The following is a 1,153,433-nucleotide window of genomic DNA, read 5'->3' as shown; positions in this document are numbered from 1 at the left end:
GCCCAAGGAACGAGATCGATCGTGGAAGCCATGGTTCCTAGAACCTGGAGGTAATCCCACGCCGTGGGAAGCAGGAGAGTGATGAAAGTGTTCAACTGATTGATCAAATTAAGTGTTCGTGAGTCCGAAAGAAAAACTTTCCCGACTCGAGTGTTGAAAAGGGCGCCCAGGAATTCTAGTTGTTGAGAGGGTCGAAGAGTGCTTTTGGAGAAATTGACTATCCAGCCGAGAGACGGGAGAAGGGCTAAAACCCTGTCTACTGCAAGGGAGCAGAGAGCGGCGGACTTGGCCCTTATCAACCAGTCGTCCAGGTAAGGATGGACCAGAATTCCTTCCCGGCGAAGAGCTGCTGCGACGACCACCATGATCTTGGTAAAGATGCGGGGAGCAGTGGCGAGACCGAACGGGAGAGCCCGAAACTGGAAGTGCTGACCTAGAATCTGAAAACAAAGGAATTTCTGATGATCTTGACGAATGGGAATGTGGAAGGAAGCCTCCTTCAGGTCCAGAGAAGCGAGGAATTCCCCGGGACGAACCGCCGCTATCACCGCCCGCAGGGTTTCCAATCTTGAAACGGGGAACCCTGAGGGCCTGATTTACCCTTTTGAGATCCAGAATGGGACGGAACGAATCGTCCTTTTTGGGAACAATGAAGTAAATTGAATATTGGCCGGTGCCCCTTTCGTGAACTGGAACCGGAACGATTGCCCCCAATTCCTGAAGATTGAGCAAGGTGTGGCAAACTACAGGCCGCTTGGAACGGCCACAAGGGGAAACGATGTAGAGATCAGACAGGTGTCTGGCAAAATCTAATGCGTAGCCGTGCTCTATCACGTCTAGGACACACAGGTCGGAAGTGCTCTTGGCCCACTCCTCGAGAAACATGGAAAGACGCCCACCTAAGTTTCGTGCGGAGGAATGGACCGGCCGCATTTCATTGTGGGGTAGACTTAGAAGACGTGGACAGCTGATGGCCATCTCGGAAACCACGGCGTCCACGAAAGGAATGGGACCAAGACTGGGACCTGGATACTCCTCCCCTGGGAAAAGAACCACGGGCTCTGCTGACATAACGGCGATTGCCCCTGAAGTGAGAACGAGACGGGACAAAAGACCTTGACTGTGTGGGACGGTCCTCTGGCAGCTTATGGACTTTGTTTTCACCCAAGGACTTAATAAGCTGCTCCAGGTCCTCACCAAAAAGCAGCCTGCCCTTAAAAGGAAGATTGCCCAACCGAGCCTTAGAGGAAGCATCAGCAGACCAATTGCACAACCAGAGAAGACGTCTGGCAGAAACCGCTAACACCATAGCTTTAGCTTGGACCCGAAGCAAATCATACAGAGCATCTGCCCCATAAGCAATAGCACCCTCCAAACGTTCAGCTTGCTCAGCCTGTGCAGACGGGAGGTCCTGGGTGCTGAGTAACTGCTGCATCCACCTAAGGCTTGCCCGCTGCATTAGACTGCTGCAAATTGTTGCTCGGACACCAAGAGCCAAAACTTAAAAAATGCGCTTTAAATAAAATTCAAGCTTATGGTCTTGAATGTCCTGTAAAGCAGTCGAACCCACCACTGGGATGGTAGTGCGCTTTGTCACAGCTGTGACAGACGAATCCACCTTGAGAATTTTTAAAATGTCCAAGCAGTCCTCAGGGAGAGTGTATAGCTTATCCATAGCTCTTCCAACACAAAGTCCAGACTCAGGAGACTCCCATTCCCTGAGGAGGAGCAAGCGGTGTATGGGATGAAAAGGAAAGGAACGCGGTAAGGCCCTAAGTCCCGCCAGGACCGGGTCCGCGTTTGGAGTCATAGCTGTAGCGACAGAATCCTCTGGGGGAGGGTCAATTCCCAGTTCTTGAAGAACGAAGGGAATAAAAGGCTCCAATTCTTCCCGCCTAAATAAACGCAGAACACGCGGATCATTACCCTCTAGGGGAGGGGGAGTAGAATCCTCATCATCCCCAAAATCGCGAGGGTCCACCAGAGGGGGGGGGGGGTGGTGGGTCCGCGGCGGGAGGGGGGCCCCTGGGACCACGCGAACCCAAACGGGGCCCTGAGGGTCCAAAACCTCCTCAGAGGAAGGCCTAGGTGGAATTGGAGGGGAGGGAACAATAGGAGGGGGGTCCATATCCCTTTGCAGACTGGCCAGATATGAATCAAACGTTAAAAGTACAAAATCCGACGAAAAACGGGCCCGGGCCAAATTTTTTGCAGGGGGGGGGGTTGAAAAGGCGATGGGGGGGGGGGTCAGAGCCAGCACCCCGAGAGCGAACCGGGCTCAAATCGGGCGCAAAAAGCTAAAAATTCGAGTCCCCTGCATCCGGAGAAGCAGGGAGAGAAAAATCCAAGATGGCCGCCGCAGCTGCGTGATCCTGCGACGAAAAAGGCTTGGCAGCACGGCGGGGAGTCCTTCCCCTAGGCTTAATTGCTGGCAATTCAAGAGAGGGACCTTCACCCCCCGAAAGGCACCGAGAACAAACCCCTTCACGAGAGAGCCGGGAGGCCGACTCTCCACAAGCAGTGCAGCACAATGGCCGCGGCATGAGAGCAGGAGCCGCAATGTAATTAAGCAAAACAGCTGAGCTGGGAGCCCCAGAGGAGTTAGGCGGGAGATTGAACCCCGCTCTCTCCTCAAATAATAAAACTGCTGCCTTAAAGTTAAATTTAGTAAATATTCTCTATTAGTTCTTTTTTTTTTTTTTTTAAAGAACTGTATGAAAAACAAAGCTCTGTGGAAAAAGTGACAAAAAAAAGGTTTAGTTCCTCACAGAGACAGGGGAATGAAATTCATCCCTGAAAGGCACATCCGAGGAATAGACCACTCGGGGCACGGCAGCAGTGGGGAGAGGGACTGGCACCACCAGTATCACCCACACAGGTCACCGGGAAGAGAAACTAGGCTGATAATAATCAAGGGGCAAAGCCCCCTTAGGAACCCCAAGAGCGAGGAAGACAGAAGTGTCTGCCCTAAACACAGTCAGTGAGAAAAATTCTCAAATTTTTTTTATTTTTTTTTTATTAATATGAAGTAGACAAAAAAGGTACTTGCGAGAGCTTGCCCCAAAGAAAAGAGGAGACAGAGAGGGCAAGTTAAACAGGGAACCGAGAGAGTGAGATGTTCCAGCTGCTGGAGACAGTTGAATACTGAGGGTTCCGGGGTAGGTTCTGTCCTTATATGGGCTAGCCTCAGAATTCTGAACTGTCTCCACCTGCTGGAACGGGGGCTTAACCCATGGTCTGGACTGATCCGGGTACGTAGAGGGAACCCCAGTTCTTCTGCCTGGGGAATCAGCGGTCGCAGCACTTCCCCACCCTCGGATCGTCTCCCTCAGCTATAGGTATTTCCTCCTCAGGCGTGCTATCTGCCACTGCATTCACCAGATCCTTGTCTGTATTTATCCCTGGATCATCCTAAAGATCGTCTGCACTGTCAGCATCATCCAAGGCATCATCATAGTCACCTACGGGACGTCCCAGCCCCAGAAGACGGAGGACTGAACTTGGTTGTCCATAGGCCTTAAGCCTCTTGACTGAACCCTGATGCTTCTGGGATGCAAGTCGCTTACAGCCTGCTTCCTTCTGTGACAAAAATGCTTTATGGAGAAGGAGAAAAAATTCCACCATGAATTGCTCTGCAGCTCGGTATTCCCTATCCAGATTCAATTCCTCCTCAGGCTCCCCCTGCCCTCCCCACTGGGCTCTGCTCCACTGGAGAAGGGGAGTCCCCTGGCTCCTTTGCAGCAAACTGCCTTCTGCCAGATGCAGACAAAATGGACAGCACTTCTTCTGACCCCCACCCAGGGCCTCCTTCGCAGGACCGGAGGATCGGGTGCAGCAAGCATCTCGAGAGACTCCTGCGGAGTTCCCCTCACCTCCAGAGGCGCAGTCAAGGCATAAGGAGGCTGCATTTAGCTGTGATTGCTTTCCACCTTAGCCCCAACATAATTTTTCATGGTCAGCAGGAGGTGCCATGCTGCTGCAGTCAATGGCAATGCCTGTCTCCCGTGCAGCAAAAATTGGCTCTTGCTGCGGTCAGCATCAACTCAGCCCACCACAAGCCCAGGCAAGCTCCTGCTGGCGCCTAATCTTCAATGGTCCCGCCAGTTCCAGAACAAATGGCCTGCCCTCCTGCTTACCCGTGTGTCTAGTCTCCCTGCTCACAAGCAGCCCTGCCGCCCAGTTTCTGAGTATCCCAAAACAACAAACAAGGCAAGAAAACAAAAAGAATACTTCCCTGCCTCTGGAAGAAGTAGGCTGCTGGCTGAGAAGGTCACACAAGGAGTGAGGGAACCAGGACCCCTGACTTTCCCTCCCTCTGGAGACAAGGGCCGAGTCAAAACAGGGATATCCAATCCCCTGCTCGCCCTGCTCTACCTGAGGGATGGCCCATGAAGGAACCTAATACCTCGGGGAGCAATATTATCCTTAAATCTTTTCTTCTCCTTTATTTTCTTCTTCATTTTTTTAAAATCTGAAACTTGAGACTGCGGGTTTAGCAACTCTACCATCTGCTGGAGACAGAGAAATACTGAGGGACTGCAGTTGGCACTCTTGGTTAAGTAGCAGTGCCTGAAAATTTTTTAAGCTATGCCTCCATCTACTGGAAGGGATTCAAAACCCACTTGGTCTGGGCTGATCTGGGGTATGAACAAAAACTTTGCTTAGCATCCATTAGGAAGACTAGACTGTCAGGAGAGGAGAATAATTCAAGTCAGTCAATAGACTGCCCTTTACCTTTACCAAGGTAAAATAGTGGTTGAGTTTTCACTTCTTTGTTATGCTAAAACTACTCAAGCAGTAGCTGGCTATACCAACAAATTTTCAGCCTTCAGCAACGATAAGGAAAAGAGAAGAGGGGAAAGAATCCATTACTTTTTCCTTCGGAATTACATCAGCATAATAGCATTTCTTTTCCACAAAAGAATATCAACTGCTAAGTTTTAACTTCACCTCTCCATGGGGGCCAATGTAATAAGGGGTGCTAATATTAGCACAGGTTTTTACTCCTGTTTAGTGTGCATTTTTTCTGGTTTAAGTTAACTCTGGTATGAAACAGGTGTTTTAATTCTTAAAAAAAAAAAAAAAGCTAAAACAGGAGTAAAAACCAGTGGTAAGATTAGCACAGGTTCAAGCAAATCCCATAGAAAAGAAAGCATTAGCTATTCCTCAGCAATGCAGGGAGGTGCATTAAAGGGCAGACAGATTAAAGTAATTTTCTTAACACTGAAAATTTAACTCCTGGTTAAAAAGAAGTAAAACTTAACTCACATTTCTGATTGCCATATTATACTATTGCTGAACCCCGTGTGATAGTGTCTAGCTGCTTCTTCCACACTGGGCACAACAATAGAATAACTCTGGCCACCAAAAATGTAAGTTTACACCACTCTCAAACCCAGGATTTTAATTTCCGGGCTCTCAGGGAGGATACCTACAGTTAAACAGTATATTGGCACTTTGCATCCAACTTATTATTAGGAAGGGAATGGCAAATAAAATGGTGGATGTCATAATGCCTCTGTATTGTTCCATGGTAAGACCGCATCTTGAATACTGTGTGCAATTCTGGTCAACGCATATCAAAAAAGATATAGTTACACTAGAGAAAGTGCAGAGAAGGACGACCAAAATGATAAGGGGCATGGAACAGCTGCCCTATTAGGAAAGGCTAAAGAAGTTAGGGCTGTTCAGTCTGGAGAGGAGATGACTGAGAGGGGATATGATAGAGGTCTACAAAATCATGAAATAACTCAAACAAGTTAATTTAAATAGGTTATTTACTCTCCCAGATAATAAAAGGACCAGGGGGCACTCCATGAAGTTAGCAAAATTGCTTACCTGTAATAGGTGTTATCCCAGGACAGCAGGATGTAGTCCTCACATATGGGTGACATCATCGATGGAGCCCTGACACGGAAAACATCTGTTAAAGTTTCTAGAAACTTTTGACTGGCACACTGAGCATGCCCAACATGCCATGATATTCTCAGCCACAGGGGTCTCCCTTCAGTCTCATTTGTAGCAATAAAAAATGCGAGCGAAAAAATAAAATAATAAAATGTATCGGACCCAACTCTGCGGGGTGGTGGGTGGGTTTCGTGAGGACTACATCCTTTTGTCCTGGGATAACACCTATTAGAGGTAAGCAATTTTGCTTTATCCCAGGACAAGCAGGATGATAGTCCTCACATATGGGTGATTAGCAAGCTACAGGCTGAGTCATCTTTGTTGTTGACGAACAGCGCACAACTTGTGCAAAAGGCACAACAACTGGTGCGATGTTGGAAAAAATGAGGCAGCCTGAAATCACAGCAGGTTGGATGTGGAAGGAGTTGGGTATTAAACTGGGAATAAGTTCTTGAAGGCAGATTGGCCGTAGGCTGAATCTTGTCGCCCTTCATTGTCCAAACAGTAATGTGCTGCAAAGGTGTGAAGAGTACTCCAAGTTGCAGCTTTACAGATATCAGCAATAGGCTCTGAACAAGAGGAATGCCTGCTTTTTCATAGCAGAATTCTATACAGTCTGCTAACCAGTTGGAGAGAGCTTGTTTTCCCACTGCAACTCCTGGTTTATTTTTGTCAAAAGAAACGAAGAGTTGGGTGGATTTTCTATGAACTGCGGTGCGGTTCAGGTAAAAAGCCAGCACACGTTTACAATCTAAGGTGTGCAAAACTCTCTCGCCCTGGTAAGAGTGTGGCCTTAGAAAGAAAGTAGGCAAGACTATGGATTGATTGAGGTAAAAATACGTTACCACTTTTGGTAGGAATTTGGGGTGAGTGCGAAGGACTACTCGGTCAGTGTCTTGAATTTTTTCTCCGAAGAGACTGTCTCCAGTACATGGGAGATCTGCCAGTCTCTCTTGGACTTCTAACCTGAGGTCTTAGGCCTTGAGAGCCAAGCCCACCTCCGTGCACTGATTCCAGCTGCTGACAGACGGGTGGATGTTTCAAAGGAGCCGTAGGCCGCCCGTACTTCGTGTTTGCCGGATTCGAGGCCTTTGGCAATCAGAGTGTTTAGTGCCAGCTGCTGTTGTTGAAGGAGGTTATCAGCAATATATTGAACTTGTTTCCACAAGTTTCTTTGATATTGCCACAATCCTGGACACCAGCATGGATCCCTGAAAAACCTTTCTTCCTAAGCCATCTAACAACTTCTGTTCTTTTCCTGGTGGGGCAGAAGAGTGTGGTTTTTGCTTCCTGGCTTTTTTCTGAGCCGATTCAACGACCACTGAGTGGTGTGGCAATTGTGGCTTCTGGAAACCTGGGGTATGTTGTACCAGGTATGTTGCATCTGTTCTTCTGTTTACAGCAGGTTCAGAGCAAGGATGTTCCCATAAACGATGCTGAAGTTCCAGAAGCACTTCATGAATGAGTATCGCCATCACCTCCTTTGGTGCATCTACAAATTGCAACACTTCAAGAGTTTTGTGTCTTGTATCCTCTTCAGTAAGCAATTCAAAGGGAATTGTACCTGCCATTTCCTTTATGAAGTTTGCAAAGGACAGGTCCTCAGGAGGGGACGTCCTCCTCTCTTCTGGTGGAGAAGGTTCTGATTCTAAATCTTCGGTATCAGTGTCTACATCCTCCCAAGGACTATAGTGAGGCTGAAAATGTGATCCAGAGGGATCCAAGTTGTCTTTTGGAAGAGGATGTTTTGTTTTAGAAGCAGACTTCGATGGTTGAGTTGGAATCTGATTTGGCATCAAGGAGGCAGAAAAGGCATCAATGGGGAATCGAAAGGCATCGATGGCATCAATGGTAATCGATGGCTGGCATCGCCCGATGGACTGGGTCGTGACGGCATTGATGGATCCGGGAGTGGCATTGAAGGTAATGACGGTGCACGTGAGTGTTGAAGACCAGATGGCCCCAGGAAGGAGTCAGAGTCCTTTTCCATCGTCTTCCGATGAGCCTGGAATTGGAACTGAAGGAATCATCGATGGTGTCGATGGCTGTATCGGGGTCTGTATCGGGGGAGGCATCGGTGTCGGTGCTGGAAAACCACTGATTAAGGTGTCGATTCTATTTAGCAGAGGTTGAAAGATCAACGTTTCTGGCGTCGGTGCTGGTGATTGTACTGGTGCTGGCATCAAAGGAGGCTGGAATTTTTGAAAAGCTTCGACGATCGCCTGTTGAACCATGGAAGTCACTTCTTCCCTGGAGACTGGGACAGGGTCCACTGTCATAGGAGAAGGTAAGACTGGCGCTACTGACACTTCCACGACTGAGCGTGGTGGCACAGTCTCTAACACCGATCCCGGTGGAGAGCACCTCGGTATCTCGGGTACAGAGGGGCATGGTGACTCTAGTACCCGGACACACTTCGGCATTGGCTCGATGTCCTTCAGTGCCAATGCAGATGCCGTTTCTTCTGATGGAACGGAGACAGAATGGTGTCGATGGCCTCTCTTTTCACGATGTTCCCTAGTGGATATCGATGAAGACGCTATTGAAGATCCGGATGGGGCCAGTGACGGACGGCCATCAGCCTTTTTCTTTCCTCATTGTTTTTCAACAGAGGGTGATTATTTCCTTTGGTGTCACCTGGGCACAGGTAGTACATGCACGGACATCGTGGCCTGATCCCAAGCATAAAACGCAAACGTTATGCAGGTTGGTTATCGACATTGTTCGGGTACAATTTGGACATTTTTTGAATCCAGAGGCCATGGTGAAAAAACAGGCCAGGTAACGGTCAATAGCCTGCAGTACCGAATAAAAGGTGACCGGAATGTCCCTGGGCATCGAAGGGAGTAACCGGCATCAGGATCGGTAGAGGACTATCGCAGAGATCCTGTTCTTCCTCCCCTGATGGCTGCAGAACACGATCCGGAGAATTCAAAATGGCTGCCGTTCCCGCTGAAAGTGGCGAAGGGGCCGGCCCACGCTGCCCGAGTCGCACTGAAGCGCGGGAAGAAAAGCTGTCTGGCAGCCCGGAGGTGCCCTACCCACAAGGGAGGCACCTAGAACAAATGCTCTCTCTGGAAAGTCTTGACCCTGGCTCGCCACAGGCCGAGTAGTGGGACGGCCGCGGCATGCTCGTAGGCGGCCGGGGGAGGGAGGGGGGGCGAGCCGCGGGGGGGCTGACCGAGGGGAGAATTGCCGCGGGGAGCGGGAAAGCACATCTCCGCTACCCCTGAGTGCCTGCGGATAGGCAGCAGAGGAATCTCACCTCTCTGCTGCAGCGGCCCCGGGGCAAAATGGTGAGAGGCTGGCACCACCAGCTTCCACCACCCCCAAACACAGCTCCTAAGCTGAAAAGGGAAAGATTTCACAAACAAATTCAAGAGGTCCACTTACCCCAAAGAAGAGGAGGGGGTGGGGGGGAGTAGGAGGGGAGAAGTTACTGGAGCAGCCCTGCCTGCAAGCCACACAAACTTTCCAACCTCCCTTTACTTTTTTTTTAAATAAACTAACTTGATCCAACCTTAACAGAAAACACTTAGAGAGAGAAACAATTGAAGAAACTAGTCTTCATGCAGGGGAAGCTCCAGGTTCCCCTACTCCTATCTGCTGGAGTCAGAGAGATACTGAGCTCTTACAGAGGGTGCACTGGTTAATATGTCAGCACCCTCTGAAGCCTTGTCTGACTCCATCTGCTGGACGGGGGACATAACCCACCTTCTGGACTGATCCTGGTACGTACAGGGAACTTGGGTTGTTAACAGCGCACAGCCCGTTGGATGCGGCATGAGCAGGAGGGGGAGAGAAACCATGCTGACTGCCAGAAAATGGAGCCGATTCAGCAGTGCCTGGCTAAAAGCGAGCGGCAGATAGGAAAAACCCCTGCTGCGCTCCTTCCCCCCTGCAAGTGCGGCTGCAATGAAAGGCGCGGGTAAGCTGTGCCTCCAATGGTCTCTTTGTCCTTCTTTTTTTTTTTCCAAAGGAATGAGCAGAGGAATGAGAACCTCTCCGCTGAAGGACCTGAAGCAAGCGCGAAAAGAGGGAATGATTGGACCACCAGTATCGCCCCTTTAAGCCAGGCAAGTGGTCACCGGGAAAGAAGGGTCCCAGGCTGAGTACTCAAGGGGAATATCCCCCCTAGGTCCCTGCAAGAGCTGTGAGACAGTGCTGTCTCACTTAGAAAAGGAGTTTGATTTCCTTTAAATTTTCTTTTTTTTTTTTGACATACAGAAATTAATCAATACTTGCTTGATCCTGGAAAACAACCAGAAGGAGAAAGAAAAAAATTACCACAAAGTGGAAAAAACAGAGTTAGGGAACCTCAGGTTCAACTGCCTGCCTCTGCTGGGAGGCAGAGAAATACTGAAGGGACGCAGGGTGAGTACTGTCCTGATATAGGATACCTTTTCAGTTTTTCTCTGTCTCCCTCTGCTGGACAGGAGGCTCAACCCACGGTCTGGACTGATCCGGGTACGTACAGGGAATGTGAGTTAAATTTTACTCCACTTCATGCCAAGGAATTAACTTGAAAATCCACTGAAATGCATTAAACCAGGATTAGGCGGTAGGTACTTGAAATTGGAAGAAGTGCGACCAAAATGGACTTTCATACAACACTGTGCCTAAATCAGGATGCCCAGTGCCAATCTCACATGCAAGGCCATTTTGCCAAGTGACATTAGAGTAAACTCTCTAGAACAAGCAACTATAGCTATTTAAGATGCACTGCACCAAAGTGCATACTGTTCAGGTGTATGTGCCTTCCCTGAGAGATCACCCTTTCATTTCATTTTGCATGCCTTGCCCAAATGGTCTTGGATGTGAGATTGTGCCTAAGTTGGGATGCCCAGTGCCAATCTTGCATGCAAGGTCATTTTAGTCACATTCTTTCCAACTTTAAGCACTTACCTCCTTATTCTTGTTTTAAAGCACTTTTCTGTATTAGTGCGGATTTTTCAGTTTAACTCACATTTTAATGTGGGTTTTTTTTTCATTCAGTGCACTTTTATAACTCCTGTTTGATTTTTATCCCATTAGCTTAATGCATCCTGCAGGGACTCTGTTTTTAACTCCAATTTTAGTATGGGTTTTATTACAGCAGCCCCCCATGTGAAGGACATTTACAGCTCAGTTGTTACATTGGGAGCTGTCTTAAACTTTAGCTGAAATTACACAAATTTAGAGAGCCAAATTGAATATAACAAACATACAAAATTTATTTAAATCAACCCAAATATAAACCTGTATAGACAATAAAAACTAAGCTAGCACACTCACACATTCATACCCACATATTAAAAAATATGTTTTTTGAGATATCACATACAAATATAATCTCTTGCTACAAATACATTACACCTATATACTTTCTTCACAAACAATCAATAATGCATATCTCATATGTTGCCATGATTTTTTTAAAGCTGAGATGTATAATTCCTAATGTCCGACAAAAGTAGATCAATGATCTCTTCGTTTCACTCCTCACACGAGGGGCTTCCTCAGGGACCGATATAATTCACATATTTTACATATGCTACCGCACTTAGATTATAAATCATCCATATGTTTCACTCCAATGACTTCGTATAAATGCCATCCATCGCAATACTTTCAATACATTGAGGCCATCAATTCAAACACTTCCTTTATCGCGGTGTGTCCTTTGATGTTCCCATTAAATGTTACACAACGGTACTAACTTCAATACCTTTCTAAGTACCTTATAAGACCCACCGACCTGTGCTCTCAAGAAAACATATTGTTCAGACCGGAGGTGACGTACCACGTCGTCACCCATCAGCGGGTGACGACGTGGTACGTCACCTCCGGTCTGAACAATATGTTTTCTTGAGAGCACAGGTCGGTGGGTCTTATAAGGTACTTAGAAAGGTATTGAAGTTAGTACCGTTGTGTAACATTTAATGGGAACATCAAAGGACACACCGCGATAAAGGAAGTGTTTGAATTGATGGCCTCAATGTATTGAAAGTATTGCGATGGATGGCATTTATACGAAGTCATTGGAGTGAAACATATGGATGATTTATAATCTAAGTGCGGTAGCATATGTAAAATATGTGAATTATATCGGTCCCTGAGGAAGCCCCTCGTGTGAGGAGTGAAACGAAGAGATCGTTGATCTACTTTTGTCGGACATTAGGAATTATACATCTCAGCTTTAAAAAAATCATGGCAACATATGAGATATGCATTATTGATTGTTTGTGAAGAAAGTATATAGGTGTAATGTATTTGTAGCAAGAGATTATATTTGTATGTGATATCTCAAAAAACATATTTTTTAATATGTGGGTATGAATGTGTGAGTGTGCTAGCTTAGTTTTTATTGTCTATACAGGTTTATATTTGGGTTGATTTAAATAAATTTTGTATGTTTGTTATATTCAATTTGGCTCTCTAAATTTGTGTAATTTTATGACAAGATTATAGAGAGTTGTATTTAACGCCCTTTGTGTAATTATATTAAACTTTAGCTGATGCAGCCTGTGAGTTCTTCCTTATCAGCACTCTAAATAAATTAGCACAGCATGATACAGGCCTTCAATCCTGGTCCCCAAGCTGGAACAAGTCAGTATTGCTGCTGTTGTAAACAAATAAGCCTCCTGGATTCTTATCAGTCAGTAGATAACACTACCACTACTATAGGATTAAGCAAACAGCTGTTCAGGGCTCTATAAAAAAAATATTTTATAATCTCCCTTATATGGGCTTTGCTTACAATATATGGGGGCTCTCCATAGACAGCAGGATGAATTAGCCATGACATTTATTTTTATTTATTTTATTTAAGTTTTTTTTATATACCAACATTCAAGACGATAGTCCCATCATGCTGGTTCACAAGAAACAGGGGTGCGATTATAATAAACTTTACAATTTGAACAATAGTGCAGAAAAGCAGTTACATGTAACAAGGAAATCAATAACTTGGAGTAAGAAGGGAAATGTAGATCAGATAATTATATAAATATAACAACATTGTAAGAGGAGGCTATTAATGCTAATACTAGCGAAGTGTGTTGATTGATGGAAGTTAAATAATGTTGGAGTTAGGAAAGGCCTGTGTGAACAGCCACGTCTTGAGTCTTTTCTTGAAGATTGAGATGCTGGGTTCCATTCTAAGATCTGGGGGAATGGAGTTCCATATAGTTGGACCGGCTGTGGAGAAGGCCCGATCTCTAAGCGTGATGTGTCTGGTAGTTTTAGCTGGAGGTACTTGAAGTGTTCCTTTGTAAGCTTCTCTTGTCGGTCTTGTTGAGTTGTGTAATTGTAGTGGGATATGGAGATCAATTGGGGCTAATTGATGGATGTTTTTGAAAATGGTGAGAATGGCCTTGTAGATTATTCTGAAGTGGATGGGCAGCCAGTGGAGGCCCATCAGGATAGGGGTTATGTGTTCTCTACTCCTGGTGTTAGTGAGTATACGGGCGGAGGCATTTTGGACCATTTGCAGTGGTTTGGTGTGTGATGAAGGGAGACCAAGCAAGATGGTGTTACAATAGTCCAGCTTTGCGAAAATGATTGATTGTAGAATCGTTCTAAAGTCATGTGTGTGGAAGAGAGGTCTTATTCTTTTCAGCACTTGGAGCTTATAAAAGCAGTCTCTGGTGGTTTTGTTGATGTTAGCTTTCAGGTTTAGGTGATTGTCAATTAGGACTCCTAGGTCTCTCACTTGTGTAGTATTTGGTGAGGCTGGATGAGTGGGTGTGAGGGAGCTGTTTTCTGGCGTGATGAGTAGAAGTTCTGTTTTTGATGAATTTAGTATCAGGTTGAGGCTTGTGAGAAGCTGTTTGATATTTTGGAGGCAGGTTTCCCAGTGAGACAATGTTTTCGCGAGCGACTCCTTGATGAGGATCAGGACCTGGATATCGTCAGCGTAGAGGAAGTGTTTGAGATTGAGGTCCGTGAGAAGTTTACATAAGGGTAACAGATAAATGTTAAACAAGGTAGGAGACAAGGATGAGCCCTGAGGGACTCCTACTGAGGCGGGGTGAAGTGAGGATTCTTTATTATGAATCTTAACCTTATATCCTCTGTTGCTGAGGAAGGTTCTGAACCATGATAGGGCAGTTCCTGAAATACCTATGGCTGTTAGTTGGTTGATGAGAAGGGAGTGATTGACCGTATCAAATGCAGATGAAAGGTCGAGTAGGATCAAAAGGAAGGCTTGTCCTTTGTCTAAGCCTAGGATGATGTGATCAGTCAAGGAGATGAGGAGGGCTTCCGTGCTTAAGGTTTTACGGAATCCGTATTGTGATGGGAATAGTAGGTTATTGTCTTCAATGTAGTTTGAGAGTCGTGAGTTTACCATTTTTTCCATAATCTTGGCTATGAAGGGAAGGTTAGCTATCGGTCTAAAGTTGTTAGGATCGTTGGGGTCAAGATTTGGTTTTTTGAGAAGGGGTTTGAGTGAGGCTAGTTTGAGGTTGTCAGGGTAGAATCCTTGTGTGAGGGAGCAATTTATGATGTCTGCCAGGGTTTTGGAGATAGAATCTGGAATTGATAGTAGTAGTTTCGCTGGGATGTGATCTGAAGGGTGAGAGGAAGGTTTCATTTTCTTTAGAATTCCTTGGATCTCAATGGATGAGGTTGTGTCAAGTTCTTCTAATCGAGTGTTGTTGATTGAGGGTTGAGGAGTGGTTAGTGGAGCAGTGGGGTTAGAGGGGAGCTGAGATAGAAGACTGTTGATTTTGTTGCTGAAGAATAGAGCTAATTCTTCCGCTTTCGATTGAGCTTGGTCATGTGCAATCTCTGACTGGTTTAATTGTGTAAGGTTGGATACATAGCTGAAAAGGGCTTTGGCATCGAATACAAGGTCGTGTATCTTCGAGGCGTAGTAGTCCCTCTTGGATCTTAAGGTGCTTGCTTTGTATTGATGCAGAGATGATTTGTAGATTGAAAGGGTGTTGTTTCCTGGGTTTTTGTGCCATTTAGCCTCATTTTGTCTTAGTTGGAGTTTGAGCTTTCTTAGTTCTGAGGAGAACCAGGGCTGTCTTTTGGAGGAGTTCTGGTGTGGTTTTTTTGTAATTGGAGGGCATAGCTTGTTAGCTATAGTTTCAGTAATTGTATTCCATGATTGAAGTGCAGAGTTCGGATCTGTAAGGTCCAATTGGAGGAGTTGTGGTGATAGTTGATTATGGAGGTCTTCTGGGGAGCAGGTTTTCCTGTATGTGAAGGAGGGCGAGGGAATGCAGGCTGGGCTCGTATCTTTTATAGAGAATGAAGTTGTTATGAGGTAGTGATCTGACCACGGGACCTTTGTGCAATTTGGGAGAGATACGGGCTTGATTGCTGTGTTAACGAAAATAAGGTCTAATGTGTGGCCGGCTTTGTGGGTCGGTTTGTTAATTAATTGAGTGATGCCTAGCGCGGAGAAGGCTGTGAGTAGAGTTTCACAGTTGGGTGATGGGGTAGGGTTATCAACGTGCATGTTGAAATCGCCTAGAATGATAGCTGGCGAGTCTAAGTTGATGAGGGAAGTGGCTAATTCGACCAGGGGTGATGCATCTGATTCCAGGAGTCCTGGGGGAGCATATACGAGGAGGATTTGGAGCTTGTCTGAGGTGAAAAAGCCGAATTCAAGTTTTGAATTGGAATTGGATTGATGTAGAGAGAATCTGAGTTCCTTTTTGGTTGCTAAAAGAATACCTCCTCCCTTTTTTTTATGACGAGGAAGTGAGAAGAAGTCGTAAGCCTCTGTAGGTAATTGATTGATTATTGCTGTGTCTGATGGTTTTAACCACGTTTCAGTGATTGCACATATCTCCGGTTTCACGTCGATGAGGTAGTCGTTTAGGATTATAGATTTTTTCGTTAGAGATTGAGCATTGAAAAGGCTTACAGAAAAAAGGGTGAGGCCTAGAAGTTGCGTGGTAGGAGTGATCATAATTGAAGAGAGGGATTTGAGGTTGTGTTGTTGAGCATGTCGGAAAGAAATTCTTTTAGATGGTGTATTATGTTGGAGAATTGGAATTGTGAAAAATGGGGCCATTTGTAGGAACTATGTTGCGCGATTAGAAGGATTATGATAAAGTGCTGTGTGAATGCTGGAGTCTTGTAGGTGCAGGATTGATGAATGCTAGAAGCTTGCAGGAGAGGTTGTCTGAGTGCTTGAGACTTGCAGGTGGGTCATGAAGAATGTAAGAAGCTTGCAGTTGTTGCTGGGTGACTGCTGGAATCTTGCATGTAAGAAACTTGCAGTTGTTGCTGGGTGACTGCTGGAATCTTGCAGGTGAGGTTGGAATGAGTGCTTGAAGCTTGCAGATGAGGCTGGATGAATGCTGGAGGCTTGTAGATGAGGCTTGCAGATGAGGCTGGATGAATGCTGGAGGCTTGTAGGAGAGGCTGGATGAATGCTGGAGGCTTGTAGGTGAGGCTGGATGAATGCTGAAGGCTTGTAGGTGAGGCTGGATGAATGCTGGAGGCTTGTAGGAGAGGCTGGATGAATGCTGGATGGTTACTTGCTGGGTGGACGCAGGATGGTTGCTTGATGGATGAGAGCTGGAAGGCCGTGAGCTGGAAGGCTGTGAGCTGGAAGGCCGTGAGCTGGATGGATGCTGGAAGAGTTCTAGTGCGGTATTGGTGTGATGTAGCTCGGGGAGGCGAGGGTCGAAACGAAGGGGCGAGACAAAGGGGCAGGCCCCTTTGTTGCACTCCTTCGTGCGCGCGACGCCCAGCGTGCGACGCCAAGTAGAATGGTGGTTTAAATATCCCGCCGGTCGCGCCTCTGACGTCACCGCCGCGACGTTTTTCATGGGCGGTTCGGGGCGAAGGCTCGCGACTCGGCTCGGGGCCTGCTGGAGGCGAGGGCTCGTGGTCCGGGTCGAGGCCGAGTAGGAGCGACGAATCGCGGCTCCGATCGCGGCCGGCTGGAGGCGGGGAATCGCGGCCTTTCAGGTAGGTGAAAGCTGGAGAGACAGGCCGGCGATCGGCGAGGGAGCCCGATCGGGGCGAGCGGAACAGGAGGCCTTACCCCGACGGGCTTCAGCGCCGATCGCGCAGGCCTAGTTCACCGCTGGAGCCCCGTGGAGGTAAAAGGAGGATGTTGAAGATAGCAGCGGTTTAAATATCCCGCCGGTCGCGCCTCTGACGTCACCGCCGCGACGTTTTTCGTGGGCGGTTCGGGGCGAAGGCTTGCGGCTCGGCTCGGGGCCTGCTGGAGGCGAGGGCTCGTGGTCCGGGTCGAGGCCGAGTAGGAGCGACGAATCGCGGCTCCGATCGCAGCCGGCTGGAGGCGGGGAATCGTGGCCTTTCAGGTAGGTGAAAGCTGGAGAGACAGGCCATGAGCTGTGATGACATGTGATTGACATCACCTGATGACATGTGATTGACATCACCTGATGGACCCATCTACCTTATCGAGCTTTTGTGGGAGTTCATGCATGTGTGCTGCTTTATGAGCCCCTCAGTTGATTGTAAAACTTAGCTTTAACTAGGTTGTTGATTCTCCAGAGGCAGGCGGGTATTAAGCGTTGCTAATTTTTCCTGCAGTCTTCAGGCAGGGCTGAATATCCATGACATGTAGGGACTCCCAAGCTGAGAGCTGCAGTGGAGCATTTACTAAAAAAGTAACCCAGACCCCAACCACAGTGGAGAGCAGACTACTGGGTGAACAGCCTGTGCAAAACTGCTTGCTCAAAGTTACTGCCACTTCTTGATAGCTTGTCCAAACAGTAATGGGATGTGAAGGTGTGAAATGATCAAATTGCAGGTTTGCAGATGTCAATGGACTTAGCTCTTATCTGAGCCATTGAGGTAGCCACAGGCTCCTACTATATCTATGTGTGTGTGTGTCACATCACTTATATTCCACAAATATAAATTTATGATCTCAGCAGATTACAATTTAAACAGTGCAATTGCTTACCTGTAACATATGTTCTCCTAGGACAGCAGGATGTTAGTCCTCATATGTGGGTGACATCATCCGATGGAGCCTGGCACGGAAAACTTTTGTCAAAGTTTCTAGAAACTTTGACCAGCACACTGAGCATGCCCAGCAGGTTGCTATCCGCGTGTCCACGCGAGGTCCCCCTTCAGTCTTGTAACATAGATAAAAAATACGAGTGAAAAAATAAAACAACAAACCTGAAGAAGAACCCAACTCCATGGGGAGGCAGGCAGGCTTCCTGAGGACTAACATCCTGCTGTCCTAGGAGAACATCTGTTACAGGTAAGCAACTGCGCTTTCTCCTAGGACAAGCAGGATAGTAGTCCTCACATGTGGGTGAGTACCAAGCTCCAGACTGTCCCTGCGAACAGGAGAGACCAACAGCGACCGAGCAAGGTGCAAATGGGCACAACAACTGCGGTGCTGAGGGCCAGTAGGGGACTGACTGGTTTCCACAAGAGGCACGAACAGGAAGAGTTGGGTTCAGGTCTGGAACAGGTTGTGCAGAAGGGATTGACCAAAGGCACTATCCTGACACCCATCCTATTCCAGGCAGTAATGAGCCACAAACGTGTGAAGAGAACTCCAGGTTGCGGCCCAGTAAATTTCGACAACAGGGACTGCACGCAAACGAGCCACCGATGTTGCCATAGCCCGCACTGCAACTCCAAGTCTATGTTTGTCAAAGGAGACAAAGATTTGGGTGGACCTCCTGTGGCCTGCGATGCACTCTAATTAAAAGGCGAGAGCACACTTGCAGTCCAAGGTATGCAGAGCCTGCTCTCCTGAATGAGAGTTTGGTCTTGGGAAAAATGTGGGCAACACGATGGACTGATTCAGGTGAAAGTCAGTCACTACCTTAGGCAGGAACTTAGGAGGCACCACCCTGTCGTGGTGCCTCCTAAGGCACCACGACAGGGTGCCTTAGGAGCACCACCCTGTTGTGGAAGAACCCCTCGTGTAAGGCGGATAGGTCACTAGGGCCTGCAGCTCACTGACACTGCGAGCAGAAGTAACCGCTACGAGGAAGATGACCTTCCAGGTGAGGTATTTGAACTCGCAGGAGCGCAGGGGCTCAAATGGCAGCCGCATGAGTCAAGCCAGCAATATGTTGAGGTCCCAGGCCACAACAGGAGGACATAGTGGAGGCTTCAGTTAAAGTAAGCCTCTCATGAAGCGCCCTAAGGGCTGCACCGAGACTGGAGTGTCGCCCACTCTGCAGTGGTAGGCGCTGATGGCACTCAGATGCACCCGGATTGAGGTAGTCTGAAGATCAAACTCTGAAAGGTGCCAGAGGTAGTTCAAAAGCCTAGCAGTGGGGCAAGAGAAAGGGTCAAGACCCTCCTCCATGCACCAGGAAGAGAACCTCCTTCCACTTTCACGTGGAAGGCTTACGTGAAGCTACCAGGACTTGCGAGACATTATCAGAAAGGCCGAGGGACTGTAGTATTAGCCTTTCAACATCTAAGCCGTTAGGGACAGCAACCGGAAGTTCATGATGAGGTCAGGCGAATGAGCTCCTGGATAGAGAGTTCGCGGAGAATGGGAAACAAGACCTGACACGGCCAATGTGGGGCTATGAGGATCATGGAACCTCAGTCCTGCTGTAGCTTCACGAGAATCTTGCCTATTAGCGGAATTGGAGGGTACGCATACAGGAGACCCGTAGTCCAGGAGTGGGCGAAGGCATCCACGGCTGGTCCCTTTCGTTCCCTGTACAGGGGGCAGAATCTGTCCACCTTGTGGTTCTGCATAGCGGCATTCCAGTTGTACATGAACCAGTACAACAGGAACCAGTACAACACGACCACAGACTGGTTGGGGAGGGGCTGTCTCTTAAACCCCATGGTCTGCTGCACCAAATAGGTGGTGTCAGTCTTTCTGCTGACAGGGGAGACAGAAATAGGGTGCTCCCAACATCTGGAGGAGGAGGTCCTTGAAGATGCCATGGATAGAAACCACCATGATCTCCTTAGGAGCGTCGACGAATTGGAGTACTTCCAGCATCCTATGTTGCGCATTCTCCTCCTTGAGCAACTGAAAGGGAATGGCTTCAGCCATGGCCCTGACAAACCCCGCAAAGGACAGATCATCGGGAAGCGACCGGTGCTGTTCCTACAGTGGGGAGGGCTCCGATTAGTTGGAGGACAACTCCGTGAAATTATCTCCCCAAGGGTCGTAAGGCCCTTCCTCCTCACTAGGGCCAGCAGGTGAGGCCCATGAGGGGCATCAGCCCTGGGCTCTGAAGGCCTTGAGGGCACTGCAGGAATCGGTGGTTGCCCTGGCATCGAGGAGACCGGAGGCTGCTGGAGGCCTGGCAGGGGCTTGGGGAACCGTGGTCTGGGAAACACGGTACCAGCTGTATCTTCCTCCTCAGAGGACCTGAGGATTGGGATCACTTAACCTGGTGTGCCTCCTGCATCCCTTCAGTATATAGATTAACCAAGCAAAATAATAAATAACCATACTAGCACTGAATCAAGCAACAACAGAACTGCAGTAATAAATGTATAACATTGAAACAAACAACCTGTAATGTTCTTTCTTAGTATGCTGCAATAAAATAAACTGGATATCCCACGCACGGATTTTTGAAATACCAAACCCCAATGCCACCCACTCCTAATCCTAGGGCGGGTGTCTGGACTGATCCGTGGTACTTCAGGAACGAAAATTATCAGGTAAGAACCAATTTTCTTTTTCCTGTTCGTACCCAGATCAGTCCAGACCGTGGGATGTACCAAAGTTCCCTAAACCGGGTGGGACCTTGCGAGTCCCGCGCGCAGTACGCCACTGCCAAAATTGCAGCTTTCTGGAGTCTGAATGTCCAAACAGTAGTGGTGAGCAAAAGTGTGGAGCGTCTTCCAAGTTGCAGCTCTACAAATTTCTTGGGGCGACACAAACTGGCATTCGGCACAAGAAGTCGCTTGAGAGCGAACAGAATGGGCTTTCAGGCCCTTCGGAACGGGTCGACCTTTACAAATGTACGTGGACAAAATTGCTTCTCTCAACCAGCGTGCAATTGTTGCCTTAGAAGCTTTCTGACCTCTCCTGGGACCACTCCAAAAAGGACCTCCAACCCTTAAATACCCTTACTTTAATCAAATATCAGCCTCTAACTGATCAAACACTAGATCAGTCAGTTAGCATAGTACCAGATCCCAGCCCTGGTTTCAACTGAGCTAAAAGTCCATCAATGAAGGAGAAAAATGCTGGGTAAAAATAAAAGGCAACTTACAAGAAAAATAAAAGTAGTATCTTCCCAACTTTGGGGACAGGAGAGGGTGCAGCAATTTTCAAAGCAATCTAGCCATGTTAAAATATATTAATGCCCAGATTGTTCTATTTCAAAACTGCCTTCCTCAGCCTGGCTAAAAGTATGCATGGTCTTCCAGGTATATTTTAGTCAGTTTGAGAGGAGGCCTTTCCAGAGGTATGTTTCGGTTGAGGGCAGAAAATAGATTGCGAACATGACATTTTCAAATATGCAACCCCTGTGTTACCCTCCTCAGCAACCTGCACAAAACAGCAGATGCAAAGTAGATGGGTGCTTTTAACCTTTATACTTAATGCTAATTTTCAAAGAGATATATTGAGGGTAGTTTCTATTTGAAAATCAGCATAAAGTACTTCAACTAAATGCAACTGCATAACTTGCAACTATTTGAAAACTTTCCCCAAAATGGTCTGAATTAATGGGTGCAAACATACAGTAGAACATTTTGGATATTGTTTTTTGCCGCACTACAGCATTTCACATACCATGTGATCCTGGGTGGAAAATGAATACTTTAGTGCAAAGAATTTCATTTTTGCCACATAGATGGCATTGTAAAATGTGATGAGATCGCCCCTTTCCTCTTTTCTTTGCTCGCTGGAGCTCTCTGGCGGCATCCTCTGCGATGAACAGCAGGTGTTACTATCAGACGCTGTTGAAGTAACAGGGAGGTGTATTTAAAACATTAATCTCTTTCATAATCTGAATGAAAATACTGCATATTTCTCTCAGAATTCCAACTCATACTGACAGCTCCAAGGGTCAATAGGTAATAACCTGGACTGCCAAACAGAGGCTTCTGCTTCTCAGACTGGCAAGAAGCAGGATGGCATGGGTGGAGGTGGCTTTTGGGGTCTATAATCACCGCAAAATTAGCCCTCCCCTTCCCCCTACATAGCCACTACTCCCAGTGCAAAGGTCAAACTTAGTATTAGGGTTGGCAACCAATCTTATCACTTCATATCCTGGTGAACCTCATGACTGATGTTGTTGGTGCCAGTCCTAGACTCTGTAAAAATGGTAGCAGTAAGCAGTGAGTGGGGACTGTGCCAAATCAAGTCAAAGGCTTCACCCTCTTCTGCTACTCTTTTCTTCTCCTGCAAGTGCACACTGACTTGGTCTCTGTTCTCAACTTTTGTCTCCTTCATTGTCACCTGCCCATGACTAGCCCCAGCAGCATTAGCAATAAAGTCCTTGGGTGAAGGGATGCAGCTGGGATCTTGGGGGATGGGATGCAGCTCTAGTCCGATGAGCCCAGTCAGCCCCTCTTCTCCACTGGGAAAAGACTAGTGCCACCCCGGCCAGGAACAACCGCTGTAGGGAAAGGGAAATGAGCAGCCAAGGAGCAGAACAGGAAATGGCTGTATGCAGTTCCTTATCGAATCGTCTGCTGCAAGTGCTCACTGAAGAATTTAGCCTAGCTATCTGAGTAAAGAAAAAAATATTAGAGATTATACATGAACCCATAAAGTAAATGTGAATACATACCAGAGTCTTCCATCTCCACATTCAAGTTTATATTTGCATCATTTGTGATGACTGCTTCGGCAACAGTTTTCAACAAAACACTTCTGTAAACCTGGAGTGACAGTGATCTTTTCAATCAGATCTGGCAGTAACTATGCAAATAAAAATAGTTTCTAGGCATTGTGGATAATGTTCCATAGTACTATATCGATGGCCCAAGACTCACAGCCCTGAGTCATTAACGATGTAGACAACATTCCATTCAGAAACGGAATGAATATATATTAGATTTGATCATAACTAATCAATGTAAAATATGGTTTCAGCTACAAAGAAATGAAATGTTACAGAAAAAGTGCGATGTTGGGTCAAACTAAAGGTCAATCAAGCCCATAATCCTGTCTCCAACAGTGGCCATTCTGAATCACCTCAAAGGACCCAGCAGATCCTAAAAGGGAAATATTCTGTGACTGTGTCAATCCCTAGTACTATTAATCACTAGAGATGAAAAACTGTATATCCATTTCCCTGTGTCAATTCCCTGAGTCATCCTGCTTTAGAGGTAAAAGTTTGTGTATATTAATGCCAATCCCCATTATCCTCTAGTCCAAAAAAAGCTGGCTATTGAGGGGTGGGTGAAAAAGGTAAAAGGTATTTAACCTCATCAACATACATCTTTCATGCCCAAGTAAATAAGTGCTTGCACTTACGTGACTGTTGGCCTGGGGCTGACTCCTGTAACATTTCATGATGTCTTGGAAAGTTCTTTCTTCTTTAGTCACCTGGAAAAATCAACAAGTGCTGAATGAGAAAAGTAAAAGAATGAGGCCATAATCGCTGGAATTCTCTTCCTTTTGAATTGAGGCAGGCAGATGGTATGAAGTCATTCAAGAGCCTTTTAAAAACATGGCTGTTCAGGTAGGCATTGTATTAGTTTCTCCATAAGTTAATATGGTTTCTGTTTCTCATTATGTTTTTGTTCGTAGTTTTGTTTTATTAATTGCTTTTAGGTTTTGTATATGTATTTGGTTTTACTCATGTTTTTATATTTTTAGCTGTATGTATTTGATTTTATGTTACTACTATTATGTATGTTATTGGGTTTCCTTACGGATCCTTTTGTACCCCGCCTAGGATATAGGCGATATATAAATTTTAAATAAAGGTAAAGATAAAGATAAATCACTTTAAGGGCTTTCCAAACCTGTCCTGGGAAATCCACAGCCAGTCAGGTTTTCAGGATATCCACAATGAATATACATGAGATAAATTTGCAAATAATGGAGACCCAATATATGCAAATTTATCTCATGCAAATTCATTGTGGTTATCCTGAAAACCCGACTGGATGTGGAGTTTTCAGGACAGGTTTGGGAAGCCTTAGTTTAACTAGATTAGAATAATTTAGGGCAATGTTTTTTCAAGATAAGGCCCAAGGACCAAGGTTGTTGCTTTTTGAATGCTTGGAATCAATGTTGTTCTGATACGGCAGATTTGTCTCTTGGTGTAAACTGTATTCTTGGCAAGCTGTGATAGCTTTTATTGGATCTATATCAGTATTATATGTGAGCTATTGAGACAATATAGGACAAGTCTTTAGATGTGAATGTCTCTGATGTGATATCTGAAGAAAGGACCTATATAGTTTTAAAAGCTTTTGTACAATATTTTTAGGTACAAGTATTTTTTTTTTTATTTTACAGATATTAATAGGCAGCCTGGCTTGTTTCCCTAATACGTGTATTGGTGTTTTAGGGCCTGATGTAATATTTGCAGTGTTGCCTTTTCAAAAATAGGGTTGTTACTGTTTGAGTACTGGCAGTAAGTGCTGTTTTGGTATGGAAGGTTTACTATGTTGTAATTGTTTATTCATGGCTTTCTGTGGGCCAAGCCCACACCCAATACATGTTACAACAGGCTTAATATCACATGGGCTCCAAATGTAATATGTCTTGGGAGGACAGGAGGCAAGTATGAGAAGTGAGAGGGGACTGAGGGAGCAAGACTGAATCCCATACTATAAATATAATTGCATGCTGCTCCCCTTCCAAATGGCAGACGACATTTAATGTGGACAAGTGCAAAGTGGGGCATGTAGGAAGAGCAACCCAAATTATAGCTACACAATGCAAGGCTCCACACTGAGGGGTAGATTTTATAATTTTGCGCAAGCGCGAACAAAAGTACGCTGGATTTTATAAGATACGCGCGTAGCCGTATCTTATAAAAGTGAACAATAAAAACTTGCCACTGGGCTTTACATAGAACAAGAAACATCTAAGCAAACTTTAAGTAACAAAGTATGAAAAATTAATTCAATAACATTTTAAACAAATTAATTGCAAAGATTTCTACCTAAAAAAGGAGAGGGAAAGGAAGAGACTGGATTTGCTAGAACATATTGGTAAGCTGGAGATAAGTCATAAAAGAAGTCAGCTCGCGGATTGGGTCACAGCTGAAAAGACTGAGGTCGGAATTAAAAAATCTAGATGTGGGGGAAATTGTTTTCTAATTGGATAGACTCAAACAGGAATTTTTTGAAGAGGGTAATAATGCAAGTAGGATATTTGCAAGGAATCAGATATTGAAAATTAAACATAGAATTGAGGGTATGGTGATTGATAATGAGAGTATAAGAGCTCAGTTTTATCAGGAACTATACTCCAAATGAAAGGATATAAAACAGGAGAATACAGATGAGAACCTAGAAGAAGTAGAATTACCAAGATTAGACTTAATAAAAAAATCGGAATTTGAGGTTGCTCAGGTGATTAAAGATCGGAAGATGGGTTAATCTCTGGGAACAGGCAGGTTTTCGGTGGGATTTTATAGGCAGCTGAGCTCAGTCATTGTGGGGCCTTTAGCAGCAGCATTTAATGATTTGCTGCTAGTCGGCTATATAGCGGAGGACGTCAATAGAGCTCAGATTACAGTGTTGGCAAAACCAGGGAGGGATGCAAATTTATGTGGGTCTTATCGGCCCATCTCACTTATCAATCTAGATTTTAAAATACTGGCAAAAATCTTCTGAGAGGGTTGCGGGTCATAGCCACCAGTCCAGGTCGTATTTCATGCTGGGGATAAGATGAACCTGGCAGGACAGTGGTTGGGAAAACTGTGTCCACTGAGTCTTGAGGCCCCACTGCAGGGGTGCAGGGAACATAGATGGCCGCCGCCATGTGACCGAGCAAGGTTAAGAGCTGTTGGGCCAACATGTGAACAAAGTTCCTCATCTGAAGAGCTAGGATGCACAGTACAAGGGCTGACAGGAATTCCTGTCCCTGAGCTGTACTTAAATGGGCGCCAATGAACTGGAGGCTGTGTTTTGGTTGAAGGCTGGATTTCTCGCAGTTGATTATTAACCCCAGGCCTTCCAGGCATTGAATCGTCATTAGTAGGTTGTTTCGCAAGGTGCTGGGTTGGGATGTCACCAGCAACCAGTCGTCAAGGTATGGAAACAATTGTATTCCCTGGTTCCTGAGGTGGGCCACTGCTACCGCTAGACATTTAGTGAAGACTCTCGGGGCAGACGAGACCAAAAGTGAGAACTGTGTATTGGTAGTGGTGACTGTTGGCCTGAAAGCACAGGTATCGCCATGAGGAAGGGTGCATAGGGATATGCAAGTAACCATCCTTGAGGTCCAGCAAGCATATCCAATCGTTGGGTTGAAGAAAGGACTTAAGAACATAAGAACATGCCATACTGGGTCAGACCAAGGGTCCATCAAGCCCAGCATCCTGTTTCCAACAGTGGCCAATCCAGGCCATAAGAACCTGGCAAGTACCCAAAAACTAAGTCTATTCCATGTTACCGTTGCTAGTAATAGCAGTGGCTATTTTCTAAGTCAACTTAATTAATAGCAGGTAATCCCTCAGCCGTCTCTTCTCCAAGTTGAAAAGTCCTAACCCCTTTAGTCTTTCCTCATAGGGGAGCTGTTCCATTCCCCTTATCATTTTGGTAGCCCTTCTCTGTACCTTCTCCATCGCAATTATATCTTTTTGAGATGCGGCGACCAGAATTGTACACAGTATTCAAGGTGCGGTCTCACCATGGAGCGATACAGAGGCATTATGACATTTTCCGTTTTACTCACCATTCCCTTTCTAATAATTCCCAACATTCTGTTTGCTTTTTTGACTGCCGCAGCATACTGAACCAACGATTTCAATGTGTTATCCACTATGATGCCTAGATCTCTTTCTTGGGTTGTAGCACCTAATATGGAACCTAACATTGTGTAACTATAGCATGGGTTATTTTTCCCTATATGCATCACCTCGCACTTATCCACATTAAATTTCATCTGCCATTTTGATGCCCAATTTTCCAGTCTCACAAGGTCTTTCTGCAATTTATCACAATCTACTTGTGATTTAACTACTCTGAACAATTTTGTATCATCTGCAAATTTGTTTATCTCACTCGTCGTATTTCTTTCCAGATCATTTATAAATATATTGAAAAGTAAGGGTCCCAATACAGATCCCTGAGACACTCCACTGCCCACTCCCTTCCACTGAGAAAACTGTCCATTTAATCCTACTCTCTGTTTCCTGTCTTTTAGCCAGTTTGCAATCCACGAAAGGACATCGCCACCTATCCCATGACTTTTTACTTTTCCTAGAAGCTTCTCATGAGGAACTTTGTCAAACGCCTTCTGAAAATCCAAGTATACTACATCTACCGGTTCACCTTTATCCACATGTTTATTAACTCCTTCAAAAACGTGAAGCAGATTTGTGAGGCAAGACTTGCCTTGGATAAAGCCATGCTGACTTTGTTCCATTAAACCATGTCTTTCTATATGTTCTGTGATTTTGATGTTTAGAACACTTTCCACTATTTTTCCTGGCACTGAAGTCAGGCTAACCGGTCTGTAGTTTCCCGGATCGCCCCTGGAGCCCTTTTTAAATATTGGGGTTACATTTGCTATCCTCCAGTCTTCAGGTACAATGGATGATTTTAATGATAGGTTACAAATTTGAACTAATAGGTCTGAAATTTCATTTTTTAGTTCCTTCAGAACTCTGGGATGTATACCATCTGGTCCAGGTGATTTACTACTCTTCAGTTTGTCAATCAGGTCTACCACATCTTCTAGGTTCACCGTGATTTGATTCAGTCCATCTGAATCATTACCCATGAAAACCTTCTCCAGTACGGGGACCTCCCCAACATCCTCTTCAGTAAACACCGAAGCAAAGAAATCATTTAATCTTTCTGCGATGGCCTTATCTTCTCTAAGTGCCCCGTTAACCCCTCGATCATCTAATGGTCCAACTGACTCCCTCACAGGCTTTCTGCTTCGGATATATTTAAAAACATTTTTACTGTGAGTTTTTCCCTCTACGGCCAACTTTTTTTCAAATTCTCTCTTAGCCTGTCTTACATTTAACTTGCCAACGTTTATGCATTATCCTATTTTCTTCTGTTGGATCCTTCTTCCAATTTTTGAATGAAGATCTTTTGGCTAGAATAGCCTCTTTCACCTCCCCCCTTAACTATGCCGGCAATCGTTTTGCCTTCTTTCCACCTTTCTTAATGTGTGGAATACATCTGGACTGCGCTTCCAGAATGGTATTTTTCAACAATGACCACGCCTCTTGCACACTTTTACTTTTGTAGCTGCTCCTTTCAGTTTTTTTCTAACAATTTTTCTCATTTTATCAAAGTTTCCCTTTTGAAAGTTTAGCACAAGAGCCGTGGATTTGCATACTGTTCCTCTTCCAGTCATTAATTCAAATTTGATCATATTATGATCATTATTGCCAAGCAGCCCCACTACCGTTACCTCTCTCACCAAATCCTGTGCTCCACTGAGAATTAGATCACCCAGTCAATATCGGAGTAATTGAAGTCTCCCATTATTACTGCACTACCAATTTGGTTAGCTTCCCTAATTTCTCTTAGCATTTCACTGTCCATCTCACCATCTTGACCAGGTGGATGGTAGTATACTCCTATCACTATAGTCTTCCCCGACACACAAGGGATTTCTACCCATAAAGATTCAATTTTGCATTTAGTCTCATGCAGGATGTTTATCCTGTTGGACTCTATGCCATCCCTGACATAAAGCGCCACACCGCCTCCCGGGTGCTCCTCTCTGTCATTGCGATATAATTTGTACCCCGGTATAGCACTGTCCCATTGGTTGTCCTCCTTCCACCATGTCTCTGAGATGCCAATTAAGTCTATGTCATCATTCACTGTTATACATTCTAATTCTCCCATCTTACTTCTTAGACTTCTGGCATTAGCATACAAACATTTCAAAGTTTGTTTTTTGTTTGTATTTTCATTCTGCTTTTTAATTGATAGGGATAAGTTAGAATTTTTTAGCTCAGGTGAGTTTTTAGTTACAGCCACTTGGACTACTTTTGTTATTATTGGAACCTCACTATCAGGATGCCCTAATTCTAATGCATCATTAGTATCCTTTGAAGATACCTCTCTCCAAACCATATGCTGCTGAGCGACTGTCGGCTTTCTCCTTTGAGAGACGTCATCTTGAATTTCTCCTTGACGAGAAACCTGTTGAGGGCTCTGAGGTCCAGGATGGGGCACAGTCCTCCCGACTTCTTGGGAATGAGGAAATATTGGGAATAGAATCCCTGACCCAGCCTCAATTTGGGAATCCACTGGATAGAGTGTTATTGGAGCAGCGTAGAAACCTCCTCCCACAAGCAGCTCAGATTCCCCAAGGTGGATTGATGCTGACTCACTCAGTGGGGTAGAGTGGGCAGTCTTGAAGTGTAGGGCGTAACTCTCCTTGACTAAGAAGAGGACCCAACGGTCGGAGGTGATGGCTTCCCAAGAGGTAGGTAGGGAGGAGAAATAGCCTAGTGGTTAGAGCAGTGGACTATGAACCAGGAGACCAGGGTTCAAGACCTGCTGTGGCTCCTTGTGACCTTGGGCAAGTCACTTTACCCTCCATTGTCTCAGGTACAAAAACTTAGATTGTAAGCCCTCTGGGGATAGAGAAATACCTACAGTACCTGAATGTAAACTGGTGTGATATCGCAATTGAGATCGAATGTCTGTATATAAAAAAAAAAAATAAAAAAAAAAATTAAGGTGTAGAAGTGGGAGATCTTCCCCCTGTGTGTACCGGTAGAAGTAGCCCATGTGTTTCTAAAAACCTTGTTGGGGCTTTATGTTGCTGGTAGGCAGCAGGCATTGATGACTCTGGCTCTGTTGACGAACTCAGGGTTGCTGTTGTTTTGGCTGTTGTGGTCTCGCTGGGGGATAGGCTGGCGAACGGTCTGCAGAATAAGGCTGAAAGGGGCATAGCTGAAAATAGGCTTTCCTGTAAGGTGGATAGTACTTTTTTGATGCCAACTGGTCTGTCGGGGGTGCTAGAGGCAGCACTACATTGTAAAGCCCTGTTGGCTATTTATTGTTCTATGGAAACCGATGTGATGTTTTCTTAACGAGTGTCGGTATACAAAACTTTCAAAATAAACAAACAAATAAATAAATACAATGTTCTGCTCCTTTAGCTGCGCCATCATCTCACGGAGCTTGTCCCCAAACAGGTTATCTGGGAGACAAGGGAGGTCCGCCAACTTCTCATGGACATCCTCACGAATGTCGCCAGCTCTGAGCCACGCCATCCTGCGAGCAGTGATGCCTCCGGCCGTAGTACGAGCTGATGTCTCAAAGACCTCATAGATCATACGCAGGAGATGTCACAGACCTTCCTCCAGGTCATGGAACTGTTGTGGTATGGTGTCTGGTTGTGAGGTGCTGGTGACGAAGGGCTTGAGGGACTGCAGACACTCATATAGGAATTGGGTAATGTAAAATCGATGCTGTTGGATTTTAGCATTCAGCATCCCCGCCTGGAATGCCCATCTGCCAAAGTCATCAAGGTATTAGGAGTCATGCCCTGGAGGGTTATTGGAATGGAGCCATGATTTTTTGGCTCTCTTCATAGCCGACTCCACTACCACTGATACATAGGGCAATTGTACTGTGCTGTAAAAAGGAGATTGCCTCATCCAATATTTGATGTCCATCTTCCTGGAGGTCGTCAACCCCGAGAAAGGAGACTCCCACGTCTTTGTCATAATCGCATCCAAAACAGCATGCGACAGCAAAGCTGATGGCTCGGCTAGTGTCTCAAAAACCTTCAAGATTCTTAAGACTTCTGCAGGGGATCAGATACCTTCCGTGTCTCTATGTTTAACTTGGCCCCCACCTTCTCCACAATCTTGGAGTGTGATAGATCTTCTGGGGGGGGAGGTCGGTTCTGGCTGTCCTTCTAGGGGGTCGGACGGGTACCCCGTTGAAGAACCTGGAGACGAAGGCGGAGAGGGAGCAGTGGAGGTTTAAGGTGAAGCAAGCCTTTCAAAAAGCGTGTGACAAGGGGTTGTACTGAAATGGGTACATCCCCCACACCTTTATAGAAGACGGCTACCTCACTGACATGTAACCTGATAGATGAAGTTTTGAGGCCTGACTCTGACAGGTGCCCGAGATAGTCCAGAAACTTTGGTGTGGGAGAAGTGAATGGATTGATGGACATGGAAGTACACCATCCCGTAAACCTGTTCCATTATCTCTTCATTTACAAGATCCAAAATATTATATCACATTGAGCAGTGATCCCACCTTCTCATTGAGAGAAGAGATTAGAACCATTGTGGAGTCCTCTAAGTGTCTTACAGTTAAAGAAAAAAAGTTCTTGGTAGTAGAACATCCTCGTATCCCTGCTATTTACACAGTTCCCAAAATACACAAAGATTTAGCTAACCCACCAATACGTCCCATAGTGTCTTTAAATGGGTCAGTACTGGAAGCACCAGCCATATTTGTTGACCGTTTATTACAACCATATGTGAGGGAAATGAAATCATACATCAAAGATACATCTCACTTTTTACAAAAATTACAACAAAATAACAATTTATCATCATCAATTCAGATCAGGCTAGTTACTATGGACGTTTCAGCTCTGTACACAAACATTCCCCAACCCGAGGCATTGCGTGTCATACGACAATGCTTGCGACACAGAGTAGATCACTTAAGAATAACTTCCGACTGTATTCTACAATTCACAGAAACAGTATTGTATAACAATTACTTTATAGACGGGGAAACCATTTATCAACAAGTTCATGGGATTCCCATGGGGTCCCCTCTAGCCCCGACAACCGCTAATCTATACATGGCATGTTTCGAAGAAAGGTGGATTTACAACTCCGTTTGTCAACAACATATTATAAGCTGGTATCGTTACATAGACGATATATTCATCTTATGGCAAGGAACAGTGGCAGAGTTAAACCAGTTCGAAAAGTGGATTAATTCCATTGATGCAAATCTAAAATTTACTATGCAACATTCAGATTCTCATATAGCTTTTTTGGATGTAATGGTTTTTAAAAAAAATAATCAATTTTCAACCACGGTATTCCGCAAACCAACTGACTGTAATAACTTATTGAGGTTTCACAGCCATCATCCATACACATTTAAATGTGGTTTACCGGTCAGCCAATTTTTTAGGGCAAGAAGAATCTGCTCAAACGTGAGTGAATTTGAACTCCAAGCCAAAATTTTGACTGACAGATTCACACAACGTGGTTACCCAAAACAAGCCATAAAAAAAGCTTACAAACGGGCAAGGTATTCGGATAGAGAATCCTTATTAACCTATAGACCCAAAAAAGAGCATCCCGATATAGTATGCGTCTTAAAACATACCACAGCCACATCTGTTATTTCAAAAGCGATACACCAACATTGGCATCTGGTACAGTTGCATGAAATATTTCAAAATCATCCCTTAATTGTTACCTCTCGGGGAAGTAACCTACGAGACAAGTTAGTTCATGCACATTTAACCAATAGAACATTTACAGAACAACCGGGACACTACAGATGTGGCCAGTGTATTCATTGCAACAATACTATAGAGGGACGAGTCTGGGAGCATCCTATGACTCATTATAAAGTACATAGAAGATGGTCTACTAGTTGTGTATCCTCCCATGTTGTTTATGCCATCGTTTGCCCGTGCTCTTTAGTGTACATCGGCAGAACTACTCGCTGTATAAGACAGGCTAAATGAGCATAAGTCTCGTATAAATACAGAAACTGTTAAAGCCCCGATGGTAGCCCATTGTCTACAACTCAATCATACATTTGGGGAATTAAGATGGACTATAATAGACCAAATTCAGCAGTCACCCAGAGGGGGAGACCGAGTTTCTTTGTTAAATCGCTGCGAGGTGTTTTGGATATTCACATTAAAAACCCAGGCTCCACAGGGACTCAATGAAGAACTGGACTGGAGCACACTGATTTAACTCTTACATCAACACGTTCTTGATACGTCTGGAAATTGATAGGCTGGTCTTTGAATATAAGGAAAAGGAGTTTAAATCCCTTCAAGCCCGCCATAGCATTGAGCGTTTTCGGAGAGCGTTGAAACACTACGATGGAATAACAGCGAAGCGTTTCAGCTCGCGGCAGCTTCTAAAAGTACAATTGCAGTGAAGGAAGGAGTTCCCTACGGTAACCTGTCACCGTCCGGATAAACATCACATAGCCTTGGAAAGGCATGAAAAACTTGGAGATTCGTGAACAACAGCTTTAAGATAAGTAATTCCGACCATTTAACAACATTTATTGACTTCCCCTGAAGAAAGACCCATCTGGGTCAGAAACAAGGCCTTGTCGGGTGGATTTTAAACTTTAAATAGAAGTCTGTGTTATCATCAATAAGTGGCACTCTAACTCATCACTGCTATTAACAGTTTACACAAAAGGTTTTTAATGCACTTTGAAAATCACATAAAAATTAAGAAAAAGGGTTGGAGGTGGAACGTTCATGATTAAAACCGATATATAGCATTGCAAGTAAGTAATGCATTGAAGTTCTATGAAACATTCCAATTTCTTCCTAAAATTTTTTCTCAAATATATGATTGTTAAGAATATAGTTTTATTAATAGAGGAAGTATTACCCTCATATATTTGAAAGATATTCCCGCAAGACATAATACAGGACACTTTCAATGTGAGTTGGAATTTAACAGTTTGATACAAGAAAGTGTCTTTCATAAAGTTCATTTTGGGTGCATAGTTCATTTTGGTTTGTCGCTATTACTGCCAGACATTTTGTGAAAACTCTGGGAGCAGAGGCAAGTCCGAATGGCAGTACTCTGTATTGGAAATGTTGCTGGTCCACTGTGAAGCGCAGGTACTTGCGATGAGGAGGGAATATTGGGATGTGAGTGTAAGCATCTTGAAGATCCAGAGAACAAAGCCAATCTCCTGTTTGAAGAAGGGGAAGCATGGTGCCTAGAGAGACCATCCTGAACTTTTCTTTTTTTAGAAATTTGTTGAGATTTCTGAGATCTAGGATTGGACGAAGGCCTCCGGTTTTCTTTGGAATGAGGAAATAACGGGAATAGAATCCTCTGCCCTGCTGAGGCCGGGGCACTAACTCTACAGCCCTGGCTTTCAGAAGAGTGGATAATTCTGTTTGTAGTTGAAGTATATGATTTTTGCTGAGATGAGAGTAACTTGGTGGAAAATCTTGAGGAATTGATGTGAAATTGAGGCGGTATCCTTGATCTATTATTGAGAGGACCCATTGATCTGATGTTATTGACATCCAATTGTTGTAAAAGGTGGACAGTCTTCCTCCCACTGGTAGTGTTGGCCGAGGATTGGAGTAAAGGCCTTGCTCTCTGGATATGATCTCAAAATCCAGTGGCAGGTCCGGTTTGCGGAGCTGGTTGGGGCCTAGTTGTTCTCTGTTGCCTCTGTTGTGGTCTTTGTTGGGTCCTGGGAGGCCTCGGTCTGGATGTAGGAGGATAATATCTCCTTTGCCTGTAGAATGGGCGCCTAGTCTCCCTTCGTGGGGGCTTGCGGCCAGTATGTGTTGAAGGGTCATGTGGAAGGGAGGATAATTGTCGCAGAGTTTCCGTGTATTCACGTAATTGTGAAACTGCGTCTTGTACCTTGGTGCCAAATAAATTATCCCCAAGGCAAGGAAGGTCGACGAGCTTATCCTGCACCTCTGACCTTAGATCAGAGGCTTTGAGCCAGGCCCATCTTCTGGCACTGATGCCCGATGCAGCAACTCTTGAAGCCGTCTCATAGGCGGCTCGGACCTCATGTTTTCCTGTGTCTAACCCCTTGTTCATGATGGTTTGTGCCGCCTCTTGATATTGTGTAGGCAGGGATGGCACAAACTCTTCCATATGTTTCCAGAGGTTTCTCTGGTACTGGGTCATGTATAGGTGGTTTGCTGAAATTCTGGAGGTCAGCATTGCTCCTTGAAAGATTTTGCGACCCATTTGATCCAGGAATCTGTTGTCTTTACCTAGAGGGATTGATGAATGGGTCCTTGTTCTTCTGGACCTCTTCTATGCAGATTCCACAACCACCGAGTGGTGGGGAAGTTGCGTTTTTTGATATCCTGGTGCGGATTGCACAAGATAAGTAGAATCTACTCTTTTGTTCACTGCAGGAACCGTGCAGGGATGTTCCCAGATGCATTGTTGTAGTTGCAAGAGCACCTCATGAATGGGAATTGTGAGATTGTGTTTGGGGGGGGATTTACAAACTGGAGTATTTCTAGAGTTTGCTGTCTGTCATCCTTTTCCGCCTGTAGTTTGAAAGGGATGGAATCTGCCATTTCCTGAACAAAATTTGGAAAAGAAAAATCCTCTGGAGGTGATTGTTTTCTGGCCTGAGGTGGTGAGGGATCAGACATAAATTCCTCTGATGAGGCATCTGAGGTAGTGTCAGACCAAGTGTCATAGCCGGAAAGTTGCTGCTGAGTAGGTGTAGTCCTATGAAGCGGAGGTACACCAGAGGGTCCCGGTAGAGGGTCATCAGGTAAAATATCCTCTACGTCCTCCTCTACAGGATTAGATGGCAAGGAAGCTAGTAGTTCCTGGTATCTTTTAGTCAGGACACCGTGAAGTGCTGCTTCTGTACTCGGAGCTTCAGAAACTGCAGATGGATGTTTTGTCATCAAGTGTTTTAATTTGGTCGATGACTTTTGTCTCGATGTCAATGCCTTGTGAGGAGGAGGTAATGTAGGTGCCATTGTGTAAACAGACATCGGCTGTGAAGAAGATGGAATGGTCAATGTCGATGTAGAAAGAAAAGAAAACATCGAGATTGGAGTCGTAACCGAAGGTATCGGTGGTATCGAAGATCTTGGTATCGACGGAACTTGTGACATCGAGAGAGGTATCGATACCGATGGTTCCGATGACATCGTCGTCTGAGGAGGCTCCGCCATCGAGGTGTTCACCGGTATCGGGAGCATCGTTGGCATTGGTGCGGCCGCCGGCATCGGCGTGACCGCCGGCATCGGCGATGACGCCGGAACTTGTGCCTGCAAGGCTTCCATCACAATCTGTTTTATTAGGACGGTGGCAACTGGGATGTCGATGTAGACGTCGATATCGACGGTGCAGGCGAGGGAACTGAGGACACAGAGGTTAGCGGAGCCTCTCTTGATTTGTGGCGCTTTACAGTTGGTTCTCCTGGGGGGGGGGGGGAGGGGGAGCGACGGAGACACCGAGGATCGATGACGTCGGCATTTATGTTTAGGCCTCGATTCAGACACTGACCTGGTCGATGATGTCGACGGGACTGGTGATGAAGCATCTCCGGATCTCTCGAGGCGCCGTTTTTTAAGAAGGAGTTTCTTTGTGACTCCTTCTGGAGATGATTTTGTCGAAGTAGACGTGAAGGAACTAATTGGAGCTGGAAAAGTTGTGTCATTTTTTCCTGCCTGAGTTTTCTCCCTTTCGGGGTCATCTCTTGGCATTGTGGGCATGATGAAATTTCATGCTTTTCTCCTAAACAGATTCAAGATGTGGATCTGTTATTGACATGGTCCGGTTACAGACCGGGCATTTTTTGAAGCCCGAAGCCATGTCTCTATCGACAGCCGTCGATGAAAAATCTTGAGAAGAGAATGTGAAGTCAAAACGGAATTGTTTTTGTCACCGTCCGGTGACAAATGAGAAGTGAGACCCCAAATGGGGAAAATATGAGAAAAATCAGTGACTTTTTCAGTCAAAATAGTGAGTAAACTCACAGGGCTCCTGTCACCGCGATGCTGAGGGCAGCGTGGAAAAACGAAGACTAGAGTGAGACCCCTGTGGCAGAGAATATCATGGCATGCTGGGCATGCTCAGTAGCCTCAGGCTGCCAGTCAAAAGTTTCTAGAAACTTTGACAGAAGTTTTTCCCGCAATAGGGCTCAGTCAGTGACGTCACCCATATGTGAGGACTAGCATCCTGCTTGTCCTGGGATAAAAATAATTCTAAAGAAGGGAGTAGAGCCTTTATTTGTTACCCTATCCAGCACCAATTTGTTTTGACTAATTTCATCTTACAAAGCACTAACAAACTATTCCTCAGATATCTTAATAGATTCATACAAGGTTTAAGGATCTTCAAAATGAATTGAAGGAGCTCTCCTTTTGGAAGAATGGATGGAGTAAGTTATGGTATGGTAATTTGTAAGAGAAGAAAATACACTAAGGATATGAGTTATTTAATTAAACAGATGCCAGAAAAAAAAAGAGAAATACATTATATACATATATTCAATGCTAAAGTATTTAATTGAAAAATGTCATATCCTAATGATAACAGATATATCTCAGTTTTGCCTTTACCCAATGATATTCCAATTCAAAATTCAGAAATACAGGACTCCATGCCATGGTTTACTGATGGGTATAGCAGTAATTTGCAACATAATTTAACCATATATGCTGATTTAGATTATGTTTTCTCTCTTATACATTATCATCTTAGGAAACAGAACAAAGGGGTTTTATATCTGTAGATGGAGAGCAGCTCTAACACCACAACTTGTGGTAGTGCCTCCTAGAGGCATAACAATAGAGATAAGAAAGTAACTTCATGACCACTATTTGTTGAATTAAAGCATATCAGAATGTTTAATTTCAATGAAGATGTAATTTCACTTTAACCATTACCTTAATATTGTTGTATGCCAGATTTTATATTTTTCCAGGTTGACAACATAAAGCCTTCTCTGCCATGTGAGATGTAAAGCTTGAAGATAACATTTTTTCCCAGTTTGATTTCTTTTTATTATTAACTAGATCAATTTTAATTTTGACTTTTGTTTTATACATCTAATAATGAGTTAAGAGACTATGCTCCGATGTCAGAAATACACCATACTGGGAGAACTGTATAAGCCATGTGTCATTGATTTCAGAAATCATCCCATCCTTTGCCACAGAAGTCATCTTGCACCCTTCATTATATGGACTGAAGTGCTCACACTTTATACCTGATCTTTTCTTTATGTTTTTCTTGTTGGATGGCCTTACCTAGATGCTGGTTGCCTTTGTTTTATGAGGCAATGTACCTTTATATGACATGTAATAACTGAGTATCATAACAAAATTATTTTTATGATATACCTAGTCCATATCTAGTAATGTACCTATTTGCAGATGCCACTATTTAGATTTTCAAGTAAATGATACAGTCTGAATTAATGCAGAGACTGATAAAAACTGCATTAATTCAGACTGTATCATTAACTTGAAAATCTAAATAGTGGCATCTGCAATTTTACAGTGTGATATATCTTGGTGTGAATCAAATGTTCCCTTGAGTTTTTGATTCTTTGCCCACCTGTCCTTTTCTCTGGATCTTCCCTTCCCTCTTGTGAACTTTATTGTCTCAGCAGTGATTCAAAGTTCAAGAGGTATATAACTACCGAATGCCTTCTGTTTCAGCATTCTCTTGCTTGACCTACTGCTGCCTCTGCACAAGTATTTTCCCTTATTTCTTCTTCTGCAGCCTGCGTTTATGGTACTCACATTACTGGTCTTCCATATTCTATTCCCCCTGCTTCTAACCTTAAACCAATATACTAAATTTGGTTATTCCCCTTCTACTATGAGTTCCCTGTATACCTTTTTTGGGCATTCCTTCCTGTAACACTATCTATTAGGTTATTGGTTTATAACCTCTCATGGATGTTTTCTGGTAGTGTGGCACTTCTGTTTACCTATATTCCCACTTCTGCCTATGACCAGAACATGTCTTATGCTTTTCAATACCTTTGTAACCTATCCCACATTATGTATGCACAAGACAGTGTGAATCCTTCTACTGACTCTTAGTTTGCCTCTTTATTTTCCTGGCTTCCTTCACTCTCCTGGTTACATACATTGCTTACATCCCTGTTTGCTATTTTTGGGGTAGATTTTCAGACCGCGCGAATATGCGTACTTTTGCTGGCGCATCAGGCGCAAGCAAAAGTACGCGGGATTTTAGTAGATACGCGCGGAGCCGCGCGTATCCGCTAAAATCCGGGATCGGCGCGCGCAAGGCTATGGATTCTGTATAGCCGGCATGCGCCGAGCCGCGCAGCCTACCTCCGTTCCCTCCGAGGCCGCTCCGAAATCGGAGTGGCCTCGGAGGGAACTTTCTTTTGCCCTCCCCTCACCTTCCCCTCCCTTCCCCTACCTAACCCACCCGCCCGGCCCTGTCTAAACCCCATCCTTACCTTTGTTGGGGGATTTACGCCTCCCAGAGGGAGGCGTAAATCCCTGCGCGCCAGCGGCCCGCTAGTGTGCCGGGACGCGATCTGGGGGCGGGTCCGGAGGGCGCAGCCACGCCCCCGGACCCGCCCCCGAAACGCTCCTGACGCCCCCAAAACGGCTCTACGCTCGGTCCCGCCCCCGACACGCCCCCGACACGCCCCCAACACGCCCCCCTCCGAAAACCCCGGGACTTATGCGAGTCCCGGGGCTCTGCGCGCGCCGGTAGGCCTATGTAAAATAGGCTCACCGGCGCGCAGGGCCCTGCTCGCCTAAATCCGCCCGGATTTGGGTGGATTTAGGCGAGCAGGGCTCTTAAAATCCGCCCCTTAGTGATTATTATCCTTGGTTGTTATTATCAATGCTTTCTTTCTCTTTTATCATATATTCACACTTCTTCCTCTTCTGTTTTATACCTTTTAACTCCTGTCTCTGTCTCTCATCATTGTTGCTACATTATGTTTCATTGTGAACCGAGGTGATGTTCGAAACGTGCCACGGTATATAAACTCACTTAAATAAATAAGACTGTACTCCTTGCAGAGACTCACCCAGTATAAATGATATTTTATGAGAAAAATAATGCTTTCCATACTGGTTTCTCTTTGTTTTTCCTATCTTTATACTTGTTACAACATCAGTATGTGATTACTTGACTCTGAAAGATAACATATGTGTTCTCTTTTTTATAATGCTGCCATCCTTACAGCTCAACTATAGAGCTAATGGACATCTAGTGAAATTTAGTCACAATGCTATTATTTGTTAACTAGAGAATACGTGTCTATTAGTCTCATTTACTTTAGCAGGGATCTAGAGGGATCACAATACACACCAAAGGTTAGTTGTTAGCCTACACATTTTAGCCCATTTGCCACAATCAATCCTTATGGTTCTGTCCTCCCCTCTGGTACTTGGGTGTGCCACTCTTGCCATTTGTAAGTGGCACAAGAGGGAAATGAAATGTGTGCCTGAGCTTGAGACCAACATGGAGACAGCAACTGACCCAGAATCCTCTGCTATCTTAGCCTTTCTGGCTATGTGAACTTTAAATGCCCTACTGAGCTTGACCTGGAGGAATTCCAAGGACACCTGGACAGCAGTTGAAGCTGGTGACAATTTGTGATGCCTAGTTATAGGGTCACAAAAGCAGAAGGTAACGGTCAGAACCTCAGGCTAGAATGTCATTACAGGGTCATCTGTAACAGAGGCTTCTGTAAACACTGCACACAGCCTAAGATATAACGATTGCTCTGAACAGCAAGATTTTAACAGAACAAAGGATTATCCAAAGAGTGATGGTAAATGGATCCCAACTTGGAGAACTGGTCAGAGTAGTTAAGGGATACTCTATCATGCTGTTGACAATACAACCTATGTAAATGAGTATCTAGGTGGTCATGCAATTTCATAATTTCTGACCTAGTACTGTATTGTATTTTACCTATAAAAGAAGGATCAGTTTTTGTATATGACGAGATGCTGGTGGTCAGTTTGTCAGAGAAACGGCATCTAGCATCTCCCAAGAATACTTATATTGCTCAATAAAAAATTATACTTTCTACAAAATCTAAGTGATCTTGTATCCCTGGGTAAGCGTCATAAAGTGTGGTTTGGTGCTTAACACTCAGAAGTTGCCATGGCCCGGACAAACCCCGCAAAGGTCAAGTCCTCAGGCAGGAACCAGCGCTGCTCCTCCGAAGGAGGGAAGATCCCCCAAGTCATCAGACAAGGACTCGGAGGTATCATCCTCCCATGGGTCATATGGGGCATCTTCCTCACTAAGATCATCCAGAGATACAAGTGGAGGGCCCCTACCAAAGCCCCTCGGCTTGGGCACCGGCATCAGGGAACTCCTGGGACTCCGGGTTCGATGGAGGACGGCACCTCCTCTCTGGAGGGGGTCACGTCATGGGGCATCACAGCAGGCACTGGTGCTGTTCCGAGCCCAGTGCCATGCAAACATGGCAAACGGTGGTGATGCTTCTGGAACTTTCCTTGGTACTCGGCCTGGGCTTCTCCAGTGCCAAGAAGGATGGAAACTATCCCGATGTCCTAGAGCATGAAAACACCGATGACGACCAATCCCCAGCCCATTTCTCCAGAGGGGGCCTCGGCGAGGGAGTGCACAGCGGAGGCTCAGTGTCTATCGTCTCCCTGCGGCCTATTGGAGTCAATACCCCTGATGACGGAATTGAAGGTTCAGATTTTTTGGAACCGAAGAGCTTCTCCATTTTGTCTAAATGGGCGTGACAGCCTTTGTGGATCATCTGGTCACAAAAACGACACCCCCTAATGTCATGCGATGGCCCCAGGCAGAGGATACATACCTCATGTGGACTCGAGAGAGATACGGTCCAACAACACTGGGGGCATCGACAAAATCCGGACGACGCCATTACAAAAAAACCCAGCGAGCGGTTGGTGCCCAGCAGCCACTGAGAGTGAGACACCACCAGGAATCGACCGCACAGAAGGGAGAAAAACTTACCGTGATGCCCTACTAACTAAGCTGGTAGGAAGAAGAGGGACCCCGGCGCAGGAATAGTTGAAACCGACTGGGAAATTATTTGAAAATACAAAGAGAACAGAGTTCCACAACTGCGAGACGATAACTCCGCAGAAAAGAAGAGACTGAAAAAGGACCCCGCGTGACACGTGGATAGTGGCATGTTGGGTATGCTCAGTGTGCATACGTTTTCCGTGCTGGGGTTCCATCTGATGATGTCAGCCATGTGTGAGGACTACCATTCCTGATGTCTTAAGAGAATGCCTGAAAGCCTTTGGAGATATCACAGAGTCTAGATATGTGGTTACTCTCTTTGGTGCCTTCTGATGCTTAGATTGCCAATATTTCTTCTGCAATGAACCTAACTATTGATCTTTATCTGTTATCATGTTCTATGTTTCTGTAAATGGAGAGGCTGGGAAAGCCAGCCTAGAAACTTAATCAACAAGACTTTTGAGCACTGCAAGGGGAGATACAAAGTCACTAAGTCAAGATCATCATCTAGGCCTTGGCTTGGGAAGACATAGAGAGAAGGCTCAATGACAAAGTTTCACAATCAATGATTAGCATGGTGTATTGCAATGTTTCCTAACCCTTTCTTGGCGGCATATCTAGCCAGTTGGATTTTCAGGATTACTACAATGAAACAAGCATGAAATAGATTTGCATATACTAGATCTTCAATGTATGCAAATTATGCATATTCATTATGGGTATCTTGAAAACCAGAACAAATGCCTCCAGGAGAGGGCTGGGAAATCCTGGTGTATTGTGATCATGTTTCATTGTGGTCAGTTTCCCATGGAAGCCCTGTAGAACTTCCAAAAGAGTTGCTAACATAAGTTTTGTGATATTGATTATGAAAAGCATCTAGGAAGGGAATGGTTAATAAAATGGAACATGTCATAATACCTCTATATCGCTCCATGATGAGACCGCACCTTGAATACTGTGTACAATTCTGGTCGCCGCATCTCAAAAAAGATATAGTTGCGATGGAAAAGCTACAGAGAAGGGCAACCAAAATGATAAAGGGGATGGAATAGCTCCCCTATGAGGAAAAGCTGAAGAGGTTAGGGCTGTTCAGCTTGGAGAAGAGACAGCTGAGGGGGGTTATGATAGAGGTCTTTAAGATCATGAGAGGTCTTGAACGAGTAGATGTGACTCGGTTATTTACACTTTCGAATAAAGGACTAGGGGGCATTCCATGAAGTTAGCAAGTAGCACACTTAAGACTAATCGGAGAAAATTCTTTTTCACTCAACGCACAATAAAGCTCTGGAATTTGTTGCCAGAGGATGTGGTTAGTGCAGTTAGTGTAGCTGGGTTCAAAAAGGGTTTGGATAAGTTCTTGGAGGAGAAGTTCATTAACGGCTATTAAAGGAAAATTATGTTCTTACCTGATAATTTTCGTTCCTGTAGTACCAAGGATCAGTCCAGACTGCTGGGTTATGCCTCCCGTCCAGCAGATGGAATCAGAGAGAAACTGAAAAGGCACCACTCATATACCCTGGTGCGCCCCCTGCGATCCTTCAGTATAATCCATAACAAAGCAGTATGAATTTAGGAACAATGGCAAACTCTGTGACTAGATCAAGATAAATATGAACATGTGGAAAACGAGGAAACCAGGCAAAAGCCATGAAACATAACCATATGAAAAATAGAACAAGTGCTCGGAAAAAACAATGGAATCTGAAAATGAAACACGACAGACGCGGGACTCTGCACTGACATGGGCGGGCGTCTGGACTGATCCTTGGTACTACAGGAACGAAAATTATCAGGTAAGAACATAATTTTCCTTTCCCTGTACGTACCAGGATCAGTCCAGACTGCTGGGAAGTACCCAAGTTGCCCTAAACGGGGTGGGATCCTGACAGTCCCGCACGAAGCACACCACTGCCAAACGAGTCTACCGGCTGAGCGCGGACGTCCAATCGGTAATGTCTAGCAAAAGTGTGCAACGACTTCCAAGTAGCCGCCCGGCAAATTTCCTGAGAGGAAATAAAACCACTCTCTGCCCAAGACGCCGCTTGGGAACGCAGAGAATGAGCCTTAAGACCGTCCGGAACGGTGCGACCTTGAGAAATGTAAGTAGAAACAATCGCCTCCTTCAACCAGCGGGCTATAGTAGCCTTGGAAGCTTTATTCCCTTTCTTTGGACCACTCCACAAGACAAAAAGATGATCAGACAACCGAAAAGGGTTGGTGATGTCCAGGTACCGTAAGAGTGTCCTTCGAACATCCAACCTGTGAAGCTCCGGGTGCCGAGACACATCAGCACCGTCCACCGCAAAGGCCGGTAGGTCCACAGTCTGGTTGACGTGAAAGGCGGAAACTACCTTAGGCAAAAAGGAAGGAACGGTACGCAGAGAAACCCCCGAATCAGAAATACGGAGAAAAGGTTCTCTACAAGACAACGCCTGAAGCTCAGAGATTCTGCGAGCAGAACAAATAGCGACGAGAAAAACTGTTTTGAGAGTGAGATCTTTGAGAGTAGCCCTTCGTAGCGGTTCAAACGGAGAAGTGCATAGACCCCGGAGAACCAAATTTAAACTCCAAGAAGGACAGATAGGGCGGACCGGAGGTCGCAAATGTTTAACTCCTTTTAAAAATCGTGCAACGTCCGGGTGCATGGCAATGGAAAGTCCGTCAAGTTTACCGCGGTAACAGCCTAAGGCTGCCACCTGCACACGAAGAGAATTATAGGACAAACCTTTCTTTAGACCCTCCTGCAAAAAAGCCAGAATATGAGAGACCGTAGCCTGCTGCGACGACACTTTCAAACCCTGGCACCAAGAGTCAAAAACTTTCCATACCCTGACATAAGCAACCGAGGTAGAGGGCTTCCGAGCCTGTAGAAGAGTAGTAATGACCGACTCAGAATATCCCCTCTTTCTCAATTGCCGCCTCTCATAAGCCAAGCCGCTAGACAAAAGCAATCGGCCTGGTCGAAAAATACTGGACCCTGCCGTAGGAGCCGAGGCAGATGACCGAGACGCAAGGGGCCGTCCACCGCTAGGTTGATGAGGTCGGCGAACCATGGCCTCCTTGGCCACTCCGGAGCTACTAGAACGACGGGTCCTGTGTGGGATTCGATCCGACGCAATATTTTTCCCACCAATGGCCACGGTGGAAACACGTACAGAAGAACTTGCGCGGGCCAGGGAAGAACTAGCGCGTCCACGCCTTCCGACCCGTGTTCCCTTCTGCGACTGAAGAAGCGAGCTGCCTTGGCATTCGAACGAGTCGCCATGAGGTCCAACCGGGGGGTCCCCCACCGGTGACTGATGAGTCTGAGTGCCTCGGGAGATAGTTCCCACTCTCCCAGATCTAGTCGCTGCCGGCTGAGATAGTCTGCTTGAATGTTGTCGACCCCGGCGATGTGCGACGCTGCAATCTGAGACAGGTGCTTCTCTGCCCAATCCATCAATTGGCTGGCTTCGGTTGCTACCGGAAGACTCCTTGTACCGCCTTGCCGATTTATATACGCCACCGTGGTTGCATTGTCGGACAAAACCCGAACTGCTCTGTTCCGAATCAAAGGCAGGAAGTGCTGTAACGCTAGGCGAACCGCCCTGGTTTCCAAACGATTGATAGACCACTTGGCCTGAGAAAGCGTCCAACGTCCCTGAGCGGACTGAGACTGACAGACTGCTCCCCACCCCGTCAGACTGGCATCGGTCGTGACAATAATCCATTGGGGTGGTTCCAAATCGATGCCTTGGAGCAAGTGGACCGGATCCAACCACCATTGTAGACTGGTCCTTGCTGGGTGAAGGAGTGGCAAAGGTATCTGAAACTCCTCTGATTTGGGATCCCAACGCGACAGAAGCGCCCTCTGTAGCGGCCGCATATGCGCAAAAGACCACGGAACCAAATCCAGGGTGGACGCCATATAACCAAGAACCTGTAAATAATCCCATACCACTGGCAAGGGAAGGGCTAGGAGACGACGAACGTGCGCCATCAGATGCTCCATCCTTGCATGTGGCAGGAAAACTTTTCCCACTCTTGTATCGAACGAGGCGCCCAGAAATTCCAAATTCTGGGAGGGAATCAGTTGGCTCTTGGGATAATTGACTACCCAACCCAAGGAGTGTAGTCGGTGGAGTACTGTCTGAATTGCGGCTTCGCAGAGACGACGCGATTTCGCCCGAATGAGCCAGTCGTCCAAATACGGGTGGACCAATACTCCGTCCCTCCGGAGGCTCGCTGCCACCACCACCATTACCTTGGTGAATACTCTCGGAGCGGTCGCCAGTCCGAACGGAAGGGCACAGAACTGGAAATGAGATCCCAGGACCATAAAGCGGAGAAATCGTTGATGGAACTCTTGTATTCCTATGTGCAAGTAAGCCTCTGTGAGATCTAAGGAAGCCAAACACTCTCCCTTTGTGGACCGCAGCGATGACTGAGCGCAGGGTCTCCATCCGAAACCGCGGAATGCGCAATGCCTTGTTGACCCGCTTGAGATCCAGAATAGGCCGGAATGTGCCCTCCTTTTTGGGAACGATGAAATAGATGGAATAACGGCCTGTGCATTGTTCGGCGGGCGGTACTGGCACTATTGCTCCCAGCGACTGCAACCGCTGCAGGGTTTGAGCAATCCGCTGTTGTTTTACCAGAGAACCGCTGGGAGAGATAAGGAACAAATCGCGCAGGGGCCGTGCAAAATCTAAGGCGTATCCGTGAGTTATAATGTCGAGGACCCATTGGTCGGTGGTAATTGCAGCCCATTCCTCCCGAAAGTAAGAGAGTCGTCCTCCGACCTCCGGGACGGAGGAATGGACCTGCGTCCCTTCATTGAGCCGCCTTAGAGGTGGCGAAGGTATGAGACGCCCCTGCGCGGGCCGGCCTTCTACGACGAAAGGAAGGAGTCCATGCTTGGGAACGCGTAGACGGCTGTCTTGCAGCGTAAGAGGAACCCCTCCCCGATCGAAAACGGCGCTGCCCGCGAAATCACCCGCGAAAAGTACCCGAAGGACAAAAATCTCGGCTTGTCCTCTGGCAACTTGAACACCTTATTCTCCCCCAAAGATCGAATAAGGTCTTCTAACTCGGTGCCAAATAATAGTTTGCCCCGAAAAGGAAAGGAACCGAGTTGGGCCTTGGAGGAAGAGTCTGCTGCCCAGTGACGCAGCCAGAGTAACCGCCGTGCCGACACTGCTGAAGACATAGACCGTGCCTGAAGTGCGGAGAAGATCATAGAAGGCATCTGCGGCGTAGGCCACCGCGGATTCTATGCGATTTGCTTGCTCAGCTTCCCCCGGAGGCAGATCCTGAGATGTCAACATCTGTTGTACCCAGCGAAGGGTAGCCCTTTGTACCATACAACTGCAAACGGCCGCCCGTACTCCCAATGCTGAAACCTCAAAGATTCGCTTAAGCAACATCTCCAATTTCCGATCTTGAAGATCCTTAAGGGCCGTACCCCCAGTTACGGGGATGGTGGTATGTTTAGCCATGGCAGTGACCGCCGAATCCACCTTTGGCACCCTAAGGAGCTCCAAAGAATCAGCAGGGAGTGGGTAAAGCTTATCCATAGCGCGGCTGACTCTCAGAGTTGCCTCCGGATTATCTCATTCCTTGGATACAAGCTGAAACAATTTATTGTGAAAAGGAAAAGCATGTGAGGGTGTGCGAAGCCCGTCTAACTCAAAATCCCCTGGCTGGGAATTTGTTTCAATCTGGGGTACCGGAATTCTTAGTTCTTGAAGAACATGAATGATCAAGGGATCTAATTCTTCTTTATGAAATAACTGAAGTATGAGAGGATCGTCCCCCTCAACTGGGTCAGCTGGGTCCGTACCCCCCACCTCCGTACCAGAATCCGGAACGGGCAGGTCCAGTGAAATAGGGTCCGGAGCTACATGCCGTAAAGGTTTAGGAGGAGGAGGAGGAGGAGGGCCTGGATTTGGGTCCCCTCCCAAGGTAGTAGAGATTTTGCCACGTTTATCTGGGGCAGGAGCACCCTGTTCCCATTCAGCTTCGGCCTCCATATAGGCCTTGTGGAGCAAAAGAACAAACTGTGAGGTAAATGGATGAGGTCTCTTTAAAGAACCTCCCTTGGCTCCCATAGGTGGCAAATCTAGAAGCCCCGATAAACCGCGGGGTCGGTGGGGGCTAAGGTCCGGTGGGGACAGCGGCGGGAGGTCCTCTCCCTCCTCAGACGAAACGGCATCGCTGTTAGGCTCTCCTAAAATGGCCGCCGAATTTTCCAAAATGGCCGCCGCCCCTGGTACCGGCAGCGAGGACCGCCGCGTTTTGCCCGACGCTGACCGTGTCCCAAGTTGCGGTGAGGGAGCGCTCCCGGCCGCGGCTGACCCCCGCGAGGAACCCTCACCCCCGGGAAGGCACCGGGAGCAAAGGCCCTCGCGAGAGAGCCGGCGACCCGGCTCCCCACATGCAGCACAAACTGTTCCTCTGGGCATTTTTTTTTTTTTTTTTAAAAGAAGAAAACGGCGCAAAAACGGCGCGAAAAGGGGCTGGGTGACAAGCCACCCCTTCCGGAGACCACAGTGAGTAAGGAAGGCAGAGGGAAATTAAAATTAAAAATTACCTCGTTTTTTGTTTTTTTTTTAAACGTGTATAGCGCTGCTACCGGCAGCTATGTAAATACCTCACAAGACAAATTTACAGTGGAGCCTGCAGAGGGTGTAGTATCCCCGTCTGACTAACTTCTCCGAGGAATGAAACTTCTCAGGAGGCGGAGAGGGAGAGTGACCGGCCCACCGATTAATTCTCCCCTCCTCTCACTGGGCAGGGCAGAGAGAAAAAAACTCCGGGAAAAGGCTGTAGGGCAGAGCCCTGCCTTGCCTGCTATTGCTCCTATTAACAGTCAGAAAATTACATTGATCTAGTCACAGGATTCCTCAGAAAATCTTAAGTCAAACCTGATAGGGACAACCCCTCCCCAATTTACAGGAGATCAGGACCGCAGGTTATGCTCTCTCATCTGCTGGAGTCAGAGATATACTGAAGGATCGCAGGGGGCGCACCAGGGTATATGAGTGGTGCCTTTTCAGTTTCTCTCTGACTCCATCTGCTGGACGGGAGGCATAACCCAGCAGTCTGGACTGATCCTGGTACGTACAGGGAATCAAGTTTACTTAGAGAACAGCCACTGCTATTAATTGCATCAGTAGCATGGGATCTTCTTAGTGTTTGGGTAATTGCCAGGTTCTTGTGGCCTGGTTTGGCCTCTGTTGGAAACAGGATGCTGGGCTTGATGAACCCTTGGTCTGACCCAGCATGGCAATTTCTTATGTTCTTATCTAAGTAGGAGTAATCTGGATTACTTTATTTCAACTTCTAATCCATATATAAAAGGGCCTTTTTAAGACAGGACTAATGGTCCAATTGTTTGCTCTGCCAACAAAAGACCTGGAAAGTATTCTAGGCTCAGGCCTGTGCTCCTTAGGCTGGATAATGTTAGGAATGCTGCTGAAGCTACACTCACAGACCCTGGTGTAAGGTTAAGCCAAACGTAATGATCCAAAATGCCAATAGTATGTCACAATAAGAGTAGAGACACTCGAAGTATTAATGACCTGTCATAATAGGCTTCATCTTTATGCGTGAATACGCTGGATGAGCGGCCTTATATTTAATCATCGGTCAAAGTCCAATTTTTTTGGTATATTTTTTCTTATGCAATGTGCAAAGCATGCAATTTTTATGAATCCAACTACTTAACTTAAGAACTTCGCTCAAGCCAAGGACAGTGAACATGCCCGACATGGAACCATGTTTCGAACGCCCGTCGTTCTTTCTCAAGGGCTCAGTTCAGCGACTGCGAGAACAATTCAATAGTGTCTCAAAAACATTTATATAAAATAATAGAATTCAAAGACAGTAATCAATTATGGTGGGCATCATATCAGTGTATTGAAAACGGCTTGGCACTTACTGTATTTGTAGTCCGTCTTGATTTAAGATTTAAGCAGTACACAGGAAATATATGCGGAAACGCCACTACTTAAATCTTAAATCAAGACGGACTACAAATACACTGATATGATGCCCACCATAATTGATTACTGTCTTTGAATTCTATTATTTTATATAAATGTTTTTGAGACACTATTGAATTGTTCTCGCTGAGCCCTTGAGAAAGAACGACGGGCGTTCGAAACATGGTTCCATGTCGGGCATGTTCACTGTCCTTGGCTTGAGCGAAGTTCTTAAGTTAAGTAGTTGGATTCATAAAAATTGCATGCTTTGCACATTGCATAAGAAAAAATATACCAAAAAAATTGGACTTTGACCGATGATTAAATATAAGGCCGCTCATCCAGGGTATTCACGCATAAAGATGAAGCCTATTATGACAGGTCATTAATACTTCGAGCGTCTCTACTCTTATTGTGACATACTATTGGCATTTTGGATCATTACGTTTGTTTTTCTGCCATAGTCTCTGTATTTACTGTAATCGGGATTCACGTGAGTTGTTGTTGATGTAAGGTTAAGCCAACCATGGTGACACCTAGTAAGAAGTGAACCAACAATATAGATCATTTCTCATATGCTGAGGACAGTATTTAAAACAAATAAGCAGTAAAGTGTTCCATTTCTTTAATAATGAATGACTGATCAAGAAGCATTGTTAAAACAGTTAATGACCAGTTGAAGGAGTTTCAGGCCTTAGCCCATCCAATCATTTCTAAATTGAAAATGTTCAGATTCCATATACATACAATAACAAACTCTTAATGAGGAGACTAGTTTCATTATATAAATTTTTCTAGCAAGCACTTAGCTAAACCAGAAGAGGTACCTTGGCCATAATGTAAAATGCACACAGGAGAAGTTGATCCAGGTGTCGGTCTTTCATTAGGTCTGTGCAATGAATTAATGTGTATTCAAAACATGTCCAGATCTTTCTTCGCAGCTCATTGGACACATCCAGCTTCAAACATAAATCTCGCAGACGCACACTTGCTAAATGATACACCTGTAGGGCAAAACAGAACATATCATTCTTTTCTTAGTTTAATATACAATAGCAAGACTGCTGAGTTGTCACTCTGCCTCTATGTTATCCATACAATATTAGTCCAATCCTTAGTTCACAATTCCCACCCAAACTGGATTATTATTATTAATCATTTATATAGTGCTGCAAGGCGTACACACTGCTATACATACACATTATAGACAGTACTTGCTCAATGGAGCTTGCAATTTAGTCAAGATACACAGACAAGACAAATACAAGGTTTTGGGCTACCTAGAAATAATAAAGTCAAAAGGCCTTAAAATGATGAGTTTTTAGGCTGGAGCTGAATCTGGTAACAATAAGAACATGATATATGCTCAGGAAGGATATTCCAGGCATTTGGTGCAGCAAGATAGAAAACACAAGAGTCAAGATTTGGTAATGGAAAAGGGAACAGATAAAAATTGCTTTCTTGAATGAAGTTTGGGAAGAGGGGTACATGGGGAAAAAGAGGACAGGTAATGAAGAGCTGCAGAGTGAATGGATTTGTATGTGAACATAGCGATCTGAGAAGGTGTCTTTTTTTTTTTTCCTTCAAACTGGAGCCACATTACTGGCTCTTGTCTATATCAAGGGCTAGGTTGGGGGATAAAGGGGTGGGGTCCTACTCAGAGCTCTCACTCACCTATGCTCTCTTTCCCTCTCATATGCTCACACATGATGTCTCCCCCATAATGGGCCTCTTCCTCTCTTCTTTACTCTTTTGAAAAATACAAAGACTAGGGGATACTCCATGGTTAGTAAGTAGAACATTCAAACCATTCTGAGAAAATCCTTTTTCATTCAAAAACAATTAAGCTCTGGAATTCATTACTGGAGTATGTGGTTAAAGCAGTAAGTATAGCTGTGTTCAAAAACAGTTTTGACAAGTTCCTGGAGAAGTCCATAAACTATTATTAACTAAATAGACTTAGGGAATAGCCACTACTTATCATTGTGTGATAGCAGCATGGGATCTATTTAGTGTTTGGGATCTTGCCAGTCTAGATTGGCCATTGTTGGAAACAGGATATTGGGCTTGATGGACTTTTGGTATGACCCAGTATGGCAATTCTTATGTCCTTATGTTAGGTTCTCTGCCTATGTATCCTTCTTTAAATGTCTTTGAACACCTTTGGCTATTTTCTTCTTAGCATTTTATTTTGAGTACCTCCTTATGTATCTGTACAAGGATTTTATTTGAAATTTTGTAATAAATCAATAAATATAAAGTAAAACAAATAAAATAAAAGGTTTGATAAAATCTAAGTAGACCAATTCAAATGACCTTCCCCCCGCCACCTTAATTTCATTTTCTGGTCACCTAATCATAAAAATCAATTAAATTCATTTGACATGACGTTCCTTTGGTAAAACCATGTAGCCATGGAGTCTCTACAACTTGCTGAACTATAGATAGTTCACTATCCTTTTCTTCAGAAGTCTTCATTAATTTTCCCATCACCGAGTAAGGCTAACTGGCCAATAGTTTTCCAACCTCATCTATGCTACCACTTTTGTGATATGGGACCACAACTATTCTTCTCTAATCTTGTGGCACCACTCTCTTGTCCAAGGATCTAATGAACAGATCCTTCAACAAACCCACCAGCACCTCTCTGATCTTCTTTAGTATCCTGGGATGTATGTCATCTGGTTTGATGGACATGTTCAGTTTCGCCAGTTCCACCCAAGCACTCTTTTCCATAAATGGGGTGATGTCTACCCCACACCCATCCGTAATCTTGCCAACAAGTTTCTGTTGCCTCTAGATCTTCTTTAATAAATACCTAGCTGAAGTATTAGACTGAATATTTCAGCTTCTTCACCTCTCTCCCCCATTGCTGCTTATTGTCTAGTGTAGTGGTTCTCAACCTTTTTTCTATCAGGACACACCTAAGAGATGATGCTCACATGCGTGACACACTGAACACATGAATATCATGGGACTAAATATGAGCATATGCTCTACATCTACAGGAGTCCCCTGCTTCCTAACAATAGGGCCAATGCAATTAAAATGCACAGAAAGAGGGTGCTCAATATTCAGCGCCCACTTTCGTAATGCGCCCTCAGGCACCTCTCCTAGGGGCACCATGCTATATTCTAATTAGGGGTTGCTTGTACCCTACTGTTCCATACATCCACCACTGTGTCTGTGTCATGCTTAAGTCTAACTCACTTCAACTTCATATCATGACTCTGTTTTCAAATCTTTCTACCAAAAATCTTTTCTGTTGCACATTACCTATATCTCAGATATCTGAATGTCTATTTCCCTCTATTCCATCCTCCTGAATATACATTTTCAGAAAAGACACAATTTTATTAATTGCTCTTCAAGCAATTTTGTCTAAGGAAAAAGACTTCAATTATTTGTGGCTTACCAGCACATGAAAAGGAAAATTGGTTCTTACCTGATAATTTTCGTTCCTGTAGTACCACGGATCAGTCCAGACTCCTGGGTTTTGCCTAGCCTCCAGCAGATGGAAACAGAGAAATTTTGATGGACTCTGTCATAAATACCAGGATGCCACCTACAGTCCGTCAGTATTGCTCAGTCACAAAGCAGAATGGTATGAAACCAAACTAACTATATATAGTAACCTAACAACTTAAACTGGTTCACGAACCCCCAAGTGGGAATAGAACCCGTGAGACACGGTAAACAAAGATCTGCTGATTAAAACGAAGAAAAGCTGAATGAGCGGACTCTCGATTACCTGCGAATGCCAAATGGGCGGGACTCTGGACTGATCCGTGGTATTACAGGAACGAAAATTATCAGGTAAGAACCAATTTTCCTTTCCCTGTACGTAACCGGATCAGTCCAGACTCCTGGGATGTACCAGAGCTCTCTTACCTGGGCTGGCATCCAGAGAGGCCCGCTCTCAGCATACCTGCTCCAAATCCCCTCGCACCTGGGTCCTGGACATCCAGGTGGTAGTGCCTGGCAAATGTATGTAACGATTTCCAGGTGGCCGCTTTGCAAATCTCCTGTGGCGAAATATGCTGACATTCCGCCCACTATGTAGCCTGAGCACGAGTAGAATGTGCCCGAAGCCCTTGAGGCAAAGACTTGCCCTTCAGCAAGTAAGAAGAATTGATAGCCTCCTTCAACCATCGGGCTATAGTGGTCTTTGATGCTAAATCACCTTGTTTAGGACCACTCCAGTGCACAAAGAGATGATCCGATACCCGAAAACCATTGGTAACCTCAAGATAACGCAGCAGTGCCCTACAAACATCCAATTTCCTTAAGTCCCGAGAGAGAGGATCGGAACGGTCAAGTCCGAAAAGGAAGGAAGCTCCACCGATTGATTCAAATGAAAGGAGGAGACTACCTTTGGCAGGAAGGAAGGAACCGTCCTCAAGGATAAGCAAATGTTGCTTACCTGTAACAGGTGTTCTCACAGGATAGCAGGATGTTAGTCCTCACATATGGGTGACATCACAGGATGGAGCCCAATCACGGAAAACTTCTGTCAAAGTTTCCAGAACTTTGACTGGCCCCTACTGGGCATGCCCAGCATGGCACTAATCCTGCAGCCAGCAGGGGTCCCCCTTCAGTCTTCTTTTTTCCGCGCAGCAGTAGCCTCACGGTAAAGGAGCTCTGAAGAGATTCCTGACAGGAATTTTCCTCACGGAATTACTAAAAGTTAAGTTGCCCCACAGGGGTCCCTCTTCTACCTTTTATAACTCCGCGGTACTCCAGTAAGTTTTGACCCGTTTCCTGTCGATTACCATCGAGTTTGGCCTTCGCGGCCTACTGGCCGTCGACTTTACTGCAGCTACATTTTTTTCCATGGCGTTGGGGTTTCGTCGGTGCCCGGACTGTACCCACACCGTGTCTATCACAGACCGCCATAAAGTCTGTGTAATGTGTTTAGGACGCGAGCACGATGTCTTGACCTGCACCAAATGTGCCCTAATGACACCGAAGGGTCGCAAGGCCAGAATGGAGAAGATTGAACTTCTCTTCCGTGCTCAAACCCAGAGTCCGTCCATTGCATCGACATCGTCGGAACCGGCACCATCGACTTCGCGCCAGCATCGACCACCGACCGGTGACCGACCGGCATCAACGACTACTCGGCCATCGACACCCTCTACTCCCCCTCAGGATCGAGGTGATCGCAGAGAAAAACATCGCCATCGACACCGTAAGACTCGGACCATCGAGGGAGCGAAATCATCGACCTCGCCATCATCTGAGCCGCTGTCAAAAAAACCCCGTCCAGGAAAGGCACAGACCATTCCTGCGACCGGGTCTCCGAGGCAACCCTCACCCGATCGGGAGCCGCAGCTATGCCTCTGCCTCCTTCTTCTGTTCCGGAGCCGGGGCTGCTTGCTCCAGGTCTCCAAGAAGAACTGGACCGGATGGTCCAGGAGGACATTGACAAGGCGATGCAACATCTTCAGGTTCCTCCAACACCGACACTGGCACCGACTGTGGAACCGATCATTGACCCGATTCTGGCAGCGCTGGCACAGCTGCTATCCAGGATGGAAGCCCTCATGGCCGCTTTTCCATCGATGGATCCCGGGTCTCCGATGCCCTCCCCACTGACAGCATCATCGGGAGGAGAAACACCGTTCCGCATTCCTCCATCCGGAGATATGCCTCAGCCATTGATGCCTATACGTCTCTCGCCACCGATCCAACCATTGGTGCCGATACGTCCATCGGCACCCCCGAGCCATCCATCGATGCCTGTACCGATGCCTTCGATGCCATCGTCGGTGCCTCCGATAATTCCTCCAATTCCTTCGGAGCCCAGACCTGGACCTTCAGGTATCCAACCACCCTGTCCCCCTCTACTTCCTAGAGGAAAGGGTGTTGACCCTTATGATACCTGGGGTGATGATATCTTATCAGACACCAATGACTTACCTTCACCCACTGACAGTAGAAAGCGTTCTCCTCCAGAGGACCTCTCATTTATAAATTTTGTGAAGGAAATGGCTGAATTGGTTCCTTTTCAATTGCAGACAGAACAGGATGATAGGCACCAGATGATGGAGTTGCTCCAATTCCTGGATGCCCCCAAGGTAATAACCTCTATTCCCGTTCATCAGGTTCTTCTTGATCTTCTCAAGAAGAACTGGGAAAATCCAGGAACAATTGCTCCAGTACACAGAAAAGCTGACACTACTTATTTAGTACAGTCAGCCCCAGGTTTTCAAAAGTCACAGCTTGATCTCCACTCGGTCATGGTAGAGTCTGCACAAAAGAGGGCAAAAAGGTCAAAACCTCACTCATCTACCCCTCCTGATAAGGAACAAAAATTCATGGACAACTTTGGACGCCGAGTATTCCAAGGGGCCATGCTCATTTCCCGAATTGCTGCCTATCAGCTTTATATGAGCCAATATAACAGGGCCATATTTAAGAAGATGCAGGACTTCTCAGTCTCCCTGCCTCAGTAATTCCAAGACCAACTACAAACCCTTGTAAGCAAAGGTTTTGAGGCAGGCAAGCATGAGATCAGAACATCTTATGACATTTTCAACACCTCTACCAGAGTGTCTGCAGCTGCCATTTCAGCGAGATGGTGGGCCTGGCTCAAGTCTTCTGACCTTCGCCCAGAAGTGCAAGACCGGTTGTCCAACCTGCCCTGTGTAGGAGATAATCTGTTCGGCAAACAGATCCAACGGACGGTGGCTGAACTCAAAGACCATCATGAGACCCTAAAACAGCTGTCTTCAATGCCTTCCGACTTCTCTTCAAAGCAGCCCTTTAGAAAGGACTCCAAGAAGTCATTCTACCGTCTAAGAAAGTCCTACCCACCACCAGCCAGATCCTGTGCTACGAGACCTTATCAGAAACCTCAGTCTCGCCAAACCCGAAAACAAAAACCACAAACAGCTCCCCAGCTGGGGCTTGCTTCCGGTTTTTGACTTCCACTTGGAGAGCAGCAGCCAGATTCCTCTGTCGCACATACCAGTGGGAGGTAGACTGTGCCACTTTCACAACGTGGCATTCAGTCACAACCGACCAGTGGGTATTGGCAATCATTGTTCAGGGTTACCATCTGAACTTTCTCGTCCTACCACCGGACTCCGTGGAGAACGTCCAACCACTCCGTTCTTCTGGATCAAGAGGTCTCCCTCCTTCTCCAGTCAAGAGCAATAGAACCCGTTCCATACTCTCAGCAAGGCCTAGGGTTCTATTCCCGGTACTTCCTAATCCCCAAAAAATCGGGAGGAGTCCATCCTATTCTAGATCTACGGGCCCTTAACAAGTACCTCCAGCGAGAAAAGTTCAAGATGGTCACCTTGGGCTCGCTTCTACCTCTTCTACAAAGAGGAGACTGGCTCTGCTCTCTGGACCTTCAGGACGCATACACCCACATTGCAATAAGTCCACCTCATCGCAAATACCTGAGATTCCTGGTAGGCCTCAAGCACTATCAATACCGAGTGCTTCCATTCGGCCTAGTGTCTGCTCCACAAGTCTTTACAAAATGCCTCGTAGTCGTCACAGCATTCCTCAGGACACAAGGTGTTCACGTCTACCCCTATCTGGACGACTGGTTAATCAGGGCTCCCACTCAGCAAGCTGCTCTGTCGTCCCTCAATCTAACCTTACACCCTCTAATTTCGTTAGGGTTTCTCGTCAATTACGACAAATCCTACTTAGTCCCATCTCAAACCTTATCGTTCATTGGGGCAGACTTGGACACCTTACAGGCAAAGGCTTTCCTGCCTCGACAACAAGCACTGACTCTCGTGTCTCTTGCTCACCAACTGCAGTCTCAGCACGCTGCAACTGCACACCAATTTCTCGTCCTCCTGGGACATATGGCGTCCTCAGTCCATGTCATACCAATGGCCCACTTGGCCATGAGGCTCATGCACTGGACTATGAGGTCTCAATGGACTCAAGCTATTCAGCCTCTGTCGACCATTGTCCACATCACCAACTCACTCCATCTGTCCCTCACCTGGTGGAAACATCAGAACAATCTCCTCCAGGGATTGCCCTTCCAGGTGCCGCATCCTCAAATCATTCTCACCACTGACGCTTCCAACCTCGGGTGGGGAGCCCATGTAGCTGATCTGCAAACACAAGGCTCTTGGTCTCCAGAGGAAGCCAAACACCAGATAAATTTCCTGGAACTTCGAGCAATAAGATATGCTCTCAGGGTATTTCAGGATCGCCTTTCCAATCAGGTCATCCTAATTCAGACGGACAACCAGGTGGCCATGTGGTACATCAACAAACAGGGAGGCACAGGCTCCTTCCTTCTGTGTCAGGAAGCTGCGCAGATTTGGGTGGAAGCCCTCTCCCATTCGATGTACCTCAGGGCCATCTACTTGCCGGGAGTGGACAATGTGCTGGCAGACCAGCTGAGTTGCATCTTTCAACCACACGAGTGGTCTCTCAACCCCTCAGTAGCGAACTCCATCTTCCAACAATGGGGTTATCCTCAGATAGACCTCTTTGCGTCCCCTCAGAACCACAAAGTGGACAACTACTGCTCCCTCATTCACAGCAAACACTCTCAGCCCAGAGACGCATTCTCCCTCTCATGGGCAACCAGTCTGCTTTATGCATTCCCTCACTTCCTCTTCTCTCAAAGACTCTTGTGAAGTTGCGTCAGGACAAGGGAACCATGATCCTGATAGCACCTCACTGGCCTCGCCAAGTGTGGTTTCCAATACTTCAGGATCTCTCCATCCGCAGGCACATTCCTTTGGGAAAGGACCCGCTCCTGATCACTCAAAATGACGGGAGCCTACGCCATCCCAATCTTCAAGCCTTGTCTCTGATGGCATGGATGTTGAAAGGTTAATACTTCAACCACTTAACCTTTCAGATCCAGTTTCCTGTGTCTTGATTGCTTCGCGAAAGCCTTCCATGAGAAAATCTTACTCTTACAAATGGCATTTGTCAGAATCAGGTCTAAAGACCTCTTCCATCAGAATGCATATCAGTGTGGTAGCCGCCTTCCATAAGGGTATCAGGGATGTTCCCATATCAGTACAATCCCTTGTAACACGCTTTTTAAAAGGCTTGCTCCATATCAAGCCTCCATTACGTCCTCCGGCCCCTTCTTGGGACCTTAATCTAGTTCTGGGTTGGCTCATGAAACCACCATTCGAGCCTCTTCACTCTTGTGAACTCCGATATCTCACATGGAAAGTGATTTTCCTTTTGGCAATCACTTCAGCGCGCAGAGTTAATGAATTGCAGGCCCTAGTTACCTATCCGCTTTACACTAAACCTCTGCAGGACAAGGCGGTACTCTGCTCTCACCCTAAATTCTTACCTAAGGTAGTCTCGGATTTTCATCTAAACCAATCCATCATACTACCTACCTTTTTTCCCAGGCCCCATGCCAACCCAGGAGAACAGGCTCTGCATACCCTTGACTGTAAACGGGCTCTAGCTTTTTACCTAGACTGTACAGCGGCCCACAGGGAAAGCACTCAATTGTTCGTCTCTTTCCACCCTAACAAGTTGGGAAAGCCTGTGGGTAAGCAGACTCTCTCCTCCTGGTTGGCGGACTGCATATCTTTTTGCTATCAGCAAGCGGGTATTCCATTTCAAGACCGTGTTAAAGCACACTCTGTGAGGGCCATGGCAACTTCAGTAGCACACCTATGATCGGTGCCGCTTCCTGACATTTGCAGGGCTGCAAACTGGAGTTCTCTCCACACCTTTGCAGCCCACTATTGCTTGGACAAAGCCGGAAGACAGGATTCCATCTTCAGCCAGTCTGTCCTTCGTAACCTGTTTACAACATGACGTACCAACACCCTTCCGCCTGCCCGGTGGGGTTCAGGATGCCCTCTACCAAATTCCACCCCAGTTGCTGTGCCTGTTGCACGCCTTTGGGTACATTTGGTGCAGGTTTGGACATCCTCAGCTCAGTACTCACCCATATGTGAGGACTACCATCCTGCTTGTCCTGTGAGAAAGCAAATGTTGCTTACCTGTAACAGGTGTTCTCACAGGACAGCAGGATGTTAGTCCTCACGAAACCCGCCCACCGCCCCACGGTGTTGGGTTCGTAATGTTTTGTTGTTTTATTTTTCGGCATTGCCTGTAGCTTTCAAATAAGACTGAAGGGGGACCCCCTGCTGGCTGCAGGATTAGTGCTATGCTGGGCATGCCTAGTAGGGGCCAGTCAAAGTTATGGAAACTTTGACAGAAGTTTTCCGTGATTGGGCTCCATCCTGTGATGTCACCCATATGTGAGGACTAACATCCTGCTGTCCTGTGAGAATCCCCGAATCTGAAATCCTCAGGAATGGTTCTCTGCACGACAAAGCCTGAAGCTCAGAAACCCGTCGAGCAGAGGAGATTGCTACCAAAAACACCACTTTCAACGTGAGATCTTTCAACGTTGCTCTTTTCAAAGGTGTAAACGGTGCAGCACACAAGGCCGAAAGTACTAAATTTAAATTCCAGGATGGACAAGGATGCACCGGTGGCCGTAAATGCTTTGCTCCACGAAGGAAATGAGAAACATCAAGGTGCGTTGCTAATGGAACTCTCTGAACGGGACCACGTAAACACCCAAGCGCTGCGATCTGCACCTGCAAGGAACTACACGATAATCCCTTTGCTAAGCCGGCTTGAAGAAGACATAAAATCTCCAGCACGGATGCTCGAGTAGGCAGAATCCCCCTGTCTATGCACCAAGACTCAAACACCTTCCATACGCGAACATAAGACAAGGATGTGGAAGCCTTACGCGATCTCAAGCGCGTAGATAATACCGCATCTGAATATTCTTTGCTCTTCAGCCGCTGCCTCTCAAAAGCCATGCTGCTAGACAAAAGCAATCAACCTGGTCGAAACATACAGGTCCTTGATGAAGCAGGTTGGGAGATCAGGGAACCGCAGAGGACCCTGCACTGCGAGATTGACTAGATCCACAAACCATGGACGTCGCGGCCACTCGGGAGTTACTAGGATTACTTCGGACGGATGAAGCTCTATTCTCCTGAGCACCTTTCCGATTTGAGGCCAAGGTGGGAAAACATACAGCAACACATTCGTCGGCCAGGGAAGTGCTAGAGCGTCTGCTCCTTCTGCCCCCATTTCTCTGCGGCAGCCGGGCGGGATGCTGAGTCCATCTGCATATACTAAGGAAAAGGAGATTATCAGGTAAGTAATCTCAACATTTCCTAGCGTGTAGCAGATGGACTCAAAACAAGTGGGATGTACAAAAGCTACTCCCGGACTGGGTGGGAGGCTGCCCGAGGTCCGTTCAGGATTGCCCTCGTGAATGCTGTGTCTTCCCTGGCCTGGCCATCCAGACGGTAGAATCTGGAGAAGGTATGGAGGGAGGACCACGTCGCCGCTTTACATATCTCTGCAGGCGACAGCATCCTAGTTTCTGCCCAAGAAGCCGCTTGCGCTCTGGTAGAGTGAGCCTTGACCCGTAGAGGTGGTGTTTTTCCCGCGTCTACGTAGGCCGCCTTGATAACTTCTTTGATCCAGCGGGAGATAGTTGCCCGTGAGCCTGCTTCCCCTTGTTTCTTCCTGCTGTGAAGGATGAACAGGTGGTCCGTCTTTCGTACTGCTTCTGACATTTCCAGGTATCTGGACAGTAGCCTGCCAATGTCGAGATGGCGTAGTATTCGACCTTCTTCCGACTTCTTCAAACCGTCCGTGGTAGGCAAGGATATGGTTTGGTTGAGGTGGAAGTGTGAGACTACTTTGGGTCAGAAGGAAGGAACCGTGCGAAGATGGATAGCCTCTGGAGTGATTCGGAGAAACGGATAACGGCAGGACAGTGCTTGTAGCTCTGAGATGCGGCGTGCTGAGCATACAGCCAACAGGAACACCATCTTCAAGGTTAACAAACAGAGGGACAGGCCTCGAAGTGGTCTGAAGGCGGGACCCGCTGGAAATTCCAACACTAGGTTGAGGTTCCACAGGGGTACTGGCCACTTCAGTGGCGGGCGAATGTGTTTGACTCCTTTCAGGAAACGTGAAACGTCTGGGTGTGTGGCGATACTGTTGCCATCACTCCGGGAACCGTAGCAGGATAGTGCTGCCACTTGAACCTTGATGGAATTGAGGGACAGACCCTTCTGAAGTCCATCTTGCAGGAAATCCAAAATGATAGGGATCTTAGCGGCATGTGGATTGGTGCCGTGAGTTTAGCACCAGGCTTCGAATACTCTCCAGATTCTTATATATGTTAGTGATGCGGAGAACTTGCGTGCTCGGAGGAGTGTATCTATTACCGGCCCCGAGTATCCTCGTTTCTTCAGTCTAGCCCTCTCAAGGGCCAGACCATAAGAGAGAATTGAGCTGGATCCTCATGGAGGACGGGACCTTGCCGCAGCAGGTCCCTGTGTGGAGGCAGGGATAAGGGATTCCCTGCCAGTAGTCTTCTCATGTCTGCGTACCAGGGTCTTCTTGGCCAGTCCGGGGCCAAGAACTAGGCCTCTGTGCCGCTGAATCTTGCGTATGATGGCGCCCAGTAGGGGCCATGGTGGAAAGGCATATAGCAGGATCCCCTGGGGCCATGGCTGTACTAGGGCATCCATCCCCTGGGATAGAGGATCCCACCTGCGGCTGAATTATCTGGGCACCTGAGCGTTGGACCTGTCCGTTAGTAGGTCCATGCCCGAAGTCCCCCACCGATCCACAATCATCTGGAAAGCTGTGGGCGACAGCTGCCATTCCCCCGGACTTAGGCTTTTCTCTGCTGAGGAAGTCTGCCGTGGTGTTGTCCTTCCCGGTGATGTGGACGGCGGAGATGTCCTGGAGATTTGCTTCCGCCCAAGCCATCAGGGGGGCTATTTCTAGGGATACCTGGTGGCTTCTGGTTCCGCCCTGTCGGTTGATGTATGCCACTGTGGTGGCGTTGTCCGACATCACTCTGACCGCTTTGTTTCGAAGTCTGTGGGCAAATCGCAGGCTCGCTAGCCTGACTGCCCGTGCCTCTAGCCGGCTGATGTTCCACTCCGACTCTTCTCTGTTCCACCGCCCTTGGGCGGTGAGTTCTTCGCAATGTGCTCCCCAGCCGTTCAGGCTGGCATCTGTCGTGAGCAGGGTCCAGGTTGGGGAGGACATTCTGGACCCCCGGCTCATGTGGCCGGGCTGCAACCACCGCCGTAGCTGATTCCACACCCTGGCTGGTAGAGGTAGGTGTACTGTGTAGTTCTGTGATTGTGGGCTCCATCGAGATAGGAGGGCGCGTTGTAATGGTCTCATATGAGCCCGCGCCCATGGCAAGGACCCACTGGTCCAAGGTAATCTCGACCCACCTGCGGTAGAAGAGGGTTAGCCTGCCCCCTATGGCTGCTACCCCTGGATGAGTCGGCTGATTGTCATTGTGGGGTACGGCCGGGACCCGAACCCGAGCCAGTTCCCCTCTTGTTGTGCTTAGTCCGAAAGGACTGGTTCCTGGCCTGCGAATGAGGTGCTTGGTAGCGAGTCCTGTAAGGGTTGAAGCGCTGAGAGGTTCTACCTCTGGATGGTCTCGGAAAAGGGCGCTGCCTCCTCATTGGCCTGTCTTCTGGTAGACGAGGTAATGGAGAGGCGCCCCATTTATTGGCCAGTTTCTCGAGGTTGCTGCCGAACAGGAGGGATCCCTCAAAGGGCATTCTCGTGAGACGTGTCTTGGAAGAGGAGTCGGCCGACCAGTTACGTAGCCAGAGCTGTCTCCTGGCTGCCACTGAGGATAACACTCCCTTGGCCGCCGTACGGACTAGGTCGGAGGCTGCGTCAGTGAGGAACGAGAGAGCTGATTCCATCTCTTCTCCTGGGGTGTTGTTCCTAGCCTGTGATAAACAGGAACGCGTCACCACGGTGCAGCAGGTCGCAATTCGTAGGGACATGGCTGCCACCTCAAAGGCTTGCTTCAGAATGGCGTCCATGCGCCATTCTTGAGGGCCGTCCCCCCTTCCACCGGAATGGTGGTGCGCTTCACAATTGCGCTAACTATGGCGTCTACCTGAGGGCACGCCAGCATTTCCTTAGTTGCTGGGGCTAAGGGGTACATGCCAGCCAAGGCCCGACCCCCTTTGAATGAGGCCTCCGGCGCATTCCATTCCAGATCGATTAGCTGCTGTGCTGCTTGTAGGAGGGGAAAATGGTGAGACGTTTGGCATAGGCCCTCTAACAGGGGGTTCATTCTAGGTTCCCCTGGGGTGTCATGGCCAGGTACAGCCAGTTCCGACAGGCATTGAGAGATCAGGCCTGAGAGATCCTCTTTCAGAAAGAAGCGCCTCATGGTCCGATATGGTTCAATCCCCGAGGGAAGTTCTCCCTCCTCGGGGGGCTCGTCGTCTTCCTCCGGGCAATCTGAATCCCCATAAGTAGGGCTTCCGGGTGGTGAGTGGCCGTGTCTAGGCCGTGAGGATCCAGGGGCCGGGTCATCCGGTACGTATGGACCCGGTCGGGGAGCCGACTGCATTGTGACAAAGGCATGAATCCCCTTGAATAATTCCACCCAGGAGAGCGAAGCAGGATCTGGCCTCAGGGGCACCAGGCCTCTCGGGTTCTCTGGTTGCTCACCGCTGCCTGCTAGGTCCGGAGTGTTCCCTGAGGAACCGGCAAGTATGCTGGGCTGCGACCGGCCCTGGCCCGGGACTCCCAGGGCCTCTTCACATTGGGCACATAGGGAGTCTGCATCCTCGCTCTGTGTGGCTCTGAGGTTGCATGCAGAGCAGAGGCTTATGCCTGATTCTGGACGTGCCGGCTCTGCTGACGCATGGGCTCTCTTACGCTCCATCTCGCCTGTTAACTCAGCTAGAGTCTGCGCTTTGCAATATGCGCGAAAGGTGTGCGCCTGCCAACCTGCGCTCAGCACCGTGCGCCTATCAACGTGTGCCTATCAGCGGGCGCCTATGGGCGGGCACCTATCAGCGGGCGCCTATAGACGTGCGCCTAGCAGCGGGCGCTTAGCAACGGGCACCTATCAACGTGCGCGTAGCAACGCGCACATAGCAACGGGCGCCGATCAACGTGCGCCTATCGACGTGCGCGCAGCAATGGGCGCCTATCAATGTGCGCTGAGCACGTAACCACAGGCGCCTCTTGCGCCGTGACGATCCAGGCAGAAGGCGACGGCGAGCAGGCAGGCAAGATGGCGACCCCCTCGACGGGTTGCCACATAGGCAGACTCTGCTACTCCTCGGTTCTTCGGAGACCAACAAGTAAAGATGTACGCCTTACCTTGTCTTCGGCGCTTCCCGGCTGCAACCCGGGCGGTCTCCGGCTGCGGGGGGAGAGGGTGATTACCGTCACCGCCGCGCTCGAGGAGGTGCACCCGCTGCCTCTAGGCCACGCCCGAACTCGTCTCGCTCGGGGACCAAGTCCACGCCGGGACAGAGGCTGCCTCTAGGCCGTGCCCAAACTCATCTCGCTAGGGGGCCAAGCCACGCCCGAGCCCTTCTCACTCAGGGGCTAGGTCCCTGCCGCGATCTGGCCACCGGACCGAAGCACTTACCTCCGAGGGACCACGGAAATCACCTCGGGACACTCAACTGGGGGAGGGACCGAATAGTATCACCGCAGGAGTGCGGGGCTCGTCTTCAGGTAGGTGCCTTCTATGAATTTAGTCGTTAGAATTTGGAAAAATGCTCAGCGAGCGTGAGGTAGCTCCAAACTGCTTTGGAGATGGAAATTACTGAATTGCTGCACTTCCTGCGGGGGTATATGTACACGTGCTGACGTCAGATCCGTCTCCAACTGCTAGCACGAGCACACTATACCCACTTGTTTTGAGTCCATCTGCTACACGCTAGGAAAGACCTGGTTCATGAGTTCAAGATTAATCTCTTTTTCTAACTTTGGGTAACCTTGAGCAAACCATAGTCTCCCTGGGCCTTTGAAACCCAGTTGAAAACTGGGTGGCTAGAACCAGGTTAAATGATTCTAGCCACACATGGGCTAGAATCATTCCCAGGATAGAATCGTATGCCACCCTCTAGGTCAAGCTCCTCTCCTTGAAATAAATTATATTCATGCTCTTACTAATCAAGAAATTTCGATCTCAATATTAACAAAACAGATCTTAATATTTTAATTAAAAAATATTCCTATGCGATTTTTTTTCCACTACTTATGAGTTTTGAAAAGATAAAAAGCTTTAATATATATATATATCTATCCACAAACATATAGACATTATTGAACTCAAGTTATTAGCAATTTTGAACTTCGGTCTAATAAGAAAAATTTGACATTTAAAAAGCTTTTTTGGGAGTTTCATAATTTTTATAGAAAGCAATACAATCTTTCTTTGTTTTGCCTCAGTTGCCTGACCTCTTTGTGTTGTCACTGACAAATAAGGACCTCTTTCTTTAGGGCAGTAATCAGGTTTCCAGAGCAGCTGATTACAAATGAACTTCTAGAGCAGATGAACACAAATTAATCTAAAACCCTCTACTAAACTTGGAAAGTGTTTGGTATGTAAGTACGCACCTTTCTGAAGAACAGTGCAAGGGATCCTGTTTTCTTGGGCTTGCTCCCCAGTGCTGGATATGGTTCTTGTGCTTTGTTAACATGATATTGTTTTGGAGAACTGATTAAGGCTTGAGCAGTCAATGGTATCTGTATACCTGTCTCACTTTTCAATGAGTGAGAGAAGTTCATTGAAATGGGTATAAACGTGATCCTAGTAGTATCGTTAGCAATACCTGCAAAGAAATTCAAACAAAATGTCTGCTTCTGGGTGAGAAGTAATGTTTATAAATTAACTAAAGCATTTATAATGTAATATTTATAGTTAAAATTTTATGCAAACATCTGTAAATAAGTTCCTGTGTGAACTCTGGGATGATGTTTTTATAGAACATTAGCAAATGAACTATCACAATTTTATCCAATAAACAAAACAGGAATTTTGACTTACTTGTCAATTAGTTTCATATAGCTCCCAAACCTGTTTGCACCTTGAATAGTGCAGACCTGCTCAAGCACATAGATCAACTTATCACACAGAAGTCATACAAGAGTTCCTGTGTGCCAATTGGAGGTGGTAATCTATTTAATCTATTTTGTCAACAGTACTCTCTGAGACTACTTCTGAATTGCCTTGCTGGTAATATGCATTCCCTGGAATATTCCATACTTTAACTAAATAAAGATCTATGTTTTAGCCGCCGGTGTTTATTTTGATAGTCCAGAACACTATGTTTCATTATAGTTTGTTTTTTTTTAATAGCACTTCAAAGCAAATTACATTCAGGTATTGTAGGAACACCAGGAATCCTAGTGACTGCAATATTTGAACTGCAATTGCTGTCTCTCTTCTGGAGGTGTCGCAAAATTTGCTCGATATTATCCAATAATCTAGATATGGAAAGAACATTAAATTGTTCTTTCTAAATGTACAACTACCACTGCCAAAATCTTGGTAAATGCTCTTGGAGTTGCAGCTGGTCTGAATGGAAGGACTTTGTATCGATAACGATGTTCCTTCAGAGTGAATGTGAGGTATTTTCCTGTGAAATCTGTGGATTAGTATATGCATGAAAGCATCTTCCAAATTCAGCATATCTAGAATAGTGTCTAATGAGTTCATTTTGAATCTCTTTCTTTTTAGGAAAATATTTAGATTCTTGAGATCCAGAATCAGTTGCAATTCTATTGATTTCTTTGGAATTAGGAAGTAATTGCAGTAGAATCTCTTTCCTCTCTGAGAAGAGGGAAGAGATTCTATTGCATAAGCAATAACAGATGCTGCTAGCAATCCCAGCTGAGTTGGCCACTCTTCAATACAAAGAGATGCTGCCGCCACCGCCCTTGCACTTCTCCATGTTTCTTAATCGCATGCACGACATAGTTTAAAGGGCCTGTGGTGGGAAAAGCTCCGCAGCGCCCCTGGATGACATCGGACGTGCTGGCCTATAAAAGGCCCTTGCTAGCCCTGCCTCTCCCTACTGTCTTAAGTAATGTGAGTAACTTCAGCGATTTTGCTCTCTGTTCCTGTCCTTCATCTCCAGTTCCAGTGTTCTTCATTCTTGTTCTTCAGTTCCAGCATTTTTCGTTCTGGTTATTCAGTTCCAGTGTTTGTTGTCCTTGTTCTTCAGTCCTCATGGTCAGCTCTTCAGCGTTCCACGGCTTCTCGTCTGTCTGCCTATTTTGCTCTTTGCCTTCCTGCCCTGCCTATCCGTCTTGCCTTCCCTTTGGACAGATACTCGGTACTGACCTCAGCTTGCCGCTTATCACTGACCTGTTTCCGGATTTGCCTGTGCCATATCTGTTCTGCCCTAGACTGCTCTCCTTCTCATCAGCGAGGCCCCCACCTAATACCTGATGGCCCTGGCACCCAAAGGCTCAACCCGAGGGGAATGTGGGCTGGTATAGGCGAAGATCCAGTTGGACCTCTGCCTCATCCAGATATGTCAGACGACAGTGGAGACCTGCAGGGCTCCACTCCGCAGGTTGCGTCAACTCCACCTTGGTCCAAGGATCCACAAATCCAACAATGTGGTAGCAAATGGTCAACTAGAAAACACACTACAGGCTGGACTCTGGCAAAATAATCTTTTATTTGTACAAGTCTGCAGCAAAACAAACTCTTCTTAATTCCTTGCAGCTTCACATTAACAAAAAGTAACAGTGCCACTTACAGTTCAGTGGGGTTCTCTCTCTGTGGAGTCTTCCTTCTTTCTCCAGCTGGCCTCCCCTTCTGGGCCTGCCTTCTTCACCCAGGGTAAAAGGGAACTCCCCTGGACCTGAACTCCTTACGGTCTTTAAAGAGGATTGCGCCAGATGCCTGTGGCCAGTCCTTTAAGTTGTTTTGAGGGAGTCTCTTATACTCTCCCTCTCATCTTGGCCGTTTCAGGTCGAGCATCCATTTGTGTCAGGGCTAAATCCCAGCTCCTCTTCAAGGACATACCCCTCTGGGTGGACTGCCAGTTTATCTGCGAGCTAGTCCCATAGGGTTAAAAACTGGGGACAATCTTGTCACAAAATTATTGGGTACAGGAGTTCGGGGAAGACTCCTGCTTCTATCATGGCTAGACCTGCTACGGTTGCTAACAGAACCTGTTTGGACATTTTTGTTTGTCCCCATGTATACAGGCAAGTCTTTCTCATGAACGAGAGTCTTGCCACACCATGAATCCATCAACGCTTGGATGGGAACTCCATTCAGTTCAAAGGAAAATTAGTTCTTACCTGTTAATTTTCGTTCCTGTAGTACCATGGATCAGTCCAGACCGTGGGTTGAGCCTCCTTTCCAGCAGGTGGAGACAGACCAAATCTAAAAGAGTATCCTATATGAGGACAGAGCCTATTCTGCAGCCCTTCAGTATAACTATTGTCAAAGCAGAAAACAACAAAACAAGAACAGGATCAAGCAAGTAACCAAAAAACTCAATTGAGCAACTCCATAACAATGTAAAAACATGGTAAAACTAAGCGCTCTTGCATATACTTGGTGCTTGAACAACCAAGGCTTCCGGTGTAATCGCTCAGTGTTCTGTAGAAAATGAAGTATCGAGTTCTTCGAATCTGCAATAATAAGCTTCGAGTGGACAGTTAGAAAAAGACAAACAGGGAAGGGCGTCTGGACTGATCCATGGTACTACAGGAACGAAAATTAACAGGTAAGAACTAATTTTCCTTTCCCTGTAAGTACCTGGATCAGTCCAGACCGTGGGATGTACCAAAGCTTTCCTATCCTGGGTGGGACAGAGACAGTCCCGCTCGAAGCACTTGCCGCCAAAGGAACCAAAAACCGGTGCTTGCACATCCAGACGGTAGTGGCGAGCAAAAGTATGCAGAGACGTCCAAGTGGCCACCCTGCAAACTTCTTGCAGAGAAACCGATTGACTCTCCGCCCAGGAAGCAGCTTGAGAACGTAGCGAATGAGCCTTTAGGCCCTCCGGGACCGCCTGACCTTGGCAAAGATAGGCTGAGGAGATCGCCTCCTTCAACCACCGTGCAATACTGGTCTTAGAAGCCGGTTTACCCCGATTGGGACCACTCCAGAGGACAAAAAGATGGTCCGAGACCCGAAAGTCATCGGTGACCTGAAGATACCGGAGTAGAACTCGTTTAACATCCAGTTTACGAAGATCGCTCCCAGCGGTACCCGCAATCTCCTCTGGGGAGAACACTGGAAGCTCTACCGACTGGTTGACATGGAAGGTAGAGACAAACTTCGGCAAGAAGGAAGGCACTGTCTTGAGGGAAACACCTGAATCGCAGAAGCGCAAAAAAGGTTCCCGACAAGACAATGCTTGGATCTCGGAAACCCGCCGAGCGGAGGAGATAGAAACAAGGAAAACTGTCTTGAGCGTGAGGTCCTTTACCGTAGCCCGACGGAGAGGTTCGAACGGGGCAGCACAGAGGGCCCGGAGACCAGATTAAGACTCCACGACGGGCAAGTAATGCGAGCGGGCGGACGCAGGTGTTTGACTCCCTTCAGGAACCGAACCACGTCCGGGTGACCTGCTAGGGGATGACCCTCGACCCGTCCCAGGAGAGAGCCGAGAGCAGAAACTTGCATGTGCAGGGAACTGAAGGAAAGGCCCTTGGAGAGACCCTTCTGAAGAAAAGAAAGAACCAACGAGACTGGGGCGGAGCGCACTGAGTCACCAGACTTCTCACAATCTCAAAGACCCTCCAAACGCGCATGTACGCTAGAGAAATCAACTGCTTCCGGGCTCGTTGTAAAGTGGAGATGACCTCCTCCTTATAGCCCTTACGCCTCAGGCATCGCCGTTCAAAAGCCAGGCCGCTAGACAAAAGCGATCGGCCAGGTTGAATAATACGGGCCCCTGCCGAAGTAGACGAGGAAGATGGCCTAACCGGAGGAGTCCGTCCGTCGCCAGGTTCACGAGATCCGCGAACCATGGACTGCGGGGCCATTCAGGTGCTACCAGAAGCACTGGCCCTCGGTGGAGTTCTATTCTCCTGAGAACCTCTCCCACCAGGGGCCACGGGGGGAACACGCACAGAAAGAACGTCCGTGGGCCAAGGGAGAGCCAGAGCATCCATGTCCTCCAAGCCGTGCTCCTTCCAGCGGCTGAAAAACCGACTGCATTGGCACTGCGCAAGATCGCCATGAGGTCCAGGTGAGGGGGACCCCACCTGTCGACAATCAGATCCATGGCTTCTTCCGAGAGTTCCCACTTTCCCGGATTGAGCGATTGACAACTGAGAAAATCAGCCTGAACATTTTCCTTGCCTGCAATGTGGGAGGCCGCCAGGCACTCCAGATGTCATTCCGACCAGACGAAGAGATGGCTGGCTTATAGGGCCACCAGGCGGCTGCCCCCCTGACAGTTGATGTAAGCACGGTGGTGGAGTTGTCGGAAAGAACCCTCACCGCTTTGCTGCGTATCAGGGGCAGAAACTCCTGCAGAGCCAGACGCACCGCCCGGGCCTCCAAGCGATTGATGTGCCAGCAAGTCTGAACCGGCGATCAGATCCCCTGAGAGGACTGGGACTGGCAGACCGCTCCACAGCCCGAGAGACTGGCATCCGTGGTTACTATCGTCCACTGTGGAGATTGAAGATGAGGAAGCAAAAGCCACCACTGCAAGGCGGCGACGGTAGAGTCCAAAAGAGGAAGGACTATGTAAAACTGTTCCGACACCGCTGCCAACGGGATAGCAAAGCTTTCTGTAACGGTCGCATATGAGCAAAAGCCCAGGGAACTAGGTCGATGGTGGAAGCCATGGACCCTAAGACCTGCAAGTAGTCCCAGGCCGTTGGAAGGGCCAGCGAGAGCAGATTCCGAACCTGGTCGATCAACTTGAGGGCCCATGCACGAGGTAAAAATACTTTGCCTACTGTGTCGAAGTGGGCTCCCAGGAACTCTAACACCTGGGAGGGCTGAAGCTTGCTCTTGGAAAAATTCACTATCCAACCGAGAGCTAATACCCTATCCACCGCCTGTCTGCAAAGAGCCTCCGACTTGGCCCGTACAACACAGTTGTCCAGATAGGGGTGGACTAGGATTCCTTCCCGGCGGAGGGCTGCTGCCACCACCACCATGACCTTGGTGAAGGTGCGTGGTGCGGTCACGAGTACAAAAGGCAGGGCCCGAAACTGGAAATCCCGGTGGAGGATGTGGAAGCGAAGATACTTCTGGTAATCGTGGTGAATTGGGATATGGAACTACGCCTCTGTCAAATCTAGCAAGGCAAGGAACTCTCCGGGGCGAACCGCCGCGATGACCGCTCGCAAGGTTTCCATGCAAAAATCTGGGATCTTGAGGGCCCGGTTGACCCTCTTGAGGTCTAAGATCGGCCAAAAAGCCCCGTCCTTCTTGGGAACCTCGAAGTAAATAGAATACTGGCCTGCGCCGAGCTCCGCTTTCGGAACCGGGACCACCACGCCCAGATTCAGTAGTGTGACGAGGGTTTGCTCTACTGCTTCCCGCTTGAGACAACCGCATGGGGAGAATACAAAGAGATCCGCTAGGTAGCGAACAAGTTCGAAAGCCTAACTGTCTAGGACAACGTCGAGGACCCACTGGTCCGACGCAATTTTGACCCATTCCTCGAAGAACAGGAAGAGTCGACCGCCCAGAAAAGGGACCGAGGAATGGGTCGACTGAACTTCATTGTGTGGCAGGCTTTGGGGTGGGGCGCTGGGACTGGCCCTCGCGAAAGGAGCGATGCCCACGAAAGGGCTGAGACCAAGATTGAGACGGAGAAGAATAACCCCTAGAGGAGCCACCTCGTCCGCGGGGTGTATACCTCCTCTGTCCCTGGAAGCGAGGACAGGAGGGCGTAAAGGAACAAGATTGTTTCGGCCAGTCCTCAGGAAGCTTATGAACCTTATTTTCCCCCAAGGTGTCAATAAGCTTCTCAAGGTTCATTCCAAAAAGCAAATTACCTTTGAAAGGCAATGTGCCCAGTCGTGCCTTGGAGGACGGGTCGGTCGACCAATTGCACAGCCAGAGGAGCCGTCTAGCGGATACCGCCGAGGCCATCACCTTCGCCTGGACGCGGAGGAGGTTGCAGAGCGCATCAGCCCCATATGCGATGACTGCTTCCATACATTCAGCCTGCTCCGCCCCTGCAGATGGGAGGTCCTGGGTGCCGAGTAATTGTTGAACCCACCTGAGACCTGCCCGCTGCCTGAGACTGCTGCAGATAGTCACTAGGACTTCAAAAATACGTTTCATATGGGCCTTGAGCTTGCGGTCCTGTCCGTCCTTCAGAGCCGTCGATCCCACGACAGGGAGAGTGGTGTGCCTAGTGACCGCAGAAACTGAGGAGTCTACGGTGGGGATTTTCAACATGTCTAAGCATTCCTCTGGGAGCGGGTAGAGATTATCCATAGCCCGCCCCACCCGGAGTCCCGCTTCGGGAGCCTCCCATTCACGCAAGAGCAGCAACTTGTGCATAGGATGAAAAGGAAAAGCGCTAGCAGGGGCCCTGAGTCCCGCCAGGACTGGGTCCATATTCTTGGGCAAGGAGGCCGTAAGGGAATCTGCAGGGGGCCCCTCCAACCCCAGCTCCTGGAGGACAAAAGGGATGAGGGGTTCCAACTCCTCACGCTGAAACATGCGGAGAACCCTAGGATCGTCCCCCTCCAGGGGTGGAAGTGTGCTTGCTACATCTGAAGTGGGATCGGGAACCGGAATAACTGGGGCTACCAGGGGGGGGGGGGTCAGGGATGGGGGCCACCCCCGGGACCACCCGCACCCCGGAGGTTCCGCGGCAGGACAAATAGGTAGCGGCGCGAGGCGTGGAATTTTCCCGGGGGGGGGGGGGGGCAGCCCTCCTCCTCCTCCTGCAAGCTAGCCAAATAGGATTTATGCAGGAGGAGGACAAATGCTGAGGAAAAACGAGCTTTAGATTTCCCGGGGAGGGGGGGAGGCGAGGGGGGGGGGTTAGGGACTACATCCTGGGGGGGCCTCGGGGCTCAAATCAGGGGGAAAAAAAAAAAAATCGCTAAAATCTGGCTCCCCAGCCCCAGGCAGCTCTGAATCGGGAGCTGTAGAAAAACCCAAAATGGCCGCCTTTCCCAGGCTTTGCCGACCCGGGAACGGCCTGGCCATGCGCTGGGGGATCCGTCCCCGGGCTGAATTTGCCTGCCCTGTCGAGGAGGGGCCTTCCTCACCAGGCAAGCAGGCTGAGCAGAGCCCCTCGCGCGACAAGGGCTGCCCACAGGCTAGGCAGGCTGCTGGCCGCGGCATCCTCAGTGAAGAGGAGCCACAAACTGAAGAAAAAAAAAGTTAAAAATAGAAATGATTGGCAGCCCGCCGGCAGGAGCAGAGGCAGGGGAGTGAAGCCTGCACGCTCCTGTCTATCCAGCTGCCAGTTCGATACCAGGTAAGACAAAAAACAAAGTCTTCTTATAATTTTAGTATTTTATTTATTTATTTAAAACTTTTCTATACCGTCGTTTAGTAGTGCACCATCACAACGGTTTACAAGGTGGCACGCATATATGTATTTGATTGAATTCTTACTAACAAAGTGCCAAAACATTTAACGGTAACAATTTTCATAATCTAAGGTATATAATGTGAGATTTGGGTCTTGTCTTTTATATGATTAATAGGGATCATATAATAATTGAACTTTAAACTGCATGGTTTTTTAAATTATTCTATAATGATGATGGATATACAATTATGTTAATATGGGGTGACTTTAGCTTTATGAAGATGTTAATTCGCTTATTCCTTTAAACTTCTTGTTGTTCCCCATTTATATTATAGAATGCTTTTTTGAAAAGCCATGTTTTTAAACTTTTTTTAAAGCTTTTTAAATCACTTTGTAGTCTTGTTTATTTATTTATTCAAACTCTGACAGAGCACAACAATGGAGCACTATGCTCCCTAGGCAGCCAGATGGGGGGAGACGAAAGACTGGACCACCAGCCTCGGTCCCCACACCTGGAAGCAACCACGGACTCAGGCTATGCGCCGCACAAGGGGCGAAGCCCCCCTGAGTCCGGCAAGAGCCAGGAGACGGGACGTCTCCTGCACAGACTAAAATTAAACTTTTTTTTTTCTAGAAAGAAATCCAATCAAAATCCCTAAGGAAGAAGTACTTGCTTGATCCGAGAAGAAAGGAAGATTAAGAAGGCTGACTAGCCTAAATCAGGAGACCGAAGGGTGAGCTGATCCACCTGCTGGAGACAGACAAATACTGAAGGGCTGCAGGGTAGGCTCCGTCCTCATATAGGATACCCTTTCAGATTTGGTCTGTCTCCATCTGCTGGATAGGAGGCTCAACTCACGGTCTGGACTGATCCGGGTACGTACAGGGAACATGGATTATAAAGTCCTTGATTTCTCAAAGAGGAATGTCCATAAAGTTGAAGCTTTGGAGCTTTAACAAAATGTGATGCCATTCCCGCTCCTAGTCATCATTTTCATTCTCAGGCTCTTGTGCCTCTAGCTCCTTTTCGTGTTGTTCCGCCGTCTTGCGTTCCCACTCCAGGTCTTCAAGCCAGAGACGTTCTTCATCCATATAGTCTTCTGATTTTCAGAAAGAGCATGTTGGTGGAGCAGGTCCCCTTTTTGCATTGCCTGTTTTTCCTAAGGGCTTTTCATTTCCTGTCTGTTGATATGGGCAGCACTCTTCCTCATGACTGTTCCCCACACAAAGAGCTCAGAAGGAAAAGGTTCTTACTGGACATCCTTGAACCCATTCCTGGCTTGTTCCATTCTCTCCAAGGTTCCTTTTTTCTTCAACTTGAGGATCGCCCCTGTATTGGAGATTTGCTTTTTTCCTTGTGTATTTTCCCCTCTAGTGTTGTCTGGGTCACTAGGCTGACGTCTATAACTTTGCTTCCCTCATAGCGATAATTCCTTGCCAAGTGACCTCTCTGACCACAGCTAAAGCATGTGGAAGAGACTGTGGCCTGGGTTCTGGGAACAGAAGAAGAGTTAACCATCTTTGAAGGACGCTGCTGGGACCTCTATTTTCTGGGCTTCAATAGGGAGTTTATACAGGCTGCCTTTCCAGCCTCCTTACACCATTGTGCATTAATTGGGTCTGGTGGAAGTCTTCCGCCCACATTTAAGGCTCTTTTCAATGTGAGCTCTGTGTGTTGTAGACCCAGTTCTACATGGGCTGGTTAAGCCTGTCTAGGAACTGTTCCTGCAGCACACTTTGGACTACTTTGAGTCCAGTCTTTGCCTCCGGCTATAGCCACTTTCAGCTGGCATCCTTCAGGCAGTGAAAAAGATTTTGGGGGCTCTCCACAGGCTGCAGGGAGCCCCGCTGGAACTGCTGCCAATATGTTTCTGAGGTATATCCAGCACTCTTTAGGACAGTGGCCTTGACTTCTATATAGGTAACCCTCCTATCCAGGATGGCTGCTTGAAAAGACCCTTGACTTCTACCCATGAGCAAGTTAGCCAAGTAGATCATCCAGCTGGCTTTGGGCCAAGCTGACAGTTGGGTGGTCCTTTCAAAGTTTTTCAGGAAGACCTCCAGGTCCCTCACTAGCCTTCATTTTAAATAGGATGAAAAGAAATGAAATTGCAGGGGATAACCTGGTCAAGGCAGTCTGCATGGCCTCTGCTAGCTGAGTTAGCACTATGTTTTGCTGCATTAAATGTTCTTGCAGCATCTGCTGTCTATCAATTTGTGTTTGCAAAGCATTCTGCAATTGCTGCTGCCCAGTAGCCAGGATCTGGATCACTTGCTCCATCATCTCTGTTCCCTAAGCCAACTCCAGATTGGGCATCTCTCTGGAGGAGAGGGAAACAAAAAATCCTGCTGGCCTGTCTGGCCCTGACTCACTGCTTGACCTTACTACTCAGGTAGGGCTACCCACCTTGGCCTGTTGTAGCTTCAGTGGGGGAGTAGAGCCGAGAAGTCCTAGGAGAGAGAAAAAAAATCTGTGGGGTTTTTTTTTCTCTTTTGTTGTGAACTTCTGCCTGTGCTTTAAACTTCTGTGCTTTTTCCCCTAGCAACACTTTTCTTCTGTCCCCAAGCCTACTTCCTTAGGTAGGGCACACTCAAAGATGGTAACCTTAATACTGGTGTGCAGGCACATATATGTGTGTTTTCCAGCTCGTATCCAGAGATGTGTCCATTTTATAACATATGCGACTTTATGCTTGCATGTTATAAAATAGCCTGGATGCTCATACATGCGTGCATAATTTTAAATGGGCGCATTTATAAGGGTTGCACGCCGACGTCGTAGCTAGTTTTCTCAGTTCATCCAGTTTAGGGATAGGAGTTCCATAGGCCTGAACCTCACATCCTGAGAACCAGTGTCCCCTGATGACTGGGCCCATGGATCGATCAAGGGAAGGGACACCCCCGTCATGTTGCCCGTAATCCCACTCTCCTCAGACCAAGGAGACTGAACATCACTGGCAAAATCAGAAGGAGGTAAATCTCCCCCAAGCATTTAGGCTGACACAGGCTTAAAGAAAGCTCTGGCTGAATAGCCCTGATGTGGCATGCAGCACAAATGGCTAAGCATCTAGGTTTCTTCGCCTCAGGCACCATGGGTGTGAGCCTGCACACTGGCAAAAGCTCGCGCCTAGAGTACTCATGCTTATCAGCTGTGCTCAAAATGGACGCACAAAAAATGTGCATCCAAGCCCTCGCACCTAGGCCGCTCTTCCAACTAGACACCCAAACTGGGTGCCCAGTACAGACATTAGATGTGCATCCAGAAGGAAGAACGCCCAAACAGGGAACACAGGCGAGAATGGATACACAAACTAACATGCAAGCACAAACCGACGGCCTGTAGTAAAAAGTGCGCAAAACTAAGTCACGGCCTACCATGCGCCAAAAAAGAGGGGAAAGCCTGGGAGTTGGGCATAGCCAAATGGTTACTCAACCTGCCATGCCTGCACTACCTCCTCACCTCATAGCATTCCCCAGACATGTGAACAGGACAGACAAATGCTGAGGAAACAGATCCTTTTTCTCCTGCTTTCTTTCTTCTTTTTGCTTTCTTTTTTTAAAGTAAAAAACTTTTATCTGAGCTCAGCCCTCCTGAGAGCAGGAACGGGTCCAGCTACAGGGGAGAGTGCTAAAGCCTTCACTGCCGAGCCCCTCTCGGCCTGCAACTGTTAATTAGACTTTAGGTCCACGCCACTCAAGGCTACCGGACTGAAGGCGCTTTATTGAGGGAGGAAACCATATGGTATCACCTCAGGAGGCAAGCGGTGCTATATAGACATCTCGTCTTTCCGATGTCGCCTTTCAAGCTTTTCTTCTTTTCTTTTACTCACAGGCAATCCCCTGAAGGGAAATACATGCCCATCATCTGCTGGAGACGAAGAATACTGGAGAGCTAATATCGGAGCGGGACTATATGGCTGTGATGTCAGCTTTTGCTCCATCTCCACCTGCTGGCAGAGGTGCATAACCCACTAGTTGGAACTGACCTGCCCGACTGTTGAGGAAATTTGTATTCTATAGACCTAATAAAGATAACCTGAACCTAGTGAGGCAATTTGAGATTTATCAAAAAATCTTGCTCTGAGTTTTGTCAGTTTCTACTACTCAAGGCCTTAAAAGAGGTGGGAGAGATGGGTGGCTGTCTGGGGTGCTATGCCACACCACCACTGCTGCTGTCATTATAGTGGTGTCAAAACTCATCTCCTACATAGCTACTTCTGTGTAGCTAGAAAGGAGCTAAAAGTGGCTCATTAAAAGTGGGGGACACCACTCCCCTCCTGCCTGGGATGTCACAGAGGACCAACTACATAATACCAGAGAAGATGAATTTAATCCATGCATTTACTTAATTAGCTACAAATCATTAAAAGGCACACTATCATGGTGATCTCTTTTTCTCTATTCCAAGAGACCTGATATGTCAAGAAAGAAAATATTTTTGTCAGGTAATATGAAAATATTTAGCTCTTCTAGAAAACAGTTATCCAACCATTCTATCCAGGAAGGGATTAATACAAATGAACAATTGTTATTTGAGACATACTTCTTTCTATCTGACCAACTTTTGCAAGCAAGAATTAGTAACTCTATTGTCTCTCTTTACACAGTGAACCCAGTGTTCCAAAGTGTGCATTTGCTCTGTGCAGAGAGCATGTGTTTTTAGATGTGCCTTTCACTTTTTTAGCATTTTTAATTGAGAATGTTTTCTCTGATGAAAACCCAGGAAATACCACAGCTATTAAGAAACTGTGTAAGAAAATTATTCCTTACCTGCTAATTTTCATTCCTGTAGTACCACGGATCAGTCCAGACAGTGGGTTATATCCCCCTTCCAGCAGATGGAGTCAGAGCAAAGAACTGAAAGGACAGCACCTTATAGGTTGGAGCGCCCTCTGTGTCCCTTCAGTATATAGAATATCAGAGCCAGAAAGCCCACGGTATGGAGCAACTTACTTATAACCAGAAAACAGAAAATCTGAACTTGAAACCGGAACTGGTAACGCAGAGAACTTGCAAAAAGAACTGACATACAGGCAGAGAGAGAAGTAGTAGAGCTGGGCGCAATCCAGGTACTACAGGAACGAAAATTAGCAGGTAAGGAATAATTTTCTTTTCCCTGTACGTATCCGGATCAGTCCAGACAGTGGGATGTACCAAAGCTTCCCTAAGTAGGGTGGGCCCTGGATAGCCCAGCACGAAGAACTCGCGCCCCAAATGATCCAAACTGTGAAGCGGGAACATGTAGGCGATAGTGGCGCGCAAAGGTTTTTTGTTTTTTTTTTTTTAAGATCTAAGTTTGTACCTGAGGCAATGGAGGGTAAAGTGACTTGCCCAAGGTCACAAGGAGCGACAGCAGGACCCGAACCCTAGTCTCCTGGTTTGTAACCCACTGCTCTAACCACTAGGCTATTTCTCCTCCCCCTAAGGTGTGCAAAGACTTCCAGGTGGCTGCTCTGCAGATTTCCTGCGCAGAAACAGAAGAACTGCCAAGAGGCAGTTTGTGAGCGAAGGGAATGAGCCTTAATACCTTCCGGAGGTGGGCGCTCCGCCCCGATGTAGGCGGAGGCAATTGCATCTTTTAACCACCTGGCAATGATGGTCTTGGAAGCCTGGTAATCTTTATTGGGTCCGCTCCAGAGAACAAAGAGATGGTCTGTAAGTCGAAAAGGATTCGTCACCTCTAAATAGTGCATAAGGACCCTCTTGACGTCAAGACGTTTGAGCTCAGGAGGAGAATCAGCTGGGAAGGATGGGAGCTTTACTGTCTGATTCATATGAAAAGCTGACACCACCTTGGGTAAGAAAGCAGGAACCGTGCGTAAAGAGAACCCTGAAGTCGTGAAATGGAGAAAAGGCTCCCTACAGGACAAGGCCTGTAATTCCGAAATGCGGCGAGCGGAACAGATGGCCACTAAGAACACAGTCTTAAGAGTGAGATCCTTGACGGTGGTGCTGCGAAGAGGCTCAAACGGTAGGCCCCCCATGATCCTAAGAACCAAACTGAGATTCCAAGACGGACACGATGAACGGAGCGGAGGCCGCACATGTTTCACTCCTTGCAAAAATCGAATAATGTCAGGATGTGCCAAGAGGCGAAGGCCATGAGAGTGAGGCACGAAGGCTCCTAGAGCCGCTACCTGGACCTTAAAGGAGTTGTACGCCAGCCCCTTCTCCAACCCTTGCTATAGGAAAGCGAGAATGCTGGAGATGGAGACATGGTGTGGGGAGACCCGGAGGGAGAAACACCACGTTTCAAACACCTTCCAAACCCTCACATAAGCAATAGACGTAGATGGTTTTCGAGCCTGAAGAAGAGTGGAAATAACCACATCCGGATATCCTCGCTGTCTCAACCGGTGCCGTTCAAAACCATGCCGCAAGACAAAAGCGATCTACCCGGTCGAAAAATACTGGTCCTTGATGGAGGAGGTTCGGAAGATGTCCCAGCCGTAGAGGACAATCCACCGCGAGGTTGATCAGGTCTGCAAACCATGGCCTGCGAGTCCACGCCGGAGCTACCAGGATTACTGGACCGTGATGAAGTTCTATCCATCGAAGGACCTTCCCCACCAGAGGCCACGGTGGGAACACGTACAGCAAAAGATTCAGAGGCCATGGAAGGACCAGGGCATCTATGCCTTCTGCGCCGTGCTATCTCCTGCCCAATGCCACCCAGAAATATGCTGAAGAACTTGGAGCCTTACCCCCTCAATCTATCTTATTATCCCCCTAAGCTGATGTAATATAACCAAATGTTGTAAATAAGTTCCTTCTGCTGTTATGGTTTTGTTTCCCATTTTCTCGTTCTTTTTGCCACTTTTCTTTCCTTTCCTCTCTTCTATCTCTCCCGATCCCACTCCCTTTCTCGCCTGCTCCCGACCCCTGCTCCCTGTTCATTGTAATTCCTCCTTCTCTGAGTTAATTGTAAACCGGCGTGATGTGTCCTATGAACATCGGTATATTAAAATCTATTAAATAAATAAATAAAATAAATAAGAAGCGTGCTGCCTTCGCATTCCGTTGAGTGGCCATCAGATCTAGGTGGGGCATTCCCCATCTTAGCACCAGAAGTCACATTGCTTCTTCGAAGAGTTCCCACTCTGCCGGATCTAAACACTGGCGACTGAGGAAATCTGCTTGAACATTGTCTACTCCTGCGATGTGAGAAGCCACTAGCCGGGAGAGGTGAGCTTCTGCCCATATCATCAACTTGTCGACCTCTTGGGAGACTTGGCGACTTCTCGTACCGCCTTGCCGGTTGATGTATGCCACCGTCGGAGCATTGTCGGAGAGAATTCGCACTGCATGCCCCTGGAGTAAGGGAAGAAAATAAATGAGTGCCAGACAGGCCACCCTGGTCTCCAGAAGATCGTTAGGCCAGGTCACCTGGGTGGGTGACCATTGTCCCTGTGTCGACTGTGATCTGCAGACTGCTCCCCAGCCGGAGAGACTGGTGTCCGTGGTGACTATTGTCCACTGAGCGGTTTTCAGGTCCACTCCTTTCAGTAGGTGATCCAAGTTGAGCCACCAGAGCAGGCTGTGTCTGGTTGTATTCGCCAGTGGGAGAGGGGTATGAAACTCCCGCGACACAGGTTTCCAGCGTGAGAGTAACGCCTGTTGGAGTGGCCGCATATGGGCAAAGGCCCACGGCACCAAGTCTATGGTTGACGCCATGGAGCCCAGCAGTTGGAGGTAGTCCCAGGCAGTGGGCGGAGAGAGAATCCTGAAGAGTCACAGTTGTGAAAGGAGAGAAAATGCTCGATCCCGATGGAGGAAGACTTTCCCTGTGTGGTGTTGAAGTGTGCCCCCAGGAAATCTATTGTTTGTGAAGGAGAGAGGTGACTCTTGTGTAGGTTGACAACCCAAACGAGGGAGTGTAGGAGATGTAGAACCCGCTGCACCGCCAGCTGACACAGACTCTGGGACTTTGCCCGGATGATCGAGTCGTCCAGATAAGGATGAACTAGGATTCATTCCTTTCGTACAGCTGCTGCCACCACCACCATTACCTTGGTGAAGGTCCGTGGAGACGTCGCTAGCCCGAACAGAAGAGCCTGGAACTGAAAATGTTGTCCCAGTATCTTGAAGCGAAGGAAGCGCTGATGAGACTGGCGAATAGGAATATGTAGATAAGCTTCCTTTAAGTCTAGGGAAGCTAAAAACTCTCCTTCGTGAACTGCCACTATTATGGAGCGTAAGGTTTCCATCCTGAAATGTGGAATCTTGAGGGCTTTGTTGACCATCTTGAGGTCGAGGATAGGACGGAAGTCTCCTTCTTTCTTGGGAACCACGAAATAGAGCAAATTCTAACGCGTAGCCGTGCTTTATGATATCCAGGACCCATTGGTCTGAGGTGATCTTGACCCACTCCTCGAAGAAGAAGGACAGCCATCCGCCGATCCTGGGGTTGGAGGAGTGGGCCAGCAAGATTTCATTGCGTGGACTTAGCAGCCCCTTGGGAAGGGCTGTCCCTGGACTGTCTGCGACCCTGAAAGGAATGAGATCAGGACTATGACCGGGATGAGGCATTTCTCTGCAGGGCTGGTCTGGACTGACGAAAACGACGCTGGCCCCTGAAGCGGTAATGTGTGGAACCGAAAGTCCTAGAGCCCCGAGGTTGGTCTTCTGGTAATTTGTGAACTTTATTCTCTCCAAGGGACTGGATGAGTTGTTCCAGCTCGTCTCCAAAAAGCAACTTCCCTTTAAAAGGCAAAGAGCCCAGTTAGCTTTGGAAGAAGAATCCGCTGACCAATTGCGGAGCCAAAGTAGGCGACGAGCGGAGACGGCTGAGGCCATAGTTCTGGCCAGGACACGGAGGAGATCATAGAGAGCATCCACCCCATATGCAATAGCCACCTCCAAGCGATCCGCTTGTTGTGCTTCATCTGGAGGAAGCTCTTGAGCCCCAAGTAATTGTTGCATCCAACGAAGTCCTGCACGTTGCATGAGCGAGCTGCAGACCGCCGCATGGACTCCTAAGCTGAGACTTCGAAGATCCTCTTCAAATACACCTCAAGCTTACGATCTTGGGTGTCCTTTAGTGTAGTGCCCCCGGTGACCGGGATGGTTGTCCGTTTTGTGACTGCAGACACCGAAGAATCAACGTTGGGCACCTTGAGGAGATCCAAGGAGTCCTCGGGAAGTGGGTAAAGCTTATCCATTGCCCTGCTGACCCGGAGAGTGCCATCAGGGACATCCCACTCTCTTGACAACAACTGGAGGAGTCTGTGATGGAAAAGAAAAGTTTTCGTGGGGGGCCAAAGGCCCGCCAAAAGAGGATCTCCCTTTCTCCCCGTCTCTCTAGGGCCTGTAGGTTCCTGTGGGGTTTCAATGTCTAGTTCTTCAAGGACTAGCGGAATAAGTGAGTCCAGTTCATCCCGCTGAAAGAGTCTTAAAACTCGCGGGCCATCCCCTTCCAGCAGAGGTATAGGGTCATCCAAGTCTGGGTCCGGGTGTTGGGGAAGGGTCTGGATTAGCAAGCTGGGAGACCCCCCACACCCGAGAAGGACCAGGGAGATCCGGAGGGTGGGAGCCCCCTGTGGTGCCTGCCCCTGGAGGAGCTGAAGGCTGTGAGCCCCCTGCGGTGCCTGTCCCTGAGGGAAGCGGAGGATCAGGACCTTGGGAGATATCTGGGACCTCTCCCATACCTTGAAGGCGGCGCGCAGAAGCGTGTGAAATTGGATGGTCCTCCAAGGTGGACGAACCCTCCCCACCGGGAAGGCAGTCTGAGCAAAGGCCTTCGCGGGAGAGTCGGCCCGAGCGCGGCATGGGAGAGTACAGAGATTGCTCTCTCGAAGTTGAGAGCAGCTGGCTCTAAAAGAGTTGGACAGAGGAATGGCGCCTCTCTGTCCACAACGGCCCGAGGAAAACGGCTTCTCAGGGCGGGCTGCTGAGGGGGGAAGAGGTTGGAGCCACCAATATTCACCCTGGCAAATGCTGCAAAGGAGAAATTACAGGAAAAGAAAAACACTTACCCCCAAGGGCAGACAGGAAAAGAAGAAAAAGTGCCTATCAGATTCTGCCTGCAAGCCCCAAAATGACTGGGAGAAGTGACAAAGTTAGACTTTAAATTTTAAATCTTCTTCCTTTTTTTTTTTTTTTTAAAAGTTGATGCATACCAAGGTAAGAAAAATAAAAGGTAAGAAATGCTGGGGAGCCGTAGGTGTCCCCTGCCATCTGCTGGAGTCAGAGAAAAATACTGAAGGGATACAGAGGGCACTCCAACCTATAAGGGGCCGTCCTTTCAGTTCTTTGCTCTGACTCCATCTGCTGGAAGGGGGGGACATAACCCACTGTCTGGACTGATCCGGGTACGTACAGGGAATCACAGATTAAGGTGCATGGTATGCTAGTCCAGAGACTTTCATTATTTAGAGGAACAAGAGAGAGGTGTCCTCTTTCTCTTCTCTTATTTGCTCTTGTAACGGAACTTTCTGCTGCTTGGATTAGACAGCATTCCAGTTTCTTGGATATCGTTGGGGCTGATGGCAGTGATAACCATATAGTTGTTTGCGGATGATGTGCTTCTCTAGGTTTCAAGTCCAGACTTTACAAGTAGTATCAGATGCTACTGAAGTGTTTGGTAGCATTTTGGGTTATAAGGTAAATGAGTTTAAAACTGAGATTCTTGGCATTCGGGCTAGCTTAGATACACAAAAGAGATTGGTGGAATAACTCTAAATACTTAGGAGTAGTAATTCCGAATAAATTGGAGAAGTTATATGAGCTGAACTATTACCCCTGCTTAGAAAAGTGAAAAATGATTTGAATTTATGGGCGCCCCTTCAAAATCTCCTGGTTTAGCAGGATTGCTTCCATAAAAATGAATGTACTCCCTTGTTTTATATTTTTAATTGACATGTTACTGCAAAGCTGCGATGTGGAGATCTTTCTACATATTCACATCTCACTACCATTTAGACAGGGATAGCTGACATGACAGTAGGTTTGATGAGTCTGTCCTGCTAAATTTGTTTGAGGTACAGAACCCAACTCTTTTCCCTCCTAGGATCCGCTGTATTTTATTCTAGGCTGCCCCTCATAGGTTTAGTATAAAATGGAAAAAAGGCTTGTTGCCAAAAAAATATTTTTGTGCCCCTTGGCACTTGTTGTTTCCCCTTTTTTTCTTTGGGGCAGCCTATAACTAGCCAATCCTCATGTGTGAGGACTGCCATACTGCTTGTTCTCGGAGAAAGCAGACTTGCTTGCTTGTAACATGTGTTCTTCAACAACAGTAGGATGTCAATCCTCACAAAACCCAGTCACCTCAATGTGAAGTTGGTTTATCTGTTTTTTTCCTGTTAAAATACAGGATGCGTGAATGCATGGCAGAATGGCATGCATGGGCATGCTCAATGAGGTACAGTCAAAGTTCTCGAAACTTTGATATCTTTTTCCAGGCAGGGCTCCATTGGATGATGTCACCCATGTGTGAAGACTGCCATCCAGCTTGTTTTTGGAGCAAGCAGCTAACAAGGGGACAACTACAATTCCACAGATCTAGCTGGGTAGATCTGTCTGATAACTATCCTCCCTATATGAAAAGTCATTGTCTTTTATGGTTCCCAAAAATGTTAATAAAATGAATTATAACTACAAACTTCAGCTTAATACTAACACTGCATTGCTTTGCAGGGAGTCACTAGTTTCTGAAGTTTGCTATATTAGTTGCATTACAGCACATAGTAAAGTAGCCCATTTAGAGATCCCTAGACCTTTAGCTAAGATGCATTCACAACACAGCTTCCATTCCCAGATAAAACATTTAGGAATGTTTCATCCAAAGGCTAACATTTATTACTCTAGACATAATATAAGAAATACAATACAGGAGGTGGACTTACTGGTCATAGGAATGGCCACTCGGTGTCCAGTGGTCCCTGTCACTGTGGTAGCTGCCGTGGTCAGAATCATTTGCTGTGGTGACATGGATGCATTTTCATTTGCAACATTTGTGGTTGGTGAAATTTTTAACTTAGTCATTTCAGTCGTATTAATTTTTTCCACATGGAATTCCTTCTGACTATCATCTCTGAAAAGCCTCCTCTTTGCACTTCCTGCTGTAGGAGAATTGTAACGCTCATGGACAGATATCGGGGACAGAGGCTGAAATTCTATGGGACAAAGAGAGAAAAAAATTAGACAGTATAACATTTTAAAATATGTGAGCTTATTTGTATGGCAATGTGAAACATAAGTGTGTCAAACGACAATGCTTAAAAATAACATTTTTTGGGCAGTAAGTGGCCTAACTCGAGATATTTCAAATATCTCACATCATTCCAAGCCCAGAACAGTGAGAATTCAAATAATCTCATTAGTATACAAATACATGCTGAGCTCATCCATACCCTAAACTATGCTAATCAAATAAAATGGCCTGTCAAAAAATCTGCATGCTATGTTATTTGAAACGAAATTAGCTACAACTCAGAAGTTGTAGCTAATTTCCCATAGGTGCATCAGGACATTAACACATGTCCCAATGCACAAGTGGCCTAGCCTTAAAAGCCGCCCCCCCCCCCCAAGTTATACAAATCCCAAGCGTCTAATTAGACACTTTGTCCCATAGTAGTGAAAATGTTTTTAAAAAAATATTAAGAAACGCAGAAATCCCACCCTCTATCCCAAACCTGCCCCTCCACTGAAAACATCTGGTCCCGGAGGCCGGGACCCCTCCCTCCCACCACTTTAGCCCACTCCCCTTCCCCGGAACCTCTGCTTTTATAAAGAAAAATCACCCTAGTGGTCCAATGGACAGCCCCTCCCCTACCTTACACAGAAAAAAAGCTTTCTGGTGGTCTAGTGCCCCCCCCCCCCAACTCATCAAATAAGCACTGATGCTGCAGTGAGAGTCTGGAAGGATAGGGGCAAAGGCTGGGCAGCTCCATGTTGGAAAATGGCTGCTGTATGGATCCAGAGCATACAGGCTTCTCTGGGCCTCCACTGTACTACCAAAGCCTATTTAGCGAGTAAAGGGACGGGTCAGCTAGGGTGGGGTCAGGGGGCCAATAGACCACAGGGGGCTTTTTTTTTTTTAAAAGGGGTTCCAAGAGGTTAAGGGTGGACTAGGTGGAGGAAGGAGTCCCAGCCTCCAGAGACTGGATTTTTTTTTTTGTGAAGGGACAGAGCTTCCACCTTTTTTTTTTGTGAAGGGATGGAGCTTCCACCTTTCTTAAAATATATATATTTTCACTACTAAGGGCCATCCACACGAGCAGTGGGGGGGAGGGGGGTTCTAAGCAGACTCCCGGGTGTGTTTACAACTCAATGAGGTGAGAGGCATTCTTGGGGCTTAGTGGCCCCTTTAAGCAATGGCAGTCCTGGTGCTGCTATTGTGTATTGTGCTGTTAATCAAGTTGACTTAGGAAATAGCCTCTGCTATTACTGACATCAGTAGCATAGTATCTACTTAGTGTTTGGGTACTTGCCAGGTACTTGTACCCTGGTTTGGTCACTGTTGGAAACAGGATGCTGGGTTTAATGGTCCCTTAGTCTGACCCAGTATGGCAATTTGTTATGTTCTTAGGGCTTTCACTGCCACAGATTTTTTTCAACTGCGGGAAAATACCATGGGCCACAATATTTTTCTGCAGGGGAAAAGTACAGCAGGATTCACAAAGCTACAGGGTTGTTTACTACGGCTTTGTGACTCTTCAGGGAAAAATACCACGGCTTAGTAAATGACCCCTTAAGTTTGTACCTGCAAATCTTGTCCCACATATAGCTTCAGTTTTACTAATAAGCAGTTTCTAGAACCGCTGGAATATGTGTCATAACTATCAAGTATGGTAGTTGATTAGGAATCCCAATGAATGGAGTAGATTTATTGTGAGCTTGAGAGAGTTGAGAGCTCCTTGTCTTGACTGGCTTCTGATGAGCCAGTCGTCCAGGTAGGGGAAAATGTGTACACTTTCCTTGTATAACTGGGCCGCTGCTACCGCCAGGCACTTCGTGAACACTCGAGGTGCTGATGCGAGCCTGAACGGTAGTACTCGGTACTGGAAATGTTGATGTCCCACTAGGAATCGCAGATACTTGCGATGAGGAGGGAATATTGGAATGTGAGCGTAAGCGCCTTGAAGATCCAGAGAACAGAGCCAATCTCCTCTTTGAAGTAGAGGTAGCATGGTGCCTAATGATACCATTCTGAATTTCTCTTTCCGTAAACGTTTGTTGAGCTTTCGGAGGTCTAATATGGGAAGTAGGTCTCCTGTTTTCTTTGGAATGAGGAAATATCGGTAGTAGAATCCTCTGCCCTGCTGAGGTCGGGGAACTGGTTCCATGGCCCTGGCTCTCAGAAGGGTGGATAATTCTTTTTGTAAAAGCGTGGAATGATTTTTCACTGTCCAAGACGAGGTGGGTGGAGTATCGCTTGGTAGAGTTAGAAAGTCCAGATGGTAACCCTGAGATATGATTGAGAGTACCCATTGGTCGGTGGTGATGCGTGACCAGGTTTGATGGAAAAAAGTGATTCGGCCACCCACAGGTAGATTTGGAGTGGGATTAGTAGACAGGCTTCTGCTCTCTGGCGAGATTTCAAAATCCTGAGGCCGGGCCTGTTTGTGGTGGAGGCTGAGCTCTAGGTGCTCTTAGTTGATTTAACTTGTGCTCTTTGCACTGGCCTTGATGACCTACCACGGGGTGCTGGGGGATAGTATCTCCGTGGTCTATAATATGGCCTTTTGGAATCTTTCCTGGGAGGTCTACATGTAGAAGGCTGGGATTCTGGTGGAACAGAGGAAAGCTGACATAGAGTTTCCGAGAGCTCTTTCAGTTGTGAAACTGCCTCACGTACCTTGTCTCCAAAGAGATTATCTCCTGTACAAGGAAGGTCTGCGAGCTTTTCTTGTATCTCTGACCTTAGGTCTGAGGCTTTCAGCCAGGTCCATCTGCGAGCACTAATGCCTGTAGCAGCCATCCTGGATGAAGTTTTAAAGCTGTCATAGGCTGCTCTAACTTCATGTTTTCCAGCTTCCAAGCCTTTATAAATGATGCTATTGAAGGAATCCTGGAATTTCTGGGGAAGAGATTCAGATAATTCTTGGAGTTGTTTCCACAGATTATGTTGGTACTGCATCATATAAAGTTGGTAGGACGCAATTCTGGAAACTAGCATTGAGAGCCTTGGAACTTTTTTCGGCCAATGGTATCCAAAAATCTGTGTTCCTTCCCAGGAGGCTTACATGAATGTGGCTTGATCCTCTTAGATTTCTTTTGGGCCGACTCTACTACCACCGATTGGTGGGGTAGCTGGGGCTTCTGAAAGCCTGGAATGTGCTGTACCAAATAGGTGGCATCAGTCCGTTTATTTACAGGTGGTATGGTACAGGGGTGTTCCCATAACCTGTGCTGCAAATCCACAAGGACTTCATGTACTGGTATTGCCAGGACTTCTTTTGGTGGATCCACGAATTGCAAGACTTCCAGTGTTTTCTGTCTAGTATCTTCTTCCGATACTAATTGGAAAGGGATGGTATCAGCCATCTCTTTAATGAAAGTGGAAAAAGAGAGGTCCTCTGGAGGGGACTTTCTCCTTCCCTCTGGAGGTGAGGGATCCAATAGGACATCCTCCAATGAAGTATCGGTATCTGCATCATCCCAAGTGTCTGAGGAAGGTGGATGCGGAGGAGTCGATGGAGGATGGAATAATGGTATCGAGGGTTTCATTGGAGGTCTCGATGGAAATAATGAGAAGGAAGGTTTGGGATGAGAGACTCCTGATGGACCTGGCATGGGTTCAGGCATCGGTAGTTCTTTCGGTACTTCTTCCCCTGTCGGTCTTGGCATCGAAGCATCTAATGGCTGCACCGGAATGGCACTGATAAGAGTATCCAATTTAGCTAGTATTGGTGCCAACAACGACAGATCCGGCATCGGTGCTGGCGAGGGTGTCGGCATCGGTGATGGAGTCAGAGCCGGCAATGGCATCGACACCGGTGAAGGGAATGGTGCTGGCGATGGAACTGGCATAGGTGGAATCGGCACTGGCATCGAAGGCATCTCTGGATTGCATCTCGAACTACCTGGCAGATATAACCGTCCAGTTCCGCCCTTATAGCTGATGAAGTCAGAGCAGCTATAGGGGGGAGGCAGTGAAGGTGAAACCGGCCGTTCCACAAGTCCCTGTGGAGGCACGGTTCCCGGCACTGATATCGGTGGGGATCGCCTAGGAGTCGTAGGCCTCGAGGACATTGATGACTCATCCCTCCGAGGTTTCTTAGGAGTTGGTTCAATGGGCATCGAGGGAACTCCGGGCTCTGAATCCGGATCCAGAGGTCTTCGATGTCAATGCCAGTGCTTTTGTCGATGCTCGACGCCCTGTTTTTCGATGATCGAAGTCGATTTTATAGACGACCGGGAAGGAGTCGATGATGGTCGGTCACCCGCTTCATCCGGACGACGTTGAGTTTCTAGAACTACTTTTTTAACCACTCCAGCCGGAGACGATTGTGTTGAAGTCGAACTCAATGGCATCAGTTGAAGATGAAAAAGATGCTCCATCTTTTCCATACGCACTCGCCTGCCCTTCAGCGTCATTTCAGCGCATTTTGGGCATGTCGACACATAATGTCTCTCACCTAGACATAGCACACATTCGATGTGCAGGTCCGTTATGGACATAGTGCGAGTACAATTTGGGCATTTTTTGAACCCGGTAGCCATTTTGAAGGCTGGACAGCCGTCAACAGCGTTCTGATGGATTTTATCGGTAACGGAATCGACCGGAAAAATCAATGCACTCACCGGAGATGAAAAATAGGGAGACCCCTACGGTGGGATAGCTTTTCCCGAAATTTTTTAAAACTTTTTCTAGTGTGAGTTTACCGCACAGGGCTCCTTACCCATGAGGCTAACAGCAGCGCAGAAAAAAGAAGACTGAAGGGAGACCCCTGTGGATCAGGGAATTATGGCATGCTGAGCATGCTCAGTGGCCTCAGTGTGCCAGTCAAAATTTTCTAGCAACTTTGACAGAAAGTGACGTCACCCATATATGAGGACTAGCATCCTGCTTTTCCTGGGATAAATAAAGATTGCCTATGGCGAAAGAAAGATCTCAATATTAAATCTCTGCCCAGAGAGAAAACACATGACAAAAAAAGAGTCCCACATCTATTTATCGAAATATCAGTTGAAGTTTCCAATAGCCGAGTTAAATCCGGTTCTGGCTCCAAAACTTGTTCCAACGTATCTGATTCTGAAGATTTTGTCATATAGACTTTAGCAAATGTGGGCATAATTTCTTGAGGAATTTCTAATATCTCAGTAAGATATTTTTTAATCAAGTCTGTTGGAGACATTAGATTAGATTGAGGAAAGTTTAAAACACATAGATTTAGGTAATGAATGGAATTTTCAATATTTTCCAATTTTCTCAGATGTGAAAAATCAGACTTGATTAACTGATCTTGAGTTTGCTGTAGAGAGGAAACTAAGTTCTAAAGCAGAAAGTTTGTGTGTATGAGAAGCTGTTTCCAATTCCAAAGCTTGAAATCTGGCAGCAAAAGCAGAAGTTACCTCTACTAAAGAGGAAATAGATCTCTCTAACACCATTAAAGCAGACCAAAGGGAATCCATAGTAATTACCAAAGACTTCGGAAGGGCTGGGCATATTAAATTAAATTCCATACCTCGGTCTTCTTGTCCAAACTTCAAGTCCCCAGAATCTCTACTTTTACCTTTTAAACTTTCGCCGGGGAAGGGACTGGCACATTGGCTCCTAGCATAAAGCTCTTCAAAACCGCCAAGGCCTGAAAGCCGGAACAAGGAGCCGGCATTAACATGGTCACTCTCCTGGCATGAGAAATTTCTTCCGAAGCCACCAATCTAGGACTCGATGGTCCACATGGCAGTGAGGAGAAATCCAAACTTAGTAGCACAGTAGGTAAAGGAGGGGTAAGCGGTGCTCCGGGGCTAAGCGTGGTCTGAATGTCCAGCGACCGGTCCATCCGCTCCTCGTGGACTGCCGCCAAGGACGCTTCTGGAGTCGTAGCACTAGCAACCGGGAACAGGAACCCCTCAATCGTTGGTTGCAATGGATCTGGGCTGGGAGTAGTTAGCCCCGTTTCCCTAATCTTTGCCTTCCTTTTGGTAATGTGGCACTGTGGAAAATTTTTAGTTCCACCATCCTGTGCCTTTCATCTGGCGGCCATCATGGAACTCCTCAGACATCAAGCTCTTAAACTTTGCAGCTGCTTCTTTCAGTTTTTTTCTAATCATTTTCCTCATTTTATCTTAGACACCCTTTTGAAAGTTAAATGTTGTCACAGTAGATTTCTCTAGTGTCCTTCTTCCAGTTATTAAGTCAAATTTGGCCATGATGTGATTGCTATTGCTAAGTGGCTCCAACACTGTTACCTCTCACACCAAATCCTGAGTTCCACTAAGGACTAGGTCTAAAAATCACCACCCTTGTTGGTTCTTGTACCAGCTGCTCCATGAAGCAGTCATTTATTTCATCTAGGAACTTTACAGAGGTAATTGAGTCAATAAAAAGGGTAACTGAAATCACCCATTATTATTATGCTGCTGATTTTGTTAGCTTTCCTAATTTCTTTTAGCATTTCATTGTCAGGTGAACAGTAATATGCCCCCACAGCTATTTTATTCTCCTTTTCACCTGGAATTTATAACCATAAAGATTCAACATTGCATTTTGTTTCCTGCTGAACTTTTTATCCTATTTATCCTTTCATCCAGTTTGACTCAATGGCCTCTTTAATATATAGTGCCACCCCTCGACCAATTTGATCCATCCTATCATTTCGATATAATTTGTATCCTGGTTATCCTCCTTCCACCGAGACTCTAAGATGCCAATTATATCTACCTCTTCATTCACAGTGCTATACACTCGAACTCTCCCATCCTATTTTTTTTTTTTAGACTTCTAGCATTTGCATACAGACATTTCGAAGTATGTTTTTTGTTTGTATTAAGAATCTGCTCATCAGTTGACGGGTAATTTGGAATCTTTCTGCTATGTCTGTTCTTTACTTAAAAGGCACCAAATCCATTTTAGCATTTATTGTAATCTCTCTACTGGGATGCCTTAATTTCCCTATTCTGTTAGAATCCTTCAAAGATACATCATTCCAAACCATGTGATTCTGAGCAACTGTCTGCTTTCCCCCATCATCCAGTTTAAAAGCTACGCTATCTCCTTTTGAAAGGTTAGTGCCAGAAGCCTGGTTCCACTCTGGTTAAGGTGGATCCCATCTTTTTGGAAAAGGCCCCCCTTCCCCAAAATGATGCCCAATTCCTAACAACTAAAACCCTCTTCCCTGCACTATCGTCTCATCCACACATTGAGACTCTGGAGCTCTGCCTGCCTTTGGGGTCCTGCACATGGAATGGGAAGCATTTCTGAGAATGCTTCCTGGAGGTTCTGGATTTCAATTTTCTACTTAAAATCCTAAATTTGGCTTCCAGAACTTTCCCCCTGCACTTTCCTATGTTTGGTACCCACAAGTACCAAGATAGCTGGCTTCCTCCCAGCACTATCTGAAATTCTATCGATATGATGTGTGAGGTCTGCCACCTTCAAAATAGGCAGTACTAAGTTACCGAGCAATCCTCATGTCTACCAGCTACCTAGCTATTTTCATTCCTAATAATCAAATCACCAACTACAGTAGCCGTCCTAACTCTCCCGCCCTGGGCACATGCCCCTGGAGACATATCCTCGGTGTGAGAGTATACTACATCACCTTGAGGGCTGCTCCTAGCTACAGGATTGCTTTTTGCCTCACCAAGGTAATGCTCTTCTTCCAGGTGAACTTCCTCCTCCAAGGCAGCACAGGGGTTGCCAGATTGGAGGTGGGACTGCTATACTATGTCCCTGAAGGTTTCCTCAATATATCTCTGTCTCCCTTAGCTCCTCCAGGTTTGCTACTTTAGCCTCCAGAGATTGGACTCGTTCTCTGAGGGTCAGCAATTCTTTGCACCTAGTGCACACATACAACCTCTCGCCATCTGGGAGATAATCATAGATTTATTTATTTATTTAGCATTTTTCTATACCGACCTTCATGGTTAAATACCATATCAGATCGGTTTACATCGAACAAGGGTAGATAACAGAAGGAACAACTTTTTTATATAATCAAGAAACAAACAAAAACAAAAGTTACATTTAACGAGGACTGTAAAACTTGGAAGCTTAGGCAGCGGAAGAAAAAGGCCCGAAGAGGGTATTAAATAAGATTAAATACAAGAGAGACATAACATTCAGTGCAAAAGACAAGATAGTAATCCAGCAGAAGGAGGGAGGCTATTTGCATCTTAATTTTGTTGATTTATTATTGAGTTAATATTTTTAAGAGGTTTAAGAATGTAAAGCTAATCTAAAATATTTTTAGTATATTCGTTTATTTTATATTTGTCTGTCAATGACATTCAAAACACTAAATTAATCTACTTATAACTACCTAGTTACCTCCTTATTGACTCTTGTTCGGAATTAAATTCCTTCTGTATCAAATCTGTAGTAAATTCATAATAAGGGGTTCTGAGGTGCATGCGCCATTCTGGTCTTCTTCTGCTGCAAGGACTGTGGGGTCTCTGAAAGCTGAGGTTGTGAAGTCTAGATAGCTTGCAGTGGCCTCTGGAGTCCTCTCCCATGGTGCTGGGTAAGGTATGCAGATAAGCCTTCCAGTCTTCTTCTGTTACAAGGAATGTGGGGCTTCTGGAAAATGGGGCTGTGGAGATTGAAGCCTGGATAGCTTGCAGTGACTTCTGGAGTCCTCTCCTGGGATGCTGGGTAAGGTATGCAGACACGCCTTCCAGTCCTCTTCTGCTGCAAGGAGTGTGGGGCCAATGTAAGCCAGGGCTGTGGAGTCTGAAGCCTGAATAACTTATGGTGACCTCTGAAGCCCTCTCCTGGGAGTGCTATATAAGGTATGCAGATGAGCCTTCTAGGCCTCTTCTACCACCAGTATTGTTAATTTTGGTAACCCCCAATAGAACTCAAACTTGGATATCTTCTTATCATGCTTTTATACAGTATATACCACATCAAATTCCATCCACTAAATTCCATGCTCAACCTCTAATTTCTTTCTTGCCATCACCTACCCTCAAACAGAAGCTACCTTTCCTCTCAGCCCCCTTACTGAAACCCTCCTGCTGCCATAAATCTGATTTCCATCTTCAGACTTTCATACTATCCTCTCCCTCTCACACCTGCTGCTGTCACACATCCTGGCCTCTGCTTTTATGACATATCTCTTGTTCATCAATGTGGTAGCTTCCCATAGAACTGCTGCTTATTTAACATCTCAAAGGAGGTAGTAATAATTAGTGGCTATGAAATGCTTTGGGTATCTTGAGGGCACTAGATAATAAATGCAATAACTTAAAATGTAGCTTTCTTTCTCCATGTCAGGAGTTTATAATATGCTTTGGTGTTGCGACTTAGAAAAAACAAGGTTCATTTTTTTGTGTTATGAAAAGGTCTCTATTTATAGTACAAGCTCCAGAAAGAACATGGTGCCAGAATACAAACATTAGTCTCAAACTTTGGCTGGTGAACAAGAATTTTTAACAATCTGATTTCATGACCAACACCAAGGAGCTGATTTTCAAAATGGGGTGAATGCCCGACCTTGCTGTTTCGGTTGTGGCAGAAAATGTTACTAAATCTAGGCAGCGAACAACTAGCCTACTAGATTTAAGCCTGCAATTAGACCACTTAGATTTTACCAGCTAAATTCTGTCTCCATCCCTGGAAGGCCTCCAGGCCCACCCACTTTAAGAGCAGTTAAATCTAACCACCTAATAAAACTCCTTAAGAAGCTAGATCCCACTGGATACTGGCCCCCCAATTGTCCATTTTCAAGGGAGAAGTCTCAAAAAGATGAGCACCAACATCTACAGTCATGCTGTGACATTGAATTACAGTAATAACAGCTTATAAATGCTGAAGTTGGCATCTTTCTGCATTCCTGTTTGACAGAAGTCTGTATGTAAAACATACAACAAATCTGCCACAAACCCATGAAAACATCAAATCTTACCTTGTCTGCAACTTCCCCCCAGATCAGTTCGAACTTCTTTTACACGAGGATGCACTATAGGGGAGATTGGCATCATGGGCAGGTGACCCTGAATATTCCCCTCATTGCCAGTCTCAAAGTTACTAGGAAATATGACCTACAAAACAGAAAACTACAGTTAAACAGCACAGTTCAGTATGGGCCTGCTCCAACTTTATGTAGTTGGAAATAGGAATAATCATGTGACAAATATTGGCAGTGCCACATAAGAAGTAGAGTAATCAAGTAGGACAGGGACATGTTACCAGCAAGAGGATACTGTCTAGATGATAAATCTTGCTCCAGCTATTCAGTTCTCTGCCTTTGCACATACCTGCCACTCTTCCCTGGCACCATACCTCTTTCAGTGTCAAATAGTGTAGGTCTTAAATAAAAACTCTCCTTTCCCTTCATGTGCATAGGAAAATTAGTTCTTACCTACTAATTTTCATTCCTGGAATACCACAGACACCTGGGTTTTGTATCCCTACTAGCAGATGGAGGCAGAGAATAAAAACTTTTCTGACACTGCTACATAACCTAGACTGCCAACTGCAATTCCTCAGTATTGACCTGTACCCAAGCCAAGATGGAACCAATTCCAAAACCTAACTCCCCTTCTCTTTTGAGTCCTTACTTCACCAATGAGGATGAAAACTTTCAAACCTCAAATCAGAATAGTAACTTTCTGTACTATATACACACACACACACACACTTTCTCTAGTATATACATCCATAGAAGAGAGATTGTTTTTTTTAAACAAGGGTGGGGTTCTGGATTGATCTGTGATATTCCAGGAATGAAAATTAGCAGGTAAGAACCAATTTTCCTTTTCTGTTCATATCCCAGATCAGTCCAGATGCCTAGGATGTACCCAAGCTCCCCTAAACTGAGCGGAAACCCAAAAGACCAGCTCGTAGCACACTCTCCCCAAACCGCACATCCAGTTGGTAATATCTACAGAAAGTGTGAAGTGAAGACCATGTTGCTGCTCTGCAGATCTTCTGTGGAGAAACCAGCTGACATTCCATCCCGGATGCTACCTGTGCCCGGATGAATGTGCCTTCAGGCCCTATGGAATTGTCCGTCCTCTACATATATACACAGATATAATTGCTTCTTTCAGCTCGGCGCAATTGTAGCCTTTGACACCTTACTTCCTTTCTTTGCACCACTAAACAGCAAAAAGATGATCTGATCTCCTAAAACTGTTGAAAACTGCAACAAAGCCTGGTGAACATCCAATAAATGAAGTTCCCTCACATGTGATGTTGCCACATCTAAAATGTGGAGAAACAACCTTCGGCAAAAAGAAGGCACCGTACGCAATGATATTTATTTATTTATTTGTTTAAAAACTTTTCTATACCGTTGCTAAGTTAGATACCATCGCAACGGTTTACATGTAGGCACATATTTAATGAGGGGAAAAGCGTACTATAGTACATTCTAACAGGTGCCATTAAAGGTTCGGTTACAATATATCATTAGACATAGACATTTCGCGAAGTAGTTCATGACCAGTTGTACCAAGGTACTTACACGGGTAGTTTTATCACACATAGTATTATAGTTATGTTTGTTGTGGTGTAGAGTTCATAGACTAATCTATTGTAAAGTTCTACTTACTGTGTGTCTGTGCCTTTCTGTTTTTTCCTGAGTAATTTCTCTCTATTCTTTTGTCTCTTTGTAAAATGCTTGTTTAAAAAGCCATGTTTTTAAACTTTTCTTGAATGTCTTTAGATTACTTTGTAGTCTGATCTCTGGAGGCATTGTGTTCCAGATTATGGGTCCTGCTAGTGATAGAGCTCTCTCTCTCACTTGGGTCAGTCTTGCTGTTTTAACTGATATTTGAAGGAAAGGATGCCTACACGACAAGGCCTGAAGTTCAGAGATCCTCCTGGTTGAACAAATTGCACCAAGATGATTGCCTTCAGGGTAAGATCCTTCAGAGATACCTGCTTCAACGGCTCAAATGGAGGTCCACTAAAGACCAAATTAAGATTCCACGAGGGGCACTTCTTGCAGACTGGAGGACGCAAATGCTTCGTACCCCTAGGAAAACAGATTACATCCAGATGCGAAGCCAGAGGTACCCCATGAACCTTACTGTGAAAATATCCTAAGGCTGCCACCTAAATTCAAAGAGAATTGTAACCAGACCCTTCTGTAAAAAGACCAAAATATGTGACACTGCCGCATGCATAGGGCCAAATCCTTCTTCAAGACACTATGTCTCAAACACTCTCCACATATTGACATAGCGAAGGGAAGTGGATGGCCTCCTGAACTGAAGTAAGGTTTCCGAGTATCCTTTCAAATGCAAATGCCTCCTTTCAAATGTCAGGCAGTGAGACAAAGTGATTCACCCAATCCGAGAAGAATGGCCCTTGGCGAAGTAATCCATGCAGATGTCCTAGCCTTAGCGGTCTGTCCACTGCGAGATCTAACAGATCCGCAAACCATAGTTGGCATGGCCACTCTGAAGCCACTAGAATCACCCTTCCCGGGTGTCTCTTGATACATTATAACACCCTGCCTATCATAGGCCACAGGGGAAAGACATAGCAGGAATCCTGCCGGCCACTGAAGAATCGGTTTGCCTTGGCATTCCACCGAAAAGCCAGCAGGTCCAGCCAAGGACAAATCCACCTGGCCCGAATGAGATCCAGGGTCTCCAGGATCCAACTCCTGTTGACTGAGATAGTCCGCCTGCACATTGCTCATCCTGGCCCCATGAGACACCAACAGTACCTTCAGGTGCTGTTCTGCCCAGACAAATAACTCCTGGGCCACCTGAGCCACCATGCGACTCTTTGTCTCGCCCTGACGATTAATATATGCTGTTGTCGCATTGTCCGACAAAATTTGCACCGCATGACCTTGCATCCGTGGAAGAAATAAAAACACCATGCGTACTACTCTATTTTCTTACATAAGAACATAAGAAATGCTATACTGGGTCAGACCAATGGTCCATCAAGTCCAGTATCCTGTTTCCAACAGTGGCCAATCTAAGTCACAAGTACCTGGCAAATACCCAAACATTAGGCATCAGTTTTATTTCCATGTAAACCGGTGTGATATGTATATTATACAGGAACATCGGTATATAAAAACTAAAAATAAATAAATAAATAAAATATTGCTTATTAATTACTGTAAAAGCAGTTTATGGATTTAACCTCTAGGAACTTATCCAACCCTTTTTTAAATCCCAGTAACACTAACTGTTGAAACCACATCCTCTGGCAAAGAATTCCATAGTTTAACTATATGCTGAGTGAAAAAGAATTTTCTTCAATTTGTTGTAAATGAGCTACTTGCAAACTTCATGGAGTGCCCCCTGGTCCTTCTATAATCTGAGAGAGTAAATAACCGATTTACATTAACTTGTTCAAGTCCTTTCATGATTTTGTAGACCTCTATCATAGCCCCACTTCAGTCGTCTCTTCTCCAAACTGAACAGGCAAGTGGTGAATGGGCATCTCTCCTGTCCCTTTTACTTTGTCAACAACTCCACCAGAAGGGTATGTGGGGGTTGGGGTATTTCCCAGCCCCAGCATCATTTCAGTAAGGGGGGAGGGAGGGGTCAGAGTAAGTGTCCCTGAAACATAGATAACATTTGTCATCTTTGATATATTTAGCAGTGATAGATCACAAAAAAACCAAACCAAACCTTAAATAAATATTGATTTTACGGTATATATCACTGGACTGAACAAGAATTACTACAAACATTTTCCTAGCTTGAGTGAGAGGGTTTAAAATTTGGTTCTTCTAAGTTGATGGAAAACTGCATCTCCCCCCCACAACATCCCAATTCTGGAAGCTTTGAAAGGGGGTATAAACCATTTGAAGTGTCATGTCTATCTTAATCTTTTTTGTCAGATTCCAAAATAAAAACAATCATAAAGAAACTAAGAGAAACATAAAGAGCTCTGTTTTTAAAGGTTTTCTCACATTTTGTTCTAATATAAATACTCTTGAAAATGGAAAGGGCTCAAGAGCTACATAAAGCCATTGATAGTAGCCATTCTTAGCGAATGATTGACCATAACTCTTCCTCCTCCAACCACCGACCTTGAGCCATCTGCTCTTGACAAACAGTCCCCCAACCTCTCAGGCTGGCGTCGGTGGTCACCACCACCCATGCTGAAACATCCAGCTCCACTCCTCTTTCTAGACTGGATGGAGAAAGCCACCATGAGAGGCTAGACCTGGAGCTCCGCTGAAGTGGTAATGGAAGCTGAAACTCCTCCGACTGCAGACTCCATTGGGTCAGGAGCGCCAACTGAAGAGGCCACATGTGAGCAAACACTCACGGCACTAAATCCAGAGAAGGTGCTATAGACCCAGGACAGGCAATTTAATTCCATATCCTAGTAGTGGAAGCTGCAACAGCTGGCAGACCTGGGCTTGTAACTTCATCACCTTTGGCATTATAATGATTCTGTATTGCTCTATGGTGCGACCGCAGTGTAAGTATTGTGTGCAATTCTGGTCACCACATCAAAAAAGATATAGCAGAATTAGACAAGGGTGATCAAAATTATAAAAGGATCTGGAACAATTTCCCCATGAGGAAAGGTTAAACGGGTTAGGGCTCTTCAGCTTGGAGAAGAGATGGCTGAGGGAAAATATGATAGAGAAAATATGATCGAGATCTATAAAATATTGAGTAGATGTGGAACAGGTAGATGCTAATCAGTTGTTTACTCTTTCAAAAAGTACAAAGACTGGGGGGGAGGTCATTCAATGAAGTTACTGATACATTTAAGACAAACAGAACATTTTTTTACTCAATGATAACTAAACTCTGCAGTTCATTACTGGAGGATATGATGAAAGCTGTTAGTGTAGCTGGGTTTTAAAATGGTTTGGACAAGCTCTGGGAATAAAAGTCCATAAACCATTTTTAAAGTGGACTTGGGAAAATCCAATACTTAGCACTGGGTTAAGCAGCATGGATTCTAATGATCTTTTGGAATCCTGCCAGGTACTTGGACCTGGATTGGCCACTGCTGAAAATAGGATCCTGGGTTTGATGGACCTTTGGTCTAATCCAGTATGGCAAATCTTATGTTTTCATAATTTAGAGACTTCAACATTAAGTTCAGATAATAAAAGGGACCATCGCTCTCTTAAGAAACCAAAAATGCTCAACTCCTCTTAAAAAGCAAGACACGCCAGGGTGAGAAGTCAATGACCTGCCCATAAGACAGCTCTTATAATAAGCAATAGGTGCCGCATGTGCCTTTAAGGAGTTTAGGGACAATCTCTTTTCTAAAACTTCTTATAGAAAGGCTAAATAGAGCACCTCAAAAATTCTCAACTTATATGACATAGAAGTAGACTTTTCTAGCACTCAAGAGCATTTACCACATCCTGTGAATAAACCCTTCTTGGTCAAATGCACCCTCATAAGGGCCATGCTGTAAGACAGAATGGAGACAGATCTTTATGCACCTCTGGGCCTTGAAAAGAAGATCCCTGGATTGAGGGAGCAGAATGAGAAACCTATCCAAAATTCTCACCAGATCTGCATACCAGGGGTGCTTTGTCCAATTGAGAGCCACCAGAAGCACAAGCCCTTTGCAACATCCCTGCCCACCAAGGAAGAGCCAAGGAAGAAACATGTAAAGAAGCCCTCGATTAGGCCACTATTGAGCCAGGGCATCCAAACTGGATGAACCCTGCTCCCTTCTCTGTCTGAAGAATTTCTTTGTACTGTCTTTCCTGTCAGAGGCCATCAAGACTTTCTCTGGCTCTTCCCATTCACATCTATCTAGGAAAAGGCTTCTTTCAACAGCATCCACTCTTCAGGATCTAACATGTTTTGACAAAGAAAGTATGTCTGAACATTCTCTATTCCTGCTACATGCGCTGCCGATAGCATTCTTACATGCTTCTCCACCTACCTTAGCAACAAAGCTGTTTCTTCTGCCACTGAAGAACTTCTGGTCTCCTCTGGTGGTTCACACATGCCACTACTGTAGCACTGAAAGAATCCTGACTGCTTGACCTCAAAGAAGAGGGACAAACTGCAGCAGTGCTAACCTCAACACTCATTTCCAGCCGACTGATGGACCATCCAGTCTGTCCCCTGAGCCTCCAGACCTTGACAGTGTATGCCGCCCCCAACCCCCATCCGACAAGATTGGCATCAGTCGTCACTGCTACCCAAACAGGAGGTTCAAGGTCCACCCCCACTCTCAAGTTCCTGAAAACCAGCCATCAGTTCAAGCTGTCCTTGCTCTCCTCTGCCAACAAGAGCCTTGTTGAATAAACTTGAAACTGGGGGACCACCTCAGCAGCAAGGCCCTATCTAAGGGCCACATATGTACTCTTGCTCATGGAACCAAAGTAGATAATCCCAAACCTTAGGATTTCAAACAGACAAAAAAAAGAGCATCTGCCTTTGCGACTTCTGAAATCTCTCCTCCATCATCTGTAGCTAACCTACTTGTGTGTCAAAATAAGCAACCAGAAAGTCCAGGGTCTAGGACGGCAACAACTTTCTTTTGGAAAAATCGACCACCCAGCTCAGAACCTATAACTGCTTCATCACTCTGTCCATAACAGCCCTGCTCTAGATAGCTGACTTTGCCTGGATCAACCAATCGTCCAGATAGAGATGAACCATTATCCCTTTTTGATGTAGTGCTCTTACCACCACTATCATTATCTTGGAAAAGGTCCTTAGAGCACTTCAAATGGAAAATGACCTCCTAGAACTGTGAGCAGTAGAAACATCCAATGGTCCTCTCTTATGGAATGTGTAGATATGTCTCCGCACAATCTAAAAACATTAGCAATTTTCCTTGTCTTACCACTATCAACACCAACCAATGACAGACCCTGAACCCCACTGACCTGTCTTCTTAGGTAAATCATAGTAAATCGTTGCTACAGTATACAGAGATAGTGGTTTTACTCCTGCTCTTCCTTCCAGTGCAGATGCTTCTCACATTCTGATACTGGTTCACCAGTGGGTGTTGGACAGCTTCAGTCTTGCATTTCTCACTTTTTTATTCTTTTCCCTTTCTTTTGCAGAAAGGTGCTTCATTGTTGCTCGTCTCTGCAGTATGCAGAGATGGTGTTTGCGCTTCTGCTTCTCTTTTTGGCACAGATGTTTCTCTTACCCAGACATCTATCAGCCATCGCTGGACCCTCCCAAGCTTGTCTCCTCTATTTCCATGAGTATTTACACACAGACATTCCTGTGTACTACTTTAGCTGGTTCCACAGTGGGTGCTGGACAGTAGATCTCTAGGCTTCTGACTTGCATTTTTCTTTTCCCTTCTTTTTGCAGAATGAAGAGTTTCCATACAAAAATGGTGTATGCTACGGCATATGTTGACCCTTTTAAGATAAAGAAAGGGCCTGCAGGAGCCATCCTTCTTCAAACCACAAGAACTAGCCTAGACCCTGTTCTTCTGGTTAATAGGGTCTCTATAAAGTAGCTTTCACCACAAACCTTTCAGAAGAAAGCCATACAAGGGTCACCATAATGGTGATGAAAAATGGGAGTGGTGAATTTTAGGGAATTAGCATTCAGTTCAATATGTAGGACCCACTGGTCTTAAATGGTATGGGCCAACTCCTGGTAGTGCCCAGAAAATTACTGCCTATTGGGACCACAGTGGAGAGGACCCCCTTGCCTTCATTGGATCGAGTAATTAATCCCTGAATGGCTGGAGCTACCATTCCTTGGCTTTTGGGCACCACTAAAAGACTGACTACTTCCTCTAAATTTGTTCATCTGAGACCAAGCTTGCTTCCCTGGATTGACCACATACCTGAAACACAAGGAGCTAATCACCCTTATCTTCAGGGAACCTTGTAGATTAGCCTCTCATGAGAAATTTCCTTACCTGTTAATTTTCTTTCTATTACTTCTCCGTCATGGAGAAAGAGGTCATCTGCCTTGCCTACACATGGACTGAAGAGCAGGGCAGGGACTGTTCTGTGGCAGGACTGGCTCCTAGCTCACCTCCCGCTGAACTTTTTGAGCTGATAAGCAGTGGGGGCCCTGACATGTGGTCGACCTTGATCAACACTGATCAGTGGCCATTTTGGAAACTTCCGCGTTTTCAGACAGGGGATCAATTGAGGTTGCTGAGGCATGATTCCCCTCCAATTTTAGTTCCAGTGTTGATTGCTATGAGTGCTTCGATGGGACAGGGGCCCCAGGGATTTCTCCCCAGAATTTTTTCAGCAGGCTGCCTGTACTTTTTCTTGCCCTGGGGAGGCCTCCTAGGCAGTTGCTACCAAGTCTGCAGCCGACCCTTCACTGGGGCTGTCTGGACCCCCCTTCCAGTCAAAAGAGCATGAGGGGGCCATTGATATACTGGGGCCCTCGTGGGAGGACTTCTAGGATGAAGACGCCGGGAATCTTGACAGTTTGGCACTCCTGGAAGAGGAAGATCTCCCCTTTGGGCTGGAAGATGATTCTGTCATTCACCTTTTTTATAAGGATGAGATAAGATTTCTTATAGAACAGGCGATTGATTTCCTGTCTGCAGTTGGGAGAATCCCAGCCTCAGGAGACTCCAGTATGGAATAGCATCAAGGGGGAAGATTACCATCACTTTCCCACTTCAACCGGAGGTGGAGGAGATGATGTTAATGGAGAGGGAGTCCCCAGAGTCAGGTCTGTGATTTGTCAGGCTTCTGCACTGGCTGTATCCTCTTCCCTGCTAATCTATAGAAATGTTTTCAGGTCCCAGTGGTGGATGCCCTGGTCACAGCTGTACCAGCATTCTGGTGGAGGAGTGGATGGCTTTGAAGGACCCACAGGACAGAAAGATGGAGCTCCCCCCTGAAGAGCCTGTTTGTCTCCTCAGCCACCGTAGTCCAGATATCTATCTGTTTGGGTGGTTTGGGCCCTCCTTAGGTGGATTCCGAAGCTCCTGGAAAGTGAGGAGGTTGCTCGGATAGAGTCCGCTGAGGCCTTTTTGGCAGACATGTCTTACAATTTGCTATGGTTGCAGTGCTGCACAATTGGGCAGCAGACTCTTTGTCCAAGACTCTCTTTGGGAAGTTGCCTTTCAAGGGCATGCTGCTGTTTAGTGAGGATCTAGACCACCTGGTAAACAACTTCAGGGATCCTAAGCCCCAGTGCCTCCTGGAGAATAAAGGACACTCATTCTGGAGTGGAGGAGTAGCCAAGTGGTTATAGCAGTGGGCAATGAACCAGGAGACCAGGGTTCAAGTCCCACTGTTGCTCCTTGTGACCTTGGGCAAGTCACTTTACCCTCCATTGCCTCAGGTATAAACTTAGATTGTAAGCCCTCTGGGGATAGGGAAATACCTACAGTATCTGAATGTAATCCACTTTGAAGTGCTGAAAAAAGTGTGAAAAGCAGAATATAAAAGTCTAAATAAAAATTCTATAGAGCTGGAAAAGGCCGGGGTCAGTTTCGTACTTTTAAGCATTACCAACGGGCAGGCAGTTCTCTGGGGCTTCCTCCTCGACCTTTTCGGTTCCCAGAGGAAATAGACAATCCTTTCATGGAACCAGAAGAGTGAGGGGCAATTCTGGCCTGGCCACAGGAGAAGGTAGGGTATCCTCCCGAGGTTCCATGAGTTTACTCATTCTTGACTCCAGTGGGGAATCGCCTGCAGGAGTTCCACAGGAAGAGGACCCAAATAACTTCCGAATAGTAGATGCTGGAGATCCTTCGGCTTAGTTATGCATGGGACCCGAGTCGACTCATCTGTAATGCCTTTATATCATCAGCCTGTGCTGTTCCAGTCAAGTAACGGGCTGTTTGCGAGACTTTAATGAAATTGAAGCTGCTATGAGCAGTGGTGCAGGATCCTCCTCCTATGCAGGGCCTGGGTCATCGTTCCATCTATTTTGTAGTACTGAAGGAAGATGGCTCTTTTCAGCCGATTCTGGATCTCAAGGTGGGTAAACCATGGTCTGTGTGTCCTGTACTTCTGCATGGAGACTCTTCACTCAGTCCTCACTGCAGGGCACCAAGGGGAGATTTTGTGCTCCCCTGGATCTGTCAGAAGCCTATCTGCACATTCCATTCGGGAGCAGACTCAGAATTTTCTGCGTTTTTGCTTCCTTTGAGAGCATTTCCAGTTCTGGGCTTTGTCATTCAAGCTTGTGACAGCACCATTAAGTTTTTACTAAAGTCATAATTGTGGTAGCACCAACTCTCTGTCGCAAAGGCATTACTATCCATCTGCATTTCATTAATCTGAGCACTGTCTCATCTGGAGGCGGTACGCATAACCTGCTGGGTGATTCAGCTCTTAGAAGGCTTAAGCTGGGTGGTAAACTTTTCAAAAAGTACCCTACAGCTGATTCAATAGACTTCTTTATCCAGCGAAGTAAAGTGGTCTTTGAAGCCACCTCGCCCTTAACATGAACACCCAAAGAGGACAATCAGCCTGTCCGACCTATGGAAATCATTGGTAACTTCCTAGTAGCAAAGGATAACCCTCCATACTCCAAGTACCTGAGCACTTGAAACTCAGACCCACACGCCTCATGGACAAAGGCCTGTAAAGAAATCATCTGATTAATATGGAATGCAGAATTCACCTTTGGAAGAAATGACTGCAGTGGATGAAAACTCACGAAACCCAAGAAGCCTCCGGAATTGCTGCGGGCACATTCAACCAAGGAACATTCAAAATCCTGGGCAGAGGTGCAGGTGCTTGTTCCAGCCGATATTTGCAGGGAAGCCACTTGGTCCACTCTACATACATACGTGAAGCATTATTACCTGGATTAATGGTGTGAAAGAACTCAGCATACAGGGCAGGGGTTCTATGGGCGGCCCTTGCTTCCTCCCACTCAGGAGGTTGATGTTTGGTACTTCTTTTTTATTTTAATTTGTCATTTTATTGATTTGAAAGCCAAACATACAACAATATAGAACATAACACCAATATTGCCACAAAAAAAAACATTTCAACTGTTTATAGGTGTTAAACTGTATGCCCTGTTCCCATTATGTCCCTAGCACCCCTCCTCCCCCCTTCCCCCCCCCCCCCCCCATCCCCTTCCATGAGTACACCGTGAGTGGTAAGGTAAGGTAACTCGATAAGTACCACATCTGCTGCGGGGCTATGTAATGAGGAAAGGATAATTCACAATGTACATAACTGATCCTACAAAGGCGAGGCATCGAAATCCCATCTATCAAAACTAAAGAACCATTGTCTTTTCCCAGTCCATAAATGGTGTCCACGTATTCCGGAAAAGAGTAACTGTCTTGTGTAATGCCGCCGTAATCGCTGCCATCTTGCAAAAGTAATGAACCTTTTGTTGAATGCGTTTAAGAGGCGGCGTAATCGGCTGCTTCCAATATTGTGCAATGACCAATCGTGTTGCAATAAAGACTTGTTGACACAGCAAAGCTTGAGGTTTGGTCAGTTCTTTGTGAGTTAAATGTAATAGCATAAAACCAGCATCCAGGAGGTCGGGCACCTGTAAGATGTGTTCCAACCATTGTGCGACCTCTCTCCATAAGGATGACACTGAAGGACAGTCCCACCACATGTGCAGATATGAACCTTGAGATCCACAGTTTCGCCAACAATTGTCATTGATGTTGGGATACCGTCTATGCAAAGCTTGAGGAGTCAAGTACCACCGTGTAATCATCTTGTAACAATTCTCCTGTTGGGTGGAAGATACAGAGCATTTTTTCGCTGCCAAATACAGCTGAGACCATTCTTCAGCAGTGATAACCCGGGTCAAGTCCCGCTCCCAAGCTTGCGTATGAGGGAAGGGTATAGTGTCAACCCCCATCAACAATAAATACACTTTAGAAACCATCCCTCGTTTCTTATCAATATCATCACAATAATGTTCAAATAGAGTTTTACCCAAGGTAAGAGAGGGCAACACGCTGGGGGTACGAAGAAAGTAAGAAATCTGAAAGCCTGCTAGAAAATCCGTGGCAGGCAGACGGTGTACCCTTTGAAGTTGCGGCCACGTCAGGACCGATCCCCCACCTAGGAAGTGTTCAAATTTAGTGAGACCCTGTTTAACCCAACGCTGCATGGTGGGGCTAATATGCCCAGCGGGGAAATTAAGGAGGTGGGATATATGAGTAGAGTGAAAATACAGGCGCTCCCCTACTACAGTTCTCTTCCACTTGGCCCAAAGTCTCATAGTGGTATCTATAGCAGGTGATAAAGGCCCCACAGGCACCCATGTATGACGGGGCTGCCACATAAGAGCAGACAGCGGCATACTGCCGAGAATACGCTCCACCAGGGACACCCGATGTTTGGGGGAGGACATCCTATGGCTGTCGAGGATGACAAGAAATTGCGCCGCCACATAATAACGTTCCAAATTGGGCATCCCAAGGCCTCCCCGATCCCTTGGCAGGTACAGTAAGCGGCGGGAAATGCGAGGTGGACGCTGCCTCCATATGAAATCAAACAGTATCTTTTGCCAGGAACGCAGAATGGCCGGACTGATATATGTAGACAGGGTAATAAACAAATATAAAAATCTGGGTAATACGTTCATTTTTATTATGGCAATGCGCCCCATCCACGAATACTGTCCCCTATGCCATGTCTGCAGATCTTTTTGCACCTTTCTGATGAGGGGGATATAGTTAAGGCGGTAAAGGTCTGTAATATTCGCCCCCACATGTACCCCTAAATATTTAATAGAGTCCCTTGCAATCTTAAATGGGTAGGACTGACAAAGATCCTGTACAATGCTCTCATCCACGGACACATTAAGAATTTCAGATTTATCGAGATTGATTTTAAAGCCAGATACCGCACTAAAGCGTTGTATTTCAGTGGTAATCTCTGGCAGAGAGGTAGACGGATTGGTAATGGTCATAAGAATATCATCCGCAAATAAAGACATTTTCAAATGGAGGTTCCCCAGCTGCACTCCAGTAATGCCCTCAGCTGCCCTCACCCGAGTAGTAAAAGGTTCCAAAAAAAGGGCAAAAAGCAGGGGCGATAAGGGGCATCCCTGCCTCGTCCCACGTTGTACCGAAAAGGTGTCCCCATAACCCCCATTAATTTTTATGCGAGCCTGTGGGTTATGGTAAAGGGCTTTAATCCAGCGGAGGAATATTGACCCAAAATGCATTTTCTCGAGGGTGGCGAACAAGAAGTCCCAATGCACCAGGTCGAACGCTTTTTCTGCGTCGATAGCGAGCAGCATTAGCGGGATGTTCTGCTGTGAAGCCCACCACATGGCATCCGTGACCTTTCGCACATTATCGGCAGCCATCCTCTGAGGGATAAAACCCACTTGGTCCCTGTGGACCAACCCTGGGAGTACCAAATTAAGACGAGCCGCCAATACCTTTGCTAAAAGTTTTAAATCAATATTAAGAAGAGATATTGGGCAGTAAGAGCTGCACAGAGCTGGGTCCCTACCAGGCTTCTCTAAGACTGTGATACCTGCAACATTGGTGTGGGGTGGCAGAGAGTCCCCGTCCCGCAAGCTATTAAAAAAGTCCACTAGGGGAGATATGACGCAGGCACTACACTTTTTATAGTAAGCGCCAGTGAAGCCATCGAGGCCGGGGGATTTGCCCGCCTTCAGATCCCGTATTGCCTCCCGCACCTCTGTCTCAGTAATCGGGGCGTCCAATGCCTCTTGCTGTTCAGCAGTTAAGCCCGGGAGGGAGAGGTGTTGCAAATAAAGCTCTATGGACTGGGTTGTAATGCTATCATCTTTTGTATAGAGGTTTTCATAGAACTTGGTGAAGCACTTCCTAATCTCAGGAGTTGTAGTGACGAAATGTCCCTCTGTGTGTTTTATCTTAGCAATATTATTTTGTAAGGCGCGTTGCTTCAGTTGACGAGCTAAAACCCGCCCGGCCCTGTTAGACCCCTCATAATACTTCTGCCTCGTTCGATCCAGGGCGTGAGCCACCCAGGCAGCATCTAACAAGTTTAATTCGGTACGTATAGCTCCCAACTGCTGCAGTATAGCTGGGTCTAAAGAAGCCTCATGTCGCCTGGCTAGGCTACTTAAAGCCTGCAATAGCTCAACCCTACGCAGCTCCTGTTTCTTTTTCCTAGCGGAGGCTATTGCTATGAGACGCCCACGTATGACCACTTTAGAGCACTCCCACAATGAGCCTGCTGCAGATACGGAGCCAGCGTTTAGCCGAAAATAATCTTGAAGCCAGTCATTGATGGCATGACACTGCTCCTCCTCTCCCAATAAGTCTTCCCTGAGTCTCCAGAACCGCAGTCCGGTATCCGGAGCAATCGGCATCAGTGTCACCCAGACAGGGGCATGATCCGACCAGACTATGTCACCAATACCCACGTCTAGAACCTGATTCTGGAGGCCCTTGTCTAAGAATATGTAGTCAATGCGAGAGTATGATGCATGTGGGGAAGAATAGAAAGTATACATCCGCGAGAAAGGGTGGAGGGCTCGCCAAATGTCAACTAGTCCCCAATGTTGTAAAAGATGGACAAGTCAGAAGATGCCTTCCAACTGTCGGAGCGCTTATGGTGTGAAGTGTCTAATCTTGGGTTACGCACTAAGTTAAGATCTCCGCCCCATATAACCCGCCCTTCTACAAGAGAAGATAATTTATCATCTAAGGCTCGCAAATATGTTCCTTGGTCACTGTTGGGAGCATAAATATTGACTATAGTGTAAATTTGCTGATCCAGCTTTATCTTGAGTATAATGTATCTCCCTGCCGAGTCGGCGACATGGGTAATATACTCATATGTGACTGCCTGGGAAATGAAAATGCCCACCCCAGCATACTTAGTACCACGAGTACTGGCAGCCAGATACCGATGAGGGTAGCCAGCAATCTGTAGCACCCGTTCGTGCTGCTTGCGGATATGTGTTTCTTGAATCAGGGCTATGGAAACCTGTTGCTGTTGTAAATCTCTTTGTAACAATCGCCTCTTCTTGTGTGTATTGAGACCCTTTACATTAAGGGACCATACCTTTAACGCCATGTGGACCTCCTAAACCCTCTCCCTGCGAGTGCGAAGCCAGGATCCCTCCGCGGGTACCCCCTAAGCATCATATAGAAATGCAGACAAAAATACAGACCCCGTGTACTCAAGGATAAGTCTCCCTCCCATCCCATCCCCCCCAAACACAATGTATCCACACCCAGGATACCACGATAAGTGAGGCGTGCGTACACCATGAAGCATGCGGCCCATCCAGCTAGCGGTCCCGTACTGCTGTGCACATGCTCAGGAAGGTCCATAAAAGAAAGAAATACTGAACTTTACAGTCTGAAAACGGAGGGATAACTTCCCAAGGAATATTTTAAGGCATTTAGTCCATTGTTAATTGCTGAATATACCACCAGAAAAGGTAAAAGCAAAGCTATTGGAAAGGCTGTCCGCCATAAGTCATTTGCCCGTGGCCAGTTGTCGATCAGTCCGCGGTGAGGTAGGTTTTTGTCTGGCTAGGCGCCGGTTGTTGCCCACCCGCTGCCAGCCAGGAGTAGCCGCCATGCGGAATGGGATCTCCCCTGGTTTGCTAGATGGCAGCGCGTTAGAAATGTTTGCTTTAGCGAAAGCCTCTCGGACCTCCGCCAGGTTCCAGATCCGATATGTGATACCCTCCAGGGTAAACATTAAGCCAAAGGGGAAAGTCCAGCGGTATCGCACCGCCCTCTCTTGTAAAATGGTGGTTACAGTTTTTAGCTCAAATCGTTTGCGAAGCGTGGAGGCTGCCAGATCTGTAAAGACACTCACAGTGTGACCTTCCCAGGTCCATGTGCGCTGTTTTCTAGTGACTGCATAGATACAGTCCTTCTCCCGGAAGATTTGCATACAGATTAAAATGTCTCTGGGCCTATCCCCATTCCGAGGCCCCTGTACACGGTGTGCCCGTTCGATACCATAAGTAAGTGAGCACGGCTCGCCCTCCGCAGCAGCTGACGGATCGGATTGCATTATGAAGCGCAGCAGGCGGTCAGCCACGGCCCGACAGTCTACGTACTCCGGTGTGTCCGGCACCCCCCTGATTCGAAGGTTATTTCGGCGGGACCGATTTTCGAGGTCCTCGATCTTTTCTTCGATAGCTAGGCGCTCCGCCTGACTTACAGTTTGAGCCTCCGTCATTTTCTGCATGAGGTCTTCCTGGCGATCCATCCGGGTATCCAGATCATCCACTCGGTTGCCCAGGGCATTCATGTCGTCTTTCATATCCGAGATGAGTTCCTGGAGCTCTTTTTTGTGTTGCTTCATGTCTGCGCGGAGAGCCACGAACCAGTCCCGAAGCTCTTCACGGGAGGGCAGGTTGCTAAAAGTCTGCGGCGCCGCGTGGTCTACCTCCGGCTCCGGGTCGCCATCTGAGGCCTGCTCTTCCTGCGGCCCGCCAGAGTTGCCATCATGTTTGGCATAGGAAAACTGTTTTAAGTTCACTGCTTTGCGTTTCCCCGCCATCTATTCTCGTCGATAGAGCCGGGCACACGATCAGAATCTGAATAGGACAACGGATGCCTGTGATATCAGTGCGAATTCACTTAAGAAAGCCGGGAGCTTTCGCTTAAGCCGCCATGCTCGCTGGTGACGTCATCACGTCTCCTGATGTTTGGTACTTCTACGTGGACTGGCATAGCAGAACAATATGCAAGCAGAAATTTCCTTACCTATTAATTTCCTTTCCATTAGTTCTGCTACGCCAGTCCAAGACACACCTGGAAAGCGAGGCTGTCTCGGTTCTTTGTTTTTGCAGATTGCGCAGTGGAGATTTCCCTGGTTGTCTCCCTTTGTATGTTATTTCATGTGTTTCCTCTTTTTACATGGAAGTTTCTTCTCAGTTTTGATGAAGGAACTGTATTTCTATTTGGAGTTCTTTAACCACATGGGATCTGATCTGAAGCTTTAACAGAAGGATACTGGTTTCTAGCTGCTGAGCACCACCCCTGTGATGTCACAGAGAAAAAAATAGTGTTGTCTGGCTCCATCTGCTGGTAGGAGGAAATAACCCATTTGACATGACCTGGATTGGTGTAACAGAATGATATGGAATAGAACTTTGAATATTCTGCACGTCATCTCTGAACAACCACCTCCATCTGAAAGATAGCTTAGAAAGGCAAGACTAGTAAGCTGTATCTGACACACAGCGATGCAACCTACACCAAAAATAACCAGGGACAGCCCAACAGATTATAATTCTGAGGCTCCGCGGTCAGAATCTATCCCTCTTCACCTTTTACCGCCCAGCTGAGAAGTACTCACCTCATCCGAATGCAGGGCTCCGCTGCCTTTCTCCCCTCATCTCTCTCTTTTTTTTTCCAAACTTTAATAAAGGCTCCACAACAGAGAGAGAGAAGGTAAGAGAGATATAAACAATGAGGGGAAGAACTTGAGCTAGAGAAGAAAGGTACTTCATGAAGACCCTCACTCCAAAGGAAACTCCTGCGCTAGCACACAATCCCCAAGACTCAACCAGACAACACTGGGAACTTAGAAGTCAGCTGTCAGGGCGCACTCAACCTGGAACAATCAGGCAGCCTGCTCCATATCAACTCAATTATGGAAATAGCCACCAAGACTATTGCCTTAGTAGCAGAGTTAGGGCATGCTCCATCAGACGTAGCTGTAGATTGAGACCTAGGAACTGAAATCCTACTGCACCAGTCCAAAACATGCTACCATCTGCTGGAGACAGAAAACACTAGCTTTTGCCTGCACTGCACTGCCCTATGTACAAGTGAAGATGTCATAGAAAGAGGTGGAGCCTCTGTTTCTATCTGCTAGTAGGTGGCGATAACCCATGCGACTGGACTGGTGTAGCAGGATGATAAGGAATGTATATTAACATGTGTTATTTATGAGGGCTCTATTAATGTGCATTAATGTGGATTGTACGTCAATAAACAGACACTAGAGAAAGTAGCATGGCAGACCCTATCCTACATGAAATTTATACGAAGAAACTGCCATTTTTCTATAAAAAATAAACAAAAAATTCAGACACTAAAAACAAGGAAGACTTCTTCCAGGGAAGAATGCAGCTATAACAACTTAAAAAACAAATACTAAAGCTTTAACGAGATGGAAGAGTCAAGTGACCTTTGCCCAAATGTTTTCTTTGATACGTACTTCTTCACAACTAGGGACCCTGTTTTCCGAAGCTTGGAGCACATCCCAGAGTGCAGAGTCATGGCCCCAAGCCCAGCTCTCTAGAATTTGTTCCTCGATACTGTTCAGGTGTTTCACCATGTCCCGAGATAGTCCTTCCTCTGATCGAATTACCACTTCTATTACCTGAAAGAAAGAAAATGTAATTAAACAATCTGACACCATTATAGTCTCATACTTTGTGGACATTCTGGTCGGTCACATAATATACTACTATGAATACACAGTGCGACTAAAGGAAACCTAGCAGGCTTTCCTTATTCAGGTACTGAATCACCATATATATGCCAATGAACACAAGCAAAAACAACACTATAAACCTAGATGAATTAAACCAGACCATTAAATATAGTGCTATACCTGTACTGCAATTTTTCTCTGTGAACGCTTTCTCTGTAAAATTAAAGCAACCATATCAAAAATAGCATAAGTTCATCCCACAGCCCAAAAAATGAAGGGACCACAGTGCCCCAAAAGACCTCCTCCCAAATCAAAGCTCAAAGGGCTAAATGATCCAGATCTCCCCACTCCATCTTTCATTTTGGGCCAGTTAGCACAGAGGATATTAAGGGAATTTGGGTGGCAGTTACACTGTTTAGTGTTAACATCCATGTTAGTATCAAAGCCATTCTACAGAGGGTTTGTTTAGTAAGCCTTTGATAAAATTTGTTGCATAATAGATTAAATGACACTTTAGTATGCACAATAAATGAAATAAAAACGTCACAGGCCCCATAATCAGCAACAAATTGAATTAGCGCAAGTTTGAAATGGATTTAAATTTCATAAGGAAATTCAAGAGTTTGCAGTCAGAATGCCCAAACTTTTCTGATCTAAGCATCAGCTGAATGAATGTAAAATGTATTCTCACATTAGATTTTTTTTAAAACATAACAGAATTATGAATGTACTGAGTTTTGACTAGATATGAAAAATGCACAAATGGACAGTATTGAAGGATGAAACCTTACTACTGCTCACAAATTGCAAATTTGTGCTAGTTCAACACATTTTTGTGTATCTTGTCATTTAGAGAAGGCATATAACCTGAGGAGAAATTACTACTTACCTGATAAATTCCTTTGGAACATAAGAAATTGCCATGCTGGGTCAGACCAAGGGTCCACCAAGCCCAGCATCCTGTTTCCAACAGAGGCCAAACCAGGCCACAAGAACCTGGCAATTACTCAAACACCAAGAAGATCCCATCCTAGTGTATGCGGGCAAATAAGCACACAAAACTAGGCTACAGTCTACGCGCACAAATCTAGGCTACAGTCTTACACACACAAGCTCTCCTGTGCACCCATAGGTGTTCAAACTTAGGCCACGGCCTTACGCATACAAGTAACCCGTGCACAGGCGCACCTTCATCAGGCCATTGCCGTGTGGCGAGAATGTTCACACACACCTATGTGTGTGGGGAAAAACATGCCACTGTGGCCTACCACGCTGATGACTGAACCAAGCCGGAGGAGTGGGGCCTAGCCCAAAGGCTCTCAATCTGCCATGCCTGAGCTGCCTCCACTCTACACTAACTCCACAGAGAAGTGAGAGGGAAAAGGGGTTAAGACGCAGAGGAGCAGACACTGTGGGAAGAAGAACCTAGTAAGGAAAAAAGATGGGACTAAAACTTCCCTATTCTTTTTTTTTTTTTAACCTAAGCTCAGCCCTCCCTGGCAGAGAGCACGATTGGGTCACTGGCCACGAGGGGAGAGGGCACAAAAGCCTTCACCACAGAGCACTCCCTCATCCTCGCTGCCGCTTTTTTGTTTGTTTAATGCTATGCCAAATTAGGCTCCCCGACTTAAATTGCTTAACTGAGAGAGGAACCCACCTGGGTGTCATCACAGGAGCTCAAGAAGAGCATATGAAGCTTCTATCTTCTCCTATTTTTCTTCTCTTTAAAGTCCGTCCGTCCCCCCCCCCTTTTTTTTTTTAAACCACAAGCAATCCTCAGTAGGGAGATGCATGTCTTCCATTTGCTGGAAATGGAGAATACTGGCAGGCTGATGTTGGAGCAGGGCTATATATTAGTGAGTTCAGCAAGCTTTACTCTGTGTCCACCTGCTGGCAGGAGTGCATAACCCAAAGGGTGAGGATTGTCCTGCCTGAGTGCTGAGGAATCCAATCAATATGCTATAGTTACACAATGTTAGGTTCCATATTAGGTGCTACAAACCAAGAAAGAGATCTGGGCGACATTGAAATAGTCTGTTCAGTGTGCTGCGGCAGTCAAAAAAGCAAACAGAATGTTGGGAATTATTAGAAAGGGAATGGTGAATAAAACGGAAAATGTCATAATGCCTCTGTATCTGGTGCCTCAGGGATCTGTATTGGGACCCTTACTTTTCAATATATTTATAAATGATCTGGAATGAAATACAATGAGTGAGATAATCAAATTTGCAGATGATACAAAATTGTTCAGAGTAGTTAAATCACAAGCAGATTGTGATAAATTGCAGGAAGACCTTGTGAGACTGGAAAATTGGGCATCAAATGGTAGATGAAATTTAATGTGGATAAGTGCAAGGTGATGCATATAGGGAAAAATAACCCATGCTATAGTTACACAAGGTTGGGTTCCATATTAGGTGCTACAACCCAAGAAAGAGATCTAGGCGTCATAGTGGATAACACATTGAAATCATTGGCTCAGTGTGCTGCGGCAGTCAAAAAAGCAAACAGAATGTTGGGAATTATTAGAAAGGGAATGGTGAATAAAACGGAAAATGTCAAAATGCCTCTGTATCGCTCCATGGTAAGACCGCACCTTGAATACTGTGTACAATTCTGGTCGCCGCATCTCAAAAAAGATATAATTGCGATGGAGAAGGTACAGAGAAGGGCTACCAAAATGATAATGGGAATGGAACAGCTCCCCTATGAGGAAAGATTCAAGAGGTTAGGACTTTTCAGCTTGGAGAAGAGATGGCTGAGGGGGAATATGATAGAGATGTTTAAAATCATGAGGTCTAGAATGGGTAGATGTGAATCAGTTATTTACTCTTTAGGATGATAGAAAGACTAGGGAGCACTCCATGAAGTTAGCATGTGGCACATTTAAAACTAATCGGAGAAAGTTCTTTTTTACTCAACGCACAATTAAACGCTGGAATTTGTTGCCAGAGGACGTGGTTAGTGCAGTTAGTTTAGCTGTGTTTAAAAAAGGATTGGATAAGTTCTTGGACGAGAGGTCCATTGCCTGCTATTAATTAAGTTGACTTAGAAAATAGCCACTGCTATTACTAGCAACGATAACATGGAATAGACTTAGTTTTTGGGTACTTGCCAGGTTCTTATGGCCTGGATTGGCCACTGTTGGAAACAGGATGCTGGGCTTGATGGACCCTTAGTCTGACCCAGTATGGCATGTTCTTATGTTCCATGAATGCTATGAGAGTTTACAATGAATGAAAACTAAAATGGGGTTTGGAATGCCTGAAGATACTGCAAGCACTGAAACAGATGTTTGATCTAAAAAAGGAACATAACTGTGGCATATGCATGTTTCTAACAAAAAGACTGAAAGACAGACAATTTCCCTTTCTTTCAGCATTTAATCAATTTTCACCTTTGGGCTCTGGATGAAAAACAATTGTGAAACTGCAAAACATTTTTTGTGGTCAGACAGTTTGGAAAGATATTGAAAGGTTGCGGTTTCAGTGCATGAAAGTGAATGGGTATAATTAGCTGTGAATTATCTGTCACATTTGAGGAGATCTTTTCTGAATAGCAGGAATCTGACTGCTCAATGAGCATTAAATAAGAAATCTGCAAATACAGGAATCTTAGGTATAAGTTTCTATTCCTAATAGTATGCAAAGGAAAATTAGTTCTTATCTGTTAATTTTCGTTCCTGTAGTACCACGGATCAGTCCAGACCATGGGTTGAGCCTCCTTTCCAGCAGGTGGAGATAAGGACTAAAACTGAAAGGGTGTCCTATATGAGGACAGAGCCTATCCTGTAACCCTTCAGTATAACCATTGTCAAAGCAGAAAACAACAAAACCAGAATAGGATCAAGCAAGTAACCATAAAGCTCAATTGAACTATGTAAGAATATGGTAAGACTATACGCTCTTGTATATACTTGGTTCTTGAAAAAACCAAGGCTTCCGGTGTAATTGCTCAGTATTCTTGTAAAGAATTAAGTATCAGAATCTGTGAATCTGCAAGAACAAGCTTCGAGAGGTCAGAAAAGAAAGACAGACAGGGAAGGGCGTCTGGACTGATCCGTGATACTACAGCACGAGCGCTTTCCTTTTCTGGCCCATTGTTATGGAATACCTTGCCCACTGAACTGCGCCTTGAGCCATCTCCCAAAACCTTCAAGCAAAAACTCAAGACATGGTTATTTACACATGCCTATACCTGAAATATATATGTCGTTCTTCCCTTTATATGCCCTGCCTTATTTACCCAACACCCCCTTTCTCTACACTATATCTAAGTTCCCCTTTTTATGCCCTTACTGTAAATACCATTCCATACATTTGCTCTTAAATGCACCTGAAGCGCTTTCTTCCCTCTCTTATCACCCCTAATTTATAAATCCAACCCCTCCTAACCTGTCCCTACTCTCATACCTAATTTCCTAATATCCCTTTACTTTCCAGTCCTGTTCAACTCAGCTCAGTTAAACCTAAATGATAGTTCGGTTTTAAAAGATTCTACTTGTTTTATGTTTAAATATATATATTCTTACTTTTGTTATATGTATAATGTTTATTTAACCCTGTTAAATGTATAACGCTCCGGCGTAAGTTCCTGTTCATTGTACACCGATGTGATATCTTTGATGAGCGGCGGTATATAAAAAACTTTAAATAAATAAATAAATAAATAAATAAATAAATACAGGAACAAAAATTAACAGTTAAGAACTAATTTTCCTTTCCCTGTACGTACCCGGATCAGTCCAGACCATGGGATGTACCAAAGCTTCCCTATCCCGGGTGGGACCGAGCAGTCCCGCTCGAAGCAATTGCCGCCCAAAAGAACCAAACACCGGTGCTTGTACATCCAGATGATAGTGCCGAGCAAAAGTATGCAGGAATGACCAGGTGGCGGCCCTGCAAATCTCCTGCGAAGAAATCGATTGACTCTCCACCCAGGAAGTAGCCTGAGAATGTAGTGAGTGAGCCTTTAAAGCCCTCCGGAATAGTCCGACTTTGGCAGAGATAAGCCGAGGAAATGGCTTCTTTCAACTATCGTGCAATAGTGGTCTTAGAAGCTGGCTTGCCTCGATTGGGACACTCCAGAGGACAAAGAGATGGTCGGAAACCCGAAAGTCACTGGTAACCTGAAGATACCTGAGGAGGACGCGTTTGACATCCAGTTTACGAAGGTCGCCTCCAGCGGTACCCACAATTTCCTCCAGAAAAAACGCTGGAAGCTCTACCGACTAGTTGACATGGAAGGTGGACACCACCTTCGGAAGAAAAGAGGGCATTGTCTTGAGAGAGACACCGGAGTCGGAAATTCGCAAAAAGGGTTCCCGACAAGACAACACTTGAAACTCAGAGACCCGCCGGGCAGAGGCGATCGAAACAAGGAAAACTGTCTTGAGCATAAGGTCCTTTACCATTGCTTGACGGAGGGGTTCGAATGGAGCAGAACAGAGGGCTCAGAGGACCAGATTGAGACTCCACAAAGGACAAGTATTGCGAGCGGGTGACCACAAGTGTTTTACTCCCCTCAAAAACCGAACCACGTCCGGGTGAGCCGCTAAAGGATGACCCTTGACCCGCCAGAGAAGAGAGCCGAGAGCGGAGACTTGCACGCGAAGGGAACTGAAGGAGAGGCCCTTCTGCAGAAAAGAGAGGACTAACGAAACCGGGACGGAGCGAACTGAGACCCCTTGCTCCTCACAAACATTCTCAAAGACCTTCCAGACGTGCACGTAGGCTAGAGAAGTAGACTGCTTCCGAGCTCGAAGCAAAGTAGAAATGACCTCTTCCTTGTAGCCCTTGCGTCTCAGACGCCGCCTTTCAAAAGCCAGGCCGCTAGACAAAAGAGATCGGCCTGGTCAAAAAATACGGGCCCCTGCTGAAGTAGACGAGGAAGATGGCCGAGCCGCAGAGATCCATCCGTCGCCAGGTTCACGAGATCCGCGAACCATGGCCTGCGTGGCAATTCGGGTGCTACCAGAACCACGGGCCCCCTGTGAAGTTCTAGTCTTCTGAGAACTTTTCCCACTAGGGGCCACGGAGGAAACACGTACAGAAGAACGTCCGTGGGCCAAGGAAGAGCCAGAGCATCCACTCCCTCCGAGCCGTGGTCCCTCCAGCGGCTGAAGAACCGATCGGCCTTGGCATTACGCATGGTTGCCATTAAGTCCAGGTGGGGCGGACCCCACCTTCCAACGATCAGGTCCATGGCTATTTCCGAGAGTTCCCTCTCTCCAGGGTTGAGCGATTGGCGACTGAGAAAATCGGCCTGAACATTCTCCTCGCCCGCAATGTGGGAGGCCGCCAGGCAATCCAGGTGTCGTTCTGCCCAGGCAAAGAGACGGCTGGCTTCCAGGCAACTACGGGTGCCCCCCTGACGATTGATGTACGACACGGTGGTGGAGTTGTCGGACAGCACTCTTACCGCTTTGCCGTGTATGAGGGGCAAGAACTCCTGCAGAGCCAGACGCACCGCCCTGGCCTCCAACCAATTGATGTGCCAGCGAATCTGAATGGGTAACCATATCCCCTGAGTGGACCGGGACAGGCACACCGCACCCTAGCCTGAGAGACTGGCATCCGTGGTTACTATCGTCCACTGTGGAGACTGAAGGGGCATTCCCTGGAGAAGATGGGGGAGCGAAAGCCACCACTGCAAGTCGGCGATGGTAGAGGCCGAAAGAGGGAGGACTATGTGAAACTGTTTCGACATCGGCAGCCAACTTGATAGCAAAGCTTTCTGTAACGGTCGCATATGAGTAAAAGCCCAGGGGACTAGGTCGATGGTGGAAGCCATGGACCCTAGTACCTGCAAGTAGTCCCAGGTTGTTGGAAGAGGCAGCGAGATCAAATTCCGGATCTGACCGATCAACTTGAGGGCCCGGGCACAAGGCAAGAAGACTTTGCCCAGTCGGGTGTTGAATTGGGTTCCCAGGAACTCTAATACCTGGGAGGGCTGAAGGTTGCTCTTGGAAAAATTCACTATCCACCCGAGAGACGCGAGGAGGGCTAATACCCGATCTTCCGCCTATTTGCAGAGAGCCTCTGACTTGGCCTGCACAAGCCAGTCGTCCAGATAGAAGTGAACTAGAACGCCTTCCCGACAAAGGGCTGCCACCATCACCACCATGATCTTGGTGAAGGTGCGAGGCGCGGTCGCGAGGCCGAACAGTAGGGCCCGAAACTGGAAATCCCGGTTGAAGATGTGGAAACGAAGATGGTAATCGCGGTGGATCGGGATATGGAAGTACGCCTCTGTCAAATCGAGCGAGGCGAGGAACTCTCCGGGGCGAACTACCTCGATGACCGCTCGCAAGGTTTCCATGCAAAAACGTGGGATCTTGAGAGCTCGGTTGACCCGTTTTAGGTCCAGGATCGGCCGGAAAGCCCCGTCCTTCTTGGGAACCATGAAGTAGATGGAATACTGGCCTGCGCCAAGCTCTCTTTCCGGAACCGGGACAACCGCGCCCAGACTCAGTAGTGTGGCGATGGTTTGCTCTACCGCTTCTCGTTTGGAGCGCCCGCAAGGGGAGAATAGAAAGAGATCCGGTAGGTCGCGAACAAGCTCGAAGGCGTACCTGTCTCATACAATGTCGAGGACCCACTGGTCCGACGTGATCTTGAACCCATTCCTCGAAAAAAAGGGAGAGGCGGCTGCCCAGAAAAGGGACCGAGGAATGGGTCAACTGAACTTCATTGAGTGGCAGGCTTAGGGGTGGAGCGCGCGGGATGGCCCTCGCGAAAGGGCCGCGACCAAATCTGAGACCGGGAAGAGTAACCCTTCGAGGGGACACCCCGACCATGTGGGGTATACCGTCTCTGCCCCCAGAAACGAGGATGGGAGGGTGTAAAGGAGCGTGCTTGTCTCTGACGATCCTCCGGGAGCTTATGGACCTTTTGTCCCCTAAAGAATCCATAAGCTTCTCAAGGTCCTCTCCAAACAGCAGCTTACCTTTTAAGGGCAGCGAGCCCAGCTATGCTTTGGAGGATGGGTGAGCCGACCAATTGCGCAGCCAGAGGAGTCGCCTAGCGGACACCACAGAGACCATCGCTTTCGCCTGGACGCGGAGGAGGTCGTAGAGAGCATCCGCCCCGTAGGCGATGATGGCTTCCAAATGTTCGGCCTGCTCCGCCTCTGCCGACGGAAGGTCCTGGGCACCGAGTAACTGTTGGGTCCACCTAAGACTCGCCCGCAACACGAGACTGCTGCAGGCAGTCGTGCGGACCCCCAGGGCCAGGACCTCAAAAATGTGTTTCATATGCGCTTCAAGCTTGCGGTCCTGCCCGTCCTTCAGGACTGTCGATACCTCCACAGGGATAGTAGTGTGCTTGGTGACCGCAGAGACGTAGGAGTCCACTGAGGGATTTCTTAACATTCCCAAATCTTCCTCCGGGAGGGGGTAGAGCTTGTCCATAGCAAGCCCCACCCGGAGTCCCGCTTCAGGAGCCTCCCATTCCCGCAGAAGCAATAGCTTGTGCATGGGATGAAATGGAAAAGCGCTTGTCGGAGCCCTGAGTCCCGCCAGGACCGGGTCCATATTTTTGGGTAAGGAGGCCGTAAGGGTATCCGTGGAGGGTCTCTCCAACCCCAATTCCTGGAGGACAAAGGGGATGAGGGGCTCCAACTCCTCCCTTTGGAACATACGGAGGACCCTGGGATCGTCCCCCTCCAGGGGAGGGAGGGTAGCAGCGGCATCAGAAAGAGGGTCAGGGTTCAGAAGTACCGGGTCCACCAGGGGGGTGGCACACCCGGGACCACCCGCACCCGAAGAGACCCCTGGGGTTCCACAGCTGGGCCACCAGTCAACGGCGTGGAGCGAGGAATTTTTACCGGGGGGGGGGGAGGGGTCAAGGGGGGGGCTTCCCCTGCACCTGCAGGCTAGCTAAATAGGATTTGTGCATGACGACAAAATCCGGAGAAAAACGGGTCCTGGATTTCCCGGGGGGGAGTGTCAGGGACCACGTTCCTGGGAGGCCTCGGGGCTTAAATCGGGGGGTAGATTAAAAAAAATTCGGCTCCCCAGCCCCAGGCAGCTCCGAAACGAGAGCTGCTGAAAAATCCAAGATGGCTGCCGTTCCCGGGCTTTGCTGACCCGAGAACGGCCTGGCCATGTGCTGGGGATGTGATCCCCGGGCTAAATTTGCCTGCCCTGCCGAGGAGGGGCCTTCCCCACCCGGCAGGCAGGCAGAGCAAAGTCCCTCTCGCGAAAATCGCGAAGAGGGCAGCCCAAAGGCAAGGCAGGCTGCCGGCCACAGCATGAGAGGAGCCCTACTGAGAAGAAAAAAAGTCTAAAAATAGAAATGATTGGCAGCCCGCTGGCAGGAGTGTAGCAGGGGAGAAACCTGCTGACTCCTGCCTGTCTGGCTGCCGGTTCAAGTCCCCTGAACACGGAAGAATAAAAATATAAAAAATATTTTGCAAGTGCTGGGAAAATTAAATAAATAACTTTTAAACTTTGGGAGACTGTCTTTTTTTTTTTTTTTTTAAACTGAGCACAGCACTTGGGCTCTAAGCCCCGTCGGCAGCCAGAGGAGGGGGAGATGAGAACTGGATCACCAGCCTCGGTCCCCACACCTGGAAGCACTCACGGACTCAGGCTATGCTCCGCTCAAGGGGCGAAGCCCCCCTGAGTCCGGCAAGAGCCAGGAGATGGCACTGTCTCCTGCACAAGAAAAAAGACTAACTAAGTGATCTACTTTATTTTATTTTGAAAGGAAGAAAGAGTCAATTAAACAAACCAAGAATAAGTACTTGCTTGATCCAAAGAAATAGAAGGATAGCCGGCTAACAAGCTGAAATCAGAAGACCGAAGGGCGAGCTGATGCACCTGCTGGAGACAGACAAATACTGAAGCGTTACAGGATAGGCTCTGTCCTCATATAGGACACCCTTTCAGTTTTAATCTGTCTCCACCTGCTGGAAAGGAGGCTCAACCCACGGTCTGGACTGATCCGGGTACGTACAGGGAACAGTAAACATGCTTTGAGACACACCTGGGAAATTATGTGACTCTACATGGACAGACCTCTATCAACAACTACAGAAACATTACTTGCTGTCTGCAGTATTTCATTTGGATTACTATCAAGATCAAAGTGTTGTAAATATTACCTTGTAGAAATAAAAAGGCCTCAGACTGAGAAATTCAATGATCCAAGGGAAAGTCCGTGGGGAACTGTATGCAAACAGTACAATCTCCAGACAGCATGCCATCAGTGAACGGTGGAAAATATCCTGTTCCAACAAAGCCTGGAACAGACAGATAATAGATACATTGCAGCAATAGTTACAGTCTTTGCTCTGAATAATACATTTTTATTTATTTACCATCACTTCTCCAAAGAAGAATCAAAGGAATCCTACAGCATTTCAGGACAGACATGTAGCCACTTCCAGTGTTAAGATATTTTAATCTAGCCAGCTCAAAGTGTTGGCTGAGCTGAAATCCTACTCAAGACTGTATTGTATTGTACAAGCACTCAGCAATAGAACCTTAAAAGGAAGGCATAACTCATATATTAAAAGCAATACTCAGGGTGATTTGGGGCATCAAGCATCAAGGAACTACAGACTCCTGCAGAGTCTACCAGAGAGCTCTACAAGCCTTCAGAAGCTTCCCAACAGGCTTAGCAAACATTTTGAAGGTAATTGGGCATTATCAGATAAGTTTCAAATGTACACAAAAAATTACTTATCTTGAAGTTTTCTTGTCATCTTAAGAGTATATATCACTATATTGTATTACTATAAATTCCCACATAGTATTTCAACCTAAACTTTTCAAGATGGCTAAACTGAAATGGAGAAATTACTTACCTGATAATTTTGTTTTCCTTAGTGTAGACAGATGGAATCAGGACCAATGGGTATAGTGTGCTCCTGATAACAGTTGGAGACGGAGTCAGATTTCAATCTGACGTCACCACCAGTACATATACCCCTTCAGGAAGCTCTGCTCTTCAGTATTCTCTTCGAAAAGCAATTGTGGATATATGTGTGTCTGGATAATTTGATTAACTTGATTAATTTTGAGTAACTTGATTAATGTGATTAACTTGAACTGGTTGATGTGGCTTATAGCTGGAGACCGCCAGTGCACTCAACCGAGAAACGCCGACCCCTGGTAACTATGGGTGTCTTAATTAGAGGAAAGCGTGGCTTACCCGTGTTTGTCTTGCTCTTGGGGATTGTCACTCGAGGTTCCGTGTTTGGAGGCAGCCGTGAGCGGGATACTGAGTCCATCTGTCTACACTAAGGAAAACGAAATTATCAGGTAAGTAATTTCTCCATTTCCTAGCATGTAGCAGATGGACTCAGGACCAATGGGATGTACAAAAGCTACTCCAGAACTGGGTGGGAGGCTGCCGCTAGGAAGTCTAGTACTAGATTGAGGTTTTATAGGGGTACCGGCCACTTTAGGGGTGGTCGGATCTGCTTGACCCCTCTCAGGAAGCGGGAGATGTCTGGATGAGATGCTAGGCTGATGCCTTCCACTTTGGCTCCGAAGCAGACCAATGCGGCCACTTGAACCTTGATGGAGTTGAGGGACAACCCCTTCTGTAAGCAGTCCTGCAGAAATTCCAGGATCGTGGGAATTTTGACTGTCCGCGGGAGGATGTCGCAGTCTTTGCACCAGGCTTCGGATATTTTCCATATTCATATGTAGGTTAGCGATGTGGAGAATTTGCCTGCTCGGAGCAGGGTGTCAATCACTGCCCTCGAGTATCCGCTCTTCTTCAGGTGTGTCCTCTCAATAGCCAGACCGTAAGAGAGAATTGAGTTGGGTCTTCTTGGAGGATCGGGCCTTGCTGGAGCAGATCCCTGTGTGGAGGTAGAGGGAGAGGGCTCCCCGTCACGAGTCTTCACATGTCTGCATACCACGGCCTTCTTGGCCAGTCCGGGGCCACTAGAAGTACTAGCCCCCTGTGGAGCTCTATCTTGCAGATGATCCCGCCCAGTAGTGGCCACGGTGGGGAGGCATATAGCAGGTCTTCCTGTGGCCAGGTCTGGACGAGGGCATTGATCCCTTGGGATTGTGGTTCTCATCTGCGATTGAAGAAGTTGGGAACTTGGGCGTTGGACCAGGTTGCCAGGAGATCCATGGCTGGTGTTCCCCAGCAGTTTACTATCAACTGGAAGGCTGTGGTCGACAGCATCCATTCTCCTGGGTCTAGACTTTCTCTGCTGAGGTAGTCACAGTGACGCTGTCTTTTCCCATGATGTGGGCGGCTGATATCCCTTGCAGGATTGCTTCCGCCCACGCCATTAGGGGATCTATTTCCAGGGACACCTGTTGGCTTCTGGTTCCTCCCTGGCGGATGATGTAGTCAACTGTCATGGCATTGTCTGACATGACTGACAGATTTGCCTCGGAGTCTGTGACTGAACCGTATGCAGGCTAGTCTGACCGCCCGGGCTTCCAGTCAGTTGATGTTCCATCCCGACTCTTCCTTGTCCCATTACCCCTGGGCCGTCAATTCCTGGCAGTGGGCTCCCCATCCTCGTAGACTCACGTCCGTGGTGAGCAAGGTCCAGGTCTGTGGGGACAGCCTTACTCCCTTGCTCAGATGGTCTTCTTGTAGCCGCCATTGGAGCTGATGCCGCACCTCCTCCGGGAGCTGGAGACGCACGGAGTAGTCCTGGGACATCGGGTTCCACCGTGACAGTAGGGAGCATTGTAGCGGTCGCATGTGAGATCTTGCCCATGGAACCCCTTCCAGGGTTGATGTCATGAGGCCAAAGACTTGGAGGTAGTCCCATACTTTGGGGCGAAGACTTGTTAGCAGGTTTCGCAATTGGTTCGTCAGTTCAGTTTTCTTCTCCTTGTAGGAGGAAGAATGACCTTGTCTTGTCTGTTGTCGAACTGGACTCCCAGGTATTCTAGAGACTGGGAGGGCTGTAGACAGCTCTTGTTTGTGTTGACAACCCACCCTAGGTTCTCCAGTAGAGCCTTGACTCTGGTGGTTGCCTGATGACTTTCCTCTGGAGATTTTGCCCTGATCAGCCAATCGTCCAGATATGGGTGTACGAGGATTCCCTCTTTCCTCGGTGTCGACGCTACTACAACCATAATTTTGGTGAACGTCCGAGGGGCTGTGTCGAGCCCGAAGGGTAGCGCCCGGAACTGGTAGTGGTGGTCCGGGATCATGAAGTGCAAGAAGCTCTGATGCTCGTGATGGACCGGGATGTGCAGGTATGCTTCTGACAGGTCCAGAGATGTAAGGAATTCTCCAAGCTGTATCGCCCTTATGACCGAGCGCAGGGTTTCCATGCATTAGTGTGGTACCCTCAGGTAGCGGTTGACCGACTTCAGGTCCAGTATGGGCTGGAACGTTCCCTCTTTCTTGGGAACGATAAAATAGATGGAATAGTGCCCAGTATTTCCACTGCCACCCTCTTGGAGGGTGCCTGGCAAGGAGATTTCATGAACTTGTCCGGAGGGATGTTGTGGAAGTCCAGACAGTATCCCTCTCGAATGATGGTTAGGACCCACTTGTCCGTTGTTATCTCAACCCATCTTTGGTAGAATAGGGCAAGCCTGCCCCCTATGGCTTCTTCCTGTGGATGGGTTGGCTGATTCTCATTGTGGGGTGCGGCTGGGGCCTGTGCCAGAGCAGGCTCCCCTCTTGTAGTGTTTGTTCCGAAAGGACTGGCCCCTGCCTGCGGGGCGAGGTACTTGCTATGTACTCTTGTAGGGTCTGAAACGCTGTGATCCTCTGCCCTTAGGTAATCGGGGAGAGGGGCGTTGGCTTCTTTTGTTCTTGTCCTCCGGTAGCTGAGGTACTGGGGATTCACCCCATTTGTCGGCTAATTTCTCTAGTTCGCTTCCGAAAGAAGGGCTCCTTTAAAGGGCATTTTTGTGAGTTTCATTTTGGAAGTCGCGTCAGCTGACCAGCTTCGGAGCCAGAGTTGCCTTCTGGTGCCACTACAGATGAGACACCCATGGCTGAGGTGCGCAACAGGTCAGAGGTCGCATCCATGAGGAAAGATACCGCTGGTTCTAGTGCTTCGACAGGCATGGTGGTGTTCCTGGTCATGGATAAGCAGGCGCGTGTTACCACAGCACAGCAGGCAGCAATCTGTAGTGACATAGCTGATACGTCGAATGACTGTTTAAGGATGGATTCCAGACGTCTGTCCTGGGAATTCTTGAGTGCCGCTCCTCCCTCAACTGGAATGGTAATGCGCTTTGTGACTCCGCAGACCATGTTGTCCACTTTGGGGAATGCCAGTAGATCTTTGGCTGAGGGTTCCAGTGGATAGAGGGCTTCTAGGGCCCGTCCGCCTTTGAAACTGGGCTCCGAAGCATCCCATTCCAGGTCGATCAGCTGTTGTACGGCTTGCAGCAGAGGGAAATGGCAGGAGGCCTGATGGAGTCCCTCTAGGAGAGGGTTTGTCTTTAGTTCCCCTGTGGCACTAGTGCCCGGGATGGCGAGCTCCTTCAAGCTGTGCACCACGAGATCTGATAGTTCGTCTTTGGAGAAAAGACGCCTCATGGTTCGGTAATGTTCCGTTCCTGGAGGGATTTCCCCTTCCTCCAGGGATTCTTGATCCTTGTCCGAGATGTCCATGTCCCCTATGGAGAGGCTTTTGGCTGGTAGAGGCACGTCTCTGGGGGGCATAGAGGGCTCTGGAAGGTTAGGGTCCTCTGGGGGAGGCTGTGGTTGTGTCATCGTGGTGCCGGTTGCATGTGGACGAAGGTGTGAAGGCCTTTAAAGAATTCTACCCAGGAAAAGGATCCTGGATCTAAATTGAAAGCCGCTGCTTCCCCAGGATTGAGGGAGGCTCACCCTGGGAGTGGAGAGATCCGGTGTACTATCGGTGGATCCGGATTCCTGTACTGGCTGGGGAGGGCCTTAACCTGGATCTCCCAGAGCCTCCTCGCACTGTCGGCACAGGGCCGTGGTCTCTTCGTGTTGCGCAGCTCTTATGTGGCAGGCTGGGCAGAGGGCTTGTGCTTTGACCTTCTTGGCCAGTGGTGCCATGGTTTGTGCGCATAGGGTAGCAGAAACCCCGTATAATGCGCACGCCGGGAGGCTTAGTTATGCGCTCCAGGTGCGCCGAAGATGTGCGCGTAGACCAGGATGCACGCTCACAAAGATGCGAGTGGCTGTGTGCCCAGCCCCTTGTGTGTGTCGCTGTGCACATGGCACTTATGCCCACGCCGATGTGCGCACAAGTAAGTTGTGCGCACGGCTCAGTTAGGCGGACAGGACAACGATCAAAGGAAAATGGCGTCAGCGACCACGCGAGCAATATGGTGACCACCTCGGAGGGTTTCCATGTGGGAGAACGCTCGTATCGGATCGGGTCTAGCCCGGACGGGGCTGATCAACCTGATAGCACAGACGCCGACAAGTGATCTGTGCGGCTTTCCGAGCTCGGAGACTTTTAGAAAGTTTTCTACCTTACCTTGTCTCGGCGTTTCCCGGGTTTCGTTCTGGGCGGTCTCCGGCTGTGGGGGGAGAGGGAAAAGTACCTTCACCGCCGTGCTCTGTGTTGCACCCGCTGCCTCTCAGTCACTCCCATTGCCGGGGGCTGAGTCCACGCCGGGAACCGGCTGCCAGACTGAGGCCTACCTCTGAAGGATCTCAGAAAACACCTCAGGAATTCTCAACTGGGGGAGGGACCTGTAGGTATCACCGCAGGAGAGCGGGGCTCGTCTGTAGAGGTAAGATTTCTTCTTGTTTGAAGTTTTCTTTGGTTTGAATACTCTAACGCTGTGCAAGCGTGTATAGAGTCCCGAACTGCTATGGAGATGGAGAAATATTGAAGAGCAGAGCTTCCTGCAGGGGTATATGTACTGGTGGTGATGTCAGATTGAAATCTGACTCCGTCTCCAACTGCTATCAGGAGCACACTATACACATTGATCCTGAGTCCATCTGCTACACACTAGGAAATGTCTCTTTAAAGCAGGATATTAATACAATCAACAATGAAGAAGAAACTAATTGAACAGTCTTGTGCAAAGACTGTCACAGGCTCATGAGCTACCTACACATACTATATTATATGTGGAGAAAATAATCTTTAAGAGCTGAAGTAAACTACAGGATACAAATTCAACAAAGCCCAAAATATTCATGGTCAGTATATTTTTTTTCAACTCTACTGCATTTGGTTGTGGTTTCATATCTTTTGTTAAAAATCTGATATGAAGAAAAAAAATCCCCTTCCCTTCCAAGTATAAACCAGCACCAACTAGCATGCCAAGCAATAGAGGTGAAAAATGTTTTTGCATGTACATAAGGAACAGCAATATCTTTCTATTTATTGCATACCAAAAGTCTGGCTGCTGGCTTTTCTAAACATGCGATCATCTAAACATTGTATACTCATGGTCAATCTGGTTGATAAGATCATAGTCTAATCACAGTTTGTTTTGAAATAATTTTTAGATTCAGAGTAACAGAAATACCTATGCAGGGTCATTTATTATAATTTTTTTCATAACCTTTTATTTATTTATAAAATTTATATTCCATGATCTCTCAGCAATGCTGTCTGATGCAGAGTACATAACACAATATTTTACAGAATCATAAAATAAACAATTTCATAAAAACACAGCAACATAAAATCTAAGAAAAAAAAAAATCAGGCATTACATAATTATTCTCTGCAGTACACTTTTTTAAAGAAAGAAAATTAGCGAATATCATCAGCATAGAATTTAAATTTAACTCCCATAGCTCTAATAACCTTTAGAGAAAATTTAGTAGAGCAAATTGGATAAAAATTGAATAAGCCTAATATTTAAACAGATCTTTGTATTTAAACTAATAGAACTCTGAAATCTTCTAATCAAGATCTGTTCATTTTGCCAACCCTAACTCAAATGATATTTGAAGGCACATGTTCATCTTTTAGCTACTTGAAAGAATCCAATTACCAGAAATTCTGGAAGTTAAAAATGTGGTTATTTAAGCAAGCCTTTGAACCCTATAATTTAAGGACGGATGCCCTGTCATGGTTGGAAGCTGTAATGAAATTCTTACTTACTGTTGTGTTCATAAGTTTACATACCCCTGGCAGAATTTGTAAGATGTGTAGCATTTTAAGAAAACATGAGTGATCAGACAAAACATTTTTAAGGTGTTTCAAATTAAACTACTTTATTCATCACAGAATAGTACATTCATTAAACAAACCACAGCAATAAAGGAAATAATAAAATGGTCCTGTTGAAAAATTTACATACCCTTGAACTTTTGGGCTGATAATATTCACTCAGGTTGACATACACAGGTTGAGATGGCAATGAAGGGTAGGTATCCACACCTGTGCATTGTTTGATTGTAATTAATGTCTGTGTATAAATAGTCAATGGGTTTCTTAGCTCTTAAGAAACCCTTGTAATTCCCTTTACAAGGGATTACCCCATACAACTAACTGTGCGACCACTTCAGTTAGCGCAGAATGCAGCTGCTCGCCTACTGTCAAACAAGCAATTACATGGTCACATTTCCCCAATTCTTTTCAACCTACACTGGCTACCTATCAAATGGCGCATTCAATACAAAATTTTGTCGATACTACATAATCTTATCCATAACAACAAAAACTCATGGATTTCCGCAACTTTTCATCTCTACATCCCATCAAGGAATTTTAGATCAAAAAATCAGTTCATTTTACAAATTCCATCTCTAAAAACTACTAGACTAGTCATGACTCGCGAGCGTGCTTTATCCATTGTAGGCCCTATTTTATGGAACTTAATGACACAAACTGTCAGATTTTTAAGCAACAAAAATGAATTCAAGAAAGCATTAAAACACAATCTTCTTAAGCAAGCTTTCCCAAATCTATGTGAGACATAATTCCTCAGGCTTCTTCTACTTTCTTTTTATTCATTTTATTCTAATGTATATTTTTTTAATATGTTTATGTTACCAGTTTTTATTATTTTTAAGGTTATTTCCATGTCATTTATTGTCTTGTTTGTATACTTGTAATTAATTTATGACTGTACCATTGTAACCTGCCCCGAACATTGGAGGGTGCGAGTAATAAATCCTTTTAAATAAATAAATAAATAAATATTTGATTACTGAAGCATAAGGAAAGCAAAAGAACTATCAAAGGATCTGCGAGCAAACGTAGTTCAACTTTAAAAATCAAGCAAAGATATCCAAAGCTTTGAAAATGTGGAAAATTATGGGTTTGTTTAATACCATGCCAGACCATGAAAGATTTCAGACACAACTGCCAGAACATTTGTTGGGATGCGAAGAAAAACCAACAAGCAACTTCTACTGAAATACAGGCTTCTCTAAAACAAAGTGGTGTGGGTGTTCCAGCATGCACAATAAGGAGATACTTGAACAAAAATAGGCTGCATGGTTAAGCTGCCAGAAAAAAGTCATTGCTGCATCAACTCCACAAAACAGCCCGCTTAGAATTCACCAAACAGCACCTAGAGAAACTTCAAAACTTCTGAAACAAAATAATTTGGCATGATGAGACCAAAACTGAAATTTATGGTCACAACCATAAATGTTATATTTGGAGAGGAGTCAACCCCATCCTTATCGTGTAGCATGGAGGTAGATCTCTTCTGTTTTGGGGGTGGGTTAGCCCCAGCGGCACAGGGAATTTGGTCAAAATTGATGGTAGGATGAATACAGCATTTTATCAGAAATTTTTGGAGAAGAATTTGCATTCATCAGCCAGGAAGCTGTGTATGGGGCACACTTGGACCTTCCAACATGACTATGATCCGAAAGACCAAGTCAACTCTTCAGCGGCTGCAGAAAGAAAATTTAAGGTTCTCGAGTAACTATTACTGTCTCCTGACTTCAACATCATTGAGTCACTTTGGGGAGAACTCAAACATACAGCTTATGATAGACAACCAAATAATTTACAGGAACTGGAGGCTTTTTGCCAAGAGTGATGGGCAGTTTTACCATATGAGAAAATAAAGGGCCTCATTCACAATTATCACAAAAGACTTCAAGCTGTCTTGAAGCAAAAGGGGGCAAACATGAAATTAAGAATTGGTGTGGGGTCTGTATCAGAAGACGCTGAAGGATTTGATTATTATACCCTGGAAGAGAGGTTGTGCAGGGGAGACAGATATCTGAAAGGTTTTAATAATGCACAATTGTGAAACCTTTTCTGTTGGAGAGAAATCAGGGGACACAAAATGAAACTTCAGGGCGGACGACTCAGAACCAACGTCAGAAAATATTTCTTCATGGAGAGGGTGGTGGATGCCTGGAATGCCCATCTGGAGGAAGTGGTGAAGATGAAAACAGTGAAAGAATTCAAAGGGACATGGGATAAACATTGTGGATCCCTAAAACTAGGGAATGGAAATGAAGAAAAGAGTGCATGGGGGTAACTTGCTGTTGCTGCGGTTACTACCCTTAAAGCAATAAGCCTACATACTGTTAATGCAACTCCATCAGTGCTCTCTGCTTCAATGGCAGGGGAAAAGGGGAATTGGATTCAGACAGCAACCAATGAGGGCCCAGCCTTTTACGGTCAGGGAAAACAAAAACATGGGAGTAGCTTGCTAATGCGGTGGTTAATACCCTTGACCAAATCTTATATACTGTTAATGCAACTCCATCATTGCTCTCTGCTTTTACAGCAAAGAGTTACAGGGAATTGGATTCAGACAGTAACCAACAAAGGCCCTGTCTTTTACGATTTGGGAAACTGATAAGCATGGGAGTAACCTGCATGGCATGGTGCAGCAGATGCTATTATAAGCTTGCTGGGCAGACTGGATGGACCATTTGATCCTTTTCTGCTGTCGTGTCTATGTTTCTTTGTATGAACTAAGGATAGGTAAACGTTTGAACAGGACCATTTTATTATTTTCTTTATTGCTATGGTTTTGTAACAGAAAATTGGTTCTTACCTGGAATACCACAGATCAGTCCAGACAAGTAGGTTTTGCATCCCTACCAGCAGATGTAGTCAGAGAACAAAACTTTTCTGAAACTGTTACATAAACTAGAGTGTGACCTGTAGTCCCTCGTATTGACCTGAACTCAAGCCAAGATGCAGACAAATTCAATAGCTAACCTAACTCCTTCCTCTTCATGAGTAGAGGGGATCAAGGTAGAGTCCTTCAACAACAGCCCTTATGTTCATAGCAGGGATCAAAATTCCTGAAAATTAAACAATAATGACAAGACTTTTCAGTCTTCTCTATTGTACACATAGCTGAGATATCGGTCTTTCAATAGGGTGGGGGCTCTGGGCTGATCTGTGGTATTCCAGGAACAAAAATTAGCAGGTAAGAACCAATTTTCCTTTCCTGTTCATAACCTGGATCAGTCCAGACAAGTGGAATGTACCCAAGCTCCCCTAAATCGGGCAGGAACCTGAAAGACTAATTCGCAACACACACTCCCCAAACACCTCATCGGCCACCTGAACTTCTATTCAGTAATGTCTGGTGAAAGTGCAAAGTGACGACTAAGTTGCCGCACAGCAGATCTCCTAACACTCCACCCAGAAAGCTGGCCCCTTCAGGAAGCACCCTTCCCTTTCAAATATAATCCAAAATTAGGGCATCTTTCAGCCACCACACAATCGTAACTTTCAAAGCCTTGCACCCCTTCTTTGCTCCAGTGAACAGCATAAAAAGGTGATCAGACCTTCGAAATCTATTGGTAACCTTCCGACACAGAAGTACCTCTCTGGATCCGCCGCATCCAGATGCCAGAATGCAGTAAGTTCAACTGGCCGACTCAGAATGACAAAAAACAACCTTTGGCAAAAATGATGGAACCGTCTGCCATGAAACCCCATTCACTGAAATTTGAAGAAAGGGGTCCCTACACGACAAGGCCTGAAGTCCTGAAATTCACCTGGCCAAACAGATAACCAGTAGAAACACGTTCAGAGAAAGATCCTTCAGAAACGTCCCCCGTAATGGCTCAAAAAAGTGAAACAGCTCAAAAGGTGAACTATAAAGAACTTAAGCACCAAAAGAGGGTTCAAGATGGGTACATCCAACTAAAATGAAGTCGTAAATCCTTAGTGTCTATCAGAAAACCACATCCAGATGAACTGCCAAAGAAACTCCATCCATCTTACCTTGACAAAAACAGCCTAAGACTGCCATCTGAATTTGAAGAGATTTATATGCAAACCCCTTCACAAGCCCTTTCTGCAGAAAGACCCAATTTTGAGGACAGACACCCAGGTTGGGTCAAGCCCTTCTTCAACACACCAGACCTCAAACACCTTCCACACTCTGACATAAGCCAGGGAAGTGAACCGCTGAATGGCCTGAATTAAGGCAGTAATAACTGTTTCTTAATACCCCTTCAATTACAACCATCTCCTATCAAAGGTCAGGCAACAAGACAAAATTGATCCGTCCAATCTGAAAAGATTGGACCCTGCCGGATCAGCCCTTGAAGATGACCTAACTTCAAAGGACTGTGAGACTTACCAAGTCTGCAAACCAGTGTCAACGTGGCTCCTCTGGCACCACTAGTATATAACAGAACTCTCGCCGGCCTCAGAAGAACCAACACTTTGATGCCTTCTGAGCTGCACTATCAACTGCTCGCCTTGGCATTCTTCCTTGTCACCATGAATTCTCACTGAGAAACTCCCCACCTGGCCTGAATTAGCTCCATAGCTTCTGGCAATAATTTCCATTTTCCCAGGTCCAACTGCTGCTGGCTGCGATAGTCCACTTGCACATTGTCTACCCTGGCTACCTGAGACGCTGCCAGTCCACCAAGAATGTTTCTGCTCAAACAAACAACCGCTGAGCCCACTGCTGTCACACTGTCTGACAAAACTCGAACTGCACGAATGATAGACCATAATGCTCGTCTGGATGACCACCAACCCTGAGCAGTCTGTCCTTGTCAGGCTGGCATCGGAGGTCACCACTCCCCTATTCAGGATCCCCAACTCCATTCCTCGCTCTAAACTGGCCCAAGAAATCCAGCACGAAGGACTGGACCTGGCTATCCCTTGAAGCAGTGTCGGGAGCTGAAATTCCTCAGGGGGCAAACTTGGGAGAGACTGTATATGTGCAAATGCCCACGGAACTAAATCCAGAACAGAAGCCATAGCGCCTGGGATTTGCAAACAACCCCACACTTTGGGTGCCAAAGCAGCAATAGATGATAAGACATGAGCCTGAAACTTCGTCACCCTCTCCGCCATGAGGAACACTCTTGCCAACCTGGTATTGAACTTTACCCCAAGATACTCCAGGGACTGGAAGGGAATAAGGCTGCTCTATGATAGGTTCATCGCCCAGCCCAGAGACTGCAACTTCTGCATCACTCGCAGCACAGAATGATGTCTTCTGACTTTGCCTCGAGGAGCTGTACCAAGAAACCTTCTCTTCATAAGGCTACAGCTACCACCATAGCTACCACCACCCATCACCTTGGTGAAGGTCCAAGGAGCAGTCGCCAATCCTAACTGCAGAGCTCCTGGAACTAAAAATGCTCACCTCGGGCCAACTGCAAAAGCTTCTGATGTCCTGAGAAGCCTCTGTCAGTCTGATGCCAGAAACTCCACTTGGCAAACTGCCACTCTTACTGATTTCATGTAATAATGAGGTACCTGGAATGCTGCACTGATCTTCTTCACATCCAGAATGGGCCATAAAGTGTCTTCTTTCTTTGACACTCCGAAATTGATTGAATATCTGCCTTTACCCCATTCCTCCGGAGGCACAGTCACCATTGGCTCCAGATGCTGAAAATTTATTTATTTATTTATGCAGTTGCACAGAAAGTAAGTTTCTATCTCTACGGTTTACATATAAATTCAAAAAATCATCGCATACTTTTGAAAGAAAAAAGTACAATAAAATCCAATATAAGGTCAGCACAAAATTCATAAAACTATTTTTCAATTATTATTAAAACTAAGACAATAAAATAAAAGATGCAGGTGCAGTAAAATCTAATGTAAGATCATCAAAGAATTCAGCTAACTAAAAGAAATGTTCCAATATTATAGCTAAAACAAAATAAGAAGAAGTGAAGATTAAGTCACTCTTGGTAATTATCATGACTCTCAGCTGTCCTCTTGGAAATTAGTCCCGTATGCTTGTTGGAAACACCACGTTTTTAGGTCTTTTTAAAATCTTTTCAGATTATGCTGTAATCTTAGATTTTGTGGCAGACTGTTCCAAAGTTTTGGTCCTGCAATTGAAATAGCCCGAACTCTAACTTCGCTGAGATAGGCAGATCTTACAGTGGGTATTGAAAGGAGACCTTTGTTGGCCGACCTTAGGTCTCGCTGAGGTATATGTAATTTAATGATTGAATTCAACCAGTCCGTCTTTTCGCCGTATACGATCTTATGAACAATGCATAGTATTTTGTGCTTTATTCTATATTCGACTGGTAGCCAATGCAGGTTTTTTAGGACTGGGGTAATATGATCTTTCTTTCTCATGTTGGTTAAGATTCGAGCTGTAACGTTTTGGAGTAACTACAGGGGACGAATGGTTGTTTTTGAGAGACCTAGCATAGTAGAATTACAGTAATCAAGTCCCGTAAATAACATTACCTGAAGAACATATCTAAAATTATCGAATGAAAGTAAAGGTTTCAAACATTTCAACAACCTTAATTTATTAAAGCCTTCTTTTACTCTTTTGGATATATGGGCTTTAAAATTTAGTTCATAATCCATAAAAAGTCCTAAATTCCTAGCTACATCCACTAACTTAAAACATGCTTTGTTATCAAGAGTGATCACTTTCTTCTCTGAATTAACATTTTTTCTATCTAAGATCATAAAAACAGATTTATCTAAATTAAAAATCAATTTCATTTGGCGAGTAGTTGACCAATAAATTTTAAATACATTTCAACTATCTTAAAAGTGGCTTCTATATTGTTTCAATCGGAAATAGAAGCTGAATATCATCTGCAAAGATGAAATAAGTTAAACTAAGACCGGTTAGCAAGTGACACAACGGGAGCAAATATATATTAAAAAGGGTGGCCGATAAGGCTGAACCCTGTGGGACTCCTGTTGATAGATTTATCTTTTCTGAAGTACTATCTTTGATCTTCACAGTGAAAGTTCTATTATCTAAAAATGATTTAAACCATTTTAATGTGATGTTAGTTAGTCCAATATCTTGTAACCTATTAAGAAGAATATTGTAGTCTACCGTATCAAATGCAGCTGAAAGACAAGCAGGAAACTTTGACCTCTGTCGAACCCCCTGAGAACCGTATCTGACAAGGAAAATAGCAGTGTCTCGGTGCTATATAATTTATGAAACCCGTGTTGTGACGAATATAAAACCTCATTAATTTCCAAATACTCACCTGTCTATTGACTACTTTCTCAATTAGTTTGGCCAACAATGGTAAATGTGAAATTGGTCTATAGTTTAAATTGGTAGGATCTAAGTCTGTTTGTTTCAAGATAGGCTTTACTATTGCGTTCTTTAGCATAGTGGGTATATTTCCTTCATTCTGGGATTGGTTCACCGTAGCTACTAAGAAAGGATTGATTATTTCTACACATTGCTTAAGGGCTATTGTATTAATCGCGTCTAATGGGTGATTAGCTAGATTTAATTTCCGTATCAGGCTTTCGATTTCCATCTTCATAGTGTTTTCAAATTTAGACCAGGATGGTATGTCTCTTTCGGGCATATTAATTGTTTGTTTTGGAATGTGATCTAGAGTCTCAATAAGGTTATCTACTTTGCTCTTAAAGAATAATGCCATTTCATTACAACAAAATTCAGGCAGTGCTTCACACCTAGAGGGATCACTAGTAAGTTTGGTAACAATCTCAAATAAAGCTTTGGGATTGTTTGAAAATAGGAAAATTAGTTCTTACCTGTTAATTTTCGTTCCTGTAGTACCACGGATCAGTCCAGACTGTGGGTTGAGCCTCCTTTCCAGCAGGTGGAGACAGACTAAAACTAAAAGGATATCCTATATGAGGATAGAGCCTATCCTGTAACCCTTCAGTATAACCACTGTCAAAGCAGAAAACACTAAAACCAGAGAGGATCAAGCAAGCAACCATAAAGCTCAATGGAGCAACTGTAGAACAATGTAATAAACATGGTATAGCTATATGCGCTTGCATATACTTGGTGTTTAAACGACCAAGGCTTCCGGTGTAATTGCTCAGTATTCTTGCACAAAAATGAAGTATTAGAATCTGCGAATCTGCAAGAAACAAGCTTTGAGAGGACAGAAAGAAAGACAGACAGGGAAGGGCATCTGGACTGATCCGTTGTACTACAGGAACGAAAATTAACAGGCAAGAACTAATTTTCCTTTCCCTGTACGTAGCCGGATCAGTCCAGACTGTGGGATGTACCAAAGCTTCCCTAAACCGGGTGGGACAGAGACAGTCCCGCTCAAAGCACTTGCCGCCCAAAGGAACCAAAAACCGGAGCTTGCACATCCAGACGGTAGTGTCGAGCAAAAGTATGCAAGGACGTCTATGTGGCGGCCCTGCAAATCTCCTGCGGAGAGACCGATTGGCTCTCCGTCCAGGAAGTAGCTTGAGAACGCAGCGAATGAGCCTTTAGGCCCTCGGGAACCGCCCGATCTTGGCAAAGATAGGCCGAGGAGATCGCTTCTTTCAACCACCGCGCGATAGTGGTCTTAGAAGCCTGCTTACCCCAATTAGGCCCACTCCAGAGGACAAAAAGATGGTCCGAGACCCGAAAGTCATTGGTAACCTGGAGATAGCGAAGTAGAACCCGTTTGACATCCAGCTTACGGAGATCGCCCCCAGTCGTACCCACAATCTCCTCTGGGGAAAACGCAGGGAGTTCTACCGACTGATTGACATGGAAGTTGGAAACAACCTTTGGCAAAAAAGAAGGGACCGTCGTGAGGGATACCCCTGAATCGGAGAAACGCAAAAATGGTTCCCGACAGGACAACGCTTGAATCTCTGAGATCCGTCGAGTGGAAGAGATAGCGACCAGAAAAACAGTCTTAAGCGTAAGATCTTTCAGCGTAGTGCGACAGAGAGGTTCGAACGGAGCAGCACAGAGGGCCCGAAGGACCAGGTTTAGACTCCACGATGGGCAAGTGGTACGAGAGGGCGGGCGAAGGTGTTTGACGCCCTTCAAGAACCGGATCACGCCCAGGTGGCCCGCCAAGGGATGACCATCTATCCGACCCAGAAGAGAACCGAGAGCGGAGACTTGCATGTGCAGAGAACTGAAGGAAAGGCCCTTGGAAAGACCCTTCAGAAGGAAAGAAAGAACCAACGAAACTGGGGCGGAGCATGCTGCGACACCCAACTCCGCATAAACGGATTCAAAAACCTTCCAGATATGCATGTAAGCCAGAGAAGTCGACTGCTTTCGGGCGCGCAGTAAGGGGGAGATGACCTCCTCCTTGTAGCCCTTATGCCTCAGGCGTCGCTGTTCAAAAGCCAGGCCGCTAGACAGAAGCGATCGGCCTGGTCAAAAAATACAGGCCCCTGCCGAAGTAGGCAAGGGAGATGACCTAGCCGAAGAGGGCCATCTGTCGCCAGGTTGATGAGATCCGCGAACCACGGCCTTCGTGGCCACTCGGGCACCACCAGAATCACGGGTCCCCAGTGGAGCTCTATTCTTCTGAGAACTTTTCCCACCAGGGGCCACGGAGGAAACACGTACTGAAGAACGTCCTCCGGCTGAAGAACCGATTTGCCTTGGCATTGCACAAGGTCGCCATGAGGTCCAGGTGGGGGGGGCCCCACCTGTCGAGAATCAGAGTCATGGCTGTGTCCGAGAGTTCCCACTCCCCCGGATCGAGCGATTGACGATTGAGGAAATTGGCCTGAACATTCTCCTTTCCCGCGATGTGGGAGGCAGCTAGGCATTGTAGATGCCGTTCCACCCATGCAAAGAGACGATTGGCTTCTAGGGCCACCAGGGGGCTGCTGGTGTCTCCCTGGTGATTGATGTAAGCCACGGTGGTGGAGTTGTCGGACAGTACCCTGACCGCTTTGCCTCTTATCAAGGGAAGAAACTCCTGAAGAGCCAAGCATACCGCCCGAGTCTCTAACCGATTGATGATTAAGGGGATGGAACAGCTCCCCTATGAGGAAAGACTAAAGAGGTTAGGACTTTTCAGCATGGAGAAGAGACGGCTGAGGGGGGATATGATAGAGGTGTTTAAAATCATGAGAGGTCTAGAACAGGTAAATGTGAATCAGTTATTTACTCTTTCAGATAATAGAAGGTCTAGGGGGCACTCCATGAAGTTAGCATGGGGCACATTTAAAACTAATCTGAGAAAGTTCTTTTTCACTCAATGCACAATTAAACTCTGGAGTCTGTTGCCAGGGGATGTGGTTAGTGTAGCTGGGTTTAAAAAAGGTTTGGATAAGTTCTTGGAGGAGAAGTCCATTACCTGCTATTAATTAAGTTGACTTAGAAAATAGCCACTGCTATTACTAGCAGCAGTAACATGGGATAGACTTAGTTTTTGGGAATTTGCCAGGTTATTATGGCCTGGATTGGCCACTGTTGGAAACAGGATGCTGGGCTTGATTGACCCTTGGTCTGACCCAGCATGGCATGTTCTTATAGTCTTCTTATGGTCTTAATCGGCGACCAGATCCCCTGGGTGGATTGGGAGAGACAGACCGCACCCCAGCCCGACAAGCTGGCGCCCGTGGTTACTATCGTCCACTGTGGAGCTTGGAGAGGCATTCCCTGAAGCAGATGAGGAAGCGAAAGCCACCACTGCAAGTCGGCGACTGTAGGTCCAAGGACGGGAGGACTATGTGAAACTGTTCCGACACCGGATGCCAGCGAGATAGCAACGCTTTCTGTAACGGTCGCATATAAGCAAAGGCCCAGGGGACTAGGTCGATGGTGGAAGCCATGGATCCCAGGACCTGCAGATAGTCCCAGGCCGTTGGGAGAGGAAACAAAATCAGAGTTTGAATCTGGTCGATCAGCTTGAGAGCCCGTGCACGAGGCAAGAAGACCTTGCCCAATCGGGTGTCGAAGTGGGCTCCCAGGAACTCTAACTCCTAGGAGGGCTGAAGGTTGCTCTTGGAGAAATTGACTATCCAACCGAGTGACGAGAGGAGGGCTAAGACGCGATCTACCGCTTGACGGCAGAGAGCCACCGACTTGGCCCTGACGAGCCAGTTGTCCAGGTAGGGGTGAACCAGAATTCCTTCCCGGCGAAGAGCAGCCGCCGCCACCACTACCATGACCTTGGTGAAGGTGCGAGGTGCGGTTGCGAGGCCAAAGGGAAGCGCCCGAAACTGGAAATCCTGGTTGAGTACATGGAAACGAATATACTTCTGGTAGTCGCGGTGAATCGGAATATGGAAGTACGCCTCTGCAAGATCGAGTGAAGCGAGGAAATCAGGTGAAAAATCTCTTAACATATCATTGATTATTATTGTTTTCTTTACAATTGCTTGTATGTTTTTAACAGTATGAAAGACAACATTAAACAGTTACTCATCAGATTCAAACTTTTTGTATCTATATTAACTAGATTCGAATTCAGTTCTTTTTTCATTTTTACTGTTCGTTTTAGTGGCGGATAGTTCCTGTCCAAATTATAATCTACCATATGGTTTCTTTGGTTAATTATGACTGGGATCTTTTTGATTGAAAATAGTTGACCTGTCGATAGCGCTGAATTCATTTCTTGATTTCTTAGCCTTGGTGCTGCCAAAGGGGCATGCCCCTTTGTCACGCTCCTTCGGCTCGCGGCGCCTGCGGTTCCCTGCCCCGCTCTTGTAACCCCCTCGACTCCCTTAGATGATGTCACTGGGCGGAGGCAGGCTCACAGGAGGGAAACAGAGTGGCGCGAAGAGGATAGGAACCGGAGCGACAGATGAAAACAGCTAATAATCCAAGAAGCAGAGGCCTCGATGGTCCAGAGGCAAGGCAGCAGCAGGTAAACATAGGAGAGTCACTCTCCGGTTCCCTGCGACGCTCTTGTAATCCCCTCGATGCTCTTAGATGACATCACTGGGCGGAGACAGGCTAATGGGGGGGAAACAGAGTGGCGCGCAGAGGATAGGAACCGAAGCGGCAGATGAAAACAGCTAATAATCCAAGAGGCAGAGGCCTCGATGGTCCGGAGACAAGGCAGCGTCTCTCTTTACTCATAAGCAAAATCTTAGGTGAAAACGCCTCATCATGCCCAGTACCCATTGGTCCAAAGACCTTGGTCCATTCCTCATAACAAAGGGCCAATCTCCCTCCGACCACCCCTTTTTTTTTTTTTTTTTTTTTTGAGTAGAGTGGACCAGCGTCCCTTTATTGTGCAGCCTTACTGCCTCCGGCCTCTTGACCGGAATTATCCCAGGTGGAATTACGCAGACCCCGAAAGGACTGCTGCCGCCGTGATCCTTGCTTCTGAGATGAGAAAGCCCTCCTCTATTGGAGCGATACCCTCTCTTTGGCTTATCTTCAGGCAACTTTAGCCCTTTGGACTCCCCGAAAAGGTTTACTAGTTGCTCCAGATCCTAGCTGCACACTAACCTCCCCTTAAAGAGATCACTGAGCTGGGACTTGGACAAGATTTCTGTTGACGAATTGCGTAACCAAAGAAAACATCTAGCTGATAACGCTAACACCATAATCCCACTGATGTCCAAAACAGATCATAGGGCGCATACGCCACATAAGCCATGGCTGCCTCTAGACATGCCACTTGCCTGGCGGAGGCAGAGGAAACCTGTCCTTTTACCTGCAATCTCTGCACCCACCACAGTCAGTCCCACATGCCCAAGATTGGCACCTCAAATATCCTATTTAGGTGGATCAGCAACTTTCACTCATGAGCAACCTCCAGTGGGGCCGAATGCTCCACCCAGCTGGTTTTCTTTGCAACCATGCAAACCGAAGTATCAGCCTCCAGCAGGGGATAGAGCTTAGCCGCAGCTCTCCCCACCTTCAGTCCCTCTTGTGCAGTATCCCACTCCCAGAGAACCAATTTCTTTATTGGTCTATGGAACGGAAAGACTTTGGTGGGCTCCCGCAGGCCTTCCCTGATGGGATCTCCCCCTTCATGGTTGGACCCCAGCTGAGAAATTTCATCTCCTAACTGTTCCAGCACATGTGGGATCAAAGGCCACAGCTTGCCCTTCCTGAACCACCTTAACCCTGGCTGCCCCTGAAGGACTCCCTCCAGGGCTATCATCTTGACCTCTGAACCCCTGAGAGATTCACGTCATCATTCTGATGACCTTGAGGGTCTAGCAGACAGAAAAAAAGTACTCGACCCTCGCCAAGAATCTCGCCTGCCCACCTAAGCCTGTCACTGGGGCCCCAGAGGAGCCTGAAGCATACTTTAGGTACATACACGTCTCTCTCCAGGCCTTGTAGCCCTTGCTGCGTCTCGCGGCTGCAACCATTATGTGCGCACTTCCCACATTGTGCGCTTATACTTAGATGCATACTCTTCTCCCCACTGGCCTTGCAGTACTTTCTGCGTCCCACAGCTGCCATCATTATGCACGCATCTACCACATCATGCGCTTACATTTAGGCATGTACTCTTCTCCCCACCAGCCTTGCAGCACTTGCCATGTCCCACGGCCACTGCCATTATGAGTACGCTTTGCGCTCGTCGAGCCAGATGCACCTCATGCTTGACGGGAAATTGCCAGTCAACAGGCCATACTGAAACACCCCACCAACCCGGGTGCTCAAGGGCCTTGAACACTCGCTCTCCTGCTTCTCCCTCAGCTATCTCACGACCAGCCGATCAGCATCTGTATCCACACTGCCTTCATTTTTTTTTTTTAGGACGACAGGCCTACAAAAATACCCCCCAGAAAAAAAGAAAAAGAATACTTTCCTGATGGTGATTCAGATGCCGAAGGGCAAGGAGGAGCAGTCCAAAGGCAAGGAGGGAGCCAGAACCGCCAGCTTTCAGTCCCCTCATTGACTTCAGGCTGAGCTAAACCAGGGATACCAACCTCCTTGCTTGCCCTGTTCCACATGAGGGATGACCTACGAAGCTGCCTAACACCTCAGGGAGCCCACACAAGAATCCTGTTCTCTCTCCTTTTCTTTTTTTTTTTTAATCTAATTCTCCAGGCTGCAGGATTTTCACCTCTACCATTTGCTGGAGTCAGAGAAATACTGAGGGACTCCAGGTGGCACTCTAGCTTACATAGCAGTATCAGAAAAGTTTTGTTCTCTGACCCCATCTGCTGGTAGAGATGCAAAACCCACTTGTCTGGACTGATGTGGGGTATGAACAGGAATGACTGTGCTATTCTGTGATGCATTAAATAGTTTAATTTGAAACATATTAAAAATAACAGATGTGTTTTGTCCGATCACTCAAAGTTTTATGCTAGGGTTATGTAAAAGAAAATTAGTTCTTACCTGATCATTTTCATTCCTGTAGTACCACGGATCAGTCCAAACCATGGGTTATGCCTCCCTTCCAGCAGGTGGAGACAGAGATAAACTTCAAAGGCACCTCAGTTAAGCCAGTGTGCCTCCTGCATCCCTTCAGTATATCGAATATCAAAGCAGAATAGGACTAGCAATGAATCAAGCAAGAACAGAACTGTAAACATGAACGCATAAACATGAAAACTGTAGCTTTCTTTCTTAGAATGCTGCAATAATACAAATGAAACTTGCATGTGCAGACTGTATAGATCACCCTGTTACCCATTCCCAGTCTATGGGCGGGCGTTTGGACTGATCCGTGGTACTACAGGAACGAAAATTATCAGGTAAGAACTAATTTTCTTTTCCCTGTAATTACCTGGATCAGTCCAAACCATGGGATGTACCAGAACTTCCCTAAACCGGGTGGGACCTCGTAAGGCCCGTGCGCAATACACCACTGCCAAAGTCTCCAGGAACCTGAACGTCCAAGCGGTAGTGGCGAGCAAAATTATGTAGCATCTTCCAAGTAGCAGCTCTGCAAATCTCTTGAGGCGATACCAACTGGCATTCGGCCCACGAAGCTGCTTGTGAACGAACCGAATGGACCTTCAGGCCTCCCTTTACAAATGTATGCAGACGATATGGCTTCTCTTAGCCATCGAGCAATCATTGTTTTAGACACCTTGTGCCCCTTCTTGGGACCGCTCCATAAGACAAACAAATGATCTGAAAGTCTGAAAGAATTAGTGACCTCCAAGTAACGCAGCAAGGCATGCCGAACATCGAGCCAATGAAGCTCTCATAGAAACATAGGAGTGACGGCAGAAGAAGACCAAACGGCCCATCCAGTCTGCCCAGCAAGCTTTCACACCTATTTGTTTTCATACTTATCTGTTACTCTGACCGCTGAGGTCAGGGCCCTTATTGGTAACTTTTTGGTTCCAATTCCCTTCCACCCCCACCATCGATGCAGCCAGCAGTGCTGGAGCTGCATCTAAGTGAAGAATCTAGCTAATTTGTTTGGGGTAGTAATCGCCGTAATAAGCAAGCTACTCCCGTTTGTTTACCCTGCCTGTGCAATTCAGTCCTTGTTAGTTGTCTGAATATAAATCCTCTTTACTTCATTCCCCCCCTGTTGAAGCAGTGAGCTGCGCTGGATATGTATTCCAAGTGAAGTATCATGCTTAACTGATTCGGGGTAATAGCCACCGTAACAAGCAAGCTACACCCATGCTTATTTGTTTACCCAGACTATGTAATTCATTCCTTGTCGGTTGATGCTGAATATAAATCATCTTTTCTTCATTTTCCCTGCCATTGAAGCAGAGAGCTATGCTGGATGTGCATTGAAAGTGAAGTATCAGGCTTATTTGGTTTGGGGTAGTAACCACCGTAACAAGCAAGCTACTCCCCTGCTTTTTTGTGGATGCAAATCCTTTTTTCCACATTTCCTCTTGCCGTTGAAGCATAGAGCAATGTTGGAGTTGCATTAACTGTGTGTATGTTTATTGAATAAGGATATTAATCTCCAGGTAGTAGCTGTCATTCCCGCAAGCAAGCCACACCCTCGCCTCTTCTCTTCATTCACATCCTCTAGACTTTATGGATCCACAGTGTTTATCCCACGCCCCTTTGAAATCCTTCACAGTTTTGGTCTTCACCACTTCCTCCGGAAGGGCATCCACCACCCTCTCCGTGAAGAAATACTTCCTGACATTGGTTCTGAGTCTTCCTCCCTGGAGTTTTAAATCGTGACCTCTGGTTCTGCTGATTTTTTTTGCAACGGAAAAGGTTTGTCGTTGTCTTTGGATCATTAAAACCTTTCAAGTATCTGAAAGTTTGAATCATATCACCCCTGCTCCTCCTTTCCTCCAGGGTGTACATATTTAGATTCTTCAATCTCTAAATATGTACACCCTGGAGGAATGCTGTACATGCATGCTATACATCATTTGGAGGAATGCTGTACATGCATGCTGTACATCATTTGACAAATCGGGAAAGGCCGGAAGCTCAACCGATTGACTTAAATGGAAAGATGAGACCACCTTGGGTAAAAAGGACGGTACCGTACGCAGAGAAACTTCCGAATCCGAAATCCTCAAAAAAGGTTCCCTACAGGAGAGAGCCTGTAACTCAGAAACTCTGCGAGCTGAACAGATAGCCACCAAAAACACCGTTTTCAAGGTGAGGTCTTTCAACGTTACAGTTTTAAGAGATTCAAATGGCGGACCACAAAAAAAACGAAGAACCAGATTAAGGCTCCAAGAAGGACAAACCGGATGGACCGGGGGCTTCAGATGCTGTACTCCTCTGAGGAAACGCACCACATCTGGATGCGACGCCACCAAGCTACCAACCAAGGAACCGAGGGCCGCCACCTGAACCCGAAGGGAATTGAAGTACAAACCCTTGGGCCAAACCATCTTGCAAAAAAAAAATTTAGCATCTGAGCAATCATAGCATGCCTGGGCAGAATCTCTCTCTCCCGGCACCACGTCTCAAAAACTCTCCATACCCTGATGTAAGATAGGGAAGTAGATGTTTTTCTGGCTTGTAGCAAGTTAGTGATAACCTCCTCTGAATATCCTTTCTTCCTCAATCTCCTCCTTTCAAAAGCCAAGCCGCTAGACAGAAGCAAGCTGCCTGGTCGAAATATATAGGCCCTTGATGGAGTAGACGCGAAAGATGCCCGAGCCACAGCGGTCCTTCCATGGCCAGATTGATAAGATCCGCACACCACAGACGTTGGGGCCACTTGGGAGCCACTAGGATTACCCTTCCTGGGTGACCCTCTATCCTGCGAAGCACCTTGCCCACTAGAGGCCAAGGAGGGAACACATACAAGAGAACTGAGGTTGGCTAGGGAAGTACTAGCGTATTGACCCCTCTGTGCTGTGATCTCTTCTGCGACTGAAGAAGCGAGGAGCCTTGGCATTGTCCCTCGTTGCCATCAGGTCCATGTGGGGAGTCCCCCACCTGTGAGAGATGAGGTCCATTGCCTCGTCCGAGAGCTCCCACTCTCCTGGATCTATGTGCCTCAGACTGAGGAAGTCCGCTTGTATGTTGTCATCCCGGCGATGTGTGAGGCTGCTAGCATCACAAGATTCTGCTCCACCCAAGTCATGAGCAACTCCGCCTTGTCGGCTACTGTTTGACTTCTAGTGCCTCCCTGACGATTGATATAGGCCACTGTCGTCGTATTGTCTGAGAGAATCTGAACCCCTGGTGGCAGAAGAATGGGAGAAATTGTTGCAAAGCCAAGCGAACCACTCTGGTCTCTAGGCGATTGATCGACCATCCGAACTCCTCCGGGGACCAACTGCCTTGCACAGAATGATATTGGCAGACAGCTCTCCAGCTGGAGAGGCTGGCTTCCGTAGTCACCACTGTCCATCTCAGAATCTGCAGATCCATTCCTCGAGACAGGTTGTGCGGGCAAAGCCACCACCCAAGACTGGACTTGGCGTGATCGGTGAGTGGAAGAGGGAACTGAAAATTCTCCAATTTGGGATCCCACCGGGAAAGTAATGCTCGTTTTAACGGTCTCATATCAGCAAAAGCCCAAGGAACCACCTCCAGAGTGGATGCCATCGAACCAAGCACCTGAAGGTAGTCCCACGCCTTGGGCAAGGGAAGATCCAACAAGTGCTGAACTTGGTCCATCAGTTTGTTTCTCCGGTCGGCGGAAGAAAAACTTCCGACTGCGGTGTCGAACCTGGCTCCCAGAAATTCCAGTGACTGAGAGGGAACTAGGTTACTCTTGGCCTGATTGATGACCCAACCAAGGGATTCCAGAAGAGTGGTCACCTTGCGGATCTCCTCCACACAGCCATCCCTGGACTTCTCACTGATAAGCCAATCGTTCAGGTATGGGTGAATAAGCAGGCCTTGCCTCCGGAGAAACACCGCCACCACCACCATGACCTTGGTGAACATCTGAGGCGCGGTTGCAAGCCCGAAGGGTAGCGCGCAGAATTGGTACTGCATTCCCAGGATCATAAATCGAAGAAACTTTTGATGATCTTCGCGTATGGGAATGTGCAAGTATGCCTCCATCAGATCCAGAGAGGCCAGGAATTCCCCCTTGCGAACCGCCGCAATGACGGATCGCAGGGAATCCATACGAAAGTGTGACACCTTGAAAGACTTGTTTACCTTCTAGAGGTCCAAAATTGGCCGAAAGGACCCCTTTTTCTTTGGAAAGTAAATGGAGTACCTCCCTTTCCCCCAGTGCCCTGGGGAGACCAGCTTCACCTCTCCCAGAGCCAGTAGGCGCTCGAAAGTCTGACAAACAATCTGCCGTTTGACTTATGGGCTGCAAGGAGATATTAAGTAGAAGTTTCTTAGAAGCCGAGCAAATTCCAAAGCGTAGTCTCGTTCGATTATGCTTAGCACCCATTGATCGGAAGTAATGTTGGCCCACGACTCGTAAAATCGGGACAGGCGACCCCCTACCCGAGGGATCGAGGGATGGGCCGGCCCCATCTCATTGTGTATTCTTGGAAGTGGGAGAGGAGGCACCACCCTCTCGGAAGGCTTTACGCCCCCGAAAGGACGAAGACCAGGCTTGGTTCCCGGGTACTGCTTGCCGTGGACTGGCTGCTTGCTGCCTGTCATGCCGAAATCTTCGCTGTCCCCAAAAGTGAGAGCGGGATGAAGGAAAACCTCTGGAGGGTTTCAATCTGTCCTCTGGCAATTTGTGAACCTTGTTCTCCCCCAGGGACTTGATCAACTGCTCCAAATCCTCCCCGAACAAAAAGCTCCCTTTAAATGGCATAGCACAAGCTGGGCCTTGGAGGAAACATCAGCTGACCAGTTCCAGAGCCACAAAAGCCTTCTTGCCGACACCGCCAATGACAGAGCATGAGAAGAGCTGCAGATCAGGTCATATAGTGCACCTGCCCCATATGCCACTGCAGCTTCCAAATGCTGCACCTGTTCAGACTCCGCTGGAGGGAGATCATCCCGAGACGTGAGCAACTGCTGTACCCAGCACAGGCTCGCATGCAGCATATAACTGCTACACACCGCCATCCGGATACCCAGGGCCAACACCTCAAAAATGCATTTGAGCAGCACTTCCAGCTTGCGGTCCTGCAGGTCCTTGAGAGCCGTTGAGCCTGCTACCGGGATCGTGGTTCTTCTGACAACCGCCGAAACCGAAGCATCCACCTTAGGAGACTGCAATAGATTCAAAAAATCATCCACTAAGGGATAAAGCTTATCCATGACTCGTCCAACCCGCAGACCAGCATCCAGAGCATCCCACTCCCTGGTCATCAGCTGCTACAACATGGTATGGACCGGAAAAACCCGGGTCTGTGTTCGAAATCCTGCTAGGACTAGGTTCACCGCGTCCTGCAGCGGAGCAAGTGGGGGGGGAACTCCACCCCGAGCTCAGAAAGAACTCCAGGAATGAGAGGCTCTAATTCCTCTCTCTGAAACAGGCAGACCACCTTAGGGTCATCGCAATCCAGGGGATTCTGTTTCCCCTGATCCTCATTCAATACCACCCCCCCCCCCGTGGGGGGGGGTGGAGGGGCCCTGCATCAGCTGCCGCATGTCCCGGCACCATCGGGGCGGCAGAGCCATCTGAAGCCACAGTGCCTTTTAAACTGTCTACCCTTAAAGATGCGGGTCTGTCCGTGCGCTTGGCTATCTTGGGAGCCGGTCCCTGCACAGGTCTCACAGGCAAAGCAGCAGCTTGCGGAGACCTGGAAGCCAAAAATGCTTTGTGCAAAAGGAGGACAACATCTAAAGAAAAAGAATCAGGATCAACATCCTGTCTCCCTTGGATAAATCCTGGTCCTAATCAAACAAATCATCAGGACTGGCAGGGATCGGTGACAAGGCTGGAGGAAACAGTCCCTCCCCCATAGCATCAGCCTGAGCTGCTGCACATGTGCTTAAGATGGCTGCTGTCCCTGCACTGAGAGAAAAGGGATCAGCACTGAAATCGCGCTGAGCAGGGCGTTTGGAAGCCCCTCGAGGCTTGGGCAATGCTGCAGACCCTGAAAAGGAGCTGCCTTACCCACCAGGTAAGCATCGGGAGCAAATCCCAGCTCTAGAAAGCTGCGCGGTGGCTTCACCACATGCTACACAAAAAGATGGCCGCAGCAACTTGATTTTTTTTTTTAAAGCCAAAGCAGCCCAGGGTAAGAGAGGGACTGGGCCACCAGTAATCACTTACCCTGTTTCTTATCTGCCTGGAGCCCTGCGGGGTTACCAACCCCAGCTCCTTTAACCTGCCACCAGAGAGGATGACCCCGCAGGATCTAATAACCCTCTGGGAGGATAGAGAAACTTCTCCAGTAAAAAGAACTGTCTTTTTTTTTTTTTTTTTTTTTTTAAACTTGCTTGATTCAGAACTTATAGCTAGTTTACTTTTAGATAAATTTAAGGGATAGCCTACACCCCAGAAACAGGGCAAGACTGCAGAGTTTGCACGACCTCTATCTGCTGGAGACAGAGAAAAACAGAAGGGATGCAGGAGGCACACCGGATTAACTGAGGGTGCCTTTGAATTTTATCTCTGTCTCCACCTGCTGGAAAGGAGGCATAACCCATGGTTTGGACTGATCCGGGTACGTACAGGGAAACTATAAATTTTACCTGTTCTGTGGGCTAGGAGTGTATATTTCATCTAGTTTGATTTCTCATTGTCCTTATGTCTAATAGCACTTTCAGGATAATTAGTTTTTAGATTATAGAAATAAATTAAATGTTTTATATTATGTTAATTGATATTTTATTAGCAGTGACTTGGCTTCTGGTTGGGCATTTATCCTTCTTAATATAGTTTTGTTAGTTTTAACTTTTATTTTAAGAATTCTATTTTATAGTTTTAAATGTTATATAAGATTATTTTATGCATTAGCATGTGTTTTTATTATGTATTATATTATTTGTCCTGTTGGAAACTGCTCTGAAGACCAGCAAAGTAGTTGTTTATAGATTATAGAGGATACCTTAGTCTAATGAGTATTTCAAGATGCAAGCTTTAGAGACTAGTTTCTGCAAAACTCTGCATCTTAAACATGTTAGCATAATAAAGGAATTCATATCTGTCCTATATTTTCTAAATCTAGATTGTAAGCTCTTTGCATTAGGGATTCTCAACCAATCTATTTCACCTCTTTATGATGTGTCTTGGTTTTTATGTTACTTTTTTTTTAATTTTTAGCCTGCCTCTCTAAATAATGCTCAAGGTATAGTATTCAGATAATACAGGTCCCTGCCCAAACACTTACAGTCTAAGTGGATATATGAAGCAATGGAAGATAAAGTGACTTGCACAAGATCACAAGCTGTGTTGGGGGGGGGGGGGGGGGGGGGGGGGGGGGGGGGGGGGGGGGGGGGGGGGGGGGGGGGGGGGGGGGGGAGTAGGATTTGAATACTAGTTTCCCTGATCCTCAGCCCATTAGTCTAAACTAGGCCATTCTTTTATTCATACTCTCTGGCTATTGTTCTTACTTACAGTCATATCTTTTCCATAAAGTCTTCGTGTCTCTTGTACCATGATAGTGTCCAAAATTTTATAATACAGAATTTCAGCCAGTTTCAATCTGTTAATAGCAAAGTCTGTAGAAACAAAACCATTACTCGATTATCACACGACCTCATTTCTAATTTATTATTTTCATTAAGTTTTTATTGAATTATGCATTTAACACAAACAGAAAAAAATGTTTCCATAATATAAATCTATACATAAAATCAAAAGTATTATTTCAATCTGTATTCATGTCTCTTATTATAGTGTACTAAATAAACAGTGTGAGCTTCCTCTTATTCAATGTCATAATATGCATCAGCAAGCTTGACGGCATACCCTCACAAACACAGGCCACCTGGATCTCTACATCATATGCATTGTGTAACAAATCTTTTTAGTTCATTTTTTCTTTGCACATAAGCAATAACAGATTCCTTCAAAAGTTGCTAATGAAAGAAGAAATATATAATCATTAAAATAATTCTTAATTTATTTAATTTATTTAGAATTATATTCCACTTTTTGCATTTTTTTCAGCGATTCAAAGTGGATTACATTCATGATTACCCAGTTAGCTGTATTTGTAAGACATATTTAAGAGCAAAATATACCCATAGAGATTGGTTATTTCTTCCTCCTCCACAACAAGATAATGACCTTTTTCTCCTGCGACACGGCTGGTTAAAGAGGCAATATTGAGAAATTGGTACACCCTGCTATTGCACAAGACATTCAAAGAGCCTCCACATGTTTCTTATACCAAAGGATCCAGCTTGAGAGATTTTTTTTAGTTCATTCTGACTCAATTCCTGACTCAAGTTCATTCTGTCCACTTCCTGACTCAAGCCAGGAAGTGGACAGACATACAAAATGGCAAGGGATCACATAAACCATGTGGTTCCTGTACAGTATGTCATGTTTCTATGGATATCACTTCTCTATATGTTCCATCGGCAAAGAAAACAATTACTTTATATCATCACACTACATGTTTGACAGCAGGAGTCATTTATGCTATCAGATGTCCATGTGGCAAATTTTAAATCGGGAAGACCAAACACAGCTTAAAAACTCAGATGATCGAACATAGATCAAATCTTGCAAGACGCTGCATCAACGCACCAGTGGTTTCACATTGCATTGAAATGTCACACGATTTTATTTAGCTTCAGTTTTGTGCATTGCAAAGAATTCTTCCCCAATTGAGTGGAGGTGATTTTGATCACAGATTATTAAGATCAGAACAAAGATGGATTTATAAATTAAATACAATGAAACCTTCAGGTCTCAATTCTGATTTGGATCTCAATGTATTCTTATGATTTTGTTCAAGAATCTGTATTAAAATCATTCTCTGCCTGATCCATTTGGCAATGGACGATGTTTCATAAATTTGAGAGGCAAGTGTGATTAGAGATGTTGGGGTGAGTCTTGAGACAATGTCGTTCGTGGTCGAATGGAGTCAAGCATGCATTGTTATGGATCTTGCCACTGATGCATCATGTCTTTGTCAGACTCTAAAGGGATTTTGATTGTTTCAAAACCAATGACATCATTTGGAGCCTGGATTCCGATTGGTTATGCTAACTCACATATTTTTTTATTATTTAGCTCAGCGGTCTATATAAGTATTAAACAAGATGGCTGCTACCACTGTTCCTTTCTCTTTCAGACAGCATGAAAAGACGGTCACGTCCAGAAGTTACAGTAACTGCTTATAATACAAGATAAGTATTATGAGCTCTTATAAGAATTCTTTTAATGATTATATATTTCTTCTTTCATTAGAAACTTTTGAAGGAAACTGTTATTGCTTAGAAATTTACGGTTTTTTAAAAGGAGATGAGAACATTGTAATTTATTGGAGTTGGCAATATGATCATGGTGCTCCTGATGAAGTTCTAATGAGAAACATCGGCCTTTGTTGAGCCAGGATCATTAGCGACACAACTCTAGTATTGAATCCATGATTTTAATGCAAAGAAAAAATGAACTAAAAAGATTTGTTACACAATGCATATGATGTAGAGGTCCGGCTGGCCTGTGTTTGTAAGGGTACGCAGTCAGGCTTGCTGATGTGTATTATGACTTTGAATAAGTGGAAGCTCACAGTATTTACTTAGAACCTTTATTATTGATTATTTATTAGAATTTCCTTGCATTACCATTTTGGTCATTTTGGGTGGAAATTCTTGGCTCTTGCATTGATTTCTTCTTATTATAGTGTGCCATATCTAACTTACACATGGGGATGTCTCATTCACAACTCTGTCTAGTTTGACTAAAGGGAAGCAGGTATCCCAAATTTTATTAAATTTATGAGCATTTCCTTTGGCAGTATAAACTGCTTTCTCCAACTATAAAGAAAAGTTGGTTACCTCTCAAAGGTGTTCTTTGTAGTCATCAGGATAAATCAGCCACACAATTGGGTAACATCATTCAACAGCACTGAGATGAAAAAGTTCTCTCAGAGCCCAGAAAACCTGAAAAGGTTTCATGTCCATAGCTGTTTTTGCATAGCCAGCACCAAGTGAGTACATTCTCATAGGACAATGCAATAAAGTGTGCCCAGTCTAATGCACAGGTTAACTCATGGTTGGATGCGTGTTTTGGACACGTTAGACTAGCACCTGATACAATAAGGGGATTAGCGTGTCCAAAACGATGCCCAAACTCTTGTTTAGCCAATAGTAGAGATGTGTATCTTTTTTTTTTTTTTTTCAGTTCGTGGTTCGGTTCGGGTCCCCCACAGGTAATTTCATTTTTTCCTTGGTTTGGGATTTTTTTTACTGTGGTTCCTGAATCGGTAGTTAGTGCGCAGTTTCATTGAAACTGTCTAATTCGTTTAAAACAAATACACATCTGTAGCTGATAGTGCTCATCATGTGTAAATTCCATGTAGATGAGGCTATTGGCTATGACCCCCTGATGTCCAATGCACACTTGTTCACTAGATGGCGTTAAGTCATTCTGCAAGTCAAGGTCTCATGACAACAGTTGCTCTTTTGTATCGGGCAGCCAAACTTCACAGAGGTAATTGCAAAAGCGAAAGGAAATGAAAAAGACCAGAGCAAGTTTAGGGAAGGGGTCTCCTAAAGTTGAAAAAAAAAAAACATTACATCAATTCAGTTTTATTGGGAGCAGCACGGCAAGCTACACTGGTTCACAAAGCAGATGGCTGAAGGAACAGGAGAGGTGGCTTTTGTGAAGCATAGCTGTCCCCTGCCAAAATAACTGACTGATCCTGAATAGACTGACAGACAGTTCACACACTGCACCAATGCAATTTTGCCCACACAGGCACTTCTCCTGGGCACCCAATGCATTTGAGTGCTTAGGACGCACAATTTTTCCCTAGCATGTCCTTTTTAAAATGTCAGCTCATTTTAACACAGCATCAGGTGCCCAGGAAAGGTGGCTGTGCATGCGTTAGGAAAATTTGTGCTCAATATGACTGCCTGTTTTAACACATGTCTTATTGCATTAGCCCCTCAGTCTTTGTAGCAAGCTAACCTACCTCTCTAAAGGGAAGATGGTGGTATTTTGTGGCTGATTTGTCTTGTTGTCTACAGAGAACAATTGTTACAGGTAAGCAACTTTACTGTCCTGCTTGTCCATGAAGAAAGCAATCAGACACACAAGTGGCGACTCCCAAGCTGAGGGTTGCATGAAAACATTTATGAAATTCTTACATAGAAGTAAATAGCAGGTAACCCGTATTTGAAGAGGTTTGGGGAAAAGTTGAAGGAATTAAATAAGCTTTTGAGAACTGCTTGGCCAAAACTGCTTTCTTGATGTCAAGCATTTTCTAGGAAGTAATGAGCAAGTAAAATTGTGGATAGATCATCAGGTGGCAGCCTTGTAAATATTGTCTATGGAAGCAGAGAGAAGATGGGCTAAAAAAGTTGCTGTAGTTCTGACTTGATGGGCTTTCACCTTAATTTAAAGCTGTTGTCTCAAGTGAGTATAACAATAAGAGATACAATCAGAAATCTATGTGGAAAGAACTGAAAACCCCTGTATGACTAGGTTGAAGGAAATGAACAGTTGTGAAGATTTTTTGTAAGATTTTGTTTTCTGTAAATAGAACAATAAAGCTCTTCCTTGATCCAAGGTAAGAAGATCTATTCAACCTTATTGTCATGTAATCTCGGAAAAATGCTGACAATACAATGGATTGATTTAAGTGAAATTGAGACCCCGGTTTTGGAAGAAATTTAAGATGTTTCCAAAACTACTCTGTTGTATTAAATCTGGGTATTTGGCAAATATGAGACTAGTGCTTGCAATTCATATACTCTTCATGCAGAGCTTACAACTATCAAAAACAAAACCTACCAAGAAAGGAATTTTAGTTCTGCTGTTGCTAGAGGCTAAAGTTCATGAGCTGATCAAGAATTACATTTAGATCCCAAAGAGTATGAGGATCTTTAACTGTAGGTTTAAGATGAGTTAGGCCTTTCATGTATCTAGCAACTGTAGGTTGCTGGGCGATATGAATTTCTCCCGAATACTTGTGGAATGCTCCTATAGCTTTAAGATGAACACTGAGTTTGGTTTTAATCCTGAGTCACACAGGCTTAAGAGGTATTGAAGTAAAAGGGGAAAGGAATATTTAAATAGATTCTGATTGATTTGTGAACACCAGACAGAAATGTTTTTCAATTTAAAGTAACTAGAATAAACCTACTCATTTCATCAGGTAAATGCATAGAAGATACTAGTTGACTTTCAATATCCATGCAGTCAGAGCTAAAGACTGAAAGCAGTGATAAAGAAAATTCCTATTGCACTGAGTGATCAGGGATGGGAATATTTTCAATTTTATGGGCTATTGAACAGTTTGACATAGCCAAAAAGCAACTATAATTGGACATTTTTTCCTTAACTTTTGAATTGTCTTGGTTATTAGTGGAATCTGAAGGAACACACAAAAGCAGCTCTCAATTCCATGGGATTGAATAGGAATCTATCGCTAGGCTGTTCCTTGCTGATGTCCTGAAGCAGTAGATAGGAACTTTGTTGTTCAATGGCATTGGAAAGAGATATACAAAATGCCCCAAAGTTGAAATGTCTTGTGCTACCTTATGGTTCAGTTACCATTTGTCTGGCTGTAGTAGGTGACTCAATATGCCTACAATCTGGTTTTGGCTTCCCCAAGATAGACAGCTATCAGATATTTCTTCTGGAAAATTGCCCATTTCCAAATTTTGCAAAGATTGAAAGAGTCTTGTTTATGAATAGAACATCACTACTTGGTTTGTTTATATCAACACCACTTTCTCCTTTAATCAGACTGATCACTTTTAGGCTACTGAAGATTACCCTCTGCTAGAGGTGATTTACATACAGCAATTTTTCCTGCGGAGAACAAATTCTTTGAGAACTAAAGTTGTTCAGATGCCTTCAACCAGAGATGGGAGTTCCCTATACTTTGGAAATGAAGTTGGAGAAAAAATTGGCCCGTCAACAGATTTGCAGGATCTAGCCATCATTTCAAAGAACTGATAAGCAAGTTGAACATATTTACTTTGTGAGAAACTTCAGGTGCCTTGGAGCTTATCTCATGTTGAGGTGGGCAAAAGGGATAACATGGAATGTTGCTGCCATGTGATCCAACATTTTCATGTAAAAACAGGCATCTGCGCAAACTGAGCTCTCCAACCTTGGTTTGAGGCATCTGTAAATGACCTTTGATTTCAAGGAATTTAGTCTGAAAGAGTTAAAATTATTTTGGTCAGTTCGTGTACGCTGCTGAGGGAGGAATTTTTTTCCCTTGTGTGGTATCTAGGCAGGCTACTGTAAAGTCTATTATACAAGTTTGTTCCAAATTGGATTTTGGGTAATTTATGATAAATTCTAGAGGATGAAGGGTGTTGGAACAAACTACTAGAAAAGCATGGCTGGATATGAGCCTGTTTTCTAAACATAGAAAACCAAATATATTGTTCTTTCTTAGATGAGCAGCAATCACTAAGACATTTTGTGAACACCCTGGATGCCTCAGAGGCCAAAAGGGAGAACACAATATTGGTAATCACTGGCTATGGTCAATCATAGAAATTTCATGTAAGCTTTGTGAATGGGGACATGTGTATAAGTATCCTTGAGATCTAAGGAGATTAACCAGTCATTGGTCTTTAAATGGGGGAGGAGGGTTCTTATACAGTTCATCCTAAATATTTTTCTTTCTTCAGGTGTTTTCAGAGATATCCGAGGTCTAAGATAGGATGGAGACTACCTGTTTTCTTTGGAGTGAGGAAATATTTGGAATAGGAGCCTATGTTCCATTGTAGTATTGGGACTACTTCCTCTGCATTTGCTACGAAAAAAACTGACAGCTCTTGTTGGAAGCACTGGAGCTGATCTGTATTTATGGAGTGATTTTTTGGAGGGTTATTTGGGAGAGGATTTTAAATTGAAAGAGTATCATGGTGTTAAGATGTTTAAAATCTGATAGTCTTTATAGCAGACCAACCTACCTCTTCCTTTTTAAAAATCCTGATGTGTACGAGCCCGCCCCCCCCCTCACATACACATGCTAGCACACCCTCCCCCCCATATATTTGAAGAAATGCTGGTGTCTAGTGGGGCCCAGATTGCACCCCAGGCTCTGGGTCAGTTGTCTCTATCTTGAAAAATGACGGCAACCAGCCTTTGCCCCTAGTAATAAGGGCAAAGGCTGGTTGGCACCATTTTTCAAGATGGCGGCAACTGGCCTAGAGCTTGGGGACGCTCTGGATCCCTTCTGCAAATGAAGAACCATGGTATCTTCGTGTTGCTGGAGATCGCCAGCAAATCTGTATACGGACAACCCCAACACGCCGATGTGATATACTCCAATGAATGTCGGTATATAAAAACAACTAAATAAATAAATGAAAGACTTTGCCAATTCTCACTCTCCTGGGTCCAAGTCTTGCCTGTTGAGGAAGTTGGCCCATACATTGTCCTTCCCAGCAAAGCAGGAGTTGGCTATGTCCTGGAGATGTTGTTCCGCCCACACCATGAGCACATCTACCTCCACAGACATTTGTTGGCTGTGTTCCACCGTTGTGATATTGTCAGACATTATCTTTACTGCTTGAGCTTCTGGCTGCTTGGCATACATCTAACAGACTGATGATCCGCTGTCGCTCCTCAGCACTCCAGCGACCTTGTGCCACCAACTCTTGACAGTGAGCCCCCCCAAACGAGAAGGCTCGCATCTGTCGTGAGCACTAACCAGCCCAGTGTCTCCAAGGAAACCCCCTTCCTGAGATGATCTGCTTGTAACCACGACTGCAACTTGATGCTCACCTCCAAAGGCAAGTGGAGTCTCACCAAGTACTCCTGTGACTGTAGATTCCATCAGGAACAACGTCCAAGGGGCTGCCAACGACCCCAGGACTCGCAGATAAGACCACACCGTTGGGTGAATAGTTCTTTTCAGGGCCTGAGCTTGAGTCATTAATATCTGAATGCAACATTATGGCAGAAACACTCTGCCCTGCTTCGTATCGAATAACATGCCAAGATACTCTAGCGTCTGAGATGGCTATAAACTGCTCTTAGCTAAGTTCACCATCCAGCCTAGTTCCTGAAGCAGGGAGATCATCTTTCGAGAAGCCAAGCGACTCTCTTCTGCCCTTTTTGGCCTGAATCAACCAGACATCCAGATACAGATGAACTAGAATGCCTTCCTTGTGCAGACATGCCGCTACCACCACCATGTCCTTGAAGAAGATCCTGAGTGCAGCAGCCAGCCCGAATAGCAGGGCCTGAAATGGATGATGACATCCCAGAACAGCAAAGCACATGAAACTATGTACCTGGCAAATGGGAATATATAGTTATGCCTCCATCAGGACAAGAGACGTGAGAAATTCCCTTTTGTACTGCCATTATTGAATATACAGTTTCCATTTGGAAATGAGTTACACACAAATGTAGAATGGCTCCCATGAGATCCAGGATGAGCCGAAAAGACCCCTCCTCCTTCTTGGGAACAATGAAATAATGGAATAGCGCCCCATATTTTCTTTTAGTCTAGTAACAGGAATTATGGCCTTCAAATCCGACAGCCTGTTTAACATAGTCCCTGCTGCCACACTCTTCTGTAGATAAGTTATATGGAGAGACCATAAAAGCATCTGGAGGAAATAGGAGAAATTCCAGAGCACAGCCGTCCCTCATCAATACCAAGACGCACAGGTCCGTTGCAATTTTGGACCCACTTCTGATAAAAGTGAGTTTGACACCCGCCTATCTCCTAAACCATTAGGTAAGCCCTCATACCTTCATTGTGAAGACTGAGGTGCTCTAGTCCCAGAACCCACATCTTTAAGAGGCTTTCTAAGCTGAAAGGACTGAGATCTTCTAAAGGGATGAGACCTTTTAGTAGATGCTCCTCTGTAACGACAGAACCAACGGGAATCCTTGGAGCAGCGCTTTGCCCCAAAAGGATACAATGCCGCGTTCTTATACTCTGGCCCGAATAAAAGAAAACCCTTAAAGGATAACCTTGTGAGGCTGGATTTGGAAATAGTGTCTGCCGACCAATTTCGCAGCCACAACTGTCGACTAGCCGCCATCATGGAAGCCACCTCACTAGCGGCTGTCCACACCAAGTCACAGCCAGCATCAGCTAAGAATGCGGCCCCTAGTTCCATCACCGAATCGCCATCAGAACCCCACTCCTTACGTCTCCTGAGAGAGATGCAAACCAGTCCGAGCCACCAGGCAGGAGCAAGAAGCAATCTGCAAATTCATTGCCATGCCCTCAAAGGCCTGCTTAAGGATAGCCTCAATCCTCCTATCCTAAGCTGCGTTTAGAGCTGCCCCTCCTTCCACTAGAATAGTGGCTCGCTTGGAACACCTTCGGGAATCGCAGCTAATCCCTTGCCTTTGGATCCAAGAGTACATTCCCCTTTAAAACTTGCCTCAAGGGCACTCCATTCAAAGTCAATCAAGTCTTGAATTAGATCCAGGAGGGAAAAGGAACATGACGCTTTGCTTAAGGTGACCAATATGGATGGGAGGGTGTGCTTGGTATGGATGGGAGTGACGCTACAAGCCCGTAGAGTCACTCCCATCCATACCAAGCGTCTTCAGGATCTGAATCAACAGACTCAGCAATACATCTTTATGAAAACCCGGAGAAGAGTACAAAGCGGTTATAAAGGAAAATTGGTTCTTACCTGATAATTTTCGTTCCTGTAGTACTACGGATCAGTCCAGACTCCTGGGTTTTGCCTCCCTTCCAGCAGATGGAGTCAGAGAAAAATCTGACTGACTCTGCCCTATATCCTGAGGTGCCACCTGCAGTCCGTCAGTATTAATCAATATCCAAGCAGAACTCCACAAAAACCAAATGAACTAACTAGACCTAAGCATCTTTCCAACTCATGGACTCTATGTCAGATGCTAACATAATGAAACAGTAAACTCAGCCAGCCCTTATCTGCAGATTATGCACAAAACAGTGATCGAGCGGACTCTCAATAACTCTGCTGGATGGGACTCTGGACTGATCCGTGGTACTACAGGAATGAAAATTATCAGGTAAGAACCAATTTTCCTTTCCCTGTACATATCTGGATCAGTCCAGACTCCTGGGATGTACCAGGGCTATCCTAATGTGGGTGGGAACCCAAAAGTCCCGGTTGAAGAACCCCCTCTGCAAAGGATGCTGAGTCCGGAGACTGGACATCCAAATGGTAATGAAGATCCAAGGTATGTATCGACTTCCACGTCGCCACTGTACAAATCTCTTGAGTAGCAACCAGCTGACACTCTGCCTACTACGTTACTTGCGAACGAGTAGACTAAGCTCTCAAGCCGACCGGACGCGTCTGACCAACTAGAAGATAAGTAGAACCAATGGCTTCCTTTAACCAATGATCTATCGTGGCACAGGACGCCTTGTGCCCCCGGTTTGGATCACTCCATAACACAAATGATCCGAGACACGGAAGCTATTGGTGATGTCCAGATAAGGCAACAGAGTGCGATGCACATCTAATTTCTGGAGGTCCTTAGACACAGGATCCGAATGGTCTAAACCAGAAAAAAAGCGAAAAGCTCCACTGATTGAGTCAAATGAAATGAGGAAACCACCTTTGGCAGGAAAGACGGCAACATCCACAAAGAAAACTCCTGAGTCGGTAATCCATAGAGGCCTGAAGCTTCGACACTCTGCTTGTCGAAGGAATAGCCACCGGAAACATTGCCTTCAATGTAAGATCCTTCAAAGTTACGATGCACAGGGCCTTGAGCACCAGGTTCAAACTCCAAGAGGAACAAGGAGAAAAACGCACTACATTTATTTATTTATTTATTTTTAACTTTTATATGCCGACATTCCTGTATAAAATACAAATCGCACAGGTTTACAATAAAACATAACTTCACCTGTAAGCGTTACATAGAACAATCAACAAATTATACTAAAAAGCATACATTACCTTTGTCAGAAATGTAAAACAATTATAAAGAAGAAATTGTTAACAAGGGATAAAAGATAACAAGGGGAATATTTAAAATTTTATATTTGGGTGTGCCGCTACCAAAACACAGAGTAGCTTATTTATTTATTTAACATTTTTATATACCGAAATTCATGTAGCAAATGTTACATATCAATTCAGTTTACATTATAACATTAAACAAGCAAAACAGAGTGCAATTACATCGAACAGGAGGATAAACTTGGATAAAGTAACTGGGGGTTAAAGAACAAGAAGTTACAATAAATAATGTAGTATTCCGATAGGATCTGGCTAAATATACAGTAGATACGTTCCAAGGTGCATAGATTTAGAGTACGATTATTGGTGTGGGTAGAAGGCTTGTTCGAATAGCCAAGTTTTGAGTCTCTTTTTAAAGACGATAGGGCAAGGTTCTTTCCGGAGGTCGAGAGTTCCATTGCGCGGGTCCTGCTGTGGATAGAGTGCATTTATTTAATGAGGATTTGATGGATGGGGCGAGGAGAGTATCTTTATAGGCTGTTCTCACTGGTCTGGAGGGTATATGTGGCTGCAGAGGGGTATTGAGTTCCAGAGGAATGAGCTTATGTATAGATTTATGTATGATTGTTAGTACTTTGTAGGAGATTCTGAACTTGATTGGTAGCCAGTGTAGGTTTTTCAAGATGGGGGTAATATGATTTCTTTTGTTGGATTTCGTTAGAATCCTGGCTGAAGCGTTTTGGACCATTTGATATAGTTTTATTGTGTTGGTTGGGAGGCCAAGTAGGAGGGAGTTACAGTAGTCGATTTTTGAAAAAAATGATTGCTTGGAGGACTGCCCGGTAGTCTTGGAAATGGAGGAGCGGTCTGAGTCGTTTCAGAACTTGTAATTTATAGAATCCGTCCTTAGTGGTATTATTAATGAATCTCTTAAGGTTTAGTTGATTGTCCATGATGACTCCGAGGTTTCTAACTTGAGGTGAGAAGGATAGTTTATTAGTAGTGGGTAAGTTAGACGTATCATGGTTACTGTCTTGTGTGACAAGTAGTATTTCAGTTTTGTTGGAATTAAGGATCAGGTTAAGACTCTTGAGTAGGTTGTTGATGGTTTGGAGGCAGTTGTTCCAGAATTCTAGTGTTTTTTGTAGAGTTTCCGTAACCGGGATGAATATTTGCACGTCGTCTGCGTAGATATTTTATTTATTTTATTTTAAGTTTTTCTATACCGGCATTCGCGATGGGTATCGCATCATGTCGGTTTACAATTAACAAGTGAAAAGGTAACAAGAGGTCATAAATAACAATAAATAACATAAATTAAAAAGGTAGTAGTAATAGTAACAATATACAAGTGAAAGTTAAGGGTTGCAGTTACAATAAAACAAGGTAGTAATATAACTTGGAGCAGAGAAAAGAAGCAGGGGTATTTAACTAGATACATATGATACATATATGCCTATCAATGCATTTGAGGTAATAACGAATTGCCCTAATGCTGTGGAGTTAGTGATTAGTCAAAGACTGATTAAGGTTCAGTTTACGTCAGGAAATGCTTTCATAAAAAGCCATGTTTTGAGTCTTTTCCTGAAAGTGGGGAGGCAGGGTTCCTGTCGCAAATCTGGTGGGATGGAGTTCCACAGTGATGGTCCTGCGGTGGAGAAAGCCCTGTCTCTGGCTGTTATGTGTCGCATGGTTTTGGAATGTGGAATTTGTAAGGATTCTTTGTAGGACTCTCTGATTGGTCTATTGGAAGTTAATTTTTTGAGAGGAATTTGAAGGTTGAGCTGAGAGTGTTGATGTAAGGTTTTGTAAATAATGGTTATGGACTTATAAATAATTCTGTAGTGAATTGGCAGCCAATGTAAGTCTTTGAGAATTGGTGATATGTGATCTCTTCTCCGGGTGTTTGTTAATATTCTTGCAGCCGTATTTTGAGCCATCTGAAGGGGTTTAGTGTGAGAAGAGGGAAGACCTAATAGTAGAGAGTTGCAGTAATCTAGTTTAGCGAATATTATTGATTGAAGAATTGATCTGTAGTCTTGAAAGTGAAACAGTGGTCTTATTCTTTTTAAGACTTGGAGTTTATAGAAACAGTCCTTAGTAGTTTGATTTATGAATGATTTAAGGTTTAGCTTATTATCAAAGATAGCTCCTAGGTTTCTTACTTGTGGGGTTTGTAAATTCGGTGGTGGATTTGTGTCTGTATTACTGTTTTCGGTGGAAATTAGGAGGAGTTCGCTTTTTGAAGAGTTTAGTATTAGATTTAGGTTGGAGAGGAGTCCGTCAATTTTTTGAAGACAAGAATCCCAGAATTCAAGAGTTTTAGTATAGGATTCTTTGATGGGGATGACTATCTGGACGTCATCTGCATATAGATAGTGTTTAAGGTTTAACTTGTTTAGAAGTTGGCAGAGAGGAAGCAGGTAGATATTAAAGAGCGTTGGTGAGAGGGAGGAGCCCTGTGGAACTCCTGAAGAGGAAGCGTAGTGCTGAGATTCTTTGTTGTGTAGTTTAACTTTGTATTTTCTGTTCCCTAAGTACGATTTGAACCACAATAGAGCTGTTCCTGTTATTCCAATATTTGCTAATTGAATTAGTAAGATGGAGTGGTTAACCGTATCAAAGGCAGCTGAGAGGTCCAGGAGGATTAGCAAGTAAGCTTGACCTTTGTCCAGGCCCATGATAAGGTAGTCAGTCAGGGAGATTAGTAGTGATTCTGTACTTAAAGATTTCCTGAAACCATATTGGGTCGGGAACAGAATTTTATGTTCTTCGAGGTAGTCTGATAGTCTGGAGTTAACCAATTTTTCCATTACCTTGGCTATGAACGGGAGATTTGATATAGGACGGAAATTGGTGGGATCATTGGGGTTTAAGTTAGGTTTTTTTAAGAGCGGTTTGATGGATGCAATTTTCAGGTCGTCAGGATAGATTCCTTGTGCTAGTGAACAGTTAATGATGTCTGTCAGAGCGGTAGAGATGGTGTCTGGTATTAGCAGGAGAAGTCTGGATGGGATGTAGTCTGATGGGTGTGATGAGGGTTTCATTTTCTTCAATGCAGAGAGTATCTCTGATGTAGAGAGTAGTTCGAAGGATTGTAGAGAAGTGTCTTTGTTGTGATGGAAGTATAGGTTTGATGGATCTGAAGTATTGGGTCTCAGCTGTGTTATCAGGTTGGAGATTTTGTTGCTAAAGTAGAGGGCCAGTTCCTCAGCTTTTTCTTGTGCTAGCTTTGCCGGGATGTTAGGAGTAATGGTTTGTGTTAAGTTAGATACATAGGCAAATAGGGCTTTGGAATCGAAAATAATGTGGTGGATCTTCTGTGCAAAGAAGTCCCTTTTAGTTTTTAATGTGGCGTTTTTGTATTGGTGTAGAGCGAGTTTGTAAGCGGAGAGGGAGGTCGGTGTTGGTGATTTCCGCCATTTGCTTTCCTTCTGTCGGAGGGAGTGTTTGTGTTTTTGAAGTTCTTCGTTAAACCAAGGTTGTTTTTTGGAAGTGTTCTGTTTGAGTTTTTTTGTTGCCAGTGGACAGAGTTTGTTTGCTGCTGTTTCTGTTATCTTGTTCCAAGAGTGAAGGGCTGAGTTGGCTGAGGTGATGTCTATGAGTGGGAGTTCTGGGACCAGATGATTGTGTAATTCCTCTGATGTGCAGGATTTCCTGTATATAAATTCTGGAAGTGGGACACATTTTTTGCTTGTTTGTTCCAACGAAAAGGCTGAAGATATTAAAGTATGGTCTGACCAGGGGACTGGTTGGCATGTGGGTGGCGTTGAGTGAGATATGTTTGAGTTGACAAATATAAGGTCCAGGGTGTGGCCAGCTCTATGGGTAGGTTTGTTTATAATTTGTTTGAAGCCTAAAGCTGACATGGCGGTTAGGAAAGCTTCGCAATTGGTAGAGCGAATGGGGTCGTCGACGTGTAAGTTAAAATCACACAGAATTATGGTCGGACGATCCAGATTTAAGTGAGTTGCTATTAATTCTAGTATGGGTGAAGCATTGGATTCCAGCAGGCCTGGGGGGGCGTAGATTAGAAGAATTTGCAGATGGTCTGATTTGAATAGTCCTGTTTCGATTTTTGAGGGTGAACTAATTGGGAATTGAGTAATTTTTAGCTCTTTTTTGGCTGCTAGGAGGATACCTCCTCCCCTTTTTTTCTTTCTGGGAATGGAGAAAATATCGTAGCTTTGAATTGGCAGTTGGTTTATTAGTGCTGTGTCCGTTTGTTTAAGCCATGTTTCCGTGATAGCGCAGAGGTCAGGATTGTTGTCCAGGAGAATGTCATTAAGAATTAGTGTTTTCTTGGAGAGAGATTGAGCGTTGAATAGTATCAGCGAGAAAAGAGCTAAGCCTAAAGTTTGGGTAAATGGGGAAATCATGATGGGGATAAGGGATTTGTAAGTGGGTGGGCGTGAGATCAGGGAATGTTTTCCTGTGAGATAGGTCCTGTGATGGAGGATTGGAATTGGGAGGCCCATGGGAATAGTGTTCAGATTGTAGCTGGTGAGGTTTGTTGTTGTTTTTTTTTTTTTTTATATAGCGTAATAAGACTTGCTTTCTGGAGAGGTGTGTGGGGTTTGATGATGGTTTGAGAGTTGTTGGAGTAGTAGAATTGGTTTAATAGTAGAGAGGGATTTGATGAGTGGCTGCAGGCTGAAGAATTGGATGAATGGCTGCTGGATGAGTGGCTGCTGGATGAGTGGCTTCTGGATGAGTGGGTGCTGGATGAAGAATTGGATGAGTGGATGCTGGATGAGTGGCTGCTGGATGAGTGGCTGCTGGATGAAGAATTGGATGGGTGGTTGCTGGATGAGTGGCTGCTGGATGAAGAATTGGGTGAATGGCTGCTGGATGAGTGACTGCTGAATGGGTGGCTGCTGGATGAGTGACTGCTGGATGAGTGGCTGCTGGATGAAGAATTGGATGAGTGGCTGCTGGATGAATGGCTTCTGGATGAGTGGCTGCTGGATGATGAATTGGATGAATGGCTGCTGGATGAGTGGCTGCTGGATGAATGGCTGCTGGATGAGTGGCTGCTGGATGAATGGCTGCTGGATGAAGAATTGGATGAATGGCTGCTGGATGAGTGGTTGCTGGATGAGTGGTTGCTGGATGAAGAATTGGATAGATGGTTGCTAGATGCTGAAAGGAAGCGTGCGTGCTGGAGGCTGCAGTGCAGATTGCTAGATAAGTAAGAACATAAGAACATAAGAAAATGCCATACTGGGTCAGACCAAGGGTCCATCAAGCCCAGCATCCTGTTTCCAACAGTGGCCAATCCAGGCCATAAGAACCTGGCAAGTACCCAAAAACTAAGTCTATTCCATGTAACCATTGCTAATGGCAGTGGCTATTCTCTAAGTGAACCTAATAGCAGGTAATGGACTTCTCCTCCAAGAACTTATCCAATCCTTTTTTAAACACAGCTATACTACCTGCACGAACCACATTCTCTGGCAACAAATTCCAGAGTTTAATTGTGCGTTGAGTAAAAAAGAACTTTCTCCGATTAGTTTTAAATGTGCCCCATGCTAACTTCATGGAGTGTCCCCTAGTCCTTCTACTATCTGAAAGAGTAAATAACCGATTCACATCTACCCGTTCTAGACCTCTCATGATTTTAAACACCTCTATCATATCCCCCCTCAGTCGTCTCTTCTCCAAGCTGAAAAGTCCTAATCTCTTTAGTCTTTCCTCATAGGGGAGTTGTTCCATTCCCCTTATCATTTTGGTAGCCCTTCTCTGTACCTTCTCCATCGCAATTATATCTTTTTTGAGATGCGGCGACCAGAATTGTACACAGTATTCAAGGTGCGGTCTCACCATGGAGCGATACAGAGGCATTATGACATTTTCCGTTTTATTCATCATTCCTTTTCTAATAATTCCCAACATTCTGTTTGCTTTTTTGACTGCCGCAGCACACTGAACCGACGATTTCAATGTGTTATCCACTATGACACCTAGATCTCTTTCTTGTATACCAGAGATTGCTAGGGTTAAGAGTGCAAAGTGCTTGGTATTCTAATAAGTAGGCTGTAGTGTGTCCGTTGCCTTTGGAGGTGTTTTCTTAACTTTATAGTATTCTAAAGGGATCTAGAGGTAGTGGTGTAAATGGTCCCTGATTGGAAGGGAAACGGGTAAACTGTCCTGGCTCTGGGACGCTCCAAGGGGCGCGCTAAGGGGTAGGCCCCTTAGAACGCGCTCCTTCGGACGCGCGACGCCCGACGCGCGACGCCGGAGGTAGTCGCCGCAATTTAAAGTCCTGTTTGCCGCCCTCTGATTGGCCTAGTGCCTCTCTGGGGGCGCGGCTGACTCACCGTGTGCGCGCTGCTCTACGGTCGGAGCGGGTTCCTTTCAGTTGGTTTTGGTTTTGTTTTTCTTTTTTTTTTTTATCTTAGTTGTTGCCTCCTCTGCACGGCTCGCGGTGTAAGCGAGCGGGCTCTAGCCCCGATTGGGCCTGGGGAGCCCCGACAGAGGAGGATGTGCGAGGGGGACGGTACTGGAGTCCGGCGGAGGTAAGAGGGCCGCCGGAGGGAGTCGCCGCAATTTAAAGTCCTGTTTGCCGCCCTCTGATTGGCCTAGTGCCTCTCTGGGGGCGCGGCTGACTCACCGTGTGCGCGCTGCTCTACGGTCGGAGCGGGTTTCTTTCAGTTGGTTTTGGTTTTGTTTTTCTTTTTTTTTTTTATATAGTGGGTTAATTTTAGTTTGGAGAGAAGCTGGCAAAGTGGTAGTAAATAAATGTTGAAGAGGGTGGGGGATAGGGAAGAGCCTTGAGGGACTCCCAAGGATGAGGAAACTGGGTGTGATTCTTCGTTGTTGACTCTGACCTTATAAACTCTGTTATGTAGAAAAGATTTGAACCATCTGAGAGCAGTGCCTTTGATGCCGATGTCTGTTAGCCTATCCAGAAGCATTGTGTGGTTTACCGTGTCAAATGCAGCCGATAGGTCGAGGAGAATAAGTAAGCCAGGTTGTTTTTTTTCTAGATTCAGTAAAATTGTGTCCATCAGGGAGATTAGCAGAGTTTCTGTATTTCAGGTTTTTCGGAAGCCGAACTGAGAAGGGGCTAGTATTTTGTTATCTTCTAAGTATTCTGTGAGTTGCTGGTTGACAATTTTTTCTAGGATTTTTGAAATGAAGGGGAGTTTAGCGATAGGGCGATAGTTAGATGGGTCATCTGGAGACAAATTGGGTTTTTTCAGGAGAGGTTTTAGGATTGTGAGTTTCAACTGGTCAGGTACTGAACCTTGCATTAGTGAGCGGTTAATAATGTCGGCAATAGGTTTGGCGACAGTTTTAGAGCTAGCAATGAGTAAGTTGGCGGGTATCGCATCTGTGGGGTGAGAGGCAGGTTTGACCTTCTTCAGGATTGTTTCAACCTCTAAGGATGACGTCAGTTCGAACGTTTCAAGACTGGTGTTCTGTTGATAATGAGAGTATTGGGTTGGTGGCGGTAGAGGAGCGTTGTTGGCTTTTAGAAGTTTGATCAAATCAATGATTTTTTTCTTGAAATATGTGGCTAACTCTGAGGCTTTGCTGGCTGTCTGGGATAGTCGTGGGAGTGGGTTTAGTGAGAGATGAAATAAGGAAGAATAAAGCTTTAGGGTCGAAGATGAAGTGGTGTATTTTCTGTGAGAAAAAATCCCTCTTTGTTTGGAGGATGGATATCCGGTAGCGGTGCATGAGAGATTTGTAAGCTTCCAGATTCGATGGGGAAGGGTTTTTTCGCCATGTATGTTCGAGTCTTCTGATTTCTTGTTTCAGGGTTTTTAGCTGGGGGGTGTACCAGGGTTTCCTGTTGTTCGCATTAGATCGTAGAGTTTTAGTGGTTAAAGGACATGTTAGGTCTGCTACGTCCTTAGTTATTTTAATCCAGGAGGTTGTGGCTGAATTGGCATCCATGAGGTCTAGCTTGTCTAATGCAGAAGATAGATATGGGCTGAGGGTTTCTGGGTTGCATAGCTTCCTGAATTGGACTGTGGTTTTTTTGTAATGGTCGGAGGATGGGTTGGGTGAACTTGAGAGAAGTAGAAATCAACTTGTGGTCTGACCAGGGAACTGGGGAACAGGTTGTAGATGAGGCAGTGGAAAGGCTTTCATTTATGAAAATTAAGTCTAGTGTATGTCCCGCTTTGTGCGTCGGCTCCTTGATAATTTGTTTGAATCCCATGAATTGAAGTGAAGTGAGAAAGGTTTCACAACTGGAAGATTGAGGGGTTTTGTCCACGTGGAGGTTGAAATCTCCCAATATTACAGCAGGGGTATCTGTGTTGATGTGTTTTGCTAGGAGTTCAATTAAAGGAGAAGGGTCTGATTCTAGGCTTCCTAGAGGGGCATATGTAAGGCCGATTTGAAGGTGTTTAGATTTGAATAGTGCGAATTCGAGAGAGGGTAATGAGGTGGTGGTCTGTAGGGATAGCCCTAGCTCTTTTTTTGTGGCTAATAATAGACCGCCTCCTCTTTTTTTGATTCTGGGGATAGAGAGGATGTCGTAAGTGTGAGTAGGGAGTTGGTTGATTAGAGCCGTGTCTTCAGGTTTCAGCCATGTTTCGGTGATTGCGCAGCAGTCTGGATTTGATTCTGTTAGATAGTCGTATAGGAGACTATACGACTTGTTACCTCAAAAGGAAACAAGGGCTGCTACCTGTACCCGCAACGAACTACAGGACAACTCCTTAGCCAATCCAGCTTGCAAGAAGGGCAAAATATCCGAGATTGAAGCCCGCGTAAGATGTACCTGGTGATCCACACACCAAGACTCATAAACACTCCACACTCTGACATATGCCAGAGACGTGAAGGTCTTACACGAACGGAAAAGGAGTAGCCACTACCTCGTCAGAATACCCCTTGCTCTTTAGACGGCGCCTCCCTAAAGCCAGGCTGCTATACAAAGGCGATCCACCTCTTCCAAACAAACGGGACCTTGACAGAGAAGATATGGCAGTTCCCGAAACCTCAAGGGGCCAGCCACCGCCAGGCTGACCAAGTCTGCAAACCAAGGAAGACGTGGCCATTCTGGAGCCACCAGAATGACCTCTGCAAGGAGTGCCTCTATGTGCCTGAGCACCTTTTCTATGAGAGGCCATGCCGGAAACACGTAGAGAAGAATGTCCTTAGACCAGGGAGCTACTAGAGTATCCACCCCTTCCGCTCCCCATTCTCACCTCCGACTGAAGAAGCGAGGTTCTGAAATGTTGCCATTAGGTCCACCGCTGGGGGTGGACCACTTGGCCCATATCATCCAAAAGACTTCTTCGCCTAACTCCCATTCCCCGGGGTCTAGGCGAGGACGACTGAGAAAAATCGGCCTGAACGTTGAGGCTACAATGCTGACTAGATGTTGCTCCGCCCAAACTATCAGTTGTCGTGCTTTTGTCGCCACCGGTTGACTCCCGGTTCCTCTATGGCGATTGATATACGCTACTGCTGTTGCATTGTCGGATGGAACTCTGACTGACCTCCCTTGTAGGAGAGGCTGAAGCGCTAGCAACGCTAACCGCACAACCCTGGTCTCCAAACGATTGATTGAGCACTGGGCCTCCTCCCTGGACCATTGGCTCTGGACTGATGTCTTCTGATACATCGCTCCCCAGCCAGAGAAACTGGCACCTGTGGTGACCACTGTCCACTCAGGGATTTCCAGCGGCATCCCTGCCGTAAATTGTCCCCAACAGCCACCAATCCAGGCTGGAGCGAGCTGCATCTGAAGGGGAAGGAGCAGGCAATACCGTTCGGAAACCGGATTCCAGCAGGATGCAATGCAAACTGTATTGGTCTCATGTGCGCAAACGCCCAAGGAACCAGCTCCAGAGTGAATGTCATTGAGCCGAGGACCCGCAAATAGTCTCACACCTGTGGAGAGGGATTGGACAACAAATCTTGTACCTGTCCTTGCAGCTTGAGCAGGTGCTGTTCAGGCAGAAACACCCTTCCCTAACGCAATTCGAACAGAGCTCCTAGAAACTCCGACTGGGAAGGCGTAAGGCTGCTCTTTGCAAAGTTGATCACCCAGCCCAAGGACTGCAAGAGAGAGAACTCCGTGCACCGTTGAGCGGCAAAGAGGCTCCGGCATTGCTTGAATCAGCCAGTCGTCCATCTAGGGATGGACTAAAAGACCTCTCTTCCGGAATTGCACCGCCACAACGACCATCACTTTGGTGAATGCCCTGGGAGCTGTTGCCAGCCCGAATGGCAAGGTTCGGGACTGAGAATGGCGGCCTAGGGTGCAGAACCTCAGGAATCTCTGGTGATATGGGCGGATAGCAACGTGGAGAGATGCCTCCGTCAAAGCCAGGGACACCAGAAACATCCCTCTGAGAATCGACGCAATGACCTATCGGAGAGTTTCCATGCGACACCTGGAAACTTGGAGGCAGCGGTTAACTCTCTTGAGGTCTAGAATGGGCCGAAATGTTCCTTCCCTTTCTTTTTTTTTAACCACAAAGGACATGGAGTAACGACCTCTCTGTTACGCCGATCGAGAATCTGGAACGATGGCCACGAGATTGCACAGCCGCTGCAGAGTATCTCGCACTGCGCAACGCTTTTCCTGATAAGAACATGGGGAGACTAGAAACCGATCCCTCAGACTCCGAACAAAATCTAACTTGTAACCTTGATTTATCATCTGAAGGACCCACTGGTCTGACTTCCGCTTGGTCCACTCCCATAAAGGAGAGACAGACTGCCTCCTACAATCGGAACCGGGGAATGGACCGGCCTTACTTCAATGGGCAGATTTGACCCCCCCCCCCCCCAGCTTGGGGATTTCCTGGTCTGCCAAAACGATGCCTCTTAGGTGTTTACTAGTATCGTGGCTCAAAATAAAGTATACAACAATGCACCCAGCTTTATGTAAACGCCGCATCAGCAAGCCTGTCGACGTGTTCAATCTGAAGTACCTGAACCGTCCTGTCTACACATCATTTGCGGCTTGACGGCTGTAGTCTGGGTTGAAAAACAAAATAAATTTCAAAATCTTAAATTGGCTCAAAAGAGCTGGTCTCTTGTATAGAATTTGCACCAAATCAGATGTATCTTCCGACTAGCCCAGCAGCCACCTGCCGGTTATACATAAATTCTCTCTGCGTCTGTCCCAGCTGTATGGTCGAGGGAAACCCAAAAAGTATGCAATTAGCTATTTGAAATATTTAGTAATGCGGCAACTTTAGCCTGCTTGAAGAATTCACTGAAATTCATATGCACCTCGACTGTACCAATTTAGCCAACCCTACAGCGGCTGGTGTTTCGCTGCAGGACTGCAGCTTCATCAGGGGTCAATATCTGCTGATAGTAAACCAATGGTCTCACATAGATATCTTCAGATCGGGACAGTATATATTTATTTTGAGCCACGATGCTAGTAAACACATAAGAGGTGCCTTTTTTGTTTGGTTATAGATTGATTATCACAGGACCTATTGAGTGCTCTTTTTCGTTGATTCTGCCAAAACGACGTCCATGAAAAGACTGAAACCAAGACTGCTGCCACCCGGAAGACTGCCTCGCAGAGGAACCAGACGGCCGAGAAGGATGGAACTTCGGATGGGACCAAAAGCATGAGCGCGAGGGAAAGGAACCACGACCCTTAGGCCGGTCCTCCAGCAGCATATGCACCTTGTTCTCCCCTAAAGACTGTATCATATCCTCCAAGGCCTTAGCAAAGAGTAATTTACCCTTAAAGAGCAGATATCCCTACTAAATGGCACATCCGCCAACCGGTTTCTCAACCAGAGAAGTCTATGAGCCGGCACCACCGACACCGTAGAGCTAGCGGAAGTCCTGAGGAGATCATACAAAGCATCAGTGCTGTAGGCTATGGCCCTCTTTGTCGGAAAGCGCCGGATTACTGTTTAAGGACTGTACCCAATGAAGTCCTATTCGCAGGGCAAAGCGGCTGCACATCGCCGCCTGCACGCCCAGGGCGGATACCTCAAAAAATCCGCTTGACCTGCATCGCCAACATGTGGTCCTGAAGATCTTTAAGAGCTGTGGCTCCTGTCACTGGAATAGTAGTCTTTGTGTGACCGCAGACACCGCAGCATCCACCTTCGGGAGCTTCAAGACCTCCAAGGCTTCTTCCAGCAAAGGGTACAGCTTATCCATAGCTTTGCTAATTTTCAATCCGAACTCATGGGTGTCCCATTCCCAGAACAGGAGGACGGTGACAGACATATGGAAGGGGAAAAATATATGCGGTCCCCTGAGCCCCACCATCACTGGATCCACATTTCCCATTCGGGAGTCCATCTGTGGGGCATCGATCCTCAATTCCGCCAGAATCATCGGGATAAGGGGACTAAGCTTCTCTCTCCTAAAAAGGTAGACTACTTTGGGGTCATCTCCGTCCGCTCCAAGAAGCGTAGGACCGGTATTCTGAGTAGAACCCCCTCCGAAATCTGGATCTGTAGAGAGCTAGTTCCAGGACTCTGTCAGGCTCGGGTGCTGATCCGAGTCCTCCGAAGTAGAAACGAGAGCGCAGCCCGCCCCGGACCTCCAGGGACTTTTAACTCAAGAGCCGGAGCCTAGGTCGAAAGGCCTCGAACGTTTCAATGGGCGGGCATCTGGGTCCTGCACTGAACCAGTCCCCCGGCGCCTCCTCCTCCCCTTCTGTGACTAGTAAACTTTATATAGAAACTGAATAAAATCCCCTGAGAGGAGGAGGAGGGGTCAGAGGCCTCATCAAGACCAGCCCTCTTTCAGCGTCTTTCGGCCGTGATCCGCCCTCCTCGAGGACTGTTTGCTGCGGAGACAAGGAGGGAGGATCCGCCCCTCTCCCTCATCGCTGAGTCGCCGCGGGAAAATTTCCCAAAATGGCGTCCATTCCCGCTGAGGGAATGATGAGACCTGTCGCGACCTGGCTGAGCCACGGACCGGTTGAAGCGCTGGTTTTGCGGCCCCATGTAATGTGCTTTCACCCCCAGGAAGGCATGAGACGCACAGGCCGTCTTGGGACACTTGGGCACGCGCATCCCCGCACTTGCGGCAGGCCGCGCCAGGCGACGTCAGTGAAAACGGCATGGGAAAAAGTAAAAAATGAAGAGCTGGCGCCCCGGCGACAATTCCCCCCTTCAGAGGTACTAAGGCGCCACCGATCCCTGCCTTCGCCGAAACCTGCGAGTGCGACTTCACTGCAAAGATTTTTTTTTTTTTTACACTTATCTGCTCTTCGTTGCCGGTATCACCCCCGCCGGTAGTGGTTGCTGGTTCCTCGACCTCCCCAACTCCAGCAGCCTCAAGAACCAGTGGGTATGGTCCCCTCAGGACCTAAGCACCCCCTGGGAGGCAGCTGAAAACAGTCAGCCTTGTTTAGACTTTTTTTTTTTTTTTAAAGAGGTAGTCTCAAATTGAAAACCCTAACTAAACCTCACAAACACCAACAGACTGTAACCTAACAACACCTACAAACACTGCTGTCTTTTTTTGTAAGTACCACAGACTGCCCAGACTGCAGGATTTTGCACCTCCACCATCTGCTGGAGTCAGAGAAATACTAATGGACTGCAGGTGGCACCTCAGGATATAGGGCAGAGTCAGTCAAATCTTTCTCTGACTCTATCTGCTGGAAGGGAGGGAAAACCCAAGAGTCTAGACTGATCCGGGTACATACAGGGAAATCAGGTGGAATCTCTCCCTCTTCCAGAGGGGAGAAATCCAAGTTCCTATCTCAGTCATCTGATGTATCACTATCCACATCCCTCTGAACATCACCAGGGACAGCCTCCCGAGTACGCGAACCCTTCTTAGTAGGCTGCTTCGCCTCTACCAGGCGCCCCTGCAGAAAAGTCTGCAGACCCTGGAAAAATGGCAACCTGGAAAAGGAGGATGGATCCATACCAGGGCCCACAGACCCAAACTTGACATTCTCTGACTCAGAGATGTCTCTGCCATTGGGAACAAGGAGGGAGAGGACACGCCCACTGTGTCGCCATCCACCCCACTCCCCTCCAGAGTACTAAAGTCCGAGGAGATATAGATAGACCAAAAGATCTTCATTCAAAAATTGGAAGAAGGATCCAACAGAAGAAAATAGGATAATGCATAAACATTGGCAAGTTAAATGTAAGACATTGATAAGACAGGCTAAGAGAGAATTTGAAAAAAAGTTGGCCATAGAGGCAAAAACTCACAGTAAAAACTTTTAAAAATATATCTGAAGCAGAAAGCCTGCGAGGGAGTCAGTTGGACCGTTAGATGATCGAGGGGTTAAAGGGGCACTTAGAGAAGATAAGGCCATCGCGGAAAGATTAAATGATTTCTTTGCTTCGGTGTTTACTGAAGAGGATGTTGGGGAGGTACCCATACTGGAGGTTTTCATGGGTAATGATTCAGATGGACTGAATCAAATCACAGTGAACCTAGAAGATGTGGTAGACCTGATTGACAAACTGAAGAGTAGTAAATCACCTGGAATGGATGGTATACACCCCAGAGTTCTGAAGGAACTAAAAAATGAAATTTCAGACCTATTAGTAAAAATTTGTAACCTATCATTAAAATCATGCATTGTACCTGAAGACTGGAGGATAGCAAATGTAACCCCAATATTTAAAAAAACGCCCCAGGGGCGATCCGGGAAACTACAGACTGGTTAGCCTGACTTCAGTGCCAGGAAAAATAGTGGAAAGTGTTCTAAACATCAAAATCACAGAACATATAGAAAGACATGATTTAATGGAACAAAGTCAGCATGGCTTTACCCAAGGCAAGTCTTGCCTCACAAATCTTCTTCACTTTTTTGAAGGAGTTAATAAACATATGAATAAAGGTGAACCGGTAGATGTAGTATACTTGGATTTTCTGAAGGCGTTTGACAAAGTTCCTCATGAGAGGCTTCTAGGAAAAGTAAAAAGTCATGGGATAGGTGGCGATGTCCTTTCGTGGATTGCAAACTGGCTAAAAGACAGGAAACAGAGAGTAGGATTAAATGGACAATTTTCTCAGTGGAAGGGAGTGGGCAGTAGAGTGCCTCAGGGATCTGTATTGGGACCCTTACTTTTCAATATATTTATAAATGATCTGGAAAGTAATACAACAAGTGAGATAATCAAATTTGCAGATGATACAAAATTGTTCAGAGTAGTTAAATCACAAGCAGATTGTGATAAATTGCAGGAAGAACTTGTGAGACTGGAAAATTGGGCATCAAAATGGCAGATGAAATTTAATGTGGATAAGTGCAAGGTGATGCATATAGGGAAAAATAACCCATGCTATAGTTACACAATGTTAGGCTCCATATTAGGTGCTACAACCCAAGAAAGAGATCAAGGTGTCATAGTGGATAACACATTGAAGTCGTCGGTTCAGTGTGCTGCGGCAGTCAAAAAAGCAAACAGAATGTTGGGAATTATTAGAAAGGGAATGGTGAATAAAACGGAAAATGTCATAATGCCTCTGTATCGCTCCATGGTGAGACCGCACTTTGAATACTGTGTACAATTCTGGTCGCCACATCTCAAAAAAGATATAATTGCGATGGAGAAGGTACAGAGAAGGGCTACCAAAATGATAAGGGGAATAGAACAGCTCCCCTATGAGGAAAGACTAAAGAGGTTAGGATTTTTCAGCTTGGAGAAGAGATGGCTGAGGGGGGGATATGATAGAGGTGTTTAAAATCATGAGAGGTCTAGAACGGGTAGATGTGAATCAGTTATTTACTCTTTCGGATAATAGAAAGTTAGCATGAAGTTAGCATGTGGCACATTTAAAACTAATCGGAGAAAGTTCTTTTTTACTCAACGCACAATTAAACTCTGGAATTTGTTGCCAGAAGATGTGGTTAGTGCAGTTAGTATAGCTGTGTTTAAAAAAGGATTGGATAAGTTCCTGGAGGAGAAGTCCATTACCTGCTATTAATTAAGTTGACTTAGAAAATAGCCACTGCTATTACTAGCAACGGTAACATGGAATAGACTTAGTTTTTGGGTACTTGCCAGGTTCTTATGGCCTGGATTGGCCACTGTTGGTAACAGGATGCTGGGCTTGATGGACCCTTGGTCTGACCCAGTATGGCATGTTCTTATATTCTTATCAGCAAAATCCGTAGTAGCCAATTGCCTTGAGCAGCCAAATAGTGCTAACATAGGTGCAGAGAAAGCAATAGCTGGATTGCCCTTATATGACAAGCCTCACAGATAGCAAGGCGCTTAGACCTTTTTGTTCCTGATGCCATAGTCTTCCTGCACTGGGCTCCAGGCAGCCTCCAGCGCCCACACCAACAATGTCCAGGAGTACACACATAAATACGCGACCAAAAGGAGGCCGCGGCTGTATGCGCGCAAGGACCTCCTGTGAGTAGCTATGTGCCCAAAACTAGGCCATAGACATACACAAGTACTGCTGCACGCAAATATACACACAAACATAGGCTGCAGGCTTCTGCGCAGACGTACCCACTCATTTGCATGCCTACATCAATATACCGCCATGCAGACAGAATGTGTGCACATACCTGCGCATGGGAAAAATTGCCGCCAAGGTCTACCACACAACTGATAAAACCAAGCCTGAAGAGCGGGGCCTAGCTAAAGGCTGCGCAATCTGCCAAGCCTCGGCCCCCTTCATTCTACACTAACTCCCCAGAGAAGTAAGAGGGAAAGGGAGTAAGAGACGCAGAGCCGCAAACACCAAGGGAAGAAGACTCAGTAAGGAGAAAGAGTGGGACTAAAACTTCCCTACTCTTCTATTTTTCCCTTACCTGAGCTCAGCTCTCCCTGGCTGAGAGCACGAACAGGTCATCGGCTATAGGAGAGTGGGCCCGAGCCATGCACTCCATAGTCCTCTAACCGCTTCTTTTTTTTTTTTTTTTTTAAGTCTACGCTTGCCTGGCTCCCAGATTTAAAACACTCAACTAATGGAGGACTAAACAGGTGTCACCTCAGGAGCTCAAGCGGTGTGCCCAAATCTTTTTTCTTTTTACACTACAAGCAATCCCCAGTAGGGAGATGAATGTCCACCATCTGCTGGAGATGGGGAATACTGGCAGGCTGAGGTCAGGGCAAGGCTATATGTCAGTGATGTCAGCAAGTCAGCTTTACTCCATCTCCAAGTGCTGGTAGGCGTGCATAATCCACTTGTGTGAATTGGTCTGCCTGAGTACAGAGGAAGCTATTTTTTAAATTGTTTAAGAGTGTAATGTTGGCTTTTCACTGGTCCTTTTAGCATGAGAGAGGTCATTATGCATTATTTTTACCAGTATTGGCTACTTCAAATGTACAGTCAGAGTAACATTTTTGCAACTTTCAGTATCTAAAAGGATGATACCACTTAAGTCCATTAAGGAAAATAATATGGGGAAGAAATATTTAGGGTCTATAGTGGTGAATAACTTGATCAGGTGGGTGACTGTCTTCCTATGAGAATGACAACATCCCATTGAAAGGGCAATGAGAGGTATACTATTCCAAATGGAGTTTGGAAATGAAAAGGGCAATCTGTTTTTTTAAAATAAAGCCAGGCTCACTGTCATCAGCTAACATACTATATCTGCATGACTAGAAATACAATTTAGATGTATGTGGATCTTTATTCATTTTGTCTTGCCTATGAGGCTTCTGCTATTGACAGGAGCATCCGCTTTATGCTCCATCACCAGAGAAGCTGCATAAGCATATCCTGCCTCACTATGGTATGTGAGAAGGTGAGCTAACATTAAATACAATATATCAAATTACATACATCATAATAAAATAAAAAAGTACAATATAACATATCTTCTTCAGCTTGGAGAAGAGATGGCTGAGGGGAGATATAGTAGAGGTCTATAAAATAATAAGTAGAATGAAACGAGTAAATGTTAATCAGTTGTTTACTCTTTCAAAAAGTACGAAGACCAGGGGACACATAATGAAGTTACTAGGTAATACATTTAAAAGTAATAAGAGAATTTTTTTTTTTACTCACTTGATAATTAAGCTCTGGAATTCATTACTCTCAACTCCAACATTACACTCTGCTTCTAAGGCAGAAGGTAACAGGGAATTGGACTCTAACAGCAACCAACAAGGACCCTGACTTTGACGGCCTGGGAAACTGATAACAATGGGGGACTTGCATGGCTCAACAGAAACTACCATAAACTTGCTGGGCAGACTGAATGGACCGTCGGTCCTTTTCTGCCATCATTTCTATGTTTAAATGTTATGTATATGCGGTGAAAGCTATTGGTGTAGCTGTGTTTAAAAACGGTTTGGACAAGTTCCTGGAGGAAAAGTCCATTAACCATTATTAAGGTACAGTTGCAGAAATCTTCTGCTTACTTTTGGGATAAGCAATTTGGAATCTCTCTCCCCCTTGGGCTCCTGCCAGGTACTTGTGACCTGGCTTGGACACTGCTGGAAACAGGATACTTGGCTTGATGGACCTTTGGTCTGAACCAATATGGCAAGTCTTATGTTCTTAAGGTAACTATAACACAGTAAGATAATTAAGACGACTCCTGGATAGTAAGTGATGTAAAGTTTTCTTTACCTGCTGGTCTATTACACTGAAAAACAGAACCCATAAGTTCTGTTGTGTTGAGAACTGTAATACAATCTTTAAGTTCTGCAATTTGTCTCCCATTCCAAGTCCTTGCTTAAACATGAACATACCAGTCCACCTCTTCTGAATAAGCAGGACAGAGAGATGAGTCCTGTAGAACAGGCTTTATTTTAGATGTATGCCATGCTTACCAATGTGAGATCCATGTTGCTCATCTGTGGACTGTGTGTAGTTTAAGCAGAAAATCTCTCCTATGTTCTTGATTCGCTGTGCAATGCTTTCTGTGGGATCACGCACACAAGATCTGTAATAACGTAAGCTGTCAGCTTATCATCCCCTTAATCATATTAGTTTATTTATTTTTATATACCGACATTCACATCGGTTTACAGGGAACAATTGAAGTTTTTTACATTGTAACAAGGTAATAGTTAAGTGGGAGAACATAGTAAGGGGAAAATAACATAACGCTGAACGATTAACTTTAAGAGTAGGCTCGCATATTAAGATGTACATTTCTGTATAAAAATAACTTAACATTTTGTACTGAATTCGATTTCTGTATAAAATAACTTAACATGAGTATTAGGAACTTTAGGTTTATAAGCATTTCTGTGTAATATTTATTTAGCATAAACATTGGTAGCATCATGTTTATGTACATGGCTTATTGGATGATCTCCATTGGGGAACAGGAAGGTATGGGTGACAGGGAATTGACATCTGGCTGTGCTCAAGGTGTTGTAAAGGCTTTTTGAAAGAGCCATGTTTTTAATTTCTTTTTGAAGGTTTGTGACGTGGGTTCGATTCTTAGGTCTATGGGGAGGTTGTTCCATAGGGGAGGTCCGGCCAGTGAGAATGAACGCTCCCTGATTGAGTTGAGGTGGACTAGTTTTGGAGAAGGGATTGGGAGAAGTCCAGTGTTTGTGGAGCGAAGGTTCCTTTTGGGATTTGGAAGTGTAGTGCGGCATTCATCCAGTTCATTTTGTTATTGTACAATGTTTTGTGAATGAGGAATACGGTTTTCTATTGTATTCTATAAGGGATAATATTTAATATTAATATAGTTAATTTTTAAATAGGAAAAGGGAATGTTTCTAAAGACAGACCTATTTTGACAGTAAAATAAGAATGTGTTGATTAGTGTAAATGGTTCTCTTTCAGAGCCTTATATGGTGGGCTATGGTGTTCCCAGGGCTCCTCACTAACCACCTTTGTTGGTTAACATCTTTCTTCAATCTTTGGGCAGTTTAATTCAGGAACTAGGCTCAACAGGATTTATATACGCTGATGACATGCAATTAATTTTTCTGATGGCTAGGGATTCCACAAATGCTATGGAAATAGGAAAATTGGTTCTTAACTGCTAATTTTCGTACCTGTAGTACCACAGATCAGTCTAGACTCCTGGGTTTTGCCTCCCTTCCAGCAGATGGAGACAGAGAAAGTTTTACTGACACTATCACTTAACCTGGGGTGCTACCTGCAGTCCATCAGTATTGACCTGTACCCAAGCCAAGTTGGAAAAACTATGCCAAAACTCAACGTAACCTAACAAAACTTTTCCCGTTGAATGAGCAGGAGAAGAAAGAATCTAAAAATCTGAACGATCCTTATAATCATATAAGTCAGTTTGTGCAACCATCAACTGAGCCATAAAAGCCAACTGAAATACTTCAGCTTATATATAAAAAAAAACAACAGATCAAGCGGACTCTCCAAACTCGAGCGGGGCTCTGTACTGATCTGTGGTACTACAGGAACGAAAATTAGCAGGTAAGAACCAATTTTTCTTTCCCTGTATGCACCCAGATCAGACCAGACTCCTGGGATGTACCAAAGCTTCCCTAAACCAGGTGGGACTGAGAGAGTCCCGCTTAAAGTATACTTTCGCCAAAGTTCTTAAACTCTGGCACCTGACCATCTAGACAATAATGCCTGGAGAAAGTGAGCAACGACTTCCAAGTAGCCGCCCTACATATCTCTTGTGGCGACACTGACATTCAGCCAGGATGCCGCTTGAGACCACATCGAGTGCACTCTCAGACCCTAAGGCACCGACCAACCCATGCAAACGTATGCCGAAACTATGGCCCCCTTCAGCCACCGTGCTATGGTCGCTTTCGAAGCTTTCTGCACTTTCTTTGTGCCACTGAAAAGAATGAAAAGATGATCAGACACTCTGAAACTATTAATGACCTATAGATAGATTAACAACACTCACTTTACATCAAGACACCTCAATTCCTTGTCCAGGGTCATCAAGCTATCTAAATTTGTAAAGGCTGGTAACTCCACTGACTGAGTCAAGTGAAAAGAGGAAACAAACTTCGGAGGGAAAGAAGGCACCGTACGTAACAAGACTCCCGCATCCGAAAACCTTAGGAAAGGCTCTCTACACGAAAAGACTTGTAACTCTGAAATCCACATAGCCGAACAAATTGCCACCAGAAAAAAACAACTTTTAAAGTTAGATCCTTCAAAGTCGCCCTGTGGTGCCCCACACAATGCTTTAAGAACCAAGCTTAGGCACCATGGAGGACATGCTTTTTGCACCGGGGGATGCAAATGCTTGACCCCTTGTAAAAAAAAATACCACATCCGGATGCGTAGCCAGAGACACCCCATGACTCTTGCCTCTAAGGCACCCCAAGACAGCCACCTGGACTCTCAACGAGTTGAAAGCCAAATCTTTTACCAAACCTTGCTGCAAAAAGGACAAAATATGGACCACCAAATCCCTAAAAGGATCCACACTATGCTCCTTGCATCAAACCTCAAACAGCTTCCAGACCCGAATGTATGCAAGGAAGGTGGATTTCTTTTGTGTTTGCAACAAAGTGGTAACAACATCCTACAGATACCCCTTCTCTCTTAGGCGTTTCCTCTCAAAAGCCAAGCCACGAGAGAGAAGTGAGCAGCCTGATCCAAAAATATATGATCCTGGCGGAGCAGGATGGGAAGATGAGCCAGATGTAGCGGGCCATCCACAGTGAGATTTACTAAGTCTGCAAACCACGGCCGACTAGGCCATTCTGGTGCTACCAGAACTACCTGCCCCGGATGAAGCTCTATCTTTCGCAAGACTTTGCCCACCAGGGGCCATGACGGAATTCTCCTGTATGTCTTTCCTTGTGGCTATGGGAGGACCAAGGCATCAACTCCTTCTGCCCCGTGCTCTCTCCTTCGACTGAAGCATCTCGGAGCTTTGGCATTGCTGCCCGTTGCCATGAGGTCCATATACGGTACTCCCCCCACCTGCAATGAATTAGGAGCATGGCCTCCTCTGACAATTCCCACTCCCCGGGATCCAACTGTTGGCGACTGAGGAAATCCACCTGAACATTGTCCAACCCCACTATGTGGGAAGCTGCCAGCATCTCCAGGTGGCATTCTGCCCAGAGAATCAACTCTTGGGCCTCCAGTGCCACTGCTCAGCTCTTGGTACCACCCTGTCAGGTGATGTAAGCCACTGCTGTTGTACTGTCCGATAACACTCTCACTAGCCTGAACTGCTAGGCGCACTACTCTCGTCTCTAGATGGTTGATGGTCCACGTCATCTCCTCCGGAGACCAGCGTCCTTGCGCCATTTGAGCCTAACTCACAGCCCCCCAACTGGATAGGCTGGCATCGGTTGTGACCACTTTCCAGTTTGGAACCTCCAAGGCCATCCCACAGCTCAAATTGTCCCGACAGACCCATCAATCCAGACTTGACCTGGTGTGTTCCATAAGAGGCAGCGGTAGATGAAATTGCTCTGAGATTGGATTCCACCTGGAGAGCAAGGCCGACTGACAAGGCCACATATGAGCAAATGCCCAAGAAACCAATTCCAAAGTGGCAGCCATAGACCCAAGAACCTGCAGATAATCCCAGACCCTGGGAATCGCATTGTTTAGCGATCTGTCAACGTGCCCCTGTATCTTGACAATCTGCTCCTCGGTGAGTAAAACTCTTCCAATCCTGGTGTTGAAGCATGCACCGAGGAACTCCAGAACTTGAGACGGCACCAGCTGACTCGGGGAAATTCCCAACCCAGCCTAGGGACTGCAAGCACTGCAGCACCATTGTCACTGACCGATGAAAAGATCCTCTGACTTTGTGCGAATCAACCAGTCGTCCAGATACAACTGGACCAGGACACCTTCCTGCCGAAGAGCTGCTGCTACTAATACCATCAATTTTGTATTAGTGGTTGCCAACCCGAATGGCAGAGGGCAAAACTGAAAATGATTTCCGAGGATCATGAACCTGAGAAACCTTTGATGGTCCAGATGAACTGAAATGTGGAGATAGGCCTCAGTCAAATCTAGGGAGGCCAAAAACTCCCCTTTGCGCACTGCAGCAATTACCGAAGTCAACGTTTCCATATGAAAATGAGGAACCTTGAGCTCCAGATTTACCTTTTTTTAAATCCAGAATTGGACGAAAAGCACTGGGATCACAAAATAAATGGAATACTCAACGACATAAGAGACTGTGGATTCAGAAGGTTTTATTGTTTGCCAGGAAATCTATTCTTCATTATTGGGAGGGAAAAGACTCACCAAATTTGACATACTGGAAAAACCAAATCCACCTCTTATGTCTTAATGAGAAGTTGGCAGAACGGATTGATACAGCCCATAAATCTAGGCCTTTTTTGTTAAACAGGGACGTTTATATTCAATCCCTTCCCCATAGAGCTCGTAGTTTAATCCTCAATGATCTTTCTCTGCCCTACGCACACTAATTTCTAAGCTTTTTTGTTTTTATACTTTTCTGTATTAAGGCCTTGGGGGAGGTGGGGGGGGAGTAGTTGGGCTTCTTTTCGAGAGAAGGGGATTGAGAAGATTCTACCAGCTCTGTTTTTGTTGCATATTTCTTATTATTTGGCCATGTTTACAATTGGGGGGGGGGGGGGGTGGTTAAATTGGGTACTCACTGTCTGTGATTCTCAAACATGCCACTGGGAATTCCAGTGCTTTCATTTGTATTTGTATCCATGGCAGTGTTTGTTTTGTGAAAATCAATAAAGATATTTAAACATAAATAAATGTAAATCCTTCCTGACCCCCGTTCCTAGACCAGCACTGGAACTATGGCCCCCAACAGACGATTGACGGTCTCTCAAACCACCCATTTTTTCTGCTCGAAAGTGCAAGGGGACCTCATGAACAAACCTTTAAACAGCCGAGCAGATTCTAAAGCTTAGCCGTGTTCTATAACACTTAGGACCCACTTATCTGACATGATCTTGGTCTACTCCTTAAGAACATAAGATATGCCATACGTAAGAAAGGATGTTAACCGACCTCCGATGCATAGACAGAGGAGCGGGCCCGGCCTCTCTTCATTGGGAGGACTTGGCACCGGGGGCTCCCTGACCAGAACCATTTCTGACCAGTCTCTGGCCTCGAAAGAACTGATTCCAAGACTGCTGCCTGCCCCTTGTCTCTAACTTCCTCCCAAAAGGGCAAGATTGATAGGGACACCAGCTTGACCGGAAATGAGTCCGTGTCGAAGAGAAACCTCTACCAAGCTTCGGCTTGTCCTCTGGCAGCTTGTGCCCTTTAGTGTCTCCCAGAAATTTTACCAGCTGCTCTAAGTCTTCTCCAAAATCAGCTTTCCTTTGAACAGAAGGCATCCCAGCTGAGACTTAGACGAAACATCCGCTGACCAGTTCCTTAAACATAAAAGTCTTCTAGCGGACATTGAACAAGAGGAAATGCGGAAGAGATCATACAAGGCATCCGCCCTATAGGCCACCACGGTCTTTAGCCTCTCGACCTGCTGCACATCCCTCTGGAGATAACAACTTGATGGACTGCAATTACTATACCCAGTGCAGCCTGGCCTAGAGCGAATACCCAAGGTCGATACCTCAAAGATCTTCTTGAGATGCACCTCCAACATCCTATCCTACATATCCTTTACTATGGCTGGATCCGCTACAGGAATTTTTGTCTTCTTATCACGGCAGAAACCGAAGAATCCACCTTCGGTAGCCGCAAGATATCCAACTTGTCTTCAGGCAAAGGATACAACTTCTCCATGGCTCTGTCAACCTTCAAGCCTGTATCTGGAGTTTCCCCATTCTCGAAACACTAACTCCTTCACTGACTTGTGGAAAGGAAAAGTTGTCAGCCCGCTCACGCCCCGCATGACTGGATCCACACCTTCGAGGTCCGAATCTGCTTGGAGCTCCTTGATTCCCAGTTCATTAAGAACATATCGTGTTAGGGGCCACAGCTCTTCCCGGTGAAAGAGGCAAACCACTTTTAGATCATCCCTCTCCACAGAGGGTGCTTGATTTTGTGCCTCCTCCAAGTCTGCACCATCCAAAAGAGGATACACCTCAGACGGATGCACCACCGGGGAATCTTCAGCCTCTGAGTTCTCTGAACTAAATTCGGCCTTCCCCTGGGGCAATTGACGAGCCAGTACTCTCCGGACTCTGGTTGCCCCACCAGATTGAGATGAACACGGCCTCTTGGCCACAGCTGGCTCTGGCAAGACCAGTGGCTTGGAATGGCAATGTCCAGCTGCCCTTTTCATCAAGAATTTGTTTTGCTAATGCACAAAGCTATCTGGGGAAAAATCCCCTGATTTCTTTGGATCCTGCTCCAGGAGGTCTTCCTCCTCTCCTAACAGAGGATCCCGGGGCCCCTGGGGCTCTGAGGGCCTTCAATCAGTGGGCAACAGCATTGGGGGCAGAGCAGCATCCTTGCAAGCCCTGTCAGAGGTGGCAGCAAAAGTAGTCAAAATGGCCGCCGTTCAGCACTGTTGGGCTGCTTGGCTCCCCCTGCACTAACTACGGACAATCGCTGCTCTCCGCGGCCTCCCGTGTGCTCCCCGAGCTGCTTTCCCCTCTTGAGGCGCAGCGGGAGCAAGTGCCAGCAAGGGAGAGGCAAGCACGTGGCCCCACACACCGTGCAATGTCCGCCACGAGGCATGGCAGCAGAACAATCTCGGAAGCCTTTTCTCTCTCTCTCTCTTTTTTTTTTTTTTTTTTTTAACTATTCCCAGAACCGACGCGCCACTATCAGCCAACCTTCCAGGCACCCGAAGACACGTGAAACCCCGCAACGAGCTAAAAGCACCCAACCAGCACAAGCAGCAAAGACAAACTCAAATAGCGAGGCTCGTTCCTCTTTTTTTTTTTTTTAATTTATTCTAATAATGTATACTTGCGGCTGCAGGCTCCGAATGTGCTCCTAAGGGAGGGAGGAGAGGGAACTGATCCAACCAGTTATGTCCCCTCTCCATGGTTGAAGGATCCGATCAGACCCAGGGCTTTCCAACCCCTCCCTCTCGGCAGCTCCTTCACCTGAAAGGATGGTTCCACCAGGACCTATCAACCTTTAGGGAGGGCTAAGGATGAATTAACGCGAACTACTCATTTTCTTCTGTTCTTTTTTTTCTTTTTTAATTCCCTTCAGACTGCAGGTTCTGCACCACCTTCCATCTGCTGGAGACAGAGAAATACAGATGGACTGCAGGTGGCACACCAGGTTAAGTGACACTTCAGTAAAACTTTCTCTGCTCCATCTGCTAGAAGGGAGGCAAAACCCAGGAGTCTGGACTGATCTGGGTTCGTACAGGGAACTAAAAATCTTGTTGGAATTTATTACTAATTGGCTTATTAAAAGTAAATTGATTTTGAATGGAAACAAAATTGAAGTTCTTTGGGTGAATGGGATCTATTACTATTACATCTAGTTTGGTGATAAAGTACATAAGTGTAAAGCTGGACTCTGTTTTCTATGAAGCAAAAATTGACATGTGATTCAAGTGGCCTTTTTAAAATTATGCATGGTCCTTCGCCTGTGTAATTTATTGGATAAAAATTTCTTTTGTAGGTATTCCAATCTGTAATTCTATCCCAGCTGGACTACTGTAATGGCCTACTTGTTGCTCTACATATGAAGCAGACACAGGGACGGTAACTTTCAAATGGGCATGCGGGCCAACATATACGAGTGCGTGTCGGTGCAAGCCCAGAGATGCGGCAATTTTATAACATATGTGCACATACACATGTATGTTATAAAACAGCCTGGGTACATGTACGTGTGCGCCCAGTTTTGCAAGTGGGTGTGCACAGCTGCATAAAACTGGGTATGAGTTACACAAGTGAGGGAATTTTATGACAGGCACGTGTCCATGCCATGAACAGTTTCACCAGTACGTCCACCAGTTTGCCCAGTCTAAAGCTAGGCCTTCCAACCCCCCCCAGTTCTTTAGCCTGACTGTCCCCCAATTACCCTAGACCCCTTAAAACCCTTCAGTGATGCCTGTTTTTTTTAAACTTACATATCCTTCATAGCAAAAGTAAACTTAAGCAGCATTGGACCTGGGTGTATGCCCAGGCACATATGCGTACATCTCTTGCCCACACCCCATAATGTCCATTCCCCACCCACCAAAGAAGGAGATCGGTAAACACCAAGGAGTTTATTAATTTATAAAAAGCCCAACTCAGGCCGAGTTTCGCTCTGTTCTGAGCTGCTTCGGGGACTGTTGAATGATGATAGTGGTGTTTGCCTCTGTACAGCACCTCATGCGGCTACAAGGTCCTTACATTCCAAATATTGTGCTTAAAAACTTGCCTCGAGGCTTAATATCCTGTGAACGAACCGTCTTGTAACTACTGCAAGCCAACCGGATAAATACTGTTTCTTTGGACATTCTCCACCCACACCATGCCTCTTTTTTCTCCAATGCGAGATGTGTGCACATCTCCCCACGTCATAAAATTGGGTGGTCATGCACATGTTCTACATGTGCACACATATCCAAATTTTTGTGCATGTCCGCCTTTTAAAATTCACCTCATAGGCTACAAGTTATTATTTTGCTTATGTCTTTCATTGGTAGCTCAAGATGCATTATATTCAGCTATTACAAGTATTTTCCGTGTCATCAGCAGGCTTACAATCTAAGGGTCTGATTTACTAAGGCTTTTCTCCCATTTTGTGTCTATGGGAAAAATATTTACTAAATCAAGCCCTAAGCTTGTACCTGAGACAATGGAGATTGAATTGTCTCACCCAAAGTGATAAGGAGCAATAGGGGATTTGAACCTTGGCTTCCCCAATTCTCAGCCTGCCGCTCTAACTACTAAGCTATTCCTCTACTCAACGCTCAAGTACTCACCTGATTAGAGGTAAAGGGAAGAGTGGATCAACTTCCTTATTGCTCTATGTACTACAGTGGTTACCAATTAAGCAGAGATCTCAATTTAAGCAAAATTGCTTACCTTGTAATAGGTGTTATCCCAGGACAGCAGGATGTAGTCCTCATATATGGGTGACTTCATTGATAGAGCCCTATTGCGGAAATCTTTCTGTCAAAGTTTCTAGAAACTTTTGACTGGCCCTGTGAGGCCACTGAGCATGCCCAGCATACCATGATATTCTCTGCCACAGGGGTCTCTCTTTAGTCTCGTATGTAGCAATAAGCTTTAGCAAAAAATAAAATAATAAAACGTATCGGACCCAACTCCGCGGGGTGACGGGTGGGTTTCGTGAGGACTACATCCTGTTGTCCTGGGATAACACCTATTACAAGGTAAGCAATTTTGCTTTATCCCAGGACAAGCAGGATGCTAGTCCTCACATATGGGTGATTAGCAAGCTAGAGGCTGAGTCATTTTGTAGTGAAGCAACAGTGAAATTTTGTTGATGAAAATGAGGCAGCCGAAGATCACAGCAGGTTGGATGTAGAAGGAGTTGGGATTAAACTGGAAACAAGTTCTTTAAGATAGATTGTCCATAGGCTGAATCTTGTCCTCCTTCTTTGTCCAAACAGTAATGAGCTGCTTTACGTATGTCAAGGATTGCACTGAACGATAGTGTGCTACTGAGGTTGACATCGCTCTCACTGAATGTGCCTTTACTCGCCCTTGGAGAGGAAGGCCTGCTTTTTCATAGCAGAACTGTATGCAATCTGCTAGCCAATTGGATAGAGTATGTTTACCCACTGCTTTACCCGGTTTGTTTGGATCATAAGATACAAAGAGCTGAGTGGATTTCCTATGGACTGCAGTGCGGTCTAAGTAAAATGCTAGCGCACGCTTACAGTCGAAAAGTATGTAAAGCCCGTTCTCCTTGGTGAGAATGAGGCCTTGGAAAGAATGTGGGTAAAACTATGGATTGGTTCAAGTGGAATTCTGTAACTACCTTGGGAAGGAATTTTGGATGTGTACGCAGAACCACTCGGTCATGTAGGAATTTTGTATAAGGTGAATACGTGACAAGTGCTTGTAACTCACTAACCCTTCTAGCCGATGTAATGGCAATGAGGAAGATAGTCTTCCATGTGAGAAATTTAAGATCACAGGAATTCATGGATTCAAAAGGAGAACCCATGAGTCTTGTTAAGACCAGATTCAGGTCCCATTCTGTGACTGGTGGCCGAATTGGTGGTTTAAGATGAATTAAACCTCTCATAAATCTACTGACAAGGGGATGTATGGATACTGGTGCATCTCCCATCTTGTTATGGTAAGCTGAGATTGCACTTAAATGTACTCTAACAGATGAAGTCTGTAGACCAGAGTCTGAAAGATGGTATAAGTAGTCTAGTAGAGAAGTTGTGGGGCAGGAGAAAGGATCAATACTCTTTTGCCTGCACCACAAAGTAAATCTTTTCCATTTCGAAGAATAGTTCTTTCGTGTCGAAGGTTTACGTGAAGCTATAAGCACTTGAGATACATTGGTTGAAAGACTGAGTGGTTGTAAAATCAAGCTCTCAACATCCATGCTGTCAGGGATAGGGATTGAAGGTTGGGATGGTGCAACCGACCCTGATCCTGAGTTATGAGAGTGGGAGCTACACCCAGGCGAATTGGATCCCTAATCGAGAGGTCTAGAAGTATGGGAAACCATACTTGTCGAGGCCAATATGGGGCTACGAGTATCATAGACCCCCTTGTCCTGTTGTAGCTTCACTAGAGTTTTGGTTATGAGCAGTATCGGAGGATACGCGTATAGAATGCCTGAGTTCCAAGGGCGAGCAAAGGTGTCCTTGGCTGGCTGGTTTTTCTGTTTGTGTAGAGAACAGAATTTGTCCACTTTGTGATTTAGGTGTGATGCAAAGAGGTCTATTGTTGGTTGTCCCCAACGTTGAAATATCCTGGTCGCTACTAAGGACCATTGATGTGGTTGGAACTGGTGACTGAGTCGATCTGCCACTATGTTGTGAATGCCTGCCAGATAAGTGGCCCGTAGAAACATGGAATGTGTCAGGGCCCAGTCCCAAATCTGTGCAGCTTCTTGACAGAGGAGAAACGAGCCTGTACCTCCTTGTTTGTTGATGTACCACATGGCTACTGTGTTGTCCGTTTGAATCAGAACAGTCTTGTGTGAAAGGCAGTCCTTGAACCGCATGCAGCGCATAACGTATAGCTCGAAGTTCCAGGAAATTGATTTGAAATGTTGTTTCGAGTTTTGTCCAAGTACCTTGGGTCTGGAGATTGTCTATGTGAGCTCCCCAGCCCAAGGTGGATGCATCTGTAGTTAACGTTAACTGTGGGACTGGTTGTTGGAAGGGTAGGCCCTTGCGCAAATTGTCCTTGTTCGCCCACCAAAGTAGAGATGAATGTAGTTGGTGGGTTACTTGAATTGGAGAATAGAGTGGTTGAATGGCTTGGATCCATTGTGATCTTAATGTCCATTGGGTTACTCTCATGGCGAGCCTTGCCATAAGAGTGACATGAACTGTGGAGGCCATGTGGCCTAGTAAGGTTAGAAACTGATGAGCTGTTGCTTGTTTCTTTGAGAGTAGCGAGTTTGCCAATAGGGAAAGTGTGCCTGCCCAATCTTCGGGTAGAAAAGCTTTTGAGAGGATGGTGTTCAATTCTGCTCAGATGAATTGAAGCAGATGAGATGGAATGAGATGGGACTTTTGATAATTGATGAGAAAGCCCATGGAGTGAAGTAGAGTAATTGTTCGACTGAGAGAAGCCAGAGCTCCTTGTTGAGATTGACTTCTGATGAGCCTGTCGTCTAGATAGGGGAAGACATGGACACTTTCCTTGTGTAAGTGTGCTGCTATTACTGCCAGACATTTGGTGAATACTCTGGGAGCAGATGCAAGTCTGAATGGTAGCACTCTGTATTGGAAATGTTGATGACCCACCATGAAGCGCAGATACTTGCAATGAGGAGGAAATATTGGAATGTGAGCGTAAACATCTTGAAGATGCAGAAAACAAAGCCAATCTCCTGTTTGAAGAAGTGGAAGCATGGTGCCTAGAGAGACCATCCTGAACTTTTCTTTCTTCAGAAATTTGTTGAGATTTCTGCGGTCTAGGATGGGATGTAGGCCTCCAGTTTTCTTTAGAATGAGGAAATAGCGGGAATAGAATCCTCTGCCCTGCTGAGTCCGGGACACTGGCACTACAGCTCTGGCTCTCAGAAGGGTGGATAATTCTACTTGTAATTGGATTATGTGATTGTCGCTTAGTGAAAGAGGTCTTGGAGGAGAATCTCTTGGAGTAGAGAGAAAATTGAGTTGGTAACCTCGAGATATTATTGCAAGTACCCATTGGTCTATTGTTATTTGTAACCAATGGTTGTAGGAGGATACTCGGCCTCCTACCGGAAGCTCTGGATGAGGATTGAAGAGATGGCTCTGGTCTCTGGGAAAGGTCTCAAAAGCCTGCAGCCGGTACCGTCTGCGGCGGGGGTTGAGGCCTAGCCACCCTAGGTTGTCTGGGCTGAGGTCTTTGCTGCGGCCTAGAAGATCTGCCCCTTGATGCTGGAGGGTAATAAAGCCTCTGCCGACAGAAAGGTCGTTTAGATTATTTTCTTGGAGGCCGACGAGATGATTGGGCAGCAGAATCCTGCAGAATTGATGAAAGTTGTCACAGGGCTTCTGTGTGTTCTTTTAATTGTGCTACCGCATCTTGTATCTTGGAACCAAAAAGGTTGTCACCAAGACATGGTAAGTCAACTAATTTTTCTTGGACCTCAGGCCTGAGGTCTTAAGCTATGCCCAACATCTCGCACTTATCCCAGAGGCCGCTACTCTGGAGGCTGTTTCAAACCCATTATAAGCAGCTCGGACTTCGTGCTTGCCAGCTTCAAGTCCTTTGTGAATGATTGCTTGAGCTGCTTACTGATATTGCTGTGGTAATGATGTTGACAATTCTTGCATCTGTTTCCACAGATTTCTTTGATATTGAGTCATGTATAATTGATAAGATGAAATCCTGGTATTTAACATGACTCCTTGATAAATTTTCCTTCCCAGGGAATCTAAGAATCTATGATCCTTTCCTGGGGGAGTGGAGGAATGTGGCCTTATTTTTTTTTACTTCTTTTGCGCGGATTCCACAACTGATTGGTGTGGAAGCTGTGCTTTTTTGTAGCCAGGAACAGACTGTACCAAATAAGTAGTGTCCATCCTTTTATTGACAGCAGGTACTGAGCATGGGTGCTCCCAGAGTCGATTTTGTGAGTCTAGGAGGACTGCATGGACAGGGATGGCTGATACTTGTTTTGGAGGGTCCACAAATTGGAGGACCTCCAATGTTTGCTGTCTAGCATCTTCTTCAGTTACCAAGGTGAAGGGTATGATGTCCGCCATATCCTGCACAAAATTTGTAAAGGATAAATCCTCCGGTGGAGATTTCTTCCTTTGGTCTGGAGAGGAAGGATCCGACAAATTCTTCAGAGGAAGTATCTGTATGTCCCTCATCCCAAGATTCATACGGATCGTCCTGATGTGGAGATATTGGAGAAGATCTTGGTGGACGTGGAAGTCCTGAAGGACCTGGCTGTGGATCATCGAGGGGTATCCGTTCAGGAATCTCTTCTCGCGGCTTGGGTGGAAGAGCACAGACTACTTCATCAAACCTCTTCATGAGAAGCTGATATAACGCAAGTTCAGGATGTCCTGGAGCCCCAGGTGACATCAGCATCGATGGCATCGGGTCTGGTATCGACGATGGAATCAGTGTTGATATCGATGGTAGTCTCGGCATCGACTTAGGCTGTGGTGCCGGCATCAGTGCAGGCACCAGCATTGACGGGGTTGTCAGCATCAGTACAGGTACCAGCATCGGTTCGGGAACCGGCATCAGTGTAGGCACCAGAACCGGCGCCGGAATCTGTTCCTTTAAGGCCTGGAGCACCGCTTGACGGATGAAATCCGACAATTCCTGCGTAACAGCTGATGCGGGCAGAGCAGCTGTACGCGGTGGCGGTGTCGATGTTCCCTCCACAGAGCCCTGTGGAGGTTCGACAACTGGTGCTTCTCCATGGGATGAAGGCCCAGGCGTCGGTGGTACCGGTGTTTCCTGGATTCTTGGCCGTTTCGCGGTCAATTCCTCCGGGGAGAGAAGCGCCTCTGGTATCGATGGGTGTCGGTGCCGATGACGGTGCTTCGAACGGTGTTCGATCGCTGACTTCGTCGATGCTATTGATGACGTTGGCGATGGATGGTCCCCTGACCCTTCCGGACGGCGTTTTTTCAAAATTATGCATTTAGAGACTCCGGCCGGAGACGATTTAGTCGATGTAGAGGGAGATGGCAGAAGTTGTAGATAGAATAAGTGCTCCATCTTTTCTTGGCGGGCCTTTCTTCCCTTCGCGGTCATTTCTGCAGATTTAGGGCAGGTTGTTACGTCGTGTTTTTCCCCTAAACACAACACACACTCAAGGTGTGGGGCTGTAATGGCCATTGTCCTATTACAGATGGGACATTTTTTTAAAATCCCGTGGCCATTTTAGCGTCGACAGCTGTCGATTGAAATGAGAGGAAAACGTGAGAGAAAAAAAGAAAATTTTACTCAGAGAGTAAAATAGAGACAACGATTACTCACCAGCCAGTGGAAACCTGAGAGATCCCGTGTGGGAGAAAATGAGAAATGTGACTTTTAGTCAGAAAAAATACTGTGAGAAAACTCACAAAGGCTCCTGCTCCGCGATGCCTACAGCAACACAAAAAAACGAAGACTGAAGAGAGAACCCTGTGGCAGAGAATATCATGGCATGCTAGGCATGCTCAGTGGCCTCACAGGGCCAGTCAAAAGTTTCTAGAAACTTTGACAGAAAGTTTTCCGCAATAGGGCTCCATCAATGATGTCACCCGTATGTGAGGACTATCATCCTGCTTGTCCTGGGATAAAGATCTTGATGCTGGTAGTTAGGTTGTTTGCATGAAACTGGGCCTCAGTACCTTAAAGAAAAAGTGCACTGGAATTTTCCCTCTCTACCTCTCCGCTCCTCCCAGTCTTGCTTTCTTGATTTGTACTACTTGTAAGGAGGTAAAAAGATCAAAATTGTGTACCTCAATGTTTTCAGTGCTGACAGTCATTATGGAAAAAACTGCCCTTGGATGTTAAATTGGAAACTAATTATCTGATGTTCTATAAGGTTAAATCATGGTTGTTCCCCTAAGTGGGTTTACTTAGACTTGCTGGTAATCATGCACTGTCAAATTGTCATTTGTCTATATTCAGTTTTCTTTGTTTATATTATATTGTTTAGTGAATTTAATATTTTACATCACCTTGGGTGATCAACTGGTTTGTTTAGGAAGGTGGCTCAGAAATTATTTTAAAAACATTTTCCTTAGCCAATGAATTATAAAATATTGATGATAGTCAACTAATCAAATCACTTAAATAATATGTCCTATATGTATCCTGGCACAGCTGTTGCCAAACAGTGGAATAGCAGTTGAACTGTGTATCATTGTGGGCAAGAAGAATTTTTTTAAAAAGTCTGAACAAATTAGTCCATAATATCTTGGAGGCAGGTATTCTAGACAAGTGTTCTCTCGCATAAATTTGGACTGACCAAGCTGTTTGCCTCACAGTCCATTTACCCATATTTGAGAGGGAGCAAAAAACCAGAAACATGGTGGGGAAGGACAGTGCACAACAGCAGAAAAAGCATGATGTGAGAAAGCACAAGAGAGAACAACAGAAGGAAAGAAGCAGTAACAGTAACAAGGCAGATTTAATAATTTTTCCCTTACTTGAAAATATTTATCAGTTGCTCACTGGGAGCATTTTTCAAACCGGACACCATGCTCTGTAAGCGGCTCACACTTTGTGTTGCTGAAGCAACAGGTGTGATCACTGCTTCCTTTTCTTTCAAGTATCTCCTTCCAGTCAAAGGTGTAGAGGGAGCAAAAGATCTTTTCTGCCAGGAAAGATGGAGATCCGAGTCAGTCATTATTCAAGTTACTTCTAAAAATCTAAAAAAGCAGGTTATTCATGACCACAAACACCACTCTGAGAAACACTAAAAATATGTCATGTTTCTAAAAATAAGCAGTGCAAATTTTCATTCTATGGAGGAGGTTAATAGGGTCACTGTAGGTGTATGGTACAATGAAACAGAAAATTATGGTAATTGAGGATAAGGCGGCCCATCTGCCCAATTAGTTTCCTGTTACAATGCCAGAGACACCAACTGATATCTGGCTCTTTTGTCACGTCTTTGCAACTAAAGATCCCATAGGAGTAGAGATTCAAAGAGCCACTCAGTGACAAACCTAACCAGTTAATTCTGTCTGGCTATTCCAGCTAAAATTGCAGCTGAATATCTGATTACATATAACTATATAAAATGTATGTGGATAGATGTAAGATAGCCTTTGGTGCTGCTGCACTTATGCAAACAAATAAGATGATTACCCTAAATATAGGAAAATTGGTTCTTACCTACTAATTTTTGTTTCTGTAGTACTACAGATCAGTCCAGACTCCTGGGTTTTGCCTCCCTGCCAGTAGATGGAGACAAAAAGTTTCACTGACACTGTACATAACCCAGTGTGCCACCTGCAGTCCCCTTAGTATTTCTCTGTCTCCAGCAAATGATAGATGGTGTAAAACTTGCAGTCTGGAGAGAAAGAAAAAAGATTGAAAGACAAGAAAATTTCTGGATCCTCTCAGGAGGTTGTGAGGTCCTGGAGGTCCGTGGGGTAGACATCTGGTGGTCCAAATCCCTCATCCCACACGAGACAGCGGTGGAACCTGCTGGCAGTTCTGCACTGCAAGTCCAGTAGAGCAGGGAAGTATCCCTTTTATACAGTTTGTCCTGGGCTGGGTTGCTAAAGTTTGGCAAAAGGAGATAGATATAGCCATTGGTCTGGCTCTTTTCTGATCTGCCATATGGCCTGTGCTCCTGGAACCGGAATCTCTGCACCAAAGGAAAGTATTGGCTTCTATGAATCTTTATTTGCTCTTGGAGAGTTAAAAAGAAAAAAAGAAAAAAAAAAAGAGAACAAGGAACTAGTTAGAGGAATCTGTGCAGCAGCAGGGTTTCGGGGGTGGGGGGAGCTACCTTAGCAGCTCTGGAAGCTTAGCAATGGGGATTTTCAGCAGCTTCTCTGCCAGCAGAGGAGACTGGGTGTTGGCTTCATAGTGTTGAGGACTGTTCCCTTGCTTGCTGTTGAGGTGCTGGTGGTGGTGCGGGGAGGAACAGCGTGTGCATGTGGCAAAAGCGGTATGGCATTCGGGGGTCTACGTCGAGCATGGCCGCACCAGTAGAACAAACCTTGAGGGTGACAGGGTCTAGCGCTGAGGCTTTTCTAGTCAGCGCTGAAACGGCAGCCATTTTCGAATCCCTAACAGTGTCGGTAGGAGAGACAGGGGAATTTCCTCCTCAACTATCACCGGTGGTTCCCTGTCCCGCAGAGGTGCAGAGAGGCACTTGTACTGAGGAGGAATCTCTGGTTCTGGTAGAGGTCTTCTGCCGATTTTAATATCTTATGTGTGAAGCTTGTTTAGCAGAACAAGCAGCGGGGGATGCTGGCTCTCGGCCTCAGTCTCCATGGATTCTCGGCCAGTCAAGAGGCCTGCGCTGTTGAGAAGTGTTTGGGTAATTGCCAGGTTCTTGTGGCCTGGTTTGGCCTCTGTTGGAAACAGGATGCTGGGCTTGATGGACCCTTGGTCTGACCCAGCATGGCCATTTCTTATGTTCTTCAGGACTTCAATGATTTTCGGTGCTGGATGTTGAATGGATCCAGGCCTAAATGCGCTGAAGGTGCAAGCAGGCTTTGCGTAGCTGCATGGTAGGCTGCGGCAGCCGTTCTTTTCCTGCTTGTGTAAGTATGTGTGCGCATTCTCGCCCGTGGGGTGGTTGCATGTGTGAGAACCTGTGTGGATAAGGCCTCGGCCTAGATTTGAGCATATATTTGCGCAGGCACTTGAGCGCGCAAGGCCCAACCTAGGCAGGAGCGTGTATTTGCGTGTGTACTTGTACACGTTCGACTGCAACCTACTCTTGAACGCGTATTTGCGCGTATCCTGGAGGGGTGTGCACATACGCCAGGGTGGCATGATTTTTATTTTTATTTTATTTTGTTTTAACTTATTTTAATCCAAGTATGTTATATTTATTTTATGTATGTTTTATTGTAAACCACCCCGAATCTTGGAGGGCGCGGTATATAAGTATTTCAAAATAAAAATAAATAAATAGATAACTGCCATGATATCTCTGCACTGCCAATATATGCTCAGGTACAGTTTGAAATGATTGTCACAAAGCACAAGCAGTCTATGGCTGGCTGGAGGACAGAATACAGTCTGGACTCCAGTTTTCTCTTGCACAACTTTATTCTTCACACACAAACATACTTCCAAGATGTCTTACTTTGCAGTACTTTAGCAAAACAACATCAGTAGATATGTTATAAGGAGTTACCTTCTCCCCAGGGACGCTCTTGCTCTCCTCTGAGCCTTTGCTTTATTGCTGCCCAGAGGAGATAGTCTGCCCTGTGTTAAGGTGGACTGGGCCCAGATTGCGGGGACCGGCCTATTAAGGTGTTCTGAGAGTTACTATAGGGCAGTGGTCCCCAACCCTGTCCTGGAGGCCCACCAGCCAGTCGGGTTTTCAGGATATCCACAATGAAGAAGCTTGAGAAAAAATTTGCACGCACTGCTTCCAGAACATGCAAATTTTCTCTCATGCATATTCAGTGTGGATATCCTGAAAACCCAACTGGCTGGTGGGCCCCCAGGACAGGGTTGGGGACCACTGCTATAGGGCACTCTGCTACATTGATCTCATTGATTTTTCAAATAGTTAGAATGGTCTTTATCTCTGGGACAAAGTGCCTTTGTATGTTTCTAATCGCTAATCATGATCAATTCAAAGGATATTTTTAATGGCTCCTTCGGCTCAGGTATGTATAAGGAGCGACTGCTGTGGTCTGGAATAGTCTACCACTCAATATTAGATTGTAAAATAATTGTCACCTTCCAAACTTAAAACGTAGCTCTTCCTCTGTTAAAAGGCTCAGTGGTTGATTTCCAAGGATTGAGTTTAGTGTAGTGTAGTACTCATTGGAAGATTGATAAAAAAAAAAATAGATGGGCTGTCTATTGTTGATCTGTGATATAGTGTCTCACTTGGAGAGGAATACTATTGCCATGTGGCTCATGGTATAATGATCCCTCAAGCTTGTCTTTATTATTTGCTGATCTGCGTTTTTAACTCTGTTTATATGGGGGGGTGGGTAATATTCAGTAAACCAGCAAGCAGACAAGTTATTCAGCTACACTTAGCCAGATAACTTGTCCTAGACAATCAGTGGGATAAGCATCCCACTAAATATCTCCAAATAAAGTTATCCTGCTAAGCACAGCCAGATCATTTTAAACATAAACATAATGGATTTTCTTTTGAATATTGCCAATTAGGTATAAAGTTCATCAAAATGCTATGTATTTAAAAAAAAAAAAAATTTGCGAGCCTACTCTCTTTAATACAGCCCCCTCCTCCCTTCCACCCTAGCTCTAAAGCAATCTAAGAACATAAGAACATAAGAAAATGCCATACTGGGTCAGACCAAGGGTCCATCAAGCCCAGCATCCTGTTTCCAACAGTGGCCAATCCAGGCCATAAGAACCTGGCAAGTACCCAAAAACTAAGTCTATTCCATGTAACCATTGCTAATGGCAGTGGCTATTCTCTAAGTGAACTTAATAGCAGGTAATGGACTTCTCCTCCAAGAACTTATCCAATCCTTTTTTAAACACAGCTATACTAACTGCACGAACCACATTCTCTGGCAACAAATTCCAGAGTTTAATTGTGCGTTGAGTAAAAAAGAACTTTCTCCGATTAGTTTTAAATGTGCCCCATGCTAACTTCATGGAGTGTCCCCTAGTCTTTCTACTATCCGAAAGAGTAAATAACCGATTCACATCTACCCGTTCTAGACCTCTCATGATTTTAAACACCTCTATCATATCCCCCCTCAGTCGTCTCTTCTCCAAGCTGAAAAGTCCTAACCTCTTTAGTCTTTCCTCATAGGGGAGTTGTTCCATTCCCCTTATCATTTTGGTAGCCCTTCTCTGTACCTTCTCCATCACAATTATATCTTTTTTGAGATGCGGCGAACAGAATTGTACACAGTATTCAAGGTGCGGTCTCACCATGGAGCGATACAGAGGCATTATGACATTTTCCGTTTTATTCATCATTCCTTTTCTAATAATTCCCAACATTCTGTTTGCTTTTTTGACTGCCGCAGCACACTGAACCGACGATTTCAATGTGTTATCCACTATGACACCTAGATCTCTTTCTTGGGTTGTAGCACCTAATATGGAACCCAACATCGTGTAATTATAGCATGGGTTATTTTTCCCTATATGCATCACCTTGCACTTATCCACATTAAATTTCATCTGCCATTTGGATGCCCAATTTTCCAGTCTCACAAGGTCTTCCTGCAATTTATCACAATCTGCTTGTGATTTAACTACTCTGAACAATTTTGTGTCATCTGCAAATTTGATTATCTCACTCATCGTATTTCTTTCCAGATCATTTATAAATATATTGAACAGTAAGGGTCCCAATACAGATCCCTGAGGCACTCCACTGTCCACTCCCTTCCACTGAGAAAATTGCCCATTTAATCCTACTCTCTGTTTCCTGTCTTTTAGCCAGTTTGCAATCCACGAAAGGACATCGCCACCTATCCCATGACTTTTTACTTTTCCTAGAAGCCTCTCATGAGGAACTTTGTCAAACACCTTCTGAAAATCCAAGTATACTATATCTACCGGTTCACCTTTATCCACATGTTTATTAACTCCTTCAAAAAAGTGAAGCAGATTTGTGAGGCAAGACTTGCCCTGGGTAAAGCCATGCTGACTTTGTTCCATTAAACCATGTCTTTCTATATGTTCTGTGATTTTGATGTTTAGAACACTTTCCACTATTTTTCCTGGCACTGAAGTCAGGCTAACCGGTCTGTAGTTTCCCGGATCGCCCCTGGAGCCCTTTTTAAATATTGGGGTTACATTTGCTATCCTCCAGTCTTCAGGTACAATGGATGATTTTAATGATAAGTTACAAATTTTTACTAATAGGTCTGAAATTTCATTTTTTAGTTCCTTCAGAACTCTGGGGTGTATACCATCCGGTCCAGGTGATTTACTACTCTTCAGTTTGTCAATCAGGCCTACCACATCTTCTAGGTTCACCGTGATTTGATTCAGTCCATCTGAATCATTACCCATGAAAACCTTCTCCATTACGGGTACCTCCCCAACATCCTCTTCAGTAAACACCGAAGCAAAGAAATCATTTAATCTTTCCGCGATGGCCTTATCTTCTCTAAGTGCCCCTTTAACCCCTCGATCATCTAACGGTCCAACTGACTCCCTCACAGGCTTTCTGCTTCGGATATATTTAAAAAAGTTTTTACTGTGAGTTTTTGCCTCTACAGCCAACTTCTTTTCAAATTCTCTCTTAGCCTGTCTTATCAATGTCTTACATTTAACTTGCCAATGTTTATGCTCTCCTCCCTATAAACCCCTATCTATTTTTTTTTTAAAATATACAGGTCTGGACCTGTGCCAGTCTTGGCTTCTCCCCCAATTCCTGCTCGGATATAAGCTTTCAAAATTTTAAATCTCCAGGGCTCCTCCCCTCCCCTCCACCCCAACCCTTACCTCCCAGCACCTTAATTTTAGCTTAATCTTCAGCCTGGATTGCGGTAGCGGCCTACTATGATCTGGGCCCGGTGCTTCTGCTGTCATTAAACAGCTACAATTGAAGTGCAGGCTTCCAGTGTAGCACTTCTAGGAATGGATGATAGAAGCATACATCTCTAGTGTAGCTCTTTGAAGGCTGAGCAATGAAGGAATGTGGGAAGCTGGGAAAAAAAGTAAGCAGTACCTAGAATCCAGTGGTCTTTGATAATCTTGTGCCATTCCCCAGGCAGGGCTGGATTCTCCATTCTACCAGGGAGGATGATTGTTGGTTTTGATAGATGGTCAAAAACATGGTCCAAGTTTAGGTTGCACTTGTTGTACTGCTTTTGGTTGATGGAGTTTGCACTGTCGACTTCAGACTATAAGCTGTTGCTGCTGTGGGAGCAGAAGCGGGATCAAGTATCTCTGAAATTGCCGAAGGGGCATCTCTAGAAGTATGCCCTTTTAAAGCATAGTAAGGCCAAGACAGACTGTTGCTCTGAGCCTGTTGAGAGGGACTAGACCACCATGTATTGCTCTTTGATTTGAGCAATCATTTCTGTGAGCTTCTCTCTGAAGAGGTATTCTCCCAGGCAGGAGATATCTGCTAGCTTATTGTGGATATTTTCCCACAAGCTGCTGGCACATAACCAAGCCACCTGACATGCTCCTAACAAGGCCAATAAATGCTTCGTAAATTGATCAAATAAGATGGTGTATGCAGTCTTCTGCATACACCATCTTATTTATTAATATGCAAAGCTGGTTATCACCTGAAGGAAAGAATGGTTTCAATTTCTTCATGCAATCATGTAAGTATTGAACAATACAGAATTCTTGAGCAAAAATCTGTTTATTGAGCTCTGGAACACTTTCTTACCAAAATTGTATCATAACCTGATATCCTTTCCTGGTGAATTATGGGAAGCAATTTTTGTTTTCTTACAGGCCGATACAGTACAGTGTGCTCCGATGGAGCGCACTGTTAGCCTGCTCTTGGATGCGCGTTTCCCTTACCCCTTATTCAGTAAGGGGAGGAAAACACGCATCCAACCCGCGGCACCTAATAGCGCCCTCAACATGCAAATGCACGTTGATGGCCCTATTAGGTATGTGCGCAGGATACAGTAAGTAAAATGTGCAGCCAAGCCGCACATTTTTTTTTTTTGTAATTATCTTTTTATTAAGGCAATAATAACAACCATATGACATACATAAAGAAAACACAGTCTCATAATAATACAGTGTGAACCGTACAATGCGATCAAAACTCTATCATGACAATCTCCAATAAAAATGAGAATAATGTGCCTTCATTCCCCCTTCCTCCCTTAATCCCCACCCTTCCCCCCTCCCCTTTACTATTCCGTTCTTATGTCTGTGTTTCATCCTGAACTTGTAACCATCGCTTGTAAGCCTGCCAAGTGTCATTGAATCTAGATAGTCTGTCTCTTCGGATCGCTGTAATATATTCCATGTGATGTATCCATTTAAGTCTCTGAAGAACCTCTGACCAAGTCGGAGCCCTATCTTCCTTCCAGTGTCTCGCGATTTCTCCGCGTACCGCATGGGCCACTGCTCTTAAGAATTGTTGTTGTGGCGTGGTCACATTTTCCACTGGGGCATGTAGTAGAGCCCCTTGCATTGTCCAAGTCATTTTTATTAGAAGAGAGTCATTTCTCCACTTGACCCCATAACCGTTGAATTACAGGGCACAGCCACCATATATGCTTAAAGTCTCCTTCTAACCCACACTTTTTCCAACATAAAGCATCTTTTTTGACCTTCATTTTACATAATTTAGATGGAGTATAATACCAATGGTACAAAACTTTATAACTTTGCTCCACCATCTGTGCTGAAATGGAACAACGGCTCACCGCATAGAAACAAACATCCCAGTCCCTTTCTGTCCACGAGAGCCCCATATCTTTTTCCCAAGCTGCCATGTGTCCCAATGATTGAGGCAAAATCCCATTCAATAAACTATATAATTTTGATATTGCACCAGATACCGAGTGTGCTGTCTCGCAATAACCTTCCAGTAAGGTTTTCCCTTTGATCAGGTCTGCTCTCACTGCTTTTGATGAGAGAAAGTGCCTAACCTGAAGGTAAGCGTATTGATCTTTGCTACTGAGGCCGTATGTAGTTTTTAACACCTCAAACGGTAAAACCCCCTGTACTTGCCACAATTGCCACAACCCCTTTCCCTCCCACTCCTGGAACACCTTCCTTTCTACCCCTGCGGAAAACGCTTCAGTACCCCATATGGAGGTAGTGTGTAAAAACTTGCGGTCTCCTATAAGAGCTTTTTCAAGCTCGCCATATAGTAAAGGTGGTGACCGTACATGGAGAGAAGCTGTCCATATTCAGCGGTCGCCCACCTTCCTTCCAAAACAACTGCGATATCCGCACTCCCTGGGCCATGGCAGTCTCTATTTGTACCCAGTGTTTAACCGTCACCGAATTGTGACAGTCAATTATCGCTTTTAACTGTGATGCAACATAATATTTAGTAATATTTGGTACCCCCAAACCTCCATCCATTTTATTTTGATAGAGCACAGCCCTCGCCACTCTTGGTGGTCTGCGTTTCCAAATGAACGAAAATATCTTCGATTGCAATCCCTTCAAATATTTAGCTGGAATAAGACATGGTAGTGTTTGGAAAAAATACGCTAACCTTGGTAGCAAGGTCATTTTTATAGCGGCTATTCTACCTAGCCAAGACAGAAATAGTCTGTTCCAAGTATGCAGATCATTTTCCAATTTCTTAAATAAAGGCAGATAGTTCTGGCGAAATATAGCTCCATATTCAACTCCGATTTGAACCCCTAAATATTTCACCGTCTGTTTAGCCCACTGAAAAGGAAATAGGTCCCTTAAATGTGAAATTTGTGTGGTAGATAAGGAAATAGGAAGCGGCTCTTATTTAGTTTGGTTTACTTTAAAGCCAGATACTTTCCCATATCCATCTAATTCCTCTAATAACCTATGCAGTGACTGTTCTGGGTGTGACAGCGTGAATAATACATCATCTGCATATAAAGATGTTTTGTACATCTGCTTTCCAAGCTTAATGCCCTGTATGTCTTCTGTCTGCCGAATTTTCTCCGCCAGTGGCTCTAGACATATGGCGAATAATAGCGGGGATAATGGGCACCCCTGTCTGGTGCCACGTTGTACTGGAAAATTATCCGAATAACCCCCATTGATCTTTATACAGGCAGCAGGGTCTGTATACAATTCCCGTACCCACCCTAAGAATCTTCTTCCCAACCCCATCTTTTCCATTACTTTAAACAGGAAGGGCCAATGTACCCTATCGAATGCTTTTTCAGCATCCACTCCGAATAATACAGATGGAATTGTATTCTGTTTTGCATAATAGATGAGATTGATAACCTTCCTAACATTATCTCCTGCCATCCGTCCCGGCATAAATCCAGCTTGATCATCATGTATTAGGGATGCTATAACGACCTTTAACCTAGTAGCCAAGATTTTAGCCAACAACTTGAGGTCTACGTTTATAAGGGATATCGGCCTATAAGAACTACATTGGGTTGGGTCTTTCCCAGGCTTCGGGAGGATCGTAATACCTGCAACATTCGCTGCAGCGGTCAGGTGTCCCCCCGCTCCTAAGCTGTTAAACACCCGCGTCAGCGGTCCCACTAACACATCTTTAAATTTTTTATAAAAAAGCGGGGTATACCCATCGAGACCGGGGGCTTTCCCGGGCTTCAACTCCGTAATAGCTGCTAGTACTTCCGCAGCAGTGATAGGTTGTCCTATCCCCTCGGTTACTTCGTTGTCTAAACAAGGTAACTGAATTCCCTGGAGATATGTGTGTATGTCTGCTTCCGTGGCCCTATCCTCCTTAGCATAGAGCTCAGCAAAAAAATGATTAAATTGGTCTCGAATCCCTGCCCCATCCACTATCAGGGATCCATCTCGCGATTTAATTTTAGCAATCAGGGATTGAGTTGTTCGAGCTTTTAAACTATGAGCTAATAGCTTCCCAGCTCGATTCCCATGTTCATAGTATTCTTGTTTAGACAGGTCTAATTTATAAGCCAGATCCTTGGCCTCCAGCATGTGAAGTTTATATCGTATGTCTGTTATTTCCTGTAGCAAGATTTTCGTGGGGTTCTGTTTATGCACTCCCTCTTTCATACACAGTTTATCTCTTAACTCCTTGCTATGTTTCTCTTTCTCTTTCTTTGTATAAGAAGCAATCGCTATAAGCCGACCTCGAATGACCGCTTTTAAGCAGTCCCATAAAATACACGGGGAGATTACATTATCATCGTTTAAGATGAGATATTCCTCTATGGCCGTCCGTACCTGATTTTCCACCTCCTTATCCTTTATCAAAGAATCGTTCAGTTTCCAAAACCGACGTCCACTCTCCCCCAGTAAGTGATCAAAAGCCCACCAGATAGGTGCATGATCTGACCACTCTATAGTACCAATACCAACAGCCCTGGTATTATGAGCCAAGGATTTATCTATTAGAAAGTAGTCTATTCTGGTGTAGGTATCATGGGCCTGTGAGTAAAAGGAATAATCCCGGCCTTCAGGATTCCTTTCCCGCCAGATATCCAATAAGTGCCACCTAAAAATAAAGCCCTTCAAGGCTTTTCTATCTGCTTGGGCTTGTTGACCCCTCCCTTTAGAGCAATCTAATAGGGGGTTGCTGACCATGTTGAAATCGCCCCCCCATGATTATTTTTCCACTCATACATTTTAATAGCTGGGCATCAATACGTTGTATAACCTCCCTTTGTAACATGTTCGGATTGTAAATATTTACCAGGTTAAAGAGAATTTTATTGATATAAAGTGAAACTATAAGAAACCTCCCATCAGCATCCAAGTGTACCTCTTCAATTTGAGCCATTAGATCTCTGGAGATTAAAATCCCCACGCCTGAGTACTTTAAATGAGGTGTACTAGCTGCCAGTAAAATATGGGCAAACTGCGGATGATTCAATAACCTTTCATGTTTCTTCCGAAGGTGGGTTTCTTGTATAAAGATTATGGAAGCTTTCATAGAAAGGGCCTCCTGAAACAACAGTTTTCGTTTTAATGGCGTATTTAAGCCCTTTACATTAAGAGACATCACCTTAATAGGCTGCACACCCATAATATCCCCCTCCCAACCTGCCAACTCTCCCAAGAGACAATGCTACCCCATATAAATCTTCCCTCACTGGCCATTCTCCCTGCAGTGTCACAGACCACCTCCCGACATCACAACCTCCCCTCCCCCTCTTATTAATATGACCATATGTTTTCCCCTAGCCCCTCCTTCCTCCCCCCTCCCCCCTCCCCCCGCCCCCTTAACCCTCTAACTTTTGAGGGAGCTTAAATGTGAGGTGGACTACCCATCCCCCTCCCCCCATCCAGTTTCAATCTTACATAGACTTATAACCTTATAACCGGTGCCATTGTAAAACTCCATCACCCATCAACAAGCAATAAACAAATAAACATTTCAACTAACAAACCCAAGTGAGCAAGTGAACCCTTACTCGATGCTTACACAAATCCTCCAGTCCTTTGACTGCTGGAAATAAATCAGTCTCTAGCATTAGAGGCTTCGTCCTCAGTCCTCCCCTCCACGGGCATCGCTGGGGGCAATTTCTGAAGATTTGCGGCGTAACCAGGATCCCGATTTCCCCACTCGTTGCCATCTCGGACACTCAGTTCCTTCCTTGTGCTGCATGGATGTCTCTGGAGCCGGAACAGAGAACCCCGCCTCTGCCATTACCGCTTCAATTTCTGCTGTAGATTTAATGCGATGCGTGATGCCGCTCGCTGTGAATGTAAGACCCCTCGGATACAGCCATTGATATCTAATATTCTCTCGCCTGAGAAGGGTGGTTACTGGCCTCAGCTCTCTCCGCTGCTGAAGAGTTGCAGCAGCTAGATCCTGATATAAGGTGATTGTATTTCCTTCCCAGGTTATAGTACCCATCCGTCGCGCCTGCTGCATAATTTGTTCCTTTAACCAAAAACTATGAATGCAGGCAATAATGTCTCGAGGGACGTTGGTTTTTGGGGCACGAAGCGCTCTGTGGGCCCTATCCAGCACTATATCGCGGTCCTGCGTGGCAGAGACATCCGTCCCACGTTAAGCACTACCGTGCATATTTTGCGAACCACCATGTCCACATCCTCATTCGCATCCAATTCTGGGACGCCTCGAATCCGTATATTTGATCTCCGTGATCTGTTCTCCATATCTTCAAGCTTCTTCTTCAACAAAATCTCTGCATTAGCATTTTTTAAAGTGGTAATGTCCGATTTAAGGCGTGAGGATTCCAAGACTTGCTCCTCCACGATATTTTCAACTTCCTCCACCCGGCGACCATATTCCCCCAGCTCAGAACGGAGGTCTGCCACCGCAGTCTGCACCTCAGTTTTCAACGATTTAATATCATGCTGTATCTCGTGAAACCACAGCCGAAAGTCTTCCTTGGTAAGTTCCCCTGCTGATCGGGACATGCCACCGGCTGTTGTTCCACCACTGTCAGCTTTATTCGACTCTCCTGTCTCCACCATGCTTTCGGCCTCCTGGTCTGCCGTTTCTCGCAAGGCCGCGAACCGCGAGCCCCCCGCTTCATAAGAGAACGCTTTTAAGTCGATTGATTTTTTCTTTGCTGCCATCCCATGGCCTTTGGGGTTCGTAAATCCTTCTTGTTGCTTACAAATTTACCTCGATGGCACCGATTGACAAAGGATTAAAGAAAAGGATGGGGGGAGCTAGCGCCTTAAGCGACCATCTTGTAGGGATGACGTCACTTCCCCCCCCAAGCCGCACATTTTACTTTCAGAAATTAGCGCTGACCCAAAGGTAGGCGCTAATTTTTTCCAGCACCGGGAAAGTGCACAGAAAAGCAGTAAAAACTGCTTTTCTGTGCACCCAACGACTTAATATCATGGCGATATTAAGTCTGAGGTCCCGAAGAGTAAAAAAAAGTTTAAAAAAAAACAAAACAATGTGAATTCGGCCCGCGGCTGTCAGGCCGAAAACCGGACGCTCAATTTTGCCGGCGTCCGGTTTCCGAGCCCGTGGCTGTCAGCGGGCTCGAGAACCGACGCCAGCAAAATTGAGCGTCGGCTGTCAAACCCGCTGACAGCCGCCGCTCCGGGCTAAAAGGAGGCGCTATGGATGCGCTAGTGTCCCTAGCGCCTGCTTTTGCCCGATTCTACCGCACCACCTCATTTGCATACCAGCAAGTGGCTAGATAGAGATATGTCATCTGTATATGAGACCTTATGCTCTCTACCATCCAACCGTACCCTCTTAATAGCTGGATGTTGCCCGACTGCCATCACCAAGGGCTCTATAGCTAAATCAAACAGGAGTGGTGACAGAGGTTACCCCTGTCTCATACCCCTTACAATATCAAAACTAGAGGACAGAGAAACACTGAACAGCAAACATGCTCTGGCCTTTCACACAGGGATCTGATCCAAGCTACACATCGTTCAGGTAGCCATACTTCCTCAAGCATAGCAAACAGATATAACCAAGAAAGCTGATCAAATGCATTTTTCACATCCAAGGACACAACCAACCCTAAGTAACCTTTCCTCTGAGCCATATGCAGAAAATTCAACAGTCGCTGGGTGCTTGAGAAAGAAGATCTACCCTTCACAAAACCAGTTTGTTCTCTGTGTATTAAAGTGGATAAAAAGTGGTCCAAGTGTAATTGCAACATCTTAATAAGGATCTTTATATCTGAGTTCAATAGGGATAAAAAGTCTATACGAACTAAAATCCATTTCATCCCACCCTTTTTAGTAATCAAAGAAACGACTGCATCTGCTATGTCCCCCAAAGGAAAATTAGGACTTACCTGATAATTTTCGTTCCTGTAGTACCAAGGATCAGTCCAGACTGCTGGGTTATGCCTCCCGTCCAGCAGATGGAGTCAGAGAGAAACTGAAAAGGCACCACCTATATCCTGGTGCGCCCCCCTGCAATCCTTCAGTATAATCGATAACAAAGCAGAATGATAGAAGAAATCCTAGGCAAGAACCTGTGACTAGAACAAGTGAAACATGAACTCTTGGAAAAACGAGGAAAAAACCCCGGCTGAAAATGCCGCCGAACGAAACGATAAGAAAGTTGTGTAAGCATTCCATACAGGAATTCTGAAATATAAGAATACAGTGTCGGGACTGTTACTGACACAGGAACGAAAATTATCAGGCAAGTCCTAATTTTCCTTTCCCTGTACGTACCAGGATCAGTCCAGACTGCTGGGAAGTACCCAAGCTGCCCTAAAAGGGGTGGGACCTTGACAGTCCCGCTCGAAGCACACCGCTGCCAAACGAAGGTACCGTCGGATCCTGTACATCCAAACGGTAATGTCTAGCAAAAGTGTGCAAGGATTTCCAAGCCGCCGCCCGGCAAATTTCCTGAGGGGAAACAAAGGCACTCTCCGCCCAAGACGCCACCTGGGAACGCAGAGAATGAGCCTTAAGACCTTCCGGAATGGCACGTCCCCTACAAATGTAAGTTGAAGCAATAGCATCCTTCAGCTAGTGGGCTATAGTTGTCTTAGAAGCTTTGGACCCCTTCTTAGGGCCACTCCATAAAACGAAAAGATGACCAGACAATCGAAAAGGATTGGTGACCTCTAAGTATCTCAATAACGCCCGTCGAACATCCAGCCTCCTAAGGTCCGAAGCCTCACTGTCTTTCGCCGAAAAGGCTGGGAGTTCTACCGTCTGATTCACATGAAAAGACGTAACCACCTTAGGCAAGAAGGAAGGGACAGTTCGAAGCGAAACACCCGAATCCGAAATGCGGAGGAAAGGCTCTCTGCATGACAGCGCTTGGAGCTCTGAAATGCGCCTCGCCGAACAAATAGCCACCAAGAAAACTGTCTTGAGAGTGAGATCTTTGAGTGTAGCCCGCTTCAGCGGCTCAAAAGGAGAAGTACTAAGGCCACGAAGAACTAAATTTAGACTCCAAGCGGGACAGATAGGTCGCACTGGCGGACGCAAATGCTTGACTTCCTTCAAAAATCTGGCTACATCGGGGTGCATGGCTATGGAAACGCCGTCAATTTTGCCGCGGAAACAGCCTAAAGCCGCCACCTGCACTCTAAGGGAATTATAGGATAAGCCCTTCTTTAAGCCCTCCTGCAGGAACTGGAGGACCTGTGACACCGTAGCTAGTCTTGGAGACATGGAGGAACCACGACACCAAGAGTCGAACACCTTCCAAACCCGCACGTAGGTAACCGAAGTAGACGGCTTACGAGCTTGAAGAAGAGTAGTAATGACCGAATCAGAATATCCCTTCTTCCTCAATTGACGCCTCTCAAAAGCCAAGCCGCTAGACAAAAGTGATCGGCCTGGTCGAAAAACACTGGACCCTGCCACAATAGGCAAGGAAGGTGACCGAGACGCAAGGGACCGTTTACCGCTAGATTGATCAGATCAGCAAACCACGGCCTCCTGGCCCCCTCCGGCGCCACAAGAACGACTGGACCCACGTGGGATTCTATCCGACACAACACTTTGCCTATCAGTGGCCACGGAGGGAACATGTACAGGAGAACATGTTCGGGCCATGGAAGAACCAATGCGTCCACGCCTTCCGAGCCGTGCTCTCGTCTGCGGCTGAAGAAATGCGCTGCCTTTACATTTAGGCGCGTCGCCATGAGGGCTACGCGGGGCGTTCCCCATCTTTGAACGATGAGTTTGAGTGCCTCTTGTGACAGTTCCCACTCCCCCGGATCTAACTGCTGCCGGCTGAGATAGTCCGCCTGGATGTTGTCGACGCCGGCAATGTGTGAGGCCGCTAATCGAGACAGATGCGCTTCCGCCCAATCCATTAACTTGCTCGCCTCGGACGCAACCAAGTAACTCCTGGTTCCTCCTTGGTGATTTATATAGGCCACCGTCGTTGCACTGTCTGACAGGACTCGGACTGCTTGCTGTCGGATCAGAGGGAGAAACCACCGCAGCGCCAAGCAGACTGCCCTTGTCTCCAGATGGTTGATGGACCACTTGGACTGCGAAGCCATCCAACGCCCCTGTGCGGACTGAGATTGGCAGACTGCCCCCCCAACCCGACAGGCTGGCGTCCGTTGTGACGATGATCCATTTCGGAGGCTCCAAATCGACTCCCTGGAGCAAATGGATCGGCTGCAACCACCATACAGACTGGCCCTTGCCGGGTCTAGAAGTGCTAACGGCACCTGGAATTCTTCCGATTTGGGGTCCCATCGAGATAATAGCGCTCTCTGTAATGGTCACATATGTGCAAAAGCCCAAGGCACCAACTCTAGGGTGGACGCCATATATCCAAGAACCTGTAAATAATCCCATACCACCGGCAGCGACAGAGCTAGTAGACGACGAACGTGCGCCATCAGTCGCTCCATTCGCGCCTGCGGCAGGGAAACCTTGCCCCACTCCGTATTGAACAAGGCCCCCAAAAACTCTAGGGTCTGGCAGGGTATCAGCTGGCTCTTGGAGTAGTTGACGACCCAACCTAGGGAGCTCAGACGGTAAATGACTGTGCGTACTGCCTCCTCGCAAAGCCTTCTTGATTTTGCCCGAATGAGCCAGTCGTCCAAGTAAGGATGAACGAGCACTCCTTCTCTTCGGAGACTTGCGGCGACGACTACCATTACTTTGGTGAAGACCCTCGGGGCTGTTGCGAGACCAAAGGAGAGAGCACAAAACTGGTAATGGGCTCCCAAGACCATGAACCTTAGGAACCTCTGATGACATTCCTGTATCCCGATGTGCAGGTAAGCCTCCATGAGATCCAAAGAAGCCAAAAATTCGCCTTTGTGGACCGCTGCAATGACGGAATGCAGAGTCTCCATTTGGAAGCGTGGGATTCTTAGATCGAGGATGGGATGGAAGGTTCCTTCCTTCTTTGGGACGATGAAATAGATGGAGTAGCGACCCATGCCTTGCTTGGCCACAGGTACGGGATCTATAGACCCCAGAGCCTGTAACCGCGCTAGCGTTTGCGAAATAGCTTTTTGCTTTTCTCGCGACCCGCAGGGGGAGGCTAGGAAGAAATCGCGCAAGGGTCGTGCAAAATCCAAGGCGTAGCCACGGTTTATAATGTCGAGGACCCACTGGTCTGAGGTTATTCTGGCCCATTCCTCCTGAAAGTGAAATAAACGACCCCCCACTTCCGGATCGGAGGGATGGACCAGCGTCCCCTCATTGTGGCGTCTTATTATTGGTGAAGGCATGGCTCGCCCCCGTGCGCGATTGCCGCCGGCCACGAAAGGAAGAAGACCATCCTTGAGAGCGTGCTGGCGGTTGCCGCGGTGCAAATGAAGAGGAACCTCTCCCGGAGCGATACCGGCGCTGTCCGCGAAAACGACCACGAAAGGATCCCGAGGAACATAAGAACATAAGAAATTGCCATGCTGGGACAGGCCAAGGGTCCATCAAGCCCAGCATCCTGTTTCCAACAGAGGCCAAAAACCAGGCCACAAGAAACTGGCAATTACCCAAACACTAAGAAGAACCCATGCTACTGATGCAATTAATAGCAGTGGCTATTCCCTAAGTATAATTGATTAATAGCCATTAATGGACTTCTCCTCCAAGAACTTATCCAAACCTTTTTTGAACCCAGCTACACTAACTGCACTAACCACCTCCTCTGGCAACAAATTCCAGAGCTTTATTGTGCGTTGAGTGAAAAAGAATTTTCTCCGATTAGTCTTAAATGTGTTACTTGCTAACTTCATGGAATGCCCCCTAGTCCTTCTATTATTCGAAAGTGTAAATAACCGAGTCACATCTACTCGTTCAAGACCTCTCATGATCTTAAAGACCTCTATCATATCCCCCCCTCAGCCGTCTCTTCTCCAAGCTGAACAGCCCTAACCTCTTCAGCCTTTCCTCATAGGGGAGCTGTTCCATCCCCTTTATCATTTTGGTTGCCCGTCTCTGTACCTTCTCCATCGCAACTATATCTTTTTTGAGATGCGGCGACCAGAATTGTACACAGTATTCAAGGTGCGGTCTCACCATGGAGCAATACAGAGGCATTATGACATTTTTCGTTCTATTAACCATTCCCTTCCTAATAATTCCCAACATTCTATTTGCTTTTTTGACTGCTGCAGCACACTGAGCCGACGATTTTAAAGTATTATCCACTATGATGCCTAGATCTTTTTCCTGGGTGGTAGCTCCTAACATGGAACCTAACATCGTGTAACTACAGCAAGGGTTATTTTTCCCTATGTGCAACACCTTGCACTTGTCCACATTAAATTTCATCTGCCATTTGGATGCCCAATCTTCCAGTCTTGCAAGGTCCTCCTGTAATGTATTACAGTCTGCCTGTGATTTAACTACTCTGAATAATTTTGTATCATCCGCAAATTTTATAACCTCACTCGTCGTATTCCTTTCTAGATCATTTATATATATATTGAAAAGCACCGGTCCCAATACAGATCCCTGAGGTACTCCACTGTTTACCCTTTTCCACTGAGAATATTGACCATTTAATCCTACTCTCTGTTTCCTGTCTTTTAACCAGTTTGTAATCCACGAAAGGACATCGCCTCCTATTTCGGCCTGTCTTCCGGCAATTTGAAGACCTTGTTCTCTCCCAAGGACTTAATAAGCTGCTCCAACTCATCCCCAAATAACAACTTACCCCGAAAAGGGAAGGAACCAAGTTGCGCTTTGGAGGATGAGTCCGCCGCCAAATGGCGTAGCCAGAGGAGTCAGCGCGCGGAGACTGCTGACGCCATGGAGCGGGCTGAAGTACGGAGAAGATCATACAGAGCGTCCGCCGCATAGGCCACCGCAGATTCCATTCGGTTCGCCTGCTCTGCTTCCCCTGGAGGCAAATCCTGAGACATTAACATTTGCTGCACCCAGCGGAGGGTAGCCCTTTGTACCATGCAACTACAAACCGCCGCTCGCACCCCTAGGGCTGACACTTCAAAGATTCGCTTCAGCAACACTTCCAATTTTCTATCTTGGGGATCCTTAAGGGCCGTGCCACCTGTAACTGGGATTGTGGTATGTTTAGCGATGGCCGTGACCGCCGAATCCACCTTAGGCACCTTAAGCAATTCCAAAGCCTCAAGAGGAAGCGGGTACAGCTTATCCATAGCTCGTCCAACTCTCAAGGTAGCCTCCGGAGCATCCCATTCCCGGGACACGATCTGGGAAAGTTTGTTATGATAAGGAAACACATGGGACGGCGCGCAGAGCCCCGTCAACTCCAAGTCGCCTGGTAAAGAATTTGAATCAATCTGTGGGACTGGGATCCCCAGTTCTTGAAGAACATGTGAGATCAAGGGGTCCAACTCCTCCTTATGGAACAATCTGAGGACGAGCGGATCATCGCCCTCTACGAGATCCGCGCTCCCCATGTCTGCCCCTGAATCAGGAGTAGGGGGATCTTGAGGGGCAGGCTCCACCGGATTATGCTGCGGGGGCTTAGGAGCTGGGGAAGGAGCAGAATTTCCTAAACCTAGTCCCTCAGGACTTATAGAAATTTTCCCCCGCTTATTGGGAGCCAAAGATCCCTGCTCCCAATCTGCTTCTGCCTCCAGGTAAGCTTTGTGCAGCAAAAGCACAAATTGAGACGAGAAGGGGTGTGGCCTCTTCCGAGTATCCCCCTTAGCATGCCCAGATGAACCGCGGCCCCTGGGAGGACTTAACTCCGGCGGGGAGAGGGGATCATCATCCTCTTCCTCCTCTGACAGCTCCACTTCACGACCGGATCGATTTAAAATGGCCGCCGTGCGATCCAAAATGGCCGCCGCCTCCGCACTCGGGAACGCTCCCTGTATGTCTACCCCCGCGAGGCCACCCGAGGAGATCAGCCGCGAAGGGAGTGACTTCTCGGTCGGGGCTGCTCTCCGCGAAGGCCCCTCATCCCCGGGAATGCACCGGGAACAGAGGCCTTCGCGCGAGAGCCGGAGCCCCGACTCCCCGCACGCGACACGAACGAGTCCCCTAGGCATTGCCCTGAAGAGAAAGGAGCGCGAAACGGGGACGGGTGGCAGGCCACCCCCTCCGGAGACCCAGAGAGTACAGCAGGCAGGGGATTTGTGAAAACACCTCGTTTTTGGGTTTTGTTTTTTTTTCAATTCAACAGCGCTTTCCGCTTTTTTTTTTTTTTTTACAAACTTTGAAAACGCTTGGAGCCTGCAGAAAGGAGAAACTCCTTCTGCCAACTTTCTCCGAGGGATGGGCTTCTCTGGAGGCGGAGGGGGAAAGTGACCGGCCCACCGATGAATACTCCCCCTCCTCTCACTGGGCTGGGCAAAATGTACTCCAGGGAAAGGCTTCAGGGCAGAGCCCTGCCTTGCCTGCTATGGCTCCTCACTTCAGCTTTTCTCGAGTTCTAGTCACAGTTGCCTCCCAGATAACTTAAATCAAACCTGAAATAGTGGATCACTTCACTCCTCTTAATAAACTTTCTGTGGGGTTTTTTTTTTTTTTTCAGTAGATCAGGACCGCAGGTTATGCTCTCTCATCTGCTGGAGTCAGAGATATACTGAAGGATCGCAGGGGGGCGCACCAGGGTAAAGGTGGTGCCTTTTCAGTTTCTTTCTGACTCCATCTGCTGGACGGGAGGCATAACCCAGCAGTCTGGACTGATCCTGGTACGTACAGGGAATGAGGGTTTCTGGACCCCTGCAGCACTAAACAAATCCAAAAGGAATGGTGCCAAATCCAGCAAGAATCTTTTACAGAGATCAACATGAAACCCATATGGACTGGGACATTTCCTTATTGGCAAAGCTTTAACTGCATTTTGGATCTCAGACAACTGTATGGGGCCAACAAGTTTGTCTATCTGTGCATCCTGAAGCTTGGTTAGATTTAAAGAAACCAAAAATTTCCTAACAGCTGTAACAGGAATGATGGCTTGTTGGGAATAGAATTCATATAAGTATATCACAAATGCCTTCTTAATCTCAACAGGCTGTTTTTGATCCTCAAGATTGTGGATATTCCTGCCCTTTTGTTTTTTTAATAGTTCCAGTTAGAAGGGTCTCCGAATTGTTCCCAAGTTCACAGAAGCTGGGTTTAGTGTATTTTACAGGATTTTCAATGGCACCAATCTCCAATATAAGAAAATTATTCCTTACCTACTGATTTTCGCTCCTGTAGTACCATGGATCAGTCCAGACGGTGGGTCATGTCCCCCATCCAGCAGATGGAGTCAGACAAGGCTTCGGAGGGTGCTGACATATAAGCCTGTACACCCTCTACAGATCCTCAGTATAGAGAATATCAAAGCTAGTAGAACAAACGAGAAAGGATGGATCAAGTGTAACAATCATCAAAAGAATCAATGACTAAATTAACTGTCGCAACAACTTGAACTTGCAAGAAGAACTGTAGAACAGCCTCAAAGCAACAGAGGCAAAAAACACATAAATAGCGAAGTTAGAAATTAGATGGAGCAGGAAAGAATCCCCCAGACCCCAAATAAACTTAGGGAGGGGCATCTGGACTGATCCATGGTACTACAGGAACGAAAATTAGCAGGTAAGGAATAATTTTCTACAGGGTATGCCCCCTGGAGCTTCCACCCCGTGCTTATGGTTCTTGTCGATTACCACAGGCAAAGCAGGGCCGAGGCAAGTGATTGTTTGAGGGTAGATCCTCGGGGCAGCTTCAGTTTGAGCAGGGGTATCCTGCGCTGAAAGCGATGTCCACTGGATTGGGAGTAACGGTATTGTCCTCAGGTATGTTGGATGTGGGCCCTCTGCCTCCCCTCAATTTCCTGGGAGAGGGGCAAAATGGGAACCAAAACCCTCTATCCTGCCGGAAGGCGAATAGACGGTGGGTGGTGTTCTTGCAGGGCACTTTACAGATTTTTCTTGTCTTGATCATGGGGGTTCTCCCTGTGTTGTTAAGTCTGGGATACTGTTCCAGATTTCAGCATTAGGGTCAGCAAAACGGTTGCTCCTAAAACCCTTGTTGGGGCTTGGAGCTGGTCAGGCCCTTGGAAGTCCGCTGCTGGCGCGGATTGTGTTATCGGGTGCGATTTTGGGACTGCCATGGCTGCGGTTCTCTAGATGGCCGATATGGTTGCGAGCGAAAAAGAAGGTAAGGCCTGCCCTTGCGGGTTTGCGCCTGCATCCTCCGAGAAGTCGAATAGAATCTCCTTCTGAGCTGTTGTTCTCCTGTGGACGTCAACAACTGTACCACCACATTCTGTTCTATTAATTGACTCAGTCTCTCGCAGCTTATCTCAGAAAAGGTTATCGGGGAGACAGGGCAGGTCAGCAAGCTTCTCATGGACATCTTCCCTGATGCACTCGTCTGTAACCAGGCCAGGCGTCTGGCTGCGATGGCTCACGCGGATGTCCTCGCTGAGGTGTTGAATACTTCATAAACTGTGCGGAGCAAATGATGCAGTCCCTCCTCCATCGAATGCAGTTGGGGCTGGGGATTGCCATCCAGATCAGCGGCCATCACCAAGGGCTTTAACGACTGCGGCACTCATACAAGTACTGAGTGATGTAAAATTGATGCTGCTGGATCTTTGCATTCAGTATCACGGCCTGGAATGTGCTTTTGCCAAAATAATCCAGGTACTTATTATCTTTTCCTGGGGGAGTACTTGCGTGCAGCCGGGGCTTCTTCACTCTCTTCAAGGCAGATTCTACCACGACAGAAGCATGAGGAAGCTGCACCATGTTGTAAAAGGGTGACTCACACACCCTGAATTTCAAGTCTATTTTGTGCGAAGTTGACGCTCCTGAGAAGGGAAACTGCCATGTCCTGGTCATCAATTCATCTAGAACCGCGACAAAGGCAACGCGGTTGGTTCCACCAGCGACTCAAAGATCTTAAGGATTCCTAGAACCTCCGCTCTAGAGTCTGACACCTTCTTGGTTTCAACATTAAGGGTACTTCCCACTTTCTCCATGAACTTAGGAGCGGTCTTCTGGTGGGGAAATGGGCAGAGACTGTTCCTCTGGGGGGTCTGATGTGTACCCCATCGAGGAGTCCAGTGATGAGGCGGGTGACTCATATGGAAATATTTCCTGTGGTTGGTCCAATGGGGGAGTCATACCCAGCCAGTCAACGTCTTCCCTGCTTGGAGATGGTGCTATGTGGGGAGTTTGTGCCTCCTGACCACAGCGTTTTCCAGCAAGGACAAGAAATGCGCCAGTACTTGCAATATCTGTGTCATCGCCTGGGCGGCCAGAGATCCCTGTGCCCCCAGGGAGGGTTCCCTTGGGGCCCCCTCTGGGAGGTACTGCCGCTAATATTATATCTGAATCTGGGCCTCTCGGACATACCAGTTCATGCTGTACGCGTGGGCCCCATTTGTTTCTTATCTCTAGGGGTTCCTGTAGGTGAGATCCCACTTACTTTCGTCTTGAGGTGGATGACAGGTCTGAGAAGACCCTGGACGATTGAGATGACCCCTTCAACCCCTGAGCTGACGCTAACTCCACATCCGATAGCCCCTCCCAGTCTGGAGCAGGGGCTTCATGCAGAGATGGAGCTGGGTTGCAGGTGACGAACCCGTATCCGCCGCATGTGGAACCTGGTGATCTGCTGGCCTCCCTTGCTTTGAAGGATCTGCATGATGTCCCCGACGAGGGCTAGTGATTCGGTGAGTGGATTCATCAAGCGACGCTCTTCGGCACTTTGATTTCTCATCATGGTGGCCATGCTTCAACACATGTGCGTTAGTCTGGAGTCTTGATTCGCGTCGATGTGTCGACCGCAACTTGCCTGGGGTTTTTGGCATCGCTGTTCTTCCAACACTCCATGTGTCGAGGCGGCTAGGGCACACTTCCTTTCAACACCTGAGGGTCCAACTGAACAGGTCCTCTTCTCCTTCTCTCTCAGGGGTTCCCTGCTGGGCCCTTGAGATGGACTGGGTGGATTCCTGGGCAGAATGCGCAGTCCGAGGTTCTGCTGCTGCCTCCTTGATCTTCTGAATCTTCGCTGCTCTCTGCCTGCATGCCCTCGGGGACATGCAGCCACAGTCCCTGCAGTTGGCCTGGTCATGGTCAGGCCCCAGGCAGATGTAGCAGAGCGTGTGTCCATCCATTATTGACATAATCTTGCCGCACTGGCAGGATTTAAATCCAGGTCTGGGCATCTTCACTTCACTTGTTTGAGCCCACGAGGAGTTAATCCTATGGTTTTCAAACAATGCAGCAGTGAGAAAAACACGGAGTTCCGTATGCAGCCTGCAAAGCGGAAGAACAAGACTGAGTGAGGCAGGCTGGGAAGCCACATGCTGATATGCACAGGCAAGCACACAGAGCTCAACTCTGTGTGCTTTTTTGAGCTCCGCCACCTAGAGGACTGGAGGGATGTTCCCCAGATATCATGGCTAATTCAACCTGCTTATCTGTGGAAAAGCCTCACTTTACTCTGTGGTTTTTTTTATTTTAGTAAAGGTATGGAAATCAGAGTATTAGAAAGATCAACATCAGATTTGTGCTAGGTGGACATGTATCCTTATAAGTATACTGTCCATTTAATTACACTTTCACAAAATCAAATGAAACAACTCTCTTAGGCAAGAAAGAACCAGTAGGTACTAATTGTCCAGTAAATCTTGACTACCCCCTTTTGTTGAGAGCCCGCCATTATTTCTGAAACAGGCATTACAAAGATTACTTTCAATATTGCTCTATTATAGGATACATTACTTTATTAAAATGTTGTTGCAGGCTGCATTCCATAGGCATTCTGGCGGTCATGTTGGGCGCAAGCATTTCTGCTATAAACTTCCGCGGAGTTCCAATTTCTTCTTCCGCATCCTCCCCTAAGAAAACTCGCTCATCAAAATCTCCCACTGTTAGGACATATTCCTCATACTCTTTATTCAGTGCTTTACTGCAGAGAGAAAGAAATGGCATTGAGTTGCTGTGTGTGTTAAAATGATTCCAGAATCACCTTTTGTCCTCACCTCACTTCTTCGCCTTTGCTTTCATCAGAGAACAATCATGTGCACAGCCATTCTCTTATTTCCTTTCTATCTGTTTTTTATGGCCTTCTCCTTTGGATGTCACAGATATTGAGAATCTTGCTTACACATATCCACACTTACACACACACACACACGTGCGCTTTACCCTCTGGATGGAACACTCACTTTTTAAGAACATAAAAGCATAGGATAATACTTCAGATCAAGACCAAAGATATCCAATGTACCCAAAAAGGAAACTCGGGATGCAGATTACAATTTTATACATTTGCTGGGGACATTCATTATAAAATCCCTAGTACAATCATTAGCATTAAATGAATAAGTAAAGCAAAACAAAATGATGAGGCAAAATAGTATTAAAGCATCAAATTATTTCCACATAAGCTATAAATGAAGTGTAAAGTGGTATAAAATTGTGCTGAGCAAAGAGGCAAACCTACTCAAGTTATCGTCACTTAAGATGCATAAGAACTGTGCTTCACTTGTTTTCTTCAAGTGGTACCACTTATGTATACTTCCCCAAAATTCACAAATTGCTTGTTAATCCTCCTGAGCGCCCCATAATTTCTGCAAAGGGATCTCTGCTTGAGCCCCTTTCAATATATTGTTGATTGGTTTCTTAGACCATTACTTCCATCCTATGTAAGAGATTCTGCAGACAATTACTTCCAGTCTAATGTTGGACCGTTACAAAATATTTTGTTGGTGACGAGAGAGTTTTTTGTATTAAATGTGCCACAAGACCCAGTGATACAGATTCTGAGCACCCAACCGGCTCCACGACTGGTTCAGACTTCATTTTATACAAATTAACAATGTTTGGGTTAAAAAAAAATTAGGGGCAGATCTTCAAATCTACACCCAATTTTATAACATGCGTGCGCTGCCTCGCCATGTTATAAAATCCAGGGTCGGCATGTGCAAGGGGGTGCACAATTGTGCAACTTGCGCGCGCCAAGCTGCGCAGGCTTCCTCCGTTCCTTCTGAGGTCGCTCTGAAATCGGAGGGAACAAGATATGATGCTCCATTTTAAAGAACATGTTTATCCCCACAAAGTGGTGAAGAACTTACAAAAGAGCACAATGGGTGAATCAGGACCTTATTTTACAACCTACACCATCATGCTTTCAAGAATAGATTATGTGTGTTCTACCAAACTCCCCTTTATTAGATTGGTTCAAGAGAGCATTAAACATCATTGGCATATTCTTAATTTACATCCTTCCTTCGATGAGGTTCCAGTATTTGCTTTGAAATGTAGCCACGATGTAGTAGACTAGATTATCATATCGTATTGCTCTACTGTTGATTGTTCCCAACAGTTGCTTCAACTTAAAGGACCATAATCCTTGTGGATCATGTACAGTTCGTGCACAATCTTTCAATGGTGATATTTTGCTGTTTCCTATAGAGTGTCCATTCTGGTTACTTGACTATATTACTTGCATTTCCACATGGGTTATCTATAATATTTGTTGCCCCTGTGACCTGCAACATATTGGGAAAAGAATTTGTATGCTTAAAACTTGTATGAGTAAACACCAAAGATGTATCCAGCATTTGAAATTATAGGCTTATTTAGTCAAGCATTGAATACACGTGGACATAATTTTGATGTACCCAAGATTTACTACTCTCAAAAACATCTGTGGGAATTTGTGGAGATGACCTGAACACCTTGCTTTTACATAGAGAACAACATTGGATACACTATTTTATGACAAAGTTCCCTTATAACTTAAGTAAAGATACTGACTGGTCTGTGTTTTCAAGGATTTTTTAGTATCTTTTTAAGCATATTTTTGTTTGCTCATCTTTTCCTTAGAATTTTTCCATATTTTTTAAATAATCTGGTTAATTTTATTTTTTACAATTATGGATTTGATTGGCTATTAGTTGGGGCTTATCTAGTGCCGACTGGTTCATGTGACTATTTAAAAACATTTCCCATTTCCTGGTCCCTGCCAACTTATGAAACCAAATATTAGTTCAATATGAGTTGGGTTGTCTTACATTAGTAAGCATTTTAAATCATTTTGTTATTATGTTTTTGAGGGTTGTTTTTTTTAAACTATGCGATTCTTTTTGCTTTTAGAAGAAACTTTATGGCCCCTGAAGCAGGCAAAAATGCTGAAATATTCAGTGTAGGGCATTATTCCATCTTATAAGCGCCTTATTTTCACAGCTGTTTTGAGTGGTTTGGTTTTTTTTGGACTAGGTCATGACCAACTACAGGAGCATTTGGAATGTTTCTGGACTCTAGAATCGTCACCCTCCATAGATTTTGGGATTTTCCCATCACCAGTGTTCAGGTAAGTTTTGCATTGTTTTTGTTCACTGAAAAAAATTTTTGTATTTGAACATTTCCACATATTTCATTTTAAGTGGTATGTGATAGACCTTTGGTGCTGTTTGAGTGAAGCACAATTTTTACACTTCATAAGTGAATGTAACTTGAGCAGACTTTCCTCTTTGCTCAGCACAACCTTATAATACCACTGTACACTTCAATTTGGGGTAGATTTTAAAAAATAGCGCGATCGCGTACTTTTGTTGGCGCATCAGGCGCACACAAAAGTACGCTGGATTTTATAAGATACGCGCGTATCTTATAAAATCCAGGATCGGCGCGCGCAAGGCTGCCGATTTTGGGCAGCCTGCGCGCACCGAGCCGTGCAGCCTCCGAGGCCGCTCCAAAATCGGAGCGGCCTCGGAGGGAACTTTCTTTCACCCTCCCCTCACCTCACCTTCCCTTCCCTAACCCACCCCCCCGGCCCTATCTAAACCCCCCCCCACCTTTATCCATGGATTTACGCCTGCCAGAGGCAGACGTAAATCCGCGCACGCCAAGACCTGACCTGGGGGCTGTTCCGGAGGGCGCGGCCACGCCCCCGGAACGCCCCGGGCCGAAACCAAGCAAGGAATAATTGAGATGGTCTAGATGGAGAATGTGTTCTCTCTTTGTAATAAGCTAAAGCTCTCTTATAGTCTAATGAGTGTAGGGGTTTAACACAGTCATTAAGATGAGGCTTTGGTTTGAAGATGTAGCGTAATTGTTTGATTAAGATGGAACGATGTAACCACTTTTGGAAGGAAAGTGGGATGAGTGCGGAGAATGACATTGCCATGGTAAAACTCCAAATAAGGAGAATAGTGGACCAAGGCATGAGGTTCACTTATTCTCCGTGCTGATGTAATAGCCACAAGGAAAACCGTCTTCCAGGTTAGGTATTTTATGTGGCATGAGTCGAGGGTTTTCTTGACGCGAGTAGTATGTTTTCTAGATCTGAAGAGAGGCCCAAGTCGTTTAATACCTGCCTTTCAACCTCCATGCTGTCAGTTGGAGGGATTGGTGTATTGGATGGAGGAGGGAGCCTCCTTCTTGAGTTAACAGCCGTGGATTGTCCTCCAGGGGAATCGGTGGCCGTATGGAGAGTCGCATGAGACACGCATACTATGGTAGTCTTGGCCATGCTGGAGCTATAAGGATCAAGTCCACTACGTCTTGAATGAAATTCTGAATCGTTCTGGAGATTAGCGGAATGGAGGGATAGGCGTATAGCAAGCCCCTCGTCCATGGAATGAGAAAGGCATCTGGAGCGTAACAAAGTTTGCTTGGGTAAATGAAGCAAAAGGTTCGTGTTTGTCGATTGCTTTGAGTGGCAAAAAGATTGATTGTTGGAAAACCCCATTGTTGAAAAATGTGCTGAGCTAACTTGCGATTCAAGGTCCATTCGTGCGGATGAAAAATTCTGCTGAGGCGATCTGCTGTGACGTTGTTCAATCCCGGTAGGTAAGTGGCATGAAGTGTTACTTTGTTCGCCCAAAAAAGAATGCGAAGGGCTTCCCGACATAGTGTCCATGAACTGGACCCTCCTTCCTTGTTTATGTAAAACATTGCGACTTGGTTTGTCTGTGTATACCATGAGGCTTTTGTGCCGGACTTGATGAGAGAAGGTTTGCAATGCTCTCCAGATTGTGCAAAGTTCTAGGAGGTTGATCTGGTATGTACTCTCTCCTGAGGCAACCAGCAACCTTGAGTTTTTAGGTCCAACAGATGGGCTCCCCAACCCTTTCTGAAGGCATCCGTTGTGAGTGTCAGTTGATGTGGAGGCAATGGGAAGGAAGCTCCCGAGGATAGGTTGGTGGGGGATATCCACCATTGCATATCCTTGCACATTTGTTTAGTGATTTGGATTTTGGTGGAGAGGAGTTGCAGGAACTGTGACCATTGATTCTTTAAGCCCCATTATAGATATCGCATGTGTAATCTCGTAAATGGGACTACATGGGTTGCCACTGCAATGTGACCTAATAGTTGGAGGACTTAATGTGACAGAGCATGGGATTGACTGAGTAATCTCTGAGCTAGGGCAGAGAGAGTTTGAATCCTGTCTTTTGGAAGGTAAGCTCTCTCTTTTTTTGTGTCGATTAGTGCCCCTGTGAACTGAAGTGTCTGGGTTGGTTGCAGATTGGATTTTTCGTAATTTATTAGGAAACCCAGTGTCTGCAGACAATTGATCGTTTGGATCGTGTGTGCACGTAGAGTGGCTGGATCCGAAGCCACTAACAGCCAATCATCCAGGTAGGGAAAGATCTGGATCGATAATTTTCTGAGGTGAGCCACCACCACCGCCAAACATTTTGTGAAAAACCTTGTGGCCGAAGAAAGGCCAAAAGGCAGGACCTTGTATTGGTAGTGCCCATTCAGAGCCTGGAAACACAGGTATCGCCACGAAGAAGGGTGCATGGGTATGTGTGAGTAAGCATCCTTCAGATCTATGGAACACAGCCAGTCGTTGGGTTGTAGAAATGGTAATATGTTTTTGAGAGAGGTCATCTTGAACTTTTCTCTTTGGATGTGTTTGTTGAGGCTCCGTAAATCTAAGATCGGACGAAGGCCTCCGGACTTTTTTGGAATGAGAAAATAATGGGAGTAGAATCCCTGATTTCTTTTTGATAGGGGAAGTTTTTGAATGGATTTTTGGATACATATATTCTTTATTTCTTCTTGGAGTTAGGAAGCGTGGGCTGATGTTCCTCTGAGAGGAAGCACATAGGGAATTTCTGGAGGAGTTATGAAATTTAGACGATAACCTTCTCTGATGACATCTAATACCCAACAATCGGTAGTGATTGCTATCCAGTTGGTATAGAAAAGCTGAAGGCGACCACCTATGAATAGAGGTGGGGGTGGCTCGGGACAGCTCAAAAAGCCGGTGCTTGTTTTTGAGGAACAGTAGTTCCTTGTTTCTGTGGACGCTGTTGACGAGAACGCCCACGAGATTGGTGAGGTTGAGACTGGAATCGTTGCTGATTATATTGTTGAGGACGATAAGGATGTTAAGACCGGTAAGATGTTCTTGGGTTCGACGTCCTTCTAAAGCTAGGATAGAATTTCTTGTAGGAAGTGTGAGGATCTGTTGGTGCTGTGAAGGAAAGCACTGCAGAATTTTGTTCCTTGATAAGTGCTACAGTTTCAGCAAATTTATGGCCAAATAGATTGTCTCCCATGCAGGGAATATCAGCTAATTTATCATGAACATCTTCTCTTATCGAGCTAGCCCTCAACCAAGCTATTCTACGTGTTGCTATAGCTGCGGCAGAACATCGTGAGGTAGACTCAAAGGACTCATAAACAGTTCTGAGTAAGTGTCGAAGTCCTTCCTCCATGTCAGTGAAGGGTTGCGGCAAGGATTTGTCAGAGACTAGACAGAGTGGACGCAAACTTTGAAGAATCTCGAAAAGGTATTGGATTATGTAAAATTGATGATGTTCAATTTTGGTGGTCAACATCGAGGAGTGATACACATTTTGTCCGAAGTCATTCAAAGTTTTATGATCTTTACCAGGTGGCGAATTAGCATGGAGTTTTGACTGCTTTGCTTTGGAGAGGGCAGATTCTACAACGATTGAGTTATGAGGTAACTGCGTGGAGTCGTAAAGAGTGGAGTTCTGCATTCTATATTTCAGATCCGTTTTTCTAGAAGTGGGTCCAGTAGAAAAAGGTTTTTCCCAGATCTTGTGAAGTACTGAATTCAAAACTGTACGAGGGTGTAAAGCTGTGGGTTCTGGTGGCATTTCAAAATTTTTTAGAATTCCTAGACCCTCTAATCTGGGATTTTACCAGTCTCTATATTTAAGAGACCTCCCACCTTCTCAATAAACTTTGCATAAGTTAAGTCTTCCAGTGGGGAATAGGGCTCTGTAAGACCTTCTGGAGGGTCAGAAGGCATGACCATGGATGAACTTGGTGAAGATGTTGACCACTGAGAATTTGGGCTATCTGGACACTCCCGAAGCAGAGATGATGCAGATGGTCGAGCTGGTTGTGAAGGACCCGGTGCATCTGGTGGTGAAGATGGACTTGCGGGTTGAGAGTGTGCGGATTGTAAATCCTGAAAAAATGTATTGAGTGCTTGAGAAATTTGAAGCATAGTTTTTGACGCTAGATGTGGCTGCGGCTGTAATGGAAGTGGCGTTTGAGGAAGTGCTGCCAAAAGAAGGTCTTGAGATGATGCTGACGACTTCTTATGGTTTGGCTTAGGTGGCCTACTATGAAACCCTGACGACCAGCTTAAGATGGAATCACCACTAAGTGAAGGAGCTCTGGAGGATTGAGATCCTGTAGAAAGTTCAATGTCTACTTCAGAGTCTTCAGTTGGTTGGCCTGAGGCGATAGAAAGGATTGGTGCCTGAAGTATGTGTTTTAGTCTTCTGGGTTTTCTTGTGAGGTTGTTCCACCCCTGGAAGCAGTGTATGCTTCGAGGAAGGAGTCGTATGCTCCGGTGTTATAGGCTGCACCAATGCATAGTGGTGCGCCAATGCGCCTTGATGCTGTCGTTTATGGCGCTTCGAAGAGGGAGGCTTGGATGCGTCATGTTCCGATCTCTTTTGACGCTTTGGCTCCTGTTGCATCGATTTTGCTTTTGGTGCAGGGGGGTGGACGGGAACAGGTCCCTGCATCCCGAGAGTCTCATGAGGGGGGGTTTATGAGGTATACCCTCGACCCCTTTTTTCGGCGTTTTAGGTTTTTCAAACCTGGCCGCCGCAGCCTGATGGTCCCCAGGCTCCAGCGACGCAGTTCTTCTTGAGGCCTTCCTTGGTTTCTTCGCCGGTCCCGGAGAAGACTGAGTTGAAGGTGATCTCAGATGCGTTATTCTTTCCGCATGTTGCCTTTGGGCCTGGGGAGACATACAACCACAGTCTCTGCACGAGGCTTGGTCGTGATCCGGGCCCAGGTATATGTAACAATAATTATGTCCCTCTGTTATAGCCATAATCTTGCCACATTGGCAGTATTTAAACCCCAATGGCTTGGGAGCCATCACTGCCAGAAAAAAAAAAAAAATCGCAAAAAATATGTAGATGAGGAGGTAGAGAGAAAAACCCCGCATGCTATCAGCTCGCGGAAAAAAAAAGACTGAGGAGAAAAAATGGAATTGAGCAGGAAGACGACTGCGTAGATGCACAGGGTTAAAAACACTGTCACTACCTGAGAGAAACTCCGCCTACTCCGGTCGTGTCGACGCTCCCAGACAGCATGGCTAATTCAGCCTGCTATCGACGGGAAAGCTTTACTACTATTTTGCCTCATCTTTTTGTATTACTTTACTTCATTTTTGATGGCGAGGTTTTTTAGCTACTGTTTTGATTCCCAGTTTACATTAAATGAAGAAGAACTAATCAAAACTTACTTATTATCTATAAAGCTGGAAAAATCCAAAAGACAGTCTCCTTTTAAAATCTGAAAGCAAAAGTAAAAAAAATAAACACAGCAGCTATAAAGAGCTAATACAATGAATCTGGAATGAGGCTGGACAGCAGATGCATTACCAGTAATGAAACACTACAGTTTGAAACAGTCTTCTATAACCTGCCAACTATATTCATTAGATAACATTCCTCTACAATTAAAATCAGAAGCTAAAATTTTAGGGATAGTGATTGTGAATTAAGGAGTAAATAATCCTACCTGCAGTGAGGCAAATTCCATGAGTAGTTCTGCTTTGCGTCTGCTTTTTGTGTAGATTCTTTTTACTTTTTTATATTTAAAGAAAAAGTACACCTATATTGACCTGATCTAGACTAGGAAATGCCTCCAAAGATACGTGGGTAAATCCTGCATTGTTAACATACATAGGTATTTTTACTCCCGTAGAGGACGGCCAATAATTAACAAGTCCAGTAACACAAGTAAAACAGCATAAGGGCTTTCATTATTGCCCTCTAAATATGTTTCTTCAAATGCATCTGACTCACAATCTTAGACAATATTTAGAGTACAAAGATCTGGTCACTGTGAACTATGCACTAATCTCTACCAGATAAAAAGTATTGTAATTCACTGTAAATTAAATAGACTACAGTTTATAAAAACACAACCGCTTGGATACTTCTGGGGTTGAAAACTAAGGATCATAATAATGTAGCCTTGAAACAGCCTCACTGGCTCCCAGTGATTTTTAGATTGCAGCTCAAGATGCTTTAACAGGCCAATGCAATACCAGGCACTGGCCACAGTGCACGGCTCAACACATGACTAGGACACAAGTCCATAACCCTCCCCCCCCCCGATGCAAAACAGGGGTTAGCGCTTCCAAAACATGTGTTCAATTGAGTGCATAGGTAATAACGCTCATCACCAAAAAAAAAGTGCGCCAATGCACACATTTTAACCTGCAAAAATGTATGCCTGCCCAGAGCAGGTGTTAATTCTAGAGGAGCCCAAAATAATTACAGAAAAGCAGAAAATACTGCTTTTCCGTTCCTTTTTTCGTACTGCGATATTAAGTTGAAGGAACCGAAATAGGAGAATTAAAAATAAAACAAAGTGTGCTTCGGTCAGGTTAGGAAAAGGAATGCTCGATTATTTTCCTAAGCTGACAGACAACTCTCCTAGGCGCCTGCTGCCGAGGAGGCACTAGGGGCACACAATTTATCCTAGCATCTCTTTTTACTGCGGCACCCGATTTAAATATTAAATCAGGCGCCTGGGAGAGATGGATTGGCGCATATTAAGGGATCAGGTGCTCAAACATGAGTGCCCATTTAACACGTGCCAATATTGCATCGGCCTGTTAAGTTTTAAAACTTTATTTTTAGTTGGCCATTGTATCTTAAAGATCCTCTAAGGGTAGCAATATCCTGGTGGTTATATACTGTATATAATCACCTCAAGACTCATCGCTGTGTTAAAGAAGTTAGATTGTTTGAAACTAGGAAAAAGGCCTTTTCATATGTAGGTCTGAACTTCTAGAACAGTATCCTTAAGGCCTGACTTTTTATTAAAAGTACATGCAGGGCCGGTGCAAGGGGATTTGGCGCCCTAGGCGAGCCTTCTCCCTTGCGCCCCCCCCCCCCCCCCCCCGGTCTCGGCCCCGACCCTTACCTCATTCTCGATCACGCCCGCTGACTGGGGTTTTCTGGGTCGCAAGCAGGTTGGGCACTGCTTGTGGCCTGCCAAACTCCACTCCTCTTTGCCACCACTTGCGGCTCCATATGGCTCGCACCCAGTGGCGCACCAAGGGTCTCCGGTGCCCGGGGGCCAATGCATGTGTGCCTCTCCAGCATCCCCCCTTAATCCTTCTTGTACTAATGCTTAAGGTCACAGAAAATCAGTGGTGTCTCCAGACAGAAGAATTGGGGGGGGGGGGGGCGCCAAAATGACATTTCTTCATCTCACCCACCTCTATAGCATGGATCCTGCTTTAAAATTGGTTATTAAAAAAAAGTGTTAATAAAAAAGTCCAAAGTGTCCTCTGCGTTATTTTAAAAAGCTGGCCAGTTTCACACTATAAAATTATGTTGATAGCCTCAGTCAACTGATTCTATGTGGCTATGAGAGTGAAGTCAGGAATATATAGGAAGGAACAGAATGTCAATATAAATCCTGTACCTCCAGTTCTGTAACTCTGTGCATCCACTGAAATTCCCCCAAACAATGGAGCTTGGATGTTTCCCTTACAGCTCATCATACTGAAAGATATTTTCAAATTCTGGTGTCACTTCACAGTAACAGCAGCACAAACAGCTTCCACTGCCAGGCACATTGTGAACTAACACAAAACACCACAAAAAAGACACTCAAAATCTATACTGCAATCCCATCATAACATAACAGTAATAACACCAAGGACTCAAACAACAATAACCCTACCTGTGAATAAGCAAGGGTAAATATTACACTGGGTCCTAGAATACCAATACTCCACCTACTGAGGAAACAAAACAAACCCGATTGCTATAGATCCCTATGCTAGCAGAATCTCTCATCATGGTCACACACACAGAGCAGAGACAGACCCTCACCAAATACAGAATACAAAATAAAGGAGCACAAATTAGAAAAAACTGAAATGGAAACCCCAAGAAGCCAGACTCTGTGTATTAACAATGGAAAAACAGAACCACCATTCTTCATAAAACAAATAAAATCAAGAAACATAAAGCATCAGTTATAATAGTAAAACCATACTAATAAAATAATATTTTAAAACTACTGATAAATAGAATTTCTATTAATTAAAATCATATACATTTTTTACAATTTCCTAAAACCAATAAAATATTTCAAAACAGCACATATATCAAATAACACACAATAATTAAAACTAATAAGGATTTTAAAAAGCCCCTGCTGTCCATACATGGGAGCTCTTGATTGAGGTTATCCTCTCTCTCTCACACATACACTGTCACATACATACATACACATTCATGCTCTTATACCCAACCATAACCTCTCGCTCTCACAGACACAGACACTGACACACTCAGGCTCTAAGGCACTCTCTCCCCCTCCACACACCCCCCCCCCCACAAACTCTTACTCCCCTGGATTTTCTCATACACACTCATGCTCTCACTGGCTCCCTCACATACACACAAACACACACTCCCAGGCAAGCTTCCAATCGTTCTCACACAAACACACACACAGGCAAGCTCCCAGTCATTCTCACACTGACCCCCAGGCGGGCTCCCATTCATTTTCACACCACTCCCTCCCCATCCCCCAGGCATGCACACATTCATTCTCACACCCAGACCCCCAGGCAGGCACCAATTTATTCTCACACACACACACACACATACAGCACAAACAGGCAGGCATCTATTCTCACACATACAAACCCCAGGAAGACACCCATTCATTCTCATACACAGACACACCCTCAGGCAGGCACCCATGCATTCACACACATACACCGCCAGGCAAACTCCCATTCATACACATGCACACACTAAAGGCAGAGACCCCCCTCTCTTTCTTTTGCCAGCAACCTCAGAGCCTCTCTCATTCCTCTGCTGCCACTGTCACTGTTGCTGTATGGCTATTGCGGAGGTGCTGATTGCTACTATTGGCACTGAAGCCCATTCTGCTGCCTCCTCTGTGCAGGCCTCATGGTACATTGTGAGATCCGCATAGAGAAAGTGCTACTCTTGCACATTCCCAAAGATTACATGTTCCAATCAGTAAAAAATAATTTATTTTTTTTTTACATTTGCTGTCTGATCTTAGTTTTCTAATCAGTTGGTCACAGGCTTTTTTTTTTTCCACCTTCCCTTTCTTATTTTTTTGCCAATTCCTTTTATAACATATTTCTTTTCTCTCCATCTGTCTTCTTCCCTCAAACACACAGTCAGGTTCTCATTCTCACATGCTTTCTCTCTCTCACACACACACACATACACAGGCACTCACTCTCACATGCTCTCTCTCATACAATCATGTATACACCGTCTCTCTCTTGCACATGCTGTCTGACTCTGGCACACAGGCTCTCTCTCACTCCCACATGCTGTCTTGCTCAAGCACAGGCTCTCATTGTCACATGCTCTCTCTCATACAATCATTCATACACACAGTCTCTCACTGGCACATGCTGTCTGACTCTGGCACACAGGCTCTCTCTCACTCCCACATGCTGTCTTGCTCAAGCACAGGCTCTCACTGTCACATGCTGTCTCTCTCACACACACACAGAGGCTCTCACATGCTGTCTCTGCAAACATTCAGGTCCTCACTCCCACACACAGTCTCTCAACTCATCTCATACACGCACACATACACACTGTACAAACCCTCAGTCTCTCTCTCACCTCTGGGCCTCCTCTTCACGGCCGCTGCAGGATGGGCTCTGCAGCGGCCCCGGACTTCTCCAGCCGCGCTGCTCCTCTTCTGTACGCGGCTGATGCTCCTCCTCTTTCCTGCCCGCGCGGCTCCGGCAACATTTTTCTTCCGGGGCCGCGCGGGCAGGAAGGAGGAGAAGCTCCTGCACTGGCTGATGCACCTCCTCCTTCCTGCCCGCGCGGCTCCGGCAACATTTTTCTTCCGGGGCCGCGCGGGCAGGAAGGAGCTGGAGCACCAGCATGTTTAGACGCGATTGTTTTCTTCCGGCCGTGGTGACTTGAGCTCCACCACGGCCCCGCCGATCTTCTTGCTGTGTGTATTCGGCACACAGCATAGCAGTAGTTCACCGCTCAGCCGCTATTGGGATGACGTCCACCAGCGGCCATTGGCCATCAGCGGCTCGGCGCCCCCTAATGCTCAGCGCCCTAGGCGATCGCCTAGTTCGCCTAGTGCTTCCGCCGGCCCTGAGTACATGAATTATGTTGTTTCTTTCTTTTGATTTTAGAGCACTTTGGGTATCATCCTGAACTGAAGGCGATCAAACGACACCTCAGAAATAAAGAACATATTTGGCGTAGAAATCCTTCTCCCACGACTCTAACAAGCTACAAATCCACCCTCAATATCTACAGGAACACCATCTTCAAAACAAAGAAAGAATTCTTCACAAAAAAAATTCACCACTTCATCTTCGATTCCAAAGCTCTTTTCTCCTACATCTCTGCCCTCACCAAACCCCTGCCACCATCCATTCCAGATGACCATGATCTCATCAAAGCCACAGAACTGGTCACCTTCTTCGAGAACAAAATTATCAATCTTACCAAACAGTTTACTACACCCAACCCCCCCCATCCCCCATTTGATGACACTATCACCTCAGCAGACCGCAAGGTTAGACTCCTTTGAGACCACCTCTTCTCTCGAAGTGGAAAATATCCTGAAAAAACTCAAACCCTCATCCCATCCTCTAGACTCCATCCCATCCAACCTCCTCATCTCAATACCAAATACTAATGCTAAGCCCATCGCAAAAATCATCAATTGCTCATTAACCCAAGGACTAGTGTCAGATTCTCTAAAACAGGCCATCTTGAAACCTCTCCTAAAAAAAACCAACTTGTCAACTTCAGACCCAGCTAATTTCCACCCCATTGCCAACCTTTCCTTCCTAGCCAAGATCATGGAGAAAATAGTTAATAAACAACTCACAGAATTCCTGGAGGAACACAAGATCCTGGCACCCTCACAATATGGTTTTCGTAAATCTCTAAACACCGAATCACTTCTGATCTCGCTCACCGACTCCATCATCGTGAACATGGACAAAAAACAATCGCACCTACTGATTCTACTTGATCTTTTGGCTGCCTTTGATACGGTCAACCATTCAATTCTGCTAGACCGGCTCGTGGATATTGGCATCTTGGGTTCTGCCCTTGACTGGTTCCGTTCATTCCTCAGCAATAGATCATTCAAGGTAAAAATCAATAATAAACAATCACACCCAATTAGATCCAACTTGGGTGTCCCTCAAGGTTCTGCCCTTTCACCAACCCTCTTCAACATATATCTGCTTCCTCTCTGCCTCCTCCTCACCAAGCTGAAAATCAAGCATTACATATACGCGGATGATATCCAAATTCTCATCCCTATCAAGGATTCTTTACAAAAATCCCTTATTTTTTGGGACAGTTGCTTCCAGGAAATCAGCTCACTCCTCTCTAAGCTTAACCTAGTCATCAACAAAGACAAGACCGAATTCCTAATCATCTCCCAAGATGAAAACCTCTTTACTAGGGAGACAGCCTATCACCCAGATGATCAGCCACAGGTCGATAGCCACTCTCTACCTAACTTCCCTTCAACAATGCCTGCCAACATCAAAAACACCTCTTACATAAGAGATCTAGGCACGCTCCTGGACAACCAGCTGAACCTCAAAAGGTTTGTCAACAATACGACGAAAGAGTGCTTTTTCAAATTACAAGTTCTTAAAAAGCTCAAACCCCTCCTGCACTCCTATGATTTCTGCTTAGTTCTGCAATCAATCATACTCACCAAAGTTGATTATTGTAACTCGCTGTTGCTTGGGCTCCCGGCTGTCACCATTAAGCCACTACAGATGTTACAGAACTCAGCCGCCAGGATTTTAACGAATTCAAAAAAGAGGGATCACATCACACCCATTCTTTACAACCTCCACTGGCTCCCTATCAAATATAGAATTCTCTACAAAGTGCTGACCATCATGCACAAAACCCTACACAACCTTGCCCCAATCGATATCACCTTCCAGGTTCGCCCCAATAACTCCACTAGACCGATTAGAAGAGCATACCAAGGCACTCTCTTCATCCCTCAAGCTAAAACGTCTCTAAGGAATAGGGCCTTTTCTACCGCAGGTCCCACTCAATGGAAAACTCTCCCACCAGACCTCCGACAGGACCCCTGCCCAAATCTCCTTCAAGAAAAAACTAAAAACATGGTTATTCAACCTTCTGTTTCCAGAACCCGCATTTTAGCTAACGCACTCTCTCCATTTTTGCAACACATCCCTGTTCATTTCTCTTCACAAGTATGGTTTGTTATAAGTTCTCTCTCAAATTTTGCTTTTATTTTCTCTAACTCATGTTCCCTTGAAGAGGCCCACAGATACCCTTTGGTCTTATTCTCCTTGTCTTTCCTCTATTCCCAGCCCGCTGCACATCATCTTAATTCCTCCACCCTAAGGGATCCAAGCACAATTAATTGGATCGATCGCTTATTGTTGCCTTTATTACTATGTAATTCAAATTATTTAACTGGTTAGTTAACTTTCTGACTATGTTACCCAGAGTTTTCTTAGACGTTCATGGTTCCATGTATCGCCTACAGGCAAATTTTTGTTCATTGTAAACCGGTTTGATTTGTATCTAATGCAAGAAGATCGGTATATAAAAACTAAAAATAAATAAATAAATATCATTGCTAGGAAGCTATATTTTATCAATTCAGTTATCTATTTACTGTTTGAATGAGTATTATTTTATAGGGATGAAATGTCTTTTTTTGTTTCAATTTAGTATGCACTAAAACAAAACGAAATGAAAAAACCCAATGACACAAATACAAAAACTACGACAAAAAAAAAAAAGAACATTTTTTGGCTGGGCACATCAGCAATCCATTCCTGTATGTCTGACCTGAGCTCTGAAGCCCACAACTATGAAAGTCTATGTGCACCCATACCAGAAACTCTCAATGCAGTCTGAAAAATATCATAGGTTGAATTCACCAAATGCCTTCTGCACGCCTTCCCTTTAATCCACCAGTTGAAGAACAATGCAATGCTTCCCTTGAAGGAAGAAGTTAGACAGATCTTTCACATTTTTTGTAATGTCATGCATATACTGGCCCATGAAGAGCTAATAATAAGCTATGAGGTAACTAAGCTGACATGGGGTATGAGTCCTTTGACTGTAGCATGATGGGGGCAACCCACTAGGTGAACCTGTGTCGATAGCAGGCAGACAAGCTCAAACTGGGACTAGAGCTAGGCTTCACCTTTACCAGTCTCATCCCCGCACGTTGAATCCTTGGGTACTGAGGACAACAGGACTTAGGTAAGAGTCCAGGAAAAGAATGGTCAAGCATTGTCGTAACACAATAGACAGAGCGAAAATGGTGGCAATCAGACAAGAGTCTATATCCATGTAGTGGTCAGGGCACGCGGCAAACAGGCAATTAGGATCCGAGCAGAAGTCAAGGCAGGAGAAGTCAGTCAGAGAAATGAGGAGAGGCAAGGGTCAAAGAGGAGGCAGGAGCAAGACAGGAGCGAGGCAAGGCAGGAGCAGGATTGAAACAGGGCAAGCTGGCACAGCAACATGCACTGCAGGCAAGGCACAGCAGACCTGTTGCTGAGGCGCCAACTTGTAGCTTCAGTGTGGTTTAAGTATTATGGCCAGCTGACATCATCAGAAGGCGCCATGGTGGGATTCATGTTGTGGGGTCTTTAAGAAGCTGCGAAGCATGCGCGCCTATGGTGACTTGCGGAGGTGGAGTCAGCATCAGCATCGACAGCATCCTGGGGTGAGTGTTGGTGCCAACCTGGGGTGAGAGAGGCCTGCTGGAGGATGGTTCACAGTCGGCCAAATGTTACGGTGCCTTCCCCCCCCCCCTTCTTAAGCCCCCTCCGCAAGACCCTGGGCTTAATGGGAAAGAGGTGGTAGAACTCCATTGTGAGATGGGGGGCTTGGACATTAGAGACCGGTTCCCAAGAATTATTCCTCTGTTTCAAATCCTTTCCAGGAAATAAGGTACTGAAGTTTGCCCCTTATGTATTTGGTGTCTAAGATGGCTTGCACTTCGTATTCCGTGTCTTCTTTCGAGTCCACGCTTGTAGGCTTAGGAATATGTCAGGATGGCAAATATAATAGTAATGGCTTCAACGATGATACACAGAACGTGTTGTAGACCCAAAGGGGTAAATTTTATAAATTTACGCACGCGCGAACAAAAGTATGCTGGATTTTATAAGATACATGCGTAGCCGCGCGTATCTTATAAAATCTGGGGTCGGCGCGTGCAAGGGGGTGCACATTTGTGCAACTTGCGCGCGCAGAGCCCTGCGCGCGCTGCCTGTTCCCTCCAAGGCCACTCCGAAATCTGAGCGGCCTCGGAGGGAACTTTCTTTCTACCCCCCCACACCTTCCCTTCCCCTGCCTAACCCACCCCCCCGGCCCTATCTAGACCCCCCCTACTTTTATCAGAAAAGTTACTACTGCCCGGAGGCAGTAGTAACTTACGCGCGCCAGGCCCCGACACAGGCCGCTGTGTCGGGGCACTCGGCCACGCCCCCGGACCGCCCACATGCCCCCGAACACGCCCCCGATCCCAAACCGCGCCCCCTGGCCATGCCCCCACCCGCCCCTTTTTGCAAGCCCCGAGACTTATGCACGTCCCGGGGCTCGGCGCGCGGAGGAGGGGTTTGGGGTAGGTTTTCGGGGGGGTACGCGTGTATCCCTTTGAAAATCTACCCCTTAATATCCCTTAGTGAAATTAGTAGCTGACCGGACCCACCTGGTAGACAACAGGAAAAGGACCAATGAACCACAGAGTGAATTTCATTGAAGCAGTTTTCAGATAGATTCCTGGTATTAAGCCATACTTTCTCTCTGGCTTAAACTGGGGCGCTGGACAGTGCTTTTTCTCGGCCTGCTTCTTGCATCTCTCTGTTGCTTGGAGGAGGAGCAGGTGAGTCTTCTTCCAGAATCTGGAAGAGTCTTTGTGGTATACTGACCATAAGTCAAGGGACGGTTAGGGGAATAGGGAGAGGAACCCGTGGATGCAGACCATAGACTATACTGAAGGAGTAAGACTCCTATATGATGACTGTAGCATAAGTCAAGGCAGAATTCTACCCATGGCAGGAGGGAAGCCCATTCATCTTGCTGGCTGTTTACATAGGATCTGGTTTGTCCACTCTGGCAGTTGTTTTGAGGGTGATATGCTGAAGAGAGATCAAGGGAAACATTAAATTTCCGGCAGAAGTTCCTCCAAAACCTTGCTATGAATTGTACCCCTCCCGGTCGGTGACCACATGCTTGGGTAATCCATGAAGTAGGAAGACGTTCATGAACAACTGGTGTGCGAACTCCGGTGCAGAGGGTAAGCCTGGAAGGGGCACAAATTGAGCCATTTTTGAAAAGTGGTCCTCGACAACCCAAATTACCATGCATTCATTGGAGGGTGGCAAGTTAGTTTTAAAATCCATGGCTAAATGAGACCATGTTTTTTCTGGAACCGGAAGCAGCTGTAAAAGGCCCCACAGTTGAGAGTGCGGTATGTTTATGGCACAGATGGGAAAGGACTCAACACAATGTTTTACATCCTTAGCTACCTGAGGCCACCAGTAGTTGTGGGACAGTAAGTCTAAGCATTAAAAACATATTTATATTCCGCTGCATTCAACAAGCTTAAGGCATGATGACAATCACTCCTTTGTACTTTTTATATTCTTTGTACTTTTTACTATTCTTTTATTTACTGTGTATTTTAATTTTACATGATGTATCACCTTTTTTTAATCTATATTTTAGTTTGCTTTATGATTATGTATTTTGCTTATGTAAACCGCTTAGACCTATCTAAAAATTGTATAGGCGATATCTACAAGATCATAAACGAATGACTGAATGAAAAAATAGTGTCTTCCATCCGAGAGTTATAGATCCAATGGAGAACCTTCTCTCACAGGCATTTAGATACCATGGTCTTTCCTGGGGGTATAGGAACAGCGGTTGCTGTGAGGATCTTAGCCAGGTCGAGAACAAGACGTGGAAGCTCTTGTGTATCTGATATCTCTAAAGAGTACGAGACAGCTTCTGCTCGTAGGTTTTTCTCAGCAGAGTGGTATTTCAGCAGGAAATTAAAACTGTTGAAGAATGACTATCATGCTTGCCTGAAATTCAACCTCTGCGCATGTTGGAGGTTCTTATAATCTCTGTAAAACAGTGATGGAATGGACTGGCTGGCAGCTCTCTATCACCAATAGTGTAATTTCTTTCCGGAGGCATGAACGTCTTAGAAGCAGCATGGAGTGAGGACCCCATTATTGTTGTTTTTCAAAAGAACAGCCCCTACCCCAGTGGATGAGGCATCTATTCCATGATGAAGGGCTTTTGTGTATCTGGATGCTATAGCCAAGAAGCATCAAAGTATGATGCCTTAAGCTGGTCGAAAGATTGAACTGCACTCCCTGGCCAATTCCTAGTATCAGAGCACTTATTGGTGAGGGAGGTGAAGAGTTCTGCTATGGAAGAATAATTGTATATAAATTGCCAGTAGTAGGGGAAGTGATGTCATCCCTACAGCATGGTCGCACAAGGCGATAGCTCCCCTCGCACTTCTCACTATCTTTGCTATATCGGCGCAATCGAGGTTCAATTCCAGCTTTCAAAAATGCCTTGGGATTGTAACAGTTTTTCTGGATGTCGTCCAGGAAGAAATCGATCAATTTAAAAAAGTTTTCATATGAAGCTGGGGGCTCGCGATTCTCAGCCCTACGAGAAATGACGGAGCCGGGTGCAGAAGTTATGGCAGACAACACCATGCATCCGGAAATGGCAGATAAAGAGATAGCTTAGGTCGGTGCTTCTGGGCAGCACTCTGAACCTACAAAGGAAGATTTTCAGATATGGTTCAAGGAGATCCAGAAAGATATAAAATCGATTAAAACGGATATGCAAGAGGCATTGACCGAGTTCCGCTCAGAGTTGGGAGATTATGGCCATCGAGTGGAAGATGTGGAGAACACTGTGGAAGGGCAAGTTTTGGAAGTCTCACAACTTAATAAAAAACTCACAGATTTGCAAACTGCTAGTGAGGAGATACAGCTCAAGATGGAAGATCTGGAAAACAGATCTAGGCGCTCCAATATAAGAGTCAGAGGAGTGCCTGAATCAGAAGTATATGAAGATGTAGGACTGATGGTGCGAAAAATATGCAGGGTCATACTCAATGAAGGATCTGACTCCCCTGACTTAGCAGACAGTGACATCGTTCTGGACCGAGCGCATAGAGCACTTCGCGCCCCTAAAGCCAATGCTCCCTGTATCGCTTGTATCCACAGCTTTCATCTGAAAGACACGATTATGCAGCAGGCCCAAAAAATGGGGACTGTTACTTGGGAAGGGCACAACATCGCAATATATGATTTAGCTGTGGCTACTCTACAAAAACGAAGGGAGCTCCAAACCGTGACCACCTTGCTTAGAAAAGAAAATATCCGGTATCGAAGGTTGTACCCCAGCGGTTTAGCTTTTACAAAGGGAGATGTTACTCATCGACTTAGGAATCTCACGGAAGCGGGCTCAGTAATAGCGGCAGCGGGACTTGTTTTACCAGCCACAGAGTTCACATCTCATAAGACCCCGGGGATGGACCATCCAAGATGGCAGCGCTTGGGGAAGTTTGGCTCTCGACTGCATCAAAACTCCAACGATCCAGGCTCCTCAGTGAAGGAGTAGAGTGAGAGATGATTACAGGCTCAGGGACAGAGTCAGAAATATTACTTACGTAGGGAAGTGCGTTATAATCCAGGATGATTGATGCATCATTATATCAATATGTTTTATCCTTGATTGCGCCCTGTGGATTTAGCTACAGAATATTTTAAATGGTTTTGTTTAGTTTATGTATTACTGATAATAGTGGGGTGTGGGGGAGGACTCGCTTCTATCCCATGAGGGTCACTACCGATGACACGGTGGTGGAGAGTAAGGGGGGAGGGGGAGGTATTGCTGCGGGAGGGGGGTTGGGGGAGGGGGGACGAAGGAGAAAAAATGGATATTGGAGAGAGAGGGGGTTTGTAAGTAGGCAGAGGGATGACAATAGGGTTTCATTGGGGAAGGTTTAAGGGGGGTATATAGCGCAGAGGGGACAGAGTGGTTAATTAACAATGGGGACTATTAAAGTGGATTTGATGAATGTAAAAGGATTAAACACACCATTCTAAGCATCACCTGCTGTTTAAAGAAGTTCTCTCTATGAAGGCTTCTATAATATTCCTCCAAGAAACCCATCTCAGAAAGCTGTATGAGCGTCTGTTAAATGTACCTCAATTTGCACATGTACTCCTGGCTGCCAGCACCCCTATGTTTAAATATACATGAGTGGGGATCTTGATTTCAAGGGATTTAATGGTGCAGGTTGACTCGATACACAGAGATGAAGGGGGAAGATTTATTATAGTCTCACTTTATATTGACAAGATTTTATATATTCTGGTTAATGTAAATAATCCTAATACACTCCAGAGAGAGGTATTACAGCAAATTAATAAGATTTTATTACAACTGAAAAGTGGCAAATTGATCATTGGGGGGGATTTTAATATGGTACATAATCCCAAAACAGATTGTTCAAAGGGGGGGAGACATTATTCCTCTGTGGATCGAAAAGCTCTCCAATCCTTTATCTCCAAATGGCAGGTGATGGATATCTGGAGAGAAAGGAATCCCAAAGGCAGGGATTATTCATTTTACTCCACAGCCCATGATACTTATACCAGAATTGATTACTTTCTCATTGATAAAACACTGGTGAATGTCACCACAGCTGCAGGAATTGGCAATATTACATGGTCAGACCATGCTCCTATATGGTGGGCTTTTTATGGTTCTGGTTTAGATAATGGGCGTAGGTTTTGGAAGATGAATGATTCATTGCTTAAAGATAAAGAGGTGGAACAGCAAATTAGGAATGATATTCAGGATTACTTAAAACTTAATGATACGGAAGATGTATCTCCAGTGATACTTTGGGATTGTTTTAAAAGCTGTAATCTGGGGGAAACTTATTGCGTTGGCTTCTTATAAAAAGAAAGAGAAACTTCGTAAAACCTTCCTTTTGAGGGAAAGACTGGAAAAGGAGGAAAAAGAGCATAAAAACAGACACCAACTCAGCATTTACTGAAGGAATTGGGGGACATAAGATACCAGATACAAATGCTAGAAGCAGCGGAGTTGACCTATAAACTAGATCTGCTAAACAAAATTATTACGAACATGGGAATCAGGCTGGTAAACTCTTGGCCCACACATTGAAAGCTAGGGTCACACAGTCACAGATCACTAAAATAAAAACAAACGATGGGACTGTAATTATGGATGGAGAGGGAATACATGGTCAGTTTAATCAGTTTTTTGCCACATTATGTTCTCGTGAAGAAGGTGCCTCTAAGGAGGATATAATAAGATTTTTGGAGGGGATACAGCTCCCTATTTTGGAACGATCTTTAACAGAGGGGTTAGACCAGCCAATATCCTCTGCGGAGGTCTTAGCAGCTCTCTCTGAGCTTAAGCCAGGGAAGGCTCCCAGACTTGATGGATATACCCCATTCTTTTATTAAAAAAATTCAAGGAAGAATTAGTAGGTCCAATGGTTAACATGTTCAATAGTTTAAGTTCTGGGGGTCATATAATAACCTCAGCAAATGTAGCTGGAATCACAATCTTACTCAAACCTGGGAAAGATCCATTACTATGTAGCTCCTTTTGACCAATATCACTCATTAATATTGACCTGAAGGTATTGGCTAAAATTTTGGCCAACAGATTAAAATTAGTTATATCCCTCTTAATTCATGAAGACCAAGCTGGATTTATGCCGGGCCTTATGGCTAGGGACAATATCCATAAAGTAGTTAATATTGTACACCACGCAAAAATGAATAAGATTCCCTCAGTACTATTCGGGGTAGATGCTGAAAAAGCTTTCGACAGGGTGAACTGGTCCTTTTTGTTTCAAGTAATGCGAAAAGTTGGTCTTGGGGGCCGATTTCTAACCTGGGTCCAGGAATTATATAGGGAGCCAGCAGCCTGCATAAAAGTAAATGGAGGTTATTCTGACAATTTTGAGGTGCAGAGGGGTACACGACAGGGGTGCCCTTTGTCACCCTTGTTATTTGCCCTTTGTTTAGAACCTCTGGCAGTCAAAATTCGGATATTCATGGCATTCAGGTTGGAGATAGGATTTACAAGATAGCCCCTAAATGCAGATTCCCTCCCAGACCTGCGTCTAGAACCATGCCACACTACATTTAAAAAGAAACTTAAGACTTGGTTGTTCAAACAAGCTTTCCCCTTGAGCCAATGAACAGGAAGAAAAGTATTTTCACTCCCACATGCCATGTTATTTATTGATTTATTTATTTTCACTCCCACATGCCATGTTATTTATTGATTTATTTAACTGCATGTTTATTAACGGTCTAATATTATACACTATTTGCTTACTTTGATTAGTTTTTGTTATATGTTAAAACTTGTTCACTTCGTTTGTTCAATGGAAAAACTTGCTTACTTCATTTGTTCAATTGTAAAAACTTTTTTCCTAATTCTGTTCTATGTAAACCGCTAAATGTAGCGATAGTTACTGTTCCTTGTAAACCGGGGTGATATGTATATTATACAGGAACCTCCGGTATATAAATTATATAAATAAATAAATAAATAAATAAATGATGTGTTATTTACGCTAGCTACCCTGGAAGCTTAGTACCCCGGAAGTTTAGTGCCAGAACTTGAGGCATTTGGAAAAGTGTCAGGCTTTAAGATCAATAAAGAAAAATTGGAGCTTTTGCCTCTGTATCTTCCGAGTACTCAGATTTCTCAATTAAAAAGGAATTTCCCGTTTCAATGGGCAAAAAGGACGATAAAATATCTTGGTGTGCAGATAGGTTCCGAATATCAAGAGTTATTTAGTTTAAATTATCTTCCCTTATTCAAACGTCTAGAGCGAGATCTGCAGACTTGGGATAGGATCACGCTTTCCTGGTTAGGCAGGATTGCTGCTATAAAAATGACCTATTTGCCCACAGATTGGCATTTTTTTCCAGACTCTACCATGTCTAGTACCTGTTAAATATTTAAGAGGCTTACAAGCAAAAATCTTCTCCTTTATTTGGAAGAGAAGACTTCCACGGATAGCCCGCTCTGTGCTGTATCAAGGGAAGGCCGATGGTGGTTTGGGGGTTCATAATACTACTAAATTCTATGCTGCATCCCAACTGAAAGCAGTTATAGAATTCCACAATCATAAGGTGATCAAGCAATGGGTTAAACTGGAAGGGGATCTGGTCCACCATTTTCAGATTGGGGATCTCTTTTGAGCAACAGGGAAGGTTCCATCTAATTTAGATCAGGTTTCCCCATGCACAACTACTGTTCTACAGCTCTGGAAGCAATTTATTTATTTATTTATTTATTATTTTTATATACCGACATTCATCTCAATTGAGATATCACACCGGTTTACATTCAGGTACTGTAGGTATTTCTCTATCCCCAGAGGGCTTACAATCTAAGTTTTTTGTACCTGAGGCAATGTAGGGTAAAGTGACTTGCCCAAGGTCACAAGGAGTGACAGCGGGACTTGAACCTTGGTCTCCTGGTTCATAGTCCAGTGCTCTAACCACTAGGCTATTCCTCCTCCCAATGGAGGAAAGTGCTGATAGGAGATCGAAGGTATATGTATTCAACTTCCATAAGGGGTTGTGAGGCTTTCCCGGAGGGGAAAGTATGGAAAGTTTTTAGAGATTGGGAAGCAAAGGGATTATGCACCTTAGGTCAGTTTTGGTATGATCAAAGGATGATACCCTTTGATGACGTACGAGATAAATTCCATGTGAATAGGACAGATCATTATGCTTATGTGCATTTACATCACTTCTTGACTTCAAAAGAGGTTCATGCAGACTTGCAGAAATGGAAGACATTATTTGAGGGATATTGTGCAGCTGCTCATATGGTAAAAGGAACCATTTCCAAAATATATACCCATTCTCAATGGGGTGCTTCTGCAGGGTGGGGGTCATATCAAGGCCTGGAGAAGGACTTGGGAGCTCCCATGATGGATGGAGAATGGGATGTATGTTTCCTGGCGCTTAGTTGTAGCTCTATTGCGACACAATTGGTGGAAAATAGTTATAAGATGATGTTTTGATGGTATCTCACACCCTGTAAGTTAAACAAAACGGGGATTAGAACGGACAATCTATGTTGGAGACATTGTGAGAAAATGGGAGATTTTTACCATATGTGGTGGTCCTGTCCAGTGATTTGATCTTTATGGGTCCAAGTAGAAACCTGGCTTAATGGACTGTTACAGACTCCTATAAACTTAAGTCCAAAGGAGGTTTTGTTGAATGTCCCTATACAAGCAGTCCCCTCTACGCAGCAACAGTTCATCAGGGCTTTAGCACATGCTGTTAGAGGGGAGATTGCAAAACATTGGAAAGAGATTAGATCCCCAACTTTGTCAGGGGTTCTTCAGAGACTGAAATGGATCCATTATATGGAATATCTCACTGCCACACTGCAACACTTTCACAGCACCTGGCAACTTTATCAACAGTGGCTGGACTCTAATATCCAATGAGAGACATTTGCAACAAGAAAGGGAGGGAGGGCGGGGGAGAGGTTGAGGGTGGGGGGGATATTAGGGGTAAATTTTCAACTACAAGTGTATTTGTACTGGTTACCTACTTTTTGTTATTATATTGGCTTAATGATGTTCATGACATTAAGATACAGTTAAGTGTTGAGATATTACTTGTTATTTGTAATTATGCAATAAAAAGATAATTACAAAAAAAATAAACTGCCAGTAGTAAATCTGGTAATCCTAAGAATTTCTGGAGGACCTTGATGCCTTCCAATCTAGGCCAATCTTGTATGGCGCTTAGCTTGTCTGGATTCATCCACAGACCCTGGTAGGAAATAATGCATTCCAAACTAACATTTCTCAAGTTTGGCATATAAATGATTCTCTCTGAGCTGTTACAATACTGTTTTCACATGTTATTGGTATTGGGATAGTGGGGGAGAGAAGTGGATATAAAGGATATAAAGTGGTCTCAGAAGATTTCATTGACCATATGCTGGAAGACTACTGGGACACTGCACAAACCAAAGGGCATTACTAGGTATTCGTGGTGCTAGTCACGAATATTGAATGCATTCTTCCATTCATCCCCTTCATGTATCTGGATGAGGTTGTAAGCACCCCGAAAATCGAGCTTCATGAAGATCTTGGCACCTTGGAATGTATTAAATAACTCCAAGATTAGAGACAGAGGGTAGCGGTTCCTAAAGGTGATGGCACTGAGACCAAGGTAACCTATGAATAGTCGTAGGGACCTCTCCTTCTTCCCCACGAAGAATTCAGCTTCTGCTGGTGAAGAAAAAGGTTGAATGAAGCCGTGTTCCAAGTTCTCCTTAATGTCGGCAGAGATGGATATCTCTGGAATAGAGATAATCGCAACCTCTAAGCAGAGTCTTGATTAGCAGGTCGATAACAGAATTACAGGGTGTGTGAGGCAGTAAGGTCTCAGCTTGTTGCTTACTGAAAACATGAATAGGTATTTATATCCTGCATACTCCACTCTCAGTTGACCGATGAGGATTACAGTAAACACTCATAGATATACTATACACAAACAATAATCATTGCAGACATTATAAAACTTCATATACCCATCTAAAAATGGAGACCTTTTATCTACAAATTTTAAAATCCAGTTCTTTTTTGAAGTCCATATCCAATGCATTCCACATGACAATGCCCACCATAGAATAGGCCCTGTTTTGAGTTTCTTGAAAATATTTTATAATTAGGAACAGCTACAGCATCTTACAAATACAATAGATTGAAAAAAATAATACAATAAAAATAGTCTCAATGACAACCCACCAAGAAAATAAGAACCTAAGAATTTGCCCTACTGGGTCAGACCGAGGGTCTATCAAGCCCAGCATCCTCTTTCCAACCAATCCAGAATACAAATACCTGGCAAGTACCCAAACATTAAATAGATCCCATGCTACTAATGCCGGTAATAAATAGTGGCTATTCCCCATGTCAACTTGATTAATAGCAGTTTAAGGACTTCTCCAACAAGGAACTTGTCCAAACCTTTTTTAAACCCAGCCATGCTAATAAGTATACTCATACACCTACCACAGCATTGTCTTCAGACAACTCCTCTTTTATACTGCCACTCCCCCCCACCCCACCAAAAACCACCATGTACTTAAACTGGCCCACAAACCATGTAAACAGAGACTGTTTCCTTTATCGTACATGTTATCAGACCTTATCAGAAGCCACCTTATTCTATAACTCAAAATAACTATGGGACCTGATATTGAAAGCACGTTCAGTGCTCAATAGCCAGATAAGTCCTACTTATCTGGCTATCTAGTGGGCCGCTCAATATCCACGGCTGCTAGATAGCCAGATAAGTCATACCGGCTTGAAAGGGAGTGGATCTGAGTGGCGCTACTTAGCCGGATAACTTATCTGGCTAAATAGCAATATTTAGCCTTAGCCGGATAAGTTATGTGGGTAGGTTATACCTGCCAATGAGCAGGTTTAACTTAGCCGGAATATAACTTATCCGGCTAAGTAGCAGTCTTTGTACAGATATTCAGTGGCAAAGCCATGCCATTGAATATTCCTTGTAACTTAGTCGGATAAGTAATATCCAACTAAGTTATTTAAACGGCCATCTTTTAACTTTGGGCCCTATGTTTTTATTTCTTTTTCAAGATTGATTTAGACCTGCTTGTCCATGGAAAAATTCCTAGCTATAAGGTAAGAACAATCTGACTGAGAACCTGTATATGTAGGGGGGTTAACACCCTGACACCTGACCCTCCCCCCTCCCCAGTGGGATACAATGCTGTTACAACCATGACTAAAACAAGAGACAAGATGGTTCTTCTCAATGCCATAGTCATATACCACAATGGTGGCAATCTAGGATTATTGTCTTATTCATAGCTATCATGAATGGTTTTGACGAATATTGTTTTATGATGCAAAACATTTTGAATCACATTTTTGGAGGAAAAAAGCCAGTATGTAAATATGAAATACAAATATTGCAAAAGTTTGATGTCTGTAAGCAAAAGAAAAGAGTAAGATTCCAACAACCAATAAAAAAACTTTAAATCATTAAAATAGTGGTGAGTGATATGTACTGACTGAACTTAGATGAAAAAGAGAGCTTATGACAATGAAGCTGTAGTATAATTAAATATCTTAATGTGTAGGCTTAACCCTCATATCAAGTTTTTGATTTTGATCTCTGTACTACAAAATTTAAAAAAAAAAGGCTAAAGTGTCTAATGAACAAAGACCTTGCTAACTACTTATGTAATATTTACAAAAAATTACTGATAAAGGTACCTTTCTATCAAAAAGTTTGGAAATGTAGGGCTTGAAGTAATGTTCCTTTATCCCTTTGGCTTCCACAGTTAGTCCATCATGCAGCTCACATAGTGTGCTAATGATACAGGAAGGCTCTTCTGATGGTCTGCAGTCAGCAGCTGGGTCTGTAGGCAAGGCTGCAAATACAAACAGATGGTGCAGGGGGGAGGGGAGGAAAAGGAAAATTAGTTTCTTACCTGTTAATTTTCGTTCCTGTAATACCACGGATCAGTCCAGACCGTGGGTTGAGCCTCCTTTCCAGCAGGTGGAGACAGACTAAAACTGAAAGGGTGTCCTACATGAGGACAGAGCCTATCCTGTAACCCTTCAGTATAACCATTGTCAATGCAGAAAACAACAAAACAAATGAGCAACTGTAGAACAATGTAAGAAAACATGGTATGACTATACGCTCTTGCATATACTTGGTACTGGAACAACCAAGGCTTCCGGTGTAATTGCTCAGTATTCTTGCAAAGAATGAAGTATGAAAATCTGCGAATCTGCAAGAACAAGCTTCGAGAGGACAGAAGAGAAAAACAAACAGGGAAGGGCGTCTGGACTGATCCGTGATACTACAGGAATGAAAATTAACAGGTAAGAACTAATTTTCCTTTCCCTGTACGTACCCGGATCAGTCCAGACTGTGGGATGTACCAAAGCTTCCCTATCCCAGGTGGGACCGAGACAGTCCCGCTCGAAGCACTTGCCACCCAAAGGAACCAAAAACCGGCGCTTGCACATCCAGACGGTAGTGCTGAGCAAAGGTATGCAAGGACTTCCATGTGGCAGCCCTGCAAATCTCTTGCGGAGAGACCGATTGGCTCTCCGCCCAAGAAGTAGCCTGAGAACGTAGCGAGTGAGCCTTTAAGCACTCCGGAATTGTCCGTCCCTGGCAGAGATAAGCCGAGGAAATGGCTTCCTTCAACCATCGAGCGATAGTGGTCTTAGAAGCCGGCATTGCCCCGATTGGTGATCCACTCCAGAGGACAAAAAGATGGTCCGAGACCCTAAAGTCATTGGTAACACTGCAGATACTGGAGGAGAACGCGTTTTGACATCCGTTTACGAAGGTCTGCCGACAGCCTGGTACCCGCAATTTCGGCCGGAGAAAAAGCTGGAAGCTCTACAGACTGGTTGACCATGGACAGGCGGACACCACTTTCGGAAGAAAAGAGGCACCATTTTGAGAGAGACACTGGAGTCGGAGAAGTGCAAAAAAGAGTTGTCCCCGACAGGACAAAGTTTATATTGTATTGTTATTCAAAAAGTTATACGTGTTATTTATGTTAACTGTTTCTAAGCTGTAACATGTTGTTTTACCTGTAAAACCGGGAGTGAAGGCGCAAGCTATACTTCGGTTATATAAAAAACTTTAATAAAGAAAAACAAATAAATAAATAAATAAACGCTTGAATCTCAGAGACCCTCAAAGTGGAGGCGATCGAAACAAGGAAAATTGTCTTGAGCGTAAGGTCCTTTACCGTAGCCCGACGGAGAGGCTCGAACGGAGCAGAACAGAGGGTCCGGAGGACCATATTGAGACTCCTCGAAGGACAAGTATTGCAAGCGGGCGGACGTAGGTGTTTGACTCCCCTCAAGAACCGAACCACGTCCGGGTGAGCCGCTAAAGGATGACCCTTGACCCGCCGAAAAGAGAGCCCAGAGCGGAAACTTGCACGCGGAGAGAACTGAAGGAGTGGCTCTTGGAGAGATTCTTCTGTAGAAAAGAGAGAACTAACGAGACCGGGGCGGAGCGAGCTGAGACACATGACTCTTCACAAACAGTCTCAAAGACTTTCCAAACGTGCACGTAGGCTAGAGAAGTCAACTGCTTCCGGGCTCGAAGCAAGGTGGAAATGACCTCTTCCTTGTAGCCCTTACGTCTCAGACGCCGCCGTTCAAAAGCCAGGCCGCTAGACAAAAGCGATCGGCCTGGTTGAAAAATACGGGCCCCTGCCACAGTAGACGAGGAAGGTGGCCCAGCCGTAGAGGTCCGTCCGTCGCCAGATTGACAAGATCTGCGAACCATGGCCGGCGAGGCCACTCGGGCACTACCAGAATCACTGGCCCCCTGAGAACCTTTCCCACTAGGGGCCACGGAGGGAACACTTACAGAAGGATGTCCGCAGGCCAAGGAAGAGCCAGCGCATCCACTCCCTCCGAGCGGTGGTCCCTCCAGCGGCTGAAGAAACGATTGGCCTTGGCATTGCGCATGGTCGCCATTAAGTCCAGGTGGGGAGGGCCCTACCTGCCGACGATCAGATCCATGGCTGCTGCCGAGAGTTCCCACTCTCCTGGATCAAGCGATTGGCGACTGAGAAAAATCGGCCGGAACATTCTCCTTGCCCGCAATGTGAGAGGCCGCCAGGCAATCCAGATGTCGTTCTGCCCAGGTGAAGACACGGCTGGCTTCCAGGGCCACAGGGCGACTGCGGGTGTCCCCCTGGTGACTGATGTAAGACACAGTGATGGAGTTGTCGGACAGCACTCTCACCGCTTTGCCACGTATGAGGGGGCGGAACTCCTGCAGAGCCAGATGCACCGCCCGGGCCACCAACCGATTAATGTGCCAGCGAGTCTGAACGGGCGACCAGATCCCCTGGGTGGACTGGGACAGGCAGACCACACCCCAGCCTGAGAGACTGGCGTCCGTGGTTACAATCGTCCACTGTGGAGACTGGAGGGGCATTCCCCGGAGGAGATGGGGGAGCGAAAGTCACCACTGCAAGTCAGCGATGGTAGAGGCTGAGAGGGGGAGGACTATGTGGAACTGTTCCAACACCGGTTGCCAACGGGATAGCAAAGCTTTCTGTAACGGTCACATATGAGCAAAAGCCCAGGGAACCAGATCGATGGTGGAAGCCATAGCCCCAACGACATGCAAGTAGACCCAGGCCGTTGGCAACGGCAACGAGAGCAGATTCCGAATCTGGCCGATCAACTTGAGGGCCCGAGCACGAGGCAAGAAAACCTTGCCCACGCGAGTGTCGAAGCAGGCTCCCAGGAACTCTAACTCCTGGGTGGGCTGAAGGTTGCTCTTGGAAAAATTCACTATCTACCCGAAGGACGCGAGGAGGGCCAACACCCGAGTTACCGCCTGTTTGCAGAGAACCTCCGACTTGGCCCGCACAAGCCATTCGTCCAGATAGGGGTGAACTAGAATGCCTTCCCGACAAAGGGCTGCCACCACCACCACCATGATCTTGGTGAAGGTGCAAGGAGCGATCGCAAGGCCGAAGGGTAGGGCCCGAAACTGGAAATCCCTGTTGAGGAATTGGAAACAAAAATACTTCTGTTAATCACGGTGAATCGTGATATGGAAGTACGCCTCTGTCAAATCGAGCGAAGCGAGGAACTCTCCGGGGCGAACCACCGCGATGACCGCTCGCAAGGTTTCCATGCGAAAACGTGGGACCTTGAGAGATCGGTTGACCCGTCTGAGGTCTAGGATCGGCCGAAAAGCCACGTCCTTTTTGGGCACCACGAAGTAAATGGAATACTGGCCTGTGCTGAGCTCCTTCTCTGGGACCGGGACAACTGCGCCCAGACTGAGGAGCCTGGCGAGAGTTTGCTCTACCGCTTCCCGTTTGGAATGCCCACAAGGGGAGAATAGAAAGAGATCCGGTAGGTCGCGGACAAGTTCGAAGGAGTACCTGTCTCGTACAATGTCAAGGACCCACTGGTCCGACGTGATTTTAACCCATTCCTCGAAGAAAAGGGAGAAGCAGCCGCCCAGAAACGGGACCGAGGAATGGGCCGACTGACCTTCATTGAGTGTCAGGCTTAGGGGTGGAGCATGCGGGCTGGCCCTCGCGAAAGGGCCTACGCCCACGAAAGGGCTGCGACCAAGACTGAGACTGGGAAGAATAACCCCTCGTGGAGCCACCCTGTCCGTGTGGGGAATACCATCTCTGTCCCTGGAAACGAGGACGGGAGGGTGTAAAAGAGCGTGACTGCTTTGGACGATATTCCGGGAGCTTATGGACCTTATTTTCCCCCAAGGAATCCATAAGCTTCTCAAGGTCCTCTCCAAACAGCAACTTACCTTTGAAGGGCAGCGAACCCAGTCGTGCTTTGGAGGACGGGGCAGCTGACCAATTTCGCAGCCAGAGGAGTCGCCTAGCGGACACCGCCGAGGCCATTGCCTTCACCTGGACGCGGAGGAGGTCGTAGAGCACATCGTCCCCATAGGCGATGATGGCTTCCAAACGCTCGGCCTGCTCCGCCTCTGCCGATGGGAGGTCCTGAGTGCCGAATAACTGTTTGGTCCACCTAAGACCTGCGCGCAGCACGAGACTGCTGCAGGCAGTCGCGCGGACCCCAGGGCCAGGACTTAAAAAATGCGTTTCATGTGCGCCTCGAGCTTGCGGTCCTGCCCGTCCTTCAGGGCCATCGATTCCTCCACAGGGATAGTGGTGTGCTTGGTGACCGCGGAGACGTAGGAATCCACAGAGGGATTTTTCAACATATCCAAACATTCCTCCAGGAGGGGGTAGAGCTTGTCCATAGCGCGCTCCACCCGGAGCCCCGCTTCAGGAGCCTCCCATTCCCGCAGGAGCAATAGCTTGTGCATGGGATGAAATGGAAAAGTGCTTGTCTGAGCCCTGAGTCCCGCCAGGACAGGGTCCATATTTTTTGGCAAGGAGACCGTAAGGGTATCCGTGGGGGGCCCCTCCAACCCCAATTCCTGGAGTACAAATGGGATGAGGGGCTCCAACTCCTCCCCCTCTGGAACATCCGGAGAACCCTAGGATTGTCCCCCTCCAGAGGGGGAAGGATAGATGAATCAGAAAAGGGGTCAGGATCCGGAAGTACCGGATCCACCGGGGGGTCGGGGCACACCCGGGACCACCCGCACCCGAATGGACCCCGGAGGCTCCGCAGCTGGGCGGACAGTCAAAGGCGCGGAGCGAGGGATTTTTCCGGGGGGGGAGGGGGGTCAAGGGGGGACTTCCCCCTCCTCCTGCAAGCTAGCCAAATAAGATTTGTGCAGGAGGAGGACAAAATCCGGCGAGAAACGAGCCCTAAAATTCCCGGGGGGGGGGGGGGGGGGAGGAGTGAGGGGGGGTTAGGGACCACGTCCTGGGAGGCGTCGGGGCTCAAATCGGGGAGTAGATCAAAAAAATTTGGCTCCCCTGCCCCAGGCAGCTCCGAAATGGGAGCTGCCGAAAAATCCAAGATGGCCGCCATTCCCAGGCTTTGCCGACCCGGGAACGGCCTGACCATGCGTTGGGGCAGTGATCCCCGGGCTAGATTTGCCTACCCTGCTGAGAAGGGGCCTTCCCACCCGGCAGGCAGGCTGAGCAGAGACCCTCTCGCGAAAAACGCAACGAGGGCAGCCCACAGGCAAGGCAGGCTGCCGGCCGCGGCATCAGTGAAGCTGCTCTGAAAGAAAAAAAAGCTAAAAATAAAGATGATTGGCAGCCTGCCAGCAGGAGTGAAGCAGGGGAGAGACCTGCTGACTCCTGCCTGTCTGGCTGCCGGTTCAAGCCCCCGGAGAACCAAAAATATTCTGAGAGTGCTGTAAAAAAAGTTAAATAAAGAATTTTGAAAACTTTAATACTTTTTTTTTTTCTTGTAAAGACTGAGCACAGCACTGGGTACTCCAAGCCCCCTCGGCAGCCAGAGGAGGGGGAGACGAGAACTGGATCACCAGACTCGGAGCTATGCTCCGCACACATAGACTCAGGCACACACAGACTCCACACACACAGACTCAGGCTATGCTCTGCACAAGGGGCGAAGACCCCCTGAGTCCGGCAAGAGCCAGGAGACGGTGTGTCTCCTGCACAGAAAAAAAGACTAACTATCTTAAATTTAATTTTTTTTTTTTTTTTTAAGAAGAAAGCCAATTTAACTCCTAAAAAGAAGTACTTGCTTGATCCAAGGAAAAGAAGATAGCCGGCTAACTAGCTGAGATCAGGAGACCGAAGTGTGAGCTGATGCACCTGCTGGAGACAGACAAATACTGAAGGGTTACAGGATAGGCTCTGTCCTCATGTAGGACACCCTTTCAGTTTTAGTCTGTCTCCACCTGCTGGAAAGGAGGCTCAACCCACGGTCTGGACTGATCCGAGTACGTACAGGGAAGAGTCAATTACTTTGCACGGAGAACTGAGATTAAAAAATATGGGGGCAGGCTAGAGCGGTGTTTTTCAAATTCAGGATTACCACCTAGTACTAGGCTGCAGTCCTAGCCCCACACCCATTCCCAGAAAAGTGGGACTGCAGGTAGCACGTGTTAGTGTTTCACGGCTGCCTCTGTGCAACTCTCAAAGTTTTAGCTGTACAGTTCCTGTATATCCATGATATTCACACAATAATTGGTGAGAAACGCAGGAGCCCGCAGGGAGCTAGCAAAAGCCTCAGAGATGGCAGAGCGTGACGTATTGGGAAGGAGGAAATGTGTGCAGTGGGGACTAAAGAAGGGAAGGAAAGGGAGAGGATGAGCAGTGAAGAAAAGTGCATGAGTGTGTTTTCATTCCACTGCGTCCAGAGAGGAGAGTTTGAAAACTACTGGGCTAAAGCAGGAACTGTATCAGACTACAAGAATTACCTCTGAATGAAGGGTTTAACAAATCCTTTCTGTTCGGGCACAGGAGTACATTTGCATAAATCAGATCCAAGCAGCAAAGAAGTAAATGATAGGAATTCACCAAATCATCTCCAATCATACGGAAATTACCTTTAAAAGAGTACATATAAAAAATTAACTCATGAAGTTTAAACAGTAAGAGCAAAATAATTTTTTTAAATAATTCAACTCTTAAAAACAGAAAAAAATATATACAGTCTGATGCTCTTTTGGCTTTGAATTTCCTATTTTATTTCAAAGGAAATAAGTAACATTTTTTAATAACCCATTTACTTAGCAACTCCAGACACCATGAGGCCAATTTTCAGCTTCCCTGTAGTGCTTGTAGTCCCAATTTTCAAAGGGAAGCTCCTCATGTAGATACAAAGATTGCAGGGTAAAAAATGTGAAGGGATTTCAAATTGAAATCCTGCTCTTATTTGAGATGCTTCTGCCCTAACTTCACCCTTTTTCCCTGCATTGTAAAGCATTCATATTGTTGGCCTTGTGCATACTTTTCCCTGCAAGGTGAGAAGGGATTTGGAAATTTACAAAGGGAATTTCTCTGGAAGAAAACAGTCATTTACCTGCAGAGAATCCCTTTGAAAATTTCACCTTGTGAATCTCAGTAATTTAGGGTGATGCTGTGCTGATCCTCAGACCCTTCATTGGGCACTACACTAATATATGAAAAGTATAAACTAACACAAAGAGCTGAAGAGCAAATTTAGTTAAGAACATATTTTAAAATATGAGGTTTAGCCATAGTAAAAGGAGCACATCTTTTATTCCGGAGTTCAATTTTCAAACAATTTTACCCTGCTAATTAAGGAGTTAACCAGGTACAATGGAGGGCTGAAAATTGCCTTCCTCGTCTGTGGGTAAAAAGCACCTGCTCTATTTCACAGTGCAGGAACTTTCACCCACCCTGAAAACAGGCCAGTCAACAATGAGAGGGGACTTTGAAATCCCTGCACATGGTTTAAGGTGAGGATTTTGTTTCTTTCTCTGCATCATCAGCAAAATCTGTCCCTTCCTTTCTGAACACAATACCAGAACCCTTATTCATTCTCTCTTCTCCTCCTGCTTAAACAATTGTAACCTGCTTCTGAAAGGTCTCCCAGCGAGCCATCTCTCTTCACTACAATCTATCCTAAATTTAGCTGCTCGACTAATCTTTCACCAAAGTCACTACACCCATATAATCCCTTTTATAAAGTTCCCATCCTTTCCTGCATATGGTTAAAGTTCCTCTTAATCACCGACTGCCTTCATTCTGCAGCCCCTCATTAACTCTCCTCTCTCATCTCTCTCTACATCCATCCTCGTGCACTCCGTTCAGACAACTATGCCCTTCTACTCTACCGCCAATTCTTGACTCCATGCTTCCCACTTGGCTGTGCCATGTGCTTGGAATAGACGTCCAGAGCTGGTATGTTATGCTCCCTCTCTTGCCTTGTTTAAATCCCATCCATCCTTTTTAAGGATGCTATTTTAAGCCTGATTATTTGCCTTCAGCTTCATTAACTAATTTTAACCATTGTCTTACTATATGAAACTCCCCAAGTCTCTTGATCTGTATGTTTGTCATGATTAGACTGTAAGCTCTATTGAGAAGGGACAGTCTCTTATGTGTTGTTTGTACAGTGCTGAACCTATCGACCTATAGAAATGTTATGTAGTAGTAGTAGCCCCTGCTAAGTCCATTGGTATCAACATACTTATGGCTTGGCAAGCCCCTACATTTTCAAAGAGAAACATGGGGCTTGCAGGAAGCCCCATGCAGTGTTTCAAAATTGCCCCTTTAAATACCAAGAAAAGATAATGCTATTGAACATGGAGTTTCTGAAATCACAATGGTCCAAACTCTAAGTTTCATGACTAGGGTGCACTAAAGAATAGGCTGTAGGCTTCCAAGCCCATTCCAAGAAAGAATCAATAACCACAGACTATTATGGCAACCTTCGCTCGTCACAACACTATCTCCTTGATGCTCCTTCCCCAAAGGTCGCTCATTTGCACACAACTTGCGAATGCTCTCTCTCTCTGTAGCAGGACCCAATTTCTGGAATTCTTTACCTCTAGAAATTCGGCAGTGCAAATCTGTTAAAAACACTTAGGTCTCTCCTCAAAACTTTTTTGTTTCAATCAAGCTATTTTTAATTATTTTACTTGACTGTTTTTGTATTCAGTTTTTTATATTATTTGTTTTTAATGAGTGTATTTTAGTTAATATGTTCTTTGTTCTTTTATTGTGTATGTCATTATTGTTCATTGCCTAGACCTTTTTGCGATTAGGCGATTCATAAATTTAAATACATCTAAATCTAAATCTATAGGTAACATATTTAAAACAAATTGGAGAAAGTGAGTTTGCTTAACATAAACAGGGTTTTCCAAAGACAGCAGGATGAATTAGCCATGATATGTGAGTGATGACATCTGATGGCCTCGAACGGACCACTCTCTGAGCTCAGTCAAGCTAAGCTGTACTGAGCATATATGGAAGTTTCTACATAAGCATTGCCTTGTGAACTGCTCACTCCCTGTTTAGAGCTATTATTTAGCTACGTAGTCGACTCTCCAGTGAGGACAACGGGTAATGAGCATAGCTAAGTCATCTTGCTGTCTACAGAGAACCCATTTATTGTAAGCAAACTAGCTTTTTCAAACAACAAGCAGGGCTATATTAGCCATGGCAGTGGTGAGTCCCAAGCTGAGGGTTGAACTGTAGAGTATTTACTCAGTAAGCAACCAGACTCCTCCATGGAGAGTGGACTACTGAAAGGATAGATTATTCAAAACGGTTTATCCAGACAATAGTGGGACATGAAGGCGTGCACAGATGATCAAGTCGTAGCTTTGCAGTTGTCTTCTATAAGGCCAGTTTTTAAGATGAGCCACAGAGACTGCCATGGCCCGCACTTGATGGGCTCTATAATCTGGAGACCAGCCTGGACATAATATGCAATGCAGTCCACAAACCAATTAGAGTATGTTTAGCTACTTTCCCCCCCCATCCTATTGGTATCATAGGAGTCAAAAGGCTGAGAAGCTTATTGATATTGTTGAGTGATCTGCAAATAATAAGCTATAGCTCTTTTATAGCCCAATGCATGAAGAGTTCTCTCACCCCTGAGGACATGCAGCTTTGGAAAAAAATGTCAGTAAGACAATGGCTTGATTGATGTGAAAAGCAGACTTTTGGGAGAAATTTTGAGTAGGCGCATAGTAGCAACCCATTGTAAAAAAAACTGCAGATAAGGAGAGTATGAAACAAGGGCTTGTAACTCGCTGACTTCTTGCTGAAGCAATTGCCATTAGAAATATTTTCCAAGGGAGGAATCTCAGTTAAACAGATTCCAACAGTTCAAATGGATGCTTCATCAATTGCACAAAGACCAGGTTTGGAGATTGGGGTTTTGGTATGCTATAATTTCTTTATGAACTTTGAGACCAAAGGATCAACAAAAATAGTCTTTCCGTCTATGTAGGGGTGGTAAGCCACAATAGCACTAAGTGTACCATCAAAGATGGGCACACACCTGAGGGCGATAAGGAGAACAGGTATCTAAGATGATACTTAGTTGCCAAGCAGAAGGATCTAGAGATGGCAACTGGCATCAGTTGAGAAATCTTTTCCACTTAAAAGCAAATGATCTTCCAGTTGATGGTTTTCTGGCAGAAATCAAAATATCGTTCATCTCTTAGGCTAGTTGCCAAAGAGAGATCAATGAGTGCTCAATCTCATTGCCGTCAGGTTGAGATGAAGTAGGTTTGGATGCTGTAGATGACCCCTCCCCCCCCCCAGGTTAGCAGTGATAGCGAGATTACCAACAGAATTGAAGGATGCACTAAGAGTTGAACTAGGTAAGAGAATCACCCATTTGGTCAGGCTGGCGCAATGAAGACCATCTCCACTCGATCCTGAATTACCTTCTGAATTGTCCTGGCTACTAAAGGTAGTGGAGGAAAAGCATACAGAAGACTGACTTCCCTTCTAAGCAGAAAAGCATCCAGTACTAATTTGAACTCACCTGGAACAGAAACTCTCCACTTTCTGATTTACCTCTAATGCAAACAGGTCCATAGTTGGCCAACCCATATTTGGCTGTTTGTCACTTCCTGGTCCAATGACCACTAGTGGGGTTGAAAATCCAACTGAGGTGGTCTGCCAGCATGTTGGACATACCTGGAAGGTATGTTGCTTGAAAGAAGGCTCTGTGACTGAGAGCCCATGCCCATGTTAGACTTCCTGACAGAGAATCCAGAAACTTGATCCACCATGCTTGTTTACATAAAACATTGTCACAAGATTGCTTGCTTGTTTGAATCAGCTTTCCTTGCAGGTAAGTATACACTCACAGAGCAAAATGAATTGCTCTTAGTTCTAAAAGATTTATCTGATAGTAGCACTCTATCAAAGACCACTTGATTTCAATAGGTGCCTGTGTATGCACCCCAGCCTCATTACTAGCTTATCTGATGTGGGAGGATTCTCAGAGGGAAGCCTATTGGTTGAGGCAGGAAACCCTCACACCATCAAAGAGACTACTTTAAACTTGCTGTTATCTTAATAGGATGTGACAAGGGCTGTTATAGTTGGTCTCATAGTGACCAAAGAGCCCAATGAACAGGTCTTATATGAAGGCGAGAAAATTGTACCATGTGGATAGTAGCTGCCATGTGACTAAGGATGACCAACACTGAGCTAGCTGTGGATTGATTCCAGTGTACAAAGTTTTGAATCAGAGTAGATAGGCAGCTTACCGTGTCCTCTAGAAGAAAAACTCTTTCCTTGACCAAAGCAATCCAGGCCCCTAACAACTGGATCCTCTGAGCTGGAAGTAGGTTTGATTTACTGAAGTTGATGACAAACTTCAGACACTGTAGCAGCTGTATTGTTTGGCTTAGCTGTGCCAAGTCTTCTGTCCTGGAGGAATCTCTCACTAACCAGTCATTCAGGTAGGGAAAAACCAATATGCCTTGACAATGAAAGTGTTCTGCTCCCACTGCCAGACATTTCATTAACACTCTTAGAACTGACAGGCCAAATGTAAAGTCTTGTATTATTAGTGCTGATCATCCATCCTGAATATAAGATATCATCAATGAGATGGTCCCTTATATGGTGGCATAAGGTTCTTGAAGTCCAGAGCACTCATTCAAGTCTCTGGATGACGGGGAGGATAGTGTGGAAGAAGTTCTCTTTAATTTCTCCTTCTTCAGGTGCATGTTCAATTGTCATAAATCCAGGATGAGTAATAAAAGATTTATCAGGATTAAAACCTCTTGCTATGCTCTCAGGCATTGGGGGGGGGGGGGGTTCAGCTCTACTGCCAGAGTATCCACCTTGGAACAAAGTATAGTCAAGTGAGACAGATCCAGACTGAAGAAGCAATGGTGCTGCCCTGAGTAGATGGGAGAAAAACAAACGGTACCCATATTCCACAATCTCGAGGACCAGGTAGTCCCTGGTGATCATCTTCCACTCCTGGAGGAACACAGTTGAATGCTGAATTCTCATTCTCCATATTTCCCAGTGGAAGTGAGGCTTTAGCCTAATCAAAAACTAGGCCCTGTTTCCACTTGAGGCTGCTGGGTTGTCTTCGGTTGGTGTCACTCACGCAGCTGTCTTCTAGATGGAAACTGTTGCTGCAGCTGCACTTGATGGACCCGGTAACATCAATATACTTGGACAATGCTGGAAGTACGCTCATTTTTATATGAAACACAGGTGTCTTTATGCTGAGGGTTCAACAGTGGCATTCAAAGACTGCAGGACCACATGCTGTTCTTTGACTTGTGATACAATCCACTCTGATAGTTGGACAATTTCCTCTAAAGCTACCAATGGAGCCAACTTCTGGGGACTAGTTCCCAGAATAGCCCTCCAGCTACTGCACTGGAGTGATTGTAGCTGGGACTTCCCCTTGAGGGAAGGGACCAGTGATCTGAGACAACAATGGACGTAGGGTCCCCTGCCTGTCATTGGTTATTAACAATATGAAAAAAGCTCCAAGCAACTCCATCATCTGGTTTGCTGGTTGGGTCCCTTGAGGTGGTAGGGTTGGGGAAGATATATCCTCCTCTGAGACCATGATCAGATCATTGCTCTGGTAAACTTTCCCCAAGCTCCATGGAGAGGCCTCTGACTGGATAGTCTGAGCCTGTCTTGATATGGTAATTATAGGCAAGATGGTGCAGATAGGATCAAGGGTTTCCAATCATGCACTTCTAGTCTTTGATCCCCTCCCTGATGCCACCAGAGAATCTTCTGGTGTCAGATCGGGGTAGAAGAGATGAGATGGTGGCATGGGAATTTTCCTGGCAAAAAGACAGTAACTCCCCCAATCCCTTTATATCTCTCCAAGATCTTTGCTTTGGATACTGCAGTGACTGCACTGAAGCTCGGGGCCTATGCATTGAGGGCTCTGCAGGTGCTGAATGTTTTAGTGGCACTGATGGTACCTTATATGCTGATAATGCCAAGTGCATTGGCGAGGCTCTCTGTGACAATGGTGCCATGGTCTCATGCTTGAACAGTGCTGATCCCACCGAAATCTGGTGCTTTGTCAGCACCGACTGCACCAGATCCTCAGCTTTTGGCTGTGTCAACTGTGACAAAGCTGCCAAAGTTGAATACACCAGCCTAACAGAAGACGACTATTTGTCTTTAGCTGGTGCACCAGGATCATGTGCTCTTGGTACTAAGGAATCCCAAGCCCATTTTGCATGCTCTGACAGGGACATATTAGCCAATACCCAGCGTTTTTTGGGGTTGGTTTTTTTTAGAGCCATTGCTTAGCTCACTTCCCACAGAGCTCACTGAAAAGGAGCTTTGATGGCGGCCCTGGAGTACGGCCATCTTATAGGTCCAATTTTTCTGTGACCTGGGGAATATTGGGCCACAATTGTAGTAGTTGGAGGAATCACGGTAGGGTCCCAGGCACCTATAAACAAAGGTCATATCCATAAGTGATGAACATCTTTCGCCCATAGACACAGTCCCTTGACGTTGCTGTTGGAAGGCTTCTTGGGCCCAAGTATTTTCTCCAGGAAACTTCTCTATTTTTTTTTTTTATAAGTATTTCATTATTGATTGTAATCATATGATCCAAGTAACAAACCTTGGTTACAGAAAAATGGATCCATTAGTCAGAATTATATAATAAAAGAAAAAGTAACACAAATATATTAACACAATGGGATCCAATTTAAACCACAATTGGGAGAGATAATCAAAAGAATATTCAAACCACAATTAGCCTGACTATTCATTAAGGGCCTAAGTTGTAATATGGCTATCACTACTAACAATATTGGAAACCTGCTTATTACTCAAGAAATTATCAAGCTGAGCTACATCATAAAATATATATCTATTACCATGATATTTGAGAATACATTTGCAAGGACATTTCAATTGAAATAACCCCCCTAAATCCAAAATTTTTTGTTTCCTAGCCAAAAATGCCTTAAGACGCAATTGAGTGTCTCAAGTAACATCACAAAAGACAGAAACTTTATGTCCAAAGAACATACTTTTCTTTAAAATTGAAAAACAGTTTCATTATAAGTTTATCAGATTCTTTTAAGAATTCCTCCAAAAGAGTAGCTCTATCTGAGATAAAATTGAATTTTCTAGAAATCCAGTTAAATCAAAGGATTCATCCTTCAGAGTTCCATCCGTCACCTTTACAAAAGAAAATAAACAATAAACTTTAACGATAGTAGGAAAAGATTCTTTGGAAAGGCCTAGGAGTTCCTAAAAGAATCTCCCTAACATTTCTATAGGGGAAACAATGGAACATCCAGGAAAATTCAAAAATCGTAAATTACATCTTCTAGCAAAATTTTCTAAGTTTTCCAATTTTCCAAGCAGAATTAAGTTGTCACTCATTATATTATTACACTGCTCTGAAATAGCAGAAATCTTATCCTCTAAACACTCCATTTTATCTGTATGATCTTGTAGTTTAAGAGAATGATCATTAATAGTAACAGACATAGTTCCAACAGAGTTCAGCAGTCTATCCTCGAGGATAACGTAATTTCCAGCTTGGTGACAGCCACCCACAAGGCATCCAGCATTATTAGGGCTGGCGTATCTAGATGACTGGAAGGTGTACAGGAGCCTGGAAGACCTTGAAGGGATGCTCCTCTCGTCATCTTGGACTGCCCCAGTGTCCAGCAAACCCAACTGGATAGGGCTCCTAATCCTTGGTGGGTTAGGTCCATTGGGACTAAGGGAGGTCAACCCTCCAAAGCAACAGAACCATCCAGACCAAGTTCAACACCCTAAGTTAACTGGCTAGAAAATTGAAAAGCTTCCAAAGTGGGCTGAGATGTGAGGGGAGGTTGTAAAGGTACCGAGGGGAAGATCCTTCAGAACCTTTCCTCTTCTTTCCCATTTTAAGAAGGAATCAATGAAACTTATGAGAGTGTAAGGCTACAAAAAATGTGATAAGGGACGTGCCCCTTTGGTGCACCGGTGGCGGCACGCCACTGCGTGCCTCTTTTTATGTCCCAGGGAAATGATATCAAGAGAGAGAACTCCCTCTCCTGGCCGCCCGATGACAAATGGTGAACGAGTTCCTGATGGTAGAGGAGCCTAGCAGGAAATCACTCACGTTCTCTCCAGAAGCGTCTCTATTTTTTTGGTACCACTGAAAAGTGCTATTGTAAGAGGCTGCCAAGGCAGAGAGTCAGAAAAAAAGAGAAAAAATCCTAATCAGAGGAAACATTTTAACAAAATGAAAGAGGTGAATGTCCAGACAGCAGTATGGACAAAAAAATGAATGAGGGGCTCACAAGGCAGTGCTTGCACAGGAACTCACACATAAAGCTCTACTGAGATCAGAGTGGTCCGTTTAGCACCATCGGACGATGTCACCCATGTGCAATGATTAAGTCAGCTCTGCTTGTCAATGAAAAAAGTATTTTTTCACTCCATGCACAATTAAACTGTGAAATTTTTTTCCAGAGGATGTGGTGAAAGCACTCAGACTTAAGAAAGCTACTGCTTATCCCTGGTTATGAGCAAGCAGGATTGGACCTATTCTTTGGGATTCTGCTAGAAACGTATGACCTGAACTGGACAGTACTTGTTTCCGTGTTTTTAAGAGGACTGAAAGGAGTCACTGGGAAGAGGTTGAAATTACTTAAAAGAAATAAAAATCTTTGGGCCATGCAAACAAGATGAAAATATCTAAAAGCTGTACCAGAAAACCTAATTAACAAATCTACCAAGAGTTAGGCCCAAAACGCTATGAAAAACAGTGTGATGAAACACACAAAGCAAGATAAATATATACAGAAGAAGGTCCCAGGCTGACAGGGCCATGCAGAAATCTGTGAGAAAATGCTCCGTATCAGCACTGTCTGATGACACCATCCACTTGTGTTGCTGACATAGCCTACTTGCTAACAGAGAAACAGTTAAAATGCTATCTGGAGGGGGTCTCACTAAGACTGCTGCATTAAAACACTTTGAGGCCGGCTAAATGAATATTTGGGCACTTATTTGGCTAAATTGTAGCTGGTTAATAAGATAGCAGGCTAGAATTTAGCTGGCTAAGTTAGGGGCATTCCAGGGGCATAACTGGGAGGAGCTGAGTTAGTTTGCTGGCTAAGTCTGACTTTCAAAGTTAGCCGGATTAATTAGCTGGCTAAGACTGGTCAGGCCAAAGAGCTGTCCTGAAGTTAGGATGCTATAGTTAGCCAGCTAACCTTAAGATAGCTGGCTATATTCAATAGTGCTGGCTATATTCAATATATTTCACTATTGAACATTCTTCCAAAGTTAGCTAGATACGATTATCCACTTAACTTTTCTAGCGTGTGTGTGTGTGTGCGTGTGATACACTAAAGATGGGAAGTTTGTGAAGTTGTGGGAAGGGTTTTGCCACAAGGATGACATTTTAAAGCAATAAAGGCCTTCTGATATTAATAAGTATTATAAAATTGCAGTCCATGAAGATACATGATGAAGGCAAGAAGGTATTAAGGGACAATGAGGCAAAAAGGAGAAGTTTGAAGCTTTTGTTATGGTACATTTGAAGTAGTGGAGAAATTACTGACCTGATAATTTTGTTTTCCTTAGTGTAGACAGATGGATTCAGGAGCAATGGGTATAGTGTACTCCTGTTAGCAGTTGGAGACGGATCAGATTTCAATCTGACGTCAGCCCCTTGTACATATACCCCTGCAGGAAGTGCAGCTCTTCAGTATTCTCCTCGAAAAGCATTGTGGATATATGTATGACTGACTGATTAACTTAATAATTTGGTTAACTGGAATAACTTCATAACTTGGTTAAACGTTTAAACTTGATTAACTTGAACTGGTTGATTGGCTATAGCTGGAGACAAACCATGTACTCAACCGGAAAGCGTCGACACCCGGCAGGGTGGATGCCCTAGGTAAATGAAAACATGGCTTACCCTTGAATTATTTGAAAAAGCATGCGTAACGGCAGCCAAGGGTGGGATGCTGAGTCCATCTGTCTACACTAAGGAAAACGAAATTATCAGGTAAGTAATTTCTCCATTTCCTAGCATGTAGCAGATGGACTTAGGACCAATGGGATGTATAAAAGCTACTCCCGAACCGGGTGGGAGGCTGCCTGTGACCCACTTAGTATTGCCCTTGCAAATGCCATGTCCTCCCGAGCCTGAACGTCCAGACAGTAGAATCTGGAGAAAGTATGGATGGAAGACCATGTAACCGCCCTGCAGATCTCGGCAGGTGACAGCATTCTAGTTTCTGCCCAGGGTACTGCCTGGGCTCTGGTAGAATGGGCCTTGACCTGTAGAGGTGGTGGCTTGCCAGCTTCAACGTAGGCCGCCTAGATGACTTCCTTGATCCAGCGGGCGATGGTTGCCCGTGAGGCCGCTTCCTCTTGTCTCTTTCCGCTATGAAGGACGAAAAGGTGGTCCGTTCTTCGTAGGGGTTCCGACATTTCCAGGTATCTGGATAGGAGTCTGCCGATGTTGAGGTAACGTAGACTACGGGCTTCTTCCGAATTCTTCAAGCCATCCATCGTTGGTAGCGAGATGGTCTAGTTGAGGTGGAAGTGTGAGACCACTTTTGGGAGGAAGGAGGGAACCGTCCGTAGTTGGATGGTTCCCGAGGCGAGCCTGAGGAACGGCTCACGGCAGGACAGTACTTGTAGTTCCGAGATGTGGTGGGCTGAACACACTGCCAGCAAGAACACAGTCTTTAAGGTTAACAGGCGGAGGGACATGCCTCGAAGGGGTCTGAAGGCGGTTCCCACTAGGAAGTCCAAAATGAGATTGAGATTCCACAGAGGTACCGGCCACTTTAGTGGTGGACGAATGTGTTTGACTCCTTTCAGGAAGCGTGACACGTCCGGGTGAGAAGCTATGCTGTCGCCCTCGCTCTTGGAGCCGTAGCATGACAATGCGGCCACTTGTACCTTGATGGAGTTGAGGGACAGACCATTCTGTAGACCATTCTGTAAGAATTCCAGGATCACGGAAACTTTAAATGAGCATGGCTTGATGTTGTGGTCTTCGCACCAGGCTTCAAATACTCTCCAGATCCTTATGTACGTTAACGATGTGGAGAACTTGTGTGCTCGGAGGAGAGTGTCGATTACCGCCCCCGAGTATCCGCTCTTTCTCAGGCGGGCCCTCTCAATGGCCAGACCGTAAGAGAGAATTGAGCTGGGTCCTCGTGGAGGATCGGACCTTGTTGTAGCAGGTCCCTGTGTGGGGGCAGGGGAAGAGGGTTCCCTGCCAGCAGTCTTTTCATGTCTGCGTACCAGGGTCTTCTTGGCCAATCCAGAGCCACCAGAAGAACTAGTCCCTTGTGTAGTTGTATCTTGTGAATGATCGCGCCCAATAGGGGCCAAGGCGGGAAGGCGTATAGTAGAGTCCCCGGTGGCCAGGTCTGTACCAGGGCATTGATCCCTTGGGACTGCGGTTCCTGCCTGCGGCTGAAGTATCTGGATACTTGGGCGTTGGATCTGTTTGCCAGAAGGTCCATGTCCGGTGTCCCCCACAGATTCACTATCAATTGGAAGGCTGCGGACGACAGCCTCCATTCTCCTTGGTCTAGACTTTCCCTGCTGAGGAAGTCTGCCGTGATGTTGTCTTTCCCGGCGATGTGGATGGCGGAGATCTCCTGGAGGTTTGCTTCTGCCCACGCCATCAGGGGATCTATTTCTAGGGACACCTGTTGGCTCCTGGTTCCCCCCTGCCGGTTGATGTAGGCCACTGTCGTAGCGTTGTCCGACATTACTCTGACCGCTTTGTTTCGGAGTCTGTGAGCGAACCGCAGACAGGCTAGTCTGACTGCCCGCGCTTCTAGGCGGTTGATGTTCCATCCCGCCTCTTTTGCGTTCCACTGCCCTTGGGCAGTTAACTCCTCACAGCGTGCTCTCCATCCTCGTAGACTGGCATCTGTGGTGAGTAGGGTCCAGGTTGGGGAGGATAGTCTTGATCCCCAGCTTGTGTGGCTGGCCTGCAGCCACGAACGTAGTTGGGTCCAAACTCTGCCCGGGAGTAATAGACGTATGGTGTATTTCTGGGACCGTGGGCTCCACCGTGATAGGAGGGAGCGCTGTAGGGGCCTCATGTGGGCTCGCGCCCATGGCACAACTTCCAGGGTGGATGCCATCAGCCCGAGGACTTGCAGGTAATCCCATGTTGTGGGACGAGGATCGTTCAGCAAGGTTTGCAGCTGGTTCCACAATTTTGGTCTCCTTGTGGGGGGTCAGGCTGACCTTGTCCTCTTTGGTGTCAAATCGGACTCCTATGTATTCCAGCGACTGTGAGGGCTGTAGGGAGCTTTTGTTTGTGTTAACCACCCATCCTAGGCTCTCCAGTAGAGTTATGACTCTACTGGTTGCTTGGCGGCTTTCTTCCGGTGACTTTGCCCTGATCAGCCAATCGTCCAAGGTAAGGGTGAATGAGGATTCCTTCCTTCCTCAGTGTTGCCGCGACCACTATTACCTTGGTGAACATCCGGGGTGCTGTGGCTAACCCGAAGGGTAGTGCCCTGAACTGGTAGTGATGGTTCAGGACTTTGAAGCGTAGGTAACGCTGGTGTTCCTGATGAATTGGGATGTGTAGGTAGGCCTCCAAGAGGTCCAAGGATGTGAGAAACTCTCCCAGTTGTATCACCCTTATTACGGATCGTAGGGTTTCCATGCGGAAGCGGGGAATCCTCAGGTGGCGGTTGACCGATTTGAGGTCCAGGATGGGCCTGAATGTTCCCTCTTTCTTGGGGACGATAAAATAAATAGAATAATGCCCAGTACTTATTTCTTGTGGAGGCACTGGGGTTATGGCCTCGAGGGTCAGTAGCCTGGACAGTGTAGCTTCCACTGCCGCCCTCTTGGAGAGGTCATGGCAGGGGGACTCCACGAACTTGTCCAGAGGGATTCGTAGAAAATCCAGGTAGTACCCCTCCCGAATGATGGCTAGGACCCACTTGTCCAAAGTTATCTCGACCCATCTGCGGTAGAATAGGGCTAGTCTTCCCCCTATGGCTTCTTCCCTTGGATGGGTCGGCTGAATCTCATTGTGGAGTGCGGCTGGGGCCTGTATCCGAGCTGGCTCCCCTCTTGCTGTGCTTGGTCCGAAAGGACTGGTTCCTGCCCGTAGGGCGGGAGGCTTGATAGTTGCTCCTGTAAGGATTGGAGCACTGTGAACTTCTGCCCCTGGAGGACCTGGGGAAGGGTCGCTGGTTTCTCTTCGTCTTATCCTCCGGTAGGCGTGGCAATGGGGACTCACCCCATTTGTCGGCCAGTTTCTCTAGTTCGCTGCCGAACAGGAGGGATCCTTTGAAGGGCATCCTCGTGAGGCGCGTTTTGGAAGAAGCGTCGGCCGACCAGCTTCAGAGCCAGAGTTGCCTCCTGGCCGCCACCGCAGAGGACACTCCTCTGGCCGCGATGCGTACTAGGTCGGAGGCAGCGTCCACGAGGAATGATACTGCTGGTTCCATGTCTTCTCCCGGGGTTTTGGTCCTGGTTTGTGATAAGCAGGCATGTGTCACCACGGTGCAGCAGGTTGCAATTTGTAGAGACATAGTGGCTACGTCAAATGACTGTTTGAGGATGGACTCCAGCCGCCGGTCATGTGCATCCTTGAGCGCAGCTCCTCCCTCCACTGGGATGGTAGTGCGCTTGGAGACCGCGCAGACCATGGAAACAACTCTTGGGCATGCAAGAAGATCTTTGGTTGCCGGGTCCAAGGGGTATAGGGTTGCCAAAGCTCGTCCCCCCTTGAATGTGGACTCCGGAGCATTCCATTCCAGGTCAATCAGCTGCTGTGCTGCTTGTAACAGAGGGAAATGGCAAGAAGTCTGTCGGAGACCCTCCAGCAGGGGGTTCGGTTTAGGTTCCCCCGAAGTCCCTGGGCCTGGGATAGCGAGCTCAGTCAGGCATTGATTGACCAGGTCCGGGAGCTCGTACTTTATGAAGAAGCGTCTCATGGTTTGGTGAGGCTCTGTCCCCGGGGGGAGCTCCCCCTCTTCTAAGGGTTCGGCTTCCTCCTCAGAGATGTCCAAGTCCCCATGGGTAGTGGAAGCCTGTGCCTAGGTCTTGAAGGGCCTGGGGCATGAGGGTCCTCCTGTGGAGCATGCGGCTGGTCAGCCTGAGGTTCAGTTTGCATTTGAACAAAGGCATGAATCCTCTTGAAGAACTCCACCTATGAGATTGACGCTGGGTCAAAGCTGAGGGGCGCTGGTTCCTTGGGGGTCCCCATCTGTGGGGAGGTCCCCCTGGCTAGGTCCGGGGTACCCCCTGAGGAGCTAGAACTCAGCCCTGGGTGGGACTGGCCCTGGACTGGGTCTCCCAGGGCCTCTTCGCACTGCATGCACAGGGCGTCAGCCTCCTCGCTTTGTGCGGCTCTGATGTGGCATGCTGGGCAGAGGACTTGAGCCTTTATCCCTGTTTCTGGAGGTGCCATGGCTGTCGGCGCGTAAACTCTTATGCGCTCCGGTGCGCTTAAGATGAGCACGTAGTTGTGCGCGCAGCTGTGCGGTCAGCCGTAGATATGCGCCCAGCTCTGTGCGCGCAACTTATGCATGTAAGTTTATGCGCACAAGAGCTTTGTGCGCCTAGCTCGAATTGTGCGCTCGCGAACGGCGCGGCGAATAGGGCCAAGATGGTGATGGCGAGCACGCGGGCAATATGGCGACCCCCTCAGAGGGTCTCCACGTGGGTAGACCCTCGGAAATAGCCGGGGCCTGGCCCTGCTAGGGCGGATCAACCCAGTGGCACTGGTCCCGGCCGGTGACCTGTGCTCCTCCTCAATCCTCGGAGACTGGATTCAAGCAGAAGATTTCTACCTTAGCTTGTCTTCGGCGCTTCCCGGTTTCGACCCAGGCGGTCTCCGGCTGCAGGGGGAGAGGGCAAATACCTTCACCGCCGCGCTCGAGGGTGCACCTGCTGCCTCTCAGCCGCGCCCGAGGATCAGGGGCTAGGTCCTCGCCACGATTCAGCAGCCAGACCGAGGCTTACCTCCGAGGGACCACGGAAATCACCTCGGGAATCTCAACTGGGGGAGGGACCCGAGGGTATCACCGCAGGAGAGCGGGGCTCGTCTTCAGGTAGGATTCTTCTTTAAATTTGGATTTTCTTCTTTGAATTTGGTTCTAACGCTGTGAGAGCATGCAGATAGTCCCTAACTGCTATGGAGACGGAAAATACTGAAGAGCTGCACTTCCTGCAGGGGTATATGTACTAGGGGCTGACGTCAGATTGAAAGCTGATCCGTCTCCAACTGCTAACAGGAGTACACTGAGTCCATCTGCTACATTTATTTATTTATTTAATGAGTTTTATATACCGTTATTCGGTTGAGCCATCATAACGGTTTACAAAGGTATATATTTATCTTGTAATTGAGCAGCAATGAGAACATTAAACAGATTCTTAACAGTTGGGTAACAGTACAAAATCTTTTAAACCAGTTAAACACTATCAGAGAAATGGAAATCAGGTCCAGGAAAAAATATTATTAGGTTAGAGGGGGAGGGCATGCCGGTACAGGGAGAGGGGGAGAGTTAAGCGGTAAACGATTGAGAGTTCAGTTGAGAGTCGGGATGATTAGATGAATTACAGTCAGTGAGGAATTTGCGGAACTTTAGTGTTTTTAAGTCCTTTTTGAAGGTTTTTAGGTCATGTTGAATTCGTATGAATTTAGGTAGGGTGTTCCACATTTTGGGTGATGCGATTGAGAAGGCTCTGTCTCTTGTGGTAGCAAGATGCGCATCTTTGAGAGGAGGAATGTTTAGGTAACCAGAGTTATTGGAGCGTAGGTTTTTTGAAGGCTTTTGAGGGATTATGTTTAGTGAGTTAAGACCTTGATTATCATTATTTATGATTTTGTGGATTATAGTCATTGATTTGTATGCAATACGTGCGTTGATAGGTAGACAGTGAAGTGCGGTCAGAATTGGTGAGATGTGTTCACTTCTTTTTGTTCCAGTTAGAACTCTGGCAGCTGAGTTTTGTAATATTTGGAGTGGTTTGAGGGCTGCGAGAGGTAATCCAATTAGTAAGGAGTTGCAATAGTCGAAGGTGGAGAAGATAAGAAATGCTAGGAAATACTAATTATGGCAAGAGTATAAGAAATTCCATGAGTTAAGAGCATAAGAAATGCCATACTGGGTCAGAACAAGAGTCCATCAAGCCTAGTATCCTGTTTCCAACAGTGGCCAATCCAAGTCACAAGTACCTGGCAATTACCCAAACATTAAATAAATCTCAAGCTAGTATAGCTTATTAATTAATAGCAGTTTATGGATTTTTCCTCTAGGAACTTATCCAAACCTTTTTTAAACCCAGTTACACTAACTGCTGTAATCATATCCTCTGGCAATGAATTCCAGAGCTTAACTATGTGCTGAGTGAAAAAGAATTTTCATCAATTTGTTTTAAACGAGCTACTTGCTAACTTCACGGAGTGCCCCCTTATCCTTCTATTATCTGAAAGAGTAAATAACCGATTTACATTAACTTTTTCAAGTCCTTTCATGATTTTGTAGATCCCCTTAGTCATCTCTTCTCCAAACTGAGCAATCCTTAGCATTTCCTCATAGGGCAGCCGTTCCATGATCCTTATTTTGGTCACTTTCTCTAGTGCAACTATATCTTTTTTGAGATGCGGCAACCAGAATTGCACACAGTATTCAAGATGCGGTCTCACCATAGAGTGATACAAAGGCATTATGACATCCATTATTTTATTTGCCATTCCCTTCCTAATAATTCAAAAAAGCAAACAATGTTAGGATCGCCATAGCACACTGGGCTGACTATTTCAATGTATTATCCACTATGACACCTAGATCTCTTTCCTGGGTGGTAACTCCTAAGATACAACCCACCACTGTGTTATTTTTCCCTGTATGCATCACCTTGCATTTGTCCACGTTAAATTTCATCTGCCATTTGGAAGCCCAATCTTCCAGTCTTGCAAGGTCCTCCTGCAATTTATCACAATCCGCTTGAGATTTAACTACTCTGCATAATTTTATGTCATCCGCAAATTTGATCACTTCACTTGTCGTACCTCTTTCCAAATCATTTATAAATATATTAAAAAGCACCGGTCCAAATACAGATCCCTAAAGCACTCCGTTTACCTTTTTCCACTGTGAAAACAGACCATTTAATCCTACTCTCTGTTTCCTGTCTTTTAACCAGCTTGCAATCCACAAAAGGATATCGATTCCTATCCCATCACTTTTTAGTTTTCTTAAAAGCCTCTCATGTGAAACTTTGTCAAATGCCTTCTGAAAATCCAAATACACGACATCTACCGGTTCACCTTTGTCCACATGTTTATTCATCCCTTCAAAAAAAAATGTAGGAGAGTTGTGAGGCAAGATTTCCCATGGATAAATCCATGCTGGCTGTGTACCATAAAACCATGTCTATCTAAATGTTTTGTGATTTTATTCTTTATAACATTTTCCACAATTTTTCCCAGCACTGAAGTCAGGCTCATTGGTCTATAGTTTCCCAGATCACCCCTGGATCCCTTTTTAAATATCGGGGTTACATTGGTCATCTTCCAATCTTCAGGTACAACGGATGATTTTAATAATAGGTTACAAATTAATTGAAATAGATCTGAAATTTCATTTTTTTGGTTCTTTCAGAACCCTGGGGTGTAGTCCCATCTGGTCCAGGTGATTTACTACTCTTCAGTTTGTCAATCTGGCCTACCACATCTTCTAGGTTCTCCGTGATTTGGTTCGGTTCATCCGAATCATCACCCTTAGAAACCATCTCCGGAATGGGTATCTCCCCAACATTGTCTTCAGTAAACACCGAAGCAAAGAAATCGCTTAATCTTTCCGCGATGGCCTTATCTTCCCTAAGTGCCCATTTAACCCCTCGATCATCTAACGGTCCAACAGACTTCCCTCGCAGGCTTTCTGCTTCGGATATATTTTTTAAAAAGTTTTTATTGTGAGGTTTTGCTTCTACAGCCAACTTCTTTTCAAATTCTCTGAGCCTGTCTTATCAATGTCTTACATTTAACTTGCCAATGCTTATGCTTTATCCTATTTTCTTCTGATGGATCCTTCTTCCAATTTTTGAATGAAGATCTTTTGGATAAAATAGCCTCTTTCACCTCACTTTTTAGCCATGCTGGCAATCGTTCGACCTTCCTTCCACCTTTCTTAATGTATGGAATACATCTGCACTGTGCTTCTAGGATAGGGGTTTTTTTTTGTTGTTTTTTTTTTTTTTTTAACAAGATCGATGTCTGTTGCACTCTTTTTACCTTTGTAGCTGCACCTTTCAGTTTTTATTTTTAAACTTTTTTTCATTTTATCAAAGTTTCCCTTTTGAAAGCTTAGTGCTAGAGCCTTGGATTTACTTACTATCCTCCTTCCAGTCATTAATTCAAATTTGATCATATTATGTTCATTATTGCCAATCGGCCCCACCACCGTTACCTCTCTCACCAAATCATATGCTCCACTGAGAATTAGATCTAAAATTGCCTCCCCTCTCTCATTGATTCCTGAATCAATTGCCTCCATAAAACTGTCATTTATTCCATTCAGGAAACTTGAGCACTCTCTAGTATTTCCTGATGTTTCACTTACCCAGTCAATATTGGGGTTAATTGAAATCTCCCATTACACTTACACTACCATTTGGTTAGCTTCCCTAATTTCTCTTAGCATTTCACTGTCCATCTCACAATCTTGGCCAGATGGTCAGTAGTATACTCCTATCACTATACTCTTCCGAAACACACAAGTGATTTCTAACCATAAAGATCCAATTGTGCATTTAGTGTCATGCAGGAGCTTTATCAGGTTGAACTCTGTGCCATCACAGATATAAAGTGCCACCCCACTCTGCCATTGCGATATAATTTGTACCCTGGTATAGCACTATCCCATTGGTTATCCTCTTTCCACCATGTCTCTGAGATGCCAATTAAATCTATGTCATCATTCACTGCTATATACTCTAACTCTCCCATCTTACTATTCTTAGACTTCTGGCATTAGCATACAAACATTTCAAAGTGTGTTTTTTGTTTGTATTAACATTCTGCTTTTCAGTTGACAAAGATAAATTGGAATCTTTTGGGTGAGTTTTTAATTATAGGCACTTGGACTACTTTTCTTATTACTAGACCTGTTGGGATGCCCTAATTCTAATGCTTCATTAGTATCCTTCAAAGATACCTCCCTCCAAACCAGGCGCTGCTGAGCGACTGTCAGATGTACCCGTTGAATTAGTTTTGGGGGTTTTTTTGAATTTGTAAATTTGTATTGACAATCGTTATCTATAAATCAACACATATCCACAGCCAACAATACAAAGAAATCTGTCATTATACTCTCTACCAAGCTGGTTACAGTAACTGAATTTAACATTGCCACAGAATCGTATATTGAGGCTTACTCTCAACCCTCCTCCCCCCACCCCCCATTATGAAATGACATTGCAACACATATTAGATCACATAATACAGAGTAGCACATAACATGGCAGTACAGAGTATTATGGGCACATGGGTGAAATACCAGGATTAATCATTCCCTAGCAGTATGTGTGGATAGGGAACACCTATGGGTAAGCATCTAGGCATATCCTAGACAGTCCAGGTTAGGTAGGGATGGACGACAGCCAGTTCTCATAGCAGGACCACATTTTTGAAAATTTGGAAATAGTCTTGTTTATTTATTTTATTTATTTAAAATCTTTTCTATACCATCGTTAAGCTAGTTGCCGTCACAACGGTTCACAATAAGGCACATAATTTCAAACTTAAATGTGTTGAGTTATATTAACTAAACAGGTGCCATCAAATACTGTAACAGTTTCATATTAAATATTACTTAGTGGTTGTGATAAGTCATGTCTACTTTATGTATATCGGCTATAAGATAAATTAACACTTAAGTCTTGTCCTCTGTTGTTGCAATCTAATAGAGGTAAAGTAAAATAAAATACACACACACACACACACCATTCGAGTAAGCTGATGTGTGTGTGTGGGAGTTCTTCGGACTGCATCATACATTTCCCTGGATTCTACTCTTCATTCCCTTTGTGGTATGCTTGCTTAAATAGCCATGTTTTTAAACTTTTTTTGAATGCTTTGATGTCTCTTTGTGTTCTGATTTCTTGTGTTTATAAGCTGTAATTTTCCCTAAAGTGTGCATGTTTAGGATATGCTTCTGAACCTCTTGTATTGTAGGAACCGCAGGGTCTTTCCATAATTGTGCTATGAACATCTAGTCACCATCACTACATATTTAATAAATAATTGTGCCATTTTGACCAGTCAGAAAGGTCTTTGTTCAGCAAAGCTTGAGTAGGGGTAAGAGATACCGTAGCTCCTACAACTATGGTCAGCCAATTCGATACATCCTGCCAAAAAATACTGAATTCAGAACATGACCACCATAGGTGAAAGAAGTGCCCCTTTCTTGACATAGCTTCCAACACAGTCCAGAAGTTCCAGGAAAAATGTGACAGTTGATGGGGAGTCGGTGTACCACCTAAAAAAACAATTTGTATCCATTTTCAATATGGAGAGTTGAAATCAGTCCTTTCTTTAGTTGCTGGAATATCTGTTTCCAATCTTCTGCCGTCCATCCACACTGAAGATCGCGCTCCCAAGCTGTGATGTGGGATGCTTGTACCATAAAGCTACCAGCAAGTAATGCATATAATTTGGATATATGTTTGCACATTTTATCAGCGTGTCTACACATGAGTTCAAAAGGGGATATACCCCCTGCAAGATCCCTTGCCACTTTGTGTTGTATTATAAAATGTCTTATCTGTAAGTATTTGAATATGTCCGACTGGTCTAGGTGGAATCTATCACTGAGGATTTGAAAATATATCATCCCCCCTGGTTCCCAGATATGGGTGAAGTAAATAATACCTTTTGTTATCCAGCTTTTAAAGGTCTGTGGGCTAGCCGCTGGACTAAAAAGAGAGATGGTGAAAGAGATGTGTACTTAAGAAGGTGGTTCTCCGTCCTACAAGCATTTTCTGCCATTTCTCCCAAACCATGACTGTAGCCTGCACAGAGTCAGGAAGGTGCGCTTCTGGTCTCCAGGTGGCTCGTTTTTGCCATAGGAGCGCAATTATAGGAAGAGAGCCTATTAGCGCCTGCTCTAAGAGCACCCATGGCTTTTGTCTTTTAGTTTTATGCCATTACACTGCTGCCTTGAGTTGGGCCGCCCTTTGATAATAATGTAGCCATGGCATCCCCATTCCTCCCTGGGTCTTAGGCAAAAATAGCATCTTTTTTGCAATGCGGGGTCGTTTTCCCTTCCATAAGAATTTAATCAGTCTACTTTGCCATTTGTCCAATATTTTAATAGGAATTACAATTGGCAATGTTAGTAAAAGATATAGGATCCGTGGCATTATGTTCATTTTTATGACTGCCAAACGTCCCAGCTAGGAGATATGATATCGATCCCACTCCTCTATATCTTTGTAAAGTCTGGTCATTAATGGAGGATAATTAAGTTGGTATAAGCCATTCTTAGGACCTATATCTATCCCAAGGTTAAGGGTGAGATTTCATGAGTAGATCCACTAAGTCTTGTGGGACTGAGACATTTAAGAGTTCAGATTTTTCCCAATTTATTTTAAAACCTGAAACGGAGCTAAAAGCAGATATCTCCTCTGAGATCGCTACCAACGATTGAGTGGGATCAGTGATTGTAAATAAAATGTCATCTGCAAATAAGGATAATTTGGAGGAAAAGTTACCAGCCTGGACACCTTTATTTCTGTTATTGTTCCGAATTTGATGGGTGAATGGCTCTAAGAAAATGGCAAAAAGGAGAGGGGATAGTGGACATCCCTGTCTGGTCCCACGGCCCACTGCGAACGGCTGAGAGTATCCCCCATTTATTTTTAAACAAGCAGATGGTGCTTCATAGAGCTTTTGGATCCACCTAATGAATTTCTCCCCAAATTGGTCTGGAAAAGAAAAGGCCAAGGAACATAATCAAAAGCCTTTTCGGCATCCACGGCTAAAAGCAGCATGGGTACGTCCTTAGTCTGAGCCCACCACGTAGAATCAACTGTTTTCGGACATTGTCGGAGACCATTCTTCCGGGTATAAATCCCGATTGGTCTGGGTGTATCAGCTCCGGGAGTAAGGTGTTTAGTCTGTTGGCCAGTATTTTGGCTAGGAGTTTCATGTCTAGATTTATTAATGAGATTGGCCGGTAAGAACCACACACCGTGGGGTCCCGTCCGGGCTTTGCAATGAGAGTCACCCCTGCTAGGTTAGCGGTGCATGAGAGAAACATCTGGCCTTGTAAAGAGTTAGAGATTAACCAATATAGGTGAAAGGATGTCAGCAAACGTTTTATAAAAGGAGGCTGTATATCCATCTAGGCCAGGGGATTTTCCTGATTTCATAGTTTTTATCACCCAGATTACTTCTGTACCTGTGATGTCTCTATCAAGAATTTCTTTGTCTCCTTGTTGGAGCTGTGGTAAGTGAGCATGCATTAAGCAGTTATCTATCTCCTCCTGACTTATGTCAGGGGCAGCTGAATACAGGTCAGAGTAAAAGCGGAGAAACCGTTGTCTGATGTCAGAGTTGGTGGTCAACATTTTACCAGCTTCATCCTTCAACTTTACAATATTATTTTGTGTATGCCTTACTTTCAATTTACAGGCCAGCAACCTGCCAGCCCTATTTCCTCCTTCATAGTATGTTTGTTTGCTAAGTTCAAGTTTGTGAGCTACCTGTGCTGCCTCCAGCTCCCCCTAATGTAATCTAAGCGTGTCCATTTGAGCTAAGATATAGGCGGGCCCGGCGCAGATGCCCAGAGCCCGCCCTTAACGGCAGCACCCCTGGCGGATCGGGACGCAGTCCCGGAAATTAAGGGGCGACAGGGCGCCCACACAGCCCAGGGCAGGGAACCAGCACGCCCCATCCAGCCCCCACTTACCTTGCTGCACACACACGGGGCGCCGCACAGGAGCACGGCCTGGAGGCCGAAGGTGAGACGTCAACAGGAGCGACGGCGGCGCACCCGTGACGTCAGTCCCACTTTAAAGGGACACGACGCCGGACTCGCGGCCTTTTCGATCGCTCACCCGACCAAGAGGAAGAGGTCTCGCTACCCGAGACACGAGCGCGATAGTCCCCGAGGCACACCTCCAAAATCGAGAGACGGTTTACACGAGGCACAGCCCTTTCCAGCGATCCTACAAGTAAGTTTAAAAAAAAAAAAAAAAAATATGCGGCGGCCGGATGGTATTTTCCCAGCGTAGGGGAGGAGTGGGCGAGCAGCGTGGTGAGGCGACCCCGGAGCGGCGCGATCGGGGGCCAGAGCGAGGGGGAGCGTTTCGGCGAGTGCCGGGGGGGTCCCTAGATAGAGCCCTGCACGACGCGAGGGGGAGCAGCGTTGGCGAGGAGAATGGAGCGGCGCGATCGGGGCCAGAGTGAGGGGAGCGTTTCGAGGAGTGCCGGGGGCCCCTTAGATAGCGCCCCTGCCGGATTGCGAGGGGCTGATGGGCCTAGCGACCCGCCCTGGGTCGGTACAGAGGTGGGATGGGGATACCCGCGCACGGAGCAGCGACCGACGAGCGTTTCAGACGAGGGAAGCGCCGGCATCCGAGAGGCCTCGCGAACGTAGAGGCGCGCGGGCGGCGGTGGGGGGGCCCGAAGCCAGTATGCGCCCGATTAAAGAAGAGGAGGAAGGGCCGCGACCTCGCTACCACCTAACAGCGGCGTCCCGAGGCTGCATGGTCATAGCGGCGGCTGCGGAGGCCTATCAGGGAAGGGATAGAGCGCGACAGTGGGGAACTTAAGCTGCCGGGGGCGATGCCGTTGGGGGCGGGCTTCGGGCATCCAAGCAGGGCCCGTCTATTTCTGAATAGGGACAAGGCAAGAGTACGGGAGGGAATGTGCCACTGATATCTGCCGAGGCGTTTTCGCACGCATCAAGCATAGATTTCCTAAATGTTCTTTGGTACAAAAGATGCCCCGAGGCGCAGCAGCTTACGGATTAAGCTGTGGGGGCTGGTGGCCGGGTAAGTAAGGGCTTGTTCCTCGGAACGCCAGGGGCTGTGAGTTCAGAGTTGAGGAGTAGCCTAACGGCTAGAGCAGTTGGCTAGGAGACATGAGATCAGTTTTTGAGTCCCACTGTTGCTCTTTGCCTCAGGTAAAAAGGAATTAGTATTCACAAGGTCCACAGAGCAAATACAAGCGCCCCTGCTAAGGAATATAAAAAAAAAAAAAAAAAAAACAAACAATAGATATATATATATATATATATATATATAATAAATACACAATGCATATTCATATATATGGATACATATATTAAATTAATGCGGGGCGGATGCTTCTCAATACGAGCGGGGAATGGCAGGAGCAATTTCAAGCTATCCTACATTAGCTCACACAAAAACAATATGGAAACAGCGAGGCAGATACGCACACGAAGTCAGAAGTACACAAGTTCGAATCACAAAAAAGGGGGAGGTTCAAAGTTAAAAAAAAAAAAAAAAAAGAAAAAGAGAAACTAGATAGTACGGACGAGGCGGACAAGTATACACAGAGGCTCCATCCCACAAGTGCTTTGCAACATATGCAATAACATCTTTCTTATCTTGTTCACAGGACCACTCCCTTGCCTTGACAGGCAAATAAATAAATAAAAGGATTGCGTGAGGAAGCAGGATCTCCTTTTGTATATGTAACGGTACCATTATTAGCAAAATACATTACTCTTGCTTACAATTTCAGTCATAGCAGGGAGCATATCACACCAAGTGCACACGACATGGAGACCCGCAGGACAGGCGGAAAGAGACAAGCCAAGAGCGCGGGACCAAGGGCAGGCCCGGCAAAGAGGGCCAACACAGAGGCACGTAATCGCCAGAACGCCCGGCACAAGAAGGTACCCGCAACGAAACCAGCAGTCACAGCAACGAAGATTAGAGGAAGAAGCCGGACCACGAGGGCGACCTGCAGGAAAGAAGCACAGAAGCGAAATACAGCAAGCATGAGGGCGACAGAGTCGAACCGGGATCCCATGGAGGCACAAGAAGTGGACTTACCCAGTCTAACACACCCGGAAAACGAGGACGAACCAGTTGCTGAGACAGTACCCACATCGAGTATCGTAGCGGACCAACCAAGGCAAGCAAGAGGTACAGTCCAGGAGGGGCCGAGAGACAATTACCTCCAGCAGCACTCCCATATCACATGGGAACCGCAGGTCCCTTATTATATGACCAGACCATATCCAACCTGGACCGAAAATGAAAGCGAATGGTATCCGCGGCCACCTTGGTTACATCCAGCCCCGTATGCAAACGAAGATCACGAGCGGAGGTGGAGAGAAGGAGCACATCAACGAGGACGTAACCTGTGGCAAGGCGACCAGCCTCCGCAGTGGTATTGGCAGCCGCCACCGCAAGCCAGGGGATATCAAGAAACAGAGAACAACAGACATATCCCGTCAGCGGCACGCAGCCATACACCCAACAGCACTGCAGCAGGCGCTGGCGAACACCAATCCCATGTTAACCTAACCGCCGAGGCCGACGACCGTAGCAAGATCCATAGGCAAGATGAGGTCACACACGCGCACGACACGAGGAGCGAAGAGGGAAGACCAGCTAGCAGTAGCAGCCAGGCAGGAGGAAGCCGGGGAGAAAATCAGGCAGAAGCTGGTGAGTTATTGACAGGCGATCAGCCGCACGACGCGCAGCAAGCGACCCGAGCAAAACGGTCAAAACATAGATCAAAGCGCAGGCGCAGATCTAATTCTAGCACAAGTAGCGATTCCACTTCGTCGTCCTCCGACTCATCCACGGACAGCGAACATAAGGCGAACACTAGTTCGGGCGTACACGAATCCAGGGGCCCTCCAGCATTGACCACGTTGTCCGAATTGTGGGAGGGCGTGCCTAAGAACCTAAGAAAAAAAATTAAAAAACGAAAATACGTGGACATCTTTTCTATCCTACACGGAAGAAGAAAAACAGACGAGAGACGAAAACGGAGAGCGGGATCCACCTCCTTAAGCAAAGAAATAAAAATACCCAAAACCATCGTCAACTGGGTCATCGCCTTCATGCACATGACGAGCGTCGTCGGTCACAATGATCCCACTCAGTATGGCCCCATGCTGAGCTATGCAGTTACTATACTGCGAGCCTACCAGCAACACGATAACTGGGCATGGCTCAACTACGACGAACAATTCCGGGACAAAATGGAGGAAAATCGCTTTATGACATGGGGCACACAAGACGTCAATTTATGGATTAATCAGATGACACGCAAACCATTCGATAATCCAAGCAGATCAAGGATGACAAGGAGGACATCCCCACACCGATTTCAGACAAAGCACCAAGGGCGGAGTCAGGATAGCACTTGCTGGCGGTACAATAAGACAGGTTGCACCTTCCCAGACTGCAAGTACAAGCACATATGCACAGAATGCGCCGCACCTCACCCGCTATCAAAATGCCCGAGGAAGCAGCAAGCGGGGAGTAAGCCTAAAGCCAACACAGCTGCGCATATTTAAAAAAGCACCCTCACCCATAAAACTTGCAGCAATGCAATCATGGTTGGACATATATCCCAATCAACTCAAGGCTCGCAAATTAAAAGAAGGTTTCACCCAGGGCTTCGTCATACCTTTTCAAGGAAATATAGAGGACACGCGAATAGACAACGCTCACTCGGCAGTGCGATACAGGGAGATTGTACAAGACAAGCTGAATAACGAAATGGCACACGGAAGAATTGCTGGACCATTCCGGGTCGCGCCTTTTCTGCAGATGTTCCTATCCCCGTTGGCGGTAATCCCAAAGAAAGAACCGGAGAAGTACCGATTGATTTTGAACCTCTCCTACCCCCCGGGCCATTCCGTCAACGATCACTTGCCAAAGGAAGAATGCACGGTGCAATATGTGTCATTCGATTCAGCGGTAGGGATGGTCCGAGATTGCGGAATTGGAGCCCGGATGGCGAAAGCAGACATCGAATCCGCTTTCCGACTACTCCCTGTGCACCCGGCAAGCTTCCCACTGCTGGGCTTCAAGTTCAACGACCGGTTCTACTTCGATAAATGCATGCCTATGGGCTGCTCCGTGTCTTGCGCTTACTTCGAGTTATTCAGCTCATTTCTACACTGGGTAATGGAGAAGCGCACAGCATCACGTAACATCATCCACTACTTAGACGACTTCCTATTTGTCGGACCCAGGGAATCAAATGCATGCGACAGCCAATTATTGGAATTCAAAAAAATGACTACCGAATTCGGAGTACCACTAGCACACGGCAAGACAGAAGGCCCCACAACGGTGATTTCCTTCCTCGGGATCGAAATCGACTCTAACTTAATGATTGCCAAGCTTCCAGAGGAAAAGGTGGAGAAACTCCGATTAATAATTCAACAAGTACATACAGCAAAGAAGATAACTCTTCGGGTGGCCCAGTCCATACTGGGAACCCTAAACTTCGCATGCAGAATCATCCCGATGGGAAGAGTGTTCATGAGGAGGCTTGCCGCAGCGACCGTAGGAATACAGCGGCCGCATCACTTCCTCCGGTTATCAAGCTCCATAAGGGCAGACTTCAGGATATGGAACTCATTCCTAACCAACTTCAACGGAATATCGGTATTGCAAGGCCCTCCCCTGTCCAATGTCGATTTACACATTCATACGGACGCATCAGGAGGATGGGGTTTCGGCACCATATGCGACAACTCGTGGTGCGCAGAGAAGTGGCCGGAAGATTGGATAGCGAGTGGCCTCACGAAGAACATCACTTTTCTCGAACTCTTTCCAATCTGGGTGACGCTAGTGCTCTGGTGCGAAAGGATCAGAAATAAACACATAATATTCTGGACCGATAACAAAGCAGTCGTCCAGGTATTAAACGCACAATCGGCCAAGTGCCCGGCCGTAGTCACCTTATTAAGGGAAATTGTACTAGAAGCGTTGCAGAATAACATTACATTACGCGCTAAGCATGTGCCAGGTATAAACAACGGCGCAGCGGATTCCCTGTCACGTGATAAGTTGCATTTATTTCACAAGCAGGGTACCGACAGCAGACAAAGTGGGGACAGAGATGCCGACACGCTTATGGAACATTGGTCGCCAAGTACCCAAGAGTTAATTCGCAGATCACTGGCAACATCCACGTGGAACGCGTATCGCCGGGGATACGAAATCATGGCCAAGTTCTTGAAGGTGAATGGATGGCAATCTGGACCCGTCAGCGGAGACTTAATGGTTAACTTCATTGCGGCGTCCAGGGAGGTAGGCATCACGCGAAATGCGGTAGCAAAAAGCATGGCGGGTTTCGCATTCTTCTCCAAAGCGCGCGGGTGGGGCGATCCCACTAAGTCATTTCTCATCAAAAAGTTAATGTCAGGATGGGCCAGGCAAGAGGTCCCAACCAAGGATCACAGGCACCCCATTACACACAACATGTTGAGGACATTATTGAAACGGCTACCGGTCGCCTGCTCCTCTCCGTTCGAGGTAGCGCTGTTCCGCCTAGCCTTCTCACTGGCTTTCTTTGGAGCATTCCGAATCAGCGAGTTGGTAGCTAACAACAAGAAAGACAACGGAGAGAGCGGTATAAGGCGAGATAGCGTGCAATACACTCCAGAAAAAATAATAATCACCATACCAAGATCAAAAACTGACCAGGAAGGGCGAGGAACATCGCTGTCACTTTCCGCAGTACCAAAGTGCACAACCTGCCCATTACGCAATTTTGAAAACTATATGAGGATACGGCCGAAAGGCGGAACGCACCTGATGATACATGAGGATGGTTCCCCACTCACCAGGTTTCCAATTCACCGCGGTATAAGAGCAGCAGTCGAGGAGATGAAATTGGACCCAAAAAAGTTCACCTCTCATTCCTTCAGGATCGGCGCCGCTACAAGCGCGGCGCAAGCAGGGTTACAAACCGAAGCCATCAAAAAAAATAGGCCGGTGGAAATCCAGCGCTGTCAATTATACGTCCGCCTTTGACAAGGTGGGACGGAAACAAGTCGTAATATTGCCTCATTAACATGTATTGTCGATTGTTTCTTGCAGAAGAGCAGCAAGGAACAAATACGGCATGGATTATCGGGCATTCATACGTCCGATGGGCGGCAAAACGAGCTCGCAATCGGCCTTACGGAATACACTTGGGCATGGCATTAAGGAATTGGCGTATCGAATGGATAGGGTCGCCAGGCATGCATTGGGAGCAACTGCTGCCGCTCATACAGCACCGGAAGCGAGTGCGGGCGCCGCCCGACATTATCATCGTACATCTGGGAGGCAACGATTTAAGTACAGTAACTGGTATACAATTGATTCGATGGGTCAAATATGACATAGCAAAAATAATGGAATTATACCCAAGGGCGGTGGGTGGTATGCTGGTCAGACATCATTCCCAGGCCAAAATTCAAGAATTCCAAATTATGGGGCCGCGGGAGAAAAAAAGGTGAACAGGCAAATCGGGCGTGGATACAAAAAGTTGGGGGAAAACAGATAAAGCATACGTGGGCAGATGAGATGTCCCCGGGGTTGTTCCGGACGGATAAGGTACACTTATCCGACATCGGATACGACATATTCAATGTCACCTTACAAGACGCAATAGAGGAGCTAGCAAAGTAAAACGGCCACAGCTTAATATTTTATGGGGGACACGAGGCAAGGGTTCCCTACCTCGTGTTTTGGCGGGTACCCGGGCCGGTTTGGGCAAGAATCGGAAAAGGGTGCTGGTGTTCACCACGTAAGGGCACGTATACGGTGGCGCCAGAAGGCGTAAAATGATGGCCCCCTTGCTAGGAGCACGGCGGGGGGCGGACTGAGACAGGCTGCCTTGCTAGGTTAGGAGGCGCGGCAGCGAGATTTACAAGCCACCGGCCCGGGCTAACCAGGAGAGTTATTTTGTATGTTTAAAATAAAGCTGTGGCCATTTATCTACCAAAGAATGCGTCAGACTGAGTTAATAATGGGAGGACCGCGGGGGTAACGAGAAATTCTGAGGTTGAGCGGTAAATGCCGGGACGAGGGTAGAAGGAGCCAGTGGGCGTTGCAACGTTAATAGGCGGGCCCGGCGCGGATGCCCGGAGCCCGCCCTTAACGGCAGCACCGCTGGGCGGATCGGGACGCAGTCCCGGAAAATTAAGGGGGAGCCAGGGCGCCCACACAGCCCAGGGCAGGGAACCAGCACGCCCCCATCCAGCCCCCACTTACCTTGCTGCACACACACGGGGCGCCGCACAGGAGCACGGCCTGGAGGCCGAAGGTGAGACGTCAACAGGAGCGACGGCGGCGCACCCATGACGTCAGTCCCACTTTAAAGGGACACGACGCCGGACTCGCGGCCCTTTTCGATCGCTCACCCGACCAAGACCCACCCACCCACCCTAGAGTGGTACAGGCAAGGTACAAGCAATAGTCACTCAAAAAAAAAAATGGCATATCAGTCAGAGTACATTGTTAGTTAGAGTGTTGAATTGTTGTTCAATAATAACATGTTTGTCACAGCTTTGGGCGAGGCGGGGTACCCGGGCCGGTGGGCAAGAATCGGAAAAGGGTGCTGGTGTCACCACGTAAGGGCACGTATACGGTGGCGCCAGAAGGCGTAAAATGATGGCCCCCTTGCTAGGAGCACGGCGGGGGGCGGACTGAGACAGGCTGCCTTGCTAGGTTACGGAGGCGGGCAGCGAGATTTACAAGCCACCGGCCCGGGCTAACCAGGAGAGTTATTTTGTATGTTTAAAATAAAGCTGTGGCCATTTATCTACCAAAGAATGCGTCAGACTGAGTTAATAATGGGAGGACCGCGGGGTGTAACGAGAAATTCTGAGGTTGAGCGGTAAATGCCGGGACGAGGGTAGAAGGAGGCCAGTGGGCGTTTGCAACGTTAAGTACTAACCCCCCTAGTGGAGTGAATATATCCCAAATGTTGGAATTGAAGTATAGTGTCCATCTTATCTTTATTACGCTGCTTTTTCAGATACGACCCTTGGGCTTTTAAGTTATCCCGGATAACTGCTTTGAGACAATCCCATAATAGCATTGGAGATACCCCTTCCCTGTCATTTAGTTGTAAGTATTCTTTAAGGTCAGCCTGAAGCTGTGTGCAAAAATCAATATCTTCTAATAAGCTATCATTGAGCTTCCAGAATTATTGACCCTTATCATAGGAGGATATATCTAATTGCAAAGTAATCGGACCATGGTCTGACCAGGTAATTGGGTCAATAGTAGGGTGCTTTATCTGATTAACACAACTCTTGGCTTCAAGGAAGAACTCTATCCTAGAGTAGGACTGGTGAGCTCTAGAATAGAAAGTAAATGTCTAGATTTGGGGTTTGCGCCACACTCTCCAAGCGTCCCTGTCTATAAGAATTTTTTTAAAAAGCACACGCTCCTTCCCTGCGGCTTGCGCATGTCCCTGGGAGTTATCTAAACTTGGATTAACTGTAAGGTTAAGTCTCCTCCGAGGATCAGATGGCGATCTGCACATTGGTCAATAAGCTGGATATTTCTCGAGAAATGTACCCTGGGTGGTGTTTGGTGCATAAATATTTAGAAGAGTGTATTTCTCTCCTCCTATAGCAATGATGAGAAGTAGATATCGACCCTCTGGGTCTGGATAGCAAGCTACCTCCTCAAACATTAAGTCTTTATGTATCAGGATTCCCACTCCCAGATATTTATGAGCCATAGGTCTTGCTGCCCAGAATTGAGCGTGGTATGAATTATGCTTAAGTAACCGTTCATACCTCCTTTTAAGGTGTGTTTCTTGGATAAAAGCTATGGTGGTTTGATGTCTGGACAGCTCAGAATAGAAACAATGACGTTTAAAAGGGGAGTTCAATCCCTTAACATTAAGGGAAAGGAAGTTCAGTGTTGTCATGAGTAAGCATAATAAGAACCCGTGCACTACAAAGTATCATCATTGCTATAGCCATGATATATAGACCTTAGTAGTCATCCCTATCCATCTCTCCCCTGATGTTTGTGGTCCTTTACTTTGCCTTCTAGAAGTTGCTGGCATATTCCAGAAAAGACTTCCTCCCCCATGTTGTGTCTATTTGTGTCTTCTTAACCCCTGAATCCCCCCCATGCTTTCCCTTACCCCCTCACAGCATGAACCCGTCAGGAGACACTGCTGTCTTTTTATAGGAGGAATTATTCATCTCAGCAGGAGCACATCCTACCAAACAGCAATTTAAATTGAAACTGTGTAAGGATATATATCATGTAATCTCCTTATTGAATGAGTTAACCGATAAAGTCTCAATTTAACCAACCTGAAGGTATAATGCAACCTAAAAAACCAGAACCCTGTTTACCAGAAATCAGCAATAAAGTTATCTACAACCTGATAGTATTAAGCTTTCCAGATACTTATCAAAACAGTCCCACATCCTCTTTGGTAGCAGAGAAGATGAGTCTTTGCCAAAGTTCTCAGACATGGTCCCGTCCAGTGTGACTATTATCAGGATTGCGTCGTAACCTTTTGTCTCCTCTAGTCACCCTTTGCCAGCGAGGAGGATCTTCTCTTCAGCTGTTGGGTTTTACTGTCATCTGCACCTCTTCAAAACCGGGGTAACCTGCATCCTTTAGTACTTGAGAGGCTTCTAGTAGTGTTTTGATGCGATGATGTTCTCCCTTCAGGGAGAAGCTCATCCCGAAGGGGAAAAGCCAGCGAAAGTGGATATCGTCTTTGCGAAGTGCATCAGTAACCGTTTTCAACTCCTGCCTTTTCTTTATGGTGACAGGGGAGAGGTCTGCGAATATCTTTATGTCGAACCCCTTGCCATTTCAAGTGCTTGTTTTCTGGCTATCGCTGCAATTTTATCTTTTAGTGCAAACTCATGATAGCAGGCGATATCTTTTAGCTTATTGTATAATCTCGGCCCTAAAACCCGGTGTGCACAATCTATTTTTACTGCCCAGATTTGGTCTGATGTTGGTGGGTCTGGGCCATCTGTTAGCAACATGGCGCTGATCTGAGCCACTACCGCCATATAGTCCTGATATTCAGGCGTCTTGGGTACGCCTCGAAATCGTAAATTGTGCCGACGGGAGTGGTTCTCCAAATCCTTAACCTTTTCGTTGAGTCGCTCAACCTCTGTTTGTAATGAAGCGTGACTTTTCGGATCATTTTGATGTCCTCACTATTAGTTTCAGCTCTCGTTTCAATTTCGTATATGTGTCGGCCATTTTCTGCAATGTCGCCCCTTGAGCTCTTCAATCGAGCTCATAATCTCCTGTGAATTATTGAATATTTCTTTTTTTAAGATCTGCGAACCAGACGTTTATCTCCGATCGTGTCGGGAGATCAGTTGTCTTTGGAGAGTGGGCCCCCCTTCAGTATCGGCCGTGTCATTGTGTCCGTGTCATGCTCCACCTTTTCAGTGTTAGGAGGTTCTACTTCTGTGCCCAGTTTTTGGTATGAAAACTTCCAAAAGTCTATAGATTTCCGTCTTGTTGCCATCAGATGTTTTTACTGTTCATAAATAAAACTCTGGTAGAAAGATTTGATCTCGGATGGTTATGATATTCGGAGATTATTATTGCTGCCATCCGCTGAGGTGATGTCACTTCCTCCATCCCCTTTGAATTAGTTTTAAAAGATGCTCTATCTCCTTTTTTAAAGGTTAGTGCGAGCAGCCTGGTTCCACCCTGGTTAAGGTGGAGCCATTCCTTCGGAAAAGACTCCCCTTCCCCAAAAGGTTTCCCAGTTCCTTACAAAACTGAATCCCTCTTCCTTGCACAATCATGTCATCCACGCACTGAGACTCTGGAGCTCTGCCTGCCTCTGAGGACCTGCTCATGGAACAAGGAACATTTCAGAAAATGCTACCCTGGAGGTTCTGGATTTCAGCTTTCTACCTAAGAGCCTAAATTTGGCTTCCAGAACCTCCCTCCCACATTTTCCTATGTCATTGGTACCCACATGTACCACAACAGCCGGCTCCTCCCCAGCACTGTCGAAAATCCTTTCTAGGTGATGTTTGAGGTTTGCCACCTTCGCACCAGGTAGGCATGTTACCAGGCAATCCTCATGCCCACCAGCCACCTAGCTGTCTATATTCCTAATAACTGAATCACCAACCATGACGGCTGACCTAACCCTTCCCTCCTGGGCAGTAGCCCTGGGAGATACATCCTCGTGTAAGAGGATAATGCACCACCTGGAGAGCAGGTCCTTGCTATAGGATCATTGCCTCCTGCTGCACCAGGTTGATGCTCTCCAATCATGAGACCTTCCTCCTCCAAGGCAGCAGCAGGGCTGCCAGCCTGGAGTTGGGACTTGGCTACTAGGTCCCTGAAGGTCTCATCTATATACCTCTCTGTCTGCCTCGGCTTCTCCATGTCTGCCACTCTAGCTTCTAGAGATCGGACTCATTCTCTGAGAAACAGGAGCTCTTTGCATCGGTTGCACACGCACAATTTCTCACTGGCGGGTAAAAAATCATACATGTGACACTCGATGCAAAAGACTGGGAGGCCCACCCCTTGCTGCTGGACTGCTGCCTTCATCTTAAATTTGTTCAGTTATTAGTTACGTTTTAGGTTGCTATGGGAGTAGGAATGCGTACATTTAGTTTATTCCCTATATATCTGGTAGTGGCCTACAAGGGAACAATTAAACTCTTGATAAGGTATGACGAATTTCTGAATTTAAGTAAAAGACTGATTCTTATTTTCTTTTTTTTTTGTGAAAGTGTCACCTGCCTTTAAATTAAAGGATGAGCTATGGGTTGGGAAATTCAAACACACAAACTTCTGGTTTTTTGCCTGCCTTTCAGACTACCTATTTAGGAGTAGCCTAGTGGAGACCAGGGTTCGAGTCCTGTTGTTGCTCCTTGTGACCTTGGGCAAAGTCACTTTACCCTCTATTGCCTCAGGTACAAACTTAGACTGTAAGCCCTCTGGGATAGGGAAATATCTACAGTACCTGAATGTAATCCACTTTGAAGCGCTGAAAAAAATGTGAAAAGTGGAATACAAATCTAAATATATAAATAAATAAAAACACACAAACTTCTGTTTATTGCCTATGTTTCTATCTATTTAATACAAAAACATACAAACTTCTGTTTTTGGCCTGCCTTTCTGATAGCTATTCAATACAGACACACAAACACACTAAATAAACCACCCCGATAGTTTACTTCTCCCCAATACTTTTAAGTTTAAAATTTCCCCAAGCAGTACTTACCGATTATTTTCAGCTACCAGCAAATTGATCCTCTCCTCTCAGTGCTCCCACTGAGCCACAAAATATTGGAATGTATTGATTTATTTAGGTTAAAATGATAGCCATTCGAACTAATATATTAGGGTCACTATGGTGCTAAATAGTTTTCATTCAATTCATTCTAAAGTAATAGAAAGGACTTTTTACATGGGTAAGCATGTGTTTACCTGCGTAAAAATGCAGTTGTAAACTGTTCCCCTTTCATAAGAGATAAAAGTATGCTCTCTGAACAGGTGCACATACTTTTACCCATGTGATAAAAGGAGCAGGGTTTAGATTAGAGGAAGGGAAAGTACACATGGGGATTTCATTTGTATTAGGATTGTTTAGGAGTGGGTATACCTTTTTATCATAAGGAATTTATGTTTTAGAATCTGACAAAATAAATTGAGGTTTTGTTGTAACTTCCTTTGAGGCTTTATGGTGAGAAGCTGGTAATCAAATGTAAAAATAAATAAAATTTTGAAATTCCCACACATACTTTCACATGTGTACCTTGCACTTAAAGCAGAGTGCAAAGTAAATGCGATACAAATTACCCACATTTATTTATTTTATTTAAAATCTTTTCTATACCGTCGTTAAGCTAGTTGCCGTCCACAACGGCCCCTACTGGCCTGAATTTTTCAAAATGAAACTCTATAGGGAGTTTCCCTATTAAACTTACCTTGCAGGCAAACCCCAGGAGCTTTTTAAAAATTACCCACATAATGGACATATATAATACATGACCACTTTCAAAATCAGTATTACTCGCATACTTAACTTGCAGCGATTCACTGCCAGTTACAAACATCTAGTTTGGTCTTTCAGAGTAAAAACAATTTTAGGGTATTTTTTCAAAAAGGTTTATCTTTAGGGTATATATAATATTTGAAATTACTGTTTACAAAATATCTCATTTTAGTCATGTTTCTACACAACAGTATGCACCAACTACGTACCCTTGGTATAAACAAAAAGGGTCCAGAAGAAATTAAAGAGATCTTTTGCACTGCATGGCATCCGCCTAAAAAATAAAAAATAAAAAAAATTATATATATGTATACACACACACACACACACATATCTACTAGATAAGGGAGCCCTGACCAACGTGCCGCAAATGCGCAGTAGAGAGCAGCTCTACTGCGCATGCGCGGGCGAGCACGTCGGCCAGAGTTTGCCTATTTACAAAAATGGCACTGGGAGGACCCGTAGCGGCGGCGAGGACCAGGACCTGTAGCGGGCGCGGTGGCGCGCGCCATCCGAAAGGGTTGTGAATGAGCTGGGAGAGGAGGGGAGTGACTGAGGGGAGGGGGAGGAGGAAGGAGAGAGTGAGGTGAGAAGGAGTGGGAGGGAGAATAGAAGTGAGAGGGAGAATGAGGGGGTAGGTGGAAGGGAGAATGAGGGGAAGGGGAAAGGGAGAATGAGGGGGAGGTGGAAGAGAGAATGAGAGGGAGGGGAAGGTGGAAGGGAGAATGAGGTGGAGGTGGAGGTGGAAGGGAGAGGAGGGGGATGGAGAATGAGGTGGAAGGGAGAATGAGGGGGAATGGAAATGGACTGAAAAATTTTTTTTTTAATGTAGCCCGTTCTTACGGGCTTAATGGCTAGCATATATATAAATTATGAGTAGGTGAGATCCTCTGGAGGAGATGAATGGTCTGAAGGCTCATCTAGAGGATCAGAGGAAATCCCCATTAAACTGTCCGGGGAATGGTCTCGTGAAGAGTAATCCTGTGGAGAACCATGGTCACTAACTTGTGGAGAGTGTGGACTGTAGGAGAATGATCCCCTGGAGCTAGAGATGGTTGTTTCTCAGGAGAAGAAAAACTGGATGGTGGATCTGCATCTCCACTTGGTCCAGGAATATGTGGAGAGGAGAAATATGCGGATGTACACTTGAAAATAGATCTTTAATGATAGAGGAGATCTGGTCTATGGCCTTTTGAGATCGAATGGCCTGTGCGTCAGATTTTCCATGGTGTCGTTCTCTCTGAGAAAAATGGGAGCGTCTTCCCTGAGGGTGAAGTTTCACAGCTAGAATATTGGTAATGGTTGCGGATTCCAAGATCCCCGTTCTCGGTCAAGAGGTATAGCTTTTGATAAGAGATCCTCCTGAAGAATAGAGTGATGTTGGTGTGAACAGGATGACATTTCAGAATATACAGATTGGGTCTCTGGTGATGATGCTGATTTAGAGCTAATCTGTATAGAAGGAGGTGATACCCAGGGAGGCTGAAAGGATCTCCTGGAAGGGATCAGATGAGAGGATTGGAGATTTGTGTTATTAGACTCTCTCAGGAGTTTGCTTTTTTGAGTTCCATGATGTTTTGTAGAGACTGTAACAGATTTAGAATGACAAGTCTGCGTCGATACACAGAACTTAGATGGTTTTGGCGCAGGAGCTTCATATGTCTGTGCTTTGAAGGTTACGTCAATGCATCGTGCGTCGATGGACATGTCGGTGCGCCGACCGACATGACGGTGCATCATGCGCCAATGGGTGTGTCGATGCGTCGTGTGCATGCGTCGTGCACTAATGAACGCTTTGGTGCATCGTGCATATCGGCTCACTTCCTTTCATCTGCTTCTCTCGGTGATTCCGACACATCATGATCTTTAAAGTAGCGACTGTGCTCCAACGACGCATTCAACGGCTCTTTTTCAGGTCTAGGTTTTTTTAGGTGCTGAGGCAACCTCTACTCCCGGTGGAGTTGGGTGTTTCTTACCCCTCGGTTCTTCCGATGAAGCTCTTCTGGATACCTCACAAGCCTTCGATTTGGGTCCTGGGGAGGAATGTATTGAGTGCCTCGGAGAAGGCACATAACTTCTCGACGAGGAAGCACCTTCTTGGTCCTGGAGGCTAGCGATTTTCACCGCTCTTTATCTCCTTGCCCTAGGAGACATCCAGCAACAGTCCTTATATTTTGCCTGGTCATGGTCTGGACCTAGGCAAATATAACAGTAATTATGGTCGTCAGTGACTGACAATATTTGCCCGCACTAACAGTATTTAAACCCCGTTTTTTTTACATTATAGCACTGAAAAGTGCTGTTTGGGGAATAATTGCGAACTCGATTAAGAAACATTAGAAAGAAAGAAATAGTGAAGAGACACGGAGAGATTGAGAGACATCAGTGCCTGAGCACAGAAAAAAAACTAACTGAAGAGACTGGGCGCGCACTTCGCACAGGAAGCATCACACAGGTGCAGCAGATCAAAACTTTAGCTTAAAGACACAGATGTCCGCCAGGGCGTTGCCATGATGACATCACCCAAACAGCATGGCTAATTCAGCCTGCTTATCGACGGAAAACAGCTGCAACTCTAGACAATAACACATGTTCTTTTGTTTCAGTGGAATAAAAAAGACTGAGGAGGCTCATGCGGCAGCGGCTACATGGAACACCCTCGCAGGCTCAGAAAGACTTCTAAGTTTTCTGTACACTAGAAAGAGTATGTTCCATGTCGGCACCATATGTTGACATCATCTCACTTATATGGCTGGATTTGTCCCACTTGTGCATGGAGAACGATTGCATTACATCTTTTGAGTTTTAAATCTCTGTGCTTACACTATTTTGTAAGACATGACTTGTCTAAGGTGGATATAACTGGAGCCCTGATGTAATAAGATGTGCATACATTTTCATGTGTACAATTTTATTCCTAATTTAACAAGGGGGTGTGCTTACCCATTAGCATGCATCCATGCAAATTCCGTTGTTAATGAAGGTATTATATAATACTCCACAATGCAGGACATTAAAGCCCTGAAGGCTTAAAGCAAGCTTTTAAGACTGAAAATTAAACTCCTAGAATAAAAATTAAATCACATTTCTGGGGCTAGTATTAGTCTATAGTGTTGTGCCCCCATGTAGTCCTGGAGTTCCTGGTGCACAGGTCTTAGATTCAGGTCGCTTGGGTCCACAATGGACCAGCGCAATTAGGAACATCAGGTCTGGGACTATGCTGGCACAAAACCATAGACAAACATGAGCCCCAGAATTGTGAGTTAACTTTTATTCCATCTCTGACCCAAAAGTTAAAAGTTCTAAAAAATAAGCTACGCATTGAGGTACCCGTTTGGCCCCCAAAGCCAAAGGCCTTGGTATTTCCTAGACCCCCAGCAAGAGGGACTCTGCCCTGAGACCCTTGAGTCAAAGATACAGAGTTCTTGTATGTGCAACTGTGTATAGTTATGTAAGTTCTTTTGGGAAGGCACCTACAGTAGAACTGTCACTATTTTACATTACTCGCTGTATATGTAACTGTAACGCTGTTGCCTCAGGCCTCTCCAGATTCATTGCATTTTGGTGCATAAAGCCTATTATTCCTCTTTCTTGTTGCTGTCATGCAGCTCTTGTCCAGCCAACATTTCTGCTCCCAGATGTTTTATGCACTGAGAAAAATCCAAAGAGGCATAAGACAATAGCAATAGACAGTTGTACATATAATATGAGCTGCATAATGGTACCAATTGTACTACTTTAAAGTGCCTTCTCCCAAGAGCTTACATAGCAACAATTGCACATACAACACATGGTGACAATTATGCTAAGTGCCTGCCTGAAAGATAAATACTTTTAACCTTATGCCTGTCTAACCTGCTTTTTCAGTTGTTTTATAATTATAAATTATGGTTTAGGCTCCTAAATTATGTTCTGTACACATCAACTATGATTTATGCTCCTAAATCATGGTTCATATGTGCTATTTAAGTTTTTTGTGCACTTTAAATCCCAATGTATTTGCATACTATTAGCTATCTGTATGTGGCATAAACTTTTTTTTTTCTTTTAGTGAGTGTAAAGAAAATATGCACTGAAATTCATGTCCTAATATTACATTTACCAAGTCAATACTGGGATAATTGAAATCTCTCATTACTACCCTGCTGCCATATTTATTAGTCTAGAAGAGCTTGGATTAAAACCCCTAAGTTTGTGCATCATGGCATGTTTTTTCCTTAAACAAATATAGTAGATCATTTGTTAATTAAAGTCAAAACACTTCACCTCTGTTTCCTGCTTCTTTGCAACTTAGGTGGGTCTTCATATGGATTTTGAAATATATCCAGAAATATTGGTTCAAACTTCTTGAAAATGACAGTAGATACTTCAAAATTCCTCTCCAGGCTTTCTACCCGCTCTCGGAACTCCTGGGATAAGTTGGACATATCCATCCACTTTTTCATTTTATTAAAAAACTGAATTAAACTTTAAAAAAAAAGAAAAGAAAAGAAAATCACATTGAAGTACTGTTCATTACCTGTTATTGAGATAGCGATTTCTGATAACACCACTTTTTTTTTTTTTTTTTTTTTTTAACTTGGGACAGACAATTTATAAATTTGATAAAATAAATAAAATACCTCCCTAAAACTAAAGGAAAATTAGGTCTTACCTTCGATAATTTTCGTTCCTGTAGTACCAAGGATCAGTCCAGACTGCTGGGTTATGCCTCCATTCCAGCAGATGGAGTCAGAGAGAAACTGAAAAGCACCTTCCACATAACCCAGGGTGCTACCTGCGATCCCTCAGTATCACTGAGATCAAAGCAGAATGAAAGAATGGCCCTTACTACCATTTCCATATATAAACTACAACCATTTCCATGTATTAACGATGTGTAAAAACACGCTGTAACAGAACAATGACTAGATCAAGTTAAAAACTGAACTGGAGAACCAGGTATAATTTGTACGAACGTACTGTAGAAAGCTCTGCAAAAAGCCCCTTACTGGCATCAAAAATCTGTGTAGAGAATAAAGAGTTGATTGGACTCTCCGGTATACGGGCAGGCATCTGGACTGATCCTTGGTACTACAGGAATGAAAATTATCGAAGGTAATACCTAATTTTTCTTTCCCTGTACGTACCAGGATCAGTCCAGACTGCTGGGATGTACCCAAGCTGCCCTAAACAGGGTGGGAACTGGAGAGTCCCGCGCAAAGCACACTACTGCCAAATGAATCTACCTTGGGATCCCAAACGTCCAACCGGTAGTGTTTAGCTAACGTGTGCAAGGATTTCCATGTAGCCGCCCGAAAAATCTCCTGTGGTGAGACACACTGGCTTTCCACCCATGTAGCCGCCTGAGATCGAAGAGAATGCTCCTTAAGACCGTCTGGCACAGGGCGACCGTTAAAAATGTATGCAGAGGCAATAGCATCCTTCAACCATTGGGCGATAGTAGTTTTAGAAGCCTTAGCCCCTCTCTTAGGACCGCTCCACAAAACGAAGAGATGGTCGGACAAACGAAACTGATTAGTGACCTCAGGGAGCGCAGACCTCCTCAGATCCCTATCCTCCACCGAGAAGGAAGGCAACTCAACCGATTGGTTGACATGAAAGGCCGACACTACCTTGGGCAGAAAGGAGGGAACTGTGCGAAGCGAAATACCGGAATCAGAAATACGCAAAAAAGGCTCACGACAGGACAAGGCTTGTAACTCGGAAACCCGCCTAGCTGAGCAGATAGCTACAAGGAAAACAGCTTTGAGCGTCAAGTCCTTAACCGTCGCTCGCTTCAAAGGCTCAAAAGGGGGCCCGCAAAGACAATGGAGCACTAGATTCAAACTCCAGGACGGACAGACCGCACGTACCGGCGGTTTCAAGTGTTTAGCCCCTTTCAAAAATCTGACCACATCCGGGTGCGCTGCGATGGAAATACCATTAACCTTACCACGAAAGTTGCCCAAGGCCGAAACCTGAACACTGAGCGAACTATAAGAAAGGCCCTTCTGAAGACCATCCTGTAAGAAGGACAGAATGTGAACAATAGAAGCCCTGCGCGGTGACAAGCTTGCCGCGCCACACCACGAATCAAAAGCTTTCCATACCCGAACGTAGGTAAGAGAAGTAGAAGTCTTGCGGGCACGCAGAAGAGTAGAAATAACTGCCTCCGAGTACCCCTTTTTTCTTAACCGCCGCCTTTCATAAGCCAGGCCGCTAGACAAAAATCGATCGGCCTGCTCTAAAAATACTGGACCCTGTCGAAGCAGGCGGTGCAGATGGCTGAAGCGTAGTGGGCCGTCCACCGCCAGGTTGACCAGATCTGTGAACCATGGTCTTCGAGGCCACTCGGGAGCCACTAGAATTACTGGTCCCGGGTAAGACTCTATGCGTTGCAGTATCTTTCCGACGAGTAGCCAGGGAGGAAACACATAAAGCAGGATGTGTGATGGCCAGGGTAGAACTAGAGCATCCACCTCTTCGGAACCGTGTTCTCTCCGGCGACTGAAGAAACGAGCGGCCTTTGCATTCAGACGAGTCGCCATCTGGTCCAGGCGGGGAACTCCCCAACGTCCCACGTCTCATCGCTTCCTCCGACAGCTCCCATTCCCCGGGATCCAATTGCTGTCGACTGAGGAAGTCCGCTTGAACGTTGTCGACCCCTGCTATGTGAGACGCTGCAATCCTGTGCAGGTGGCGTTCCGCCCAGAGCATCAGCTTGTCGGCCTCGTTGGACACGAGTCGACTTCGGGTGCCTCCTTGTCTGTTTATGTAGGCCACCGTGGTCGCATTGTCGGACAGAATCCGCACAGCTGTGCCGCGTAACATCAGTAAGAAGCGCTGCAGCGCCAGGCGAACTGCCCTGGTCTCCAATCTGTTGATAGACCACCTGGCTTGCAATGGCATCCAAAGACCTTGAGCCGACCTTGACCGGCATACCGCCCCCCAGCCGGAAGAGGCTGGCATCGGTCATAACAACTACCCACTGGGGACTCTAGAGATTCACTCCCTGTAGCAAGTGAACCGGATTGAGCCACCAGTCCAAACTGGATCTGGCAGGCTCGAGTAGCGGCAAAGGAATCTGGTACTCTTCCGACTTGGGATCCCAATGGGATAGCAGCGCTCTCTGTAAGGGCCTCAGATGTGCGAAGGCCCAAGGTACTAATTCCAGGGTGGATGCCATATATCCAAGAACCTGCAAATAATCCCATACCACCGGGGAGGGAAATGATAGTAGCCGCTGCACTTGAAACTGCCATGCGGGAACCTGGCAGTGAAACTTTACCTAACAAGGTATCGATCCGAGCACCCAAAAACTCTATTACCTGGGAGGGGATCAATTGACTCTTGGCATAATTGACCACCCAACCTAAGGAATGAAGACTAGCTACAACCGTACGCACTGCCGCCTTGCAGAGTTCTTCCGACTTCGCCCGGATGAGCCAGTCATCCAAGTAGGGAAGAACTAGTATCCCCTCGTGTCTCAAGCTCACCGCCACCACCACCAGCACCTTGGTGAACACTCGGGGAGCGGTCGCTAGACCGAACAGCAGAGCACAAAACTGGTAGTGTTGGCCCATTATCATGAACCTCAGAAACCGCTGGTGGTGCATGTGGATTCCGATGTGAAGATAAGCTTCCGTCAGATCCAAAGAAGCCAAAAACTCTCCTTTGTGGACCTCCGCAATGACCGATCTCAACGTTTCCATACGAAAACGAGGCACCCGCAAGGACTTGTTGACCTGCTTGAGATCCAGAATTGGCCAGAAGGAACCATCTTTCTTGGGCACCACAAAATATATGGAGTAACGACCGGTCCAACGTTCTGACGGAGGGACCGGCACCGGCACAACTGCTCCCAGCGCCCTCAAATGTGACAGAGTCTGCAGAACCACCTGCTGCATGTGTGGTGGTCCACAAGGGGACACCAGAAAAAGATCCCGGAGGGGATAAGCAAAATCCAAAACGTAACCACGACTTATAATGTCTAGCACCCACTGGTCCGAAGTAATTTTGACCCATTCCTCTAAAAACAGGGACAACCGACCCCCGATTTTGGGAAGGGAGGAATGGGCCGGCGTCTCTTCATTGAGCTGGTTTGCCGCTGGGAGCGAACGTATGGGTCCTGAGCTGTCAACATCTGTTGCACCCAACGCAGCAAGGCCCGCTGCATCATGCTACTGCAGACCGCCGCCCAAACACCTAAGGCAGACACTTCAAAAATGCGCTTGAGTAACACCTCCAGTTTCCTATCCTGGAGGTCCTTAAGAGCAGTGCCGCCAGTCACCGGAATAGTAGTATGCTTGGCAATGGCCCTGACCGCAGAGTCCACCTTAGGGACTTTAAGAAGATCAATCGACTCAAGAGGGAGGGGATATAACTTTTCCATGGCTCTAGTGACCCTCAATGCGGCCTCCGGGGACTCCCATTCCCGGAACACAATCTGGGAAAGTTTCGAGTGAAAAGGAAAAGTCTGCGGCGGAGCGCATAGACCCGCTAAAGCCGAGTCTCCAGTCGATAACTCTGAAGGCTCCTGAGATAGGGGAAGCTCAAGCTCCTGGAGCACGTGCAAAATTAAAGGGTCCAGCTCCTCTCGTCTGAACAGGCAGAGGACTTGGGGGTCATCTCCTTCCACATGTGTGGGGAACGTCCCCCTTGTCACTCAAATCTGGAGCCAAAGGGTCCTGTGAGCCTGGATCCACCAGGTCAATCGGGTCCAACAAGTCATCCTCCGGGGAAGAAGGAGGGAAATGTGTATGCACCTTACCCTGACCCCTGGAAAGCTTAGTGATCTTAATGCTTAATCCTATTGTAACAGTCTTTTCTTAGGGTTGTCCGACTCTAATTTAAAGCCTCTACAAACAGATTCAGAATGTCGCAGCCCGGTTGTTAACAGGCCTGCCAATGAGACATCACATTACACCTATTTTGGCTGAATTGCATTGGCTCCCTGTTAAGTATCGAGTGAAATACAAGGTTCTATCATTAATTCATTCTTTAATCTATAATTCTGACTCTTCATGGTTATGTACCACGTTAAGAATCTATAAGCCAACGAGAAGCCTTAGATCAGCAAATAAGAATTTGCTAGATGTACCGACAGTAAGAGTAGCGAGGCTGAATTTGACTAGAGAAAGAGCCTTCTCGGTGGCAGGCCCTTTATTGTGGAATTCACTTCCCAATACACTAAGACAAACCGTGAATCATGCTGAGTTTAAAAAATTGTTAAAAACACATCTATTTAAAGAAGCATTTGGGGATTTAGACACAGGAAAACACTCAAGTTGAAAGGTTAATCGTTGTCAGCGTATATCTAAAGAAGATCTTGTTGACCTAGGCATAGGTTCTTGTATAGACCTCAAAAATGCCGTTCTTTAACGGTATTTATTTATTTCTATACTTTGTCTTTTTCTTTTCTTACTTTGGTAAAATTTTAACTAAGTTAGTATAGTTAATTTTAAATAATTAGATAAGTTTATTAGAGGTAGGGTTTATAAGAAACAATTGTAATTTCTCTTTTTCTTTTCATTCTTTCTCCTATTATTATTTTTATTTTATTTAATTAATTTGTTATTTTAATTTAATTTACTAATTTACTATCTTATCTTTTTGTTTAAATTTTTTGTAAACCATTTTGGTGAGCGTTCTCGCTTTTAAAAGACGGTATAGAAATGTTTTTAAATAAATAAATAAATAAATAAATAAATAATGGGGCTGGGAGACTGGGTATCCCACTCAGTCTCCGCCTCCAGAAATGCCTTGTGCATTAAAAGTATAAATTTCGATGAAAAAGATTTCTGCCCCTTTAAGGGCCCCCCCGAGGGAGGAGTTGGGTCTCCAGGCAATTTGCGCGGTCTATGCGGCGGGGACAGAGGAGGAGGGAGATCCTCTCCCTCCTCAGAGTCTTCTGCATCCCCCTCCAATGCCGACAAAATGGCCGCCGCTCCCGTGCAAATCATGAGCAGGCCAGGCCTCGATCCCTTGGCTTCGTGTGCGCCGCGCGACTTTTTTCGCCACGTTGTGATCGCCCCCCACGCCGGATCGGGCCGTCGCAAAGGCCCCTCATCCCCGGGGAGGCACCGGGAGCAGAGGCCTTCGCGAGAGAGCTGAAGCCTCGGCTCCCCACAAGACTGACAGGCCGTTCCTCTGGGCATTCTGTAGCAGCAGCTGAGTGGAAAATCCACCCCTTCTGGAGGCCCGGGAGACGGACAGGCACGGCTGAGGTAAGAACAGCGTGGAATTAAATCAAACACCTGACGTTGCTGTTCAGTAACTTTCTTTTTTTTTTTTTTTTTTAAACAGCCTCAAGGAGGAAGGCACTGACAAAGAAATAGGAGACTCAGAGGAATTAGTACCTCTCTGAGGGAGGGGGAGAGTGACTGGCCCACCAGTAAATCCTCCCCCTCTGCCCCCCGGGCTAGGGCAGAGAAAAGCTCCGGGGTTGGGCTATAGGGCAATGCCCTGCCTTGCCTGTCCCAATCTAGCTGCACTAGAGAGAAGTAAGAAAATAGCAAACTACTTCTTTTATTTTATTTTATTTTTTTTTTTTTAATGATCTAGCCAAAAGTTCTAAATCTCCTAACTTTATTATTTTTTTTTTTTTTCAAACCTGGTGGGGCAAGGCCCCAGAAATTTAGAGATCAGGACCGCAGGTTATGCCTCTCAATCTGCTGGAGTCAGAGAATATACTGAGGGATCGCAGGTGGCACCCCGGGTTATGTGGGAGGTGCTTTTCAGTTTCTCTCTGACTCCATCTGCTGGAAGGAAGGCATAACCCAGCAGTCTGGACTGATCCTGGTACGTACAGGGAACAAAGATTTTACGTGCCACTGTGTTCGGTGGAGACGCCGAACACAGGTGGCACGTTTGGCGTCTCCACCTGTGTTCGGTGCATTGCACGCCCGCACCGGTGTTTGGCTTGTCCGGCGTGCCCTGTGCCCGCGCTCAGCGCACCCTGCGCTCACTCGCCTGTTTAAATGAGGTCCCGGATGGGACTCACATTATTGACGAGCCGGCCCTCCGACGCACACATGGACGTGCCGGTCCTCCAGCACCACCACACTGATTTTTTTTTCTTTGGCCTCTGAGATTCTCATTAAGAACCTGCCTTCTGGATGCCTCTAGTGGCAAACACAATAACTCAGTTTGAGTTAATGGAGCTGATGCAGGCGCTGATGCGCCGGGCCTGCCGGCACGGGCATCGATTCTCCGAGCCCGCCAGCGCAGGCATTGAAGTGCCCTGCCTGCTGGCGCAGGAGCCGATGCGCCGGCCCCTCCAACGTTGTCGCCGATGCGCCGGGCCTCCAGTGCGAAGGACTCGGGGGTTGAAGCAGAAGGCAATCCGTCCACGCATGGCAGAGGTGATGATGCCTTGACACTATGTCTCTTCAGCCAGTGAGTCGACCAAAGCTGGAAATCGCATCCCTCCCCCAGTCTCTACTCTGTGCCAGCCCGCGTAAACTGGGGGTAAACAGAGGAGACGAAGCAGAGGCATCAGTCAGCTGGGAGCGGGTGCCCCGAGATGTTAAAAACAATCTCGTGAGGGCAGCGTCAGAGGAAGGTTTCTTTCAGAGTTGGTTTCTTTTATCTTCTTTCCTTGAAGAACTTTTTTTTTTATATAATATAAATGTTTCTAAGGATAGTGAGAAGAAGTAGAGAGCTCCGCGCACTACGTTGAGCGGAAAAAAAAAAATCAGACTGAGTAGCCTGAGGTAATCCTGTCAGGTTATAAGGGGGAGGGAGCACCTAGCTAAAAGACTTTGCTAGTCTTGGAGAACTCCGTCACCTAGTGGCACGGATGACGTACCCATACAGCATGGCTAATTCAGCTGCTTATCTACGTGAAAATATTTTCTCCAATTTGTTTTAAAAGTGCTACCTATTAGCTTCATGGTATGGCCTCTAGTCCTAGTACTATTTGAAAAGGTAAATAACTTGTTTCCCCATCAACCCACTCCACGCACTCATGATTTCATAGATTGCTATACCTCTTCTCAGCCATCTCTTTTCTAGGCCGAAGATCCCTAACCTATTTGGCCTCATTGAAAAGTCAATCCATCCCCTTTTAGCATTTTGGTTGCCTTTCTCTGTACCTTTTCTAGTTCTGCTATATTTTTCTGGCTAAAGGATGACCAGAACTACACATAATTCTCAAGGTGCAGTTGCACCATGGATCTATAGATGCATTATGATACCTTCAGTTTTATTTCCATTCTTTTCCCAATAATACCTAACATTCTATTTCCTTTTTTTACTTCTACCACACAATGAGCCAAGGATTACAGAAGTATTTGTCCACAAGCACTCCAAGATTCTTTTCCTGGGTGGTGATACCAAATACAAAACCTAGCAGCACATACCAATATATTGGATTATTCTTTCCTACATGCAAAACTTTACAATGGTCCATATTAAATTTAATCTGCCATTTAGATGCCTAATTTCCCAGTCTCACAAGGTCCTCTTGTAGTTCCTCACAATTGGCTTGTGATTTATTTTGAATAATTTAGTGTCATTTGTAGATATAATCATCTCATTCATTATTCCCTTTTCCAGATCATTTTTAAAATATATCTAAAAGCACTGATCCCAAGTAATTATCCCTGGGGTACTCCACTGTTTACCTTTCTCCAATGAGGGAAATTATCATTCAGTCCTATAATCTGCTTCCTATCTTTCAGCCAGTTAGCCTTTTGAAAATCCAGATACACAATATCTGCTCAACCGAATCACCTTTGCCCATGTTAATTGACCCCCTTCAAAAAAATCTAAAAGATGCATAAGACATGGTTTAGTTTAGTTTATTGATTTGTTAAAATGTTTTTCTAAATATAAAACAACAGTATTTTTTTTGTGTAATTCTTTTTATTAGCGTGAAGCAGTAGACCAGAAAAAAGGATATGCAATAAACATTGATCTCTCAACACATGGATACAATCCACTGAACCAGCATAATATGCAACAACAGAACATAGAGAGCAAGTAGAGCTTATACCCGTTATCTTCTGGTACCGATCACACAAAACATTTTTTTTTTGTGTTTAACATCCCTACTGGCCCACTTTTACCCTCTGGGCCTGTCCTTACCCAACCCCTATGCCAAACCCTACCCTCCCTCCCCCAAATCAACAGTATTTTCCTTTGTTAAACCCTTGTTTGCTCTGCCCCCATTAATCTGTGTCTATCCAGATGGCCAGTAGTTTTATTCTTCAGAATAGATTCTAGCATTTTGCACAACACCAATGTCAAGCTCATTGGTCTATATAGTTTCCTTGATCACCCCTAGAACCCTTTTTAAAAATAAGGGGATATGTTGGCCGCCTTTCAATTCTCAGGTATTTATTTTATTTAGAATTTTTATATTCCACAGTACCTTTTTACAATCAGGTACTGTAGGTATTTCCCAGTCTCACGAGGTACCATAGCTGATTTGAACGAGAAGTCAGAGAAAGCAAATGTTGCTTACCTGATGTAACAGGTGTTCTCACAGGACAGCAGGATGTTAGTCCTCACAAATGGGTGACATCGAGGATGGAGCCCTGTACGGAAAACTTTTCTGTCAAAGTTTCAACAAGCTTTGACTGACACTGGCACACTGGGTGCACTGAGCATGCCCAGCCTGCAATTATCCCTGTGAGCCACAGGTGTCTCCCTCAGTCTCGTCTTATAGCTAAAAAGCGCAAGCGAAACTAAAATAAAAGTATACAGACCCAACTCCGCGGGGTGGCGGGCGGGTTTCGTGAGGACTAACATCCTGCTGTCCTGTGAGAACACCTGTTACATCAGGTAAGCAACATTTGCTTTCTCACAGGACAAGCAGGATGGTAGTCCTCACAAATGGGTGAGTACCGAGCTGAGGATGCCCGGGAATGCACCAGATACACCGCAGATGCGCAAAGGCGTAACGACTGAGGTGGAAATGGGAACGGAGGGCATCCGCAACACCATAATGGGTTCGTGGAAGGATGTTGGGTAGTGAATTGAAAAAAGTAAGAGTAGGCGGACTGGCCAAACATGGAGCATGCCGGCTAGTCAAATGTAAGCAATAATAGGCTGCGAAGGTATGGAGAGGACTCCAGGCTGCAACCTGATAAAAAAGTACAAGCAGCAGTAACCAAAGGGAAGCTGTTAAGGCTAAGACGGACACAACAGTATGTGGATACCCACAGTGTTGTAGTGAAATGTCTGCTTGTTGGTAGGAAAGGAAATATAGACCACTTAATCAGAAGGATTAGGTCTGTGTGGCCACTGGAAGTAGCAGCTTGACCCTTGCATGAAGGAAAGAGTCAAGTGGAATTCACATGGAATGCAGTGCAATGTAGATAGAATGTAAGCGCAGCATTACTGTCCAGGAATGTGGAAAACCCAGTCTCTCCCTAGGGCGAGAGAGAGAGGTTAGGAAAAATTAATAGAGTATTTCCTGAGGAAAGGAGATACAACATCTACCTGAAAAGGATAGAAAGTTGAATGCGTAGAACTACTCAGTGGCAGAGGAACGGAGTCAGGTGAGTATGGAAAGAGTGCATAACTCACGGACCCTGCTGGCAGGAATGACATTAAGAGGGAAAGAAGTTCCCTTGCCAAACTGTGGAAGAGAGGAATGGAAAGGCTCAAACGTAGAATGTATGAGACTTATAAGGAGAATATATATGTTCATTCCGTGATTAGAGAAATAGAGGCGGCTTGATCAGTGGATAATCCATGGTAAGCCGACTCAGAGAGGATTACCGAAAACGGGAACCCAACTCCCAAAACGATACACCTCCTAAGAGAAAGGTGTATCTATGTGGAGGATGTCTGGAGAACAGAATCCGAGGGAGTAAGAAAAAATGGTGGAAAAGTAAAAGGGGTAATACCTCTTTTTTTTTTTTTTTAGCGTCAGGAGGTAAAGCCTGCCATATTAAACGGCAAGATTTATGTTTAGAAGGTTTTGTGACGCTACCAGAACCTAAGAACATCAGTAAGTCTATGATTTGGGACTGACTGGTGAGGGAATAAAAGGTTACTGATATGATGGATTGAGAAGTATGGGAAGCATACTGATCTCAGTCAGGGAGTGGGGAAAAGAATACTGAACCCCATCCCAGTTCAACATTAGAAGAATGCTGGCTACGAGAGGCAGCAGAAGAGATATATTGAAGAGGCCTTTGATGGAAGAAAAGGCATCTAAGGGAACGCATAGGAAACATGTGTAGGGAGCAGAACCTGTGCATCGTATGGAATGATGCAGACGCAGAGGAAAGTTTAGTTAAACTCAGCGTTAAAAGATTTGCCCTGTACACATGTAATTGAGACCATTCGAGAGGATAGAACCTACGTGGAGAAGGTCAGATAGAGCGTTCATTAAATCTCTTAGATATGTGGCCCAAGGACGCATGAAGTGAACAAGGGCCAAGGGTAGAGCTGCGCAGCTGTCTAGCAGAGCAGCTAAGAGGTTGTGCGTGCTTATGAGTTGGAAAGCACATTGTCCCTATGCTGTCTGTCTGTATGCACAAGAATTGTTGCAAAAGCAGTATTGGAAGGCATAAGGGCATAACTCATGGGTGCAACGTCCAGGAAGTTTATGAGAAACTATGCTGGAGTGCAATAGATGCATAATGGGTTGACAGCTTTCAGGAGAAACTTTATAACCCTAAGGAATTGCGAGCATGAGTCGAAGGAGACTAGGTCCTAGTTCGAACTGGGATAAGAATCAGGGACGAAAGCAATGAAACCACTTAGGTCCATTGAGTATAGAATGTCACTGAATATAACCCATAGCAGTTTTGAATTATGAGAAAAATGCATAGTGGGAAGAAACCCCATAGCCCAACCATGAAAAGTTGAAAGGTTGAGGTTATGGAAAATATGCGCAGGGACATATAACAATGTATCAGAATGTCTGTGCGCATGCTGGACAAGAGGGTCTTAAGACTGTGGTGTCCAGAAGTGTTACAGAAGGGATTTATGGCAGTGACAGTAATCCCAGTTAGTAAATGTATAGTGAGTCCTGAAAAAAGTGAGAGCTCCTTGCATGTACTGAAGGAAAGTGAATGATGTTACACTCCGCAGAGAAAACAGCATTCACCAACAGTGATGCAAGAGACAGTTCACTTACCGAAGCTGGTGCCGGCGGCAGAGCTTGGGGTTGTAATGTTGACTCACCATAAAGCACATAGAAACATTAAAATAATGTACTTACTGCAGTATGGAGTGATGGTAACCAAAGATACCATTGTACCTGTGACGTCTAAAGAAAGTTGGATTTTCTTAGGTCCAGGATGTGCGGAGAGTAACTATTTTCTGTTAAAAGAAAGAATAGTGCAATTAAAACTCCCCAACCCCCCTCACTTCTCCCCTTTGCACTTCGTAGCGCCTGGGGGAGTGTACCGGGACTTTGGTACAAGGTGGGGTGGCCGCTCTGATATCTGACCAGATGGGAGACCAGGAGGTGTCCCAATGGAGGATATCATGTAGGCTCCTGCAGGTGTGTGAGCGGTAAGTGTACCCGCATTTCTGTATGCTGTACAAGGAGCCACTGAGACCTGTGGCCAGGCCTCAAGGTGGACTTGTACATGGGGCAATGGTTGCTGAATCTCATGTTTAGCAGATCAGCCAATGCAGCTGGACCTTGGTTGGGAGGGAACCAAGAGTCAGAGCATTGGTCGGCACAGGGACTTGTTACTGACAAGAGAAGAAGCCCTGCTGCAATCCCAAGAAGATAGAGGGGTTCTCCTGATATTGTGGCTAACATAGCTAACATAGTGATATGTGACACTAATACAGTTCTAAAAGGCACATGACCCAGAACTTTTCGAACCACGGTCTGAATGGGAGAACACAACTCTATGGGAATGCCGCCGAAGCGGGTACTTACCATCTGACGTGGATCGCCGCAAGACGAGCCGGTGAAGATTGTTGACCCCGACGGTCTCCGGAGTCCTCGAGGGTAAGGCCGGGGACGTAAACGTCCATCTCGCTCTGAAACCCGGTATGGTGGCACAGGTACAGAGGAGACAGGCCAGGCGTGAGTGGCGTTTAGACTGCTAAGTGTAACAGATGGCCATAGTCCCACACCACTTGACGGTGGGGCACGCCAGGAACAGAGGAGCCCTAACGGAACTCATGTTCCCTTCCCTCGTCACAGCGGCTCGATGTGTCGTGACGCCAATGCAGAAGCTGTCGGACCTGGATCCGGAAGTTCTGGATCACCAAGGACTGCCAAAACTGTAGGAACAGTGCTGATGGCAGTGGTGATGTCGCTCTGCCCGAGCGTTGTCCAGCCTGGAGAAGGATGGCACCGATGTGCTGGATGGCGTCAGCGGCGGACAATCACGATGTCGGCGATGATGGGTGCCACGGTGCTCGGCCCGGTCTTTCCCCAGCGCCGAGATGGAAGCCCTCGTCGTCCTGGAAGGCGATCGATGACGAACTGTCAGCACGCCTGCTCTGCTCCTGACACAATGGAGTGTCTTAAGCTAATACGGGGCTTAAAAAAGAACCCAAAGCGTGGAGCAATGTGAGGAGGCGAGGGTATTATGTGGCGGTGCTATGTCGGTATTGACGATATTGAAGGCAACCTAAGGGGCTTCGAGGATATCATCAAAATGGGTATGAAAAATCGTCGATGACTGGCCAGGAGAATGATGACAGTGACGGGCACTGACAGCAGTGGCATAGGTATCTTTGAAACGATGTGGAATCGAATAATCGAAAAACATTGCCGTTATTGAAAAAGATACCGGCATCGACTGAGTCGAAGTCGAATCAATAGGGCGTCAAGGACACCGAAGGAAAACGGAGGTGTCGAGGGCATCGATGCATGGAGGCGGGCATTTATGCCGTTTGTGGCATGGCCACGGGCATCATAGATGCCCATGGATGAAACACCTGGGCATCGGTGTCCATCGATGTAAAAGGACCCGGCACCGATGCCATCGACGGACGGCCCATCCGGCACCAATGCCATCGACGGACAAGCCATCCGGCACCGATGTCCATCGATGGGGACCATCCGGCACCGATGTCCACCGATGGGGACCATCCGGCATCGATGCCCACCGACGAATCGATGTGGCACCGATGCCCACCGATGGAAAAAGGGCTGGACATCGGTGGGGAGGATGGGGCATCGATGGCATCCCCAAAAGGGGGGGTGGCATCGATGAAGTGACCCTGGGATCGTTAAAAAGTGTCTCGGGCAGCGGTGGCGGCGACCCGAGTATGCATGGCAGTGACTAACAGCGTGTGCGTCAATGGCATGCATCCGGGTAGGGACGGCACCGAGGAAGCCCAAGGAAAAAAACAGTGCGTAGGAGGAAAAAGCCTGGTAGCACTGAAAAGCAAAAAACATGGATAAAGGCATCAGGGCACCGTGGGGGGAGGGGCGCTGATGACATATAAAAGCCCAGGGCGGTTTAGGAGGGTCCCGGTGTAGCGATAGGGTATCGACTGCGTGAGGGTACCAGGGAATGAAGGACTTGAAGCTACAGAAGTCCTAAAGTTAAGGAAAAAATCCCTACCCCACTAGCATAAGCAAGCAGAGTGTCACAGAGATACTCGCAAGCTGTTTAAAGCTAACTGAAAAAATGGGGGAAGGGAAGGCTTCAGTCAGTTAACAGCCTTAAGATAGTGACAGGAACCGACCGAAAAATAAGAATTAGTACTCACCGAGCGTCGTAAAAACGTACGCGGAGGGAGACCTGTGCAGGGAAAAGTGTTTTTTGAAGTGAAAAGTTAAGTGTTTCCATGAGGTAATTAGTTAAAAAATCCTCACAGAGCTCCAACCGCTATGCTGACTGCAGAGCGGAAAAAAGAAGACTGAGGGAGACACCTGTGGCTCACAGGGATAATTGCAGGCTGGGCATGCTCAGTGCACCCAGTGTGCCAGTGTCAGTCAAAGCTTGTTGAAACTTTGACAGAAAAGTTTTCCGTACAGGGCTCCATCCTCGATGTCACCCATTTGTGAGGACTACCATCCTGCTTGTCCTGTGAGAACAAGTAACAAGTCTACAATATAATTTGAGTTCTTTCAGAATTCTGGGGTGTATACTAACCGGTCCTAGCCATTTGTCACTCTTCAGTTTGCTCTATTTCAACTTACTGGTTCACCGTGATTTGCTTCAGTTCTTCTGAATATCACACTCCAAAGAACGCTTCCGGCATAGGTATCTCCCTGATACCCTCCTCAGTAAAGACCAAACGAAAGAATTGGCTTGGTCTTCAGAGTGCCCTTTTTACCCCTCTATCATCTAGTGGTCCAACTGACACCCAAATTTCTTGCTTCAAATATGTTTGAAAAAGTTATTTGGGGTTTTTGCCTCTCTGGCAAACTTCTTTTCAAATTATTTTGGCCTTCATTCTTCATCTGGATCTACTTTGAGTTTTTCTCAGTTTTATTTTCACAACAAATGCTGGATTGCTGCCTGTAAAGTCTCTGGGCCTCCTTTATCCAGTGGATCCCTCAAACCTGGTCAGGCAAGTAGAAGTATACCCTCACTGCATTACTCTTCCTTGTCACACTTGGAATTTCTATCCATAAAGATTCCAAAGTGTAGTTTGTTTCCTGCAGAATTTTTATCTTGCTTGACTCTATGCCATCCTTATCACCAAGAGTCCCGATGCTATAATTCGAACCCTGGTATCATCGTGACCAATTAATTATCCTCCTTCCTTCAGGTCTCTGAGATGCTTTATGGGGGTAATATTCAGTAAGCCGGTGAATGGACAAGTTACCTAACCAAAGTTAGCCAGATAACTTGTCCCATATATTCAGCTGAACAGTTACACTGATAGTGTTTGCTTCCAGTGCTATTACCAGAGTAACCCTAGAAGTGCCTGGGATCGCTGTGTACTACGATCCTGGGTTTCTAAATGGGGTCACAGCAATGCTCGTAGTTACTGGGAGATTCATATTTAGAAGCATTTAGACAGATAACTTCTATTTGGGCACTTAGCCAGATATCTTATTTTCAAGCTAAAATTCTTATTTTCAAGCTAAAATTTAGTGGGATAACTCAGGGGCGTTTCAGGGAGGAGTTACGTTAGCAAGCTAAGTATCCAGCTAAGTCTGGTTGGGCCAAAGAACTGCCTCAAAGTTAGTTGGCTATATTCAATACTGTGGCTGCACTATTGAACATACTCCACAGTTTGCTATCCAGATAGTAACCTAATTTAGACCTCAATTTTTAATGTATTCCTTGTGGTTCTCTTATTTTACAAAAGAAAAGGATGCTTGCCACTACACGATAACCATGTTTTCAGAAGAAATAAAAAAACAGATTCTACCTTAACTTAGCTGAACGTAGTATCCTGGTCAAAGAAACACAATTTCCTTCCATGATGCCCCTTCCAACAGTTGGGAGGACACTTTTACGGCATGCAACATATAAAGCACATGCCAACCAATGTCCTACTTCTCCCTGTAGGAAAACAAACCAAAGTTATCAGAGGAGAAGGAACATCTGTGGTTAGAACAATACAGCAAGTTTGCTTAACGTAAGATGAATTAACCATAATGTGGTTAATCTCTTAGCTCAGAGATTTTTCTCCACTGAGCAAGAGTGTGAGTTCCTATACAGGCACTGCCTCGGAAACCCCTCAGTCAATTTTAGAGCTAAGTCTAGCTAAGTAGTCAACACTTCAGGGAGGAGGGTTGGTATTTAGAATGGTTAATTAATTCTGCTGTCTACAGAGATTATTTATGGTAAGCAAACGTACTTTCTCCAAAATCGACAAGGACTGAGTTAGCCATACTACTTAGGGAATCCTAAGTTGCAGGTTACAACATAGCATTTACTGAAAAAGCAACCCAGATCCCACCATGGAGAGTAGACTACTGGATGAACAGGTTATGCAAAACTGCTTGTCCAAATTTACCGTAACTTCTTAATATATTGTCCAGACAGTAATGGGACGTGAAGTACGAACTGACAACCAAGGTGCATCTTTTCAGACTGCAAATAAATAAAAATAAAATAAATGTCTTTGATAGGCACAGCTTGCAGATGAGCCACTGATGAAGCCATGAGTCTCACTTGATGAGCCCTGAGTCCATAATCTAGAGGCCAGCAAGTGCATAACAATAAGTGATACATTCTGCTAGACAATTGGACAATGTACGTTTGATTAACTGCTATGGCTAATTGGTTAGGATCGTAAGAAAGGAATAGTTGTGAGGCCCGATTATATGGCCAAGTTATCTTCCAGTAGTAAGCCAAGGCTCTTTTATAATCCACAGAATGAAGGGCTTTCTCACCTTCATGTGTACGTGGCCTTGGAAAGAACATGGGTAACACATGGCTTGATTTATATGAAAAGCTGACACCACTTTTGGTAGGAACTTTGGGTGGATGTGAAGCACTACTCTATTGTGTTAAAACTGCATAGAAAAGTAGTAATGATCCAATACCTGAAGCTCTCTGGCTGACATGATCACAAACAAGGAATAATACTTTCTATGTGAGAAACTTCAAAGAAGCTGATTCCAATGGTTCGAATGGTGGCTTCATAAGCTGTACCAGAATGAAATTAAGATCTCAAGGAACAAGTGGTTTGGCCACCAGAGGTTTAGAAATTCTAAACTGACACTAAACGATAAATGGAAAATTTGCTTACTTTTATCTTGAACAGGCCGCAATGGCACAAAGATGCATCTTCACTGATGAGGTACTGAGTCCTGAGGAGGAAAGGCGGAACAAGTACCGAAGTAGTTCCATGGTTCACATACGAACAGGACCAGGGAGTTTCGTGAACACCAGGATAAGAAATGTTTCCATTTAAAATTACAAGCCCTTCTACTTGAGGGCTTCCTGGTAGATACTAGAATGTCTTCAACTTCCTTGGGTAAGAAAAGTGAAGCAATCAACAAAGGCTCAACATCTAGGCTAACAAGCTGAGAGACAGGGGTTTTTTGATGATGCAGACAACCCTCTTCTAGAGTCAATAATGATGGGTCGGTCCCTAGAAGGTTCGGAGGCCTGATGGACTGTTTGTTGTACTAGATAAAAGAGCCATACTTGTCTGGGTCATGCTGGTGCAGCATATATCAGGTAGGCCCGATCCTTGGGCATTTTTTGCAGCATCTTGGTTATCAGCAGAATTAATGGAAAAATGTACACATGATATGCATTCCAGTTGAGCAGAACAGCATTCTGAGTGAATCTGAATTTGCTTGGAAGAATGGAAAAAAATCTTTCCAATTTTCTATTTTACTCTGATGCGAAGAGGTTGATTGACGGATGTCCCCAAAGGCTGAACAGCCTGTCGGCTATTGACCAACATAGGGACATTTGTGAGGACAAAACACCCTGCTGAAGCAATCTGCCAATGTGTTAGAAACCCCCAGAATGTAGGTCACTTGCAGAATTGCTTGGTGGTTACACACCCATTCCCATATCTTTATTGCTTCCTTTCAGAGAGTCCATGAACCTACGCCTCCTTGCTTGTTAGTATAAAACATGGCTACTTGGTTATCTGTTTCAATAAGCATTCTTTCCTTTGAGGAGATATGAGAAGGCATTCAAAGCATGCGATTGCTCGAAGCTCCAATAAGTTGATTTGGAACTGTCATTCTACTGGTGACCAAGTTACCTGAGTTCGGAAGAGACCAGTGTGTGCTCCCATCCCGTTGATGCATCTGTCACTAATGCTATGGTATCTGATGGGGAAGCAGATAGAGATGGGCACCCTTCCATAAAATGTGCATGTTTAACCACCAGCGGAGCTCTCTTTTCATTTCCTGTGAGACATTCACCAGAGTTGTCAATGCTCGAGTTACCCGGTCCCATAGGGAGCGGAGGCCTTACTGTAGGACTTGCATGTGGAGGTGGATTAGAGCTACCACATAAACCACTGTCGTAGGCCACTCCTCTGGCTGTTGTCTGATCCATGTTACTCCTGGAGGAATTCTGTGCACAAAAATTTAAAACTCTGCAAAATTCTGCATACTTTACATTGGTGAAAATAACATAATATACATCACAGTATTTGAATAATTTATTTAAAATGTAATACAGAAAAGTTAATATTCAAAGATGCAGAGTTTTAAATATTTTTAGCAGAATTCCCCTAGAAGCGCACTGAACGTGTTTCTACCATCTTGCCCTACTCCCCAGGACAGACCCCTTCAACTCTGCATTCTCGGGGCTCCGAATTCTTCTGCTCTCCACTATCTCTCCCCTTCCCCTCCAGGCTCAATCCTTTCCACTCCATCTCTACCACCCAGCCCTCAACATCCAGAGTTTGACCCCTCTCTCATACAGGCTCCATCAGTCACTTTCTCATAAACCCTCCCAGCACACAAAAGTTCCTTCTCTCACACACACAGCCCCCAGAAAACAGGATTCCTCTCTCTCACACACATCCCCCTGAACACAGTATCCCTCGCTTTCACACACAGCCCCCTGTAGACAGGCACCCCCTCTCTCACACACACAGCCCCCTACACACAGGCTCCCTATCTCTCTCTCTTACACATACCCGTTCACACAAGCTCTCTCACACACACACAATGTATCCTCACTCCCTCATACACATGTAATTTCACACACACACACACACTTCCTCTCTTTCTCACATAGGCTCACATGCTCTTTTGCACTCTCATTCTGGGCCTTTTCATCTTTTTCAGCTGAGGCAGGATGGGCTCCACCCGCGGCCCCGCCAGGCCTAAACTTTGGTCACAAGCATGAAGGGCTCTGGTCACAGCCCACCGGACCTCTCTGAATCTTCGGCTGCAAGCGGAATGGGCTCCATTCACAGACCGACAGGCCTCTCAATCTTCTGCCATGAGCAGGATAGGCTCTGCTTGCAGCCTGCCAGGCCTCTCTTCTATTTCTGTGAAAAATATGAAACTTCTGTGGAGGGGAATTCTGTTCAAATTCTGCACTGTGCAGTTACGGAGAATTCCCAGGAGTATTCATATTTACTAAACAATGAGCTAAGGACCTAAGGATGTCAGCTCAATCTGCCAGAAGAAATGCTCTTTCCTGTAGAGCATCTACATGCCCTGATAAATCTGATTTTCTGAGATGTCATCAAGGTTGAATTTTTTGAGACTTACTAGGAACCATAGAGATTGCAGGAGTTGAATTGTCTTCTGCAGAGAGGTCATCACTCCTTCTTGGGAAGTCACTGTAACTAAGCAGTTATCCAGGTATGGGAAAACACAGATGCCCCGACAACTGATATATGCTGCTACTACAGCTATTTTTTTTTTGTTTTTTTTAAAGACCCTCAGTATTTCGAAGAGACCAAAAAAGAGGATCATCTAGTACTGTTGGCTACAGGATCCCACCACAGAGCGTAAGTAGTGCCAGTGGGAGGGATGGACTGGTACGTGGGCTTATGTGTCTAGGGCACACATCTACTTCCTCCACCTGAATGAAGGGCAAAATGGTGTGGAGAGAGTTAATTTTGAATTTCTCCCTGTAATAGATTCTTGCTTAGACTCCGTAAATCCAGGATGGATCTCAATCCACCTGATTTCTTGAGATTAAGGAAATTGTGGGAGTATAATTCTGACCATGTTGGTCAGGCAGAACAGGTTCTATTGCCCTCAGTTTGAGAAGAGACTCCACCTCCATGTAGAATTGTGTTGAGTGAGACAGATCCGGATTGAAGACTGAGCAATAAAAACCTAAGACTCGCCATACTGGGTCAGACCAAAAGTCCATCAAGCCCCAGTATCCTGTTTCCAACAATGACAAAGCTTTATTTAAGCATGTTTTGGCTTATTCATATGTTAAAAGTTGATAAATAAAGATTAAAAAAAAAAAAAAAAGCTTGGAGAAACAAATCCGTTCAGTGCCACCAGATGACCTTACCCACATGTAATGGTTAATTCAGCCTGCTTAATGATGGAAAAAAAAGCACAGTGACTGTGGTGTCATCTGAATATTGTTTTTTGTGCTATAAGTGGTGTTTTTAATAAATATAATTACAGAATCCTAAAGCTTAGAAGTCACTTGACCTATTGATCAAAATTAATGGCTATCAAACCCCTGTGTTTCTGCCCAACTACCCATGAAGGTTGGTAGCAACTATTAGCCACCTAGAAAAGAAAACTTGTAACCAAACTAGTTTTATGATCCTCTTTGTTGTCTGACCACCATGTTAAGGAGTCAGATCTGCATCAGTAAACATGTGATAGTCCAACATGGAGCTGGACTCCGAAAAGGTTCCTCTCTCCTCTCCTCCGAAAAGGTTCCTCTCTCCTCTGAAAAGGTTCCTCTCTCATTTCTGCCCTTTTCTCCTTCATCTCTGCTATCTCTCCCAACCCCCCCCCCCCCTCCCCTTCTCGCCTGCTCCATCCCCCGGCTCCCTGTTCATTGTAATTTTCCTTCCTTGAGTTAATTGTAAACCGGCGTGATGTGTCCTACGAACGTCGGCATATTAAAAAGTTATTAAATAAATAAATAAGGTAGGCCAGCATCAGTTTCAGGACCCAGTCTTGCAGACAAAGAAGTGCTTTCTTCAGGCACAGGGTCCAGTAAATCTGGATCACTAGGGTGAGGTGCCTCCTTTGGGCACAATGTCCAGTTTGTCAGGAGTGCCAGTTAAAGAACCCTCCTCGGGCACCAGATTTGGCACAGAGTATGGAGTCAGATCATGCTTAGTTTAATTGTGTGTTGAGTGAAAAAAGAACTTTCTCCGATTAGTTTTAAATGTGCCAAATGCTAACTTCATGGAGTGCCCCCCTAGTCTTTCTATTATCCAAAAGAGTAAAAAACCCGATTCACATCTACCCATTCCAGACCTCTCATGATTTTAAACACCTCTATCATATCCCCCCCTCAGCCATCTCTTCTCCAAGCTGAAAAGTCCTAACCTCTTTAGTCTTTCCTCATAGGGGAGCTGTTCCATTCCCCTTTTCATTTTGGTAGCCCTTCTCTGTACCTTCTCCATCGCAATTATATCTTTTTTGAGATGCGGCGACCAGAATTGTACACAGTATTCAAGGTGCGGTCTCACCATGGAGCAATACAGAGGCATTATGACATTTTCCGTTTTATTCACCATTCCCTTTCTAATAATTCCCAACATTCTGTTTGCTTTTTTGACTGCCACAGCACATTAAACCGACGATTTCATGAAGTTAGCAAGTAGCACATTTAAGACTAATCGGAGAAAATTCTTTTTCACTCAACGCACAATAAAGCTCTGGAATTTGTTGCCAGAGGATGTGGTTAGTGCAGTTAGTGTAGCTGGGTTCAAAAAAGGTTTGGATAAGTTCTTGGAGGAGAAGTCCATTAACGGCTATTAATCAAGTTTACTTAGGGAATAGCCACTGCTATTAATTGCATCAGTAACATGGGATCTTCTTAGTGTTTGGATAATTGCCAGGTTCTTGTGGCCTGGTTTGGCCTCTGTTGGATACAGGATGCTGGGCTTGATGGACCCTTGGTCTGACCCAGCATGGCAATTTCTTATGTTCTTAATGTGTTATCCACTATGTCGCCTAGATCTCTTTCTTGGGTAGTAGCATCAAATATGGAACCTAACATTGTGTAACCATAGCATGGGTTATTTTTCCCTATATGCATCACCTTGCACTTGTCCACATTAAATTTCATCTGCCTCTGCAGATGGGGGGGGGAGAAAAAGTTGTATCTGTTTGTTGGTTTGTCTAACCTTGGGAGGGCTCAGGAAACACCCTCTTTACTCTGCATTTTTGTAAACCAATAAAAATTGTTTGAACATAAATTTCATCTGCCATTTGATGCCCAATTTTTCCAGCCTCACAAGGTCTTCCTGCAATTTATCACAATCTGCTTGTGATTTAACTACTCTGAACAATTTTGTATCATCTGCAAATTTGATTACCTCACTTATCGTATTTCTTTCCAGACATTTATAAATATATTGAAAAGTAAGGGTCCCAATACAGATCCTTGAGGCACTCCACTGCCCACTCCCTTCCACTGAGAAAACTGTCCATTTAATCCTACTCTCTGTTTCCTGTCTTTTAGCCAGTTTGTAATCCACAAAAGGACATCGCCACCTATCCCATGACTTTTTATTTTTCATAGAAGCCTCTCATGAGGAACTTTGTAAAATGCCTTCTGAAAATCCAAGAACACTACATCTACCGGTTCACCTTTATCCACATGTTTATTATCTCCTTCAAAAAAGTGAAGCAGATTTGTGAGGCAAGACTTGCCTTGGGTAAAGCCATGCTGACTTTGTTTCATTATTTATTTTATTATTTTTTATTTTTATTTAAAAACTCTTCTATACCGTCATTAAGTTTGTTAACCATCACAACGGTTTACATATAGGCACTATAAAAAATATGAGTGGTATAGATTACAAAATATACATGTGCCATCATAGTATGGTAACAATATAGTACATTAAGCTATTTGTTTAAGTGGAGCTTATCTGATTGGTAGGAAATTTTATAAGCGGTTCAGTTTTAACGTTAAGGTGCAATTATATGTTTAAAAAACATCTGTTTGCTCGGTGCGTCCATATTAATCAATTGTTTTTTCTCCATCTCCTTGTCTTTATTGAATGCTTGTTTAAAGAGCCAGGTTTTCAGGTTGGATTTAAAGATTTTCAAATTTTTCTGGAGCCTTAATTCGAGAGGCATGGTGTTCCATAGTACAGGACCAGCCAGTGACAGTGCTCTTTCCCTTACTTGGGTGAGGTGTGCTGATTTGACAGAGGGGACAGTTAGTAGAGCCTTATTCGCAGATCTTAGGTTTCTTTGCGGGACATGTACGCGCAGTGCAGTGTTAAGCCAGTCGGCATTTTCCTCGTGTATTAGCTTGTGGATTATACATAGTGCCTTGTATTGTATTCTTTGTTCAATTAGGAGCCAGTGTAGTTCGGCTAGTGTTCCAGTTATATGGTCCCTTCTTTTTTTGCCAGTCAAAATTCTAGCCGCGGAGTTTTGTAGTATTTGCAGTTGCCTAAGCGTGGATTGTGGTAGTCATAGAATAGTGAGTTGCAGTAGTCTGTGCTTGCGAATATCAGTGCCTGAAGAATTGTGCACAAGTTATTTAGTGTTAACAGGGGTTTCAGCCTTCTCAGAGTCATTAGTTTTACCGTTTCCTTCTTTTATTTTCTGTGAGATGTGCTGCTTCATGCTTAACTCAGGGTCTAATATTACTCCTAGATTCCGTACTTTTATTACTCCTAGATTCTGTACTTTTATTGCTAGTTCCACGTCTAGCATTAAACCATGTCTTTCTATATGTTCATGTCTTTTCTATATGTTCTGTGATTTTGATGTTTAGAACACTATCCACTATTTTTCCTGGCACTGAAGTCAGGCTAACCGGTCTGTAGTTTCCCGGATCGCCCCTGGAACCCTTTTTAAATATGGGGGTTACATTAGCTATCCTCCAGTCTTCAGGTACAATGGATGATTTTAATGATAGGTTTCAAATTTTTACTAATAGGTCTGAAATTTCATTTTTTAGTTCCTTCAGAACTCTGGAGTGTTTACCATCCGGTCCAGGTGATTTACTACTCTTCAGTTTGTCAATCAGGTCTACCACATCTTCTAGGTTCACCGTGATTTGGTTCAGTCCATCTGAATCATTACCCATGAAAACCTTCTCCAGTACAGGTACCTCCCCAACATCCTCTTCAGTAAACACCGAAGAAAAGAAATCATTTAATCTTTCCGCGATGGCCTTATCTTCTCTAAGTGCCTCTTTAACCCCTCGATCATCTAACGGTCCAACTGACTCCCTCACAGGCTTTCTGCTTCGGATATATTTTTTAAAGTTTTTACTGTGGGTTTTTCCCCTCTACGACCAACTTCTTTTCAAATTCTCTCTTAGCCTGTCTTATCAATGTCTTACATTTAACTTGCCAACGTTTATACATTATCCTATTTTCTTCTGTTGGATCCTTCTTCAATTTTTGAATGAAGATCTTTTGGCTAAAATAGCTTCTTTCATCTCCCCTTTAACCATGCCGGTAATCGTTTTGCCTTCTTTCCACCTTTCTTAATGTGTGGAATACATCTGGATTGTGCTTCTAGGATGGTATTTTTTAACAATGACCACGCCTCTTGCACACTTTTTTACTTTTGTAGCTGCTCCTTTCAGTTTTTTTCTAACTTTTTTCTCATTTTATCAAAGTTTCCCTTTTGAAAGTTTAGCACGAGAGCCGCGGATTTGCTTACTGTCCCCCTTCCAGTCATTAAATCAAATTTGATCATATTATGATCACTATTGCCAAGCGGCCCCACCACCGTTACCTCTCTCACCAAATCCTGTTCTCCACTGAGAATTAGATCTAAAATTGCTCCCTCTCTCGTCGGTTCCTGAACCAATTGCTCCATAAAGCTATCATTTATTCCATCCAGGAACTTTATCTCTCTAGCGTGTCCCGATGATACATTTACCAGTCAATATTGGGGTAATTGAAGTCTCCCATTATTACCGCACTACCAATTTGGTTAGCTTCCCTAATTTCTCTTAGCATTTCACTGTCCGTCTCACCATCTTGACCAGGTGGATGGTAGTATACTCCTATCACTATAGTCTTCCCTGACACACAAGGGATTTCTACCCATAAAGATTCAATTGTGCATTTAGTCTCATGCAGGATGTTTATCCTGTTGGACTCTATGCCATCCCCGACATAAAGTGCCACACCGCCTCCCGGGTGCTCCTCTCTGTCATTGCGATATAATTTGTACCCCGGTATAGCACTGTCCCATTAGTTGTCCTCCTTCCACCATGTCTCTGAGATGCCAATTAAGTCTATGTCATCATTCCACTGCTATACATTCTAATTATCCCATCTTACTTCTTAGACTTCTGGCATTAGCATACAAACATTTCAAAGTTTGTTTTTTGTTTATATTTTCATTCTGCTTTTTAATTGATAGGGATAAGTTAGAATTATTTAGCTCAGGTGAGTTTTTAATTACAGGCACTTGGACTACTTTTCTTATTATTGGAACCTCACTGTCGGGATGCCCTAAATTCTAATGCATCATTAGTATTCTTTGAAGATACCTCTCTCCGAACCATGCCTGCTGAGTGACTGTCGGCTTTCCCCTTTGTTCTAGTTTAAAAAGCTGCTCTCTCTCATTTTTAAAGGTTAGCGCCAGCAGTCTGGTTCCACCCTGGCAATTTCTTATGTTCTTATGTAACTCTGCTCTGGTAGTATCACAGTGGGATGAAGATTGCACCTGGAGAAAGGATTGCAATCACTGAGCTACCAGCCCCTACTGAGGAACCAGTTAGGGGTGTTCCAAAATCAGGCGCCCAACCTGAGCTGTCTGTAACAGACCTATATCAGGCTGGAAAGAACCAGGCTTAGTGAAATCAGAAGGCAGCAATTCTCCCTGAGCCTCCAAACAGTGCTGGCACAAGTTATGGGCACTCTGGCTGAGAGCCCAAATATGACAAGCAGTGCAAAGAGAAAGGCACTTAGTTTTCTTAGGCATAGGCAACCATCATGGCCAACAGTACACTAGAGATGGGAACATCGAATGAGAGAAATCAGATTTGCAGATGACACAAAATTGTTCCACCTAATTGCATATTGCAAATAGTAAAAGATATTGTGTATTTTTATTTATTTTGTTTTGAGGAGGAAAATACTTTAGATGCAATATATTAGTGAAACATCACTTATTTTGGCAAGGGGCAAAATCATTAGCCAAAAACCTTATTTTTTTTTTAATTAGTGAAACTGTGTCTTTTACCCTTAATTAAATATCTTTTTATTTTCCATGTCAATTTCTAAATTTAATTTTTAATGTTTAAATTTATAATAAACTGTGGAAGCAAGTGCAATTCAAATTTCAAAACTGACCCCTCAACTCAACTTTGAAGAAAAAGTACTCAGCTTATTCCCAGTTGATCAGCTCTCATTGTAGAGTAAGAAAACCATATGATTTTTCAGCGTTTGAAAGAATCTCCGACCTGGCCAGCATTTCGCCATCAATGGCTGCTTCAGGGAGTGTAACTTATATTCCCAGATGAGTGTTTGTTAACCTTTGAACACTTCAACTATGAAAAGCTTGCTTACTCTACAATGGGGCATTTTAGTGAGATTAGCTTTGGAGGCTGCGTTAGCCAACCAATTCTGCAACCATGTCTTGCTGCCACCACAGAAGCCACTCCTCTGGCCAGAGATAAGGGCCAAATCACAGCCTGCGTCTGCCGAAAAGGCGGCCGCGGGTTCCATAACTGTTCTGGAATTCACCCCCAAATCATCCACCTCCTGAGAGAGAAGCAGGCAAGAACGTGCCACAAGAGTGCAACAGGAAGCAATCTGCAAGGTCATTGCCACTGCATCAAAGGCCTGTTTAAAGATAGATTCAATCTGCTTATCAGGCACATCCTTCAAGGCCGCTCCTCCTTCTACAGGGATAGTCATCCGTTTAGAGACATCGCAGACAAGTGCATCCACTCTGGAAAACGCAAATGCTCTCTCACTGCTGGATCCAGAGGGTATAGGCCTTCCAATGCCTGACTCCCTTTGAAACTTGCCTCCAGGGCGTCCCATTCAAGATCAATCAATTCTTCAATGGCGTCCATAACAGGAAAAAAGCAAGAGGCTTTATGCAAGGAAACCAAAATGGGATTCTTCTTTGGCTCTGATATAGAAATCTTCCCCAGGCACTCCCAGCATTGTCAAGATCTGGGAATTAGGGCCGGAAGTTTCATCTCTATGAAAGAACCATAACATGGTTCGATACGGCTCCAAACCAGGAGGAATCTCCCCATCTTCCAAGGATAAGGATCCTCATCATCATGAGTGCTAGCCGGATCCCCACCATGGGATACCCGTAGTGAACAGAGGGGGGGCCACGGCGGTTTTTAACCATAGGATTGGAAGAGGGAGGGACCACCGGCTGAGGTTCTGATCTGACAGGAGTGGGTAAAGCGGAGGACTGCACCTGAACAAAGGCCTGTAACAACTGAAAAAATTTCACCCAAGAAAAGCAGCCAGGTCCATACCAAACCCCGAAGGTACTGAAGCGGGTCCAACTGAACTGCCATCTACTGAGGAGGAGCCAGTCAAGGGAGTACCAAGATCTGGCGCATTTCCAGCCAAAGACGTAACCAGGCCATCATCAGAATGGGAGGATCCAGGCTTAGCAAAATCCGAGGAAGACAACTTTCCCTGAGCATCTGAACAGCGCTGAACTATGTTTGAAGACGGTCAGGCTGAGAAGCCCTAATATGAACAGGCAACACAAGAGAAAGGCGCTTAGGCTTCTTGTTTAACCGCACCATGAGCAGCAGTTATCTGTGATTTCAAACATCTCACATTTTAAAAAGTTGCGCACACAAAATCAAGGTATCCTGGAATGAAGAACGGCAAGGTGATTGCACTACTAGTGCACCTAGCTGGAGAGTATCACCATGCCCAAAAACGTTGTGTGCACAGAAGTCGCACCTAGCGCAGCGCATACAACACATGCATAGAGCTGACGCACTGTGCACACCGATGTCCTATAGAGGGCAGTAAGTCATGCACAGGAGCACCGCAAAAATGCCGCCATGGCCTACCATGCAGTGCACCAAGAAAAGCCTACTGCAGGGCCTAGCCCACCAGGGCCGCTCAACACGCCAGGCTGCCCAGTTCCTCTAACTCCAACGGAGCACTAACAATAGGCTCGATACTGTAAGGCCGCGGTAGAAACAGTGCAGCAGTGTCAGGCGCACCCTTCCTCCCCGCACGCACAGTTCTCTTGACCTAGCGCCTGATACTCTCTTCTAATTGCATGCAAATACATGCCGCGGCTGTGAAGCGTTAGGGAAGGGTTATGCCCGCGCAACCCATTTTACTGTATAGGCGCTTAATACAGCGCCTATACAGTAACCTGGGTGCGCTGGTACCTGTCATTTCAAATGACAGGCACCAGGAAGTGTAAAAAACAAAATTTTTAAATACCTGTCGGAGGGCCGCGTGGGTCCAGGCGGCCGGCGGGCGGCGGGATCCGGGGGGCAGGTGGTCGCGTGTTAAATCTAGGCCGCGGGCGGGTGGGCGATTGTTCCAGGCGGCGGCGGGTGGACGCGCGTTAGTTTCAGACGGCTGGCGGCGGGAGCCGGGTGGTCGCGTGTTAAATCTAGGCCGGGTCGCACAGACGCGCATTCATCCAGGAGGAGGAGCCGGCGGCGAAAGCCGCCGGCTCCTCCGCCTGGATGAATGAATGCGCGCCTGTGCGACCCCTGCGATTCGGCGCTCAAGGCAGTCACATGCCGTGATGTCGGGCGTCGTGACGTCACGCCTTGAGCGCCGAATCGCAGGGGTCGCACAGGCGCGCGCATTCATTCATCCAGGCGAAGGAGCCGGCAGCTTTCGCCGCCGGCTCCTCCGCCTGGATGAATGCACGTCTGTGCGACCCGGCCTAGATTTAACACGCGACCACCAGCCCCCCGGCTCCCGCCGCCGGCCGCCTGGACCCACGCGGCCCTCCGACAGGTATTTAAAAATTTTTATTTTTTTTTTCTGACAGGTTTTATGTGTCCCACAGCATTACATTTTCTCGATCATCTCTGTATCGCTTTTTTTTTTATTGTGTTTTATTGTTTTTGAGTATCTTAAGCGGTGTCGATGGATTTGTTACTAGACTCACAGTCCTAACACCTACTAGGGGGAGGCGGTAAACTAACACGTTAAGGCCGCGGCAAAACAGCGGGTTACTAAGGAGATAATATCAGCGCCCGTTACAGTATCGGAGGGGAATAGCTAATTCCTTCATTATACAGCTAATTCGTTCATTTACACATCATATACATGCTGCGTGCGGAAAGGGTTATGTGTCTATTTTACGAAGCGCTAAGGACGCGTGAAACTGGAGACTGTAACGCTGGATCGCCTAACTCGTCTGTATTGTGCACTCCCAGCATGTTACAGACGGGGAATCTTTAACCGCACGTTACTGTATCGACCTGAATGTCAGAACGGTGCACCGCACACAGAGACCAAAGGAAGGCCTAAAAAAACCCCGTCTCTGTAAGTACGGTAATTTTCTTTTTTTTGGTTAAAAACTTATCAGAGCTCAGCGCTTACCAGCTGAGTACAGAGACAGTCTCCGGCCGTGGGGGGAGAGGGCACGTGCCATCACCACCGCATTTGGCCCTCCTACACCCGTTACCTTTCAGCCTCACAAGCAGCAAAGTCCATGCCGGGGCCTGGCTACCAGACCAAGTCACAACCTCTGAGGAGCCACAGAAATCACCTCAGGAATTTCTCAACCTGGGGAATGGACCTTTAGGTATCACCCGCAGGAGAGCAGGGCTTTCATTCTCAATTTAAAATTCTCCTTCCAAAATTCACAGCAATCCCCATAGGGAGATATACATCCACCATCTGCTGGAAATGGAAAACACTGGCAGGCTGGAGTCACTGCAGGAGTATATATACTGTGATGACAGCTTGCTCAGTCCTCCATCTGCTGGCAGGGGAGCATAACCCACTGGTCCTGAGTGCATCTGTCTACACGCTAGGAAACACCTTTTCTGCACTAGAAAATGATGAAGCCCCCAGCAACAGAATATGAACGATGTCTGAAAGGGAAGTAGTCACTCAACACATCCAGAAACCCTCCAACGGGATCAAATGTCATAAAGAAAGCTTCTTATGCTGGGAGACTTGATCATCACAAGAATCAATCTGGGAACTCACTCTGATGGGGACACAACAGTTAAATGCCTTCCAAGATCCTCAGCCAATAGAAATACTAACCAGATAATCAAAGCAATGTCAGAATAAAGTAGTGACTGATATCAATGATATCATCCATCTGGGGACCCATAAACTCACTAGACATGGTATTCATAAAGAGCAAAATTTCCAAAATCTAGGGGAAAAAATCTATTGCCTTTTTGGAAGTTTTACCTGTTCATGGAAAAGGAAAGAAAAGACTATGCCATACAAATAATTTGAATTCCTGGCTCAAAAATGATACATTGGGGGCTGGGGCAGTGTATGGTGCAGTAAAAAATTATATGGTAGGGATGGCCTACATTTGTCTATGGCAGGAAAGAGGATACTCACAGGCCGATTCAGTAACGTCCACGGGAGAACGGACGAACGCCCGCTCTCCCGGTGCGCACGATTCAGTATTCAAATTAGGTGGTGCGGTAGAAACGGGCAAAAGGAGGTGCTAGGGACACTAGCGCGTCCATAGCGCCTCCTTTTAGCCCGGAGCGGCAGCTGTCAGCAGGTTTGACAGCCGACACTCAATTTTGCCAGCGTCTGTTCTCGAGCCCGCTGACAGCCACGGGCTCGGACACCAGCAAAATTGAGCGTCCGGTTTTCGGCCCGACAGCCACCGGCCCATTTAAAATTTTTTTTTTCTTTAACTTTTTTTTACTCTTCGGGACCTCCAACTTAATATCGCCATGATATTAAGTCGGAGGGTGCACAGAAAAGCAGTTTTTACTGCTTTTCTGTGCACTTTCCCGGTGCTGGCAGAAACTAGTGCCTACCTTTGGGTAGGCGTTAATTTCTGAAAGTAAAATGTGCGGCTTGGCTGCACATTTTACTTACTGTATCCCGCGGGCATACCTAATAGGGCCATCAACATGCATTTGCATGTTGAAGGCTCTATTAGGTGCCGCGGGTAGGACGCGCGTTTTCCTCCCCTTACTGAATAAGGGGTAAGGGAAAACACGCGTCCAAGGGCAGGTTAACAGTGTGCTCCGTTGGAGCGCAATGTACTGTATCGGCCTGTCAGTGAGAAATTCAGATCATACATTATCAGGTATTTAAACTAGACAATGGGGATAGCAGGAGGTGGCCAGTGAAAGTGGAAGGTCACCCCCAAGAAATGGAAAGAGAGAGTAACAAAATTAATCAGTTCAAAAAGGCAGAAAAAGTAACTAGGAATAGCAGCTGGAAAGCTATGACCACAAACGCTTGTAGTCTGGACAATAAAATCCTAGACCTGCAGGTCCTAATGGTGGAGGTGGACTTTGACATTCTTGCCGTTATAGAAATATGGTTCACAGATTCTCATAATTGGGATACAGCCATCCTGGGCTATAACTTGCTTAAGAAGGATAAAGAGGACAGAAAAGGTGGAGGAATAGCTCTTTATGTCAAAAACAAAATCCAATCAACTAAATTGCAACGGATATAGGGTAGAGAAGAAGTATTAATGACCATGCTAAAAAAAAAATAATAATAATAATATGGTGCTTCCATTTTTCTGGAGTGATCTACAACACTCCTTCTCAAACAGAAGAACTGGACAGAGATCTGATCAAAGACTTCCAAAAGGTGGGAAAGAAGGGAGAAGTTTTGCTTGTTGGAGATTTTAATCTGCTGGATGTGGACTGGCTTATCTCTTCTGCGGAATCTACAAGAAGTAGAGAGATAGTGGATGTCCTTCAAGGGGCTCTGCTCAAACAAATGAAAATGGAACCCATGAGGAAGTGCGCGATACTCGACCTAGTGCTCACTAATGGGGGCCAATAATGTTGCTAATGTCCAGGTAGGTGCCCACCTGAGCACCACTGATCAGATAGTATGGTTTGATATTTCGAACAGGATAGAGAGAATTCACATGAAGACCCAAGTTTTGAATTTCACAGATACGGACTTTGTCTAAATGGGGATGTACCTGGAAGAAAATGGGTGAGGTGGAACAGTGGGCCAAATTAAAGGAGCCATTACAAAGGCAACACATCTCTATGTCATAAAAGTAAACTGATCTGGTTCTCAGAGGAGGTGGCTAACAAAATAAAGGCAAAAAAGAAGAGAGTGTTCACGAAGCATAAAGGATTCAAGAAGAGCGAGAAGAGAAGGAGGACCTCTGACCTGGTTGCGCTAATTTCATCAGCTGCAAGTCCGGGGGTGAGATTCCAGCCCCGACGGAGAGGCAGAGGAGAACGGAGACATTGAGGGTGGGTCTTGGAGGCGGACCCGGAAGCGGCCTACATCAGCGGCGCGCAGCAGAGCTGGTGTGCTGCTGAAGCCGCGCGCGCTTTCATCGGGCTTTGCCAGATTTCGTCTACAGACTTTCTTTTTAAAGGTATTATTACTTCGCTCCCTCTCAACTTCTCACTCATTTGGTTAATATATATAGTTGGTATAGTTCAGAGACCTAAGTAAGAACTGCTGTGATAGGCGTTTTGAAATAAGTGAATATGCAGCTAAGCGTAAAGGGAAAGTGAGGGTGTTTCCCTCCCTTCCACCACCATTACCTTCGCCTCTATACAACAAGTTATTACTAGTTTTATGGTCTCACCTGGACTAAGCAATTTAAGAGCCAAAGATCCTGATGAGCTGGGAAGTAAGAGAGGACAACCCGACCTTACAGAGGAGATGTCTTTAAGTCCCAGTCTTAAGGCTCAGTCTTAGAAGAGGAGATAGAAGAACCTATGGCATCGGCCATACTGAGTGAGGGAATTAAACAACCATCAAGCCGCAAACTTACAGGACTACCTATCCGATCTGCACTGGTAATATTAGACACATTGTGGGAATTGATGGCTGGTATGTTAGTAAATATTAAAGAGCTAGAAGAAAAGGTTGGTTTAATTAATACTAGATATCAGCAAGATTTTTTACAAGAACAAGGGAAAAATAAAAGAGTCATATGATAGAATTAAAGATCTTGAGAAAAAAGATAGGAAGGCTCAGGAATTTAACTGTTAAAGATAGAGAAATGTTATCCAGAAATGTTATCCAGAAGAATAGAGTCATTAGAGAACAATGCCAAGCGTTTCAATTTAAGGATCTTACATTTTCCTAGAATAGCTGGAGAAACTCCACTGATTACTTTAAAAAATTTTCTGAATGAAGCGCTTGGCATTGTATTAAGTGACTCACCAGTAGTAAATAACTGTTATTTTCTCCCTAAATCTAGGAGAATAAGGAATAGATCTGAGGAAATGTTTCAGGGAGATCTTACCAATTTTTTGGAGGACTCCACAGCAAATGTTATCGATTGAGGAACTTTATTGGTCACTTTTTATTCCATAAATGATTTAAACCAGACAATGAAAAATTACTTCAATAAATATCCTATTTGCTATCTGGAAAAACCTATAAAAATATTTCCTGATTTAGCAATCTCTATACAGATGAGGCAAAAGGCCTTTTTAGCCTATTGCCAAGAAGTTGTATCCATGGGCTTTTCATTTAGTTTAAGTTTCCCATTTAAATGTTTGATTAAAAAACAGGAGGAACTATTTATGCTCTTTAACCCTGACCAGTTAAAGATTTTTATTGACAAAGGAAAAATGTCCTTCTTCCCCAGTTGTCTAGTTAATTAAATAGAAAAATAGTACAGGTTCTATGCCATGTTTTTCTAAATGTTATAAGATTTGTGAAGTATGTCTCCCAATTTTCGGTTAACCAAATGAAACTCTCATTTTGATTGATATGATTAATGGATTGAGTGTTATGAGATTTTGTTTTGCTTATTTACTTATATGGATATATATGTGTCTATCTATGGCCATATTTGATGCTGAACACTAATCCATGTTTTTTGTATGCAAACTTTTGGTGTGTTTGTATTTTTGAAAATGATAAACAATTAAAAAAAAAAAAAAAAAAAGATTCAAAAAAGAGGAACACAGGGAAGAATATCTAGTGAAGCTGAAGAAGACTAAGAAATCAGAAAGCGAAAGATCAAGCGGAAGAAAAGATTGCCAAAGTGGTAAAGCGAGGTGACAAAACATTTTTCAAATATATTAGAGAAAGAAGGAAGGCCTGAAATAGTATAGTAAAATTGAAAGTTGATGAGGAGCAATGTGTAGAGAGATTAAGAAATAGCGGAAACATTTAAACAAATACTTCAGTTCATGTTCACTAAAGATGATCCTGGAGAAGGACCATTGCTGGTTGACAAGACCGCAGAAGAGAACGGAGTAGAGAATGGAGTAGACGTAACTCCATTTACAGAAGACAATGTATGGAATGAGCTAAGTAACTGAAAGTGGACAAGGCCATGGAGCCAGATGAGGTACATCCCAGGAAAGTGAGGGAGCTGAAATGTGCTGGTGGGTCTGCTGAAAGATCTGTTCAATAAATCCCTGGAAACGGGAGTGGTGCCACGAGATTCAAGAAGTGTGATTTTGGTCCTCTTTCCAAGGCTGGTAGTAGAAAGAAGGCTGGAAACTATAGGCCGGTTATCCTTACTTTGGTGGTGGGAAAATTAATGGAGATTCTACTGAAGAAAAGGATGGTGAACTATCTACAATGAGGTGGCTTCCTAGATCCGAAGCAGCATGCGCTCACCAGGGAAAGGTCCTGTAGACCAATCATTGATTTTTTTGATTGGATCAAGGAAGAATACTCGATGTGATCTACTAGGATTTCAGCAAAGCTTCTGATATGGTCCTGCATAGGAGGCTTGTGAATAAAATGAGAAGCTTGGCAGTCAGTACCAAAGTGGTGGCATGGATTACAAACTGGTTGACTGAAAGGAAAAGCGTGTAATGGTAAATGGAACCAACTCTGAAAAGAGAACCGTGGTAAGCCAAATGCCACAGGGATCGGTTTTGGGACTAGTTCTATTCAATATCTTTGTGAGTGACATTGCAGAAGGGACAGAAGGTAAAGTTTGTCTATTTGAAGATATGCAAACAGAGTGGACATGCCTGAAGGAGTAGAGAGAATGAAAAGTGATTTAAGAAAGCTTGAAGAGTGATTGAAGATTTGACAGCTGGAATTCAATGCCAAGAAGGCGTTTGACAAAGTCCCTCATGAGAGGCTTCTACGAAAACTACAAGTCATGGGATAGGAGGTGATGTCCTTTCGTGGATTACAAACTAGTTAAAAGACAGGAAACAGAGAGTAGGATTAAATGGTCAATTTTCTCAGTGGAAAAGAGTAAACAGTGGAGTGCCTCAGGGATCTGTACTTGGACCGGTGCTTTTCAATATATATATAAATAATCTGGAAAGGAATACGATGAGTGAGGTTATCAAATTTGCGGATGATACAAAATTATTCAGAGTAGTTAAATCACAAGCAGACTGTGATACATTACAGCAGGACCTTGCAAGACTGGAAGATTGGGCATCCAAATTGCAGATGAAATTTAATGTGGACAAGTGCAAGGTGTTGCATATAGGGAAAAATAACCCTTGCTGTAGTTACACGATGTTAGGTTCCATATTAGGAGCTACCACCCAGGAAAAAGATCTAGGCATCATAGTGGATAATACTTTAAAATTGTCGGCTCAGTGTGCTGTAGCAGTCAAAAAACAAATAGAATGTTGGGAATGGTTAATAGAATGGAAAATGTCATAATGCCTCTGTATCGCTCCATGGTGAGACCGCACCTTGAATATTGTGTACAATTCTGGTCGCCACATCTCAAAAAAGATATAGTTGTGATGGAGAAGGTACAGAGAAGGACAACCAAAATGATAAAGGGGATGGAACAGCTCCCCTATGAGGAAAGGCTGAAGAGGTTAGGGCTGTTCAGCTTGGAGAAGAGACGGATGAGGGGGGATATGATAGAGGTCTTTAAGATCATGAGAGGTCTTGAACGAGTAGATGTGACTCGGTTATTTACACTTTCGAATAATAGAAGGACTAGGGGGCATTCCATGAAGTTATCAAGTAACACATTTAAGACTAATTGGAGAAAATTCTTTTTCACTCAACGCACAATAAAGCTCTGGAATTTGTTGCCAGAGGAGGTGGTTAGTGCAGTTAGTGTAGCTGGGTTCAAAAAAGGTTTGGATAAGTTCTTGGAGGAGAAGTCCATTAATGGCTATTAATCAATTATACTTAGGGAATAGTCACTGCTATTAATTGCACCAGTAGCCTGGGTTCTTCTTAGTGTTTGGGTAATTGCCAGGTTCTTGTGGCCTGGTTTTGGCCTCTGTTGGAAACAGGATGCTGGGCTTGATGGACCCTTGGTCTGACCCAGCATGGCAATTTCTTATGTTCTAAGAAGGGCAGAATCATGTATCTAGGATGTGGTAATCCAAAAGAGCTGTATATGATGGAGTGTGAAATACTGATGGGCATGGACCAAGAGAGAGACCTTGGGGTAAATGTTATGATTATTGATGTTTGGGTGGATCCTTGGACACTGTGGCAGCAGACCACGCCCACGGGGGGCAGTCCCGTGAGGGACCACAGTGTCAGGCTAGACTCTGGACACACAAACACAGATTTGAATCTTTTATTAAACAGTTTTGGAAACCACCAGAGGTGGCAGTAGTGAGTAGTAGATGTTGAGCCTGGCCGGGCAGGTCTCCCACAGAACGCTGGAACAGCAAATCCTCTCCTAGGCTGTGCTGTAGTGGAAAGAGACAGAGTTATGAGTACACGATAAGAAGCATTCAGAGAGTCCCAGGTAGAATTAGGAGAAGCTCCGAGACAGGGAGAGCAGGCCCTCGAGGAGTGAGTACCTGATCCCTTACAGCAAAGAGACTCAGTTGTATTGTACTCACGTAGTAGTAACAGAAATTCCACTAGACGAGAGGTCTGGCACCGGAACAGAGGGCAGGCCCTCGAGGAGCAAGTACCTGGTTCCAGTGAAGCAGTACTGTGGAATAGGTGGTAGTTGTACTCACAGATGGAAACTGTTAGTGAAGTCTTCCAAGTAGAAGGGTTTGAAGATGCAGGCAGCGACTAAGGGAACATGGGCCCTCGCCGAGCGAGCACCAGTTTCCTGATAGCACCTGAAAGAAGCAGAAGAGGCCCCCGAGGAGCGGGTACCCCGTTAGCAAACCCCGAAGGCGTAAGAGTTCCAGATAGCGCTGGAGTGGCAGAGCAGCTTCGGTACGGAGAGCAAATCCCATCCGTAGAGTTACCGTTGCTAACTTGATGAGCTAGCAAATACTGTAGAGGCTTAAATATCCGGGCAGTGTGACGTCATATCAGGGGAACGCCCCTGAGGCTCACGCCAACGTGGAAATAAAGATGAGGGCGGCGTGCGTGCGCCCTAAGGTACCTTGGAGGAGCATGGCGGGAGGCAGCACCAAAGCCGGTCCGGGGATGTCGGAGAGGACAGCAAACAGACGCCGCGGCAGCCAGTAGTCCGAGGTGAGCGGGAGGAGCCGCAAATAGTGAGAAGTAGGCGGGGTGAAGCCGAAGACCGACAGTCGCAACAGTAATAGAATCTGGTGATCTGAAGATGGTGAAGCAATGTGAGAAGGCGATAGCTAAAGCCAGAAGAATTCTGGGCTGCACAGGGAGGAATAATCAGCAGGAAAAAGGAGGTGATAATGCCCTTGTACAGGTCCTTACTGAGGCTTCACCTGGAGAACTGTGTTTAGTTCTGTAGACAGTATCCAGAGAAGGGCGACCAAAAGGGTGTGAGGTCTGTATCATAAGACTTATGAGGAGAGGCTGAAGGATCTAAATATGTATACCCTGGAAGAGAGGTGGTGCAGGGGAGACATGATACGGTTCTTCAGATACCTAAAAGGTTTTAATGATGCACAAACTTTGAACCTTTTCCGTCAGAAAGGAAACAGTAGAACTAGGGGCCACGAAATGAAACTCCGGGGGGGATGACTCAGAACAGTCAGGAAATATTTCTTCACGGAGAATGCTTGGAATGCCCTTCTGGAGGAGATGGTGAAGAAAAAAACAGTCAATGAATTCAAAGGGACATGGGATAAACACTGTGGATCCCTAAAGACTAGAGGACAGAAATGAAGAAAAGAGTGCATGGAGGTAACATGCATGGAGCAGCAGTTACTACCTTTAATAGAAGGCATGGGAATTTTACTTTTTATGCAACTGTAACATTGCTTCCTGCTTTGATAGGGGGGGGGGGGGGGGGGGGGGGGGGGGGGTCAGGAGAACTGGATACAGACAACAACTAACATAGCCCTGTCTTTTATGGTCTGGGGTACTGACATGTAGACATAAGGGAAAAGCTTCTACGGCCAAATCCCAAAGCAAAGAATGTCAAACAGCATTGTCTGAATTATTAGGAAGGCTCCTCACCCAGTTGCTAGCAGTAATTTATGGGTTTGACGGTTTCTTGGTTTTGATTGATTGTAAATATTACTACTCTTATCATAAGGCTTGGGGTAACTGCACAGAGCGGCAGTTACTACCCTTGAGAGAAACATAGGGGTATATCCTGCACAAAGCGGCAGATACTATTCATAAGAAGCTTGCTGGGCAGACTGGATGGGTCATCTAGTTCTTTTCTACCATCATTACTATTTAGGGTGAGGCACTTAGTGTCTGTAGTTCCCTTTTCTCCACAGGAAGGAGAAACTCCCCTACTAGAGAAGCCACTCCAGCCCCCACAAGGACAGAGGGGCATGGCCCGAGGGACCTCACCGGGGAGGCCAAAGCAAATGTACTGGGAGTAGCAGCTACCAGGGGAAGGCCCACCAGGACTGCCCTGAAGCTGGGAAGGGGTCTTTCAGGCAGTAAACTTGGCAACTCGAAATGAACAGCCTTCATTCTACATCTGCCGTGAGAGAGAACACGTGTTACTGGGGACTTCCTCCCTTATAGGGGAAGTGTCGTCATACCAAACAGCATGGAGGTGTATTCACTGTCTACATCAGCTATGAAGGAGGAAATCCTTATTGTGAAGATTGGTCTAGCAGGGGAATAAGGAAGTATATGTTGTGGTTTTAACTCTACTTACCCCACTGGGGATAAGGATTTCAGCTGAGCCTGTGAACTCCCTTCTGGAATAATAGCCAACAGAAACACACAATTTTTTATTTTATTTTTGCAATTGAAGTTTACAAAATAGCCAAAAAATGAATTACTCTCCTAAGAGGAGGGTATGTCTGCTCAGCCACAGGTCCAAGCCTCTCTGCTGGAAAAGGAAGAAAAGAGGGAGTCACAGCTCTACTGGGTTTCAAGTCCCATCTATAACCAGGACCAAACTAGAGGAAGGGTCACCGACCTCTTCATGCTGTCACTACTCCACCAGTCAGCAACCACAAGGCAAAACCTCCTGGGGGCAATTTGTCTCCTAAGTTGCAGGATTCAACATCTCAACCATCTGCTGGAGACAAAATACTGAGCTGCTGCAGACTTCACTATCCTTATAAGGGGTGACATCAGTGAATCAGAATCTTTTCTGTCTCCATCTGCTGGCAGGGGGGCCAAGCGCATACATGCTGGACTGGTCTGATGAGACTACGCACATCCCTATTAGATATGCATATCCAACAAGTTCATAAAGGAACAACGTCTTGTAGTATTTTCATGATCAGTGAGCATGACTTGAGAAATAGGCCAAAGTGGCCTAAAAGTCAGCTCAAAAGAACCATATTTTTAGTAATTTTCTGAAAACTAGCAGATTAAGAACTAGTCTTATGTTAGGTGGCAAAACATTTCAAAGGGCTGGCACTGAACCAGAGAAGGCTCTCTGTCTGGTAGATGTGAAGTATACTTCCTTCATGTAGACACTCATAGGCAGGCTTATGACCAGGAGTGCTACTACGCAGGAAGCAGCACAAGTTAAACATACAGGTAACTTCTTTCAAAGATCTCAACAGTACAGTTAAAAAGCTGAGGAGGACCTGATACCTGAGCATCTGGCCATACATATATACCACCATAGAAAAGCTATTGACATAAAATGGTGAATTTAGAAGCATGAATGTCATATTAATACCAAAATGAAAAACTAAAATAAGCAACTTTTCTTAAATTACCATAATAGTATACTTAAGATACACTTTTAGTCCAATGTTATATTTTGAAACTTAGTCACAAATGTATATTAACCCTAAAAGATACCACCTACAATGTGTCTGTCGAACTTTTATGTTTACTTAACTTCAGTCTCTGCTTAAAAGAATTAGAAAACCTGAAGAGTACCTATCTATATAAATAAAAACACAACTCCTATAATTTTTAACAACCCTTGGAGGGCATCAAAGTTTGTTTTTTCTCTACTTTCCTCTTTAATCCGCAATATCGAGAAATATTTAAATGGACTCCACATCGCTTATATCAGAATCCTACCCTAGTGGGAACTGTAAACTTATCACATAGTAATGATTTGCGGTTTCCCAAGAGGCAATATTACAACCTCACCTGATCCAGTTTATTACAGACATGGCAATCGCAACCCTCCTACAGGTGCATTTTGGGGTTGGTAGTCTTTAGCACAAAGACTACCAGTCCCAAAATGCACTTGACTAGGACTAAGAATAAACAAGGTAGCCGATCCGTCTTCTCCTGGCTGAACGGAAGTAATACTCTAGCAGCAAGCTGCAGCCCGTTCCGTACCTCTAGTGTGTAGGTGTCCCAAATGATCGTGAAGTTGCTGAACGCCTCGGCCGCAGTCTCTTCGTCCATATTCAGCTCCTGACACAGTATCCGCAGCGCCTGGGCCACGGCGCGATCCTCCTGCTCGATTTCCCCGGTCGCCAACTTCGGCATCCCTACTGATCACCGTCAGCTGTACCCACAAAAAAGTGCAACTATCGGTATTTACTTCCCACGACCTCTCAGCGCACCCAGCTCCCACAATGCTACGCGGTTCCAGTGGCGCGAAAATGGACGCGGAGCTAGCTGTTGCAAGGCATACTCACTTGGCACTACAAAAACCGCTGTCTGAAGACGTAGTTCCTCACCACCCCAGAAATTACCTCAGGAAACACATGCTGACAGACATTTTATCTTCACTGATCCATTTCTTCTTCCGTAGTGATGCTTTTGGGGGGGTGTATTTGCAACTTAAATTGAAATAATTAGAGCTTGTTGGCGGAGGGATACAGCATACTCCCAATTTTATGGGCAGTGTAGTTTTCGGTTTGTCAGGCGATAGCCAGTGGAAGTTTTGACAGTTTTACTGTATTTGTTTTTACACGCGTTGTCATTAATACAGAAGGGTTTTTAGTAGTGACGCTTGGGCATGATTACTAAACTCTTACAACTTGACTCGTTAAAATGGTAGCATCATTTGTACATGATATTGTTAGGGTTGCTAACTTTTCCATAGACCAGGGCTGGACACTGGGGGGGGGGGGGGGGGGGGGAAGAGACTGGTACCCCCTCATTTGCATACATTTTAGATCCTGCCAGTGAACTGCATAAACAGTGTATCTATGTAGCTGCAGAACCACTGTGAGCTGAGGGCTGTGCGCCACCTCCTCTCCCTATGCTGTCCAATCACAGCATGGGAAAGGAGGCAGAGATACAGCACAGCTCTCCTCGGATAGAGGAAGAGAAAGGCAGGTCGGAGACTAAAAGGCTGTGGGGAAAAGGAGGATCCACGTGCAAAACCAGACATGTAGTGTCCAGTTGGTACTTCTGACTGGACACTGTAGAGAATGCCTGAAAACCTGGCTCTCCGGTCCAAAACTGGACAGTTGGCAACCCTAACTATTGTAGACATAGGCACAAGGGCATCAAGCCATGGACACCTACAATTCCTACACCCAATCTATTAGCCACAGTATTGTAAGATGGAAGTTACATTTGTATCTTAAAACTAGCCAAAAGTCATAAAAAATTATTTGTCCCCTGGTGATTCAGTATTTACATACAAACTATAAGAACATAAAACCATAGAAAACAAAATCCAAAGATAAACAGTAACATAAAAAGGTAAGATCAAATCATATTATATAAAACAGAAACAAGCTGGTAGTCCGCATCTAGCCAAAAATAATGTCAAATCGAAAAAAGCCCAAAACTAGGCAAATTTTATAAACTGAAAAATAGCCATATGTTGATTCACACCTGGCAATTAATGCTCAGGCCACTAGCCCCTGCTGTGACAAACAGAAATAATAGCTACTCAAAACAACCCATTTTAAGTGCAAAGCAGTAAAGTAATAACAATTGTGGGGAGCTGCACTTGTGCAATGGCAGAGAAGATGGGCAGTATGATAAAATTAAAAAAATAAAAAGGTTAGGAAAAAAAATGAAAGAAGCAATTACAAAGCTTAAGGGTCTATCTACATCAGGCATGGGCATTTTTAAAAAAATATCATCAGGGAAGCCCAGACCAGAAGAATTCCTCTCATTAAAAAAGGTGGAAGGAAGGCTAAACTACTTTCAGCATGTTTTTTTACTTAATGAACTTGTATTTCGCTGATCTACAATTCTCTGCGGATTACACCAGCACATACAAACTAAGGGGGTCATTTATCAAAATGCGCTAAGGCATTAACGCATGCGAAAACAGGCCTGTTCGTGAGTGAGAGATGGAGAGAGAGGAAACTCACCCAAAGATGAGATTTGTGCCATGTTCTCTCCACCTAGCTTGATGTTACCCAGGTAGAGTGTCCATCAAGCTAGGTTGAGAGAACCTTGCACAAATCTCATCTTGGAGTGAGTTTCCTCACTCCGAAGGTCATCAAATCTTCCCAAGAGACCAGTGTTCTGTTCATACGTCTCACGTTGAATGTCAAAGTGGCCCCTAACCCCCTACACTAATACCTAAACCTCACCTCGAGTTACTAGGTGGGCCTCCCATAGGGATACAAATACCTATCTAGAGAGAGGACATTATGGCTAGTGTCTGTCTGTCTGTCTGTCTCTCTCAACATGGTCCCCCAGTGGTTGTATGCAAGAAATACAACAGGTCTCTGGCACAGCAATGAAGAACATTATCAAATTCATGTACAAAAAAAAATCATGAATACATCAACTAAAATCACATCATTAATATCAGAAAGTAAAAGGATCAACATATATTATTAGAGGACAAGAAACTATCCACTAAATGCTACTGAAAACAAATGTGTTTTCAACAGTTTCCTAAAGTGAGGTAAATCAGACTTAGCTCTAATTTCATCAGTCAAATTATTCCACTGGCTAGGGGCTGCTACAGTGAACATTCTATTCCGAGACATGGAATGTTAAACTTATGAGATGGAATATCTAGGAGATTTTGGGAAGCGGAGCGTAGTGCCTGCACAGGATGATACTTCTGGATAGTGGACACAACGCATTGCGGAGCAAGGTTATGAAGGGATTTAAAAACCAGGCACAACAACTTGAACTGAGATGAATGGCCACAGGGAGCCACTGTAGACTGGCCAAAACGGGAGATATGATCACAGATGGGGGTACCAGGAGGAGGAATAGCCTAGTGGTTAGAGCCATGGGCTACGAACCAGGAGACCAGGGTTCGAGTCCTGCTGTCGCTCCTTGTGACCTTGGGCAAGTCATTTTACCCTCCATTGCCTCAGGTACAAACTTAAGAACATAAGAAATTGTCATGCTGGGTCAGACCAAGGGTCCATCAAGCCCAGCATCCTGTTTCCAACAGAGGCCAAAACCAGGCCACAAGAACCTGGCAATTACCCAAACACTAAGAAGAACCCATGCTACTGATGCAATTAATAGCAGTGGCTATTCCCTCTAGTAATTGATTAATAGCCATTAATGGACTTCTCCTCCAAAAACTTATCCAAACCTTTTTGAACCCAGCTACACTACTGCACTAACCACATCCTCTGGCAACAAATTCCAGAGCTTTATTGTGCGTTAAGTGAAAAAGAATTTTTTTCCGATTAGTCTTAAATGTGCTACTTGCTAACTTCATGGAATGCCCCCTAGTCCTTCTATTATTCGAAAGTGTAAATAACCGAGTCACATCTACTCGTTCAAGACCTCTCATGATCTTAAAGACCTCTATCATATCCCCCCCTCAGCCGTCTCTTCTCCAAGCTGAACAGCCCTAACCTCTTCAGCCTTTCCTCATAGGGGAGCTGTTCCATCCCCTTTATCATTTTGGTTGCCCTTCTCTGTACCTTCTCCATCGCAACTATATCTTTTTTGAGATGCGGCGACCAGAATTGTACACAGTATTCAAGGTGCGGTCTCACCATGGAGCGATACAGAGGCATTATGACATTTTCCGTTCTATTAACCATTCCCTTCCTAATAATTCCTACATTCTATTGTTTTTTTGACCGCTGCAGCACACTGAGCCGACGATTTTATAGTATTATCCACTATGATGCCTAGATCTTTTTCCTGAGTGGTAGCTCCTAATATGGAACCTAACATCGTGTAACTACAGCAAGGGTTATTTTTCCCTATATGCAACACCTTGCACTTGTCCACATTAAATTTCATCTGCCATTTGGATGCCCAATCTTCCAGTCTTGCAAGGTCCTCCTGTAATATCACAGTCTGCTTGTGATTTAACTACTCTGAATAATTTTGTATCATCCGCAAATTTGATAACCTCACTCGTCGTATTCCTTTCCAGATCATCTACCTTATAAATGGGCTCTGACCGACGGCCCGCAAATGCGCAGTAGAGAGCAGCTCTACCGCGCATGTGCGGGCCAGCACGTTGGTCAGAGCCGTGCGTGCCCGAAACAAAAAACATGGCGGTGGGGCCGCAGGAGCGGCGGTGGCCGCGAAGAAGGAGCGGGAGGAGGAGCAGAGGCGCCGCGCGCGAGTGACACCCCCCCCCCCCCGAGATCTGCCGGCAGGAGAAGCAGCGCTGCGCACACGCGGAAAGCAGCGGCGCCGCGCGCGAGTGACAAACCCCCCCCCCCCGAGATCTGCCGGCAGGAGAAGCAGCGCCGCGCACGCGCGCGAGTGGACACACACCCCCCCCCCCCCCGAGATCTGCCGGCAGGAGCAGGAGGAGAAGGTGGTGAGAGGGAAGGTGAGAGAGAGAGAGAGAGGGAGGGAGGTGACAGAAGGAGGTGACAGAGGGAGGGAAGGTGAGAGAGAGGGAGGTGAGAGAGGGGGAGGGAGGTGTGAGAGAGAGGGAGGGAGGTGTGAGAGAGAGGGAGGGAGGAGGGAGGGAGTGAGAGGGAGGAGGGAGGGAGGGAGAGGGAGGGGGAGAGAGTGAAGGAGGAGGGAGAATGAGGGGGAGGGAGTGGGAAGGAAAGGGACCGAGCCCGTTGTTACGGGCTTAACGGCTAGTTTATATATATATTGAAAAGCACCGGTCCAAGTACAGATCCCTGAGGCACTCCACTGTTTACCCTTTTCCACTGAGAAAATTGACCACTTAGATTGTAAGCCCTCTGGGGATAGGAAAATACTTACAGTACCTGAATGTAAACTGATGTGATATGTCAAATCGAATGTCGGTATATAAGAATAAATAATAATAAATATGCCACTGAATTTTGGATTAATTGTAATGATTTGATAAAAGAGTAGGGTAAGCCTAGGTACAGAACATTGCAATAGTCTAAAGGTAAAAGAATTAGAGCTTAAGCAACTGCTCAAAAATTATAAGGTCAAAGGAACGGTTTAATATGTTGCTGCAGTGTGAGAGAGAGGAATCAACAGTTATACCTAAGTTCTGAGCCTGTGGGGAGATAGGAATAGTCTAACCCTCAAAAATGAAAGAAGTCAGTTGTCTTGCTCCTGGCCATCAATAGAATCTCAGTTTTCTTGACATTCAAGACTACCTGTCAAAGAGAACCAGTTATAATCTTAGTCTTATAGTCTGATAAGCTTAACAAAGGTTGCAGCAGGAGTAGATGTAATCAGAAAAAGAATTTTACGTCATTAGCATACATACTAAATGATACATCATGCTTTTTGAGGATAGCATAAGGAGGTTACAGAAGCTGAATAGCTGAATAGCACAGTAGACAAAATGAACTTTGTGATACATCCATGGACAGATTATGAGAGTCAGAAACAGCATTGCCTATCCGCACACGAAAAGAGCAAGCAAAAGATATAAGAACCAGAAAGAACAGATGAATGATACCCAGAGATTCCAACGTCCCAAAGATGGAATGATCAATCGTGTTGAAAGCAGCGGAAACATTTAAAAAGCACCAGTAAAAATTTGGTACCAACATTGAATCCTCTCCTAATACTGTCTGTGTTATAGAGGGCCCAGAACCTGAATTGGCATATGTCAAGACAGTTATATTCCTCAATGTATTCTTGCAGCTGGTTCAGATCTATTTTTTCCCTGTACGTACCTGGATCAGTCCAGGACCATGGGTGAGCCTCCTGTCCAGCAGATGAAGACAGACCAAACTGAAAGGGTATCCTATATCAGGAAAGAGCCTACCCTGCAGCCCTTCTGTATTTGTCTGTCTCCAGCAGATGGATCAGCTCACCCTGCGGTTCCCTGATCTCGGCTAGTCAGCCTTGTTTTTCCTGTTGGTTTTTCTTTTCTCTCTAAAGATCAAGCAAGTAGTAATTTATTTCCAGTGTTGTTTAAAATAAATAAATAAATAAATAAAGTTAGTTTAATTTGTTTGTGACGGACTCTGCCTCTCTCTTCTCACAGGAGACGCTTCTGTCTCCTGGGTTTTGCGGGGCTTAGGGGGGCTTGGCCCCTTGTGTATGGCATAACCTAAGCCCTATTTTGCTTCCTCGGTGTGGGGGGTGAAATTGGTGGTCCAGTCCCTCACACCTCCCCCCCTCTTCTCTGGCTGCCTTGGGGGCTCAGAGCTCCTCTTTTTCTTTCCCTGCATTGGGAAGGTCTTCACTTTCCTCTCAGTTTGAAAAATAAATAAATAAATAAAAGCGAAATATCTAAGTAAAATAAATCCACAAGCCGGCAGCCAGGGTCTTTAGTGCAGAGGAGTGTGCAGGGTTCATTCCTCTGCCTCCACTCCTGCCGGCAGCTAATTTGTTTCATCTCAGCTGATTTTGACTGCAGATCGTGGCTCCTCTTCAGTGAGGATGCCGCGTTCACATTCCTGCACTGCTTGTGGTGAGCCCTCGACGTGCCTATCGCGTGTGGGGCTCTGCTCTGCATGTCTGCGGGTGAGGAGGGTCCCTCCTCGGCAGTGCTGTAAATCCAGCCCGGGATCACGTTCCTCACCACATGGCACGGCCGTTCCCAGGTCGGTAAACCGTGGGAACGGCGGCCATCTTGGGTTGTTTCAGCAGTTCCCGATTCGGGGTTGCCAGGCGCTGAGGAACCAAATTTTTCAGAGTTTCCCCCCAATTTGAGCCCCGTGCTGCCCCAGGATGAGGTCCCTGACCCTCCTCCCCCTCTGGCAAGGCTAGGCCCCGTTTTTCCTCGGAATTTGTACTTCTCATGCACAAATCTTACTTGGCCAGCTTGCAGGAGGAGGAGGAGCCTTCCCCAGGTCCCCTGCTGGCGAAACTCCCATGGCCAACTCCGCCGCCCGCTCCTCCGACTCCGGAGCCGCAGGGGCCGGTCCAGGTGGTCCCAGGGGTACTTCCCATTCCTAATCCTCCGACGCCTCTGGTCACTCCGGATCCAGATCCCAGCATGGATTTGGTGGGGGCGCTCCCCGGGACCTCCGCATGTTTCAGAGGGAGGAATTGGAACCCCTCATTCCCTTTGTCCTCCAGGAGCTAGGGATTGAGGGACCCCTTCGGATACTCTGACGGCTTCGCTGCCCAAGATATGGACCTGATCTTGGCGGGACTTAGGGCTGCGGCGTGTGCTTCTCAGCGCACTACCCCAAAGCCAGCTCCACAATGAAGTTCGGTTGACCCATTCCTCGGTCCCCTTTCTGGGTGGTCGTCTCTCCCTGTTTTTCGAGGAGTGGTTCAAAATCACGTCGGACCAGTGGGTTCTCGAGATTGTCTGAGACGGTTACGCTTTAGAATTTGCTCGAGACCTACCGGACCTCTTTGTAGTCTCTCCTTGCGGCCATCTGAAGCGGGAGGTGGTGGACCAAACACTCACCAGGCTCCTGAGTCTGGGTGCCATTGTCTCAGTTCCGGAGGAGGAACTCGGCACCAGCCAGTATTCCATTTACTTCGTGGTACCCAAGAAGGACGGTGCTTCTCGTCTGATCCTGGACCTCAAGAGGGTCAACCGGACCCTAAAGATCCCACATTTTTGCATGGAGACCTTGAGAGCGGTCATTGCGGCGGTTCATCCCGGCGAATTCCTCGCCTCTCTCGATCTGACAGAGGCCTACTTCCACATTCCGATTCGCCACGATCACCAGAAGTATCTTCGCTTCCATATCCTCAACCGGGATTTTAAGTTCCGGGCATTGCCCTTCGGTTTGGCCACCGCGCCGCGCACCTTCACCAAGGTCATGGTGGTGGTGGTGGTGGCTGCCCTCCGCCGAGAAGGAGTCCTGGTCCACCCCTATCTGGACGACTGGCTCGTGCGGGCCAAGTCGGAGATACGCTGCTGGCAGGTGGTAGATCGGGTTCTAGCTCTCCTCGCCTCCCTTGGGTGGATAGTCAATTTTCCCAAAAGCAATCTTCAGCCTTCCCAGGTGTTGGAATTTCTGGGGGCACGCTTCGATACTCAGATCGGCAAGGTGTCCCTACCTCGTGCTCGGGCTCTCAAAATTATCGACCAGGTGTGAAACCTTCTCTCGCTTCCGCTCCCGATGGTGGGACTACCTCCAGGTTCTGGGCTCGATGGCCTCCACCATCTACCTCGTCCCCTGGGCGTTTGCGCATATGCGACCGTTACAGAGAGCTTTGCTATCCCATTGGCAGCCGGTGTCGGAACAGTTTCACACGGTTCTCCCGCTTTCGGCCTCTACCATTGCCGCCTTGCAATGGTGGCTTTCACTTCCCCATCTTCTCCAGGGAATGCCTCTTCAGACTCCACAGTGGATGGTAGTAACCATGGATGCCAGTCTCTCCGGCTGGGGTGCAGTTTGCCAGTCCCAGACCATGCAAGGGAAGTCAGGATTAATCAGTGGACGCCATGAAACCAAAATCAGAATAGGCTTTCCATGGAAAGGCACATAAAGCTGTTTAATCTGGCAATTTATTAAATAATGGTCCAACCATGGAACAGCAGAATAATTGCAATGAAATGATTCCTCAGATAACCAAAGGTGTCGCACAGAAATGAGATCTAACATATGGCCCTGCTTATGAGTTAGCCTATTAACAAGTTGAGACCAGCTCTGCATGTGGCAGACTGAGAAAGGGCATTTACATGAAGACTGAGGTCACCTAAAATTATCATCAGAGGATTTATCTATAAGGAGGTCAACCAGTATAAGGATTTTTTTTTTTAATTTCCATTAATTAAAAGCAGCGAAAGATTTACCGCAGAAGAAGAAGAAGAAACTTGAAAACATAGCTTTGCATTGACAATTAACATTAATATTAGCCTAATGAGTGTTCTAGTAAGGTTTATACCGCAGGGACTGGCAACTGACCATAGCAGCCCCTTCCCAAATAAAGGTGAGGTTAATGAGAATAGGATTACCAACTTTCAACTGTCAAGTTTTCCAAACATTTGGAGATGCCGTTTAATATCTTTGCTGATGGAATTTATGCACATGCAGCTTATTGCCACTCTTCAGATTAGAAAACATGGAATATAATAGCAAATAAGAACCCATCTGTTCAGTTTTACTTTTAGCTACAGTGGCACCAATAAATATTTCAAACAGCAGACACATCAAATACCCAATAATTAAAACTAAGGATAAAAAAAGTCCCTGCTGTCCATATCTAGCAACTCTTGATTTTCGGTCACCCTGAGATCTGTCAAGGATTAGGGGGCTAGGGGGGCACACAAACTTTATCCTCTCTCTCTCACACACTCACAGACACACACACACTCTCATACATAGGGCCAAATTTTAAGATTTATGCCTGATTTTATAACATGCGCGTGCATGTTATAAAATCCGAGGTTGGCGAGCGCAAGGGGGTGCACACTTGTGCACCTTGCGCATGCCGAGCCCTAGGGGAGCCCCGATGGCTTTCCCTTTTCCCTCCAAAGCCGCTCCGGAGCGGCCTTGGAGGGAACTTTCCTTCCGCCTCCCCCCACCTTCTCCTCCCTAACCTGCCCCCCAGCCCTATCTAAACCCCCCCCTTACCTTTGTTAAATAAGTTGCGCCTGCCTCTAGGCAGGCGCAAGTTGCATGCGCCAGCCAAGTGCCGGTGCGCGATCCACGGCACAGCCTCTGTGCTGGAGGCCTCGGTCCTGCCCCCGCCCCGCCTCCTCCCCGCCCCTTTTTTCAAGCCCCGGGACATACGTGTGTCCCGGGGCTTGCACACATCGCCGGGCCTATGCAAAATAGTCTCGGCGCATGCTGGATCGGGTTTTCTGGGTTACGCGCATAACCCTTTTAAAATCCGCCCCATAGGCTCTAAGACCCTCTCCCTCAGCCTCCCACCACATAGGCATACACACAAGCTCTTACTCCCCCAGATTCCTTCACACACACGCTGGCTCTCTCACCTGTACTCACTCTTACTGGTGCTCGCTCTCTCTCACACACACACACAGGCAAGCTTCCATTCATTCTCACACATACAGACCCCCAGGCAGGTACCCAATTCATTCTCACACACATACACAGACCCCAGGCAGGCACCCATTCATTCTAATACACACAGAGACCCCCAGGAAGGCACCCATTCATTCTCACACACCCCAGGTAGGCACACATTCATTCTAATTCACATATAACCCCAGGCAGGCACCCATTCATTCACATATACACATCCAGGCAGGCTCCCATTTATACACATGCACACACTGAAGGCAGGCCCCCTCTGTTTTTTTTGCCAGCAGCCTCGGAGCTTCTCTCACTCCTTTGCTGCCAAGTGGCTACTGGGGAGGAGCCAATCACTGCTATTGGCACTGAAGCCTGTTCTGCTGCCTCCTCTGTGCAGGCCTCATGGTATAAAAAATTTGAGGGGCAAGCACTTCCTCTATGTTGATCTCATGCATCTTGAGATCAGCATAGAGAAAGTGCTACTCTTGCAAGTTTTAATACTGTGTGGCCTGCACAGATGATGGGAAGGGTGCACTTCTCTGCTCAGCCGCTGGTGAGATGAGATCTGCCAGAGGCCGCAAGGCCTTTCTCTCTGTTTTTTGGCCGCCAGTGGAATGGGGTCTACCAGTGGCTGCATGGGCCTCCCTATGTTGGCTATCAGCACTCTCCTAAGGCCCTGTGCCTTGGTGCATTGGCCCTCCCCCCATTCCCCCTCTCGGTACGCTATACTCCCTCCTTTTAATCGAACGCTGTACTGCCTTCCATCTTCCCAATCTCTATTGTCATTTCTTATCGCTCTATCACCATCCCGATGAGCAACCTTCATTGCCACCCTTGTTAGTCCTTATTTCTATACTGATAAACAAAGCATGTTGTTTCAAAAAATGAGCCCATGCTCTCGTTGTTCAAACCCTTTGAGGAGGCCGTGCCCTATGTGCTAATTAATAATATTCCATCTGCATGATTTTTAATACTGATCTCCTTCCCGTGAACATCTCTTCATTAAAAAACAACTGCCACCATAGACTCCTGTATCCGATGTCCTATTTCTGTCATCATGGACCATCCCGACAAACAACCCGCATTTTCACCCTGGTTTTACCTGACTTTCATGCTGGTAGAAAAATCATCTTATTTCAAAAAATAGACCCATTGATCTCGCGGTTCAAACCCTTTGGGGAGTGAAGAGGACATATTAACCAACAGTTTACCATTTGGTCCGTAGGAAAAATAGCAAAGGGTGGTTGATACAGAGAATAGTTCTCCATCAGGTCCATCAATGTAAAAGATAGAAAATCATTGATACAGTAAGAAGATAATCACAGGAGTACATTCAAATATATATAAAAAACGGGGGAAACAAGGATTTGAGGGAAGGGGTAAGGTGGATGCATGCATGGATGCAATCAGAAACGATAGATGGCACAATCAACCAACATGATCATGAGGTACCCTAGGGTGCTCTCTCCCTCAATCTGAAAGGGACAGCAGCGATTGGCTCAAGGTAGATTTAAAACGTGCAGAGTAGAGAGAGACGCCGGAACAGTGGATGAAGGCGCCGCTCACTTATAAGACTTGTGAAAAAGAAACAGTAAGTACTACACGCTTGAATAGTAGTGGGAACTGAGTTTTAATTGAGCATTAAATGTAATTTTATTCTTTAAAGAAAAATGATGTGCTTTCCCAATGGTGTACCCGATTGACGGACACAATAGAAACTTCTCCCGAGGTCCCTGAAGCAGGCAGAGCACTGCAGAAACATGGCCAATGTAGGGCAGGCGGGTCCGTACCCATGAAAGCGGCAGCAATTAATGAGCACCACCAGATAAGTACCTGAAAAGAAGTAGGAACATACAGGGTGGGTCGGACAGATCGCCGGGGAGAAAAATAAAGCACGCTAAATTAAAAAAGTATAAAAGAAAAAACAAAAAAGGATTTGAATAAAGTATTAAAATTGTAAAACACAGAAGCTACTGAATGGGACAGCCCCAAAGTGGTTGCCCTTAAAATAGCGACCGCACATCACCACGCATCAAGGAGTTCCCTTGATGGTTGGCTGTTGAAGATCTCTTGAGTAAAGGAAACAAGGTTGGTTGTTGATTGATTAATTGCATCAGTAGCATGGGATCTTCTTAGTGTTTGGGTAATTTCCAGGTTCTTGTGGCCCGGTTTGGCCTCTGTTGGAAACAGGATGCTGGGCTTGAATGACCCTTGGTCTGACCCAGCATGGCAATTTCTTATGTTCTTATTTAAAGGGACAAAACAGGAAGTTCATCTTCAGCCCTCCCAGATGACGTCTCCAGGGCTTTTCCTGCTCCTGCCCTATAAAAGGGCACTGCTCCATTCCCTTCAGTGCCTTCGGCTGGAGTAACATCCTCCAGAGAGTCCATCTTCGGAGTTCCATCATCTCCAGCTTCCATCCTCGGAGTTCCACTGTTCCAACGTGGTTATCTTCAAGCTCCTGTCCAGAAGACTTCATGTTCAAGTCTTCTCTCTTCGTGATGTCTTTTTCATAATGTCTTCGTCCAACGTCCAGGTCTTCCCTGTCGTCAACCTTCCTTGTGGTATGTTCCAGTCTCAGACTTTCCTTCCACAGGCCTCGGGATCTCTCGTCTATTCTTAGATGTCCCTGACGCTCCGATGTCTCGATGTCCTGACGTCCAGAAGTCCGCCTGTTCTGAGTACCAGATGTCCTGGCACCCCAGCAGAGGCCCATTCCTGCTGTCATCCATCTCTTTAGATGTCCAGATTCCCTGATGTCAAGATGGCTTCTCTGAGGTACTGCCCTTTGCATACCTCTCTCTTCACTATAACTCATTATCCTGGAGAATACGTCATCAGATTTTGGCGTTCCCCAGACTCTCCGATTAGTCTATGCTTGATAGATTGGAATCTCTCCGTTGGACTTCGTCGAGTGCTGCCCGACTCCTCTCGCTCCTAGCGTGGTCTGCGACCAGCCTCCAGGTTGTGTAGGGCGCACAGCAGACAAGGTGGTCCGTGACCAGTCCTTCGGCTGTGTAGGGCGCCTTGAGGGATAGCACTCCCTAACTTCAAGAGCCTCGTCTCTTCTCTACTCCAAGAGCCCAAGAGTGTTCCTCTTCATCGTCTCCAAGAGTCTCATCTTGTCTGTCTTCATACTCGAGTGTCTCTCTCTTCATCCTCTCCAAGAATCTTGTCTCGTCTTTAACAGTACACCTCTTCTTCATCCATGTCCAGGAATCCTCATCTAGTCCAAGTTCCAGGAATCCGCCTTTTTCTATGAACTCTGACTCTTAGCTCTTCGGACTAGGAGTTCCCTGTTCCGGTTCCATTCTTCATGAGTTTGAACTGTGTCCAAGCCTGCACTTGCTTTCCTATCCTCTGGGTATCTTGGGGCTCCTCTCTGAGTTATCTCGTGGACCAGGGGCTCACACTCACACAGGAGCAAGCGATCACGCCTCTACGTCCCTTCCCAGGGCTTTCCCGCATGCATTCACCATGGAATACGTAGCCACAAGGCGTGTCCGCAACAATAATGAAGTTACTAGATAATACATTTAAGACAAATAGGAGAAATATTTATATTTCGTGCATAATTAAACTTGAATTGTGGAAAATTATTTTAGGGAGCTAGTTAATTAGAGGATCGGAAGAGTATTGTAAGCAAAAGTGGGATCAATAGCAGATCAAAGCAATCACCAAAAAATTCTTATTTATTTATTTATAAAATTTATTAGTCACGTTCCAATTTTGTGGTAAAAATTTTCAAAGCGATGTACATGTTTAGGTATCACATAAAATCATAAAACAATAAAACAATGTACATCTATTAAAACAATAAAAATAGTAAGTCCTGTTACCATCCCTCTATAACCATAAAATACCCTCCCAATTTAGACCTCATCTCTAGATCCTTTAACTTAAAGAGCATTCCCAGTTTTAATTCAGAAGCTCTGACATCATCAACCATGTTTTTATTTTACGCCAGAATCTCATCAGGTCCAATTCTTTCCTGATGTCCAATGGAAGACTTCCATAATTTGGGAAAAAGTTATGGAAAAAGTCCGATTTTAAAGTCTTACATGTGGATCAAAATATATGGCATAGCTTAGCATAACTAGTGTAAGATGCTTACTGTGTGATAGATCATAATAGGCTTCATCATGCAGCGGTGCCACTTTATAACTCGGCCTTATTTGTAATCATAGGTCAATTCAAAGTGAACATCTATTTTTTTATATTCTTTTTAACTATATGCTATGTGAAGTTTCAACTTAACTTAAGTATGAATGCTGTTTTTATCCAATCAACTGTGAAGCTTCGCATTCTCAACAAGCCCGACATGGGTCCATGTTTCGAACAGACAGTTCTTTTTCAAGGGTTTAATGACAGCATCTACAAAATGAAATATAGTGATCAAATCGAGATAAAAATTTTTGTCAATGAATTAAAAGTGAGCTATGTCACTTCAGCATGGGTAGCAAAACATTAACAGTGATTTTTTGTGCAGGCACAGATAAACTTATTGTAGATGACTCCTTGAATCGCTTAACATAGCGTTCTCGCGTTCTTTTTCCTGTTCTGGCCGGCCCCTGCCACACCCCAACCCACCTAGACCCCGCCCCCATCCCTTTTTAACAATCCAGCACTTCTGCGCGTGGTCAGACTGTTTTTAAAATGCGCTTGGCCCGGTCATTAGCATATCTCCCAGTTTTTGAGCATGCTGGGCTTTAAAAATTTAGCCGACAATTTTCCCTAACTAGGGGTCAGTGACAGTCTTAAAAATAACTCTAATGTGTTACAGTTACAAGTAGGGATGTGAATCGTTTTTTAACGATTTAAATTATCATCAGATAATCTTTAAATCGTCATTAATCGGTAAGGGACTTGATACAATAGGAATTCCACCGATTTATCGTGAAAAATCGGGTTTTTTTGTTAGTGCGCACTAACGGGAGTTAGTGCACACTAACAGAAAATGATACAATTTGACACTTTTCAGATCAAGTTAAGGTCAGTTAAGTCAGTTAGGAATGAATATGTATTCCTATTGGCTGGCTGCCCTCTTATTTATTGATGTTACCAAGGTTCCCACTGAGGTGATGGTTTAATATATGGGGGATGGGTGGAAACGGTTGGTAGCTTGACAAAAAAAGTAATGTGACCACTGATCAGTCAATGTGACTAGAACTTGTGCCCTATCCCTGATACAGGGAGTGTTGTGATCTTCCTGCACACAGTGCCCTATCCCTGATACCGGGAGTGTTGTGATCTTCCTGCATGTAGTGCCCTATCCCTGATACCAGGGGTGTTGTGATCTTCCTGCACGCAGTGCCCTATCCCTGATACTGGGAGTGTTGTGATCTTCCTGCACACAGTGCCCTATCCCTGATACCGGGAGTGTTGTGATCTTCCTGCACACAGTGCCCTATCCCTGATACTGGGAGTGTTGTGATCTTCCTCTCTGCACTGCCCTGTGCAGGATCTCGAGAGCTGTGATCTACCTTGCAATGCCCTATCCCTGATACCGGGAGTGTTGTGATCCTCCTGCATGTAGTGCCCTATCCCTGATACTGGTGGTATTGTGATCTTCCTGCATGCAGTGCCCTATCCCTGATACCGGGCGTGTTGTGATCTTCCTGCACTCAGTGCCCTATCCCTGATATCATGTATTACATTATATGCTTCATTATCTGCTTCTTCTCTTTTTTGGGTTCTCTTTGTTTCTAAGAACTATGTAAAATAACCCAACTCAGATTGAAATAATTAAATTTGAATGATTAAACTTGTATGTATGTCAGAAATAAGCCAGGGTGGGGAAGGAAGGGGAAGGGATGTAATTTAAGGGTGTAGGGGGAAAAAATAGGTAAAAATTTGTTACTTGTCTACTGGGGAATGATGCACCAGAACACGGCATTATCCCCAAATTCATATTTTGATGTTCAATACATATTTTGTAAAAGACACAACTTTGTTTTGCTTTAGCAGATTTCATACTTTTGATGTTGTTCTGTTATCAATGTGTTCTACTACTTATGCTTACTAATAAACAAGTTTAAACTAAAACTATTAAAGGTTTAAAAAATCTCCTTCTCTCCATACCTGGGATCTTCAGATTTCCACTCACCCTAAAATCGTCGTGGATTGAGGGAGGTAGGGCCACCTAAATTTTATCGTCTCTCTCACACATGTGCACAATAACACTTTCATTCACTCACACACCTCCTCTCACATACACAGGCTCCCTCTCTCCCTCACATACAGACTCTCACTCACTTACACACATGGCCTCCTGTTGTCTTTGGGCCACGGTGGTTTGAGTTTCACCACAGTCTCGCGGGCCTCCGGTTGTCTTTGGGCCATAGTGGGATGAGCTCCACCATGACACAATCTTTTTGCTTGTGTGTGTGTGTGTGTGTGTGGGGGGGGGGGGGGGCGGAAGCTGTGTGCACCTGTGGGTAAAGTTGTGTGTGGGCATTCGTGCATTCACAGAAACACCAGGTCTCTCATTTTCAGCCACTGAGCCGGCAGTAGATTGACTTCCACTGCCTGCCTCTCTCCTTCTTTAGCTGCCGGCAAGTTAGGCTCTGTTGGTGGCCCCGTGGCTACTCCTACTGCCGCCGGCCCACTGCCCGCCAGTGTGTGCTGCCCCGTGGAAAATGCACGATATGCACACCCGGTCATGCCAGGCCTGTCCCTATAGAACAGAGAGAGAATTGGTTAGTTTAGGGAGCAGAGTGGCTGTTCCCTGTCTGCTTCAGGCTAACCCCCTCCTCTCCATTTCTCTGCAAACTGCCTGAAGGGGAGGGGCTGGAGAAGAGCAGCCCTGTTAAGTCTGACCAGAAGTGGTGGAACTGTGTTCCAGGCCATTCCCCCAGAAATTAAGCCGTGTCTGTCATATCTTTTTTTAATAAAACCCAAAGCAAAGAATTCATTTAGACTTCCTGCTATGGCCTTGTTCTCCCGTGGTAGCCCTTTTACCCTTCATTCATTCAATGGTTCAATTGACTCGGTCGCAGGTTTTTTCGACAATTATTCCTGAAAAAGATTTTATTATGAATTTTTGCTTCCATGGCAAGCTTCTTTTCAAATTCGCTCTGACTTATTTATCAATGCTTTCCATGTAACTCACCAGCACTTATGCTGTGTCCTGTTTTCTTCATTTAGATCCAATTTATATTTTTTTTAAATGTTCTTTTGACTAGAATAGACTCCTCACCTCACCCTTTAACTCTGTTAGCAGTTGTTTGGTCTTCCGTCCACCTATTTTAATGAGTGGAAATCATGTTTATGTTATCTGGTCTGGGTTTCCAAGATGGTATTTTTATGATTAGCAATTTTATTGGCATAATTTTAACAATATATAAAAATGGAAAGAGTAATACATTTGCCATCAAGTTTACTCTAATGTTCCCAAATACAAACTGAACCAACAGCACAATAACAACTTCTCAGCAAAAACAGAAGAGGAGAGAGCATTCCACCATTGTCAATGCAAAAGCAAATGAATAGTACTTCCCTTAGAATCATAACGTACCACAATAGCCATGCAAGGTTTCAAAGTTTCTTCTAGTCTTCTGACATCTTGTTAACAAAAGGAGTTCAGATTTGACAGAATCTAGCATAATCTCTGGATGATCTGATATTCCACATAAACAGTCTTCACCATTCTATCTTTCCATGCAGAAAAGAGGGTATCTCCTTTAACCAATTAAAAAGTATACATTTCTTAACTACGGTAATAAACAGGCTTTAGCCAAAAATAACTTATGATAACTTCCAATAAAAATATTCTTATCTAAGCAGATTAACACAGAGAATTCAGGAGTAACTCTTCCAAAATAACTGAATTTGTGGACATTGCTACAAGCAATAAACCAATGTGCCTAGCTCATTGCATTTTAAACAATTGTCAACAGTACTGTATTTCATCTGTTTCACTCTAATAAGGGGAGATGACAAGTCTGTTCAGTATTCAATACTGCATCTCCCGAAGATCCACATTAATAATGGTTGCTCTAGTAAAATCAATAGATGCTGCCAGATCTTTTGCTGTTAAATTTGTTTTATTATCTCTGTTCCACACAACAGCAAGCACTGTCAAAGTAAAATAATCTTGTAGAGAGTTTAACCATTTATAGAATTAGGATACAGAATCCATGTCTCTTTTGAGTCAACTCAGAAAAGAAGTGAATTGGGTAGATATAAAAGGGACAGTGGATTGGCCAAAGATGGAGCTCAGATAATGCCTGAACTGCAAGAACATAAAAAAATCCTTCCTGGTGAATACCTTCTCAGTAATACACCACAAAAAGTGCAGGAAAAGGGTTACATAGCCCACATTTTTTGATGTTCAAATTACTTTATTATTCATAAGTATGGAAACTCCACTGTTTTTAGATAGCAATTTACAGAGCAGGGGTCCCCCGACACGGACCCGTGTTTCGCCAAGGAAGGAGGGACAAGCAATGCTTATACAGCGATTCTAAGATACAAACATAAAATGAAGGACTATGTTAGATAACGGATATACAAACCAACCAACAAAATTCTCAAAACATAAACGCAGAAGTTTCTAACATCTAGAGAGGCTAGTTTTTTGTTGACACCATTCCCAATCACACCAGTTTTTTATGTGCTCCCTAAGATTCATAAGACACTACAGAATCCCCCAGGTCGCCCGATAGTTTCTGGTATCGGGTCCATTTTGGAACCTCTCTCAAAATTTGATGACATTTTTTTTAAAACCTTTTGTCCCCTTGATTAGATCGTATGTTCATGACTCCTCACACTTGATCACCATTTTGAAGGATTTAGAGACTCCACCGGATCCAATTTTTTTGATTACATTAGACATAGTGTCCCTCTACTCTAACATCCCTCAGGGGGAAGCGTTGCAGATTACTGAGACTCTTTTGAGCTCACGTTTGAGTCCTGTACGTATACCCACTTCATTCTTAATGGATCTTACACACTTGGCATTATCAAAAAATTATTTCAGGTTTGATAATTATATTATCAGCAAATTAAGGGCACGGCCATGGGGGCTACCATGGCTCCGAGCTTGGCATGCCTTTATGTTGCTAATTTTGAGGAAACATACATCTATCCCTTGGACTGGTCTAAATTTTTATATGTCTGGCTGAGATTCATTGACGACATACAATTTTACATGTTCTTCGACTGGTTGAATCAGTGCAATACCCATTTAAAATTTAGTTGTAATATTCACCCTTTTCAGATTGCTTTTCTGGATATTCTTATTTCTTATGAAAAGTTCCAATTTTCCACTACTATCTTTAGAAAGAACACTGACAGAAACACCTTACTGAGCTTTGATAGTTGCCATCCTAGAGCCCTAAAAAAGAATATCCCCGTTGGTCAATTTCTGAGGTTACGTCAGCTATGTTCGTCTAAGACTGACTTCATTATCCAAGCTAAGGAGATGATGTCTCGGTTTTTATTGAGAGGGTACCCTAAGGCTGTGGTGAAACAGGCATTTAGACGGACTTTAAATATTAACAGAGATCTCTTGTTTTTGTCACGCAATCAGAGCACGGACATGACTTTAAATTGTATCTTGCCTTTTTCTCCTCTAAGTTGTCCAATTTCTCATATTATCCGTAAACACTGGCATGCTTTATCTTTGCAAAACCTTTTCCAGGGCACTGTCCATTTTAAACATCGGAGAGGAGCAAATTTACATGATTTATTAACACATTCAGATTTCAAACTGGCACACACTGACCAACAGGTTGTCGGTGAACATAAACCATGTGGACAATGCTCTGTATGTCCACTTACAAGTAGTTCATAAATACCAGTACAGGTAAAAAATATGTATCGAGGAGCTTTTCAGACTGCAATTCAGAACGAGTCATTACATTATTCGATGCCCATGTCAGAAATTGTATGTTGGGAAAACTATTTGAAAAATTAAAACCAGAATTACTGAACATCGCTCTAATATTAAACACCTACAAGAAAATGCGCCTGACTGACTGACCATTGGACTCAGTGCTCTCATACTATTTCTGATATATATTTCTTTGTGTTAGAATTAATCAGTTGTCCTAATCGAGAAGGCAATTTCTCTGAATATTTAATTCTCAAAGAGCAGAAGTGGATTTACATTTTAAACACCGTAACACCTCACAGACTCAATAAAGAACTTGAATGGACATATTTTACTTGATCATGATAGGCTCTGGTTGCCTTGATCCGGATTGGCTGTTCTTCTCCTGTAAGCTGATTGGTCCTTACTGTTTTGGCGCCTTTTTTCAGTACTTTAAAAATACACTCGATGTGACTTCTTACGTGCTCCCTGTCAAATATGTTTAAAGGAATATATGGTATGTAAAATGATTTTTTATGTTTTGAGAATTTTGTTGATCAGTTTGTATATCCATTATCTAACATTCAGGCCGATACAGTACTGTTAGCCGGCATTTGGACGCGCGTTTTTGACGCGCTAGCTTTACCCCTTATTCAGTAAGGGGTAATAGCGCATCCAAAATGCGCTTCCAACCCCCCCCGAACCAAATAGCGCCCGCAACATGCAAATGCATGTTGATGGCCCTATTAGGTATTCCCATGCGATTCAGTAAGTAAAATGTGCAGCCAAGCTGCACATTTTGATTTCAGAAATTAGCGCCTACCCAAAGGGAGGCGCTAATTTCTACAGGCACCGGGAAAGTGCACAGAAAAGCAGTAAAAACTGCTTTTCTGTGCACCCTCCAACTTAATATCATGGCGATATTAAGTCGGAGGTCCCGAAAGTTTAAAAAAGTAAAAAAAAAAATTTGAAATAGGCCTGTGGCCTGAAAACCGGATGCTCAATTTTGACGGCGTCCAGTTTCCGAACCTGTGGCTGTCAGCGGGCTCGAGAACCGACGCCGGCAAAATTGAGCTGACAGCCGCCGCTCCTGTCCGAAAAGAGGTGCTAGGGACGCGCTAGTGTCCCTAGCGCCTCTTTTTACCGCCGGACCTAATTTAAATAAAATTATTTACTGTATCGCGCGCACAGGAGAGTGTCTTGTGCGCACGCCGGGAGAATGGGCGCTCGCCCGCTCTCCCGCATTTTTTACTGTATCGGCCCGATAGTCCTTCATTTTATGTTTGTATCTTAGAATCGCTGTATAAGCATTGCTTGTCCCTCCTGCCTCGGCGAAACACGGGTCCGTGTCGGGGGGACCCCTGCTTTGTAAATTGCCATCTAAAAACAGTGGAGTTGCCATAATTATGAATAATAAAATCATTTGAACATCAAAAAATTTGGGCTATGTAACCCTTTTCCTGCACTTTCTGTGGTGTATTACTGAGTGTTGAGTGCAGCCTTTGCTCTGGAGAATTGCTGGGTATACCTTCTCAGTGCCACAATTTTCAAAAGAAGCTATATCAGTGGAGTTTGGTACCAATAAGTCACCAACAGTGGAGATAGTGTTATCTGAACGTTTTAGAACAAGGATACAATGAAGCTTGTAGAAATGTAGAGATTACTTACCTGATAATCTCCTTTTCCTTAGTGTATGCAGATGGACTCAAAACAAGTGGGTATAGTGTGCTCGTGCTAGCAGTTGGAGACGGATCTGAGGTCAGCACGGGTACATATACCCCCACAGGAAGTGTAGCAATTCAGTAATCTTCCTTGCAAAAGCTTTATGGATATATGTGTGACTGACCGAACGTTTAAATGAACAGGATTACCCTGACCAATTGATGGTAGCTGGAGACCTCCAGTGTTCTCAACCGGAAGGCGTCGACACCCGGCAGGGTGGAAGCCCTATATAAGCAAACATGGCTTACCGTGAGTCGGCAAATCCCCATGTATACCGGCAGCCGGGCGGGATGCTGAGTCCATCTGCATACACTAAGGAAAAGGAGATTATCAGGTAAGTAATCTCTACATTTCCTAGCATGTAGCAGATGGACTCAAAACAAGTGGGATGTACAAAAGCTACTCCCGGACTGGGCGGGAGGCTGCCCGAGGTCCGTTTAGGATTGCCCTCGCAAATGCTGTGTCCTCCCTGGCCTGGACGTCCAGACGGTAGAATCTGGAGAAGGTATGGAGGGAGGACCACGTCACCGCTTTACATATCTCTGCAGGCGACTGCATCCTAGTTTCTGCCCAAGAGGCCGATTGCGCTCTGGTAGAATGAGCCTTGACCTGTAGAGGTGGTGGTTTTCCTGCCTCTACGTAGGCCGCCTTGATAACTTCTTTGATCCAGCGGGCGATGGTTGGCCATGAGGCCACTTCTCCTTGCTTCTTCCCGCTGTGAAGGACGAACAGGTAGTCCGTCTTTCGTACTGCTTCTGACATTTCCAAGTATCTTGCCAGTATTCTGCCGATGTCAAGATGACGCAGTATTCAACCTTCTGTGGTTGGCAAGGATATGGTTTGGTTGAGGTGAAATTGTGAGACTACTTTGGGTAAGAAGGAAGGAACCGTGCGAAGATGGATAGCCTCTGGAGTGATTCTGAGAAACGGATCACGGCAGGACAGTGCTTGTAGCTCTGAGATGCGGCGTGCTGAGCATACAGCCAGCAGGAACACCATCTTCAAGGTCAACAAACAGAGAGACAGGCCTCGAAGGGGTCTGAAGGCGGATCCCGCTAGAAATTCCAACACTAGGTTGAGGTTCCACAGGGACACTGGCCACTTCAGTGGCGGACGAATGTGTTTGACTCCTTTCAGGAAACGTGAGACGTCTGGGTGTTTGGCAATGGTGTTGCCGTCACTCCTGGGGCTGTAGCAAGACAGCGCTGCTACCTGAACCTTGATGGAGCTGAGGGACAGACCCTCTGAGAGTCCTGTGTCTTCGTGATGTCCTCACGCTACGTCTTCATCTTTATCATCTCAAGGTCTCCAGATGTCTCATCTTGATGTCTTCCTTATCCGGTTTATCTTCGTCCTGGCAGCGCAAGTCTCCAAAAGGTTCAAGCTTCTTATTTTAACTTTCGTCGTAGAGGCATCCCCTCAAATCTTCAACCTTGCCTGGATCCTTGGAGTCTGCACCCTGCCTCCGCTTCACGAATGAACTCTATTATCTGATCCATTCCGGTGTGGCCCTGCCTGGCTTTTATCAGCCGTGCAGGGTACATTTTGAAACATGCTTCGTTGGAGTCCTCATTTCATCTCCTATCCTCCCTGTGTGGGGAACCACCAGCGTGGTCCGTGACCTGTCTTCATTGGCTGAGTATATGGGCATGTTATGTGCAGTACTGACTCAGCTCTGTCAACTTGTGTGGGGAACCACTAGCGTGGTCCACAACCAGCCTACCTCGGCTGTGTAGGGCGCGCTGCCTGCGTGGTCCGAGACCAGTCCAGCTAGGTTGTGTAGGGCGCGTGATGTCCAGTACCGACCAAGTCCTCTTCAAGCAACTCATGGCCTTCCAGAGTTTCTTCATATATGTGACCAGAGTTCCTCTTCACTCCACATATCCAGATTTCATCTCTTCATGTCGAAGTCTTGTCCTACTTCACGTATTCAAAGTGATGTTCCACTTCACATATCCTGAGTCTTGTCTCACTTAAAGTCTTCGTCTTTAATGTCCTCATCCTCTGACCATCCTGTCGCAGTTGCTGCTCCGTGCGGCAGGTCCAAAAGGGCTTGGAGTAGTCGGAGGACCACTCATGAGACCAATATTGCATTGTTGGGTCTTTTTCTGCTGCGTACAGGTGTGGCTGTGGTTGAGGTCATCTTTCTTCATCTTCAGCCCATGCAGAAGCACCTCTCACCTGCCTCGGTGCTTGCAGGAGCTCCTCTGCGGCTGTATCGGGGCCCAGGGGCACACGAAAACACCAGAGATGGAACCGCTACCCGCGTTTCCACAACACTAAAGCAGCGAGAACAGCAACGGATTTTTAAATTTCAAACTGTTATTTCCCACAGCTTAAATGGGGAAATAGAATGGACAGCATTTCTATAATTTAGCTCGCCTTTTATTAAATGGTTTGCTTCAACAGTAGTCTACACCTTTTTGACATTTTCATGACAGCTGACCTATCAATGACGCAATATGTGAGTATACCTTTAAAAAATGCATATGTTCAGTACCTCATTCAAGTCTGCCTGACAGTGTCTTCAAATCAGCTTCTAGCGCATCAAATTTAATCAGTATATTTATTATTTACACTGTATACTGTGAGTATCTTTTTTGGTGCATATATTACAGAAGTGCTTTTTATGTATATGTCCCGAATGTGTGCTATTAAATCTCAATTAAAATTATTTTATTACAGAGGATTGCTATTCATAAAACCCTGAGATACAAATTCCTTTCTTCCAATTGAAGAATTTACATTGGGAGCCCCTGAGGCAGCGTATACGAAACATGGTATCATGTCGGGCTATGCCAGATGGAGGAAGTATCTTGTTTTTTAATGAATATTTAAAAAGTTTAAAAAAATATATAAAAATTAATAAAATAGAAAGTGTTCATGTTTTGGACCTATGATTAAAGTGCACCCTGAGCGGTGAGAAAACTGAAAGCCACAAATATTGGTTCCAGTATCAATGGGGTAATATGATGGTCCTTCTCACATAAGTTATTTGAAATGTTTTTCTCTGAATATTAATTTTTTGAATGAAATTGCAGATACATCTACTAGAAGCAATTTCTTGGATTTCATCCGCATATTTACAACAATTTCTAGTGTGATACACCAATATGCTTTAAGCAATTTAATATGAGTAAAATTAATGGAGTATACAGCTTGTATTTACAATGAATGGATGCTAACTTGACTGAATTTTTTGAGACCCATTTACAACAAATGAGGATTAAATACTTCAAATTTAAAACTGAACCCTGTAGCTTGGGAACAGGAAGAAGTATTTGCTCTTTTATTTATTTATTTAAGCATTTTTATATACCGAAATATGTTGGGAACATCATTTCGGTTTACAGTTAACTTAATACAGCAAGAAGCTTTATAGAGAACACATATCACAAAGTATCAACAGGAAACAAGTTATAATGAAGTTTAACTGAATATGAGGGAAGTATTTACAGGTATTTACAAGAAATTTACGAATTACAGTGTGGGGGGGGAGGGGAAGATTAAATGATTTCTTTGCATCGGTGTTTACTGAAGAGGATGTTGGGGAGGTACCTGTAATGGAGAAGGTTTTCATGGGTAATGATTCAGATGGACTGAATCAAATCACGGTGAACCTAGAAGATGTGGTAGGCCTGATTGACAAACTGAAGATGGTATACACCCCAGAGTTCTGAAGGAACTAAAAAATGAAATTTCAGACCTATTAGTAAAAATTTGTAACCTATCATTAAAATCATCCATTGTACCTGAAGACTGGAGGATAGCAAATGTAACCCCAATATTTAAAAAGGGCTCCAGGGGCGATCCGGGAAACTTCAGACCGGTTAGCCTGACTTCAGTGCCAGGAAAAATAGTGGAAAGTGTTCTAAACATCAAAATCACAGAACATATAGAAAGACATGGTTTAATGGAACAAAGTCAGCATGGCTTTACCCAAGGCAAGTCTTGCCTCACAAATCTGCTTCACTTTTTTGAAGGAGTTAATAAACATGTGGATAAAGGTGAACCGGTAGATGGATTTTCAGAAGGCGTTTGACAAAGTTCCTCATGAGAGGCTTCTAGGAAAAGTAAAAAGTCATGGGGTAGGTGGCGATGTCCTTTCGTGGATTGCAAACTGGCTAAAAGACAGGAAACAAAGAGTAGGATTAAATGGACAATTTTCTCAGTGGAAGGGAGTGGGCAGTGGAGTGCCTCAGGGATCTGTATTGGGACCCTTACTTTTCAATATATTTATAAATGATCTGGAAAGAAATACGACGAGTGAGATAATCAAATTTGCAGATGATACAAAATTGTTCAGAGTAGTTAAATCACAAGCAGGTTGTGATAAATTGCAGGAAGACCTTGTGAGACTGGAAAATTGGGCATCGAAATGGCAGATGAAATTTAATGTGGATAAGTGCAAGGTGATGCATATAGGGAAAAATAACCCATGCTATAGTTACACAATGTTAGGTTCCATATTAGGTGCTACAACCCAAGAAAGAGATCTAGGCGTCATAGTGATAACACATTGAAATAGTCGGTTTAGTGTGCTGCGGCAGTCAAAAAAGCAAACAGAATGTTGGGAATTATTAGAAAGGGAATGGTGAATAAAACGGAAAATATCATAATGCCTCTGTATCGCTCCATTGTGAGACTGCACCTTGAATACTGTGTACAATTCTGGTCACCACATCTAAAAAAAGATATAATTGCGATGGAGAAGGTACAGAGAAGGGCTAGCAAAATGATAAGGGGAATGGAACAGCTCCCCTATGAGGAAAGACTAAAGAGGTTAGGACTTTTCAGCTTGGAGAAGAGACGACTGAGGGGGGATATGATAGAGATGTTTAAAATTATGAGAGGTCTTGAACGGGTAGATGTGAATCGGTTATTTACTCTTTCGGATAATAGAAAGACTAGGGGGCACTCCATGAAGTTAGCATGTGGCACATTTAAAACTAAACTAATCGGAGAAAGTTCTTTTTTACTCAACATACAATTAAACTCTGGAATTTGTTGCCAGAGGATGTGGTTAGTGCAGTTAGTATAGCTGTGTTTAAAAAAGGATTGGATAAGTTCTTGGAGGAGAAGTCCATTACCTGCTATTAAGTTCACTTAGAGAATAGCCACTGCCATTAGCAATGGTAACATGGAATAGACTTCGTTTTTGGGTACTTGCCAGGTTCTTATGGCCTGGATTGGCCACTGTTGGAAACAGGATGCTGGGCTTGAAGGACCCTTGGTCTGACCCAGTATGGCATTTTCTTATGTTCTTAGGAAGGGGGGAGATGTGCACTGAGGAAGTTTAGGTGTATGTGTGTTTAAAAAGCCAAGTTTTTAGATTCTGTTTAAATCTTTTTGGGCAAGGCTCCTGGCGGAAGTTAGTAGGTATCTTGTTCCAAAGGGTGGGACCAGCTATAGAGAGGGCACGTTCTTTATTAGATGTAAGCTATGTAATTTTAGGAGAAGGAGTATGTAGCGTGGCACAGTGTTGTGATCTGATAGGTCTATTAGGGGTACGGAATCGGAGATGTTCTTTGAACCAGGGCAAGTCTTGGCTGTAGATGGTTTTGTGCATAATAGTTAGGGATTTGTAAATGATCCAGGCGTTGATGGGCAGCCAGTGTAGGTGTTTGAGGACTGTGGTGATGTGATCACCTCGGTGGGCATTGGCGAGGAAACGTGCTGCCAAGTTTTGGAGTATCTGAAGTGGCCGTAGGGCGTATTTAGGGAGGCCAAGGAGCAAAGCATTGCAATAATCAAGCTTGGATAGGATGGTGGCTTGGAGGACTGTCTGAAAATCATTTATGTGAAGCAGTGGTTTCAGTTTTTTTAGGGTGTGGAGCTTAAAAATCCGTCTTTCAGGGTGGAATTGATGAATTTTTTTAGGTTATGGTGGTTATCTAGGATAGCGCCAAGGCTGCGAACGTGATGGGTGAAGGAGACGGTGAGGTGGGGGAGGGGGGGGATTAGGAGTGGGGCTGGTGCAGTTGTGTGTGGGTGAGATGTATAGGAGCTCTGTTTTGGATGTGTTGAGTGCGAGGTAGTTGTCAGTGAGAAGGGAATTGATGGCTGTGAGTGCAGATTTCCATGTTTTCAAGGCCTCAAGAAGAGTATCTATTATAGGTATGAGTACCTGAACATCGTCCGCATATATAAAGTGCGGAAGGCCGAGTCTGGATAGGAGATTACAGAGGTAAAACAGCCATGGTCAGTAAAACAAGAAAAAGGTAAAACAGCCATGATCAGTAAAACAAGAAAAAGGAGATCTGCAATAACTTCTGTTCAAGAAGATCTACAGATGCCACAGAAAGGAAGGACATTAAAGGTTAGTGGACATAATAATTGGAACACTCAGAAAAAATAACTGAGAAAACAGTTGAAGCTTTACAGAGAATTACAAAAATTTCTGACCTAAATGATAATTTATTAGCTTTTGGTATGTATATCCTTCAAGTTCATATCGTACAGTTATTTGAAGCCACCCTACATGATATACAGGGTATTTATGAATTTGCTATTTTACAGCTTGTCAGAAATAAACTGAGTTTCACGAAGCACCATTTACTTAATGAGAGGATGGATTGGATGTATTTTAATCTGACTATAGTACAGACTGCTTTAAATCTCACAGATGCACAAGTTAAACTGATGAGAAGATTGACATGTGCGAATCTGCATAGGATTAGAGAAACCCTTTATCCAGGTATCAGGAGCAAATGGGAGATTGGCATTCTACTTGAACTTTTAATTCCAGATTGTATTTATTATCATAATTGAAAAGTTCATAATATAGGACATTTGCATCAATCTGGCACAGCTTTATGGAAAATAATCATAGAAAATCCTTTTCAATTCATTAGCCAGGACTATGAACCAATAAAATATTTGAATGTGAGGAATTGTGTTTTACAAGAATATCTAATCTGTGACACTGCAGCTGAAATTGCATCGTACGGTAACTGAATGGAGATTACTGACTGCTCCATTACATCAGAATTCGTTAAATTGTTACAATTCTGTTTGCAGGCCTAGCCGCAAACAGCCTCTCACCTCTTTCTCAAGCCAGCCAGCTCCCCAATGCTGCCGCCATGCTCCGATGTGGCCGGAGGCCGCCAATGCCATCTCCTCGTGGCAGGAGCTGCTGCCGTAGCTTCTCTGCCTTGCAACCTGGAGGCCGCTGCTGAGGGTTCCCCACGGCCTTGAGGCCACTCATGTTGCCTCCTGCATGGTGGGCCTTGCTGCCGTGCTCCGCGGTTAGAGCCGCTCCCAGCCTCTCCCATGTGGCTCCGAGGCTGCCAATGTTCTTCTTTCGCAGCCTGGAGGCTGTCCTGAAGCCTTTCTTCTGTGAAGCAGAGAGCCGCTAACGCTTCGGGCCTGCTTCCTCTTCTCAGCATGGCTGCTGCTCTCCAGGGTCCTGCCTCCAACCTCCTTAGGCCTGAGGCCACGCCTCCTCTCTGGATTTAAAGGGCCAGTCCTCCTGGTTCCTCCTCTTGTCACCATCCTGGGTGTTTCTCTTCAGCCCTATAAAAGGGCTCAGCCTTCAATTCCTCTTCGCCTTTGCAAGGAGTTAGTTCTGGAGTTGGACCACTCCTGGATCCTCCGTTCCAGCTCTTCGGTCCAGGAGTCTCAGACAATGTCCTCCTCCGCTTCTTCAAGGTACTCAGTTCTTTGTGGGAATTCCTTTGTCTTCCTCTGTGGTTCCTGATCCTTCATCTCATCTTCGTTCCATGTTTGGTCTCTTGCCGGGTCCTAGTCCTTGTCTTTAGATGTCTTTGTCGTCCGACCCTCCTGATGTCTTCACCTTCAGATCTTCCTGAAGTCCTCATCTTCTGATGTCATGTCCTTCCTGAAGTCCATCATCCTATTCTGCCTCTTGGAGCCTCCTCGATGCCCTTGTTTGGGTGACCTGGGGGTCCGAAGTCCAGATGTCTCAGATGTCTTGTTCTCCAGTTCACTCGGCGCCTCCTGGATGCTCTTCACTGAGTGTCCTGGGGGTTGAAGTCCAGATGTGCCAGACGTCTTCATGTCAAGTTGTTTTCATCCTCAGAATCCTTTTGATGTCCTCATCTTCAATCCTTTTTGCTGCCAAGCATTCAGACCCTTTTGGCTCCTATGTCAAGGAGCCTTCAGACTCTTTGGCTCCCTCGTCAGGGTAGCCTTCCTCTCGGATATCTTGTTTCTGGATTTCACCTCCTAGTGGACCGTCCTCTTCAACTTCGGTTGACCTTCTGATGTGTCTTCCATGCTGGGTCTGAAGCCATTGCTTCTTCAGGTTGGCCTGTGTCAATCACACCTGGTCCCCGAAGCCCAGTTCAGGATGGATGATAAAATGATAAAGAGGATGGAACAGCTCCCCTATGAGGAAAGGCTGAAGAGGTTAGGGCTTTTCAGCTTGGAGAAGAGACGGCTGAGGGGGGATATCATAGAGGTCTTTAAGATCATGAGAGGTCTTGAACGAGTAGATGTGACTCGGTTATTTACACTTTCGAATAATAGAAGGACTAGGGGGCATTCCATGAAGTTAGCAAGTAGCACATTTAAGACTAATCGGAGAAAATTCTTTTTCACTCAACGCACAATAAATCTCTGGAATTTGTTGCCAGAGGATGTGGTTAGTGCAGTTAGTGTAGCTGGGTTCAAAAAAGGTTTGGATAAGTTCTTGGAAGAGAAGTCCATTAACTGCTATTAATCAAGTTTACTTAGGGAATAGCCACTGCTATGAATTGCATCAGTGCATCAGTAGCATGGGATCTTCTAGGTGTTTGGGTAATTGCCAGGTTCTTGTGTCCTGGTTTGGCCTCTGTTGGAAACAGGATGCTGGGCTTGATGGACCCTTGGTCTGACCCAGCATGGCAATTTCTTATGTTCTTATGATGCTACTACGAGTCATGGCCGGATACCTTCATAATGAGTTTTAACTCTTCTGTCTTTCCACTCAGCAAGTGTCTTCATCAGTGACCCTGATGTTCTTCTCTTCAGCCTTGCCTCATCCTTTCAAGTCCTCATCTGATCCTCGTCTTCAAGTATTGTCTGATCATCTTCTGTCTTTAAGTCTCATCTTGTTCCAGTTCCATCGTCTGCCCTTGACCTCTGTCCATCCTGGCGCATTTTCCGTTCCCGTACGGCAGGTCCAAAAGGGCTATCGAGTAGCCAGAGGGCTACCCCACAGACCAGCATTGCATTGTTGGGTCTCTACTGATCCGTCAGGTTCGGCAGAGGTCCAAGTCCCTGGTCTTCTGCCTGTCCACCTGTGCTGGGATGTGTCTCACCTGCCTCGGCGCTACTAAGGAGCTCCTCTCTGTAGTCACGTCATGGTCCAAGGGCACACCACTCTCCCTGAAAGCGGGATCGCTCCCTAGCACTCCTGCAACATAAATCTCCCTTTCTAGAAATATATTCTCTCCAAAATGGGAGCTATGCTGTCCTTGCTGATAAGGCAGATTTTAATTGTAGAATTCCTTCCTTTGTCCCGGTATATGTTACTTTTAATGAGACAACCACCTGCTTTAACTGTACATTTAAGAAAACAATTCCCAACTTATCAACTCAAAAGTATATCATTCATGTTCCAGTGTTACATTTACAATTACCACTCCTCTTAGGTAAATTCACATGATTTAAAAAGACCAAGATTAGACTATATTCTACCTGGGATTCTCTTCAGGACATTTTTTCCCCGACATAAGAACTGAATTTCTGAGGTTGGATCTACACGAAGGAGACTTGCCCGAGTGGTTAAAACAGTTTGGGGATGCTCTTCAAGAAGTGTTTCCACTGACAGTGCAAGGTATATCCTCACTGGCAAAAGGTGTAAGTAATTTATTACTTGTTTTATTGTAAGGTATTGTAGGGATTCTCCTATATTTTAAGCTTATATTTTTACTTGTTGCACTTAATATTCTATGTGTTATTCTTTTGAAGTTTGTCTCATGGCTACCTCATCCAAACTGGCGCCACAAGAAGCTACATTCTGTTGAGAATGGGGTGTTTTAGTGTGCCCATGGGCCTCCGCCCGACCCCAGACGGATCCAGGACTGAACAGAGGGTTGACGGCGTGTTCCACCATGGCTGACGGTCTTACCCTCTACCAGGCCTGCAAGCTCCCAAGGCCAACAACAGGATGATGTTGGAATGTGAATGGTCCTCCGACCATTCCGAGCCCTTTCGGACCTGCCGCTTGGATCGGCATGGAGCAGCAGGCCTGGCCTGAGGTCAAGGGCCGACGGGTCTTGACACGAAGAAATGGCAGACTAGGATTGATGCGATGACATCACAGACGAAGACTTGGGTTGATGCAACGGCATCACAGACGAAGACGTGGGTTGATGCAACGGTATCACAGACGAAGACGTGGGTTGATGCAACGGTATCACAGACATGACGAGGAACTTGAAATCCAACAAGACAAGACATAAGGCAGGAGGACATTGGCACTGTCTCTCAGGGCGCCCTACTCAGTTCACCCTTGGAACTGAGTCGCCGACCACCCTGTCCCACTGCGCGCCCTACACAGCCCGAGGAGGCTGGTCATGGACCATGCTGGGAGTGGGACAAGCACAGGAAAGGATCCAGTCGAAGCAGAACTCCAACGATGGAGCCGATGTCATCCGAAGCTCCACCATCGGCTGGCAGGACATGACGGCTCAGGAGCACAGGACACCAGTCCACCTGCAGGCTAGTCCATACTCGGGCAAGACATCATCCGAGGGACCCCCGGCCTACAGGACCAGAAGGCTCAAGAGCGCTGAAGACGAAGACACAGGAGCAGAACATCAAGGAGCTGGGAACATCAGGAAGCAGAAAATCAAGACGAGACACCAGGACACCTGGATGGGGACCTCAGGCAATGAAGACATGGCATGACATGACGAGAAGAGACGAAGAACTCCATGGAAAAGATGAAGATGACCTGATGGAGCTCTGGCAGGCAGGAGCCTCCAGAGTGAAGTAACTCCGATGCAAGGCGAAGACTGAATGACGGAACAGCCCTTTTATAGGGCTGATACAGGAAGTCCCATTAAAGGTGGGGCCAGCGCACATCCCATGTCTGGCCCTTTAAATGTAGCAGAGAGGCACGCACCGGTGCCTAAGAGAAGCTGCAGGAGAGCTGTGCAGGACCGCGGACAGCAGCCTGCACCGACGACTTCACACGCAGACGCGGCTGGAGCCACCCCCGCTTCAAGAAGCCCTGGGGGCGGCTCCAGCCACCACTAGAGCCCGGGGATGCGGCCTTAGCGCCGTGAAGATGGTATCAGCGTCGGCGGCGGTCCCGGGCCACGAAGAAGGCAGGAAAGTCTGCGGCTCCGGCCGTGGAGGAAAGGAGAGACATGGGCGGCCTCCGGGCTGCAGAAGGGAGGGAGTCCGCGGCTCTGGCCGCACAGGAGACCTGATGGCAGCATGCTGCCGCGTCGGGGACGGAAGAAGCAGCATGGGGTGAGTGCCTGCTCGCAGGGGGACCCGCAGGCAGCGATTCATAACACATTCCAGGGATGCGGTGGGATGATTCAAATCCCAGGTCTATTTTCTATTCTAGTACATGAAGGACAAAGTAAGGAACAATATGTTACTTCTTCTGCTATGATAGCTTTGTATCCAATATCGTGCTAGCAATTAAACAAGTTGCTGATGTGGAGATTAAATAAGAATGTTTCTGAAAATGGTCCAGTATATAGTATAACTTATATTTGCAAGACTGCAGGATGTAATTATGTCTACAAACTTAAATAATGTATATTATCATAGTATGTATGGCTTATTTCTTCGGGAATCCAGTTGCCCAATGATTAATAATTGGCAGAACTTAAACAAACACTATAAACATTACCACGATTATTCTCTGTCTGATAGTGTACATTCTTCAAGAACTAGGATCAGAGATTCCAGAGTCCTTCCAGTGGATAGCATAGCATCCCAAGCCAATTTCATCACAGCAGAAGTGGATCCTGCAGTGGAGGGGGAGACTGTCCTTGATGGATATCAGGGAGATTTGTCTTTTCCAGCTATGACATGCAATAACATTGACAATCTACTTGACGAAATCATCAAAGAGCTCAGTTTCAATTCTTCCCAAAGTCTCATGGATAGGTTCTATTTTAAGTAGTTTTACAAAAAAGAGAATTTGGGGAGAAATCCCACAGAATTCTTTCTCCCAAGTAAGTCTTGTTCCAGCTCCAGGTTTAAGGTCCCCGCTAAGCTGATGTCACATGGGAGGGCGGGGCTTCAGGGACGCCGTCGGGGCTAGGTCCAGCAAGACCTTACCCCCGGAGCACTGAGCAGTTCTTTTCACCTCCTTTTGCAAGTTTCACACAGAAGAATTCTGTGTGAAACTTGGACCTAGCCCCGACGGTGTCCCTGAAGCCCCGCCCTCCCATGTGACATCAGCTTAGCGGGGACCTTAAACCTGGAGCTGGAACAAGACTTACTTGGGAGAAAGAATTCTGTGTGAAACTTGCAAAAGGAGGTGAAAAGATCTGCTCAGTGCTCCGGAGGTAAGGTCTCGCTGGACCTAGCCCCGATGGTATCCCTGAAGCCCCGCCCTCCCGTGTGACGTCACTCCACCTGGACTTTAATACCCGGTAAGACTGCGGCGCATCGCGTCCGCCGGCGCATCGCCTATGCCGCGCGCGCCCAAGGGGCGTGCACGACTTAGTTTCAACTTAGTTTTGGACTTTTATTAGTCTTGTCTTTTTCTCTTTTAAATTGCTCGTTTTCTGTCTTGAATGTCTTTCTCCTCAACCAGTAGACTCTGGGGAAACGTTAGGAAGGAGAGTTGGGTAGGAAACCTTTATTTACTGTTTAGCTATGCCTCATACCAAGCAGAAGGGGCGATTGAGGTCAGAGTCCACTGCCTCTGCCCAAAATTCCCCTTTCCAATCGAAAATACAAGGTTTCTTTACCCCTGTTGCAGCTTCTACACCGGGAGAGCTGTCCGTTGAGGGTTTGGGTAAGGAACAAAACCTATCCCTCCAGGACAATCAAACATCTTTGTCCCCAGGTGCACTGGTTATCCCCTACCCCCTTTTCTTGGAAACCCACAGGGACTGCTCCAGCTTCCTGGGGAAGGTACCAAAGGAATACTGGAGGCAGAGGGAGTCACTGTGGGAATTACAGGAAAATTAATGGAGGAGGGAGGTGATTCGACAGGGGAAACCCAAGTGATTTCCGAAACCTGCCGAGTAGGGATGGTTAGCACTGGTATAACTATACCTAAAATAGATAAACCTAAGGTAATTACATTAGAAACAATTTGGCAAGCAATAACAACAATGGAAAAGTCAATATCTTTATTAGCTACCTCAATGAACAATTCTCAAGAAATGTTAGCTTCGATTGAACCAAGGGTAAATAAAAATGCAGAGTAAATTGTTGAGATTACAAAAAAGATAACTTCTGTTCAGAAGGTACAAACAACAATGATTAAATCAGAGTTAGGATTAAGAAGGAGATTAGAAAATATGGAGAATAAAATGAGATATCTGAATTTGAGAATTCTCAATTTTCCCAATGTTAAATTGATTTCTCTTAAAGAACAATTTAAAAAATATCTAAAGGATGTATTACTAATATCTCCTGATAAACTACCACAAATTTCAACAATCTATTTCATTCCATTGGTAAGAAATGGAAGTGAAGGAAAGAAAGAACATCCTAATATTAATCTTGATTTAGATCTGACAGCATATCTAGAGACCCCTTCAGAAGAACAAATTGAACAGAGAGGTACTTTATTAGATTCTTTCAATTTTCCATCAGAAAGAGATTTGATCTTAAGAACTTTTTTGAAAAATCGAAATAAAATGTTTCTTGGTCAAAAACTACAGACATATCCTGATATTGTAATGGATACACAGATTCGTAGAAAAATTTTTGTTGAAATAAGTCAAGAAGCTAGAAAGATAGGGGCACAGGTTAATATTAGATATTTGTGTAAATGCCTAATGCAACATCAAGGGAAAAGGTTTATCTATTATGAACCTGAACAAATGAGAAATTATATAGAGAGTATAAAGAAGTTGCCAGTACTACCTAACCAACCAGGTGAATAATTGAATAAATTGCTGCTACATCTCTTCTAATATTGTAACTGTTTGACAGAATTGTTCCATATTATATGTCCCAGAACCTTCTGTTTCTTCATAACTGGTTTGTGGAAATTAAGTTTGCTGATATAATGATGTAAACTTTATTTTTTGCATTGTATTCTAGAAAAATTGATAAATAAAGAATGAAAAAAAAAGGGGGGAATTTAAATAATGTTGTCTTCTAATCATTTTGCACTGTACTATGATATCTGTGTCGAGGTAATTAATATTACTTCTGATTCCAGCTCAGAAAAAGAGACTGTAACAATTCAAGAAAGGCCCTTGTATATAAGAAGCACATAGATTTAAGACAGAAAGTGATGGCTACACAGGCCTTGAATAGATCAGAGGTTAATATTTTCATTGAGGGGGTGACATGGTGTCTAGGTCTCCTGTACCTCTAAAAAAAAAAAAATAGAAGTATGAAAGACAATAACCTCTGAACCCCAAACATGACATGTGTTGCCTTTCTATTTTTATTTATTTTTTTCTCTCTTTTCACTCTTCCATTGATACAGCACAGCTAGTAGACTCAGAAGATAGCCAATGCTTTGTTAAGGTATGAGCAGATAACCTTTACCATTAGTGTAATTTAGCCTGGCAAAGCTCCCAGAGCTCAGGTCATAATTGGCACCAGATTCCAAATAAAAAAAAAGAGCTTTTAACTTTTAAAATCTGTTACAGACATATGCTTACTGCAAGCAGTATTTAGACATCTAGTCATTAGGTCTTTAAATGCTAAATTGTTAGGAGATTATGACTTTTTTTTACTTATGCAGTGAAGCTTGAAATATGTAATCAGGCTCTCTTCTGTTAATAAAACAGATACATGCTTCTAATTCTAATTATATATTTAATTAGTTGAATAATGGTAAAAGCAAAACAAAGCACTCAGTTAGCTTGGTTAAGCACATATGATGCAAACTATTATATTCATATATGAGGTCAATGAATTTTTATAATTAAATTCTCCTGGCCATGTAATCTAACATATATACTGAATATTGGAAATCATGTGATTTTTAGTAAGAAAAATACATGAGGCCACATGTCTCTGAGATAATATGACTTGACCTATATTCAAATAAAATCCTTTGACCATGAGTCCATGAATTGTCAACAAGAAAAGGGATATATATACAATGAAGCTCGAGGCTGCTGTACTATCCAAAGTATGGTATGCCTGAGATCCTAGCAACCTTACCTCGTATTTGGTAAGAAACCAACTTTTATTTTTTTAAATATTTCTGTATCTATGACATAACTCGATGAATTAAATACTTTCCTTGTGTAAAATAAAAATCATATTCTTTTTTAAGAATATATCTCTGACTTAGTTATTATGACTCTGATCTCATAATAAATAATCAACTGAACTCAACATGATGCATCAACTCTGAGGAGCACTGACATGGGGTTCTAAAGCAAAGAGGATAACTTTTAAGGGAACTCCTTATTAACATTTCTCTTACCTATCAAAGCAGAACTGAGAAACATAGAAGATCTTTAATTTATTTTCAATTTTAGCTCACACCTTTTCCATTGGTAGCTCAAGGCAAGTTACATTCAGATCGAATAAGTATTTTCTTGTTCCCAGAGGTCTAACAATCTTAGGGCTTCATTTACTAAGCATTTTTTCCATAAACCCAGAATGGGAGAAAAGCCTTAGTAAATCAGGCCTTAAGGGAGTTATTTACTAAATATGTTTTCCCATTTTGTGTCTATGAAAAAATACTTAGTAAATAGGGCAGTAAGTTTGTACCTGAGGCAATGTATTGTGAAGAGACTTGCCCTTGGTCAGAAGGAATGTCCTTGGGATCTGAACCCTCCCTTGCCTGTTTCTTAGTTTGCTACTCCACTTACAAAAAGTGAATGAGATAGTGGGAGGCATGATTCAACGATACCGTAGGCCATAACAGCCAGCTTTTCAAAGTGATTGGTGGCACTAAACTCAATACTAATTACTTCTCCTTGGACACAATGAAGAGGTTTGCTCAATATTGGGGTTGTTCAAGCATCCACAGAGCTGGTGCCTATGCTGTAAGCCATGGAGTAGTCAGGTTAGTAGACAATATATAAACACAAAACCTGTGTATATAGTGTTTATCAATTTTTATTTTAACAATATCAAAAATAGCTCATAAAAATTGTCTCTAATATAACATCATTCATAGTATATATAATTCCTATAAATCATTCACTCTTACCATTCATACTCATTACAACAACATATTGCACAACACGTTTCACATGATACAGATTACAAACAATATTAAAACATTACATTCATTGATCATTCCCCCCAAAACTTTTATTTCTTCTTATATATCCACGGTGGTATAATCCTTCCAATACATTATCTTCAATTTTCTATGTGGCAGAATTTGAGAAAAAAATTTATATATCTGTCTGTCTTTTGGCAAGAGATTAGAATATGGAAGAGATTTATTGATGATATATTTTGTATATTTGTGGGATCCAAGGACTGATTAGATGAGTTTATCCATTGGATTAACAAGTTAGACTCCAATTTGAAATTTGAATTTCATATCGATCAGAAACATATATCCTTTTTAGATGTGTGGATTTATAAGTGTGGAGACTTATAAATCCACACATCTATCCATACGACTATCTATAGAAAAGCTATCGATAAGAACACTACACTAGATTATTCAAGTTTTCATCCAACAAGACTGAAGGAAAACATTCCGATTAGTCAATTTTTGAGATTACATAGACTATGTACCACAGTGGAGGATTTTAAAATTAAAGCTCAGGATTCAACTACTCATTTTTTGGTACGCAGATATAGATGGAAGATTATAAGGAGAGCATATAAGCGGGCGCTATTTACTAATCACAACAATTTATTGCTTACAGGACATCGAAATCCTATGAATAGAGTGGTTTGTGCTATACCTTTCTCGTATTTGGCTAATATTAGGGCAATTGTGTTTAAACATTGGTCTATATTGAAAGGTGAAGGGGCATTTCAACAGTTTCTAGTAGTGGCATATAGGAGAAATAGTTCTCTACGAGATCTATTGACTTCAACAGTAATGCAAGACACACAGTGTAATGCTATATTTAGGGGTCAATATGCGTGTGGTATATGCGTGTAAATCTGTATTTGTTCCAGCTTTGGGAAAATAATATATTTTGCAGGGTGATTTTGATTGTGACACGGATCAAGTTATATATTTGATCATTTGTCCTTGTGACCTATTTTATATAGGTCAGTCAAAACGATCTTTAAAAGTAAGAATTAGGAAGCATCTAAGTAGTATACGTAGACAAAAAGAGAATGCACCCCTTGTACAACACTGGCGAAAAATGCGACACAATATAAATGAGTTGCGGTTTTATGTCTTAAATAGAGTCCATTTACCGTGTGGAGGTGATGTTTCATTGCAGTTGTTAAGAAAAGAACAGCATTATATTTTTCCTGTGGGATACGGTTGAACCAAGAGGACTCAATATGGATATTGAATGGAGTGCTTACATTTGAGATGGTTGTTGGAAAGTGTGACATCATATGTAATGTTGAGATTACTTACCTGATAATCTCCTTTTCCTTAGTGTAGACAGATGGACTCAGAACAAGTGGGCACAGTGTGCTCGTGCTAGCAGTTGGAGACGGATCTGACGTCAGCACGGGTACATATACCCCCACAGGAAGTGAAGCAACTCAGTAATCTTCCTTGCAAAAGCTGATATGGATATATGTGTACCGACCGATCAATTAATTAGTGAAACAGGATTCCCCTGACCGATTGATAGTAGCTGGAGACCGCCAGCGTTCCCAACCGGAAGACGTCGACACCTGGTAGAGTGGACGCACTCATGTAAGAAGTGATAAGGCTTACCTTGAATCGGTGAAACCCCTGTACACCGGCAGCCGGGCAGGATGCTGATTCCATCTGTCTACACTAAGGAAAAGGAGATTATCAGGTAAGTAATCTCAACATTTACTAGCGTGTAGCCAGATGGACTCAGAACAAGTGGGATGTACAAAAGCTACGCCCGAACTGGGTGGGAGGCTGCCTGAGGACCGCGTAGAACTGCCCTCGCAAATGCTGTGTCCTCCCTGGCCTGGACATCCAGACGGTAAAATCTGGAAAAGGTATGGAGGGAGGACCATGTCGCCGCCTTACATATCTCCGCGGGCGACAGCATCCTAGATTCTGCCCAAGAGGCCGCCTAAGCTCTGGTAGAATGAGCCTTGACCTGCAGAGGCGGTAACTTCCCGGCCTCTACGTAGGCCGCTCTGATAACTTCTTTGATCCAGCGGGCGATGGTGGGCCGTGAGGCCGCTTCTCCTTGTTTCTTCCTGCTGTGAAGGACGAACAGATGGTCCGTCTTTCGTACTGCTTCTGTAATTTCCAGGTATCTGGGCAGCAATCTGTCGATGTCGAGATGGCGTAGCAAACGCCCTTCTTCTGATTTCTTCAAACCCGCCGTAGTTGGCAAGGATATGGTTTGGTTGAGGTGAAATTGTGAGACTACTTTAGGTAGAAAGGAGGGAACTGTGCGAAGATGGATAGCCTCCGTAGTGATTCTGAGAAAGGGATCACGGCAGGACAGCGCTTGTAGCTCTGAGATGCGGCGTGCTGAACACACTGCCAGCAGGAACACCATCTTCAAAGTTAGCGAACGGAGAGACAGGCCCCGAAGGGGTCTGAAGGTGGATCCCGCGAGGAAATCCAAAACAAGGTTGAGGTTCCACAGGGGCACTGGCTACTTCAGTGGCAGACGAATGTGCTTGACTCCTTTCAGGAAGCGAGAAACATCTGGGTGCGTGGCAATAGTCTTGCCATTCCTCCTGGGACCGTAGCAAGACAGCGCAGCCACCTGAACCTTGATGGAGCTTAGGGAGAGACCCTTCTGAAGCCCATCCTGCAGGAAATCCAAAACAATAGGGATTGTGGTCGCATGTGGATTGGTGCCATGCGTGTCTCACCAGGCTTCAAATACTCTCCAGATCCTTATGTAGGTAAGGGATGTGGAAAACTTGCGCGCTCGGAGGAGTGTATCTATCACTGGCTCTGAGTAACCTCTTTTCTTCAGTCTAGCCCTCTCAATGGCCAGACCGTAAGAGAGAATTGAGCTGGATCCTCGTGGAGGATTGGGACCTTGACGCAGCAGGTCCCTGAGCGGAGGCAGGGGAAGAGGCTCCCCTGTCAATAGTCTTCTCATGTCCGCGTACCAGGGTCTTCTTGGCCAGTCTGGTGCCACTAGAAGAACTAGGCCTCTGTGCCTCTGAATCTTGTGTATAAGGGCGCCCAGCAGGGGCCACGGAGGAAAGGCGCATAGCAGGGTCCCTGGAGGCCACGGTGGAACCAAGGCGTTGATCCCGTGAGAGAACGGATCTCGCTTGCGGCTGAAGTATCTGGGTACTTGAGCACTGGACCTGTCCGATAGTAGGTCCATGTCCGGAGTCCCCCACTGATCCACGATCATCTGGAAGGCTGTGGGGGACAGCTGCCATTCTCCCAGATTTAGGCTTTCCTGGCTGAGGAAGTCTGCCGCGGTGTTGTCCCTTCCGGCAATGTGGACGGCGGAGATGTCCTGGAGATTTGCCTCTGCCCAAGCTATCAGTGGGGCTATCTCTAGGGACACCTGTTGGCTTCTGGTTCCGCCCTGTCGGTTGATGTATGCCACCGAGGTGGCGTTGTCGGACATCACTCTGACTGCTCTGTTCCGCAGTCTGGGAGCAAATCGCAGGCAGGCTAACCGGACTGCCCGTGCCTCTAGACGGTTGATGTTCCACCCCGACTCTTCTCTGTTCCACCGCCCTTGGGCGGTGAGCTCTTCGCAGTGTGCTCCCCATCCGCTCAGGCTGGCATCTGTGGTGAGCAGAGTCCACGTGGGGGAGGACATCTTCGACCCCCTGCTCATGTGGTTCGACTGCAACCACCACCGTAGCTGGGTCCGCAGTCTGGCTGGTAGAGGTAGATGCACGGAGTAATTCCGGAAGCGTGGGCTCCATCGAGAGAGGAGGGAGCATTGTAGTGGTCTCATATGGGCCCGCACCCAGGGTACCACTTCCAGGGTGGATGCCATGAGACCGAGAACCTGCAGATAGCCCCAAGCTATGGGCCGACTGGCTCCCACCAAGGACCGTAGACGCGTCTGGAGTTTTAACCTTCTCTTGGTGGTGAGGCTGACTGTCTGCCTGGGTGTCGAACCGGACTCCCAGGTATTCCAGTGATTGGGAAGGCTGTAGGCAACTCTTGCTTAGGTTGACTACCCATCCCAGGCTTTCCAGAAGGGCGATCACTCTGTTGGTTGCCCGATGGCTCTCCTCTCGGGATTTCGCCCTGATCAGCTAATTGTCTAGGTAGGGATGGACAAGGATTCCTTCCCGTCTGAGCGCTGCTGCTACCACTACGATCACCTTGGTGAAGGTCCGCGGCGCCGTGGCTAACCCGAAGGGCAAAGCCCGGAATTGGAAGTGTCGTCCCAGAACCTTGAAGCGCAGGTAGCGCTGATGATCCCGATGGATCGGGATATGCAGGTAGGCTTCTGACAAGTCTAAGGCCATGAGGAATTCCCCTGGCTGTACTGCGGTCTTGACTGAGCGCAGAGTTTCCATGCGAAACCTCGGGACCCTTAAGTATCGGTTGACTGACTTGAGGTCCAATACGGGCCGGAAAGTGCCCTCTTTCTTGGGTACCATGAAATAAATGGAATAGTGCCCAGAATCCATTTCCCATGCAGGTACTGGGATTATGGCTTTCAAGGACAGGAGCCTCGCCAGGGTAACCTCTAATGCCGCCTTCTTGTGGATTGGACACGGAGACTCCACAAACCTGTCCGGAGGGGTGTGATGGAAGTCCAGATAATAGCCCTCTCGGATGATGGCGAGGACCCACTGGTCCGACGTAATCTCGACCCATCTGGGGTAGAAGAGGGTTAACCTGCCCCCTATGGCTCCGTCCCCCGGATGGATCGGCTGATTCTCATTGTGGGGTGCGGCCGGGACCCGAACCCGAGCCGGCTCTCCTCTTGTGCTGCTTGGTCTGAAAGGACTGGTTCCTGGCCTGAGGACGAGGTGCCTGGTAGCGACTCCTATAGGGAGTGAAGCGTTGGGAGCTTCTACCTCTGGAGGGCCTCGGAAAGGTGCGCTGGTTCCTCTTGGACCTGTCTTCCGGCAGTCGAGGTACTGGAGAGGCGCCCCATGTGCTGGCCAGTTTATCTAGGTCGCTGCCGAACAGGAGAGAACCCTTGAACGGCATTCTAGTGAGAAGTGTCTTAGAAGGAGCATCGGCTGACCAATTCCGTATCCAGAGCTGCCGCCTGGCTGCTACGGAGGATGAGACCCCCTTGGCTGTCGTACGGACTAGGTCGGAGGCGGCATCCGTAAGGAACGAGAGAGCTGACTCCATGTCCGCTGCCGGAGCATTGTTTCGGACCTGTGACAAACAGGAACGCGTCACCACTGTGCAGCAGGTTGCGATTCGCAGAGACAGAGCTGCCACCTCAAAGGTTTGTTTCAGGATGGCGTCCAGGCGTCGGTCATGAGCCTCCTTGAGGGCCGCCCCCCCCCCCTCCACTGGGATGGTAGTGCGCTTGACCACAGCGCTAACCAAGGCGTCCACCTTAGGGCACGCCAGCATATCCTTGATTGCCGGGTCCAGGGGGTACATGCCAGACAGGGCCTGACCCCCTTTGAATGAGGCCTCCGGCGCATTCCACTCCAAATCTATCAGCTGTTGCGCCGCTTGCAGGAAGGGGAAATGGCGGGCTGTGGGACGAAGACCTTCCAGCAGGGGGTTCTGCGTAGATGCCTCCATGGTGCTGGGGCCTGGAATAGCCAACTCAGTCAGGCACTGAGAGACCAGGTCGGAGAGATCTTACTTGGGAAAGAACCGCCTCATAGTTCGATATGGCTCTATCCCCGAGGGAAGTTCCCACTCCTCGGGGGGTTCGGACTCGTCCCCCGAGACATCAGGGTCCGCATGAGCCGGACTGCCCGGAGGCTGGTGCCCACGATAAGGGCAAGAAGGTCCGGGGGCAGGGTCAGCCGGAGCCGCAGCAGGTCCAGGACGGGAAGCCGACTGCATCTGTACAAAGGCATGGATCCCCTTAAATAAGTCCACCCAGGAAATGGAAGCGGTCTCCAGCCGACGGGGTACCAGGTCCCCCGGGATTCCTGGCTGTTCGAGACGGCCCGCTAGATCCGAGGTGGCCCCTGGGGAACTGTCGGTAAACCTCGGTTGAGACTGGTCCTGGCCCGAGGCTCCCTCGGCCTCCTCACATTGGGCACAAAGGGAGTCTGGCTCCTCGCTCTGCGTGGCTCTAAGCTGGCACGCTGAGCACAGGCCAAGAGCTTTCACGCCGGAGTCAGGAGGTGCCGCCTCTAGAGACGCCGGGGCATTTAAGTGTTCCATGGCGCCGGTGCTTATGCTGTCAGCAATATGCGCTCAAGAATAATATGAGCCCAAATATTATGCGTTCAGCAATATATGCTAAATAATAAACAGTATGCGCTCAATAATGTGCGTTCAGCAATATACGCTAAATAATAAACAGTATGCGCTCAATAATATGCGCTCAGCAATATGTGTTCATCAATATGCACTCAATAACATACACTTAGCAATATATGCTGCGTTGTGCGCCTATCCACAGGCGCCTATCGTGTGCGCCTATCTGTGGGCGCTCAATAACTGAACCAGGCAGACAAAATGGTGACCTCCACGGCGTGCCGCATGTAGGCAACGCTGCTGATCCTCGTACCTCGGAGACCCAAAAAGTAAGAGATGTACGCCTTACCTGATCCTCGGCGCTTCCCGGCTGTAACCCGGGCGGTCTCCGGCTGCGGGGGGAGAGGGGAAATACCTTCACCGCCGCGCTCGAGGAATTGCACCCGCTGCCTCTAAGCCGCCGAACTCGTGTCGCTCGGGGCTAAGTCCACGCCGGGACCGAGGCGCCTCTCAGCCAGGCCCGAGCCCTTTTCGCTCGGGGGCTAGATCCCTGCTGCGATTCGGCCACCGGACCGAGGCCTAAAACCTTCGAGGGACCACGGAAATCACCTTGGGAAACTCGACTGGGGAGGGACCCGAGGGTATCACCGCAGGAGTGCGGGGCTCGTCGTCTGAGAAATTTGAAAAGTAGAAGTAAAAAGTAGAAAGTAGAAAGTATTGGAAAACACGCTCAGCGAGTGTGCAGGCTCTCCAAACTGCTTTGGAGACGGAAATTACTGAGTTGCTTCACTTCCTGTGGGGGTATATGTACCCGTGCTGACGTCAGATCCGTCTCCAACTGCTAGCACGAGCACACTGTGCCCACTTGTTGTGAGTCCATCTGGCTACACGCTAGGAAAAGGTCTTTTTGACATTTCTTGATGTTGTTTAAACATTTGGCCCGTAAAGTGTAGTGGAGTGCTTACATTTGAGATGGCCCTTAAAGTGGAGCAGAGTGCCCTTAAAGTGAAGTGGAGTGCTTACATTTGAGATGGTTTTTGGAATGTGTGACATCATCTTTAAAGGCTTTTTGATGTTGTCTGCATATTTTGGCCCTTAAAGTTCCATTGACGTTTTGTACGTCGTTTAAATGCTGGTATATATAGGGCGGTTTCGGTGGTGTATGATCTATTCTAAACCACAATGATGATAACTGTGTAAGGGGGTCATTTATCAAAATGTGATAAGGTGTTTTTGCATGCGAAAAGCCCTGTTAACGCATGCGATAAGCCCTTAACGCATGCGAAAACGTGTTTACCGCATGTGATCGCACCATATCGTATGGTGCGATGGAAATTCAGAAAATAGGTGAAGTTAGGGGCGGAGAGTGGGCTGGGTTAGCCTGTTTGCGAAGAGCTATCGCACAGCCATAACGCTGATTTTAACTACACCTCTTTGGATTGCGTTAGGCTGTGCGATAGCTGCCGTGACCGTGCAGTAAGGTTTCATTGCCATTTGCGATGTCTCCCGTATGTCCTATTTCAGGTGAATTGATGGGTCCAGAGCCTTGGAGGGAGAGAGAGAGAGAGAGAGAAAGAGAGAGAGAGAGAGAGACTGGCCATAATATCATGGCCCATAGTGAGGAAACTTACTCCAAGATGCCCAAATCTCATCTTGGAGTAAGTTTCCTCACTTCGAAGGCCAGCAAATCTTCACAAGAGACCACTGTTCTGTTCGTAGGTGTCATGTAGAATGTCAAAGTGGCCCCTAACCCCGTACACTCATACCTAATCCCCACCTCGAGTTACTAGGTGGGCCTACCATAGGGATACAAATACCTACCTATGGGCCATGATATTATGGCTAGGTGCTTTCTCTCTCGCTGAATGACGGAAATACAACAGGTCTGGCACTTATCGCAGAATCTGAAATGGTATCGCAATTTGTGCTAACTTAGCTCTTTGCACAGGTAATTAGCGCAAATTGCGATAAATGCTATATTAGCCCCTTTTGCTATCGCATGCGGTACTTACCGCATTTTGATAAATCCACCCCTAAGTTTGCTAATCTTCTGGGGATTGTGTATTTGTCTTTGTATATTAAAATGTATTTACTAAAGGGGTAAGAGGAGTGGTTATTATTAGGTGGGATTTCTGCTAAATTTCGGCTCTTCTGCTATTTTTTGATAGTAACATGGAAAGAAATTGTTAAAAAACTTGTGAAGGTTACTTCTTGTTGTGGAAATGCTGAATAAAGGCTGAGAAAAACATTGGGTAAGTGGGGTTATTAGTAATAAGGTGTATAGTAGATGTATGTGTATTGTTGTGGTTATTTGTAAGTATGTTTCTTTTTTGTAGTCTTTGTACTGTGAAAATTCCTGATTAAACATTGATGATAACTGGCGGTAAGCCGTTTGATGATAATTGGCGGTAAGCCAGTTAAAATCTTTGTTCAGGTAAGAAGTTTGGTGTGTCTGGGGTTAATAATTGGTTGTGTGACATTTTGTGACCAGATGAAAAAATTATTAATATGATCTTTTGAGATAATATTGTGAAGGAAATGTGTGGTTTTCTATTCAGATTTTTATATTTTTGGTACATTGATAAATAATTTTACAGATGTGAACATTCAAAATGAGTGAACCCCACCATCATAATTTAGGCCAAATACGTCACAGAATGGTAATGGATGCCATTGACAGTGCAGAAGCAGGTGACCCAATGAGCAAGATAGGCTCTCAGCACTCTCGCACCTCTAAGTGTACATCAAAGTCTGCGAGGTCATACAGGTCAAGGCACTCGAACCATTCTCAACTCAGCTCTATCATCCTGCAAAAGAGAGCAGAGTCCAAAGCAGCTATGACATGCATAACGTACATTGAACAAGAAGCAGCCCTTAAAAGCGAAAGGCTTAGAATAGAAGAACAACATAAGGCAGCTGCTGCCACTGCTGCTGCTGCAGCACACGGAAAGGCTGAAATAGAGATCGCCCTGAACTTGTTGTGACAGAAAAGAGAAGCAATGGCCCTTGAAGCCAAAATTAAGGTATTTGATGCAACCCTGAACGAAGGCGATAGGGGGGACCTACTCAGCTCCATGACCCAACAGGACCCAGCCCAGCGGACGCTGGAGTATGTCACAGCTCATCCTTTAACTCACGCCAGCGCCAAAACACCACTTCCCCCAGAGCAACCCTCACACCATGAGAGAACACGGTCCCCCTCACAAATAGCTGCCTTGAACAAAGAAATCGGACCTGAAACGCAGAATGCCATGAATACCAAATCCCACGGCAGTGATCCACCAGCTTTAAATCACATGGATGCACGGCAGCTAACTCACAAACCGAGCACACACCCCAAGGTAAACACTTCCGTGCAACCATGGATCCCAAAGACCCGTGGGCATCGGGAACAAGAAAAAGCTGGACAGCCACACTCAGGAAGGGCCCCAGTTGAACACCCTGAGCCTAAACAGGAGACAGTTGACCAACCACAGCCCGAGCCAATGCACAACAAGAGTGACATGCATAGTCAACCACAAGACATCCGCCCATCAAGGCCTACTACCTTTCAGAATGAGTCTTCAGAAAGAGAAGACTTAGCAAGGTACATGGCCTGCCGAGAATTCATAACCGCAGGGCTCTACAAGTTCAATGACCGCCCTGAGAGTTACAGGGCATGGAAATCTGACTTCCAAGATGCTGTGAAGGACATGAGATGGACTCCGAAAGAAGAGATGAATTTGATGGTAAGATGGTTGGGACGCGAGTCAGTCAAACATGTGAAAGGGTTAAAAAATGTCTACCCAGGCGATCCCTATACAGCGTTAAAAGAAGTATGGGAGAGACTTGAATGATATTATGGGGACCCAGTCGCCATAGAGAACGCGTTGTTCGAGAAAATGGAAAACTTTCCAGAAATATCCAGTAGAGATAACCGAAAGTTGAAAGAATTGGGAGATCTCCTCCAAGAGGTGGAGACAGCTAAAGCCGAACTCATTTATCCGAGTCTCAACCTTCTAGACACACCACGAGGCACAAACACCATCATAAACAAACTACCACGTGATATACAAGACAAATGGGCAACTCAAGGTGCACGGTACAAAGAAGACAACAAAGAGTACCCACCTTTCCATGTCTTCACAAAGTTCACACGGGACTTAGCAAGGTGTAGGAACGACCCTAGCTTCTCATTCGGCACAAATGAAATACGCAGAATCAGCCACCGAGTGGGCGAGAGGCCAACCAATGAGCTTGGCAGCAACAGGAAGCCCATTTCTGTGCACAAAACGGAAGTGCCACCTGCAGCATCTACATCAGATCAAGTTCCCAATATGGATAGGGCAGAAGATCCAGACCGGCAGTGCCCAATACACAAAAAACCTCACCCACTCAGAAAGTGTTGAGGATTCAAAGGGAAACCTTTAAAAGAGCGCAAAGAACTGTTGAAAAAGTACAGAATTTGCTACCGGTGTTGTTCTTCATTTAACCACATGGCTAAAGACTGTAAAATAGCCATTAAGTGTTCAGAGTGTGGGAGTGACCAACACGATAGCGCCCTGCACCCTGATGGAACAAAGCTTCATCCTTTGGGAACCTCACACCATAGTTCAAACTACGGCGGGGAAAAAGAGGCAGAACAAACGCCAGAACCTGAAGTGATCCCCAAATGTTACGATCCCTCCTGTAGCTGCGCCACAGGAGGCATCTCACCTTTTCCTCTGGAGGCCGCTCCGAAGCCAGGTCCTCGCCTGTGTACTATCCAGGATTTGCTCCAGGGCCTGGGAGGCCTCAATGTGCTTGGGGCCTGCCTGAGGCTTGCTTGGCTTTGCTTGGACTTCCTGGTTCGGGCCACGCCCTCTCCCTAGGGGCCGGCCCGCGGCACTCCTCCTCAGTTATAGGGCCAGTGAGGGGCGGTCCATGTGAACTCCTCCCAGGGAGTTGCCTGCATACTGCAGTATAATAGGACCTTCACTTCAGTTCCTGTTTGCCTTCGGATTGAGTTTCACAGTCGTCTGTGCTTCTTCATTGATCCAGGTCCTCCATGGTCATCTCTTGCTTTGATGGTTCCCTGTCCTGTGTCTCTGCCTGTTGCCTTGATGTTGGTTCCAGATGTTTCTAGATGTATGTTCTTGATCCAGTTCCTGATGTTTCTACTTGCTTCAGACTGCCAGGCGTGCAGTAACCCGCTTCAGACTGCCAGGAGTGGAGTAACCCGCTTCTTCCCTGCGCTTGTCCCGTTCTCAGCGTGGTCCGTGACCAGCCTCCTCGGGCTGTGTAGGGCGCGCAGTGGGACAGGGTGGTCCGCGACCAGCTCATTGGGTCCGCCCGTGAAGGTGGGCTGAGTAGGGCGCCCTGAGAGACAGTGCCAATGTCCTCCTTCCCAGCCCTCCTTTGTTGTTGTCTTCGCTTCAGCCCTCGTCTATGATGTCTTCTGTGTTCCAAGGACTCTGTCTGCCCTCGTCCTCAGTCCGGCCTGCCGCCCAATGCTGTTACCCAGCGGCAGGTCCGAAAGGGCTTGGAACAGTCGGAGGACCGTTCATCAATCAACATTGCGTTGTTGGTTGTCTTGGGCGTGCAGGTCCGGTTGAGGGTCAGATCTTGCTCTCTAGTCCTTGCTTCAGCCATGCCTTGCCTTGTTCTCCATGTTTGCAACAGCTCACCTCCCACGGCATGGCTTGGGGCTCCTCCCTGAGTCTCGCCGTGGCCCAAGGATCCACTACACCTGCTCTAGAGGCGACCGTGCTCCTCGCGCTCGCAACAGAATCCGAAAGGCCTCCAAGCCCTCGGTTCATCAGCAGCATGGAGGATGCGCTCGTAACACCAAATGCACACAAGTGTACGGGAGAAATAGCAACGGGAAATCCTGCACAAAAATATGCTTGGCTAGAGTGTATCCCAAAGAGCTACCTGAGAAGGCAATCAAGATGTATGTCATCATAGATGAGTGGAGCAACAGATCCCTGGCAAGGCCAGAATTCTTTGACTTGTTTGATATCCATCACCACTACTCTCCGTACAACCTCAAAACCTGCTCAGGGTTCACCAGAGTGACAGGGAGGAGAGCAAGCGGATATGTAATAGAGGCGATAGTTGGCAGCAACAAATCAAACTTGCCCACGCGCATCGAGTGCAACTAGATGCCCGATAACAGAGATGAGATTCCTACGCCAGAAGCCGCTCGGCACCATTCTCATCTGAAGTCTATAATGCATCAGCTCCCACCACTAGATCCGGAAGCAGAAATCCTGCTGCTATTGGGCAGAGACGCACCAGCACTGACCAAGGTCCTGGAGATGCGTGATGGCCCACCAGCTGCTCCCTACATTTACCGACTCGCACTGGGATGGGTGATAGTCGGCGAAGTCTGCTTGAATCGAACAGGGAGACCAAGCATTCACGCATATGCTACGATTGTCTTAGAGGATGGACGTCCTACTCCATTTGAACTATGTCCTAACCACCTAAGCACCAAGGAGATCCTAAGCTGTGAAGAACTGAATCTCAATTCAGCTACCAGTCGGATCACCCCCCCATCAGATGTAGAAGAACATCTAGGGAACTCAGTGTCTCAAGTCACCAAGGATGACGTCAAATCTACCCTCCCGGTAGATAATAATAATCCATCACCTGCAGTGGCCACATACGGGCTCAGAAGGACAGCCCAAGAAGGAGAAAGAGAGTACGAAATGGATGCCAGACACCTTGTGGAAAAGAACTTCTATATAGATGACGGGTTAAAGTCCTTACCTACTGCAGAGGAAGCAATGCTGGGAAGCGCAAATCTAAGGTTCCACAAAATAGCCTCCAATAGTCCTGAAGTAATGAAAGCATTCTCTTTAGATGATCATGCTAAAGACTTAAAGAACTTGGACCTGAGAGTGAACACACCTCCTCTCCAACGAAGCCTTGGGTTAAATTGGGATCCAAAGAGACATCTTCACGATCCAAGTCTCAACCCAAGGTAAACTGTACACTCACCGAGGTGTCCTGTCCACAGTCAACAGCCTGTACAATTCACTGGGGTTTGTGACTCCATCCACAATACAATGAAGAGCCTTATTAAGAGAGCTTTCATCAAGTGCTACCAAGTGGGACACCCCACTACCTCAAACAATGAAACCAGAATGGGAAAAGTGGAAGAGCTCCCTAAAAGTGCTTGAACAGTTCCACAAACCACGCACCCATGTACCAGTACCACTCAATACAGCCAGCCGCAAAGAGATCTGCATCTTCTCGGACGCATCTGTGAAGGCCATAGCTGAGGTAGCTCTTTTGAGAGTGACAGATGCAGAAGGAACAGTGCGTGAGCACTTCATCATCGGCAAAGCCAAGCTAGCACCACTGCCTAACCACACCATACCGCATCTGGAATTATGTGGAGTGGTGCTAGCAGTGGAAACAATGGAGTTAACGACAGCCGAAATGGACATTCAAATTGATGCCATCCATCTTCACATGGACAGCAAAAAAGTACTGAGCTACATCTACAACCAGACAAGAAGGATCCATGTATATTCTCAACTCTGGGGTTCAGCCACTCAGACCCACTCCGACAGTGGAACTGACTTCGTAGGAACCTGTAAAGAGTCGAACATTGCATCTGTCATGCTTTTAACGCAAAAGACTATTGACATTCCCGTGACACATGAAGACATTGACGGCAGGGAACGTTACAGGCGTCGATGAAAACAAGTCCAACAGCTTGCCAACTCCTTTTGGAGTCGTCAGAAAAAAAAGAGTACTTGCCGACTCTCCAATATCGAAGCAAGTGGCAATCCAACAAACCTAACATCCGAGAAGGTGACCTCGTCCTCAAAAACAGCCAAGTTCAACACAACAGCCGGCCTTTGGGACTCATCGTCAAGACTCACCCCGGAAACGACAGACGCGTTTGCAAGACTGAAGTAAAGACTGTGAACCAAGGGACAGCCAAGATCTTCTACAGACCCATCAATGAGGTGGTGCTCTTCATGCCGCTTGAAGACTTGAACTCCGTGGATCGTTGTCCACCCCAGAGACTCCCTCTCTCTTTGTGTTGTCTGTCTCTCGTTTCAGCTTGGTGAAACCCTTTGAAGAAGATATCACCTGGATGACTGGATGATCGAGATGAACGCGAACTTCCCTGAACATCAAAAGATCCAGTTATAATGAACTTTGCACTGTTGTATAATGATATAAGAACTGATATAGTGGTATCTTGTGATACCAGATGGGGAGTGATCTGTCCCCAGCAGTGGGTACATGTTTGTATCTTAACAGTGTTTAGTGCAGCCCCTCCCTTCTGAGGACACTGAAACACCTTTTTGTAACCCACTATAAAAACCTGTGAGCCTTGCCTTTAAGGGAGCTTTGCCCTTAAGAGAAGTTCCCTCCCCCTTTGCCTTCTCTCACTTGGGAAGAGCTTGAATGCCCTCTCAATCTAACTTGAGTCTTCCTAAATGCCTTATTGGCTCAAGGGACTGCCCTTCATGCTCCCCCTGTGTCACATGGGTCTTAGGCCCACTGCCATTGGACCTTGCCCCCCGTCCCCAGCTTGTGGAGATGTTTTCTGTAACAGCTCTCTAGGAAAGTTTCAGTCTTGCCCATGTGGGCTTCAAAGCCAGCAGCATTTTGCAAAGCCCTGTGAAACGATTGGCTTTTTTACATTTCTTCCTATCGCTTTGTTCTAAAAAGATTAAATCAGCCTCAGAACCCTCTTGCCTTCTCACCCTGCAACCCAAGAAACTCCGTTCTCCCCTCTCCTACCTATCACCAGCTACAAAGTTCTCTGCCTGGGGCTACACGTTTGGAATGCAATTGTAAGCAATGAAACATTACTTATACAATAAATAATTTCAAACCTAAAGGATCTTTGTCTTGAGGACTGATTGGGAAGAAAAGTTAGCTGTCTGGATGAGAAAACACATATGTTTTTATTGAGCCAGCACAGTTTATATATTGTCTACTGCTAGAATTACCTGTGTTTAGAACCCTTGATATATGTACATTTGACCTTCATAGTCAGGTTAGTACCAGCAGGCTAAAAGTTGACTATAAGGATGAAGCAAAAACAGCAGTAACCAAAGTTACCTCACTTTTTGAAAGACTGTGTGCAGCAGAAAAGGACTGAAAGGTTCATCTGCATAGCTTACCCAGCAGCCCCCGGGAGAGGATTCCAGAGGTCAGTGTGGGTGATCCAGGCTTCAAGCTCCACAGCTTCCAGAGGCCTTGCATCAATTGAAGTAGAAGAGGGCAAGAAGGCTCATCTGCATATCTTACCCAGCAGCCCCCAAGAAAGAACTCTAGAGGGAGGACCAGAAGTGCACATCATACCTCTAAGTTCCTTACTATAAATTTACTACAGATTTTATACAGAAGGAATTTTATCCAAAACAGGAACATAAGAACATAAGAAACTGCCATGCTGGGTCAGACCAAGGGTCCATCAAGCCCAGCATCCTGTTTCCAACAGAGGCAAAACCAGGCCACAAAAACCTGGCAATTATCCAAACACTAAGAAGATCCCATGCTACTGATGCAATTAATAGCAGTGGCTATTAGAGATGTGAATCGTGTGATCGATCGTCTTAACGATCGATTTCGGCTGGGAGGGGGAGGGAATCGGATCGTCGCAGTTTGGGTTTTTTAAATATCGTGTAAATTGAAAACCGGCACACTAAAACATCCCTAAAACCCACCCCGACCCTTTAAAATAAATCCCCCACCCTCCCGAACCCCCCCAAAATGCCTTAAATTACCTGGGGTCCAGTGGGGGGGGGGGGGAGGGCGGGAAAACCGGCACACTAAAACAACCCTAAAACCCACCCCGACCCTTTAAAATAAATCCCCCACCCTCCCGAACCCCCCCAAAATGCCTTAAATTACCTGGGGTCCAGTGGGGGGGGGGGGGGGGGGAGGGCGGGAAAACCGGCACACTAAAACAACCCTAAAACCCACCCCGACCCTTTAAAATAAATCCCCCACCCTCCCGAACCCCCCCAAAATGCCTTAAATTACCTGGGGTCCAGAGGAAGGGTCCCGGTGTGATCTTTTACTCTCGGACCTCCGTGCGTTGTAGAAATCGCTCCCAGACCCCCGCTGGACCCCCAGGGACTTTTGGCCAGCTTGGGGGGGCCTCCTGACCCCCACAAGACTTGCCAAAAGTCCAGCGGGGGTCTGGGAGCGATCTCCTACCGCCATCGTTTTTCCGTACGGAAAATGGCGCCGGCCATACGCCGTACAACGCACGGAGCTCCGAGAGTAAAAGATCACACCGGGACCCTTCCTCTGGACCCCAGGTAATTTAAGGCATTTTGGGGGGGTTCGGGAGGGTGGGGGATTTATTTTAAATGGTCGGGGTGAGTTTTAGGGTTGTTTTAGTGTGCCGGTTTTCCCGCCCTCCCCCTTCCCCCGATTTACGATTTTTTGACGATAAATCGGGGGAATTGTTATTGTATCGCGGCTCTAACGATTTTTGACGATTTAAAATATATTGGACGATATTTTAAATCGTCAAAAAACGATTCACATCCCTAGTGGCTATTCCCTAAGTAAACTTGATTAATAGCCGTTAATGGACTTCTCCAAGAACTTATCCAAACCTTTTTTGAACCCAGCTACACTAACTGCACTAACCACATCCTCTGGCAACAAATTCCAGAGCTTTATTGTGTGTTGAGTGAAAAAGAATTTTCTCTGATTAGTCTTAAATGTGCTACTTGCTAACTTCATGGAATGCCCCCTAGTCCTTCTATTATTCAAAAGTGTAAATAACCAAGTCACATCTACTCATTCAAGACCTCTCATGATCTTAAAGACCTCTATCATATCCCCCCTCAAGATGAACAGCCCTAACCTCTTCAGCCTTTCCTCATAGGGGAGTCAATTAAGTTAGTAATTAGGGGGGAGCTGTTGGAGAGGAGAGAGCCCCAAGCCCGCTGCACCAGGGAGAACGCTGTTGGAAATCTCACCCCCGGAAGATCTCCAGGCTCCGGAGAGCTGAACTCACAGGGAGGCGACCCCGGTGACATAGCGGAAGTGCCAGCTGCTATATAATAAGTAGCTGGTGGCGCACCGCCGCCACCGGTGCGCTGCCTAAGCCGCGCGCTCCGTAAGGGGCGCGCGGCTTGGTCCGGCTTAGGCCGGCAAAGGCGGTAAGGCGCACAACTCTCTCCGCTACTGAATCGATCTAGCAGACCCTCCATATCAACAGGTTTTGCGATCTACAGAAGTGTGAGTAAACCTGTTTTGACTCTTGCTTATTTGACTTTTATAATGCCACACACTAAGCGCAAAGGGAAGGTTAGGTCGGATGCCTCAACCTCTGCTAAACCCTCTACCATTCAAAGCAGACTAACAGGATACTACCCACTCACAGGGAAAATGTCTCAGGAGTGTCCTGCAGCAGTTTTAGGTGGAGAGCAAGCTGCTATACTGCAAGGAGATGTTAGTCTTAGTCCCGGGGCTCCCAATACTCCATCTCCTCCTAAAAGTATTCCTTGCACCAGAGAATCAGGCTCATTTAAAGAACGGATTGTGTTACCTGAATTGAGCTCGTTTGAGGAGGTCTCTGGTGCAGAGAGGTTAATACTAGAAGAACTGCGGGGGAAAGACCCCATTTACCATCTAGAGGAGCAGAAAGATGGAGTATGGTCCGAAGGGTCCGATAAGAGATCTGTGAAACCTGGAGGACTGGAACCTGCGATATCTATGGGTGATGAGCCTTTTCAGGAACTTTTAGGAGCAACTTCTTTTCCTGATACCCCTAATGACATTTCTGAGAGCCCAAAACAAATATCTTTAGAGACTTTATGGTATACTATGACGTCTCTACAAAAGAATATTGTGAATTTAAACAACAGTATTAAAGAAATGCAGTTAGCTTTGTTAAATATAAATCCTCTAGTTTCCAGTAACGGGGTAACACTGAAAAAAGTAGAACAAGATATAAATGTGATTAAAAACGTGCAGAGCAGTATAATAAAGGGAGAAGAGTTACTTTCTAGGAAGGTGGAAAATTTGGAAAATTCAGCTAGGTATTTGAACCTTAGAGCAGTAAACTTTCCTAGGTGTAAACTAATCTCACCTAGGGAACAGTTGAAAAACTATTTCTCTGAAATTTTGCTTCTGCCTTTGGATAAACATCCTGTAATAGCTAATGCTTTTTTCTTAGGTGTAGACAATCAAGGAGTTAAAAACTAACCAGGAATGTCAGGAGACTTTAAATGTTACTGAATTATTAGAGACATCTTTTAGTGCCCAAATAGAAAGTAGAGGAACCCTTATGATAAAATTTACCCTATCTTTGGATAGAGACAAAATTTTGAAACTTTTTATGACTAATAGGTCCTCTCCCTATTTAGGGCAAAAATTTTGGTTATACCCGGATGTATCAGAAGAAACCCAGTTAAGGAGAAAGAGGTTTATTACTCTGGCAAATTTGGCCAGAACGTTTGGAATTCAGATTATCATAAGGTTCCCATGTAAATGTATTATGAGGGTAAAAGGAGTAAAATACATATATTTAATATTTAATAACCTTTCCTTTCTCTTCCTTCTCAGCCAAGTTCTTATCACCCTGTTATATGTAACTGCCTTTTCAACACCATTGTTATAGTTATGTTTACTATGCACCCCTGTTTTATGTGAACCAGCACGATGTGACTGCTGTCTCGAATGCCGGTATATAAAAATCTGAAATAAATAAATAAATAAATATATTATGAACCTGAACACTTAGAGAAGTTCCTGGAAGAATTTAGGACCCATGGAGAAGTAGGAGACACCCCCAACCAGGAATAATATTGGGGTTTTTTTTTAAATAGAACCTGTGTCTTCTGTATTTATGTTAGGTTATTCCTTTATTGTAAAAAATTTTTCTTGCTTGATTGAGCTCCCCAATTTGTTTGGTAAATGGAAATCAGGTGATAAATTTATGACTGGCTATATGTAATTTGACTTTATTATAGTTACCTGTTTTCCTTAAGAAATTCTCAAGATTGTGTGAGAATTATATACATGTATGTTTTTACTTTGTAATTCAAAGCTATAAATAAAGAATTAAAAAAAAGTTAGTAATTAGGTAGTTATAAGTAGATTAATTGTAGTGTTTTGAGGTAATTAACAGACAAATATAAAATAAATCAAATTAAAATTACTTAGATTAGGCTTTACATCCCTATTCCCTTAGAAATTTTAATTCGATAACAAATCAATAAAATGAAGATGCAGAAATTAGTCCAGCCGCTACAAAGAAGCTTTCCAGTCTTTTGCACTGAGCCACGTTTGATTATCTCCCACTTAGTGAGAGGTTGTATGTGTACACTAAGTGCAACAAGCTCCTAGCCCTCAGAGAATGAGTCTGATCTATGGAGGTTAGAATGGTAGACTTGGAGGAACTAAGGTAGACAGTGTAAGAATACCCAGCACCAACTTGTACCTAGTAGATTGATAGCACTATGAAGCACTATGATAACTAAACTTACCAGAGCATCAGCCAGCACAGATGACATCATTCTTGGGAAAAAGAAAGTTAACTTGGTCTTATTCTCTGCTAATGATAACAAGAGGCTCCTGCCCATAGTAAGAGCACGCACACATGCTAAAATTTATTGATTGGCTATAAGGGAATGGGCCGGTTTTTGGAGACATCTGTTAATTGGTTGGACGAGACCCTTATATTGCTGAGCACACACGTCAGATCTTCGAGCAGGTCCTGAATTATACACCGTTTGCTTTGTATTTGCTTCTGCCCTATTAGCAATCCCTCCAATCTCCTCAGCAAACCTCACAACAGTTAGAGAAAGAGCGACCTCAATAGCCGGCCCATACCTATGGAACTCACTTCCAGAAAACATAAGGTTTCAAAATGACACTATACTCTTCAAACAACTACTCAAAACTTGGCTATTCCGACAAGCCTACAAAGACGGTATCGGATAAGCGGACGGTATTTGGCACGCTGACTGTATTAGAAAAGCAGTGATCAACCTTTTGCATTTGTTTTGATTAACTCATGGGTATGCTATTTAACTGCGCTCACACGATTTGTTATTGTCCTCTGATATTTATATACTTTAGCCAACAATATTCTAGATTTTAACTGCTATCACCAATGCTTTACCTCTGATATATATTATAGCTGTTATCATTCCTTTACTATATCATTATTGTACTTTCCTATAGCATTATTGTATTTTCCTTGCTAAATGTTTATAAACCGTTATGAAGGTTCCCACTGATATGACGGTATAGAAAACCAAATAAACCATAAACCATCAGAAATGGTTCTAAGTAGTTTTTATTCCAAATTTAAGCAGGCTCACTGTCCTGTGACAGTCTTCTTACAGTAATATACTATTTATATTTTATGCTTAGTTTTAAAGAACTTTCACATTTCCTCTCATATTTGACCAGGGCTGGCTTTTGGGTACAGTGAGCTGGGTGGTCACCTGGGGTGCTGAATGATAAGGGGTGCCACAGAGGACCCAGCAGCCACAGAGGATGAGACCCCTGGGAGAAGGAATAAGAATGTGAGCCAAGCTAAAAACAGAGAGGCCCTCCATCTTCAGGAGAAGGCAGCTCCTGACACATCTGGGTCCTAAGGTAAAGCTAGAGGAAAGTAGTCTACATATGGTGAATGCTAGTGTGATTAACAGTAGAATTTGTAAGATATAAGGCTGGAGTCAGTATTGATTGTGTCTCCAGCCTAAGAAGTGACTCGGCTATCCCACAGGAGGGGTTGAGAGCTTGTGTGTATGTATGTGTGAGGGAGAAAGAGAAGTTTGGTGTGTGGGAGAGAATAAAGTTTGTGCCCCCTCCCCAAATCCATGACAATCTCTCAGGGTAACTGGAAATAAAAAATTCCCAGGTATGGACAGTGGGAGATTTTTAATCCTTAGTTTAATAAGAACATGCCATACTGGGTCAGACCAAGGGCCCATCAAGCCCAGCATCCTGTTTCCAACAGTGGCCAATCCAGGCCATAAGAACCTGGCAAGTACCCAAAATCGAAGTCTATTCCATACTACTGTTGCTAGTAATAGCAGTGGCTATTTTCTAAGTCAAATTAATTATGTTGTGTCCGTCGGTTGTAGATGGCTGCGACCGCTCTGCCTCACCTCTTTTTTGCCTTTCTCCACCTCCATGGGTAAGATGGCTGCCTCCGGTGCCGAGTGCCGAAACCCTCGGCATCTCCAACTCAGCAAGGGCGTCCCCATCCGCCATGCTCCTTCCCGTGGCCTCCTAGGGTGCGCATGCGCATGCTGCCTACGCTTATCTACAGGTCATGGCAGGAACCTCGGGGGCGTCCCCACTGCATGATGCCAATACCTCCGGGTATTTAAGCCTCCGCTCTGCTCTTAACAAACGAGCTAGCAAGGACTTCGGTTAATCGGTTTAGCTACTGTGACCGCTTCTAAGCTGCATGCTTAGACTCCTCGCTACCCTCCGGGGTATTTCACTTCTGAAGAAGCTCTGGGCACCCGCTCCTCGGGGGTCTCTCGCTTCCAACTACCCTTCGAGGTTTTCTACTACTAACACACACAACCGCTCCTCGGGAGTCTTTCTTCTCTTACAGGATCATCTGTGCTTCCAGGTATTCGCTCCTCGAGGGCCTATCCAGCTCAGAGGTTACCTGCATCACGGACTGCTGGTCTCACCTTCAACAACTACCAGGAGGATTCTTGCACTACTCTTCAGTGAGTACCTCTATGATCCAGCTCTCCATTTCCACCCACCAGGTTCGGCTTATCCTGCTCTGCGGAACACTACCAACCTTGTACATCTGGGTGAGACTTTTCCATCTGAGGCTGTCTGAACGTATTGGCACCTTGCTGGACTTCAGTGCCATTTCTTCCTGCATTATTACCATCTATCTACAGCAGTACAATAAAGCTTTCCATCTCCAGTGTCTGCTCTCTGAGTCTAGCCTATCGCTATGGTTCCCCACGGGGCCCCTACCCGTGGGAGGAGTCATCTCCACAGCGACTAAGAGTCCACACTATGCCTCAAACCCAACAGATTGCTAACTCCATGGACTTGGCTCAGCTCGTGGCCTTGCAGACCATTCCTGGCCTAGCCCAGCGGATCACTGAGCAACAAAGGTTTCTGGAAAGCCTAACTGCTGCCTTTAATTTGTTACAGGCACAACTGAATGTTTCAGCAACTCCAGTGAAAGAATCTGTCTCCAGTGGTGACCATCAAGACCACTGTTCCTTTATCCACACCTACCTGCTTCATTTATTTATTTATTTATTTATTTAAGGTTTTTTTATACCGGCATTCATGAACTCGTTCACATCATGTCGGTTTACAGAAAACAGGGGTGCGAAGAATACAACCAAAAAACATAATAAAACGTGATGAAAAGAAGCAGTTACAATTAACAAGGGCTAATGAACTGGGATTGTAAGAAATAAAGAGAGATAGAGGGGGTTAATTATATACAAATGTACAATGTAAATATGGAGTCCAATATATACAGCTTCTGAGCAGAGAAATTATTGGTGGTGCATGTTAGGTGGAGTTCGGGAAGGCTTGCCTGAAAAGCCATGTCTTTAGCCTTTTCCTAAAGGTTAGGAGGCATGGTTCGTTTCTGAGATCTGGAGGGATGGAGTTCCATAACGGTGGTCCTGCTGTGGAAAGGGCTCGGTCTCTTAAGGTGCTGTGCTTAGTGGTTTTCGTGGGTGGAACAATGAGGCATCCTCTGTAGGCTTCCCTGGTTGGTCTTGTGGATTTGTGTAAACAGGGCGGAATTTGTAGGTCGATTATGGTATGTTGGTGAATGATTTTGTATATCAAGGTGATGGATTTATAAATGACTCTGAAATGGATTGGTAACCAGTGGAGGTCTTGTAGAACTGGGGAGATGTGGTCTCTTCTCCTAGTGTTAGTCAGTAGACGGGCTGCTGCGTTTTGAACCATTTGGAGTGGTTTTGTGTATGAGGAGGGGAGGCCAAGTAGAATAGAGCTGCAGTAGTCCAGTTTAGAGAAAATGAGGGCTTGGAGGATGGTTCTGAAGTCTTTGGCATGGAATAGTGGTCTTATCCTTTTTAAGACTTGCAGTTTAAAGAAGCAGTCTTTGGTGGTTTTATTTGGTGGTTTTATTTTCATGGGCGAAGCTAAAATGTGTAGAGGGTTTGTTAATCAATGCAGTATGCATTTTTCTTTACAGCCTACCCTCTTTCCCACAGAAACATCCAAGACCACTTACATCTTTTCTAGAAGGAAGAGCCTTGGCTTGGGCTTCACCATTATGGGAACGTGAAGATCCTATCCTAAATGACCTACCAGGATTTCTAAAACTTTTCAAGTCTGTCTTTGATGACTCGACTTGCCAGACCGACACTGGATCTGCCTTGCTTAATCTCCAGCAAGGTAATAAGCTTGCTGGAGATTAAGCAAGCTTATTCGATCACAGACTATGTGATCGAATTCAAGACTTTAGCATCCGAACTACATTGGGACACTGGATGTCTACGCGCTATCTTCATGGAGGGCCTCAGCTCTCGCTTAAAGGACGAATTGGTGGCTCGTGATTTGCCTGATACCCTTGAGTCTCTGATGGAACTGGCTGGGAGGATTGACCTCCGTATTTGAGATCGAATTCAGGAGGCTAAGAGTCTACAAAAGACCACTGTGGGGGCTAATCGTCCTAAACCTGTGCCTATTGCTTCAAGCATACCATTAGCTCCTTTAAAAGAGGAAGAGCCTATGCAACTAGGTTGAAGCCATTTAACTTCCAAGGAGAGACGTTTTCGCAAATGCATGGGGTTATGCATGTACTGTGGCCAATCAGGCTATGCCGTCCAAACCTATCTCACTGTCCGGGAAACTGACAGGCCTAGGATCTGCAGGAGGACTTCTCCTAGGTCTCATCTCTCCTACTCCTCCATTATCACTACCAGTCTCTCTCCTCTGCGGAGGTCTTGAATTTCAGATTCTCGCTCTCATTGACTCCAGAGCCGGAGGTTTTATCTTGAAATGTTTAGTAGAACATCTACGGATCCCTACCACACCCATAGCAAAGCCATTGCTATTATCCTCTATCCATGGGGAACCACTTCCTGGAGAAGTTTCATTAAGTACCCAGGCCATTGGCCTGTGCACTGGAGCTCTACACTCTGAAATTATCTCATTTCTCGTATTGGAAAAGGCCATGCACCCGGTGGTACTTGGACTGCCTTGGCTGCAAGATCATATGCCACATTTAATTGGGCCACATTGGAATTTTCCCGGTGGGGGCCTGTCATGGTCAGTGCCTCACGGATGTTTCACCACTCATCTGCATGCCCACTACACCATCGTTACCTGGCTTACCTTCTCAATACGCCTCTTTCCAGGATGTTTTCTCAAAACAAGCAGCAGATATACTTCCACCACACAGGGTTTTTGACTGCGCTATAAACCTGAAACCCAATTCAGAACCTCCCAAGGGAAGAGTTTACCTTCTTTCTGTAGCTGAGACTAAGGCCATGTCCACCTACATACAAAAGAACCTTCAGAAGGAATTCATCAGACCTTCCAAGTCCCCTGCTGGTGCAGGCTTCTTCTTTGTAGGAAAGAAAGATGGCACCTTACGCCCCTGCATCGACTACAGGGGTTTGAATGAGATTACCATCAAGGACCGGTATACCCTACCCTTAATTTCTGAATTGTTTGATATTCTCCAAACTGGACCTGAAAGGAGCTTACAACTTGGTGCATATTCGCGATGAAGATGAATGGAAGACTGCTTTTAACACCCGCGATGGACACTTCGAATATCTCATCATGCCGCCCTTCAGTTTGAGTAACGCACCTGCAGTCTTTCAAAATATGATGAACGACATCTTACGGACTTACTATATCAATGCGTAGTAGTATATCTCGATGATATACTGATCTTTTCTCAAGATCTGCAAACTCAACAAGAGGATGTCAAGAAAGTCTTAAGACGTCTGCATGAGTACCACCTATACGCAAAGCTTGAAAAGTGCGAATTCCACAAGGAGTCTGGTTCCTTCCTGGGCTACATTGTTTCTAAGAACGGGTTTCAGATGGACCCCAAGAAATTAGAAAGTATCCGGGATTGGCCCCAACCTACAGGCCTGAAGGCACTGCGATGCTTCTTGGGCTTCACCAATTACTATCGTTCTTTTATAAAAAAAACTACTCATCATTGACAGTCCCTCTAACTGCTATGACCAAAATGGGAGCCAATCCCGCCAACTGGTCTCCAGAAGCCATATCAGCCTTTCTGATGCTCAAAGAAGATTTTCAAAAGAAGCCGTGTCTCTGACATCCTGACCCACATCACCCATTCATCGAGGTCGACGCATCAGATGTTGGCGTGGGAGTGATTTTAAGCCAGTATAGCGAATCTAATCTACTCCATCTTTGCTCCTTCTTTTCAAGGTGGTTCTTGCCTGCTGAAATTATGGAATCAGAGACAAAGAGTTTCTCGCAATCAAGCTGGCCTTTGAGGAGTGGCATCCTTGGCTAGAAGGCGCACAACACCAAATAGTACTGTACACCGATCACAAAAATCTGGAGTACCTCAGACATACTCAATGACTCAATCACTGTCAAGCCAGATGGTCTCTGTTCTTTAACAGATTTGACTTCCTTTTAAAGTATCATCCGGGAGAGAAAAACACTCGGGCTGATGCCTTGTTGCAATACTTCTCCCCTCAGGATGTGCCAGATGAACCCCGTCACATCATTGACCCTGGGAGAGTGGTTCTTGCAGCCACTCATGTGGTGCCCACTGGGAAGACAGTTGTGGTCAGAAATCAAAGGAAGAAGCTGTTGAAGTGGGTGCACGATTCCCGTCTGGCTAGCCATCCGGGACAGAGTTGTACTTTGGCTATACTACAGCGGTACTACTGGTGGCCAACCATGAAAAAAGACGTACAAGCTTATGTGGGTTCCTGTGCTGTTTGCGCCAAGCACAAACCGTCAGCCAGACGTCCTTGGGACTGTTACAACCTTTACCAGCGCCAAATGAACCCTGGACACATATAGCAACTGACTTTGTGGTAGACTTGCCACCATCCAATGGAAACACCACCATTTGGATCACAGTTGACCGCTTCTCCGAAATGGCACATTTTGTAGCGTTACCAGGTTTACCTTCCACTGTGGAGTTAGTGAAACTCTTTATCAGACACATCTTCCGCCTTCATGGGATGCCTAAGCATATTCTATCCGACAGACTTATCCTCTGCTTACCACCCTCAGTCTAATGATCAGACTGAGAGAATGAACAGAACGCTGAAACAATTTCTGCGATCTTATGTGAACTCAAGGCAGAGCGACTGGGTTGAACTATTGCTGTGGGCTGAATTTGCTATAAACTCACATCCTGCTACTTCCACGGGGTCATCTCCCCTCCAGCTCATCTATGGACGTCAACCACTTCCTCCTCTGCCAATTCCACTATCAGTGGCCTTGCCTGCCACCCAGGCTACTGCAGCAGAGTTATCCCAACTTTGGAAGCAAACGAAGGAGCTATTCCTTAAAGAAGGACAGAAAGCAAAGAAGATCTACGATGCTCACCATTGAGAGGCACCACAGTTTCAGCCTGGAGACAAAGTCTGGTTGAGTACCAAGTATCTCCATCTTAAACTACCTTCAGCACGTTTTGCACCTCACTACGTAGGACCCTTTGCTATCCTTCGGCAATTGGGAAATCTCACGTAGGGTTTGAAACTACCTTCATCGATGAAGATACACAACACCTTCCATGTCTCTCTGTTAAAACCCTTGATGCTCTCAGAGTTCTCTAAAAAGACACGAGAACCAACTAATCTGGACACCGAGGACAATATCGAATATGCCGTGGATGACATTCTGGATGTCTGTAAGAGAGACAAAAACCGACAAAGCAAGAGGGTAGGCTGTCTAAGAAAGCCGTTAGGGTAACAAAATTGTTTAGACGCCAAATAATAGTCCAATATCTGAGCTTTATTAGAATGGAGACGTGATCTTTGTATGTGTGCCCATACACAAAATCTGGAGGTTTTGTTACCTGGGGTGGAGACTCAGATCTGTAAGGAAAGCGTAAATTGCTTATAGAAGAATTGAATCTACATGATTAAGATTTACTTTCAAAAGAGATAAGATTCAAAGCTACTGTGGATCACAAATGCACAGATCAATCTGATGCACAAGCGTATAAGCTTGCTCAGTAATCCTGAGTCCAGACAAACTTATCTAAGCCCCTGAGGCAGCCGTTATGTAAACGGTGAAACTCGGCCAGAGTTGGGCTGTAATTTTTTTTAACACGTCTCCACTTTAATAAAGAATTGAAAAAGACCTTGGCATCTACCTCCTTTGTTGTCCTGATGGCTTTTCTAGATTGCATACCTTCTTGCTTTTTGGGACACTACCAACCTTGTACATCTGGGTGAGACCTTTTCATCTGATGCTGTCTGAATGTACTGGCACCTTGCTGGACTTCAGTGCCATCTTTTCCTGCATTATTACCATCTATCTACAGCAGGACAATAAAGCTTTCCATCGCCAGTGTCTGCTCTCTGAGTCTAGTCTATCACTGTGGTTCCCCATGGGGCCCCTCCCTGTAGGAAGAGTCATCTCCACAGCGACTAAGAGTCCACACTATGCCTTAAACCCAACAAAGTAACAGCAGGATGTTACTTGATGTGTCTGCTGTTTTGAAATATATTTAGTGTTTTGGGGAATTTATAACTTTTTATGAGGTTTTAATTATTGGATGTTCTATTCATCAGCTATTTTGAAATATTCTTTTTTATTTAGGAGGGAAGGGAAGAGTGTGACTTTGAGATTGGGTAGAGAAACAGTAGTTGGATTATGGTGAGTGCAGGGATTCAGAGATTTAGGAGGTGGGGTAACTCTGGAACTTGGGGATGGGAAGAGAGTAAGGACTTGGAGACTAAGCATAGATTAAAGTAGGGGGACTCAGTGATTGTGTGGGGAGTGCTAGATTGGCTGAGCTTATGAATGGGTGATGTGATATGTGGCTGTGTGTGTGTGTGTGTGTGGGGGGGGGGGTTCAATCTAGAAAAAGTAAGAGGGGGCCCATTTATAGAAGTTTTCTCATAGCCCCATAAATGGTTGTAGCAGCTCCGGCCACAAGCGAGGAAGAGCAAAGCAGTTCGGCCTGGCTGGAGCAGGATGGAATGTCTAGAGGGGAGAGGTGGGGGAAGAAAGGAGAGGATGCTGGGAAGGAGGTAGAAAAGGGGAGGAGAAATTGTTGAGGGAGGGAGTGAGGGGAAAAAAGGATGGAAGGAGGGAGAAATGGGGGAGAATGAATGGAGGGAGAAGAGGGAATAATGCCAGGAGGTGTGATAGACAATGTTGGTTGGGAGGGGGAAGGACCATTAATGATTTTCACCTGGGATGACATTTGCCCTATTCTCAGCCCTGTATTTAACACCTGCATACTGTCTGTATAGTATGTTTTGTTCATAATCCACATGATTCAGAGTCCTGTAAAAATTAAAGCCTTATGTACTAAGCACTTTCCTCAGAGACAAAATGGGAGAAACCCTTTAATACTTCGTGGATTTTCATATAAAGACTTGACAATATATCTAAAGGCAGCAGGGGGCACTAGAGAATATAACAATTCATATATATATATATATATTTAAAACACTCCAAAGGAGTGGGGCAAAAGCACATATGGGATTAAATAAAGTGCAATGTGATTTATAGCTATAATACTTTAATAAGGTATAATCACAAATACAAATAAAAACAACCCCTTTGACCTAATGCAAAAACATTTTTTTTTTAATTTATACTTTATTAACTTTTTCAAATTACAAGTAAGACATTCTTACTAAGAGAAAATAGAAACATTCATATTTTTCCAACTAATATTTACAGGAAAACAAAAATAGAAATTAAAACAATGATATCAGTTCCTCCCTAAAGCAATATAAAAGGAGGGTGAATTTTGGGAGAATTCTAAATAAATTTAACAATTTCGCTATAAACGAAAGAAATTGACTTCACGTAACTTGACAACGAACGATCCCAACTTAGTATTAACTAGGAGATATAACAGTAATCATCCCAGAATTTATGAACGATTTAAGCTGCTCAGGAAAATAAAAAATGCAAAATTATTTTAATCCTAACCTTCCCTTCAAAGATATTCAAAACAATGTGTCACACATAGCCTCGTTCTAATCCCGTTTGTGAGCAGAGGAGTCATGGGAGGAAGGCACTTGGGTTAAATTGAATTTTAACAGCTGTTGCTGTCAGCAGTCTTCATTGAGGGATTTAAAACAACATAGGAAGTCTTGGTACTGTCACCTCCTTCAGGGAAAGTTCAACTAACGGATTACAGCCAGTAGAAAGAAGTATTTTACAGATTGTTTCATGAGGCAGTCATTATTGCCAGTATGGCGATTTCCATTCTCTATTTCAATGGCATTTCATTCTAAACTGGTTTATTTAGCTGTGTGGCTTTCTAAACTTAGTTATATCTTCAGCTCCCCCTGCAGTGGCATGGAGAGAGAGCATGATAAGTAACTTTTGGGTGCCCAAGCTACCAGGGTTGTTACCCCTGAAGAAGCCAGGTTGGCAAACCAAGGGCCTTGTCGGGATATTCATAACAGCATACCCAAAGGAACACCTTTTTTCCAGAATTGGGACTTTACAACAATATACCCAAAGGAACACAAAAAATTGTTAACATTTGGGTACTTTTGTTTTTTATGTGGTCATTATAATTGATGAACTGTATCTCAGATCAATTATCCCATGTAGTTAGTTAGGCTTACCATTGTCTAGTTACAAAGTATCTATATTCAATAATGCTACATGTGTGACGCATTGTCTTGAATATCTTTGAAGGGAAGGTTAGGGTTAAAATAATTTTGCATTAGGTCTAAGGGGTTGTTTTCATTTGTATTTGTGATTATACCTTATTAAAGTATTATAGCTATAAATCACATTGAACTTTATTTAATCCCATAATGTGATTTTGCCCCACTCCTTTGAAGGTGTTTTTCATGTATTATAAGCACTAGGTAGTATTACATATTGCCTGATAGATATAAACAAACTATCTATCTATCTATCTATATATACATATATTAGTTTTTGCAAGACAGTTTACAAATTTTACATACATTAAGGAGAGGTTTGAGGCTTGTGTGTATATAGCAATATTCCCCACTTCACAGGTGGATGGCCTGGCTATACATTTCTGAAACGCAGACTCCATGGAAGCTTTCAAATGGGATAAAAATAGAAGGAACAACTTATTAGCCACTGACAGCTGGGTAAACTGATGAACTAGAAAAGGAAAGTTGACTTGCACCAAGTCACATAGAGCACCAGTGATAGAGGGAGCTAAGTTTATTTTCCAAGATTTCTTTTTGTCCCACAAAACACTGCTTTAAAACCCTTGATCCTCCGCCTTCCTTCTTTTTATCAAATATACAAACTCATTTGGGTGATTTTAACTCTTTTTGATCTTGGTGTTCCTAATCATTTGTTTTTGTCATTAAATATTTCTTCATGGAAAGGGTTGCGGATGCATGGCCTGCCCTCCTGGAAGAGGTGGTGAAGGAATTCAAAAGGGCATGGGACAAACATAGAGGCTTCCTGCTGGCTAGATAATGGACATGAACAAATTGGATAACTTTACACCTAAAAAATCCATACATTTATCTGGCTAATTTAGCCCATATATTTAGCTATATTAAAGTTAGCAGGATAAATATATGCAGCTAACTTTAGGGAAGGTCTCTGGGCTGACCAGAGTTAGCCATATAAGTTATCCAGCTAACTCTGAATATCAGAGTTAGCTGGATAACTTATCTAACTCAACTCCTCCCAGTTAGATTCCCAGAACACCTCTAACATATCTGGCTAAATTCTAGCCGGCTTATTATCCAGCCAGAATTTAGCTGGACAAGTGCCCAAACCTGCATTTAGCTGGATAACTTGAGTTATCCAACTAAATGCTTTGGAATATTGACTTCAAAACGTATATTCCTACTTAGGGGTGGCCTGCATGGAGCGACAGTTGCTACTCCCTTGATAGAAGGCTTGGGGTTAGCCTGCAAGGAGCGACAGTTGCTGCTACCCTTAACAGAAGACTTGGGGTTAGTCTGCATGGAGCGGCAGATGCTACTACCCTCACAACAAATAAATAAATATACAAACAAACTAACTATTCTGGACAGAATGGATGAAACCATTTTGGTCTTTATCTGTGGTCATTTACTATGTTACTATGTAATTGCAGTTCTTGCACTCATGGCTACAAGAATTTCTTTAAACTAATCCTAAAATGCTGAATAAACATCTTTCTGATCCTCACTGTACATTCACTACACTATAACACACACTGTGAAATGCTTATTGTTCATTTAGAGGCCGATATTTAAAAAAAAAAAAAAAAAAAAAAAGCCTAGCACCTAACGTTAGGTAGAGTTAGGGACCTATTTTCAGTCAAATTAAGAAGCCTAAATTTAGCACTGCTATTCATTTTCCTAGATTTAGGGATACTTAGTGCTGAAAATCAGTGGTAAGAATCTAACATTTTTCCTCTTGCCCTAATTCCAACTCCCTGTAACTATTCACTCTTCAGGCTCCTAAATTTAGTAGTCTAGTGAACCTAGGAGCCTATATTTAGGGACACAACCCTAGTACATTTTCAAATGGGACAATTTAGGGGCCTAACTCCCAAAGATAGGCACCTAAAACCTTTGAAAATTAAGCTCTTAGAGATTAGAGTGATTATTAGGCTCTAGCACCCCTCTCCACTTTCAGGTGACTACTTAGAACTGGCAGTTTTGATAGTAATTTGTTTTTACTGTTATCTAATTTTCTGGTTAGTCAAAGTTTTATGAATAGGACATGGATTTTGTAATTTCCTCTTTATAACAATCAGGCACAATATTCCAGATTTTGCAGAATGCATATGGTGTGTAATATTGCTATCGTACTGTCAGTTAGCAGATAATGCCATACAAATATGTAAATGCTTTATTCTATAAGGGCAGACTATAACTCATAGGTCATACCTGGGCTGAAGGCCTGGCAAAAGCAGAGTGCCTTAAATCCACAAAGGGAATTAGCTGCTCTTCAGTACTTTGTACATAAAGAATTATTGATATTATAAGGTCAAATTTATTTCATGGCGTTTTCTTCATCATAGTTTAAAAACAGGAGTAAAAAGCACACTGGTCAACCAAAATGAAACAACAGCAAGGCCTTCATAGATACCCATAGACACAAAATGGGAAAACTCTTCAGTTTATCAGACCCATAATTGGGGACATGGATCCGTATAACAACATGTATTGTAGATGTCAGTAGATTGTTTTTGTGCTCTTACCAACTGGACTGACTAGTATAAAACTGAACAGTCCATATAAAATGTCTCCTTTCTTAATCTATATGAAGTCTAAAAATGATGTATAGTTCTGATATTTTTACATATATAAGAAGCTAGAATCTCAGGTTTTGTTTGCTTTTTTAATAATTTACTCATTATATTTAATGAAAGCAATTTTCAAAACTATGTTTGATGCAAAGTTGATGGGCACTTTTACCCACAGGCTTTGCACAAGTTCTCAAAGGGAAAGTATACATGTACTTTCCCTTTGAAAATTCCCAAGGGAAAAAGTACTTGCAGTTACTTTTCACCTAAAAAAACGCACCTAATTTTGAAAATGCAAACTGGGTGCATTGTTTCATCCCCCACCTTAACCCTGCCCCTGGGAATGCTTCTGGTCAATGCTGGTAGAAATACATACATTGTGGCACAATGCATATATTTTTACCCACTTGTAGGCAATTTTCAAAATTGCCAATATACAGTGGCTTGCAAAAGTATTCAATCCCCCTAAAAAGTCAGCAGATTTGTGTGGATTACAAATGATACACAGATTGTTCCAGATAGTATGTTTATTGCAAACCAACATTTATTGTATGCTCTTAAAGTCAATTTTCAAAGTCACAATTCATTATTTCTCTGCATGTTTTGTAAATAAAATTAAAAAATGAAAAATGCTGCTTGCATAAGTATTCAACCTTTCAGACAACTTGGTAGAACTACCTTTTGCTGCAATAACAGCTTTAAGTCCATTGGGGTAGGTTTCTACCAGCTTTGCACACTGGGAGTGATTTTTGCCCATTCTTCCTGGCACTATTATGATCGGTGGTTCGTGGGCTGCCACACAGACCACCGCTCCTACCTTTTTCCCTAGTCCTGGCCCCCTCTGCATCATGGCAGGACACCACAGATGCATGGAAGATGCCACCAGCAACCCCTGCCCTGGGCCATCCCATTGCTCCTAGATGCAGCTGGCCGCCACCTTTCTACGTGGCATGCTGCCTTAGGCATGCGTGTCCCTCTTCAGGATGTAAAGGGACCATGTCGTGAAATTCCCAGCAGCCCCTATTGTGACATTTGCCACTGAGACCTATAAAAGGTCTCTCCTGACATGATTCCAGTGCCTTGGCAACAGGTCAGCCTGCTTCGTTGAGTAGTTTGAGTTGCCAGCATCTTGTTCTTCAGTTCCAGCTTGTCTTCAACTCCAGGGCCCATGTTCCTTCTTCAGTTCTTCTACTTATCCCTCACCTGCCTGTTTGCTCCTTGCCTATCTGCCCTGCCTATCCACCCCTTCTTCTCTTTGGATGGATACCCAGTACTTGACCTGATTCCTGTACATCCCTGCTTGCTGCCAGCTTTACTGATCATTGCCTGTCTCCATCTTTGAACGCTGCCTGCCACTGATCCCAGGCTGCCTCAGAGAATGCCTTGACTATGTCCACTCTGACCCTGCTATATTGAAGACTCTCTGTTGTTCACAGAGGCCCTCTCCTAAGACATGCTGGCTTCGGCATCCAAAGGGTTGGTAAAGGTGAAGCTCCAGTTGGGCCTCTGCCTTGTCCAACTCTGCTTGCTGACAGTGGGACCTGCAGGGGCCTCCCTGCAGTTTGTGTCAATTCCACCTCGGTCCAAGGGTCTGCACCTGCAACAGGCATTTTTGGTCCAGGTTGGTTGGATGATGCTTATTGGTTGCAATTTTCAAATTGTACCACAGATTCTTGATTGGATTGAGATCCGGACTTTGTCTTGGCCATTGTAGAACATCCACCTTTTTGTTGTTCAGCCACTCCTGAGCTATTTTGGCCTTGTGCTTGGAATCATTGTCCTAAGTTTTAGCTTTTTAACAGACTGAAGCAAGTTGTCTTGCAGTATCTCTCTGCATGTTGCAGTATCCATCCATCCTTCAATCTTAATAAGCTGCCCAATCCCTGCTGAGGAAAAGCATCCCCACAACATGATGCTGCCACCCCCATACTTTACTGTTGGGATGGTGTTGGCTGAGGACCGGGCAGTGTTAGGTTTGCGCCACACATAGCATTTTGAATTTTGGCCAGAAAGCTCCATTTTTGTCTCATCTGACCACAAAACTGTATCCCACATTTTAGCTGGGTCACTCTGATGCTTTCTGGCAAACTCCAGATGTGCTTTGATGTGGTTTTTCTTCAGTAATTGCTTCTTTCTAGCCACCCTCCCATGCAGTCCAGTTGTAAGCAGAGTTCTTGATCTGGTTGACTTGTGCACCTCCACTCCAGTCTCAGCCACTGAACGTTGTAGCTCCTTCAAAGATATTGTTGGCCTCTCTGTCGTACCTCACAATTTTCTTTCTTTCTTGCTGATGCTGAGTTTTGAGGGACAGCCTTGTCTAGGCAGTGTCTAGGTGATATGATGCAGCTTCCATTTCCTCACAATTGATCCAACAGTGCTCACTGGGATATCCAAGCACTTGGATATTATTTTGTTGCCTTTTCCTGTCTTGTGCATGTCTATAGCTTTATCTTTAATTTCTTTAGAATGCTCTTTGGTCTTCATTTTCACAGCTTTCCTTCAGATTCACAGTCTGACCAATGGTACTGGAATTAGGGAGTCTTTTATCCAAAGAAAGCTGACTTTTTTAATGATTCACAGTTAGAGGCCAAATGTTCTTTCATTTGTGTAAACTGGGACCTTCACAGCACAGGGGTTGAATACTTATGCAAGCAATATTTTTCATTTTTTAATTTATTTTTTTTTTACAAAATTGCAGAGAAATGAGTTGACTTTGAAAATTTATTTTAAGAGCAGACTGGTTTGCAATAAACCTACTGTCTAGAACAATCTGTGTAAGTGTCATTTGTAATCCACATAAATCTGCTGATTTTTTAGAGGGTCGAATACTTTTGCAAGTCACTGTATATGGCAATCCCTTTTAAAATGTCTGCATGATCACTTAACATTGGGACTAATTTATAATTTACTCTCTTTGCAGTCTGAAAGGGCTGGTGTAGTACTTTTTTCATCTGAATTCCTTAATGTGGCTCATTTTCCTGACCCCATGTGACAAGTACATGGATTGACAGGACAGCTGATGAACTGGACAGTGATGGACCAGGAAGATGACTAAACAGAACCCTTCTGAGATTGTACATATTACTGAAAGTACATAGCAGATGAGTAATGAGAACATATACATTTGAAAGGCATATACATATCCCCCACCTAAAAGAAAAAAAGAACAGGACTTTTCAACTGCTATTTACCCAGGTTCAAAATGAAAGAATTTATTGTAAGCACAGTTGTTGCAGTATGACTGAAAGTGGAATATGTTTCTGAGCTGCAGTGGGGTGAGATGAAAACACTTAAGTGATCAGATTTTACTCCATAATATCATATCAAAAATACTGTTATAATAAAGGCATTTCCACTTTAACAGTGCAAGTAATCAACCATGGATATTTGTTGTCTTTGCAAACAGGCTTGCAATAGCTTTGAAGATAGACCTAAGAAAAGCTCAAAGCAGCAGTATTCAAATTATTTTGATACAGTGCAGCTGGCAGCTAAAATAAACAAGATCAACCTTGTGTTTGTTTAGGATTCTGTCTCATTTCTGAGGCAAGGTATGAGTTTCACAGTTTTTAAAGCCACCTCATTCTGAAATACTAAGGTGAATCAGGCTGCCACTGTGCTGGTCATAATAGAAAATCCCATTCTAGCACTACCCTTGCGTAGCGGGAACAACTGGAGACTCAATTCACCCAAATTCATTTCGACCTCTAGCAGGCTAACAGCAAAGAAATATTCAGATTTTGCCAAATAGTAATTATAAAAGGAAATATTTACAAGATATCTGGCACAAAAGAAATTTGTAGCACTCAGGAGGAACCAATGTGGAACTCTATTTAACATTCTCCACTCCATGCATAGACCTGCCTACACAAAGCATATTACACACAGGGGTGATTTTCTGTCAGGTTGCTGATCTGGATCCTCTTAGAATTTGCTTCCTTTTTCCAAAATTGCCACTCTGTTTACTCATGCACACGCCTTTTATTTGCCACCTTGCATTTTCAAACATGATTTTATTTTTTTTCAGTTGGAGGCTGTTGCAAGTATGAGCCAGAGTGCTACACCAGCCACAAACTCATTACTTCCATGGGAGTGGATTGGACATTTAAAAACTGTTTTACAGTGAAAACTAGCTGCAACAAACCTGCTTCTTTCCCTCTATCACATATCGTCTAGAAAAAGGTTTAGCAACATTCCCTCTATTTTTTAAACACTGTTTGCAGCTTCACATGCAAGTCTTGCTTCTCCTGCAGCTCTCGATTTTTAATAATTGCTTTGACAGGCCAATATAGCTACAATCGCATCTACATCATTGCTCTTATCAAAATACATATCTATATTTCCTCTCTCTCTAGCAAATTCATTCAGTCAATCCTCACAATTGCACTAGATACTTCTGCATGCATGCAAATCCTTTGCATTTGGTCTTTCAAACACACCACACCACACATCTGAGACCACACATTCCCAGGACTGTAGAAGATCAAAATACACATACAGGGGATAATTTCTAAAGGATTTACATGTTTAAAACTGGGTTTTACACACCTAAATGCAGTTTAAGCATGTAAATGGACTTCTGGAAATTGCTACAATGTTACATTTGCACATATAACTCCTTTGAAAATTACCTCTATAATACTATCATGCTTAGTTACTTTAGCAAGCATGATTCACCCATATTAACTACTCATAACACTACATAATGCTATTATATGCAATCAAAACTCTAGCATACAACTTCATGCTCCAATTCACACAAACCCTTCCTTCACAAAACACATAACACCTTCACTTATAAATTGGATCTTTCCCACATACACATCAAGACAGAACACAGTTTATACACAAAGCCATTTTTCAAAACTATTTATGCTGCAAAAAGCATTTTACCCACATTAACTGGCTATCTGAAAATGATCCTCCCTGAATGTGTTTAGAAGTCTGCATGCTGTCCACAATATGCCTGCTTTTAACCACACTGGAAGAAGGTGTTCTTAGGGGCATGTTTAGCTTGGTGGAGGGAAATAACATTTGAATATTACATTTTCAAATCTATGTGCATTTTCATGAAAAAAAAAATACCCACAGAAAAAAACAGATGCAAAGTTCCTGCAGCAAGTTTCAAAGTGAATATATGTGTGGACTTTCTCTTTGAAAACTGGGGCAAACCACATATTAAAAGTATCCAGTCTTTGTTCCTCTGTGAACAGTTTGAAAATTGCCCTGAACGGACAACACTTACTAAAAATAAAGAATACATGGAATACATGGAAGAGAAAATATAAAAAAGCTATGCATCCTGGTTCTTTCTGTGTCTTCAGAACACTCCCTGTCTGCCACTGCTAAAGGCAATGGATTGGTGGCTTCTGTGGCTGTCAGAGCTGCTGTTGCTTTTTCAACCACAGCAGCAGCATATCATGTGGCTGAAAAAGAGAACCGTTATTTATGAAGGAGGAATAAACTACAAAACCATAAAACATCTTTGGATATTAAATATAAAGGGGGTCATCATATGCTAACACATGGACACTAATTAATGTCTGGCTATAATGTAATCAATAACCCAAAAGTTCTTTTGTTTTCAATGTGCCACATGCTATGCTTAAACAGTGCTCTTTTAAAGTGAAAAACATGTTTTAAAAAACATATTAGAACATCTTGTTATGGGTAAAAGTTTATTGTTCCTAACTTTCATTCGGGTTGATAGCTGACCTGCTGTGAGGTGATCACATTTCAAGAAAACATCTGTACCAATGGGATATATCAAATCACCTACTGGCAAAAGCTTTTCTCTCTGTTGCCATCAAGGGCCTGTTGTGCTAGCGGGTAGGCCGGTAGCTTCCTCTTGGTCCTTTGGGTTTCTAGCTCAATTGGAAGTGGGGGGTAGGAGCCAGAGCTTTCATTTACAACTATCTGGGGATTTCCCCCCTATTTTATAACTCACAATTAGCTCACTTAGCCAACTCATCCCAGCTACAGTTCTTGGCAGCATGCCAAGAGCAATAGTGGAATCCCTGAACTGGAAAACAAACTCAGGTCCTCAGCACGGTAGCATACGGCTACTGAGCCACTGGGCTGGCCCAGTGGCTCAGTAGCATACTGCTACTGAGCCACTGGGCTGGCCCAGCAAAGAACATTTTAATAGAATTCATGGTTTGTGCCTCCTTTAAGACCCAACTGATATGAGTTAATGTTCTTTGTCTATATGCCCCTATTCCTTTTATAATGACACATTTATTAGACCTGTACTATACAAGACAAGTGTATCAATGGGCTCCTATAAGATAGCTCACTTCTTCAATGTGATCTGAATCTGAAGATGCCCATTCCATTCCCAACCCCTAACCACCCACACCAGTTAGCTTGGTCTGTATTGTTCTGTTTATAGATGTCAGGCTATTGGAGGCTGGAATAGGGAGAGTGAAGAATGAAGCTTCCTAGTTGTACAAAGCCTCGAAATCTTGTCTACGAAGGGCTGGGTCCTCCTTGATGGGCAGTGCTTGTCATAAGGGAATGAGAGCACATGTGCAATGGGAGTGAGATTTAAGTCTTTCCTAACCTTTGTAAAACAGTCTCTGTGACAAATATAAAATACTTTTCCAATTAAATACTGATTTCTATGTTTTATTTATCCATTTTTTCCATTGCTTCCAACAGATCTGACTGTGTAAGTAGTTCTGAATATATTAAATGATGGCATGAAGTGAGGGTAAGTATTTCAAACTTTTTGCCTTAAGGCTGAGCTGTTATTAAGACATGGCTATGATCAGATGGCTTCATCTGTCCAGCTTCAGATGTTGGCAACACTGAGCGCACCTCAGCATATCTGAAACCCATGGAAGGGTCACCCACCCCACCCCCACCCAGGACTTGCAGGGCCTCTGAGTCACATGTTTTAAAGAGAGGATACAATTATTTTTATTCAACAAATTTGCAGAATATATTTTAGTTGTAGATTTTTACAGATCCTGATTTTGGATGAATTGAACCCTGGATGTTTTAGAAGAAACAAAAACATATTTTAAAGTAAGAAAAAAATACCACTGCTTTGAGGGATTGTGTATAGGGATACAGGTGAACACATGGTAACAGTTGTATTTTGAATCCTGCAAGAAAAGGCAGCTGATATGCATTGCATGACTGTACAATATGCCCATTTCAGTAAGGCTTCTGAGATATAGAAAGTTTATAGTTTTATGTATTCAAGATTTTGGGCATGTACATTTTTTTTTACTAAATAAAAAGTAAAATTAGTAAAACTTAAAAGGTTAAAAAATATATTGATCAAGTGACTTTTTTACATAAATAAATTATATTGTTTTGGATTTAACAGCTGGAAAATAAAACCCTTTATGCTTCCACTGGAGGCACAACAGAACAAAATGTTAGTTAAACAGAACTAGCAGCATTTCTAAGAAATTTGTTCTTGAGAACATTCTCTACTTCGTAGGCTACAAGGGGGATTAACAACTATAATATGTTGAATTACTGTGTTTACTGTCAGTAACATTATGTATTGGTAATATTTCGAAGTTGATCAGAAGGAAGGTGATAACGCCTTGAAAACAAACTGTGTTCTTTCAGGTAACAGTTAACAGACTTCTTTGAGATGTTCATTTGAACGCATACATATTTTACGAATCCCAAAATGTAAAAAAAGACAAAAAATGGTGAAGCATCATAAAATAAATAATGCAAAAACTGAAATAGTTATGTCAAAACATTTGGACCATTTCATAAATAAGAAAATCTAACAGAAACATAAGTAAAATACACAGTGAATTGTAACAAGCAATGGTATGAGAATTGATTTTTGATACACTTTTAAAGACCCCCATATGACATATATGTACACTGCATCATTTAAAGGAATTCCACACTCTTGTCCCATAGGCAAGGCCCTGAGAAGAGGGCATGGCCTAATCAAGGGATGTATAGTTCTGATATTTTTACATATATAAGAAGCTAGAATCTCAGGTTTTGTTTACTGAAATAGTGGCATTGCACAAATGCTTTTCTCTCTTGTACCCAGACCTGGGTGGCATGACAGTGAGTCCTTTGACAAATCTTCTGTCAGACTGCATTAAGCCTCATATAAGCATTTCTTAATGTAAACCTAAATATCTAGGCAAGAACATTATAACCAAAACATTATTATAAGTTGTTTGGAAGAAACACTGATGTGCAGTTAGTATACTGGAAAAGAATAAAGTTTGGATGAGTGCATGGCCTACTGCGTTTCCCTATTTGCTTTTGTTATTAAAGAGGAGATCTCAAGTTACAAGTAGGGATATGAGAACAAATCCAAGTAGAATCCAACTCAGATGGTTTTCAGTCTTATTTGAATTAGACAAAAATTATGCATTTTTCCCAAATTCTTTTTCAGGAGATCTGGGCAAAATCCAAATTGTATCTGCTGAAATCTATAATGGACCAGTTGAATCCAGTTAAACCAAATAAGACAATGACACCATAAGCTTTCATTTATAGCTATCCAGATCTTCTCCCCATTTTATAAATCCTCCCTTCCCATCTAGAACAGTCCATTTAGAGAAAGTCCTCCTGGATGTGTGCATCCCGAATATGGTTAACAGGTGTAGCCACTGTGTGATGGATGCGACTCTCTCACCTCTACCAGATGCTGTGAATGTTGGCTCCACAGCATCTTCAGCTGGCCTGGGGAGTAGAAAAGCCCACGAATAAGGGCTTCTGCATGGCAGTGTACAGCACTGTCCCTATGTCATCAAACTGGCCTTTGCACTTCAAATTTCTCACAGATGCAAAATGGATTTTTAAAGAGAGTTTGTTAAAGTGATTTGTGGCATCGGAGGAATATTTTGCAGTTTTGCTGAGTAGAGCAGCTAATCTTTTATAGTGATTTGCACAACCCTAGCGCAAGACAGAAAATCCTTTACATTTGCTCTTGTTTTTCAGGGATTTTGATACATTTCTGATATTTTATTTGACAAAAAAAAAAAAAAAATGCAAAGAGCAATTTAAAAAGAATATTAGGATGGCCATTTCATTTTTTGTATGAAAATAAACGTTAACAAGCAAAAAAAAAAATCATAAGATAATAATTTTTAGTTGTCTAATTTAATGTTTAACTAGTTTTCCATTAGGTCAAAACACAGTAAGCATGTCAGTGCAAAAGATGACATTTACCAGAAATACAAGTGAATTACAAAATGCATTCTAATGAAAATGTAAAAGGGGAAGGATGTCACCTTTTATTCTGACTTGCTCATTTTATTCTGACCTGATAAAGAGAATATAGCTCCCAAAAGCTAATCAAGAAATGACTAACTGCCTCTTAGGTAATGGTCTGGAAATGGTCTACGATGTAATTTCTTTACTGTATACAAAAATTATTTTTGCTGCTGCTGGTTAAAGGCATAACTAATTCTGCCTAGCTTGAAACAACATTCTTTATGACTAAAGACTTTGAGAGACCTACTATTTAAAGCAGAAGAATGAAAACAATATTGATCTTTGTTCTCTGAGCTAGGATCGATGGAGACAATAAGTTTGTAAAGTTTCCTGAGTCAAAAAAGAATACATTTTTCCACAATTTGTCGACTGCTGGGACACAAGAGAAAGCATTTTGTTAATGCATAGATTTATGTTAAATTCATGTCTAAAGCAAATAGAAGGAAAACAATGCTGCAGATTTTTCTCTTCTATTCACAAATAAAATGATTCATGTCATTGCTAAGAATTATGTCCTGAAGTTTTGTATCATTCTTTTCTCCCCAGCAAGTAGCTCGACGTGACACTGAACAATGGTTTACTGAGCTGATTCTGAATCTCTGCAGGCCCATGATACACAGCAGAAAATATGACATCAGCATGGAGTGTTCCTTAAATATACAATTGCATTTCTTGCAGAAGAGTTATGATTTTCAGCTTCTATAAAACCCATGCTTAAATTATACATTACAAAGTAAAATCAATGCTAAAATGAACTCTACACAAAAGAAAAATTGTAAAAATCTGTACATAATGTGTTTGAATATGTTGGAATATGTTTTTTTAAAACTAAAAACCCAATTCTACAATGCATCATATTGGTAGATTCTAATTTTAGTGTCTTTTTGTAGAATAGTTGTGGATATAAAACCTCAAAACAGCAAAAACAAGGTGTGGAATTCCTTTAAGAATGTATTTCAAGTATCAGACCATGAGCAGTGAAAAAAGTGGAAACATAAGGGTAAAACAAGGTGAAACTGGAACAGAATCTCCCCATCCTGTCATGTTTTAAGGACAGGGACAATACAGGCTGTTTTATCAATGCAGAGTCCTGTCATCCGACAGGAAGAAAAGCTGTTCTGCATGTACATTTTTCTCAAATTAAAGCATATTCTAAAAATTATCTGTCACTATAAAATGGAAAAATACTGCTTGAAAATGCAGAGTAAAGGTAGGACACAAATAATATTTCACAGTCTAACACTAAGGATCCTATTCCCTATAGTCAAATCAAGTTTGGTTTTTTTCCTGTGAACAAATATTTCAGGTGATTATCTACCCTATACCCAATACAGATGCCAAATTATATTTTATCTTGAAAACAAAATCAAATAGAAAAAAAACCCCTAATACTAAAACTGCATTTCTGAGGTGAGCCCAATGGCTGCATTCAGTACTGCCAAGGAGAAGACGCGAGTTCCATTCTCAGCTCAGCCTCCTGCTTCTTGGGCTAGGAGTGCCACACATGTAGTGCACTTAGCCCCTGTGAGAAGAAAAGCCAAGCATTTACTATGCTTACAGTAACATCTAGTGGCCATAGCAGTAGTGAAAGTAGATCTACAGAAGTTTATCTTGCTCGGTAGCAGAATGGCTGTAGTATTGTGCCCCAATACCAAAAGGGATGTAGAACAAAAAGCAGAAATTACTGGGAACTGCACATAAAATGAGCTGGATGGCACAGGCTAAGGAGACAAAATGAGATTACAGGACAGAAAACAAAATACAATACAGCACCATTTATCCAGAATGGTCAGCATCAAAATCATGCATGATAATAGATTTTGCTGCATAACTGAAGTTTTCTGATAAAATAATTTCAGATCAGAGTTTTTCTGATAACATGGAAGCTTTTATGGATAAAGATTATGGCCTGGAGACTGACATTTTCAGATGAGAGTTTACTGTTAATAGATTTTCGGATAAACGGTGCTCTACTATAACTATTAAACAAAACACCTCTAAACCCCAGTCCCAAGCAAAAGAATCCATTTCCATAGGACCCAGTGATGCTATCACATATATAGCCATCTGCGCCTTTTGCAGAGACTGGAGTTCCATGGTGTACGTCTATCAAATTAGGATCTGTTGGGGGATAGCAGCCAAATCCAACTGCAGAGAGCAGGCTGGTGGCTCTTTCTAGGTAAAGCATGGGAGATGGACCTTTGAGGATCTCATTGGTTCCTACTCAAAAGAACATTGAAGATCTTTCCAAGCTTCTTTCTGTCATTCCTATTTTTGCTAGTTTTTTTTTTAAACAAAAAAGGAAAAGAAATCCAATTTTAGGGAAGAAATATCCTTATGTAATGTAGAAAATATCTGTGGCATTCTTACATGAACACGACTCCAAGCCAACAATTTGCGGCTGGAGAATAAATGTCTGCAGTGTGTCAAAAGTGAGAAATAAATAGTAGTGTATTGAAAAGTAACTGGGTGCTACAAGAGAAAGTGTTACCAAAAGAAATGTGGTTGTGCAAATTTTTAAGGAAAGAAAAGCGTGTGATCATTCAAATTGCATTAAACATGAATGTAACATTTCCTTTGTAATAAAATATTATACAGAATAGTCTTCTAGGCAATGCCTTCATTTACTGCAGTTGTCTGAAAACCTGTACAGGGGATGAACTGGTACTGCTGCCAGTTATACGTTTGATGTGAGTTTTTTTTCTTTTTTTCATCAATTTTTTTTAAATGAATATATGCATTTTCAATCATTAGTTATATACTTTTGTCTATCCTACTATACTGGCGTCCATGATAAAATCGGGAACCACTGTAAACCAAAAATACATATTAGCACTTACTATAACTGTGCTTTTTGTTGCCCCAAATACAGGTTTCTCATTCAATGCCACTTGCTTGAAGAATAGCTAACTGCATTCCTAAGGTATGTAGGAAAGGCAGATTTGTAGGTGTTTGCTGCCACTCAAATTTTGTTTCAAGTAACAGAACAATTATTTTGCTCAGGGGAGGAAGGGGCATGACTACAGTCTGGATCTACTACTGTCTGCTGGAATGAACATCTGGATATTAGGAGGAGAATGCAGAGCCTCCCAAACGAGCTAGACAACACGGTTTCATCTCACAAAAAGTGGCAGGGACCCTGTGACTGGCAACGCCTGTCCCCAGAGTTCTTCAACAGCAACTCATATGGACTTTGTTCATGGAAACACAGGAGTTGATGGAGAATGAGGTGAGAGGAAATAACAAATACCTACAGGATTAGAAACTTACAAGCGCAGTCTATTTTTCTGCATTTTTTTTTTTATCTGCATGAAACAATAGTTTCTAATTTGTGTTGTCACTAGTTTCTTTTAATTCCTCCTCCTCCCTCTGCTGGCACGCTCTGTTCTTTTTCAGGGGTGGCTCGGCCCGTGCAGTCTGATTTCTCCCTGTTTCTTTCTCTTGCTCTGTGTTCTCCTGTGGTGTGGCTGGTTCTGTTTCTGTGCTGCTGGAGTCTCCTTTGGCTTTCTTTCTCTTCCTCCGCTGGCTTTCTAGATTCGCCGTCTCGGAGTGTCTGCTTTGCTGCATTCCAGGCAGTGCCATACCAATACTGGGAGAGAGGAACATGGAAGGATAGATCAGGCCATGTGACATTCCAGGTATAAGAAATGGATTAAAAGCTACAGGACTACTGGTAGTGACTACAGGATCCGAGTGATCTGAGAAGGGGCTCGGAATGGACTTGCTTTCAGATGGTGCCTCTTTCTGTATGTCATGGCCCACTGACTTGTCCTCAGGAACCTTTCCGGTGTTGGCTGCACTGTTTTTTGTTGTGCTTGTTAAGGAAGTTGGAACATTTGATGTGCATGTAGTTGTCATACAAGTAGGTGGGTTCAGAAGCCCTCCAACACCAAACATCTGTGGCACGGTGGCCATGCCAGGCAGCATCATGGGTAACATACTTAGGGTGTTTTTGATGTCCTCGCCAGCAGGCACAGCTGCAAATCCAGCAGGAAAGCCAACCAGCCCAGTTAAAGGTATTCCCTGCATGTTTCTCATATTTTGAAGTCCCACCAGGTCCATCCCAGTGATGAGTCCATTCATGAATAAAGGTCCCATTCCTGAGGAGGTATCTGCTACAATCCCCGTGCCTTTTATCAACTCGCTTCTTGGCCGCCTCCCTCTTCTTCTGGGCCCAGCGTCTCGTAGAATAGGCTCAGTCAAGATACGATTAAACTTGCTTTCTGGCAGGAATCCCTGAAAATTAAAAATAATAATCCAAAACAGCTGGTTAGAAGAGATTTTCTTATTTACTTGCTTTGCAGTGACACTCTGCATTTATTCCTATCTAGCCCTCATCTGGGAGACATCAAATAATACCTTTCTTACTCTTTTCCCTTGCAGCTTTCATGTAGGAGTGATCATGCAATCTCTCTCTTTCTATTTCTTTTCACCAAGCTCTTATCGGGAAACTATCATGTTTGGTATTTATTCGGTGTATGAATCATCCTTTACGCTATTCAGATTTGATGAAGAGTAAAGAATGTGACTGAAAAGTATGCTATACTTTCTAGGCCACAATACTTTTAAAACAGTAAAATATCACAATACAGAAATCAGAATAAGATTACACAAAGAGGCCAATATTTAGTAAGCTGGGAAGCGGACAAGTTATCAAGCTAAAATTATCCTGATAACTTGTTCCACTGAATTTACTTGCCTAAAATTACCCAGCTATCTGTAGTTGGATAACTTTAAAACCATACTAGCTATACTTGAATATAACTGGTTAGGTTTTAAAGTTATCTGGCTGTGTGTGGCTGGATAAATTGCCACTTAAGATATATTCAAATATAGCCAGTTAAGTGGCAACAAACAAGAGCAAAAAAAACAAAAACCCTCCATGAACTTCAGGCCAAATCCTTGAGTCCCCTCCTACCCCAGAAAGGTAAAAGATAAGGGCAGATCTAGAGCCTGATTCCCCACAACCCTCCTTTCAAAACAAGGGTGCCAACTCTGGTCCTCCAGAGCCACAAACAGGCCAGGTTTGCAGGATATTCACAATGAATATGCATGAGATATATTTGCATACAATGGAGGCAGTGCATGCAAATCTATTATTATTATTAGCATCTTTTATATTCATGTTCCATATTATGTTCTATACAGAGCATATAGTTTACATATATAAAATTCATACTTAACAATACAGATAAAATGATCTCATGCATATTAATTGGGGATATCCTGCAAACCAGGCCTGTTTGTGGCTCTGGAGGACCAGAGTTGGCACCCCTGTTTTGATTGGAGGGTTGTGGGGAATCAGGCTCTAGATCTGCCCTTATCTTTAACCTTTCTGGGGTTACGGGCTAAAAGCACAATCTCACATGCACCCCCCTTCTCCACCCTCCGCCCAGCTGCAATCTCTTTTTATCTTTCCCACCCACATCTTTCTCCCCCCCCCCCCAGTTATTGTCAGAGCAATGCTGGATACACCAGGAGCAGGTAAGAAAATATCTTTCTCCTAGGGAGGGGGTGGTGGGAGAGAGGCAGGAGGGATCACAATCTTCACCCCAAAAAATCAGTAAAAGGATGGGGTGGGGGGCTGGCCTCGGGGCAGTAGGAGCTTCTCTAATCTGTTTGGTAGGTTGTGAAAAATCGGGCTCTAGGCCTGCATGTAGGCTCTACTGTTTCTGGGGTGGAGGTCTCCAGATTTTTTATTTTGCTCCTGTTTGCTGCCACTTATCTATATTTGAATATATCTGGCTAAGTTGCCAGTTCTAAGTTATCTGTCCACACCCGGCTAGATAACTTTATGACTGCTCTTTGGCAGTGACTTTCCTGGTTTGGAGAAAGGTTGCTAGCCTTAATTTCCTCTTTGGTTTTGAATCCCTATCTTATTTTGACGGGCTTACTGTGAGTGGGCTGATACAATTAATGACTTGGTCAGCAATGTTCCTCTATACTTGAGTATTAGGGAATGGTGCCTGCAGTCTCAGCTTTGACCATTATGTGGCTGTTTGATTTTTAAATAAATAAAAGGCCCCTGTATGGGCCTGAGCTCCTATTTTGAATGGGTAATGAAACTAGAGAGTTATCCACCGAAATGTAGATTGTAGATGCTTAATGCCTGACCCATTAAGTTTTTTTTCTCAAGACCTGGAGTTTGCAGTCTCTGATAATCAATGGTCCTCTATCTGGAATAGCATACTAGGTTCATTTATTTCTGTGTCATATTTGGCCACTGAGTATAAGATTTTGTTTCAGATGCATTTTACCCTTGCCTTCCTCAATAAAATCTTGTGTGATGCTCCAGATACCTGCTGGAAAGATTGCTCCCTAAAGGATACATTTAAACATATACGGTGGGACTATTTCTATAACCAGTGGTTCTGACACGGGGTCATACTGAAGGTTAATGACATAGCTCATTCAAATTATCCTTCATTATTTATTTATTTACATTTCCAGGAAAGTACTGAAAGCAGATAACAGTAAATAAGTTATTGTAATTTCAAACAACAAAAATATAAAATACACAAACATAAAACACCTCCAATCACATAATAAAAACCTCAAAACAAACAATGCAGATTAAGATTAAACTTTCTTAACGTAAAATCATTGCACACACAGAGTAATTATAAATCCATACCAAACATAATCTGTGATACTAAAGTAAAACCACTGCATAAAATACATTTTAATTGCTTAATCTAGAAATAAATACCAAACAAAAAATAAAGTTACTCAAATAGGAACATTTAAAACAGGAATTGGCTTCTAAAGAAACTAGTTACAATCTTTAAAACCAGACAATAAATAAAACTACTCATATGGAACAACAGACTATGCATTTAATATGGAAATAAGCTTCTGGTGAAAAACTAATCAAAAGCTGTTTCTAGCATGCCAAAACTTTAGATAATCCCCTTTATATCCGATTTTTTTTTTTAGCGGTGAGTTCCTGAGCGTATGAGCCATTTAAGAAAAAGTCTTATTTTGGTCCCCAAAAGCTTTACTTCAGTCATTGATGTAAATGAAGAAGAGCTTCCCTAGAAGATCTAAGAGGCCTAAATGAGATATATTGGAAAAAAGAGCTCCTTCAAATACAGACGACTAGCAAGCTTTCAGCGCTCTAATAGCCTATTTCAGTATCTAAATTTTACTCAGTAACAGACTGGCAACCAATGTAATAGACTGCACATCTATTAGCTAACAAATTTTGGGTGCAGGACTGAAATGGCATCCAAAATTTGTGACAGCTAATAGACATGCAGTCGTATTTTGTAGTAGATGAATTTATTTCTATTAATTTTAATGATAGACCCATACACAAGGAATTACAATAATCCAGCCTAGAAATAATTAAAGCATGGATTAATGTAGCCAGGTTATGCTTATTTAGAAAGGATACAATTGGCGAACAAGGCATAGCTGAGCGAAACATGATTTAGATATTGCAACTATTTGAAATTCCATACTTAAAACCAATAAATCCAAAAGAAACATACTTGAGGGAGACACTGTAATACAAACCTACCTAGGATTTGCAAAGGGTGCAATTCATAAAACAATTTATTAATCCACAGTAATCCAGTCATGGCAAGGTTTACTTTTAATTTATATTATAAACAGATCTTTATTTCCTTCAAGCTCTGATTCAGCTTATTACAATCTATCTCATGTCTCTAGCCATATCTGAATATATGCTCTCACCTCGTGCTTAATGTCTTTGATTTGACTGATTGCAATTTGGACTATAATTTTAATTGTAATCTGTTTTGAGACTAATTTAGAAAAAGGTAAAATATCAAATATTTATAAATAAATTGATTGTATCAACCTAATTTTCACCTAGCAGGATATATATTTGAATAATGTTTATGTAAATATAAAATTGAATAATTTTCAAATGAGATCCTCCAAAGATTGCACGTAAATAAAATAGGTGATAAAACAAAGCGCTGGGAACTCCATATTTAAGAGGCCAAGGAGATGAGGAAAATGTCCCAACATCACTTGCTGCAACCTACCACTTACAAAAGATTCAAATCAGATTAAAACCAGGCCCTGACAGAGTGCACCAATACCGAAAGAACTGAAGGAAATGTTGACTGCACTCTTCACAGCTCTGTTCAGCTTTTCTTTAGAGATTCCAAAGGACTGAAGGAGAACAGCTGCAGTCTCACGTCACAAATGTGGGAAGAAGGAGGAAGCAGGTAACTAGAGACCTGTGAGTCTAATGTCAGCAATGGGCAAAGTTATAGAAGCACTATTAATGAAAAGGACAGTGAAGTACTTTGAAATGAATAGATAATAGGACCCTTGACAATGTTATTTCAGAAAAGGGAGATCTTGTCAAAAAGCGTCATTGAGTTCACTGACGAGGTGACTAGAGTTGTAAATCAGGGAGGTTACCGGATGCAGCATACCTGGACTTCACTAAAGCTTTTAACATTGTTCCACACAGAGGACTAGCAAACAAATTAGCCAGTATACTGGTAAGTCAGGAAGTTAACTGAGTAAAGAACTGGTTACACAACAGATGTCACAAGGTGGTGGTCAATGGAATTCACTCTGTGAAGATAAAGTGCCCAGTGGGATAGTTCTGGGCCTGATGCTAGGACTTATCAGCAACACTGCAGAGGGACCTGAGGGAAAAATATATCTATTTGCAGATGACACAAAAATATATATACTGGTAGACACATCAGAAAGGGTGGATAAAATGAAGGGGAGCTTGAAAAAAAAACTGGAGGAACAGTCAAGTATTTGGAAGATGTACTTCAGTGCAAAAAATATATTAAATCTTGCATTTGGGCAACACAAATCTATTAGCCACTTATCAGTTAGGCCAATGAGAACTGGCAATTGCCAAACAGTAAAGGGACTTGGGTATAATCATCTTGGATAACCTGAAGGTTACCAATCGGCATAACAAAGCATCAGGAAAAGCTACAGTGTACTCAGATACCTAAGGATTAATATCATCAGCATGAAAAAGGAAGAAATACTGTTCTTGCATAGGTGATTAGTGAGACATCATCGCGACGTCTGTATTGTGTTCAGGAGGCCCTAACTTTGTATGGACACTGAAAAGATGGGAGCAATTAAGCGAAGGGAGACCCAAATGGTACAAGGTGTACAAAATAAACCCTACACAGAGAGGCTTAACAACTCAAAATATACTTAAAACAGTAAATGGAAGAAAAAAAGAGAAAGATGGGATATGAAAGAAACATTCAGATAATTTAGCAGGCTTCCGTAAAGTACAAGGCGGTGGCATTTTCTGCAGAAAAACATGTTTGAACAAGGGCTCATGGTATAAAGTTGGAAGGAAGACTTCTTTACTGACAGGGGATAGATGCCAGGAACAGCTTAGCAGCAGAGGTGGTAGCATGCAAACCTGGGGCAATTTACGCATGCTTGAGACAGATACAGATAGTGTTCTTAAGAGCAATGGTGGAGGAGAAGTAGGGTAAAAGAACTCAGGGGGCTTGGGTGTTGATGTAATTGTGACACTGCGTATGCTCATAAGCCACAGAAGGTCAGAGAGGGGAGGAAACAAAGCAGACGTCCACAAAGTTTGGAATACTCTCAGGTAGAATCAGGGGGAGGTGGCAGGACACATTAGCTACACTCCCCCCGTTAAGGACAGGGAGTACATTTTCAAATTTATTTACCCAGGTAAACTGGTTGCCTGTAAACTGCCCTTAATCCAGCTAGAAGTACTTGCAGGGCTAGAAAGTGGGGAGGTTTGTGACTACGTAAAAAAATAAACTGAACGAAAATCAGCCCTCCTCCTCCTTTACGGGTCGATACTGTAACGTGCGGTTGAGGATTTCCCGTCTGTAACGTGCTGGGAGCGCACAATTCGGACGCGTAAGGCGATCCAGCGATACAGTCTCCAGTTTCACTCGTCCTTAGCGCTTCTTAAAACAGACGCATAACCCTTTCCGCACGCAGCATGTATATGATATGTAAATGAACGAATTAGCTGTATAATGAAGGAATTAGCTATTCCCCTCCGATACTGTGACGCGTGCTCAGATTATCTCCTTTGTAACCCGCTATTTTGCCGCGTCCTTAACCTGTTAGTTTACCGCCACCCTCTACTTGGTGTTAGTGTGGTGTTAGAAAATTAAAACGGGAATAAAGTGTAAAAAATGGGGGCGATTTCAGCGCTCAAGGCCCCGTCTGGTCTCCGGTGCAGCCGCAGTCCTGTCCCCTCCTCCCAAGCAAAAAAAAAAACCGAAAAAGTAGCAAGGCTTGGGCCTGCTACGGTAGTCCCTTCTCCCTTCCTCCCGATTTCGGTGCTCAAGGCGGCCGGGTGGGCGTGCATTCATCCAGGCAGAGGGAGCCGGCGGCGAAAGCGGCCTCCGGCTCCCTCTGCCTGGATGAATGCATGGCCCCCGCCGGCAGTGAATGAATGCCCGTGCGATTTCAGCGCTCATGCCTTGAGCGCCGAAATCGCACGGGCATTCATTCATGCATCAAATTCCTTATAGGAAAACCTCTTTCTAACAAATAAGTTGATCTCCAGCCTTTTTTTTTTTTTTAAATCAGAAAAAGACCACTGAACCCTAGTCATAATGAAAATTACTTTGGCTCCTGAATGGGCAACCGATTAGATTGGGATAAACAGAAACAATGCCTGTGCGATTTCGGCGCTCAAGGCATGAGCGCCGAAATCGCACGGGCATTCATTCACTGCCGGCGGGGGCCGTGCATTCATCCAGGCAGAGGGAGCCGGCCGCTTTCGCCGCCGGCTCCCTCTGCCTGGATGAATGCACGGCCGCCTTGAGCGCCGAAATCGCACGGGCATTCATTTACTGCCGGCGGGGGCCGTGCATTCATCCAGGCAGAGGGAGTCGGAGGCCGCTTTCACCGCCGGCTCCCTCTGCCTGGATGAATGCATGCCCACCCGGCCGCCTTGAGTGCCGAAATCGGGAGGAGAGGAGAAGGGAGAAGGGACTACCGTAGCAGGCCCGAGCCTTGCTACTTTTTCGTTTTTTTTTTTTTTTGTGCCTCGGGAGGAGGAGACAGACTGGGGCTGCACCGGAGACCGGACGGGGCCAGGGCAGGTGAGCGGGGGCTGGGGGAAAGTTTGCCGAGCATCGGGGAACATAACTGTCCACTTCCTGGTACCTGTCATTTCAAATGTTATTTGAAATGACAGATACCAGCGCGGCCGTGAAGCGTTAGGCCCGTGAACCCAGGATACTGTATAGGCGCTCTATACAGTAAAATGGGTTGCGCGGGCCTAACGCTTGCCTAAGGCTTCGCAGCCACGGCATGCATTTGCATGCAATTAGAAGAGAGTATCGAGCGCTAGGTGAAGAGAACTGTGCATGCGGACTTAGAGTATCGACCTGTTACTAATTTCAAGGTAAGCAAAACCTAACAGCCCCCAGCTTTGCTGATAAGCCCAAGAGAAGTCAGCACAAAGTTTGCTTTTGCTAGGTGTCTGACAGGTCTGGGAGGAGAAGGGCATTGCTGCTGTTGCCACATGCCTGATCAGTCTGGAGGTTTAAGCACACTACAGACACCAATAGTAAGCATCTGGCAAACCGAGAAGGAGAACACTACTGTTGTCGCTCTCATTCTGTCTGATAGGTCGGAAGAGGGAGAACACTATTGCTGTCACCTTTGCTGATGAACCTGGGAGAGGGAGAACACTGCCTTGACCAGTAGTGAGTATCTGATGGATCTAGGAAATACAGTAAAATGTGAAAAGTGTCCTTGGCAGAAAAAAGCACCAATCTAATCACTGTATTTCCTTTCAACTGGATTATTGCTTTGATTGCGGGGAATATTGCTTAATATACAGTTTAAAAGCAAATATCTCAGAAGAACAGTCTGCTTTCACCTAGCCACATTCATTTAGTGTTACAAGTTAAAAATTCATGCCAAATGCACACATGAAATGCTTAGTTTTAAATTCTATGTCTTCTTCATCGACATCCTTTCAGGCTTTTTAATGCATCAATCTTCGATTCTGTCACAGAAGTAAAAGGATTTTGGCCCTTGTTAACATGGCCTCATAAGTATTTAAATAACACCTCTAGCACTGGAAATAATGTGTTAAATGCCATTCTCTGCAGTATTAATGACTGAATTTCATAGGTTGGATCCTGAAGAGAGAGGGATGTTATTTAAATGTGTATATAGAAATGCTGATTTTTTAAAATCATGTTAAACCCCTGACCCACATCTTCTGCAGAAAATACCAGTGTGAAAAGCACTGTGGATCAAGCTGGGTCTGGGCATGGAAGCAGAGTGGATTTTATTTTATTTTTATTCTACCTACTCCATAGACTGCAGTAGGTAACAATAGCTATAGTTAGTGGTGTTATTTTCACAGTACAGAAAATTTGGTTTTAACATGCTTTGCCATCTAGGGAGAGCCTCGATTTCTTTGGATCTTTACAGACACTGAGGAACCATGGACACATGTAATTCCTAGAAGAGTTTCTCTCCAAAGGTGAACTCTGTTTTAGCAGGACTGGTGGAGGAAGGAATATCAATAGTCATCTGTTCTGAGGTGCTGGTTGAAGAAGGAAGATTATTACTCTAGACAAAAACTAAAAGTGAGAGACAGAAGATATAAGAACAGCAAATGAAGCAGTGGAAGTGATGTGCACATTTAAAAAAAAGTGGCGAGCAGCAGAACAAACCAAGACACACTGTAGTCATGGGAGACAATATTACAAGGAATGAGGATCAGTGGTGTGAAGAGAAAATGGAGAACTGTATACAGTGTCTTGACTTTTGGCCACCAAGGCTCATGACCTGACAAATACTGTAGAGGGGCTATTGGCAAACAAGGAAGTATGGAAAAATAATCTTAATTATATGTACACAAAGTTGGAGTCACATTAGGAATTACCACTCAGGAAAAAAACCTTGAAATTATTGTGGACAATACATTGAAATCCTCAGGTCAGTGTGCAGAACTAGTCAAAAAAGCAAATAGAATGTTAAGAATGTTAAGAATTATTTGGAAAGAAATGGAAAATAAAACAGAATATCATAATAAATCTTTGATGTGATCACACCTTGAGTGTTCTGTGTAGAACTAGAAAAGGTATAGAGAAGGTATATGTTCGTGATATATAATGTATGTGCTCTTATCAGTGATGTAGTTTACGGGCACTGTCGTATTTAGTGTTATTTTTATTTTTCTGAATTTTATTATTGCTATGTTTGTATTTTTTACTGATACAACTCATCGAGAGTATATGCTTTTTGGGGGTAAATGCAACGAAATAAACAGACAAGCAAAAATGATAAAGGGGATGGCTTCCTTATAAAGAAAGGCTGAACAGTTTAGGATTTGCCAGCTTCGAGAAGAGGCTCCTGAAAGGGGATATGATGGAGGTCTAGAAAATCAACAATGGCGTGAAACAAGTTCATAGGGAATTTTTTTTTTTTTAAATCTTTTCAAGTAGAACTAGGACTAGAGGATACTTCATAAACTTAACTGGTAGCAGATTTAAATCAGGAAAGTATGTTTTCCACTAACATAGAATTAAGCTTTGAAATTTGTTCCCAAAAGATGTTGTTAAAGGTGATGAACGCATGAACAGCCTCCTTGTGAAGGCAAGGACAGTATCAGAATTCAAGAAAACATGGAAGCACAGAGGTTTACTCTGGGAGAGGAAGGGGTTATAAAGCTGTATGATCTTTAGCTGCTGTCATGTTCTATGTTTCTATGCTTAGTAGTATTGATGGGTTTAAAATAGGTTTAGGGTAGTTTCTTGAAGACAAGTCCATTAATAATTAGTAGCCAGATAGATGTGGGGATAGCCACATCTTAATTCTGCCAGATCCTAATGGATCTCCTCATTAGGATGTCAGTACTTCCAAATGATCAAGATTGTCCACTGTAAGAGAGAGGATATTGGGCTCGATGGACCATTGGTCTGACCCAGAATGGCATTTCTTATATTCTTATAGATTTTGCTGTTAATTGTCCACATAGAAAGAGAGGATGTAAAATAAACAAACAAGGGATAAATAAGAAAGAACAATGTGCCTGTTAAGGCATAAGAGAAATCATTTTTGTCATCTTCTTGGAGATTTTCTTGGCATGTAGGTTCTTAGAAAAGCCTATACAGAAAATTATGAGAATTAACTGATGACCACCTAACTCAGAGATTCAACTTTGGATATCATTAGTCAACCTTTTGGATGAATAGTGACTTTTTTTTTTGCCATGATGATTTAAATTTGTGTAGCATGTGTAGGTGTGTCTGGGTATGGTAACCTTCTTAATAGGTCTCTAGGAGATCTCTTCAATGGGGTAAATTTAAATGCCGTTTATGTGCTTAAATGGCTTCTTATAAAATTGCCCAGGGTTTGGCAAATAAAAACCTATGACGGTAACTTTTAAACTTGCACGCGAGCACCCGTGTGCCTATTTATCGGCCCACACCCAGGGGCATGGCTAGTTTATAAAGCACACGTATATATGCGAGCGTGTTATAAAATAGCCTGGCCACGCGCACGTGTGCTGAATTTTAAGTGGGCGCTTGCCTGTGCACGCAAATCCCGCTTCTACTTTGTAAATGGAGGGATCTTAAAAGGAAATGTGTGCCAATGCATTTGCCAGTTTTACCAGTTTGTTCCCAGTTCGCTCAATTAAAAGACAGGCCCCCCCACTTCCTCTACTTTGATAGCCTGTACATTCCCCAGTTACCCCAGACCCTTTAAACCCCTCCGAAATGGCTATTTTTTTTTTTTTTACTTACCTGCCATCCATAGCAATAGTAAAGATACAGGGCAGGTGGACTCGGCCTGTGCTGGTTTGCTTAAGTATTTACCTGCAGATTTGTGGTTAAAGTCCCAAAACACCCATGTACCCTTCACACCCTGCCCCCTTTTTGAGAGTTTTAAGATGAGCGCACAGCAGCAATTAGACATGTATCCCAGGAGGCTTTTAAATCTGCTCTGCACGCACAAACCTGACATCTGCGCATCCCTTCATTTCCGAGTGCGTCAGAATTTTAAAATTCACCTTTTTGTGTGTAACCTGATTTCATGCATCCTTGTATGCACACAAAAGATAGGTGTTCCAGGGGTGGAACTGGGCAAAGTTGGAATTTCATGCCTAGTTTTGATTTAAAAAAATATGCGCACATTAGACCCTACAAAGAGTAAGTGTAACTGTGTGGGAGAATTTCTGTGCATTATTTCGGACAATTTTCAAAGCAGATTGATGCACGTAAGTCGGCTATAAAGATTGATGTAACTTACACACGGTTTTGCCAGCTTCCTTATGGAAGCTCTTACCTCCGAGGGACCACGGAAGTCAGCTCGGGAAACTCAACTGGGTGAGTGACCGCCAGGTATCACCGCAGGAGTGCGGGGCTTGACTTCAATAGGTGTCTTCTAGGAATTTAGTTGTTAGAATTTGGAAACACGCTCAGCGAGCGTGAGGTAGCTCCAAACTGCTTTGGAGACGGAAATTACTGAATGGCTGCACTTCCTGCAGGGGTATATGTACCCGTGCTGACATCAGATCCGTCTCCAACTGCTAGCACGAGCACACTATACTCATTTGTTTTGAGTCCATCTGCTACACGCTAGGAAATGGCCGGTTATGAAAACGTCCTCTCAATATGTGGGCGAATTTACTTGGGGATGTCCTGTAGGCTTGTAAGTTTAGCTGGACTGAGCAGAGGCATTCTGGATGGTGGAGTTAGGGAGGGGTTTGGATGTACGCATATACTTTGGGATTTTCAAAATTATGAAGGTCAATTTTCAAGACTTTACACATGTAAATGGGCAACTCCTTTGAAAATGCACTTCAAAGGGCTGAATTGTCAAGATTTTGTGGGTGTAAATGGGCTTTTGAAAATTGTTACTATATATGCTATTTTTACGCATGTAACTCCTTTGAAAATTCACTTCTATGTGCATAAATGTACATGTGTATGTTTGCTTTGAAAAAAGTCCTAAAGAAAATGAAGAAAGTGTGCATGGGTGTAATTTGCTTGTGCAGCAGTTACTCCCCTTAGCGGAAGGCATGGAGATTACTACCCTTAACCAATAAGCTTTGATGCTTTTAATGCAACTGCAACATTGCTCCCTGCTTCAACAGCTGGGGTAAATGGGGGAATAGTATTCAGACAACAACCAAGAGAGCCTCAACTTCTACGGTCTGGGGTACTGATATGCAGACATAAGGGAAAAAGCACAGGCCTGCTTCTCTAGGGTCAAGTTCATAAGCAAAGCAAGTCAAGCAGCACTGTCTGAATTTTCAAGAAAGCTCGTCACCCAGTAAAAATGAGAAACATGGAAGTAACTTGCATGGAGTGGCGGTTACTACCTTAAGAAGCTTGCCAGGCAGACTGGCTGGACCATTTGGTCCTCTTCTGCTGTCATTACTAAGTTACTGTGAAGTGAAAACTTATGAGCATATTTTCTAACTTTCTTATGTAAGCTGTTACAAAATTACCCACTTCATGGATAAGGCCAGGGATAAATTATGGCAAAGGGGATCCTTTTCAAGCAAAAATCTAGAGTGTTAGAGTAAAGAAATGCATGCTTACTGCCAGAGAAAAAAACAATGTTTTTCACTTTTTATTTTATATTCTACCTTTCGTGACTGGTTAGCCACTTCAAAGCAGATTGCATTCAGGTACTCTAGGGCTCACAATCAAAGTTTATACATGAGGCAATGGAAGTGAAGTGACTTGCCCAAGGTCATAAGGAGTGTCAGGGGATTTGAACCCTGGCTTCCAGCCTGCTGCTCTAACCACTAAGCTACTTCTCCTCTCCTGTATGGCATGAAGGATCAAACCCAGGACAATAAAACAAAGTGGAAGGGATTGTAGGGCTGAGCAATAGGTGCAGGCAAGATAAGATCATATGATCTTTTTCTGCTGTCACATTTCTATGTTTCTTTAAAATAAATCTTAACAAATGAAATGGAGTGCACTTTCAAACAGTGAAAAGGCGGTTAAAATAGGATTAGGAGGAAAAACCTGTTATGGAGGCTTTCACATCCTGTCCCTGGATCAAAATTTTTCACATGAATGATTCCAAGGCAGATAACTTTGGAGAAAGTCAGGTGATCTCTGATGGCAAGTGTGCTTTCAATCAGGCTGATACAGTACAGTGCGCTCCAACGGAGCGCACTGTTAACCTGTCCTTGGACGCGCGTTTTCCCTTACCCCTTATTCAGTAAGGGGAGGAAAACGCGTGTCCAACCCGCGGCACCTAATAGCGCCCTCAACATGCAAATGCATGTTGATGGCCCTATTAGGTATGCCCACGCGATACAGTAAGTAAAATGTGCAGCCAAGTCCCACATTTTACTTTAAGAAATTAGCGCCTACCCAAAGGTAGGCGCTAGTTTCTGCCGGCACCGGGAAAGTGCACAGAAAAGCAGGAAAAACTGCTTTTCTGTGCACCCTCCGACTTAATATCATGGCGATATTAAGTTGGAGGTCCCGAAGAGTAAAAAAAAAATTTTAAATGGGCCAGCGGCTGTCGGGCCGAAAACCGGACGCTCAATTTTGCCAGCATTCGGTTTCTGAGCCCGTGGCTGTCAGCGAGCTCGAGAACAGATGCTGGCAAAATTGAAAAAGTCGGCTGTCAAACCCGCTGACAGCCGCCGCTCTGGGCTAAAAGGAGGCGCTATGGACGTGCTAGTGTCCCTAGCGCCTCCTTTTGCCCGTTTCTACCGCACCACCTAATTTAAATACTGTAGCGCGTGCACCGGCGAGCGGGCGTTTGTCCGCTCTCCCGCGGACTTTACTGAATTGGCCTGAATGATTGGTAGGAAGCCACAAAGGGGAACAGAGGAAATATAGCCCGAACCATATGTGCAGTAGTGAATCAGTGTTTGCAAAGTTACAAAGGATATCATACTTAGTATGAATCGATCAGATAGAGAGACTCTTGTCAACAAGGGACAGCTAGAGGTAAAGGGAAACAATGGGAAACCTACTTAAAGAATTTAAAAATTAATGACAGAAAAATGTTTATCTGATAGATTGATAATTGTACCTCATAAATGCTAAAATAAAGAGCTACGTTTACATTTCATGATGCTTACTTGCCTTCTTTGTTACAGAAATTTGCATATGGTTATGATTAATAAACAGTAGGGCTCTTAGTGCCCTGGCCTGTTTTGTTACTGGTCTGTTTCCTATAGAAAAAAAAAAAAGAAACAAATTTTAAGAGCTGTGGGCCTCAAGAGTAAATGAAAAATGTGAGCCAAGGATCACTAGGTGCTCTATCTGTGGTAGAAATCTGAATGAAATTAGATGAATGGTTCAAAAGTTATTGGGGAGGAGGGACATAAGAGAAGGGATACAAAGACATGATGATCTTTTAAGATGCATTCTCCTGTAGGATAATAAAGGTATGAGACGAATCTAAATTTATATATATTACTCTTTGAGGTGTATGGTTTAAAAAGATGGCACAGTATGTGCGTACTTTTTTATTTTTATTTTTAATGAAAACTGAATGATTTCATGAGCATATAGAGTATCACTACTGAACAAGATAGCCTGGTTAGACAACTAGAAGATGGAGCTAAGATTTTAGTACCAAACTCTATATACAAAGTATTACTGAGCGGCATTACTCTGAGGTCTTAGACTGCATTTGAAATAGAGATTTTGATGGAAGCTGAGTGGGGATTAACACAAATAAGAGGTCTATATCAGGTTGGCCAACTCTGGTCCTCGAGAGCCATAAACAGGACAGGTTTTCAGGATATCCACAATGAATATGCATGAGATAGATTTGCATATTAAGGAGGCTATGCATGAAAATCTATCTCATGCATATTTATTAGGGATATCCTGAAAACCAGGCCTGTATGTGGTTCTTGAGGACCAGAGTTGGCTCCCCTAGTCCATATGATATGAATTTATGAAGAAATGGGATTACTGTATTAACTTCGAGAAAACTGAATGGTGATATGTAACAGTATTCAAATATAAAAAAAGGTTAGAAAGAGGATGATGATCAGTTCTCCATACTTTCTAAGAAAAAGATTAGAAGTAATAGCCAGAAGAAATTTAAGAACTTTCTTACTGTAAGGGGAGTTAAACACTGAAACAATTTACCAGGAAAATAATGGGATTACTCTCACTGAAGGTTTAAAAGAGCAGATGAATGACTGGTAACTATATTTGAAGATAGACAGAGAACAACTTATGGTGTACACAAAGAGGCAATTGCCTGACTGCACAGAATATACATACAATAACAAGTAGAAAGCAGAGTTGCTTACCTGTAACAGGTGCTCTCCAAGGACAACAAGATGTTAGTCTTCACACACTTTTGTCAAAGTTTCTAGAAACTTTGATTGACTCACTGAGCTTGCCCGGCATGCTGCTAACTACACATCCACTGGTGGGGAAGGGGTATCCCTCTTCAGTCTTATAACAGAGTTTGCAAAAAATAAAACAACAAACCAAAAGAAACCCAGTTCTGCAGGGTGGCGGGTGGGTTTTGAGAGGACTAACATCCTGCTGTCCTTGAAGAACAGCTGTTGCAAGTAAGCAACTCTGCTTTCTCCAAGGACAAGCAGGATGGTAGCCCTTACACATGGGTGATTATGTAGCTACAGGCTGCTCCCAACATAGGCAGCATAGAGCAAGTGCCAATGTGCACAACAACTAGAGCTGCTAGAACCAAGGGAGCAAGCCTGTACCCAAGGAAAGGGCCCAAGGCAGGAAGAGTTGGGTTTTCATGGCTGAAAAAGATTGCGGAGGACCAAATGACCATCTCATCATCCATCTCTGTCCAGACAATAATGAGAGGCGCATGTGTGAAGGGGATTCCAGGTCGCTGCCCTGCATATCTTGTGAATGGGGATGGCACGCAAGTGAGCCAACGAAACCGATATGACTAGAACGGAATGAGCCTTGATGTGACCTTCAAGCTGCAGGCCTGCTTGAGCGTAGCAGATAAAGTCTGCTTAGACACTGTGACTCCCAACCTGTTTTTGTCGAAGGAGACAAAAAGCCAAGTGGACAGGCAGTGAGGTGCTGTCCATTCAAGGTAAAAGGCCAGGGCCCTTTTATAATCTAGAGTATGCAGTGCACGTTCACCCTGGTAGGCATGCAGCCTTCGAAAAAAGGAAGGCAACACAATGGACTGATTGAGATGGAATTCTGTGACCACCTTTGGAAGGAACTTCGGATGCGTACGTAAAACTACCTTATAATGGCAAAACCTCATATAAGGGGGGTATGACACCAGAGCCTGCAGCTCACTGACCCTGCGCACTGAAGTAACCGCTACCAAGAAGATGACCTTCCAGGACAGGTACTTCAGATCGCAAGACTGTAGGAGCTTAAATGGATCCTTCATGAGCTGGGACAGGACTACACTGAGGTCCCAAGGAGACCGCTGGGGGCAGAGTAGGAGGCTTAAGGTTGTAACTTGCCTCGCATGAACCGTCCTACTAGCGGATGGGTGGAAATGGAAGCATCATCCCTCCCCTGGTAGTAAGCTTCGATGGCACTAAGATGAACTCTCACCAAAGTTGTTTGCAAGCCAGACTCGGAGAGGTGCAACAGGTAGTCCCAAAGCTTTGGTGGGGAACAAGAGAAGGGATCCAGACTGCGCCCAACCCACCAAGCTGAAAACCTCTTCCACTTGAGATTATAAGATTTTCTTGTGGAAGGTTTCCTGGACTCCAAGAGGATTCAAGATATGCCTTTCGAAAGGTCCAGTGCCTTACGGTCACCCGGTTAAGCTTGTCCTGGTCCTGAGAGATCAGATCTGGAGCAATCCCCAGCCGGATCGGAGGGCGCGAGGCCAGCTCCCATACAAGAGGGAAAGCTCCCATAGAAGAGGGAACCAGACCTGGTGAGGCCAAAAGGGTGCAGCCAGGATTATGGTGCCTCAGTCCTGCTAGAGCTCTTGGAGAGTTTTTGAGATTAGGAAGGGGAGAATAAGAGTACAGCAGACGGATGCCCCAGTGACATGAAAAGACATCTGACACCGATCTTCTGTCCACCTGTCCCAGTGAGTAGAATCGATCCACCTTCTTGTTCTCTGGGGAAGTGAACAGATCTATGTCCGGGGTCCCCCATAGATGAAAGATGTGGTTGGCTACCTCTTGATTCAGGGACCACCTGTGGGGTTGGAAGGCCCAACTCAAAGAGTCTGGAGGAAGATGCCCTTCTTGAGGGCCCATGAACAGATCTGGACTACCTCTTGGCAGAGGAGGTATGACCTTGTCCCTCCCTGCTTGTTCAGATACAACATCGCCACCATATTTTCGGTCTGAACCAGGACCACTTTGTTGTGTAAGTGCTCCCTGAACCCCTTCAGGGCACAACAGATCGCCCATAACTCTAGGAAATGTATCTGGGATTACCTCTCCTGCAGGGACTAAAGACCTTGAGTGTGGAGATCTGCAAATTGGGTCCCCCAACCGTGTGAGACGCGTCTGTGGTCAGGATGATCTGGGGCTGCGGGCCCCAGAAGGGCATCCTTCTCTCCAGATTGGATAGGGTTTCCCACCACATGAGGGACTGCCAGAGAGGAGTGGTGATCAGGACATGAGCCCAAAGCTCCTGGGTGGCTTGACACCACTGGGAATGTAATGTCCACTACGCTCTGCGCATGTGAAGCCACGTGAACACAGTGACATGCACCGTTGCCACTATTATGTCCCAGAAGCAGCAGAAATTGGTGCGCCGAAACATGGGGGCACCCGGAGACTACTCGAGCAAGGGCAGCAAGGGTCTCTGCCCTGCCTTGAGGCCTTCTTCTGGACAGTGTCCAGTCTGGTCCCGATGAAGTCCAGTTGCAATGATGGCTGGAGATGTGATTTCGGATAGTTGATCAGAAATTCCAGATTTTTCAAGGAGCATATGGTGGACTGTAGGCAGCGCTCCCTGCCTGGAGTCACTCTTGTTAAGCCAATCATCGAGGTAAGGGAAGACATGTACTCCTTGCCTCCGAAGATAGGTCCCCATTATGTACTGCCAAAAGGCAGTACGTAATACTGGTAGTGCTCTTCCTCTACCAGGAACCGTAGATACCTCTGATCTACTGGAGAAATGAGGATATGGACATTATGCGTCTTTGAAGTCGAGGGAGCAGAGCCAGTCCCCAGCTTTGAAGAGGGGGATCAAAGTGCCCAAAGAAACCATCTTGAAATTTTCTCTGACAAGAAACCGGTTTAATGCCCTCAGGTCCAGAATGAGGAGAAGGCCACCAGTTTTCTTGGGAATCAGGAAATACCTGAAATAGAATCTGTCCCCCCCCCACCCCCTGTTGGCTGTTGGGACTGGTTCGACTGCTCTAGCCATTAAGAGGGCGAAGAGCTCTACTTGGAGTATCTGCCCTCTCTACGCCTCTCCACCGGGGACACGGGGGAGAATGGGGTGGAGTTTGTTGGAAATGCAATCTGTACCCCTGCCTCACGATGGACAGGACCCAGTGGTCTGAGGTAACTGATGTCCATCGTACTGCAAATAGCTGTAGGTGGCCCCCCCACTGGCTCAAACCCCCTGGCTGCCAGTCAAAATCCCGCAACAGGGTTTTGTGGCGGGGCAAGATTCGGACAGGGTGTACGAGGTTGCCATGCCCTTGGTCTTGCTGGTGCCGGCTGAGGTCTCAATCTAGAGGTGTACGGGTAGTACTTGTGTGGCTGGTGAAAAGGTTGTCTTGGATATTGATTAGGAGGCATTTTGTTGGAGGGCTGAGTGTCCAAAGTGCTGGCTGACAACTGTTGAAGGGTTTCATGATAGTCCTTCAGCTGGTCAACCGCCTCTTTAATTTTGTCCCAAACAGGTTTTCTCCCCATACAGGGCAGATCTGCCAGATGGTCCTGCACTTCGGGGCGCAGGTTGGAAGTGCATAGCCAAGCCAAGGTTCGAGCCCCAATGCCTGCTGCAGCAACTCTCATAGTTGTCTCAAACATGTCATACACAAAGCGGACGTCGTGTTTATCACAGTCCAGGCCCTGCTTAACTATTTTCTAGAAGTCCTGAAATTGTTGCGGGAGACATTCCACCAGCTCCTGGGCTTGTTTCCAGAGGTTTCTGGAGTACTGCCCCATATAGAGTTGATAGCAAGCAATCCTAGTTGCCAACATAAAGCCCTGGAACACCCGGCATCCGAGAGCATCCAGAGCTCTGTGCTCGCGGCCCAGGGGGGCCGAGGCATGAGTCCAAAATCTCTTTGCCTTCTTTAAGGCCGATTATTCTACCACCACTGATTGGTAAGGCAGTTTACAACGCTCAAACCCTGTGGAGGACTGAACCAGATAGACTACATCCGTCTTCTGGTTCACAGGAGGAATGGAAATGGGTTGTTCCCAGAATAGGAAGAATAGCTTCTTAAAGGTGTCATATACTGGAATAGCCACTACTTCTTTAGGAGCATCAAGAAATTGCAGAATCTCCAACATCTTGTGACGAGAATCTTGTTCTGTTAATAGCTGGAAAATCAGACTCCGCCATGACTTTAACAAAACAAAACCAGCAAAAGAAAGATCCTCTGGAGAGGATTTTCACCTCTCTTCTGGTGGAGAGGGTTCCGAAGGCAAGTCCTCAGATTCTTCAGTGGAGGATAAAGATGTCTCTCCTTCCCAGGGATCATAGAGAGCTTCCCCCTCGCTCTGAATGTCTGGAGACGCAAGGGGTGGAGCTCCCACTTGCGCCCTGAGCCTCAAGCTAGAGGGCCACAGGGGCACCGGCGGATCTGAAGATGAAACCGAGGGCACTGATGGATCCATTGGTCCGGATGGGGCTGGGAGTGCCAGAGGTTGCTGGGGTGTCATGCATGGCCGAGGCACCGTTGACCCCGATGGACCTCCCTCATCTGAGAAGTCACTCACCGGGATGGGGACCGGTGGCGGCAGCAGCGATGCTCCCTTCGACAGCATAGAGGTTTGGGGCTTCAGAGCTAGCTGCGTCGGTAAGACACAGAGCAGCAGGTCCAACTGCTCCAAGAGAGGCGCAAGCACCAATGGAGTTGGCTCTCGCGGTGGAGGTGGTACTGGAGGCTCAATATCGTGCAGGGCCTGGCTGACTCCCAACCGCACTAGCCTCTCTAATTCCTCCTCAAAAGCTGCCAAGGATGGAATAGTTTGAGGAGGGGGAGGCAGTGGAATTGGATCGACCCTAGAATCATGGGGAGAAACTGAACCTTCCACTGGTATTGGTGGGGACCACTGTGAGTCCTTGGGAGGACTGGAAGGTAGCACCTTCCCTGCACGAGACCGCTTTGGGGGAGGCACTGACCCAGTTGATGCCTTCCCGTGGTCTGACTTCTAAGAGGGTGAGCAGTGTTGGTGTTTCCTTGACTTCTCTCGGTGCTCACCTTGGTCCTTGCCCCGGGACCGACGGAGATGGGAAGGAATCCAACCTGGATTGAAAAGAGATAGACCTCACTTGGTCCCCTGCCCCTACCTCGGGATCAAGGATAGGTAGCGGAGGGGATACTGAAGGGGGTCGATGCCAAGACTCCTTTCCCTTGAAGTGTAGAAGTCCCAGACACTGACGACGGATCTGATCTCTTAGAGCCAAACAGCTTTTCCATTTTGTCTAAATGCGTCCGACGGCTCTTAGAGGTCATCTAGGCACAAAGATTGCAACAATGGACATCATGTGACACCCCCAGGCAGAAGACACAGACCTCATGGGGGTCTGTGAGGGACATGGTCTGGGGGCACTGGGAGCAACAGTGAAAGCCAGACGACGCCATATCGAAAAGAATGCAACGTGCAGTCAATGGTCAGCGGCCACAGGGAAACGACACCGTCAGTAACCAACAGCGAAATACCAGAAAAACTTACCAAGAGCGATGAGGAAAAAAACCCCAAAATGCAGAGGGACCTGGTGGAATGCGGGAAGGAAGAAAAAACGTGATTTCTCACAGAAAAAGTGCAAGCTCCACGGCCACAAGGCTTCAACTTTGCGGAAAAAGAGAGACTGAAGGGGGACCCCATGTGGATGTGTGGTTATCTGCATGCTGGGCATGCTCAGTGTGTGTCTGTCAAAGTTTCTAGAAACTTTGACAAAAGTTTTCCATGCCGGGCTCCATCTGATGATGTCACCCATATGTGAGGACTACCATCCTGCTTGTCCTTGGAGAACAACAGGTTTAGGTACACTGAACCTGTCTGAAGGCAGGGGGTCAGACAATATGATCTTTTGCGTTGCCTTCCAGCCCTATTTCTCTATAATTCTATGAGTCTGCATGTGACAAGGACACTTCTGTGATCTGATGTCAGACGGCACATGATAGAGACACTACATGAGAGGGACTTTATTCTGATATAAAAGACTGTGTGTGTGGTATCCAGGTATTATTATGTTAGATTCGATGTTTTAACATATATAAAATGTTAAATTTTTTTTACAGATGGGTTTCCCCAGTGTACATGGTCCCCAAGTGCCGCAAAATCCAACTTACAGAGAGCCTGACAATGGCAGCCCAGTCTGCTGCCACCGCATACTCCGAGTTTGCATCCAGCCACCTTGTCAGCTCCTTCAGTGCTGGAGCCATGGCTCCCCCTAACTAGAAAAGACATGAAAACAGTGATGCCTGTTATGCAAAACCAAACAAGAAACAGACTTATCTAATGGCACAAATACACAAAGGTGCAAGGAGGATTTCATGCTGTAGTGTCCTTTTTTTACATAAGTAACATTTTGAAGGCTTTTTATTTATTTATTTTTAACAACTTGTTACTGTATTGCAGGGTGCTGCACAATTAATAATATAAAAAACCCCTCTAAATAGATTTTTAGAACAAATGTGGAGTGATACAGGAAAGCTCAGTAGGGCTCGAGCTAGCTGCCCTTCATGGTTTGCAACACTGTCCGATATCTTCCTTTTTTCCTTCAGCAGTAAGTGCCTCACCCTGGCAGCTAGAATGGAATGGTCTCATTGTTGAGAGAATGATTCCTGCATATTTCCCTTGTGCAGAAGTTCAGGGTATGACATATTTATCCCACCCAACCATTTAATTGGCTAAATGACATCTAAAGCTTTCTAAAATATACATGCATGCACATACTTGTGACTTTTTAGGAAAAACTGTGAATGAAATTATTTTTGCATTTTTATGGTGCCAGTTGCTGAGATGGGGGCACATAAATGGGGGCATTTCAGTGGCTGCCAAAAAAACAGCTCCTTTCCTTGAGACTCCCTGCCATGTCTTTGTAGCTAGGCAGAGCACAAAGGAATGTTTCTATAAACATCTTTTGCTGCTGCATGATCATTCTCTAATCTTGTGCACCACCGGAAAAAAATGGTTGGAAAATGGTATTGTTAAAATTGGTCATTCTATAGGGAGTTATACTATGATAGGGTTCTACTTGACTTCAGTATACAATTTTGAATCATGCACAGCCAGAATATTTTAGCACTAATATCTCTGCATATGTTTTACAACCAATGAAGCTAAAAGACTATAGGCTAATAATGTATATACACTCACTCAGGTCATCATTAAGTCACAAATGCCTCCAGTACACAGAGGACTGGACAATAATTCGAGAATATACAGTACTGAACCAGGAAAAATTCTAAAGAAATGGAAATGTATTCATGCATTCCAAGCTAAAAAACAAGTGCATTCAAGAGTATTTGCACAGAAGTTTGGAGAAATGCACAAAGCAAGGACTATCAATTTTAATAAAAAAGTATAAAAGCTATAACAGTCACTGAATTCTGAGGTCTATGCACTATTTACCATCTCTACTGACTCCTAGAACTTGAAATAAATGTGTTCATACATATCTACCAACCCTCTGTATGCATTTTGCATATAGTACAAAAAAGTTCTGTATAATAATAAGCAATCATCCAAAATAAACAAAAATAAATGTATTATGGGGCAATTCACACAAACATCAAACACTATTGCTTTTTCATAAAGGATGTTTAAAATAATCATAAGCTTTGTGAAAGAGCATACAGTGCCTTGCAAATTCTTACCACTCTTGTATATTTTTCACATTCTGACTAAAAAATTCAAATAAAAAATGCATTAAAGTAGAAGTTGTTGCACTGATCCACACAACATTTTCTATACTTTCACTGTGAAAGAATAATTACAGAAATATTTCAAAAGTAATTAAAAGTAACCCCCACCCAAATGTCTTGATTACATAAATCTTCTCACTCTTGTCTCAATATTTGATGGAAGCTCCTTTTGCAGCAATAACAGCCATGAGTTGTTTAGGATAAGTGCCTACCAACTTTGCACAGTGGGATCATGCAGTTTTGCCCATTCTTCTTTGCAGAAGAACTCAAGTTCTTTCAGATTGGCTGGGAATCTTCTTCAAGTCCTGCCATAAATTTTCAATTTGATTCAGGTTTAGGCTTTGATTATGCCACTTGAGGATATTCGCTTCCTTCTTGCTGAGCCACTGCATTGTGGCTTTGCTTTGTACATAGGATCATTATCCTGCTGAAAGGTGAATCTTCTTCCCAGTCCTAGGTCCATGGCAGGTTTTCTTCCAGGATCTATTTGCACCATCCATCTTTCCCTCTATTTTTATAAGCCGTCCCTGCTGCTGGCAAATCATCCCCAGAACATAATACCTTCCACTACTATGCTTTACTGTAAAGATGATGTTAGCAGGGTAATGTGCAGTGTTTGTTTTACTCCATGTATATCGTTTAGCAGTGAGACCAAAAAGTTCCACATTGGTCTCATCAGATCATAAAACCTTCTCCCACATGCAAGCAGTATCCCCAAAGTGTTTCTTTGCAAATGCTATACAGATCATCATATGGCTTTTCTTCAGCAATGGCTTCCTGCTTGCCAACCTCCCATACAGGCCTTTTTTTTTTTTTTTACTTTTTCATTATCGAAGGCTCATCTGCATACTGCTCCCAGCATCCCCTAGGAAAGGAGTCCAGAGGTCACTGCAAGCGATCCAGGAATTGAATTCCACAGCCCCAGCTTCCAGAGGTTCCGTACCCTTTGCAGTAGAAGAGGACCGGAAGTGCGCACTGTTAGGCATGCGAATCTCAGACCCTTCAATTAACTGAGTGAAGATCAATTTAATGGTGGTTAAAGAAGAATGGAAAGTATTACTTTGGGAAATCTTTGGACTTACAAAAGTTTGGTGAAAGGTAAAATAGAGGGATATACGGTATTATTTAGAGTCTGTGTGTGTCTGAGGTAATAAGCAGGCCAGAGATAGTTAATTCTAGTGTCCGTCTTTCTCACCCACTCAACCCTTGATTTTTAGGCAAGAGACACTTTCTCATTAAAAATCAATCAGGGTCTTATCTAAATCATACTATTGTACCAGCCCTTATTGAAAGTTTAACCATCCCCTTGTAGGACACTAGCTGATTAATTAGTAAATACTCCTGTAAATTTAAAGTACTCTAATTCCAACTCCCTTAGTATCCTAAACTTAACTAGGAACTCAATTAAACTAAGATGAAGGCAGCAGTCCAGCAGTAAGAGTGGGGCTCTTCAGTCTTTTGCACTGAGTGTCACATGTATGATTTTTTACCCACCAGTGAGAGGCTGTATGTGTGCACTTGGTGCAAAGAGCTCCTGGCTCTCAGGGAAGAGTCCGATCTCTGGAGGCTAGAGTAGCAGACTTGGAGGAGCTGAGGCAGACAGAGAGGTACATTGATAAGACCTTCAGGGTCATAGTAGCCAAGTCCCAAATCCAGTCTGGCAGCCCCAGTGCTGCCTTGGATCAGAAAGGTCTCCCAGTAGGAGAACAGCACCCTGGTGTAGCAGGAAGTGATCCTGTAGCAAGGACCTGCTCTCCAGGTGATGTATTGTCCTCTCATACTGAGGACAAGTCTCCCAGGGCTACTGCCCAGGAGAGAAAGGTTAGGCCAGCCATCATAGTTGGTGATTCAATTATTAGAAATGTAGATAACAGGGTGGCTGGTGGATGTGAGGACCGCCTGGTAACTTGCCTGCCTGGTGCGAAGGTGGCAGACCTCACGCAGCCAAATTTAGGATTTTAAGTAGAAAGCTGAAATCCAGAACTTCCAGGGTGGCATTCTATGAAATGTTTCCTGTTCCACGAGCAGGTCCACAAAGGCAGGCAGAGCTCCAGAGTTTCAATGAGTGGATGAGACGATGGTGCAAGGAAGAGGGATTCAGTTTTGTAAGGAACTGGGGAAACATTTGGGTAAAGTGGAGACTTTTCCGAAAGGATGGACTCCACCTTAACCAGAGTGGAACCAAGCTGCTGGCACTAACTTTCAAAAAGGAGATAGAGCAGCTTTTAAACTAGAACAAGGGGGAAAGCCAACAGTCACTCAGCAATGCATGGTTCGGAGAAATGTATCCTTGAAGGATACTAATGAAACAGGAGAGTTAGGGCATACCAACAGAGAGGCTCCAATAAAAGAAAACGTAGTCTATGTGCCTATATATAAAAAAAACCAATGAAGCTAATGATTTCCAAATTATCCCTAACAACTGAAAAGCAGGTTGTTAATACAAACAAAAAACACACTTTGAAATGTCTGTGTGCCAATGCCAGAAGTCTAAGAAGTAAGATGGGAGAGTTAGAGTGTATAGCAGCAAACGATGAGATTGACATAATTGGCACCACAGAGACTTGGTGGAAGGAGGATAACCAATGGGACAGTGCTATATCAGGGTACAAATTATATCGCAATGACAGGAAGGATCAACTTAAGAACATAAGAAATTGCCATGCTGGGTCAAGACCAAGGGTCCATCAAGCCCAGCATCCTGTTTCTAACAGAGGCCAAAACCAGTTTACAAGAAACTGGCAATTACCCAAACACTAAGAAGAACCCATGCTACTGATGCAATTAATAGCAGTGGCTATTCCCCAAATAAAATTGATTAATGACCATTAATGGACTTCTCCTCCAAGAACTTATTCAAACCTTTTTTGAACCCAGCTACACTAACTGCACTAACCACATCTTCTGGCAACAAATTCCAGAGCTTTATTGTGCGTTGAGTGAAAAAGAATTTTCTCCCATTAGTCTTAAATGTGCTACTTGCTAACTTCATTGAATTCCCCCTAGTTCTTCTATTATTCGAAAGTGTAAATAACCGAGTCACATCTACTCGTTCAAGACCTCTCATGATCTTAAAGACCTCTATCATATCCCCCCTCAGCCGTCTCTTCTCCAAGCTGAACAGCCCTAACCTCTTCAGCCTTTCCTCATAGGGGAGCTGTTCCATCCCCTTTATCATTTTGGTTGCCCTTCTCTGTACCTTCTCCATCGCAACCATATCTTTTTTGAGATACGGCGACCAGAATTGTACACAGTATTCAAGGTGCAGTCTCACCATGGAGCGATACAGAGGTATTATGACATTTTTCGTTCTATTAACCATTCCCTTCCTAATAATTCTTAACATTCTATTTGCTTTTTTGACTGCTGCAGCACACTGAGCCGACAATTTTAAATTATTATCCACTATGATGCCTGGATCTTTTTCCTGGGTGGTAGCTCCTAATATGGAACCTAACATCGTGTAACTACAGCAAGGGTTATTTTTCCCTGTATGCAACACCTTGCACTTGTCCACATTAAATTTCATCTGCTGTTTGGATGCCCAATCTTCCAGTCTTGCAAGGTCCTCCTGTAATATATCTCAGTCTGCTTGTGATTTAACTACTCTGAATAATTTTGTATCATCTGCAAATCTGATAACCTCACTCATCGTATTCTTTCCAGATCATTTATATATATATTGAAAAGCACTGGTCCAAGTACAGATCCCTGAGGCACTCCACTGTTTACCCTTTTCCACTAAGAAAATTGACCATTTAATCCTACTCTCTGTTCCCTGTCTTTTAACCAGTTTGTAATCCACGAAAGGACATCGCCTCCTATCCCATGACTTTTTAGTTTTCGTAGAAGCTTCTCATGAGTGACTTTGTCAAACGCCTTCTGAAAATCCAAATACACATCTACCGGTTCACCTTTATCCACATGTTTATTAACCCCTTCAAACAAAATGAAGCAGATTTGTTAGGCAAGACTTTCCTTGGGTAAATCCATGTTGACTGTGTCCCATTAAATCATGTCTTTCTATATGCTCTACGATTTTGATCTTGAGAATAGTTTCCACTATTTTCCCGGCACTGAAGTCAGGCTCACTGGTCTATAGTTACCCGGATCGCCCCTGGAGCCTTTTTTTAAATATTGGGGTTACATTGGCCACCCTCCAGTCTTCAGGTACAATGGATGATTTTAATGATAGGTTACAAATTTTAACTAATAGATCAGAAATTTCATTTTTTAGTTCCTTCAGAACCCTAGGATGCATACCATCTGGTCCAGGTGATTTGCTACTCTTTAGTTTGTCAATCTGGTCTACTACATCTTCCAGGTTCACAGTGATTTTGTTCAGTTTGTCTGACTCATCACCCCTGAAAACCATCTCCGGAACGGGTATCTCCCCAACATCCTCATTGGTAAACACAGAGGCAAAGAATTCATTTAGCCTTTCTGCAATGACCTTATCTTCCCTTTAACCCCTCTGTCATCTAATGGTCCAACCGATTCCCTCACAGGTTTCTTGCTTTGGATATATTTTAAAAAGTTTTCATTATGAGTTTTTGCCTCTATGGCCAACTTCATTTAAAATTCTCTCTTTGCCTGTCTTATCAATGTTTTACACTTACCTTGACAATGCTTATGTTTTATCCTATTTTCTTCAGATGGATCCTTCTTCCAATTTTTGAAGGATGCTTTTTTGGCTAAAATAGCCTCTTTCACCTCACCTTTTAACCATGATGGTAATTGTTTTGCCTTCCTTCCACCTTTCTTAATGCGCGGAATACATATGGACTGCGCCTCTAGGATTGTATTTTTAAACAATGTCCAAGCCTGTTGAACACTTTTAACCTTTGCAGCTGCACCTTTCAGTTTTTTTCTATTTTCCTCATTTTATCAAAGTTTCCCTTTTTAAAATTTAGTGTTAGAGTTGCAGATTTACTTATTGTCCCCCTTCCAGTAACCTATCATTAAAATAATCCATTGTACCTGAATACTGGAGGGTGGCCAATGTAACCCCAATATTTAAAAATGTCTCCAGGGGCGATCCGGGTAACTATAGACCAGTGAGCCTGACTTCAGTGCTGGGAAAAATAGTGGAAACTATTCTAAAGATCAAAATCATAGAGCATACAAGAAAGTCATGGTTTAATGGAACACAGTCAACATGAATTTACCCAAGGGAAGTCTTGCCTAACAAATCTGCTTCATTTTTTTTGAAGGGGTTAATAAACATGTGGATAAAGGTGAACTGGTAGATGTAGTGTATTTGGATTTTCAGAAGGTGTCTGACAAAGTCCCTCATGAGAGGCTTCTAAGAAAATTAAAAAGTCATGGGATAGGAGGTGATGTCCTATCGTGGATTGCAAACTGGTTAAAAGACAGGAAACAGAGATTAGGATTAAATGGTCAATTTTCTCAGTGGAAAAAGGTAAAGAGTGGAGTGCCTCAGGGATCTGTACTTTTCAATATATATATATATAAATTATCTGGAAAGGAATATGACGAGTGAGGTTATCAAATTTGCGGACGATACAAAATTATTCAGAGCAGTTAAATCACAAGCGGATTGTGATACATTACAGGAGGACCTTGCAAGAATGGAAGATTGAGCATCCAAATGGCAGATGAAATTTAATGTGGACAAGTGCAAGGTGTTGCATATAGGGAAAAATGCTGTAGTTACACGATGTTAGGTTCCATATTAGGAGCTACCACCCAGGAAAAAGATCTAGGCATCATAGTGGATAACACTTTAAAATTGTCGGCTGTGTGCTGCAGCAGTCAAAAAAACAAACAGAATGTTAGGAAAGGCTTTAACGATCCAAAGACAACGACAAACCTTTTCCGTCAGAAAAAAATCAGCAGAACCAGAGGTCACGAGCTGAGGCTCCAGGGCGGAAGACTAAGAACCAATGTCAGGAAGTATTTCTTCACGGAGAGAGTGGTGGATGCCTGGAATGCCCTTCCGGAGGAAGGGCTTTAGACCCAAACTGTGAAGGACTTCAAAGGGGCATGGGATAAACACTGTGGATCCATCAAATCTAGAGGACATGAATGAAGAGGGGGTGGTTCGCATACAGTATGCCGAACAAGCAGCAGCCCTCAAGATAGAAGGGCTCAGAATAGAAGAACAACAGGAAGCCGCTGCTGCCACAGCTGTCGCCACAGCCACTGCCGAAGTGCGCAGAAAAGCTGAGCTAGAGATCGCCTTAGACCTGTTGCAGTAAAAGGGAGAAGCAGCAGCCCTTGAAGTCCAAATTAAAGGTCTTGTTGTGGGGGGAGGGAGTTGTCACAGCCACAAAAAGTAGCGGACGCAGGGATCAATAACCGGGGCCCACAAAGGCCAGGGGTGGGAGGAGGCGGCAGAACACTGCACAGAGCGTCAGTAGCCACAGCGGCATTCACGGAGCGGGATGCCAGTGGTCGGTGTTCCACCTTCACGGAGCGGAAGGCTGGAGTGGCATTCACGGAGTGGGATGCCAATGGTATACCACCTTCACGGAGCGGAAGAATGGAGGGCTGCCATCTCCAAAAAAAAAAGCAGAGGGGTGGGTAAGAGTATGTAAAATTACCGGTGAGGACATAGGCTACAGGTATTGCCAATTATTAGCCTTGTTCAATATTTGTTGATTGTTAATGTGGCTCGCGAGAATGAGCGCTACTACCTGGAGATAATACCCTTGTTCAATGTACATACACACGGTTAAGGAGACTCCATCATTGCTCTAGGCTTCAACAGCAAGAGGAAATGTGGAAAAAAAAAAAAAGGATTTGCATTCACAAAAAAGTGAGGTGTAGCTTGCTTGTTACGGCGGTTACTTCCCCAAAACCAAATAAGCCGATACTTTACTTTCAATACATATCCAGCATAGCTCTCTGCTTCAACGGCAGGGGGAATGTGGAAAAGAGGATCTGTATATGGACAACAACCAACAAGGTCTGAATTACATAGTCTGAGTGGACAAAGGCATGGGTGTAGCCTGCTTATTGCTGCGGTTACTACCCCTAATTAACTAGATATTCACTTGGATGCGGTTCCGGCACTGCTTTCTACATTGGTGGTGGGGTGGAGGGGAAATGGAACCAAGGGGTACTAAAAGCCAGGCGTAACAAGTATGAGAAAAAAAAAAAAAAAAAAAGAGTGCATGGCTTGCTGGGCAGACTGGATGGGCCGTTTGGTCTTCTTCTGCCGTCATTTCTATGTTTCTATATTAATAATACGGAAAATGTCATAATGCCTCTGTATCGCTCCATGGCGAGACCGCACCTTGAATACTGTGTACAATTCTGGGCGCCGCATCTCAAAAAAGATATACTGTATTTTCCGGCGTATAAGACGATTGGGCGTATAAGACGACCCCCAACTTTTCCAGTTAAAATATAGAGTTTGGGATATACTCACCGTATAAGACTACCCCTCTTCCAACGCATTCCAACATTTACAGCAGGAAGAGTGACTCGAGGAGTCAGGGCACGCTGCCCAATTGGCCGGTGCTGGGCAAAAGGGGCTTGCTTCGGCAAGCCCCTTTTGCCCAGCACCGCCAATCGGGGAGCAAGGGAGCACAGAATGAACTTTTTTACTGCATCCGGTGAGGGGAGGGGAGGGAGTGACTCGAGGAGCGAAGGCGCGCTGGGCAAAAGGGGCTTGCTTTGCCGAAGCAAGCTCCTTTTGCCCAGCACCAACGAATCAGGCAGTGCACCTTCGCTCCTCGAGTCACTCCCTCCCCTCACCGGATACAGTAAAAAAGTTCATTCTGCGCTCCCTCGCTCCCCGATTGGCCATTGCTGGGCAAAAGGGGCTTGCTTTTACAGCATCTGGGGGAGTGACTCGAGGAGCGAGGGCGTGGGGAATGCACCAGACGCTGTAACTTTGGATTACCGGCGACAACTACGGTATACGCCCTATAAGACGATATCCGGCGTATAAGATGACCCCCGACTTTTGAGAAGATTTTCAGGGGTTAAAAACTCGTCTTATACACCGGAAAATATGGTAGTTGCGATGGAGAAGGTACAGAGAAAAGCAACCAAAATGATAAAGGGGATGGAACAGCTCCCCTGTGAGGAAAGGCTGAAGAGGTTAGGGCTGTTCAGCTTGGAGAAGAGACGGTTGAGGGGGGATAAGATAGAGGTCTTTTAAGATCATGAGAGGTCTTGAATGAGTTGATGTGAATTAGTTATTTACATTTTCGGATAATAGAAGGACTAGGGGGCATTCCATGAAGTTAGCAAGTAGCACATTTAAGATTAATCGGAGAAAATTCTTTTTCATTCAACGCACAATTAAACTCTGGAATATGTTGCCAGAGGATGTGGTTAGTGCAGTTAGTGTAGCTGGGTTCAAAAAAGGTTTGGATAAGTTCTTGGAGAAGTCCATTAACTGCTATTAATCAAGTTTACTCAGGGAATAGCCACTGCTATTAATTGCATCAGTAGCACGGGATCTTCTTGGTGTTTGGGTAATTGCCAGTTTCTTGTGGCCTGGTTTGGCCTCTGCTGGAAACAGGATGCTGGGCTTGATGGACCCTTGGTCTGACCCAGCATGGCAATTTCTTATGTTCTTATAAATTAAAGAAAGGAATACACCATGCTTATAGAAAAAAGAAGATAAATAATTATGAAATACATAAAGAAATAAACATATCATGATTACATCATAATCATAGTTCCCCAGAAAAAGAAAAAAAACATACAACAAAGGCAGAAAATTTAGGATAAATAAGGATAATTAACAAAACTTAGAAACTAGTTTACCGTGCGTTTCAAGCAGTGATAAACTAATTATGGCTCATCAAACTAGACCTACTGGGATCCAGGAAAAGAAGTTGGAATATTCTTGGAATTAAGGAAAGACTTGAGGTTCTCAGGCAAAAAGAGAACAAATCAGTCATCATAATATCTAATAATACATTTACAGGGATATCTAAGAACAAAAGAGCACCCTATTGAAATAGCCTAAGATCTATGAGCAAGGAAATCTTTCCTCCTCTCCTGCGTAGAACGAGCAAAATCAGGTAAAATATGAATCATCTGTCCAAAAAATAAAGTGGAGTTATTCCTAAAATATATTTTCATCACTTCACTCCAATCCTGCTCAGAAACAAAAGAAACTACCAATGTAGAATGATCAATAATCTCAACATCTGAATTTCCAAGGAAATCAGTCAAATTTTCTATATGGTTAGATGTTTGAGCAGGCTGCGAGACAGTAGGGAATGTGCTCTGCTGGTAGTTAAAAGAAAGTAAACTTTATTTATAGAAGGAACTTTATTCGAATCGAAGTGAAGAACCTTTAGGAAGTAATTCCTCAAGGTTAATATGGATTCTCACCTATCAACCTAGGGAAGTTTAAAAAAAACATAAATCCAGGTGCCTGATATAATTCTCAAGATATTCAATTCTACAAGATAGATTGAAACTGTCTTTGGTCACAGACGCACTGAAGTTCTGAATATTTCCACTAGCCAAAATCTTGGAATTTAGTTTCCCAAATTGAGAGTCATAATTTTTACCTATATTATCCACCTTAGATGATAAAAGTCAATCTTTGTATTACATAGCTTCAAGATACTGCCAAAGTCTGACATCAAGTCCCATATTGCATCCAGAGTAACAACCACTGGTTTAGTTGGCAACAAGAAAGGCTCATCCGGGACTCGTGTAGTGACAAACCTGCAGAGCTGTAAGATATTAGTACCGATGAGTCAATCAACTCTTCCTGATCGTCACAGGGAGAGGAAGAAGTGAAGCAGGCAGCAGAACCAAGCCCTTTGGCGTCTTCAAGCAGCAAAGATGATAATGGCTGCTGCAACTCGAGACCTGTTCTTCTTCCCTCTTCCCTGATCGCTGGCATTGAAAGGACATCATCCAAAGGCACCGTGGATAACAGCGGGGAGGCAGATCTCACAGCCTGTGTGAGTCTAGGATCCTGGCGGTTCGAGCACTCCATCGCCCATTACCACAATGGAGCCAACAGTCCCCAGTTGTACTGCCGAACCAGGCAAGAAGGTTGGCATAAGCTGCTGTCCAGGAAAGAGGAGTACATCCATAGGGAATACCCAAACTTTTCGTTTCCTTTTAGAAGGCATAGCTTCAAGGAAATAGCAAAGTAAATAGGAAAGTTGGAGTAGCATCTAAACCTGGTCTCACGCCGCCATCCTGCCCCCAGGTCATGTTTGTGGCATAATCTTGAAATTGTTGAACAGTCAACATTTTCCCTAGTCTCAGTCAGAGACCTCTATAGTTCTTTTAAAGTAATCTTAGGCCTAACAGTGACCTTTCATGGCAGTTTCCTTAACACATGGCTACTGACTTTGGAGGGATGGCCTGATTACAGCAGTGGCTTGGTAGTGTCAAACTGTTTCCACTTTACAATATGAACCTGACAGTGCCCCAAGAGATATTTAAACACACTGACATTTTCTTATAGTTTCCCCACAATCTGTACCTTTAAATAACATTATCCCATAATTCTTTCAGCATTTCCTTGCTTGGCATGTTTTGATTTTTGCTTCAGATTTACTTCATACAACATAAACAGCTCAATTCTTCATCCAGGAGTATTAAAATCAGCTCAACTACTGTGACTGGCCCCAGTAGTTGAGCTACTTATTATGGGCCCTGAGGCAACTTTTGGAACCACAGCTAATTTGGGTTTGCTTTGACAAAGGATGAGAAGACTTCTGCAATCAAGACTTTTGTTTTTTTATTAATAACGTTTAGACTATTTCTAGAATTCTTTCACAATGAAAATGTACAGAATATTGTGTAGATTAATAAAACAAACTTACTTTAATGCATTTTGATTTATATTTTTTAGACAGCAGAATGTGAAAAATGTATAAAGTTGTGAAGAGTTTTGCAATGCACTGTGGGCCAAGTATTCAAAGATATCCTGGAATATTCAGCTGCTTGACTATGCTGCGGAATATAACAGGATAAGTTCTAGTCATCTGGTTAAGTTATATCCAGATAACTTTAGACCTGCTATTGATCAGGTCTAACTTATTTGATTAACTTAATTGGATAAGGTTAAGATAACTGGATAAGTAGTGTTGCCCCGATCTGCCAACTGACTATCTGGGTATCTACTTAGCCAGATAAGTGACTTATCCGGTTAAGTGGCTGCTGCTGAACATAGCCTGATATTCAGCAGCCACAACTTAGCCAGATAAGTCCTGTTTATCTGGTTATGTAGCGCTAAACGTGATTTCAATATCTGGCCCTGTATATCCCCCAAATGGAGAATCCAGTCCCTGAAATTGTGGCACAAGGCCACAAGGGTGCTCACGGGTGATTCTGTGGAAATGTTGAGTCACTCTCTCTACCCAGAAGGACAGACTATTAAGGGTTGACCAGGAAGAAGGCAGGCTGAAAAGTAAAAAGCATTCAGGAGGGACTAAAATACTGTAATTGTACTATGATTTTGAGGGGCTAGCAGGCTTAGTCTTGTCTTAGGCCGCAAGCTAATTGTTTATGTATGTATTTAGAACTATGGTTTATGTTTTTGTTTATTTTATCACTTTGCATAAAATCGCTCTCTTTTGGCTTCCTTCTGTGTAAATAAATCTACCTGAATGAATATTTGTAGAGGCTCCTTGTCGTCAGGTCACATGTCAGGTAACATGGAAGCTTTTTGAACTTTCTTCCTTTTCCCCATTATAGCTGGAATTGAAGGTGGAGGCCACCACTAGCCCTAACCAGGAACCTTAAGGCCTGATTTTAAATCCCCTGTGTGCGGGGAAAATGGGGTTTACGCATGTGGCTGAGCCTTGCGCGTGCTGCGCGCATTTTAGAAAAGTCCTGGCCGTGTGCATAACCCCTGATGCGCGCACAATAGCCAGGCCTTTTCCAAGGGGTGGTCCCATGGGCGGGGCGGATCTGGAGACCGCCAGTACAATGGCCATTTGCCGCGGTGCTGGGGGATCGCGCGCCGGCAGGGAGCCGACGTAAGTTTGGAAATAAAGAAAATTTTAAAAAGTAGCGTCTTCAAAGGGGTCGGGGAAAAGGGAGGGAGGGTAGGTAAGGGGGTACAAAAGTTCCCTCCCAGTCTGCTCTTTAATTGGAGTGGACTGGGAGGGAACTGGGGAGGTCCAATCTTGTCGCCACATGTAAACTGGGCAAATCTCCCCCCCTGCACGCACCGGCCCGGATTTTATAACATGTGCATGTACGTTATAAAATCGCGCATCCATGTGCGTGCGCGTATTTTTAAAAAATCTACCCTTTATTGTTTTTAGAAAATTACCACTGCTGTTTGCATAAATTAGCTTCACATTCATGCGGTTCTATTACATGTGCTTGTAGTGATGGGATTTCAATTGCCCTTAGAATATCAGGATAGTTCCAGATTCCCTGTACAACTCCATCAACAAGTTCAAAAGCAGTTTCTCCACTAGCTAATCCAACAACAGCAGTAGGTACAGCAGTACCACCAGAAAATAATTTGGCAGCTCCTGCAATGGATAGCCACAGTGGTTCTTGCTTCATCTCAAAGGGGAGCTACCCCAGTAGAAGGTGCCCTACTGAGCTAATTACAGGGAATACTTTGTTAATTGGAGCCTGAGGAAGATCAAGAAGCCTTTCTTACAGGTCTATCCTGTAAAGTGCGTCCGCGGTTTCCCCATCCCTAACCGGCTCTCTACTCACTTTCCGGCTGCGTTAGCCCTTCCTGCGATCCCGAATCCCCTTTAACCTATTCCTACCGCGTCCTAAATTCCCCGGGCAACCCCTTCCGCACGCGGCATGTATATTGCATGCAAACGAGCGAATTAGCTATTCCCTAGCATCCCGTAACCCGCGCCCCGACTATCGCTAGTTTTCCCTGCCGTTTGTCGCGCGTTTAACCTGCTAACTTACCGCCTACCCTGACCCCTGCGGTAAAGGCAGGGGTAAGGGTAGGTGGCAAGCTTTCCCCCAGCCCCCGCTCACCTGCCCCGGCCGCGATCATGGGTGCCGGTCTCCGGGGCAGCCCCAGTCCTCTCCCCTCCTCCCGAAGCGAAAAAACCAAAAGCAAAAAGTAAGTCGCTTCACTGTCAGTGTCTCTTCTTCCCTCCTCCCGGAGCAAGGCTGCTTTTCGTGCCCTGCTCCGGGAGGAGGGAAGAAGAGACACAGCGGCGAAGCAACTTTTTTTTTTGCTTCGCCGCTGTCAGTCTCTTGCTCCGGGAGGGGAAAAGAGACACTGACAGCGGCGAAGCAAAAAAAAAAAAAGTTGCTTCGCCGCTGTGTCTCTTCTTCCCTCCTCCCGGAGCAAGGCTGCTTTTCGCGCCCTGCTCCGGGAGGAGGGGAGAAGAGACACATTGACAGCGGCGAAGCAACTTACTTTTGCATCCCCAACCTGACCCGACTTACTTTTGCAGCCGTCCGGTCATCTGAAGAAGATATCGTGGCTCCTGCCTCCCGGAGGAAGATGGCTGCCAGCACGGGGGAAAGCGGCCCCTGTGCATTCAATTGGCTGCTCAAGACGTGACGTCACGACGTTTGGCGTCACGGCATGTGACGTCACATCTTGAGCAGCCAATTGAATGCACAGGGGCCGCTTTCCCCCGTGCTGGCAGCCATCTTCCTCCGGGAGGCAGGAGCCACGATATCTTCTTCAGATGACCGGACGGCTGCAAAAGTAAGTCGGGTCAGGTTGGGGATGCAAAAGTAAGTTGCTTCGCCGCTGTCAATGTGTCTCTTCTCCCCTCCTCCCGGAGCAGGGCGCGAAAAGCAGCCTTGCTCCGGGAGGGGAAAAGAGACACTGACAGTGGCGAAGCAAAAAAAAAAGTTGCTTCGCTGCGCCCTGCTCCGGGAGGAGGGGAGAAGAGACACAGCGGCGAAGCAACTTTTTTTATTTGCTTCTGGCAGTCCCGACTTCCTGGTATCTGTCATTTCAAATGACATTTGAAATGACAGATACCAGCGTGGCGTGAAGCGTTAGGCCCGCGCACCCAGGATACTGTATAGGCGCTCTATCCAGTATAATGGGTTGCGCGGGCCTAAGGCTTCACAGATGCGGTTTACATTTACATAAAATTAGTGTCCAGGATCGAGCGGTAGGTGTGCTGCACTATGCGTGCGGCAACCGCGGGTGCCGCAGGCACTAACGCAGCTCTTCCTATCGCTCGGTACTGGATAGACCTGTTAGTGACTTCTGAAAAAGCAATACAAGCAGTAGCATGACACAGAGGAAAGTGGCCCTATGGCTAGCTCCATTCCAAATGAAGAAGTCTCAAGTTGGATAGTGGGCCTTTTTGAACATGGAAACAGAACCAGAAAAAGTACAGAGAAGGGCAACAAAAATAATGGGGGGGAGGGAGGGAGAGCTGAGGAGTGTGGTCGGCGTGCTGGGGAGAACCTGGCTCTAGATACCACTCGCAAGAAAGTTTGGAGTTGAAATTACTTTTCTTCGGCGAGGAGGCCCAGACCGAGTGGGCGGGACCCGAGGTGACATCATCAGAAGGTGCCCCCGGGACTGCATAAAATCAGCGCCAAAGAGGCGCACCCCTAGGTGAGGAAAACTAATATGGGAAGAAAACGAAAATCAATGAACTTTTCCTCTTCGCCTACAACCCCAGTGTCAAGGAGAATTGGACCTATGGACTCTCCCATAACACATATGGGTGAGTCCTATGTGGGGGAAGCTGGAGAAGGTGATTCTATATTAGGGGTTAGCTTAAGCCCCCGGTCCACACAACCTCCCTTACAACCTAAGAGGGAAGGTTTACCAGAGCCAAATACTGTTATAGAACCCTCTGTGATTGAAATCCCCACCAGTGGAGGAGGGGATAGAGCAAAGGGGAATATATATTTGAATGTAATATCTGAGGGTGGCGAGGCTACTAATAGCAGCACTAAAGTCCCTGTTCCTACAGTATTTCTTGAATTGGGTAATGAAGGAAAGGAGGATAATGTCGAACCTGAAAATGTTTCACTGTTGGATGTTTGGAGACTAACTGCAAAAATAGATAAGAAATTGTCTAATACTATTTCTAAAGTGCATACTTTCTCAGTAGAAACAAAGGAAAAATTTGAGGATTTAGATGGAAGGACTGACAAAGTGGAGCAGGCAGTAGCAAATTTGAACCCCATAGTAAATAATTTGCAGGCTACTAGTACATCTTCCATCAAAGATAAAATGATACTACATACTAGAATTGAATCACTGGAAAATGAAGCGATATCATTTAACTTACGTTTATTGAATTTTCCAATTTCCAGGTTAATGTCTGAAACTGAATTGTTTTAAAAAATATGTAGTAGAAATACTTTCTTATGAGGTGGAGAAAATCCCAATTATATCTAAGTTGTACTATTTGCCTAGAAGAACAACTTTGCAAGTTTGTGAGGGTGGCATAGATACATTGGAAAGTCCAGGGGTCTCAACTTTTTTAGAGGACTCGCTAGACAATATAGCCTCTAGAGCCACACTGCTCATTACAGATAAAGATCTGTTCTTCTCTAAATACTTTCAAAATAAAAATTTTAATTTTTGTGGACAAAAGATTCAGGTCTTTCCGGATGTTTCCCATGCAACACAGGCACGGAGGAAACTGTTTCTCTCTTTGAAGCAAGCTGCTCTAGATATAGGAGCTACTTTTTTCTTGAAATTCCCTTGCAAGTGCCAGATAACATATCAAACAAATAAATTTATTTTTCTTGATCCCACACACTTGGAACGTTTTTTAAGGGATAAGTCTCAGAATACCTAGATAGGTTTAAGGAGTTTAAAGGTTGTTTAGAAATAATGACACACGTTTGTATTGTCAGCTTCATTCTCCCCTAGATGTGAGCTAGATCCAGTTATTATGTTATCTTAAAAGAATGGATGTAATGATGGAAATTTTTGATTTGTATTCTGGATTACCTTAATGTATCATTTTATAAATGTTATAATTGAATAAACAATAATAATAATAATAATAATGGGGATGGATAAAGGCTTGAAGAAGAGACCATAGAGGGGATAGGTCAGACGTTTATAAAATCTTGAGTAGGGTGGAATAAGTAAATGTGTTATTTATCATTTCAAATAGTATTAAGATTAGGGGATACTCCATGAAACTAGCAGGTAGTATATTTAAAACAAATAGGATAAAGTATTGTTTTCATTCAATGCACAATCAAGTTGTGAAATTTGTTGCTGCAGGATGTGGTATAGGCATATAACATAGCTGGGTTTACAAGGGGTTTGGACAAATTCCTAGAGGAAGGGGGGTCATCATACAAAAGAGGCATCAGTATTGCACTGAAATCTATGACCATAGAGGATCATACGTTTTATAAGAAGGTTGACTCAAATCCAAAGGATATGTTAAAAGCACAAATTTTTGAATTAGTAGATGCAAATGAGGAGGGTATACTAACTAGTCAGGAAACTAAATTCTTGAACATATGGAACAGACAACATGTTGCATGCATCTATTAAGGATTCTACACTTCATTTGAAAGTTAAGTAACCTGGTGATATAATTTTTTTATGATTTGGAATGAAAAAAAATGTGAAAAAAAATGGAGGAATGACGTCATCTTCCGGTATGGGAGCTTGAATTGATCACTCCATCCAGATGCTATTCAGCTTACTAAATTAAAATATATTCAGCAAACTTTTTTCAGCGCTTATTGCATTTTGAAGCATTGCTCTAATGGGTTGTGATGGTGACTCGTCGAAAAGCAGCGGATTTGCAGTGATTTCTTACTGCCAACAGTGCGTCTGTAAAACGCATATGTAGGTCGCAGGTCAAATGTGAATGGGCCTCCTCTGACTCAGAGCCCAAAAGCTTGGCAGAGGAAAAAGAGGATAAGGCTGAGCAGACAATCTCATGAGGGAAGATGAAAAGCTGGTTCCGTGATCTTAAAAAAGATATTTTGGCTGTTAAAAAAGAAATACTGGAGCTCATGTCAGAACTGAAAGGAGAGGTATCTGAGCTGCGTCACCGTGTCAAAGAAATGGAGCAGAAGCAGGAGAAGCAGGACCTTCAAATATCAGAGGTGGTGAGCTCTTCCTCCTCTATGCTAGATCGCCAAGCTGAGATCCTTGAAAAGACTGAGGATCTGGAAAACAGATCTAGGAGGTATATCATCTGGATCAGAGGCCTACCCGAGGAAGCTCAATTTGAAAACGCGGTAGCTGTGACACAGCGCACCTGCTCTACTCTTTTACTGAGCAGCAATGCAGAGATGGGAGAGCTGCCAGTAATTAAAATTGAGCAGGCACATCGGTCACTGGGTCCCTGACAGGGAAACCTCCCCTGGGATATCGTAGCCTGCCTGAAAGACTTCCCGGTAAAGGATCGAATTATGACCCAGGCCAGAACCCAGGGAACTGTGCTGTGGGAGGGTCATAAATTGACCTTGTACAATGATTTGGCCCCAGTGATGCTGCGCCAACAAGGGGAACTGAAAGATATTACCGACAAATTAAGGAGAGAAAATATATGATATTGCTGAACTTTCTCCTTTGGTTTGAGTTTCACCATCAATGGGGTTACTTACAAGATCAAGGCGCGGGAAGAAGCGTGGCAAACACTACTACAAGCTGAGTTGGATGTTTCCAAGATTTAACCAGGGGATCCAAAGAAGAAACTTGGAATTACTTTGGTGACCAGACAGGCATTTTCACGATGGAAGAAAGAGTCTTCCCCAGGAAAACATGCTTCCAAATCCTGACGGATTTCGTATACTGAGGGTTATTTGCTGCACTCAGTATGCTGTTGTAGATTGCAATGTGCTCAATTTAAGTAGTTGACTTATTGATGCTCTGGTCACTCAGAGATATCTTGTTAAAGTTTATACTGTTTACTAAGAACATAAGAAATTGCCATGCTGGGTCAGACCAAGGGTCCATCAAGCCCAGCATCCTGTTTCCAACAGAGGCCAAATCAGGCCACAAGAACCTGGCAAGTACTGCTGAATACGAGTATGTTTCTGTTAACAGTGATTGCCAATGGGGAATTTTGCTCGGCATCTGGGGGATAGGGTCATTCCTCCGTAGGGTGCTGTCATTGGACAGATATGGGCGAGGGATATATGGGTATTATAGGAAGGGGATGGGGTTGGGGTGGGCGAACAGATACAGAAAGCAACTTTGGCTGTACTAACTTCAGGGGAATGAGGTCCCTGGAGTCTTTTCATAGAGTTAAAGGAAGGGAGAATAGTTCCTCCCTAATTAATGGCTTCCAATAAGAAAATTGTTTCTATCAATGTCCGGGGCTTGAATACACCTACTAACAGACAATTATTATTTAAGGAATTGATCTGTCAAAGAGTGGATATTGTCTTTATTCAGGAGACACATTTTAGAAAAAAAAAAGAGACCTTACTAAAAATTACTCGCAGATATTTTTAGCGTCTGCGAATGACAATAAAAAGAGTAGAGGGGTGGAAATCCTATTTCATAAATGTTTGAATGTTCAAATTAAGGAGGTGAAATGAGATAAAGAGGGCAGATTTCTCTTTCTTCATGTTACTACTGAAGGTCTAGTTGTTACTATGGCAAACATATATGCCCTCAATCAAGGGCAGAGTTCTTTCTTTGAATCTATACCGACACACCTCGTGAGGTTCACAAACAGCCCAGTACTATTAAGTGGTGATTTTAATTTGACGATCCGGCCTTCTATTGACAACTCTAAAGTATCCAGTCTGCTTCAGTCAGTTCACAAGAATAAGCTGCTTCACCTCCTTGAGACCCTTGCATTAGGGGACAGTTGGAGATTTAAATTCCCCTCCACTAAAGATTATACTTTCTATTCCATTCCGAATGATACCTAATCTCATATTGATATGTTATATTGTTCTGCGGTTTTGGTGGGTAAAATTGTGCAGGAAGGTATCAAACCTAGGCTTTGGTCAGATCATGTCCCTATCTGGGCTGAATTTTTAAATTTTAGTCCTTTCCGGCCGAGGAAACTTTGGAGATTGAGTGACTCCTTGCTGAAAGATGAAAGTGTATGTCAAAAAATTGAGAAAGATACAGGAATATTTTGCCTTTACGATAATGGGACAGTAACATAGGTCATTTTTTGGGATGGATAAAGTGTGTTTTGTGGAGAAAGTTTATTATGTGGGCTTCTCAGATTAAGAAACAAAGAGAGGAAAAGGCAATTGATTTGAGAGAATATATTGCTGCATTAGAGAAGCTTCATAAGGAAAAGGGATCTCCTAAGATATTGCTTACATTAGAGAACATGAGAGACCAACTGAAACACTTAATGCTTGATCAGATCAACTACCAATTTACAAAGGTGAAGCAGAATTATTATGAACAGGGCAATAAGACCTCTAGGTTTTTAACGCTCAAATTGAGAGAGCGAGTGGCACAGTCTGAAATATCAGAAATAAAAAGCAAAGAGGATCATTTAGAGTAGGATCCTAGACAAATTTTACAAAGATTTCATGAATTTTACATGGATCTGTATTGAAAGATGGGTTGATTAAAAATGAAGATATAGATGCTTACTTATCAGAAGTGCAGTTACCAACTCTGAGTCGGGATCAACAAAAATAAAAAGATCATGCTGGGTGAGATTATAGAAGTTATTAAAGAACTTAAGTTGGACAAAGTGCCAGGTCTTGATGGCTATACGGCATGCTTTTATAAATGCTTCTCACATCTTTTCATAGAATCATTGTTTAATCTATACAATCAACTCCTGTTGGATGGTGAGTTGTCACCATCGACGAACTTGGTGGGCATTATGATTATCCTTAAACTGGGCAAGGATAACATGGTCTGTGGGCCTTATAGATCAATATCTTTGCTTAATATTGATATAATATCGATATCAAGATATTGGCTAAGATATTAGCTGACAGGTTGGCCCTGTTGATGCCGAGGTCAGTACATGCTGATTCATCGGGGTTCATACTAGGTAGGAATATCTCGGATAATATTAGGCAGGTTTTGAATCTGATTTTGGTAGCAAAGGATATAAACCATGACGTTTTACTCTTATCTATGGATGCTGAGAAAGCTTTTGATTGAGTCCAGAATTTAAAAAAAATTTGAATTGGGACCTCAATTTGGATACAGAAATTATATGCTTTCCTCCAGGCAGCTCTGAAAATAAATGGCGGATTATCAGATGTTTCCTTTTAGAAAGGGGAACATGGCAGGGGTGCCCACTGTCTCAACTTCTATTCGCACTTGTTATGGAATCTTTAGCGGCAAGGATCAGAGGAAATATAAATGTTACTGGGATCCCCATTGGTAATATGGATTATAAAATCTCCATGTTTGTGGATGACATGTTTATGTTGTTTAAACCATTGACTTCCCTACCTAATGGCCACTATTGGAGGCAGGATGCTGGGTTTGATGGAATTTTGGTCTTATCCATCAAGGCATATTTTATGATCTTACATTCTTATCATAGATTGATGAAGGTGGTATACTAAATAAACTAGGCTTACACCAGATGCATACAGGCACTGCTGCTGCAGCATCTACTTTGACTTTCTTCTTTTTCACTCAACGCACAATTAAACTCTGGAATTTGTTGCCAGAGGATATGGTTAGTGCAGTTAGTATAGCTGTGTTTAAAAAGGATTGGATAAGTTCTTGGAGGAGAAGTCCATTACCTGCTATTAAGTTGACTTAGAAAATAGCCACTGCTATTACTAGCAACAGTAACATGAAATAGTCTTAGTTTATGGGTAATTGCCAGGTTCTTATGGCCTGGATTGGCCACTGTTGGAAACAGGATGCTGGGCTTGATGGACCCTTGGTCTGACCCAGTATGGCATGTTCTTATGTATCCCCAAGCATTTGCCTAGAGACTAAAAGATATCTGCTGGTGATAGTTAATTTTTTTTTAAATCAGGTTGGTACATTGCCAAAGACATTGTGCTAGTGCAATTCTTGGAGATCCTACCCCACTGAAACCAAGCATGCATATATATTGACAGTCAGTAGCTGATTTGGCAATGGTTGTTAATTTAACAGAATAGTTTATGTATGCTGAAGTGGACAGCCACCCTTGCATAGAGCACCTCTTTATTTCACTGTGGCACAAAGATTTATCTTCCACCAGGTGGCCAGATAGGAACAAAGGGAAAACAGTGGGGAAAACAGAGTTCCTTCTCAAGAAGCACCAGGACCACCCCAGAAGAAGGAGTTTGCCATAGAGGTAGTACAAGAGGCATTCCAGAGAGCCCAGAGTCCATTGGAGGGGGCAACCCAACCACCATCTAAGAAAGATTCTTACTTTGGTGTCAGCATCCAGCCTGCAGGATACTCAAGAATTCATGAGGAGGATCTGAAGTTAGAAAGCAGACCCAGAAGAGAAGTATGAAGACACAAAGGGACTATTTTCTAATCTCCCTGTATAAATTCTCAGGGAATAAGGAGCAGGCAGTGTTATAATTCTGGGGACTAGGGACATATGGTTCAAGGCTTTCCCCTGGAAGAGGGAGAAACTTCAGACACTAATATAGAAGCTAATTATTCATTTTGATGGTCAAAGCTAAAACCTAGGGAGCAGGCCCCTTTGTGATTGGCTAATTGGTATGAAAATGGTTTGGCAAGAATGGCTTACAAACAGTAGTGATTTTTTCACACATAGGGACACTAAGATGTTTCTTATGGCCTAGATAAATATTAAAACAAAAAAGGAACCTGTGTGCTTCATGATAGGTGTACTAGTGACCATGTTACATCACACGGTTACTGAATTTTCCCAGATTTGCGTATTTATTTGGATTTTAGTTTTAATTCTTCACATTTTCAAAAACCAAGCTCAAGGTGAATAATAATTCAGGTACTCTGGTTTTTCAAAGTTGTGTCATAACTAGCATGTGACCCATGGATTCTGTTTGAGGAACCTCCAATTAAAGAAAGAGTATTCTCTCACTGACTGAGACTTGTTTGTACCTAATTTGAAATTGTCAGCACAGGCAGAGGAAACAAAGGTCAACTACTTGCTCCACAGGGAGAGAGCAGACCCAAAGTGGGAGAGAAGAGGGGTTCCATTAATAGTTAAGGTGTACATTTGGACCCACCTCCTGTTAATCTTGGTGACCCTTGGTTAAGCTTTCTAAATCTTGAGGAATTAGAAGAAGACTAGCCACCCTCTCTACCCTCCCTCGCCCTCCCTGCTGTAATTATGTAATTATGTTTCATCATTCATGACCACGATCAATGTTTGTAAATATGTTTTGTTTTTGTTTTTTTATCTCCCATTCCCCCTCCCCCTCGCTTTACCTCTCAGGCTCCCCCTAGAGCCTCTACTCTCTCACGCATAATCTCCTGGTTCTCCCCTTCCCCTGTTCCATGTAATTTCAGCCTTCGTTACAATGTAAACCGATATGATGTGTATTTTAATGTCGGTATAAAAAAAGATGCTAAATAAATAAATAAATAAATAAATAAATAAATAAAAATGAAGAAGATATTCTGAATATATGTTTAAGCAGGCTCAGTTAAGAAAAGAGGCAGAATTATATGAGCAATTGCTGGTTCCCCACCCGTTAAAAAATATTTTGGTTCTGGCCCATAATCACCTATTGGCAAAGGTTTGTATCTGGGTGTCAAAAAGATGAGAGAGATTTCTTCTCTAGTTCTGCAAATCAGGCTTTATCATCAGGTAGAGAACGTTTTTAAATTCTGTCCAGTCTGACAGCTAATGGCTCCAAAGCCTGCAAAGACAGCACTAATGATCCTCCTTCCAATGATAAAAATGTCATTCAAAGGAGTAATCATGGATCTGGTTGTACCTGGAAAGGTCCACAGTAGGCTATCAATATAAACTAGTGGTTGGATTTAGAGCCCTTGATTGCAGGGTTATAAAAGTCCTGGTACATAACCTCTGGCCCAGGATCGTCACTGCAATTAACAGACAAGGTATGTTGTTGGGGATGGGGGGTAGGGAATACAGAATATGGGGTAGATGCAAATGTAGTTATTTATGTGCTTTTGCAGTATATTTTATATTATGTATATTTGCTTTATTGTACCAAGCTAGGGGCACTTCAGTGATAATAAATTAGAACAAATAAAAAAATGAATGCTCATGGTACTAGATCCCATCCCTGTATTCTGACTGAACTGAAAGTATAAAGGAGCAAGAGGAAATTGTTGAGTTAAAATTTGACCTCCTCACCCTCCCCCCCCTCCGAAAAAAAAAGGAGATTTACATGGCTCCCAGAGTGGTTGTCAAACAATGCCCTTATTGAATCCCCATAGTTCAAAGGGAAGCTATGCCCCAGGAAGTACTAACAATGATCCATATGGGGATCATTAAGGAATCGGAAAGTAATTAGTGCTCCCCTATTGTTTTGGTCCTGAAGCCAGAAGGTATCATGAGATTTTGCATTGACTTCACACAGGTAAACAAAAGTCAAAGCTATTAGCCTACCCCATTCGAAAGGTAAACAAATTCAAAGAAAAACTGGGAAATGTGTGATTATGTCAACATTAGATCTAACTAAAAGCTATTGGCAGATGCTCTTCGCTGAAAATGCCAAAGAGAAGACAAATCATAAGTGGCACCTTCCAGCAGTTGATAGACCTTTTGCTGCAAGCCTACATGAAGTTTGTAATGACATACATGGATGAAGTAGTAAGAAACAAAATTCAATACTAAGAATATACCATAGGAAATCAGAAGATTAGACTCCCAGCTGGTACAAGTGGATGCCATACACCAGACATCAAAACCTGTAACTAAAAAGCAGCTAGAATACTTATTTAGCCTTGCTGGTTATTACCATCATTATATTCTGGACTTTGATACTCTTGACCTGGTTATTGAAGAAAACAAGTCCCCACCATGTTCAGTGAACTAAGGAACAGCTGCTTTCCAGGACCTGAAGGACATTCTGTATTCCAAGCATATTCTGGTGAGCCCAGACTTCAAGATCATGTTTGAGGTGCAGCTGGATGTCTCAGAAGTAGGATTGGGAGTGTCTCTACCACAGAACAAAGAGGAAAACAATCATCCAGTGGTCTATATTAGCTGAAAACATCTACCCTGGGAGACAGAATGCTCAAATACAAGAAATGATAAATAGTAGTAGTAGCAGTAGTAGAAAGAAGCCTTGGCAGGGAAGGGACTTCAGAATTCCTCTGTTACTATTTGCGTGGGTGACAATCCATACTGGTAACAGACCAACCACTTAAGTGGATAAACCACAATATGGACTTCAAATGGGAGCATAATACAATGATTCTTTGCTCTCCCCCACAACTCTTTGCCTTTAAGTAAAACTCTAAATGGATATAGACAATGGGAATGTGGATTTCCTCTGCAGGGAAATCCAGATAGTATGGGGTAGAGGGGGAGGGCATGTGAGAGAATACGTGTACCTCCAATTATAAAATCTGGAACCTGGGACCATGGCAGATGATTACCTGGGGCTCACTAGTGACTCAGAAGATTTGCTAAGTCACTTTTCCCAACCAGAGGGACAAGCTACAAAAGACAGACCAGGAAGAAGGAAGTTAGGTGAGCTTGGGGAAATATATTAGAGGAAAGGCTGAAAAATAAAAATAAAACAGGGGGGATTAAAATGCTATCATTGATTGCATTGTGAGTTTGAAGAGTTATTCGAACAGCTGAGCAACTTTCTGCAGGGGCAAAGGAGCAGACCACCTGGTAGATCCTAAATCACTTCCATCCCTAAACTGGCTGGTCAACAGCCAACATGGCAAAATGAGAATATTTTACCAGACCTAAGATTGGTGATTATGGTGAGAGGTAAGCCACTGCTTTTAACATATTTATAAATGACCTAGAGGTGGGAATAATGAGTGAGATGATTAAATTTGCTGATACAAAATTATTCAAAGTTGTTAAATAACAAAAGGACTGCGAGAAATTACAAGAGGACCTTGCAAGATTGAGAGACTGGGCATCCAAATGACAGATATTTTATGTGGACAAGTGCAAAGTGATACATGTAGGGAAGAGCAACCCAAATTATAGTTATATGATGCAAGGTTCCACATTAGGAGTCACTACCCAGGAAAAAGGATCTAGGCATCATTATGGATAATTTGTTAAAATCCTCTGCTCAGAGTGTGGTGGTGGCCAAGAAAGCAAACAGAATGTTAGTATGAGGACAGGAAAGGAGAATAAAACAAAGAATAAAATATTGCCTCTGTATCATTTCATGGTGTGGCAGCACCTTGAGTATCCTGTGCAATTCTGGTCACCACATCTCAAAAAAGATATAGTGGAATTAGAAAAGGTACAGAGAAAAAAAACCAAAATGATAAAGGGGGTGGAATGATTCCCCTATAAGGAAAAGCTAAAGAGGTTAGGGCTCTTCAGTTTGGAGAAGAAAGAGCTGAGGGGAGATATGACAGAGGTCTATAAAATAATGAGTGGAATGGAATGGGTAAATGCAAATCAGTTTATTTTTTCAAAAAGTACAAAGACTAGGGAATACACAATGAAGTTCCTAGGTAATACATTTAAGAGGAGAAAATATTTTTTTACTCAATGCATAATTCAACTCTAGAATTCACCGCTAGAGGATATGGTAAAAGTTGTTAGTGTAGCTGGATTTAAAAAATGGTTTGGACAAGTTCCCAGAAGAAAAGTCCATAAACCATTATTAAGCTGGACTTAGGGAAATCCACTGCTTATCCCTGGGATAAACAGTATGGAATCTATCAACCTTTTGGGATCCTGTTGGGTACTTGTGACCTGGATTGGCCATTGTTGGAGGCAGGATACCTTGCTTGAAGTACCTTTGGTCTGATCCAGGATGGTACAATACTAAATCAGAGTTCCCATATAATTCCTAAACTTAATAGTCCATTTAAGTAGATAAAGGAGTAGTTATTTAAATGAACAATTTGCATCACAAAATACAAAGTATCTCACACACACACACATAGATAAACAACCATACATGCTATATAAACCTCAAAACTTTTTTCATTTAAAATAACAAAATTAAACATAATCATAACCTGCCATTCTTCCATTCATACTAAACACATACGCATAAAAATCACTCTTATATGAATACACTCCTGCTGAATTTCAAATTTAAATACAATTTTTTAAACCCTTACAGTGTTTTTGTACAACATAACTGAGTTTTACAAGCCATTTGTCAACGCAAATTGGATATGAGATAGATACTGGAGTATGTTGGATTGCTATGGGTCAAAATAGCTTATGAGGCATCGTAGGAATTTGCCAATTGCGAAAGAACCGTGTCGATATGACGCATCAAATGGCGGGAGTATGAACACTCATGTAATCTCCTTCACACGTTTGAATAGTGAGGATTTATTTGAGTAATTGGTTCTTCAATCAAATGTTCGGCAGCGATATTCATCTTAGAAATCCACGACAGATACAAGATTATGAATTATATTCAAAAGAGGCCAAAAAGCAAAGTTGATCCCCCTGAAGAAGCCAGATAGGCGAAAACAGTAGGGCCTGTTGTCGTGGTAGAATTTCTGCTATAAGGATTTAAAAATTATATTTAAGTTTAAAACTCAGCAGGAGTGTGTTGTTCATATAAGAATAATATTGAGTGATTTTTATGCATGGATATGTGTGTTTAGTATGAATGGAAGAATGGCGGGTTATGATTATGTTTAATTTTGTGATTTTAGACAAAAAATGTTTTGAGGTTTGTATAGCATGTATGGTTGTTTATATACATGCGATAATTTGTATTCTGTGATGCAAATTGTTCATTTTTGTAATAAAATGGTATTTTTATAAAATTATATTTAAATAACTGATCCAATATGGCAAATCTTATGTTCTTAAGCAATACCTTTTGGTCTACACTTTGCTTCAGGATGGGCTGCACCAGACAGTGCAGGAACTTGCTAAAGCAAGTCATAAGCGCTGAAATGTGCTCACCAGATGAAAGAAATATGACTTTGGTGGATGGACACAAGAAGAGGAGGTGTTAACAGACTTAGCTTAGCCCTAAATAGTAAGCAAAATTGCTTACCTTGTAATAGGTGTTATCCCAGGACAGCAGGATGTAGTCCTCACATATGGGTGACATCATCAGATGGAGCCCTGATAACGGAAAACTTCTGTCAAAGTTTCTAGAAACGTTTTTTGACTGGCACACTGAGCATGTCCAGCATCCCATGATATTCTCAGCCACAGGGGTCTCCCTTCAGTCTCGTTTGTAGCAGTAAGCGGGAGTGAAAAAATAAAATAATAAAACATATCGGACCCAACTCCGTGGGGTGGTGGGTGGGTTTCGTGAGGACTACATCCTGCTGACCTGGGATAACACCTATTACAAGGTAAGCAATTTTGCTTTATCCCAGGACAAGCAGGATGATACTCCTCACATATGGGTGATTAACAAGCTACAGGCTAAGTCATTCTTGTAATGGACCAACAGCATACAACTTGTGCAACATGCACAACAACTGGTGTACTCACAGAAGGATGGATGTAGAAGGAGTTAGAACTATACTGGAAATAAGTTCTTTAAGAAAGATTGTCCAAAGGCTGAATCTTGTCGCCCTTCCTTGTCCAAACAGTAATGTGCTGCAAAGGTGTGAAGTGAACTCCAAGTTGCAGCTTTACAGATATAGCAATAGGCACAGAACGGTAGTGTGCTACTGATGTAGACATAGCCCTTACTGAGTGCGCTTTTACTCGCCCCTGGAAAGAAATGCCTGCTTTTTTATAGCAGAATTCGATACAGTCTGCTAACCAGTTGGAGAGAGTTTGTTTTCCCACTGCAACTCCTGGTTTATTTTTGTCAAAAGAAACAAAGAGTTGGGTGGATTTTCTATGGACTGACGAGCGGTTCAGGTAAAAAGCTAGCGCATGTTTACAATCTAAGGTGTGCAAAACTCTCTCGCCCTGGTGAGAGTGTGGACTTGGAAAGAAAGTAGGCAAGACTATGGATTGATTGAGGTGAAAATCCGTTACCACTTTTGGTAGGAATTTGGGGTGAGTGCGAAGGACTACCCGGTTATGTAAGAACTTTGTGTAGGGTGAGTATGTGACAAGAGCTTGTAACTCACTGACCCTCCTAGCAGATGTAATGGCTACTAGGAAAAATACTTTCCATGTAAGAAACTTTTCATCACAGGAGTGCAGAGGCTCAAACGGGGATCGCATGAGTCTCATTAGTACTAAATTTAGGTCCCATTCAGTAACCGGTGGTCGAATGGGAGGCTTAAGGTGGAGTAAGCCTCTCATAAATCGACTTACTAGGGGTTGTGCTGTTATTGGTGAATCCCCTATTCCCTTGTGGTATGCTGCTATGGCACTTAGGTGTACCCTTACCGAAGATGTCTGTAGACCAGAATCCGAAAGGTGGCACAGGTAATACAATAAAGGAGTGGGGCAAGAAAAGGGGTCAAAACCATTTTGCATGCACCACTTGGTAAATCTTGTCCACTTTGAGAGTTAAGATTTATGTGTGGAAGGCTTTCGTGAAGCTACAATAACTTCCGAGACTTGAGTTGAAAGATTAAGTGGTTGTAGAATTAAGCTTTCAACATCCAAGCTGACAGGGCGAGAGTCAGCAGGTTCGGGTGACGCAACATGCCCTGATTCTGAGTTATGAGAGTAGGCACTGTGCCCAGGTGAATCGGTTCTCTGATCGAGAGGTCGAGGAGTATGGGAAACCATGCTTATCGAGGCCAGTACGGAGCTATGAGCATCATTGTCCCTCTGTCCTGTTGTAGCTTCATGAGAGTTTTGGATATGAGCGGGATTGGAGGATATGCATATAGAAGACCTGTGTTCCAGGGGCGAGCAAAAGCGTCCCTGGGGAACGTTGGTCGACATCCATGGAGGAAGCAGAATCTTTCCACTTTGTGATTCAGTTTGGACACAAAGAGGTCTATGGTTGGGTGACCCCAGAGTTGAAAAATTCTGCTCGCTACATCTGGATAGTTGATTAGAAATCCCAGGGAGTGTAATAGTCTTATTGTGCTTTGTAAGGCAGGCAGAGCTCCCTGTCTGGATGGACTTCTGATTAGCCAATCGTCTAGGTAGGGAAAAAACATGGATGCTGTTTTTTCATAGATGTGCAGCAGCAACTGCTAGACATTTTGTGAATACTCGAGGAGCTGAGACAAGTCCGAATGGTAGGACTCGATACTGGTAATGATGTTTTCCCACAACAAATCGTAGGTACTTGCGATGTTGTGTGGAAATGGATATGTGTGCATAAGCGTCTTGAAGATCTAGAGAACAGAGCTAATCTCCCCGTTGAAGCAAAGGAAGGATGGTTCCTAGAGATACCATCCATAATTTTTCTTTTTGAAGAAATTTGTTGAGATTGCGGAGGTTTAAGATAGGACGAAGGCTGCCTGTTTTCTTTGGAATTAGGAAATAGCGGGAATAGAACCCTTTGCTTTGCTGAGACCGGGGAACTCGTTCGATAGCCCTGGTAGTCAGCAGAGTTGAGAGTTCTACTTGAAGTTGAGATGTGATGACAGTGTTTGTCCAAAGTGTGATGGGTGGTAATGGGTGATGAATGCAAGGGTATTGTGTTGAATTTGAGACGGTATCCCAGATTCATTATAGCTAATACCCATTGATCTTTGGTGATGAGACTCCATTGGTGTTTGAAATGGTGGAGTCGACCTCCTACTGGTAAGTGAGGTATAGGATTGGTGGAGAGGCTTCTGTTCTCTTGATGTATTTCAAAAACCAGCTGCTGGACCAGTTTGTGGAGGTGGCTGGGTTTTTGCCTGCTATGGTTGGCGTGTATGTCCTCTTTGCGGTGGACGGTAAGAACGCGCTGAAGTAGCAGGTGGATAGTACTTCCTAGGTCTATAGAAAGGCCTCCTGGTATCTCTTCTGTTAGCTTTTCGGATGGAGGAAGGCTGATAAGATGATAACTTGGAGAGCTGACGGAGTGCCTCATGATGATCTTTGAATTGTGAGACAGCATCCTGAATTTTTTCTCCGAAGACATTGTCTCCAGTACATGGGAGATCTGCCAGTCTCTTTTGGACTTCTAATCTGAGATCCAAGGCCTTGAGCCAAGCCCACCTTTCGTGCATTGATTCCAGCTGCTGATAGATGGGCGGATGTCTCAAATGAGTCGTAAGCTGCCCGAACCTCGTGTTTGCCAGATTCAAGGCCTTTGGCAATAAGAGTATTTAGTACCTGTTGTTGTTGTTGAGGAAGGTTATCAGCAATATCTTGAACTTGTTTCCACAAGCTTCTTTGATATTGTGTCATGTAAAGCTGGTATGCCGCAATTCTAGATACCAGCATGGATCCTTGAAAAAACATTTTTCCTAAGCCATCTAAGAACTTCTGTTCTTTTCCTGGTGGGGTAGAAGAGTGTGTTTTTTGTTTCCTGGCTTTTTTCTGAGCCGATTCAATGACCACTGAGAGGTATGGCAATTGCGGTTTTTGGAAACTTGGGGTATGTTGTACCAGGTATGTTGCGTCTGTTCTTCTGTTTACAGCCGGTACAGAGCAAGGATGTTCCCATAATCGATGCTGAAGTTCCAGAAGCACTTCATGAATGGGTATTGCCATCACCTCTTTTGGTGCATCCACAAATTGCAACACTTCAAGAGTCATGTGTCTTGTATCCTCTTCAGTAAGCAATTCAAAAGGAATTGTATCTGCCATTTCCTTTATGAAATTTGCAAATGACAAATCCTCAGCAAGGGACTTCCTCCTCACTTCTGGTGGAGAAGGCTCTGACTGTAAATCATCTATATCAGTGTCAGTGTCTACATCCTCCCAAGGACTGTATTGAGGTTGATAATGTGCCTCAGAAGGATCTGGTTTACGTTTTTGAAGGTGATGTTTTGTTTTAGAAGCAAACTTCGATGGTTGAAATGGAATCTGCTTTGGTATCAAAGGAGGCAATAAAGGCATCGATGGGGAATCAAAAGGTCTCGATGGCCAGCGTCGCCCGATGGACCGGGTCGCGATGGTATCGATGGGTCCGGAAATGACATCGAAGGTAATGTCGGTGCCCAGAAGTGTTGAAGGCCCGATGGCCCCAGGACGGAATCCGAGTCTCTCCCATCTTCCTCCGATGAGCCTGGGATTGGAATTGAAGGAATCATCGGTGGATGTTTTGGCATTGATGGTGTCAATGGCCGCATTGGGGAAGCTGTCGGCGTCATTGGTGTCTGAGCAGGAAAAGCTCCGATTAATGCGTCGATTTTATTCAGTAGGGGTTGAAAAATCGACGGTTCTGGTATCGATGCCAGTGTCGGTATCAGTACCGGTACTGGCATGGAAGGAGGCTGGAATTTTTGGAATGCCTCGACGATCGCTTGCTGGACCATGGAAGTCACTTCTTCCCTGGAGACTGGGACTGGGTCCACTGTCACAGGAGAAGGTAGGACTGGCGCTACTGGCTCTTCCACGACTGAGTGTGGTGGCACAGTCTCTAACACCGATCTTGGTGGAGAGCACCTCAGTATCTCCCTCCGATGGGAGGGAGATACTGTTCCATCGGACACCGATGGGAGGGAGAGCACCGTTCCATCTCCCTCCGATGGATCGGAGATGGAACGGTGTCGATGGAATCTTTTTTCACAATGCTCTCTAGTAGATGTTGATGAAGACGCTATGGAAGATCCGGATAGGATCGGTGACGGATGGTCATCGGCCCCTTTCTTACCTCGATGTTTTTCAACAGAGGGTGATAATTTCTTCGGTGATGATGTCAAAGATGACGATGGAGTGAGCTTTTTAAACAGCTCCTCCATTTTATCCAACCGGGCACGCCTGCCCTTTGGTGTCATTTGGGCACAAGTTGTACAAGCCCGGACATCGTCGCCTGATCCCAGGCATAAAACGCAAACATTGTGCGGGTCGGTTATCGACATAGTTCGGTTACAATTTGGGCATTTTTTGAATCCGGAGGCCATGGTGAAAATAGGCTGGGTAACGGTCGATGGCCTGCAGGTACTGAATGAAGGTGACAGGAATCGACCGAAAAAATGATTCAAAAAGTACTCACCAATTACTATGTCGAAGGGAGACCAGAGTGATACGTTTTTTTGCTGAAAATGGAGAAATTACTTACCTGATAATTTTGTTTTCCTTAGTGTAGACAGATGGACTCAGGACCAATGGGTATAGTGTACTCCTTATAGCAGTTGGAGACGGATTAGATTTCAATCTGACGTCAGCTCTAGTACATATACCCCTGCAGGAAGTGCAGCTCTCCAGTATTTTCCGTCTCCATAGCAGTTAGGGACTCTGTGCATGCTAGCACAGCGTTAGAGTAAATTTTACCAAAGAAATCCAAATTAAGAAGAAATCTTACCTCTACAGACGAGCCCCGCTCTCCTGCCATGACACCCTTTGGGTCCCTCCACCAGTCGAGATTCCCGAGGTGATTTCCGCGATCCCTCGGAGGTAAGCCTCGGTCCAGCGGCCAACCCTCGGCGGGGACCTAGCCCCCAACATCGGGTGAGGCTGAGAGGCAGCGGGTGCAACCTCGAGCACGGCAGTGAAGGTATTTTCCCTCTCCCCCCGCAGCTGGAGACTGCCTGGAACGAAACCGGGAAGCAACGGGACAAGGTAAGGTAGAAATCTATTTAAAAGTCTCTGGTCTCCGAAGCTCAAGGAGACGCAGAGGTCGCCAGCCGGGACCAGTGCCACCGGGTTGATCTGCCCTAGCAGGGCTAGACTCCAGTCAGATCCGAGGGTCCTCCCACGTGGAGACCCTCCAAGATGGTCGCCATATTGTCCGCGTGGTCGGTGTTGCCACGGTGTCACGGCAGGAGAGCGGGGCTCGTCTGTAGAGGTAAGATTTCTTCTTAATTTGGATTTCTTTGGTAAAATTTACTCTAACGCTGTGCTAGCGTGCACAGAGTCCCTAACTGCTATGGAGACAGAAAATACTGGAGAGCTGCACTTCCTGCAGGGGTATATGTACTAGGGCTGACGTCAGATTGAAATCTAATCCGTTTCCAACTGCTATCAGGAGTACACTATATACCTATTGGTCCTGAGTCCATCTGCTACACGCTAGGAAAGTTATATTTTCCGTAAGGAAAAAGTGAGGGAAAATCTCACAGAGCTCCTATTATGCGAGGCTTACAGCACCGCGGAAAAAAAGAGACTGAAGGAAGACCCCTGTGGCTGAGAATATCATGGCATGCTGGGCATGCTCAGTGGGCTCAGTGTGCTAGTCAAAAGTTTCTAGAAACTTTGACAGACGTTTTCCATATCAGGGCTCCATCTGATGATGTCACCCATATGTGAGGACTATCATCCTGCTTGTCCTGAGATAAAAGTATTATCTCATGTATCTAGGGTTTATATTTTTATTTTCTTTTATCTGTTTGTAATTGTCTGCCCCTCCTGGTTTCTTTCTTTATAAATAGTCACCTGAATGAATATTTGTGAAGGCTCTTTGCATAAACTAGCTTTAGAATCACACCAAGTCATTACAAGTATCAAAACTTTCTTCAATAATTCCAATAGTGTGAAAAATTGTCAATGAAGTCCTTAAAATCTCAGAAACAAAAGAAGAAAGAAAACGCCCTGACACATTACTAGGTTTTGTCAAATACCTGCTTCTAGAGGTAAAAGAAGTTACACAAAAGATAATTTAAAACAAGACTCAAAGAGGTAGGTATTCAAAGCTGGTCATGTAAGTAACTTAGCAGGTTGGAACTTATCTGGCTAAGTTATGATATATATTCAGTGGCACGGCAAAGCCACTGAATATACGTGTATATATATATATATATATATATATATATATATATAGCGATCAAAAAATATTGGCAATATCGTCTCTAGTGCTATGACTAGTAACCTACAAAAAACCCCCTGTACATTAATAAATGTAAGGGAGACCACTAGCACTTTTAGTTCTTTCAAAAAATTAGAAATTAAGATATTATTAAAAATTTTTTTGATTTGTTTAAATTGTTTATTGAAAACTTAATCACTATCACTATTGCACATATTGAATTTTTAACATAACACAAAGTACAAATTCACGAAGACTAACATATATACCTCTAAAATATGCCCCTCAATAATCTCCTACTGCTTGCCCTAAACTGGACCCTGTATCTCCTGATCCCTATAGATGTTATTCGGGTCTTTATAAACATATACACCTCTAATATGAAAAACCTTATATATTTTTTCTTTAGATGGTAAGTCTATATTTTTTTCAAAACAGATTTTTCTTTGGTGTATATCTATTCAACCAGTTCTTTTGTCCATCCCGACAATTATATATTGGTCAAACCAAATTACCAATTCGTACCCGCATTATACAACATAGGAGTTGTATACATACGGGTAAAACTGATTCACCTTTGGTCAAACATTGGCAGGATCATGGACATTCAGAGGATCAATTGAAATTTTGTATCTTACAACAGCGTCCCAACAGGAGAGGTGGTCACGTTTCCCAGGATCTTAGACAAACAGAACAGAGGTTCATTTATTATTGGCAAACAACAGCACCAAGGGGATTAAATGTAATGATTGAATGGGAAGCGTTTTTGTAGAGAGGATATAGGATACATTGTTGATTATTGGTTCAATTCATTGGTCTGAACAATTGATGTTTGGGCAGGTAATTCTAATATTTGTGAATGAGTTGTAACTTAAGTGTAATTTGGCATTTAATGCAAGACCATATATGGTGGGTAAGTTGTAAGATAGGGTATAAATCTGATTTTCCACCTAATTGAAATGGATGATAAAATTATGGGCAACACAAGCAGAAGAGCCCGATACAACAGGGCTCAGAACTAAAGGATTTGATTTATGACAATAGGAATCATTAAGCAAGGAGGAGGGCACTAATGAGAGTGGAGTGGCCACCTGAGGGTGGTGAGGAGGAGTCCAAGTAGATGTGTTGGTGACGTGGGCCTCTTTATTAGACATTGAGGCTCTACGTATGAAGAGTGTGTGGATTGGTTGTGTTAGGGTGAAGAGGTGGAGCATAAAAGGGCAGGTCGGCAGTAGAAACCTCAGTAGGAGACGCTGAGTACATGAACACGGTGGTAAAACATTAAAGGTGAGCGTTGTTGCTGTTTCATATGTCTTAAAGTTGATGTTTTACTGGTAACATACTAGTGCTTAACTCTGTTTTCAGTTTAGAATGAAATTATGGTTGAGATAGTTCGGGTGAATGTTAGGAGTACTGTTTGAAGTCATATGAGTGGGCATATATTGCTCACCTTGTGATCTGAGAAACCAATTTGAGTATTGGCGTTTTTTTGTGATATACTGGCGGAGGGCTTAACTTTGTTTTCTGTTCAGATTAATAGATCATGATTGAGGAGGTGTGGGTCATGGTTTGGAGCACCGTTTGAAATTATCCGAGCAGGCACATATTGCTCACCGTGTAATTAGAGGAACAAATTAGAGGATTGGCGGTCTGGCGACTCCATTTTTGAATGCGGGCTTTTTTGAAAGCGGTCATTGCTTAAACAAGGTACAATTTCAAACTAAAGTTTCGGTGCATTGAAGGCATTGATTCCACAAAAAATATAGCCATAAATGTTGTGGTTTTTACAGGTGGGGAGTGTGACGAGGAAGATCTAAGAAGTGAAACTTTTGGTTTACATGGAGGGCGCTGAGCTTTTGAAAGTGTGGAGAGGTAAAGCTATGGGGTTCTGCAGTGGGAGTATCATAAGATAATACCTAACGCAAAGATTCATTTTTAATCATTTTTGAGAGTGTTTGTTGAAAAACTTAGTTTAAAATGAGGGTTTAATGTAAGAGATTTCTTTGTTTGAATTTTGTTTTAGGATAACACTCATATTCGGGAGTTTTTTCATGACAAACAACGGGAGCTATTGAGCCGGAGTGAATTGAGTGTGTTGTGTCTGAGTACGCTCCTTCATTTTTAGGTAGGAGTGGGACTTAGGATAAGTTTTGTTCAAATGAAATAGCTGATGTATCAATATTTAATAAATATTAATTATTGAATTAATTTAATGTTTTACATAAATTGGGGGGTAATGGACAGATATGAGCTAATAGGATACATATACACTACAGTAAAAGTTAGATTTATAATTTCTGTTGTTTGTAATTTTGTTCTATGTATTGTAGACACGAGTAGTGGGAGCCATGGGTGTTTCTTGATGTTGGGTCTTAACAAGAATATTCCCCTGAAGAAGCCAACATTGGCGAAACGAGGTCCTTGTCGGGATGGACAAAAGAACTGGTTGAATAGATATACACCAAAGAAAAATCTGTTTTGAAAAAAATATAGACTTACCATCTAAAGAAAAAATATATAAGGTTTTTCATATTAGAGGTGTATATGTTTATAAAGACCCGAATAACATCTATAGGGATCAGGAGATACAGGGTCCAGTTTAGGGCAAGCAGTAGGAGATTATTGAGGGGCATATTTTAGAGGTATATATGTTAGTCTTCGTGAATTTGTACTTTGTGTTATGTTAAAAATTCAATATGTGCAATAGTGATAGTGATTAAGTTTTCAATAAACAATTTAAACAAATCAAAAAAATTTTTAATAATATCTTAATTTCTAATTTTTTGAAAGAACTAAAAGTGCTAGTGGTCTCCCTTACATTTATTAATGTACAGGGGGTTTTTTGTAGTATATATATATATATATATATATATATATATATGCACTTAGCAGGATAAGTTTATTGGCTGCTCTATGAGGCATCTAAAATTACACATATACTTATATAGCTAATCGCAGAATATTAGCTAACTCGTTCCACCCAGTACACACCTACTTTTTCTGCATGTAAAGGTTAGCCATATAAAGGAATTATATGGCTAAGCAGCAGCTGAACATAGGCACATATTCAGCGGCCACTACTTACCTGCATAAGTTCCATATATCCGGCTAAATAGTGCTGAAAATGCTTTGAATATCAGGCCCAAAAATGCTAAATAATTGAACTGAAAAATTGCATATTAAATAAGCTAGAAAGCACTTGCAGAACTGAAAATGTGAATTTCCCCTATACTGGGTACATGAAAAAACTTTTAAAAAGTTCAAACTGTGGGCATCTGCAATGGGATTGAAATTTACGGATCTTGAAGAAATAGAAGTGCTTTTTTGATTTTGCTTCAAGTATATGAATTGCTCCTACTATAAATAATTTTTCTTTTGAATGATTGTTTACGATACATTTTTTAAATTATAGTTCTTTATGATTGAGTGCATCGCTGATGAGACTGTGACAGGGCTGAGAGTGTGAGACCTGAGGTAACTCAGGCAGAGCAAGACCCCAAAGATTTGAAGAGCAGATCCTCCCCCAAGAGCAGGGGGTGGGAAGGAGTGGTGTTGGTTCTCCCTTAGGAGAGGAAGCAGGAAATTTATCTTTTGACCTGGCCCATGCAGGCCAACACTGCTGCTTCCTTGTGCTGCTTTCAGGGTGGCTCCTAATTCGCTAGATCTCCCTACTGATGGCAGATGCTTGGAGTGCTGCTATCCTGGGCATTCGCTTGATTTCTTTCCAGGATGGCCTGGGCTGTTGGTTCATCTTACATACAGTGCAAAGGGCACCTCATTCAGAGTTAGATTAAATTATTATATGAAGCAGTAGTATTAGTTAGTTTTGTTCTACTGTCAGCTCTGCCAATCAGATTTCAATCCTTGAATCTTCTTGCAAAACTAAAATAAAGTCCTTCAGACACTGTTGCATGTGTCTAGCTGTTTTTTTTCTTCTTTTCTCTTTTGTCTGTTTACTTACTTTTCATGACTTTCTTCCCAACTTTTCCCTTTCTTCTCTCTCTTCTTCTTTGTCCCCTAAGCTCTAAGACTCCTGAAGTCTTCTCAAATCTCTGGTACATTTTTACTTTTTTCTTCAGTTGACTCTTTTCTATGCATCTCCCTTTATCATTTCTCTGTTTCTGCTGTCCTCTTCCTTTAGCTTTGTTCCAGTGCACTGTGCTGTATATTTATGAGCATCTCAAACTGATCACTCAGAGTATCAGGATGCATGGCTTAAAGGAAGCAAAGAGTTTCTCCTGTTTTCTTGTTGTTGTGAAACGACTCACTTGTATAAGGTTTTACATAAGGGAAAGGCGAATGAATATGTTACTGTGAAGAGCCAAACCATGATCTTTATTCAGTTCATTAGCTTGTTTTTCTTTTTACTTACAGTATTTCCTCTCTGTTTCCCATCAGGGATTCCTCATGCTTGACTTATCTTCTCTCACTATAGATAATTTCAGTGTCACTTTTTGGATGGTCAGTACTTGGATGGTCAATACTTGTCACCGTGGGGGTAATTTTCAAAGCCATTTACATGCATAAAACCTGGTTTTATGCATGTAAATGGCTGTACAAAAATAGCTTGGGATTTTGTGGATATAAAAATACACGTATACTTTTATGTGATCTGCAGAGAGGCATTTGGGGGAAGGGGGGAGGAATGGAGGGGGGTTGCATAGGTGTATCTGTGAAAATGTATGTGTATAAGTTACACACTCCAAAGAGGTGGTGTAAATTTATGTGAGGTTATTTGTACATGTTCTGGTCCAATTACCAGAGAATTTGCAAAGTAATGCAGAATTGTTTACCTTAACAGTGTTCTCCGAGGACAGCAGGATGTTAGTCCTCACACATGGTTGAAATCATCAGATGGAGCTCTGATGTAGAAAACATATGTCAAAATTTCTAGAACTTTGACTATGCACACTGAACATGCCCAACATGCCCTATACCACGCGTTCACACGGGGTCCTCTTCAAGTCTCGTAACATAGAATTTCAATAAAAATAAAAATAAAAGAAACCCAACTCCATGGGGTGGTGGGCGGGTTTTATGAGGACTAACATTCTGCTTTCCTCGGAGAACACCTGTTACAGGTAAGCAACTCTACTTTCTCTGAGGACAAGAAGGATGGTAGTCCTCACACATGGGTGAATCCCTAGCTACAGACACCTATCCAGGTGCCAACAGCCATAACAACACCGGTGCTGTTGGTAACAGAGAGGGAGACAGCTTGAAACCAAACAATAGGGGAGAGTTGGGTTCTACAAATCAAACAGGTTCCGAAGGACAGATTGGCCGAACCTACTGTTGCGTCGCGATCCCTATCCAGATAGTAATGCGATGTGAATGTGTGGAGAGAGCTCCATGTCACAGCCTTGCAGATCTCCTCCAGAGGGACTACTCGCAAGTGGGCCACCAATGCTGCCATGGCTCTGACAGAATGAATCTTAACATGACCCCCAAGATGCAGTCCTGCCTGGGCATAACAGAAAGAGATACAATCTGCTAGCCAATTGGATAGTGTCTGTTTGGCAACGGCAATGCCCAACCTATTTTTATCAAAAGAAACAAAAAGTTGAGTGGACTAACTACAGGCTTCTGTCCGCTCCAGATAGAAGTCTAAAGCTCACTTGCAGTCCAAAACGCGCAGTGCTCATTCGCCTTGGTGCGAATGGGGCCTGGGAAAGAATATTGGCAGGATGACTGACTGATCAAAATGAAAATCCATCACCACCTTAGGCAGGAACTTAGGGTACATACGTAAGACCACCCTGTTGTGATAAAACTTAGTATAAGGTGGATATATCACTACAACCTGGAGCACGCTGACCCTATACGCTTGGCAAGTTAAATGTAAGACATTGATAAGACAGGCTAAGAGAGAATTTGAAAAGAAGTTGGCCGTAGAGGCAAAAACTCACAGTAAAAACTTTCTTAATATATCCGAAGCAGAAAGCCTGTGGGGGAGTCAGTTGGACCATTAGATAATCGAGGGGTTAAAGGGGCACTTAGAGAAGATAAGGTCATCGCGGAAAGATTAAATGATTTCTTTGCTTCGGTGTTTACTGAAGAGGATGTTGGGGAGGTACACGTACTGGAGAAGGTTTTCATGGGTAATGATTCAGATGGACTGAATCAAATCACGGTGAACCTAGAAGATGTGGTAGACCTGATTGACAAACTGAAGAGTAGTAAATCACCTGGACCGGATGGTATATACCCCAGAGTTCTGAAGGAACTAAAAAATGAAATTTCAGACCTATTAGTAAAAATTTGTAACCTATCATTAAAATCATCCATTGTACCTGAAGACTGGAGGATAGCTAATGGAACCCCAATATTTAAAAAGGGCTCCAGGAGCGATCCGGGAAACTACAGACCGGTTAGCCTGACTTCAGTGCCAGGAAAAATAATGGAACGTGTTCTAAACATCAAAAACACAGAACATATAGAAAGACACGGTTTAATGGAACAAAGTCAGCATGGCTTTACCCAAGGCAAGTCTTGCCTCACAAATCTGCTTCACTTTTTTGAAGGAGTTAATAAACATGTGGACAAAGGTGAACCGCTAGATGTAGTATACTAGGATTTTCGGAAGGCATTTGACAAACTTTCTCATGAGAGGCTTCTAGGAAAAGTCATGGGATAGGTGGCGATGTCCTTTCGTGGATTGCAAACTGGCTAAAAGACAGGAAACAGAGAGTAGGATTAAATGGACAGTTTTCTCAGTGGAAGGGAGTGGGCAGTGGAGTGCCTCAGGGATCTGTTTTGGGACCCTTACTTTTCAATATATTTATAAATGTTCTGGAAAGAAATACGACGAGTGAGATAATCAAATTTGCAGATGATACAAAATTGTTCAGAGCAGTTAAATCACAAGCAGACTGTGATAAATTGCAGGAAGACCTTGTGAGACTGGAAAATTGGGCATCAAAATGGCAGATGAAATTTAATGTGGATAAGTGCAAGGTGTTGCATATAGGGAAAAATAACCCATGCTATAGTTACACAATGTTAGGTTCCATATTAGGTGCTACAACCCAAGAAAGAGATCTATGCGTCATAGTGGATAACACATTGAAATCGTCGGTTCAGTATGCTGCGGCAGTCAAAAAAGCAAACAGAATGTTGGGAATTATTAGAAAGGGAATGGTGAATAAAACGGAAAATGTCATAATGCCTCTGTATCGCTCCATGGTGAGACCGCACCTTGAATACTGTGTACAATTCTGGTCACTGCATCTCAAATTGCGATGGCGAAGGTACAGAGAAGGGCTACCAAAATGATAAGGGGAATGGAACAGCTCCCCTATGAGGTTAGGACTTTTCAGCTTGGAGAAAAGACGGCTGAGGGGGGATATGATAGAGATGTTTAAAATCATGAGAGGTCTAGAACAGGTAGATGTGAATTGGTTTTTTACTCTTTCGGATAATAGAAAGACTAGGGGGCAGTCCATGAAGTTAGCATGTGGCACATTTAAAACTAATCGGAGAAAGTTCTTTTTTACTCAACGCACAATTAAACTCTGGAATTTGTTGCCAGAGGATGTGGTTAGTGCAGTTAGTATAACTATGTTTAAAAAAGGATTGGATAAGTTATTGGAGAAGAAGTCCATTACCTGCTATTAATTAAGTTGACTTAGAAAATAGCCACTGCTATTACTAGCAACGGTAACATGGAATAGACTTAGTTTTTGGGTACTTCTCAGGTTCTTATGGCCTGGATTGGCCACTGTTGGAAACAGGATGCTGGGCTTGATGGACCCTTGGTCTGACCCAGTATGGCATGTTCTTATGTTCTTATGACCTTCCAGGTCAGGTACTTCAGGTCATAGGTGCGCAGTGGCTCAAAAGGAGCTTTCATCAGCTGAGTTAACACCATGTTGAGGTCTCAAGACACAGCAGGAGGCCCTATGGGAGGCGTCAATTGAAGCAAATCCCGCATGAAACATACAACTATAGGCTGAACAGAGATGGGCACACCATCTACACTATGGTGGAATGCGCCAATTGCTCTAAGATGAATTCTAACAGAGTTGGTTTTTAAGCCAGATTCCGACAGGTGGAGAATGTAATCAAGCAGTTTTTGTGTGGGGCAGGAGAAAGGATCTAGGGCCATCTGTTCACACAGAAAAGCTCCTCCACTTCAGTCCATAGGACTTTCTAGTGGAAGGCTTTCTAGATGCCACCAGGACCCGAGACATTGTCTCTGAAAGATCAAGCAGCTTAGGATTAACCTCTCAACATCCAGGCTGTGAGAGACATGGCCTGGAGTATGGGATGCCACGGCCTGCCTTGGTCTTACATGATGAGATCTGGGGAAGTCCTCAGACGGATCGGGCTCCAGATGGACAACTCCTGAAGGAGTGGAAACCAGACATTTCTCGGCCAATGAGGGGCTATGAGAATCAAGACAGTCTTTGTCACTAAGGGAATTGGAGGATATGCATACAGAAGACGCTTGCCCCAATGAAGTGCAAGGGCATCTAAGGCTGGTTTTGCCATCTGTCCTGTGCAGGGAGGAGAACTGAAGCACCTTCCTGTTGCAGGGGGACACGAACAGATCTATGTCCGGGCTCCCCCAGAGGGGGAAAATCTAATTCGCTACCCTCAGGTCCAAGGACCACTTTTGAGGATTGAAGGCTCGACTCAGCCTATCCTCTACCATGTTCTTCGTCCCGGCCAGAAACATGGCCCTATCCTGTGGGATAGGGCCCACAACCATATCTGGACCACTTCCTAATACAGGAGGTACGATCCCGTACATCCCTGCTTGTTGACATACCACATGGCTACCTGGTTGTTGGTCTGGATCAGGACAACTTTGTTGGACAGTCAATCTCTGAAAGCCCATAGCACATACTTGATTGCCTGAAGCTTCAGGAAGTTGATTTGACAAGAATGTTCTTGAGTGGACCAAAGACCCTAGGTAACGAGCCCATCAACATGAGCTCCCCACCCCAGGGGAGATTCATGTATGGTAAGGACAATTTGAGTGGTGAGCCTCTGAAGTTAGATCCCCTGTTCCAGATTGGAAAGTACTCGCCACCAGTACAATTTGTCCTGGACAGACTATGGTGATTCGGATGCAATCCTGGAGGCTCTGAGTGGCCTGGCCCCACTGACTCATCAGGGTCCATTGGGCTATGTGCATGTGTAAATATGCCAAGGGAGTAACATGGATATTTGCAGTCATATGGCCCAACAGCCTCAACATGTGCCAGGCAGATACCTGCTGGCTCTGTTGAATCTCTGTCGCAGTGGTTGCCACAGCGACAGCCCCCTGGTGAGGCAGAAAGGCCTTCATCTTAGCCATGTCTAGCAGGGCTCCTATGAAGTCCAATTGAGGCGATGGGCTGAGATGGGACTTTGGGTAGTTGAGAATGAACCTTAGTAACTCCAATGCCCAACTGGTCAAGTGCAAGGACCTGGTGATCCCTGCCTGAGATGTACTCTTGACCAGGCAATCATCCAGGTACGGGAAGACATGCACTCCAAGTCTTTGAAGGCACACTGCCACTATGGCCAAACATTTTGTGAAGACCTGTGGGGCGGACACAGCCTGAACAGAAACACCCATTGTTCCCACCACAATTGGAGATACTTTCTGTGACCAGGGAAGATCTCGATATGAGTGTATGTGTCCTTTAGGTAAAGGGAGCCTAGCCAGTCCTCCTTGTTCAAGGTCTTAAGTCTAGGATGGAACGAAGTCCTCCTGCTCTACTTGGAATCAGGAAGTGCCTGGAGTAGAATCCCCACCCTCTTTGCCCTGGTGGTAGGGGCTTGATAGCACTGGCTGTTAAAAGGGAGGAGAGCTCTGCTCAAAGTAAGAACATAAGAACATAAGAAATTGCCATGCTGGGACAGACCAAGGGTCCATCAAGCCCAGCATCCTGTTTCCAACAGAGGCCAAAAAGCAGGCCACAAGAACCTGGCAATTACCCAAACACTAAGAAGAACCCATGCTACTGATGCAATTAATAGCAGTGGCTATTCCCTAAGTATAATTGATTAATAGCCATTAATGGACTTCTCCTCCAAGAACTTATCCAAACCTTTTTTGAACCCAGCTACACTAACTGCACTAACTACCTTCTCTGGCAACAAATTCCAGAGCTTTATTGTGCGTTGAGTGAAAAAGAATTTTCTCCGATTAGTCTTAAATGTGTTACTTGCTAACTTCATGGAATGCCCCCTAGTCCTTCTATTATTCGAAAGTGTAAATAACCGAGTCACATCTACTCGTTCAAGACCTCTCATGATCTTAAAGACCTCTATCATATCCCCCCTCAGCCGTCTCTTCTCCAAGCTGAACAGCCCTAAACTCTTCAGCCTTTCCTCATAGGGGAGCTGTTCCATCCCCTTTATCATTTTGGTTGCCCTTCTCTGTACCTTCTCCAGCGCAACTATATCTTTTTTGAGATGCGGCGACCAGAATTGTACACAGTATTCAAGGTGCGGTCTCACCATGGAGCGATACAGAGGCATTATGACATTTTCCGTTCTATTAACCATTCTCTTCCTAATAATTCCTAACATTCTATTTGCTTTTTTGACTGCTGCAGCACACTGAGCCGACGATTTTAAATTATTATCCACTATGATGCCTAGATCTTTTTCCTGGGTGGTAGCTCCTAACATGGAACCTAACATCGTGTAACTACAGCAAGGGTTATTTTTCCCTATGTGCATCACCTTGCACTTGTCCACATTAAATTTCATCTGCCATTTGGATGCCCAATTTTCCAGTCTTGCAAGGTCCTCCTGTAATGTATCACAGTCTGCCTGTGATTTAACTACTCTGAATAATTTTGTATCATCCGCAAATTTGATAACCTCACTCGTCGTATTCCTTTCCAGATCATTTATATATATATATATTGAAAAGCACCGGTCCCAATACAGATCCCTGAGGTACTCCACTGTTTACCCTTTTCCACTGAGAATATTGACCATTTAATCCTACTCTCTGTTTCCTGTCTTTTAACCAGTTTGTAATCCACGAAAGGACATCGCCTCCTATCCCATGACTTTTTAGTTTTCGTAGAAGCCTCTCATGAGAGACTTTGTCAAACGCCTTCTGAAAATCCAAATACACTACATCTACCGGTTCACATTTATCCACATGTTTATTAACCCCTTCAAAAAAATGAAGCAGATTTGTTAGGCAAGACTTCCCTTGGGTAAATCCATGTTGACTGTGTCCCATTAAATCATGTCTTTCTATATGCTCTACAATTTTGATCTTGAGAATAGTTTCCACTATTTTTCCCGGCACTGAAGTCAGGCTCACTGGTCTATAATTACCCGGATCGCCCCTGGAGCCTTTTTTAAATATTGGGGTTACATTGGCCACCCTCCAGTCTTCAGGTACAATGGATGATTTTAATGATAGGTTACAAATTTTAACTAATAGATCAGAAATTTCATTTTTGAGTTCCTTCAGAACCCTAGGATGTATACCATCCGGTCCAGGTGATTTGCTACTCTTTAGTTTGTCAATCTGGCCTACTACATCTTCCAGGTTCACAGTGATTTCGTTCAGTTCGTCTGAGTCATCACCCCTGAAAACCATCTCCGGAACTGGTATCTCCCCAACATCCTCATTAGTAAACGCGGAGGCAAAGAATTCATTTAGTCTTTCTGCAATGGCCTTATCTTCCCTAAGAGCCCCTTTAACCCCTCTGTCATCTAATGGTCCAACCGACTCCCTCACAGGTTTCTTGCTTTGGATATATTTAAAAAAGTTTTTATTATGAGTTTTTGCCTCTATGGCCAACTTCATTTCAAATTCTCTCTTCGCCTGTCTTATCAATGTTTTACACTTACCTTGACAATGCTTATGTTTTATCCTATTTTCTTCAGATGGATCCTTCTTCCAATTTTTGAAGGATGTTTTTTTGGCTAAAATAGCCTCTTTCACCTCACCTTTTAACCATGACGGTAATCGTTTTGCCTTCCTTCCACCTTTCTTAATGCGCGGAATACATATGGACTGTGCCTCTAGGATTGTATTTTTAAACAATGTCCAAGCCTGTTGAACACTTTTAACCTTTGCAGCTGCACCTTTCAGTTTTTTTCTAACTATTTTCCTCATTTTATCAAAGTTTTCCTTTTTAAAATTTAGTGTTAGAGCTGCAGATTTACTTATTGTCCCCCTTCCAGTTATTAGTTTAAATTTGATCATGTTATGATCACTGTTGCCAAGTGGCCCCACCACCGTTACTTCTTTCACCAAATCTTGCGTTCCACTAAGAATTAAATCTAAAATAGCTCCCTCTCTTGTAGGTTCCTGAACCAATTGCTCCATGAAGCAGTCATTTATTACATCCAGGAACTTTATGTCTCTAGCAAGTCCTGATGTTACATTTACCCAGTCAATATTGGGGTAATTGAAATCTCCCATTACTATTGCACTGCCAAATTGGTTTGCTTCCCTGATTTCTCTTAGCATTTCATCATCTGTCTGACCATTTTGTCCAGGTGGACTGTAGTATACTCCTATCACTATACTCTTACCCAACACACATGGGATTTCTACCCATATAGATTCTACTGAGCATTTACTCTCTTGTATGATCTTTATCCTGTTGGACTCTATACTCTCCCGGACATAAAGTGCCACACCCCCACCAAGTTGATCCTCCCTATCATTGCGATATAATTTGTACCCTGATATAGCACTGTCCCATTGGTTATCCTCCTTCCATCAAGTCTCTGTGATGCCAATTATGTCAATCTTATCATTTGCTGCTAAACACTCTAACTCTCCCATCTTACTTCTTAGACTTCTGGCATTGGCATACAGACATTTCAAAGTGTGGTTTTTGCTTGTTTTAACAACCTGCTTTTCAGTTGTTTGGGATAATTCGGTAATCATTAGCTTTGGTGATTTTTTACATATAGGCATATGAACTATGTTTGCTTTTGATGGAACCTCTCTGTTGGGATGCCCTAACTCTCCTGTTTCATTAGTATCCTTCAAGGATACATTTCTCCGAACCATGCACTGCTGAGTGACTGTCGGCTTTCCCCCTTGTTCTAGTTTAAAAGCTGCTCTATCTCCTTTTTGAAAGTTAGTGCCAGCAGCTTGGTTCCACTCTGGTTAAGGTGGAGCCCGTCCTTTCGGAAAAGTCTCCCCTTTCCCCAAAGTTTCCCCAGTTCCCCAGTACTTCCTGATGCGCTACCGGCCCCCAATGTGGAAACAGAGGACAATTTGGTGGGACACTCTATAGATTCAATTGGTACCCTTGGTGGACGATGGACAGAACCCACTAGTCCAAGATTACACTGGGCCACTGGTTCGCAAAGAACCGCATCCTGCCCCTGACCAGAGTGTCCATCGTCCAGGGTATGGAGTTGACTGAGGAACTGGCTGTGGTTTGGGGGATCTTTGTTGCCTAGGACGGCCGCAGGAGTCCTGATGGTGTTGATGGGAGCGAGGAGGCAGAAGATAGTACTTCCTCTAGCAAAAGAAAGACTTCCTTGGCCCTGGTCTCGATGGCCTCCTGGAGGAGGAGGAGGAGGACAGATCTGGAATAATGGTGGAGAGTTGTTGGAGGGTTTCATGTTAGTCCTGATGTTGGGCCACAGCACCCCTCACCCCATCTCCAAAGAGATTCTCTCCAGTACTCAGCATGTTAGCAAGTTGTTCCTGTATCTCCGGTTGGAGATCCGAGGCCCGCAGCCATGATATTTTGTGGGCGCCAATTCCCGCTGCAGAGACACTCGATGCCATTTCGAAAACATTGTAGGTCGCAGAGACCTCATGTTTTCCGCACTCCAGACCCTTGTGCACCAGCGACAAGAGGGTGTCTTGCTGCTGTTGAGGCAGCTGTTCAGCCACTCCTGCACCTGCTTCCAGATGTCCCACAAGTACTGGCTCATGTAGATCTGGTAGGCAGCGATGCGGGCAATAAGCATGGTGCCTTGGAACACCTTCCTCCCAAGATCTTCCATTGCTCCCCGGGGGTACTGAGAAATGGATCAGAGAGCACTTGGCTCTCTTGAGAGCGGATTCAACCGCCATCGACTGGTGAGGCAGCTGACACTTACTGAATCCAGAAGTCTTCTGGACGAGGTAGACTACATCTGCCTTCTTCTTAACGGAAAGCACTGTGAGGGAGTGTTCCCATATCCTCAGCAGCAACTTCTTAAGGATCTCGTGTACCAGTACTGCCATAATCTCCTCAGGAGGCTCCTTGAACTGGAGGATCTCAAGCGTTTTGTGCCTGACATCCTCCTCTGTTAAAAGTTGAAACGGGATGTCTTTCACCATTACCCTCACAAACCCTGCGAATGTCAAGTCCTCAGGCGGGGACTTGCTCTGCTCATCTGGAGGAGAAGGGTCTGACAGGAGACCATCAGAGCCCATGGAGGAAGACTCCATCGGATCATCTCCCAGTGGGGACCCTCATCCTCACTGTATGCTACAGGATATGGGGCCCTAAAACCTCAGCCTTTTTCCAAAGGTGAAGGTACCAGTAGAACTGGATGGGGGATTACAGACCTCAGCGTCTCTTCCGGCCTTGGTGGAGCTTTCTCCTCGGATGAACCGGCAATGACTGCTGTATTGGTATAGGGCAGCCTTGGTGCCCCGCCACGCACCAGTGCCATCCCAGGAACCAGAACCAACTGGATCAGTAACGCACCGATGAGCAAGTTGAGCTTCTCCACAAGCGGTAGGATGATGGGCAATATCGGCTCTGGTGCCTTCGGGTGCCACAGGCCTAATGCTCTGCAGTGCCTGATCCACCACTAGCTGGACTTGACGCTCTAGGTCCTCCTCAAATGTTACCTTTGGCAACACAGACTGGGAGGAAGGAGGGGTGGCCAGATCTTCTTCAGACCCACGAGGTGGATCGGTGACTGGCACCAGGATCGGTGTAGACCATCTCGGACCTCCAGCATCGACAGATGAACCCTCCTTGGCACAGGGTCACTTTGGGGGCATCAAGGCAAAAGCAGGTGCATCCCTGTGCCCAGCACCGTGCATTGATGGGGACCGGTGCCAATGCTTCTTAGGCATCCTTTGGTGCTCGGCCCAGTCTTTCCCCAGTGCAGAGGTTGAAGACAATGAACCCAGCGTCCTCAGCCCAGACATCGATAACGGATGGTCTCTGGTGCCCCTATCCGCTGATGGCACCAATGGTCCCACCGATGTTGATGACCTAATGTCAATTGGTGCGGTTCCAAGGTCCATTGATGCAGATGCTGATGGCTTGGACTTCCTTGACCCGAAGAGCTGATCAGTCTTGCCAAGTCGAAGCCAACGTCCCTTCAGGATCATTTGGGTGCACAAGCGACAACCCCAAAAGTCATCCGGTGCCTCCAGACAGAGGACACATATCTCATGAGGATCCGAAATGGACATGGTCCTTGGGCATAGGGGCATCAACAAAAAACAGATGTGGACATGACCAAACAAAAGGGGGCGCAGACACAAAACAAAAGTGGTGGCCATCAAGCACCCGGACACTGCTGCCACGGGGGTAATCAACCACGAAAGGAAACTTACCAGAAATGCCAAAACCCTGACTAGGATACTATGGGAAGGCAGAGAGGGACCCAGTGATGGAAAGATACTGAAAACTGCGAAAAAAAATGCAAAGAAAAAAAGAAGTTTTCTACTAGGCCAGAAACAGCCAAAGTGAGCTCAAAAGACCATGAGGCTTACAGTTCCGCAGAAGAGACTGTAGAGGGACCCCACATGGATGCATGGTATAGGGCATGTTGGGCATGCTCAGTGTGCCTAGTCAAAGTTCTAGAAACGTTGACATAAGTTTTCTGCATCGGGGGCTCCATCTGATGATGTCACCCATTTGTGAGGACTACCATCCTGCTTGTCCACGGAGAAACTTATGAACATAATTTTGCTTTGAAAATCCTTGGTAAAATTTGCATATACAAAATACATACAGACTTACTACCTATACTGGCTTGGCTACCTCCTTTCTTCCCAAGCATGGTTCCAATGGCACTTCCTAGTTGTGGGGTATTAAAACGCACCCCTAGGAATCCATTTGGCAACTAGCCAAGGAACCAGAGAGGATAACTTTCCCTAATTTCTTGCATCGACATTCAGCTGCTAGCTAAGCAGTACTGCAGTGATATTACATATGTATAATGATGTCCAGTGTCTAATGTCCAGTCACTGCTGAAGATCTTTCCACTGCATACAATCAGCAGCATCTACCTGGTCTCTTTCCTTCTCTCTTTCCCTTGATCTTATTCTTTGCAATAAACGTGCAAGCAATACAGCACATTAAGAGCAGACAAATGTTCAATAATTATATCAAAATGCACAACGAACTAGTTTTTAGTTATATTTCACACTGCTAGCTTCAGTCACCCTGAAAAGCAGGGGCCAGAGCTGTGAATGAAATCCATTCCTCTTTAAATAGTGCCAAGACTTAGCCAGTAAACTGTAAGGGTAACTTTTCTTGGGCTAAGCTCAAGTCATTTGAAAACTTCCAAGTTCCTTAAAATGGTGATAGCTGGAGATTGAATAACTTTAGCAAAACATTTAAAATTATTGATTTAAGACAAAATATTAGACTTCTTTTCTTACCCTCCGTCCTGTACTCTTGTGTACCACTGGCACTCTCTCTTCCCCAGTCAGAGTGTTTATGTCCAGCTTGTTTGGATCCTTGCAACGCTGCCTTCTTTGTTTGGGCTTATCTGAAAAACTCTAGAAAGTAATATTTCAATATTAAAAATGTTCTTTTCCAAATCAGAATGCAACATATTACAGCCCCTGCTCCACTAAAACTACTTTTTTCTCACTGAATTTTGTCTGTAAATATTAAGTGACATACAGGGTTTGTGGCTCAATGGTTAGAATTTTTAATTGCCAAGTAAGAGATGGAGCTTCTACTCCTAATTCAGGCTTCGGACCTGTAATCTAGGAGTGCTTTTGGTGTAGTATACATGACCCCTGGGAGACAAGAGAGGCAAGCACTTATTGCTCTTCCAATGATACCAGCAGTCTGGTCTAACACAAATACTAACACTGGTTTTTTATAAAGCTGCAAGTTGCAGTCTACTCTCTTGCCAAAGGCAAGGTGCTGTAGTGCTTGACCTATTTACAGAAAGGGATGTAGGACAAAAACATGAAAAAATATGAAGGACAGGGTCATGTACTGTATGTTGTTTTGTCACCTTGTCCCACTCAATGGATCACTTCCCTGTCTGCTGAAAATAATAAACTTGATCTGAACCGGGAGGACAAGATTATGGAAAACAACCTAAAAACCCCCACCTCTGCTATACTGACAGACACACATACCAGAGTACTGTACATGTGTAACAGCACTGCCTGACCAAGAGGTCATCATCCCATTGTACAGACGCTCACATAGGTGTATGCTTTACAGCTCAGATCATTTATACTGGCACATACAGTACAAGTACCTCAGAAAAGCAGGACCAGAATGCCATCACCCCTGTTATTCTGACATAGAGAGGAGGTGCAATGCTGTAGGGGCATGGTATTATCAGTTCATGACACTGCAGTGTTCCCAGTGATCAGTTTGTTACACAAGCTAAGCAATATAGGGCTGTTAGAGATTGGCCACTGTACTTAGAAGCTATTCAGATACACCAGACACTCAGAAGCTGGAAAATTCCTGAAGTCTCCCTATGACAGCTGAGGAAATGGTTCATCACAAGTTAACTTCCATATTATTCTAATGAAAGAATGAAATGCAGCTTACTATGAGTTTGATAATAATTGCAATACCTCTGATTTCCCCCCAGTAACAGACTAAGGACAATGGGTTCAATAGTTCATGAAAGAGGAAGAAAGAGTTTAGAAGGAGTTTGGGAATTAGCTAAGAACATAAGAACATGCCATACTGGGTCAGACCAAGGGTCCATCAAGCCCAGCATCCTGTTTCCAACAGTGGCCAATCCAGGCCATAAGAAGCTGGCAAGTACCCAAAAACTAAGTTTATTCCATGTTACCGTTGCTAGTAATAGCGGTGGTTATTATCTAAGTCAACTTAATTAATAGCAGGTAATGGACTTCTCCTCCAAGAACTTATCCAATCCTTTTTTAAACACAGCTATACTAATTGCACTAACCACATCTTCTGGCAACAAATTCCAGAGTTTAATTGTGCGTGGAGTGAAAAAGAACTTTCTCCGATTAGTTTTAAATGTGCCACATGCTAACTTCATGGAGTGCCCCCTAGTGTTTCTATTATACGAAAGAGTAGAAAACAGATTCACATCTACCTGTTCTAGACCTCTCATGATTTTAAACACCTCTATCATACCCCCCCCTCAGCAGTCTCTTCTCCAAGCTGAAAAGTCCTAACCTCTTTAGTCTTTCTTCATAGGGGAGCTGTTCCATTCCCTTTATCATTTTGGTCACCCTTCTCTGTACCTTCTCCATCGCAATTATATCTTTTTTGAGATGCGGCGACCAGAATTGTACACAGTATTCAAGGTGCGGTCTCACCATGGAGCAATATAAAGGCATTATGACATTTTCCATTTTATTCACCATTCCCTTTCTAATAATTCCCAACATTCTGTTTGCTATTTTGACTGCCGCAGCACACTGAACCGACAATTTCAATGTGTTATCCACTGTGACGCCTAGATCTCTTTCTTGGGTTGTAGCACCTAATATGGAACCTATCATTGTGTAACTATAGCTTGGGTTATTTTTCCCTATATGCATCATCTTGCACTTGTCCACATTAAATTTCATCTGCCATTTTGATGCCCAATTTTCTAGGAAGTACACTTAACTGTCTCACTCTGTTTTTGTGCAGTATCTGCTGTAATGTGTGAACTTAATATAGCTGAGTTTCTCTGGAAGAGTCTGTGTGTTTCATAGTATTGCTTCTCTATACAAGGAATATTCATCAAAGCACTGTAGGAATCTGAAGGCACTGCCCTATTAAACTGGTTTAAAGAGTAAAAGGTAGGAGGGCGGTGACGTCACCGATCAAGATGGCAGCTTGATTCAGAGCTCCAGCGAGCCAACATATAATTCTTAAGTGAATCGATATCCATCACCCCCCAAGTACCGCAAACTTAGCAGAAATCGTTCCCTGAAGGGTTCGCAGTAATGGCAGCGAAAAGAAAAGGCACAGATTTGAGCCAGTATTCCTACAGCAAGAATACAGGGGCTCGGGCCGGCCCAAAGGATGCAGAGGAAGCTGAACCGGTGGATCCCCCTGAGTCGGATGGGGAAAAATCAGCGGAAGAGGAGCTACACCAGCAGCCGCCAATGCCCACGCGGGACGAATTCCGACAGTGGTTTAGCGATATTCGGCGGGATCTTAAGGCTCACAAGAGGGAGATGCTGGACAAATTCGCAGAACTCCGAGAGGAGATGGTGGAGATAGGCCGGAGAGTGGACGACTGTGATCTTCGGCTAGAAGTGCAATCTGACAAACTTGATAAACTACACTCGAAATGTGGAGACCTCGACAAAACCAACACGGATATGATGCTTAAGCTAGAAGATCTTGAAAACCGGAATCGCCGGTGTAATTTGAGAGTTCGTGGGGTTCCCGATACTGAGGCATACCGAGATTGCCATGCGGTCATGCGCCGAATCAGTGCTTTCTTCTTGAGTCAGGCCCCAGGAGGGGGAGACGGCGATAGACGCAGAGCAGATAGAGATCGAGAGGGCACATAGACTTCAGGGTCTGAGGTCGCAGAATCATCCGCGTGATCTCATTGCTTGCTTTCTCAGATTTCCTATCAAAGAGAAAATTCTTATCGCAGCGCGCAAACAACAAACCTGGGAATGGGAAGGGCATTCTATTGCTGTCTATGCAGATCTTTCGCCCGGGACTCTTAAACGCCGGTATGAGTATAAGGAAATAACAGCTGCTCTCAGGCAAGCAAAAGCAAGATATCGCTGGCTTTTTCCAACTGGCCTGGCCATAACTATCGAAGGTGTGACGTCTAGGGTATACACTCCGGGAGATGCAGCGGCCATTTTGACAGCCGCCGGCCTCAGCGTTCAAATGCCGGCATCGACAGCGGCGCGGGAGCGCCCTGCACCTCCGAAATGGCAGCGGGTCGAGCAGGGAGGACGACGCTTGCGGAGGAACCTTGGACACAAAGAGCAATCCGACATGGTCGGGCAGGGCTGAACTAATTGAAGTTCCCTGTGTTTAAACACAGACTGGTTAGCTGTTTTTTCCTTTTTCTTTTTTGACACCGGCTAAACTATCCGAGTACTATCAGGGACTTCAGTTATAATATAAGTGTTGTTCACAGTTTTATATCTGCGTTCGCCTACTGTTGCAGTTTGTATTATTCAAGTTATAAGGGAACAAGATTGGGGGGGGGGTGGGGCCACGGGGTTAAGCGTTTGGCTGCTGGGGTGACTAGGTCTGTGGTTGAGGGGCACACCGGCTCTCCGCACCTTTGCTGGGGGACCATGTTGTTTTGGCACGGGCGAAGGGGGATAGGGGAGGGGTAGGGGGGGGGGGGGGGGGGAAGGGGGGACAGTCACAAAATTGGTATGTTGGTAGGTGGGAGTTTAGCTTGTTTGCAATCTGACATATACATTGCTTTGGCCACTGTTCCTTATGGGAAGCTCGGGAACACCTTAAATCCATAAGGGATGGCGCTTAATATTTTTTCTTTAAATACCAAAGGCCTCAACATCCCACGAAAACGGCAGTTGTTGAAGCAGGACTTACAGAATCATACTGCTGCTATTATCTGCCTGCAGGAAACGCACTTAAAGAGGCGTTACGAGCACCTTCTAGCATGGCCGGATTGGGCTTATAGTTTTTTTACAGCGGCACACAAGCATAGCAAGTACGCGGGAGTGTGTGTACTCTTTAAAAAGGGTCATGACTACATAATCAAACATCATGTGGAAGATCCTGAGAGTCGCTTTCTGCTAGTTAAATTTGAGTATCAGGGGTGTATTATATACATTGGTGAATGTGTATGCCCCAAATTCAGACCAAAAAGTGTTTTATGCTCAACTTGACCAATTACTTTTAAATGAGGGGGAAGGCAATTTGATCTTAGTGGGAGACTTTAATTTAACCCTGAATCCACACGTTGATAACTCTGGGGGAGGCAACTCTGGGACGGGGGTTCATAGAAGGAAGCTCCTTGCGTTTATGAAAAAATGGAATTTGATAGATGTGTGGAGACAAGGACACCCCGAAGTTAAGAACTATACATTTTTTTCAGCCCCTCATCACTCATACTCACGCATTGATTATTTTCTGTTGGATAAAATGTTGCTGGGCCGCGTTTCAGAGACTTGTATTCATGATATTACCTGGTCAGATCATGCCCCCGTAGTGCTAAATTTAAACCGTGCGGAGCAGGCAAGTGGCTTTCGTCCTTGGAAGTTAAATGATACCCTTATTCAGGAAGAGGCGTACTGTATTCAACTTCAAAAGAATATTTCAGATTATTTGGCCTCGAATGAAGGGGAACCTGCTTTATTGTGGGAATGCATGAAAACAGTGGTTCGAGGACAATTAATTGCTAGGGGGGCTTACCATAAGCGCCAACGCCTGCGGGCAAGAGAGACCTTATTAAGTGAAATAGCAACTTTAACAGCACGCCATAAGTTAACCCTGTCCAAGAAAATATATGCTCGTATTGGGGAGCTGCGTAAAGAATTACAGGGTTTGGCAGATGCAGAGATAGCCGCTACTTTGGCTAGGATTACGAAAGAAAAATTTGAATGGGGCAATCGCTCAGGTCGTTTACTAGCTCGCTATCTAAAGCAAAAAATATTGCAATCACAGATAATAGGGGTACAAGACACGAATGGTACTATGCTGACATCCCCCCCTGATATCCGTAGTAGATTCCAGCAATTTTATAGTCTCTTATATTCGGCCAATCCATCTATTTCTCCTGAACAGATACGACAGTATGTTAACAAAGTACCTTTGCCTAAATTGACTGAGGAGGAAAGGTTATACATGGATACGGAGATTACTTCCCCAGAAATCTTGCAGGCCATTAAGGACCTCAAAGCCAATAAGTCCCCAGGACTTGATGGTTTCACCCCACAATATTATAAAAAGATGGCGCCTGTCTTGGTGGCACCCTTAAATGCCTTATTTAACTCTCTGAGGGAGGGGAGTGCATTAAGGCCTGAGGCGAATGTGGCGGGGATCACTATTTTGGGTAAGCCGGGCCGGGATTTAACCCTATGCGGGTCTTATAGACCCATCTCTCTCATCAACCTTGACCTTAAATTGCTGGCAAAAATTTTGGCGTCCCGCTTGAATACCTTTATGGCGCGCCTGATTCATACAGATCAGACCGGGTTTATCCCTGGCCGGATGGCCGCCGATAACACCCGTAAAATAGTGGATTTGTTGTGGTGGGTCAAAGCACAGGCTGTGCCGGCGGTACTTCTCTCGGTCGATGCCGAAAAGGCATTCGACATGGTGCATTGGGCATTTTTGTTCCATGTCTTACGGGAGATGAATTTCGGTCCTCATTTTCTCAACTGGTTGCAACAGTTGTACAATCAGCCAGGGGCCAGGGTGAAGGTGAACGGGACATACTCAGAGATGTTTCCTATTGCGCGGGGAACGAGGCAGGGTTGTCCCCTCTCCCCGTTACTCTTTGCGTTGTTTTTAGAGCCCTTGGCCCTTACTATTAGAGCCACTACCCAGGTTCAAGGTATAACTATTGGGGAACGGGAATATAAAATGTCAATGTTCGCTGACGACATTCTATTTACATTGACCAGCCCCGTTTCCTCGCTGCAGGCGACACTAAGCGTCTTGCAAGACTTTGGGAAAGTTTCTGGCTTCACACTGAACGTGGATAAGTCTGAGTTGTTGAATGTGTCTCTCTCTGCTGCCGAGTTGGCTACTTTAAAATCCTCTTTTTCCTTTAAGTGGGCGAGTCGGTCGATAAAGTATCTAGGGGTTTATATTAGCAAAGATCCTCAAGAACTATTCCAGCTAAATTATCCCCCACTCATGAAAAAAGTTTTTAGTGATTTGGATAGGTGGTCAGCACTATATTTATCTTGGTTTGGTAGAATTTCTTCGGTAAAGATGAATGTCCTCCCCCGATTGGGCTATCTTTTCCAAGCTCTGCCTATTGATATCCCTACGTTCATCATTAAGAGATGGCAGCAGAAAATTTTCTCCTATATTTGGAGGAAACGTCCACCGCGGATAGCGCAGGCAGTTATGCATAGGCCGAAGCTTAGAGGCGGGCTGGGGGTACCTAATCTTAGATGGTATTTTATGGCGGCTCAGTTTCGAGCGATATTAGATTGGAATCGACGCGGGGAACAAAAGCAGTGGGTGACTATCGAGCAAGACATCACAGGGGCCATGCCCTTACCATCCTTGATCTGGCAGCCCAAGCATACCTGGTTACCAACACATAGGTTCCCCCCTACGACAGCTATGACTTTGCAGCTTTGGGAGAAATGGAGAGTGCAATTAATAGGCACTAGGAGATATTTCTATAGTACCTATATTCGTACTAATTTGAAATTCCCCGCGGGTCGTTCACGTGGGTTCATTGACGGGTGGGAGGCCAAGGGTGTTCGGAGCTTTGGCCACCTGTGGGGGGGGGGACAATATACTCGCCTTCCCTCAACTCTCGGATACGTACCATCTTACCCCTCAGGACGTTTTCACATATCTACAGCTCCGACACTTCTTCCAAGCGGAAAACCTTGGATGTGACCTTAAGTTGGGGAAAACCCAAGTGGAACATTGGTGTGATCAAGCGGACACTCTGCGGGGGGCGATATCCCAAATTTATAATTTTCTCAATAAAGATCCTTTAATTAAACCAGCATATATGAAGGCTTGGGAGGTAGATTTGGGTGTAGTACTTTCCGAAGATCAGTGGGATTCTATATTTCTCCACACAAAAAAAAGTTCAGCCTTCTCCAGCCTTGCTGAGAACAGTTATAAAATTCTGCTACGCTGGTACTATACGCCTGAACGTTTACATAAGTTTAATTCCGCTTATGATTCTTGCTGCTGGAAGGGATGTGGTCAAGTGGGCTCATTCTTCCATATGTGGTGGTCTTGCCCTAGAGTTACCATGTTTTGGCATGACATTACTCAACTTATTTCTCAAATTTCGGACCTAACGGTCATTCTCACTCCCAGTGAGGTGTTACTGAATGTCCCTTTTGAGCTGCCACCCCGTCAGCAGAGATTGGTACACCTTATTATACTCGCAGCCCGTAGCGAATTGGCCCTCTATTGGAGATCAGCTCAGATGCCTACTATTGGGAATGTTCGAACTAGGTTGACCCGTTTGGGCAAGACACTCCGAGATATAGCTATGAGTACTACTCGACCTCAAGCTACCCTTCTTATGCTTAGGCCTCTTATGGATTGGTTGCGTCAAGCATCCAGTGATTGAGGCCGTCCATATTACCTTTCTACACTCTGTTCTCACAGTTTTATGTCAGGGAAGTCAGTAGGGGCTATGCCGGTTGTTAGCGGTCTATTATACTCTTATCTGACATAGTAGAGCTTTAATTTTATCCTGTATCACTTTCGCTATGCACCAACCTACCTACTGTAGATTGCGAATAGGGGGGGGGAGGGGGTGGGTGGGAGGGTACCGGGGGGGGGGGGGGTAGCAGACTAATACGAAAAAGGAAAATGTAGTTGGGGTGCGCATTTCGAGGTTATTCGTGGAAACGCTGCATTGTATTGATGGTTTCTTGTTATGTACCGCTCTGTTATTGTTTCTATGTTTACATTATTATATGCTGTACTCTGACTCCATAAATAAAAAATTATAAAAAAAAAAAGAGTAAAAGGTAAATATTTAAAAACTTGCTGAGCGGTCAAGATAATCAGCTAATTTTTGCTAATTATTTTTAGGTGACTATTTAGTTGAACCTAAACAGGCAGGTTTTCAGCCGAATATTTTTGATAAATCTAGCCATTAAAATTTGACTGGCCACATTAAACAAACTTGCAGCTGGCACAGAAAATCAGTACTAACCAGCTAAGTCTTCTCTCATCTGCTTCAATACAAATTGAATGCAGGCCTGACAGTACCTTTATCTCTCCTCTCATTTGTCCACCCCATACAAATTTAATGTTGGCCTACAACCCTTTACAGCCCTCATCTTGCCATCTGGTTAGAAAATATAGGGGAGCAGTTAGCTGCCTCCATCCCACCTTCCAACTACCTACTTTGGGAAAAGAAAATCCCCTTATCTTCCTCATCTCTACTCCAGCAGACTATTTTTATAATAAAAGTCATACTGTTTTCTCTCCCGACCCTCCCTCCAACTCGACTGTCTAAATATTACAAAGAATGTGTCCCTGTAGCAATCTCCGCTCCCTTCTCATTGTCAAAACTTTTAAAAACAAGCCCCTACAGCTATTTCTCCTATCGCCCATCTCCTTCTGTCAAAAATTAAAAAATAATGTACCATCTGCCATTCTCCCTTCTTCACAGTCTTCTTTTGTAGAAACTTACAAAAAAGAAAAAAAAAGAATGTTCCATGCCAAACTACCTTCTCTCCCAGTCTCCTGTCAATAAAACTGTCCTGTGCCAATTTCCCCTTGTCAAAACTTTTAAAAGAAAATGTCACACACCAATCTCCCCTTCCTCCTGGGCTCCCCACTAGGGGGAGGGGGGGGGGGGGGAAAGGCATGCAGGGGGATCCACTGCCTCAGTCAGAGTAAGGGCAGGGGCTGTCCAATAAAGCAGACCTTTTTTGGACAGCAGAGAGGCAGGGGTTCACCAGCAGGGCTTTTTTTGTGTGCTTGTTTTGATTTTAATAGCAATGAGGAGAAGAGATCAACAGAGCATTCTTTGTCAACTTTTTAAAAAAATATATTTTTGACAATTGGACAATTAGAAGGGAGGGAAGGAACAACATCAGGGACTGTTTTTTGTTTTATTAATAGAAATAAGAAACTGTGTGCTGGTTTTCAATGCACAGTTTTAACACTCATTAAAATTATTTTAACACCCAATGCAGTAAACTAATTTTATGCAAATGATTCAGGATTTATAAACAGCACTTTGAAAGGAAAATGTGCGTTTGGCACATATTTTAACTCAGGAAAGGACGGGGGGATGGGGGTGCATTATGGCTGACATAAGAAAGCACTTATCCAGCTAAGCGATGACTGCTGCTATGTAGCAGCAAAACGCAGCTAGATAGCCAGATAAGTACTGACTGCAGTACTTATCCGGTTAAGTGTTCCTCACTTCTTTTTTGTGTTTTTCTTCCATTTTTTGGGGTTTAAAGTGCCAACGCAATAGCACTGGAAACTTAACTCCATTCCTGACCTGGAGTTAAGTTTCCAGTGCTAAGAAAATCCAAGTTGAGCCGAGCCAACGCACTTCTCTGAATCAGGGAGTATTACCTAATGCCCTCATCTGTATGGCATTTCCATGTGAGGGCACTAAGCAGTATTCCTGTTTTAGAAGGAGAAATTACTACTTACCTGGTAATTTCCTTTTTTTTTTTTTTTTTTAAATGAAGACAGGTTAATCCACACCAGTGGGTTATGCACCTCTACCAGATGGAAGAACTTAACCGCCGTATCCTAAAAAATTGGCTTACTGGGAGACCATTTTTAAAGGCCCGTGGGTGAAAGCTGTGGTATATTAAAAGGTTATTACGATCCATAGATTTACGATATACAGTGGTCTCTAATCGATTGTCCTTTTTCAAAATCAAAATGTCCAAAAAAGACACTCGATGTACACTGAAATTCATGGTCAACTTCAGATATGGATCCATGGTGTTTAACCAATTGAAAACCACAGTCAAAGACTCTTCTGTTGAATCCCATAAGAAAAAAAGATAGTCAATATACATGACCCAAAATATCACATGTGAAAAAAATGATGATTTGTAAATAAAATGCTGTTCCAATGCATCCATAACTATGGGGGTCATTTTCAAAGGCTTATCGTGTGCGATAAGCCTCTATCGCACCCTTTTCGCATGCGATAGCATGCTGGGGGTGGCGAGGAGGCGGACTCGGCAGTGTCTTCGCTGGCGGAGATAAGGTTAGTAACGTTATCGTCACCGGTGGCGCTATTGGGTGCAAAGGCCGGCAGCGAAAACACTGCTGTGGTGCGAAGGCTGCCGGCTTTTGCAGGCCCGCCCCCCCCCTTCACCCCCGCCCCCCGTTTTCGCTGGATTCACCATTCTGAGATAGAATGGTGAATCCAGGTCTAAATTGGCTATCGATGGTGCTGCTGATGAGCCTATGGCTATTCCATGGGTTTACAAATAAAAACCCCCATTAAATTGGAATTATTATTTTATTTATTTTTTTAACACTAGTTGGGCTAAAGCCAGTAAAAATTCAGCTGTAATACGATGTGTATATTGCGTAGATGAAAATATATTTGCAAAAGTCTTAAGAGCAGTGCCATGAAACACATTGGTATATAATGAAATGACATCCATGGTAACTAAAATAGTATCAACAGAAAATGATGAAGAACTCTGTAACTTATTTAATACGAGTGGTGTCTTGTATATACAAGTACATTTTCTTGACATATGGTTGTAGAAATGTATCTAAACAAAATGCCAAAGGTTCCAACAAAGACCCATTACTTGAGATGATGGGCCTTAGTAATAAATTTATCAAATTTTTGTGGACCTTAGGAACACCATATAGAATCGGTGTTCTAGGATGGACAACATACAAAAACGGTCGTTCTTTTTTGGTAAGAAATGGGGCACTCTTCCATGATTAATACAGCAATTACAATTTGTAGTTGCAAAGTTGGATCTTCATCAAGAGACTGATAATATTTAGTATCCGATAAATGTGTCAACAATTCATGTGTATTTAAATGATCTTGAACAACAATACAGCCAGCCTTATCAGCTGGTTTAATAACTATTTCACTATTGGCTGCTAGAGTTGGTAAAGCAAGCATAGATTCTGATGTTAAATTAAAGAAACCTTTGGTAGAGGAGGTCCCTTACCGCGTAACTTTACTTCTGCTATGGATGGCATATAACAAAAAAAAAATAGGCTAGTCAGTGGGGTTTTAAGGCTCGGGGCTAATAGGAACTTAGGAAGTCCTCTCCTTTACTGGGCCGAACTGGGAACAAACTGGGGAAACAGGTATTTGCGTTGGCGCATGTAGCTACTAAAATTCTCCCCACTTAAGTGCTTGAGTCGTCAAATCTGCTCTAATGCGCGCATCAATATAAAATCGTGTGCACATGTACACGCGTAGCGCTGATTTTAAAACACATGCGCGTGTGTTATAAAATCACTGCGTCCACATGCACGCGCCGGCAAACACGCGCAGGTCTTACCTTTTATTTCTAAGATTATAAACCTGTGACATATTAATCAGAGTGCTATGGTAATATGAGGTTTATTTATTTATAAATATGGTAATATGAGGTTTATTTATTTATAAATAAATATTTATATTCCATCTATATCGACCAATAAGTGCTAGCCGGATTTCAATATCATAAAACAGACAATTTAAAAAACAATCTTAATTCTAAAGAATATAGCAAACTTAAACACTTGATATACACTTCCATATCCTCATGATTCAAAAGCATGTCTAAACATCTTAAGTTGCCCTGTGATGCTCTATCCAATGTACATTAATCAAATTGTTGCAAGAATTTTAATTAGAAATGTTCATTGTATTAGACTATGGAAATGTATTTCCTGCTATTCTGTTTAATGTAAACCGGTATGATTTACATCGGATGTAAGAATGTCGGTATATAAAAATTAAAAATAAATAAATAAATAAGAATACGAGGTTATCACTTCATAATTCTAATATGCTTAACATGTACACAAACTGGCCTGATCACTCTTTGATTCAATCTTCCATTTCATTTAAAACTGACACAGCTCCCAAAAAATCTCAACCAGTATCCTTTACATATCGACCACCTTTTAAGATAGAACAATTAGATGACCAAATGCAAAAACGCGACCGTGAACAAGCCACTAATTCCTGGCTTGAGATTACTTCTTCAATTGCCGACGATATAAACCCATTACGTACAAAAACTATAAAACATCCAAAACGGCACAATCCCTGGTATAATACTAAGATTCGGAATGCAAAACATGAACTAAGAAAAAAAGAGAAAACATGGAGGAGAAACAAATCGAATAGCTCCCTTGGGGCCTATAGAGCTGATTTAAACTATTTCAAAACATTATTCAAAGAGACAAAGAAAGAATTTTTTTCCAATAAAATACACAAGTTTAACCACAGCCCGAAGGTTTTATTCTCCATTGTACAAAACCTTACGAAGAATTCAATGGAGGATAATGCTTCTCTCCCCGAGGTCATATGTAATGAAATTGCACACTTTTTCAAAGATAAAATACTCTATTTAACCACACAGTTTAATAGAACAGATAGTCAATCAATCAGTATGAATCCCAGGGAAACTACTAAATGGATAGATTTTGAACTTACTTCCCCACTTGAAATAGAATCATTAATAAAACAATTAAACCCAGCATCCCATCCAATAGATAGCATTCCAATTACAACACTGAAATCTATTGCCCACACAATCACCGGTCCTGTGTCAGATATCATCAATCTATCACTCACAGAAGGTCATTTTCCTGATCCACTTAAAACTGCCATAATTAAGCCCATCCTTAAGAAAAGTTATCTTGACTGCACAGTGCTCAATAATTATAGACCGATATCTAATTTATCCTTCCTAGCTAAACTGTTGGAAAAAGTAGTTCAGAAACAATTAACTGAACATCTAGAAAACAACAACATCCTTTACCTATCTCACTTTGGCTTTCGCAAGCACTTCAATACAGAAACCTTCCTACTCGCATTAATGGACACCGTATTGAAAGGGTTTGACAGCAGACAGAACTATATACTGATTCTTCTTGACTTATCAGCAGCTTTTGATACAGTCAATCACTCTATTATGCTTGACAGATTAGCTGATATCGGACTATCAAATACAACTTTACTTTGGTTCACCTCTTATCTTTCTAACCAGCATTTCCAAGTAAAGATTAATAATTCCACCTCAGACAGAATATCCCTTCACAGTAGAGTACCACAAAGATCAGCTCTTTCTGCCACTTTGTTCAGTATCTACATGCTTCCCCTGTCACCTTCTTTCTGGACTTGGATTAACACATTACATCTATGCAGATGGTATACAGATCCTCATTCCAATCCAAAAATCTCTTGAATCCCCCTATAAAATAATAGCTATGTATTTAACTTTCATTAAACAGTTATTGTCTCATATGAAGCTTATGCTAAACATTGAAAAGACGGAAATCATTCTATTAGATAGCAGACCCACACCTGACAAACCACCTTCTCTAAAATTATAAGATCAATCAACTACACTAAACCCTGTTCCTCATGCTCGAGATCTAGGGGTGATCATTGATACCGAACTCAGTCTCAAAAAATACATATCTACTAAAATAAAAGAAGGATATAAAAATTCAAATTTTAAACAATTAAAACCATTACTCAAGCCTTTGGACTTTAGAATGGTACTTCAGCTTTGCAAACACCGACTATTGTAACTCACTCCTACTTGGCTTCTATTGTAACCCACTCCTACTTGGCTTACCTACCTCCACTATATGCCCACTTCAAATTCTAAAGAATACTGGATCTATAATTCTAACAGGAACCAAGAAACATGATCATATAACTCTGATCTTAATTTCACTATATTGGCTACTGGTTAAATATCGAATTGAATACAAAATTGAATGTATCCTACATAAAATTATATTTGGTGAACAAACGGACTGGTTTAACGCCGCCATTCGACTATAAGCCTGTGGCCTGTGTAAATGCCGCCATTCGACTATAAGCCTGTGGCCTGTGGCCTGTGTAAATGCGAGAGAGCGGGCGAATGCCCGCTCTCTCGCATTTACACAGGCCACTCTCCTGTGCACGCGATTCTGTATTTAAATGAGGCCCGGCGATCCAAAAGGAGGCGCGTCCCTAGCGCCTCCTTTTGGACCGGAGCGGTGGCTGTCAGCGGGTTTGACAGCCGACGCTCAATTTTGCCAGCGTCGGTTCTCGAGCCCGCTGACAGCCACGGGCTCGGAAACCGGACGCCGGCAAAATTGAGTGTCCGGTTTTTGACCCGACAGCCGCGGGCAGACTTCAAATTTTTTTTTCTTTTTACTTGTTTTACCCTTCGGGACCTCCGACTTAATATCGCCATGATATTAAGTCAGGGGGTGCACAGAAAAGCAGTTTTTACTGCTTTTCTGTGCACTTTCCCGGTGCCCGAAGAAATTAGCGCCTACCTTTGGGTAGGCACTAATTTCTGAAAGCAAAATGTGCGGCTTGGCTGCACATTTTGTTTTCTGAAGCGCGCGGGAATACCTAATAGGGCCATCAACATGCATTTGCATGTTGCGGGCGCTATTAGGTTCGGGGGATTGGACATGCGTTTTCGGCCCCATACTAACGCTAGCGCGTCGAAAACGCGCGTCCAATGACGGGTTAACAGTGCACTCTGTCGGAGCACACTGTACTGTATAGGCCCAAAAGGTCTCTTAAGTATTCCCTCTGTGCATGCAGCCCATCTCAGCCAAGTAAGAGACCGTGCTGTGTCATTAGCATGTCCCAAAATATGGAACTCCCTCCCAATAGCAACGCGGCTTCAACCAGACCTAAAATCATTTAGAAAGGAGGTAAAGACTTGGCTATTTAAAAAGGCCTATCAGGATCCAATTTAAGTCTCTCTCAGGCTTCATTAAGAACCCTTATGTTACTGACAATTCTTCTAATTTAATGTTATAACATAGTTAAAATTTCATCTGTGAGAATGTTATTAGTTATTTGGTCACTTCTTTGTGATGATATTATATAATTTTTTAATGCTACCTGCATTTTGTCTCGTTTGATTTTAGTACTGTTATTTTATATATACACTGTGTTTGCTATTCTTTTAGCACTTATTGTTTGTAGCTTATTATCATATAAACCGTAGTGATGGTCTTCGAATGACTGTATACAAAAGCTATTAAATGAATAAATAAATAAATAGGTGTCACTTACAGCCCCGAAGCCTGGTATATCGATAGTGTAATCAGATTGCTGTCTCAACCAGTCCAGCAGGCTTTTGTTTGGAGCAGCCTTCTCTGCCACTATAGATGATGTGGTTACTGGCTGTGGGGATGAGGTAGCCATACTCAGCACATCCAGATGGGTGGTGCTCTGGAGAGGCTTGTTCAGATCCTCTCGAAGATCCTGAGGAGAATCCATAAGGATAAGATCGCCATTAAACTCAGTTTAATAACTTATTTAATTTATTTATTGTCATATTCCCAAAATAAAGCTACAAAGGTTAATGTGATGTAATGAGAGAAACGAGTTCAATTCTAAGTAAGTTCTTGTTGGTTAACATTTTAAGTGCACAATTCAGCCTCTTCAATTCAGCAACAAGATATGCACAATGCTGTTTATATTCTCTCCTGTGTGAGCCTCCATTAGGGAGCTGTCATGCATTGCCTCTCTCCCCTTACTACTTTCCATATGGTCCTCATCAGGGAGGCATCAAGAATGACAAAATTAGTGAATCTTTCTTCATAATGAACTAAAAACACTAAGGGGGAATCTATTAAGCACTCAGAAAAGGACAGTTTTTCAAATTAATTTTAAATGCTATGCACCAGGTTCCACTCAAACTAGCAGAATTATCCCGGTAGCACTCTACAACAAGTGAACTCAGAACTTTTAAGGAAAATTGCTCGTAATGCCACAGGATGCTTGTGATCCTGTGCTGCTCACATGCTATACTTATGCACAGCCAGGTAAAGGACTTTATTTTTAAACATTCCACCTTCTGGGCTTATCCTGGTTGTCCCCTTAATCCCTTTGCTTCTGTTTAACAGCTGAAGAAACCCAGCTACAGTAAGGAGAAGTTTTAATTCATTTATGCACTGGGTTACCACTTTTCTAATATGTCTCTTTATTCATGAGCAAAACAGACCATTCAGCAACTTGTGACTTCTCATATAAATTGTCTTACCCTTGAAAAAAAATACACCAGCTGCTTGATATTTCTTCATACAAACAGATTCAGATAGGTCAAAGGTCATGGCCTCTGCAACTTTATGGATGCAAAAAAAATACCATAACATACCTGAACTGGAGTCTGCAGAGTCCTCTCCTTCAGGAACATAAGGTCCATTCCTTCCACATTTTTCCTTCTCCCCCTCCTCCTCCTCATGGCAGCATCATCCCTTCGCAGGTTTCCATTCACAATCTGCCCAGTCACAGGGTGGATTAAACCTGCTTGCAAGATCCCAGACAGGTCCATACCCAGGGAGCCTTGAAGAGCACTGACAGACCCTAGCTTGGGTGTGCTTGTGCTGAGCGAAAAAGGAGGGGTAGAACGTGAGGAGAGGTCTGCAGCTCTGGAAAGGTCCATGGCAGATTCCCGCCAGCCATTCAGGACCATGGGAGGCCTTCCATGGGACACAGCTGGCTGTTCCAGGCTCCTGTTCTTGGTAGTTCCGCTGTCACTCTCAAACTCATATGGCCTCCTATGTTTTCTTTCATCCTTGGGAAATGCAGGGGACAGGAAGGTATCCTAAGGGCAGCAAAAACAATATCATGTAATTCAGGACAAAAGCACTAATGATATAGTGAAACCTACCTTTAAAACCACATGCAGATTAACTTGCCTGATTCTTGAATCTATTGCTTATTTGGTCCTATTTATAATTCTCCTTTTGTTTTAATCCCAATATATTTTAGGTTTTGGGTTTTTTTTTTATTATGGTTCCACTGCTTGCTTTAAAAATCTCCTTCCTGAAACCAGAGTTTAGCTATTTATACTGAAGGCATCCTTCAAAGAAATCTAGCCAAATCAAAATAGATTAACATGCCTGTCTGTAAATTGATCCCCTGAGACCACTAGAAGTATGTGCGCTCTTCCACAGGGCATGTACATTTAGTTGAACTGCAAGGAGGTGGGCAAGGGAGCATGTTTGGCTTGGGGAAGGCAAACCACATGCATCCAGGATATTTTAAAAAGCAAGCGTGCTATTTCACCCCTCCTCGGCCACCTTAAAAATAGCAGGAGCAAATATCTGGGAGCTTTTAGTACCAGAGTAACTTCTCTTTGAAAATTAGTGTAAAGTATGCAAGTTAACAGCACCCTCATACTTTGCAACTACATGGGATATTTGATAATTGCCCTTCTATTTCAGAGCATATACATCAGTGTAATTCCTGCATGAGTTTCTCATAATGGTGAAGGCGAGTACGTGGAACATGCTTTAAAAAATTAATAAATATTTCCTAAGCAATTACATCAAAATCATGGAAACACATAACACGATGGCAGATAAAGGCCATAAGGCCCATCTAGTCTGTCCATTTCCCTTTCCTATTGCAATGCAGCAGATCTTATTTCCAGGGCTTAATTTGTAGACGGAAAGGAAGTGGCACTGTGGAGAGGGTGATAAGGGTGGGACCAGAGCTAGGTTTGACCTGTTCAAAGGGGGCAGGACCAGGGCTAGGGTGTGAACTCTCTCACATCCTCCCCACAAATCAAAGCCACGTGGCTTCCCTCGTCTCAGGGTAAGCAGCTCCAAAAGGAGGCGATCCGGGCTGGTCCCGGAGCGACGTAGGTAACGTGGGCTCGAGCGTCGGCAAGGTAGCGAGGCGGGGGTGGGGCTGGGGGAGAGGCGGGAGCCAATGGTGTGCTGCAAATTCAAACGCGGCACGGCCATTGGTTGCTAGGTTAGATAGCCTAGGGTTGTGCAGGGGTGAAGGGGCAGTTGGGAATTTGGCAGCGGAGCAAGCAGCGGGTTTTTGCTTCCCTCCCTCCCTCCCTCCCTTAAGATTGTTATGTTTCAAGTTGTGAGTGTATTTTGTGCATGTCGCAGTTGTGGCGGAAAACCCGAGCCATATGTTGTATTGTATTGTTTGTAATTGTGAAGGACATTTTGGAGGGGGGGGGGGGAGGAATGCTCGTGTAGCTTGGGGCTGCTACACGGGAAGGCCTAAAGAGCAAGGGGGGGGGGGGCGATGCTCAGGCCGCAAGCTTACCCTCGCTGGTGACGTGGCGGGGTAAGTGGGGGGGGGGGTCAAACGCTAGCTTGCCATCGGGCCGCAGTGGCAAGTGAAGATTGGCAAGCTGCGGAAGAGGGGGAGGAGGGGATGTTATTTGGAGTTATGTTAAGATTGCGGCTCGGGTTAGGTTTAATAAACTGTGGCCTCTTGTTATTGCCATATAGTTGTCCTGTTGTATTATTTGGGGGAGGGAAGAGAGAAGCTGACAGCTGCCTGAACGATTGTCTCGAGTCCCCATGTTACACTCTTTGTTCTCTGCTTCCTCCAGAGGCTGGGCGGTCATAAATAATCCATGTAACTACTGGCTCTGTTCTGTTTCCTTGGGTGAGCCAGAACCGATACTCACTGCCGGCTCTGTTCCGCTTTTTGAGTCCCAGAAAAGAAGGTGGCAGAACCCCGTTCTGGATTGTTCTGCCAGAAATTAAGCCCTTGGAAATGGACACAAAAAAAGTGGTTGAATTAGTATAAGTTTGAAAGTTGTGAGCACTAGTGCCATTCATCAAGACCAGAGTTGAAGCCTTGACAATTGGCATTATTGCTCACAACTTTCAAACTTGTGCTAATTCAAACCTTTTTGTGTTTACTCTTTGCTCTGCAGTGTCTGGTTCAATATCACCCTTTTCCCTTCTCTTCCCTGCAATACAGGAAGAGACTTGGGGGGGAACACGAGAGGAGGGGCTGGATTAGGGAGCAGAATAGCTGTTCTCTTCTTTGTGTGCTTCAGGCTCAGCCCCTCGCCTTCTCTTCCCTGCAGGCTGCCTGGAGGGGAAGGGCTGGAGCAGAACACCCCTGCTGCTCTGCCTCTTAAGTCTCAAAAGAAGTGCTGGAACTGTGTTCCACCCCGTTTTACCACAAACTAAGCCCTGCCTATTTCTCTGTCTTTATCCTTGCTTCCCTACAGCTAAGGATCCTTCGGGGCTGAGCATACTGTATAACCCGCAGTTGGACGCAGGTTGTATAGGCACTACCTAATCCCTTTATGCACTACCTAATCCCCTTATGTGTTGTGGAGGCGCTAATCCCCTGCAATAAGGAGATTAGCACCTCCACAACGGGCATGAAACTAATAGCGCTCATCACATGCAAATGCACATCCACGGGTTAGGAAAATGGACGCTGATAAATTCAGCATCCATTTTCCGAACCTGACTGCCGGCACTGTAAGGAGTGAATAAATCAATATGAAAGTGTCGGGCACTTAATATTAATTTATTTACTCCTTTACTTATTGTCCATTGGTCCTTTTCACTGACATTTATCAGTGAAAGGACCAATCCCCTTTCAAGACAGCTTTCTGAAAGATGATTGGCCCTTTCACTGATTTGTGACAGTGAACGGACCAATCGACAATTGTTTTCAGTTCACATTTGAAACTCTTTCTTTCTGTTACAGACAAAGATTCTGAAAGAATGTTCCACAGCTTGGGGCCTGCTATTGAAAACATTAGGTCTCTTATTTGTGCCAGGTGTGTTTTCCATGTTGTGGGCACCTTTAGAAATCCTTTGTTTTGTGATCTTAGAAGAGGTCTCTGTGGTGTGTGTGGTTGAAGTGTCACTCCAGTTAAGCACTGGTTAATGTTGTTGATGATATTAAAGATTAGAGTTAATACTTTATAATGAATTCTGTATTGTGCAGGAAGCCAGTGCAGTGCCATCAGCGAGGGGGTGATGTTGTTACATTTCCTTGTCCCTAGTAATGGTTTGGCAGAGGCATTTTGTAATAATTGAAGTGGTTTTAATAGTCCTGAGGATAAGTCTAATAATAGTGAGTTGCAGTAGTCTAAGTTTGAGAATATTAGTGTTTGTTGAACAGTGTGGAAGTCTGTTAGTAATGGTTTCAGCTGATGTAGTATTCTTAACTTGGAGCATCCTGTTTTAATTAATTTGCTTATATGCTTTTTCATATTTAGGTTCTCATCAAGCTGTATTCCTAGGTCCTGTACTTGATCTGAGGAAGTAATATTAAAGATTCCTAAGTCTAGGGATGGCGGTTTGATTATCATTAAATTTCTCTGTAGCCACTCAATTAGAATAGAAAATTTCACTTAACAGATGTTAATGCCTGACTATGAATACTACCTATATAACCAATCATTATTTGTTTGTTGATTTAGAGCTATGAATGTCACTTTTGTAAACCGTTGTGATCTATACATGGAATGGCGTTTATAAAAGGTCTAAATAAATAAATTTGATATAGTGTCTATATCATTTAGGTAGCTCTCGTCTAGATGGCTTTTATTTTGTCTATACAGTATACTTCTGGAGATGAATCCGCTAGTACAATGCTCTAGATGAGGTTTGAAGAATGATCAATAGGGGCAGCAGCTTTTTCTGCTTCGTATGTACTCAATATCCCTCTGAATCTTGACACTGTCGCACTGTTTGGCAATCTGAAGATAATTCGATATAATCACCTAAGATCCTTTTCCTATTTGTTGCAAATTAGTGCTTCACCCACTCATTTACACCTCTTTTGGGATTCATTAAATCTTAATTGTCAAAATCTTGAACATTCACACTCAAGTTCTCTTTGTTCACTCATTTTTCCTTCCATTTGGCATTACCAGCCAGTTGCAGATCTTAATATCACCTGTATACAGATAGAAACTTCTTTCTAGACCCTTTGCAATATTACCTGCATCAGATACTGTGACCCACTGAGAACTAGATCTAAAACAGCACAAATAACAGGTGGGTTTTCAGTTCCTCTTTCAAAGTATGAACGGTAAAACTAAATGGATATTTTTCTACTTTTTGGGGTACTCAAAATTGCTCTTTGCAAGAGCAGTTTTCGAAACTGTGCATTTTGATGAAAAGTCCACAATGAAAATGCAGATAAAAATATGTGCAGCATGGTACAGAGTGTGTGAATTTTTACCAGAACAGGGTGGGTAATTTTCAAAAGCCCTGAGTAAAAAGGACTTGTTGAAAATTGCCCTCCACATTTGGTATGAGTGTACCGTGACCCCAGCAACCCAGAGGTGTTTGGGGGATGCCAGGTGAGGTAGAAAAGTTAGGGTTGGGGTGGTGGGAAATGGAGGATGAGAAGATGCCTAGAGGTAGGGTTATTTGGACGCACCACAGTGGAGGTGGGGGGTTAGCTATTGGTCCCATAGATCAAAAAACTTTTCAACTATCTTGCAGAGGTTTGGGAGGGAGGGGGATTGAGTGCAAGACCCAACATTACTGTCACTGAGGTGGAGTATTGAGCTGGTAGGCCTACTAGCTTTTTTTGTTGTTGTTGCCAACATATTCCTGGATATCTTAAACCTGACTCGGAGGCCTGTCCCGGCTTAGCTGAATAACTTATTTGACTGTTAGCCAGACAGGTTATTTAGCCAACTGAACTCTGCTCCAGAATGCCTCCTATTTATCCGGATACATTTTATCTGGCTAATAACTTAGTTGGATAAAATGTATATGTTCAAAGGAGCCTGATATTCAAATCTCAAAATTTACCCAGATAAACTCCTTTGAATATCAACTGCCTTTTGTTTATGCTTATAGGGCCTGATTTTAAAAAGCATTTACTCGATTAAAACCCAGTTTTATGCGACTAAATAAACTTTACTCAAATGGGCTTTTGAAAATTGCTACAATATATGCCATTGAATTGTCTGTAAGTGCACTTCACTCGAGTAAATGGCTTTTGAAATTGTTATGACAGTAGGTCACATTTATGTGCGTAACTCCTTTGAAAATTAACCCCTTGTTGTTCAGTCTACTTTCCCTGCTTCTTTCAGTCTTTCCAGATATTTTTCCTGACTTCTTTCTGAGATTCTTTTTCAATGCTTTTTTTCTTTTTTAGCAACCTTTAGTCTCAGAGAGAAAAATATTGTGGGAGTCACAAAGCCGTTATAATTTTCTCTGCCGTTTTGTGATTCCTGTAATATTCTCCCCCATAGAATGTGCGATGGCAGCCCTGGGACTGTGGGGCTGCCATCACATAAAGGGGCCATGTCAGAACCTCCTCCATCCTCAAAGGTCCAGCTGGCCCACCCAGTTATTCTGGTTTCCACTGCTAAGCATATAACTTAGCTGCCAGCCATATAAGATATACCATTTCTAGGATATCACTCTTAGTCAGTTTTTGCTGTCTTCCTCTCTGGGTTTCTACCATCTTGGATAGATACTTAATCCAACACTCAGGAGCCCTTTACCCTATGTCATCACCAAGTTTTGTCATATAAATTATCAAAACTAGTGAGAATATTGCCCCAACATCTGGCTGCCTAGGTCACAGGACTTTATTGGATGACACCTGGCCACCATCAACCTATTAGCATCCACCCAGGTAATTTCTAAGAAGTTTTAGCAAGCTGGTACCAACTTGGCTTCCCCATGGCCTGCAGTGTGTCCCTTGTTTTCTGCTTATCACTTCTTCCCTTGACTTTTCTTTCAAGGGAGTGAAGGGTGGGATGATTGCAATGCTACAACCTCACATCCCTTTTTATAATACTGACCTCTACATCTGTCCCAAGCATGCTTGAATTCCATCACAGTACTGGCTTGTACCACCTACACTGGTACATTATTCCAGGCATCTACCATCCTCTCAGTAAAGAGGTATTTTTTCATGTTTCCTTTGAAATTTCCTCCCTCCAATTTCATAGCATAACCCTTTGTCTATGAAATTCTTTGTCTATAGAAAATTTCACCTTCTTGTAATTTAATGAAGCTTGCCAAATATTTAAATATTTTTATCATATCTTTCCATATTGGCTGGGCCAGTGTCAACTGGAAAGAACAGCAAGCATGTGATATCAAGAAACCAAATTGAATCCTAGACTTTTTCTTCTCCAACTTAGACTTCATTTGTCTTATAATTGACATTTTCCGTAAATGAGAACCTGGTGCATAGATCCCAAAGACTGACAAAGAAAAAAACCAAATATTCACTGCATTCCAATCAGGTACACTATATTTAAAGATTAGGTGCTGCTGTCTAATTACCTCATAAATTATAGAAGATAAAAGGTAGCGCACAGGTGGAAACAATTAAAATCTCTTTAATATGCCTAGTCATACTGGCTAGCCAGCAAAATATTGGAAACAATCCCAGAAACTGAAAGACCCCAGATGTGCATGTTGCTCCATGTTTCTTCTTGAGGTCTCCACATTTTACAATTTTTAATTACATTTACTGGGGCACTGCTTTTTTTATTCTATATTTTTCCAATGTCTGATAACCATCAAATATTACTTTCGATATTTAGGAACCTAGTGCATAGAACCTCATTTTGATATCTCTATGCCATCTTACAGACCCCTTGTCTGATATTTCTATAACACCTTACCTTCTGTATGTGAGAGCCTGGGGATCCACTACTGAAGTTAGGTTCCTGTGTTTCTTGGCCTGTAAAGCTGTTTCTAAGGTTTGTGCTGCTGGGTAGCACTGGGGTAGACACCATACTCTGTGCTTCAAATTGCTGGCTGGAGGAAGGCCACTTTCCTTTCAATACTGCATGACAGATGTTATCGATGCGATTAATTATTACTCGATCCTACAAAGAATACATGAGTGTTACAGCCACCAATTCAGGAAATTTTATTCTTCGCTTCTAAAACAGCTGCTGTAATGTATGTAATTGACTTATTTGGTAAAAATGCCTTAATAATGAAGTTGGCATAGTAGGTCTTTATTTCAAAGGCTATAAGTGTTAATATTATTTATAAACGATAACATGAACTAGGAAATATTATTAGGAGTATCACATGTGAGACAAATTAAAAAACATTTCACACACTATTCAGTATTATTAAGACCACATTTGGAGCATTGTGTCTAATTTTGGGCCTACACTTCAAGAAGGATTTATAGAAATTGGGACCAGCCCAGAGGGATTCACCAGAAATAAGAAGGCCAATCAGAGCAGAGCAAGAGAAGAGATGCTGCTTTGATGCTAGATGAGCAAAGGCACCAGGAGGTGGGAGATGTTCACATTGGGTATTATCTTGGGTGATTAGGCTGCTGATGTTGCATGCAAAAGTTCTGTATCTCTGGTTTTCTGCCTTTAAAACAGACTGGTTAAATAAATCCATCTGATATTTGGTGGAAGTCCCTAAACTTTCTTTTGAATGTGGATTTACAATAAAACATTTTCAAATATACAGCAGGCATGGCACTGTTTACTTACAGTATTTGAGTGTGCTATCTCAGTTTGTTTCATCTACTTCAGTAGAAAACCACAAGTCACATGGTTATAATTTTAAATATAATAAAGAATTTTAGTATTGATTCTTAAGATAATAAACTACTGCTTAGAGCTTACACAGTACAATCCCACTAATGTAACACAGTAAATATGCATAAACAGGAAAGGAAAATTGGTTCTTACCTGCTAATTTTTGTTCCTGTAGTACCACAGATCAGTCCAGACTCCTGGGTTTTGCCTCCCTTCCAGCAGATGGAGACAGAGAAAGTTTTACTGACACTGCTACTTAACCACACGTGCCACCTGCAGTTCCTCAGTATTAATCTATACCCAAGCAAATCTCAAAAAAATTCATATATGCTCAAAAACAATCGAACGTCCAAATTTTTCAAAACTTTAAAATATGAAAATATTCTCTGCTATAAAAAACTGAATGAGTGGATGACTCTCCCCCTCAACAGAATGGGCGGGTTTATTAGCAGGTAAGAACCAATTTTCCTTTCCCTGTACGTATCTCGATCAGTCCAGACTTCTGGGAAATACCAAAGCTCCCTACTCAGGGTGGGACCTGGAGAGTCCCGCTCGCAAAACACTTTCACCAAAGGAAGAGGAATCCATATCTCTTACGTCTAGACAATAGTGCCTTGCAAAAATATGCAGCGACTTCCAAGTCACTGCCCTGCAAATCTCCTGTGGAGAAACAAGCTGAGCCTCCACCCTTGAGGGTGCCTGAGAATTCGTAGAATGAGCAAGCAATCCCTCCGGAACCAGGTGACCACAAATAATGTAAGTGGAATCAACAGCCTCCTTAATCCAACGAGCAATAGTAGCCTTAAAAGCTTTTAAGCTTCTCTTCGGACCTCTGCACAAAACAAAGAGGCGATCTGATCTCCTGAAGTCATTCGTTACCTTAAGATACCTCAACAAAGCTCTTTGCTCATCTAACAACTTGAGCTCCCTCGCATGAGGAGTGGACGCTTCTACCATAGGAAAGGCCAGAAGCTCCACTGCCTGACTGACGTGAAACACCGAAACCACCTTCGGCAAAAAAGAAGGTACTGTCCTCAACGTGACCCCTGAATTTGAAATCTGAAGGAATGGGTCATGACAAGAGAGAGCCTGCAACTCAGAAATCCTCCTAACCGAACATATGGCCACCAGAAAAAAGACCTTAAGAGTCAAGCCCTTCAGCGTCGTCCTATGGAGTGGTTCAAAAGGAGCCTCACATAAACCTCTGAGGACAAGATTAAGATTCCAGGATGGACAAACTCGCTGTAGCGGAGATCGCAAATTCTTTGGCCCCCTAAAGAACCGAGTATCGTCTAGATGTGCAGAAATAGAGGACCCATCTATCTTGCCACAAAGACAACCCAGAGCTGCCTCCTGAACCCTTTGGTGAAAACATCTTGCAGGAAGGACAAAATGTCAGGGATTGAAGACCTGAGAGGATGAACGCCTTTAGCTGAGCACCAGGATTCAAAAGCCTTCCATATCCATACATAGGAAATATCAGTAGACTTCCTCCTGGCTTGCAATAACGTAGTAATGACCGTTTCTGGATAACCCCTGTATCTCAAATGCCGCCTCTCAAAAGCCATATCACTAGACAAAAGTGAGCAGCCTGGTCTGAAAATATGGGACCCTCTAGATGACCAAAGCGAATCGGCCTGTCCACAGCCAAGTTGACTAGATCCGTGAACCACGGGTGCCTTGGCCATTCCAGTACCACCAATATGACCTCTCCCTGATGCTTTTCTATGCGACGTAACACCTTGCCCAGGAGCAGCCAGGGGGAAAACACAAAGTAGAACCCCCCGCGGCCAAGGCAGCACCAGAGCAGACACGTCCTCAGCCCCGTGCTCGTCTCCAATTGAAAAATCGACAGGCCTTGGCATTCAGATGAGTTGCCATTATGTCCACATGCGGTGGACCCCACCACTCGCCCGGATCTAGCACTGTCCCGACTCAAGAAATCTGCTTGTACGTTTTCAACGTTCAGCTATGTGGGATGCCACTATTCGTGCCAGGTGCTGTTCTGCCCAAAGAACTAATTCTTGTGTCTCTCGAGCAACTGCTTAACTCTTGGTTCCGCCCTGTCGATTGATATAAGCCACTGTCATCACATTGTCCGAGAGCACTTTCACTGATAGACCTTGCACTAACAGAAGAAATTCCTGCAAGGCTAAGTGGTCTACTCTGGTCACCTGAAAAAAACCTCTTCCTCGGTAACCTAAGGACTTTCTTATCCCCAAGAGACTGCATTGATGGGGTTCTTTTGAACTGCCAGAAGTCCAAGGGATTAAAAGAACCAGAGAGAGAAGACAGGCAATAGCAAGAATAGGGCAAGAGGTGAAACCTATACTTACCCAAAAAAGGACGATTTACTCATAAGTCTGCTAATTGCCTCCCTTGTCTAGCCCTGAATAAAGGTTCCTGTAACCAATACAGGCAAGAAACTAACAATGTTGGAAGGGAGCATGGATTGGCCTGACTGTTCTAGAGGAAAGGAAATTCTCAGGTAAATAGTAATTTCACCTTCCTCTACATCCAGTCAGGCCAATCCATGGTGCACGGGATGTACCAAAGCTACTCCCTCTGTGGGCAGGAAGCCGTTTGAGCCCCTCACAACACAGCCGAGGCAAAGGAGGCTTCCTCTCTAACTTAGGACATCCAGATGATAGTGTCTAGAAAAGGTATGCAATGATGACCTGGTTGCTGCTCTATAAATCTCTAATGGAGTCGCCAGCTGGAGCTCCACTCATGAAGTAGTCTGCCCCCTTGTGGAATGAGCCCGAACTTGCTTCGGTAAGGGTCCTCTAGCTCCTATGTACAGCGTTATGATCACTTCCTTAATCCAGCGTGCCATCATAGCCCTAGCAGCCACTTCACCTTTCCATACACTATTATACAGCACAAAGAGGTAATCAAACTCTAGAAACTAAGTAACCTTGAGATGCCTCAGAAGATGCTGCCATACATTCAAAGGACACAAAATTGCATCTCTCTACTTATCCAGTGACAGCAAAGACACAGCCTGTTTCATGAGAAAACTTGAAATCATCTTTGAAATAATAAAAGGGTACCACGCAAAGCTGAGCCCTATCCTGAGTAATCATTAGAAAAGGCTCTCTACAAGAAAAAGTCTGCAATTCTGATAGCTTGTGTATCAAACACATTGCAAAAAGGAACACAGTCTTCATTGTTAGCAAGCGCAAAGAAACAATCCCAAATGAAGCAAATGATAATGGGCATAGAACGGCTTCCCTATGAGGAAAGGCTAAAGAAGTTAGGGCTTGGAGAAGAAGCAGCTGAAGAGATCTATAAAATTATGAAAGGACTTGAACAGGTAAATGTGAAACCATTATTTATCCTTTTGGATAATACAAGGATTCAGGGGTACTCCATGAAGTTAGCAAGTAGCACATTTAAAACAAATCGGAGAAAATTCTTTTTCACTCAATGCACAATTAAGCTCTGGGATTCGTTGTTAGAGGTTGTGGTTAAGACAGTTAGTGTAGCTGGGTTTAAAAAAAGAGTTGGATAAGTTTTGTGGAGAAGTCTATAAATTGATATTAATTAAGAGGAAATAGCCACTGATTGTTGCAGGCATTAGTAGCATGGGATTTATTTAATGTTTGGGTACTTGCGATTTGGATTGGCCATTGCTGGAGACAGAATACCGGGCTAGATGGATAGCATATTTTATGTTCTTATGGAGAACCTGCCAAAAAGAACAGAACCAAATTCAGATCTCCAAGAGGAACTGAGATCCAGAATGGTGACCAAATGTATTTATTTTTTGCAAGAAATAAGACACATCATGGTGAGAGAACAGGAGCTGACCCTGAACTCATCCTCTGTAGCAAGCGTGCGTTGCCACCTGCACCTTCAAAATACTGAGGACTAGATCATTTTGAAAAGCCCTCCTGCAGGAAAACCAAGACCTGAAAAACCAAGGTACAACCAAGCATGCAGCGAAGCCTGGAACACCAATCCTTGAAAACTCGCCATATGCGCACATAGGCCAAGGAAGTGGAAAACTTCCTGGCCTTCAAAAGTGTAGGGACTATGGCTGGTGAATATTCTTTCTTCATCCAGCACATCCTTTCAAGGACCAGAAAGTAAGATCGAATCGATTCGGATCCTTGTGAAGCAGAGCAAATTCCCAAGAAACCAGAAGTGAAGGTCTGTCACACAACAGGAGAGAAAGATCCACATACCACAGCTGATGAGGCCAACCTGGAGTTACTAGGAGAGCAGGTTCCGGGACACCCTGCAATTTTCTGGATTACTCTGTTTACCATGGGCCAAGGAGGAACCCCATATATGGTTTCCGCTCATGGCCACTCCTACACTAGGGCATTGATTCCGGATGAAATCGGATCCCTCCTGCTAATAGAAAATTGGCAAACCTTCACATTCATGCCTGTCACCCTCAAATCGATAAATGGCAGACCCCACCTATCAATGATGAGGTTGAAGGCCTTGATGGAGGGACACCACTCTCCCGGATCCAGTACGTTACATCTAAGATAACTGGCTTGTACTATGTCTTCTCCCACTATGTCAGATGCTGACAAGGCCTGAAGTTGCTGTTTCGCCCAAGGAAGAAGTACATCCATTTGCAATAAGTCCTGCAGATTTTGGGTTCTCCTTTGATGACTGATGTACGCTTCTGCCATGGATTGTCAGACATACCCTCTCAATTCCCATCCAAGTAACCATGGCGTGAATTAGAGAAGATCCAGGCAAATTGCCAGATGATTTATGCATGCTATCGTGATAATGCTGGACATTATCTTTACCTTCCCTAACAAGCAGCTGTGGTTAGCCAGCTTTTCTCCACAATGCAGTACTGGTAACCACATGGGATGGTTCCAAGACTGGGGATGTCATTGGGAGAACAAAGCTTTCTGACGAGGTGTAGTGTGTTCTCGCAAGGGCACCAGGACCAACTGTCTGCCTCAGAACCGAAACGTTCCTGGTTGAAAACATTTGAAACCTACGCTCCGATGGACAAACACGACCCATCCTCAAACAAACTGTGCTCCTAGAGGATACGGAGGTTACAACGGCTGTAGAATGCTGTTAGAGAAATTGAACCATTGTCTGGGTAGCCAACCCACTTTCCTAATGAGAAGTTGCTCTTATCAATGAACCAGACAGATAAGGATGAACCAATATCTCTTCCTTGAGCAAGGCTGGCACAACAACTACCATGTGCCATCGCACATTCAATGAGGGCGAATACTGCAGGAATCACAAAATGGCAGAGCTAATTACTGCGACTTTGTGACTCCCATGGTATTTTTTTCCTCTGTGAGAGAAAAAAGGAGACCAGTATTGTTTTCAAAAGAGGTTGCTAAAAAAAATGTAAAGGAAGAAAGATAGTACTGAAAGGGGCCCTGGGCAGGTACGAAATCAAAGAGCAGGAAACTGAAATCTCATTCCCACACTGGCACCAAAGGAGTGCTAATAATCTTTCCAATTGGCATGTGCAACAGAAACCCTAAACAGATGCAAGGAGGTTAGCAATCTCCCTCACTGCCGCAAGCACAAATTACAGTTTCCAACCTGATATGAGAAACTTGCACAAATGTTATGATCTGTTTCAGATTGAAAATGGAACACAAAATGAACAACAACCTTGACTTCCTGGTCCCTTGGAATTGAAGTCACATCCTTCAATTACAGAAGCTCTCTCATTCCATTTTTTTTTTTTTTACGGATCAAAACAGACAAACATAAGGCACCTGACACAGAATGGGAGAAATCCGTTGTGTATGAGGGCCAGAATCCACTGACCTGTAGAAACAGAAACTATTTTCTCCAGGGTTTCTCCCACAAGAAAGTCCCCTGAGGGAGGTTTACGTATTTGAACCAAAAGATGGAATCCTCTGTATCAGTATCACCAAAGAAGTTCTTTTTAAAGTTTTTATTGTAGACCCCATAATAAGGATCATACTCCTTCTTATGGTACACAAAAAAGCCAAGACAAGTGCCAGACTTCCTTACCATTGGAAACCTCCTTCATTATGCGCTGAGACTGACAGCATTCAGACTTTGTAAAGATAACACTGCCAGCCACAAATCATAGTGCCATGTCCCAAGGACGCTCTTCAAGAAATCTCAAGTCTTCTATCATAATGGCTGACCTCTCTACACGAGAACAACCAAATCTGGCAATAACACTGCTGCAAGGAGACACCCGTTGTACCATTCTCAAAGTTACCAGTCCAGCTGTAGGCAAAAACCACTTTTGGAATGTCAGGTACACACTCTACAAAAGCACGTAAGGGGGTACCAACCTGATTCAGAACGACTGCCCCTAAACTCAGTCTCTGGGGAGTCCACTCCACATCAAACATAAATGTTCTTTCGCATTATTTGGGAGGGGAGGAGTGGAAAAGTCCAGAAGGATTCCTCCTGCTACCTCAAACAGATGCCTCAGCAAAAGCTGCATTCATTTGTTTTACTTCAGCAACCTGCAAATTCGAAGGAGCTAAGAAAAATGAAAAGCATTTCTTATGACAGAGACTCACCACAAGGGCATCATCTCCTCTCCTTTGAGGAAACTTGTCCATCAAGTCTCTTTACTATCATGCTCACAGACTCGAAGGCCATGTCCCCATCTCCTTCCTGTACCTAAAGCAAGAGAGGGAAAAGACCCGGATCGCATCCTGGACCTGAACTCTAGCCCATGGAATATGCAGGGTAGAGCCTTTAATCAAAATCCTGGGTGCTGAGGTAGAGGACTCTCATGGAACAGTTTGAGATCCAAAACAGCCACTGAAGTCTGCACGACTGCCAAACATCCAGCCTCTAAACTGTGGGACTAAGAGCGGGAGATTCTAGCTCTCTGTCTCCTTCCTGTTCTTGAAAATAGCAACTGTCCCCATAAGACAATATGGCAATGGGAATAGGAGGAACGGATAGTGTTGCGGGTATGAAAAGGGCCAAGACAGTCCCAATCTTCTATCCCCTTTTACTCTAAAACCTGCAGAGCCCCAAAAGCCTACATTATTAGGGAAGGAAGTCCTTCTCTTCAAAGAGTCTCCAATTCCCTCTCAACATCCAGATCTCATGGGACATGGTCTTTCAGAGAAATGCTGAGTCCATAAGAGGGGCCTGTCAGTGGCCCCCAACAACCCCCTGCAGGGCAGGGGCTTTTAAATTCTTGGCAATTTTCCCTTGGTCTGCAGACTGAGGAAAGGAAGCCTCAACTCCTTATTCACAGCCTGCAGTATCAAAATGGTTGCCATTCCTTGGAACTGCTCGCTTCCTTGGCGGGAACCTGTGGTTAGGACAGCTCAGCTACAGTGGACTCCTCTGAGCTCATGATACCTCTGAAATTTCTCCCCACCTCCCCTTGCCTGCATTTTCTAACTCCCGTACTGGCCACAGTCCAGGTAGTTCTTCCCACGGGTTCCTGACATGTCCGTGAGGTCTCCCAAGGTCCAGCCCTGCATAATTGCAGCCCGGAAGAAGGATAAACTCATTCTGCTGGATCCCATGGCACAGTCACTGCCCAAAACTACCACTGATGACTTGTGCTGAACTTTGTATTTTTTCAGCTTCTTAAAGTGTTAACGCCAGAAAATGAGCCAGTAAAATGACATTCTGAAGGGGAAGGAGGAGCTTGTCTTTACAGAGGTTCACTTAATATGCTACAATACAGCTGGTGTTCAGTGATTTACAATACAGCACTACTGGTATCATACTGATCAACTGAGTGTTCTTTCAGACTTTTTTCATCAGGTAACACTGAACTTGTATTGTAAGTAAATATGTGTTGTGCAGGGAATAATCTCATTTTGTGTGTGTCAGTGTGTGGGTGAGAAGACTGCAAGCCAAGTGGTTCTATCAGCTTGAACATGTGAGCAAAAACATTCCCACACAGCACATATTAACATTAAAAGTACTACAATGGAATTTAACATTCATTGGACTTTTATAATAACTGCATGGATATTTTTTACTCAAAATTTTGGCATATACAGTATAGCACTCCAGCTACTGTTTCACTGAGTACTGCAGTGCTATACAAGAATATTAGGTAGGGACCATTTCAGCCAAGTGAGAGACTCATTGGCTAAACACCTCTTAGTACTTTACACAGCATCCTTCCAAGGTGTTAGCGTATATTTCAAGAAAGGCAGACAGGATTCATGTAAAGCACCTTAGGCCACTCTGAGAAGGAGTAGAGTGTTTTTTCCTGCAGCAGCTGTGCGATAGTGGGTGCTCGGGCATCACGATAGTCATCCAGTGTTTCTCTGGCTAGCGCCGATACGCAGCTTTTATTATTCTCCTCTTCTGAGCACTTCTCAGCAAAATCTACAAACATGAATATCACATCCAGTTATTGCTAGGCTGTCATTAAGTATTTGTTTGTACTAAACGATTATATTTCCATAACTCAGGATATATGCCCAGATTTGCAGACTAGAGCACCTAATCAGTGTACTTTCCCTTCGAGAATTACCTGGAGAAAATGAACCTACAAGGATTGGCTTTTTCTGTGGATATTTCTTACCTGAACAGTGTTATGGTTGATATGAGGTAAAATAATTTAATGGCCGGGACTAGGGGGTTGTCTCAGCTGAATACTGGAAAGGGTGGGTTTCGATACTGCAGTCCTCTAGATGTACAGACTGTTTGATTACTTTAGTCATGAGAATAGATGCTAAGGATGGGAGGGGTGGATTTAAGATTTGGAAATGGATTGGGTTGGATATTTGTTGGCTCAGTGAGGGGTTTTTAGAAAGTGTGAGCATATGTTTTTTTTGATCGAGGAAATGTGTGAAATGTATCAGGATAGGTTTCATTGCATTGTGAATTAGATTGTGTTAATAGAGGGCTTTTTTTTTTTTTTAATTTGTCATGGTCTATGTTTGGAATGTTGCTAATAAGGTGCAATCTGCCTTGGTCAGCTTATGGCTATAAAGGTAGAATATATAGTTTGAAGTTAAATTGTAGACAATGTGGTCCATATTCAGCTGCTGTGCAGCTCAGCTAGTTAGACAGATAAACTTATCTAGCTAACTTAGCCCATATATTCAGTGGTGCGGCCATGCCGCTGAATATATCCAACTATCTTAAAGTCAGCTGGATAAGGTTATCTGGCTAACTTTAGGACAGCCCTATGGGCCAACCAGACTTAGCCACATAAGTTATCCGGCTAACTCTGAATATCTGAGATGGCTGGATAAGTTATCTAAGTTGGCTCCTCCCTGGCACACCCTTGCCTCACTTGTCACTTACAGGGCCATTCTTTATTCTGCGATGGGCTTTTATCGTGGTGATGCCATGCTACTTAGGGGAAGGGGAGGAGTTTGGGTGGGGTTATGGCCCAGCAGTGCTGCCAGTGAAATTATCGCTGGCAGCACCGTGGGAAATAGCACCACCTTTTCCCATGGTGCTATGGGGGTGATAGTGTGCAGCGAGGCCACACCACCATGATGCGGCCGGCTGCCCCTGCCCCTTCTTTTTGCGACTCATCATTCTGCTATAAATATAGCAGAATGATGAATCTAGGGGTTAGGCAGATATTTAGCCAGATACTAGCTATCCGGCTAAATGGCAGCCGTTCAGTGGGGCCAGATATTTAGCCGCTGTTACTTAGCTGGACCTAACTCACTCTGATCTTACCTTCTTTTCTCACGGGTAAAAGTACGTGCATTGTGATCCCTGCATGTACGTTTACTCTTGTACTGGATGGACAATTTTCAGACAGCCATTTACCTGGCTAAATGACTTTCAAAAATTACTCTCTCAAAGACCATTGCTTTACTTTTATAGTGATATCTATGGCAGCAGTTATGTGGGTAGAGCACTGCTTTACCCACATAACTGCCTTTGAAAATTACTTTCTAGTCAACATACAGCCCAAAAGTGTGATATAGAAGTAGCACTTAAAGGGGCTGTATCCTTTCTTGGCCACTGGTAGGTACCAGGGAGAAAGGAGTTAAAGATAAAAAAAGAAATACTGTACCTGAACATAGACAGTCTCCATCTTTGTCCTCTTCCTTCATATCACATTCTACATCTGCACCCTGTTCCTGCACAGGCCCATCCCCTTCCACAGGGAAGGCTGCACACTGCATCTCACCCCCAGGATCTCCTTCCAGGGGCTCCTCCTTCACACCTGCTACTTCGTTCTTAAGGAAGCCGGATAGAACCTCTCCCACCTTGTATGGTGCACAAAGTTTCTCTCTGGCTTTGTTTTCACAGAGACTCAGATTCTGCTTCATGCTGCTTGCCAGTTTTGCTGCATTACAGCTGCTCCTTGCTTTCCTGCTCTCATGTTGGCTATTGCAGTTGAATGTTGCCTGTCCTGCATGATTTGTCTCACTGGGGACATCACTTGTATTATCCTGGTAGACTTCCATCATCCAGTCAGTGCTGGACTCGTAATCCTCACCCTCTCTTGTGTTCTCATGGCAGTTGTCATGATTCACCACCTCCAGGGCTCTGTTCTGATCTTCCAACTTGTCTGCAGCCATGTCAGAATTTGCAGGGCTATGGTTGCAGCTCAGCACTGATTTATCCTCTAAAGATTCATCTCCAAACAGAGCAGTGAAACTTTGGCTTGGAGACAATTTCCTGTCAAAGCTGTGTACTTCAAGGTTATTTGAGCCCTCCCCTTGTACCCCTTGCATGTCTTCTGTGTGCTGTAAATGTTCTGACATATCGACAGGAGACTCCCTTTTGTGATTGCTTGACTCTATGGGACACAAGGAATTGTGTTCTTCCTCTTGATTGTCTGTGTGCTGGCACTCTGATTCCATACCTTCCAAGAAACAGTCTGCCATAGTAGGTTCAGGGTCATAGTTATACAGAGCTATGTCACTATGCACTTTACAAAGAAGATTTTCAGTGACCTCAGTTCTCGCCTCTGCATAGTTCAGGGTTTCTGGAGCAAGTGAGCTTTGTTCACTGTTGCTTGCATCTAATGCTGCACTGCTACATGTCTTCTCTTCATATACCATACACATCAAAGGTTCGGGTAAGGAGCAGTCATCATGGTTAATGGACATAATATCCCTAACTTTGGAAAGGAATGTTTCACAGCTGACATCCTGTGAGCTGCAAGCAGGGCTGGCAATAGCATCTTCCAGATTTTCTAGTTTAATCTGACACTCAGCTTCATGCTCCAATAATTCACAAGTCCTTTCCATTGAATTATATGTGGGGGAGTCGTACAGTTTTGAGCTACCTTGGTAGTGACAGCACAAGTTCTCTGGGCCTGGGACCCCAGTCCGCTTATGCTGAGAATAGTTTCGATAGGCATCCAAGAAAGATAACTGGGGATCGTTCATGATGAAGTAGTCCGTGCGGTTCAAGCCATGCTTGGCAGTACCAATCAGCAGGTCTCGGTCATGTTTGCCGCATTCCCACCATACTGGGAGGTAAAGACTAGGCCGGCACAGCTTCATGCGCTCATGCACATGAGGGTGCTTCAGTACTTGCTCTCGGACTTTGCGCAAGAGTTCAATACGGTACAACGTTTTTGCAGCCCGCTCTTCTGTTATCGGCTCAACAAAGATAGAAGGATCAGGTGTGCCTGTGAAAAGAAAGGAATACATAGAGAACAAACAAATTTAATCTCTTTTTAAATGCTCAATAAAGCAGAAGATAAATGCTCAATAAAGCAGAAGCAGAAGAAAAATGCTCAATAAAGCAGAAGATAAAAGCTGTTTTTAATGCTTTTATGCATTAAAAACAGTATCTGAAAGCTTTGCAGAATAAGCAGCGTGACAAATACACAGGTTTACTTATAAGTTGTTAATTTTGAAACACTTTAAAAGCAGAAATGTAATCTATTGTAATATAATAGATCTCTGAAAGTGTAGAATGATAAAATATAGCACTGTGTGCCCCCTTTAAATTAAAAGTTATCATCTCAATAATTTCAGGCATTTGAGGAACTCTAAAGTATTTTCTTAGGACTACAAGTCTTTACTGAACCCATTAAGACTCCCGTTATTTATTTATTTATTTAAACCAATTTATATTCCGCTGATCTGAAAATCTCGGCAAATTATAATGCACATACTTGAGCAACTCTGATTGGAGAGCATAAATTAATGGCCAGGTCCTAGAAGAAAACCCTTCAGTTATAGATAGAGTTGGGGGAAAAGATGGAGATAGGATGCAAAATCAGGGCAGGGGTGGCAGAAGGGAGGAGGAGGAAGGGAGGATCAATGATTGGGGGATTGAGAAAGTAACAAGGAAGGCTGTCTAACAAAGCCGTGGAAGCAACAAGATGAGAATTAGAAACCAAAATGTCCCAATTTTTGGATTCTTTATTGTGAAAATAAATATCTTTAAAAAGCCCGACTCAGGCCGAGTTTCGCCCTCTCAGAATGGGGCTGCGTCAGGCGCTACAACACACAAACAAGTATATAAACAATTTAAATAAAATAAATCATAAAAACACATGAACATCAGACATATAAAATGGTAACATATAAATGTGAAAAATGTGAATAGATGTGTGCAATATATATCTGGAAAACAACTGTGCAAATATATAAGGACATTACCTCTGCTTCATATAAGAAGAATTCTCAATTGATTTCATACAATGTATTGAGAAGTATCACATGGTCAGGAAGTATAAAAAATAAGTAAAAAAAAATGAAATTTTTTTTGAATTAAAAAACTAATTAAAGTAGAGCATAGGGAGAAAACAAAAATGTATATAAAAAAAATTGTAAATTAAATGCAATAGCAGATACCTCTGGATCAAGACTCCAATAAGTGTAGTGCTGTCGTGAATATTGTTGAGATTGATTACTATACAATAATGGACAATTCAACAGCACACAGTATCTGAAACATGATTGAAATAATAATTTAAAAAATGCAACAAATGACAAAAATGTCAATCAAGCAATAAGGGGGCGTGTCACATACGGGGATTCTGATGACACGCCCCCTTGTTGCTTGATTGACATTTTTGTTCAACATTTAAATACCTGGAGCTTTTTCGAGTGTGCTAGAGCTTGAACAGATTGTGGAAAACATATCTAGATATGCACCGGATGGTAAGATATTTTTATGCGGAAGTCGTATGTATTGCGAGTAGGTTTCAAGTTAGTATCGTTTCAGTTTTGATATATCTTTTGGCTTTGATTGTGGTTTTTAAGGGCCGGTCAGGCAGTCTTTTTAAATTGTTTAAATTGCTCCGGTTTTATATGTAAATAGTTATTATTTATCCCCCATTTATTATTTTAAAGATCGCTAAAATAATTATTTGATTGATAGACTGTGGTTCCTGTCAGTGAGCACCGGCGGCTGTCACATACGGGGATTTTGATGACACGCCCTCTTCTTGCTTTATTGACATTTCTGTTGGCGCACTTTTCAGTGTTTAAATACCTGTAAGTTTTGTTGTTTCCTTTTTCGAGTGTGAACAGTTTGTGAAAACACGTTCTAAGACACACTGAATGGTAAGATATTTTTTTGGGCGGAAATTGTATGCACTGTGAGTAGTTCTAATATAGTGTGATATCGGAGTTTCTTATTTGGATTACAATGCTTACACGGTTCCACTAGCGTGTATATTTAAAGAGTCAACAGTATTTCATTTTCTCTTTAAAGATGATATCATAACATGTACCTTTAGCAATAGTACAGTTTTGTAAACATGCAACTCCGGAGGTCTTCATTGTTAACAGATACACTGCACTCTTGAATCAGTGTTATATGTAGATACATTGTAGTTTAAATTTCAGCAATAGTTAAGTTTCATATGTATGAATTATGAGACCTATGAATTTCTATCTCCGGAGGTCTTGGTTGCTAGTATATATTTGGATTTGACTGAAATACATTTATTGTAGTTTTTAGTTAGCACATTTACCACTATTCAGCAGAAACATTGTTCTTGTTGCATTTTTTAAATTAGTATTTCAATCATGTTTCAGATACAGTGTGCTGTTGAATTGTCCATTATTGTATGGTAATCAATCTCAACAATATTCACTACAGCACTACACTTATTGGAGTCTTGATCCAGAGGTATCTGCTATTGCATTTAATTTACAATTTTTTTTATATACATTTTTGTTATCTCCCTATGCTCTACTTTAATTAGTTTTTTAATTAAAAAAAAATTTCATTTTTTTACTTACTTTTTATACTTCCAGACCAATACATTGTATGAAATCAATTGAGAACTCCTATTATATGAAGCAGAGGTAATGTCCTTATATATTTGCACAGTTGTTTTCCAGATATACATTGCACACATCTATTCACATTTATATGTTACCATTTTATATGTCTGATGTTCATGTGTTTTTATGATTTATTTTATTTAAATTGTTTATATACTTGTTTGTGTGTTGTAGCCCCTGACGCAGCCCCATTCTGAGAGGGCGAAACTCGGCCTGAGTCGGGCTTTTTAAAGATATTTATTTTCACAATAAAGAATCCAAATATTGGGACATTTTGGCTTCTAATTCTCATCTTGTTGCCTCAATGATTGGGGGGCCGGTGAAGAAAGAGATGGAGAGGTTCTGGAATTAGGGAGGGAAGGCTGAGAATAAGGGTTCAAAATGGGGAGTGGGTTGGCGGAGAAGGTTCTCCAAACCCATTTCCCTATTCCTTCAGCCTAGTGCTGTTACTAGTGGAAAACATGCCAAGGGCAGAGATGCAGAGGTCCACACTAATAAAAATTGCTCCCTGAAATACTGTTCAATATGAGGACAATTTTCAAAGGGATTTCCATGGTATTTTATTCACATAAATTGGTCATCTGAAAATTATCCACCCTATATAAGTACAGACATAGCTCCACAACAGCATAATTTTACCTGTATTGTACTGTAGCTGTTCCCAGGACAGGGTTAAGTCGAGGGAGAAAATTATGTGCATAGTTTTGGATTTTTAAAAATAAGCATTTTGTTTTGACAAGAATAAGTAATTAAAAAAAAAAAAGAAAAGGACATGCAAATCTCTGCCAGTACTTTTTCATAGATAATTTTCAAAGCAAAAAGTACTTAGATACTTTTTCTTTGAAAACTAGTGCAAAGATTGCGGGTAAAAAGTTCTTGTGGACTTTGCAGCAATTCAGGTAGTATGAAAATTGCCCCCATATGCATAATGTTATGGTACCGGTCGCGATGGTCACGACCTGGCCCTCACCTCCTTGGTCCCGTTCAGTCTCCGAGAGCCTGCGGCCTGTTTCGCGGCATCCCCACGGGGGGGACACCGCCGAGAATCCCTTCCTGGACGCCGTCTCCTTAGGCAGGCGCTCGCGCGCGCAGGAGCCACACTTATGAAGGCCTTTTCCCGCCACTGAAGGCTACTCCTTACCCCTGACGTCAGACGCTGCGGCCTATGTAAGGCCGCCACGGAGTCTAGAACTTTGCCTTGCAACGGGGTTCCTTGCGGTTCCCAGTTGCTCCGAGCCCCGGAGCGTGCTATTGCGTTAGCAGCTCTGTTCCTGTCTAAGACTTGCTACGCTTCTATGTCCAAGTCCTGTCTTTGCTCCTGCCTGGTTCCAGTAATCTGTCCTGCTTCAGTTCCAGCTTGGATCCAGTACCTGTCCTGCTTCAGTTCCAGCTTGGATCCAGTAACTATCCTGCTTCAGTTCCTGCTTGGTTCCAGTAACCTGTCCTGTTTCAGTTCCAGCTTGGATCCAGTAACCTGTCCTGCTTTAGTTCCTGCTTGGTCCCAGTAACCTGTCCTGCTTCAGTTCCAGCTTGGATCCAGTACCTGTCCCGCTTCAGTTTCTGCTTGGTTCCAGTAACCTGTCCAGCTTCAGTTCCAGCTTGGATCCAGTACTTGTCCTGCTTCAGTTCCTGCCTGGTTCCGGATCCCTGTCCATCTGCTTCAGCTCCAGCCTCCGTGATCTCCTAAGTCCCAGCGGCCGGGCTCCTACAGGCTCCTCCCGGGGGAGTACCAGCTTCCTGGGTGAAGCTCACCCTCCATCGCCTGCCTGGTATCGGCCTCCTGGCCTGCCCTCAAGCCTAGACTATAGTCCATCTCTCCCCAGTCTCCTGCAGGCCGGCCCAAGGGTCCACTAAACAGCTTATTCACAGCACATAATATAAAATTTGTATTTTTCAGAGAATGTCAGTCTAACCTACCTCAACCCATTATTTTGACCTGCTATGACACAGCAATGCTACAACTAATTTTTCGATTCAGAGGAGAATATGCTACCATATTCTTGAGTGAGAAGGGTGGCTGGTTGGCACAGAGTCTTGTGTTAATAGGATCGCATGACCGCCATATACCAGTTGTCACTTAGCCTAATAACCACCATCTTCCCGTGGTAAGACTTCCTCTTTCCTGATCAAAGCACATGTTTTTAAACTTAACAGAACCAGCAAGTAGGGGGTCCCAAGCAACAAAGAGTACTAAGCTCTTACAGGGTAGAAGACTGCAGTCACAAGATAGGCCTGATGTACTAATGAAATTTTGTGTTTTGTCCCTATGGGAAAATTCTTAGTATATAGGCCCATAGATATTGCTACTATCCACAGCAGGAAATAACAGTTATACCACATCTTCCAATCAAATAGAGTCACAATGTATTTGTGATAAGGTATATAGACAATGCAAAGGGTTAGTAATAAACAGTTATGAAAATAGCCTCACAGAGAAGTTAGCCTCTAAAACAATAGGCAGAGGCCAGCCTTCGTATAATAATGAGTCCTTGAGGCAGACCTCTGGGATCAGGGCAGGTCCAGACATACATCCTGGCACTCCAGGACTACAAATGACATTAGGCTGCTAGAGGGACGGAGGCCTGGCTATACTGCTGAGGACACATTATCAGGGAGCCCTGGCAAGGAGACCAGAAATTGCTAGAGGGGAAATACAGTATGCAGTGACTTCATGGAGCTAGGAACCAGACCCTTAGTTGCTAAGTACCCAGTCACTGATTTTATATATATATATGTATACACACACACACACACACATAAACACACATTTTGTCGAAAGATTTGGTAGAGATGATGTGCTGAAATGTTTGTGAAACTACGGTGGAGAATTGAATCTGTTCCTGAGGGAAAGGCAGCACATATTTACTAAGTTTAGACTTGTAAAATAAAAAGTTTTATTTTGTGGCTGTTTGAATAAAAGTGGAATACTGTACAGTGAAAGTACAGCCTTTGGTGAAATGCTTCAATTTTTTCAAACTCCTGATGGGGGTACAGTTGCAGCACTATGCAAATATAAACCATTTATGCCGTCACTTCTAAACTTCCAAAGAGTGAGGGGAAAACAATGTTATTATTGCCTCAGCAGAGCCACAGCCAAGCAATTTGGCACATACGGCCAAGTGAAAAATCCGTTACACATCGCCACGAACTGTGAGAGAGGGTTAATTAATGTTTGTTTTTTAAATTTAAAACATAACCCTTATTTATTTATAATCTATAGTAGACACGAGTGATCCTGGTTCCAAAAGTGTGATCCTTACCTTTGTACAGATGTAATCCTTAGCTCTACCAGAACTGACCCTTTAAGTCTACCCAACTGATTCTTTACCTCGTTACGCAGCAGGGTTTGAAAAAGGAGTGTATGCCTTTAAACCATGATGATATAATCCATAACCCATCATGGATATAAAGGACAAGACTCATAAGGGGATATGTTTTTTTTGTGGGGGTTTTGCTGAGGATTTTCAGTTTATAGTTATCAAAATTACCATCAACTATTTTGAATAAGTAATATTTGAATGTAACAAACATTTGATTTAAAAGACATTAGTAGAAATATACATTAAAAAAATTAAACATTTAAAAAATTAGCCATTTTAAAAGTCAGTTAAAGAAGTAAGTTTTGGCAAGTTATGATTAAATTGTAAGCCAAGAGCTCCCGAGAGCCTTTATAAGTGGAAGTATTGTCTTCAAATAAGCATGCTTTTATCATGTCTATCGCATTACAGGATTTTTAAAATTATATTAAAATAATTATATTCTAAATCTTATTAACAGCAATGCAAACTCCTTTTGCTACCAGGCATATTGTGATACACCAAAAGACATATTCAGAACCTTTATGGCATACCTGTGTTACCAAAACAGCACTTACACCAAGGACTCACACAGCAACAGCTCTTCCTATGAAAAGGCAACACTGCAAATATAGTAAGGGCCCTAGAACACCTATACATCTCCTACTGGAAAACCAGAACAAGCTGAACTACAGATCCCTACACAGAAACTAAACATTAGCAAAATCTTTCACCTCTGTCATCCATGCAGAACACAGACAAATCCTCACTAAATACAGAATAAAGGACCACAAATTAAAAATAAAAACATGCAGACAAAAAAAGCAAACTGGAAACGCCAAGAAGTATATCTGGGGACTTTAAAGTTATGGTCACCCTCCTGTGGACTAATGTGGGGGGTGAGAGTGGGTGGGAGGAAAGACCCCAGCATTCTCCACATACTCCAGTCCATGACAAACCCCAGGATTCTCCCCCTTCCCCCCCAGGACAGACTCCAGTAGTTTCCCTTCCCCAGGATGGGCCCCAACATTCTTTTTCCTCTGCTGATAGAACCCCAGCATTTTAACCCTTTTCACCCCACCCTTGTCAGCACTCTCCCCCTTCCCACTGCACCCCAGCACTACTCCACCCCAACAGACTGATCCCTAAGCAACACTCTTTTCCTTAGTACCCTCCCACCAGATTGACTGCTCCCCATTACTCTTCCCCATGTAATCCCATCCCTATCACATTTCATATCCCTCCACATTTACCTCGTCGCCACCAATTCACCAATTCTCTTACTCTCTTCACCATCTGCTCCCTGCCTCTTCTCTCTTCACCAGCAACCTCTTCCTCAACATCTGTACCATGCTTTTCCACACTTTACAACATTACCCCTGCTTCCCCTACTTTTTTGTAAATCTAGCCCTTTGCCTCTCCTCCCTTCCCCAGCATCTGTCCCCTGCCTGCCTCTCACCTCTTCCACAGTATCTGCCCTGCCTATTCTTGCTCACATACCTTCATTAAATTAATGTTGCAGCTTCCCCACGTACATTAAGGACCCACAGTGCTCCAGCACAGCCACTAGCAAGTTCAAACCTCAGGGCAAGCACTTTCTGCTGCTGGTCTCAGGAAATGGGGCCAGCAGCAAAACTGCTTTTAAAATGGCTTGTAAACTGACTTGCAATCATCAAACAATAGTGGCTGGCAATGGGTTAAACTGATATGTGTAGTTAAGAGTACAACAAGTACCCAACACTAGTGCTTTTAAAATACTGCAAACGAGATTCTTCAACTAATTAAAAATTTTACAAGTGCCTACTGTGTATGTGTGCTATCAAACTGGCCGATACAGTACAGTGCGCTCTGTCGGAGCGCACTGTTAGCCTGCTCTTGGACGCGCGTTTTCCCTTACCCCTTATTCAGTAAGGGGAGGAAAACGCGCGTCCAACCTGCGGCACCTAATAGGGCCCTCAACATGCAAATGCATGTTGAGGGCCCTATTAGGTATGCGTGCGGGATACAGTAAGTAAAATGTGCACAGAAAAGCAGTAAAAACTGCTTTTCTGTGCACCCTCCGACTTAATATCATGGCGATATTAAGTCGGAGGTCCCGAAGAGTAAAAAAGTTAAAAAAAAAAAAATTTGAATTCGGTCCGCGGCTGTCGGGCCGTAAACTGGACACTCAATTTTGCTGGCGTCCGGTTTCCGAGCCCATGGCTGTCAGCGGGCTCGAGAACCGACGCCAGCAAAATTGAGCCTTGGCTGTCAAACCCGCAGACAGCCGCCGCTCCGGGCCCCTAGCGCCTCCTTTTGCCCGATTCTACCGCACCACCTCATTTGCATACTGTATCACGCGCACCGGCAAGTGGCCGGTGCGGGCGTTCGTCCTCTCTCCCGCGTTTTTACTGAATCGGCCTGAAGCTAGATATACTCCAGGAAACTGCAAAATCATGCCATCACCTCTCCTTATTTAGTAAAATTGCACTGGTTTCCTATAAAACAGAGGGTGAAATTTAAGCTATTGACCTTGGTGCATAAGTCTTTATACTCTGATTATTTCTATTTAAAGAAAAACAATTTTTGATGTACCTGCTTGCCCACTGCATTCTGCTTCGCAGCATCTATTAATAGTTATCTATTGCCTCTGTTAGTCTAATTGTGACTCAATCTAAAGTCTTTTCTGTCTTAGACCCTGAACTTTGGAACACTATACTGAATGAGCTTCCTGTTAGAACTCATCATATGTTATTTCAAAAAGCATTGAAAACCCATTTGCTTTTAGAGGCTTTTAATTGGTTGTTATATGTTCATTTTGAATTGCATGTTTTTATTATTCATATTTACCCAAATTTTCAATGCCTGGGGATCGCAAAAAATCCTGGGGATATGCAAAAAATCCTGGGGATATGCATATCTCCCGGTATGCGCAGAACTGCTGGGCCAGCGAAAAGAAGGTGCTGGGGGGCGGGGGCCGACAGGGACAGCGTCCATTAGGTCCTGTCCTGGGGAAGTGCACTGGCAGCCGGCTGACACGCCAAAGTTACTTCTGCTTGGATGAAGCAGTAAGTAACAAAGCAAAACAAAAAAAAAATCCTCCTAGCTAGGTAGGGGTTAGGGGTCGGGGAGGAGAGGGGAAAAGGTAGGAAGGTTAGGTGGGGGAGGGGAAGGAACTGGGGTAGGCCTACTCTCGTCGCCGCTCATTGTTTTTTTAAAATCCTGCCCCCGTGTGAGTCACGACCCGCGTGGAACTGCATTTTATAACATGTGCGCAGCGATGCGCGCATGTTATAAAATCAGGATGTCCATGTGTGTGCACCGGGAACCGCGCACACATGGACGCCTGCTCAGACTTTTGAAAATTGACCCCGTTGGTTGTAATCCGTATTGGTGCATTGTGGATTATGGACTATAAATCTGTTAAATAAATAAATAAATCTGTGCTGAGGGGTATGTGTGTACAGTTCCACAACAATTCTTTCATCCCACTCCTACTGCTAAACTCAGTTCTTTGTATTTCAAGCCCTTTACGTTACATGCTGTTAGAATTGCCCAGGTCCACTGAATCAGTTCTTGCTATTTCTGGGAAACCTCGGTCTGTCTCATTTGTTCAAGCAGCAGATGCTCTCTCACCATCCTCTTTGTGCAGGGGCAAACGACAGACTGTCCTACACATAGCAACAAAACTATGAAAGTATTTTTCCAGGCTCTCATCTGCCTTCTTCTCCAAACGAGATACAGCTCTGAATTGGGTCCAGTCAAAGCCTCTCTTGTCTGTGTCATAGACAATGCCAAATGAGGATACGGTCCTGTAGAAATCCGCCTGTTCTCTTCTTGTCCACCTAGGAGAAGAGACAAGAGGAACAATGGATACTTTTATTATTTCACTTCGAGCTCCATGATCACACAACTTTTCACCTTGGAGGAGTTTACTGGCTCCTCATTCCTCCAAGCCCCTGCTATAAAATGACTATGCTAGTCTTTACTATCCTGAACTTATTACTTCCATATTCTCTCCCTTCCTTGCTGTTCCTTACTCCCAACACTGTACACAAAAGCCATTGGCCAAACTCTGATACAGACAAAACGTTATGGCTATATCCAAAGCTTTAAAAAAGTAATCTAAGAAGCAGCAAATGAGACTGGGAGAACAAAAGCTACTCAGGCAGCCTCAGCCTTTGGACAACCTTGGACATGCATTTTGTTAAAGACTATGGGGAGGGCAATGTTCAAAAGCCATTTATCCATTTAAATAGCTATTTACTTGAGTAAAAGGGCTCTTTGAAAAATGCAAGCTGAGGTTTGCAGAAAAAAATTGTCTTTGCTGTTAAGGGAGGAATAGAAACATTATAAGAGAGGAAGGAAGGAAAGTTAAAGCTACTAATTAAATATGTTTGTTTTAGAAATACCTGGCCAAAGCTTCTATCCTTGCAGGAGACTTCTATCAGGACAATGTTTGACAGGGGACTGGATAGAGGATCATGTGGCCACTTTGCAGATCTCTTCAACTGAAGCACAGCTAAGGTGAGCTACAGAAGTTGAAGTGGCTTGTATCTGATAAGCTTTCAGTTTACTAGGAAGTTGAATTCTAGTACTTGCATATCAGTAGGAATACAGTAAGAGAGCAAAATAGAGAGAGTTTGTTTCTTAACTGGTAGAACTTATTTGGATCATAAGAAAAGAATAGCTCGGACGATATTTTGTAAGGTCTTGACCATTTCAAGTAAAATAATAGTGCTCTTCTACAGTGCAGGGTATAAAGTGCTTGTTCAGTTTTGTTGGCATGAAATTATAAAAAAAACCCCAAACCATTGGTAGTACTATGATCAGATTCAAATGAAACTGCCAAACTACTTTAGGTAGAAACGTAAGATGAGTTTGCAGTACTACATTTTTGAAAATTTGTGTATATGGTGCATGCACTACTAAGGTCTGTAGTTTACTTCCTCTGTGAGTTTACACTACTGCTATCAAAAACACAGATTAAAAATTTTAGGTCAATCGATGCTAAAGGTTCAAATTGAGGATTCATTCAATTAGATATGACACTGAGGTCCCATTTAGAAGGGAGAGTTCTTCTAGAAGGTCAAAGATGGTAGAGTCTTCAAATTTTACCACTATAGGAAGGCTCGAGACTGGAAGATCTTCTGGTTATTGATGATATACTGTAATAACACAAGTGAATTCTGAAAGACCTAGTAGATACTAAAATAATTTAAAAGCAGAGCATTCAAAAGGATTCTCTTTTTGAGTTGCGCACCAAATAGAAAACCTTTTCCATTTAAAATTGTAAGAATGTTTGGTAGAAGATCTTCTTGTTGCCAAAATCATTTCTTTTACTTTAGAAGAAAAAGGCATTGATTGTACTACTTTATTTTCAATATCCATGCTGTGAGTGCTAGAGATTGAATACTGAGGGTGAAGAAGTGATCCTATTGTATGGTGTTGGAAGTCGGAAATATCTGCAGACAAAACGGTTAAGAGATAGCTAGTTTCTGGAGTCACAGAAACCATATTTGACATAGCCAAAAGAGGGCTATTAGAATCATTCTCTCCCTGACCTTATTTAATTTGATTACTGTTTTCATAATTACAGGTATTGGTGGAAATACATACATAAGGTCTTTGTCCCAATGGAATCAAAAAAGCAGGAAGCTGTTTAGCCACTCCCTGCATTTGTTTCAGCAGTTCCCATACATACAGGCCCAAAAACAGCTGGTAGGAGGCAATATGGGCATTTAGCATAGCTCCCTGAAACACTTTCCTCCCAAAAGTGTCAGGGCTCAGACTCCTTCCCCCAGGAGCACCAAGGAATGAATCCTCTGTCTCCTGGCTCTCTTGAAAGTGGATTGACCACTGCAGATTGATGTGGTAGCTGGCCTTTTTCAAATCCGGGAGCTTTCTGGACGAGATAAATTATATCTGCCTTCCTGTTAACATGAGCCATATTGTACATCCTGAAGGACTGCCATGAATTCATTATGGGCTCAACAAATTGGAGGAGTAGAGTATTTTGATTCTGGATTCATTTGTCAGCAAAGTAAATGGAATTGCCATTCTCTGGACAAATCCACTGAAGGAGAGGTCTTCAGGAAAGGACTTTCTTCTCTCTGGGGGAGGAGTGGGGTCAGAAGAGAGACCCATTGATGACGCCTCTTCAGAAGCATCATCAGTTTTATAGCTGTATTCCCAGGAGAAAGAATCTGACCCTGACTAATAGGCCAGTGGTGAGGATGCCAACAGTGCCCGATCCGCATCCAAGGCCTTAGAGGAAGGGGCCCTTGGCTGCTTAGGCTCAGACCCCAGGGAACTTCGGCATCCCAGGGAAGTTCTCCCTCAACAAACTGGAGATTACCATTGGGGCAGCGTACATTGATCCCATTCCCCCTCTGGTAACCGCTATCAATACTGGTACAGATGCCAGAGCAAAGCTGCCAGGCAGCTGAAGGAACTCGAGCAGTGGTTCAACTTTGGCCCATAGCAGTCCCGATGCATTCAATGCTGGAGCTCTGAGGCCTCGCAGAGCATTGTCCAAGGTCTGCTGGATCTCCTTGTCCAACACCTCCTCGAAGATAGCCAATGCAAATACCCTACTGGGAGGCAGGCGGGGTTGCCATATCTTCCTGGAAACTGAGAGGTGTATTGGTGGCAGACACCTGGACCTTTGGAGACTAGTGCGGACCCTGAGCCATCAATGAGGATGAACTTTCCTCGCCATGGGATTGCTTTGGGGAGTTTGCAGCCACAGCCAGATTATCCCCATTCCCGGCATCACACACTGATGGAGACTGATGTTGGTGCTTCCAAGATCTTCCCCGATGCCCAGCATTGGAAATCCTCAATGCTGTTGTTGAGGAGACAGAACCCTTTGCCTTCTTCAATCAGAAAGAGCCAGGTGAGGGGCATGATTGATACATAACATCAAGGGAACAGAACACTCTCCCGATGCATTCTCCTCACCCGGTGTAGCCTTGGGGTCCTTTGATGTCGATGACTGATGCCGGTGGATTGGTTTGCTGGTATTGGAGGTGCTTCTCCATCAGTTCCAGTTAAGACTGTCGTACCTTCATGATCACTGTCACACACAAGCAACACCTCTGGATGTCATACAATGCCCCCAGGCACAAAATACATCTATCATGAGGATCAGTGATATACATAACCCTAGCACACTGAAGGAATCACTGGAACCTGCTAGACAAATTGGAAAAAAAAGGAGATAAAGTCAAACTTGATGGCAACACAGGAATTAACGTCTATCAGGTGCCAGTGGCATACAAATCTAGCACCGAGATGGAAATGAAACTTACAAAAACCAAATGATAAATCTACCGGGAGATCGTAAGACCCTGGAACAAATGAACCAGTTATCTAAAGCTCCAAAAACAGAGGCCTAGTAGCAGAAGAGCGAGGAACCATGACCGGTGGGCTCTGTGAAAAAGAAGAGACCGAAGGGGCTCTCGCATGACACATGGTATGTAGATATGCTGGACATGCTCAATGAGACACAAAGTTCTAGAAACTTTGACAAACGTTTGGACTGGGCTCCATTGGATGATGTCATCCATTTGTGAGGATTGCCATCCTGCTTGTCCTTGGAAAATACATTGCTACTATATTGTCCATTGGGATTTGAACCACCATTCGAGTCAACCACATTTCGAAGACTAAGAGAGCAGTTTATATGAAAACTTTTCTCCTGAATGGACTATGTTGAGATTGGCATCCATAGTTATTATTTGATGTCTGTGATGGGTGAAAGTGTTGACAGAAAAGCAATAGGATGGTTGAGTCCATCAACTGAAGGAATGGGTAATAGTTTTAGAGAGATATTGGCTGTAAACGCTGGTTCCAATAATGTATCAAATCCCATTGCGTCTCTCAAATGGGCAAAGGTGTAAAATGGACTGTATCTGCCATGTGGCCCAACATTACCAGGAAAATCCTGGCTGATATGGATAATCTGTTGGACAAAAAGTGGACTTCGTGAGTTAGGCTGCTCATCCTTTGACGAGGAAGAAATGCTTTTCCCTTGTGTGTGTCCAAATGTGCTCCTATGAATTCCAGTTAATGAGCTGGTATGGAATGAGATTTGTTGCAGTTTATGGATTGCCTAGGATATGATCCACTTTGCTTCTTCTGAGAATTTGCTCGATATTAGCCAATCGTCTAAATATGAAGAATACTAAGTAATCAATAAGGGGCTCTAATGATAAAGGTATATCTTTAGAAGAGATGGAAGGTTTTTATATTTTTCACACTGAATATCCAGAACTTTCCGGTATGGTGAAATGGAAGATAAGAGACTCCAGCTGGATAGCAAATTTTTCCAGTGTGAGTTCCATAAAAAAAGATGGAGTAGATGTAATGTTTTTCATGTAATTATGAATAAACTCCTATGCAGAATTTCAGCACAGTTTTAATGCACACCTATTGCAATGGGTCCTAAATGATAAAAAGATATAGAAGTAAGTCATTGCAAACTGGTCATGGCATCCAAGAACTGGCCTTTTCAGGGACCACATGCAAAAATCTGACATTGGTGAGAAACTTTGCATGAGGATTGCTTTCAGTTGTGTTAACTCAGTTTATGAGTCTTATGTAAAACAGCTTATAAAGGGGCTACTGTGATTAGCTGAACATTTAAACTGTAAGCTGAAATTCAGTGCAGTATTTTAACACACAAGCTAATGGCATGCTAATGTATTAGGAATTTAAAAAGGTGCACAAACCAGAAATGTGTGCAAAGACAAGGCTTATTGCATAGAAAAAAGATTTATGAGCACAAATCATGTTTTCTGCACATAAAACATGATTTATGCTCATAAATCATGTTTTTTTTATGTGCGCCTTTTTTTTTTTTTTTAACTCCTGATGCATATTACATGCCATTAGCATATTGCATCGGGAGTTTAAAAAATTAGTTTGTGTGTCAAACTGTAGCCTACAAATATCTCTAGAAAAGCCAAATTGTGGACAACTGGGAAGCACTGAGCTCAGGAAAAATGTAACATCAAGTGATCTCAGGGGCTGATTATCACACTTACCAGTGCTTCAAATGAATCAAAAGAAATAACACTCTGCATCATCCACAAATAAACGACAAACTAAAAGCAACTAGGCAGCCCAGGGTGATTTGTGGTTTGGCCTGCCTTCCTTAGAGGAAAGGAAATTATCAGGTAAGTAGTAATTTCGTCTTCCTCTGCATTCAGGCAGGCCAATCCACAACAGTGGGATGTACCAATCTACTCCTGAAAAGGGCAAGAGGCTGCCATCAACACCACATGTGCGAAAGCCACATTCTCTTGAGCCTAACATCCAAGTGTAATGCTTGGAGAAAGTATGTGAGGACGACCACTTCGCTGCCCAGCAAATCTCGACAGGAGACAACAACTGAATCTCTGCCCATGAGACTGCCTAAGCTCTAGTAGAATGTGCCTTGACCTAAGTAATGGCACATTTGCATCCATACAAGCAGCAATGATTACCTCTTTAACCCAACAGGCTATCTTTGCCCGCTACGTTGAGTCCCCTTGTTTACCTCCACCATGGAGCACAAACAGTCAAATCTGACTTCCTCAAGGAGCGAGTAATCTTCAAGTACCGCACCAGATGATGTTTGACATCCAAAGCATGCAACAACCGATAATCCCTCTCATTTCTATCCCTGTCCACTGTGGGCAGGGAAATAGACAGAGTCAAATGAAACTCCAAAACCACTTTAGGTAAAAAAGAAGGTACTGCCCCCAGAATTATTCGTAGAAATGACTCATGATAAGAAAGAGCCTATAGCTCGGAGAACCGCTGTGCCAAACAGTCACCAGAAATAATGTTTTAAAGGTCAGCAGCTGCAAGGAGAGATCACATAGCAGCTGAAATGTAGGACCCACCAAAAATGCAAAACCAGATTAAGGACCCAAAGAGGCAATAGTAGACGCAAGGGAGGACATAGATGTTTGACTCCTTTCAAGAATCTGGGCACATCTGGATGGGAAGACAAGGGTCTACCATTGATCCGCCCCCTATAGCAAGTGAGATCTGCTACCTGTAATCTTCAGAGTGTTCAAGGCCAAGCCTTTAACCAAACCTTCCTGTAAAAACTCCAATATTAGTGGAATTTCAACTTGAAGAGGGTGAGAACATCATACCCCATTCCAGCTCTCAAAAACTCTCTAAACCCTATTATAAGCCAGAGAGGTAGAAAACGTATTGGTGCGAAGCAATGTGGAAATCACCGCCAAAGAATAACCATGCTTCAGTAACCGAGCCCTTTCACGGGCAAAACCATAAGACAAAACAGATCTGGATCATTGTGCAGTATCGGCCGCTGATGCAACAGATTCTTCCTGAGTGGCAGGAAGATCGGTGTATCACGGCCTCTGGGTCCAGTCCAGAGTCTCTAGAAGTATGGTCTTGGACTGACTCGGAATCTTCTGAATTACTCTGACACTCATTGGCCAGGACAGGAAACCATATAAAACCTTGCTCTGTGCTCACACCTGGACGAGAGCATCAATTTCCAGCACTCTTTGATCCCTTCTGCAACTGTAGAACCATGGTACCTTTGCAATGTTGGAGCTTGCCATTAAGTTCAGATATGGCTGACCCCAACAAATTACTATGAGTCGAAAGTTCTTGTCTGCCAGCTCCCACTCTCCTGGGTCCAAGACTTGACTGCTGAGAAAGTTGACTTCACATTGTCCTTCTCAGCAAATTGGGAGGCAAATATCTCCTGAAGATATTGATCTGTCCACATCTGTCTCCACTGACACCTATTGGCTCCTGGTTCCACCTGATGATTTATGTAGGTGACTGTTGTAGCATTGTCTGACATTATTTAATCCGTTTGATCTACCAGCCAGTCCGTGAACCATATGAATGTCAAGCAAACTGCATGTGCTTCCAATCGATTGATAGTCCACTGCTGTTCCTCAACATTCCACTGATCTTGTATCTTCCTCCTTCCTCAATTTTGTGATCTTCTGAGCCCGTTGCCTTTGGGCTCTGGGCGACAGCTTCCCGCAGTCCCTGCAACTGGACTGATCATGGTCCGGGCCGAGGCAGAGAGAGCAATAGCTATGCCCATCGGTTATGGACATAACTTTGACACACTGGCAGTATTTGAATCCTGGAAATTTGGGAGCCATGATAGCACTTAAAAGTGCTGATGTGGGGTTTCACCTGGGTGAAAGATGTTGAGGGGAAAGGAGAGAAGGGAAAGCAGCTAGCAGCACGGAAGAAAAAAGACTGAAGAATACTAATAATCGCGCAGGAAGAACCATGCAGGCGCAAAGAGTCAAAGCTTTGTATACTTGGAGAGAAGCTCGTCTAGGGGCCGTCTTGAGGACATCCTAGACAGCATGGCTAATTCAGCCTGCTTATCGACAGGAAAACCCCACTATGTGTATTGGTATGCTAAGAAAAATATTTTTGTACATATATTTTATGTGCAGAAAATATGCTTTTTGTGTACAAAGCATGTTTTCTGCACATAAAATACTGACTACAGTTCCCAGCAATGAAACTCTTGCTTTTGCCCACAGAATGCTAGCATTGGAAACTTTATTCCACCTTAGACCAGGAGTAAAATTTTCCAGTGCTAAGAAGACATGAATTAAGCCAGTGTATCTCTCTACATTGGCAGGGGAGAGGATAATAGCTGATGCCTTCATTTGCATGGGATTTCAACGTGAAGGGGCTAAGCAGTGCGTAGTTCTATGCACACATTTTCTGCATAGAAATCTCCTTGCTGCATCGGGAGTAAAGTCTGCACACAACTGTGTGTAAAACTGCGTGCTCTGCTGAGCGCACCATATTATAATCATATCATTAGTATTAAGTAGTTCTTTACTGTCATTTAATTCTTGTATTGGTTTTCTAGCATTGGGGAAAAAGAAGCCCAGTGGTAAAAAAAAAAATTCCTGATAGAGATTTAGCCTACCACTCCATCCTCTTCTCATCACTCTATATTCCTACACTCCACTTTCTCTCTCAATGTCTCATCATGCCTTATTCCCACCCTCCTTCATCTCTGAGTGATCCATACTCCTACATGTACTTTTTTCCTTTTTTTTTTACTCCATCTTTCTCTTGCTCTCATCACGCCTTACTTCAGTCCCCCTCTTCCTAATTGCTTTCTCACCTATTCAATGCTTCTTACTCCTATGCATTCTTTTCAAATTACTCCTACTCCTGCACTCTTTATTGCCCTACTTTTGCCTTATTTTTGTTCCTTCTGTTTCTCCAGCTCTGGGACAGTGAGTGTTTATGTGGGGGTAACAGGGGAACGAGGAAGCTTTCACCGCTGCTGTTTGTGCTGTACTTGTTACATGTTGGGGCAGTGTGTGTGAGAGAAGTATGCACTGTTGTTCCTCATGCTGTACCTCTTCTATGGATAAATGGAAAACTGAATTTCAGTGCTGTCAATCCAGAGCCCTTGATAAGCACCACATTTACTAGTGAAATATATATGTACCTTTTCTGCATTTCCTTCACAATAGGATCAATGTCAGTTGCCCTGCGGTACATTTCCTCCTGGAGCCAGTATCCATGGTTACTGGGTATTAACAGCTCTGCTCGAGGAAGCTCTTTGCGATTGCATCGTTGGTACACCGTGATCAAGCGTCGCAGCCTTGCTGTCAGGGCTGAGGAGACTGGCCAGCAGAACCTGTCTGGGTCCGAACCATCCTGGGCTTCAAATATCATGGTGAACATTAGTATTGCATGCCAGAAACAGCAACATACAACTGGTCATTTTTTAGCTATAAATGTGGGCCTCTCTCTCTCAATGCCAGAGTTTAATTTTACTGCCTATTAACTAATGCTCAGGGCTTCACTGAATTCTGGTCCTGATGCAACACCACATGTTAGGACAAATGTTGGGAAGCTCAGAGTCCTGAAGCCCTTGTGCCTTCATTTTGTTCATTTTTTTGACCCAGTTTTTTCCTTCTATTTCCCTGGGTTTTCAGCTCAGCTGGAATTTGCCTCTACAGGGGTATATCATCATGAGTCTTCACTTACAACTACCTATATTTTTCCCCATTTTAGAGCTTCCCTCAATCTAACTCAGCCATCACAGCGACAGTCCTTCACTAGTATTCAGAGACCATGGCTCCTTCCAGAATGGTGTATATATTTACTTAAAATATTTATTACCTGTCCTTCCATAATTTAGGGCAGGGTAAAAGAGATACATCCATAAATTATACATCAATAAAAAAACAAGCATGTATATAAAAGTGAAACAATAAATTTGGACATACATCCTGAGTCCTGACAATAGATGTCTCTGTTGTGCAATGACAGAGTTCCCCTCCCCCTAGGACCTGTAAACCCTACCTTCACAGCCAGCCTGGACAGCAGAAGCCAAACTTGAGTATCAAACCCAGACATTGTGCACGGTTGTGCACAGCATTACCACTGAGCCACTGAGTCAGCTGTGCTCTTCTTTTTGATTAAGTAAAAAGCCTGGAAGTTTTAATAAATTATTTCTTCCTGTAGTGTGATCCTGGACCTGATATTGACCAAATGATGGAAAATTGGTCAATAAAATCCCACCTCCCCCCCCCCCCCCAAAAAAATTGCATGGATGCATGCATGCTTTCATGCACACAGGAATACAATGAGTCAAGGGAAGTGGTATAATACACTGGACTTTATCCAAGTGTTTACAGTTCAAATATTTTCAATTCCCTGCTGGGCCATATCAGGCGGTCTATAATCTCTGTGCATATCAGCTGGACTCTTATCTGAGTTTCCACAATCTCTGTCCCATGCTCACCTTCCAGAGCATCTTTTTAATCCTTTGTTGAGTCCTATCAAAGTATCTATAGTCCTGAGTGTTGCTAATCTCCCGAAGGGCCCTAACAGACTGCTTACAAAATCTGTGCATATCTGTTGGGCTCTAACAGAGTGCTTCAGGTCTTTCCCCCCTCCCAACTCTCTTCCCATAGCATCTCTAATTCCATTCTGGGCTCTGAGTACCCAACAGTCCCCAATCCCCTGTTATGATCAAAGTGCCTATATTAGCTGACTGTCTCTCCAACTCCCTGCTGATTCCCACAGAGGATCTAACACTGAGCTTTTCTCTTAAAAAAAAAAAAAAGCAAAAATAAAAGATTTAAAGCTATACTTCAGTAGAATGGTTTTGAAAGTTCAGATGTTCTCCCTACTTCTCCCCTGCTTTATTTTTTTTATTGTCATGCATACTTACAAAATAAAAATCTCTTTAAAACATTCTTTGTTCATTCATTTTTAAAATGTATAGCCCATGTTATCTATAATTCAAGGTAGGTTACAACAGCTCTTTCTGTATTTGTGGGTCATGATCTCAGGTTTCCTTCTCTTGCTGTTCCCAAGTTAGGGCTATTGGCACATTGCTGGGAAGCAAATTGTACTTTGTCCACAAGACTTCAAAATGTAGGAAAGAATAAGTGAAATATTTATTTAACTCATAAGGACACATAATGCTGTACATCTACAGGGAATATCTGGCAGGCAATGATGAAATAGTTCTTTAATATAAAAAATACATTTAAGGAAAAGAAGAAATCAGAAAAAGAAAAAGAAAACTGAAGCTGTATCTCTGCATACAAAATCCACATCCAACCACTACAAGGTGACTGAGGGATGCTGCCAGCTGCATTTTAAATGGCATATTATCCAACTAAATAGTAATCTGAATAATTTACAGGGATTTTGTAGACGTTCTGGGCTGAAGTTAAGTTAGCTGGCTAACTCTGATATTCAAAGTTATCAGGATAACTTATTTGGTTAGATCTGGTCATGCTGGAGAGCATTCTTTATGTTAGCTGGATGTATATTCAGCTATGTTTAGTGGAACGCCTAATTGGCAGCACTGTGCTGAATATTTGTGACACTTCTGAATATGGACCATATATATATAGATATACACACACAAAAAACAATAACCTTTCTCCCTCATTCAATATTAAAGAATTTTGAAACTTCTATTTTCAAGGCTATAAAAATAATTCTTATTTTACAATACTAAACAATTTATGAAACACGGATCACATGGTTTAAAAAAGTCAGTATATCATATTTCTTAACACAATTTATATATAAGGCAGATTGTACATAACACAATTATCAATAAACCATTCACTCACCAATTCATACCATACAATAAAAACATATCTATTGGAGCAAATTACAAGGCAAACAGCAGATATATTTAAACATTCATCAAGTACCATTCAATAGCTCATAAATTTACACCTGTAACAGACCAGAAAACTCCTATTCTGCTAATCTCATACATTCAAATCCTCTCTATGTACACATGATTAAATGTTAATGTAACACAAACATAAGTTCTAAAGGCCACCTATTAGCATTGAATAAGTCCAGAACACCGATTCTAAATTTTAAATGTTCCTGGAAATTTATTTTATTTTTTTTATTTATTTAAAGTTTCTTTTATACCGATGACCGTTTACACATCGCATCGGTTTACAGTTAAAAAGGAACAAATGGGCAGAACCCTTACATATAACATTGAAAAAAACAGGTTAACTTTTGGGCAGGGCCCTTACATGTAACTGAGAACAAGGAGGTTAAAACTGGGATAGGGTATAGAGCTGACTATGCTGCGCAGCGTCCGTGATATCAATAAATAGATACAGCAAAATCAGCAAAATCACAACTATTTACAAAAGCTAATTACATAAGTAGCCGAGTCAAAGTACAAAATCGATGGGCATGAGACGTATTCCGAGGAGTAGATTCCTAGTCATGTAGCAAATTCTTAGTTACTCAATTTTTAGTTAAACAGTGGGGGTTTATGTAATGGCAGGTGATGTGTGGTAAGCTTGCTGGAAGAGCCATGTTTTCAGTTTTTTCTTGAAAGTGGGTGTGTATGTTTCCAGGCGTATATCGGGAGGCAGGGAGTTCCATATGGAGGGGCCAGCGAGAGAGAAAGCTCTGCTTATAGTAGATGATAATTTGAAAAATTTGATGGGTTGGGCACGTAGGGTTCCTTGGAGGGCTGTACGTGTGGGTCTATTCGAGGTACGGGGGAGGAGTGGGGGGTTAATCCAATTGAGGTTAGAGTTCAACAGACTTTTGTGGATGATGGAAAGGGCTTTATAGAGAATTCGGGAGTGTATAGGGAGCCAATGAAGTTCGATAAGTGTGGGGGTGATGTGATCTCTTTTTTTTTAATTTGATAGTATCCTAGCGGCAGCGTTTTGTAGTAGTTGTAAGGGTTTGGTATATGTGGCGGGAATGCCTAGAAAGAGTGCATTACAATAGTCTACCTTAGATAAAATGATAGACTGGAGTACAGTGCGGAAATCAGAAAAGTGTAGCAGTGGTCTGAGTTTTTTTATGGTTTGGAGCTTAAAATAGCATTCTTTGATGATAGATTTGATGAAGGGTTTGAAAGTAAGATGGTTATCAATAAGGACACCAAGGTTGCGAACGTGTGATGGGAAAGATGTGGATGAGTATGCAGGTGGGATGTCTGGGAGCGGTGGCCTATTAGATATGATTAAGAGTTCAGTCTTGCTGGGATTTAGAGCTAGTTGCATGTCATTTAGTAATTTGTTGATAGAGGAAAGACAGGCTTCCCAGTTAAGCAGAGCAGTATGGAGAGAGTCAGAGAATGGGAAGATGAGCTGCACATCGTCGGCATAAATGAAATGCTTGATGTGGAGGTTAGTGAGGAGGGTAGTGAGGGGAAGCATGTATATATTAAATAGGGTAGAGGAGAGGGAGGAACCTTGGGGAACACCTTGGGGGAGATTGATGGGGTCAGATTCATTGTTATCTACTAATACAGTGAAAAGGCGATCCTGGAGATATGATCGTATCCAGGATAGGGCATTGCCAGTGATCCCGATACTCCTGAGGATGTTGAGGAGGACATCGTGATTGACTGTGTCGAATGCCGCCGAGATGTCAAGCATGGCAATAAGATAAGAGGTACCTGAGTCGGTTCCTTTAATGAGGGTATCGTGTAGGGAGAGCAGCAGGGTTTCAGTACTTAAGTGCTTTCTGAAACCGTGTTGTGTAGATGGGAGAATGTTGTTTTGTTCCAGGTGATCGGAGAGACGGGAGTTGACAACTTTTTCAATAACTTTAGCTAGGAGGGGTAGGTTAGAGACAGGTCTGTAATTGGATAAGGTGTCTGGGTCAAGATTGGGTTTTTTTGAGTAGGGGTTTTACTACTGCTTGTTTAAGAACATTACGGACTGTGCCATGCTCTAGGGAACAATTAAGGATATTTGAGAGGGGTTTGGCAATCACCTCGGGGATAGCTAGCAGGAGTTTAGTGTGGATGGTTTCGGAGGGATGAGATGATGGTTTTAATTTTTTAAGGATGTTTTGTACTTCAAGAGAGGATGAAGAGTCAAAAGATGAGAGGGAGACTGGAGAGTTGATGGTGGGCAGACAGATATTGCTGTTATTCTGTGAAAATTGTGCAGTGATGGAGGAGACCTTGTTTTTGAAAAATTGTGCTAATTCATTGCAACGATTTTTAGAGGGATTAGCAGGTAGTTGTTTGAGGGTAGGAGAGGTGAGGTCCGCAACCATGGTGAATAGGGCCTTAGGGTTATATTGCATACCATGTATTTTTTTAGCATAGTAATTACGTTTAATCTGGAGGATGGAATTTCTATATTTATGCATTTGTTGGTAGTATAATGTTTTAGTTGCGGGGGATTGGTATTTGCGCCATGTCCTCTCAGCTGTTCTGAGTTGTTGCTGTTCAACAAAAATTGTTGCTGCCTCAGAAGTTACCAGATCTTTAGGAGTATCTGCCTCAGAAGTTACCAGATCTTTAGGAGTATCTCTCCAGTATTTTTAAAGTTTGGAGACACCCCCAAAAAGGCCTGTTTCACCCTCTCACGAGCTTCCTCAAGGGGAAAAAACCAATTTTCAACTATAACTCCACGAGCTTGGTGGAAAGATGTGCTTAACCATGACAAAGGGAGAGGTTATGTCATCCTTTCTGTGGTGCAAGGAGCAAGTTTATATTTTTAAATGGCATACCAAGTATCCTATTGGGTTAAATCAGGCTATTGAGTGGGAGTCCTTCTACTGAAGGATCAATAAAGTTTTAGTATTCAGTAGGCCTTAGGGGTATAAATAACGGTACTTCCTGTCAGGCTATACGGACGTAGATTGCCATTTTGCAGCAGTTTCCCATCGAATGAAATAAGTTATGGATGTGATAAGGTATACCCGGGGGTTAAAAATCCGTGTGATAGTGTTTGGTAAGAATTTAGTGTTTGGTAAGAATTTAGTGTTTCATGTGAGTTTGATAGATATGAGTGAAACAGGCATTCTGTTACAAAGTTTGTATATATTTGCAGATGAACTGATATACTAAATATTTATTTTTTCAAATGTGAGATAACTGTACAAGGATGATTTGTGAAATGATGTCTTATTGATTTGTAGTGACAGTGCACACCTTAATTACTAATGGGCTGTGAATGTCCGATATGAGATGCAGTTGGAAATGGGACCCGGCTTGGGTGAAATTTAGTTTGAACACATCTTTCCACCAAGCTCGTGAAGTTATAATTGAAAATTGTATTTTTCCCTTGAGGAAGCCCGTGAGAGGGCTTTGTTTGGGTCTCTCCAAACTTTACAAATACTGGAAAGATACTAAGGATACTACTAAAGATCTGGTAACTGCTGAGGCAGCAGCAATTTTTGTTGGAAGAGCACTAACTCTGGATTTCTAGGAGCATTTAAAATTTAGAATCGGTGTTCTGGACTTGTTCAATGCTAATAGGTGGCCATTAGAACTTCTGCTTGTGTTACATTAACATTTAACCATGTGCGCATAGAGAGGATTTGAATGTATGAGATTAGCACAACAGGAATTTTCTGGTCTGTTACAAATGTAAATTTATGAGTTATTGAATGGTACTTTATGAATGTTAAATATATCTGCTGCTTGCCAAGTAATTTCCTCCAATTGATATGTTTTTACTGTATGGTATGAATTGGTGAGTGAATGGTTTATTGATGTGTTATGTACGATTTGCCTTATGTATAAATTGTGTTAAGAAATATGATATGCTGTTTTTAAACCATGTGATGCGTGTTTCATAAATTGTTTAGTATTGTAAAAAAAAATTATTTTTGAAACCTTGAAAAGAGGAGTTTCAAAATTCCTTTAATATTGAACAAGAGAGGAAGGTTATTGTTTTTTGTGCTTATATATTTTACATTCCTCCCAGCAATATATTTATCTGTGCTAGATTTGTTTACTATATATACATATAGATATACTGCATATATTAAAAAAGAGCTGTAGGACTTACTGACCATCCACATTATTAAAGGAAACTTTCCTGTCTCTTTATAAATACTGGAAAATTGTTCCTAAAGGATGTATACCATTTCCTCAATATTTTTTTTTAATGAAAGGATTATCCAAAACCAACCAACAATGATCACTACACTCTGCAAGATAACCACAAAGGCTCATGAGCAGACCTGCAAAACCTAATTTCAGGGAAGACTCCTCTCCATTCCTGGATTAATCACAACTATCCAGTGTCAGCTGAGGGAGACAGAGGAGGCATAAGAATATAAAACTAGGGGTCAATCTTAAACATTAAAGTAACGCCACTATCACAGGATATATTCTCACCTGTACAGTTGTCTTCTTTCTTCACGTCTGTTTCATTACATGGAGTTGGATTTTCTTCCTGAAAAATAAATTCTCTATTGAGTTTTATCACAGATAGTTTTGGTGGTACACACAGTCACAAGCAGTCTGCAATGACCTATACAGAGGATTTCAGTGACAACGCCATGTACTGTGCAGGATTTCATGTTCATACAATACTCACCCTGTAGATAACTTCACATTCTTCTTTTGATATGCTTTTATATATTCGTTAATCAGCTTTCCTCGGAGCAGCAGATTTGAGTCACATATGACATCATATATACTACATTTGACCGGTCACATCACAGGAAACCATGCACACACATGCACTTAAGAACCGATTTTATGGACCAATCAGATACCAGTATGTAATGTGTGACACTAACAGTACAATTGATTGATGAAATGAGGAAAGAATAACCTAGCGGCAGGCTGCAATTGCTGCCTGTTTCATTTATCTCTGCAGGGTGCTGACTACCACGTAAGCAGTGGTACCATTTAAACCTCCAGCAAACAGGCACTGGGTATTTCAACTCCTGTATGTACAACTGGAATCTTTGAACCTCCACAGTTTGTTTCTCCACATTCACACAAATGGTTCTCCTGGCCTGTTTTATTCCAATTTAATTTTTCAAAACAAGTAAGAATTGAAAAACAAAAATCTGCTATATCTTGTTCAGGCTGCCCCTGATTACCTTGAGCCATCTGGTAGCCTTTAATTAGCCAGAGAAAACAAGGCTAAGCAAGCTGAAATAAAAAAAAAAAAATATGGGCAGAAAGCCTATCAGACAATGAACATTTGGCTAAGTATGGCAATTCCAGAGGAACAGGTCAATTAACTGGCTATACCCAGGGTCCCAGTAATCCCATAGCTCAGGAAAATGGTGTGCACATGGCTCCTATTGTCATCAGCAATTTCCGTCCCATTGCCTCCCTAACTTCACTGGCCAATATTATAGAATCTGTAGTACTCCACCAGCTAGCTGACTACATTAATGAGAATACCATCTTTCACCCAAGTCAACATGGCTTTAGGAAAGACCATAGTAGCAAAACACTTCTTTCTTCATTTGATACTATTCTTTGGGGTTTGACTCCAATACCAATTACATTCTTGTTCTTCTTGCTATTTCAGCCACTTTCGATACCCTGGACCAAGAAATTCTCCTTACAGGCTTATAATCCCTTGGCATTAATGATATCATCCTCAAATGATTTACCTCATTTTCGTCCAATTGTCCCTAGCAAGTTAATATTGGTCCATATCATTCTGATTAGTGACACTATCCCCTTTGGTCTCTCTCAAGGCTCCTCACTTTCTGCTTTCTTGTTCAATATCTACTTACTCCCACTCTGTCACCTTTTAGCTAGACTAGGCATAGACATTCAATTCCTTGTTCCATATAACATCTCTTGGTCCAACACATTGGGGCAGATTTTAAAACATACGGACGAGCGTACATTTGGGCACGCCTCGAACAAGCGAAAGGAACACCAACAAAGCCTTACGCACTGCTCTGGTTTCCCGTCGATTGATCAACCAAGCAGCCTCCTCTGGCGACCACTGACTCTAGGCAGATTTCCCAAGACAAATTGCCCCCCAACCATAGAGGCTGGCATCCATGGTTACAAGTACCCAGTCGGGCATTTCCAGATCCATTCCCTTCTCAAGATTGTGCTGTGACAGCCACTACAAGAGACTGGAGCTAGCCTCCTCTGGCAACAGAAGCTGAAATTCCTCTGACAGCGGGTTCCAGCTGGATAACAGTGCCACCTGCAAAGGACGCGTGTGAGCAAAAGGCCATGGCACTAAATCCAGCGTAGAAGCCATGGATCCCAGGACCAGTAGGTAATCCCAGACCTTGGGCATCGCCAAGCTCTGCAAACAAAGAACCTGACTCTGCAGCTTGAGGACACTCTCCGAAGCCAGGAACAGCTTCCCCAGACGGGTATCAAAGCGAGCCCCTAGATATTTCCAGGATTGAGTCTGCTTCAGATGACTCTTTGCGAGGTTCGTCACCCAGCCCAGCGCCCCCAGAAACTGGAGCACCCGCTGGACTGAGCGACCACACTCTACCTCTGACCAGATACAGTATAGGGCAGATTTTTAAAATTACGCGTGGGGTGTACACATGTGCACCTTGCGTGCGCCGAGCCCTAGGGGAGGCCCGATGGCTTTCCCCGTTCCCTCCAAGGCCGCTCCGAAATTGGAGCGGCCTTGGAGGGAACTTTTTTTTTGTTCCCCCCCACCTTTCCCTCCCTTCTAACCCACCCCCCAGCCCTACCTAAATCACCCCCCTACCTTATTTTGTTGCGTTACGCCTGTCTCTGGCAGTGTAACTTGAGCACGCCGGCTGTCTGCCAGCGCGGCAGGCCGTGACACAGGCCGTTGTGTCGGGGCACTCGGCCACGCCCCCAGACTGCCACCACGCCCCGGACCGCGGCCCTGCCCCGCCCATTTTTGCAAGCCCCGGGACATACGCACGTCCCGGGGCTTGCACGCGCCTCCGAGCCTATGCAAAATAGGCTCAGCGCGTGCAGGGCCGTTTTTCAAGGGTTACTCGCGTAACCCTTTCAAAATCCGCCCCTATATCAGCTAACTCACCCTTGTCCAGTTTGTTAATCCCTTCAACAAAATGTAAAAATTTAGTAAAATAAGGCTTCCTTTTGCTAAATCCATGTTGGCTTTGCTTCATTCATCTGTGCCTATCCATATCGTCAGCAACTTTATTTTTCAGAACAGTTACTCCCATGTTGCCTGGTACTGACATTCAGTTCACCAATCTGTAGTTTCCCAGATCACCTCTGGAGCCTTTTAAAAAAAAAAAAAAAGACTGTTGTGTTGGTCACCCTCTAAAACTCAATTATATCTGATCTGAATGAGAAGTTAACAGTGGCGTGCTGTTACATTTATAGCAGGGGATTCAGACTCACTTCCCCAAACCCCGAGTCAACAGCAGTCTTGCTTGTTCAGTTCCCTCTCCTCTCCCCTCTCACACCCCTTTCCTCAATTCTTCTGCAGTCTCACACCCTCAACCCCTTCTACCCAAGACACATAAGAAGTGGCTATAGGGCCATTTTAACATGTATTAGATGTGGACTTAGCTCTCAGAAAGGCATGAATAAGGAATTACAATATAGTAAACTTCGCAAACCAAAACAGTGCTCAAGCAACAACAACCCTATTTATGAAAAGACAACACTGCAAATATTACACCAGGCCCTAAATACCAATATACTGTTGCGACAGTCGGTCTGCGATGGCTTCGCCCCGCCTACCTCACTCTTCTTGCGGTTCCTCCCGCTCACCTCGGACTACTGGCTGCTGCGGCGTCGGTCTGCCGACCTCTCCGGTGTCCCTGGACCGGCTTTGGTGCTGCTTCCCGCCATGCTCTTCCCAGGTACTATAGGGCGCACGCCGCCCTCATCTTTATTTCCTCGTTGGCGCGAACCTCAGGGGCGTCCCCCTGAGATGACGTCATGCTGCCCGGATATTTAAGCCTACAACGTTTGCTAGCTAATCGAGTTAGCAACTTCTCGGAACACTACGGATGGGATTTGCTCTCCGTACCGAAGCTACTCTGCCACTCCAGCGTTATCTGGAACTCTTATTGCCAACGGGGTACCCACTCCTTGGGGGCCTCTTCTGCTTCTTTCAGGTGCTATCAGGAAACCGGTTCTCGCTCCTCGAGGGCCCATGTTCCCTGAGTCGCTGCCTGCATCTACAACCCTTTCTACTTGGAAGACTTCACTAACAGTTTCCATCTGGGAGTACAACTACCACCTATTCCACAGTACTGCTTCCCTGGAACCAGGTACTCGCTCCTTGAGGGCCTGCCCTCTGTTCCAGTGCCAGACCTCTCATCTAATGGAATTGCTGTGTGAGTACAATACCACTGAGTTTCTCTACTCTAAGGGATCAGGTACTCGCTCCTCGAGGGCCTGCTCTCCCTGTCTGGGACTTTGTATGTTTCTCACTGTGTATTCATAACTCTCAGTCTCTTTCCACTACAGCACAGCCAAGCAGAGGATTCGCTGTTCCAGCGTCCTGTTCCAGCGCCCAGCCGGGCTCAACCTCTACTACTCACTACTGCCACCTCTGGTGGTTTCCAAAACTGTTTAAATAAAGATTCAATCTGTGTTTGTGCATCCAGAGTCTAGCCTGACACTGTGGTCCCTCATGGGACTGCCCTCCGTGGGCGTGGTCAGCTGCCACAGTGTCCAAGGATCCACCCAAACATCAATAACCATAACATATACCTATTAGGAAAACAGAACATGTCAGAACACCTAAAAATATCTATAAAATAAAAATACATGTATCTAAAAATATTGTAAAAAAGCTTTTAAAATTACATAGATCCCCCTTCTTTAGATGTCAGATCAGAGACATTCACAAAACAGGTCCTACATGGTTTCAATAGCTCACATGCATTATTTTTGGATAAATACTTTAACATAGTCCAATAAAAGTTATCCCAGGCTGCCAAGACTACAGCTTACCTCCAAGAAACAAATCTGCCATATCAAAACAACACTAATTCCCAGGGCTCAATCAGTTACCACCATACCCAGGAAAGAGCAGTCCTACAAATATTATAACAGGCCCTAAAAAACCAATACACCTCCTAATGAAAACAGAACAAGCCAGACTGTTATAGACCCCCTACTCAGAAACAACTCACTAGCAGAATGCTTCCCCTTGGTCACACTAGAAGACCGACCAACCATAAAATCAAGAAATATAAAACATCAATCATAATAGTAAAAGTATACTAAAAAGAATAAATATTTCAAGACAGCTGATGAATAGAACATTCAATAATTTAAACCTTATAAACATGTTTATAGATTTCCCAAAACATCAATATCATATTTTAAAAGAACAGATGCATCAAATATCATCCAATAATGAAACTTTTAAAAGAATTAAAAAAGATCTCCTGCTTGCCATACATGGGATTTTTTGATTCCCAGTCACCCTGAGATTGTCATAGATTGAGGGAAGGGAGCTACACAAAATTTATCCTCTCTCACACACGCACTCACGTGATTTCACTCACACTCCTTCCCTCTTTCTGTCTCATACACGCACAAATGTTCTCCCAGCGCACCCCATTCCCTGACTCCCATACACATGCTCCAAAACTCCTCTCCCCCACCCAGTCCCCAGCAGTCTTGCTCCCAGCCTCATTTAGAACCCCCAGTACACAGCAGTCTTACTTCCCAGCCTCCTTTCCTCAATCAGACCCCCCAGTTTGCTCCTCAGCCCCATCTCCCTTCTGATCCCCCCAGAAGATATGCTCAGTCCCCTCCCCACCCAGAATCCCCCAGCCTCCAGCCACCAGCAGTCTTTTTCCACATGTCCTCTCCTCTCCCCCAAGATCCCCAATCATGCTCCCCAGTTCCTCTCCCCATTCCCCAGGAGTCATACTCCCCAGTCCTCTTGCCACCCATATCCTCAGTAGCCATGTTCCCTAGCCCCCACTCCCAACCCAGATCCCCCAGTTCCCAGCAGTTATACTCCCCAGTCCCTTCTCCCCCCATGCTGCTTGGTCCCCTCTCCTCACCCAGTCCACAGCAATCTTGTTTCACAGTCCCTCCCCTCTCCCAGACCCCCTAGTCATGCTCTCCAGACCCTCTCCCCATCTAGACCCCAGTAGTCATGTTCGCTAGCCCCCTCTCCACCCAGATCCCCCAGTTCCCAGTAGTCATGCTCCCCAGTCCCCTCTCCCCACCCAGACCCTACAGTCCCCAGAAGTCATGCTCTTCATTCTCTCCTCACCCAGCCCCTAGTAGTCTTTATCTGCAGCTCCTCCCCTACAAGACCCCCCCAGTCACGCTCCCCAGTCCCATCTCTCCACACAGACCTCAAGTAGTCATGTTCCCTAGCCCTTTCTCCCCACCTAGACCCCTCCCCAGTCTCCAGCAGTCTTGTTCTCCAGCCCCATCTCCCCCCTCTCCCCCCAGTCCCCAACAGTCTTTCTTCCCAGCCCCTCCCCACTCCCATTCTCTAGTTGTCTTGTTCTCCAGCCTCCCCTCCCTCTCTTCTCCTTGCTCACTGAAAATTTTCTCAGCTCATCTCAAACACTGGCACTGAGATGCTAGAAAAATTAGCTACACAGCATTTACTTATCCTCTACTGCCTGCCCTTGGATCCACATGGGCATAGAAACTAGCTCTGAGTTTGAAGATGTCTCCCTGCCTGCCTGTTTTTCACGTGGGTTAGAAAGTGGGACCTTCCTTCCAGCCGAAGCAAAGTCTTGCCTTCTACCTCATGTTGTGCTGCTGCTTCAATCAGTGCCTGAGCTGCCACTTGCCTGCATCCAGTCCCCGCGATTAGTCCTACCCAAGGCCGCCTACCTGCTCTGCCCGAACCTTCTTTTTCCTGGCTCCCTCTGAGGTGTAGCCTGCAGGCAGCTACAGGCCGCAGTTTCTATTGGCCATACAGATCTGCAGCTGAAAAAAAAAATTCCCCTCCCTCAAAAAAAGGTCCAGGGCTGGGATTCACTGAATCCCTTGAAGGCACTGATGAAAGCCACTGGAAATTAGAGATCACTAGTAATAATTCTGCAGTCGGCTCTGATGATTTGTTACACTTGGATTTGCTCTATTACATCTTTCTGGTTCATCATGATTTGATTCAGTTCCTCTGAATCACCACCCTCAAAGAATGTAACTGATGTAGGTAATTCCATGACATCTTTGTTTAATGAAAACCAAAGCAAAGAATTAATTTAGATTTTTTTGTTATGGCCTTTTATCCCTTAGTCATCTAATGGTTCAACCAAATCCATCCCTGGTTTCTTACTTTGAATATACTTGAAGTTTTTATTTCAAGTTTTTATCTCTTTGGCAATTTTTTTTTTAATTCTCTTTTGACGTGCCTTATATCTAACTTGCCACTGCTTATGCTGTTTCCTACGCACTCTTACAATCTTCCATGAGAAAGGACAGGCTTGATCACTCGCTGCTAAAAGAGCAACTCCAATTCCAGCTGTAATTGGGCAGGTTGAGAAGAACCACCGCTGAAGACTGCAGTTTGTTGGGTCAGAGGAAGGCAAGAGACATAAGCAGTAGCTATATTCCACAATTTGTAGGATCCACCAGTCCCTGGTGATCCAACGCCATTCCAGGAGGAAGAACTACATCCTTTCCCCCACTGAACATGGGAAGGAAAGGCTCACAGATGTTAAAAACTGGTCCTGGGCTTAGGCTACAACTGCTGCAGGGCCTTCACAGTTGACACCTTTCCCTCTGCTGCCCCCTGGCAGATTACTGCTCCTGTGGAAGAGTGTGCGGGATCAAATGGCACTGAAAAGAATAGAAGAGGCATCTTTTGAAGAATGGACGTTTGAAAGAGAAGTACTGGTGGTAAGTTGGAGCAGTCTAGTACACTCCTGCTGCTAAAGACTGCAGGGTGGACTGATCTCCTTGATCAAAGCCACTGTCTTTCCACCTTGTTGCCAAATAAGTTGTCTCCTGTACTGAATAAATCTGCAAGGTGGTTGTGCACATCCACCTTAAGACCACTCGCTCTCAAGTATGCAAGCCCTTGAGATCAAATGGTCATGGCCAAGGTCCTGGAAATAGTATCAAAGGCTTTGTAAATGAAGCAAATCAAATATTTTTCACACTCCTCCACCACTGCACAACGGAAGCGTGCTTATTCCATGTTGGACAAATCCAGCAAAGGCTTTAACTTTTGTATGCATTCGTGCAAAAATTGTACCATGTACAGCTTACAGGCTGCGATCCAGGAGTTCAGCATGAATCTCTGGAAGACCATCTTCCCAAAGGTGTCCTTCAGATTTTTCCAGGGGGCCTAGTGGAGTGATCTTGAATATGCTTAGGCTAGTTCAACATTGTCTCTACCACTATGGAGTGGTGCAGTAGCTGGACTATCACAAATCCTGGGGAAGCCTGCACCCCGTACTTCAGATCTATTTTGTGGGTCGTGGGACATGGGGCGTCATAAATTAGGCATTTGCCACAATCTCATCTGCATATCTTTAGGAGCTTGTACACCAGAATAGCTGCAGACTATGCTAGAAGTTGAAGAAACTGAAGGAGCCTGAAGACATCCATTCTCAGGTCTTTTTCATTTTTGAAGTCTATAGACAGCATCTTTGCCCGTTTAACCAGAAATCGTGAATAGCAGAGGTCCTCCTCAGAAAAAGTATACTGAGGCAATACCTGAAGGGGGTATGAAGAAATCACTATACAATCTTCTTTCTCCTTCCCCGACTACGGGGTGATGCTGAGGCAGATTTACAATGAGGAGGTGGGCACCTCTGCTGGTCCAAGAGAGAAAAGTCTGGTAGAAACGTTGGGTGAGCTAAACCACCATCTTCAACCTCGGACTCATAGAGAGAATTGCCTGGAGGAGAATCCACTACTTCATGGTGAGAAATCATGCCCAATGTGGGAAGCCCTTGAGGGGACATATGTTTCTATAGGGAACTTTGAGCAGCCCCACTGTGTGGAAATATCTCCTCCATCTTGCACAGGAGCATGCTCTCTTCTGTCTATAGGGCTTAAGGAGTCAAACAAAATCTTTACCAGCTCCAACAGCTGGGTTTCCACTGACTGAGGAACCCTCCATGCTAGAGTTGGAAGAGAGATATCCTCTTCCAAGACCCAGGTGCATTCATCCTCACTAATGGCCCCTGGAAAAGGCAATGAAGAACTTCGTGCTAGAACAGCTGCCACCGCTGGGCTGCAGCCGGTTCCGAGACACTCCCCTGTTGACCCCACTGGCTGATCCCCGCCATTCTCCTCCTGCCCCATCTCAGCATGAGACACTCATAGGTTTCCACACCAAAGTACTCTGCCGTGACAAGAGTGATGCTGCTTTGTGTGTACACTGCACTGATGAAACCAATGGCATCCAATCCAGGTAAAACAGTTGATATCAGGGATGTCCTCTGCATCATGAGAGATGACGATACCTGCACTGACAAGGATATTATTTGTTTTGGTATTGAAGGGAGCACCACGTTGGAGGAGTCCTTCATCGATGGCACTAATTTTCACTTAGGTGACAAGGGAAATTGCCCTGGAGGAAGTCCCTCATTCCACTTAGGCAATCTTCTCAGCACCTCCACTGGCACCACAGACTTCTGTACTGTGCTCAACTCTTGACAAATTTGGGAACTGGCACCATGGGGGGAGAGGGAGGACTTTTCCAAGACTGCAGAAATGGTGGTGTAGGGGAACTCTCCCACCTCATTTTCTTATGATGAGAGCTTGATGACTCCTCACACCTGGTCAAAGAGTGGCTCCAATGCTCAGCCTCACTCTAAGGCTTTGGACGCCTACTTGCCGGGTGTCTTTCTCAGTGGTTCCATCTTCCAGGCATGATGTTGCCGAGCCCTAAAGGACATATAACCATACCAGAAGCAGTTGGAGGAGTGGTGATTTGGGCCCAACAACAACAACAACACACAACATGCACCTTGGTGATGGACATCTGGCACCTACAGATGTAGACCCTGAACCTGCTGACCTTGGATTTCTTAGCCTCGGGCTATTCCATAGTTTGATTTTGTTCCAATTTATTTATTTTTTTAAAATTTAGAACTGAAAAGTTCTGTTGAGGTGATGCCGAGGCAGTGACAAAAAAGAAGAGAGGCAACGAGGCAAAGTAGGCCCAAAATTTAAATAAAATATGAGAGAGAGACAGGGAAATATCCACACAGTAGCTCTGATGAAGAAAGACTGAGTGGCTTACGAGGCCATGTGCATGCATGCTCAGTAAAGTTTTTAGTAAGCACTGAAAGCTGGGTCCATGTTGGCACCATCAGATAACAATACCCATGTGTTATGGCTAATTCATGCCTGCTTGTCGATACAGATGCAAAAATAAACACATAAAAAGCTTCAACGAGCGGCTTGAAGACAGAAAGAGCACAATGCATCCTTTCACACAAGTGGAAGAAGTTTGAGGAGACTCAAGGTGCTGCATGGGAATACCCACAAATGCTCAAAAAACCTTCTTGGCTCTGAGAGAAATTTTCCATCTCTGCGTCATTGGATGACATCACCCACTTGTATGGCTGATTATTGTCCTGTTTGTCCATGGAGAAAAAGGCATTCAAATGAATTTCTGGAAGGTGCCCTGGTACATGACTCCGACTCTAGGACTGCTGCTGCAATAAGCAGGACTAGACTAAGTATCTTTGAGGGGTTGAGGATGGAGAAAAGGGATGCCTGGGTAATTGCAAATGAAGATTCATGGTGTCAAGATCTCAGCCCTGGATCTGATTGAGCTGGAAGCCCAAAAGAAGCAGAAGAAAACTGGTGAGTAAAAAAAAAGAGACTTACAATTTATTTCTTCCTCTATTCTTCTTATATGGCCCTATTTTTTCCTCTTTTCCCCACATGGCTCTACCTCTTCCTTTCTTCCTCCTATACAGCTCTATATTTTGTTCTTCTTTGTCCTACATAATTTTACTTCTCTCTCTCTTCTTCCTAAATGACTATTTGCTAAACTCTGAGAGACAGATATTTAGCACTACTTAGCCAGTTAAGAAAAGATTTATCCGCCTAAGTGGCAGCCACTGAATATCCAGCTGTGATCAGCCGGACTAACTAGCGCTTTTTCATGGGAATAGCCATGCTGCTTAATATCCCATGTAAGTTAGTCGGATAAGTCTTATCTGGCTAACTTATTAAAATATACAGTTTTGAATATCTACCCCTGAAAATCAGAATGTGAGTTCTCTTTTGCTGGAGTCTTAAATGGTTCAAGATTCCATTAGTACCTTTGACAACAAAAGTAAACTTATACTGTAGTTTTCCATAGTGGATAAGTTACTAATATTGTCAGTATCTCTCTCTACATGAACAAATACAAAAATTCATTTTGGAAATGTGCCATTTTTACATTTTCTATTTATTGATCCTCATCTACCTAAAAAATAGATGAACTAATTGTACTGAAACTTGGCAGGCCAAAAGGATTGCCAGCTTGCACTCCTCTGCCAAATTTCAGAAAAAGCATTTCAATTTTTGACAAAAAGGCAAGGCAAAATCTTGTATTACCTGAGAAGTGCGGTTTCTAGCATACTAGTGTAGAACTGATAGTACCAGACTATCTAAAGGAAGAAGTGGACAGGAAAAGCCACCTGAGCATCCTGTGCTCAGGAGCTTCAAATAGATTGTTCTGTAAGAGGAGCAGACTGGACTGAATAGAATACATCACATTTTTCCCCATCCCACTCACCTCTTGTTGTTCCCCTATCCCTTCTGATTTTTCTTCATTGTTCCCATTTTTGTTCATATTACCTCTAAAAATACAAAAGAAAAAAATGTCAAAAACAGAACCAGATGATAGGAAAACTGCATTGATCCCTCCAAAATCCAAAGTTAAAGCAGTGATTTTCTAGTAATCTGCAACACAAAACAGACACAGCCATTCAAACAAGCATGTTTATTTAATGGAGCATCAAATTAATTGTTGGGAACCTCGTATGCGGGGGTCTCTTTTGCCATGGCGCAACTTCAAGGGCTGGGTCCCAAGGCCCACGCGCACGGTGGGTGAGCAAATCTTGGCACAGGCCAGGCTATGACAGGGTCTGAGAGTCTATGCAAAGATCAGGCTGAGATTTAAGACTTAGCAAAGGCAAGACTGATGGCTTGAAACAAGGCCGACGGCTTGAAACAAGTCTGATGGCTTGCACAATGTGAGGCAGATGATTGGAGCACAGCTGAAGACTGAAGTGGAACAGAAGACTGCTGACGGGAACCAGTCAGAAGGTGAAGACAGGAGCCAGGCAGAGGCTGAAGATGGGAACCAGGCTGAAGACAGACACAAGCTGGAAACTGGAGCAGGAAGTGGCAAAAGCAAGACTGGAATGAGGAGGGAACAGAACCAGGCGACCTTCCTCCTGAAGCAATGCTAGGGTATCAGAAAAGCTCTTTTATAGGACAGGCAGGAATGACATCATCCGAGGGTGCTGCGGCTTTTTCCGCCACAGGTCCTTTAAAGGAAATAGTATCTTGCAAAGCACCTAGGAGCAGTATCAGTGGCTTCCCTCTGCCGCATGGAGCAGCAGCATCTGGTCAGTGTCAGAGTGAGTAGAGCCACTCGCGGGGCTGCCCCACGAGTGGTAAACCTAACAGTACCCTCCTCCTCAAACCTTTTTTCTGCAGCTTCCAAGGAAACGAAGGTATATCTTTACCAACTGGGGCCTTGGTGGTCCAGACGCAGGATCCAGAATTTTTTTGGTTTTGGGGCTGAACTGGAATACCATTCAAGGTTGAAGGCTTGGAGGAAGATAAGACTGGAGGCTTAAATGAAGACTGTGGCTGGTCCTGATCGATAAACAAGAATTCTTTGGCAGGAGAATACCACCATTCAGGATTCACATTGGATCAGGAAGCAACAATGCTGGCTCTTTGGACAAGGAAGTTCAAAGTGAAGTGCCCAGAGACAAGGTTGAAATGATATAAAACTCTCGGGAGGACAGACCCCATTGGTCAATCTGTATGGAATTCCAGTCAATAGATGGTTGATGGAGACTCAGCAGGATAGTCCGAGTACAAGTAGTAAGGCAACCAAGCTGACGTAGCAGTGACTCTTGGATAAATTTATCTCCAGCTCCGGAGTCTACTAAGGCCTTGGGGTCTGAACTGAGTGCAAGGCTACCTTCCCGACGAGACTTCTCTTTATAGAGTTTTCCGGTCTCAGGGGACACTGACGGACAAAATGATCTTGTGTGGCATAGTAGAGACTGAGATTTTGCGATCTTTGCCTTTTGTTTCTCATCAAACGAAAGACGGGTATTACCCAATTGCCTGGGTTCTTCAAAGGCGGCCACCTTCGGTTGTTCTAGGTTTGGTTGCAAAAGATTTGGAGGTCTGGGAATCACGAGTGAGGTCAGCTGGGAGTTCTTTTTTTTACGAGCCTCTTCCTAGAATCTCAGGTCAATATGAATAGACAAGGCAATGAGTGCTTTGAGGGACGGAAGAAAGTTCCAAGCTGCAAGTTCGTCTTTTATTCTCTCAGATAATCCCTGCCAAAAAATGGCGGTTTGGCTATCTTTGCTCCAACCAAGTTTGGAAGCTAAGGTACAGAATTCTACCACATTCGCCAACAGAACAATTGCCTTGATGAATATGAAGGAGTTCTGTGGCAGCGGACGTGACGCGCCCAGGTTGATCAAAGATCAGTCAGAATTGATGAATGATATTGTCCAAATTCCTGAGAAGCAAATCATCTTGTTCCCACAAGGAAGAGGCTCAAGTGAGAAAACTTGACACGGTCAGAGAAAAAACAAGCTGGCTGTAACTCAAATTACATCTTGCACATATTAAGGAATCCTCTGCACCCTTTATGATGCTGGACATTGAACTTATATTATGCCCAGATGCTGTAATGAGTCTTTCACTTGATCGAGTTGCTGTTGGGCCTGTGGCATGAACTGCTGCAGGAGACCAATCAATTCTGTTTTTTTGCTCCTACATCTGGGTGATCAGGGCAGTGATGGTGTGTCACTGGGACGCATTCACCAAGCTCATGGCTTCAGCAAACTGTTGGGAACCATGTATGCGTGAACCCCTTTTGCCATGGTGCAATCTCAAGGGCTGTGTCCCAAGGCCCACACCGACGGTGGCTGAGCGAATCTTGGCATGGGCTAGGTTATGGCAGGGTCTGAGAGCCTATGTGAAGATAAGGCTGAGACTGAAGATTTGGCAAAGCCAAGGCTGATGGTTTGAGACAAGGCTGATGGCTTGCACAGTGAAAGGTGGACGACTGGAGCATAGCTGAAAAATGAAGCGGAATAGAAGACTGAAGACAGAAACCAGGCTGAAGCTGAAGACAAGACCCCAGGCTGATACTGAAGCGAGGAACCGGGCAAAAGATAGGCACAAGCTGGAAACTGGAACAGGATGCGGTAAAAGCAAGACTAGAACCAGGAGGGAACGGAACCAGGCGACCTTCTTGCTGAGGCAACGCTGGGGTGTCAGAAGAGCCCTTTTATAGGGCGGGCAGGAATGACATCATCCAAGGGTGCCACAGCTTTTCCCATTGTGGGTCCTTTAAAGGAAAAGTATCACGCACACATGCCTAGGAGTAGCATCGGAGGAATGGTGTCAACGGTATCCCTCTGCCGCATGGAGCAGCATGTGTCTGGCCGGTGTCAGAGTGAGTAAAGCCGCTTGCGGGGCCTTCCTGTGAACCTTACATTAATCATCTCAGGTGAAGGAGGCTTGATAACATAATATAGTCTTCACACCATAAGCCCTCTGAAGAGATTTAAAAGGCAATTTTCAAACTGTGTGCATTGGGACAAAGGCCACATGTACATTTTGTTTGCAGGCTTTGCACAAATTTTCAAAATGAATGTGTGTGTACGTTAGTTTTGAAACTTGCCGTGCATATGACAAAGGGTCACTTGTACCTGCTTTTTCTGTTAGTAAAGTTTTGTGTGGAAAATTATGCATGAAAATTTGAAAAGACCATCTACGTGCATGATTTTCTTCCCTTGAACTAAATGTGCCCCTGATAATAGCACCTCTCAAACTGCGCAAGATTATCAGTTAAGTTGCAAAAGAAAACAGACAAATCCAGCTGACTAAACACACTGACTCAGCTTGGAATGCTATGTTAGCCGCCTAGCTCTGAAAATCAGTGTAAGTCAACTAATTTGCTCTCCCAAACCTTACTCACTCCCTAATCCCACCACGTTTCCAGCAGCAAACAAAGTTAGAACAAGCTGTACTTGTTACCTTTCTGTCACATCTTGTGTAATATCAGTAACCCCTTCAGCTGATAAAGACAATTCATCAGGCATCCCCACTTTTTCCAGGAAACAGAGAGCTGGGTCAGCTCTCATCACGTTGTACCTTTCATAGCCTGTGAAAAAGGAACATATAAGATTAGAATTAGCAGAATAACGTAGTACATGATAGCAAATAAAGACCAAAATTGCTCATCCAGCCTACCCTCTTCAGATCTGTTCAATTTGGGTAAATGTGCACATACATTCCCATATGCAACTCAACACCGACTCCCTTCCTAACCAAACTCTCAACCCTTTTCCTTCCACTATCCTCCATATCTGTCCCAAACATGACCAAAATCTGTTACATTAATGGCCTCCATTGTAAGCCATTTCAGGCCTTGCCATCTTTACTGCTTATAAGAAAAATACTTAAGCTGAACACCCAGGTCCCCTTCTATATCTTATTACAAAGTATTGTAATAACTCCATAGTCTTCAACACCTTTCCAGTGAAAAAATATTTCCTGACATTATTCCCAGGTCTATGCCCTTCAAGCTTCATATTATGACCCTGTTAAAGAAAACGATGCCTCGGCCAGGTTAGCTGTGTTTTGGGTTGGTGCTCTGAAGAATCCAGGCTCAGAATGCTGATCGCCTGGTGCATGGCCTCATTCCTTAGGATAAGGATTAGTTCTCAAGGATTCAAAAGGTATACTGGGAGAGTAGGAAGGTATTCCCAGCATTTGGAAGGCTTTGAGGCCAAGAAATGGTGTGGGATCCTGATGGAAGACCTGTGGGCTTTTTAACCTTTGTGTACAGATGTGATACAATGATGAAGGTAACATAAGAACCATACTGGGTCAGACCAAGGGTCATCAAGCCCAGCATCCTGTTTCCAACAGTGGCCAATCCAGGCTATAAGAACCTGGCAAGAACCCAAAAACGGTCTATCCCATGCTAATGATGCTAGTAATAGTGGTGGCTATTTTCTAAGTCAACTTAATTAATAGCAGGTAATGGATTTCTCCTCCAAGAACTTATCCAATCCTTTTTTAAACCCAGCTACACTAACTGCACTAACCACATCTCCTGGCAATAAATTCCAGAGTTTAATTGTGCATTGAATGAAAAAGAACTTTCTCCGATTAGTTTTAAATGTATTACATGTAGATCCATTTCTTTTTGCCAACTCTCAGTGATATCCAAGTTTACCTGGCTAATAATAATTTTCGGGCTGTTTTTGGCCCCAAACCTATTTTGGGGATTCTGTTTTTTTCATTTAATTTTGTTTGCATTCATCATAGAAAACAGTGCACTTTTTGCAAATAGTGCACATTATTTATCAAAATAAATAGAAACAAATTTGGGGGGGGGGGGGGTTTGGCAGTCATTTTTGATTTGATTCAGATTTAACAAAATGAAAATGGTTATTTTCAGTTTTTCCCAGCAAAAAGCACATCCTTACTACTAGCAGTAGTAATTTTCTAAATAAAAAGGGTATTGGGTTGGATCTAGGGGCAGTCTCCACCTTCCATTTTTTCCAAATGGGGAAAAAGAAGCAAGTTCAAAAAGGTTTTGGGTTAGTGACCAGGCAGAAAATCCCTACCGGCTACTAGGTTTGACTATTTCCCTAAAATACATCATCTATACAGGTAAGGAAAGCCAAAGCAAGGCATCTCCAACAAAAAGACCTTCTATCTTAATGCTGTGTGAAGCAGGGTACCCCCTTCCTTTGATGGTAGTTTGTTTTGAAAGGCATGATGAGGGCCCACCTCCACACAATGAATTTGTTTTTAGAAAAATCAGGATCTCTGGACAGGATAAGGTACTGTTATTCCTGCAGGATAACTTTAGGGCATACAGGGCAGATGTAGGATTTTATGTGCAAACTCAAGGTTTATGGGGGTCCTCAAACTTGACATTTAAACAGATAAATGGAAGAAAGCAACTAAAAGTTGGAAGGCAACCCACCAAACCCAGAGAAAATCCAATAAGATGGTTCTGGTGTAGCTATCCAATCTTTTTTATTACCAAAAATGTTTTAGGTATACAATTCAAATTTGTTGACCGTGAATACAAAATAAATATAAAGAACTTAAAGATAGCAAAAATGATTGGTCATCAAATTAATGATTTTTGTAGTTTCAAATGGGCAGTCAAGCTGCAACCAAGTCCAGACCATATACAATCTATGGATGAGCAGTACATTGGTTTGGGGCAGCCTCAGAACTGAGGTAAAAATCTCAATGCTCTCAATAGTTGCATCTGACAGAACCATAATGGCTATGGAAAGGCTTCCATTAGGCAACCTGGAAACAACAGGAGAACCAAAAGCACCTCAAGTTGAAAATCAGCAACGTAAGTCAGAGTGTCCCAGATTTTGATGATAGCACAACCACACCATCAGTATATCAATCCCTGCATGATTTTGTTGTACATCTCTGCAACCAGCTGTTGACTTAAAGAAGTGCAGTCTACCATTCCTCTGTTTATAGCCATCATCTTACAGTACATTCTATTGTGCATGATACAGTTCCTTCACACACAGGCTCTTGAAGCAGGCCTTTTCTGGCAGCCTGTTGGTTTCCTGGCTCTTTTATTTCAGAAGGGAGTTGCTCCTCTAGCATGGTGGTTGTAGGGGACCTCTTGTTAGCAGGGTAGGTATTGACCCTCTCTTGGCACGACATTGCCCCTCCCCTGTGCCTTGCCTGCAAGCTTGGGCTGGCATGTAGGATGCTTCCAACTGAGATTGCTTGTGTCATATTGTTCTCCTATAGTGGAGGCTCCTGTAGAAAGGCATGATGTGTTGCAGGCTGTGGCTGATGGCAGGGCACTGCAGGTTCCACAATGTTGGAAGGTATGCTGGTGGGAGCCATCATGGGAGGCTGGACATATAAGTCAGATATACAATCCTCCTGAGTGATAAAAATTCCAGGATGTTGTCTAGCTTGGGTGACATCCTCAAACTCCTGCAGCATGATGTGGGGTATTGGTACTGTCCTCAAATCCTCTATCAGCTCCTCAGAGATTAGCTCCTCCTCACTGCTATCCTGGCCCTCAGATTCCCTTTCTAACACTGTCTGCTCTGGCACCTGTAGCACAAAGTAGATTTCTACATTAGATAAAAAGTAGAGTTTTGTAAAATATTATATATAGATAGATATAGATATAGTTAAATAGAAAAGATATAAATATTTTATTACAGCTTCTACAGATATTAATAGATATGTCCACCTAGGGCCACGTGGGCTTGGTTTTCAGGATATCCATAATGAATATGCATGAGATAGATTTGCATGCACTGCATCTATTGTTTGCAAATCTGTCTCATGCATAGTTATTATGGACTTCCTGAAAACCAGAACTGTCTGTTACTTTTGAGGACCGGAGTTGGCCATCCCTGACATATGGAATAGTCTTAGAGACCAGTATACTGTGATTTCACCTACATACTATATTTGAGTCTATATTTGTATAAGCTGGTGGTTAATAGGAGTGGGTGGAGGGCAAAGTGGTAATGAAGAGGTCTGTATTCAGTGCTATTTGTCCGATTAAGTTCGGACACAGTCAGATAAAAGTTACAGTTTCAACATCCAGCTGCGCTCACCACCTGGCTCTTAGCCAGCTAACTTTTTTCCCAGCAAAAAGTTACAGATATGTCTCAGGGCGGGGCAGGAGCATTCCTGAGTGGAGTTGCCTAACTTTGTAGGATGAACGTTGATTTTCTGCATTAGCCATCTAGGCTGTAGAAAAAAAAACTTTAGTACTGTTATGAAAGCAGACCTAAAGTTATCCAAGTATATTCAGTGGCGTGGATGTGCTGCTGAATATCTGGTATAAGTTAGCTGGATAAGTTTATCCAGTTTAATTTTGCTGTATGCCCCATAGTTGAACATTGGCCTCAAAATGCCCAGCTGATTAACATTTTTTATGGAAGGTGAGGGTATCCATATTCTAATACAATTTCTTATTGCTATATGAATTAATAGATTTGCTTATAATGTATGGCATATTAGTTTTTATTTCTATTGTATATAACTTGTAAAATGGTTGAGTGCAGGGGATTTCAACCCAGTCCTCAGGGCACATCCAGCCACTGTTTTTCATGATATATACAATGAATATGCATGAGCTATATCTGTATGTACTGCCTCCACTGTATGCAAACTCATCTAATGCATATTCATTATGGATATCCTGAAAACTTGACTGGCTGAGTGAGTACGATAGGCTAGCTTGAAAACCACTGGTATATTGTATAATTGGTGTACTACACTTTGAACTCTTTTTGCCCTCCACCCCTACATCTCCAGTTCCCACAATAACTGTACACCCTCTCTTCCAATCCCCAGGAAATACCCTCCTACACCATCCTCCAGTGCCTACCTGGTACCTCTGAAGCTGTATCCAGGATTTCAGGGAATCTCTGAAAGAGCTCAGGGTCCAGGACTTCATACAACTTCTCTTCTATTGGAATTAGGGTGATGAGATAAGGTAGCCCCTCCTGCAGTGCCTCTCTTCTTTGCAATCATTTTATTGACATTTCTTTTGAGGAATATCTTGATGTCACGAAATATATACTGCATTGGTTTACTGTGTGCTTGGAGAAACTCAACTGCTGATGGATCTGGTTATTGTTTAACAAATAGCATTCTTAGCTGCTCTAGATGTTTTGTGTGATTTTCACCCATAAAGAATTGCACTGCATCGACACCCAACTTGGTTAGCACTGCTTTAAAAATCACATAAAACTGGTATTGAGACAGCAGGAAGCTGTCAGCATGGACCAGCAGAAGTGTGCTGCCGTGGGGACGTTTTGTTAAGTAATCTTTCAAATTTTCTACCGGGCAAGTGACTAGTGATTCACCCATAAAGAACAATGGTGTTGTCTATGACTAGTTCCATGAGCAACTTATTCTGCTCTGCAATGAGTCACACTGCCTAAATGCACTGGATCTCATCCACTGCCTGGCATCCTGCCTATGTTAGCTGTTGAGAGTGGGTGAAGTGAAGGATTCTCATTACCTGCTGCTCTTTCCTACTTCCCATTCCCCCTCCTCTTCCTCCCTACTCCTTACCTCACTGCTGTTCTACCTCCTCTGGGCGCACACTGCTTTATTTTGTGCTCACCTGTCAGCTACCCCTCTCTATCCCTTTCCAGAGCCTGACTAGCCCTCCTACCCTCTGCCCATTGACACTCCCTCACTCCTCTCCTGTTGTTAACAGATGCTGCTGGCCCCACTTCCACTTCTGTCCTCCTCCTCCTCCCTCTGCATTTCTTCCCCCACTGTCCTTTCCTGTCTCTCCTTACTTGTCCCCTTCCTACTTCCAGGCACCCCATTCACACTTCTGGTATGCACACTCACTTCCCTGCCACTAACCATTCTCTCACTCTGCAGGCAACAAACACTTCTTTTTACCACAAGACTGATACCAGAAATAAAACACTACCCTGAAACCCAACAATGGGAAGCTGTCTGTATTAACGGGCAGCAATTGGAATTTTGATTTGAAATCCATCTTAGCTATCAGGGCATTCTAACTGCATTCTCTCAGTAGGTTGATGGCACTATTGAAGGACTCATAATAAACTATGCATTCCTCCGCAAGTAGATTATCATTCACAGAAGCGCCCTTTGAGTAAGAGAGGTTCTGAATGAGCCTGAATTTTCCTGGCTCCTTCTTTGGAATCACAGCCAGTGGTGATAACATCATCTTTTCAAAAGGTGGTTCCTGGACTAGACCAGCCATCCTGCCCAACTCCAGATCCTTGTCTATCTTCTGCTGTATTATGTCTCTGCATCACATTGCTGAAGATGCCTCAAGTCTGTTGATACCTCCCTGGATCAGTATGATAAATCCACTCTGGAAACCACTGAAGATCTTTTCTTCTTCCAGGCATTTGGGGGTAACAGTTTAAACATGTCAACATTGCGCTCAAGTTAATGGAGGACATCGTCTTGCTGAAAAAGGTTGATTCATCTTGCTTTTGCAGTACCTCCTGAACTAGTCTTCCTGGCACATTTGTTTGCTGGATGTGAACTGGAACACATGGAACAGGCATGGTGAAACTTGCACTTCTGAAAACTGCAGGAAGACTTGTATTTCCAACAGGTGTTGTTCACACCTGTAGGTGAAGGGACAGTCGTCTGCATAGTATTGTGTTTATGTGCAGTTCGACCCTGTACCCCATCATTATTTGACTTGTTTGTCATCTGTTTTAGCCAGAGACCTATGACATGTGTGTCCCAGGACATAAACCGGTTTTCCTCCATTTTGTCCCAAAAGTGCTCATCGTAGTTAAGCCAAACTTAACCATCGTACTCCTTATAGGCTTCCAAAATTGTGTCTGCATAATTCAACATGGGGCATACTGTGATGGATCTTCCTGTCCAATGACGCTCATCATCCACACAAAGGCTCTCATTCAGTTAATGATGTTCTTGGGGGTGGTTTTGTCAGCTCTGGTTGGTCGATCGCCCTTCTTGTCCTTCCAATATTCTGAATATATCAATGTATGTACTCTTTTTCATCTTTTTAAACATGCTTTTGGGACATTTTCTCATAGTTGTGATAGGGCTGTTAATGCTGGTGGTCCTCTTGCTGCTTCACTGGATGGTCTGATCGGACTGGAATCGGAGATGCTATCAGAATCTTAAGTATCTGAGGAGCTATGGGAGCAAGACCTTGACATATTCCTTCTCTTTTTCTTATTCTCTGCTTGCGCAACTGAAGTGTCCCCCCCCCCGAAGGTTGGCCCTGACCCTACGATTCCCCACCACACTCCTAGTCGAGGTTTTGGCATCTTGATCCGCTGTTGTGATGGTTGTCACAGTTGCAGTCTGTCTAGCCTGTAAAACTGGTTGACTCTCCATTTGATGCGCCAACTCCTCTTCTGCTACTCTGTCACTGTCTGCCGCCTGAGAGCGATCATTCTTGCTATCTGTCTGCAGGTTCCTGGGGACATTGTCAATAGGTGACACGCAATCGCCTGGCGCCAGGTTAATGATCATCTGAGGCCTGTGCTCTGCGCTGCCATGGTACCACTGAGATGGTCCCGCTCATGGCCCCAATGCATGAAGTGCATAGGGGCAGACAGGGTAAGCAGGCTGTATATTCATCGGCCACTGCTGTGGCCCATACGGTGATGGAAGGTGCAAGCTCACTAGACCGCCGTTACCGCATGGTGCCCCTGTGGGTAACTGTATGCTGCCATAATATATGCCTGTCAGATGTTCTTGCCACAGTCCAATCCAAAGCGCTAGGCCACCTGGGCAATAATCTGCTGTGCCCTCATATGACCACACTGTCAGTTGTCCACGCACCCCCTGGCTTCCATGGGCTCCCCTTCTGCTGCTGCAAATGTGGCGCTGTTGCTCTCTGAGTGCTGCTGCAGGCCATCCCTTCCCTCTTTGATCACTATAGGCTGATTGGGAGCCCTTGTTGTGTCTATGTTTTCTGCTGTGGCTGGCCATGAAGGTTCTTTCCCTTTTTGTCTGAATTTTGTAGTGTTTTGTGCCACTGACAGTGCCCCCATCTTTTCTTTGAGTGGTTGTGGTGTATGATGCCCCTGATGGAAGAGAATGTGGCTCAGCGCAGAATGCCATTCTTGTGCTCCATGGGGACAAACATGATTTGGAGAAAAGGACCTTACACTACTTGGCCTCTTACAGTGTCTACTGCTTCTGATCTAATTGAATATGCCATGCGCTAATTCAGGCTGAGTCAGTGGTCTGGGAAAGCTGAAAAAGCTGTGTTCACATTGGGCTGGGAAGCTGTGCTCATGGCAGTCGCTCTTATCGGGCTGAGTCAGTCGTGCATGTGGCCACACATCCTCTCATTTTTCTTTTTTTTTAAATAGATGAAATGAGAACTGCTGTGAGTGGCCACAAGGAAGACTGGAGGGTGGCTAATGTAAACCCAATATCTAAAAAGGGCTCCAGGGGCGATCCAGGAAAGTACAGACCAGTTAGCCTGACTTCAGTGCTAGGAAAAAATAGTGGAAAGTGTTCTAAAGATCAAAATCACAGAACATATAGGAAGACATGGTTTAATGGAACAAAGTCAGCATGGCTTTACCCAAGGCAAGTCTTGCCTCACAAATCTGCTTCACTATTTTTGAAGGGGTTAATAAACATGTAGATATAGGTGAACCAGTGGATGTAGTGCATTTGGATTTTCAGAAGGCATTTGACAAAGTTTCTCATGAGAGGCTTCTAAGAAAAGTAAAAAGTCATGGGATAGGTGGCGATGTCCTTTTGTGGATTACAAACTGGTTAAAAGACAGGAAACGGAGAATAGGATTAAATGGACAATTTTCTCAGGGGAAAAGGGTAAACAGTGGAGTGCCTCAGGGATCTGTACTAGGACCCGTGCTTTTCAATATGTTTATAAATGATCTGGAAAGAAATATGACAAGTGAGATAATCGGATTGGCAGATGATACAAAATTGTTCAGAGTAGTTAAATCACAAGCAGATTGTGATAAATTGCAGGAAGACCTTCTGAGACTGGAAAATTGGGCATCCAAATGGCAGATGAAATTTAATGTGGACAAGTGCAAGGTGTTGCATATAGGGAAAAATAACCCATGCTGTAGTTACATGATATTAGGTTCCATATTAGGAGCTACCACCCAGGAAAGAGATCTAGGCATCATAGTGGATAATACTTTGAAATCATCAGCTCAGTGTGCTGTGGTGGTCAAAAAAGCAAAGAATGTTAGGAATTGTTAGGCAGGGAATGGTGAATAAAACGGAGGATGTCATAACGCCTCTGTATCGCTCCATGGTGAGACCACACCTTGAATACTGTGTACAATTCTGGTTGCCGCATCTCAAGAAAATTATAGTTGCGATGGAGAAGGTACGGAGAAGGGCGACCAAAATGATAAAGGGGATGGAACTGCTCCCCTATAAGGAAAGACTAAAGAAGTTAGGGCTGTTCAGCTTCGAGAAGAGACAGCTGAGGGGAGATATGATAGAGGACTTTAAAATCATGAGAGATCTAGAAAGGGTAAATGTGAATCAGTTATTTACTCTTTCGGATAATAGAAGGTCTTGGGGGCACTCAATGAAGTTCGCATGTAGCACATTTAAAACTAATCGGAGAAAATTCTTTTTTCACTCAACGCACAATTAAACTCTGGAATTTGTTGCCGGGGATATAGTTTGTGCAGTTAATTTATCTGGGTTTAAAATAGGTTTGGATAGGTTCTTGGAGGAGAAGTCCATTACCTGCTATTAATCAAGTTGACTTAGAAAATAGCCACTGCTATTACTAGCATCAGTAGCATGGGATATACTGGTACTTAGTTTTTAGGTACTTGCCAGGTACTTGTAGCCTGGATTGGCCACTGTTGGAAACAGGATACTGGGCTTGATGGACCCTTGGTCTGACCCAGTATGGCTATTTCTTATGTTCTTTCGCGATCGGGGAGAAGATAGCTCCCGCAGAGCTATTCTATCCCACAGGTCCTACCCGCTCTGGCCGCTGAACACTCAAACTGGATGACAAAGAGGAGGAGATGGTGTTGGCACATGGCCCTTTAAAATGCCGATTTATATCATCAGGAACTGCTGGGCCTCCCCTTCTAAAGGCTGCACAGCCAGCCACATCATCACAACCCCAATGGGAATGTGGGTCAGCTGGTCAGCCCCCCTTGGGTTTGGTGGGGGTGTAGGAGGCAAAGGACACTCACATCGTGTCGAACTAGCTGTGGGCACGGGCCCGTGTTATAGATAAGACAATCCAAACATTACTGATTTTTTTCACTACTCTCTCCTCTACATCACAAGTTCTACTCCGAATTCCTCTCTATTTAAAGCACTGACAAAGGTTTATGGGAAAAGTTGGGTTTAAAAAATTTTCAGAAATGGGGCAGCCAAGATTGCATACTCAATAGCCTAAATCACATTTAAAGAATAAAGCACACTAACATTAGTACAAGCTACATGGCAACTTCTGAATGCATGCTAACAGCCTTAACAAATGCTCTGCAATGTTTGACAAACACATCTCTTTGCATAAATAATTGTAATAAATATAGCACCATCTGGACAGTAAGGCACATTAAATTCATTCGCTAATGCACATTAACGATTACAAATTCACACACTTCAGTAAATATGCCCCTAAATTTGTGTGCTTAAAATCACAAGTCACACAAATATATAAAGTCATTCATCAAAATGCGTAATGGCGTCAACACATGCATTAACGCCATAACGCATGCAATAATTGGGTTACCGCACGGTGCAAATGCAAATTTTTTGAAGGGGCGGGATTAGGGAGGGTTTTGGGAGTGATAAATTAAAATGAGGGGCAATATCGCACGGTTTTAACACCGGAAATAATTACACCTTTTTTCCTGGCGTTAAGCTGTGCGATATGTCCGAAACAGCTGTAACGTAATTTGCGTTAAAGAAGGAGAGGGATGGGGACAGGTAGAGGGGAAAGGAGTGGAATAGAGAGAGCCAGCCTCTGGGCAGGCCTTCACAGTATTCAACTATTTTTACTTCTATAGGAGGGCCAGCTAATAGCTCAAAGTGAGGTGTTGGACCAGGTTAGAGGTCAGGCTTTCAAATTAACTGATTAGTGAGATATTCAGCGCTAACTGGATACATTTAGTCTAGTAATTTTGACCGTGCAAATGGCAGACCTAAATCTACTCACTTATATTTTAAAGCAGGTAGATTTAGCCAGATAGTCAACCACACTCCTAGCCAGGTGTGGCTGAATGTCCATGTAAAGATAACTTGGAAAATTTATCTCAGCAAGTTTTTGAATATCGACTCCTTAGTGCAGGGGTGGCCAACTCCAGTCCTCAAGAGCCACAAGTGAGCCAGGTTTTCAGGATATCTATAATGAATGCGCATGAGATAGATTTGTATTCACTGCCACCATTGCATACAAATCTATCTCATGTATGTGAGATATCCTGAAAACCTGGTCTATTTGTGGTTCGTGTGGACCGGAGTTGACCAATCCTACCTTAGTGGAACCATGAAATCAAGCAACAGGAGTTTCAGAAGACACAAACGTCAATACTACAATCACTCGGCAATGTTCAAAAGCAGGGGGCTCTCTCACATGGTTAGGTTCCAACCTGTAAACAAGCATACATGCGTTTCCTAAAATTTGGGCAGCTGGCCATTAGAGGAGTCACTGGAAGTTAGAAAGATTATGTCATCACTCTTGGGAAAAGTTTGCTGGGAGCAGTAGTTTCAAGGGAAACTAGCCTGGTAAGTCAGATGGAAGTAATTAGTAAGCTGAGAGAGAGGAATGAAGAAAAACGGACATATCATAAAAGAAGCTGTCAAGGAGAAACCGGGGCTGGGATGCCATCAGGGCAGCCCAAGAGCCAACAAGCTGGTAGGGCATTTCTTTTTTAGAAGGCTGGGAAAATCAGTGCTATGGATTCAGCAGCAAAGGTTGCTTTCTTGATGCATAGAATTATGCTAGCTACCATTAACCTCTTACATGCATGCCTAGAATGTCTTAAAGACTCATGCCATATACTGTAACTGAGTTGTGAACTGTAATTAATGGACTTTTCAGTAATAAAGAGAAACTGTGCCTGTATTATATGTCTCATCTCTTAGAAGGGGAGAGAAGATTAAGTCCTCATCCCAAGCAGCTTTACAGAGGGAAGTTATCCTTTACACAGCAACAGATAAAGCCCTGCTAGCTAAAAGACTTGAAGAAAACCAACAGGTTCTCCTTAGTAGTCCTTAGGAGGTGACATGTCAGCAGATGATTTCAAATCATGAAGAAAGGAATAAAAGACCATTAGGATTGTCCATGTATTTTCTCTTGTTTTCTGATTCCAACCTTTGCTAGTTCTGAGGTCTGGATTAAGAAAGATGGCCGAGATACCCTTTTCAACTAGAGTTAACACTTATAGGACATATAAGTATACCATGGAATGCTATTTTATGGCAGTTTTAGTTTGCAACCCTCTCTTGGACTGTTTTTGTTTGCTAATAGCCATATTTTAATCTATCTGTGCAAATACTCCCATTTTTAACATTTCACAATATGCAAAAAAAATGCTAAGGATGTGTATGACTGATATGTCCGTTTTCATTAGAATTTCATGATGTCTCAACAAGTGCTAGGGCTGGGAAAAGTTTCCACTATAATGAAAAGCACACTAATGATGGGATGACTCAGGATAATTAGTTCAAAATAAAAAATCAAACGTAGTCACATAATTGCATGTGAGTTTTAAAGCAGAAGGTTCAACATCACCAAAAAAATTGCATCTTACTTTACATTATTGGACTGAGGGTGCAGAGAGTTACTAAACAGAGCGGTATACCTTCAAAAAACGTCACTATAATGCAAGATCATGTCTGCGCCTTCAAGTCTTTCTGGCAGCTATTTGTTCCATCCTCTTTAGGCCCAATCAAACAGCAGCTCAAATAGGCCTGATTTTTAAAAAGCATTTACTCAAGTAAAATTGGGTTTTACTGGACTAAATGGGATTTTGAAAATTGCTACAATACATGCCATTGAATTGTCCATAAGATTTACTCGCATAAGTGCACTTTACTCGAGTAAATGCTTTTGAAAATTGCTAACATAGTATGCTACATTTACTCACGTAACTCCTTTCAAAATTACCTCCATAGCAGGAGTTCATGGACTGTACACCCACAGTGAGGGCTTATTTAAATGTTCTGCAAGGTATTTTTTGCTCTACCAAACAGGGTTTCAGGTGTCACTTGGTGGAACAACTGCTGTTCTTCCTTGGCTACTTACCATGCTTATACACACCAATGAGAAGAGATTTATCAGCCTCTGCATTCCACCAATCCATCGGTATCTCCATGTAATCAATATCAGGCAACAGGAAGTCCAACTCCCTGAGAAAAACACAAGATGCATGAATGGTTACTCAGCCTTCCATTTATCAGCCAAAAATGCCACCATTCTGTAGACATGTCTGATTTTTCAGTCCTCCTCCCACTCCAAACCCCCCACCCAAAAAAACCCCCTGAAAAATATTTTCTCATTTATTTATTTATTCATTCATTAAAATAAATAAATGCAATGCCAAACCCCAGTCTGCCTCAAGTGAAACTGCTTGCCTTAACAAGTGTTCTCTGATGACAGCAATGCATCGAGTCACACAGATGTGTCAAACTGTTTCCATCTTGTGCTGGCACAGAGGACTTTTCAATTGGTTTTTAGCTAATAATAATAAGAAAAGGCTAATACAGAACATCCAATAGGGAGATGGATGGATTGTGAGACTTACTGCATTGCTGTTACCAGACAATACATATTACAGGTAAGATTGATATCTGTGCAACAGAACCATGCAAGTTGGACTCCCTACCTAAGGAGTGTTTTCAGATAAAATTGGGAAGACAAAATAAGAGCTATGTCCTGGACAAAGCTGAACTTTATACTTTAAAATCTATCATCCTAGCCACTAGAGCTATGCTAAGAGATGATTGAAGGTCTTGACGTGCTTTATGAATCAGGGCCGTCACAGTCTGCTTAGACGCTGATATAAACTTTAGCACTCCAGAACACTATAAGGTAGATTTTAAAAGCCCAGCGCATGCCAAAAGCGGGAGATACGTGTACAAGTTGGGCCAGTGTGTGCCGAGTGATTTTATAAGCCGCCCATGGATGCGCATATCTATCAGTGCAAGCACAAATGAAAAGTTTCTAAAAAGGGACGGTGCTTAGGCGTGGTCTAGGCAGGGCACTGGCATGTCGATGCCTAGCCAAAAAACATGTACATAAATAAGTATGTGCATAGTCATACCTGAGGTCCCTTGTTGCATAAATTTACTTCTGCTATGGAGGACGAGTAAGTAGTAAAATACAAAAATTTAGGCCAGGCAGTGGGGTTTTAAGGGTCAGGGCTAACAGGGGGGGAAGGGTGGCTATAAAATTAGGGGGGTTTGCAAGTTCTATCCCTAAATGGGCGAACTGGGAACGAAATGGGAAACCTATGGCATCGGCATGTATCCCTTGTAAAATTTCCCCGATTTATGCGGTAGATGTGGGATTTGCATGCACATGTGCTTCCATTGAAAATGATGCGCATATGTACTTGCGTTCAATCTATTTTATAACATGCGCGCATATAAACATGTTATACAATGGCTGCATCTTTTGGCACGAGCTGGCATATGAGCATATCTGTGCGCCCGCGTGACTGTTTAAAAGTTACCGTCTATTCTTTTGAGTTTCCTCCTTTACATTAAAGGAATGGAATTGAATGAAAGCAAGGTCATCTGATGGAATTGTATTTCTAACTGGCTCTGATAAGGAACCAGATGACAACTAGAGTCTTCAAAAGACTGAAGGGAAAACGAAGGTAACATGATAGAATTATCGTTAGAATCAGAAATTAACACTGGGGCTCTTTTGGAAGATGGTTTATCGCTTGATACCAAACTATGAACCTTCTTCTCCTGTAACTGATAAAGCAGAATAGATTACTGAGACTGTAGCTCACTTGCAGACGTTTCCAAAATGAGATGCATCATAAGTGTAAGAGAAGGGGTAGAAAAGACTTTCTTCAAAAAATTATGAATAAACTCCAATCATAACTTTTTTTTTTTTTTTTTTTATAAATGGGTGGCATTCTGATGTGGTGGGCTAAAGTGTTACCAAATTAGTATCTGGTACCAAGATCAGTGGAGAATGCTTTTCAATTTCAATAGTAGATGCAGAAAAAGACTGCACTGAAGAACTGTATATCAGCACAGAAAATTGTCAGCACCATAACTTTCTACACTAACATGGATGATATGGAGGGCACCGCTGGCTCCAGAACCCTCAGTGCTGACCTGTTGGCGCCCATCTTGTTCAGTACTGATGGAATTTCAGCACAGTGTCTTTTTGACACTGATGGCACCAAAGGGGACCTCTTCTTATCCTATGTTTGATGTGGGAGCTAGATGAACCGTGGCTAAAGCACTGAGGAGACTCTGACCCTTTTTTTTTTTTTTAGGTACTGATCTGTCCAAGCTTTTTCTTTCTTTGTCCAAAAGACAGAACAATGGAAATTTTAACTTAAGCTCAGGAAGACATTCTCCTAGATGTGGCAGACTTAATGTTATGCATGGGGTGCAAACAGCAAAGAAACGGATCATGAAAATCAAGACTAGACATCTTGTGCCTACACCTAAACATAGTTTGACGGTTTGCTTTGTTTTTCATAAACCTGACATTGAATTTCTCTCATACATTATGCATAAGGGGAAGAAACTGAAGAAAGAATTCCATATATATTTTTTGGAGACTTGAAAATTACACTAATGAAAATAAATGTAGAATCTAAAATAACTATGAAAATATGGCATGAAATGAGAAAGACAGCGCCAACATTTTTACTTCAGCAGAAGAAAAATGACTGAGACTTGTGCCAGCGGTAGCTGCCCATGTGTTCCGGTACATGCTGAGAAAGACTTCTAGGTCTTTCTGAGCTCTGAAAGAACACTTTCTGTAACAGTGCTGCATAATGTCGTCACCCACTTGTGTGGCTGAATTTGTTCTGCTTGTCCATAAAGAAAGCTATTGCTATTTCTGGGCATGAATGACAAGAAACAGATCTACTTTTGGGATCTGTCAAGTACTTGTGACATGGACTGTGCACTGTTAAAGACAGGATGCCGGGCTTGATGGATCTGAGTCTAACCCAGCATTTCTTATGCTCTTATTTTCAAACCCACACATTTTCAAAGTGGATTTATGTGCATAAATCCACTTTGAATTTTTGGGAAGAAGTCTGTGAGTATAAAGCACCTGCAGATTTAGCCCTACTCAGTCGACTGAAAATCTCTCTCTCTAAGACAAATGTTAACTACGTATGGTTCATGGTAAATAAAAATTATCTTCCTAAAAATCATTGACTCTTGACCTTGAATGAAACTTCAAACATGTAAATAAATTCATTGTGAAATCAAGAACACTTATTTAAGTAGGAAGGTTCATGGTATTACCTAGCCGAGGTTCCTTCCAAAGCTTTATCAGCTGCTTCCCCTAATACTTCAGCCTTCAGATAGTACAGCATCCGAACCCGCAGAAGGACTCTAGAACAAAAAAACGGATTAATAGCAGTTATTTCAGTTTTGGCATATTCATATAAGGGAAAATTGGTTCTTTCCTTCTAATTTTCTTTCTTTAAGTCCTAACAGACTAGCCCAGACTGATGGATTTTTCTCCCCTACCAGCAGATGGAGACAGAGAATCAAAGGTTCACTGTACTCTACTGTTCTTAAGAAATAGTGCTATCTGCAGTCCTTCAGTAAAACTGTAACAAAGCTAAAAACAATAGCCCCTATGAGCAGGAGACTAAATTCATCAGTCAACCCAAAACTAGCTCAACCTCCTTCACTGAAAGAGTGAAAAAAAAAAAAAAGCTATAAACAACTCAGCTTTTCCTTATGGTAACTAATATACACATGGACAGAAAGAGCAGTGTTCAGATACAACGGGTGGGTTCTGGACTGGTCTGATAGCACTATATGAAAGAAAATGAAAAGGTAAGAACCAATTTTCCCTTTCTTATCATTCACCAGACCAGTCCAGATTGATGGGATGTATCCAAGCCACCCTAAACTGGGAGGGTAATTGAAATACCTACTCACAAGATGCTTCTCTCAAAGGCAACTGAACATTCAATCTGTAATGTCTGCCAAAAGTACTCAAAGAAGAACACATCTTGGGCCAACACCAATTGACGCTCTGACCAACAGGCCACATGGCCTCCCATGAAGTGAACCTTTAGCCATTCAGAACTACTAAATCTTTGGCAATGTAAGCCAATACAAACATATGTTTAATCCATCTGGCTAAAGTTGCCTTTTCTCCTTTGCTGAAACCACATAACACCACAAAGAGATGGTCTGATCGATGAAAGACATTTGTCACTTTCAAATATCGCAACAGTACCCTCCGAATATCAAGGTCCTTAAAGTAAATTCCCTCGCCTGAATCTTGGAAGGAAGGCAAATCAACTGTCCAATCCATATGAAAGGAGGAAACCACCTTAGGCAAAAAGGAAGGCACCACATGAATTGACACCCCATGTTCTGAAAACTTGAGGAAAGGATTCCTGCAAGACAAGGCCTGCAACTCCGAAGTTCAGGCTTTAATGTTAAATCCTTCAGGGATACCTCTCTGAGAAGCTCAAAAGGAGAGAGAGACACAAAGCCTTTAACACTAAAGGTTCCACTGAAGTATTCACACTGTGACAGGCAAGTGCTTAATGTCCCCTGAAGAACCCGAGTACATCCAGGTATACTACCATGGAATATTGCTTTATCCTGTCCCTCAAAGAAGAAAACGCTACCATTTGAACCTTGAGAGAATTCAGAGCCAAGCTCTTTTGCAACCCTTTCTGCAAAAAGACAAGAAAGGCTGGCACCAAAGCTGCAAATGGAGATAACCATGATTCCTGAACTAAGATCGAATACCTTCCACAACCACACATAAACCAGGGAAGTAGCTTTCCTGACTTGAAATAACATGGTAATCATTTCCTCCAAATAGCCCTTGTTTCTCAAGCCTTCTCCTCTCAAGCCAAGCCGCATGACAAAAGTGATCCACTTGTTCCAAGGAAACTGAACCCTGATGAAGAAGGGTGGGAATGTGATTGAGTCTCGGAGAACCTTCTACCTTGAGTATTATCAGATCAATGAACCAAGATGTCCTGGGCCAATCTGGGGCTACAAAAATCACCTATCCCAGATGCTTCACTATCTGACGAATCACTTTGCTGATAAGCGGACATGGTGGAAACACAAGAATTTGTTGGGTTCACTGCTGCAATACAGCATTGAAACCTTCTGCTCCTGGCTGTTTTTTGTGACTGAACAATCTTGGGATCTTGGAGTTCTGTGCAGTCACCATCAAGCCCACTTGAGCAACTCCCCCGGACTCAGTTGTAATGAAGGAGAACACTTTCTATGCGAGCTCCCATTTCCCAGGAGCTAATGCGTGCCTACTCTGGAAATCTGGTTGCCCATTCTCCACCCCAGGGATGTGAGAAGCCAACAGAGCTAAGAGATGACATTCCGTTTACAGGAACAAGCACTTCACTTGCAGCAAAACTGCCTGACTCCTGGTCCCTCCTTGTTTGTTTATGTAAGCTACCACTGGGGCATTGTCCGACAACACTCTCACCACTTTTTCTCTGACCAGAGGAAGAAAGGCCATCAATACTCTTCTGATTGCTCTTGTTTCCAAATGACTGATAGGCCAAGCTACTTCCACCATACTCTAAAATCCTTGCGACAGCTGATCTCGATAGTTGTCATCTGTGATGACAACTATCCAATATGGAGTCTCCAACCACACGCCTTTGGATAACTTGATCTTTGACAGCCACCAAGATATGCTGTGTATGGCCTCCGCCAGAAGAGTCAAGCTCACCCTGTAATTCTGCGACTGAGGATTCCATCTCAATAGAAGGGCCCCATATTCGCCACTGCCGAAGGAACTAGATCTAAAGTAGAAGTCCTCAACTCTAGCGCCTGCAGATTGTCCTAGGCCTTTGGCGCCTTGTTCTGCAACAGCTCTCAAACTTGAGACTGAAGCTTTAATTTCCTTTCCTTCATCAGACACACCTTGCCTTCTTTTGTGTCAAAGCGAGCTTCTAGGTCATTGATGGCGAACTCAGTCCTCGAGTGCCACAAACAGGCCAGGTTTTCAGGATATCCACAATAAATATGCTTGAGACAGATTTATTTACAATGGAGGCAGTGTATTCAAGTCTTTCTCATGCATATTCATTGTAGATATCCTGAAAACCTGGCCTGTTTGTGGCACTTGAGGACTGGAGTTTGCCATCACTGTCCAAGGTGCTCCAAGATCTGTGAAGGACACAACTTGCTCTTCAAGAAATAGATAACCCATGAAAGGTCCTGCAACAACTGTATCACTCGATGGCAAACTTTTTCTGACTTTGAACATATCAGCCAGTCGTCCAGATATGGATGCACCTTGATTCCTTCCTTTTGTAGGATGAAAAGTGTATGGCACAGTTGCCAGACCAAAGGGAAGGGCCTTAAATTGGTAGTGATCTCCCAGCACAACAAAGCAGAGAAATCTCTGCTCTTCTCTTCAAATTGAAATATGCAGATAGACCTCTGACAGATCTAGAGACCCCAAGAACTGCCTTGTGCTTAACTGCTGCAATTACTGAATAGAGAGTTTCTACTATCAAAAATGCAGCATACTGAGGGATGCGTTCACCATCTTTAAATCCAAGATGGGACGAAACATGCTTTCCTTCTTTAGCACTGTAACGGAATGTACAGGAGAAACCTTAAAAGACTGGATCCAGGTATCTGGGCCTATTCCATTTTAAGGAAAGGAGTCCTGATTATAGGGTGGTTCCCCTGAGCAGAGGATTAAGCTTACGCTCAGGGCGACACAGACAGGAGAGGCAAGGAGAAGGCATCTCCTGCTAATATCTGTTCTATTGATATTTCTTTGGTGAAGCAATGCTGAGGGAAGCAGTTTATGGTATATAATTTACTTGTGAAGAATAAAGTTTTGTGTAAAAAGAGTCAGAGTCCAGCATGTATTTGTTCTCTGGTAAGCTACAGACTACTTATGCTTTCTTATAGGCAGCACAAAATAAATGAAATAATGACCCAAGCCTCATTCTTCCTTTGGCACCGGAACCTATTGCTGCCAAATGAAGAAGGGGATCTAGTGCAGTCCTGACCGTTTCCTTTTTTCTCTAGAACATGGGGAGACAAACACATTCTTCACTGGAACCCATTGGTCCATAGTTATTTGGGTCCATTTTTCAAAAAATTGGGCTAAACGACCCCCTTATTTGAATGACCAAAGAATGGACCCTCTGGACTTCATTGGGAACCTTAAGTGCTCCTCAGCTGTCAATGGCAGTATCTCTTGCTGTTCTGCAACCTCCACAAAAGGACTGGCCCTTCGTGCTAAGTTATCTCTGAGTAAAAAAGGTCTTCCCTGGGTGATAACAGCTAGATTCCTGAAACTTAGGTCAACTTGGAAAAGCCTTTCAAGAACCTTTTGGCTTATCCTCTGGTAATTTATGAGCCTGAGTTTCCACCCATGTTTGAGCAATTTCTCAAGATCTTCACCAAAAGAGCTTCTCCTGAAACAGCAAATTGATGAGCTGAGACTTAGACCAAACATCCACTGCCCAATTTCGCCACATCAAACACCTGGTCGCAACCAAAGTCACCATGATTCATACCAACGTCCGGATTAAATCATATAAAGCACAAGCAATAAAGGTAACACCAGATTCCAGCCGCTTTGACTCCCGCTCCAAAATACCATTGTCAGTGTTGGCTACTAGGAACTGCTGCATCCAGTGCAAACATGCCCATGCCATAATACTTGCACACATTATCGCTCAGAGCACTAAGGCTGTGACCTCAGACATCATCTTGAGATGAATCTCAATCTTCCTGTCCTGGCATCCTTGAGAGCCGCACTCCCTTCAACCAGAATAATTCTTTTTGTGACAGCAAACACTAAGGCATCCATGCTCAGCAATCTCAATTGCTCTAAGGCCTCCTTGGGCAAGGATACAACTTCATCATATCTTTGCCAACCTTCAGCCCTGTTTCTGAAGTATCCCATTCTGTATAGACTAAAGCTTTAGTAATCATGTGGAAAGGAAATTATTTATCCCCTCTAAAATGAAATCATCTCCCTCATGATCTGACTCCACTTTCTTTTCCTGGATACAGAGCTCTGCAAGAGCTGGATAATCATGGTAGCAATCCTCTCTTTTAAGGAGACTGACCACCTTTGGATCATCCCAATCAGCTACAGGGATTTCACTTTCTTCCAAATACTCTTGATTTAGCTCATCCTCTCTAGCTCCCATAAAAAAAATAACATAGTAACATAGTAATGACGGCAGAAAAGGACCAAATGATCTATCCAGTCTGTCCAGAAGCTTCTTATGGTAGTATCTGCCACGTTGTGCAGGTTACTTCCATGTTTCTTTTAAGGGTAGCAACAGCTGCTCCATGCAGTTATTTCCAAGTCTTATGATAACGCATAAAACATTTACTACAAGCAACATTTTTACTGGCTGATGAGCCTTCTTGAAAATTCAGGCAGTGCTGACTTGTTTTGCTTATGGACTTGGCTTTAGAAGCAGTCCTATGCTTTTTCACTTATGTCTGCATATCAGTACCTCAGAACATAAAAGTCAGGGCCTATATTGGTTATCTAACTCTAAATTATCTTCCACACACCCCCACCCACCGCCAAAGTGGAGAGTGATGATATAGTTTTGTAAAAAGCATCAAGGCTTATTGGCTAATAGCAATAATCTCTTTCCTTCTGTTAAGGGTAGTAATTGCTGCTCAGTGCAGGTTACTCCCTTGTTTATCAGATCCCCAGACCGTTAAAGTCGGGGGCCTTCATTGATTGTCGTCTGCATCCAACTCCCCTTTTTCCCCTGTCGTTGAAGCAGAGAGCAATGTTGCAGTTACATCAAAAGTATCAAGGCTTATTGGTTAAGAGTAGTAACTGCTGCAGCAAGTTATCCTCATGCACTCTTTTCTTCCTTTCTATCCTCTAGCCTTTAGAGATCCACATTGTTTATCCCACGCCACTTTGAATTGACTGCTTTTGTCTTCACCACTTTCTCCAGAAGAACATTCCAGGTATCTACCACCCTCTCCGTGAAGAAATATTTTCTGGCGTTGGTTCTGAGTTGTCCCCTTTGGAGTTTCATTTCATGACCACTAGGTCTACTGATTTCTTTCCAACAGAAAAGATTTGAAGTTCATGCATTATTAAAACCTTTCAGTTATTTGAAGGTCTGTAAGATATCTCCCCAGCACCTCCTTTCTTCCAGGATATATATATATTTAAATCCTTCAGCCTCTCCTCATAAATCTTACGATACTGACCCCACACCATTTTAGTTGCCCTTCTCTGGACCACCTCCATCTTGTCTATCCTTTTTGAGATACAAGCTCCAGAACTGAATACAGTACTCCAGGTGAGGCCTCCCCAATGACCTGTACAAGGGCATTATCACCTCCTTTTTCTTACTGGCTATTCCTGTCTCTAAGCAGCCCAGCAATCTTCTGCCTTTAGCTATCGCCGTGTCACATTGTTCTGCCACCTTCACATCGCCAGATACTATCACCCCAAGATCCCTCTCTTGGTCTGTGCACATCAGTCTTTCACACCCTATCACATACAGCTCTTCTGGATTACTGCATCCCAGATGCATGATTCTGCACTTCTTGGCATTGAATTCCAAGCTCTTCAAGCTTTCTTAAATCACTTTTCATTCTCTCTCCTCCTTCAGGTATGTCCACTCTATTGCAGATCTTAGTATCATCCACAAATAGACACAATTTTACCTTCTATCCCTTTAGCAATGTTGATCACAAAGATACTGAACAGAGCCAGTCCCAATATTCTTGTGGTTCTCCATTTAACACCATTTTCTCTTCAGATTAGGTTCTATTTACCATTTCCCGTTGTCTCCTGTTAGTCAACCAGATTGTGATTCGCTCCACCACCTTCGTGACGATTCCCAAGCTATGAGGGACCGTATCAAAAGCTTTGCTGAAATCCAAGTAAATCACTTAGAGCGCTGTTCCTCGGTCCAATTCTCTAGTCACCCAATCAAAAAAATCAATTAGATTTGTCTGACAGTACTTCCCCCTGGTGAATCCATGCTGCCTTGGATCCAGCAACTTGCTGGATTCTAGATACTTCACTCTTCTTTGTTTCAACAGTCTCCCCATTAGTTTTTCCAACAAAGTGAGGCTAACCAACATGTAGTTTCCAGCCTCCTCTCTCTGCTACCACTCTTGTGAAGCGGGACCACAACTGCTCTTCTCCAATCTCGCGGCACCACTCCTGTTTCCAGGGATCTATTAAACAGGTTCTGCCAGGACATCTCTGAACTCCTGTTGTATCCTGGGATGTACTTCATCCGGCCCCATGGTCTTGTCCACTTTCAGTTTTCCTAGATCTTCCCTTACATTCTCTTCTGTAAAAGGAGTTGTGTCTACCCAATTCCCATCTTGTCAATCAGCAACGGTCCTTCTCCAAGTTCTTCTTTAGTGAACACAGAACTGAAGTATTTGTTCAATATTTCTGTGATTTCTTTGTCTGTCTCTATAGACCTACTCCTTGTCACCTTTCAATTTCAGTATACCACTTCAGGACTTCCTTCTTTCTCGGATATATCTCAAAAATGTTTTGTTACCTCTCTTTACCTGTTTGGCAATTCTTTCTTCTGCTTGACCTTTTCCTGATTTCTTTCTTCATCGCCCTCAGTTTCACCAAATATTCTTCCCTGTGTTCCTCTTTTTGAGATCCTTTACACTTCCTGAATGCTATTCTTTTTGCCTTTATTTTTTCAACCACCTTGAGAACCAAATTGGTTTCTTTTTCCTTGTATATCTGTTTACTTTTCTAAAATGCAGATGTGTTGCCTTTGTAATAGTACCTTTTACTTTGGCCCACTGTTGTTCCGCCTTGCCCATTTTCTCCCAGTTTTCTAGTTCTTCCTCCAGATACATCCCCATTTTGTCGAAATCTGTATTTTTGAAATTCAGACCTCGGGTCTTCATGTGATTTCTCTGTATCCTACTTGCGATATCAAACCATACCATTTGTTGATCACTGGTGCACAGGTGGGCACCTGTCCAGACAATAGAGATTATCCTCATTAGTGAGAGGTATCACACCCTCCCTCGTGAGCCCCTTAAAGGGCATGCACTTCTCTCTACTTCTTGCAGATTCTGCAGAAGGGATACTCCAATCCACAGCCAGCAGATTAAAATCTCCAAAAATCCTCTCCCTTTCCCATCTTTTGGATGTCATTCACCAGATCTCGATCCAGGTCTTCAGTTTGGGCTGGAGGCCTGTAGACCATGTCAGTGTAAATGGAAGAACCATTGTTTTGTTTTAGGATACACCATAATGCTCCCTCCCTACCCCACACCCCATGCATTTCAGTTGCATTGACATAAAGTGCTACTCCTCCCCTTTTTCTGTCTTCTCTGATCTTCCTTAACCAAGTAGTAGCCTGGGATGGCCATATCCCAGTTATGAGCCTCCGTGAACCATGTCTCAATGGCAACAATGTCCAAGTTCGCCTCCACCATTAGAGCCTGCAGATCTGGGATTTTGTTTCCCAAGCTATGAGCATTTGTGGTCACAACTTTCCAGCTTTCCTCCCTTGGTTTGCTTATCGTCATTCTCACTTTTTTTGCTCCTTTGCTAAATATTCCATGAGAGCTTACTGATTTTGTTATTATCTACTCTCGCTTCCGGTATTGCTTGGGGGTTGCATTCCAATTTCATTGGCTACATTCTACCATCCCTATCCTGTAGTTTAAATGCCTGATGATGTATGACCAGAATTTATCACTTACAGGTAAATTTTAAAAGGAGCACGCATATTGGGTACGTGAGCAAAGATACACTTAATTTTATATCGTGCGTGCAAGTACATGCACATCGTTTAAAATATCCCTGCCACGCGTATGTGTGCAGCCTTTATGCACATACTTGCATAAATGACGACTGGTGGGGGGGGAGGGAGGGAGGGAGAGACCCTCTGTTAGAGACATTCTATATATATCTCCCACTATAAGAGGGGTACTTGCAACTCAGGGTGGGTTTGGGGAGGGAGGGCAGTGTTACAAGTGTCTATAGACCCTGTGCCATAGGCAGACCAATGTAACACTGCCCCCCAAAACCCACCCTCTGTTGAAAGTTTCCCTCTTACAGTAGGAGATAGAGCATCAGATTGTCTCTCTCTCCCTCTCCAAACTCGAGTCTCATCATAACCAGTGGCAAAGTTGCGCAAGTAACATGGCGCGTTGCCATGTTTAGTCTTTGCAAAATTCTGGGTTACATGCGTAAGTCTTGGCCCTGCCCCAGAACACTCATTCCCCGTCCCTTTTCTGCCTCCTTATTCTTGATACGTGCAAGGCACGTATGTGTATACTTCCCAGCTTCTTAAAATTTGCGTTGCTCCCTCGTGGCCACTTACGCTTTCAAAATCTACCTGTTAGGATCTTCTTTCCTGCCACTATCAAATGTAGGTCATCCTTACTATATAGTATCCAAATCCACTTTCTTTACACATGTTTTGAGCCATGTATTGAAATTTTCTATCTGCTAACATTTCAGAAAAGGCAATAATCTTTATCATGGGTTTAATTTCCTTCCCCAGACACTGGAAATCTTTCTGTACTTCTTGAATACTGTTTCTAATGAGGTTGTTGGTCCCTAGATGGATGACAACATTGATATGAGTCTTTACTTTCTTCTATAATTGCATCGATTACCTGGTTTGCATTAATACCAGCTGAAGATCCTGGAAGGCATTTAATTTTTGTGTTACCTTTGAAAAGAGATCCTAAATTAGTTCCTCTAATGATTGAGTCTCTTATCGAAGGAGCTTTCTTTTATGAGATTTGATATTATTAAAGGGTTTTCTGTGTACTGGGTGGGTTCTTCCTTAAAGAGGTCCACTTATTGTCTTTTAGAGGAGCAGCTTTAGTTTCCAATGCAGAAAAGGCATTATGTAAGGGTATCATTGTGGACAGAGGATGTTTCTTCACCTCAGTTCTTAATGTACCTGAGCCCACCAAATTCCTGGTTATTTGTCTTCTCTGTGGGAGTGGGGGTAGATATCCTGAATGTTTCTCAGTTGAAGAGACTGTGTGACTCTGGGCCACAGATCTTGTTCTACCACAGCCCACTGTAAACCATGTACTTTGGATATTTGAGTCCTCTGTGGGAGTAAGGGCAGATATCTTGAATGTTTCTCAGTTGACACTGGGTGTCTCTGGGTCACAGGTCTTCTACTAGAGCCCATTGTAATCCATTTTTCCTTGGGTTTTAGAATCCTCTGTGGAAGTTAGTATTGATATTCTGGATGCTGTGAGAAGGATTTTCGAAGCCTAGATAATTCTTCTTCCAGATGAGTCAGTTTCTTTTTCACTGCAGACAGCTGGAGGCAAATTGGACAACCCTTAAGTCTCGAAATGCTATGCCTTGAACATAAGCACCACAATGTTACACTGAATAAAAGACATTCTGATTATAAGGGTACACTGGATCCACCCCTGTAGAGACAGGTTTGTCCAATGAGCTAGATAGGACAGGTAAATCTAATCTTTAAAGCCCACAGCAGATTCATCAAGCTAAATTCCTCTTAAAATAATGAAATTGGAAATAACATATTCTACATGCAAGCAAAGTAAAAAAATAAACTCATTCCAATAGGTCAAGGAATCAACAATACAAACAGATTTAACAACCAGGCTATAAGCAATAGTTTTAAAAAAGGCAATCAAGGCAATAGTTTATTCCAAACAATGTAGCACAGAGAGCTATTAATAAATATCAGTTGGAGAGTTTTGGTCTACAAGCAAGTTCACTGTGAAAATATATAAATGGGATAGCCCAGGTTAATAAACTCATATGCTGGAGAAAAGGATCAAACAGCAGTAGAAAAAAAAACATCTTCTAAAAGTATACACAATGAGAGAAATTTGTAAAAACTATGCAGGAGAAAAGGACTGGAGAAAATGATTTAACAGTAGTAACACAAAAACTTCTAAAATGCACACTAACAGGACAATGCAGTACCGGGTGTTGGCCACAGTGCACGGTTCAACATGCGATTGGACGCACTTCCATAACCCCCGTTGCAAAACAGGGGTTAGCGCGTCCAAAACACGCGTCCAATCATGTGCATAGCTATAGCACTCATCAAATGTAAATTCATGTTGATGAGGCTATTAGCTATTTCCCCCGATGCAAAACATTTTGGAAGAGCCCAAAAAGTGTACAGAAAAGCAGAAAATACTTCTTTTCTGTACTTCCTCTGACTTAATATCAAGGCTATATGAAGTCAGAGTAACAGAAAAAGGTTAAAGGTTTAAAAAAATTTTTTTTAAAATACAGTCTGACCACCTCCAAGGTCTGGGTCGGACCCGGGATCCAGTATCTGAATTTGGGAATCCGAAGTCCTTACCATAAAACCACCTTTGCCAGACAGCAAATCTTCTCCATCCCGGCCAGGAACCCCTGCTGGAGACCCTCCTCCGGTAGGCCTGTTCCCAACTGTTCCTATTCACTGACACTTGTGCACTTAATATTAATCTAAAACCATTTCTTAACCCTTATGATTTCAGAACTGTCTTACAACTACTAATTTTCTCCACCTTCAACTACTGCAACTCCTTACTAATTGGAATACCTTATTCAAACCTCAAACCGCTCCGGATTCTGCAGAACTCAGCAGCCAGAGTTCTGACTGGAACAAAGAGAAATGAACACATAACGCCCATATTGATCTCACTTCATTGGCTCCCAATTAAAGCACGCATCGAACACAAATCAATGACCATCATTCATAAAATTCTAAACAATGATCATCAAGGACTAAATGGCTTAAACATAACCTCCCAGAATCCTCAAAGAAACCTACGTTCAAAAACTCAGGATGCTTAAACATCCCCCCCATCAGAGATGCACATCTGACAACTACAAGAGAAAGAGCCTTTTCCATTGCCTCCCCTAAATTTTGGAACTCCCTACCAAAAGATCTAAGAACCCAACCCAACCTCAAAACATTCAAAAAAAGACCTAAAAACATTGCTGTTCCGCAAATTCTACACTGACCTTCATACTTCTGAACATCCTAACTCCCAATCAAGCTTTCATCCAAAAACCTCAAAATAACTTCTCTCCAACCAGAACAAACAAACCTCCTCCCAATTAATGATACTTTCTGGACTTGAAATGTTTAACCTCTGTTTAATATGCACATTGTTATACTTTTGCACAATTGTTAAAAGAGTTACAATTTAAATTTTGTAAACCGTTATGATGGCTTTACCGAATGACGGTATATAAAACGCAACAAATAAATAAATAAATAAACAATTTATTCACGCCTTCACTTATTGCCGTTTGGTCCGTTCACTGTCACATGTCAGTAAAAGGACCAATCACTTTTCAGAAGGCTGTCCTGAAAAAGAGATTGGTCTTTTCACTGACAAATGCCAGTGAAAAAGACCAATCGGGAACAACCCTGTCGGAGGAGGGTCTCTGGCAGGGGTTCCTGGCCGAGAGGGAAAAGATTTGCAGTCTGGCAAGAGTGGTTTTATGGTAAGGACCTCGAATTCAGATTCTGGACCCCCAGGTCTGATATGGACCGCTTGGCCCACTGGGCCAAACCTTGGAAGGAGGGAAGCTTTAGTCAGGTCAGCCGCTGGGTGCCCAGTCATGTCTCCTACGCACCAGATACCAAGTACGCGCTAGGGATGCACAATTTTCCCTAGTGCGTCCTTTTTAGCATGACAGGTCATTAAATATGACATCGGGTGCCCAGGAGAGGTGGTTGGGCATGCGTTAGGAAAGTGGGTGCTCAACATTGAGCGAAAAGCTTTCCACGAACCGATATTGCATCAGCCTCTAAGATAGAAAGGAAGATATATAAATATATTGAAACAAATCACTTAGATTGCAGTGCTGTATGCTTTTGAATTAGGCTGCACACTGAAAGATTCTTCCTCAGGAGATTCTTCCAAAACATCCTCTCCAAATGCTACTGATTCCAAACCAAATCCATATCTGGCTGCAACAAAAGCTGCTTAAGACTAGAGGGAATTGCAGAAGATCCCTCCAGAGTCTCCTGAGCTTCAGAAATGACAGAACCCAAATTTCTTTTAAATAAAACTGTCCTGTGCATTAAAACCATAAATTCCAGGGAAAACTTCTCTATAGAAGCCTGCACTACCTGATTCGGAAAGGCTGAGTTTGCAGATACCCCCTCCATTGGGGCTAGGATCAGTGGTTCAGGCCTCCCTATATCCAGATCAGGAGGGCTCACAATGGATGCTGTTCCCTCTCTGCTTGATCACCTGCGGCAGGCCCTGAATCGGAGCCAGTGGACAGTTTTGGGTTTTTTTTGTTTTTGTTTTTTTTAACAGCCTTCTTTGGCTCCTGGATCAGAGGAGAATCCCTCAACCTGCCCTTCCATGCATGCTCCGCAGAGGCCAGAGGCTTGCATTGCCCCGTGCCATTTCCCACATGCAGGATACTTTCCCATTTTACACGGCTCTGCACTGCCACCAAAGGCAACCACTTATTCTCTCTTCTCTACTGCAGGCAATAGCTTGTCTGAAAGTCCTCACACAACGAGTAGATAACTGACCGACTTAAGCAGTTCTCCCCTGTATTAGGAGCCCAAGCGCTGCCTCACATTTTATTATTTATTTTTTTAAATAAACTTTGATCAAATACCCTAACTTAAAAATCACTTCTCTGATCCAGTGTACAGGAATCCAAGCAGAAGAAGCACAAAAAGAGAGACGAGAGGCAAGGAAATGAGGGAGCTGGCCCCACTGGCTTTTAGCTCCCCTCAAGGAAGGACAAGAGCACTTCAAGGCCCACTGGCCCTCTGTTCGTCCCTAGTCATCTAAGAGGATAGCCCAAAGGGACCTGCTCACTCTTGGGAGTACTGTAATTTGTCCACCAGAACAGCTGACTGCAGGTAAGATACCTTTACCATCTACTGGAGACAGAGAATACTGTAGGACTGCAGGTGGCACAACATCTTAAGTTCCAGAGTGTACAGGGAACCTTTTTTTGTCAGTCTCTATCTGCTGGTAGATGAGAAAAACCCATCAGTCTGGACTGGTCTGGGCAATAAGAAATACTCAGTTACTGAAATGCTGATGCATTTCTTTAATCCTCACTTATTTTAGTGCTTGTATGTTTTTAATACTCAGTTATGTTTCTCTAATACTTATCTATCGGAGTGTGAGCATCTCTCTATAATACTCATGTACCACACTTCTAACATGACTAACATTCGCTTACTGCATTACTAGTGTTCTCTGTAATACTCATTATTGCAGTACTGGTTTCTCTGTACCATAACACTTAGTTAAGGACAATTAGTGACTATTTTTTGTATGTATATTTCATAACATATTTTGTTATATATGTCTTCTTTAAAAGTCCTTGGAGTTTTCCCGAGGCAGGCAGTTTGCCAAAAGATTGTCATTTTGGTTTACTTTTATTTATTTTTAGAAATTCTCACTTTTATATATATTTATATATTAGTTAACCAATCTGTAATTGTGTTACTAAATTATAATTTATACTTTATTTGTTGATCTGTCAATTGTTTTAATAATTTTTGCAATTTATATATTTTTGATTTTTCATACCCATATATTATTCCACTGTTACTATATTATTTAACTGTTCATTATTGTTTATATTTTTAAGATATATTTTCTTCCACTCTACCATGCCTGCTATCTGGGATGGTAATTTTCAAAAGCCATTTACCCAGGTAAAATGTTTTTGAAAAATTGCCCACCATTCTCATGGGTAAAAGTACTTGTGCTCCACAATGTGTGTACTTTTCCCCATATTGAATGGCAGCTTTGAGTAGGGGTGGGGAATGCAAAAACATCCATAGCAAGAGAAAAAGAAGGTGCAAATGTCTGTGGGTATTTTTTCCTTAGGCGGTTTTCAAAGGAAATGAGGCAAACTCTAAGAGGGAAAAGTAACTATGGACTTTGCAACTCCTGGAAACATTTGAAAATTGCCCCTATATTATTTGAGGTGGGCTTCTCACTGCTTTCATGGGCTGCTGTCTAAACTTAACATAACATATGTTTACAATACTTACTGCAACTCTCACTAGTCTCTCTAGTACTTACTGCAGTGCTTGCCTGACTCTGTAATACTGCAGCACTAGGTATTCTTCTGTAGTACTAGCATCCCTCTAATTCTTCCATGCTTGTTCTTACTCCAGCACTAACATGTTTACGTAACAGTTACAATACTGGGTCAAACCAAGTGTCCATCAAGCTCAGTATCCTGTTTCCAACAGCACCCAATCCAGGTCATAAGTACCTGGCAAGATCCCAAACAGTAAATAGATCCCATGCTACTACTGCACAGTGATAAGTAGTGGTTATTCCTCAAGTCTACGTGGTTAATAACAGTTTATGGACTTCTCCTCCAGGAACTTGTCCAAATCTTTTTTTTAACCCCAGCAATGCAAACTACTTTACCCACATCCATTCTAGAGCTTTAGTTGTGCATTAAATGAAAAATAATTTTTTCCAATTAGTTTTGAATGCACTACTTACTAATTTCATGGAATATCAACTAATCTTTGTATTTTTTGAAATAGTAAATAACCACTTTACAATTACATGTTCTATTCCACTCATGATTTTATAGACCTCTGTCACATTTCCACTCAGCCCTTCCTTCTCCAAGCTGAACAGCCATAACCTTTTTAACCTTTCCTCATAGGGGAGCTGATCCATCCCTTTTATCATTTTGGTTGCCCTTCTCTGTAGCTTTTCAATGTAACTATATCTTTTTTGAGATGTGGTAACCAGAATTGCACACAATACGCCAAGTGTGACCTTACCAAGAAGCAATACAGAAGAATTATGAATTTGTGGTTTAAACCTTCATTCCTTCCTATTAATGCCTAATATTCTGTATGTTTTTTTTGACCGCCATCACACACTGAGCTGAGGATTTCAAAGTATTCTCCACTGACACCCAGGTTCTTTTCTAAGGCCTAACTCCTAATATGGAACTTAACATCGTGTAACTACAGTATGGGTTACTTTTCTCTGTTTATCACTTTGCACGTGTCCACATTAAATTTCATCTGCCATTTTAATGCCCAGTATTCCAGTCTTGCGAGGTCCTCCTGCAATTTTTCACAATCTGCTTATGATTTAACAATTCAGAAAAATTTTGCATAGTCTGAAAATGTGATCATCTCACTTGTTGTTCCCCTTTCCAGATCATTTATAAATATATTAAATAGTATAGGTCCTAGTACAGATCCCACTCCACTGTTTACCTTTCTCCACTGAGAAAACTATTTAGTCCTACTCTCTGTTTTCTATCTTTTAACCAGTTTGAAGTCATGAAATAGGACATTGCCTCCTATTCCATGACTTTTTAATTTTCTCAAGGGTCTCTCATGGTGCACTTTGCCTAACGCCTTCTGAAAATCCAAATACACTATATCCACTAGTTCACCATTATCCACATGTTTAACAACCCTTTCAAAAAAAATGTAGCAGATTGTTGAGGCAAGATTTCCCTTGTGTAAATCCATGCTAGCTGTGTCCCATTAAACCATGTCTGTCTATAGGCTCTGCAATTTTGTTCTTTAGAATAATTTCCATGATTAATGCAGCACTAGCATGTCTCCATATTTACTGCAGTACTAAAGTCTGTAGTACTTACTGTAGCGCTAAAATGTCTCTAACACTTGCAGCAGCACTTACATGCCACTGCAATGCTGCAGCTCTAGCATGTCTCTGTAATGTTTACTGTAGCACTAGCATTTTCTCTGCAATAGTTCTGGATGCCTCTGTTATACTCACTTATTGCAATGCTGTTTTAGATGTTTCTTGTAACTATCATCATGTAAGACAATTTCTGGATTGCAGTTTATGAGCCAGTCTGCATTCTTAAATTCTGGAAGCAGCATCTGATTTTTAGTTTTCTTTCCTTTTCTGCCCCTGGGAACTGGTGCAGACAAACCTGAAACACAAACATCTGTCTTACTGAGCAGGACTTTGCTGAAGCAAATGCACACGCAATAAATTCATTTGTGTAACCAAAAATACAAATGTCTGCTGATTGGTAATTTCAAGGGGAGCCAAATGTGAGCTTTGCTTGCACTCACAGCACAGATATATTTGGGCAGGTGCTGAATCAGTTCTGAGCCACAAAAATCCTGGAGGGCAGTAAGAGGCAGGATTTTAAACATTAAAGGCACCTGTGGACAAACTCATATTTAAAACATGTGTGTCCATCAATAAAAAAATTTACATGCATACCAAAACGCCACTTAATGAGCTATATATATTACATTTTCGTATGTAAGAGGTAAAAAAAAAAAGTACCACAATAACACGTACACACTATTAGTATGCGCATTAACACACAAAACTGTAGCTTCTATGTGCCAATAGAATCTATGAACTAAACAGTGTAAGGTCAAGACAAAACTGAGCATGTGTGAACATCTTTTTCTCATGGCTCAGCTCCCTTACTGCAAACCTGTATACAGGCCACATAAAGCTGCTAGTAAGTGCTGAGGGCAGTCTACAAGAGGAGAAACCAAACAGAAAACATATGCCTGGCATCAGCAACTATCTCTGCCTGCTTCAACACATTCATCACACTGATGGCAGTGAGAAAAATCTGTCAGCCATTAACTAGAAGGGCATCGGCATCCAACTTTTCCCTCTATACAAGCATCCTATAGGGATGAGGCAGTAATGGCATACTGACAGCAGTTCATGCTGAAGACTTGCACCATCTGTGGTCTTCGGACAGACTAACCACAGCAATGGTCATCATCATTGCCACCTGGTTCATAAAGAGCACAAGAATAATTTATAACGAAGGGAAAACTTCGGATGCTAAATCTCCGGCCCTAAATGTCTTCAAAAAGGTTTGAAATGCATCATAAGTTAAAAAACCTGTTTCCATTTTCAGTGGCCAATATGTTCTCAAAAAGTGACTGTAATGTCTCATTGTGTAAAAAATCATGAAAATGCTCTGATCACATTAAAGGTGACAGAAAACATCTACTGGTCGAGGTCAATATAAGTTTTCTAAGGTAAAAATGTGGTCAAGCATTGTGCATAGTGATTTATTAGAGTATCCCTGATACAGCCTACACAGGTGAAACACTGACAGCGTCAGAGAATGGAATAGGAGGAATTGAATAAACCAGGACACCAGGCTTTAAGAGATTTCATTTAAGACTTTTGTGCATTGCCAAAAAGTGCTAGATTTAAGCATATTCATGATCAAAGCATTTTCAAGACTATTTTTATACATATTGGGACATTACAATCAGTCTTTAAGCACTTATTGATCACGGAAAATAAAAATAGAGGTTTTTAAACTTATGTGCATTTCAAACCTTTTTGAAGGTATTTAAGACATTAATGGCCGGAGATTTGGCATCTGAATTTTTTCCTCTGTTATAAATACATTATTCTTGTATGCTTTATTTTTTAGGTGTTTTTGTTCTGACTAATGTATGCACCTTGGGGTCCTTTTTCTGTTTGAACATCATCATCTGCAATCAATGGAAGTTCAATCAACTGATAATTTGACTGTGACTTGTGCTCTGAAATTATTCCCCCCCACTTCTGCTTCACTCATTCCATCCATGCCATGCAGGAACAGCTTTGTCAGAGGGCTACAGACTACAGGTGGAAAGGCTGGAGAACGGCATCCTTCTTCGGTAGTGTCACACCAGTGATAGTGAATCCTTCGACTGCTAAGTTATTGCTGTCTATCTTGTACGAACACAAGCTAGGCTTTAGCAAGTAGCAGCAACAGGTGGCAGCTGACTTGCCCGGAATGATCTTCTGCCTGACCAACCACCTCTCCCCTTGGTTGAGCCCTCAGGTTCTAGCAACCGGCAGGACTTAAGGCTGAAGACGTAGAGGAGTCAAGATCCAATCCAAGGTCATGATGGGCTGAATACAGCAGTCAAGATCCAACAGAGGTCATTGTGTGCTGAAGACAGAAGCAGAGTCTAGATCCAATCCGAGGTCGTGGCAGGCTAAAGACAGAAGCAGAGTCAAGATCCAATATGAGTTGTGGCGGGCTAAAGGCAGAAGTAGAGTTGACATCCAATATGAGGTCATGGTGGGCTGAAGACAGGAACTGAGTCAAGATCCAATCTGAGGTCAAGAGTAACGGAAACAATCCAAGGATCAAGACCACATAAGGGAGCAGGCAACAACCAGGACAGGAACACAAAGAATTGAAGCAGGAGCACAGGACAAACGAGGGACACTGAGCAGCAAGCACTGCCGAACTGCAGGAGACCTGATGCGAAGGCGCCGGCATCCTGAAGCGCTGGGGTTTATGTGCAGAGAGGGTGGTAACGTCATCCATTGGTGCCGAGGCCAGGTTTCCACCATGGGACCCATATCTGCTGGCAAAGTGTGCGCAAGCATGCACCTAGGAGGAGGAGACAGGGCTTGGCAATGGTGGCATCCAACCGCGATGGTGCCAGGGTGAGTGCCGTCAGCCGTGGTGGCTATTGCGATCAGCAAAATGGAACAGATAACAAGAGGCTACCTTGTGACCATCCCTCTAGTTCCCACTTAATACTTTCTGTGAAGCAGCCTTGCCTGCACTGTAACACCTGCCTTGCAGACTATGTGCACCATCTGAGACCATGCAGAATATAGAACACATGCAGTGTAATGTTTCGGCACAATCATGGCAATTAACTGGAACTTGTAGAATGGGCTTTTATTTATAATATTTACAATGCTTGCCTTATACAATGTGCAGTGTGTAAAATAATATTTGGAAAGCTTAGGTTTGAAAATGAATATTCTTGAGTAAATAAATGGGGAATTCTGAAGTGTTCAAGTGTGTGTTGGTGTCTTTTCTCTCTCTCTCCTCCATCTTTCCCCTGTCCTGTCCTCTATTCCACATTTCCCAAAACATTTCCTGCTCGAACAGATCCATCCCCTCCATCAATAACTACAAATGCATCTGATTATGTAAGCCCTTGAAAAACTGTGGGAAATAAAAAGTTAACACCTGGTCTGAGGCACCTGTTAAGTTTTAAGCCTTATCAAGTGTGAGTTCAATAGATTATGGAGGAGAGTACAACCTCATTTATATATGAACCTAACAAGACTCTATGGGGATCCGTAAGCTTCCTCATCCATCCCAGCAAGTTCCACTTCCATCCCTCCTCTCCTTTCCTCTACCACTTAGCCTTTCTCGTCTCTCCCGCTCTCTATTCATGGATTCCCGTTCCCTGGTCCTCCCCTTACTCACCTGATGTCACCCTTTACTTATATATCCCCTTCCTACTTATTATTTTTTCAAGCTACCTTTCAACATTTACCTAATAGCCAATGTAAATGTTCTATTCCCTGATATTGCTCTCACATCTTTTAGAGCCCCCGCTTACGCCCTTTTTGGATGGTTCTCAGGTTCACAACGATAGTCTATTAGTCGCCCTGTTCCAATGTATTGCCTGTTTATTAATGTTTTTGCTGTTCTACTTATTTTTGGGATTTACTCATTTGTTATTTTCGTATTGCTGCTCTAATTTTATGTTTATTAATGTTTTGCGGTTCTATTCATTTTATGTTATGTTATCTTATCACACGCCTTTGTTGTAATGTAACGCCTTAATAGCGATTGTTTTGTTTTAATGGAAACCGATTTGATTTGATATTTTTATCAAGAATGTCGGTATAAAAGAATTTTAAATAAATAAATAATGATATTTCTTCATTTACATGCATATACACATGCATTTTAGCATGTACACACTGTCTTTTTAGATCTTAGAGTGCATGCTAGGTTATTAGTGCTATTTTTGCTTAGCATGCATTCTAAGCTTTAGTGCATAGTCACCTACATTTTTTTTTCACTTGCCCGAAGTTTTATATCTACATATATCTATCTATATAATACATACACACACACACACACACACACATATATATATATATATATATATAGTTTATTAAGATATGTAATATCCCTTTTCCCCCAAATTTTCATATCTTTCTACCCAATTTGCTGATGATTTTCACTTCCATTGATGGCTGAGGCCTGAAGGGAAATTTTTCCTGAGACTACAACTTCTTATGCTGATAGAAATCACCAAAGCAACAGCAACCATCTTTCCCCCTTCCTTGGATTCAAGAGCATCAATGCTATGGCATCCAAGCATTGGCAGACAGGGCTTGGGTCAGGTACGTACTTATTAGGGCCTGATTTACTAAGGCTTTTCTCCCATTCTGTGTCTTTGGGAAAAATGCTTAGCAAACTGTAAGCCCTCTGGTGAGAGGGATATATGTACAAAAAGGGATATATGTACAAAAAGGTGGAATATAAATAAAAATATTATAATTATTACTGTTACTGGACCACAGACTGAAATAAGAGCCTGATGCTCCACAGCACAATGGCTTTAATCACTGGGCGAGCCCTTTCTTATTAAATGGAAATGCTGTAGGCTATGTTCTTCCTTGATCAATTTCTGTCTTACAATAGGCAATTTTAGACTCAAGCTTCACCCCAACCTTTCTGTATTAGGATGTGCCCTTCTTGTACCCTACGTTTGCTCTGCATGCCTGGCCATGTCCTCACACAGGTCCAAAAATTATTTAACACTCTGAAAATGTATCTGAAAATGTTGTTACATGTGATGGATTTTTAGCAAATGACATATTAAGAGCTGTCATCTTTCAGTGATAATCCAAGGATCTATGTGTAGTACACTGCAAAAAATGTGTTTCTGCTGGTCTCTACATCCCTACCTCTTTTACCAAGTTTGAAGTGGCAGATAAAATAGAGGGAAACATGGTCAGGGCATATTTGTGGTACAGTACCAGAGTGATTCTGCAGTGCCTGATTCTGTCCATCTTTGGTAGGAGTGATCAGGTCCCATATAAAGCTCTTGATCTTTTCATCTCCTTTGTAATGTTTGACACAATACACCAACAGCGCCCGGCAGATCATCTCCATATCCTTCTCATTTAAGTGCCATTTGAAGCGTCCAAAAGTTAAGATGTCCTTCCACCGACCCCAGCTTCAGGAAAAAACAAACAAAAACAAAGCCATTTATTCTCAGGCGTCATCACATATAATTTCAGCAGCTACAAAATGCATTTAAAGTTTTCTCTCTCTTTCTATAGGTTCTACTACTTTTGACTTAATTAAAAAGGTTATTTATATAAACACACACAGGCTATTTTTAGGGCAGTATAGATGTGTGTGTATATATACATATATATATATATATATATATATATATAGGAAAGAAGGAAATAAATACAGTTACATTTCATGGCATGTCAGGAATTTTCAGCAGTGCTCCTGGGAGCTGCACAGACAAGAAGTGATTTCTGCAAGGTAGTCACTTCCAGCTGGGACCTCCTGGACTCTGCAATTTGACTGAACATGTGCGGGTGGGTCGGCACTAGCGCGCGCAGGGGGTGGGGTGAATTTTCTAAACCAACGCACGGCGACACCAGTATGCCTTCCCCAGTTCCCTCTCAGTCCGCTCCCTACACCCCTCCCTAACCTTCATACTTTTTCCCCTCTCTTCCCCGACCCCTAGTCCCTATTATTATTTTTTTTTTTTGTTTTAAAACTTACTTCAGCTTCTGAGTTGAAGCAACTTCCGTATACCGGCCGGCTGCCGGCGTGCGCTTCCCCAGGACTGCCCCCTCCCCTCCCTGCCCAGACCACACCCTGCCCCTTTTGCAGGGCCCGGCACTTCTGTACCTAACAGGGGTTATGCACGTGGACCGTCCCGTTCTAAAATGCGTGTGCAAGGCCCGGCCACGCGCGTAACCTATGGTTTATATGCACGAGGCCCTTTTAAAATCAGGCCTATAGTGAACTAGTTTTTTGTGTTTCTTTTTTAAATAAATTAGGAAGACTTTTTTTTTTTTTATTGTGTCTTTTGTGATTGCTCAGCCACTGCAAAGCATATTACATTCAGGTACCTCAGGTATTTCCCTGTACCCAGACAACTTACAATCTAAGGGGCTTAATTACTAAAGGCTTTTTACCATTTTGTGTCTATGGTAAAAATGCTTAGTACATAGGATGCTATGTTTGTACCTGAGGTAATGGAGGGTGAAGTAACTTGCCAAAATTCATTGGAAGTGTCAGTGAGATTTGAACCCTGGCTCTCCTGGTTTGCAGTTTGCTGCTCTAACCACTAGACCACATTTCAGTGTGATTTAATCATCTAATCAAGAAGTTATCCATCTAGATTATACCTGGCTACAACCTATTCCTGAGTAGATTATACCAGGCTGCATCTATTCAGGAAGGACCAGGTAGGAAGGAAGGGAGGAGGCATGGCATTATATATATATATATATATATATATATATATATATATATAAAATAATATTAAAGCAACAGAATTGCAGGGCTTACAAGGTCTGAAGGAGGTACTGTGGGTTAATTTGGAAAGAGGGAATGGAATATCTATTTATATTGGTGACTTCCATCACAGACAAAGAGATGGATACAGATTTAATGGAGGATATTCACAAAATTGTTATGAAAGGGGAGATGCTGTTAGGGGATTTCAATTTGCCAGATGTTGATTGGGACATCCCAGCTGTAGTGTCTTCTAGAAGCAAGGAGATCCTGGATTCTCTGCAAGGAGAATTGTTCTGTCAGCTGTTAATGGAACCCAAACAGGAGGGGGCGATATGGGACCTGTTGTTTACCGGAAGGGATAGTATTTCTGACGTTGTAGTGGATGATCATCTGGGATGGAGTGGTTCAGCATTAGAGCTTAATAGATGAAGGTTCATTCAAAGACAAGGGTCCTAGAATTCAGGAAAACTAATTTTGTTAAAATGGGAGAGTGTCTCAAGAAGTTGTTAGCTGGCTGGAAAAATCTAGGGGAATTAGAAGAGCAGTGGGAAAAACTAACCTTTTGTTAGGAAAGTAAATAAAGGAAAGTGGAAAAGAGGCCACTATGGTTTTCTAAACAAGCAGCTGAAAAGGTAAGGGAAAAGGTTCATAAACTACAAGAGATCACAGAAAATGGAAAGACAGGCAACAATATCTGGAAAAGCTAAGAGAAGCTGGGAAAATAGTCAGGAATGCAAAAATTTCAAATAGAAGGAAGAATAGCAAATGCGGTAAAACTGGGGGGGAGGAGGCAAGATTTTTTTTTTTTTAAAGATATGTTACTGATAGAAAGAAATGCAAAAGTTGCATTGTGAGACTCAGAGATGAAAGGGAATTGTTTAACAAATATTTCTGTTCTGTGTTCACTGTGAAATTACCTGGAGCAGGACCACATAAAACTAACACAATTAAATTAGAAGCGAGTTAAAACTCAATCGATTTTCAGAACAGGGTGTTCTTGAGGAGCTAACTAAACTTAAAAGTAGACAAGGTGATGGGGCTGGATGGGATACATCTGAGGGTTTTGAAGGAACTTAGAGAAGTCCTGGCAACTCCACTGGCTGACCTTTTCAATGTTTCTTTAGAGTCGGGCGTATTTCTGAAGGACTGACGAGGGGCTCCTATTCATAAAAGTGGAAGTAAAGAGGAAGTTGGGAACTAAAGGCCAGTTAGTCTGTGGTGAGCAAATTATTGAAATTGCTGCTAAAACAAAGGATAATGCAATGATTTCCAAGGTAGCAAGGTTTTACTAGAGGTAAATCTTGCTAGACGAATCTGATCAATTTCTTTGATTGGGTGACCAGAAAGTTGGATCAAGGGAGAGTGCTACACGTAGTATACTTGGATTTCAGTAAGGCCTTTGACATGGCTCCACACAAAAGACTTAAAAATAAATTGATTGCCCTTGGTATGGAAACTAGAGTGACTGGCTGGGTTAGAAACTGGCTGATTGGGAGGCGACAAAGGGTAATAGAGGGGTGCGCTACTAGTGGTGTGCTTCAGAGATCAGTCCTGGGACTGATTCTGTTCAACATTTTCATAAGCAACATAATGGAAGGATTGTTGGGAAAAGTTTATCTTTTTGCCAATGATATAAAAATCTGCAACAGAGTAGACAACTAGGAGGGTGTGGAAAACATGAGGAGAGATCTAGAGATTGGCAGCTAAGATTTAATGCTAAAAAATGCAGAGTAATGTATTTAGGATGCAAAAACCCAAGGCAGAGGTACAGTATTGGAGACAAAACTCTTCTAAGAGTGTGATCTGAGGGTGATTTCATCCAATGATTTTAAGGTAGCCAAACTGGTGGATAAAGTGATGGCAAAAGCCAGAAAGATGCTTGGTGTTATGGTTTTGAGGTGTTGGAGTGGATTCTTGGGTACTGTGGTGATGGCCACTCCCACGGGGAGGGGCCCTGTGAGGAACCGCAGTACTAGGCTAGACTCTATTCACGCAGACACAGAGAATTTGTATTTATTATACAGCTTGGTGGTACTGTCCAGGGAGCGGCAGCAGTGAGGTAACCCAGTAGAAGTAGTCCAGGGGTCCTCAGCAGAGGAGACCAGTCCCACATTCGAGTAGATGGTAGGCAGCACAGGGCAGTAGAGGAAGTCCCGGATGCAGACTCCCAGCGCTGAAGCTGAGACAGACTAACAAGGTTAGTTACTCACTGAAGTAGATAGCTGTATTGATGAAGATCCTGGCAGGCACAAGTAGTTGAATTGTAGGCACCAAAGTAGGGAGAGCAGGCCCTCGAAGAGCGAGTACCCGATATCCCAGATAGGTACCTGAAAGAAAGCACAAGGGCCCTCGAGGAGCAGGTACCCTGGTTAGTGAGGAATTACCCCAAAGGGCAGAGAGAGCTTCCAGCAGCAGCAAGGAAGCGGCAGAGCAGCTTAAGACTGGAGGCATTCCAATTCTAACTCGATCCTTGCTAACTCAGTTTGTTAGCAAACGAAGGGCAAGCTAAATTCCAGGATGTTGTGATGTCACTCGAAGGGGACACCCCCGAGGTTCCCGCCATGAAGTAGATAAAGACTTGGGTGGCGTGCGCACGCGAACCCTAGGAGGCCCTCAGGAGAAAATGGTGAACACTGTCACTGTTGCTGTTCCGGGGACGCCGGAGAGAGCGGCATGAAAGATGCGGCAGCAGCCATCTTGAGGAGAGAGAAGGAAGAAAGATGAGGCACAGAGGTCGAAGCCGTCTGAGACCGACGGACGCAACACTTGGCTGCATAGGGAGAGGAATACTGAGCAGAAAAAAGGAGATTATATTGCCCCTGTATAGGTCTTTGGTGAGACCTCATTTGGAATATAGTGTACAATTCTGGAGCCTGCACCTGCAAATGGATATAAACTGGTTGGAGAAGATCAAGAGGGTGGAGTATGGTGCAATGATCTTTTTACTTTGTCACTTTGGTAATGGAACATTTGTCACTTTGACATACATGCTTTCATGTAACCCTGATACTTTAAGCCATGCAAGTCTTGTAGAACCTATTGGTAATGCCGAAGATATAGATGATGGATCAAAGACATCATAAATGAACTTCACTAAATATTTAGGACATTCCTCTGCATCTAAATTGAGTGAAGAGAATTATTTTTGCATCTCTTGGCTTACAGATTCTGAGGTCTCTGATTTTCTGTAAAGTATTATATAAATATTGTATCATTGGGAATTGATGTACTGAGATCCTGGATTACAACATCACTGACAAACAATTTTTCCTGCTAATCGTTTGGTATCCTTTCCTGGAGGAGTGCTGGAAAAAGTTATTTTCTAGCTTTCTTTAAAGCTGTTTTTACCACTACTGAATCATGAGGAAGCTGAATCTTATGTCCTGATATTGGTGGACTTTATACCTCAAGTCTTACTTCTTGTCCACTGGTGATATTTTGAGGGGTTCCTACCAGATGTTTAACTGAAGATCCTGGAGTTTCTTTAGTACCAGGATAGCCATTGAGCGCTTCGATGGTTAAATGGGATTTAACATTCCAGGCAATTATTTGTTGCTTGTCTTCTCATCCTCCAGCTCAATGATGATGGCAGCTGCCAAATTCTGGATAGGATATATCTTGTAGAGATGTGCATCGGGTGCCCGATCATTTCCGCTTTTGGTTTCGTGTAGCCGCGGGAAAAGTTCGTATTCCCGCAGATCGGCATTTTTATTTTGTATAGAATCGTTTTCGGTTTAGTGTGCACCTCGATCCTTCACATTTAATTATTTACAATTATTTACAAAAAAAAAAAACCAAACCCACCCCAACCCTTCAGATCTAATTATTTACAATTCCCCACCCTCCCGACGCTGGGGGCCTAGGAGCGATCTCCCGCTCTCAGCCCGTCGGCTGCCAGTAAACAAAATGGCGCCGGTGGCCCTTAGCCCCTGTCACATGGTAAGGGCAATCGGTGCCATTGGCTGGCCCCTGTCACAGGGTAAGAGCAATGGACGGCCGCTGCCATCTGTTTTTCTAATACGAGGTGAATTAGTGTTTAGGACCTGATTTAATATTTGTAGTGTTGCCTTTTCATAGATAGGGTTGTTATGTGTTCCATAATGCAGGTGTAACTTTGTGCAGATTAGTTTCTGTGCATTATTGCAGATCCTGGGACTGTATTATATTTCTCTTTCCATTTCTCTAGGGTTTGCACTGCATGCAGAGTGGCTTTTTTTGGTTTTCCATTCCAGTTTGTCTCCATATTTATAATTTGTGGTCTTTCTGTACTTGGTGAAGGTCGGTTCTGTGTGTGTGACCGAGGTGAGGTATTTTACTAGCATGTAGGCAATTGTATCAATCTTATTTGTTGTGTTTTCTCAATAGGATATGCATTAGTGGTAAATTATTGCCTTTTCATAAGGAGGGCTATTGTGCCTGATTGTAAAGGGAGTTTGTTTTGCTTTTACTGAGATGTCATCAGAACCAGAATATCTTTTTTGCATGGTGAGTTCTATGGGTAATGCCCTAGTGCTGCTCTGCATCCATTGTTGGAGGGTCAAGGGGGTTTCCGTGGAAGCAGAGTGTATGTTTACATATAGCTCCGTGACGGTCACATGTTCAGTGTGTCACGCATGTGAGAACTATCTGTCAGGTGTGTCCCGGCCGAAAAAAGGTTGAGAACTACTGCTTTAGAAGACTATCAATCCTTTGACGATGTTTCATTATGCGCTCTAGAGAAAGTGACTTCCATATCGGCATGGACGACATAACCCCATTTGTGTGGCTGGATTCATCCTGTTTGTCCATGGATAATATACGTAATGGATAAAAAGATATGATATACAAATATAGGAGGAAATTTTCAAAAATTTTATGCATGCTCAACTGGACTTTACATATGTAAATGGACTTTCTGTGCGTAATGGGGGGACTTTTGAAAATTGCAACTTTTACGTATGTAACTCCTTTGAAATTTCCATGAATTTTCAAAAGGTTTTACACACATAAATGGGCTTTTGAAAAATGCTATGATATATGCTACTTTTACACAAGTAAATCCTTTTGAAATCTACCTCCATAAGGTAGATTGCCCTAGTCACACTCTTGTCACACTGCTATGCTATCTTCAGATCATCAGACACTATCCTAAGCACCCCAAATGCATAGCTGCACTTTTTGGCACTGAATCTTAACACACAATCTATCTTCAGTACACTTCAAAGCTAAAATACATTTTCACTTTGAGAATTGGTACAAAACCTGCAATTAAAAAGTATGTGTAGTCTTTGTACCAATACAGACTGTTTGAAAACTGCCCCCATTATGACCCCGGAGTGACTGTAGTCAATACATTAATGTTGCGATCAGAGGTGTGGACCCTTGGTCCGGCGATGTCCGATTAGGCCACCGTCGGTAGGCGAGGCCGATCCTCAGGATTGCAGGTAGGACGGAAGAAGATATGGATGCAGGCGCCTCCTGCTGGTCGTGTAATCCAGATGCTGGCGCCTCCAGCGGGTCGAGTAAACAGTAGCTGACGCCTTCAGCGGGTCGAAGAGCCAACTCCGAGGATCCCTCAGAAGTCCAGTCCAGAAGTCGGGAGCCAGAGATATCCACAGCCAGTCCAGGGGTCGATAGCCAGAGATGTCCGCAGCCAGTCCAGGGGTCGAGAGCCAGAGATGTCCGCAGCCAGTCCAGGAGTTGAGAGCCAGAGATGATCGTCGCCAAGCCAGGGGTCGATAGCCAGGAGAAACGTCAGCCGGTCCAGGAATCAAACACAGGGAAACCAATCAAGAACCAGGAACAAGAACAAACCCAGGAGCCAAGAAGTCAAGGCAAGGTCTGAGGGTACAGACCTTGCCTTAAATAGTCTCCAGCCAATTGGATGCAGCAGGAAGGAACCATCTCACTTCCTGTGAGTGTTTCTTTAAATTATAGGCCAGAGCCGCGCGTGGTATTTGCAGAACAAGGTTGTACCTTGTTCTGCAAATACCACGACGTGAACACTCTCCAAACCCGGATATAAGCTACTAACGTGGAGGGCCTCCTCGCTTGAAGCAAAATCATAATCACAGGGACCAAGTATCCCTTCAAGCGGAGCAGTCGCCTCTCAAAAGCCAAGCCATTAGACAGAAGCGATTCGCCTGGTCTGAAAATAAGGGTTCCTGCTGTAATAACCCTGGCAGGTGGGCCAAGCAAATGGGACAGTCTACCACTAGATGAGCTAGGTCCACAATCCACGGCTGGCGCAGCCACTCTGGTGCCACCAGAATCACCTAGCCCGTGTGAAGCTTGATGCAGTGCAACACTTGACCTATGAAAGGCCACAGGGGAAACACATACAGCAACGCTCAGTTGGCCATGAGGATGAGGGCGTCGATGCCCTTGGAGCTGACCTCTCCTGCGACTGAAAAACGGATCCGTCTTCGTATTTTCTAGAGTCGCCTTGAGGTCCAACTCCGGCCTGCCCCATCTGGCCTGAATAAGGGTAAAGGCTTCCGCCGACAACTCCCACTCCCCTGGATCCAGATACTGCCTGCTGAGATAGTCCACATGCACGTTGTCCACTCCAGTCACTTGCAATGCAGCTATTCCTGCTAGAATGCTCTCCACCCAAATAAACAGATCTTATGCCACCTGCACCACCAGACAACTTTTTGTTCCGCCATGATGATTGATGTACGCCGCTTGCACTGACCTTCCTTGAATTAGCGGAAGACATGCAAACAAGGTTTTGCAACCTGCTCTGGTCTCCAAACACTTGATAGGCCAGGATGCCTCTTCTTGCAACCATGGTCCCTGGGCTGATTTCCCTTGACAAATCACCCTCTACCCTGTGAGGCTGGCGTCCAAGGTCACCATCATCAAGTCGGGCATTTCCAGGTCCAACCCTTTTCTCCAGATTGTGATGAGAAGCCACCACAAGAGACTGGACCTGGACTCCTCCGGAAACGGTAAAAAGCTGAAAATCCCCTGGAAGTGGATTTCAACGGGATAACAGAACCTTAGGCAGAGGTCGCATGTGAGCAAAGGCCCATGGAACTAATTCCAGCATAGAAGCCATAGAACCCAGGACCTATAATCCCAGATTCTGGGAACGGAAAGCCAGAAGATGAAACACCTGATTCTGCAACTTAACCACTCTTCTCTGTGGTCAGAAACACCTTACCTATCTGGGTATTGAACAGAGTCCTCAGATATCCAAAGACTGGGCCGGCTCTAAATGACTCTTCACCAGATTCGTCACCCAGCCCAACGCCTCCAGCAGCTGCATTAGCCGCCAAACTGAACAACATTTCACTTCTGACTTTGCCTGGATAAGCTAATTGTCCAGGTATATGTGCACCAGGATACCTTCCTTCCTGAGTGCCACAGCCATCACCACCTTCCTCTTTTGTGAATGTCTGCAGCGCCATCACCAACCTATAGGGAAGAGCTCAAAATTGGAAGTGCTCCCTAGAACTATGAATCTCAGAAATCTCCAGTGCTCGACCTGAATGGGGATATGGAGATAGGCCTCCGTCAAATCCAACGATGCCAAAAACTCCCCTTTGCGCACTGCCGCTATCACCGCCCGCAATGTTTCCATCCAAAAACGTGGCACCTTGAGGACAGCATTGACTTTCTGAAAATCGAAAATGGGCCGAAAAGTCCCCTCCTTCTTGGAACCATGAAATACATGGAGCATCTTCCCTGTCCCATTTCCTGAGAGGGCACCGGAACAATTGCGCATAGAAGCTGAAGACGTTGCAAGTATCCCACACCGCTTCCCACTTGGAATGGGAGATGCAGTGGGAGACTACAAAGGTGTAGCTGTCTCTTACCATCTCCAGAACCCACTGGTCTGATGTGATCCACTCCTCATAAAAGAGGGACAGCCTCCCTCCGATAGCATCCGGAGATGAGTGGACCAGCCCGCATTCATTGGCCAATCTTACTTCCACCTACCCCCTAGGCACCACAGTCCTGAGGAGGTCTGCTTCTGTGCCGGAGGCAAAGGGCTTCTGCTTGAACGAAACCTCCTTACGTCTCAGAAACAAGCATATGGGGGGGGGGGGGGGCGGGGGGGCGCGAAGGACTTCTTGGTGGTTTTCTTGTCCTCGGGTAACTTATTGCCCTTTGACGCCAACTGCTTCATGAGTTGCTCCAGATCCTTTCTGAATAGCAACTTGCCTTTGAAGGGAAGGTTACACAGCAGGGCTTTAGACCACATGTCTGCTAAACAATTTCTCAACCATAGACACCTTCGTACCGCAACCGAGAGGCCATATTTCTGGTGAAAGTCTGAATCATGTCATAGAGGGCATCTGCCACATAGGAGACTCCCACTTCCAAGCGGGGAGCCTGAGCAGCCTCAGCCGCCATCCCAGACACCTTCTCGTGTGCCTTCTGCACGCAGCACAAGCAGGCTCTCTGCATCAAGCTCCCACAGACAGCCGCCCAAAGACTTAAAGCCGAAACCTCGAAAAGCCTCTTCAGGAGAATTTCCAGCTTCTGATACTGGATATCCTTCAGAGCGACTGAACCCACCACGGGATGGTTATCTTCTTGGTCACTGCAGATACCACTGCATCTAACTTGGGAATCTTCCACGATTCCAAGGTCTGTTCCAGCAAGGGATAACTTACCCATAGCTCTGGCTACCTTCAGGCCCGCTTTGGGAGCCTCCCACTCCCGATCCACCAACTTCTTTACTTTCTTGGGCAAAAGAAAAGCCTTAGGGGGTCCCCATAGCCCCTCCAGGACTGAGTTCACCCCCCCTCATTGTCTGAATCTTCCTGTGCGACCTTAATCCCCAACACATCCAACACCTGGGGAATTAGCGGACCCAGTTCCTCCCTACGGAACACCCTAGGATCATCATCCTCTGCAATCAGGACGTCATCTGAATCCTGCATTGTATCCACCACAGCACTAATAGGGTCCTTGTCCAGATCCAGTGAACTTCCCTGCAGCTGATCGGGGTCATCTGCCTCATCCGTGTCCCCATCCTCAGCAGCGGACCGTCCAAGCACAAGGAGTTGTAGGATACCTCCTGATTCTGCCTGTCTCTCAACCCTAGGCGTCTTAGCCTCTCGGGTCTTCCTGAGAAACAGCCGCTTGGATCCTGCCTCCTTCTTGGCCAAATAAGCCTTATGGAGAAGCAGGACAAAATCTGTAGAAAATTCCTCTGGATCAGAAGAAGATTGATCCTGCTCTGCTTCCCCCTGTGCCTCTTCCCCTTCCGTGCCACTAGCAGGACACTGATCAGTGGGAAACAGCAGGGGGAGTCCCAAGGCTCGCTACTGCAGCCTGATTCCGACCATGTGCTGGCAAAATGGCCGCCGACTCTTCCAAGCCCCTCGCTCCCCCGGGGTCTCCAGCACTGGCCCAGCCGACCTTGTGATCTGGCTCCCCCCCCCCCCCCCCACCCCCAAGGTCCCAGCCCCTCCGTAGACACACTCCAAACAAAACGCAGTCATACTGAGGCGCACCTGTTTGGAGCCGCAGCCGTGGCAAAGTTTCCCGAAGTGAGTGGGAGGTGGCATGCCAACGCTATCGGGCCTAAAAATAACACCTGCTGCTGAAAGCGTCCGGCAGTGCGCTTCTGATGCTGTCCAAGCACCCACCTCGGCAGTTGGATGAATTCTGGTACCACTCACCTGACCCTGCCTCCTGGCAGTCAGGCTAATCAGTGTTCCACAAAGCTTTCCTCCACCAGCTTTCCTTTCCTTTTTCCTTTGTTTTTTTCTTAAAGGAACATCCACCAAAAACAAACACACAGCAAGCAAGGAAACCAAAAGAAATACTTCCCTGCTTCTGGATGCCAGGAGGAGACCGCTGAAGGTGGTGAGGACCCAGAAGGGGTGAGGGAACCAGGACCCCGGCTTTCACCCCCCCCCCCCCCCCCCCGATCGACAAGGGCCAAGCTGGCTCAGGGATTACCAACTCCCTATTCGCCCTGCTCTACCCAAGGGATAAGCCCACGAAGGAACACCTTGGGGAGTCTTCCCACTAGGAATCTTTTCTCTTCTTCTATTTTCTTTTTTTACTCTCAAAACTCCAGACTGCAGATTTGCACATTTACCATCTGCTGGAGACAGAGAAATACTGAGTGATTGCAGGTGACACTCTTGATTATGTAGCAGTGCCTGAAAAGATTTCATTCTTTGCCTCCATCTGCTGGTAGGGATGCAAAACCCACTTGTCTGGACTGATCTGGGGTATGCACAGGAAACAATATTATCATAATACCTATGTATATAAATCCATGATGTGACCACACCTTGACCACTGTGTGCAATTTTAGTTGCCTCCATCTCAAAAAAGATGTAGCAGAATTAAAAAAGGTACAAAGAAGGCCAAGAGAAAAGATAAAGGGCATAGAACAATCCTTATGAAGATATGCTTGATCGGTTTGGTTTCTTCCGTTTCTAGAAGAGATGACAGAGGGTTATGAATGAGGTTTGTAAAATCATAAATGATATGGAACAAGTGAATAGGAACAGTTATTTACCCTTTCAAATAGTACTGGCACTAGGGAACAGTCCATGAAACTAACTGATAGAAGATTTAAAAACAAAACCTAATTAAGGTGTCAGACTTGTTGGAGGATGGGGTGAAGGTTAATAGTATAGCTGGAATTAAAAGAGGTTCTGATAAGTCCATTAACTATTATTAAGCCAGGTAGAGTGGGAGATTGCCATTGCTCAACTCTGGATATGGAAGACTTGGAATGGATTTCCCATTCGGATCCACTGGGTACTTCCAAGCGACCCAGACTGGCCACTATCAGAGACAGGATGCTGGGCTTGATGGATCATAAGTCTGACCCAGCCTGGCATGTCTTATGCTCTTATGTCTAAAGAAAGTGCTTAGAGGGGAGACATCCAAGTGGGAATGGGGTTCTGTTTACAGCATGTGATTATTTCATAATTTTAAACAAACTTATGTATTACTTTATTTTAAATGTTCTTTTTGATGATATATGATTTTAAGATGGGTGTTGAATATTGTAAAACTTTTATAAAATCTGATAAAGATTTAAAATTCAAAATTAATTTAGTAGATAATATGGGAAAAAAAATCTTTTTTCATCCTGACAAATATATTTTCAAAAACTGAATAGAGGCATGTTTTCTTAAAATCCAAAATACCTGCATTTCAAGAGATTTTATTGGTGTAAAACAAAGTAAACTTTACTTTTCTTGCTCTCCAGGTCTAGTGATCCCAAGATATCCCAAATATTTATGAAATTTGCTGATTTAGGAATGCATGGGGCTGGTAGATACCTACCCAAATATAAGCAGGTTCTTCTCGACCCTGAAGCACTCAGCACGGAGGTAGCGGCGTGTTCTCTCATGCAGACGCCTGGACCTTGTTGGCCTTTCGTCAGTGTCACTCTCCAGCTCAGAGAACTCCATGAGCTCATCATCCTCAAAGGAATTGTAGTGTTTTGTCTGTTTCCTGACTCGAGGCCTGTCGATCACTAAGCTCTCCTGGGAAGAGGAAAGAGGTCAGGTGTACTGTATCAGGACTATGCAGAGGGAAAACTGGTTGCTAGGTGAACATTCTATGCTCTAACTCAGCATGCTTCAAATCACACAGGCATATTCATGGAATTCAAGGCACTGATTTGCAAGCTATGTATTATTATGGACTGCAATATGAGTTTAAAAATGCGCCTTTCATATCTCCCGCTGATTTATATGAACAATTCACAGCAAATTTGGACCACAGCATTCTGGAAAAATATTACTGTCTTTGCTCTGGAAAATTCCATACCCGATGTTAATGGTTCCTGCACAGACAGACATCTTCTATGAGATAGAGCACAGTTGCTTCACAGAACTGATGTGCTTTGGCACTAGGAAACGGGGAGCAGGAGGGGAAAGAGCATAATCACTGCCGGTTCTTATCTGGTTTGTACATGAGTGACAGTAATGTGCTTAGCCTTGGAAAAAGTTTTCTTCCAGCTTTCAGTCATCTCAGGGATCTAAAACACTCATGAAAAAAGTCAACAGCAAACCTACAAATGAACTTACATTAAAAATCACTCCTAATAAGAAAGAGACCAGGTATTTTGGATTCTAGATTTAATTACTTGAATTTAAAATCTGAGCTCAAAGCAAGTTAAAGTCAGGTACCGTGGGTATTTCCATGCCCTAGAGGACTTGTAATCTAAGGGGGTCATTTACTAAAGGTTATCTCCCATTTTGCATTCATGGGAAATGCTTAGTAATTAGGGCCCCAAGTTTTGTACCTGAAGCAACAGAAAGTTAATTGATTTGCCTAATATCACAAAGAGCATCAGCAGGAGAAGCAGGATTTGAACCCTATCCTCCCTAGTTCGCAGGTCACTCCTCTAGGGAAATTCTTATAAAGATGGCACATTTATTTATTTGATTTGTAAATCACCTTTCTGTGAATGCTAAAGGTGGATTATAGTAAAATATTCTCAATAAAGATAAGAAAACATTCTTATTGATCATAAAAACTAAACAAGCATCTAATAGTACTTAACAAAATCATAAAAAGTAATAACAAAAAACCTTCTAAAACACAATTTAAAGTCAAATGCAGCAATAAAAAAATCAATAAAGGAGTAGTTTAAAAAAAAGCAAATAAAATATAACTTCCCACATAACATATGATGAGAGGACCAACTGCATAAGCACCCTTACATATATTAAACTGAAACAGAGATGTGAGATCTAAAACTAACTGTGCTTCTAGATCTAGAGGGTCCTTTTCAAAGCTTTTTCAGCGGATAAATGACTGTTTACTCATGAAAAAAGCCCGGCTGAAAATTACTTCCCCTCTCTGAGGATGAGAGGCAGGTCTAGGGGTAAGGAGAGGGCAGAGCTGGCTGAGAAAATATGGGGATTTAATTTGGAAATCTCAGCACATGCTTTCAGCTACAGACTTTGCCCCTTGTGTAAAGAAGGTGCAAAGTGCGCAGGTACTAATGTGTCTGCAGCATGACCAGGCCCTGAATTTTCAAAAGGAAGCTCCATGAGTTTACTTTTAAAAATGTGCTTGCGGGATCATGGGTATTTCATGTATTTATTACTTGATAATTCATTTTTGTACCATAAGCCTGAAAAGCAGCATCCAGTGAATAACATATCTTAAAAAAAAACTGTACAGATAAACATAAATAAAAATGCAACTTCATTTGCATAAAGGACAAAGACCACTAATTACATTTCATCATAACCCTTTATAAACCCAACTTCTTTCATGTTTCAACTCATTCCCCAGTGCTCCCAGCCCAGACCTACTCCCAATGGCATAGAGACTAATTCTTACTCCAGCCTCTGCCTTAATGCCAATAATTTTGCTGGCGGTAATGATAGAATAGGCCTAGTTTCTATACTGAAGTTATTGCATAAGCACCATCCTAGTTTAATTCTTCTTGCAAGCATTCTGTGTGTTTTAGAACTGCCTTCCACAAGCAGGAACAGATGGTGATTACCAATGAAATCTCCAAGCACACATTTCACATGAAATAGAGTACACACTTGCAAAATAAACACAAGCCGGTTTGGCCCGAGAGTTGGGTACAAAGTGACAACTATATTGGAAAACTACTATTTGGAATGATTTGCAGCTCTTGTGCTTTGATTGGCAGGAGTTTATTCAGGGATTTATGATTTATACACAGCATGGTGCAAAAGACACTAATTAAGGGACAGTTTGTTTTCCCCATACAGTATATTCATATGGGACAAAACAGCAGCTCACTAGAGGACAAACGGATTATGACAGTTAGGTGTTAGAATATCAGGAAGAATGCCATTTCTATTATCAATATGAAATCATTTTGTCATCTTTGATCAGAAAGCTGTTTTTTTTTTAAATTAAAATAAGTGCCTTATTTGTTTTAATCATATCTAATATGCAATAAGAAATGACTTGCCAGTTTCCCTAAATATTCAATCTCTCTGATGGCAGTTAGCATGCACATCAGTGTAAAGTGCAAACTGCAATTAGCCAACAATATATTTCATCCTAGTTACCAGATGGCACGAACAATATACACATAGGTGAGTTTGAGGTGGAAGACACTGTCTGCCAATGTACCAAGTCACTGAAAGTTAAAGAGTCTGCAGACCTTAGCCCTGTGGGATCTGTTTGAAAACTACACTCTTAGAGGTCAATTTACAAAGTGATTAGGTATCTAACTTTCAGGCCGATACAGTACAGTGCGCTCCAACGGAGCACACTGTTAACCTGCCATTGGACGCACGTTTTCCCTTACCCCTTATTCAGTAAGGGGCAGTAAAAACTGCTTTTCTGTGCACCCTCCGATATTAAGTCGGAGGCCCCGGAGAGTAAAAAAAAAGTTAAAAAATAAAAATAAAAAAACAATTTGAAGTCGGCCGGCGGCTGTCGGGTTGAAAACCGGACGCTCAATTTTGCTGGCGTCCGGCTTCCGAGCCCGTGGCTATCAGCGGGCTTGAGAACCGAAGCCGGCAAAATTGAGCGTCAGCTGTCAATCCCGCTGACAGCCGCCGCTCCTGTCAAAAAGGAGGCGCTAGGGATGCACTAGTGTCCCTAGCGCCTCCTTTTGCCCGTTTCTACCACCGGGCCTCATTTGAATACTGTATCGCGCGCACAGGCGAGTGGCCTGTGTGCGCGCCGGGAGAGCGGCCGTTAGCCCGCTCTCCCATGGACTTTACTGAATCGGCCTGTTTGGGAGTTAGGCTTCTAAGCTGGCCCTTTTGAAAGTTTACTAGGTATGAGTTCCTAAATTTATGCTCCCAGTTTTACTGTGCCCCTAAATTTAGAAATGGGTTGCTTTGGGGTGAATTTAGGAAGGGGAAAGCATTTAGGTGCCTGGCACTGATTTTCAGCTTGAGGCATCTAACTTAAGATCCCAAATCTAGCAATCTAAATTTAGTTGCCTGAGTTTTAGGTTCTTAATTTAGGTGAATTTTCAACTGAAAATGTGCAAAACGTTAGGTCCCTAAGTTAGGTACTTAACTTAGGTTCTTAAATTTAGGCACTCAGCTGTTTATTTTTTATATTATCAGCCTCTGATCATCACCCTAAGAGCAGCACTTGGTTCCATCTTCCCCCTTAAAGAACTATCACCAGTGTGCCTAGTCCAGGGAGAAGAAGCCTCAATTAAGAATTATTTCCACATCTTACTTGCCAGTGTATAGCTTCCTACTAAGAATTAGTTAATGAGAAGGGGTTACCTACTATAGCTGTTAAAATTTCTGTAATGTCTTTTTCCCTGATTTACCCTCCTTCTTCAAACCCTCCTCCCTAAACAGCGGGGTAGATTTTCAAAGGGGTACGTGCGTACCCCCCGAAAACCTACCCCAAACCCCCCCTGCGCGCCAAGCCTATTTTGCATAGGCTCGGCGGCGCGCGCAAGCCCCGGGACGCGTGTAAGTCCCGGGGCTTTGCAAAGGGGGCGTGTCGGGTGGGCGGGACTAATTTCGGGGTGGGGCGGGAGGCGTGTTGGGGGCGTGACGCTGGCTCGGGGGCGTGGTCGAGGCCTCCGGACCAGCCCCCGGATCGGGTGAGGGCGCGCCAGCAGCCCGCTGGCGCGCGCAGATTTACATCTCCTTTTGGCAGGCGTAAATCTGCCAACAAAGGTAGGGGGGGGTTTAGATAGGGCCGGGGGGGTGGGTTAGGTAGGGGAAGTGAAGGGAAGGTGAGGCGAGGCGGAAGGAAAGTTCCCTCCGAGGCCGCTCCGAAATCGGAGCGGCCTCGGAGGGAACAGGCAGCGTGCGCCGGGCTCAGCGCGCGCAGGTTGCACAAATGTGCACCCCCCCTTGCGCGCACCGACCCCGGATTTTATAAGATACGCGTGGCTACGTGCGTATCTTATAAAATCCAGCGTACGTTTGTTCGTGCGCCTGGTGCACGAACAAAAGTACGCGCGCGCGTAAATTTATAAAATCTACCCCAGTGTGTCTGGTTCTGAGCCTTCAATTTCTAAAGGGCTGGAACGGTGCCTTCTTGGAGGTGAACTCTCAGCAAAGCTCTTTGGCTGACACAGGGGCTGCCATGGTATCAGTAGTTGTCTTCCCCTCCCTTTCTGGGCCTGCATATACTAGTTCTGCACTGCTTCCAAGCCTGACTGGTCCTGACAGATGGGAGATCTGAACCTGGATCTCCAATGATATAGCAAGCAGTGCTACTTCCTGAGCCATGATATCAGCCCAGAGGTTAAAAACTGTTGATCTTAAAGCTGAGAAAAGAAGCTTGCAGGTTCCTTCTCCTCTTTTATTCCTGCAATTGACTTCAAACAAAATAGTCAGGGATAGTAGGCGAAGACACACTGAACATTCTCCTAGATCTGGGTTAATTACATTTCAATTGCATTTTTATTTAATTTATTCATTTTAATAAAGGACCACTTTAGAAAAAGTAGACCCTGCAGTTCCCTTCCCCTCACTGCATTGATGGATGTCATCCTATCTGCAAATAAATAACTTTTGGGAGTAGGAGCACTATTTTAAAATCCAACCGTGATATCACAAGCATATTTACTTTTTCATTTCTTGTATCAGTGTCCAGTTCGGCGATCTTAGCCCACTTCTGCCAAAAATTGGGATCATCCAAGGAAATGTCTGTCCTGTTTCCTGAAGATACAAAGCTGGCCTGAAAGACAAAAAAGCAGCAGGTGAACAGGAGGTCCTAACCAGTTCCGCAGCCAATGTCATTGTCCTGCCTGACAGGGTAGAATGACAACAAGAGAGGAATGAGGCTAATGACCTAAGTAGACAGGGTTCCCTTTCAAGGACAATCAGGGAAGCTTCTCCTTTAGTTCGGTGATGAAATCTCTTGTTTCTAACCAGAAAGTTTCTGGTTCAAATCCCAAGGCACCAACTGGAAAAAGTTCTGAAGCAATATGAAGTATGGCAGTGCCTGTGCTACACCATACTTATCCAATCTACGACCCTAGGGCCAGAATGTGGCCCACCAAACGTCACTATGTAGCCCAACAGCTAAATGTTATCTTCCTCTATTGTCAATATACCTAAGCATTTTTAAAAGTTGTGGGTTGGCCAACCTATGAGTTTCCATGCACAAGAGGCAGAAGGAAGAGCTGGCCAATTACAGCCCTCCCCCATACCTGAAGTAGGATGACGAGCGCCCCCCCCCCCCCAATTGAAGCAGGAGAAAATGTGGGCAATTGTGGCAAGGAGAATCTCCCCTACCAAGAGGCATGAAGAAGAGAGGGCAATCATGGCAGGGGCAAGCTTCCACACTACTAGCAGGAAGAGGAGTAGGTGATAGCAGCAAGGCCTCACTTTTTCCTGTCCCCAGAAGCAGGAGGAAGTGCAGTAATCACAGCAAGCCCCTCCTTGGCTCTAGTGATAGAAGGAAGAACGAGCCAAAACAGCAAGGATGTACATATCCCCAACCCCAATCTCACCCTCACCCACATGCCCTGGAGGAAGAGCAGGTTATTTGGGATTCTGGGGACCTCTCTTTGTTGACTCCAAGCCAGGTAAGTAGGAAGAGAGAGGCTGATTGTGGCTTCGTAAAGACATTGGGGGTAATTTTCAAAAGGATTTATGCACTTAAAACTGGGTTTTACGTGCGTAAATGCACTTTAAACACGTAAATGGGCTTCTGAAAATTGCTACAACATATGCTACTGAATTGTCAACAGATTTTACATGTGTACATGCACTTTAAAAAGTGACCTTTAAAAGCCCAGCATGAGCTAAAACCGGGAGATATGCGAGTATGATGGGCTGGCACACACTGAGCAGATTTTAAAAGCTGCCCATGTATGCGCGTATCTCCCGCTTTGTGAACAAATGAAAATATCCAAAAATGGGGCTGGGTGTGGGCATGGTCTGGGTGGGACATGAGTGTTCCGGAAATTTAACCTGAAATCTCCAGCAAGTGTGAGACAGGGTCCCCTGCCATGTAACTTTACTACTGCTATGGATGGTGTGTAAGCAATAAAACAAAATAAATCTAGGCTAGTCAGTGGGGGGCGGATTTTAAAACGAGCACGAATAGCCTACTTTTGTTTGCGCTCCAGGCGCAAACAAAAGTACGCTGGATTTTAGTAGATACGCGCGGAGCCGCGCGTATCCGCTAAAATCCTGGATCAGCGCGCGCAAGGCTATCGATTTCGTATAGCCGGCGCGCGCCGAGCCGCGCAGCCTACCCCGGTTCCCTCCAAGGCCGCTCCGAAATCGGAGTGGCCTCGGAGGGAACTTTCCTTTGCCCTCCCCTCACCTTCCCCTCCCTTCCCCTAACTAACCCACCCGCCCGGCCCTGTCTAAACCCCCCCCTTACCTTTGTCGGGGGATTTACGCCTCCCTCTGGGAGGCGTAAATCCCCGCGCGTCAGCGGGCCTCCTGCGCGCCGGGACGCGACCTGGGGGCGGGTCCAGAGGGCGCGGCCACGCCCCCGGGCCGCCCCGGGCCGTAGCCACGCCCCCGGAACGCTCCCGACACGCCCCGAAAACGCCGCGCGGTTCGGGCCCGCCCCCGACACGCCCCCTCCGAAAACCCCGGGACTTACGCGAGTCCCGGGGCTCTGCGCGCGCCGGGAGGCCTATGTAAAATAGGCTTCCCGGCGCGCAGGGCCCTGCTCGCGTAAATCCGCCCGGTTTTGGGCGGATTTACGCGAGCAGGGCTCTGAAAATCCGCCCCTGGAGTTTTAAGGGTTGGGGCTATTTATTTTATTTATTTTTAATTTTTATATACCGAGGTTCTTATAGAGACTACAAATCACTCCGGTTTACATATAACGATAAACTGCCCAACAGAGATAAGGGGCTTTACATAGAACAGTGGCACATATGGAACAATATAACTGGATGACAATTTAACATAATGATAATAAATAATATAGTATAGTTTAACATTGTAATTAATAAAATTATGTAATATAATCTGTATAATTTAACTATTTAACTTGGATATAGTGACATATTAACCATGCCAGATATAAATAATAAGATAAAATGAATTTTTGAACTTAGAAATTGTAGTCCAGTTGCAGAAGAAAATATAAATAATAAGATTAATTTTTAGAACTCAAAGATTGTTGTCCAGTTGCAGAGACCTGAAGGTAGGACTTGGTATGGTGACCATAATTAGGGGATACTTCTTATTTGGGAAGACTTTCCGTCTTGGTAGGATTGTGAGTCTGGGAAGGCTTGTTGGAAAAGAAGAGTCTTTAGTCTTTTTTTGAACTCTTGATGATTGGGTTCAAGTCTTAGATTTGGGGGGAGCATGTTCCACTGGTGGGGGCCTGCTAAGGATAGCGCTCTTTTGCTCAGAGATGATTTTACTTGTTGGGCATGCAGTGTTCCTTTGTAAGCGCTTCTGATTGGTCTAGAAGATGTGTGCGGCTGGAGTTGAAAGCTTAACGTGATGGGAGCTATTTTGTTTGTCGCTTTGTGGATGATTGTGAGTACCTTATAGAGTATCCTTTGTTTAATGGGACGCCAATGTAGGTTACTAAGGATTGGGGTGATGTGATCATTTTTGTTAGTGCTTGTTAGAATTCTGGCAGCAGAATTCTGTACCATCTGTAATGGTTTGATCGTGTTGTTGGGTAGACCTAGTAGCAGGGAGTTGCAATAGTCGAGCTTAGATAATATAATGGATTGAAGTACCAGCCTGAAGTCGGAGAAGTAAAGGAGGGGTTTAAGTTTTTTGAGGACTTGCAGTTTGTAAAAGCAGTCCTTCGTGGTATTGTTTACGAACTTTTTTAGGTTAAGATGATTGTCAAGCCATGCTCCAAGGTCTCTGACGTCTGGTGAGAACATGTTATTAGCGTTTGGTAGAGAGAGGCTAGAAGAGATTGTGAGGGGATCCTGAGAGACAATGAGCATTTCGGTTTTATTGGCATTCAATACTAGGTTGAGGCTTGAGAGTAATTCCTTAATGGGCTGTAGGCATTCGTCCCTTAATGGGCTGTAGGCTATAAGGAGGAAAGGGAGGCTAATAAACTAGGGGGGTTTGGAAGTCCTATCCCTTAACTGGGCGAACTAAGAATGAGCTGGGAAAACTACCTATGGCATCGGTGTTCGTCCCTCATAAAATCCCCCCAATTCCGTGGTAGAGGCGGAATTTGCACACACATGTCCATATAAAATTGTGCGTATATGTGCGGGCATTCAGAATACGTTATAATATGCGTGCATATATGCACGTATGTTATAAAATGGCCACGGCCCTGGGTGCGAGCTGGCAAATGCACACACGTGTGCCTGTGCGGCTGTTTCAAAATTTGAACATTTTATTCACTGAATTTATATTCTGCAACATCCAAACAACTTGATCAGTGTGGATTACAAATTAACAAACACAATCCACAAATCATAATATAAACATAAAATACATGGACTTCTCAGGAAAACTAACACAAATAACACTTTATCATTTATTTTTTTGAACACCTACCTAAAAATATCAGCTTTCAGCCTTTTTCTAAAAAACATACTCTTCCTCCTTCCTTTTACAATGTAATGCATTCCACATGACAGGGCTTGCAATAGAGAATGCCCTATTTTTCACCTCCCGAGTTCAAAAGTTCTTAAAATTGGTTCAATCAATTTTTTATCAGATCAAAGTGTATGTGCACAAGTATAAGACTTAAACTCTGCCAATGGAAATCCTGGCGTGTAAACATCTCTATGCAATAAAGTTAATATCTTAAAAAGCAATCTTTCAGGTAGAGGTAACCAAGGCAACATTTCTAAAACTGACCTAATATGTTCATGATAACCTACACCTGTTAGTACTCATGCTACCCTATAAAACCTTTGGAAACCCCAAATATAAGCATTACAGTAATCCAGTTTGTTCAAGACAAGGGCTTCAATTAATGGAAGTCAGAATTAGATAAAACAGGTTTTAACTGCCAAACCACTTTAAACATTTTTATATATGGCTTCATTATAAGCCTAAAATCAGTCCTAAATTATACACTTCTGATACAAGCGGTATAACAATCTTTATACCTAATCTCTGTAAATCTACTACCCAAATTACATCTACTTATTTGAAGAACCACTGTATTTTTTAACATTGAGTACTAATTTATACTTTACTAACTAAGGGCTAGATTAATCAAATATCACATGTGAAAGGAAGAGGGGCGTGTTTTATGATAATAGCCTAGTTATCGGGGAAGAGAGGAGAAGAGGGAGGGAGGATAGGTAAGGGGGTAGGAAAGTTTCCTTCCAGTAACCGGACTGCGAGGGAACTGGGGGAGGCCCGATCTCGTCGCCGCGCATAAACAGGGCAACTCCCCCCTCAGCACACTTTATAAAATTGCGCACGCGCACATGGAGGTGTGCGTGTATTTTTTAAAAATCTACCCTTAAGAGTAATATGCAGATCTAACCTGGAGATAAGTAGGGGATGTTCCTTTTCTTTTCTGTGTGTGCATCTCACTGATTGGGGGAAGGAAGGCATATTGGTAAACCACTGAGTATTTGGGGAATTGCGGGGACTGGGGCTTGAGGCCACTGAAGGGTACATTCTCTCTCTAGCACTTGCCTCCTCTTTATCCCCCCCTACTATTCCCTCTCTCTACTTCCCTACTCCAACCCTCTCCCCATCACCTTTCCTTCTTTCCAACCTTTCCCTTCTCCTTTTCCCCCTCCATATTTCTCTCCCTTCTCTACTGCTACCTACTCCTTATTTCTTCCTTCCACTTTACCCCTTTCCTCTCTCCTACCCCTCTACCATCTCTCCAGGGCTGAAATAAAATCCTGAAAGCCAGGTATTCTGTGCACCTAAAATTTTGACCTGATGCCTAAAATCCAGAAAAGCAAACAATTAAAATAAAGGAAAAGAAGAATTAAAGTATAAAAATAAAACTAATAAAGAGCACAACAAGGAAAAGGTCCAACAAAATAGCACCAATAGAGTGAAAAAGTAAGACATAATTAAGGAAGAAACATTCCCTTGGTTCCTAAAAAGGTTTTGATTGACACCTAAGTTTTCCAAATATATTTCCAACTCTGACCCCCTACCCTTTTACCCTTCCTCCCTTCTACCCTCTATTTTCTTCTCTCTCTCTCATCGGTTCAGGAACCGATGAGAGAGGGAGCAATTTTAGATCTAATTCTCACTGGAGAAAAGGATTTGGTGAGAGAGGTAACGGTGGTGGGGCCGCTTGGCAATAGTGATCATAATATGATCAAATTTGATTTAATGACTGGAAGGGGGACAATAAGCAAATCTACGGCTCTCGTGCTAAACTTTCAAAAGGGAAACTTTGATAAAATGAGAAAAATAGTTAGAAAAAAAATGAAAGGAGCAGCTACAAAAGTAAAAAGTGTGCAAGAGGCGTGGTCATTGTTAAAAAATACCATCCTAGAAGCACAATCCAGATGTATTCCACACATTAAGAAAGGTGGAAAGAAGGCAAAACGATTACCGGCATGGTTAAAAGGTGAGGTGAAAGAAGCTATTTTAGTCAAAAGTTCTTCATTCAAAAATTGGAAGAAGGATCCAACAGAAGAAAATAGGATAATGCATATTTTGCTGCTGTTTGTTATATTTACTCCAAGATTATACGGAGTTTTTCTTGTTCATTCTTTTGTGAGAAGACTAATTTTCTGTTAACGTTGGTAAATGTGCATCTCCGATATCTTTGTATATTAAACAGTATTTCTATTTCTCCAATGTTGCATTGCATGCAGAATCTAGCTGTTTGTGGGTTTCATTTCAGTTTCTGCCTGCATATTTCTATTTCTAGTATGTGGTCACTTATTCTAAATCTGGTGAGTTTCTGTCTGTGTTCTGCGAGTGCGACCAAAGTGAGGTATTCTGCTATGTGTAAGTTCTATGTAGGATCGAAAGCAGCCCAGCTTGTTCTGTTGTCCAATATTTACCTCCCAGTAGGTAGTTTATTGCAGTTCTAGGGAACATTTAATGTTTGCAGTGCTTTCTTTTATAGTAAAGGTTATTGTTGTTTGAGTTCTGGGTGCTTGTGCTTTTTTGGTTTGGCAGCTTTGCTACATATATGCAAAGTTATCTTTTCTGCAGGGTTTTGTGTTACTTCAGAGAATGCCTGGTAGTAGAGGGAGTTTGTCATTCTCTATTCTGTTTTTTGAGCCACAGCAACTAAAGCTATTTTTGAGGCGTCATCAACAAGCGCTCAATGAAGTGATAAGTGCATTATTGAAGGACTGATTTTGTTTTTATTTTGAATTTTTTTGGCATAGTGGTTAGAGTGGTGGACTGCAAACCAAGAGAGCCAGAGTTAAAATCTGCTGACACTTCTTGTGACCTTAGGTAAGCCACTTTACCCTCCATTGCTTCTGATACAAACTAAAAGGATAATTTTGGAGAGTAGCAGCCTAGTGGTTAGAACAGTGTGCTGTGAACCAGGGAAACCAGGGTTCAAATCCCACTGTCAGTAATTGAGCCCTTGGGCAAGTCACTTTACCCTCCATTGCCTCGGGTACAAAATTAAATTGTAAGACCTCTGGGGATAGGTAAATACCTACAGTACCTGAATGTAATCTGCTTTTAAGTGTCAAAAAGCAGAATATAAATAAAATAAATAAATCTACAATAGATATGTTTTCTTATTATATGTTTGAATTCTGTATTCCCTTCTATACATGGCAGGCTTCCTATTAATTGGATTCTTTGAATTGTATGATTTTGATTGTTGATATTGCTTTTTTTCATTTTCTATTTGTAAGATTTAATTTCTTATAAATAAAATAATTTGAAAAATAAGATTGATGTGCAAACAGGGTATACTAAAACATAAGTAATGTTGGTGGAGTAGAGTTAAGCTAAATTTAATGTTTAATATGTCAGCTAGCAGAAGTACCTGTTCTATGCATGGGTTTTTGTGTACAGCATGATCTGTTTTGAGGCGAAGTGTATCTGTTTGGGTGTGGGATTCTGTCTCTGTGCTTGTCCAGTGTGGTCTGTCTGTGTATGTGCTGTAATCAGTCTGTGTCTCTCTCTGTATCTGGGGAGGTGTGTTTCTGTGTCTCTTTGGATGTGGGATGGGTGTGTGTGTGTCTCCAACTCTCTCTGGGTATGGGGTGTCTGTGTTAATGTGTATTTGTTCCTTTTAGCAACTTAACGAGAACCAAAACTGGGCCTTTGTGCTGCTGACTGGCAGTATGGTTGCCTGATGTTTGGCAACCAGTTCAAGAGATGATTTATTGGCAAGAGACATTCAGGCCAGGAATCCAGGATTCCCTTCATATCTGTGTGTGTATAGATGGAAGGGGTCTATGGTTTGAAATGTTTGCTCACCCTTAGATATCTCACTGAAACTGTGTTCATTATAAGAGCAAAAAGATAAACTAATTAGTCTTATTTGAAGTTTGTCATAAACGTACATTGTTTTTGTGCTGTTAGTTAATTATCTTTGTGAAAACTGCTCACCCGCCCCAAATGAGAAAAAATATTGCAATGTAGTCCCTCATAAGAAAAGACTGGACAATTCTGTGCTACACAATCATCTGATCATAGAATCTCCAAAACAAATAAAAAAATATAGGCATTCCAAAATAAGGAAATTAATATTGGTACTTATTTTATGACATACTAATTTTCAGATGGGAATAACCAACCTCCATTAAGATCTATTCATGGTTGAACTGATGGAATTTTATGGAGACTGCCTTTGAAATGGAGGTCCTCTTCTTTCCTACCATTAACAACATTCTTTGTCCATCACATAGATTTCTCTCTTTTCATTCAAACCCCCTGAGCTTTTCTCAGACTCTCACCAGGCAAGTCATCAACAATTCTCTTTCTTTCTGTTCTTATATCAGCTATGCAGCACTTATCAGTTCCATAGCATTTACAAATTACATTCCACGCCCTCTTTCACTATTGTCATTTGCTTCTCTTAAGTTTTATTCATCTCATCTTAATTATTGTAATGGGTTGTTTGCTGGTTTTCACAACTCTTCCCTCTATCCTCTACAACTTTTTCAAAACTCTGCAGTTTGTCTTTTCCTAAGTCATACAACTCTCTCTCCCCCCTCTTGGATTCCCTTTATTGGTTACTTGTTGATTTCCTTTTTTTAGTTCAAATTCTTCTGACATGATTTCATTCCTCCTACTTCTCTGATCCTCTCTCTTGCCATGTCTGACCATGCTCACTGCATTCTCCTGAGCACTCATCACATTAACTGGACACCTTATCAATTTTGTACCTTTTCTTTCCCCAACTCCTCTCCGTAGAACAAATGGCCTATAGACATCTAGAATGCTCTCATGCTTCATAATCCAGTGCACGAAAAAAATTCATCCATTCAGTTTAGCTTCACAATGAGTATCTAGCTTATAAATAACTGAATCTATCTGTCATTACCTGTATTATATACTAATCTACCAGACTCTACTACAGCCTGCTTTGTGCTTGTAAGACACTATAAGATTACACTGTGCTAAAACCTCTTTTTTGGACAATCACTCTTAACAAGACAACTGGGTCTCAATTATCATGGTTTAACTCAAAATTCTGTTTTTTCTCCTGTCTTATTTAATCTTAATTTAACATCTCTTGCTGTTTTAATTGAAGAACTTGGTTATAAGTAGTTTTTTTTTTTTGTTTTTATATGCTGATACCTATGTGGTTGCTTATCTGGAACCTGACTGCCCAGAACAATTATGTAAAATTTAATGATTGCCTGAATAAGATTTCTGAATGGCTCTTTCTACACAAGTTAAAAGTTAATCAAAGTAAATCAGAAATAGTATGGGTTTTTAGAAAAAACATGGCCCTTAAGCTGTAGTCACAGCTAGTGGGAGTGAATATTGCACTGAAAGAGGGAGTTATCACCGTTGGCATAAAATCTGATGTTAACCTTACATTTAATAATCAAATGTCATCTTTGATATTACATTCTTTTTATTTCCTTTGCTACATTGCAATTTAAAGCACAAAATAGCCTTCAAACTCTCTTACAAGCTTTGTTGCTGTTGATTAGGCTATTGAAATGCACTATATCAGGGACCGTCATTAAATATTATTAAAAGACTGCAACTAATGAAAAACATTGCAGGAAAATAAATCTTTGAACCAGGAAATATGACCATGATATTCTATTTCTAGAAGAACTACACTGGCTCGCAATTGGATGCAGGGTGAAATAAGATATTTTTGTCTGGCATTTAAAGCCATTCATAGTGGCCAACTAGTCTATCTAGCAGGGACGATAACTTTTAAATAGCCACGTGGGCGCACATGTATGCGTTTGCTGGCTCGCAAGCAGGAATGCGGCCATTTTATAACATACGCACGAATATGTGGGAATGGTATAAAATAGGCTGTACGCGTACACGTGCATGCAATTTTAAGTAGGTGCGTGCATATACGCACAAATGCCGCTTTTATCACATAGGAGGAGGGATTTTAGTAAACATGTGCGCCGACACAATTACCAGTTTTCCCAGTTCATTCCTAGTTCGCCCAAGTAAGGGATAGGACTTCCTAACCCCCTAGTTAAAAAGCCTCCCTTTTACCCTGTTAACCCTGACCTTTGAAACCCTGCTCACCTCTTTACTTTTTTTTTATTTTCCAACTTACGTGCATCCAATAGCAGAAGTAAAGTTACGCAGCCGGGGACCTTGACGTGCATCTGTGCAATTAAGTATTTACGCGCACATCTGTTGGTCTTCCTCAACATGCCCATCCCGCCCCTTTTGGACTTTTCATTTGTATGCGTACCGGGAGATATGCATGTACATGAACTGCTTTTAAAATCTGCTCAGCGTGCTCCGGCCCAATGTATTCGTGTATCTCCTGGTTTTGGCATGTGCCAGGCTTTTAAAATTCACTTAAAACGTTTTGTATTTCTATAAGCCAGTAAGAGCTTTATCATCTTTTCATGATAAGATCAGAATGTACAAAACTGTCTTATTTACCCTTTGGAATTTACTTCCTCTATATGTTCGACAGTAACCTAAGTACTTGAAATTTAGGAAAAGTGTAAAGTCTTGGATGTTTCAACAAGTTTTCTTGATATGTTTATATATGGGCTGAGTCAAATTTTGTTACTTGCCTGTGTTGAGTTGCTTTGTTTGTATGATTACACTGACATAATTATGAGTAAATATTGAATTATCAATGTCAGTTTTTATTGTACACTGCTTTAATTTTTTTTTTTTTTTTTATTAGAAAGGCTGTTCAAAGTAAATAAAATGGACTAAACGAATAAAATGTATGTACGGTAACTATGAAAGATACTTGCTTTTCATTAAAGTAATTACTATTTATTAAATAGGATTTGCTTATTTTTGTAGTTCCTTATTATTCTTTCCATCTGTGTTGATACTTGTGCCTCGATTTTTATCACTCTCCCTTCAGTTATGCCATCCAACTTATTTGCATCTACACTGTCATTCTGACCTAAAGCAATAATCTGCTCCTTTCAGAATCTGTCAGCACAAGGCTGAAGTTCTGTGCTTGAGAAAACATTTTCTGCAGTTAATTTATTATGTGCTACAACCACCAATGATTCAGTTTTAACCAGGGTTAAGAACATGTTAACTGTACAATAACACAAATTAATAAAACAGTCTTTCATTCAGATTTCTTTGTCTCACAGATAATCTAGGAGGCAGTTTTCAAATTATTTGCATCATGATTAAGTATACAGGTATTTTTTTTTTTTACATATGGACTTTGCACCAATTAAAAAGAAAAGTACATGTGGTTGCAATAAGAATACCAGTGAAAAGACTGCACTGCTGAAGCAGTCTAAAGAAGGAGGTATAGAAATATAGCATAACATAATATCATATCTGAACATTAGAGTCTGAAGCGGAAAAAAAAACAGCATGACAGTAACTGTGAGCAGGTGATAAAGATCAAACCGAACTTCTGGCCAGGATGTGCTGCTGAGAAGGTCACATGTGGTGAGAGCTCAATTACTGCAACAATTATTTGGAAATAAACATTCTTTTTTTCATGTGAATTTGCTTAATATCCTGATTATTATTTCTTTAATAAAATTTCTTACCCTTCCAAAGTTCATGCATTAAACTCACTGCGAGCTCAGATAGTTGCTGGGGATTGTCAGTTAAAGCTGCTCACACCCCAACAGAAAAGAACGAACTACAAGAGACTAAAATGGTTGCTGCTTCGGCTTACCCCTTTTTGGAACTGAAGGATGCATTGGTGCAAGATAATTTCCACCGTGTTTCAGTGGTACTAGAAAAACTAAATAAACTGCAATCCTCGCTTGATGATATTAAGGAAAATATGGGAAAACAAGTGGGAAGAATCATAGATCTTGATCATAAAATCACTGCACAAGAAATATCTTCTGAATTATTGAGTTATTGCAATTGGTAAAGAGTCTGGCTCCCAAAAACTTTGGGTCTATCATTAGTTACTGAACCCATAGTGATGGATTGTGCCCATTGTCTTTTCCCTCAAAGGGGAGATAAAATAAAGACTAGGGCAGTAATAACCAGTATACTTATCTATGCTGATAAAGTTAAGATGATGCAAGCATATTAAAAGCAAAACGATTGCATGAAGGAAAAAGACTTTCACTTTTCAACAATTTCTCAAAGTTTCAGAAGCACCACTGAAGTTTAAGTAGGGACTGCAGTGGGAACCTAGCCGTGGCCACGGATGACGACGTCTATACTGCTATAGTATTTAAGCTCAGGCTCCGCTCCCTAGCGTTGCCTTTGAAACATGTCTCCTCGCTAGTCGAGTACACGTTGCTTCCTGAGATTCGTCTCATCTCTGCGTTCCTGTTCCTCGTTTGTTCCTGGTTCCTGTTTCTTCGTTCCTACCTCGTTCCATTCTTTGGATTGACTACACGGACCTGACTATGCCATCGAATCTCTCCAAGCCTGGACCTCTGCTTTGCCTGACCTCGCCATCGACTCTCTCCAAGCCCGGACCTCTGTTTAGCCTGACCATGCCATTGACTCTCTCCAAGCCCGGACCTCTGCTTCGCTTGACCACGCCATTGCCTATCTCCAGACCCAGACCTCTGCTTTGCCTGACTATGCTACTGCCTATCTCCAGACCCAAACCTCCGCCTTGCCTGACTACGCTTGACTATCTTCGTGATCAGACCTCAGCCTTGCTTGCCGCCAGCTCAGACTCAAGCCTGTTCTTCAACGCCTCTTCAGCTTACTCCCCGGACATGGTATATTCAGGCTTCGGCTTGCTCTTGCTCGAGCGCCCCCTGTCTATTCTTGTTCCATTGGCGCTCAGGTTTTCAGGACATTGCCTTGTTCAGAGTAAGACTGTACCATCATTTACCTGCTGTCTCTGGGCTGCATCAGACATTACTGTGATCTACACCGAGGCCCACCTAAGTCCTGCTGGCCCCGGCACCCAAAGGCCCAACCCGCGGGGAACGAGGACTGGTATAAGTGAAGCTCCAGCGGCCTCTGTCTATCAGCCCACTCCGCCTGCCAATGGTGGGGACCCGTAGGTCCCTACCTACGGGTTGTGTCAACCCCACCTCGGCCCAAGGTCCACCTCCGAAGCAACAGGGTTTAAGGAATTCTGATGAATGTCCAATATGTCATATTATCAGAGGAACATTTACTTATGCTTTTCTGTTATGTGTTAAAGGATATGAATATTGATAATCAGTGAAGGCAACTATAAAGCATTTGGTAGCTTAAACCTCTTTTCACTGAGGAATGTCTGTTATTGGGTTTTACAGCTTGCAAAAAGCCTTTGGGTAAGTCAACTGCCCAATTTATTCATATTATTTGTTTAGTTGCTGGATTGGCTACATTGAAATAGAAGAATGAAGAAGCTCCTCTCCTTAAGTTATGGTTTCTTCAAATGTTAGATTGGAAGCCTGTGATTCAATTAGATGCTAAACTGCAGCAAAGACCTTTGAATAGGGTGTTTTAGAACCATGTGAATTTTTTTTTATGAGATTACATGTCTATACTATAAGAAATTGTAAGAAACTGGTTTGTTGCTAGAGTTATGGCTCAACAAAGGGGGTGTGTGTGTGTGTGTGTACTGTGATTGATTGTTTTGTTTATGTTTGACCTGCTATAGAGGTAAGTTGTAAAATACAAAAGATGTACCCCAGGTTTCTATATGTTTAAATGTTTTATTGTTCATTGAGCTAATTACATTGTGGTTATATCACTTAAATAAACTTTAAAAAAACACAAAACCCCCCCAAGATCAAACCATGAGAGACTACAACTTGGAGTGGTTGCCTCTCTATCATCAACTGACAGAGAATATAGTAACATAGTAGATGTTGGCAGAAAAACAAGCAACAGCCCCATTCAGACTATCCAGTTATTTTGGGCCACATTGCTAAGGATGTATCCCAATTACCAACCATATAAGCTTAACCACTAGTAGAATAGTACTGGATATCCAAGTCAGTTTCTGTTGCTCTCCTCTTTAGATTTCTACCATATCAGGCAGAGGAACATGTTTCCACATCCAATCCAATATCCAGCAGCCACCCCTCCCCACATCTCACCTCCAAGCCCTGTACATATCCAAGCAGTTACCAAAAGAAAATAATAAATGCCATCCACAGATCCATCAATCTCAGAATCTTGTCTCACATATTGGTCAATCCCAAAATGTAGATACAATTTCTTGTTGTTTGCTCCCAGCAACAAGTAGTGGGTTTCCTGGAATCACCTGGTTAATAACAATTTATGGACTTTTCCTCCAAGCAATTGTCCAAACCTTTTTTAAACCCTGTAATACATTCTTCAGCAATAAATTTCACAGCTTGATTGTGCATTCATTTAAAAAAATGCTTTTTCCGTTTTAAATCTGCTGTTAGTTTCCAGGAATATTCCTCAGTCCTAATATTTAAAAGGGTAAAAAAAATATTCCCTATTTACGTTTTCCACTCCACTTATGATTTTTAAACTTCTAGCATATCCTCTCTTGTCTCTTCCTCAACCTGAAGAGCTCTAACCTGTCATGGGGAAGACATTCCATCCATTTTTATTGCCCTTCTCTGTACCTTTTCTAATCTATTTCTTCTTTGAGATACAACAACCAGAACTGCTCATAATACTCAAGCAGGCCGATGCAATATACTGCACGCGGCTGAGTGCATGGCTTTGTACGCGCGTCCAAAACCCCTCATGCAATAAGGAGATTAGCACATCCAAAATGCATGTCCAAATCAGCGCATAGCTGATAGTGCTCATCACATGCAAATTTATGTTGATGAGGCTATTAGTTATTACTCCCTGATGCAAAAAATTGGCATGCAGCAACGGCACCCATTTTAACGATGCAAATTTAATGCCTGCCCAGGAGCAGCCATTAAAGCATGTGGTGCTCAAGGGCTGATGGAAAAACCAAAAAATCCTGCTTTCTGTAATTTCTCCTATTAGTATCCTAGTGATACTAAACAGGAGGAACCACAGAAAGCAGAATTATGTCCTGCTCAAGTGCTTAATAAAAAAAAAAATCCTGCTTTCTGTAGTTCCTCATAAAAGCAGCATCCTCAAGGTCTGGCTCAATCGGTACCCTTGCCGGCAGTAAATGAAGTAGTGAATACATTAATATTAAATGTCAGGCACTTGATATTAATTTATTCACTCCTTCACTTCCTGCTGATTGGTCCTTTCGCTGTTACATGTCAGTGAAAGGACCTATCCCCTTTCAGAAGGCTTTCCTAAAGGGAATTGGTCCTTTCACTGACAAGTGTCAATGAAAAGGACCAATCAGGAAGTAAAAGAGGGAGCTCTGGCTAGGCAGTTCTAGACGCACAGCCACTTTTCCTGGGCACCCGATGCAGATTGCTAGGGACTCACAAATTACCCCTTGTGCATCCCTTTTAGTACAGCAGCTCATTTGTCTATTGCACTGAGCACCCAGAACAGGTAGATGTGCATGCGTTCAAAAAACGTGTGCTCAGTTTGGATGCATGTTTTTTACGCACTGACATTGCATCAACCTGACGGTGAGGTTGCAACATAGACTTATACAGAGGCATTAATTAGGATGTTCACAGTTTTATTCTCCATTTCTTTTCGAATAATTCCTAGTTTGCTGATTGTATTTTTGACTGCCGCTGCACAGTAAGCTAAAGATTTCAACATACTGTCCACATTAACTCCAAGATCCTTTTGCTGGGTGGTTACTCCTAAGACAGAATCAAGTGTTGTGTACATATAGTTAAGATTATTTTTCCAATGTGCATCACTTTGTACTTGTCCACATGGAATTTCATTTGTCATTTATTTATTTTTATACTCGTGACCTTCAATACAATTGCTCTATGTGACTTACAAAAAATATATACAGTATATTCAACATAAACTAATACAACAAACTAAAACAACTTACTGCAAATCTACACAAACAAAACATAAATACTTTCAACTGCATACTTTGTGAAATGAATAACCAGAGTAAAAATTAACTTTGGAGTAATCTTTTTCATTGCATGTAATCCTTGCAGTAACCCTAATGACAAGTTTCTGAACCAACTGAAGTACTTGTAACAACTTTTTTGGAAGGCCCTGATATAACACATTGCAAAGTCTAACTTGGATAGGACCAGCACTTGTGCATACGTACATAAGATTTGCCATACTGGGTCAGGCCAAAGGTACATCAAGTCCAGTATCCTGTTTCCAACAGTAGCCAATCCAGGTCACAAGTACTTGGTAGGTTCCCAAAGGGTAGATAGATTCCAAGCTGCTTATCCCAGGGATTTCTGTAACTCTACCTTAATAATGATTTATGGACTTTTCCTCCAGGAACTTGTCCAAACCTTTTTTAAACTCAGCCTCACTAATAACTTTTACCAAATCCTCTGGCAACGAATTCCAGAGCTTAATTATGCGTTAAGTAGAAAAATATTTTCTCTTATTAGTTTTAAATGTATTACCTAGTAACTACATTGTACGTCCCCTGGCCTTTGTACGCTTTGAAAGAGTAAACAACCAATTTGCATTTACCCATTCCATTCCACTCATTATTTTATAGACCTCTATCGTACCTTCCCCTCAACCATCTTTTCTCCAAGCTGAAGAGTCGTAACCTCTTTAGCCTTTCCTCTTGTTCCATTTCCTTTATTTTGGTTGCCCTTCTCTATACCTTTTCTAATTCTGCTCTATCTTTTTTGACATATGTTGACCACAACTGCACACAATATTTAAGATGAGGCTACACCATAAAGAGATACAGAGGCATTATGATAGTCTCTGTTTTATTCTCCATTCCTTTCCTACAAAAATTCATCGGCTCAACTATGAAAGATTGCTACTTTAAACTTAACACCTTAAAAAAACTCAGACCCCTCCTCTACCTTAGTGACCTCCGTACAGTTCTGCAAGCCACCATCATGTCCAAAATAGACTACGGTAATTCCCTCCTTCTTGGTCTTCCCAAAGCCACGATTTAACCTCTCCAACTGCTCCAAAACGCTGCTGCGAGAATACTCACAAATTCCTGTAAATGTGACCATATCACCCCTATACTCAAAGATCTGCATTGGCTCCCCATCCACCAATGCATAACTTACAAGACACTCACTATAATACACAAAACCCTCCACAACCAAAACATGCACTGGATGAAAGATACGATACTCCTCCACGCCTCAAACAGACCCACCACAGACCCTCATACACAGGTAATCTCCACACACCCTCCTCGAAACATGTACACCTCAAATCCACAAAAGAGCGTGCCATCTCCATCGCTGGTCCTTATTCTTGGAACTCCATGCCACCTGAACTCAGACTGGAGCAGTGTGCGCAGAAATTCAAAATAAAACTGAAAACCTGGCTATTTAAGCAACCGTTCCCTTAACCTCAGTATTCATTAACCTGTCAATCCAAGTCAGTCTGTCAACCTAACCTGCTCTTCACAGAGTCTTTCACTCCCCTCCCTTCCTCAGCCTCCCCCCAGTTAACCCTGGACACATTTCACTTGTGTAATACATCATCTATGCTTTCTGTGCTGCCCCATTCCAACCTAAAATTGGGAAACAAATTGGGTATATAAGTTTTCCATACTTTTTACATGACCCTAGCGAATTGTGTTGTTACATCTCAACTTAAGTTTGGGATATATGTTGTGTATATAAGTTTATATATTTCCTCCTTGCCTATTGCTTTCCTTCTCCTGTACCTTCTCCTTTTGCACTTCCCAGTTCCTCATTACCCTGTTTTTTGTAACTGTTCTTCTCCTTTTTCGTTCTCCCCTGTTACATGTAAACCGGCATGATGTCTCTGATGAGTGTCGGTCAAGAAAAACTTTAAATAAATAAATAAATAAGATCTAAAGTCAGAAAGAGAAAAACTGTTTCAGAGGCTGAAGTAACCACAGTTTACAGAAAGCCAGCTTGGCTACAGCACTAATCTATGGTTTTACACCACGTTTAAAGTCAAAATAATTTAGATGCTCAGTTCCTCCAGTCTTGAAAGGTCTTTCTGCAGTTCCTCAGTTTGCCTGTGTTTTAACTACTTTGAATATTTTTGTGTCACCTGCAAATTTGATCACTCATCTAACGCTCCCTTTTCTAGATCATTAATAAATAAGTTGATCACAAATCCTAGGACAGATCCCTGGAGCACTCCACCATTCATTCACCTTTCTCCCTGTCCTTTGCTTCCTATCTTTTAGCCAGTTTCTAATCCACAGTAAGACAATGCCTCCTATCCCATGGCTTTTTAGTGTTCTGGGAGTCTCCCATGAAGAACTTTATCAATTGCATTCTGAAAATCCAAATACACTATATCAATTGGCTCATCTTTATCCATATGTTTATCTATATCCGTCATATATTATTTATATGTAGTTAATTCCTCTCTGTCTACTTCCTGGCTACTTTAGCCCCCAAGTTCAATCCCCTTGTTATATGTAACTTTGCTTGTTTCGGCCTTCTTGTTTGGTTACACTTGTTAATCCCCCAAGTTCCATGTAAACCGGCCTGATATGAATCCCATTCATGAAGTCCGGTATAGAACTCAATCAATCAATCAATCAATCAAATAAATAAATAAATAAATAAATATGCTTATTTACGCCTTCAAAGAATTCTAATAAGCTAATAAGACACAATTTCCAAGTTCAATCCCCTTGTTATATGTAACTTTGCTTGTTTCGGCCTTCTTGTTTGGTTACACTTGTTAATCCCCCAAGTTCCATGTAAACCGGCCTGATATGAATCCCATTCATGAAGTCCGGTATAGAACTCAATCAATCAATCAATCAAATAAATAAATAAATAAATAAATAAATAAATAAATAAATATGCTTATTTACGCCTTCAAAGAATTCTAATAAGCTAATAAGACACAATTTCCATTTGCTAAATTCATGTTGGCTCTTCCCCATTAAGTCATGACCAGTAATTTTGTTCTTAAATATAGCTTCCATTACTTGTCCATCAAACCCAATATCCTTACCTGATGGATGCCAGTTTGAGTGGCTTGGAAGTACCCAGCAAATCCCAACAGGAAAGTCCTTTCCATATTGCTCACTCCCAGAAGTAAGCACTGGATACTCCCAAGTCTATCTGGTTAACAACTATTTATGGATCTTATCACTATTACATAGCACTGGTCAGAAAGGCTCTTGGGTCTACACACAATGGACTCAATATTCAAAAGATATTCAGGTATGTAAGTTAGCTAGATAAGACTTATGCACCTAACTTACATGGATAGTCAGCAGCACGGCTACAGTGCTGAATATCCATGTATAAATCGCTATTTAGCCAGATAAATCTTACCCGACTAAGTTAGACATGCTCTATGGCAGGTCTAATTTATCTGGTTAACTTAAATGAATAAGTAGCATCGCCCACATCTGCCAACTGCCTGCTGCAAACTTATCCAGCTAAGTGTTGACCACTGAATGCATCTGCATATTTAGCGGCCGACACTTAGACACTAGTATTCAGCATTTTTTGAATATCTGGCTCCTCACAGTTATACCTAACAAGATTCTGAACTTGTGCTTCTGGGAAATACTACACAATCGGGAAGCCCTCGTTGGCTCCTGTCTAAGTGAGATCTAATGGTCCATTTGATAAGGCACTAAGAAATTTCTATACAAACCACTTATGCGCTAAAAGGCAGACACTGGAAACGAGAGACGATTTAATAAAAGGTACAGGAGAGTCGGCGCTCCGAGTTGAGCACCCGTTCTCCTGCCACACGCCCAGGCACCTCTCCTGGGCGCACGATTCTGTATTTAAATGAGGCTGGGCGGTAATAAGGAGGCGCTATTAGCGGAAGAGGTGGCTGTCAGCGGGTCCGACAACCGACGCTTAATTTTACCGGCAACAGTTGTTGAACCCACTGACAGCCACGGGTTTGGAAAATGGATGCAGGCAAAATTGAGCATCCATTTTGAACCTGCTGACCAGCGAGCAGATTTTTTTTTTTTTTTGGTGCCTCTGACTTAATATCGCTATGATATTATATTGGAGGGTGTACAAAAAAGCAGTTTTTTCTGCTTGGCTCGGCCGCATATTATACTTTCAGTATTCTGGGTGAATAACTAATAGGCTCATCAACATGCATTTGCATGTGATGAGCGCTATTAGTTTCGGGGTGTTGGCCTTACAGTTTAAGGGGTAATAATAGCGTGTCTAAAATGCGCGGTCAAATGGGGGCTAAATGGTGTACTTGACCAAGCGCACGGTTCTGTATCGGCCTGAAACAGATTAAGAACCATCTCTGAGCAAAAGACCCTCACCGCTGTGGCCGGGAAAACAAACCAGGGTACTCACCAGTAATACCATTCTGACCAGTTTTACGCATTAGCAGGCCTCTCCTTCAGGACCTTCCTTGGCTGGCCTCCTAGTGTGCTTTTTTTTTTTTTTTTTAAACTTTATTGCCACAGTACACCTCTTCTTTTTAATTGGCTTTTTTTTTTCATAAGGAAGATGAAGGAAGCAGAGAGGGTTGGGGAATGAAGGCTAATAGCCCCAAGCCCTTTTTAGTAGGAATTGGAAGCCCTCCAGTCCAGGTACTGCTCAACATAAGTAGAGAACAAAGGTCTTTCCCTCAGAGCTGCCTTATAAATGTTTTTTGGGCTGTAACTGGACCCTGGCTATGCTCACCTCAGGAGTCACCCTTGAACAAATGTCTCTTATCCAGCTTAACCGGGCTTCAGTCCACAGTACAGAATGTTTGCATACCATTTGCTGGAGTCAGCACGGATGCATATAAGATGTCAACGAATCTTTTGATCTCTGTCTCCATCTGCTGGTCATAAGTATAATCCACTCATCTGGACTGGTCTGACTGGATGAAGATGAATGAGATATTCAGTTAATTAATACTAGGTTAATTGAAACCTACCATTATTGTGTTACCAATTTTATTAGCCTTTCTAATCTCTGTTAGCATTTCTCAGTTTGTTTCATCATCCTGTTCAGGTAGACAGTGCTATACTCCCATTGCTATACTCTTTTCCTGTCTTTTATGGGATTTCCATCCATAGAGATTGCAGAGTATAATTTGTATACTGCAGAATTTTTATCCTACTTGACTTTTTCCATCCTTAAATTTAGTGCAAGCCCCATCCCCAATCCAATCTGCCCTATCATTTCAATATATTTTGTACTCTGGTATCACAATGTCCCACTGGTTAGCCTCTTTCCATCAGGTCTCTGAGAAACCTATTATGTCTATATCTTCATTTAGTGATATGCATTCTAACTCTCCAATCTTATTTTTTTTTAGACTTCTGGCATCTGTATACAAACTACTAAAGCTAGGGTTTTTTTTTTTAATTTTTAATTTTGAAAATTATTGGATGTTCGCAAAAACCAGTACAAAGTCAAACTAGACTAACAAACATCCACAGCATCTGGTATATAAAATCCCCATCCTACCCACTTCACATACAATGATCATCCAGATAATACAATATATGCAAGGAGACAAAATACATAACAATAATGACAATCACAAGGAGACTTGTATGGTCACCTGAGCATGAATAGCAGACTTTCAAAACAGGGTACAAAGATCTGGTATAGAGAATCATGACCAGAAAAGTTACCATTTGGGTAATACAATACCCTGGAAATAAAAGGAGGATAAGACAGCCAAATAATAAGACAAGCAATGAGAAAGGCTGACTGAGCATAATACAAAATCAGGTATCTAGTCCCTGGGAACTTCTCTATCTAAGAAAAGGATCCCACATTTTATCAAAAAAAGCCAAACGATTGTGATGTAAAGCAGTTAAATGGGCCATCCAATAGTGGTTAGACAAACAGTGTTTCACATTTGAAAAGATGGTGCATTTCCAAAACAAGGCTAATTCGCTGTTATAAACACCTGCTGGCAAAATCTCTGTTGAATTTTATTAATACTCAATATTGGCAAGTTAAGCAAAGTATAGTGAGCATCATAAATATTCTCCACTCCCAGAAGACTGGATATCCAATCAGTAATTTGGTGCCAAAATGACACTACCTCTCTACAGTCCCATTAAATATGCATAAAAGTACCCACATTCCCGCAATTTCTCCAACACTGATCACTAACAGTGGGATAAATGCGATGAAGTCTAACTGAGGTTAGATACCAACGATACAGCAACTTATAACAATTCTCCTGTAGTGTGGCAGATATAGAGCATTTACTAGTACATAAATACATGGAATCCCAATCCTCCAGACTCAAGGTGTCCCCTAAGTCCTTTTCCCAAGCTCTGAGATGTGGAAAAGGATCAGTCTGGTGCCCATTAAAGAGACAACATATTTTAGAAATTAATCCTTTTAGCTGGTCAATGTGAGAACAATAGTTTTCGAACATGGACTTACTCTGTCGTATGGATAGATCTCTGTTGGGTTACTATAAAATGTCTAATCTGGGCATATTACACAAAGTTCACCCTCTCAGTTTGAGAAGTATTAATTATAAAGCCAGGACGCATAAGTGTGCCTTGGGCAAATAAATGTTCCAACTGGCATATACCATGAGCCTTCCAAACCTCAAATGCTGAAGGAGGCAAACATTGAGAAAGTTATGTTATGAAACAAATGGGTAAGATAAAAATAAGAATGATTTCCAACTAGTTTAGATTTCCATTGAGACCACACTTGTAAAGTGGTATGTAATGCAAACGGATAGCAGTTCAATGGGCGCCATGTGAAGCAGGGCTGCCAAGGAAGAGCAGATAAAGACATCGCTCCAATCACTGCTTGTTCTAATAACACCCACTGTTTTAAAGACCATTTACTATAGAGATACAGCAAGGCTCGAAGTTGGGATGATGCATAATAGCACAGTAAATTAGGCATTCTCAAACTGCCTCTCGCCCTTGGTTGAAACAGAACCATCCGAGAGACCCTGGGGTTGGGCGCTGCCTCCAAATAAAATAAAAAATCTTCTTCTGCAAAGACCCTAAAATGGCAGCAGATATAAAAAACGAGGGAGAATATTCATTTTAAAAACTACTATACGACCCAATCAAGAAAAGTTTTCCTTACTCCACTTATCCAGATCTTTAGTAATTGCCTTTACCAATGGAACATAATTTAGAGTAAATAAATCTGTAACAGAGTGACCCACATAAACCCTTAAAGAATTTAAGAGAACGTTTTGCCCATCTAAAAGGAAATTGCTAATACAGACTAGAAATAGAAGGCTCAATTAAGTTAACACTTAAAATTTCAGATTTATCAAAGTTGACCTTAAATCCAGAGACTGCACTGAACCGCCCCAATTCAGCCACTACACCACTCAGCGACTTAATACGGGTCATTTAGGGTAAACAAAATATCATCCGCAAAAAGCGAAAGCTTTGAACTAACATTACCCAAACTAACCCCAACAGTCTGGTCCGACAAATTTATTCTGATAGTCAGAGGTTCCAAAAATAGGGTAAATAATAATGGGATAAAGGGCAACCCTGTCTCGTTCCCTGCCCAATCCCAATGCAATCTCCATAACCTTCTTTGACCTTGACCCTAGCTTTGGGTGATTCATACAACTTCCCTAACCAGTGAAGAAAATAAGGACCAACATTCATTTTTTCTAATGTCTTTTACAAAAAAAGGCCAGTGTACCATATTGAATGCTTTCTCAGCATTGACAGGTAACACCACAGTAGGAATATGTTCCTTTCTGACCCACCAAAGGATATCAACAATTGTGTGGACATTATCTGCAGCCAATCTGTGAGGAATAAATCCTACCTGATCAATATAGACTAGTATGGTCATAATATTAGCCAAGTGCTCAGCTAGCACTCTAGCCAAGATCTTTAGGTCTAAGTTGATTAAACAAATCGGCCTATATGACCCGCAGAGAGTGGGGTCTCCGCCCGGGTTCACCAAAACTGAATTCCCAGCTACATCAGAAATGGCTGCAAAGGAACCCCCTTCCCAAATAAAATTAAACATGTCAGTCAGAGGTGACAACAAACTATGAGAAAATCTTTAATAGTATCCACTAGAGAACCCATCCAGTCCCGGTGATTTACCCGCCTTTAAAGTAGTAATAACTTGTAAAACCTCAGAACATATTGGCAGGTCCAAATATTGTTGTTGAGCCGAAGTTAGGGAAGTTAGAGAGACAGAATTGAGATAAATAGTAATATCACTTTCTAGTATACCTGCTTTCAGCACTATACAACGAGGTATAGAATTTGGAAAAGCAACCCCTAATGTCTGCAGATTTGGTAGCCATCTCTCCACTTGCAGTCTTAATTTTAGCTATAGAGCTCTCAGCGTGGAAAGCTTTCCGTATTCTAGCCAAATATCTACCAGTCTTATTTCCTTCCTTAAAGTACACCTGTTTAGCAATCTCAAGCTGAGAGATCAATTGTTCGTCATCCAGCGACTGAAATTCCAATCTAGCAAAAGACAACTGTTTAAAAACAGACTTGGACTGAGTCTGCATATGCATATGAGTCAACTGGGCAAGTTTGGTCATCAGCTGAGACTGCTTAAGCTCCCTTTCTTTCTTAAAATGGGTAGCATGAGAAATCAAAATACCCCACATAACTGCCTTTGAGCATTCCCAAACTATCCCCTGGGAAGTAGTGGAAGAAGCATGCATTAGAAAATACTCTTTTAACCATTCTTCCAAGGATTTAGAAAAATGTTCATCTTTCAAAAGTCTTTCATTCAGTCGCCAAAAATGTTGGCCACCATCCAAATCCTGAAAGAGAATATCTAGCCAGATAGGCGCATGATCTGACCATTAGATATTTCTAATACCCACCCCCACTACCTGATTCTGCAGCAATTTATCAACCAAGAAATAATCAATGCAGGACTAGGTCCCATGCGGTGCATAGAAGAAAGTGTAAGTGTGAGACTTAGGGTACCTCTGCCTTCAGCTATCTACACCAGACTCCATTGTGTCATTATTTGAGATAAAGATTTCCTCATCCCAGGGACTGTGAAGGAAGTCTGGAATGAATTATCTAAAAGTGGGTTTCTAGTAAAGTTAAAATCTCTACCTAAAGTTTAAAATCCCTCAGCATTCGCAAGCAAAGGTTTGTCCAGTGATTGTAGAAAGAAACCTTGACCAGTGCAGGGTGCATATAAATTAACTATTTATTTATTTTATTTAACAGTTTTTTATACCGACCTTCAAAGTAAATAACCATATCGGATCGGTTTACGTTTAACAAGGGTATAACTGGAGTAACAATTCAAGTAAACGATAGATAACAATAGGTAGGAATAAGTCAAAGTTACAATCAACAGGGAAAGAGAACTTGGAAGCTTGCAACAAGCTGGAAAGAAGATAAGGCAGGAAATAAACTAAAGTGAAGATATCTCTGCCCACTCTAGTTTTTACTAAAATATATCGATCAAAGGGGTCAGGCAACTATAAAAGCATTTCATGTGTGAAAAAGCAAGTAAGTAAGATGCCTATCCCAGTATATCTGGTTTTCCTAATACTAGTTGCTAAAAATACAATTGGGTAATCCTTAAGGGAAAGAAAATGCTCATGCCGTTTCCGCAGATGGGTTTCCTGCAGAAACACAATAGAGGCCTTATGATTGGTCACTTCTTGAAAAAGAAGCTGACACTTCCGATATGAATTAAGGCCTTTGACATTAATAAATACTAATCTGGTCGTCATGGAAGAATGTAAAAGTTGAAGTTGCCAAAAGATTTGACTACTTGCATCAGCTCACACAAGAAATCATAAATACCAGTCTCTTCAATGTATGTGCAAAACAAAATTATACAAAAAGCCTACCAACACACAGATTAATCTAACTACTCCGTCCATGCCCCATAGCAGATACACGTATTCTATCCTCTCAGCAATCAACGTCATCATCTCATACGTTTTCGATATTTCAATGTTATTATGTTCCGATGCTTCAATGTTACCATGTATCAATAATAATACACCTTAGCCTTAAGTTAAATGCCTATATGTTATAATGTCACCTTAGTTTTTAAGTTTTTTTATGTTTCGCAATGTTACAATGTATCAATAGTAAGACACCTTAGTCTTACTATTTCCAACAGTTATAATGTAAACCGATGTGATATACTCCGATGAAGGTCGGTATATAAAAACAACTAAATAAATAAAAAATAAGAAAAAAATTCCCCCCAATAATTCCTCCCTATCTAAATTATAATCTGCCTGACCTCCTGGGCAGATTCCACCTTTCCTAGGAGAAATTGCTGAAAGACCCATATGAAATCACTGCAGCCCCCCCTCCCCGATTAACTAGAAAAAGCGTCAAATAGAAAACAAAAAATTGATTATTGCTGAAACAAATTAGAAAACAACAGTATGTTATCGCACAACATGAAAACAGCCTAGAAATAGCTAGTCCCAATATCATGGCTGCAAGAACTGGACACTGGGATCACATGGCAACTGACTTTCAAAACAAGAAATCAGTAATGTCCTTCAGCCTTGATCCAACCAAGAATCCTCCGACTGGCATCGTAGCTGCTGTCCTCCCTTTGAGGCATGTTGCCATCTGGGGAATGTATCAGTCTTCGGTACGCTGGCCGCCATTTTAGGAACTTTAAAATGAACTGATAGATCCATTTGCTTGAAGGATTCTACTGCATCTGACACTGTTTTGACATGAAACGAGACTCCTTTAATTGTGAACTGTAGACCAAAAGGAAATGTCCACCGGTACTGAATATGCTCGTCCTGCAAGGACCAAGTCATCTCTCACAACTCAAAACACTTACGAAGCATAGATGGACAAAGATCATTAAAATTGCTATAGTATGACCTTCCCAGCACCAGTTGGGCTGCTTCCGCGCAGCATCGTAAATTTGAGTATTTTGAGTGAAACTGTGGAGACATACAGGGTGTTTCAAAATGATGGACCCAATTTCCAAATCAATATATTTCACGATGGGTCCATCTTTTTGAAACATCCTGTATGATATCATCTCTGGCTCAATTATCCATTTTAGGGTCAAGAGTCCTGTGAGCTCACTCAATTCGGATGAGTGAAGAGGAGCGATCAGAGGAGGAATCTCTCGATGCAGAAGTGGTACGTATAAAGGAGCAGATCTTTTCAGCAACAGCTCCAGCATCACTGTAGGCCACATCCTCTGGCACTCCTCTAATCCTTAAATTACACAGACAGTAGCGGTTTTCTAGATCCTCCAGCTTTTCAGCCAGAACAATACACTCGGCCTGTGTAGTTTTTTGTTGTGCTACTAAAGTAGCCATAGAGGCCGCATGACTGTCTAGCTCATCTATACGAGATCTGAGGGCAGCCATGTCTTCTCTCACTTCCGAGATAGAAGCTAAGAAATCCATCTTATGTTGCTTCATGTCTGCTCTCAGCTCCTCTTGCAAAGGCAATTCGCTTGTCCTGGGGCTTAATGGATTCGCCGAGGAAGCACCATCTAAATCTTGCCCCTCCAAATCAGCTGCGGCCTGACTACTCTCGTCGGCTGGAAACTCGGAAGCATGTTTGCTATAAGAAAATTGCTTTAAATCCAGCACTTTGCGTTTCGCTGCCATCTGAGTAGGTAAGGAATTGATATAAAAGTATAATCACCAGGTAAAGCAAGCTGAGAACACGGAAAAGCGATGACATAAGTAATCGGGGTGGAGGAACTCTTCCTTCATGCGTCCATCTTATTCAGTTGCATCAGAGCGCCCCCTAAAGCTAGCTTTTTTTAATCCCTCTTCACAATCTTATGATATGTTATATTTCTATATTGACTTTCTTACACACAGTCAAATCCAAAGTGGTTTACAAAAGACAAATACAAAAAATAAATAATACATAAAAAATGGATCAATAATAGAATAAAAAGCAATAAATCATAAAATATATCAAAAATACAAATCCATTAAAATACAATATTAATAGCTAGAGGACTCAATGAAAGAAATGAATGTTATTACAATTATTATAGTGTGATATTGCTACTACTCACAACTGTTTATATTTTTGTAATGAAAAGCTACAAAAAACCAATTTTTCCAAGCAAAATTTCTAATATGCTGTAACCGCTTTGACTATTCATATTATTCATAAAGGCGAGAAATAAATCAGAATAACAAACTAATAAATAAATTACATAGCAGCCATGCAACAACAATGATCAGTGAAAGGCTAATTGTTCCCATGAGTCATGGATCATGATATAGCACTGACTTGATGAAAGTACTGAATATTCCCATTACATATTTTCCATGAGAGCGAGGGAGGAATTTATACGGATTCATATATAAAAGCTTCATGACACTGACATGCCAGTCCTCTGCTTTCTACAATTCAATATTTAATACCTTAGCAAAAGTTGATCCTTTCCCCTCTGACTGGATGGTGATAGTTTGGGTTCTACGCTGAAGGATTTGATCAATATCCTCCTCACAAAACTTTGCTCCTTCATCTTCTTCATCCATCAGAGCACCATAGGCCCCTTTCCGCAGCAGATCCTCCACCTCTATTTTTGACAGCTGCTGTACCTGCACAAAAAATATTGGCAATAGCATAGTATTTAAATTACATACATTGCAATAGTTCATAAAGTGGAGGGAATTTGCAGAATACATCACTGAAATCAATGAGTTCCTCACACTTAATCAGTTAATCCCACCATTTTCACTGGATAGTGAAAAGTAGGACTTTGCTATGATAGGATGTCAGTCAACTAGCCACAAGAACTAGTCAGGTCAAAACTCTATTTGGTGGGCTGCAGTGATAAAAAAAAAATGAAGGTAGGCCAATAATAATGTACAATACCAATAAACATATTACACTTCCCCTCTCCCCAACTGCATAATTTTTATAAAGATGTTTATAAGAACCAATTAAAATAATAAGGTCAATCAACTTATTACAGAACATTAATGCTACTTGAGAAACTATTGGGCAGACCACTAAAAATGCATCATATGCCGAATGCAATTGACACACTTATGCTATAATGATCACTAGACTATTGGTTTCAGTTTCATCAACTCCAAAAGGTACTTCAGAAGAAAATCTTTCAGAGCTCTGTTATGCTGATTTTATACAGAATCTGTGAAATAAACTCAAAGAAATAGGAGTCACATCCAAGACTGAAGGAGCAGACTAGTGGTTAGAACAGCAGGCTGAGAACCAGGGTTCAAATCCTGCTGACATTTTTGTGATGGGGCAAATCACTTTAACCTTCATTGCCTCAGGTGCAAACTTAAATTACAAGTCCTTCGGGAACAGAGAAATACCCACAGTGGCTGAATGTAGCTCTCCTTAAGCTACCAATGAAAAGGCATGAACTAAATCGAAAATAAATAAACCCCAAGTCTCCTGCATCTCAGAAGTGTTTAGCTTTTTAGCCAGCTGAAGGTAAGCAATTTTCAGTGGAAATGAAGTTTTAGCACAAGGGTTCAAGAGAGATTGTTGGATGTGACATTTAGTGCCCATTTTCTTCTGTACAGGTAATACAGAGAGGGGGATTTCTACGTTGTGTTATGTACATCATGAAGAAAAAATGGTGGGCACTGTCACCACTTCCTTGGGAATATTGAGATCTGAGGTATCCAAAAATTGGAGCCTTGGAGTCTTCCTCTAAATAAAAGGTAATGGCCTCAGTCATTTAACATACTAAAAATAGAAGATTTAAAGTATATATATTTTTTTATCTTTTTTTCGATTAACCTGTTGTGGCTGTAAGGAATGTGTTACTGGGAATTTGAACCTTAGTTTCCTTTTTGCCTGATCCCTATTTATTAGGCATTTCTCTTTTCAGGGTTCCATTGATTATTGTATTCATACCAGCTGTAGTCTAAAGCGGGTGGGGGGGCAACTGAGGTTCTCAAGAATCAGCCTGCTTTTTTCAGTATATCCACAATGAATATGGAGAAATTACTACTTACCTGATAATTTCCTTTCCTCTAGTAAGAGTGGGTCAATTCCAACGAGTTGGTTATGCACCTCTGCCAGCAGATGGAGACAGAGCAAAGGCTGACCTCAGGGCCATATAGTTCTGCCCCAACATCAGCCCGCCAGTACTCTCTAGAAAAACCAAATTGTGGACAAAACTGATTATACTTGAACATTACTATTAACAACCAACCATTCAGGTTTCCCAACCAACAGGAACACTAAGCTCAACCAAAAGAAGGGACATATCTAGTAAACTAAGGGCTAAAGAAGCCACTTTTCAGTTTTCAATGAAGCACAGCAATCATACTCTGCATATCTCGCCCGAAGAAAGGCTAACCAAAAATGTAAACATTGGCAGCCAAAGGAGGTCTGGGATTGACTTGCCCCTTCTAGAGGAAAGGAAATTATCAGGTAAATAGTAATTTGTCCTTCCTCAGTGTTCGGGCAGGTCAATCCCAAAGAGTGGAATGTTCCAAAGCTAATCTCAAAAAAGGCAGGAGGCTGTCAGTGATCCAGTCAATACTGCCTGTGCAAACGCGGTGTCCTCCCTAGCCCTAATATCCAAGTGGTAATGCTTGGAGAAGGTATGCTAAGGTAACCATGTTGCCACAGCAAATTTCAGCAGGCGGCAACAAACGAAGTTCTGCTTGGATATGTATTGAAAGTGAAGTATCAGGCTAATTTGGTTTGGGGTAGTAACCGCCGTTAACAAGCAAGCTACTCCCACAATTATTTGTGAATGTAGATCCTTTCTCCCACATTTCCTCTTGCCATTGAAGCATAGAGCAATGTTGGAGTTGCATTAACCGTGTGTATGTTTAGTGAATAAGGGTAGTAGCGGTCATTCCCATAAGCCACCCCCATGCCTCTTGTCTTCATTTCATTCACATCCTCTATCCTCATGTAGAATGAGCCCCTGACGTAACAGATCCATCCAAGTTGGTTACATGAGGGGACTGTCCACCAGAGGAGTCTGGATATCAGTGAATCAGGGACTTCAAGCCCAATTCAGAGCTATTAAAAAGACGGTGCTGGTTTGGTTTACAATCTTCTGGACCAGCTTGCCTATCAAAGGCCAGGGTGGAAACGCATATAAGCAGGGTGCTGCGTGGTCACTCCTGAATGAGAGCATCTATGCCCATTGCTTTTGGGTCCCGCCTGTGACTGAAGAAGTGTGGAAGTTTCATGTTGTTGAAGGTCGCCAACAGGTCAACATCCAGTAGGCCCCAGAGGTCTACCAGGAGCTGAAAGGCCTTGCCTGCCACTCATATTCTGCTAGGTCCAAGATTCTCCTGCTGAGGAAATCAGCTCTGATAGTGTCCTTTCCAGCAATGTGAGAGGCGGATATACTTATAAGATGCTGCTCCATCCACACCATGGGCGCATCTATCTCCTCCGACACCTGTTGACTCTTGGTTCCACCCTGATGATTGACGTAAGCCACCATCGTCACATTGTCGGACATTATCCGGACCGCCCGAGTCCCTAGTTGCTCTGTGAACCACAGGCACGCTAACCGAACATGCCGCTAGTCTGTTGACATTCCACTGCTGCATTCCAGTGCCCTTGTACCACCAACTCCTGACAGTGAGACCCCCAGACCCAGAGGCCCACATCTGTTGCACTACCAACCAATCCAGCACCTTCAGGGAAATCCCCTTCCTGAGATGATCCACTTGTAACCACCAGTCCAACTGGGACCTGACCTCTAAGGGGTGGAGCAGCCTCACCTCATAGTTCTGTGACTGCTGACCCCATCAGGAAAGCAACGTGCGCTGAAGAGGGCGCATATGTGCCCTTGCCCAGGAAACAACTTCTAATACGGCAGCCATCAACCCCAGGATCTGCAGTTAAGAACATATGGTCAGATGAACAGAGTTCCACAGGGATCAAACTCATAGCATCGATGTGTGGATCTGAGCCTCTAAGCAGAAATACTCTGCCCTGCCTTGTATCGAATCGAACCCCAAGATACTCCAGGGTCTGAGACGGCTGCAAATTGGTCTTGGCAGATTCATCACCCAGCCTAGTTTCTATAGCAAGGAAACCACCCTGTGGAATGTGCAAAGACTCTCTTCCATGTTCTTGGCCTGAATCAACCAGTCATTCAGATGGGAGTGAACTAGAATGCCCTCCTTGCAGAGGGCTGCTGCTACCACCACCATGACCTTGGAAAAAGTCCTGGGTGCCATGGCTAGCCTGAAAGGCAAGGCCTAAAAGTGGTAATGACAATCCAGACCAGCAAATCGGCGACGTTCCTGATGGATGGGAATATGCAGATACGCCTCCATCAGATCCAGAGACATGAGGCACTCCTCTGCTTGTACTCAGCATTGTTATCAGAGAGATTGTTTTTCTACCGGCATAGAGTATCAGCACAATTTGAAAAGAGCAACATCCCCTGAGGAAAGACTTATGTCTGAAATGGTAGGGCAGTAAGAATTTTTAAAATCAGTGCTTGATGCTATGTTGTTGTTGATGAACATGGAAAGTTCCTTTTAAAAAAATATGCACTGTTCTGTCGAGTTGGGAAAAGAATCGGGTGACCAGAAGAAAATTTAACGATGAGGACATTTTTAATGGTGAAAAGTACAGGCACATTTTATTGCTGCATGAAAAATGTTAAAAAAAAAAAAAAAAACAACATTTGTTTTTCATAATAAATTCACATTAGCATATTGGGAAGGTGGTTAACGGTTAATGATTATAACATGCTATGGTATTGATTACCGGGTGATAATAGATACAAATTATATGAAACCACAACCCTTTCCATAAAAAAATATATTTTATTGTGATGAGGGATTCTATAGAGAAAGTATTTCTCTTTTTTGGATCTAAATTTGCTCTGGAAGATATTATTTCATAAAGGCAATCATAAGAATATAAGAAATTGCCATACTGGGTCAGACCAAAGGGCCATCAAGCCCAGCATCCTGCTTCCAACAGTGGCTAATCCAGGCTACAAGTACCTGGCAAGTACCCAAAAACTAAGTATATTCCACGTTGCCGATGCTAGTAATAGCAGTGGCCATTTTCTAAGTCAACTTGATTAATAGCAGGTAATGGACTTCTCCAAACCTTTTTTAAACCCAGTTACACTAATTGTACTAACCACATCCCCTGGCAACAAATTCCAGAATTTAATTGTGTGTTGAGTGGAAAAGGTTTTTCTCAGATTAGTTTTAAATATGCTACATGCTAACTTCATGAAGTGCCTCCTAGTCTATTTTCCGAAAGAGTAAATAACCGATTCACATTTACCCATTCTAGACCTCTCATGATTTTAAAGAACTATATCATATTCCCCCCTCAGTCATCTCTTCTCCAAGCTGAACAGCCCTAACCTCTTTAGTCTTTCCTCATAGAGGATCTGTTCCATCCCCTTTATCATTTTGGTCACTCTTCTCTGTACCTTCTCCATCGCAACAATCATATCAGAATGATTAATGTCTTCAGTATTTTGGAAACAAATTAAAAAAAAACAAACCAACATAAAAATCGAAATACATAGATAACATGTTCAAAAAGTAAGAGTTGAGTTTTGAGATTATTTGTACTGGTATTATGACAGAGTGCACTGTTTGCATTCTGAAATATGTATGACTCGTAAATGTCGGTTGACGCTCATAAGATCCAGTATGGGCTGAAACGACCCTTCCTTCTTGAGCACGACAAAATTAATGTATTTTGCTGTGATTCGGGAACAGGAATCACCATGTTCGGGTCCAACAGCCTTTGTAATGTCGCTTCCCCTCTTCTGAGGGGAGCTGCATGGAGAGACTATAAAGGCATCTAGAAGAATGCAAAGAAATTCTAGAGCATACCTCTCCCAAACCACTTCGAGAACCCACTGATCCGAAGTAATCTGGACCCCCCTGTGATAAAAACGGGCTAAGTGGCCACCTAATTCCTGTACCAACAGGTGAGCTCGCAAACCTTTATTGGGAAGACCGAGGAGCTCCACCTCTGGAGTCCACATCCTTTCGAAGCCCTCAGGGGCAAAAGGACTGAGACTGGCAGAAGGGACGAGACCTCTGGGAAGAACCTCCCCGATAAGACCGAAAACAATGGTAGTCTCGAGAGTGGGCACTCACCCGAAAATTTCAGGCAATGGGCTTCCTGTCCTCTGGCATTCAAGGGACCTGGGTCTCTCCCCATTTACTTGCCATTTTTTTCCAATTCACTGCCAAACAAAAGCGAGCCCTTGAAGGGCAGCTTGGTAAGACTGGACTTTGAAATAGTATCAGTCGACCAGTGGCGCAGCCACAGCTGCCTCCTGGCTGCATTAACCGAAGCAGTTCCTCTGGCAGCTGTGCAAACCAAATCACAGCCAGCATTCAATTCAAAAGGCAGCCCCAGTTCTACCATAGGTCCAAGATCGGACATGGCACTACCGGATTCTTGACAAAGACACAAGGTAGCCTGAGGTACCAAGGCACAACAAGAAGCAATTTGTAAGTTCGATGTCATCGCTTCAAAGGCTTGCTTTAGGATAACCTCAATTCTTTTATCCTGAGTATCCTTCTACGCCGCACCTCCCTCTACTGAGACGGTGGTGCATTTTGTGACAGAACACACCAAGGCATCCACCTTAGGGAAACGCAACTGTTCTCTTTCCTACGGATTCAAGGGGTATAAACCCACCAAGATACATCCTCCTTTAAAGGACGCCTTTGGCGCACTCCATTCCAAATCAATCAACTCCTGGATTGCATCCAGGAGGGAAAAGAAACAAGAAGCCTTGTATAATGTGACCAAAATAGAATCCTTCTTCTGCATACCCAAGGAGTCAGTCCCAGCCACTCCGAGGGTCTTCAAGTTCTGAGAGATCAAGCTCGACAACTCATCTCTATGAAAGAAACAGAGAAGAGTTCCTTATGCCTCCAAATCTGGGGGAATGTCCGTTTCCTCACCAGAAAATCCACCAACATCATCGGTATCATCTTGATCCACCTGCATTCAAGCCTTGTCAGACCGTACTGCACCAAGTCGCTTGACTGTGGAGACAGGGGAAGGAGAACTCTGAGCATATGGACCTACCCTAGAAGGTACTGCCGATTCAAAAGACCAACCCTGTAGAAATGTCTACAATCCCTGAAAGACTTCCACCCAAGAAAAGGAGGATGGGTCCATTCCAGGCCCCATAGGCCCGAACTTGACGTCCTGAGAGCCAGTGTCCCAGGAGACACCCCTGTCGTGTCACCCTCTGTCCCACTCCCCTCATTCTGATTTGTTCTGAGGAGATGGACCATCACCGGTAAAATCAGGAGGTAAATTTCCCTGAGCATCCAGGCAGCACTGGCACAGGCTTAAAGAAAGCTCTAGCTGGATGGCCCTGATGTGGCATGCAGCACAAATAGCTAAGCGCTTAGACTTCTTCGCCACAGGTGCAGACTGACAAAAGGTCACGCCTAGCATACCCATGCGTATCAGCCATGTCCAAGCACACATGTTGAGGCCGCTTGTCCAACTAGATGCCCAAACTGGGCGCCCAGTAACAACACAAAGGAAAACACCTAAGCTGGACACACAATATGTGTATTCAAAAGGAAGAATGCCCAAACAGGCCGTACAGGTGAGAATGGACATACAAATGGACGTGCAAGCGTGTGCCGATGGTCCTCAGCAAAAAGTATGTGAAATTACCCCTTGGCCTACCACACACCAAAAAAAAAAAAAAAGGGAGAAGCTTGGGAGCGGGGCCTAGCCAAACGGCTGCTTAACTCACCATGCCTGCACTACCTCCTCACCTCACAGAATTCCCAAGAGACATGAGTCAGACATCCAAAAGCCGAGGAAACAGACCCTTTCTCTTGCTTTCTTTCTTCTTTTCACTGATTTCTTTCCTTTTTTTTTTTTAATATAAAGTAAACAAACCATTACCTGAGCTCAGCCAGCCCTGGCTGAGAGCAGGAATGGGTCCTGGCTATGGGAAGAGAAGGCTAAAGCCTTTACCGCCAAGCCTCTCTCAGCCTGCAACCGCTAATTCAAATTTAGGTCCATACCACTCAAGGCTACTGGACTGAAGGCACTCTTCTGACAGAGGGACCGCTCAGTATCACCTCAGGAGTCAAGTGGTGCGTCTATTCTTTCCGATATCTCCTTTCAAACTTTTATTTTATCTTTTTTGTTGGGTTTTTTTATTCACAGGCAATCCCCCGAACGGAAATGGATGTCCATCATCTGCTGGAGACGGAGAATACTGGCAGGCTGATGTCAGGGTGGGACTATATGGCCATTAAGACAGCTTTTGCTCCGTCTCCATCTGCTGGCAGAGGTGCAGAACCCACTCATTGGGACTGACCTGCTCGAATACTGAGGAAGCAGGACATAGATTTGCATACAAAGGAGGCAGTGCATGCAAATCTATCTCATGTATATTCATTGTGGATATCCTGAAAACCAGACCTGTTTGCGGTTAATGAGGACTGGAGTTGGCCACCCCTCTTCCAAAGCAACTGGTAGCCATAGCATACACTACCTTCTGCTTTGTGGAGAGGTCATGAGATTGTTGCTGGTTTAAGCTATATTTTGTCTTTCTTTGTGTTTGAATTATGCTTGTGTTTAGCTGCCTAGTGGATTTACACTACATTTTTTCTCTCTTTTTGTTCAATACCTTCTATTTTGTAGTTCACTAAGCCTGAACCCAAAGTCTTCAGATTCCACAGATGTCAGCTTTAACATTCAAGCTTCTATATCATCCTCCAGATCAGTTCAGATGTATGCTATCCTAGCAGCAAATGGAAACAGAGAAGCAAAACTCTTCAGTGACATCATAATTGGTATAAGAAGCAGTGCAGATAGACAGGAAGATTCTGTATAGAATTCGCCACTGGAAATTTGATCCAAAATCTATTCCAACCCACTCCTCCCCAACTCCCTAAATTCTGTAGTGGGCAGGTTCTCTTTTCCTGTAAAGATCCTCATTTGCATAAAAGTAAACACACGTGCATAATCTCGCCTTTCTCTCTTAAAGTTTAGTGTTTACGGAGTCTGAAATTTTCAATTCCTGATTTTGAAAAAATAAAAAATATGCACATAGTAAACCAGCAGAGGGATGGCTCGGGGGCATACTCAGTGGAAAGAATTCCTATCATTCAGAGAATGAGTATGGACTCTGAAAGCTAGAATGGCTAACCTAGAGGAGCTGAGGCAGACAGAGAAGTATATGGATAGAACCTCCAGAGATGTAGTAGAATAGCCCACTTCCACTCTATACCTTATACTCTTTGAAGGAGCAAGGTCACCAGGAAAGAAAGCATCATTTGTCAGTGGTAGGAAGTGATCCCGTAGCTTGGACCTGCTCTTCAGGAAGTGCAAATGACCTTAAGTCCAAGGGACCAACTCCCAGGTGGCCACCATGGAATCCAGAAAATGAAAAAATATCCCAAACCGAGACAGAGAGCTTGCACCAAAGAAACAAATTAGCTATTCTTTCCTGTGACATGAAGACTCAACCCATCTTAAGATCGAAGCAAGTCCCCCAATAGTCCAGAAAGTTGTACGAAATCAGACCACCCTTTGGCATAATTCACTACCCAGCCCGTGCCTTCTATGACTTGAATCACCCTGGCTAAAGCCAGCTGGCTGTCCTAAAATTATATCACCTTTAGACAATCATCCAAATACAAAACAAACATGACACCTTCCCTTCATAAACACAATGTGATCATCATCATTGCCTTGAAAAAAGATCCTTGTTATTGAAATGGGCTCAAAAGGAAGGACTCTTAACTGGAAAAGCTTTCCTAGATTGCAAAACCAAAAGAAACCTCTGGTGATCTTCCTTGAAGGGAAAGATGATCCAGGCTTCTGAAGGGAACAGGGATGAGATGTACTCTCTTTGCCTTACTACCAACATGATTGAGTGAAGAGTTTCCATTTGAAAAAAGGGTATGCAAAAATATCTATTGAACCCACTAAGACAATTATAGTGTGGAACCACAAAGGTAGAAGAAGTCCCAACCTTAGCCCCAAGCTACCTCCCTTGGAGTGGCACCCAAAGGGAAACACCACAAGGTACTGGTAAAGTGAACAGCAAAAAACTATAAAATATTTGTTCTGCATTATGACCAGGACCCATTGGTCTGTAGTGAAATGGGTTCACTTTTGGTAACCCTTCCAGAGGAACTGCTATCTGGGACCATCAGATATGAATTGCTGTCTCTCATCAGGCCAACCCATCTCTAGAAATCTTGGCATTCCTGCTTGTTCCTCCTGCAACTCCAGTCATCCCCGTAAGACCAGAAACTCAAATAGTCTGAGAAGGCAAATGGACTATCTGCTAAGAGTTTCTGGTTTAGACTCTCCCAGGACCATAACTAAGTATCGTAAAAGTTCAGTGAAGCGTAACCTACTTTGAAGGGAAACTTGTTGTGCCAGGTGTTAAACGCTAAATCAGCCACCCAGTTACACAGTTATATCAGTCTCCAACTTGTCCCAAAGTCAGCGACAAAGAAGAAAACCTAATATGGTCAAACATTGTGTCTGCCAAAAGTAGCCATGAAGCCCACCCGGGCCTCCTCCAGACACTCTGATGGCCACAGCACAATAAGGCCTGAGCTACATACTCCTCCACAATTGGAGAACTGAAATGGGCAAGCTCACAGCAGAGAAAGTTTGACTTGAGAAAGATTCAATCTTTCAATAACAAAAATCCTTAAGAATCATGCCAACTTCCACTGGACCAGTTGACCATGGGACACTGCCAAAACCAGGGCATATAGTCAAGGGACACAACATACATTTTCCCTGCCCTTTGCCAATAAAGGGGAGAGCTTACGCAAGGCCTGTCTCCTTTAAGATCCCCTGTCAAGAGATGCCTATTCAGCTAGAGCCATGCGGTGAAGAAATACAGTTAGGAGATCAGCCTGAAGATAGTGATATCCTCTCAGGGAGAGGTCTCTTCTATCTTCTGCACTCTCTAAGAGGCTATCCATATCCCCTTCCACTTTCTCCTCTCCCTCTGACCCCAGGGAAGAACTAGGAGATGGAAGGACCTCTGACAAGGTCAAGAGTCCTCTAGCCAGCCCGGAGCACATGGATGTGAACACCAGCGAGAGGATGGGCAGAGCCAAAGGCCAAGAAATCTTTGAGGCTCCTATTCCACCAAGCTTCTCCAAGATGAAGACAACCTCGTGCAAGGGATAAACAAAACTGGGAGAAAAATTGTCCCTGAGAAACAGGAGAAAAGGCTTGACAAGACTCTCAAAAATTCTCTCCCTCAGGCAACTGCAGTATAATGTCAAGGAACCTGACCTGGGGGAAACAGAGAACTAAGAAGCCTGGCACTAGCCACGTGAAAAGATGGCAACCATTCATGCCGAAAACAATGGCTGCTCCACTCTAGTGGGGGCTTCCTATTTTCTTGCATTAGGGCAGCAGGGGCCATACCTCCCTGTTGCAGTCTCCTCGCTCCAATCACTGACAGATCAAAAGAGCTGGCCAATGAGCACAAGTTCAACTCAGAGTGCCAGGACCTTGGCCAGAACACATCTTCCCTCCCCTAAATGCAGCTTCCAGCTGACCTTAAGCTCCCAAACAGTACCCTGAAAGCATGACCAGAAGGCTGCCCAATTTCCGAGCAGTCGCTGGCTCTGAGCTGCTTTTGCCTCTGCAGCTCTGTAAACACCACATTTGCTTTTTCCCTCTTTGTTTGCTTTTTATTTTTAAAAATAAGACAGTTTTAACTAAACTGCCAGTACAGACAGGGCTAGAACAGCAAGGAATAAGCCTATTAAAAGTAGGATAGAGAGGGGACATGGGAGTGTGAAACAGAATCCCAAAGAAGCAGCATGCCTGAGGAGCCTTTCCACAATACCTTTACAACCCTTGGGGTTCAACAAGATCCTAGAAACTCTGGAAGCCACCTACCTGGGCCCATTATCACAGGCTGCAAGGACCTAGGGAGCAAAACCCAGGGCTTGCTCTACTTGGGATAACAATTTGAAGGCTCGAAGATTGATGACCTGGAAGCTCAGAAATCCTACTTCACCAATCCAGCACATGTCACCATCTGCTGAAGACTGGGAAGTGGCAAATGCCTCATCTGCACCACTCTATATACTAGTGATGATATCACTGAAAGGTTTTGATTTTCTGCTAGGATAGCATAAACACATACATCTGGATTGATTTAGCAGGATGATAAATAACCCTGAATATTAGAGCAGAGATCTGTGAAACCTGAAGACTCGGGGATCAGTCCTATTGTAATACTTCCAGCAGCTACTATGTGACCACTAGTAAGTCATGTATATTTATGCTCAATCGCAGACCAAAAACGTTTACTACGTGAATTCCTGCTGTTCATCACTGTGCACTGTACCCAAATGTGCACTGTACACAAATGAGCAATAATGGCTAATTTTGGCTTAGTGTTGAAGGTAACAAGATAGTACAAGCTCATCCAGCTTACTTGAAACACCCTCAGTAGTTTGTTGCTATGACTTACCCCATTAGTGCTCCCTTTCCTGTTAATGTCCTGCAGCACAGCCTTGTCAAGCCCCAGCTTTAAACTTGCTTTATCAAACATCTCCCGTTCATAGGAGTTCCTGGTTATCAGGCGATATACTTTCACAGCTTTGCTTTGGCCTATCCTATGACAGCGAGCCTGAGCCTGGCAAGGCAAAGGAGAGAAATAGGTGGAGTATTATCTACAACACAGTCTTGTCCAGAATAAAAGAAGGGACAAGCAGCACAGGAAGCAAGAGAAGTTCACAGATCATCACAGTATTTAAAGAACATGCTCAGGATATTACAAAGTAGAAACTGACCACATCATTCTTCAAAATGCATTATGGCATTAACGCATGTGATAAGCACCATAACTCATGGTGCGATGCAAATTTTTAAAGGGGGAGGGATTGGGGAGGAGTTGGGGGCGGGATTTCCAAGAAAGTGGGCTGGCTTCACACTTTGGGAAACCATAATGCACGATATCACACAGCTTAATGCAACTGAAAAAGGTGTATTTTCAATTGCACTAAGCTGTGCGATATCGTGCGTTATGCCCATAACGCAATTTGCCTGAGATGTGGGAGGAGAGTGGGGGAAGGGCATGAGATGTGGGAGGAGAGTGAGGAGGGCCTGAGATGAGGGTAGGGGAGAGGGAGAGAGAGGGGAGGGGAGAGGGAGAGAGAGCGCCTCTGGGGGTGGCACCTTAGTAAGCAGCTATTTATGCTACTACAGGAGATGAGATTCTCTGCCTGGGTAACATCAAGCTAGAGTGAGAGAACATAGTATAAATCTCATAGTTGTGTGAGTTTCCTCACTCCAAAGGACATCAAATCTTCACAACTCTTGTACTGTTCTGTTCGAACGTCTCATTCTGCATGTAAAAGTGGCCCCTAACCCCTACACTACTATCTAAACCTCACCTCGAGTTACTAGGTGGGCCTCCCATAGAGATATAAATAGGGCCTTGTAGATAGTCTCCCCCCTCCCCCTCCCCCCCCCAGTGCTGGATGCGAAAAGTAAGGTTTATCGCACTGAGCGGTAACTCCAAAATTTCCCTAAAACTCGCCCCTTTTTCATAGTGCACGTGTTATCACTGCATTATTAAGACTTTTTGATGAATCTAGGGGTGAGATAAAAGCTATTAGTAGTCAGACAACCATTCCAACACAGTTTGTTTTTTTTTATCTGCACAGGTATGGCATAAGCTTTCTACCTGTGTGAAAGGGGGTATTTAAATTTATGAAAAAAGTTAAAATTGTCCAAATTGCTCTAAGTTCACAAGAATCTTTATATAAAATTTCCATTTAGTAAAAACATCATTAGCTTATATGGGAAGATACTATTCTCTTAACAAAGTTTATCTAATGATACAAAAAAACCTGTTGCAATTGTAGCATCTAGGATACATGATTTACAGGTTTTTAGATTGCACAAATTTTTCTAAACCTATGATAAAAGGTTTTTAAGCTATAACAGCTTCATATTTGTATGTCAAACATCAAATATATGTCTGTATGTGTGTTACATTGTACCCTGCTCTGAATATCTAAATGTTCTATATTGTACCCCCCTCTGAACATAGGAAGGGTGGGCAATAAGTGTATTTAAATGAATAAACCTGCGGGGAAAGTGGACTGATACTGGCAAAGCGCCAGCTGGCCCCTGTCTTACTACGGCCTAGCCTCCTGACTTTGGGGACCTGTGGGGGTTTACCCTCTCAGGTTGCATCAACCCCATCTCAGGCTAGAGGTCCACAGACCATGCCGTGGTTGCTACACAGTCATGAATACACAAGTCACATCATCATTGTGTAAATGGGGAAGGCAATAATATGTGTGGAGTTTGAAGGCCTGTGGGTACTTTGGATAAGGGTTGACATTGCTCATTTGGGTACAAAGTACCTAATGCTTTGCACTTGTATTGAAGCAGGGGTAAAGTGTGAGCTAGAAAGTATGCACAGTGGTTTGGAAATGCAATCATCGTGCGCACTTTCCCTCCCTAACTGAACACCATCCACTTTTTCCCATGGGTAAAAGTATGCACACTGTTTACCCAAGAAAAGGATGGGCAATAATCAAATCATGATTTTATGTAGATAAACACATCTTTACCTGCATAAAATCGTTTGATTTTTGACCCCACAATCTACAGCAGTTCTTTAAATGACTCTCACATCATGTAGAACTCACAGTATTTCTCCAGAATTCTCCACCTCCATTTCTTGTGAAAGATGGAAAATACCAAGAAGCCACAAAGTTAACTCCCAATAAGTTTATCCCACATTCTTGCACTCCTTTTAAGATAAATGTTGCTTATCTATAACAGGTGATCTCAGTAGACAGGACAAACCAGCCACACAAGTGGGTAACACTGTACGGTGACAACACGGAACATGCTCTCAGAGGTCAGAAAGATCTACAAATCTTTCTAGCATGTACAGGTGTTCCCACACAGCTACCGCCACACGAGTCTACTCCCTAGCTAAACCTCAACTCCAGGGAAGGAGAGTGAGACTGTATGGCTGTTCTGTCCTACTGTCCATAGAGATCACCTGTTACATATAAGCAACTTTGCTTTCTCCATGGACAAGCAGAATGAATGCAACCACACAAGTGGGTATTTCCAAGCTGAGGGATGCAATGAAAATTTGAATTATTTGATGGATACAGAGGAATTGCTACCTGTTAGAATAGAGGAAGTGGGATGATTGACACACTTAGTAAAGCAGAGTTGCTTACCTGTAACAGGTGTTTTCCTAGGACAGCAGGATGTTAGTCCTCACATGTGAATGACATCACCAGATGGAGCCCGGCACAGGAAACTTTGACTGGCACACTGAGCATGCGCAGCATGTCACTAACCACATGTCCATGAGGGGACCCCTCTTCAGTCTCCTAAATATAGAATTATGAAAAAATAAAACAAACAGAGGAGAAACCCAACTCTGTGGGTTGGCGAGTGGGTTTCGTGAGGACTAACATCCTGTTGTCCTAAGAGAACACCTGTTACAGGTAAGCAACTCTGCTTTCTCCTAGGACAAGCAAGATGGTAGTCCACACTTTTGGGTGAATCTCTAGCTACAGGCTGTTCCCAAACCCATGAACCAACTGCCACCTAACCAGGTGCCAATGGGCACAACAACAGCGGGAAACAGCCTGAACCCGAAAAAAGGGCCTCAGGCAGGAAGTGGTGGGTTTCACTGCTCAAAGAGATTCCTGAGGACAGACTGACCGAAGTTGCTGTCACGTCGGCAGTACTTTTCCAGACAGTAGTGAGAGGCGAAGTTGTTAAGGGAAGTTCACCTCGCCACCTTGCAGATTTCGTCCATGAGGACCGCTCACAAGTGGGCCACCAAAGCCATCATGGCTCTGACAGAGTGAGCCTTGACATGGCCCCCAAGCTACAGTCCCGCCTTTGCATAGCAGAAAGAAATGTAACCTGCCAGCCAGTTGGACAGAGTCTGCTTAGCAACAGCAACCCCCAATCTTTTCCTGTCAAACTAAATGAAGAATTGCGCGGACTGCCTGTGGCCTGCTGTTTGCTCCAGGTAGAAGGCCAAGGTCACAGTCCAAACTGTGCAGAACCCGTTCGCCCTGGTGCAAATGAGGCTTGGGAAAAAAAGCGGGCAGGAGGATTGACTGCTTCAGATGGAAATCCATCACCACCTTAGGCAGGAACTTAGGATGCGTGCGCAGAACCACCCAATTGTGTCATCGGGCTGTGCTGTGGCCAGGTTCCCTGCCACAGGGCCTATATGTGCTGTCAAGGTGTACACGTGTATGCCTAGGAGGAAGAGGCTAGATTGGTGATGGTGGCGTCTGGCCCACATTAGTGAGTGCGGAACCCAGGAGTGAGGCTGCCACAAACACCGCCATAGACAGCCAAATGTTACAGAAGGTTTATGAGACAATGTTTGTCTTGAAGTCCAAATCACTTGCAAGCCTATCATGATCGAGATGAGCTCCTCAGCCTTGTGTGGGTGCATCTGTGGTATTTGTTATGTTTGCTCAGGATGAAAACTTTGGCCACAAAGATGATTTGAAGGAAGGGGCCACCAAAGCAGGGATCAAATGATTTGTTTAGTGATAATTATTCTGATTAACATCAGTTGAGTATGCTGAATTGAACAGTTTCAAATGCCATTGGGCTTACCTTATATGTAAACATACAAGTGGAACAACATGTACAGTCACTACCACATAGCTTAATACTTATCATGAAGGTCCTAGTTGATACTGTTTGGTTGGTTAGCTGGAAAACTATGTGGATGAAATCTTCCATCATTTGCAAAGATAGAAAAGCTTTCCTTTCTGTGGTGTTCAAGTGGGCTACTATGAAATCCAATTGACATGATAGAGTTAAGTGGGATTTGTAGAAGTTTACTAGGAATCTAAGCAAGAGAAGGGTGTTGAGCACATAGGATTGTTCTGCTCCCATTGAGGATCTGCTTGATATTAGCCAATCGTCTAACTATAGAAAGACTAATATATGGTTTTTCCTGACATATGCAGCTACTATTGCTAGGCACTTGGTGAATACTCAGAGCTGCAGATAGGCCAAACTAGGACTCTGTACTGATAATGGTCTTTGTCTACTATAAAGAGCAGGTACCTCCTGGGGTTCCTGTACATTTCTATGTGCATGTAATCATCTTTGAAAACCAGGGTTGTTAGCCAGTCTCCAGTGTCTAGATGAGAGAGAGAATGATGCCAAGGGAACACATCTTGAATTATTCTCTTTTCAGGAACTTGTTTGGATTCCATTAATCCAGAATGGGACGAAGTCCTCCTGACTTCTTTAGGATCAGAAAGTATCTGGACTTGAACCTTTTCCCTATTTCTGTGAATGGGACTGACTCTATAGCATGTGCTGCCAACAGAAAAGGCAAGTCTTCTCTTAGTATTGGACACTAATCTAGGGTTAGTTAGATGATGATGTAGAGAATTGGCTGGTGGTAGTTCTTGAAAGTTTAGGTGATAACCGTTACCAGCTACTTTTATAACCTACCTGTCTGAAGTGATGAGTAACACTAACTGAAAATTTGCAGTCTTCCCCCCAACTGGAAGACTCTACCAAGAAAAAAAAATGGCCACCATTCTGATGGTTAAAATTGAAGAACAGTCTTTTGCAACAACTGATGGGTAGATTTTTGCTAAGTTCTGTCTCTGAGATAGGCCTTTATTTCTTGTTGCTGTAACTGGGAACATTGTCTATAATAAGAGTAAGGCTAATACCTTCTGTGGGAGTAGTAATATTGTTTCTGAAAAGGTTGATGCTGGAATTTCTTCTGTAAAAATTGTTTAAAAGTAGTTTCTGTTAATGTTTCCAAAGTGGAGCAATTATCTTTTATCATATCTACTGCTTCTTTCTCTTTGTCACCAAAAGGATTTTCTTCTGTACATGGGGCACCAGCCAACCTATCATGTACATGCAAGTCTTATACACCCTATTTGTCATGCTAGGCAGGTGGTGATCCCTTGGGCCTCTGTCAAGTTGATATAACTTATTTTGTGCAGGCACAGAATAGACCTTAGCAGGCAGCAGCCGAGACACCACGGCCAATGTCTTCCACCTCGCGAACTACCTCCCCTCTTGGGTTGAGCCTTTGAGTTCTGGTGGCCAGCAGGATTTATAACAGGTCGAGTTCTGGTCCAGAGTCAAGGCAGGATGAGAGCAAGGCAAAGTTAAGCTCAATCCGGGGTCAAGGCAACAAGGAGACAAAGCTGGGCTGAGACAAGACAGGACTGAAAAAAGAGCAGGAACAAGACAAAACAAGAACTCGCAGAAGATGACCAGGAATGGAGGAAGAGCAAGTGGGACAAAAGGAAACAAGTAGGAACACAGGACTAAACAGAAACATGTAGCAACTCAGAAACAAGCAGAAATGCTGGGCAACTAGCACTGCAGAGATGCAGGAGACTTGTGAAGGCATTGAGTGGTAATTCTGAACCTCCCTATATCTATGGTGCTTAGAAGACACTGACCTTTTTCTATTTTGTACTGATCTATTCAAGCCTTTTCTTTCCTTGCCTAATTAATATTTTTACTTAAGCCCTCTCTATGATAGCACGCAAGGGGATATTCTCCGATAAGCAGAACAATTAGCCATGTCTGGGCCCCAGGCAATGCAGACATAAATCATTAAGATCCAGGCTAGACATCTTATACCTATATCGGTACAAAGTTTGCAATGTCTTTTACCCTGACCTGGAACACTTCTCATACATGGTGAAAGAAAATGTTTTCTTTCTTTTTTGAGAAGACTCAAATAACTGAGAAAATAACTAAAAAAAATTAATTAAAAGACGCAAATACAATTTCATTAAAAAAAATGTGAAAAATATGATGGCAACCAAACAGATAGCGCAAAACCTTTTTTTGCTTCATTGAAAGGAGGAGGACTGAGGAGATGTCTGTAGCGGTGGCAGCTGTGCAGAAACATCTGCATATGCTCAGAAAGACTTCTAGGTCTTTCTGAGCTCTGAGAGCATATTCAGTGTTGGTGCCATGGATGGCCTAACCCTCTTGTGTAGTTGGATTCATCCTGACTGTTCACGGAGAATGCAAAAACATACTCTCATAGACATTCTTCACTCATTCTCATTTCTTCATCTCCATATTTTGTATTTAAAGTCAAAGGGTTTTGGCAAAACGTATTGGTTTGCATTCAGAGTTAAATGATGGATCAATAAATATCTGCAAGATTTCCACATAGACCTGGATTACTACGTGTTCGTCACATGCTCATTACATTTCACAGGAAATCAATGGAAGATTTTCACATTTATAGCGGCAATACAGGACTCCCATTTTGTTTTCACCGTGTATTATTATACACAGTCGGACTTCACAGTACGTATCTGCCTGCAGACCTGAAACACTCAGTTTCACAAAATCACATTTAGCAATTCTTCCAGCTTTCTCAGGTATTTGCAGATTTTCCAGAGTTAGTCCAGTTGTAATAAAGAACTTAACAGTGAAAAAACAAAAACCAGCATACAGAGAATAGCAGGATGAAACTCATTGTTTCATCCTGCTATTCTCCATTTGTCTCCTTCAGAACATATGACTCACTGAGTTTCCATTTTATTTTTTGAAAAAGAATCAATATAACTTTGTAGTTCTTCAGAATATTCAAATGTTTGATTCTAATTATTCATGGTGACTTTTGTCTTTGCTGAACAGAATAATCCAAATCTTGATTTTTATATTTCATAGCTGCTCTTGCACTGCCAGAAATTCTTCTGTGCCATAACTTTACTTAGATCCATGACAATCAAAAGTTCTTTCCTTCTCACAGTACAGAACCTCATACCCTGCCCTTTTTTTTCAGGATGTCAAATAAATGAGGGTATCTCAAAATACAAATCACTATTGGTCCCAGGTAGTTTTTGTTGGTGGTGCTATCAGAAGGCACTCCCGATACCTTTCAGTCTCAAAGTCCTCCATAAACTGAATTTCCAGTAGCTTTTTCAAATGTGTGCCCATAAGTGGGGCTGGCTGGGGAACCCGGAAGAGGGCAGAGGCACTATATTTTCCTCTACACTCACAGAACCCATGTCTACCTCTAATGCCAGGCGGATCAGCACAATCCATTCCCTTTAAAATCCCCACAATTCTTGAACTGTTTCTCAAACTCCTATTATTTGTATCTTCAAAGTCCTATGTTAGTTTAGCAATGATTTTCACTTTGTCCTATAACAGTGTCACAGTGTCTTCTAACAAGGAAGCTCTTTCCTCCAATTCACCAACTCTTTTGGAATAAAGGAAACTATGCTGTAAGGGAAGCCACCACCATTTTAATTTCTTTAGTTGAATCAGGATTAAGAACATAAGAAATTGCCATGCTGGGTCAGACCAAGGGTCCATCAAGCCCAGCATCCTGTTTCCAACAAAGGCCAAACCAGGCCACAAGAACCTGGCAATTACCCAAACACTAAGAAGATCCCATGCTACTAATGCAATTAATAGCAGTGGCTATTCCCTAAGTAAACTTGATTAATAGCAGTTAATGGACTTCTCCTCCAAGAACTTATCCAAACCTTTTTTGAACCCAGCTACATTAACTGCTCTAACCGCATCCTCTGGCAACAAATTTCAGAGCTTTACTGTGCGTTGAGTAAAAAATAATTGTCTCAGATTAGTCTTAAATGTGCTAATTGCTAACTTCATGGAATGCCCTCTAGTCCTTCTATTATTCGAAAGTGTAAATAACTGATTCACATCTACTCGTTTAAGACCTCTCATGATCTTAAAGACCTCTATCATATCCCCCCTCAGCCGTCTCTTCTCCAAGCTGAACAGCCCTATCCCTCTTCAGCATTTCCTCATAGGGGAGCTGTTCCATCCCCTTTATCATTTTGGTTGCCCTTCTCTGTACCTTCTCCATCGCAAATATATCTTTTTTGAGATGCGGCGACCAGAATTGTACACAGTATTCAAAGTGCGATCTCACCATGGAGCGATACAGAGGCATTATGCCATTTTCCGTTTTATTAACCATTCTCTTCCTAATAATTCTTAACATACTGTTTGCTTTTTTTGACTGCTGCAGCACACCGAGCCAACGATTTTAAAGTATTATCCACTATGATGCCTAGATCTTCTTCCTGAGTGGTAGCTCCTAATATGAACCTAACATCGTGTAACTACAGCAGAGGTTATTTTTCCTATATGCAACACCTTGCACTTGTCCACATTAATTTTCATCTGCCATTTGGATGCCCAATCTTCCAGTCTTGCAAGGTCCTCCTGTAATGTATCACAATCCACTTGTGATTTAACTACTCTGAATAATTTTGTATCTTCCGCAAATTTGATAACCTCACTCGTCGTATTCCTTTCCAGATCATTTATATATATATTGAAAAGCACCGGTCCAAGTACAGATCCCTGAGGCACTCCATTGTTTACCCTTTTCCACTGAGAAAATTGACCATTTAATCATACTTTCTGTTTCCTGTCTTTTAACCAGTTTGTAATCCACGAAAGGACATCGCCTCCTATCCCATGACTTTTCTTAGTTTTCTTAGAAGCCTCTCATGAGGGACTTTGTCAAACGCCTTCTGAAAATCCAAATACACTACATCTACTGGTTCACCTTTGTCCACATCTTTATTAACCCTTTCAAAAAAATGAAGTAGATTTGTTAGGCAAGACTTCCCTTGGATCCATGTTGACTGTGTTCCATTAAACCATGTCTTTCTATATGCTCTACGATTTTGATCTTGAGAATAGTTTCCACTATTTTTCCCAGCACTGAAGTCAGGCTCACTGGTCTATAGTTACCTGGATCGTCCCTGGAGCCTTTTTTTAAATATTGGGGTTTCATTGGCCATCCTCCAGTCTTCAGGTACAATGGATGATTTTAATGATAGATTACAAATTTTAACTAATAGATCAGAAATTTCATTTTTTACTTCCTTCAGTACCCTAGGATGCATACTATCTGGTTCAGGAGATTTACTACTCTTTAGTTTGTCAATCTGGCCTACTACATCTTCCAGGTTCACAGTGATTTCGTTCAGTTCATCTGATTCATCACCCCTGAAAACCATCTCCGTAACTGGTATCTCCCCAACATCCTCATTAGTAAACATGGAAGCAAATAATTCATTTAGTCTTTCTGCAATGGCCTTATCTTTCCTAAGAGCCCCTTTAACCCCTTGGTCATCTAATGGTCCAACTGACTCCCTCACATGTTTCTTGCTTTGGATATATTTAAAAAAGATTTTATTATGAGTTTTTGCCTCTATGGCCAACTTCATTTCAAATTCTCTGTTCGCCTGTCTTATCAATGTTTTACACTTAACTTGACAATGCTTATGTTTTATTCTATTTTCTTCAGGTGGATCCTTCTTCCAATTTTTGAAGGATTTTTTTTGGCTAAAATAGCCTCTTTCACCTCACCTTTTAACCACGACAGTAATCGTTTTGCCTTCTTTTCACCTTTCTTAATGTGTGGAATACATATGGACTGCACCTCTAGGATTGTATTTTTAAACATTGTCCAAGCCTGTTGAACACTTTTAACCTTTGCAGCTGCAACTTTCAGTTTTTTTCTATTTTCCTCATTTTATCAAAGTTTCCCTTTCACTAGTACTTTTAGGGATTATAAGTCCTTGATGCTCACGCTAAGGAAAGTTTCAGCCAGTTTCCTTGCCAGCTGCCATTTTTTATGGAGATGGAAGGTCCTGTCTGGACCTTTTAAGTCCATGTGATGTAATATAAGCTGCTTTTAATTTGTCCATTTTACCAATAAAATTACCATGTAAGATAAGTATTTGGAAAAGATGGAAATTCTACTTGCAAGGTTTACTGACTTTGGCTTGCTTTCGGAGAGCAGACCTCAGACATTTATCCAGCATCAAACTCTTTAGAGACCCCCATATGGTGGAAGCCCAAACATTTCCCATATAAGATAATCTATTATGTAACTTTCTGAAATACAAAATGAAACATTTTCTATACAGATTTTGTAAATATTTTTCTTTCTTGCCTTTAGATATAAGATGACAAAAAAAAATAATTCATTAGTTCCAGTATGTAGAGTTGCCAATTTGTCCAGTTTAGCATTCTCTTAAATGATCAAAACATTCCCCCCCCCCCCAGCAGTTCTTGTAGTATATTGACTAGGTACAGCTTCCACAGACACCGCATGTCCTTTCTTTCTTAAATGCATTGGAAAAGATCTTAAGAAAACCAGGATAACACCAAGTAACATATCATTCACCTTCCCATACAAGGCAAAATGCAGTCAACTCATGAGCAACATTAACTATTAAATCAAGCTAAACATATTTCCCATTTTCAAGATTGCATGTATTACTTTATAATAAAGTGGAATGAAACAAAAGTGCTGTATTTTTTAATCCTGCTCATGTTGCTTTCCTGGAAATATAAACATGTTACACACATATAAAAAATATAAACACTGCTACTCCAGTGGGAATGAAATTGAATAACTTTATAGTTGGAGAAAGAAATGACCGAGGCACACTTGTAGAGAGCACAACAAATTCTAACACGAAGATAGCCAGAACTGCTTGGTAAAAAAAAACCAAAAAAAACCCCAACGCTGATTGAACAAAGCCAAACATCAAGAGCAAAAAACAGGCACAATTAAATGTTAACATTCCTGAAAATCTAGTATTTCAGCCCTGATGAAAGTTCCTTGAATGGAACCAAAAAGTTGGACTTTCAGATACATTCAAATGTGGCTATAACTAATTTCTGGAAAGCCTAGTTTTGCAACTATTTTAATGTATTCAAGATGAATGGAATTTGAGATCTAGAGATGAAAAACTTTGTATGCCTGTGCCAGGCACTTGAATCATTTAGCCCTAGAGGTGACAGCCTCTAATTTTGTGCAAATCTCATGAGCCATCCAGTCCTAGAGGTAACAGTCTATGTATCCTGTTGCCTGTCCCCTGAACCACCCAATCCTAAAGATGAAAGGTTCTGTATCCCTGAGCTATCCAGTTCTAGAAATGAAAAAATCTGTATCCCTGTGCCAATCTCCTAAATCATCCAGTCCTAGAATTGACAGCCTTTGTAGTCCTGTGCAAATACTATGAGCCATCTATATACTAAAGGCAGTTAGAATAAACAAAAGTGCTCACATTCACCCTTTTCTTTCTTTCTCATTTTTGTTTCACTTGTGAGTTGAAACAAGTGTAAAGATTCTGAACATTATTTTTCCTTGGCCACTTGCACCTTTATCAATTTAAGTAAATTCCCACCACTGAATGTATTCTAACCACAACCAAGAGAGCAGCTTACCTGTAGCCAGTGAAGAAGCAGCTTACCTACAGTTAGAAATGGAGCAACTTACCTGTAGGTCATTCTGCGGGTTCCAGTCAGAGTCGAAGATAATGCACGTGTCTGCTGCGGTAAGGTTAATTCCCAGACCTCCAGCTCTTGTACATAATAGGAATACAAAGCGATCCGAGTCAGGCTTACAGAACCGATCAATGGCTGCTTGTCGCATATTGCCTCTTACCCTTCCATCAATGCGCTCATAGGTATATCTAACAATGCACAGCAACACAAGCACAGAGAAAAAGAATTGACTTGAATGGATGTAGCAAATGAAAAAAAAAAGTTATCTTTGGGGAACAGTTTACACCATCACCTGACCTGCTAGAATATTTTTACCTGACTTCCTCCTCAAAACATGTGTGCTTCTGAGGAACCAGAACTGTAAAGTGTATTATGTGGTTTGATAAAGAGCTATGACCAAGGACCATTTGCTTTCTTTTCCTAACTTATTTTGCAAAATCAGTCAGACATGCTACAGCACAAACACTGAATAAGATGCTTAAGTACTTTAATGTTTAATATATAAACCCTTTACTGTCAAGTACAATAAAATATTGCTTAATTAAAACACAAAGTACATTACACAACAGAGAGGAAATAAAGTCAGGCAGACTCTTTAAAGAGCTTCCTTTAAAAACCTATGGGATCACAGTATATACAGATCCTAGGCATTGCCGGTGCTGTGCTCACCGTCGCTGGATGAGGTAGTCCTCCAGGATATCCAAACACCGGACCATCTGGGAGAAGATGAGCACCTTGTGCCCACCAGCAATCAGTTTTGGAAGTAGTTTGTCAATCAGTACCAGTTTGCCTGCTGCCTGTATCATCGCCTGCAGCTGGAAATCCATAGCATCTGGACTGTGCGTTTTGCGAAAATCTTCCAGAATTTTCTCCTCAGCCCCTGTAAGGTAACAGATCAGTGACAGCATTCTTCTGAAATCGTTTCCTTAGAAGAGCAGAGCAACTTTGTGAATCCTGAACAAGACTATGTGCACAGGAGGAATTCATAGAAGGGTTCACTTACATTAAAAGAAACAAAGTTCTGAGTGGGAGTACTTTATCACCAAGCTTAGCCCGGCTAAGAAAGGTGCTATAAAATTTTTTAATGATTTTATTACAACTGCTCTCCTCCCCCTCACAAAAAATCCTTTCCACTTCACTTAGATTTGCTCATTCTATTTTGAGCCAAGAAAGGTGGTAATAGCTCCTAAAAGCTAGTTAAAGAAATGTATGAAGTTAGTCCAGGGGCAGGCAACTCTTGTCCTGGAGTGGCACAAACAGATTGGAACGTCCCTGCGAGCCAGAGCACTTACCCCCAAATGCCGCAACAGCAGGCCTCACTTGCACAGCATGAATGCCGCCATCCTTGCACCAGCTTTGCTCTCCATATGTGCTGGCCATCCAGGCTTAAAGGGCCCGCGGCATCCTTGGATGTTGTTATAGGCTTCAGTCCTTAAAAGGGCCTTTCAGACAACCAGACCTCGCATCAGCAACGAGTCTCCTGTATTCCCTGCAGTGCACGTTGCCAGCATTCCTATTCCTTGTTTCTTCATCCAGCCTTGCCTCGTCTTCCAGTCCAGCCTCGTCCAGCCTGTCTTCCTTGTTCCTATCCTCAGTTGTCTCCTGTGAGTCCATGTTTCTCTTGGCTTGCTGCTCCAGCCTGACCCTCTTGCTGGATCTGATCATGTTTGCTTGCCACCTGGACCTGATCTCAAGCCTGGACCCAACTACTCTTGCTCGCTACCTGCCCCAACCTTGGCTCTCTCTGACTTCCACAAGCCTGCTGTCTATCTTGTCTCTGGATTCTAGCCACCACTGCTGCTCAAGGGACCCACCAGGCAGCTGGTAAAGGTGAAGCTCCACATCGTCCCGCTACAGGGCGTGTTCGCCAGCTGCTGGCATGGGACTCGGGGCTCACCCTCGAGGCTTTGTCAACTGTGCCGCAGCACTAAGGGTTTACACACCTTGTATCCAATTACAGATTGCTGAGGCCATGAACTCAGTGGACTCAACCCTGCCCTCGCCATTGCCAGCCTAGCACACTAGCTCCAACAGCAACAGGATCAGTTGAATACCTTGTCTGGCTACCTTTAGGACACTGTGGCCCAGCCTGTTCCGATGCCTGATCCAACACCAGTCATTCGATCTGCCCCACTCACGCTCCATTTGCATCTGTCACCGAGATATGATGGGGACCCCAATAGCTATAGAGGTTTCCTTAACTAGTGTCGGATGCAATTTAAAGCTGCAGACAACATTGTTTCCGACAGACCGAGTCAAAGTTACCTATATTCTTTCCCTGTTGGGAGGATTTGCCTTGACTTGGGCATCCCCTCTCTGGAAACGGGATGACCCACTCCTGGAGGATCTGACCCACTTTTTGCAAGAGTTCTGGCAAGTATTTGATGAGTCCAGTTGCACAATGTCTAAGTCTTCTGAGCTCCTGCAGATCAGACAAGGCTCCCACTCAGTGGTGGAGTACGCAGTGCAGTTTTGCACCTTGGCTTCTGAATTCCAGTGAGGTAGCGTCAGTTTGATGACAATTTTCCGACAAGGACTTTTGGAATGCATTAAGGATGAGCTGGTTGCCCGAGACCTACCACCTAGTCTGGATGGGTTGATCAGTCTAGCCATATGTATAGACCTGAGATTCCAAGAACGGGCCCAAAGAATGAACCGTCGCCCCACTCACCTTGCTCCAGCTTTTCAGAAGCCAGTGACTAACTGTTCCCTCCTGAGTCTGGTTTACCACCAGCAGAGCTTATGCAAGTGAATCGTTTCTGAATCTCAGATGATGAGAGGAAGGGGCGTCAGACTCTCAACCTGTGCTTACTGTGCTATACCAGGCCACCTTGCAAGCCGATGCCCTAACAAACCGGGAAACTCAAGGACCTAGGCATGTAGAACAGGCCATCCTAGGTCATCCTTGCACCTCTCCACAATTACTGGTTCTAGTACGCCTGTCTCACAAAGATGTCCTTCTTGATGCTCTTGTCCTCCTGGACACAGGCATTGGAGGGAGCTTTATCCATAAGGCTCTGGTCCAACATGTGCTACCCAAGACAATCAATGCAATCATTCTGAGCCTGCTGTGGTTCCTGCGTCACCAGCCCCACATCAACTGGGCAAAATGCAAATTGCTAGAAGTGGTCCTAAGTGTCACTACCATCCTTAAGGGTCCAGGACATCTTCCACATCTCTCTGCTGAAGCTTGACATTGTTTCCTGGCCAGGTAGAACGACCCCTTCAAGCCACTGAAATTGAAGCAGAGCAAGAAACTCTAGAAGAGTTTGTAACCAGCTGCAGTACATTTCTGTTCAAAATTTTTATGTATGCTTATCCTTTGTACATTGCCTGGTATGTAGGTGATTAACACATTTATTAAAGATAAAATACCTTACAGACTGAAAAAAATACGGCCCTGAAAAAAGTTCTTGGAAGCTGGCCTCTAATCTACAAACCCCCCAACTTTTAGCACAATTCCACAGATGTTTTCCTAATAAACCCAAGCCCAAGAAGTAGGGAAAGGGGCTTTGGAGAGGGAGTACTGTTATGTTTGCTGGCTCAGTTCTCGTAAGCTAGTGCACTCACTCCCGAATGGAGCAACAGCAGGCCTTATTAGCATGCTGGCTCTGCTCTCCTTAGGTGCACATGCACACTGGCCACCCAGACTTAAAGAGCCCGTGATGGGAAACAGGATGTGGCACACTTGGATGAAGTTATAGGCTTCAGCCCTTAAAAGAGCCTTTCAGACAACTAGACCTTGCCTCAGCAATGGATCTCCTGTCGCAGCATCAAGGGCAAGACCTATGCCAGCAGCTGGCAAATGCGCCCTGTAGCGGGACAATCTGGAGCTTCACATTTACCAGCTGTCCCCTCTGCAGGTTGGGCCCTTAGCTTCTGGTGGCCAGCAGGACTTAGGTGGGTCTCTAAGGCAGCAGTGGTGGCTAGAGTCCAGAGGTAGTGTTAATGAGATGACACTAGAATTTCAATATTTTTTGTATGGTGAATCATCATATATGTTTCTTAATGTTTTCTTAGAGGAGACCAAGGAATGGGTTCTATTCCTCTTGGCAGCAGATTTGACCAACACAGATTGGTGTGGTACTTGTCTTTTTTGAATCGGGAACCTTCTGGACAAGATAAATTGCATCCACCTTCTTATTTACAGGAGCCACAGAGACTGGGTTTTCCTACATCCTCATCTGTGCTTCCTGAAGGATCTCATGAATTAGGAATACTACAATCTCCTTAGAGAGCTCCACAAATGGAAGGATATCTAGCAACTGTTTCTGGTCTCATTCTCCTTCAAGAAAAGAAAGCGCATGGACTCCACTGTTCTCTGGACAAATCCAGAAAAGGAGAGGTCCTCTGGAGACTACCTTCTCTCTAGTGGAGAAGAGGAGTCAGAAAAGAGATCTGTTGACTTCTCTTCTTCAGAGTCATCTCCAGACCTATAACATTATCCCCAGGAGTACTCTGAGTCACAGAGTCCGACTGATATGCCAGTGATGAAGACCCAATGTCCATCCTGCAGACAATACCTGAGAGGGAAGCACTTGTTTGCTGGGGCCTGGAACTTCAGGGAAGATTTCTCATCCAATTGACTGGACATGACCATCAGAGCAGACTCCACCAGAAACCAGCATCAACACTGGAATCAGTGCAAAACTGCCAGGCAGCTGCAAGAACTCAAACAGTAGCTGCAGGTTGAACCTGTAGCCCTGTTGCTGAGCTGCAGAAGCTGCTGGCTTTCTAGGGAATCCTAGCATTTTCTCTCTCTACACTATAGAGAACTAGACATGCCTCAGCAGCAGTCCAATTTAACCAGCACTGAATGTGGCCCATATTGAGGCCAACATATAAGGAACTCCCAGAAGGCACACAGCTGCTGGTCCAACAACATTCGCAGCATCTGTCCCGTGAAAGCTCTGTTCATTTGGCCTCTGATCTTGATCCTGTGTTCCTGCCTTGTAATCTAGTTCCAGTATACTGGCTCCTGTCCAGCCCCTGGCTTCATGGTCATACCTCAGAACTAGTCTTTCCAGGTACGCTTCTTCCATCCAGGGTGGCCCTTGATAACTGAATCCTGCTAGCCTTGACAATCAGCCCCGATATCAGTGCATCAAGGTCTAGCATTGCTTTATCCAACGTCTGCTTGATTTTCCTGTCCAGCTCCTTCTCAAAATTACCAACACCAGAGCCACCTGGGAAGCAGGAAATGTGGCCATGTCTTCCTTGGAAACCAGAGGTGTATTGGTGGCTGATTACCTGGACAACTGGAGACCAATGTTTTTCCTGGGACTACATCAAACTTGAGCTCTCCTCTCCACAGGACAGCTTCAGGATTCATAGCTAAAGCCAGAACATATCACTCCCAGCGTTGTGCACTAATGGAGACTATTTACAATGCTTCTTCACCTTCACCTGATGCCTGGCATCGGAACTCCTCAATGCGAGAATCAAAGAAAAGGAACCTATCACCTTCTTCAGGCAGGAGGAGGCAGACAATGGCCTGTCTCCCTAGGCCTTCCTGATGCTCAGTGTTAAAGAAATTCAATGCCCCTTTCAAACTGATAAATCGCCAGCATCTAGTGCAACTTTTGGATTCATTGATATCGATGCCTTAGTTGCTGATGGGCCAGACTCTCGGTACTTGAAGTGCTTCATCAGCTCCAGCTAGAACAGATACCCTTTAGGGATCATGGTCTCACACTGGCTACATCTCTGGATGTCATGCAATGATCCCAGGCAAAGAACACATCTATTATGAGAAGCCATGATGGACATGACCTTGTCACACGCGGGGTGCCATTTCAAGCCACTGGCTTGCTTATCCATGACCAGATGGAAAATTAGTGCAGCAAAATAGAATGACTCGATGACCACGAGGTCAATGCTCTTCGGCACCACTTGGATGTGAGGGAAAAGGAAGCATAACCAAAAAATGACTGAAAAACCCACTAAAACATTAGAAAGTATAGAAAAAAAAGACCATGGGGGTCCCACGATCAATGAATTCGGTGAAAAATAGACTTTAAGAGAAAACCGAAAGCAAGAGAGTAAGAATGTGCTACCGGTGGGCTCTGTGGAAAAGATAAAACTTAAGGAGACTATGTGTGGCAAAATGTTATGCCGGCATGCCTAATGAGGCACAGCTAAAGTTCTAGAAACTTTGGCATAAAAGTTGCTGGCCAGGTTCCTTTGGATGATGTCATCCTACTTGTTCTGGGAAAAAAATATTATGCTATTAAAAAAAAAAAAAGCAGCTTGATTGGTTTTATTCTGCATGGTAAAATTATGAATATTTTGCAAGTAATATTAGTTATGATTACAATATTAAATAAATTCAAGACTAAACAATAAGTTTCTCAGGAAAATGATTTTGGTGGTTATGACGACAGAGCAATATGCTAGGGAAAAAGTGCTCATCCAGCGATTCTCTGTTAATCAACATATTTGGAGTCAGGAAGGAATTTTTTTGCAATGTTGCATAACTGGCTAGACATGCTCAGTTTACATGCATCAGTGTGATGCTGCATAGGATTTTGACACCAAAAAGAAAATTATTCCTTACCTGCTAATTTTCGTTCCTGTAGTACCATGGATCATTCCAGACGGTGGTTATGTCCCCCGTCCAGCAGATGGAGTCAGAACAAAAAATTCCCAGGGGAGGTCCCTTATAGCCACGCCTCCCCTGGCTCAATCCTCAGTAACAGACTATCAAAGCCAATAGAGAAGAGATAATACAAACAGAGGGATCAAGTGAACCAAACCAAAAGCCAACTGGCTAAAAATTGGAAACTAGTTTGTAACTAAAAAACCGAAAACTGTAAAACTTGCAAACAGTATTGTGATAAAAGTACAGTCTGAAGTACCAGAAGTATAGAAAAAAAGACTGAAACTAGAGACAGGTAAGCAGGGATGACCCCAATAACACGAAACCCCCAAAATAAGGGAGGGTGTCTGGAATGATCCATGCTACTACAGGAACGAAAATTAGCAGGTAAGGAATAATTTTCTTTTCCCTGTACGTACCAGGATCATTCCAGACGGTGGGATGTACCAAAGCTTTCCCATCATGGGTGGGCCGTGGACAGCCCTGCCCGAAGAACCCTGTCTCCCAGTTGTCCGAGAGAGGAAGCTCGGACGTCCAGACGATAATGTCTGGTAAAAGTGTGAATTGACTTCCAAGTGGCCGCTCTACAGATCTCCTGAATAGGTACAGAAGAACTCTCAGCCCAGGAGGTCGCTTGGCCTCGTAGAGAGTGAGCCTTAATCACCAACGGCGGAGACTTACCTACTCCAAGATATGCCGCTATGATCGCTCCCTTTAACCAGCGAGCAATGGACTGCTTCGAAGCCATACATCCCTTCCGAGGTCCAGACCAAAGAACAAATAAATGATCTGAGAGCCGGAACTCATTGGTTATCTCCAGATAGTGCAATAGGACTCGCTTTACATCCAACTTGCGAAGATCAGCCGGTTCTGAGGAAGAAAAGGAAGGAAGGTCCACCGACTGATTGAGATGGAAACTGGAGACCACCTTAGGCAAGAAGGAAGGAACAGTACGCAAGGAAACCCCATCAGGCGAAAAACGAAGATATGGCTCTCGGCAGGAGAGAGCCTGCAACTCCGAAATTCGTCGTGCAGAACTAATTGCCACCAGGAAAACTGTCTTAAGAGTGACATCCTTAAGAGTAGCCGAACGCAAAGGTTCAAAGGGAGAGGAGCAGAGAGCTCGAAGCACCAGGTTCAAGTTCCACGAAGGACAAGGTTATCGGATTGGAGGCTTCAAGTGCTTGACCCCTCTGAGGAAGCGCAGAATATCCGGATGAGAAGACAGAAGACTGCCGTCTGTCCCCTGAAGAAAAGCCCCCAAAGCCGCCACCTGAACCCGGAGAGAATTATAGGCTAGCCCGAGATCCAATCCCGCCTGCAAGAAGGAAAGAATCTGTACCACTGAAGCCTGTAAAGCCTGAATGTGCTTGGAGACACACCATTCTTCGAAGACTTTCCATACCCGGACATAGGTAACCGACGTGGAAGTCTTTCGTGCCCGTAACATAGTGGAAATAACTGGTTCAGGGTAACCGCAAAGTCTTAACCTGCGCCTCTCAAAAGCCAGGCCGCAAGACAGAAGCGATCTGCCTCTGGAAAAAATATTGGACCCTGGCGTAGTAACTGCGGGAGGTGCCCCAGTCGAAGAGGATTCTCCATCGCCAACTGGAGGAGATCCGCGAACCACTGGCGTCGAGGCCATTCCGGTGCAACGAGTATCACTGGACCCTGATGAGCTTCTATTCTTCGAATGACCTTTCCCACCAGAGGCCACGGTGGAAAGACATACACGGTGGAAAGACATTGTATTGTGTTATCTTCAATTCAATTTAGAACTTGTATTATCCCACAGCACCGTTATAGTATTATATTCTAGTTTGTTATATTGTTGTTTCGTAAATGATAATATTACCACAATATCATTATTGTTTGTTAAACATTCTCCTTATGGATGGTCCACGATCGATACAGCCTGTTTGCTGTTAATCCTGTTATATGTAATTAATATTTATTAATTCTGTTATTTGTAAAGCATTGTTGCTAATTATTGTTAATTGTAAACCGCGGTGATGTATATTTTACGTACTGCGGTATATAAAAACCTCTAAATAAATAAATAATAAATACAGAAGGGACTGTCGAGGCCAAGGAAGTACCAGTGCATCGACTCCTTCTGCACCGTGCTCCCTTCTTCGGCTGAAGAAGCGAGCTGCCTTTGCATTCCTGGACCTTGCCATGAGGTCCAGGCGAGGAACTCCCCAGCGTTCGATGATCAGAGCCATCGCTTCCTCCGAGAGTTCCCATTCTCCCGGATCCAGGTGTTGTCGGCTGAGAAAATCCGCCTGTACGTTTTCGACGCCTGCTATATGAGAGGCTGCTAGACGGAGAAGATGACGCTCCGCCCAATCCATTAGTCGGTCGATCTCTAATGACACCAACCGACTCCTTGTGCCTCCTTGACGGTTGATGTACGCCACCGTGGTAGCGTTGTCCGATAGGACTCGAACCGCTCTGAGACGTAGAAGGTGTAGGAAACCCCGCAGGGCAAGATGAGCTGCTCTGGCCTCTAAACGGTTTATGGGCCAAGACGATTGTTCCTTCGACCACTTTCCCTGTATCGCACTGTCCTGACAGACCGCACCCCAGCCTGAGAGACTGGCATCTGTGGTCACTATGATCCAGTCTGGAGAATGCAGGGAAACACCTTGAGCTAGATTCAAGGGGTCCATCCACCACACAAGACTGCGTCTTGCAAAGTCTGGAATTGGAAGGATCACCTGGTATTCCCGGGACACTGGCTTCCAACGGGAAAGCAATGCCCTCTGAAGTGGTCGTAGATGAGCAAACGCCCATGGCACTAGGTCGATGGTGGAGGCCATGGTTCCTAGAACCTGAAGATAGTCCCACGCTCTCGGGAACTCGAGAGCCAAGAACCTGATGATCTGCTCGCGCAGAGCCTGCACCCTCTCTTGGGTGAGGAACACCATGGCAGCTCTTGCGTCGAAGTGGGCACCCAGAAAGTTCAAAGTCTGAGAAGGTTGAAGCTTGCTTTTTGTAAAATTGACTATCCACCCCAGGGTCTGGAGAAGCTGAATTACCCTGTCGACCGCTTGAATTCCCTGTGACTGTGATTTCGCCCTGATGAGCCAATCGTCCAGGTAAGGGTGTACCAGAATTCCTTCCCTCCTGAGCGCCGCTGCAACTACGATCATTATCTTTGTGAAAACTCGAGGTGCCGTGGCTAGGCCAAAAGGTAAAGCCCGGAACTGAAAGTGCTGATCTAAAATCTTGAAGCGAAGATAACGTTGATGGGAAGGAAGAATCGGAATATGTAGGTATGCCTCCGTCAGATCCAAGGAGGCCAAGAATTCTCCCGGATGTACAGCCGCCAAGACCGAACGCAGCGTCTCCATGCGAAATCGAGGAACGCGGAGAGAGTTGTTGACTGTTTTGAGATCCAAGATTGGAAGAAACGTACCTTCCTTCTTGGGCACTATGAAATAGATGGAATAGTGACCCCGTCCCAGTTCGGAGACCGGCACCGGCACAATTGCCCCCAAGGCAAGTAGACGATTTAAGGTCTGTTGAACTGCTTGGCGCTTGAGAAGAGATCCGCAAGGTGAGAACAGGAATCTGTTTGGTGGAGCGCGTACAAAATCTAACGCGTAGCCATGTCTTAGAATACTTAGAACCCATTGGTCTGAGGTTATTTGGACCCACGCCTTTTAGAAGAGCGCAAGTCGACCCCCCAGCCGGGGAATCGACTCGTGGGTCCGCCTGGCATCATTGAGACGACTTAGCCGAGGTGCCCGCACCTTGACCATCCTTACCGGGTCGACGGCCTCGAAAGGACCGATTCCAAGTGTGTGAATGAGATGAAGGAGGTCGAGGTGGTTGTTGTCTGGTGGGACGCCCTCTGCGTTGATTACGATATCGGCCTCTGTTAGTATTAAAAGATCTGTACGAGCGTGGCCGATCCTCTGGTAACTTGTGAACTGTATTCTCATTAAGGGATTTAATAATCTGATCCAGGTCCTCACCAAACAGGTACTTGCCCTTAAAGGGAAGAGACCCAAGACGCGTCTTGGATGAAGCATCCGCGGACCAATTTCTTAACCAAAGGAGGCGGCGCGCCGACACCGCTGCAACCATGGCTCTAGCTTGAACCCTGATAAGGTCATAGAGAGCATCAGCCCCATAAGCTACCACTGCCTCCAATCTTTCAGCCTGTTGAGCCTCAGAATCTGGAAGAGCCTGTGAAGTAAGCAGCTGTTGCACCCATCGGAGTCCTGCCCGCTGTGCTAACGAACTACAAATAGCAGCTCGCATACCCAGAGCTGAAACCTCAAAAACTCTCTTCAGGAAGACTTCCAATTTCCTATCCTGAATATCTTTCAATGCTGTTCCGCCAGTGACAGGAATGGTGGTGTGTTTAGTCACAGCAGAAACAGCCAAATCCACAGCAGGAACCTTAAGAAGTTCCAAAAGATCCGCTGGCAAAGGATATAATTTGTCCATAGCTCTACCAACCCTAAGGTTAGCCTCAGGAGTGTCCCATTCTCTGGAAATTAGCTGTAGAATAGAATGATGCGTAGGAAAAGCCTTTGCTAGTGGACGAAGACCTGCTAAAAGAGGATCCCCCTTTTTAATATTAGGATCTGGAGCCACTGGGTCCGGAGGAGGGTCAATATCCATCTCCTGTAGGATGTGTGGTATAAGTTCCTCTAGCTCTCCAGCTTGAAAAATTCTGAGAACCCTGGGATCATCTCCCTCGACATGAGCCACCAGGGAAGGATCATCAGAGAGTGGATCCAGAGAGGGATCTCCACCCCCTACTGGCTGCGGAGCTGCTGGAGTGGGCAGGGAACCCCCAGAAATTCCTGGGTGTCCCTTCGGAGGAGAGGTGTCACCTTGGGGAAAGAGACTTCCCAGGGAAGGTATCGTACAAGGCAGCTTAGCTGGAGGAGGACCTCCTCCCCCCAGAAAGCTGTCTCTGCTGCATACAAATGCGCTGTGCATTAGAACTACAAACTCAGGAGAGAAAAAATCATGAGAAGATGTCCCAGGCCGAGACACAGGCTGAACTCCGGCAGCAGAGATAGGCAGGGTAGTAGAGAATTGAGCGTCTGTATTCTCCTCAGAGAAACCGTCGTTTGTAGCTGAGGACAAAATGGCCGCCGTTGCCGTGGACGACGGAAACAGAGCGTGTCTCTTTCGTTCCCCACGGTCCTGAAGACGCTCGAGCTCCCTCGCAGGAGGGCTGTCTTCCCCTTCTGAAGACATTCTGACAGAAAAATTTTTTTCGGTCGGAGCAGGTAAAATTGCTTACTGTAGTAAGAAACTGAAACCTGACAGGAGGGAGGAGGGGCAGCACGCGCGCGCGCGCGAAAAAAATCTAATCAGTCAAACTAAACAGAGAGACTGAAGGTCCGGCCCGGTTACCCACCCACCGACCCGAGAAAACCGTCGAGGAATGTGACCTCTCGACGGCAGGCGGCCCCGGGGAATATTACGTCGCGGGGCCGCGGGTTGGGAAGAAAAAACTTCAGACTGCCGTCCACCTCAAGGGTGGGGCGGGTACAAGCGGCTTCGGGCAAAAGGGGAGGGATCGGCACCACCGATGTGCTCCTTCAGACCTAAAAGCCCCGTAGTAGTTCTTTCTTTCCTCAAATAAACGACGCCCTAAAACAAAAAATTAAACACTTACCTCCAACCCTGTGATAAAAAAGGGAAGAGGTAGGAAAGAAATAAATAAGACAGAAATACAGCCTGTCAGCAAGAAAAAAATTGTTCTCTGAGGAACAAAAAGAAAATTGCTTTCTAAAACTAAATAGTTAAAATAAATTTAGTAGTAAGCAACTTGATCCCTCACAGCAAAATAAAATAAATTAGGAAAGTAGAAAACCCTAAGGCTTGATGCTGGGGACCGCAGTGTCCCCTGCTCAACATCTGCTGGAGTCAGAACTATACTGGGGATTGAGCCAGGGGAGGCGTGGCTATAAGGGACCTCCCCTGGGAATTTTTTGTTCTGACTCCATCTGCTGGACGGGGGACATAACCACCGTCTGGAATGATCCTGGTACGTACAGGGAACAATAATTGTCCAGATAACAAAGTTCAAATGCTTCAGATGGCCATCATAACAGGAAATTCCAGCTAATTATCCACCTTCATTGCCTTATGTATAATCATCGGTCAGGAATGCACACGGTGGAGAAGGCAACAGTTTGATATTTGACTGCCTGTAAGTTGGTGGCAGCAATCACATCATGAAAAGATCCCCTGAATGCAAGTTCCCCAACACGAACCCGTGTTGGGGCATTTGCATTTCACTTGGGCTGAGTTAAGTTTTGTATGCATAAGAAAATTTAAAATAAAAAAAATGTGCATTCCTGGCTGATGATTATACATAAGGCAATGAAGGTAGATAATTAGCAGGAAGTGCCTATTATGATGACCATCTGAAGCATTTGAACTTTGTTACCAGGACGGTTATTGTTTGGTGTCACAGTTGTATCCTTTCCATTTCATTCCCTTGCTGTTTTGCATAGGATTTTGCACAGGATCAGCACATAAGAGCTCTAAATTACTAAGATTCATAATGGTAGGAGGAGAAGAGCTATAAAAACATTAAATAGTATCTTCTCAGAAATGAAATATAAGTAACAAAAAGAGGGTTCTTACAGTTTGTTTTAGCTGTAAAATAAATGTATCAATCTTTTGGTTATTTCTGATATTTTAAATAGCAATTCAATTGTTAAAGAACTAGTTGAAAATCCCTGAAGTGTCTGATAATAAATTTTCACTTTCATCCATATTCATCAGCATCAACGACTCATGATGACAGGGGAAAAGGGGAATGGTATTCAGACAGCAACCAACGAGTGCACCGACTTTTACAGTCTAGGGAAGCAAATAAACATGGGAGTAACTTGCTCCATCATTGCTCTCTGCTTCAACGGCAAGGAATTACAGGAAACTGGGTTCAGACAGTAACAGAGTGCCCTGAATTTTACAGTTTTGGAAACCGATAAGCATGGGGGTAACCTGCATGGTTCGGCAAATACTATCATAAGCTTGCTGGGCAGACTGGATGGACCTTTTGGTCCTTTTCTGCTGTCATTTCTATATTTCTATGCCCCAATTTATTTACTATAAAACTAGCAGTTGGAATAAAATCTTGTAGCGTGACTTATTTTTCAAGTGGGTGTTGAATAACCAAAACAGGCACCACAACTAGTTACACTTCAAGTGACAAGTCCATTAACTGCTATTAATCAAGTTTACTCAGGGATCAGCCACTGCTATTAATTGCATCAATAGCATGGGATCTTCTTAGTGTTTGGGTAATTGCCAGGTTCTTGTGGCCTGGTTTGGTCTCTGTTGGAAACAGGATGCTGGGCTTGATGGACCCTTGGTCTGATCCAGCATGGCAATTTCTTATGTTCTTATGTTGAACTAGCTCCCATACATGTGTGAAAGTAACTGGTAAGGTCAGAATATATTAACTCATAAGAACATAAAAAATGCTATGCTGAATCAGATCAAGATCCATCGAGCCCTGCATCCTGTCTCCAACAGTGGCCAATGCGAGTCACATGTATCTGGCAGATCCCAAAAAATGGATCTATTTCTTGTTACTCCCAAAGATAGCAAAGGTTTTCTCTAGTCTGTCTACTTAATAATGTTTTATGGACTTTCCTCCAGGAACTTGTCCAAACCACTTTTAAACCCCACTATGCTAGTCACTGTTGCGTCGGAGGTGGACCCTTGGGCTGACGCAACCCATAGGTGAGGACCTATGGATCCCCACCATCGGCAAGTGGAGTGGGCTGATAGGCAGAGGCCGCTGGAGTTTCACCTATACCAGCCCTCGTTCCCCGCGGATTAAGCCTTTGGGTGCTGGGGCCGGCAGGACATAGGTGGGCCTCGAGGTTGAATAGCAAGAGAGGTTGGTTCAGCCCAGAGACAGCAGAGGATAGATGGCCTAGTCCTACTCTGGTCTGGGTGAGGTACTGGAACTCGGGCACCAATGGAACAGAGGCTGACTGAGGGCGCTTGAGCAAAGATAGGCTGAAGCCTATTAAGTCCTTGTCCAGGGAGAAGGCTTGGAGAGGTGTCAATGACAGGCTTGGATCAGGGCCGGCAGCAATGCAGAGGTCGTGGCAAGCAATGCTGAGATCTGATCACAGAGAAGTCAATAGCGTTAGTCAATCAAGGCAAAGGTCTGATCACGGAGAAGTCAATTACGTTAGTCAACTGAAGCAATGGTCTGATCACGCAGAAGTCAATAGTGTTAGTCAATCGAAGCAATGGTCAGGGTCTGAAGACAGGCAGTAGCGTAGTCAGGCGTAGCAGAGGTCTGGGTCTGGAGATAGGCTGTAGCATAGTCAAGCGAAGCAAAGTTGAGGTCCGTGCAATCAATCCAAAGCATAGGCAGGGTAGGAACGAAGAGAACAGGAACCAGGAATAACGAGGATCAGGAATGAAGAATAGAGACAAATCTCTAGCAGCAACGAGTTCTCGAGTGGTGAGGAGTCCTGTTGCAAAAGCAAAGCTATGGAGAAAAGCCTGAGTTTAAATACAATGAAGAGTTTAACATCATCATCCGGGGCCGTGGCTAGGTTCCCGCCACGGTCCCTTACTTAAGGATCAGCGATGCGGGTAGTGGAGTCTCTCTGCGGACCACGTGGAGAGGCCCAACGAGCAATGGTATCCTGACCTGAAACGCTGGGGACTATGGCAGAGCTGGAGGCACTGGGGGAGGCCCGAGGTCGGTGCTGGCAGCCCACCACCGCTAGCGAGGGGAACCAGAAGCTGGAGTCCTTTTCTAGTTCCACTATATCGTTTTTAAAATGGGGCAACTAGAACTGTATACAATACCCAAGGAGATCGATATTCAGCACCACGAAGCCAGATAAGGAAGGATTTATCTAAGTGGCAGCAGCTGAATATCTGGCTACATTTAGTGGTCGCCACTTATCCAGCTAAATGGTGGGAAGGAAATGGGTGTTTCAGGGATGAGCAATTTATCTGATTAACACAGCCAGATAAGTAGTGATATTTAAACTTATCTGGCTGTTTTAACTGGATAAGTTAGACCTGCTATCAGGTCTAAAGTTAGCTGGATAAGGCTTATCAGCTAACTAGCAACTTAATCAGGGATATTCAGTAGCATAGTCGTGCAGATGAATATCCCTAGTAAGTTAGCTGGATAAGTTTTATCCGGCTAATTTACTTAATGGCTATGTTGAATATCGAACCCTTCGGTGAGGTCACACAATGGATCAATACAGCAGCAAATATGACAATTTTCCATTTTATTCTCTATTCCTTTTAATATAACGTGGTTTACGGAATCTCATGACGTGGTTCACGGAATCTCATGATTGGGATACGGCAATACCGGGCTATAACTTGTTAAGGAAGGACAGAGAGAATAGAAAAGGGGGAGGCATGGCTCTTTATATCAAAACAATATCCAAGCATCTGAGCTGCAAGGAAGATGGGGCAATAAAGAAGCACTATGGGCCAACCTAAAAAAAGATGGGACATCCATTTTTATTGGAGTGGTTTACAGGCCTCCAAACCAAAAGGAAGAGCTTGACAGAGATCTGGTTGAAGACATCCTAAAGATGGGAAAGAAGGGAGATGTGGTGATCGTCCAGTGCAGCTCACTGCTTCAATGGCAGGGGGAATGAAGAAAAGAGGATTTATATTAAAAAACCAACAAGGACTGAATTGCACAGGCTGGGTAAACAAGTGTGGGAGTAGGTTGCTTATTACGGTGGTTACTACCCCAAACCAATTTAGCTAGATACTTCACTTAGATGCAGCTCCAGCACTGCTATCTACATCGATGGAGGGGGTGGAAGGGAAATAGAACCAAAAAATTACTTAAAAGGGACAAGAGTAACAGATAAGTATGAAAAAATAAATGTGAAAGCTTACTGGGCAGAATGGATGGACCGTTTGGTCTTCTTCTGCCATCATTTCTATGTTTCTACATATATCATTCCTAACACTCTATATTCTAGTTTCCTTTTCTTATGCGTGCTTGTTTCACAACCTATCTGTGCATGCATACACGCACAACTTTCAAGAAACATTGCCTGCAAATCATTTTCCTAAGAACTCCCTGCAGAGTTTCCTTTTGAAAATCCAGTGGCTGGTCAGTGCTTCAGGGATTTTTTTTTACCCCACATACTTTGCAAGTGCAAAGTACAGAGGGTAAATTACTCGCAAGCATTTCAAAATTAAAACCCTGCACATATTTTAGAATCTCTGCCCCAACCTCACCCTCAGTGGCACCCTTCTTGTCATGGATAAAATTAAGCATGCTGTGGACAGCGTACATACTTTTACCCACATACAGAGAGGGGGGGAGGGGTCAATCTTCAAAGGGACTTTCTCACATGCTGTGGGAACTCCATAAAAAAAAACCTCTTGGGAGTTCCCAGTGGCTTTGTATATTTCTATGAAGCTCAATTTAAAAGTAAAAAAGAAATATCTACAATAACTGTACTCAACAAAAGCAGTCAAAGTCTTCCTCTAATTTGTTATCAGATGCATACAAACTGACACTTAGGTCTCTGTCCAGGAACAGAGCCAAAAATCGCTGGTGTCACAGATGAAATTCACACATTATAAATGATAAGCAAGTATTGATAATAAGCAATAGCTTCTACATTTCCATATGCATTAAATTCCTGTATTTAGACTTAAATCCTATAACTAATACTAGCTATGCATATGCTTACATTCTGCTTGCATGATCTAATCGTCAATTAAGCTGTAAACAACTTAATTTATTTCGATATAATGAAAACGTCAGCCTCTAATAACTAAATATATATTTCACCTAGCAAGCAATAATTATACTTCATCTTTGGTTCTCTCGTCTTTAGTTGTTACTGTAATCTTGCCTCAAGCTAGAGTGCAGTCTCAAATCTTATAACAACTATTAGCCTCACCATCAAAAGGAAATCTAAACTGGATTTCCAGAAAATTCTCCACAACATAAATACCTGTTTACCTACTGAAATCTCTTTGGAAACTTCCCCCTTTATGTTTTCTCTTTTATTTTGTGCCACTTTGGGAGATAACTCTTAGGGAAGAACACGCTCCTGAGAAATTAATTGTGGCCATCTCATTACCCTGACTATGCTGTCCCTGCATCTCTTCTTACTCACCGTTGATTAGGTACGGATGGTTACAACATTTCCGCAATTCCATCATAGTGTTTATGAGGTTGGGCATGTTGTGCTGGTTGGCACCCTTGGTAAGGAAAGCAAAGTTTTTTTCCAGGATGGCTCTGTAGTATTTCTTCTGGATATTTGTCAGTTCCACTTCAATTATGGTTTCCTGCTTTGGTGCTAGATTCTTCTCCACATCATCTTTTAGCCGCCGTAACATCATGGGCTTCAGAATGGACTGTAACTTTTTCACCTGCCCAGAATATCACAGGGATTGGGACATTTAGAGGGAAATATGGTTCTGCTTATATATTACATTCTTAGCTTTAGGTATAGCTGGAGAAATGAGCATGGTTTGATGGTTCAGAAGACAATACTCTTTGTTGCCAGGCTCAGACTCCATGGATGGAAATGTATACTAAAAATAGGAACAATATTAGTGGCTCTACATACTGACACTCAAATAAAAGACTGGAAGAAAAGGGGTCATACAAGGAAGAATAAGTAACAATAAATAAAAAGTAAAAAAAAAAACAAAAAAACCCACCAAATAAAAGTATAGGATCCTCTAAGACTTTGATAAACAACTTGAAACTCAGAAATTATTCTGAATAAAATGCAGTTAATGTGTGAACATTGAGATTAAAAGAAAGGTAGAAATAGTTCTATGACACTTGGTGTGCTGCTGGTTTGTTTTGTTGAGTGACAAAGTTTTGACTCACTGTTCTATATTTTATCCTGTACTGCATTTTTAAAATATATTTTACCATCATATAGGGATTCAGTTAATTTATACATTTTTTCAGAAGTTAAAAAATTTTACCTAGCTCTTCAAGCAGAAATGAGAAGATCCAGCACTGATTTTTAAAGGTTGAAAGGTCAAATTATTTCTTACCCAATGAATTTCCTTATCTTTAATCCAGTCAGACCAGTGGGTTATGCTTACCAACTACCAAATGGCAACAGAAATCAACAGGCACACTGATGTCACTCCTTATATGAATCTGTGCTGACACGAGCATGCCAGTATTTCTGTAACAAACTAATTGTGGACAACTTTAATCCTATAAACACCAGTACAACTGAACCAAAAGACAGAATTTCTATCTATCTTTGTTGTTTTTCTTTTTTTAAATTAGAATTTCCAAAGGAACCAGTAAGAATATAAGATAACAACATACAACAGATAGAAGGAACCATTCACCTGCAGAGCTTTGTAGAAAAGCAAGGAATTAAACTTTCTTTCCCATTATATACATTTTCTCTAGAAATTACTAGAAAGGAAGAAAGATTTGACAGCATAGGGTGAGACCTAGAATGGTCTGACTGGACTCAAAGAAAGGAAACTATCAGGCTATCAGGTAAAGTCATTTAATCTTCCTCTTCATCCAGAAGAAGAATATACCCAAGTCCAGACCAGTGGGATGTATCCAAAGTATTCCCTAATAGGTGGGACACTGCCCCAGCCCCTCACATAATTCCCCAAAACAAAGGAGGCCTTCTCCCTGACTCTAACATCCAAGTGGAAATACTTAGCAAAGGTGTGTAAAGAAGAGCATGTTTCCACCTTACAAATCTCAAAGGAGATATCAATGCCCAACCTTACAAAACACTATGATAATCTCGGTTCAGCCCAAGAAGTAATCTGAGCTCTTGTAGAATGAGCCCTTATCTGCTTAGACAAAGGAGCTCCAGAATCCACATAGGCTGCCGTGATCATCTCCTTAATCCAATATGCCGCCATAGCTCTAGTGGTCACTTCACCTTTCTGTACTCCCTTATCAAGAATGAAAAGAAGATCAGACTTCCTGAACCTTGAGGTACCTTAAGAGAACTATTCTGACATACCGAGGGCAAGGACATCTATACTCCTCTGAATCTTTCTCCTTGCTAAACCAAGGCAAGGAAATTGACTGATTCATATGAAAATCAGAGACCATCTTCAGCAGAAAGGACTGTACAAATCTAGACCAAATCCTTGGAAAAACAATAAAGGCTCTCTACAAGAAAAGGCCTGCAGCTCAGTGACTCTCCTGGCTGAACACCATCTTCAAGGTAAGTTGTTTCAAAGGAATACCTTTGATAAGCTCAAAATGAGATCTAGACAAAAAGGAAAAAAAAAAACAAGTTCAAATCCCAAGATGGAACCAGATTCCGCAATGGAGATCTCACATGATTAACACCTTTCAAGAAACAAGATATATCCGGATGCGAGGACAACAATCTCCCCTGAACATGCCACCTGTAGCAAGTGAGAGCTAACACCTGACCCTTCAAGGTATTAACAGCCAAACCCTTGGACAGGCCTTCCAGCAAAAAATAGAATTAAAGCCTGCTCAGGGATACAGAACCATTTTGAGCATCAATCCTCAAATACCCTTCAAATATGCACATACGCCTAGGAAATGGAAAATTTTCTAGCCTTCAAGGCGGGGTGTGACACTACACCCTGTGGGTCATATTGCCCTATTTCCCTTATAAATACAGAATTGAAGATACTAGCCAATAGGCTGGGTCTGGTGGCTCCGTTATTGATACATGGGGATCAATCTGGGTTTGCGTCGGGGAGACTTGCCTCAGACAACGTCATTAGCGTTCTGAACTTGATGTGGTAGGTGAGAAAGCAGAATATTCCAGTGATTATTTTGGCAGTGGATGCTGGAAAAGTCCTTGACAGGGTCAATTGGTCTTTCCTAATTCAAGTCTTGGAAAGGTTTCAGTTGGGCTCTAAATTTATCACATGGATAAAGAAACTATACACAAGTCCACGGGTATGTCGCAAGATAAATGGGTTAATTCAGAGGCTTTTGAAGTTCAGAAGGGAACTCTCCAGGTATGCCCACTGTCTCCTTTACTTTTCACTTTTTCACTGGAAGGATACATAGGGAGGAAAGAATAAGAAGTATACAGATAGGTGAGATTAGTTATAAAATGATTTTATTTGCAGGTGACATTCTGCTTTACTTTGGAGTCCCCAGATGAATCACTAAAGATGCTGTTGGGGGAAATGCATGGATATGGTTTAGTTACAGGGTTCAAGATAAATGAGGAGATTTTAAACATCTCAGTCTCAACAGAATGTATTCACAGATTGAAAAACTGCAGTTAAGCATGGCCAAGGAATGGGTGAAATATCACAGGATGCGTATTGGCCTGGAGGGGGATCAGTTGTTTAATCTGAATTACAGCGCATTGCTGAAAAATATATACAGTGATTATGACAAATGGGAATAGAAGGGGTTGTCATGGCTGGTTCGGATAACCACTGTGAAAATGAATGTCTTGCCACAATTATGTTATTTGTTTCTTACTTTCCCCAATCAGTGTTCCTGATCATCTTTTAAAGTTGTGGCAGAAAAAGATATTCAGTTTCATATAAAAACATAGATTTCCAAGAGTGTCGAAGGGGGTGCGTTACCAATCTAAACTTAGGGGAGGCTTAGGTGTACCTAATTTGGAATGGTATTTTTGCAACTTTCCAACTGAAAGCGATTATTGATTGGCACAGAAGAAGAGAGGTTAAACCCCGAGTACAAATGGAACAGAGCTGGACAGGGAAATATTCCCTAGAAATGAGAGTTTAGAAGGGTGGAGATTTGGTGATGAAAGAGCTATCATCTTGCTCATATGTGATATTAGGTGTGTGGAAAATGTGGAGACCCATATTAGTAGGGGCATGTGATTTTTATCATCATTCCTCTTTTTTATTTAATAGGGCGTATCCACTTGTAACATCGTGGCTGACTGTTCCCGATGAGAGGCATTGGGGAAAACCAGGTTAGAGCAGGTCTGGGGGGTTCAAGGGACTGTACCCATCTCGAATTTGCAGGAAAGATACTCTATCGGGTGCAGAGATACATACTCATTTGTCCAGCTGTTGCACTTTGTTAATCAAAGGAGAGTAGTGAATGATCTTAAAACGGGCAAGTCATTGTTGAGGGACTCTGCAACCAAGTGGATAAACTATGTAGACCAATCTCCAAAATTTATGGTGTGCTGAATGCAGACTTCAAAGTCAAGCCTGCTCATTTTAGAGCTTGGGAAAGGGATTTGTGTGAACCACTAGAGAACGATGTGTAGGACTAGTGTTTTATAGTCAGGAAGAAGTGCTCTATTTCTTCTGCCTCAATGGAAAATGGTTATAAGATACTTTTTAGATAGTATTTATCACCGGACAAATTGATAAGATGCTCCCAGGAGTGACTGAGGTGGGCTGGAGGGGTTGTGGAGGGAGGAGGACATTCTTTCATTTATGGTGGGGTTGTCCTGAGGTGAAGAAGATGTGGGATGAGATCACTTTATTTTTTTTCTTCGATGATGGGGGTATCTGTGATGCAAGATCCTAAACTGTTTTCGCTTGGAATTTCCACTCAAACACTGTCCGAGTTGGAGTATAAACTATTTATGCAGGTGTTGCTAGCCACTAAGTTGGCATATAAGTGATGTAATAAAGGGAATCTGTGCATGTCATCAAATAAGGGTAGGCTTCACAGAGTATACCATTTGGGGAAATTGACAGCTATTAAAAATAGTTTTTTGATCAGGTTTAACAGGATTTAGGCACCTTATATTAAGTGGCTGGAAACCAGTTGAGGTGATAAGCCTTAGTTCTTATTGCTGTAACCTATTTCTTACTTAATTTTCATCTTACATGGTCTCAGTTTTGCACTGTTACATCATATTGTATTGTATTTTATCTTACATATATTTTGTTTTGTTTCACAGGCTTTTGCTCTGCACAGAATTAAGTTAGAGGCTTATGAAAAACTCAATGTGGGGTATGCTGTATTAGTATGCCTGTGTATACAAGTTTTCTCAAAGGTTGGAAAGGTGTAGGGAGGGGGCATCTAAAGAAGAAGTAACAACTCAGTTAAGTGTTGCAGTGACTTTGTATAGCAATGTTCAGCTAGTCTTCATTGCTTGGCTGCTTTATATGCTACAGCAAAATTGCTTAACTTGCAATAGGTGTTATCCCAGGACAGCAGGATGTAGTCCTCACATATGGGTGACGTCACTGATGGAGCCCTATTCCAGAAAAACTTCTGTCAAAGTTTCTAGAAACTTCTGACTGGCACAACGTGCCCACTGAGCATGCTCAGCATGCCATGATATTCTCAGCCACAGGGGTCTCCCTTCAGTCTCGTTTGTAGTAATGAGTCTCGTTTGTAGCAATGAGCGTTAGCCAAAAAATGAAATAATAAAACGTATCGGACCCAACTCCGCGGGGTGGCGGGTGGGTTTCGTGAGGACTACATCCTGCTGTCCTAGGATAACACCTATTACAAGGTAAGCAATTTTGCTTTATCCCAGGACAAGCAGGATGCTAGTCCTCACATATGGGTGATTAGCAAGCTACAGGCCAAGTCATATTTGTATTGGACCAAATACAATTTGTGCAACAGGCACAACAACTGGTGTACTGCTGGGAAAAATGAGGCAGCCTGAAATCATGAAAGGCTGGATGTGGAAGGAGTTGGATCATGCTGGAAACAAGTTCTTTAAGACAGATTGTCCATAGGCTGAATCTTGTCGTCCTTCCTTGTCGAGACAGTAGTGAGCCGCAAAGGTGTGAAGAGAACTCCATGTTGCTGCTTTACATATGTCAAGAATTGGCACTGAACGGTAGTGTGCTACTGAAGTTGACATTGCTCTTACTTAGTGAGCCTTTACTCACCCCTGGAGAGGAAGGCCTGCTTTTTTATAACAAAACTGTATACAATCTGCAAGCCAATTAGATAGAGTTTGCTTGCCCACCGCTTTTCCAGGTTGGATGAAAAGAAACAAAGAGCTGGGTGGATTTCCTATGGGCCGTAGTGCGATCTAAGTAGTACTCAAGCGCATGTTTACAGTCCAAGGTGTGTAAAGCCCTCTCTCCTTGATGAGAGTGTGGTTTTGGGAAGAAAGTAGGCAAGATGATGGATTGATTCAAGTGGAATTCCGTAACTACCTTAGGAAGAAATTTTGGGTGTGTACGGAGTACCACTCGATCATGTAGGAATTTTGTGTAGAGTGAGTATGTGACAAGTGCTTGTAACTTGCTAACCCTTCTCACAGATGTGATGGCTATTAAGAAAATAGTCTTCCAAGTGAGATATTTAACATCACAGGAATCCATGGGTTCAAAAGGAGAATGCATGAGCCTCGTTAAGACTACATTTAGGTCCCATTCTGTGACCGGTAGTTGGTGTGGGGGTTTAAGCTGAATTAAACCTCTCATAAACCTACTAACGAGGGGCTGCACTGATATTGATGCATCTCCGACAGTACTGTGATAAGCTGAGACTGCACTTAAATGTACTCTTACAGATGAGGTCTGGAGACCAGAGTCTGAGAGGTGCCATAGATAGTCTAATAAAGATGATGTAGTGCAGGAAAAAGGTCAATACCGTTTTGTGTACACCACATTGTGAACCTTTTCCACTTAGCACGATAGTTCTTTCGTGTGGAGGGTTTACGTGAAGCTACAAGCACTTGAGCGACATTAGTTGAAAGATTGAGAGGTTGTAGAATCAAGCTTTCAACATCCATGCTGTGAGACATAGGGATTGAAGGTTGGGATGACGCAACCTGCCCTGATCCTGAGTTATAAGAGTGGGTGCCATGCCCAGGCGAATTGGGTCTCTGATCGAGAGATCGAGGAGTATTGGAAACCATACTTGTCGAGGCCAATACGGGGCTATGAGTATCATGGACCCCTTGTCTGTTGTAGCTTCACTAGAGTTTTGGTTATGAGCGGTATCAGGGGATACGCGTATAGAAGGCCTGAGTTCCAGTGGCGAGCAAAGGCGTCCCTGGGTAAGCGGTTTTTCTGCTTGAACAGGGAGCAATAATTGCCCACTTTGTAATTCACTTGTGATGCAAAGAGGTCTACTGTTGGTTGGCCCCAATGTTGGAAGATCTTGGTCGCCACTTCTGGATCCAGAGACCACTCGTGAGGTTGGAATTGACGACTGAGGCGATCCGCCACTATATTGTGAATTCCTGCTAGATGAGTGGCCCGTAGAAGCATTGAGTGTGCTAGGGTCCAGTCCCAAATCTGTGCTGCTTCTTGACAAAGGACATACGAGCCCGTACCTCCCTGTTTGTTGATGTACCACATGGCTACTGTATTGTCTGTTTGTATCAGAACAGTCTTGTGGGAAAGGCAGTCCTTAAACGCATGCAGCGCATAACATATAGCTCGAAGCTCTAGGAAATTTATCTGAAACATAGCTTCGAGTTTTGTTCAAGGTCCTTGGGTCTGCAAATGGCCAATGTGTGCTCCCCACCCTAAGGTGGATGCATCTGTGGTTAACGTCACTTGCGTAATTGGTTGTTGGAAAGGTAGGCCAGTGAGCAAGTTGTCCATGTTTGTCCACCACAGGAACGAGGATCATAGTTGCTGAGTTACTTGAATTGGATAAGACAGTGGTTGAATGGCTTGTATCCATTGTCTTTTGAGTGTCCATCGAGTGAGTCTCATGGCTAATCTGGCCATAGGAGTGACGTGAACTGTGGAGGCCATATGACCCAACAGAGTGAGACACTGATGAGCTGTTATTTGTGTACTTGCGCGTAGAGAGCCTGCTATCGAGGCTAGTGTCAGTGCACGGTCTTTTGGAAGAAAAGCTTTTGCTGTTATGGTGTTTAATTCTGCTCCGATGAATTGTAACAGGTGAGATGGTGTGAAGTGGGATTTCTGGTAGTTGATGAGTAATCCCAAGGAATGGAGTAGAGTTATTGTGAGCTTGAGAGAATTGAGAGCTCCTTGTCTTGTTTGGCTTCTGATGAGCCAATCTTCCAGGTAAGGAAACACGTGCACTCCTTCCTTGTGCAAGTGGGCAGCTGCCACTGCCAGGCACTTTGTAAATACTCGAGGTGCTGAGGCAAGGCCGAATGGTAGCACTCTGTATTGGAAATGTTGACTTCCTACTAGGAATCGCAGGTACTTGCGATGAGGAGGGAATATTGATATGTGAGCGTAAGCGTCTTGAAGATCCAGAGAACAGAGCCAATCTCTTTTTTGAAGTAGAGGTAGCATGGTGCCCAATGACACCATCCTGAATTTTTCTTTTCTCAGGAATTTGTTGAGACTCCGGAGGTCCAATATGGGATGTAGGCCTCCTGTTTTCTTTGGAATGAGGAAATAATGGGAGTAGAATCCTCTGGCCTGCTGAGGCCGGGGAACTGGTTCCACGACCCTGGTTCTCAGAAGGGTGGATAATTCTGTTTGTAAGAGTGTGGATTGGTTGTTTACTGTCCAAGACGAGGTGGGTGGAGTATCGTTTGGTACAGTGAGAAAGTCCAAGTGGTACCCTTGAAGTGTGATGGAGAGTACCCATTGGTCTGTGGTAATGCGAGACCAATTGTGTTGGAAGAAAGTAATCCGACCTCCTACCGGCAAATTTGGGGTCGGATTGATAGACAGGCTGCTGTTCTCTGGTAGGCATCATAGTGGATAATACTTTAAAATCGTCGGCTCAGTGTGCTGCAGCAGTCAAAAAAAGCAAATAGAATGTTAGGAATTATTAGGAAAGGAATGGTTAATAGAACGGAAAATGTCATTATGCCTCTGTATCGCTCCATGGTGAGACCGCACCTTGAATACTGTGTACAATTCTGGTCGCCGCATCTCAAAAAAGATATAGTTGTGATGGAGAAGGTACAGAGAAGGGCAACCAAAATGATAAAAGGGAATGGAACAGCTACCCTATGAGGAAAGGCTGAAGAGGTTAGGGCTGTTCAGCTTGGAGAAGAGACGGCTGAGGGGGGATATGATAGAGGTCTTTAAGATCATGAGAGGTCTTGAACGAGTAGATGTGACTCGGTTATTTACACTTTCGAATAATAGAAGGACTAGGGGGCATTCCATAAAGTTAGCAAGTAACACATTTAAGACTAATCGGAGAAAATTCTTTTTCACTCAACGCACAATAAAGCTCTGGAATATGCCGCCAAAGGAGGTGATGATTAGTGCAGTTAGTGTAGCTGGGTTCAAAAAAGGTTTGGATAAGTTCTTGGAGAAGTCCATTAATGGCTATTAATCAATTATACTTAGGGAATAGCCACTGCTATTAATTGCATCAGTAGCATGGGTTCTTCTTAGTGTTTGGGTAATTGCCAGGTTCTTGTGGCCTGGTTTTGGCCTCTGTTGGAAACAGGATGCTGGGCTTGATGGACCCTTGGTCTGACCCAGCATGGCAATTTCTTATGTTCTTATGTAGTACTTCAAAACCCCGATATTGTTCCTGTTTGCGGAGGGGGTTGAGCTCTAGGCGCTCTTGGTTGTCTAGACTGTGCTCTTTGAGTTGGTCTAGATGAGCGACCACGGGCAGGAGGTGGATAATAACGCTTCGGCCTGTAGTATGGACGTTTGGAATCATTTCTTGGGAGTCTTCTTGATGGTGCTTGAGACTCCTGAGGTACAGAGGATAGTTGTCAGAGTTTCTGAGTGCTCCTTTAGCAAGGAAACAGCTTCCTTAACCTTGTCTCCTACGCAAGGGAGATCAGCTAGTTTCTCTTGTATTTCTGGTCTCAGGTCTGAGGCCTTGAGCCAGGCCCATCTTCGAGCACTTATACCTGTGGCCGACAGTCTTGATGCAATCTCAAAACAGTTGTACACTGCACGAACTCCGTGTTTGCCTGCCTCTAGGCCTTTATGTATTATAGAAGAGAAAGAATCCTGGACCTGCTGGGGGAGAGTTTCAGAAAGTTCTTGTATCTGTTTCCATAAGTTATGCTGATATTGCGTCATATATAATTGGTAGGACGCAATCCTAGAAACTAACATAGATCCCTGAAACATCTTCCTGCCTATGTTGTCCAAGAAACTATTGTCTTTGCCTGGTGGAGATGAAGAATGAGTCTTTATTCTTTTTGATTTCTTTTGTGCTGACTAAACTACTACTGACTGGTGAGGTAGTTGAGTCCTCTGGAAGCCTGGGATGTGTTGGACCAGATATGTTGCGTCGGTCCTCTTATTTATTGGAGGTATGGAGCAGGGATGCTCCCATAACCTGTGTAACAATTCCACGAGTACTTCGTGAATTGGTATTGCTAACACCTCCTTAGGTGGATCCACGAACTGCAGCACTTTCAGGGTTTTTTGTCTGGTGTCCTCCTCAGATTGCAGCTGAAAGGGAATGGTGTCAGCCATATCCTTGACAAAATTGGAGAAGGATAGGTCCTCAGGAGGGGATTTTCTTCTTTCCTCTGGAGGAGATGGTTCTGAGAGGAGGTAGCAGTGTTAGGATCATACCATGTATCAGGAGTATGCGGTCGAAGAGGTGTAGATGGCATGGGCATCTTTGGTATCCATGGCATCGATGGTTGTTCCCTGGGTTTCGATGGGAACAATGGGGAAATCGGTGGAAATGGACGTGGAACCCCTGATGGACCGGGAGTGGATCTGGAATCGGAGATTCTTCTGTAAAATCCTCTCCCCTCAGTGTTGGCATCGGCACTTCTTGAGGTTTCATCGGGATGGAACCGATGAGAGTATCTAATTTTGCTAAAATCGGCGTAAAAAAAGATATCGGGCATCGGCATCGATGGAACAGGCGATGGAGTCAGTGGCATCAGTAATGGCATCGATGGAACCGGCGGTGGAATCGGTAACAACATCGGTACTGGCATCGATGGAACCAGTACTGGCAATGGCGCTGGCCTCAATGGCAAACTCGGTGCTGGCATTGGAGGCATGTCGAGGAGTGCATACCTAACCGCCTGGCGGATATACCTGTCCAGTTCCACCCGCATAGCTGATGAGACCAGAGCAGCTATGGGGGGAGGCAGTGAAGGCAATACCGGTACCTCCGCAGGGCTCTGTGGAGGTACGGTTCCCAGCACCGATATCGGTGGGGATCGCCTCGGGGTGGAAGGTGTCGGCATTGCATCGTCTCTCCAAGGCTTCTTTGGTGCTGATTCAGGATCCATCGATGGACCACCGGTTATCGGATCGGTCTCGGGATCATGAGGCCTCCGATGTCGATGCCGATGCTTCTGCTTGGTGCCCTTTTCGATGACCGATGTCGATTTTATTGAAGCCTTTGAAAGGGTTGGCGACGGCCGATCTCCCACTTCATCTGGTCTTCGTTTTTTTTGAGGACGACCTTACGTATCGCTCCAGCCGGAGACGACTGCGTGGACGTCAATGTCAATGGCATTAGTTGTAAATGGAACAGGTGCTCCATTTTCTCCATCCAGAGTCTTCTGCCTTTCGGCGTCATCTCAGCACACTTCGAGCACATCAAAACGTCGTGTCTCTTGCCGAGACCAAGTACACATTCTAAGTGTGGGTCCGTAATGGACATGGTACGGCAACAAATCAGGCATTTCTTAAAGCCCGTAGCCATTGTGAAAGTCGGACAGCCGTCGATGACTTTTAAACTAATATATATGGTACGGAACCGACGAAAAACACAGAAAAACTTACCGCGATGGTAAAAAAACGGGAGACCCCCTGCGTTGTCAAGTTTTTCGGATTTTTAACAAACTTTTTTAGATGGTGAAAAATCACCACACAGGACTCCTAATAACCATGAGGCTAATGGCATCGTGGAAAAAAGAAGACTGAAGGGAGACCCCCTGTGGCTGAGAATATCATAGCATGCCGAGCATGCTCAGGGGGCACACTGTGCCAGTCAAAAGTTTCTAGAAACTTTGACAGAAGTTTTTCCGGAAAAGGGCTCCGTCAGTGACGTCACCCATATGTGAGGACTAGCATCCTGCTTGTCCTGGGATAATGTATATGATTTCCTCTGTACTGCTGTGTTTGGTCCCTTGTTAATCATATTAGATGTGATTAATAAAAATTTAAATGGAAAAAAAAATCCAGTTACACTAACAGCTTTTACCACATCCTTTGGCAATGAATTCAGTTTAATTATTTGTTGAATAAACATATTTTATATTTATTTTAAATATACTACTTAGTAACATCATTGCATGTCCCTTAGTCTTTGTACTTTTTGAAAGAGTAAACAACCAATTTGCGTTCACCCATTTCATTCCACTCATGATTTTATATATCTCTATAATATCTCCCCTCCGTTGTCTCTTCTCCTTCCATACCTCAAGGTCTCCATTCTGAAGTGAGACACTTTCAAGAACTCACTGACCCTTTTCAGATCCAGGATGGGATGGAAGGACCCCCTCCTTCTTGATAACCACAAAATAAATGGAATAGCAGCCCAAAGTCTTCCTGACATTTTGGGACCGGAATTACTCCCTTCAAGTCAAGGAGTCTCTCCAGGGTTGATCTTACAGCTTCCCCTTCCCATTGTTACAGATCCAGCTGCTCTGCAGCCTCCCATCCACCAAAGGATTCCGGTGAGCATACTTCCCTGGCTGGCCAAACTCCTCTCACCTGCCTGCACCACACCCAGACTCCAGCAATACTTAATGCTGGAGTCTGCCCCTTGCCTCAGTGCTTCGGCATTGAGTTCTGGTTGGCTCCTTGCTCTAGTCACTTCTGCTTTGAGGGCCTTCTCAGCCTTCTCCTATTCTGTCCGTTGGCCTTCAGAGCTGCTAACCTTAGTATAGCCTTAGTTTTAGCCATAGTTGCATTAGCCATAGCCTTAGCCATAGCCTCAGTCATAGTTGCCTTAGCCTCACTCTGGTAGCTTCTCTGGCTCTCCGCTTTAACCTTGCTCTGTGACCTTAAGGCCTTCTGGCTCTGTCCTTGCCTTGAGGCCTTCGGGACTATCTTGCTTGTTCCTAAGTTCCAGTTCACTCTTACCTACACTCAGCTCCAATCTGTTCCTGAGTTCCAGCTTCAGCCATAGCCGCAACCTTGTCTTCAGCTTCAGCCACGGCCACAGGCTTGTCTTCAGCTTCAGCCATGGCCAAGCCATTCCAGTCCAAACCTTACTCCAGCCTCACTGGACCACCCAAGTCTAGCCCTAACCTCGTCAAGCCATCCTGCGCCACTCTGGAGATGGTGTCCACCACGCTCCTGCTGCAATGGAGCCCTAACACTTGTCAGGCCAACAAGAGAAAAACATAAAACGTAAATAGTACAAAAGAATTACAGGGCATAACAATGTTGAACAATTTCTAGGACCCACTAATCCAAAGTGATTTTGCCCTATTTCTGGTAAAAATGAGAAAGACATGCTGGCTATCTTTGGAACTGGAGATAAGGCCCAAAAGTCTACATTGTGTTTCTGAAGGAACCAGGTCCTGAGGACCCCTCTTTACCTTAGAGTGAGAGGACTGGTTTCTAGAAAAATCTCTTGAAATCCCAGAACCTACTGCAGGCTGAAAATCTTTGAGACAGCATCTTGACCTTGTCCTCCAGGAGCCTGGGCACCTTGGAGTCCCCCCCCCCCCCCCCCACAGGCTTTTGCCATTTTCTCCAATTCCTCTCCAAACAGAAGCATCTCCTTGAAGAGAAGCTTCAACAAGTTAGACTTTTAAATGGAATCCACTGACCAATTCTGCATTCAGAAAAGCCTTCTAGCCATTACTATAGATGCTACTCTGGAAGACAAGCAGATCAAACTGAAGCAGGCATCTGCCAAATATACCGCTCCTGGTTCCAATTAGACAGAATCATCCCCCAAGTCCTCCTGAGCATTCTGCACAAGATGTAAATCAGATCTTATCACAATACAACAGCATGCAGAAATTTGAAGAGCCATGCTAATCGCCTAAAAGGCCTATCTTCCTGTCCTGAGAATCCTTAAGAAATGCACCACGCTCAACAAGAATTGTGATTCTCTTAGTCATTGAGTAGACGAAAGCACCTACTCTGGGAAAACAAACCCTCTCCTCAACTTGAAGATTCAAAGGGAATAGCTTGGCCAGCAAGAAGGCACCCTTACAATTTGCCTCTGGAGTCATCCATTCCAAATCACTTAAATCCTGCACCGCTTGAAGAAGAGTGAAAAAATTAGAAGACCTCATTATGCAATCATAATAGGGTCTTCCTTGGAAGAGGGAGTCTCCACTTTCTTATCTTTTGTAATATGCAAGGTGCTCAGAGACTGTTAAATCAAAGTTTCTAATTCTTCTTTGTGGAAGAGATGCAGCACGGAGGTATCAGCTAAACTCTAACGAGGGACCTCACCCTCTTCCAGATCCTCATCACTATTTCCCTGGAGCACCTTATTAAAGCCCTGAATGTAATCCCCTGATGCATACAAATCATCCTCTTCCAGTCTCCTTTTGTCACCCACCCTGGTCCTCTTCCTGCTTCCAGAACCTGAAGAGCCCAAGGGTAAAGGAGAAGTGGGAGTTGGCCCCAAACAAAACACCTGCAAGCCCTTAAAATATTCTTAAGAAATAAGGGCCTAGGGCAAAGAAGAAAGTTGCACTAATAAAACCAAGGGTCCCACTGGAATATCTTGAATCACCACATTTTTATTCCAGGCCCCCCTCCCTTGCGGGTATATATTTATGGCTAGAGCACTCCTACTGTGAACTGCTGCACACTCCCTACAAAGCTTAGTCATGCTGCCTGCCTGTATTTTCTAGAAAGTCCAGGTTGAGCACTGCACTTTTTTGCCGAGCTCAGCTTTAAGCACCATTTTTCCCCCTCACAGCACTAAAAACTTCCAAAGCCTGCATATCTCACCCCTAAATAGTAGATACTGGCTCTTCTGAGCCCAAAACACTGTAATCCTGCTGGCATGGTTAGCCGCTGTTGAAACAGCAATGGCTGATCCTTTCCATTTTTTTTAAGCTTTATGACACGGCTACCTGGCCAGCACAAAGCATTAAAGGCACAGTAAAGTAATAAGCCATAAGTGGATCTATGGGGAAGGACACCGAAGAGGGGGATAAGAAGAGGGGGGAGGGGAAGAAGGAAGCAAAAGAAGAAACCACAAAGGCTCTCCTGGAAGGCCCCCCCCCCCCCTCCCCAGGTCCTGAACCACTTAACAGTGGGAAGGAGCACCTGGCTTTCACCACTGGAGCCACGGAAGTTTCTTCCGATCTAAAAAAATTCTCCAATTTACAGCAAGGACCCCACTCGGCTGAGGGAGTGAGAGCAAGATTTTCACACCTCAGGAGCCTCAGCAAAATTTAATTTCCTTTTTAGCTTACCAGGCTGCAGTCCAACCACAGGATGCTTGCCTACCATCTGCTGGAGACAGAGAGTACGGGCAGGCTGGTGTCAGTACAGATACATATAAGGAGTGACATCAGTGAGCCTGTTGATCTCTGTCTCTGTCTGCTGATAGATGAGCCTAATCCACTGGTCTGGTCTGGTGTGAATGGATGAAGAGGAATGCCCATTATTTATTCTTGTTTTAGGTTTATGGGTGATTCTTAAATGTAGGACCCATCTAGTTAATGCTGCCCTTAAAACAATTAACCTTTCTGTTTCAATTTGTCATTGAATAATCAGTTTTATTTTTAATGTTATAATCATTTTGTTGTGTAGGTTATTCATCTATACATTATTCAGCCTGGGTTTATTATTTTGTGGGATTGTAGTTTCTTTCTCTATTTAAAAACTATTTGTAGGTATTCTGGATTGGTATGGATTATTTTTTTATCCTAAGTTGGTCTTAAGTTGCTTTGATGATTTTGATTGCTTTTCTTGTATTACTTTATATTATTTGTTTTGTTAGTCAATACCATTATAATATCTATATTGCTATATTTTGTTATTTGACATTGAGCCATTGTAAACCAGCTTCAAGCATATTTCATAAATGAAGTTATAAATCTAAATAAAAAAATAAGAATTTTCTAAAAATTATTTTTCTTTTATTAGTTTAACAACACTGGCTAGAAAGGATTTTTGAAAATTTCTGACCAGGAAAAGCCTTATTGTGGCACAGAAAGATAAATCAACTTGGTCAATAACATATTGATATTTTATAAACAAGTATTCTTCCATGTGAGCTAGTTCCCCAGTGAATAATCCCTGATTTCTTGGGTTTTTATTAAGATCTGTAATCATGTTCCAATAAATCCATTCTATGCATGAATAACCAAACTCCAAGAGGAGTTTACCTTCAAAAATGGCAATTTTTCAGCCAATTGTGTTCCAATTAACCATGCTGCAGATTTCTCATGTTACTTCCTCCCCCGTCCTGTTACCTGTTCTTCTGTCTTGAGATCTCCAAATTCTTCCAGGAAGGAAATCTCTGAAGGGAACTGCATCGGCTCCAAGAAATTCAGCAAACTGAAAAGTTCCTCCACAGAGTTTTGCAGCGGTGTCCCTGTCAGTAGAACCTTGTGTTCCTGTGATAGATCAGGACAAAAATGCATCAGCACAATAAGAACAATTTTTGCATTGTATATCCAAGGCTCTATTGTCTTCTCTGCATGGATAGGAGAAAGTGTTTGGGAACTAGGAATATCATGGGAAATTTCTGCCAGTTGGGCCTAGACGCACTTTAATAGGAAACCATTTTTCATCCAGCAGTGACATAATTAATCATATTCACTGTGCTATTATATCATTTATCCTTATGTTGCATATTCTGCATCTTTCAGTCAGAAGACTGTAGAATGATATTAAGGAATGCAGTCTGATTTTGGAAGGATGGAGGTCTGCAATTTAGAATCACTAACACGCTGGCAGAAGAGGCACATGCTAAGCTAATGCTATCTTCATTTATTTTCTTGATTTATATTCCATTTTCTGGCACTTCAAAGCGGATTACATTCAGATACTGTAGCTTTTTCCTTATTCCCAAAGGACTTACTAAGTTTTTGCATCTGAGACTTCAGGACATCTGTTGGAAATGGAAGTGTGAACCTCAGATATACAGCATGATATTTGTACCATACTACTGGCCAGTACATGATGTCTGGTTACAGAACTCCATTTTCTGTTTGCTGTTCTGCAAAGCTTCTTTTGGAGCTAGGGTTGCCATTTCATCCAGATCAACCTGAAAAAGCTGACCCAGTCCTGGGTTTTGCCCAACTGAATGCACAGAATTGCAATTCTGAATTCCTTAAGAAAATCAGAATTTCAAGCAATGGGGAAAAAGACTACTGGATCAACCTCTTCAAGTGAGATTTATTTATTTAAAAGTATTAAGTTCAGATGGCAACCCTGTGTAGAGGCCTTTTATATTTTCAGTGTCCCACCTCTCTGTCCATGGAAATAATACTCTGGCTTGCTATCACAATGATGGAGAGGAGAACAAGCTCCATAATTTTGTTGCTAACAAACTTTGTGAACATCACAAAATTATCCGTGTTATATTTGCAGGGCTGGAAAATTATTAGCAGGTACACTTGTTGGTCAATTCATTTCGGCATTACATGCATATCTCACGAATGGAAAGTGCATGCGTATGTAGTTCGGCAACAGAGCTATGTATGTACTATCTGTTGTGTGTGCGTACTCTCGATTCTTGAGATACGTGTGTACCGCCAAAACAAATCAAACAAATTGACCAACGATTGCACATCTCTAACAATTATTACATAGTTTTCAAAAGGAAGATGTATACCCATCATATATAGACTTCTTTTATATGTCTTAAGCATATATTTTTGATATTTTGTAATTTATTTTTAACCACTTTAAAAATGCCTCAAATATAATCCTATAGTTAACTGTACTTACTAGACTATAAAAAAATTTTTTTCTAGATTTAAGAATACATTTATCCTTGGATCAGCTGGGTTCTCCACAGGTTGTGATCCCTTCCCATTGGCTAAAAAATGTTCCAAAGGTGATGAAGCATAAGAACGCGCAACAATCCTTCCCTTTAGATGTCCTTCAACAATTATCATTTCTGCCCTCTGATTCTACAAGCTTTTTCTATCCTTAACAGTCCTTTGCATAATTCTCTGTAAAGCCTTCTCAGTGCTTACACAATGATATCAGTGAAGAAGGTACAGAGAAGGGCTACCAAAATGATAAGGGGAATGGAACAGCTAACCTATGAGGAAAGACTAAAGAGGTTAGGATTTTTCAGCTTGGAGAAGAGTCGGCTGAGGGGGGATATGATAGAGGTGTTTAAATCATGAGAGGTCTACAACAGGTAGATGTGAATCGGTTATTTACTCTTTCGGATAATAGAAAGACTAGGGGGCACTCCATGAAGTTAGCATGTGGCACATTTACAACTAATCAGAGAAAGTTCTTTTTCACTCAACGCACAATTAAACTCTGGAATTTGTTGCCAGAGGATGTGGTTAGTGCAGTTAGTACAGCTGTGTTTAAAAAAGGATTGGATAAGTTCTTGGAGGAGAAGTCCATTACCTGCTATTAATTAAGTTGACTTAGAAAATACCCACTGCTATTACTAGCAACAGTAACATGGGATAGACTTAGTTTTGGGGTACTTGCCAGGTTCTTATGGCCTGGATTGGCCACTGTTGGAAACAGGATGCTGGGCTTGATGGGCTCTTGATCCGACCCAGTATGGCATGTTCTTAACTTATCTGCCACCTTAATTTCCTTCTTTGATTATGAACATTTCAGGTTTTTTCATACATGATTAAAGCAAATTTGCTTACCATAAAGGAAAATTAGTTTCTTACCTGATAATTTTCGTTCCTGTAGTACCAAGGATCAGTCCAGGACACCTGGGTTGTGACTCCGCACCAGTAGATGGAGACAGACTAAAACTTGTGGGCGGAGCCATATATGCCCCTGTGCCAGTCACAGCCCCTCAGTCATACGGAATGTCAAAGTAGAACACAACCAGAGAACTAAACACGCTATAAACCGCTTAAAAACCGGGGAAAGAAAAACACCCCTCCTGGAAACGGACTCTCCAACCGAGAGAGCTAAACAAGCGGAACAGAATAATTCAGAACAAAGAGCGGACTCTCCATTACTTCAGCGCAGCACTGCGGGCGGGATCCTGGACTGATCCTTGGTACTACAGGAACGAAAATTATCAGGTAAGAAACTAATTTTCCTTTCCCTGTACGTACCAGGATCAGTCCAGGACACCTGGGATGTACCAGAGCAAACCTACCGAGGGTGGGAAGCAGAGAGTCCCACTCGGTGTACCCTCTCTCCAAAACCCCCGGAACCGGTAGCCCGGACATCCAACCGGTAATGCCTGATAAAGGTATGCAACGTCTGCCAGGTAGCCGCCCTGCAAATTTCCTGAGGCGACACCTGCGAAGCTTCCGCCCAGGACGCCGCTTGAGAACGAGTCGAGAACGAGTCGAGTGAGCCTTCAGGCCCACGGGAAGTGGTTTTCCCCGCATCAAGTAAGCCGAACCAATGGCCTCCTTGAGCCAACGGGCGATCGTTGTGCGTGACGCTGCTGCCCCTGTCTTTGGACCAGAGAACAGGACAAACAGATGATCTGTGACCCGAAAAGAATTAGTAACCTCCAGATAGCGAAGGAGGGATCTCCGCACGTCAAGCTTCCGTAATTCCCTTTCTTCTGGAACGGAGGACTCCCTTCCCACAAAAGCTGGCAACTCCACCGATTGATTCACGTGAAAAGACGACACAACTTTCGGAAGAAAGGAGGGAACCGTCCGCAAAGAAACTCCGGAATCCGAAATACGCAAGAAAGGGTCTCTACAGGACAGGGCCTGTAACTCGGAAACACGCCGTGCCGAGGCAATCGCCACCAAGAACGCCGTTTTTAAAGTGAGATCCTTAAGAGTTGCGCGTTTCAAGGGCTCAAACGGCGCCGTGCAGAGAGCGGAGAGAACCCAATTGAGGTTCCAAGCCGGACAAGGGAGACGCAATGGAGGACGAAGGTGCTTAGCACCCCGAAGGAAACGAGAAATGTCCGGATGAAGTGCCAGGGACGTACCACGGACCTTACCTCGCAAACAACCAAGCGCCGCCACTTGGACCCGTAGCGAACTGCACGCCAGACCCTTGGCCAAACCTGCCTGGAGGAACGCCAGAATGTCGGAGACGGAAGCCGAAGTGGGGTCCACCCCACGCTGCACGCACCATTCCTCAAAGACCACCCAGACACGGACATACGCAAGAGACGTTGACTGCTTCCTGGAACGCAGCAGCATGGCTACCACCGCATCTGAGTAACCTTTCCACTTCAGCCGACTCCTCGCAAAAGCCATGCTGCGAGATAGAAGTGATCCGTATCCTCCAAACAGACGGAGCCCTGATGGAGCAGGCCCGCCATTCCTTGGAGCCGAAAGGGCGCCGATACCGCCAGCTGGGCGAGGTCTGCGAACCACGGCCGGTGCGGCCACTCCAGTGCCACCAAGATCACCTTGGCTGGGTGCAATTCTATGCGCCGTAGAATCTTGCTGAACATCGGCCACGGGGGAAACACGTAGAGCAGTACATCCGTCGGCCAGGGAAGCACCAACGCATCGACGCCTTCTGCCCCCCGTCCTTGAAGTCGACTGTAAAAGCGCGGGGCCTTCGCGTCGTGCCACGTGGCCATGAGATCCATGTGGGGCACCCCCCCACGTTTTGCAAATGAGCAGAAATGCTTCGGCCACAACTCCCACTCTCCGGAATCCAGGCGATGACGGCCGAGAAAAATCCGCCTGCACGTTGTCAACTCCCGCAATGTGAGACGCTGCTATGTTGCTGAGATGTAGCTCCGACCAGGCCATCAAGCACTGAGCTTCCTCCGCCACCTGGGGGCTCCTTGTCCCGCCCTGGCGGTTGATGTATGCCACAGTGGTCGCAGTGTCCGACAACACTCGAACTGCCTTCCCCCGCAGCAACGGCAGGAAGGCTTGCAGGCAGGGCCAGACGGACCGCTCCGGTCTCTAGGCGATGGCCAGACCCCTGGGCTGGCGACACGGACCATAGGCCTTGGACTGCGCTCCCCACGCAGACCGCTCCCCAACCGGAAAGGCTGGCATCCGTGGTCACCACTGTCCAGTTGGGCACCCGAAAAGAGACCCCAGACGACAGATGCTTGGGATCCAGCCACCAGAGCAGGCTGGACCTCGCGTGTTCCGTGATCGGAAGCGGTAGATGGAATTCCTCCGAGACCGGCTTCCAGCGGGATAGAAAGTAGGACTGTAATGGTCGCAGATGAGCGAATGCCCAGGGAATCAGCGCCAGCGTTGAAGCCATAGGCCCTAGGACCATAAAGTAATCGCAGACCCGCGGTTGGCGGAGAGACAATAGGCGTCGTACTTGAGCTTGCAGTTTGCACACCCGTTCGTGCGACAGGAACACCTTGCCCAGCTTTGTGTCGAAAAGAGCTCCCAGATATTCCAAGGTCTGCGCGGGTGTCAGATGACTCTTGCTGCAGTTGATCACCCATCCTAGGGACTGCAGAAGGTGGAGGACCCTGGCTACCGCCATCCGACCCGAGCCTCGGACGTCGCCCGAATCAACCAATCGTCCAGGTAAGGATGGACCAAGAGACCTTCTCGGCGCAGTTACGCCGCCACCACTACCATCAGCTTCGTGCATGTACGTGGGGCCGTCGCGAGCCCGAAGGGGAGCGCTCGGAACTGGTACTGCCGCCCTAGTATGCAGAACCTGAGGACGCGTTGGAATGACGGATGAATGCCGATGTGAAGATATGCCTCCGTGAGATCCAGGGAGGCCAGGAACTTGGAGGCCAGGAACTCGCCGGGCCTTACCGCAGCGATGACTGAACGAATCCATTTTGAAGTGAGGAATGCGAAGGCATCGACTTATCCCTTTGAGATCCAGAATCAGTGTGGACGTGCCGTCTTTCTTCGGGACGATGAAGTAGATGGAGTAACGGCCCTTGCCGTGTTGGCTGACCGGGACTGGGGAAAAAACCTCCCAAGCCGTCTAAGCGTCGGATGGTGTCGAGCACAGCAGCAGTCTTCTCGGGGCCTTGCAGGGCGAGATAAGGAACTTGTCCGCTGAAGTACGAGCACAATCTAACGCGTAGCCGTGTCCTATCACGTTGAGGACCGACTGGTCTGACGTTATGCCGGCCCAGTCCTCGAAAAATGACAACAACAGCGCCCTGACGTTAGGAACGGCGTGTTGAGGCTGCGGCAAGAGATGGACCGACCTCATTTCGCTGCGAAGCCTTGGCCCCTGTGATCGCCAGGGCTCCCCTCAGTGGCCAGAAGCTGATGGGCTCATCCCAAGCCAGCCCGAAGTGCAAAATCACTCCAGACTGCGGCCCAAGCCCCGGGCGGAAGCCCCGAAGGCCTTCTTCAATTGCACCTCCAAATGTCAATCCTAGAGATCCCATAAGTCCGCGGTATCCCGCATCGGGATGGGAGTGCGCTTCGGGACTGCTGACGTGGAAGAGTCCACCTTAGGGACCCGCAACACCTCCAAGGCCTCCTCGTGCAGAGGGTGAAACTTGTCCATTGCCGGGGGAACCTTCAGCCCCAAGTCCAGGATGTCCCTGTCCCAATGCCGCAGGTCCATAGTCAAGAGCGGGACCGGGAAGGTGGTAGAGGGCCACGCAGACCTGACCCACCCTGAATCCACGGAGCCTCCTCTAGCCTCCCCCGGAGGCGCGAGATCCCTAACTTTTCCAGAATGACGGGGAGGAGAACAGCTGGACAACCCTGGGAACTGGTAACTGCCCCTTCGGACGTCCGGTGCTAATGCCTGGCTCTGGGCGAAGGGTGCCTGTCACTCTCTGCCCCCCTCGGGGGCGGGGACGAGTTCTCCGAGCCCTCCTGAGCCGAGGACGAGACAGAGGACTCCCAATCGTCCCGAGGTGGAATGGTCCTCAAAACCTTTTAACTCGCGGCCCTCCGGCCGGGGCCCACCAATTGCCGTTCCTGAGGCCTAGAAAACGGCGCTACGAGACCCCCAGCCGTTAAACCGCTGAACGTTTGCGCGCCCTATGGGCCCCAAAGGCCCCGCGCATGCCCAACGACTCCTGCCCCCTTTCCCGAGGGACCCGCGGGAACTGAGGGACGCAGAGGGAACCGTTGAGGAGAAGTGGAGGCGACGATTTCTGCCCCCCCCCCGAAGGTTCCCGCCGCTATCGGGACCGCTGCCGACCGGGGCGGCAAAACGACTGCCCCTGCCGCGATCGGGACGCTGCTGCCGCGATTGGGACCGCTGTAGACCGTGGCGGCAAAATGGCTGCCCGAGCCGCGATTGGGACCGCTGCCGACTGCAGCGGCAAAATGGCTACCCTTACCGCCTCAGGGTCCCTGCGTGTCGCGATCGGGACCGCTGCCAACTGCAGCAGCAACAAATGCCGGTCTAGCCGTCCCAGTTCCACAGCACCAGGCGAATGACCCGCCGAGCCAACCGCCGAAGGAGGGGCCACCCGCCGCTCAGGCGCCCGCCGTGTCCCGCGCCATTTCGCGGCCGCCGAAGGGGGCCCCCCGCTTCTCAGGCGCCAGCCGCGGCCAAAATGGCCGCCACTGCCGCACGGAGCGGGAAGAGCTCTTGAGGGCTTTCGTTCGCGCCCCCTCCCCCGCGCGGCGGAAATCGCGCGGGTTACGAACGAGCCCCCCCCCCAAGGCGCCACGGACGATCCCTCACCGTCTGGGAAGCAGCGCGCGCGCGCCGAACCGCCGGCCCGGCAACCGAGCCACAAGTCAAGCCGGCGAAAGAAAAGGCGCGAAACGGGGACCAAGGACCGCCGTAGGGAAGAGACACCTCCAATAAAATGCAGCGAACGGCCGGCCCCCCCCCCCACCAGCGGCGCCCCCACCGGAGAGCGGCGACGCTACGAGAGAGAGAGAGAGAGAGAGCCGGCACAAATAAAACAAACCCCTTTTTTTTTTTTTTTTTTTTTTACAACAAACAAACATGTCGCTGTCCACAGTCCTGGAGCCCTAATCCAACAGGGGGAGTGAACCGGGCTCCTCGGTGTCACCCCTGACGCTGCTACTAAGAAAGCCGGGTCCTCGACCCTAGCAGCGGCCTCAACCAGGGGGGGTAGTCCCCTCAGGACCTCACAACCCCCTTGGGAGGCAGGGCGGACGGAACGTCAGTGACAATTTGGTAAACAGAAAAATTCAAAATTCAAAATTAAAGCACCCTAGCGAAACTGGCCTAAAACCCAAGAAAAAAGAACCGACCCTGACGGAGTACCAAAACCAGGGCAGGAAGGAGCTGTGACCGCACCTGCACCCTCTACTGGAGACAGAGTAAGACTGAGGGGGGGCTGTGACTGGCACAGGGGCATATATGGCTCCGCCCACAAGTTTTAGTCTGTCTCCATCTACTGGTGCGGAGTCACAACCCAGGTGTCCTGGACTGATCCTGGTACGTACAGGGAAACTATGTTTTCCATAAATAGCAGAATGATTTAGCCATGACATGTGGATGATGTTATCCAGCGTCATTGAACAGATCTCTCTCCTAGCTAGTAGAAGTTTTAGCTCTGCTAAGCATGTGCAGGAATTCCTGCATGAGTGTTACCCTGTGAATCTCCTCAGTCGATCCTAAAGCTAAATCTAGCCAGGTAAGTCCATCCTATTTATGGAAAACATCATTTACAGTAAGCAAACTTGCTTTTTCCATCGATAAGCATGGTTGAATTAGTCATGACATATGGGGAGTCCCAAGCTGAGGTTGCAGCAGAGCATTTACTGAATAAGCAACCAGGACCCTCATCATAGAGAACAGACTACTGGGTGAACAATCTACACAAAACTACTTGTCCAAATATACTGTCATTCGTCAAGAGAATGTCCAGACAGTAAAGGGAAACAAGAAAGTGTATGTTGGCTACCTTGTTGCAGCTTTGCAGATGTTTCTGAGTGGTACAGCCACTGATGCAGCTATGGTTGTAACTTGATGAAGTTTCATGGTATCTGATTTATATGCCTGCTAAATGATAGCAGTACACAATGTAGTCTGCTAGCCAGAAGAATGCTAGAATTATAAGGTTGACCACTACTATATCCTGTAATATTTGCAAGAGAGAGACAGTTGCCAAGTCTGTCAATGCAGCTGAGTTTTTCTTGTGTACCAAGCCAAAACTCTGTTGTAGTCTAAGGAATGAAGGACATTTCACCTCTATGGTGAGTGAGGTCTTGATAAGAACAAAGACACAATGTCCTGGATTGATAAGAAGGGCTAATACTATATCCGGTAAAAATTGTGGGTGGGTGCAGAACACCACCCTATTGTGGGAGAATAAAATATAGCGAGAACCATGAACTAAAGCCTGAAGTTCGGTGACTCTTTTGGCTGAAGTGACTGCTACAAGAAATAATAGGGGCAGATATTCACAAAAACCTGAGATCCTCAATTTAGGCCTCTAAATTAAGTGCTTAAATTAGGTTCTTATTTTCAGACAAACTTAGGTGCCTAAGTTTTCAGCTGAAAATTCACAAATTTAGGTGCCTAAAAGTTTTAAACTAGAGCACATGATTCAGAATGATGAATCTTTGAAGGATACCAACACAACATGGAAGTTAGGGCTTCCCAATAGAGAAGTTGCAATAAATAATAAAATTGGTCCAGGTACTGTTAAGTAATGAGCAGTCAGATGTGAAAGATTCCAAATTACATCTCTCAACTGAGAAGCAGAATGTTTATTTAAACAAAAAATATTTTGAAATGTCTGTATACAAATCTTAGAAGTCTAAAAATTAAGATCAGAGAGTTAGGGTGTATAGCACTGAATGAAAAGGTAGATATAATTGGCACCTCAGAGACCTGGTGGAAGGATAACCAATGAGAAGTTATGATACCAGAGTACAAGTTATATCTTATTGTTAGGATGTACTATATCCTATCATTAGTGGAGGAGTAGCACTATATATTAAAGACAGAATTTGAGTCAAACAGGACAAAAGTTCTGCAAGAATCAAAGTGCACTGCTGAATCCTTATGGCTATTTATTTATTTATGCAGGCGTTTTATATACCGTCATTCCAAAAGAAGATCACAACAGTTTACAAAATCAGCATTCATGTTCTGGGTCAACATTCTCATACGGGGTTCAACAATCATATTCTAGGTCAACCCAACAGCATATACTTATTCTAGGTCAACACATCAACATCAAGTACATGTTAACTGGGGTGCTATGACCTAATACCCCTGCATGATTGCTTTCTGCTGGAAGAAAGATAAGGTGACCTCTGACACAATCAGCTTTCAAGGTGTCTCTTACTATGAGGCTGTCCAGTAACATAACAAAGCAATAGGTGTCCCCCCCTCAGACATCGAGCCAGTTATCTATAGTTAAGAGCTGGCGAGCCGGCTAAAGTTGTTCTCCTTGTATTCACCATGTTAACATTGTTACTGAACCCAAGTTTGACTTCCTTGTTTAATGTAATGCCTTGTTTGCGCAGGTTTTATGGTTTAATGTAAACCGAATTGATTTGTAACTTGTTATAAGAATATCGGTATATAAGAGCCCCTAAATAAATAAATAAAAGTAGTTTGTAATCCAAAATTTCCATTTCATTATCCTTCACGTAATAATCAGTATGCTGTCATGTTACATTTTACATCGCTTAATACTTATTGCTTAATCTACTAACATTATCTATGGTTCTGACAGTGAAGTTATCGGCATAGTGATAGTTTCGTTAAATCATATGCATTTCTAAAGAGCCATGTTTTCAGTTCACGCTTCAAACTTTCTTTCTTTCTGTTATCAGACGTAATGACGCTGGAAGAGAGTTCCACAACTTGGGGCCCACTATGGAAAACATTCGGTCTCTTATTTGTGTTAGATGTGTACTCCGTGCACCTTTAGAAATCCTTTATTTTGTGATCTTAGGGCTCTCTGCTGTGTTTATGGTTGAAGGGTCACTCCTATTAAGCATGAGTTAATGCTGTTGATGATATTAAAAATTAGAGTCAATACTTTATAATGAATTCTGGATTGTACAGGAAGCTAGTGTAGTGCTATCAGCGAGGGAGTGATGTGGTCAAATTTCCTTGTCCCTACTAAGAGTCTAGCTGAGGCATTTCATAGTAACTGTAGTGGCTTTAATAGTCCTGAGGGTAGACGTAGTATTAGTATTCTATGTTTGAAAATGCTAGTGTTTGTAAAACAGTGCGGAAGTCCTGTATTGTTAGTACTGGTTTCAACAGATGTAATATTCTCAGCTTGGCATATCCTGCTTTAATTAACTGGCTTATATGCTTTTTTCATTGTAAAGTTCTCATCGATCTGTATTCCTAAGTCCCATACTTGATCTGAGGGTATAATGTTAAAATTTCCCAGGTCTAGGGGTGGCGGTTTGATTATCATGGAATTTTTCCTTAACCACACAATTTCAGTTTTGTTTTTGTATTTAGTGTTAGTTTCAGCTGAGAAAGTTTTTGTTGTACTGCCTTCATGTATGTTGACAGAGTCGATGCAGTTTTTTCAAATGATTTGTTGAATGGTATATCGAATTGTATGTCATTTGCATATAGGAAGAAGTTGATTCCTAGTTCTGCTAGCAATGTACATTGAGGCAGCATATAAATGTTGAATAGTGTAGCCAAGAGTGCTGAACAATGGGGGACACCTGTATCGATTGGGAAGGTGTCAGATATGTGATTGCCCAGTTTGACTTGGAATGACCTATCTGCTAGGAAGGAAGAGAACCATTTGATAACATTTCCATCCATTCCAATTTTTCTCAACTGATCGCATAGCAGGGTATAGTCTATGGTGTTGAAGGCTGCTGTTAGATCAATTGGTACCTTGATATCGGATTCATCATTGTCAAACCCGTGTAGTACAGGGTCAGTTCTGAATCCAAATTGGTTTGGGTATAGAATATTATTGTCTTCTAGGTGGCTTTCTAATTGGGATACCACTGCTTTTTTTTTTTTTTTAGGGACTTTAGCGATGAAAGGCAGGTTGGATATTGGTCAATAATTGTCCCAATCATCAATTCTGCCAGTTTTATTTTTTATGATTGGTTTAGTCACAGCTTGCTTTGACCCAGCGGGGTCCAATCCTTCTGACAGCGAGTGGTTGATTATGGTTCAGATTGCTGGAATAATTACGCTGTGTACTGTTTTCAGAGAACTTGCAGGGATTGGGTCCAGTGTGTAGATAGCAGGCTTAATTTTGTAATGATTTGGTTAATTGAATGTGTTCCATTTTGCTTGTCCATGTTTTCCTTCAGGTTCTTTTGTTGGTAAGTAGGTGGGGAATTGCGTTTCTAACCTATTGATTTTATCTAACAAAGAAGTGGCATATTCATTGCAGGAGTTATTTGAAAAGTCATAGTTATTTGAGATGGAGGAAGATGGGTCCTTGATTAAGTTTTTAACTGTTTCAAAGAGTAATTTGGAATTAAAAATTACCCCATAAATCTGTTTAGCGTAATAGTCTTTTTTTTTTTTTGCTTTATAGATTTGTGAGGAAACCAATCATTCTGTTAAGTCCCTTTGCATTTGTTTTAAAAGTTTATTCATATAGTTCTAAACTCTGCTGTTTGTCTCCTTCACATTTCTTACCACTTTTTAAAGTCTTTACATAGCTTTAAAAATAACAATCATTTGAGGGTCAAGAAGGAATTTTTTTCATTGCTGCAGAACCAACTAGAGATGTAGTGGGTTTTTAAATCTTCCTCCTAGTTATGTAGGAAGATCTGCTTTGCAATCACAAAAAAGATTAGACTTTTGGTTGTCTACCAACCAAACCAACTACCGTATTTTTCGCACTATAAGACGCACCTGACCATAGGACGCACCTAGGATTTAGAGGAGGAAAATTAAGAAAAAAAAAATTCTGTCCCCATGATGGGCTCTCCCCCCTGGTGGCCGTCCGTGGGATTTTTTTTTTTGTTTTGTTTTTTTATAGTAAGGCAGAGAACATCCACACAGGTACTCACACTCACTGGTTTTCTGTCCCTCACATACATACATAGGCTCTTTCACATTCACTAGCTCTCTTCACATATACACATACCCACAGACAATCACACACTCAGACTCTCCCTCATACACATCTCTCTCACACCAGTTATTTTAAACTTTCATGACTGCTCCAGAGTTCAATAATAAATAGTCAGGGCTATATTACATTGATTAGGAGAGCAATTGCTCCTAATATTTCAACAGGTAGTCACTTAATCAGCACAGGCAGTAATTCTATTTGCTGGTCTGTGTCATGTGTCCTCCATCCCAGGCAGTATACCACCCCCATGACCCTCCAATACATCCAAACCACAACGAGTGAAGTTCTTACTTTGGACTGCAAGTGAGAGCCTCCGACGGCAGAGCCCGAGCTCCCCGCCGGTTCCGGGTGCATCTCACTGCGAGGGTCGCCGCGGCGCAGGTCAGTCATCACCTGTTTGAACCGCGTGGGCTACGGAGGCCCCTCCAGTTCAAACAGATCCCTGCCGGTCTGCTGTTCCCGCGGATCAGCTTGCTGCGAGGGTCGCCGCGGCGCAGGTCAAATGCCAGCCATCTGAACTGGAAGGGCCTCCATAGCCCATGCAGGTCAAACAGGTGATGTCTGACCTGCGCCGCGGCGACCCTCGCAGCAAGCTGCACCGCGGGAACAGCAGACCGGCAGGGATCTGTTTGAACTGGAGGGGCCTCCGTAGCCCATGCAGGTCAAACAGGTGATGTCTGACCTGCGCCGCGGCGACCCTCGCAGCAAGATGCACCGCGGGAACAGCAGACCGGCAGGGAGCTCAAGTTCCGCCGGCAGAATACACACGCCTACACCACCATGCTGATTGGGCGGAGTTGGGAGGAGGCGGGGGACGGCGCGCGAGAGGGAGAGCTGCTACATTCGCTCCATAAGACGCACCTACATTTTCTCCCCATTTTTTGGGGAAAAAAAGTGCGTCTTATGGAGCGAAAAATACGGTATATAACCAGTGCAAACTTCCCTCAAATACATCGCCCTATCACAGAACAGGCAGAAGCAATGCAAACTTTCATCACACTTACACAGTGGACCACCATAGCACAAGTATACTGTGGACAGCAGCAGTATGAGGTTCCCACACATACAAAGCCCCACCAGAGAATGGATATGACAAGCACCAGCAATGTAGGTTACACACAGACACACACACAGCTGTAGCAGTGCACATTTCTCCACAAATTCTCCTCCCACATACAATAAAGTTTAACATAGGCTGCAGCAGTGCAATCATTCCTCACACACAGTATTCCTACTACACAACAGGTACAGAATGGACAGCAGCAATGCAAGCTTCCCTCACAGACACTAACTCACCACAGAACAGGTACAGCTCGGGCAGCAGTGAAAGCTTCCTTCACATACATACTACCCCACCACAGAACAGATACATCAGCTGCAGCAATACAAGCTTCCCTCTCTTACAGGCCGATACAGTAAGGAGAGGAAAACGTGCGTCCAACCCACGGCACCTAATAGCGCCCTCAACATGCAAATGCACGTTGATGGCCCTATTAGGTATGCGCGCGGGATACAGAAAGCAAAATGTGCAGCCAAGCCACACATTTTACTTTCAGAAATTAGCGCCAACCCAAAGGTCGGCGCTAATTTCTTCCGGCGCTGGGAAAGTGCACAGAAAAGCAGTAAAAACTGCTTTTCTGTGCACCCTCTGACTTAATATCATAGCGATATTAAGTCGGAGGTCCCGAAAAGTAAAAAAAGTAAAAAAAAAAAAAATTTTGAATTTGGCCCGCGGCTGTCGGGCCGAAAACCGGACACTCAATTTTGCCGGCGTCCGGTTTCCAAGCCCATGGCTGTCAGCGGGCTCGAGAACCGACGCCGGCAAAACTGAGCGTCGGCTGTCAAACCAGCTGAAAGCCGCCGCTCCTGTCAAAAAGGAGGCGCTAGGGACGCGCTAGTGTCCCTAGCACCTCCTTTTCTCCATTTTTACCGCGTCACCTAATTTAAATAGAGAATCACGCGCACCGGCAAAGGGCTGGTGCGCGCGCTGGGAGAGCGGGCGTTCGTCCGCTCTCCCGCGGACTTTACTGTATCGGCCCGATACATAGCCCTACGACAGACCAGGCAAAGGATAGGCAGCATCAGTGCATACTTCCCAAATACTCTCCCTAACCAAACAATGACAAGACCAGCAATGATGCAAGCTTCCCTCACAAACTGCTCTAGAGAGACCACCTCTTAAAGGTGAGAGGGCAATCTAATCTCCTTGATTGTGCAATTTTTTTCTGCTAGGACCATTATTAATAAGGTTGGCAGTTAGAAAACTGAATATATATTATGATTCTAAACTATTACAACAATGGGTGTTCTGCTGTGCAAACAGAGAGTCACTTTTACAAAGCAGCTTTCACAGCACTGTTGGGAGTTTCTCACCAGCACCATGAGTTTCAGCCCCTCCAGCAGCTTGCAGTTCCTGTTCTTCAGTCGATGTGCTTCATCAATGATCACACAGCTCCACTGGATCTTCTTTAGTTCTGGACAATCTGCCAGAATCATCTCAAACGTTGTGATAACGACCTGGAACTTGAAGATTCCTGGGAGGGGGATGCCCTATGGCGAAGAGGAAAGAGAAAGAGAATTGTTTATGGCCCACAGAAGGAAAGGGATTGCATCAGCACTGCATTTAAAACCAGATAGCTCAGATCATTTAAAAAGTATCTCCTCCCCCCTTCCCCGGGTCTCTATGCTTTTCTAGGATGAAGAGACTAATGTGGGCATTTTAGTTGCAGCAAGCTGAAAAAAAGAAATCTCTTTCTAACTGTTGCGGGTGCTTTGCTGCTCTCATATTGCTGCTTTGTTTACTATCCACAAGCAGACAACTAAGATCTGAGGCACTCTCGGTCTTGATGCGTGACTGCCATAATATGAATATAGTTGATAGCACTGCACTCTACTATTCCGTTTTGGATTTCAAACGGTAAACCACTATCATTAATATTCAACAATTTAGTCTTTTTTGAGATTGTCAAAAAAAGAAATCTGATTTTACAGTCGGATCAGGAGGGTAAAATTCAGAGAAAAACATTATAGTGCCTTGCCTTTCAGAGAAAATGGTAACGCCTCTTGGGAAACACACGTTTCAAGAGAAACTAACTTTTCCCAAAATAGGCAAAATGCCATAACTGACCTACTAGTGTTCTCAAATTCTCTTCTGAAATGGTAATAGAGTTCTTAGTTTTTTTGTTATCAAAAGCTGCTCCATGTGGTGATAATGATGTGCAAGTGTACTGCAATGCAGCTGGAGAAGAACCAATTACACAATCTAGGTAGCTATTGCAGTGATAATCCCAAAGAGTGGGACATAGATCATAGCTCCCTCCAGAACCAGCACTCTGAATCCAGCAAAAAGTGCTACTCTTGTGAGGTGATTGGAGCTACCCTCTTCCCTGGGTTGAGATTGCTAACAGCCATTGCCAGTCTATTATTTTTGTCCATGAGTGCACTTTATCTCTCAGCTTCAGTCTGAAAACAAATATGTATTTCGAAAAATACATATCATGCAGCTTGTTACTTCAGATCAGAAGCATCTGATTTTTTTTTTAAAGAGATGCCTTAAAAAAAATCCAGAAGAGCCTAATCTAAGGTAACAGCTGCAGAACTTTTTAAATCTGGGCATCCCTATCTCAGCATAGCAGTAGTAGGAGGAGGAATTTTGTAAAAGCCAGATGTTACCTGTCTCGCAGCCCAACCACCATATATAGAGGTACTGATATCAAAGAAAGAAGGTAGCCAAGACCACTGCAGAAGGAAAACGTAGCTCTGGCAGATGGAGGGAGGTCTAACCCAGCTGTGAAACTATGGGTCTAGAGGCAGGAGGCCTGCTTTCCTACTGGCCAGAGAAGGAGGGAGTCTGCAACCTATCCTGAAGCCTACATAGAAGTAAGTTTCACATCTCTTTCAGAGTCATTCTTGCTGACAGGTTCCAACTTGAATTCATAAGAAAAATTATCCCCGATATTCTGACAAACCATTTTGTCAAGTATCATGAGTGTCTTCTACAGTGCCACCCTAAGCACATGGAATTCATAGGAAGAATAATTAGCTACCCCCTAGGAGGAAGGGCATGGCAGGATCCTCTTCTGTTCCCTTTTTTTATTTTTTGAGTCCTTGCTATTTTTTTTTTTTTTTTTGTCAAAATTTACTTGATCCAACAATTGGCAAATAAGGGGATACCTAAATGAAAGAATCCCCTAAAGTTTAGAAATTTTCTTTTTTTTTTAAGCTAAAAGAGGACCGCAGATTCTGCACCTTCATCTGCTGGAGACAGAGAAATACTGAAGGGACGCAGGTGGCACACCGTGTTAAGAGAGGGTGCCCTTCAAGTTTTTCTCTGTCTCCATCTGCTGGAAAGGAGGCATAACCCAGCAGTCTGGACTGATCTGGGAAAGTACAGGGAATTTTAAAATCCATTTCCATGGGTAAAAACAGTTTTTTTACCTGCAAAAATGTTTTGGGTTTTTTTTTTTGTTTTTTTTTACAAAATTTTCTACCCAGTATGTGGATAGCAAATGTTGCTTACCTGTAACAGGTGTTCTCACAGGACAGCAGGATATTAGTCTTCACATATGGGTGACATCACAGGATGGAGCCCAATCACAGAACACTTTTGTCAAAGCTTCTAGAACTTTGACTGGCACCTACTGGGCATGCCCAGCATGGCACTAAACCTGCAGCCAGCAGGGGTCCCTCTTCAGTCTCTTAAAGCTACAGGAAGTGCCAAAAAATAAAATAAGAAAACGTAACGAACCCAACACTGCAGGGCGGTGGGCGGGTATCGTGAGGTCTAACATCCTACTTCCTGTGAGAACACCTGTTACAGGTAAGCAACATTTGCTTTCTCACAGGACAAGCAGGATGGTAGTCCTCACATATGGGTGAGTACCGAGCTGAGGATGTACCCTAACAGGCAGGCGGAAGGGTGTTAGTACATCAAGTTGTAAAAAGGTTGCGCAAGACAGACTGGCCGAAGATGGAATCTTGTCTTCCGGCTTTGTCTAAGCAATAATGGGCTGTAAAGGTATGGAGAGAACTCCAGGTAGCAGCCCTGCAAATGTCAGGAAGCAGCACAGAGCGTAGGTGTGCTACTGAAGTCGCCATGGCCCTCACAGAGTGTGCTTTAACACGGTCTTGAAGTGGAATGCCTGCTTGCTGATAGCAAAAGGATATGCAGTCCGCTAACCAGGAGGAGAGATTATGTTTACCCACAGGCTGCCCCAATTTGATGGAATGGAAAGAGACAAACAATTGAATGCTTTTCCTGTGGGCAGCTGTACAGTCTAGATAGAAGGCTAGAGCCCATTTGCAGTCAAGGGTATGCAGAGCCTGTTCTCCTGGATTGGAGTGGGGCCTGGGAAAGAAGGTAGGTAGTATAATGGATTGATTAATGTGAAACTCCGATACTACCTTAGGTAAGAACTTAGGGTGAGTGCGGAGTACTGTCCGGTCCTGCAGAAGTTTAGTGTAAGGCGGATAGATAACTAGGGCCTGTAACTCAATAACTCTGCGAGCAGATGCGATTGCCAAAAGAAAAATCACTTTCCATGTGAGATAGCGAAGATCACAGGATCGGAGAGGCTTGAATGGTGGTTTCATGAGTCAACCCAAAACCAGATTGAGGTCCCAAGAAGGGGCCGGAGGGCATGGTGGAGGCTTGAGGTGATGCAAGCCTTTCAGAAAACGTGTTATGAGGGGTTGTACTGAAATAGGAACATCCCCGACACCTTTATGGAAGGCGGCCACTGCACTGACATGCATTCTGATGGAGGAAGTTTTTAGACCTGATTCTGACAAGTGCCAGAGATAGTCTAGAAACGTCATGGTGGAACAGGTAAAGGGATTGAGAAGAACACCATGACTTAAACCTGTTCCATTTGTATAGGTAAGACTTTCTCGTGGAAGGCTTATATTGAAGCAATCAGGACACAGGAAACTGGCTCCGAAAGGTTAAGTGGTTGAAGAATTAACCTTTCAACATCCAGGCCGTCAGGGACAAAGCTTGAAGATTGGGGTGGCGTAGGCACCCGCCGTTCTGAGTGATCAGAAGCGGGTCCTTTCCCAATGGAATGTGCCTGCGAATGGCGAGATCCTGAAGTATTGGATACCACACTTGGCGAGGCCAGTGAGGTGCTATCAGGATCATGCATCCTTTGTCCTGACGTAACTTCACGAGAGTCTTCTAGAGAAGTGGAAGTGGAGGGAATGCATATAGGAGACCAGTTGCCCATGAGAGGGAGAATGCATCTCTTGACTGAGTGTTGGCTGTGAGAGAGCAAAAGTTCTCTACCTTGCGGTTTTGAGGTGATGCAAAGAGGTCTATGTGAGGATGACCCCAACGTTGGAATATTGCGTCTGCTACTGTGGGGTTGAGGGACCACTCGTGCGAATGGAAAGCGCAACTTAGGTTGTCCGCCAACACATTATCCACTCCTGGCAAATAGGTGGCCTTGAGGTACATCGAGTGGGAGAGGGCCTCCGCCCGTATCTGCGCAGCTTCCTGACACAGTAGGTAGGAGCCCGTCCCTCCCTGTTTGTTGATGTACCACATGGCCACCTCGTTGTCCGTCTGAATCAGGATGACCTTATTGGAAAGGCGATCCTGAAATACCCTGAGAGCATATCTGATTGCTTGAAGCTCCAGGAAATTGATTTGGTGTTTGGCTTCCTCTGGAGACCAGGTTCCTTGTGTTTGCAAATCAGCCACATGGGCTCCCAGGCCGAGGTTGGAAGCATCGGTGGTGAGAATTATTTGAGGGTCTGGAGTCTGGAAGAGCAGGCCTTGGAGGAGATTGATCTGATTTTTCCACCAGGCTAGAGACTGATGAAGTGAGTCGGTGTTGTGGACAGTGGTTGATAGAGGTTGGACGGACTGAGTCCATTGTGACCTTAGAGTCCACTGCATGACTCTCATGGCCAAGCGGGCCATTGGGGTAACCTGTACTGAGGACGCCATGTGTCCCAGTAGGATGAGGAAGTGGTGTTCAGTCGTGTGGCGCTGAGACTGTAACTGGTGTGTGAGAGAGATGAGAGTGAGAGCTCGCTGTCGAGGAAGAAATGTCTTTGCCTGCAAGGTGTCCAAGTCTGCCCCTATGAATGATAAAGTTTGAGATGGGACTAAGCAGGATTTTGCGTAGTTGACGAGAAATCCTAGCGAAATCAGAGTGTGTAAAGTAAGACGTAGGGATGACAGAGCAGCTTGCTGAGTGGGAGCCCTGATCAACCAATCGTCTAGATAGGGGTGGACGTGAACACCTTGAGTCCTGAGGAAGGCTGCTACTACTACGAGGCACTTGGTGAAGACTCGTGGTGCAGTTGCCAGGCCGAATGGGAGCACTCGGTATTGGTAGTGCTTGGGGCCTACTAGAAATCTCAGGAACCTGCGATGAGATGGATTTATCGCAATGTGTGTGTACGCATCTTGGAGATCGAGAAGCAGAGCCAGTCTCCTCTTTGCAGAAGAGGAAAGAGGGAACCCAAGGTTACCATCTTGAACTTTTCTCATTGGAGGTACTTCTTGAGGGCAAGTAGGTCCGGAATTGGACGAACACCTCCCGATTTTTTGGGGATCAGAAAGTACTGGGAATAGAATCCTAGGCCTTGTTGAGGGTAAGGTACTGGTTCTATTGCTCTGGACTGGAAGAGGAGGGAGACTTCCTGCTCCAGGAGTAGTGAGTGGTCGGATGTTTTCCACGCTGGCAGAGGTGGGGAGTCCGGTGGAATGGAGAGAAAGTTCAGGCGATAACCTTGAGAGATTATGGTAAGGACCCACTGGTCTGAGGTGATTGTGTGCCACCTGTTGTTGAAATGGCATAATCGACCTCCCACTGGTATCTGAGGCAGTGGAAACTGGCTGCTGCTCTCTATGCAGAAGTCAAAAACCGGAAGCAGGGCTCGGCTGAGGAGCTGCTTGCGGCTTTTGTTTATGAGACTGGGCCTTTTGGAAAGGTCTCGTGGAAGGAGTCCTAGACTCTGGTGAATAGGACTTCGTTGGATGGAAGAATGACTTTTTAGTATCCTTCCTGAAAGGCTGTTTGGAGGAATACTCAGAGGGCATCAGAGAGAGCTGGCGAAGGGTCTCATGATGGTCCTTGAGTTTCACCACCGTCCGCTGAACCTGTCCTCCAAACAGATTGTCTCCTATGCAGGGCAGATCAGATAATCTGTTTTGTACTTCAGGGCGCAAGTCCGAAGACTTAAGCCAGGCCCATCTTCTTGCCGAAATAGCAGTTGCAGATACCCTGGAAGCGGTGTCAAAGATATCATAAGAAGATCTTATTTCATGCTTCCTTGCCTCAAAACCCTTGTGTACTAGGGTTAGAAGTTGCTCCTGGAATTGCTGAGGCAGGGACTCTGCAAAGTCCTGTATCTGCTTGATATACCAGCTGTATATGACCCTGTTGCACTGGGTCATATACAGCTGGTAGGAGGCGATCCGAGAGATAAGCATTGATCCCTGGGAGACACGCCAACCAATGGCATCCAGGAATTTCTGTTCCTTACCTGGGGGAAAGGAAGAGTGGGGTTTTGATCTTTTTGCCCTTTTTTGGGCAGATTCTACAACCACAGATTGGTGATCCAGCTGAGGTTTCTGGAATCCTGGGACTGACTGGACCAAATAAGTTGTATCAGCTTTTCTGCTGACTGGAGCAACAGAACCAGGGTGTTCCCAGTTCTTTTTGAGGAGATCCAATAGCACCTGGTGAATAGGGATGGAGGTTATTTACTTGGGAGCATCCAGGAATTGTAACAGCTTCATCATCTGATGCCTGTCCTCTTGTTCAGTCTGCAATTAGAAGGGAACCAATTCAGACATTTCCTTCACAAAATTTATGAAGGATAGGTCCTCTGGAGGAGAACGCTTCCTGCTTTCAGTAGGAGAAGGTGACGATGGCAAATAATCGGTGTCTTGAGAAGAATCGTCGGTTCACGTGTCATAGGGATCAGGACCTGCCCCTCTAGGAGCCTGAGAAGGACGGGACGATGGTATTCCTGAATGTCCCGGTCTAGGTTCCGAAGGCATCGAGGGAAGTGCTGGAGGCACTGATGAAGGCATCGAGGGCACCGGTGCAGGCATCGATGGATCGGTGGCGCTGATGGGCACATCGGCATCGATGGTTAAGGCATCGGAAGAACTCCCAATGGAGGAATGCGGAACGGTGTTTCCCCTCCCAATGACAGGGTAAGCGGGGAGGGCACTGGAGCCATCAGTGACCCAGGATCCATCGGTGGAAAAGCAGCTATAAGCGCTTCCATCTTCGAGAGCAGGGGTGCCAGTGCTGCCGGAATCGGATCGGTGGTAGGTTCCACAATCAGCACCCAAGACACATTACATAGACTTTATGCGGGTCTGTAATGGACATGGTGCGAGTACAGTCCGGGCACCGACGGAACCCCGACGCCATGGCCTTTGAAAAATTTAGCCGCGATACGGTCGACGGGCCTACTCGATCGAAACCGGGTAAAAACTTACCGGAGTACCGTGGAGTCAAAAATTCGAAGGAGGGACCCCTGTGGGGTATGACATTTTTTAGTAATTCTGTGAGGAAAATTCCTGTCAGGAATCTCTGTGGAGCTCCTTAACCCGTGTGGCTACTGCTGTGCAGAAAAAAGAAGACTGAAGAGGGACCCCTGCTGGCTGCAGGTTTAGTGCCATGCTGGGCATGCCCAGTAGGTGCCAGTCAAAATTCTAGAAACTTTGACAAAGTGTTCCGTGATTGGGCTCCATCCTGTGATGTCACCCATATGTGAGGACTACCGTCCTGCTTGTCCTGTGAGAAAAAAGCATACTTTTACCTGCACTAGGAGAAGGCATCCCTATAGGCAGGGTTAGGGTAATGCTTGGAACTATGCCCATAATAGTTTTTGCTGTAAAAAGACCCGCACAAATGAGCAGATGCAAATGTGTGCAGGTAATTTTCCTGGAATAATTTTCAAAAGGAAAGTATGTGTATATTTTCACTTCAAAAACTAGGGCAAAGTCTGAGAGTAAAAAGAAACATCCAAATGTTTTAGTTGCACCCTGGGCAACTGTCTGTGATAGATACTTGCCCAAGCATTTAGACCCATGCCTACAGCTACTGTTTCAGGGGTTAAAATATAGGAAGCCCTGTTCATATATGTCTGCTTTCAGCACTAACCACCACCAGCAGTTTCCCCTAATCTCTGGCTCGGGTCTGCTCAGTCAAGTCCCTATATTTATATATTTTAATCAAACAAATTTTGAAAGCAATATTCAAAGTGATTTCTGTGGGTAAAAACACATTTTACCTGCAAAAGTGGAGAATATGAATATTGCTCAATCTGTCAGCAGGTAGAAATATACATGTTGTTTAACGCCATCATACTTTTACCCACAGGGTGAAGAGGCAGCCCAGGGATGGAGAGGGGACAATGATAGCAACTATATACGTAGGTTTGATTATTCAAAACCCACCTACAGTTTCTGATGGAAAAATTACACACAGAGAAAGCAGGTATAATCTCTGAGGGGTAATTTTTCCAGGGGAAATAACCAAAGCAAAATCTGTGCGAACTTTACCTTTATTGTGAAAACCCCACAGGTGAAAGTACCCACGGAGTCTGCACCAATGCAGGCATGGGTAATTATCTCTAAGAATAATCGGGTTCAGACTTTAGTTTCCAGGTCTTCATTCACTGAATCTCTGTAGTTTCCTCGTTTTCTAACTGTCCTGTCCCTATCTTATTTTACTTTCTTTTCCTCTTAATAATAAACTTTACTCAATTCTTTTCTTTTAAAATATGTATGTTGGGATTTCTTCTAGTTTACCAACTATATTCATCATTTTTAATGTATTTGAGGTTTTATGTTTTTATTTATGTTTTATTATATATGTTATTTGTTACCAGCCAAGTACTTTGAATTGTGCAAGCTAGAAATTTCATAAATAAATAAATTCCCAGGCTTTGTTTTTTCTATTCTTTGCTTGGTTGTTCTTCAGTTTCTTATTTCTGATATTTCCTCTTCCCTTGTCCCCTTTTATCACAGTTTTTTCCTTGCTCGATCTTTTCCACTGTGTAAGATTTCATGACACATGTTCAAACACACAAGTTTCACACTTTGGGCCTGATTCTTTAAGGCTTTTCTCCCATTCTTTGTCTATGAGAAAAGATTTTAGTCTATCAGACCCCTTAAGTGGAAGACTTGAGATATGCTTTCATTTTCTTGTTAGCTGCAGCAAGCAGTGCCCCTTTAGCTAGATGCTAAGATCACCTGTATATCTCTATAGAACATCTCGTACTGCTGGATCATCTGCCTGCTGATCTGGCTGCCGTGGTACACTACAGCATTCATCTGTGTCCAGGTACGAAATTCTCTCTCCCAATTGGTGATGGTAGAGAGTGGGGCAATGATAAGAAAAGGGCCACGGATTCCCATCAGGAAGATCTCAGACAAAAACGTGATGGACTGGATTGTTTTCCCCAATCCCATCTCATCAGCCAGGATGCAGTTCTTTCTGTGAACACCAGAGAGAAAAGATAATGAAAAGACAAGAGCTGGCAGTTTGCAGTCGTGACAAGAGAGGCACCATGGGGCCATGCTGAGTATTGTTAGGGAATTGGGAGAAGAAAGGTATTTCTGAATGTATCAGTCCCAGCTGGGGGACATGACAGGAGGCAGCATATTCTCTCTCAGAGATTCACTTTTCCTCTGCCCCAGGCTACCTCTCCACCCCTTCACTCCAGGCATCTATTTATGCATGTATCGCTTATCAACGTTTCTAAGCGATTTACAAAGCATATTCATAAATTAATAAAAACATTGTAAATTAAAATAGTCAATCAAATAACAAACACAAAAAACATAAACCAAACGCAGTTCAACTGGCTCTTTATTGATGCTACGAAAATTGTGACCTGCTGATGGCTAGCTGTTAAATGTATAAACTGAAAACCTGCTCAAATAGGAATACCTTGACCATTTTCCTAAAGATTGTCATCGTTATTTCACTCTATTTGTAGTGGAAGAGTGTTCCAGAGGGTTGGCCCCTATATGTAAAATAGATGCTCTCTTGACTCATCTAAGTGGACTTGCTTAAATGAAGGAATGTCTAGATGCATTTGAGAAGCTGAACACAGGGTTCGCATTAGGCAATATAATTTCAAAGCTGCATTTACATTATGAGGGGCAAGATCTTTGATTCCTTTAAACACTAATGTCAGTATCTTGAATTTTATTCTTGAGGAAATGGGTAACCAGTGATGTTTAGCCAGATAGGGTGTGATGTGGTAGAGGGTTGGAATTCGCTCAATTATTCTCATTGCTGAGTTCTGAATATATTGCTGAGCTCTCCTGGTGTTTTGCAGTAGACCTAAGTAGAGCGAATTACAATAGTCAACTGCTGACATCACGTAATGAACATTACAGGAAATGCAGTTCAAAAGTTCTCAGAATTTAGATGGTTTACTAATGTTCATAGTCTTTAGACTACATTTCCCTTGATGCCAATGCCTTCCCCTTAAGGGATTGTTCACTACGGGGACAATTTTCAAACTGTCCACATTGATGCAAATTCCATGGGTATTCTTTACATATCTTATCTTTCTATATAATAAGGTCCCTGTGATTGTCCATTATGGCTTGTCTGCGCATGAGCTGAGCAGCACACATGGGGGTAACATGACACATAGTTGGAATACATACACATGCGCTTTCTGCCCTGCTGCTAAGCTACTACCACAGGAATGCCGCCACTCCTGCCAACCAGAATACAAAGAGGTGCTGGTGCTGGTATTAGCCTGCATGGGCAGAAGGAAATGGCATTGGCCCCCACGGCCAGAACAAGGATCAATCTATCCCCCATGAGCCGGTGCCAAGGTGGAGTCAAGCAGCAGCAGCAGCAGCAGCACATGACCAAGTGAGAGACAGTGGTAAAGACTAAGTGGGTGGGCTCAGGGAAGGAAAGAGAAGAGCACTGTGGTCAAGGGATCCAAGAGGGAGAGCACTGCAGTGGTTGGGGGGAGGAGGGGGGGAGCTCTAGGGAATGGAAAATGCTGGAAAGATTGTGCAGATCAAAGTCCAGAGTGGTAGGTTTGAGGAGGAGAGAAGTGAAGGGCGTGAGCTCTGCAGTAGAGGAAGTGCAAGGAAATACCCCCCCCCAAAAAAATTTAAACAGTTACACTCCACCTTTCCCTGCCATTGCAACACAATAGTTTTTTTTTTTACTAGTAATACAAATAGATACATTGGCAACCACTTAGGGTTAGGCTGCTGGATGCAGCTTCTTCAAGAATGATTCTACAGCTGCTCTGTATTCTGCACCTAGAAATCCTCTTTGTTGTCCTGGGAGTTGAGAGGTGCTACATCACACACTTACCCTACTTAATATGCATTAGCCCTCACTCCTACTATGATGTAGGAGGCAATTTTCAAACCTCATATGTAGCTTGCCAATCTGTAGGTCTTTGTATTTGTGGATCTAAAAACTAATGGTTAAAGGAAAACTCCCCACAACACTTCCCTTTAAAAATTCCTAGCTAGCAAACACCGCAGATAAAATGGTTCCCATGCACAGTATATGCAGGCCAGTACGAGCAGGAATTTCAAAATGAAATTGTGTGTGTACTGTGCCTTACTGGCTGAAGGGAAAAGCAAATTTCAGCCACCAGGATTTACCTGGGCAAATCACTTAGAAAACTGCCGTTTTAAATGTCCCTGATTTCTGCCATAATGCTTCCAATACTTTTTTGTGTTCTATCACTAAAAATCACCTTAAAAGAAATACTTGGCTTTCTCTCCACATACCCACTTTGAATTCTCTTTCATCACATATCTGCCCTCTGAGGTCATGCACTTGTCCTCTCATGTCAGCTCTTTGATCTGGCAGCTAGTAACTCCCATCACATGCCCAACCTCACCCTCCTTTTACACATCCACCAAATCTCACCTGTTATACCAGTTGAAGAGAAGCCAGTTCATCCCCTCCAGCTGGTATTCTCGAAGCTGGTTGTTGTTCTTGTATTCGCGAGACTTCTCAAGTTTTTGCCAGGACCCAGAAGCTGGTCGTTCCTACAGGTGCAAGACAGAACATAACTACCTTGGTTATCTGTGGTGTTGCAGCGAGGGCAGCTTAAGCAGCACAGGAGATTCCTGTCCAATGAAAGAGTAATGCAGTAAAAACTGGTCACTTAGCAGCAGAGAGGGAGAGGAAATTTTCAAAGGGTAGCCAGAAGCCTGAAAACCAAGGTGTCATATCCTAGTAACCATGGCCTTCAGACATATGAACACACATATATAAATCCTTTAGGACACAATGTTGTTCTTAGGATGTACACGATACAGAAAACACAACAGATGTGCATGCATATTATGAACTATATGCAGTGTGTATGACTGAACATAAGAGGATTACTGCAGGTTATTTTCAGAATACTACAAGAAATGAATTTTGCAATCACTTACCATACTAGGCTGTTCCTTTTATATTTTTAGAGCTGAATTTTCAAAGTCATTTGTACACATACATCTAAATGTTACAAAATTGGCTGGGGCTCTCTTCCCAGAAAAATATGAGCACACATTAATGTGACCTGAGCAGAAGCACTATGGGAGATGGAATCAGCATTTTCCAGCATAAGTTACGCCCTCCAAAAGAGCATTAAGTTTGCTTTGAAAATCCTAGGTAAAGTCTGAATGTACAATGTAAACTTTACCGCTACCCTGTTTCCCCGAAAATAAGACAACCCCCGAAAATAAGACCTAGTAGAGGTTTTGCTGAATTGCTAAATATAAGACCTCCCCCTAAAGTAAGACCTAGCAAAGTTTTTATTTGGGAGCATGCCCGTCGCACAGAACACCAGAGCATGCAGCTGTGATTTTTTTACCCTGCAGGATTCACAGTTAGTTGTCATCACAAACCAGCATAACCAGACAAATATTCAGAATATAATAAATGTTCATTTTTTTGTTCAACAATATATGTGAATTCTTCTTCATGGAAAAATAAGACATCCCCTGAAAATAAGGCCTAGTGCATCTTTGGTAGCAAAAATTAATATAAGACACTGTCTTATTTTCGGGGAAACAGGGTATGTGGGGAGTTGTTAAATTATCCTCTCAACATGGTATTGATAGTGTTTTCTGTAGTTACTAGATGCATGCAGTTCCTGCAATAACACAACTGCAGCTCTATATATGGAACTGCATTCCTGCAGTGACATCACAAGACAAGTTATTTATTTATTTATTTAGGATTTTTATATACCGACCTTCTTAATACAAGTATCAAATCAGGTCGGTTTCCAAAGAACAAAACTGTCGCGGTTAAGGCGTTACAATAAACAGAGTTTCTGAACATAGGAACATCAATAAATATTACATAGGCAACAGTAACTCGACAAAGTAACGTGGATAAATATGGGTACTAGCTAAATAGGGGTAGTGTAACTTGGGATATAGCAAATGTTGCTTACCTGATGTAACAGGTGTTCTCACAGGACAGCAGGATGTTAGTCCTCACAAATGGGTGACATCGAGGATGGAGCCCACCACGGAAAACTTCTGTCAAAGTTTAACAGAACTTTGACTGGCCCCTACTGGGCATGCCCAGCAAGGCACTGACCCTGCAGCCAGCAGGGGTCTCCCTTCAGTCTGATTTTCAAAGCTACAGGCAGTGCCTAGAAAGTAAAAATAAAACGAACCCAACACCGCGGGGTGGCGGGCGGGTTTCGTGAGGACTAACATCCTGCTGTCCTGTGAGAACACCTGTTACATCAGGTAAGCAACATTTGCTTTCTCACAGGACAAGCAGGATGGTTGTCCTCACAAATGGGTGAGTACCGAGCTGAGGATGTCCTGACCTGCACCCAATTGTACCCAACGATGTGCAACAGGCACAACAACTGGGGTGGAATTTGGGAAAGGGCATCCGCACCCTACTTGGAAGGTGGAAGGGTGTTGGTACATCATGTTGGAAAAAGGTTACGCAAGACAGATTGGCCGAAGATGGAGTCTTGTCTTCCAGCTTTGTCCAAACAATAGTGGGCTGCAAAGGTATGGAGAGAACTCCAGGTTGCAGCCTTACAGATGTCAGGAAGCGGCACCGATCGAAGGTGTGCCACTGAAGTCGCCATGGCCCTCACAGAGTGTGCTTTGACACGGTCTTGGAAAGGAATGCCAGCTTGCTGATAACAGAAGGAAATGCAGTCCGCCAACCAGGAGGAAAGAGCCTGCTTACCCACAGGTTGTCCTAACTTGTTAGGATGGAAGGAGACAAACAATTGAGTACTCTTTCTGTGAGCAACTGTACGGTCTAGATAAAACGCTAGAGCTCGTTTACAGTCTAGGGTATGCAGAGTCTGTTCCCCAGAGTTGGAATGGGGCCTGGGAAAAAAGATAGGTAGTATGATGGATTGATTGATATGAAATTCAGAAACTACCTTGGGTAAAAATTTAGGGTGAGTGCGGAGTACCGCCCTGTCCTGCAGGAGTTTAGTGTAAGGCGGATAGGTGACTAAGGCCTGTAACTCACTAACCCTGCGAGCTGAAGTAATAGCCAACAGGAATAATACTTTCCATGTGAGATACTTCAATTCACAGGAGTGCAGAGGTTCGAAAGGAGGTTTCATAAGACGACCAAGAACCAGATTAAGGTCCCAAGATGGGGCCGGAGGACGTAAGGGTGGCTTCAGATGGAGCAAGCCTTTAAGAAAGCGTGTCACCAGGGGTTGTACTGAAATAGGGACACCCTCTATACCTTTATGGAAGGCGGCTACCGCACTGACATGCATCCTAATGGAAGAGGTCTTTAGACCGGATTCTGATAGGTGCCATAAATAGTCCAAGAACTTAGAGATTGGACAGGAAAGGGGATCAAGGCACTGAGAAGTGCACCATGATGTGTACCTTTTCCATTTGTATGAGTAAGACTTTCTTGTGGAAGGCTTTCGTGAAGCTATCAGGACCCGAGAAACTGAATCTGAAAGGTTAAATGGTTGAAGGACTAACCTTTCAACATCCATGCCGTCAGGGACAAGGCTTGGAGGTTGGGATGGAGGAGGCATCCGTCGTTTTGAGTGAGAAGATGCGGGTCCATTCCCAGAGGAATGTGCCTGCGGATGGAGAGATCCTGGAGTATTGGAAACCATACTTGGCGTGGCCAGTAAGGTGCTATCAGGATCATGGTTCCTCCGTCCTGGCGTAGCTTCACGAGAGTCTTTGACACAAGAGGAAGTGGAGGGAATGCATAGAGCAGACCGGTTGTCCACTTGAGGGAGAATGCATCCCTCGGCCGAGAGTGCTGGCTCCGAATGAGAGAGCAGTAATCGTCCACTTTGTGGTTCTGAGGGGACGCAAAGAGGTCTATGCGGGGAAAACCCCACTTGTGAAACAGAGTGGTCGCTACAAGAGGATCGAGTGACCACTCGTGTGGTTGGAAGACACGGCTCAGCTGGTCTGCCAATACATTGTCTACTCCCGGCAGGTAAGTGGCCCTGAGGTACATGGAGTGGGAGAGGGCTTCCGCCCAGATCTGCGCAGCTTCCTGACACAGAAGGAAGGAGCCTGTGCCTCCCTGCTTGTTTATGTACCACATGGCCACTTGGTTGTCCGTCTGGATTAAGATTATCTGATGGAATAGATGATCTTTGAAAGTTCGGAGCGCATAGCGGATTGCTCGAAGTTCCAGGAAATTTATCTGGTGTTCGGCTTCCTCTTTGGACCATAATCCTTGGGTTTGGAAGTCGTCCACATGGGCTCCCCAATCGATGTGAGAAGCGTCGGTGGTTAGGATTACTTGCGGATCCGGTGGAAGAAAGGGTAAGCCCTGAAGGAGGTTGACCTGAGTCGTCCACCAGGTTAAGGATAGGCGTAGCGCCTGTGTGACTGTGATAATGGAGGACAGAGGCTGAAAAGCTTGAATCCATTGGTGTCGTAGAGTCCATTGTGTTACTCTCATGGCTAGTCGGGTCATGGGAGTGACTTGAACCGAGGATGCCATGTGTCCTAGGAGAATGAGGAACTGGCGAGCCGTGGCAGTGTGTTGCGACTGGAGCTGGCGAGCTAAGGACATGAGAGTGTGGACTCGTTGAATTGGAAGGTAGGCTTTTGCCTGTAAGGTGTCCAAGTCTGCCCCAATGAAGGATAAGGTCTGAGATGGGACCAAGCAGGATTTCTCGTAATTGACAAGAAACCCTAAGGAAAGGAGTGTGTGAATTGTTAATTTTAGGGAGGATTGAGCAAACTGAGGGGTAGAGGCCCTGATGAGCCAATCGTCCAGATAGGGGTAGACGTGGACACCTTCCTTCCTGAGAAATGCTGCTACTACTATGAGACACTTGGTAAAGACTCGTGGAGCAGATGCCAGACCGAAAGGTAGTACCCGGTATTGATAATGGTCGTGGCCTATCAGAAAACGCAGATACTTGCGATGAGATTGTGTTATCGCAATGTGGGTATAAGCGTCCTTGAGGTCGAGAGAGCACAGCCAATCCCCCTTTTGCAACAGAGGGAGCAAGGCGCCCAGGGTTACCATCTTGAACTTTTCTTTTTGCAGATACTTGTTGAGGGCCCGAAGGTCCAGAATTGGACGAAGCCCCCCTGATTTCTTTGGTATTAGGGAAGTACCTGGAATAGAATCCTTTCCCTTGTTGACAAGGAGGGACGGGTTCTATAGCATTTGATTGTAGAAGAAGGAATACTTCTTGTTGTAATTGAGTCAAATGGCTGGTTAGACTCCATGCCTGAAGGGGCGGGGAGTCTGGCGGAAGTGTTATAAAGTTGAGGTGGTAACCCTGTGCGATAATTGCTAGCACCCACTGATCTGAGGTGATCTGTTTCCAACGGTGTAAGAAGTGGTACAGACGACCTCCCACAGGGATGTGTGGAAGAGGGAGTTGGCTTGTGCTCAATACAGGGAAGTCAAAGGCCCGCCGCAGGCCCAGGAGGCCTTTGCTTTCTCGGCTGACGAGTCTGAGGCCTGTTAGAGGACCGTGCAGGACGAGCCCTAGTTGACGGAGGGTAGTAGCGGCGTGGTCGAAAGAACGACTTTTTAGAGTCCTTCTTTTGCGGTTGCTTGGAGATCACCTCAGGTGGGATAGACGAGAGTTGTTTCAACGTCTCATGGTGGTCTTTTAACTCTGCCACAATCTGTTGAATTTGTTCTCCAAACAAATTGTCGCCTAAGCAGGGTAAATCAGCAAGACGATCTTGGACCTCTGGGCGAAGGTTGGATGACTTTAACCAAGCCCAACGTCTAGCTGAGATGGCTGTGGCTGAAACCTTCGTGGAAGCATCGAATATATCGTAGGCAGTCCTAATCTCGTGCTTCCCTGCTTCAAATCCCTTGTGAAGAAGGGCTTGAAGTTGCGGTTGGTACTGGTCCGGCAACGTGTCAGCGTAGTCTTGCATCTGCTTAAGGATAGCTCTGTTGTATTGAGTCATATAGAGTTGATATGAAGCTATGCGTGAAATCAACATAGCTCCATGGTACACTTTTCGTCCCACACTATCCAGGAATTTGTTGTCCCTGGTAGGTGGGTGGTAGAAGAGTGCGGCTTAAGACGCTTGGCCTTCTTCTGTGCAGACTCAACTACAACAGAGCGATGATCCAGTTGAGGCTTTTGGAAACCTGGTGCTGACTGGACAAGGTATGTGGAGTCAGCTTTCTTATTAACTGGAGGACACCGATGAAGGAGATTCCCAGTTTTTCTTGAGCAGATCCAAAAACACCTGGTGTATAGGGATGGAAGCGATGATTTTGGCGCATCCAGAAATTGAAGGAGTTCCATCATTTGGTTGTCTATCATCGGCTTCAGATTTGTAACTGAAAAGGTACAACTTCTGACATCTCTTTTACAAAATTAATAAAAGAGAGATCCTCAGGAGGAGATCTTTTTCTACTCTCTGTAGGAGATGGCGGCGAAGGCAAATCTGTGTCAGAAGATGTATCATCATCATCACCCCAGGTATCGTAGGGATCGTGTGGGGCTTGTAGCCCTGATGGACCTGGCTGAGGTTCTGAGGGCATCGATGGAAACCGAGGTGGAATCGGTGCCGTAGGTGGAATCAGAAATGGCATCGATGGCTTCGGTGCTGCCGATGGAATCGGTGGTCTGGCGCGGAATCGATGGAGCCGAAGGATATATCGGTGGAGATATGCCAGGACGGGTACCGATGGAACCACCCCGGAAGGGGGAATCCGAAACGGTGTTTCTCCTGCCGCTGAGAATCCAGTCGGAGACGGTGGTGTTGTCGATGGCACTGGAATCACCGATGGAAGGGCCATCATGAGCGCCTCCATACGGCTGAGTAGCGGTGCTAACGCTTGTATCAACGGCTCGGTGGTCGGTTCCCTCCTCCGGTGGCGAAGCCGGTTGCCGGTTGTCGGTGCTGAGGGCGGCACTGGAACCGGTGCCGGAGACGGTGCCGATGGAGGTTGTAATTTCTTCATTGCTTTCTGGATGGCCTCCTGGACCAGCCGGTCCAGTTCTGCCCGGAGACCAGGGGTAACCATACCCGGCTCGACGGGAGAGGGAGGCTGAGGCAGGGCCGGAAATTACCACCGTAACCGGTGGGATCACGGCCCCCGCACCCCGGGAGGGTGAGGGTTTCCTCGATGCCAACGAACAAGACGTGGAGGATGTCCGGTCTGTTCGCGGCTTCTTTGTCGGTTGGCTCGGCTTGAACAGAGGTCGATGGCTGTGGATCCTCGACAGGCCGAGACTTGTGCCGTCGGATGGCGATGCTTTCTGTCCGGTCCCCTCGCCCATCCGGGGAAGGAACGGGAGGTCGATGGCCGAGAAGCGATCGATGGCGGACGGTCACCGGAGGGGTTGGCGATGATGGTACAACTTCGACGGTGCCGGTTTCGATGACGTCGATGCTATCGATGGCGTTGGGGTGGGTGCATGGAAGAGGAGCCCCATCTTCTCCATCCTGGCTTTGCGACCCTTGGGTGTCATTAAGGCACATTTGGTGCAAGTTCAGGACATCATGCTCACTACCCAAACACATTACACAAACCCTATGAGGGTCTGTGATGGACATAGTCCGGGTACAATCCGGACAACGGCGGAACCCCGTTGCCATGGCTGGAAGCCAAAATTTAGGCTGGGGATCGGTAAGTGCCAACAGGCCTCAAGGGCCAAAATCGACGGCAGTCGATGGAAAGAAGGCAAAAAACTTACCGGGTTCCGAAAGATGACTAAAAAATTTGTCGAAGGGAGACCCTGAGGGGCAAATTTTCTTAGGAAATTAATTTCCAAATTCCTGTCAGGAACGTGGTTAGAGAGCTCCTTTCACCGCGTGGCAACTGCTGCGCGGAAAAAAGAAGACTGAAGGGAGCCCCCTGCTGGCTGCAGGGTCAGTGCCTTGCTGGGCATGCCCAGTAGGGGCCAGTCAAAGTTCTGTTAAACTTTGACAGAAGTTTTCCGTGGTGGGCTCCATCCTCGATGTCACCCATTTGTGAGGACAACCATCCTGCTTGTCCTGTGAGAAACATTTAATAGAGTAATGTGTAGATGGGCGCAAACATGAGTAGTGCAAGAGCTCGACGAAACTAATGCATCAACAAAAGAGTGTATTCAATACAGGAGGACTGTCCAGATCGTGGGTGGTCAAGGAGCTTGTGGTGGACTATTTTGTTCTTTGACCGGTGTCAGAATGTTCTTGTGATTCTGGATAGGCTTGCCGGAAGAGCCATGTTTTTAGGTTCTCTTTGTTGTAGTATTGTCCCCTGGACAGTACTGCGGACAATATATGGCATTATACCTTAATTACAGGCAGAAGAAAACCATGGGAGTAAATACAGCCAGTGCTAGAAGAGCTTCACTGGCTGTCTATACCACACAGAATAGATTTCATTTTTTTATGCACGATTGTTTGAATTCTGCATCAGTCTGCTTCCTCACTATCTTTATAATATCATAGGTCTGTGTCAACTGTCATGTCCTTTGCATTTTTACCAATAACACTTACTGGAGATTCCTGCTTTTAATTAGTTGAAACAAAAAAGAGCATTCTTCTGTGCTGACCCAAGACTTTGGAACTCTGTCCCTTGCTATTAAGTCTATAGATGATATTTTTAGCTTTCTGAAAGATGTGTAAAGCATGGCTGATCAGAAAAGCTTTTGTTTGATCAATCTCTTATCAATGAAAATAAATTAGGCCAATATTCAGTAAGCTGTTTAGTGGACAAGTTATCCAGGTAATGTTAGCCAGATAACTTGTCCTGTATATTCAGTGGGATAAATGTCCTGCTTAAAGATATGCAGCTCCATATAGCTAGATAATTTGAAAACCTAACCAGCTATGTTTGAACTTAATTGGATATCTTTGAAGATAAGTTAAGTAGCTGTCAGTGTCACCCCCTACAAAAAACATTATAAGGGCCCCCGGCCCAATTGTGAACCTTTCCAACCCCCCGCCCCCCATCCCCTTAAACATAAATGGCCCTAATGGGCTCAGCAGCCCCAAAACAAGCACATCCCCCCCCCCCCCCCCCTCCACCATTACATTTCCTGGTATGGTTTCATAAAAAAAGTAGTCATTGGTTACCCTGGCCTTCATCTTCCTCCCCCCCCCCCCCCCAACTCCTGGTCAGAGCAGAAATTGCCACCCCCCTCCTCTATCCGGACTCCTCTATACCCCTGGGGAGTCTGGGGGAGAGGGGTGAGAGAGTTTCTGCTGTGACTGGGTAGGTGGGGGATGAAGGTTGAGATAACCAATGACTACTTTGTTATGAAACCCCACTGGGAAAGGTGATTGTGGTGGCAGGGGAGGGATGTGCTTATTTTGGGGGAGTTGAGAGGCGGGCGGAAAGGCTCACAATTGGGGTTTGGGTCCTCAGAATTATTTTTTTTATAACACTGACAGCTACTTAACAGGATATCTTTGAAGATATCCAGTTAAGTAGAAAGTTATCCAGTCACACAAGGCCAGATGACTTTAGACCTGCTCTGAAGCTGGTTTAAAGTTATCCGGCTAACCTAGCCGGATAACTTTGGCTAGGTTAGCTGGATATCTGGATATCTCAGCCCCTCCTTAGAACATCCTGGAAACAACCCTTTATTATCTGGCAAAATTATAGTCGGGTAAGTAGTTACTGGGTTATACTTTAGCTGGATATGTGGTTGCCATATTTGCCATTTAGACGAATAATTTTTCAGTTATCCATGTAAATGGCTTTTGAATATCTATCTCTATATTACTTATAGTTGTCGGACTGTATTTGTGTTTGTATTATAAACTGCCATGCAGCCTATTTAGGGAGAAGTGATCAATACATTTGGAAATAAGTATATAGCCTCTTTTCTCCCCAAAAACATGAATCTAGGAGGGAGTCATGTGATGCAATGATCCTGTGAGGACGGTCCTTTGCAGGCTCCGGGTGCCGTTCCCCTAATTTGATAGAAATCTGCAGCATCGGAGACTCCCGATTTGTAAAAAGGACAAGATCCACTGGTGTTCATGAACACTGAGTGATATATGTCTAAATCCCTGTCATGTATGCCAGTTAAGCCAGCAAGAAAGGAAAAAGAAAAAATTAAGACAGGTGAGAGCAAAATGGCTGCTGTGAAGGACAGCAATCCACAAGGCCCCTTTGATGAAGCAGCATGAGTGCTGTAACTTCAGCGGTTATAACTGCTCTGGCAGGTAAACGTGATGGTAGCTCAGCTCAGATTGCAGTTAGAAACATCTTTAAACAAATTTGGGCCAAGGGTGAAAATGCTGAAAGGCCGCATATCTCAGGCAGAGGACGAGGCACTTGCAATGGCCTGGAAGGTGGAAAAACTTGAGAAAGCAATTATGGCGCAGGAAGAGCAATTAGAAGAATTAGAAAATAGACTGCGCCAAAATAATCTATGTTTGGAGGGCAACACAGAGGACGTAGAGGAAAGCAGATTGGCTGAAGTGCAGGTTACCTGGTTACCGGAGGTATAAAATCTGCCTAATCTGAGTGACTCACTAATTATAGAAAGGGCACATAGACTGGGTGCTCGGAAAAATGGCGAAATGAGGCAGCGGGTAGTGATCGTGCGGATTCTGAACTATGAGCACAAACAAATGATTTGGCATGCTTCTAGGAAACAGCCTTTGGTGCAATATCAGGGAAGCCCTATAAAAATATTTCAGGACTTTTCCTATAAAATGGCCTCCAAAAGAAAAGAATTTATGGCTATATGCTCACAATTGGCGGCAAAACAAGTGCGCTTTGCACTGCAATACCCCGCCAAATTACGAGTATGGAATAATAGTGTCAAACAGGTATTCAATTCTTCGGAGGGACTCAAAGAAATTTGTGGCTAAGATGAAGGATAACTAAAGAGCTGGGGAAGATCTGTCCGGCTTGTGAGTCTTCAGTCTACTCTTCGTCAATTTGATTTTGTTCCTGTCAATACTTTTCCACCATGGGGAAGCTGATTGGATCACAAGCTGCATGAGGGTCATTCCTGCACAAGGAGAGGTAGCGGGGCCGGGTTTTCTGAGAAGTTGCTAGCGTAAGGGGCCATTCCAAGTTCTATTTCTGGAAGACACTCATGCATAAGCAGCAAATCGCATGAACAGCTGGATTAATGACAGCATTAATAGTAGTTGAATTTACAAGTTTTGTACTGGTATATTTGAATCTAGGTGGCTCTGGCTCTCTAGGGAGGAGCATGGGGAAAATTAAGCCCATGAGGTGGAAGTGGAGAAGGTATGAAGAGAAGGGGGGGGGGGGGGGGGGTGACGGACGGACACACAGAGGGTTTTGATAAGGAAGGGATTTTATCCAGGAAGGTGAGTAGTACACATAACTATACAGGGGATTACTTAAATTTGAAAGTCATCTTACATCTTATGGGCACTTTGGCACAGAGAACTGGGAGGTGTTAGATATATAGCTATCCTATTAGGCAGGGGTTTTCTATATCACATAACACGATGAGTGCTAGGATAAAATATATGACTTGGAATGCGGCGAGCTTAGGCTCCCCCATTAAGAGAGAAAAAGTGCTGGTTCATGTCCATAAATCACAAAGTGATATTGTTTTTCTTCAAGAAACTCATATGATGGACAAGGAGCACATTAAACCATTGCTTCTTCAATTTTATCAGGTATATGTTTCATCTGGAACTTCCAAGCACAATGGATTGGCAGTTTTAATACATAAACAAGTGTCCTTTTTCTTGGAAAAGTCTTGGTCAGTTGCTGATGGGAGAACTATTTTGATAAAAGGAGCCTTATATTGGAAGAATATTAGTCTCTATATATGCTCCAAACCAATATGATCACACATTTTTTTTTTTTTTTTTTTACAAATTTGATCAAATGTATAATTGATCAGGGGGAGGTAATATGGTTCTAGGTGGTGATCTTAATTGTGTATCAGATCCTGATTTAGATAAGTGTTCCCTAACTAAAATATCCAAAATGGGCAAAGGGAAGGGTATACAGTTTCTGTGTGATACTTTATCTTTACAAGATATTTGGCGGGGGGAGAGGAGAGAGAGAAAGGAGACCTGAGGTGGTTTTTTTGCCTCAATTGCCTGGATCCTTGAACCATTTGCCTGAGGGTGAGGATGCTGCCCCGGCGGCGAACAGGTCACGTTACAAACGTCATCAAGGAGAGACCGGAAAGTCTACAAAAGCCGGCCCCTCCTGCGGCATTAACTCGGGGAGAGGAGAGAGAGAGGAAACCCGAGGAGGTTTTCTAAATACCTGTTTTTTTGCCTTGATTGCCTGGATCCTTGAACCATTTGCTGAGGGTGAGGACGCTGCCCCGGAGGCGAAGGGGTCACATTACCGACGTCATCAAGGAGGGACCGGAAGGTCTACAAAAGCTGGCCCCTCCTGCGGCGCACTGGAGCCGCTGGCGCACTGCCCAAGGGGTGCGCGGCTTTGACTGGAATATCGTGGACCGAGGAAGGAAATTAAGAATTGGAGCTGAATTCCTGCAAGTAAGACTGTTTAAGTGGAAACTTATTAATCCTCCTCTCATTTACCCCCAAAGCCAGGGAAAACAATATATAATTAATAGAAGAAGGAAATTTTGAATTTGATTTCAATTCAAATACCTTTCAATAACTTTATGCCTCATACAAAGAGAAAGGCTCGTATAAGGGAGACTCAGGCTTCATCTCCCTTATCAACACCATCACAGCCTCAAAGAACTTCCTTCTTCAATGTAACAACTGGTACCATATCGGGAGAGGGGGCCGCTGTGAATGTAGCTTCAGAGTAAGAAGCTACTTCACTGGCCAATGACATCTCTTTAAGTGCCGGCGCTCCTAATACTCCTTCCCCACCATCAGTAAATGTAAGAGTATCCCTTGGACTTTCAGAGTTGGATGTGGGTTCAGATGATCGTATTTTTCCTAAGAATGGAGTGAGGAGTGGAGACCTGCCCGAGGGGGGAAATGAGGAATCCCAACCTGTGCTGGACATAATCTTGCACCAGAAATCTTCAGAGATTACTATGGATATATTATGGACAGCTATTAAGTCTTTGGAATTAGCTATAATTAAATTAACACAGACTACTGTCAATTCCCAACAGAGGTTAATGAACGTTGAAATTATTGTTTCTTCATCTTAAAATAAGCTGGTTAGTTGTGAAGAGAGATTAGAAAAGTTGGAGAGTGTACAAAGAAATTTTGTAAAACCAGAAATAATTAATTTAAAAAACCTGGAATTTATGGAAAATCAATTGAAATATTCCAATTTAAGAGTTTTGAATTTTCCTAAGCAGGAGTTGATACCAGCTGTAGAAATGTTTAAGGAATACTTACAATATACACTAAAAATGCCTAGAGGAATAGCCTAGTGGTTAGAGCAGTGGGCTACGAACCAGGAGACTAGGGTTTGAGTCCTGCTGTTGCTCCTTGTGACCTTGGGCAAGTCACTTACCCTCCATTGACTCAGGTACAAACTTAGATTGTAAGCCCTCTGGGGATAGGGAAATACCTACAGTACCTGAATGTAAACCGATGTGATATCTCAGATCTAATGTCAGTATATAAAAATAAATAAATAGTCAGGCACTACCAGCTTTAGCGAAAGCTTATTATATCCCTTTAAAAGTTCACATGTATAATGCTGTTCAAATGTAAACCGGAGTGAAGGCCACTAATACTTCGGTATATAAAAACAAACAAATAAATAAATAAATAAAATTAGATAGAGAAAGACAGATGGGAAAAGTGCAGTCAGAAGCCCTTAATTTATCTAAAGGAAATAAGTGGGCCTGAGCCGTTTAGCCAGAGTCCACCACAGTAACGGATGTGTCACCCGCAATGTGTGGCATCCGTCAGTAAACAGGGAGAGAGGGGGAGGAAGGCAGGGGGAGGAAGGCAGGGGGAGGGGGGGGCGTGTCATAGGCAGGCGACCATGGCGCGGCTCGATGACGCGGCGGCTCCTTTAAAGGGCCACAGCCGAATAGCACACCCCCTTTTTCAAGCAAGTCAGCAAGGTCGAAAAGACCACGCTGACTGAGAACGAGAGAGAGACCGCGAAGTAGTCGGCGCGTGGCCTACCATGCGGGCTGAGAGAAACACTATCGGTGAAGGTGATCAGAAGCGAGGGCCGCTCCCCCCCCCCCCCCCCTTACCAGGCGGGCAGAGAGAAGCAGTATCGGCAAGGGTGATCAGAAGTGAGGGCTGCTCTCCTCTCGAATTGGTCCGGAGCGCACAGATCCGGTTCTTTGCGCTCCCACTTCACCCTCGAACCCATCGGAGCATTCGGCTCCTTACCAAGCAGCCCCAGTGCCGAACACAGCCGCAGGAAGGGGTTATCCGGCACGCACACGGAAATAGCTCGCAGGCACAATTGGCTGGAAGCAACCCACGAGGTTGGAGGAGGTCAGATCACGCGAAGCATCGGCAGCAGGCAGCCTGAGCGCCATTACCAGCAAACCGCAAGTATTAAAAAAAAAACAACAAAAAAACATATATAACGTGCAGGGAAATAATAAAGATTATAATATTTTCAAGCGTGTTTTTATTTGCACTCGCTGCTGCGTTCAGGCACGGACGGATAAGCATTAAGGAGGATTTAATGTGCGGGATCGGGACGGGACAGGATCCATGTGCGGGAGCGGGACGGGCTGCTGCAGGCATTCACCCCCTCCCCCAATACGATAAATAAATAAATAATTAGCACTCTGACATGGCCTTTCTGTTCATAAGGCTGTAGTTTTAAAGGTCCCACGGGACCAATCAGCAAATACAATCCGGGAGCATGGCAGTGCCGGTGGGGGGGGGGGGAGAGAAATAGATGTGATACCAGGGTTCAAGTCCCGCTGTTGCTCCTGATGACCTCGGGCACGTCATTCAGGCCATCACCACTAAGAGGGGGGGTAGAATTAGGAAAAGGGGTGAGGGGGAGGAAAGCATAGCAAATCAATACAAAGAAACATTAAGGTAACAGGCAACAAACCTTGGGGGTTGCAGTAGGCCGAGGGCTATGAGTTCAACTCAGTGGGGGAGGAGGAGAGAAATAAATAATTAAAAAAAAATTTTTTTTTGTTAATTGCTAATAATAATAATACAATGCCGGTTCAGGAGAATTCATGTGTATGGAAAACTATTAACGAATCACTGTTTTCTTGCGGCATTCATTAGGCGCAGCATGTCACCCCGCAGAGCAACACGAGCATTGACAAGGCCCACGAATACAGGTCGCAACCAAAGACTGACGAGATCCAAGGCAGCGGAAAAAGCTAGGATCAAAGGGGGACCGAACTCAGAACCGGCAGCACCACAGGGGGCGCGTGGTAGGAAGAGGACAAGAGGAGAGGGCAGCAGAGGAAAAAGGGGCGGCGCCAGAGCTCCTACTCGGCGAAGGGAAGATCAGCAAGAAGGCGAGATCGAAGACCCTTCGGGAGCGGAAGCAGTTGAGTCAGCGGCAATGGAAGAACACGAGGCCCACACAGGCGAGCGGGGGACAGCAAGCGACTAGTTGTCGAGGCAGCGGAACACACGCGGACGCTCACCGCAATACGCCAGATGGAGGGATGAAAGCTGGCACGAAAACGGATCGGGACGTCCAAGCTTCTGGAATAGCAAGCTGCATCCACAAGACCAACACGGTTACGGCAATCAAGATGACTAAACTTGGCGGGCCTCAGACAGCTCAAGCTGGAACAGCAGAGCAAAGTGGGGCGGGGGAGAGCAAGGTCCGTACCCCAGTTGGAACTACAGTTGGGACTCGACAAGGAGGCCATGGGAGGGGCCACAACATGGAAGGATGAACAGTCATCACTACCAGCCTCCATGGGGGTCATGGACAGCACCGCCTCAAGGACCCCCACGGTATTAAGACACCGAGCAAGGACCCGGGTTACCACTACGGCATACAAATACTGCATTCAATTACGAAGCCAGAAATCGGCAAGATACGGATGACACGTCTAGGGGAGCGTTGGACAGGAATACAAGGGCATCAGCTCAGCCCTGGGGAGAAGAGACAACATTGCAGACCGACCAAAGAGGGTCGCAAGATAACGGAAATGAGGAGGAACAACTATCAACAAGCCAGGCAGCAAGGAGACCGCTGACTGAGCAAGGCAATGCCGGTGAGTTAAGGGACAAAGAAGGGGATAAGGGTCCAGAGCCACTGCCTACCGGGTCGGGGCACTCGGGGACAGACAGTAGCTCTGTCACAGAGAAAAAGAAGCGTAAAGCTAAGCGCAAGCGCAGGGCTAGCACCAGCTCCGATAGCTCATCTGACACATCATCATCCGACTCAGGTTCAGAAAGCGAGCATCAAGGAAGCAATAAGACAGGGGATAAAGAGGCAAGAGGGCCGCCAGCGCTCACAACCTTGTCCGAGCTCTGGGAGGAAGTGCCCAAGCAACTAAGGAAGAAAATACGAAGGAGGAAATACATTGACATCTTCAGTATTCTTCATGGGCGACGGAAAACCGATGAACGAAAGAAGTCGAAAGACTCGGCATCGACCAAAGAAAAGGAGAGGAGAATTCCGAAGAATATAGTCAACTGGACGATGGCATTCTTATATATGGCTAGTGTAGTGGGGCGTAAAGATCATTCGCAATATGGACCCATGCTAGCATACGCAGTTAATATCATGAGAGCTTATCAACAGCACGAGGGCTGGTCGTGGTTGAATTACGATGAAAAGTTCAGGGATAAGATGGAGGGATAAGATGGGTATATATCGTGGGGAACACAGGACGTGAGCTTGTGGATACAACACATGACTTGCAAATCATCAGAGCAAGGAATGAGAGCAAGGAGCTCGCGAAGGACATCTCCTTCCCGTTACGCAACGAAACAAGCATCGGCGCACGATAACACCTGCTGGAGATACAACAAAGCCGTCTGCACGTTTCAAGACTGCAAATTCAAACACGTTTGCACTAATTGCGCAGCCCCACGCCCAATGATAAAATGCCCTAAAAAAGCAACGACTGGGACATTTGCTCTTCAGCATTCGAGACCAGGCTATTCCGGCTCGCCTTCTCTTGGCTTTCTTCGGAGCTCTCAGAGTCAGCGAATTGGTGGCCCGCAACAAAAGGGATGAGGGAGATAGCGGCTTGCTGCTGAAGAACGTAGAGTGCACAACGGAGACGTTAAGTATAAATATACACAGATCAAAGACAGATCAGCAAGGTAGAGGAGTTACGTTACGGCTCAATCAGGTCACTGGTTGCAACACATGCCCAATCTTCAATACTAGGGAATATTTGGCAGTACGACCAGAGGGAGGAAAACACCTACTTATCCATGGCGACGGCTCCCCGTTGACAAGATTTCAATTAACAGCAGTGCTGAAAGTGGCAGTAAACCAACTACAGTGGGGCACTAGGAAGTTCAGCTTGCACTCGTTCAGAATAGGAGCGGCCACAAGCGCAGCACAGGCCGGATTAGAGAAGGACATGATAAAGAGGATCGGAAGATGGAAATCTAATGCAGTCAATGCCTACATTCGGTTAGACAAGGTGATCTGTACTGCAACTAACCAAACTTATTAATTATATTTTACAGAGCAACAGCGGGTTCAGCGACTAGCATGGATTATTGGCCACTCTTACGTACGATGGGCGGCCAAAAGAGCGATAGGACGACCTTACGGACGACATCTGGGTTTGGCAACACAAGGGTGGGTTGTCACGTGGACAGGAAAACCCAGCATGCGTTGGAACCAGTTATTGCCCTTGTTACGGCGCCTGAGGGAGTCCCAGGCGGCTCCAGACGTGATGATTATACATCTGGGGGGCAATGACTTGAATTCATTAACATGCAAGAGCTTGCTCCAAATGGTTAAAAACGACTTAAAGTTAATAGCGGTATTATACCCGAATACTGCAGTGGTGTGTTCGGAAATCATACCAAGGCTTAAGTGGAAAGACTCAAAATTATGGAATAGAGGCAGGAAGAAAATTAACAGGCAGATGGAGATGTGGACAAGCAAGAGAGGGGTACATCAGATCAGACACCAGTGGGCGGAGGACAAGTGTCCGGGATTGTTCCGAGAGGATGGTATACATTTGTCCGACATAGGCTATGACATCTTTAATAACGTGTTACAAGATGCAATAGAAGCGGGGTACGCAAGGAAGCGAAAGGCCGCAGCCAGTTAACTCAGTGGGGGAACACGAGGCAAGGGTCCCCCTACCTCGTGTTATGGCGGTTACCCGGGCCAGTTGAATATATTGTAAGTGGTGCCGGCGGCATCACTGGACGGCGTGGTAGCCGGTCAGCACCAGGGGAGGCGCAGAAAGGTGGGAGCGCAGAACGCTCCAATGGCGTGACCCCCCCCGCTGGGGAGTGGTGACTCGGCGGGGGCCCACGGCTTAAAAAAAGTCGCCTGGCTCGGTTACGGCGGGCAGTCAGTGACAGCTCATCGGCTCGGGTACCCCAGGTTGTTTATTCATATGTGTAAGAAATAAAGCTGCGGCCTTTTTGATACCAATAACAGTTTCAGCGTCTTTTATAGTTGGGGATAATAAATACAGGGGGTGCCAACAAAGGAAAAAGGGGTTGGACAAGGTAAGGAACACCCAACACAGAGGATAAGTGGTGGCTGCTAGCGTTAATAAGTGGGCCTGAGCCATTTAGCCAGAGTCCACCACAGTAACGGATGCGCCACCCGCGATGTGTGGCGTCCGTCAGTAAACAGGGAGAGAGAGGGGAGGAAGGCAGGGGGAGGGGGGGCGTGTCATAGGCAGGTGACCACGGCGCGACTCGATGATGAGGCGGCCCCTTTAAAGGGCCGCAGCCGAATAGCACCCCCCCTTTTTCAAGCAAGTCAGCAAGGTCGAAACCCACCCACCCATCCTGAAGAAAGGCAAGAAAGAAGGATATTTAAAAAGCGAACACTGGTTATAGTTAGGATGTTATATGTTAGCAACTCAAAACATGATGTGCAATTTCACGGTTAATGTCGCAGCTGGGCGAGGGGCGGTTACCCGGGCCGGTTGAATATATTGTAAGTGGTGCCGGCGGCATCACCGGATGACGTGGTAGCCGGTCAGCGCCAGGGGAGGCGCAGAAAGGTGGGAGCACAGAACGCGCCAATGGTGTGATCCCCCACCGGGGAGTGGTGACTTGGCGGGGGCCCACGGCTTAAAAAAGACGCCTGGCTCGGTTACGGCGGGCAGTCAGTGACAGCTCATCGGCTCGGATACCCCAGGTTGTTTATTCATAAGTGTAAGAAATAAAGCTGCGGCCTTTTTGATACCAATAACAGTTTCAGTGTCTTTTATAGTTGGGGATAATAAATACAGGGGGTGCCAACAAAGGAAAAAGGGGGGGACAAGGTAAGGAACGCCCAACACAGAGGATAAGTGGTGGCTGCTAGCGTTATTGAAACCTCAATTGACACAGATATATCTGAGAGCCACACTTCTAGTAACCTTTATGTTTCCTATAAAAAGAGACACAGTACTTAGTTTATTTCTTAGATATAGATCAGAGAAATTCCACGGGCAACAGGTCTGGATATATCCAGACTTCGCTAGATCTACTCAGAATAGAAGGAAATAATTTTTGAAATTGAAACCAGAGGTTCTGGCCAGAGGGGCTGGATTTATATTGAAATTCCCGTGTAGGTGTGAAGTGAAATATCTGGAGCATAAATATGTCTTTTCAGAAATATCTAAGTTACAGGAGTTTATAGATTCCCATCCCCCCAATACAGTGTGAGGATACTTCTCCCATAGTTGTTAAATTACCTATAAATCGCTCAAAAAAAAATTGATTATATCTGGTATTTCCTTGAGAGAATACAGAGAATTCAAATATTGATTCTGTTATATGTTTTATTTTTGCTTTTCTTTGTATGTTGAGATATATGTATACAAGTACAAATTTATTTTGTAAACATTTTTTGAAAACGCAGACATAAAAAATTTTAAAAAAAGATATTTGGCGGGTTTTACACCCAACAAGACCAAGATTATACACTTTGGGGCAGATTTTAATACCTACGCACGGGGTAGAATTGTGTGCGCAACCCAGCGCCCACAAATCTATGCCCGATTTTATAACAATGCCCGCACAGCCGCGTGCATGTTATAAAATCCAGGGTCGGTGCGCGCAAGGGGGTGCACACTTGTGCACCTTGCGTGCGCCAAGCCCTAGGGGAGCCCCGATGGCTTTCCCTATTCCTTCCGCCCCCCCCCCCCAAACTTCCCCTCCCTTTCCCTACCTAACCCGCCCCCCAGCCATACCTAAACCCCCCCCCCCCATACCTTTGTTTTGCAAGTTGCGCCTACCAGCTGAGTGCCGGTGTGCGATCCCCCGGCCTAGAGACCCTACAGAGGCCTCTGGCCACGCCCCCGCCCCTTTTTTCAAGCCCTGGGACATACTCGCATCCCGGGGCTTGCGCGCATCGCTGGGCCTATGCAAAATAGGCTCGTCGCATGTAGGGCTTTTAAAATCTGCCCCATTATGTTAAAGCGTATCCCACAAAATCAAGAACTGATTTTCTTCTAACATCTGAGTCCTTGTTTAATGAAGTGAACAAAGCAGAGACTGGAAACAATCATTTCTGATCACTGCCCAGTTTTCTGTACAGTGAGGCCTGGTATGTATCAATGGAGAATGCAGGAGTGGTTAAACTTAGAATCAGGTTTTCAACAGCATTTAAATGAGAAATGGCAACTATATGAGGGAGATAATCAACAGCACAAAGCCAATTAAGCACAATTTGAATACAGTGCAAACCTAATGGTCTTTGTTAGCTTCTGTGATTAACAGCAGAGATAGTTCAAACACTTAAAAGACCTCCAGTTTAATCACTAAGGGCCTCATTTACCAACGCTAGTGCATGCTTGCGCTAGCAGCGCAGTCTTGCAGTATCAGCGCAAGCGTGCGCTAGCGATATAGGAGCAGAGTCTGCCCCGGAAGAGGAGGAGTCGGGGCGTCACCGGGACCGACTCTGCAAAGAAGGCGCGGACGGCGAAAAGGTAAGGAGCCTTTTCGCGTCCTATTTCGCGCCCAATAGCACCACCTTTCACGGTGGCGCTATTGGGTGCGAAACCGGCAGCGATCGCACCGCGGCGGTGCGATCGCTGCCGGCTAGCGCAGGACCGCCCTCCTGTTTCGCCCCCCCTGCCCCCCATTAGCGTGATTTTCTAAAGTATCGCAGGCCTGCAATACTTTAGAAAATGAGGCCCTAAGTCTGTGATTCAACTGGGTCTTTTAATCACAGTTTTTTTTATTTTAGCAGGAAAGTACAAGCGTCTTTTAAAAGTTTCATTCCAAGGTTTTTCGCTCTGATAGATATTTTTTCCACTTGGTCCGGTGCAGCACAGTAAGGGACGAATTAAAATAAGCTTAGTGATGTACCATTCAACAAAATGGTTAGCTGGAATGTAGATTCTGAAATGCACCTTTGCACAAAGAAAGAAAGTAAGACTTTAGGTATGCAAATATTACTTTTACCCCGGTGTTTGAACTATCTCTGCTGTTAATCACAGAAGCTAACAAAGACCATTAGGTTTGCACTGTATTCAAATTGCGGTTATGTTTTGGTTTCAGTTCTTTCTATGGTGTCCGGCATAGAAAAGGTTAATAAAAGTCTGAGTCTCGAAAGATTTTTGTGATTAAAAATGTTCTCAGCCAGGATTGATTTTATGGTCCGGATTACAGGTTCAGCTGCAATACCAAGGTATGCGGGGTTGCCCCAACGCGTATTGACACAATAAAGTGCGCAAATATTTAAATATATCTGCTAATAACTAAAGATTTTGAGTTGACACTACTTGCGCTATTTTAATTTTGTTCTTCACTTAAGAAAAAACTGGCACATCTCTATACTTACCCATAAATTCCCTCATGCACTTTAATACTCAATTTTTTTTGACTAGCATTTCCATCACTTGTTTTTATGATTTATGATTTTTTTTTTATTGCTTAACATTTTTAATCTCTCTCATTATTTAAAGGATTCAAACTGAATATAAATGCTTTGACTATGTAGAGTGACAGAAAGAGTGGGTATTCAATCTCCCAATTTCTACCCAGCTGACATGGCGTAAGCGGTCCCTTTTCCTTTTTAATTTTTGATTCTTACTTTACAATTATAAATAATTTTTTTTTTTAATTTTCCTTTCATTCTTAATTTCTTTTGTAATTTAGTCACCGCTTTATTTTACTGTTTTAATTTAGTTAGTTTTTAATCTAGTTAATTTTACTTTTTAACTATTTTATCTATTTTTCTGTTGATATGCTCCGCACTAACACCAAGTTGTATTTTTAACAATTTCGTCATTCACACACCACTGTACACCTCATTGTATTTAAACAATATGGCTCTATATAGACACTTATGATCTTTGTATCTGCTTATAAATCCCTTCGCCTTTTAGTTTGATTTTTTATCCTTTGTTCCTGTTATACGCCATTATGATGTCTTCACACGCATATGTTTTTGTGAGTCATGGTTTATCTGCATATTATTTTAATTGTCTAATTTGATTTTTTATATTTTCAATTGTCTTTAATGTTTATGCACTTATGTATGTTGTTTGACTTTTTTCTTATATATGTGCGTTTTAGTTTGGATTTAATTTGAATTTTAGTAGCCCCTGAGGCCGCTCTTCAGAAAAGAGCGAAACTTGGCCAGAGTCGGGCTCAAATTTTGTCAGAATAAAGTTTTCCATACACCGACCTTGTTTCTTCTGTTCGCTATACAGCCATCTTGGATTGGCTTTCGGTTTGTTTTTTGGAGCTATACTACTGGGGCATTTCAGGGTCTAATGTTTGATGACAAAAAAAATGAATGTCTATTTCAATGATGTATAAATATTTGCACAGCACTCACAAATTTAGTATTTACACCAGATTAGCCGAAGTTTGGTCACGCGAGTTAAAAATCATCATGTCAGAGGATGATATTTTTGATTGTGATATTTTGGCTCGAAGAGCAATGAAATATGTTATGTGGGATATACATTTTAGAATTTTGCACAGAACAATATTTTGGCCAAAAAGAGCATATGCAGCAAAAATGGCATCTTCTGGCAGCTGTTTGAAATGTTCACATTCAGTAGCATCTTTGGTACATTGTCTATGGGATTGTGGGCCTATACAGGGATTTTGGAAATTGGTAACAGCTTACTTTATTTTCTATTAATATCCCAATCACAATTTGGTCAGCGGAAATTTGTTTATTGGGTCATGTCCATGTGAACTCAGACCTAAATCTAATCTATAAACTTTTGTTGACAAAAGGATGCTTGGTGGCACTGCATCTTATATTGTGCAAGTGGTTGGAACCATCAAGTCCGACCCTAGTTTCTTGGCAAACATTGTTCATGGACTTATATCTACTAGAAAGAAAATCAGAAAGAGGAGGCTCTATAAAAGCACAAAGCCTGTTGCTGCAAACATGGACACAGTTTGTGAAAAAATTATCCTGGGATTTAGGAAGTTAGGCCTAATATCCCATCTCAGTGCAAATGTCCATAAATGTGCGCTTTAATGTTTACTAGTAGCATTGATATGTCAATTGTTTATTGTTATATTTTGATGTACTCAGAGATTCAAGTATACAGTTGGAATTACTGGAAAGGTTGAAAGGGGGATGAGGAGTGGGATTCTATTTCACATCAAAGCAGAATGGTCAGACTTTGTTTATTATGAATTATTTTGACACCATCACAGATCGAAATCAGTTGGGGAGCTGATGTTTATTTAGATTAATAGCCTTTTAAATACAGAATTCACCAAGTGATGATCAGCAAGCTAAGCAGGACAGATCATGGCAATAGGGTTTCAGTGGTTGTGATATATGTTGTCACACTAATAAATAGTGTACCCATTAGGGTATGTACTAACTAGCATACAAATATAAGCATGTCACAATGATAAATAATGCAAAAACAAATAGTACACAGTCTGTTCAAAATACATGCTCTATTCATCACTGTAAACCTGTACTAGGACTACCTCCATATCTTCAAAGTAGAAATACAGTAGCAGGCTGATGCAAACAAAGTACAAACATATCAAGAAGAGCAGAAAAGTGACCTCAGGGAAAAGACAAGGGCACACTGACACACCCAAAGTACGTATACAAGGACAGCTTAAGTGTGATCTCAGAGCTGCTGTATTTTGGGTTTTTTTTGTAAATAAGGAGCCTAGCCATAAAATAAAAAACATTGAACCCTATATTTCTGAAAAAGAAGAATTATAAGAAATAGACAATACAACAAAGGCAGAAGAATTGAGAATAAAACTAGGAGGAGGGCTATAATCTAAGAAATAGATTTAATTTTAAAGTTTACTTAACATAAAAAGTTATCAAAATAACATTTACTAAGAGGATCCTATTCAAAAGATTCATGTGGATAAAATTAGCTTTTAACTGCATAAATCTGGTCCTGTAAACAAACACACACACACACACACACACACGCGCGCGCGCGTACGTCCAGGTAACTTCATATGCATAAAAGTTTTGTCTGAACAAAGTTATTCAGACAAAAACAGGCAGTACTAGAGGCTAACATTTATCCAGATAGCACCACACTGAAAATATCCAGTTAAATATGTGTGGATAAGATAGTTTGCACAAATGGCAGGCCTAAAGTTGTCCAGGAATAACTTTATCTGGATAATCAGCAGAAATCTTATCCAGTAAGCTGAATTTCCAAATAAAGTTATCCATATAAAGTTATCTGGATAACTAACCCACTCACCAGTTTATTGAATATGGAAGTCCATTGCTACAAAGTACCAAATACTGTGACATTACCAAGTGCTTTATTTCAGGTACAATCTGGAGGGCTTCAAATTCTTTGATCTTTACTGGATCAACATCCTCCTCAAGCTCCCATGTGCTTTCTTCATATGACAATGAGCACCATTTAACCAGATAATGAGTTACCTCCTGCAGAAAAACAATATAATAATAGCAGACAGTGAGACTATATTTATACATATATATTCAAACCAAACTTACATTAGAAAAGATAAAGACCAATCATAAAAGGAAAGGAAATTCTAGAGTAAATATTGTGCCCTACAGACAGTGCCTCTAGCCTCCTGCAATTGTGTGGCCATGGAAGAAACTACCCAATTAGTTTGTTGCCACATAAGTGACAACTGCCACAGAATGAACATACCTGAAGCTTTCCCACGTCTTATTTATTTATTTACAGATTTATATTCTCGCAGCAAAGCAGTACTAAGTGGATTACAAAATCTTACAAGAAACATTTTAGTTCACTCAGTACACTAAAACAGACAAGTCTTAATTCAATCTTTTGAAGAATGCTTGAGTCGCAGCTCTCTCTGCTCCTGCTCCAGCACCTAACCTCGTAAACAGCATGCAGGGAACAGGAGGGAGGATGAGGCTGCTGAAGAAGGACCATAAAGACGCCACTGCTGATGCCACTAAGGGAATATTGTGGACTCAAGGATTATCCTTAAGAAGATGTGGAAAAGATGATTGCCCCTTGAAGCAGGACCGCGGGGTTCGAAACGCGATCGCGTCGGGACTTTACTATGAGCGAAGTATTGCATTTTTGCTGATTTCTATGAAGTTATACTTGAAGTGAATTTTCAATTGCGATATTTGGAGTTCCCGTGGCAATATGGACTTATTTTAGTCAATTATAAAATCCAAAAAAATAGTTGAAAGATATAATAATAAAGTAATGTGACCTTTCCATGGTGGGTCTGATTGATATACAGACTCGTTGCGTATTGGTCCTACAAAACTATCATATTCTTTGCATTGAATTGTGTTTATGTGGCGCATTGTAATGATAATAAGATTGACCAGGAAACCAGTTGTTTAATATTTTGTACTTGTACTTAAGGTTTCTGGAGTACAGTGTGTAGGGCCGATTTTGTTATGGGTATATCTGTTACATCCTTCTCAGTGAATACCAAAGCAAAGAATACATTTATCTCTCTCCTATGGCTCAGTCATCCCTAAGTGCCCCTTTTACCCCTTGATCATCTAATGGTCCAACTGATTCTCTTACAGGCTTTTTACCTCAAATGTACCTGAAAAAGTTTTTATGAGTTTTTGCTTCCACGGCAAGCTTCTGTTCAAATTCCCTCTTTGCTTTCGTTATCAATGCTTTGCATCTGGCTTGCTAGTACTTATGCTGTTTCCAGTTTTCTTCATTTGGATCCCTCTTCAATTTCTGGTAAGAAGTTCTTTTAGATATTATAACCTCTCTCACCTCACTTTTCAATCATGCTGGTAGTCATTTTGCCTTCCTTCCACCTTTTCTAATGCGTGGAATATATCTGGTCTGGGCTTCCAAGATGGTATTTTTAAACTACATCCATGCCAGAGCTAAGTCTTAACCTTTGCAGTTGCTCCTTTCAGTTTTTTCCTAACCATTTTCCTAATTTTATCCTACTCACCTTTTAAAGTTAAATGCTGTCATAGTAAATTTCTTTTTTGCACTTCCTCCAGTTAAGTCAAATTTGATAATGTTGTGATCACTATTGCCAAGTGGCTCCAACACTGTTACCTCTTGCACCAATTCTTGTGTTCCACTAAGGACTAGCTCTAAAACAGTTTCTCTTCTTGTTGGTTCTTGTACCAGCTGCTCCATGAAGCATTCATTTATTTCATCTAAGAACTTTACTTCTCTAGAATGTCCTGATGTAACATTCACCCAGTCAATACTGGGGTAACTGAAATCACCCATTATTACTGTGCTGATGATTTTGTTAGCTTCCCTAATTTCTTTTTACCATGTATTGTCTGTTAGATCATTCTGGCCAGGTACACAATAATACAACACCCCCACTACTCTTTCATTCCCTTTTTCACCTGAAATTTCCATCCATAAAGATTCAACATTGCATTTTGTTTCCTGCAGAACTTTTATCCTATTTGACTCAATGCTCTCTTTAACATATAGTGCCATCCCTCCACCAATTTGATCCATCCTATCATTTCAATATAATTTGTACCCTGGTATCACAGTGTCTCATTAGTTATCCTCCTTCCACCAAGTCTCTGAGATGCCAAGTATATCTACCTCTTCATCGAGTGCTATACACTCTAATTCTCCCATCTTATTTATTATGTTGAGAACGATGTATGCGGGAGCCCCTCTTGCCAAGGCGCAACCTTGTAGGTAGGGCCTCAAGGTCTACGCTGATGGCAGGTGAGCAAGTATGGGCATGGGTCAGACTATGACCAAGTCCAAAAGTCTATACAAAGACCAGGCTACAGCTGAAGACCTGGCAAAGGCAAGGCTGATGGCCTGAGCCAAGGCTGAAGGCTGAAGCAGAGCTGAAGACTGAAGTCAGGAACCAGGCTGAAGCGGAAGAGTAGCTGAAGACTTAGAGCAGGCTGAAGCCATGAACAAACTGGAGACTGGAAGAGGCTGAAGCTAGAACAGGGCAAGAGCCAGACTGGACCTGGAACCAAGAAGAAGCAGGAACCAGGCGACCTTCTTGCTGAGGCAACACTGGAGCATCCTTTTATAGGGCAGCTGGAAAGACGTCATCTGAGAGTGCTGTGTCCTTTCTTGCCATGAGCCCCTTAAAACTGGCTGTGTCATGCGTGTGTACACCTAGAAATGCTCCCCGTTTCATGTGCAGGACCCCAGAGGCAGGCAGAGCTTCAGAGTCTCAATGCGTGAATGAAACGATGGTGCAGGGAAGAGGGTTTAGATTTGTTAGGAACTGGGCTTCATTTTGGGGAAGGGATGGGCTCCACCTTAACCAGAGTGAAACCAAGCTGCTGGCACTAACCTTTAAAAAGGAGGTAGTGCAGCTTTTAAACTAGATGATGGGGGAAAACTGACAGACGATCAGAAACACATGGTTAGGAATGATGTATCTTTAAAGGATACTAATAGAACAGGGAAAATAGGGCATCCCAATAGAGAGGTTGCAATAAATGCCAAAGTGGACCAGGTACCTTTAAGTAAAGTGCAGAAAGATTTCAAAATTATCCGTGTCAATGGACGAAATATCTGTTAAAAAAAATGCTAGAAATCTAAAATATTAGGCTCACCACTTGTAGGACCAGCCACGTGTGCGGCCTTACTCAGCTTGTTATTACGAATTTGACACTGTCGCTCCCCGTGCCAGCAGAGTTTCCTTCCTAATAACTGAATCACCAACTATAATGGCCATCCTAACCCTTCCCTCCTGGACACGTGCTACTGGAGACCTATTCTTGGTACAAGAGAATATATTACCTTGAGGGCAGGTTCTAGCTATAGATTTGCTTCCTGCCTCATTAAGCTGATGCTCTCCTTCCAGGTGACCTTTTTCCTCCAAAGCAGCACAGGGGCTGCCAGATTGGAGGCAGGACTTCTCTACTATGTCCCTGAAGGTCTCCCTCTATATACCTGTCTCTCTTAGCTCCTCAAGTTCTGCCCTCTAGCCTCCAGAGATCGGACTCATTCTGAGGGCTTGAAGCTCTTTGCACTTAGTGCACACATATGACCTCTCGCCCGCTGAGAGATAATCATACATGTGGCACTCAGTACAAAAGACTGGAAAGCTTCCTCTCACTGCAGGACTACTTCCTGCATCATAACTTTGTTGATTTATCACCGATTTAAAATTTCAAAGGGAGCAGGGATGTAAAGCTAACCTAAAGTACTTTTAGTCTATCGATTTATTTTAAATTTGTCTGGCAATGATCCTTGAAACATTACAATTAATCTACCTATATCTTCCTAATTACTCAACTTATGTTAATAAGTTGAGTAACTTGTTTTGAAGTAAATTCCTTGTGTATAAAATCTGCAGCAAATTACTCCTACCAAACACAATTATCATGTAAAATTAAACATATAAAACCAAATAAAAACAGATAAGGTCTAGTAAACAGAACAAAACTGAACAAAAAAGGCATTTTTTGAGTGCCTTTTAAGTAGAATGAGGACACAGGTAAGGGGCCCTAAATAAACTCTTGTGGACTGATTAGTGTCACTTCACCTAACACCAAATAAGTTTTACATGTACACTATGTACTCTATGGGTCTGAACCTACAACTGCACATTCCTGCTCCCTAGAGATGAACAAGACCTAGTGCTTTATGAACTTTATAAGTGGGCTTCTGACTACAGACTTATGCAATGACAGCATTTGATGCTCGACCCAGAAAGAAGGCCCATTATTTGTTCAGAGGTGATAGATCTTCAACATGGAAGAGGCCAAATGTTTTGTTGTAGCTGCACTATGACATTAGCATAGCTATACAAGCTATTGATCACCAACAGAGTGAAGACATAGCTACAATACCTTCATCCAAGCATTTCTAAATCTATTCCACTGGACAGTGTATGGAGGTGAGTACTAGCTAGATAGTGCCAAGTTCCACAGAAAGGAGTTTCTTGTTTGGCTCTTGCTGTCTTCCTTGGGAGCATACAATGAGCCTTCTGTAGTATGCTCCCAATGAGGCACATTTCTCACATGCATTTCTTGCATGTGAGAAATGTGCCTCATTGGAATGGACAATGGCACTCTAGCATGCAAGGTCATGTAGGTTCCAATCCTCTTATCTAGTGAAGCCTTAAGAAAAAAAAAAACACAATGAAAAGAAACAAGCAAAAAGTGAAATTTCAAAGTATATGACCACTTTACTAGACAACATGTATAGTTCACCAGATTAAAAACAAGTCAACGTCTTTGGTTGCAAAGACAAAATATCAATTAGAACATGACATTGTAACTAAAATTACCAGTATATTTAGTGGCGACATGTACATACTTAGTTACAAATGGCAACATGATACATACAAAATCATGGCAAAATCATGATTATGTCAAAGATCATAGAAAGTGGAAGTGGCGACCCAATAGCTACAGTACAGCTCTAAGGTTAGAGCTGATGCCAGCACAACTATGTGAGGCAAGAGAAGGCCCAGACACTCCATGTTGAAAAAATGCACTCAAGAGGCTAGCCTAAGGGGCCAAGAAAGCAAAGTTCACGTAGCAAGCAGCAGGACCAGGTCTGGAGAGCACAGCATGGAGGCAGCAGGACCACAACTGGAGAGCACAGCATAGAGGCAGGAGCCCTAGGAGATGAGACACCAACATACAGGCAGCAGCAGGATGAGATGAGACACGATGAGAAGAGACTGCAGCAGGATTGTGACTAGAGATTGCATCAAGGAGGCAGGACTATGGGCAAAGTATAGAGGAGGCATACCAAGTAAACAGCAGGACGACATTGGTAGACAGTAGACCATCCCCATCATCAAGCTGGCACAGGGACTCTGTAGTCAGGATGGGCCCAGCAGGCATCTTCCATCTAGCCAGCACAGGAACTCTGTAGTCAGGACAGGCGCAGCAGTCTTCTTCCATCTAGCCAACACAGGTATTTGTACAAAGCGCTGGCTGGGCTTGGTTGGACAAGTCTTCTTTATTTGCTTTTTTTCTCCTTTACTTCTGGGGGCCTCATGGGCCTTTTGGGTTGGGGTGGCATCTGTTTGAGGGGTCTACCCCTGGGCCTTCTTTCTAGTCAGGGACTTCAGTGTGGAGTGGAGTCCTGGGAAGCTGGGGAGGGCACGAGTGGAGGCTCTGAATCTGAATTATTTGGGTCAATGCATGTGTCATATTATTTATAGATGTAGCAACAGTGGTTAGGCCCTGTGTAAGGGCAGTTGCCTGATCCCACAGGACCTGGGTGTGGCTGATCTGAGCTCTCCTCAAGCACCTGTATGTAGTGAAGATGGAGCCCATGCCTCTTTTCCCTGTGGTCCAGCAACTCATGCATTGTGTGCTCCATTGCTGCAACTGGAGGTGTTTTGAGCCACTGTCTGGGCCTCCAAAGTCAGCATGTCTGGGCTGGTGTGTGGATCTTGCTGCGTGGCTGCTGCATTCTGCTGGTGATGTGGCATGATGGAAGCAAGTGGTGTCGGCTGAACTTGCTCCTATGGCAGGCATAACTCCTCCATGAAGCTGAAGATATTTAGGCTCATGTTGAGAAGTAATCGAGGGGTGCCAGTATCTGGAGGTTTTGTGGCAGCTGCTGCTGCTGTGCATCCTCCTTTTCATTCCACTGGGTTTGTGCATCCAGTTGTAAATTAGCTGGCATTGGTGGGACTGCACTGCTGGTCCCTGGAATGAGCTGCTGGTCCCTGGGGCTTCACGGCTGGGACCGGAGGTTTCCTAGGTAAGAGCTATGGAAACAATGAAGAAAACATAAGTATGAATGCTCAGGTAGTGACCAGGCCCTTGTCCAGCCTCTCCAATACATCCGGTTCCAGCTGTTGAATGAGGCGATCCTCCATGGGGGTCATCACAATGGGGAAAGGGGCTCTTCCTGTCTAGCACAGATATTTATTCCGGCTCGCCACCTTGTTCTTGAGAGGGCCACCTGCTGTCCTGTCCTTTTTATTCCGCTACTCCAGAATATGGCCTGATAGTGGTTTGTCGTGTTATGATGAATGTCTCTTCACTTTATTTTCCATCAAACAAACTCACGATTCATTTACAAAGCTTCCACGACTTGCTTATCGTCTGGTGTAATATATCATTCAGTGCCCTTGTGAGAAAGTATATGTGGGAAAAACTAACGGTCTTTGAAGACTAGATTGATCGAACATCGCTCCTATTTGGCTAACAATCAGATTAATGCTCCGTTTAAGTAAGTCACTGCCACGATTTCTCACATACATTTGATGAATTACAAGTTGTGTTTTGGAACTCATACGTCCGTCCTGGCGCGGAGGCGACCATAATCGTTCTATTACTCCAGTCTGAACAATGCTGGATACATCGGCTGAACACTGTACAATCTCAGGGTTAAACATCACCCTGGACTTACAGGTGTTTCTGTGATGATTTCGGAATCATCACGAGATGACGTCACTTGTTTCCCATTGGCTACGTGATAGCAAGGCCCGCTTGATTTAAACAGAGTTTGTTTTGCTATCTTGGTTTCTGTCCATTTTGAAATCAAGCAGGAGACCTTTTGGTCCCAAGTAAGGATTCAACACTCTGCTCACCTAGAAAAGCTAAGTATTTAATATCGACATTATTATTTAATGTTTTTCTTTTTCTGTGCCAGTTTAAGAATTGACAGAAATTGAACATACACAGTAGAAGATTATACCTACATGCTCTGGAAATTTACTGTTTGTTTCTTTCATATCAGATGGAAGGATTAGAAAACTGTGGTCTTGTTGGCTGACAATTTCAATTTTTGATAAGTTTTGGCTCCTGAAGAAGCTTACAAGCGAAACTTCGGCCGTAGTTGAGCCCATTCACCTGTAGCTGAAGCCTTTAAAATTGCAACGTGTTCTCTGATATCCGTCAATTGTGGCGACTTAACGTGTATTTTGGAGAATGAGCCTAATTCTTTGAATCCAATTTGAAAGATGGACTGATATAGAAGTGACTGCAAATGATTGAGAAGACCGAGCGATCTCCATATTCATAGGAGATACGCTGTCTGTCTTGCTGATGCGGTTCACTTTATATAAAAAAAAATTTTCACTATAATACATGAAAAAATTGAATACAAAAATAAAACAAAAAATAAAAAATAGATTTATGATCATTTAAGTGGGCAATCTTTTTTAAGTAATTATTTGGTCTTCCCTTTTCCTAGTGTACATTATCTGTGGGATTTCCCTGCTCTTTTTGTTTCACTGAGTGATAGTGTGCCATATCTAGCCCTTGGTTGCACTGGACGTATTGGCCACACAGTTCCCAAACAGCATGCTGTAGTTTTTGAGGACCCTGGTGATGATCATGTCGTTGTTCTCAACGCTGAACTTTAAAGCCCGAAGATTGAGTCCCGCCCTGCTGTTTGGCTGACAATGAACCAGGTGCCACTTCTGCTTCCAGGGAGGTGTCACTTTCCTAGATCTCATTCCCACGCCCCGCTCCCTTGCCTTCCTCCCCCCCCCCCTCACCAGCCCTGGCAACTCCCCTCCCCTCTGTCTATCCCTACCCTGCCATCCTCCACCTCCCATTCTTGCCTGCCTATCCCCTTTCTCCCTCCCACCTCTCCTAATCATCCTTCCCTCCTCCCTATGACTACTCCTGTCCCTGTCCCTACTCCTCCTACCACTCCTGCCCTCCTTTTTCCTCCTCCTCTTCTCTCCCCATGCCTCTCATGCTCCATCCTCTCCAGATCTTCACTCCTCACCACCACCATTCCCCTTCACACTACCACCACCAATCCCACTCCTCCTCACTATCACCACACAAAGACAAATGGACAAATTGGAAAAACTTACAAAAACTTCCACACACATGAAGACAAGAGACAAAGGTAAAGGTAAACAGATACAGAAAACAACAAGACAATGCACTCAGAAATCGCTAGCTAAACTCCTACTCCAACCACTATCCAACTCACCTCCTCTTCTCTCCCATGCCTGACACACCCTCAAAGAAGCAGCTGCAGGAAACTGGTATATATAAACCAAGAAAATAATGCGCTAGACGTAAATTGGCATGCGCTGCATAAATGATGCTAAAGCATCGTGCAATATGATATCGTAAGTTGTAAAACTTATCTATGCAATGTAGTAGTATATCAGAAATTAGCCTTACCATGCCCCCTTTTTTTTTATCACAGATTCTAACGCGCCATATTTCTGCATTATAGCAATTTGATGAATCTAGGCCTTATATTGTAAGCCTTCTGAAGACAGAGAAATACCTACAGTACTTCAATGTAACTTGCCTTGAGCTATCAATGAAAAGGAGTGAGCTAAATCTAAAAAAATAAATAGAACCAGGGCTGGGATTCAGCTCCAGAAAATTCTTCCCTTATTTTATATCCTCTCCCAAATCAATTCTCCCAGTCACTGCAGTACCAGTCCTTCGCTTGGGTGCCAAGAATCCCTTCAGAAGGTGACAATAGTGGGTTCTAAGTCCGGTCACTAGGTGTCACCCTTGGGCAATGGCTGGGATTCCTTTCCACCAGGTGCTGTGAATGCTGCTTTTGCTGCATCCCCAACCTTGACTGGCTCAGGAATATAATTCTGATTCCCCACATAGCAGTGTGCAGCACTGCTGCTGAGCTAATAGGCCTGCCTGCAGTCATTCTTTATATAAATCAAAACCAAGAATCACCACCTACTATTCCTTAAGTGACTCACTAAAATATTATACTCCAGCAACTCATTAAATTAATAAACTCTTATAAAACTGATAATGAGTTGCTGGAGTATAATATTTTAGTGAGTCATTTAAGGAATAGTAGGTGGTGATTCTTGGCTTTGAATTATAAAATGAATGACTGCAGGCAGGCCTATTAGCTCAGCAACAGTGCTACACACTACCAATGGAGAACCAGAATTAAATACCTGGGTCAGTCAAGGTAGGGGGGATGCACCAAAAGCAACATTTACAACTTAAGTTTTATAAGAGTTTATTAATTTAATAAGTTACTGAAGTATAATATTTTGGTGAGTCACTTAAAGGGTAAAAGGTGGCAATTCTTGGTTTTGATTTGTTTTCCCATATTTAGTTCACTGATTGTAATAGTTCATTAAGGATTTGATTTTAAAAAGTATTTACATACTTAAAATTGGGTTTTACATGTGAAAATGCACTTTACCCACGTAAGTGGGCTTTTGAAAATTGCTACAATATATGCGATTGAATTGTCCATAGGATATTCACATGTAAGTACACTTTGCATGAGTAAATATTTTTTTTTTATTGCTATGATAATGTTACATTTACACGTGTAACTCCTTTTAAAATTATCTACAAAGTTTCCATTTTGCTATACCAGTGGTCATTCTTTTTTTGCCATATTTGTAAAACATTTTGTGTAACAAGATGTTAACTTTTCTAATGCGCTCATTTCAGGCTCTTTTTGATTTGGTGATACTTATAAGATTGATATTATTGATGCCTTGTAAAATTAGTTAACCATGTAACATCATCCAGAACTGTCACCAGATTAAGCCAGAAGAGAGCGCCCCCTTCTGCTGATCCCCGCCAGTCCTTTTTAATGACCTAGCTGCACAGGCAGCTATTTCCATCACTTCTGTAGTGACAGTGGCAGTGTCGCCACCCACTCCCCCCCACCCCCGCCCAGGCCAGCCTGTTATCCCAGATGGCCAGCCATCTCTTCCTATGGCCCTGATATTGACCACACCTGATTGGTCAGAGATGATGTAATGAACATTTCATTCCAATTCCAGATAGTGCTTAATATTTTAAAACAAAGAGAAAGATGTACAAAAATGCTCAGGAGAGTATATTTAAGGTAAATATATATTTATTTAGTATAAGATTTGGGGGGGGGGGGGGGGAGAGGGTTTAAAGAATTTAAAAAAACCAAAACCCAAAACAAAAGATGGCGTTTTTAGCTGATTCAGGTGAACACCACTGCTTGCTATACATACTTCTTCAATACACCACACACAGCATAGTAAGTATAATTTTCTTTTAAACACTTACCTCGCCTGTTTCAGAATCTTTTGTGTGGGCTACCTCTAAGACTCGATCAACCTCAACATAGTCTGGGTTGAACAGATCTTCATCGGGCTAATAACACAGGTAAAAAAGGAAAGGCTGTAAAGTTCCAATCAGGCCAAAAAACAAAGAAGCAGGTAAACATAAAAATCAATCTTCTCTGCCCCTCCTTCTAAACAGGCAAAAGTGTCAAAACAAACAGTCTATGAAAACACTACCATTCAAGTCTGCACGTATAGGGGGAATCCACCACTACATATGCACAGCTACTTTTGAAGAACTTCACAAGTTGTTCTTGAGATATCATAGACAGAAATATTAGCATATAAATTATGCATTGATATTGTCTGATAAATATTTATATATTTGTACTGAAATACAACCTTAGAGAAAGAAGAAGTGAAACATGGCGGCTCCTGCTTCCATAGTAATAAATATAGGTTCTATTTTGGACCCTGCAGGAGTGCAACCACTATAAGTTATAGAACATGACATCATAGCCATTAAAACATTCCCAATGTATATGCAGATAGGAAATTCAGCATCCAGCCACAGAGCTTATCCTGTTTGTTCAGTTCATCTGCATTGGAAGCTTGGACATCTCCACTCTGAGGAGGACATTAGCACATTCATCAACCTGGCAGCTGTGTGCCAGCTCTGAAAGGACAGAACAGAAAATGTCTCTCTGTCCCAGTCCCCTTGTTTTACAGAAGCCCAAATGCAGTCAAACACGCTGCAGTTCATGATTTATTATTGCAAGAAAAATATAATCAGGAAGCAGTTTATACCTGCAGCTAGCACCAATGCAGTTCCTTAACTAGACAGAGATCACTAAAGAGTGTAAACAATCTAGAATGTGCACATACCAATTTCAAGTAATCAAACTACTTGGCACACAGAATGTTATTTTCCTAAGAGTGCTTAATTTCATGAATGTATCTGCTCAGATTATTAAGGCTTTTGCTTTCTCTTTTCACCACTAACAGGGTCTAATAGAATTTATGAAGTTTGGGACAGAGGGTGATGTTCTGATCCACGGTTCTCTAATTCTGATATTAGAGGCCAATAATAAAGATATGTATTTGTTGGTATTTCATACACTTAAAAACATCACAAATGTAATCACTTGAGCGACATACTTATCTTTATGTGAGAAAAGTAAAAAACATGAGGAAAATCCAGTATTGTGATATATCAGCACCACATAACTACATCAGAACCTTTTAATGGGAAAGAGGAGGATTTAAGATGGCAGAGGTATGTTTCAACATGCTATATAAGCTTGTTTATGCATTCTCAAGTTTTGCTTTCCTGAGCTCTGTTTTTGGTTGCTTGGGAAAACTCCTATTCTTAATAATCTGCGTACATTACCCTGTCTGGGTGCTTTCTGGCCTGACACCCTACAAGGCATGGAATCTTCTAGCCCCATGAAAGCTGATCAGATGTCAGCTCAGTTTGATGAAGCCATTGTGGAATCCAGTGGGTGTTCAGCCGGACACCCCTCTGTGCCTGATAATATCAGAGAGAGGGCCATTTTGATGCAAAGGATCTTTGATGGTCCAAAAGAGATTTTTCTTGCTGATGGGAGATGCTTTGGGCCCTGCAGAGGAGACTATTCATTTTCCTCTTCAGCAGGAAAGTTGTGAAAGTCCTTCAAGTTTTTACAGAAATTTCCTCAACCTGTCCTGTTTAACCTTGGAGTCTCCTAAAGAATCTACTTTTGGGGAAAAAAAAAAAAAAAAAAAAAAAAAAATATATATATATATATATATATATTTGGAAAAATAAATTTCTCCTAAAGAAATTACTTTTGAAATTTTGTGGTTGGGTATTTCAAGTTTAGAATTTACAGTTGGATTTTGCTACACCAGGATGTGGTTATCTTAAATAAAACTATTCAGCAGTAAAATGTTATGGTTTGTAGAATGGTTCTACCTATTTTATTCATTGCTTTGAATGGTTCTTGGACCAGGAAAGTGGTCTATAAAAAGTGCTAAATAAACTATATAAAGGGTTGAAGAGATACAAAGTAGTTGAAAAACTGTCAAATCTTTTTAAGTCAATACAGAAGGATAATGAGGTTCTGAGATATAAAACAGAGTGTAGAGAAAGGACAAGACTAAGAATCTTACATGAATTATTTAAGTAGCAATGTAGCTCAGTGGCTTAGGTGAAGTGGGTCTCTCATTAAAGCAATTACCAGAAAAGTGTGAGGTGAACTTAGTAACTCAGATAATTTGTTCCAGCTAAATCCCCCTAAAGATACTTTACTAATTGCATTTATTTTTTAAACCATGGTCCTTGAAAACCCTTTTCCAATTAAAAAGAAAAATCTTTCTTAGGTTTAAATGCACAAATGTTTCCTGATATTTCTAAATCTATCCAAATTCGTACAAGAAATTTCTTATATTACACCAACAGATTCTTGATTTTTTTTTTCAGTAAAATCTCCTACTAAATGATAGGTAACTTATCAAGGATAAGATTATTTCTTTGACACAGAACAACTGAAGGTTCATATAGGAATTGATGTTTCCCACAGATGATGTGATTCCCAGTGCCTCTTCTGCTACCTTGAATTAATGTCTTAACCCACAGATTTTGTTTATGCTATTTTTTTTTCTGTGTGTTCATTTTTATCATATGAAACTAGGTAGTTAGAGAATTACCCTGCCTCTCATGGTAAAACCCTTTAATGCCTTGTCACCATGTACTGCCTATTTAATTTTTTAAGAAAGACAAGCTATGATATAAAATTGAAGAGAGGAAGGTTCAGAAGAAAAAAAGAGAACATGATGAATAAAAGGGTGGTAAATTCCTGGTATAACCTATCAGCAATGGTGGTAGACATCCGAACTGGGCATAGATATATCTTGGCATAGATATAGTAGGACAAACATATATCTCCCTCCAATGGGTTTACCACAGGTATCCTATATCATAGAATTATATACAATATACCCATGTATTCTCATGAAATCATCTAAATACTTTATTATAACATTCATTAAAAAACATATATTGCATACCCTAAATTGCCATTCACCCTCACATTCACTCCTCTAAACAATTCATAATAAATACACCCTAAAACCTCCCCTTAACAGCAATTAAGAGGGAGAACGGGATAATAACAATTGAAAGAACGGGAACAGTTGAGAGAACATCAAATAAAGGGAGAATTGGAAGGATATTTAGTGATGAATAAGTTGGAAATTGTATCAAAGTAATTTGACGCTTGTAAAAAAATTTTTTTTGAAAAATGAGCCAATATAAATGATTAAATGGAACTGTAAATATGTAATTGGGTATGAATGTTTACATGGTATTAATAATGATGGTATTTACAGCACATTATGTATATGATGTTAAGGGGAGGTTTTAGTGTGTATTTATTATGTATTGTTAAGAAGAGTGAATGTGAGGGTGAATGGCAATTTAGGGTGTGCAATATATATTTTTTAATGAATGTTATAATAAAGTATTTAGATGATTTAATGAGAATACACGGGTATATCATGGATATAGTAGGAACAGGGTTGAGAGTTTGCAATATATTTAAACAACCCACCTTTCATTCCCTTGAGAGCAGAAGCAAGGGGAGAAGTGAAAAGGTGAAAATACAACTCTCCCGAAAATCAACCTGGTTGATGCCACAAGGTTGATAATGGTCAGGTACTATCTGGCAAGATTACACGTGGGCCTGGAAAGCTGGATATTCAGGCAGGAGTTTCACTAGTTTAGGTATCTACTTAGATGATGACAAAGCTTGTTGGTAAGACATGGAGAGGAAGAGGTGTTGGATTAAACTGGAAACTTGTGTGCTCATCTATCTGGAATGTTAGAGAACCAAATGAGGAAAACAACAAAAACATACTTGAAGGAGAGACATCCTACAAGAAGTCAACCTTCTACAGTTGGCAGCTGAGATATAGCCTTAGCAGTATGGATCACAATAACTGGACATACTGAATGAGTCAATTGGTCTTTATCAGCCACCATATTATTATGTAAGAAAAACTTAATACAGTTGACTGACAATACAGTTCCACTGAAATTTCCAACAAATCTGTTGAACTCACTGAACTCTCACAGGCATACAAAATGAGAGTGAACAGTACTGTTTATGATTTCAGCTGGCAATGTCATTTGAGATGTACTTAAATAGGATGGAATGTCCCTAATATGTACTGAAAATTAAGCAACACTTTCGAGTGCTAGTTAATAAGCAAAACTCCTTTTGGAAATGGGACTGTAATGCCAGATAGTTATGTCACCTCAGTAAAAATATGCTTCATCTGTGCCTGTTTGTTCCTAAAGCGTCTGATTTTCTGCTGGATTCTGGGGTCTTTTTCCAGTTCTTCCAGCGTTGCCCATTTACAGTGAAGATAAGAACTGAAAAAGAATAGAGTCTATTACAGGAAGCAAAAACCCATCACAACTGCCACATCATGGATTAAAAAAAAAAAATCAGCTAAGCATAAGCTGTAATGCTTGACTGACCAGTATATCCCTGCCTTTAAATCAGATTCAGCACAGAATGGAAAGTGAGCTGGATCTCATCCCCACAGTAACCTTTAAACTAACCTAGGCTCTTCCTCCCAACAAAAAAAAAATATTTGCATTTCAAATTAAATATATTTGTATTAATCAAATATAATCACACAACTATCACTCTATGGTCAAGCAGTACTAAACCCAGTACAGCAAATTAAAAAAAAGCCTATCAACATAATATGCAACAAGTTCACTACAAATAGGGAGAGGGGAAGAAGATAAGTGGAACAAAGTAAAGAAATTAAATAATCAGATACTGAGCATTTAATACAATACTTTAAACACACCATTTTTCCCTTAAGCCCACAAAACTGGAATTTATGTAAGTTGATTTTTTTTTTCAAACTTTTTATTTAGAAAAACAGCAGCTTACAGAATACACTACCATGAACAAGTAAGGCATAACATCACAAAAGAGATAAAAAGGCATATAAGAAGAAGAAAAAAAAGTTTTTACAGGTTCTCTCCTACACACACAATATATTTGCCAAGTGTCCTCGTAGCAATCCAGTTTCTTCTCGAAGCCCGCAGTTATATGCTTGAGAATTGCAATTTCAGCAACTTGTCTATGTCAAACGTCCAACTGAGACTCAGTCTTCCACAAATGAGCAATAGTGAGCCTGGCTGCTTGAATCAGATGAGACAACAACTTGCAATGTAACACCGGGGAGTCTAAAGAGTCCCAATCTCCTAATAAACAAACTGAAGGAGTAAAAGTAAACACCAGCCCTATAACTGCAATATACTCGTGCTTCACCAGATACCAGAAAGTTTGTTCAGAGTCAAAAATCTTGAACTTACCCTCTGACTCCACAAGCAGTCATGCTGGATATAGCAGGGCACAAGGTAAGTTCCTTTTCTAAAGCGCCCTCCTCTTCACCTCAGCAAATGCCTGGTGTCTTTCTTTGTAGGTTGGAGGAAAAATCAGGAAAGATAAAAACCTGATGCTCCTAATACATCAGAGTACCTTTCTTCCATGTAGCATCAAGGATTCTGGTCTTGTTTCCATTGTGCAGACAGAGAATTATTGCCCAGGGCATGCCGTCGGATTTTGGAGCAGGAACAAAAGCCCTGTGTGCCCTATCAATCTTCAGGTGGCCATCTTTGCAGGGTAGGCCCAAAAACTCTGGAAGCCACGTGGCAAGGAATCTGGCCAAGTCTCCCTCTTCCTCCTTCTCAGGGAGACCTATCACCTGCAGATTATTACATCGACTGCAGTTTTCGAGGTTGTGATGCTCACTAAAAGGTGAATTTTAAAAGCCGGGCGCACACCAAACTTGGAAGATGGAAGTGCATGTAGGACATGCGCGCATGCGTTGGATTTTAAAAGCCGCCTACATGTGCGCGCATCTCCTGATAAATATCTCGATCTGATTCAGAAATGGGTGTGGTACGGGCATGGACTGGACGGGACGTGGGTGTGCTGGGACAGGGCCAAGAGATGGGCATGCAAATACTTACACACCTGAGCACATGCCCAGGTCCAGTGCCCTTTAACTTTACTTCTGCTATGGAGATGTGTAAGTTTAAAAAAAAAAAAATGAACAGCCATTTCTGAAGGGTTTAAAGAGTCTGGGGTAACTGGGGGGATTGGATGCTATTAAACCAGGTGGATTTGGAAGACCTAGCTCTTCACTGGGCAAATGGTGAAACTGATCAGGGCATAGACATGCACCAGTTATAAAATTCCCCCACTTATGCAGCTCAGAACAGCTGCATAAGTGTGTCCTATTTTGGGCACGCACAGCCCAGTTGCAAAATAGGACACACACATATGCGCACCCAGGCTATTTTATAACATACGCATGGATATGCTCGTATGTTATAAAATAGCCGCGTCCCTGGGTGTGCACAAACGCACAAGCATCAATGTGCACTCGCATCCCTTTCAAAATTACCATCCCTGGGTGTTAAGTTTTTGTTCTAGTATATAGATTTTCTATCGAGATGCCATCAGGGAGTTTTTTCAGGTCACACACCCGAGTGTCTGCAGCCTCCATACGAACATCATACTCTTGTACTGCTGACACGAAGCGAGCAACCTTTTCCACTGCGGTTCGCAACCTGGTGTCTAGACTGGAAGAAATTTTTGGTGCCAGGCCTTCCATATTTGCCCTGATCACTTCAGCAGCATCAAATGAAACCGGAGCTTCAGCCCACTCTTCATCACCTGACATAAGCTCCTCTTTCAATGCTAGATTCTTTACCAGAACTTTCCTACTGTTCGATCTTTTAGGTCTGGCAGACTGATCAGCAAAAAGAGCAGGTAAGGAATGGTTTCCCAAGTCCTTAGACATTGTGAGAGCAAAATCCTGAGGACTGAAGAGAAATTTTTAAATTAAAAAAAAAAAAAAAGCAGAGGCCAGCGGGAGCACCTTCACTATACATCTGCCCAGATCAGCACATAAAGTCTCCTTGAAGAGCAATTTTTAAATAAAAAAAAGAACAGAGACCTGCGGGATGTAAGTTAATTAAGGAGAATTTTAAGTAACCTCAAATTTATTAACAAGACAAATGGAAAAGATTTTTAAAAAGGAGTTTATTCCCTTTGTATTGTATTGTATTTGTATGGAAATTAAAAAAAAAAAAAAGTTGTACCAATACTGACAAATCCTGCTGTTGCATCTAGAGAAACACTTCCTTCCTGAGTTGGGTTAACTGTGCAACATTAGGAAAATTCTAATTTTTTGTCCACAAAAGAAATCTATCTGTTCCTAAAATACAACTTGACAGACTTTTTATCAAGTTCAGAGCTGAAGGTTATTAATAGAGTAGCATGCTGGGAAGCCTCTTAACCCAAACCTCACATTACAGGATATATATGGACCCTGCAGAGGCCTAAAAGTGAATAAATTGTTTGGTTCTTTTAGTTGTCTCTTTCTCTGCAGTACACAATACCACTAAGTCTCATTTAATTACTACAAATGATTTGGCCTCTGCACTTGAAAAACTAGTGGGGGTCCAAACAGACCCATGCAGGAAGTCCAGCTATATCCTCACTTGAATGGGTTTCCTATCAGGGCTTAACTTGCCTAGCACCCACTATTCTAATCATACTTATGCTCTGGTTCTAGAGATGATGCAGCAAGTGTTTTTCTTTGTGAAAGACCCATCGATCAAGATGTGTTTAAAGTTCACCATAATCCCAGTTTGTGCTTAGAAACTAAGTGCCTTTTTGCAGGAAACAAAACCTTGCTTTCCATTTCTAATCAGCTACTAATCTCATCTAAACCTTTGAGTGTTTGAACACCTTGGAATATATCAACATAAGCTTCATGACAACGTTCCTGTTTCCAAAAAGCCTTTATCACTTTTGACCTCTGGAAAAAAAAGTTACGTATTTTTTCCTCTTGCATATGTGTGTGAGATTCTATGTCCCATTAGTACATGCAATGAAGGAGAAGGAAGAAAGAAGGTACAATCTATACCGAAAAAGGAGAGATCTTAGACACAAAGGACTCTACCTCAACAGTATTTACTTCTGATTTTTTCTCTGCCATGGACTGAAGGGGATAATGATGTAGTTTGTTTCTGCTTGCACATCCAGTGGGTGACAAAGATGTATCATTCCTGGAACTTTTCATGGAGGGAGGAGGAGGTTGCATTGGTGTCCTATTTCTTACAGTGGAGCAGCATGTCTGAAGAAATGATCAGACTCTTTTTCATGGATGATTGCAGCTAATCATCTTTTGAGAGTTATTCTAATGATAATGATCCAGATCTTCCTTCCACGGAGTGATAACTGTTCTGAACCTGAAGATCACATTTTCCATGAAAGTTCATCAAGCAGTAATAGGGAAGTCGTGCCAGGAGCGAAGAAGCCTCCAGTGGTATAGGGCAGCGATTCTCAACTGGTGTGTCGTGACACACCAGTGTGTCGCCAGGCACCGACAGGTGTGTTGGGGCTCCCGGTGTCCCACTGCCCCGGTTATGGCTTCCCCTTTCCCTGCCCCCAGGGGCCAATGGCAAGCCTCCTCCATTCTTCCTGCCCCCATGCAGGCCAATCAGAAACCTCCTCCCTTCTACCTGCCAGTGGGAGTGGGAAGAAGGGAGGAAGCTTCTGATTGGCCAGTGAGGCAGGAAGAAGGGAAATAGCATAGGCTTGGGGGTTGAGAGGAGTGGCAATGTCGAAGCGAGGCCACCACGGGAGCTCATCCCCGTGGCGGCTAAGAGGAAACCTGACCCCTGACAAAGCAAGGCCGCCACAGGATCTCATGTCCCTGGGCGGTGAAGAAGAAACCCGACCCTGATGAATCAAGGTCGCCACAGATCCCATCCCCGTGGTGGCAAAGAGGAAGCCTGACCCTGGCCAAGCAAGGCCGCCACGGGAGCCCATCCCCGTGGCGGCAAAAAAGAAGTTCCACTGGAGTAAAGCCGTGGCAGAACCGGAGCCCATCCCTGCAGCGAAGGAAGAAGAGGTTTTGCGGTGAGGCCCGGTGCATGCATGTGTGAATGGGAGCCAGGTGAGGGGCTGGTGTGTGTGGGTGTGAATGGGTGCCTGGATGAGGGCTGGTGTGAATGGGTGCCTGGGTGAGGGCTGGTGTGAATGGGTGCCTGGGTGAGGGCTGACGAGTGTTGGTATGTGTGGGTGTGAATAGGTGCGACAGCATGTGTTTGTGATTTTGAGCTTGTATATGAGAGAGCATGTGTGTGATTGAGAGAGAGACTGGTCAGGGAGGTGATGTGTTTCTGGGTGAGAGAGAGAGAGTGGTCAGGAAGATGACTGGTTGTGTGTGTGAGTGACTGGTTGTGGGCCCTAAGAAGAGGATTGAGAGGACAGAGCTTCAGCAGCTGCTGCTGCTGCTTGTGCTTTTGGCCTGCAAGAGAAAGGAGTAGGAGAGTTGCTGGAGAGGGTAAGTAAAGGTGTCTTTTTAAGTTTAGTTTTCTTGATTGACTGCCATTTTAATAATTGGGTATTATATAATCTGTTTTGAAATATTTAATTGGTATTTGGACAATTTTTTAATAATTTTTATGAGTTTTTAATTGTTGGATGTTATTCTGTTCATCAGCTGTTTTGAAACATTTATTAGTATAGTTTTACAATTATTTCTGTGTGGGGTTCTATAGCAGCTTGGCTTATTCTGTTTCCTAATAGGAAGTATATTGGTGTTTAGGGCCTGGTTTAATATTTGTAGTGTTACCTTTTCATAGATAGGGTTGTTACTGTTGGAGTGCATGCCATAATGCAGGCGTAACTTTGTGCAGATTAGTTTGTGTGCATTATTGTAGTTCCTGGGACTATGTTAGTTGCTATATTTGTTTCCATTTCTCCAGGTTTGCACTGCATGCAGAGTGGCTTTTTTGGTTTTCCATTCCAGTTTTTTGTCTCCATATTTATAATTTGTGGTCTTTCTGTTCTTGGTGAAGGTCGGCTTTGTGTGTGACCGAGGTGAGGTATTATACTAGCATGTAGGTATTTGTATCAATCTTATTGGTTGTGTTTTCTCAATAGGATATGCATTAGTGGTAAATTACTGTCTTTTCATGAGGAAGGCTATTGTACCTAGTAGTAAAGGAAGTTTGTTTTGCTTTTACTGAGATGTCACCAGAACATCTTTTTTGTATGGTGAGTTGTATGGGTAATGACCTAGTTCTGTTCTGACCCATTGTTGGGGGTCGAGGGGGTTCCCGTGGATGCAGAGTGTATGTTTACATATAGCCCCGTGACGTTCACATGTTCAATGTGTCATGCATGTGAGAACCATCTGTCAGTTGTGTCCCGGCTGAAAAAAGGTTGAGAACCACTGGTATAGGGAATAGGAGTTTTCCAAGGCTGGCATGGCAAAGGCACACCAAAGGATTCACTGTCCAAGGAACCACAACTACATCCCCTGACAACCTCCTGAATTGCTGTATCAGGAAAGAATTGGCAAATTGCAGCAAAAAGTTCCATAGCAGATGTTTAGCAAAATGTTGGCCAAAGACATTGTTCCTTAATCAGATAGATCAAAATGAGCAAGCCAGAACAACAATATTTCAGAAATATTTGCCCTGTTTATATTTGAGAATATTTTATTAACTGTGACAAAAATAAATACCATTTTTCCAGGAGGAAACAAGATGGAGGCATGACAAAAGACTTGTTTAGCTGCTGTTTAGCTGCTGTTGACCCCTCAGGTTTTCTTGCTGTTTCTCTTCATGATGCTTTCTAAAAGGAAGTGAACACTGAGGATGTTTCCTTCCATACCCACTCACCTGGATGGCAAGCAGCTTATTTCAATTTTCATGTCCCCTGGAACCACTGCTCAAGGAGGTGATGTCATTGTTGTGAATCTGGATGGAGTGGTGTCAGGAGCACCAGGGAACGTGGTCTCTCTCAGCCCCCTTGATCTGCGGCCTCTGCCAGCTGAGAGGGATGGCTCACCTCATGAGCTATCCTCAGTGCACTCTGATGATGTAATTGGCACAACTGTGGTAACGGGGGTCACAGGAGCAAAGTGCCAGAGCAGCAGGAAGCAGAGATGCTGCTGGAAACAAAAGGGAGCAAGGGTTCTGCCTCGTGGCTGTATTCTCCAATGCTAGTTGTTGGAGAACGTGCAGATACAGTGGGGTTATCTCCCCTGACTGGAACGGCCCACTTTTTCTGGTTTCTCTCAATACCAAGCAAGTCAACAATAGTGACTTTAGACTCATCCTGAGAACTCATGGATGGCTTTGGGAAGGCCATAAATGAATGTACTATTAAAATTGAATCGCTAACTAACTTAGGCCTGGATTCACCATTCTATCACAGAATAGTGAATCCAGCGAAAACAGGAGGCGGGCGGGGGGGGGGGCGGGCCTGCGAAAGCCGGCAGCCTTCGCACTACCGCGGTGTTTTCACTGCCGGCTTTCGCACCCAATAGCGCCACCATGAAAGGTGGCGCTATTGGGTGCGCTATTGGCGACGATAACGTTGCTTACCTTATCGCCGCCAGCGAAGACACCGCAGAGTCCGCCTCCTCGCCGCCCCGACTCCTCCCTTCGCTGCCCCATCTCCGCCCCCAGCATGCTATCGCAAGCGAAAAGGGACTTTTCGCATGCGATAAGCATTTGAAAATGACCCCCTTAGAGCCTATGGCTGTTGCGTCTGGCCGGTTGCGGGTCGGCCCCATGATCGGCCGCTCTCACCTTCTGCCCTGGGCTGGAGAGGGGAACAGACGCCGTAACAAGCCCTTGAGTGAAGACGTGCCAGGCTGCACTGTGCTGGGGATGCCACTCAGCTGAGCAGGTCGTCCCTAGGTGTGCGTGCGTGCAACACAGCTGTATTTAAAGGGCCCAGAGCGGGGAAACCACCGCAGTGCCCGCTGATGAGGTCACCGACTCTCCTCTATTTAAGGCCAACTCAGACTAGCCTCAGACGCCTCAGCAATAGGTCGAACTCTTCGGAGTAGCTGTTCCTGGTCCTGTTCCTGACTGCGTTCCTGTGCCTTGTCTTCATATTCCTGCTTCCTCCCCACATCTTCGGAATTCCTGCATTCTTGTCCTGTGGTCTTCGTCCATCTTCTGAGTCCTTCCTGGTGTTCTGCCTTACCTCCTATTCCTTGATTGTCTCCCCAGCTTGATCTCGGCTCATCTTCATCTGGATTCCTGGTTTGACCTTGGACTATCCCTTGACCATGTTGTTTGCTGCCTGCCCCCAACCACTGCGTGAACTAACCATGTCTTCTTGTCACTGGCCTTCAACCTCTTCAGCAACGGATTCTTCTCTCTACAGAGACCTGCACCTAGGTCCAGCCTGCCCTGGCACCCGAGGGCTCAACCTAAGCTGGTATTGGTGAAGATCTTGTTGGGCCTCTGCTCCTGCCAGGGTTGCCTGCTGATAGCAGGTGCCTCTGCTCCTGCCAGGGTTGCCTGCTGATAGCGGATGCCTGCAGGGCTCCTCCCTGTGGGTAGCTCCAACCTTTTCTCGGTCCAAGGGTCCACTTCCACAAGTTTGCAGAGGCCATGGACTTGGCAGATCTCTCGGGCCTCCAGGCTATTCCTGGCCTAGCACAGAAGATCCAGTAGCAGCAATTCCTCAATCTCTTGGCGGAATCCATGGAGCGCCTTTAGCGTCCGCCTGAACACCATTGCAGCCTCTGCAGTCTCTCCGCCTCCTACAGTACCGGCAGCTACAATGGCTGCGCCCATGGTATGCCTTCCTGTTCCTCCCCAGTATGCAGGGGCCCCAAAGCAGTGCATCGGGTTCTTGAATCAGTGCTTTATGCATTTTTCACTTCAGCCAGTGCAATTTCCCAGTGATACCATCAAGACCACCTTTATATTCTCCCTTCTGGATGGGAAGGCCTTGGCCTGGACCTCTCCCTTGAGGCATTACTACAGGACTTACAACAATTTGTCGAGGCATTCAAGCTGGTGTTTGACGAACCCGATCAGCTCACAACGTGACCTCACAAACTCCAATCCGTCACTCAATATCTCTAAATATGATTATTACTTACAACGGCGATCAACAAATTTCAAGAAATATCCGTCCGGACGTGTGGTGAACTGCAACGGAGATCGTCAGTTCCGGTAAAAAATAATGGATTTATGAATAATTGAAGAGATGGATATTTCTTGAAATTTGTTCACTGCCGCTGTAAGTAATAATCATATATAGAGATATTGAGTGACGGATTGGAGTTTGTGAGGTCACATTCCTTTCTTGTAAGGGTGAGATTGGAAGAAGTACTATTAAAGCATAATTGCAGTAAGTGTGGGATAGTTAGATTTTAACTGTTTAGATATGTGTTGATGCATATGTTTGAATAAACATACATAAAAACGATACTGTAAAGCATACATTTTCTCTGTGTGTGTGTTGACTAAGTAGATAGGGAAATTTTTAATTAAACCCTCTGTGTTGTGATACATTGATGGACTACGCTATCGAATTCAGAACCTTGGCCACTGAGCTGAACTAGAGAAAGGATAGGTCTCCAGCATATCTTTTTGGAAGGGCTATCCCTCTTGGGTAAAAAGGTTAAGCTAGCATTGTGGAAACTTCCTGAGTCCCCAGTTGCGGTCATTGACCTGGCCGGGAGAATTGACCACCGCTTCCAGCAGCGGATCTGGGAACTGTGAACCCCACAAAGACAGGTGATGCTGGCCCCATCCTTTTCATGCCCCCTCTCTGCAGTACCAGCAATGGCCTCTACCACTGCACAGCCCGAGAAGCCAATGCAGTTTGGAAAAAATCACCTCTCCTCGTAAGAGAGGCTCCACCACCATACCCTAGGGCTTTGCTACTACAGTGCCAGACCTGGACACCAGTTGGCACACTGTCCTCAGAAGCCAGGAAACTAGCAAGCCTAGGAGCCAGTGGGGTGATGATCTTAGGCTTTACCATTCCTGCTCCCCAACTCATCCTTCCGGTGTCTACCCACTCTAGCGCTGGTCGATTCAGGCACGAGGGGAACTTTATTATGAAGGCCCCTGTGGACCATTTGAAGCTTCTTGTAGTTCCTCGGCAGACACCATTAGTTATCTCCTCCATCCATGGAGAACCACTTCCTGGCCGGATCATCACTGCCACAGCACCCGTGTGGCTCTGCACAGGCATTCTGCATGTGGAAAGTAAAGTCTTCCATATCATTGAGAAAGCTGTTCATCCCTTCGTGCTAGGGCTACCCTGGTCTAGCTCCACTCTCCTCACTTTGAGTAGGGCTTGCTTCAGCTGATGAGCTGGGGGCCCCATTGCCATGATTCCTGCCGTCTCCAAATCGAGCTTCCACCAACTTTGCCTCTGGCAACAACCTTGTTGGGACTGCTGCCTCAGTTTGCTGAATACACAGATGTGTTTTCCAAATGGAAAGCAGAGACACTGCCTTGCCACCGAATGTTTGACTGTGCCATTAATCTGCTACCTGGCACTAACTCTCCACGAGGGAGGGTATATCACCTTGTCAGTTCTGGAGACCACACCCATGTCCAAGTATTTCGAGGAGAACCTTGACTGGAGTTTAATTAAGCCCTCCACAGGGGTGGGGTTCTTTTTTGTGTCCAAAAAAGACTGTTCTTTATGCCCTTGCATAGATTACCGGAGGCTGAACGCTTTAACAAAGAAAGATTGCTACCCCATGCCACTCATTTCCAAACTCTTTGACCGCCTCCAGGGGGCCAGGGTGTTTACAAAGTTGGCTCTCCATGGGGCCTACAATCTAATTCGAATAACACAAGGTGATGAGTGGAAGACGGCATTCAACACGTGGGACGGCCACTATGAGTATGTGGTGATGCCCTTTGGCCTATGTAATACCCCCATGATATTCCAAAACATGATGAATGAAATCTTCAGGGATCAGCTGTACATCTGTGTCATGGTGTACACACCTTGACAAGAACCTCATGTCCTACCGCCAAGATGTTCGCCAGGTCCTCCAGTGGCTACGGGTAAATACATTTTTCGCTAAGCTGAAAAAGTGCATCTTTGAGGAGAGCCTACTCTTCCTGGGATACATTGTTTCCAATAGCGGTTTCCATATGGATCCGGAAAAGGACCGGTGTATCCAGGATTAGTCATAACCTTATGGCCTCTGCGCTTTGCAGAGGTTTTTGGGCTTCGCAAACCACTACTGGCACTTCATCCCCAATTATTCCTGAGTTACAGTCCCACTCTCGGCACTCACCCGAAAGGAAGCCAATATCAGGACCTGGACTCCTGAAGCGGTCACTGCTTTCCTAGAGTTGAAGAAGGCCAGGAGGCGTTAGATCCATGAAGCAAGATAGACGCTTGAATCCGAGCTCCTGCAATCTCCGAGCCAACAATTGTGAAATCGCAGGCTAGCGAGTAACACTGGGCTTGCTATATAATCTCCCCAAGGAAGATACACGATTAAAGATGGCACAAAAGAAAAAAGGCCCCAACTTCAAGCAATTTTCATACTCTAAGAATGCGAGTAATGAAGATGGGCCTGTCGGGGAAAGAGACGCAGTGAGCTTAATTAGTGTAGAGGAGGAGGAAGACTCTGCATCCAGCGCTACTGAAGTGAGTCAACTGAACTTCCGACTAGGGAAAAATTCCGGCAATGGTTTAGGGATCTCAGAAAAGATATGAAGGACAATAAGCAAGAATTGCTGACTATGATGTTGGACATACGAGAGGAAATGTCGGAGATCGAAAGACAAGTTGATGATTGCGACACGAGGCTAGATGCTCAAGCAGCAAGGGTTGAAACATTGCAAACACCATATTCCCAAATAACTCTTGACAATTTGGAACTTCAGGCCAAACTTGAAGATTTGAAGAACTGGAGTCATAGAAATAATCTCCAATTCCATGGAATCCCTGAGTCAGAAGAGTTCTCCGACTGTAAGGCGGTGGTCAAGAAGCTTTGTAACTTCTTTTTGGGCCATCAGCAAGGTAGTGAAGCATTGACTGGTGAGCAAGAGGTGGACTTGAGCGAGTTCATAGATCTTTGGGTCCGAAAACAGGCAATAAACCCCATGATATCATTGCCTGCTTCAACTGCTTCACTGTAAAAGAAAAAGTGTTTATGGCTGCCAGGAAACAATAAATATGGTCCTGAGCCTCTCATACCATATCTGTTTTAGCAGATATCTCCCCATTGACCCTTCGGAAAAGGATGGAAGTTCGCTAAATAACATCAATACTATGTAAAGAAGGATTCTGATACAGATGGCTGTTCCCCTTCGGATTAGCCATGACGATTCGAGGCTCTACTACTAAAGTCAAACAGTAGAGGAAGCAGCGGCTATATTGAAGGAAGCTGGTTAAGGTCTCCATTTCAGCTAACAGCTTTCCTCTGACATCGAGTGCAGACACTCTGAGATGGCAGAGTGTGCGAACAGGAGGTTGGAGGCTGCGTTGGAACTCGGGGGACTCCTTATACGATAAAGACACTGGGAAGGGGTGAAGAGAAACTTTTCCCATTTATTGAGTCCCTTGTGTCACTGCTCAAGGTGATCTTTCTTTAGGAGAGCCTTGGGAGATTATTATTATCATCTACACTGAGAATCTATATTTTTGAAGCGATTTCTACATGAATAAGTAGTTTGGTTGGTTTTTTTTTTATTTTGATTTGGCTCAGGGAGAGCTAGGGAATGCTCTGTGGAAGTTCCTGCCTTCATCTGCGCCTGCAGATCTGCTATGGGTAAATAGCAGTGGGAACTGGATTATGGGGGAGGGAGGGGGGAAGGGAGGGAAATATTATTGCTATTCATTGTTTTATATTGCTTAATAGATTTCATTAATCAGCTAGTAAGCTCTTATACTCTAAGGCACACAAATTCCTTACAAGACACAATAGCACCTAGAACAAGGGGCAGGAGAAGGGCTCTGGGACGACCACAATGAGAGGGGTATGATGGGCTTAGAATAAGAAAGAGACTACTGAATTTCATATATTTCCATTATCATGATGAAATCAATTAGGATAATATCTCTTAATGTTAAGGGTCTAAATAGCCCACATAAATAGCCCACTGCTGGTCCCCTCCTTTGGAACAGGCTTCCGCCAGACCTCCGCCAAGAACCTTGCCTAGCAACTTTCAAAAAGAAGCTAAAGTCCTGGCTATTCACTCAAGCCTTCCCTGAGATCTAAAACTTGATGAAGAGACAGACGGTATCCATATCACCGTACATACACTTTCTGATTGTGCACCCTGTAGCACCTGTTTATACCCTGATTCTGTACCTAGTTTTTATACCCTACCTCAGTTATTTTGTTTTTTGAATGTTCTCCCTCAAAGTTGTGTGTTAACATGTTACAATGTATTACGCCCCTGAGGCGACAGTTCAGTTCCTTGTAAACCGGTGCGATATGTATTGTATACAGGAACATCGGTATAGAAAAATTATTTATAAATAAATAAATAAATAAATAAATAAAGTAAACAGCAATTGTTTAGATTATAGGCCCAGGGCTCAGGCGCCATTATATTCCTTCAAGAAACTCATTTGAAACCCCGCTATGAGCATCTATTGAAATGGTTACGATTCCCTCTACAGTACTTCACAGCGGCTTCAAAATCAGCAAAATATGCTGGTGTAGGAATTCTACTTCCTAAAGATTTTCAATGCCATGTACGAAAGACTCATAAGAATCCTAATGGGCAGTTCTTATTTTTGCAAATAGAAGTGGGGAGGGAGATTTATTCCTTACTGAACGTTTACACTCCGAATTCTGAACACTCAGCCTTTATAGATGCCATTGATAACGTTTTGGAAACGGCGGGGGAGGGCTATTTAGTGATTGCCGGAGATTTTAATTTAATGGTACAACCTCGATTGAACAATTCAACAGGGGTTGGATTGGGAGCAAAATTAAACAGGAAGCACTTTAAATCTTTCATTCAGAGATGGGAATTACTGGATATTTGGAGGCACAGGCACCCCTATGACAGAAAATATACTTTCTAGTCCAACCCTCATAAATCCTATTCAAGGATAGATTTCTTTTTAGTGGATGCAGTTATCAGTCAGTGGATTACTGGGGTAGATATAGGTCAGATAACATGGACAGATCATGCCCTGTATGGATAGAAATATAGATTTCAGGCATAGACCCTGGGAAGAGATATTGGACACTAAATGAAACATTAGTGGAGGATGAGGCCCTTTGCTCCTCTATACGCAAAGCCATTGCTGAATATGAGATATATAATGGGGCCAATACGCAAAATCCCTCATTATTTTGGGACTGTCTGAAAGCTGTTCTTAGAGGAAAGATTACATCTCAAGCTACTTTAAAAAAAAAAAAAAAAAAAAAGAGGAGAAATCAGCTCAAAAAATTAAACTGATGGCAGAGATAGCCTTGCTGAAGCTCTTCACAAGCGTACTATTTCCAGTTCTATCTATTTAAAACTGCAACAAGCTAGACATTCAGAACCTAAGAACATAACAACATAAGAAATTGCCATGCTGGTTCAGACCAAGGGTTCATCAAGCCCAGCATCCTGTTTCCAACAGAGGCCAAACCAGGCCACAAGAACCTGGCAATTACCCAAACACCAAGAAGATCCCATGCTACTGATGCAATTAATAGCAGTGGCTAGTCCCTAAGTAAACTTGATTAATAGCAGTTAATGAACTTCTCCTCCAAGAACTTATCCAAACCTTTTTTGAACCCAGCTACACTAACTGCACTAACCACATCCTCTGGCAACAAATTCCAGAACTTAATTGTGTGTTGAGTGAAAAAGAATTTTCTCTGATTAGTCTTAAATGTGCTACTTGCTAACTTCATGGAATGCCTCCTAGTCCTTCTATTATCCAAACTGTAAATAACCGATTCACATCTACACATTCAAGACCTATCATGATCTTAAAGACCTCTATCATATCCCCCCTCAGCCGTCTCTTCTCCAAGCTGAACAGCCGTAACTTCTTCAGCCTTTCCACATAGGGGAGCTGTTCTATACCCTTTATCATTTAGTTGCCCTTTTCTGTACCTTCTAAATTGCAACTATATCTTTTTTGAGATATGGAGACCAGAATTATACACAGTATTCAAGGTGTGGTCTCACCATGGAGCAATACAGAGGCATTATGACATTTTCTGTTTTATTAACCATTCCCTTCCTAATAATTCCTAACATTCTGTTTGCTTTTTTGACCTCTGCAGCACACTAAACCGATGATTTTAAAGTATTATCCACTATGATGCCTAGATCTTTTTCCTGGGTGGTATTTTCTAATATGGAACCTAACATCGTGTAACTACAGCAAGAGTTATTTTTCCCTATATGCAACACCTTGCACTTGTCCACATTAAATTTCATCTGCCATTTGGATGCCCGATCTTCCAGTCTTGCAAGGTCCTCCTGTAATGTATCACAGTCCGTTTGTGATTTAACTATTCTGAATAATTGTGTATCGTTCGCAAATTTGATAACCTCACTCGTTGTATTCCTTTCCAGATCCGGTCCAAGTACAGATCCCTGAGGCACTCCACTGTTTACCCTTTTCCACTGAGAAAATTGACCATTTAATCCTACTCTGTTTCCTGTCTTTTAACTAGTTTGTAATCCATGAAAGGACATCGCCTCCTGTCCCAAAAGAAATTATTTCCTTACAATTGAACCTAATTAAACAAGAGCATTTTGAATGGGGAAATAAGGCCAGTTGGCTCCTGGCCAGAAGGTTCAAACAACGAATAGCCCAAAATCAAATCACTAGGATTAGAGACGCAGATGGGTCCTTATTGATATCCTCCAAGGAAATCCAACAACGATTCCAGCAATTTTATGGAGAATTATATAGAGAGGATTCTAATATCCAGGAGGGGAAGATAGAATCATACTTAGATCAAGTCCCATTTGTTCACTGTAAGTTTGTATAAACTTAAGTTTGTATTAACCTTGTTCCATGTATCCGCCTCCTGGGGCGACAGTTCAGTTCTCTGTAAACCGGTGCAATATGTATTCTATACAGGAACATCGGTATATAAAAATAAAAAAATAAAAAAATAAATAAATAAGTCACTCTCCCACGTATCTCGGAAGAGGAAAAATAATTTTTTGAAAAAAAAACAAAAAACACAACACAGATTGAAATAATGCAAGTGATCAATGACCTTAAAATCTTTGAAGATATTAGCCAAAATTTTAGCTAATCGTTTAAATAGCGTTATGGCAAAATTAGTACATCCTGATCAGGCAGGCTTCATTCTGGGTAGGATGGTGGCTGATAACATCCGTAAGATCATTGATTTTATCTGGTGAGTAAAACAGGGATGTCCATACAGTTCTGCTCTCGGTAAGACATGGAAAAAACGTTTGACATGGTCCACTGGCCATATCTGTTTCATACTTTAAAGAGAATGAATTTTGGACCTTTCTTTTTGAGGTAGTTATCTAAGCTGTATGAATCCCCAAAAGCCTTTGTCAAAGTTAACGGTTCTTATTCTGATTCCTTCCCAATTCAAGGAGGACCAAGGCAGGGATGTCCACTATCCCCGTTATTGTTCGCCCTATTCTTAGAACCTCTAGCTATAAAGGTTAGGGCGCTGGAATCAATTTCCGGGATAGATGTGGGGGGCACAAATTATAAGAAGTCATTTTTCACAGACATTTTGTTTACTTTGTCCAGACCACAAAAATCCTTGACGGGGATCGTAGAGGTGCTGTCGGAGTTTAGGTTTGTATCTGGCTTCAGATTAAATCTTGACAAGTCAGAAGTTCTGAATATCTCTGTTCCTTCGGAACAAATACCATCCTTAAAACAGATGTTTTCATTTAAATGGGCTAACCAGAAAATAAAATACCTAGGCATTTTAATTAGCAATAAGATTGAGGACTTTTAGTCTGAACTATACACCCCTAGAGTTTCTAAGGTCTTTAAGGACTTAGATAATTGGTCTAGATTCCCACTCGAATGGACGGGAAGAATAGCATCTATAAAAATGAATGTTCTTCCAAAATTTAACCCTCACTTCCAGTTTTTACCAATACATATATCCACTATTGCTCTAAAATGCTGGCAGAAACATTTTCGCATTTATTTGGAAAAGAAAACTGCCTAGGGTGGCCAGCAGTGTTATGTTTCAACATAAACTGAGAGGCGGGCTGGGCGTTCCTCATTTGAGGTGATATTTTGTTGCTGCCCAAACAAGAGCAATCATAGACTGGAATAAAAGGGGAGAACAGAAAAGTTGGGTAGCGATAGAACAAGTCTTCTTGGGAAGCATGCCAATATGGGCCCTTACCTGGCAGCCTCATCCAACCTGGATAGTTAGTAAAGACCTCTCTCCAACTACTAATACCACTCTCCGCATATGGAAGCAATGGCAACATAATTTGGTGGGTAGAAGGTACTTTTTTTAGTTGTTCTTAGTTCCACAATAGCCGTTTTGCCCCAGGGTGGCATTCTCCTTTTTATGAATTGGAAAATAAAAGATTTCATTATTGAGGAACTTGTGGGGCACTGAGGGGTTTCTAACTTTTACAAACATTAAAGAAAAACACCAACTATCGGATAAAGATATGTTTCCATATCTACAACTACGTCATTTCCTTCGACAGGAAAGAATAGAGGAGGATCTGTCCTTGGAAAAATCACAATTTGAACATTAGTGTGAGCAGGCTGACAGGTTAAAAGGGGGAATTTCTAAGAAATATAGCCTTCTCAATAAAGACCCCTGTAAAAAAAAAAAAAAAAAAAAAAAAAAAAAAAAACCAACAACAGCCTATATAATGGCGTGGGAAAAAGATTTAGGGAAAGAACTAGCGGATGAGACTTGGGATATGATCTTCCTTAATACTAAACATAGTTCCATCTCTGCACTATTATCAGAAAATAGTTATAAATTCTTATTGAGATGGCATCTCATACCTGTCCACTTGCATAAATCCTAGATAACAAGTGGAGATCAGTGCTGGAGGGGTTACAGTCAAAAGGACTCTTTCTTCCATATAGGGAGTGCCCTATAATTGTATAATTTTGGGAGGCAGTTTCCCTTTTAATCCAGCAAGTGCTATATTCCCCAATTTTTCCATCCCCTGAAAATGCTCTATTAAATGTACCCGGAATGTTCTAGGAATGACTGGATATTGACTCATCAAATCATTTTAGCCGTTAGATGTGTTGTAGCGGCTGCTTGGAAATCACCCAACACTCCACACTTAAAATTAGTCACTATAAAGTTGGATGACATGTGTGAGCTCTATAAGTTGGGACTATGATAATAAAATGTATTAGAGGCATCTGTTTAGTGGAAATTTACCAGAAGGGTTCCAGGAGGCACTGCAAGGTTTTGAAACTGTTTCTAAAACTGTCTCACACTTAGATAACAGAAGAGACAAATGTATCTCTTTGTAGTTTTAGGCAACACAATGAAGAGTTATAAAATATGCATGTCTTCAAGGTTAGTTAGAGTTCTCAGGTTGTTTTGGGAATGTTAATTTCAGCAAATGTTTTCACCTTATGATCTTAAATCAAAGGAGGGTTGTACTAATCTCCTGGGCAAAAGTGTATTTAAGTAAAGTCAATTGGATACCTGATTAAGTCAGTCTCTCAAACTTTGGAGCTGGCTTCCTTATGCGCATAAGAAATAAAGGCTTTTGATCATGAGAAATACACTGTCTCTGTTGTCCTTGTGTCCTTGGTAAACTTTTTCATTGCATAGACTTCCATCTCACCATTTAAACATCCTAGCAGTCATTTGGTCTTCTTTCTAGCTTTTCTAATGAATGGAATTCATCTGGTCTGAGCTTCCTAGGTGGTATTTTTAAACTGCGCCCATGCTGCATGCAAACTTTTAACCTTTGTAATCATTCCTTTTTGATATCTTCTAATTTCCTCATTTTATCATAGTCTCCTTGCTTTAAGTTAATGCTTCTGCAGTAGTTTTCCCTTAATTTCTTCCCTTCAGGGGTATGTGTAATTTGATTACATTATGATCACTACTGCCAAATGGACCCATCACCATTATCACTCATGCCAGATCCTGCATAGTCATGAGGATTAGATCTAGAATATTCCATCCTCTCATTGGTTCCAGGGCTAGCTGCTCAATGAAGCTATTTATAACAACTAAACACATTACCTCCCTAACATAGTCCAATGAGATATTTGATTGGGTTTCCTAATCCATTATTATTGTTTCCTAATTTCTGTTAGCATTTCACAATCTGTCTCCTCATCCTAGCTAGGTGGATGGTAGTATACCTCTACTTTTTCCATTACACAGAGAATGTCTATTCATAGAGATTCCACAACACTTTTTGTATCCTGCAAGACTTTTATTCTGTTTTACTCTATGGCATCATTAACATATAGCACCACCTCTATACCAATTTGGCCTGGCAAATATCATTTGTTTTCTGGTATCAGTGTGTCCCATTGGTTATCCTCTTTCCATCAGGTCTCTGAGATGCCTATTACAACATCATCTTCATTCAGTGCCATACATTCTAACTCTCCAATCATTTTTTTAGATTTCTGGCATTTGCATACAGACAATTCAAAGTATGTTTATTTTTTTTTATTATTATATTCACAGCTTACCTAGCAGTTGAAATTGTTAGTTTGGAATTATCAAGGTCTGCTCTTTATTAAAATGAACATGGATTGCTTCAGTCTTTATCACAACCTCTCTATCGGGATAGTCTAACTTCCCCATTATGCTTCTCAGAACCATTTGCTCTTGAGAGTTTGTCAACTTTACCTCATAATCTAGTTTAAAAGATGCTCTATCTCCTTTATAAATGTAAGAGCCAGCAACCTGGTTCTACTTTGGTTAAAGTGGAGCCCATCCTTATGAAACAGGCTCCCTCTTCTGCAAAATGGTGGCCAACTCCTAAGAAATCTAAAGCCTTCTTTCCTATACCATCCCCTAATCCTTGTGTGAGATTCCAGAGCTCTGCCTGCCATTGGGATCTTGTGTGTAGAATAAGGTCCATTTCTGAGAATGCTACGCTGGAGGTTTTGGATTTTGACTTTCTACCTAAAAGCCTAAATTTGGCTTCCAAAACCTCCCTCCCATTATGTCTGATGCTATTGGTACTCACATGTGTCTCAGTATCTCTTCAGCACTTTTTAAAATCCTATCTAGGTGAAGTGTAAGGTCTGTTATCTTTTAGTCAGGCAAGCAAGTTACCTAGCAATCCCCATACCCTCCAGCCACCCAACTATCTACATTCCTAATGATCGAATCGCTAACTACAACAGTCATCCTAACCCTTCCCTAACCCTGGAGAGACATCTTCCATGCAAGAGGATACTGCATTACTTGGCAGATAGCTACAGGATCACTTTCTGCCATACAAAGGTGATTCTCTCCTTCCAGGTGACCTTACTCTCCAAGGCAGCACAAGAACTGCCAGACTGGAGGTGAGACTATTCTTCTATGTCCCTGAAGGTCTCCTCTATATACCCCTCTGTCTGCCTCAGCTCCTCCAGGTCTGCTACACTAGCCTCAAAAGATCAGCTTCCTTCTCTGGGAGCCAGGAGTTCTTTGCATCAAGCCCACACATATAACCTGTCACCAACTGGTAGATAAGCATACATTTGGCATTTGATGAAAAGACATCTTGTTGCTGGACTTCTCTCTGCATCTTAGTATTGTTAAGTTTTTAGTTATTTAAGGTTGCTAAGGGAGTAGTGATGCTTAATCTATTGTAAAGTCCTTTACATTTATTTAGTGTATTTTATGTTAATTTGGCAATAACCTGCAAAGGAACAACAGTTAATTTATTGAAAAGGTCTAGGTTATTCTCTTATTTTATCTTAATCCCCAACTCTTGCTGTGAGAAACCTCCCTCTTTTTTGTCTTGTGGTAACAGTCTACAAATCAAAATATGTGCTGTGGTGCATGGGAAAAAAAGACACAGAAAATTAATCTAGGGTTTTGGGTTTTTTTTAGAATTACACAAAGATTAATCAATTTACTCCACAATCTCTTTTCTCCCAAGCTTTCCCATCAAAGCAATACTTACAAATCCTGTTCACTCACCAGCAAAATCTTGTTCTGCTCTCAGTACTCTCAGGATTGAGGGTAACTGAGTTTTTGCTTTGCTATTTGAAGGGCTCGCGCCGACGTGCCCGATGGCCCACCACTAAACAGCGAGGTCGTGCTGCCTCAGCTCCCTGATCCCGCCGCAATTGTTTCTCCTCTAACTGCCCCCCCCAGGATAATCAGCCAGGGTCGGGTGCCCAGCGATTGCGTCACCAGCTTGATTTAAGCGGCCGGCCTGCACACGCTGGCCCTTTTCCCCTCTCCAGCAGGTGTGTTTCCCATCCACCCCTCCTACCGTCAAAGTAAAAAAAAAAAAAAAGTTTAGCAACTTATGATTAGGCAACTTTAATGTCATTTTCTTTTTGTTCCAGGGGATAGACAAATTATGTTAGTTAGATTTACTGTTAAATCTTGTACTATATTTTGAAACTGTTGCAGCTCTAGGCGGGTGCACGAGCCTGTGGGACGACTGTCGGCCCAGGTGGCCCCCTTGCTTGGAGGTCAAGGCAGGATGCCGGGCATCAAGGGCTGCTTTGCTAGGCAGTACAGCAGGCAGCCGGGCGACACCAGATTGGTGTCAGGAGTTTAAAGGGGCTCTTGCTGGGAGTAATTGTTCACGTTATGACTACAAAAATGCTGCAGCCACTTCTGTCTGTGTTTTCTTTTGTTGCGGGAGCGACCCTGGGGGCGGGGCAGATGTGCCCATGGGCGATCATAGTGGATCTCAATGTTAATATTTGTGCTTCTTTTTTATTTATTGAAATTGCAAAATAAAATTTCCACAAAGAATCCACTTTGCTACAGAAACAGGATACATCTTTTACAAGAAAAGAGAATAATTAAAAAAAACATTTCCTACAGCACGAAAACACAGTATCCATTAGACCACAACCTTTGGGGGAGGTCAGCCTAATTTGGAGATATAAAGAAAATCATAAAAGAAAGACATAGCTTATTACAGCTCCCAAAATGTATATAGACGTCTCGTAAAACTTCACTTCTACCTGATGATAACATTTTCCAGGAGTCAATAAAAGTCTTAAGTTGCTCAGGTGAAAAAAAGACAAAGCTATCTCTATTATACTTGACTAAGCACTTACACGGGTTTCTCAAAAGAAGGATGCCCCTAGGGCCAGGGTATCCTGATGCAAGGCCAGGAATCCCATCCTTCTTTCTTGTGTAGCCTTAGCCAAGTCTGGGAATATCCTCACAGGTTGTCCCACAAATGGTACATTAGATTTCTAAAAATATTTCTTCATTACTGAACTTAAATCACTATCAGCAAAGGACGATACCAACAGAATAGCTCGTTCTACCACTTCATAATTAGATGACTCGAGGTATTCCATCAGATTCGCCATATCAATAGCGGGTGATTGCATTTAAGATCCTGGGCTAGCTGGTAAGAAGTACACTTTATCCAGGGAGGGGAACTGCATCAGAAGAAAACTCCAAAATTTCGAGGAAAAACCTCTTCAGGGTAAAGCGCGGTAATTCTCCCACCACCCTTGGAAAGTTCAGAAATCGAAGATTTAAGTGCCTCAGTCTGTTCTCAACAAAATCTACTTTTCTGTTCAATGAGCCACCGTCTTGAATTAAATAGTTTTGTACTCCTCTAATAGAATGTAATTCTTCTATTTGTTTAAATGACAACCCTGTTGTTGAGATGTATTATTTCTACAAAGTATATCAACTTGCTGTGACAAAACATTAATCTTAGAGGAGCACTCTGAAAACGCTTTGCCCATCATAGAAACAAGGTCCCTTAACGATTCCAGGGTTACTACCTGAGGTATCTGAGCCGAGATAGGGACTTCTCTCTGCAAACAGAGTCCCAGCCTCTCTCTCTTCACCACCTCTCCCCCCTTGGAGATTCTCACCTAACAGGGGAGTATCCAAACCACCGGCACTGATTGTAAAGGCTTCCAGCACAGGGGAGTACATCGAAGCTGCTCCCTCGGCGTCGGCGACTTGAGGAACCACTTAGGGGCTCAGCATGGCAAGCTGCTGCGGCCCCATCCGTGCTGACAGTGGTGGACGGACGTCTAGGGGATTCAACAACGCCTCCTCCAGGCTGTGGTGAGTTCTCCTCACTCACCACAGCAGCTGGATCCACAGTCCCCAAAATAGTAGCTGCTGCCAGACATTGCTGGATGGTTTGCTGCCCAGATAGGGGAAGGGGTTCAGAGGGAAAAGATTTTACTTTCCCCTTCTTCTTAGACGGCATCAGAAAGGTAATTTTTGGCAAAGAAAAAACACTAGAAGCAAAGCCGAGCAGAGCAGTGTCGGCGTTAAGCCGCCACTTTGACTCCTCCCCAATATCTGTGCTTCTAAGGCAAATTGCTTCTAACAAACCCCTTTGATGATTCATACTGAAAACAGTTTGCCAAAATGACCTTCTCAGCTATTCTCCCTTTCTAATAATACTTTAGTGAACACCTATGTAAATCAATATCACATTTCTCTCACACCTTTTCAAAGCAAATTATACGTTCTATTATATCAAGCACACATCGAAAATTAACCTAGCTTTCCCTTTAAAGTCCAAAACACACTGAAAGGTCATGTACATGAGCCTCTTGTGCATATCTGCTCTAAAGTCTGATGCCTATAGTCATGAGAGTCTGCAAGCACCAAAAGCTATGGTAGAGGTTTTCGATGCTGTATCGAAAACATTGTAGGGCAACCTGCTCAAAGCTTTCCGCACTTCTCTCCTAAATCTATTAGGTGAACAAATTCTTCTTGCATCTTCCGAGGAAGAAACTCAAGAAAATTTCCTTGCCCCTTCCACTACAGAATGCATATACTGGACCATAAAAATGTGATAATCTAATCTTGAATTGATAATTTCTCTTTAAAAGTTAGCGAGCATAAGGGATACACATAAAATGAGCCCGCTATTTGTGCAGGCAACCTTGGGGGAAGGGCAAAAATACCAAACATACTTTTGAAAATCCCATATACAAATGCTGTTTACTCCTTTGACCTAACAAACCCATCAGGAACACTTCTTTTTACCCTCACTAAATACACTGTGGAAGCCATGTGTATTTTTTAGCTGCTCTAAGGAAGGCAATTTTCAGACAGGCCAATTTGCCCAGGTGAATGGCTCTGAAAATTGCTCTCTGAAACATTGCAAAAAGAAAAGGTTGGTAAGTTGTAACAGTCTTATAAGTTTATTAATTGTACACGAATAGTGAAAAGACAGCAAGGGAAAGAAAAAAAGAAGGGGTAGCAAGATGGACAGACAGATAAATGCTATTTTTTCATAATTCATTAAGACATATCAATAGAGAATTAACAATATACATACAAATTTCTGTACTTGACATAAAATTCTTCCACTTCAGATGGGAATCCACCAGGATGGAACTGAAACACATTAAGCAACTGAATATTATTACAGTAGATCTGTGAAATGAATATCTCTGACCAACTTTCCTTGATCCTGCATCGATTCACAATCACTTTACATGGAAGAAGGTGTTCTACAACAATCATTTGGCACTACACTGCCCCAATATTTACTAACTGTAGTAATACTACACATTAATTTAAACCTGTGGGTTATATACTGTGATGGGTTAGTGAAAACATTTTGATGTGCACCATCACAAAGAAGTGACTATACCTACTGAGAAATACAACTCTTCAACAAAACTTGAGCACTTAGTATTACTAGTAAATGCAATGTGCCACCAAGCTTTACACTTCATGTTACATGTTCATTAGTTTACAGCTCCTTTTTTTTGTCACAACTTGAGTGGATATAAATAACTAACACTCCCTATACAGTGGTATGACATGATAACATGGGCTCAAAGGTCCTAGTTGTTGCTTTATCCCTTCTTCCCATGCAATTCAAGTCAATGGAGTAGAAGTGCAAGACAACATAAACCCAACAGGATCCAGTTCCTGCACTGCATGTTTCTTATAATAGATGGAAAAACTCACTTTTTATCATGCATCAATTTAAATTACCTGAATTCCTACACCTTTCTCAAACACTGCACACTTAAATAGTCACTATGGACTGAACAGTGAAAAAGAGATTAACCAAGATAACCAGATTAACCAAGATAACGAGATTAACCAAAATAACCAGATAACCAGTGGCAAAGGAGAAAACAGTGGTGCTCATACAGCCTTTAGTATAAATGACAACAGCATAATCACCCTTAAGATAAAAAATATGACTCCTAACATTAAACATCTCAAATCCTTCCTTTGAATTATACAGGAAAGGAATGAGTGATCTCCTCTCAGAAAATTGTGCACTTATACCTCAGATAAAAGAGCATGCACTAACAAACGCAAAAAATAAAACGGTTTATTTACACAGAAAAGAGAAGATTCCAAGACAGACCGTGAATACTAAGATGTTCACTAGGGCCATTGTGCTCAAGCTATGTTTAAGGAACCCCTCAATGTTATATTGCTATATGTTTTTCTTTTTTGGGTTAGAAGCTATCACCAAGAACAAAGAACTTCTCACCTCTTTCTGAATCATTCTGGATGCCAGAACTTTCTCTATTATATTTGCATCATCTTCTGGGGGCTCCTGTAAAATAAAACACAGTAAAATGAGTTAACTGCATGCAACCCCTACTCCTCCAATTGGAATAAAAAATAAGGCCAAGTCTGATGGTCCTGTGGTTAGCATTCTATGGTTCCAGTTCTTCCTCAAGCTGTCCAGTACCAGGAGAGTTAGCTTACAATGGCAACCAACAATGGGGGCAAAACGTAACCCTGAAAGCTGATCCTGTAGGAGTTAAATTCTGCTCTTGGCCATAAGAACAGGACACTGTAGTACTTGCCAGAAGAGGCAGAAAAGTATATGAAAAATGCAGGAAAACTATTAGAAAACATACACAACAGTTTCCTAATGAGAGACTGACAGGTAGCAGTGAGGACAGAGATCATGCATTCTGGCTCCCTAACAAGAGCTGAATGCAATGAAATAAGGACACATAACAGCGATAATCAGAGTTGCTTACCTGTAACAGGTATTCTCCAAGGATAGCAGGATGTCAGTCCTCACACACAGGTCACAGAACTTTGATTTCAAAGAATCTAGAGCTTTCAGCATGCTCTACGGAGCATGTGCAGCTATAGTTAATTTCCTGCCCCTAGGTAGAGCCCCCTCAGTTCATGATGTAGCTAAATACACGGAGAACCAACTCACAGGGGAGGCGGGAAGGTTTTGTGAGGACTGACAGTGCTGTTCTCAGAGAATACCTGTTACAAGTAAGCAACTCTGCTTTCTCAAAGGACAAGCAGGATGACAGTCCTCAAACAAGGGTGAATCCCTAGCTATAGGCTGCCCAAACAGGACAAAGCTAGGAAACCTCATAATGCTGAAGGCATCCTTTTTCTCCCTTTGGATCGTGAGGCGGCCGATTTAAAAAGGGGCTAGGAGGGAAAAGAATTGGATTCTACACAAAAGAGACCCATAAAACAGACTGAGCAACAAAACCTGATGCACAGCAAAGTGGTCTAAGGCAGGGGAGTGATGCAAACAGAGTGAGAAGCACACTTCGCCTCACAAACAGTAATACAGACAGGATTTTGCCCAACAGCAGACCCTGACAATGACCAGTATATGCCTAGATCCCTCTGTGGCATAGGAAGGAGCACAAAAACCCAACCAAGAGAAGAACCCTTGGATGAAGACCGCATAGTTTCTTTCGGTGGTACAAGACAAACAAAATCCAATCTGGGCTTAGAAAGCCCTCCAGAAAGGAAAAATTGCAGTGCACTGGAATGCTGAAGAGGAAGAACAGAGTGCATTTACATCCTGACACCTGAAGATTGGCTGATTGCCACAACAGGCATAGAACTCCAAGCAAATACTTGGAAGAATAGATGGCAAAACATCAGGATCTGCAGAAGACCGTAACTGCCGAATACTCCAAGAAGAAATTCAAACTCTCCAGGTCAGACGGCGTGGAACCAAGTGTGGCAAGGAATGGAAGGGACCAGCCGTCTAATGGAATCGTCACTCCAAGATCCTGAGCACGGAAGGTGAGTTGTAACCATAACGCACACAGTCCCAGCGCCTCCACGGACGGGCATATCCTTCCACTCGGCAGTATGAGCTCAGGCGAAAAGGAAAGCACCTTGGCCAATCCAGCGAAGTACAGAAAGCCAAAGGCAGTACTATCCAGAATATGGTAGTAAAAAAAAAACAAAAACCAAAAAACCCCCCAAAAAAACAGGGAAAGAATGGTATACCACTTCCTGAATGCACATAGTAAGATATTACAGTTTCTGCCACAGTTTCTTCTTTGACATTCCGACTGGAAGTCAGATGAAGCGATGAATACAAAGAGGCACATTCTGGGACTACAGTAAATAAAAGAAGCCGCTAGGCTGTATAATCAACATTGGGCAACACCCCAACAATACTCCCTTTGCTGATTCCAGCCAGGAGTTGCACCAAGGCTGACTTCTCAGTAAACAGGAACGATATAAAATGAGAGTGAACCTCCCAAGGAAGAAATTCGGAACCATCTATCCCCCTTGATGGGAATGGTACACAAACTAGCCCCTTTAGAAGCAGGATTTCCACACCACCCTGGAAGCCCAGTGGGTACTAGGACAGGCTCAGTCTGATCAGCAAAGCAGTCTGCTCACCAATCAAGTATCGGTGGGAACCATAATAACCCATACTTCTACCTAATAACCTCGTGCCCATAAAGTGGAACGTTTGAATGGAGAGTGTGGGTTTGGAGGAGCTGAAAGGGTTGTGAAAGGGAGGGGATCAGAGAGGGAGTGGATAGATGAGAATAAGTGGGGGGACCGAAGAGGTCTGGAGACTTATTAGGACCTTTTAACAGGTTTTGAGGCCAAATTCAAATTGAATTTACTCATGCTGGCCAGGTAGGTTTGAACTTTCTTCTGCTGGGTTTACATCTTTTTACAGATGAGACCTTAGCCTTCAACCAAATCCTTATTCAACTCCTTATGACAATCCATGAGAAAGATTTTCTGGGAGTACAGCAGGCAACACTTGAAGCCAATGCTTGTTTCTTTGTTTATTGCTTACACTTATAAACTGCCTGTCCAACTAGGGGCTCTAGACTATGAATTGGAAAATAATCAATGTTAAAATGAAAGATGAAGTCTTCAAAAAAAAAAATAAGACATACAGGCTGCAGGTATGAACATGGTTCAATGTAGCTACAGTTGTGTTCATGTGTGACTGAGGCAGTGGTAATAATTAAAAAAAACAAAACAAAAAAAAAAAAAACAACAACTTTTTACTGTGACGCCAATTCCTAGATGTGGTATTGTTAAAGGAGAAGTGAGTAGTAAAGGTTTTTGTTTTTTTTTTTTTTATCTTCTCTCTCTGATTTTCCAACCCTTTGCTCAATGGATAATTTCGTATATTTATTTATTTAAAAACTTTTTTATATCGGCATTCGTAGGACACATCATGTCGGTTTACAAATAACTGAGAAAGGAAAGGAAATTACAATGAACAGGGGAGGGGTTAACTGGATGATATACAAAAGTAGAGGAGACGAGAGTCAAACAGGCAGCGTTCCAAAATGAACTAATATACAAAGTTAAGGGGCATGTGCACTTGAGATATTTAGCATATGAAGCTTATTTACAGTTTGCTGTTTTAGATCCTTTTGCTTGATGTTTTATTTTAAGTTTAATGTAAAATCTTAAATAGGATGACCTGTGTTTTGCTTAATTCTGGAATGACAGAATTTCTGGTAGGCTGTTATATGGAAAATGCTGTTTATTTTCTCAATGTTACTTAAAAATGAAGTATTAAAAATAAAGAAAACATGGTTTCAAGATGGCCGCTGCTAGCATTCTCTCCTGTTGATACCGGCTGACTTTAAAAGAATTTCCCCCATTTTATATCGATGGAGAAACAGAAAGGGAAAGCATGTACCTTCTCCAAGGTCTCCTTGCCAATAGTTATCAACCCAATTAACAAATTTGTCACTGTCAGCGGTAGGGATTTAGCTCAGAACCCAGAATCCATTCCTTGGTGGAATGGTGAGCAAAGGGTCTGCGTGAGTCTTCCCGGACTTTAACATCTTGCTCTCTCCGGATTACCGTCCTCTCCCTGAGCAGCCTCTGCCGGGCGTTGGGGCAAAAGCTGCTTCCAGAGCCATGGTGGACTCAAGATCAGAAGTTTTATTGGGATCTGTACTGAGTATTTCAGCTGACTCGCTGCAGTCCATGGTGGAGGGAGTTGGAGGACTTGGAAGAGAAAATATAGGACAAGATGGCGTGCCCTCTACCTCCGCTGTTGATTTGGGGAAAACTTTGTTTGCACCTCAGGTAATTACTAAGGAAATAGAAGATTTTACTCTATCTAAACCAGCTATTACCTTGGACTCTATCTGGGAGCCAATTGCTGGTCCTTCTTCTCAGCTGTCCCTCTCTGTACCACTACAAATTTAACAAAAAGACTTGGGAAAGCTCTCTGTTCAAATCTTAAAGTTTCAACTTCAGATCGCTTCTCTTAAGGATAATGTTGGGACTATATCAAAGGGCCATTTGGCTCTGCAAAATAAAGTGGAATCATTAGAAAATGTGGTCAGATCTAGAAACATCAGATTAATAAATTTTCCCAGACAGAAAGCTGTATCACCATTTCAGATGCTAAGAAGATATTTTATGGAGGTTTTAAAAAGTCCCGAAAATATACTACCACCTTTAGCTGAAGTTTATTAGTTACCAACAGCAAAGAAGAATCTTCACCAGGACTTAGATTTGCAACCTTCCTTTGATGTTCTGAATATCACTGATTTATTGTAAAACTCTGGTGCTACAGAGACTATTGCTGCAACTTCAATAGCTACATATGTGGTGGACTCAGACCAGGATTTGGTGATGAGATTTTTCCTGCAATAGGATTAATTCCTTTCTAAATTTTCATGTTAACACATTTCCTGATATAGGTAAAGCAGGCCAGCTTAAAAAAAATGTCTTTTGCTGCGTGCTCAGGTGTTACAACTGGGGGGACTGTTTTGGTTAAATTTCTCCTGTAAGTGTGTGATCAAAATTGCAGGGAGTCAAATATATATTTTTTTGATCTCCAACAACTGTTCTATTTTATAATTCAGAGGCAAGCCTCTACCTCCTCTTTGAATTCTTCTTCTCTTATGATATTAGCTCTTCCAAATGATGGCTAATATGTATGTTTTGCTGAGTCTCGCTAAGAGTGGCCATTTCTTTTTCTTCTTCTTTATTGTTAACATTTTATTCTCTCATTTTCAGCACTCTCTCCCTATTTGTAGGTTAAAGGCTATTTGAGAACATTTTATGTAACTTGAAAGTTATTGTGTTTTTGTTTTCCTGTTTCTGTACAAGAATTTTTTCTTGAAATTATTGTAAAAGCACTAAATAAATATTTTTAAAAAATAAAGAAAACACTTAAGGGGTGACCTAATAGCAGCACTGAATGCAAAGGATCTGGGTTTGATTTCCTGGTCAGGTCTTTCATTCCCTTGATCAGCCAGAGCTGTGGATCCTGCAGATGCAATGATTGCAATACCTGGGGGAGAGAGTCCCAGTCATTACCATATAGTAACACCAAATGGCCAGGCTTAGGATCCAAGATAGCAGAGTTCTGAAAGCAGACCCGGTGTGTGGCCCTGTCCGAGAAACCAGGGCCCCAACCGAGGACTGTCACTACAATGACTTGGCTACGTGAGTTTGGAGGAGATATTAACCAGGGGGAAAATATCTCTGGATAGTTGCAAATTAAGTTTCATGGTGCCAGATCCCAGTTCCGATTCTGTTTAAGATAGAAGCCTAAAAGAGGAGGAAACTACCAGGCCAAAAGAGAAAAAAAAATTACATTTGACAATGCCAAAACACCTAAGCAGAAAGACAAAGAGGAAAGAAAAACAGACTGAAAAATCCAATAGAAGTCTAATATGGCAGTGGCAGCAGTCCAATGTAGTGATGTCCAAAAAAAATGGAAAATACAAAACTTAAGAAATGAAAAGGTTTAGTAGTGTCTGGAAAAAAAGTGTATATGCTCAAAAGCTTTTATTGGAAAATTCTGAAAAAATACTCTGCACTACCAACAGAAAGCATTATATGACCCACCTGTGTGGATTATTGCTCCTACTGACTATCAGAGAAATAAATCTATCACATATGCTAAAGTACCTCTGCCTGCCATGCCAATGCAGACGCTGACAGTGCAGATGCTCGTTCCACTCCCAGAACTGCAATTGTTTCACCATCATCATCCACTACTTTCAGATCCAAATCCTCGTTGTATTTCCTGCGCTTCACTTGTCGCCCAGATCGCCGTTTCTGTGTGCCAGTAAATAAGGAAGAGTTACAATCTGCCATGAGAACATACCAAAAAAGAGGGCTATAGTTCAGATTTCTACTCCTCAAGCCTTTCACCTGTTAAGTGCAGTAGCCAAACTGGTCCTGGTAAAAACTAAATTCTTTGCAAAATATGGTACCTTTTCATTTGGAACAACATAAGAATTATCCAAAGGTAATGATTATGTGATCACACCTGAAGGAAGTCATATGGCCTCAAAAACTCACATACACCTTCGATTTTGGATAATTCTCATGTTATGCCAATAAAAGATAGATTCCAGAACCTGAAAAGAATCTAGTGAATGTCTAAGATGTTCTAATCAAAACTGACAACATATCTTTAATCTCCAATGTTGTACATAACACTATCCTTTTTGGGTGTCAAATTAAAGCTTTCTTTTTTAAAGATGAAATATGTTTATTCAGTTACATCAGAAAGGCAAATACTATTATATACTTTTACACACCCAGCAACATCAGTAAACAAAAAGAGCAGAACGTAACTCAGCTAAACACTGAAAGATTTCAGAATGGATTATTGCATTCAGATATAAAGAAACTTTGGCATTTACAGAAGGTGCAGCAAAGGCTTTCGTTCCTCTATAAACAGTGATGAGATGTAATTTAATAAAGTTGCATGTGGGAAGAAGGTCTGCAGGAACAAGTCTCTGCGTTTATACTGGTGCCTTATTGCTACCATTTCTTTCATATCCAAATGGTGGCAACACAAATGAGGGGTGGTTTCATCATGGTAGTTGATCTATAATAATCTGGCTTTGATAAATGTCCTTGCACAGAATGGCTGGTAGGTGATAAATTTAATATGCTGCGTTCTACTTTCATACGGTTGTAAATGTTATACCTCCATCAGTTAAGTATTGTGCAAAATAAATTTTTCAACTGCTGAACAAGGTAACGTTCAGCTGTATAGGTAACTAAGGAGCTGGCTCATATAGGAAAATTAGTTCTTACCTGTTAATTTTTGTACCTTTAGTACCACGGATCAGTCCAGATCGTGGGTTGAGCCTCCTGCCCAGCAGATGGAGACAGATTAAAACTGAAAAGGGTATCCTATATCAGGACAGAGCCTACACCCTGTAGCCCTTCAGTATAACCATTGTCAAAGCAGAGAAGAACTAAAAGAACCTCAAAAAAAAGATTAAGCAAGTAAACAAGACTCAATGAGTAACAAACGAAACAATTATCAACAAGGAATGGACTCTGTAAAGTAGCGGTCTTGCCTATCGTTGGCCATCAATACAGATGCTTCCGGTGTCCGTAAGCCCAAGATAAGTGATATTCATCTAGAGACCTGTAGGAAAAAACTTTGAGCGGACAACAGAAATGGAAAAGAACCAGGGAAGGGCGTCTGGACTGATCCGTGGTACTACAGGAACGAAAATTAACAGGTAAGAACTAATTTTCCTTTCCCTGTACGTACCCGGATCAATCTAGACCATGGGATGTACCAAAGCTTCCCTAAACTGGGTGGGACCAAGACAGTCCCGCTCAAAGCACCTACCGCCCGAAAGAACCAAAGACCGCTGCGTGCACATCCAGATGGTAATGCCGAGCAAAAGTATGCAGGAATGTCCATGTAGCAGCCCTGCAGATCTCTTGCAGAGAAAGCGACTGACTCTCCACCCATTAAGTAGCCTGAGAACGCAAAGAGTGAGCCTTCAAGCCCTCAGGAACTGTTCCGGCCTTGGCAAATATAAGCAGAGGCAATCGCTTCCTTCAACCAATGAGCAATAGTAGTATTAGAAGCCTGTTTGCCCCTATTTGGACCACTCCAGAGGACAAAAAGATGATTTGAGACTCGAAACTCATTGGTGACTTGAAGATAAAGAAGTAACACACGTGTCACGTCAAGCCGACGAAGGTCACCCCCATCGGGATCCGCAACATCCTCTGCAGAAAATGCAGGAAGTTCCACTGACTAACATGGAAGGAAGAAATGACTTTCCACAAAAAGGAAGGAACAGTCTTGAGAGAGGCTCCCGAATCCGAAAAATGCAGAAAGGGCTCCCAACAGGACAGCGCTTGAATCTCTGAAACCGACGAGCGGAACAGATAGAAACTAAGAAAACCGCCTTAAGCGTAAGATCCTTTAGGGTAGCCCATCGGAGAGGTTCGAACGTAGCCCCACAGAGAGCCCGGAGGACTAAACTGAGATTCCAGGACGGACATGTGGGAACGACGGGAGGCCTCAAGTGTTTGGCACCCTTCAAGAACTGAGCAACGTCCGGGTGAGACACCAGAGTGTGCCCGTCAACTCGACCGAGAAGAGAACCGAGAGCGGACACTTGGACGCGCAATGAATTGAAGGAAAGACCCTTGGAGAGACCTTTCTGAAGAAAGGAAAGAACTACAGAGACCGGTGCCGAGACACCCGATTCAGAAAAGGCATTCTCAAAGACTTTCCAAACGCGAGCATAAGCCAAGGAAGTAGATGACTTATGCGCCTGCAGGAGAGTGGTAATCACCTCCTCCTTATAGCCTTTACGTCTCAGATGTCTCCGTTCAAAAGCCAGGCCACTAGACAAAAGTGATCTGCCTGGTCGAAAGCAGACGAGGAAGATGGCTGAGTCGAAGAGGGCCGTCTGACGCCAGGTTGACCAGATCCGCAAACCACGGCCTGCGGGGCCATTCTGGAGCTACCAGGATGACCGGCCCCTCGTGAAGTTCTATTCTTTGGAGCACGTTGCCCACGAGAGGACACGGAGGAAACACAGAGGAGGACGTCCGAGGGCCAAGGGAGAGCTAGAGCATCCACTCCCTCCGAACAGTGCTCCCTCCAGTGGCTGAAGAACCTGTTGGCTTTGGAATTGCCCAAGGTCGCCATGAGGTCCAGGTGCGGGGGATCCCACCTGCTGATGATCAAGTCCCTGGCTTCGTCCGAGATCTCCCACTCTCCCGGATTGAGACGCTGGCAACTGAGAAAATCGGCTTGCACAATCTCCTTGCCCGCTATGTGGGAGGCCGCCAGGCAATCCAGGTGATGCTCCACCCAAGCAAGGAGCCAGCTGGCTTCCAGGGCCACCAGGCGACTCAGAGTGCCCCCCTGCCGGTTGATATAGGCTACCGTAGTGGAGTTGTCAGAGAGGACCCTCACCGCCTTGCCGTGGAGCAGGGGCAAAAACTCCTGGAGGGCCAAGCGAACCGCCTGGGCCGACCGAATCTCATTGGGAAGCAGACTTTGGGGTGGAACGCTGGGAGGCCCCCTCGCAGAAGGGGCGGTGACCTCGAAAAGGCTGAGACCAAGACGGAGACCTGGAAGGATAACCCCGAGAAGTAGCACCACATCCTCTAGCCATATACCAACGTTGGCCCCAAAACCGGGAACGGGAAGGCACAAAGGCTCGGGATTGTTTTGGTCAGTCCTCCGACAGCTTATGCACCTTGTTCTCACCCAAGGAATCAATGAGCTGCTTAAGGTCCTCGCCAAAAACCAACTTACCTTTAAAAGGCAGAGTGCCTAATCGCGTCTTGGATGCTGGATCCGCCGACCAATTGCGTAACCAGAGGAGCCGTCTGGCAGAGACTGCCGAGGCCTTCGCTTTCTCCTGGATGCAGAGAAGATTGTATACAGCGTCCACTCCATAGGCAATAGCGCCTTCCAACCTTTCAGGCTGCTCCGCCTCAGCAGCCGGGAGGTCTTGGGTGCCGAGTAACTGTTGGACCCACCTAAGGCCTGCCCACTGCATGAGACTGCTACAAATAGTCGCCCGAACTCCCAAGGCCAGTACCTCGAAGATACGCTTGAGGTGGAATTCGAGTTTGCGATCTTGTACATCTTTTAAAGTGGTAGCACCTGCTACTGGAATAGTGGTGTGCTTGGTCACCGCGGATACTGACGAATCCACTGTGGGAATTTTCAGCATTTCCAGACAGTCCTCCGGGAGAGGGTAAAGTTTGTCCATGGCCCCCCTGACGCGAAGCCCCGCTTCGGGAGCTTCCCACTCCCGGAGGAGTAGCAATTTGTGCATAGGATGAAAAGGAAAAGCGGCCGCCGGAGCCCTGAGTCCTGCCAGGACCGGGTCCATGTGCTTGGGTAGCACAGCGGTAAGAGTATCAGCCGGGGGACCCTCAATCCCTAAATCCTGAAGGACAAAAGGGATGATGGGATCCAACTCCTCTTTCTGAAACAGGCGGAGAACTCTGGGATCATCCCCTTCCAGAGAAGGAAATGTCTCCGCCAAATCCAAATTCGGATCCAGATCAGGGGTCCCCAAAGGCGCCAGAGTGTCCAGGAAGGGAGGGGCCCCTGGGACCACCCGCACCCGGACAGACCCTTGCGCATCAGGAGCCGCAGGAGCGAGCGGAGGGTCCAACCGCGGGAGTTTAGCTGGCAGGGGACTGGGTGAGGGGTCCTCCTCCTCCTGCAAGCTGGCCAGATAGGATTTGTGCATGAGGAACACAAATTCTGACGAAAAACAAGGCCTAGACTTGCCGGAGTGGGGCGGGGGAGGGGGGTCAGGGACCACATCGAGGGGCCGCACGGGGCTCAAATTGGGGAGAGACCCCAAAAAATTTGACTCTTCTGTGCCCAGCAGCTCGGAAACAGGAGCTGCTGAAATCCCCAAAATGGCCGCCGTTCCCGCGATTTGCCGACCCGGGAACGGCCTGGCCATGCGTTGAGCAGAGCGACCCCGGGTTTGCTTTGCGGGCACTGCCAGGGAGGGACCTTCCCCACCCGGCAAACAGGAGGAGCAGAGTCCCTCGCGCGAAAAACACATCGAGGGCTCCCCACAAGCGAGACAGCAATTGGATCGCGGTATAGGCTATGCAGAGAAGCCGCAATCTAGAGAAATCAGCTGAGAGAGGTAAAACTCGCTGTCGGGAGGAGCGGAGGCAGAGGAATGAACCCTGCACACTCTTCTGTCAATCAGACCGTGGCTGCCGGCTGAGAAATGAAGAAAATGCCCAGAAGTAAAACAGACCGGCTTGTGGCTTTTCTCCCTCTGTTTCTTTTTTCTCAGTAAGCTAAAGACAGGGGAATGTACATCCCTGAGGGCACTGCCGGGGAAGCAGCGTCCCCAGTCCAAAGGCAGCCAGGCAAGGGGGGAGTGACTGGACCACCAGTTTCACCCCACAACAGGACCACTGGGAAAAAGGGTCTTAGGCTATGGAACATAAGGGGCCAAGCCCCCCTAAGCCCCACAAGAGCAAGGAGACAGAGCTGTCTCCTGAGAGAAAAAGCTCATCAGAGCCAATACCCCTTAAGTTTAATTTTTTTTTTTTTTTTTTTTTTTTATAAAGTACACAGACAATTTAAAAGTACTTGCTTGATCCTGTCAAGGGGAAGAAACCCAACCGGGAAAAGAAAAAAAGGCTAGCTAGCCCAGATCAGGGAATCGCAGGGTGAGCTGTACCATTTGCAGGAGACACACAAATACTGAAGGGCTGCAGGGTAGGCTCTGTCCTGATATAGGATACCCTTTTCAGTTTTAGTCTGTCTCCATCTGCTGGGCTGGACTGATCCGGGTACATACAGGGAAACAAATACTTTTGCAATACATTGCATTTTTAAAGCCCAATGATAATTCTTTAGAGTTGATCTTAGCCAATCAGAGAACATATACAGTCTTGCCAAAATACTCAGTGGAACAGACCAGATTTACCATTCTAAAACAGAAAATAAGAAAAATGAAGATGCAAGTAATGTACCACATTTGACTATTATCATGGTAATTTTAAGACTATCCATAAGTCCAAAGTCTGCAAGTACTTTTTACCGCAGACTTTGCAAAAATTTTCAAAGGGGAAGTATATGCAGACCATCCTTTTGAAAATTAAGCCCAAAAAAATTAGTTGCACACATTTGCTTCTAATTTAGGGGGAGCAGTAATTTCCATCACAAAAACAACTTCAGAAGTATGCATGTTAAGTGCAAATCTCTCCCCAAACCTGCCCCCCTATACTGTGGGTAAAAATATAAGTGGACCTATATGCATCCTTTTATCCACATATAGGGCAGACAATTTTCAGAAAGCCCACTTCCATGGATAAAGCACCATTTTACCCATGGAAATAGCATTTAAAATTACCCACCGTGAGGTTCTCCCATCCTCCCAGTACTTTTGTTGGATGGGATACACTAAGGTCTCACAGCATTAGTGATTTACTGAATGGAGGCTTGGTATGCCACAATCCCTTCATAAACTTTTCATGAAAGGATGGACAGAGACTGCAGACCTATCCACCTGCTAATAAGCCACAATGACACTGAGATGCACCCTGACCAAAAAGGTAAAAAGGCATGATAAGAGGAAGATGAGATACTGAAGGTGGTCTCACAGACTCCAAGGGAAGAGTTCCATAAATGGGTTCTTCCACTTGAGACTGTAGAACTTCCTCATAAAAGGGGTTTTTTAGCTGAGAAACGAATGTCTTCTACAACCTTGGAAAGGAGACAGGACAACACTACTATGGCGCTCAATATCTATGTCATGAGGGCCAAGGATGAAAGACTGGGGTGACAGAGTTTTCCATCCTCCAGAGTGATGAGAGTCAGAGATACCCCCTAGTTGATCAGAGGCTGAAATAACAAATGGAGGTGGTAAGAATACCAAATCTGATGCAGCCAAGCCAGGGCTAGGAGAATGACCTTTGCCCTAATCAGTAAAATCTTCTGGATAGTCCTGGCAATGGAAGGAACCAAAAGGTATGCATAAAACAGACTGATGCTCCAGTTTAGTTTGAAAACATCAAGAGCTGATCTGTAGCTACTTGGTCTCGTGTAATAGACCTTCCAGTTGTCCTCCAATGTGAACAAGTTGATTACCATGGGATCCCCATTGAAGGATCATCATCCATGATCTCCTGATCTAGGGACAAATTGAGGGAGCTGCAGGACTCTGATCCATCAGCATATTCGGAACGCTTGGGAGACAAGTCACCTGAAAGTATGAGTTGTGATGATAGTACCATGACCAGATCCACAGGGCTTTGCATAGAGGGCATAACAGTCCATGATTCCTTGCTTGTTTTATATAAACATGGCCACATGATTTGTCCATTTGGATTCTCCTGCCCATAAGAGAAAATTCTTAAAGCATACCGAATGTACCACAGCTCCAGCAGGTTGATCACCAGATGACTTTCCTCTCAGGACCAGACCCCCTTGGGTTCACGAAAGACTAGTGTATGCCTCCCACATGCTGGTAGAGACATCAGTGGACAGCACCACTGGATGCACTGGGATATGCAATGGAAGTCCTATTGCCGGAGCATCTGGGTTAAAAACATGCCATACTGGGTCAGACAAAAGGTCCATCAAGCCCAGCATCCTGTTTCCAAAAGTGGCCAATCCAGGCTGTAAGAACCTGGCAAGTACCCAAAAACCAAATCTATTCCATGTTACTATTGTTAGTAATAGCAGTGGCTATTTTCTAAGACAACTTAATTAATAGCAGGTAATGGACTTCTCTTCCAAGAACTTATTCAGTCCTTTTCTAAACCCAGCTACACTAACTGCACCAACCACATCCCCTGGCAACAAATTCCAGAGTTTAATTGTGCGTTGAGTCAAAAAGAACTTTCTCCAATTAGTTTTAAATGTGCCACATGCTAACTACATGCAGTGCCCCCTAGTCCTTCTATTATCCGAAAGAGTAAATAACCGATTTACATTTACCCGTTGTAGACCTCTCATGATTCTAAACACCTCTATCATATCCCCCCCTCAGCCGTTTCTTCTCCAAGCTGAAAAGTCCTAACCTCTTTAGTTTTTCCTCATAGGGGAGCTGTTCCACTACTGCAGAGGGGCTCACATCTTAGGAGTCACTGATAACTGATGAGTACATGGTTGAAGCAATTGATCCCATTGATGCTGGATAACCTACTGGAGGCTTTATATATCAAGAAAAGCCAGAGGAACCACATAGATCACTGCTATCATATAGCCTAGCAGGACAAGGACCGATCTTGCAGATGTATGGTCCTGCTGCAGAAGGGACCTCATGTGGCCCATCAGAGACCCAGCCCTCTCAACAGGCAGGAGGGCTTTCTCCTGAAGCAAGTTGATCCAGACTGCTATGAACTGGATCATCTCACATGCAATCAAGTTGGATTTTGAAAAATTGTCAGTGAAGCCCAGGGACTGTAGAAGCTGAATGTGAAGTGACTGCAAAATGCCTAATGGACAGGGGCCTGCCATTAACCAACCATCCAGGTATGGAAACAGGCAGATACCCTGCTTCCGTACTTGTGCCAGTATAACCACCAAACATTTTGTGAACACTCTTAGTGCAGCTGACAGGCCAAATGGGAGAACATGCTACCAATAGTGCAGACCAACCACCACAAGCCTCAGAAACCTCCAATGGGTGGGGTAAACAGAAAATGATGCCACTTCATACCTGCTTGTCATCTGACAAATTGATGGTGCCATCTGTACAAGATGCTCCATGCTGAGGACTCCTTGGCCTGTGCCAGTGTAATTCATGTCAACGCAACTGAAGTCACTTTTGTGGCATCAGCAGCAACACCCAAGAAAAGAATAAACTGCCTGGAGCCATTGGGTCCTTTGTGCTATGAAAGACTATGTTATCTATACCAAAATGACGTTCTCAGCATTGAATCAGAATATTTCTATAACTGTTCTTTCATAATGAAAGTGTAGAGTACCTTGTGTAAATCAATGAAACAAACTCCTACTTTAATGCATTTTGCTTTGATTTTGTAGACAGTACAAAAGTGTGAAGACTTTTACAAGGTACTATATTTGTTGGCAGCATAAAATTGCTCTGGTAGTAAACAGAGGGATGCTTAATGATGATATTCAGGCCTCATTTTACCAGGATTAGATAAAGAACTTTTATTGCTAATGGATATTTATATTATTTTTAGTTAATGCTGAAGAAAGCTGTACATTTTTTTGCCTTTTCAAATACATAAACAAATATGAGTTGCTTTTGAGGCTAAAGAATAAAAGTAACCTGACCATAAACAAATGATGTGACTGAGTCTTCCATCTAACACTCATTGCGCTAGTACTATACCCTCTATTAAAAGGCAAAACATTAAAACAATGTTCTTACTTTTCTCTGCTCGAAGATGCTAAGTTGTTCCTATTAGACAGTAGCTCACAAAGCACTGATAATATATATGAAAGTCTTAGGTGCTGTTAGCTAAGGTAAATTATGTTTCTTAGCTGCTAATTTTCTTTCCTCGAGTCCTACCAGACTAGTCCAGATGCATGGGTTTCTTCCCCCTACCAGCAGATGGAAATAGAAAACAAAAGCTTTGCTGGAAGAAGACTTTTTTTTTTTTAATTTTCTCTTTATTAACCTTTTTTTTTTTTTTTTTTACATCAAGAACCAACTTGACATTTATTTATTTATTTTAAAGCATTTATATACCGTTTTTTAAAAATAGATTTTTGTCAAAACGGTTTACAAGGATAAAATAAAACATAAAACTAATCGAAATAAAAATGAATTTTAAATATACATTGAATAATGGTATACATAATACAAAAAAAATAATAATAATGTATTTACACATGATACCCAATTAAATCAAAACAATACAATACTTATATGTATACCAGTTAAGTCCACAATATAGGTCCCAAGTAGATTTTTTACTATTATATACCATTTATACTGTGAAATAAGAAAAAAAAAAAAAAAAAAAAAAGAAGGTAGCATCAATAGGGGTACTAATCATAGATACAAGGGAGGACAATCTCAAGCGTATTTGAAGTATCTGAAATGAGAACAACTAGTTTATCTTAATTAGCTGTAATACTTTTATCACATAAGAACTGCGTTAATTGTGATGGGAGAAAAAAAAGAAACGATTTATCCTTATATTTAATATAACATTTACAGGGAAATTTGAGCATAAAAGTTGCCCCAATCTGCATAACCTGTGATCTAAGCAGCAAAAATTTTCTCTTCTTCTGAGTTATTTTTGAAACATCAGGAAATATCCTAACTTGCATTCTCATAAAGGTTTCCAAACGATGTTTAAAGAAAAGCTTTAAAAGCCATTCCTTGTCTGACTCCAAAGCAAGTGTCACAATCAGAGTTGCTCACACTGCTTGTACTTCATCTGATGTTTCTAAAAAATCAGTAACATTCATACCATTAATTATGACTTTAATTCCCCCTGTATCTTCTGGGAGTCCCAAAATATTTCTCTGTATTTCTCCTATTTTTTCTCCCATCGATACATAAAATGCTCGAACTAATGGTGGAATCAACTCTTGCCTCACTTTCAAAATTTCAGTAAGATATTTATTAAACATATCTCTCGGTAAGATATAAGAAATTCTAGGAAAATTCACTAAACAAAGGTTCCTATTTTTCTGTACATTCTCCGTATTTTCTATTTTATTCAATAAAATCAAATTATCTTTAACCATGAGATCATGTTTACTTTTTACTGAATTTACAAGTGTTTTTAATTCGAAATCTTGTTGATGTAAGACCTTTTCTGCATTCTACAAAGTTTATATACAGACTTCATGGTCCTCCATTTTTGCAGAAACTGGTTGTATCTGCTTAATAATCAAATTCCCAAGGCCTTCAATTGCCTCCCAACGCGATTCTAGTGTTATTAACTTCAGCTTTAGCAATAAGAAACCAGGACTTATCTTATGTGGTGTTGACGAACTACCCGGAGTACTCAGTCCAAATTCTCCTCCGTTTGAGCTGCTGGCGCCCTCCTCAAGCCTCACAGGCAGATGTTCTGCGTTGTCACCCTCCGGAGACAAACGCCCTGTCCGGCTTCCTCCTTTTGCAACTTCAGTAATCGGGTTTACCAGGTTTCCATCCAGAGCTCTCAACACAGGGATCGTCGGCGCCTCCCTCACCATTGGGACAGAGTTGTTTCCAAGTCTGGCAGGGAACCTAACTCCTCCTCTGTAGTTCCCTGCCCCAGCGACTCTACTCCCGGGGTTTGAACCCCACGGAAAACATGGGACATCCCATAGGGCCTGTCCGAGGTGTCTCCGGGAGAGCCCCTGAGAGAGCTTTCTCCCTTGCCGACCTCTTCCTGGCTGAATGGGGCATTGAAACAAACAAAAAAAACACACACAAAGAAATGTCTCCAAGGTTAAAGCACCACGCTTCCACTGCTACCTCATCCACTCCAACTTGGAACCCAAAATGGAGGCTTCAACGGATGAAGAGGGGTAATCAAATTTGTAAAAAGGGAACAAAACTTCAAGACAGAGTCCCAAATTACAACAAAGTTGCGTGTCCCTTTGGCGCGTGCGGCTTCGGCTGCGCGCCACAGGGGGGCTAGTTTTATAGGCCCTAAACATTTATTTATTTATTTTATTTAACACTTTTCTATACCGACCTTCATGAAAAATTTCATATCAGATCGGTTTACATGTAACAAAGGGTATAACTTAAACAAGAACAATTCACTAGAAGCGGAAGTTACATATAACAAGGGTAGATAACTTGGAGGCTAGGCTAGTCAGAGGTATAGGACAGTGTAACTGAAGAGAACTAGAAAAGGCAATGGAACAAAAGAAACGGCGGCTTAATTATAATGTTTAAACATAGCGGGGCGTTAGCCGGTAAAGCAGAGTCCTGTCCAGTTGACAATTAATGGCTTAGAAAGTTAGGGGAAGGCCTGGAGGAAGAGCCAGGTCTTAAGTTTTTTGCGGAAAGTTCGAAGGCAAGGTTCTAGTCTGAGGTCAGTGGGCATATTGTTCCAGATAGTTGGACCTGCTGTAGAGAATGCTCGTTCTTTGGTGTATGATAGTCGCGTGGCTTTTGTTGGGGGAACTTGCAGGGTACCTTTGTACGCTTCTCTTGTAGGTCTTGAGGATGAATATAATTTGAGAGGAATCTGGAGGTCTAGTTGTTGCTGATTGTATATGGTTTTATGAATTGTGGTCTCAAATGACATCAAGCTTGCAGTACCCGGATGTAACCTCCGTCAGGGCCGTCGATTTCTGCCGTACCCCCGGGATAGGCCACCGGGCCTGCTCACCTCTCTCTGTCCTCTCAGCCTCAAAGGAATGCCACAGGGGGGCCGGTTTTATAGGCCCTAAACGTCCTTCTCAAATGACGTCAAGCTTGCAGTACCCGAATGTAACCTCCGTCGGGGCCGTCGATTTCTGCCGTACCCCTGGGATAGGCCACCGGGCCTGCTCACCTCTCATCTCAGCCTCTGGAAGCAGCCTTCTTAAAGGCTGCCACCTGCAGGCTTTCAATATTTTCTTCCCAAAGTAACCTTCCTCCACAAGTAGGGGTAAGCCTGAAATTTCAATAAGTCCTCAGTAAACCTTCAAACAAAACCAAAATGCCAGAACCACCACTAGATATTTATTTATTTTTTTTTGTTTAAAAGGTTTTGTATACCACAAACTGGACATTGGCATGACCGTCTAAGCGGTTTACAACTAAAACATGCATAGTTAAAAGTTAACAATTTAAAAACAATACAACATATCTCTTAAAAATTACATTTGTCAACGTTAAAACACATAGCAGTTGGATTTGGTAATGGTTGTGTGGGAGATTGTTATTAATATGATAAAAGACTATCAGGTGATTTTATATGCTATGGTGAAAAGATATGTTTTTAAAGCTTTCTTAAATTCTTTGGTGTTATGTACTTTATAAGCACATATACATTAAGCAGCTACAGGACAGTCAGCAAGTGGGATTCTGGACTAGTCTGGTAGGACTCACATACAGAAAATTATCAGGTAAGAAACCTAATTTTATCCTCCTCACCAGACCAGTCCAGATGCATAAGATGTAACCAAGCTATCTCTAAACTAGAAGGGATCCTGAAAGTCTTGCCATCAAAACACTTGCCTCCCCAAAAAAGGCTGCATCCCAAGCTGCACATCCTAATAATCCCTGGACAACAAATGCAACGAAAACCAAGTAGAAGCCCTACAGAGTTCTTGAAGCTATAGAAATTGACATTCTGCCTAGGAGGTCGCCTTAGCAGAAAATAGGTCTTTAAAATCATGAAAGGTCTTGAACGAGTAGATGTGACTCAGTTATTTACACTTTCAAATAATAGAAGGACTAGGGGGCATTTCATTAAGTTTGCAAGTAGCACATTTAAGACTAATCGGAGAAAATTCTTTTTCACTCAACGCACACTAAAGCTCTGGAATTTGTTGCCAGAGGATGTGGTTAGTGCAGTTAGTGTAGCTGGGTTCAAAAAAGGTTTGGATAAGTTCTTGGAGGAGAAGTCCATTAATGGCTATTAATCAAGTTTACTTAGGGAATAGCCACTGCTATTAATTGCATCAGTAGCATGGGATCTTCTTAGTGTTTGGGTAATTGCCAGATTCTTGTGGCCTGGTTTGGCCTCTGTTGGAAACAGGATGCTGGGTTTGATGGACCCTTGGTCTGACCCAGCATGGCAAGTTCTTATGTTCTTAAACCACTGCAGATATTTATAGAAGTAAAAAAAACTCCTTAAACTGACAATTGTTGTCTATAAGACAGTTCCTAGGCTGATCCAATTTGCGATAATCATTGGTCACCTTTGAATACCGCAACAGCAGTCTGCACACCTCTAGAATGCATAGATCTACTCTCTGATTCTGAACTCAAATATGCAATCCTACAGAACTGTTTCAAACGAAAGGCAAAACCACCTTCAGTAAGCATGAGGAAACCATATGAATCGACTTGTTGTGCTACCTATGATGTTTTAGGTATCTTATTTTTGTTTTATCATGTATGTTTTTACTGTAATCAGCATTAAACATTATGGAAATTGCGGAACATAAGACTGTCTATTGGAAACAATTTAGTAGAACTAGGGGTCACGATTTGAAACTCCAGGGAGGAAGTCTTAGAACCAATGTCACCTCTTCACTGAGAGGTGGTGGATGCCTGGAATGCCCTTCCGGAAGAAGTGGTGAAGACAAACTGTGAAGGATTTCAAAGGGGCATGGGATAAACACTGTGGATCCCTAAAGGCTAGAGGATGGGAATAAATAAAAAAGCTTATCTGGCACAGAACAGCAGTTACTACCCTTGACAGAAACGTGGGGGTAACCTGCTCGGAGCGGCAGTTACTACCTTGGAAAGCTTGCTGGGCAGACTAGATGGACCATTTTGGTCTTTTTCTGCCGTCATTACTATGTTACTAAATGTAAACAAATAGATAAATAAATAGATAGATAGATAAAGGTTCTTCCGCAACTCCCTCCCCTAAAGGATCCAGACAGGACCACCTTCAAAACCTTCAATATCAGACAGATTCCAAGTTGGGAACAATCCCCCAACCAGAAGTCATAGCTGCTTAACCCCTTGCAGAAATCTAACCACATTAGGATGGACAATCAGGAACTATTCTGACTCTCTCTCTTCACAGGACAATGGCCCACATGCACTTTACGGGAATTCAAAGCCAGACCCCTCTGCAAGAAGGAAGAACATCTGGAATCAACGTCTGCAATGGAGACACTCCTGTCTCTTTACACCAAAGCTCCACACCTTCCAAATTCAGAAATAAGTCAAGGACACTGACCACTTAACAAGCTTGAAGCCACATGGAGATCACTTCTCCAACACTAATGTGTAACCATCTCTCATTTCTGACAGCTCCCAGTAATCTGAAATGATGTAGGCCCAACTCTCCTCCAAAACTGGGAAAACTGACCCCCTACTTGCTGCAGTGGGGAGTGGATCCCTTGACACTCAATTATGAAGATTTTTCTTTCCCCTGTTTTCCAGCTAATCCTATCTCAAGAGCCTCAAACAAAAGGACTGTTATTAGTTCCCAGTCGGCTTCTGCGAGGAAGAGGAGGTCGCCGACCTCCCTGGCCAATTATAATCTAAATTTTGGTCAACTGGGAATCCCTTGGCTTAACTGGGAATCCCTTGGCTTAACTTCTTGCAAATTATGGGACTTTGATTCCCCCCAAACATTTCACCAATTTCTCTAAAATCTTTCCAAAAAGGAATTTTCTTTAGATAGAAGGTCAACTGCCCCAAGAGAGACATGGACCAAAACATATGTTGAACAATTACACAGGCACAACAGGTACCTAGCTGCAAATGGAGGCCTCCAAGATCAAGTAAAGCATCCACTAAAAAAGCAAGACTCTATTCCAACCACTTCATCTCCTCTCCAGTAAGGCTTTCTTTAAAGATGCCTATCTGCACCCGCTCAACCAGCACAGCCAGGCTCAAGACACATAGCTGCCAAAATCCGCAGACCGGAGAGCCAAGGTTGAACTTCCAAGCCCTGTTTCAGATGGTCCTTTAAGGCTACATAACATTCCACTGGTATCATTATCTACTTAGTGACCCCTGAACTGAGCATGTCCACTTCGGGGCACTTCCACGGAGCTAAGCCATCTTCCAGAATAGGATGAAGCTTAGCCTTGATTCTCCCTTCCTACCATATCTGGTCTTCCCAGATGGACTGCTGTTGAAGTATTAATCAGGCCCATCCTGCCTAACTTTGAAGATCAGACGAGAGCAGGCACACTCAGGAGTTACAACCAGCCTCTAGAGAGAATGTGTGACATCCCACCCACATGGTCAGGGGCAGAGAGAATGAAATAGCAGCCCCAGGTGCCCAAGACCAGGGCACCCAACAGGAGAACCACAGGGACCGAGTATCCCACTCCAACAACATATATATAAGTTGTATATAAGTTATACATAAATTGTATATACGTTCTATATATATATATTTAGAGTGCCTTATTTCCGACCCATGTACTTCCAGTATAGCCTTGTTAAGTTTACAATGTTATTCCTCTGTCTCCGGTACATTTCTGATTCCAAGTTCACATAACCTTGTTTTATTGTAACTTTTCTTCCTCTTCAATATTATTGTTACAAGCCCCCCTGTTCCTTGTGAACCGATATGATTTGTATCAAGAATGTTGGTATAGAAAAGAGTTAAATAAATAAATAAATAAATAGGTAAATAAATAAATAGCTTGAAACTCTATGAAAAGAGAAAGAATTTGCTGATCCCCTGAGACCCACCAAGATAGGATTCTCATGTTCCTGTATGTATCCACATGCTGACCCTCAATTCTCAGTTCTGCCAGAGCCTGTGGAATCATGACCAGTAGTGAAAATGCCCACAGATCATCATTTTTTGACTGAATTTCCCAGTCTGGATCTGGATTCTTCCTGGCCCAGGAAAGAGTGGCCAGAGAGGTGCCAGAGGAAGCTCTTAAAGAAACAGATTTCTTTTATTTTTAATCTAAAGAGCAATACTTAATTAAATAAGCCTGAAGCAGTAGCACAACAAAAACTGAGGAAAACTATAGGCTCCACCAGAGCCGAAACATCCCTTGCCTGCTGCTGTCTCCTCTCATAGAGACAAGGATTCCTCCATGGGGGAAAGCACAGAAGGCTACTGATCTTACTCTATATCTCCTGGAGGATCTTCTGAAAAGGCCCCCTCCGAAGGAAGCATTAGTCCCTCCCACCAGGAGGCAAGTTTAGCATCTTTTGCTCACCAGCAGGGAACTCCCAGATTGTCTGCCCCACCTGGAGCAGGATCGACTGCAAAATGCTGGAGCAGTAGCCGCCACAAACAATATACTACCTCTTGCATTTGCCAGTGGCAGCCATCTTAAATGCACTATATGCAGCTTAGAAAAAGAAGCCTGAAAATTTCACAAGCAGCCTTCACCTCCCTAAAGGGCTGCCAATGAGTTTCCTGTCTTTCCTCCTACACTGTGGGATTGTTAGAGCTCCAATTCCTGCCCTCCCATCCAAGGGACTGCTGCTATTTCCTTTTTTTTTTTTTTTTTTTTTAAATAGAAGAAACCGACCCATTCAGAGGAAAATTTAAGAAGAGAATACTTCCCTGTGCTGGCATTTTCTCCTGATCAGAGGTCCCAGGGAATTGAATACCAAGAAGGGGAGGGGGAAGAGGGAGCCAGTAACTCTGGCTTTGCAATTCCCTCCCAGGATCAGGGTCCAGCTAGTTAAGGAGACAAGGGCTCAACCAGCCGGAAATATCTGAAATAACTACAGTACCCTCTGGGAGTCCATCTACTAAGTCCACGGACTGCAGTTTTGGCATCTCTTCCATCTGTTGAAGACAGAGAAATACTGAAAGCCTTCAGGTGGCACAAACCCTTAAGTAGGCTGCTTCCAGCAAAGCTTTTGTTCTCTTGTCTCCATCTGCTGGTAGGGGGAAGAAATCTATATGTCTGGTAAGGCCGATGAGGAAGTGTTTATTTCAATGTCAGAGAACACAGGACTGGAAAAATACTGGGCATCTGATCAACCAAGTGCCTAAAGTTCAATATTTAACACCATTCCAGGCCCCAAAAGAGCTGTCAGCAGAGCAAGGCACTGCCCCAAGTGAAGCCTCAGCCAGGCAGCCACCACCTAGCTACCAGGAAGATTCAGAGCTGTAGCCTCCCCTGCTGTCGGGCTGCATTTTGAAAGGCTGGCAAAGAAAAAAGCAGAGGGGAAAGAAGTGACTGGTAATAGAAGGAGAGAAAAAGAAAAATGTAAAAATAAATAAGAGAAATAAGAGAAATAAATAGATGAAACAAAAATGAGAAAACAAAGAACCCCCTAACTCTTACCAACATATATCCAAAAAAGTTTATTATAATGAGAAAGATAGTTTCCCTGGCTCTTAAAAGCTTTAGCTGGAGCCTGACTTTAAAAAGAAAATTTCCAGCCCGGAAAGAACATATAGCAGCAGATCTACTAGTATGACACATCAGTAAAGGAGCATTTTAGCCTAGCCAACAAATCTGAACTACTTTTTCAATAGAATGACTTGTGTGCACCTCGTACCTGGCTGTCTGCAGATTCCATGGATTCCTCTGTGCTCTGGGTCACTGAGTGTTCTAGCTCCAAACTCTCCCCTGAGCTCTCATTTTTCCTTTTCCCTTTCTTCTTTTTCTCCACAGGCATTGGTCCCTGCTCCTTGCTGAAATGATAATATGCAAACAAATGTAGAGATAAGTTAGCAAAAGTTTATTGATCATATTTTAGGGGTAATTATCAAAGGCACTTAAATACATAAAACTATGGGCAATTTTACGTGCATAAGTGACCCTTTGAAAATATCTGGCAGATATGAACATAAGAGTACACACAGAACAAATTTTTGAGTGTACTTTTACATGTGTGCTAAATAGTTGTTCTGGGGGGGGGGGTGGGGGTGGGGGTGGAGCTAGGGTGGAATCAGGATTTACACTCGTACTTAGAATTTTGCAAAGTACACATGTAATTCGACATGCACAAGCACACTCATAAATATTCAAAGCAGATTTAAATGCATAAATCCACTTTGTTAATTCTGGCTAAAGTCTGCAAATAAAAGGTCCCCACAGATTTTAACCTATATGGGCTGTTTGAAAATTACCTCCTTTATGCTGATGCAAAGTTAGTCATAGGCCTATCTGTAAAAGGATGTGACACCAAACATAGAAAAGGTCAGCACATAAGGACTGCTTAGTCCATCCAGTCTGCCCATTTGCCTGCCTACTGTACTACCAGAGGTCTTCTTCCTCCCCCGACCCCTGTCACTAAGGTCCTTGTGTGTGTGTGTGTGGGGGGGGGGGGGGGGGGGGGGATTTGACACTGAAAAGGTTTACCTTGAAAAAAATCGGATTTAGCTAGGTAAATGTACTCAGTTGCCTCTAACCAACTAAATGTATGTGGTTAAAATCACAAGCAACACAAATTTAACTGGGAAATAAAGGGGGCCAAGTCAGAAATAGCTGGAACGGGCTTTCCAGTTTAGCCAGCCAAAGAATCAGCACTACAACTAAATTCAGCTGAGTAAACCCGGCTACACAAATAGACCTAAATCTACCCACTGAAATTTGTGCTATATCAGGGTTCAAATTATAGTGGAATGATAAATCAACTTGGTGCGCTTTCTGTTCAGGATGGCATAAAGTCCAACAAGATAAAGATCCTGCAAGAGACTAAAAGCACAGTAAGAATATACAGCAGGTGTGGACATGGTTTAAAAATACCATCTTAGAAACACAGTCCAGATGTATTCCACACATTAAGAAAGGTAGAAGAACTGCCAGCATGGTTAAAAGGTAAGGTGAAATAGGCTATTTTACCCAAAAGAACGTCCTTCAAAAATTGGAAGAAGGATCCATCTGGAGAAAACAGGAAAAAGCATAAGCACTGGCAAGTTAAATGTAAGACATTAATAAGCTAGGCTAAGAAAGAATTTGAAAAGATGTTGGCTGCAGAGGCGAAAAACTCAATAAAACCTTTTTAAAATATATCAGAAGCAGGAAGCCTGTGAGAAAGTTGGTTGGACTGTTACAATGATCATGGGATTAAGGGGCACTTAGGGAAGATAAGGCCACTGCAGAAAAAATAAATTAATTCTTTGCTTTGGTGTTTACTAATGAGGATATTGGGAATATACTTGTTTCATTTTTCACGGGTGATGATTCAGATGAATTGAACCAATTAACAGTAAATCTGACAAACTGAAGAGTAGCAAATCACCTGGACCAGATGGTATACAACCCAGGGTTCTGAAAGAACTAAAAAATAAAATTTCAGATCTATTACTAATAATTTGTAACCTATCATTAAAATCATCCATTGTACCTGAAGACTAGAGGATGGCCAATGTAACTTCGATATTTAAAAATGGTTTTAGGGATGATCCGAGAAACTACAGACTCATAAGCCTGACTTCAGTACTGGGAAAAATCATGGAAATTATTCTAAAGAACAAAATCACAGAATAGAGAGACAGACATGGTTTAATGGGACACAGCCAACATGCATTCACCCAAGGGAAGTCTTGCCTCACTGAGCCAGCAGATTTAGTATATTCGGATTTTCAGAAGGCGTTTGAAAAGTCCCCCATGAGAGGCTTCTAAGAAAATTAAAGCGTCCTCGAATAGGAGGCAATGAACTTTTGTGGATTGCAAACTGGTTAAAAAACAGGAAACAAGTAGGATTAAATGGTCAGTTTACTCAGTGGAAAAAGTTAAACACTTCAGGGATCTGTACTTGAACCGGTACCTAATATATTTATAAATGATCTGGAAAGGGGGACAACGAGTGACATAATCAAATTTGTAGATGGCATAAAATTATTTAAAGTAGTTAAATCACAAGCGGGTTTGATTAACTGCAGGAGGACCTTGCGAGACTGGAAGATTGGGCATCCAAATGGCAGATGAAATTTCATGTATATAGGGAAAAATAAACCATGCTGTAGTTACATGTTATTAGGTTTCATATTAGGCGTTACCATCAAGAAAAAGATCTAGGCATCATAGTGGACAATATATGGAAATCTTCGGCAGCAGTCAAAAAAGCAAGCGGAATGTTAGGAATTATTAGGAAGGGAATGGTGAATAAAATGGAGAATGTTATACTGCCTCTGTATTGCTCCATAGTGAGACCGCATCTGGAGTACTGTTTGCAATTCTGGTCCCGTATCTCATAAAAGATATAGCTACACTGGTGAAGGTACAGAAAAGGATGATCAACATGATAAAGGGGATGGAATAGCTCCACCTATGAGGAAAGGCTAATGAGGCTTTTCAGCTTGGAGAAGAGACAGCTGAGGAGGGATATGATAGAAGACTATAAAATCATGAGAGGACTAGAACGGGTAAATATGAATCAGTTATTTACTCTTTCAGTTAAGACATGAAGTTAGCAAATAGCACATTTAAAACAAATCGGAGAAAATTATTTTTCACTCAACACACAATTAAGCTCTGGAATTCACTGCTGGAGGATATGGTTAAGACAGATAGTATAGCTGGGTTTAAAAAAAGTTTGGAAAAGTTCCTGGTGGAGAAGTCCATAAACTGCTATTAATCAAGATGACTTAAGGAATAGCCACTGCTTAATATCAGCATTAGTAGTATGGGATCTATTTAATGTTTGGATACTTGCCAGGTACTTGTTTCCTGGATTGGCCACTGATGGAAACAGGATGCTCGACATGATGAACCCTTGGTCTGACCCAGTCTAGTGACTTCTTATGTTCTTACCTGTTCTGTGGATTTTTGAAAACTGATGCCCATTTGTCTATTCCAAGAATGCTGAATTCTACACTGTTTTGGTTCCTATAATCTCAGCTAGAAGTCTGTTCCAGGAGTCTACTATCTGCTCAGAGAAAAAGCATTTTCTTGTATTTCTTTTGAGTTTCTCTCCCATCAGTTTCATATGACCACTCCTTGTCCTTGAGTTTTTCATTCTTTGGAAAGTGCTATCTTCTGGTAACTGCTAGATATTTGAATGTTTGTAACACATCCAAGGCTCCAAAATGTAGTTGCCTGGCTGTCAATAGCAACCAAACACCTAAAGTCAATGACAGTGATGAACAACAGTAGGTGAGGTGAAAGAGGCTATTTTAGCTGCATAGACCAGATCAGGGAGTTCCCCTACCTCAATCAGCTCGCAAGCCAAAAAATGGTGGTGATATCTTCTATTGAACTAACTCAAAGCACTTTTTTTTAAACATATTTCTGATACCTAATCAGCAACAATTCCCAGATAAAGAGTGAGTCTCCAGAAAGCTTTTCTAATATTTTAAGTTATTTCCATAAAAAGCATCTTCAAACTGTTGAAAAAGTGAACTTGCTTTGTACAGGAATATGAGGAAACCACATAAATTGCAAGCAATTCTCCAATTTTTTTTTAATTATAAAGGTAAACTTAAAGAGGAGAACTTTGCATCAAGAATATTTGAGACAGTACTAAGAGGCCAGATGCAACATCTCCCACTGCCTCTTTCTTTAAGAATCACCAGCTGGGTGAGAGTCTGAGCAGCTACTCTGACTTGCAGTACTATAAATGTATACCTATGTCATAAAACTGTGCCGCCATCATCACACTCCTATCAATCAGCTAACTGGATTCACTCCACAGTTCTAACAGCATTCATTTATACTACCACCCAACTTCCACATAAAGGTCACTTAAATTGCAAAGATGAGAGGATCTGACGAGATGTAATACACACTAAAAGGTGTTTTCAACTTAGTTATTTCTGAATGTGGGATGTAGGGACTGACAGATGTAGGGATGTAGGGACTGACAGACTACATCCTAGATAAAGACAGTTGAAGACAATTAACCCTGCAAACAAGATCCTAACAATTTGAAAAGATGTTTTAGCAGACTGTGATACTATTAGACAGACAGAGATGTAAGCTGGGGAGCTGGTACCACTATATAAAGACAAATATATTCCTGTTCATGGGCAGTTTTTGTGAATGTTATGTCATGTTTCTATAGCGCCTTCCCTTGACACAGTCAGACCCAAAGCGGTTTACAAAACATGAAAATAATGCAGTGATAATACAGTAAATGCAATACCTCATAAAAAATAACATCACAAATACAATGTGGTCTGGTACCACTATAGAAAAGGTATAGATATGTTCCGGTTCATGGGTAGTTTTTATGAGAACTCTAGTACCATTTTGCAATACTGCAAAATTCTAATCTGTAGAGACCTTGGATATTCACCACAGCCTGGCTACTCATAGGGAATCCCTAACCTCTGTTTAATATTTTGTTACACGATTAGGAAACAATGAATAAAACAGAAGAAAGACACATAACCATGGGATGGACAATTTTTAAATGATTTTACCTCCCATTCATGTAGTTTCACAGCATGGGTACTTTTACCTGTGCTGCAAAGCAGCAGGGCTGGGAGAAAGCAGAGCCAGCAGACAATACACTAGGATTTTATTTTTAAATCCATGCATTTTGCTTACAGCATCAACTTTGCACCTGCTATAAAGCTCCACCCACAAAACCAGCTGCCTATGATTTGTCAAAGGGGGAGTTTCCCTTTAAATATTGTCTGCAGGACCATGGGTTGAAAGTACCCATGGACCGGCAAGACAGCCACAGAGTTTCTAAAGTACCCTTATAACGTATATAAGCAAATAACTAAATGATCGATGCAATAAGATACACTTGGCACAGAACACAGTTTATCCCTCAGTTGTGCGCACATATTTTGGATGCAAACTTTACTGCTGATGCAACAAGGAGTTTTGCACATAATAATGTGCATAATCTCACATGGAAATTCCATATTGATAGCACTAGGTATTAACCTCTTCCAATGTAGAGAGGTGCACTAGCTTAACTCATGTTTTCTTAGAACTGGAAACATAACTCCTAGTCTGAGGAGGAGTAAAGAATCTAGGGCTAATATTAATCTACAGGGGGAAGCTGGAATTCCAGTGCCAGGAACTGTAGTCAGTATTTTATATGCAGAAAATGTGCTTCATGCATAAAATACATTTTTTCCGTGCATAAAATATGATTATGCACACAAAAAATGCTTTCTGTGCTGAAAAAATGCCTGCATAACTCGGATTTTATGTATAGAGAAAAATGGTTTGTGCGCACAAATCATGTTTTCCATGCATGAAATATGCTTTATGGCATATAGATCATATTTTATACATGGAAACCATGTACATAATCATGTTTTCTGTGCATAAAATATGAGCTATGGTAAGAAATTATGTTTTGTTATATGCTAAGCTTTTTCTTTGAGCACATTTCCTGGTTTGTATAGATTTAACTTGCAATGTATTAGCATACCATTAGCGTTTTGAACTGGGAGTTAAACAAAAATTAACTTGTGCGTTAAACTGTGCATTGAATTTCAGCACACAGTTTTAATGCTCAGATTTTTACATAGACCGCTAAATAAATAAGTTCTTAAGAATGATTTACTTAAGTTGCACCACTGGAATCTCTCTAACATGTTACTGGCCCAGCTACCATATGGGTACTTTCTGAAGGAGCATACCAAGGCCCAAATCAATACATGTCAAGGCTTCCATTTATGAGGAGAGATTAAAGTACAACTTCTGTCTACTTATAGAATTGAATATTTTTTAGAAGTAACTGTTACACACATTTAAAATAGGATTTGTCTGACTTTTCAAACTGTATATGCATATTTTCCATAGACAGCAGGATAAATTAGCTATGACATGTGGGTCATGTCGCCCAGCACTGAATGGACTCATCTCTCTAGCTCAGTGAAGTTTTACTACTGAGCATGGGCAGACATTCCTGCTCTCATACTGCCTCAAGAGCCCCTCAGTTGATTGTAAAGCTGATCTTTAGCTAGGTAGTCACCCACCTACCTCCCCAGAGAATCATTACATATGGCTACTTCATCCTGCTGTCTTTGGAGAACCCTCAAACTTGCTTTCTCCTCCATCAATGAGCAGTCATGATATGTGTGAAAGTCCCAAGCTGAGGGTGGCAAGAGGAGCACTTACTGAAAAAGCAACCTAGCCACCCAAATCCCAACACACCCTCTCCCACCAATGGACTACTGGGTGAACTGGCTGTGCAAATCTGCTTGCCCAAAGCTACTATCGCTTCTTGAGAGTTTATCCAAACAGTAGTGGGTCATAATGGTGTGAGTTGACAACTATGCTGCAGTTTTGCAAATATCCTCAAATTGGCACAGTTCTTAGGTGAGCCACTGAGATAGCAATGGTTCTTTTTACATGAGCCTTGACAGTTTTTGGAATCTGGAGGCCAGCCAGATCACAGCAATGTGCGATACAGTCTACTAGACAGTTGGATAATGTGTGCTTGGCAATAGCTGTTCCCAGTCTGTCAGGATCACAGAAGACAAAAAGTTGAGAAGGCTGACAAGTGATTGAGTTCTCTTCAGATAATAGGCAAGGACACTTTTACAGTCCAATGAATGGCGTGCCTTCTCCCCTTTATGTACATGAGGTCTTGGAAAAAACCTGAGCAAAACAATGGCTCGATTCAAATGAAATGCCAAAACCACTTTTGGCAGAAACTCATGAGTGCGGAGTACCACCCTGTTGAGGAAAAACTAAATATGGAGAGTAATGAACCAATGCATGTAGTTCACTGACACTTCTAAACAAAGTGATGGCGACTAGAAATACTACTTCCCAGGTAGGAAACTTTAAGGAAGCTGGCTCCAATGGCTTGCAGGGAGATTTCATCAGTTTTGCCAAGATGACTGAGATCCCACTGCACCAATGGCTTTGAACCGTAAGTCTCGTCTGCCATAAACCCTTCAAGAACTTTGATACCAGAAGATGACTAGAGATCTGTTTTCTATCCACTTAAGTGGCAATGGCCCCGAGATGCATTCTGACTGACGACGTACTGAGGCCCGAACAGGAGAGGAAGAACAAGTACTGAAGCAGATATTTTGGAGCATAGGTGAATGGGTTCAAGGAGCCTACCTGATACCAAAATGAAAAATGCTTCCATTAAAAACTGTATGCTCTTCTGGTAGACAGCATCCAGGCCAAAATCATAATGTCTTTAGACAGTGACAATAATGAGATTATCAAAAATTCAATATACATGCTGTCAAGCTGAGGGAGGGGAGCCTTGCATGACAGACAATCCTACTTTTATTTATTTATAAAATTTATAATCCGCTTATCAATAGTCCTAGGTGAGGTACAACTTGACATACATATAAAATAGTCAAAAAACCCCACCACTCTGTTCCTCAGTATAGTTTTATTACATTAATTCAGCTGTATTTTATCAACTATTTTTGTAGGACCTTCATGGGAACAACTTTAAACCCACTGATAAGTTGTATAACCTTTTGGTCCACTCTTATTATTTTTATCTTTTTTTCATGTCCATAACTTATGGAATTTTCATATTTTGCTTAAAACACATTCCCAACCCGTGAAGATCCTTAGAATAAGTCACATCTCATACATCCTAGGGACAGTTAACATCTCAAAACACATTTCAAAAATCTTTTATGAGAGCCGTTTTTACTTATCTTAGTTTTAGGAGGCTGATATTGCTCCCAACGCCCAGCCTCCTAAAACCAAGCTAAGTAAAAACGGCTTCATAAAGATTTTTGAAATGTGTTTTGAGATGTGACCTGTCCCTAGGATGTATGAGATGTGACTTATTCTAAGGATCTTCATGGGTTGGGAATGTGTTTTAAGCAAAATATGAAAAGTCCATAAGTAATGGACATGAAAAAAAGATAAAAATAATAAAAGTGGGCCAAAAGGTTATACAACTTATCAGTGGGTTTAAAGTTGTTCCCATGAAGGTCCTACAAAAGTAGTTGATAAAATACAGCTGAATTAATGTAATAAAACTATACTGAGGAACAGTGTTGGTGGGGTTTTTTGACTGTGTTATTGTTACCTCAGATTTCTGAGTTTTTTGGGGCTGGTTTGTTTTTTGATTTTTTTTTAATCAGATACATATACAATAAACATAATAACAGAACTAGAAAACTTAACTAAATAAACTATCAAATGAATAACAGACAACTATAAAATAAATAAAATCCGTAAAATCAGGTAATACTGATTTTCCTTTATACACTGCCGAAGGCCAGTTTGAATATAAAGCCTAGCCTTTTTTCTAAATACTTTCATGCAGTCTTTAGATCAAATATCGTCGGGTAAGGTATTCCACAATTCTGGTCCAGCAACCGCAAAGGTACTTTCCCTTGTTTCACAAAGGTGGAAATATTTTGTTGCCAGAATCTCAAGCAAATTTTTGCCATAAGATCTTAAAAACCATGGCGGAGTAAACACCTTCAACGAGGCATTAATCCATGCTGGAACTACAGCATGTAATACCTTGTAGACCAAAAGTAAGATCTTGAACTTCACATGTCATATCACTGACAACAACCATATGCGCTACTGTGTTTTGTGCTATTTGACATGCTCGCATAGTAGAGGGAAGAAAGCACAAAAGAACTGCATTGCAATAACCAAGCCCATTTAACACTGCTGCTTGAATTGCATTGCAATAATCAAGCCCATTTAACACTGCTGCTTGAACTGCATTGCAATAATCAAGCCCATTTAACACTGCCGCTTGAATAACTGTCTGAAAATAATCAGATGTTAACAATAGCCTCATCCTCCACATTATACCTAATTTATAAAAGGTATTCTAACAATTTTTGCTATATGAATTTATTGTAAATTCCTGTAAATTTTTGTAAACTAATTTTCCTCATTTGGTTATTGTTCCTTGTTTCCATTGTGAACTATAGTCTCCGTTTCCATGTAAAGGCCTTTTGCCTATTAGTTCTAAGTTAATTGTAAACCGATACGATTTGCAAACGGTTGTCGGTATATAAAAATGCCAAATAAATAAATAAATAGATAGATAAATAAATAAATAAATAGATAAATAAATAAAATGTGGCTTAAATGATAATGCCATATCAAACACCACTCCAAGATTACTGACTTTAGTTGTGACTAGGAGCTTATGCCCCTCGATTTCAGTATTCTTAGGGATATTGTTTTCGGGCAATGAGCTAGCACCATGATTTCTAGGGGGTTTTTTTAGCTTTAAAGCCAGCTTATTAGTACATTTCTATATTTTAATATTACTGATCACCAACTGTATATTAGCAATGGCACACACTCCCATTGAATCCCCAATAGGGAATACAAACTGAATATACTCTATATACAGCTTATAGTCAAGATCTGTATCAGCCAACAGACAACAGCGGGTCTTTAAATGTTAAGGAGAGTAGCCGAAAAGGCTGAACACTGTGGTACACCAGTAGAGAGAGGAAACCATGTGGAAAAACCATCAGCAATATCTACTTGCTGAAATCTGTCATTTAAATATGATTGAAACCAGCTGTCGACTTTTCCCTTTAGCTCAAATTTGGTTAGCCTCGTTAATAAAATCTCATGATCTAGTATGTCAAAGGCTGCCGAGATATATAAAAAAGATCAAAAAATATCTCTCTCCACTATCCAAACCTGTATGAAATTTATCAGTACTTGCCAATAACATTTCAGTACTATAACCATGCTGAAACCCAAACTGAAGCTGATCAAGTCAGATACTCTTTTAGTTGTTTAAGCACCATTCCTTCAATCACCTTAGATAAAAAAAGGCAGAGAAGAAATGAAGCAATAGTTGGAGAAGTCTCTAGGATCTAGAGATAGTTTCTTTAGCAATGAATGGTCTTTCACTTGCTAACTAACTCTGATGGCAAATATCCTTCATTAAATGAGAGATTCACTATAAAGCCAGTACCTCTCATACCCCTAGATTTATCAAAATGCTATGGGGTAGATTTTCAAACCGCGCGATTTGGCGTACTTTTGCTGGCGCATCAGGCGCAAGCAAAAGTACGCTGGATTTTAGTAGATACACGCGTAGCCGCGCGTATCTGCTAAAATCCTGGATCGGCGCGCGCAAGGCTATCAATTCTGTATAGCCGGCGCACGCCGAGCCGCGCAGCCTACCCCCGTTCCCTCCGAGGCCGCTCCGAAATCGGAGCGGCCTCGGAGGGAACTTTCTTTTGCCCTCCACTCACCTTCCCCTCCCTTCCCCTACCTAACCCACCCGCCCGGCCCTGTCTAAACCCCCCCCCCCCCCTTACCTTTGTCGTGGGATTTACGCCTCCCGGAGGGAGACGTAAATCCCCGCGCGCCAGCGGGCCGCTAGCGCGCCAGGACGCGACCTGGGGGCGGGTCCGGAGGGCGCGGCCACGCCCCCAGACCGCCCCGGGCCATAGCCACGCCCCCGGAACGCTCCCGACATGCCCCGAAAATAGGCTCACCGGCGAGCAGGGCTCTTAAAATCCGCCCCTATATTTATAGCAGAAATAGCTCCCATGATAAAAAAAAGGGGCATAGCTAGGTTAATTTCCCTGCTCCCTCATCACATAGGTAATTTCCACAAGGTGCGATAATCGCACCTGCGCTAATTTTCGCTTCGCGTGCTGATTAATCCACCGCGGAGGCATTACAGCAAAAAGGTTTTTACCACATATGCCATTGGGGGGGGGGAGGGGGGAGAGAATGACTCTGAAGAAACCAACATGTCACTTTACTGTTTATACCACTGTAAGAGGGGGCGCTTTTAACTCTGTGTGGGGGTTTGGGGGAGTGGGATTGGTTTGGGGAGGCGGTTTTACATACACAGTAGGAGGTACGAACAGCAAAGTTGACATGCAAAATTAATGAAAGAGAAGTCCTCTGGAGGAGAACGATTTCTACTTTCAGTAGGAGAAGGAGGTGAAAGTAAATCATCGGTGTCTGTGGAAGTATCATCACCCCAGGTGTCATAAGGATCAGCAGGCTGACCTGTAGGACGAGAAGGGGGATGGATACCCGAAGGGCCCGGCTGAGGCTCCGAGAAAATCGAAGGAATCACCGGGGGCACCGTGGACGCCCTGGGGGGCATTGGTGCCAGCATCGAAGGCGCCGATGTGCGTATCGCCCCCGATGAATGAATCGGTGGCGAGGGACGACATGGCATCGATGGCTGAGGCAATACCCCCGAAGGAGGAATGCGAAACGGTGTTTCTCCTCCCGATGAAGCTGTCATCGGGGAGCGCACCGGGGCCATTGGAGACCCGGGAATTACCGGTGGAAGGGCAGTCATGAGCGTCTCGATCCGGGATAGCAGCGGTGCCAGTGCTGCTGTCATCGGGTCGGTGACTGGTTTCACTCTCGGTGTGTGGCTAACTGAAAACATAGGGAGAGGGAAGGCCGCAGTCAGTTGGCAGGCCAGTGAGGTGACAGGAACCGACCGAAAAACTGGGAATAAAACTCACCGAGCGTCGAATAAATGTACGCGAAGGGAGACCCGTGCAGGGAAAAAGTGTTTGTGAAGTAAAAGTTTAAGTGTTTCCATGATGAAAAAGGATTAGAATTTCTCACAGAGCTCCTAACCGCTATGCTTACTGCAGAGCGGAAAAAAGAAGACTGAGGGAGACACCTGTGGCTCACACGGATAATTGCAGGCTGAGCATGCTCAGTGCACTCAGTGTGCCAGTGTCAGTCAAAGCTTTGTAGAAACTTTGACAGAAAAGTTTTCCGTACAGGGCTCCATCTTGTGATGTCACCCATATGTGAGGACTACCATCCTGCTTGTCCTGTGAGAAAAATAGAAATGTGCCAACAAAAACTGAACTGGAAACCACAAGCCCAACTGTATTATGCAGTTCAACAATGGAAAAATAATCATCATTCCTCACAAAATATCAAGCAATAAAATCAAGATATAAAACATTCATAACATTAAAATCATAGAAATAAACAATAAATAGCCAATAACTTTAAAAAAAAAACCAAACCACCTTGTTATAAATTTCCCAAAACTCCAAAAAAATATTTCAAAACAAAAGAAATATCAGCACCACACAATAATTAAAATAAGGATTTTTAAAAGTCCTCTCCATACATGGGATCTTTTCATTTCCAGTCACCCTGAGATTGTTGTGTATTGGGGGAGGGAGGGCCGCACAAACTATCTTCTCTCTCACACAGGCACACACACAAGCAGGCTCCCAATCTCTGTCACAGGCACATACACAAGCAGGCTCCCAATCTCCTCTCTCTCACACACAGACATGGCTCATACACAAGCTCTCTCTCAAACTTTTCTCTCCTATGTATTCTTGCATGCTCGCTTGCTCTCTCTCTCCCTGGGATGTGCAGGCAGCAGTAGCTACCTCCTTGGACCAATAAAGCGCCACTCACAAGAACACACATACTTCTTGCTCACACTCTCTCCCCCCCCCCCCCCCCCCCCCGAAAGTGCATTTTTCCAGTGGCAATAGTCTCTTCTCTTTGGCCCTGTTGCCAATGCCACAGTCACTTCTCTTCCACCACAAAGATCGACCTTCTCTCTTTCGCCTCGCAGCCCGGCCCCGACACATCAACATCTTGTTTTTGGCTGTGTAATCTGGCCCCAACGCGGCAGCGTTCTCTCTTCAGTCACTTGGCTGGGCCAGATGTGGCAGTCTTCTTTTGGGTCCCGCAGTTGGGCCTGATGCAGCAATCTTCTGTATTCAGTTGCAGGGCCCAGCCCACTCGGCAACCTTCTTTCTTCAGCCCTGGCCCTGATGGGATTGAAAAAAAAAAATAGCGAGGCCGCTGAGACTTGGGGCACGGGCCCAGAGTGCCTGGTGCTAATGACCCTCCTGCAACAGTGCAACACTAGAAAGAAGGGGGGGGAGAGGGAAAACACCACAGCACAGCATGGATCTTGCTGGGGCACACCAGTGTTAGGACAAGAGATAAAATAGTTTTTCTTAGTCTCAGGTATCATATTTGGTGAAACAGTAAATATATACTACAGCATCAAAATCTGACCACAACTTCCACCACTATCTTTCTACTCTATTTTTTGTCCCTCATAATTTCATTAAACCGTGGTGCTATCTGGATTTGCATAGTTTCCTTTTCCTTCAAGGGTGCAACTGTATCTAGGACTTGTAATAGACTATCCTGTCATACCGATACCATTAGCTCTACAGTATCAGAGGCAGTAATATTTGCTGATAAATTAGGTAGCCATTCTTTACAAAATAAATCAGCATCAGTCGTACCTCTTTCCAGCCTCTTAGAAGGCTCTATATGATTATTTTGTGCCTGTGCCAATATTTGTAAATCAGCATGTACAATCAGCTAGTCAAAGCCATAAAACCCCCTCAAATAACCAATTTTTTTAGGACATTATCAATTAAGTTATTCCTTACAAACAATAAAGCTAAAAGATGACCTTCCTTTTGAGTAGGTTCACTACTAATAACTGGTGTCAACACCATCCTTAACATACAATTAGCAAAGTCCTGACATGTGGTGGATAAAGGCATCTCAACAATGTGCAGATTGAAATCATCCAGAATGATAGAATGCTGGGGATTAATCCAAGATAAAATCAGAGCAAAATCACAAGTCACAGAAGCCAATAACAAATGCTTATGGACCAACTGGATCCTAACAATAGGACATAAGAACATAAGAAATTGCCATGCTGGGTCAGACCAAGGGTCCATCAAGCCCAGCATCCTGTTTCCAACAGAGGCCAAACCAGGCCACAAGAACCTGGCAATTACCCAAACACCAAGAAGATCCCATGCTACTGATGCAATTAATAACAGTGGCTATTCCCTAAGTAAACTTGATTAATAACATTTAATGGACTTCTCCTCCAAGAACTTATCCAAACCTTTTTTGAACCCAGCTACACTAACTGCACTAACCACATCCTCTGGCAACAAATTCCAGAGCTTTAGTGTGCGTTGAGTGAAAAATAATTTTCTCAGATTAGTCTTAAATGTGCTACTTGCTAACTTCATGGAATGCCCCCTAGTCCTTCTATTATCCGAAAGTGTAAATAACCGATTCACATCTTCTCATTCAAGACCTCTCATGATCTTAAAAACCTCTATCATATCCCCCCTCAGGCATTCGTATTTAGCATTTATCTCAACATCCTAATTGGTGAAGGAGGAAGCTAGCGAAGATATAACAGCCAACAATAACCCTCACTTCTCTTGAGTTAGCAGAGCCAGATTGGATTCAAGGGATCGGTGGGTGAACTGAAAACCTGAGAACCACACTAATGTAGGCCAAGCTGGAGCAATGAGGACAAGATGCACCCAGTATTTGAGAATCTGCTGAACATCCTCGCCACCAATGGAAGTGGAAGAAAAGCAGATCTGCATCCCACTTGAGCAGAAAAGCTTTCGGAGTGAATCTGAACTTGCTTTGAAGAATGAAGCAAAATTTGATAACTTCCCTGTTGCCCTTTGACATGAATAGGTCAACTGTCAGGCAACATCAGAGGCTGAATAGTCTGTCTGACACATCCTGGACCACTTGTAAGGGCAAAAAACCCTGGTTGAGAAGATCCACCAGAATGTTTGAAATCCCAGGAAGGTAGGGTCCTTGGAGAAAAACCTCTGTGACAGTGAACCCACTCCAAAATTCTCTAAGATTCTTGGCAGAGATTCTAGGACACTGTGTCCCCTTGTTTGTTCACATAGAGCACTGCCACTTGGATGTGAGTTTGGAACAGAATTCTCTTTCCCTGAAGATAAGAAAATACTCTCAACGCATGTTAAATGGCTTATAACTCCAAAAGGTTAATTTGAAAATGACAATCTGTTGTCAATCATACCCCATGAGTTTGGAAGGAGCCTATGTGCACTTCCCATCCCCTGGTGGACACATCCATCACCAGCACTACCTGATGAGGCAGAATTCAAAGAGAACCCACCTATCTCCAGGACGTTTGTATCTAACCAAAGGAGAGATGTTTTCAGCTCCGTGGCAACCTTCATGGGGTAGAGGAATAGACTAGTGATTAGAGCAGCAGGCCATGAACCAAGGAAACTAGGGTTCACAATCCTACTGCTGCTCCTTGTGATACTAGGCAAGTCACTTGACCCTCCACTGCCTTAGGTACAAACTTATAGGGAGATTTATCAGGCCACTGTATATCAAGCAATATAGCACTATTGCATATCACACATAAATTAGGCCTGAAACCTGGCTCTATTACAATGAGCTGTTTTGTATGGTATTTGCATGCATACATTTTGAAAACCCATGCAAAGCGGCTCATGCACAGCAAATCTTATGTAAATAAAATACCGCAACTGTCTTTGAAATTTGTCAAGCCACATTATTTTATCTACAACTTTTAGAAAAATGGTAATCTACCATGAGAGGACTGAAACCCTAATGTGGGTCCCGATGGTCTCATGGTAGATTTAAAGGAACATGCTCTGCAAGAATTGAGCCTCCTACAAGAAAAGCAAAAGTCACCAGATGTCTTCTTAAAGCTCCCAACCCTGCCCACCTTGAGGCTGCCAATTGAGGCGGCCCGGCAACAAAAATTCCAAAAATAAAAGTTAAAGCAGCCTTGCAACGGCACCTGCCACCTAGATCCATATTGCTCAAACCCTTCCTGCCAAATAGAAAGCTCTTCCTTCTGCCCCCCTTTACAAGATAAAAGTAGGCCTGTAGGGCCTCCCCCATCAACCCCAAGTAGCAAAGAAATTCATTTGTGGCCTAGTGGTCCCCTGAGGCAGACCCCTCCAGGCCTCCCTCAAAACCCAATACCTTTAAAATTTCCAATCTGCAAAAGTAAAGGCCCCGGGGCATCTCCGAGCCCGGTGAACACCAAAATTCAAAATGGCGCAAAGGGCAAGGTACGAGGAACAGATCAAAGCCCGTGGTGGTGTCCCATTCTCCTTCCTCAGTCTGGTTAGATTCCTCTGAGGAAAGAGATGGTATGCTCACCACTAGGACCTCTGATGGAAGCTCCCAAAGCATGGATGCAAGAAGGATATTCCTTTGTTGGAACAAATCTGACATTCTGGATAGGAAAATTTGAAAGATGCCCTCCTTATTACTTGCCACCAACAAAGTAAGGGAATCTTCACCAATTCAGCCACCTGGTTTTGGACTGTTAAGTCCTTTGACCTGGAGCTGGGGAAGAGACATCCTCATATGAAACCAGAATCATCCTCCTGAAAAGCACGTACCAGACTCCAAAAACAGTCTCCCTCCTGGGTTAAGTATGCTGTTGGCCATATAGAGGCCAGAAGCACAATGAAGCATATCGGATCTGGAGACTCTAAATGAAGCCCACAGGTAGATGAAAGAGAAATAGCTCCAGAAGATCTGGGATCTGGATTGAGGTGGCAAGATTACAAAGATATTGGCTACTAGGTGAATACCCCCCCCCCCCCCACCTTCCCGCCAGCAGGGGCCCTCACCGGGCCATGCTCAGACCTGTTCTAGCCTCAGTCTTGAAGGCTGCATGATGCAGCAAGGCCATCCCCTATAAAACCCTCCCTAACAGATTACTCCCAACCTCAGCGAGCAGTTTCTTCTCTGCATGTGGTCCCTTGTCCTTGTATTCCTTGTCTAGTGTCCCTGTTCTAGGATTCCTTGTTCTTGTTCACATTGCCTAGTTCTTTCCTCTGGTAGACTTCCCAGTAGCCTTTCTTGCCTGTTTCTTCCTAGCTCTGCTCCTGTCCTAGGTTAGGCCTTCCAGTAACCCCCTTGACCATGTGTTTCCCTTGTGCTATCTGTTGATCCATGCTTGGTCTAGTTCCTTGTTTGATCTCTGATCAACTAGGATCAAACTTATCTTAATAAATCGTGACATCCCAAACACTAGTCCCGACGCGGTCCGCATCCAAATTCCAGCTGGTTGGAATTTGGACGCCATCTAAAATGCTATGAAAAACGTCATTATCCTGTGATGCAATTTGATGTTTTTGATTAAACATTGTGCACCCCCTGATGCAGAAACTGGAGGTTTCGAAATGCGGACCGCATTGGGACTAGTGTTTGGGATGTCACGATTTATTAAGATAAGTTTAATGCAATTTAAAAATATAAAAATCTTTTGCCATATGATTAAGAATAAGACAATGAAGGTCTTCTTGACCGGTAGTGTCTAGTATGATGGCACAAACATTTTTGTGGATTTAAAATATATCTATTACTTTGTTTTGGGGAATTTGTTTGTTTGTTTGAATTGGTTTTTTCCACATTAGTATTTGTAGGAGTGGTTTAAAACTTTAACATACTTATGGAATTTAGGAAGCCAAAGGAAGAAACCTATGCCCAATTACTTGATATCTGTTTAGACCCTTTAAAAATCAGTGCCAGTCTACACTGTCTTAATTTGCCAAGTGTTATAATACTATATGAATGGGAATCCCTAATCTATCATCTTTCTTAGGTGAAAAGAAGATGCTTCAAGCTACTCTTGGAGGTCTCTACCTCCGGATAAAGGCACATATTCTCTTTTGCATCCTATTGAGAGTATTTTGTTTAGAACTCAAAGAGAAATAGTACATCTGGCCCTTTCAGCCTGCATCTGTGAGCTGCATGTATGGAATGAATGCTTAGCAGAGGTGAATGAATGGATCAAATGCAAGAATTGAAGCTTGTGCTGATTTCTATCATCTGTGTTTTTTGCCTGTCATGTTAAAAAAACAGCTTCAAGACATTCAGTTGCTTGTGTTATCAAACATGGGGCTATGATGGTTACACAGAAGGCAACACAGGGATATGAATGCCTCTTTTAAAGGGCTTGGCTTTCCCTTTGGGAGAAATTGTCTAGATTAGATAGTGAAATAGGAAAAACCCAAGGAAGAGTACAAAATGGCACGGAAAGCCCCTTTTGAAAGTTGGTGAAATAACTAAGTCCTCATTCTGCAAATCACAAATAAAAAGCCCGTTGTAATAAGACCTGAGTAAAAACACATATGCTGAACTTTAGTGCACATTTTCTTTATCCACATGCTAAAAAAGACTTAACCCCTGATACAGTAAGCTAACTGTATGCTAATGCATCATGATTTTTAATGTTTATTCCTATTTATTATATATTATGTTTTAAATTTTGTATTATGTATGAGTATATTATTTGTTTGTACCTAACTTTAACAGGATGACTGTGAAGCAGCAATCAAGCTGACAACATTTACCCTTAAGAATTCTAACATTTCTACTAAAGGCAAAGTACAATTCTAGATTTATTTATTTATTATATTTATAAACTGACCCATTCCAGAGCATAGGCTGGAGTAGTATAGAACTGATAATTGTATTGTTCCCAGTTATCTGTACTCAAACAACAATAAATAAAATATTGATGCTGTGTCTACAGAGTAAAAGTTCCATTACCTGGCATTTCACTATCTCGGCAAGGTATCAGAAGGAAGGAGAGGGAAAATGATAAGAAGGCGCTGGATTAGGGAGCAGAGAAATTCTGCTCTCTACTCTGTCCACTACAGTCATACCTCTGCTTTTCTTGTTCCCTTCATGCTGTTGCCTAGGGAGGGGCTGGAGCAGGAAGTAGAAGATTCTCAAATAACCCGCACACACCCCTCCCTTATTCTCCATGGATGCCAGCTAATAGATATTCTACTGTATATAAATAAGCATCAAACTTACCCTGGGCAAGAAAGCATTAATTTACTAACTTGATGGCACAAAATTATCTTGACAGCGGTGCATTCCACTGTATTGCTCAGCTTGCAGTGACGATCCAACACTGCTTCAAGAAATAATGAAATGTTTAAAGAATTTACTTTTTTATTATTTTATGTATTTTGATATTTTACCCATCCAATTGAAAACACCCAGAACAGGTTACAAGGTCTTTATAAAGACATACAAACATAAAACAACAAGACCTCACCAGCACACTGACCCCTTTCTCCCTTCCCCTACACTATCTCTCAACAATGACCCACTGCAAAAAGTAGATCTTATTTCTTGTTGCTCATTCCCAACAATAAGTACTGGGTTTCCAGAAGTCATCTAGTTAACTGTTTATTGTTTTTTCTTCAGGAATTTGACCAAACCCTTTTTCAACCCTTCTGTTTGTTACCAGAAGATGTGGCTAGAGCAACAAATTCCATAGCTTATTTGTATGTCAAGTGAAAAAAAATACTTTCCCCTATTTGTTTTAAATCTACCACCTGTTAGTTTCAAGGACTGTCCCCTAGTCCTAATATTAATTGAAAGAGTAAACAACTGCTCATTATTTATCTTTTTCTCCGTACTCATGATTTTATAAACCTCTATCGTGCTTCCTCTCAATTGTCTCTTCTCCAAGCCAAAAAACCCTAACCTATTTAGTCTTTCTTCATAAGGGAGCTGTTTCATCCCCTTCACCATTTTTGTTGTTCTTCTCTGTACCTTTTTTAATTCCTCTATATCTCTTTTGAGGTGGAGCAAAAGTACTGCACACAACACACAAGGTACAGTCACACCATAGATCTATCTTGGAACATGGGAGAGGCATTATGATGATCTCCATTTTATACACCATTCTTTTCTGATAATTCCTAGCATTCCATCCGCTTTATTGACGACCACCACCACACAAAGACCCCACCATGTTGACAAGTCTAAGAGGAATGTAGGCACAACCTGGGGTGGGAGGCATCACTCTGAGTATAAAGGGATGTAGAGAGGGAGAGAGGAGGAGTGATAGGGTGGGAAGCAGGGCAGCCAAAGGGGACCACATCATGGGGATGGAGTTGAGAGGGCTCTGTGCTCCACCCATGGCCTTTATCAGGCTAGCATGTGGCCTGCAGAGCCCTCTTTGCATCCGGACCTCACTCTCACACTATCCTGCCCACCTGAATGGTGAGCAAGGGAGGGGTGATGACCCCCATTGCAGCATAACAGAAGGGGCATAGCTATGTGGCAAGTCACGACATCTCTCATGTAATATTAAGCCAATCACAGGCTTTTGCAGCCATAGATGTGACCTTTTGTATTTACCAATTCTGCAGTGCTAACAGACTTGCCACATCTGGAACTCTGTTCACCACTTCAACAACAGGAACCAATTGCGTTGGCAGTGGATCCCTAAAAGAGGCCGGTCTTTCATGTATCTGGGTACTGGGGCCGTTGTCAATTACAGCCTGTATGCTTAAAGAGGCCTCGCACCCAGACCACGTTTACGGCCAAGTTCAGGTCAGTAAGTTAGTATTGTTTGACTTGTTGGCAAATTATGAGGGCTGGTCACTCCCAAGAAATCACTGGTTGTAATTGCCTTGTACCGTCGCAATGTTATTCAGATTGTATGTATAATCCGTTATGCTGCAGCCTTGATTTATCCATACTGTTTTGTAACTCGTTAGATAGTGTACATATAATGTTACTGTTCAAACATGTATGCAGACTTAGTGTTGTCATTTTATTACATAGGGGAAGGGAGAGGAGGGGAATATAATTTTAATACAAGGGACTCTCCTTTTACACAGGCTGTGAAATGAGGGTGTCAATGTATTGTCCACAATGACTCTAAGATCCTTTTCCTGAGTGGCTATTCCCAATGTGGAACCCAACTTTCAGGTTGATACAGTAAAGTTTGCGGGAGAGCGGGCGAGCGCCCGCTCTCCCGGCGCGCGCACAGGCCAGTGTCCTGTGCGCGCGATTCAGTAAACTAAAATATTTAAATTAGGGCTGGTGGTAAAAAGAGGCGCTAGGGACACTAGCGCATCCCTAGTGCCTCTTTTTCGACAGGAGCGGCGGCTGTCAGCGGGTTTGACAGCCGACGCTCAATTTTGCCGGTGTCAGTTCTCGTGCCCTCTGACAGCCACGGGTTCGGAAACCGGATGCTGGCAAAATTGAGCATCCAGTTTTCAACCCGCGAGCCGATTTCAAATTTTTGTTTTTTTTTTGGGGGTTTTTTTTTTTTTTTTTTTTTTAACTTTCGGGACCTCCGACTTAATATCGCCATGAAATTAAGTCGGAGGGTACCGGCAGAAATTAGTGCCTACCTTTTGGTAGGTGCTCATTTCTGAAAGTAAAATATGTGGCTTGGCTGACATTTCACTTTCTGTATCGCGCGGGAATGACTAATAGGGCCATCAACATGCATTTGCATGTTGCGGGCGCTATTAGTCTCAGGGGGGTTGGACGCACGTTTTTGACGCGCTATTACCCCTTACTGAATAAGGGGTAAAGCTAGCGCATCGAAAACGCGCGTCCAAATGTAGGTATTGTACTGTATCGGCCTGATTGTGTATCTAAAACTGTGATTATTTTTTCCTATGTGCACCACACTTTGCACTTGTCCACATTAAATTTCATCTTCTATTTAGATGCCCAGTTGTCCAATCTTGCAAGGTCTTTCTGCAGTTCCTCACAATCTGCCTGTATTTTAACTACTTTGAATATTTTTGTGTCATCTGCAAACTTGATAACTTCACTTATCGCTCCCTTTTCTAGATCCTTAATGAATAAGTCGAACAACCTAAGTCCCAGGACAGATCCTTGGGGCACTCCACTATTTGCTTTTCTCCCACTGGGAGAACTGACTGTTTAGTCTTACCTTTCATTTCTTTTTAACCAATTACCAATCCAGTATAAGACATCCCCTTCAATCCCATGGCTTTTTAGTTTTCTGAATCTTTCATGAAGGACTTTATTAAATGCCTTCTGAAAATCCAAATACACTATATTGATTGGCTTATTTTTATCCACGTGCTTATGTACTCCCTCAAAGAATGCCAATAAGGTTAATAAGACTGGACTTCCCCTTAGCTTCATGGGGAAGAGCCAGCAGGGACTTAGCAGTGTTTATCCATATGACCAGTAATTTTGTTCTTAATTATAGCTTCAACTGCTACTTACTAGCTTCCCATTTTCCATGCTCCTCCACGGAGACAAAAATGGATTGCAATCAGCATATATTGTATTTATTTCCGTTTGATATTTCCAGGGAAAGGCAAAAGGTGGAATACAAAAAAAAAAAAAAAGTGAATTGTAGTATATATGCCAGTAGGAAGGAGGGGACATATAAAACACAAACTGGGAATTGAGCAATACAAGACTGTATCGTTAGCAATACACAGTGTACACTGATTTCAAAGTATAGAGAGGATAACAAGCAATAAGGATATGCAAATACCGCATATAATAAAGTAGACATTGTTTTCATAGTTAAGGGAAGATACCTATCAGTAAGATAGGTGAAGATACAGAGCTCAGGGGAAAGCTTGGTTAAATATATGAATGCCCAGACCAAACTTTCTAATCAAGTCTTTGACAGGCCAGAGGAAGATATTAAAAAGCATAGGGGACAAAAGAGATCAAAGAAAGACTGCATACATCATTGGAAAAGACTAAAGATGCAATTCCACCCCAAGGGATTTTAGCTAATCAACTGTCACAAGGTCAGTCCTGATTCGTGAAAACGTATTCTAGAAGAAAATGGAGAAATTACTTACCTGATAATTTCGTTTTCCTTAGTATAAACAGATGGACTCAGGACCAATGGGTATAGTGTACTCCTGATAGCAGTTGGAGACGGATCATATTCCAATCTGACGTCAGCCCTAGTACATATACCCTGCAGGAAGTGCAGCTCTTCAGGATTCTCCTCGAAAAGCAATTGTGGATATATGTATGACTGAATAATTTGAATAACTTGATTAACTTTATTACTTGGATAACTTGTTAATTTGCACTGGTTGAATTGTTTATAGCTGGAGACCGCCAGTGCCCTCAACCGAGAAACGTCGACACCCGGGTAGGATGGGTGTCCTAGTTGGAGGAAAGCATGGCTTACCCGTGAATCACTCGCTCTCGGAGATGTCACTTGAGAATTCCATGAATAACGGCAGCCGTGGGTGGGATGCTGAGTCCATCTGTCTACACTAAGGAAAACAAAATTATCAGGTAAGTAATTTCTCCATTTCCTAACATGTAGCAGATGGACTCAGGACCAATGGGATGTATAAAAGCTACTCCCGAACCGGGTCAGAGGTTGCCCGTGGCCCACTTAGTACTGCCCTTGCAAATGCTGTGTCCTCTCGAGCCTGAACATCCAGGCCGTAAAACTTGGAGAGGGTGTGGATGGAGGACCTTGTCACCGCCCGACAGATCTCTGCGGATGACAGCATCTTGGTTTCCGCCCAGGACACTGCCTGGGCTCTAGTGGAATGGGCCTTGACTTGTAAAGGCGGTGGCTTGCCTGCTTCTACGTAGGCCGCCTTGATGACTTCTTTGATCCAGAGGGCTATGGTTGCTCGCGAGGCCGCTTCCCCTTGCTTCTTCCCTCTATGGAGGATGAATAGATGGTCCTTCTTTTGTACGGATTCCGACCTTTCCAGGTACCGGACTAGGAGTCTGCTGACGTTGAGGTGGCGTAGACTGCGAGACTCTTCAGATTTCTTATGCTCATCTGGCGATGGTAGCAAGATGGTTTGGCTGAGATGGAAGTGAGAACCACTTTGGGGAGGAAGGACGGGACCGTGCGTAACTGGATGGTTCCCGGGGTGAGTCTGAGGAATGGTTCTTGGCAGGACAGTGCTTGTAGCTCGGAGATACGACGGGCCAAACAGACTGCCAGCAGGAAGGCTGTCTTCAATGTTAACAGTTGGAGAGACAGGCCATGAAGAGCTCCTGCTAAGAAATCTAGGACCAGGTTGAGGTTCCAAAGAGGCACCGGCCACTTTAGGGGTGGTCGGATATGCTTGATTCCTTTCAGAAAGCGGGAGACATCCGGGTGAGAGGCTAGGCTGCCGCTCTCGCTCTTGGTTCCTTAGCATGACAATGCGGCCACCTGTACCTTGATGGAGTTGAGAGACAATCCCTTCTGTAGTCCGTTCTGCAGGAATTCCAGAATCGCAGGAATTTTGACTGAGCGTGGAACGATGTTGCTGTCCTCACACAAGGATTTGGAGAGTATTCGAAGCCTGATGTACGTTAGGGATGTGGAGAACTTGCGTGCTCGGAGCAGGGTGTCAATTACTGCCCCCGAGTATCCACTCTTCCTCAGGTGAGTCCTCTCAATGGCCAGGCCGTAAGAGAGAATCGAGCTGGATCCTCGTGGAGGATCGGTCCTTGTTGGAGCAGGTCTCTGTGTGGATGTAACGGGAGGGGGCTCCCTGTCAACAACCTTCACATGTCTGTGTACCACGGTCTGCTTGGCCAGTCCGGGGCCACTAGAAGTACTGTCCCCTGTGGTGTTCTATCTTTTGGATGATTGAGCCCAATAGGGGGCCACGGTGGGAAGACGTATAACAGAGTTTCCTGTGGCCAGGTCTGTACTAGGGCATCGATTCCCTGGCACTGAGGTTCCCGCCTGCGGCTGAAGAAGCTGGGCACTTGGGCGTTGGACCGGTTTGCCAGGAGGTCCATTGTTGGTGTTCCCTAACGGTTTACTATCAACTGGAATGCTATGGTCAACAACCTCCATTCTCCTGGGTCTAGACTTCCTCTGCTGAGGTAATCCGCAGCGACGTTGTCTTTCCCCGCGATGTGGACGGCCGAGATCTCCTGAAGGTTCGCTTCGGCCCATGACATTAGGGGGTCTATTTCCAGAGACACCTGTTTTGGCTTCTGGTTCCTCCCTGACTGTTGATGTAGGCCACTGTTGTGGCGTTGCCAGACATTACTCTGACTGATTTGTCTCGGAGTCTGTGACTGAACCATAGGCAGGCTAGTCTGACTGCCCGGGCTTCTAGGCAATTGATGTTCCATCCCGACTCTTCTTTGTTGCCTGGGCTCTTCATTGTGCCTGGGCGGTTAGCTCCTGGCAGTGTGCTCCCCATCCTCATAGGCTGGCATCCGTGGTAAGCAGGATCCAGGTTGGTGAGGATAGTCTTACTCCCTGGCTCAGATGGCCTTCTTGTAGCCACCATCGTAGTTGGGTCTGAACTTTGTCCAGGAGCTGAAGACGTACGGTGCAGTTCTGGGACAGCGGATTCCATCGTGAAAGTAGTGAGTGCTGTAGGGGTCTCTCGTGAGCTCTTGCCCATGGCACTACTTCCAGTGTGGATGCCATGAGGCTGAGGACTTGGAAGTAGTCCCATGCTGTGGGGCAAAGCTCGCTCAACAGGGTTCACAACTGGGTCATCGGTTTTGATCTCGGTGTCAGAATAACCTTGTCTTGCTTAGTGTCGAACCGGACTCCCAAGTATTCTAGGGATTGGGAGGGCTGCAGGCAGCTCTTGTTTGTGTTGACTACCCACCCAAGACTCTCCAGTAGAGTTTTGACTCTGTTGGTCGCCTGGTGGCTTTCCTCTGGGGATTTCGCCCTGATCAGCCAATCGTCTAGATAAGGGTGTACGAGGATTCCTTCCTTCCTCAGTGTTGCTGCCATTACCACCATGATCGTGGTGAACATCCGGGGTGCTGTGGCTAACCCAAATAGTAGTACCCGGAACTGGTAGTGACGGTCCAGGATCGTGAAGCGTAGAAAACGCTGATGCTCTTGATGGATCGGAATGTGTAGGTAGGCTTCCGACAGATCCATGGATGTAAGGAACTCTCCCTGTTGTATCACCCTTATTACTGAGCGGAGGGTTTCCATGCGGAAGCAAGGAATCTTCAGGTGGCGGTTGACCGACGTGAGGTCCAGGATGAGCTAGAACGTTTCTTCTTTCTTGGGAACAATAAAATAGATGGAATAATGGCCAGTATTTATTTGTTGTGCGGGCACCGGTGTTATAGCCTCTAAGGCTAGCAATCTAATCAATGTAGCTTCCACTGCCATCCTCTTGGAAGGGTCGTGGCAGGGGGATTCCACAAACTTGTCCGGAAAGAGGTGGTGGAAATCCAGGTAATATCCCTCTCGAATGATGGCTAGGACCCACTTGTCCGAAGTTATCTCGACCCATCTTTGGTAGAATAGGGCAAGTCTGCCCCCTATGGTTGCTTCCTTTGGACGGGTCGGCTGATTTTCATTGTGGGGTGCGGCTGGGGCCTGGGCCCGAGCCGGCTCCCCTTTTGTTGTGCTTGTTCCGAAAGGACTGGCTCCTGCCTGCAGAGCGAGCCGCTTGATATGTGCTTCTGTATGGGTTGAAGCGCTGTGATCCTCTGCCCCTGGGAGTTCGGGGGAAGGGTCGCTGGTTTCTCCTATTCCTGTCCTCCGGTAGCCACGGTAGTGGGGATTCGCCCCATTTCTTGGCTAGTTTCTCTAGTTCGCTTCCGAACAGGAGAATTCCCTTGAAGGGCATCCTTGTGAGTCTCGTTTTGGAAGATGCGTCGGCCGACCAGTTTCGGAGCCAGAGATGTCTTCTGGCTGCCACTGCTAATGACACTCCTCTAGCAGCAGTGCGCACCAGATCAGAAGCGGCATCCGTGAGGAATGATACTGCTGGTTCCAGGGCTTCCCCAGAAGTGTTGTTCCTGGTCTGTGATAAGCAGGCGCGTCACCATGGTACAGCAGGCCGTGATCTGTAGAGACATAATGGAGACGTCAAAAGACTGTTTGAGGATGGATTCCAGACATCTGTTTTGAGCATCCTTCAGTGCTGCTCCTCCCTCAACTGGGATAGTAGTGCGCTTCGAGACCACACAGACCATGGCATCCATTTTCGGACATGCCAGGAGATCTTTGGGTCCAGAGGGTACATGGCTGCCAGGGCACACCCCCTTTGAATGTAGTCTCCGGGGCATCCCATTCCAGGTCAATTTAGCTGCTGGCCGGCTTGTAATAGTGGGAAATGACGGGAGGTCTGACGGAGTCCCTCTAGTAGGGGAGTCGTCTTAGGTTCCCCCAAAGCACTTGTGCCCGGGATAGCGAGCTCTTTCAAGCTGTGTGTGACCAGGTCTGGAAGCTCGTCCTTGGTGAAGAAGTACCTCATGGTTCGGTGGGGCTCTGTACCCGGGAGCTCCCCTTCCTCCAGTGGTTCTGACTCCTCATCTGAGTTGTCCGTGTCCCCGAAGGTGGGGCTTCTGGGCGTTGTAAGGTCACTTTCGGGGCATCACGGCAAGCGCTGGCGCCAATCCAAGCCTGGCACCGTGCATCGAGGGCGACTGATGCCAATGCTTCCTTGGCTTCCCTTGGTGCTTGGCCTAGTCTTTCCCCAGTGCAGAGGTCGAATACGATGAACCCGATGTCCTCAACCTGGAGGAGACTGACAGAGGTCTGTCCCCAGTATCCTATCCGTCAGCGGCACCAACAGAGCAGTAGGTCCAACTGGTGTCGATGGCTCGGTATTCATCAGTGCGGTTCCATGGTCCTTTGGCATTGCTGTCACCGATGCTGATGGCTTGGACTTTATCGCCTCAAAGAGCTTCTCCATCTTATCGAGACGAGCACGACGTCCCTCGGAGTCATTTGGTCACACATACAGCATCCCCAAACATCGTGCGATGCCCCCAGAAGGATACACACCTCGTGTGGGTCCGTGATTGACATAGTCCTCAGGCACTAAGGGCATCGGCAAAAACCCAAGGCCATGGCAACACGAACAAAAAGGGGCAAAAACGACCTCAGAAGTGGCAGGCGACCGTCACCCGCAGGGGACGAAGCAAAAGGAAACTTACTGAACCAGCGAAAAACCTTACTGGGAGGCAAGAGGGAACCAAAGAGGGACCCACATAGAGAACAACAAAAAAAAAACATTGAAAGGAAAACCTTTTTGCAAGCAAAAAAAGCACAAGCTCAGAAACTGCGATGCGAATGCTCCGCAGAAAAAAAACAGACAGACTGAAGAGGGACCCTGCATGGATGCGTAAAATAGGGCATGCTGGGCATGCTCAGTGTGCCTAGTCAAAGTTCTAGAAACTCTGACTTAAGTTTTCCATGCCGGGCTCCATCGGATGATGTCACCCATGTGTGAGAACTACCATCCTGCTTGCCCTAGGAGAAAAGCATAGCATAATGCAGGGAAAGAAGGCTAAAGTAAAAAAAAAAAACCAACCATATGGAAAGCTATTCCCCCAGAGCTCAGACAGGAACCTTGCCTGTTGACATTTAGAAAAAGACTCAAGACTTGGTTATTTAAACAGGCCTTTCCCTAAGCAAAGAGCCGCCCTAGCTATCATGGCCGAACATTCAATACACTGTAAATAATTGTTATGGTTAACAAGTTACTTTCTGCTATGTTTTCCTCTTCCCCCAGTTCCATTACCCCTGTTTCATTGTAACTTTTGCTTCTCTGCACTATGTTAATAGTAAGGTTATAACCCCGGTTACTTGTAAACCGATCTGTATCATGAATGCCGGTATAAAAAAGCACTAAATAAATAAATATCTGATTATGTGGTTCTGGAAGTTTTAAATTATTTTATATATATGTTTATTTTTAGTTCTGTCTGAATGTGCATTATAAGGTTTCTCCTCAAAGTTGGCACAACCCACGTGGTAAGTTCAAGGGGTGTCAAAAATCACCCTCTGAAGCTGCCTCCCTCACCAATGCTCCCCCAGTTCCTTACTGCAGCTCCCTGGCTGCAAGAGCTCCTTATTTTCTCACTGCCACACTCTTCACTGACATGCTGGTCCACAAATACCTGACACTCTTTACTGACATGCTGGTCCAGCATACTCACAATACCTACAATGTGGTAACCCCACCTCCTCACTTTCCCTGAGCACACTTCCAAAGTAACAGAAAGAGAAGGAACCAAATGATAAATCAGAGGCCCTCTAATCAGTTACCTAGCAACTGCCCTGTATAAATTTGAGGAGCTGAGCAGATGTGTTAGCAAGGATGAAGAGCCAGTGGAGGGGGTAGGAGGTACATTGTCAGCAGGACATTCTGCAGGAGGCATAAGCACCATCAATGTAGGGATAGCATTATTCTTTGCAAGGGCAAACGCCAAATTCTGAAGTTGTGTACGACAACTAGAAACCTTGTACCAGCCCTGGGCTCACAGAAGGATATCCTACTTTGGCTACTTCTGAAATCAGCTTCTGACACACTTAATTCCTTCTAGAACACAGCACAAACTCTGCAAATTTTCCAAGTGAAGGTAAAAACCTGAACAACTGCAACCTGAACAACCTGAACAACTGCAACTGCAACAGCTTATACTTGGATCTTCTAGCAAAGCTGTATACAAATGCAATTAATTCAAAATTCTGCAATTTGTATTTTGTATAGAACAAGTTGTTATGATCACACTACTTGGATGCTAGCAGGCCTTCACTGGCTTCACCCTATTTTGGCGAGGTCAGTTTCAAAATGGTGTTAGTTTTTAAAACCCTCCACACAAATGAACCAGCTTATCTTCAAAATTTACTTAAACACTACACCACCTCAACACGTTTATCTCATATACAAACTTTTTACTGGTATTTACCTTCTCTTTGGAACTTATTGCCAACTTAATGATTTAGTGCAGTTGAAACAGCAAGTTAAAATTTGGTTGTTCAGTCGGGCATTTATTTCGTGCCTGATGAGAGGAAGAAAGTTTTGAATTATTTCAGGTCAGATATAGAAATGATATGTTATTTTCTCTTCTTCTGATGTTATACTATTGATTTGTTATAATTGAGAACTATTGATTTTGTTGTAATATTTCCATTTGTTGTAATTTTAATTATATTGTAATCTACAATTTTGTGAATTTATTTGCATGTTATGGTAATATGTTTGCCTAATACTTTGTAACATGCTTCAAGATCCGAATGGTAATGTGTGAAATAAATAAACTGGTAAAGGGGGTAAAGCAAGGGTACCCCCCCTTTGGAAGCTCCACTGGCAGTGACTGGGAGAATTAGGGTTTCACAGAGGTGGGATTAGCAGTGGGTTTTTTTGTTTTCTCTTACCCTAATAAGAATAGGATTTGGGATATCATTGTATTGAATGGTTGATATTAAATTATAATTATTATTATGATGATGTTAGCTGTTAGGCATTCCTTTTGACAAAGGGCGGTATTTAAATGCAAAGTAACAATCTACTGACATTATCAGGACCAACATACACCATACCAACTGCAGCAGACTTACTAGTAGCAATAAGGAAAGCTACATAAAGCATTAGGAACATAAATGGGTCAAACTACACCAAAACTCTCTCCTGCACCTTAGCTCCGGTTATTACCTTCTCTCTATCTCTTCAGAAAATGGATAAATATCTGCCATATAAGGAAAGTTAACTGAATTTTTCAACAGATAAAGAAGTGTGGTTGCTATGTTAACAATCCAGGAACACAAGATTTGAAGTTAAAAGATCAGATACTACAGAACACAAAAAAAAACCTCAAAGGCCTAGGTTTCTTAACCCCTAATGAGCTTAAATTTATAATGTATGTCACCTTCTGATCACCCATCAACACAACCCTCAAACCCCCCCCCCCCCTTTCCCTTTCACACTGTCACTGGAATGCCTTTTATGATTCATTTATATTTTCTAGTAGTCTACTTTAGTTCATTCTATTCTGACCTAAGGATGGGAGTATCATCGCCCCAAAACAAGTCAAAAAATGTATCAAGTTAGTACAATAAAAGGGTATTGCCTTATTTTGAATTTTTGGGGTTTGGTTTGTTAACATTTCCATTTTTCAAGGAGTCAGATACTACCCAGCAGAAAAAAGAAAGGAATTACTGTGTCTCCACTGCACTTGCATAAGCCCAAAGACTCTTGGAAGTGTTGCAGTATCGCACTCCCTGCTTTCAGTTTACTAACAGGCCGATACAGTACAGTACGCTCCGACGGAACGCACTGTTAGCCTGCTCTTGGATGCGCGTTTTCCCTTACCCCTTATTCAGGTAAAGGGAGAAAAAAGCACGTCCAACCTGCGGCACCTAATAGTGCCCTCAACATGCAAATGCATGTTGATGGCCCTATTAGATATGCGCACGGGATACAGAAAATAAAATGTGTAGCCAAGCCGCACATTTTACTTTCAGAAATTAGCGCCGACCCAAAGGTAGGCGCTAATTTCTTCCGGCACTGGGAAAGTGCACAGAAAAGCAAGTCGGAGGTCCCGAAGAAAAAAAAAGTTTAAAAAAAAAAAAAAATTGAATTCGTCCCGCGGCTGTCGGGCCGAAAACCGGTCGCTCAATTTTGCCCGCGTCCAGTTTCCGAGACATTGGCTGTCAGCGGGCTCGAGAACTGAAGCCAGCAAAATTGAGCGTCGGCTGTCAAACCTGCTGACAGCCGCCGCTCCGGGCTAAAAGGAGGCGCTATGGATGCGCTAGTGTCCCTAGCGCCTCCTTTTGCCCGATTCTACCGCACCACCTCATTTGCATACTGTATCGCGTGCACCGGCGAGTGGCCAGTGCGCACGCCGGGAAAGCGGGCGTTCATCTGCTCTCCCGCGTTTTTACTGAATTGGCCTATAAGACAGGAGACTCTGATAATCCATCTACATCATAGAAAACAATGGCATAGTCAAGAGTCATAAGAACACACTCATTACTGCCTCAAGAGGATGAGGGAAACAATGTTCACTGACTGCTACGCAATACAACTGTCCAAGCCATCTCAAATATGCAAAATGTCTACCAGGAATAGGAATTTTAGCCCTGCAAAGACTAAGAATTGAAAGCTGTTGCTCCTTGTGATCTTGGGTAAGTCACTTTACCCTCCCATTGCCTCAGGTACAAACTTAGATGGTAAGCCCTCTGGGGATAGGGAAATACCTGCAGTACCTGAATGTAATCCACTTTGAAGCGCTGAAAAAAGTGCGAAAAGCAGAATATAAAATAAATAAATAAAATAACCATCAAATGGCCCTGAGAAAAAGCATACTTTTAGCTCTGTCAAATGACTACCTCAGTCTCCAAATGAAAATTAATGAATCGGTGCTTCAAATCTTCAGCATTCACAAAAGCATTCATAATCACCAAAACATTAAGCATTCCCATTCCCCTCTCTACTTACAGTTCTGTATGAAGGATCTGGCTTCTCTGTAGTTCACAGGCCTCTCTCTGCTCCCTTCTGAGCCTACCTTATATCCTGTTCTGGGAGACACCTGGTACCCCCATAATGCTCTATCTTAGGGTGGACCAGGACCAGACAGCTGGGCCCAGACCTTTATACTATTCTGAGGGTTTCACAGGCATGCTCTTTCACAATTTGGATTAAGTCCATTAGCAATTACTGCCTCCTGAATATTAGAGTACTATTAAATTCTGTTAATCAAGTAGAAAACAACAGATTTGTATTTACAGGATGGAAGAGGATCTTGCAACCAACAAAAGTAAAGTAAGTTTGCTCACAAGAAACAGCACATTTGGAGTAGAGAGAGTACATGTGTGCGTGTGTGTGTGTGTGTGTGTGTATGTGCCAGGGGAAGGGGAAGGGCATTGTACTTCATTACATTCATTCCCTTGCATTCTGCTATAGTACTTCACATTCTTGGTTCCTGTATGACAGCTTACTTAAGTTGTGTCGTTTTTATCCGTCGTTTTCTACATTTTTCTTGCATCTCCAAAATGTTCAATTCCTGTACTCTTATTTTGCTGGAGTCTTCAGTTTGTTCATTATCTAAGTATTGAGTCTCCAGCAAAACCAACATATTGCCAAGAATTTTCTCAGTATAAACCCTGAAGTTCCTTTTATCATTTTTAGACAATCTATAATGTAAACCGGCATGATGTCTCTGATGAATGGCAGACAAGAAAAACTTTAAATAAATAAACAAACAAACAAATAAATAAATAAAGGCTTTTAAAAGTTTTTTTAAATTTTTAAACAAAACCTAGAAAATAATGCTACTGATGGAAACAAATTGTGCTCTCTATTCATCAGTCATTCAATGTAAAATTATGCTAAGGCCCTGTCTTTCTTATTGTCACATTTATTGCTAATAAATAACATGTGATATTAAGATTATTTTATCTGTCTGCTGAAATAAACTAGAAGTATAAACACATACCTTGTTCTCTTGGTTTTTGGCTTGGGTGCAGACTCAAAAGTATTTTTCTTCTCCTTAGGTGGTTTTGGATCTCTTGGTTTCCTGGGTTTCTTGGTCTCCTTCTGCTGTTTCGGCTCCTTCTGTTTCGGTTCTTTGGCCTTTTTTGGCTCCTTAGGTTCTTTCGGCTCCCTTTTTCTCTTTGGTTTCATTTCATTTTTCTTGGTGTCCTTATGTGCTGTCTCTTGCACCCCTTGTTCCTTTTTCTTCCGTTTCTTCTTCACCCCAGTGCCCCCACCACCACTGTCCTCCATCCCATTGAGGGCCACTATCCTTTTTGGAATGACTGCTTTCTGTTCATCACCAGCACAGTGTTCGTTGTGAGCTGTGCAGTGATATGCCAGCTCTGTGATTGTCAGTGGGTGATGAATGCTCGGCTGGTCCTTGTCACTGCTCAAGTTGGGCTGGGATTTATGCTCACGTGGCATGCAAGCATCGGACATTGAGGAATGACTTAACACTTTGAATGTTGACAACTGAAAATAAAAAGAAATAAGAAAAATTGTGAAACTGATAGAAAATATACATCAATAGCTTCCTTTTATAAAAAGGCCCAAGGTTTGTGATTCTGTTTCTCCAATCAGAAGCAGAGAAGGAGAAAAAAGTAGTGTTCCCACAGTAATGTATAGTGGTCAAACAGCATGGGTAGCTACCTTTGTGGGGAGGTATTTCCAGCTCTAAGCCCTAGGAAAGCACTATAGCATTTGGTCCACATTTGAGAAGAGAGGAAGCAGAGAGAACAACCTATGCTGGTTCCCCAATATCTGGATGAGGAAAGGTCATATGTGATGTCTCCATGCTAACATTTGGACAGGAAAACAAAGAGAGGCATTGTATGATGGCACCATGATATGAGCAAGACAAGAGTATTCAACCATATTGACAGTCACACTAATTAAAAGAGCAATTTACTATACATTTTTCAAAAAGTAACAATATTTTAATTGTACAGATGTATGTAACATTTTTTAAAAAGCAGATCATTCTGGTTTTGTAGAACAATTAAGGTAGCACAATTTAACATTACAGCAATTAGGAGATAGGAAATAAAAATAAAAAAAGCACTATACCCACAGTTTGCTTTAAAATGTATCAAAAAAGTCTAACAATTATTAACAAAATTATTTTGGCTCTTGAGAAAATACTGTCCTAAGCATCTCCAACTGCTTCTTCTTCCTTACCCTCTAGGACTGGCCATATGCCAAATCACTAACTGGATGTCTCCGAGGCAGCAGGCACAGCTCAAGACGATTCACGAAGGATAAAAAGTGAGTGGGAGATGATATGCCCAGTTGGCATGGTCTCAAATGGAATACTTTCTAAAATGAGCTTTCCAGCAGAGTACACAAATATTACAAATTACTACTTTAGTTATCTCTGCAATATTATAGATGTCTGCAATATTATAGATGTTCATGTAGAGTATTTTCTAGAGAAAGATTTTAGGATTTTCACATCCTATCCTCATGGATTTTGAAAATTGTAGTGCTGTTTTCAAATGGGAAAAGCAGGCGTTAGAATATCACAATGCAACTCTCAAGAACTTATTCCTACCTGTATGACCATTGCTCTACCAGCCCTAGTGCACTGTCATAGTTTCTTCTTCTTTTTTTTTTTAATTCTTTATTTATCAATTTTTTCATATAACATATAAGGAGAACAAAAATTTCAAAAACTTCACTCTGAATACAGCTTAAAGAAATAGTCAAAAAACATTAAATAAAGGATAAATAAATCCTATTAAGAATTTCTTAACAGGACAATCAAATACAGCAATATTAATTATACATGTCTTAATATGAAAAAGGATAACTGTATAATAAAGAAAACTGAGGCTGAATTTTTTAGAATCTTAAACACAAATTTGGAGAAATTAAAGAAATTATTTAAATATATAAGCGTATTACATAAACAGCTGGGTTAACTTTATTTCTTGTCCGTCTACTGCTAGTCCCCATTACATGGTATATTAACAGGGGAAGACTCTGCCATAGGCAAATCTGGTACTGTACTAGGTAGCTGGGCATCAACAAATTGTTTCAGCTGATCAATTTGATAAAAAACATAAGAGTTTACTCCTTTCTTAATTTCACATCTGCAGGGATACCTTAAAAAGAACGAGAAACCTAAGGAAACAACTTGTTGACGCATTGCCAAAAATTCCCTCCTCCGTGTTCTAGTAATCGGAGCTAAATCCGGGTATAATTTTACTGCTTGCCCATGGAACATTGTAGGAAATTTTTTAAAGTATTTCCTCATTACATTATTTATATCCTGGGTTGTTATAAAGGATACAATTAAAGTGTTACGATGGACAACATCTAAACTTGATTCCTCTAAGAAGTTTGTTAAATTCGCAGGGACTTGGGATTTTTGAATTAGGAAATAACAAGAATTAATGGAAGGAATATCTTCTTCCTTATATAATAATACTTCTCTAAAATATCTTTTTAGAGAAATATATGGAATCTCCCCAAGAACCTGTGGAAAATTAACTATCCTTATGTTTAGATGGCGCACAAGGTTTTCCAATATCTCAAGACGTCTAGAGCTAGCAATTTGATCTTTAATTAGAGAGACATTGACTTTTTGCAACGATATGTTCTTTTCATTTTCATTCATTTTTTGTAAAATTTGAGTACTCTGAGTTTGAACATTTGATAATTGTCCTTGGAAATCTGATGTCACATTGTCAATTATCCTTTCTAACCTAGATACCACCAGACTTAAACTATTGACCGCCTCCAGTATCTTATCCAATGTTACCTGCCCCACCAAAGGGGGTTGCTGTAATGATGGTTCTCCAGCTTGTTGAGCAGATGGACCCTCTAGTTTCGTTGTAACAGTCCCTTCGCTGGGTGACAACGGAGCCACTCCATCTTCCATGCTGCATTGTATAGGGGGTAAACGGCTGTCCAGACTGAGGGACGCTTCTTCCTGGGAGCCGCCCATATCTCCATTATGTGCGGTTCCAACGGAGTCCTCAGCTCCTCTATTTTCCAGTTGCGTCAAAAATTTAGTAATCTCAAATTGAGTCAGGGTAAAAGATACTGGCGTTAAGGGAAACACTCTGATCTTTCCCTTCCTCTTTGCAGGCATTCCAACGATATTTCAAACTTTTGACCTTATGACGCAGATTCTTAAACAGTGAGAGAAAACTGAAATTAGTATGATGTTAATAACCTAGCCTATTCGGATAATTCGGACTAAGTCGGACAAAGTCGCAGGCACCGGTGGCAGCGCCGCGCCGCAGGAAATCACACTTTATAGAGTTCTTCCGGTGCTCCCACTGACGTCAGGGCTGGCACACAAAGGGATGAAATAATCAGGTAAATCCAAGTTTTCTGTTAGCAAAAAACGCTGTGAATACTCTCACCAACAGCCTCTGCTGAGGCACCGCTGGAAATCACCCTTTATAGAGTTCTTCCGGTGCTCCCACTGACGTCAGGGCTGGCACACAAAGGGATGAAATAATCAGGTAAATCCAAGTTTTCTGTTAGCAAAAAACGCTGTGAATACTCTCACCAACAGCCTCTCATAGTTTCTTCTTCTGACCACCTCCTTCCTTCATCCTCTGCTTCTGTCACAACCAAAGTTTCTTCATCCACCCCATCCCTTCCCAATAGAAGAGCAATGCCTGTTAGCATCTGGCATGAACTTTATACTATGTGCAGAACAGTGAGCTTGTGTGCCCACTTCCCCTTAATTTTTTTAATTAAACCACTGTTAAACTTCTGTGCATAGGATGTGCTGTGCTATTAAGGATTGCTATACTCATTTAGAAGGAAAAATCATGTTTATAAAATAAGAATAAAAAAGTTCACACACTACATGTAAGGTAAATTTAAGGAACTAGCTCTGCAAGAGAAAGGCAACCGAGGAACCTGGGACTCACCCCACTTATTGGCCATTTTTTCTAACTCACTCTCAAATAAGAGTGATCCTTTAAAAGGCAAATTCGTAAGATTAGACTTTAAAATTGTATCGGCCAACCAAGTCTGCAGCTACAGCTGACGTCTGGATGCTATCATGGAAACCACCCCTCTGGCAGAAATACGGACCAGGTTACAGCTTGCATCCACCAAAAAGGCGGATACCGGTTCCATCACTACCCTTGAATTCAAACCAGACTCATCGACCTCCTGAGATAGAAGCATGGAGAAGCAAAAGGCTATTTACAAATCCACTACCTCAAAGGCCGCTTAAGGATAGACTCAATTCTCCTATCCTGAGCACCCTTCTACTGGAATGGTCGTCTGCTTGGTGACGGAACACACCAGCGCTTCTACTTTCAGAAAACACAACTGGTTCATCCCCACTGGAACCAGGGTGCACAGGCCTTCCAAGGCTCATTCCCCTTTAAAATTAGCTTCCAGAGGGCCCCATTCAAGTTCAAATCAACTCTTGAATAGCATCCATAATGGGGAAGAAACATGATGCTTTATGCAAAGTAACCAAAATGGGATTCTTTTTTGGCTCAGACATGGGATCAGCACCCAGCACTCCTAGCCTCTTCAGTGTCTGAGAGATCAGTGGCAGCAACTCATCTCTATGAAAGCACAACATTGTTCTATAACGTTCCAATGCCAGTGGGATATCCCTTTCCTCCAGGGCGTAAGGATCACTTTCCTCATCCGTGCCATCTGGGTCCCCATCAGTGTGACCCGCAACAAGCCGAAATGCCTTCCGATGTTTGCCCACGGCACTAGTCTCCAGGAATTCTGCAGCCTGCGATCCTGAACTTTCAGGTTTGGCTAGCTCCGCCAAACATGCCTGAAGAAAGAACTGCAGCCCTTCAAAAAAAAATTCCACCCAAAAGAAGGTGGAGGGATCCATTCCAAAACCAGAGGTCGATCTGGCACCCACTGAGTTGCCCTCCCCTGCTGATGAACCAGTGAGGGAGTCGCAAAACTCCTTTCTGTTGAAAGCTCATACTATAAAATGCCCAAAATTTGGACACTCAACTACGCAACTAGACAGACGCTCAACCTAGACATGCAGGCATTCTAATTTTGGGCGTTCTGTCCAGATTTGCCTGGTAGGACGTATTGTTGGACTCACAATTGTCAAACACTTGTTGTTGAGCATACTGCTACTGGACATCCTTATCCATGGTGCAGGTATCAAAGAAGCCTAAGCACCTTGCGACTTGCACTGCTTGCCATATTCGGGCATCACAGCCTGGGGTCCCCTCTAATCTTTGTCAGCGCTGCTTGAAGGCTCAGGGCAAATTGTCCCCAACTAACCTACTACATAGCGTCACAATGAAGCCTAAGAACAGGGTCTAGCCCAAAGGGCCACTCAACCCGTAAAAACTACCGCGATTCCCCAAGTCCCACATGGACACTGGAACACACGTTGGATCAGCGAGCCGAGGCTCGGAAACCAGAAACAGAAGAGGGGAGAAGAATCCCTAAATCTCTCTTACTCTTTTTTTTTTTTTTTTTTTAATTTTTAACTCTTTACCTGAGCTCAGCCTGTCCTGGCCAAATACAGAGTCGGGCTCCGGCTGCGGGGGGGGGGGGGGGGGGGGGGGGGGGGGAGGGCTAATGCCTTCACCATTGCACTCGGCTTCCTGCACCTGCCAGTCCCTCAGCCAATTCTCTCCTAGCAGCTAAGTCCACGCTGGAAAACCAGCTACTGGACAGAGGAACTCGACAGAGAGGGATCACCAGATATTACTTCAGGAGAACTCGACTGAGGGAGGGACCACAAGGTGTCACCTCAGGAGAAGCGGTGGGAGACAGAGAATACTAGCAGGTTGAAGTCAAAGCAGGGGAATATATACCGTGATGTCAGCTTTGCTCAGTCTCCATCTGCTGGTAGAGGTGCAGGTTAAGCACTGGTCGTGGCCAGACCGTAAGAGAGAATTGAGCTGGATCCTTGTGGAGGATCGGTCCCTGTTTGAGCAGGTCTCTGTGTGGAGGTAGTGGCAGGGGGTTCCCCGTCAGCAGTCTTCGCATGTCTGTGTACCACGGTCTTCTTGGCCAGTCCAGGGCCACTAGAAGTACTGGTCCCCTGTGATGTTCTATCTTGTGGATGATTGCGCCCAATAGGGGCCAAGGCGGGAAGGTGTATAACAGTCTCCTGTGGCCAGGTCTGTACCAGGGTATCGATTCCCTGGGACTGGGGTTCCCACCTGCGGCTGAAGAAACTGGGTACTTGGGCATTGGACCAGTTTGCCAGGAGGTCCATGGTTGGTGTTCCCCAACGGTTCACTATCAATTGGAATGCTGTGGTCGACAGCTTCCATTCTCCTGGATCTAGACTCTCTCTGCTGAAGTAGTCCGCAGCGACGTTGTCTTTCCTGGCAATGTGGACGGCCGAGATCTCCTTGTCGGTGTCGGGATGACCTTCTCTTGTTTGGTGTCGAACCGGACTCCCAAGTATTCTAGAGATTGGGAGGGCTGCAGGCAGCTCTGGTTTGTGTTGACCACCCACCCGAGGCTCTCCAGGAGAGTTTTGACTCTGTTGGTTGCCTGGTGGCTTTCCTCTGGGGATTTCGCTCTGATCAGCCAATCGTCTAGATAAGGGTGCACACTGATTCCTTCCTTCCTCAGTGTTGCTGCCACCATCACTATGATCTTGGTGAACGTCCGGGGTGTAGTGGCTAACCCGAAAGGTAGTGCCTGGTACTGGTAGTGACGGTCCAGGATCGAGAAGCATAGAAAACGCTGATGCTCTTGATGGATCGGAATGTGTAAGTAGGCTTCCGACAGATCCAGGGATATAAGAAACTCTCTCGGTTGTATCGCCCTTATTACAGACCGTAGGGTTTCCATGTGGAAGCGAGGAATCTTCAGGTGATGGTTGACCACCTTGAGGTCCAGGATGGGTCTGAACGTTTCTTCTTTCTTGGAGATGATAAAATAGATGGAATAATGGCCAGTATTTATTTGTTGTGGAGGCACCGGTGTTATAGCCTCTAAGGCTAATAATCTGGTCAGTGTAGCTTCCACTGCCATCCTCTTGGAAGGGTCGTGGCAGGGAGTTTCCACAAACTTGTCCGGAGGGAGGTGGTGGAAATCCAGGTAATATCCCTCTTGAATGATGGATAGGACCCACTTGTCCGAAGTTCTCTCGACTCATCTTTGGTAGAATAGGGCAAGTCTGCCCCCTATGGCTTCTTCCTTTGGATGGGTCGGCTGATTTTCATTGTGGGGTGCGGCTGGGGCCTGGGCACAAGCTGGCTCCCCCTTTATTGTGCTTGTTCCAAAAGGATTGGCTCCAGCCTGCGGGGCGGGACACTTGATATGAGATTCTATATGGGTTGAAGCGCTGTGATCTTCTGCCCCTGGAGGTCTGGGGGAAGGATTGCTGGTTTCTCTTATTCCTGTCCTCCGGTAGCCGCAGCAGTGGGGACTCGCCCCATTTGTTGGCTAGTTTCTCTGGTTCGCTTCCGAACAGGAGTGTTCCCTTGAAAGGCATCCTTGTGAGTCTCGTTTTGGAGGATGCGTCGGCTGACCAGTTTCGGAGCCAGATTTGTCTTCTGGCTGTCAGGGCGGATGAGACTCCTCTAGCTGCTGTGTGTACCAGATCAGAAGCGGCATCCGCGGCGAATGATACAGCTGGTTCCAGGGCCTCCCCAGGAGTGTTGTTCCTGGTCTGTGCTAAGCAAGTGCGTGTCACCACAGCACAGCACACCGCGATCTGTAAAGACATAGCGGAGATGTCAAAGGACTGTTTTGAGGATAGATTCCAGACGTCTGTCTTGAGCATCCTTGAGTGCTGCTCCTCCCTCCACCGGGATAGTAGTGCGCTTCGAGACCGCGCAGACCATGGCATCCACTTTCGGACATGCCAGAAGATCTTTGACAGCTGGGTCCAGAGGGTACATGGCTGCCAGAGCCCAGCCCCCTTTGAACATGGTTTCTGGGGCATCCCATTCCAGGTCAATTAGTTGCTGGACGGCTTGTAATAGTGGGAAATGGAGGGAGGTCTGATGGAGTCCCTCTAATAGTGGGTTCGTCTTAGGTTCCCCCGAGGCACCTGTGCCCAGGATGGCAAGCTCTTTTACGCTGTGTGTGACCAGATCTGGAAGCTCGTCCTTGGTGAAGAAGCGTCTCATGGTTCAGTGGGGGTTCTGTCCTCGGAAGGCGTTCCCCTTCCTCAAGGGGTTCTGACTCCTCATCTAAGTTGTCTGTGTCCCCGAAGGTGGGGCTTCTTGGCAGTGGGATCACTTCCCTGGGCTCTGGTGGAGCCTGTGGCCACATTATAGGAGGCCCCAGTTGCATGTGGACGAAGGTATGCAGATCTTTGAAGAATTCCACCTAGGAGATAGATGCTGGGTCTAGACTAGGGGGCGCCGTGTCCCTGGGGAGCCCCGTTTGAGGGGGAAGTCCCGCTGTGTAATGCTAGGTCCGGCGTACTGCTCGAGAGGCTGGGGTTCGGTACCGGCTGGGGAGGGCCATGAGTTGGGTCCCCTAGGGCCTCTTCGCACTGTATGCACAGGGCCGTGGCCTCCTCATGCTGTGCAGCTCTAATGTAGCATGTTGGGCAAAGGCCCTGAGCTTTGAGTTTATTTTCCGGTGGTACCATGGCTTATGCGCATACAATACAGTTGTGCGTTCTGGTGTGCGAAGTTGTGCTCGTAGGTTTGGTGCGCACATGCAGGGAGATGTGCACGCTGTTTGCGCACAGGTCGAAGTTATGCGCCCGGCACAGAAAGCGAGTGGCTATGCTCATCACTTGTGCGCCCGGTACTTGTTCGTGTGATGTTGTGCACACAAGGTATTTGTGCGCACGGCTTGCCTCTGTGCGCACGGATCGGAACGGCAGACAGGGCGGCGAACAGAGCAAAATGGTGACGGCAACCACGCAGAGAATATGGCGACCACCTCGGAGGGTCTCCACATGGGAGGACCCTCGGATCTGACCGGGGTCTAGCCCTACTAGGACAGATCAACCTGGTGACCTGTGCGTCTCCTCGAGCTTCGGAGACCGGAGACTTTTAAATAGATTTCTACCTTACCTTGTCTCGGCGCTTCCCGGTTTCGTTCCGGGCGGTCTCCGGTTGCGGGGGGGAAGAGGGAAAATACCTTCACCATCGCACTTGAGGTTGCACCCGCTGCTTCTCAGCCTCACCCGATGTCGGGAGCTAGGTCCCCGCCGTAGGTTGGCCGCTGGACCGAGGCTTACCTCCGAGGGATCGCGGAAATCACCTCGGGAAATCTCAACTGGGGGAGGGACCCAACAGGTGTCACCGCAGGAGAGCGGGGCTCGTCTGTAGAGGTAAGATTTCTTCTTAATTTGGTTTTCTTTGGTAAAATTACTCTAATGCTGTGCTAGTGTGCATAGAGTCCCTAACTGCTATGGAGATGGAAAATACTGAAGAGCTGCACTTCCTGCAGGGGTATATGTACTAGGGCTGACGTCAGATTGAAATCTGATCTGTCTCCAACTGCTATCAGGAGTACACTATACCCATTGGTTCTGAGTCCATCTGCTACACGCTAGGAAATGGTCAAATTACTACACAGAGTATATAGATATCCTATGTTCTTTTACTGCATTCTCATGATGTGCCTCCTCACTGTGTTGGCATGATTGTGGGCTGAACAGTACATATTTACACATACGGTGGTCATGTCCGCAAGTGATATCTTTTTGACAGGATACTGAGCAGGAAGTAAGACTAATGTGTAATACCTTCTTCTCCCCGACTCCCTGTGTGGGGCTATTGGGTTATTGGAAAGACACTGCTGAAGTAATCTCGATTATGGATAAGGTTCTTATTAATCAGAGTTTACTTGCAGCTAGACATATAGTTGTGATGATGTGGAAGAACATTCCCAGCATCTCTCAGTAGCATTCCAAAATGATTCAGATTGCAATTATTGAAAAAAATTTCATACTCTCTAAGAGACAAACCAGACAAATATAATCGTATTTGTAAAAAAATGTTTTGGGATTATTTTTAAAAATAATCTAGCGGTTTCAAGGTGGGCTCTCATGGTAATGGAGGGGTATCTATGAATTTCCTGGACGTCTGGGTGGAGTTAGAGATTATTTTTATGACCCTGAACATTGGATTTTGTAACTCTGTGAACAAGTCAACTTTTTGGTTTCTTTTTGTTCTTGAGTGTATTCTGTCTGCTAAAGAAAAAGTTTAAAAAAAAACTCTTATATCATGCACGCATATATGCCATTGCATGTATTTGTATGAAAGTTATCCTCTATGGATTGGAGCCAGTGATTTTGCAGGGGCGAGCTGGAAAAAATAATTTACACGGAGATAAATGAAGCAAAACAGATCATCAAAAACATTAATCACATTTATTAAAAATAAATTGCACTCTGAAGCAGAATAATAGCATTTGTAAATCAGTTAATGAAAGTCACTATTTTCTTATTTACAAGGTGATCATATAAATTACTAAGAAAGCTGACAGATTTCATAGGTCAGTAACAGCTAAATGACAAATTTCACAGTCTGTCATGTATTTATAGCAAAGGATATGCAAACATAAAGTCATAATATTATTAACCCACTGGCCTACATTCAAAATAACAGCATAAATAATACTATTACCTGCCAACACAATTTTAGGTGATATCATAATTAAGATATTAGCATAGCAGGTGGTATGTCAACACACTACAACTTTGACAGTTGCTTGGTTTTGATTTTTAATACTACTACCTTTAAAATAAGGTTTGGGGGTAACCTGCATGGAGCGGTAGTTACCACCATAAAAATCTTGCTGGGCAGACTAGATGGACCATTTGGTTATTTTCTGCTGTAATCACGGTGTTACTGTTACTTGGAATAAACTTCCTAAACTAGTACATCATGCTCCCTCTCTCACCATCTTTAAATCTCATCTAAAGACCCACCTTTTTTGAAGCTGCTTTTAAATCATAGGCCTGATTGTCTGCTTTAGCCTCATTAATTAACTTTCTTTTCTTTTTTAACCATTATCTTGTTTTATGAAATGCCCCAAGTCTCCTGTCCTGTATGTTTGTCTTATTAGACTGTAAGCTCTATTGAGCAGGGGCTGTCTTTTTGTATGTTTGTACAGCACTGCTTATTTTTCATAGCATTATACAAATGTTAAGTAGTATAGCATACATAGTACTGCTACTATCTGTCAACTAAGAACACAGAAGTATATTGAACATATAGAAGGATCAGTCCTCACTCTCTTCTACTACACTAGTCCCCTTCCAAACTCACACTACTGTTGGTAAGCACAGGGAAGTCAATGAGATCAATATTCAGCCATGGGCTGACCAATAAGTTATCCGGATAAACATGCTTGGATAGTTTACACTGAATATTCAGAAATGCAACAGGAACAAAAGAATGATATAACATACTTTTACTGAAAGGCTGGTGGACAGCTGGAATAGACTGCAATGGAAGCGGTAGAGCCACAACAGTAATAGAAATTAAATAAGATAATGTAAAAGCTAGCTGTGTCATCTGCACCATTGGTCACTTCTTCCCTGAGAGGTCACAGACACAAGAACAGCATTTGACTTCCTTGGAAACATAATTACAGACTGAAGAAGTGATATTTTACTCTTCCTTTTTTTGCAACCTTTTATACTGGAATTATCTGTATTTTGATCTAATGCCTCAAATTTACAAGAAATAAAGGTCAAGAAATAAACCAGGTCTGTGCTATCTTTCTGAAAAAAATAAAATGTGACAAAACTCACAAGTAGGATGCATTTTAGTTTTTTGATGAGCCACAGTGAAAATCAAGAAGGTGGAAGGAGGACAAAGGTGTCGGTACTCAGAACAGGCACCTACCGCCTGAAAAAAAGCCCTGGACTACGGATATCCTTTTACCGATCTAAATACATTTATAATCTAGTTTTTAAGAGCTAAATCTCCTTCATAAGAATGAAGTAGAATGAATTAAGCATTATGGTGTCCAAATATGCAAGCAAATTACAGGTTGCCTTACAATGGTTGATGCTTAGCTCTTTTTGCTTTGAATATGAATAGGAAACCTAAGTCTGAAAAGTTAGTCAAAGATGTATTAAGTAAGTCTGTGGGACCTGAGCAGTGATCCCTCAGGCCTTAGTCTGACTCCAACCTTTTAAAGCACTTCTATCTTTATTTGGGTAATTTCAGCAAAGATTAGTAGACTATATTATCTTCAGAACAGTGCTCTCTCATTACTCACAGTTTAGTCCTGCTTCCCTCAGTACTCACAGTTTTGTTACAGCTCAATGTTTAGACAGCATTATTCTGCAGGAGCTGCCTTCCTCCTGGAGACCCAGGCCTAGTCTCACTATCTCTACCTGAATCCCAGTTCTTATTTCTCTCTTGCTAGGCCCTGCCCACAGAGCTCGCTCTCTCAAGGGGAATTAAAGTAGACCAGGCTAAATGCCTGGTCCTGCACCAGTTACAGAGGGAGATTGGAATCACTCTGTTACATAATCTAATAAAAAGGTATCACCTTCAGCAAAAGTGGCCAACTTTGTCCTCAAAAGCTACAAACAGGTCTGGTTTTTAGGATATCCACAATGAATATGTATGAGATAGATTTGCATACAATGGATGCAGTGCATGCAGATCTATCTCATGCATATTTATTCTGAAAACCAGACCTGTCTGTGGTTCTTGAGGACCAGAGTTGGCCACCTCGGGCCTCCAATATTGCTTGTTGACCCTTGTTTCTACATATCCAAGAGGACTAACACAGCAACCACACTATTTTAAAGAAAGAAAATAAAACCAAGCAATACAAAGTTTAGAAAAACAAAAGCCCTGTAGAACAGAGCAAGTTAATGTTGTGGTTCATTAAATAATACTAGTTGATTTATTTATTTATTTTATTTAACATTTTTCTATACCGTCGTTTGGTGGGAACCGTCACAACGGTTTACATTAAGGCACATAAAAATGAAGCTAACGTATATTAAGTTACATAGGTGCCATTTAAGGATCAGTAACATAGTTTGTAAATAATATTAATTGGTAAGTGTAATGCGTCATGTCCAATTCTCATTGTAACAGTTTAGGTTACTAGATTACCTTTATCATTGTACTTTTACCCTTTTTTGCTGAGCTTTAAAAAAATGAAACTTAATCTGATTAAAATTACACACATATTGATTTTGGTTATGTGTTTGTTGTGCCTGCTTTCCCTTGAGTACTATTCTCGTTTCTCTTTTTGATAAGCTAGTTTAAAAAGCCAGGTTTTTAGATTTTTTCTAAAGGTTTTGTTGTTGCTTTGGCATCTCAACTCCGTGGGCATGGTGTTCCAAAGTATGGGTCCTGCCAAGGATAGAGCTCTTTCTCTTACTTGTGTGAGTTTTGCTGTTTTGATTGATGGAATAATGAAGAATTGTTCGCTAGCATACTAAAACGAAATCTCAGATGAATACATGTCCCATACAGTATAGCAGAAATCAAGCAGCCAGGTGACCAAAGCCACCAATAAAAAAGTGACTGAGTCACCAGTTTTCATCAGTGGTGGCAATGTGACCACCAAAGATCAGAGGTACCATGAAATAAATTCAATAGCAAACATATATTCAAGTTTTTCAATAAGTTTTCAACAAAGGAGGAGTGGTGTAGAGGGTAGCACAGAAAATAGAATGAGCTTCAGCAAGGATTTAAAATAGGGACAGCAACCACCGGTGCATGTGGCAGAATATTGCCCTCCAGCACACCACTCCAATCTACACTATAGCACAATGATCATTTTCAAAATTTGCAAGATTACTACAGGTAGCCCGCAACTGTTGACGATTATCATGGTGCTAAGATTCTAGTTCTGAGCGATTTTCCAGGTGTGTTAGAGGTGGGGAGGAGCAAAAGAATCTCATTAGGAGGACATCCTCCCCATACTAGGCCAAAATTATTATGCATTACCTGTAACAAGTTGTTAAAACTGTAAACCGGAGTGAAGGCAACTTGCTATACTTCGGTATATAAAAGAGTCCAAACAAACAAACAAACAAATAAATAAATAAATAAATAAAATGAGTTATGAACCCCTGGTCTGAAAACAGAGGAAAAGTATTGGTCCTAGTTGTTGCAAAGCAGCTGTGGAAAGAAAAAGAAGTGGGAGAGAGAGAAGGGCAGAAGGAAAAGTAAGAAAAGAAAAGGAAAGGAGGAGAAATGGCAGGAGAAGAAAAAGATTCAAAAACCCAATAAAGCAGGAAAAAGATAAATAGGAGAATAACAAATACAAAAAAGAAAATATGATCAAAAAAGGGTGCAGGAACAAGAGAGGTGGCAAAATATGCATTAAGAGGTAAAAAGAAAAAAGTAAAATACCAAAGGAGAGTGAAAAATAAAGAAAGAAGCTAAAGACAGAAAGAGATACAAAGAAAAAAGTAATATAAAATAAAAATGCAAATAAAATGACAGAAAACTGAAGGAAAGTACTTGGAAGTAGAGACCTGAAGACAGGAACAAGAAAGAAAGGAAATATGAAGATGGCACTAAAGAACAGGAAATTGAAACTACAATGAAATATAAAAGTTCAAAAAGCATTTTACTGATAATTGTTAATATGTTTCTTATAGTATCAGTTGCTGAGGTAAGAGACAGGGGGTGAGCAAGATGGAGAGTGTCTAGTTCTGGAAAACTAGTGAATCTTGAGCCGAGGATAAGTACGAAATTACAGTTCTACACAATAATATAGCACAATTGACTTGAATAGCAGGAAAAAGTATCATCATGAGATCCTGTCTTCCTTATCAATTAAATTCAAGCACAGTAAGATACAAGTTAATGACAACCATTTTACTGTGGAAAAGTATATATTCAATAAATATAGCTATAAAAATAACTTTTCAAAAGAAATTGTTATCCAAAGGATACACAGTACTATAGCACCATTTGAAAGTATTATGCACTCATGTCTGAAAATTTCAACAATCTTTTGGTTCACTATGTCTATATTCTGCTTACAATGTAATTCCAGTGTTGTGGTGGGGTGTTGGACAGATAGCCAAATTGGTGACCTTTTTAGAAGTATTACCTGCCCGATACAAAAAGAACTGTCCTCACAAAGAATTTTAGTTCATGGTTGAAAGATTGGTGCACATAAGGTAGAGTAGAGTTGCTTACCTATAACAGGTGTTCTCCAAGGGGATAGCAGGATGTTAGTCTTCGCACATGGATGACATCATCAGATGGAACCCAATGCAGAAAACTTATGTCAGAGTTTCTAGAAACTTTGACTAGGCACAATGAGCATGCCCAGCATGACCTGTACTATGCGTCCACTTGGGGTCCCTCTTCAGCCTCGTAACATAGAATTACGGGAAAAAAAAACCCCAATAAAAAATAGGAGAAACCCAACTCTGCAGTGTGGCAGGCGGGTTTCATGAGTACTAACATCTTGTTGTCCTTGGAGAACACCTGTTATAGGTAAGCAACTCTGCTATCTCCAAGGCAAGCAGGATGGTAATCCTCACACATGGCTGAATCCCTAGCTACAGGCTGCTCCCCAACACAAAAGGGGACCAAAAGACACCTAAACAGGTGCCAATGTGCACCGATGCTGTTGCTAACAGAGGGGGAGACAGCCTGAACCCGAACAAAAGGCCCTAGGTTGGGAGAGTTGGGTTCTATGCCTCAAACAGTTTTCTGAGGACAGACTGGCCGAACCTACTTCGCATACGCCATCCCTATCCAGACAGTAATGGGATGTGAATGTGTGAAGAGAACTTCATGTTGCAGCCTTGCAGATCTCCTCCATGAGAACTGCTCCCAAGAGGCTACTGATGCTGCCATGGCTATGACAGAATGAGCCTTGACAGGACCCCCAAGATGTAGTCCCTTCTAGGCAAAACAGAAGGAGATGCAATCTGCTAGCCAACTGGACAGTGTCTATTTGGCAATAGCAACGCCCAACATATTCCTATCTAAAGAAATAAAATGTCGGGTGGACAGTCTATGGGCTTCTGTCTGCTCCAGATAGAAGGCTAAGACTCGCTTGCAGTCCAAATAGCGCAGTGCTCGTTCACCTTGGTTCAAATGGGACCTGGAAAAGGAAATTGGCAGGGCGACTGAATGGTTAAGATAAAAATTCGTCATCACCTCAAGCAGGAACTTAGGGTGCGTATGCAAGACTACCCTTTCATGAAAGAACTTAGTATAAGGTGGATAAGTCAATAAGGCCTGGAGCTTGCTGACCCTGCGCGCTGAAGTGACCACCACCAAAAATATGACCTTCCAGGTCAGGTACTTCAGGTCACAGGTGCTCAGCAGTTCAAAAGGAGCTTTTATCAGCTTACCTAGTACCACGTTGAGGTCCCAAGATACAGCAGGAGGCCTTAGAGGAGGCTTCAACTGAAGCAGGTCTCACATAAAATGTACAACTACAGGCTGTACAAAAATGTGCATACCATCTATACCATGGTGGTATGTGCCAACTGCACTCAAATGGACCCCAATAGAGTTGGTTTTCAAGCCAGTCTCCGATAGTTGTAGAAGATAATCAAGCAGCTTTTGTGGGGGGGCAGGAGAACAAATTTAGGGCCTTCTGCTCACACCACATTGAAAACCTCCTCCATTTCAGTATGTAAGACCTAGTGGAAGGCTTTATAGAAGCCACTAGGACCTGAGACACATCCTCAGAGATTGAGTGGTTGCAGGATTAACCTCTCAACATCCAGGCTGTGAGCAACACGGCCTGGAGGATGAAATGCCCCAACCTCCCCTGATCCTGCATGATGAGATCTGGGGAAGTCCCCAGACTGAACGGATTCTGGATGGATAACTGCCTTGGGAGTCGAAATCAGACCTGTCCTGGCCAATGAGGAATTATGAGGATCATAGTTACCCTGTCCTTGCGAAGCTTCAAGAGAATCTTTACAAGCAAAGGAATTGGAAGATATGCGTACAGAAGACCCTTGTCCCAATGATGGGCAAGGGCATCTGAAGCTGGTTTTCCATCTGACCTGGGCAGGGAGCAGAGTCGAGGCACTTTCCAGTTGCAGGAGGACACGAACAGATCTACATCTAGGCTTCCCCAGAGGTGGAAAATCCGATCGGCTACCCCTGGTCCAGGGACCACTCATGGGGTCTGAAGGCTTGGCTCAGCCAGTCCGCCATCATATTCTCCATTTCTGCCAGGTACATGGCCCTGAATACCATCCCATGGGCCAATGCCCAGGATCAGATCTGGACTGCTTTCTGACACAGGAGGTATGATCCTGTGCCTCCCTGCTTGACTACATACCACATGGCAACTTGGTTTTCGTCTGGATCAGGACAATTTTCTTGGACAGCCGATCTCTGAAAACCCATAGCGCGTACCTGATTGCCCAAAGTTCCAGGAAGTTGATTTGACAAGATCGTTCCTGAGCAGACCACAGCCCCTAGGAACCGAGCCCATCTACAGGGTGGATGCATCTGTGGTTAGCACAATTTGAGTAGGGAGACTCTGAAAGGAAATCCACGTTTCAGATTGGAGATTACCCGCCACCAGGACAAAGAGTCCTGGAGAGATGGGGTGACATGGATGCATTCCTGGTGGCTGAGTGGCCTGGCACCTCTGCAACCTCAGTGTCCATTGGGCTCTGCGAATGTATAAACGTGCCAAGGGAGTGATATGGACTGTCGCGGCCATGTGACCCAACATCCTCAACATGTGCCAGGCCGACAGCTGCTGGCTCTGTTGCACTTGAGTCGCAACAGTCGCCAGAGCGACAGCCCTTTGGCATGGCAGAAAGGCCTTGGCTTGAGCCGTATCTAGCAGGGGTAATGTGGAAAAGAGGATTAGCATTCAGACAACAACTAACAAGGACTGAACTTCATAATCTGGGTAAACAAATAAGCGTGGGGGTAGCTTGCTTATTACGGCGGTTACTACCCTAAACCAATTAAGCCTGATACATCACTCTGAAAGCATATACAGCGTTGCTATCTGCTTCAATGGTAGGGGGAAGTGAGGAAAACAGGATTTACATTCAGACATCATCCAACAAGGCATCGATCTGTGCAATCTGGGTAAGCAAGCATCGGGGTAACTTGCTTGATGCGGTGGTTACAACCCTTAACCATAAGCCTTATGCTCACCTTTGATGCAACTCCAACATTACTCTCTGCATCAATGACAGGGGATGGCAGGAAATTTGAATCAAACAGTTACCAACAAGAGCCATGAAGTTGGTGGCTGGTGAAACAGATAAGTATGGGAAAATAAGTGTGGAAGCTTGCTGGGCAGACTAGATGGGCCGATTGGTCTTTTTCTGCCGTCATTTCTATGTTTCTATGTATGGATCGGTTAGCACCTGCCTGAGACGTGCTCTTGACCAGCCAATCATCCAGATATGGGAAAACATGCACTCCCAGTCTGCAGAGGTGTACCACCACTACGGCCAGGCATTTTGTAAAGACTCGTAGGGTGGACGTGAGCCCAAACCGCAACACCTGGTACTGGAAAGTGCTGTGACCAGGGAAGATATCAATATGGGTGTATGCGTCCTTCAGGTCGAGGGAGCATAGCCAGTCCCCTATTTGCAAGAGGGGGATCAAGGTGCCCAGGGAAACCATCTTGAACTTTTTTTTTTCTTAGAAACTTGCTCAAGGCCATCAGGTCTAGGATGGGACAGAGTCCTCCTGTTCTCTTTGGAATCAGGAAGTGCCTGGAGTAGAACCCCCACCCTCTTTGCCCTGGTGGAATGGGCTCAACCACCCTGCCCATTAAGAGAGAGAACTCCGTTTGTAGCACCTCCTGATGCACCAGCAGCCCCCAAGATGGGCATGGAGAGCAATTTGGTGGGACTCTCAATAAGTTTAATTGGTACCCCTGGCAAACAATGGATAAAACTCACTGGTCTGATGTTACACTGGGCCACCAGTTGACAAAGTACTGCAGCCTGCCTCTGATCGGAGGGTTCATTATCCCGGGTACAGACAACTGGCTTATTCTCCCAACGGCCCAGTCAAAACCCCATCCCCTGAGTTGACTGAGGAGCCGGCTGGGGTTGGGAGCTCTCTGCTGCCTGGAACAGCCACGAGAGCTCTGATGGTATGAATGGGATCGAGGTCGAGGATAGAACTTCCTCTGGTGAAAGAAAGCCTTCCTGGGCCCCTGCCTCGACAGCCTCTTGGAGAGGGAGGATGGGTCCAGAGTGCTGGTGGAAAGCTGTTGAAGAGTTTCATGATGGTCCCGGAGTTGGGCCACAGCATCCTTCACTTTATCTCTGAACAGACTCTCTCCAGTGCATGGCACGTCCGCGAGTCATTCCTCACTTCTGGCCTTTAAGCCAAGGCCCGCATCCATGCCAGCCTGCAGGCGCCGATTACCACTGTGGAGACTTTCAATGCTGTTTCAAAATCATCGTAGGTTGCACGAACCTTGTGTTTTCCATATTCCAAACTTTTGTGCACCAGTGATATGAGAGTGTTCTGCTGCTGCTGAGGCAGCTGCTAGGCCACCTCTTGCACCTGCTTCCAGATATCCCGTGAGTTCTGATCCATGTAGAGCTGGTAGGCAGCGATGCGGGCAATAAGCATAGCGCTTTGGAACACCTTCCTCCCCACAGCATCCAACGCTCTATGGTCCTACACTGGGGGAGCAGAGGAATGGATTCAAGAGCACTTGGCATTCTTAAGGGTGGATTTGACCACCATCGATTGGTGGGGCAGCTGACGCTTATCGAATTCGGCAGCCTTCTGGACAAGATAAACCCTGTCCACCTTCCTATTCATGGGAGGCAATGCGAGGAGGTGTTCCTACATTCTCAGCAACTGCTCCGTAAGGATTTCGTGTACCGGGACCACCACAATCTCCTTAGGAGGCTCCACAAAGTGAAGAACCTTAACTGTTTTGAGACTGGCATCTTCTTCAGTTAAAAGCTGGAATGGGATGACCTCCGCCATCAACCTGACGAACCCTGCGAAGGTCAAGTCCTCAGGTGGGGACCACCTTTGCTCCTCTGGAGAAGAAGGGTCTGACGGGAGACCATCTGAATCCTCAGAGGAGGATTCCATTTGATCATCTCCCCAGAGGTCATAGGGACCCTCATCCTCACTGTATACCACAAGAGATGGGGCCCTAGATGCTCGGCCGATGTCCAGAGATGCAGGCATCCATGGAAGTGAATGTGGGACTACCAGCCTCGGTGTCTCCATCAGCCTCTGTGGAGCTTCCTCCTCCTCGGAACCAGCGACAACCACCATAACGGTAGGTGGTGGCCTCTGTGCCATCACGGGAATTGATGCCAGCTGATTTGGAAAGGCACCAATGAGCACACAGCTTCTCCAGAAGCAGTACGAGCACAGGCGGCATCAGCTCTGGTGCAGTCGGTGCTGCGGAACAGAAGCCCTGCAGTGCCTGCTCCACTGCTATCTGGACTCGATGCTCCAGCTCCTCCTCAAACGCTGCCGATGCCAACACAGACTGGGAGGAAGGAGGGGTGGCCAGATCTTCCTCGGACCCATGAGGGTGATTGATGGCTGGCACCAGAACCAGTGGAGACCGTTGCAGACCCCTGGCATCGATGGAGGTCAGGCATGCCTCACCACAGGGTCACTTCGGGGGCATCACAGCAAAAGCCAGTGTGTCCCCATGCCCAGCACCGAGCAGCAATGATCGGTGCCAATGTTTCTTGGTCTTCTCACAATACTCGACCCAGTCTTTCCCTGGTGCCAAGGTCAAGGACGATAACCTGACGTCTTCGGTCCGGAGAAGATCGAAAACAGTTGGTTTCCAGCACCCCTATCCACCAGCAGCCTCGACGGAACCGGCAGTCCCGCCGATGTCGATGGCATGTTGCCCATCAGTATGGCGCCAAAATCCTCCAATGCCGAAGGCGATGGCTCAGACTTATTCGATCCAAAGAAGTTGTCAGTCCTGAGAAATCAAAGTTGACATCCCTTCAGGGTTACCTGGGCACAAAAGCAGCAATCCTAGACGTCATGCAATACACCCAGGCAGAGGATACAAACCTCAATAGGATCGGTGATAGACATGTTCCTCGGGCACTGGGTGCATCAGTTGAAGCCAGATGTGGCCATGACGGGGTGAAACAAACAGAAACAAGTTTGGAACTATGGTAGCAGTTGTTGATGAAGAATGGGCACCATGGCACTGCCACCACAGGGGGAATGACCGCGAAAGGAAACTTACCCAAACGCCGAAAACCCTGACTGCGGACACTACAGGAAGATACCAAGAGGGACCTGGTGATGGACCTTTGAAGAGAAAGACAGCGAAAAACCTCAAAAAAGAAGTTTTCCATGAGACAAAAAATCAGAGTTTTAGAGCTCAATCCAACCGCGATGCTGACAGCTCCACAGAGAAAAAAAGAACCTGAAGAGGGACCCCGCATGGATGCATGGTATAGGGCATGCTGGGCATGCTCAGTGTACCTAGACAAAATTTCTAGAAACTTTGACAAGTTTTCTGCATCAGGCTCCATCTGATGATGTCACCCATGTGTGAGGACTACCATCCTGCTTGTCCTTGGAGAATTTGGGATACAATGGTGGCTGGGCATATACCTGGGATGATAAAGATCTTAACAAATGAGATGTGTACATTCATCCAAAAGACTGATGTAGCTATCCTTAACCATAATTTTAAGTCCTACTCAGAAAAGCATTTTAAACTGATCAAGGATAACAACACAAACCACAATTTCCTACAAATAAAAACAGCTGAAGTAAACAGGTATATTCTGAAAGGATAAAAGTCCAAAATAAATTGGGCAAATAAAAACATTTTTTAAAAAGGTATAGGAAAAAAAACTGATAATGCTGTAAATTAAAAAATGAGAGAAGAAAAGAAGAGAGAAAGGAGCAACATCATCATGGAAAATCATGTGTGCAAATTTTCAAAATCTTGTTAAAATCATGGATAAAGCTGCAATCATTAAGATTTGGTATGACAGAAACCAAGATAGGGATTTGACCATCCCGAGCTAAAATCTCTTCAGAATCAACATGCCTTGTGATCTTGGGCAAGTCACTTTACCATCCATTTACTCAGGTGCAAAGGGACCCAGAATTACCTTTTGTATGTAATTTGTTACGTGCCTTGAGCTCAGATTTGGAAAGGAGAGTAATTAAATATAAAAATCTAAACTACACACTGGCATGCAAAGGGGATGGCCTGCTTATAGGCGACTTCAATCTACACAGTGTGGACTTTACCCGATATGAGCTGTAGCTACCTGCTATAAAATCAGCTAGGAGTGGACAAGTTCTAGATGCCCTAAAAGTTCTAGATGCTCTAAAATTAACATTTTTCAGGCAACTAGTGTAAAATTCCACCTGAGGGAGGTTACATTGGATCTGGCACTGATAAATGATCTGGAAAGGAATACGATGAGTGAGGTTATCAAATCTGCGGATGACACAAAATTATTCAGAGTAGTTAAATCACAAGCGGATTGTGATACATTACAGGAGGACCTTGCAAGACTGGAAGATTGGGCATCCAAATGGCAGATGAAATTTAATGTGGACAAGTACAAGGTGCTGCATATAGGGAAAAAATAACCCTTACTGTAGTTACATGATGTTAGGTTCCATATTAGGAGCTACCACCCAGGAAAAAGATCTAGGCATCACAGTGGATGGGGAGGAGGAATAGCCTAGTGGTTAGAGCAGTCTCCTATGAACCAGGAAACCAGGGTTTGAGTCCTACTGTCGCTCCTGTAGGTATTTCTCTATCCCTCTGGGATAGAGAAATACCTATAAACCAGTTTGATATCTCGATTGAGATCGAATGTCAGTATATAAAAAAATAATAATAATACTACTTTAAAACTGTCGGCTCAGTGTGCTGCTGTCAAAAAAGCAAGCAGAATTATTAGGAAGGGAATGGTTAATAAAACGGAAAATGTCATAATGCCTCTGTATCGCTCCATGGTGAGACTACATCTTGAATACTGTGTGCAGTTCTGGTCGCCGCATCTCAAGAAAGATATAGTTGCGATGCAGAAGGTACAAAGAAGGGCAACCAGGATGATAAAGGGGATGGAACAGCTCCCCTATGAGGAAAGGCTGAAGAGGTTAGGGCTGTTCAGCTTGGAGAAGAGACGGCTGAGGGGGATATGATAGAGGACTTTAAGATCATGAGAGTTCTTGACTGAGTAGATGTGAATCGGTTATTTACACTTTCAGATAATAGAAGGACTAGGGGGCATTCCATGAAGTTAGTAAGTAGCACATTTAAGACTAATCGGAGAAAATTCTTTTTCACTCAATGCACAATAAAGCTCTGGAATTTGTTGCCAGAGTGCAGTTAGTGTAGCTGGGTTCAAAAAAGGTTTGGATAAGTTCTTGGAGGAGACGTCCATTAACGGCTATTAATCACGTTTACTTAGGGAATACCTACTACTATTAATTGCATCAGTAGCATAGGATCTTTTTAGTGTTTAGGTAATTGCCAGGTTCTTATGGCCTGGACTGGCAACTGTTAGAAACAGGATGCTGGGCTTGATGGACCCTTGGTCTGACCCAGCATGGCAATTTCTTATGTTCTTAAATGAAAAATGTGGCGGCTGTGCTGTGGCAGAGGGACCTACCCGGGAGCGGTGAGACCATCTGGCTTTTGGCGTCATGCTAGCCCTGTACGCTGAGAGTTGCCTGCAGTTCCGGGGAGAACATCGGAGCTCCACCCCTGAAGCCCCTGACGTCATTGGAAGGGGACGAGACGCCCATAAAATCGGCGCCTGTGTGGATGGTGGTGCGGCTGTGCTGTGGCAGAGGGACCTACCCGGGAGCGGTGAGACCATCTGGCTTTTGGCGTCGTGCTAGCCCTGTACGCTGAGAGTTGCCTGCAGTTCCGGGGAGAACATCGGAGCTCCACCTCTGAAGCCCCTGACGTCATTGGAAGGGGACGAGACGCCCATAAAATCGGCACCTGTGCGGCGCCCCGCCAACGCGGGCGCGCCGGCTTGGTCCGGCTTAGTCCGGAGCAGGACGGAGGAGTGGAGTGGAGAGGAACCGCGAATCAACACAGTTCGCCAAGAGGAGACAGAAGGCTGCATATTAACGTAGTGAGTAGCTGCCTGAACCTTATTTGAAATTTCCTTGAAATATGCCTCCAAAAAGGAAGGGGAGAGTTCGGGTCTACCCCTCCGAACTTCCCCCGAATACAAGTCAGCGTTTAATAACTTCATATACTCCTGCATTGGTGACTGCTTCAGAGGAGAATGTACCCGCTTCGGCGTTGGGGGTAGGAGTCCCCTCGCCGTCAGGGGAAGTGACTCTGTCTCCTCCTGATCCTCGTCGCCTAATAATGATGTCACCCACCGGCTCACCCGTGTTTGCCGGCGAGCAGTCAACCGAAGGGGTTGCGGCAGTCTTGGCAGGAGTAGAACCCGGGCGAGAGCGTCTCAGCTTTCCAGAATCTCCTGAAGGCGCCGCGGTAGGTGTAGTTGAAGGATCAGAGGCGGTAGCATCAACATCGACCCCCAGAGCAGGGAGTGGGAGAAAGAACGGGAAAGCCGATGATGGTGGAGGGAAGCATGGCTGACAGGGTGGGCGAGTCAGCCCATTTCTTGATACCAGCAAAGCCAGCAATTGTGACACTTGACTCATTATGGGACTTAGTGGCTGGTTTGAGTAAAGCTCTATTTGAGACGAATGCAAATGTTGGAATTCTCAATACTAAGATGGAAAAAATGGAAGATAAATTAGAAAAAAGTGAATCTAGAATAAATAAGATGGAAGCTGTAATAGAAAAAAATGTTAATGTTCAAACTAAGCTAATTAAAGATGTTACTTTAGCTTCACGTAGAATTGAGTATCTTGAAAATTACTCCAAACATCTCAACCTTAGATTTACAAATTTTCCAAGGATTGTGGGGCAAATGATGGAAGTAACTCTCAAGAAATATTTTCTTGAAAATTTAAAACTTGATGAACAAGGTTTACCTTGCATCATCAAGCAAATTTTTTTAAAGTCCCCACAGGTGTCTAGATCGCGTGTTGAAAATCAGGTTGAGATTATGGAAAATTTGACTGGATATCTGGAAAATTCCTCAATAGAATTATGTGATAGAGCAACTCTTCTAGTTACCTTTGCTACTGTGCAAGATATGGGAATTGTGATGAAAAATTTCTTTAAAAACATCTCAACTCCATTTTATGGAGCTGGGGTGAGGATCTTCCCGGACCTTGCTCGTGTTACACAGCAAAGGAGAAGGGAATTTTTGATGCTTAGAACACAGGTTAAAAATTTGGGTTATTCTTATGTCTTGAGATATCCTAGCAGGTGCATTATAAAACGAAAAGAAGAATGTTTTGTGTTTTATTATCCAGAGCAACTCAAGTCATTTGTAAATGCTAAGGTGATTTCGGTAATATCTCCTAGCGAGCACTAAGAGGGATCTAGATAATTTCAATCACCAAGTAAAGTCAGCTGTTCCAATATAATATGAAAATGTAGAAATATCTGAGTAATGCTCCTAAAAATTAGTCTCCTCAGATTTCTTTGTAAAGGATTTTGGCCAATTATATTGATTATTGATCCTGGATGTATATATAATTAGTGTAATTATTAATAAGGCTGTATCCTTTTTTCTGTTGTAAGTTTTGTCTTACTTTAAAAATTTGAAAATTATAATAAAGATTAAATTTTAAAAAAAATGAAAAATGTGTCACTAACTTAATGGTAAGGGAAAATTTAGAATCTAATGATTATAGCAGTGAGTGGTTCAATATTGAAGTCAAACCTGAACTGAACCATTAGGGTCCTGGACTTCAGAAATACAGATTTCAAGATAAATGAATGTTATGGAGAACCTACTGGGAATCTAGGAGTTGAAGGAATGAAACCGGAATATGCAACTCTGAGTCTCCAGTGCCACAAACAGATCTAGAGGTCCATATTTAAAAACTAAGTTATCCATCTAAATGCATTATACGGCATATTGAGCCTCTTATCTGGCTAAATTATAGCCAGATATGTTGCTAGCCGGCTATAATTTAGCTGGATATGAAAGGAACACTTTGTGGGCATTCCTGGAAGGGGTCCCGTTATCTGGCTAACTTAGCCGAATATCGGGTAGCAGGTCTAACGTTATCTGGCCTCGTATGGCTGTATAACTTTAGACTTAACCGGATATATTAAAAAAAAAAAAAAAGAATATATCTAGTTAAAGTAAAGTTCCATTTAAAAAAAATAATAAAACCTCACATTGTAGCCTGTCCCCTGCCTCCCTCCCACCCGAGTTGCAAATGCCCTACGGAGCCGAACTTGCCACTCCACCAAAACAGCCCATTTAATGTTAACAGAAAATTATTGGGGCTGGAAGTCCCCCCTCCCCTATCCCTTGCTCCTACTTCCCCTTATACTTAAAAAAAAAAAATTAAATCCCACGGGCTCCAGATCTCCCTGCACCCCTAGCACCCACCCCAACCCTTTCCCTTCTAACCCTCCTCCCCTTGCCCTGAAACCTTTACTTGAAGCTTGTCTCCAGGAGCGCGGTAGCCTTCTGCCTCTGCTAGGCAACTACGATGGAGGCGCACGCAGGATTTAATTTTTTAAGTATATGGAGAAGTAGGAGTAGGGAGACTCCCGGCCCCAATAATTTTTTGTTAACATTAAACAGGCCCTTTTGGGGGTATGGCAAGTTCAGCCCCATAGGGCCTTTGCAACTTGAGTGGGACGGAGGTGAAGGACAGGCCATGATGTGAGGTTTGGGTTTTTTGTTTTGTTTTTTTTAAATGGAACCTTACTTAACCGGATATATTCAAAAAAGGATATATCCGGTTAAGACTAAAGTTATATGGCTAACCATAGCCGAATAACTTTATACATAACCGGCAATATTCAAAAAGAATACCCAGCTATGGTTAGTTTATGTTTAAAGTTATTCAGCTATGGTTAGTCGAATAACTTTAATTGGGGATATTCAGTGAGACCTTTATCCCACTGAATAACCAGGAAAAGTTATCTGGCTAACTTTAGCTGGATAACTTGTCTACTAAAAGTCCTACTATATATGTACACCCTAGTTTTCAGGGTATCCACAATGAATATGCATATTTGCATGCAAGGGAAGCAATTAATGCAAATGTATCTCATGCATATTTATTGTGAATATCCTGAAAACCAGACCTGTTTGCAGCACCTGAGGACCAGAGTTGCATACACCTGGCATGGACAAACTTTGTAAGCAATAAGAGGGAACACTGAGTAGTCATCACTTCGGCACCTGCTTCACGTGTGGCTGACACCATTATGTTGTACGGCTATACGTTTGTATGTATCTCAGTGCAGCCAGTGCCATTTTTAAATCTATCACCAAGCAGGGCAGAAGTGAGTAGGACACTGTTCCTGCCCTTTGGACCTCAGGGAGCCCTCACAAAAGAGTTACTGGCCCCAGCAATATTTCTAGGTAATAAATGGGGAAGAGGGACAGAAGGGCAAGGCATTCCCATCTGGGCTCAGCTAAGCCCATCCGGGCCTGTGTCTTCTTCTGTATGGCAGGGTGGGAGCTAGTCAAGAGAGAGCTGTGGAAACCTTGGTTGGCTTTTTTGGGGGGTGGAATGGTGCCAGAAGGCCTCAGGGAGGCCAATTTTAAAAAATATATATATAAAATTTGAACATGTTCAGGTATTTTCACAAAAGGCCATTTTCGGTTCATTCTATTTGGAACATACTAAAAATGGCCTCATTCATTGTTTTTTTTTGTTTTTGTTTTTAACAAATACACATCCCTATTAACTTCAAGAAACTCAATTAACATCACGGTAAACTAGCTCCTGAAGTGGCCATGACTGCATAACAGGGAATCATAACAGGGCAGTACTATTGTGTTTGGTTAACATACTAAAGGCCTGATTTACTACGTTTTTTCACATAGATTCAGAATAGGTAAAAAGCCCTACTAAATCCGACCCTGAAGTTATAAATGGATGACCATCCCTAAACACGTCATCATAAGTATCCTAACATTAAGATATATTGCAGAAGGATATATTTTAAAAAATATACGCTCACAAACCTGCTTTTCTTTCTTCTGTATTTTCATTATCATCAATTTGGGGGGAATATTTTATACCTGGAAAAACCAAACCAAAAAAAGTCATAAGGACATTTTCAATGTAGTCCTAATGTAAATGTTACTTAGAAAGTGCCCATATGGCCCTGTTGGGCATTTTTTATTATGAGGGAAAAGAGGGAATGGAGTGATATGTTCAAATTTTCTCTTCCCCTCAATCTCCACCAACCCTGCTGCAGTTGCAAGGGTAGCTGAAACAGGAAATACTAGGCTATTTGATAAATAAAGGAAAATTAGGACTTACCTGATAATTTTCATTCCTGTAGTACCAAGGATCAGTCCAGACTGCTGGGTTATGCCTCCCGTCCAGCAGATGGAGTCAGAGAGAAACTGAAAAGGCACCACTGATATACCCTGGTGCGCCCCCTGCGATCCTCCAGTATAATCCATAACAAAGCAGTATGAAATTAGAAAACAATGGCAAATTCTGTGACTAGCTCAATATAAAGATGAAACGTATATGAACATATGGAAAAAACGAGGAAACCATGAAAACAAGCAAGTGCCCGTAAAAAACGGAACCCGAAAAACACGAAAAAAACAACAGTTGCGGGACTCTACACTCTTCACTGAAATGGGTGGGCGTCTGGACTGATCCTTGGTACTACAGGAATGAAAATTATCAGGTAAGTCCTAATTTTCCTTTCCCTGTACGTACCAGGATCAGTCCAGACTGCTGGGAAGTACCCAAGCTGCCCTAAACGGGGTGGGACCCTGACAGTCCCGCACGAAGCACACCACTGCCGAATGAGTCCACCGTCGGAGCGCGCACGTCCAAACGGTAATGTCTCGCAAAGGTGTGCAATGTCTTCCAAGTAGCCGCTCGGCAAATTTCCTGCGAGGAAATAAACCCACTCTCTGCCCACGACGCCGCCTGGGAGCGCAGAGAATGAGCCTTAAGACCCTCCGGAACGGCGCGACCTTGGGAAATGTAAGTAGACACAATCGCCTCTTTCAACCAGCGTGCGATCGTAGTTTTTGAAGCTTTATTTCCCTTCTTTGGACCACCCCACAAGACAAACAGATGATCAGACAACCGAAAGGGGTTGGTAACGTCCAGGTACCGCAAGAGCGTCCTTCGAACATCCAACTTGCGAAGTTCCGGTTGCCGCGACGCCTCAGCCCCGTCCACCGCAAATGCCGGTAGGTCCACCGTCTGGTTGACGTGAAAGGCGGAAACTATCTTAGGCAAAAACGAAGGAACGGTACGTAGAGAAACCCCCGAATTAGAAATACGGAGAAAAGGTTCCCTACAAGACAACGCCTGAAGTTCCGAGATTCGGCGAGCTGAACAAATAGCGACGAGAAAAACAGTTTTGAGAGTGAGATCCTTGAGAGTAGCCCTTCGTAGAGGCTCAAACGGAGAAGTACAAAGACCCCGGAGAACCAAATTTAAACTCCAAGAAGGACAGATAGGTCGCACCGGGGGTCGCAAATGTTTAACTCCCTTTAAAAATCGTGCAACGTCCGGATGCATGGCAATGGAAACTCCGTCAAGTTTACCGCGGTAACAGCCTAAGGCTGCTACCTGCACACGCAGAGAATTATAGGATAAACCCTTCTTTAGACCCTCTTGCAAAAAAGTCAGAATATGAGACACCGTAGCCTTCCGCGACGGCACTTCCAGACCCTGACACCAGGAGTCAAAAACCTTCCATACCCTGACATAAGCAACCGAGGTAGAGGGCTTACGAGCCTGCAGAAGAGTAGTAATGACCGACTCGGAATATCCTTTCCTTCTCAATTGCCGCCTCTCATAAGCCAAGCCGCTAGACAAAAGCGATCGGCCTGGTCGAAAAATACTGGACCCTGCCGAAGGAGTCGAGGCAGATGACCGAGCCGCAAGGGGCCGTCCACTGCTAGATTGATGAGGTCGGCGAACCACGGCCTCCTCGGCCACTCCGGAGCTACGAGAATGACGGGTCCCGTGTGGGATTCTATGCGACGCAATATTTTCCCCACCAACGGCCACGGTGGAAACACATACAGAAGAACGTGCGCAGGCCAGGGAAGAGCTAGCGCGTCTACGCCCTCCGACCCGTGTTCCCTTCTGCGACTGAAGAAGCGAGCTGCCTTGGCATTCAAACGAGTTGACATGAGGTCCAACCGGGGAGTTCCCCACCAGCGACAGATGAGTCTGAGTGCCTCGGGAGATAGTTCCCACTCTCCCGGGTCTAGTCGTTGCCGGCTGAGATAGTCTGCTTGAACGTTGTCGACTCCTGCGATGTGGGACGCCGCAATCCGAGACAGGTGCTGCTCTGCCCACACCATCAACTGGCTGGCTTCGGTTGCTACCGGTAGACTCCGTGTACCGCCTTGCCGATTTATATACGCTACCGTGGTTGCGTTGTCGGACAGAACCCGAACTGCTCTGTCCCGAATCAAAGGCAGAAAGTGCTGTAATGCCAGGCGAACCGCCCTTGTTTCCAAATGATTGATCGACCACTTGGTCTGAGGAGGCGTCCAACGTCCCTGAGCGGACTGAGACTGACAGACTGCTCCCCAGCCCGTCAGACTGGCATCGGTCGTGACAATGATCCATTGAGGCGGATCCAAATCGGTGCTTTGGAGCAAGTGGACCGGATCCAACCACCATTGTAGACTGGTCCTCGCTGGGGGTAAGAGTGGCAAAGGTATCTGAAACTCTTCCGATTTGGGGTCCCAACGAGACAGAAGCGCCCTCTGTAGCGGCCGCATATGCGCAAATGACCACGGAACCAAATCCAGTGTGGATGCCATATATCCAAGAACCTGTAAGTAATCCCATACCACAGGCAGGGGAAGGGCGAGGAGACGGTGAACGTGCGCCATCAGACGCTCCATCCTTGCCTGTGGGAGAGAAACCTTTCCCACTTTCGTATTGAACGAGGCGCCCAGAAATTCCAAATTCTGGGAGGGGATCAGATGGCTCTTGGTGTAATTGACCACCCACCCCAAGGAGTGGAGCCGGTGAAGGACTGCCTGAATCGCATCTTCGCAGAGACGTCGCGATTTTGCTCGGATGAGCCAATCGTCCAAATACGGGTGTACCAACACTCCGTCTCTCCGAAGACTCGCCGCCACCACCACCATTACCTTGGTGAACACCCTCGGAGCTGTCGCCAGACCGAACGGAAGAGCACAAAACTGGAAGTGAGATCCCAGGACCATAAAGCGCAGAAATCTTTGATGGAACTCTTGTATCCCTATGTGCAAGTAAGCCTCCGTGAGATCTAAGGAAGCCAAATACTCGCCTTTGTGTACCGCCGCTATGACCGAGCGCAGGGTCTCCATCCGAAACCGAAGTATGCGCAACGCCCTGTTGACTCGCTTGAGATCCAGAATCGGCCGAAATGTGCCCTCCTTCTTGGGAACGATGAAATAGATGGAATAACGGCCCGTGCGTTGCTCGGCGGGCGGCACAGGCACTATTGCACCCAGCGCCTGCAATCGCTCCAGGGTCTGAGCAATTCGCTGTTGCTTTACCTGAGAACCGCTGGGAGAGATAAGGAACAAATCGCGCAGGGGCCTTGCAAAATCTAGGGCGTAGCCATGAGATATAATGTCGAGGACCCATTGGTCTGAGGTAATTGTGGCCCATTCCTCCCGAAAGTAAGAGCGTCGTCCTCCTACCTCCGGGACGGAGGAATGGACCGGCGTCCCTTCATTGAGCCGCCTTAGAGGTGGCGAAGGTATGAGACGCCCCTGCGCGTGCCAGCCTTCTACCACGAAAGGAAGGAGTCCATGACTGGGAACGCGAAGACGGCTGTCGGGTAGCAAAAGAGGACCCCCTTCCCGAGCGAAAACGGCGTTGCCTGCGAAACCGTCCGCGGAAGGTACCCGAAGGGCGAAAAAATCTAGGCTTGTCCTCTGGCAACTTAAACACTTTATTCTCCCCCAAAGATCGGATAAGGTCTTCTAACTCAGTGCCAAATAACAACTTGCCCCGAAAGGGAAAGGAACCGAGTTGGGCCTTGGGGGAAGAGTCCGCCGCCCAATGACGCAGCCAGAGTAACCTCCGTGCCGACACAGCCGAAGACATAGACCGGGCCGAAGTGCGGAGGAGGTCATAAAAGGCATCCGCGGCGTAAGCCACCGTGGATTCTATACGGTTTGCTTGCTCTGCTTCATCCGGAGGCAGATCTTGAGATGTCAACATCTGTTGTACCCAACGAAGGGTAGCCCTTTGTACCATGCAGCTGCAAACGGCCGCCCGTACTCCCAAAGCCGAAACCTCAAAGATGCGCTTAAGCAACGTCTCCAGCTTCCGATCCTGAAGATCCTTAAGGGCCGTACCCCCTGTTACGGGAATGGTGGTATGTTTAGCCATGGCAGAGACCGCCGAATCCACCCTTGGCACCCTAAGGAGCTCCAAGGAATCCGCAGGGAGAGGGTAAAGCTTATCCATAGCGCGGCTGACCCTAAGAGTTGCCTCCGGATTATCCCATTCCCGGGATACAAGCTGAAACAGTTTATTATGAAAAGGAAAGGCATGCGCAGGCGTGCGGAGCCCGTCTAATTCAAAATCCCCTGGCTGGGAATTGGAGTCAACCTGGGGTACTGGAATCTTTAGTTCCCGAAGAACATGGGCAATCAAGGGATCCAGTAAGGGCTGGGTGACAAGCCACCCCTTCCGGAGACCACAGTGAGGAACGCAGGCAGTGGACACAATTACCTTGTTTTTAAAAATTTATTTTTTTTTTTTTTTTTTTTTTAGTAGTGCTGCCACCGGCAGCTAAAGTACCTCACAGACAAGTGGCTGGTGGAGCCTGCAGGGGGTGTAGCACACCCGACTAAACTTTCTTCTCCGAGGAATGAAACTTCTCAGGAGGCGGATAGGGAGAGTGACCGGCCCACCGATTAATCCTCCCCTCCTCTCACTGGGTAAGACTGAAAAAAACCCCGGGAAAAGGCTGTAGGGCAGTGCCCTGCCTGGCCTGCTATGGCTCCACTTATTATTACCAAATTAGGTACAAATCACTAATTGATCTAGTCACAGGATTTCTCCTCTATATTAAGTCAAACCTGATAGGGAAATCCCTTCACAATTCAATTTACAGGAGATCAGGACCGCAAGGTTATGCTCTCTCATCTGCTGGAGTCAGAGATATACTGGAGGATCGCAGGGGGCGCACCAGGGTATATCAGTGGTGCCTTTTCAGTTTCTCTCTGACTCCATCTGCTGGATGGGAGGCATAACCCAGCAGTCTGGACTGATCCTGGTATGTACAGGGAATTCTGAAATACACCATCTTACCTGCAGTTACTTGCAGTTTGCTTTTGTTATTTATGCCACAATTCCTCTATTTATATGTCAGTAATTAGACAACATATGTAAATATATGAGCAGTAGTAAAAATTAAACACCAGACAGTTCCAATTTACATTTATAAGGAGTCTCACCAGAAACAAAATTCCATGTAATTAAATTTTGTAGATATGTTATTCTTCAAGCATCGAAAAAAAAACCCCGAAATACAAAGCATAACATCCATGTGGTTACAAAAACATTGTCCCTCTGGAAAGAATTTGAGATGATAACTCGCTCTATCTACTGTCTGATTAAATATTTATTAGTAAACCAAGCATAAATTGTTAAAGATCGTGTGTAATAAATTGATGTAAAGTCAAGAGAAGACAATCGAAGAAAGGAACTGAACAACAAGGCAGTGAAAACTGCTAAAAACTTCAGTTAGAGTGACCTGAAAGTTAACTTTTCAGTTGACAAAGCGCAGGTTCTACTACTAAAGGTCTTAAAATGTATACACAGTGTGCAGATGGATAGGATTTAATATAGAAACATAATATGGTGGCAGATAAGAATCGTAAGGCCCATCTATAGTATGCCTAGTCTGTAGCCAATTGCAGCATTTTGGATCCCAGCTTATCTCTGGCATTCCCTTCATGTCTTTACAATTAGGGATATTCTGTGCTAATCCCACACTTTCTTGAATTATGTTACTGATGTCCATATTCAGAGAGTTTGTTCAGGTAACTTAACAGTTACCTGGACAAAAACCTGTAATTGAATGTTTCCCTCCTCCTCCTCCTCACTGGCTAAATTTTACCGGGGTAAATTTTTACCCCGGTAAAATTTAGCTAGGTACCAATAGAGAGGTTGGAAGGCATTCCAGGGCCAGGCTTAATTTTAGCCAGTGGTGCTGATATTGAACATTACCCAGCTACACTTATATGGGTAAGTCTGGTTAAAGAAAACACCGGCCTGAAGTTACCAACTATAGGCGAGTATATTCAGCGGCTCACTTACCACGCTCCCTGCGTTGCTGAATATGGACTTCACTGTTTTTACCTCCACCAGCAGACTGTTCCATACATCCAACCACCCTATTCATGAAGAAATATTTTCTAATGCTACTTCTGAGTCCATCCCACTTGAGCCTCATTACGACCCGTGTTCTACAACAGTATTTTCAAACTCAGCTTTATGACCCAGTACAGAGTTCTGATATGCCATGAACTCTGTTCCCACACCCATTCCCACTGCAAAGCTGACTCTGTGGGGGCTGGGAGAAGAGCTGGTTCTTCCTCAGCATTCTACTGCCAACTCGCAGATCCACACAGCTTTCACTAAGTTTGAGCCATGAGGTATCCATACACCCATGCGGTTCTCATGATAATTGCCAAGGGAACAGGAGTACAAGAATCGAGTAGCTCAAAGTGACAGAGCCTTTGCAAGATGAGAGTTGGTAGCACATCGCGAGAGGAACATTGGGAGAGAATATGAGAGGCAGGGACTGAGAGTGAACAATGAGACTTGAGAATGAGTTATTGAAGGTGAGTGGGCAAGAGAGTAAGCAATAGGGGTGAGAGATGATGGTGAGCATTGGGAGGTAGGGAGACTGAGCAATGGAGGGTGTATGGTGAGATTGTTAGAAATGGGGAAAAAAGGAAATGGTGGGGTAATGATAGTGTTAACACTAAAGAAGGGGGGGGTTGTCAGCTTGAACAACAGAGGTTGGAAGAGAGAGAAAGATTAATGAAGGGTGGGGGTTAGACAGCAAGCACTAAGGAGTGTATAAACAAACAGTAGAGGGATCAAAGTAAGCAAGGGGAAAGAGTGAGCACCATGAGCAAGAAAAAAGAATGACTAGCAGATCTGATATGCAGGTAACCCTTTCATCTTTTGAACTAGATTGAAAGGAGATCATTAACAGGCAGTTCCCATCTCAATAAATGTAAATGAAATAACCACAGCACAGTTTTCAAGCACTCAAGTTGATTGGTACACTCGGATATCCCCAATGATCCCTTAAGAACCCCTCAGAACCAGTCTAAGTCCTCAGGTGTGGGTTGTAGGCCTGGTCTGAAAGCAGATATGCAAGCCTTCTAAGCTTTTTTGCAACATGGGCAGAGCACAATCACTCCAACAAGGCAGACCCCAGTTCAAGGCCAGGTCATGCTTTTTTCCCCTTTAGTCTCAAAATCTATTCCTCTCGGGCCAATACAGAAAACTTCGCGGGAGAGCGCCCACTCTCCTGGGCATGCGATCCAGTAAATAAATTTATGTAAATGAGGGCTGTGGTAAAGGAGGTGCTAGGGACACTAGCACGTCCCTAGCGCCCCCTTTTTGACAGAAGCAGCAGCTGTCAGCAGGTTTGACAGCCGATGCTCAATTTTACTGGCTTCAGTTCTCGAACCTGCTGACAGCCACGGGTTCAGAAAACGAATGCCAGCATAATTGAGCGTCTGTCTTCCAACCCGCAGGCCGCGGGCAGATTTAAAATTTTTTTTTTAATTATTTAAAAAAATTATTTTTGGGGGGCCTCGGCCTTAATATCGCTATGATATTAAGTTGGAGGGTGTACAGAAAAGTAGTTTTTTCTGCTTTTCTGTACACTTCCCCAGTGCCGGCCAAAATTTATGCCTGCCTTTGGTAGGAGTTAATTTCTGAGAGTAAAATGTGCGGCTTGGCTGCACATTTTACTTTCTGAATCGCGCGGAAATAACTAATAGGCCCATCAACATGCATTTGCATGTTGCAGGTGCTATTAGTTTCGAGGGGTAATAGCGCGTCGAAAACGCACGGCCAAACGCGGGCTAACAGTGCACTCCACTGGAGCGCACTTTACTGTATCAGCCCGTCTGTTAGTAGTGTTATTCTATGCACTCAAAACTGGACTCAATCCTAGTAGTGGAACCTACCGTAGTGGTTAAAGCACCAATGTGTTGAACCTGGAGTTCAGCTTCACTTCCACTTTTTACTATATGACCTTGAATAATTCTCCTCTACTCCAAATTATGCTGCAAACTTGTGAAGGCAGGTATCTTGCAGCAACATGGCTTATCCCAGTGGCTCTCAGTCCTGTCCACAAGTACTCACTAGCCAGTTCAGTTTACAGGATATTCACAATGGTGTAATTATACTTACCTGTTAACTTCCTTTCCTTTAGTCCTGTCAAACCAGTCCAATCAAGTGTATTATGTTCTCCTCCTGTCAGCAGATAGAGACAGAGGGGAAAAAAAGCTCAAAGCTGACTTCATTACCCCTATAAAGTTCATGTGCTGCCTTCAGCACTTCAGTATTCTATGTCAGAGCTAAGACAACCAAAGATCATTGATTGTTTTGGTTTCCAAATCACCACCAGAACCAAAACCTTATACAACCAAAAAACTTCACTCCATGGTTATTAAACCAGGAATAAGAATCCCTACACTAAGCTCACAATTAAGCCAACTGCCATCAGAATGGGCAATAACATACTTACTGCTAGACTTCTGAAAATATCAGACTGAGAACCCTTGATCTCTGCAGCTTCCTTGGGTGGGTTCTGGATTTAGAGACAAGAAATAGGACTTAGAGAAAGGAAATTAAACAGGTAAGTTTAAATTTCACCTTCTTTATCATCCAAATCAGACTAGTCTAGACAAGTGGGACAAATCAAAGCACCACCACTCTGGGTAAGAGGAAACCACATTAGCTCTCAGGACTCCTGCATCCAAAGCACAGCCTCACCCTACCTGCACATTTACACTGAGGTGCTCACAGCAAGGCTTCAACAAAGGCAAGGGCACTGCCCTGCCATTAGATCCTTGAAAGACAGATTCTGACTCCTGTGCCCTCATCAAGTAGGGTTCACTGGCCCTCGGACTTGCAAACTGTCGCTGGAGCAGGCCAAAGCACTCCTCTCCTTGATTACTGCTGAAATTGATGCTTTAGAAACCACTGTATTTTAACAAATCACATTAATAGACCAAAGACCTATTAGAGAAGAAACTAGTCACCTACAAACATCTCAAAGGTGATCTTCAAAGGACTTGACATGGCTGTCCCTATCCTGGCCTATATCATCTGACTTTCTCACCATTATAAGTGAGAAAAGCCCAATTTCAACAGAAGTGAAACACTACCCTCCAAAAAAAGAGTATATTGGGTATAGATATACCCTTTCCTTTAAAATTACCAAAAGCATCAAGGAGTCTCAAAGAGATGCTACCCTACAAAGCTCGTGAAGAAGAGGAGATGCCAGATCCCTTCAAAACTAAGTTCATTTCCAAGTTGAGAAGATCTCTCACAGCAGAGGACTTGGGTTTTTGAATCCTCTCAGATTATATGCTTTCTTCCAAGAACAGCAAAAGAGCTCTTGCAGCAAGGCAAAACCAGTCTCTGCGCTCTGCAACATTTCCAAATTATGCCTTCATCCCAATCCCCTCTGGTGGAAGAACAAGATTGAAGAACTGGATCCCTGAAAGAGAAATATTGTCTTTTTCTTTAAATTGGCCTAGCAGAGGCTCCAAACTCTAAGTCAGGTCTGATACATGGTCCTATTTATTTATTTATTTATTATTTATTTATTCAACTTTATATACCGACTTTCAAATACATGTCAAGGCGGTTTACATTCATAGAGTTTGTAGTAGCAAATTCAAAAATATATATAAGCAACTTGTCAGTTTAACTTTTACATCTTTCAATAGTCTATTAATCTGAAAAATAATATAAAATATACAATTAAAACACTAAAAAAAAACTTTAAAAAAATATAATTAAATTTAAAATAATTCTAAAAAGTATGTAAGAACCCATCCACGTTCAAGCCCTTAACTAAACTTATCCAACCTCCCTTATCCCTATTGCTCTTTATGTACCCTTGAAACCATTTTGATGTTGTACTTATTCCTTCAGCCCTCCTCAACTTTATATTTCTGGTAATTTAGTGCCACCAAAGGGTGTAACCCCCAACATTAAGTACCCTTGCTATGTAGCCTGGTTCTCTTAACAGAAAAGGTTGTAACAGAGAATGGAAAGGACCCTCTAGGGAAGAATCCTTTGACTAGGGAAAAGGGTGAAGAAGCATCCCTGTTTACACCTTCAGAACTCAGCCCAGGGACAATGTCCATGCCTGCAGTGGAAACATATGCCAAAGACTGGTATCTGAACTCCCTGGCTCCTGCTTTCCTTTTTTGGTTGAAGAACTTGCTTAACTCTGAGCTTCACTTGGTTGAGCTGAAATTCCCTACGGATGCGCCCCACCTGACCCCTTAGAATGGCAAAGACCGTCTGATGATCTTTACACTTCACGATGTCAAAACCTCAGTACAAAACACTTGTCTCCTGAATGACCTACCAAGGGAATAAAGTATTGGGAACCACCCGGTGCTTGACCTATTGGTGCGAGAACTCAGACCCCCCAACTGAGTCAGTTCTGAAAGTGGAAGGGAGAATCAGTTCCAAGAGAACCATCGCCCAGAACACACCCAGGACTCGGCCTACACTCCACCCGGAACCTGAGCCTAAAGCATTCCTGGGATTAGACTATTCATAGCTGCAGCAATAGTCCACACATCTGCACCATCTGCTGGAGAAAGAATTACTGACACAGCAGCAGACCCTGAAGTCAGCTTTGAGATGTTTTTCTCTGTCTCCATCTGGAGGAGGACATAACCCACTTGTCTGGCACGAATGATAAGGAAACTAAATATGCATGAGCTAGATCTGCATGCAATGGAGGCAGCACAAGCAACTTTCTTTCATTCATATTCATTGTGGATATCCTGAAAAGACTGGTAAAGCATACCCCCAAGGATCAAGTTAAGAACCACCATCTTACTTTTTACAGCACTGTGTGAACTGCAAACACTACTTATACCACTGAACAGACTGAAATCACCCTAAATTACTAATTATTACTAACAAGGAAAAAATTAAGGGAAGGAAGCTCAATTTCAAAATAATATGTTTACTGAAGGACACCAAAACAAGGGGTGTTCCAGTGCAGCTATATGGCTAAATGCTTAGCGTTCTGAAAAACCAAGCATATTCTGTTCCCAACTTGAACTTGGATCCTGCTCCTTAAACTAGTTAGCAGTACTGCTGAAACAGCACTCAGTCTCTGGGGACAAGAAGAACAAAATACAGTTTTTACTAGTCAAAGAGTAGCACTGAAAGAAACTGAAGGAATCCGCTTCCTGGTCTGTCTGGGACACATGATCAGTGTCCTCTATGAAGGAAGAGATGAGGGAGAGAAATAAGAAAATATCATAGGCTGTCATGACAAATTTCTGATGACAGCCAGATGTAAAGATCAGGCAAGGGAATATTTAAAAGTCAGGCGATTTTTCCTAGTTAGTGCTCTCTGTACATCTCAAAAGAAATAATAGTGGCATAGGCTAAAGAGCTGTAGCTGTGCTGAAGTCAAGGAGAACTAGAAATGTATCCTATACACGCTAGCAATTAAAGCCTGAGCCGGGAACGAGCCCAATCTCCAGCTCACAGTGCAGTGCATTTTTTACGAGGCCAACCAGCCAACTTTAAAAGTTTAGTTTAGATAATGAATAAAACTAAAATTACTGCACATGCCATTAAGAAAAATGTCTTTTCACACAGAAAGCATAACAACCAATGAAGAGAAATGATCTATGAAGCCTGAGTGCAGCCTACCGTATCCATTAAATCAAGCTTCCCTCATATATATTTCAAGCCATAAAATTACAGATCCTATTCACATAACTATACGAAAGTGCATCTGAATAATGAAGTCAAAATTTACAAGTGAGATTTTCTGCTCTTGTCATTTAGCATCAGTGGGCAGCCAAGTACTGTTAAACCGACCACTGCACCTTCCTGCTGAGACTCATGTATTTCTGCTCACCTTCACCTTGGTAATCAAAAAGCCTCTTATGCTTGAGGAACCTGGAAGTCAGTGGATCATGCCACTTACTGGAATATCCCCAATCAATTTTATTTCATTTGCATCTTCCTTAAACAAAATAATGCTGACTCCCCATTATGAGGAGAACTTGCTCAAATTTGAAACTTCAAGATAAATGTTTCATCCTTTCATTTTTTCCTGCTAGTGACAGACGAGACTATCCTAACAGTTTCAGCTCATATTTGCTCAATTTACTGATTAAAATGTTAACACACTGAGTTACTGTATAGTGTAAATGGGATGCCTTTCTCAGATGTCAGTGAATCCAGTGTTTTCTGAAGATATCTAACAAAAGATTAATCAAATGTAAATGGTTTTCTATGATTGGTTTAATACATTTTTGACTGATAATCTATTTTCTCTATTTAGTAATATCTTCAATTTTCAGAAAAATAACATGACAATTTCTAACAAATTCAGTCAATAATATAAATGAAAAGAAAAGCCACTAGAACAAGCTCCACAAAACTGGAGGAGATAAAAGGCAAAGCAAATGCGAGAAAAAAATACATTATCAAATTCAACTACCAAGTCATCACCAAATCTAATAAATACATAAAAACTAAAAAGAAAAACAGATCATCCAGGTCATTTGAAGAGATAGAGCTAATATTACTTAAAGGAGCAGAATCTAAAGTTGGAGCAACCTTCTTAGCAAGAGAAACAGACAGTTGGGTTGGGTCCCAGAAAATATATTCTAATCACGATTGTTCTTTATTTAAGTTTTGAGTGGGCCGATATCAGAGCACTGAAATTCAACTTGCCTCCAAATACAGATATGCAGAAGTTAAAGATGCCTGTCTGAATTATTTTAATCAGACAATACAGGACCAGCACAATATAATTTTGTATTAGCTAAATTTTTACTTTACAGATTACAAATTTGCCCCGTCTCAGAATTTTATGGCAAAACAAGGCCTCAATGGACTGTGAGTTTTCTTCATATTTTTAATGTGTGTTTGTAAAGGATGTAACTTATGATTATTTTATACTGATTAACTAGATAGCACCTTTATGACATCTCTACTCGCTCACAGAGCCATGTTTATTTGTATTGTGATTTTTTTCATTTTGTGTTTGTCTACAGATATAAACTACAAAAAAATATATCTTGAGCTTAATATTCCATAGTCACTTAGACACAGAATAAGTAAAAATGTAATTTTTTTTTTTGTTTAACTAAAGCCAAGTTTATCTAATCAGAAAGTCACAGAGCAGCCAATATAACCAGCACAGCAACTCATTTTTATAAAATCTTTTCAGATATCAAAGACTTTAAACTGTGCTTTTACACATCTGGCTTCAATCTATGATTGAATCTATGGCATTATTGCATTCAGAATCCTAAGATGAGTGTTATCAATTACAAAATTTGATGTTCATACCTCTTTGCTATCTTCTGCATAAAGTGAAATTGGTGTTCTAATTAAACAGCTAAGATTCCACTGAAAAACAAAAACTTAACAAAAATCCATTTCCAGATAAATTGTCTATCTCAAGTACCTGAACTATGTAATAACCCAAAGAAAAGCAGGGTCAGTCTTTCCACAGGCAGAAACAGAACAATCAAAGTCCAGATTTCTACTGCTGGCTGTTGTCTGCCTACTTCTGATAAACTATTTTAAATAGAAGCTATGTAAGTGAGACACCTAGAGAAAATGTAAATTGACTATTATCCCATCTTCCCCAATAAAGCAAATTCCTTAACATGCATCACCCAAAGCACAGTCATATTAGCCCCTACTACTCTGGCACTTCTTTCCAACAACATCTACATCACTTCAACTCTCTTCTTATACTGTTCTCTTATCTGGCCTATATGTGTTACATAGGCACTATCAAGATTTTCATACTTCTTATTCAGCTCTAGGGTGAATAGATATTTCCAGCACACAGAAGTCCTTGTTTTGCCATATTGCACATATGGACTTAGAAGACCTGGTTTCCTTATTATATGGTGGATTACAAATCCAATAATTAAATACAAGACTCAGGATCAACAGTACAGAAAGAAGAAGAAAAAAAATATTTATATAACGAGAGGCTTCAAACTTTTACACCTCAACAACATTCATGCAGCAGGGAAACACTATCATAGGTCTCATTTTTTGTAGGTTTTTTTTGCATGTAATATTTCTATGAAATTTTATCTTGTAATAGCAAATGTCCAATATCACACTTGTCTTATGAGTGAAGAGCAAGGAGACATGACCAGTCAACCCGCTGAACAGGGTTTTGAGAGTGTGAAATTTATCTCTCTCTGCTTCAAGGGAACTCACCTTTACTTAGGAAAGGATAAATGTGATATTGAACATTTGATATTACAAGACAAAATGTATTAGGAATTTTATATGCAAAAAAAAAAAAGAGACCTATGATGACAGTGTTTCCCTGGAGCACAAACAGCAGTGAGGGGTATATTATTGTCGCCCTGACCACAAGAGACAAGAGAAATGCTGACAGAGATTAGACAGGCTACTGAAGTCTATAGTACAATATTGGGAAGTTTCCAATTACCTTAATACTGACTCACTGAAAGTCTCCTCAAGGCATGCTATGGAGCTAAAGTTTCTAGGTACCATAAATGACTGTTTCTTGGAGAAACTGGTCTTAAAACCAAGAGGACCACCAACTTTAGATTTAGTTCTCAGTGCAATGTAGAACCTAGCATAAGAGGTAACAATGGTGGAGTCATTTGGCAATAGTCATCATAACAAAATCAAATTTAACTTAATTAAAAGATTAATAAAACTACTGTAGTAACATATTGTTATGGAAGGACCTGGGTTCAATTCCTGGCTCAAATGAGCTACTCCCAAAGTCAGTCAGGGTTGGGGATGCGCTGGAGACAGCATTCACAGATCATGGTAAGGGGCATGGGGAGGAAATCATAGCCATCTTGCACTGACAACTACTGACCAATTAGGGCCCATGATTGCAAGAAAAGCAGTCATTGCAAACTGCAGATTGTAGACCTTCAAGACAATGACCGGACTAAAGTAAGTTGGGAGGGGATATGATTGATTGTGTGTAGTTTTATATGTTGTAAACTGCTCTGACCAGTTCTTCTCTTGGGTGGTATTTATTTAAAATTGTTTATATGCCACCTTTACAAAGAAGGATGAACAAAACGGTTTACAGAATAAAATATACATAATAAACAACACAGGAGTCAATCACAGATACAACAAAAACATAATAAAATAACAGTAAAAATAGCAGTCAACAGTCTCTGTAAGACAAACAGTAGCAAAGAATGCTGGATGGTCGCAGCTTGCAGTGCCTAAAGCTGTTTTAGGCTGGATTTAAGAGGTGGGAGGTGGACCAAATGCATGGAGGAAAGATGTGTTTTTAGGCTTTTCTTAAATTCTTTATGGTTAATAATCTGCCTTAGATAGCCTGGAATGCAATTCCAAAGTAGGGGGCCTGCTGCTGAAAAATAAATAAAGATATAAAATAGGGGAAAACATCCCCAGGTAGTTGTGAATGAAGGCTCATTGTGCAAGGTGCTAAATCCCAGACCCCAGTCCTGGTTCTGACTGAGCTTGAAAGCCAAAGGATCAAGAGGGATTTGACAGGTCAAAATTTAAAAAAAAGAAAGGAGACTATGATAAATTAGAAAATTGGTTAGAAGGAAACAAGGAGAATTTGTGAAGACTAAAGGTCTGTATGATGCAGAGAGATTATTTAAAAAGAGCATCTTGGAAACCCCAAGTTAAACAGGGCAGAAAGAAGAACAAACGGTGCTGAGGAAGTGGCTATTTAAGACAAAAAGAGGTCCTTTTGAAAAATAGAAAGTAAAGCAATTCCTACTGAGGAAAATAGGAGCATACACACATAGGAAATTAAATGTAAAACAGGTTAAGGGAGAATTTGAAAAGACTTGCCAAAGAGACAAAAACTAATAATGGGCAGGACAATTTTCAAAGCGATTTAGGAAGATAAAAACAAACAAGTGTTTTACCGGCAATAATCAGGTATCTCAAACCTGCTCTCCCTAAATGTGGTTAAAAATCCATGTCTTGTTCCAGTTATAGCCATGTTGAGAGCAGATGCGCCTGGGGGCATTTAGGGAGGAGGAGTAAAACTACGCACAAGGTTTGTATTTTCAACTCAATACACATACTTGTTTAGCAAAAATCCAATTACAGAAAAAGCAGGTACAAGTGATTATGCATACTCTGTACCTGTGTCACCTTTCAGAGAAAAAGTATATACATACAGTACTTCACTAAGAATTTGTTGCGAAGAGCACAGGGAAAGCATGTGCACAGAATCTGCTCCAATGCAGACAGCATGAAACATCTTTTCAAGTATATCAGAAGAAGTCTGCCGGTTAGTCAGTTGGCCCATCAGACAACTTGGAGATAAAAGGAGTGCTCAGGGAGGATAAGGTTATCGCAGAAATTGTTTTTTTTCACTTCACTTTTCGTGACATTTCAAAGTGGATTACATGCAAATGCTGTAGGTATTTCTCCATCGACAAAGGGCTTATAATCTAAATTTGCATCTCAGCTCAGTGTGCAGCAATGGTCAAAAAAAAAAAAGTAGAAGAATGTTAGGAATTAAATTAAGCAGACAATTTTCAATTTATTTTTTTTTTTTAATGAAAACTCCCCCCCTCAGAGTACAGAAATAGAATGGTTAAACTGAAAAGAAAATGTGCACCTGAAATTTGGTGCACACTGTGTACCCATGGTATGCACACTGGCAGATTTTCAAAAGGAAACGCCATAGAGATTGTCATATTAAAAATGAATTACAGGTCTGTGGATACAAAGTAGGAGCTATACTGGGATCAATGTTTAATGCTCTCATTAATGATCTGGAAAAAAAAGAGAGTACATAATCAAGTATCAAACACAAACAGTCTGAGGAACTGCAGGAAGACTTGCAAAACCAGGGAACTGGGCATCTAAAGGGCAGATGAACTTTAATATGGACAAGTGCAAAGTGATGCACATAGGGAAAAATAATCCCAACTGCAGGTACACAATGCTGGACTCCGTATGAGGTCTCATCACCCAGGAAAAGGATCTTGAGAGTTTTTGTGGTTGAAATCCTTGTCTCCGCGTTCAGCGATGGTCAAAAAAGCAGAATGTTAGGAATTATTCAAAAATGAATATGGAAATAAACTCCAACCACAACTTGAATATTCTGTGCAGTTCTGGTCATCCCATCTCAAAAAAGTAATGGAACTTGAAAAGGTAAAGAGAAGAGGATCAAAAATGATAAAGTGGATGGAACTGCTCCCTTATGAAGAAAGGCTTGATATGATTAAGGATCCTCAGCTTGGAGAAGAGGCAACTTAGATAAAATATGAAAAAAATGTATAAAATTATGATTGATCTGGAACAAGTGAAAAGAGAATAGTTACTTATCCTTTCCAATAATACTAGAACTAGGGGAACACTCTATGAAACTGATACTAGCTTAAAACAATTTTCATTCACTGCACAATTAAAATATAGAATTTGTTGCCGGATGTTGACAAAGCCAATAATATCCCTGTGTTCAAAAAGATCCATTATCAGCCAGGTAGGATTGGGAAATGCACCCCTCTTACTGCAGGAAGTTGGGAGTGAACAGCAATTAGGGACCTTCATTTTCGGTTTTTATCGCTCTTTATTTTTCCCAGGAATTTATCATGGTTTATTATGTTGAGAACAAAAACAGGAGAACATCAGTTGAAACAAACGACTCAATTTTCTGGGTAAATATCAAAGTTTATTTTGTTGGACAGAAGCCAGGACTATAAAATAATATTAAGCAGATTCTCTCACCCACCTACTCAGCAGCCCCATCTCTACCCCATCCCCTGCCTTTCGTGTCCCTCTCTCCTTCCATCCTCATCCTGTAAGAATCTCCCTCTACGCCCCTCCTCCTACTCACTCACTCACTCACTCAACATTGCAACAACTTCATCCTTATTGGTGGTGGCTCCAGGTTTTTCCTCTCTCGTTCAGCAGCAGGCTTACTGATGCTCCTGCACTCTGCACTGTTTTTGTGCCAGGCCAGGGAGCTTGCCAGGAAGTGCTTCTGGTGGGACCATGCCTGTTTCAAATACATTTGCGGCACCAAACAGCAGGTACTTTGGCTACTTGAGGGGTGAGAAGTTGGAACTTGAAACAAGGCATGCGCTTTGGCCCAGACTGACTTCCAGTAGCAGTTGGAGGCCTTGAAACCCTGGAGCAGCGTTTTAATCAACCTAAATGTGATGTGATGAGTGGTGTGGGAGTGAGCCCTTTGTGCTGTGGCACAGTTGATGCAACCTCATAAGTGAACCCTACAAGGATTATGCCATCAGCTGGTGAATGCACCCTGAAACAGCACAGACTGAAGCTTCATCTATACCAGCCATTTCATCCACAGGTTGAGTTCTGGAGGCCAGTAAATCCCTAGGGCGACAGAGAGAGAACAGGAGTCCAAGGTCATGCTGAGATCAAGACACTGGAGAGATCATGAACGGGCCAGAAGACATGATAGGTGGCAAGCAAGCATAGTTAGTTCCAAGGCAATGATCAGGTCCAGGCAGCAGGCAAACATGGTCAGGTCTAAATCTATGGTCAGTTCCAGGATATCAAGCCAAGGATAGACGAAGTCAGACAATGAGACACTGAAGAAACTAGCAAGGGAGGGTTATATGACACAGGCTGGGTGAGGCAAAGTTGGGCAAGGCAAGCCTGGATGAGGCAGGCTTGGGCAAGGCAAGGCTGGATGAGAGAACACAGGAACTCAAAAAGGCAGAAGCAACACACTGTACACAAGGCAGGAGGCAGTGATAGGCAGTCTGGGTCTGCTGTCATCATCGCTGGGCACTGCAGGGCTTTTCCAGCCATTGGTCCTTTAAGTGCTGATGCATGTAGCGTGCCTGCCTAAGGAGGTTCCGAGGAGGCGCAGGAACATGGCAGCATACAGACAGCGTCTGAGATGCATCAGGAGCTGGAGCCTACTGGATTGTGGCGGTGTTCCTGCCACATCGGGAGGGCGCTGAAGACGCAGGGGTGAGTCGGAGAGAGCAGCAGGTCTTGGGCCTACCCCACTGACAGCCAAACATAACATTAAACGTTGGGTGAATATCAGTTTAAACAGATTGTCTTCATTAAAGCCTGGTAATGAGAAATTACTACTTACCTGATAATTTCCTTTTCTTTAGGACAGTCAGATGAATCCAGAACAAGTGGGTTATGCACCTCTGCCAGCAGATGGAGACAGAGCAAACTGACGTCACAGTGTATATACCCCTGCAGTGACATCAGCCTGCCAGTATTCTCTTCAAAAACAACTGTAGACAGACTAGCAAAACTCGATTAAACAGATACTCAGGCAACACTGAGCTCAGACAAGAATGTATTAACACTAGTCTAGGGACTGGATGAACACTGACCAATAATCTCTGCAATAAGTAGCAATGGAGAACCACCATAATACAACCATTCGGCAGCCAAGGGAAGGAAGCTGGATTCATCTGACTGTCCTAAAGAAAAGGAAATTATCAGGTAAGTAGTAATTTCTCATTTCTTAGCATCCAGTCAGATGAATCCAGAACAAGTGGGATGTAACCAAGCTATTCCCGAATAGGGCGGGAGGCTGCCTGTGGTCCAGTCAAAAATGCACATGCATAAGCTGTGTCCTCCCAGGCCTGCACATCCAGATGATAATACCTGGAAAAAGTGTGTAATGAGGACCATGTTGCAGCTCGGCAAATGTCGACAGGAAACAACAATTTCACTTCTGCCCTTGACACTGCCCTAGTGGTATAAGCCCTGACCTGACTAGGTAACAGCTTCCCAGCAACAACGTATACAGCTTTGACTACCTCCTTAATCCAGCGAGCTATGGTAGCCTACAAGGCCGTCTTCTCGCCATGAAGGACAAATTGGTGATCCGTCTTCCGTAATTAGCTCTGTAATTAAAACTGAGAAGGAAAGACATGGACATGATTAATCACATTTAACAACGAACATTGATAAACTATGTTACCGAACCTTATGGCACCTATGTAAATGGACAAATTGTAGTATCATTACTTTTATGTGCCTTAATGTAAACCGTTGTGACGGTCCCCACCAAACGACGGTATAGAAAAGACTTTAAATAAATAAAATAAATAAATAAAGGCTAAGTAACCGCCAGATACCGGACAATAAATCTCTTGACATCCAAGAGTCGCAAGAGATGATACTCCTTTACTTCTCTTTCTCTGTCCAGAGATGGCAGGGAGATGGACTGATTCAAGTGAAAGTCAGTGACCACTTTCGGTAGAAAGGAAGGAACAGTACGCAGCTGTAGCGCCCCTGGAGTCTCCCAGAGGAATGGCTTCCGGCAAGGGAAGGCCTGCAGTTCAGAAATCCTACACGCAGAACAAATTGCCACAAGAAACACAGTTTTCAAGGTCAGTCACCGCAAGGTCAGGTTACGTATCGCTCTAAACGTAGGACCCGCTAAGAAATCCAATATCAAATTAAGACTCCATAAGGGTACCAGAAACTGCAAAGGAAGACAAAGATTTTTCACTCCTTTCAGGAAAAGGGCCACATCAGGATGAGCAAACAAGGATCCGCCATTCACTTGACCTCTGAAACAGGCAAGAGCCGCTACTTGTACCTTTAAGGAATTACGTGCCAAGCCTTTATTCAAGGAATCCTGCAAAAATTCCAAAATAAGAGGGATCTTGACTGAACAAGGAAGAATACCTCGATCCTCAAACAGGCCTCAAACACTCACCAAACCTGCACATAAGCCAAGGAAGTGGAGAACTTTCTAGCTCTTAGCAAGGTGGAAATCACTTGCCGCAGAGCATTCACGTTTCAGCAAGCGAGCCTTTTCAGGGCCATACCGAAAGACAAAACAGAATCAGATCTTCATAAAGAATAGGAACCTGCCGCAACAGATCCCTATGCACCGGAAGCCGAAGGGGTGATTCCACCAGGAGCTGCCGCAAATCCGCATACCAAAGTCTCCTGGGCCAACCCGGAGCAACCAAGAGCACCATCCCTCTGTGGGACTCAATTCTTCGTACTAATCTGCCCAACATGGGCCATAGAGGAAAGGCATACAGCAACTTGTCTTCCAGCCATTCCTGCACAAAAGCATCGATCCCAAACGACTTCGGATCTCTCCTGATGAATCGTGGAACTTTCGCATTGCGAGAAGTTGCCAGCAGGTCTAGAAATGGGAGACCCCAGCGATCCAGAATCAGCTGAAATGCCTCATTTGATAGACACTATTCTCGTGGGTCCAGACTTTCCCGGCTGAGAAAATCTGCTCTTACATTGTCTTTTCCTGCTATATGCAAGGCTGAGATCATCTGAAAATGTAGTTCAGCTCATTCCATTAGTTGATCTACCTCCTGCGACACATGCTGGCTCTTGGTTCCACCCTGCTGATTTATGTAAGACACAGTAATTGCATTGTCCGACATTAACCGGACCACTCGACCGCATGTTGATGAACTGCAAACATCAAGCCGGACTGCCCTGGCTTCCAAACAATTGATGTTCCAGAGAGACTCTTCTACATCCCAGCTCCCTTGCGCTGTCAGCTCCTGACAGTGAGTTCCCCAACCATGGAGGCTTGCCTCTGTCATCAGTATCTGCCAGTCTGGTGATGCTAGGGAAATTCCCTTCCTTAGATGATCCTGCTGTAGCCACCACTGCAGTTGGGAGGACACCTCCATCACCAGGTGTAGCCGAACCAAATAGTCCAGAGACTGCGGGTTCCATCGAGACAACAGGGAGCGCTGAAGAGGACGCATATGCACTCTCGTCCACGGTACCACTTCCAGGTCACTGCCATTAAAACCAAGTGCCTGCAGGTAGAACTATATGGACAGGCACAGAGTGTTCATCAATAGACATGGCTGTGCCATCAATTTCTGTATACGAGCTTCAGGCAGGAAAACCTTGCTCTGTTTCGTGTCTAACTGAACCCAAAGGTATTCCAACAACTGAACAGGCTGAAGACTTCTCTTGGCCAGATTCACCACTCAGCCAAGCTCCTGCAACAGGGAGATCATCTTGCGGGTCACCAGGCAGCTTTCTTCCAGCATCTTGGCTTGAATCAGCAAGTTGTCCAGATACGGGTATACTAGGATCCCATCCTCTCTCAATTCTGCCGCAACTACCACCATTACACCTGGGAAAAGATCCTGGGAGCGATGGCCAGACCAAAAGGCAGTGCCTGAAACAGATAATGGTGTCCCAGAACTGCGAACCGCAGAAAATGTGCAAAGAGAAAGGCGCTTAGGTTTCTTAGATATAGGTGTCATTAGACTGGCAGCGTGCTGACTGGTGGCCTGAGGCGTGCATCTGTTTGGTTTTTTTTTTTAGGACGTCCAAAAAATTCTAGGTGTCCAACATAGGCATCCAAATATTAGGCGTCCAACACCTAGGTGTCCCAATGCCTAGGCAGCCAAGACTTAGGCGACTCTAGTGATAGGCGCCATAAAAAAATGTAAGCACATGGCAATGCTCAACTTGAATGCACAGGTAGCGGACGGCCACTTAATTCGCCACTTAACTTGGTTGCACAGATTACTAGGCCTGCCTAAATGTCAAAAAACTGGACACACAACTTGGATGCATAGCTAGACACACACACTAAACCAACAATCCTGTATAAAGCAGCCTAAAAGTGCATGAAACACCGCTGAAGTCCACCAAGTGGTGCGCGGGCAAAAAGGCCTCAGAGCAGAGTCTAGCCGACAGAGACTGCTCAACCTGCACACATCCCTCAACCTCCCATGGAACAGGACAAACATTGGAACGGCACACGGAGACCGGGGGAAGGAGGAAGACCTACACCAAAAAACCCTCCTTCTCTGTCTCTGTATTTTATTTTATTTTTTTTCCTTTTAAAACTTACCTGAGCTCAGCCTTATCTGGCTGAGTACAGAGACAGTCTCCGGCTGCAGGGAGGAGAGGGCATAAGCCGACACTGACACATTCGGCTTCTTGCACCCATTGCCTTTCAGCTGCTTAACAGCTAAGTCCACGCCAGCTGAAAAACCAGCTATGGGACCAAGACATTCATCTAAGGGCCCACAGAAATCACCTCAGGAATTCTCAACTGGGGGAGGGACCTTCTGGTATCACCATAGGAGAGCAGGGTGAATTTATTTTCCTTATTTCTCTTTTTTCAAATCAAAGCAATCCCCAGTAGGAAGATGCACATACAACATCTGCTGGAGATGGAGAATATTGGTAGACTGTCATTGCAGGAGTATATATATACTGTGACATCAGTTGTCTCTATCTGCTGGTAGAGGTTATTGGAGGAAAAGTCCATTATTTGCTATTAATCAAGTTGACTTAGAAAATAGCCACTGCTATTACTAGCATCAGTAGCATGGGATATACTTAGTTTTTGGGTACTTGCAGGTACTTGTAGCCTGGATTGGCCACTGTTGGAAACAGGATGCTGGGCTTGATGGAAGCTTGGTCCGACCCAATATGGCATGTTCTTATGTTCATCTGACTGGATGCTAAGAAAGGTGACATTTTCTACAGAAAAGAAAATTCAAGAATATGATATGAAGTTGGCAAGAGAAAGGTTCAGAGGAAAAATTAGAAAATATGTGTTTAATGAGAGGTTGGAATCTACATGTAATAGCCTATACGAAGCAGGAATTAAAACCAAAACTATAATCAGAATTTTAAAATGCTTGAGAAATACATAGAGTACTGGTAAGGGCAAGTGAGGGTAAGAGCTAAAAAGAATGAGGAAGGGGGCTTGAGTGTTTGTTCAGTCATATACAACTTTATAGGGCAAGAGGGGAGACTATAAGCCAAAGGCTAGAGAATTATAGTACAGATGCATTGGGGTTCAAAAAGTCAGAGTATTGTGCACAAAAAAAAGCCATGGTTACAACCCTAACAGCAGCAGTACAACAAATCTGGCTTACAATAATCCTCTGATAGCCTGCACAGAGCAACCATGATTATTATCCTAACATCAATGAACAAGGAGTGGCCAGATGTTTTGGACAACAGCCTCACTAGTTTTGGTGGCTGTTTGGATTATGAGGGAGCCTGGGTGTTGTAATAAGTATGTGACTTGTAGGAACCAAATAGTAAGACAAAGCCTGAAACCAAATTCCAGTGGAGATAATAGAGGCCAGCATAGTAATGGAATTTAAACATGATTGGGATAGTTAAAGCGCTCAAAGGAAAAACAATGTTGAGATGTTGGGTAAAAGTCCTGGGTAGAAGATAGTGCTGGTTTAAATATGGAAATATATATGCTCATCTACCCAAAGTGGTTAGTGCAGTTAGTATAGCTGTGTTTAAGAAAGGATTGGATAAGTTCTTGGAGGACCTGCAATTAATTAAGTTGACTTACATAATAACCACCGCTATTACTAGCAACTGTTACATGGAATAGACTTAGTTTTTGGGGTACTTGCCAGGTTCTTATGGCCTGGATTGGCCACTGTTGGAAACAGGATGCTGGGCTTGATGGACCCTTGGTCTGACCCAGTATGGCATTTTCTTATGTTCTTAAGTAGCACAGGCATAGAGAGAAAGCCATTTAGGCACACTGGATGGTCCTTATCTGCCATTATTTACTCTATTTTCAGAAGGATATAATGCCTTGCAAGTCTTTACATTCTTTTAAAACATATAAACCAAAATGCATTAAAGTAGTTTGTTCTACTGATCTACTCAACACACTCTATATTTTCATCATGCAAGAACAATTATAGAAATGCTAGTAGTAAAAGCCCAGACAAGGAAGGGGAAATACTGTAAATTGTAGGAAGTGCATAACTGAAATGTGTGGTAACAGAGTATGCAGGCTAAGCTTGGGTATACTGTGTGGTAGTAGAGATGGGATTGGACAATTCAGAGAGAGGGAGACGGGGAGAGTTAGAGCTGGAGAGTACGGCCAGAGAGAGGGGTGCAGCTCAATTTCAATATGTGGTAGTAGACTGGATTGGACAATACAGAGAGAGACAGGGGAGCAGAGGTGGAGAGTACAGGGAATGGGGCTGGCAATACAAGTGCTGGGTAACTTTCCTCTTTATTATAGTCAGATTCCAAAAGTAAGAATAAAAAGCGCACCGATTCAAGAAACTGTCTAAATAAGGTCCATAATAAGTTATATAGAGCCCAACTACGTATAATCACAGTAGTTGAGCTGATCTAAATATTTTTGGACGAAGAATCAAGCTGTTTATGTTGTACGAAGTGAGCTTGAAGCAAAGGTCAAAACATGCTAAACATTCTGGGATAACGTTATTCAAAGGTACAGACTGGGGAAAGACTAAAAGAAAATTTCAGCGTGTTTGAATATCTCTTGGGGCACTGTCAGGTCCATCATTGTAGAGTGGAAACAGTTTGGCACCACCAAGACTCTGCCACAATTAGCTGGTTCCTCCAATGTCAGTAGCCATGGATTAAGGAACTCAGAGGCCCTTGCATCCAAAGACGACTCTGCTGACTGTTCCACTTGGGCGGGATTGGAAACAATCTGTCACAGGACATGTTAGTCCATCACACCTCTCCAGAGCACTGAACCTCCAGAATGATCAGTCACCTTCCCTTTCCTCTTCCTATCCATAGCACTCCAAGAGAAAAATCAAAAGGTAAAAGAATGAGAAAAATCTTATTATGTGACTTTTCTAATAGGAATTTTTCATTCATGGACCAAAATGTTTGGGTCTTCCAACATTTGCAGACAAACCCTAGTTAGAAGGAAAGCTTTCCTCCAGCTTAGGTAGTCTCTACTTTCTAAAAGAAGTCTTTTTCTCGAAGGTGCAATTTTTGGATAATTCTTCCATTTTCTTTGAATCTAACCAATTGAAAGCTTTTCTGGATAACAACTGTTGACACCTTCATCACTCATTCTTGAGGTCCTGTGACTAGAAGATTATAGAATTATTCACTCTTTGTTCAGCATACCTGATGTGATGTTAAAATTCTTAATTTAATATTATCTCTTTTCCCCCCTCCTTGAGAACTTAGTAGAGATTTTACTGAATAGATCATTTTCTATAGGGTTTTTGCCTGTTTTTCTTTTTATTTATATGTTAAAACAATTTCTGTCAAGCAAATATTAGGTAAAAATTTATAAATAAAGAGTTAAAAAAAAAAAAAAAGGTAAAAGAAATTGAGCATCTGGCACCAGTGTCTGTACAAGCCATCTTGCCTCCCCCTTCATGGTAATTGTCTTAATTATGTATTATTATAATGAATTTTTAATTTTGTTATTATAAAACACCTTAAGCAAGAAACAAATTCAAATAAACAAATTGCCCCATTGTCAAAGGCTATCACAAGCAGATCAGACAATTTTGAAAACATCAGCTAACTGCAGCATGATTGTCCCGTATCTGACATTTTGTTTTGCTGACAGGACCCTCTGCTTTAAGGGGAATAGAAATCATCTGTTTACACACCCTGGAATTTTGTCCTGGATCTTGTCCTCTGCATGTATGGAGAGTTTTTGTTCCTGTGTGTCGTTCTCTTTAGTCTCTCATCACATTATCTGGATGGTTCTGCCTATGGAATTAGGTCAGCAATGAGTGAGATATTCCATTATCTTCTCTCTTGGATTACTGAGCAGTTGCCATGTCACTGTATGAGAAAGAAAAATTTAACTATAAGGACCAATGCAATAAACAGAGACAAGTTATTTGTATTGCAGGGCTACCAACTAAACAAGGTGTAATCGGAAGGCTTCTTTCTCCTAGGTTTTCTTTTGAATATTATGATTATTAACTTTGATCACAATAATTACATATTGCATTCAAGTGCAATATGAAACCTGCTAAAGAGACAAAAATTAACTGGTTAAAAGGATAGGAAACAAAAAGACCAAGACTAAATGGTCAGTTTTCTCAATGGAAAGAGGTAAATGGTGGCATACCCCAGGGGTCTGTACTGGGACTAGTATTAACTCATTCATTAACTATCTGGAAAGTAAAGTTGTTTACCAATAAATGGTGTTCTCCATGAACAGGAGGATAAATCAGTCAAACATGTTGGTAATGGCATACAACAGCCGCGAGAACAAAACGTTTTAGTAACTAGAACTAGAAAGATCTAGAAGTAATGTTCCCTATAAGCTGTATGCATGTACACGCATACACAAGCACATACAGAAAAACATAATATGCGGATAAAAAAGAAAATAGAATGGTGTTTCAAAGAATACTGCACAAAAAAATGTGTACACTATGCTGCATATAAGAACTTTTCTGTGCACACAGCCAACAATAAATTAGAGGAAATAATAACTAGAAGGGCTTTCTACTCATACACAATTGACACCAGGTAGCTGAATGCAACAAGCCCCTTTCATTCATATATCAGAACTAATTAAAGAAAATATTTTTTAGTTCCAAGGGGAGGATGTGAAGGGGTGTGTCACTGATTTATCCTGACATCTACGGAGAATACCAGTTACACGTAAGCAACTTTGTTTCTCCATGGACAAGCAGAATGAATCAGCCACATGTCAGGATTCCCAAGCTAACAGTCATTATGAATCCTTTATCCACATTCTTCTTAAGAAAAGCTGCCCAAATGGGCATTTGGCAGGAAGGAGCGAAATAAAAGTTTATGCTAATTTTTTTAAAAAGATTTAATACTAGCTGGTCAAATTTACTATCATGGCAAAAGTCAATATCCTGGAAGTAATGAGAAGTAAAATATATGCACTAAACTCAATGTAGCAATTTTACACATTTCTTCAACAGAGGTATTTGAGATGTAAATGCTTCCATTGTTCTTACATTACATGTTTTTACCACAACCTTCTAAAGAGTTTTTTTTGGCTTAGCAAAAAGAGGTACAGTTCGATATTAATTTGCAGTTGTACATTTTGCAATAGCAAATCCAGCTCTCAGCGGCGAAAATGCTACACCTTTAACTGGCGCTGTTAAAGGTGTAGCACTGGCCAGTTAAAGGTGTAGCACTTTTCGAAGCTGAGAGCCGCCGCCAATCGCACACGTTCTTGTAGGTGATAGCCAGGAACATCGCCCAGAACTTCAGTGACACAAGCACAGTTATTTTTCATAGAAACACAATTTTTGGTTAACCAACACAAGCAATCACTGCGGAGCAGATTTGACCGCAGTGACAGCACATCGTTCATAATCTGCGAGAAGGAAACCTTTTCCACAGTACAGTGCCACTTCCGTTTATATACAGCGTTCCACAGGTTATTCTTGTCAACATCCAGCCCTTGAAGAAGGAGCCTAGCCGCTCCGAAACGTCTAGATGTCGGCTGCACAAGATTGACCATAATAGCAGTACAAGATAAGTGACATAATTGGATGTAAAAGGCCTTATTATTTTGGCCAGGTTTAATACAAAAGCAGCATTTCTCAACACTGAGCGTGGAAGTGGACAGTAATCAGCACAAGAGATAAAAGAGACTCAGGTACCTAATGATTTTTGAAGCCCAATGGTATGGCTCACAGACACGATAGCTATATTACTAATAGCATCGTATGAAGGTACACCTGATCTCACACAGAATTTCCTTGCATAACAGGTCATACATTTATTTATATTTTGTTTCATGTTATATATTTTGGGTATTTATATTAAGTAACATTTCTAAGTTAAACATATGCTAGGCAGACTAGATGGACTATTTTGATCTTTATTTGCCATTGCTTATTATGTAAATACCCAAGGTGACAAGTATTTATAGGCTCAAAAGGTATTTCATCAAATGAATGAAGACTACATTAAAACCCATAAAAACATAAGAAATGCCATCAAGCCCAGCATCCTGTCTCCAATATTCATCAATCTGGGTCAACTGGAAGAACCCAGAAGATCGCTTTCATTGCCTATCCCAGATATAGGAAATGGTGATCTCCATTGTCTATCTAGCTAATAAGTGTTAAAGGGCCTGTCCTCTAGAAGCTTGTACAAAATCTTCTAAAAACTCAGCAACACTATTAACTTTGCCCACATCTTCCTGCAACAAATTTCACAGCTTGAATGTTGACTAAAAAATTACTCTCAATTTTTTTTTTTTAAAGGTGTTACCAGTTAGTTTAATGTAGTATCCCTAGTCCTAGTACTATTTGAAAGGGAAAATAACTGTTCCCTATTTACTTGTTACACACTATTCATGATTTTATACATTTGTAATATATATCCTCTCAATTGTCTCTTCTCCAAACTGAAAAACCCTAAGCTGTTTAGCCTTTCTTCATAAAAGAGCCATTCCAAGCACTATTACTTTTGTTGCCCTTCTATATAACTTTTCTAGAGATAAGGCAACAAGAAATGCAAATAAAATGCTGTCATATCCTGGATCAATACAGAGGCACCGTGATATTCTCCATTTCTTTCTGAATAATTACTAGCATTCTATTTGCTTTTTTAACCAGTGCTGCACAGAACAACTTTGTACTGAAGATTTCAGTCCACTGTCCAGAATGACTCTGAGATATTTTCCCTGGGTGGCAATTTCTAATATGGAACCCAGGACTGTCCTATCATTTGGATTATTTTTTTCCTATTTGCATCATTTTACACTTGTATATGTTAAATTTCATCTGTCATTTAGATTTAGTTCCCCCATCTGGCAAGGTCCTCTTACAGTTTCTCACAGTCTGTGTTTTAACTAGTAGCTTTTAAATAAGTAGTAAACATCGAAGTGAAAGGTATCAAAAGTAGTCCGTATCTAACCTGTATGAAGCTTAGCTAGATGCCAAGCTCAGAGTTTCTGTATTATTTTATCCAACTTGTTTTCATATACTATCTCAAGTAACAACTCAGGAGTAGTTTGTTAGGGATTCAATATCCTCCTAGGTAACGAATCGAGACACATCATAGGTATTGGGGGGTGAGATACCAGTTAATTTAAAAGATATATGGGATACCATCAATGTACTCAACTTTCTTGTCTTTCCATCTTCAGAGGACAAACCTCCAAGACATTATCATCATTGCCAGTGGATAGCATCTAAGGACTATATCAATGTCAAAGCACTGATAAAGAGCCTGCTGCTTGACCTCGATAGCTCATTCTTGCACTCAGTACTAAAACTTTGTCCAGGAAAGTATGTGAAGATTGGGTGTGTCTACCCTGCCTCATACTTGACTCTGAAGAAGAGGTGGTGACCGATGTTAAAGGTTCATTTGACAAATGAATTAAGTAGACGTTTTCCAAGTGGAAGGATTAGAAGATTTTGACTTTGATGTCAATGATGGGTTCAGAATAGTAATAAAAGTTAAACAAATAAAAACAAAAATATATATATCAGGTGATACCTTTTTTATTCGACTAGGGTTCACAATAATCTGGGTAGATGACCTCAAGTCATAGTTTTCAAATTTTATAACCACGGGAGACTTTAGAACAAATTAAACAATTTGGATCATCCTGTTCAGTGCTAGACAGTGCATGTATTCAATATGGTGGTCATTTATGGATGTTTCTGTTAAATGAGGCACAACATTTAAACCCTGTGACCTTTCTGTCAGTCATCAAGGGAAAAATGGAATCTGCCAAATTAAAAGTAGCAAATTTTATAGGTTCTTGGACAAATTTGAGGTATTAAAAACAGAAATTACACAAAAAAAGAGCTGAGGGGCCTCATGAGCTGAAACGAGGAAAAGCTTTTCCAGTGCAAGAAAATGCACCTCTCCTCATTTCGTGGAAAAGGACTAAAAGGGTCTCATTGACAGCTGGCTCTGTGGTGCTGGCTGCACATGAGCAGAAAGGCCTTTTAATATTTATTTTTAGCTAGTAAACGCACTAAACTACCCCACAGCCCACCACGCGCCAAAATGGGAGAAGCATGGTAGCGGAGCCTGGTCAAATGGCTGCTCAACCCACCATGCCCGCACAATCTCATCTCATCTCACAGAACTCCCCAGAGACATGACTGGGATAGCCGAACACCGAGGAAATAGACCCTTTTCCTGATTTCTTCCTTTTCACTTTTTTAAGTAAAAAACTTTTACTGAGCTCAGTCCCTCCCTGGCTGAGAGTAGGAACTGGTCCTGGCTACGGTGGGAGAGGGCTAAAGCTTTTCACCATCGAGCCTCTCTCAGCCTGCAACCGCCAATTCTAATTTAGGTCCATGCCAGACAAGGCTATCGGACTGAGAGCGGGACCGCATGATATTACCTCAGGAGGCAAATGATGCTATATAAACATCTCGTCTTTCTGATATCTCCTTTCCAACTTTTTTTTTTCCCCTCACAGGCAATCCCCCAAAGGGAAATCCATGACCACCATCTGCTGGAGATGGAGAATACTGGCGGGCTGATGTCTGAGCAGGACTATATAGCCATGACGTCAGCTTTTTCTCCGTCTCTATCTGCTGGCAGAGGTGCATAATCCACTCATTGAGACTGACCTGCCTGAACGCTGATGAAGTTGTTGTTTTATACTTTTATTTTCTCAGGATACCAAAGTCATGCGTGTTAAGAGCAGTGCTTCCCCGAAAAATGAACATCTTTCTTCAGCACCAGAAACTGACTTTTTTCTGAGTGTATGTCGAGGGGGAAGAGGAGGAGGGAATTCAGAGAGGTGTTTTTATAACAAAAAATGATAATCTGTAATTGTATTGGAATTAGTTTGGATTCAAAATATTAGAGGGAATGTGGCTGTGAGGGAATTTTATTTCATATGTGGTGGGAATCTCTGCAGATTAAGAGATATTTAGGAAGCTACTGCTAAGGAGAGAGGTAAATTTGAAAATAACTAAGCTACTGCTTGATCCCAAATTATTTTTACCAGATTATGTGGAAGATAGGAATGGTCTAAATTAATCTAAGGACTTTATCTGGAAATCAAAAAATGGTCTAGATCTTTTATAGTGGAGGCTCAAAGCAAGAAAACTTAATTTCACCTTGCAGCAGTTTGTAATTGAATTTGTTACACATCTGGCTGGATTCATGGCTCTTGGCATCTCTTCCTTACTCCAAATTATTTCATCAGTGAAGGGTGACCACATACTCATAAAGTTCCCATATTCCTCTTAACTGCTTGGAAATTTTATAACAACTCATCAGGACTTTAAGATCTTAACTAAATTTACATGACGTGTACTGAGTTCCACATGAGAGTCTGTAGCACCAGTTGGAAATGTTTTAGGAGGTGCTGTTTCGTCAAATAGCAAACATTTTGAATCAAGCAGCTACAAGCTGAGGTCACCTTCCAAAAGGTTCAGGGACTCATGATTACTTTATTAAATATGTGGTTACAGCAACGAGATGTTCCATAGCTCAATTATGGAAAGATCCACGAATCCCAACGCTGCAGATGATACAAGCTTCCGTTCAAAATATGCATAGTTTGGGGCGTATCACAGCTTACAAGAATAAGTCACTGCATTCTTTTCATAAAACATGGGGACTATATGAACGCTGGCAACGGGTCTTTCTTGGTTGACCCCTGTTCACTTTGACTGGACTATCGTAATCCGCAGGAGGGTGGCATCTGAAATACTGCCTTTGCGGTTCCTGGCGCCCTCTGGGATCAGGGGAGAACTGGTGGCCTCCTTTTGGCCTGTAGTGTTGAGTCTGGCTCTTATAATGTCCTATACATGCATCTCATTATGGTTTCCTGTGCATTGTCCTCTATACTTTGCATCTGGTTGTACACCTCTAGGGGGGGGGGGGGGGGAATTGGGGATCTCATCTATATATACTGGCGTTTATTGTTAGATGGTTAATTCACAATTTTTGTATACCTGTTTTTGCTGTTTGGTACTAGCGGCTTGTGTTTAGGTTGTCTGATAATGCCAATAAAAGATTTAAATACAAAAGGTTCAGGGACCCCCACACCATCCCCAGCCTATCCCTATAGTCTCCCTCTCTTCCCCAAGCCCATCGCCATCAACCACCCCCATCGCTTTCCCCCCCCAAGCCAATTCATATTAGTTTGTCTCTCTCTCTTCCTCAGTCCCACTACTCTCTCTTTCTCCCATCCCTTCTCCTCCCCAGCCTCACCACTATCTAACTCCTCTCCTCACCCCACTAATAAATCACTTTCTTCCCCAGTCATTCCATACTTCCGTATTAGTCTCTCTCTCTCCCCTCATCTATTGTTGTTGTACCTGGCCCCGAAAGCTTCCACTGATCCTGCCGCTACCATAATTTCTGCTTCTGCGGTTCCTACTTCGAGCCCATGCTGTCACTGTAGATATTGCCACCACAGTTCCCGCTGCTTCCGGTCATACGGCAAATGCTGTTCCCACCCCCACCAATTTTACTCCTGCTTCTGGCCACAAGTTAAAGTCTCACGTAGAAACTGTTTTTTCCTTGTTCTTCAGCCCTTTTGTGATGGCTTCATGGACTACCAGGGGTCTACGAATCACAGGTTGGGATCCACTGCTTCACAAACATGAAAAATATTTCACTGATCGTTTAAAACTAAAACTGGCATTCACTTTGAATTTGTAGTGAATCTATATTGGATAAATTATGAGAGGACTTTGGTATCCTATAATCTCAGATCATATTACCTCCCTTTTGTCATTTTTCAACAGCATATTCTATCAAGTAAAAGTTTGCAAGCCTGACCTGACATAGATCATGAGCAAATGAACCACCAAGGCTAGTGGACAAGGAACTGAAAGTGACCACATAACCAAGTTAAGCCCATATCAAATAGCTCTGCCTATGAAACCTGGTTCAGATTCCCATAAAAATGATTATATTCTTATATTAACGCAGCAGGTTTCTCTTGTTCTTTTTAGGCTTCCAACTCGATCAGAGCCATCCTCTACTTGGCAAGACTAAAGTGCCATGAGTCTTCATTTACAACTAAGAGATAGTTTTCTCTAATTTTGAATCTTGTCTTTAGGAAAGTTGTTCTGTTTTGTTTTCTAAAATAATGTTATTGAGGGATGAGGATACACTAAACAAAACTGCTATTCACCTTAAACATCATCAGACTGGCAAAAGTATGAAAAACACTGTTTTAAGGTCTGGGGCTGTCAAGTTCCTTTTTCTACTTTCAGCGTTCCTGCAGTATCCCCGAACCTCTCTCTTCATTCTTGGCAATCAGTCAAAGGAACTTACATTCTATAATCCAGAAGAGGCACTTTAACTACAAACTGAAAATTTCAGACATGTGCACTGACAATCATTTAGCAAGTGTTCTCCGAGGACAGCAGGTATCAGCCCTCACAGGTATCAGCCCTCACGAAGCCCGGGTCAGAGCAGTGTCTACAAAGCTACTAGAAACTTTCCAGCTTTCTTTTTCCAGCTGCAATGCTTGATGCCATGATAAACATTAGAAGAACAGATGGATAACGCTGTATACAGTGCCCTTGAAAAAGAACATTCGTTTGAAACATGGTCCTATGTCGGGCTTTTTTCGATTGAAAGACTTCAACATCTATGAAAAAACAGCAGCGTTTATACTTAAAGATAAGTTGAAATTGATCTCTTAAAATCAATTTGATTGCATCAAAAAAATATATGTTCACAATATTGACCAATGATTATTTAAAAGACTGAGTTAAAAAGTTTTAGTACTCCACAATGAAGCCTAATATAAAGGTCAATTAAATATTAGGCATCTAGTTTATGGTGTATTTCATTAAAAAAGTAGGCACTATTGGTAACGATTGCAGCACATTGGAACAAGTAAACCTAAACATGAAATAAACAAAAATAAAACATACATAATAAAAATTTGTAACTTATCATTAAAATCATCCATTGTACCTGAAGACTAGAGGATAGCAAATGTAACCCCAATATTTAAAAAGGGCTCCAGGGGCGATCTGGGAAACTACAGACCGGTTAAGCCTGACTTCAGTGCCAGGAAAAATAGTGGAAAGTGTTCTAAACATCAAAATCACAGAACATATAGAAAGACATGGTTTAATGGAACAAAGTCAGCATGGCTTTACCCAGGGCAAGTCTTGCCTCACAAATCTGCTTCACTTTTTTGAAGGAGTTAATAAACATGTGGATAAAGGTGAACCGGTAGATATAGTATACTTGGATTTTCAGAAGGCGTTTGACAAAGTTCCTCATGAGAGGCTTCTAGGAAAAGTAAAAAGTCATGGGATAGGTGGCGATGTCCTTTCGTGGATTGCAAACTGGTTAAAAGACAGGAAACAGAGAGTAGGATTAAATGGACAGTTTTCTCAGTGGAAGGAAGTGGACAGTGGAGTGCCTCAGGGATCTGTATTGGGACCCTTACTTTTCAATATATTCATAAATGATCTGGAAAGAAATACAACGAGTGAGATAATCAAATTTGCAGATGACACAAAAGTGTTCAGAGTAGTTAAATCACAAGCAGATTGTGATAAATTGCAGGAAGACCTTATGAGACTGGAAAATTGGGCATCCAAATGGCAGATGAAATTTAATGTGGATAAGTGCAAGGTGATGCATATAGGGAAAAATAACCCATGCTATAATTACACAATGTTGGGTTCCATATTAGGTGCTACAACCCAAGAAAGAGATCTAGGTGTCATAGTGGATAACACATTGAAATCGTCGGTTCAGTGTGCTGCGGCAGTCAAAAAAGCAAACAGAATGTAGGGAATTATTAGAAAGGGAATGGTGAATAAAACGGAAAATGTCATAATGCCTCTGTATCGCTCCATGGTGAGACCGCACCTTGAATACTGTGTACAATTCTGGTCGCCACATCTCAAAAAAGATATAATTGCGATGGAGAAGGTACAGAGAAGGGCTACCAAAATGATAAGGGGAATGGAACAACTCCCCTATGAGGAAAGACTAAAGAGGTTAGGACTTTTCAGCTTGGAGAAGAGACGACTGAGGGGGGATATGATAGAGATGTTTAAAATCATGAGAGGTCTAGAACGGGTAGATGTGAATCGGTTATTTACTCTTTCAGATAGTATAAAGACTAGGGGGCACTCCATGAAGTTAGCATGGGGCACATTTAAAACTAATTGGAGAAAGTTCTTTTTTACTCAACGCACAATTAAACTCTGGAATTTGTTGCCAGTTAGTATAGCTGTGTTTAAAAAAGGATTGGATAAGTTCTTGGAGGAGAAGTCCATTACCTGCTATTAAGTTCACTTAGAGAACAGCCACTGCCATTAGCAATGGTAACATGGAATAGACTTAGTTTTTGGGTACTTGCCAGGTTCTTATGGCCTGGATTGACCACTGTTGGAAACAGGATGCTGGGCTTGATGGACTCTTGGTCTGACCCAGTATGGCATTTTCTTATGTTCTTATGTTCTTAAAAACATAAAACAAATGAAACAACACATAAAATCAACACAAGACACATCTCTGGCTATTCTCCAGATTATATCATTCCTGAGTAAAGCAAAGCAGAGTTGCTTATCTGTAACAGGTGTTCTCCTAGGACAGCAGGATGTTAGTCCTCACAAATGGGAGACATCATCGGATGGAACCTGGCACAGAAAACATGTCAAAGTTTCTAGAAATTTTGGCTGGCACTCTGAGCATGTCCAGCATGCCACTATCCACATGTCCACAAGGGGTCCCTCTTCAGACTTGTAACATACAATTACAAAAAAAATAAAACAAAATGGAGAAACCCAAATCCGCAAGGTGACAGGAGGGTTTCGCGAGGACTAAAATCCTGCTGTCCTAGGAGAACACTTGTTACAGGAAAGCAATTCTGCTTTTTCCTACTACAAGCAGAATGCTAATCCTCACACATGGGTGAATCCCTAGCTACAGGTTACTCCCGAACAATGAAGAGCCAACCGACACCCTACCATGTGCCAACAGATACAACACTGGTGCTGTTGGTAACAGAGGAAGATAGCCTGAACCCGAACAATGGGCCCTAGTCAGGAAGAGTTGAGTTCTACAGCTGAGATTCTGAAGGAAGGACTAGCCGAAACTGCTATCACGTCGATCATCCTTGTCCAGACAGCAATGAGAGGCAAAAGTGTGGCGAGAGCTCCACGTCACAGCCTTGCAAATCTCGTCCATTGGGACCAATCACAAGTGGGCCACCGAAGTTGCCATGGCTCTGACGGAATGAGCCTTGACATGGCCCCCAAGCTGCAGTCTCGCCTGAGCATAGCTGAAGGAGATGCAGTCCGCCAACCAGATGGACAGTGTCTGCTTAGTAACAGCAACTCTTAATCAATTCCTGTCAAAAGAGATGAACAGTTGCGTGGACTGCCTGAGGCCTGCTGTCCGCTCCAGGTAGAAGGCTGCAGCTCTCTTGCAATCCTGGTGTGAATGAGGCTTGGGAAACAAAGGTGGGCAGGATGATTGACTGGTTAAGATGGAAATCTCTCACCACTTTAGGCTGGAATTTGGGGTGTGTATGCAGAATCACCCCATCATGAAAGAATTTCACTGTATGGTAGGTACGTCACCAAAGCCTGAAGCTCACTGACCTTGCGTGCTGAAGTGACCGCAACCAAAAACATGACCTTCCAGTTCAGGTACTTCAGGTCATAGGAGCGCAGTGGCTTGATAGGCTTATTCATGAGCTGAGCCAACATCACTTTAAGGTCCCAGGGCACAGCAGGACGACGCATGGGCGGCTTCAACTGAAGCAGACCCCACATAAAACGACTAACTATGGGTTGCACAGAGATGGGCGCACCATCCACTTCTTGGTGGTAAGCACCGATGGTACTCAGGTGTCCCCTGATGGAGTAGGTCTTCAAGCTAGCATCTGAAAGGTGTCGTAGGTAATCAAGCAATTTCAGTGTAAAGCAGGAGAACGGGTCCAAGCCATGACGCTTACACCACATGGAAAACCTCATCCACTTCAGGTCATAAGACTGTAGTGGAAGGCTTCCTGGAAGCTACTAGGACCTTAGACACATCAGACAGGTCAAGGGGCTGCAGAATTAGCCTCTCAACATCTAGGCCATTAGAGACAATGCCCTGAAGTTTGGAAGACATAGTTTGCTCTGATCCTGCGTGACGAGGTCTGGGGAAGTTCCCAGACTAATTGGCTCATGAACTGATAAGATTCCGCAGGACCGGGAACCAGATTTGCCTCAGCCAATGAGGGGCTTTGAGGATCATGGCCCCCTGTCCTGCCAGGGCTTCAGGAGAATCTTCATCACCAGAGGAAGTGGAGGATGTGTGTACAGAAGGTCCCCTGCCCCAATGGTGGGCAAAGGTGTCTGTAGCTAGTTTGCCATCCCCCCCCCTACAGGGAGCAGAATTTTTCCACTTTGCTGTTGCAGCAAGATGCAGAGAGATCCACTTCCAAGTTTCCCCAGAGACAGAAAATCTGATCTGCCACTGCCGGAGCTAGGGACCACTCGTGGGGTCGGAAGGCTCGACTCAGCCAGTCCACCACTACATTTTCTGTCCCAGCAAGATACATGGCTCGAAACAGCATGCTCTGGGAGCAAGCCCATGACCAAATGTGAAGAGCCGCTTGACACAGGAGGAAGGACCTCATTCTTCCCTGCTTGCTGATGTACCATATCGCCCCTTGGTTGTCGGTCTGTATCAGGACTGCTTTGCTGGATAGGCGATATCTGAACGCCCATACCGCATAATGGATTACTCGAAGCTCCAGGAAGTTGATCTGGCACCAAGCTTCCTAAGCAGACCACAGACCCTGCATGTGGAGCCCTTCCACATGGGTGCCCCAACCCAGGGCTGATGCATTCATGGTAAACACAATATGGTTAGGGGGAGACTGAAAAGGAGACCCTGAACCAAATTGGGCAGACTCTCCCACCACGACAAGCAAGTCCGGAGGGAAGGACTAATGCGGATGCATATGTGGAGGTCCTGGTGACCTGCTGCCATTGGGACCAAAAAGTCCATTAAGCTCTTCTCATATGCAAGTGAGCCAAGGGAATAACATGGACAGTTGCAGCCATGTGACCCAGAAGTCGGAGCATATGGCAGACCAAGACCTGCCAGCTCCAGTGAACCTCTCCCGCATGGGATGCCAGCGCAAGCACCCAATCGCAAGGCAGATAGGCCTCAGCCTGAGCTGTGTCCAGCCAGGCGCCGATCAAGCTCAACTGCGGTGATGGAATAAGATGGGACGTCGGCTAGTTAATGACAAAACCCAAGGACTTCAACACCCGAATGGTCAAGCCCAGGGACTGAAGCTCTCCCTCTTGGGTGGCACTCTTGACCAGCCAATCGACCAAATAGGGGAGGTGAGCCCCCACTGCTGACAACTTGGTGAAGACCCGTGGGGCCAAGGCTAGGCCGAATAGCAACACCCTCTACTAGTAATGCCTCTCGCCCACGAAGAAATGAAGATACTTCCTGTGAGCAGGGAAGATCCCGATGTGGGAGGACATGTCTTTCAGATCGAGGGAGCAAAGCCAGTCCCCTCTTTGCAGGAGGAGAATCAGGGTGCCCAGAAAAACCATTTTTAACTTTTCTCAGGAACTTGTTCAAGGCTCTCAGGTCCAAAATAGGGTGGCGTTCCCCTGTTCTCTTTGGAATCAGGAAATAGAGAGAGTAGAACCCCCGCAGTGAACAGGTTCAACTCCCTGGCCGTTATTAGGGCGGAGAGCTCTGTCAAGAGTATTTCCTGATGTGAGGATTGACCCCAAGAGGGGCACGGAGGAGAGTCCAAGGGGACATCCAGGAAGTTCAACCGATACACACGACGAACAATGGACAGAACCCACCGGTCTGAGGTGATACTGGGCCAGCAGTCCACACAAAGAACCTCAGGCGGCCTCCAACTGGAGGGCTCAGGATCAGTGGTACGGTTGCAGCAAAAGCCATCTGCTACAGCACAACCAAACCCAAGTAGCCATGTTCAAGGGATCTGAACCTAGATCCCATACACTGCAGTACAGAGCATTGTGGCCTGTCCCTCAGGGTCAGCCCACCTCATGATATTTTTATACATCAGTTTATGTATCTATAAGAGTAACCCATTCTTTAACTCATGAGCTTACTGTGTATTATAGGATGTATATGTAATTACTGAATACAACCAGTCAATATTTCCTTAGCATTCATGATATATTGCATAGGGACCTAAAGAATGAGATATACAAATTTCTGTGTCTTTCCCATCCATCAAAGTGACTCGTGGTTTTATTTTATGCAATTCTGATGCTACAGACATGTGTGTGTCATGGCATGCAAACTGTCTTCCATTTATGCCCATATAGGTGTAATTTTGATTTCTAAAGAAACTTTCATCCAAACAGAAGCACAACACACTTCACAAGGACAGTACTTCAAAAACAGATATGCATCCCCCTCTAGGGTGGATGGCTTCACAGTAATTTCTTGCACAAAACACAAAAGGAGAGGCATAAGGGTGACCAGTGTTGTCATTAGTATACAATGATCTCTGTTTTCTCATTGGTCACTGCTTATAATCGGGATTACATGGAAATAGAAGGGCAGGCCATGTAATCATGAGATATTTTATTTAAAAATAAAATATCTCAATTCTCTGCAACTCCATAAATCTCCACGCAGATTATGGGCTAGATAAAAAAAATTCAGTATGAATTGCTGCCTTAGAGGGAAGCAACAGACCTGAAAAAGTCCCTTTTATATATGACTCAGTTGTTTTAAATCATACAATTTTCAGATTATTTTACAGTTTCCCTGTATTTCTTTTATTGCTCCCTCAGGCACAATAAATTCTCATGTACTTGGAAACCCATTCACAGACTGACATACGCCTCAACCTGCCAGCACTGTATTCCTGTGCTAAGTGTGCAGAGACTTAGAACACATTAAACCACTCAAAAACTTTATGGGAACAGCTTAATCTGCTTCAGATCTCAGTAAAAGGTTTAAAATTGCCATTAAAGATATATTGCACTGTATGTACATTTTGCAGGGAATATCTATGCAGTTTGCCACCCAAGATGCAGGCACGGGTCTGAGGCTAGTCCGTATCTCACAGTTTTGAATGGTCATTGTGCAGAAAATTCTTTAGCACCCCCGCTCCTACAACCAGTGGTAACACCACAGAGCTTTGCAAGACAATTTATTGCCCAGAATTTCTGTGTAATTCAAAGGAAAGTAATAAAAGGATCGAAATTAGAAAACAAAACTATTTTCCACAATAAAAGCAGACTACTATGAATAAACATAAAATCATTATAATAATCTACAGGACTTCCGGGGATGACGTCACCCAAAGCGGAAGCTTGAGTAGCTAGCTCCGCGAGCCCCGCTCCCCAAATCCTTTAACATTGCCTGCAAATTACATTTTTGTCTCCCCTGCTCGCCTCTGGCTGTGACCCGAGAAGGCGCTGCTTCAGATCGCTGCGTCCCCAGCGCGTTTTGATGCCTGGAGGCGGGGTATGCGACACCGCCGTCCAAAAACAATCACGGAGTGCCGCAGCTACACTCCCAAAATGGCAAATGGGGCCGAATGGCCGCAGCAGTTGGCGTCAGTTTCCAAGGACGCACAATCCAGATTTCATCCAGAGTCTCGGTGGCCCTGGACGAGCGCTTAATTAAAATTACAGGCGGCTATGGATGGCATCAAGGAGGCGGTGGAAGGCCAGGCGAAGCGCCCAGACGATGTAGAGCAGCCCGTGGGGGATCAGGATGACCGCCTCGTGGCAGCTGAAAGGCAGGTGCAATTACATAAAACACACCACGCTTCTCGAACGCATGGAGGATCAAGAAAACAGGAATCGCCGCAACAATCTCAAAATTGTGGGTATGCCGAGTCTGTATCGGACTGTGAGTTATATAAATTCTTGGAGGAGTGGCTACCAAATCATTTGGGACGGACGGATATGGTGGGGCAGTTGCGATGCGAAAGGGCCCACAGAATGGGACAACCTCGTGAGGAGGGGGGCAGGCCACGGCCAGTCATAGCCAGAATCCTTAACGGGCTTCATAAAGTCAGACTGATGCAGGAGTTTAAGAAACAAGCAGTTGTTGAATGTATGGGCAGTCGTATACTCATCTTTAATGATTTCTCGGCGGCGGTGGCCGCTCAGCGCAAAGCGATGGCCCCAACGTGTACGGAGCTCCATAAACGCGGCATTGCTTTTGCCCTATTATACCCGGCCAAGTTGCGTGTCCACCATGCTAACAAAACAATGTTCTTCTCCACAAAAGCGGAAGCGTCCACTTTCCTGGCGAGTCTTCCTCAGGAGGAAAATACTTGACTGCCTTGCTGCCTACAGCATGTAAGCCTGGGAGCCCAGTACCTCGGCGGCGGTTCCAACTCTCTCTCACTGCCAGCTGAAGGTGGTCTCATTTTGTTCAGGCACCGAGGACATCAGTTCACGACCCATATATATATCTGGGTGACCTGTTTTTTCTTTATATATTACTTATCTGTTGGATAATGGGAGTCTTGCACCGGTCGGGACCCTGCTATAGCTGGGAACTGTCTTATACTTCCCGGACCCAGACTGCTGTTTACGGATGTCTCATCTCTCAGTACTTTTACGTAATGTTCCTGTTTTGACTTTGCTTACATGTTCAGCTGTTAACATTTCTAGAGCATCAGCCATGTTGGGGAGGATTAACTGTAGGAGGAGGGGGGGGGGGGGGTTGGAGGGGGCGTGGGCATACCCTGCGAGCGGGGAGTGCCGACGGCCCGAGCCTCTTCGAGCTCTTAGTTATGTACCATTGGAGTGTATGGATGTGTGTGTGGTGTGTTTGTGAGTGGTATTGGGGAAGGGGGGGGAAGGGTTCAAGGATGGTGAGAGAGAAGGTCAAAGGATATTACACACTGCGGACACTAGTCTGGCGCTGGTACTGATGCTGATCACTATGGCTATATTGATTACGCTGTTTGATCCCGGTGGCTTAGGCTGGGGAGCCACGGGTATCCTACTTTATAGTTCGCTGCCACACGCTCAAGGGACACTACGTCATCCCTAATCTCTCACAATGACTACAGTCAAATTCACATCCTTGAATGTGGATGGGATTCACTCCCCTATTAAATGGAAAAAGTTGTTGCAAGCCTTCAAAAGGTTGGGATCTCAAATAGTTTTCCTTCAGGAAACTCATTTAACTGCTACTGAACATGCCAAGTTGCAATGGGAATGGGTGGGGCAATGTTTTTCTTCCTCCTATACCTCAAGGAAAAGGTGGGTGGCTATTCTCATCCATAAGCAGGTGCCCTTCCAGGTGGGAAAGGTGTGGCATGATGGAGAGTAGGTATGTAATTGTCCAGGGATAGTGTCATCAGCAGCAACTGGCTCTCTGTAATGTGTATGCTCTGAATGTATACTCACACGAGTTTTTTTACACACTTGACAGGGATCCTATTTTGATTCTCCCTATTTTGATTCATCCAGACCAAACTGGCTTTACAAAAGGTAGATAGGGGGTGAGGAATGTCCACCGGCTAATTGCCGCCCTCAGTTTTCATCGTCAGACGGAGGCACTCATATTGAGTCTAGATGCCGAAAAGGCTTTCGATTCCCTCTCATGGGACTATCTATTTTGGAGTTTACGCCATCATGGCATCGGAGGCAATTTTATAACATGGCTGGCTGCCTTGTATCATACTCCCAGCGCTCGGCTCCTTATTAATGGTGCTTTATTGGAGCCGTTCCTGTTGCACTGTGGGATAAGGCAGGGTTGCCCCCTTTCCCTTCTGCTTGTATTGGCGTTGGAGCCTCTGGCTATCAAGCTTCGCTTAGACAAGGAATTTTCAGGACTTGGTATCGGCCGCCATCAGCTAAAATTGGCGGTTTGCGGACGACATCTTACTATTTGTCGGTAAACCCAAACAGAGTGTCCCCATTATTGTTCAGCATTTTTCCTCGGTTTAAAGCAATTGCAGGGCTGACCATTAATTATATAAATCAGAAGCCCTGGCGCTCGACCCACGCACTCTCCAAGATTGTTCTGACGGGTTCCCTTTCTTGTGGGCTCCGGAGAAAATTAAATATTTAGGGGTATGAATCCCTAGAAATCTAACCGACCTATATGCTCTCAATATTAAAGCAACCTTATCGGATTTGGGGGCTCAACTGGTTGCCTGGCAGTCTCTGCCGTTGTCCCTGTCTGGGCGCAGCGCACTACTAAAGACGGCAATAGTGCCGAAATTACTTTACAAATTACACATACTCTGCTGCTGGCTTCTACGCTTGGACATTTTGTGGCTCCGGTGCTCCTTTCAGAAATTTCTTTGGGTGGGGAAGAAAGCTCGGCTATGGTATCAGGTTCTGTTGCATTCCCGAGAGACTGGGGGGCTTGGCCTCCCTGATTTCTATCTGTATAACGCAGCATGCCAACTTAGATTCATGGGGGAATGGATATTAGATCAGTATCAATATTGTGAGGAGGGATTACTTATAAGTATGACTGCTCCCTGGTCCCTGGTATACTTTGTACAGGCTGATACCGCTTCCGTACATTAGATATTACAAAAGCACTCATTCAGCTATGCCGACAGACATGGCGGTGACTCAGACGACAGGGGGGCCTGAGAGAGTTTACGTCGCTGCTCTTACCGCTCTTGGGCAACAAGAAGTTTCTGCCGGGCCTGCACAGTTAAGCTATCTACAATGATTGGCTCCAACGAGATCTACCGTTTATTTTTCACTTCTATATCCCAGATGCTCCCACAGTATTGGACTTCGCGTCCCTGGTTAGGGACTATCAGATTCCAAGGAAGCATTTCTTTGCATATCTGCAGGTGCGACATTACCTCCAAACAATTCGATGGACGGCGGAGGCTTTTCGCCAGGAGTCGGCCTTTGCCCAGCGCTTCTTTGATATCGCGCTACTCAAGAACTCTATTAGAGGATGGAGTGGCTTGGGCAAGGAGTATCGTGAGTCTCGCCATCTCCACTCATTAGCCAGATACTGGACTGAGGCCTGGGGAGAGGAAGTCACTCCTGCCTACATGCGTCAGTGTTTTGGAAATCTGCAAAGGTCCTTACCGGATCTTATGCTGCGCGAGCTTCAATTCAGGATCTTACACCATGTCATCTGTGATGATGTTCGCCGCTACCATATGGGACGCCTACCTTCGGCACTGGGCTTCAAGCGTGGAGGAGATCTTGGTACACTAGCTCATAGACTATATTACTGCTCCACCCTCAGGGGGTTCTGGGACAGAGTTCTTGCATTCATTGCACAATGTTTAACTGCCACCATCTTGCAGTCGGGCAGGATACTTCTGTCCGGCATGCGAGGACACATGACTCCATATAATGTTGCAGCTGGCAGATTTGGACATACTGCAGTTTTAGTAGCGTGCAGAACAATATTAACTTTATGGATCGAGCCTACCGTACAACCCACACTGCGGACCTGGTACTACCAACTTGCATCAGCTATGCAGATGGAACAAATGGCTGCTCTCACGTCAGCCCATCCTCTTGACACACAATATTGTACCTATTGGGCTAACTGTTTTGTTCTTCTGCCTCAGGATATACAGTCTCACTTATTAACTACTGGCTATACTACCAAATGGCAGTAAATATGTTGCTCCATCTTGCTTAGCTTTCAATCGCCCGCCGGGACGCTGGTGAATCTCTGGACTGGTTACTGTAAGATATGATTAGCAACCAGCTGGACATGGGCGGTATTTAACTTGTTGCATGATATGGATAAAGCTGTGTAATACTTTGACAGGGGGGAAGGGGAGGATATGGGAATTGAGTGAATGTTTGGGTATGAGTGATAATATGGCCACAGTGCCCCTGCAGCTAGGGGTAAAGTAGCTCAGAAAATGGAAAAAGGAGACATGCTTGTAGAGGCAATTGATGTAGAGGGACTTCTTCCAGTTCTGTTTATCTGGATTTCCATACAGTTGTTCTTGGTTGACACTAGCGATCTCCCTTGGGGAGTGTTGTATATGTACAAGCATGTTACCATTAATAAAAATGATTTTGACAAAAAAAAAAAGAAATAATCTACAGTGTGGGGAGAGAGTTGAAGAATATAAATCTACAAGAAGCGAAACACATAATACACAGAAGAAAATTCAGAGTTGATTACCTGTAACAGGCGATTTCCTAAGGCAGCAGGATGTCAGTCCTCACAAGTGGGAAATCCCTAGCTACAAACTGCCTCAAATGAAAAAAAGGGAAACCAAAACTGTGCCAACAGACACAAGAACTGTTTTTGGTGGTAACTAGCCTTTCTTTATATTTTTCTTGTAAAAAAGGCACTCTGGAACAAAAACTTGGAGAAATGGAATTGGGTTCAACACCACAAACAGATTCTGCAGGACAGACTGGCTGAACCTGTCACAACAAGAGTCCCTGTTCAAGTAATAGTGCGATGTGAACGTGGGCAAGAATTCCATGTCACAGCCTTACAGATCTCCATGGAGACCAATCTTAAATGGGCTACTGATGTTGCCAAGGCTCTGATACTATGAGCCTTGACATGAACCACCAGATACAGGTCCGCCTGGGTATAAAAGGAGATACAATCCCCAGTTTGTTGGTGTCAAAATAAACAAAAAGCTGGGTGGACTTTCTATAGGCTTCAGTCTGCTCTAGGTAGAAGGCCAAGGCTCTCTTGCAATCCAGATGTGCAGTACATGTTCACTTTGGTGGACATGTGGCCTAGGAAAGAATGTCAGAAGGACAACTGACTGATTAAGATGGAAGTCCAACAACACTTTAGACAGAAACTTAGGATATATGTGAAGAACCAATCTATTAATGAAAAAATTTAGAATAAGATGGTTAAGTTAATAGAACCTGGAGCTCACTAACTCTAAGGGTCAGTCACTGTCACAAAAAATATGAGCTTCCAGGTCAGGTACTTCAGATCTCAAGAACGCAACGGCTCAACAGGAACTTTCATCAGCTGGATCAGTATCACTATGAGATCCCTAGACACGGCAGGAGGCCTGATGGGAGGCTTCAAATGAAGCAGATCCCGCATAAATTTGACAACCAAAGGCTGTACATAGATGGATCTACATTCGTCATGGCAGTGATAGGAACTAATTGCACTAAGATAAACTCTTACTAAATTGGCCTTAAGACCTGACTCAGACTGATGTAGGAGGTAATCAAGCAGTTTTTGTGTGGAGCAGAAGAAAGGGTCTACGGCAGGGATGGCCAACTTGTGGTTTGGGAGCCGCATGTGACTCTTTCAGGTGCAAAATGTAGCTCTTGCTCCCTTGTCCCCATGGCAACTGGGCAGCAGTGCAGAGGAAGAACTGGAGCAGAGACCACAAAATAAAGTAGAGAAGAGCCAGTTAGCTCCCTGCCCCAGCCCCATCCTGTCCATGCTCCAGTCTACCTGCTGCCTGGAGTAGAGTTTTCTTCTCTATTTTGCTGTCCAGAGGGAAGTTCAGTTTATTAAGATTCTTTATATACCACAACAAACAAATTAATATCAAAGTGGTTTCAATAAAGGAGAAGCTGAAGTGGACACTTCCTTAGGCCCAGCTGATCAGTGTGTTCCCAGGATTTGAAATTCAGCTGACAGCAGTCACTTGGAGCTCTAGTCAGGTCAGAATGATTCGTCCCAAGGAAAGGGAGTGAAGGGAGAATGGGGTGAATGCAGATGGTAAATGCTTGGGGGAGGCCAGTGGGAGAAATGGTAAAGAGTGGGAGAAGTGACAGTTGTGAACATTTGGGAGAGATTAGAAGCACAAGGGGATGAATATTTCTGAGATAAGTGACACAAAAAAAGGTGAATATTGGAAGAGTTTAAAAAGGAGTAAACTCTGGAAGGAGACAAGAAATAGATGAGTGTTGGCTGTCTTACACCTTATTCCTCCACAAAGTCTATGCTGCTACATGTTCTGCAGGAACCAGGGCTAGGATGGATGGAATAGAGGGAGTGAGAGAGGGCTTTCATGTCAGCCATATGGGAGGGAATATTGTATGTGAAATAGTGGGGGGGGAGAAGGAGAGAGCATGAGAGAACTATAGATGGGGTACAAAGGGTTCAAAAGAACTGGGGAAAAGGCAGTAGAGGCATTAAAGAAAGCCACAGTCGGAGAATGCATGTGAAAGTAAACCAAAAGTGATGACAGTCCATCTGGACCATTATTATTTTGTCAGCCAACCAGTCTCGCAACGCCTTCAGAACCTACTGAACCACCCTTAGTTCCATGAAGTTAATCTGAAGAAGCTTTTTCTGAGTAGACCAGAGGCCTTGGGTGCAGAGCTCCTCGACATGGGATCTCCAACTCAGTTGGATGCATCTTGTTGAGGAAAACTTGCACTGCAGGAATTTGAAAAGGTATGTCTCTGATCAGATTGGAATCGATCCGCCACCAAGACAAGGAGTCCTTGAGTGGCTGCATGATGCAGATGCTGTCTCAAGGATCCTGGCTGGCCTGAAGCCACTGTGATCTAAGAGTGCTGGGCAGAGAGTAGGGGAGAAGAGAGTATGTGAAGGACAGGGTAGAGACAGAGGGATCAGGGGATCCCTCTGTCTCTACCCTGCAAAAAATAAAATAATAAAAGGTATGAGACCCAACTCCGCGGGGTGGCGGGTGGGTTTCGTGAGGACTATATCCTGCTGTCCTGGGATAACACCTATTACAAGGTAAGCAATTTTGCTTTATCCCAGGACAAGCAGGATGCTAGTCCTCACATATGGGTGATTAGCAAGCTAGAGGCTGAGTCATTTTGTAGTGATGCAACGGTGAGGTATTGTTGTTGAAAATGAATCAGCCAAAGATCACAGCAGGTTGGATGTAGAAGGAGTTGGGATTAGACTGGAAACAAGTTCTTTAAGACAGACTGCCCATAGGTTGAATCTTGTCGGCCTTGTTTGTCCAAATAGTAATGAGCTGCAAATGTGTGAAGAGAACTCCATGTTGCTGCTTTGCATATGTCAAGGATTGGTACTGAACGGTAGTGTGCTACTGAGGTTGACATTGCTCTTACTGAATGTGCCTTTACTCGCCCTTGGAGAGGAAGGCCTGCTTTTTCATAGCAAAACTGTATACAATCTGCTAACCAGTTGGATAAAGTATGTTTACCCACTGGGTTACCCGGTTTGTTTGGATCATAAGAAACAAAAAGCTGATTGGATTTCCTGTGGACTGCCGTGCGGTTTAGGTAGAAGGATAATGCACGTTTACAGTCCAAAGTATGCAAAGCCTGTTCTCCTTGGTGAGAATGAGGCCTTGGGAAGAAAGTGGGTAAAACTATGGATTGGTTCAAGTGGAATTCCGTAACTACCTTGGGAAGGAATTTTGGATGTGTCGGAAGAACCACCCTATCATATAGGAACTTTGTATAGGGTGCATACGTGACAAGTGCTTGTAACTCACTAACCCTTCTAGCTGATGTAATGGCTATGAGGAAGATAGTCTTCCATGTGAGAAATTTAAGATCACAGGAATCTATGGGTTCGAAAGGAGAACACATTAGTCGTGTTAAGACCAAATTCAGGTCCCATTCTGTGACTGGAGGTCGAATTGGTGGTTTAAGTTGGGTTAAACCCCTCATAAATCTGCTGACAAGAGGTTGTGTGGAAATAGGTGCATCTCCCATCTTATTATGGTAAGCTGAGATTGCACTTAAATGGACTCTTACAGATGAAGTCTGGAGACCAAATTCTGAAAGATGGTATAAGTAGTCTAGTAGAGAAGTTGTGGGGCAGGTGAAAGGATCTATATTCTTTTGGTTGCACCACAAAGTGAATCTCTTCCACTTGGAAGAATAATTCTTTCGTGTGGAAGGTTTACGTGAAGCTATAAGCACTTGAGATACATTGGTTGAAAGATTGAGTGATTGTAAAATCAAGCTTTCAACATCCATGCTGTCAGGGATAGGGATTGAAGGTTGGGATGGCGCAACCGCCCCTGATCCTGAGTTATGAGAATGGGAGCTACACCCAGGAGAATGGGATCCCTGACTGAGCGGTCTAGGAGTGTGGGAAACCATACTTGTCGAGGCCAATACGGGACTATGAGTATCATGGACCCTTTGCCCTGTTGTAGCTTCACGAGAGTTTTGATTATGAGCGGTATTGGAGGATACACGTATAGTAGGCCCGAGTTCCAAGGGCGAGCAAAGGTGTCCTTGGCTGGCTGGTTCTTGTGTGTGTGTGTAGAAAGCAGAAATTGTCCACTTTGTGATTCAGATGTGACGCAAAGAGGTCTATTGTTGGTTGTCCCCAATGTTGAAAGATCCTGGTCACGACTAAGGGATCCAGGGACCATTTGTGTGGTTGGAACTGACGACTGAGTCGATCCGCTACTACGTTTTGAATACCTGCGAGATAAGTGGCCCGAAGGAGTATTGAGTGTTTCAGGGCCCATCCCCAAACCTGTGCAGCTTCTTGACAGAGGAGATACGAGCCCGTACCTCCTTGTTTGTTGATGTACCACATGACTACTGTGTTGTCCGTTTGGATGAGAACAGTCTTATGTGAGAGGCAGTCCTTGAACGCATGCAGCACATAACGTATAGCTCAAAGCTCTAGGAAATTGATTTGAAATGTTTTTTCGAGTTTTGTCCAAGTACCTTAGATTTGGAGAGTGTCTATGTGTGCTCCCCATCCCAAAGTGGATGCATCTGTAGTTAATGTTATTTGTGGGACTGGTTGTTGGAAGGGTAGGCCTTTGCGCAAGTTGTCCCTGTTCGCCCACCAAAGTAGAGATGAACGAAGGTGGTGGGTTACTTGGATTGGAGAGGACAGTGGTTGAATGGTCTGGATCCATTGTGATCTTAAAGTCCATTGAGTTACCCTCATGGCTAACCTTGCCATAGGAGTGGCATGAACTGTGGAGGCCATATAAGGTTAGAAACTGAAGAGCTGTTGCTTGATTTCTTGAGTGAATCGAGTTTGCCAGTATGGAAAGTGTTTCTGCTCGATCTTCGGGTAGAAAGGCCTTTGCAAGGATGGTGTTCAATTCTGCTCCTATGAATTGGAGCAGTTGAGATGGAGTAAGATGGGACTTTTGGTAACTGATGAGAAAGCCTGTGGAGTGGAGTACCATAATCGTGTGATTGAGAGAAGTCAGAGCTCCTTTTTGAGACTGACTTCTGATGAGCCAGTCGTCTAGATATGGGAAGACATGGACACCTTGCTTGTGCAAGTGTGCTGCTATTACTGCCAGACATTTTGTGAAAACTCTGGGAGCAGAGGCAAGTCCGAATGGCAGTACTCTGTATTGGAAATGTTGCTGGCCCACTGTGAAGCGCAGGTACTTGTGATGAGGAGGGAATATTGGGATGTGAGCGTAAGCATCTTGAAGATCCAGAGAACAAAGCCAATCTCCTGTTTGAAGGGGAAGCATGGTGTCTAGAGAGACCATCCTGAACTTTTCTTTTTTTAGAAATTTGTTGAGATTTCTGAGATCTAGGATTGGACGTAGGCCTCCGGTTTTCTTTGGAATGAGGAAATAACGGGAATAGAATCCTCTGCCCTGCTGAGGCCGGGGCACTAACTCTACAGCCCTGGCTTTCAGAAGAGTGGATAATTCTGTTTGTAGTTGAAGTATATGATTTTTGCTGAGATGAGAGTAACTCGGTGGAAAATCTTGAGGAATTGATGTGAAATTGAGGCGGTATCCTTGATCTATTATTGAGAGGACCTATTGATCTGATGTTATTGACGTCCAATTGTTGTAAAAGGTGGACAGTCTTCCTCCCACTGGTAGTGCTGGCCGAGGATTGGAGTAAAGGCCTTGTTCTCTGGATATGATCTCAAAATCCAGTGGCAGGTCCGGTTTGCGGAGCTGGTTGGGGCCTAGTTGTTCTCTGTTGCCTCTGTTGTGGTCTTTATTGGGACCTGGGAGGCCTCGGTCTGGTTGTAGGAGGATAATATCTCCTTTGCCTGTAGAATGGGCGCCTAGTCTCCCTTCGTGGGGGCCTGTGGCCAGTATGTGTTGAAGGGTCATGTGGAAGGGAGGATAATTGTCGCAGAGTTTCCGTGTGTTCACGTAATTGTGAAACTGCATCTTGTACCTTGGTGCCAAATAAATTATCCCCAAGGCACCTCTGGCCTTAGATCAGAGGCTTTGAGCCAGGCCCATCTTCTGGCACTGATGCCCGATGCAGCAACTCTTGAAGCCGTCTCATAGGCATCATAGGTGGCTCGGACCTCATGTCTTCCTGTGTCTAACCCCTTGTTGATGATGGTTTGTGCCGCTTCTTGATATTGTGTAGGCAGGGATGGCACAAACTCTTCCATTTGTTTCCAGAGGTTTCTCTGGTACTGGGTCATGTATTGGTGGTATGCTGAAATTCTGGAGGTCAGCATTGCTCCTTGAAAGATTTTGCGACCCATTTGATCCAGAAATCTGTTGTCTTTATCTGGAGGGATGATGAATGGGTCCTTGTTCTTCTGGCCCTCTTCTGTGCAGATTCCACAACCACCGAGTGGTGGGGAAGTTGCGGTTTTTCATATCCTGGTGCGGATTGCACAAGATAAGTAGAATCTACTCTTTTGTTCACTGCAGGAACCGTGCAGGGATGTTCCCAGATGCGTTGCTGTAATTGCAAGAGCACCTCATGGATGGGAATTGCGAGATTGTGTTTGGTGGGGGGGATCTACAAACTGGAGTATTTCTAGAGTTTGCTGTCTGTCATCCTTTTCTGCCTGTAGTTTGAAAGGGATGGAATCTGTCATTTCCTGAACAAAATTTGGAAAAGAAAAATCCTCTGGAGGTGATTGTTTTCTGGCCTGAGGTGGTGAGGGATCAGACATAAATTCCTCTGATGAGGCATCTGAGGTAGCGTCAGACCAAGTGTGATAGCTGGAAGGTTGCTGCTGAGTAGGTGTAGCCCTATGAAGCGGAGGTACACCCGAGGGTCCTGGTAGAGGATCATCAGGTAAAATATCCTCTACGCCCTCCTCTACAGGATTAGATGGCAAGGAAGCTAGTAGTTCCTGGTACCTTTTAGTCAGGATACCGTGCAGTGCTGCTTCTGTACTCTGAGCTTCAGAAACTGCAGATGGATGTTTTGTCATTGAGTGTTTTAATTTGGTCGATGACTTTTGTCTCGATGTCGATGCCTTGTGAGGAGGAAGTAATGTAGGTGCCATCGTGTAAACAGACATCGGCTGTGAAGTAGATGGAATGGTCAATGTAGACGTAGAAAGAAAAGAAAACATCGAGATTGGAGTCGTAACCGAAGGTATCGGTGGTATCGAAGATCTTGGTATCGATGGAACTTGTGACATCGAGAGAGGTATCGATACCGATGGTTCCGATGACATCGTTGTCTGAGGAGGCTCTGCCATCGAGGTGTTCACCGGTATCGGGGGCATCGTTGGCATCGGCGCAACCGCCGGCATCGGCACAACCGCCGGCATAACCGCCGGCATTGGCGCGGCTGCCGGCATCGGCAATGACGCCGGAACTTGTGCCTGCAAGGCTTCCATCACAATCTGTTTTATTAGGACAGTTAAGTCTTGCGTCGACGGTGGCAACTGGGATGTCGATATCGACGGTGCAGGTGAGGGAACAGAGGACACAGAGGTTAGCGGAGCCTAACTTGATTTGTGGCGCTTTACAGTCGGTTCTCCCGGGGGGGGGGGGGGGGGGGGGAGCAACGGAGACACAGAGGATCGATGACGTCGGTGTTTATGTTTAGGCCTCGATTCCGACACTGACCTGGTCGATGATGTCGACGGGACTGGTGATGAAGCATCTCCGGATCCCTCGAGGTGCCGTTTTTTAAGAAGGAGTTTCTTTGTGATTCTTTCTGGAGATGATTTCGTCGAAGTAGATGGTGAAGGAACTAATTGGAGCTGGAAAAGTTGTGTCATTTTTTCCTGCCTGAGTTTTCTCCCTTTCGGGGTCATCTCTTGGCATTGTGGGCATGATGAAATTTCATGCTTTTCTCCTAAATAGATCACACATTCAAGATGTGGATCTGTTGTTGACATGGTCCGGTTACAGACCGGGCATTTTTTGAAGCCCGAAGCCATGTCTCTATCGACAGCCGTTAATGAAAAATCTTGAGAAGAGAATGTGAAGTCAAAATGGAATTGTTTTTGTCACCGTCCAGTGACAAATGAGAAGTGAGACCCCAAATGGGGAAAATATGAGAAAAATCAGTGACTTTTTCAGTCAAAATAGTGAGTAAACTCACAGGGCTCCTGTCACCACAATGCTGAGGGCAGCGCGGAAGAACGAAGACTAGAGTGAGACCCCTGTGGCAGAGAATATCATGGCATGCTGGGCATGCTCAGTAGCCTCAGGCTGCCAGTCAAAAGTTTCTAGAAACTTTGACAGAAGTTTTTCCCGCAATAGGGCTCAGTCAGTGACGTCACCCATATGTGAGGACTAGCATCCTGCTTGTCCTGGGATAATGTAGGTTACAATACTGGAAGTGATGATCCACTCCCAGCCCTTGAGGGTCAAGGGTTGGGTTTTCAGGATGTTATTAATGAATATGCAAAAGATAAATCTGCATGCCCACTGACTCTATTGTATGCAAATGTTTCTGATGAATATTCAGTAGTGATATCCAGAAAAATGACCTGTTGGTGGCTCTCAAGGGCTGAGAGTGAATACCACAGCCCTAGTACAAATTTGAGATATTTTCGGTAACCTGAAAACATTGTTAAGTGGGTGTAAGTATTCTATCAAGAAAGCAGTCAGTCCCCTTTTTGCAAAAAGAGAATTAAGGTGCCCAGGAAAACCATCTTGAATTTTTCCCTTTTCAGAAACTTGTTCAAGGCCCTGAGGTCTAGAATGGGTTGGAGTCCTCCTGTTTTCTTTGAAATCATGAACTACTTGGAAGCAGAATCCCCACCCTCTTTCTCTTGGTGGAACACATTAGTCTCTAAGAGGGAGAAGAGCACCTTCTGAAGCAATTTCTAATGCGAAGTCTTTCCAAGCAGGGTTTGGAGGCCTACTCAACAGATGTAATCGCTACCTTTTTTTTTTTTTTATTATGCTAAGGACCCATGAGTCCAAAGTTACACTCAGCCAACAGTTTACAAAAACCTCAAACTGCCTCCAAAAAGGGAGGACCCTCTGGCATGGGTTCTAGGATTCAGACTATGCTCTCTGCAATAGAGTGATAACCTTGTCCCAGGTTTCGGCTGGGGTGCTGGCTGTGGCTTCAGGAGCTTCTACTGCCTTGGATGGGCACAAAGGGCCTGTTGTGTCTGGGACCGAGGAGGTGGAGGAAAAACGCCTCCTTAGGTAGAAGTATCTCCTCAGCCCCATACTTGGGTACCTCCTGATAGAGGACGGCAGGTGTGGAGTGGCTGTGGAAAGCTTCTGACACATCGCACAGTGTTCTTAGATTTGCCCCCCGCTTCTTTGACCCTATCTCCAATGAGATCCTGTCCAGTGCACAGCACTTCAGAGTCCCTTTCCTGGACTTCAGGTTGGAGGTCTGAGGCCTGCAACCAGTCAAATGCTATCTTGAAAACATCAAAGGTTGACCTGGCTATGTGATTTCACATTCCATCTCTTTGTCCAGTAGTAACTGGAGGTCATCACTCTGCCTCTAAGGAAGCTGCTCAGCCACAGCCTGCATCTGTTTCAGTAGGTCCCACATATACTGACCCATAAAGAACTGATGAAGTTATTTGGAAATTGAGCAGAGCTCCCTGAAATACCTTTCTCCCAAGAGCATCCAGAGTTCTGGAATCCTTCCCCTAGGGCACCAAAGAATGAATTCTAATCCTTTTGGGTCCCTTGACAGTGGATTTGACCACAACTGATACATATTTATCTTTTACATGCCATTCAATCATATCCCATTCTCGGGCATCTCTTCTCCAAGCTGAAGTGCACTAACCTTTTAGCCTTTCTTCATAATGAAGCAGTTACATCCCCCTTTATAATTTTTGTTGCTCGTCTCTGCTCCTTTTCTATATATCTTTTTTGAGACGGGGTGAACAGAACTAACGTAATACTCAAAGTGCAGTTGCACCATAGATGTATATAGGGGCAGGGGCACAAGGAGCCACAGACATGATGGCTGTTTAAAGTCTGCTCATCAATTTTGCACATTTCTTTTCAAATATTTTTTTTTATAGTTTTTGTTGTGTTTGATATCCTGAGTCTGTCTAACAAAGCAGTACATAAATCAGATGCCAGATTTACCATTGTTTCAGATCTCAAAAGGTCTAAACAAGAACTACCTTCACCCAATAAAATGGCTGCCAAAGAAGGTAGACTTTCTGCTATTTTGATTATGGAAGACCTATTCAACCTTAAAGCTCTAATATAGTTAATCATGAGATAAAAAAAGAAAAAACTGGAGATAGCAACCTTCACGCTAAATTTGCTACATGTCAGGAATGCTTGGACAAACATGGAGAGAGAATGTCTGTACTTGATCACTTCATGCAACAAATGAACTCTAAAACTAAGGCAACTGAAACTTTATAACAGGACTTGGTAGACTTATCTAATCACAATAGAAGAAACAGTCTGAAGATTCTTACCTTCTCAGAGGGAGTCAAAGGATCTAATATGATAAGATTTCTGGACTTTCAAAATCCAAAACTGTTAGGGATTAAATATATAAGAACTTAAAACTGGGATTACCACAACTTACTTTTTATTCTTTTAGGAATCATATCAGATTTTTAAGTGCTTTAAATGTTTAATTCACAGGCTCTTGCTCGCAATGGGCTTCAACCAGCACTCAAATCCACGTCATATACCATAGTTCATTCATAAGGGAGTTCCATAGGAGAGGACCTGCAGAGGAAAATGTGCATTCTCAAGTTTCTTCCAGATGGACTACTCTAGGTGAAGGAACATCGAGAAGTGATTGGGAAGAAGATCTTAAAAGATCTAATAGGAGTATGGATTGTAAGTATTAATATGATCTAAGGAGAGTGAATATTATGGATAGAGGAATATTGGATTTATATATAATAGGGAGCCAGTGCAGAGATTCCAGTAAAGGGGTAATATGTTCAAGGATTGGCGTTCCTGTCAGCACCCTAGCAGCTGAATTCTCTATGATCTGTAACGGCCAGGTAGTATGGGCAGGGAAACCAATTAAGAGTGAGTTACAATAGTCAATGCTAGAGAATAAAAGAGATTGTAGGACAGAGCAGGCTGCTCCCCTTTCTACGGGAATAGTCACCCGCTTGGTGACAGCAGACAAGTGCATCCACCTTCGGAAAACGTAATTGTTCTTGCCTAGCTCACTCCAGGGGGTACAGGCCTTCCAAAACTTGTCCCCCTTTGAAATTAGCTTCTGGGGCGCCCCACTCAAGATCAATTAATTCTTGAATAGCCTCCATAATAGGAAAGAAACATGAGGCTTTACGCAAAGAAATCAATATGGGGTCTTTCTTTGGTTCAGACATGGATTCAGCCCCAAGTACTCCCAGTATCTTCAATGTTTGGGAAATCAAAGCCGGTAACTCATCTTTATGAAAGAACCACAACATAGTTCTATATGGCTCCAATCCCAGAGGAATTTCCCCATCCTCCAGGGACTAAGGATTGGTTTCATCAACCGTGCCATCTGGGTCCCCATCGGGAAGACCAGCAGCCAATCTAGGCATACCCCGAGGCTTACCCACAGCACCAGGCATGCGGAGTTTCACCACCTGCGACCCAGAACTGGTAACAGTGGTTTGAGCCAAGGACTACACCTGAAGAAAAGACTGGAGTCCTTGAAAAAATTCTACTCAAGAAATGGCAGAGGGATCCATGCCAAAACCAGAGGGCACCTGTCCTAAGCCCACTGAACTACCATCCCCCACTGACAAAGCAGTTAAGGGAGCTCCAAAGTTAGGCGACCCTTCTGGCAGATCTTTTCCCAGTCCCACATCAGGCTGGGAAGAACTGGGCTTAGTAAAATTAGACAAAGGAAATTCCCCTTGAGCCTCCAAGCAAAGCTGACACAAGTTAGAGGGAATGCCAGGCTGAGATGACTGAATATGACAAGCAGCACAGAGGATAAGGCACTTAGGTTTCTTAGCTATAGGCACCATCAGTCTATCAGTACGCTGAAATAAGTGTCCTAGGAGTGTGCGTCCAGCTGTAATCATGCTGCAACAACTAGGTGTCCAAAATTTAGGCAATCAACACTGTACCTCGATGGGCACCCAAAAACTGGGCTCCCATGAGGCCTCACAGCTTGCAAGCACAGATAAGCATGTGTGAATGGGCACACAGATGAATGCCCCTAACCAACTAGACGTCCAATTAGGCGCACATCTGGACGCACAGCCAGACACACTCGCACAATCCGACAGAACCGAAGTGGACAGCCTAATGCAGAGGAAAAAAGCTTGTGAAATGCTGCCGCAGCCTACCATGTACCAAACAAGGAAAAAACCTAAGAGCGGGGCCTAGCCAAAAGGTCACTCATCCCACCAGGCTGCCCATGACACCCAAACTCCCATGTAGGTGGGAACGAACGTTGAATAAGCACTCCAAGCACAAAGACCAAAGGACAGAAGAACTCCTACAAAAACACACTCTCTGATTATAATTTTTTTTTTTTTTTTTTTACTTGAGTTCAGCCCATCTCTGCTGAGAACAGAATCGGTCTCCAGCTGCGGGGGGAAAAGGCTATACCTTCACTGCCACTCTCGACTTCCTGCACCTGCTGCCTTTCAGCTAAGTCCACGCCAAATGAAAACCAACTATCAGACCAAGGCACTCATCTGAGGGAGGGATCCAAGGACATCACCTAAGGAATTCTCAACTGAGGAAGAGAACATATGGTATCAACACAGGAGAGCGTGGCAAATTAAATGTCCTTCTTCTTTTCTCCTTCTAAAACTTAAGCAATCCCCAGTAGGGAGATGTACGCTCACCATCTTCTGGAAATGGAGAATACTGGTGGGTTGATGTCACTACAGGGTTATATATACTGTGATATCAGCTTTGCTCCATCTCCATCTGCTGGTAGAGATGCATAACCCACTGGTTTTAGATTCACCTGTCTGTACACTAAAAGGATTAATTTTTCAAAACTTATTTCTTTAACAATAGTTTTTTTGTTTTGTTTTTTTTAACTTATCCAGTAAGTTGAACCACTCATTCCACAAATGAGTGCTCCAAACACCACCCAACACTAATAATGTTTCGGCATCAACAAATGCCTTCATCAGGGGATCAATCAAAATAACTACCATAAAAGCACAAAACAACATTAAAGTTTATTATTCTTACAAACAAATTTTAAAACCTTTTAGTATCGGCTACTTATATATGTAATAATACCTGTAGTGCAGTCTCACTTGGTTCTACTTAATTTCTCAAAAATGGAAATGAGTTAACCCGAACTCTGTCGTCCTCTAGAATTTAACAAACCAGGCAGGCAAATGCCTTGACTTATAAGAGCCATGTTACCACGTGCCCACAATTCAGCCTCACTTGACCCTACTTAGCTCTTCAAAAAATGGCAGTATAATAACACAGACTCTAAAATTTAAAGGGCTAGACAAACAAATGCATTAATCTATAGAAACCATCTACATCACTAAATACAGCCATTGGAACACAGACCAGTCTATTTCTTTATTTAAACCCAAAGGGTGCACTGTTTGTAACTGGAAGATCCACTTCCATTCATGCTGTAAATGTCTGAAATTATAATCACCATCTTTTTTTAATTTCTTCCAAAACTGAAAAGCACAAATTTGCAGAGGAGTGTCCATTTTCCAAACAGTGTTCTACCACTGGGACCTCTATTCTCTGTTGATTTATTGCATTATGATATTCAATCATGCAGGTCCTTAAAAGACATTTCATTTACCAATATACATCAATTTGCATGGGTACCAGATAATATATACTAACTTAACTTGAGGCACAAGTCGTCTTCTCTCGGTTTAAAATCTTTTAATTTTTCAAACGGCAGATGTGCTTGAGCACAAAATGAACAATGCCCACATGCAAAATGTTGAGATTACTTACCTGATAATCTCCTTTTCCTTAGTGTATGCAGATGGACTCAAAACAAATGGGTATAGTGTGCTCGTGCTAGCAGTTGGAGACTGATCTGGCGTCAGCACAGGTATATATACCCCCACAGGAAGTGCAGCAAATCAGTAATCTTCCTTGCAAAAGCTTTTATGGATATATGTGTGACTGACCGATCGATTAATCAACAGGATTACCCTGACCAATTGATGGTAGCTGGAGACCGCAAGTGTACTCAGCCGGAAGGCATAGACACCCGGCAGGGTGGATGCCCTATATAAGAAAACATGGCTTACCGTGAGTCGGTGAATCCCCATATATACCGGCAGCCGGGCGGGATGCTGAGTCCATCTGCATACACTAAGGAAAAGGAGATTATCAGGTAAGTAATCTCAACATTTCCTAACGTGTAACAGATGGACTCAAAACAAATGGGATGTACAAAAGCTACTCCCGGACTGGGCGGGAGGCTGCCAGAGGACCATTTAGGAATGCCCTCGCAAATGCTGTGTCCTCCCGGGCCTGGACGTCCAGACGGTAGAATCTGGAGAAGGTATGGAGGGAGGACCACGTCGCCGCTTTACATATCTCTGCAGGCGACAGCAGCTTAGCTTCTGCCCAAGAGGCCGATTTTGCTCTGGTAGAATGAGCCTTGACCTGTAGAGGCGGTGGTTTTCCCGCCTCTATGTAGGCTGCCTTGATAACTTCTTTAATCCAGCGGGCGATGGTTGGCAGTGAGGCCACTTCCCCTTGCATCTTCCCGCTGTGCAGGACGAACAGGTGGTCTGTCTTTCGTACTGCTTCTGACATTTCCAGGTATCTGGACAGCAGTCTGCCGATGTCGAGATGGCGTAGCATTCGACCTTCCTCCGACTTCTTCAAAGTGGTAGGCAAGGATATGGTTTGGTTGAGGTGAAAGTGTGAGACCACTTTGGGTAAAAAGGATGGAACGGTGCGAAGATGGATAGCCTCTGGAGTGATTCTGAGAAATGGATCATGACAGGATAGTGCTTGTAGCTCTGAGATGCGGCGTGCTGAACACACAGCCAGCAAGAACACCATCTTCAAGGTTAACAAACGGAGGGACAGGCCTCGAAGGGGCCTGAAGGCTGATCCCGCCAAAAATTCCAATGCTAGGTTGAGATTCCACAAGGGCACTGGCCATTGCAGTGGTGGGCAAATGTGTGACTCCTTTCAGGAAACGTGAGACTTCTGGGTGGTTGGCAATGGTGTTGCCATCACTCCTGGGACTGTAGCAAGACAGCGCTGCTACCTGAACCTTGATGGAGCTGAGGGACAGACCCTTCTGAAGTCCATCTTGTAGGAAGTCCAAAATGAGAGGAATCTTAGCGGCATGTGAATTGGTGCCGTGAGAGTCGCACCAGGCTTCAAAAACTCTCCAGATCCTGATATATGTTAGGGATATGGAGAACTTGCGTGCTCGGAGGAGTGTATCTATAACCGGCTCCGAGTATCCCATTTTCTTCAGTCTAGCCCTCTCAATGGCCAGACCGTAAGAGAGAATTGAGCCGGATCCTCGTGGAGGATGGGACCTTGCCGCAGCAGGTCCCTGTAGGGAGGCAGAGGTAGAGGGTTCCCTGCCAGTAGTCTTCTCATGTCTGCGTACCAGGGTCTTCTTGGCCAGTCCGGGGCCACAAGAAAAACTAGGCCTCTGTGTCGCTGAATCCGGTGTACAATGGCACCCAGCAGGGGCCATGGAGGAAAGGCATATATAGCAGGATCTCCTGAGGCCACCGATCCCCTGGGCTCGACGATCCCGCCTGCGGCTGAAATATCTGGGAACTTGAGCGTTGGACCTGTCCACTAAGAGGTCCATGGCTGGCGTCCCCCATTGATCCACAATTATCTGAAAGGCTGTGGGTGACAGCTGCCACTCCCCCGGGTTTAGGCTTTCTCTGCTGAGGAAGTCTGCCTTCGTGTTGTCCTTCCCGGCAATGTGTACGGCGGAGATGTTCTGGAGATTTGCTTCTGCCCAAATCATCAGGGGAGTTATTTCCAGGGACACTTGTTGGCTTCTGGTTCCGCCCTGACGATTGATGTATGCCACCGTGGTGGCATTGTCTGACATCACTCTGACCACTCTGTCGCGAAGTCTGTGGGCAAATCGCAGGCACGCTAGCCTGACTGCCCGTGCCTCTAGTCGGTTGATGTTCCACCTTGACTCTTCTCTGGTCCACCGCCCTTGGGCGGTGAGTTCCTCACAGTGTGCTCCCCATCCGTTCAGGCTGGCATCTGTGGTGAGCAGAATCCAGGTTGGGGAGGACATTCTTGACCCCCGGCTTATGTGGCCGGGCTGCAACCACCACCGTAACTGATACCGCACTCTGGCCGGTAGAGGTAGGCGTACGGTGTAGTTCTGTGATCGTGGGTTCCATCGAGATAGAAGGGCGCGTTGCAACGGTCTCATATGAGCCCGCACCCATGGCACTACCTCCAGAGTGGACGCCATGAGGCCGAGGACCTGTAGGTAATCCCGAGCTGTGGGCCGGCTGGCGCTCAGCAGGGCCTGCAGATGACTCTGGAATCTTGACTTTCTCTTGGAGGTCAGGCTGACCTTGTCTTCTCGGGTGTCGAATTGGACCCCTAGGTATTCCAGCGACTGGGACGGCTGTAGGGAGCTCTTGTTTATGTTGACTACCCATCCGAGGCTTTCCAGAAGAGCTATAACTCTGTTGGTTGCCCGGTGGCTCTCCTCCGGTGACTTTGCCCTGGATCAGCCAATCGTCCAGGTAGGGATGGACGAGAATTCCTTCCTTCCTGAAGGACGCCGCCACTACTACGACATTGGTAAAGATCCGCGGCGCGGTGGCTAACCCGAAGGGTAAAGCTCGGAACTGGAAGTGCTGATTCAGGACTTTGAAGCGTAAATAGCGCTGGTGATCCCGATGGATTGGGATATGTAAATAGGCTTCAGACAGATCTAGGGAGGTGAGAAACTCCCCTGGCTGTACTGAATTCTTGACCGACCGTAGAGTTTCCATACGAAAGCTGGGGACCCGTAGGTGTCGGTTGACTGACTTGAGGTCCAGGACGGGCCTGAAAGTGCCCTCCTTCTTGGGTACTATGAAATAAATGGAATAATGCCCAGAATTTATCTCTCCTGCAGGTACTGGGATTATGGCTTTTAGGGCCAGGAGCCTCTGTAAGGTCACTTCCAGTGCTGCTGCCTTGAGCGGTGAACAAGGAGATTCCACAAACTTGTTCGGCGGAAGCCAAAAGAAATCCAGGTAATATCCTTCTCGGATGATGGAGAGGACCTACTGGTCCGAAGTAATCTCGACCCACCTGCGGTAGAAGAGGGTTAGCCTGCCCCCTATGGCTGCTACCCCCGGTTGGGTCGGCTGATTGTCATTGTGGGGTGCGGCCAGGGCCAAAACCCGAGCCGGTTCTCTTCTTGTTGTGCTTAGTCCGAAAGGACTGGTTCCTGGCCTGTGAACGAGGTGCTCGATAGCGAGTCCTGTAAGGGTTGAAGCGCTGCGAATTTCTACCTCTGGATGGTCTAGAAAAAGGACGCTGGCTCCTCCTCGGCCTGTCTTCTGGTAGACAGGGTAATGGAGAGGCACCCCATTTAGTAGCCCAGTTCTCGAGATCGCTGCCGAACAGTAAGGAACCCTTAAAGGGCATTCTTGTGAGTCGTGTCTTGGAGGACGAGTCGGCCGCCCAATTACGTAGCCAAAGCTGTCTCCTGGCTGCCACTGAGGAGGACACTCCCTTGGCTGCCATACGGACGAGGTCGGAGGCTGCGTCAGTGAGAAATGCGAGAGCTGATTCCATGTCAGCTCCCTGGGTGTTGTTTCTCGCCTGTGATAAACAGGAACGCGTCACCACGGTGCAGCAGGTCGCGATTCGTAGAGACATGGCTGCTACCTCAAAAGCTTGTTTCAGAATGGTGTCCATGCGTCGGTCATGCGAATCCTTGAGGGCCGCTCCCCCCTCAACCGGAATGGTGGTGTGCTTCACTATTGCGTTAACTATGGCGTCTACCTTGGGGCACACCAGCAGCTCCTTGGACGCCGGATCCAGAGGGTACATGCCTGCCAAGGCCAGACCCCCTTTGAATGAGGCCTCCGGTGCCTTCCATTCCAGATCAATTAGCTGCTGTGCTGCTTGTAGGAGGGGAAAATGGTGAGCCGGTTGGCACAGGCCTTCTAACAGGGGGTTCATTTTGGGCCCCCCTGGGGCGTCCTGGCCCGGAATGGCCAGTTCCGATAGGCATTGTGAGACCAGGCCTGAAAGATCCTCTTTCCGAAAAAAGCGCCTCATGGTCCGATATGGCTCTATCTCCGAGGGAAGTTCACCTTCCTCGGGGGGCTCCTCACTGTCCTGGGAGCAATCCGAATCCCCATAATCGGGGCTGTCGGGAGGCGAGTGGCCACGCACCGGATCAACCGGGACGGAAAGACCCATTCGAGAAGCAGACTGCATCTGGACAAAGGCGTGAATCCCCTTGAATAATTCCACCCAGGAAAGCGAAGCCGGATCTGGCCGTAGGGGCACCAGGTCTCTCGGGTTCCCTGGTTGCTCGCCGCGGCCTGCTAAGTCCGGTGTGCTCCATGAGGAACCGCTGGGCTGGGGCCGGTCCTGTCCTGGAATTCCCATGGCCTCCTCACATTGGGCACATAGTGAGTCTGCTTCCTCGCTCTGTGTGGCTCTGAGGTTGCATGCTGAGCAGAGGCTTAGAGCTTTCATGGCAGATTCTGGAGGTGTCGGCTCTGCGGCCACATGGGCTCTCTTATGCTCCATTCGCCTGAAATTCAGTGTCGCCCAATAAAGTGCGCCTAACAAGAGCGCTTAACAGCATGCGCCTAGAACGGGCATCTTAGAAATGTGCGCCTGTACACGTGCGCATATACACGGGCGTCTTAGAAATGTGCGCCTTTACACGTTCGCCTATACACGGGCGGCTTATAAATGTGCGTCTATACGCGGGCGGCTTACAATGTGCGAACGGGCGTCTATCGCGTGCGCTAACAACGGGCGCCTATCGCGTGCGCTAACAACGGGCACCTATCGCGTGCACTTAGCAACGTGCGCTTATTGGCGAAGGTGAGTAGGCAGGCAAAAATGGCGACCTCCTTGGCGTGCTGCCTCGTAGGCAGGCCCAGTTAATCCACACTTCCTCGGAGACCAAGTAAAGCTATACGCCTTACCTTGACTTCGGCGCTTCCCGGCTGCAACCCGGGCGGTCTCCGGCTGCAGGGGGAGAGGGCGAGTAGCTTCACCACCGCGCATAAGGAAGTGCGCCCGCTGCCTCTAGGCTGCTCCCGAACCCGTCTCGCTCGGGGGCCAAGTCCACGCCGGGACCGAGGCTGCCTCCAGGCAGCGCCCGAACTCGTCTCACTCGGGGGCCAAGCCGTGCCCGAGCCCTTCTCACTCGGGGGCTAGGTCCCTGCCGCGAACCGGCCACTGGCCCGAGGCTCTCACTTCCGAGGGACCACGGAAGTCAGCTCGGAAACTCAACTGGGTGAGTGACCGCCTGGTATCACCACAGGAGTGCGGGGCTTGTCTTCAATAGGTTTCTTCTAGGAATTTAGTCGTTAGAATTTGGAAACACGCTCAGCGAGCGTGAGGTAGCTCCAAACTGCTTTGGAGATGGAAATTACTGATTTGCTGCACTTCCTGTGGGGGTATATGTACCCGTGCTGACGTCAGATCCGTCTCCAACTGCTAGCACGAGCACACTATACCCATTTGTTTTGAGTCCATCTGCTACACGCTAGGAAATGCCCCTTTTCGCCCGGATCACTACTTATACTATCATATTGAACAAATCATGAATATACTATTCAATCTTTAATATTGCGGCCTTGCTGGTATAGAAACATAGGTTTCTCTTTAAAAATCGGATGCAGTTGTAACCTGAATGGTTACCATGCATGAAGAAAACTGGGAGAAATTGACGTATTTAAATAAAAGGCTAATTTGTACAAATTTACACTTTGGAGCCTTAATTGACTATTGTAGGGCACAGCGAATATAGAGAGAGCTACATATTAATAAGGAGCCCAGATTATATTTTTATTTTATTTAGATTTTTTTTATATTCCGTTTTTCGTACTTTTTTCAGCACTTCAAAGTGGATTACATTCAGGCACTGTAGATATTTCCCTATCCCCAGAGGGATACCTTAGATTTAGTACCTATATAAGGTAAGTTTGTACCTATATACAGAACATGAAGATTTTGTCCCAACAGAATCAAATCCTCAATAAGTATTCTCTTGATTTAATGTTATTGGTGACCGAACATGCAAACTTGACAGCAGTTTCTTACAAATGGAATTTGATGACTTATTTCAACATGTAAAGATATAAAGTCCAATTGAAGTTTTTGATACACATCTTAAAGAATTCAAAAGTACTATCAATATTTTCTCAGAAGAATTGAAACAGCAGAAATTGAAGACGTTTATAAGAGATGAACAAAATTACAAGAAGGGATTGATTTAATTTTAGATAACTCCACAGCAAAAAAGGCCCATATATTGCAAGGTAACATTTGATTCAGGATTAGACGATTCTTCAGAGCGGGTACCCCTGGTAAGTCCGAGGAGGCAGAGTAGCTTGGACGAATCCGTAGCGAGTCCGTATTCTTGTCCAAGTTCGTGTCCTTGCTAACTCAATCTGTTAGCAAATGTTAAGACCTTTTATATTGGAAGCGAATGATGTCAACTCAGGGGGACGCCCCCGAGGTTTGCGCCCTTGCCGGTACATCATTCGGAGCTCGCGCATGCCCTACGTCATCAGGCAACATGGCGGATCCGCAGCGTTGAACCGGTCCGAGGACACAGGAGGGAGATGGCATGGAGACGCCGCGGCAGCAACCATCCATCAGACCCAGAGGGAGTCACCACAGAGGTATAGAGGGCAGAGTGAGGGTGTTGAGCAGCGACATACGCAACAGATACAAAGTATAAGGCTATGAGGCAATACATGAATTGCCCTATTTTGCACATACACTAGGGAGAAACATCAGGGACATTGTCACTAGTGCTATGTTACCTCCAATGACTGTAAGAACATAAGAACATAAGAAATTGCCATGCTGGGTCAGACCAAGGGTCCATCAAGCCCAGCATCCTGTTTCCAACAGAGGCCAAAACCAGGCCACAAGAACCTGGCAATTACCCAAACACTAAGAAGATCCCATGCTACTGATTCAATTAATAGCAGTGGCTATTCCCTAAGTAAAATTGATTAATAGCCATTAATGGACTTCTCCTCCAAGAACTTATCCAAACCTTTTTTGAACCCAGCTACACTAACTGCACTAACCACATCCTCTGGCAACAAATTCCAGAGCTTTATTGTGCGTTGAGTGAAAAAGAATTTTCTCCGATTAGTCTTAAATGTGCTACTTGCTAACTTCATGGAATGCCCCCTAGTCCTTCTATTATTCGAAAGTGAAAATAACCGAGTCACATCTACTCGTTCAAGACCTCTCATGATCTTAATGACCTCTATCATATCCCCCCTCAGCCGTCTCTTCTCCAAGCTGAATAGCCCTAATCTCTTCAGCCTTTCCTCATAGGGAAGCTGTTCCATCCCCTTTATCATTTTGGTTGCCCTTCTCTGTACCTTCTCCATCGCAACTATATCTTTTTTGAGATGCGGCGACCAGAATTGTACACAGTATTCAAGGTGTGGTCTCACCATGGAGCGATATAGAGGCATTATGACATTTTCTGTTCTATTAACCATTCCCTTCCTAATAATTCCTAACATTCTATTTGCTTTTTTGACTGCTGCAGCACATTGAGCTGACGATTTTAAAGTATTATCCACTATGATGCCTAGATCTTTTTCCTGGGTGGTAGCTCCTAATATGGAACCTAACATCGTGTAACTACAGCAACGGTTATTTTTCCCTATATGCAACACCTTGCACTTGTCCACATTAAATTTCATCTGCCATTTGGATGCCCAATCTTCAAGTCTTGCAAGGTCCTCCTGCAATGTATCACAGTCTGCTTGTGATTTAACTACTCTGAATAATTTTGTATCATCTGCAAATTTGATAACCTCACTCGTCGTATTCCTTTCCAGACCATTTATATATATATTGAAAAGCACCGGTCCAAGTACAGATCCCTGAGGCACTCCACTGTTTACCCTTTTCCACTGAGAAAATTGATCATTTAATCCTACTCTCTGTTTCCTGTCTTTTAACCAGCTTGTAATCCACGAAAGGACATCGCCTCCTATCGCATGACTTTTTAGTTTTCGTAGAAGCCTCTCATGAGGGACTTTGTCAAACGCCTTCTGAAAATCCAAATACACTACATCTACCGGTTCACCTTTATCCACATGTTTATTAACCCCTTCAAAAAAAATGAAGCAGATTTGTTAGGCAAGACTTCCCTTGGGTAAATCCATGTTGACTATGTTCCATTAAATCATGTCTTTCTATATGCTTTACAATTTTGTTCTTGAGAATAGTTTCCACTATTTTTCCCGGCACTGAAGTCAGGCTCACTGGTCTATAGTTACCTGGATCACCCCTGGAGCCTTTTTTAAATATTGGGGTTACATTGGCCACCCTCCAGTCTTCAGGTACAATGGATGATTTTAATGATAGGTTACAAATTTTAACTAATAGGTCAGAAATTTCATTTTTGAGTTCCTTCAGGACCCTAGGATACATACCATCTGGTCCAGGTGATTTGCTACTCTTTAGTTTGTCAATCTGGCCTACTACATCTTCCAGGTTCACAGTGATTTCGTTCAGTTCGTCTGACTCATCACCCCTGAAAACCATCTCCGGAACTGGTATCTCCCCAACATCCTCAATTGTAAACACGGAGGCAAAGAATTAATTTAGTCTTTCTGCAATGGCCTTATCTTCCCTAAGAGCCCCTTTAACCCCTTTGTCATCTAATGGTCCAACCGACTCCCTCACAGGTTTCTTGCTTTGGATATATTTTAAAAAGTTTTTATTATGAGTTTTTGCCTCTATGGCCAATTTCATTTCAAATTCTCTCTTCGCCTGTCTTATCAATGTTTTACACTTAGCTTGACAATGCTTATGTTTTATCCTATTTTCTTCAGATGGATCCTTCTTCCAGTTTTTGAAGGATGTTTTTTTTTGGCTAAAATAGCCTCTTTCACCTCACCTTTTAACCATGACGGTAATCGTTTTTCCTTCCTTCCACCTTTCTTAATGCGCGGAATACATATGGACTGCACCTCTAGGATTGTATTTTTAAACAATGTCCATGCCTGTTGAACACTTTTAACCTTTGCAGCTGCACCTTTCAGTTTTTTTCTAACTATTTTTCTCATTTTATCAAAGTTTCCCTTTTTAAAATTTAGTGTTGGAGCTGCAGATTTACTTATTATCCCCCTTCCAGTTATTAGTTTAAATTTGATCATGTTATGATCACTGTTGCCAAGTGGCCCCACCACCGTTACTTCTCTCACCAAATCTTGCATTCCACTAAGAATTAAATCTAAAATAGCTCCCTCTCTTGCTGGTTCCTGAACCAATTGCTCCATGAAGCAATCATTTATTACATCCAGGAACTTTATGTCTCTAGCAAGTCCTGATGTTACATTTACCCAGTCATTATTGGGGTAATTGAAATCTCCCATTATTATTGCACTGCCAAATTGGTTTGCTTCCCTGATTTCTCTTAGCATTTCATCATCTGTCTGACCATTTTGTCCAGGTGGACGGTAGTATACTCCTATCACTATACTCTTACCCAACACACATGGGATTTCTACCCATATAGATTCTACTGAGCATTTAGTCTCTTGTATGATCTTTATACTGTTGGACTCTATACCCTCCCGGACATAAAGTGCCACACCCCCACCAAGTTGATCCTCCCTATCATTGCGATATAATTTGTACCCTGATATAGCACTGTCCCATTGGTTATCCTCCTTCCACCAAGTCTCTGTGATGCCAATTATGTCAATCTCATCATTTGCTGCTATACACTCTAACTCTCCCATCTTACTACTTAGACTTCTGGCATTGGCATACAGACATTTCAAAGTGTGTTTTTTGCTTGTTTTAACAACCTGCTTTTCAGTTGTTTGGGATAATTCGGAAATCATTAGCTTTGGTGATTTTTTACATATAGGTATATGAACTATGTTTGCATTTAATGGAACCTCTCTGTTGGGATGCCCTAACTCTCCTGTTCCATTAGTATCCTTCAAGGATACATTTCTCCGAACCATGCACTGCTGAGTGACCTTCGGCTTTCCCCCTTGTTCTAGTTTAAAAGCTGCTCTATCTCCTTTTTGAAAGTTAGTGCCAGCAGCCTGGTCCCACTCTGGTTAAGTCTCCCCTTTCCCCAAAAGTTTCCCCAGTTCCTTACAAAACTGAATCCCTCTTCCCTGCACCATCGTCTCATGTACCGCAGAGTGAACATGTTGATCATTACAGTTGTGGGGCATGTAGCCATTGTCCACAAGCAATACAAAGGGCAACTGGTGCCCTCCAGGTAAGGACTGTGAAACACAATTTCAGTTCAGTACTTTTTGTACATCTAAATGGGTAATATATGCTCCGATTTGTCCTTGCTTATTCATATATATTGGACACACAAAATGCATGATTAAGTTAAGGCTGAATGAAGACAAGAGTTGCATCTCCACACGGAAGGTGTTGACTCCGGTGGTACAACAATGTACTGACTTCTCACATTGCTACACTGATTTAAAATGGACTGTCACTGATTAGATTACTTCCTTGTAGTTGTAGTGCGTTTTCCTTGGTTCAAGATGCTGGAATAGAGAACATTGTTATATCTGATCATGCCCCTGTGTGGCTAGATATTCAGTTTACTCCTAGCCAGCAGTCACCTAAACAGTGGCACTATCCTTATTTTCTAGCCAGAGATGCGAAATTTCATGAATATTTACGTGCTAAATGGGAGGATTATGTGTCCCTAAATCAAGCACATGTTTCCCAACCTGCTTTGTTCTGGAGCGCAGCGAAAGTGGTTTTACGAGGGGACTTTATATCCTATATATCCCACTTTCGTAAGAGTCTTGATAAACGTATACTAATGCTGAACACTCAACTGCGCAAGGCCAGGGTGCGTCTGACAGCGGTTGGGAATGAGGACACGCGGGCTGCATATAGATCACTCCAAGTAGCGCTCAATTCCCTGTTACACCAACGGGCAAAAAAAAGCTTTTTATACTATAAATTTCATCTCTATCAGTATAGCAACAAGACAGGTCAGATGATGGCCAATTTGATTAGATCCGCCAGGAAAAGTCGGGTTATCCCAGCATTGCAGGCCTTACCTACTGGGGTGGTCCGAGTCACTCCCTCCATTTTAAATGGCTTTCGGAATTACTATGCTGCTCTATAAGCTTCGGAGGGTGGAAGTGAGGAGGATAGCGCATGGTTTTGTTCCAAGGTGTATCTTCCCAGTTTGACCAGAGCCCAGCAAGAAATGTTAAATCAGCCATTATCAGAGCAAGAGGTAGGTTTGGTCATTCGCCAGCTTAAAAATGTCAAAGCCCCGGGCCCGATGGATACATGGCAGAGTTTTCTTAAGCTCTTGGTGGATAAGATATCCGTACCTCTGGCTGTGGCTTTTTCAGAGCTGATCACTCGTGGATCCTTCCCACTGCATGATAATCTAGACTTAATTACCCTTATACCAAAAGCGGGTAAGGATTCTCTTTCACCGGAATCCTATCGTCCGATCTCATTGTTAAATTTAGATCATAAAATGTTGGCTAAAATACTGGCAGATAGGTTGGCCCCACTGCTGCCCTCTTTGCTTGGAGACCACCAGGTGGGATTTGTGCGGAGGAGACATGCACTGGCAAATATACGCCGGGTCTTAACGGCCATGACGATTTGTCGACAGCTTGACACTCCGCATCTGGTAATCAGTTTTGACGCCGAAAAGGCATTTGACAGAGTGGAGTGGCGCTACTTATTTTATATTTGGGAGAAAATGGGGTTTCAGGGGGGTTTTTTTGCAGGCGGTGCGGTTATTATACTCAGATCCTAAAGCAGTGATATTGGCGAATGGCGCACGATCGGAGCCCTTTGGAATTGCAAATGGCACTAAGCAAGGTTGTCCATTATCGCCCTTACTATTTATTTTACAACTCGAACCCCTTTTGTTAGCCCTTTATGACAGGCATGAGATTCGAGAAGTTCGGTTTGGAGCGCGACTTTTTAAAGAAGTGGCATTCGCAGATGACTTATTGGTGTTTGTGACAGATCCGCAGACATCACCGCCCCCTTTATTGCATTTAATTTGGGAATTTGGAGTGTTCTCTGGCCTGAAATTAAATGAATCCAAATCTTCAGCCTTAGTTTATCCTCCTACTCTGTCAGCCACCTAGCAGGACACCTTTCCATTACTATGGGTTGCTGATCATTTGAGTTACTTGGGGGTGCATGTCCCAGCGGACCCTGCTCACATATACCAGGCAAACATTCCCAGAAGGCTGCAGGATACCTTGGATAGATTGGCTAATTGGAGTGCCCTGCCCCTTTCTCTCTATGGTCGAGTGAATCTCTTTAAAATGGTTATCTTGCCTCAGTGGCTTTACCTACTTCAGAACTTGCCCGTGCTTTTACAACGGAAGGATCTCCGCCGGCTAGAGGGTGCAGTGCGGCGGTTTCTCTGGAAGAGGGGGAAGCCGCGGGTCCCTTTGAGCTGGCTGAAGGTGTGGTGGGGGAGGGGTGGCTTGGGAGTTCCGGACTTGGGGGCCTATAATTTGGCGTGTCATTTAAGGACTATCCGGGATTGGTTGACAGACTCCCCTGTGTACACACCATTATATGCTGATAATGCCCTAATGGCTCCATTTGATCCAGCTTATGTGGTGCAGTCTGGTTCCAGTAATCTTCCTTCTTTTCTTCGGTATACCGCGCTAGTACACCCTTTCCGGCACACGTGGCAGAGATTGACTAAGTTATTACAGATACCATCCCAATGTGCCTATTTCTTACCAGTAGGAGGGAATGCTGACTTTACCCCAGGGTATCAATCCACCAGTTTTGCGCTTTGGGTATCTAGAGGGATCACCCGTCTGGGACATTTGCTTAACAAGGAGGGGGTATTCCTTTCCTTTAAGGAATTCGGGGCTCTCTACGGATTGGGAGTCACACCCATCTTCCCCTACCTACAAATTGGTCACTATATACGGGCCATTCCGGAGGGTTATAAGACTCCCTCGGTGTTTCATACACTGGATCAAGTGTTTCATTTTGACAACCCAATTGCCCGTCATTGTCAGCATATTATAAGCAGATACAGAAGCGCTCGGAAGTAGATCTCTATTCCACTTTAGAATCACGTTGGAATCGGGATGGTGATTTTGTTGTGACCCTGTCTATTATATGGGCCTGTTTTCGGCGTGTAGCCAGGATCTTGAATAATTTCTATTATCGGGAAATGCAATTTAAGTTTCTCAGTTGGGCATATCTGTCACCGCAGTGTCTCATGCATTCTGGACCTGCGCCTCCATACGGCAGTTTTGGCGCAGAGTTGCGGATTATATGGCTGATTTATTGGATGTGGCCTTCCCTGTTATGCCTCACTAGCTGCTATTTGGGTGCATCTCCCCAATAGTTAATAGAACAATGAAATGGGCCAGGAGGAATAATAGGGAGCTTCTGTTACTACAACAAAGATCAAATTCCTCACGTTTAACTTCTGATTTACCATTTTCTTCTTCAGTGTTATAAGATATGCAAGAGCATTAATAAACATTGGCATATTTTGCAACTGCATCCAATTTTTAAAGAGAAGCCTAAAAGTGCTGTATGTGGCAAAACCAGGAGATACACGTGTGACTCGGATGCACATGGACTGCGCGGATTTTAAAAGGCCAGCTGCCACACACATATCTCCCAGTATGTGGATATTAAAATTTTGGCAAAAAGGGGGCAGGACGTGAGCATAGCATGGGCGGGCTGGAACCGCACCATGAGTCAGTTACAAGCATTAGCACGCGCCGATATCACACAACCGTGTAACCTGCTTCTGTTATGGGCTGCGAGTAAGTAGGTAAATTTAAAAAAAAAAAAAAAGGGTAGTTAACAGGGTTTAAAGGGTCAGAGTTAGTAGGGTAAAAGGGAGGCTAGTTAGGTAGGGGGTTTAGGAAGTCCTCTCTTTTACTGGGGTGAACTGGTAAATAGGTCTAATGCGTCGCCGCGCACATCTATTAAAATCCGCCCACTTACGCGCTCGAGACAGCATTCATGCGTGAATATAAAATCTCACGTTCATGTACGCACGGGTAGCCAATTTTATAACATGCACGCATAAATGCGTGCATGTTATAAAATCAGTGCGTCCATGTGCACATGCGTGTCACTTTGAAAGTTACCACTAAATAGTACATCACGATTTGTTCAATATGACAGTTTAAGTGATGCTTTATTTATTTATTTAAAATACTTGTATGCCGCACCCTCCAAAGCTCGGGGCGGTTTCCAACAACAACACGCATAGAGATAAAAATAAATAATTAAACTAACAAATGAAAAAACAAAATTAAAACAAAACTTAAAATAATAAAACAAAAAACGAGTAGACAAAATAAGGCAAGATAAAGATAAGATAATCACAAATAATAAAAGAGCAAGACAAAAAGAGGAGACAGGGGAGAGGCAGTGAGGAGGGAAGCTAGAGAAAGTGGTAATGTCAAATCTGTATAGATGAGAGTGAGATAGTTAATCTGGAAAGGTGCATTTGAATAAATGGGTTTTCAGCACTTTTTTTAAAATCTTTAGGATCAGATATGAGACGGATTGGAGCCTTCAAGCTCCTATGCCTAACCCTGGCAAACTTCCTCTAGTACGCATCTGTCACCTGTAATATGGGTTCCCTCCTTGTAGAACTTTTGCAGGCAGCCTCCCACCGGTGAGATCGAAGAGTGGTCTTCGGAATTGTCAAAGGGTCCTTTTTACTGAGGACACCTCTCTGAACTGACTCTCCTAGCTTCCTTGTCTACTGCCTTGAAAGGGCTGTGACCTCCCAGAAGTTTTAGCTTTCTAGAATCCTGCTCTTCCCAGTCTATGTCGTCTAGCCTCACCCAGTCAAGGTTTTTGGCTGCCTGTCTTCTGGCTGTGGCTTTGATTCTCCAAACTCTTATTTTGGCTAAACCTTCTCCAAATAACAGGTTTCCTTTAAAGGGTAGCCTAATTAATTTTGCCTTGGAAACTGCATCTGCTGACCACTCAGCCATAGCAATCACTTGATGTGGCCACCTGTTTGGAAGAGATTCTTATGAGGTCATAAGGTGTCAGCCAAAAAGACTGCCTCTGATTCCAGGAGTGATTGGTCCAGGCCCATCAGTTCATGTTTTGCTTGCCCCTGCTCTAACTAGCAAGTCATTGCCCTTGTCACAAAGCCCTCACAACTTGCTTTTTACAGGGCTTGGCTAGCCAGGACAAAGTATATTTTCACAGAATTATCCAGCGTATGATCCTGTGGATCCTTCAGTGCTGAACCCCCTTCTACTGGTATTGTGGTCCTTTTTGATAAAGTTAAATGAATGAGCCTCATCCCTTTCCTACAACAGCTCTCGACTGTAACAAGGAAAAAAATTAACTTATTTGGAGACATCCCCCTCCCCCCCTCTCAGGGAAAGCTACTAGGACCATTTATAGGCCTAATTTCTGGTAAACCACACCGGTGGCAGGTTGTCTATGAGCCTAAGGCCTATGAAAAGTACCACATTTCATTACTGCGTCAAACCTTAATCCAGCCTAAAGATGGCTCCGATGACCGTTCTTGGGCCAAGGGCCACATTCCAGCTCCCTTTAGAACAGCGGTTCTCAACCTGTGGGTCGCGACCCCGGTGGGGGTCGAACGACCAAAACACAGGGGTCGCCTGTGTTTTGGTCGTTCGACCAAAACACAGGTCGTTCGACCAAAACTGGTCTGCGGACCGACCCCAACAGCCCGGTCCGCAGACCAGTATCGGGCCGTTGGGGTTTTTTGCCGGTCTGCGGCGCCGTGGCTGCTGCGGGGAGGCGAGGCGAAGCTGGAGACCTGCCTCCTCCAACCCCAAAAGGGAGCACGTCGCGGTGCTCCTCCTACTTACCGTATTTTTCGCTCCATAAGACGCACTTTTTTTCCCCAAAAGTGGGGGGAAAATGTATGTGCGTCTTATGGAGCGAATATAAAAAAAAAAAAAGCAAACAAAAATCTAACAACCCCCCCCCCTGCTGACTCCCCCAAGACCTGCCGACTTAATTTACCGCAACCCCCCACCCTCCTGACCCCCCCAAGACCTGCCGACTTAATTTACCGCAACCCCCCCCCCCCCCCAAGACCTGACAAACGTCCCTGGGGGTCCAGGAGCGGTCCGGGAACGATCTCCTGGGTGTGGGCCGTCGGCTGCCAGTAATCAAAATGGCGCCGACGGCCCTTTGCCCTCACTATGTCACTGGGACCGACCGCTGCTATTGGTCGGTCTCAGTGACATAGTGAGGGCAAAGGGCCGTCGGCGCCATTTTGATTACTGGCAGCCGACGGCCCATGCCCAGGAGATCGTTCCCGGACCGCTCCTGGACCCCCGCTGGACCACCAGGGACGTTTGGCAGGTCTTGGGGGGGGTCAGGAGGGTGGGGGGGTGCGGTAAATTAAGTCGGCAGGTCTTTGGGGGGGGTCAGGAGGGTGGGGGGTTGTGGTAAATTAAGTCGGCAGGTCTTGGGGGAGTCAGGAGGGTGGGGGTTGTTAATTTAAAGTGTGGGATGGGGTTTTTTTTTGGGGGGGGAGGGATTCCCAGAGAAAAAAGTTTTCTGATCTGGGGAGTGGACCGAAATGGCCCTCCCCAGACCCGAAAACAAAATGGGGAGAAAAAAAAAAGCTATGCACTCCCCTAATTTGCTCCATAAGACGCCCAGACGCAGAGCCGGTTTAGCACAAATTTTATTTTTTTTTTAAATTGTCCCCCTCTGAATCCTAGGTGCGTCTTATGGTCAGGTGCGTCTTATGGAGCGAAAAATACGGTACTTCCTGCCCGCCCTGCCCCGGAAGACAAATGTTGCCGGAGCCGCACGGGCAGGAAGGAGGAGGCGCGTCAGCCACGTGCAGAAGAGGAGCAGCGGGGCGGGAAGACTAGGGCCGCTGCAGAGCCCATCCTGTGGCAACCCGTAAAGAAGAGGCCCAGAGGTGAGAGAGAGGTGTGTGCGAGTATGAGATGAGTTGAGAGATTGTGTGTGAGAGTGAATTGAGAGACTGTGTGTGTTTGCAGAGACAGCATGTGAGAGCCTCTGTGTGTGTGAAAGAGACAGCATGTGACAGTGAGAGCCTGTGCTTGAGCAAGGCAGCATGTGGGGGTGTGAGAGAGCCTCAGACAGCCTGTGCCAGTGAGAGACTGTGTGTATGAATGATTGCATGACAGAAAGAGCATGTGACAGTGAGATCCTGTGTTTGTGTGTGAGAGAAATGCATGTGAGAATGAGAACCTGACTGTGTGTTTGAGGGAAGAAGACAGGTGGAGAGAAAAGAAACAGAAAAAAAGGCAATATAAAAGGAAATGGCAAAAAAATAAAGGGAAGCAGATGTAAAAAAAAATAAATTACTTTTTACTGATTGGTACATGTAATCTTTGGGAATGTGCAAGAGTAGCACTTTCTCTATGGCGGATCTCACAATGTACGAGATCAACATGGAGGAAGTGGAAACCCACGGGGCCTGCACAGAGGAGGCAGCAGAATGGGCTTCAGTGCCAATAGCAGCAATCAGTGCCTCCCCAATAGCCACGTGGCAGCAGTGGCAGTAATTAGATTAATTGTTTGACTCAGCTGGAGGTGACAAAGTATGAAGTGGGATGTGAAATCAGCTTGATCTGGTGGAGAATTAGGATTGCTGTTACACATGAACTGTATTTGGCAAACATAAAGGGAGCCAGGATAATCAATTGATGCCTGCAGCTGAGGACTGATTCATTATGACTCATGTAGAAATTAGTGCATTTTCCAGATTAGTCTGCATAACACAATTCTCAACATTCAGCATTATTTCTGCTGCATAGAGTTTTATCTGAGAGGCTCTGAGGTTGTGAGGGAGCCAGTAAGAGTGAGAACATGAGTGTGTATGAGAAAATCCAGGGGAGTAAGAGTGTGTGTGTGTGAGTGGGGGGGGGGGGGGGGGGGGGGAAGAGAGTGTCTTACACCCTGAGAGTGTATCAGTGTCTGTGAGAGTGAGAGGTTATGGTGGGTATAAGAGCATGAATGTGTAAGTATGTGACAGTGTATGTGTGAGAGAGAATGGACATGTGAGTGTATGTGTGAGAGAGAGAGGATAACCTCCTAATCCTCGACAATATCAGGGTGACTGGAAATCAAGAGCTCCCATGTATGGACAGCAGGGGCTTTTTAAAATCCTTATTAGTTTTAATTATTGTGTGTTATTTGATATATGTGCTGTTTTGAAATATTATTGGTGTTTGGGAAATTATAAAAATGTATATGATTTTAATTAATAGAAATTCTATTTATCAGTAATTTTAAAATATTCTTTTATTAGTATGGTTTTACTATTATAACTGATGCTTTATGTTTCTTAATTTTATTGTTTTATGAGGAATGGTGGTTCGGTTTATAAATGTCATAATAAATAAGTATGCACTAAAATCCAACCCCCATATGACCAAAGCCCCACCCTCGCCGCAACATGAGGAACTGTATTTCGGGGTCACGGCATTAGAAAGGTTGAGAACCACTGCTTTAGAACCTAGTGCGTGTGCAACCTGGTTCCAGCTAGTAGGTATCATCACTGAGCACTAGGAGAGAAACCTTCCCTCTAGAGGCTGTGACACAGCTTCCACAGCATCCCCAGCAACAGGCCACAGCTGGTCATTGCGTGCATCCTGGACTTCACCCACAAAGTCACTGTAATGCAAGTTCTACGAGGAGGTAAACAATTAGTCTTTGAAGGGAAGAAAATCCTAGCTTTCCAGGATTACTCTGCGAATCTCTCTACCACCTTCCATGAATTTGCTCCTCTCAAATCTAAACGTTTTTCAATGGGAGTTCGATCAGCATTACTTTATCCAGCCAAGTTGAGAGTGCAGCATTCTAGTGGGATTAGCTGGTTTACCTCAGAGGTGGATGCAAAGAAGCTCGTGGAAGAGCTGGAGTCGAAATAATTTGCAGCATGCCAGATTGTCGTTCTATGGTCCTCCCTGGCTCATCAGCAATTTTTTTTCTCTCTCTTTCTTATAGTTGACTTTCATCGTTTGCTAAAGATTGCCTTTCACTAGAGGATTGGCTCTGCAGCTATAGACTCTGCCTATCTGGTATTAACTATACTGTTCCTACTGTGCTAAGCAGTCAAGTGGATCATATTTGTCACAGCAGTTTTTAGTTGGGGTCTCATGGTTTGGAACTGGAGACTGTTTTCTAATGAACTGTTTTCTTTTTGTTACTGGCTGAGCCCCTTTTTTGAGGCTCAAATTCTCTACCTCTCCACTCTATTTGGATGTTTATACTGCTTTCAGCTGGTTAGTAGGGAGGTGTCTGCAGGTCTAGAAGTTTAAAAGACGAAGCTTCATTAGGGTATGGGTAAATGGTAATGTGAGTCTTGTGGTGGTTGACTGGAGACAGAGGGTAGGAAGGAGTGAGAGTCTTAGTGTATAATGTGGTCTCAAGTAGATGTGGTGGATAAGATGGAAGAAGAGGAAGTGGGGTAGGGGGGATAATTTTGTTTGTCTTATAGGTAAAGATATATGGGTTAAGGTTTTCTTAGGATGCTACAAATTTATTAAGATGAGAGTGCAGTTGCTATTTATCAGACTATGGGCCTCTGTTGAGAGGGCTCACATGTCAAGAAAGTCATTTTTCTCAATTATGAGTATTCCTAGGAGTTAAGATATGTTCAGTGCTGATTTGAAACTACATTCCTGGAATGTTTGTGGTATTAACTCACCAAATGTACCAAAATTCTCACAACCCTTAAAAAGAAGGCAGCTGATGTGGTACTCTTACAGGAAACATACATCAATGATAGGGAGCACCAAAAATGAAAAAGATGGTGCATGGGGGATATTAGATATGCCTCTGTGGATTCCATAACAGACAAGGCCCCCTTGGGAATTACAACAGCAGGGGGTAGCTATTTTACTGCATAAAAATTTGCCATTGATTGTGCACCAAGAAATTAAAGATCTGCATGGTCATTAGGTAATTTTGGTTGCTGAATTGTATCATAAGCTTTTGGTTCTTTGTAAGATTTATGCATCTAACCGTTATGATCATGGTTTTTTTACTGCCCTACACAGATCTTTGCTGCCATATGTGGAAAATGGATTAGTGGTAGGGGTGTATGTAATCTGGTTCGTGATCCCACCTTAGATAATTTTTTCCCGCGCATGGAAAGGAGGTTTAAGAGGCAAAGAAATTTGTTTTTTGGAGGAGGGTTTAGGGGTGGTTGATGTATGGTGACTCCTACATCCTTTAGAGAAGGATTTCACATATTTGTCAAGAGCTCACTCCTCACACACTAGAATAGACTACATTTTGGTCTCCCAAAATAAGTTTTCTCAAGTAATAGATATGGGCATAGACGCTATTGCAGTGTCAGATCATGCCCAGATTTGGTTAAATCTGTGATTTGGGGGGAGTGGGGGTGGAAATAGTGTTTAATCAGCATTGGCGCTTTCATTTTTTTTGGCAAGGGATCCACATTTTCAGGAATACCTCAAAACAAGATGGAGTGAATTTGAGAGTCACAACAGGTGCCATAGAAATGATCCCATATTATTTTGGTATTTGGCCAAAGCAGTACTCAGAGGTAACATCGTATCTTACGTTGTACATTGTAGGAAAGATACTGATACATAACTCATTCAACTGGAAAAGCAGCTGCAAAAGGCTAAAAAAAATTTGATCACATATAATTCCAAAGATAACAGGGAAGCATATTTGGCTGTTTGTATTGCACTAAATTCTTTGATATATCAATATTCTAAGAAATCAGTAGCTTATTATAAGTTTAAACTATACCAATATAGCAACAAAGCAGGTAAAATGATGTCTAATCTTATTAAACTGAGTTCTGGGCCCAAACATATATCAGCTCTTAAAGCAAAGAGAGGGGTTTTGGTGAACTCTAAGCAGGACATATTGAAAACTTTTGAGGAGTTTTATAAAAATGTGTACAATTCAGAGAGGGGCAATAAAGTCTTTGTAGACAATTCCTGGAGCAGGTCAACATACCTAAATTCTCAGAGGACCACTTGGAATGGCTGAACAGGCCATTAAGTTTGATGGAGCTACAGGAGGGGGCATTCAAAGTGCGAGGAGCATGAAGGCGCTGGGCCCAGATGGGTACAGCGCCAAATTTTTCAAGATTCTATTAGACCAGATTGCAGATCCTTTGCAGGTGGTCTATCAGACTTTGATAGAAAAGGGAGAGCACCCAAACAATGCCAATTTAGCGAAAATAACTAATACCCAAAGTGGGCAAGGACCCTGTCGAACCTGCATCTTATCGCAAAAGCTTTTGGCCAAGATTATGGCAGATAGGTTGTCTCTAATATTACCCAAATTGATTGATACTGGACAAGTGGGCTTCATTAGGCAGCGTTATGTGCTAAAGGCATATATTATCCTAATATATGCCTTTTACTATCTGCAATGACCCTGGGGAAGCAACATCACATTCCTTTTCTGGTGGTCAGTTTTGATTCCAAAAAGGTGTTTGACAGGGTAGAGTGGCCATATTTGTTTGACCTCGTCTCACATGGGTTTAAAGGGAAGATTTCAACAGGTAGTTAAGGTATTATATAAGCCTGAGGCATTCATAATTGCAAATGGGGGGTGTTCTAATCCTTTTCCGATAAAGAGAGGCACTCAGCAAGGATGCCTGCTTTCTCCGGTGCTTTTTGTGTTATCATTTAAACCACTTTTGTGTTTCATTCAGCTGACTAAAGAGATTGCAGGGATGCAGATGGTCACACATGTTTTCAAATACATGGCGTTCATCAATGTCATCTTGGTGTTTTTGACCAACCATGTGACTTAACTGCAGGCGCTGCTGCAAGCTTTTCAAAGGTTTGGGGAATTTTCGGGCCTGAAACTAAATGTGGATAAATCCAAGGCTCTGGCCTCTTTACACTCTCTTCGTGAACAGTGGCCAGGCAGATTTCCATTAAAGTGGGTGCTGGCCTGATTAGATATTTTGGAATTTTGATTTCTAACAAAATCTGGATGATTTAAATAAAATTAATATATCACTACTTTTAGATACTCCAAGCGGAAGCTACACTCATGGTTTCGTTTACCCTTATCCTTGGGAGGAAAAATTAATCTTTTTAAGATGGTGATTTTTTGTAAATGTCTTTATGTTGTGCAACATCTTCCTGTTCGTCTATTACAAAAAGATCTCAAATTGATGGACACCTTATTGATTTCTTTCTTTTGGAAAGGGAGGAAGGCACGTGTCCCACTGAAATGTCTGAAGGAGTCCTGGGTTGTTTGTTGTGTACCATACAAGACTGGTTATATGGTAAGTCATTTTATGTGACTTTAACGGGGGAAAGGGCGGAGCTATATCTTTTTAATATAATGTATGCACTTCATGCTCACTAAATTGCCAAGCAGGTGGTCTAATAATGTTATGTTGTCACCTTTGAAATGGGCTTGGGTCAAGTTATCAACTCTATTTCACAAGTCACCCTTCTGTTCTCAATTTTTGTCGATTCAAGGAAATCCAGATTTTTAGCCTGTAGCGCAACATTAGATTTTCAAAGATAAGAGAAAGGTATAACCCAGGTACAGCATGTTATAGGTGGGGAGGACAAGATGCTGTTGTTTCTAGAATTGAAACAGCAATATGGTCTTACTGATAATGCTTCAATTACACATAAGAAAAATAACTTATCTCGCCTCTCTGCCTGCAAGTGATCTGGACTCTGCTTTTCTGGATTCATTGAAAGAATTGTTCAGACCTGATGTAACAAAGAAGTTGTGCTTGTCTATATTACATAAGGGGCTATTTAAGCAAGCCTTGCAACCGCACTTTGAATCTTTACTTAATCTTTGGAAAACAGAAGGTAACTTAGCTTTTTCAGAAAGAACACGGTCAGCTAGTTTTAAGTTCATAAAAGAGCTCTCATCCAATATGTATATTAGAGAACTCCACTTTAAATTTTTGCACAGGGCATATATCTCATGTGCCCAGGCGTTTAAAGTGGGTTTCTCTGCTTCTGATGTTTGTATACAGTGTGGCTCAGAAGTTGATACTTTCTCACATATTTTTTGGACTTGTCAAAGACTGTAGGATATGTAATTCTACTCTCCCCTGAAGCCTTATTATTTGGACAATTTCCTCCTTTGTTCTTCAAGACACAGGGTGATCTACTGTAAAGAAAGCATGTTGTACTAGCAAGAAAACCATTTTGTTAAACTGGAGGAGTGAAAAGGCGCCTTCCTTTTGGCAGTGGCGGAATTTCTACATGAAATGATGCATATGGAACATATGGATCTAAGTATGCCTTCAAGCACTGGACTTTATTTTTGGCAACTTGGGGGCATATATTCAATCACTAGCCCCTAGAGCGAGAAGCCTAATCTTTAATAGTGGGCCATGAACCATTTTTTCTGGTTAGTGCACTGGATTGCAGAAATATACCTGCACTCTCATCGGTTATGTAATTTTTTGTTTCAATTTATTTAGGCTGGAGTTGGGGAGTTCCAAGTGGGGAAGAAATTAATACTGTTCAAGTGTTATTTGCGTTCAAGGTTCTTAAGAAACGTAGTACCTGAAGGAGATGCTTTTTATTCAATGTAATAGCAGGTAATAGAAACAAAGATGAAACATAAAATTGATTCAGTTCTTACTTTTACCAGATTTTAAGTGTAGTTCATCAATTTTTTATTTTCTGCATCTCATTCCATGAGTATAACCATTCCTTGAACTTCAAGACCTGAAAATATTAACATATGGGCTAATCAAATGCCATTTAGATTAATGCAACATTTATCATCAGGGCTTTGCGAAGGATACGAGTCCTTTAACACTGCCACTAAATTGATTTTTCCATGTAACTTTTATTACAGGATTCTACAGGCTTCCAGTTATGTGCAGAATAAGATTTAAGATCTTATGCTTTACGTTCAAGGCTCTACATCGGGGATCTCCTTCCTATCTTACAAACCCTTCTTGCTCAAAATTTATGTATTTGTACATTACATTCTTCACAACAAGACTTAAGACTCCTTTTCCCTAAGGAGATTAGATTAGAAGGAACCCGCAAGACAAGTTTTTCCTAACAGGCACCTCTTCTTTGGAATGCTTTACCATTAGGCATTTGCACTGAGAAAGAATATTTTAAATTTAGGAAACACATCAAAGTCTGGTTATTCATAAATATTCAGCTCATAATTTATATTGTTTTAGTTGTTATAAGCTGTTGTATTTTTAATCATGTTATTTATTGTTATTATATTTGTTTTACTAGTAATTTCTCTTAAATATTATATTTGAATTCTATCATTGGATTTTATAATTATTGCACATCGCTTTGATTTTTTAATTAGACAGGCGATTAAGTAAACTAAATAATACCCTGTGCAGAGAACATCCGCCAACTTCTCATGGACATCGTCGCACAAACTGTTGGTCCATAGCCACACCATGCAAAATGCTCCAATAGATGCAGATGACAAGCAGGTCATGTCAAACAGTTCATATGCTGATCGAAAGAAATGGTATATGCACTCTTCTGCATCCAGGAGCAGTTGCAGATAAGCAGTGCGGCCCCAATCAACTTGCCCTAGCAGTGGCTTCAGTTTCTGAATGCAGTCGTATTAGTACCACACACCATATAGAACTGGTGTGCTAAAATGCAAGCATTGAGCTCTGAGCACCTTTTTCCCCACACAGTTACATAGAAACATAGAAACATAGAAATGACGGCAGAAGAAGACCAAATGGCCCATCCAGTCTGCCCAGCAAGCTTCCCTCATTTCTTCTCCCATACTTATCTGTTTCTCTAGCTCTTGGTTCTAATTCCCTTCCACCCCCCGCCATTAATGTAGAGAGCGGTGATGGAGCTTGCATCCAAGTGAAATATCTAGCTTGATTAGTTAGAGGTAGTAGGGGTAGTAACCGCCGCAATAAGCAAGCTACACCCATGCTTATTTGTTTTTACCCAGATTATGTTATACAGCCCTTATTGGTTGTTTATCTTCTCCCCTGCCGTTGAAGCAGGGAGCTATGCTGGATATGCGTGTGGTATCAGTTTTTTTCTTCTCCCCTGCCGTTGAAGCAGAGAGCTATGCTGGATATGCATCGAAAGTGAAGTATCAGGCACATTTGGTTTGGGGTAGTAACCGCCGTAACAAGCCAGCTACTCCCCGCTTTGTGAGTGTGAATTCCTTTTTTCTTCTCCCCTGCCGTTGAAGTTATGCTGGATATGCGTGAAGTATCAGTTTTTCTTTTCCCCTGCCGTTGAAAGCAGAGAGCTATGCTGGAAATTCGTGATGTATCAGTCTTTTCTCCCATGCCGTTGAAGCAGAGAGCCATGCTGATATGCGTCGATGAGTGAAGTATCAGGTACATTGGTTGGGGTAGTAACCGCCTAACAAGCCAGCTACTCCCCGCTTTGTGAGTGCAATCCCTTTTTTCTTCTCCCTGCCATTTAAGCAGAGAGCTCTGCTGGATGTGTGAAGTAACAGTTTTTTCTTTTCCCCTGCTGTTGAAGCAGAGAACTATGCTGGATATGCATTGAAAGTGAAGTATAAGAATGTAGTGATCAAGCTAGTTGAAAGGCATCAGGATAGAGGAAGGTGGAAGTAGTAATTTGGATATTTGGTTGGGGTAGTAACCGCCGTAACAAAGCCAGCTACTCCCGTCTTGTGAGTGCAAATCCTTTTTCCCACATTTCCTCTTGCTGTTGAAGCTTAGAGTGATTGTTGGAGTCACAGTAACCATGTGTATGTTTATTGAATAAGGGTATTGTCTCCAGGCAGTAGCCATCATTCTGGCGAGTCACCTACTCTTCATTGGCGGCCTCTTGACTTTATGGATCCACAGTGTTTATCCCACGCCCCTTTGAAGTCCTTCACAGTTCTGGTCTTCACCACTTCCTCCGGAAGGGCATTCCAGGCATCCACCACCCTCTCCGTGAAGAAATACTTCCTGACATTGGTTCTGAATCTTCCTCCCTGGAGCTTCAAATCGTGACCCCTGGTTCTGCTGATTTTTTTCTTATGGTAAAGGTTTGTCGTTGCCTTTGGATCATTAAAAACCTTTCAAGTATCTGAAAGTCTGTATCATATCACCTCTGCTCCTCCTTTCCTCCAGGGTGTACATATTTAGATTCTTCAATCTCTCCTCGTACGTCATGCGATGAAGATCCTCCACCTTCCTGGTCGCCCTTCTCTGTACCGCTTCCATCTTGTCTTTGTCTTTTTGTAGATACGGTCTCCAGAACTGAACACAGTACTCCAGGTGAGGCCTCACCAAGGACCTGTACAAGGGAATATCACTTCCCTTTTCTTACTCGATATTCCTCTCTCTATGCAGCCCAGCATTCTTCTGGCTTTTGCTATCGCCTTGTCGCATTGTTTCGCAGACTTCATATCATTAGACACTATCACCCCAAGGTCCCTCTCCTGCTCCGTGCACGTCAGCCTTTCCCCCCCCCATCGAATACAGTTCATTCGGATTTCCGCTCCCCATATGCATGACTTTGCACTTCTTGGCATTGAATCTCAGCTGCCATATCTTCGACCACTCTTCCAGTTTCCTTAGATCCCGTCTCATTCTCTCCACTCCTTCCGGCGTGTCCCACTCTGTTGCAGATCTTAGTGTCATCCGCAAAAAAGACAAACCTTACCTTCTATCCCGTCCGCAATGTCGCTCACAAAGATATTGAACAGGACCGGTCCCAACACCGATCCTTGCGGTACAAACCACTTAAAAATCGCTCTCTCTTCAGAGAAGGTTCCGTTTACCATCACACATTGTCTTCTGTCCGTCAACCAATTTGCAATCCAGGTCACCAACCTTGTCACTCACTCCCAAGCTTCTCGTTTTATTCACCAGTCTCCTGTGCGGAACCGTATCAAAAGCTTTGCTGAAATCCAGTATATGACATCGAGCGCTCTTCCTTGGTCCAATTCCTTGGTTTACCCAGTCAAAAAGTCAATCAGATTTGTCTGACAGGATCTTCCCTGGTGAATCCATGTTGCCTCTGGTCCATCAATTCTCCGGACTGTAGATAGTTCACTATTCTCTCTTTCAGCAGAGACTCCATTACTTTTCCCACCACCGAAGTGAGGCTAACCGGCCCTGTAGTTGCCAGCCTCCTCCCTGTTCCCACTCTTGTGAAGCGGGACCACCACCGCTCTTCTCCAGTCTCCTCGGCACCACTCCCGTTTCTAGGGATCTATTGAACAGGTCAACCACAGTGGACCCGCCAGAACATCTCTGAGCTCCCTCAATATCCTTGGATGAATCCCATCAGGCCCCATGGCTTTGTCCACTTTCAGGTTCTTTAGCTCTTCCCACACATTTTCTACTGTAAAAGGATTTTCATCTATTCCACTTCCCTCCAGTTTCTTGTTGTGTAGAGATGGTCCTTCTCCAGTTGTCTAGCAGCCTGAGATCTTTTCCTGATGGTGCGCTGGAGAATATACTCATTTTCTTTGTCTGCTTTAGCAATGACTGCAGAATGATCAAATAATGGGGCAGCTGCACTATGCCAAACCCTGGGATTTTTTGGACTCTATACCTTAGATCTACTTTCCTGGCTTCTGGAGCACAGGATATGGGATTTTACCACATTCTTTTCTTTAACTCTTGCAGGATGGAATATACTGGAGTATCTAACATCTGGAGAAGGCCAAGGACTTCTGCACAAGGATCTCTGTCCTTATGAAAATTCACTCCCAAAGCCTTACCCAAGAGGTCCTCAGGTGGTTAAGAGTGTTCCAGAGTCTCAGGTAGGATGGTCGAAAGGGATTCCTCTGATCTGAGGGAAGAAGGAACACTGATCCATGACCTCAATTGTCACAGATTTGAAAGAGTGGACTCTGGGACTGCCAACTGACAGGGCTAAGGCACGGTATAGAATCATGAAGCAGAGATGTGGTCAGGCAGGCAAGATTGAGGCAAGCGTAGTCCATTCAGAAACAGGAGACAAGCAAGGATCAGGGCAGGCAGCAAAACAGAAGCAAGGTCAGAAACCAGGCCATATCTCAATCAGAAGAGAGAATCAGGAACAGCCAGATGCAGAAGAACGCAGAATCAGAATCTGTTGCTCAGGTATCTTCCCAGAGAAGTGCACTTCCTTTTATGTTAAGGTAGTACTGATGTCATCAGTCCACACCACAGGAAATCCTGGGACCTGGCCCTATAAAGCTGAGTTGCTACAGGCCCTTATTTGGAGACAGCAGAATGCAGCAGAAGAGGACACTGGGAGCCATACTGGGAAGCAGCATGTTACATCAATTATGATTAGGCAACCAAGGTGAAGTCCTTAGTCGCCTTAGAAGGGATTAGCTAGATTCCACTGCGAGAGAGAGGCAAGGACTTGAACCCCATCATGGGATTTCAGATGGAATATCCCTGAGCTCGGGGGCAAAAGGGATGCCTCCTTGAGGAAGCAAATCAAATAATCTGGAGAGGAGAGGTTGAAGAGTGTCCTCCTTTTCCTTTACCAACTCTGCCGCTTTATCCTAGAGCTGCCGTATCTCTGGTCAGGCTCCCAAGATGGAACATCCTCTTCACAAATCAAGATTATTGAAGACCCTCTGGATTATGCAATATTTGTCCTAGGGGGGAGGGGGTAGTTGGAGATTAAGGGCACCACCAATCAGATAGGTTCTGGTGTCTCTAGACAAAAGCCAAGCTCCAGAAGCCTCGATGGAGAAATAGCCCTTGAGATAGGAGAAGGAAAGCATAACATGTCTCCCTCCAAACCTCCTCATCCTCCCTGAATGTGCCGAATAGACTGGTGATTTTAGGAATAGTTGTATTGACAGCATTGAGGCATAGTGCATGGACAGCATCGAGGGATCAAGAGTCCAATGTGATGACAGTGCTGAGGAGAGAAGCATCGTACGGGATCGAGGCTTGATGCATTGATGGCTCAATGCATTGATAGTGCCGAGGCTTGGTACTGCATTATCAGCGCCAATGGCACTACTGGCTCCAAGGAGTGACAAACCTTACTCTGCTGCAAGCCTCGCGGACACCTGAAAACAGAGCTTTCACTGCTCACGCGATCCCAATGAGATCAGGCCTGTTTCACAGAGGGGGCAGGGTCAACTCGAGGCATTCCTGCTCAACTCAACACCTGGGGAACTAGAAGAGGCACCACCTCAGAAGGAAGAATGGCTGTGGTTTTAAGAGACTTATGCAGTTCCTCCATTTTCAAGGCTTTGCATTTCTGAGTTCATGGGGACATCTGGCCTCAGTGATAACAGATTGTCATCGGTACCAATGGCTTGATCCCAACCAAATGTCATGGCCAATGGTGATGGATACCTTTTTTACTACACACACAATCCTTTAAGCCGCTGATGTTCTGTGAAGAACTTTATTATTATTTTTTTTAAATAGCATTGAAAAGTGCTGTTTGGGGGACTGTCAAGGCAGCACAATTAGAAAAAGTTGATAAAACTGAAAAACATCAAGAGAGATCACTAATAAAAAACAATAAAGAGATAAGGTACACCTTCAATGGTGAAGCTTAAGACAAAAAAAAAAAAAAAGACAAGGAGGGCTCACAAGGAAATGCCTTCGTAGGAACTCCTGCACATGCTCAGTGTAGCAAAAGCTCTATGATTAAGAGATACGAGTTCATATCTGTCAGATTATGTCACCCACGTGTCATGGCTAATTTAACCCTGCTTGTTGATGGAGAACATTATATTATTTTGCTAATATATGCAGAATTTATGATTGTGTGCAGAATTTTAAAATGTTTTGTACAGAATTCTATAAGAGTAGAATGTTTGGATGCTAAAATAAACATAGAGACAGGCACAGAGACATATAAATAAAATATGCTTTAACCCTCTGACTAGTGTCTGTTGACAGTCGGTGGGGAATACATTTGATCTGCGCACATGCGCACACAATCATCCGCCGAAGAACATAGGCATGAACTCTGAGCTATGCACATATGTTCCAAGCTACAGGTACAAATTAACTCACCGAGCTAGATGCATAGCTCATAATATATACACGTAAATTCCAAATAATGCACATATGCATGTGCATAAAAGTTTTGATGTTCGCACCCATGTCTGCTGTGAGACCAGCAGAAATGGGGGCTGTCAGCAGGGTCATAGGAAACCAGAGAGCTTTAGGACTGAATGGAGCCACAGTGACAGATAGAATGAAAAGAGGGCCACCGAACCGGAGAAAAACATGCAGATGGGTAAGAATGGAAAATAGCAAGATTGCTTGGATCAGGTCAAATCAAAGTGGGTTGGGGGATGAGACTGCAGGGGACAGGTTGAGAGTGAGTGGCAAATATCCAGGATGGGAGGGGAGATGAAGGTATGCTAGAGAGTGGGTGAAGATAGTGCTTGGGTTGGGCTGTGGCAGGGGATACAGTTGGCTGGGGAAGGGAGGAAGAGAATTCAGGACTCAGGCTGGGGAAGTAGGGAGGTCAGAGGGGAGCAAATAGGGGCCTCAAAGCAATTTCACCAGGTATCAGCTAGAAGTAACATAGTAAATGAAGACAGATATAGACCAAAATGGTCCATCTATTCTGCCCAGCATATGTTTAGTGTTATAACCATCATTTTGTGCAGGCTACCTCCATGTTGAAATATAATACTAGAGGTTACCATAGGTTACCTCGATTCTTCGTTTTCATCCCCTAGCCACTAGGGATCCTCTGTGTTAGTTCCATGCCCTTTTGGTTTCATTTACTGTTGTCTTCACCAGCTCTTCCAGGCAAGTATTCCAGGCTTCCACCACACCTTTCTGTGAAAAAAATATTTCCTGATGTCATTCCTGAGTCTACCCACTTGAAGATTCATATCAAGACCCCTAGTTCTACATCTTTCTTTCCACTGGAACAAGATTAACTCTTTTATATTATTAATCTTTTTTTTTTTTTTTTTAAAGTCTGCATCATATTCACCCAGTTCTCCTCTTTTCTAAGGTATACATATTTAGGTTCCTCAAGTTTCATTTCATGTATCTTCCAGTGCAGACCTCACACCATTTCTGTTGCTTCTTTCTGGACCACTTCTTTCCTTTCTCTACCCTTTTTGAGATACGGCCTCCAGAACTGAGCACAGTATTTCAAGTGAGGCCTCGTCAATAACCTGTACAATAAGGGTGTGCAGGCATCCCCCCCAATAATTATTGTTTTGGGGTGTTTCCTTCAAGTATCATTTCATTTAAATGTTTGTTTCATTTTGATTCCTTTGCCAAATCAAAATAAACATTAGGAAAAAAATGGGGGGGGGGGGGGGGGGGGGGGAGGGAAGAGTCCCTCACCAGGACACCTATTCCAAAAAAGGTACTGTGGTCAGAAACCACCCCATCTCCCACTTATCCAATCTGTGAGGGTCCAGGTTAATAAAAGAGGCAGGAGGAATGCCTACTCACATCTTGTCACTCGGTCAACCCATTAAAATGGTGATCAGCCCTGAAACTGGAGTCATAGTCATGTGAAAATTACGCCAGTTTCAGGGTTAACCAGCGCCAATTTGTTATACGGCCATACAATAAAAAATGGTACTGGATGGCCCAGAAACTGGCAATGGTCTCAGGGCCACCAGTGCTATTTAAAGGGACAGCCAAAGGGAGGAGGCAAATGGACATTCCTCCTGTACGTTTTACTGCTCAGGACATCCCCTGCCACAAATAAGGTAAGTGGGAACCGCAGTGGTTCTGCACCCAGTATGTTTTGGGATGGTGGCTGGATGGGCCCTGGCACCATTTGTTTTGGGGGGGGGGGGGGGGGGTGGAAGGTCCAGCCAGCAGCTTCTTTTGTGGCAACCTTGGGTCCATGGTGAATGTTAATTTTTCCTCCTGAGCGTTTTTCCCCCCAAAACAAACCAAAAGAAGAACTACTAAATTTTATTGGTTTTTCTTTTGTTCCATTTTGAAAATGTAATTTGAAACACTGTTGACATTTCCTATTCTGTTTCAAGTGAATGGACATCCCTATGGTTGAAGGGTATTATCACTTCCTTTTGCCTACTGGTTATGCCACTCTATGCAATCTAGCTTCATTTTGGCCCTTATTGCATCGTGTCTGATGATCTGAAAGGAGAGAAACAATCACCCAGGGTCTCTCTTCGGGTCCATGCACATCAGCTTCTCACTCCCCATCACATACATTCCTTTGGATTTCTGCACTCCACACACATGACTCTACATGTCTTCACAATGAATCTTAGCTGCCAAACTTTGACCACTCTTCAAATTTTCTTAGATTATGTCTCATTATCTCCTTCTGAGGTGTCAACTCTGTTGCAAATGTTTGTATCTACAAAAAGAAGACAAAAACCTTTCCTTTTAAAAACTCGCTACAATTTTGCTCACAAAGATACTGAATAGAACTGATCACTGAGAAACTCCACTAAATCACTCTTCTCTCCTCAGAGTGACTTTCTTTTACCATTACCTACTGTCATCTGTCAGTCAACAACTTTTAATCCTTTGCACCATCAGATTGTTCTTTGAAGATGCTGTCCACAAATTTGACTACTGGTATTAATGGTTTAATTAGAATATTTGGGCTCTTCAATGTAAGGAGAATCAGATATCCTTCCAAAGATCACACTTTTCTTGTCTCCTACATAAAATACTAAGTAGAACTATTGTGTTCCTCCAGTCTCGTTTCTCAGATTCACTCTTGAAATTTTATCATGTTAACGGTTGGAAATTTTACAGTTGCTATAACCTGAAACCATATGACAGAGGTACATAGGGTAGGGAATTACATATCATCCCATTTACAGAAGACAAGGTTTGTGTAAAACTCCCGTAAGTAAACAAGCTATGGGGCCAGAGAGATAAATCCTAGGATATTAAGGGAGCTCAGAGAGGTTCTGGGGAGTGGTCCCATGGTAATGGAGAATGTTATGCCATAAAAGAGATGAGGATACAAACTATAGACTGGCTAGACTTATCTTTATACCATGAAAAGAAAGAGAGACTCTACTGAAGGAAATGATAGTAAAGTATCTAGATTCCAGCATGCTGTAGGATCCAAGGCAGCATGATTTTATAAGAGCAAGACTGTGTCAGACCAGAGATTTAGATCAAGGGCATGTGCTGGATGTCATTTACTTAGATTTTAGCACAGTTTTTGATACTGCCCTAATGAGTTCTCAATTTGCCTCTCTAGTACAACAAACCAGGTTTCTATTTCATTTTTTCCCTTATCTTATAAACCATTCCAACTCATTCAACCCAAACATCACAATGATAATCCTCAGCTGAGGGCCACACCAGAGCTCCCTCCAGAATCCTACAACTAGGTGTCACCACTGTACAATGACTGGGATTCCTTCCTTCCAAGAGCTGTGAACCCTGACTCTTCAGCATCCCCAGCACTGACTGCCCCAGGAAACTCAAGACCTGATCCAGGAATTGATCCCAGGTCCTACACTGTCACTGAGCCGGCATGGGCAAATTTTTGGTACATGCCTTTGTCTTCTGAAAAAGGAAAATCAAACAATTAGTGTGGAAGGATAGATGTATTATAAATGTCCATATGATTCATCAAGAGTTCATAACAACTTTTATTCAAAACAGTGGAAAGGGTGTCAGCATGTAGCCCAGAAGTGTTTATATGCAAATAAAGGTCCCCTGACACGGACTGTTTCGAAAGAACTGTGTCACGAGGGAACCCAGACCTATTAGAAATGCTCTGGATATTGAGAGATTTGGAAAACACAAGTTCAGGTTGTCATTGTTGGGCATCCATTGTTCAGCTGACACGGGCAAATTGTGTTTTCCAAATCTCTCAATATCCAGAGCACTTCTATTAAGTCTGGGTTCCCTCGTGACACAGTTCTTTCGAAACAGTCCGTGTCAGGGGACCTTTATTTGCATATAAACACTTCTGGGCTACATGCTGACACCCTTTCCACTGTTTTGAATAAAAGTTGTTATGAACACTTGATGAATCATTTGGACATTTATAATACGTTTATCCTTCCACACTGATTATTCTTTGATGGTCGGATATTACACCTATTTCTGCTGCCTTTTGAAAAAGGAAGCCACATTGGCTCACCCATTCACTTCAATTTAAAACGTTCCCCTTCTTCAGCATTTCTAAACAGAAATACAATATGAGCTTTTAAAACTTGTGAACACAGTAAATAGTTTCATTCTTTTCACAGGACAATGAACACCATCTAAGTTCAATGAATATAAATTGATGTATCATGTTACCAAAATTGAGTATATGTGGGATCATTTTACATAAGAAGTGCCACGTTGGGTCAGCCCAAGGTCCATCGAGCCTACATCCAAGGGACTGTGGCTTGTGACCCACTGTCAGGCAGACCAGGTCACAAGTATCCAGCAGATCCCCTAGTTGACCTACTCAAGTCCATCTGGCTAATATTTGTTTATGGGGGTTTTCTTTCAGGAACTTGCCCAATTCTCTTTTGAGCCCCACTATGTTGGTTGCCTTGACCACATCCTCTAGCATCAGATTTCATAGTTTGTACACTGAGTGAAAAAATATTTATGATTTTTTTAAAATCTATCAGTTGTTAGTTTTATGGAGTGTCCTCTAGTCCTAGTATTGTTTGAAAGGTTAATAACTGTTCCCCCCCACTCACGATTTCATAAATCTCAATCTCCTCTATCATCTCTTTTCCAAAATAAAGAGCCCTAATTTGTTTAGCTTTTTTCCATAAGGAAGTTTCTCCATCCTCTCATTTTTGTTATCATGGGCTTGGGTGAGTGGAACCTGAAAGCACCTATTGACAGAAGCAAGGCTCCATACACGATTGTGAGGCAGAGATGTGATCAAGCAGGCAAGGTCCTTCAGAGGCAGATGACAAGCAAGGATCAAGGCTGGTGGCAGATAAATGCATTGTTAGGAACCAGGCCAGGTCTTAATCAGGGAATCTGATACAAGCACAGCAAGATGCACAGGAACTAAGGAACTGGACGTGTTACTCAGGCACCTGCCCAGAAGACTGAGCTTCTTTATATTAGAGCAGTGCTGTCACCAGTCTGCACATCAGGAAATATTAGGCGTGTGCCCTATAAAGTTGGTGAGTTACTGCAGGCCCTTACTCAGAGCAGCAGAATGCAGCTAAGAAGCAGGATGCCGGAAGCCATGCTGAGAGGCCTCAGCAAGTCACAAGATATAATGCAGGACCTGGGACCTTGAAATAAGAATGCCAGCAGTGGTGTGGAGCCCCATGATTGGGGGCATATTAAAATACACCCCCCCAGGGGAAAAAGGCAATGAAATCTTTTAATCAGTATTTGAGCGTTGAGGTTTTCCACTAGTTTCCATAACCCTTTCAAGGTTTCTCATCACCATTGAGTCAATGATGTCACTGATCTCAAATTCTGCTTCAGGGACAAATGATATAGTAGTGGGAGGAGGGGTTTTCTTGGAATATCTATTAAAAAAACAATGCCCTAAGCTGTGAGACTTGGAAGGAGTTAGGAACACAAAGAGGGGGTAATCTTGACTTCAAAGGTCACTGGGTTAATTTGTTTTATAAGCTGATACGGTCCGATAAATCTAGGAGCGAGTTTGAAGGGGGGAATCTTGAGTCAGATATTTCAGGTGCTGAGCCAAAACTTATTTCCTGGAGCAAACTATAATGCAGGTCTACACTTCCTGTCAGCACACATTTTGTAATAGTCAGCTGCTCTCCTAAGCATTTGAGTAATCTCCCCAACTTCTTGCAAACTGGAAGAGAGGAGATCTGCCGCTGGAGTCTCTGTGGAAAACTGGAGAGGTAAATATACCTTAGGACATCTGCCATATACAAAGTAAAAGAGAGAGGATCCAGCAGTTTCACTGACTCAATTATCGTAACAAATCTCAGCCCAGGGGAGCAGTTGCATCCAGTCATCCTGCCTGACCAACACATAGCCTCTAAGAAAATTCTCAAGGATCTGGTTGACCCTTTCCATTTGGCCATTAGATTGAGGGTGACAGGCTAATAAGAAAAGTTTAATATCACATCCAATTTCTTGCAGAAGGCAGGCCAAAATCTCAACATGAAGTTCACAACTCGGTTGCTGACAAAATGTTCTGGAAGCCCATGTAACTGGAATATATGCTGGAAAAAAATGACAAGAGAGGCTTAGGGCTGAAGGCAGGCTTACAAGAGAAATAAAATAGGCCATTTTAGAGAATCGATTGATTTCCCAGATAACAGTGTACCCAGAGGAAGACGGTAGATCATCACCTTCCTGTATGTATATGAGGTTGTATGCTGCCCAAAGATCCAATTTGGTTAAAAATGAAGCACCTTGAAGCCAGTCAAACAATTCAGATATCAAGAGCAATGGGTATTTGTTTTTTATTGTGATCACATTCAAACATCGGTAACTGATACATGGGCGCAAAGAATCATCTTTCTTACCAACGAAGAAGAATCCTGCCCCCACAGGGAAAGTGGACAGTCTGATGAAACCTCTCTCGAGATTCTCCCTGACATACCGGTAGCTTCCATCTCAGAGATGGATAATGAGTACACTCTACCCCAAGGAGGTGTTTTACCAGGCATTAGGCCTATGGCACAATCATATGGGCGATGGGGTGGGAGAGTCTTAGCCCGTTTTTTGCTAAAGACTTCTGCAAAAGGTATGTATGGCACAGGCAAACCTGGAAGAACTTGGAGATACAAAAAGAAGAGTTGCATAGAAGAATAAACAAGAGGCAGATTATTCTGAAAACAATGGATGCCCCAGTAGAGGATATCTCCATTTGGCCAATTCACGACTGAGCTGTGTCACTGTAACCAGGGTAAACCGAGTAAAACAGGGTTTACTGCCTTCTACAGTACAAAAAAGGAGATTCTTTTTTCATGCAAGAGTCCCACTTGAAAGGTCAGCGGTCCTATAATATAATTTAGTAAACATAATGACAGCAGAAAAAGGACTAGAAGGCCCATCCAGTGTGCCCAGCAAGCTTCATATGGTAGTATCTGCCACTCCAGTTCCCCTTTTTCCCCAACCTTAGGGATCCACAGTGTTTATCCCATGCCTCTTTGAATTTGTTGACTATTTTCTTCTTTACTATCTCTTTCAGAAGGGCATTCCAAGCATCCACCAAACCTTCTGTGGAGAAATATTTCCTGACATTGGTTCTGAGCCACCCCCGGAGTTTTATTTCGTGACCCCCTAGTTCTACTGTTTCCTTTCCAAAGAAAAAGGTTTGAAGTTGGTGCATCATTAAAACCTTTCAGGCATCTGAAGGTCTGTATCATATCTCTCCCCTGCACCTCTACAGACTGAAAAAAATGCAGACAGAATTTTTTAATGATACTAGAGGTATATGAAAATTTCCCACCAGGGCTTCACTGACGAAGTTGTCAGTGGCACGGATGTCCAAAAAGGCTTCTGAGTTTCTTTATTTCTGAAGCCCAACTGAACCAGCAAACAATTTGTCATGGGGAGGAGGGTGAGTAATGCCTAGGATTGCCCCTCCCATCAACCCTAGGCATGGGTGTTTACCAACTTCTGTGGATAAGAGGCAGCTTAATGACCCTTGCGTACGCAGTATAAACAGAGGTTGTACAAACTTCGCTGGTGCTTCTCCTCTTCCAATAACTTGAATCTCCCTAGCAGCATGGATTCCTCCTTAGAAGCGAACTGTGAAGGAGACTGGGTAGCAGCATAGGCCTTTGAAAGCTGGAAGGATCCAACAGAAGAAAATAGGATAATGCATAAAACGTTGGCAAGTTAAATGGAAGACATTGATAAGACAGGCTAAGAGAGAATTTGAAAAGAAGTTAGCCGTAGAGGCAAAAACTCACAGTAAAAACTTTTTTAAATATATCCGAAACAGAAAGCCTGTAAGGGAGTCAGTTGGACCGATAGATGATTGAGGGTTTAAAGGGGCACTTAGAGAAGATAAGGCCATCGCGGAAAGATTAAATGATTTCTTTGCTTCGGTGTTTACTGAAGAGGATGTTGGGGAGGTACCCGTACTGGAGAAGGTTTTCATGGGTAATGATTCCGATGGACTGAATCAAATCACGGTGAACCTAGAAGATATGGTAGACCTGATTGACAAACTGAAGAGTAGTAAATCACCTGGACCGGATGGTATACACCCCAGAGTTCTGAAGGAACTAAAAAATGAAATTTCAGACCTATTAGTAAAAATTTGTAACCTATCATTAAAATCATCCATTGTACCTGAAGACTGGAGGATAGCTAATTTAACCCCAATATTTAAAAAGGGCTCCAGGGGCGATCCGGGAAACTACAGACCAGTTAGCCTGACTTCAGTGCCAGGAAAAATAGTGGAAAGTGTTCTAAACAAACATATAGAAAGACATGGTTTAATGGAACAAAGTCAGCATGGCATTACCCAAGGCAACTCTTGCCTCATAAATCTACTTCACTTTTTTGAAGGAGTTAATAAACATGTGGATAAAAGTGAACCGGTAGACGTAATATACTTGGATTTTCAGAAGATGTTTGACAAAGTTCTTCATGAGAGGCTTCTAGGAAAAGTAAAAAGTCATGGGATAGGTGGCGATGTGCTTTCATGGATTGCAAACTGGCTAAAAGACAGGAAACAGAGAGTAGGATTAAATGGACAATTTTCTCAGTGGAAGGGAGTGGGCAGTGGAGTGCTTCAGGGATCTGTATTGGGACCCATACTTTTCAATATATTTATAAATGATCTGGAAAGAAATATGACGAGTGAGATAATCAAATTTGCAGATGATACAAAATTGTTCAGAGTAGTTAAATCACAAGCAGATTATGATAAATTGCAGGAAGACCTTGTGAGACTGGAAAATTGGGCATCAAAACGGCAGATGAAATTTAATGTGGATAAGTGCAAGGTAATGCATATAGGGAAAAATAACCCCTGCTATAGTTACACAATGTTAGGTTCCATATTAGGTGCTACAACCCAAGAAAGAGATCTAGGCGTCATAGTGGATAACACATTGAAATCGTCGGTTCAGTGTGCTGCAGCAGTCAAAAAAGCAAAACAGAATGTTGGGAATTATTAGAAAGGGAATGGTGAATAAAACGGAAAATGTCATAATGCCTCTGTATCGCTCCATGGTGAGACCGCACCTTGAATACTGTGTACAATTCTGGTCGCCGCATCTCAAAAAAGATATAATTGCGATGGAGAAGGTACAGAGAAGGGCTACCAAAATGATAAGGGGAATGGAACAGCTCCCCTATGAGGAAAGACTAAAGAGGTTAGGACTTTTCAGCTTGGAGAAGAGACGGCTGAGGGGGGATATGATAGAGGTGTTTAAAATCATGAGAGGTCTAGAACAGGTAGATGTGAATCGGTTATTTACTCTTTCGGATAATAGAAAGACTAGGGGGCACTCCATGAAGTTAGCATGTGGCACATTTAAAACTAAACTAATCGGAGAAAGTTCTTTTTTACTCAACGTACAATTAAACTCTGGAATTTGTTGCCAGAGGATGTGGTTAGTGCAGTTAGTATAGCTGTGTTTAAAAAAGGATTGGATAAGTTCTTGGAGGAGAAGTCCATTACCTGCTATTAATTAAGTTGACTTAGAAAATAGCCACTGCTATTACTAGCAACGGTAACATGGAATAGACTTAGTTTTTGGGTACTTGCCAGGTTCTTATGGCCTGGATTGGCCACTGTTGGAAACAGGATGCTGGGCTTGATGGACCCTTGGTCTGACCCAGTATAGCATGTTCTTATGTTACCAGGTGAGCCTCGTGTCTGGAGGACTCCCATTCTCAGGACCTCTCTTGAAACTGAATATTAATTTTCACACATAGAGAGATAAGATCATCCAGGTTGCCAGGATTGTCACAATTAGCAAGTTCATTCTTGACCCTGTCTGCTAGGCCCTGTCAGGATATGGATAGCTGTGCCTCTTCATTCCAAGAGAGTTCAGATGCCAGGGTATGGAATTTTACAGCATACTGCCCAACAGTCATGGAGCCTTGTCTCAGGTGAAGACATTCTTCAGCAGAAGAGGATGCTAGAGCAGACTCAAAAAGCTTCCTGAAGCGGACCAGGAATACTTGGAGAATAGTCAGAATGGGGTCATCTCTCTCCCTTAATGGGGGAAGACCATGCCAGAAACTGACCAGAGTGTAGAGATTATAAAAGATACTTTTGCTCATTCCGAAGCAAAGTTGGCCAGCTGGAGCCCAAAATCAATCAGGCACTGACTGACAAAGCCTCTTTAGGTCTTAGGATTACAGTCACATCAGGGTGGCAGAGGTAAGCAAAGGACAATGGAGAAATTATTTACCTGATAATTTCATTTTCCTTAGTGTAGACAGATGGACTCAGAACCAATGGGTATAGTGTATTTGTGCTAGCAGTTGGAGACAGATCAGATTTCAATCTGACGTCAGCCCCTAGTACATATACCCCTGCAGGAAGTGCAGAACCTCAGTATTCTTCCTTGCAAAGCATTGTGGATATATGTTTGACTGACCGATTGGTTAATTTGATTAACTTGTATAACTTCGTAACTATATAAACGTTATAACTTGATTAACTGGAATAATTTGAACTGGTCGATTGAGTATAGCTGGAGACTGCCAGGAAGCTCAACCGGAAAGCGTCGACACCCAGCCGAGTGGAGACCTAGGTAAACGAAAGGAGGCTTACCCTTGAATTATTTGCAATACCATGCGTGACGGCAGCCAAGGGCGGGCTGCTGAGTCCATTTGTCTACACTAAGGAAAACGAAATTATCAGGTAAGTAATTTCTCCATTTCCTAGCGTGTAGCAGATGGACTCAGAACCAATGGGATGTATAAAAGCTACTTCTGAACCGGGTGGGAGGCTGCCTGTGACCCACTTAGTATTGCCCTTGCGAATGCCGTGTCCTCCCGAGCCTGAACATCCAGACGGTAGAATCTGGAGAAGGTATGGATGGAGGACCATGTCACCGCCCTGCAGATCTCGGCAGGCGACATCATTCTTGTTTCTGCCCAGGACGCTGCCTGGGCTCTGGTTGAATGGGCCTTGACCCATAGAGGTGGAGGTTTCCCTGCTTCTATGTAGGCCACCTTGATAACTTCCTTGATCCAGCGGGCTATGATTGCCCGCGAGGCTGCTTCCCCTAGTCTTTTCCCGCTGTGAAGGACGAAAAGGTGGTCCGTCTTCCGTACGGGTTCTGACATTTCCAGGTATCTGGAGAGGATTCTGCCAACGTTGAGGTGACGCAGGTTACGGATTTCTTCCGAATTCTCCAGGGCTCCCGCCGAGGGAAGCGAGATGGTCTGGTTCAGATGGAAGTGAGAGACCACTTTGGGAAGGAATGACTGTACCGTGCGCAGCTGGATGGATCCTGGGGTGAACCTAAGGAAGGGCTCACGGCAAGACAGTGCTTGTAGTTCAGAGATGCGTCGCGCTGAGCAAACTGCCAGGAGGAAGACAATCTTCAGGGTCAGCTGACGGAGAGATAGGCCTCGAAGAGGTCTGAAGGTGGATCCAGATAGGAAGTTCAGGACGAGGTTGAGGTTCCACAGAGGTACCGGCCACTTCAGCGGTGGGCGAATGTGTTTGACTCCTCTCAGGAAACGTGACAGATCCGGGTGAGAGGCTAGGCTATCACTGTCGTCCCTGGTGCCGAAGCATGCCAGTGCTGCCACCTGTACCTTGATGGAATTGAGGGACAGTCCTTTCTGAAGTCCGCTCTGTAGGAACTCCAGCATCACGGGAACTTTAAGTGAGCGTGTCTTGATGTCGTGATCTTTGCACCAGACCTCAAATATTCTCCAGATCCTTATGTATGTTAGCGATGTGGAGAACTTGCGTGCTCGGAGGAGGGTGTCTATTACCGCCCCCGAGTATCCGCTCTTCTTCAGGCGAGCCCTCTCAATGGCCAGACCGTAAGAGAGAATTGAGTCAGGTCCTCGTGGACGATTGGACCTTGTTGTAGCAGGTCTCTGAGAGGGGGCAGGGGTAGAGGGTTCCCTGCCAGCGGTCTTTTCATGTCTGCGTACCACGGTCTTCTTGGCCAATCCGGGGCCACCAGAAGAACTAGTCCCTTGTGTAGCTGTATCTTGTGAATCATTGCGCCCAAAAGGGGCCACGGCGGGAAGGCGTATAGTAGAGTCCCCGGTGGCCAGGTCTGTACCAGGGCATCGATCCCTTGGGATTGTAGATCCCGCTTGCGGCTGAAGTATCTGGGTACTTGGGCATTGGTTCTCTTCGCCAGGAGGTCCATTTCCGGTGTTCCCCACTGGTTTACTATCATCCGGAAGGCTGCGGGAGATAGCTTCCATTCTCCTGGGTCTAGACTTTCTCTGCTGAGGAAGTCCGCCGTGATGTTGTCCTTCCCGGCGATGTGGGCAGCGGAGATCTCCTGTAGATTTGCTTCCGCCCATGCCATCAGTGGGTTTATCTCCAGTGACACCTGTTGGCTTCTGGTTCCCCCTTGCCTGTTGATGTAGGCAACCGTTGTGGCGTTGTCGGACATCACTCTGACCGCTTTGCCTCGGAGTCTTTGAGCGAACCGCAGGCAGGCGAGTCTGACTGCCCGTGCTTCTAGGCAATTGATGTTCCATCCTGCCTCTTCTGCGTTCCACTGCCCTTGGGCGGTTAGTTCCTCGCAGTGTGCTCCCCATCCCCGCAGACTGCCGTCTGTCGTTAGCAGAGTCCAGGTTGGGGATGACAGTCTTGAGCCTCTGTTCATGTGGCTGGGCTGCAGCCACCAGCGTAGTTTAGTCCGGACTGTACCCGGGAGAGGTAAGCATACGGTGTAATTGTGCGACCATGGGTTCCAACGGGACAGCAGTGAGTGTTGTAGAGGCCTCATGTGGGCCCTTGCCCAGGGGACCACTTCCAGTGTGGATGCCATCAGCCCTAGGGCCTGCAGGTAATCCCATGCCGAGGGTCGCTCATCAAGGTACTCCAACGATTGTGAGGGCTGCAGGGAACTCTTGTTCGTGTTGACCACCCATCCGAGGCTCTCCAATAGAGACTTGACTCTGTTGGTTGACTGGATGCTTTCCTCTGGTGACTTTGCCCTGATCAGCCAGTCGTCCAAGTAAGGATGTACGAGGACTCCTCCTTTCCGCAGTATTGCCGCCACTACCACTATCACCTTGGTGAATGTCCGTGGTGCTGTGGCTAGCCCGAAGGGTAGGGCCCGAAACTGGTAGTGATGGCCCAGGATCTTGAAACGTAGGTAACGCTGGTGTTCCTGATGAATTGGGATGTGCAGGTACGTCTCTCAGGGAGGTGAGGAACTCTCCCGGCTGTATTGCCTTTATTACGGATCTCAGGGTTTCCATGCGGAAGCGGGGGACCTTCAGGTATCGGTTTACGGATTTGAGATCCAGGAATGGTCGGAATGTTCCCTCTTTCTTGGGAACGAGAAAATATATGGAATAATGACCAGAGTTTATCTCCTGAGAAGGTACCGGAGTTATGGCCTTGAGGTTCAGTAGCCTGGCCAGTGTAACTTCCACTGCCGCCTTTTTGGTGGGGTCGTGGCAGGGAGACTCCACAAACTTGTCCGGGGGGGGGGTGCGTATGAAGTCCAGGTAGTACCCTTCCCGGATGATGGCTAGGACCCACTTGTCCAAAGTTATCTCGACCCATCTTTGGTAGAATAGGGCCAGTCTGCCCCCTATGGCTTCCCTTGGATGGGTCGGCTGATTCTCATTGCGGAGCGCAGCAGGGCCCTGAGCCCGAGCTGTTTCCCCTCTTGTTGTGCTTGCTCCGAAAGGACTGGTTCCTGCCCGGAGGGCGGGGCGCCTGGTAGCTGCTCCTGTATGGGTTGAAGCGCTGCAAGCTTCTGCCCCTGGAGATCCTGGAAGGCTGTCGCTGGACTCTCCTTGACTTGTCTTCCGGAAGGCGCGGTACTGGGGATTCGCCCCATTTGCCTGCCATCTTTTCTAAATCGCTGCCGAACAGAAGTGATCCTTTGAATGGCATTCTTGTGAGACGTGTTTTGGAAGATGGGTCGGCCGACCAGCTTCTGAGTCAGAGCTGTCTCCTGGCCGCCACCGCCGATGATACTCCTCTGGCCGCTGTGCGTACGAGGTCTGAGGCTGCGTCTGTTAGAAAGGATAGCGCTGGGTCCAGGATATTTCCCGGGGTGCCGTTCCTGGCCTGGGATAAGCAGGCACGTGTCACCACGGTGCAGCAGGCCGCAATCTGAAGAGACATAGCGGCCACGTCAAATGACTGCTTAAGCATAGCTTCCAGCCGGTCATGCATGTCCTTGAGGGCTGCTCCTCCCTCCACCGGGATGGTGGTGTGCTTGGAGACTGCGCAGACCATGGCGTCCACTCTTGGGCAAGCGAGCATGTCTTTGGTTGCTGGGTCCAGGGGGAACAAACTGGCCAAGGCCCCCCCTTTAAAGGCAGACTCTGGGGTGTTCCATTCCAGGTCAATAAGCTGTTGCGCGGCTCACAAGAGCGGGAAATGACGGGAGGTCTGTCGAAGGCCTTCCAGAAATGGGTTCTCCTCGGAATCCCCCTGGGTTTCTGAAACCGGGATCGCTAGTTCTGCCAGGCATTGGGAGACCAGGTCCGGGTGCTCCTCCCTTGTGAAGAACCGCCTCATGGTTCGGTGGGGTTCTGTCCCTGGGGGGAGTTCTCCTTCTTCTAGAGGTTTGGCTTCATCTTCTGAGAAGTCCATGCCCTCAAAGGAAGGACTACTTGGCAGTAAGGGCCTATGCCTGGGTCTTGAGGGGCCTGGGGCATAGGGGTCCTCCTGCGACGTATGTGGTTGGTCCGCCCGGGAATCCTTTTGCATCCGGACAAAGGCATGAATCCCCTTGAAGAGTTCCACCCAAGAAATAGATGAGGGGTCCACATTGAGTGGCGCTGTTTCCCTAGGAGCCTCCGGCTGGGAGGGGGTCCCGCTGGGTGTTGCTAGCTCCAGGGAGCCCCCTGAAGAGCTAGTCCCCGGCCCTGGGCGAGTCTGAGCTTGTGGTGGATCTCCCAGGGCCTCCTCGCATTGGGTGCATATAGCGTTGGCTTCCTGGCTCTGGGCGGCCCTGAGGTGGCATGCTGAGCAGAGGCCTAAGGATTTTACTTCAGATCTTGGCGGCGTCGAGGTTGCCTGCGCGTACATGTTTCGCTCCGGAGCGCCTGGTCGCATGCGTGGACTTGAGCGCGTATTAGTGCGCTTAAATCGGGTTGTGCGCGTATCTGTGCGCTTAACCCCGGATGTGCGCGCCAGTAGTCGAGTGCGCGTAGTCCGTGCGACCGGGACTTGCGCGTGCCGCTTATGCGTCTGAGTGTTCTTGTGCGTGTAACTTAGGCGCAGAAGTAGGTTTGTGCGCACAGGTAAATTTGTGCGCTCAGCCGGTGGCGATGAGAACAGCGAGATTAAGCCAAGATGGCGACGGCGACCATGCGGGCAAGATGGCGACTACCCCGGAGGGTCTCCACGTGGGAAGCCCTTGGAAATGCCGGGGTCTGGCCCTGCTAGGGCGGATCAACCCGGTGGCGCTGGCTTCGGCCGATGGCCTGCGCTCGTCCTCAATCCTCGGAGACCGGCACAAGTAAAGCTTTCTACCTTACCTTATCTTCGGCGCTTCCCAGTCTCGTCCCGGGCGGTCTCCAGCTGCAGGGGGAGAGGGCAACTACCTTCACCGCTGCTTTTGAGGGTGCACCCGCTGCCTCTAAGCAGCGCCCGAACTCGTCTCGCTCGGGGGCTAAGTCCTCGCCGCGAACGGCTCTGGACCGAGGCTGCCTCTATGCCGCGCCCGAGCCCTTCTCACTCAGGGGCTAGGTCCTTGCCGCGATTCGGCCACCGGACCGAGGCTCTTACCTCCAAGGGACCACGGAAATCACCTTGGGAAACTCAACTGGGGGAGGGACCCGAGGGTATCACCGCAGGAGTGCGGGGCTCGTCTTCAGGTAGGAATTTTCTTTAAAATTTGGTAGAACGCTCAGCGAGCGTGAGATAGCTCCTAACTGCTTTGGAGACGGAAAATACTGAGGTTCTGCACTTCCTGCAGGGGTATATGTACTAGGGGCTGACGTCAGATCGAAATCTGATTCGTCTCCAACTGCTAGCACGAGTACACTATACCCATTGGTTCTGAGTCCATCTGCTACACGCTAGGAAACTGCAATTTATTTAGTCACAAAGACAGGTCCTTAGAAGACCCAAAAAAATATGGTCTTGATTTTTTTGCTGTTGTTGGACTGTCAGAGATCCTGCAGAAATTCCAGCAGAGAAACATCATCGGGGACCATGGCATGAGCAAACTGTCACGGACTTGGGCAAGTGAACTCTGAAACCGCTGACTGACAGAGCCAAGGATCATGAGGCAGAGACATGATCACACAGGCAAGTTCCGTTCCGAGGCAGAAGACAAACAAGGATCAGGGCCAGTGGCAATGGACGCAGAGTCAGGAACCTGACCAGGTCTCAGTCAGGGAAACAGAGATAGGAACAGTAAGAGGCACAGGAACTAAGGAACTGGATGTGTTGGTCAAGCACCTGCTCAGTGGACTGAGCTTCTTTATAAGAACATGCCATACTGGGTCAGACCAAGGGTCCAATCCAGGCCATAAGAACCTGGCAAGTACCCAAAAACTAAGTCTATTCCATGTTACCATTGCTAGTAATAGCAGTGGCTATTTTCTAAGTCAACTTCATTAATGAAGGCTAAAAATTAAAAAAAACACACAATAAGTTTGAGATGAAGGGTTTGGCAGGGGAAAGTCCAAATAGAAAGAGATGAAAGGCACTGCAGGAGTCAGTGGGAGTGGAGGTGAATTTGAGGCTCTGCTGCCTCCATACAGTAGTAGCAGACACTTCATGCAAGTAAAGTTTGAGCAATTGCTAGTAGGGTTTTGGCAAAATTTGTCAATGTAAATGGGTAAAATATTACAATAAAAAATTATAAACATTTGCTGCGCTGTGAAAACACAGCTGCAGTTTTCACATTGTGAGTGGTTAAATGTTGCTGCCCCAGTCCTCGTTATCATTTGGATGAGACTGTTCTTTTAGAAAAGAATTTCTACTACTGCCACCTAACACCTGGCATCAAAGCTTACAGAAGAACTCATGCTGGAGATATCAAATTCTAGAAAGTGGGAGACATTTAAAAACTGAGACCAAAAAATATAAAAAAAACACAGCAAGTGAGTTTGCACAGTTCTGAAATATATCTTTTGCCTAATTTCTTATATATGACAACAAATAGGACACAAACATGTCAGTTTAAGACCCATCTTGAAACAAGGATTATAGGATCTCCAATAGCATTATTTCACAAAGGGAAGATCCTATTGGACAAGCCGGTTTTTTTTTTAATGAGGTAACAAAAGTGTTAGATCAGAGAAGTGCAGCAGGCGTTGGCTATTTAGGTTTCAGAATGGCTTTTAACAGTGTTCATACAGAAGACTAGTAAGCAAGCTGAACAGTATGGGGGAAGGACAGAAAGCTGTAAATTAGGTGAGGAACTAGTTGAGCAGCAGGATGCAGTATGTGGCAGATGCAGAGAAAATAATCACAGAATAGAGCAGACAAGGATCCTAAGGCCGATCAAGTATGCCCAGTTTCATTCTTTGTGCAATGCCATAGACCCCAGTTGATCCAAGGCCTTCCCTTCTTCATCACTAGGGATCCTTTGTGCTTATCCCCAGGCTATGAAGAATTCCATTGCTGTGTTTGTTTCCACCACTCTTTCATTGAAAAAAAAAATTGTATGTTACTCCTGAGTTTACTCCCTTTAAGCCTCATACTGTGACTTCTTATTCTAGAACATTCTTTTGTTTCAAAAAGATTTGCTTATGTCCAATATACACCTGTCAGCAAGCCCATTGCCATTGGCACCTCAGGCAGTCTAGTGAGTGGCTTGCCCCAATGATCTGGTGGGCTGGCAGGGATCCCCCTTAATGACACCATTGCACACTAACAGCCATGTAAGGATTTTAAAGTGCTCCTACCACCACTATAGCAGCTACAGTGAAATGGAGTGCTGCAGCCCCGCCATCGGACAAGGCTTGTCAGTGCCCTGGGCAGTTTTCCACCTCCCTGCTCCTTCGGATGGCCGTGCCTTTAAAAAATCTGAATGTGTGTCATATCTTCCCCCTATCTTTCTCCTCTCCTCTAGCATTTATTTAGGCCCTGAGTTTGCACCATTTTTCTTAACAACTCAGCAGTTTCCTTCTGCTCCTTTCAGCTTTCAGCACAGTCAGAACCAGTGCTAGGATCCTGGTGCCATAAGCCTTCAATCACAATTTCAGAGAAATTTCTCCTATTTAATACCCTCCTCCTCCCAAGTCTGATCATTGCAGCAATAATCCCAATGCCACAGACCATGAACTAGAGCACCTTTCGAAACCCTGCAATCATGGGCCATTACATGTCACCCTTGAGCAATGATGACTATCACATCTTTCCCTCCCCCAAACCAGCTGCTAATGCCCTTCCTAGAGTATTCCCAGTCCAAGCCAACCCAGGCAGCAAAAGACAATTCAGGGATCAAATCAGGAGCCTTCCACATAAGCCAATGAACTGGCCCAATTCTACACCATTTTAATAGCAGTTCTCTGAACCACATCTAACCTGTCTATATACTTTTGGAGTTATGACCTCCAAAACTGAGCAAAATAATTCCACATAAGGTCTCACCAACAACCTGTAGAGAGAGGCATTACCTCCTCCTTTTTTTATTTGTATAATGTTATGCTTCTCCCTAGGATAGCAGGAGGGATGGGGGGAGGGGATCAGGAAAAAGAGAAAGAGTTCCAGACATCATCCTGTTGACAAGGATTACTCCTAGGGAAATTCAATGGAACACAGAATTTGCACCACAGAATTCTCCTCCCATGCAGAATTAGGTAGGGCGACCAGGAAGCAGCAGCATCTGCCGCACAGGCCAGAAGCCAGAGAAGGATAAAGTGGAGGTGGAGTGTGAGACATAAAGAGAACACTAGAGTGATCTGAGAATGTGTAGAGAGACAGTAGATCAGAGGAAAGGGAACTGAGCAGAGGGGAGCAATAAGTCAGCTGGGGCAGTGGACAGAGTGAAAGAGAGCTGAGTGGAGGGGGGCAAAGAGAGAGATGGTGGTTAAACCTGGGGGAGGGAGGAGCAGTGGGAAAAATAAGGAGACTCATGGCAGGTAGGAGAGCTTATGCTTGGGGAGGGGTTCAAGATAAAGTGGGGGAGAAAGAGATGGGGGGAATGGTTGAGGACGAGCCTTATAATGAAGGAATTCTACATTTAAAAAATTACTTATTCTGCATCTTTGAGTAAAAACATTTTTTCTGTATTGCATTTAAAATTATTACTCAATGATAGTGATTGTATTGGCCTGTTTGGGCAAATAAAGCATGCAGAATGTTTTTTTCATGCAGTATTCCTCCAGGAATAACCAATGGATCTTTCCTGTAGGTCAGTCAGTGTTCTGGCACTTACACAGCAGTTTCAGGCACCATCATGAATGAATTCCCTCTTCCTTCCCCACCCGTTATACAAGTAAGCAAAATCCAAATGTTTCCATGTATGGAAACAAATGGGAGTATTTCTGACTCAGATATACTCCGGTTATTGCTTATCTTAAGTGCTGTACATAAAGACAAAAAATACAGGTATTTATTTATTTATTTAACATTTTTATATACCGGGATTCATACAAGATATTGCATATCATCTCAGTTTACAGTGAAACTGAACATAAGCATGAGAGCATGCTAATTACATGGAACATAAAATGCTAATATGTGACTATTAGGTAACTAATAGCCACTATTGTGGCTAATAGGTAACTATGTGACTTCTCCAATTTTTTGGTGACGGGTGCTAATACAGCCTCAACTTTATTTTAGTTCTTTTTGGTGAAGGTCAAGTTACCAGTGATGTATTCCCAGGGCTCACTGATAAAGCCTGATTCTTTTCAATATCTTTATTAGTGACATTGCTCAAGAACTTGAGGGGAAAATATGCTCATTTGCAGGTGACACAAAAATCTGTAATAAAGGTCAACACACAGAAAGGGGTGAAAAAAACTGAAAGAATGGTCAAGAGTTTGGAAGAGGAACTTTAGTGCTAAAAAGGTGAAAAAATCATGTATTGTGGTGTTAAAATCTATTATTCACATATCAACTAGAAGAACAAGAACTGGAAACTGTTAAACTAGAAAGATCTAGGACTTATTCTGGTAGGTGGTTATCTATAACATAGGAGATAAATCTTTTCTTCACTAAGTCTCCTCATGAATGAAATAAATAAAAAGTAGCAAAAAAAATAAATCTAGGATTTTTCAAATAATTTGGTAACTAGAACAAAATAAATCTCTGGAATTAATTAGGCTTTCCCTCAAAACATAATTTCTAACCATTTATTTCCCTCTATATTATAGTGAAAATAATATTAAAAATATACCAAACTTCAGACCCAAAACAAGAAGTTGTAATATAGCTGATCACACAGTGTATGAACAGCAATGTTGTGAAAACAATACAATGAGGTTACCAGCTATGCAACAGTTGCCTCACAATAGTTACATGGATACCATTCAGCACCTCAGGGTTGGATAGATAGGGATAACCCCCCCCCCCCCCCCCCAGAGTGGTTTTGTGCTATAATTAGTATAATCTAAATTACTCATAAACTGAAAAACACAAAAATCAGAATTTTTCCTCTTTCGTGCAACTTCTCTCTCTACTGTTTTCTATCAGCCTCAATCCTAGCTTCTCTCCTTAAATCCGTCATAACCGCTCTCTTTACTCTTTTCACCTGGCTGTCCTCAGAAGAACTATAGGGGTACTGGTCATTTAGATTAGAAGACCAGGACACAAGTTTGCTACTTAGCTACTTTCAGTATTGCTTTCCCTACTGAAGACTAAATGAAACCCCCTCCCCAATACTGCAAGAGCTGCTTTAGCAGCTCTCGGAGCAGCAACCAGAGGTGGGAATGGAATCTGGAAGCTCTGCTTGGTAGCACAAAATGCCAACAATGGACTCGCACTAGACTTTTCTAAACTGTCTTTTTAAACCTCAACTTTTAAACAGCCAACAACTTTGATTTCCCCCAAAGCTTGCATAGAATCTGATGGTGGCCAACTGATATACAAATAGCTGATAATAGCCAATGCCTTGAACAACAGGGGATTTGCTTGCAGGAGTGCACATTTGTCAGCATTTGTATGCATGTTTATTTTGACTACACTCCTAAACTTGGAATAAAGCCGTGTGCACATCTTTACCATGAGCGTACCTTATTACACTGGGGCCCTAGTTAGCCTATTTATTATATGAATACAGAGTTGTTCCCCAATGCAGAGAGATGTGTAGGCTTTATTCATGTTTTCTTAATGCCTGAAATATAACTTCTGGTCAGAAGTGGAGTAAAGATTCTGGGGATGTTTTGATTAATAGAACCGAACCTGGAGTTTGTAGTGCAGGTTCCCTGTACTCAGGATTTATATCCATAAAATATGATACATACAGATAAATCATGTGTGTCCACATTTCAGATTAGCATGCATTTTTCAATTGACAATGCATTAGCATAGCATTAGCTTACTGTATCAGCAGTTAACTTGTTTTAGTGTGAGAGTACAAAAAATGTGCACTCAAGTTCAGTGCACATTTTTTACTCACATCTTATTACACTGGGGCCTGATTGCCAACTGTCAGTAAATGGAGTTGAGGATTACATATCGGTACATAAAGGGGTGAATCTCAGCATATTAGATCTAAAATGGCAAGGCTGAAATGTGTGTCCATAAAATAAATAAATAAAAGTTAGGTTGTCAGTAAAAATCATGTTTTTCAACATTCTACAGCAAGTTAGCAAATTCTATGGCAATTATATGGCAAATCTGCATAAGTCACACCTCTGATTATGCAAAAGAGTGGGTTTTTTTTTACATTTCATGTTGTTTTTAAACAGAGAAACATGACAGTAGAAAAAGACTGTATGGCCCATCCAGTCTGCCATCCATCCAAATAATTTAGGATTATAACTGACATCATTTCCTTAGAGATCCCCTGTATTATCTCATGCATTCTTGATTTCAGATCCTGTTTTTGTCTCTACCACTTCCACTGGAAGGCTGTTCCATGCATCCACCACCCTCTCTGTAAAGAAATAATTCTTAAGATTACTCCCAAGTCTACCCCCTTTCAACCTCATCGCATGACCTCTCGTTCTAGAGCCTCCTTTCCTTTGAAAACAGCTCACCTCCTATGCACGGAGAATATCTATATCATATCTCCACTATCTCACCTTTCATTTAGGGTTTACATGTTTAGATCTTTACATCTAACCCCATATGCTTTAGAACGAAGACCACTGACCATTTTAGTAGCCACCCTCTGGACCGACTCCATCCCATTTATATCTTTTTGAAGGTGCGGTCTCCAGAAGTATGCGCAGTATTCCAAGTGAGGTCTCACCATGTACTTATAAAGGCGCAATATCCCCTCCCTTTTTCTGCTGGCCATTCCTCTTCCTATGCAGCCAAGCATCTTTCTGGCTTTTACCATCAATTTAACCACCTGTTTGGCCAACTCAAGATCATCAGATACAATCACCCCCAGATTCTGCTCTTCCTTTCTGCTCAGAAGAAATTCACCTCCAATACTGTACCTCTCCTTTGGGTTTTTGCATGCTAAATGTATAACTCTGCATTTTTTAGCATTAAGTCTTAGCTGCCAGTCCTTAGACCGTTCCTCGAGTTTCGCTAAATCCCTCCTCATGTTTTCCACACCTACTTGGCTGTCCACCCTGTTACAGATTTTGGTATCATCGGCAAAAAGACAAACCTATAAACTATATACAAATAAAAAATATATCAGGTACAAAAAAATTATCAAGTTAAGGCATATAAGTTCCAAAGTTAACTGTGAAATATCACTTTTATTTATACTTTCTTGAGAAAAACTCATACTCGAAAGACAAGGACTATGTATGCTAAAAATGCCCTCAGCATCAGCAGTATGTCATGCTGTTAATTACACAGAAAATGATGTACACACACATATATTGGAAACATGGCATGAATTGGAAACAGGGGAAGAATTAATACAAGTTCGAAACTCGTCAGCAGTAGTGCCAGTCTTCACGGCTTCTAGGAATTGAAATTAAATGCTCTCAGCAACTGTGAGACACCAGCAGTTGGAGACTTTCAAAAAATCCATCCAGGTCTTTGTAGCCAGTGTATGGTCAACCATATATACACAATTGCAAGAACCTTTGCAAGAAATTCTTCTAAAGAGATATATTCCAGGAACTTTATCAAAATCATCTTTGGTTTGATTTAAGAGATCTTTAAAGGATCAAACATTCTGTTTTGTCTGTCCACTCCATCTCTCCCGCCTCCTGATCCTTTCAGGACAGGAGAAAGAGAGTTGGGGAAGAACAACAAGAGGAGGAGAAGAAGCAGAGGGGCTAGATTAGGGTGCAGAGTGCCTCTTTCATCTAGTCCAGCCTCAGTCTCACATCCCTCCTGTTGCCTGCAAGCTGTTTGCCAGGGGAGGAGCTGGTGCAGTAGCAGAGAGAGATTACAGGCTGAAGGCAGGCACCCTGTTGCTTTCTTCAAATGACTGAAGAAATGGATGGGGAAGCTTCCATCAGAAATGTCTATTGTGCGTCATCAAGCTAATTATTCGGTTTCTCCCACAGCCACACAATTATGAGAGCCTAGGGACACTGGCAATCCTGTTACCAACTATATGGTTTCAGTATATTCACTAACATGGGCAGGGTCCGATTTAGAACTCTGGCATCCAAAAGCACCCTCAGGGGAAATAGGTAGTCGGATTAGAGAGCAGAAGGTGATTAGTAGGGATGTTCCTGTCTGGGTTCTCCGCCATTCTGCACCACCCCTCACCCCCTCAACATCCTCTTCCCAATCATCCCCCTCTGGATTGGGGCAAAAGTAGAAAGATGATCAGCACTGGGTTGGTAAGTCAGTACATGCTCACAGACCCTACCCCCTTCTTCTGTACCTAAGAAAACTTATAAGAGGGGTGGGTCCACTTCTGGGCCTGCGAGTGTGCAGTTCACAGGCCCTGTGCTGACTGACGTTCTATTGCAGGAAAGACAGTGCCTAGATCCCTGCCAACATGCTTTGAATTCAGGGACAGCTCTGGTGGCAGGATCAGGTGGCACCTTAGAAATCTGGCATCATAAGCAATAGTTTACATTGCCTAAATGAAAACCCAGGCCTCAACACTGATGAAATGCAACAACTAGGGACTCAAACTATAGCACACTGGACACACTTTGGTAATTAGCTTCACTTCATATCATACTGAAAACAACAGTATCATATTTCTATGGATCATCAAGGGCTGAACCTGCAATAGCCAAAAAACGATTCATTGTGAATCCTATAACAATGTGGTGGAAAGCCAAATCACCAAACCTATGAGCACCAACAAAATGATTTGGCAAAAATTCAAAGTCCACAAATATTATAATCTTATAAGAACAGCTTATAAGATTTGTGGAGTTTGAATCTTTGAAAAATCATTTTGTTGGTGCTCATTGTGAATTAATGGAAAAACATTGAGATTCGGAAATCTATCACAATGACTGTAATATGGTAGTTTCAATGACATCTTCACTGTATCCACGAACCCTCCAACAGAAAGTATAGTGCTGCCCCACAACACTGACTCCAGTATTTCTTAGAACTCCTGCTCAATCAATCCTGAATTATACAGTATGATAAAACACACAGCATATCACATCATAAGAATTGCCATATTGGGTCAAAGGTCCATCAAGCCCAGTATCCTGTTTCCAACAACGGTCAATCCAGATCACAAGTAACTGGCAGGATCCCAAAAGCAAACAGATTCCGCACTGCTTATCCTAGGGATAAACAGTGGATTTCCCCAAGTCCATCTTAATAATGGTTTATGGACTTTTGCTCCAGAAAAGTGTCTAAACTTATTTTTAATTCAGCTTTCACCACATACTCTGGCAATGAATTACCAGAGCTTAATTATGCAGTGAGTAAACAAATGCTCTCTTTTAAATGTACTACTTAGTAACTTCATTGCATGTTCCTAGTTTTTATACTTTTTGAAAGAATAAACAACTGATTTTGCATTTATCCATTCCATTCTGCTCATTATTTTATATACCTCTAACATATCTCCCCTCAGCCATCTCTTCTCTAAGCTGAAAAGGCCTAACCGCTAGCCTTTCCTACTAGGGAAATTGTTCCATCCCTTTTATCATTTTAGTTGCTTCTCTCTGTATGTCTTCTAATTCTGCTATATCTTGTTCAAGATATAGTGACCAGAATTGCACATAATACTCAAGATGTGGTCGCACCATGGAGCAATACAAAGGCATTACCATATTTTCTGTTTTATTCTCCAATTCTTTCCTAATACTTCCTAGAATTCTATTTGCCCATTTGGCTGCAGCTGCATACCGAGTAGAGGATTTCAATGTATTATCCACAATGACACCTAGATCCTTTTCCTGCGTGGTGACTCCTAATGTGGAACCTTGCATTCTGTAGCTATAATTTAAATTGCTATTCCCTAAGTGCATCGCTTTGCACTTGTCCACATTAAATGTCATCTGCCTTTTGCATGCCCAGTCTCCCAGTCTTGCCAGGTCCCTCTTACAATTTCTCACAATCCTCATGTGATTTAATCAATTTGAATAACTTTGTGTTCTCTGCAAATCTGATCACCTCGCTTGCTGTTCCCATCTCTAGGTCATTTATAAATATGTTAAAAAGCAGTGGTCCCAGAATAGATCCCTGGGGTACTTCAGTAGTCACCTTTCTCCATTGAGAAAACTGACCATTTATAGCCCCACTCACTGTTTCCTATCCACAACAGGAAACTTCTTCCTATCCCATGACTTTTTAATTTCCTCAGAAGTCTCTCATTAGGGACTCTATCAGACACTTTCTGGAAATCCAGATACACTTTATCAACTGGCTTATCTTTACTGCATGTTTATTTACACCTTCAAAAAAAATGTAGCAGATTGGGGAGGGAAGACTTACCTTGGTCAATCCATGCTGATTTTGTCCCATTTAATTAAATTATAACTATGGATTCAGTAATATTTTTCTTTATAATATTTTCTACCAATAACAGCAGGCACACTGGTCTACAGTTTCATGAATCACCCCAGAACCCTTTTTAAAAATTGGCGTAATGTTGGTAACTCTCTAATCTTCAGGTACTGTAGATGATTCTAAAGACAGTAATTTGTAAACTAACAGCAGATCTGCAATTTCATTTTTCGGTTATTTCAACATTTTGGGATGTATACCCTCTGGTCCAGGTGATTTGCAATTCTTTAGTATCTTCCTCAGTAAAACATAAACAAAGACTTAATTTAGTCTCTCCACTATGGTCTTGTCTTCCCTAAGTGCCCCTTTTACTCCTTGATCATATAATGGTCCAACTGACTTCCTCCCAGTTTTGTTTTTTTTTTGCTTCTAATGAAAAAGTTTCTATTATGAGATTTTGTATCTATGGCTCAGATTCTTTTCAAATTCTCTCTTTTTTCTCAATGCTTTGCATCTAACTTGCCAGTGTGTATGCTGTTTCTAGTCTTCTTCATTTGGATCCCTTTTCCATTTTTTGAAAGATGTTCTTTTAGCAATAAATAACTCTCTTACTTCACCTTTTAAACATGCTAGTAGTCGTTTAGCCTTCTTCCTACCTTTTATAATGCATGGAATACATTAGGTTTGGTGCTTCCAAGATAGTATTTTTAAACAACATCCATGCCCACTGTAAACACTTAACCTTGCCAGTTACTCCTTTCATTTGTTTCCTAACCATTTTCCCAGTTTTATCATAATATCCCTTTTGAAAATTAAACACTACTGAAGTAGAGGTTTTTAGTGTCTTTTCTCTAGTTATTAAATCAAATTTGATCATTTATTTTATTTAAAGTTTTTAAAGACCGACATTCGTTAAGGACATCACATCGGTTTACACAGAACATGAAAGCAGCTTAGAAGGCTTTACAGGGAACTGAGATTAAAAAAACAGTATATCTAAACCTTATAATATCTAAATTGGAACTATAACTTTAACAATAAGTTATGATCACTATTGCCAAGTGGCCCCAAACCTGTTATCTCTTGCACCAAATCTTATTTATATTCTGCATTTTGGTATGTCAAATTGGATTACATTCAGGTACTGTATTCTCCTGAAAGGGCTTACAATCTAAGTGTGTACCTGAGGCAACAGAGGTAAAGTGACTTACCCAAGGTCACAAGGAGAGGTAGTGGGATTTGAACCTGTTTGACTCAATAATCTCTTTAATCTATAATGCCACCCCCTTCACCAATTTGATCTATTCTATCATTGCAATTTAATTTATACCCCTTATCACAGTGTCCCATTGGTTATCCTCCTTCCAGCAGGTCTCCGAGATGCCAAGTATATCTACCTCTTCATTCCGCGCTACCACTCTCTCCCATCTTATTTTTTCAGATGCCTAGCATCTGTATACAAACATTTCAAAGTATGTTTTTGGTTTGAATTAACTTATCACTTGAAAAGGACAATTTGGAATCTTTCAACTGTATTATTCAATAGTTAACACTGGCTACAAATATCACAACACATTGGTATCCTGAAAAAAAGAAGCTATATAAATAAGTTGGAGTTCTCGCATCTCTGGCCTCTTCCATTATTCAGTGGTGATGTCCTAAACCGTTGATAGGTTGGAGTGGTACTGTCTTATTCCATGATACCGGTCTCTTAGCCTTGTCTTTCTTCTCAGTGTATTCCCTCATTAGCAATTTGCCTTCTTGCATTTTGGAAAACATTCAATGAAATATTTTCAAAAATGTAAATCTCAAGGAATAAACCTGTTAGAATTAGGTGAAGCCTACCCTTTCACCAACCATCACATTATACTGTTATGCCAGAGTACCTAGAAACAAAACAAAACTTTCAATTTTCAATTTCACATTAATGTTTCCTAATCTACCGACAATATGCTGAATATAACACTCTGAATTTCAACAAAACTGTACTAGGGACAAATGGTCAGAAACTATGAAGTGACCATAAATGGTCACAAATGAGATACTGAGAAACAGGAACATGTGAAAACTGAAAATGGAAGAAAAAAAAAAAAGAAAAGAGGTACATTCAGCTTGAAGTATTACATATCTTCAAGTATTCAACATATCCATGATACATATGCAACTATCTAATAGCAACAGACTACTGTTCCAACTTTTGTGACATTGAAAATTCACTCAGACTCCAGATATGTCATTCACAATGTTACTAGTAACTCTCAATGGTAATACTTTTCTATTGGTTATTCTCTGTATGTATATAAACACATTCATATCTATATCAGTGGCTTGCAAGCATCATATCAACATTAACTACAGACTCCCATCAAATTGTTTAAAAAATGTTTCAACTTATAAAGCACCTCACCAATCAGGCTTGTGTTTATTGCACTATTTCCATACTCTCCCATGATGAGATCAACTTCATATCCTTACTGTTTTATACTCTACAATGTGTCCTAGCGAAAAATAACAATCAAGTTGATCAGCAGCTTCAAACATAAAACTGATTAAGGTCTTCAATCACCACAGTTCAGCACCATGGACTTTGCAATCCAGCAGGACATGTGGTCCAAGGTTATCCTCTAAACTGTAGAAAATGCAATTCTAATTAGAAAATGGAAATACCATTGGGGTAGATTTGCAATGCGATACCAAGTACTTTATACACTATGCAGAACCTCAAGGCAATGAACATAACAGGGTGGTAGTGATGGGGTAAGTATCAGATACAATATGAAAACTCACACTATATCACAGCAGCCACATCTCATTCCATTGGATGCTATGCTGGCCACAGAGGCAGACCAGCATGCATCTCATGACTGATATGTTCTATAGTACACCTCTCATATGGTCAATATAACAAAACAATATTGCGGTAAGCCTTCCCATTGCTCTGTACAAAGTAAAACTTTGACCACAAATTGCAGGCATTTATCTGGGCAATGAAATCATTCCCTAAAATAAGTTTTAAAAATGTAAATCTTTGTTTTAAAAAAAAAAAAAATTTTGCAATTTTTTTTTATAATAACCACTAGATGCATGGCAAAATAAGAGAGGCAGTATTACAAATTAGCAAAAGAAAAATGTGGATTTTCTGCTCCCTACCTGTCCCCTCCATCCATCCAAATATGCAAAGCACCTCTCTCAGAACTTGGAATGCTTGCAGGCTTTGATATGATTTTCTGCTGCTGCAAATTGCAAGCAGGTAATTGTGCCAGATCCCAAGATGCATGCAGGCATGCATAGGAAGGCTGCAGTTTAGAACTGGACCCATGAAAAACAAAACCAAAAATGCCCTCAGTGGCCGAAGCTTAGGCTCTGGAACACTCTCTTAGCCCAAGAAGGCTCCCAACTCCTCAGAGAAGAACAGAACACTTACCCGCATCCCACTGAGGCTACTTCCAAGCAGCTATCTCCTGTCTAGGGCACAGGCTTTATTCCAAGGACAGAAAATAACACGCCATGACAGTCTCTAGGAAAAAAATGCATTAAAAATTCTCCCCTCCGAAAACTGGACCCATTTCCACAATCCCTAGCCAGCTTAAAACCTGCAAATCGGAGTTCATTCATAGGGATGCCTAGGCAGAGGAGGCAGGACTTCCACCTCCAGCAGGGCTGACAAACTAGGAAAGAAGCTTAGAAAAATAAAAGTTAAGAGAAGAACTTACCTAAAATGGCTACTGCAGCAGCCAAAATACAAACAGCTATTATTTGGTGAAGTTTAGCTCAGACACCCTGCAAGGACATCCTAACCCGGTGCAGGCACGCCTCCTCTTTGCTACCATTGGCTGCCGGTCTCCACAATCGGGGTAACAGGACGGGAGATTGGAAGTTCGGCTGCCAAACAAGTGGTGGTCGTTTCAAGGTTGGTTGGCGGGCGGTTATTGCTAGCTCCATTGTGCTCTTATTTGCATGTATGTGATCTCGTCTGGGATTGGCTGGTCGGTGGGCAGGCGGAGTTGTAGGTATTCAGCAGCAGGATTCAGCCTTGCTCTCTCTGCTCCTCTGGTTTTGGAGTCTTCCCTTTAGACTGTTACATATACACACGGTTATAGAATGGTTGGATCGTTTTGTGTGACGTAAACTTTCGAAGCCTGTGCGATTGCCCCGGGTATCATTGCTGATGTTTTAAATGTAGGATATTGTTATATTTTTACCTGGACGCAGAATAAGATGTACAACGTTGAAATTGCTCTATTGAGGAGAATATCGGACCATGTGTGATGGGAATTAGGGCCATGTGGCCTAAAGCCTCTTTTAAATGCATTCAATTGATTTTTTTCTTCGCAGAAAGAATACAAAATAAGTCATTTTTAACAAAATATGTTACTTGCCCCCAGTATTTTTCTTCTGTGCCTGTAAGGCTGTATGTGCTTCCTGCTGCAGTTTTAGATCAAAGAAACTTCATGCAGCAAAACAGAAATAACAAATAACTGACATCTGCTTGCCACATAACTTTGTGCAATGGAAAGCCTTTTTTCAGTGTGCCTCCACTACTTCTCAGGTTCTTCATTTGGGACATCTGGCAGCAGCTGTAAGAGGAGGGAAAATATACATTTGAAAATTCCTAAAGGCATTCTCAGGTGATAAAAGTTAAAAGTTACTTTATAAAAGTAAGACCTATGGGTTGCCTTTATGATTTTCAGGCATTACCATGTCCGGGTTTGTTTTTTGTTGTTGCTGAAATCCCTGTTTTATATACAGTTACTGCAGCATCAAAGCAGAAGATGAAGCGGATGGATGACATCAGTAGGTAACCTCAGTAGTCAGTACAGAAGGATCATTCTCTTGTCTGACGATATTAACTACAGAATGAGCATGACCTGAGTTATATATTCTCTTTTCACTTGGCAGAAACTGTGTGGCAAAGTTAACTGAACCAGTAAACTGAGCAGGTGTGACCCGAAATTCTCACATTATCCTGGATGACAAATTTTACATTTTTGTTACAGAAGGGCATCCTAGGAAGCAGATCTAAGGGAGAAAAGAAGACTTAACTGTGAATGAAATGTTTAGGGGTCAGAATACTTTTTGATAAGAACAAAACAGGTGCTATAGTGAGTAAAACCAAGGGTCCATCGAACCCCCACATCCTGTCTCAGACAGAGACCAATCCAGATTTTTAGGAAGTATCCAGTAGGGATGTGAATCGTTTTAGGACGATTAAAATTATCGTCCGATAATTTTAATATCGTCTTAAACCGTTATGGAACACAATACAATACAGATTCTAACGATTTATCGTTATAAATCGTTAGAATCGTGAGCCGGCACACTAAAACCCCCTAAAACCCACCCCCGACCCTTTAAATTAAATCCCCCACCCTCCCGAACCCCCCCCCCAATAACTTAAATAACCTGCGGGTCCAGCGGCGGTCCGGAACGGCAGCGGTCCGGAACGGGCTCCTGCTCCTGAATCTTGTCGTCTTCAGCCGGCGCCATTTTCCAAAATGGCGCCGAAAAATGGCGGCGGCCATAGACGAAAAAGATTGGACGGCAGGAGGTCCTTCCGGACCCCCGCTGGACTTTTGGCAAGTCTCGTGGGGGTCAGGAGGCCCCCCACAAGCTGGCCAAAAGTTCCTGGAGGTCCAGCGGGGGTCAGGGAGCGATTTCCCGCCGCGAATCGTTTTCGTACGGAAAATGGCGCCGGCAGGAGATCGACTGCAGGAGGTCGTTCAGCGAGGGTTCCGGCGCCTCGCTGAACGACCTCCTGCAGTCGATCTCCTGCCGGCGCCATTTTCCGTACGAAAACGATTCGCGGCGGGAAATCGCTCCCTGACCCCCGCTGGACCTCCAGGAACTTTTGGCCAGCTTGTGGGGGGCCTCCTGACCCCCACGAGACTTGCCAAAAGTCCAGCGGGGGTCCGGAAGGACCTCCTGCCGTCCAATCTTTTTCGTCTATGGCCGCCGCCATTTTTCGGCGCCATTTTGGAAAATGGCGCCGGCTGAAGACGACAAGATTCAGGAGCCCGTTCCGGACCGCTGCCGTTCCGGACCACCGCTGGACCCGCAGGTTATTTAAGTTATTTGGGGGGGGGTTCGGGAGGGTGGGGGATTTAATTTAAAGGGTCGGGGGTGGGTTTTAGGGGGTTTTAATGTGCCGGTTTTTCGATTTTTCGATTTTTAACGATTTTTCACGATATTTTACCCCCCCAAACGGCAACAATACGATTCCCTCCCCCTCCCAGCCGAAATCGATCGTTAAGACGATCGAGGACACGATTCACATCCCTAGTATCCAGTAAAGTAGATCAATTTCTTGTGCCCAAGGTGGCTTTCCTCAAGTCTACCTAACTAATAACTGTTTATGGACTTTTCTTCCAGGAGTTTCTTCAAACTCTTCTTAATCTCAGCTATGCTAGATGCCTTGACTACATCCTCCAGCAACAAATTCTATAGATTAATTTGCATTGAATGAAAAGCTACTTTCTCCAATTTGTTCTTCATCCTCTCATTCTTATACTATGTGAAAGATTACTGTTTATCTTTTGTATTATTATTTTTATGACTTTTTATGAATATTTCTTTTGTGAACTAATTAGAAGCTTGGATTTACAGGTTATATATTTTTTAAATAAATAATTTCCTATTTATCTGTTACATCTCACTCATGATTTTATAAACATCTGTTATATCCCCTTTCAGTTGTCTCTTCTCTAAGTTGAAGTGTCCTAATTTGCTTAATTTTTTTTTTCATAAAGGAGCTGTTCTATCCCCTTTATCAGTTGCCCTTCTCGGTATCTTTTTTTTTTTTTTAGTTCTGTTATATCTTTCTTGACATGAGGTAACTAGAACTGCACACAATACTCAAGGTGTGGTTGCACAATAGAACTATACAGAGGAATTCTTTTCCGAATAACCCCTAACACTGTTTGCTTTTTTGACCACCACTACACACTAAGCTGAGGTCACTTGAACCTAGTCTGACTGAAGCTTGAAATCCCGGCTCAGTAGGCGGTGGCAGTCATAAAAGCAAACAGAATATTAGGAATTATTAGGAAAGAAATGGAGAATAAAATGAAAAATATCACAATACCTCTGTATCGTTCCATGGTGCGAGCACAGCTAGTATGCTGTGTGCAATACTGATTGCCGTATCAAAAAATATATAGCGGTACTAGAAAAGGTATAAAGAAGGGTGATCAAAATGATAAAGGGGATGGAACAGCTCCCCATGAGAAAAGGCTAAAAATGTTAGTACTTTTCATCTTGAAGAAGAAATGGATGAGGGGAGATGTGATAGAGGTCTATAAAATCATGAGTAGAGTAGATTGGGGTAAATGCTGGGCCACCTTGGCCAGACCACAGCCTTATATGTCAATGGATCTGTGGCCATATCCTAGATGAGCTCTGCAAGATAACATATGACTAAATTTGTGCTAAAATCTATTGTACCCAGGGGAGCCTCTGCTGCTAATTCCTATAGCTATGGCCTGCGTCAGGAGAGCCAGTTCTGAAGTGGGCATGGGGTTGGGGGAGGATGTGGATAAAGGTAGGGGAGGAAGTGGTAGCTGACAAAGTGCTGCTCATGCTGACAGTACTGCGTGGGGTGCCCAGTCTTTCAGGAGAGGCATCTCTTACTGCCCCACAGACTGGCATTCTCATTCCTGCACCCTAGCCACCAGCATCTCCTTCCATTAAATTAGACTATTGGACCAGAAGGTGATACTCCCTTTCATTCATGTGTTACACAGCACTGCTAGCATGGCTGCTGATTCACTGTGCAATTTAGAAAGGGGTTTCTCCACTCCCCTTCCGATTGCTGCTCCTGAATTATTCTCCCTGTGGAGGTTCCCGGGCATGCTGGACTGTTGCTAACTGCTGTTGATGCACTGTGCACTCTAGAGTTGATTGTTGCTCCTGAAGTCTTCTCCCTGCGGGGGCACCTTGTGAGCTCTGCCCTTCTCTTCCCCACGAAAAACGTCATACCCAGAAACCACTGCTGACAGCCTTAACTGAGGCCAGACCCATTGGCATGTGCTGGACAGGCCCTCACCAAAGGGCCTGGCCCGGCCCCGCCCTGCCCCCAGACCGCCCTGCCCCTGGACCACCCCTTTTTTAAAGCCCCAGGACTTAGACGTGTCCCGGGGCTTTATGCTCGTCGCCGGGCCTTTATAAAATAGGCCCAGCGCGCATAAATCCACTGGATTTACACGCGTTGAGCTTTTAAAATCCGGTCCTTTGAGTGCAAAAACAGGGCTGTCTTGGAAAATGGAATGTACACTCAATACATGCCAGTATTTTTTAATACTTTGTTTAATATTGTGTTCGTGGCCTGAAGGGCAAAACACAAAATACCATTTGATGAGATGTTTTAGGTGGTGGAGAAAGTAAAAGCTGCCGGTTCTCCCATCGTGCTTTTTTAAAAGCTCTTTGAATAATTTTCTGTAGATAACCTCACTGTAAAAAGCATTGCCTCATAGTCCTAGCTTGAATGGAAAATTCTTCTTCTGGCCAACAAAGATGCCAGAGTCTTAAAAATTGGCCTATTAGTAGGTTATCCTGGAGATGTGTTGGATGAAAACTGATAGAGTGAAGAAAGGTATTTCTGTCCATGGTTTTACGGTATATTGAAAAAGCAAATCCTTCAGTTGTAATGGAAATTGTAATATCTAAAAAAGCAATCTGTTCTGTACTGTGTATAGGTAAATTGAAGATTGCAATCATATGACTTCAACCATACAAAAAAGCTCTCTATATCACTTCGCAGTCCAGTCCATAACATAAATATTAGGGATGTGAATCGTTTTTTGACGATTTAAAATATCGTCCGATATATTTTAAATCGTCAAAAATCGTTAGGGCCACGATACAATACCAATTCCCCCGATTTATCGTTAAAAAATCGTAAATCGGGGGAAGGGGGAGGGCAGGAAAACCGGCACACTAAAACCCCCTAAAACCCACCCCCGACCCTTTAAATTAAATCCCCCACCCTCCCGAACCCCCCCCAAATGCTTTAAATTACCTGGGGATCCAGCGGTGGTCCAGAACGGCGGCGGTCCGGAACGGCCCCCTCAATTGAATCCTTTTGTCTTCAGCCGGCGCCATTTTGCAAAATGGCCACCGCAAAATGGCGGCGGCCATAGACAAAAACGATTCGATGCAGGAGGTCGTTCCGGACCCCCGCTGGACTTTTGGCAAGTCTTGTGGGGGTCAGGAGGCCCCCCCAAGCTGGCCAAAAGTTTCTGGAAGTCCAGCGGGGTTCAGGAAGCTGTTTCTTGCCGCGAATCGTTTTCCGTACGGAAAATGGCACCGGCAGGAGATCGACTGCAGGAGGTCGTTCAGCGGGGGTTCCGGACCGCCGCTGAACGACCTCCTGCAGTCGATCTCCTGCCGGCGCCATTTTCCGTACGGAAAACGATTCGCGGCAAGAAATCGCTTCCTGAACCCCGCTGGACTCCCAGAAACTTTTGGCCAGCTTGGGGGGGCCTCCTGACTCCCACAAGACTTGCCAAAAGTCCAGCGGGGGTCCGGAATGACCTCCTGCGTCGAATCGTTTTTATCTATGGCCGCCGCCATTTTGCGGCGGCCATTTTGCAAAATGGCGCCGGCTGAAGACAAAAGGATTCAATTGAGGGGGCCGTTCCGGACCGCCGCCGTTCTGGACCACCGCTGGATCCCCAGGTAATTTAAAGGGTCGGGGGTGGGTTTTAGGGGGTTGGCTCACGATTTTAAAGATTTTTCACGATATTTTTAAAACCCAAACGGCAACAATACGATTCCCTCCCCCTCCCAGCCGAAATTGATCGTTAAGACGATCGAGGACACGATTCACATCTCTAATAAATATATCATCTATGAAACAATTCCATAGCTGGATATGATGCTTGTATGGACATTCTGGGAGACATCTCTCTTCAAAATACATCAATTTGTCCAGATTGGGTGCCATAGTGGCTCCCATGGCTGTACCTTTGATCTGTAGAAGTTTTCCTGTAATGCTATGGAGGCCAACTTTTTGCCATAACAGTTATAACAGTGGATTATCCTTAAAAAAAACGTAGTAATTAATCAAATACTTTAGGACATTTAATTAGCAGAAAGAAATAACACATCACGTACCCACCAATGTTTAATACTGCAGGAACAAGAAATAAAACCTTAGGTAATTTAGCTGATGCAACTATAACCTTAATTATAAAAAAGGTAAGGTAGAAACATATTGTGGATCCTATCGGGCCCCTTTCATTATTGAATTCAGACATTAAAATCTTGGCAAAAGTTCTTCAAATATGACTTGAATCTATGCTGCCTGAGCTAATTCATCGTGATCAGACTGGGTTTCTTAAGGGGAGAATTTCTACCTCTAACATACAACGACTCATTAATATTCTACATCTGGCTACAAGAAGGGGTTATTCAGGCTTGATTGCCTCTTTGGATGCCGAAAAGGCTTTTGATCTGTTGCTTTGGCCCTTTTTGTTTGCAGCACTTGCTGAGTTTGGTTTGCCTGATAGATTCCTATCCTGGATTAAAGCGTAGTATGAACAGCATAGAGTCCGATTGCTTATAAATGGTTTGCTGTCTCCCTTTTTTAATATGCTAGAAGTACTAGGCAGGGCTGCTCCCTTTCACCTTTACTATTTGACCTAGCTATTGAACCCTTGGCTGAGGCAGTCAGGCAATGTGAAGCCCTCAAAGGTATATGATTAGGGGATTGGGAACATAACATTTCATTATATGCTGACGATGTCTTAATATATATGACTGAACCTGTACAACTGGGACTGGTTCTTATGTGTATCTTGGATAGATATGGGTCCTTTTTGGAAATCAGGCCAAGGCAAGAGAAGAGGACCGAGGACCAGGATAAAACAAAGCAGACAGGACAAAGCGAGAGAGGCAGGGCAAGGAAGGAACAAGGCAAGGCAAGACAGCAGCACAATGAGGCAAGGCACAAGGACAGCGAAGCAAGGCACAAGGAAGTAGCAAAAGGTACTGTTAGGCAGGAGGACCTGTTGCTGAGGCACAGAGGAAAGTGCAGCTGGATTTTAAATACCCAGCCTCATGATGTCAACAGAAGGTATTGATTCAGGGCGCCTTCACAGGCTGGCACATGCTTAGAGGCAGTGCTGGCAGGCTGGAGGAAGGTTGAAGGAGCGCGACAAAGGGGCCTGCCCCTTTGTCTCGCCCCTTCGGCGCAGCCCCGAGGGAACCCCGAGGCAACCATACGGTCATCAGTTCCGGTCTCATATCACAACGCCTCTTCAGCTGTCTACCTTTTCCAGCTCCTCTCAGCACAACAGCATCACCATCAAATGTACGAAGTCTCAGAGCACTCTCTTCTAAAGACAGCCACATTAACCTCCAATTACTATCCACATGCAATAGAACCTATGTAAACCACATCTAAACAGCTGCACCCAAGATTCCTAATCCAGACCTACGCAAACCACGCCAGCTTTACAAACGTACAAAGCCAAACCAACAAACGTACAAACACCTATCAGCAATCATCCAAACCTCTACTCATTCAGACAGATACCTCCTTTCACCCATCCTCAAACATCTCTCGAATTTCTATAGACTCACTCCAGTGTGCCTCCAAAACCCAGACCCAATCAAGAGCATATCAGACCAAACCTCTTCCAGAACTCCTTTCACCATGCTCACATACAACATCCCAATCATCTACAACCAAAGGAGAAACACCTTAACTAACACCACCAACGTCATACAAAAAAGAATCATCCCTATCATGACATCTCCATTGAACCAACTGCTTGGCCTCACGCTACTCTCAGTAACCCTCTTCAATGCGCAATCCTTAACTAAAAAGACACACATCCTCAATGATTACCTTATGGATACCAACCCTGTGATGGCACAGGTTTCTGTGCCATCACAGAAACCTGGTTAAAAAACTCGGACACTGCCTTAACCAACCAACTACCTATCCAGACATATGACATCTTCACTTTCCATAGACTCAAAAAAAGAGGAGGCGGACTTCTTCTAGCCACTAAGAAAGAACTCAGATTGACCGCGCATACAATCAAGACTGAATCCAAATTAGAATTGGGTCTAGTCAAATCTAAACACCTTCAAATTCTGTTAGTCTACGCTCCCCCGGGAGTTCTAGAAACGGACCCCTCACCCCTTGTAGAATCCATTGTGAAACACCTTAATTCAGACCTGCCAACAATGATTATGGGGGATTTCAACCTCCATACAAATGCAACTCCTCGCTCTACCAACTGTGACACCCTCCTCACCACCCTCGGCACGATGGGATTCACTCAGACCATCAACAGCCCCACACATAAAGCTGGTCACACTCTGGATCAAATATTCATCAATTCTAATTTCACTTGCACAAGAGAACCTACTTGTACCCCAATCCCTTGGTCAGATCATTTCCTGATAGAATCTTCCTTTTCCACACACAAACAGACACACACCTCTCCACACACTTCCACCATTCAATTCAGGAAAGCATGTCCATCGGACATACTCAGCGATCAGCTTTCCAAAGAACTCTCCAACCTAGACCTAGCCAATCCTGACTCAGCCCTTTCCTCTTGGCAAAAGATTACAGAAGCAGTCGCAGACAAATGGTGCCCAATAATCTCCAAATCAATCAACCCAACAAAAAAGGGAAATCAACCCTGGTTCAGCATGGAACTGAAACAGATGAAACAGGACTTACGCCAGAAAGAAAATAGATGGTGCAAAACCCCTAACAAAACAACCCTTTCAACATACAAGGGATTTTTACATCACTACAGGACCGCCATTCTACAGAAAAAAAAGGAATTCTATGCAAACAAAATATACCATTTTCAGTATGATGCCCAGGCATTATTCGCTTACGTAACACAAATCACTAAATCGACCTCCCCACCTATCCCAGACGAACAAGCTCTTTCCAAGGCTAATGAACACGCTTCATTCTTCCAACAGAAGATCTTAAATACCCTCGCCCTCCTGCCTACAAATACAACTCCCCTCAAGTCAGGCGAGAATTCCAACTCTCTAAATAGACCCAAATTTGACTGTTTCGAATCAATCTCCACTAAAGAGATAGAATCACTGCTAAAAAGACAGAAACCATCTAGCCATCCGGCTGATAATATTCCATCGAGACTCCTGCTTCTCATCCCAAAATCGATCTCAGGACCTCTGACCAGCATCATAAACAGCCTTCTAACCCATGGAAGCTACCCAGACAGTCTAAAAACCGCTTCACTCAAGCCCCTCCTCAAGAAACACAATTTAGACCCAAATGTACTAGCTAATTTCAGACCCATCTCCAACCTCCCATTCGTCGCTAAACTAACGGAGAAACTGGTAAACACCCAGCTTTCTGATTATCTGGAAGACCACAAGATCTTACACCCCTCGCAATATGGTTTTCATAAATCACGAAACACTGAAACCCTCCTCATTTCACTAACAGACCATATTATTATGGGGTTAGACAAAGGACAATCCTTTCTACTAGTCCTGTTAGACATCTCGGCGGCTTTCGACACCGTCAACCATACCATCCTGTTGGATCGTCTAGCAGATATCGGCATCTCCAGATCTGCCCACAACTGGTTCAAGTCCTTCCTCAGCAATAGGACTTTCAAAGTCAAAATTAACAATAAAGAGTCACCCCTAACAAAATCAACTCTGGGTGTACCACAAGGATCCTCCTTATCCCCAACCCTCTTCAACATATACTTCCTCCCCCTCAGCCAACTGTTAACAGATCTCAATCTAATTCATTATCTGTATGCAGACGACGTGCAGATTCTAATCCCCATAACAGAATCAATCTCGAAAGCACTCACCCATTGGAATAACTGCCTTCTATCCATCACCAATCTACTCAACAGCTTAAACTTGGTCCTCAACGCCTCTAAGACAGAGCTTCTCCTCATCTCTTCAAACAATATCAATATCTCCACACCATCACCAAACAACTCTCTCATTACCTGTAAGCAGGTTAGAGATCTTGGGGTAATTTTAGACAATCGACTAAACCTAAAGAAAATGGTCAACACAACAACTAAAGACTGCTTCTACAGATTACAGGTTCTAAAACGACTTAAACCACTATTATTCTTCCATGACTTCAGGACAGTCCTCCAAGCACTACTGTTCGCCAAAATAGATTACTGCAGTGCCCTTTTCCTAGGACTCCCCAAATCCACTACCAAACCTCTGCAGATGATACAAAATGCGGCAGCGAGATTGTTGACCAGTACCAGCCGCGGTGAACACATCTCACCCATACTCAGGAACCTACATTGGTTACCAGTGAATTTCAGAATTCTTTACAAATCAATCACCTTAATCCACAAAACCATCCATCATCATCTTCAACTTGACCTGGAAATACCACTCAAACTCTACTCATCTAACAGACCAATTAGAGATATTCACAAAGGCACTCTGAATGTTCCCCCCGCTAAAGCCACACGCCTCGCTACGACCAAAGACAGATCTTTTTCGATAGCAGGCCCATCGATCTGGAATAGCATCCCATCAAATCTCAGACTAGAGCCCTGCCTTTTAACATTCAGAAAAAGACTTAAAACTTGGCTCTTTCACCAAGCCTTCCCTGATCCACCAGACAATAACTAGTTGTCTTTCACCTCTACCCAGTCAGGCACTCTTTTTCACGAAAATTGGACTTGGAGACTTTCAGGTTAAAGCACTGTTTTAAGCTTTTAATTCATACGCTCTATGGTAACACCACTTATTTATTACCGGCCTTTCTTCCTTCCAGCTTGTTGTAAGCTTCCAAGTTCTCTTTCCCTGTTGATTGTAACTTTGACTTATTCCTGCCTATCGTTATCTCTCGTTTACTTGAATTGTTACTCCAGTTATTCCCCTTGTTAAATTGTAAACCGATCCGATATAGTTATTTACTATGAAGGTCGGTATAAAAAACTGTTAAATAAATAAATAAATAAATAAATAGTGTCTACTGCGCTCATGAGGTTTTGTACTGGTCTTCGGTGTCTTGTCTAGCCTTGTCTTGGCCTGATTCCTAGTTTTGACCCCTGCTGTGGTTACTGACTATGCTTCTGGATTGCTGCCTCCCCTGACCCTAGCTTGAACTCAGATACCAATTTCTCTCTGCCTGCCCCAACCTTGGCCTGGATCCAGATACTGCCTGCTTGCTGCCTGCTACAATCTTGGCCTGGATCCGAATACTATCTACTTACTGCCAGCTCTGACCACTGCCTGCACCGTGACCTGTCTGACTGCTCCTTATGGGACTTTCATGTAAACGCTGCTGGCCTCCGGAACCCAAAGGCTCAACCTGTGGGGAACAGGGCTGGTAAAGATGAAGCTCCTGTTCCAGTCCTATTAAGAGTGAGTCTACCAGCTATCGGCGTGAGGCATGGCATCCTAGGGTGAGTGCGACTAGTCACGTGACCTCCCCACAACTGGCCAAACACTACAGTATCACCCTCTTCTAAGCCCCCTCCCCGGCCTCTTGACTTAGGCTTCTGAGGTAAGCGCCAATGGAACTCCATAGAGTTAGAGGACTTGGACGTTAGAGTTGGGCTCTCGTGTTTGCTTCTGCGCCAAAATCTTTCCAAGAGATGAGGTACTGAAGTTGGTTCCGAATTCTCCTGGAGTTGAAATTTTCTGGACCTCTTATTCGGTGTCCTCTTCCAATGTTACCTCTATTGGTTTGGGAGGGGGGTTGTGATGGCCATGTCAAAAGTAAAGGTTTGAGGAGTGAGACATGGAACATATTGTACACCTTAAGGCTAGGTGGTAGTTTCAGCTGATAAGTTACTGGTCCAATCTGGCGAATGATGTGAAATTGTCCAACTTAATAGAGTCTGCAGGTTTGATGTGGGGTGCCGGCTGGTGCCTTGTGTCCACTTGTTTTTTATATCTTTCTCTAGCTGCTGTAAGGAGTTGGCGGGTCTTTTGTCATAGCTCCTTGAGGTCTTGGCACACAATATTGGCTACAGGGCATGGAGCCATCAATGGGATGGGAAGCGGCACCTGAGGATGTTTGCCAAACACAATCTGGAAAGGGGATGATCCCAAGGATTTCCCAACATGGTTGTTGGGGCAGAACTCAGCCCAAGGGAGGAGAGATGCCCAATAGTCCTACCACTCGTTGACATAGATCCTAAGGAATCCCTTAAGGATCTGGCCGGTCGCTTCCATCATGTGGGGGTTTTTTTTGTTTTGTTTTTTTAATAAAGATTCCCACCAAAGAAAATGAGATGGATTGCTGCGGCCCGAAGAGAGATCTACAAAGTCACGGCAGAGCTGATGAAGCCGCACTGGAAGTGAGGCCTAAGGGGTGTATCAGAGCTCATTCTGCTATGCATGAAGAGGACCTGTGAGCCACAGCAGAGCCCATCCTGCCGCGGGCATGAAGAGAGATCTGTGAGGCTGCTGAAGAGGACCTGCGTGCAGGGCCGGTGGAAGATCTAGGTGGATGCCTAGGGCACCACTGGTCCGAGGGCGGCGACAACATGACTTTATGCATGTGTGTGTGTGAGAGCATACTGTTTGTGAGAGTATGTGTGTGTGTGTGTGTGTGTGTGTGTGTGTTGCTGTGTCTGAGGACATCTGTGTGTCTGTGAGCATGTTATATGATTGAGCTTGTGTGTGTATATATGAGAGAGAGAAATTGTGAGGAACAACCCCTCACCTTTTCCCTGCTAATCCATGACAATCTCAGGGCATCTGGAAAACAAAGGATTCCAGGAATGAACAACTGGGGATTTTTTAAGTTTTAAGTATGGGATGGTATTTGAAATATTTTATTGGTCTTTGTAAAATTTATATGAGTTTTCAATTATTAGATGTTCTGTTTCTCAGCTGTTTTGAAATATTCTTTTTATTAGTATGTTTTACGTCTATTGATGATTTATATTTACTGATTTTGATGTTTTCTGAGGAATTGTAATATTTCTGTTTTTCCATTGTTGCACTGCATAATAGTCTGGCCTGTTGCGGTTAACAGTTCAGTTTTTGTTTGCATGTTTGTATTAATACTTTATGATTACTTTATTCTGCATTTTTGTGAGGGTCTGTTTGTATTTTGCATGTGTTTTGGCAGGGATCTGTAGCAGCTTGAAAAGCCAGTACACCTAATAGTAGGTGTACTGGCTTTTCAGGGTCTGGTGTAATAATTGCAGTGTTGCCTTTTCATAAATAGGGTTGTTAGTGAATGAGTGCTGGCAATTATTGCAGTTTTGATATGGAGATTTACTATATTGAAATTGTAATCCAGTTTATACGTGGCTTTCTGAGGGCCAAGCTCATACCTAACACACATTACAATAGACCTAATACCAATTCCAAGGGTCTTTTTTACTTTTTTGCAGGGTTTTACAGAAACTCCATACACGTATAATATACATGTCGTAAAGTGAGATTTTTACCTGACAAGACTGTAGTTAAATGTTCTTGTTCATGTAAATCTATTATTATAAATGCATAATTTTTAATTGTGTGTGTAGAGGCTGGGGGGGGGGGGGGGAGCAGCAGGGTGTAAGTTTCGCCTAGTACACCTAATACCCTTGCACCAGACTTGCCTGCGAGCTGCAGCAGAGCCCATCTTGCCGTGGCCTGAAGAGAGGCCTGAAAGGCCGTGCAGCCCCCTCCACCCGGTGTTGCTTTGCTGATCAAGGACAGCCCCTTACCTAGTGACAGAGGCATCTACTTCCATGATAAAGGGTTTAGACGGATCTCGATGGTGGAGACAGGGATCTCTGAGGAATGCTTCCTTGAGATGACAGAAGACCGCCTCTTCACAACGTCTGGTGTCAGTGCCCTTCTTTTTAAGGGTGTGATAGGTGCAGCCAGAGAAGAGTACCTGTGCATGAACTGGTTGTAATAATTGGCAAAGACAAGAAATCTTTTCAAGGCCTTGAGCCCAGTGGGTTGGGGCCATTCTTAAATGGCCTTCACCTTCTCTGGGTCCATTCACAGACTGTGCTGGGAGATAATGTAGCCCAAGAATGGGAGTTCCTTCTGCTCAAATGTACATTTTTCAAGTTTATCATGTAGGTGATACTCTTGGAGTCTCTGTGAAACTTGTTTCACATGCTCACGATGTTGTGCCAAGGAGAGGGAAAAGATGAGAATGTCATCCAGATATACTACAATATATGAGTACAGGAGGTCCTTAAAGATCTTGTTGACCATATGTTGGAAGACGGCGGGGGCATTGTAAAGGCCAAATGGCATGAATACAGTCAATATTCTGGCTTTAAGGTAAACTTTGCAAAATATAATATATTACGGGTTGGTCCCACCTGTAGAATACCATGCAGTTTATTTATTTATTTACTTATTTATTTAGAATTTTTATATACCGACATTCTCGATACAAATATCAAATCAAATCGGTTTCCATTATAACAAAACAGTCGCGGTTGAGGCGTTACATTAAACAAGGTGTCTGAACACTAGAACATAAATATTAAATAGTGATAAATGAATCATTGAAGCGTTAATAGACGTAACAAAATAAAAAGTTTAAGTCGTTGCTCAGTTCCTAGGATGGGCATCAAATATTTGGGGATTCATATCCCTCCAAAGTTCAAAGATCTTTACCAAGCGAATTATCCACAAGTATTTGCTAGAAAAAGATCAGATCTTGCAATGTGGACCTCTCTACCTATCTAACCTGATCAAAATGATAGTGCGCTCCACTGTAATTTCCTGAAAAAGGTGTTTCTTCATCTCAGGGGCCAGTTCTCATCTTTCCTTTGGAACAACAAGGTGCTGTGAATCAAGTACACCACTTTCCAGCTTCCTAAAGACAGTGGTGGACTCAAACTGCTTAATCTTTATTTCTACTACATGGCAGTACGTCTTACATGTCTGTGGGGCTGGATGGGAGTGGATGTGGACACAGGATGCTGTGACATGGAGTTGGACCTGGCTGGAGGACATAGCTTGGGGGCATTATCACAACATAATTCTAGTTGTCCCACAGTGGTGAAGGTGGGAAGAACAGCTCCCATTTTGGCACACATTTTGGAGATGTAGCACATATTACAGGAACTGTGGGGATTAATAGAAGAACACTATTCCCCAATTTTGCCTCTAACAGTCACCTATTCTGTGGATATGATAGTTTGGGAAGAAACGAGGTTACATTTTTGGGGACAAATTTGGGAGGAAGAGGCTTTCAAAACTTTTCAGTCCATATAGAACAAGTTTGGTATTCCAGACCACACTAGATATTTGTATTTTCAGCTGTGAAGCGACATTCTCACAGATTCTATGGGGCAAGTCTCTTTGAGACATAATATGGGGATAGAGAAAATGATATCACAAGCAGAAGCAGCCCCTATTTATTATGAAGCTGTATCGTTTGCTTGCATACAGTGATGGTGATCAAACCACTAGCCCTGGTTTAATAGACAAGTGGAATGCAGATCTTGATGACACTGATCGGCAAGTGATCTGGTGTTCCATATTGAAGTAATCTGTTTGCAGCAAAAGCCAGAAGTTAATGTATAAGCTATTACACCGCAGTTATCGGTATCCCTTATTTTTCTCTAGATTTAGCACTTCGAGTCCTTTATGCTGGTGTCAGTGTGATGAGCAGGGGAATTATATTTATGGGCAAAGAGACTGGGAAGTTTTGGACTGATCTTCAAGGGATTATTGTTGTTATTGTGGGTGCCACCATCACTTTTTCTCCTAGGCTGAGTTTGTTGAATTGTTGGGATGAACGAGACTTGTCTAACAAGGATAAAAGGCTTGTGCTGCATCTGTTGCAGGCTGGATAATTGATAATTGCTCAGTTCTGGAAGACTGCCCCACAAGTTTCTGTTTGGCGAACTAAAGTTGTCGAGTTAGCCATTTTGGATCATATTACATTTGCTTTAAAAAGTAAGTTGGTGTATGGGGGAAATTTGGGAAATGGCATGCTGAAAATTAGTATCCTTTTTCTTTTTGGATTTATGTATTCTCCTGGCACATGTCTGATTAAGCCTCTGTATGTAGACTGTAATAGTTATATATTGCTGATTAAGAAAAACTGGTCAATTTTGTGTCCTATACCAACAATTTGACCGAGTGCTATATAAAACCGTTCAGCTATGGCACACAATGAGAGACTCAGTGAGGAGAGGCACAGCTGTTCATCCTTGCTAGTTGGTCTCTGAGTGGAAGATGCACTGCAGCTCTCTCGCTGAGGTCACCAACAGTGTGACCAAGAGCTGCATAAGGCCCTTCAGCCTAGAGTGCACATTGAGAGACCTGGTGAGGAGAAGCACAGCTGTTCATCTCTGCAAGCTGGTCTCCAGCGGGAGGAAGACACATTGAAGGGCCTCTTGCTGACATCAACACTGTGACCAAGTGCTGCATAAAACCCTTCAGCCTACAGCACACCGCCAAAGGGGTGCGACCATTGTAAGCCCCTTGGGGAGGCCAGCGGAGGGTTCAGCGAGGGTTTTTGCTCCCTTTTATGAGTACTCTCCCTCCAAATTGGATTGGCAATTTGATTGTCTTTTTGCCTGGTTTATGGGGAAAAAGAGGAAGGGACAAAGCATATCATCGCTTATGATTTCAGTGGCCACTGCATCAGGCCCTTTAGATTCTTGGGTCACCACTTCTATAAGACAGCCTAACAGGGGAGCTCTTGGAGGGACACTGGAAACTGTGCCTTTAGTGTCACCTCTGAACACTATATGTCTTTTAAGCCCCAAATATCCATTATAACCATCTTTAGTTGCTGAACCCTCTGAGAATTCACAATCAGCTGCTCCTGAGAAAATTGAAGAAGGATTGGTGGGATTCAAATGGAAAAAGTCCTGAATAATAGATATATATCATAGTAACCTAGAAATGTCGGCAGAAAAAGACCAAATGGTCCATACGGTCTGCCCAGCAAGCTTCCCTAGGAGGCAACTGCTACTCCGTGCAGGCTACCCCCATGTTTCTCTGAAGGGTAGTAACTGTCGCTCCATGCAGTTATCCCAAGCTTTATGATAACCCATAAAAATTTCAGCTAGCAACATTTTTTACTGAGTGATGAGCTTTCTTGAAATTCAGCAGTGCTGCTTGACGTGCGTTGCATATGGACATTGCCGAGGAAACAGTCCTGTGCTTTTTCGCTTATGCCTGAGTATTAGTACCCCAGACCATAGAAATCGGGGGCCCTCTTGATTATTGTCTGAATCCAACTCCCCTTTTCCCCCTGCCTTGAAATGGGGTGCAATGTTGCAATTGCATTAAAAGCATCAAGGCTTATTGGTTAAGGGTAGTAATCTCCATGCCTTCTGCTAAGGGTAGTACTCGCCGCACCAGCAAGTTACCCCTCTACATGCTTTCTTCATTTCCTTTAGGACTAGGCTGTAGAAGCAGTGAACTTGGGGGATAATTTTTCTTCTTCTCCTAATTTTTCCAAAATGGTTAAGAGTTCTGGAAATAGGGAGGGAAAAGTTTATTCCCTTCCACTCCCATCTCTTGATTTAACTCCAGTGCCTTTTCCTGATTTGCAGAGGAAAGCTTACATACCCAGCTAAAATGAGCATATCCTTAGAAGATTTAGCAACTTCTTGGGAACAGGTGGAAGGCATTTGGAAGGATGTGTGGCACAATTTTGTAAATTTTCACAGTGGATGCATCTGATCAGATTGAGGCTCACACCTCTGTGCTAGACACCCATTCTTCTCTTTTAAGATCTGTTTCTAATCAGGTTTCAGAAGTTTCTTCTTCCCATGCTGCTATGACTAAGGATAATACTGTATTTCATTATGTTTAAGAGCTGATTCACTTGAAAATTATATTAGATACAGAAATTTGCAATTTGTTAATTCTTAAGGAGTAAAATATCTGTCACCTTATGAGATGGTTAGAAAATATTTTTCTGAAATCTTGAAGATATTGCCTCAGAATATGCATCCTATTCATAAACAAGCTGATGCAATATTGTCCCGAGTTAAACGGGCCCTCACGATTGATCACCTGCTCCCTTAGGGGGTCATTTTCAAAGGAGTTACGCATGTAAATGTGACATACTATCGTAGCAATTTTCAAAAGCTATTTACTCGAATAAAGTGCACTTACTTGAGTAAATCCTATGGACAATTCAATGGCATATATTGTAGCAATTTTGAAAAGCCCACTTACTTGAGTAAAGTGTATTTACTCGAGCAAAAACCAGTTTTGCTTGAGTAAATGCTTTTTAAAATCTACCCCTTAATGCGCGCCGATCCACCTCTCTGGGGCGCCCAATGCAAAATGCAAATGGGCTGCCATGGCAGCGGGTGCCCGGAAGTGGTGGCTGTCAGCTGGATAGCAAAGCGGATGCTCAATTAATAAGCGTCCCTTTTCCTAACCTGTGCACACCCACAAGTTAGGAAAATGGATGCTCGTTAATTGAGCATCCCTTTTCATAACCTGACCACAGACACCCTTTTTAAAAAAATTTATTTTTTTTTTGGGATGTTCTAATTTTTTAGTTTCTCCAACTTAATATACTGCCATGGGGTAGGCGTTAATTTGCCGAGTAAAAATGTGCATGTCGGGAGCACTTTTTTTTTTTTTTTTTGGCATCAGGGGAATAGATAATAGGCTCATCAACATGCATTTGCATGTGATGAGAGCTATTACCGATGTGCATTGTGGACATGCTAACCCCCGTTTTACATCGGGGGTTATGGACGCACATCCAAAACATGCATCCAATTGAGGGTTGAGCTGTGCACTGCAGCCAGAGCACAGTATTGCATCGGCCTGAATGTATACTATATTTCCTCTAAGAAACGTTTGCCTGAGATTTCAGAAACTAGTACTGATTTATTGGTTTCTTCTGGTAGAACAGATGTTTCTGCATTACTAGAAAATAATCAGGAAGATATTGTGGCTAGGGACATCTCAATTGTCACGTTTGCTTTTAGAAATGGATAGGGACCTGATTTTGAAACTTTTTTTAGGAATAGATCTCTTTCTTTTTTAGGAAAGCATGTTTCCAGATTTCTCTAAACACACACAGTTGCAGAAGAAATCTTTTTTGCAGTTAAAATCCCAACTGTTGGGTTTGGATTATTCTTTTTTTTTTCTTAAATTCCCCTGCAAGTATGTAGTGGTATATCAAGGAAATAACTATTATTTTTTTGCAGTTGAAAAGATTTCTTGATGATGAGACTAGAAACTGTTTAAAGTCCTATTTGTAATGGTATGCTTATATATGAAGGATTAATCTGATGTAAAGTGTTTGAATTTTTTCCAATCCTAAAAGATCTCTCTCTCCCTTTATGGACTTGAGTTTATCTTATGTTTATTCTATTATATTTTTCTTATTTATGTTCATAAGATAACTTTTCTTGTACTGCAATTTATTTTGTTGTACTTCATAACAATTCAATAAATTAAAAGGTAAAAAAAAAAAATATGATCAAATAGTTTTGTAATAAGAGGTAGTGGGTAGCTGTTCTTCCAGGTTATGGCAATGAGGCCCCTATAATCTATGCATGTCTGAAGAGAGCCATCTTTCTTGCCCACAAAGAAGAATCCTACCCCTATAGGAGACAAGGAGGAGCAGATGAAGCCCTATTCCAGGTTTTCCCAAATGTAGGTGGACATGGCTGCAGTTTTGGGGGCTGAGCATAGGTAGACCCTGCCCCTAGGAGTCATCTTACCCAGAAGCAGGTTAATTGGACAGTGGTAAGACCTGTGAGATGGCAGGGTCTCTGTTTGCTGTTTGCTAAAGACATCATCAAATTCAGTGTATGGAGAGGGAAGGCTGGGAGGTCAGAGATCTGGGACCGGGCTAGGATTCTGGTGGCACAACCTGGGAGAGGCAATGAAGTTGACAGGAGATCCCACAGCGAGCAATCTGTAGGGCTTCCCAATCTACCGATGAGTTGTGAAGCATGAGCCAGGGCAAGCCCAAGATGACAGGGGTGACCGCACTGGATAGGACATAAGAGGAGATATTCTCTCGGTGCAGAAGTCCCACCAGTAGCATAATAGAAATGGTAGCCACCAGTAGGCGGCCAGGAAGAGGTTTACCATATACTGAAAAGATGGTCACTGCTTTATCCAATGGCACTGTAGGAATGTTATGCTGGCGGACTAAAGCTGCATCTATAAAGTTGCTGCCTGCTCCGTAATCCAAAAAAGCTTGGTTTGCACCTCGGTATCCTGGAAGAGGAGGTAAACTGGCACTAGTAGCTATGAAGAGGTAGAAGGCCGGCCTAGGGTTGCCTTTCTCATTAACCCTAGGCTCAGAAGTTTCCCACCTTTTGCGGGCAATGGCTGGCCAAGTGCCCCTGGGCTGCCCAATACAGGCAGAGGTTGAGCAACCTCTGTTTCCCTTCCTTGGAGAGGCAGGATCTCCCAAGTTGCTTGGGCTCTCCTAAGGAAGAGGTGGCTGGCACGTCTGTCATGGTGACCAGAGGCTACTGGAACTTGGATGCTAGTCTGAAATGCTGATGGGATGCCTCACTCTCATGGGCTCAGTGCAAGTCCATCTTTTTGTATTTTTGTATTTTTTTGCATGTTGATGAGCCTATTAGTTATTCCCCCAGCCACACATTTTACTCTCAGAAATTAACGCCTGGCCAAGGGCAGGAGTTAACTTGAAAGCATCAGGAAAAGTGTACAGAAAAGCAGAAAAAACTGCTTTTCTGTACACCCTCCGACCTAATATCATAGCGATATTAAGTCGGAGGCACCAAAAAAAAAATCTGCCTTCTGGGTTCGAAAATGGATGCTCAAATTTCCTGGTGTCTGTGCTGAACTTGGAGTGCTGGCTCTCCTGCATTGGCCTGTTATTGCTTTGCAGAGGTATTACTGCAAAGTGTGTTAAGGCTTTGTACTAATACCACAATTATTGCATTTCATAACTGCAAAGAGAGACAGAGAGAGAAAGAGAGAGAGAGATTGACTATCTATAAGGCCCTTGTAGTAGTTAGCTATTTATGCTACTATAGGAGGCCCACCTAGTAACTTCAGGTGAGGTTTAGGTAGTAGTGTAGGGGTTATGGGGCCACTTTGACATGCAGAGTGAAATGTACGAACAGAACAGTGTACTTGTGAAGATTTTATGTCCTTCAGAGTGAGCCAGCCCACTTTTACAAATTCCCTACTCCGCCCCAATCCCTATAACAAAATCTTAAATTACACAACCTTGGCTGGAAAAGTCCTACATTGGAGAATTCTGAATGAGAGAGGGATTTGTGAGAAAAATGTATTCTCACCCTGACTAACAAGGGGAGTCAGACCCTTGGGTACCCAGTTCTCGGAAAACAGAAAAAAAAAAAGCTAGGTAGGATGGAAGGGTATGCACATATTCTCTTTCCATGGTCCTGCCTGGGTCTTGGCTTTTTGGCTGAGAGAAGGTGACAGTGAATAACTAGTTGTGAACCTATTAGAGCTGTAAACCAAAGCCAGGGCAAACCCTCCTACCAAGGAAAGGGACCCCCAGTGGCAGATCCAGAGGTGGTGTGGTCCCCCTTTAGTAAGGGGGACCCCAATAGCAGATCCAGAGGTCTGGTCTGCTAGATTTTTTTGTTTTACAACTTGCATGTTTTCCATAGCAGAAGTAAAGTTATGTTGCAGGGGACCCCAGTGCGCACCTGTATACGTAAATATTTTCATGCTAATTTCAAGGTGAAATCCAGGAACTCCTATGCTCTGCTCAGACCATGCCCACTCCCCTCCCCTTTTTGCCACTTTTCATTTGTGCGGGTAACAGTAAATACATGTATATGCAAGCACCTTTTAAAATCCGCTCGGCGTGCACCAGCCCAACATATTCGGATATCTCCCGGTTTTGGCGGGCACCGGGTTTATATAATTCACCTTTTAATGCCCTAGCTGGCAGCTGCCATGCCAAGAAAAAAAAACAAACCCCTTGCAATTTTGCTTGTCACACTGACTTTAATGGAAAATGAAACAAATGCAATCAAAAATGTTCATTGATTTTTGGGGCACTGACCATTTATATTCATTTCCCAAAATCAGAAAAGAATATGCCTGAATTGGTTTGTTCGCAGATACAGTGCAGGCACAGGCCTCAGCATGAGGGGACTGCTTGCAGTTCTCAACTCCCCTTGGAGCATGTTTTTCTGGCATCATACTCTACCTCATGGGAGAATTTTACTCTTATTGGGGAAAAAAGAATTGATGAGCTTATGTGCCAGTTAAATAAACCACTCCTTTTGGCCTTTAGGTTAGTGCTCCTTTTCACTTTTGTATTTACATAGAACTAACTTTCTAAAGGTAATCGTAGCACTTATAAACCGTTCTCATATGGAAGGTAAAGTACCAGGGGTTCTAAAAAGGTCCCTTGTTCGTCCTGTCTATAAGAAGGGAAATCTCCCACTTGATCATCCCTCAAGTTTTTGCTGAATTTTAAATTTAACCACATTGGGTAAAATAGTAGAGAAGGTAGTTTATGAACGGTTTGCTGAATTTCTAAGCGATAATAATATTCTCTATCCTTTTCAGAGTGGATTTCAAGAAAACCAAAGCGTAGAGACTTTGTTGCTTTCAGGTTTTTAAAATTTCTTTTTATTTATTGCAGTTTTTTAATAAATACAAAGCAAATTTTACCTTGCATTAGGAAAATGAATAGCATAACAATCAAAGATAATATAACTCCATAGAGAGAACACAAACTATAGAAACATCCCTACAAAGAAAACATGAAAGGGGGCAGAAAAATATGGAGAAAGTAGGCAACCTATGCAACAAGAAAATAGCTTAGGGGTAGATTTTCAAAGGGTTACATGCGTAAGATACGCGTGTAACCCCTGAAAACCTACCCCTGCGTGCGCCGAGCCTATTTTGCTTAGGCTCGGCGGTGCGCGCAAGCCCCGGGACGCGCGTATGTCCCGGGATTTCGAAAAAGGGGGCAGGCCGGAGGCGTGGCGGTGGCCGTAGACGTGGCGGCAGTCGGGGGCGGTCCGGGGGTGGGACCGAGTGCTCTGGCACAGCGGCCTGTGCTGGGGCATGCTGCGCCGACAGCCGGCCAGCGCACGCAAGTTACGCCATAGGCAGGCGTAACTCGATGAAATAAGGTAGGGGGGGATTTAGGTAGGGCTGGGGGGTGGGTTAGATAGGGGAAGGGAGGGAAAGGTGGGGGGGACCAAAAAAAAGTTCCCTCTAAGGCCACTCCGATTTCGGAGCGGCCTTGGAGGGAACAGGGCTCGGCACGCACAAGGTGCACAAGTGTGCACCCCCTTGCGCGCGCTGACCCCGGATTTTATAACGTGCGTGGCAGTGCCTGCATGTTATAAAATTGGGTGTACATTTGTGCGCGCCAGGTGGCGCGCACAAATGTACCCCACGCACATAACTTTTAAAATTGGCCCCTTAATGTGTATCAGACTGTGACTAATTGTAACAGATCAAAAACTATGAATCTTATTGGGATGGTGAAGATTTATTTATTTATTGTGTTTCTATACCGCTTATCCTAAATCTGAATGGTTTACATCTTTAACACATATCTTATAAGACATTAAAAAAACATCCATACAACAACATGTGCTTATATATTAAAAACATACTAATACAAACACAAATTCAAGAGCATCTTTGTTCATCTCTTTTTTAGCCTTCTAACCTGTACCATATAAAACATTCCCCTCCCTCTGCCTCCAATAAAACTTCACTCTCTAAATGCTTCTGTGAAGAGCCAGGTTTTTAGTGCTTTTTTTAAACAATTTCTGATCTCTTAATAGCCATAGGTCTTCTAGCATTAAATTCCAAAGGGTGGGCCTTGCCACTGATATAACCCTTTCATGTATAGTACTTGAGTGGACTTGCTTAACAGAGGGTATTACCAAGAAACCTTTGTTCATCGACTGTAACTCTCTTTGAGGCATATATACCTGCAGTCTTGTTCCTAACCATTTATTATCCAGTTTGTACACAATCTTATGAACTATTGTTAAAACTTAAAATCTAATTCTATATTCTACCAGCAACCAATGAAGATGGAATAGGGCCGGCATAATATGCTCATTCCTTGCTACCTCCAACAACACCCTAGCAACCGAATTCTGGAGCACTTGAAATGGTTTAATTAAATTTTTAGGAAGTCCTAAAATAAGTGCATTGCAATAATCAATATTATTAAAAATTAACATCTGTAAAATAAAACAAAAATCATCCTTTTCAAGGTATGGTTTCAGGTGCCGTAAAATATGCAACTTGTAATACCCCGTTTTTACCACTTTTCAAACATATTCCTTCATCGATAAACTAGAGTCCAGCTGTACCCCAGGATCATGGACAACTGTTGATATTTTCAAATCCATTCCTTCAAAGGAATTAATAGGCAAGGTGTCATCATTTAAATTACTCATAGACAACACCATAATTTCTGTTTTTTTAATATTTAGTGAAAACCTATTTTGACTTAACCACCTTTTTATTGTTTGAAGATAAAATGTTAAAACCTGCAGGGTTTCTGATAGTGAATAATTAATAGGAAAGCAAAATTGGATATAATCTACGAACAACCTATGTTCCACCCCCAAATCACGCAAAACCCTACACAATGGTGCAATATATATATATATATAGGGCCGGATTTTCAAAGCCCTATGGGGTAGATTTTAAAAAGGTGCGCGCGGGTGTACATGTGCGCACGCAACCCGGCGCGCGCACATGTACATCCAATTTTATAACATGTGCGCATAGGCATGCGCATGTTATAAAATCCAGGGTTGGTGCGCGCAAGGGGGTGCACAATTGTTCACCTTGCAAGTGCCGAGCCGCGCTGCCTTTCTCCGTTCCCTCCCAGGCCACTCCAAAATCGGAGCAGCCTGGAAGGGAACTTCCCTTCCCCCTAAACTAACCTTCCCACCCCTTCCCCTAACCTTTCCCCCCCCTCTACTCTAACCCCCCCCCCGACTCTTGTCTTACCTTTTGCGCCTGCTGGCACACTATCCTCTGACACAGCGGCAATGGCTGCTCTCTCAGAGGCCTCTGGCCCCGTGACCGCCCCTTTTGTAAAGCCCTGGGACTTACACGCGTCCCGGGGCTTTACGCGCGTCGCTGGGCCTTTTTAAAATAGGCCCGGCGCACGTAGACTGATTTACGCACGTAACCCTTTTAAAATCTGGCCCAATGTGCGTAAATCCAGAGGATTTACGCATGTAGGGGGGGTTATGCGCACCGGGCCTATTTTATAAAGGCCCGGTGACGCGTGTAAAGTCCCAAGATGCATCTAAGTCCCGGGCTTTACTAAAGGGGCGGTCCAGGGGCAGGGCGGGGGAAGGGCCAGAGGCCTCCGGCACAGCGGCTATTTGCTGCTGTGTTAGAGGATTGCATGCCGGCAGCGCATGCTTGTTAGGCCGATTTCAGAGCGGCCTGGGAGGGAACGAGGGAAGCCTACGGGCGTCGGCGCGGGCAAGGTGCACCTGTGTGCACCCCCTTGCACGCGCCGACCCCTGATTTTATAACATGCGCGCGCCTGCACATGCATGTTATACAATTGGGCATACATTTGTGCGCGCCGGGTTGTTATCGCCGCGGTCGCCGCGTCAGCGACCGGGCTCCTACCTCCTCAGCTGGGTCCGGGGGTCTGCCGCAAGCCGCGGGAGCCAGGGCCGGCCTGGCCGCATGGCGGTGATCCTCCCTCGTGGAGGACGCTGCCGAGCTCGGGAGATGGCTCCGCCCCCGAAGGGGAACGCGCGCGAGGGGCCGGCTTTTGACGGTCCAGCACCCGGATGTGCTGAACCACCCCCTCTCTGACGTCAGCACCGGCGGGGAATTTAAGTCGCCTTCACTCCTTCCTACTTTGCCTTGCAACGAGTTCACTTCGGTGGATTAGTTGCTGCTCCAGGTGCCCCTGTTTCTGCTTGTCAGTCTCAGCATTCCAGTTTCCAGTTTCCTGTTGCCTGCTTTGATCCCGGATTGTCTTCTCGCTTCTGATTCCTGCTGCCTGCCTTGACCACGGATTGTTTCCTCGCTTCTGATTCCTGCTGCCTGCCTTGACCACGGATTGTTTTCTCGCTCCAGACTCCAGCTGCCTGCCTTGTTCACGGTGCGTCTCTCTCTCCTGCCTTCACGCCTGTTCCAGTTCCGGTCCGGGCCTTCCACGCCAGTCCTCGCCTAAGTCCCAGCGGTCCGGGTCCCTACGGGCTCCTCCTGGGGGGATCTCGGACTTCCAGGGTGAAGCCACCTAAGTCCTAGCGACCCGGGCGTTCACAGCTCCTCTGGGGGCGTCACGGGTTTCCAGGCGAAGGTTCATCTACGGCTGTGCGTGTCTGCCTCCCGACCACTTCCCAGCAGGGGTCGGCCCAAGGATCCACTTCCGGATTTCAACACGGGTAGCGCGTGCACTTTTGAAAATCTACCCCATATTGAATATGGTAATAGATAGGGAGGAAACCTGTGGAACCCCAGTTTAAATTTCAAACCACCCCAAGATTTTATTTTCATAAATCACCCAAAAGCATCTCTTAAAAAGAAAGGAAGAAAACCACTTTTCAACGTTCCCAGTTATACTCAATTCAGTTAGCCGATGCAGAACAGAGTGTGATCCACTGTGTCGAAATATCTAGAAGCACCAAGCAGTTCATTTGCCCTGATCAAAACCCCTTAAAATTATATCACTTAAAGATAATTACAAGGTTTCGGTATTACGATCTTTCCTAAACACATAGGGGTAGATTTTAAAAGGTGCATGCGGGAGTAGATTTGTTCGCGCAAACCGGCGCGAACAAATCTATTCCCGATTTTATAACATGCACATGCTGCTGTGCGCATGTTATAAAATACAGGGTCGGCTGTGCAAAATCGGCAGCCTTCGTGTGCCGAGCAGCGGAGCCATCCTTCATTCCCTCCGAGGCCGCTCTGAAATCAGAGCGGCCTCGGAGGGAACTTTCCTTCCAGCCCCCTCCACCTTCCTGAGGCAGGCGTAACTTGCGCGCGCCAGCCAGCTGCTGGCACGCCATGTTCCGGTCCGGGGGCTGGTCTGGAGGCTGCGGCCACGGCCCCAGAATGCCCCTGGGCCGGAACCACGCCCGTGGCCCTGCCCCCGGAACGCCCCCAATGACGCGCCGGCCCCCGATGACACGTCCCAGCACGCCCCCCCAGGAAAGCCCCGGGACTTACGTGTGTGCCAGGGTTTGCGTGCGCCGCCGAGCCTATGCAAGATAAGTTCAGTGCGCGCAGGGGGTGGAAGGGGCAGCTTTTCGGGGGTTACGCACGTAACCCTTTGAAAATCTGCCCCATGTTGACTAGGATTTAAAAGCAAGTTTACTTCTAGATATTCTTCCAATTATTTATGAACTACCTTCTCTAAAACGTTTGTCAAAAAGGCCAAAGTAGATATAGGGCGGTAGTTTATCAAATTTGTTGGATTTAATTGCTCATTTTTTAGTAATGGATGTACTATTGCTCTTTTTAATTGATCTGGCAAAATCCTTTCACTTAGGGACAAATTCACCAACCTTGCAATATATGAAGAAATTTCCATCCGTATTTCCTTCAAGGAGTGGAATCAACTGACAAAATGCAGGATTAATCTTTCCTATAATTTGTTGGACTCCCAGTGTCGACACCGGTTCAAAATTACCCCACTGGGGTCCTAAAATTGCCTCATACATCAATAGTACATCATCTTCTATTGAAAATTTATTACAAATTTCCTCAGTCTTTTTTTAAAAAGCCCTAGTAAACACCTCACTAAACAATCCAGTTCTCATTTGAGAATCTCGACCTTCTGCTAACCTAGTTCCCGAAGTGAGAAATTTTACTGTTGAAAAGAGGAATTTGCTATTAAATTTCACCTCATGAATTTTTCTGGAAAAAAATACACTCTTTTAGCTGTCTCAGTATCCTTCCTATATTTCTGAAGCTGGTCCCTATAATTTTCTAGATTTCTAGTACTTTTACCTTTCCTCCATTGTCTTTCTAGATGTCACAGCAATCTTTTCCCCTCTCCAAGTGCTTGGGTGTGCCATGGTTTCTTTTACTGTAACTGCTTTTTAATCTGGTGCTGCTGAATTGGAGTCAATTCGTCCATTTAAAACAAAACCTTTTCATTGCACATATCAAAAGAGATGGTAGCAGCAGAATCTATCTGGTCAGGTATTTCAACCATTCAACTTGTCAGTTTTTCTATATCCATCATATCTCTACGTGAAAAAGTTTGCCTACTACCTAACACCTCCTTTTCTTCTTGTATCAAAAACTCTATTTTGATCAATTTATGATCAGACCACGGAATTACTCTATTCTCAATTTGCCTCCTGCTCCCAGTGAATCTTAGTGTTATTTACAAGCACTAGATCAATAGTATCACCAGCTTTATGGGTTGAATCCCTAATTATTTGCTGTCATCCTAATGCCCCATACAATCTAAAAACATTTAAACTGCTGGTGCTAATAGATCAACATCTACTTGCATAGTAATATCTCCTAAAACAAAATATTGCCATTTTCACTTTTTACCTTATCAATAATAACTCTCTCATGAACCAAAAATTCAGTGTACTAAGAACATCAATCCGTCTCCTTTCAGACTCACAATCATTCCCTGCTGCACCTTAATAGCATTAAGAAAAGAAGATCTTTGTGCCATGCTATTCCTTCCAACGTTCCTTCCACACCCATATCTTCCTTCTCCTGAAATAACAGGGATCACCTGTTCTTCATGATCTATACCATATCCATTATCCCCATTTAAACAAGGTATTGCCATTTTTGCTTTTTACCTTATCAATAAGGTAAAACTCAGTGTACTAAGAATGCCTATCTGCCCCTTTTCAGAATCACTTTCAGGGTCACATGAAGGGTCACACAAAGGGGCTATGCTCCTTTTGTCGCTCCTTTGGGGCACGCATAAGGCACGCACCACCAACGATGCATGATGTCTTTGGCATCGTTACCCTCTTTTAGCATGATGCCCTCGTGATGTGATCAGATAGAGGGGCCATCAGTCCAACCGAGTTCGATGGAGGAACAGCAGTGGGACAACAAAATGGCTCACATTGACTGTTCAGATGGTAAGCTGACATAGAGGTAGCTGAGAATTGAGCTCCTGGGATCTGATCCAGGATCAGACCTCCGGAGCTCTGAACCATCAGATCGGATTGAGCCCATGTCTAGACCAGAAAAGTCTAGGAGCCTAGGAGGAGGGAGCGGAGAGGAACAAGGACAGCGGGAGTCTTACTGAGATGAACTTTGGGGACCTGCTCCTGGGGTAGTGTACTCCCGAAGCGCAGCTGCCTGAGCTGCTTGTATTGGGACCCAGAAGGCCAAGGAGCGGAGCCATCCCCACCCGCTAGATCAGGTAAGTGCTGGAACTAAGGAAGAGAGGAGTAAGAAACCAGAGATTGGTGAGTGGAGGAAGCCCTCCTGCTTGTCTGCAAATGCAACCGCCCGACAGCTCGGCCATACGGCCTTAAGGTTGCCTGACCACTGCGCACTCCAGCCAATGGCTAGCCTTCCCCCTGCATGCTCCAGCCGCCAAGTGCCGCTGGCTTCAGCCTCCATATGGCTGATCAGCCCATTGACCTTCTGCACTCTCTGACAGAGGCCATGCTGCTGATTCATTCAGCAGCCGACTCCTTACTCTCTCCGACCAGCTCATCGTGACTGCTTCCTTCTGCCACCGGTTTCCTTGTTGCTGAGTTCTCCTGTCTGCTGCTGCTCTCTGCGGGCTGCCTGCCTGCTTTCTATGGTGCCTTCACCAGCCGGCTTACTTGCTACCGACCAGCTCTTAGCTTGCCTACTCCCTGCTGCCCTACCTGACACATTTATTTATTTATTTATTTAGAATTTTTATATACCGACATTCTTGAAAAAATATCAAATCATATCGGTTTCCATTATAACAAAACAATCGCGGCTATGGCGTTACATTAAACATTAAACATATGGTGTCCGCTTCCCGCTGTGCCCCCGGCAGATGGCTTGCTTGCTACCGACCTGCTTCCAGCCTGCCTGCTTCATGCTGCTATACCTGACAACCGGTGCGCATCACACCCACAGAAGCCCTCTGTGCCTCTGACCCACTGAAGCTGTAATGTGCTGCGCTACCAATCTGAGCCAAAGACTCGAAAGTCGGGGATCCTAGAAACTTATTGATAAGCTGAGAAGCCCAGCTGTGACATTACATCTTGCACCACCATAACCGAGCTAAAGAGCAAGAAGACCGGGAGACTGGAAGCAGAGAAGAAGAGAAGTAGGAGTACCCAGTGCCTGCTGCGCCACCAGCCCAAGCTGATGAGAAGGAAGACAAAGAGAAGTACACAAAACCACAATTGAAGCCATGGAACATACAATCCCTATCAACCCTGTAATTGGACAAGGTATGAATGGAGACTTAAATAATAATAAAAAGAAGAAGAAAAAACAAGCTACTACAAACAAAGTTATTTATACCATAACCAGTAATATTGGACACAGCTTCAAAACCAGCCTATTAATTACTTTATTATTACAGAATGCTCAATCAATAACAAAAAAATCCCTTTAATAAATGATATGCTAAATGATCAACAACCAACCTTATTTTGCAACACAGAAACATGTATGACTGATAAAGACAATGTACTACGAAACCAAATCTACCATCCAGAATACGATTTATACCACATACCAAGACAAAAAAAGAAAAAAGGCAGAGGGCTATTAATAATATGTAGGAAAGAGCTAAAACTAGTTTTAAATAAAATAGAAATTGACCCTTGCTTTGAAGTTATGATACTAAAATCTAGCAACTAAATATAGGACTAGTATATTGCTCCCCAGGACTTTTACAAAAAGACTGCTCTCTACTAATTGAACTATTCATGAACGAGTTCCCATCCCTTGAAAACACCCTGATAAAAGGTGACTTTTACATCTAAGTCAACAAAAAACCTAGGACAAACACATGCGGACTATTCATTGATACAATGGAAGTCTTAGGATGGTCACAATGGGCCGGATTTTAAAAAGGTTCTGCGCGCCGGGCCTATTTTAAAAAGGCCCGGCAACGAGCGTATAGCCCCGGAACGTGTGTAGTCCCGGGGCTGTACTAAAGGGGTGGGGAGTGGGCGGGGCCAGAGGCCTGCAACACAGTGGCCATTGCCACTGTGTTGAGGGATTATGTGTTAGCAGCCTGCCGGCAGGCACAAAAGGTAAAATAAAAATTTTGGGGGGTTTAAAGTAGGGCTAGGGGGAGGAAAAGTTAGGGAAAGGGGTGGGAAGGTCAGCTTAAGGGGAAGGGAAGTTCCCTCACAGGCCTCTCCGATTTCGGAGTGGCCTGGGAGGAAACGGGAGAAGGCAGCATGGCTTGGTGCGTGCAAGGTGAACAATTGTGCACTCCCTTGCGTGCACCAACCCTTGATTTTATAACTTGCGTGCGCAAGTTATAAAATCGGGTGCACATGTACGCCCGCACGCACCTTTTTAAAATCTACCCTAATATGTCTCTCAACCAACACACAAAGCAGGCCACACACTAGACTAATTTTTGTTATCGTGAAAAACTGCCAAATCAACCCTGACCACACTTTAATACCATGGTCAGATCACCATTTAATAAGAGCAGAAATAAATCTCCAAAAACAAAATCATAAATCCATGGAAAATAAAATAACTTTTAAGTACAGAAAGAAAATTGATTCTGAAGATTTAGTGAAAGCAACTGGAAACAAAATCCACAACCTAAATGAAAATAATTGCAAAGCAGCATTTGACTCATGGGAAAAAATAATGAACAAAATAGCAGAAGAACTTAGCCCAATACAGACAAAACCTATCAATAAAGAAAAACATAACCACAAGAAGTTGAACTCCTGGTTTAATGAAGAACTTAGAAATGCAACCCCCCACCCCCCCCACAAAACTTAAGAAAACTAGAAAAATTATGGCGGAAATACCCCACAGATGAAGTGTTAAGAAGATATAAAACCACACTTGCAATATACCGCAAACTGCCCAACAAAACCAGAAAGGAGTATTATGCAAATCAAATTCACGGGGTGATGTTCAATTCAAAACTATTATTCAAAACTGTCAAAAATCTCATAAAGGATCCAACATCAAATACAGCAAGGAATCATTGCTTCACAAAAAAAGTCTTGCAATGAATATGCAGCAGCGCTAATTAATAAAATTAATTTAATAAAAAAAACAATTCCCTATCAGCAACATACCAATTATTGATGTAAACATAAATGACAAATGGAAGTGGACAACATTCGATAGACTATCCAAAATGGAAATAAACAAAATCATAACTAATCTAAAATCTGCTTTATATCCACATGACCAATACCAGCTAAGTCACTAAAGCTAGTACACCAGGAAATAACACCTACAATCTCAACTCTGGTAAGCCTCTCTTTATCTGAAGGATGCATGATACACATGCTGATGAAACCTACCATGAAAAGCAAATCTGGAAGAATCGATGGTTGGGATAACTATAGACCAATATCAAATCTATCATTCTTAGCAAAAATAATTGAAAAATCAGTGCTCACACAACTTATTGATTACCTAGATAAACATATTCTTTATCAAAATCAATTTGGATTTAAGGAAAAACCACTCTTCAGAAACTCTATTATTATCACTAACAGACTTAGTACCAAGAGGGTTTGATACTACTGAAACATATTGCCTGGTTTTAATTGATTTAAAAGCTGCATTCAATACATTTGACACACAATCCTTTGCCAGCAGATGAAAAACATAGGGATAGATGGAACAGTGCTTCACCATTCCTAGATGATAGAACATTCAAAGTAAAATTCAATGACCATCTATCAGATACCTTCCAATGTAACACTGGTATCCCACAAAAATCTACTCTTCAGCAACACTATTTAATATTTATATGCTACCGATATGCAAATTACTGTCCAATATTGGAGTAAAATCTTTTTATACGTTGATGACTTACAATTCTACATCCCCCTAACTAAATCATTAGATAACACGACATCTCTGCTAAAAAACTATATGATAACAATTTAAGAAAAATTATCCCAACTTACACTCGTACTAAATACCAAAAAAACAGAAATTGTTTGGCTAAACAGAAACCCACAAATATTAATACCTCCTGCTTTAGAAATGGGAAACGACCTAATGAATCCATCAAACTATGTAAGAAACCTAGGATTTTATCTGGATGAAAACTTAAGTATGAAAACTCATGTAAGTAATATGATTAAATCTGGCTACAACAAAGTGAAGATACTGAGCCAATTGAAACCAATACTAACGACAACAGACTTCCGCACAGTATTACAAGCCATAATATTTTCTAACCTTGATTACTGTAATTCATTACTGCTAGGATTTCCTGCTAGTCAAATAAAACCACTACAACTACTTCAAAATGCTGCTGCAAGCCTTTTAACAGGAACTAAGAAATATGATCATATCTCACCAATATTAATGGAACTTCACTAGCTACCAATCCAATCACGAATACACTATAAAGTATTAACAATAATATTCAACAGCATAAACCCTGAGAATAATGGATTACTGGGAGTGACACTTCAACAACACAACCCCAATCGAATGCTGAGATCTCGAAGCAAACGCCTCTTAAAAATCTCTACAATAAGAGACACTCATTTAACTCAAACAAGAGACAGACTGTTATCTGTTGCTGGCCCAAAACTCTGGAACTCCATGCCTGAAGAACTAAGAATAACATTGGATAGAAAGACATTCAAGCATGACCTGAAAACTTGTCTGTTTAAAAATGTCTACAATTTAACAAAGCTTTAGCATTAAGAATACCTAATTGATAAATAAGATTCTATGAAAAATAACACTCTGGAATAGTTTATATGTTATTAATAATCCTTTATGTTACATGTGAGTTTATTTTGTTTGTTAATTTTATCTATGAATGTTTATATGTAAACCATTATGATCTTGTGAACTTCACCTGGAATGACAGTATATAAAACATTTAGATAAATAAACAAATAAATAAATAAAATAAAATAAATAAGCAGGTAAGAGACAAGGATCTTTCAGTATTAGCAGCTCAAAACAGAAGTTCAAGAGCTTTCTGACCTTTGGCGTCATTACCCTTTTTTTATCTTGGCGCCCTTGTGATGTCTTTAGATGGGAGGAGCTACCAGTCAAGCCAAGTTCGAGGGAGGAACAGCCGTGGGACAGTGAAATGGCTCACATGACTGTTCAGATGGTAAACAGGTAAGAGACAAGGGGGGTCATTTATCAAAATGTGATAAGGTGTTTTTGCATGTGTTAAGGGCTTATCGCATGCGAAAAGCCCCGTTAACGCATGCGATTGCACCGTTTCGTATGGTGCGATGCAAATTCCAAAAATAGGAGGAGTTAGGGGCAGAGAGAGAGAGAGAGACTGGCCATAATGTCATGGCCCATAGGTAGATATTTGTATCCCTATGGTAGGCCCACCTAGTAACTCGAGGTGGGGCAAGGTTCTCTCAACCTAGCTTGATGGACTCTCTACCTAGGTAACATCAAGCTAGGTTGAGAGAACATTGCACAAATCTCATCTTTGGGTGAGTTTCCTCACTCCGAAGGCCATCAAATCTTCACAAGAGACCACTGTTTTGTTCGTAGGTGTCACGTAGAATGTCAAAGTGGCCCCTAACCCCCTACACTGTTACATAAACCCCACCTCGAGTTACTAGGTGGGCCTACCATAGGGATACAAATACCTACCTATGGGCCATGACATTATGGCCAGGCTCAGGTCTGGCACTTATCGCAGAATCTGAAAATGGTATTGCAATTTGCACTAACTTAGCTCTTCGCACAGGTAATTAGCACAAATTGCAATAAATGCTATATTAGCATAAAACATGCCCCTTTTGCTATCGCATGCGGTACTTACCACATTTTGATAAATCCAGGCCAAGGATCTTTCAGTGTCAATGGATCAAGACAGAAAATATAAGAGCTTTCTGGCCTTTGGCGTTTTTATCCTCTTTTAGCTCGGTGCCTTCATGATGATGGGAGGGGCTACCAGTCCCGCCGAGTTCGAAGAGGAACGGCCATGGGACAGCGAAATGGCTCACGCTGTCTGTTCAGATGATAAGTAGGTAAGAGACAAGGATCTTTCAGTGTCAGTGGCTCAAAACAGAAGAACAAGAGCAAGATGTTACTTCACTTTTGGAATCTAAGAAGGATTTTAATTGCTCTGGTAGAAAAAAACAGGGCAATCATTTTAATATCTAACAATGCATTTGCAGAGGAATCTTAATATGAATGAACAACCTTTGTCTACAGGCAAGAAAACTCTTCCTTCTCAATTGACCATGAAATAACAAAGAAACATTTCTAAAGCCTTCAGTTTCTAATGTCTTGCTTCAAGAGCTAGGGCAGTTATAACTGTCTTTCTTGATGTGTCTTCTGCATTTGACATGATTTTGCTTAGAATTCTTCTGGATCATCTGCAGTTTATAGGAATTTGAGGAAATGTGTTTTCTTCCTCTTATGTGGAATCTCGTCAAAAACAAGTTTGCATTAAAGATCTCCCTTTTGATTGGTACATAATGCTGTCAGGTGACCCCAGTTGTCACTTCTGTTACCCTCTTTAAAGTGTATTTACGGCTTTTATGTTTTTTTGTTACAATCTCAAGGCATTAGCTTTAGAATGTAGGCAGATGATCAATTATTTTTTACAGTAAAGGAAAGCCTTACAACACTGCAACAAGTGCATGAGGGATTTGCATTAGTAAATCAGTGGCTGTGTAAAAATCGCCTGATGCTTAATTTTAGCAAAATAGAGGCAAAGGGGTAGATTTTAAAAGACCTGCGCACACATGGACGCAGCTATTTTATAACATGCATGCATTGGCGCATGCATGTTATAAAATGCGATTCCCACACGCACATGCGCGCTGGATTTTAATGTCCATGCATGTATTGCAGTTGGCCTCCTCCGCGTGCAGGGGGAGAATTTTAAAAGAATCGTGTGGTAACGCAATCGGGCCTTTGCCCAGTTCCCTCCCAGTCTGCTCCAATAAAGGAGCGGACTGGGATGGAACTTCCCTAACCCTATCCTTCCTCCCTCTTCCCCTCCCCGACCCCTAAACCTACCCTAGCTATCCCCAATTATTTTGTTTTTATACTTACTGCTCCTTTGGAGCAGAAGTAAACTCCATGCATTGGCTGGCTTCTGGTGCACGCTTCCTAAAGACAGCATCTAATGGTGCTGTCCGGGTTTATTGTGTACATTTCAAGGCAATTTATAATACAAGAGTGTAGGATACTATCAAAAGATTTCTTTTAGTCAAACTATTTTATACTGAGTTTTGGTTTGTCTTACAACTGGCCATGATGGCTTTATTCAGCATTAACTAGTCTTTTGTTCCATTTAATCCCCTCTTTTTCCCCATCTGTTCTATTGCCATGATGTTATTGGAATCTGTGTGATCATATATTCTATCTGCATCTACTGCAGTGAACAGGTTGTAGGTTGTAGATAAATTATTGGTAGCTTTTAGAAACATTACTTGGATCTCCTTTGGAAGAAGGGTTCTTCCTGTTAACCATTGTGTTGCTTGATAAATTGATTTTTACAGTTTTCCATGTCTTGTTAGAAAAATGTTAAATGTCTGAGACAAAAATTGGGAAATCGATCTAAGCTGGCTCCTTCAATTTGGGGCTTTTCTTAATCTGGTTTCCAGCTCTTTTGCTGTTATTTCTGACCATGCCTTAATTTTATCTTTTCCATGTTCTTTTATATGCTGGATAGTCATCAACTTCTCTGTTGTGCTGTATGGGATCCTCTTAGATGTCTTCAGAACTCTTCCATTTCAGTTTTGGTTGGTGCTGACAGGATTGATAGACCATTTAACCTATGGTTGTACCTGTCTATACAATTTAGCCTACAGTAGCAGATCAATACTTTCTGAAGTCACATATTACCAGACTATCTGATAAATATGTTTATGAGAATGGAGACTAGCCACCATGAGAAGAGAGCCCAATTCAAGGTTGTCAGAATAGTAAAGAATGTCTTATCTATACCAAGTTATGCTGTGCTTACTTACAGAAATAACCAAAACTTAAGTTCTGAGACATATTTATGCAACCAAACCCTGACATACTGCCTCCTTTATCCAGAAATATTTAGGATTCAATAAAAGTAATGGATTTCAGAATACTACTGGAGCATGCTCCTAGTTGCCTCTCCTTGTGATATCAATTGATCAAAAAGGAACATTATTCTGGAATGGAGTCTTGTCCATTTATTTTGTCAGTGAGCCAAGATGGAATAACCACAACCCCTACACTTTGGTTCCTAAACTGGGGAGTATTTTCTTTTACCTCCTTATTGCTACCACTTGTCCTTTGCAAATGGTTTTTCCATGGCAGGATAATGCGGCCTCAGAAAAATGGGGGGAATTTAGATTTTAGAATTGTGTATCCTCCTGAGTGCTGCATTTGTACTGTATGTGGCATATAAAGAGGAACACCGGGAATAATTCTGTAACTGTGACAGCAATGATACTTTGCATTTACTGAAAGATTTTGAAGACAAAATTGCAGCTATATTCTACTTTTGTTGTCTATCTGGGTTATTCCATTTTCTAAAGGTTAGCATTCCCTTCCACCTGATCAAATTACTGACTCATTCTCTTTATTATTTTTAAAGGATCCTCAGTTCTCAATTCTTGCTTTGTCTGAGAAAGCAGAGAAAAAAATATTTTACTGTTCTTAAACAGTCTCTTGCATCTGCCCAATTATTTATTGCCTTGGTGTCTTTTTGCTTATTTTTTCCCCAACAGCTTGATTCTAGAGCCCACATTTTTATTTACCTGAAAATCATGACTGTGATTTTTGTCGGTAGAATTTGGTTTTAGGCAACCCTCTCCATCTATATGTCCCTCACTCTGTTTCCACCCTCTTCTTTCATATTAAAACACAGCTGCCCTCCCACTGCCTCACTGCTGTTAGGGTCTGGGAATCTTACTATCCAGCTCTCTTCCCCTCTCAACCTCTCATGCCATCTCAAGTCTGCATTCTGTCACCCCTCCCTAATGAGGGGATCCTCCACGACTACTCAGTTACTAGCGATTAAAATACTAAGATTCATTCTGATTTGTTTGAGCTGCTTTTCAGAATCCAGTCCTTATTTTCATTGCTGCTGAATCTTGTCTCACAGACCCTTTTGATTCCTTGTAAACTGTCTATTCGTTGTGCTCTCTCTCCTCCATTCTGCTCTGCTTGTTTGCTTCTTGGCCACCTCCCAGATTGTTATCAATTACTACTTCTATTGATTCCTGATAGTTCTTTTTTGAATTGATCATGTTTTGGGGGCTTTTTGGAAAAGTCCAGGTTTCCTTACCTCTGCTGGGACTCCGATTAAGAATTTTATTTTTATACATGCCTTATTACAAAGCTCTTTTCTCTTCCTCACAGGTTGCTGTTGTTAAACGCATGGATTATTCCGCAAGAGATTCCTTTGAATCTTGAGGAAACATTATAGCTAATGCTACTACTGCACAGGTAGCTGCAGTAACTATGTTCCCTACTGGTTTTAATATGATTACTAATTAATTTATTATGTCTCTCCAGATTTCTTTTCTAGCTCTTCAAGAACAATTGAAAGAAGCTTCACAATTTATGGCTGGGCCCGAATGGTTTCCCTATTGCTCCTGCCCTATTTTGCTTACCTGCTGCATGGAATTGGCCACATGAGCAAATGGAGGATAATTCATGAATACAATTGTAATGTGATTCAAAGTTGTAGTGTATAATATTGGAAAAGATTTGTAGGTGGCACTCTCATATTTGTAAGTTTGCAGATGGATTTCATTCAGTTACCAAAGGTGTACAGTATCAATGAGAATGATATTCAGTGCCACTTAGCTGGATAAGTTCTGACTTAACTGGCTAAGAGGCACTTTTTAAACATTCAACTTTTTAAACATTAAACATATGCCAATTAGCCGGATAAATACAGGGAGGAGTTGAGTTAGTAGTATAAGTTATCTGGCTAACTCTGATATTCAGAGTTAGCCAAATAACTTATCCAGCTAATTTTGGTTGCACCGAAGACCTTTCCTAAAGTTAGCCAGAAAAATGTATCTGTGTAACTGCATCATTGAATATTATAGGTTAAGTTAGCTGGATCGAGCCACACAGAGGCTGAATATCAATTTAATTTAAACATTTTTATATACCGCGCCATGGGGTAGTAGTCTATCAATCTAGGCGGTTTACATAATAAAACATACACAGTATCAAGTTAAAATACAATATAATTACAATACAATACAATAATAGTGGGATCTAATGTTTATAAAAACAGCATTGAGAGATTCATTGAGTTAGATTGTATGCACATGTGAATAAGTACGTTTTCAGTGGTTTTTTAAACTCGTTACGGTTTACTATTAAGCGAATATATTCCGGAATTGAGTTCCATAATATAGGGCCTGTAACTAAAAAGGCTCGTTTTCTTGTCAGTGCCAAACTTGCACTTGATGGGATTTCCAAAATACATTTATCCATAGATCGGAGATTAGCAGGTCATGAGAGAGCCCAAGTCAAGGTTTTCAGATCAGTAAAGAATGTCTTATCTATAACAAGATGTGTTGTGCTTGCTTGCAGAAATAACTAAAACTTAAGGTCTGAGGCATAGCTACGCAACCAAACCCTAGCATACTTCCATTGTCTAGACATAGTATTTAAAACTCACTGGATATTATGGATTTCAGAACACTATTGCAGCTTGCTGCTGTTGTGCCTGACGTGGACCCTTGGGCCAAGGTGGGTTTGACGCTACCCGTAGGAGGGATCCTACGGGTCCCCACTGTTGGCAGGCAGAGAAGGCTGATGGATGGATGCCGACTGGCGCTTCACCAATACCAGCCCTCGTTTTCCGCGGGTCGAGCCTTTGCGTGCCGGGGCCAGCTGGACTTAGGTGGCCTCCGTCTGTGGTCGTCGATGGATGGATCGAGGTCAGCCCAATGACAGCAACAGGTGAAGGTATCAGTCCGCACTGGACAAGGCGGAGTCCCGGAGACCCGGGCGCCAATAGGAACACAGTCAGACAGGGAGTACCCAAGCAAGAGCAGGCCAAAGCCTGAATAAGCCATGTCCAGGAGAAGGGCTGAAGAGGTGTCATTTGAACAAGCTGGGTTTAGAGCTGGCGGCAATCTGGAAGCAGTGGCAAGCAAGGCTGAGGTCTGGACAAGGAGAGAAGCAAGTGGATGGTCAGACGAAGCAGAAGTCCAGGGCTGGAGAGAAGCAACGGAGTAGTCAGGCAATGCAGAGGTCCGGGGCTGGAGAGAGGCACGGAGTAGTCAGTCAAAGCAGAGGTCAAACCAGTTCAGCAGTCCAAAGGGGAGACAAAGGAACAGGAACATTGGAACGAGGAAACAGGAACAAGGATACTTAGGATCAGGAACCAGAACAGCAGAAGCAACGAGCACTCGACAAGCGAGGGGACCTGTTGCAAAGGCCATCTGAGGTAGCGGGGCCCAGCCTTATATACCGGAGTTCCGCTGACGTCATCATCTGGGGCCTGTGGCTAGGTTCCTGCCGCGGGCCCTACTTAAGGTCTGGCTGTGCGCATGTGCGCGCCTAGGGAGGGGCACGGAGCTGGTCAGAACGGTGTCTCTCCGCAGGCTACATAGAGAGGGCCTGGTGCGGAGTGCTGGGAGCAGTAGCAGAGCTGGAGGCACCAGGGGCGGCCCGAGGATGGAGCCGGTGGCCCACAGCTGCCAGAGATGAGGGACCAGACACTGGATTACTTTGAAAGAGTGAGGGGGCCGAGCTGCGGGTCTGCTGCGGCCAGCGCGCATAACAGCTCCTAATTGCCTTCTGCTTATGATATCATGTAATCAATACAGAAGCATTATTCTGGAATGGAGACTTGCCCATTTTTTATCAGTGAGCCAAGAGAGAATAACTACAACCCCCACAGTGCCTCTCTGTAGGACTTGTCTTGTGGCTCTGTATCATTTTGGGAAGCCTCCACTAGATTGTGTATAATCTATTCACATCTACTTCCTATATTCTTTTTTCTTCTTAAGCTATGAGGTCATGACTTATGAAACAATTTGCTCCAATAGCATATGCTTCTACCTGCTAAGTCCCTAATTAGGAGATTTTTGTTACTGTCAGTGGGTAACATCAATGATGGTTCTAAAGGTAAAAACATTGCTAAGAGGATTCAGTTGTTTAATCATTATAGTTGTGAAACAGAAGAGGTTGAAAAATTTTAATTTCCATATCAAGGTATTACATTTTTAAATATTAAAACAGATTGATCTGGGATAAATCATAGTTTACAAATGTAATAATCACAATTACCCTCCAATGAAGGACTGGCCAACTCCAGTCCTCAAGAGCACAAACAGGCCAAGTTTTCAGGATATCAATAATGCATATGATGAAATACATTTGCATACAATGGAGGCAATGCATGCAAATCTCTCATGTATATTCATTGTGGATATCCTGAAAACCAGGCTTGTTTGTTGTTCTTGATGATTGGAGTTGGTCATCCATGCATGGCATAGTATAAGGGCAAACCCATATGTATTTGAAGTGAGAGGAATAATTCAAGCAATCCTAAAATATCCTCAGTTTTGTGTGACAACTGTTACATATGCTGATTAATTAATTCAAACAGTTATTTCAGATATTTATGAGAACCTTTAACTGATAACATATAGTCTTAAGAAAGTAGAAAGAGACAATCATACTCGGGACAGGAACGATTTTATTTCAGCCAAAGTCCTATTTTATAACCATTGTCTCAAATACTATCACAGATTTTTTTTTTTAATTCAGATCCTTACTGCTGAATACACGATAATTATTTAAAATAATGTTTCAAATAATCACATTTCTTTATTTGCATATAAAGATAGCACAATAAAAGTTAATTAGCAGCATGTGAACTAGTTACCCTACACAGTTTGTAAAATTAATCATCTTAAGCCTCATTATGCCTCATTTCCAAGAATCTAACAGCTGCAACATCATATTAGGTATGAATATAGTGTCAATTTTATAATTGAAATGCAAAGATGAAAGCTACAGTGCTTAATCATGTTTTAGATAATAATGCATCAAACAGGCACTTATTAAATAACTGTATATACATTTAAATATTTATTTCCTTCTACAAATATTGATTCCTGAAATGTTTTTCTTGGTATTTTATGAATGATTTCAGTAACAAAACACAAGCACTTTCACGAACATTTCACAATGACAAGAAAATCTACAAAAAAGAATATAATTGCCTATGAAAAAGAAAAGCGTTTCATAGAGGAACCAGAGACCACAGAAGGGTCAAAGATGACAAACAAACAAAGGGAGGGTAATTTTCTGTGGCCTGCATGTACAAAGTAGATTTTAGACTGACTTTGCAAGTCTTGTGTGCGTAATCCGCTTTGGAAATTCCTAGCGTGCGCTGAACCAGTGCTGACACACATGCATACATTTAGACCTGCTTCCCCTAGTGTAATTATGTGCATATAGTTTTACTCACTTGTTTTCAAAATCAAAAGTGGGTAAATGATTTCTCCACCCCCAACTCTGCACCCAGAATGTATCTTTGTAGTGTGAAAGTACACATGAAACTGACTTGTATGCATACTTTTACATGCACTAAGCCCTGATTGATTTTCAGAATGCCACTTACATGCACAAAAAAAAAAGTTTTATGCATATAAACCATTTTGACAATGAGGCTGAAAAAATATAAATGGTAAACTCCCAAATAAAAACTTCAAACTAATCTCAATAATGTCTAGGAAAACCCAGAGCAAAACCAAAAAATCATTAGATTATAACTATGCCATGATGCAAACCCCATTCCTCAAATAATTAAATTAAAATTAATAATCCAGAAGAAATTAAAAACTTTTCTAAGTAAAACTTTCAGAAGAACTCAAAATTGATTTCAATAAAGTAGTATCTGAAGAAAAATCTCTCTATGTTTCTCAAAAAAATGTTTTAATATCTTAATATCTAGTGGTAATTTTCTAAATTAAAAAAGGTAGTAAGTTGGGTCCAGTGACAGCCTCCATCTTTCACTTTTTCCCAATGAGGAACAGGAAGAAAGTTCGAAAAGGGTTCTGGGATGCTGAGCTGGCAGAAAATCACAGCTGTTAATATTCTGATAATCTAAGGAAAGGTACTTAACATTGCTTATAGACACTCTCATTTGAGTTTGAAACAAGTACCTAGAGCATATTGTGATATATGAATTGCATTCTCATAGGAACTGCATTTCTCAATATCCTCAATATGCAAAAAGAACATAATTCATATCTTTAAGGTCCGAATTACTGAGGCTATTTTCCCATTATATGTCTATGGGAATAAAAGCTTATAAACCAGGCCCTAAAGTGAGACTCAGATGACGTAACTTTTCTTTATTCCATGCACTATGAACTTATTTTGTCCTCATGTTTTTGACACAGATGATTGGGGAAACTACTCTCTCCTGACACAATGACAATTAAATAATTAATGAAAATCAGTAGGAAGGTGCATTTGTGTTCTATTGAGATGAAAAATGCAACAGAAAAATTCATTTCGTCAGAAAATGAAATATGAAGCCCCTTTCTCCTGGGCCCCCCTATACCCCTCCCCCAGATACTACTTACTCTATCCATGTGTAGAGAGCTCTATTGTATCTCTACTAAAGGAACATACCAATGAATTAAGTGGGTAGAGAAAAGAAGTAGGTTTAGTTGGGCTCTAGCACCCCCATGTGGGAGAATTTAATGGAGGAGTCCTTGCCTATAAAAACCCAAGGCACCATTTTGGAGGGGTGGATTTTTAGTTGCCCTTTTCAGGAGCAGCATGCTGTCATGTTTGCTCCTGGCTTTTGTTTTGGAAAAGGACCTTTGGTTATCTTGGAAAGAAACTTGAGTTATGGATTAGAAGAAAAAGTCCCTTTCGCCTATCTTAATGATTCCAGCTTTTGACCCTTTTTGATTTTGAGGAAGAAGTTTATACACCCCTTCTTTTCTTCATTTTGGGTTACCTTTTGAAAGTGGTTTTAATTTTTATTTAAATTTCTTTATTGAATTTTAAATTTCCACAATAGAAATTAAAATATACTGGAAATTAGATGGTACTGGCTTTATTCTTATCTTTCTTCTGAGTTGTCTTTGGATCCAGGAACTCAGAGAATGTCATTTTAAAAGGGTGCAGGAGTTTCTTTCCTGAAGAGACTCAATAACCCTTTAGAAGTTATCATCAGATTAAATTCTCATTAATTCAGGGGAGGAGGTGTGAACTTTAGAAGAATAACAGTGACACCATTCAGGTGTAGACCAGTGGTGCAGCCATGGGTAGGCCATTGCCCACCCACTTTAATTCAGGCCCAGCCAATTCTGCCCTTTTGTGAAGCTGAGCCTTAGGAGGCCAATGGGAAGGGGACATCATCAGTATTTTGGCAACATTAGGTCACTTACAAGCAGCCTCAGTGTTACAGGAAGGAGGCAGGAAGTAGTCTAAGCATTGTGATTGCTCAAGGCTGAAGAGAAGGCGAGATATAGGGTAGGCACTGCATGGGCCCATGCTAAAGAGAAAGAGGCAGGATGGGATCAGCATTCATATAGTAGTAGTAGCAGGAGAAGAGGCAGTGTGAGACTGAACACTTGAGCAGTATTGGAGTCAGCATGTCAGAGGGCCCAAGTTGGTGAAAGCTCAGGGAAAAAGAGGACGAGGACCTTAGGCAGGACTTGGATGGATTGATGGATGTGGCTGCTGCTAATCAGAAAGAGCCAGGCACATCCCTTTTTAGTGCCTGAAGGCCCCAAATCCCCTCCAGTTCCCCCTTGAAGCTTTAAACTTATTTTCTGGCTGCTCTACCCCTACCTTTTTCTCCCAGAATATCCCTCCTCTATGCTTCATCTAGTATTTTCACTCTGGTCGTACAGTTCTTTTTGCATCTTCACCCATGCGGTTCACTGATTATATTTTTGACCCTTACAGAGCTAAAGAGGCTCTTGATTCATAAAGCTGACTAGAGAAGTGCATAGGAGCAAGCATGAAATGTTAGTGTTGCCTAAAGAAGAACCGCGGAATGAGGTTCTTTGGAGGACAGAGGTGCGGAAGAGGCAGGAGCAGAACAGCCAAAAGAACAAGTTTAAAGCTCTGAAGGAGGACTGAAGGGGATGTGGGGACTCCAGAGAACATGTACGGGGATGGAAGGGGAGAATGGGAGAATGGGAAACTCTCTGGGAGGATGGATGGAGGGAAACTGAGTATTGGGTGGAGGGGAAGTGGAGACTCAGGAATGGGTGAAGGAGTGGGGGACCCCGATTTGATGGATGGGGAGAAAAAAAAAGAGTGGGGACTTCCAGATGGGGGGGAGGAGGGAGTAGTAGGAACTTTCAGATTGGGGAAAGGGGGAACAGAAATTGTGTGTGCGGGAGACAAATGAGGCTAAGGGATGTTTGGGCAGATTAGAGACTGAGAGAATAGTTGGGGAAATGGAAACTTTAGAATTGGGGAGAGCAGGGACTTATGGATAGATGGGGAGAATAGGAACTTGGCAGTTGGGTGAAGAGCTGGGGTGCATTGGATGGGCAGAGAGGTATGAGATAGGATTGTGGACAAGAGATGTAGGGTACAAGGAAAGGACTAATTGTTGGGAATGAATTAAGATAAGGTAAAAAGGACCTGGAGGGCTGGAGAGGGCGTGAGATGCACTGGAAAGGGATGGGTCTGTGAAAGAGGTAAGAAAGGGTGGAAATGGGGCATAAAGGAAGTGGCTGAGTAGAGGATAAGAGACAGAAGAAAGGGATTGGGGGGGGGGGGGGAGTGAGTGAAATAACTGATCCAAGGTAGAGGATAAGAAGCAGAGGAAAGCAATTAAGGACTGGGGATGGAGTGAGTATGGCAAGTGGAAATGGAGTAGTAAGGAATGAAAGACAAAGGGGAAAATAGGCTGGGGAAGGAGTGAAAAAACAGGGGAATAGGAGGCTGGGAAGGGGGTAGAGAGTGGGGAGATGGGCTGGGAAGTGGATGAGAGATGAAAAGCTGGTGAGAGGTAAAAAGAGAGCGAATGAGAGGAGGAGAACATAGGGTGAAATTTAGCTATGAGTAGATAGGCAGGAAAGAGAAATGGAGATGAGAGATTGATAGGGAAGGCTCAAAGGTAGATGATGGGGAGGAAATGAAAAATGGACAGGAGACCTTGGAAAAGAAGTTAAAAGACAGGCAGAGGAAAGAAGAAAATAGAAAAATAAAATTTCTAGACCACAAAGGTAAAAAACAAACAAAAAACCTTTATTTTCAGTTTTATGACGAATATGTCAGCTTTGGGATGTGCATCTTTGATATCTTTCTGTTTCATTCAGTACAGGTGAAAATGCATTTCTGTTTGTTGTTATGCTGCATGTAGAGAAAACAGAGAGTCACAAAACAGTATGTTGTAACACAAACAAATGAAAAATAACTCAAATATTTTTTAGATGTCGATATTAAAGGACCATCATACTAAGCACTACCGGTACTGTAGACCTTCATTGCGTTATATATAATCATCGGTCCCAAAGATCAAATTATATTTTTTGATGGTTTTTTTGCAAATAAAAATGAAGTTGAACAACCACTTATCTTTGTTAACTTCTAGTGTTCCATGAAGTATCTGGTGAAACAAATCCTATCCATCCCAGTGCTTAGTATGATGGTCCTTTAATACTGACATCTAAAAAATATTTTAGTTATTTTCATTTGTTTGTGTTACAAGATGCTGTAGGTGTAGTCAGGTTTTTTTGGGTTTCCATTGCAGTTTTTATCCATATGCTTCTGTTTCTAATTTGTGGGCACTTAAGCTGTATTTGGTGAAGGTCTGTGACACAGGTGGGGTATTCTGCTAGTGTGTAGAATCTGTGTAGGTATCTATAGCAGCCTGGCTTGTTTTGTCTTTCCAGTATGAGGTATATTGCTGTTCTAGGGCCTGTTGTAAGAATTGTGGTGTTGCCTTTTCATGCGTAGAGTTGTTACTATTTTAGTCTGATAGCATTTTATGGTATGGTAGATTTGCTCTATTGTTATTTTTCAGAATTGTTCTCTGAAGGAAAAGAGGAACTGCTGATTTTGATTATTGAGTTGATAGAAATCTGAGGGAGTGGGTCCGCGACAGGCCAGGTGGTTTGTGAAAGGTTGAGAAAGGCAAGAAAGATGGCAGGCATGGGGGTAGATAAGAGACTGCTTGGAATAGGGGGAAGAGGGAAGTTGAAATGGGAGACTGCTCATGTCCCACCCTGTCCTCAGTAGTCTCTCTCTCAATGCTCCTCCTCCCCACCCTGTCTTTCTCTCTCTCTCTCAACATGGGGAGGAAAGACATTGAGAGAGACTGCTGGGGATGGGAGGTGAATGTGTTGTGAGGGGAGGAAGGAGACAAAGAGATTCAAGAAGCTTTATTACAAAGTAGTGATAGTAGTAAAAAAAAATTACAGGGTACAGAAAGACAAATCCCAAGTTCTGTTAATGGTCCATATTGTTCCTGAAAAGATTATATTTCTGACCTGGTGGCAGGATACAACATATTTTGCTGCTCTAGCTGCTGTTTCTCCCATTTCCTACAGGATTAGACAACATTTCTCCTGTTCATTCTTTCGTGGAAAGTTTTTTTTATTTTCCATCTCAAATTTGAGAATATGCATCTCTGTTATTTTTGTATTTTGCATAGCATAGTAGGAAATGCATTTCTGTTTCTATTTCTCCAGAGTTGTATTGCATAGTCTTACTTCTGGGGGTTGCCAGTTTGGTTTTTTGTCTGCATAAATTTCTAACTTGTGGTCCTTTCATTCTGTATTTGGTGAGTATCTGTGTTTTGCATGTGTGACTGAGGTGAGGTATTTTGGGTAGGATCTTATCAATCTAGTTTATTCTCTTTTCCAACCTGCACCTTCCAACAGCAGGTGCATTGATGTTCTAGGGTCTGGTGTAATATTTGCAATGCTGCCTTTTTGTAGGCAGGGTCCTGCAAGGTGACTCCTGGAAATTAGAGATGTTTTGTATGGCAGGTTTGCTACATAGATCCTGCATGTCATTTTTGCATAGTTTTGTGTTGTATCACAGAATACCTGGTAGTGGAATGAATCTGTGTTGCTATTACAAAGGTTACACCAACATTTGGGATCCAACTCTCGCAACATCTTTAAATATAATTGAAATGTTTCTGTAAGTGCTTTATGGTTCATAAGTGCTTGATAATCATTGAATTTAAAATATTAAAGTGTCATTCATGATGTATGACATCTATTGAAACTACTTAGAAATCTTTTGTCAGGTGCACTCGTAAGTCATTATTTATTAGGGATGTGCATTTGTTTTGAACGAATGTGCAATCCGCAACGTATAGGTCCCTATTCGTTGCATTCGTGGGTCTGTGAAACGTATCGCGATCCTCCACAAATGCAACATATTATACGTTTCCATTTTTTTGGTTCGCGCAATGGTATTTTAGAAATAGAAAACCATGTGAGAGTAGGAGCAGATTGGCCTATCAGGGGGATCGGGCTTCCCCCGGTGGGCTGGACTAGTGCAATCACGTGGCCTCCTCTGCTTCGGCCATTGAGGGTGCTGGGCCGAAGAAATGAAGAGACCAAGTCAGCGGGGCCGAAGAAAAGAAGATGGACGCTGCCAGCTGCTGCCGGAGAAATGAAGACCGGCGCAGTCAGCCGACGACAGACAGCAGGCCGGTGGGGCCAAAGAAAAGAAAATTGGCGCAGCCCGAGACTAGGCCAAAGAAAAGAAGGTGGCCGCCGCCAGCCGCCACAGGAGAAATAAAGACCGGCGCAGCCCGAGACTAGGCCAAAGAAATGAAGATGGCCACTGCCAGCCGCCGACGGAGACAAGCTGTTCAGCTGGGGGCCTTTGTGTGTATATGTATTTGAGATTGGAAGGGTGCTTCTGTGTGTGTGTATGTGAGAAAGGAATGGTGCTTCTGTGTGTGTGTATGTGGTGTGTATGTGAGAAAGGAATGGTGCTTCTGTGTGTGTGTATGTGGTGTGTATGTGAGAAAGGAATGGTGCTTCTGTGTGTGAGACAGGGAAGGTGCTTCATGTATGTGAGATAGGGAGGGTGCTTCTGTGTGTGTGTATGTGAGAAAGGAATAGCGCTTCTGTGTGTGAAACAGGGAAGGAGCTTCATGTATGTGAGTCAGGGAGGTTGCTTCTGTATGTGTGTGGTGTATATGTGAGTCAGGGAGGGTGCTTCTGTATGTGTGTGGTGTATATGTGAGTCAGGGAGGGTGCTTCTGTATGTGTGTGGTGTATATGTGAGTCAGAGGGTACTTGTGTGTGTCAATGTGTGTGTGCGAGAGAGAGATGGAGCATGTTTTTGGCTTGGCTGTGAGAGGGCATGTGTGTGATTGAGCCTGTTTGTAAGTGAGATAGCACCTCAACAATGGGAATCAGTAATCATAAAAACCATCAAGTTCTAGACAATAGAATTCATTGTATGCAACACCATGTATATAAATTCCATACAAGCAAATATCTATTTTGCATACATTTATTTTTTATTTTTTTATTGTTTAAATTTTCTATTACACTTATTCCTATTAGCATAATACATTATAGTATACAACTTTATCAAAAATACAAAAACATCATCAATCAAATAATTGTGGACATGTCACTACAATCAATTCATATGATTCACATATATATTATCATACGGACATATCCTAACCCTTTACCCCATAATATCCCATGTCTACATTCACACCTCATTCATACTCATAAAACCTATACCCCATAAAATACAGGATTATGTTTCATTGCTCGTTCACTTTTAAACACTTAATACAATAACTGCATCCCATCTACTTCGATGTTTCCATTGCTTTATTCCAGCATTATTCACCCCACTCCAACGATGTTCACCCCAACAAGGTGCCATGTTTCACCCTACCAGGGCTTCTTCAGGGGAAATTTTTGACAAACTTATTATCCTCTAAGAAAGGTATTCCTATTCACAGTCGAGCACCTAAAACACACAAATATGAGTAGTAACACCCTTACTTATTTCTAAAACCAGCCCTCACACAGTATACTCTTTAACATAACCATACTTACTAAATTCAAAAAATTCCCGTGTATGTCCGAAAATTCCCATTAGATCAGTCTCCCATTGTTCACTAAAAACATATACAACATGATGACACCTCCACAATGTTTATCAATATATAATAATTCTCTATTCTCTCAAATCATCAATCACAGATATAATCGGGGGGCGCACTACACACCTCATCAAGCCACTTCAACAAGCTCCACTCCAACTCCAGCCACCAAAATGTTTTAAATACTTCTTTTTCTTTTTCCTGGAATGCAAACCCATAATAATATTTACTATACTATCTGATTCACACCAAACCAACAATTCAGAAAATTCTATACTCACAGATTCAAAGCGCGTGAACAAAATTTCACCCGATAACTCCCGGACCTCAAGGTCTCCACCAGCTTACTATATATATATATATATATATATATATATACAGCTTCACTCGCAGACAATTTCTCCAGCCCAGCTCTCCTCACGGACTGATCCATCAAAAAGTATTCTTGCTACACTACCACTACCTTCTTAAGGGATCTCAAAATCAATCATCGCGTGCCATTCATGCCACACCCAAATCCACATACATGCATCTCACCTGATATTAATTCTTCATAGACCAATCACGATGATCATTCACCACTCAAAGGACAACAACCATCCACTCCATGCACGTCCTCACGCTCATTGACGCATGGTACACCATCCAACACCGTACTACCAATGTCATCACGTCCACAAACGTTCTACCTCTAATAATAAATAATAAAAGAATAAAAGAGATAAAAGAATAAAAGATAAAAGAATAAAAGAATAAAAGAGATCACATCACCCCCATTCTCAAGCTCCTCCACTGGCTGCCTATAAAGCAAAGGATCCTATATAAAGTACTCACCGTAATTCATAAATCCATTCACAATATCTCTCCTCTTCAATTATGTAACCAACTACGCCCTCACTCCTCCTCTAGACCCATCAGAGGAGCATATAAAGGCACACTCTATGTACCTTCAACAAAATCCTCGCATCATAAACGTGCCATATCTACAGCAGGCCCCATTCAATGGAATGCGCTCCCACCAGACATTCGGCTTGAGTTCTGCCACTCTTCATTCAAAAAAAAACTTAAAACCTGGCTCTTTAGCCAAGCTTTTCCAGGACCATGATCATCATTTTTTCCCCTCCAACCAGCAAGAACATATCTTCTTCACAAACCCCCATTTTCCATACCACTACCTACTTCGGTATCTAATCTCTTGCTGCAGGACACTTGAGACTTTCTCACTTATACGTTATAATTTTTATGCTCAATAAGACCTGTCAACTTAATTGTTTAAGTCTTTTTTTTTTTTTTTCTCCTTTATCTTTTGGTCATCAATGTTACAACGTTATTGTTAAATTTTGAACTTATGTACACTGTTCCAAGTTTCATAACCTTGTTCTATGTAATGCCTTTTGGCAATTTTCATTTTCTGTTTCAATGTAAACCGATGTGATCTTTATTTCATATAGGAACACCGGTATATAAAAATCTAAAAATAATAAATAAATAATACATTACAAACACTTCAACTACTTACTGCCATTCACACACAACAAAAGCATTGGTACTAAAATCACCCAGTTCTATCACACAATCTCCTTATTACCATACACACAACTCCAACCAATACCTTACATTTATCATCACACATAAGAAACAATAATCATTCAACGCTGGACTTCCCAATCACATTTCAACATACCCATTAGCATGTCTCCCTCCAAACACAGAACCACGCCTCTACATTCAACACTTTCATCAGTTATACTACACACACACCATCCCACAGATCCCTTCATATATCAAGGGGGGGGGCCTTAATCATGCAATAAAAGGCTTCCCATTCAATATTGGTATTTAAACCCCATGGTTGGTAGGACAGCCACCAAAAAATAAATTTCTGTTCTAATCTCCATAATGTCTGAGTAACATTCCTCTCAAAACTCTCTCTCAACTTGGTAATGACAAAGAATTTCACGTCATCAATTTGATGTTGAGCTTCTCTCCAATGTCCGACTAAGGGCGCCCCTTCATTATCAATGCGTATATTACTTTTGTGTTAGATAATCCTCTTCTGTATTTTCCGTTTAGTATGACCTATATATACCAACTTACAGGGGCATATTACAGCATAAACAACCTTATCAGTCACTCATGAGTACTTGCTCCTGATCTCAAAAGGGGTCTTCACCTCTGAGAATTGAAAATGTTGAACGTCCAACCAATTCTCACATAACGAACACCCCTGGCATTTATATTGCATTTCAACACACTGGGGGGATATCAGATGTCCTGAAACTAATGACCGTATATTTTTCCCCTTCTTAAACGCAAACACAGGTTTCTCACTGTATCGAGGAACCCTATTTAACATAGGCCAATACTTCAAACTATCTCTAATGTTCATACTCCTAGACGAATAGGGAATACAGCACACTTTCCTATCAAGCCTTGTAAGTTCAGATTTAATCAAAAGATTGTCCCGATCAGTTCCTGGATATATGCGTTTAAGAAGGGGAAAAATATACGGTCATTAGTATCAGGACATCGGGTATCCCCCCAGTGTGTTGAAATGCAATATAAATGCCAGGGGTGTTCGGTATTTGAGAATTGGTTGGAAGTTCAACATTTTCAATTCTGAGAGGTGAAGACCCCTTTTGAGATCAGGAGCAAGTACTCATGAGTGACTGATAAGGTTGTTTATGCTGTAATATGCCCCTGTAAGTTGGTATATATAGGTCATACTAAACGGAAAATACAGAAGAGGATTATCCTGATGAGCTAAAAATGGCTTCCCTCAAACCCCTACTGAAGAAACCCAACCTGGACACAAAAGAGCTCTCCAACTTCCGCCCTATTTCCAACCTCCCTTTCCTCGCTAAATTCACAGAGAAAGTGGTTAACACACAACTCTCAGACTACTTGGAGGAACACAAAATCCTATACCCTTCACAATATGGCTTCCGTAAATCATCCAGCACAGAAACCCTCCTCATCTCCCTATCAGACCATATCCTCATGGGCCTAGATAAAGGGCTCTCTTTCCTTCTAGTCCTCCTAGACATCTCAGCTGCGTTTGACACCATGAACCATGCCATCCTTCTAAATCGCCTCTCAGACATCAGATTATCAGGACAAGCCCACAGATGGTTCAACTCCTTCCTCAACAACAGAAGCTTCAAAGTCAGAATCAATAACAAAGAATCCCCAAACTTCAAATCATCACTAGGGGTACCCCAAGGCTCCTCCCTGTCACCTACCCTCTTTAACATCTACCTTCTCCCCCTCTGTCAGTTGCTCACAAACCTAAACTTAACACACTACCTCTACGCAGATGATGTTCAGATCTTGATCCCCATAACAGAATCGCTTCCAAAAACACTCAACTACTGGGAAAACTGCCTCAATTCCATTAACCGCCTCCTCACCAGCCTGAACCTGGTTCTCAATACGGCCAAGACAGAACTCCTTCTCATCTCCCCTGACCACTCGGTCTCCACCGACCAGACACCCCCCAACTCCCAGATCACACAAGTAAGAGACCTAGGAGTAATCCTTGACAATCATCTGAATCTAAAAAAATCCATCAACACCACCACTAAGGAATGTTTCTATAGGCTTCAGGTTCTGAAGAGGCTCAAACACCTTCTTCATTTCCAAGACTTCAGAACAGTCCTCCAGTCAACGTTGTTCTCTAAGACTGATTACTGCAACGCTCTCCTCCTGGGGTTTCCCATCTCCGCCACCAAACCACTACAGATGCTCCAGAACGCAGCGGCTAGAATCTTAACCAACACTAACCGGGGAGCTCACATCTCTCCCATACTCCGACACTTGCACTGGCTGCCTATAAAATACAGAATCTTGCACAAGGCACTCACCACGATCCACAAAACTATCCACAATCAGCTACCACTAGACCTTCAGATCCCGCTCAAACTTTACTCATCCACAAGACCCATCAGAGAAGTGTACAAAGGGACAGTACAAGTCCCACCAACCAAAGTCACACGTCTATCATCTACCAAAGAACGAGCTTTCTCCACAGCTGCCACCACCATTTGGAATAACTTGCCAACAGACCTCAGATTGGAACCCTGCCTTATAACCTTTCAAAAAAAACTTAAGACTTGGCTTTTCCTTCAAGCCTTCCCTTAATTTCTAAAACGTCACCTTACCACTCAACCAGACTTCGCTCACTTGATTAGACGCTTAGCCTAGTCGCAGCATATATCTACTTCCAGTTATGCTGTCCTCTTTTCTTCCCGGCTTCTAGCCCTCCAAGTTTTCTCTCCCTGTTATATGGAACTTTGCCTATTGCTTCTTGAATCCTTGTTATATGGTTATATGGTTATTTAGTTAGTCCCCATGTTCTATGTAAACCGATTTGATATGAATCCTTTTCATGAAGGTCGGTATAGAAAAGTGTTAAATAAATATAAAGATTCTACATCTAAACTTACTAGAAGAATCTTCTCGTCATCTGTAATATGTAATTCATTCAATGTATTTATAATATCAGAAGAGTCTCTCATGTATGATGGAATCTTAGGAATGAGGAGTCTTAGGAATTGATCTATGAAAATGGATAGGGGAGATGTCAGGGATTTATGTATTTTTTGAAGAATATATATTATCAGCATGGTAGGATATTGTACTGTTAAGAAATATATTTCTTTGTCATTAAGAAAGCTTGCTGATCTAGCAATTGGAAAAATTGCATCAATATTGTGTTTAGTTTCATCAGTAAGATCTTTGGATAATCTGGTATAAAATGAACAATAAGATAGTTGTCTATGAACTTCAGCTATATATTTTGAGCGGTCCATTATAACAATGGATCCGCCCTTATCAGCAGGCTTAATTACAATTATCTCATCTTTGCATAATGTCTTGATTGCTTCTCTCTCTGCTTTAGTAATATTAAAGAAGAATTTAGTTTCTTTTTGTTCTAATATGGCAAGATCTTTGAAAACCAATGATTCGTAAGTGTGTATAAGTGGATTTGTTATAGCTATCGGATTCCATTTACTAGGATGTTCACAATGGAATAATTTGTTTGCTTTACTGCTGTTAGAGAAATAATCCATAATCTTAATTTTCCTGATAAATTTAAATAATTCTACTCGAGTGTGAAAGGCGTTATAAACTGGGGTGGGGACAAATGATAATCCTTTTTTGAGAACCGACTCTTCATATATGTTTAAACTACGCTGTGAAATGTTTACAATTCTATTGCTGTCTTCTGTATTATCATTTAGTAATATGGGTTCAAGAAACCCCTTCCTCTCCCTCTCCTTTTCCTTTTCCTCTGAACCCTGTTTTGGTGTGCTTCGTGGAGTCTCTTCCCCAAGCTCCAATTGAAAAATCTGTTGGTTTCTATCACTCTTGTCATTACATGGGGGGTGTGAACCGTTGAAAATAATGATACTGAGGGGTCAATGATCTAATCTGAAGTGCTGCGCATCTTTAATCTATTGGGCTAGCATGCATTCTCTTTTCTTTTTCTCTCTCTGACTTTTTGGTCTACTGAGGCATATGTTTTTCGCTGGTGTGGCATAAAGTTATATTTATTCCTGATCATTGATTTAGTAAACCGATTCCAAGCATATACATTATTATTCTTATATTCAACTTCATCTCTTTTGAATTTTTCAAATTTCAATTATTTTAATTCTTTTGTAAAATTATCAAGATTAATTTTATAGTCAGAGTACATAACCTCAAAACATAAATCATTTTGTTTTAAAAATTGCAGGTCACAATCCAACTCTTCTTAATTTTTTCTTCCCTCTTTCTTGATGTTTTTATAATTAAGATCATGAGATCTAATGAACATTTATTTAGAATTGCTTACCAAGCTTTCATAAATTCAATGTCTTCCCTGAACATCTGTAGACCTCTTGGTATGCGTTTGTATCGGCAATAGTCTAACAATGTAGAGGCATGTAAATTACTTCTCACAAGTCTTTTATTTTGACTAACCATATCCTCCCATTTCTGTAGAAAATCTTTGAAAACTTCATTGTCCACATGGGAATGAGCTATTTCCATAGCTGGACCTACTCATTGGAACTTCCTACCCACTAACCTACGGCTCGAAACATGTCCCTCCAAATTCCGAGCTAACCTAAAGCCCTGGCTATTCAAACAAGCGTACCCCCAATAATCTCAGCTCCGCCTCCCCTCTCTTCCTAACATGCCAGCTCTTTGATGTACTTTGTGCATTTCTCTGTTACAACATTGTTGTTAGAAATTTAACTGTGATTGTAATTGTAATTACAATTATAATTATAATTGAGTATTTATATGCCTTATTATTATTTAGTAGTTGATGTTTGACTGGTTCTCATGTCATTTCCTCGCTAAGCTTACTGTTCCTATATATCCTATGTAGCCCCCCTTCCTGTTCAATGTAATTTCCTCCTTGCTGTTACACTGTAAACCGATATGATGTCACCACGAATATCGGTATAGAAAAGTTTATAAATAAATAAATTGTCCTTAAAAAAACGGTTCAGGGGGTAATAATTCATTCAGTTGTCCATCTTCAAAACTAAGAATGTCTTTCCAAGGAAAGAAATACATGGTCTGAACCAAGGCAGGTCCAAAGAAACAAAATGGCAGACGATCTACTTGATCAGCTTCCTGGCTCTAGCAAACATTGACCTCCCCAAAAGCACCCTATCCCAGTTCCCATTTACTAATTAATGTAATTGATTTAGCTATTTGCAGTTTCACTGAACTGGCCATGTGTACTTAATACATGCATAGCTATTCTTTGAAAAAAGCATGAGCTACTGGTAAGATCAACCAAGTAGCCATGTCTCTAACTAGGTCAGGTACCCAACACTGCTGCAGGCTGTTATGCACTGGAAGAGTCCCACCCTCTGTTCTCTGCTGGAAGGGAGGGCCTCAGCACAACTGAGAACAAAACAGGAGGCTGCTCCTGCCTCCCCTTGGTTGGGGAGTGGTGTGGGCTTATGTTCTGAAGAGAGACCAGTTATGAAAGCTGCAGGAACATGCATGTGCCAGGCATTGACCCTCTCCTCATCCCAGTGTCAGGAGAAGATGCTGGTCCCACAGCTATGTGTGGGCCCCTGGATGAGTTGCTGGGTGAATCAACCTTGCTGTGCTGAAGACATGGGGGAAGCCATTGTTGGTACCTTAGGGCAGTTGTTCTCAACCTTTTTCCCATCGTGACACACCTGACAGACCACGCTCACATGTGTGACACACTGCTCATTACAATTCACAGCGGAAATAAAAAATAAAGGCCCAGTATTATTTTTATTGTTAAGAATGACACAAGGGAAAGATACGTATTCTGTCTGAACAGAAAGTGCATAAATAGTAAACATCCCACACCAAAACAGCACCAATTTCCAGCACTTAAATAGTAACCACCTTACCTAAGAAAAGGCAACACTAAAAATATTACACCAGGCCTTAAGATACCAATACACCTCCTATTAGGAAAATGTAACAAGCCAGGCTACTATAGAGCCCTACACACAGGTCTATCCAGTAAAGTGCGGCCGCGTTTACCCCGCTCCTAACCCGCGTTCTACTCACTTCCCGGCCGCGTTAGCCCTTCCTGCGATCCACAACCCCCTTTAACCTACTCCTACCGCGTCCTAAAATCCCTGGGCAACCCCTTCCGCACGCGTGTATATTGCATGCAAACGAGCGAATTAGCTATTCCCTACCATCCAGTAACGCGCGCCCCGACTATCGCTATTGTACCCTGCTGTTTTGCCCCGCGTTTAACCTGCTAACTTACCGCCTACCCCTACTAGGGATGTGAATCGTTTTTCAACGATTAAAATTATCTTCCGATAATGTTTATATCGTCTTAAATTGTTATAGAACACGATACAATAGAAATTCTAACGATTTATCGTTAAAAATCGTTAAATCGTGTTAGTGCGCACTAACTCGAGTTAGTGCGCACTAACTCCCCGTTAGTGCGCACTAACTCGATTTAGTGCGCACTAACTGAAAATGATACAAATAAACACTTTCCAGGTCACTGAAGGTCAGTTAGGAATGAATATGTGTTCCTATTGGCTGGCTGCCCTCTTATCTATTGATGTTACCAAGGTTACCACTGAGGTGATGGTTGGGGGGATGGGAAATGGAACTGGAAACTAACGAACACCAACAGAAAATGAAACAAAGTGTTCACACTTCCCAGGTCAGTAAAGGTCACTTAGGAATGAATATGTATGTATGTATTCCTATTGGCTGGCTGTGCTCTTATCTATTGATGTTACCAATATGGTTGGGGGGATGTGAAATGGAAACAGTTGGAAGCTTGACAAAAAAAGTAATGTAATGATCAGCACTCACGTGACTAGAACTTGTTTGTTTATTATTTTTGTTAGCAGGCACCTGAAATGCTAGTGCATGTTGAATTTGCCAATCACTGTGCATTTTAGAAAGGTGGTCCTGGCTGGAACTGTACACAGTTCAAATATATGTAATTGATTGTTGGTAAGTGTATTTTTTAAGTAGCCACACTGGCACCAGTATGTTTACTTTTCCTCCTACTTAACTCACCAGCTCAGCTTTGTAAGAAGGGCTTCTCTGCTTGTGTGTTGTTTTTGTTTGGTGTGAGGAGAGCAGAAACATCAGATCTTTATTCAATCTACTACAGTCATCTCTTACAGTGCCCTATCCCTATTAATACCAGGAGTGTTGTGATCTTCCTGCACACAGTGCCCTAACCCTGATACCAGTCTGAGACAGCTCCCTCCCTGCATTACTAGTGAGAGGCTGGCTTCACAGACAGGGGGGAGCTGCCTGACCCTCACTCCTGACTTCCCCCATGTCCCAGCTAGCGAATGGTGTGTGGGTGAGGGGGGGGGGGGGGAGGATGGTGAAGTCTGAGACAGCTCCCTCCCTGCATTACTAGTGAGAGGCTGGCTTCACAGACAGGGGGGAGCTGCCTGACCCTCACTCCTGACTTCCCCCATGTCCCAGCTAGTGAATGGTGTGTGGGTGGGGGGGGGGGGGGAGGATGGTGAAGTCTGAGACAGCTCCCTCCCTGCATTACTAGTGAGAGGCTGGCTTCACAGACAGGGGGGAGCTGCCTGACCCTCACTCCTGACTTCCCCCATGTCCCAGCTAGTGAATGGTGTGTGGGTGAGGGGGGGGGGGGGGAGGATGGTGAAGTCTGAGACAGCTCCCTCCCTGCATTACTAGTGAGAGGCTGGCTTCACAGACAGGGGGGAGCTGCCTGACCCTCACTCCTGACTTCCCCCATGTCCCAGCTAGTGAATGGTGTGTGGGTATGGGGGGGGGGGAGGATGGTGAAGTCTGAGACAGCTCCCTCCCTGCATTACTAGTGAGAGGCTGGCTTCACAGACAGGGGGGAGCTGCCTGACCCTCACTCCTGACTTCCCCCATGTCCCAGCTAGTGAATGGTGTGTGGGTGAGGGGGGGGGGGGGGAGGATGGTGAAGTCTGAGACAGCTCCCTCCCTGCATTACTAGTGAGAGGCTGGCTTCACAGACAGGGGGGAGCTGCCTGACCCTCACTCCTCCGGGGTATTGTGATCTTCCTGCACACAGTGCCCTATCCCTGATACCAGGGGTGTTGTGATCTTCCTGCATGCAGTGCCCTATCCCTATTAATACCAGGAGTGTTGTGATCTTCCTGCATGCAGTGCCCTATCCCTATTAATACCAGGAGTGTTGTGATCTTCCTGCATGCAGTGCCCTATCCCTGATATCAGGATGTGTGCAAGAAGATCACAACACCCCTGGTATCAGGAATAGGGCACTGTGTGCAGGAAGATCACAACACCCCCAGTATCAGGAATAGGGCACTGTGTGCAGGAAGATCACAACACCCCTGGTATTAGGGATAGGGCACTGTGTGCAGGAAGATCACAACACTCCTGGTATTAATAGGGATAGGGCACTGTGTGCAGGAAGATCACAATACCCCTGGTATCAGGGTTAGGGCACAAGTTCTAGTCACATTGACTGATCACATTACTTGTTTTGTCAAGCTACCAACTGTTTCCATTTCCCATCCCCCATATACTGTCAGTAGGAAACTTGGTAACATGAATAAATAAGAGGGCAGCCAATAGGAATACATATTCATTCCTAAACTGACCTTAACTGACCTGAAAAGTGTCAAATTGTATCATTTTCAGTTAGTGCGCACTAACTCCCAGTTAGTGCGCACTAACTCCCGTTAGTGCGCACTAATCGGAAAAAACGATTTTTAACGATTTTTTAACTAAAAAATCGTGCCTAAGACGATTTTCTTGCCCTGCCACACGATTTCTATCGTTAAGACGATATGGAAAATGATTCACATCCCTAACCCCTACCCCTGCGTTAGAGGCAGGGGTAAGGGTAGGCGGCAAACTTTCCCCGAGCCCCCGTTCTCCTGCCCTGGCCACGTCCATGGGTGCCGGTCCCCGGGGCAGCCCCAGTCCTCTCCCCTCCTCCCGAAGCCAAAAAAAAACAAAACGAAAAAAAAAGTTGCAAGAGAGAGAGGGGAGAGGACGGGCAACCCTACCTTCGGGATTGCCAGTCCTCCCTCCCCTCCTCCCGAGGCAGGCGCGAAAAGCAGCCTTGCTCCGGGAGGAGGGGGGAGGGGACTGGCAGTTTAAAACGACTTACTTTTGCAGCCCCCCATCCGGACATCAGCGAACGCGACCGCGGCTCCCCTCTCCTGCCTCCAGCTGCTCAGGAAGATGGACGTCACGTCTTGAGCGGCCATCAGCAGAAATGGATCGCGGCTCCCCTCCCCTGCCTCCCGGCAAAGATGGACGCCTGCACAGGGGAAAGCGGCCCCTGTGCGTGCAATTGGCCGCTCAAGACGTGACCTCACGTGCCGTGATGCCAAACGTCGTGACGTCACGTCTTGAGCGGCCAATTGCACGCACAGGGGCCGCTTTCCCCCGTGCAGGCGTCCATCTTCGCCGGGAGGCAGGGGAGCCGCGATCTGTTTCTGCTGATGGCCGTCTCCTCCGGAGGGCTGCAAAAAAAAGTAAGTAGCTTGGTCGCTTCACACTGCCAATCCTCTCTCCCCTCCTCCCGGAGCAAGGCTGCTTTTCACGCCTTGCCTAGGGAGGAGGGGAGAGGGACTGGCCATCCCGAGTTTAGGATTGTCCGTCCTCTCTCCCCTCTCTCTTTTGCAAATTTTTTTTTTTTTTCGATTTTTTCGCTTTTGTTGCTTCGGGAGGATGGGAGAGAGGGCTGACAATCCTGAGCGTCAGAGAACTGTCCACTTCCTGGTACCTGTCATTTCAAATATCATTTGAATGACATTTGAAATGACAGATACCAGCGCGTCCGTGAAGCGTTAGGCCCGCGCAACCTGTTTTACTGTATAGAGCGCTATAGCGCTCTATACAGTAAAACGGGTTGCGCGGGCCTAACGCTTCACGGACGCTTCTAAGACGCAGCTTGCATTAGCAAGCTATTTACATACAGGATCGAGCGGTAGGTGAGCTGCACTATGTGTGCGGCAACCGCGGGTGCGCCGGGCACTAACGCAGCTCTTCCTACCGCTCGGTACTGGATTGACCTGACAGAAACTCCACGCCAGCAGAAAACCTCACCTGAATCACATGTGCAGACCCTCACCTAACAAAGAATAAAGAGACCAAAACGCATAACTAGAAGCATGCAGACAAAAACTGAATTGGAAACCGCAACAAGCCAGAGTCTCTGTATGCAGTGTAATAAAGGAAAAAAAGAAACATCACCAGTCCTTATAAAACAAATCAAGAAATATAAAATCAATAGCAGTAAACCATACTAACAAAAAGAACAGATTATTTCAAAACAGCGGGTGAATGGAATATACAATAATTAAAAACTCATATCAAAAATTTCTAGATACCAATAAAATATTTCAAAACAGCAGACACAAAGACCCAGTAATGAAAATTAATAAGGATACAAAAAATGTTTTGCTCTGCAAACCTGGGAACGTTTGATATCCAGGTGCCCTGAGATTGTTTTGAATTAGCAGGAGAGATGATTTGCTCAACTTTCTCCACTCTCACTCTCACACTGGCTCTCAATCGTCACATATACACCATGCTTTTTCTCTCTCACTTATATAGGCTCTTAATTACACATTTACACACATGATGTCTGTCTTTTCATGCTTACACACACAGGCTTTCAATCACATACATACATGCTGTCTTTTTCTCTCACACACAGACTCTCATTCACATGCTTACAAACATGCGCTCTCTCTTTCTTTCATTTACACACAGGCTCTCAATCACATACTCCCTCACCTAAACCAGCTGTCAATCACACACTTACACACAGGCTCTTTTTTTTTTTTTTTTTTCTGGTAATCTCCCTCTTTTTTTTTTTTGTAATACACAGCTCTTAATCATACATACACATGATCTCTCTCACATACAAAGGATTTCAATCAAACATACATACTCTGTCACACAAACATGTTTTCAATCACAAACTTACACATACAGGTTCTCAATCATATACTTACATTCATGCTCTCTCTCACACATAGCTCTCAATCACATACATACTCTCTTTCACATATACAGGCTATCAATCATTCAAATACATGCTATCTCACACACAAACACACACACAGGATTTCAAACATATGCTTGCTCATTCACTCACTCTCTCCCCTCCTCCCCGACTAGCGGCAGCAGCAGCCTCCTCCACTTCCAGCCCTAAAGGCAGCAGCAACCTCCTTCACTTTCAGCCCTCGCAGAGAAAGGAATCCCATCGGCCGCGGGGGTTGACTTGTTCCTTGTTTTACTCCGAGCCGCGCTGCTCATTCTTCAGGTCGTGCCTCTTTTCTCTTCTTTGGGCCGATGCTACCCGCACTAGCATGGTCTCTTCTTCCCACGCACGCACCTGCTGCTCACCACTTCCTCTTCAAAGCCCCGGGGAGGGGGGGGGGGCAGGCAGAAGAGAGCATGCTGGTGCCACTGACTCCAGCTGTCCTGCTGTGTTCCGCCCAGGCTGACAGCATTTTAAGCCTGGGCAGAGGACCTATTTTGCTCGGGTAGCAGGTAGGGGGAGCAACTGCATCAGTGGGGGACCGGGAAGTGTGGTGACACACCTGTGTGTGCTTGGCAACACACTGGTGTGTTGTGACACACCAGTTGAGAACCGCTGCCTTAGGATACTTCCTCCTCTGCTCTGGCTGTCTTAAATGTTCTTTATAAATCCCCTTCCCCTATGGTACTTGTTGACTTTCAGTCTTGCCCTGCTATCTGTTGCTTTGCACACTTACTGCACAACTGCTCGGGCCCTTGATACCACTTCTGGTACTACTCTACCCTCCTGGTGCCTTGACCTTTTGATGCTATTCTTCCACCTCCTGCCTCAGCCTTTGATGTACACCTTGGGGGGGGGGGGGGGGGTGCAGCTATTCTTCTTGTTGCTTTGCTCTGCTTCTACCATTTCTGTTTGTAATCGTCATCACCTCTGCTGCCACCGCCATCCCAAGCCAGTCTTAGTACCTTAGGGTGCTTCCTTCTCTGCTGCAGTTCTCTTAGAGCTTCTATGCTAATGTCCTTCCCATATGGTGCTTGTTGAATTTTGGTCTTGCCCTGGCCATCTATTACTTTACACAGGACTTACCCAGTTATTTTTAATGGTTTCATACTCTCTTAGATTTTGTCTTCAAACTTCCTTCCCTTACAGTTCTTACAATTACTGGTTTCATCCATATTTAGCCTTCACAGATGATACTATATCAAAAAGCAAGGGCTGAAGAAGTGCAGCTTGCAGAACCAGGACTGTGCTTCTCTGTGATTATTGCTTCTGAGGTAATGGAGGCAGTATTTGCAAGAAAAGAATCCGAAGAAGAACTGTGTCCTAGATTCCCTGAATCACAGGATATTAAACAGCTAGTGGCTCAAGAGCATTTGGTGCCTCCAGTAAAGACCAAGCCTGAACAGCCAGCTCTTTCATCTAATGATGCCATACCGAAATCACATCAGGCCTTCTCCGGGGATTTCCTCTGGCTTGTCCCTGCTTAGGGCTTTGTTCCAATTTGGTTGGTGCCCTTTGCCCCTCATTTGGAGCCTCGGTGGGTTCTTGCCACTCTGGGTGGCTACTTTGTAACCTCATGATAGTTTGATGCCACTCTTTCAATTGCTTTGACCCTCTATCACTGTCTTGCGGGTTCTTGCCAGTGTCGTTGCTGCCCTTTGCCCCACTTTTGAAGCCTTAGAGTGACCTGACCAGTCTTGCTGCTGTTTTGCTCTTCTAACCGTGCCATGGAGAACTCTTGCCATTGCTGGCACCAGTTTGCCCTGCTGTGGGTCCTTGGGTTCCTCATGCCATGTTTGGTGCCATGTTGACAGTCTTGATGCATTGGCATGCCTTCACCCTTCTGATGATGCCTACCCACCAGTTTCGTTAGAAATGATGAGAAAATCCCAATTTGGGAGCCTAAAATAGGCTGTATTGCTTCCCACATTGACAATTATGGTAAATGAATGAACGAATAAAACAATTTGTTTTTTTCATTTGAAACTAATGAAACAAATGGAGGTAAAATGAATGAATGAATGAATGAAAATGAACATTTTCCCTCTGCACATCCCTATTATCTAATTAGCGAGTTTCCAGAGTACTTTGTTAAGCAGTGCAAATGTTAATGCTTGCCACTTTTGATCATCTTTAGCAGGCCTGGTATTGTCTATGTATTGTTTTTCTTTTTCTGTGAATGTCTTGTTGTAAGGCACTTATGATAGAATGGTTAATTATAAATAAATGTGTGCACCTGGTTCAGAAAGCTGGTTTTCAGAGAATGCAGCCATTCTCTGGTGATAGGGCCAGTGCATCCATTTGGCAAACTAGGCAATCGCCCAGATAGCCAAATTTTAGGGGTGGCAAAATCCTGCCACTGTGAGGCACAGAGGGATTCTGTGCCAGAGCCAATACTGCCAAAGCAGGAGGACTGGGTAAATATAAAATCAGGACATGCTAGGGAGGTAAAGTTTCTAGATTAAATAAATTACTGCTTCATGGAGCAGCTGGTCGAGGAATCAATGCGGGGGAGATATGTTAGATCCAATCCTTAGAGAAATGCAGGATGTGGTGCAAGATGTAATGATAGTGTGGCCACTAGTGATCATAATGTGATCATATCTGGAGGGAAATTACTGTTCTAGCATTTAAATTTTAAGGGAGACTATGATGAAATGAGGAAAATAGATAGGAAAAAACCTAAAAGGTGAAGCTGCATAGGTTAAGCGTTTACATCAGATGTGGAAAGAAAGCTTTAGAACTAGGGATCATGATATGAAACTCCAAGGGGGTAGACTCAAGGAACAATGCAAGAAATATTTCCTCATGTAAAAAGTGGTAGAATGCCCTCCCTATTGCAGTAGAGAAGACAAGAATGGTAATGGAATTCAAAAGGACATGGGATAAACACACAGGATCCCTAGTGGCTAAAGGATGTAAATGAAGAAAAGGGATAACGTGTTAACTGGGGAAAGGCTGAATATAGGCATTTATGCAATTAAGATAACCAGATAAGTTGTCTGCCTTGATTCACCCATTTCCTGCCCATCGACTATACAGCTATCTATACAGCTGTCTACTTAGTCAGATAAGTGACTTATCTGGCTAAGTGGTGGCCACTGAACATAGCTGGATATTCAGCATTACCACTTAGCCAGATAAATCCTACTTATCCAGCTAAGTAGCATTTCAATATTGGCCTCATAGTGCCTCAAATCAACGTAAGTGCTGAATTTGTTATACCTTGAATTTGGATGACATTTAAATTGATGATAGCAAGCTCATAGATCTAATTTAGAAAAAAAAAAACTGTGTTCCATTCAATTTTGCAATTATGCCATTCACTAAGGGTGTGATGTGTCACTAACATTTAATGGCACCATTGAATAAATGGATATCAACACAACATTAGATTTTGCCTAGTTGTTTGAGCTTCTGGGCAAGCATGATTGGGGAGACCAATGGGGTTTATTCACTGACATGTTTGATGATGTCAGGTTCTTCCAGTTGTGCAAGTTCCTCCTCTATAAGCTTCTGGAGATGGAAAGGAATTGCCTATATAGAGAACCCTGTGGGTTCCTACTAAGAATGGTCCAAATTTATAGGGAAACAGAGTAAACCTTAGAGTGCGTTGTAGTTCCCTCATGTGGAAGATTGAGATGGTGAGGGCCTAGCCTGCCACCATCTTAAATTGGCCCTCCTAGCCTGCCACCATCTTCAGTTGGCCCTTCTAGGAACAGTATATCCTTTTGCTGTTCCTTTTTTATTTATTTTTCTAGGAAAGGATGCTGGGTCTTTGGGATTTAGTCCTGGATAAAGAAAGGAGACAGAGGACCTTCACCTATTTTTGTCATGGTTATTGGAGACATTTTTGTTGTGAGGAGGAAGTCTTTCCATTCTTCCTGCCTCTTGTTTCATTTTCCCCTTTTCTTAAATGATTTCTGCTTTGCTTTTACCTGAGTACCCTAGAACTCTGGGACTCAGTTCTTTAACATCTGTGGTAGTGGTGTCTCTTACACAGAGAACCTTAGGACCACTTGTGTCCTCTTGGAGGAATTAATCCACATTCATTCCCAGGAGAAAGCACAAGTGAAGTGGGAAGAAGACTAGTGGCACCATTCAGGTGTATCTATGACCATCTCAAAGAGATCATCCAGGGAGGAGAAGAGCAAAATAAGGGTACATACCACTACCAATCATGAGAAAGAAGGAGAGTACGGAGTAACTACAGGAAAGGTATGACAAATGGGACTTGAATTTAACACAATAAATTGGGTTAATATCATATGGTTCCTCCAAAGAGAGGAAGCTTAAAACTTACCAAATGTTTGTAAGGGACAAAGAATAAAATTACACAATTGAAATTGACTAAGTACCAGAAACATTGATTGGAGATCTGCAGATGTAATAAGAACCCTGGAAATATTAAGAACTGTAAAGAAGCTTTCCTTCAGTTTTCACCCTTAATCAGTAAAAGTGGGAACTGAAACTCACATCAGTTTCCAGCACGATTACTAATGCTGTTTACAATTGTCTTTAATCCTTGATATAACTACTTATTTATTTATTTTCCACCTTTTAGTGACACTTCAAAGTGGATTACATTCAGATACTACTTAACACACAGGGCCTGTCAGGGAATTCTGGACACTGAGGGGTACATTTTAAAAGGTGCGCGGGGAGCGGCCTCGGAGGGAACTTCCCTACCCCACCTTCCCTTTTCCCCCCTACCTTTTTCCTTTTTTTCCTTTTGTTACAAAACTTACTTCAGCCGGCCAACTGCCGGCGCGCGATCCCCAGCACAGTGGCAAATGGCTGCTGTGCCAGGAGCCTCTGACCCGACCCCGCCCTGCCACACCCCACCCCCGGACCGCTCCTTTAGTAAAGCCCCGGGACTTAGATGTGTCCCGGGGCTTTACGCGCATCGCCGGGCCTTTATAAAGTAGGCCCGGCGCGTGTAACCCTCCCTACATGCGTAAATCCGGCCCTGAGTATACTAACACCAGGAGAGAACTGTGACAATTTAAATTATGTTTGAGGTGTGGGCCTTGGGATCTTGCAAGAGGGTTACACCTACAGGTTGAATGGATTAATCCACATGTAACTTAATTTGCTTGCCTTTTAGTTTTATTTAAGTTTATTATAATAATATCAATATTGTTTTCTTTAATTTGTACACAAAGTAGGGAGTATAATGTTAAGAAATTAATATTTTAAATTGCTTAGGTACTTTATGCAAAACAACTTTGTTCTCATCTCTTTGGAGGAACACTGTACAAGTAATTTAAGGACTTTGAAACACTTCTTAAAGAAATTGTAGGAAGTAATTTTTTCTTCAGCACGCAATCGAGCTGTAGAATCTTGCCAATTGATGTAGTCATGGCCACTAACACAGTGGGATTTAGAAGACATTTAAACAAGTTTCTGGAGGAAACGTCCATAACATATTATTAATCAGGTGGATTTGGGAAAGCCATTGCTTATCCCTGAAAGTTAGTAACAAGAAATGGATCCAATTTATGGGACTGTGGCACTGCGAGCAGTCTTGGGGTTGCCAGAGAACAGACTCAGGCTGGACTCTGGCAAAAATCTCTCATAAACTTCTTTATTAGTAACAGGAAAAAAATAACATAAAACACTGCTTTCCTTCGCAGTTCCAAACACAAAGTCAGTGATATAACTTACAGTTCTGCAGTATTCACTTTATGTAGGCTCTTTTCTCTTCCCAGGGCCTCCTCTTCCCTCCTAGGCCTAGCTAGTTACACTCCTTCACAGGGACCTCAGACCCAGACCAGGATTCCCTGCTGCATTGGGCTTAAAGAGGACCAGGCCAGATCTCTGGGATCTGGTCCTTTAAGGTGTTCTGGGGTTTTCTGATATATACTCCTTCCAGGCTGGCAACTTTCAGAGATGGGATGCTAGGCTTGTTGAACTTTGGTCTGGCTCAGTATGGTGTTAAAAAAATAAATTTCAAACATGAACTGAAAACATGGCTCTTTAGAAAAGCTTACGATTTAGCATAAAATACCAATATACTGAAAACCTCAACGTCAATACAAGAGACAATGGTAGTGAAGTGAGCAATAAGTAGTGATTGAAGAAAAGTGTATAGGTAGTTGAATTAGAACCTGCATTTGCTGTACTGCCAATTTTGAAAATGTATGAATATGACGACTATAAATCTACTGTCATGTTAAAGAAGAGTATGCACGAACATGTATAAGAACATATATCTGCCATGGTTTTGACCTAGATTATGAATGATGGCTCAGAATGAGATTGTTAAACAAGAACATGAATGATGATTTTGTAAACCGTTGTGACCTTATTCAGTAACAACGGTATATAAAACACCTAAATAAATAAATAAATATTTAAGTTCGTATGCATTTACTCTGCAGCTCCTTATTACTAATTTTCTTGTCTCTCTCCCCTTGTACCCTTCCTCTTGAACTCTGTTCATCTGGTAAGTATCTCTTATCTGTGTCCTTTAACTCCACTGCCAACTCTCAGCTCCAGACTTTGCACCACGCTGTGCCGTATACCTGGAATAAACTTCCTGAGTCTGTGCATCATGCCTTCTCTCTGACCGTATTTAAGTCCAGTTTGAAAATATCTTTTTGAAGCTGCTTTTCAATCCTACAATAAATACACTTCCCACAGACTTTGGTTTGTCATATATGTTTGTCTTGACTAGACTGTAAGCTCTATGGAGCTGGGACTGTCTCTTGTGTATATCTGTACAGCCTGCATATATCTAGTTGCACTGTAGAAAAGATAAATAATAGTAGTTGTAGGTTACTTGCACTTGCCTTTTGTGCAGGTAAAATTTTTCTAGAAAAGTACACATGAAGATTTGAAAATGCAATCCATGCACATGCTTTTCCTCCCCTGATCTGAACTGGGAATCGCTCAATGCGGTTTTATCCACATCAAGGAAAAGCTGATTAATGAAGGCACATGTTTTACCCATGAAAATCACTTTGACAATTGCTCTCCACCAGGAATTTAACTTTGCATATGTGGTCTTGCAAAATCAAAGTATAAAATGTTTCCCAGGAATCAGGAAATATAACTTTTTGAAGTACACTTGTACACCTTTTTGTGTACATGAAATGATTTACTCACCTTAAAATTTACAAGCAAAAATAGAAGTTTCCAGGTATGGATGCCAGATATGGCCAAAAGCACAACTCCTGTGTGCTGCATCAGTGTCATTCCAGGATATGAAATCACTTGGAGAGCAGCTGGTAATAATAGATTTGGCTACTATTGTAGAGTTGTTCTGAGCTACAGCTAAAAGGATGACTGACTCCAGCGGGTGCTCTACTATGGCTCAGAGTCTCCTTTGGGGACTAACCATCAGCTGTTCTGCATCAGTGTATCTGGGAGACAAGAATCAGCATGTTCTTTCCAGTCTCCCTTTAAATGCTGGGAGCATATTAAGAGTGCATTTTAAGGCACCTAAACCTCTCCAGCTTCTGGAGGCTTATTTGGCTGATCATTAATATGCTTGTAGGCGCTGTGCTGTTACATATAAAGCATGATTGTATCACAAGAGTGAACTCCAGGATAAATGTTTCAGTACTGAATAGAGAACTCTGGAAAGAAGATGTAAAAATTAAGAGTTCATCCACACTAAAATCTCTGAGCCACTCTATTTGGTCTCTTTGCAGCAGCAGTCATAGAAGCAGCAAACATTTTGCTGCCATCTCCCCAGAGTAGAACAGTAGTGTGTGGGCAGGCTGACTGCAGCTCTGCACCAGGGGGAGACTGCTTCAGCAGGAGGAGAGAGAACCAATGGAAGGAATTTAACTCTGCTTTGTGCAACACCCACAGCAGATGCTCTGCTTTAGCAAGCAAGCAGTGGGAAATACAGATTTCCAGCACTACAGAGGGAATGAACTGAGGATGGGGCTGACAGCTGTTTCCAGCTCTGGCTGCTTTCTGCTTGGGTTGCCAACCCATCAGAAGTAAACATTTTGTGATGCCAGCATGACTGGAAAGACCAAAATATCATATTTGTCCTGTTTAGGTAAAATATAATCATATTACCATACTTACATTTATGTAAAGCGCTTTACAGTCTTAATGCCCAGTTGCAAGTTGTCCTTATATTATCCATATCAGAAGGGTGATTTGGCTGAGGCAGCCATCCCAGAATTTGAACTGGAAAAACCCTAGGGTTAGACATATATTAATCTTTGTCAGCATGGCTAGCACTATGATTTCAAGATTGAATAGGGGAAAAGAAAGAAAGAATAAAGGATGAAAACATGAGGATTTATCATGTCCCCTCTACTTGAATCTCCAGTTTTTGGCCGCATAAATGAATACAGATGGGGTTTTTTTAAAAAAAGAAAATGCAAACTTGTGTTTTGGGCTTGTCTGTCCATCCGTCTGTGACACGGATGTCACAGGTGGGACATAGTAGCAAGTAGGTGAAGAAAACTAGAACACAAGTTATGGTGGAGGAAAGGAGCAGTAGTGCTGGCAGGCACCCAGGCAACACTACCCAAAGATGACTCAGAGTTGGCTGGAGGCAGAAGGAAGCAAAAGGGAGGAGGGAAGAGAGGAGAAAGGGGACCGGAAGAAGGGATGAGGAGAGGAATAGGAGAGAAGGGAGGGGGAGCAGAAAGGAAGGGAAGAAGAAAGAGGTAATGGTGATGGGGCCACTTGGCAATAGTGATCAGAACATGATAAAATTTGAATTAATGACTAGTAGGGGGACAATAACTAAATCTACAGCTCTAGCACTAAACTATCAAAAGGGAGACTTTGCTAAAATGAGGAAGATAGAAAAAAACAGAAAGGTGCAACAGGTGTGGACATTTTATAAAATGCCATCTTAGAAGCACAGTCCAGATGAATTCTACACGTTAAGAAAGGTGGAAGCAAAGCCAAACGACTGCCAGCTTAGCTAAAAGCTGAAGTAAAAGAGGCTATTTTAGCCAAAAAACTTCCTTTAAAAATTGGAAGAAGGATCCGAAGGAGGAAGCCTATGAAGGAGTCGGTTGGACCGTTAGATGATCGAGAGGTTAAAGGGGCACATAGGGAAAGTAAAGTCATTGCAGAAAGAATAAATGAATTCTTTGCTTTGGTGATTACAAATGAAGATTTGGGAGAAACCCATTCCAGAGATGGTTTTCAAGGGTGATGATTCAGATGAACTGACCCAAATGACTGTGAACCTGGAAGATGAGGTAGGCCAGATTGACAAACTGAAGAGTAGTAAATTGTCCAGACCAGATGGTATAAACCCCAATGTTCTGAAAGAACTAAAAAATGAAATTTCAGATTAGTAATTTGTAACCTATCATGAAAATCATGCATTGTACCTGAAGACTGGAAAGTGGCCAATGTAACACCGATATTTAAAAAGGGCTCCAGGGGTGATCTGGGAAACTATAGACTGGTGAGTCTGACTTCATTGCTGGCAAAAGCCATGGAAACTATTCTAAAGAACAAAATCACAGAACATATTGTTGCGTTCGTGCCTCTTCTCTCCCCTCGCTCCACCCTCTCTACCTGGGATGCGATTCCCTTCGGCTCTGATGGACAGATGCAGCCGCGGCTTCTCTCTGCCTTTGGTCCCAGTTCCCCCGGGCTGGCCTGACGCTATGGATCCGCCATGTTCCCGATGATGTAAGGGCACGCGCTCCAGACTTTGTACCAGCAAGGGTGCGAACCTCGGGGGCATCCCCTCGTAGTGACATCATCCATTTGTACTTTAAAAGGTCTTTGTTTGCTAACCTCTAACGAGTTAGCAAGGAACTCCAACTCCAACAGGACTTGCTTTGGCAGTCCACGATACTTGCAACAACGATCCGAGTCAGCTAGGGGAATCCTTCTCCACTGCTCGGCCTTTTCAAACTTAGGAGTACCCGCTCTACGGGGGCTCCACTCTCTCTTCTTGATTTCAGATTGCCAGAACACTCAGAAGACTCCTCATTGCCTGGAAGCGATCACGGACATGAACACAGTGAGTTCTATTATATAGGAATTGGTACTCGCTCCACAAGGGCCTACGTTCCTTCCGTCCAAGACGTTATCGTAGGTACAGAGATCTAGAGTTACATTGGCAAGATTACAGATAGGAACCGGTACTCGCGCCACGAGGGCCCATGTTCCTAGAATCTTTTACAGACTCTTCTACTCTAGAAGCCATTTCATATACAGCAATTGTGAGTTCATATTACAGACTGTTTGTGGGAACCAGTGCTCGCCTACGGCTCCTGTTCCTGAATGTACTGAAGACTCTCTGTGGCATAGAGACCATTGCAGACATCTACTATTGTGAGTGTACCATTTTGTATCCAGTATACCTTGTCTACTCACTACTTCTAGTCTCTCTCTATAGCTCTGCGACCCAGAGATTATATTCCAGTATTAGAAGGACTTCAGCCTTGCCGACCACAGCGACTCACTGATGCCACCCTGGTGGTCTAGCTTCCAGTCTAGTTAAGAACCATTGTGTTTATCTCATATTCTGGCCTGGCTGGTGGTTCCTCTCAGGGTCTCCTCCTGGGGGCGCTGTCATCTGCCATCGGCCCAGGGATTCACCATTTCCTCCAAGTGGTCATTCCTTTCACTATTGTCACCCTGTGGAAGCTAACCACTATAGACCACTAACTCTGCTCACGGAAGTATTATATAAACAGCTACTCCTCTTACTTGAGACTTGCCAGCAGCTTATATATACAGATTGCTACTCCGTAGCGGAGGCATGATAGATTGCTATCTCAGTAGCGAAGTACAATATACCTATTGTTAGCTCCTCTCCTCAGAAGAGTATCATTATACAAGATTGCCAACTCCTCTTCCTTGGAGAGTTGATCCATAACAGATTGCTACTCCTTAGTAGATTGGTATCAGATTGCAACCTCCTTTCCTTACAGGAGCATCTAACAGCAGTTCGCTAACAGATCTACAGATAGCTAACTCCTCCCCTCTGGAGGAGCAGGTCATGTCATATCGCTACTCCTTCCCCTTTCAGGAGAACAGCAGAACAGCTTGCTAACTCTGCCCTCCTGGCGGGATGAGCGACAGCAGATTGCTAACTCCTCCCCTCTGGAGGAGGAAAGCGTAACACATATAGATAGACATGGATTTCCCCAAGGGAAGTCTTGCCTCACAAATATGCTACATTTTTTTGAAGGGGTTAATAAACATGTACACTAGATAAAGGTGAGTATGGATTTTCAGAAGGCGTTTGACGAAGTTCCCCATGAGAGGCATCTAAGAAAATTAAAAAGTCATGTGATAGGAGGCAAGTTAGGTTTAATGTTAGGAGTTACCTACCAGGAAAAAGATCTAGGCGTCATAGTGGACAATACAATGAAATTGTTGGCTCAACAAGCTGCAGTGGTCAAAAAAGCAAACAATGTTAAGAATTATTAGGAAGGGAATGGTGAATAAAACGGAGGATATCATAATGCCTCTCTATTGCTTTATGGTGAGACTGCACCTCGCATACTGTGTGCAATTTTGGTCATCATATCTCAAAAAATATATAGTTGCACTGTAGAAAGCATAGAGAAGGGCAACAAAAATGATAAAAGGGGATGGAACAGCTCCCCTATGAGGAAAGACTAAAGAGGTTAGGGCTGTTCAGCTTGAGAAGAGACGGCTGAGGGGGATATGATAGAGGTCTTTAAAATCATGAGAGGTCTAGAATAGGTAAATGTGAATCGGTTGTTTACTGTTTCAGATAATAGAAGGACTAGAGGAGTGGTCCCCAACCCTGTCCTGGGAGCCCACCAGCCAGTCAGGTTTTCAGGATATCCACAATGAATATGCATGAGAGAAAATTTGCATGCACTGCCTCCATAACATGCACTGTCTCCATAACATGCAAATTTTCTCTCATGCATATTCATTGTGGATATCCTGAGAACCCAACTGGCTGGTGGGCCCCCAGGACAGGGTTGGGGACCACTGGACTAGTGGGCACGCCATCAAGTTAGCATGTAGCACATTTAAAACTAATCGGAGAAATTTCTTTTTCACTCAATGCACAATTAAATTCTGGAATTTGTTGCCAGAGGATGTGGTTAGTGCAATTAGTGTAGCTGGGTTTAGAAAAGGCTTGGATAAGTTCTTGGAGGAGAAGTCCATTACCTGCTATCAATCAAGTTACCTTAGAAAATAGCCACTGCTATTACTAGCATCAGTAGCGTGGGATATACTTAGTTTTTGGGTTCTTGCCAGGTACTTGTAGCCTGGATTGGCCACTGTTGGAAACAGGATGCTGGGCTTGATGGACCCTTGGTCTGACCCCTTGGCTCAAGTGCAACCATAAAAGTGAATTTTAATACCAGCACATGTACACATTCGTCAGCCCGCAACCCAAGGATGCGGCCATTTTATAACATGCGTGCATATTTGTGCGCATGTTATAAAATAGCCTGACCATACACGCGCCTATGCGTGCAGATCATGCTTCTATCATGTAAGTGGAGGGATTTTATAAGACATGCACACCGATGCAATTACCAGTTTTACCAGTTCATTCCCAATTCACCGAGGTAAGGAATAGGACTTCCAAACTCCCTAGTTTAATAGTCTCCTTTCTCCCCTGATAGCCCTGACCCTTAAAACCCTGCTGATCTATTTGTCTTTATTTTATAACTTGCATGTCATCCATAGCAGAAGTAAAGTTACGTGGCCGGGGACCCTGGCGCGCGCCTGTGCGCATAAGTATTTATGTGCAGATTTCAATGTGAAATCCAGGATTGCCATGCCCCGCACAGACCACACCCTCATCCCTTTTTTGGAATTTTTTATTTGTGCACGTAGCAGCAATTATGCTCGTACTTGGGTGGCTTTTAAAATCCATTCAGCATGCACCAGCCTAACTTACGTGCATATCTCCTGGTTTTGGCGCACGTCAAGCTTTTAAAGAATTCACCTTTTAGATTATAAAACTTCTGGGAATAGGGAAAATACTTACTGGATGTAGCTTGCCTTGAGCTAGCAATGAAAAATGATGTGAGCTAAACCCAGAATAAATAAAATAAACAAAAACATGGGATAGTAAAGAAGGAGTGAGAGAGTGTGGGGGGGACAGTATGCCACTCAAACCCCCCACCACCCTTTTACACTTACACGCACTCACACACCCCCTTTGACATTCACACCTTTCACTTACACCCCATTCACCCACTTGGCCCAACACCCCCTAACTTTCCACATCCTCCATAGAAACTGCAAGACACAAACCCAAACTTTAACACATACATGTAAGTTACAGAATCATAAAACATGCTCTTTAAGTTGCTATGCAATTTTATACTTATTTATTTTTGTTTTTTTGGGGGGGGTTGGGATTTGACCTGGTATCTTCCTCCTCTTCTTCTTCTTTTTGACTTCCAGCTCAGTCGGAATCAGGGCTGGGATCTGGCAACATGAGCCTTCATTTATATTCACCAGGGAATTTTTTCACGATTTTATTCTATGGCAATTGGCTTTAGTCCAGTCATTGCAGCACTAGTCCCTGGCTGGAGGGACCCCTTCCGAACCCTGCAATCATAGGATCTAAGACCAGCCACTAGGTGTCACCATAGCATGATGATGACTATGACGCTCTTCACAAAGGGGCTGTGAACACTGAATCTGCAGTTATCACTAGCCGTAGCCAGCTTAGGTGGCTGAAAGCTCTGACCCAGAATCAAACCCAGGCTCTCTGCATGGCCCTACACAGCACTGCTACTGAGCCATCAAGCTAACCCTGAATATGGATTTCTGCTAGCAAAGTAACTGGCAGTTGCAGAATAGTGAGTATCAGTGCTATTAAAAGAGATTACTGTGAGAATTCAAAAGTCAGGGATAATTTAATTTGGCATCATTCTTAGGATCATAAGTAAGGGCACATACACACACATTCACATTTATATACATAAGTATAAATGCACACACATTACTTCTATAAGAAACTTGTTGGGCAGACTAGATGGACCATATAGCTATCCATATTCACAGTCTGGATAGTAAACTTAGCTGGATAAACTTATCTGGCTAAATCTGGAAGTATATTCAGTGCAGCTGCAATATTGAATATAGCTGGCTATCTTAAAGTTAGCCGGCTAACTACAGACAGTTAACTTTAGGACAGCTCTTTTGCCCGACCAGACTTAGCCGGCTAAGTCATCTGGCTAACTCGGAATATCTGAGTTAGCCGGTTAACTTAGCCAGCTAATAACTCCTCCCAGTTACTCCCTGGAACACTCCTAACTTACCTGGCTAAATTCTGGCCTCCTAACTCATTAGCTGGCTAGAAGTTACCTGGATAATACCTAAATATTAATATACCTGGCTAACTTCTGAGTTAGATGGCTAAATACTTTTGCGTATGCACCTCTTGGTCTTTTTCTGCTGTCAATACTATGTTACTATGTTTTATATAAATATACACATGCACACTTCGGTGTGTCTTGCTATCCTGCCGTTCCAGCTACTTTGAGGCTTGGTAGCTTTCCTGGGACTTTGCTCCATCTTCTGCTGCCCTCTGGGACTTGAACTGTAGCCTTTCTTTCCAGCTGCTGCAGTTCCAGCATCCAACAATGGCTTTGCCTCCTAACGACGTCACCTGCACTGGTAGTTCAAAAGCCGGCCTGTTTCTGACCCTGTGAGAGTAAGTGCTGTGTGTGTATATGAGGGTGTGGGTGTGTGTATATGAGAGTATGTGTGTGTGGGTGGGTGTCTGTATATGAGAGGGTGTGTGTGTGTATGAGGGTGTGTGTGTGTGTGTGTGTATGAGGGTGTGTGTGTGTGTATATGAGGGTGTGTGTGTGTGTGTGTGTGTGGATGTGGGTGTGTATATATGAGAGTGTGTGTGTGTTTGTGTGTGTATGAGGATGTATGGGTCGGTGTGTGTGTATATGAGATGGTGAGTGCATAGAAGAGCGAGTGTGTGCCTGTGTATATATATGAGAAGGTGCCTGTGAGTGCGCATGTGTAAGAGGGTGCCTGTGTGTGTGTGTATGTCAGGGTGCCTGTAGGCATGTATGAGAGAGTGCCTGTGTGCGGGGGTGGAAGTGGGGGTGAGAGAGAGGAAGCATGTGTGTGTGTAGGTGAGACAGGAATCATGTGTGAGAGATACAGAGGAAGCATGTATGTGTGTGAGAGAGACGGAGGTAACGTATATGTCTGTCTTTTTCACACACACATACACACACTCAAGCTCCCTCTGTCTCTCACCAAGAGTGTATGTGTGTGAGAGACAGAGGAAGCATATTTTGTTTGTGTCTCTGTGTGTGTGTGTGTACCCCAGTTCACGACAATATCAGGGTGAAAGGTTTGGAGAGTGGGGGATTTTTAAAATCCTTATTAGTTTTAATTACTGGGTGTTATTTTATTTATTTATTTATTTATTTATTTATTTAAGGTTTTTACATACCAGCATTCATGATACAATCACATCATGCTGGTTTACAATTGAACAAGGGGTGCAAAATACATTAAAACTGGAACCTGTGCAAAGGAAATTGCAGTTACAAATAACAAGGATGCTCGAACTGGGAGAAGAGAGAAATACAGTAATAATTTAACATCATGTAGAGTTATTTACAAAGAACTGTTGTGGCTGCATTATAGATGTTGATGAGGTGGAAATTAGGAGGGGTCCGGAAAAGCTTATTTAAACAGCCAAGTCTTAAGTCTTTTTCGGAATGTTGGGAGGTAAGGCTCCTGTCGGAGATTCGGTGGGATGGCATTCCAGAGTGATGGTCCAGCTGTCGAGAAGGTCTGTTCTCTTAAAGTTATATGCCGAGTGGATTTGGTATGAGGTACCTGGAAGGATCTTCTGTATGCTTCTCTGGTGGGTCTTGAGGAGTGATTTTGGCTGAGCGGGAATTGTAGGTCAAGTGTTGTAAGGAGGTGGATGGTTTTATATATAATGGTGATGGACTTGAAGATGATTCTGAAGTGAATAGGGAGCCAATGTAGGTTTTTTAGGATAGGGGATATGTGGTCTCTTCTCCTGGTGTTAGTAAGAATTCTTGCTGCCGCATTTTGGACCATCTGTAGAGGTTTGGTGTACGAAGATGGGAGACCTAGTAGGATAGCGTTGCAGTAATCTATCTTTGAGAAGATTATTGCTTGTAGTATTGTTCTGAAATCTTGAGAGTGGAATAGAGGTTTTATCCTTTTCAGCACTTGGAGTTTGTAGAAACATTCCTTGGTTGTACGGTTGACAAATGCTTTCAAATTCATCCTGTTATCAATTATAACTCCTAAGTCTCTCACTTGGGTAGAGAGTGGGTTAGCTGGAGGAGTAATGGTGGTGTTGCTAATTTCTGGGGAGATGAGCAGGAGTTCAGTTTTGGCAGCATTTAATACGAGGTTTAGGCTGGCAAGAAGGTACTTGATTTTTTGGAGGCATGTTTCCCAATGTTTGAGAGTTTTAGAGAAGGATTCTTTAAGGGGGATCACTATCTGGACATCATCTGCATAGAGAAAGTGTTTAAGTTTTAGATTTGTTAGGAGCTGGCACAGCGGAAGGAGGTAAATGTTGAAGAGTGTGGGTGATAGGGAAGATCCCTGTGGGACTCCTGCAGGTGAGTCATGGTGGGGGGATTCTTTGTATTATTTGATGTCTGCTGTTTTGAAATATTTTATCAATGTTTAGGAAATTTTTTAAAATTTGTACAGGAGCTTCTAATTATTGAATATTCTATTCATCAGCTGTTTTGAAATGTATAATTTTTAGTATGGCTTTACTATTCTGAATAGTGATTTTCTGCTTTCCATTGTTGCACTGCATACAGAATACAGCTTGTGGTTTCCAGTTCAGTTTTTGTCTGCATGTATGTGTGTGTGAGAGACAGAGAGAGAGATAGAGGAAGTGTGTGTGTGTTAGCATGTGAGAGAGACACAGAGGAAGTGTGCATTTGTGAGAGAGGTACAATCTCACACATCACAAAAAATCTCACACATCACAAAAAAGCAAACAGAATGTTGGGAATTATTAGAAAGGGAATGGTGAATAAAACAGAAAATGTCATAATGCCTCTGTATCGCTCCATGGTGAGACCGCACCTTGAATACTGTGTACAATTCTGGTCGCCGCATCTCAGAAAAGATATAATTGCGATGAGAAGGTACAGAGAAGGGCTACCAAAATGATAAGGGGAATGGAACAGCTCCCCTATGAGGAAAGACTAAAGAGGTTAGGACTTTTCAGCTTGGAGAAGAGACGGCTGAGGGGGGATATGATACAGGTGTTTAAAATCATGAGAGGTCTAGAACGGGTAGATGTGAATCGGCTATTTACTCTTTCGGATAATAGAAAGACTAGGGGACACTCCATGAAGTTAGCATGTGGCACATTTAAAACTAATCGGAGGAAGTTCTTTTTTACTCAACGCACAATTAAACTCTGGAATTTGTTGCCAGAGGATGTGGTTACGTCAGTTAGTATAGCTGTGTTTAAAAAAGGATTGGATAAGTTCTTGGAGGAGAAGTCTATTACCTGCTATTAAGTTCACTTAGAGAATAGCCACTGCCATTAGCAATGGTAACATGGAATAGACTTAGTTTTTGGGTACTTGCCAGGTTCTTATGGCCTGGATTGGTCACTGTTGGAGACAGGATGCTGGGCTTGATGGACCCTTGGTCTGACCCAGTATGGCATGTTCTTATGTTCTTAATCCTAAGATTGTTGTATACTGGGGGCACACTGGGGGCACACACACACAAAATATGCTCCCTCTCTCTCATACACACACATAAATGCTTGGTGAGAGGCAGAGGGAGCATGTGTGTGTGTGAAAGACACAAACACACCTCTCTCAAACACACACTTCCTCTGTGTCTTTCTCACACACAGACATGCTTCTTCCATCTCTCTCTCACAAACACACATTTCCTCTCTTGCTATCTCACACGCTAACACACACACACACACACACATGCTTCCTCTCTCTCTCTCTCCCACATGCAGACAAAAACTGAAATGGAAATCACAAGCCAGATTCTGTGTTGCGAGCGCAGAGGTGCGGTTGCTTACTCAGAGAGGTGGTGAGCCCTTGGGCCATGGCGTGGCTCAGGGAGGAGCCCCAAGACACACACCGTGGGAGGTGAGAGTGTTCAGGCAGGGGTGGAGCTGGAACAAGGCTGGACCAGGATTAAGGCGTGGAATGTCAGGAACTGGAACAAGGCAGGCTCAGTTCTCCACTGGACCTGCACGCACCGGTGAGATCCAGCAGTGCAATGCTCAAGAGTAGCCCTCCAGCCTCTTGGTAGCCCTTCCGGACCTGCCGCTTGGGAATGACGAGTGCGTGAGGCCAGATGGAGGCTGAGGGCGGGAACAAGACAAGACATGGAACTCAGGAAACTTGGAAAACTCAGACGAGGTTTCAGGAAACTTGGAAGACTCAGGTGAGGATTCAAGATTCAGGCACTAGTACAGGGTAAGTACTGCACCGCAGTGCACCCTACACAGCCACCCATGGCTGGTTGCGGACCACGCCAAAAGCAAAGCAGACTCCAGGCAAGAAAGTGAAGACTTGGAACTGGAAACATGTCGAAGATTCAGGAAAGGCCTGCAATGAGGCGTGCCCTACACAGCCGTCCATGGCTGGTCATGGACCACACTAAAGCGGAGCAGATTCTGGCGAGAGTCATGGGCATGGATGGAAGCAGGCACAAGGTACTCCGAAGACCAGGAACAGGATTCAAGACTCAGGATTCAAGACTCGGAACTGGGATTCAGAAACAGACCTTGGAATTAAAAACAAGGGGCCTTCTGGAGACTTGCGCTGCAGACATGAAAACAGGCCTTGTGCCACGAAGCACCCTACACAGCCCCCCATGGGCTGGTCATGGACCATGACAGTGGCACATCAGGAAAGGTGGACAAGCAAGAAACCTGAAAGCAGGATGAAGAACCGGAGATGAGGACATCAGAACCAGGACTGGAACACGAACACCTCAGGAACTTCAGGACATGGAACATCAGGACACTGAAGAGACAATGAAGGAGCTCCAACAAAGAACAGGACCAAGATCATCAGGACGAAGGAGACCAGGAACATCTAGAACATTTAACAAGGAGCTATCAAGACACAAGAAGACCACGGAGGACCTTGACCGGAGGACCTTGACCGGAGAAAGAAGCATGGACCACCATGAATCTGGTTCGAGGGCCCCAAGGAAGTGGAAGAGAGACCTTTCATATGTCTGGACTTGGTGCAGGCTGAAGATGTCATCAGTTGGGGCTGCGGGCTTTTCCCGCCACTGACCCTATAAATAGAGTGATGAGGCGCGCGCCTAGAGGAGCCCAGGGACATGAGCATGCAGCGGCATCTCTGCCGTGTAGAGGAGCAATGGTGGCGGCACCAGGGCCACATGAAGAGGCCTACCAGCGATGGCACCAGGACTGCGAAAATGAAAGGATAGTGGCAGCGGCTTCCATGCTGCGGGCAGAAGCATCCTGGTGGCGGCTCCTGCCGCGAAGAGGAGCGGCAGTGGTGGTCCGGAGCAGCCTAGGCCGCTAGAAGGCAGCGGCGTCGGGCCGTGAGAGGCTGCTCACGAGATGGGCTCTGCGAGCAGCATTGCAACATCTGTATGCAGTGCAACAATGTTAAAGCAGAAAATCACTATTCCTCAAAACAATAGAGCGGGAGATTTTTTAAATCCTTATTAGTTTTAATTATTGGGGTTTGATGTGTTTGCTGTTTTGAAATATTTTATTGATGTTTAGGAAATTTTAAAATTATGTATTGGGGGGGGTGCCAAATACTCTAGGTACGCCTCTGATACAGGCTAAAGAAACAGGGGCATTTCTATAATGAGGCACGGTGAGATGGCCACTTTAGGCAGCAGAATTTTGAGGCGGCAAAGAAATGACTCTCTCAGAACGTCACTGTTGATTCCACTTCACTCTACCTACCCCTGGCACGGCTGCCTCAGCTCAGGCCGGTGGTGGCAAAAGAATGGAGAGAAGCTCAGCTCAGGGCTTAGGCTGGGAAGTAAAGGATATTGTACTTTATATGTTATGTATGTGAGTTTATATTGGAAACCAGTGCAATATTATCATGAATGGTGGTATAGAAGTATTTTTAAATAAATAAAATAAATAAATATTGATGTACAACCAATAATATTGTCAGATCATTATTTGATTTTTTTAAAATTCTTTATTTCAGCAGAAATCAAAAATTTAACATCACCTACATGACATATGGACGCATTAATAACACAATATAACTAGATAATAGCCATGACATCATATATCAATAATTGTACCCACCATCTGCCTTTTTTCTTATCCCCTCCCAAACTAAAACCTCCCCCCTCTCTCCACCTCCGCTTCACAAATTGCCACACATTCATCCATCCATTCCATACATCACTCAAAAACCTTCAACCTCACCCACACCAATCACTGACATTCATTTTATAGCATCCACAAGTGTAAGGTTGGCTTCATTTGGACCACGTCACTGCACTATATTTCAAATGGATGACTTAGCAGAAATCCTGTCTCTTCTTCTTTTCTCCCAAGAAGTCATATATTGTAAGGAATGAAGTCTTTGTTTTTCATTTGTGTCTAATGAATCATTGAACTAGACCCCGCCTGACCATAATCATTGAACACTGTCCGATGATGATAGATCACATCAATTCTTTCCATCACCATGAGATCCGTCATTTTGGTTTGCCAAATACCAATAATTTGGCAAACCAATAATTTGTTTGCCAATTTGGCTAATTTGGCAAAATTTGTTTGCCAATTTGGCTAATTTGGCAAACTATCCATACCAATAATTTTCCACTCTTTCCAAATATGTGCACCTTGTACCGTGACTCCTGTATATTTAGCCAGGTCCTTTCTAGAACCTCATTCTTTATTGTATTCTTTGTTCTTTAATCCCCAGTTACTTGATCCAAGTTTATCCACCTGTTCGATGTAATTGCATTCTGTCATGCCTGTTTAATGTTATAATGTAAACTGAATTGATATGTAACTTTGCTACATGAATTTCGGTATATAAAAATGTTAAATAAATAAATAAATAAATAAATATTAATTGTGGGAGATACTTTCTTCATCCATCCATTTATGCAATATGCTTTTACAGGCCAGTTGTGCCGCTAAATAAATCCACCCCTTTCTCTAATTTTGATATTTCTGCCACATCCACCAAAAGGAGCACGGTTGGGTTTTTTTGGGAACTTTAAGTCCCACACAACGATCCACCCAAGACAGTACATCATTCCAAAAAGGTGTTAGTTTAACACATGCCAGTAGTTTGTGTACCAAAGTACTATTCTCCACTTTGCATCTAGAGCATAGTGGTGAACTCGAAAGCTTCACATGATACGTCTAATATCGTCTATAAGAGCACAGTTTAGGATTTTATATTTCAGTTCTTTCAAGCTTACATCCGTATTGTAACTGTGCAGTAGAGCAGTAGTTCTCAACCTTTTTTCCGTGATGACACACCTGACAGATGATTCTCACGTGCATGACACATTGCACACTAAATTTAACAGCTATACTAAAAAAAAAAAAAAAAATTAATCCTAGATATTTTATTATTGAAAATGATGCAGGAGAAAGATAACATTCTTTAATTTCAATAATTGCTTGTAAAATATCATTATTTCATTTTATTGTTTTCACAAAAATGTTAATCTTTGCTTACTGCTTCAGTGAGAAATCTGGGATTTATATGCATATGAAGCACACAGTTTTACGTTACAGACACTCATATGCATTTCACCGTCAACCTCAGAAAGTTCTGACCTCTTCTGGAGTTTATATAGAGCAAAGTTAGGAAATTTCCCCTTTCAACTCACCATACAAAAAATATATTCAAATTCTGAAATCCCCTCAGTAATAATACTTCAAAATCCCTTCCCTGCCAGCCACTTTGTGAAATAACATGAAAACCTGTTAAAAAGACATTTAGATATTATATATCATACCAGTCATACCATAAGAGTACTAACACTGAGGACTTGAACAGCAATAACCTTACGTATGAAAAAGCAAGACTGCAAATAAAAATATAGAACACAGATTACTTACTATTGGAAAAACAAAGAAATCCAGACTGGTCTAGATTCCTACACAAAATCTACATCCTAGTTAGCAGAATATCTCACCTCTGTCAAACATGCAGAATGCAGACAGACTCTTATCTAATATAGAATAACAGACCATAAATTATAAACAAGCCTACAGAGAAAAACTGAAACTCCAAGAGGCGGGGGAGGGGGAGGGACAAGAGGTGCGCCGGGATGACAGAGCAGGATACAGCATGCCTGCAACATTTCTGGCTTGGATTGGTGGTGGAGGTGATTGCCAGAGTTGAGGGAAAAGCAGCAACAGGGAACAATGATGAGGAATTTTAAGTACCAGCTCCTTACTCTGCTCACTCCTCAAGCAGCAAGCACATGTGGCTGTTATAGAAAGCATAGGCTTGCAATGTCAAATTCTTGGTGACAGACCTTCCTCCCCTTGGTGACACACCAGTGTGTCCCGACACACTGGTTGAGAACCACTGCAGTAGAGTAATGCACCTTTTGAGAGTTCCCTCTAATATGTCGCAAGAAAACATTTTGCTCCAATGTTTGCTTAAACCCCCAACCGTGGAGGAAGTGAAGCATTTTTTGCAAAAACTGTACCATGTAGATATCGAATTCATCCAGTCTCCCGAATCATGCATCTTCATGGAGAAAATGTTATGGTGGCCGGCCGCAAACCTCTGCGGTCGGCCTCCTCCACTGCCCGTCGCAGGACTCACCGTGTTTTGCCTCCTCAATCCTCAAGTGCAGAGTCATGCATATGGGGTGTGGTAATCCGAAAGAAATGTATTTGATGGGGGGTGAAGGGCTGATGTGCACGGAGCAGGAGAGAGACCTTGGGGTGATAGTGTCTAACGATATGAAGTCGGTGAAACAATGCGACAAGGCGATAGCTAAAGCCAGAAGAATGCTGGGCTGCATAGAGAGAGGAATAACGAGTAAGAAAAGGGAAGTGATTATCCCCTTGTACAGGTCCTTGGTGAGGCCTCACCTGGAGTACTGTGTTCAGTTCTGGAGACCGTATCTCAGAAGGGACAGAGACAGGATGGAGGCGGTCCAGAGAAGGGCGACCAAAAAGGTGGAGGGTCTTCATCGAATGACTTATGAGGAGAGATTGAAGAATCTAAATATGTATACCCTGGAGGAAAGGAGGAACAGGGGTGATATGATACAGTCTTTCAGATATTTGAAAGATTTTAATGATCCAAAGTCAACGACAAACATTTTCCATTGGAAAAAAAATCAGCAGAACCAGGGGTCATGATTTAAAACTCCAGGGAGGAAGACTCAGAACCAATGTCAGGAAGTATTTCTTCACAAAGAGGGTGGTGGATGCCTGGAACGCCCTTCCGGAAGAAGTGGTACAGACCAAAACTGTGAAGGATTTCTAAATGGCATGGGATAAACACTGTGGATCCATAAAGTCTAGAGGATGTGAATGAAATGAAGAGAAGAGGCATGGGGGTGGCCTACGGGAATGACGGCTACTACCCTTATTCAATAAACATATACACAGGTAATGTGACTCCAACATTGCTCTATGTTTCAACGGAAAGAGGAAATGTGGGAAAAAGGATCTGCATTCACAAATAAGCGTGGGAGTAGCTTGCTTGTTACGGTGTTTACTACCCCAAACCAAATTAGCCTGATACTTCACTTTCAATGCATATCCAAGCAGCTCTCTGCTTCAATGGCAGGGGGGAATGAAGAAAAGAGGATTCATATTCAATCAACCAACAAGGACTAAATTACACATGCTGGAAAAACAAATAAGAGTGGGAGTAGCTTGCTTGTTACGGCAGTTACTACCCTGAACCAATCAAGCCTGTTATTTCACTTTGAATACATATACAGTGCAGCTCACTGCTTCAACAGCAGGGGGGCAATGAAGAAAAAAGGAATTATATTCAGACAACAACCAACGAGGACTAAATTGCACAGGCTGGGCAAACAAATAAGCGTGGGAGTAGCTTGTTTATTGCGGCGGTAACTACCCCTAAACAATTAGGCTTGATACTTCACATTGATGCAGCTCCAGCACTGCTCTCTACATCAATGGCGGAGGTGGAAGGAAATTAGAACCTAAAAGTTACCAATAAGGGCCCTGACCTCAGTGGTCAGAGTAACAGATAAGTATGAGAAAAATAAGTATGAAAGCTTGTTGGGCAGACAGGATGGGCCATTTGGTCTTTTTCTGCCATCATTTCTATGTTTCTATGTTTCTATAATCATGCAGCAGGGAGCCACCACCGCTCCGGCCAATGCCACTGACATCATCACCCCCGCTGGTCTTCCTAGGCATGTGCACGTGTGCTCTGCCCCAATTTAAAGGGCCAACGGCGGGGAAATGCTCCCGGTGTCCATGCCTACTGTCCTTGGGCAGGGGCCTATTTAAGCCCAGCTGTGCTACTCCCTCTTCACCTCAGCAACAGGTTCCGCTCAGCCTTGAGGGAAAGTTGCTCCTGGTTCTTCGTCCCTGCTCCTGGTCCCACATTCCTGCTCCAGTTCCATGATCCTGTTCCTGCTCCCGCTCCCATTCCAGCTCCTTTTCCCTTTGGCTTGCTTTCTGGTTTCTGACTCGGTTCACTCCTGGATTCTGCTTCATCTGCTGCCAGCCCTGACCTCCGGCCTGTTCCTGGATTTCGTTACCTGCTGCCAGCCCTGACCTTTGGTATGGTATGTCTGACTCTGCTTCCGCCTTCAAGGGATCGCCTTCATCTGGAGACCTGCACCTAAGTCCTGCCGGTCCCAGTACCCAAGGGCTCAACCTGCAGGGAACAAGGGTTGGTATAGGTGAAGGTCCAACTGGGTCTCCACTTCGCCTGCATCTGCCTCCCGATGACAAGGACTTATGGTGGGTTCCCTCCTATAGGTGGCACCAACCTCATCTCGGCTCAGGGCTCCATTCCTGCTGGCAACCAATTTAACGACTGAACATGTCTTGCTTGTAGAAATGGGAAAAAATGCTTATGACTTTTCAAATTGTTTACAAAGCTATGCAAAATCTTGACATGCTATCAAGCCACTATCAAATCTGTGCCAAATGCATCTGAGATTGGCATTCTGCCAGCATTGAAAAATGAGTCCATATTCCTGGCCAGGAACAAAATGATTGTTTCCTCAAAGAGGAATTAGCACTGAAGTCCTAGCAGACAGCTGACCCTTCCGTCTTGCCCACATCCAAGCTGTGACCACTGGCCATAGGAGGACCTTGTTTTTTGTTATTTTATTGAATGAGGGTTCATTAACATGTAAAAAATATAGTGGGGACCATGGATTTGTCATACCATTTACTATCCCAGCCACACAATATTTATATTTACCGTGGCACCATTCACCTACAAAGTGCAACTGACATGCCTAGATGTAAAATCTCAGTTTTGGCAATTATAGCCCACCTTCCTCTTTAGGAATCATTAATTTATCGAAATTTATATGTGTTGTTTTCTCTTTCCATATAAAATGAAGAAAATATGATCTCAACATCTTCACATCCAATTGTGTCAGCCAACACTGAGGCATACGTAGTCTATATAAACTTTTTGGAAGTATTTTAATGAGGGCGCATCTATCCATTAAAGAAATGGGGAGATATTTTAAAAGGACAAGGTTATTTTTTATCATTTGGATGATTTCACTAATATTAAGCCTGTATAATTCTGAGAAATCTCGGGGCACCCAGACACACAAATATTTTAATTTCCCTTGTGCCCATGCAAACGGAAATGAACCTTGCCAGCTTTGTTGGGTCCTTACATCCAGCGCCAAATCTTCTGATTTAGAGAAATTTATCTTAAGCCCCTTCAAAATCTTGAAAATTCTCAAAGATTTGCTTGACAATAGACAATCCCTGAACAGGATGCCACCAAAATAAAAGAATGTCATCAGCAAACATGGCTATTTCCAGCATCAATTCGCCAACTTTGTTAGCACAAAAATTTGAGTCGCTACAAAGTTTAATCGCTACTCTACTGCTAGAACAAAAAGTAAGGGGGACAAAGGGCACCCCTATCTAACCCCTCGTTGCAATAGGAAACTATCTGTTACTTTGCCATTGATAAGTATTCCAGCTGTTGGGTTACGATATAAAGCCTTCAACCATATCAGAACATTGCTCTGAACCCCACACTGTTCCAAAGCCCAAAACATATATTTTCATGCCACCGAGTCAAAGATTTCTTCAGCATCTAGGCTCAGAACCATGGCACTCCTATTTTGCGTTTGGGACAAAGTGGCTATCAACTTCCTGACGTTATGCACCCCATGTCGACTTCTGACGAAACCTGTTTGATCTGGATGTACTATCTTTGGGAGCACTGAGGCAATCCTATTTGCTAAAATGCTAGAAAGTAACTTGAAGTCTATGTTTATTAATGAAATAGGGCGATACATCCCCACCTCACACAGGTCCATACCTTTCTTGGGTAAAATGATAGTTAAAGATCGATTCATTTCCTGGGAAAAACCACCTCCCTCCAGTAAATTATTATAAACTTTAGCCAAGACTGGGAGAACCGCAAAGTTAAGAATTTTATAAAATTCTGAACCCAGCCCATCTAATCCCATAGCTTTTCCTAGCTTTAATTTCTGGACCACTGCATAATATACCCTCAGTGTCAGTAATGGGGCAATTTAAGGAACTCACTTGTTTCTCTTCTAATTTAGGCCAGTGAAAGTCTCTAAAAAAAAATCTTCTTGGATTGCCTCATCTGCCCTCTGAGCACTATACAGTGCCTGAAAAAATTCCAAAAATCTTCTATATCTCATTCAGCATGTTTTAGAATGTCCATCCTATCCATACCAGTAATAATCGACCTCTGCCACTTAATACGCACCAGATTTGCAAGCAGTTTGCTCACTTTGTTGTCACATTTATATAACTGGTAATGAAACTATGTCAAATACTTTTGTGCTCTCAAAAACAGCCGCTTTTATTGGAGCTACTTCTTTCTTGTGGTCTTCAGACAAGGCGGTCTTGATGAGCTGCCTGAGCTTGCTGCAAAGCTTTGGTAAGCCGAGAAATTTCAGCATCGCTAAATTTTTTCTTTCTTTCCTGCCTCATATGCAATAATATGACCTCTCATCAGTGCCTCACCCGCTTCCCACAAGGTTGCTATAGATGACTGAGGTGTTTGGTTTAAAGTCAAACATTCTTTCCATTTGTCTTGTAAATAGGTTCTAAAATCAGGATCTTGGTACAGCATGGGATTCATCCTCCAATTAAATGATTTTGGAGTCCCTGGATCTACCTCTAACAGAATAGTGATCTGAAACTGCTAGGACACCTGTAGAAGCTTTAACCAGATTAGGAAAAATGCCATCCGATATGAGAAAGTAATCTAGCTGGAGCAACTGTTATGAGGATTTGAGAAAAAAATAAATCCGCCAGGCATCAATGAGACCCAGTTCTTTACATAAAAAATGAATTCCCCTATTGACTTCCCCTTTTACATTAGGCAACGAGGGTCTGGGATCGCATATTTTGTTGGCCATGATGTTAAAATCTCCTCCTACTATCAATTTGTAATCAGAAAACTGTAAAAGTGCTGCAATCATGCACAAGACAAATTGATGAGAATAAAAGTAAGGGCTACAAATGTTGCACACGGCAAACTTTTGGTTAAATAAAGAACCACATACTGTGATATACCGGCCATTAGGGTCCACAAGCTGTTTCTCCATTTGAAAAGGGATTTGATTGTGAATCAGCACTGCCAACCCCTCTGCCTCCTGGAGTAAGAAGAGAAGTAGCACTGCCCTATCCATTCTCTCCTCAACTTGACACGTTCAGTATTTGTAAGGTGGGTCTCCTGCAAAAAAACATGATGTGAATGTAACTTTTTAAAGAGAGCAAACAGTTTCTTGCGCTTCACTGGTGAATGAATGAAGTCCACATAAATGGGTCGATTTTAAGGTGCATGCACATGGGCACGCTGATTTTATAATACGTGTGCGCATGTTATACAATCCGATGGCCACGCGCATGTACAGGTGGCCTACAACTCATGAGTACAGGTGGATGAATTTTACAAAGCAACTCGCGGCAACGCAAGTAGGGCTTCCCCAGCTCCAATTAAGGAGCGGACTGGGAGGGAACTTCCCTATATCCCTATCTAACCTTCCTACCTTTCCCCCTCTCCTCTCCTCCCTGACTTCTACCCCTTACCTATTAGGTTTTTTTTTTATTTTCTACTTCAACTTCAGAGTTGAAGTAACCTCTGAGCTCCGGCCGGCTGCTGGCGTGCGCTTCCCTGGGACAGCGGCTAATGGCACTGTCCCAGCTTGCCCCCTGCCCCACCCAGACCACACACTCCCGGCCTGCCCCTTTGGAGCGGCCCGGCACACTTCTGCGCATACTGAGGTTTACGTGCATGTGTGTGGCGTGTACAAGGCCCAGCCCGGCCATGTGCTTAAGCCTGAAATTTACGCATCTAGCCTTTTCAAAATCCAGGCTTTGGTGTGACAACATTAACTCCTGCCATTAATATGCCATACTGAAATACTAGTCTGACTGCCCCACCACAGTGAGCAATTATACAGACCTGTTTTCGATTGGGTGTTCCCAGCCCAAAACACCCAAATATTTGAAAAATAGTACAAATATAATCTCTCTTTGGCTAGTCCATCAACCAACCAGACAGTGATTCTGTGTACCTGTACCAGTCTACACAGCGATACAACATACTAGGGATGTGCAATTGTTTTTCCCGATTTAGGCGATTTCAACAAAATTGCCTAATTTGGAATGGTTTGGGATAACCGAAAAATGATTGAATTTTTTCCAAAATTTTGGAAAACATCTTTTTGGGTTAGTGCGCGCTAACAAAAGTTAGCGCGCGCTAACTTTCGTTAATGTGTGCTAACTCTCCGTTAATGCACACTAATTCTGCCACATTGGTGTACACTATCAGGAGTTAGCACGCTCTCCCATTAGTGCGCACTAACCCAAAAATCAGGGCCCCCGAAAAAAAACCCCGAACCGCGGGAAAAAACAAAATTCCCCTGGGGGGGCCCCGAAACGAAGCCCGAAACAAAATTCTAACCAGAAGCACATCTCTACAACATACACACACCGCACCCTCATCCAAAAACAACCCCCCTCCCCCCAGTTTTGTATCATCTCTCCTAGTGGTTGTGCCCCCAGCATCCCCCACCTAACCTCCCACCTGCCGTCTATGATTAATACAAAACCACCATCACCCCTCGAGTCAGTTATGTATAGCCCACAACATGAAGAGAACATCTTGTGAAGAAACAATTCTTTAAAACATATCAAAACATTCAACTAGAAATAAAGGCTTTGGTAAAATCCATATAACACGGGCCCCTCTGCCGTCAGCAATATTACATAGCGGAAACTTCATTATAACACTCTGTTAAATCAGCACCCGTTGGCTACTATTAGGAGATTCAAAAACTGGTAAGATCCGAGGGATTAATGAAAAAGTTCCATTTCCCTCATTCATCCTTCTTTCATGGGTGATGACAACTTGAACTCACCAGCTTTAAAACACAGGATGCGAGAAAAACTGCATGAGCCCTCCCTATTACATCAAGCATCTGTGTTAGGTGTTAGAACTCATGATGTAATTACAGCGGGGAGCTCATTCACAAACGCCTTTGCCTCGTCTGCCGAACAAAAAATCTTATAGCGCCTGCATGCTGTATGCACAGTTTAGCTGGGAAGAGCAGTGCAAATTGAACTCCTCTATTATGCAGATCTGTACATATCAGCCTCATCTTCTTCTGTAAAACCTTGATATTCAAGTTGGCGATGTTTCCGGTAAGCCGCCAGCAATTTTGTTTTATGGACTCCATTGAGTATGCATGCTATAGCCAGTCACATACGGTTTTTCTGCTCACCGCCCCCGCACTCTCTCACAACAAATTTTGCTCTCCATTGCAGCAAGGCCGAGCTCCACGGCAAGCCAATCTTCTATGAATCTAATTAGGTTTTCTACTCTGACCAGTTCCGGCAGCCCCAGGATCCTCAGATTATTTCAACAGGACCGTTTCTCTTGATCATTTAACTGGTTCAACAGCTGTGCATAATGAGATTGTAGCTGGGCTATATGGGCCTCCGCATGCGCCATTTTGTCTTCCTGCGAGGATATTCGGTTCTCAGCCATTTCAATCTGCTGCAAGTGATTCTCTAATCTTTCTTTCCATTTCCTCCATCACGGTCTGCGACTTTATAAGCCTCTCATCCAGAGCTGATGTTGCACTCTGGGTGATACCCTGGATGACATCGTTGGGATTGACAAGGGCCCTTCTGTCTTTCCCTTTCGGCGCTGCCGTATTGTGCTAACCAGCCTTGGCTTTTTCCCTCATAGCTCTAAGCATCTTGTTGCTCATGCTTTAATGTAGGAGCACAGTTACCGATTCCAAATATCCCCAGCACAACCAATAAAAGACTCTGATAAGAAAGGTGGGTTTAGTTCTTCTTTATCTGCATGTTTTTGCAGGTTTTGTGGGGGAAGCTGCAAGAGCTACATCTGCCTGCAACCGCTCAGCCCGCTGCCATTCCAGGAGTCCATTTGATTTGTTTTAATCTGTTGGGAAGTACTCAAGAAGAAAGTAAAACTGCAGAAAGACAAATTAGTTTTAGGCCAAAGGAAAATGTAAAGTGAAGTGTTTCAGGTATTTGACCAACTGCACGTTCAAGAAGATGTATCTGTAGATTGTTTAGCAGAAAACTGGTATAGGACAAGACATGTCATATGCTGGATTTGATAGCCCCTGAGAAAACATTGATGATTAAGTCTAAAAAGGGATCACCTTGTTTTACAGAGGAGCTTAATTCCTCAAAATTAAAAGGGAGACAATTGGAAAGTAAATGGTGGGGACTTTTGAAGGAAGAAGACAGAGTGCTATACAGACTGCATTTGCACGATTATATTATTATTAAAGAGTGAAAGCAGGTCTATTGGGATAAGAAAATCGGTTTTCCAAAGAACAAGAATAATTGCTGTTGATATCTGGGTGATATAAACTCTCCAAATGAAAATAGCTCACTTAGGCCTGGATTTACCAATACTGCCGGGCTCTCTGAATCCTGCGGTAACGGGGGGGGGGGGGGGGGGGGGGGGGGGGGGGGGGGGGGGGGGGGGCGTGAAGTGGGGGGTGGTCCAGCAATCGCACCGTGGCGGTGCGATCGCTGCCGGCGTCGTGCCAAAAAACTACACCATAAAAGGTAGCCGACTCCGTCCCAAGCTAGTTATCGCACGCGTGCGATAGCTTTAGAAAATAACCCCCTTAATGCTCTTAATTTCTGAAATTATTTTATTCAGAAGATATAAGTGAGGATAATTTTTTTGTTATAGAAAAACCTTCACAACTTTAATTGAGAATGAGATTAAAGCATTTTCTGTGCTAACTTTTGAAGATGTAGTTGGCTCTATTGAGATAAACTAAACCTAGTGGTAATTTGGTTAAATCAATTTCATGTTGGCTTGTGAAAGACTATGATCAAGGTTTGAGTAACTCTTTACGATATATTATAAATGCTTCTTTGCAAGAGGGACTTTTTCCTAGTAAATTGAAAGAGGCAACCTAGATAAACCCTCCACCCTCTAATTTGGATGTTAGTGCTATAACTAATTACAGGCCAGTTTCTAATTTACCATACTTGAATAAATTAATTGAAAGAGCTGTAGCCTCTCAACTGGCAAAGTTAGTTACTGACAAGGAATTTTTGGATCCTTGCCAAATGGGATTTTGTTCTTTTTACAGTACAGAGTGTGCTTTGGTGATTTTTACAGATACTCTGAGAAGAAGTTTAGATCGGGGTAATAATTCTATTGTAGTCTGTGTAGATTTATCTGCTGCCTTAGATACCATGGACCATGAGATTTTATTACATTGCCTCATGGTCCTTGAAATTAATGGAATATTGTGGATTTTTTATTTTTATTTTAATAACAGAACACAAAGAGTATCATATGGTACCAAGTTATCAGAATCATAGGTTCTGTCACTCAGGGAACTATCCTTTCCCCATTCATTTTCAATTTGTATATGCAGCCTCTAGGAAAACTGATTAGAGAAAGAGGCTTCAATTGCCTTTATTATGCTGATATCAGATATTTCTGGAGTTGGGGGAAGGATTATGATTCTAAATTGCAGGATTTAACAGTGTATTTTGACCAGATAAATGTTTGGATTAGAAGCAATAAACTTGTTTTAAATCTTTCAAAAACTGAAGTTCTATGGATTAGGCGACCACTGATAAAATATTCCTACCCACTGGTGAATATTGCAAGGCATACTATTACGGCATAGCTGGAATTAAAATTTTTGAGTATATTAGTTGACTCAGAATTAACTATGAAACCCCTGATTAATGTAATACCACGATCTGCATTTTCCCAATTATGATTAATGAGGACTATTTGGCCATATATATCTCGAGTTACTTTGACAACTATCATTCCTGCAGTAGTAATTAGTCGTTCAGACTATTGCAATTAGTTATATTCCGGTTTACATAAAAAACAATTAAGAAAATTGCAGCTCATCCAGAATATAGCCGCATGGATTCTTGTAGGGTTACGGTTGTGACATCATGTTAGCCCAATTTTAGATGCTTTACACTGGTTGCCAGTGTCTTTTAGAGTGGATTTTAAAGTTATATATTTAAAGGTGAGTTTTCAAACATTGCATGTGTAAAAATTAGCACATGCGTGCATAAAATAGCATATATGTTAGTGTATGCTATTTAAAAAAACCACAACATACAGGTTTAAATCAGGGTCCCTGAGCAAGTTTGTGTGTGTAAAAATGGGTCGGACCAGGGGCATTCCAGGGAGGGAACAATATTTACGTGAGTTATAAAATCCCCTGACTTACACATGTAAAAGCTGATTTATGGGGGGTAAAAGCACTTAATTTATATGAGATAAATCTACTTGTATATACTTTAAAAATATGAAGTACAAATATGTGGGTATATCATTTGCGCACATTTATCTGGCTAAATTCCAATGTATCCAGCTAAGTGGCACCTTTGCCACTACTTGTATAAATTTGAACTTATCCGGATAAGTAGCAGCCCTTATCCAGCAATATTCCAATTTATCCAGCTAAGTAGTAGCAGGAACTACTTTGATGGATAAATCTGAAAATTGCTAGCTTTCTGTCTAAATAGCATTTTTAAGACTTATCCGAATGAGTGCCACTATGTAGCCAGATAAAAGCTAGATTTTAAAAGACTGCGATTTTATAACATATCTCCAATTCTCAAAGACCTACATTGGCTGCCAATTCACTATAGAAGCATATATAAGTCCATCACCTTGATCTACAAAGATATCCATCAACACTCTCCGCTTAACCTACAAATCCCCTTCAGAAAACATACCTCCTCCAGACCCATCAGAGAATCCTATAGAGAATCTCTACAGGTGCCACCCTCCAAAACTTCTCAGCATATATCCTTCAGAGACAGGGCCTTCTCCACTGCAGGACCTCCTCTATGGAACTCCATTCCTCCGGATCTGCGACAGGAACCCTGCCTTCCAACATTCAGGAAAAGACTCAAAACGTGGTTATTTAAGAAAGCCTTCCCAGACTCCAACTGAAGCTTTAACTCACCACTAACCGACTCTCCGACCTTACCTTCTCATGATAAATATCATCATTGAGATATTCTATTACTTAGTAAATACATTAAAATTGTAAATTTGTTCCTTCTGTTAATTTCCTATCGACCTTTCACTGCTCCCAGTTGTGTATTTCCCTGTTTTACTGTAACTGCAATGTTTATTGTAACTGAAAGGTTTTTCGTTATGCACCTGTTATTGTTATTATTGTTTATTCTTCATACACCCCTTTGTTAATTGTAAACCGGCATGGTGTGATACCTTTCACGAATACCGGTATAGAAAAACACTAAATAAATAAATAAATAAAATAAAAATAACATGTGCACGTTGCTGCGTGCATGTTATAAAATCAGCTCCCTGCACGCACATGCACGCTCAATTTTATATCGCCTAGTGGAAGGCGTCTGCCACTTCCAGGGCTCTCTCCAAGGTGAGCCCAGTGTATCTGCCAGACCCAATTCCACATGGGTCGGTCTAGTCCATCTAGGAATTGCTCCAGGAGTAATTGATTGGCTACTTCCAATCCTGACCTTGCTGCTGGCTACAGCCACTTCCAACTGGCATCTTTTAAGTGGTGAAAGAGATTTCTGGGGGTTCTCCCTGGGCTGTAGGGCTGGACCTGCTACTGGTAATGTTCTGAGGAATACCCAGCTCTCTGTAGTATAGCACGCTTGATGTCCTCATAGGAAGTCCTCCCATCTACATTGGCTAGATTGGCAGCCTGGAAAGCCACTTGACTCCTGTTGGTGAGCAAATTCACCAAGTAAGTTGTCCATTGGTCTCCGGCCAGGCTGTTAGGTGGTTCAGAGTTTTTTTTAGAAAGACCTCTGGGTCTTCTCCTGTCTTCATCTTAAACAGGATATGTGAAAGTGAGGGTGCCTGCGGGATTCTGGGCAGAGCCAACTGCAGGACCTCAGCTAGCTGAGTTAAGACTACTCTTTGTTGCGTTAATTGGTCTTGCAGCCGCTGCTGTTTATTTGTATTTGCAGATCATTCTGTACCTGAAGCTGACCTGTGGCCAGAACCTGGATTACTTGCTTCAATTTATCTCTCTTTTTGGCCAGGTCCCAAATGGATAACTCGCATGAGTCGGAGAAAACAAAAAACACCTGCTGGCCTGACTGCCCTAACTTACTACTTGACTTCTGACAGTCCAGGCAGGGATAGCCCCCTTGGCCTGCTGTAGTAGAATTTGAACTCTGAGTGCCCCAGGAAAGAAAACTCTTCAAGGAGATTTTTTTGTTCTGAGTCTGTGGGGTTTTTAATTGCGCTTTCCACTTAAGCAAAAAAATGTCCACATCTGACACCACATGTAGCATATTTTGGCCTGCTGCAGTGTCGGGAATAGTCCAGAAACACAGCAAGACTGACTAGTCCAGTTCTGGGACAAGTATTTATTTACAGTGCTTCACACTTACAGAAACAACATAGTCGCTCACCTTGCATCAGGTACAATAGTCATGTAAAGATACTCCATACAAATATAACAGGAGCCCCTACCAGCTCCATGGAGCCTTCTCAAGCTTTCTAGTCCTGGGTTCTTATGATAGGGTGAAACCTGAACTGGGTTCCTTAAGGTAGATTGAGGGAGTTATTGGTACACTCCATCACAGGCTCTCCCTTTGGAAGGAGTAGTGTTCTTTCTGTATTAACCATTGTGGAGTTAATGCTGGCTGTCTAATCAATTGATTTTTACAGTTTGGTGAAGAGAGGTCAACTATTTGAGCCAAAGGTTGGGCACTCCTTCAGAGCCAGAGCTCTTCCAATTTGGGGCTCATTTTAACCAGACTTCCAACTCAATTGTTATAACTTCAGTTCATGCCATAGTGTTGATGTTTGCCTTTTCTATATTTCTCTGTATGCTGGGCAACCATTCTGCTACTTTATTATGCTCTATAGGATCATCATACAAATTTCTGTTCTGTTTCTTCTTTTGTTGGTGATTTTTAACTGTACTTATGACCATTCCCACTTCTCTGTAGAACTGCCTTGGGTTCTGTCTAGATGTTTTATTTGTTGTGCTTCCTGATCGCGTTCCTACGCGATCCGGCCCCCCTACCTTCACCAGCGGGTCTGCCCCGACTCCCTCGAGGCGCGGGTCGTAGCGCTCCGGCCGCGGCAAGAAGATGGCGCCTTCCCCAGCAGCGGCATCGGCAGTCGGAAGGGTAGCCCCGCCCCTTGTAGGGGCCGAGGCAAGGAGGAGGGGCCGTCCCCGGAAGATGACGTCAGCAAAGGCGGGAGATTTAAAGACGACTCGGTGAGCTGCTGATCGCCTTTCAATAGGTTCCCTGCCTTGCTTGTTACCAGTGCTGTGTTTGGACCTGACTTTGCCTTGCCTTGCCTGCTGCCTGCCTAAGACCGGATTGGACCTGACTCTGCCTTTGCCTGCTGCCTGCCTAGACCCGGACCGGACTGGACTCTGCCTTTGCCTGCTGCCTGCCTAGACCCGGACCGGACTGGACTTTGCCTTTGCCTGCTGCCTGCCTAAGACCGGATTGGACCTGACTCTGCCTTTGCCTGCTGCCTGCCTAGACCTGGACCGGACTGGACTCTGCCTTTGCCTGCTGCCTGCCTAGACCCGGACCGGACTGGACTTTGCCTTTGCCTGCTGCCTGCCTAGACCCGGACTGGACTTTGCCTTTGCCTGCTCCCTGCCTAGACCCGGATTGGACTGGATTTTGCCTTTGCCTGCTGCCTGCCTAGACCCGGACCAGGTCGGTCTCTGCCTTGCCTGCCGACAGTCTAGCCCCGGATTCTTCATTTCACCTTTGCCGGGAACAGTTCCGTGGTCAGGTTCGGGCCTGTATCTCCCTGCTGGATTCTACTCCGGAGATACTGAGCAGTTTCATCTGGAATCCACCTTCCGGTGACGAGAGGCACCAGATTCCCCAGGTGGGTGACTTTCGTTCCGGGCCAAGGGTCCACAGTTAACATTATTTTAGTGCTTCTCCTTTCTGTTTTCTTCTTATTTTTGCAGCTTTTGTGCTTCTGCTGTTATTTTAAGTGTATTATTGAAGGATATAAATTTAAGGTCTTCTTGTGTTAGTGCAAGATATTTTAGCTTTATGTTTTGGATTTTTCTCATTACTTTCAGTGTCCTTAATCCTTTGAGGAATGAGTCTACCAGTGACATCTCTGCACGCAGTGATTTAATTCTCTTTATATATTTTTTTTTCAAGGAGGAATTACTATCTTTCTCCTGTTCTTCTGGCCTTGTGTCCTTGTTGATAAGATTCTCTCAGTAATAATTTTTGCTGTATAATATTGTTTCAGATTTATATATGTGATATCAATAGATGGCTCCTTAATATGTATTATGGCCTTCTTCATATCACTTATCTTGCTTTGAGTATCAAATTTACTTTCAGTAGTCTTTCCCTTTTCAAGATCCCAGCATATCTACTCCTTTCCACATAAACCAGGAGCTCAACTGCCGATTTTTTCAATCTCCTGGATTTCTTTCTTCATTTTGTTTCCTGACCTGTCTTACCCTACTCACCTTCTGCTGCAATGCACCCTGAGAGAACATCTTTGTCTCTCTCAGCACCATTAGATGGTGTCACCTATTTGTGTACAATACTAAAAACATTTGAGCGCTACTGCATTCCAAGAAAAAGTATCATATATAAAAGGCATGTTTTGCTTCTTGGATGCAGAAAGAACATGAAACTGCTGAAGAGTTCATTACAGAGCTGAAACTCAGTCTTGTGATTTTGGACCCCTGACTGATTCACTGATGAAAGACCAGCTAGTAATGGGCGCAAACAATGGCTGAGTGAAAGAGAGGTTTTTGCATGAGCCAGACCTTACATTAGAGCGTACAATACAGATATGCATGGCATCTGAAGTTGCAAAGGCTCAGATGAAGCAACTTGTTCACTGGGCAGATAGTGGCTGTGTAATGGCAGTGGCAACAGAAAGAATATCACTATCCAAAGGCTGGATTAGAGGTGCACATAAGAGTAACTTCTCAGTGCAAGGGAGCAAAAAGCCAATGAACTGCATGCAAAGCTGCACAGCACAAAAAGAAACATAGAAATGACAGCAGAAAAGGGACAAATGGTCCATCCAGTCTGCCCAGCAAGCTTATGGTAGCATCTGCTGCACCATGTAGGTTACCCCCATGCTTATTAGTTTCCCTAACTGTAAAGGTCAGGGCCCTCGTTGGTTGCTGTTTGAATCCAATTCCTCATTAAGCCTTGCTGTTGAAGCAGAGAGCAATGTTGGAGTTGTGACAAGAGTATGAAGGCTTATTGGTTAAGGGTAGTAACTAGGGATGTGAATCGTTTTAGGACGATTAAAATTATCGTCCGATAATTTTAATATCGTCTTAAACCGTTATGGAACACAATACAATACAGATTCTAACGATTTATCGTTATAAATCGTTAGAATCGTGAGCCGGCACACTAAAACCCCCTAAAACCCACCCCCGACCCTTTAAATTAAATCCCCCACCCTCCCGAACCCCCCCCCCCCCCAATAACTTAAATAACCTGCGGGTCCAGCGGCGGTCCGGAACGGCAGCGGTCCGGAACGGGCTCCTGCTCCTGAATCTTGTCGTCTTCAGCCGGCGCCATTTTCCAAAATGGCGCCGAAAAATGGCGGCGGCCATAGACGAAAAAGATTGGACGGCAGGAGGTCCTTCCGGACCCCCGCTGGACTTTTGGCAAGTCTCGTGGGGGTCAGGAGGCCCCCCACAAGCTGGCCAAAAGTTCCTGGAGGTCCAGCGGGGGTCAGGGAGCGATTTCCCGCCGTGAATCGTTTTCGTACGGAAAATGGCGCCGGCCATACGTGTATGGCCGGCGCCATTTTCCGTACGGAAAATGGCGCCGGCAGGAGATCGACTGCAGGAGGTCGTTCAGCGAGGGTTCTGGCGCCTCGCTGAACGACCTCCTGCAGTCGATCTCCTGCCGGCGCCATTTTCCGTACGAAAACGATTCGCGGCGGGAAATCGCTCCCTGACCCCCGCTGGACCTCCAGGAACTTTTGGCCAGCTTGTGGGGGGCCTCCTGACCCCCACGAGACTTGCCAAAAGTCCAGCGGGGGTCCGGAAGGCCCTCCTGCCGTCCAATCTTTTTCGTCTATGGCCGCCGCCATTTTTCGGCGCCATTTTGGAAAATGGCGCCGGCTGAAGACGACAAGATTCAGGAGCAGGAGCCCATTCCGGACCGCTGCCGTTCCGGACCGCCGCTGGACCCGCAGGTTATTTAAGTTATTTGGGGGGGGGGTTCGGGATGGTGGGGGATTTAATTTAAAGGGTCGGGGGTGGGTTTTAGGGGGTTTTAATGTGCCGGTTTTTCGATTTTTCGATTTTTCAATTTTTAACGATTTTTCACGATATTTTACCCCCCCAAACGGCAACAATACGATTCCCTCCCCCTCCCAGCCGAAATCGATCGTTAAGACGATCGAGGACACGATTCACATCCCTAGTAGTAACCACTATATCAGCAAGTTACTCCAATGCATTCTTTTCTTCATTTCCATCCTATAGCCTTTAGTGATCCACAGTGTTTATCCCATGCCTCTTTGAATTTTTTCACTGTTTTTGTCTTCACCAAATCCTCTGGAAGGGCAATTCAGGCATCCACCACCCTTCTCCATGAAGAAATATTTCCTGATGTTGGTTCTCAGTCATCCTCCCTGGAGTTTATTAATTTCATGAGCTCTAGTTCTACTGATTTCTTTCCAACTGAAAAGATTTGTCAAATGTGCATCACTAAAACCTTTCAGGTATCTGACGTTTTGTATCATATCTCCCCTGCACCTTCTGTCTTCCAGGGTATACATATTCAGATCCTTCAGCCTCTCCTCATAGGTCTTCTCCTGTAAACCCCACACCATTTTGGTCACTCTTCTCTGAATCGCCTCCATCCTTACCTTTGTCCATCTTGAGATATGGCTTCCAGAATTGAACACAGTACTCCAAGTGAGGCCTCACCAAGAACCTGTACAAGGGCATTATCATCTCCTTCTTCTTATTGGTTATTCCTCTTTCTATGCAGCCCAACATTCTTCTGGCTTTAGCTATTGCCTAGTTACACTGCTGTGTCATTTTCAGATCTCTAGACACCATTACCCCAAGATCCCTCTCTTGGTCCATGCACATCAATTTTTCAGCCCTCCCCCCCCCATCACATACAGCTCTTTTGGATTACTGCACCCCAGATGCATGACTCTGCACATCTGGCCATTGAATCCCAACTGCCAAATCTTCAACCACTCTTCCAACTTTCTTAAATCCCTTTTTATTCTCTCTGCTCTTTCAGACATGTCCACTCTATTGCAGATCTTAGTATCATCCACAAATAAACAAATTTTACCTTCTATCCCTTCCGCAATGTCGCTTACAAAGATATTGAACAGAATCAATCCCAAAACCGAACCCTGTGGCACACCACTTAACATGTTTTTATCTTCAGAGTAGGTTCCATTTACACTCTGTCTCCTATCAGTCAACCAGTTTGTAATCCATGCCACCACCTTGGCACTCACTCCCAAGCTTCTCATTTTATTCACAAGCCTCCTATGTGGGACTGTATCAAAAGCTTTGTGAAATCCAAGTAGATCACATACAGGCCGATACAGAATGATGCACTCAGCTGAGTGTACCGTTTACCATGCAATTGGCCGCACGTTTCTGACCCAAGGCCAGGCGTTAAATCTAAGCAACCTGGAAAAGTGAAAGAAAAGCAGAAAATACTGCTTTTCTGTACACCCTCAGACTTAATATCCTAGCGACACCTCATTAAAATAGAGAATCGCGCACCCAGGAGAGGTGCCTGGGTGCGTGTCAGGAGAGCGGATGCTCAACACGGAGCACTGGCTCTCCCGCATTTTTTACAGTATTGGCCTGATAGAGTGCTCTTCCTTGATCCAATTCTCTAGTCACCCAATCAAAAAAATCAATCATATTTGTCTGAAGGACCTTTTCTTTGATGAATCCATGCTGCCTTGGGTCCAGCCACTCACAAGATTGTAGGTAGTTCACTATCCTTTCCTTCAGCAGAGTCTCCATTAATTTTCCCACCACCGACGTGAGTCTGTAGTTTATGGCCTTGTCTCTGCTATCACTCTTGTGAAGGAGAACACCACTGCTCTTCTCCAATCGCGTGGCACCACTCCTGTTTCCAAAGATCTATTGAACAGGTCTTTCAGAGGACCCGCCAGCACATCTCTGAGCTCTCTCAGTATCCTGGGGAGTATCTCATCCGGCCCCATGGCCTTGTTCACTTTCAGTTTGCCTAGCTCTTCCCAAACATTCTCTTCTGTAAATGCAGTTTTGTCTATTCCATGCCCATCTACTATCTTATTTACCAGCAATGGTCCTTATCCAGGATCTTCTTTATTGAATACTGAACTGAAGTATTTGTTTAATATTTCTGCCATTTCTTTGTCATTCTCTACACATTGCTCCTTGTCACCTTTCAATTTTGCTATACCACTTCTGACCTCTCTTCTTTCACTGATATATCTGAAAAATGTTTTGTCTCCTCGCTTTACCTCTTTGGCCATTCTTTCTTCCGCTTGACCTTTTGCTTTCCTTATTTCTTTCTTCATCTCCCTCAGTTTTGACAGATATTCTTCCCTGTGTTCCTTTTTTTGGGATCCTTTATACTTTTTGAATGCTATTATTTTTATCTTTATTTTTTCAGCCACCTCCTTAGAGAACCAGATCGGTTTACTTTTCTTCTTATTCTTGTTTACTTTTCTAACATATAGATTTGTTGCCGTTGCAATAGTTCCTTTTAACGTGGCCCACTGTTGTTCCACCTCACCCATTTTCTCCCAGTCCCAGTCTTCCTCCAGGCACAGCCCTATTTTGACAAAGTTTGTATTTTTGAAATTCAAAAGTCTGATCTTCATGTGACTTCTCTGTGCTATTCACCAAATCAAATCACACTGCCTGTTGATCACTGGTGCTCATATGAGCCCCTAGCTGAACATTAGAGATATTACCATTATTAGTGAGCACCAGATCTAATATTACACTCTTTTTCATGGGTTCCATTACCATTTTAGCAGAGCCCCTTGAAGGGTATCTACTATCGCTCTACTTCTTGCAGATTCCGCAGAAGGGATATTCCAATCCACATCTGGCAGATTAAAATCTCCAATGTGCAACACTTCACCCTTTTTTCCCACCTTTTGGATGTCTTCAATGAGTTTTCTGTCCAGTTCTTCTGTTTGAGTTGGTGGTCTGTAGATCACACCAGTAAAAATGGAAGCACCATCTTCTTTATTTTAGGACAGTCCACAATACTTCTTCTCTATACCACGTCCCTTGCAATGAAGTTACTTGTATATTGTTTTTGACATAAAGGGCTACTCTGCCCCCTTTTCTGTCCTCTCTTAGCAAGTTATAGCCCGGAATGGCCGTATCCCAATCATGAGAATCAGTGAACCAGATCTCCATAACAGCAACAATGTCCAAGTCCACCTCCACCATTAGGGCCTGCAGGTCTTTGATTTTTTGCCCAGACTAAGAGAATTTGAGTCATAGCTTTCCAGCTGCTCTTCACATTCACCTTTTCTGATTGTTTTAATTCATTGATTTTGTAACTTCCTCTTCCCTCTACCTGTTTTGCTTGGGGGTGACATGCCAAATTCACTGGCCACCTCCTGCCACCCCTGTTCCCTAGTTTAAATACCTGATAATGTATGATCTGAATTTCTCACTTAGCATCCTCTTTCCTGCTAGGGACAAATGTAGGCCATCATTACCATATAATCTTTTATTGCTCCATACAGGGCCCCAGCCTCCAATGTATCCACATCCTCATTCTTTACACCAAGTTTTGAGCCAGGCATTGAAATTTTCCATATGGCATAACCTTTCCTTTCCTTTTCTTTTCCATAAACAGGTAATACTACTGAAAAGGCAATAGTCTTTGACACGTATCTGATCTTTTTCCCTAGATTTTGGAAATCCTTCTGTACTTTATGGACAGTGTTTCTAGCAAGGTCATTGGTCCCCAGATGGATAACAATATTGATATCAGAGTTCTTACTTTCTTTTATAATTGCGTTCACCACCTGGTTTGCACTTCTGTTAGCTGAGAATCCTGGAAGACATTTAACTGCTGTGTCCCCATCAAAATGAACTCCCAAATTGATTCTTCTCATGACTGAATCTCCCAGCAAAAGCAGCTTTCTTTAATGACATTTGATCATGTTGAAGGGTTCCTGTGTGCACTGGGTGAACTGCTTCCCTTTCAGACCTCATTTCATATTCTGTTACTTGGACCTCTTCATTTTCCAATGCAGAAAATGCATTATCTAAAGGTAACAGCAGGGAGAGTAGGTATCTCTTCATCACAGGTCATATTCGACCAGAACCCACTGTAATCCAATTATTCCTGGGATTTTGAAGTCAAAACTTCTCTGTGGGAATGGGGGTGGATACTCAGGATGCTTCAAAGTTGGGGAAACTGGGTGTCTCAGAGTCACAGGTCCTGTTCTACCGGAGCCCACTGAATCCCCTCTGAGTTGGGAGAGATATTCTGGATGCTGCAAGGAAGGGGACGTTATTTGAATCTTGTATAAAATCTTTCAGGTGCATTAGCTCCTTATTCATGGCAGACAGCCGAAGGCAAATTAAACAACCCTTAATTCTCCAAATGTCAGTACTATGGACAGTCACATGCCTATAAACAAAGCCCTTCTTGTGGACAAAAATGTAGAAAATGTGAAGAACAAAATCACTTCCAGATAATATGTTGCTCAGAAGGAAAAGTGCTCATGGTGCAGGCAACTACAACCAGTGACAGTAATGAAGACTTTTTGTGGATATCATGACTGTGAAAAACACTAATAAAACACTGCCCACCAATGGAAAAGCCATATACTACAAAGTGAATAGAGAAGCAGAAGTGAGCAGCTTGTCAGAATCTGCATATAATATGCTCAGTCTCAAGCCATATTTGAAAAAAATTGATATGAGCTTATGAGCATCTGGAGAAACATTGATTTAAACACTAGGATGTGCAGTGTATTGATCCTGATTAAAAGGCAGGTATGTCCATGGGACATGGTAGTTGTTCCAGATACTTACCACTTAATAACTGGTTGACTAACATGTGAGAAGCTAGAAGTAGTGAAGAGAGTAGGCGTACAAACTAGTTCTGAATCCTGTAAATCAAATGCAAACATCTTGCAAAAGATGCTCACAGACCACAAAGATGTTTTTGAAGGTGTTGACATGTTCTTAGTGAAGCACACTATAAAACCTTTTGAAGGCACACAACCTGTGGTGCATGCAAGATGGAATGCTGCAGTAGCCATAAATAAACAATCTATTTGAAGAAGTAGGAAGAATAGAATCAAGGGAATCATATGATGCATAGAGAAGCCCACAGACTGGATAAACTGAACAAATTGTGGGTAATTTTCAAAAGGTTTTACATGTGTAAATGTAATAGCTATTGTAGCAATTTTCAAAGGCCATTTACCTGCGTAAAATGCACTTGCATGGTTAAATCCTATGGACAATTCAATGGCATTCTGGTAATGTGGCTAGTCGTAGCTTAGGAAACAGCCAATGGGATAAAGAAGGCAGAATCTAACTGTTTTCCTTACGTGCAATTTTATGTACAGTGCAAAACACAATACAGAAGACAAGCTGCTCACCTTGCAGTTCTGACAATAACCAACATCAAATATAATAGGTCTTCACATAATCTGGCATCCTGCCTGCTCCCCAGGGTCTCTCTAATCCTTCTGGGCCTTGACTCTTTATAATATAGTCAGGGGAGCCTCCTTTCACCCAGAATTCCTTGCGGGGCTGATCCTTATGGAAGGATTGGGCTAGATTGCTAGCTAGGGATTGGTCCCTTAAGGTGGTTTGAGAGAGTTTACAGTATTCTCCCTCACAGGCATATGCTGTAGCAATTTTCAAAAGCCCACTTACACAGGAAAAGTGCATTTACATGTGTAAAACCCATTTTTAAGCATGTCCAATTTGTTTAAGATTTATACCTTGATCCATAAGATCAGGTGTGCAGAGGAAATCCATTGTCTCTCAAATGTATTAATTCATTACTTTTCTGACAGATCTTTATGTTCAGCAGATACAAATTTGTTTATTGTGAAATTGCAGGAGACATGATCAAGGGCCTATGTAGTTGCAGCTCCGGTTTTGTGGCATGCACTACTGGTGTTATGTTCGTGGACTCTTGGGCCGGCTGAGACTGCAGGTGTCGTGCTGTGGATACCCACAGTGAGCGTCGCAGCTGGGAGACGGCACTGAGGAGAGACTTCGAAGACGACTTCACCACTGGAAGCCCGAGGTCCCCCCAGGAAGAACCCGTAGGGACCCAGGCCTCTGGGTCTTAGGTGGATCCTATGTGACCAAGGATCAGAAGAGCAGCCTGCCGAGGTAATCCAACGATGAGATGGCGCCCAGGAGGTCAGGAGAGACTTCACCCTTGGAAGCCGGCGGTCCCCCCGGGAGAAGCCCGTGAAGACCTGAGCCGCTGGGGCTTAGGAGAACCCTCCGGGCGGGGATGAACAAGTACCTGCGACAGTGGGAAGAGACGAAACCGAAGTCCAGGAACAAGCCAAGGTCGGGAGCCAGAAGTCAGATATCTGATGCCAAAACCAGGGACGGAAGCAGGAGCTGGAGTCAAAGAACGAAGCAAGGTCAGGAGCCAGGAATCAGATGTCAGGAACAAGCAGGAACCGGGAAGCAGGAAGCACAACTAGCTACTCCGAAGAGTCAACCTCGTTGCAAGGCACTGGCTAGCTATGGCTGCCGGGTTTAAATAACTCAGCAGCGTCTGACATCAGCAGGGAGGCGTCCTCTGTTTTCCCACGCTGGCCCCTTTAAATAGAGAGCCCCTGCGCGTGCCTAGGGGGCGGGGCCAGCAGCAGATCGCTGGCGGCATCTCCCTCACAGGGGGGATGCCGCAGTAGGCCGTGTCTCAGGCCTGGGCGGCCTCGTCTTGGGTTTGGCGGGCCAGAGGGGGCTTCCGCGGACAGAGCTGACCAGGTGGTGAGTGGAGATCCCGGGGCACGACCCGGGATCGCAACAACTGGAGATTCTTCAGATTGAGAATAATTATTTAGTGTTTCAAAAGTTAATAAAAATCATGTTTTTTAAACAAGGATTTTGATGATATATTGTTGATTCATTTCATGTTACATTTTAATTAGATATAGATAAGATGTACAGTTTAAATGTCATCATTTTATCATATGTATGCGGTCTGTATTGTTCATTTTTTATTTTATGAGTGATTTTCTGTGATCACATTGGACATGAACTTGTATTTTGCAAAGTATAAAAGCTATTAATAAATAAATAAATATTTGGCTTGTGAAGATATGCTCCCGTGTTTTTTCCATAATTGGTCCTACATTAAGGAACTCATTGCCTAATGGATTCCAGCATATTGCAGATATTAGGATGTTTCATAAACAGTTATTTTAAGAAGCATAAGGCAATCTTTACTTTTAATGTATGTGGTAATAATTTTTAAAGTATGTATTTTATTTTATGAATTGTTTTGTTTACTTGATTTATTATTATATGCATGTGATAATGTGCACCACTTAATAGAATCTATTTGCTTTAAGCGGGTTATAAAAAATAGTAAATAAATAAATGGATAGTGTGCCACGTATTGCAAGGATGTGGAGGAGCATGCCAGACTGCAGAAGGTATTGCAAATAGCCTGAGAGCAAAATCTAAAACTAAACAGATTTTCATAAAATACTTCAGAAAATATCTGGTAGTGGTCTATACCCAGATGAAGAACAAATAGCAGCAATAAAATGAATGCTCACTCCACAATACAAGAAGGATGTTCAGAGAAAGAGCATGTTTAATTTTGCTGGCAAATTCATACCAAGTTTCTTACAAAAAACAAGTTTGAGAGTGTTGCATTTGATGGACATTGGGCCCTGTCCCATGATCCACTGCCTTTACCTTCAGGCCGGGCCAGCCTCATCAACTTTGTGGGACATGGTCGACTGCCATGCCTGCCTCCAGGCTCCTGTATGCTCCCTGGCGTTGGGCCTCCTCAGAGTGTGGCAGGAGGCTGTGCCACTGCTGCCCTCCTCTTCATGACAGGATGCTGCTGGATCCCTGAAGTGTGCTCCCCTCTCTTAGGGCGCACACATGACTGCCCTAAATTTAAAGGGTCAGCGGCAGGAACCCCCCAGAAGTGCCCCCTGATAACGTCATCCAGCCAGCCCTATAAAGGGCTGATATGGAGAACCCTCCAGTGCCTCAGCAATAGATCAACTTCATTGGAGAAGTGCTTTGCCTCTGCGTTCTTGCTTCCTGGTTCATGATTCTTGCTTTCTGATTCCTGCTACCACTGCATGTCCTGTTCCTGGTTTCTTGGTAGTATGGTTTGTCTTCTGAGTTCTTGTCTTTGCGGTCAGTCTTCACTTTATCTGTCCTCAGCATCTCGTCTTCTTCCTTTAGTTCCTTGTCCTCCCTCCTCCTCTTCGTTCCTCATCCCATCAGTTTGGACTTCTGTCTGACTTGGATTGGAACTCTCTCTTGACCTTTGGATTCGACCTCAATGCTGCTTGACCTCTGCCTGCCCCTGACCATAGGTCAGTTTAAAGTGAACATATATTTTTTTCTTTTTTATGCTGTGTGCAATTTCAACTTAACTTAAGAATGAACACTGTTTTTTTTGAGTTGACTCTGAACATGAGGCTTCAGAGTCAACTCGAAAAAAATAGCACTCATACTTAAGTTGAAATTGCACACAGCATAAAAAAGAAAAAAATATAGATTCACTTTAAACTGACCTATGATTATAAATAAGGCTGAGTCATAAAGTGATATTGCTCCTACGATGAAGCCTATTATGAATGGTCAATCATACAATAAAGCGTCTTTCACTAATGTAATGTTGGTACTTTTGGCAATCTGTTTGACACATATACTATATTACTTACACTTATTTTCAGCTTTTCAGAAGAAACCACAAAGAACACCACCTTCCATAAACAACCGAACACCACCATCATCTGAAGGGCGCCTCATGTCCTCCTGCCCTTATATTTAAATGTATTAACCAATCAGAAATTGAGAACAAAAAGTATCATGTAAGAGGCATTTAATCTGTCCCTCATTAACTCGATCAAAAGAAATCACATAAAAGCCGACCATTGTATATCGCTATTAAGCCCAAGAAGTGCCAATGTCTGCCAATTATAATGGGAACAACTTATTTTCAAAATGGCCCAGCCACAAGCATAAGTGCCGGGCCCGAAAAAGGGGTGGGCTGGAGGCCATTGTCCTCTGTCCCGGGGAAGTGCGCGCCAGCTGCCGACCAGCACTCGCAAACTATTTCTGCTCGGGAGGAGCAGTAAGTGGAAAAATACAAAATTTTTGGGTAGGTAGGTAGGTAAGGGTTAGGGGTCGGAGAGGAGAACGGGAAGGAAGGTTAGGCAGGGGGGTAGGGAAGATCCCTCCTAGTCCGCTGTTTAATTGGAGCTGACTGGGAAGGAACAGGGTAAGGCCTGATTGTGTCGCCACTTGTAATTTGCAAAATTTCATCCCTCCTGCATATACTGGCACGTGCATGTAATAATATCGGCGTGTCCATGAGTGCATGCTGGGAACCATACGCACATGGATGTGCACACGTATGTTTTAAAATTTACCCCTTAGTGTATGTAGAATAAAGAAAGTTGTGTCTTTCATCCTGAGAAAATGGGCGGACTGTGAATAGTTCTGGAGAGGAGTGGGTTTTCATCCATTCCTGGATGAAGGTGATAAGGGAGAGAAGGAGATTGTTTGTACCTATTAGTAGGTTCATCATCATCTCAAGGAGGTTCAAGGAGATTCAAGGAGAAGAGGAGTAAGAGAAGTACTTATCAAGTACTGAGAGTAGTAAGGAGAAGAAGGAAAAAATTTCAAGAAAGGTAGGAGGTTTTTGGATTGTGTCTGATATCATTGACTTTACTAAAAGGATTATGCCTTATCAATTGGGTGGGCGCTTATAACTGGCCCAACATTAATTGGAATTTAATTGAATCATAAATATAATTTTACTAAAAAGAAGAAAGATCACAAATCTGCTTAAAGAACTAAGACGTAAATTCTTCAAATTACTATATTTATCGTAGGAATATGGTGCGTTAGCGGCCGCAATAAAAAAGGGGCATGGTTATGCTAATTTTTGACATTCCACATCGCGTATGTAAAAATTGCAACCCGCAATCATTTTTTTCTGTCGCGGGATGCAATAGTGCTCTCAAACCAGGAGAAATGTGCAGACATCAGGCCAGTATGCGCAGAACGGGTTTTCAAAGCTACCCGAGTACATGTGTATTTCCCGCTATATGCACATGTGAAAGTACTGAAAAAGGGGTGAGGCATAGGCGTGTTGGGGAATGCCAAAAGATGTGTGCATATATACTTAAGCGCACAGGTGCACGCCGGGGTCCCCTGCCTCTGAACTTTACTACTGCTATGGAGGGTGTGTAAGTTTAGAAAGTAAAATTCTAGGCTAGTCAGAGGACTATTACGGGTTGGGGTTAACAGGGGGAAAGGAAGACAAATAAACTAAGGGGGGTTTGAAGTCCTGTCCCTTGCCTGGGCGAATTGGAAACAAACTGGTGAAACTGGCAATGGCATCGGCAAGTGCCCCTTTTAGGGTAAAAATGTTTATTAACTAATGTTACCAAAAATATACAAACCTTCAGAGTACAGTGTCTCTTATGCACTCCAACGGCAAATCATAAAAGCTATCACACATTTGTCATCTTCGCCTTGTTTCCTTTCAACTACCCCTTGCAGCCCTGAACAAATTCATGCGACCCTTATCCCATCCTTAACATCCCCCCAGTTACGTGATAGACATGGGGATTAGTGCGCATGTGTGCATGTACATTTCAAATAGTGTGCACAGCTTATTTCATACCATACCATGCGCACATATATGTGTTTATGTTATAATGCTGCGGCTGCTTAGAGGTTAAACGTGAGAATCCTCCCACCTCTAGAAGAGAATTCCATTGTTTGCATCAAAGGACCTAAATTCTTGGAAGGACCCGCAAAGGTACTTCAGAGACTGGTAAGCACTGACTCAAGCCACATATTCAGAAGAAACAGAAAGAACCTTCTTCACATACTGACAGAAGAATACTCACTGTCATCAGCAGGTGGAACTCAAGCACCAGAGTTCAAGGAGGAAGCCATCTACCTGCACCTGCTATGTGGAAACCATGACTTCTATATCTGTGGCTGATGGGTCCGTCCAAGAGGACCATATTACCACCAGATATAGAAGAGTTAGCCACAAGCCAACTCAATTAATTGGTGAACTTTTAGGCTAGAAATGGTTCAATGTGAGATTATATAATTAAGCATGATGTTAGGGTTAATATTGTTTATTATACATTTTTACCGAAAGGGAAAGATGTAACTCAGTGTATATTGATCTTCCAGCAACTTCTGGGTGCTCCTTTCAGAGTCTACAAAATACAGCCACTCGGCTTATCACAAGCCACACCATGAGGGAGAATATCTCCTCAGTATTGTTTGGTTGCCTATGCAATGGTATATAATCTATAAGGCAGCCAAGTTTGTCCACAGATTGCTTGTTTTTGACATTTGCATGGGCAAATTCCATGTTTTGAATTTATAATCCCTCTAGAATTCTATGGTCCTCGCAACGTGGCTTATTGGATGAACCATCCCTAGGTCATTCAAGATTGACACAGGGAACATGCGTTTTCTGTGGCTAGCTCAGTAATGCTGCCCCAAGAACTGCATCTTACAACAAATTCAAAAGAATTTAAAAGACAATTAAAGACCTATTTATTCAGGCAAGTGTTTTTATAGTTAGTGTTGCCTTTTTTTCTAGCAGGAAGGTAAACCCTATCTGTATTTTGTTTTGGCTATCAGGTTATTTGTGTTTTTGTTTTTGACTATGTACGTTATGTTGTATGCTGCCTAGAGCCCAGGTACTGGCAAGTTATACATTCTGGTAACTAAAGAAAAGAAATCTGCAGAGTTTAGTCCTTGTGGCCATTAGAAGTGGTTTCAGGATTCCTTGCAAGTGAAGCATGCTCAAGAACATAGAGTCACTTATTGTTAGACTCTTCACAATAAAAATAATTAAGTTGCATCTAGAGTCTGGTGTTTGACTGAAATAGAATAGATTAATGACAATTTTGTTAGAGCACAAGACTACAAGAGACAAGTTACATTACACTCATTCTACACAAATTACAACTTGCTACCAGTCCAGTACTCTACAGAGTCAAAGTCAAAACTCTAACCCTAACATTCAAGACCTGAAGAGGTAAAGCTACTGAGTACATAAAGAATAAGCTATCTCACTATACACCATCTAGATCGCAGGATCTTCCCAAGCAGCCTTTATTATCACTCCAACAATAAAAGACATCAAAAAGACTGACTCCCAGCAAAAGGCTTTCTCAGGGTTAGCCCCTATCCTCTGGAATTCTCTCTCCGCAGAGCCTTGCCAGATCCAGGGCCACTTGCAATTCAGGAAACAAGTGAAAGCATGATTCTTCTGTCAGGCCTTTCTTTCATGAGCTGGGCAAATAACTGGACATCCCATGAGAGCTGGAGCCCAGATCTCAGAAAGTCATATACAGCATATACTATCAGGCCTTAAATGAGATGAGCAAACAACCAGACATCCTGAGTTGGACCTAGCCCATAGTATATACTATATGCAAGGTGTGTACATTTAAAGAGCTTTATGTCCGCTCCCCTTAATTATAAACCTTCTCTAGTCACTTTGTATATCCTATACTTTTCCCTCTATATCCATGTAATCCCATTTACCTTATTTCTTTAAATTGTAAGACCTAAATGACTATAACATATTTTGGGTGAACAATTGTTCAAAGAGGCAGGTTATAAATCCTAATCAACACTCTGCATCTTTTCCGGAAGGGATAGTTTGTCTCACTCTTATGGTTGAGATATCTGGCTGATTACATTATTTCAATAAAGTTTGATCCAGTTCACTCATGATGGTGGTAGGGGAAAGAGCAGTCCACTTTTGTGCTTCTACGTCTGAGGCCAGCACTTTGTGTACCGCAAAATGGAAAGAATAAATAAAGTTGAGAAGGGAAGATCTGGTCATCACCTGCTTTTACAACTTTGATGGGGCCTCCTTACCTTTAGGGTAATCTGTACAGAGCACTGCAGTAGTTACAACCCTACACACCTTGCTAGGCTGACTGGATGTACCAATTTGGTCTTTGATCTGCTGACATTTACCATGTTATTTTGGTGGCAGGCCCCCTTCATCTGAAGACTCCAGGTCTCTGCTCCAGTGGTATGGTTTTTATTCTGATCATAAACAGATTGGTAGAAGGATAGTCTTATCTCTAGGATTGATAGTTCAGAGGATTGGCACAGGGACGAAGCTTTGTATTTCTAGGACTGGAAGTCTCAAGGATGCAGACTTGTATTTCTAGGACTGGAAGTCTCAAGGATGCAGGTAGGACCAGATGATGCATGATTGGCAGAGGGACACAGAGCTATTTTCCTCCAGGGCTGGATGGCTCAGTGAACTTTCATGTTATTGATTAAAATCTAGCCTTTTTCATTAGTGACTGTGAGTGTTTACTATCTGCAACCTGCTTTTCAGCTGATGAGAATGTGATTTGCTGGCTTCAGTTCAGTTTCCAGTGGAAAGGTATACAGATTACAGAACACTAAAATCCCCTTAAAATTTTGTAGTAGGTGGACAACAGGAACCTGTATGCCTTTGTCCTTTTGAGGTAGGCCCTCCAGGAGCAGGACTGAAGCACCCTGTGAACCTAAATGAGAAAAAAAATGTAAAAATAAATTTAAAAAGTTGCATGCCAGTTAATTTTTAACATTCTGTGTAAAATCTTTTAAAATAAAAGTCATATTTATGAACTTGGACACTGAAGTGGAAGTAGTTAAAATACATCCTTCTAGAACAGTGAGCACCAAAAGAAACTGCTATTCCAATCAGAAACACTGCAAGCTGCCATATCCGGGAGCAAACTGCTCAAACGCATCCAGGATGACATGTTTTGTCATGCAGTGAGGTCCCTGGAACATTCAGCGTTGCTACTGCTTAAAAAGCATAATTGCATTAGAATTTCCCTGTCAAAATATATCTAAAAAGGATAAACGCAAAAAAAAAATAAATCAGTAATTTGAGGAAGTAAAGCGAGAGAGAGAGAGAGAGAGAGAGAGAGAGAGAGAGAGGAAGCCATGAGATAGTTATTGTTGCTAGGAAACAAGGTTCTTGGTCTCCATGTGTTCCTTTCACGTGCTTGCCATTGCTATGGAAACGACTCCCCTGGCATCCATGTGCTCAGCATGTCTATTTCACTTTGCCTCTGGCTCTCGCAGACGGTACTTTAGAGCGGCGTGCTGAAGGGGGGAAAACACGATAGGGGAAAAAAAAATTAAATCTGCTGCAAGGAAATACTTTTGTGCATGGTTTTAGCTTTTTTTAGCCTGTTGATTTAACAGAACTACATTTATAAGTGAACATGTGTAACTATAATGACCATATTTTGTTTTAAGACACATTGTTTTGCGCAAGGGTGAATTTTCATGGCAAGGGGATTTCAATGCAGTATTTGCTGGAGACCTACTGTGTCCTTGAGCCTTTGTGTAGTCACTGAAATCACATCCAGCTTCAGTGGTAGCTCTCCACCACAAGATCTCAGTTCTTTGGCTTGGTGAGTTGTAGCTGTATTGAGAAACTGAAATTGTTTTTTTAACTTCAGATTTGAAAGCAAAGTGTAAGACTTTTAAATGGAAAGATTGATTAGTTTAATTATAGATGTGTTGGTTATGGATAAGGGATATGTGACACTGGCTTTGGGAGGTACCTCCATGGTTCTGCAGCTTTGAAAATCTTTGATACTGACAGGAAAGTCTTCCAGAGACAACATTTGAACACAGTGTTTGCTGCTGTTTGTCAGCACCTATGACTCAGATACTAGATTTCTTTTTTTCTCTTTTTGCCTCTAGTGCAACATGCTGAGCTGGAAAATGAATGGATGGGGTTGGTGGTAGGATGACCAGCACTGTTTGTGTCTGAGAACCTAAATATGTGTAGCCTAGTGGAGAAGAGAGATAATGACAGAGATTCAAATACCTCAGATTCGGAGGAATATTGCATAATAGACAAACATATTTTTAGTGGAAAGGAATTACTAGAACAGTGGCTCCCAATCCTGTCATGGAGGCACATCTAACTGATCTGGTTTTCAGGATACCCGCCATAAATATGCTTGATTCCGATTTACATATACTGAGCCTTTAATGTAGGCAAATCTATCTCATGCATATTCATAACGGATATCCTGAAAACCAAACCAGTTGCATGTGCCTCCAGGACAGGGTTGAGAACCACAGTTATAAAACAAGGAATTATGATATTAGGCTGACAGAGTTAAAGGCTCAAGAATATCATTAGAAAATATTTCTTCACAGAAAAGGTTTTGAATGAATGGATTAGCCACCAGTGGAGGTGGTGGAAAACTGAAACAGTATTGGAATTCAGGAAAACACTGCATTTAATTAAACACAGAGAATCGGTGGGGAAGAGGAATACATTTGGAGATCAAGCGCAGTTTGCAGTAATGCAACAAGAAGAGAAATGGGCACAAACTAAATGGGTCAACCACTCATTGTCTTCTGCTAGATTCTCTGTTTCTGTAGAACCATGCATTGTATGTTCGCCTTCTTCCATCGAGGACTGTAAAATTGTCAGGCTAGCTATGAAAGAAACCCATGGCTTATGCTAGCGATAGCAGTGATTTCCCATATGACAGACAGGAGGCCTTAAACAACCTTTTGTGCTGAGAAAACTTGCCTTTTCAAAATTTGCATTCAACTAATCTTAATTTCATTTGAATAGGCCAACGCTGTAGCTCGGGCTCCAGTGCTGTGTGTATCTGGTTTCAATTCTCCTATGCTCTGGAGATGGTGCACTCAGGGCCCTCAGTCCAGGTAATTGTAGATGCAATACAGGACATACACATATACAGTAAATTCACCTGCATATCCATTGGGCAATTTTGTAAGAGGCAAATCTATATGTAAAATGCTGTTTTACCCACAGAAGTCCCTTTGAAAATTACCCTCCTTATGGTTACTTATTTTCATTTAATTTTATGCCTGTCTCATAGTCTCTGAACAGATTAGAATAAAAATAGTAATATTTAGCCAAATCAACTAAATAAAAATACAAAGTAATTGTTGTGTCTGAGACCCTTGGGCTGAGACAAAATTGGTTCTACCTGCAGGTTGAAGTCAAAGATGGAACAGACTTGGGAAGCAACACACACTACGCTTCAGTAGTTGGACCTGTTGCTGAGGCGAGTTGCTTCTGGAGGGCTGCTCTTATATAGGGCAGCTATGGTGACATCATCAATAGGGACCGCAGGGACTTTCTTCTGCGGTCCCTTTAAATGAAGGGAAGTTGTACATAAGCGTGCCTAAGGAGTGGAATAGCACGTTGCTGACGATGGCATCCTTCCATGTGGTGAGCTGGTGGCATTCTGGTATGGCGGGGAGTGGCGTCCTGCCACGAGGCAGGCTTGTGGCATTTTAAGGTGTTGGGGAGCAGAGCGGCTGGCTTGGGCCTGAAGGTAAGGGCAGCAGTTCGCGGGGTTAGCCTGTGAACCACTGAATGCAAAAGTACCTCCCTCGTATCCCCCCTGAGGCCTTGTTTTTTTTGGGGTACCGCTGATGAAAGTCCTTGAGGAGACTGTGATACAATATGTTGGACGATCGCTCCCATGAATTTTGCTCTGGGACAAAGTTCTTCTGAGATATCAAGTATTCTATTCTTTTGCCCCTCTGGCGGGAATTGAGAATTTCTTAGGTTTTTTTCTATACCATTTCTGGGATTCAGGTGGCACTCTGGAAAGCCAAGAAAGCACTACTGGCTTGAGCAATGAGATGTGAAAAATGTTGTGGATCTTGAATGTAGGCGTTAGCTTTAGCTGGTACCTGACAGGGCCCATTTACTGTAGTACTGAAAAAGGCCCAATAATACGTGCTGCCAAATGCACTGAGGGAAGCCGTAGGCATAAGTGTTGGGTACTTAGTCAAACCTTCTGAACCATCTTGAATTGGGGAGCTAGCCTCCTTCGGGCATTGGCCATTTTCTTGGCTCGGATGGCACTTTCTCAATCAGCTGATTGGTGTGTTCCCATAGTTCATGCAATTCCTGGGCTGAGAGTTGAGCCACTGGTGAAGGAACTGTCACGGGCAGTGGCAGAGGAGGCAGAGGCTGTGTCCCATAGACCAGCTGGAAAGGGAAAGAGCCGATGGCTGCATTGACATGATTGTTATGAGAGAATTCGGCCCAAGGCAGGAGGGCAACCCAATTGTCCTGGAGCTCATTAACGGTACCAGTTTCAACATAAATAGCTTTAACATATGAACAATTATAAACAAAAGATTAAATAAAAACCAGATAAGTAATAGATAAAAACTGCTAAGAACATAGATTAAAATCTAAATATAGACAAAATGATTACAATCAAGAAAGGAAAGTAAATGCTTGTTTGAAATAAGGTTCCCTTATTTTCTTTCAAAATACTTTATAATCAGAGATCTCCTGCATATATTTATGGAACAGATTCCATAAGGTAGGGTCACCAACAGAGAACATACATTTATGTGAATCCTAAAAATGGATTTTCTTCACAGTGGGGTACATTTTAAAACATAGTGCGCGCGCGAATAAAAGTACGCCGGATTTTATAAGTTACGTGCATAGCCGCGCGTATCTTATAAAATCTGGGGTCGGCACGCGCAAGGGGGTGCACATTTGTGCAACTTGTGTGCGCCGAGCCCTGCATGCACTGCCCGTTCCCTCCGAGGACGCTCCGAAATCGCCCCCCCCCCCCGACATGCCCCCCAATGACGCGCCAAATGCGTCACGACCCCCATGCCCACCCCAAGAAAGCCCCGGGGCTTTGCGCGCGCCGGAAGCCTATGCAAAATAGGCTCTGCGCACGCAGGGGTTTTTTAAAAGGGTTACACACGTACCTTATGCGCGTAACCCTTTTAAAATCCGGCCCAGTTAGAATTAATTCTGTCTGTGACCAAAATAAAGGAATCTTATTTCAAACAAGTATTTACTTTTCTGTCTTAATTGCAATTATTTCATCTATATTAAGGGGTAGATTTTCAAAGTAGTGTGCGCATGCACATGGATGTGCCGATTTTATAACATGTGGCCACGCACAGGAGGGGCAAATTTTCATAAAATACGTGTGGCAACGCAATCGGCCCTTTCCCCTCCCAGTTCGCTCTAATTAAGGAGTGGACGGAAGGGAAGTTCTCTATCCCCTTAGCTACACTTTTCTCTCCCTTCCCCTCTCCTCCCCACCCCCTAAACCTAACCTACCTTTCCCTAATTTTTTTATTTTATTACTTACTGTTCCTCTGAAGCAGAAGCAAGTTACGCTCGCTGACCGACTGCCGGTGCGCGCTTCCCTGGAACAGCAGCAAAAGGCCGCTGTCCTGGCCGGCCTCTGCCCCGCCCCACCCCTTTTTCAGGGCCTGGTACTTGTGCGCATACCGGGGATTACGTGAGTGGCCAGGCCCGTTATAAAATGCGTGCTACGCACACAAGGCCCAGCAATCCACATAAATCCCGGTTTTTACGCGCGTAGCCTTTGAAAATTTGGCCTTTAGGTTTTAATCTATGTTCTTAGTAGGTTTTATCTATTAATTACTTGTTATCCAGTTTTTATTTAAATTGTTTTTTTTAAAAGCTATTTATGTTGAAACTGTTACCCACTTAGAACAATTTAATTGTATAATATAGGCTATGAGTATTTTAAATAAATAAACAAATAATGCAGAACCCAGCAATGTGGATCTATAGTTTGGATTATTCTTCCCTATGTGCATCACTTTGACTTGTCCACATTAAATTTCATCTGTAATTCAGGTGCCCAGTCTCCCAAGGTCTTTTTGCAATTCTTTACAATTGGCATGCAGTTTACTTATTTTGAATAATTTTGTGTCTTCTGCAAATTTGATCTCTCATAGCTCCCTTTTCCAGATGATTTATAAATATATTAAAAAGCAACAGTCCCAGCACAGATCCTTAGGCAACTCTACTATTTAACTTTCACCATTGAGAAAAATGATAATTCAGTACTACTCTCTGGATCTATCTTTCAGCCAGTTTCCAATGACTCTTTAATTTCCTGATGATTCTCTCATGAGGGAGTTTGTCAAATGCTTTTTGAAAATCTAGTCGCACTATATCAACCAACTCATCTTTGTTCATATGTTTATTAACCCCTTCAAAAAAATGTAAAAGATTTGTAAGACAAGATTTCCCTTTGCTAAATCTATGTTGGCTCTACACCATTAATCCATCTCTCTAGATGGCGAGTACGTTTGTTCTTCAGAATAGCTTCTGCCGTTTTGCTTGGCCCTAAATCAATCTCACTAATCTGCAGTTTCCCAGATCAACTTGGAACCTTTTTTTAAAAATGGTCATTATGCTGGCCACCCTCCAATCATCAGGTACCAGAGCTGATTTAAATGAGAAATTAGAGATTACTAGTAGTAAGTCTGCAACTTCATTTTTTAGTTCTTTCAGAACTCAGAGGTGTATACTATCCATTCCCTGTGATTTGTTGCTTTTTAGTTTGTCAATTTGTTCTATTACATCTTTCCTGTTCTCCGTAATTTGCTTCAATTCCTCTGAATCATTACCCTCAAAGAATGTTTTCAGCATACGTATCTCCCCAATATCCTCCTCAGTAAAGATCAAAGCAAAAAATTTCATTTTTCTGCTATGACCTTGTCATTCTTGAGTGCCCCTTTTACCTCTCAGTCATTTAGCGATCAGCCAACTTCCTCACAGGCTCCTTGCTTTGAATATATTTGAAAAAGTTTTTATTTGGGGTTTTTGCTTCTCTGGCAAGCTTCTTTTCAAATTCTATCTTGGCCTGCCCTATTAATGTTTTACATCTAACTTAACAGTACTTATGCTCTTTCCTATTTTTTTTTCATTTGGATCCATCTTCCAGTTTTTGAAAGATGTGCTTTTGACTTTAAAGAAGGACTTTCAATGGCTCTGCTTAGGCAAAATGGTAATGGAAACCACAAGGGGAGAAGTGATATTGGACCTGGTACTCACAAATTGAGACAGTATCTCTGTCTGGGTAAGTGCCCACCTGAACAAGTGATCATCATTCACTATTGTTGATATAACAGCTAAGACATAGAGAAATTACACAAAGATCTAGGTCTTGATCTTGAAAATAAAAAATACAGACTTTAGTAAAATGGAAATGTACCATGAAAAGAAACTAGAAGGCTGGGAGAAGATGGGTGAAGTGGAACAACAATAAACCAAATTAAAAGGAGGTATAATAACAGCAACAAATCTTTATATAAGAAAGGTAAATAAAATGAAAATGAAAAGGAGGTGGCTGTAAATATAAAGGTTAAAAGATCAGCATTCTAAAAGTACAAAGAAATTAAAATATAAGAACACAGGGAAGAATATCTGGAGAAGCTGAAAGAAATGAGGAAAGAAATCAGGATAGCAAAATCTCAATTGCAAGAAAAGATTGCCAATGAGGTAAAATGAGGGGACAAAACATTTTTCAGATATATCAGAGAAAGGAGAAAGGACTGAGGTGGTATTGTAAGATTGAAAAGAGATATGGAGCAATGGGTGAAGAAAGATGAAGACATGCAAAAATATTAAACAGATACTTCAGCTTGGTGTTCACTAAAGAAGATCTTAGAAAAGGACTGTTGCAGGTTGGCAAGAGTATCAATGGGGGTAGGGTAGATACCACCCCATTTACAGAGGAGAGTATTTTGATGGAACAGGCAAAACGGAAACTGGACAAGGCCATGGGGCCAGATGAGTTTTATCCCAGGATACTAAGGGAGCTCAGAAATGTCCTTGTGATTCCACTGAAGGACTTGCTCAACAGATTCTTGGAGATGGGAGCAGTGCTGCAAGAATGGAGAATGTGGTCCTACTTCACAAAAGTGTTAGCAGGAAGGAGGTTGGAAACTATAGACAATTGATTAGCTTTATGTTGGTGGTGAGAAAATTAATGGATACTCTGCAGAAGGAAAGGATAGTAAACTATCGACAGTCTGGTGGGTTGCTGGATTCAAGGCAACATGATTTTGTCAAATGAATCTGATTGATTAGTTTCATTGGCTGACTAGAGAATTAGATCAAGGTCAAGTTCTTGACATGATTTAACTGGATTTCAGGAAAGCTTTTGATATAGTCCTGCATAAGAGGCTCGTGAATAAAATGAAAAGCCTGTCATGAGTTCCAAAGTGGTAGAATGGAATACAAATTGGTTGACAGGTGACCCAATAAATAGTGGTAAATAAAGTCTACTCTGAGGATAAGAGAGTCATAAATGGAGTGCCTCAAGGATTGGCTCTGGGTTGATTGTATTCAATATCTTTGTGAACGATATTGCAGAGGAGTTAGAATGAAAAGTTTGTGTTATTACAGATGACACTAAGATCCTCAACAGAGCAGACACACATGAAGGAGTAGAGAGAATGAGACGTGAGCTATAAAAACCTGAGGAGTAGTCAATGTTTTGGCAGCTGGGATTCAAATCCAAGAAATGCAAAGTCATGCATTTGGGGTGCAAGAATCCAAAGGAGTTGTATGTGATGGGGCATGAGAGACTGATGTGCATGGACAGAGAAAGAGACTTTGAGCTGATAGTGTCTGATGATTTGAAGGCAGCAAAGCAATGTGACAAGGTGGTGGTTAAAGCCAGAAGGATGCTGGGCTGCATCGAGAGAGGCATAACCATTAAGAAAATAGAGGTGATAATGCCCGTGTACAGGTGCTTGGTGAGGCCTCACTTGGAGTACTGTGATCAGTTCTGAAGACTATATCTTAAAAAGGATAGAGACCACATGGAAGCAGTCCTGAGAAAGGCAATCAAAATGGTATGGGGTCTGCTTGAAAAGCCATATGAGATGAGAATGAAGGACCTGAATATGTATACCTGGAGGAAAGGAGAGACAGGGGAGATATGATACCGACTTTTAAATACCTGAAAGCAATTAATGATGCACAGGAATCATACCTTTTCCAATGGAAAGAAAGCTGTAGAACTAGGGGTTATGATATAAAACACCAAGGGAATAAACTCAGGAATGTCAGGAAATATTTCCTCACAGAAAGGGAATGCCCTCCCAGAAGAGGTAGTGAAGGCAGGAACAGTAATGGAATTCAAAAGTGCATGGGATAAACATAGAGGATCCCTTGTAGCTAAAGGAAAGAAATGAAGAAAAAGGGTAACCCGCATGGAGTATCAGTTATCATCTGTAATGGAAGACATGGGGGTAACCGGAGAGGCAGTTGCTATCAGAAACATAAAACATAAAATTTGTTGAGATTTTTCTGCCAACATTTACTATGTTACTATGTAATAGCCTCTTTCACCTCACCATTTAACCATGATGGTAGTATCTGACTTTAAACTTCTTCTTTCTCTCTTTTTTTTTTAATGAATGGAATATATCTAGTCTGGGTTTTCAAAAAGGTGTTTTTAAACAGTGACCATGTCTCATGAAAACTTTTAACCTTTGCAATTTCCACATTTTATTCTGGTCTCCTTCTTTAAAGTTAAATGCTACCAGAGAAGTTTTCCTTAATGCCCTCTCTTCAGTGATTATGTTAAACTAGTAGTAAAATCCATTCCAAGGTGGGGATATACTCTGACGTGTAGGAAGTGCATAATTGAGATGCATGATAGTAGAGTGCACAGGCAGAGCTCGAGTGTACTGTGTGGTAGTAGAGAGGGGATTAGACAATCCAAAAAAGAGAGGACTGGACAATCTCAAGAGAGGGACAGAGCTAGAGTGTATAGCCAGAGAGATAGGAGGAGCTCAATTTCCATATGTGGTAGTAGACAGTGGATTGGACAATACAGAGAGAGAGGGGTGGAGCTAGAGAATGGGATACAGCAGGAGGGAGAGGGGTGGAGCTTAATTTGCATACCAGTGATGCAGGTGTGGGTCAACTTTCCACTTTATATAGTCAGATTTGATAATGTTATAATCATTATTGCCAAGTAGCCCTATCATCGTTACGTCTCGCACCAGATCCTGCATCATAGTGAGGATAGACTATTCCCCCCACTTGCAATGATTCATTCCACACCAAATGCTCTTCCAAATATTTAAAGCAGCCCATCTATATACAATTAAACATAAGCATCAGTGCTTTAAATCTTAGCCTGACAAAACAGCAAGGAAAGCTGCTTAATAAAGCCATGAGAGCAGAAATACACAATAAGCAGCCAAATGTCCAATCTATGAAAATTTGTGTAGAATCAATATATGCAATGAGGCCGACTCCAGCCGAGTTTCGCCCTCTTTCAATAGGGCTGCATCAGGGGCTAAAAACATTTAATAAATAACATTAATAATATAAAAATAAATTTTAAAACTGATAAAAACATGTAATAAACAAACATTTAAAATGAACATATAAAATGATAACATGGATATATGTGGTGTGAACATAAAATCATCACAATAAAAAATAAAAATAACTACAAATGTAAATAGTGTATCGTGAACATAAGAATATATAGTAAAAGTAGCAATAAATAACTAAAAAATGTGACAAATACCTAAGATATGTGTAATAAAAGCAGCAATAAATAACTAAAAAAATGACAAATACATAAAAAGTGAATATTGCCTTTATACTTATATGTAGTTAATATGGGTGCCATTGGCTACATGATAAAATCAAAGTAGAACATTTCAATTATTTAAAAATAAAATGCTCTCCACGTCTTGTAAGATATGTACTGATCATAGGTTACACTTGCAACATTTTGATGAAGATTTAGCATTCACGTATGCAAATAGTAAGCACTTGTAAATCTCCACTTATTTGTAATGTACATCCTGTTTTATTTTTTTAGTAAGCACTTGAAGTTTTTCACTTATTTGTGAGTTACATCTTGTTTTGTTATTTTATTCTTCTTCTTTCTTTTTCTATTTTCTTAAAAAATAAAAAAAATGTTCTCATTTTTTGGACACATCTTACAAGACGTAAATTTTCATAGATTGGACATTTGGCTGCTTATTGTGTATTTCTGCTCTCACGGCTTTATTAAGCAGCCTTCCTTGCTGTTTTGTCAGTCCCTCACTTTTGAGGATAATGTCCTTCTCTCCGTGGAAAGACGTATTCAGTTATAACGACGGGCATCTCAATGAACTTTTACCAGAGGAACACTTTTTTAAAGATGACAATGGCTTTGAGGACTTCATCAAAAAATGGGAAGAAACTATCAACACAAGCAAGGGTTTAATAAGGAGCAATCTCCACACTTCGACCCTACTGGAATATTGTAGGTATAAACGTATACCTAGAGGACTGAGGATCAACAAACCACCAAGTATGTACAAAGAAGACTCTGAATTTATGACTTTATGGGAAGCTATCCTTAACAAATGTTCTTTAGACCTAATGATCTTGGTCATCAAGACATCTAAAAAAAGAGAAGATAAATTAAAACAATCCTTGGATGATCAATTAGAATATCTGAAACAAAATGATTTATGTTTTGATATCATTCATGCAGATTACAAGAAAAATCTAGATAGTTTCACTAGTGAGTTAAAAAATACAAAATATGAAAAGTTCAAATGTGATGAAATAGATTATAAGAATAATAAAATATATAGTTGGCATCTTTCTAATAAAAAATCTTTCAGAAATGACCAAGTGCAAGAACAACCAAAAACCTTCCAAAACAAAAGAAATGATGAACGCAAGGATAAACGTATACACAATAGTCCTAACCAAGACAGGAACCCAAAGAGAATACGTAGCAATACTGATTTAGACATAGATCCCTCGGCCCCATTATTTTCTGACTCATTAAGTCAGGCCCCACAGGCAAACAATAATAGACTAGAAAACAGAGCATACGAGGTAGGAAAATTGTGGAGAAGAGACTCTACTAAAGAAAATCAACCACAAATGAATCGAGAGAGTCCTTTTTTAAGAGGAAGAGGTACTTGGAGAGGGAGAGGCAGAGGAAGAGGGAGATACAATCCATACCAACACAATCAATACAACTACCAGTATTAGGTCAGACTAGTGAAAATGTTTCGGATAATAATAAGAATAGCACCATTGTCAATCTCTCCTCCCGCATTTTGACACCGGATGAAGAAAGGGTACTCCAGAAAGGCTTATCTTTTGTCCCTACACCTACATACAGTGCCTTCAAAACCCGGGTTGAATTGTTTAAATTCATTAGGAAATTGAAAATTTTGGATGTTTTTTCAGACAAACCCATTAATATTTCAGACACTTCCATAGTGAAAAGAACCAGTAAATGGATTCCTACCAACATTACCAATCCTGTCATCCAGACTTATGAGCAATTAGTCATGCATGACCTAGAAAAGACTGAAATTGATTGTTCATTCAAAAAAAGATACTATAACATAACCATCAATGAAAGTAAAGCTTTGACGTCACTTGGCAAAGACTCAGAATTAGTGATTAAATCTGCAGACAAAGGAGGTTGCATAGTCCTAATGGATAGGACAGATTATGTGAAGGAAATAAATCGTCAGTTATCTGATGATAATTTTTATCAGAAGTTAGATGCAGACCCAACATCGAGTTTAAAAAAGGATATTGATAATCTGTTGTCTATTGCCAAAGAGGGTGCTATACTTACCAATAAAGAATTCCATTTTTTAACAGTTGAACATCCGGTGACACCAATAATGTACATTTTACCTAAAATTCACAAATCCATGATTGATCCGCCAGGAAGGCCTATAATCTCTGCCAACAGCTCACTGCTTGAACCTCTTGCCATTTTTTTAGATAAGTTTTTGAAACCACAAGTTGAGAAGATCCCGTCCTACATCAAAGATTCCACCCATTTTATTAATTTTTTAAAATGATTTTAACAATTTGAGTGATGACATTTTAATGGTAACCATGGATATAGAATCTTTGTATACAAATATTCCACAAGATGCTGCTCTAGATACCATTTCGAAAGAAGTTTTAGAACATAACGTAAGTTCCAGGATTCCAAATCAATTTTTAATAGATCTAGCGGAGTTTCCTTTGAAATCAAATTTTTTTGCCTTTAATCAGAAATTTTATAAGCAAATCAAAGGTGTTGCAATGGGGTCTCCAATGGCTCCGTCTATTGCAAATTTGTATGTTGCAAGATTTGAAGAATTGTTTTTAACTGACCATGATTTTACAAAGAACATTTTATTCTGGAAACGTTACATCGATGACATTTTTATGATATGGAAAGGGACTTCAGATTTGCTTAAGCTTTTTCACAGTTGGCTTAATAATTTGGATTTTAACCTGCATTTTACTCTTGATTTTAGTGACAATCAGATTTCATTTTTAGATATTTTAGTTTCTTTTAAGGATGGTACTTTTTTTACTGACATTTTTAGAAAACCAACAGATACTAATAAGTTTTTACATTATGAGAGCTGCCACAATAAGTCTCTACAGAAGTACTTACCATTTTCACAATTTTTAAGACTTAAGAGAATATGTGGCGATGAAGAAACTTTTCAAAAAAGATCTGAAGAAATGTCCATCAGGTTTAAAGAAAAATGCTATCCACAAAGACATATTACAGCAGGTTTTGTTAAAGCTTCCAATTGTGATAGACAAACTTTATTACAATCCAAAGAGAGAAAAAAGAATGAACGCATAGGGGTAGATTTTCAAAAAACGCGAATAGGCGTACTTTTGCTGGCGCATCAGGCGCCAGCAAAAGTACGCTGGATTTTAGTAGATACGTGCGGAGCCGCGCGTATCCACTAAAATCCTGGATCGGCGCGCGCAAGGCTATGAATTCTGTATAGCCGGCGCGCGCCGAGCCGCGCTGCCTACCCCCGTTCCCTCCAAGGCCGCTCCGAAATTGGAGCGGCCTTGGATGGAATCCTCTAACGCCCTCCCCTCATCTTCCCCTCCCTTCCTCTATCTAACCCACCCGCCCGGCCCTGTCTACACCCCCCCCCCTTACCTTTCTCCGGGGATTTACGCCTCCCGGAGGGAGAAGTAAATCCCCGCGCGCCGGGCCGCGACCTGGGGGTGGGTACGGAGGGCGCGGCCACGCCCCCGGACCACCCCGGGCCGTAGCCATGCCCCCATACCCGCCCCCAAAACGCTGCCGACACGCCCCCGAAACGCCGCGACGACCGGGCCCGCCCCCGACACGCCCCCCTCGGAGAACCCCGGGACTTACGCGAGTCCTGGGGCTCTGCACGCGCCGGTAGGCCTATGTAAAATAGGCTCACCGGCGCGCAGGGCCCTGCTCGCCTAAATCCGCCCGGTTTTGGGCGGATTTAGGCGAGCAGGGCTCTGAAAATCCGCCCCATAGTCTGTCCCATCACTTATACTCACATGTCATTTCAGATCACGAATATTCTAAAAAAGCATTGGTCGATCTTACAAATCTTGCCCTGTTTTAAAAATAAACAATTGCTGATTGCTAATAAAAGAGAAAAAAATATTAAAGAATTTATCTCTCCCTCCGCTCTACCTATCATTCATCCCAAAGATATAAGACCACCTGGACGTCTTCCTTGCGGCAATTGTTCAGTGTGTGGTGTGAACATGAGGACTGATGCATTACATATTCCTGGACGTGATAAAGTTTTTAAACTTAATAGATTCACCAATTGTAAAAGTACAGCAGTTGTGTATGTTGTCTTTTGTCCCTGTAATAAAATATATATAGGTAAGACTATTAGACAATTTAACAGACGTATTATCGAGCATAGAAGTAGCATGAAAAGAAAAATTTTAACTAGCCCATTGGTGACACATACCATAGAGAACAATCACAAATTTGAAGAGTATAAGTTCTGTGTACTACAACAGGTTAATGCCAATTGGAGAGGTGGTGACATAGATCACCTTTTATTACAGATTGAACAAAGGTATATATTTGATTTTAAAGCTTTGGAACCCAATAGTTTGAATCTGGATATAGATTATTCTGTTTTCCTGTGAATGTTGTACTCACGTGGATATTGCCTTTTGTAATTTTCATTTTCTATATTAGAGTGTCTCTCGGCCCATTTTAATTATTTATTTCACTGGCTCCCACATTTTTTAGTTTTTTCATCATTTAATTATCTATTACTACGTATGTAATGTTTTTCTAGTTAGTGTCCATTTTCCACCTTTTTTGATATTGTTCTTATTTTAGTTTTGTATCATCACTTATTCCCCCCCTTCAGTTTAATTCATTCATTGTTCATATAGGTCATTATTTGTATTTGTATTTTATATTTTTTTATGTTATTAGTTCTCTTCTTTAATTTATTCGATTTTGCCACTCAGTTTTCCACAACTTTTTCTAATTTATCTATACCTGTATCATACCATGATTTCACATTCAATTCATTTTCTATACATATATAAAAATCATTTTTTTTTGAATGCACAACCATTTTGATGAAGATTTAGCATTCACATATGCAAATAGTAAGCACTTGAAATTTTTCACTTATTTGTGATGTACATCCTGTTTTGTTGTTTTTTAGTAAGCACTTGAAGTTTTTACTTATTTGTGATGTACATCTTGTTTTGTTATTCCAGTTTGTCACTTAGTTTTCCACAACCTTTTTTAATTCATCCATTCCCGTATCATACCATGATTTTACATTCAATTCATTTTCTATACATATATAAAAAATTTTTTGGAATGCACAACCATTGATCGTATCAAAATTTATTTTAGAGTTTATATAACTTTGATCAGCATTAGCAGCGACAGGCTCACTTCATTTCTTTCACTCTCTCTCTTCAAAAAATTTTTTTTTACTTAAATCGCAACCAACACAATACTATATAGTCACTCCCCTCCTGTTGATTGACAGCCTGGTTGGCGCGCTTTTTAACATCCTTTTAAAGAAGTACGCCGGCGCCGGCGTTTTTATGTGTTCTGAATAGATCGCAGTGATTTTGCATTACTGAGATTCGGAGCATTTTATCGACCATAAGTGCTGCTGAACATCATGTCGGTTTCTAAAATTTGTGAGTAACATCAGTATAATTCACAAGTTTAGATGTAATGTACCTGTTCAACATATTTTGTTTAATTATTCAGCTTATGTTTATTTATAGTATTCTTCTTTGCGGCACATTTTTCTTCTGTGAGTTTCTAATTGTTAATAATATTGGTCTAATATATTTTATACCCTGCCGTCAATTTTTCATTTATAATACTTTTCATACAGCTCTGCATAGTAAATTATGGCCAAGTCAATCTCCATGTTACCGCTGTTTTCAATACAGCTTCACTTTTTATACTCTGATTTATTAACGACAGTATGTTGCACGATAGTATTTTGGACAGAGTTTAGTTTATGACCATTCACAGTATTTTTCTTTCTGGTTCATGTTGTTCTTTTCAAATTATTAATAGCTTGGTTAAATATTCTGTAATCTGCTGCTATATTTTCAGGAGAGCCGGTTTAATTTATCTACAGTATTGTGGGGCGGATTTTAAAAGCCCTGCTCGCGTAAATCCGCCTGGATTTACGCGAGCAGGGCCTTGCGCACCGGCACGCGCAGAGCCCCGGGACTCACGTAAGTCCCGGGGTTTTTTGTCGGCGCGTGTCGGGGGCGTGTCGAGGCGGGGACGATTGACTGCATTTTGGGGGCGGGACACGGCATTTCGGGGGCGGGCCTGGGGGCGTGGTTTCAGCCCGGGGCGGTCCGGGGGCATGGCCGCGCCCTCCGGAACCGCCCCTGGGTTGTGTCTCGGCGCTGGCGCGGGTGGATTTACGTCTCCCTCCAGGAGGCATAAATCCGTGGACAAAGGTAGGGGGGGTTTAGATAGGGCCGGGGGGGTGGGTTAGGTAGAGGAAGGGAGGGGAAGGTGAGGGGAGGGCGAAAGAGAGTTCCCTCCAAGGCAGGCTGCGCGGCTCGGCGCGCACCGGCTGCCCAAAATCGGCAGCCTTGCGCGCGCAGATCCTGGATTTTAGAAGATACGCGCGTATCTACTAAAATCCAGCATACTTTTGTTTGCGACTGGTGCGCCAACAAAAGTACGCGAACGTGCATTTTTTAAAAATCTACCCCTATTTATTTACATTTTATATCTCACAGTGAGCTCTATACTAGTTTGATTATAAGTTGGGTAATTATATAGTTCTATTTTTCTGTCTGTGCAGCCAAGTCAATTCGCATTTTGTTTTGAATACAGACTCACTTTTCTTATCCACACATGTTAACTATTTCTGCACAAAATATGACATCCTTATATAGCCTTTTTTTCACATTCACACATGCTAACATTTAATACCTTTATTTCTTCACATTCATTCTATAGGTACCGATCATAGGTTACACTTGCAACATTTTGATGAAGATTTAGCATTCACGTATGCAAATAGTAAGCACTTGTAAATCTCCACTTATTTGTAATGTACATCCTGTTTTATTTTTTTAGTAAGCACTTGAGGTTTTTCACTTATTTGTGAGTTACATCTTGTTTTGTTATTTTATTCTTCTTCTTTCTTTTTCTATTTTCTTAAAAAATAAAAAAATTTTTCTCATTTTTTGGACACATCTTACAAGACGTGGAGAGCATTTTATTTTTAAATAATTGAAAGGTTCTACGTTGATTTTATCATGTAGCCAATGGCACCCGTATTAACTACATATAAGTATAAAGGCAATATTCACTTTTTATGTATTTGTCATTTTTTTAGTTATTTATTGCTGCTTTTATTACACATATCTTAGGTATTTGTCACATTTTTTAGTTATTGCTACTTTTACTATATATTCTTATGTTCACGATACACTATTTACATTTGTAGTTATTTTTATTTTTTATTGTGATGATTTTATATTCACACCACATATATCCTTGTTATCATTTTATATGTTCATTTTATATGTTTGTTTATTACATGTTTTTATCAGTTTTTAAATTTATTTTTATATTATTTAATGTTATTTATTGTATGTTTTTAGCCCCTGATGCAGCCCTATTGAAAGAGAGCGAAACTCGGCTGGAGTCGGGCTCATTGCTTATATTGATTCTACACAATAAAGTTTCATAGATTGGACATTTGGCTGCTTATTGTGTATTTCTGCTCTTAAATCTTAGCCTATCAGCAGGCATGCTGAGGTGTTTTAGAATAGCTGGATCCCCTTTATACTTGTTGCTGGTAGATCCAGGTAAAGTGAATTGCAATAATTTATATGGCGCATTATCAAAGAATAAACAAAAGTAGCTAGATTTTTCCTGTTAATCATATGACAAAATTGTTGCAAATAGCAGAAAAAACTCTTCATCACAGCTGATATCTAATTCTGCATATTCAGTTTAGTATCTAGCCTTACACCCAAGTTCCAGACAAAATCCTTGAGCAGTAACTGTACCTCCCATTTCAAGTGGGAAGCATCATATGGGTTATTCTCCCACAATTCATCCACATGGCCTGCAGTTTCAAGGGAATTAACTTCAATTTTGGCATGCATTAAGCTTAAATATTTCTGCGTTTCAATCTAAATCAATACAGGCAACTTATTGGACATCATTGGCAAATATGTAACACTCAGTCTCAAAGCTTCTATTAGAGCTGTAAGCAGGGTCAAATAAAGATTAAACAGGATAGGCAACAAAACTGATCTTTGAGGCACCCCAGAAGTCCATCTTTATGCTGTAGAGTATCGTGAGCCTAAATGTACCCAATGATAGTAACTTTTAAAAAGTTTAAAAAAAATTTAAACTGAGGGGCACAGAGGAATTCATCTGGTGCCAAGACATGCTGTTCTAGGAGTTGTGCAGTCTGCCAGGAGTCAAGATCCGAGACGATATAAAGAGATTGCCAAGAATCATCAAGCCTACTAACTATTATCCAATACTGTTCATCCACATTGGCATGAATGATACTGCTAGGTATCCCCTGGAAGATATCACAAGTGACTTCATGGTTCTGAGAGAGGGGGTGAGGAAGATAGGTATACAGGTAGTTTTTTTTTCAATTCTCTGAGTTGAGGATATAGGCCAAGGCAAAGGAACTCATGATCTCAAGGTGAATGGATGCATGAATATACCATTCATGAGAACATTTCAGCTTCCAGGACCATGGGATGGCAGGACCATGGGATGGCATGGACCATGGGATGGCATGGACCATGGGATGGCATGGACCATGGGATGGCATTCCAAGGACTGCTGAGTAGAGATGTTGTCCACCTATCAAAGAAGGGGTAAAGATCTTCCAGAACAGAGTACTGATGAAAGCTTTAAACTAGGGTTGTTGGGGATGAAAAATGTTCTTCATGCAAGACAGACAACCGTTTGTACAGAAATGGGGAAAAAAAGGCAACATCTGGAAAATTATGTATACTAATTCCCATAATATAGGAAATAAAATCCCAGCCTTAAAGACAGTCATAGAAGATAACTTTAATTTAGTGGCTGTTACAAAGCAGTGTTACACAGAAATCCATGATTGGGATATACAGTAGTTATACCAGACTCCATTTTATTCAAGAAGTACAAGGTAGGAAGAAAGGGAGGAGGAGTGTATATATAAAAAATAATAAAGCAACAGAACTACAAGGCTTACAAGATAAGGAGAAGGCATTCTGGGTTAATGTGGAAAGAAAGAACAGAACATCTATTTATAATGGTGTAATATAGAGGCCTCCATCATAGGCAGAAGAAATGGATAGACCATGGGTAACCAACTCCAGTTCTGAAGAACCACAAACAAATCTGCTTTTTAGCACATTCAGAATGATTATGTATGAGAGAGATTTGCATTCACTGCCTCCATTGCATGAAAATGTATCTTATGCATATTCATTGCAGATATCCTGAAAACTCAACTGGCTAGGGGTTCCCCAGGACAGCTGTGGTAATCACTGATCCAGAATATATACTGTGCAATTCTCTAGTTTCAAATGGAATAGGAGGCGACATAGGACTAGCTTTGTTCAAACCAGCAATGGAATTTAGCAGTTTTCAAGGCTGGGATAGATAAGAACCCTTCGCTCGTCTCAGCAGGATTTATTAGAATTTCCATATCCTAAAAAAGATAAGACTTGAATGATGCATCAGGTCACTTTTAGTTATTTGGGTCCTTCTCTTTGGAATGCCTTGAGCCTGGGTGATCATCCGAAAATGAACTATCTCAGGTTCCCTAAAGCTATTAAATTGTGGATTTTTAATTAGGCTTTTAGTGACTGATTCCTTGATGTATGAAGACATGAATTATTTTTGGTTGGGCAAAGCTAATTCGTTTTGGTATGTAGTATTTGACCCTGTGTGAGGGTTTTTCTGTTTTATTGGCTTTTTGTTTTGTTTAATTATTATTATTTTATCTGTTTACTTTTTGATATTGTGTATCTTATCTTATGATTTTAAATGAATATTTTTATTTGTATCTATGTGTTTCTCGTTTTGTAAACTAGATAATACTGCTTTGATTTTTTTTCTGAAAAGCCGAATAATAAGTCAATAAACTATAGTTAATTATTCAGAGTATTAGGCTTTCCATTTTTATGCCAACCAAACTGATTAAGAATAGTGATCTGGATCTTCTACCTTTTTTGACTGCTGTAAATAATGCAAATCTTCAACCAGGTGAACTGCTTATATCTCTTAAAAGCAAACCTTAGACCAGAATATCATGGACTATTATTGTCCTATTTTTAATTTAGCTTTTTTATCAAAGATTATTGAGAGATCAGTTCGCCTGTAGTTTCAGGAACGTTTGCCGAAAGTGCATAGTTTTCATTTGCGACATTTCAGATTCTGGCAGGAACATGGAACTGAAACATTTCTTTTAGCTATGGTCAATGGAATACAGTTATAGGCAGATAAGAGTATCGATTCACTTCCTATCTTAATAGATATATTTTCTGCCTTTAAATCCATTGACCATGAAGCCACTGCTTGCCCAGCTGGGAGAGCTGGGATTTGCAGATACTTATATGAGCTGATTTAAGTCATTTTTGTCTGACTGCTCATACTGGGGTAAATTTTAAAAGCATTGCTCATGTTAAAAGGCCTATTGGCCTCATTTTCTAAAGTATTGCAGGCCTGCGATACTTTAGAAAATCGCACTAATGGGGGGCGGGGGGTCGACACGGGGGGGGCGGTCCTGCGCTAGCCGGCAGCGATCGCACTGCCACGGTGCGATCGCTGCCAGTTTCGCACCCAATAGTGCCACCATAGAAGGTGTAGCTATTGGGTGCGAAATAGGACGCGAAAAGGCACCTACCTTTTCGCCATCCGCGGCGTCTTCACAGAGTCAGCCCTGGTGACGCCCCAACTCCTCCTCTTCCGGGGCCGACTCTGCACCGATTTAGGTAGTGCCCTATGTTTGCGCCCTGTGTTTGCATAGGTAGGCCCTATGTTTGCAAAATATATGGGTCACGCATGAGCAAAGCGTATTTTTAAAGGTGCAAATTACACAAGTATATGCACGTGCGTGAGTGAGAAAAAGGAGCTGGGCATGACACGGCGTTTCAGTCTGGGGCCAAAATTTACGCAGATAAATTTGTATATTTAATCTGGTGACCACAGTGCACAGCAGACTGTTAGCCACAATGTAAGTCTGCATAAATCTCTGTTTAGGCCTAAAATGACTGGGTGAGGGGTCTGGGTCTACTGGAGGGAGTGCAGGCTGAAGACTAGAGGGGTCTGGATGAGCTGGAGAAGGACTGGGCAAACTGGAGGACTAATTGGTAAAACTGTGGATGTTCTTCACATAGGCATTTTTAAAATCCGCTTACCTGCATGCATTAAAGCCGACATAGTCCTAAGGAAGATAACATGTAATACGTTTGCTCAAGTAACTGCTTACAATTGAGTGCACATACGCACAATAGGGTCAATTTTCAAAAGTACATGCATGCGTTCATGTGCGTGCGGTTCCTGGCATGTGCACATCAACACAGCTATTTTATAACATGCGCGCGATGGATGTAACCCCCGGATTTTATGTGCGCGGGCCTCTTAAAATTCGGGCTAGTAGGCATATTTTAATTTTCAAAAGGAGTTACTTGCATAAATTAACTACTATTGTAGCAATTTTCAAAAGCCATTTACTTGAGTTAAGTGCCTTTACGCGCTTTGCTTTTTAAAATCGGGCCCTATGTACGCAACTATGCGCATGATTTAAAATTCCAGCATATGAGTGCTTGTGCGCCCATTTTATGTTTTTCTAACTATTTTCCTCATTTTATCAAAGTTTCCCTTTTTAAAATTTAGTGTTAGAGCTGCAGATTTACTTATTGTCCCCCTTCCAGTTATTAGTTTAAATTTGATCATGTTATGATCACTGCTGCCAAGTGGCCCCACCACCATTACCTCTCACCAAATCCTGTGTTCCACTAAGAATTAAATCTAAAATGTCTCCCTCTTTTTGGTTCCTGAACCAATTGCTCCATGAAGCAGTCATTTATTACATCCAGGAACTTTATGTCTCTAGCAAATCCTGATGTTACATTTACCCAGTCAATATTGGGGTAATTGAAATCTGTCATTATTATTGCACTGCCAAATTGGTTAGCTTCCCTGATTTCTCTTAGCATTTCATCATCTGTCTGACCATTTTGTCCAGGTGGACGGTAGTATACTCCTATCACTATACTCTTACCCAACACACATGGGATTTCTACCCATTTAAATTCTACTGAGCATTTAGTCTCTTGTATGATCTTTATCCTATTGGACTCTATAACCTCCCGGACATAAAGTGCCACACCCTACCAAGTTGATCCTCCCTATCATTGTGATATAATTTGTACCCAGATATAGCACTGTCCCATTGGTTATCCTCTTTCCAACAAGTTTCTGTGATGCCAATTATGTCAATCTCATCATTTGCTGCTATACACTAACTCTCCCATCTTACTTCTTAGACTTTTGGCATTGGCATACAGACATTTCAAAGTGTGTTTCTTGTTTGTATTAACAACCTGCTTTTCAGTTGTTTGGGATAATTCAGAAATCATTAGCTTCGGTGATTTTTTACATATAGGCATATGGACTGTGTTTGCTTTTAATGGAACCTCTCTGTTGGGATGCCCTAACTCTCCTGTTTCATTAGTATCCTTCAAGAATACATTTCTCCGAACCATGCACTGTTGAGTGACTGTCGGCTTTCCCCCTTGTTCTAGTTTAAAAGCTGCTCTATCTCCTTTTTGAAAGTTAGTGCCAGCAGCTTGGTTCCACTCTGGTTAAGGTGGAGCCCATCCTCTTGGAAAAGTCTCCCCTTTCCCCAAAAGTTTCCCCAGTTCCTTACAAAGCTGAATCCCTCTTCCCTGCACCATCGTCTCATCCACGCATTGAAAATCTGGAGCTCTGCCTGCCTCTTGGGACCTGCACGTGAAACAGGAAGCATTTCAGAGAATGCCACCCTTGAGGTTCTGGATTTCAGCTTCCTAACTAAAATCCTAAATTTGGCTTCCAGAACCTCTCTCCCACATTTTCCTATGTCGTTAGTGCCCACATGTACCACCACAGCCGGCTCCTCCCCAGCACTGTCTATAATCCTATCTAGGTGATGCGTGAGGTCTGCCACCTTCGCACTAGGCAGGCAAGTTACCAGGCGATCCTCACGTCCACCAGCCACCCTGTTATCTACATTTCTAATAATCGAATCACCAACTATGATGGCCGGATTAACCCTTCCCTCCTGAGCAATAGCCCTGGGAGACTTGTCCTCAGTGCGAGAGGACAATACATCCCCTGGAGAATAGGTCCTTGCTACAGGATCACTTCCTGCTACACCAGGGTGATTTTCTCCTACTGGGAGACCTTTCTGATCCAAGGCAGCACTGGGGCTGCCAGAGTGAATTTGGGACTTGGCTACTATGTCCCTGAAGGTCTTATCAATGTACCTCTCTGTCTGCCTCAGCTCCTCCAAGTCTGCTACTTTAGCCTCCAGGGATCAGACTCGTTCCCTGAGAGCCTGGAGCTCTTTGCACTGAGTGCACATATACAATCTCTCACCAGCGGGTAAAAAATCATACATGTGACACTCAATGCAAAAGACTGGAAAGCCCCCCTTCTTGCTGCTGGACTGCTGCCTTCATCTTAGTTTTATTCCTAGTTAAGTTTCAGATACTAAGGGAGTTGGAATAAGAGTACTTTAAATTTACAGGTGAATTTACTAATTAATCAGCTAGTGTCCTACAAGGGGATGATTAAACTTTCAATAAGGGCTGGTACAATTGTATGATTTAGATAAGACCCTGATTGATTTTTAATGAGAAAGTGTCTCATGCCTAAAAATCAAGGGTTGAGTGGGTGGGAAAGACAGACACTAGAATTAACTATCTCTGGCTTGCTTATTACCTCAGACACACACAAACTCTAAAGAATATATCCCTTAATTTCACCTTTCACCAAACTTTTATAAGCCCAAAAATTTCTGAAAGCAATACTTACTAATCCTCTTTAACCACCATTAAATAAATCTTCACTCAGTTAATGGAAGAGTTTGAGATTCGCGCGCCTCTACCACAAAGGGTGCGGGGCCTCTGGAAGCTGGGGCTGTGGAAGTCAATCCCTGGATCGCTTGCGCTGACCTCTGGACTCTTCTCCCGGGGGATGCCGGGAGCAGTATGCAGATGAGCCTTCCGGTCCTCCTCTACTGCATTCCTTCCCTAATGAATATAGCTTAGTACAAGTGGGTCCTTTCCTTAGAGGCTTACCATAGAATCCCGTTATCTTTGAACAAACTATCCCAAGTAAGAACTGATGCAATTAAAGGCTCTTTCAGAAAAACAAGCCTTCAAAGAGCAGCGAAGCATAAATGTAATCAGCTGAGGCGTGAAATTTCCTAGGCAAGCCTAGGGACTGTACAAGAAAAAACTCGCCCAGTCACCCAGTCTCTCAAGGTCCTCTTGCAATTCTTCACAATTGGCTTGTGTCATCTGTGAATTGATCAACTCACTTATTTCCTTTTCCAGATTATTTATAAATATATTAAAAAGCATTGGTTTCAATACAGATCCCTGCAACACTCCATTGAGAAAAATGACCATTCAACCCTATTCTATTTCCTGTCCTTTAGCCAGTTACCAATCCACAATAAGACATTGCCTCCTATTCTTTGACTTTTCTATTACCTGAAGAATCTCTCACGACAGACTTGGTCAAACCCCTTGAAAATCCAGATAAACCATATGAACTGACTCACCTTTGTCCATGTGCTTATTAACTCCTTCAAATAATCCATTTTTTAAGGCAAGCCTTCCCTTTTCTAAATGCATGTCGGCTCTGCCCCATTAGTCTGTGTCTATTCAGATGCGGCCAAATTTTCAAAGGCCTACGCACATAAAAACCGGGGTTTACACGTGTGGCTGGGCCTTGCACGCACAGCATGCATTTTATAACGGGCCCAGCCACGCGTATAAACCCCGGTATGTGCACAAGTGTCAAGCCTCTCCAAAGGGGCTGGCTAGGGAGCGGAGCGGGATAGAGGCCAGCCGGGACAGCAGCCATTAGCTGCTGTTCCGGGGAAGTGCACGCCAGCGGCTGGCTGGCGCATGGAGATTACTGCTGCTACAGAGGAGCAGTAAGTAATAAAATAAAAAATTTGGGAAAATTAGGTTAGGTTTAGGGGGTGGGGAGGAGGGGGAAAGGGAAGGAAGGTTAGGCAGGGGGGTAGGGAAGTTCCCTGTCTGTCTCCTCCTTAATTGGAGCGGACTGGCAGGGAACTGGGGGAGGCCCGATTGCATCACCACACGTATTTAGCGAAAATTCGCCCCCCCCTGTGCTCGCCGCCTGAACATTCATGCGTTGATTTTAAAATCCAGCATGCATTGGCACGTGGTCATCAGATTTTATAACATGTGTGCACATGTTATAAAATTGGCGCGTCCATGTGTGTGTGCCGGGAACCACGCACACGCTCCTATGGTCAATAATTTTGTTCTTCAAAATAGCTTATATCATTTAACCTGGCAGTGATGTCAAGCTCATCAGTGTCTAGTAATGGGCATTACATTGACCACTCTCAATTCTCTGGTGCCATAGCTGATTTTAAATGAGAAGTTTAGAGATTACTAGTAATAAGTCTGCAAATTTATTTTTTATATTAAAAATGCATTATATTAATATCTATATCTATTTATCTCTCTCTCTCTCTCTCTCTCTCTCTCTCTCTCTCTATATATATATATATATATATATATATATGTGTGTGTTCATTTCTTAAAATATTTTTGTATGATAAAATCATTGCATGGTTATTCTCTATACTTAATATTTCAGCAACATGCTGGCACCATCTGGTGGTGTTTGATTTATTTGCCTCTATAATTCAGATTTGACCACTCCTGGTTTTTGATGAGCTAACTTGGGGGCCGATGCAATACAGTGCGCTCAGAAGAGCGCACTGTATAATCCACACTCCGACATGGGTTAAATAGGCGCTAATCCATCTCTCAGATGCACATTTATCGCTCAGCTATTAATGCCTGCCTGAAGCAGGCGTTAATAGCTGAACACAGGTAAAAGAAGTACAGAAAAGCAGAAAAAAAAACAAAAAAAAAACTTGGCAGACCGCCGAGTTATGAAGACCGACACCGGTAAACCCGGCGTCGATTTTCATAACCTGTGGTCTTCCAGTAATGAGTTTATCGGCGGCCATTTTCATTACTGGTATTCAGCCGGTTATGAATACCGACACTGAGTTTACCGGCGTCAGTCTTCATAATCGGCAGCCGTGGCGGGGTCGCATTAGCAAGGAGGCGCTAAGGTCACGCAAGCAACCCTAGCGCCTCCTTGCTAGCGTGACCCCCTAATTTGGGTATTGCATGGCGCCCCCCTTTAGGAAAGCGGGTGCTGACTTCAGCTCCCGCTTTCCATGCTTTATATTGCATTGGCCCCTTGGAGCAGAAAGTAAAATTACAAAATGACTGAGTATAAAAAGATATAAGATAAATATATTAATTTAATTTCAGTTATGACTGTCTTTAAATTTTCTACCAAACAAGTGGAGCACAAGGAACACACTAACGAATAAATCCAATAAGGCAGGGTTGTGTCAGATCAGGTGAACCATCTACAGGCCCAGAGACCATACTGAAGTAGAAAAAGTTTTTATTCACTCAATGTAATTTCAGAGAGACGTATCTTGCATTTGAAAAGAGGTGGAACAAATACTTGTAATAGCATTTGTTGGTCTTTAAATTTTCTCAGTTTATTGTTTCTTTACATGTGATTTTGTATGGACATGTGGTTAGGGCATTTCCTATTGCCTTACACATACGGTAGAAGTGTCTTACAATGACAGAAGAAATCTTTCATTAGGGAAATAAAACTCCTCAGTGGAAGGACAATTTATCCACATAAATTGGCTGTCTGAAAATTGTTCGATACAGCTAAACGTACATGCATTGTTCCCCAGTACATACACTTTTAGCCTCATTTAGGGGAGGCATTCCCTAGGGTGAATTTCAGATAAGATTGGAGAGTAATGCACATAGATCGTATGTGTTATGGTTTTGAGGTGTTTGAGTGAATTCTTGGGTACTGTGGAGATGACCACACCCATGGGGAGGAGCCCCGTGAGGAACCACAGTACTAGGCTAGACTCGAGACATGCAAACACACAGGCCGATACAGTACAGTGAGCTCTGGCGGAGTGCACTGTTAACCCGCGTTTGGACACACGTTTTCGACGCGCTAGATTTCACCCTTATTCAGTAAGGGGTAATAGCGCATTGAAAATGCGCATCCAACCCCCCCGAAACTAATAGCGCCCGCAACATGCAAATGCATGTTGATGGCCCTATTAGTCATTCCCGCGCGATACAGAAAGCAAAATGTGCAGCAAAGCCGCACATTTTACTTTCAGAAATTAGCGCTTTTCTGTGCACCCTCTGACTTAATATTATGGCGATATTAAGTCGGAGGTTCCAAAAGTTCAAAATAATTAAAAAAAAAAAATTTTAAATCAGGTTGAAAACCGGATGCTCAATTTTGCCGGCGTCCGGTTTCCGAACCCGTGGCTGTCAGCGGGTTTGAGAACGAATGCCGGCAAAATTGAACGTTGGCTTTCAAACTCGCTGACAGCCGCCACTCCTGTCAAAAAAGAGGTGCTAGGGATGCGCTAGTGTGCTCCCCATCCGTTCAGGCTGGCATCCGTAGTGAGCAGGGTCCAGGTTGGGGAGGACATTCTTGACCCCCGGCTCATGTGGCCGGGCTGCAACCACCACCGTAACTGATTCCGCACTCTGGCTGGTAGAGGTAGGTGTACGGTGTAGTTATGTGATCGTGGGCTCCACCGAGATAGGAGGGCGCGTTGTAATGGTCTCATATGAGCCCGCGCCCATGGTATCACCTCCAAAGTGGATGCCATAAGGCCAAGGACCTGTAGGTAATCCCAAGCTGTGGGCTGGGTGGTGCTCAGCAGGGCCAGCCGAGCAGAGGCTTATGCCTGATGCTGGAGGTGCCGGCTCCGCTGACGCATGGGCTCTCTTACGCTCCATCTCGTCTGTTAACTCGGCTGGAGTCTGCGCTTCATAATATGCGCTTATCCACGTGCGCTTATCAACGTGCGCCTATGAACGTGCGCCTATCAGTGGGCGCCTATCAACGTGCGCTCAGCAACGGGTGCCTATCAACGGGCGCCTATCAACATGCGCTTATCAATGTGCGCTTAGCAACAGACACCTATCAACGTGCGCTTAGCAACGGACACCTATCAACATGTGCTTAGCAATGGGCGCCTATCAACGTGTGCTTAGCAACGGAAGCCTATCAACGTGCGCTTGGTAACGTGCGCCTATCAGTGTGCGCTTAGCAACAGGCGCCTATTGCGCGGTGACGAACCAGGCAGGCAAAATGGTGACCTCCATGGCGGATTGCCACCTAGGCAGACTCCGCTAATCCTCACTTCCTCGGAGACCAACAAGTAAAGATGTACGCCTTACCTTGTCTTTGGTGCTTCCCAGTTGCGACCCGGGCGATCTCCGGCTGCGGGGGGAGAGGGTGAGTACTGTCACCGCCGCGCTCGAGGAAGTGCACCCACTGCCTCTAGGCCGCGCCCGAACTCGTCTCGCTCAGGGGCCAAGTCCACACAGGGACCGAGGCTGCCTCTATGCCGCGCCCGAGCCCTTCTCACTTGGGGGCTAGGTCCCTGCCGCGAGTCAGCCACCGGACCGAGGCTCTTACCTCCGAGGGACCATGGAAATCGCCTCGGGAAACTCAACTGGGGGAGGGACCGACTGGTATCACCGCAGGAGTGCGGGGCTCGTCTTCAGGTAGGTTTCTTCTATGAATTTAGTCGTTTAGAATTTGGAAACACGCTCAGCGAGCGTGGGGTAGCTCCAAACTGCTTTGGAGACGGAAATTACTGAATTGCTGCACTTCCTGTGGGGGTATATGTACCCGTGCTGACGTCAGATCTGTCTCCAACTGCTAGCAAGAGCACGTTATACCCACTTGTTTTGAGTCCATCTGCTACACGCTAGGAAAATACAGTGTGAATGAGTATTTATATATTGATGGGCTATAAATGTAAACTGGATAGATTTTTTAAATATCTTGCCAAATAATGAATAGTTCATGGTTATCTGTTAAGTAGCTCCAGATTGGAAGAACTAAGCATGAGAGACTAAAATTTGTTATTAGTTGGAAGGTTAGAGAGCTCCCTATACGGTCATGTGAAACCTTATTTGATTGCTGTTGACTTCAAGGAATGCCAGTGGGAGCATCTTTCTTACAGAAGCTAAATGGCAGAGACGAATCAACTAAGAAGTGTAATGAGTGTCTATTAAAGACTCCACCTGCTCGTTCCAAACAACTTACCTGAACTCGGAAGAGAGCCATATCCCTAGGAAGTCCCAAACTCTGGAACTCCCTCCCAATCGAACATAGAACACAGCAAAATTTAAAAACCTTCAAAAAAGAACTAAAACCTGGATGTTTACCAAAGCCTATCAAAACACCCAATGACTCTTAGATATTACTTTCCTCTACTAGCCCTATGCAAACATACGGAATTAATGCAAGCATGTAATACAACACATAACTGAAACTATATAGGATTCTTTTGAAACTCTGTTAAACATCGAAACTTTGTAAACCGTTGTGATGGTGAAACCGAACGATGGTATATAAAACTTAATAAATAAATAAATAAAGCTGTCATGGTAACAACTTCCCTTCCAGGGCTGACCAATGGACTTGCCGGCTACTACCAATCTTGTAACTAAATGGCTTTTTAAAAATCTAACACTATAAAATATTTTTTCACATCATCTTTATAATACACAGTGGGGTAGATTTTCAAAGGGTTACGCACGTAACCCCAAAAACCTGCTCCTGCGAGCCTATGCAAAATAGGCTCGGCGGCGCATGCAAGCCCCGGGACGCGCGTATGTCCCGGGGCTTTGAAAAAGGGGCGGGGTCATGGGGCGTGGTGCCGATCCGGGGGCGGGACCAAGTAAAACAAGGTAGGGGGGATTTAGGTAGGGCTGGGGGGTGGGAATGGAAGAAAAGTTCCCTCCGAGGCCGCTCCGATTTCGGAGCGGCCTTGGAGGGAACAGGGAAAGCCATCGGGGCTCCCCTTGGGCTCGGCGCGTGCAAAGTGCACAAGTGTGCACCCCCTTGCATGCAGCGACCCTGGATTTTATAACATGTGCGCGTGGCAGCGCGCACATGTTATAAAATTGGG

At 43.9% G+C, this 1,153,433-nt stretch overlaps 2 protein-coding genes and 1 long non-coding RNA gene across 8 annotated transcripts in view; 1 reads left to right on the top strand and 2 right to left on the bottom strand.

Annotated features, from left to right (window-relative positions):
* RBL1 (RB transcriptional corepressor like 1) overlaps positions 1 to 339,544 on the bottom strand; it is a 365,834-nt gene extending 26,290 nt beyond the window's left edge. Inside the window, exons 1-22 of one of the 3 annotated variants that reach the window (XM_029611864.1) lie at positions 339,286 to 339,544; positions 338,981 to 339,152; positions 314,138 to 314,271; positions 298,154 to 298,354; positions 294,097 to 294,161; positions 257,352 to 257,480; positions 250,772 to 250,929; positions 230,598 to 230,647; positions 222,617 to 222,803; positions 197,975 to 198,141; positions 182,193 to 182,305; positions 153,047 to 153,150; positions 136,806 to 136,940; positions 124,353 to 124,490; positions 114,027 to 114,191; positions 95,940 to 96,075; positions 85,767 to 86,036; positions 66,044 to 66,258; positions 50,440 to 50,616; positions 23,273 to 23,344; positions 22,584 to 22,674; positions 21,581 to 21,747 (exon numbers count right to left, since the gene is read on the bottom strand). In XM_029611864.1, the coding sequence (XP_029467724.1) occupies positions 21,581 to 21,747; positions 22,584 to 22,674; positions 23,273 to 23,344; positions 50,440 to 50,616; positions 66,044 to 66,258; positions 85,767 to 86,036; positions 95,940 to 96,075; positions 114,027 to 114,191; positions 124,353 to 124,490; positions 136,806 to 136,940; positions 153,047 to 153,150; positions 182,193 to 182,305; positions 197,975 to 198,141; positions 222,617 to 222,803; positions 230,598 to 230,647; positions 250,772 to 250,929; positions 257,352 to 257,480; positions 294,097 to 294,161; positions 298,154 to 298,354; positions 314,138 to 314,271; positions 338,981 to 339,133 (3,027 nt within the window). In that variant the 5' untranslated portion in view covers positions 339,134 to 339,152; positions 339,286 to 339,544. Of the gene's footprint in view, positions 1 to 21,580; positions 21,748 to 22,583; positions 22,675 to 23,272; positions 23,345 to 50,439; positions 50,617 to 66,043; positions 66,259 to 85,766; positions 86,037 to 95,939; positions 96,076 to 114,026; positions 114,192 to 124,352; positions 124,491 to 136,805; positions 136,941 to 153,046; positions 153,151 to 182,192; positions 182,306 to 197,974; positions 198,142 to 222,616; positions 222,804 to 230,597; positions 230,648 to 250,771; positions 250,930 to 257,351; positions 257,481 to 294,096; positions 294,162 to 298,153; positions 298,355 to 314,137; positions 314,272 to 338,980; positions 339,247 to 339,285 lie in introns of those variants that run through there. The other 2 variants (XM_029611866.1, XM_029611865.1) reach the window with 2 other exon arrangements.
* Positions 339,545 to 421,683: 82,139 nt separating this feature from the next.
* CHD6 (chromodomain helicase DNA binding protein 6) lies at positions 421,684 to 1,008,453 on the bottom strand. 4 transcript variants are annotated; one of them, XM_029614845.1, is made up of 41 exons: positions 1,008,291 to 1,008,453; positions 979,299 to 979,427; positions 972,320 to 972,405; positions 915,282 to 915,459; positions 888,675 to 888,731; positions 860,748 to 861,259; positions 827,674 to 827,809; positions 809,768 to 809,917; positions 804,114 to 804,179; positions 802,932 to 802,990; positions 778,955 to 779,072; positions 774,663 to 774,749; positions 764,046 to 764,180; positions 739,788 to 739,909; positions 737,114 to 737,357; positions 728,260 to 728,436; positions 713,282 to 713,425; positions 697,247 to 697,502; positions 680,183 to 680,393; positions 679,506 to 679,701; positions 667,668 to 667,832; positions 655,627 to 655,806; positions 627,485 to 627,595; positions 622,268 to 622,470; positions 609,502 to 609,701; positions 604,483 to 604,642; positions 588,031 to 588,120; positions 584,825 to 584,928; positions 572,065 to 572,191; positions 568,556 to 568,619; positions 557,308 to 557,365; positions 550,147 to 550,363; positions 541,305 to 541,513; positions 530,202 to 531,773; positions 528,390 to 528,544; positions 519,353 to 519,559; positions 512,114 to 512,563; positions 511,027 to 511,218; positions 495,581 to 495,700; positions 443,821 to 443,925; positions 421,684 to 422,664 (listed from the first exon to the last, which is right to left on the bottom strand). In XM_029614845.1, the coding sequence occupies exons 5-41, from the start codon at positions 888,705 to 888,707 to the stop codon at positions 421,753 to 421,755; spliced, it is 8,247 nt and encodes a 2,748-aa protein (XP_029470705.1). In that variant the 5' UTR covers positions 888,708 to 888,731; positions 915,282 to 915,459; positions 972,320 to 972,405; positions 979,299 to 979,427; positions 1,008,291 to 1,008,453; the 3' UTR covers positions 421,684 to 421,752. The 4 variants fall into 4 exon arrangements, with proteins under 4 accessions (XP_029470705.1, XP_029470704.1, XP_029470706.1 ...); XM_029614844.1 differs by lacking the exon at positions 972,320 to 972,405; XM_029614846.1 differs by lacking the exons at positions 972,320 to 972,405; positions 979,299 to 979,427.
* LOC115098315 lies at positions 480,566 to 481,707 on the top strand. Its single transcript, XR_003858468.1, has 4 exons — positions 480,566 to 480,729; positions 480,813 to 480,894; positions 481,046 to 481,147; positions 481,353 to 481,707. It is a non-coding gene; the product is annotated as an uncharacterized LOC115098315 (long non-coding RNA).
* Positions 1,008,454 to 1,153,433: the final 144,980 nt, after the last annotated feature.

This window comes from Rhinatrema bivittatum, chromosome 8 (assembly GCF_901001135.1).
Source record: "Rhinatrema bivittatum chromosome 8, aRhiBiv1.1, whole genome shotgun sequence".
Lineage (NCBI taxonomy): Eukaryota > Metazoa > Chordata > Amphibia > Gymnophiona > Rhinatrematidae > Rhinatrema > Rhinatrema bivittatum.
This window is presented reverse-complemented; position numbering and strand designations above follow the sequence as displayed.

Excerpts from the sequence above, each read along its gene's own strand:
- CHD6 (XM_029614845.1), bottom strand. The coding sequence starts at position 888,707 with ATGATAATGAAAATACAGAAGAAAGAAAAGCAG. Across the intron at positions 728,437-737,113 it reads TGTTCTATAGAGATATACAG|GGCATCCCCCTCCCAGGAAT; the intron begins GTGATCTTAGCA and ends TCTTCGCCATAG. Across the intron at positions 541,514-550,146 it reads GTGAAGGAAATGCAGAAAAG|GTGGACAAGAAGAGAACAGG; the intron begins GTACATATATAT and ends CTCTTCTCCTAG.